The sequence below is a fragment of the Heteronotia binoei genome, chromosome 7 (assembly GCF_032191835.1).
Source record: "Heteronotia binoei isolate CCM8104 ecotype False Entrance Well chromosome 7, APGP_CSIRO_Hbin_v1, whole genome shotgun sequence".
In the NCBI taxonomy this organism is placed as follows: domain Eukaryota; kingdom Metazoa; phylum Chordata; class Lepidosauria; order Squamata; family Gekkonidae; genus Heteronotia; species Heteronotia binoei.
In genome coordinates, this window is record NC_083229.1 from 137,535,141 (window position 1) to 138,561,410 (window position 1,026,270).

The 1,026,270-nt window shown below is 46.3% G+C and overlaps 2 protein-coding genes across 7 annotated transcripts; both read left to right on the forward strand.

Annotated features, from left to right (window-relative positions):
• Positions 1-181,147: 181,147 nt before the first annotated feature.
• On the forward strand, positions 181,148-440,616 carry LOC132575576 (catenin delta-2-like). Its single transcript, XM_060244383.1, has 6 exons — positions 181,148-181,214; positions 204,024-204,136; positions 414,823-414,857; positions 416,583-416,699; positions 439,742-439,917; positions 440,599-440,616. The coding sequence occupies exons 1-6, from the start codon at positions 181,212-181,214 to the stop codon at positions 440,614-440,616; spliced, it is 462 nt and encodes a 153-aa protein (XP_060100366.1). The 5' UTR covers positions 181,148-181,211.
• An 18,991-nt stretch (positions 440,617-459,607) lies between these two features.
• Positions 459,608-952,309, forward strand: CTNND2 (catenin delta 2). 6 transcript variants are annotated; one of them, XM_060244322.1, is made up of 18 exons: positions 459,624-459,673; positions 534,640-534,834; positions 582,898-583,216; positions 624,091-624,159; positions 692,996-693,128; positions 767,735-767,948; positions 776,110-776,293; positions 799,632-799,749; positions 806,004-806,189; positions 831,252-831,425; positions 844,415-844,565; positions 882,385-882,595; positions 883,939-884,023; positions 906,553-906,678; positions 940,895-941,021; positions 943,654-943,785; positions 948,633-948,706; positions 951,039-952,309. In XM_060244322.1, exons 2-18 carry the CDS (start codon positions 534,762-534,764, stop codon positions 951,297-951,299), a joined length of 2,637 nt encoding a protein of 878 aa, XP_060100305.1. In that variant the 5' UTR covers positions 459,624-459,673; positions 534,640-534,761; the 3' UTR covers positions 951,300-952,309. The 6 variants fall into 6 exon arrangements, with proteins under 6 accessions (XP_060100306.1, XP_060100305.1, XP_060100308.1 ...); XM_060244323.1 differs by lacking the exon at positions 624,091-624,159 and having other exon boundaries at positions 459,608-459,673; positions 582,964-583,216; XM_060244319.1 differs by lacking the exon at positions 459,624-459,673 and having other exon boundaries at positions 534,642-534,834; positions 582,964-583,216.
• The last annotated feature ends 73,961 nt before the right edge of the window (positions 952,310-1,026,270 follow it).

A 1,026,270-nucleotide genomic window follows, 5' to 3' on the forward strand; every position in this document is an offset into this window, starting at 1 on the left:
CGATCGGTAAACTTCAAAGCTGCGGATTTCCGCGCCTCCGTCCCAGTGCGCATGCCCAGACGCCCCACTGCGCATGCCCACCGGGACGGGGAGCGGACATCCCGCCAGTTCTCTTCTGACCGCCGCGCTGATCAGTCGATCCATAGGCTACGGTCGGTGAACTTCGTTTCGATTTGTTAATAGCTGTATATATTAGTGTAGTTAGTGTTAGTATAGTGTAAGTTAGTTAGATAGTTAGGATTGTTTTTTTCGGGAGTGTGGGGCGTGTGTTTTTTCCTTCCACCCGCCGGGTGGTTTCCCCCCCCCCCCCCCCGCTTTTTCTTCCCTTCCCGCCTTTGTCCTCGCATGGAAAGGCGGTGGGGTTTTTCCCGCCGGTGTTCCAAGTGCGGTAGTAAAATCGCACCACCCGACGGACACTCGTTGTGTTTATGGTGTTTAGGGGAGCACCACAAGCCAGACTCTTGCGGACATTGTGCCCGTTTTTCTAAACAGACTAGGAAGAATAGGGCTGCAAGACTGGCTGCAGCGCTGATGGAGCAGGCGCTTACCCCCAAGAAAATGGTGGAGGAGTAGGCCACCGCGCTTATCGATCCATCGACATCGAAAACGGTCGACGCCAATCGAGCTCCAACCAATGCCGATCGCCCACTAAAACGTTCGGGCTCGGCTTCCGCCGCGGATCCCTCTGTGCTTGCCAAACGGCACAAGGATGACGCTGGAGAGCACGCGGAAAAGGCTAAGAAGGCCGATAAAGCCAAACATTCTAAGCCTCCACTACAGATTTCTCCTGAATCGGCCCCGGCACCGATGCGGCTCGTCCCTCCGCTGAAGCTCTTCGCGTCGCCGGTGCATCGGCAAAGCCCCCAGATTTCGTCAATGTCTACCCAGCTCGTCATATCGGACTCGGACTCCGAGATCGAGTCGGCGCAACCTCTCAAACCCGACAAAAGTCCGACAGGCCGTCTCACACCAGGCCCAAGGACCCCTCGCCCCCGAAGCCCACTGCGGGATCGATGGGACACCGGTCGGGATCGACCCCTCGACATCCGTTCTCCACACCGTGATGACGCTCAAGATCGACCTGTGACTCATGTGCCTTGGGACCAGTGCCAATGGCAGTACCTGTATGGAGCGTATTCCATGCCACCACCTTTTCCATGGCTCCCCCTCAAACAATCGGAGTGGGACCAGCGGTCGGAAACGTCGTATCGCTCTCGGACGTCCTACCATACTCCGAAGCGGTCGGCGTCAGCGTCGGCATCGGCCCCATCGGCACCGGTCTCGGTACCGAAACCACCCGAGGTCGAACAACGCCCCAAGCCTGCTCCCGAGCTCGTTACCAAACCGGCGGCACCGGTGTCGCCACCAGTGCGAAACCCTTCGGAGCCTTCGGATTCGGCGTCTCCATGGTCGCACCGGGAATCGTCCCCGGAGGAGATGGAAGATTCCTCCCCTGAGGTGCCTTCCCCGCCGGACAAAACTTCGGACGAGCACCCCATTTCCCCATCAGAGGACTTAAAATCTTATGGGGATTTGGTCAGACGAATGGCGCAGTCATTGTCCCTCACCACGGAACAGCCGCAACCGGTAGTCACAGACAGCGTATTCGACATTGTCCAGAGGGACACGTCAACTGCGGTGGCGCTTCCGCTCACAAATGTCATACTGCAGACAGTGAAGTCCTCTTGGGACAAGCCGGCCTCTACCCCAGTGTCTTCGCGACGTCTGGATCATATGTATAGGATCCAAGAGAGCACAGCAGAGTTCCTTTACACCCATCCGAGGCCTAATTCTGTGGTTGTGTCTTCCTCATCAAAAGCTAAGAAGACGCACTCCACCACCCCCCCCCCGATAAGGAGGGCCGGAAGCTTGATGCAATGGGCCGACGGCTTTATTCGATGGGCTCCCTCGGCGTAAAAATAGCCAACTATTCGGCGTGCATGGGCAGGTACCAGTATGCTCTATGGGACCAGGTCTCTACAATTCTCCATACCCTTCCGGATCAGAGTAGAAGTGCTCTGAAGAAGCTTCAGAAGGAAGGAATGCTATTGGCGAAGCAACAACTAAATGCGGCCAAACATTCTGGGGACACCTGTGCCAAGGCATTGACGGCGGCCATCTCACTGCGGCGCCACTCCTGGTTACGGTCCACTGCGCTCCAGCCGGACACACAGGCTTTTATTGAGGACCTTCCTTTTGACGGGTCGGGTCTCTTCAGCTCCACTACTGACTCTGTACTCCAAGAGCTGGATAAGAGCATGAAGACATCCAGGAACTTGGGGGTGTCCACCTCTCATCCTCAAAAGCGCCAATGGAAACCGTGGCCCAAGAAGCCGTATTCCAAGTCACCGGAACAGTCCTGGCGTACGAAGCCGTCGCCCACTTTTCCTCGCCAGCAGTATCAGGCTAAACCCAAGTACTCACCGTCCTCGACCCAGTCGACCAGACAGAAGGGATCTAAACAACAGAAGCAGGGCCTTTGACTGCCTCCCGGCCCCGTGCCTACCCACGGCTGTGGATCCTACCCGCCTTTTCCCTTTTTTGTCAGCATGGTCCCGCATTACTTCGGACCTCTGGGTCTTATCAGTTATCCAACACGGGTACGGGATAGAGTTCATTCGTCTTCCCCGGACCCCACATTTTGTTTATACCCCACCTTCCCTGTCCCTCCAGGAAGAGGTGCAATCTCTCCTCTGCAAACGGGCTATCGAAGTGGTTCCTCTGGGCCAGCGGGGCCGTGGTTTTTACTCCCGTTACTTTACAGTCCCGAAGAAGGACGGGGGGTTATGGCCGATCATGGACCTCCAGGCCCTAAATCTCTTCGTTCGATGCGACAGGTTCCGCATGGTTTCCCTGCAGCACATCCTGCCGCTTCTCAGTTGTGGCGACTGGATGGCGACATTGGATCTGAAGGATGCATATTTCCACGTTTCCATCCTTCCGAGTCACCGGCAGTTCCTGCGCTTCGCCATAGGGGAGAACCATTTCCAATATCGGGCCCTACCCTTTGGCCTGTGTACAGCCCCGAGAGTCTTCACCAAGACTATGGTGGTCGTGGCGGCCCACCTGCGGCTGCAGGGGGTAACGGTGTTTCCGTACATCGACGATTTGCTGTTGGTGGCGGACTCCAGGGAGCTCCTCCTGCAGCACATCGATGTCACTGTGACTCTCTTGGCCAACCTGGGCCTGCAGGTCAATTGGGGAAAGTCTCACCTCTGCCCTTCTCAGAGGGTGCAATTTATAGGGGCGATCCTGGACACTATGGTCTGCAGAGCCTTTCTCCCTCCGAATTGGGCGGACGCCATTGTGCGAATGGTCCACGCAGTACGTCAGTACCCTACCTTGTCAGCTCGGCAAGTCCAGTGACTGTTGGGACTTATGGCGGCCACTACGTCTGTCATCGCTTTAGCGAGACTCCGCATGCGCCCGCTACAACTATGGTTCCTGAGAGCTTTCCGGTGCAATGTCGACCCCCTCTCTCGACTATTGCACGTCCCTCCGGAGGTGGTAGCTTCCCTGGACTGCTGGGGACTGAAGTGTTGGCTGACGGAGGGCGTCCCCTTCCAGAGGCGGGCCCCGACGGTAACGATTACGACGGACGCATCCCTCTGGGGTTGGGGGGCACACACTCAGGGTCCTTGCGTGGGGGCCCCTTGGACGGACCATCATCTTCGCCGGCACATCAACTTCTTGGAATTGCTGGCCATATACCATGCTCTCCAGTCCTTCCAGACGTTGATTCGGGGCAACTCGGTGGCCATTCTAACAGACAACACAACGGCCATGGCATATGTCAACAGACAAGGGGGCACGGTCTCCCGCAGCCTCTGTTTGCTTGCCGTGACCATCTGGGAGTTATGCGAGACCTTGGGGGTTTCGATTGCCGCGACCCATCTCCCCGGGGAGCTGAATGTGCGGGCGGACTTCCTCAGCCGAGGGGGGGCCTCCCTGCACGAATGGGAGCTCAACTGGGAGTTCTTGAGTCCAGTGTTCCGACATTGGGGGATTCCCCAGTTGGACGTATTTGCAACGCAAGACAACAAAAAGTGCGAACTGTTTTGCAGCAGGGGGGGAGCGGACCCCGGGTCTCTGGGGGATGGACTCCTGGTTCCATGGAGCCACCTCAGCGTTTATCTTTTCCCTCCGATTCCTCTGATAACCAGGGTGGTGCACAAAATTCTGCGGGACAGACCGGTGGGAATCCTGGTCACCCCTTGGTGGCCGAGGCAGCAGTGGTTCCCGATAGTTCTGCGCCTCGCCAACGGGGAGCTTCATCACTTCCCACAGGCTCCGGACCTCCTGCTTTCCCATCAGGGTCAGGTCCTACACCACGATGTGCCGCACTTGAAATTGATGGCGTGGCGCCTCAGCGCTCGCAGTTATCGGACCGGGCGCGCTTCGTCCTACTGAACTGCAGAAAGTCTTCTACTAGGCAGTCCTATGCCTATAAGTGGGCGAGGTTTGTCCGGTTTGCTGAGGACGCTGGGGCTGAGCCTCGCGGGGCAGGCTTGCCTGTCATCTTTGACTTTATCTTGTCCTTGCTGGACGGGGGCCTGACGGTGTCTTCCGTCCGGGTCTACTTGGCGGCTGTTTCCTCGGAGCATTCCCGGGTGGAGGGATATTCCGTCTTTGCTCATCCAGATACAAAGAAGTTCCTTAAGGGGATTACCCGGCTGTACCCTACTATCAAGGTTCCGGCGCCGGCTTGGGACCTAATTTTGGTGTTGAAAGCCTTGGCGGCAAAGCCATTTGAGCCGATGGCCACGTGCCCCCCTCATCTTTTAGCCTGGAAGACGGCCTTTCTGGTGGCAATCACGTCTGCCAGGAGGGTGGGCGAGCTGGCGGCTCTCCGGTGTGATGACCCTTACTTGCGCTTTACCCCGGAGGGGGTGGTGCTTCGGCCTGATATAACCTTTCTGCCGAAAGTGCTCTCTCCATTTCATTTGAATGCTGATCTGTGCCTGCCGGTGTTTTTTCCCAACCCGGCGTCGGACTCTGAGCGTCGGCTACACGCTCTGGATGTCAAGCGGGCGCTGTCCTTCTATCTCCATCGCACAAAGGGCTCCCGGAGGGACCCTCGACTATTTGTGTCATACGCATCCGCGTCGCGGGGACGGAGGATTTCGTCTCAACGGCTGTCGGGATGGATTACTGGGACCATTCGACTCTGTTACCTCCTCCGCAAGACGCCGCTTCCAGGGCCAGTCCGGGCCCATTCCACGCGGGCTGTGGCGGCCTCGACGGCCTTCATGAGAGGGGTCCCTCTTCCGGACATCTGCAAGGCCGCCACGTGGGCCTCGGCGCATACCTTCGTTTCGCATTATGCGCTGGACCTGAGGAGGCGTCAGGACTCTTCGGTGGGCCGCGCTGTGTTGCAGTCTGTCTCTTCCTGATGGACCGCCGCTCCCTCCTCCAGGTAGGACCTTGGCTTGCTAGTCTCCCATCGGTGTGATGCACAGAGACCATGAAGAAGATAAACAGGTTTCCTACCTGTAACTGATGATCTTTGAGTGGTCATCTGTGCAGTCACACTACCCGCCCTCCTTCCCCTCTGCTGTCGGTCCATCTGTGGGCTAACGCAGCGGTCAGAAGGAACTGGCGGGATGTCCACTCCCCGTCCCGGTGGGCATGCGCAGTGGGGCGTCTGGGCATGCGCACTGGGACGGAGGCGCGGAAATCCGCAGCTTTGAAGTTTACCGATCGTGATCGGCGCAGGCGCCTTCTCCCATCGGTGTGACTGCACAGATGACCACTCGAAGATCATCAGTTACAGGTAGGAAACCTGTTTTTCCCATAGTAGATGGCCAGTCCTTGAGTGAACTCCAGATCCATCAAAGACACTAGGAGATCCGCACATCACTTTTAAGGGGATTGAGTTTTACCTCTTAAAGGTTAGAAGATATTTCATTTAGGGATGGTGACCCATTTATAAAAATAAACAAGTGTAACCACTCATCATAAGAACATAAGAGAAGCCATGTTGGATCAGGCCAATGGCCCATCCAGTCCAACACTCTGTATCACACAGCAGCCAAAAAAGTGTGTGTGTGTGTGTGTGTGTGTGTATATATATATATACACACACACACACACACACACTCTGGCTAATAGCCACTGATGGACTTCTGCTCCATATTTTTATCTAACCCCCTCTTGAAGCTGGCTATGCTTGTGGCCGCCACCACCTCCTGTGGCAGTGAATTTCACATGTTAATCACCCTTTGGGTGAAGAAGTACCTCCTTTTATCCATTCTAACCCAACTGCTCAGCAATTTCATTGAATGTCCATGAGTTCTTGTATTGTGAGAAAGGGAGAAAAGTACTTCTTTCTAACTTCTCCATCCCATGCATAATCTTGTAAACCTTTATCATGTCACCCCGCAGTCGACGTTTCTCCAAGCTAAAGAGCCCCAAGTGTTTTAACCTTTCTTCATAGGGAAAGTGTTCCAAACATTTAATCGTTCTAGTTGCCCTTTTCTGCACTTTTTCCAATGCTATAATATCCTTTTTGAGGTGTGGTGACCAGAATTGCACACAGTATTCCAAATGAGACCGCACCATCGATTTATACAGGGGCATTATGATACTGGCTAATAATACCCAGCATGGCGTTGGCCTTTTTTATTGCAAGCGCACACTGTCTTGACATTTTCAGTGAGTTATCTACCACGACCCCAAGATCTCTCTCTTGGTCAGTCTCTGCCAGTTCACACCCCATCAACTTGTATTTGCAGCTGGGATTCTTGGCCCCAATGTGCATTACTTTGAACCTCATCTGCCACGTTGACACCCACTCACCCAGCCTCAACAGATCCCTTTGGAGTTCCTCACAATGCTCTCTGGTTCTTACCACCCTGTGGTTCTTACCACAATTTAGTGTCATCCGCAAACTTGGCCACTTCACTGCTTACTTTCAACTCCAAATCATTTATGAACAAGTTAAAGAGCATGGGACCCAGTACTGAACCCTGTGGCACTCCACTGCTTACCGTCCTCCACTGCGAAGACTGCCCATTTATACTCACTCTCTGCTTCCTATTAATTAGCCAGTTTTTGATCCACAAGATGACCTGTCCTTTTACTCCATGACTCTCGAGCTTACTAAGGAGCCTTTGATGAGGAACTTTATCAGAAGCTTTCTGGAAGTCAAGGTAAACAATATCTATCGGGTCTCCTTTGTCCACATGTTTGTTCACCCCCTCAAAGAAATGTAACAGGTTAGTGAGGCAAGATTTTCCCTTACAGAACCCATGCTGAGTCTTCCTCAATAACTCGTGTTCATCAATGTGCCTACTCATTCTGTCCTTGATAATGGTTTCTACCAACTTTCCCGGTATTGAAGTCAGACTGACTGGCCTGTAGTTACCTGGATCTCCTCTGGAACCCTTTTTAAAGATGGGGGTGACATTTGCTACCTTCCAGTCCCCAGGAACGAAGGCAGATTTCAATGAAAATGACATGTTGAATGTTGGTCTTTGCTTGTACAGTTGGGATGGACAGAGGTGGCAAAAATACATGTTTCCTGTACTGCCTTGAATGCAGTATCAATTATTGGTACAACAGCTTCTAAAACAAAGATTGTTTGATTTCTACATTTTCTTTCTATTGAGCTAGAAACATGTTTCTTTTGACATCCTAGTACACTTTATTTTTAATTTACAACTGCAAGAAAAAAGCATCTTTTAAATTCTTGGTAAAAGTAAATTAAGCCATCACTCAATTACCTCTGTGCTAGAAAAATAAATGCAGAGTCTATTAAATTAATATTTAACTTTCTGTCAAAACTGCAATTTAAATAGTAATCTCATTGAACAATTGGCATGTTATTCTTCTTGTGACTTTTCTTCCCCTCCCCCCCCCCAATGATCCGATTCATATAGCAGTTTCAGCTGTGAGGGTTTTCATGCAAACAGTGAATATTTACTTATTGCATGTATGCAAAGAGAAACCCTGTTGTAGCAGTTGCTACTGGTCATTCTAACTTTATTTAGATTTTGCTAATTAAGGGCTGCTAAGGGAAATTTAGCAATTGCTACAGTGGTGTGAATTGACATCTCATCCAAATCACAATGCTTTTGGTTCCCTTGCTGGTGGTTTCAAGAGAGTTCTTTGGAGACTGTGGGGGTTTCCGCTGAGAAGAGACGTGCAAGGAATCAGTCTGCTCTCACAGGCAGGCAGCTGAACACTACCAAGTTTTTTTCTTTCTTTTAATTTTTGAAACTTCATTTATGCCCTGCCTTTCGCCTCAGCAGGGACTCCAGGTAACGGATGCCATTCTCGCCTCCTCTGTTTTATCCTCACCACAAAACTAATCCTCACAACCAAACCATTGCCTCCCTTCAGGTGTTTCACTGGGGGAGGGGAGCAGGTAGCCCCGGTGCCCAAACTGAGTCCGCTTGCGAAAGGGTGGGACAGACAGATGATAGATAGATAGATAAATAGTTCGCTGCTAGGGATTGTTTCAGTTTTGAAGAATATTTTTTGGGGGGAGGGGGGGTTGAGGCAGAGCCCCTATGTTCCTTCTACAGTGACTTAGCATGAGCTAGCTCACAGATTTTTATCCTCTGGCTGACACATTTTTGTCTTAGCTCAGGAAAAATGGCCCCACAGCAAACTAATTAACGCAGTAGTTCACAACTTTAACGCCAGTAGCTCACAAAGTAGAATGTATGCTCACAAGACTCCACAGCTTAGAGGGAGTATTTCCCCTGTCCCCCTACACCACAGTTCCATTTGCAAAAGAGCTGCCTCTGATTTTTAAAATGACATCCCTGGCAGCTGCTGCTTGACTCTTAAGGGAACAGGGAAACCCAGACACAACTTGCCAGGAAATGGTTTGGTCTTCACTATGGTTGCCAGTCCAATTTAGGAAGTTCCTGGGGACTCTAGGGGTGGAGCCTGGAGACTTTCCCATTCCCTAAATAAATAAAGAAAAAAATACAGTGGTGCAGTTCCCCTGAATACAGTCTTCATTTTCTTATAATCTCTTTTGCCTTCAGAGGGTTTCCCAGCAGCTGCACTTCCACTAAATAAAAGTATATTTTGTCATGCACCCACAAGTCCCTTCTCAGGCTTTGGAAGCACTTCCAAGCATGGCTTCATTAAGGGACAGTCTCTCTCTCTCTCTCTCTCTCACACACACACACACAATGTAGCCAAAATAAATAATCCTTTCCCAAACACAAAATTTGCAAGCTCGAAGTTTTGCTCTCACTGGGGCAATGGTAAAAATCACTTTACTCACAGGAATTGCTGAATGTAACAGTCTGCATTATTTCTACCAACTTCTTTAGACTAAGACAGAAAATGAAAGTAAGGAAGAGAGCAGTCTAGGGGGTGGAGTTTTCCTCCAATCCAGTGACAAAAGAGGCCTGAAAGGGCAGGGGCTAAACCCTGAAGTTGTCAGCCTGAGCCTGGCAACTAGCAGGAGCTTTGGGGGTAGGAGCATGCCCTGGAGAAAACCCCGAAGTGATGGCCAGTAGCTCTAGGAATTGCCAGTATCCGGCATGGCTGTGTAATCTAGGCCTGTAACTGCCAATCTGGAAATGTGACATCTCTCTGTGGCCATTCGTGTTTGTACCAAAGAAAGTAGATATGAATGATGAGTTTTTATGTGTTGCACAATTCAGTAGCCTAAGGAGAAACCTACCTGCCCTGCTTTGTTTGACAGGGACAAGGCGATTCCTCTGCAGCACACAAAGGGCTCTCAGAGCAGAGTTGGCATAATTTATCTGGCAGGAAGGATTGCAGATGCTGCTGAAACTCTTGCTTCTTCTTCTCTTCACGCCTCTTTCCCTGATGCGATGGAGGATTGTTTCTGCAGTGTCAGAAAGGCTGAGCTGCATCCTGGGAAATGATGCCTGGGATGCCTGCCTGGATCTTAATAACTTGTCAATTAAATTTATTTTTAGCAATGACCGTGTATTTCATAAGGGTTTTTTTAAACTCATTACCAATCACATTTGCCAGCAGAGTTTTAATAATAGTAAACCTGTTTTATTAAAATTAGAAGCAAGCAAGTCTTCTGGAGTTGCAGCAGCATTGAGAAATAGCCAGAGAGAGGACACAGCAGTACAGAGAGCAGAACATAGAACAGGTTGACCCATTTTGCCAGAAATGGTGTGCCTGAGATTTCTGTGTGAGCTGACTGCTCTGAGCTACTTCTGCAGCAGCCAGTTATAAGGCACCCCCTTTGGACATTCTGAGATCGGAAATGTCGTTGCAACCATTTATAGTGGTGGCTGGTTGGTTATTGCAAGGATCCTATCTGCTTTAAAGACTTTCCGGAAGGATGTTGTGAAAAAATAAATGAAGCATTTGAAGAATTCATTTCAGTGCTTGACGTCCAACTCACAAAGGAGTAGCATCTTAGTGTCATATATAGAAGAAATCCTTATTTTATTCACATTTGTAGAAGAAATATACTTTGTTTAAATTATGCTTTCCATCATGTATGACTGTGAGATTTTGTTTTGGGCTCCAAAGGGGTGAGGTGGGATGAAGTATTGAGGGAGTGGTGTCGTACTTGTATCATGATTAGCTTTAAATCTTAATTTAAATCAGTCTGGATGATTTGTGTTTGCAAAGAAACTGCTGTGGTGGAAATAATTTTTAAGGAACCCCTCCCCCTTAAAACACATATGCCTTTCTGTAGAATTTAAGTCAACCTAGAATTAAAGAAGTCACACCTCATACCTTTAAAACCAGATGGGTTGAGACAATTGGAAAGGACAATTTCCTTTCTGTGGCAGCCAAAACAAACCCCTTCCCCCATGCTGCTTCTGGGAGAAAAGGGGGCTTCAGGAACAGCCAAGGGGGAAGGGGGGAGCAGAAATCTGTGCTTTGAGAGTGAAATTGTCAAAAATCCAGCAACCCATCTGTAGCAATCCCAGCCAAGGTTAGCGCAGGAGAATCTCCGCTATTTCATCTCTGGTTAAATTTCCAAATGTTGGGGGCATTTCCTACCCATCCCCCCCCCCACTGGGCTGCCAGCCATGTCTGCAGAGATTCCTGCAGAGCCGCCATTCGAAAGCCAAACCAGCCTGTCGGAAACAGGTCCCTGGGAAGTATGGCTGGAGGTGGCACTGCTGCTTATATTGCTGGTTTTGCTCATTAGCCGTCTGTCATTATGCAGCTGTATTTGTTGTATCCTTGGTGTACAAACCCTGCATTTTCAATGGATTCATGACTACTAACATGCATTGTCCTCCTGGAAGCATTTGGTGCCCTGTATGGATAGTGGGAGATGCTTCAGGCTTGCAGGCGGAAAAGGAAAGTGGAGAGGCAACTCTAATCTGGTTTCTCTGCGAAACGCTGATCTGGCCCAATGGAATTGGGAAGAAGATGTGGGATGTGACCTTGGTAAGAGAGAGTGCTGTGGCCTGAGAAAAAGACTTTGTATTAAATAATTCAAATGACTTTGGTGGGTGCAGGGAAAAGGGGAGCTGCTGTTTCAGAGGGTATCTTATCAGGGGACTGCCCACCCACTTTAGTCTGGTAAGACACATTCTTGCGATCCACATGCTGATAATTGTTGGTGTCTGATCTATTAGTAAAGCTTCTTCTGCATATACACAGGGAGTCTTATGATAGAATTTGGGTAAAACCACGTGGCTGCCATGCTGGTGAGCAGATTTTGCAGAGCAAAGCAAGCAATTTAAGTCTAATTCCGTGGGCTGAAATAAACATGGCATGAATTCACTTGAGCAATCTCCGTCTTTAACAATGGAGATGGAATTTCATTCTGCAAAGGATGATGGCTTATACCTTGATTTCTCCTGTCTTCTTTTCTAGAATCAGTAACAGCATGGGATGGTAGTGTCAGTTTCAGTGGGTGCACTTGCCTGATATTTGTTATTGTTCAGTCACACAGTTGAGTTCAACTCTTTGCGACCCCATGGACAAAGTCACGCCAGGCCCTCCTGTCTTCCACCATCCTCTGAGGTCTGCTCAAATTTGTGTTCGTTACATTAGTAATGTTGTCCAGCCATCTCATCTTTTGCCGTCCCCTTCTTCTTTTGCCTTCTGTCTTTCCCAGCATCAGAATCTTCTCCAGGGAGTGCTCTCTTCTCATTCGGTGACCAAAGGATTTGAGCTTCAGCTTCAGCATCTGACCTTCTAGGGAACAGTCAGAGTTGATTTCCCCTAGGACTGACTGTTTTGATCTTGCAGTCCAAGGGACTCTCAAAATTCTTCTCAAGCACCACAGCTTGAAAGCATCTATTCTTCTGCGTTCGGCCTTCCTTATGTTCCAGTTCTCACAGTCATACATTACTACTGGGAATACCATTGCTTTACAGACTTTTGTTGGCAGGATGATGTCTCTACTTTTTATTATACTGCCCAGGTTCGCCATAGCTGTCCTCCTAAGAAGCAAACGTCTTTTAATTTCATGGCTACAGTCACCATCTGCAGTGATCTTGGATCCCAGAAATGTGAAGTCTGTCATGACTTCCATGTCTTTCCTTCTATTTGCCAAGGTGTGATGGGGCCGGATGCCATGATCTTAGTTTTTGTGTGTGTTGAGTTGAACAAGCTAAAGGGCTAATTAAACGGAACTGAGGACATAGAGCGACAGTCTGATATCTCTAGTGCATTCAAACTTAAGGTGTTGTTAAATATCAAAAGCACTGTTGAGCCGGCATCATATCTGACTTCATTGGGAGGAAGAAATTTTAGGAGGGCATTTGCTCTAGCTATATGTTCTACCCTTCCATCTGCAATTATGCAAGGCAGGTAGAGCATATGTTTTTCAGTTGGCCATATTATAGGGAGGCTCGTTTTAGAATTATTACTCCATTAGTAAATAGAACACCCGTTTATATTAATACAAACAAAGCAAGACTTAGTTGGTTCCTATCAGATAAGAATTCTGAGATTACGCATTCAGTTGCTGAGTTTTGTGCATTAATTCTTGGACTGTGGGAATTGCATTTTAAAAGTTCTTAAATTTTGATCTCTATTTTAGTATACTATGTCTGTTTTTATTTTTTCATATTATGTTATATTCTGGTCATGAGACTGTAATAAACTATGATGATGATGAGGTTTTTTTTTATGTTGAGTTTCAAGCCCACTTTTGTGCTGTTCTCTTTCACCCTCAACAAGAGGTTCTTTAGGTCCTCCTCACTTTCTGCCATTAGAGTGGTGTTGTCTGCATATCTGAGGTTGTTGATGTTTTTCCTGGCAATCTTAATTCCAGTTTGTGTTTCATCCATGCCGGCATTCCGCATGATGTACACTGCAGATAAATTAAATAAGCAGGGTGACAATATACATCCTTGTCAAACTCCTTTTCCTATTCTAAACCAGTCAGTTGTTCCATATCCCGTTCTGACAGCTGCTTCTTGACCCTTATACAGGTTTCTCAGGAGACATGTGAGGTGGGCTGGTACTCCCATCTCTTTAAGAACTTGTTGCAGTTTGTTGTGATCCACACAATCAAAGGCTTTAGCGTAGTCTATGAAGCAGAAATAGATGTTTTTCTGGTACTCCCGTGCTTTCTCCGTAATCTAGAGAATGTTGGCAATTTGATCACTAGTTCTGCTACCTCTTGAACTTCTGGTAGTTCCTGGTCTACATACTGCTGAAGCCTAGCTTGTAGGATCTTTAACATGACCTTGCTGGCATGTGAAATGAGTGCAATGGTGTGATAGCTTGAACATTCCTTGGCATTACCCTTCTTTGGGACTGGAATATAAATTGGCCTTTTCCAATCTTGTGGCTACTGTTTCCTGATATAGGATACACTATTTAGCCTACACAGAAACAGACACACCAGAGTGTGATCCAGATCAGGGTTCTGCATCACCGTTGTTTCCCTTTTTAAAACCCTTGGAAGATCCATTCACAGATCTGAGCTTGTTGTGCAGTTTGGTTTTGCCCAGATTCTTGTCCCCACAATCAAGCCTTAGAAATAACAGAGCCTTTTCATTCTAGTCACGTATGGTCCTGATTGCCTGTCTAAATACTTCTGCTTTAACTAACAGTGTAATTCTTTGCAGTTCCCTCCTGTCTAAGCCCCTGAGAGAGAGCCAGTGGGGGTTGGATGGAGTGATCTGCCCAGCTTTCTCTTTCCCCCAGCAGCAGCCCCTTCAGATTCCAGGGAAGTGGATTTCTGTGCTTGCAGAAGCTGTGTGAAGCTGCCCAGAGCCTTTCTTTGGCAAAGAATATTAATAGTGGGAGTGGAGGGGTGGGGGGTTTACAGCTATGTATTTTCCCAGATCCTCATTTGTGGCTGTGGATTTACACAAGATTTATTCTTGAACCATAATCCCTGTACTTGAAAAGTGAGAGCTGTGAAGGTCTTTCCTGTTGTCTGTGTTGCTCTTTCTTCAGAAGAAAGGTTTTTCAGTTGTGGATTTGTAGATTCAGTAGGCATGTCCTTCTTTCAAAAGGAATAGCTGCATATCTTTACATAACTGTGTTGCTATTCAGAATGTAAGCATTCATATGCAGGCATACTTCTTCAAATGAGGGGATAAGGTACAGTGGGCTGAAGTACATGTAACTGGTGGGTTAAGAGTGCAAACTGATACAAAGCTGGGATCACATGACAAAACAGTGTAACAAATTAGAAGGCCATTTGGTCTGGATAGCCATAAAAGGTACTAAAAGTTGCCTGCCAATTGGTGTTGCTGCAAGTCTAAGTAGAACAAAAGGACATGCATTTCCTTGTTCTTGTCCACCTAATTTACTTCTCAACATCATTCTATGCATTATAAACATAATTATAGTTTGGCATTAGAAAAAAAGAACACATAAAATGAAAATGGGTTAAGTATATGTAATGAGATATCCCTTATTTGAGTATGTCAGTACAAAAAACATTATTCTAACCCATCAACTTCACTATTATTAAGGAGAATACTGTGGATGTATAGCTATACTCACTGAGAGTGGGTTTAGCATCTGTAATGAAATAAAAAACCAATATCCCTGTTCAGTCCTGGGGAGGTGTTTGTTCCAGGTTTCATAATAATTTGTAATTCAGCAATTTATCTCTCCATTCCGTTCTTGAAGTTTCTTTGCAGTAAAACAGCTACTTTGAGGTCACCCATTGCTCTAGTGCAGGGATGGCCAACGGTAGCTCTCCAGATGTTTTTTGCCTACAACTCTCATCAGCCCCAGCCATTGGCCATGCTGACTGGGGCTGATGGGAGTTGTAGGCAAAAAGCATCTGGAGAGCTACTGTTGGCCACCCCTGCTCTAAAAGGTTAAAGTGTTCTCCCACAAGTTTCTCAGTTCTGTAATTCCTGATGTCAGATTTGTGCCCATTTATCCTTTGGCACAGGGTTTGTCCTGTTTTCCCTATGTTGTGAACTGAAGGGCATTGTTGGCATATATAATATTGGAAGATGAACAAATCCTGAGATGCTATAGTTAATGTTGTTAGGTCCAGTGACTGCGTTGTCTGGGTATATGTGGCAGCAAAGTTGGCACTTGGGTTTATTGCAAGCTCTGTTTCCGGTGTCCACCCTCAAGTGAGATGTATTGTTGTGGGTGGAGTTGTTTGAGATTAGTGGGCTGTCTGTGTGCAAAAAAAGGTTTATCCCCCCAGTACTTTTGAAAGAGAGCTGTCACTGTCCAATAGAGGTTGTAAATTGTTGATGATACGTTGAACTGTTTTCAGTTGAGAGTTGTGTGTGACCACTAGTGGTGTTCTGTTATTGCCTTTTTTGGGTCTGTCTTTTAACAGGTTTTCTTGGGGTATCATTCTGGCTTTGTTAATCTGTGTCCTGAGTTCATCAGGTGGGTACTTTAGTTCCAAAAAGGTTTTTTGTAGATCCCTCAGGTGAGAATCTCTGTCAGTAGAATTGGAGCAAATGCAGCTGTAGCGTAGAGCCTGGCTCTCTACAATGGATCATTTGGTATGTTTGGGACAGTAGCTGGAGGCATGCAGGTATGTTTGTCGGTCAGTAGGTTTCCTGTATAACGTAGTGTCTATGTGTCCATTGTGTATTTTTACAGTGGTGCCCAAAAATCTATTTCTTGCATAGACTGGTTCATTGTCAGGTTGATGGTAGGATGAAAGGCATTGAATGCTTGGTGGAATGCATCCAGGGCTTCTTTACCATGTGACCAGACCATAAAGATGTCATCAATGTAACGCAGGTATAAGGTAAGTATGAGTGGGTGGGTCTAGGAAGAGTTGCTCTAAACGTTGCTCCTGGAGGCTGGCAGCCCTAGGCCTGGCTGCACCCTCTGGGTGGCTTGATGCCACCCGACTGGCATGAGTCAACTAAGCCTGGCTGCTTGCTGCTGTTCAACAGCACACACACACACACCCCTGCCCCAGTGTGGGGTACCAGTGAGAGCTTCAGAGCAGGAAACATAAGTCTGGGAAACATGAGTTCAGATCCCCATCTTGCTGTGGAATCCAGCTGGGTGATTTTGGAGCTGTCGCATGATTTCAGCCTACCTCACAGGGTTGTGCAGATGAAAAGAAGGAGAGAAGAATGTAAGCTACTTTGGTGGAGAAAGACTGTAGTTTTCCTCAGCAGAAGTTGCAGGAGGAAAGGAGACAGAAAGCTGAAGACAGAGGGGCAGATAAAGGAGGTTGACTGTTGGGTGGAAAGGAGACAGGGTGGCCAACTTCGGGGTGGGAAATTCCTGGAGATTTGAGGGGTGGAGCCTGGGGAGGGTGCAGTTTGAGGAGGGGAGGGACCTCAGACAAGTGCAATGCCATAGACTCCACCCTCTAAACCAGCCATTTCCTTCATGAGAGCTACAGTTACCAACCTCCAGGTGAGGACTAGAGATCACTCAGAATTACAATTAATCTCCAGAGATGGCTAACAGTTCCCCTGGAGAAAATGACTGCTTTGGATACAGGGCTGCCCTAGACAGTGTGGCACCATAGGCAAAGCTAACTTCTGCCCTCCCCCTGCACTGATAACCAATTTTCAAAAACAGATTAATTGTGGGAAAAATAAAAAGCCCAATTCGATGCCCCCAGAAGGCCAGCGCTCTAGGTAGTTGCCTAGTTTGCTAGTGACAGGGTTGTCCCTTTTTGGAGGGTGGCTTCTAGGGCCGGGGTGTCAAACTCATTTGTTTAGAAGCCCAGATCTGACATAAATCAGACCTTGTCAGGCTGGGCCAAGTGTGTAATAAAATATAATGTCAGGTAGCAGAGATATAAACTTTATAAAACACACAAATACAATTAATTTTTTTAAAACTTAAAACATCTTAAAACATTAGCATTGGTTGGTCTTAAAGATGCTTTCTTTTTATCTATCCCGTGCAGTCCAGGGAGCTGGACAAAGGAAGCTCTGGCTCTTTCCTTCCTTCCCCAGGGGACCAGGAGGGCGAAGAGCCTCAGCCAATAGAAGGAAGTAGCTCAGTAGCTCTGCTGTGTGATTGAGAAAGCCTTGTAAGGCAAGCTATTCTTCCCCCCTTCCTCCCCAAGGGAGGAGCCTCAGCCAAAGGAGAAAATAGAGGTTTTACTCTGTAGTTCCCGTGCTATTGAGCAAGCCTGGCAAAGCAAGCTGCAGAAGGAAGCAAGAGAAAGGGAGAAGGAAGCAGATGACAGCCAGTTGCTTGGGGGGCTGATAGGAGCCCTCTGGGGGGCCTGATTTGGGAATGTTTGCCACCCCTGCTCCAGGGTATGATACCAAATTTCCCAACCTGCAGCTGGCAGCCCGGGGGGGGGGGGGGCGGGTTGGGAATGGGTTTCTGGAGCTGAGAGCTGCTGCCAGGGAGTCACAAACTGCAAAATCAGCAGCCATCAAAAACATTCCGTACCGCTTTTTGTGCAATGCTGATATGCATATGTTTGTTTAAAATTGATTTCAATTTCCTAAATATAAATGTTCTATTTTGTTTGTTCATTGACTTGCACCTTGTTGATGGTTTCATGAGTTGGGTTGGTTTCAAGCTGTTGGTCTCATCTGCTCTGTGGTTAACCATTTCTGTGAAAGAATTCATCCTGCTTCACCTAGTGCCGGACGGCTCCCTTCTGGTGTAACTGGATGGCCACAGATTTCCCTTTTTGCTTTGCTTTTTTTGGTTGGCAGCTCAGGTGACTTGCCGGACTTCTTTTATATATAGTTGAAATATTTATTAATATTTATTGATAACCATGGTTTTATCTGTTTTTATCTGTTTTAAATGCTGATCCCTTTATATGTTTAAATACTGTAATTTTGTTGGATCTATCACTGGAAGCCGCCCTGAGCCACTTGTGGGAAGGGCGGGATATAAATCCCAAATAAATAAATAAATAAATAAATAAAAATGATCGGTCCATATTTCAAAGGGGAGTCTCGCCCCTTCTAGCCAAGACCTCCAAGTTTTCAGGGCAAACATCACTGCGAACGCCTCCTTGTCCCAAACGGACCAGTTACGCTGGTCGGCTGAAATTTTTCGGGAGATGTAGGCGCAGAGTCTTAGCTTCCCCTCCCTGTCCCTCTGCATGAGAATGGCTCCTACGGCCACGTCGGAGGCGTCGCATTGGACCACGAAGGCCTTCTGCTCGTCCGGGTGGCTTAGGACCGGTTCACTCGTGGACAGGCGCTTCAGGTGCTCAAACGCGGATTGGCACTCCTCCGTCCAATTTAACCTAGCGCCGGGCCGCTTGGCCTCGGGGCCCTTGCCCTTGGTCTTTAGGAGGTCAGTCAGGGGCAGGGCTATCTGGGCGAACCCCTCAATGAATTGTCTGTAAAAATTTGCGAACCCGAGGAACGATTGGAGCTGTCTACGTGTCCTCGGGGGGGCCCACTCTAATACTGCCTGGACCTTCGCTGGGTCCATGGCCAATCCGCGTTCTGACACTCGGAAGCCCAGGTAATCTAGCTCCGTCCGATGGAATTCACATTTAGACAATTTAGCATACAGTTGATTTTTCAGCAGGGTGCTGAGTACCTCCCGGACCAATTTCACATGCGACTGCTCGTCTTGTGAGTAAATAATGATGTCATCAAGGTACACCACCACCCCCTTGTACAGGTAATCCCGCAATACATCATTGATAAAGTTCATGAACACCCCCGGGGGCCCCTGCAGTCCGAACGGCATCACTAAGTATTCAAACTGTCCCATGGGGGTATTAAAGGCTGTCTTCCACTCGTCCCCCTCCTTAATGCGCACTCGAAAGTAAGCGTCTCGTAGGTCCAGTTTGGTGAATATTACCCCCCCGCAACCGTGCTCAATAAGTCCCGGATGAGGGGGATGGGGTAGGCATTGGACGTAGAAATCGCGTTTATCCCGCGAAAATCAGTGCAAAGTCTCAACGAGTTGTCCTTCTTCTTCCTGAAGAAGACGGGGGTCGCGTGGGGGGCCGTGGCTGGTCGGATGAACCCCCTTGCTAAGTTCTGATCTAAGAATTTGCGTAGTTCTTTCTTTTCTGCCCACCCCATCTGGTAGAGTTTTGCCTTGGGTAAGGTTTCCCCCCGGGATCAGTTCTATGGCACAGTCCGTGCTTCGGTGGGGGGGCAGTTGATTGGCTTCCTTCTCACTAAAGACTTCCATGAGGTCCCGGTAGGGCGCAGGGACCGAGTGCACCTCTTCCACGGTCACACACGCCCTTTCCTTGGCAGCGGGAGCTTTTGGCCCCCACACTTGATCCCACTGATGGGATTTACACCCCGGGTCCAGGAACCTGATGGTTTTGGCCCTCCACCTGATTAAGGGTTCATGCTTTTCTAGCCACATCACCCCTAGCACTATCGGGTATGAGCACGAGGGCGCGATCACGAAAAGCTCTTGGTCCCAGTGCTCCTCGATCCCCACCGGGCACGGTTGCGTCTCGCGCGTGCAGGGCTCTCCGCACATCACCGACCCATCCATCTGTTCGAATAGCATCGGGTGGGGTAGGAGTGAGCTTTCTAGTCCCAATGCTTCCACCACCCTGGGGGACATCAGCTCCCGGTTACACCCCGAGTCTATTAAGGCCCTGATCTGCATGAACCTCCGTAGCTTGGGGTTCAATAATTTCACAGTCACAAAGTACAGTTTCCCCGTCACGCTCACCGTCAGCGGCTCCCCGTCACGATCGACCTGCTGTTGGGCAGCCTTCAGGGCAGCAGGTCGGCGTCGTTTCCCGCCAGTTCTTCGATCCACGCCAGGTCCGCGAGTTCGGCCGAGAGGAGCACCTCCTCCTCCTGTAGTTCTTCCTGCACCGACGCTGCGCTGCTCCTTGCCGCATCCTTAGGGCGGCCAGGCGGCTTCTTCGGGGTCTGGGCGACGGCTTTTGGCGGGGTCGGGGCGGCTCTCGGCGGTGGGGGGTGCGGACAGCTGGAGGCCAAGTGATTGGGGTCGCCGCAGCGGAAGCACCTGCGCGGCCCCACCAGCACGGCCGCCGCCGGCTTCTTCCCCTTCGGCTGCTCCACTTTCGGGGTTCCCCCCTTTCGCCTGGGTCTTCTCGGACTGGTGCTGCCGGAGCATAGCCACTCTCTTGAGGTTGTTCTCCACCTCTCCCGCTAGCTGGATCCACCCCACCAGGGTGGCCGGACGGGCTTGGGTGAGGGCCCGGTCCAGAATGCTCGCGTTCAGTCCATTCGTGAACTGCTCAATTTTCATTACTTCGTTCCAGCCCCGAACCCTTGCCACGTTGGCCTGGAAGTCGGCAGCGTATTCGCGGATGGGTCGGGGTCCCTGCTGCATGTCCCGCAAAGCCGCCAGCGCTCGGGTCTCCTGCAGGGGGTCCTCATATTGGGTCAGCAAGGCTTGCAGGAAAGTGTGCACGTCATCTAGGATCGGGCTCCGGATCTCACACAGGCCCACGTACCATCTCTTGGCCGATCCCCTCAGCTTCGACCCCAGGTAGTCGACCCGGCTAAACTCATCCGGGAAAGAGTTCCCCCAGTAGTGCATGAAGCTGTTCACTTGTATTGCGAAGTAGTTCACCTCCTCCGGGTCCCCGTCGAAGGTGGCATCTAGTTCTCTCCCCACGTGCCGGAGACCCACCGGGGCCCCAGCGGCTGGGGCCACGGCCGCCGGGGCCTGGGGCGCCCCGACTCTCACCGGGGGAGGGGTGGCTGCTGCCGCCGTCTGGCTGGGGCGGCCTCTGGCCGGGGCAGCCGGCCCCGCCGGACGTCTGGAGGTCGCTCCCCCCAGGGCTCTTCCGAGCTGGATCGTCAGGTCCCGGACCTCGTCTCGCAGCCCCCCGGTGGCGCCATCGATCTCCCTCCGGACCATCGAGCGGAACAGCTGATAATCCTCCTCGTCTTGCCCCTTGAGTCGGGGTTCTTCACATTCGGCCTTCCTGGCCCCAGCCCCATCGTCTCCACTTTCGCCCACTTGGACGACGATGATGCTGTCTGCTTCTCCTGTCTCCCCCGAGCCCGGGTTGGCAGCCTCACCCTCGGCCATCTGGATCTGCCTCACGTGGCGGTTCAGGATGGCGTCTCTGCGCAGCGGGGCCTGGTCCATGATGGTGGTCGAGGTCCGCGGCTGATACTGCCTCGGGGACAGCACTAGTTGGAACTCGGGCGGAGACTCCGCGGCCCTCCTGGGGTCCAGTACGTGCCACGGGGTAGCCCCTTCCGAGCCCGCTTCGAGTGGGAGTTCTCCGTTGCCTGGAATCTGGTCAGCCATTTGGCTTTTCAAGTTGCCGGCACAGTCGAAACCCCCAAAAAGGGAGTTCTCTCAAAATGTCAAGTCTGATGTTTCAATAACGAGTCCTTGTTAATAAAGTGGCAAGTTTATTGTAACATATTTCAAGACAGGTCGACAGAGATTGAGAGAACTGGCGAGCATATACAAAGGGCAAACATTTAAGGTGCAGATCGGGGGAATTCCTACGGGGGGGGCCGCCTAAGCGAGCACATTCACACATCGTTGTTACTTTATCGTTCTCAGGCCTGGCTGGCCTTGGGCACTTCCTTGGTACCCATTATCTTTGAGAAGGCACAGTAATCTTTTTCTCATAGCTAGTTGCAAAGCTTGGCTACATAACAAAGGGAAGGAGGGGGGGAAGGAGAGGTTGAGCTAGCAGCACTTGAATACAGTATGGCTTTTACCCAGGAGTCATTTCCTGAACCAAAGTTTGAAAATGTATGCTAGTAGAATATAACTCAGACTTGACAGAAAGCCCCACTGATTTGCACTCCTGGACCTGTGGTGTCCTAGGAGATCCGGCCCTGATCTTTGTTGTGATAAGTAGATGACATCCTGGTAATCCTGTTTGTGATACAAGATATCTATATCTATAGATTATAGATAGATATAGGTATATACATACACAGACTCTGATTTGACAAGTGAAGTGCCTGATTTAACAGTGATGTATTCTAGAGAAAAGATAATTTTGGCTGGAAAGATAACATCAGGAATAATGTAGAATTAATAATAATAATAATAATAATAATAATAATAATAATAATAATAATAATAATAATAATAATAATAATAATAATAATTTTTAATTTATATCCTGCCCTCGCCGCCGAAGCAGGCTCAGGGCGGCTCACATAGCATAAAATACCACATTTCAACAGTATACAATACAACATTACAATGCAAGAAATACATTATAATACAATAATCCTCAATTTAAATATATTAGATATAAATTAAATATTATATTAAAATCAACAGTTAAACTAACAGTTTAAAACCACAATTCAGTTTGGTGCTACGATCTTAATATGACACAATTGCTCATGGCGATGGTACAGTAGTTCTAAATGTTCTGATATGGTCTGTGATGAACTGGCAGTGGAATACAAATGTGTGAAATTGATTGACTTTTGAAAATGTTCTCATTTCAACTCTTAATGAAATTCTTTGTGTAATGAGACATGCAACGCTTCATAAATATTTCCAGTAGTAAACAGAATATTTATTGCAGCAGTTTAGACTATTGTCTTTTTAAAGGTCTGGCAAAACAGCGTTTACTGCAACACAACAGCCTTGGAGTTGTGGCTGCTGATGGCTGCTTTGGTTTCTGTGGTAACATGAAATCCATCGTCTGATATTTTGAGCTACACACTTTATCTTGCTTGCCCTCTCGCCTCCAAAATGACAGAAGTGATGCCATGTATCAGATATGCTGAGAACCTCACGCACTGCTTACACAGATGTGTCTTTATTTAAAGTTCACACTCTCTCACACATCACAAAAAAACCATGTGGCATTTATCCTACAGCCCTCCTCAGGAAAGCTCTCCAAGCTTTCCTCCAGCCTACAGAGCCTCCCCCTGAGAGGTGTGCCCCCCCGCCCGATCAGTGGCTGAGTGACTTCTCTTGGAGGAAGGCCCTGCTGACTGCAGGAAGGATGGAACCTTGCAGAGGAAGGATGGAACCTTCTTCCTTTCATCTCCATTTTTCTGTTGGAAAAAGCCGTGCTTCTGGAAGGGGAGCCTGGATGCTTCCTTTTTTCCCGTGGGCTAAGAAGAGGCATCTGAGGCTGTTAATGTGGTACAGGAAAAAAGCCAAGTAGAATAGCTCTGACAGGGACGACCAGCAGCAGCAGCAGCGACACCACCACCACTGCCACCACCAGCAGCAACACCACCACCACTGCCACCGCCACCAGCAGCAGCAGCAACACCACCACCACCACCACTGCCACCAGCAGCAGCAGCAGCCTGAGCTCTAGGCTCACTGTCCTTGCTGGCTTCCTCTGCTGGATCAGTTTAAAATGCACAATTCCTGATCCGGGTTTGCTTGGATTGAATTGGGCTTAGTGATGTGTGCAGTCCAAAGTCCACCCCCATTGCCCGTTCTTCCCCACCACTGGCTGGATTCATGTAGTGACCCCTCTGGCTGCCCTGCAGGGCACTGAAGACTTCCCTGAAGGCCAGCTAGGCCACCCCACCCTCCTGGCCTCATCCAGCTGTTCCACACTGCAGAGCCCGACCAGCCACCTTCCCAGTCCCCTTTTGGATGCCTCTCTAGCACAGGGGGCCCCAGCATGGTGGTGCCTGTTGGTGCTGTGGTGCCCGCTGACAAGAGGGTCTCTTGCCATGGCTGATGGTCTAATGTAGGCACTTTAGCAACCTCATGCATGGTTTTGCTTTGCCACTGAACGCCAGAGTCCAAGTGTCAAGTGCATTCATTTCTGGACCACATTTTATTAGGTAGAGAGCCAGCTCTCCCCCATTATTTACATCCAGAGGGCACATAGCAAAAACATCTGGCCCTGGGATGTTTACATTATTGGCTGGCAGTTGGTACCTCAAAGAGGCCTCCCCCGGTTTCACACGGACAGCCCTTATCAGTTCACAAATAAGTGTGAGAATGGTTCTGATGTTTCAATAGCCTAAGATGCCTTAGTATGGATAGATAGATCTTCTTCGTGGTCTCTGTGCTTCACATTCAAGGGATAGAGCGCCTGTGCCAATCCCCGAATCGGTATCTGAAAAGGCCGGGATTTTTCCGCGCTCGGCGCCAATGGGCATGCGCAGGAGTCCCAGTATGCATGCTCACCGGCGCCAGCGCGGGGATCCCACCAGTTCCTTTATGAACGCTGCGCGGAGAGGGTCTACCTTTCGTGTCCCCAGTCGGTGAGATATTGGTTTTTTGCCTTATCGTTGTATATAGCCCGTTTGTTGTTTTTTCTAGTATAGTTAGTAGATAGTTAGTTAGTTAAAAAAAAAAAGTTTGTGCTTGTTGGACTTGCCCTTCGGGGCCTTTTCCCCCAAAATTTTTTCCCCTCAGAGGACTCTGAGTGGGGTTTTTTGTGTTTGGCGTCTATGGAAAGACGTTGGGGGGGGGTTTCAAACGCTGCTGCTCTTGTGGGAAGAAGATTGCCCCCCCAGACGGCCATTCTCTGTGTTTTCTCTGCTTGGGTGAAGCACACCGCGTGGAGTTGTGCCCGCACTGTCTCCGCTTCTCCAAGCAAACGAGGAAGAACCGGGCAGCGCGGCTTTTGGCTGTTTTAACTGTCGGCACTCTGCCCTCAAAAATCGGCCTCGGGCCCATCAGCATTGACGATGGCGGACACTGTGGCCCCGACGGTCACATCGGCCGATGTGGCACCGGTCTCGACCGAATTGCCGATTGAGCGAGGCTCCTCCACAAAACGATCCCATGAAGGATCAGTGCATACGCCCGCCAAGAAACGTCGGGATGACTTGGAGACCCGAGCATCCGTTCCAAAGAAGGCGAAGTCGAAAGAGAAGCGGAAGAGGTCTCATCCTCCATCGTCTTCTTGCACCGATGACTTCTGCTCCGCCGAGGAAGATTCTGGCGTCCCCGTGCCGCAGCCCATCGGCATCGAGAGGCAGCGTTCATCAATCTCGTCTCTCGATGTCCGAACAGGAGATCGACCTCACTCAGCGATCCTCTTCTTCCGGGTCGAGGCGACGTAGTAGGAGTGGTTTGATCTCCAAAGTGGAGGCATCGGCCCCGATGGACCTATCGACCCCGATGGAACCTAGAGGCAGACGAGATCTGGAGCCTTCCATGGCACCCCTGTCAAGTCTGGCTTTAACTCTGGCTCACTCAAAGAGCATGCTGGGTAGACCCAATATGTAACCAAATGCTGCTAGCTAACTCTCTCCTTCCCCCCCCCTCCCTACCGTAGAGAATGTCCCTGCTTTGAAACGGTGATGTGTGAAAAGTCTTATCTGAACCTTCTCAGCTCAGGCCCGGGGGAGACAGGAAGCCTGAGAGTACCAAGACCGCAGGCCTCTGATCAACATGAGAATGTATTGGTAACATCTATGTGTGAATGTTCACCTTGCAAGATTCCCCGGCCCGTAGGAATCCCTTTGAAGTGCTCCTTATATGCAATGTATCTAATATACAGTCTCCAGTCTTTTCAAGCTCTGGCCAAGGCTGCAAGTAACCAGTATCAATAAACTAGCTTCTTTGTATCTACATCGACTCGTTATTGAATCTGCCAACTTGACAACCCCGCCGTTTCCCACCGCTACCTCTGTGGGAGCAGCGCCAGTGGCCGCCCAACTATCCGTACTCTTACCATACTAGTGAGTTTGCGGAGTGGGATCAGCAATCGGAGGCATCCTACATGTCGAGGCATTCGCACCACTCCAGAAGGCCTGTGGCATCGGCATCAATCCCTCTGGAGAGGCGCATCACCCCAGCGGCTGAGACTCGTCAGCTACCATCGGCATCAACCCGTTCACTCATCTGGGAATCGATGCCGATCCTCTCCGAGCACTCCATGCATAGGGAGTCTTCCTCGTCGGACTCTGAGAGCAGTACTGACAACCAGGAACGAGCCTTGGAACCTTCGCCAGTGTCCCATACGGCCGAGGATCTTCCTATATCGCCATAGGAAGATCTGAAGTCCTATGGCGAACTGGTGAAGAGGATGGCAACCTCCCTCTCCCTGCCTGTGACGCAACCACAACCTGTCTTCGACATTATGCAAAGGGACACATCCACAGCAATCGCTTTGCCGGTCACCAAAGTGATTCTGCAGGCAGTCAAGGAGCCCTGGAAGAAACCATCTTCTACACCGGTGTCATCTAGAAGGCTGGACCACATGTATAGGGTCCAGGAGGCGGGTGCCGAGTTCCTTTTCGCCCACCCGAAACCGAACTCAGTGGTCGTCTCTTCCTCCTCCAAAGCGCGTAAGATCCACTCATCCCCACCTGACAAGGAAGGGAAGAAGCTGGACAATATGGGAAGAAAGGTCTATTCTGCAGGGGCCCTAGGGGTAAAGGTATCTAACTATGCTGCTTGCATGGCTAGATACCAATGCTCCGGATGGGAACAACTCACCCCTCTCCTCTCTTCCCTGAGCGAAGACAAAAAGGCTGCTGCCAGGAAGCTGCAGAAAGAAGGCTTTGCTGTGGCCAAGCAACAATTGGCTGCAGCAAAGCACATGGTGGATGTGTCCGCGAAGACCATCACGTCTGCCGTGTGCATTCGTCGACACTCATGGCTAAAGTCAACAGCCCTGCAGCAAGACATGAGGGCCTTTGTTGAGGACTTGCCCTTTGAAGGAGACGGCCTTTTCAGCACCACCACAGATAGTGCACTGCATGAGATAGACAAGAGCCTGAAGACCAGGAACTTGGGTATGCAGGCAACCTCCAGAGCCCCCAAGGCAAAGCAGTGGCACAAACCCTGGGCCAAGAAGACCTATCAAAAGTTCTCGCCTGAACAACAATGGTGACCTTGTTCAACCCAGTCTGACAGCCGGCCACCATACTCAGGCAACAACAGGAACCATTATGGCTCCCAGGCCTCTGGCAAGTCCAAGGGCGCTCGCCCTCAAAAGCAGGGCCTTTGACTTTCTCATGGCATGCGTCATCGTCCCCACTGGTTCTGCATCTATCCGCCTCCACCCTTTCCTACCTGCCTGGGAGTTGATCTCTACAGACAGGTGGGCGCTGTCTATCATAGAAGAGAGCTACAAAATAGAGTTTGTTCAGATTCCGACCCAATCCGTGGTAATCACCACTCCCCCTTCCCCACCTTTGCTGGTGGAGGTGAACAACCTCCTACAGAAACAAGCGATAGAGTTCCGATGGAAACCAGGACGGGAGGTTTTTTACTCTCGTTACTTCCTGGTCCCCATGCGGGACGGGGGCTTAAGACCAATTATGGATCTTCAGAATCTGAACAAATTTATTCTGCAAACAATCCTGCCCCTCATCAGTCAAGGGGACTGGATGGCGACCCTGGACCTCAAGGATGCCTACTTCCACGTCTGCATCCATCCGGTGTTCAGGCATTTCCTCCGGTTCGCAGTGGGTTCCCAACACTTCCAGTTCAAAGCTCTTCCATTCGGCCTGTTCACTGCACCTCAGGTGTTTACGAAGATGATGAGCGTTGTGGCTGCCCATCTCCGTCTCCAGAGAGTTATCGTCTTTCCATACATCGACAACTGGCTCCTTCTGGCGAAGTCGAGGGAAAGTTTGTCAACTCACATTGCCATCACTCTACGTCTTTTGACACCTTGGGGTTGCAGGTCAATTTGGAGAAATCTCACCTTACTCCGTCAAGGACAGTGCAGTTCATAGGGGCTTTGCTGGATACGAACCTGCATCGCGCATAACTGCCTCTGCAGAGAGTGAGGGACATTATCTGTCTGGTACAACTTCTACAGAGGTGAAAGTGGGGCACAGCGCAGCAGCTGCAGCGGATACTGGAGCTGATGGTGGCGACGACAAGCGTGCTACTTTTCGCGAAACTGAGGATGAGAGGCCTACAGTTGTGGTTTCTTCGCCAGTTTCGTCCACTCAGAGACTCAACTCGAAAGAGGTTCGTCATCCCATCCATGACTCTTCAGATGCTACAGTGGTGGGAGTCAGAGAACAACATCTTTCAGGGAGCTCCCTTTCATCTCCCGACTCCCACTGTGACTATCACAAAAGATGCCTCCTTGTGGGGTTGAGGGGCCCACATGGAAGGTCTGTGTGTGGGGGACCCTTGGCCGCCAAAACTGACTCAGCACCACATAAATTACCTAGAACTGCTGGCGGTTCATTTTGCCCTATGCTCTTTCCGCCCCTTGGTGGCAGGAAAGATTGTAGCGTTACTCACGGACAATACCACTGCCCTGTGCTACATCAACAGGCAGGGAGGAACAGTTTCTCGCCGGCTCTGTGCATTGGCGATGGATCTCTGGCTGGAGTGTCTACAATACGACATCTTTGTGAAGGCTGCACATCTTCCAGGGGTCCTCAACATACAGGCAGACTCCCTCAGCAGGGGTGGGGCTTCCCCACACGAGTGGGAACTGCAGTGGCGTTTCCTGAAGCCTGTATTCCAGCTTTGGGGGTACCCACAGCTGGATGTCTTCGCCACAGCCGAGATCAAGAAATGCCCCATGTTCTGTTCCAGAGGGGGAGCGGATCCAGCGTCACTGGGAGATGGTCTCCTGCTTCCTTGGGAGGGTCGATTCCTCTACATGTTTCTGCCTCTGCCATTGTTGATGAAGGTGGTCAACAAGATAGCAAGAGAGAGACCATACTGCATCCTGGTGATTCCCTGGTGGCCTCACCAGAACTGGTACTCGATCCTGCTCCAACTGTCGAAGGGGGTCTTCTACCAGTTTCCAGCAGAACCGGACCTCCTGTCAGCTCAGGGCGGTCATGTACTCCACCACAACGTGCCCCACCTGAAGCTGACAGCATGGCTCATCGATCCTTGGGGTTCTCTGATAGAGTCCAGCAAGTCCTTATGAACAGTAGGAAACCTTCCACCCGCGCTTCCTATGACAGGAAGTGGCGGAAATTCACTCAGTTCATAGTTGACCCTTCAGTCTCACCTAGTAGGGTGGGATTGTTGGTAGTTTTTGATTTTTTGTTATCCCTAGTGGATGCTGGCCTTGTTTTTTTCCTCCATTAAGGTGTATTTGGCAGCGATATCTGCTTTTCATGATCCAGTAGAGGGATATTCTGTTTTTGCGCACCCTCATTCCAAAAAGTTTTTGAGGGGTTTGTTTAGGCTGTATCCACCATCAAGTTCACCCTCGCAGTTGTGAGACTTAACCTTAGTGCTGGACAAACTAACTCGTCGCTCCTTTGAGCCGATGGCCACGTGTTCTTTGCAGCTGCTATCATGGAAAACTGCATTTTTAATTGCTATCACATCAGCACATCGTGTAGGGGAGCTCACGGCGATGCGTTGTGATTATCCCTATCTTGTTTTTCGGGAGGCTGGAGTTTCTTTAACTCTGGACATCACTTTTCTTCCTAAGGTGGTCTCCCAGTTCCACCTCAACTTAGAGGCCTGGTTGCCCACTTTTTTCCCTACACCTTCCTCGGATGAGGAACGTAGATTGCATGCTTTGGACGTAAAGCGTGCTCTGCTGTTTTATTTGAACCGTTCAAAGAGTTTTTGTAAGGACAAGCAGCTTTTTGTTTCATGTGCTGCTTCCAAGTTAGGTTCCAGGATTCTCAAAATGGCTCACTGAGACTATTAAACTCTGTTATTTGTTGGCAAAGAAGCCGTTACCTGGGCCTATTCGTGGACACTCCACAAGAGCGATGGCTACGTCAATAGCGTTCCTGAAAGGCGTGTCCCTGACTGATGTCTGCAAGGCTGCCACGTGGTCTTCTCCGCATGCCTTCATGAAGCACTACGCGCTGGACGTGCATGCTCAGCAGAGGACTCGGTTGGAAACTGCGGTGCTGCAAGCTGTTTCTTCCGGTTGACCATCTTCCCGCCTCCAGGTATGTCTTGCTTGCTAATCTCCCATGAGTGTGAAGCACAGAGACCACGAAGAAGATAGACAGGTTACTTACCTGTAACTTTAGATCTTCGAGTGGTCATCTGTGCATTCACACTACCTGTCCTCCTTCCCCACTGCTGACGGTCTCCCTCCAGTAGGGGCTTCCAGCGGTCAGGAAGGAACTGGTAAGATCCCCGCGCTGGCGCTGGTGAGCATGCGTACTGGGACGCCTGCGCATGCCCATTGGTGCCGAGCGCGGAAAAATCCCGGGCTTTTCAGATACTGATTCGGGGATCGGAGCAGGCGCTCTGTCCCATGAGTGTGAATGCACAGATGACCACTCGAAGATCTACAGTTACAGGTAAGCAACCTGTCTTTGCTTAGTAACCTTTAAACCCGTGACTCAAGTATGCATCTGTAATGTAACCTTTGATGCTATCATATATAGCAACTGTGTAACTGTTGATTCAAAACAAAAGGATTCTGTTATTGGGAAATATCGGCGCTTGACATTTTGGGAGTAATCCAATCTGGAGACTTAACCGAAATTGGAAACTTTTTACCGTGATGGTGGAGAGGGCTCCAGATAACGGAGAGGCCCCCAACAACCCAGAACTGTTGGTTGGCGAGGATCAAGGACCAGATACAGCCCCGAGACAGCCTCCGTGGCACATACTCGACACCAGGAGGCCGGCTGGGAGAGGGTCCCTGCTGCACATACAGCGACTATTCATAACCCCAAAGGATTGGGGTCCTAGAAGGTCTACCAGCATGGAGGGAAGCATTCTTAGCGCTTTCCTCCCTATGCACACGGATGGGGGACAATAGCGATCAAGGCACATCCGAGGCAAGTGGGGGTGACGGTGGAGAAGACCAGGGTATCGACCCGATCCCAGACGAGGAAGAGGAGGAACAAGATCCCGACCCACGGGACTTCCTCCAAATGATGAGGTTTGAAATGGTGGAGATGGCCAGAACTCTCCGGGAGGAAATACGAGCGAACAATGTCTTCATGACTCAAGAGATGAGGAGGCAGCTCGACCAAGTGCTACAACAACCAGCACCGGGGAGGAGGACAACCACAACAGCCCCCAAACCCCCAACTTCAGCAACCACAGTTTGCTGGTTGACTGAAAATGGGCTGCCAACGGACATCCTACAGAAGCTGGTGATCATAGTCAGAACCCAATACCGCCAGACTGGACTGAGACAGCGCAAATAGTTTTAAATTGATAAGTGAATTATGGTTTTATATGTTTTATGGAATTGATTGTTTTTATAATGTTGTAAGCCGCCCTGAGTCCGCTTGCAGAGAGGGCGGGATATAAATGTAAAGTAATAAATAAATAAATAAATAAATAAACCACAGCCACCCCTGCCACTGCCGCAGCAACCCCAGCAACTACCGCCACTGCCACCGCCGCCGCGTCTAGTAGACTATGGCAGGGGCCAAGAGCTGGATGCCACCTTTAACGAGGACCCAGAAGAGGTGGAATACTTTTCGATATAAACTAACAGCTTCATGTACTACTGGGGGCACACTTTCCTCGATGAATTCAGCTGAGTGGATTACATAGGATCCAAACTGAAAGGGGCCACCAAGAAATGGTACGTGAGCCTCTATGAAACCCAAAGCCGGAGCTAGACACGGCGACGGCATTCCTACGGGCACTACTGACACAGTACGAAGCCCCCCTGCAAGAGACCCGAGCGCTGACAATCCTGTGGGACTTACAACAGAGGCTCAAGGCGGTAAGAGAGTACGAGGCTGAGTTTTGGGCCAACGTCGCCAAAGTACAGGGCTGGAGCGAACAGATGAAAATTGAGCAATTCAAGTGAAGTCTGAATGCCAGCGTGCTGGATTGAGCCCTCCAACAAGCTCGACCTACCTCGTTGGTAGGGTGGGTGCAACTTGTGGGGGTAGTAGAAACCAACATGAAGAGAGTGACTCTCCAGCGCCAATAGCAGCAAGGGAGTAAAGGGGGGACGTGAGTCTCGGCCTGGGGCAAAGACAGAAGGGCGAAAGGCAGGCCAGTCCTGGGGGGGCATCCAAACCATCCACCCCCCGGCGCTGTTTTTGATGTGGAGACCCTAACCACATGACTGCAAACTGCCTCTAGAGGCCTCGAGCCCCCCCTCACTCTGAAGACCAGTGCACTAAAAGCGAAGAAGGCGGAGGGACGAGGGAAGGAGCCAGCGACGGGCAACTCAGCAGCAACAACCCCATGGGAAGAAGAAGTCAAGTCAAGTTAGCCTTTATTAGCATAAAATATATAGATGTATATATCAGAGCAAATTGGTTTAAAAAAAATAAAGAGATAAAATGGAACGATTGCATACATATACATCAGGAAAAGCATAAACATAAACTATTTCTATGAGATCCTCTGGCGTGCCATTAAAACAAAATAAAGAAACTTAGCCACTTTCTCAGTGACTGTGGCGGACCCGGCCCGATTCTGCCTTCAGACCCGGTCCCGTCAGCTCCCTATGGAGTCGCCAACTCCTGGAGGGAGCTATGTCTCCTCCTGCCCCTTGGGCTCGCTGCCACCACCTGCTCAGTCTAGGGGTTCAGATTGAGAGGAACAGGACTCCCAATCCCCCTCTCCAGTTGTGAGGCCAGGCCTCAAGGTCCTCTGCCACCCTGCACTTGGGTTTCACAGAGACCTCAGCGCTTCTTTGGGGCACCCCTGGAGGATTGGCACCTTATCCAACTGCATGCCTTCCCCCTTCCCCGGGGCCCCCTTCTCAACACAGCGTGGTCTAAGCGGTCGGGGATCTATGTGGTACAGAGATTGACTGCCAGTATTTAAAACAGAAAAAACATTTATTTAAACAGTAAAAACGATAGGAAAAGAAAAACAAAACAAAAGCAGTTGCATCTACAAAATTAGCACAGCACAGCACAGCAAACAGCATAACAAAGGAAAGTTGTTTATAAACGCTTTCTACTGTCCCTGGTCTAGACTTGTCCTGTCTTGAGAATTACTTACGTTGCCTTACTGCCTGGAGCCTCCCAGGCAGGAGCTCACAGCCAAGCAGCCTCCCTTCCCGAGCGCCTGCTGCAAACTGAGAAACTCTTCCTGCCTAGCACATGGCAAGAACAACAGCACTTCCTGCTTCTCTAGGAGACTTTCCCCCTAGCGTTGTTGGTTTGGCTCTGGAAGGGAGGGGGGGAGTGAGGGGAAGGCTACAAAGCCTGCTGAATGGATTTACTGATCCCTGCCTTTTTGGATGAAGCACCAACACTCTCAGATGGCGTTTCTCCACAGTGACGCTAGATGAAGTATCGTTCAGAAGATTATAGACCTTAAGTGCATCAGAACAATCAACCATGCTAACTAAAATATGTAAATACTTGTGATGAAGATCTGTATACAAATTACAATAAAGAAGAATATGAGTAACTGACTCCACACATTTTTGCTTACAGAGACAGTATCTGACTGAGTAGGCTGTCTTGTTAAATCTGTCATAAGGAATGGCAGAGGGCATGGTGTTGCATCTGGCAAGGGAAAAAGCTCTATGCTGCTGTGGCACCTGCAAGACAGATAGATATGAGGCCAGTTTCCCAGCACTAAGAGAGATCTCAAAACTCAGTGGGGAACAAGTTTTCCTAGCCAGACTGCATAGGTCTTGGTGCTCAATATCTAGCAACCTAATTTAATTTGTTGGACTGCGGTGGTGAAGGACAGCATGGACATAGGGATAAACCCATTGCTTTTATTTTTCTCTCAATTTGTGCTGACCAATTTGACAATTTAAATTCAGAGAGCATTTGAGAGATATAGCTCCCCGGTTCAGAGTTGTAGTGCAAGCGTAGCCAGAATTTGAAGATCATGAGCCATGCACTAGTAATCATGCCAGTTTCGAAGCAGATAACTGCATATGGGATACATTTTGGCATGCCCAGAATTTTACGCAAGAATTTGGATTGGACACGTTCGATAACACCTTCATAAGATCCAATCCAGATTGGGATGCCATACAGAAGTTGTGAAATCACTTTGGCTTTGAATATTTTTATGGCAGCTGGCACAAATTGGTTACCTCTGCCATAAAAAAAGCGAGCTATGGCAGATGCACTGATGTTAGCTATCTTCACTGCATACTTGCGATGGGTAGACCAAGTCACATTATATTGAAAATAAACACCTAAGTATTTAAAATACTTGACTTGCTCTATCTCTTTACCATCAATAACCCATTTATAAAGTCTCCACTTCTTTGAGAAAACTAAGATTTTGGACTTCTCATAATTGAGCTGGAGCTTATTACTAGTAAAATACAGAACACAACGAGACAACACTAGAAGCCCACTCTAGAAGAAATCATCGTCATTGACGAATTGGGAAAGGAATCCTGGGAAGAAGAGCTGGCGGGAAATGGGAGCGACCTGCACTGTGTCAAGATCGACTGATTCTGACTAAAGACTGGAGGGGATCTTGGCCTGTTGTATCAGATCTGGTTAAAATCATAATGGACCCACTGCTGCTAATGTTTTACCCTTAATTATTCCCTTCCCCCCTTTTATCATTTTGATTTGCAACCGGTGTGAAAGAAATAGTCGGCGCCTTCTCAGGGCCTGAGGTGGGAGAAAGCCTTGCATGACAATACAAGGACAAATGGCTAGATAACCGCCTGAGAAAGTATCTAGTAGTTCTGTGTGAATGTTCCCTCTTGGAACCCGCCCCCCGTAGGAATGTTTTTGAAGTGTATCTTAAAACCTATGTATCAATGTATTGGTTTCATTCTTAGCAAGCTAGAGGCTTGCGCCAGAGTACCAGTTATCAATAAATGTAGTCTTAGTAACAACTTCAACTCATTCTTGAATCCGTCGACTTGACACACTGAGCGGTGCCGAGAAGCAGATCGTGGAACTAAGGGAGCCACTGAGGGTGAGAATTACGGGAATTTCATTTTTCATCCCACTGACTTTACTGAACCCTAACCTTAAACAGTTTATACATGCCCGAGCATTACTAGATTCTGGGTGCACCAGAGACATAATCACCTCCAAACTAGTAGAAGCTCTCGGACTCCCTATGAGTCCCTTGCAGCATCCCATCCAATTTGAGAAATGGATGGAACAGTGATGAAGGGGGAGCCCGGCATGGAACAAACCCAAGAAGTGATAGTAGGGATAGAAGACCACTGGGACATGGAGATTTTTGTCGTGGCCTCCTCATCATCTTTTGACATCATCCTGGGGGTCGGGTGGCTGGCAAAACATGAGCCTAACATCAGATGGGGGGACCAAATCATAGACTTTAGAGACTCGGAGTGTGAGTCCCACAAGTGGAATGAGGGGTGAGGCCACGAACCTCCTCCCCTGAACGAGAAACTATGCCTCACCATAGAGGAAGTGAGATCGATCCCGAAGGAATATTGCGACTTAAAACAAGTGTTTAGTGAAGAAGAAGCTAACGAGCTCCCCACCCCCCACCGGGACACTGACTCTGCCATAGAATTAATACCTGGGCAGAGCCTCCCCAGAGCAAAAATATATTCCATGGGGCGGGCTGAAAAGGCAGAGCTCCGCGAGTTTTTAGATAAGAACCAAAAACATGGTTTCATCTGGCCGGTCATGCCCCTCATGCTGCCCCGGTGCTCTTTAGGAAGAAAAAAGATGGGGGGCTGAGTCTATGCACGGATTTTAGGGGGATTAATGCTATTTCAGTGTCCAATGCCCCTTGTCATGAGCCCTGATGAGGGGGAGATGGAAGGGTTAACCGACCTGGAAGAGTTGCCAGCCAGTTCCTCAGCTCAACAAACAGCACCTGGCCCATCAATCACTCTCCAGGCACCAGTGTCAGCTGTTGATGATCAATCTCCTCCAAGCTCTCCTCCTCCCATCTCAAAAGTTTGAAGCAGGCTCCGGAAAGAACTTTCAGAACTTTCCAGAAAGACATGAGGCACGCCGATGCTTCAGAACTCTCAGCCCTGAGTTCTAGCAGAGTCACTGCCACCCAGGGAGCAGGCTGATTGAGGCTCCTATATAGCTCCCACCCAGGACCTGGTGACCTTGTGGAAGCAACAAGTCTATTCTCTGGTTTGCATCCACGCTCCTTCCTGATCCTGACCTGCTTGATTTCCTTGGCACCGTGACCTTTTGGCTTTTGGACACTGACTTCTGATTCCGGTTTGTGATTCTGCATTGGTGACTTGCTCCTGCTTGACTTCCTGGACTTTGACCTTGGACTGCCTTTGGACTCCTGCTTGCCTGCACCATGAGAACATGACACCCCTCATAAAAGACCTATTAAGCGCTGTTTCAGAGGGAAAGATCTTTACCAAGCTGGATCTGCGGGATGCCTACTTCCGGGTGCGCATAAAAGAGAGGGACGAATGGAAAATGGTATTTAACATGCTGATGGGACAGTTTGAATACTTAGTCGTGCCATTTGGCTTATAGGGGGCTCCTGGGGTCTTCATGAACTTCATAAACGAGGTGCTGCAGAAGTATTTGTAACGTGGGGTAGTGGTGTACCTGGATGACATAATTGTTTATTCAAGAGACCTCCCCTCACACATGAAATTAGTGAGGGAAGTATGGGCAACCCTCTATGAGAACCTACTGTATGCAAAACTATCTAAGTGCGAGTTCCATAAGACGGAATTAGATTACCTGGGCTACAGACTGTCGTGGATGGGATTGGCGATGGACCCAGCCAAAATACAAGCTGTGTTGGATTGGGAACCCCCGAGGACAACTAGACAGCTCCAATCCTTCATCGGATTTGCAAATTTTTATCATAATTTTATACAGATATAAAATCTGTATTTTGCCCACACAATGCTCCCCCTGACGGACCTCCTTAAAATGAAAGGGAAAGGACCCAAGGTCAAACGGCCGAAAGCCAAACTGAAATAGACAGAAAGTTGCCAAGAGGTGTTCAATAAATTAAAAAGACTGTTCACCAGTGAACCAATCCTGATCCACCCCAATGAATTAAAACCCTTTGTGGTTCCATGCGACACCAGTGATGTCGCTGTGGGGGCAATTCTAATGCAGCCAGATGAGGGGGGTCCCTAAAGCCCTGCGCTTACATCTCCAAAAAGTTTTCCCAAGACCAAAGGAATTGGTCGCTGTGGGACAAAGAGGCATTTGCTGCAACGTTTGCATTAAAGATATGGAGATCATGGCGCGAAGGAGCGAGAGTCCCGTTTGAGATATGGACAGACCATAAAAATTTGGAAGTCCTAACAGGATGTTGGAAACTAAGAAACAAATCCGGTGGGCGGGGTTCTTCACCAAGTTTGATTTCAAGCTAAAGCACACCCTGGGGTCTAAGAACTTTTTAGTGGACACTCTATCACGCCTTCCCCAGCACAACAGCCAAAGAGAGGAGGTGATTGATTCGTTAATTTCCCCTAGCCACTTGGGGGGAGCTGTGACCACTTGCTCACAATCAAAGCACGAAGTGACCAAAGAGCAGTGTGGGGAGAAGCTGAGTAAAGAGGTAGAAAAGGAAGGAGATGCATAATCGGAGGGGGTGAAAAGAGGGGAGGGAGGCTTTTGGTACAAAGACAATAAACTGTACGTACCAGAGAGCCTCAGAAAAGAAGTACTGCAATCCTGCCATGACAACAAGATAGCCGGTCATTTTGGGTATGTCAAAACCCTGCAGCTAGAGAATAGACAATTTTGGTGGCCATTTATGAAAAGGGACATATCTGAGTATGTGTCCTCCTGCCCAATTTGTCTAATGGCAAAATGGCGAGGAGGAAAACCGCCAGGATTATTACAACCACTAGAGACAGCAGCCTGACCCTGGTTGGTGTTGTCGCTGGACTTTATGGTGGAGCTCCCTCCTTCTCAGGGAAAAATCGTAATTCTTGTAGTAGTAGTGGACAACTTTTCTAAACAAGCGCACTTTATCCCATGCTCCCAAATACCAACGGCTAAGAAACTAACCCAATTGTTCTTTCAACACATGGTGAAATTACACTCCTTCCCAGATAAATTGATTAGTGACAGAGGAGTACAATTTGTTGCCACCTTCTGGCGGGAGTTCTGTAAACTAACCAGTATTGAGCAGGGGCTGAGCTCAGCATATCATCCTCAGACAGATGGACAGACTGAGAGAGTGAACGCGTTGCTGGAACAATACTTAAGGTGCTTTGTGAACTAACAGCAGTCGAACTGGGCAGAGTTGCTCCCCTTTGTGGAATATGGTTATAATAACAGCATGCACAGCTCCACCAAATCTTCCCCCTTCCTGGTGGTGAATGGCTATGAAGGGAAGCCCTTCCCCCAGTTACCAGGAGGACTGACAGCAGAAAGTCCATCCACCTTCGAGCAATGGTGGGGAAATTGGGGAAGGCCTGGAGCAACATCCAGGAAAACCTGGAACTAGCCAAAGAGACATACAAAAAGCATTATGATAAGCATCACTCACCTGCTTGGGACTTTAAAGTGGAAGATACAGTGTTTCTATCCACCAAGAACTTGCCATTACCACAAATATCTAAAAAACAGGCCTACAAATTCTTGGGACCATTTCATATAAAACATATGATCAACAAAGTGATTGAAGAACTAGAATTGCCAAAATTGTTTAGTAAGATACACCCAATCTTTCATTGCAGCTTACTTTGAAAAGACCCTGGAGTGATGCCCTGGCACCCTAGACCTAAAGCACCAAATCCTATCCTGGTGGGAGATCAGAATCACCATGAAGTAAAAAAAATCTTAGATGCTAAGCTGAAGCGGGGTGTGTTATATTTTCTGATTAGGTGGAAACATTTCTCAACAGCCCATGACGAATGGGTAATAAGTTCAAATGTGAGGGCCCCAGCATTAATTAAACAATTCTATGCTAAATATCCTTTAAAGCCCAGAAGGAGGGGGTTCGGGGGGGCAGTATGTCAAGCTGGACCACATTTTATTATGTAGAAAGCGAGCTCCCCCCCCTCATTGTTTACAACCCAGAGGGCATGTAGCAAAACATCTGGCCCTGGGATGTTTTTGTTACAGGCTGGCAGTCGGTTCCTCAAAGCTGTCAAGCATTTCTATACTCATTCTATATTAAAAAAGCCAGATCTTAGAATTGTTACTTTTATATTCTAGAATTTAGATTGTAGAGTTGTTACTAACCCAAAGTTAAAAATGTGAGCACAACAAAGTAGCACCCCCCCACCTTTCTTCTTTCGCTGTTACTAACAGATGCAGGAATGTCCTCTTTGAAGATAAGACCTCCTGGGACTTGTTCCCAGGCCCAGCTAGGCCTGAACGCAGGATGTGCTAGTCGCAATATAGATAAGGAACCCAGCGTGTGAATTTCACACGTGAATGTAGAATTGTTTATAGAACCTTTGATGTGCCATTTTCAAGCATGTATTCTAGTGTTACAAAGTATCAGTTTCAATCTTCAGCTCGAATGAGCCACATAGATTATCAATAAACCTAACTTTGTTTCAAAATCCAAGGACTGGTTATTTTGAAATCCCATGCTTGACAAAAGCGGCCTCCCCCACCCCCCCCAGTTTTACACAGACAGCCCTTATGTGTTCACAAATAAGTGTGAGAATGTTTCTGATGTTTTCAACAGCCTAAGATGCCTTAGTATGGATTTATTTTATGATTTATATCCCGCCCTTCCCAACAAGTGACTCAGGGCGGCTGCTGGATAGTTGCTTAGTAACCTTTGAACCCGGGACTCAAGTATGCCTCTGTAATGTAGCCTTTGATGCTATCTTGTATAGCAACTGTGTAACTGTTGGTATTCCATTACTCCCAAGGCTTATGTCCTTGGAAAAGCTCCTGAGTTTCTTACAATGAACCTATCTTTTGATTCAAAACAAAAGGACTCTGTTATTGGGAAATATCGGTGCTTGACACCAAGTATCACTCCGCCTAGTCCCTGGGCAGCCCCAAGTCATTGTCTGTTTTCCAGGGATCTAGTCTGCACTTGCAACAAAGCATGGGAATGGGACTTGGGGGGGGAGCGTCAAAGTGCTTGGTGCCTTTCTCTTCGAAATGTAATGGTCTAGCTAGGGTCTATGAAGGGACACTTTCCCCGCCATTGTCAGTTTTCTCAAGGCCCGTCTTTCCTTGCGTCTCCAGTGCATCAATAAGCAAATCTTGCTTTCTTCAAGACTGTGTTCTTAACTGGAAGTCCAGGGACCTGACACATAGAAAGCAGCACAGCCAGGTGAGGCTTTTCCCCAGCAAAGGTTTAATTTATTTATTTTCTCTCCCACCCTCCCTGCCAGCAGGCTCAGGGCAGGCTACAACATAGGGGTTTATCACAACAAACCATCTTTAAAAATCTAAAAACTTCATTTTAAAACCACAACAAACGATAGTAAGATGCCATTCTGAGGATATTATTATGTCTGGGTTCTGTTTCGATTTCAAGGTCTGTGTTCCCATGTTCCAGCAGAACAGCTGGGCAGAGGACATAGGGACAAGAGGGGCCAGAATGGAGGGAGATGTCATGGGCTGCCTGGCAGAAGAGCTCTGTGGAACTCTGTGGGGAGCTCATTCCACCAGGCTGGGGCCAGGGTCAAAAAAATGCCCTGGCCCCTTAGCAGACATCTTTTGGGCTGGGGGTTCTGATTGACCGCTGGAAATGTGATTGGCTTTGCAGATTTAAAAAAATGTTGCTTTGGCACCACAGCACAAGAATCATCCCTGTGCCACCGAAGGGAAGCTGTGGCAGCAGCCATTTTGTGCCTGTGGACTCCCAACGGTTGGGGACTCTTGCTCCAGTAGTATGGCCATGTAACCCGTGCGGGTTCCCCTAAGGAAGTGGGAAAGGATAAAAGAAGCCTTGTGGAGTCACTTTTTCCAGACAGGGAAAAAACCCAGCTGTGAAGCAATTTATTTTGTTGGTTCTTTTGTTGTTTTCCTGGCACAAGTTGTATTGCCTGTAGTAGCTTATGTGGAACATACATGAGAAAATGTCACATTATTTCCAGAGGGAGAGCAAAGAAAACATTCAAATATGCCTGAAGTCTCTTGGCTTTTTATTCAGATAGAATCTTTACCATGTCTCAAGTCTGTATTGCTTCTGTTTTTTTTTTTTTTTTTTTTGCTTTAAGGTTTCCCCTTAAACATCAGAGCCTTCCAGGGCTAAGACTTATTTTGTATGTGTCTCATTTTCCATTGTTGCCTGGCTGCTTTTGAAGCACACCAGTTGATTTAAACAGGGTGGAGAAACAGTCATTCAGTAGATTCTAAATAAAGGCCGATTAATAATTTTATTTATTCGATTTATATCCCGCCCTCCCCACCGAGGTCTTCTGAGGTCTGCAGAATGGCTGGTGGTTCCCACCAAGAGCAGAGTGGTAAATCTCTACTGCCTGTTTTTTCTCTCTGCATAAAATTTGGCCTCAGGAGCTTTCTAAGAACCTTGTGTTCACATCAGAACCAGCATGACATTCTCTTTTACTCATGATTTCTTTATTTTTGTGTGTGTGGGGGGGGGGAGCAGTTTACCAACCTTTTTATTAATTTATTTTTATTTTATTAATGGGATTTATACCCCACCCATCCTTCCCAGGGTGGGTAACAACAATCTGTTTTTCAGAGCTTTTCTGGGTTTGACTCTTACAAGCCCTTCTTGTGTTTTCTGATCCACTCTGGAGCACAGAGCATTGCTGCAAGGAAGTTCTCTGGGTTCCCAATGCTGCTCTTTTTAAGTATCAACGTTGTTGCCATTCTTTATGATAAGTAACACAGCCAAACTATGATGTGTCTTAAAAACCATACAAAAAAGTTGGAGTCTAGTGGCACCTTTAAGACCAACCAAGTTTTAATTTCATGTGCCAACTGCAAAAGCTTCTACCCAGAATTCAGCTTGGTTGGTCTTCCAGGTGCCTGACTGGACTCAGACTTTGTTATGTTGCTTCAGACCAACATGGCCACCCCCCTGAATCCTACCAGACCTTGAATTGTTGCAAAGTTAGGTTTTATTTGATAATCCATAAGCATCGGAATGAAGGAAAAATTGAGACTGATACATTGTAGCATTCGAGGGCAGGCTATATTGGGGTACATCAAAGGGAACTATACAAAACCACAATTCTAAACATTGCTGAGGTGAGGTGCAAAGATTCACACGGTCTCCCTCTCTTATCTTACTGTTACTGTTAGTCTTCCGGGGATGGCCAGGCAGCTGTCCCTGGAGGCGCTTTATCTTCAAAGTGGGAATTTCTGCCTTTGTTAGTATCAAAGGAAAGAAATGTTCACACTGAGCATTGGCAACATCTGCATTTTCTGCTTTGATATGCAAGGTCCTTTCTCATGGTTAGTAACAGCGTTTAAAGATGGCGACAGTTCAGCTAAGCATTTTATTCAGTAAAGTTACATCGGCTGACATGAACTTTGTAGTGTATTGTGCTTTAGTAAAGCACCGCGCGGCCATGCGGCAGAGGCGACCTGGGGGAATCCCCTGGTCACTCGGCGCAGCGCGCGAAAGGACTCTGCCAATCAAGATCTGTGGCGGGAAGTTTGACTGGCCAGGATTGGTCTGGGCCAGCTGGGGGGCCGTTCCGGGCGGAGTGTATATAAAGCGGGTCCCGGCCCGCATTGGCCAGTTCTGTTGTGATGTACCATCCATTAAAGCATGTTGCCTTCAACACGTCTCGTCTCTGAGTACATTACAAACTTCTTCCCAGGTCAGTGGGTGTATCAGGGAGGATGCCTAGGCCAAATCTCACATTTTGTCTTTTAGGTTTGTCTTCACTGTTTATTTCCCATATTTACTTTCCCCCATTTGTGAATTAACTTTTACTTCCATGTGACTTTCCTAGCTTTACCATAGGGTTGCCAAGTCCCCTGCAGCTGCCAGTGGGGGACATTTTCTGTCTTGTGTGCAGCACACACGGCGTGATATGTCACTGGAAGTGACATATCATGGCAATCATGGTGCATGAGATGCTCTAGGAATTCACTTGAAACTCTATGGTTTTGCACGGGGATGCTCTAGCAATTTGGGAGAGAACTCTATGATACTAAACAGTTTTCCCCCGAATTCTAGAGTGTCCCTGCGCAAAACCATAGAGTTTCAAGAGTGTTCCACATGATGTGCCTGGCACAATACATCACTTCTGAGTGATGTATGGCACTGCATAGTGACAGACTCCTGGGGGAGTGGGGATCCCCCCCCCCAGTGACTTCCTCCCTGCCAGAAGGGGTGAGGCCCACCAGACCAGGGGATCCCCTGCCCCTGGCAGGAAATTGAGAGCCCTGCTTTCCCGTTTGTTTTTTCTATTTTTTTCTTTCTTTGCGATTTTGAAAATATCCCAAACATACTTTGAATTGAACTGGATTAAACTGAAGTCTTGGCACTGGTCACCAGTCTTCTTGCAGAGGGATTAAAGCACAGGCAAATGTTGGTTATGATTCCAGTGCTGCCATTGCTTTCTGTTGCTTTTGTAACCAGGGTAAGTTAACTGACCCTGAAGAGCCCCGTCTCAGAACACAGAATCATAGAGTTGGAAGGGACCTCCAGGGTCATCTAGTCCAACTCCCTGCATAATGAAGGAAACTCACAAATACCTTCCTCTAAATTCACAGGGTCTTCATTGCTGTCAGATGGCCTTCTCCAGGGGTAGGGAACGTTGGCTCGTCAGATGTCCTTTTGCCTACAACTCCCATCAGCCCCAGCCATTGGCCATGCTGGCTGGGGCTGATGGGAGTTGTAGGCAAAAAAAATCTGGAGAGCCAAAGTTCCCTACCCCTGTTCTAGCCTCTGTTTAAAAACCTCCAAGGAAGGAAAACCCACCACCTCTTGAGGAAGCCTGTTCCACTGAGGGACTGCTCTAATGGCCAGGAAGTTCTTTCTAATGAGCCGTAAACTCTTTTGATTTAATTTCAACCCATTGGTTCTGGTCCTACCTTCTGGAACCACAGAAAACAATTCCACACCATCCTCTAGATGGCAGCCCTTCAAGTACTTGAAGATGGTGATAATATCAACCCCTCAGCCACCTCCTCTCCAGGCCAAACATGCCCAGCTCCTTCAGCTTTTCTTCATAGGTCTCCAGTCCCCTGACCATCTTCGTCACCCTCCTCTGGACCTGTTCCAGCTTGTCTATATCCTTCTTAAAAATGTGGTGCCCAAAACTGAACACAATACTCCAGGTGAGGTCTTACCAGAGCAGAGTAAAGTGATACCATCCCTTCATGTGATCTGGACACTATACTTCTGTTCTAGGCTTCGGATTCAGTGGGAGCTCACAGGAGCACAGCTCCTGAACCTTTCTGAGAGTTTCCACCTCCTCCTTCCCATCTTGTCCATTGAATAGTAGGTGCAACTGCATTACATTCCCTGGATGATCCCTGCTTCTGTTGATACAGCCCAAAATTGCATTTGCCATTTTAGCACCACATCACACTCTGTGTATATGTTAATTATGACTCAGTGTGAATGTTAATTATCTAAATATGACACTATTTCTGCTGGTGAAAAAGATCACCTTAAAGGCTTTGCTGAGGCTCATGGGAGTTGCATGGGCAAAAGGCATGGAGGTTGGGGCTGCAGGAGGAGGGGAGTTGAGTGCGGCTGAGTGAAAAAGCCTGGATGGATCCTGCTATGAAATGGGTGCCTGCAAGGTTCTGAGGCAGATTTTAACATAACTGTGGGGAGGAACAAAGGCCTCAGTCGCCAGGTTTACTGCAGATTATTGTCCTCAGTGAGCCCCCCCCCCCCCCCAGGGGGACCTCAGACAGATCAGGACACTGCTTAGGTCATAATCCGTGCCACGGCTTCTCCAGCTATTGTTTCTGGCTAGATGGTGGCACCATCCCTGAGTCCCAAGCCCCCCCCCCCCCCCCCCCCACATGGCCACCCCCATTGCTGCTGCTGCTGCTGCAGCTCTCCCATCTCTTTGTAAGCACCATCCCTTGCTGCTCTTCCAGGCCTTGCAGTCGCCTGTTTATGACAGGAGTTTGCTGGGGCTGAGTTGCTCCCACCGGAAGGCAGCTAGATGTTGTGCCTTGCAGGAGAGTTGTGGGTCAGGCCATTCACTTGATCAGTCAGATTGGCTTGTAATTATACAGGTTACATCCATAGAAAGCAACCAGCATCATGCAACAAATTGGTTATCTGCCCCTAAAGATGCTTGAATCACTGTCATTATATAAATGGGCAAGAGAGTCGTCTTGGAAACCTGATTCTAGAGATGTAGAACTAACCTTAAATCTATGGGGAAAGCAGTTATTTTTAATGAAAAAAAGGAATTCAAGAGAAAACAGAAATATTTGTAACATTTTCTGATCAAACATGCTTATTTTACTCCCTTAAATGTTTAATTTATAACTGAGCATACAAAACTGTACTAATGGTCATATTTATTAAATGTAAAACTTATAAATGCCTTAGTTTTGTAAACACAAAATTGCAAACTTCTGCATTCAGTACTGCCTAAGACCATATATCTTAGTTTTAATAGTAGTAGGTAGTACTACTGCTAGTAGTAGTTTTAATAGTCACCAGAGGAAAGCAAGCAGCAGTTCCTCTCAGGAAGATGGCAGCACCCTTTAGGTGGAGAAACACGTTTTGAATTTGAGAATATACATGCCAGTTGTCTAATACTCCCCATACTGTACATTTTAACATCTTGTCCCATCAAAAAGGGAAAATATTTAATTGGAGGGTTTTCCAGTGATCCCAATTTTTAAAAGAATAATTCTTCCATGGGGGGGGGGAAACTGTGGGAAATGCTTGGGAGGAAAGCCCTTGCTTTCCCCCCCTTTTCCTCGCCCCCACCTGCACAATCTCTGCTTGAGAAGAGGTTGTAGCAGTTAGTAGTAGCAATTACGTTTAGGATGTCAGCTTGTGTAGTGTAAATATTTAACTCAAGTGAAGTGTCACCTTATTTTGTTTTAAATCACTACTAATATGCAGCATTGGTGCTGGTTGCGGGGAGTGATTGTGTAGTTTTGGAGTGTAACATGAAATGTATGCCTATAATGTTTTTTACTAACCCTGTTCTTGCATGGTTGAACTCTGACTTTCATTGTCTAGTATTCTTTAATCTCAGTTAATTTTGCCATAATATCTACAGACAACCTAATAAACTGTGATTTATTTTTATTTATTTAAAATATTCATGAGCCAACTTTCTTCCTTGTGGAGCTCAAGGTAGCTTACAGCATAAGTAAGGCACATAACACAAATACACTAAAGCATGAAACCCAGAGTCTAAAGCCACAACTGTAGATTTGCTGGTAAACTTAACCAAGGCAGACCTCAATAAACCCATCCCCAGCTGCCTCCTGAAGCTCCGGTGGGAGGGTGATGGCCGGGGGCCTCTCCTGGGGGGGGGGCTGTTCCATGAGGTTTGGGCTGCCACTGAACTCCAGAGGCTCCCCTCTCTCAGGGACTCACCCAGTGAGGCTTGGCTGCAGGAAGGGGGGGCAGGCAGGAGGACCTCTTCCTGTGATCTTGGTTCCAAGGCAGGACCTAAGAGGTTAAACATAATTTTGCTTTAATTACTGGGGCTACTTTTATAAAAATGCCATGAAACTTGGCTGCACATCAAATACTGAAGGTATATATTTTTAAAAATATATATATTATTCACACTACCTCTTCAGGGAGCCTGTTCCAAAGAGCAGGAGCCACCATGTGTGTCAAGAGAGCCAACCGACGTGTGCCTGAATGTCATGGTTGCCACGCAGGGGTGTACAGGAGGAGCTGGCCCTTCAAAGGTGGGTTTCAGGCCAGGAAGGACTTCAAAGGTCATAAATTGGACTAGGAAACAGACTGGCAGCTAATGTAGCTGTTTCAAAATGCACAGCGTCTGTTGCTAGCAGTGAGTCCCTCATAACAGTTGGGTGGACTCATTCTGGGTATCTTGTAATTTATGGATTATCCTCAAGGGTAGCCCCACATAGAGCATGTTGCAGTGATCCAGTCATGAGATACAGACCCCTGAATCAGCATGGTCAGATCAGCGAAGTCTCACTTACAAGAGAGTTTGTGAAGCCGAGGCGGCTGATATCAGGCAGCCTGGGCCAGCGTGCCAGCCTGCTTTCCAAAGAGCAGGGGAGGCTCCATGAGCACCTCCAAGCTCTTAATGTGCTGTGGAAGAGCCTGCTTCACTCCTTCTAGGACAAGTGGGTCCAGTCCCTCCCCGAGGCTCATGACTTTCGTCTTGCGTGGTCATCCTTGCTGCTTGACCACAGCTTCAAAGAACCAGCACAGAACCAAGGCAGGAGGATCTGCAGACATGGGCAGTGTAAATACAGAGCTGCGGGAAATGTGCTGTTTTCATAGTGTGTTGTCTTTTGCACATTTGTAAGGGGGAGGGAGCAGATTATTTTCTTCTTTCGTTGGTTGAAATTCTTAGTTATTTTTGGAGAAACGCCGACTGCGGGGTGACATGATAGAGGTTTACAAGATAATGCATGGGATGGAGAAAGCAGAGAAAGAAGTACTTTTCTCCCTTTCTCACAGTACAAGAACTCGTGGGCATTCGATGAAATTGCTGAGCAGACAGGTTAAAACGGATAAAAGGAAGTACTTTTTTTGGCCATTGTGTGACACAGAGTATTGGACTGGATGGGCCATTGGCCTGATCCAACATGGATTCTCTTATGTTCTTAAGTTGTGAAAGATGTTCCATATTATGAACAATGTTTGCTAGGTTGTTTGTGTAAGCTCCACAACCGTATAAATCACTCACGTTTGATGGCATTGTTACCATCACAGAAGCAGCCTGGACACCAGAGTATTTCTGGAAATACGGACGTTTATCCATCCCAAAATAAAAAGCGGGTTTGGATGGAAGTAGGAATGAAAGGGGTGGTACAGATTAGAATACAGCTATACAGATGTTTTAAGAGCCAGCTTGGTGTAGGGATTAAGTGCAGAGACTCTTCTCAGGGAGAGCTGGGTTTGATTCCCCCCTTGTCCTCCACATACAGCTGCTGGTGTGACCTTGGCTCAGCCACAATTCCCTCAGAGCTGTTCCTCTCAAGAACAGTTCTCAAAAGAGCTCTCTCAGCCTCACCTACCTCACAAGGGTGTCTGTTGTGGGGGGGAAGGGACAGGAGATTGGAAGCTGCTGGGAGGCTCCTTCGGGTAGGGAAGGGCAGAGTATACCTCCAATCTTTTCTTCTCTTAATGATCCCAAATTCAATGTGTTTGCTTACTCTGTGGAGAGTATTGTGAGTGGCTTTTAGGAACAATTGGAATTTCTCCACTCTGAATTCTGTCTCACTCAACTGGTTTGTAACAGTTCAGACTAAAAAAATTATTCCCTCTGTCTGATGCATTATGTTTAAAAAGATAAGGAAATTGTTTTCCATTTCCATCATCCCTGCAGCAAGAGATAGGTTATTTTTCAACTCTATTTTGAAGTTTATTCTTGTGGGCTGGTAATTGCCTTGTTTTAAAAGGCTACCAAACACTGCTCTGCAAAAACAGATAAAATTTACTTCTAAGTATCGTGAAGGATATATGGAAGCAGTAGAGTAGATTTGCAATACAGTTTACAGTTTTAAATACTCTAATGGTTATTCTATTAAATTCTTGTATGCAAATTATACTGGAAGATACTGTAAAGAACATGTATAGAGCATATCCCTAAGAACATAAGAGAAGCCATGTTGGATCAGGCCAGTGGCCCATCCAGTCCAACACTCTGTGTCACACAGTGGCCAAAAAATCCCAAGTGCCATCAGGAGGTCCACCAGTGGGGCCAGGACACTAGAAGCCCTCCCACTGTGGCATCCTCCCAAGCACCAAGAATACAGAGCATCACTGCCCAAGACAGAGAGTTCCATCAATACCCTGTGGCTAATAGACACTGATGGACCTCTGCTTCATATGTTTATCCAATTCCCTCTTGACACTGTCTATGCTTGTAGCCGCCACCACCTCCTGTGACAGTGAATTCCATGTGTTAATCGCCCCTTAGGTGAAGAAGTACAACTGCTCAGCAATTTCATCGAATGCCCACGAGAAAGGGAGAAAAGTACTTCTTTCTCTACCGTCTCTTTCCCGTGCATAATCTTGTAACCCTCTATCATGTCACCCCTCGGTCCTCATTTCTCCAAGCTAAAGAGCCCCAAGCATTTTAACCTTTCTCTGGCTTTCCCTTCTGCCAGAAATCAGATAATGTTGCCAAAAAAATTAAGTCAAAAGTATTCTGTTGTTCTTTCTTTCTTTGGAGTTTAGGAATCCTTCGTTTTGTCTGTGGTTTCTGGCTCCTGGCCTTTCACCAAAAATCCTTTCCAGCTTGTGATGCTACAGAATGTCTTTAGTGACACATCTCAGAGCTTTATACAGCTGTTAGGAGAAAAAGATCACTAGTTTGAATTATGCAGAAAAACAGCCCTACCACCACCACCCCATGGCTCCATCACCAGTCAGGAGGCAGCAGCCAAGGAATCAGAAGGAGACGGAGGCTGAGGAAGGGCAGCCATGAAGGAGCTAGAAATGCCCTTCAGTGCAGTGATGGTCCCTGAGGACCCAGATCAAGAGAAGTCATCCTGAGTACTCCCCATCACTCTCTGTGGGTGTGAAAGTGAAAGGAAGCTGACAGGAAGACAGTTCCCTTTGCACTGGGGTGCTGGAGGAGAGCTTCCTGGGTAGCAGGGACCACCCAAAAAGACAAATCAGTGGGTTCTAGATCAAATCATGCCTGAACTCTCCCTAGAAGATAAAATTACCCGACAGAGGCTGTTGTACTTTGGTCATATCCTGGGAAGACATGAGCCCCTGGAAAAGATGACCGTGTCAGGGAAAGACCCGCAATGAGGTGGATGGACTCAGCCAAGGAAGCCAGGAGGGCCCTCTGACTGAAAGGCCTGAGCATGGCTGTCAAGGACAGGATGGAGGTTCTAGAGCAGGGGTGGCCAGACCGCAGCTCAGGAGCCACATGGGGCTCTTCCACGCATATTGGGTGACTGCCAAAGCCCCCACTGCCCCATTGGCCAGCTTGGAGAAGGCATTGCTCTCTTTACATCACTTCTCCAAGCCAAGCCTGCTGACAGCTTGGAGAATCCATTGGAAGTTTCCACCTCTCCCTCTGTCTTCCCTCCCCCCACATCTATTTCCTTCCTTCCTTCCTTCCTTCCTTCCTTCCTTCCTTCCTTCCTTCCTTCCTTCCTTCCTTCCTTCCTTCCTTCCTTCCTTCCTTCCTTCCTTCCTTCCTTCCTTCCTTCCTTCCCTCAAAACCTAATCTTCATGTCTCAGGGCTCAAGAATAAGTTTCCTCAGAAATGCAGGACAAAGGAGAGACAAATTTGGAATTCGGTCAAAAATACGCCACATTGAAAACATCAAAACCCCACAAAAATGTAAATGGGGTCAAATTGACCCTACCATTTTTAAAGCAGAAGTCACAGCTGGGAATCTGTAAAACTCTTTATTTTAAAGAAAGCAATCATTGTAACATTGTAAAGTTGAGATGTTCAGATCAGAGATTTGGAAAATTTGAAGAACAAAGGGAACCAGTCACCTCAATGGACAGGTGGCTGGGGTCATCTAGGCTGGGGTCACCCCCCCCCCCCCCAAGATATGCAGAGTTGAGATCATTCTGAGGTTTGCAAATCTGAAGGACAAAGTATGTGATTAGCTCAGAAAACAGGAGGGCAAAAGGAAAAAATTAGCTCAGACAACTGGTAGTCACCAGGGGTCATCATGCCTCCTTCAAGTCTGGAAAATGTGAGGTTCAGAGGATGCCCTCAGACATGTCCTGGCTTGTCTTGCAAGCGGGTATGGAATGACTTCATTTCCAGAAGTGCAGTGTGGTTCAATTTGAGTTTTTCCGTGAGACTGTGGGCAGGAGGGAAACTTTGACAGAGCGCAAACACAGGACTTTTACCTGCCCCTACTATATACATTGTGGCTGAATGTTCAAATTATTGCACCATTGCACTCATTTCACATGCCAGCAAGGTCATGTTAAAGATCCTACAAGCTAGGCTTCAGCAGTATGTAGATCAGGAACTACACGAAGTTCAAGAGGTAGGGGAACCAGAGATCAAATTGCAAACATTATTTAGATCATGGGTGGCCAACAGTAGCTCTCCAGATGGTTTTTTTGCCTACAACTCCCTTCAGCCCTAGCCAGCATGGCCAATGGCTGAGGCTGATGGGAGTTGTAGGCAAAAAACATCTGGAGAGCTACCATTGGCCACCCCTGCTCTAGATTATGGTGAAAGTATGGGAGTACCAGAAAAACGTCTATTTCTGCTTCATTGACTATGATAAAGCCTTTGATTGTGTGGATCATAACAAACTGCGGTAAGTCCTTAAAGAGATGGGAGTACCAGCCCACCTCACATGTCTCCTGAGAAACCTGTATAAGGGTCAAGAAGCAACTGTCAGAACGGGATATGGAACAACTGATTGGTTTAGAATAGGAAAAGGAGTTTGACAAAGATGTATATTGTCACCCTGCTTGTTTAATTTATATGCAGAGTACATCTTGCGGAATGGTGGCCTGGATGAAGCACAAGCCGGAATTAAGATTGCCGGGAAAAACATCAATAACCTCAGATATGCAGATGATACCACTCTAATGGTAGAAAGTGAGGAGGACCTAAAGAACTTCTTGTCGAGGGTGAAAGAGGAGAGCACAAAAGTAGGCTTGAAACACATCAAAGATCATGGCATCCAGCCGCAACACACCTTGGCAAATAGAAGAGGAAGACATGGAAGTAGTGACAGACTTCACATTTCTGGGATCCAAGATAACTGCAGATGGTGACTATAGCCATGAAATTAAAAGACATTTGCTCTTTGGGAGGACAGCTATGACGAACCTGGGCAGTATAATAAAAAGTAGAGACATCAGCCTGCCAACAAAAGTCTGTATAGTCAAAGCAATCGTATTCCCAGTAGTAATATATGGCTGTGAAAACTGGACCATAAGGAAGGCCAAGCACAGAAGAATAGATGCTTTTGAGCTGTGGTACTGGAGAAGACTCTTGAGAATTTCTTGGACTGCAAGAAGATCAAATCAGTCAGTCCTAAGGGAAATCAACCCTGACTGTTCCCTGGAAGGTCAGATGCTGAAGCTGAAGCTCAAATACTTTGGCCACCAAATGAGAAGGGAGCACTGCCTGGAGAAGATCCTGATGCTGGGAAAGACAGAAGGCCAAAGAAGATGGGGATGGCAAAAGATGAGATGGCTGGACAGTGTTACTGATGCAACAAACACGAATTTGAGCAGACTTTGGAGGATGACTTTGTCCATGGGGTTGCAAAGAGTCGGACTCGACTGTGCGACTGAACAGCAACACTATATACTCAACAATTCAGATTACAAAGACTGCTTTCCCTTTTGGGGGGGGGGGGTGTGTCATTGCAACCGCAAATTCCAAACGTGCTCTAAATCCCCAAAGCCCAAAAAAGTCTATAAATATAAATTATGAGAAAAAATTGTTTTTACTGTTTGCTCCACTTTTCCATAAAATGGCGATGATAGGTGTTGGTCCATCTATTTATACATGGGAACAATGCTAAAATCTCCCCCCCCCCCCATATTTTTGGGGTGGATAGACCCCAAATTATGATTATTCGTAGTGCTTTCATTTTCAAGCCAAGTCTGTTTGGGCCAGATTGACCCCATTTCCCCCTTCGATGAAACTAAAAAAGAAAAAAGAAAGGCAGAGGGGAGGGGGAGGAGAGGGGGACTTCAGGGCACTGCATTCAGTGAGGAGGCAGGTCAACAAGGGGGTTGGTGCTTGTAGAAGGCTTTCAATGGGCAAGCCAGCCCCCCCCCCGACTCCAGGGTTAAAAATGCCCCCGATTCCTTGGGAGGGTTAACTAAGATGATTAGTGTCTTGTGATAGAACTGAGATTTCTTGGGTTTACAGATGGGGCTGTTCAGGGGAAAGAAACCTGACCATGACGTTTGTTTAGAAGTTTCTTTAACCATTCTTTAATTGTTGCAAAGATTCAAATGATTGTTGTCCAACAAAATTGTAGATGTGTGTAGATATATTTGACACTCTGGATGATATGTGGGATTTTCTGGGATACTAGTGAAAGGGTCCCCCAAATCCCTGAAATACTTGGGGTCAACCAGAGTGGGTTTGGGGGCAGCCCGTGTTTGAAGGCTCCCAGCATGGCTTGTTCTGCCACCCCCCCCCCCTTCCTGGGCTTGGTATCGGCTTGCCAGGTTGATTTCTCTGAGATTATTTTGATTGATTTTTGTTGGTTTTGCAAATTTGTGTTCTTTGCTCGAGTTGCTTCATGTCATGCTTACTTTTCATGGTGGATTATCAGGTTTGAGATAGTTGTACATCCTTTGGTAGCACATTGGTGCTCTTCTCTGATTTCACGTCTGCTAGGCTTTCAACAGTGTTCCTATTCAGCTTGGCTTGGGTGATGCTCAGCTTGTACATTGGTGTGGATTCTCAAGTTTTATGTTAAAAAAAACCTTCTTTCCTATTGAGGAGAAAAGGCTGGGGCACCTTGTTCAGAGGTCAGTAGCATTAGACCTCTTGGTTCAATTCACATGAAATTGGGTGGGGTGGGGAGCTGTTTAAAACGCAGCCAGCAGTAACTCCACTGCAGTTTTGGTTCCAGCCTCTCCAGCCTCCCAGAAAGATTCCTCATAGGGAATAATGGAGCCAAAAATATTGGAATCCCAAGAAAACATGAATCTGAATATTTGTAACCCAGAAAACAGGAATACTGATATTTTTCCGTTCCTGATATTCAGATAGAAAAAAATGCTGATTTTTTTTTTTAGCTGCACATCCTTATTTGACAAATGATGAATTTGGATTTAGTACCTAAAGGAACAAATTATTTTGTGGTGACTAAACAATCCCATTTCCCTAGTGAGTCTTATAGGCTGGTTACAGACAGGTGGTTTAAGCTGCCCCAGGGATGGCAGGTGAGTGGACAGAAAAAGTGTGTCCAAAGGTGCACATCTGCCTGCCATCCCACCCCTGCCCTCAACCTATTCCTGGCAGCACCGGGGGAGCACCCAGGGAACAGGGGCATGAGCGCTCTGGAAGCTTCTCCAGGGCTCCCGTGGCCCATCCCAGTTCTGGAGGCAGGCTGTGTGCCGTCTGTTTCCACCGGTTCACTTCTGGCTTGGCATGATGGCACCCTGAGCCGGCCGTGTGGAACCAGGCATAGTGTCAGATCTGCATATGAATTCTGCTTTAGGAGGTTCTTGCTGATGCTTTCCCTGAAACTTTTTTGTTTGAAGTCATATTGCAGCCTTTATTGAGTGTCCTGGGATGGTGAAATCCCTTCCCTAACCTGGTTACTGAGTAATGTCTGATTTGTATCCCCTTGCACAATTGTGGCTGATTTGTGTATCTTGCGTAGTGGCTGTCCAGGAGTGGCCAGTGAATATGGGAGAGAGACATTGTTTGCACGTGGCAGCACGTCTCACATTAGGTGAAGCAGAGAGCAGCAAGGCCTTGATTGTGTGGGTGATGTTGCTGGTTCCTGTGAAGAGTGTCATCTAGGTGGGGGCCCATCACTGCTAGTGAGTAGTTGTCCCTTTCAGTTTCTTAGGAGGGCGGGAGCTCTGCATCAACAGTAATTGATTTATTTTTGCAATTTGTATCCCACCCTATCTCATAGTGGGCTCAGAGCAGCTTACAATAAACAATAGAGCAATTAAAACATTGATTGAAAAAGGGTTAAAATTAAATAATTGATTTAAAAGTACCTCTACATAGTGGCAATTCAGCGGTTAGTTCCAATTTCAAAGTATGCTGAGCTCATGCCAGGAAGGGCGGTGGATCAAACGGATGGGATTAAAACTAGAATGCCAGAGCTGGTGCTGCCCATGGTGCACAGAGCGCCTGGAGCCCTTGAAGCGGGGTTGAGGGGGGAGGCTGATGTTGTTTGATATCTGCAGCTTCAACCAAAGGCCTGGCAGAAGAGCTCCATTTTACACACCTTGTAGCCAATCCTGCCGTGCCCTGACCTCAATTGAGAGCATGTCCCACCAGGCTGGGGCCAGAGCTGAAAAGGCCCTGGCCCTGGTTGAGGCAAGGCGGATGTCTTTTGGGTTAGGGACTACTAGATGGTGCTGGTCCGAAGAATGCAAGGCTCTTTTGGAGTATATACAGGGAGAGAGAGTCCCACAGGGGTGCTGGTCCCTCACCAGATAGGGCCTTGAAGGTTAAGACCATAACCTGAAGCTTTTCTCAGTACTCAGCTAGTGCAGCACAGACATCCCAGCCAGCAGGCATGCCGCTGCATTCTGGGCACACTGAAGCTGCTGGATCAAATTTAAGGGTAGCCCCATGGAGAACAAGCTTGCAGGCATCAAGCCTCCAAGTCTGTAGAAGTGGAGAGTCCTCTTTCTGCAGAGCTTGGCTTCAGGCCTCCTTTGTTGCACTTGCTGGATTTCTGGTAGGAGCAGCATATGTGCACGTAATGTGGTTCCCTTCCCCAGCCCTCCAGAAGGGCCATAGAGGTATCCTTTTGGCTTTGCTTCTTGATTTGGACTCTACCAGAGTTTGCAATAGTGGATGGGAATGGATTTCTCCAGCCCAGTGCAGGCAAGCTCCTCCTGCTTCAAAGAGGGTGCAAAGTAATGTCCAAGACACTTAAGAATAGGCTCACTCGCCTCCTCTCTCATTCAGAAGGGAATAATGGTGTCTTAGTTAATTGATTTTGGCCTTGCAGAAACACCAACAGGATCTGCAGATGATTTAGGAGGGACATGTCAACTCATGTCATGAGTTGAGAGCCAGTTTGGTGTCGTGGTGAAGTGGGCAGACTCTTATCTGGGAGAACTGGGTTTGATCCCCCACTCCTCCACTTGCAGCTGCTGGAATGGCCTTGGGTCAGTCATAGCTCTGGCAGAGTTGTCCTTGAAAGGGCAGCTGCTGTGAGTGTCAAGCATGGAAGTGTCAGATAACCAAGTAATTGATTTATACAAAGTCTCAGTTTATTGATAATCCATTGTTGCTTCAAGGTGGAACACCTTGAAAGTGATACAAAGTACTGTACAGTATGAAGCTTTAAGGGTTACATCAAAGTGCATAGAAGAGATAGTTTAAAGACAAAACAAGGACATGTGAATTACTACAAATATACACCTTGCTATCTCTGCGGTTGAGACTTCCCTCGGTCTCATGCATTCTTGTTACAGTTGATAGTTACTGCATGGAAACCTTTCCGGGAGGTGCCTACTATCAAAGTATGGCATTCCTACATTTGCTACTCAAAGGTGGGAAAAGGAAAGGGGAGGTGAGAACAAAGGAGGGCTACTTAGCTTTGATATGCAATTATATGGAAAGGAATTCTAAAGAAAAGAACAAAACTTAAAACTTAATACTGAATATAAACCACATGCTTGACATACTGCCCCCCCCCCAAGGTCTTCTCCAGGGTTTGTCTGGATGCAGTAGGTAAAACTTCTTTATTAAACTGGGGGCCCTTACATTTGCAGCCTCCACCCACTCATCGTGACTAGGGGGGAAGTGTTTCCACCTGATTAAAAAGTATAGTACCCCCCTCTTCAATGTTGCATCCAGTATTTCTTGCACCTCATAGTGACTCTGACCCTCAATTTGGATAGGTTGTGGAGCTGGTGGTCGAGGATGCCAGGTCGTAGCTCCAGGATCCCGCCGTAATAGACTGCAATGAAAGACAGGGTGAATTTTACTAAACAATTTAGGTAACTCTAATTCCACTGTCACTTTATTTATGATTTTCTTTATTTTGAAAGTTTCTTAGATGCTTGGGGTAGTTTCTTAGATGCTTGGGGTAGTGGTAGGTTTTTGGTTGATAAGAACACAGTTTCTCCTACTTTGAAATTTTCTTTATTTTTAAGCTGCGCCTTGCCAAAGGCTGAGCACATCTCACAGAGGTCTGGGAGGAGCAGAGCAGAGCAGCTCTGATAGCTGAGACAGCTGGAGAAATTGCTGAGAATTTCTGAGTTTTGAAGGACTACATTCTAAGGTTTGTGGGGCTCCCTAAAATTCTAAGGTGTGATAGCTGGGGAACTGCTCTTTGTTTGGTTGACTGCTCTTTGTTTGGTTGACTGCCTTAAGGGTGAAAGAGATTGAGAGTGATTGCTGCTGATTGAGAGTGATTGCTGAGGAGTGCCTCTGCTCCACCTCTTTGCATTTTAAGCTGCGCCTTGCCAAAGGCGCGAGCCTTTGGCGCGAGCCGAAGGGCGAGAGCTAAAGGGCTCTTGGTCTGTGGCTCTTCGCCTAGGGGCTCCCTAAGGAGCAGGAACCCAGATCCCTGGCTTCCTTGTTCTCCAAATAAGGTAAGTTCCCAATAAGGTAAGTTTAGGTAAGTTGACCCGCCAGAAGGGGAGCCACTTAAACAGCATTTAAAGAGGACTGTATATTTTAATATATATATATACAATGAAGATAGAATGCCAGCAGGGGGTTGGGGGCTTTCCAGTGTTTTGCACTGAGTGTCACATGTATGACTATCTGCCCAAAGGACAGAAGACTTGGGTGTGTGCTCGATGCAAGGAGCTCCTGGTCCTCAGGGAATGAGTTCGTACCCTTGAGGCCGAGGTGACTGCCCTGGAGAAGCAGAGACGGTCAGTTAGGCACTTGGGGAAGACTCTCGGGGGCGTATTAGATGAGCCCCGCTCTGAACGTAGCAGCCCCGTTGCTGCCAGAGAGCTTGAGGGTCGAGAGGGAACAGGGCACCGTGCTGAGGATAAGGGGAATGCGCCCTCAGAAGGGACCTCTTCTTCGGTTGGTGAGCGGGAATCCTTTCGCGCCAAGGAACCATCCCTGAGCAGGGGGAGAGGGGGGGTATTGGTAGTTGGTGATTCGATCATTAGGCAAGTAGACAGCCGGGTGGCGAAACCGCGTACTGACCGTATGGTGACTTGCCTGCCTGGTGCGAAGGTAGCGGACATTACGCGTGTAGTAGATAGACTGATAGACAGTGCTGGGGAGGAGCCTGTGGTCGTGGTGCATGTTGGCACCAACGATGTGGGGAAATGCAGTCGTGAGGTCCTGGAGGAAAAATTTAGGCTGCTAGGCAGGAGACTTAAGGCCAGGACCTCCAAGGTAGCCTTCTCGGAAGTGCTACCTGTTCCACGTGCAGGGCAGGAGAGACAGGCACAAATTAGAAGTCTCAATGTGTGGATGAGACGATGGTGTAAGGAGGAAGGGTTTAAGTTTGTTAGGCACTGGGATGCTTTCTGGAACAAGCGGGAACTGTACAAAAGAGACGGTCTCCACTTGTCCCCGGATGGAACCAGGCTGCTGGCGCTTAAAATCAAAAAGGTGGCAGAGCAGTTTTTAAACTAAATCTTGGGGGAAAGCCGACAGGAGATGAAATGTCTCTGGTTCGGGAGGACTCGTCTCAAAGAGATGAAGGGTTAGCTGCTATTTTTCTACCGGGTAACGGACCGGAGTTGTCCACTGTGAAGGTGACAAACAATATGGACTGTCTGCCAGTGTCTCGAGGCGGCAGGAGGAAGGTGGCGGGCCTAGCTCGCCTGGGAAATTATAGATGTTTGTATGCAAATGCTAGAAGTGTTCAAAGTAAAATTGGTGAATTGGAATGTTTAGTGTTGGGAGAAAACATAGACATTGTGGGAATTTCAGAAACTTGGTGGAATGAGGAGAATCAGTGGGACACGGTGATTCCTGGATATAAGCTATATCGGAAGGATAGGGAGGGAAGGGTTGGAGGTGGGGTGGCTCTGTATGTCAGAGAGGATATACGGTCCAGTAAGGCTGAGATCAGAGAATTAGATTCACTTTTAGAAATGCTTTGGGTTGAAATAGAGGGCCCAAAAGGAAATTTAACTATGGGAGTTTGTTATCGCCCACCAAATCAAAAGAGAGAGGACGATTATAATATGATGGAAGGCTTAAAGATAGCGGCTAAACGTAAAAACTGTGTTGTAATAGGTGATTTTAACTACCCGCAGATTGATTGGGTCAATATGTGTTCTGGTCAAGAGAAAGAGATTGAGTTTCTTGATGCTCTCAATGACTGTGCTATGGAGCAGATGGTCTCAGAACCTACCAGGGGTGGGGCGATCCTGGATTTGGTCCTAAGTAATGCCCAAGACTTGGTGAGAGATGTAAAAGTGATTGCGCCGCTTGGGAGCAGTGACCATAATGTTATTGATTTCACCGTTTGTATAAATAGGGAGTTGTCCAAAAAGACCACCACAACCACGTTTAACTTTAAAAGGGGTAAATACACTGAGATGAGGAGGCATGTGAGGAAGAAACTGAAAGGAAAGGTACATATGGTCAAAACCCTTGGGGAAGCTTGGACGCTATTTAAAACTATAATCCTAGAAGCTCAGATAAAATACATACCACAAGTTAGGAAAGGCACAAACAGGCATAAGAAAAGGCCTGCGTGGTTAACAAACAAAGTAATGGAAGCTGTAAAAGGTAAGAAGGACTCCTTTAAGCGGTGGAAAACCAGTCCAAGTGAGATTAGTAAAAGGGAACACAGGCTGTGGCAAATCAAATGCAAGACTGTGATCAGGCAGGCAAAAAGGGACTATGAGGAGCATATTGCAAAAAACATAAAGACCAACAATAAAACTTTCTTCAAATATATTAGAAGTAGGAAACCAGCCAGGGAGGCAGTGGGGCCCTTGGATGACCATGGGGTAAAAGGATTACTGAAGGAGGATAGGGAAATGGCTGAAAAGCTAAATGAATTTTTTGCCTCCGTCTTCACTGTAGAAGACGAGAACTTTTTGCCCGCCCCAGAACCACTAATTTTGGAAGGGGTGTTGAAAGACCTGAGTCAGATTGAGGTGACAAATGAGGAGGTCCTACAACTGATAGACAAATTAAAAACTAATAAGTCACCGGGTCCGGATGGCATACATCCGAGAGTTCTGAAGGAACTCAAAGTTGAACTTGTGGATCTTCTAACAAAAATCTGTAATCTTTCATTGAAATCTGCCTCCGTTCCTGAGGACTGGAAGGTAGCAAATGTCACCCCCATCTTTAAAAAAGGTTCCAGAGGAGATCCGGGAAATTACAGGCCAGTCAGTCTGACTTCAATACCGGGAAAGTTGGTAGGAAGCATTATCAAGGACAGAATGAGTAGGCACATTGATGAACACGGGTTATTGAGGAAGACTCAGCATGGGTTCTGCAAGGGAAGATCTTGCCTCACTAACCTGTTGCATTTCTTTGAGGGGGTGAACAAACATGTGGACAAAGGAGACCCGATAGATGTTGTTTACCTTGACTTCCAGAAAGCTTTTGATAAAGTTCCTCATCAAAGGCTCCTTAGAAAGCTTGAGAATCATGGAGTAAAAGGACAGGTCCTCTTGTGGATCAAAAACTGGCTGAGTAATAGGAAGCAGAGAGTGAGTATAAATGGGCAGTCTTCGCAGTGGAGGACGGTAAGCAGTGGGGTGCCGCAGGGCTCGGTACTGGGTCCCATGCTCTTTAACTTGTTCATAAATGATTTAGAGTTGGGAGTGAGCAGTGAAGTGGCCAAGTTTGCGGATGACACTAAATTGTTCAGGGTGGTGAGAACCAGAGAGGATTGTGAGGAACTCCAAAGGGATCTGTTGAGGCTGGGTGAGTGGGCGTCAACGTGGCAGATGCGGTTCAATGTGGCCAAGTGCAAAGTAATGCACATTGGGGCTAAGAATCCCAGCTACAAATACAAGTTGATGGGGTGTGAACTGGCAGAGACTGATCAAGAGAGAGATCTTGGGGTCATGATAGATAACTCACTGAAAGTGTCAAGACAGTGTGCGTTTGCAATAAAAAAGGCCAATGCCATGCTGGGAATTATTAGGAAGGGAACTGAAAACAAATCAGCCAGTATCATAATGCCCCTGTATAAATCGATGGTGCGGTCTCATTTGGAGTACTGTGTGCAGTTCTGGTCGCCGCACCTCAAAAAGGATATTATAGCTTTAGAGAAGGTGCAGAGAAGGGCAACTAGAATGATTAAAGGGCTGGAGCACTTTCCCTATGAAGATAGGTTGAAACGCTTGGGAGTCTTTAGCTTGGAGAAACGTCGACTGCGGGGTGACATGATAGAGGTTTACAAGATAATGCATGGAATGGAGAAAGTAGAGAAAGAAGTACTTTTCTCCCTTTCTCACAATACAAGAACTCGTGGGCATTCGATGAAATTGCTGAGCAGACAGGTTAAGACGGATAAAAGGAAGTACTTCTTCACCCAAAGGGTGATTAACATGTGGGATTCACTGCCACAGGAGGTGGTGGCGGCCACAAGTATAGCCACCTTCAAGATGGGTTTAGATAAAAATATGGAGCACAGGTCCATCAGTGGCTATTAGCCACAGTGTATGTGTGTATATAACATTTTTTGCCACTGTGTGACACAGAGTGTTGGACTTGATGGGCCGCTGGCCTGATCCAACATGGCTTCTCTTATGTTCTTATGTTCTTATGAAATCTCAGACTGGAGTGTGCTTCTTATCGTAATGTTTTTTGTAAGTGTCTTTGGCCGCCTCCAAGTTTTCCTGTATAACCTTTCATTCTTTTCCTAAAGTCCCCCACCATTGCTTAAACGAGGAAGGTAATTCAGTTGATTCGCCTCCGGTTAGTAAAGGGAAAGGCTTCCCCTCGTATCCATTCACTACTCTGAAAGGTGAGGTTTTAGTGGAGCTGTGAACACTATTATTGTATCCGTATTCAGTGAAAGGTAACAGCTCCACCCAATTAGACTGTTGGTAATTCACGTAGCACCGTAAGTATTGCTCTAGAAGCGCATTCACTCTCTCTGTCTGCCCGTCCATCTCGAGGTGGTATGCAGAGCTCAGACCTTGTTCTATGTTGGTTAATTTGCAAAACTCCCGCCAGAAGTTGGCAACGAACTGTGGGCCTCTGTCACTAATGATCTTATCTGGGAATGAATGTAGTTTAACTACATGCTGCAAGAATAAATATGCTAACTTCTTGGCATTAGGCAGTTTGGTGCAGGGTATGAAATGGGCTTGCTTTGAGAATGTGTCTACTACTACCAATATCACTGTTTTTCCTTGGGACATAGGCAGTTCCACGATAAAGTCCATGGAGACTACTGACCACGGTCTCCCTGCTGTTTCTAAGGGCTGTAATAATCCAGGGGGTTTCCCTCCCCCCCTTTTTTGCCATGATGCATACAGGGCAGGTGGATACATATTCGGAAATGTCTTTTTTCATTTGTGGCCGCCAAAATTGTCTATTGACTAAATGCAGGGTTTTCACGTAACCAAAGTGCCCTGAGATTTTACTATTGTGGCACAGTTGTAATACTTCCCCCCAGAGATTCTCTGGTACGTAGAGCTTCTCCTCATGATACCAAAAGCCCCCTTCCCCTTTGAGGACTCCTTCCGGTTTAGAGTCTCCTTCTTTCTCTACTTCTTTGATCAGTCTTTCTCCTCCCCAATTTTCTCCAATGTTACCTTTTTTGGTTTTTGACCTAGTGGTGACCACCCTGACTAAGTGATCGGGTGATATGATCGAGTCTATCACTTCTTCTTTCTGATTATTGTGCTGGGGGGAGTCTGGATAAGGCATCGGCCAAGAAATTTTTTGACCCTGGGATATGCTTCAGGGTGAAGTCAAATTTGGCGAAAAAGCCCGCCCACCGAATTTGTTTTTCAGTCAACTTCCTATGCCTTGTAAGGGCCTCTAAGTTTTTGTGATCTGTCCAAATCTCAAATGGTACTCTGGCTCCCTCTAGCCAGGACCTCCAGGTCTTTAAGGCAAAAGCTACAGCAAATGCCTCTTTGTCCCACACAGATCAATTCTGCTGTTCTTGAGAGAATTTTTTGGAGATGTAGGCACATCTCCCTTCATTATCGGCCTGCATCTCCCTTCATTATCGGCCTGAATCTCCCTTCATTATCGGCCTGCATTAATATTGCTCTTATGGCCACATCGGAGGCGTCGCACTGGACCACGAAAGGTCACAGTTCGTCTGGGTGGTTGAGAATGGGTTCACTAGTGAACAGTCTTTTCAGTTTGTTAAATGCCTCTTGACATTTGGGGGTCCATGCTAATTTTGCCCCCAGCCTTTTTGCTTCTGGACCTTTCCCTTTTGTTTTTTGCAGGTCCCTTAGTGGCAACAAGGTGTGTGCAAAGCCCTGAATGAAATTACGGTAAAAATTCGCGAATCCGAGGAATGATTGAAGCTGTCTACGTGTCCTCAGGGGTTCCCAATCTAGTACTGCTTGTCTTTTGGCTGGGTCCATAGCCAGCCCCTTCCCAGATACTCGATAACCCACATAATCCAACTCTGTCTTGTGGAACTCACATTTAGAAAGTTCAACATCCAGTTTGTGTTCGTATAAGGTAGTGAGTACTCTTCTCACTAATTTTACATGGGAGTTCAAGTCTTTTGAATAAATAATTATATCATCCAGATACACCACGACCCCCTTGTATAGGTACTCCCTTAACACTTCGTTAATAAAGTTCGTGAATACTCCCGGTGCCCCTTGTAATCCAAATGGCATGACCAAGTATTCGAATTGACCCATGGGGGTGTTAAAGGCGGTTTTCCACTCATTGCCTTCCCTTATTCGCACTCTAAAATAAGCATCTCTTAAATCCAATTTCATGAAAATTTTCCCCTCCGATACAGTGCTTAGCAAGTCCTTAATTAAAGGGATGGGGTAAGCATTTGATGTCGAAATCCCATTGATCACTCTAAAGTCTGTGCAGAGTCTAAGCCCCCCGTCTTTCTTCTTTCTAAATAATACCGGGGCAGCGTGTGGGGCTGTTGCCGGTCGGATAAATTCTCTTTTCAGATTTTTATCTAGGAATTTCCTTAGCTCAGCTTTCTCTGCCCACCCCATGGAATATAATTTAGCTTTGAGTAGCTCTTGCCTGGGAATGAGTTCTATCGCACAATCTGTGTTCCGATGTGGAGGGAGCTTGTTCACTTCTTCCTCGCTAAACACCTTTTTAAAGTCTTTGTATTCTTTAGGGATGGAGCGGACTTCTTCTACGGTTAAGCATAGTCTCTCATTTCTAGGGGGGGTTCCATTCCCCACTCCTTGTCCCATTGATGGGGTTTCATTTACTGTCTGTAAAGTCTATGCATTAGTCCCCCCACCTAATGTCTGGTTCGTGCTTGGCTAGCCAGCCCACTTCCAAAACCACTTCGAAAGAAGCGGAGGGAGCAATCACAAAAAGTTCAACATCCCAATGATTTTCTATGCCTACTGGCACGGCATGAGTTTGCTCCACACATGGCTCCCCTTTCATTACTGTCCCATCCATTTGCTCGAACTGTATGGGGTGGGGCAAGGGGACTCTAGAGAGACCTAATGCATCTACTAGCTTGGGGGTGATTATTTCTCTAGTGCACCTGGAGTCAATCAGAGCCCGTACATGTATGAATCTCTTTCGTCTTGAATTTAATAAAGTCAATGGGACAAAGAATAAAGATCCAGTTATCCTCATCCTCAATGGTGCGTTAAATCCATGACCTGCTGCTCGGCACCTTTCAGTACAAGTCGGTCTCATTTCCCGATCCTTCTTAAAAATGTTCCGGTTCCGGCGGGGCGGTGCGGTAGCGTCCCGAGCTAGCTCTTCGAGACGAACCGCAAATTCAACCTGCTGGGGGGCCTTCGGGGTCCGCACAACCTCCAGTTGAGGGGGGTAAAGTGCGCTGAAAGAGCGAGGGGAATAGTGGGGAGCCCGTATGGGCATTCCCCAAGTGTTTACCCTCCGTCTTGTGCACCGCGGTTGAAGGCGTCTTCGGGCGAAACAGCCCCAGCCACCGGATTTCTGAGGTGGACTGTGGTCGGCGGTGGAGGAGAAATGAGCGGTGAAGGAGACGTTTTGTTCATTTGTTTATTTGCTCACCTCCTCTCCGGTACTCTTTTTTGGGGGAACTTTGCTGGGCGCCTCCCCGCGAGAGGGGGAGAGATTAAGTGAGTCGGCGTTGCAGCGGGTGTGTGCCGACGGCCGGAAAGAAGAAGACCGACGGTTTTTTTTTTCTCTCTGTTTGGCAACAGGCTGCACGAAGACGGAATTTATATTTAAACAACTGGAGGTGACGTGAAATGCTGAAGTTTTAGGCATCCTCATTTGTTCTTCTTTTTCTGTGACAACTGCTCCAGTGACTAGAGGGTTAACTTGAAGTGCTGGAGGGCGTACTGACGCGCTGACGTGCTGGCGTGTCTGACGGCTGGGCGTGCAGGCGCTTTGGATACTGGCCGGCCAGAGGAGACTCAAGAGCTTTGGAAAGACGAGGCGTGTGCCGAAGATTGATGTCAGGAAGGCAGGAAGGAAGCTGTTTCAGCTGAATCTCTGGCAAGATAAGTTCAGCCCGACTCGCAGCATGTGTTTATTTTATTTTTCATCTTTTTTGTGCTTCAAATAAGAACGGACAGTGCGGTTTGAATGGACTAAATTTAAGACATCTTAGAATCACAGATGTTCCAGGTTTATTCACATTGGATGTCAAAGATCTGAGACTGAGATCTCCACAGTACTAACAGTGTATTGAGCTACATAGCGTATTGAACTACATCCTACTTCAGTAAAGTTTCATTGGACGGAGTCTACTCTTAGTTGGTGCAGGATTCTGGACAGCTTTTGGCTTAACATCTCTCTGACTCTTGTTGCCAATCCATATTTTCTTTCATGTTACTTTGTTTTTCAGGTCAAGCATAAACAATGGTATTAGCTTGAGAAGGGTTAATCTTCTCGAGTTGTTGGTTAATTCTTTAATTTGCCCTAATTGTTGGTATAGTTTTTGATCAAGTGTTTCTGTTTAGTCTGAATAAGTTAATAACTAAGTCAGTCTGACCTGCTGTTAGAACAATGTCTCAGCCAGGGAAAACAAAATTTTCGCCAGGGCAGCCTAAGGCTGTAGGTGCAGCTTTTTCACAGGATGCGCTGAAGGATATTCAACTAAATTTTTTAGATGCGCTAAATCAAATGAAGGAGATACTAACAAAACAGATGGAAGGGGTTGTAAGCAAAATGGAAAGTCTTGATGATAAATTTGGGGAGACAAAGAAGGATATAACTGAGGTGGTTAAAATGACCAAATCAATAGAGGGTAAGCTCAGACTAATGGAAGGTAAAATGGAGGAAATAGAAGTTAACCAGGGAAAATCTGAGGTGAAATTTATCCAAATGGAAATGGCTCAAGCGGAGTACGTACTTAGGTTTTTAAACATACCGGAGGAGGAGAATGAAAATTTGGTTAAATTAATGAGTGAAGCCTTAGCTGATCCGTTGATGATGGATAAGACTGAAGTAGAGAAGGAATTCGATTCTGTATATAGAGTTAATACCACCTACGCTAGAAAGAATGGGCTTAATCGGGAGGTTCATTTAAGATTTACTCGTAAGATGATAAAGGAGAGGGTTTGGAGGGAAGCAAGAGATCAGCAGCTGACTATTAACGGGATTAAAATAAAGATAATGAAGGAAATACCTTGGTCGGTTAGAAATAAGAGGAAAGAATACATGCAGTTGGCCCTTGCTTTGCAAGAAAAAGGGATCTTGTATAGATGGTTAGTCCCTGAGGGGCTGTTGTTCACTTATGTAAATAATAGATTCAAGATAGATTCAATTGCCAAATTGGAGGAATTTATTAAAACACACAGTGGCAATTGGCAAAAAGGAAAAATCAAGGGGAAAAATTTAAACGGATCAGAGAGACAGCCGGAACAAATAGACACATTAAAAGAATTTCAGTTGTTGGATCTAGAAGAGCGAGAGGAGGGAGAGGTTTCCCAAACCGAAGAAATAAAAAGAGAGACCAGGCTACAGGGAAAAAAAAAAAAGAATTCAATAGATTAGTGGTGAAACCAATATGGTGAATAGACTAAAAATTATTTCGGTAAACGTTAATGGCCTTAACTCCCCCCAGAAAAGGAAGCAAATTTTTTTACAGTTGAATAAATTTAAGGCGGACATTATTTGTATACAAGAGACCCACATGAGGAAAAAAGATGAAGCGCTCCTACATAATAAGAGACTTGGTAAAGCTTATATTACATCGGAGGAAGACAAAAGAAAGAGAGGGCTGGTGACATATGTCAAAGAAGGGTTACAGGCTGAATTAATTTTTGAGGGTAAGGAGGCGAGAATGCATGGAATTGAAATAATAAAGGACTCAAAAAAGTTTCTTTTGGTTAACGTCTACGCGCCCAATGACAATCAAAGACTGTTTTATAAAGAATTATACTCTAGGGTAATTGACGCTGATTATGAAAATCTTTGTATTATTGGCGACTTAAATGCAGTCGAAAATCCAGAGTTAGATAGAAGCCCTAAAAACGATAAAAAGAAATCCAAGACAAACAGTAGTAATATTCTTCCTGAAACCTTTATGAGATTAGTGGATGAATTTGCCCTAGTCGATGTTTGGCGTACGCTTAACCCTAAAAGAAGAGATTATATGTATTTTTCAAACAGACATGCTTCTTGGTCTAGGATCGATTCGATCTGGATATCATTAGGTTTAATGAAAGTGGTACAAGAAGCGGAAATTTTCCCTTCTACAATTGCTGACCATTCACCTATTATGTTATCAATAAGTACTCCTAAAAGGAATTCGGGATGGAGAATGAATTTAAGTTTGATGAGGGACAAGAGATTTATTCGGTATATAGAGGAAGAAATGAAGTCTTTTTTTCTGTTAAACACACAGAATGATGTATCGTACACAACCATTTGGGAAACCAGTAAAGCTTTTTTTAGGGGACTGGTTATTAGCTACAGTGCAAAAAAGTGGCGGGAAGACAGTAGTAATCTGTTGAAATGGACAGATTTAATTAAAACTAAGGAAACGCTGTTAAAAGTAAATCCCACAATAAAGGAGCTTAGGTCTGAGATCAGGAATCTCCAACACAAAGTTCATTTAATCTATTTAGATCAGGTGGAGAGAAAGATAGCTTACTCCAAAGCATACTTTTTTGAGAACGCAAACAAACCTGGTAAGTGGCTTGCATACAAAGTAAGGAAAGAGAGAGAGAAGAAAATGATTAAAACCTTAAAGGATAAGAATGGGCAGAATACCTCAGCTCTGGAGGATATGAAAGTAATAGTGCAAGAGTTTTACAAGAACTTATACAAAAAAGAGGAAAGACATAAGGCTGAACAAGAAGAATATCTCTTGAACAGGGTGCGGACAAAACTAACAAATCAACAGAGAGAGATACTAACCGGTTCAATAACGATGCTCGAAATTGTAGAAGCATGGAATAAAATTAAAAGTAATAAGGCGCCCGGACCTGATGGCATCCCTCCGGAATACTATATAACTTTTAAAGAGAATTTACTAGACCCATTTAAAAACTTATTAGAGGAGGTCTGGTGTTTGGCTAAAATTCCAGAGTCATGGCAGCACAGTAATGTAGTTCTTATTCCAAAATCTGGTAAGGATACCGATAATATAGGGAATTACCGCCCTATATCTTTACTAAATATAGATTACAAAATATATACGACGATTTTGGCAAATAGACTCAAATTGGTTTTGAGGGAGGTTATTCATCCTGATCAAACTGGATTCTTACCAAGAAGATATATGCGAACAAATACTAGGATGTTATTAAATTTTTTGGAAAATTTTGAGTTTAATAGGGATAAACAACTAGCACTTTTATTTCTTGATGCGGAAAAAGCTTTTGATAATTTAGATTGGAATTTTATGTTGGAACTTTTAGAAAAGACTAATTTTGGAGATAAATTTGTAAACAACATACGAGCAATATATGACAAACAATATGCCAAGATAATTATCAATGGAGATTTGACAGAGGAAATTCACCTCACTAAGGGTACAAGGCAAGGTTGTCCTCTGTCCCCCCTATTGTTTATTTTTTCTTTGGAATTACTAACCGAAACAATCAGGTCTGATAACAGAGTTGAGGGTCTAAAAGTCAAAGGTGAAAGTTATAAAATATTAGCCTACGCAGACGACATGGTTCTTGTTCTTCAAAATCCTCTGGAGTCAATAGAGGCGGTTTTAAACCACCTAGAAGAATATGGGAAAGTTGCCGGCTTGAAAATAAATATAAATAAGTCAAAACTGTTAACTAAAAATATGTCGGCACAGGCAATTGCGGATCTGGAAAGAATATCAGGATTCAAAAGGGATAAAAAAATAAAATATTTAGGTTTAGTGGTCTCTGATAAGTGCAGTGCTATCTACGAAGATAATTAGGTCCCTTTATTAAAGGAAATTGACACTTTATTTAAAAAATGGGCCAACTTGAGACTTTCATTGTGTGTCATTACTCAAAATGAACATTCTTCCCAAAGTTCTATTTCTGTTTCAAATGGCAAATTTTGCAGTAAAGGACTCTTTCCTTACGAAGTTAAATCAGCTGTCTAAAAAATTTGTCTGGCAGGGGAAAAAACCCAGAGTTGGTTGGAAAATTTTAACAGACAAAAAAGAGAATGGAGGCCTTGGTCTACCTGATTATGAGATTTACCATACTGCCTGCTCAATTTTATGGCTGAAAGATTGGGTAACTTTGGAAGATACTCGGGTATTATCAATAGAAGGGGCTGATTTACAAGCCGGTTGGCATGCAAATATGTGGTACATCCAGAAACCCCAAAACTATTTCAAAAACCACTTAATACGTAAATCTTTACTGCAAACCTGGACAAAAGGAAAAAGGAAAATATACGATAAAACGCCCAGGTGGTTATCTCCAATGGAGGCATCAATCCGTCCGCAACTGTGGTCTCCGGGAAGGACAGTAAGATATTCAGACTTATTAGACGAGAATAATAAAATCAGGAAGAAGGATGATCTAGAAGCAAGAGGGATTACCCTGGATTGGTGGGTAATGACACAAATTCTGGCAAAATATAATTACGATAAGACTGTTGGGTTTACTAAGATAAATTTTGATTTTGATATGATAATAACAGCGAAAACTGGAAAATTGATTAAGAAGGTTTATAATTATTTATTACAAATAAAACTTGAGGATGAAATGGTCAAAAATGCGATGTTAAAATGGTCAAAGAACTTAAAGTTTAACATAACTTTGGAACAATGGGAGATGTTATGGAGAAATAATTATAAGATCATAAAGCCTGTCAATTACCGGGAAAATTTCTTTAAACTATTTCACAGGTGGCACATTACACCGGTGTTATTAAATAAAATCAACCATGTTATTCCACCTAATTGTTGGAAATGCGAAGTAAGGGCAGGAACTTATTACCACTTATGGTGGACTTGTAATGTGTCCAAAAGATATTGGAAAGGTATCCATAAGATATTGGTAGATATACTTAAGGTTAACTTTCCTTTCAAATCGGAATGTATGTTATTATCGTTAGTCAGAGAGATGGTTCCCCGCGAGGACGAATTTATCACAGTGTATATTATAACTGCGGCCAGAATTTTATTTGCCCAAAACTGGAAATCCAAAGCCCTACCAAAGAGGGAAGAACTAATTCAAAAAATTTTGCAGTTGGCTGAAACGGATATACTAGCCAATATGACACGAGGTAAATCGAAGGAGGATGCAATAAAAAGATGGGAAAAAGTGTATTTATGGCTAGAAAAAAATTAAAGTTAATAGGATAACTTAATTAGCATTATAATTTTCTAACATCTTTAGTATTATTAATATCAGTGGTGACTTTTTTTTTTGTAGAAAGAAAAGAAAGATATTAAGTTCAGATTTGGGATTTTCATACCACAGTACCACCCTAATCGGGAAGAGTGAATGTTGTTTTAGGATGATGTTAATCCTATGTGCGGTTTGAATTTGTTGTATTTGGATGTGTGTGTTTTTTTTAATGTTTTACTTATTTCTTGCTTCGCTTTTATGTTTCTGGCACCAATGTCCTGTTTGTATGTATGGAAGATTGAATAAATATTATAAACTCAAAAAAAAAAAAAAGTCGGTCTCGTTTCCCGCTGACTCCTCTTCCCAAGGCAGTTCACTCAACTCATCGATGATGATGGTTTCCTCCTCCGTGATAGTTGGGGTCATGGTGCTCCCTTTTGCCGACTCTTTGGGGTGCGTTGAAGTCTTCTTGGGTGCTGATGCCCTGGGCTTTGGAGTAAGGGGGGCCTCGAGGTCTTTCCGGGCAGTTAGCTGCCAGATGATTTGGGTCCCCACATCGGAAGCATCTGCATGGGGTCTGTGGTTTGGCAGCTTCTCCAGCCTGAGGGGCTTTCTTCCCCTCGGTTTTTGCCCCTGACTGAGACTCACGTCTCCCCTTTCCCCCTTGCTGCTGTTGTCGCTGCAGGGCCACTCTTTTCATGTTAGTCTCCACTTTGCCAGCTAGTTGCACCCACCCCACCAGCGTAGTGGGGCGAGCTTGCTCAAAAGCCTGATCTAACACACTTGCATTCAGGCCCCTCTGGAACTCCTCTATCTTCATCACCTCGTTCCAACCCCGAACCTTTGCCATGTTAGCTCTGAATTCGGCAGCGTACTCATGTACTGATTTCGACCCCTGTTGCATGTCTTGGAGGGCCATTAGCGCTCTGGTTTCTTGTAGCGGATCCTCATACTGGGTGAGAAACGCCTGCAAGAAAGCGGCCACGGTGTCTAATTCTGGGCTTCTGGTCTCGTACAGGCTCACGTACCATCTCTTGGGGCTCCCTTCAGTTTGGACCCCAAGTAATCCACCCGGCTAAATTCGTCAGGGAAGGTATTTCCCCAATAGTGCATGTAACTATTGGCTTGGATGGAGAAATATTCTACCTCTTCGGGGTCTCCGTCGAACGTCGCATCCAATTCTCTTCCCCTGCCGTAATCTCGGGGGGCAGGTACCGGCGCCACCGGTGGTTGAGCTGGAGCCACGAGTGACAGGACCACTGGTGGGGCGGGAGGCTGCGGAACCAGTGGTGGTCTTCCAGCTGGGAGTATTGGTACCCCCCTCGGGTCCATGGGTCTCAGCACACGGTCAATCTGCCTCCTAATTTCTTGGGCCATGAAAGTGGCGTTGGCTTTGATCTCATCCCTCAAGCCCCTGGCCATGTCCGCCATTTCGTTCCTCACTGTTTGGAGAATGCCTCACTCGATCGGCCCTCTCCTTCCTCTTCATCTGGGCCAGGTTGTTCGGGATCCCCCCCTCGGTCTTCTTGATCAGGTCAGGGTTCTTCCCATTCCTCACCTTCCACTGGTGGGGCATACTCTCGCGCTTCTCCCGGACCTTCCTCCCCGATCATCACTCTCACCCTACGGGAGTGCCTTGTCAGGATGGCGTCCCTCCGGGCTGGTGCTTCTTCCATTAAGGTGGTTGAAGTTCATGGTTCCCACTTGGGGGGGGGGTGACCAGGAATTGTTGTATGTGCAGAGGGGACCTGCGCCCCGCGGCTCTCCGTGCATCTAAGATGTGCCATGGGGGGGGTCCTCACTTTGACTTCATCGTCCAGTCCTCTTTCCAGAGGGTTGGGAAATTCTCTGTTATCTGGAGCTCTCTCCGCCATCTGGTCAGAAAGTTGCCAGTTCAGTTGAATTTCCACGAGGATCACTTTCAAAATGTCAACCATGGAAGTTTCAGATAACCAAGTAATTGCTTAATACAAATTCTCAGTTTATTGATAATCCATTGTTGCTTCACGGTGGAACACCTTGAAAGTGATACAAAGTACTGTATGGTATGAAGCTTTAAGGGTTACATCAAAGTGCATAGAAGAGATAGTTTAAAGACATAACAAGGACGTGTGAATTACAACAAATATTCACCTTGCTATCTCTGTGGTTGAAATTTCCCTCGGTCCCATGCATTCTTGTTAAAGTTGATAGTTACTGCATGGAAACCTTTCCGGGAGGTGCCTATTATCAAAGCATGGCATTCCTACATTTGCTACTCAAAGGTGGGAAAATGAAAAGGGAGGTGAGAACAAAGGAGGGCTACTTAGCTTTGATATGCAATTATATGGAAAGGAATTCTAAAGAAAAGAACAAAACTTAAAACTTAATACTGAATATAAACCACATGCTTGACAGTGAGAGCCCCCTCAGCCCCACCCACCTCACTGGGTGTCTGTTGTGGGAGAAGGAGCTATAGGAAATTGTGAGCCACTCTGAGACTCTGATTGCAGTCTTTTTCTTTATCATCTCTCTCTGATTTATATATATATATCTTTATTCCCTACACCGTGTTTTCATTAAAATTCAGTCTTGCTAAGTGGTGACCATATAAGCTTAGTTGGTTATCCCATTTGGGCCATAAACCACATCAAGGAAGGGATCATAGCCCCAGTTTCCTCCTTTGCCCTGAAAGGTATCTTCCTACACAACCTCACTGATCCGTCGATGGAATTTGGTATCTTTGGGTCCCAATCGATCTATTTTGAGAGATATTGTCTCCCCCCCCCACCCAGCTCTTTGTTCTAACCACTGGTATTGTCTCAGTCCTCAGTTTCAGAAGGTTGACTGCAAAGCCCTGGTTGAAAACCTGCCTTGGAGGGACGTCTCTGTGACTGAACAAAGCAGGAATCCAGTAGCAGTTTTAAGACCAACGGAGTTTTATTCAGAATGTCAGCTTTTGTGTGCATGCAGACTTCTCCAAATAAGGAGTGAGGCACAATGAGGAGAGCTGCATGTAGCTGGTGGGCAGTGGTTGAGAATGCAAAATGGTACAAAGTGACTTGGCAGCAGCTGTGCCATCCTAAAGGAGGCATCTGCAAAGATTGTGCTGCTCTCCCTCGCCCCTCTCACCTGCACTGCTTTCTCTTTTCCCTGCTGGACCTCACTGGACCTCAGCTGCTAGAACAGACCTATATGTTTTCCTTCTTCATTTCTCCCCCCCCCCTCCTGTAACCTTTGCTTTGGTTAGGATTTAGCAGAAATTAGGATTTGTAGAATATCAATCGCATGTGTGTGTTTCCAGCTCCGTATTCAGTCTGCTAATTCCCTTTGCTATGGTTATTTCCTTCAATAATTTTTTAACTTTAAACACATGCCTCTTTCATGCTGAGAATCTGTATATGTTAAATCAAATCTTGGGCCCTGGTACATGCTGGGCAGCCAAGTCCCAATGACATTGTCCCTGAGCTTACACATTTATGGCCTGTTGATTTGAAGTGGACACTCCTGCAGCAGGGTCTATATATAAGTAGGCCATTTGGGCCACACCAGGGGTTCATCCATGGAAATGTTCTCCTCTGCCCCTGGAGGAAGTTTCTGCAGCAAAGAAGGAAGCTAGGAAGCCAATGTTGACTGATGATTAGAGCGTTCAGCCAGGATCTGGGAGAGCCAGGTTTGACTCATGGAAGCTTGCTAGAGACCTTGGGCTGGTCACACACTCTTGGCCCAACCTAATCACAGGGTTGTTGTGTGGATAAAATTATGGGGGAAAGAATAATGGCAGCAACTTTGGCTTCCCACTGGGGAGAAAATGAGCAAAGTGCCAAGTTCCAAGCATGGCGTCCTTCGGTCAGGTCTGAAGGCGACGTTAGAGAGGTACCTCTCAGCCTCTGGCTCATCATAAGGTTCAAGACCATGACTGTGCCGGAACTGCTCAACTTCTGTCTGGCTGTGGGCCAGATGAGATTCTGCAAGGCTGAGCTGGTGGAGCAGCTGGAGTCTGACGACTGGAATGTTCTGGAAGGGGGAGGGGGCATAAGGAGTTTCTCCTTTGGAGGTGCTGAGAGAGTGGCCGCTGCGCATCCGTGTCCCCTGTTTGGGGGTCATGCTGATTGGTGTTTCTTGTGTTTAGCTGATTTTGTCTGGAGATTTCCTCTACTGGCACTCGGATAAGCATAAACAGGAGGCTTCTGCTGTTCTTGGTTTTCATTCAGCTGAATATTTGCTACATTTTTAATGCTGTGTATGAATACTTCCATCTCATAAATCCACTGAGCTTCCTTTTCCCAGCTGCCTTTTTGAGTGACTCTGAAGGTTCCTGCAGTGAGTTTCCCCGTCGCCCTCAGCCATCTCAGCCCCGGCGGTTGCCCTCTTTCAGTCACATCCCATTTGACTCACAGGGGCTGCCCTCCCAGCAGAGCACGAGTCCTTTCAAAATACGAAGAGTAGAATCAGTTTGGTTGACAGCAAAACTGAACTGTTTCATTGCATGGAATTGTGTCTGCCTCGTGATTTCCCAAGTGAGCAAAACAAAAAGAAACAGAATGTAGAAATGGAGCAGAACAAAGGACATGCACATGGAACCAAATAAGTGAGAGGGAAAACACAAGGGACAGTTTCTTAGAAGGTTTGACTTTGGTACATCCCTTAATTCCCTATTTCCCTCCCTCCCCTTCCCCCCCCCTCCATGATGTTGTGCAGGGTTTCTTTCTAGTGATTACAACTAGACACACCCTTTCCCTTTGGAAGGAAGACGTTGTTGTTGTTGATATAGAAGTGAAAAAAGCTCTGAAGGATGAGACTGCTGCACTCTAAAACGAAGATAAAATGGCACTATTGCCATTTTTTTTTAAAAAAAAAATTACATTTACCAAGTTGCAAAGGAGCATGAATGCCAAGGAAGGCAGCTCCCTTCGACCTTGAATGTGTTGCAGAAGATGCAGTTTCCCCAATTGAAGCTTTTCTCCAGTGTTGTATAGCAAACTACAGTTGCCAGAATTTTGCCATCTTCTCTGCAACTCTGTCCTTCCCCTGCTCACTTTGTTTGCATCCCCCCTCCATAATTCCCAGGGCTGCCTGACTCGCCTCCTGAATAGCCTGAACTCATCAGAGCTGAGAGGCAGAGCAGGGCTCAGTGGGGCTGTTCTGCAGAAGATGATGGCAGACCACCCGTGTCCCTCTCTTGGCCTGGTGCTCCTGGGGTCCCAAGCAGTCTGCAACTGGACCTCCTTAATCATTCACTAGGAGATGGTCATGTTTCGCAGCAGTCTTCCTCTGTCAGTCAGTGCCAGGCAGTCAATACTTCCAACGGATGTTTGGATGCAGATTATTATCACCCACAGGGGCTGCAATAGACAGCGGCCGTTCTCAACTGTGAGCGAGTGCAGAATGAGTAAGCTGCACTGAATGGGTTGCAACTGTGGTTCTAGAGAGGAGGGCAACAATCCTGCTGTGAGGGGGGGGGGGGCTCAAGTCTTTCATTTTGCAATCCGAATTCTCAGCAAGGGAGGCTTTGGGATTGTTGTGGGCTCCATGCTCCACTGCTATAAATATGTTGCAACCATTCACTCTGCTATCAATTTGTTGGGAAATAAATGTTAAATTCAAAGGCTTGGAATGGTAATAATTGGAGGCGAGGCTTAAGCTTAGCAAAAGAAATAACGTTTACTAGAAAACATCAGGATAGGGTTCTTGGGATAAAACAGAAAAACAATATAGCTTACCAGCTAGTCTAACTACGTCTGATCTACATGGCTACATCATTTGTCTCAACTGTTCTTCTCCCCAAACAGCATTTCGCCAGGAAGAAGGGCAATTGAGCTTGCATACAAGATCAAAGCATTTCACACCTAACATCCTCTCTGACCAATGCTGTGTTCACATCTTTCATGGGTAAAAGAAGAATCAGCCCACTATGGGGTTTAGGTCACAATACATCACTTCCTCTATCAGGTAAACAAACAGTTAACTATATAATGGCTGGAATGTACATAGCTTGTATTCCAACAAACCCCTTCTCAAGTTATGCAACATTACGGTCATTAGCAATTTCAATCAAATTCATACTTTCACATAGTCATTCAAACTTCAGTCTGTCCAGCGGCTTCATCATGATGTCAGCGATCATTTCTTCAGTAGGGCAGTACTGTAATTCAATCAGTCCTTCTTTAATCATCTCTTGCACAAGTAAACACTTGATGACAATATGTTTGTTGTCTTAGTTTTATGTTCTCAGCTTTGTATATGCTTATGCATGCTTGGCTGTCTTCATACATGAGTACTGGTTTAGGTTCCTCTATTCCAAATTCCTTAGGAAGAAAAATAATCCATTCCAGTTCATTGCATGCCCTTTGAGCAGACACACATTCAGCTTCAGCAGTAGATTGAGCTACAATCTTTTGTTTCTTAGTGTTCCAGTCAATCACACTATCTCCATAGAAGAATACTATAATCAACACTTGTTGATTTTCCATCTCCTTCATTTATCCCAAAGTTGGCGTCCATGTAGACTACTAGTCTTGGATTGTCACATGCTGAAATTAGTAATTTGTAATCAGCAGTTTTAAACAGGTATCTTGCCAGTCTCTTTATGGCATTCCAATCATGATAATATGGTGAACTTGTCTTTCTACTCAAGATTCCAACAGAAGTAGAAATATCTGGTCTCGAGATTCTGCTTAAGTACAGTAGTTTTCCAATTGCTTCTCTATATTCACAATTGTTTTCAAGCAATTTTCCTTCTTGCAAAGTTAAGTATGCTGGATCAAGTGGTGTACTAATGTTTCCATGTTTCTTTATTCCCATGGATTCAATAAAGTCCATAATTTTGTGTTTTTGGTTCAGCACAAAACTTCCATCTTCAGCTCTTTCAATTTGTATTCCAAGGTAATGTTTTATGTCTCCCAGTTGTTTGACTTCCACATCTTTATTTAGCTCATCAGCAATTTCTTTGATGTCCTCCTTGTTGTAGCAACATAAAATCAGATCGTCAACGTAAGTCAATATGTACTGGTATTGTCCATTTTGAGTCTTTTAAACAAACAGGGCTCTGATTTTCCTTGTTGAAATCCTTGCTTCTTTAGAAGTTCTGTCAGCTTATCTGACCAACCTCTTGCGGCTTGTTTTAATCCATAAATTCCTTTTTGAAGTTTACACAAAAGTTTTTCCTTTCCAACTTCTTCAAATCCTTCAGGTTGTTCCATGTAGATTTCCTCTGTTAAGTCTCCATTGAGGAAAGTTGTTTTAATGTCCATGTGTTCAACTTGCATGCCTTTGGAGGCTGCAATTGTTAGAAGTATTCTGAATGCAACATGACTTATGACAGGTGTAAAAGTCTCTGTATAGTCAATTCCTTGTTCTTGCTTGCATCCTTTTGCTACTAAACGTGCTTTGTATCGATCCACACTTCCATCAGGATTGTATTTTACTTTGAGTATCCATTTACAACCAATAGCTGTTCTTTCAGGAGGTAAGTTTGCAAGTGTCCAAGCTTGCTTTTCATGTAAAGACTTCATTTCATCATTCATTGCATCCATCCATTTCATTCTTTCTGGATCAGGTAGCTGATTTATTTCTTTCCAAGTTGAGGGTTCTTTGACAGGTTGTATTGTTGCACAAATTCCAAGTCTTGGCGGTGGTACGCCTTTGTTGCTCCTTGCTGACTTTCTCACAGTAACTATGGTTGTCTCTGCTTCTCTTGGACTTCCTGCTTCCCCTTCTGATTCAGTGCTTTCTTGTGAAGGTGGACTTGCCTGCTCACAGGTGGTCTCTGCAGGTTGCCAAATAGCAAGTTCACTGAAGGTTACATCCTCTACAGGATTCTGTACTGTGGATTCAGCTTGCATAGGAGTTTGCAAAACACTGTTGCCATCTATATATACAACATTGCATTCTTTGACAGTACGTGTATTAGGATCTAGGATTCTGTATCCTCTTCCACCATTGGCATAGCCTACAAGTATACCAAGTTCTGCTCTGGGGTCTAGTTTCCCCCTTTTCTCCTTAGGTACAAACGCGTATGCTTTGCATCCAAAAGGTCTTAAATGTTTGAATTCAGGTCGTCTGCCATACCAAATCTCAAATGGCAATTTATTAGTCACTTTGGATGGAATTCTGTTATGCAAATAAACTGCAGTATTTACAGCTTCACCCCACATGTAATCTGGCAGTCCAGATTGCATTAGCATTGATCTGGCCATTTCCATAATTGTTCGGTTCAGTCTCTCAGCTGTACCATTCTGCTGTGGTGAATAGGGTGTAGTAGTTTTATGTTGAATGCCTTGTTCCATAAACCTTTGGAACTCACTGCTACTGTATTCCGTTCCATTGTCTGTGAACAATATTTCTGGAACTTGGCCAAATTTATTTCTCGCAGCAGCAATATAGGACTTAAATTTGTCAAATACTTGATCTTTGCTTTTAATCAAGTAAACATAGACATATCTTGACTTAGCTTCTATAAATGTTAAAAAGTACTTGCTTGCACCGGCTGATTCTTTGATTGGCCCTGCAACATCTGAGAATACCATCTCTAGAAATTTTTCATTGTGTACAGTATTTTTTCCTGTGTACCTTGGGGTGGTACCTTTTGCCTTTAAACATATATCACAACCAGATTGCATTTGATCACAATCAATAACATCAATATTACATTCTTTCAACAATTTTTGCACACTTTGCACACTACGGTGTCCCATAGTTATGTGCCATTTAAGAAGACATGATTTATGCTTACATACAGATTGCATTGTATTATATACTGGCCCAATAACATTTGTTACATCAGAAATATTTTCAGCATCATTTTACGTATCATCATCATCATCATCATCAACATTATCATCATCAAGTTTTAGATAATGAAGACCATCAACTACATCAAGCATAAGTTCAGTTCCAGATTCAGGATCAATAATACTTCCATTTTCTCTTCTGAGTACAACCTCATGATCTCTTCTGATAATTCCCTTTGTTGAAACTAGGTTGCTGACTGCCTTAGGGGCATATGCATACTCTGTTAGTGTAACCTTTTTAATTTCTTGACTTTCATCCATAACATTTAAGATTACAGTCCCACTTCCTTCAACTTTCAATATTTGTCCATTGGCTTGCTCTAATTTAGGACAGTTGTCCTCATCCAATTCCACAAAAGATTTCTTATCTTTACAGACATGAAAGTAAGTTCCAGAATCTATCATCCAATGATTCTCAAGATTTGCATTTGATTCAGTAATTGCATATGTGGGATTTCTATCAGACATTTGCTTAGTCTTTGTTGCTGGCTTTGCAGATTTAAAATCACGTTTTTGTTGGTTGCTATTCTCCACTTGCCCATTGGGTGTCGCTTCTCCAGTAGAAGCATTTGCATTTTGATTTTGTTTTAATTTCTTTCTACAAGAATATTGATAATGTCCTCGTAACCCACAAAAATGACAAATAATTTCATTTTCCCCAGGATGCACTCTAAGTACAGACATGTTATTCTCAGTTTCAAAAAGTTCTCTCCTTCTGGCCTTAACTTTCAAGTATTCCAGAATGTAGTCAAGTTCCTGTTTCTCTTTCATCCTCAATAAGGATGCAGTGCTTTTATAGCTTTTGGGAAGAGAATTAAATAAAGCAGCTATCACTTCTTCATCTTCCACTGTGGCTCCAATTCTCTTAAACTCTGAAACCACTTCCAGTATCTGATTCAGATGGGTAGCCATTGAATCTGTATCATTCTTCTTAAAATTGTACAGTTTTTCTCTGAGAAATATTCTCTGAGGCATAGAAGGCTTAAATGATTGCTTTTCTAAGAATTTCCACATTTCTGCACTTGTCTCATAATCCAGGACCAGAATGGATTCCCTTTCTGATATGGCATTCAGAATTATTAATTTTGCATGATTATCTTTAATATCAAAATCTGGGATTTCCTCCTTATTTTCATTGAAAACTGCTTCATAGCAATTTTTCTCACAAAGGAGCAGTTTCATTTTCATTGACCAGAATCTAAAATTGCATTTAAGCATGGAATTTTCATATTGATAACGTCATTACTCATGAAACATTCCATTGTTGCGTTTCCTTGGGCGTCGTTCCTCACAACAGCTGATGTTGAGGGATTTTGCTCTTGTGTGTCAGACATTCTTGAATCAGGCTTCAGCAGGTCAGCAGGAGAAATTGCATTGAGGAATGCAGTGCTTCCAGCTTCTATTTGAAATGGAGATCCTCGCTCAGCGGATGGCAATCAAGAGTAATTAGGCTCCCGGTGGGTCCTTTGTTCTTTTGATCGTTCCGTTAGTGAAAAATATGGCCTTTCAAACAGCTTCTGGTCACTTTTTAAAATACTTTTTTCTCTGTCTGCCTGTTCTGACTTTTAAAAAACCATTTTCCAATATGCCAAGCTCCAATATAAGCCATGCTATCAATATGTTGCAACCATTCATTCTGCTACCTATTTGTTGGGAAATAAATGTTAAATTCAAAGGCTTGGAATGGTAATAATTGGAGGCGAGGCTTAAGCTTAGCAAAAGAAATAAAGTTTACTAGAAAACATCAGGATAGGGTACTTGGGATAAAACAGAAAAACAATATAGCTTACCAGCTAGTCTAACTACGTCTGATCTACATGGCTACATCATTTGTCTCAACTGTTCTTCTCCCCAAACAGCATTTCACCAGGAAGAAGGGCAATTGAGCTTGCATACAAGATCAAAGCATTTCACACCTAACATCCTCTCTGACCAATGTTGTGTTCACATCTTTTGTGGGTAAAAGAAGAATCAGCCCACTATGGGGTTTAGGTCACAATACATCACTTCCTCTATCAGGTAAACAAACAGTCAACTATATAATGGCTGGAATGTACATAGCTTGTATTCCAACAGGGGATGACTCTGAGGCAGCTGCCCAGTAGACTGAAGGATGCCAAATCCTCCACTCTGGTCTGGTCTCTCCTGTGGATGGATCCTTTCACCCCCCAACTGCCCATAATCAAGTAAAAAGCTCAAGGCAGCTCTGTGGCAAAAGCACTGAAAGTGTCTGAACCCCCAGGGAGTTCCAACAATGCTGGGGCTGCTTCATTGAGCTCGACTCAGTCCGCTCCTGCAACTGATGCTTAGACCCGTAAGGCCTCACCAGAACCTGAGCCTCAATGCTTGGCCCTGGAGCTGCTGCCAGAAAGGCCAGAGCCCTTAAGGGCAAAGAGAAGGCAGGACCCCAAGAAGTCCCCAAGCCATCCACTGTGCCCAAAGTTAAGTGCACACCCAAACCACCTGCAATCACTGCAGTTACAATCTCAGGGAAATCGAGTCCAAAATCCCAGCAGGGCAAGACCCTCCAGTACTGGAGCCTGAGCAGTGAGCCCCATGACTTTCTCATTACCAAACTACGTGTTGACCAGATGATCCATATGCAGTGTTCCCAGAATACATAGATGAGAGGGACAAATACTCCCTATTCTATGCTGGAGCATAAGGTCTACAGCTATGTGGAGCACAGCCTATTTGTATCCAATTTCTATAGTCGATAGAGAAATCTTGCCTGTCCTGGGGGTGGGGGTGGGGAGAGAACCTGCCAGATCCTGTAACTTGGATGTCAGCATCAGAACTGAGCTTAGGTGATCTTCCTGGAAAGGAAGCATCTGTCTCACCTTTGGAAGACTTCAGGATGTAGAGTGAGCAGATATCCAGGATGGCCAAGTCTCTCAAAATAGAGGAGGAGGAGAAGGAGGAGGAGGAAATTGGATTTATACCTCGCCCTTCACTACTCAAAGGAGTCTCAGAGCAGCTTACAATCTCCTTCTCTTTTCCTCCCCACAGCACCATGTGAGGTAGGTGGAACTGAGAGAACTCTGACAGAAACTGCTCTTGAGATGAACAGCTCTGCGAGAACTTGTGACTGACTCAAGGTCACACCAGCAGGTGCACATGGAGGAGTGGGAAATCAAGCCCAGTTCTCTAGATAAGAGTCTGCGCATGTAACCACTACACCAAACTAGCTCTGAGGAAGAATCATGATCAGTTCTGCACAGGGAAGTCGTGTCTCAGCAACAGGAGTTCTTTGAGAGAGTGAACAGATGGGAGTGGCTGGCCAGCCATGGGACTGCAGGAGAGGGAGGGAGGGGGTGAGGACATTGTGCTGATGGTGAAACTTCAGAGTTTTGTCCAAATCCGACCTAGAGTGCCCTACCTAAGTCACGCCAGCAACCTAACCTCTTCTGGGTATTTGGTAGAAGTGACATTGCACTGTTTAATGCAGAACCACTTAAAAAAAAAACAACCTGCCAATACTGCTGATTAATTTGGTCATCTATGATTTCAAGGGTGTGCAGAGAAGTGCTCAGATGACACCAAATTATTTGGAATGACTTGAGTTATTATGGCCAAAACAAGCAATACAATATAGTACCAGAAATGTTTGCATTAAAAAATGTGCATAGATGGTGCTTAAAAAGTTACAAGAGAATTAAGGGAGTGAAGTGATAGAGGTTGGCAAAGTTAGGTATAGTGTGGAGAAAATGGACAGAGAACTTTTCCTCCTTCTCCCATTGTGTTTGCCTTGTGGGCACCCAGTGAAGTTGATTTTTTATTTTTTTATTTTATTTATATCCCACCTCCCCACCAAAGGCAGGCTCAGGGCAGCTCACAGGTTGGGGTCGAAAAATGACCAGCAGGGTAAAACGTCAATAAAACATAAAAAACAATTTTAAAACATCAGGTATAAAACAGCATAACAATAGGTGCTAGCTAGTACAATGGTTCATAAAGCAGTTAAATTCCGATGATAGCAGTATACCTAGATGGTCAGTATTATATGTTCCAAGGAGGCCCCAAATCAGCATAGCATGGTAGGAAGTCCAGAGTGATGTTAAGTTTCTGGTTTATGGGCCTAGTCTGTTGCTGTAGAAGTTGTCGTTATGGAAAAGCAAGGTGGAAGAGTGCCGTTTTATAGGCCCTGTGGAACTGTGAGCTCTCGCAGGGCCCTAATATCCTCCGGCAACTCATTCCACCAGCTAGGGGCAGCCGTGGAAAAGGCACTGGCTCTGGTTGACTGAAGCCTAACTTCCCTGACACTGGGGACTGTCAAGCATTAGATCTCAAAGTAACCAGTCCTTGAATTTTGAAACAAAGTTTGGTTTATTGATAATCCATGTGGCTCAGCTGAGCGAAGTATTGGAACTGATACAGTGTAACAGTAAAATGCATACTTAAAGATGGCACATCAAAGGTTCTATAAACATCTCTACATTCCCTAAACAATTCTACATTCACGAGTGAAAGTTCTCACTGTAACTTCCTTATCTCTACTGCGGTCAATTCTTCCTGGGTCCCAGCTTAGCTGGCATGGGAATTAGTCCCAGGAGGCTTTATCTTCAAAGAGCGCATTCCTGCATTTGTTAGTAAAGCGAAAGGAACAAAAGAGGGGTTTTCTACTTTGATGTGCATAGGGCTCATTTCATGGTTAGTAACATTTCTATATTTTGGTAACTATAATAATAAAGAAACAGACAATGCTTGACATACTGCCCCCCCCCCCAAGCTCTTGCTCAGGGTTTGTCTGGGTGCAGTAGGTAAAATCTTTTCAGGAGGAGGGGGGCTCGGAGATCGGATGATTTCACCCATTCATCACAACTGGGGGGAAAATACTTCCAGTAAACCAGATAATACAGCACCCCTCTTTTTTCTTTAACATCCAGTATCTTCTGCACCTCATGGTGACTCTGCCATTTCACCTGAATAGGTTTGGGTTCTGGTGGACGGGGGTGCCAGCTCTTAGCCCCCAGATCTCGCCGAAGAAGGCTGCAATGGAAGACAGGGTGAATTTTACTAAACAATTTTGGCAACTCCAAGTCGACTGTCACCTTGTTTATTACCCTTTTGATTTTGAATGGCCCCAGGTATTTATAAGCCAGTTTCCTGGAGGTTTGTGGTAAGGGTAAGTTCTTGGTGGATAAAAACACAGTTTCTCCTACTTTAAAGTCCCACTCTGGGGCATGTTTTTTTTGTCATATTGGGCTTTATAGTCCCGTTTGGCCGCTTCTAGGTTCTCTTGGATGATGGCCCACCCTTTCCCCAAAGTTTCCCACCATTGTTGACAAGAAGTAGGTGGATTGGTTTCCTTGTCACTGGGTAATAAGGGAAAAGGTTTTCCTTCATAGCCGTTCACAATCTTGAAGGGGGTTGCTTTAGTTGAGCTGTGGAGGCTATTATTGTACCCATATTCTGCAAACAGCAGTAGCTCCACCCAGTTGGTCTGCTGATTGTTCACATAGCACAGCAAGTACTGCTCCAGAAGCATGTTCACGCGTTCCGTCTGCCCGTCCGTCTGTGGGTGCTAGGCGGAGCTTAATCCTTGCTCCATGCCTGTTAGTTTACAAAACTCCCGCCAGAAGTTGGCAACGATTTGCGGGCCGCGGTCGCCAATTACCTTATCCGGGAAGAAGTGGACTCTAAACACGTGTTGGAAAAACAAATAGGCTAGCTTTTTTCCTGTAGGCAATTTCTTGCAAGGGATAAAATGCACCTATTTTGAAAAAGTATCTACTACCACCAATATTACGGTTCGACCTTGGGAGACCGGCAATTCCACTATAAAGTCCATGGAAACCACAGACCAAGGGCGCTCCGCTGTAGAAGTGGGCTGCAAGAGGCCAGGGGGTTTCCCACCATGTTTCTTTGCCATTATACACACTGGGCAAGTGCTCACAAACGCAGAAATGTCCTTTTTCATTTGCTGCCACCAAAATTGTCTGTTGACTAGGTGCAGTGTTTTCACGTACCTGAAGTGTCCAGACAATTTGTTACAATGACAATGTTGTAGAACCTCTTGTCTCAGGGCCTTTGGAACATATAACTTCTCATCATGGTACCAACCCCCCCCCCCCCGTTCCCGGTTCCCTTTATCAGTCCTTCGGGTCTTTCCTCCCCCTCCAGTTCGGTTTCTTCAATCAGCCTGTTGCCCCCCACGGTTCTGGCATTTCTTTTTTCCTCCCCGATTGAGTGGTCACTGCGCCCGCTACGGTGCTGGGGGGAATGATAGAATCCACTACCTCCTCCTTTTGGATCTTGTGTTGGGGCAATCGAGATAGAGCGTCTGCCAAGAAATTCTTTGACCCGAGGATGTGCCTCAGGGTGAAGTCGAATTTTGCAAAAAACCGTGCCCACTGGATCTGCTTCTTTGTCAGCTTCCTCCGCCCCGTCGGTGCCTCTAAATGTTTATGGTCTGTCCAAATTTCAAATGGCACTCTCGCCCCCTCCAACCAAGACCTCCATGTCTTTAATGCGAAAGTCACTGCGAACACCTCTTTGTCCCACACCGACCAGTTGCACTGTTCTTGAAAAAACTTTTTGGAAATGTAAGCGCACGGCCGTAACCTCCCTTCTGAGTCTCTCTGCATTAATATTGCTCCGATGGCCACATCGGAGGCGTCACACTGGACCACGAATGGCTTAAGCTCATCTGGATGGGTTAACACTGGCTCGCTCATGAACAACCGTTTGAGCTTCTAAAATGCCTTTCGACAGGTGGGAGTCCAAATTAGTTTCGCCCCCGGCTTTCTCGCTTCAGGACCCTTCCCTCTAGTCTTTAGTAAGTCTGTCAGGGGTAACATCACCTGTGCAAACCCCTGAATGAAGTTTCTGTAAAAATTTGTGAATCCGAGGAAAGATTGTAGCTGTCTACGTGTTCTCGGGGGTTCCCAGTCTAACACCGCCTGAATTTTGGCTGGGTCCATGGCTAGCCCCTTCCCGGACACTCTAAACCCCAAATAGTCCAACTTGGTTTGATGGAATTCACATTTGGACAGTTTGGCGTACAGTTTGTGTTTGTACAGGGTAGTGAGCACCTTCCTTACTAATTGCACATGGGACGCCATGTCTTTTGAGTAAATAATGATGCCATCCAGGTACACCACCACCCCCTTGTACAAGTACTCTCTCAAGACTTCGTTTATAAAGTTCATGAACACTCCTGGAGCCCCCTGTAATCCAAACAGCATCACCAGGTATTCAAACTGCCCCACTGGCGTGTTAAAGGCAGTCTTCCACTCGTCCCCCTCTCTAATCCGTACTCTAAAGTACGCGTCCCTCAGATCCAACTTGGTGAAAATGGATCCTTCAGACACCGTACTTAACAGATCTTTGATCAGGGGAATGGGATAGGCGTTGGACATGGAAATCCCATTTATCCCACGAAAGTCAGTGCAAAGCCTGAGGCTCCTGTCTTTCTTCCAAAACAGTACCAGAGCCGCACGCGGAGCAGTGGCCGGTCTAATGAAGCCTCTCTTGAGATTTTTGTCTATGAATTTTCTCAGCTCAGCTTTCTCAGCCCACCCCATGGAGTATAATTTAGCTTTAGGCAGCTCCTTTCCAGGGATCAGCTCGATGGTGCAATCGGTACTTTGATGTGGGGGAAGCTCATTCGCCTCCTCCTCACTGAACACCCCCCTCAGGTCTCTATATTCTCTTGGGATCGTTTGGACCTCCTCCACGGACACGCACTGTCAGCAAAGGTTCATTGAAGTTCCCAAAATGAGCAGACTTAGTTATTTGAAACAAAGTTGCGTTTATTGTTTTCTCCAAAGTTACTTCAGCATGAAAGACATTGGAACTGATGGCTAGCAGTTCGAGTCATTGGTATTTAACATTATACATCAAAGCATTCACATCTACCCCAATTCCCAAAACAAAGGCTGTCTTTGCATGTGAGACATTTCACACGGCTCCCCTTTATCTTCTACAGTTGGTGCTTACATTTCCTGGCGGCAATGTCCTTGCTGCCTCTAGGGGGGAGGTGAGAATCTGCCAGGCACTTTCTGCTTCAAAGACTGGCTAACAACCTTTGATATTCCTGGGAAGCTACTCTTGGGCTAGCCCCTACTTGCCCCCCCCCTGCTACTCTGCTAATAAGGGTTAGTAAGCATATATCTTTATTAATCAATATGGTTAGTGATCAGTATTCAAGAAGAGTATCAATGAACAGAGTCTGACACGCACATCTTTTCATTCCTGGGAGGAGGGTTCGGTCTCCATTCCTCTAGCTAATGATGATGTTTGCACCTTCTGTCGTTAAAGTCTATGGTTTAATCCCCCCATTGTATGTCCGGTTGATGCTTGGCTAACCATCCAACCCCCAATACTATGTTGAAAGAGGAGGCGGGGGCGATCACGAACATCTCTATGTCCCAATGGTTCTCTATCCCCACCAGTACTACCTGCGTCTCTTCCACACACGGTTCCCCTTTCATTATGGACCCATCCATTTGCTCAAATTGGATCGGGTGGGGAAGAGGGGTTCACGCTAGCCCCAATGCATCCACTAATTTCGGGGTGATAATTTCCCGCGTGCACCCTGAGTCTATTAGGGCCTGGGCATGAATAAAGTGTTTGAGCTTATAGTTCAACAAAGTCAATGGTACAAAGAACAAAGATCCAGTTATTCTCACCCGCAACGGTGCCGTTAGATCCATGACCTGCCTCCCAGCACCTCTCAGTGCAGGTCGCTCTCATTTCCTGCCGACTCCGTCTCCCACGACTCTTCACTCAAGTCACCAAGAATTATAGTATCCTCGTCTAGCACCATCAAGGTAGTGGTGCTTCCCCGGACTGACTCCTTGGTTTTGGTCGAAGTCTTCTTGGGTCCACTCCCAGTCGGTTTCGGGGTCAGGGGAGGGGCTCGAGGTTTCTTGGGACAGTTGGCCGCCAGGTGATTTGGGTCACCACCGCAGAAGCATTTGCGCACTGGAGGGGTCTTGGTGGCTCCCCCCTGGGCCGCTCCCTTCTTCCCATCTGCTTTTGTCCCGACCGAGCCTCTCGTCCCCCCTTTTCCCCTTGCTGCAGTTGGTGTTGTAGGGCTACTCGTTTCATGTTGATTTCCACTTCCCCTGCTAGCTGCACTCAGCCCACGAGGGTGGTGGGGCGGTCTTGCTGCAGGGCCCGATCCAGTCGGCTCGCGTTCAGCCCTCTCTGGAATGCCTCAATCTTCATCATCTCGCTCCAACCCCGAACCTTGGCGGATTGGCGGATTGTGCCCTGAAGTCGGCAGCGTACTCTCTCACCAATTTTGTCCCCTGGTGCATGTCTCGCAAAGCCGTGATGGCCCTCGTCTCTTGAAGGGGGTCTTCATACTGGGTCAATAGGGCTTGCAGGAATCCAGCCACGGTGTCGAGCTCTGGCCCTCTCATCTCGTATAGATTCACATACCATCTTTTGGCTACCCCCTTCAGCTTGGAACCAAGGTAGTCCACCCGGCTGAAGTCATCAAGGAAGGTGTTCCCCCAGTAATGCATGTAGCTATTTGCTTGGATGGTGAAGTACTCCACTTTCTCGGGATCCCCGTCAAAGGTGGCATCCAGTTCTCTGCCCCCTCCCGTAGTCTCGGGGCCCTGGGAATGGGGGTCGTGGCGCAGGTGGCCCCGCTGGTGTGGGGGCTGCTGGGGGCATAAATGGTGCCGGTGCCGCCGGTGGTACTTGCAGGGCTGGCATGGCGGGTGGAGCTGGAGGAGCTCTCCCAAAGTCCCTCATTAGCAGTCGGTCAATCTGCCTCTGCATCTCTTGCGCCATAAAGGTGGTGTTTGCCTGGATTTCATCCCTTAGTTCTCTCGCCATGGTGGTCATCTCACCTTTCATGGTCTTTAGGATGTTGGTCTCTTTTGGGGGGCTCCCGTCTTCCCCCTCCGACTCAGACCCACCGCATGATCTTCATCCGGTTGCAAGCCGTTCATCCTCATCTCGACAGGAGCTCTCCTCCCTTCTTTCGCCAGGGTTCCCGACTTTGCCCCCTCGCCCGGGTCTCGCCAGGATGATTTCGTGGCATGCCGGTGCCTCGTCCATTAGGGTAGTAGATGTACATTGTTCCCACTTCCGAGGGGTGATGAACAACTGTTGAACCCCCCGAGTTCTCTGAGCTCCAACAATATGCCGCGGGGTGGTGGTGGTGGTCTTTACCTCTACTCCTTTGAATGGATCAATGGGTTCTCTGTTATCCGGCCCTTTTTCAGCCATCCGGCTTAAAAGTGGCCAGAGCAGATAAACTCTTAATAAAGGATCAGTTCCAAAATTTCAAGCATTAGATCTCAAAGTAACCAGTCCTTGAATTTTGAAACAAAGTTTGGTTTATTGATAATCCACGTGGCTCAGCTGAGCGAAGTATTGGAACTGATACAGTGTAACAGTAAAATGCATACTTAAAGATGGCACATCAAAAGTTCTATAAACATCTCTACATTCCCTAAACAATTCTACGTTCACGTGTGAAAGTTCTCACTGTAACTTCCTTATCTCTACTGCGGTCAGTTCTTCCTGGGTCCCAGCTTAGCTGGCATGGGAATTAGTCCCAGGAGGCTTTATCTTCAAAGAGCACATTCCTGCATTTGTTAGTAAAGCGAAAGGAACAAAAGAGGGGTTTTCTACTTTGATGTGAATAGGGTTCAATTAATGGTTAGTAACATTTCTATATTTTGGTAACTATAATAATAAAGAAATAGACGATGCTTGACAGGGACTGTCAACAGGTTTTGAGACCTGGACCGAAGTGCTCGCTGGGGCATGTACAGGGAAAGGCGGTCCCTCAGGTGTGCAGGACCCTGGCCATATAGGGCTTTAAAGGTTAAAATCAGTACCTTGAAGCAAATCCGGTACATTATTGGTAGCCAGTGCAGCACTTTCAGCACAGGCTGAATGTGTTCCCGTAAAGGAACTCCCATTAACAGCCTGGTGGTGTCATTCTGCTGGAGTCACTGGATTCGGGACAAAGGCAGTCCCATGTAGAGGGTATTACAGTAATCCAACCTCAAGGTGACCATAGCATGGATCACAGTTGCCAAGTCATCACGTTCGAGAAAGGGGACCAACTGCCTTGCCATCCGCAGATGGTAAAAAGCTGACTTGGGAGTGGCAGCTACTTGGGCCTCCATTGTTAGAGAGGAATCCAAGAGCACCCCTAGACTTTTAACTTTGAGTGCTGGCATAAGCTGCGCTCCATCGAGGGTCAGTAAACAGACCTTTGGTCCCGAACTGCGACGGCTTAGGTACAGGACCTCCATCTTCATTGGATTTAATTTCAGTCTACTAAGCTTGAGCCACCCCACCACTGCTTGTAGCGCCATGGACAGATCATCTGGGGTGGAGTCGGATTGGCCACCCATCAACAGATAGAACTGGGTGTCATCTGCATACTGGTGACAACCCAGCCCATGACTCTGGGCAACCTGGGCGAGGGGGTGCATGTAGATGTGAAATAACATCAGGGAAAGAACCTGTCAAGCATTGTGAATTCCCTATTTGTTATAATTGTTAGATCATAGAATTGTTACTAACCATGAATTAAACCCAGGCACATCAAAGTAGCAAACCCCCTCCATTGCTTCTTTCGCTTTTACTATCAAATGCAGGAATGTCCTCTTTGAAGATAAGACCTCCTGGGACTCGTTCCCAGGCCCAGCAAGGCCTGGCCCCAGGATGCGCCAACCGCAATAGAGATAAGGAATTTAGTGTGTGAATTTCACACATGAATGTAGAATTGTTTATAGAACCATTTTAAAGCATGTACTCTGTTGTTACTAAGTATCAGTTCCAATACCTAGCTCAGCTGAGCCACATGGATTATCAATAAACCACACTTTGTTTCAAAATCCAAGGACTGGTTATTTTGAAATCTTATGCTTGACAGAACCGCTCCCTGTAGCACACCACACGTAAGTGGGTGTTGTTGGGATAGTTCCTCCCCAACAGCCACCCTCTGTCCCCCACCCTGGAGAAAGGAGGAAAGCCACTTCAAAGCCAACCCCTAAATCCCAGTGTCGGTGAGGCAACGGATCAGCAGCAGATGAATGCCACGACAGGTCCAATAGCATCAGCACCTCCAAGCTGCCTCTATCCAGGTGCCTCCGGAGGTCATCTGTGAGGGCAACCAGAACCATCTCTGTCCCGTGACCCAGATGAAAGCCGGACTGATGTGGGTTAAGCAGGGAAGCGTTATCCAGAAAACTGATGAGCACCAAGTTCAGGACAGGCAAAGAGCACTGGGTTTATGGAATTCCCTGCCACAGGATGTAGCAATCAGCCCGAATTTAATTGACTTTGAAAGGGGATTAGACAAATTCTTGGACAATAGGTTCATGACCATTAAATCATAATGACCAAATGGAGTCTCTTTGCTCAGTGAGTTACAGTAGAAAAAGCCCAGCAGGAACTCATTTGCATATTAGGCCACACCCCCTAACACCAAGGCAGCTGGAACTGCATTCCTGTGTGTTTCTGCTTTAAAAAAAAAGCCTTGACAGTAACCCTTTGAAACAAATTGCTGGATGAAATGGGCGATTGATCTCTTCCAGCATGGGGGGAGGGGGGCTGCTCTGATGTTCTTTAGCAGCTGATGTAAAAGTGGGGTCATGTGACCTGAGCAGTGAGCCCCCTTCAGCATCCTGTGTGCAGGTCCTGGATTGTAGCAATACCTCCTCCCCCATTTTTTAAAAAAGATATGTAATAGTTTTTTAAAAAAAGATATGTAATAGTTCAAAACCCTCCTTTTAGCGCATTGTGTAATGAAACTATTCTCATGCACAGTGCACTGTATTATAGAAGCAGCAGAAACTTTATTTTACTTCTTCAGAATTCATCAAAGCATATTCTGTGATGGATGTGTGCTTAACAGATTTGCATTTGCATCCCTTTTACACAGTTTGCTGAACAAATATATGTCCCCCTGGATGCTGACAAGATTATATGTCATCCATATCTAATATGTTTACTAGTGTTTGAGGTTTTTAAAATATAATTTTATCATCAGCAAAGGCAACCTAGACTTCTTGTTCTGTTGGCAAACTTTTTTGGTATTAGTTAAACAAAGAGAACAATTTGGATTTATATATACCACTTTCTCTCAACATAGTTTTGGGAAGTTCTTCTTTGAATGTTCTCTAACACCCTCAGTTGGCTTCCTGGGAGAAGCTGCTGGAAGGAAGAAGAAGAAGATATTGGATTTACATCCCGCCCTCAACTCTGAAGAGTCTCAGAGCGGCTCACAGTCTCCTTTATCTTCCTCCCCCACAACAGACACCCTGTGAGATGGGTCGGCTGAGAGGGCTTTCACAGCAGCTGCCCTTTCAAAGACAACCTCTGCCAGAGCTATGGCTGACCCAAGGCCATGCTAGCAGGTGCAAGTGGAGGAGTGGGGAATCACACCCGGTTCTCCCAGATAAGAGTCCACACACTTAACCACTACACCAAACTGGCTCTCCAGTTTGAAGAACGTCAAGCCCTCCTCAGCCAGGGAGCAGCAACAACACCAAGCGAGGGAATCCATCACTATTTATAGTTTGGGGATCTGGAAATCCCCGGTTTAAAAGGAAGGTTGCTGGTTGCAAATATTGTTTTATTGGGTGTTTATCTGTAGTGGTAAAGTTGTGAATTTAAGCTTGTGGCTGGCTTGTGTTGCAAGACAGAGGAGTCCATTTTTAAATGCAATATAATTTGATTGATACTTGAAAATATGTTGGGAGAAAGCAGTTAATATAAATCCAAATTATTCGCTTTGTTTAACTCGTTCCAAACTTACACACACACACAACTCATTCCAAACTTACACACACACAAACATATATAAAATTTATTATTATATGTCATACAATAAATAAATATTCCTAAATATTTATTCCTCAGATTCAACCTACATGAAGAGCTGTTTTCTGTAGATATCCAAATGCATCAGTTCTGTGGAAAATTTAAGGATATTTGAGAATCATCAATTTATTAGAGCCAGTTCGGTGTGGTGGTTAAGAGCAGTGGAAATGTTTCTTTAGAGCCTGAGAAGTAAGTGAAAGGAGAGAAATCATAGACTCATAGAGTTGGAAGAGACCTCTAGGATCATCTAGTCCAACCCCCTGCACAATGCAGGAAACTCACAAACACTTCCCCCTCAATTCACAGGATCTTCATTGCTGTCAGATGGCAATCTAGCCTCTGTTTAAAAACCTCCAAGGAAGGAGAGCCCACCACCTCTCGAGGAAGCCTGTTCCACTGAGGAATCGCTCTAACGGTCAGGAAGTTCTTCCTAATGTTGAACCGGAAACTTTTGATTTAATTTCAACCCATTGGTTCTGGTCCTACCTTCCGGGGCCACAGAAAACAATTCCACACCATCCTCTATATGACAGCACTTCAAGTACTTGAAGATGGTGGTCATATCACCTCTCAGCCGCCTCCTCTCCAGGCTAAACATCCCCAGCTCCTTCAGCCTTTCTTCATAGGACTTGGTCTCCAGACCTCTCACCATCCTCATCACCCTCCTCTGGACCTGTTCCAGCTTGTCTATATCATTCTTAAAATGTGGTGCCCAAAACTCAACACAATACTCCAGGTGAGCTCTTAGAGCAGAGTAAAGTGATACCATCACTTCACATGATCTGGACACTATACTTCTGTTGATACAGCCCAAAATTGCATTTGCCTTTTTAGCCACCACATCACACTGTTGACTCATGTTCAGTGTGTTATCCGCTAAGACGGCTAGATCCTTTTCGCACATACTACTGCTAAGACAAGTCTCCCTCATCCTATAACCATACATTGGATTTTTCCTACCTAAATGGAGAACTTATATTTATCCCTGTTAAAATTCATTTTATTGATTTTAGCCCAGTTTTCCAGCCCGTCAAGGTCATCCTGTATTCTATTTCTGTCTTCTTCTGTGTTTGCAAAGTTAGTCACTGCACATTTCTTCAGATACAGCTAGGATGTAAGATTGATCTGTCCTTGTATCTTATAGAGTGGAGTAATTTCAGATGCCAAATTACATTAACAGGTGAATGATAATAGCAGACTTCATTGGATTAGGTGTGATATGTAGATAGGCAGTAGGCATGGAGAAATCAGCATTGGTAATCAGACAGGAAACCTCGGTCTTGATTGAATCCAGGAGGATGCCTTGTTATCAGCTGCAGTTAATCATTATCAGCTGAAATTCAGCAGTCTCTCTTCTCATCTCCCTTTGGAATTCCCTTGTAAGAGAACTGCTACTCTTAGGTCAGCAGTTGAATGTTCTGAAAGGTTAAAATGTCCCCCCCCACACACACACAGTTTTTTGAATGTTGTTGTTTCTGATGTCAGACTTATATCCATGAATTCTTTGTGAAAGGGACTGGCCTGTCTTTCCAGTGGAGAAGGTGGAAGGGCATTGCTGGCCCACATCAGAGCAGGAGCAGGAACCTGAGATGGCTTGGCTGATGTTGCTGGGCCCTTGGATGGTGCTGCTGGGATCTATAGGAGAGCAAAGTTGGCATCTTGGTTTGTTGCAGGGCTTGGTACTGAGTCCATGTTGTGGGTGAGAAGTTGTCTTAGGTTAGCAGGCTGCCTGTAAGGTCCCCCCCCCACCCCCCGGTTACCTGTGTGAGGGAAGTGTCGCTATCTAGCATGGGCTGCAAGGCATTCATAATGGCCTTGCTGGAGTTGGGAGCTGTAGGTGGCCGTCAGTGGAGTTCTGTCTGCTGTTGTTTTCTTTGGGCTTGTCTTGTAGCAGGCTGTCCCTGGGTCTCATTCTGGCCTTTCCAGTCATCTTGTTCTCTGTAGCAGGAGGACATTGTAGCTGCGAAAATGGCTGTGGGGATCCTTCAGGACTGAGTATCTCTGTATGCAAGTTATATAGAAAGAAGTTGCATGTGAAAATAAATAATCCTACATTTTGGGTGTATTAACTTTGCTCCATAAAGACAAGTTTGATGTTGTCCATCAGTCCAAATCCAAAAATATGTCAGCCATTAGCTTGTTAAAATTTAGCATAATCATATGCACAGTATCTATAGGATTCAACAGAAATCAGTATTCCAAGATAAATTAACAACATCTGGGCCCCACCAACAATGTCTATAAGGAAATATGCTCCATGATATATTATCTGCCTGTGGCATTAATCGGAATTTGCCCAATTAATTGGATATTCAGATAAGTCTTCAAAAGTATTAATCATATTCATTACTGCAGGAATAGAGAATGAGACTCTAAAATAAATAATAAAAAAAATCATCTTTATAAAGAATAATTTAAAATTCCAAAGAGTTCTGCACAAAGCCATGGATATTGCTGTTTAGTCTTCTGGTCCAAGAGAGAGGCTCCAGACATTGAGCAAAAAGAAGAGGAGACAGAAAGCATCCCTGCGTAGACCCCCCCCCCTGCCCCGTGTCACTATTATATGTAAAGAGACAGCTTATAGCATGTGCTGCAGAACAGAAAGTAGATCTAGAGGCTTAGATGATCTACATGACAGCAGGTGGCTGGCTGCCAGAAGTCTTGCATCAGCCAGCAGAGTCAGCATGACACAGCAAGTTGCTGATTGGCTGTCCAATGTATAAATGTACAGAGTAACTATAGTGTGTGTGGGTTAATGGAGTTGGAGGCGCAGCGGAGCATATTGTCAGTCAGAAGAGTGAGTGGTATTGTAAATAAATGTATATAGTGGTTTTACAGCTACTGTGTACAGCCTTCATTCTTGCGTCGCTAAGAATCACCCTCTTGGTCTCTAAGCGCATCGACAGGGTTATGGGCCCAGCACGCTTCCGCTGCGCCTAGAAGACCTGAGAGAGGTGGTAAAGAAAGGACGCTGACTTGCTCCAGAGGCTGCCTAGGAGGTGAGACCAGCAGTGGCTGAGAGGAGTCTGAGCAGGATGGCTACAGCAGCAGCTACTGTGCTGGTGGAGAAGCTCACCACTACCAACTACAACACCTGGTCGCTGAGGTTAGAGCATTTCCTGAAGAGAGAGGGGCTTTGGGACTGTGTGTCAGCTCCTCCAGCTAATCCCACGCCGGCAGAGGCCGTTCAGGATCCAAAAGCTCTAGCCACCATCATTCTAAGTGTTTCAGACGACCAGCTGGTGCATGTCCGTGGGCATCAGACAGCAAAGGAGGCTTGGGAAGCTCTCGAGGCTGTGTATGTACAGAAGTCAGCAGGTTCGCTGATATCCCTGTGTAGGAGGCTCTACAGGAAACGTATGCTGGCCGGGGAGTCGATGAGGGACCACCTCGACGGTATGTCTAATTGTTTCCAAGACCTAGAAGCAAGAGGGAAAGCGGTGGCTGACGAAGATAAGGTGTACATATTATTGAGCTCTCTGGACGAGAGATATGACAGGCTGGTGATAGCATTTGAAGGGCAGGATGCCGACAAGCTAACTTTGCCTTATGTGACTGGCAAACTCCTGGCAGAAGAGCAGAGGCAGCTGGAGAGCAAGAGAGAGCAGACTCGACCTAAAGAAGAAGATAAGCCGAGGTCTGTCGGGGCTGGTTCCAGCTGGCAAGCCAAGGAGGAGGAAGAAGCCTTGCAGGTGATGAATAAGGAATTCTAATCCACTTTGAAAATTCCTGAGAAAAGAATGCAGTCAGATTAAGTCAGAGAATGGCAAGTTGATTGAATCTCTTTTATTTAAAAGAATCAGATCAATGACCTGTGGAAGATGATCAGAACAATGATGTGTACCAAAGTTGTAACAACATTCTGAAGTCTGTTAGCAAGAATATCAGTCAGCTATTGAATTAATCAAGGAAACAGATTGAAAATGTGCACAATGAGTATGGTCTTTGCCATGACTGGGTCCATGTTGATATAGGCATCATATAACAAAAATGGCAATGAGCCAGACTCAAGCATCATGGAATCATAGAGTTGGAAGGAACTATTAGCCACAGTGTTGGACTGGATGGGCTGTTGGCCTGATCCAACATGGCTTCTCTTATGTTCTTATGCTCTCCAGGGTCATCTAGTCCAACCCCTTATATCTTCCCCTCAGTTCACAGGATCAGCATTGCTGTCAGATGGCTATCTAACCTTTGTTTAAAAATCTCCAAAGAAGGAGAGCCCACCACCTCCCAAGGGGTCTTGTTGTAAAATGGGTAAAGTTTTGGAATTGAGAAATCTGAAAAGGTTTTATACCAGATCTGACATAAATGGGACTTTGTGGGGCTGGTCCACATAGTGGAGATATAAGCTATATAAAGGATACTGACAAACACAATTGACAATATTATTTTTTTAACTTAAAATATAAACATGTTTAAATCTCTTGCAATATCTTGTTTAAAATGGAAAGGTGGGGTAGTATTTGGCGAAGCAATTTTTAAAATAAAACATCAAGAAAAAGCCACAGCAGAAACTAAAATTATAAACTGAAAATATAAAATGCTCTGAGCCTAGGAAAACATAAAGCAGCCGGGCATTGCAAGCTTCTCCCCCCTCTCCCAGTCTATTCAGATTGGCAATGGTTCTCCAGTGTAATATCCCCATTTGGCTGTGGGTTCCCAGGTTAGAGTCCTCACTGGGCACCAGTTCTCAGGTCCATTCAGCAGAGATGAGCTGGCTCAAAGCATCAACTTTATTTGCAAGGAGACCACTCCAGCAAGCAACAGCTTCAGCTGGCCATACAAATGCTGGAAAGTGAAATGAGCTCCACTCCATTGAAACACAGAACAGACAAAGTTGTAAGCAAAACACTGAATGGATTTTCCATTAAGATCTCTGGGCCCAGATAGACTACTCCCAAAATAGCCTACCTGGCTGCAGAGACCTTAATGGAAAATCCATTCAACATTTTCTTTGCAGCTTTGCAAGCCCAGAAGAGCTTCCAGCTGAAGTGAGGCAAGCCAAGGCAGAAGGAGCTGGGAACATCCTCCACAGCCTCAGAGCTTCAAAGGGTGAAGGCAGGAGGCGGGGTGGATGGGGGTGGGGGGAGAGAAGAGCTGCAGGCCTGGTTCAAGCCCTGGGAAGGAAGGGAGGGAAGGAGGGAGGGAGGGAAGGGGTGTCCTGCGGGCCATAAGTTTGACGTCCCTGTTTTATACCATTCAATACGCAGCCCACCTGGGCTTGGAAATTTGCCATTATTCACATTCATTGTCGCGGCCTTTATTTCATCCATAAAATCTGAGGCTGAATAGTATCTAAACATGGGAGAAGGAGGGGAAAGAAACATGTTTCCAAATCTTTTTTTTTCTTTAAAAGCTTTGCTTTTACTGTACAATACAGAATATATAACTGTTAATTTGTTTCAACAGAGACAGTATGTATTATATTTTTCTCATCTTTGATCAAGGGAATATAGTTCTTTTTCTTTTGTGGTCTTAAATGATGCACTAACATTTTAGCTGTTCTCTCGCCACTTCCCCATTGTGCAGCAAGCTTCAAACATGTTCTGCTTTCACTGAGGATATTTTTCAGTTCTTGAGAAAGAGCCAGTGTGGAAGAGAAAGGAAATTGATTTTCCAGAGATTTCCATCTGTCTTTCCTCGTTATGTCTTTCATTGCTGTAAGGGCCAGAAGCAGATGCAGTGATTCTCCCTCTGAGAAAGCTTCACAAGCACATCCCGTTCAACACTAGTAGTCCTACCAGCTATTCCTTGATTAATATGAAGATCTTCTGATAGCTCAGCCATCAGCTGAGCCCAGTTGGGCCAGATAGAAAGTGAATGCAGATCATCACAAAGAATAATCTTTGTGTGGGGGGGTTGCTTCAATCTAAAGCTTTGCTTGTTATGACATTAGACTCCCCAGTAGTCACTTGTGAAATTTACCTGAAACATCAATGAAACGTGTCTGGAGAGTCCACATTTGGACCATACACATCCATCATAACAATGACAGAATCAGAATTTTTCACTACCAAAACAATAAAGTGACCATTTGCATCTGTAATCACCTGCTGAGCCTGAGAAAAAATGCTTGTGTATCAATGTAGCAAAACCTTTAGCTCGATTAGATGTATCTGTAACATAGACCACAACCCAATCATTACACAAATAATTCTTATCCTTTGCCATTATATCAGTTTACTGTAAAAAAACAAAAAAGCCACAGAAGTTTTAAGATGTTCCAACTTGAAAATAAATTTTTAGTCTTACTGGAATCCCTCAGGGCTTCAACATTCCACATCACATTGAAAATATCACTTGAAGATAATATATCTGATCCACAGAGCCCAAGTCCTCAGTCACAGAAAATTTACAAAGTATCATAGAATATTTACAAAAAAAGTTTAAAAATATATATTATGTAACAGTTAGTAAAATGAGCTCAAAAAGCTCTATGCAGCACTGAACATGGAGATAACCTGACGGGAGCTAGGGGTGCTGCTTTGTGAGTGGTCAGCAGGACACAGATCATGACAAAAATTATACCTAAAAATGTATCCTGAAGCTATGTAAATTTGGATGGACTAATATGACAAAAGACTTAATGGTTTCAGGAGATCCTGACAGAAACAAGGTCTGTGTTCTCCCAGGTGTTTGACAAAAAGAAGGACGTATCTTAATAGATCTGATGGCAAATTCTAGAAGGTGGTAGCTGGGTGAAGCTGCCTAGGCCATGGTTCCTTGATAGCCTCACCTGAAGAGGAGAATGTAGATTTTGGAAGATTTACTTAAAAGTCAGACCTCATTTTGGGCATGAGCTCACAGGAGCAGTGCTCTGGAACCTCTAAATCAGGGGTGTCAAACATGCAGTTTGGGGGCTAAATCAGGCCCCCAGAGGGTTCCTATCAGCCCCCCGAGCAACTGGCTGTCCTCTGCTTCCTTCTCCCTGTCTTTTGCTTTCTTCTGCATAACAGCTTGTTTTGCAAGGCTTGCTCAATCGCACAGGAGCTACAGAGCAAAACCTCTATTTTCACCATTGGCTGAGGCTCTCCCCCCCCCCCCCAGTCCCCTGGGGAAGGAAGGAAAGAGCCAGAACTTCCTTTGCCCAGTTCCCTGGATCACATGGGAGAAATACAAAAGAAGCATCCTTAAGACCAATGAGTGCTAACGTTTTAAACATGTTTTAAGTTTTTAAAAAATATGTTTGTGTTCTTTATAAAATTTATATCTCTGCTACCTAATCTTAAATAGGTACACACTTAGCCCGGCCCAACATGGCCCGGCCCCTCAGAACAAATGAGTTCGACACCCCTGCTTTAAATTTTATTGTTCTCTTTCTTTCTCTCCCCCCCCCCCCCACCAAATACTTGCTTCTGGACTCAATTGTTCAAACTCCCTGTGAGAATTTTACTGAACTACGGTATGACAAACTTTCTATATTTTCCCCCACCAAAAAATGGGAAAATAACCAAAACACATAAAGCAGACAGATGGAAATCTTCATCATGCCACTGTGGCCATATAGGAGAAATTATGATGGGAACAAAGTTTTATTATAACAATTATAAGTCATGAAGCATTTTAAGGTAGATGATGAGCTGATCTAATTTAGTCCACCTTCCAGTGATGCCAGGGTTGTGGCATATGCAAATGAGTTGTGCTAATGAGCTCCAGCACCTCTTTTTCTACAAAATGACCCCTGCTTAAAGGGATTACTTGGAGGAGGAATTCTGTAGTATGGCAAAAGGAAAATTGGTTATGTTAATATAGACAAACATTAGAATAGGCATATTCAAGGTGATAGCTAAAGGGAGAAAATGCTATTAGTAACATAAAATAATTCAGTCATACCATTGAGAATGAGTCAAAGGCAGGATCTTTTTGTCTTGTGTACCTTGTCCTACAATGGGTAACCCTTTAGCCCATTAGAAACTGGGATCTTTGTATTATGACAATTGAGAGAAGAATGGGGGCGGGGAAGCACAGAGGAATGTTGCAACTAGCTTGTCACTGGAGTCTGCATCTCTCTCAGGCCCAGCAATGGCTTTGAGCAGACCCACCTGGCATTGCTGAGGGCACTGCTGTGGAGGTTGTGGGTCTCTCTGGGTACTGGGGTGTCTCTACTCATGGGGAAAGACCACCCTAGGCTGGAGGGCAGGTGCCTAGGCAACAAGTAAAGGGTGGGGTATAAATCCAATCTCCTCTTCTCCTTCTTCTCAGTAGGGCCTAGTAGTAATCTTCAAAAGATTGCTGTTTATTTCTTGGCAGGAAAGCATTTGAAGCAGCTGGGTGTAGATCTTGCAGTACCGTAAGAAATGATTCTGCAGCGGCTGTTGGAATAGTGAACTCTTTGATCTGGCCTTGATTATACTAGCAGAAAATGGCAGGATATTTTATGTATTATTGCAGGTTCATTAGCTCTTACAGGAATTTGTGCTTTTGTCAACTGGTGACATATAGAATGGCTACTTCTTCAGTGTCATCTGGATAGAGCGTGATCCCATTTTTATTAGGACCCCAACAATGATTCACTTTCTGTCTTGCAAGGTGGAGAAGAAGGTCTCTTACACACATTCTCAAGAACTGCACAATCCCTGCAAGTGGCTGATTTGTTTTGCTAGAAGGTGCAGGAGGGATCCAAGAAGCCCATGCAGTTTGGAACTGCAAATCAGATGAAAGCTGAAAAAGCCCATGGAAAAATGTTTCCATAAATTGCACCAGCTTTTGCTGGCCCGCCTCCTCAGGCTCTTCTGAAAGACCAATAACATAAAGGCTAAATCAGTGAGTAAAACTCTCAAGCTTGAATATCTAGCTGGACAAAAAAATTATGTGACCACAGTTTCATTAGCCATGATTTGATCTTTCAAAGCTGCTCTTTCGAACTCCCTCTGCTGAAATGTACTGATAGCCTCTCTCGACCCTCAAAACTGCCAAATGGAATCATCTTGTTGTTAGGAGAAAGTTGCTTTAGCTCTTCAGGTGGATGTTTTAGTTCTTCAGGTTAGGGGTTTTTTTGTTGGTTTTTGTTTTTAGTAGGGGAGCCATTGTTTTCAGTAAGAGAATTCCCTCTTCTGGACTGTTGGGGGTAGAAGGTTCGGCAACTGTCTTCATTTCTTTCCTTTGCAGCTCATAATTTTGAAATTATAAGCTCACTTATCAGAAGAAGTAATAACAAACAAAAGTACAATAATGAATGAGAACAAACAGGGCAGGTCCAGATCCAAGCCTGAGATGCAGTAGAGACAGGAGCTACGCAGAATTGCTTCAGATTACTTGGCCATCTGAACCAGCAGCCTGTCTGTCCATTTGTGAGCTTGTCTGCATCAGAATGTGTCAGTGCCGAAATCCTGTTCCCGTGGAGGGATGGAGAAAGTCATTGACATTTAGCATTGCAGAAGGCAGTACTAGAACCCTGGATATTTTAAAAAGGGTATCATACTAGCTAAGCACTAGTTCAGTTGCTAATTATACCAGAATGTCAGAGAAAAAAGCAGCAAGTTGTTTCTCTTAAGAAACCCCAGTTGAGCCGAGTGCCACAGAGGGCTCCCACGAGCGTCCTGGACTGCTGGCATTTTAAACAGTGAAGCAAAGGAAGCAGATCAGACTCATTTGGTGAAGTCAGATAAATAAGTGGCTTCTAGGTCAATTCAAGCCTGAGCTCTCATGGAAGATAAAATGATTAAACGGAGGCTGCCGTTCTTTGGTCACATCATGAGAAGACAAAACTTCCTGGAAAAGACAATCGTGCTGGAAAAAGTTGAGGGCAGCAGGAAAAGAGGAAGACCCAACATGAGATTAAGAGTCAGACAATTCTCACAGAGGGAAAAGTGGTGGGCTGGCACTTGGAGCTACATGTTTTTGAATTAAGTGAATCATTTCCGAATCTCTCAGAATGTCTCCTGTTCCCAGTTCTGCTGATATCATACTCTGTGTGTGTGTGTGTGATTTTTATCCATCTTCATGTTCTGGTAGTCTTGAGCTCTTTTTGCTTTCATGATGTTGTTGGAAAATGTACTTCAGGAACATCTGGGGAAACTCCAAGGTCCTCTGGCTGGGGGAGTCCCCCCCTTTAGAATTACAATGCAGTTTATGAAATGAATTTTTGGGGTGAAGCTGCTTTTTTGACCTGGGATGCCAGAAAGAGGAAACAATGTTCAAGTGACCATCCTGGTGACCTTTTTCGGGGGGGGGGGGATCTGAATTCTGCAGGAAAGCTGAACGGGAACGCAAAAATAGCTCCTGATAGTTTTATAAATAATGGAGCTGTCTAGAGGGCAGTTGTTTTTAGTGCTGGTGCACAGGAAGCTATCTTAAAGGGTGCATTTTAAAAAACAAACAAAACCCTGTATCCCCACTAAAAGAACAGACTTTTGGATGATGGGCAGGCAGGATGGATTCAGGCAGAGAAGTTCATGCTGAACTAATCTGCTGGAGTTCTTTGAAGATATTACTGCAAGAAAAGATAAGGAAAATTTAATGGATGGAGTATTGTTATGTTTTCAATATGAATTTGACAAGGTTTCACATCAGAGACAAACGTCTTAGTTTAAAGAACTCTAGTATTAGAGGAAGATGAAAATGCTGACTAGAAAGATGGTATGTGGAAGAAATGATGTAACATATAGACTGAAACTTTTGAACTTGTCAAAGGGTTATGAATTTTGTACCCTGGGGCACCTGTTCATTAAATTATATAAAATAAAACCAAGGTGTGACAAAATTAATGCATGTCTTTGCTGCTGTTTAGCTGTGTATATTAGCTAGAGAACATTTTGTGTGTATAGTAGTGTTTATTTTAAAAAAAACTTTATTGAAACAGCTAAAAGTTTTACAATAAGATCACAAAAACAGCATACACCAAAAATTAAGAGTCAAAACATCAAGAAATGACTCATATAAATATAGACTAGTGATACAGAAATTACACCAAATTTAATAAATGTGACAATTATATTTTTGAGTTTAAATAAACGCTAGCTAAATAATGAAGTTAAAAAGAAATTACAGCAAAATTACTAAATTTACGATTGTATCTAGAGCTAACTATGAATGAAGTTAAAAAGAAATTACAGCAAAATTACTAAATTTACGATTGTATCTAGAGCTAACTACATATCTGCATTACAAAACCAGGAATAGTTTGGGGTGGATGAAATGGAAGACAGAATCATTATAGGAGACCAGAATTCAACAAAACGAGAGATATATTGATTTGATTCAATCTGTGTCAAGTAGCTCCTCGCCAGCATCAGATGGGAGGCTCTGGCTGGCCCTGCAGCTGCTAGACATGGACGAGCCCTTTTGCCTGGGCCATTCAGACTCCACTGCCCTTCTGAGAGAAATAACTACATGCAGTGATTTCAGTGGAAAGTCTTGAGCCGGTGGGTGCTGCTAGGTATTGCAATTAAAATGCATATTCCTGGGAATGTTATAAAAAATAGATTTGCAATTGCATTAGGAGTGTTATTGCAACATGGCTATTGTAACATGGCTATTTCATTAGGAGTGTTATTGCAACATCTCTAGTTCTTGATGAAATCTATTCTTAAGGTACCAGACTGTGGGGTTGCATGAAAAATACCGATACTTGTCTCTCTGTGTCTTCCGGAGCCTCATCTCAGCAGATACTGTTTCTTGGTTTGTCTTTCTGCATCTACAGAGAGAGAGACAGACAGACACAGAATCTCCTCCAGGAGTGCCCAAGGCCATTCATAGCAATGAATTAAAGCTGCTCATACAATACATGGTGACTGGACCATGGAAAACCTAGCTGTTTTTCCCCCCTCAGCAACTTGAAGGTATGGTGCTTTGCAGAATTGGGTTTCTATCTGGCCGTGGCTAGAGGAAGCCCAGCAACAGGTGAGGCTTCTCCCTCCTCAGAGTATTGAAGCTGTGGGTGATGCAGGGCCCCTTCCTCCTTCAACCAGCTCACATTAGTGGTGTTCAGTGATGCTGGACTTCCATGCCCCTTGGATGACCAGGCTCTGCTGCCGTGTTGTCCCTGAAGGGTCTGTGGACTGCTTTGAAGCCCTGATGTCTCTTTAAGAACACTCTTCCTGTTTGCTTCTTGTTTCCAAGTCGGTATGTCCGCTTTCCTAGCAGCACTAAGCCTGCTTCCTTCTGTGTAGGACAAGGCTTCTGGCCCTCTCTGTATATGGATCTGTGCAAAGAATGAGGCTGAGAAGTTGCTGCTCTGTGGCAGGCGGAGTCTGCCCTGCAGGATGGCTACCTGCAGCCTTTTTTCCCCCCCCCCGTTTTTAATTTTTATTAAACACCTAATCGTGTGACCAAAATACAACATAAAATAAATAGAAAGGAGCCAACTGCCTTGCCCGCTTCAGGTGGAAAAACGCCGACTTGGCAGTGGCCGCTACCTGGGCCTCCATTGATAGTGAAGGCTCCAGTAGGACTCCCAGGCTCTTGACCCGGCCCGCCGCTTTCAGCAGCGCACCGTCAAAAACCGGGAGAGGTATTTCCTTCCCCAGAGCGCCGCGACCCACGCAAAGGACCTCTGTCTTCGCCGGGTTCAACTTCAGCTCACTCAGCCTAAGCCAGGTTGCCACGGCCTGCAGTGCCCGGTCTAAGTTCACTGGGACGCAGTCAGGCCGGCCATCATTAGCAGATAGAGCTGGGTGTCATCCGCATATTGACAACAACCCAGTCCAAAACTCCGGGCAATCTGGGCAAGGGGGCGCATATAGATGTTAAATAACATCGGAGAGAGAACTGCTCCCTGAGGCACCCCACAATCTAGTGTGTGCCTCCAGGAAAGCTCACCCTGATTGCCACCCTTTGTCCCCGACCTTTGACCTTACATAAAATTTTTGATTTTTCTTTATTAACATAAAATCCCACCAGTTCTCCATATTCTTGTATTTTAGCTAACAATAAAGGTGTTACTTGTGTACGATTTTCATTTATAAACATTATATCATCTGCAAATGCTCTATATTTGTAAATAAATCCTTTAACTCTCAACCCTTCTATTTCTTTATCATCTTGTATTTGCATCAATAATAATAATAATAATAATAATAATAAAAAAATATTTTTATATCCCGCCCTCCCCCGCCAGAGGCGGGTTCAGGGCGGCTCACAGACATGGAAATTCCATGAATTAGATAAAACAATATAAATAACAATAATTAGATATAGTTAATTACATAATAATTTAAAATGAATAAAATAGATAAAAATAGGTGCTATAAAAATACTGTAAGTTGTAATATCCACAAGATGGCTAAATAGCTACACATCAGATTAGCCAGGTTCTGTCTCAAAAGCCAGCTGGAAAAGAAATGTTTTACAAGCCCTGCGGAATTGATTCTAGTCCCGCAGGGCTCGTACCATCTCTGGAAGATGATTCCACCATCGAGGGGCCATTACCGAGAAGGCTTGCTCCCTGGTTGTCTTCAGTCTAGCCTCTCTTGGCCCAGGGATTGTTAGAAGATTCTGAGAGCTAGATCTCAGTGCTCTCTGGGGAACATATGGGGAGAGGTCCCTTAGGTAGGCAGGTCCTCGGCCATATAGGGCTTTAAAGGTGATAACCAGCACTTTATAGCGAACACGGTACACAACAAGTAGCCAATGCAGATCCCGCAGCCCAGACCGCGCATGTTCCCACCGTGGTAGTCCCATTAGCAGCCTGGCTGCTGCGTTCTGGACTACCTGGAGTTTCCGTGTTCGGTATAAGGGCAGCCCCATGTAGAGGGCATTGCAGTAGTCTAGTCTCGAGGTGACCGTTGCGTGGATCACAGTTGCTAGGTCGCTGCGCTCCAAGAAGGGAGCCAACTGCCTCGCCCTCTTGAGATGAAAGAAGGCGGACCTAGCAGTGGCAGCTACCTGGGCCTCCATTGATAAAGAGGATTCCAGCAGCACTCCCAGGCTCTTGACTTTGCGCACTGGTATCAGTGGTGCACCGTCGAAAGCTGGTAGGGTAATCTCCCCTCCCGGTCCGCTGCGGCCCACGCAAAGGGCCTCAGTCTTCGCCGGATTCAACTTCAGCCCGCTCAGCCTGAGCCAGTCAGCCACGGCTTGTAACGCTCGGTCCAGATTTACAGGGACATCGCCAGCCCAGCCGTCCATCAATAGATAGAGCTGGGTGTCATCTGCATATTGATGACAACCCAGCCCATACCTCCGTGCAATCTGGGCAAGGGGGCGCATAAAGATGTTAAACAACATCGGGGAGAGAACTGCCCCCTGAGGCACACCACAATGAAGTGGGTGTCTCTGAGACAGCTCCCCCCCAATTGCCACCCTTTGTCCCCGGCCTTCAAGAAAGGAGGAGAGCCACTGTAAGGCTAGCCCCCGAATTCCTGCGTCGGCGAGGCGGCAGGTCAGCAGCCGATGGTCGACCATATTGAACGCAGCCGATAGGTCTAGCAGCAGCAATACTGCCGAGCCGCCTCGATCCAGTTGCCGTCGGAGGTCATCCATGAGGGCGACCAAGACTGTTTCCGTCCCATGGCCCGGGCGAAAGCCGGACTGGCATGGGTCCAAGGTGGAGGCGTCCTCCAAAAAATCCTGTAACTGCGACGCCACAGCCCTCTCAATAATTTTGCCCAAAAAGGGCAAATTTTAGACCGGCCAGTAGTGTGCCAATTCGGCCGGGTCTGATGAAGGTTTTTTCAAGAGAGGGCGGACCAATGCCTCTTTCAGGGGTGTTGGAAAAACACCCTCTGAAAGAGATCGATTTATACTATCCCGTATAGGATATCTTAGTTCCTCCTGGCAGGCCTTAATTAGCCAGGAGGGGCATGGGTCCAGTTCACAAGTTGTGGATCGTGCAGTGCCAAGAATTCTGTCGACCTCCTCCAAGCTGAGCGGGTCGAAGCAATCCAGAGTTAAATCAGAAGACACGCATTGGGCCTCGAGTTAGCTTACTGCATCCAAATTGGCAGGGCAGTCGTGGCAGAGCGATTGGACCTTATCAGCAAAAATTTTTGCGAAAGCCTCACAGCCAATCTCCAATTCCTTAGCTTTTAAATTGCCCTGTGGCAATGTAGTAAGGTTCCGAATTATTCTAAATAATTCGGCCGGGCACGAATTTGCAAATGCAATCTTAGCCGCAAAGTATGTTTTCTTTGCGGCCTTGATTGCCATCTCATAGGACTTCATAAACTTCCTATAAGATGTTCTAGTCGCTTCGTCACGAGTACGCCGCCATTGCCTCTCTAGCCGTCTAAGGCCTTGTTTCAGCTGGCGTAATTCCGGGGTATACCACGGACCCAGCTTAGTCCGAGGTCGCAGAGGGTGCCGAGGTGCGATCTCCTCGATGACCCTAGAGAGCCGGCTATTCCAGGTCTCAATCAGGCCATCGAGGGAGTCGCCAGAGGGCCAGGGGTCCCGCAGAGCCATCTGGAACCGTTCCGGGTCCATTTGGCTCCGCGGGCGGGCCATAATCGGCTCCTCGCCTAAACAGGTTTGGGGAGGCATATCTACACGGGCCTTGAGGGCGAAGTGATCCGACCATGGCACCGCCTCAGCGGTTATATCGCTCACTACGATCCCAGCCGCAAAGATCAGGTCTAACATGTGTCCGGCCTGGTGAGTGGGGGTTACAACAAATTGAGAGAGTCCTAGTGTCGCCATGGAAGACACTAGGTCCGTCGCCTGACTAGAATAAAATTTCAAGAGTCATTATAAACAACAAAGGTGAAAGCGGACAACCTTGTCTTGTACCTTTGCTGATTATCATTTCATCTGTAAGATCTGCATTTATACATAACCTTGCACGTTGTTCAGTATATATTGCCTTTATCATTCTTATAAAGTTTTCCCCAAATTCTATTTTCTCCATTACTGCAAACATAAAGTCCCAGTTCAAATTATCAAAAGCTTTCTCTGCATCCGCAAAGAATAATGCAACTTCCTTCTCTGGATGTCTTTCATAATATTCTATAATATTTACAATAATTCTAATATTGTCTCTTATTTGCCTTTTAGGGAGAAATCCCTCTTGGTCTTCCTTTATGAAATTTATCAAATATTGTTTAAGTCATTCTGCCAAAATTCTTGTATATATCTTATAATCATTATTTAGTAATGAAATTGGTCTATAGTTCTTTACATTCATGACATCTCTATCTTCCTTAGGAATCAAAGAAATTACAGCTTCCTTCCATGTATTTGGTATTTTCCCTTTTATTCTTAATTCTTCTTTAAAAAAATTTAAAAATTTTTGCCGTATATCCATCTGGCCCCAGTGCTTTTCCAATTTTCATTGCATTAATCGCTGCTTCAATTTCTATTTTTTCAATTGGATCATTCAAAAAATTTTTCATATATGTTTTGCAAATACGCTTCCATCCTTTCCTCCTTTACTTTAACACCTTTAAATAATTAAGCATAGTACTTGAAAAATTCTCTCTTTATTCCTTCTTGATCTGCCATCTCTCTTCCATCAACCACAATTTTATTAATAATTTTACTTCCTCTCTTTTTCTTCAGTTACCAGGCCAAATACTTTACAGGTTTATTCGCTCCCTCAAAGGACTTCTGTTGTAATTTTTTCAAATTCCATTCCAATTCCTTATTTAACAAATGTCTCATTGTGCTTGTAGTATTGTAATCTCCCTTATAATTTTCTTTTTCCCTGGCCTTTTCCTCAGTTCCCCTTCTTTTTTTATAGTCAGATCATTTTGCAGATTCTTGATAATCTTTGTGCTATATGTCCAATTAAAGTCCGGGTCAATTTTAGTGTTTATATTCAAGCCAGTTTGAATAATTAAGACTGCTCATCACGCAAGGCCTTTTGAAGATAAAACACCTACTTGTTAGGCAGAACTGTCGCTTTAGATGTGGAGAAATGTTGCTTTAAAGAGCGTACTGTAGAAAAAGAAAGCTGAAGCATTCTTTATTTCATTTTGAATGTTCAACATCTGTTTTTCTTTTGCCCTTTTGTCCTTATTGTTTAACGTAATCAATATTCCTCTCATTACGGCTTTATAAGCATCCCACACCATCTGAAATTCTATATAATCTTCGGCTTCTGGTTTGGCTGGAAGACAGGCTGCAGCTCCCTAACAAAGGGCAATTTTATTTTCACTGTTCAGGGTATTAAAGACCTCTTTGGGGGGTCTATGCCCATTAACCCTAGTCAAGGGTTAATCCAAGAAGACGTTTCTTTCCTTTAGATGTTGATATCGATCTGGGGGGGACAGGGAGCTGTCTCCTTCAGGTTTTGATGTCCGGCGTTTATAGGACTCGTCAACCATTATCTGCAGTGATTTTAAAGTCATTAATTTGACTCAAGCCTGTCGGAATCCAAACACCCTAAAGCGGACTGACTTTAATTGCAAGATAACGAGAGCCATGGTGTTGTGAATATCTCCAAGGTACATTAATCTATTCTTATCTTCATTCTGAGAGACTTTGAATACAGTTTAAACATTGAGTGGATTATAAACAGACGAAGGCAAAGCATAATTGAAAAAAAAAAAACTTTACCTTGTTAAGCTTGAACTCTGTAACTTTGAAAGTGAACAGCAGTAAAAGAATTCGAAAATAAGAGAGGGAGTTGGCAGCTCGCGGTTGGTGACGCACAAAGAAGAATAGAGATTTGTTGTGTATTTACGCCCACAAACTGTTGAACTTTAAATAGACTGAACTGAATGAAGGCATCATTGGAAGAGAATTCAGCCTGTGAAAATTGGATGCTGTAAAAATAATAGCCTTGAAAGATATTTGAAGAAAAGATACATTGTTTTGGATTCCTGTGGTTTCGGTTTCTTCATGAAGTTCAAAGACTGCGAGACCTAGACACGAGATTAGAGCAAGCTATACCAGGAAGTAAAAATAAAAGGGGCTGGCCAATAATACAGAGTCTGTAAGGATTACAAAAGCTGTGACATCCGACCTTTGAACCAGGAAGGAATTGAGATCAAGACCAAGAAAGGCCTCTCTGGATTTGAACTTTACCATAGAGAAAGAACAATTGCCATTTTAAAAGGGAGAAAAACTGTCAAAATGTTAAAATTCAATATCTTTGCTTAGGAAGATGGGAGGAAAACGAAATTAGCCTCATTTGAAAGAACTTGTTCTAAGCTATTGGACTGGGTGACTTTTTATATGTCAGTAGGAAGAATAACTCGTGCAAGAGCCCAATCATTTGACAAGATGCAATCCCAATTTGATGCTCTGGAGGCGAAAATGTTAAAAGCGATGGACAAATTGCAAATGGCAATGAAAAAAGACTTTAAAAAAGAAGTTGGAAATCTTAGAAAAGAGATAGAGGGTTTTAAGGAAGAGACACAAAATAGAGCGAAGGAGGTAGAGGTGAAAGTGGATACACAGGCCTCTGCCTTGTTAAAACTTCAAGAGAAGGTCACAATACATGACTGCAAGTTGATGGAAACACAAGTTCGTCTGAGAGGGGTACCTGAAAAGGAAGAGGCAGACTTAAAGGGCTATATGGTGAACATCATCACTGAATACTTAGAGGAAGACCCTGATAAATTAAAGAGTATGCTGGAAGGTGCCTATAGAGTCAACTCAGTATACACGAAAAATAAAGGCCTGCCAAGAGACATTGTCATAAGACTAAGATCAAAAGGGGTGCAGAGAGGATTTTGAGTAAAAGTTACCAAAAAGCCTGGACTATAGAAGGGAGCAAAGTTAAAATAATGAAAGAGCTACCAAGACAAGTGATCAGTGATAGGAAGAAATACAAGAAGTTAACAGACCAGCTGCGTGCAGAGGGCACAAGATATAGATGGATAATACCGGAAGGTCTTGGATTTGAACAAAATGGCAAAAGGATTACAATAAGGAGTGAACAAGAGATGCATAGCTTTTTTGAAGAAAACAAAGAATCAACATCATAATGGAGTACAAACTATTATCTTGGAATATAAATGGACTAAATTCACCACAGAAAAGAAGGAGAACATTTCATTGGATTAAAAAACAAAAATGTAATATAATCTGTTTACAGGAAGTTCATATACAACGCAAAGACAGTAAATTTTTGTGGAATAGAAATTTGGGGTTGGAATTTTTTTCATTAGCAGAGCAAAATAAAAGAGGGGTGGTCTTCTACATCAAAGAACAACTTGAGCCAAAATTAATTTTTAAAGATAAAGAAGGAAGATATATTGCTGTCGAGGTGATGATAGAGGCCAAAAAAAGTTATTATTAGGATTATATGCGCCCAATGAAGTGAAAGATAAATTCTTTAAGGACATAAATCGAGAAATGGATGAAAAGACATACGATCAGGTATTGATGATGGGCGATTTTAATGGGACAATACAAAATAATCTTGATAGATCAAGCCAAAAGAAGAATGAAAAAGAAGGGAAACTACCCAAATCTTTCTTTGAGTTGATTAAACAGGAAAATTTGGAAGATATTTGGAGAAAGTTTAACCCCAAAGTAAGAGACTATACATTTTTTTCAGCAAGACATAATTCTTTCTCCAGAATAGACATGTTATGGGGTTCCCAAACCTTGGGCCTCATAACAAAAAAAATTTGAGATTCTACCAAAGGTCTGGGCGGACCATAACCCAATATGTTGGTCTACAAAATTGCAAAGGAAAACAAGAAGATGGAGAATTAATGAGGCTTTACTACAAGATAAAGACAATGTGTTATTCTTAGAAAAGGAGACTGCAGCATTCTTTCAAATAAATGAAATGGAAGATATGGAATTTCAAACAGTATGGGACACTTACAAAGCAGTTATGAGGGGACTATTAATTACATTGAATAATAAAGATAAAAGAGCAAAAGAAGAAAGATTGTCAGCATTGCAAAATGAAATAAATAAAAAAGAAAGGGACTTGAAAAAAAGACCAGGGAAAAAGAAATTAATAAAAGAAATTACGATATTACAATCCCAAGTCAAGCACTTGCTGAACAAAGAACTAGAATGGAACTTAAAAAATCTGAAACAGAAATCGTTTGAAAGTGCAAATAAACCTGGTAAATATTTGGCCTGGCAATTAAAAAAAAAGAAGGAAAATAAGACTATAAATAAAATTATGGCTAATGGGAAAGCAATAGTGGATCAAGAAGGAATCAAAAGAGAATTCTTTAAATATTATGCAAATTTATTTAAAGGTGTGAACATTAGTAAAGAAAAAGTGGAAGAGTATTTGCGGAACATTCAGGTGGCGCCTCTGACGGATTATATGAAAAAGACATTAAATGACCCAATAGAGAAATTTGAAGTAGAAGCAGCAATAAAAGCAATGAATGAGGGTAAAGCTCCATGGCCAGATGGATTTACATCAAAATTTTATAAATCTCTTAAGGATGAATTAACACCCAAACTGTTGAAGTTGTTAAATACGCTAAGAGAAGAAGGGAAAATTCCAAAGACTTGGAGGGAAGCTGTAATTTCTTTGATTCCTAAGGAAGACAGAGATATCACAAATGTAAAGAATTATAGACCAATCCCATTGTTGAATAATGACTATAAGATCTACTCAAGAATTTTAGCAGAGCGATTGAAGCAATATTTGATCAATTTTATAAACAAAGACCAAGCCGGATTTCTTCCTAAAAGACAAATAAGAGACAATGTAAGAGCTGTAATCAATGTCGTGGAATACTATGAGAAGCATCCAGAAAAGGAAGCGGCCTTACTTTTTGTCGACGCAGAGAAAGCCTTTGACAACTTGAATTGGGATTTTATGTTTGCGGTAATGGAAAAAATTAATTTAGGGGAACAATTTATAAAAATGACAAGAGCAATATATATGGACCAGTATGCAAAACTATGTATAAATGCAGATCTTACCAAAGAATTGAAAGTGAGTAAAGGAACAAGGCAAGGATGTCCGTTATCACCATTGTTGTTTATAATGACTCTTGAAATTTTGCTACAACAAATTCAAAAAGACGAAGAAATAGAAGGTTTAAAAATCAGGAGATCCTCTTATAAATATAAAGCTTTTGCAGATGATATAGTGTTTATACTGGAGAATCCGATTCAAGTGTCACCATTGTTGCTAGCTAAGATAAAAGAGTATGGAGAATTAGCAGGATTATATATAAACAAAGAGAAATCGAAATTCTTATGTAAAAACATGCAACCAAATAAAATAAAAGAACTACAAAAGGTGACAGGTTGTGAAGTCACAACCAAAGTTAAATACCTTGGAATAGAGATAACAATGAAGAACATTGATCTATTCAAAAATAATTATGAAAAACTGTGGTGTAAGATGGACAAAGATTTGATGAAATGGAATAGGCTTAACTTGTCCTTACTGGGCAGGATAGCTGCAATTAAGCTGAATATTTTGCCAAGAATAATGTATTTGTTTCAAACCATCCGATTGTAAAAGATACCAAACAATTTAACAAATGGCAAAGGAAAATTTCTGATTTTATTTGGGCCGGAAAGAAACCAAGGATTAAGATGAAGATCTTAACGGATGCCAAAGAGAGAGGGGGTTTCCAACTTCCTGATTTAAGATTGTATCATGATGCAGTTTGTTTGACATGGATCAAAGATTGGATAATGCTGTTAGACAAAAAACCTTTATGGTTAGAAGCCCATGGAAATAAATTCGGCTGGCACGCGTACATGTATTATGGGAAGAATAAAATGGATGGTTTTTTCTCTCACCATTATGTTAGAAATACTTTACTAAGTACTTGGACAAAATATAAGAAATACGGTGACGAGAGAAAACTGCTGTGGATAGTGCCAGCAGAAGTAATAAATATAACAGCTGAATCCGATGAAGAAAGAGAAATGTTATATAATCAACTGCTCAAGATTCAAGGAGACAAAATTGAATTAAAATCCTCGGAAGAGCTAAATAATAAGTATGACTGATTTCAAATGCAACAAATTAAAAGCTTGATGGAAAATGAAATAAAATTGGAGGGAATTAGACGAGAACAAACAGAACTGGAAAGGGTCCTGCTTGGTGATAATGAAAAACTGATATCAAAAGTATATAAGTTATTATTGAAATGGTCTACAGAAGAAGAAGTAGTAAAGTCTCAAATGGTCAAATGGGCAATCAATGTGAATAGAGAAATACAAATGGATGCATGGGAACACCTTTGGAAGAACTCAATGAAGATATCAACTTGTCAGAGTATAAAAGAGAACTGTTTTAAGATGATGTATAGGTGGTATATGACTCCGAAAAAACTGGCTAAGATGAGCAAGAAAATGTCGGATAGATGTTGGAAATGTAAAAAACATGAAGGTTCTTTCTTCCATATGTGGTGGACTTGTGAAAAAGCGAAGGAATACTGGAAGATGATACAACAAGAAATCTCCCAAATTCTGGGCTATGACTTCAAGAAAACTGCAGAGACGTTTTTGCTTGGATTACGATTAGGAAAATTTCCAAAGGAAGACAGGACTCTAATTTGGTACTTGCTGTCAGCTGCTAGGACATTGTATGTGCAGCTTTGGAAGCAAGAAAAAATACCGGAGAAATGGGACTGGACCATGAAAGTTTTATCGTGGTGTGAAATGGACAAACTAACCAGAACACTAAGAGACTATGATTTAGAGATATTTAAAAGGGAGTGGAGGAAATTTAAAGGATATATCTTCTAGGTTTTCATGTTTAACCAGTTCAAAAAAGAATTTTGGCAATTTTCCTTCTTTATTGTTATTTTTTTTTTCCAGATCTGTCCAATGTATTCTGAATTGTTCCATTAAAGTCTCCCATAATCATAATCATGACCTGGTCATATGTCACTTCATCAAGTTGTTTTATAATGTCTTTAAAAAAAAATCTTTTGTGCCATTTGTTGCATACAGTCCCAATAATAAGGGTTTTTTCACATTTATTATTACTTCTACTGCCACAAATCTTCCATCTTTATCTTTAAATATTATTTTTGGGTCCAATTCTTGTTTAATATAAAAAATCACACCCCTTTTCTTCTGTTCAGCCAATGAAAAAAATTCCAGTCCCAATTGTTTATTCCATAAAAATTTATAATCCTTTTGTTTAATATGAACTTCTTGTCAACAAATTATATTACAGTTTTGTTTTTTAATCCAATGAAATATTGCCTTTTTTGTGGTGAATTTAGTCCATTTACATTCCAAGATAATAATTTATAATCCATCATGGTGCAAATTCTCTATTTTCTTCATAAAATTTACGCAGCTCCTGTGTTTTTGTAATTGTAATCCTTCTTCCTTGTAGCTCAAACCTTCAGGTATTATCCATCTGTACCTCATTCCATTGTCACGTAGTTTTTCTGTTAATTTCTTATATGTTCTCCTGTCATTTATCACTTGTCTTATCAATTCTTTCATTATTCTTACTTTGCTTCCTCCCACTATCAATGTCTTTTCAAAATTTTTATTCAAGATTTTCCCCACCATTTCTTTTGTCATATATCTTATAACCACATCTCTTGGTAAGTTTTTTTTCTTGGCATATGATGAATTCACTCTGTACATATAATCATACATATTTCTAGTCCCTTCAGGATCTTCCTCCAAGAAATCAGCAATTATTTTTATTACATGTTCTTTTAAGTCTGTCCCTTCTTCTTCAGGTACTCCTCTCAGACGTATTTGTGTCTCCATCAATTTACAGTCATGGATTGTTATTTTTTCTTGCATTTTTAATAAGGTGGAATCCTGGAGTTTAACATTCCCTTCTACCTCCTGCACTTTTTTTTGACACCACCACTGTTTCATTTCTAAGCTCTTCCATTTCTTTTTTAAAGTCCTCAATATCTTTTTTAAGTTCTTTTTTGCAAGCATTTATCATCTTTTCCACCCCTTTCATCATCCTAGCTTCCATTGCTTCCAACTGATCTTGCATCTTCTCCAATAAGGCAGCTCTTGCACAGGTTACCTTGAACTCTGACATTAAAAAAAACAGCGAAAAATTTGATATCACCAAATTAAATTTCAGTTATCAGGTTTGATAGATTAGAACTTGCCCTTTCAAATGTGCCTAATTTTGCTGTCCTCTGACCTTCCCAGGCTCAGATATTAATTTGTTAAAAATTTAACATCCCAGTAATGGCCGCCGATGTTTTTCTATGGTAATACAATCCTAGAGTAAGTCCACTTCTTCAATAAATACTTCCTGCTTTGCTTGCCCCAAGTCACGTTCTCACTGGTAACAAAGTCTCACGATACTTGATGTATTTCCTGTGTTGACTGTAGAAACTGCAGATCTCTGATGATGGTGCTTTCACTCCACAACTGCAGGTAGACAAAACAATAAATTCCTTTCCAATTTTTAACACTGTCCTTAATTTAACAAAGTCCAAAATTCACCCCTTCTCCTCTTCTTCTTCTAAGCTTTCAAACTTTCTCTTTCCTACCTTCTAATATTATTTTGTTTGCTTTAAAATAGTCCCGGAATGGTAGAGAGCAATCAGTACCTTTTTCTAAGGTTATCCAAATCAACATCGTACAGCACCAGATGTTTAGCAGTCTCAAAGAAGATTAGGATCTTGTCAAGCTTATGTCAAATAAATGACTCTGTAAGCTTCTGCAAGTGATGAATATGCAACTCTTCTCTGGGGATCCCTCAAAGGAGTCCCCCCCCCCCCAGGACTCCCTTTTAGCCAAGGTAAATCACCTCAAAGTTTCCTTTGCATATCTTGGACTAATCTCTCAGAGAAAAAAGTAGGCGGAAGGCAAAAATTTGCCCTTTACTACCCTGAACAGAAGCTCCAGTCTGCCCCCCTTAGAGAGGCTCAGCATTCTCCAAATCCTGGAAGTCTTGCACGGAGGGTTGTTTTGAAAGAAGAGTCCTTTTGGACCTTTAAACTCGGGGCTGAAGGTCTTAATAATTATTTGAATTTGGCCTGTTTCCTTTCATAGATAAATGTGTGCATAGAGTCAGTTCACAACATGATTAAAGTCATTTTAAAAGGGATGTATTTTTAAATAATGAAAGTTTTTACATAATGAAGTTTTTTAAAATAAATCCTTGTGGGTTACTTTAAGGCAACATGAGTGGCACGTTTGCAGCTGATGCTGATTAGTCCTTTCGATTGTGAGCGCTCCGGGGAGTTTTTTTCTGGGCTACCAGAAGCGCCAGCACTGCGAAACTGACTCGATGAGCAACTGCGATCGCTGCACTTGGTAAGCTTGCTTTGTGTACATAGGAATTGTTGGGGAGAATGTAACTTGTACATCTTATATATGTTTCTGGAAAGAGGGTCCCCATATAATGGATCAGCGCTTGATGAAGCAGTCATCTGGGAAATGGGTTCGTTGCCAGTCCACCGTTGCGCTTTGGATATCAACAACTTGGGTGTCAAGCTTGAGATTTCAAAATAACCAGTCCTTGGGTTTTGAAACAAAGTTTGGTTTATTGATAATCAATGTGGATCAGTTGAGCTAGGTATTAGAACTGATACTTAGTAACAACAGAATACAAGCCTTAAAATGGCACATCAAAGGTTCTATAAACAATTCTACATTCACGTGTGAAATTCACACTCTAACTTCCTTATCTCTATTGCGGTTGGTGCATCGTGGGTCCAGGCCTCGTTGGGCCTGGGAATGAGTCCCAGAAGGTCTTATCTTCAAAGAGGACATTCCTGCATTTGTTAGTAAAAGCGAAAGAAGCAATGGAGGGGGTTTGCTACTTTGATGTGCCTGAATCTAATTCATGGTTAGTAACAATTCTATGATCTGACAATTATAACTACCAGAAAATTCACAATGCTTGACATACTGGTCCCCCCTAAGCTCTTGCTCAGGGTTTGTCTGGGTGCAGCAGGTAAAATCTTTAAGGAGGAGGGGGGCCCGGATGTCGGATGCTTTTACCCATTCATCACAACTGGGGAGAAAATACTTCCAAAGTACTAGGAAGAAGAGTACCCCCCTTTTCTCACTCGCATCCAATATCTCCTGCACCTCATGGTAACTCCGACACTCCACTTGAATAGGTTTGGGCTCCGGTGGGCAAGGGTGCCAGCTCATAGCCCCCAGATCTCGCCAAAGAAGGCTGCAATGGAAAACAGGATGGATTTTACCAAACACTTTTGGCAATTCCAACTCCATGTCACTTTATTTATCACCCTCTTTATTTTGAATGGCCCCAAGTATTTGTACGCGAGCTTCCTGGAAGTCTGTGGCAATGGCAAGTTCTTTGTAGACAGGAATACAGTTTCTCCAACTTTAAAATCCCATTCCGGGGCATGTTTTTTGTCATAATGCGCTTTGTAATCCTGTTTGGCCATTTCCAGGTTTTCTTGAGTTATGGACCACCCTTTCCCTAGCATTTCCCACCATTGCTAACAGGATGTGGGGGGCTTGTCCCCACTGCCGCTGGGCAGCAGTGGGAATGGTTTTCCCTCATAGCCAGTGACAATTTTGAAGCGAGTTGCTTTGGTTGAGCTATGGACTATTATTGTATCCATATTCTGCGAACGGTAACAGCTCCACCCAGTTAGTCTGCTGGAAGTTCACATAGCACCGTAAATATCGTTCTAGAAGCGCGTTTACGTGTTCCGTCTGTCCGTCTGTTTGCGGGTGGTAGGCAGAGCTCAACCCTTGTTCCATGCCTGTTAATTTACAAAACTCCCGCCAGAAGATGGCAACAAATTGCGAGCCGTGGTCACTAATGACCTTATTGGGGAATGAGTGGACCTTAAACACGTGTTGGAAAAACAAATAGGCAACCTTCTTTGCTGTAGGACATTTTTTTTACAGGGAATGAAATGGGCTTGCTTTGAGAAAGTATCCACCACCACCAATATTACAGTTTTGCCCTGAGAAGCTGGTAGTTCCACTATAAAGTCCATAGAGACCACGGACCAAGGGCGTTCCGCAGTGGGAGTGGGCTGGAGGAGGCCAGGGGGTTTCCCACCTCGTTTCTTTGCCATTATACACACCGGGCAAGTGGTTACAAATTCTGAAATGTCTTTTTTCATTTGAGGCCACCAGAATTGTCTATTGACTAGGTGTAATGTCTTCACGTATCCGAAGTGACCTGACAGTTTATTACAATGTCAGTGTTATAAGACCTCTTTCCTCAGTCTTTTTGGCACATACAATTTCTCGTCGTGGTACCAAAATCCCCCTGCCCCTTTAATCAGTCCTTCAGGTCTTCCTTCGCCTTCGCATTCTGTCTCTTTGATCAGTCTATTGCCCCCCCCCCCATTGTTATGGCGCTCCCCGTTTCTTCCCCAACTGGGTGGTCACTGCACCCGCTACGGCGCTGGGGGGAATGATGGAGTCCACCACCTCCTCCCTCTGACTCTCGTGTTGGGGCAGTCTAGATAGCGTGTTGGCTAAGAAGTTTTTCGACCCGGGTATATGTCTCAGGGTGAAGTTGAACTTCGCAAAGAATCCCGCCCACCGAATCTGTTTTTCAGTTAGTTTCCTGCGGCCGGTTAGAGCCTCTAGGTTCTTATGATTGGTCCAGATCTCAAATGGTACTCTTGCCCCCTCTAACCAGGACCTCCATTTTTTAAAGCGAACATTACTGCTAACACCTCTTTATCCCACACCGACCAATTCCACTGCTCTTGGGAGAATTTCTTGGAAATGTAGGTGCATGGTCATAACCTCCCCTCTGAGTCTTTCTGCATCAATATGGCTCCCACAGCTACATCGGAGGTGTCGCATTGAACCACGAAGGGCTTAAGTTCATCGGGATGGGCCAGCATTGGCTTGCTTGTGAACAACCGTTTCAGTTTTTCAAATGCTTTTTGGCAGGCAGGGATCCACGCCAGTTTCGCTCCCGGTTTTTTCACCTTGGGCCCCTTTCCTCTAGTCTTAAGCAAATCTGTCAAAGGTAACATTACTTGGGTGAACCCTTGAATGAAATTTCTGTAAAAATTTGTAAACCTGAGGAAAGATTGTAGCTGTCTACGTGTCCTTGGGGGTGCCCAATCCAAAACTGCCTGTATTTTGGCAGGATCCATAGCGAATCCTTTGCCGGACACTGTGAATCCCAAATGGTCAAGCTCAGTCTGGTGGAACTCACACTTGGATAACTTCGCATATCCTTCACAGTTTGTGTTCGTATAGGGTAGTGAGCACCTTCCTCACTAATTGTACATGGGACGCTATGTCCTTTGAATAGATAATGATGTCATCCAGGTACACTACCCCCCCCCTTGTACAGGTACTCTCTCAAGACTTCATTAATAAAGTTCATAAACATTCCCGGAGTGCCCTGTAATCCGAAAGGCATCACGAGGTACTCGAACTGCCTCATTGGAGTGTTGAATGCAGTTTTCCATTCATCCCCCTCTTTGATCCGCACTCTAAAGTATGCATCCCTCAGATCCAGTTTCGTGAAAATAGACCCCTCAGACACCGTGCTCAGTAGATCTCGGATCAGGGGGATGGGATAAGCGTTGGACATTGAAATCCCATTTATCCCGCGAAAATCTGTGCAGAGTCTAAGGTTCCCATCTTTCTTCATCCGGAAGAGTACTGGCACTGCATGCGGGGCAGTAGCCGGCCTGATAAAGCCTCTTTTGAGGTTCTTGTCTATGAACTTTCTTAGGTTTTTCTTCTCAGCCCACCCCATGGAGTATAGTTTGGCTTTGGGCAGCTCCTGCCCGGGGATTAGTTCAATGGCGCAGTCGGTGCTTCGGTGGGGAGGGAGCTCGTTCATCTCCTCCTCGCTGAATACTTTATGCAAGTCTCTGTACTCTCGGGGGATAGCTTGGACCTCTTCCACCGACACACATATTTTTTCATTTCGGGGAGGAGGGTTAGGCCCCCAAGCCCCTAACCAGTGGTGGTGTCTGCACCTTTGGTCATTAAAGTCTATTGTTTGGTCCCCCCATTGTATGTCCAGTTGGTGCTTGGCTAACCATCCGACTCTCAACACTATGTCGAAGGAGAAGGAGGGGGCGATTACAAACATTTCTACGTCCCAGTGATCCTCTATCCCCACCGGAACTCCCTGGGTCTCCTCCAAGCAGGGTTCTCCCCTCATTACTGACCCGTCCATCTGTTCGAATTGGATTGGGTGGGGTAGGGGTTTCCGGGCTAACCCCAAGATGTCCACTAGCTTTGGGGTGATAATTTCCCGTGTACACCCTGAGTCAATTAGAGCTCGGGCATGGATAAAGCGTTTAAGCTTTAGGTTTAGCAATGTCAATGGCACAAAAAACAAAGATCCAGTTATTCTCACTCGCAACGGTGCCGTTAGATCCACGACCTGCCTCCCAACACCTCTCAGTGCAGGTCGTTGTCGTTTTCTGCCGACTCTGTTCCCCATGACTCCTCATCCAGAATTATAGTATCCTTGTTAAGCACCCTCAGACCGATTCCTTGGCCTTGGTCGAAGTCTTCTTTTGTCCCGCTACGGTCAGCTTCGGAGTCAGGGGTGGGGCTCGAGGTTTCTCGGGGCAATTGGCTGCCAAGTGGTTTGGGTCCCCACATCGGAAGCATTTGCGCACAGGGGGAGTTTTGGAGGTTCCTCCCTGGGCTGCTCCTTTCTTCCCATCGGTCTTGGCCCCCGAACAAGCCTCACGTCCCCCTTTCCCCCTTGCTGCAGTTGGCGTTGGAGGACCATCCGCTTCATATTGGTCTCTACCTCGCCGGCCAGTTGTACCCAGCCCACAAATGTAGTGGGGCAGGCTTGCTGCAGGGCTCGGTCTAGTAGACTCGCATTCAGCCCTCTCTGGTACGCTTCAGTCTTCATCATCTCACTCCAACCTCGAACTTTAGCTGACTGGGCTCTGAAGTCGGCCGTGTACTCTCTTACCAACTTCGCCCCTTGTTGCATGTCGCGCAAGGCCGTGATGGCTCGGGTCTCTTGGAGGAGATCTTCGTATTGAGTTAGCAGCGCCTGCAGGAACCTGGCCACTGTGTTGAGCTCGGGCCCCCTCATCTCGTACAGACTCACGTACCAATGTCTCGCTTCTCCCTTCAGCTTGGACCCGAGGTAGTCCACTTGGCTAAAGTCATCAGGGAACGTGTTCCCCCAATAATGCATGTAGCTATTGGCTTGGATGGTGAAGTACTCCACTTCCTCTGGGTCGCCATCGAAGGTGGCATCCAGTTCTCGGCCCCTTCCATAGTCTTGAGGGGCTGGGGGTCCCAGCAGTGGTGGCGGGGCCCCTGATTGGGCCAGTACCACCGGGGGCACTTGAGGTGCCGGTGCTGGTGGTGGTACCGGTGGTGCCGGCGCTGCGGGTGGGGCCGGTGGAGCTCTCCCGAAGTCGCGCAGCAGTAGCCGATTGATCTGCCTCTGCATCTCTCGTGCCATGAAGGTGGCGTTCACTTGTATCTCATCCCGTAGTTCTCTCGCCATGGCAGTCATCTCTCCCCTCACAGTCTTTAGGATGTCCGTCTCTTTAAGGGGACTCCCATCTTCCTCCTCCGACTCAGATCCCACAGGACGGTCGCCATCAGGTCTAGGTACATCCCGTTCGTCCTCGTCCCCAAAGGGACAGTCGTCCCCTCTCTCACCGGGGTTTCCACTGCCCTTGCCTCCTTGCACTGGCCTCGACAGGATGACCTCGTGGCGTGCTGATGCTTCATCCATCAGGGTTGTGGAGGTACACGGTGCCCACTTCTTAGGAGTGATGAACAGCTGTTGTACATGCAATGGGGACCCACACCCCCGACTCTCTGAGTCCCAATGATGTGCCAGGGGGGAGTCCGCACCTCGATTCCTTCAAGTGGATCAGTAGGTTCTCTGTTATCTGGTACCCTTTCAGCCATCCGGCTTAAAGTTGCCAGATCAGATGAACTCTTAGTAAAGGGTCAGTTCCAAAACTCAATTCCACATGACTGTGGAAGAAATTGGAGCTTGGGCTCTTTAAGAACTGTGGTGAAGATGTAGTCAGTGTGGATTAGTGCTTCTTATTCATTTTCTCGTCAGTGGTTGATTTGCAACTGGGTTGTAATTGAAATGCTTATTGTTTCATTGTATGTTTAGTTTTTCAATATATCAATTTTTTTGCAATATCTTGTTTTGTCATGAGCTCTGTGCTTTTTTCTTTTATCATTTGCACGGCTTCCTCTTTTGGTTTGCTAGTCTCCACGTCCCAGCAAGCAACCTCTCAGTTTTTCAGGCTTCTTCCTGCTGTCAGCCAGTTGGCTGGTGGGGAGAAGCCCCGCTCCAAAAGCTGCCATATGCCTTTAAGCCTCAGCAGGCTTAGAAGAGGCTTGAACTGTTTGTTATTTCTGAATGTGTGTGTGCCTTTAAATCTGGCAAGAGGAAAGCTGCAGGGGGCAGGGTGAGCAGACAGAGCCAGGTGGCTCTCAGTCCCCCTGTTTGTTTGGAGGAAAACTCCACCCCCTTGGCTGTTCTTTAGTTTTCCAATTAGTCTGAAGAAGTTGGTTGAAATACAGCAGAAGGTTACATTCAGGGGAACTGCACTGCTGTATTTTTTATTTATTTTAGGGAATGGAAAGTCTCCTGGCCCCACTCCCAAAGTTCTAAGATATTTTTTGAGTTGGACCTGGCAACTCTATACTAATCGGCAATTCCTCCACCAGCCACCTGTGATTCCCACCCCCACCTCCACCCCCCACCCCCTCGCTCTTCCTGGGAGTAGTAATTGAGTGGGCATTTTGTGCTGATTATAGTTAATTCTTTTTGCAACTCTTATTTCTGTGTTCTGAATTTAATTTACAGGTAACAGATAACATACCAACTCTGGATTAACTTTTTGCATTTTATGTCTGAGGGCAGCATCATAGTTCCCTCTCCGAATAAGATGTGCACTTTCGCCATTAAACTTTCATGAAATCAGCGGGGCTTTTTGGATACTCTTCTGTTGTGTCCAAAGCAGCTATCCACAGTGGCCAAAATTCTGTTAGTGCCATTAATGGTTATGGATTATATGAACTAAGTGAATCTGAAAAAGGGTGACTTGCAGTTAAGTGGTATTTTTGTATTCATGTCCTGTTCCTTCTAGCCCGACATGATCCTATCACCCTTTCCAATCCTATTAGCCTGGTTGTTTTCACTTTCTTTTATTGATCTCTCTATTGATCCAGCTATTAATGAAACTTTTCTACTGTGGAGCAGAACATCCAAAATGAACAAAAAGTCATTCTCCAGACCATGAGTTCATTAACTTACAGGGAAGCAAATAACCTTCTTCTTTGTTTTTGCTCTCAAGTTACAGCCGGCCTGTGGTGACCCCAGCGGGTTTTCAAAGCAAGCGACGTTCAGAGGTGATTTGCCATTGCCTGCCTCCACGAAGGAGCAACCCTGGACGTTGTTGTTGTTGTTGTTGTTGGTTTCCCATCCCAGTGCAAAGCAGGGCTGATCCTCTTTCACTTCCAACAGATGAGAAGATCAGGCTGACCTGGCCTAGCTGGGTCTAGGCAGATAATCTAGAAGGTGGGGGGAAAGTGCTTTATGTCTAATGGCTGGTCCACAAACCTTTGCTTTTATAACTCACCCTCTGTTTTCAGTTTGGGTTCAAATAGACTCATGATCATGAAAGGCCATGATCTTATGTACTTCTTCACCTGGGCCAGTGGGGGGGGGCATTTATCCAGGGCTTCAAGTTCAAAGAGGGACTCAAATTTAGAAACTTTTGCTGGGTTTTTTTTTAATCTCCCAGGGACCAACCAGAATGAACAGGAGGGGCTAACGAATCTGTTCCTTCATATAACAATTCATGAGCCTTGTATTGTTGTTGAAAAGCATTGTAATGTATTAAGAGCCCCATGGCGCAGAGTGGTAAAGCTGCAGTATTGCAGTCAGAGCCCTCAGCTCATGACCTGAGTTCAATCCCTGGTTCAGGTAGCCGGCTCCAGGTTGACTCAGCCTTCCATCCTTCCGAGGTCAGTAAAATGAGTACCCAGCTTGCTGAGGGGAAAGTGCAGATGACTGGGGAAGGCAATGGAAAACCACCCTGTAAAAAGTCTGCCGTGAAAACGTTGAGAAAGCAACATCACCCCAGAGACAGAAATGACTGGTGCTTGCACAGGGGACTACGGTACCTTTACTTTTAACATATTAATTATTTGTTAAAACATACCCTCCCTTTCCTCATGGTTCAGTATTAGTTAAAACATGCCCTGCTAAAACCAACCTCCGTGCCCCCCCCCCCCGCAAAAAAATGCCTGCCATTCAGACTCCCCACAAAGCCCTGGCAAACCGGCGGGCTTTGAAGCAGTGGGTCCTGAAGACCTCTGAGGAGTGGCCCCCTAACCTCCCATGGAGCTGGAGCCACAATGGAAAAGGCCTGGGCTTTGGTGGATGCCAGATGGGCGGCCCCCAGTGGTGGAAGAGCCAGCAGGTGGCTGCCAGATGACTCTCCTTTGGGGCCAAGTGGGAGGAGAGCACATTTCTTTATTTATTATTGGACTTCTCCTCGCCCTGCCCCACAAGCAGGCGGCTTGCATCAATATACACCATACAATAAACCAATTGAAAAACCTAATAATTTAAAATCCGTCTCAGTTTATACTCAAAGACCGTTGTTGATGCCACCAAAATCCATCTTTTTCCAGAGCTTCCTGTGGGCAACTGGAGTTGGTGGGACTTGGCAGAGGAGACCGTGCAGAATGAAAGGAAGGCAGCTGGGTGTAGCCAGAGCAGGGGGAGGCTGATACAGTTTGGCTCTGCCTGGAACAGCTCTGTTTTACAGGCCCAGCAGAACAGCATCAAGTCCAGGCACGTAGCGATGATGGGCCCCCAGTGGGGGTGGATGCCTCCCCCTGCAGAAACTGAGCTTTATTGACCTCACACCGCGCAGGCCCCCCCTTCTGTTGCCCAGACTTGCAGCTCTTCTGGCAGCCCCTCCCCACCAACCCCCTCGGCCCCCCAGGCAACAGGCAGCGCTCAAGTGCGACTTCCTCTCCAAACTGGACTTGCAGTGCCGCTGCTGCCACTCGAGCCCTGGGTGACTGGGCCGGGTGGCAGCAGCGGGAAGGGGCGCTCGGCCCTAGGCTCCCCCCAACATCCCGGGGCAGCCCAGTAGCAGCAGCGGAGCAGAGGGGGGTGGGGCGATTTAAAACCTGTGCCTGCAGGCACCTTTGGGTGGTGAAAGACACGTGTCTGGGGAGGAGCCCTGGGCAGCCGGGCTGGCCAGTTGGGAAGGCTTGCTCCGAAGCAGGCTAGCCTTGCGTATGGTTGGTTGATTGGTGTGCTGAATTTGTGCAAGCCCTTCTGGGATGAGCATCAGGTGGCTACATCTGTGGAATGACTGTTGAGACATCCAGCTGAGGAAGGTCTGTGATGCTGAAAACATTCCTGGCACTGCCATTATTTTGCCCCTTAACGGATGTAAGCCTTAAGTGTTGTCAGTGACCTGAAGCTGTGCTTTGTGGCATTAACTAGCTGAAGTCATACCAACTGCTGAACTGTGGCCTCTGACTGTATTATTGTTGGAGTTATGACCCTCTATTTATGTATTATGTGATGAGATATTTTAAATTTGTTGTATTTAGTTGGATATGTTTTATTTATTGTTTTTGCAATGTTTTAATGTTGTAAGTCGCTCTGAGCCCACCTGAACTGGCAGAGACTGACCAAGAGAGAGATCTTGGGGTCATGGTTGATAACTCACTGAAAATGTCAAGACAGTGTGCGATTGCAATAAAAAACGCCAACGCCATGCTGGGAATTATTAGGAAGAGAATTGAAAACAAATTAGCCAGTTTGATAATGCCTCTGTATAAATCGATGGTGCGGTCTCATTTGGAATACTGTGTACAATTCTGGTCACTGCACCTCAAAAAGGATATTATAGCATTGGAAAAAGTGCAGAAAAGGGCAACTAGAATGATTAAATGTTTGGAACACTTTCCCTATGAAGAAAGGTTGAAACACTTGGGGCTCTTTAGCTTGGAGAAACGTCGACTGCAGGGTGACATTATAGAGGTTTGCAAGATTATGCATGGGACGGAGAAAGTAGAGAAAGAAGTACTTTTCTCCCTTTCTTACAATACAAGAACTCGTGGGCATTTGATGAAATTGCTGAGCAGTCAGGTTAAAACAGATAAAAGGAAGTACTTCTTCACCCAAAGGGTGATTAACACGTGGAATTCACTGCCACAGGAGGTGGTGGCGGCTACAAGTATAGCCAGATTCAAGAGGGGGTTAGATAAAAATATGGAGCAGAAGTCCATCAGTGGCTATTAGCCACAGTGTGTATATATGTGTATGGGCCATTGGCCTGATCCAACATGGCTTCTCTTATGTTCTTAAATCCCGCAGGGCCCAGGTCTGTCTCGGGAGGCTGTGCCGCCTGGCTGGTCAAGGATAGGAGGACATCCTTCAAGCTGGAGGTCCCCAGCAGATGTTGGTCCACAGAGTGTGATGCTCTCGGGGGAGGGGGATGTCTGGGGAAAGACAGTCCTGAAGGTATCTTGGTCCCAGAGCATTTAGGGCTTTAAAGTAAACTTGTGTCCTGCATTTCCTCCTGGAAGCTCAAGGTGGGAGACAGAGAGGTTTCTGTGTTGTTTTGTTTTAAAAGCCAGATAGATGGTCATCAACTTTTGCCCTATATCCATGGAACAAGGAATATGAAAGTATCCTGGTGCGTTTTCTCTAAGATCAAGATCTCAAATTATTGTGTGCAATCCAGCCACATTTTTAAAGCATCTGTACCTCTCTGGTTTTAACAGGAAAGTTTAAATTCACCCTCTGAAATACATGTGATTTTAAGTTTGCTAAATTATTTCAAATGTTTTAATAATGTATATTTGAGCCAATTTGGCATTGTGGTTAAGTGCAAGACTCTTATCTGGGAGAACTGGGTTGATTCCCCACTCCTTCACTTACATCTGCTGATGTGACCTTGAGTCAGTCACAAGTTCTCACAGAGCTATTCCTCTCAAAAGGAGTTTCTGTTAGAGCTCTCTCAGCCCCACCTATTCTTGTAAAGGACAGGTGTGCAACTCCTCAGGATTTTTCTGTTAAAACTATTATTATACCTTATGTAGTTACCGTAAGAGCCCCATGGTGCAGAGTGGTAAAGCTGCAGTACTGCAGTCCTAAGCTCCTCTGCTCATGACCTGATTTCGATCCCGGTGGAAGCTGGTTTCAAGTAGCCAGCTCCAGGTTGACTCAGCCTTTCATCCTTCCGAGGTCGGTCAAATGAGTACCCAGCTTGCTGTGGGGAAAGTGTAGATGACTGGGGAAGGCAATGGCAAACCACCCCGTAAAAAGTCTGCTGTGAAAACGTTGTGATGCGACGTCACCCCAGAGTAAGAAACTACTGGTGCTTGCACAGGGGACTACCTTTACCTTTTTAGAGTTACCATAATTTGAAAAGCAAAAAAGAGGGCATATTTCCTAGCATATCTTTTACTTCAAACAAGTGATTACTATGACAAATGTCATTTTAAATACCCCTACTATTTAAGCTGTAATAATTGCTACTAACTAGGAATATTCCTAAACCTTCCAACAGCAGGAAAAAGAGGCTTCTAAACAGAAGACATCTGGGCTCTGGACGGTGCTCAGGGCTTTTGCCTTTGGATATTTCCTTCAGGATTCGGGCTGGGTCCAACCTTTCCTCATATGAAATCTGCCAAAGGGCCTGTCAGGTCTTCTCCTAACGAATGAAGTGAAGACTCCTTGCCGTGTTTTTGTGCAACAGGGAGCTTTCCTGTGCCAACTGACTCACTGGGCAGGGGGAATTTCCATATTTATAGCAACATGTTTAGCATGTTATCAAGAAACAGAAAAAAAGCAAAATTTCAGTATGTCTGAAAAACAGATTTGTTAAAAAATACCAAAGCGCTTTCCTGCTTGTCTGAAAAGAAGAGGATGATTTCTGCATCTCCATAAAAGAGTCTGAAGGCTGTTGAGGCCCTGGGATGGGGTTCCTTTTGAAGGTCTGTTTGTGCGTGTGTGGACAGAGACCACACAGTCCCCAGATGCCAACTCCCCAGTCTGTTTCTGGCTCTTTTTTCACCTTCTTACCTAGTTTCAGGAAGCTGTTTGAGATTAAGTGGTGTTTTGTGTAAAGGCAAAAAATAATGCCAACGTGAGAGAGGAAGGGTTGACTGCTGAGTACATCTAAAATTTCAATAAACTCAACAAACACATTTCCAGACTTCCTTGTGTGAGGATTTGGGCACATTTGGCACTACCCAACAAAAATTAGCCCTGTCTGAGTCCCATTCCATTTCTTTCAGTGTCGCAATCCTGTGCCCAATTATTTGGGACTAAGTAAAATTAAATTCAGTATGATTTTCATCTAAGTAACCATAGATAGAATTAGTCACAATTAATTTCAACAGCATTAAGGAATTTTCAATATATATTTTTCCCTGGAGGATGGGTGCCCTGAACTTGGAAACTAATGTCCAGAGTTGCTGTTTTGCTGTGTTCCATTGTTAATCTGCTCCCACATTACGAACCAGGTTCCTCATTAGGTGTTTGTCCTTGCTTTTTCCAGAACATTTGGCCTAGTATTTTCTTTGCAGTCATAATAATTCCCCCATCTTCAAGAAGGGGAAAAAGAAGGATCTGGGTAACTACCGACCCATCAGCTTGACATCTATACCTGAAAAAGTTTTAGAACAAATCATCAGTCAGTCAGTCCTGGAACATTTAAAAAGGATGGCTGTGATTACTAAGAGCCAGCATGGGTTTCTCAAGACCAAGTCATGTCAGACTAACCTGATCTCCTTTTCTGAGAAAGTTACTACCTTGCTGGATCAGGGGAATGCTGTAAATATAGTGTATTCTTGATTTCAGTAAGGCCTCTGATAGGGTTCCACATACTATTCTTGTTGACAAGTTGGTAAAATGTGGTTTGGATCCTGTTACTGATAGGTTGATCTGCAACTAGTTGTCAGATTGCACCCAAAGAGTGCTTGTGAATGGTTCCTCATCCTCTTGGAGAGGAGTGACAAGTGAAGTGCCTCAAGGATCAGTTCTGGGACCTGTTTTGTTCAACATCTTTATCAATGATTTGGATGAAATAATAGAGGGAATGCTTATTAAATTTGCCAATGATACTAAATTGGGAGTGGTTGCAAATACAGTAGAAGACAGAAACAGGATACAGGATGACCTTGACAAGCTGGAAAACTGGGCTAAAACCAATAAAATGAATTTTAACTGTGATGAATATAAAGTTCTGCATTTAGGTAGGAAAAATCAAATGCATGGTTATAGAATGGGGGAGACCTGTCTTAGCAGTAGTATGTGCGAAAAGGATCTAGGGTTCTTAATGGACTGTATACTGAATATGAGTCACCTGTGTGATCCAGTGCCAAAAAAAAAATGAGCTGTATCAACAAAAGTATAGTGTCCAGATGATGTGAAGTGATGGTATCTCTTTACTCTGCTCTGGTTAGACTTTACTTAGAGTACTATGTTCAGTTTTGGGCACAATTGAAGACAAGCTGGAACATGTCCAGAGGAAGGCAACAAAGATGGTGAGGGTTTGGAGACCAAGTCCTATAAGAAGAGGTTGAAGGACCTGGGTATGTTTAACCTGGAGAAGAGATTATTTGGAGGTGATATGATCACCATCTTCAAGTACTTGAAGGGCTGTCATATAGAGCAGGGGTGGCCAACGGTAGCTCTCCAGATGTTTTTTGCCTACAACTCCCATCAGCCCCAGCCAGCATGGCCAATGACTGGGGCTGATGGGAGTTGTAGGCAAAAAAATCTGGAGAGCTACCGTTGGCCACCCCTGATATAGAGGATGGTGCAGAATTGTTTTCTGTTGTCCCAGATAGTCGGACCAGAACCAACAGGTTGAGTTAAATCAAAAGAGTTTTTGAAGAACTTCCTGAGAGTTAGAGTGCTTCCTCAGTGGAATAGGTTTACGTGGGAGGTGGTGGGCTCTTCTTCTTTGGAGGAGGGCAGGAAGGGTTACATCAGTGATTAGTTCTTGTGGCCCTTTCTTACATTCCCAGGAAAATGCTGACTGATTCTTTGGAGTTAGTAGTTTTTCTCCTGGCCAGTTTGGCCAGGGATCCTGGATGTTTTTACCATCTTCTGGGCATGGAGCAGGGGTCTGTCAAGCATGCATATTTCTAAGTACAGTGGTGGGTTCTTAGACAGAAAGGAGGTCGTTAGTATCCACCGCCTCCCTCCCTTTTCCCCAGAGATTGGGCAAATAGTAAATCCATCTAGCCCAAGGATGTTTACGCTGCAGCCTGGTTGTGAGTTGCCTCTCCCCCACATTCACACAGACAGTTCTTATCAGGTCTGGAAGAAATGTGAGAAACAGAGATGTTTTTAATAACCTACATTCTTTAGTAGTAAATTAGATACTATGTACTAACCTTTAAATCCGTGACTCAAAATGCATCTGTATGTTATCCTTTGAACTAATCCTATATAGTAACAGTGTAATCATGCATACGTCATTACTTCCAAGGATTCTGTCCTTGGTAAAGCTTCAGAGTTTCTACAATAAAGCAACTTTGATTTCACAACAAAAGACTGATTATTGAGAAATATCAATGTTTGACATTTTGGAAGTAATCTCACTTGGGGACGTAACTGAACTGGAAACTTTCTAACCACATGGTGGAGAGTGCGCCAGATAACGGAGAAGCCCCCAACACTCCAGAACAACCAATTGGGGAAGACCAAAGACCCAGTACCAGCCCTAAGCAACTTCCGTGGCACATACTTAACACACGGAGAGCAGCAGGGAGAGGGTCTCCGCTACACATACAGCGGCTGTTCATCACCCCCAAAGTGTGGGTCCCCTGAAGATCAACTAGCTTGATGGATGAAGCACCTGCTTGGAGAGAGGTGAACCTGGTGTTTCCTTCCCTGTGTGCAAAGATGGGAGAGTACAGCGAGCAGGGCATCCTCGGAGGTGAGTGGTGGGAATGATCAGGATAAGAGGGGAGGACCGTGCCCTGACCCAGACACAGACGAGGAGGAAGAGGAAGATCCGGACCCAGACCCTCGGGAATTCCTCCAAACGCTGAGATTCGAGATGGTGGAAATAGCGAAAGCATTGTGAGACGAAATGGAAACCAATGCTACTTTCATGGCCCAAGAGGTGAGGAGGCAGTTAGAACAAGCACTGCAGCCACCGGGCCCGAGAGGGGGGCAGCCACCTCCACCCCCCCTCCAGTATTACAACAACCCATACTACTGCAGCCACGAGACTACGGAAGAGGTCGTGAGCTAGATGCCACCTTTGATGCGGATGCTGAAGAGGTGGAGTACTTCTCTATCCAAGCCAATAGTTTTATGTACTATTGGGGAAACACCTTCCCAGATGAATTCAGCAGAGTGGATTACTTAGGCTCGAAACTGAAAGGAGCAGCCAACAATGGTATGTGAGTCTGTATGAGACCAGAAGCCCTGAATTAGAAAACGTGGTAGCATTTTTATGAGCCCTACTGACCCAGTATGAAGATCCGCTACAGGAGACTCGAGCCCTTACCACCCTTTGGGACGTACAACAAAGGTCTAAGGCCGTTCAAGAATACGTGGCTGAATTTCACGTGAAAGCACTCAAAGTGCGTGGGTGGAATGAGCAGATGAAGATAGAGCAGTTCCAGAGAGGTCTGAACGTGAACGTGTTGGATTGAGCCCTCCAACAGGATCGCCCCACCACGTTGGTATGGTGGGTGCAACTGACTGGTGAAGTAGAAACTCCTATAAAACGAGTGGCTCTCCAGCGCCAACAGCAGCAAAGGGAAAGGGGGGACGTGAGTCTAAGCCAGGGGCAAAAGCAGAGGGATGGAAAGCAAACCAAGGGGGGGAGTCACCAAACCGACTGCCCTTGGGCGTTGCTTTCAATGTGGCAACCTAAACCATTTGGCCGCCAATTGCCCCGAACGGCCTCGAGGCCCCTCCCTTCCTCTGAAGACCAGCACACCCAAGGTGCAAAAAGCAGAAGGGCAAGCAAAGGAATCGGCGAAAGGCAGCTCAGCGACACTAACCCCTATGGAGGAGGAAATTATTGTAGTGGATGAGTTGGGAGAAGACGCCTGGGAAGACGAGCCGGCGGAAAACGGGGATGACCTGCACTGAGAGGTGCTGAGCAGCAGGTCGCGGTATTAACGGCACTATTGAGGGTGAGAATAACTGGGACTTTATTTTTCATCTCATTGACTTTACTGAACCTTAAACTAAAAGGTTTATGCATGCCTGGGCCTTACTAGACTCGGGGTGCACTAGGGACATAATCATGCCCAAATTAGTGGAAGCCCTGGGACTCACTACAAGCCCTCTACTGCACCCCATACAATTCGAACAAATGGATGGGACAGTGATGAGACGGGAGCCCTGCATGGAGCAAACTCATGAAGTACCAATAGACATAGATGACCATTGGGATACGGAATTTTTCATAGTGGCCCCCTCCTCATTCTTTGACATTGTTTTAGGGGTAGGATGGCTAGCCAAACACGAACCGGACATAAAATGGGGCGGCCAGATTATAGACTTCAAAGATGGGCGTTGTGAGCAGCACCACTGGGATAAAGGCTGGAGTCCAGAGCTGCCTCCAGTAAATGAGAAACTATGCCTCACCACAAAAGAGGTGAAATAAATCCCTAAGGAATATAGGGACTTAAAACAAGTGTTTAGTGAAGAGGAGGCCAATGAGCTCCCACCTCATCAAGACACTGACTGTGTGATAGAATTGATCCCAGGGCAAAGCCTCCTGAGAGCCAAATTGTACTCCATGGGGTGGGCCGAGAAAGCAGAGTTCCGCAAATTTCTCGATAAGAATTTAAAGTGGGGGTTCATAAATCCGGCCACGGTGCCACATGCCGCCCCAGTACTCTTTAGGAAGAAGAAGGACAGGGGGCTCAGGCTCTGCATGGATTTTAGGAGGATCAACGCGATTTCCACCTCGAATGCGTACCCCATTCCTTTAATAAAAGGTTTATTAAGCACGGTGTCAGAGGGAAAGATTTTCACAATGTTGGATTTGAGAGATGTCTACTTCCAGATGCGCATAAAAGAGGGAGATGAATGGAAGACTGTGTTTAACACGCCGATGAGGCAGTTTGAATACTTAGTCATGCCATTTGGATTACAAGGTGCCCCCGGAGTTTTCATGAACTTTATCAATGAGGTGCTACAGAAATATTTGTACAAAGGGGTAGTTGTGTACTTGGTTGATAAAATTATTTATTCCAAGGATTTATCAGCTCACGTGAAATTGGTTAGAGATGTCTTAAAAACCCTTTACAAACATCAGTTGTATGCCAAACTATCCAAATGTGAATTTCATCAGACAGAATTGGACTATTTGGGTTTCAAGGTGTCAGGGAAGGGACTGGCCGTGGACCCCGCAAAAATACAAGCCGTATTAGATTGGGAACCCAAGGACACATAGACAGCTCCAATCATTCTTCGGATTTGCGAACTTTTACCATAATTTTATGTAAGGGTTCGCCCACACCATGCTCCCCCTAGCAGACCTTCTCAAAACAAAGGGAAGGGTCCAGAAGCCAAACGGCCAGGGGCCAGATTAGATTGGACAGCCTTGTGTCAGGAAGCATTCATTAAACTGAAGAGATTATTTACCAGTGAACCTATTTTGATTCACCCCAATGAATTAAAACCATTCATGGTCCAATGTGACGCTAGCGACGTCGCTGTGGGGGTAATTCCTATGTAACCCAATGAGAAGGGGGCTCTCAAACCGTGTGCCTATATTTCCAAGAAATTTTCCCACGAACAGAGGAATTGGTCTGTGTGGGATGAGGAAGCTTTCTCAGTGACTTTCACTTTAAAAACCTGGAGATCATGGTTGGAGGGTGCAAGAGTCCCCTTGAAATATGGACAGATCATAAAAACCTAGAAGCCCTAACGGGGTGCAGGAAGCTAACTGAAAAACAAATAAGATGGGCGGGATTCTTTTCCAAATTTGATTTCAAGTTAAAACATATCCCTGGATCTAAGAAATTTTTAGCAGATGCCTTGTTAAGACTCCCTCAGCACAATAATCAAAGGGAGGAGGTAATCAATTCTCTCATATCCCCCAGCCAATTGGGGGGAGCTGTAACGACACGCTCGAGAGTGAAGCGCGAGAAATTAGAAGAAAAGTGGGGGGGGGGGAGACTGATTTCCGAGGTGGAAAAAGAGGGAAATGCCATACCGAAAGGGGTAAAGAAAGGCGAAGGGGGGGTTGGTTGGTACAAGGACAGTAAACTTTACATACCCGAGAGCCTCTGAAAAGAAGTACTTAAGTTTTGTCATGACAGTAAACTCTCTGGATATGTCAAAACCCTACATCTAGTAAACAGGAAGTTTTGGTGGCCGTTCATAAAGAAAGATATTTCCAACTACGTTGCTTCATGTCCAATATGCTTAATGGCGAAAAAAAGGGGGGATCTCAAGTCTGGCTTTAACTCTGGCTCACTCAAAGAGCATGCTGGGTAGAACCAAAGTGTAACCAAACGCTGCTAACTAACCCTCTCCTGTTCCCCCCTCCCTACCATAGAGAGTGTCCCTGCTTTGAAATGGTGATGTGTGAAAAGTCTTATCTGAACCTTCTCAGCTCAGGCCCGGGGGAGACAGGAAGCCTGAGAGTACCGAGGCCGCAGGCTTCTAATCAACATGAGAATATATTGGTAACATCTATGTGTGAATGTTCCCCTTGAAAGATTCCCCGGCCCGTAGGAATCCCTTTGAAGTGTTCCTTATATGCAATGCATCTAATGTACGGTCTCCAGTCTTTTCAAGCTCTGGCCAAGGCCGCAAGTAACCAGTATCAATAAACTAGCTTCTTTGTATCTACATCAACTCGTTATTGAATCCTATTTTCTAAAAACCTACCTTTACCACAACTATCTAAAAAACTGGCATAAAAGTTTTTGGGACATATCCATATTAAACGTGTGATTAATAAAGTGACTGTGGAACTTGATTTACCAAAAAATGTTTAGTAAGATACACCCCATCTTTCATTGCAGTTTACTTTGCAGAGATCCTGGAGCCACACCTTGGCATCCTCGACCCCAAGTTCCAGAACCTATTCCAGTTGGGGATCAGAATCACGATGAAGTGAAGGAGATCTTAGATGCTAAGCTGAAGCGGGGGTATCTTATATTTTCTGATTAAATGGAAACATTTTTCTGTAGCCCACGACAAATGGTTCAAGGGTTCAAATGTCAGAGCGCCAGAGCTGATTTAAAAATTCTATGCGATACATTCGCTTAAACCCCGAAGATCTTAAGGGGGGCAATATGTCAACCATGCATATTTGTAAGCACAATGGTGGGTTCTTAGACAGGAGACCGTTGGTATCCATCGCTTCTCTCCCTTTTTCCCAGAGACTGGGCAAATAGTAAATCCATCTAGCCCAAGGATATTTATGCTGCAGCCTGGTTGTGAGGTGCCTTTCCCCCACATTCACACAGACAGTTCTTATCAGGTCTGGAAGAAGTGTGAGAAATGGAGATGTTTTTAATAACCTACATTCTTTAGTTGTAAATTAGATACTATGTCTAACCTTTGAACCTGTGACTCAAAATGCATCTGTATGTTATCCTTTGAACTAATCCTATATAGTAACAGTATAATCATGTATACGTCATTACTTTCAAGTATTCTGTCCTTGGTAAAGCTTCAGAGTTTCTACAATAAAGCAACTTTTGTTTTCACAACGAAAAACTGATTATTGAGAAATATCGATGCTTGACAGGGTCACTGTGGATATATATGTGTGTGGGGGGGGAAGGTATTTGTAATTTTCCTACATTGTGCAGGGGGTTGAACTAGATGACTCTGGGGGTCCCTTCCAACTCTATGATTTTATGAAAAGGGGACTGGAAGGATTCATCAGCAGCTACTTCACATTCATTAGCACTATGCTTCAGAATCACAAAGCCAGGAAACAACATCAGAAAAAGATCTTGAGGGGCCGGGAGTGCCACCGGTTGTGCCCGTGGCAGTGTTGTTGAGGGTCTAGCCGCAGGCAGTTGCGGGGCTCTTCTCGGGTCAGTCATCCTCAGAATCCGGTCGATTTGCCTGTTGAATTCTCTGGCCATCATGGTGGTCATCGCTTGCATCTCATCCCGCAACCTCTCATCCCTTGGCAACCTCTTCGACTTCCTTTCTTACCATCGAGCGGAATTCTCGAACAATCTCGTCTTCCTCCTCCCTCGGGCCCATTATTCCATGGGTCCCAACCACTTTCACCTCTGCCAGAGGTGGATTGACTTCCGCGCCAGTCAGTGCTGTGCTCCCCTCCTTTTCAGGCTTGGCCGCCTCGCCCTCTCCATTGGGCATCTTCACCCGGCGCATGTGCCTGGTTAGAATGGTATCTCTGCGTGCCAGGTCCTCATCCATCGTGGTGGTAGAGGTATGCGGCTGCCACTGGCACGGGGTGACCAAAAGTTGTTGAATATGGAGAGGGGAGCCCTTTCCAGCTACTCTCCGGGCGTCCAGCACATGCCATGGCGGTGTTGGTGCTCTCGCCCCTTCCTCAGGTTCTGGAAGTTCACTGCTCACTGGAATCTTTTCAGCCATTCGGTTTGATACAAGACTACGTTTATTGATAGACCGATACTTTTAGTATAACAGATTCTTGAGAGTGATGCTTATGATACATTGATACAATACTTTTAAGGCTAACTTCAAAAGGATTCCAAAAGGTGGGGGCGAGGGATGCGCTTTCACACATAAACTATCATAAATGTCTACATTCTCATGGCGTTATCAGGACTCTGTCCTTGCTTTCCCCAGATGTGTTGCACTCCCTAAGAGGAATGTATGGGAAGGTGCTGATTACTTTTTCTCAAGTTAGTTTCGTTTCTCTCTACTTCTACTTTGCGAGCAATAAAGCAAAAAGAGGGAGGGGAAAGAATAACAGAGCTAACAGACCTTGGTCCTCCATGATACTTCACAGACCAGTTTTATGAAGGACCCTAAAACAATCGAATTTTACCATGCTTGACACTTGGCCTCTGTGCTGTGTTGTTGGCCATCCAGAGGAACTAGTTGGCCACTGAGAAAAAAATATGGACTATTGGTCTGGTCCAGCATGTCAGACGATGGGATCTCAAATTAACCAGACACAGCAGGGCTCTTCTTATGTTCTTAGTATTTGGTGGCAGCATGAGGGCACAGCTCTTGCACAGCCATTGTTCACAGACCGATTGATGAAGGGAGGGGGCAATTTCCCCCCTATATATTATAGTCCTCCCCTCTAACGAACAGAGTTTTTGTCCTCTCCCTTGGCCCATTTTTGTGTTCATGGTTTTTGTGCACAGTGGGGTAAATTTCCACTCATATCCTACCACCCCACTGAACATGACACCTTTCTCTAGCCTAAGGAGATTAAAGAAGATTAAAGAAGAAGAGGAGCTTGGATTCCTACCCTACCTTTCACTCAGCGTCTCAGATTTACAATCTCCTTCCCTTCCTCTCCCCACAACAGACACCCTGTGAAGTTGGTGGGGCTGAGAGAGCTCTCTGAGAACTGCTCTTGAGAGGAACAACTCTGAGAGAACTGTGGCTGACCCAAGACCATTCCAGCAGGTACAAGTAGAGGACTAGGGAATCAAACCCAGTTCTCCCAGGTAAGAGTCCACACACTTAACCACTACACCAGACTGGCTCTCTTGTGTTGGGGGCGGAGCCATGTAAGTGAGAGTAGCCTGGAGGAATTGCTCCTTAGAGGAAGGCGAATCCAGGATTCACCACCATATAGTGGCCAGGGGGTCCTTAGGGGCACCTTCTGGGATTCATTTTTGACTTGTTTGAATGGTAATGCTTTTGTATATTTGTTTGAAGGCTGCATGCCTTTATTTTACATCACCCCATGCCTGGCAGAAGCTGGGACAGGGCAATTAACAAATCAGATCAAATCAATACAATATAATATAATAAATAAAAACAGAAGCGTGATGGTACTAAAATCTCCTTTACATCCATACCAAGCACTTCTCAATGGTGATATTCCAGACATTTGCATTCCTGTCTTTCTCCTGAGCTGATTTGTGGGGCTTTCCCATCTGATAAGATCTCTGCCAGCAAAGACTAGATGGTCTTTATGGCCTCTTCCAACTCAATGAGTCTGTGATTCTATACAGTGGCAACAAAGCAACCCTTGGTGTGGTATGTGGGAGGGTATTTAATGCACATCGCTTGCAACCCTGTGGGATATTTTCATCATGTGAAGGTAGCCATACAGTTTGAACACTTCAGTGAATGTTCTTTGAATGTGGAACTCTTTGATTTGGCTGTTTCAAGCCAGTGTTGATGTGGGGGGGGGGCAATCTCCGTGAAGACGAGTGATCCAGAGATTGAGCCAGGAGTCAGGCAGGCACCACAGAAGCAAAATTCCACACCAGAAGTAGGTGCCTTGGTCTTAGGTATGACCTATTTCCCACATCACCAAGCACTTGAACTTCATGAACTGGAGGGTGACTTGACTTATAGTAAACTAATAGTAGACTCGTATAGTAGATTAATGTGAGCCTGGACTTTCTAGCTAGGGAACATGGACAGATACATTTGTTCAGCCAACTGCAGGAGTTGCTCTTGGAGCACAGAACATGTTGATAAGTTTTAAAAAACACATCTTCATGAATTCTCAAGAGCTTCTCTTTGAGTGTTCCCCAGCACAATGTAACTCACAGAGAAATAATCAGAAATTTCTTTAAATTGTCCTCTAGCCTCCATTGCTGTAAATACATGCAAGATTTTAACTTTTGGTATCTGTCAGGATGTGTTCCTGACAAGGGTTTTGAATGCTAACACCTGTTTGATTATTCTCAGTAGTGTTTTCATTGTTTTTGAATCATATTCTTAGTTGTATTTTCTTTGCTTATGAGTTATCCATAGACTCGTGCTATACCTTTTGCATAACAGCAAATTGTGACATATATCATGAACACCTGGTGTACTTACAATATCTGTATTTAAGCACTTGCTTGGTTTTATATAAGGAGACCCGTGGTGCAGAGTGGTAAAGCTGCAGTACAGCTCTGCTCACGACACGAGAACCCTGGGCTGGAATTCTGGTATGTAAATCTGGGTCTGTTAGATTACCTGTCTATAAATGGCCTATAAAGAACAGCTAAGTTTCATTTTTGCTTTGCAGATTTATCTCAATCAAGGCTTTTTCTGCTTCCACTTAAGAAGTCTGCTTGAGTGATACTCAGAGCAGACGCTTGCAGTCCCAGGCAGCATGAAATGAATTGCTTTAGTAAACAGTTATCATAATAGAATCATATAATCACAGAGTTGGAAGGGACCTCTAGGGTCATCTAGTCCAACCCCCTGCACAATGCAGGAAACTCACAAACACTTCCCCCTCAATTCACAGGATCTTCATTGCTGTCAGATGGCCATCTAGCCTCTGTTTAAAAACCTCAAAGGAAGGAGAGCCCATCACCTCCCGAGGAAGCCTGTTCCACTGAGAAGTCGCTCTAATGGTCAGGAAGTTCTTCCTAATGTTGAGCCGGAAACTTTTTTGATTTAATTTCAATCCATTGGTTCTGATCCTACCTTCTGGGGCCACAGAAAACAATTCCACACCATCCTCTATATGACAGCCCTTCAAGTACTTGAAGATGGTGATCCTATCACCTCTCAGTCGCTTCCTCTCCAGGCTAAACATCCCCAGCTCCTTCAACCTTTCCTCATAGGACTTGGTCTCCAGACCCCTCACCATCTTTGTCGCCCTCCTCTGGATCCGTTCCAGTTTGTCAGTATCCTTCTTAAAATGTGGTGCCCAAAGCACAATACTCCAGGTGAGGTCTTACCAGAGCAGAGTAAAGCGATACCATCACATCTTGTGATCTGGAAACTATACTTCTGTTGATACAGCCCAAAATTGCATTTGCCTTTTTAGCCACCACATCACACTGTTGACTCATGTTCAGCGTATGATCCACTAAGACCCCTAGATCCTTTTCGCACATACTATTGCTAAGACAACTTTCCCCCATCCTATAACCATGCATTGGATTTTTCCTACCTAAATGCAGAACTTTACATTTATCCCTGTTAAAATTCATTTTATTGGTTTTAGCCCAGTTTTCCAGCCTGTCAAGGTCATCCTGTGTCCTGTTTCTGTCGCCTTCTGTGTTTGCAACCCCTCCCAATTTAGTATCATCTGCAAATAATGTGAGCCTGGACTTTATCTAGATAATTATCACATGGTTTGCCTTTAGTAGTCTGTTTAATTGCTCTTGGAATCCTTTGCAGCCAGACTTACTCCAAGTCTGACTGGTGCATTGTTGATACAGCAGCTTCTTGTGCCAACTCCTGCTTGTACTTTGTCAAACTTCCTTTGGGTCTAGAGAAACATTTCTTTGAAAAAATTATTTATACGATATTATGAGCCTAAATTGCCTTGGGGAAATTCAGTTTTTAATCGTCTTTCAAACATCAGAATATGGAAGTTTGTCTCTAAGCTGTTTCAACATGCATATAAATAAATAGAGTGCAGAAAGGAAAGAGCAGAATAAGAGTGAAGTGTTGTTTGAAAGGTCCCCCCAGATATTCCTTCCTTCCTTCCTTCCTTCCTTCCTTCCTTCCTTCCTTCCTTCCTTCCTTCCTTCCTTCCTTCCTTCCTTCCTTCCTTCCTTCCTTCCCACCTTCCCGCCTTCCTTCCTTTTTTCCACTCCACCTCCCCCCCTCCCCCAGTACAGAGAATCCCTTAAGGCCAGGGCGACATTTTCAAGTAATTCAGGCAGTAAAAACAAATCCAGCAAGTGAGATATTTGGACTGTGCAAGAGTGCTGCTACAGTTTTTTAAAATTCAGTGATGACCTTTGTGGAGAAACGCCATTTTAGTCAGTGGTGGTGCTTCATTTGGCAGGGGTCAGTAAATCCCTCAGCAGGCTTTGTAGCCTTCCCCTCACTCCCCCCTCCCTTCCAGAGCCAAACCAACAACGCTAGGGGGAAAATCTCCTAGAGAGGCAGGAAGTGCTTTTGTTCTTGGCATGTGTGTTAGCAGGAAGAGAAGGGCAGTTGGAAGCCAGCGCTCGAGCGAGCATGTGGTGAGCAATGGAGGCTCCTGCCTGGGAGGCCCCCAGGCAGGCAGACTAAGTAAGTAATTCACAAGACAGGGCAAGTTTAGATCAGGGCCAGCAGGACGCGTTTATAACACATTTTGCTTGTCAGGCTGTTTGCTGTGCGTGTGCTGTGCTGTGCTAACCTTTTAAACGCAACTGTTTTTGTTTTGTTTTTCTTTTCCTATCTTTTTCTCCTTTTAAATAAATATATTTTTACTGTTTAAATACTGGCAGTCAAACTCTGTACCACATAGATCCCCAGACCGCTTTAGACCACGCTGTGTTAAGAAGGGGGCCCCAGGTGAAGGGGGGAAGGCATGCAGTTGGATAAGGTGCCAATCCTCCAGGGGTGCCCCAAAGAAGCGCTGAGGTCTCTGTGAAACCCAAGTACAGGGTGGCAGAGGACCTTGAGGCCTGGCCTCACAGCAGGAGAGGGATTGGGAGTCCTGTTCCTCTCAATCTGAACCCCGGGACTGAGCAGGTGGTGGCAGCGCGCCCAAGGGGCAGGAGGAGAAATAGCTCCCTCCAGGAGTTGGCGACTCCATAGGGAGCAGACGGGACCGGGTCTGAAGGCAGAATCGGGCCGGTTCCGCCACACTTGGCGGCAGCGGTGGAATGAGAACAAACAGAGAACTTGATTGGCCAGGCATTTTTGGTTTTTGATGCGTGCAAGCACCCAGAGGAAGCAACAGAGGTTTTGTTTTATTTTCGGGTCAACTGGAGTAGGGAAAGTTTAGCTAGTTAGGATGGAGCGTGCTAAGATGCGGGAAATCCTGAAGATGACAAAGCCACAGCTCCAGGAAGAGTGTGCAAAGCACAAGCTGGAGTGTGACAACATGACTGTAGTAGATATGAAAGACCTCCTTTTGGAGTATCATCAGCATGCAGGGGCACCTGCAAAAGTGCCCCCTACCCAGTCAGAAGCAATTTTGCGGCTACAGATGGAACTGGAGAGAATGCGTATCGAGGCGGACCGAGACCGCAGATGGGAGGAAAGAGAGAAAGCTGAGATCCTCAGACAGGAGGAACGAGAGAGAGAGGAAAGACAAAGAGAGAGGGAGCTGAGACGAGCTGCGATCCGCAGACAGGAGGAAAGAGAGAGAGCTGAGATCCACAGACGGGAGCAGGAGGAGCAACGTCGCCATGAGCTTGAGGTGCTACGTCTGGAAGCTGAACTAAGCAAAAAGATCAAAGTCACCCCCAAAGACTTTGCAGTGTACCAAGGGGGAGAAGACCCCTCCATATACCTCTCCAACTTTGAGAAGGCAGCCAAACAGTGGGGGATTGCAGAGGAAGACTATATGTCTTACCTCTGTAGCATCCTGACTGGAGAACTTTCAGCCATCTATTACAGCATGCCTGTGGAAGATGGGGGGATAACTTTTGCGGCCTATAAAGCCACTGTATTTAAAAGGTTTAAACTGGGGCCAGACCACTCCCGAAAGCAGTTCAGGGGTTTGGCTCCACAAGAAGGTAAATCCTATTCTGAATGTGGGGTAATGAAGGAACAAACAGTTCCAGTGTTATTGGGCCGGGATTTGTTGGTTGGCCAGTACTCTATCAATGCTGTAACCCGCAGCCAAACCCTCAGAGGAAAGTGGGAGGAGGAAGGCAACTTTAAGGAAGCCACCTCACCACCAACCAGGGAGGGGGAAACCGCCCAGGTTACTGAGGACGAAGAGAGGGCAGTCACCCAGGAGGGGGAGGACCAGCCTATCTCAAGCCCTGGAGTAGGGTGTTCCCAAGGGGAAGAGGGGTGTAGCTTTCCCCAAGTGCAGCAAGAGGCTGTCAATGTTCCTAGCAAGGAAAGGAACCTGTCTAGCATAAAGGATGTGCATGCTGAAGAGACCAAGGTGGAGAGTGGAGATTTCACAGGAGGTTCTGAGAGCAGCAAGGCTAATGTGGGCTCAGAAGAGCACATAGCTGAAGGCTTGGGGGAACGGGAGCGGTTCCAGAAGGGGGTCCTGAGCGGCCTTAGGTTGGAACCGGTTCACCAAGTAGCTGTGGATCAGGAAGTGGGATCGTCCAAGACGCTCTCAAAACAGGTCGTCTTGAAGCAGGGCAGACAGGAATCCTGGGAAGCTGTGGAACCTTCCAGGCAGGAAGGGGGGCAGTTGGGTAGTGCTGAAAAACCAACCGAGGGGACTGAGAACCCAAGCCAAACCCTCAGGGGAAGGTGGGGGGAGGAAGGCAACTTTAGGGAAGCCACCTCACCACCAATCAGGGAGGGGGAGGACCAGCCTGTCTCAAGTCCTGGAGTAGGGTGTTCCCAAGGGGAAGAGGGGTGTAGCTTTCCCCAAGTGCAGCAAGAGGCTGTGGATGTTCCTAGCGAGGAAGGGAACATGTCTAGCGTAAAGGCTGTGCAAGCTGAAGAGACCGAGGTGGAGAGTGGAGATTTCACAGGAGGTTCTGAGAGCAGCAAGGCTAATGTGGGCTCAGAGGAGCACATAGCTGAAGGCTTGGGGGAACAGGAGTGGTTCCAGAAGGGGGTCCGGAGTGGCCTTAGGTTGGAACCGGTTCACCAAGTAGCTGTGGATCAGGAAGTGGGATCGTCCGAGATGCTCTCAAAACAGGTCGTCTTGAAGCAGGGCAGACAGGAATCCTGGGAAGCTGTGGGACCTTCCAGGCAGGAAGGGGGTCAGCTGGGTAGTGCTGAAAAACCAACCGAGGGGACTGAGAACCCAAGCCAAACCCTCAGGGGAAGGTGGGGGGAGGAAGGCAACTTTAGGGAAGCCACCTCACCACCAATCAGGGAGGGGGAGGACCAGCCTGTCTCAAGCTTTGCAGGAGGGTGTGCCCAATGGGAAGAGGGGTGCCAATTTCCGCAAGAGCAGCAGGATGCTGTGGAGCCTTCCAGGCAGGAAGGAGCTCAGTTGGCTGACACTGAAAAACCAACTGAGGGAGCGGAGAACCCAGATCAAACTTTGGCTGGGTGTTCTGGAAACAGTGGGACTAGGGGTGGCTTGAAGGAACAGATGATAGGAAGTCTGGGGGAGCCAGGAATGTTCCTGTCTGAGGTACAAAGTGACCCTAGGCTGGAACCACTGTGTGAGGTGGCAAGGGACCAGAAAGTGGAGTTCGCAGAAGCTGAGACAGGGGATAGGGTGATGGATTTCCTGCCACTTCATACTGGTGAACGGAAAGTGGAATGGGAGGGACCCCATATGATTGTGGATGACCTGGACGATGCTACTTATGTGGTGGCTATGGAGAAAACGGGAAAGGCAGTTAAAGTGGTGCAGGTGAATATGCCACAGCCATTCTCTGCGAGGTCCATGGTGGTGCATATAGGAAGGAAGGAAGGAAACAAAAAGAAGCTGGGACAGCAATTGTTTGGAGCCCCAGAGGTGGTTTTCTGGGAGGTCAGAGTGGACAGAGGGAATATTCCACCAATGAGGGATAAAGAAGGAGCAACTGTGTGGGAACTGGGCAGTTTCCAACCCCATATGTGGGGCCAGGGATTTCCTCCTTTGATGGACCACTCATCCCAGCAACAGCAGCAACGGAGGGAGAGCACCAAACTCCAGAGGTGGTCCTGGGAGATGGAGGAGTACATCTTAAAAACTGGACCTTCCTTCTGCATGCAGCAATGCAACGTTTTGTCCAGAAAGGACACGGACACCTAGGTTGTGGGACTTTGTGTATTATTGGAGAAATACCTGAATGTTTGTGTAATATTTTGGTTGATGGGTTTCTCCTTGGTTGGTTGGATTCTGCTACGGGGTCACCTCTGTAGGAGGCAACCCCTCCGGCTCAGAATTTAAGGAGGGGGACGTGTGGAGAAATGCCATTTTAGTCAGTGGTGGTGCTTCATTTGGCAGGGGTCAGTAAATCCCTCAGCAGGCTTTGTAGCCTTCCCCTCACTCCCCCCCCTTCCAGAGCCAAACCAACAACGCTAGGGGGAAAATCTCCTAGAGAGGCAGGAAGTGCTTTTGTTCTTGGCATGTGTGTTAGCAGGAAGAGAAGGGCAGTTGGAAGCCAGCGCTCGAGCGAGCATGTGGTGAGCAATGGAGGCTCCTGCCTGGGAGGCCCCCAGGCAGGCAGACTAAGTAAGTAATTCACAAGACAGGGCAAGTTTAGATCAGGGCCAGCAGGACGCGTTTATAACACATTTTGTTTGTCAGGCTGTTTGCTGTGCGTGTGCTGTGCTGTGCTGTGCTAACCTTTTAAACGCAACTGTTTTTGTTTTGTTTTTCTTTTCCTATCTTTTTCTCCTTTTAAATAAATATATTTTTACTGTTTAAATACTGGCAGTCAAACTCTGTACCACATAGATCCCCAGACCGCTTTAGACCACGCTGTGTCCAGAAGGGGGCCCCGGGGAAGGGGGAAGGCATGCAGTTGGATAAGGTGCCAATCCTCCAGGGGTGCCCCAAAGAAGCGCTGAGGTCTCTGTGAAACCCAAGTGCAGGGTGGCAGAGGACCTTGAGGCCTGGCCTCACAGCTGGAGAGGGGGATTGGGAGTCCTGTTCCTCTCAATCTGAACCCCGGGACTGAGCAGGTGGCTGCAGCGCGCCCAAGGGGCAGGAGGAGAAATAGCTCCCTCCAGGAGTTGGCGACTCAATAGGGAGCTGACGGGACCGTGTCTGACGGCAGAATCGGGCCGGTTCCGCCACAACCTTTTCAAGAGACGCTAATCTTGACTACTTTGGCCCTCTTCACCTTCCACTGCTGCCACGTTCATGCTGCAGGAGATGGTGGTTGGGGAGGCTCAGCATCCCATGGCATGGAAACAAGCGCTGCATTCATTGGGGGGGGGGGGAGATGTTGGCAGCATAATTAGGAGTGAATGAGCACACTGCCCTTGTTAATTTTCATTTTGCAATAGACATCAACACATCACCCCATTGTGTACTTTATAGAATAATTCATAGTGGTATATTCATTGTGTCTATTTTAATCCAAGGACATACATAAATGGATAGCTTTCAAACTTAATTAAGGATCTTGTAATCCAAATCATGGCATTTACAAGGCCACATGCTTCCCTTGTGGCTTGAGCAATATCCTCCTCCCCTTCCAGAAGCTGAAGTTTTCCAGTTTCATGTATTTATCTACAGCTGACGTAGAGCTTCCCACAAGTAAGTTCCAGATGAGTGTGGCCAAGAGTAGAAGGTCCCTGAAATGAAAAGACTCTGTGTATGTGTGTGTGTATGAGAGAGAGAGACATGCCATCAAACCACTGATGGCAAACCTGTGAACTAATGTCCTCCAAAATTCCTATGGTTAACATTAATATATAAGAGAAGCCCTGTTGATCATACCAATGGCCCATCCAGTCCGACACTCTGTGTCACACAGTGGCCAAAACAACCAGGTGCCATCAGGAGGTCCATCAGTGGGGCCAGGATATTAGAAGCCCTCACACTGTGCCCCCCCCCAAAGCACCAAGAATACAAAACATCACCGCCCAAGACAGAGAGTTCCAACAATACGCTGTGGCTAATAGCCACTGATGGACCTCTGCTCCATATGTTTATCCAATCCTATCTTGAAGCTCTCTATGCTTGTAGCTGCCACCAAATTCTGTGGCAGTGAATTCCATGTGTTAATTACTCTTTGGGTGAAGAAGGACTCCCTTAGAGTTGAGAACAATGACAATAAATTCATCTATCTATCTATCTATCTATCTATCTATCTATCTATCTATCTATCTATCTATCTATCTATCTATCTTAGATCTGTTCTGAGGCTACTACTTATTAATTTCATTGAATGCCCATGAGTTCTTGTATTATCAGAAAGGGAGAAAAGCATTTCTTTCTCTTCCTTCTTTGTCCCATGCATAATCTTGTAAACCTCTATCATGTTCCCCCATCAATTGTTTCTGTAAGCTAAAGTGTCAAGTCGGCTGGATTCAATAACGAGTCTTTGGTTGAAACAAAGTTGCTAGTTTATTGAAAGCAGAGCTGAAGACCATGATAGAGATTGAAGGACTGGGGTACACAGACATTAACCAAGCTTTTAAGGTATAGATCACTCTATACAGTATATTTTCACACTAGAATGTTACTCCCTCATTCCCAAGCTAAGGCCTTGGCGATTTCACACTCCCACAGACACTCGGCTTGAGAAGGCTTTACTATCTTGTTCCCATATCAGCATTTCAAAGCAGACTACACAACAAAGGCACAGCTAAGAAGAGGGGGGGAGGGAGAGGTAGCTAGCAGCATCTCGGTGTTCAGTACAAGCCCAGAATCCTTTGCTTCTGAACCAGAGTTAGACAATATGTTCATAAGAAATACAGCAGACTTGACATAAAGAGCCCTAATCTCTTTAACCAGTGTTTCATCCCCTTAATCATTTTATTGCCCTTTTTGGCACATTTCCCAATGCTATAATATCTTTTATGAGGTGTGGTGACCAGAACTTTTCACACTATTCCAAATGAGGCCCTACCATCGATTTATACAGGGGCATCATGATACTGGCTGATTTGTTTTCAGTCCCCTCCCTAATAATCTCCAGCATAGTATTTTTTTATTGCACTAAGTCAACGTCTTCAGAAGTTATCTCCCCTGATACCAAGATCTCTCTCCTGGTCAGTTACTGCCAGTTTGGACCCCATCAACATGTATTTATGGTTAGGATCTTTGGCTCCAATGTGCATTACTTTGAACTTGGCCATGTTTAACCTCATTTGCCATGTTGACGCCCACTCACCCAGCCTCAACAGATCCCTCTGGAGTGCCTCACAATCCTCCCAGGTGCCCACCACCCTAAACAACTTAGTGTCATCTGCAAACTTAGCCACTTAACTGCTTATTCCCTACTCCAAATCATTAATGAGCAAGTTAAAAAGCACCGGACCCAGTACCGAGCCCTGCGGTACCCCACTGCTTACTACTTTCCACTGTGAAAACTTCTCATTTATATTCACTCTCTGTTTCCTTTTAATTAATCATTTTTAATCCACAACTGAACTTATCCTCTTATCCCGTGATTGTTGAGTTTACTTAGAAGCCTCTGATTAGGAACTTTCTGGAAGTTTTGGTAAGCAACATATACTAGGTCACCCTTGTGCACTGGTTTGTTCACCCTCTCAAAACACTCTTAAGAGGCTAGTGAGACAAGATCTTCTCTTACAGAACCTAAGCTGATTCTTCCTCAAAAGCTTTTGTTCAACAATATGCCTGCTACTTTTATCTTTAATAATAGATTCCACCAACTTACCCAGCATGGATGTTAGACTGAATGCCCTACAATTTTCTGAATCTCCTCTGGAACACATTTTTTAAAAGACAGGGGTTTCATTAGCTACCTTCCAGTCCTCAGGAATGGAGGCTGATTTTAGTGACAGATTGCATATTTTTATCAGGAAGTCCACAAGTTCACATTTGAGTTCTTTCAGAACTCTTGGATGTATGCCATCCAAGCCTGGTGATTTGTCAATTTTTAATTTGTCCATCAGTCATAGGATCTCCTCTCTTGTCATCTCAATCTGACTCAGGTCTTTTGACACCCCTCCTGCAAGAAAGCCAGTTTGGTGTAGTGGTTAAGTGCACAGACTCTTATCTGGGAGGAGCAGGTTTGCTTCCCCACTCCTCCACTTGCAGCTTCTGGAATGGCCTTGGGTCAGCCATAGCTCTCGTAGGAGTTGCTCTTGATAGTGTCAAGTCTGGCTTCAACTCTGGCTCAGCCAAAGAGCATGCTGGGTAGAACCAAAGCAGAACCAAATGCTGCTAGCACTCCTCTCCTGTTCCCCCCTCCCTTCCTTAGAGAATCTCCCTGCTTTGAAATGGTTATGTGTGAAAAGTCTTATCTGAACCTTCTCAGCTCAGGCCCGGGGGAGTCCTAGGAGCCTGGAAAACATCAAGGCCAGCACACCTAATCAACATGAGAATGTATTGGTAACATTTATGTGTGAATGTCTCCTGCACAATTCCCCTGCCCATAGGAATGCCTTTGAAGTGCTCCTTATATGCAATGTATCTACTATATAGTTTCAGTCTCTTCAAGCCCTGGCTTAGGCCACAAGTATCCAGTATCAATAAACTAGTTTATTTGTATCTACATTGACTCATTATTGAATCTGCAGACTTGACAGATAGAGCAGCTGCTGTGAGAGTCCTCTCAGCTCCACCCACCTCACAGGATGTCTGTTGGGGTAGGGAAAGGTGCTTTCTTTCAGCACCTCCCCTCTCCCCTGTTTTTCTAATTAGACAAATGTTGTAATGTTCAAAGAAGGATCCCCCTTCCTAGTTTTAATTGTTCTTTTGTCTTTCTACATGGTTTTAATGATGGCTTCTTGTTCTTTTTAGTTTTTTTTAAAGGTCTTAAAATGTGACTCTATTGTGTATGTTTTAATTAGTTAGTTGCTGTGGTGGCCATTGTGAGACAGAAAGGCAAGATATACATTTTGTAAGCTAAAAATAAACAGTAAAATAATATTAGTATTGCTCTAGCAAGAAATGAGGGTAGCAGCCCCACATGTTTAAACACAGGTCTTCCCCCTTCACATAATATGTTTTGCAGGAGGGATACGTGGGGGGGGGAGGTCTTGACGGATTTCCTTCAAATCCAGGAGCCAGCCCCATAACTAAGGAGCTACACTCATTTTTCACCTGCCCCCAGAGATCACCAGACCTCTCCCATAACAGCACTAGGGCCCACCCTGTTACCAGGTGGCAAAAGTTGCTCCTGAAAATGCTGAAGTCTGTGAGTTGTTCATTTCTCAGCCTTACTTAAGAAGATGGGGTTGTGGCAGTCAATACCCAGACTGCCCAACTACTAGGCTATACTGCCCGGTTAGTCTTCTCTCTTGATTTTGTGCTAATGGAAGTGCTGTCATGTCACAACAGTTGTATGGCCACCTGAGCAAGGTGCTTTCTGTTGGAAATGAAGGACTTTGTCTCTTTGCCTCTGTGACGGTAAGGTATGGGTTAAACAGTAACCTGAAGGACGCGTAGAGCCTGCGTCAGGTGACCTGAGGGTGGGGGCTAGAGTGTCAAGTCGGCTTTAATTTTGGTCAAGACTGTATTCCATCTTTGGTTCAGGAGGGAAGCATCCTGGGTAAAAGCCATACTGTATGCCAATGCTGCTAGCTTGACCTCTCCTTTCCCCCCTCCTTTCCTTTGTTATGTAGTTTGCTTTGAAATGGGAATATGTGAAAGAGATTGTGGTGCCTTCACAGACCGAGCGCCGGGGGAGGAGACGCTCAAGGCCAGAACAGGCCTGAGAACGAAATTGTAACATCAATGTGTGAATGTCTGTGATGCTGCACTCGTCTCCCACTCGGTATCAGCTCTGCAGCATATGACGTCCTGCTTTGCAGAGGCTGCCAAGCTATTCGGCCTAGAAGTTAGTCTGAAGAAGACAGAAGTTCTCCACCAGCCTGCACCCCAGGAAGATTATCACCCTCCCTGCATCACTGTGGGTGAATCAGTTCTGAAGACAGTCCAGCAGTTCAGCTACCTGGGGTGCATCATCTCCTCAGATGCCAAGATCGACAAGGAGATTGACAACAGGCTGGCAAAGGCAAACCGTGCATTTGGCCGACTGCACAAAAGAGTGTGGAGCAACAAGCATCTGAAAAAAGGCACAAAGATCAATGTTTACAAAGCGGTTGTGATGACAACCCTCATCTATGGCTCCGAATCGTGGGTTTTATACCGTCATCACCTGCGACTCCTTGAGCGCTTTCATCAGCGCTGCCTTCGCATCATCCTCAACATCCACTGGAGTGACTTTGTGACCAACACTGAAGTCCTCAAGCGGGCAGAGGTTACCAGCATCGAGGCACTGCTGTTGAAGACGCAGCTGCGCTGGGCAGGGCATATTTCTAGGATGGAAAACCACCGCCTTCCCAAGATTGCCCTGTATGGCGAACTCTCCACCGGCCATCGAAATAGAGGGGCACCAAAGAAGAGGTACAAGGACTCCTTGAAGAAATCCCTTAGCACCTGTCACATCAACCATCACCAGTGGTCTGACCTAGCCTCAGATCGCAAAGCATGGAGGCACACCATCCACCAGGCTGTCTCTTCCTTTGAGAACGCGCGCATAGCTGGTCTTGAGGACAAAAGGAGATTGAGGAAGAATCGCACTGCTACAGCACCAACCCCAAATCAGACTTTTCCCTGCAGCCACTGTGGCCGGACCTGCCTGTCCCGCATTGGTCTTGTCAGCCACCAGCGAGCCTGCTGCAAACGTGGACTATTGCACCCTTCTTAAATCTTCGTTCGCGAAGCCAAGCCGAGAGAGAGAGGTGTGAATGTGCCCTGCATAGTACCCCCTCCCTCAAGAATCCCTTTGAAGTGTACCTTATATGATTACATTCTACTGTATGATCTTCAGTCTTTCAATCTCCTTGTAGTCGAGAACAATGATATCAATAAACTAGCCACTTTGTATCAACAAGGTCTCGTTATTAAATCAGCCGACTTGACACAGAGTGCTCGGAACTCTGAGTAAGATTGACAGCTAACGGCTGAGGAGAGTCAGTTAGTTGTCTGACTGAGGCTGAGAGAGTCAGTTAGTGCCTGTCAGAGCTGGAGAGTTAGTGCCTGACAGAATCTGAGAGATTTGGTCTTTGATGGAGCTGGGGCAGTAGCTAAGGAGAGTCTTCATGAGAAGCAAAGCTGACTGCTAGCTCTATAAAAACAGCAAGGGGCTGTGTGTGACTAAAAGGAGAGTCACCGTGAAGACCTGAATGGTCACAGACACATATTTACATCTCTTAAGAACTAGAGAGGTGGTTGAGGGAATATATGTGGGTATGGAAGTCTGAAGGGCTGGGAGTAGAGGCTCCAGTCAACTTGGAAGACTTGGCAGAGTATACGCAAGAGGTCAGCCTTTGCTAGTGTTGGAGAGTGTATTATATGTGAACTGAAAACCTGAGAGACCTAAAAGAAAGAAAAAGTTGTATTAGAAAGCCTGAAACAACTGAGCAACTTGTTAACTGAGTGAGATACTTTATATATCACCCACCGTTTATATATCACCCATATCCCCAGTTGAAGACTTTGTATTATAATAAATTTCAGTGGTTTGTTTTAAAGTTCTCTGGTGCCTATAATTTGGGAAAACTAACAAAGCTGCTGTGGTCCCCTACGAATTAGAATTATATAGCTATCTGAAAACAAAACCCCCGAAGAGACTAGAAGAGTGAAATCCATATCATACCCACCCCTTGAGTTCTATAGTCCTGAGGTGAAAGTTTGAACAGGAAGAACTGAGGAAAAACTGAGGGGCTGGGGTAGCCATAAACAGCACATACAAGCGATCCAGTGGGACCATGAGGAGGGCGCTGTTATAGCCTGAGACTCCAGAGGGGGACTACAGAGAGGTGGAGAGAGAGGGAGAGGCCAGGACCCTCATCGTCCTTCTACTACTCTCTGATGCCATCCCGGAGGAGGAAAGATTGGATTCATCCTTCCTCCCTCCTCTCCACACCATGCGCACCTTCTCCATCTTGGCACCATGAGGGCAGGACATGTCTCCTGCACTTAGCTAGTTAGACTAGATTAGAATCCTGTCTCTACTCTGTCTGGTCCAGAATGGAGTTCCTGACAATAACAGATGCATATTGGGTTTGCAGAGATAAGCATATGACTGACCTGCCAAGAGGAGCAGAAGAAGTAGTAGTAGTAGTAGTCTGAGGGAGGGGGGTTCTTTTCGGCAGCATGCTCCCATGTACAGTTACTTGGGTCTCGGTGTCAGTGGGCGGAGACTGGAGCAGCTCTGCACAGGAATGCATTGGAAGGATCTTAGATCTAGCCGAATCCTAACCAAAGAAATCAGCTTTAAAACAAACAAAAACCTTTGCAGACTGTATGTTTGTGCATACTTTTCCTGCTTTGATATCTGTTTAAAGAAACTTAGGTGTCATAGGCAAACAATGAACTGTTTTTATTATTGCACCATAAATGCATGTGATACTTTGCACTGTGAATATAGAAGAAAGGTTTAAGTCAGCTCTCAGCTCTCAGTCACAATCTAGATGTAAATGGCTTGTGAGAGAAAGAGAGAGACCACAGAGAGCACTAATAGAGAGTCGTTCACAAACCCCTTAAAATCAGAGCAGAATATTTTGGATTTTAGATTTGCTTGAAATGTTGCCAGATATTATGTCACTACAAAGGGTGTCAGATACAATTTCAAAAATATCGGATCTTGAAGAAAAACAAAAGACCATGGAAAAGTGCTCAGATTTCACAGTGTACATGAGAGTAACATAAAATACTATAATCCGCCCCCCCCCCCAAAAAAAGCCAAAGCTATGCACTACTTTTTTTTTTACAAATACCATCTAGAATAATGCAATGAAGTATGTAAGCTTTCCAGCTCTTTAGAATTCTTCATCAGGATGGAAAATCAAAAAGCCATGAGATAGGCGGGGTGGAGCCCTGCTGGTTTTCTCTGGAAGGATCACGAGGTACCAGATTGCTCTCTTGCCAGGCTGAGAATAAGATTTGTTAAAAGGCTGGTCTTCCTCATGGAAGTATAAAAGCTGAAGACCAATTATATTTCTTGCCAGACCTCAGCTGGACTGCTGTGTTCCCTTGTCGAAGGGTGTTGTTTGGGCACTTGCTCTATATTACTGTTCTTGATTATTCATTTAGTGCATTTATATCCTGTCCTTCCTCCAAAGATTTATCCTCATTCCAAGTTTGCAGAGAAGGTTAAGGCTGCAAGAGAGTGTGTGTGTGTGTGTGTGACAGGTGCATGGACACACCATGCGCTTCATGGCAAGAAGATCTGAACCCGTCTGCCAAGATGACTTTCACCTTTTCTCTCTCCCTCCCTCCCTCCCTCCCTCCCTCCCTTTCTCCCTCGTGCTCCCTACATTGTTCTCTCTCTCTGCTTCCCCCTGCACTCTCCACTCTCCAGGCTCCACTGTTTTCAGCAGGGCTTTGGGTGCTGGTGGGGAAATGGAGCAGCTGCAGCCCAGCCTCTCGACTTCTGGAGAGGGAGGAGAGAATGATTTTGTCCCCTTCCCGCTTCCAGCTGTAGCCTGCTGACCAGGGGAAGGAGGGCTGGCTCTGTTCCTGCATTAACTGAGCTGCCTTATCAATTGCTCTTCATCTTCAGAAACTTCGGAGGGATTTTGATGATCTAGAGCTAATTGATCTTAGGCTGAGCTGAATTACTCCTCTGGTGCCTACACCAACTTCATCCCAAGGCAGCTGAAGTCTAAGATGATTTCAGTGCATTTTATGGCCTGACTCAGACTTAACATCCTTCCTTTCTTCAGCCCTGCCACATCCACTTGTTATCTCAAGAAAGGCCTCAGTCATAACCGTCCTCCTTCATTCCACCCCCAACTCCTCTCCTCCCAAATCTCCATTCTCAGGAATTCACTCAACTTGTATCCCCCACCCCACCCTTTCCTAGAGGCTCAGCTGCACCATACCCTTTTATGAGATGCTGAGAAGCTGCCTCTTTCATTTTCCAGAAAACCCAAAAGAGACCTCTGAGTTCACTGTCATCTTGAAGCCTCCTGGTTGCCAACTGAGCGTACAGGTTTCTGCAAATGCTAATATACTGGTCTGTTCCCAAAGAGACCAGAAACTGGCCATTAATACACTGGTGACTGGGAAGAGGCTGGTGGTTGAGGCAGTTTGCAGGGCCCTGATGGAATCTGGCAGAGAGTTCAACTAGGTTGGGGCCAGAACCTAAAAGGCCCTGGCCCTGGCTGAGGATAGCTACATGTCTATAGGGCCAGAGACCACCAGCAAATTGCTATCTAAGGAGTGTAACATTCTCCTGGGGACATTATGGAGGAGATGGTCCCATAGGTAGGTTGGTTCCTGACCACTCAGGGCCTTGTAGATTAATACCAAAAGCGTGGACTTGTAGCATGGGAGCGTGTGTAGCTGGCACAGCACAGGTTATATATCTGTGACATTACTGTCAGGACTTGCACCGTCACATTCTGGATGAGTTGGAGCTTCCAGGTTAGTCTCAAGGTCAAGCCAACATACAGTGAGTTACAGTAGTCTTACCTGGAGGTGACTGTTGCATGGAGGATCACTGTGGCTGGAACAGGGCGTGATAGGAAAGAGGCCAGTTGCTGGGCTTAGTGCGGATGAAAGAGTGCAAGCCTGGCTCGATGTGTGACTTGAGCCTCTATGTCCAAGGAGGAGGGATCCAAGACCAGTCCTTAACTTGTAATGGACTGTACTGGTGCCAGTGATGCCCTGTCAAGAGGAGGCAACCTGTGCCCCAGCCCTGAAGCCCACCCCCCAGCCACAGAGCCTTCATCTTGTTCAGTTTCATGCAAAATCTTCATGGCAATGGTTAGGGTTATCATGCCTAGTTTGCAGGTTAGTGAGGAGAGGTCTTATGGAGAGCCACAAAAACACCACCACACATCTTTTTTGGAATAAAATCAGGTCACAGCTTTTTATTGATTACAAAACCAGGGAGCGTTGGCGAAGCATGGGAGTAGATCCAAGGAGACTGAATGACCCGTCTGCCATTCAATCAAGTTGTCCCACAGCCAACTTGCTGGGGGAAACCTGGGAGTGGCAAATATCATTGGTAACACACGTTTGGATGTCTCTGAGTGGTACCCACTTGCCACCTGGGTGAACCTGGGCACGGCCCCCGATCTGGGCCACTCGCATGGTGGCTCACACCCCACACTCCTTAAGGGAGTCCCCATAAAGGGAGGAGGTGGGCATCCAGGCCCATCTCCCCCGAATGGATCCGCACTGATGCGCAAAAACCGCCAGCTGTGACAAAGAAAAACCACCAAAACCTGAAAAGGGGGAGGGTGGGTGGGGATCCCACAAAATCGCACAGCTAAACTCACCAGCAGTGTGGCCTTAAATGACCTTGGGCAGGCTCCATGTCACCACTGCATGGTGCCTACCAAAATTTGAGCTTCCTAGATGAGGCAGGGCCCTCCAGCATGGTTGCCTGAGGCTCCTGCCGCTAGCCTGCTGGAACAAGGGGAGGGGGACCACCTCAAGCCCTCTCTGCCCATGCAGCAATCCGGCCCCTTCAGGTGAGTCTTGGCCAGATATCTTTTTCAACATACTGTGCACAATCTCTCTTTGGCATATCCTAGAAAGAAATTGCAACTTTCAATGAGAAATATTGTACAAGAAACAATAGGGGTAGTCTTGGGCTTAGCTTTAAACCTGAGGCATCTGTTTCAGAAAAGGGAGCTATTTCTATCAATACAAGATGCCCTGTCGTAGCAAAGGATTGCTATAAGCCAGACATTATCTGTTAGGGTTTTCCTCTCCCTTTTTTGCCACCTGTAGCATCTTGTGCTGAAATAAAGCACAGCGCGGCCATGCCGCCGTGGCAACCAGGGGAAGTCCCCTGGTCACCCAGCGCAGCACATGAAAGGACTCAGCCAATCACGATCTGTGGCGGGAAGTTTGACTGGCCAGGATTGGACTGGGCCAGCTTGTGGGCTGTTCCGGGTAAAGTGTATATAAAGTCGGTCCCGGCCCGAGTTGCCCTGTTCTGTGATGTACCTTCAAATAAAGTATGTTGCCTTCTGCACGTCTCGTCACTGAGTACATTACACTGGCGACGAAGGTGGGATCTGGCTAGGAAGGCTTCCCCCCGGGGAAAGCAGCCTACCTGGCTGGAGACGAGGAAGGCGCAGGACCGCAAGAAATTGAGACGCCCGCCGCCACAGTGGCGTACCCTAGCGTAACGACGGGCCATCTTGCTGAATTCAACCCTGACCATCCCGAACGGTAAGAAACCTACACTGAACGGGTCGAGTGCTACCTGAGAGCCAACAAGATCATGGACGACAACCGAATGAGGGACGTCCTGTTGAGCGTCTGCGGAGAGGCGACCTTCGAAATCGCACGAGGTGTCTCTGCCCCAGCGAAGCTCATGGAGAGGTCATACGGGGAGGTTGTCAGACTCCTCACAGGACACTTCTCGCCCCAACCATCCCTTGTCGCCCGCAGATTCCTCTTTCACAAGAGGGATCAGAAGCCCGGGGAAACGGCTGCAGTCTACCTGGCCGCTCTCCGCCAGATCTCCAGAAACTGCAGTTTCAACAAGCAGGAGGAGCCTCTGAGGGACCGATTCGTCTGGGGCCTCCGCGATGAAAGGCTACAGCAGAAGCTCTTCGCCAAGGAAGAGCTCACCCTCCAGCAAGCCTTCAACGAGGCGATGGCCTTCGAGAGGGCCACCAAAGCGTACAGCCACCCATGTGGAGAGGCAGTCCACCATGAAGAGATGGCACCGGGCGATCAGGAGGACGAAGAGGCTTTTCAGCTCCGGCGGCCACAAGGAGCGGACCCAAGAGCCCCCACGAAACAGCGAGCGATGGAGAGATCTCCCACCATCAAATGCGCCAGCTGCGGTGACCCCCACGAGAGGAGGGACTGTCCATACCGAAACATGGACTGCCGAAGCTGTGGGAAGATGGGCCACATCGCTTGGGCTTGCCAGGCCGGCGACCGACAGCGCATCACGAGACCACCGAGGCCCATACGACAGCACCTACCAGCCTGCAGGTATTAAACTTGCCCCTCTCCGCCCCCTACAAGATCAAAATGTCGGTCCTCATCGAGGGTGCCCCCTGTCTTATGGAGGTGGACTCGGGGTCCTCCATCTCCATTATTTCAGAGGAAACACTAAGAAAACTATGTCCCCGCCACTGCCTCCAACTGAGGCCAGCTGACTTTGTTCTGCGGGATTTCCAAAAGAACCCGGTGCACATCATGAGTTGGGCCCGGGTGCGAGTAGAGAGAGGGAACTTCAGGGGACCCCTGGACATTTTGGTGGTCAAGTGCCAACTTACCACTCTACTGGGGCTGGCTTGGTTCCAACCACTAGGGATTCAGTTAGTGGGGGTGGAGCATGTGTCAAGTCAGCTGAATTCAATAATGAGTCCTTGGTTGAAAACAAGCTTCTAGTTTATTGAAAGCAGAAAAGTAGACCATGATAACAATTGAAGGACTAAGGTACAAGAACATTAACCAAGCATTTTAAGGTATAGATCAAAGGATTCCTACGGGCGGGGTACACTAAGCAGCAGGTTTTCACACTAGGATGTTAATCTCTCATTCTCACACCAAGGCCGCGGCGCTCTGTACTCCCACAGCCCTTTTGGCCTGAGAAGGCTCCAACATCTCATTCCCATATCAGCATTTCAAAGCAGACTACACAACAAAGGCATAGCTAAGAGGAGGGGGGGAAGGAGAGTTAGCTAGCAGCATTCGGTGTTCAGTATGGACCCAGAATCCCTTGCTTCTGAACCAGAGTTAGAAAATATATTCCCAAAAATACAGCAGACTTGACATACTGCCCCCCCTAAGCCCCCCCTACGGTGCGGGCTCGAGGTTGTTCTTGATCATGCTTTCGTGCTTTGAAGCTTGGGGGGGCTCTGCACTCCCCCCTGCCCGAGATGGGCGTTGATTCCGTTTGATGCCAATCGGTCGAGGTTGGGCTTCGACGCAGCAGGCTGCAATGAAACACAGGGTGAACTTTACCAAGGGCCGGAGGCAAATCTAACTCCACAGTTACTGGGTTAATCACTCGTTTGATCTTAAAAGGCCCTATGAACTTAAAGGCCAACTTTCTGGATGGTTGGGAGAGAGGTAGATTTTTCGTTGACAGGTACACTGAGTCCCCAACCTTTAGTTCCCAGACTGGCACATGAGACTTGTCATATTGCTTCTTGTAAGCCTCTTTTGCTGCTTTTAAGTTCTCCTGGATGGAGGGCCAGCATTGGCTAGGTCCTTGCCACCATTGCTCAAATGCAGAACCCGTTTCTGGGCTCTCCCCCCCCCGGCAGCAGCGGGATTGGCTTTCCCTCATATCCCAGTACCGTGGCGAAGGGGGAGGCTTTGGTGGAACTGTGGGCGCTGTTGTTGTAGGCGTACTCTGCAAACGGGAGGAGGTCTACCCAGTCTGACTGGCGTTGGCCCACAAAGCATCGTAAATACTGTTCTAGCACCCCGTTCACTCTCTCCGTCTGTCCGTCTGTCTGGGGGTGGTATGCTGAACTTAACCCCTGCTCCATCCCTAATAGCTTGCAGAACTCCCGCCAGAAGGTGGCAACAAACTGAGGCCCCCTGTCACTAATTACTTTATCTGGGATCGAATGGTGTTTGGCCACGTGATCGAAGAATAGGGTGGCCAGCTTCCTGGCTGTGGGTAGTTGGGCACAGGGAATGAAATGGGCTTGCTTGGAAAACGTGTCCACTACCACCAAAATGACCATCTTCCCCCGTGAAGAGGGGAGCTCTACTATAAAATCCATAGACACAATGGCCCAGGGGCGTTTGGCTGTTTCTAGCAGCTGCAGGAGACCGGGGGGCTTCCCCCCTCTCTTCTTCGCCATTATGCACACTGGGCAGCTGGTCACGAATTCCGACACGTCCCTTTGGAGGGACGGCCACCAGAACTGCCGGTTTACTAGGTGCAGCGTCTTTACATAGCCAAAGTGGCCCGCCAATTTAGATGAATGGCAAAGCTGCAAAATTTCTTTTCTCAGAGTCATTGGGATGTACAGTTTCTCCCCTTTATACCACAGTCCATCCTTCCCCTTCTGCACCCCCTCAGGCCACCCGCCTCCCTCCCTCTCGGCCTCTAGAGCGATGCGCTCCCGACTGATTCCGTCCAGCTCCCTCCTCTTTTGCGAGCGGGTGGTGACCATGGCCGCCACTTGTGTGGGGGAAATTAAGGAGTCGACCACCTCTTCCCTCTGGCTTTCGTGCTGCGGGAGCCTGGACAGGGCATCAGCCAAGAAGTTACGGGTCCCCGGGATGTGTTTCAGAATGAAATCGAACTTGGAAAAGAACCCCGCCCATCTGATCTGTTTCTCACTGAGCTTTCTTTTCCCCGTGAGTGCCTCCAGGTTTTTGTGATCCGTCCATATTTCAAATGGCACTCTAGCCCCCTCCAGCCATGATCTCCAGGTCTTAAGCGCAAACATGACTGCGAAGGCTTCCTTGTCCCATACTGACCAGTTCCTCTGCTCATCTGAGAATTTTCTTGAGATGTAGGCACAGGGTCGCAATTTCCCCTCCCCATCCCTCTGCATGAGAATGGCTTCTACGGCGACATCGGAGGCGTCGCACTGGACCACGAAGCCCTTGAGCTTGTTTGGGTGACTCAGGACCGGCTCGCTAGTGAACAGTTGCTTGAGCCGGTCGAAAGCCGCCTGGCAAGCGGGCGTCCAGTTAAGCTTCGCCCCCGGTCGCTTTGCGTCTTCCCCCTTCCCCTTTGTTTTGAGGAGGTCTGTCAGGGGCAGGGCGATTTGAGCGAACCCCTCAATGAATCCTCTGTAAAAATTGGAGAATCCGATGAAAGATTGGAGCTGTCTACGTGTCCTCGGGGGGGCCCATTCTACGACCGCCTGCACCTTCGCGGGGTCCATGGCTAGTCCATCTTTGGACACCCGGAACCCGAGGTAGTCTAATTCGGTGCGGTGAAACTCGCATTTAGACAGCTTGGCATACAGTTGGTGCTCCAGCAGGGTGGTTAGCACCTCCCTCACTAGTTTCACATGGGACTGTTCGTCCTGGGAATAAATAATGATGTCATCCAGGTACACCACCACCCCTTTGTACAGAAATTTTCTCAATACATCATTTATAAAATTCATGAATACCCCAGGCGCCCCCTGCAACCCGAATGGCATGACTAGGTACTCAAATTGTCCCATCGGGGTGTTGAACGCCGTTTTCCACTCATCCCCCTCTTTGATGCGCACTCGGAAGTACGCGTCTCTCAGATCAAGCTTTGTAAAGATCTTCCCCCCCGCCACCGTGCTCAGCAAGTCTTTAATGAGGGGGATGGGGTAAGCGTTGGACATGGAAATCGCATTTATCCCGCGAAAATCAGTGCAAAGTCTAAGCGTATTGTCCTTCTTCTTTCTAAACAGCACCGGGGCCGCGTGGGGCGCCGTGGCGGGCCTGATGAAACCCCTCTCCAGGTTCAGGTCTAGGAACTTGCGCAGCTCCTTCTTCTCGGCCCACCCCATTTGGTAAAGTTTGGCCTGGGGGAGGGTTTCCCCGGGGATCAGTTCTATGGCACAGTCCGTGTTCCGGTGGGGGGGTAATTGGTTGGCTTCCCGCTCACTAAACACTTCCATGAGGTCCTGATATACACTCGGGACCTGGTGCACCTCCTCTACCAGGACGCACGCCCTCTCTCGGGCGGCGGGCGCCCGCGGCCCCCACGCCGTGTCCCACGAGTGCCCGCTGCAATCAGGGTCGGGGAACCGGATGGTTTGTGCTTTCCAGCGGATAAGGGGCTCGTGTTTCTCCAACCACCCCACTCCCAACACCACGGGGTAGCCACAAGCCGGGGCGATGACAAACGTTTCCATGTCCCAATGGCTCTCAATCCCCAGGGGGCATGGTTCTGTTTCCTGCGTGCAAGGCTCCCCCCCCCCATCACCGACTCGTCCATTTGCGCAAACCGCATGGGGTGGGGAAGTTGCAACCGCTCTAGTCCCAGGGCCTCCACCACCTTGGGGGAAATTAGTTCCCGGTTGCACCCCGAGTCTATGAGGGCACGGATCTGCAGGAACCTTTTCAGTTTTGGGTTTAGCAGCTTCACCATTACAAAGTACAGTCTTCCCGTGATTTTTACCGTTAATGGTGCCTCCTCCCGATCGACCTGCTGGCTGGCACCGTTCAAAGCAGGTCGGCGCCGTTTCCCGCCGGCTCCTCCTCCCACGCGAGGTCAGCTAACTCTGCGGAGAGACGGACTTCTTCCTCCTGCAATTCCTCTTGCACCATCAGAGTGCTGCTTTTTGCCGCGTCCTTAGGGCGGCCCGTGGTTTTCTTCGGACCCGGGGTGCCTCGCCTGTTCAGCCCCGGCGTCGGGGCGGCTCCTGCGGGCGGCTGGGGGCAGTTGGAGGCGAGGTGGTTGGGGTCGCCGCAACGGAAGCAGCGGCGCAGCCCCACCGGGGCGGCCGCTGGCGGCTTCTTGGTTTTGGTTTCCGGGTGTGGTTTTGGGTGCGCCTCTTCCGGCAGTCAGTGCTTGCCGCAGCATTGCCACCCGCTTCAGGTTGGTTTCCACCTCTCCCGCGAGCTGGATCCACTCCACTAGCGTGTCTGGGTGGGCCTGGGTTAGCGCCCGGTCCCGGATGCTGGGGTTCAGTCCGTTGGTGAAGTGTTCAATCTTCATTACTTCGTTCCAATTCTGGGCCCGGGCGGCGTTAGCCTGGAAATCCGCCGCATACTCCCGGATGGATCGGGCCCCCTGCTTCATATTTCGTAGCGCTGAAAGCGCCCTGGCCTCTTGCAGGGGGTCCTCGTATTGGGTCAGTAGAGCTTGCACGAACGTGTTCACGAAGTGCAGGATCGGGCTGTTGGTCTCACACAGGCTCACATACCACTTCTTGGCGGCCCCCCGCAACTTTGAGCCCAAATAGTCCACTCGGCTCACTTCATCGGGGAACAGATCTCCCCAATAGTACATGTAACTATTCGCCTGGATTGCAAAGTAGTTCACTTCCTCCGGATCCCCGTCGAATGTTGCATCCAGCTCCCAGCTCCCCCCAAGGTCTCGCTGTCTGACCAGGGCGGGGGCCGCTGGCGCTTGGGGCGCCGCCGGCGCCTGGGGGGCCGCCACAGCGGCGGGTGGGGGTTGGCTCGGTCGGCCGCGTGGCCCCCCCTGGCCCCGGCTGCTGTTGGCGAGTCCCGGTTACTCCCAGTGCTCTCCCCAGTTGGGCAGTCAGGGTCTGTAGTTGGTCCTTGAGGTCCCTCACTGCCCCGTCGACCTCACGGCGCACCATTGACCGGAACATCTTGTAGTCCTCGTCGTGCGGGTCCTTGGGTTTCGGCCCCCCTTCGTCATCCTCCCCGCACTCTGCGCTTTCGCTCCCGCCGCCCGGGACTTGGGTCGCGGTCGCCTCGGCTCCTTCCTCCGGCTCTCCCGGGTTGGTAGCCATGGCTTCGGCCAGTTGAACCCGCTTGGTGTGGCGGGTCATAATCGCCTCTCGGTGGATCGGTGCCTGGTCCATCAACGTGGTCGAGGTCCTCGGCTGGTATTGCCGGGGGGGGACCACCAACTGGAACTGGGGAGGGGAAGCCGCGGTCCTTATGGCAGTGTGGATGTGCCAGGGTGTCTCGGCCCCCTCCGCTCTGGCTGGGAGTTCCCCGTTGTCCGGAGGCTGATCGGACATTGCCTTTTCTGTTGCCGGAAAGGTTGAACTCCAATAAAGGGAGTCCTTCAAAATGTCAAGTCAGCTGAATTCAATAACGAGTCCTTGGTTGAAAACAAGCTTCTAGTTTATTGAAAGCAGAAAAGTAGACCATAACATTTGAAGGACTAAGGTACAAGAACATTAACCAAGCATTTAAGGTATAGATCAAAGGATTCCTACGGGCGGGGTACACTAAGCAGCAGGTTTTCACACTAGGATGTTAATCTCTCATTCTCACACCAAGGCCGCGGCGCTCTGTACTCCCACAGCCCTTTTGGCCTGAGAAGGCTCCAACATCTCATTCCCATATCAGCATTTCAAAGCAGACTACACAACAAAGGCATAGCTAAGAGGAGGGGGGAAGGAGAGTTAGCTAGCAGCATTCGGTGTTCAGTATGGACCCAGAATCCCTTGCTTCTGAACCAGAGTTAGAAAATATATTCCCAAAATTACAGCAGACTTGACATAATGTACAGGCAAGTAGTTTTGAGGACGTCTGCCGGGAGTTCCCAGCAGTTTTCGACGGGTCCCTGGGGAATTATAAGGGGCCGCCCATTACCCTACCGATCGATCCCCTGGTCAGACCGATTCGGCTCAAGGCGAGGCATGTACCGTTCGCCTTAAAGCCCAAGATAGAGGCAGAACTGGACCGCCTCACAGCCCAGGGCGTCTTAGAACCAGTGGCGTATGCAGCCTGGGAAACCCCCATAGTAACACCGGTGAAACCTAATGTGGACGTGAGAATCTGCGCTGACTACAAATGCACAATAAACAAAGCGCTCCAGGACAACCCCTACCCCATCCCGGTGATCAACCACGTTCTAGTGGCTCTAGCAGGGTCCCGGGTTTTTGGGAAGCTGGATTTGTCACAAGCGTACCAGCAACTGGTTGAAGTGGGGTGAGGTGGATTGCTGAATCTTGAACTACGCGGTTGGCACTGAAGAGAACCTGAAAATACTCCGACCACCGGTTCAATATGGATGCCTTGTCTGTGAGGAGCACTTGGCCGTCTGCACTACGCAAGGGACTCTGAGTCTGATATGATGGACCATATACTGCCTTCAGGGCTTCGTAGAACCCTCTTAAATCACCAGTGTCTGCACACAGCTGGGTTCTCTCTGCAAGCTTGGTCCACCACTCGTTCTGAATGTCTCGAAGCTTGCACTGGAGGTTGCTACATACAGCGCGAAAGGTTGCTTTTTTCCCAGGACAGGAGGGCTGAGCAAGATGTGCTTGGTAGGCAGATCTCTTTTTCGCCAGTAAATCTTGGATCTCTTGATTGTTCTCATCAAACCAGTCCTTGTTCTTCCTTGTGGAGAACCCGAGGACTTCTTCAGAGATCTGCAGGATGGTAGTTTTTAGGTGTTCCCAGAGTGCTTCTGGAGAAGGGTCTGTGGGGCAACTGGGGTCCTCAATTCTTGACTGGAGTTTTGCCTGGAAGGCAGCTTTAACTTCGGCTGACTGGAGACTGCCAACCTGAAACTTCCTCCGAGGGATACCTCCTCTCCTGGGTGTGGGTTTAAAGTGAAGACGGAGATTGCAGTGTACAAGTCGATGATCCGTATGACATTCTGCACTGGGCATTACTCGGGTGTGTAAGACATCTCGAAGGTCTCTCTGGCGCACCAGAATGTAGTCGATAAGGTGCCAGTGCTTGGACCGTGGGTGCATCCAGGTTGTCTTCAGACTGTTCTTCTGCTGGAAGATAGTGTTGGTGATGGTGAGCTGGTGCTCCATGCAGAATTCTAGCAGGAGGCGCCCGTTGTCATTGCAGTTGCCAATGCCGTGTTTGCCAAGTACTCCTTTCCAGGCTTCCGAGTCTTTACCTACTCTGGCATTGAAGTCGCCAAGGATGATCACCTTGTCCTCTGTAGGGGTCTTCCGTACGTTGGATGAGATCCCCACTCTAGAAGAGACTGTTAAAGTCATCAAGCAACTGAAAAGTGGCAAGGCAGCAGGAGTTGATGGAATTCCACCAGAGATCTGGAAGCATGGGGGCATAGTACTACATCGCTCACTTCACAAAGTACTTGTCACCTGCTGGGAACAAGGCAAATTACCACAGGACTTTTGCGATGCAGTCATCATCACCCTATACAAGAACAAAGGGGAAAAGTCAGACTGCTCCAACTACCGGGGGATAACCCTGCTCTCCATCGCAGGCAAAATCCTTGCCAGAATACTCCTGAACAGACTGGTGCCCGCCATTGCAGAAGAACTCCTCCCAGAGAGCCAGTGCGGCTTCAGAGCTAACAGGAGCACCACCGACATGGTATTTGTTCTCAGGCAGCTCCAAGAGAAATGCAGGGAACAAAACAAGGCTCTGTATGTGACTTTTGTCGACCTTAGCAAAGCTTTCGATACCGTTAGCAGGAAAGGCCTGTGGCAAATCTTGGAACGTTTAGGATGTCCCCCAAGGTTCCTCAGCATGATCATCCAGCTACACAAAGACCAACGAGGCCAAGTCAGACACTGCAACGACCTCTCGGAGACCTTCCCAATAGGCACAGGTGTAAAGCAAGGCTGCGTTCTCGCGCCAACTCTCTTTACGATCTTCTTTAGCATGATGCTTCAAAGAGCCGCAGTAGATCTAGATTATGACGATGGTGTCTACATCCGCTATTGCACCGATGGCAGCCTGTTCAACCTGAGGCGACTAAAGGCCCACTCCAAGACAATGGAAAAACTCATCCGAGAGCTACTGTTTGCTGATGATGCTGCACTCGTCTCCCACTCGGTATCAGTTCTGCAGCATATGACGTCCTGTTTTGCAGAGGCTGCCAAGCTATTCGGCCTAGAAGTTAGTCTGAAGAAGACAGAAGTTCTCCACCAGCCTGCACCCCAGGAAGATTATCACCCTCCCTGCATCACTGTGGGTGAATCAGTTCTGAAGACAGTCCAGCAGTTCAGCTACCTGGGGTGCATCATCTCCTCAGATACTAAGATTGACAAGGAGATCGACAACAGGCTGGCAAAGGCAAACCGTGCCTTTGGCCGACTGCACAAAAGAGTGTGGAGCAACAAGCATCTGAAAAAAAGGCACAAAGATCAATGTTTACAAAGCGGTTGTGATGACAACCCTCATCTACGGCTCGTGGGTTTTATACCGTCATCACCTGCGACTCCTTGAGCGCTTTCATCAGTGCTGCCTTCGCACCATCCTCAACATCTACTGGAGTGACTTTGTGACCAACACTGAAGTTCTCAAGCGGGCAGAGGTTACCAGCATCGAGGCACTGCTGTTGAAGACGCAGCTGTGCTGGGCAGGGCATATTTCTAGGTTGGAAAACCACCGCCTTCCCAAGATTGCCCTGTATGGCGAACTCTCCACCGGCCATCGAAATAGAGGGGCACCAAAGAAGAGGTACAAGGACTCCTTGAAGAAATCCCTTGGCACCTGTCGCATCAACCATCACCAGTGGTCTGACCTAGCCTCAGATTGCAAAGCATGGAGGCACACCATCCACCAGGCTGTCTCTTCTTTTGAGAACGCACGCATAGCTGGTCTTGAGGACAAAAGGAGATTGAGGAAGAATCGCACTGCTACAGCACCAACCCTAAATCAGACTTTCCCCTGCAGCCACTGTGGCCGGACCTGCCTGTCCCGCATTGGTCTTGTCAGCCACCAGCGAGCCTGCAGCGGACGTGGACTATTGCACCCTTCTTAAATCTTCGTTCGCGAAGCCAAGCCGAGAGAGAGAGAGAGACCAGCAACTACCGGTCAACGCCAAGACTGCAGAGGCACAGACCATTGTGACCCACAGGGGGGCCTTTAAGGTTAGAAGGTTGCAGTTTGGGGTTAGCGTTGCTCCGGGGATCTTTCAGAGCATAATGGACTCTCTCCTTAAAGGGATCCCTGGAGTACAGCCATTTTTCGACGAGGTTTTAATCGCCACCCCAGATGCAGAGGAATTCAGCAGCCGCTTGAGAGAGGTACTCCGCCGTTTCCAAGCGGCGGGGCTGCAGGTCAAAAAAGAAAAATGCTTGCTTGGGGTGCCGCGGGTGGAGTTCCTGGGGTTTGCCGTGGATTCAGCGGGAATCCACCTGACGGAGGACAAGACCAGGGCTATTGTCCAAGCCCCTGCCCCCACGTGTAAGGCAGAGCTACAAAGCTTCTTGGGGTTGTTGAACTTTTATCATTCGTTCTTGCCCCACAAAGCGGCCATAGCGGAACCACTCCACCGGCTGCTAGACAAACAAGCCCTGTGGGTTTGGGGAAAGAAGCAAGCCCCCGCGTTTCATGCGGTAAAAGACCTCCTTGTCTCTAATGTGGTGCTCCACCACTTCGATGAAGCCCTGCCGCTGATTCTGGCTTGCGACGCCTCCCCGTATGGGGTGGGTGCAGTCTTGGGGCACCAACTCCCGGACGGGAGGGAAGTGCCGGTCGCATACTACTCAAGGACTCTAACCCCGGCGGAGCACAACTACGCTCAGATCGATAAGTAGGCTTTGGCAATCGTGGCAGGGGTGCACAAATTCAATGATTACTTGTATGGCAGGCGCTTCACCATAGCAACGGACCGCAAGCCACTCCTGGGCCTCCTCGCCCCCAACCGCTGGACCCCACAAATCGTGTCACAGCAGGTCCTGAGGTGGAACCAATTCCTAAACTCTTATACGTAAACCTTGGTACACCGCCTGGGCAAAGCCATGGGTCACGCTGACGCCCTTAGCCGCCTGCCACTTCCCTCAACGGACCCAGATCCCGCACCGGCCCACCCGGTGATGCTCCTAGAGTCCCTGCCCGAGCGACCCCTCCAAGCCGCGGAGGTGGCTCGGGCCACACGCAGGGACCGCATCCTTGCACGGGTTTTGGACTGGGTGGGTAGGGGGTGGCCAACGGGCATGGTAGAAAGTGAGTTCCGGCCATTCGCATCTCGGAGAGACGACCTATCCTCCTACAAGGGATGCATACTCTGGGGAAGCAGGGTAGTGGTCCCCCCTCCCATGTGCAAACTAGTACTAGATGCCCTACACGAGACCCACCCGGGGATAGTGAGGATGAAAGCGTTGGCCTGCAGCTACGTGTGGTGGCCAGGCATGGACGAGGAGATAGAGGGGTGGGTGAGAAGGTGCCAACCATGCCAGGAATCCAGACCTGATCCTCCCAGCGCACCCGTCCACCTCTGGGAGTCAAACTGGCGGCCATGGTCCCGCCTACACTTAGATTTCGCCGGGCCATACCAGGGGCAGATATTCTTCATTCTGGTCAACTCCTATACAAAATGGCTGGAGGTGATCCCGGTGGCATCCACCTCCACGGCCGCTGCAGTCAAGGCCTTGAGAAGGGTCTTTTGCACACACGGGATCCCCGATACCCTGGTTACAGACAACGGGACTGCGTTCACCTCCAGGGAATTCCAGGAGTTTATTAGCTGGTACCTCATACAACACATAAGGTCTGCCCCCTTCCATCCGGCCACCAATAGTCAGGCGGAGCGCATGGTGCGAACCACGAAAGAGGCTCTGGGTTGCATCGTGCAAGGGGACTGGGACCACTGCCTGGCAGCCTTCCTGTTCCACAACAGGATCACACCCAACACGGTGACAGGGTCCAGCCCCGCGGAACTCCTCATGGGGAGAAAGCTTACAACTCGGTTAGACAGGCTACACCCGGACCGGGCCACCGACGTCCGCAGTTCCCCCGAAGTCAGGGAAGCAGCGCGGGGGTTCTTTCCGGGGGACCCAGTGTATGCGAAGAACTTCGCGAATGGTCCGGAGTGGGTAGCCGGCCGGGTACTGAGGGTGACGGGGTCTCGATCATATGAGGTAGCAGCCGAGGGGGGCCAGATCTTAAGGAGGCACATCGATCAGATGCGCCGCCGCACCTTGCCGGAGGAACCGGACGGAGCGGAAGAAGCGGGACGCGGGGAAGAGCCATCAACGGACACACCAGAACCGGCATTGCCCGAGCTGCCCCTGCCAACGTACGATCCCCCGAGACCGGCCAATCCAGAACTACAAGCCGAACCAGCCCGTCCGCTACCGGAGACGACTCCACAGGAGGAGACCCCCTCCACGGGGGCCGCTCCGACACCACAAGCGACCCCAAGGCGATCAACTCGTGAGCACAGGGCTCCAGCCTACTTACGAGACTATATACATTAACTAGGGGGGGAGGAGTGTAGCGTCTTGTGCTGAAATAAAGCACAGCGCGGCCATGCTGCCGTGGCAACCAGGGGAAGTCCCCTGGTCACCCAGCGCAGCGCGCGAAAGGACTCAGCCAATCACGATCTGTGGCGGGAAGTTTGACTGGCCAGGATTGGACTGGGCCAGCTTGAGGGCTGTTCCGGGTAAAGTGTATATAAAGTGGGTCCTGGCCCGAGTTGCCCTGTTCTGTGATGTACCTTCAAATAAAGTATGTTGTCTTCTGCACGTCTCGTCACTGAGTACATTACACCACCTGTGAGCTGTTCTTCACCAGCCGTTTCAGAGTCTAACATCTAAAGACACCTGCCTTTCAAAATCCCCAGAAAATTTCTAGGAAGGGTTGTCTGCAGGCAGCTCCCCACAGGGTCCACCTTCACCTCCGAAGGGTCAGGCATCCTCCAGGCCCGCAGGCTGAAAACCAGCTTGTTGACTTGTTCAGCAGCTGTGACCTCACTAGCGCCTGAGCCGTCTTCCTGGATTAGTTTGGGATTGAAAAGTTCACTCCTGGCTTAAGAAGATGGTGAGTTTCTTACAGGAGTACCGGTCTTCTGGCTCCCTAGCACTGGACTGTGATAAGCCAGTCTAAAAGGGAAAAAGGCCTTGCCAACTGCATTAAAATATGTCATCACTAAGAATTAGATTTTGAAGGGTAAAGATGTGCTGCTGGTGACCAAGATCGAAATAGTCTCCATTATTATGTATGGAAGTTGGACAGTGAAGAAAGCTGACAGGAAGAAAATGGATTCCTTTGAAATGTGGTGTTGGAGGAGAGTGTTATGGACCCCCCAAGAGAGAAACAAGCAGGGTCTAATCAAATCAAGCCTGAACTATCTCCAGAAGTAAAAATAGCTAAACTGAGGCTGTGATACTTGGGTCACATCATGAGAAGACTCAACTCACAGGAAGAGACAGGAAGGTTAGGGGAAGTGGGAGGCAGCAGGAGAGGAGGAGGATGGACGGATGGATGGATGGACTCCCCCAAGGGAGCCAGGAGGGCGCTCAGTTGGCAAGACCTGAGCAAGGCTGCTCATGGCAGGATGTTTTAGTGAACATGGATTCAGGGGGTTGCCATAAATCAGAAGTGATTTTATGGCACTTAAAACTCACACACACAGACATGGTTTAGACAAGTGTATCAGGTACAAAACATTCCCTGAAATAATTTGTTCTGACATTCCACGTGATCTCCAAACCAGTGTTTTTAGCAATGCTGAAACGAGTTCATCACCTTTTTATAATTACACATCAGCAAATCTTTGAACTTGGACTGACTAGGGAGCCTGGATTCAGGGAGAAGGTATAGCTCCCTCAGGCATGTGCCCTTCATGCATGCAATTGTTACATTCCTGCTTCACACATGTGCTTCTGCATAGGGGAGGGGGGAGACAGCCGGATCATCTTTCCTCTGGAGGTTGAGGGTCAAACTATACATTTCATTTTCTTCTGTGTCCAGAAAACAAGCACCTGGGACATGGGGCTTTGGGGGAATGGCTCTGGAATCTTCTTTCATTAGTTTTGATTGATTGACTTGTATCCTTAATTGTGGTGTTTCCCAAATGTCCCATGCTTCTATCCATGCTATTTAGTGCTTACATTAGGCCACAAAATGAGATCTCTCAAGCTTTGGGATCAGGGTGGTATCCAGGTCTGCGCAACATTAACTGACACCTACAGATATGCTTATTGCTCTTCTAAGCCAGTTCTTGGAGGTTGTGGTCAAGCTGAAGGGGAGATGGAGCTCAATCAAGACAAGAAAAAGATGAAGGTTTGTTGGTAAAGCTGATGTTCTAGAGAGGACTCATCAACCTGTTGTGGATGGCATTAGGCTGATCCTGTGAAAAGTCTTCGGGTGTTTCTGGAACCTCCTTTGTTTTTTGAAAAGGAGTTTAATGTGGTTCTATGGATATAGTTAGACATTTATAGGGACAGTTGCTGGACTTGACCAAAAAGATCGCAGAGGGTGTTGGAGTGCACATAAACAGAGCAAACTCAGTCTCTCAGGGGATCATGCCATGAAGGGAGTCTTGAGATGCAGAATAGCATCGCCTTGAAGAACAGTAAGATGAAAAAGTGGGAGCATGGTTATGTGCTGTGTCTATTAGGAGCTGGCTCTGACCCATGACTGATACAGTTGGTTGATGCCCAGGTGCAAAAGCGTCTGAGAATAGCAAGGATGTCTTAAGTTCACAGAAGTGAAGGTAAAATTTAAGAACGGGAGTACTGGTTGAGTGCCAAAAGATAATCATATGTATGAGAAGCTTGTAATCATTACTTTTAAACAGACTTTGTTATGATAAAAATCAGGATGAACTAAGTTTTATACAGGGGGGTAGCCATGTTGGTTTGAAGCAATAGAACAAAGTTTCAAGTCCAGTGGCATCTTTAAGACCAACACGTATAATTCTGGGTAGAAGCTTTCATGCACGTGCACATTTCTTCAGAAGTTTTAATATATTATATGTATTCTCTGAAGGCATTTTAAATATAGATGACTTGGTATGGTCACAACATGTGCGCTCTATCACATGGGACTGTTGGTTATTGTTAGGAGATGATTTTAAAATCCTATAAATATGGAACTTGTATTGATCAAGAGCTTCTTCTCAGATCTGCTTACTTTTGTGGTAAGAAACTCTTATGAAGTCATATAATTGCTCTCTTTTAATTATCTATGTAAGAATGATGGATGGACAGTATTTTGCTTTGTGAATTTAATCTGTGTTAAAAACAAACAATCGTTATGATTTAATAAAGAAGCTTAGAATGGAAGCAGAGGTTCTCTCATAGTATTTCCTTGAGTGCTCTACCCAGAATGAACCTGTGGCATTACTGAGGAGGTGTGCCTCTGGCCAGGAGTTAAATGATCTGGTGTGGGAAAGCTAACTAGACACCTGGGATTAATTATGTTTAGTTTAGTTTAGTTTAGTTTATTTGATTATCTTCTTCGTGGTCTCTGTGCTTCACACTCATGGGATAGAGTGCCTGCACTGATCCCTGAATCGGTACCTAAAAAGCCCGGGATTTTTTTGCGTTCGGCACCAGTGAGCATGTGCAGGTGTCCCAGTACGCATATTCACTGGAGCCAGTGCGAGGATCCCGCCAGTTCCTTCTTGACCACCGCGTTGAAAAGATCTTCCTTTGATTGCTCAGGTCGGTGCCTGGTAATCCTTTGGATTTTTCTCCGTTTGCCCGTTTTTTGTTTTTCCCAGTTAAAATAGTAGTCGTTTTTTTAAAAAAAACCTTTATGTTGGACTTTGCCCCTCAAGGCTTTATTTCCCCCTTCCCTCATGGATTCTGGTCCTATGGAAAGGCGTTGGGGGTTCTTCAAATGTTGTTTGAAGTGTGGCAGCAAGATCGCACCCCCTAACGGTCACTCCCTCTGCTTGTTGTGCCTGGGCGAGGGACACAGTGTGGACTCATGCCCGCATTGTTTGAGGTTTTTGAAACAAACCCGTAAAACCGGGCAGCAAGATTATCGGCAGCTTTTATCGAGTTGGCTTTTTGTCCGCCGAAAATGGCAGTGGGCCCGTCAGTATCAATGGGGGATGCTATCCAGGCTCTGGCTTCGACACTGGATGATCCATCGTCACCAGTGCAGACAGGTATGCCGACAGAGCGGGGTCGACCCACAAAATGACCCTCTGAAGGGTTAGTGGCGCCCATGACAACCAAGAAACGCCGGGACGATTCGGGGACCCGATCGTCCCTCCCGAAGAAGCTTAAATTGAAGGAGAAGTGGGAAAAGGACAGACTTTCCTGCACCCCTTCTCCTTCTCATGATGCTTTGATGGAGTCAGTGTCGGCGCAAGTCGCTCCACCTCGGAAGATTCTGAGTTCTCCCAGTCCCCGAAGTCCTTTGGTATCGAGAAGCCATGGCTCGCAGCCACTCCATCTTTCGGGATTGGAGTAGGAAATAGATCTAACGCAACGGATCCATTCGTCCAGGTCGGGGTCGCGTCGTCAGAGCGACAGTGGTTCGGTATCGGAAGTTGAGGCTTCGGCGCCGAGCAAACCTTTAGCACCACTTCCATCTACTACTACTACAGGACGGAGAGCTCGAGTCAAGTTCTGTGATGCGACGTTTCCCGCCACCTCCAATGTGGGAGCAACGTCAGTGGTCCGAGAACACGTAGACAGCTACAATCATTTCTCGGGTTCGCAAATTTCTACAGGTCGTTCATACAGGGGTTCGCCAAGCTCACAGACCTCTTAACGCCCTCTACATGGGGCTGCCTCTGTGCCGGACCCGGAGATTGCAGCTAGTGCAGAACGCGGCGGCCAGGCTGCTGCTTGGCCTCCCAAGATGGGAGCATATACAGCCGGGGCTACGCGAACTGCACTGGCTGCCGATTGTATACCGGGTCCAGTACAAAGTGCTGGTGATTACCTTTAAAGCCCTATATGGCCGAGGACCGACCTACCTGAGGGACCGTCTCTCCCCATATGAGCCCCAGAGAGCACTGAGGTCAGTAGGTAAAAACAGATTGACCACCCCTGGGCCAAAAGAAGTTAAACTTCGGACTACCTATGCACGGGCCTTCTCTACCGCGGCCCCATGTTTGTGGAATCAACTCCCAGAGGAGGTGCGGGCCCTGCGGAACCTTGATCAGTTCCGCAGGGCCTGCAAGACCACCCTTTTCAAACAGGCATTCATGAACGGCTGACCAAGTCCACAAAGAAACATCAAAATGGTCCAGTCTGAAGATCCGCCATCATTACACAAATTGACAGGCATAGCGTCGATTAATAATGGTACTGTCAGATTTAACTTAATGTTTTTAGACTTAGTAACTGTTTTAACTAATGTATTAATCGGTTTGGGGTTAATTTAATGTTTTGTTAAATGTATTATTATTTTGCTGTTGTTAGCCGCCCTGAGCCTGCTTGGCAGGGGAGGGCGGGATATAAATAAAATTTTACTTACTTACTTACTTACTCTTAAAGACTAGGGGGAGGGGGCCGGAAGCAAAGAAACCGGGCACCAAACTAAAATGGACCCGAGAATGCCAAACGGGTTTGACACTCTTAAGAGGTTGTTCACGAGTGAGCCGGTGCTAATGCACCCAAACGAGCTTAAACCCTTCGTGGTTCAATGTGACGCCTCCGACGTGGCCGTAGGAGCCATATTAATGCAGAAAGACGATGGGGGCCAACTCCGCCCGTGTGCCTACATCTCCAAAAAATTCTCCCACGAACAGCGCAACTGGTCAGTGTGGGACAAGGAGGCATATGCGGTGACTTTCGCCCTAAGGACTTGGTGATCTTGGCTGGAAGGGGCACGGGTGCCGTTCGAAATCTGGACGGATCATAAAAACTTGGAGGCGCTCATGGGGCGCCACAAGCTGATTGGGAAGCAAATCCGGTGGGCGGGCTTCTTCCCCAAATTTGACTTCACCTTGAGGCACATCCTCGGCTCTAAGAACTTTCTGGCGGACGCTCTCTCGAGGTTCCCTCAGCACGAGAGTCAACGGGAGGAAATAATAGACTCTCTAATACCCCCCGGGGCAGTAGCTGGGGTGGTGCAAACCCGGTCGAAGGCGACCCTCAGGCGCCCCAACCCTTGGGGGGGGGGGAATAGACTGATAACAGAGGGCAAAAAAGAAGGAGAGGAACGGCCAGAAGGACTGCTGAAAGGAGAGGAGGATTTCTGGTACCACGAGGGGAGGCTATATGTTCCAAAAACTTTGCAGCTGGAAGTTCTGCAGCACTGTCACACTAATAAACTATCGGGCCATTTTGGCTATGTAAAAACTCTCCATCTGGTGAACATGCAGTTTTGGTGGCCCCAAATGAAAAAGGACATTTCTGATTATGTGCAGACTTGCCCGACTTGCCTCCTGGCAAAGAGGAGAGGGGGCAAAGTGCCGGGACAGCTGCAGCCCCTCCCCACGGCTGAAAGGCCCTGGTCAATAGTGTCAATGGACTTTATTGTGGAGCTGCCCCCTTCCCAGGGGCGGACAGTGATCTTAGTCCTGGTGGACACCTTTTCCAAACAAGCCTACTTTGTCCCGTGCCGAAAACTGCCCACTGCTAAAGAATTAGCGTATTTATTTTTCCTGCACGTGGTCCGGGTCCACTCATTCCCCGACAAGGTCATTAGCGACTGTGGGCCGCAGTTCGTTGCCAACTTCTGGTGGGAGTTTTGCAAGTTGGCTGGGATGGAACAGGGGTTGAGTTCCGCCTACCACCCGCAGACAGACGGACAGACAGAACGAGTGAACGGACTTCTGGAACAGTATTTGAGGTGCTATGTGAACTTCCAACAATCCAACTGGGTGGAGCTATTACCGTTTGCTGAGTACAACAACAGCCTCCACAGCTCCACCAAAATGACTCCCTTCCGGGCGGTGAACGGTTACGAGGGAAAGCCGTTCCCTTTTTTACCAGGAGGGGGAAGTGATTCTCAGCCCACAGACTGTCAGCAATGGTGGTGGTGACTGGAGAAAACCTGGAAAGTAATCCAGGAGAACCTGGAAGTGGCCAGAAGGGATTACAAAGCCCAATTTGACAAAAAAAAAAAAAAAACATAGCCCAAGCTGGGATTTTAAAGTAGGAGAGACAGTTTTCCTATCGACCAAGAACTTGCCGTTGCCACAAGCCTCTAGGAAATTGTCCTACAGGTTCCTGGGGCCCTTTAAAATAAAAAGAGTGATCAACAAAGTGACTGTAGAACTGGACTTGTCCAAACTGTTTAGTAAAGTGCACCCTGTTTTCCATTGTAGCCTTCTTCGTCGAGATCCAGGTGGGTCGAGGTGGCACCCTCGAGGTCCGGAACCCAAGCCCATCTTGGTGAAGGGTCAGAAGCACCACGAAGTGAAGGAAATCCTGGACTCTAAAATCCAAAGGGGGGTCCTCTACTGTCTGGTGCGTTGGTGCTATTTTCCACCTAGCTGCGACGAGTGGGTTAAAGCTTCTGATCTAAACGCTCTGCAACTGCTTAAGCAATTTTACCTACTGCACCCAGACAAGTCCCAAGCAAGAGCTTAGGGGGGGGCAGTATGCCAGACTCTGTTCATTGATACTATTGCCGAATCCTGATTACTAGCCAGATTGATTAACTCACATATATGCTCACTAACATGTGCTAGTAGAATAGGAGAGGGGGGGCAAGTAGGAAATAGCCAGAGAGTAGCTTCCCAGGGACATCAAAGGTTGTTAAGCATTCTTTAAAATGGAGAAAGCCCAGCAGATTCTCACCTCCCCCCTAGAAGCAGCAAGGACATCGCCGCCGGGAAATGTAACCACCAACTGTAGGAGATAAGGGGGTGCCATGTGAAAAGTCTCATATGCAAAAGCAGCCTTTGTTTTGGGAATTGGGGGGTAGTTGTAATTGCTTTGATGTAGAATGTTAAATACCAATGACTTGAACTGCTTGCCATCAGTTCCAATGCCTATCATGCTGAAGAAACTTTGGAGTATACAATAAATGCAACTTAGTTTTAAATAATCAAGCTTGCTTATTTTGGGAGCTTCAATGAACCTTCGCTGACACTCCCTCTCTCTTGCTTCCTTCTGCATCACAGCTTGCTTTGCAAGGCTTGCTCAGTCACACAGGAGCTGCAGAGCAAAACCTCTATTTTCTTCATTGGCTGAGGCTTCTCCCTTCGGGGGGGGGGGAGGCAGACCTTGTTTTTCCAGGCTTTTTCAATTGCACAGCACAGATACTGTGCCAAGCCTCTCTTCCTTCTATTGGCTGAGGCTCCTCCCCAACTAGTCCCCTGGGAAAAGGAGGAAAGAGCCAGAGCTTCCTTTGCCCAGTTCCCTGGATCCCATGGGAAAAATACAAAGAAAGCATCTTTAAGACCAATGAGTGCTAATGTTATAAGCATGTTTTAAGGTTTATTTCTTTTTTAAAAAAAATGTGTTATTGAGGAATACTCAACAAGTTATTAAGGAATACTCAGCATGGGTTCTGTAAGGGAAGATCTTGCCTCAGTAACCTTAGTTCTTTGAGGGGGTGAACAAACATGTGGACAAAGGAGACCCAATAGATGTTGTTTACCTTGACTTCCAGAAAGCTTTTGATAAAGTTCCTCATCAAAGGCTCCTTAGTAAGCTCGAGAGTCATGGAGTAAAAGGACAGGTCCTCTTGTGGATCAAAAACTGGCTAATTAATAGGAAGCAGAGAGTGAGTGTAAATGGACAGTCTTCACAGTGGAGGACAGTAAGCAGGGGGGTGCCGCAGGGCTCAGTACTGGGTCCCATGCTCTTTAACTTGTTCATTAATGATCTGGAGTTAAGAGTAAGCAGTGAAGTGGCCAAGTTTGCAGATGACATTAAATTGTTCAGGGTGGTGAGAACCAGAGAGGATTGTGAGGCACTCCAAAGGGATCTGTTGAGGCAGGGTGAGTGGGCGTCAACATGGCAGATGAGGTTCAATGTGGCCAAGTGCAAAGTAATGCACATTGGGGCCAAGAATCCCAGCTACAAATACAAGTTGGTGAGGTGTGAACTGGCAGAGACTGACCAAGAGAGAGATCTTGGGGTCGTGGTAGATAACTCACTGACAATGTCAAGACAGTGTGCGATTGCAATAAAAAAGGCCAACGCCGTGCTGGGAATTATTAGGAAGGGAATTGAAAACAAATCAGCCAGTATCATAATGCCCCTCTATAAATCGATGATGTGGTCTCATTTGGAATACTGTGTAGAATTCTGGTCACCGCACCTCAAAAAGGATATTATAGCATTGGAAAAAGTGCAGAAAAGGGCGACTAGAATGATTAAAGGGTTGGAACGCTTTCCCTATGAAGAAAGGTTAAAACACTGGGGGCTCTTTAGCTTGGAGAAACGTCGACTGCGGGGTGACATGATAGAGGTTTACAAGATTATGCATGGGATGGAGAAGGTAGAGAAAGAAGTACTTTTCTCCCTTTCTCACAATACAAGAACTGGTGGGCATTCAATGAAATTACTGAGCAGTCAGGTTAAAATGGATAAAAGGAAGTACTTCTTCACCCAAAGGGTGATTAACATGTGGAATTCACTACCACAGGAGGTGGTGGCGGCTACAAGCATAGCCAGCTTTAAGAGGAGATTGGATAAAAATATGGAGCAGAGGTCCATCATTGGCTATTAGCCACAGTATATGTATATATATATATGTGTGTATGTATGTGTGTGTGTGTATATATATGTATATATACACACACACATATATTGGCCACTGTGTGACACAGTGTTGGACTGGATGGGCCATTGGCCTGATCCAACATGGCTTCTCTTATGATCTTATGTGTTTGTGTCCTTTATAAAGTTTATATCTTTGCTACCTAATCTTAAATAGGTACACACATGGCCTAGCCCGACATGGCCTGACCCAACAAGGTCTCATTTATGTAAGATCCAGCCCTCATAACAAATGAATTCTACACCCCTGCACTAATGTGATTTTGGTGGACTCTGCCATCTAGGCTGGTTTTTTATGCCAAAAGCGTTGATTTGCTACATGTAGAGTTTTTAATTGGATTTTTTTTTGAAATGATGGTTTTATTACTGTTACTGTCAGGACTTTTTCTGAGCAGGAATGCCCAGGAACTCAGTTCCAGCTGGCTTGGCACCGGAGTGTGGCCTAATATGCAAATGAGCTTAAGTTTTTATTTCTAACTTCCATTGGTACAACTATAGCTGAAGGTTTATTTCTGCCGGGCCTGCTTTGTAGCCACATGCCTTGCAGCAGAGAGAACTGTGTTCAGGTACAATGGTGAGTTTCTGACAGACATTTTGGATTTCAAAGCCCAGATGTTGTTAAGCATCAACTCTGTGTAAGGCTGGGAGTGCACTTTCTGCCTGAGAGAGGGAGCATCAAGTGACAGGCAGGATGTCCTTTGCTCTAAACCAAATGCCACTATTATTTTTTTTAGGGGGTGGGGGTTGAAATCAATGGCAAGGCCACAATGAAGGTGGGGAAGAGCTTGGAGGGTCTAGTGAGGCCAGCATCGGGGAGCGAAGAGGACCCTTTTGTGAGGAAACGTTGCGTAAGTAATAGCATTGGGGAGGGCTCCGTGTGCTGTTGCCATGGAGACCTTTGTGGCTGACTGAATTCTATTCTTTTCTGCTTGGAGGCTGCAGCAGCCCCTGGATCCTGGAGTAGCAGCTCAGCATTTCATCTTTTCTTCTTTGCACCAGAAGAGAAGATTTCTGGCCTCGGTTACTTTTATGGTCAGGATGTCTGCTGTTATCTGGGATTTAAAATGGTATCTGTTTCTGTTTGTATATGATGGAAGGCAAGAAATGACTGTCCCTGCTTGAACTGCTGTTTCGGAAAGAGGCAAAACTCAATGTACAGATTTTTGACAGGATTTATTTGCCCCGAGTGCTGTGGATTTTTTTGGAACTGATAAAGAAACATTCATTTGCAGAGTGTGCGGCAAAGGTAAAAACCCACCCCATAAAGCTAAAGGGATGCGGGCATTTTTGATATTTAATTACACGCTTACAAGGTCTGGTATTTTTATAGCAAGCTTATATGATTTTCTTTTAACAGACAAGCTTTCTGAAAGGTATACTGTATAATATACTCCCAGGGAATCAACTTGCTGTGCATAATGATAAAAGGTAAATTATTTTTTTAGGATAAAGTTTTAGGAGCTGTTAACAGAATAGTAACACTGAGTAAATAAAGAGTATTTTCATATCACATGGAGTAAATAAAGAGTATTTGTTATATCTGGATTGCATGGTTGTCCAAATTAAACTCATCAGCATTTGAAACTTCATGAGCATTATTCTCGTTAAAAATGTTAATTGGTACACTTCTGAATGTAAGAGAATTCTCCTTATACAAAAGATTGGCACGAGAGAGCTCTTCCAGTCTCTAGAAGACCCCTTGCATTTGAAGGCTGTTACTTTTTGCTTGTTTTCAAACATTTAAAGAAAATGAATAAACCTATGCCTTGATTGGGTGAATAATCTTTCATATTCAAAATATATTTCACTCTCTATGCTAATAGCTCATCCTCTTTCTTCTGTCGAGGTGCAAACCTGTTGCTTAGTGTTTTTACTTAGGATGACATTCATTTTCAGTTCATGCAGCATAGTAACATGTCTGTTCTAACATTAGAAAGTTAATGAAATATGCATGTGTTGATAGTCCCTAAATGGCTAGCATCTTGGGCAGCGTGCATTCTCATAATCCCCGTCATTATTTCTTGACGGTAGGGTGCAGTTATGACCTCCAAGAGGAATTGTTGCGCTATGCTGACAAGGAAAAATGCCATGAGCGACTGACTGCTTAGGAAATTTAATAAAACAAACTGATGTCATTACCTGGATAGAGCTGCCTTTCTTTTCAAATTTTACTCAGAATTCTGATCTGTATACTTTTAAAAGAAAGGATTTAATATTAATGTAATATACTGGTACCAGTTTTAATATACTGGTACCTCAATACTAAAACAAACAAAGCTCTTACAAACCACTTGATGTTCTTGATTCTGTTGCAAAGAGAGTCACATCCACCCAAGTCTTCTGTCAGACGCATAATAATAATAATAATAATAATAATAATAAATTCTGATCACACTTCTGACATATTTGTATTATTATACAGATTGAGGGACTTACTGTACTTGTAAGAGAAGAGCGTTTGATTCATTTAATACTAGATTGCTTCTTTAAAATTTCTTTGCTGGTTAAAGCAAATGGCCTAATCCCACAACCATCCACCGCTGTGTGGATAATATTCATTTTAAACAAAAATCAATGGAATAAGCCTCAGTAATTGTGAATAAGATAGCACTAATGAAATTAGAGGAAATAATATTTTGATATGCTTGTGAATGGTATTTGCCTAAATTCAGAAAGAAGTTTTTGCTCCTCTATCTGTAAAGCTTAGCTGCTTAATCCTATACTGAATGTTTTATTTGCATTTGAACATTCTACATGAAAGTAATCTTAGATTTTCCTAGTTCTTAAAAATACAATAATGTAGCATTAATCATGTTATGATTCCAGCATCTCTTAGTTGCAGACAATGCAGTTGAATTATTAAGTGCTCTGTGTTTTAGAATTTTTTTTCCTCCAGTCAGTTAAGCGTTTGTTAAAATCTACTCTAGGGCTTGCTATTTAATTTTGTCTCCCATAACACACATTTGACAAATACTTGCGGAAATACTAAGCTTGTGTTTGTTGTTCAGGTGTTTCTTAGAATGTCAAAAAAAAATTGACTTCGTTTCCAACATGAGCATCATTGTATCATCACAATGATATTGGGTTGGCTCATGTGGATTCTGAAAACCTATACCTCAGGGGTGACCAAACTTGCTTAACATAAGAGCCATATAGAATAAATGTCAGATGTTTGAGAGCCACAAGACATCAATAAATATTACGCACATGTCTTTATTAAAAATTTTAATATTTTCTTTGCACAGAAAAATAAAATACATATGTATGAACTTTACAACACAAAAGAAGACTTTAAAAAAAAAGCTGGGAATAACAGTCCCCATAAAACCAGCATAGGGAAAGGTTAGGGAATTATTTCTTGCCACTAGTGGGAAAAGGAAGCACACATGTACCATATAAATCACTGACCACCGTTTGCATCATTACACATCTTAGTTTGCCTGAACATCACAGTTAATAATAAATACAGCTCCTACAAGAGCTATGAAAGAAGGGGAAAACCTTGCTCTGCCCTCTTTAATTCCGCCTCTCCTTTCAGTGGCTCCCTTGGCTCTTTCCCCGCTCTAGGTCTCTGGGCAACCTCTGTGATGGAGGAGAAGACTTGCAAGCCTGCCTGTTTGCTCCTCCTTCCTCAATTCACACATGGCAGAAATAGTCACCTACCCATGTAGGCTCAATGCTACGCACACTTACTTGAGAGTAAGCCTGCATTCAGTACCTCCTTGACCTCTGGGAGCTGCACAATATGTGTGAAAGAGCCACAGGTGGCTCCCGAGCTGCAGTTTGGCCATCCCTGCTATACATGGTAGTCAGGTGTGGCCCAAACTGTGAATCAGGGGCACATTGATAGAAGAGAAGAAGATATTGGATTTATATCCTGCCCTCCATGCCGAATCTCAGAGTGGCTCATGATCTCCTTTATCTTCCTCCCCCACAACAGACACCCTGTGAGGTGGGTGGGGCTGAGAGGACTCTCACGGAAGCTTCTCTTTCAAGGACAACCTTTGCCAGAACTATGGCTGACCCAAGGCCATTCCAACATGTGCAAGTGGAGGAGTGGGGAATCAAACCTGGTTCTCCCAGATAAGAGTCCACACACTTAACCACTGCATGAAACTGGCTTGCATTGGAGAGTCTGCCTGACCCAGGAGGCCATGATGCTTGGAACTGCCGTGGCCACAGCAGCAGTGCTGAATCCAGGAGCCACATCAGCCATGAAATGGCCAGGCCCAGGAGTGTGGCACCAATGGGGGGGATTTTTTTTCAAACTTGAGGGGAGCCTCCCCCCCCAATTTACAGAAGATCTGGTAACTGGGAGCAAATGGAGATGTAAATCCCCCCCCCCCCCAAACAAACAAACAAACAAACACACAGGAGCATGATCTTTGCATGTGCAGATAAATCTTCTCTGTTGGAGATACTGTAGGCAAGCAACACCAGCACTTCTGCTGGGCCATCACCACAGCACCTGTCTTTGCCAGCATCACAGCCAGTTTGGTGTAGTGGTTAAGTGTGCGGACTCTTATCTGGGAGAACCGGGTTTGATTCCCCACTCCTCCACTTGCACCTGCTAGCATGGCCTTGGGTCAGCCATAGCTCTGGCAGAGGTTGTCCTTGAAAGGGCAGCTGCTGTGAGAGCCCTCTCCAGCCCCACCCACCTCACAAGGTGTCTGTTGTGGGGGAGGAAGGTAAAGGAGATTGTGAGCCGCTCTGAGACTCTTTGGAGTGGAGGGCGGGATATAAATCCAATATCTTCTTCTTCCTGGCCTGGCTCAGCTCCCACCATCATTGCCACACTCCCGGGCCTGGCATGGCCGTGGCTTCCAGTGCCACTGCATGGCTGATGCGGCTCCAGGATCACTGCTCTTGTGGCCACGGCAGCTCCCTCCTAGCATCATTGCCTCTTGGGCCAGGCAGACTGTCTGCTGTGTCGCCAGTCCCGCCATGGCCGGCTGGGGGAGAGGAGGGAAGAGGGAACAGCAGTGAGGACAGGGAGGGGAGATGGAGGGAGTGAGGACAGGGGTGGTGGTGGAGAGGGAAGGAGGGGATGCCATGAGGATGAAGTGCCCCCTCTCTGCAAGTTCCTTGCAGGCCCCTGCTCACAGTGAGCTGAAATGCACTTGAGTTGAACCTCCTATCAACAGCATTCCAGGAGTCATGGTAGTCTCCTAATCCATTAATCATTTTAAGAGGTGCCATAATTTGAAAAAGAGTCTGTCCAGTGAGTTCTGCCAGACAACCCGCTTCCATTCAGGAGCCGAAAAGGCAGGCAAAGGACTCCTCCTCCTCCTCCCCCCCTCCCTCGGGAGCTTTTGCCCAGGGCGTCTCCTGACCTCCTCTTCCTCCAGAGCCAAACTGTGGGGGAGGGGGAAGGAAGCCTCCTAAAGTGCATGTGGCAAGGAGGCTACCGGAAATCTCCACGGCATTCCTGTGGTTCGAGAGCCCTTGGGCTGTGTCTCAGGAGGGAAAGGACCAGCCCAGCCCTGAAGCCAGGAGTTGCTCACGGGGCCCCATCCATCCAGTCACAAGGCATGCCGGGACCAGTTCTTGGGGTAGCAGTCAGGAGTCAGGTGTGGCTTTCTGGCTTCCATTCGAGCTGGCCCTTCCCCAGGGGGGCTTTTGCTGCTGGCTAGGAGGAGAGGGTTGCCAGGGATCTGGCTTTGACCCAGACAGTCCAGTTTTTCCATCGGCTGTCTGGGAGGTAAAGAGAGGATTCCAATACCTGGCATTTCAGGGATGTGCCACAACCCAGGAGGGCTCTGTGAGGCCTGTGGGGACCCTCTGCCTGTGACTAGCCACCACGGCCTGCCCAGCTGCACAAGTCGCTGCCTGCAGCCCCCGCAATCAGCCCTGCCCTCCTCTCTCCCGTTTCATTGGAGCTGTTGGACAGACTGCCTCTCTTCCCTCCAGAAGAGCCCTCCGCCAGCAGCCCCATCACCAAGAGGCAGGGATTTTGCAAGTCCCGCCTTTCTTTCCCCCTCCAAGCTGGGAGGGGAGAGGAGTGAGCTCCTGTGGAGGAATTGCTGCATGGGATGGAGTCGGCATTTTGCCTGTGGCTTGGGAAGGGGGGATGACCTGGCTTGTTTGTTTGTTTTAATACCCACCAGTTGCAAAAGGGGGCCCTCTTGTTCTATAGACAGCAAGAATGGTGTTATTGGATGGGCAGAATGTCTTCCTTCCTCTGGGCAAAGCCCATTTCTGCCAATCTCATGTTAGTTGCCCTGCTGCCCATCGCAGGGTCTTTTCCATTGGCCTGGCACTCCGGTTGGGCCTCTTCCTCACTCCAGATTCGGAAGCTATACTCCTCTTCCTCAAAGATTTCAGGTTTTCATGGCTGGTAACATCATTAGGGTTTGTAGAATCTTTTGGGCTCAAGTGCCGTGTTCTACTGGAGAAAGTTTCTCTTCCAGACGTTTTGTTCTCAGCTGCGGAGAACATCCTCAGTGGCGTTGCAGCCGGAGCAGGCGCTCTGACCTTCTTGGCTGCTGTGCATTGTGCGCCTGCTCCGGCTGCAACGCCACTGAGGATGTTCTCCGCAGCTGAGAACAAAACGTCTGGAAGAGAAACTTTCTCCAGTAGAACATGGCACTTGAGCCCAAAAGATTCTACAAACTCCTCTTCCTGTTTCACAGGTGAGAGACCACAGCAGCAGCGGCAGTGTGTGTGTGTGTTTATATGGTTCCTCTGGTTGCCAAGCCCCCTGTGTCCCTGTCAGACCTCTTCCAGTACCTTAGTTTACTTTATTTTTGCGCAAAGGGGAGCCAGAATCTAGTAAAACCTCTTGGTTACAGATATGGCAAATTGTGGGGAATCTGGGTCAGTGTTAAGGAGGATTTGTAGTTTGCTTGCCCCATGGAATCTTGGATGGGATAGACTTGCTTACTGGTAGTCAACTTATCTCACTGAGCTAATTTATTATATTCTGGTCTTGGAAAAAGTCCAGGTATAGTAAAATTTAGGACCAGTTCTCTTTGGGTTTTTCTTTTTTTAATTTGGAATGACTCATTGACATTGTTTTATTTTTTTTTCTGTATTGAAAGGATTGTGATCAATAAAGAAAAAATAAGATGTAACATGGCAGGTCGTGGTTAAACTTATATCGTATAAATATTTTTTTTTTTATGAAATATGTCCAGTCTTTGTGTTGAAACCATCTGGCAGGCCCAGCTGAGGCGATCTCTCGCCTGGGAATGAGAGTAAAGTGCTGTGAGGCTGAAGGGTATGTTGAGGTACCATTTGGGATTTATGTGTGTGCACATTTGTGTTGAACTTGTAGTGATTTCATTGAAATAGATTTTATTGTGCTTCGGTGAATGGGGGGAGGGTTGAGGGTTATCACAGGGTTTCCCCCTTTTAGAAACATTTCCCCACCACCACCACAACCACTCCTATCTCCCCATCCCCTTTAACTGCCTTCAGCATTTTTTCTCATCTTGATTTGGCCTGGGAGGAGGGGGGGGCTCCTTTTTGTTGGGTTTGATATCATTTTCAAGTCCTGTCTTTTGAAGTTGAGTTTTAATCCTGCTCTGTTTCACTGTTGCCTTTGCGGAGCCCTGGCCTGGATAGGCCCAGCCCAGCCTCATTGGAAGCTAAACAGGGTCGGTCCTGGCTAGGATTGGAAGGGAGACCTTCAAGGAACACCAGGCGGGTGATGGAGGCAGTGGCAAACCACCTCTGAAACGTCTCTTGCCTTTAGAACACCAGTCTAGTGCTCCACCTTGTGGTGCATAACTGTAAAAGAACTAGAACTTCTAGATGACAGACAATCTTAGGATCTCCTGGCTATTCTACACATGATGATGATGATAGAATCATAGAGTTGGAAGGGACCTCCAGGGTTATCTAGTCCAACCCCCCTTGCACAATGCAGGAAACTCACAAACACCTCCCCCTAAATTCACAGGATCTTCATTGCTGTCAGATGGCAATCTAGCCTCTGTTTAAAAACCTCCAAGGAAGGAGAGCCTACCACCTCCCAAGGAAGCCTGTTCCACTGAGGAACCGCTCTAACGGTCAGGAAGTTATTCCTAATGTTGAGCCAGAAACTCTTTTGATTTTCCAGACAGAAACAGGATACAGGCTGGAAAACTGAACTAAAACCAATAAAATGAATTTTAACAGGGATAAATATAAAGTTCTGCATTTAGGTAGGAAAAATCCAATGCATGGTTATAGGATGGGGGAGACTTGTCTTAGCAGTAGTATTTGTGAAAAGGATCTAGGGGTCTTAGTGGATCATACGCTGAACATGAGTCAACAGTGCGATGCGGTGGCTAAAAAAGCAAATGCAATTTTGGGCTGTATCAACAGAAGTATAGTGATGTGATGGTATTGCTTTACTCTGCTCTGGTAAGACCTCAACTGGAGTATTGTGTTCAGTTTTGGGCACCACCACAGTTTAAGAAGGATATAGACAAGCTGGAACGGGTCCAGAGGAGGGCGACAAAGGTGGTGAGGGGTCTGGAGACCAAGTCCTATAAGGAAAGGTTGAAGGAGCTGGGGATGTTTAGCCTGGAGAGGAGACGGCTGAGAGGTGATATGATCACCATCTTCAAGTACTTGAAGGGCTGTCATATAGAGGATGGTGTGGAATTGTTTTCTGTGGCCCTGGAAGGTAGGACCAGAACCAGTGGTTTGAAATTAAATCAAAAGAGTTTCCGGCTCAACATTAGGAAGAACTTCCTGACCGGTAGAGTGATTCCTCAGTGGAACGGGGTTCCTTGGGAGGTGGTGGGCTCTCCTTCGTTGGAGGTTTTTAAACAGAGGCTAGATGGCCATCTGACAGTAATGAAGATCCTGTGAATTTAGGGGGAAGTGTTTGTGAGTTTCCTGCATTGTGCAGGGGGTTGAACTAGATGACCCTAGAGGTCCCTACCAACTCTATGATTCTGTTGGACTCAATTGAAGGCCTGGGTGTTTCTGCCTGGCTCATTGGAGCCATATGGACTGAGCTTGGGGACTTGGGAACAATGGGCAGCAGTATCCAAATCTCTGCTGCCTTGGACCAATCACAAGCCCCCACCGGTTTTAATGACCCAATAACATGTTTGTGCAGGACCTGGAGATGTATATGTTTGACTCCATTGGCCCAGTTCTCAGTCTTGTTAGTGCAGCGGCCTACCATGCTGTACGCAATAAAGAGCTTGTTATCACTTCCACCTTGCCTCTTCAATATTATATGGAACCCACTATATTATATGGCCATCAAAGGCGCTTCTGTTTGTGCTGGTCCACTTCCAGGTCGGTGTCATGGGCGATGATGAAGGGAAGCTGCTGGTCGTGGCACAGCCTGCAGCTGGCCCCTCTGTAGGCACAGAAACTGGAAGTTGGCTGCCACCGCCCACATTCTCTGCACCTGAGCAGCTGAAAGCAGAAAGCCCGCCCAACTCTCCCCCGTGCATGGCTCATGTTAGGGAGTGACTCCTCCAAGACTTGGTGACCCAGCACCAAGAAGTGTGGTTGCAAGCTAGGTGCTTGCTCAGTCCGGAGTTCCAACAGAAGCCTGGCCGTTTGTTAATTGGAAACAGTGGTGGCAAGCCATTTAACCCTTCGCTCTGGGCTGAGCCCCCTGTGGAAGCAACAAGTCTCTCATGTGACTCGTGTCCACCTCAGCTTGGCTTTGGAGCTGATCCTTCAGCTTCTTGACTCCTGGCTTTGAAGGACCCCACTCCTGGTGTGTGCTCTGGACTTTGCCCTCGTGGCTCCTGTGCTGCTCTTTTGATTCAGACGCCGGATCGAACTTGGACTCTTCCCCTGCCTGCTGCACCCCAGCACGTGACAGTCGGCCAGGCTGGAGCCAGCCGATGTGTGGTTGTGGTGATCCCACAGAGGCATGACATTTAAAGTGCACAGAAATGCTCATGCCAAAAGCCACCAGAAAAGAGAGGAGCGAGAGATGTGGCATAGAGATGTGGTCCAAGGACTAAGGGAGGAGTTATGCTGATTGCCACTCTGTTCCATGGTTGCTTTTAATAAATCCTGAGTTAATGAAGTGAGGCCTTTGTGGTCAGTGAACTGTCCGTTAAAACATACAGAAACAGCTCCATGATAAGAGCACTTAGGCTGGTTGTGAATGTCAGGCGTAGGTTCATTGAAGCTCACAAGTAAGCAGACTTGGTATTTTGAAACAAAGTTGCATTTATTGGATACTTCAGAGTTACTGCAGCATGGCAGGTATTGGAACTGATGGAGATCAGCTTGAACTATTGGCATTTAACCTTCTACATCAAACCAATTGTTTCTACCCTCTAATTCCCAAAACAAAAGGTTGCTTCAGTTGGTGGTTACATTTCCCGGAGGCAACGTCCTTGGGGCCTCCGGAGAGGAGGTGAGAATCTGGCACATACTGTCTACTTCAAAGAGACCTTGGCAACCTTTGATATTCCTGGGAAGCTGTTTTCTACTCTTCCCCCCTCCCTCCTTGCTACCCTGGCTTCTATGTTAGTAGGCATTTCTATGCAGCATTGAATATGATTAGTAACAGCATTTATTAATGTCATAGATGAACAGAGCCTGACAGTGAGGACTTTAGACTTGCAGCCATGGAAATCAGCAATTGTGTTTGAAGACCTGGCATTTGAGTCCATTAGGCTCTTTGCACAGAAGAGCATTGGCTGAGCTATATTTTTAGCAGTCATGTTTTACTAAGGATACCTTTCATCCTGGAGTGGACTTTCTTACAGGATCCAGGAGCGGGCAGCTCAGCCAGCTGGCTGATGTCAGAGGGAAGAGAGGGCTCCCACACAGAGCTCTCTCTGGAAGCTCTTGGTAAACTTTCAGTAGGGAATTAGGACTTCTTTGTCTCTCTGTTGAAGTTGTTTGCTACGGTTGGCCCAGCACCTGTTTTTTTTAAAGATATTAGATTTATATCCCACCCTCCACTCCACAGAGTCTCAGAGCGGCTCACAGTCTCCTTTACCTTCCTCCCCCACAACAGACACCCTGTGAGGTGGGTGGGGCTGGAGAGGGCTCTAACAGCAGCTGCCCTTTCAAGGACAACCTCTGCCAGAGCTATGGCTGACCCAAGGCCATTCCAGCCAGGTGCAAGTGGAGGAGTGGGGAATCAAACCCGGTTCTCCCAGATAAGAGTCCGCACACTTAACTACACCAAACTGGCTTTTTAATGCTCCTTCATGAATATCAGACTACAGGGGCTTTCTTTCCCTTGGCCATCTGTTTTAAACCATTTTAATGCTTTTTAAAGTACACACACACACACACATACACACACACGAGATAGAGAAGCGCCTGCTTATACTCCTGCTAGCTTTGGTAAAACACACAGTTCTATTGCTAAGACTAAATGAACTATCTTTGTAGATTGTTGAGAGTGAACACATATAGATAAGGTGGTGTTTTGCCAAACAAGTCCCGCTGAGTAAAAGGTGAACTTGAAGACTGATGGTGCCAGCAGATTCCTGAGAATGCTACAGTGACAGAAATGTCTTTCTGTGTCCCCTGCCCGCTGTGTTGTTTCTCTGCAGAGCATACAGAGAAGCCCCAAACATCCGCAGTAGTAGAGAAGACCATGTTGTTCCCAATAGGAAACCAGGAAACATGACATCCTTGGGAGCTCCGCAAATGGAGAATAAAACCTACAAGTCCATGCACTCTGGATAGGCAGACACACAACAGAAAGGAGCCTACCATAGGGACAGGACTGCTAGGTCCCACTCAGCCGCAGTGTGCATTCGGAGAGTGTGACGGAGGGTTTCCCATGCTGCTATTTCAGAGAGCCTGGGAGATCACTGCCCTGGAGTGGAGATCACTGCCCTGAAGTGGAGAGCCTGGGAGATCACTGCCCTGGAGTGGAGAGCTGCTGTGATTGGCTGCCCTTCCCACTCTCTGATTGGCCAGCATCAGCTGCTCTGGAGGGGAAAGGGGGTCTTCAGGGTCTAAAGGGAAGAAGCCAAAATGGCAGCTTCTGAGAAAGAACTGGAGTCTCCAGGTTCTGACAGGGCTGCTCAGAAAAGGCTCTTCTATAGACACTGTGAAATGGCGGGTTCAGATGCTGGAGTAATTTCAGCATAGCTTTTTTTATTAGTGAAAATTAATCTAACAATTCATGCTGCCAGCCGCAACTATATACACAGAAATTCCACCCAAAACACTCCTTGAACAATAAACTGCCCAATAGGAAAACAGGCACTTGGATCCTTCCTTTGCATGGGCTTCATTCAGAAGGATGTTTCCTGATCGGCTGGCTCCGCAAGAGCGGCCAATCGGAGTGCAGCTGCCAGGAGCCCCCAACAAATGGTCTTTGCTGGAAGCTCCTGATACACTGCAGGCTCCTTGGCCCTTGCAGGGGGCCAAAACCACTTGGGGGGGGGGCAGAAGTGTGACTCTGAGTCCAGCGAACCTTAAAAAGAAAAAGAAAAAACCCTGCTTTGCACAGACCACAGTTGCTGGGAGAGAGATTTGGCTAGAGCGAAACAAGAAGGAATAATCCCTACCGGTAAAAAGGGGCTGTGCTTTGAGGAGAACCCAGGTTTGTGATGAGCAGGGAACAGTATGAATATCTTGTGTTCTGGCTGAAGTATACGAAGACAACAAGCATCACTCACTGATAAGAACTAGAAACCTCTGAAAAGATGATACAGCAGCGCTCTCTTGTGTGTTTTCAGGTTTCAGTTCTGTAGATAGAAAAAAGTGTTGCCTCAGAGTTTCTCATCCTTGGCTGTATGTGTGCGAGTGCTTCCCTGCTGGTCAAATAAAATCTTTCTTCTGTTTTTGAAAGAGACTCTGCTCCAAGTGCCATTCAAAAAGGGGTTAAACCCCAGCCAGCTCCTGTGTTCCCCTCAGGCCCCTCTGCTTGAGGGAGAGGGTGGGGCAGTTTGGTCCTGGGAGACAAAGCCAAGGAATCCAGGCTGCTCCTTGGGGGCGACTCAAGTCACTGAAGGGCAACAAACAGGGCTAGGGGGATCTGCCTGGGGGTGGGGAAGTGACCTGGGGGGACTCTGCCAAGGTGGGGCTCAGGTCCTGGGGGCGGGGAGAGTGCCTCAAGGAGCAGGTTTTTGCACAACAAGTGAGACACAGGTGTCCAGGACCCACACACACAACATACAGCTGAATTTTCCTGGAAGGCATTTAGGTCATTAGAGAAAAGCACTCTTGTGAGACACAGGAATGAGGGGCTTCAGAATCCACATGGTGGGAGGTGGGGGGTAAGGCGAAGCTCATCTTCGGGCCAGCAAGAGACCAACCAGAAGCAGAAGAGGACTAGATAACAGCAGGACCTGTTAGGTCCCTCCAGGATGGAGGTTCCCCACCCCTGCTCTAGAGAGAGCTGCAGGGATTATTTGGAGCTCTTATGCCGTCTTCATGTTGCATGAAGGGTAAGCTGTTTGTCAGACCTTGTTTAGACACCCACACAGATATAGAGAGATAACATAACATAATATGCATCTATACAAGATCCTTTTATGTCTCCCTCAGTATCTGTCCTAATTGCTCTTGCCCAACTGACAGCTGTCAGCTCTCCTGCAGAACTCGAATATTTAAAGCCATACGATCATCTCATCTCCCTCTGGAACAGGAACACTGCAAGATTACAACTGTACATCCTGCAGAATGCTACATCATGGCATCTTTCAATAAATATTTAGAAGCTGACAGAATGAAGAGTTTGTATTGCATTCTTCATCGGTGCAGCTATGCAGTCATCAGTTTTCTCTTGTTGAACTTCTCAAAGTATCACCTACATTTGATTTGCCGCTGTTATATAGCTATTATCTACTGTTGTGGTATTCCCACTTACTACAGGAAATCCCCTTTCATTCTCCATTTCCTCATTTTCATTCTCTCTGTTGGCAGTAATTAGAGATGTCTCCTGTCCCTTCTGTTTCCCATTTAGTCCTCATATGATCTTGTTACCACTTCCTTTATTGCAAAACCTTTTTCCTCCCAGTATTTTCCATTGATTAGCCACTTTTTATCACGTTTAACCACTGTAAATTGAAAGAGACCCTGTCATAAAAATCTCCTGTTTTAATTTTGTCTCTGTTTTATTTTTATTGAATTCTGCTTCACTAATTGGTTTAATTTTCCAATTACTTGGCAGTCTGTTTCTGACTTTCCTCCCAAATAATAATTTTGCAGATACTAATCTGCAACATTAACTACTCCTTCCTGTACCATATTCTATACCATTCTATTTCAATTAGTTTTAGTCCATTTTAATCCTAATGTAGATATGCTGCTTTTTCATCAGAATAAATAAACTCAATTTCTTCCTCCTTATCTCTGAATTTACTGCAACATTTACAAGAACCCATTGCTATAATGGCATTGCCAATGTAAGATCTAAGGGATACGTAACAGCATCTGAACAATGTGGATTTACATTGTCAGTTGCTACAAAGAAAGTGAGAGAGGTTGAACTCCAGTGACAACTGGGGGCTCCAGTCTGTTGCGTTTCCCTTTCTTTCCAATGTTCCCAGTTGTCATTGATGTGTTAGTCAGTGTATTGTTGTTACCTTTCATTGCATACTGCTGCGTGTTCCAGTGTTCTGTAGCATTTTGGTTTCTTCTTACTTGGGGTACTGAAAGTTGCTGCTACTTACTGAGTTGCTGTTAGTGTGCCAGAATGATTGCACCATGGCAGATCTTTCCATATGCTGAGCACATTTGAGATTGATGATTTATTCTATGTCTTTTTGCATATCATACTCCTGTCCATTTGCACCCTTATTTGAGCTACACTGACCCAGTGTGGGGTATGTCAGGTTTGTTTTCATGGTTTCTGGCATTTCTAAAAGCCTTCACCGATCAGAAAGTATTTCCAGCTTCTTGGGCAATTTTTTATGCTTTCTTCAAGTCTTCTACTTCCAACTGTTTTTGTTGTGTGTTTCTTGTTTTTCCATTTCCAATTTCCCAGTTAGGATATAGGCTCTAATTAAGGATTGAACTAGATCCCCCAAATTGCAAATCTGGCTGAGATTATCTAATACAGGGGTGAACAGAGGAAAATGTTTCACCACCTTTTTGGTAATGTATGTGAAATATCTTTGGTGTGTGAAGGCCAGGGGGCCAGAAGACAGGGCTGCCAACAGAGAAAATTTGGAGCACTCAAGTCGGCTGGAGGACCCTTGAAGCCAGCACCATCCCCCTTCCAGCCTAATATCTTGCAGTTCTGGTTGCTGCCACTAGGGGCACAGGGAAGAATGAGCACTGCCAAAGGGCACTCTAGGATCAACTAAACTTGTCTTTCTCCGAGTTTGAAGCAAAGTCACCTACTGGATCTTGCTAAACCCATCAACCAGGCTGGCACTGGTGCAAAACAAATGGGCACACTTGTGGCATCTACAGTAATCGCCATCCTGCATGTAATTTTCTGCAATCATCTAGCCTTTTTTCCCTTGCACCCAGCCTGGTGCAAGGAAAAAAAAGTGGTAGTTAGGATGCTGCAGCAAGTGGTAGTTAGGATGCTGCAGCAAGATATAATAACCTTGCCCTCTCTTGTCCTTAATTTCTCCCCCCTTTCCCCCTGTCAGAACTTGAAGAACGTCAAACGAGGCTCATAACTCTGGTTAAAGTCTAAGCGTTTATTGAGAACTGTGTTCAGGTAGAAGACGAGTTGATTCTGATAACGAGTTCAGCAGTGGTTAGATTCTTTAAGCTATTCTAGTTACAATAACAAACTGGTTCCCACCCTTCAGGAGGCCCTGTTCGGTTTCCAAGGCGCCTTATCGGGAGAGGAGAGGGGGAGGCAGAGCTTCAAAGGGTACTGGTAGATGTTTCCCAGGGACTCCCCATCACCCTCCGGTGATCACAGTTCGCTTGGAATGCAAAGCATTTGTACACGATGCTAGATATGGAGCTGGCTGTTTCTGAACAGTTACAATATGGATTCAGCTAGGCTAAACAGGCATAACAGTCATAAGGTTCAACAATTACAAGTTCTGACATACTGCCCCCCCTAGGCCCTCGCCCGAAATGCTTTTTATAGTCTTCTTTAGCGCTCTCCAAGTTCTCCTGTATTACTTTCCAACTCTTCTGGGTCCCCTCCCACCATTGTTGACAAGAGGTGGGCTCAGGGGCGTCTCTAGTTGGGGAAAGGAGGGGGAAGGGCTTTCCTTCGTAGCCGTTGACGACCTGGAAGGGGGAAGTTTTGGTGGAGCTATGTAAGCTATTGTTGTACCCGTATTCTGCAAAGGGCAGTAGTTCCACCCAATTGGTCTGCTGGTAGTTGATGTAGCATCTGAGGTACTGCTCCAGCAGGCCGTTCACCCTCTCCGTCTGTCCGTCCGTCTGGGGGTGGTAGGCAGAGCTTAGCCCCTGCTCTATACCTGTGAATTTGCAAAACTCCCGCCAGAAGTTGGCGGACCACGTGATGAAAGAATAGGTGAGCTAGTTTCTTGGCGGTTGGCAACTTCTTGCAGGGAATGAAGTGGGCCTGCTTCGAAAAAGTATCTACTACCACTAAAATCACTGTCTTCCCTTGGGAAGGCGGTAGCTCCACTATAAAGTCCATCGAGACCACGGCCCAGGGCCTCGCGGCGGTCGGCAGTGGTTGGAGGAGCCCGGGGGGTTTCCACCCCCCTGTGCTTAGCCATGATGCATGTTGGGCATGAGTTTACAAAGTCGGAAATGTCTCTTTTCATTCGAGGCCACCAAAACTGCCGCGTTACTAAGTGTAGGGTCTTCATGTAGCCAAAATGCCCCGCTAAGCGGCTAGAGTGACACTGCTGGAGGATTTCCCCCCTCAGGCATTTGGGCACGTAAATCTTCCCATTATAGTACCACAGCTCACTTTCCCCTTTTTCTATCCCTTCGGGCCGATCCCCTCCCTCCGCTTCCGTCTCGGCCACGAAACGGTCTTTTCCTTTGAGCTCTGGGGCTCCGGTCGTTTTCCCTGATCTGGTGGTGACTCCCCCCGCTACTTGGTTTGGGGGGAACAGAGAGTCTATTACCTCCTCTCTTTGACTGTCGTGCTGGGGCATGCGCGAGAGTGCGTCTGCGAGGAAATTCTTGGTGCCGGGGATGTGTTTCAGCACGAAGTCAAACTTTGCAAAGAATCCGGCCCACCTAATTTGCTTGGCTGTCAGCTTGCGCCGGCCGGTCAATGCTTCCAGGTTTTTATGGTCAGTCCAGATTTCGAACGGGACCCGGGCCCCTTCCAGCCATGATCGCCAGGTTTTAAGGGCGAACGTGATTGCAAAAGCTTCCTTGTCCCACACCGACCAATTTCTCTGCTCGTTGGAGAATTTGTGGGAGATGTAGGCGCAGGGTCGGAGCCCCCCCTCCTCGTCCCTCTGCATTAATATTGCCCCCACCGCGATGTCAGAAGCGTCGCATTGCACCACGAAGGGTTTAATTCGTTGGGGTGGGCCAGCACTGGCTCGCTGGTGAACAACCTTTTCAGTTCGTTGAAGGCGTGTTGACACTCGGGCGACCAATTTAGGCGCGCCCCGGGTTTCTTCGCTTTCTCCCCCCTCCCTTTGGTTTTGAGGAGCTCCGTGAGGGGCAGCATGACTTGGGCGAACCCCTTGATGAACCCGCGGTAAAAATTTGCGAACCCGAGGAATGATTGTAACTGCCGTCGGGTTCGGGGGGGCTCCCAATCGAGTACCGCTTGTATTTTCGCGGGGTCCATCGCTAATCCCTCCCCCGACACTCTGAATCCCAAGTAATCTAGTTCCATTTTTTGGAACTCACATTTAGACAGTTTGGCATACAATTTGTTCTGATACAATGTAGACAACACCTTTCTGACCAGGGGTACATGTGACTCGAGGTACCTTGAGTAAATAATGATGTCATCCAGGTACACCACCACCCCCTTATACAAGTATTCCCGCAGGACCTCATTAATAAAGTTCATGAACACTCCGGGCGCTCCTTGCAGCCCGAACGGCATCACCAAGTACTCGAATTGTCCCATCGGCGTATTGAACGCCGTCTTCCATTCATCTCCCTCCTTGATTCGGACGCGGAAATACGCGTCACGCAAGTCGAGTTTGGTGAACACCTTGCCCTCGGCCACAGTGCTTAGCAGGTCTTTTATCAGCGGGATCGGGTAGGCGTTAGACATGGAAATCCCATTAATCCCGCGAAAATCTGTGCAAAGTCTCAAACTTCCATCCTTCTTCTTCCGGAACAATACGGGGGCTGCGTGGGGGGCTGTGGTGGGGCGGATGAAGCCTCGCTTTAAGTTTTTGTCTATGAATTCTTTCAGTTCCTCCTTCTCCGCCCACCCCATCGAGTACAGTTTCGCTTTCGGCAGCTCCTGCCCCGGTATTAGCTCAATAGCACAGTCGGTGGGGCGGTGCGGGGGGAGTTCGTCCGCTTCCCGCTCACTAAAAGCCCCTTTTAGGTCTTGGTATTCCTTGGGGATCGATTTCACCTCTTCTATGGTCAGGCATAGCTGCTCGTTTCGCGGCGGGGCTTTGGGCCCCCACTCCTCCCTCCAGTGGTGGTGCTCGCATCGCCAGTCGGGGAAGCGAACAATCTGGGCCTGCCATTGTATGTCTGGCTGGTGCCTCGCTAGCCAGCCCGCCCCCACTACCAAATCGAACGAGGATGAGGGGGAGATTACGAACACCTCTATCCCCCAGTGGTCCTCGGTCCCCATGGGCACCGCTTGGGTCTCTTCGGTGCAGGGCTCGCCCTTCATCACCGACCCGTCCATCTGTTCGAATTGGATGGGGCGAGGCAGGGGGGATCTGGTCAACCCTAGGGCCTCTACTAGGCGAGGGGACATGATGTCTCTCTTGCACCCCGAGTCAATCAGGGCGCAGGCGTGCATGAAGCGTTTTAGGTGGGGGTTTAGTAAGGTCACTGCCATAAACAAAAGTTCCCCTGTTACGCTCACCGTGACTGGTGCCGACGATTCCCTGACCTGCTTCGCGGCACCCCTTAAAGCAGGTTGTTGTCGTTTCCCGTCGGCCCGGTGACCCGGGGCTTTTCGCCCGACTCCACGGTTGTTATAATATCCTCGTCATTCGCCAGGGACATGGTGATGGTGCCCCGACTGGGCTCCGCTGCTCTCCCCCCGGTCCTCTTCGGGGTGGCGATGAGTGGTTTGAGCGGCGGGGTCGTGGCAGCCGGCCTCCCCGGGCAGCTGGCCGCCAGGTGTCCCGGGTCCCCGCATCTGAAGCACTTCCTTTCTCCCGGTGCCCCCTTCTTGTCGGGCTTGCTCGGGTTAGGGCGCGGCTCCCCCCCTCTCTTGGTCTGTTGCTGCAGGCGGCGGAGTCTTACGTGCTCGAGGTTCATCTCCACTTCCCCTGCCAGCTGGATCCACCCCACCAGCGTGTCGGGTCTCCCCTGGCGGTAGCACCGGTCAAGGATGTTAGCGTTCAGCCCATTTTTGAACGCTGTGTACTTCATCACCTTGCTCCATCCCCTCGCTGCCGCGCAGTGCCCCGTGAACTCGGTGGCGTATTCGCGGGTCGTGCGGTTCCCTTGCTCGATTCTCTGTAGGGCCTCGATGGCTCTCTCCTCTCATAGGGGGTCCCCGTACTGGCGCAGCATGGCTTGGAGGAAGTCGGCCACCGTGGCTAACTCGGATTTGCGCCCGGTGTACAACCCCACGTACCATTTCCGCGCGGCCCCCTTCAACCTGGAAGCGATGTGGTCCACCCGACTCGCCTCCGTGGGGTAGCTTGCTCCCCAGTGCGTGAAGAAATTGTTGCACTGGATGGTGAAGTATTCCACTTCCTCCGGGTCGCCATTGAAGGAGATCTGGAGCTCTCCCCCTCTCGGGCCATCCCCCGGAGCCGGCGCTGGTGACGCTGGTGGTGGCGCCGCCGGCGGAGGTGGCGGGGCCGGCGCACCCCGCGGTCCCACTCGGGGGTCTCCCCCCCGCGTCCCGGTCTGTCTCCGGATCGCGTCCAGCTGTTCCCGGATTTCCCGGGTGATCTGGACGTGGCTGGCCTGGATCTCATCCATCAAGGCCCAGAGGTCCGCCTCGTCCAGCAGCGGTCGCGCCCCGTCGTCCTGCCGGGGCCGCCCTCCTTCTTCCATCGGTTTGGGGGGCTCTCCGTTATCTGGCGCCCTTTCAGCCATCTAGCCAAGGTTCCCAGTTCGGATAAGCTCCAAGAGGATCAGAATCAAAATGTCAGAACTTGAAGAATGTCAAACGAGGCTCATAACTCTGGTTAAAGTCTAAGCGTTTATTGAGAACTGTGTTCAGGTAGAAGACGAGTTGATTCTGATAATGAGTTCAGCAGTGGTTAGATTCTTTAAGCTATTCTAGTTACAATAACAAACTGGTTCCCACCCTTCAGGAGGCCCTGTTCGGTTTCCAAGGCGCCTTATCGGGAGAGGAGAGGGGGAGGCAGAGCTTCAAAGGGTACTGGTAGATGTTTCCCAGGGACTCCCCGTCACCCTCCGGTGATCACAGTTCGCTTGGAATGCAAAGCATTTGTACACAATGCTAGATACGGAGCTGGCTGTTTCTGAACAGTTACAATATGGATTCAGCTAGGCTAAACAGGCACAACAGTCATAAGGTTCAACAATTACAAGTTCTGACACCCCCGCCTTTTCTCATTTATTAATTTCTCTCTCCCCCTCCCCAGCTAATTTTGTGTCTCCCCTTCCCACTTTATTTTCAAGTCTAGGTCTAAAGTCTTGCTTATCCCTATCCTGCTTGGCTATTTGTTTATTTAGACATACCTGCCTGCAGGCATACTTGCTAGGCTGCTCTGCCCTGAAAACAGAACTCAGTGCTGCTTACATCAAAGAAAAGGCCATAATAACACAATTAAAATGGCATTAAAGCACTTAACAACCATACTCAAAGAAAATACTAACCAAGGTGGAGATAAAATGTCCAGTGCCCACTGCTTGCTCTCTGGGGGTGGGAAGTGAGAGAGCTCATCCGAATGCCTGGCGGAACATCTCTGCCTTGCAAGCCCTACAGAATGGAATGGCACCAGATTCCAGCAGGCAGGGGCCAGGGCCAAGAAAGCCCTGCTATGTACTTAGAAGGGGAGGGGTTTCATCTTTCCCCAGGATCTAACAAAGTAGTAAAAGGATGCTTCCCCCCACAGTAATCTGTTTGAGTGGTTATATATGTGGAAGAGAAGTTAGAACTCCCTGAGTGGTTATCATTATTATTGTGTTGCTGAAAGATCTCACAGGCCTTTTATAATGTCATTAAAATGAGGTGCTCATCCCCAGTAAGTCTTTCCCCCTAGCGGGGGCCCAAATCAACCCTGTCTCCTTTCCTCTCCTCCAGTTACCCTCCCAACAACCCCGCTGTGAGGGAGGCTTGGCAGGGAGCGCCTCACCCTCTTCCCTTCCGTGGCGGATTGAGGCCTGAATCTCAGAGAAACATCACAGGTTGCCAGAAAGCTCTCTCACAATGTGTTGCCTACCCTGAAGAGACGCTGGTTGAGGGGATTCCAGTTCCCTCCATTTTTGGCACTGCAATTTCCATCATTGTTCTGGGGTTTGTCAAGTCGGCTGGATTCAATAACGAGTCTTTGGGTAAAACAAAGCTTCTAGTTTATTGAAAGCAGAACTGAAGACCATGATAGAGATTGAAGGACTGGGGTACATGGACAGTAACCAAGCATTTAAGGTATAGATCAAAGGATTCCTACGGGCGGGGCACTCTATGCAGTATATTTTCGCACAAGGATGTTACTCCCTCATTCCCAAGCCAAGGCCTTGGCGCTTAACACTCTCACAGACACCCAGCTTGAGAAGGCTCCACAATCTTGTTCACATATCAGCATTTCAAAGCAGACTACACAACAAAGGCATAGCTAAGAGGAGGAGGGGGGGAGGAGAGGTAGCTAGCAGCATCGGTGTTCAGTAAGAGCCCAGAATCCCTTGCTTCTGAACCAGAGTTAGACAACATGTTAATAACAATACAGCAGACTTGACAGGGTTGGGGGCCAGTTTTCAGACCTGGAGCAATATTCTCCAAAGAGAGACCCTGCGCTTCCTTTGCAATAGAAGAAGAGACTGTATTTATCCCCCGCCCTTCGCTTGGAGTCCAGAGTGGCTTACAGTCTCCTTTCCCTTCCCCTCCCCACAACAGACAGACACCCTGTGAAGCAGGTGGGACTGAGAGAGCTCTTTCAAGAACTGCTCTTGAGGGAACAGCTCTGAGAGGACTGTGCCCATTCAGTCAAAGTCACTCAGCTGGCTGCAGGTGGAAGGAGGAATGGGGAATCAAACTCCCTTCTCCAGATTAGAGTCTGTGCACTTAACCACTGCACCAAACTGGCTCTGGGATGCTCGTGGTTTGTTTCCTCTTGCCTTTCAAGCCAGCCACATGATTTGTTATGATATTTGGTTTATATCCAGGATCATATTTGGGGGGGGGGGAGCTGGTGGAATTTTTGGGGGTCCATGGTGTTCTCTTGGCATCCCTGCCTGAAGATGGCACCTACAGCACCTTCCCAGGAGCCCACCAAGTGTTTTTAGAAAGTGGGTCCAGCTGGGGGGCGGGGGTGGCTTTGTCCAGCAGGGCTTCTGATCTGGAGGTGTGGTTGACAGTATGGCTGAAAATGCATCCTGTTAAAGGCTGAAGAGTTACTGCTAGAATTATGCCTAACCTTGCCATTTTACCTTTCTGCTTCTTGTGGGAGTCATTTGCGGTTGGCTCTGCCTCCTGCAGTGCCCATTTCTGACTTGGGCCCAGTGCTCTGTGTTGCAATTCCAGATTTGCCTACAGGCTCAAAAAGATTGGGGACTCCTGAGATAGACAACACTCTTTAAGCTTTTGTGTTACCAAACTGGACAGTTCAGAGTCTGAGAGAGTGAAGCTATGAAATAATTGGACGGCTTTCTTGCCAGCCACGTGCAAGAAGATTCCCACCTTTGGTGCCTCGTCCTCAGTATGTGATGCGTTTGTTGCTCCTCTGTCCACCAGACTCCTTTCGGAAATGTTTCCATTTGTTTGCAGTGTTAGAAGTCAAACTTGAGTTTCTAGATATTTATAATTTTTCTTTCCCAAAGAATTTCATGGATGCACTCAGCAATGTTTATGGCTTATTTAGGTCCTTCCTGATAACATGGTGCTGCATTATCTTCAGTGTCCTATGAAGAACTGTCCGTCTGTCATCTCCGTGACGGTTCTGACTGCTTTTGCACAACGGGCAGCCATAACCCTTCTGTTCAGAAGCTGCATTTTGCTGTAATGTTGAAGGAGTCCCTGTCCTAACAGAAGCCGAACTCTGGCTTCCAAACACCACTGAAACAGATTCAGCTATGAAGTAACCCCCAAATGTCTTGAATGGATGGGGTTGCTTTCTCTTGGCTGAACTCACACTCATGCGCCTTAGAAAGAGACACTGTCAGGCAGAGGCGTCCTCTCATGGCATGCCTACAATAGGTCCAGCTGTGATGGTCAAACAGCTGGTCTCCTGCTTTGGACTCCTGCAAGAGGCAGGCTAGGAGAGGAGGAGGAATGAGCCCCCCACAGCAGAGCAGCTGGAGCTGCAACAGTGCTGGATACTGATCAAGGTCCAGCCGTTCCTTAGTGTATCCCCCTGGTGCCACCTATGCCAGCCCAGCCATGTCACTCTCTGGCTTACGGTGGTAAAGGGTCAGCAGTCCAAAGGTGTCCCTCAAAGCCATGAAGGGTCAGTGGGACTTCTGAAGGGTCAGGAGTTTACTGATTGGGATGGCGTGGCAGACCTACTTCTATGCAGTCCATATGCCAGCAATCACAGTATTCTGTTATCAACTTCGAAAATCCCATGAAGCTGACTTTTAGCTCTGATAAACTTCCATCTGAGCAGTTTCTATCCCTGAGCCAATCTTAACCTGAAGAGGAAGGATAACTCTGTCGTTAGTCATTGGGTCTTTTTGTTGAGTGTTCTTTTTTAAAAAAAATTCCTCCTAGGTAAGCTTTTGGATTTCTTGGAGCCCCGCCCCCAAGACTCGAGCCTGATCCCCCCCTGTGTTTTGTATTTCAGGAGTTACAGTTTGAGCGGCTGACCCGAGAACTGGAGGCTGAACGCCAGATTGTAGCCAGCCAGCTGGAGAGATGTAAACTGGGCTCAGAGACTGGAAGCATGAACAGCATCAGGTAGGCACCGCTTGAGAACTGCTTGGCCTTTCCCCCTTTCTGCTTGATGTTCATTATGATCATCTTCCAGACAGGGTCTGAGAAGGAAAAAGTGAAATTTAAGTAACCTTACACTGTTTCATATGTGTTACCTGATAATGAATTGCTGGCAAAAACTGATAGCAAAAATACACATTGTGAAAACTGTGGAGATGAACTGGCTTGACTTAGGAGTCTGATGAGCACTGGCTCCCTTTTCTGAAGAATTGGCTTGAGAAAGCAGGGTAGAAAATAAATGGTAGTCTATGGAGATGCAGAGTAGTTAGAGTAACTTATTGACACACGAACATAAATATCTAAAAATAGATTGCTGCATAATCTTTGGGCCTTTAGTCCAGTTGGATCATTTTGTTTGAGAAGTTATTTCTTTAAAATATGATGGTTTTAATGGATTGAAATCTGTGTTTGCTAGTTGCTGTACCTACAGAATTTTAGAGGGAGAATTGGGTTCCCTCTATTAGATTCCACTTTCCAAAAGTTCCATCTGAATGATGGCATGCATGGAATACAATCTAAGAAACCAACCCTAATGCAGTATTCCAGGGGTGGCCAACAGTAGCTCTCCAGATGTTCTTTTGCCTACAACTCCCATCAGCCCCAGCCAGCATGGCCAATGGCTGGAGCTGATGGGAGTTGTAGGCAAAAAAACATCTGGAGAGCTACCGTTGGCCACCCCTGGAATACAGCATTAGGGTTGGTTTCTTAGATTGTTTGACTAAAGGTGTTTTGACTTGTAAAGAGAATCTGAAATAGAGATGGACTCATTTTAGGAAGCAGGAGTCACAGGCATGACATGCCATGGTGGTGCTCAAAGCGTATAAAAGTTTGGGGGAGGAGCCCTCCAACGTGGCTTCAGCTTGTTTCCTGAAACACTGATTTGCTGCTGCCGTCTTGGTCTTGCTTTTTGGACAACTGGCCGTGGCCTGCTTAGACTCTTCATTAAGCTCTGGCCCCATGTCCGGCCTGTGTGTGCGGCAGCACCTGGCTGGAGCAGAATGACACACACATCACATTGCTTTGATGCTTTCATTTATTTTCAATGGCCTACTTTAATGGCGTGGCTGGTTTTTATCAGTTTTGTTGTTTTAATTGTAAGCCACCTTTAGCATGACTTGGTAGAAGTGGTGGATCAATTTTCTAAATGCTTTCAATAAGGCCACTTCCTGTGTTCATGTTGCAACAATTATTACGCTGAAGAACGGACCCTCAAAATGGAATCCTGGCATTTTTGACAGCAAGACTTTTGTAAGCAAGAAAGTTTTTTTTTTCTGTCTCTTTGGTATGATCACTGTGCTATAAATTACTAACACATTAACCAATCAGCTGATTCCACCTGGAGAGCCCTGTATGAACCTGATCCAAGCCATGTGTCTAATTTTTTAATTTTTTTATTTGTACACATATACCGATATAGGATACACTTCTTACATCTCATGAAATGGGTGCTAGTTTATTTTTAAAAATTTAGTAAGTAAATCAGTAAGAAATCTACATGAGTTTCCCCTTGCACCTCTGCCTGGCACGAAAGGAGCAGGAGCAAAATGGCTCCGTTGTGGTGCAGCACAAGAAGGCTTGGGATCACGGGGGCACATTTGGCTGACATGTTTTCTAAAAAGATGATGTCATTTGTCATAGAACATTTATTTATGTATAAATTGGACTTTGAGACCACCCTCCCCTGTACACACAAGGCTCAGGATGGTGAACAACTATATAAGAATGCATTCATAAATCAAAACAGTTAAAAGCAAAGCAGTGTGGGGAGGGTGCCAGGCGAGATGGAGACCGTTGCTGGCCTCACCCGGAGGTCTGGTGGGACACCTCTGCCTTGCAGGCCCCACGAAACAGCCTGAGGCCCCACGCAGGCTGAGAGTTCCACCAGGTATGGGGTGGGGGTGAGGACAGCTGGCTGTCTTTCCGGCCAGGGGTCGCCAGTAGGTTCCGTTTATTAAAGTTTAATAACCTGCTGGTCATGCACTAGAAAAAGAAAAACATAGCTCAAGAATTAAAAATACAGTTTAACCGTTTTCCACATCCACAATATGGCATTTTCAAAGACTATTCAAAAATAATTTTCATTTTCTCCATCTGAGAAGGCTGGAAATTTTAGTAGCCATTTTCTAAGAAATTGCCAGTAAGTTCTTCTTGGCAGAGTGCAGTGCTCTCTTGGGGAGTCATTCCCCGAGATACCTTGATGTCTACAGTAACAAAATAACATTTACAAAGTGACATTAGATGTTCCATCAATACAAGAAGCCACTTCCTGAACAGTGTTTAAAATGTAATTAAATCTAATTGGGGGTGGAATTCTAACCTCTGTCCCACATGTGTGACCACTAAGGCAGATGAAGATTTCATTACAATGTAAGGCAAGTAAAGTGGCTGGGTGGAAGGGTGGAGGGGAGGCCTTGTTTTACTACGTACTTAGACCAGGGGTATCAAACTCATTTGTTACAAGGGCCGGATCTGACATAATTGAGACCTTGTTGGGCCGGGCTATGTCGGGTTGGGCTGGGCCCTGTGTGTACGTATTTAAGTTTTAGGCAGCAGAGTTATAAATTTTATAAAGAACACAAACATATTTTTTTTAAAAACTTAGAACACGCTTAAAACTTTAGCACTAATTAATCTTAAAGAAGCTTTCTTTGTATTTCTCCCATGTGATCCAGGGAACTGGGCAAGGAAGCGGAGGGGGAGCCTCAGCCAATAGAAGGAAGAGCGGAGTGGCTCAGTACCTCTGCTGTGCAATTGAGAGAGCCAGGCAAAGCAAGCTATTCCACCCCCCCAGGGAGGAGCCTCAGCCAATGGAGATTTTGCTCTGTAGCTCCTGTGCAATTGAACAAGCCTTGCAAAGCAATCTGTGATGCAGAAAGAAGCAAGAGAGAGGGAGAAGGAAGCAGATGGCAGCCAGTTGCTCAGGGGTCTGATAGGACCCCTCCGGGGGCCTGATTTGGCCCCCGAACTGCATGTTTGACACCCCTGACTTAGACAGATCATAGGGAACATTAATTCCCTGCCCTTCTGTTTGCAATATTAACTAGAGTTTGCTGCTATCATACAAGACTGACTTTTACAAACTAACTTCCAGTTTCACAAAACAACTCTTATCACCACAAAGGCGTACAATGACCTTCCCAACAAGAAATGATAGAATGACAGTAAATAGTCCCACTAGGTTGCCTTCCAAATGAACATCTTGCTCTGGCCAAATGAAGGAGGGGAGAGGAAATTTGGAGGGGGGAGAGAGAAAGGAAGGTGCATCATGAAAGGAAAAGAGCAAAGTGAAGGAGGAGAAAAGTGGAAGAGCAGAAGAGAAACTGAGAAAAGAGGGAAGGTTGTTTTATCTTCTACAGTAGACAAAGAAGGAAGATGTGACTGAGCAACGACAAAACTATGGGGCTGGGTGGAAGGAAAAGAGGCGGGAAGGGAAATGCCGGGGGGGGGGGGGCCTTGGCAGGAGGCCTCAGCCTGGCAATGACTCTTGCAGCCATGAGCTGTCCTGACTGGTCTTGCCTTGACTTCCTGTTTGGCTGGAAGACAGTCTGCAGCTCCCTAACAGAGGGGGATTTTATTGTCACTGTTCAGGGTATTAAAGACCCCTGATAAGGTCTATGCTCATTAACCCTAGGCAAGGGTTAACCCAAGACGACTTATCTTCCTTTAATGCTGTTGATATCGAACTGGAGCAGTCAGGGAACTGACTCCTTCATTTCTTGATGTCCGGCAATGGAATGTCAACCATCGTCTGCAGTGACTCTAAAGTGACTTCGGTCACTTAAGGCTGTCGGAATCCAAGCACGCTAGAAGGACTGATTTTAATTGCAAGAAAATAGCAGCCGGGGGAGTTGAGAACATCTAAAAGGTAGACTCATCATTCTTATCTTCACTCTGAGAGACTTTGAATATAGTTTAAACACTGAGTGGATTAATAACAGACGAAGGCAAAGCATAATTGAATGAAAAAAAACTTTTACCTTGTTAAGCTGAGCTCTGTGGCTTTGGATGTGAACAACAGCAAAAAAAAAAAAAAAAACCTTTCAAGATAAGAGTGAAAGTTGGCAATGGGAGGCTGGTGACGCAGAAGAAAGAAAAGAGAGTTGCCGTGTATATATGCCCATAAACTGCAGAACCTAGAATGAACTGAGCTGAGTGGGGGCACAGCAGGAAAAGAATTCAGCTTGGGAAAACTGAACGCCGTAAAAACAATTGCCTTCAAAGATATTTTGGAGAAAGGACATATTGTTGTGAATTTTTGTGGTTGTGGTTTCTTCATGCAGCTCAAAAAACTGCGAGATTAGACACGAGATCAGTCTAAGCTGTGACAGGAAGTGAAACTAAAAGGGGCTGGACAATAAATCAGAGCCTATAAGGACAACAAGAGCTGTGACATCCGACCTTTGAACTAGGAAGGAATTGAGTCCAAGACTCAGATCAAGAAAGACGAAGAGAGACCTCTCTAGGCTGGAACTGTACCATAGAGAAATAACGATTGCCATTTTAAAAGGGAGAAAAACTGTCAAAATTGTTAAAATTCAATATCTTTGCTCAGGAAGAAGGGAGAAAAACGAAACTAGTCTCATCTGAAAGAACTGGCTCTAAGCTATTGGATTGGATGCTAAATTTTATGTGGGGATTTTTTTAAGGTTTGGTGATTTTTTATATGTCAGTAGAAAGAACAACACGTGCAAGAGCCCAATCATTTGACAAGATGCAGGCTCAATTTGACGCTCTGGAGGCAAAAATGTTAAAAGCTATGGACAAATTGCATTTGGCAATAAAAAAAGATATTAAAAAAGAAGTTGGAGACCTTAAGAAGGAGATAGAGAATTTTAAGGAAGAGACTCAAAATAAAGTGAAAGAGGTAGAGATGAAAGTGGATACACAGGCCTCTGCCTTGCTAAAAATTCAAGAAAAGGTCATAATACACGACTGTAAGTTGCTGGAGTCACAAGTGCGTCTAAGAGGGGTACCTGAAAAAGAAGACACAGACTTAAAAGGCTATATGGTGGATATCATCACTGAGTACATAGAAGAAGACCCTGACAGATTTAAGAGTATGTTGGAGGGTGCCTACAGAGTCAACTCAGTTTATGCGAAAAATAAAGGTCTGCCAAGAGACATCGTCATAAGATTAAGATCAAAAGAAGTGGCAGAGAAAATTTTGAGGAAAGGGTACCAAAAAGCCTGGGCAATAGAAGGGAGCAGAGTTAAAATAATGAAAGAGCTACCAAGAGAAGTGATCAGCGATAGGAAAAAGTACAAGAAGCTAACCGATCAGTTGCGTGCAGAGGGCACAAGATATAGATGGATAATACCAGAGGGTCTTGGATTTGAACAAAATGGCAAAAGGATTACAATAAGAAGCGAACAAGAGATGCATAGCTTTTTTGAAGAAAATAAAGAACCAACATCATAATGGAGTACAAATTACTATCTTGGAATATAAATGGACTAAATTCACCACAGAAAAGAAGGAGAACATTTCATTGGATTAAAAAGCAAAAATGTAATATAATTTGTTTACAGGAAGTTCATATACAACGCAAGGACAGTAAATTTTTGTGGAATAGAAATTTGGGGTTGGAATTTTTTTCACTAGCAGAGCAAAAGAAAAGAGGGGTGGTTTTTTACATTAAAGAACAACTTGACCCAAAATTAATCTTTAAAGACAAAGAAGGAAGATACATTGCTGTTGAGGTGACGATAGAGGCGAAAAAAACGTTACTACTAGGACTCTATGCACCCAATGGAGCGAAAGACAAATTCTTTAAAGACATAAATAGACAAATGGACGAAGAGACTTATGACCAGGTATTGATGATGGGCGATTTTAATGGGACAATACAAAATAACCTTGACAGATCAAGTCCAAAGAAGAATGATAAAGAAGGGAAGCTGCCCAATTCTTTCTTTGAGTTGATTAAACAGGAAAATCTAGAAGACATTTGGAGAAAGTTCAACCCTGAGGTAAGAGACTATACATTTTTCTCAGCAAGGCATAATTCTTTTTCCAGAATTGACATGTTGTGGGGTTCCCAAGGCTTGGGCCTCATAACAAAAAAAATTGAGATTCTTCCAAAGGTTTGGGCGGACCATAATCCAATATGCTGGTCAACAAAATTGCAAAGAAAATCAAGAAGATGGAGAATTAATGAGGATTTACTACAAAATAAAGACACTGTATCATTCTTAGAAAAGGAGACTGCAGCATTCTTCCAAATAAATGAAATGGATGATATGGAATATCCAACAGTATGGGACACTTATAAAGCAGTAATGAGGGGTATATTAATTACATTGAATAATAAAGACAAAAGAGCAAGAGAAGAAAGGCTGTCAGCACTGCAAAATGAAATAGATAAAAAAGAAAAGGACTTAAAAAAAAGACCAGGGAAGAAAAAATTAATAAAAGAAATTACGATATTACAATCCCAAGTTAAACATTTGCTGAATAAAGAATTAGAATGGAATTTAAAAAATTTGAAACAGAAATCGTTTGAAAGTGCAAACAAACCTGGTAAATACCTGGCCTGGCAATTAAAAAAAAGGAAAGAAAATAAGACTATAAATAAAATCATGGCAAATGGGAAAACAGTAGTGGATCAAGAAGGAATTAAAAGAGAATTCTTTAAATACTATGCAAATTTATTCAAGGGTGTGAATGTAAGTAAAGAAAAAGTGGAAGAGTATCTACGAAACATTCAGGTGGCACCTTTGACGGAACATATGAAAAAGATATTAAATGACCCAATAGAGAAAATTGAAATAGAAGCAGCAATAAAAGCAATGCAAGAGGGTAAAGCTCCAGGGCCAGATGGATTCACGTCAAAATTTTACAAATCTCTCAAGGATGAATTAACACCCAAACTGTTGAAGTTGTTAAACACGATAAGAGAAGAAGGGAAAATCCCAAAGACCTGGAGGGAAGCTGTAATCTCTCTGATTCCTAAGGAAGATAAAGATAGCACAAACGTAAAAAATTATAGACCAATCTCATTGTTGAATAATGACTATAAGATCTATACAAGAATTTTAGCAGAGCGACTGAAACAATACCTGACCAACTTTATAAACAAAGACCAAGCGGGATTTCTTCCTAAAAGACAAATAAGGGACAATGTAAGAGCTGTTATTAATGTTGTGGAATATTATGAAAAGCACCCGGAAAAAGAAGTGGCCTTATTTTTTGTTGACGCAGAGAAAGCCTTCGACAACTTAAATTGGGACTTTATGTTTGCGGTAATGGAAAAAATTAATTTAGGGGAACAATTTATAAAAATGACAAGAGCAATATATACAGATCAGCATGCAAAATTGTGTATAAATGCAGACCTTACCAAAGAATTGAAAGTGAGTAAAGGAACAAGGCAAGGATGCCCGCTATCACCATTGTTGTTTATAATGACTCTTGAAATTTTGTTACAACAAATTCAAAAAGATGAAAAAATAGAAGGTCTAAAAATTAGAAGATTCTCTTATAAATATAAAGCTTTTGCAGATGATATAGTGTTCATAATGGAGAATCCGGTTCAAGTGTCACCACTGCTGTTAGCTAAGATAAAAGAATACGGAGAACTAGCAGGATTATACATAAATAAGGAGAAATCGAAATTCCTCTGTAAAAACATGCAACCAAATAAAACAAACGAACTACAAAAGGTGACAGGTTGTGAAGTCACAACCAAAGTTAGGTACCTTGGAATAGAGATAACAATGAAGAACATTGATTTATACAAAAACAATTATGAAAAACTGTGGTGTAAGATGGACAAAGATTTGATGAAATGGAATAAACTCAACTTGTCCTTACTGGGCAGGATAGCTGCAATCAAAATGAATATTTTGCCAAGGATAATGTATTTGTTTCAAACCATCCCGATTGTAAAAGAAGCAAAACAATTCAACAAATGGCAAAGGAAAATCTCTGATTTCATTTGGGCCGGAAAGAAACCAAGGATAAAGATGAAGATCTTAACGGATGCCAAAGAGAGAGGAGGTTTTCAACTTCCCGATCTAAGACTATACCACGATGCAGTTTGTTTGACATGGATAAAAGATTGGATAATGCTGTTAGATAAAAAACCTTTGTGGTTAGAAGCTCACGGAAATAGATTCGGCTGGCATGCATACATGTACTATGGGAAGAATAAAATGGATGGTTTTTTCTCTCACCACTATGTCAGAAATACATTACTAAATACTTGGATAAAATACAAGAAATACGGGGACGAGAGAAAACCATTATGGATAGTGCCAGCAGAAGTAATAAAAATAACAGCTGATTCTGAAGAAAAAAGAGAAATGTCATATAACCAACTGCTTAAGATTCAAGGAGACAAAATTGAATTAAAAACCTCAGAAGAGCTAAATAACAATTATGATTGGTTTCAAATGCAACAAATTAAAAGTTTGATGGAAAATGACATAAAATCAGAGGGGATTAGACGAGAACAAACAGAACTGGAAAGAGTCCTGTTAGGTGACAATGAAAAATTGATATCAAAAGTATATAAGTTATTATTGAAATGGTCTACAGAAGAAGAAGTAGTAAAGTCTCAAATGGTCAAATGGGCAATTAATGTGAATAGAGAAATACAAATGGAAACATGGGAGCACCTCTGGAAGAACTCAATGAAGATATCAACTTGTCAAAGCATTAAGGAGAACTGTTTTAAAATGATGTATAGGTGGTATATGACTCCGAAAAAATTGGCTAAGATAAGTAAGAAAATGTCGGATAGATGTTGGAAATGTAAAAAACATGAAGGTTCTTTCTTCCATATGTGGTGGACATGTGAAAGAGCGAAAGAATTCTGGAAGATGATACAACAAGAAATCACCAAAATTTTGGGCTATGATTTTAAGAAAATTGCAGAGACGTTTTTACTTGGATTACAATTAGAAAAATACCCAAAAGAAGACAGGACTTTAATTTGGTACCTGTTATCAGCTGCTAGGACTTTGTACGCGCAGCTTTGGAAGCAAGAAAAAATACCAGAGAAATGGGAATGGACCATGAAAGTTTTATCGTGGTGTGAAATGGACAAATTAACCAGAACACTAAGAGACTATGATTTAGAGATATTCAAAAGGGAGTGGAGAAAATTTAAAGGATATATGGAGAAAACTTGGAAAGTAAAGAAATATTGGACATTTTTTTAGTTGTAAGAATATATATACGGAACTTTGAGCAATCAGAAGTGCCTTTAGTATGGATTTGAACTTATAACCTCGGGGAAGTCAACATTGGAGGGAGGGGGGATGGAAATGTCATATGGGTTAATGTGAAAAAAAAAGAAAAAATTAAGAAATAGATAAGCTTTGTAACCATATGCTACCAATAAATTGTTTAAAACTGACTGGTCTTGCCTTGCCCCAGCGCAGGCCTGGTTGATGGTTGTAGCAGGACATGCAAGTGTTTGCCTCCCACTTAGACATTTTGCAGAAAGGCCTGGCAAGCAGAAAGCGGAGCTACTCCGCTCCATATTGGCTGCAGTGCACGACTGCATGAGAAGTTGTTTTAAAAAAATGTCAATGCATTCTGAATGCAGCATGTTACTGGCTTCAGGGTTTCTTCAGCTGGCTTGGCCCCATAAATTTTGTCCTGCAAGCCCTCCCCCCTCCACCAGGGGTGCTGGGGGGACTGGTGATTTTTGTAAGCATGTAACTTTTGTGGACTTATTTGCAACAGTTAACGATTGCATGTAAATTCTTAGTTGCTGGGTGCAGATCACAAATTTCAGCCGTTTGTAATGGTTGTCAGCAATCTGAAACAAGCCCTAAAGGCTTGAGAATTCTCCACAGAGCTGTATCACCACAAATTAGGAGAGATATTATTTTGGATTTTAAAAAGTAGTGGAAAAACAGATGAATTTAAAACATTCCTGTATAGAATCATAGAGTTGGAAGGGACCTCTAGGGTCATCTAGTCCAACCCCCTGCACAATGCAGGAAACTCACAAACACTTCCCCCTAAATTCACAGGATCTTCATTGCTGTGAGATGGCCATCTAGCCTCTCTTTAAAAACCTCCAAGGAAGGAGAGCCCACCACCTCCCGAGGAAGCCTGTTCCACTGAGGAATCGCTGTAACGGTCAGGAAGTTCTTCCTAATGTTGAGCCGGAAACTCTTTTGATTTAATTTCAACCCTTTGATTTTAATTTCAACCCTTTGATATATACCTTCCGATATATATCACGTGCATCTAAATATTAAGAACTCATGGATTGAATCTTACTGCAGGAGGTGCTTTCTTTACAAGAGTGAGAATAATTCCACTGTAGGAGGTCTGTCCTAACCTGGAAATAGTTGGCTGAGCTGTGGGACTCTCTTCCAGTATTCAAAGTTATAGTCAAGGATTGTTTTACTGATATTAAGTAAGAGGTTATATTCAAGGCTGATTCAGTTACTGGCTAGCCTAAACTGTGATTTTGGGGTTTTATGTATTTTATGTATTCTCTAAATGTTGATTTCAAACAGATAATCTCAGCTCAAAGGAACTTGACTCCCACTCAATGTTCCCTCTAAGCTGCAGAGTCTTGTGAGCAAAAATTATACTTTGTGAGCTCCTGGTATTGAAGTTGGGAGCTACTGGCATTAAAAGCTATGATCTACTGTATAAGTTATTGTGCTCAAGTAATTGTTGTTTGATTAATTCAGAAATATAAATAGCAGCTGTGGAGAAACGCCATCTTAGTTAATGGTGGTGCTTGGTTGTGAGGGAACATGAAACTGCTAAGGCAGGCTTTGTGGCCTAGCCTTCCCTTCACTCCCCCCCCCTCCCTTCCGGAGTTAAACCATCAACTCTAGGGGGAAAGCCTGCTAGAGGGGCAGGAAGTTCTTCTTTTTTATTGAAGTGAGGCGGGAAAAGGTCAGTTCTCGGCTGGCCCTCAAGGAGAGAGGTTGTCAGTCTGTGGGCTCCTGACTGTGGGAGAGGCCTTCTCAAGAGGAAGAGGGAACAACAGGCAGTCAGACCGAGGAAGTCATCCACAAGGCCGGGCAAGTTTAGACCAGGGACGGGTGGATGCATTTAAATCCACCTTGTATTTGTCATTCTAGTTGCTGCTTGGGTGCTGTGCTAAACTTTTACATGCAACTGCTTTTCTTTTCTTTTCTTTTTCCCCTATAATTAAATATTTTTACTGTTTTGAATGCTGGCAGTCAAACTTTTTACCACATAGGTCCCCAACCGCTTTAGACCATGCTTTATGAAGGGGGCCCCGGGGAAAGGGGGAAGGCCTGTAGTAGGATAAGGTGCCAATCCTCCAGGGGTTCCCCAAAGAAGTGCTGTGGTCTCTGGGATACCCAAGTACAGGGTGGCAGAGGACCTTGAGGCCTGGCCTCAGAGCTGGAGAGGGGGATTGGGAGCCCTGTTCCTCTCAATCCGAACCCCTAGACTGAGCAGGTGGTGGCAGCGAGCCCAAGTGGCCGGAGGAGAAATAGCTCCCTCCAAAAAGGGGAACGGGGTCTGGTAGGCAAACCAGGGCCGTTCCGTCACAGCAGCAAAAGCTATTTTTATAATCTTGATATTCCTCTCCAACACAGAGTCTTTTTTCTGGCAAGGGTTAATGCATCCCCCTCTAGAATGCTCTATGGCAGATACCATCAGATCCCAAGACAAGAATGGCTATGTCCTCGTAGTCTTAACTGTCTGGACACAATAGAGCACATAATTGTGCAATGTCCTGTGTATGAATTATCCCAGGAAAAACTGCTCTTAACTTGGTTCTATCCCAAAAGGCATCTGAATACTAAGTCAAAATGTCAATTTCTTTTTAAATGATTTGGTCCCTGAGATCACTAATGCTGTCACCAAATTCCTTATAGAATTTCTTAAAATTCAAAATTTCAGATAGCAATGTTCTTTACTATACTTATCTGTCTGGAATCCTAGATCTGATTCCCTTGGCTCAAGGTTTTGTATGCTGCCAATTTTCTTAGGGATTTTTAAATTTTCCAACAGTACTGCTTTGAATACACTTAATCTTCCCTAGACCTTATTGCTATGTTACAATGCTTTATTTGCTTTTGGCTGTAGATATGCCAATAAAGGTCTTTGATTTGAAATCATTGTGCTCTGGGGTCATCCTTCCTGAGCTAAGACGAAAATGAGTGAGCTGGAGGCTAAAAATCTGTGAGCTAGCTCACACAAACTCAGCTTAAGAGAATACTGGTCACAATACTGTTACCTACAGAAGTTATTTCAGGTCTGTTAGGCTTTAAAAAAAAACACTGATATAACTGTTTAAAAACAAAAGTTCGCTTGTATATTTTGTTCTTAGGTTAGAGAGGCTCAGGAAATGTGACAGGGGTTCAGGTCGGTTGCCCAGACTCACGAAAGGCCAAGGTGACTTCTGTAATGTCAGAGTCATTCATGGCTGTGCTTAATTTGGTTACATCCACAAACCTGGGATTGCAGCTTCCTCCTTCCACAGTTTAAGACTCTCTCCCCCCACCCCTCTACATTTATCTTAGCAGCTTTTCCAAAGGCCTTGTGATGCAGAAGTGCAGAGGTGCCTTCAAGAGGAACATTTATTCCACTGTGAGCTTTCATTGGGCAGACAGGCACATGAACACTTGTACTGGAATAGTTGTTGGAAGTCTTTTGGGGGGGCTTGTGCGTTTCAGCTTTGGTCGTTTTCGCACTCATCTCCAGCCGACGCGACCCCCCTCTTCACCACGCAGGATCTGCGCGGATTTCGCACTAAATGCCACGGAGCAGCCTTTTGCGCCGGAAACTCCTGGCGCAAAAGCCGCTCAAACGTAAATCGCCAAAAAGCAGTTTGGCGTTTGCGCGGCTTTTGTGACGGGAGTTTCCGGCGCGAAAGGCTGCTCCGCGGCATTTAGTGCGAAATCCGCGCAGATCCTGCGCGGTGAAGAGGGGGGTCGCGCCGGCTGGAGGTGAGTGCGAAAACGACCTTTGTTTTGCTTCAGTAGACGAAAATGGTTGCTGCTGGGGTTGTGATGCTGGCTGTCTTGATTGCCCCCAGACCTCCAGTGAGGAGGCAGCCCTGTGGCTGGAGAGCCGAAGGCTTTAAAGAGCAATAATGTCTGAGGCCACTGTGAAATTGTGGCTGCAATGAAGTTTGCATTGGACAATCTGAAGATTGTTGGTCATACTCTTAGTCATCGTAGGTAATGGGCTTCCTCCCCCTGGCTGGGAGGAAGGTGTGTAATTTCAGCCTCAGTGGATCCACACAAGGACACTTCAGTGTTTCCACTGAAAGTGGAAAATATGAGGAACCTTCTATGTTCTGTTTTGTTTTTGTTTGGTTTTGGTAATTCATTGCATATAGCACATTTCATGTATAATTTTCTTGGAAACTTTGAAACCAGAAATTTATTTCTTTTTAATTGCAAAAATATTCCAGATGTTCCCCTTAGAATCTGTTGCAGGAAAATATGATCTGTAGTGATTGCAAGACTCTATTCTCCATCTCTTATTCTTTGTGAAAAACCTCTCATGCAGAAGAATATAATTCTTATTACTTTCTGCAGGCCCTCATTAGTCTTGACATTTTCTGTAGCTGCACCTAAGTGTGTGTTTGTTATTAATCAACTCCTCTGTATTCTGGATGATTTTATTTCAGTTCAATAGAGGCAGTGGGAACGTGAGAGGCAAGAGTTAGTAGATAAACCAAGATGGGTGGCGTCGGTAGTCTGTCTGTAGCAGGAGACAAGAGGAAGAGTCCTGTGGCACCTCCAAGACTAGCAACCTTTGTGGATGCAGGGGAGAAGCTTTATCAGCAACCATCACTGTCCCACCAGAATTCGAGCCTGAAAGTGTGCCTTTACAAAGCCTTTAGTTCTTACAAGAAAATCAAAGAGCAACAATGACACACACCACGATCTCTCTTGACCTTGAGAGCCGGTTGGTACTGGCTAATCGAGGGGTACAACGAACTTAGTTTTGAAAGTGAATAGACGTAATATGCAGACAGCAAGCAAGCATCTGAAAATAGAATATTATAACAAAACATGGCACAGCAATGTGACTGAAGGTGCAGAACAGACATTCAGACTTAGGGCAATCCTTCCTGCTTTGCATTGCCCTCACCTTGAATAGATGGATATTTGTGCATTTTCTTTGCTGCCCCCCCAAAAAAACACCTGGGAAGAGCTTTTAATGTTTCACTGCTGCAGCAAATGTTGGTGTGAAGCCGGAAACTCTGTTCTCATTTCAGTCCATCCCGCGTCAGGGCCAGCGCGTGGGAGTAGGCAAAGTAGGCACCTGCCTAGGGTGCCACTGGGCACCCCCTCCTCGACATGCAAATGTTTTGCTATGGGATTGTTTGTTTTATGCATCCTAAACTAAATGGTTAACCCCTGGGAAAGATTTGTGTAGACTGTTGACTTTAAAGTGTTGTTGTGCTATCCCATCTTTCTCCCTTGCACCCCCTGCCCAGCATTGTACATGGAAGATGCCTTTCTTGTCAGCTGACTGGAGCCTGACCTCCCAACCGCACAGAATCATGGCCTCTCCTCCAAGGAGGGGAACTGGAGTCCCTTTTTCTTGCTAGGAATGGTGGTTTTGGGTTGCATTTAAAGAGCATTAGAAATGGGGAAATCATACTCCCACTACCACTTCACATGAATACTAAGAGCATTAGAGATGGGGAAATACTTCCCAAGGCTCCATCACCAAATCTCTAGGAGTTTCCTAACTTAGTTCTTGCAGGTTTTAAAATAAATCACTTATTCTCACATTTTTTTTAAAGAAGTTTTTATTAAAGAATGAATAGACACAACAAAGAAAACAAGAGTAAAAACACATACACAAACACGTATACAATCAATCCTAATTCAAAAATCCGAACAAAATTCATTCCAAATACATTCAAAACCCAACAATAGAACAAACACCTACCACATCTACCCACTCATACACACTGGGAGATGGAGAGGATTTAAGAGAAAAAATTATTATTACTCCAAGCCGAAACCTCTGCTTTTAGCCCATTTGTAGATGGGTTCCCATTCCTCCTGACATTTTTGCACGTTGCCATCTCTTAATCTTGTGGACATTAAGTCAGATTCTGCGGTATCTAACAGCTTATTAATGAATTCATCTCTGTTAGGGATTTTGTCAGTCTTCCAGTACTTGGCATAAAGTATTCTAGCAATAGTAATTATATACAATAACAATTTCAGTTTTGCCATAGGAAAGTTTTGTCTACAAATGCTTAAAAGATACAATTCTGGGGCATGATTAATTTGTATTTTCAGGATTTTTTGAATCCAAATATTAACCTGGGTCCAGTATTTTCTCGCATCTTTGCATTGCCACCATATATGAAACAGCGATCCTTTAGCTTCTCGACATTTCCAACATTTATTTGAATATGTGGGATAGATTTTAGCCAGTCTATCTGGAGTAAGGTACCATCTATATACCATTTTGTATAAGTTTTCTTTAAGGTCTGCTGGCTTTGTTAATTTTAAGTTCTGTTTCCATAATTTTTCCCACTCTTCCATGTCTATATTATAACCAAAGTCTTTCAACCAGCGGATCCATGCTTCTTTTACAACTTCGTCCTGCATCTTGATTTGAAGTAACCAATCATACACCTTAGAAATTATCTTCTGTTTAGACTCTAAGATAAGATCTAATTCAATTGGTTTATTCGAAAAACCTTTTTCTTTATCCTTCTGAAATCTTGATTTAACTTGGCACTGTAACCACCAATTTAACTTAGAAATTTCTTCCTCAATCAAATCATTCTGGTTATTTAACAGGTAAGCGTAGTCTTGTGGGTTATCTCAATTATACAAGTTAGGATGAGTCAAAGCTTCTATCGGGGATAGCCACTTTGGAGTATAGGTATACTGCACTTTAATTTCGTCCCAAGTCTTGTACAAAGATTTTCTTATTTCATGTCTGAGGAAACGACCCGTTTTTACAGGGGTACGGTACCACATGTAGTTATGCCAGCCTTCTCCCTGACCGGCACCCTCTACAGTCATTAATCTCTTATTGTCTAGCTTACACCAAGCTCTCAACCATGCAATGCAACACGCCTTATAATACAAGTTCCAATCTGGGAGAGCTAGACCACCTCTTAGTTTGCTGTCTTGTAACACTTTCAATTTTATTCTGGCCTTCTTACTTTGCCAGATAAAAGTCTTGGTCATAGAATTGAGTTGCTGAAAAAACAATCTGGGTAAGATGATTGGGATTGTTTGAAAAAGAAATAAGATCCTTGGGAGGATGTTCATTTTTATTGTAGCAATTCTGCCTAAAAGCGAGATTTGAAGGTCTTTCCAGGTGACTAAGTCGTTGCGTATTTCTTTCAAAAAATTTTCATAATTGTCTCTATACAAAGTCTTTACATCACTTGTCAAATGAATTCCAAGGTATTTTATCTTTTTTTCATGCTTAAATCCTGAAAGTTGTTCTAGAGATTCAATTTGGGCTTTCTCCATGTTTTTCACTAAAATCTTAGTCTTGGAAACATTCAATTTAAACCCAGATATTTCTCCAAATTCTCTCAATCTTTGCTTCAGGAGAACTATCGAAGAGGTGGGTTGTTCCAAAATAAAAATTAAATCGTCTGCAAACGCCAATGTCTTAAATTCTACATTATTTATTCTGGTCCCTTGAATTCGGGTATCTTCTCTAATCTTCTTAATTAACGGTTCAAGCGTCAAAATGAAAAGCAAGGGAGATAACGGGCATCCCTGCCTAGTACCTTGTTCTATTTCTATTGAGTCAGACATCACTCCATTAAAGCTCACTTTCGCTGCCTGCTTCGAATAGACCGCTTCAACCATTCTGCGGTACTTTTCACCACAGCCAATTGCAGTCAATGTCACTTTAATAAAGTTCCAATTGACGTTATCAAAAGCCTTTTCTGCATCTACCAGAATGGAAGCAAATTCTTTATCGGGGTGTTCCTTGTAATATTCAATCAAATTTAAAAGTATCCTCACATTCTGGTTCATCAGTCGTCCTGGAACAAAACCCGTTTGGTCTTCATGGATTAGGCCAGCAATTACTTTCTTTAATCTATTTGCTAATATTGCAGCAAAAATCTTGTAGTCGCTGTTCAAAAGTTAGATAGGTCTATAATTTCAGATGGATCAGTACCTTCTTTATGGATAAGTGTAATTAAAGCTTCTTTCCAAGAATCTGGGGTCTCGCCTAAATTGTAAACATTCCCAATTACTTTCTTAAAAGGCAGCAATAGTAAGTCTTCGAAGGTTCTGAAGAACTCAATCGGAAGCCCATCCGGGCCTGGAGTCTTGTTACTTTTTTGAGTTCTGATCACATCCACCATTTCCTGCATTGAAATAGGATTCTCCAAACTTGCTTGTTGTTCCCTTGTTAGTTGTTTCATTTTAACTCCCTTTATGTAATCCTCTTGTTGTAGTTGTACGATGTTTTGCTTTCTGTACAAATTTCCGTAAAATTTTTGAATAATGTCTTTCATCTGAGAATTTTGAAACACTTCCTCATTATCTTCATTTTTCAACATTTTTATGATCTTTTTCTCCTTTTCCTTCCTCAATCTGTAGGCCAGCCATCTGCTCACTTTATTTGCATTTTCAAAGTGGTTTAGTCTCGTCCATTTTAATTTTTTCTCAATTTCTTCAGCCAAGAGTGTATTTATCTGATGTTGAATAAAAATAATTCTGGTCTTCACCTCCTTTAGATTTCCAGTTTTCTGTTGTTTCTCATAATGCTTCAATTTTGTTATAAGTTCGTTATAGGATTTCCTTTGTTCTCTCTTCCTCTTCATTGAGTATCTAATAGCGACCCCTCTGAAGAAGGCCTTAAATGCGTCCCAAATAACTGGAATCTTCGTGTCCTTCTCCACATTAAGATTAAAAAATTCCTGAATTTCTTTTTTAGCTATTTCCAAAAATTGAGGTTCTTTTAAGATTTGCAAATTCAAAGACCATCGAGGGTTTCTTGGCTGTTCCTGAAAAGTTAACAAAATTGGACTATGATCGGCATACGATTGAGGGAGAATATCAACTTGATTGACAGATAATATCATACTCAAGGATACCCAAGCCATGTCTATTCTAGACCAGGATTTATGCGCATGTGAGTAAAAAGTAAAATCTGTTGTATTCGGGTTTTTAGTTCTCCAGGCGTCCACTAAGTTTAATTCTTCAGCCATTTTCAAAAAAGAATTAGGTAATAAGTTCCGACTCTTCTTCTTTTTTCGTGCATCATCATATTTTTTATCCATTTCGATATCAAATATTGCATTGTAATCCCCAACAATATAATACCTATCTGAATTAAACTCTCTGAGTTTGAGAAAGAGTGCATGGTAAAAATTTTCTTGATTTTCGTTAGGGGCATAAATATTCCCAAGAATTGTCTTGAGGCCATTTAATTCCAACTCAACTAAAATAATTCTTCCTTGTTCATCCGAATATAGACAGCTCGACTTGACTTGGTGAGATATAAATATAGCTACCCCCTTCTTCTTTTTAAGGGGATCACATGAAGAATATAAGGCGCCCAATTTCTTATTCTCCAAATACTTCCCATTGTCTTTCCTGATATGAGTTTCTTGCAAACAGATAATTTGTGCACCAGATTTTTTTCAATTGTTGAAAAGTTTTCTTTCTTTTTCCAGGTTCATTTAAGCCATTGACATTCAGAGAGAGTATTTTAGTTCCCGACTTAGAATTCATTTTGCTGAATCTATACTATCAGGTATCTTTGCTTGGTCTTTCCTGCTCTGGAGCCTAGTTTTGACCTTCTCAGATTTCTTTTTCGGAGTCTCAACATCAGTGGACTTCTTGGCTCCTTCTACCTCTTGTTCGTCTCCTGAGTCGGAGCCATTTCGCTTCACAAACTCATCCCAAAATTCTTCCATCTTTGCCTCTGTGGTGATATTATATCTCTTGGCTTGAAATGTAAAGAAGAGGCCCTGTGGAATTAACCATCTGAACTGAATTTCATGCTTGATTAGCCAAGTAGACAATTTCTTAAATTTGAATCTCCGCTGTCGCACACTCCAGGGTATCTCTTTTAGTATTCTGATCTTCGTTCCCTTCCAATCCATTTCACATTCTCTTGCTTTTCGCAAAATCTTTTCCACGGTTTCTGGGCGGGTAAACTTTACCTGCACCTCCCTAGGAAGTTTAAATTTCCTTGTGTAGCTCGAGGACACTCTTTTGGCCCAAAGAATATCTCTCGGGCCTTCTTCTAATAATTCTTCATCATCCACTATTAGAATATCTGCAATTTTACTGATTACATCCTCCTCTTTCTCTTCTGGTAGATTTTGGAATCGAAGGATGGTTGCAGCTTTCTCCATTTCAAGTCTCATCACCCTTTCTTCTAACTCCATCAATCCTGTTTGATTTTCTCTGACTGTGATGGTTGTTTGTTTATCTCGATCTTCCATTCTCTCAACCTTAGCCGTTAAACCGTGTACTTGTTGTGTGTTGGCCAGCAACTGCTTTTGGAATTCTGCCAGCTGGTCGTTAGTTTTCTTGACTTGACTCATCAAATCTGTCTTCAACTCATCCAGAGCTTCTTGATTCTGTTTAAATCCAGCTGTGACAATATTCAGTAGTTTTTCCAAAGCATCTTAATTGCCAGAGCCTGGAGTGGCCTTACTTCCCCCCGCCGGGGGAGTACCTTGTAAATATTTTTTAATCTTTGTTTCCGTCATGATGATAGCGCTCCACACACCTAATAGCTTTAACCTAATTTGAGGTTTTCAGTGACTCAATAAAACAATAAGGGAATCAATATTCAATATTGAATAGCTATTCAAATATTCAATAAAATGATCCCATAAATTCAATCAACAATCAACAATTCAGGGTACTCAGAAACCCAATAGAAAAAAATCAAAATCAATAAATTCAATCAGTTAAATAAAATCTGATAAGTTCTATCAAGTTCTATCAGCAATTCATTAAGTATAATCAACAATTCAATTAATTCAATTAATTATTAGTTATTAAACAATACCCCAGACTTTTAAGAAAAGAGATGCTCTAAAGACTGCTTATAAAGGAATAACCCTACAATTGCCCAAATATGTCAAATAATATAATTACAGTATCAAAGAAATGACCAATGGAAATATTACACAGTCTTATCTTCTCTGCTCCTTCTTCTTTCTTCTTTCTTCCATTTCTGTTTTTGCTTCTTCAAAGTCCTAATAACCTAATGTCTTAATAACAACAAGTCTATTCACTGTTCTCTGTTCTTCATCCTTTGTTGTTTAAGGATCAAAATTCTAATTCCACACCTAAAAAGTTCCAACGTTTTGAAAGGTTAACAGCTAAATACTGTATAGAAGATAGAAAATTAACAAAAAAACAGAGTTCCTTGACACTTACATTCCAAAGGGATTATGTGTATTACAATGTCTGTCTGTATTCCTGATAGCTAATAACACCAGACCCAAAATCTTCAATAAAGCGCAGCCGCAGCCGAAGCTGCTCAGAACTGCTACTTTACCCTTTAAACTGTTGCACAGATTAGTATCCCGGAAATGAATGGTTGCGTAGACAAACCCAATCGTCCTCAAACAAGTAAGCGACAAAAATATCACTGCCACAAAAACACACGTGGAAAATGGGAGGCTGAAAAAGGAGAATAAAGAAAAAGAAAAAGCGAGATGGGGGGGTTAAAGTCTTTAAAGACGTTCTCACAAAAAACCTTCTGTTTCAACTCGCCTCCAGCGCCTCCTTCCCTTCCGCATTCCACCTCCTAGGAGCGAGCTTCAGATCACGTCCGCCATTGCTAACAGTCTTTCCTTCTACTGAGACAAACCAGAGTTTCCTCCCACAATACAAACTATCAGCTGCAAAAACTAATGTCACAAAGGCAGAAAACAAAACGTTCTCACCCCCTCTCGCTCATGCGTTCTCCTGCTAATGAGCTCTCATTCAGCCACGTCCCTGTTGTTCCCCGACGATCGTTCACACAGCCGCCGCCGCCGCTAAGCCGCTCTGCCTCATCAGCCGCTTACGTCCCCAGCCAGCCGTCGCGAGCCGCCTCACCGCCTCTCCGCCTCACCACTCACCGGCGAGTTTTTGACTGGCAAGTTCCGATCTCCTTCCTCTCACTTCACGCCGTGGGCTGCCCGCTTATTCGTTTCGAGGTATGATGACCCATTTAGAAAAAAGAGAGCGCTACGGGCTATACTTAAGGGAGATACGCTTCCTTTCCAATCGCCCTTCTCCGGCGGCACAGTTGGGCACCGAGGTGTTGGATGGGGAATCGGCAAGAAGGAAGACTGGCACTGGGCGAGGAACCTCCGTTCCTCCCCCACGTCCAGAAAGCCCTCCAAGCTTCGGAGCGTCCCCAGACAGCTCCTTAAGGGGTGCTTCCCAGCCAGGAAGCCCCCTCGATTACCCCACAAACAGAGTTCCCTCCCGAGACGGGGAAAGTAGCTCAGCGTCACTCCGCCATCTTGCCGGAAGCCAGGCACACAGGCAAGAAGGAAGCACCCGCCCCCTCCACAAACCCAGCGCTTCGCAAGCGCCGGCTACGGAGGGGGCAGCGTGCTTCCTCCTTGCCTGTGTGCCTAGCTTCAGCTGTGATGTTTAAAGCAAGCGCTGGGATCGCTCCCTCTGCCCTCCGATCCCAGCGCTTGCTTTAAACATCACAGCTGAAGCCAGGCACACAGGCAAGGAGGAAGCACGCTGCCCTCTCCTCAGCCGGCGCTCGCAAAGCGCTGGGTTTGTGGAGGGGGCGGGTGCTTCCTTCTTGCCTGTGTGCCTGGCTTCAGCTGTGATGTTTAAAGCAAGTGCTGGGATCGGAGGGGGGAGGGAGCGATCGGTTTCCCATCTCATTACCAATACTGATTTCTCCACCCCTGTGACCTCTCTGCAAATCACACCTAACCCAATCATGCCTGCTATTGTCATTCACCTGCTGTTGTCATTCAGCATCTGAAACCACTCCACTCTCCAAGGCAGAAGGACAAATGGACTCACCTTCTAGCTGTATCTGAAGAAGGCCCTCATGGAAGCTCCTGGACTCTTGCTAGTCTTCAAGGTGCTTCTGGACTCCTGCTCTGTTCAGATGCCTTCACCATCTCATTCAGAGGGGGGGAGCACATCCGTCTCTCTCATACTGTGTTGGAGAAGGAAACCAGAGAAATCCATCTTCCTTTAAAAGGCCTTACTGGGAGATCTGGAGATCTGATGCAGGAAGGTACACATACACATGTGCCATCGGTTTGGCTTATGGAAACCCCAGCAAGGGCTGCTCAAGGTGAGTGTGGAGCAGAGGTGGTCTGCCGTGGCCCTCCCCTGCAGAGGCTTCCTCAGGGGCTTCCCATCCAGGCATCTCCTCCGTGGCTTCCAACACTCCACAGGAAGGAAGAGGAGGGAGAAAGGTTGCAGATGTTGCTGCTTATAGGCTCACTTCCATATATGGCAACTCAATAAGAACATAAGAACATAAGAGAAGCCATGTTGGATCTGGCCAACGGCCCATCCAGTCCAACACTGTGTCACACAGTGGCAAAAAAAATTATATATACGCACACACTGTGGCTAATAGCCACTGATGGACCTCTGCTCCATATTTTTATCTAAACCCCTCTTGAAGGTGGCTATACTTGTGGCCGCCACCACCTCCTGTGGCAGTGAATTCCACATGTTAATCACCCTTTGGGTGAAGAAGTACTTCCTTTTATCCATTTTAACCTGTCTGCTCAGCAATTTCATCGAATGCCCACGAGTTCTTGTATTGTGAGAAAGAGAGAAAAGTACATCTTTCTCTACTTTCTCCATCCCATGCATTATTTTGTAAACCTCTATCATGTCACCCCGCAGTCGACGTTTCTCCAAGCTAAAGAGTCCCAAGGGTTTCAACCTTTCTTCATAGGGAAAGTGCTCCAGCCCTTTAATCATTCTAGTTGCCCTTCTCTGGACTTTCTCCAATGCTATAATATCCTTTTTGAGGTGCGGCGACCAGAACTGCACACAGTACTCCAAATGAGACCGCACCATCGATTTATACAGGGGCATTATGATACTGGCTGATTTGTTTTCAATTCCCTTCCTAATAATTCCCAGCATGGCGTTGGCCTTTTTTATTGCAAACGCACACTGTCTTGACATTTTCAGTGAGTTATCTACCACGACCCCAAGATTTTAGGTTATGACATTAAGACGTCTCCACACTCTTTTTTGTTGGGATTACAAATGGAAAGTTTTCCAAAACAGGATAGAACTGAATTTTAAAACAGCGGCGGGGGTCAAGGAAAAGGGAAGGAGGAGAAGGGGGGGGAAGTGATGTATTGTTTTTATTTTGTATTATTTTAAAATTTCTTATAGATTTCTATAACAATATATTGCTAATTAATAAAATTGTTTAAAACAAAATAAAAGCTTTACTAAGCACGGTGTCAGAGGGAAAGATTTTCACAAAGTTGGATTTGCGTGACACCTACTTCCAGGTGCGCATAAAAGAAGGAGATGAATGGAAGACGGAGTTTAATACGCCGAATGGACGGTTTGAATACTTAATTATGCCATTCGGATTACAAGGGGCCCCCGGAGTTTTCATGAACTTTATCAATGAAGTACTATGGAAATACTTGTATAAAGGGGTAGTGGTGTACCTGGATGATATAATTATTTATTCCAAGGACTTACCAGCTCACGTGAAATTGGACAGAAATCTCTTTAAAAACCTTTACAAGCATCAATTGTATGCCATACTATCCAAATGTGAATTCCATCAGACGGAATTGGATTATCTGGGTTTCAGAATGCCAGGGAAGAGACTAGCCATGGACCGCGCAAAAATACAAGCCATATTAGATTGGGAACCCCCGAGGACACGTAGGCAGCTCCAATCATTCTTCGGATTTGCGAACTTTTACCGTAATTTTATATAAGGGTTCGCCCACGCCATGCTCCCCTTAACGGACTTTCTCAAAACAAAAGGGAAGGGTCCAGACGCCAAACGCCCAGGGGTCAGATTAGATTGGACAGCCAAGTGTCAGGAAGCATTCACTAAACTGAAGAGATTGTTTACCAGTGAACCCATTTTGATGCACCCCAATGAATTAAAACCATTCGTGATCCAATGCAACGCTAGCAACGTTGCTGTGGGGGCAATTCCCATGCAACCCGATGAGGAGGGGGCTCTCAAACCATGTGCATATATTTCCAAGAAATTTCCCCACGAACAGATGAATTGGTCAGTGTGGGTTGAGGAAGCTTTCGCAGTGACTTTCGCTTTAAAAACCTGGAGATCATGGTTGGAGGGTTCAAGAGTCCCCTTTGAAATATGGACAGATCATAAAAACCTAGAAGCCCTAACGAGGCACAGAAAGCTAACTGAAAAACAAATAAGATGGTCGGGATTCTTCTTCAAATTTGACTTCAAGATAAAACATATCCCTGGATCTAAGAACTTTTTAGCAGATGCCTTGTCGAGACTTCCTCAGCACAATAGTCAAAGAGAGGAGATAATCGATTCTCTCATATCCTCCAGCCAATTGGGGGAAGCTGTAACCACACGCTCGAAAGCGAAGCGCGAGAAAGTGGAAGAAAAGTGGGGGGGGGAGACTGATTGCCAAGGTGGAAAAGGAAGGAGACGCCATACCGAAAGGGGTAAAGAAAGGCGAAGGGGGGGGGTTGGTACAAGGACGGTAAACTCTACGTGCTCGAAAGCCTCTGAAAAGAAGTACTCCAGTTTTGTCATGACAGTAAACTCTCTGGGCATTTTGGATATGTCAAAACCTAGTGAACAGACAATTTTGGTGGCCGTTCATGAAGAAACGGCCACCCTGAGCCCACCTCGGTGGGGGAGGGCGGGATATAAATCGAATAAAATAAAATAAATAAATTAGAAACAGCAGCCAGACCGTGGTCGGTAGTCTCATTGGATTTTATTGTGGAACTTCCCCCTCACGGAAGGACCATAATTCTTGTGGGAGTGGACACCTTCTCTAAACAAGCCCATTTCATTCCATGCTTGCAAATACCCACTGCCAAGAAATTGGCCCAATTATTTTTCCAACACATGGTGAAACTACACTCGTTCCCGGACAAGTTAATTAGTGACCAGGGCGTTCAGTTCATTGCCAACTTCTAGTGGGAGTTTTGTAAACTGACTGGGATTGAGCAGGGTCTCAGCTCCGCGTATCACCGGAAGACAGATGGAGAGTGTGAATGCTCTGCTGGAGCAATATTTGAGGTACTTTGTGAACTATCAGCAATCCAATTGGGTAGACCTCCTCCCCTTTGCCAAGTATGGATACAATAACAGCATACATAGTTCCACCAAAACTTCTCCATTTTTGATAGAGAATGGATATAAGGGAAAATCGTTTCCGCAACTACCAGGGGGAGTGAAACCAGAGGTACCATCCACTTTTAAACAATGGTGGGGAACATTGGGGAAAGCATGGAACAATATCCAAGAAAACTTGGAGTCAGCAAAAGAAACTTGCAAAAAATATTATGATAAACACCATTCTCCCTCTTGGGACTTTAAAGTGGGAGATACAGTATTCCTATCTACCAAAAATCTACCTTTACCACAACCATCTAAGAGACTGGCATACAAGTTCTTGGGACCTTTCCATATTAAATGTATGATCAATAAAGTGACTGTGGAACTTGATTTACCTAAACTGTTTAGTAAGATGCATCCCATCTTTCATTGCAGTTTACTTTGCAGAGACTTTGCAAGCCACGCCTTGGCATCCCCGACCCCAAGTTCCAGAACCTATTCCAGTTGGGGATCAGAATTATCATGAAGTGAAGGAGATCTTAGATGCTAAGCTGAAGCGGGGTGTCTTATATTTTCTGATTAGATGGAAACATTTTTCTGTAGCCCACGGCGAATGGGTCGAGGGCTCAAATGTCAGAGCATCATTGCTGATTAAAAAATTCTATGTGGACATCCTCGCAAACCCCGGAGAAGATCTTAGGGGGGTGGGCAGTATGTCAAGCATGCATATTTCTAAATATAGTGGTGGGTTTTTAGATAGAATGCTAATATACACCTCCTCCCTCCCTTTTTTTAACGGTTGGGCAAATAGTAAATCCATCTAGCTTAAGGATGTTTACTCTGCAGCCTGGCTGTGAGGTGCCTCTCCTCCACATTCATACAGACCGTTCTTATCAAGTCTGGAAGAAGTGTGAGAAAGGGAGCTGTTTTTAGAACCTAAATTCCTTAGTAGTAAACTAGATACTATGTACTAACCTTTGAACCCGTGACTCAAACTGCATCCGTATGTTATCCTTTGAAGTAATCCTATATAGTAACAGTGTAATCATGTATACATCATTACTTCCAAGGATTCCGTCCTTGGTAAAGCTTCAACGTTTCTACAATAAAGGAACTTTTGATTTAACAACAAAAGACTGATTATTGAGAAATATTGATGCTTGACAGACTGCTACACAGAACCAGTGCAATGAATGCGCTACTGCCATGCAGTAGAGATGGGGCATGAATGTCCTGCATGTTAAGCATCTGCCCACTGAACCACAGCCCCACAGAAGAAATACCTGTGTGTAATCCCTCAACACTCCACTTGTTAGGGTTTGCAGAATCTTTCGGGATCAAGTGCCGTGTTCTACTGGAGAAAGTTTTCCTTCCAGACGTTTCGTTCTCAGCTGCGGAGAACATCCTCAGTGGCGTTGCAGCTGGAGCAGGCGCTCAGACCTTCTTGGCTGCTGTGCATTGAGACCTTCTTGGCTGCTGTGCTGCTCAATGCACAGCAGCCAAGAAGATCTGAGCGCCTGCTCTGGCTGCAACGCCACTGAGGTTGTTCTCCGCAGCTGAGAAAGAAACATCTGGAAGGAAAACTTTCTCCAGTAGAACACGGCACTTGATCCCGAAAGATTCTACAAACCCTAATGATGTTACCAGCCGTGAAAACCTGAAATCTTTGACTCCACTTGTTGTTTGTCATTGAAACTGGGGCAGCTGGGTTTTAAAAGAAGCTGATGAAAAAACAAGGCTGCTCAAGGGGAACCTTGATTGAAATGCCAAGTGGCATGCAAATATCATCTCTGCTCTTCTTTTAAAAGCAAGGATCTTGGGAACCTGTAATTGCACCATACTTATCCTACATCTTGGTTTCCCCAATTTATTTTACGGTTGGAAAAGTTGACCAGTTCCATCTATTTAAGCTATTACAGAGTCTGAAGAGGGGAGTCAAGCACTGTAAATGCATCAGTAACAGTTGGCATCGATGGCCTCCAAGCTCGGCCCCTTTAATGTCTGGTGCAGAAGGTGTGAAATGTGGCCGGAGCTCTGAAGCCAGAGTCTGCTCACCTGTCACCCAGCAGGGGCCCTTGACACGGCACCCGTGGGCTCTGTGGCACCAGCTGGCACCTTTCCAGGGATCTCCAAATGTCTTAGAAAGTGAGCAGGGCCAGAAGGGGCTTGTCGTGGGCCAGCAGCCTGCAGCAGATGATGGTGATGCCCAGCCAGCTGAGCCTGTCGCCACCCCTGTCAGTGGCTCCAGGGCATCAGAAGCTCAAGGGGCAGCATGTCCCACCAGGCTGGAGACAGGACAGAAAACACCCTGGCCCTGGTCAAGGCTCATCATCTTTTGAGCCAGGGACAACCAGTAGATGTGGATTGGCTAAGCATAAAGCTCTTTGGGGCACATATGGGGAGAGGCTCAGGTATGTTGGTCCTTGGCCAGGCAAGACTTTGACGTTTAATACCAACACCTTGAAATACTCAATTGGCAAACACGCAGTGCAGTTGGCAAACACCTGCTCAGCCGATGCAGCTAGCAGACATCCCGCGGCATTCTGCACCGGCTGGAGCTTCTGGATCAGTCCCAAGGGCAAGCCTGCATAGAGCAAGTGACAATAGTCAGACCTGGAAGTGAACATTGCATGGGTCCCTGTAGCCAGGTCCTGGGGGGAGGAGAGGTAGGGTTCCAGCTGCTTGATCTACTGGAGTTGGTAGAAGGCACCATTGTGATGTCACATCTACATTACACTTCAGAAATGTAAGAACATCGGGTGTAATTATGGTCTGTTTTGTGCTTGAATCTTACAGCTTTAATTGTTGAAACTGATGCATATTAGGAATACTCTTGTCTGTGCTGGCTCAATTCAAACAAGTTACTTTCCGTGGGTTAATTTATGTTGACGGGTGGATCCTTGACCACGTTTGAGAGGAAAGCAGATGTTTGTTTTTCCATTTTACGAAGCAAAAAATGGTATTTTCTGTTAAACTTAAGAGAGTAAAGTGCATCTTTTTAGAAATAAAATCTTTTTTGCATACTTCAGTTGAAATGACCAATTTCATTATTTATATATAATTGGACTTGCCTCTGTTGAGCTGGAACTATTCTGCTTTGTTGAGCTTTCATTCTACAATGCAATTTTTTTTCCTGCGGAAGAGAGATGCCCACAAAACACAGGCTCCAGTGTCACATCTGTGACTGCTGATTAAAAATTTAATCTGTTCAAGTTGATGAGCTTTGCAGGCTGGGAAACAAAGGACGCCTGATAATGTTGCCACTGAGAGTTCACTAAAAACAATGGCGTAACATAGGGTTTGGGTAATTTTTGAAATAACATCATTTCCTTGGATTTGCAGCATAATTTCTACTTTGACCATATTAAAATACTAGTTGAAATTCTGCCCATGGTGAAGTTTTGTTGTAGGAAGTGCAGGGATGTATGAGTAAAGTAAGCAAACGGTCCCTGTGGCTTCCACAATCCATGCCCACAGCAGAACAGCAGGTGAGCCAGTGGGACACTCTCAGTCCCTGAGAGTGTTCAAGGGCTCCCTGGGCCAGACACACAAGAGCTGGTTGCCCTTTCAGCTGGAATGTCACTGGTCATCTAAAGGAGACAGAAGGATAAATTCAGTTTGGTTTCCTGCCCCCCCCCCCCAGCTTGCAGACCCACTCATAAACCTTGTAATCAGAACTGTGAAGGGAAGCAGCTATTCCATCTTTTCCATGAGAGACATAAATGAGATAATAAATGACACAAAGGAGACCTGGTTGGGCTGGGCCTGTCGGGCTGGGCTGGGCCATTTTGGGATCAGGCCATGTCGGGCCAGCTCACGTGTGTACCTATTTAAGATTAGGTAGCAGAGATATAAACTTTACAAAGGACACAAACACACACACACACACATATATATATATTTATTTATTTATTTTTAAAAAAACCCTTAAAACATGCTTAAAATGTTAGCACTCAGTTTTAAAGGTGCTTTCTTTGTATTTCTCCCATGGGATCCAGGAAATTGGGCAAAGGAAGCTCTGGCTCTTTCCTTCCTTTCCCAGGATATTGGGGCGGGGGGAGCTTCAGTCGATAGAAGGAAGAGAGGCTTGGCTCAGTAGCCCTGCTGTGCGATTGAGAAAGCCTGGAAAAACAAGCTCTGTCTCCCCCCTCCCTTCCTCCCCAAGGGAGAAGCCTCAGCCAATGGAGAAAAAAGAGGTTTTGCTCTGTAGATCCTGTGCAATTGAGCAAAGCTTTGCAAAGCAAGCTGTTATGCAAAAGGAAGCAAGATGTAGGGAGAAGGAAGCAGATGACAGCCAGTTGCTCAGGGGCCTGATTCAGTCCCAAAACCGCATGTTTGACACCCCTGGGATAATGGGTCCTGGGAAGAAATACATTTTTCCCTTGGAACATTGTGAGGCAGGAAAGCTCCCCTCTGTGTGTGCTTTTTCCTCTGGGCTGGAAAGAAGGAAGTTAGCAGTGTAATGATCTCCCAAGCTCACCTTCTTATGAATGCTAATTGAGCTAGCAGGACAGACAACAGGTAGATGGATGGATGGAGAAACATTCCCCTTCTCCTCCCTTTCTTTTCCAAACAGGGCACCTATATGTGGTGGAGGTATGAAATGCTGGAGTCTCTTTAGGAAGACAGATCTCTGAAGACAGGAAAAGCTGTTTTGACCTGGGTAGACCTGGGCTAAGGGGGGTGGGTGGGGAAAGAGAGTTGATAACATTTCTGGCAATAGGAAGTGAAGGTCCATCAGGAGAGACCGACTTCTCACCTGAGATCTAGGAAAGGTGGCCATTTTGACCATCCATCTGGCTGGCCTAGAAGGCTGAAGGATGCTTGATATTCTAAAAGGTAATGGTGATCCACAAACATTTTTGGATGTGCCTTGGACTGTCTAGATTAATAACGAAAGTTTTGATATCCAGCACAGACCAGTCTGTCTGTCCAAATATGTCTGGTGTCTGTTGGAAAAGAAAGTATAGTCCTTAACCCTGGCTGGCTGCACCCACTTTCAACATAGCAACAGTCAGACTGCAAGGCCTTTGTTGGATCCCCTACTTGTTTGGCTCCAATTTACATTTTGGGGGAAAGTGAGACTGAGGGAGGACATGAAGATCAGAGGCCTTTTAAAATTTCCTCAAATTTCCTCAAATTAGAGGCCTTTTAAAATTTCACAAATTTCCTTATGTTCTGAAGCAGCCAGGGCAGAACCTAGACTGACACCCTAAGCAAGGCTAACTACTTGCACCCCCCCCCCCCCCATGCACTGATAACCAATTTTCAAAAACAGATGGATAGTGGGGAAAATGAAATGGCTCCCTGCCCTGGGTAACCCAGCTGCAAGCCTGATCTTGTCAAATCTCGGAAGCTGAGCAGGGCCAACTCTGGCAAGTATTTGGATGGGAGACCTCCTTGAAAGAGCAAAGTTGGGAGGGCATGCTCTATTTAGCCCCCTCTGGATATCCTCCAGGCTCCCAGTAGAGGTCAGGCACCACATGACTTCCAGATGCGCACACAAATTAAGGATCCCCTATTCCAAATAACAAATCTTTCCCTGGCATTCATCCCAGAGAAGTTTTTATTAGAATTTGGACTTGACAGTATAGCAAATAAACCACAGACTGAATTAATCTTGAGATTGTTGTCTATAGCGAGAACCACAGCTACAAACAGGAAAAATGAGTTACCTTGAAATATTCAATTGTGGTATGTTCGAATATTGTCATATTTTGTATTGTCTAAAATAACAGTGAATTTGGCTATCCCCTTTTCAGAAAGAAAGTATCATAATCTTATTAGTGTCTGATATCCTATGCTACAGTTTTTGTCAGAAAATTCTGAACCCTGGTACAGAGATATGTTTCTACTTTGAATGAAAACTATGTTTATAAGAAGAACTTGAAGAATGGCAGGATTACAACATTTGTGATCTTGTGATCTTATAATTTTGAATATATATTTGGTTTTCAATATCCATTGTGTTATTTTTGTTTATTTAATCTGTTGTGTTATTTCATGTTTTTTGAGATTCTTGTTTTTATAATATATAAAATGTTGAATTTTTATTAAAATCTTTAAAAATATATACATCTATGCCTCTCCCTCTGTGTGTGTGTAACTCCAGTGTCCAAAAAATCCCACAAAGCAGCAAGGTGCCGGGAAGGGGCTATAGACACCACTTGATTGGTGTTAAAGGTGCCACTGGATTCAAACTTAGTTTGCACATCTGTTCATTTCCCAGAAACTTATTTATGTGATTTTGATTAATAGTTTGTTCTGAATGTCTGTGTTTTTAAGCTAGAGTTTCTAAGCAGTGTTCTAAAAAAGCAAGGTTGATAAAACCCCAGGAGGCCGAGGTGTGAGTTTCTTTGGGGATCGTGGCTGCTGGCACTGCTCAAAATGACTTGCCTCACAACGTCCTTGCAGTCACTTGTAGAGAAGTGAGAAGAAGACTGCTGCTGCTACTCCGAACTTTGTACAATGTTCAGAAATTGAGTGGACAGCAACTGTTTGGTATTCTGCCCTAGCTCCGAGACACTAGCCATGCATTTGCCAAACAAAGGTATCTGTGATGCCATAATTTTGAAAATTTCAGTATAATTTTACCCTTATGAATGAGTCAGAAACAAGACACCTGTAAATGAATGCCCAAGGGAACTTTAAAAAAATCCCTTAAAGGCTTTTCTGTGTTGCCTTTTACTGTCAGATTTATGACCAATAGTTTGTCCTATGCACATGATATGTATATCTGCAAATCTTAAAGTGACTATTCTAAAAGTAAATTTCAAAAACAGGACACAGCAGGAGACTGCTGAGATACCACTATAACCACTGGCCAACTTCCACCTTTTCCTGGGTTTGGCCCAGTCCAGGGGCATTGTTGTGGGGAGGTTCCTTACATTTTTTGAGAGCATCTCCCTAAGTTCCCCATACCCCACCTCCATAGGTAGTGATAATGGAGGCCCCTCCCTGTGATGTCACTGGCTACTCCCTATGATGTCACTGGATCCCAGCTATTTTAAGGACTGAGCAGAGCAATGCCTCTGGCCCAGCCCTAGCCTCGCCCTGGGGAATTGGGAAGTCTGCGCCCATGGCACAGAGGACATCTTCCTCTTCTTGTGTTCCTTTGTAAAGCGGGGGGGGGGGGGGGTTGCGGAGAATATACAAATGCCCTTGCCTTGATAGGTCAGTGTGAGACATCATCTGTGTGATTGTGGCATGAGGCCATGGTCTTAGTGATTCAGGTATCAAGACTGCCTAGTTGGTCCCTGTGCCGCTTACTAGCTAGCTTAGCGAGGTTTCTCAGCCTTAACTTCAGCTAACGCATCATGGCTGGCATTTGGTTAGCTACATGGAAGAACGATATGCAGTTTGGACAGCTGTAAATGTCACCAGTTTAAGCTGTTACAGTAATTCTTCTGAAAGATGTTGCGCTCACAGTTAGCCTCTCCTGTTCTCGCTCTGCTGTTGGATGGTTTCGGATGAAAGGTGGCACCTTCTTTGAGTTGTTACTAATAGGATGTTCCCCCAGTGAAGGTGGAGAGATGGGTCATCCGGGTCAACTTTCAACTCACAGCTTGTTTGAATTTGTGCTTGTGCCAAGTGAGGAAAAGTGGCGATGGGGTGATGGGCAGGGGGGGGGGGATGGAACAACAGTCATTGTAGATAAGGGGGCAGATGAAGATGGACAGCGTGATAAATAATGAGGGGGACAAGGCCATTATGTAAAGCAGCTGCCCAGGAATGGGGGGGGAGGAGCTTAACAGCAAGTAATTTAATGTTGAAAATGGTCTGTGAACAAGAACATGGGAAGAGCTGCGTCATGGGACTGGAGAGCAGCAATTCCAAAGGAGTGAGCAAGATCGCAGAAGAGAAAGAAGTTTGCCGTTAGTGCCCAGTGCAATGCTCGTGCAGAAAAGCACTCAGGCCCATGAGGCCAAGAAGCAGCATTTAAAAAAACAAAAAGACAAAACCAGAATTATTTCTGCTTCTGCAACTTACGATTTCTAGACAATTTCCCAAGGGCTATGCCAAGTAGAATCATAGAGTTGGAAGGGACCTCCAGGGTCATCTAGTCCAACCCCTGCACAATCCAGGAAACTCACAAATACCTCCCCCTAAATTCACAGGATCTTCAGTGCTGTCAGATGGCCATCTATCCTGTTTTAAAACCTCTAAGGAAGGAGAGCCCACCACCTCCTGAGGAAGCCTGTTCCACTGAAAAATCACTCTAATGGTCAGGAAGTTCTTCCTAATGTTGAGCCAGAAACTCTTTAGATTTAATTTCAACCCATTGGTTCTGGTCCTACTTTCTGGAGCCACAGAAAACAATTCCACACCATCCTCTATATGACAGCCCTTCAAGTACTTGAAGATGGTGATCCTATCACCTCTCAGGCACCTCCTCTCCAGGCTAAACATGTCCAGCTCCTTCAACCTTTCTTCATGGGACTTGGTCTCAAGACCTCTCACCATCTTCATTGCTCTCCTCTGGACCCATAGTTGGTCTGACGTTTTAATCAAACCTTTTGAAAAGTAGCAAGAATGATTCAAAGGCCGCAGCCTTTAGATTCAAAAACAGTCATTTTTGAATCTAAACATTTGTGCCGGCTGAAAAGAAAACAATAATATCCCTGTCTGCTGTGATACCCCTGCAAGCCTGGTGCATCGAGCTCTGCCAGAGAAAGCGGGAGAAAAGCCCAGCAGGCTGCCGGAGGTCCAGACTCCTGGAAGTGCCTAGCCACCTCCTCTGGAGTATTTGTCCCCTATGAAGAGCTTTGGACAGAGTTACACCCCTCTAAACCCACTGTCTTGAAAGGACAAGAGGAGGGAGAGGAAATGGTATCTCAGCAATTAGAAGAGAACCCAACACAGAAGGAGGGTTCCTGGAAAAATGTAATCCGAAGGAGAAAGAAAATCAGGAGATGTTCTGAGCCCCTGCTGCTCAGCAATAGGTTCCAGGATCTCCCCACAGTAACTGATTTTGAATTATTGGAACAAGGCCTACTTCCCCAGCCTCCACGAAGCTTGAACAAAGTTTCTCAGGATCCTTTGGATAAGAAGCCTGGAGCTTCTGCTCCCCAATATAGGAAGAGGAAGGTGGTGGTGATTGGAGACTCCTTGCTCAGAGGGGTGGAGCCCAAAGTGTGCCGACCAGACTTGTCATCCCGAGAGGTCCGCTGTCTGCCGGGAGCATGCATCCAGCATGTGACAGAAAGGATCAGAAGACTTATCAAGCCCATGGATTACTATCCTTTCTTGCTGATCCACATGGGAATGAATGATGCTGCCCATCATAGCCCTGAACATATTAGAAAAGACTATGTAGCTCTGGGTCAGAAGGTGAAGAAGTTGGGTTGTGTTCTCTTCAGTGCTTCCTGTTGAAGGCTGTGGCTTAGGATGAGAAAGAAGAACACTTCAAATAAACGACTGGCTACGTCAGTGGTGTCATCATGAAAGATTCGGATTTCTGGACCGTGGCTTACGCATTCGAGATGGTGGTCTTCTATTGGGAGATGGTTTGCACCTTACGGCGGCAGGGGAAAGCGTGTTTGATAACAGCCTTGCTAACCTAAGAAGGAAGGCTTTAAACTAAATTTTATGAGGGAGCGAGACAATAATTCAAAGCCTCATATGATGCCAAAAACTGGGGATAAGAATATTAAAGATTTGCAGAGAGTGGTGGCGCTAGGTGAAGTTAACTTGTAGGCTTATATGGAAACCAAACCCTCGAGATGCATAAAAAGTGGATTCCGATGTCTCTACACTAATGCACAGAGTATGGGAAACAAACAGAAGGAACTGCAAGTCCTAATAAAGGAAGGAGACTATGACATAATAGGCCTTACTGAAATGTGGTGGTATGACACTCACATCTGGAATATTAGGATTCAGGGGTACAACTTATTTAAAAGGGACAGGCAAATGAGAAAGGGTGGAGGTATAGCAGTATATGTGAACGAGGTATATACTTGTGAGGAAATATGTGAATCTGAGCATGGCAGCTCAGTTGAGAGTCTCTGGGTAAAAATAAAAGGAATAAGAAACAACAGTGATATTATTGTGGGGGTCTGCTATAGACCACCAAGTCAGGCAGAGGACTTGGATGAGATACTTCTACAGCAGATTGCAAAATTCTCCAAGAGAAGGGATACAGTGATCATGGGAGATTTCAATTACCTGGACATCTGCTGGAAGTCCAACTCTGCTAAAAATGAAAAGTCAAATAGATTCCTGACTTGTCAAATAGATTCCAGAAAGTGAAGAAGGAAACAAGGGAATCTGCTATCTTGGATTTGATTCTCACCAACGAGGAAGAATTGATTGAAGAAGTGGAAATAGTGGGCACCCTGGGCAGTAGTGACCATGTGATTTTAGAATTTACAGTCTTAGGGAAGGGGAAAGCTATATGTAGTCAGACTTATAGGTTGGACTTCAGAAAGGCAAACTTTGATAAAGTTGGAACTATGCTGGGTAAAATACCATGGTCGGAAATACTTAGGAGGAAGGGGGTTCAGGAGCGATGGGAGTTTTTTAAAAGCAAAATACTGAAAGCGCAAACACAGACGATTCCTATGAAAAGAAAAAATGGAAAAAGCCTAAAGAAGCCAAAGTGGCTCCATAAACAGCTCTCTAAAGACTTGAGAAATAAAAAAGACCACTTTAGGAATTAGAAGGAGGGCCTTATAACCAAGGATGAATATAAACAAATCACCAGTGCTTGTAGAGAAAAAGTTAGGAAAGCTAAAGCTCAGTATGAGCTTAAACTGGCCAAAGATACTAAAAACAACGAAAAGGGTTCTTTTCTTATGTTCAGAGTAAGAAAAAGAGCAAGGACATGGTACGCTGATTGTGAAGGCAAGAAAGTGGAATTCTAACAGGTAATGAAGAGAAGGCGGAACTGCTCAATTCCTACTCTTCCTCAGTCTTCTCTTCTGAGGGAAACGGTGCTCAACATGGCAAAAACAGAATATATAAGTAAGGTATGAAGTTCCAACCTAGGATCAGCATAGTGGTAGTACAGAAACACCTAGTTTCTTTAAGTGAAACGAAGTCCTCAGGGCCAGATGAATTGCATCCAAGGGTTCTAAAAGAGCTTGTGGATGTAATTTCTGACCCTCTGGCTATTATTTTTGAGAATTCTTGGAGAACAGGAGAGATGCCGGAAGATTGGAGGCGGGTGAATGTTGTCCTCATCTTTAAGAAGGGGAAAAAAGAGGATCCGGGTAACTACCGACCCATCAGCTTGGGAAAGTTTTGGAAGAAATCATCAAACAGTCTGTCCTGGAACATTTAGAAAGAATGGATGTGATTACTAAGAGCCAGCATGGTTTTCTCAAGAACAAGTCATGTCAGACTAACCTGATCTCTTTTTTTGAGAAAGTGACTACCTCGTTGGATCGGGGAAATGCTGTAGACATCGTTTATCTTGATTTCAGTAAGGCTTTTGATAAGGTTCCACATACTATCCTTGTTGACAAGTTGATAAAATGTGGTTTGAATCCTGTTACTGTAAGGTGGGTCTGTAACTGGTTGACAGATCGCACCCAAAGAGTGCTTGTGAATCCTCATTCTCCTGGAGAGGAGTGACAAGTGGAGTGCCTCAAGGATCTGTCCCGGGACCTATTTTGTTCAACATCTTTATCAATGATTTGGATGAAGGAATAGAGGGAATGCTTATTAAATTTGCAGATGATACTAAATTGGGAGGGGTTGCAAACATAGAAGAAGACAGTAACAGGATACAGGATGACCTTGACAGGCTGGAAAACTGGGCTAAAACCAATAAAATGAATTTTAATAGGGATAAATGTAAACTTCATTTAGGTAGGAAAAATCCAATGCATGGTTATAGAATGGGCAAGACTTGTCCTAGCAGTAGTATGTGCGAAAAGGATCTAGGGGTCTTAGTGGATCATACGCTCAACATTAGTCAACAGTGTGATGCAGTGGCTAAAAAGGCAAATGCAATTTTGGGCTGTATCAACAGAAGTATAGTGACGTGGTCATGTGATGTGATGGTATCTCTTTACTCTGCTCTGGTAAGACCTCATCTGGAGTATTGTGTTCAATTTTGGCCACCACATTTTAAGAAGGATATAGACAAGCTGGAACGGGTCCAGAGGAGGGCGACGAAGATGGTGAGGGGTCTGGAGAGCAAATCCTATGAGGAAAGGTTGAAGGAGCTGGGCATGTTTAGCCTGGAGAGGAGGTGGCTGAGAGGTGACATGATCACCATTTTCAAATACTTTAAGGGATGTCATATAGAGGATGGTGTGAAATTGTTTTCTGCGGCCCCAGAAGGTAGTACTAGAACCAATGGGTTGAAATTAAATCAAAAGAGTTTCCGGCTCAACATTAGGATGAACTTCCTGACTGTTAGAGTGGTTCCTCAGTGGAAGAGGCTTCCTCTTCGGGAGGTGGTAGGCTCTCCCTTGGAGGTTTTTAAACAGAGGCTAGGTGGCCATCTGACAGCAATGAGGATCCTGTGAATTTAGGGGGAGGTATTTGTGAGTTTCCTGCCTTGTACAGGGGTTGGACAGATGACCCTGGAGGTCCCTTCCAAGAAGACAGAAACAGGATACAGGCTGGAAAACTGAACTAAAACCAATAAAATGAATTTTAACAGGGATAAATATAAAGTTCTGCATTTAGGTAGGAAAAATCCAATGCATGGTTATAGGATGGGGGAGACTTGTCTTAGCAGTAGTATTTGTGAAAAGGATCTAGGGGTCTTAGTGGATCATACGCTGAACATGAGTCAACAGTGCGATGCGGTGGCTAAAAAAGCAAATGCAATTTTGGGCTGTATCAACAGAAGTATAGTGATGTGATGGTATTGCTTTACTCTGCTCTGGTAAGACCTCAACTGGAGTATTGTGTTCAGTTTTGGGCACCACCACAGTTTAAGAAGGATATAGACAAGCTGGAACGGGTCCAGAGGAGGGCGACAAAGGTGGTGAGGGGTCTGGAGACCAAGTCCTATAAGGAAAGGTTGAAGGAGCTGGGGATGTTTAGCCTGGAGAGGAGACGGCTGAGAGGTGATATGATCACCATCTTCAAGTACTTGAAGGGCTGTCATATAGAGGATGGTGTGGAATTGTTTTCTGTGGCCCCAGAAGGTAGTACTAGAACCAATGGGTTGAAATTAAATCAAAAGAGTTTCCGGCTCAACATTAGGATGAACTTCCTGACTGTTAGAGAGATTCCTCAGTGGAACAGGCTTCCTCGGGAGGTGGTGGGCTCTCCTTCCTTGGAGGTGTTTAAACAGAGGCTAGATGGCCATCTGACAGCAATAAAGATCCTGTGAATTTAGGGGGAGGCGTTTGTGGGTTTCCTGCATTGTGCAGGGGTTGGACTAGATAACCCTAGAGGTCCCTTCCAATTCTATGATTCAATTGTCTTAGAAGGCTATAAGCCTTCTTAGGATGGCACTGTGAGTCTCCCTTTATTGGCTGCCTGCTACAGGTTTGGAGCACTTCCTGTAGGTGGAGTGGTGGTGGAGGGTAAGGCCATAGAGTCCTCCTTCCAAAGCAGCCTTTTTCTCCAAGGGAACTGAGCTGTGTGGGGAATCTCCAGGGCCCACCCAACACATGATGCATGTGTTGGCAAATGTGTGTTTGTCACATGCAAGCTTGAAAACTTCTGGAAAGTGAATGTGTAAAAGTGACTCTGAGATGAAACATCAGTGCTGAGGGAGAAAGAGGGAGAAACCAGTGCAAAGGGGCTTAAGCAAAGTTTATAACAGTTCGGGGATGTTTGTGTTATCTTAGGAAAATGTAGAAAAGTTCTCAGTTTACCCTTGGATTTGTGATATGAATTTTCCCCAGCTCGGACTTTGAACTGCTGATGACTGATCCTGTTGCCCTGTTTATTGCCAAGGGCCACTTTCTCAATGCCCCCTTCTGCTGGAAACCAAAAGACCAAAATATCAGCTCTGCAAGTTGTAGGTTAAGCATTACCCTTTGGGGCCATCTTGATAATAAAGCCCATGGGCCCACACACTGTGTGCTCTCGTTGCTTTGCCTTTTGCCTCCAGCGCCATCCTTCGCCAGCACTTGCTCACTGTTCCAGTTGCTTGGGTCATGAGAACTTCAAGAATGTCTAGATTAGAACCACCTGAGACAACCTGCCGTTTGATCCCATATTCAGGCTGCACTTGATTAATTTGTCGTCAACTCGCTGCCCACTTACAGTGGCCCAACTGGGTTTTCAGGGCAAGTGACACCCAGGGGTAGTTTGTCTTCGCCTGCCTCTGCACAGCAACCCCAAACTGCCTTGCTGGTCTCCCATCTGGGTACGAACCAGAAATTACCTGTCTTCGTTTCTGGGAGCTTGGGGGAGCTTGGGCTGTTAGGTTGGGACTTTCTAGGGGGGGGGGCGGTTGTCCCTTGATTCTGGGGACCAAAAGCTGATTCCTGCAATGAGACAGAATGTGATGGAGGGGCTCCCATCTCCTGGTTTCTTGTGCTTTGCAGGGGGGGGGGGGGGAGGTTATCCTCCTCAGTATTGCATTGCTTCTTTCTTTGAAATTATTCAAAGGATGTGAGTGTCTTTGCCATCCTTTCATAGCACTCTTCAACAGCAAATATTTTGTATTTATTTTTATTTATTTGTTTTTATTTCAATCTCTTTCAGAAATTTAAGTCACAACTTTATTGTCTTGACCCCCCCATTTTGTAAAAGAAGTTAGTTGAGTATCTTAAATGTCTAAGAATGGTCACAATTTCAGACAGCCTCTTCCCTTTTAAAAAAAATTTCTTCTGCCTACGGGTCTTCAAAGTGTAACGTTTAAGCCCCCATAACTGTCTCCTAACTCCACATGATCTTTGCTGGCTGGATTTCTTCAGCTGCTCATCTTGTAAGTCTGGCCTCGCCTTCTGTGTCCTGCTGGGAGGGGGGAGTTGGCAGTGCTCTCCATCATTATTAGACTAGCGAAGTGCTTGTCAGCATGATTGGTTGTGTGTACTTCCTCCCCTGGAAATGAATGGCTTCCATTAACCTTCTGTAGGAGAAAACAGCAGAATCACAATTATGAACACCACGGAGGAGGTGGAGGCTTAACCCTCCCACCCTTCAGAGGGCAGTGACACACACACACACACACACGTATGTTGGGTTTTTCTCAATGGCAACCCATACCTCTCTTCCATGGAGCTGTGTGCAAGCCTTCCCAGTGGAGGGAGAGGTAAGGGGTTTGTGGTTGTGTGATGGAGATGACTGTGGCCTACCAGTTTTGACATTTTAATGGCAACTGATAAGTATAAATTGTGGGACTGTGAAGAGCGTGTTTACAATGTGGGAGTTTTATCAGATGAACAGGGTCGACAGCACATGATTCGACCAGGGCTTTGGTCCTTTGAAATGAAGCATCTTTTCAAAGGGCAGCAGCTCCTTTGGAGGCAGGTTGTGCCTGAAGAGGAAGCTTCCATTGCTTCCATGATGAAGGAGATGGTTAGTTTTTGGCTCCTGCTGTAGCCAGAGCAAGAGAGTCTCCAGGCCAGGTGACTCCTGCATAGGCTGACAGGACTTGATGTGTGATGGTTACAAGTGACAGTGATTGAAAACCTGCTTTTGAGTTTTTTCTCGTTGCATCACAAATGTGTTAGCTGACTCAGGAAGGGCTGCATTCAAGACAAGTATGTTAACACTACCCTGGGCTGTGCCAATAGTTTTTAATGTCATTTCCATTTCATTGAACCTTAGAAAGCAATTTAGGTCATCTGGGATGGCCCTTTCCCAGCTGCCAACATGAAGCTTTCCTGCCACTCAGCATTTATAAGCAGGCAGGTAAGGTGGGCTGAGGATTCCTTCCACACACAACACACCCTGCAACATTGTGGTTAACACTTCGGGTGCTCTAGCACAGTGGTCCCCAACCTTTTTGGCCCCAGGGACCAGCCCCAGGGCCGGCCCACTGATCATGGCCCCAGGGCCGGCAGGATGGGTGCACCCAATTCGGCCTCCCCTCACCGCCCACAGTGCCTCCCCCCATTTTCCTCCTCCCTCCTTCACGCAATCTCACCACCTCCTCCCCCCCCCCGTTTTCCTCTTTCACTTCCTCCTTCCACCTTTGCCTCCCCCCCCACAGCCTTGCCGCCTCCTCCTCCCCGTTTTCACCATTTTAAGGCCGGGGAAGGGATCATGAAGCTGTGAGGGGGGGGCGGCAAGGTTGCGCGGCCCGTTGTAAACAGGCCGCGGCACAGTACCAGTCCCAAGCCCGGGGGTTTCGGACCCCTGCTCTAGCACAGTGGCTCCCAAAAGGGCTATACAAGATTATCTGAGGGAGCACTAAGAGACAAGGGGTTGGGGGGGCAGGTTGGTCCAGTGATCCTCCATTGAGTTTCATGGAATTTTGAGGAGCAAACTCCAAGGGGCTTGGGACCAGACTAGGCGTTTTCACAGGGGCCAGGATTCACAGGGGCCATGGCAGGCCAAAATGTCTCTCAGAATTCTGTTTCTGGGTGTCTTGCAAGAATGGGGGGGGGGGCATTTCAGGCTTCTGCAGGAATGGGAAGGAAGGGAAATTGCTCTCCATTGTGCCGTTGGAAACATTTATCTGGAATGGATCCAAGCCGAGGAACCCGGAAAGACCCCAGACACCCTCCATGGGTTTATTCTGGAGGCTCATGGTTGTACCTTTTCATGACCCCACCACTTCGGGGGTCCTGAGGGCTGTGCAACCTCAAAACAACCTCCGCCCATCGGAAGCATCCTCGGAACCAGCTCTTTGGGTGCTGCTGGGGGCTGCCTTAAAAGGGAGGGGACTCTTTCACAGGCTATTTTGTGTCTCTGTGGCAGAGGATTTGCTTTTCACTGAGTTTACGATGCCCGGTGAGCGCTTCCAGATTTTTGTGGTTGGTCCAGATCTCAAATGGCACCTTAGAGTCTTCTAGCCAGAATCTCCATGTCTTTAGAGCATAAGTCACAGCAAAAGCCTCTTTATCCCAGACTGACCAGTTTCTCTGTTCTTGGGAGAATTTTTTAGAAATATAGGCACAAGGCTTTAGCCTTCCCTCCTCATCTTTTTGCATGAGGATGGCTCCGACGGTGACATCGGAGGCGTCACATTGCACAATGAAGGGCTTTAGTTCATTTGGGTGGGTTAACACGGGTTCACTAGTGAACAATTGTTTGAGCTTGGTGAACGCCTCTTGGCACCTTGGTGTCCAATTTAGTTTTGCCCCCAGTTTTTTGGCATCAGGACCCTTCCCTCTGGTTTTCAGTAACTCCGTGAGCGGTAACATAATTTGGGCGAACCCCGGTATAAAGGTTCGGTAAAAATTTGCGAAACCGAGGAACGATTGGAGCTGTCTACGTGTCCTCGGGGGAGCCTAATCCAGTACCGCTTGAACCTTACTTGGGTCCATGGCTAGTCCCTGCGCTGATACTCGGAAGCCCAAATAATCTAGTTTGGTCTTGTGTGTCACGGCTGGGGCCGGGTCAGGCAAAGTCCAGAGGCAGTCCGAGGTCTGTAGCCAGTAAGCAGGAGGGTCTGAGGCGCCAAATCCAAATCAGTGTACAAGTATCGCAGGTCCGAGGTCCAGAAGCCGAGGTCAGGGAGTCCAGAAGTCAAAAGCCAAAGTCAGGGAGTCAGGAACCAAAGTCAAGCCGGAGTGGATGCTACGATGTCAGGGAGATGACTAGTTGCTTCCACAAAGCCTCCTCCCAAAGCCCACAGCTATATAGCCCTCTGCTGGCTGTTGCCCGTTTGGGCTAATTGCTGGCTCAGGGAGGCAGCCAGGATCCTATCATAACTCAAGCATCCTTGCTCTTAGGAGGGCCAGAATCCTCTCAGAACTCAGGGCTCAGGGAGCGTCTTGCTTGTGAGCGTGCCGCCCTCCTCCGATCCCTGAGGTCCTGCCGGAGGTGGTCACGCACACGAGCCACCCGAGAGGGCGAGGCAGGGGGGCTGGGGTCTTCTCCAGCAGGAGGCAGGGGCCCTGGTGCAGGTGGCAGGGGCACAGTTTCCTCGTCAGACTCAACTTCCTCTGCAGGGTCCCCAGCACCCATGACACTATCCCCCCCCCAGGGCCCCCCTCCGTCGAGGGGCCTGGAAGGTCGGGGTGGTCGTTGTGGAACCGGTGCACCAAGTCCGGGGCATGAAGATTGTCCTCGGGCTCCCAAGACCGGTCTTCTGGGCCATATCCCTCCCAGTCCACCAGGTATTGGAGGCCTCCACGATGGTACCGGGAGTCCAGGATCTGGCGCACCTCATATTCTTCCTCGTCATCCACCAACACCGGTGGTGGCGGCGGTGGGCAAGGAGGCCGAGCTGGGTCAGGGGGTGCAGCTGGAACAAGGAGGGAGCGATGGAACACAGGGTGAATGCGGAGGTGGGGTGGCAACTGGAGCCTGAAGGCGACGGGGTTAATTGGTCCGTGACGGGGTAGGGTCCAATGAACCGCGCATCCAGCTTGTGAGACCGACCAGGCCGGCGCAGGTAGCGAGTTGAGAGCCACACCTGATCCCCTGGCTGGATTGGGGGGCCTTCCTGCCTCTTCCGGTCCGCAGCCAGTTTATAGGCTTCCTTGGCCCGCTGTAGCTGCTCCCGGAGCAAGTCTTGGCTGGCGCGGAGTTCTTGCAGGTAGGCCTCGACGGCGGGGACATTCGTGGGTGGCAGGATCGCCGGGAAGAACCGAGGGTGGTACCCGTAGGTTGCAGCAAACGGGGTCATTTGGGTGGACGAGTGGACCGCGTTGTTGTATGCAAACTCCGCTAGAGGCAACAGACTGGTCCAGTCGTCCTGCTGGTAGCAGGTGTAACAGCGGAGATATTGCTCTAGCGTGGCATTGGTGCGCTCTGTCTGACCATCAGTCTGTGGGTGGTAGGCTGAGGACAGGTGCACTCGAGTACCCAGGCTGGAATGGAGGGCTTGCCAGAACCGAGAGGAGAACTGGGGGCCCCGGTCTGAGATCAGGTGGGCTGGGAGTCCGTGCAGACGAAAGATGTGTTGCAGGTAGAGCTGGGCTGTCTCCTGAGCTGTGGGAAGTTTCGGACACGGAATGAAGTGGGCCATCTTGGTAAATAGGTCGACGACCACCAAGATGCAAGTCTGACCTTTGGATCGTGGGAGTTCTGTAATGAAGTCCATCGAGATGGTGTCCCAGGGTCCTGAGGGTGCGGGCAAGGGCTGTAACAACCCCGAGGGTTTGGCCGGGACGTCTTTGGCCCGCCGACAGACATCACAGGAGCTGACATAGCGGGCAACATCGGAGCGCACTCGTGGCCACCAGAATTCTCGCGTCAGCAAGTGGGTGGTCTTATGCTGTCCAAAGTGCCCGGCGGGTAACGAGTCATGAGTCAGGCGTAGCACTTCTGCCCGCAAGGGCCCGGGCGGCACATAGAGGCGTTCGCGGTGTAGCAAGAGACCGCCTCGAGTCGTGAACTCGCCTGCTGAGTCGTCTTGGAGTGCCTGGAGGTGTTGCTGGACCCAGGGATCGTTGGCCTGGCTAGCACGAATGTCCTCCACGAGTGTGGGTGAAGTGGAGGTGGCTGCAAATACTGAGGGCGGCAGGATGGGAGCAGCGGGCGCGGCCTCAGTTGAAGCAGGGGCGTATTCCGGTTTCCGGGACAGCGCGTCTGCTTTCCGGTTCTGGGTATGGGGGATGTAGGAGATCCGGAAGTCAAAGCGAGAGAAGAATAGGGACCACCGGATCTGGCGCTGGTTGAGACGGCGGGTGGTCTGGAGGTGCTCTAGGTTCCGGTGGTCAGTGAGCACTTGAACAGGGTGGCGAGCCCCTTCGAGGTAGTGCCTCCAAACCTCAAAAGCCGCCTTGATCGCGACCAACTCCCTCTCCCAGATGGTATAGTTCCTTTCCGCAGCCGTGAGCTGGCGCGAGTAATAGGCGCAGGGCTGGAGTGGCTGAGACGGCTCCTCGCGCTGGGACAGCACTGCTCCCAGGGCCACGTTGGAGGCATCAGCTTCCACCGTAAAGGGAAGCTGGGGGTCAGGGTATCTCAGGAGTGGCCCGGTGGCAAAACGGGTCTTCAGGGTGGAGAAGGCGTTATCGGCCTCTGGGGACCAGCAGAAGGGTTCTTTGGGGCGGAGTAGTTGAGTCAGGGGTGTTGTCAGGGAGGCATAGGCCGGGATGAATTGCCGATAGTAGTTGGCAAAACCAAGGAATCGCTGCAGGTCTTTGCGATTCTGAGGAGCCTGCCAGGTCAGGACCGCTTCTACTTTTTTCGGGTCCATGAGGATCCCTTGCGGGGACACAATGTGACCGAGGAACTCGACAGAGCGCAGGTCGAAGTCGCACTTCTCCAGCTTGGCGTAGAGGCCATGGGTTCGTAGGTGCTGCAGGACCTGGCGGACGTGCTCGGCGTGCTGGGCAGGATTGCGGGAGTAAATTAGGATGTCATCTAGATATATGATTGCGAAGCGGTCGAGCAGGTCCCGGAATATGTCGTTCATGAACCTCTGGAAGACAGCGGGGGCGTTGGTCAATCCGAAGGGCATCACCAGGTGCTCGTACTGCCCGTACCGGGTCCCAAACGCGGTCTTCCATTCGTCTCCAGGTCGTATGCGCACCAAATTGTACGCTCCACGGAGGTCCAGCTTGGTATAGATTTGGGCCCCCTTTAAGCGATCCAAGAGTTCAGGGATCAGTGGTAGAGGGTACCGGTCGCGGATGGTGATCTTGTTCAGGGCCCGGTAATCATTGCACAGCCGGAGCTCCCCACTTTTCTTCTTCACGAAGAGGACTGGAGCAGACAGGGGAGAGGTTGAGGGTCGGATGAAGCCGCGTTTCAGGTTCTTATCTAGGAAGTCTCGCAGAGCGGCCAACTCAGGCTCCGACATTGGGTACAGACGCCCCACCGGGAGTGGTGCCCCAGGTACCAAGTCAATGGCACAGTCATAGGGCCGGTGAGGGGGAAGCTGATCCGCTCCCGTCTCTTCGAAGACATCGGCGAAATCCGCATACTTCTGAGGGAGCTGAGGACCACCACTCGGAATGCCAGCTGCCAGAGTGGTGGGAGGAGTCAGATGGGGGCATGGGTCTTGGAAACGTAGTTCCTGCTGGGCCCAGTCCACGATGGGGTTGTGCAGCTTCAGCCAGGAAAGGCCCAGAATCAGTGGGAAGCGAGGCATGCGGGCGACATTAAACTGCAGCTGTTCTTGGTGCTGCTGGATGTGGAAGGTGATGGGACAGGTCTCCTGGGTGACAGGCCCAGAACGGAGGAGGCGCCCGTCAATAGCCTCCACCAGCGACGGAGTCTCTTTTGTCTGCACCGGGATCTGGTGCTGTTTTACAAAGGCGGCATCTATAAAACAGTGGGCTGCTCCCGAGTCCAGCATGGCATACACGAACAGCCAGCGTTCGTCAGGCAGACGGAGTTTGACTGGTAGCAGGAACGGGCCCGGGGTATCAGCCCGCTGTTCGGAGGACCCAGCTAGTCGCCCCAGGCTGGGGGGTCCACTTACGCCTGGGGCTGCCCTTTTGGCGGCGGTGGCGGTGAAGGCCCGGGTATCTGATGCTTAGCAGGGCAGCCAGAGGCATAGTGGCCTGCTGTGCCGCAGTAGAGGCACAGATTCTGTGTGCGGCGTCTGGCCTTTTCCTCTGGGGTCAGGCAGGGTCGAGCACCTCCAAGCCGCATAGGCTCGTCCTCGGCGCTGGTACGAGCTGAGGATGGGCGAGGAGCCAAGTGGCACGGCGCAGGGAGCTGGCGCCCTCTGGTCTTGGCTTGGCGGCGACTTTCCAGGTGGCCATCGATGCGGAGGCAGAGGGTGATAAGTTGTTGAAGCGTGGGTGGTGGCTCCACCCTGGCCAGTTCATCCAGGACCTCCTCTGCCAACCCCTCGGTAAACTGGTCCATCTGGGCAGCCTCATTCCACGCCAAGTCTTGGGCCAGGAGCTTGAATTCGGTGGCATACTGAGCCACCGAGGATTTGCCTTGTTTCAGTGCCCTGATCTTCCGGTTGGCTGTGGCTGCTTGGACTGGGCTAGAGAAAGCAGCAGACAGGTGGGCCTCAAACCCTTGGTAATTAGTTAGTAGGGGAGAGGATGCGACCAGCAAGGGTGTGGCCCATTTGGCCGCCTGCCCCTTTAACAGACTGATGATGAAACACACCTTTGTCTTGTCATTGAGGAAGTCCCGTGCTCTCAGTTCAAAGTACAGCCGACACTGTGCTAGGAAGGCAGGAAATTCTTCCACGGCACCCCCAAATCTGTCAGGTGGGGAAACTGGGCACTTGGCTGGAGCACTGGCCGCAGGTTGTTGCTGCAAGTGCACTACTGCCTGTGTTAGCTGCTGTACCTGGGCTTGGAGCGCAGCCAGTAGTTCTGTGGTTTCACTTGCCTCAGCATCCATCCTGTGGAGTGGGTGTTTGTCGGGTGGAAGCAATCTGTCACGGCTGGGGCCGGGTCAGGCAAAGTCCAGAGGCAGTCCGAGGTCTGTAGCCAGTAAGCAGGAGGGTCTGAGGCGCCAAATCCAAATCAGTGTACAAGTATTGCAGGTCCGAGGTCCAGAAGCCGAGGTCAGGGAGTCCAGAAGTCAAAAGCCAAAGTCAGGGAGTCAGGAACCAAAGTCAAGCCGGAGTGGATGCTAGGATGTCAGGGAGATGACTAGTTGCTTCCACAAAGCCTCCTCCCAAAGCCCACAGCTATATAGCCCTCTGCTGGCTGTTGCCCGTTTGGGCTAATTGCTGGCTCAGGGAGGCAGCCAGGATCCTGTCATAACTCAAGCATCCTTGCTCTTAGGAGGGCCAGAATCCTCTCAGAACTCAGGGCTCAGGGAGCGTCTTGCTTGTGAGCGTGCCGCCCTCCTCCGATCCCTGAGGTCCTGCCGGAGGCGGTCACGCACACGAGCCACCCGAGAGGGCGAGGCAGGGGGGCTGGGGTCTTCTCCAGCAGGAGGCAGGGGCCCTGGTGCAGGTGGCAGGGGCACAGTTTCCTCGTCAGACTCAACTTCCTCTGCAGGGTCCCCAGCACCCATGACATTGTGGAACTCACATTTTGACAGTTTGGCATACAGCTTATGTTTCAACAGGGTGCTAAGCACCTCCCTCACTAATTTCACATGTGATTCGAGATCCTGTGAGTAGATAATTATGTCATCCAGGTACACCACTACCCCCTTGAACAAATATTCCCTCAACACTTCATTGATAAAGTTCATGAACTCTCCCGGTGCACCTTGCAACCCAAATGGCATCACTAGATACTCGAACTGTCCCAAAGGGGTGTTGAACGCCGTTTTTCATTCATCCCCCTCTTTGATGCGCACTCTGAAATATGCATCCCTCAATTCCAACTTGGTAAACACCTTCCCCTCCGACACCGTACTGAGCAAGTCCTTGATGAGAGGAATGGGGTAGGCATTAGATGTGGAAATCCCATTGATCCCACGAAAATCGGTACAGAGTCTGAGCGAGCCGTCCTTCTTTATCCTAAAAAGAACTGGGGCGGCATGAGGGGCCGTGGTGGGTCGGATGAAACCCCGCTTGAAGTTCTTATCGAGGAACTTCCGCAGTTCCACTTTTTCCGCCCACCCCATTGAGTACAGTTTGGCCTTAGGTAAGGTTTGCCCTGGGATCAGTTCAATAGCACAGTCCGTGTCCCTATGGGGCGGTAGCTCATCGGCCCCCTGCTCGCTGAACACCCCCCTCAAGTCTCTATAAGCTTTGGGGGTCGCATGAACCTCCTCCATTGTCAAGCAGACTTTTTCATTTCGGGGCAGTGGACTAGGACCCCACTCTTTAGTCCAGTGGTAGGCAGTGCATCTCAGGTCATTGAATTCTGTCGTCTGGTTCCCCCACCGAATGTCGGGCTCATGCTTGGCTAACCATCCTACTCCCAGAACCACATCGTAGGAGGATGAGGGGGCAATTACAAAGGCCTCCTGGTCCCAGTGGTCCTTAATGCCCACTGGCCCTAACTGAGTCTGTAACACGCAGGGCTTCCCCCTCATCACTGACCCATCCATCTGTTCAAACCGTATGGGGTAAAGCCAGTTTGGCAGCCATAAGAACATAAGAACATAAGAGAAGCCATGTTGGATCAGGCCAGCGGCCCATCAAGTCCAACACTCTGTGTCACACAGTGGCAAAAAATGTTATATACACACATACACTGTGGCTAATAGCCACTGATGGACCTGTGCTCCATATTTTTATCTAAACCCATCTTGAAGGTGGCTATACTTGTGGCCGCCACCACCTCCTGTGGCAGTGAATTCCACATGTTAATCACCCTTTGGGTGAAGAAGTACTTCCTTTTATCCGTCTTAACCTGTCTGCTCAGCAATTTCATCGAATGCCCACGAGTTCTTGTATTGTGAGAAAGGGAGAAAAGTACTTCTTTCTCTACTTTCTCCATTCCATGCATTATCTTGTAAACCTCTATCATGTCACCCCGCAGTCGACGTTTCTCCAAGCTAAAGACTCCCAAGCGTTTCAACCTTTCTTCATAGGGAAAGTGCTCCAGCCCTTTAATCATTCTAGTTGCCCTTCTCTGCACCTTCTCTAAAGCTATAATATCCTTTTTGAGGTGCGGCGACCAGAACTGCACACAGTACTCCAAATGAGACCGCACCATCGATTTATACAGGGGCATTATGATACTGGCTGATTTGTTTTCAATTCCCTTCCTAATAATTCCCAGCATGGCATTGGCCTTTTTTATTGCAAACGCACACTGTCTTGACACTTTCAGTGAGTTATCTATCATGACCCCAAGATCTCTCTCTTGATCAGTCTCTGCCAGTTCACACCCCATCAACTTGTATTTGTAGCTGGGATTCTTAGCCCCAATGTGCATTACTTTGCACTTGGCCACATTGAACCGCATCTGCCACGTTGACGCCCACTCACCCAGCCTCAACAGATCCCTTTGGAGTTCCTCACAATCCTCTCTGGTTCTCACCACCCTGAACAATTTAGTGTCATCCGCAAACTTGGCCACTTCACTGCTCACTCCCAACTCTAAATCATTTATGAACAAGTTAAAGAGCATGGGACCCAGTACCGAGCCCTGCGGCACCCCACTGCTTACCGTCCTCCACTGCGAAGACTGCCCATTTATACTCACTCTCTGCTTCCTATTACTCAGCCAGTTTTTGATCCACAAGAGGACCTGTCCTTTTACTCCATGATTCTCAAGCTTTCATACCTTCATACCAAACCTTTAATGGCATAATAGATTCAGATAAAAATACACAGAATATAAAAATTTAAACATTGGAGATAAAATCAAAATAAAACCGAGCTTACAGATACATTCAAACATGGTCAGAATTAAATTTAAGGATGTCAGCCAGAAATTTTGCCACAGCCTCACTAACCACCCCCTCAGTATCACTCAATAAATAATAACAGGGTGGCAGAATAGACAAATCTGGAGAAAAAGAAAGCTTGCCAAATAAATCTTTACGGAGGTTATGGTAAAAAGAACAATCAAGCAATATATGCTGGATTGAGTCAGGGGTATTCGCTCCACAGGAGCAAAGTCTGTCGGCTAAAGGGACTCGCTGATATCTCCCTTGTAAAACTTTGGAGGGAAACGCGTTTAGTCTGGCCAACATAAATGCCCTGCGATGACTTGGAGTGGTTAGGTCTCTAAGGAGCCTTTGATGAGGAACTTTATCAAAAGCTTTCTGGAAGTCAAGGTAAACAACATCTATCGGGTCTCCTTTGTCCACATGTTTGTTCACCCCCTCAAAGAAATGCAACAGGTTAGTGAGGCAAGATCTTCCCTTGCAGAACCCATGCTGAGTCTTCCTCAATAACCCATGTTCATCAATGTGCCTACTCATTCTGTCCTTGATAATGGTTTCTACCAACTTTCCCGGTATTGAAGTCAGACTGACTGGCCTGTAATTTCCCGGATCTCCTCTGGAACCTTTTTTAAAGATGGGGGTGACATTTGCTACCTTCCAGTCCTCAGGAACGGAGGCAGATTTCAATGAAAGATTACAGATTTTTGTTAGAAGATCCACAAGTTCAACTTTGAGTTCCTTCAGAACTCTCGGATGTATGCCATCCGGACCCGGTGACTTATTAGTTTTTAATTTGTCTATCAGTTGTAGGACCTCCTCATTTGTCACCTCAATCTGACTCAGGTCTTTCAACACCCCTTCCAAAATTAGTGGTTCTGGGGCGGGCAAAAAGTTCTCGTCTTCTACAGTGAAGACGGAGGCAAAAAATTCATTTAGCTTTTCAGCCATTTCCCTATCCTCCAAAGCCCCAATGCATCCACCAGTTTGGGGGTGATTATGTCTCTGGTGCAGCCTAAGTCAGTCAAGGCTTTTACTTGCACAAACCGTTTGAGTTTACTGTTTAGCAAAATCACTGGTACGAAATATAACGACCCCGTTACTTTCACCCTGAGCGGTGCCGGTTCTTTGGCAGCGACCTGCTGGCTGGCACCATTTAGAGCCGGTCTGCTTCTTTGGAGTCAGAGTACTCATCTTGGAGGCACTCAAGGGGGTTCGGACAGCTGCTAGCCAGGTGGTTCGGATCCCCGCACCTGAAGCATTTGCGGGTCCCCGGGGCTTTCCCGCTGGTTCCCCCCCCCCCTTGTGATTTCTTCGTCTCCGCCTTCCCTCCTGGTTTCGGGTCACAGCTTGACTTGCTGCTCTGATGTTGCCGTTGCAAAGCCACTCTCTTCATGTACGTCTCCACCTCCCCTACCAGCTGGATCCATCCCACTAGGGTAGTGGGTCTGGCCTGCTGCAGGGCCCAATCCAAGATGCTTGCATTCAGCCTGCGGGTGAAGTGCTCAATCTTCATCAACTCACTCCACCCCCTCACTTTAGCCACGTTAGTACGGAACTCAGCCGCATACTCTCGAATTGACTTGGAGGCCTGCTGCATGTCCCTTAGAGCAGCCAAGGTGCAGGTCTCCTGCAACGGATCTTCATACTGGGCCAACAGAGCTTGTAGGAAGGTGGCTACAAAGTCCAGCTCCGGGCTCATGGCTTTGTACAGGCTCACATACCACCTCTTTGCAGCTCCCTTCAGTTTTGACCCCAGATAGTCCACACTACTGAATTCATCAGGGAAGGTGTTCCCCCAGTAGTGCATGTAACTATTTACCTGGATCGTGAAATACTCCACCTCCTTCGGGTCCTCGTCGAAGGTGGCATCCAGTTCTCTCCCGCTTCTCGCGGAGCTAGGGGCACCGCCGGCTGTGGTGGTGTGGTCGGAGGTCTAGCCGTGGGTGGTTGCGGGGCTCTCCTTGGACCGGGTGTTCCCAGGACTCTGTCGATTTGCCTGTTAAAGTCTCCGGCCATCATGGTGGTCATCGCCTGCATCTTGTCATGCAAGCCCTTGGCGAGCTCCTCGACCTCTTTACGAATCATCACTCGGAACTCGCAATCCATCTCATCTTCCTCATCTCTTGGGCCCAGTGCGTCGGGGTTCCCAAGTCCCACACCCAGAGGGGGTTCGGCCTCCACCCCGGTCACTACTGCAGCCACGGCGCCCTCTTCTTCTCCGGGCCTGGGGTTCTCACCCACTTCGTTCGCCATCTTCACCTTGCACATGTGCCCAGTCAGGATGGCTTCTCAGCGTGCTGGGGCCTCATCCATCGTGGTGGTGGAAGTACGAGGCTGCCACTGCCGTGGGGTGACCAATAGTTGTTGGATGTGGAGAGGGGAACTCGGTCCAGCTATTCTCCAGGCGTCCAGCACGTGCCACGGTGTGGTTGGTGCTCTTGCCCCTTCTTCAGGTTCTGGAAGTTCACTGCTTACTGGAATCTTTTCAGCCATTCGGCTACAAAGTTACCAGGGCGGTTAAACTTCTTGAAGATTACTCTCAATATGTCAAGCATGCGGGTTCAATGACGAGTCGAAGTTGATACAAAGACTACATTTATTAATAGACCAATACTTTGGTAACAGGTTCTTGAGAGTAATGCTGAATACACATTGATACAATACTTTTAAGGCCTACTTCAAAGGGATTGCAAGGGATGGGGTTGCGGGGTAGCATTCACACATAAACTATCATAAACGTCTACATTCCCATAGCATTATCAGAACTGTGTCCTTGCTTTCTCCAGATGTCTCTCACTTCCTTACAAGAATGTATGGGAAGGTGCTGATTACTTAGTTTCAGTTCCCACTACTTCTAATTATGAGCCATAAAGCAAGACTGGGGAAGGGAAAGAATAATAAGTTAGAAAAGTTGGATCCTCCATGACACTTCACAGACCAGGTTTAGGTAGGACCCCTAAACAATCAATTATCAATGGAATTTCACCATGCTTGACACAGAGTAATATACCACCATGGAATAGCTAATACAGAAAGCAGGAAAAATTAATTGCTTCCTAGTGACTAGTTTTGCCCCACATTGAGGGTTGCCATCACCCAGGTGGGGCCTCCACCTGGCCGACCTATTGTGTCTGACTGTGATTCAGCATTTGGGGAGGGACGGTGGCTCAGTGGTAGAGCATCTTCTTGGTAAGCAGAAGGTCCAAGGTTCAATCCCTGGCATCTCCAAAAAAGGGCCAAGGAAATAGGTGTGAAAAACCTCAGCTTGAGACCCTGGAGAGCTGCTGCCAGTCTGAGTAGACAGTACTGACTTTGATGAACTAAGGGTCTGATTCAGTATAAGGCAGCTTCATATGTCATTATAGCCATTATCTAAGTATGTAGATGCGCATATACAACCTTAGGTTAAGACCATTCCAGGACTTCTTAGGGATACAAAATACCAGAGGGAGTTGATTTGGCTACATTAGTGTAGTATCACTGTATACAAATATTCCTCATGAGGAGGGAAGGATGTACTTGCAGGAGGTCCTGGAACAGAGATCTGATAGGAGCCCCCCTTTGTTTTTCTTGACTGAACTAATAGACTTAATCTTGGTAAAGTTATTTTAGATTTAAAGATTATTATTTTTTCTACAGACAAAAGGAATTTCTATGGACAGTGACTTGCTCCGAGCCTGGCCAATATCTTTATGGCAAATTTGGAAAAACAATGTATTTGCAATGCATCAAATAATCCATTCTATGAAAATATTGTATTATATTTTTGATTTATTGATGACATTTTTCTTTTATATCAGGACTCAGGCAATATTAGAGATTTTTTTTCAGTGGATTAATAACGGTGCATGCATCGATTAAATTTGTTGGGACAACTGACAGTGAGAGCTTAAACTTTTTAGACATGTGCATTTTCCGTTCCACTGATAATAAGTTGGCAGTTAAACCATATGTGAAGAAGACAGATAAAAATTCATATTTAAAATATGATTCATATCATTCATTGCATCTGTGTAAAAATCTACCTTATGGCCAGTTTCTGTACATTCGTCGGAATGCAACTTATCAGAGGGACTTTGTAGAACAGGCAGACATCGTGTCATGTCGATTTCGGGATTGGGGGTATCCGGAACAAGTTATAAAACAAGCTTTGAAAAGGGTGGAAAAATGTGACAGAGCAGAATTGCTAAGGGATAACGTAAGAGCAAGAAAATCAGATGGGGTATCATGTGCCTTTGATTTTAGTAATAGATCTTATGAGATTAAAAGAATCATAGAGAAAAATTGGTTTTTGGTGCAGGATGTACCATGTTGTGAAAGGCCCCCCCTTTATTGGACTTAGGAAGACCAGAAGCTTTAGGAATATGTTGATTAGAGCTCATATGAAAACTGATATTAGGAAGGAAACCACAGCCCTTAAAGGGCACTTCCTGTGCGGGGCTTGCTCTGTATACGAATTGGCATGGCGTACAGATGAATTGATTTTACTACATTTTAAGAAGAAATTGACAACCTGGACAACCCGTGGAAGTAAAAGAGTCAAATATTTAATAAAATGTACATGTTCAAAATTATATGTGGGCTCTACAATTAGGACAAGGATTTGTGAACATCGTTCATGTTTAAGGAATGTCCAAAATGGCATTCCTTTAAGTCAGCATTTTGCTGAAGCAAATCACTCGCCTTCTGATTTTGTTTTTTTGGTTCTGGAAAAGTTTGAGGCACACCCCTATGTCAGGACAGATATTCAAAAACATCTTCTGAGACGAGAAAGTTACTGGATACACAACCTAAGAACAATGGCACCAATGGGTTTAAACCAGAGTCTGGATTGGTCTGTATTTTTGTAACAGGAGGCAGTTTGGTCTGTTTGTTGTAACAATATTTTGCTGTAACAATGCTGTGGAAAAAAATGGCAATAGTGTTTTTTGTAACTAAATAGAATTTTAGCAATGCATGTGCATGGTAACAAATTGATATAAGGTATTTGGCAATGTTAATGAATTGTATATTGTTATTGTTAGAACAAAATAGGAGTCAATTGCACCTTTAAGACCAATTTAGTTTTATTCAGAACGTAAGCTTTTGTGTGCATGCACACTTCTTCAGACGAGGTTCAGATGTTGTCTCTTTAAAACTGTGAGGTGATGTAACAGCTGCAATGAGTTTAGTGGCAAGCCTTTTGCAATGGGACATATCAAAGCAAGCAGTGTCTGTGATCTTGTAGGGACGCAACCAGCAGCATAGATTCAATGTGAGGCGTTGCCCATAGAATGAGTAGGACCGGGTCCCCACTAGCGAATGAACATCTCTGAATGTCTTATGTATGGAGTAAGAAAAAGAGCAAGGACACAGTAGGCCCATTGCGAGGGCAAGAAAGTGAAATTGTAACAGGTAATGAAGAGAGGGCAGAACTGCTCAATTCCTACTTTTCCTCAGTCTTCTCTTCTGAAAGGAACAGTGCTCAGCATGGAAAAATCAGAACATATAAGGAGGGTATGAAGTTCCATCCTAGGATAAGCATAGGGGTAGTACATAAACACCTAGTTTCTTTAAATGAAACTAAGTCCTCAGGGCCAGATGAACTGCATTCAAGGGTTCTAAAAGAGCTTGCGGATGTAATTTCTGAGCCTCTGGCTATTATTTTTGAGAATTCTTGGAGAACAGGAGAGATGCCGGAAGATTGGAGGCAGACAAATGTTGTCCCCATCTTCAAGAAGGGGAAAAAAAGAGGATCCTGGTATCTACTGACCCATCAGCTTGACGTCTATACCTGGGAAAGTTTTAGAACAAATCATCAAACAGTCTGTCCTGGAACATTTAGAAAGAATGGATGTGATTACTAAGAGCCAGCATGGTTTTCTCAAGAACAAGTCATGTCAGACTAACCTGATCTCTTTTTTGAGAAAGTGACTACCTCGCTGGATCGGGGGAATGCTGTAGACATCGTTTATCTTGATTTCAGGAAGGCTTTTGATAAGGTTCCACATACTATCCTTGTTGACAAGTTGGTAAAATGTGGTTTGGATTCTGTTACCATTAGGTGGATCTGTAACTGGTTGACAGATCGCACCCAAAGAGTCCTTGTGAATGGTTCCTCATCCTCTTGGAGAGGAGTGACAAGTGGAGTGCCTCAAGGATCTGTCCCGGGACCTGTTTTGTTCAACAACTTTATCAATGATTTGGATGAAGGAATAGAGGGAATGCTTATTAAATTTGTAGATGATACCAAATTGGGAGGGGTTGCAAACACAGAAGAAGACAGAAACAGGATACAGGATCACCTTGACAAGCTGGAAAACTGGGCTAAAATCAATAAAATGAATTTTAACAGGGATAAATGTAAAGTTCTGCATTTAGGTAGGAAAAATCCAATGCATGGTTATAGGATGGGGGAAACTTGTCTTAGCAGTAGTGTGTGCGAAAAGGATCTAGGGGTCTTAGTGGATCATACGCTGAATAGGAGTCAAAAGTGTTATGCGGTGGCTAAAAAGGCAAATGCAATTCTGGGCTATAGTGATGTGATCACGTGATGTGATGGTATCGCTTTACTCTACTCTGGTAAGACCTTCCCTGGAGTATTGTGTTCAGTTTTGGGCACCACATTTTAAGAAGGATATAGACAAGCTGGAATGGGTCCAGAGGAGGGCGACGAAGATGGTGAGGGGTCTGGAGACCAAGTCCTATGAGGAAAGGTTGAAGGAGCTGGGGGATGTTTAGCCTGGAGAGGCGGCGACTGAGAGGTGATATAATCACCATCTTCAAGTACTTGAAGGGCTGTCATATAGAGGATGGTGAGGAATTGTTTTCTTTGGCCCCGGAAGGTAGGACCAAAACCAATGGGTTGAAATGAAATCAAAAGTGTTTCTGGCTCAACATTAGGAAGAACTGTTAGAGCGATTCCTCAGTGGAACAGGCTTCCTCAGGAGGTGGTGGGTTCTCCTTCCTTGGAAGTTTTTAAACAGAGGCTAGATGGCCATCTGACAGCAATGAAGATCCTGTGGATTTAGGGAGAAGTGTTTGTGAATTTCCAGCATTGTGTAGGGGGTTGAACTAGAGGTCCCTTCCAACTCTATGATTCTATGAAATCGGTATGTAAAAAATAGGGGGTGGGTTTATATATATTTTTGTTAATAATGTTTTGGAAAATATTTTGTGTACTGGGGGGGGTGGGGGGGTGGGCTCCCTCTGGGTATCCTACCCCCCCAGGGAAAGTGTATGCGCAATACATAGCCTCTCTTCTCCCGGTGTAGTGAACGCCGCGTGGTCACTGTCTGGCTATGCCTGGCAGAGGGTCACTGCAATGGCCTCTCCTGCATTACTGCATCCGTAGCAACACCTTCTCGATGGTCCCCCCCGTTTTTCACAGAGTTTGCTACGTCATGGTGCGACCGAATTGTCCGGCGGTATAACCGGATGGGCAGGCTGCGCCCACCAACCTCGCCAGCCTACGAGAAGGAAAACTCTAACATCAAACCCGGGCAGATAGAGCTTGTTAATGTAACACCTACCACCTGGAGGACTCGCTGCCGGCGTCCCGGCTTACTGGGCTATGGCAGATGACCCCCAGGTGAAAGGGTGGAGCCAGTACCGCGCACACTGGGCTTCACCTAAAAAATTCCTCTGCGCAGGCCTGAAGGGCATATCCACATACACAACCCACAACGCACCAAGTCCTGCAGCGATGGGCAAGGGGCGAAACGGCAGGTGGAAGGTGCCACGGGAAGCCACAGTCCCGATCCTGCATGTAGGCGGTTCAGGGTATTGGTCGCCTGATGCTAACCCGGAGACGAAAGCATTTTTCGGCAGCACCCTGAATGACCAAGCAGCCTTATCTAGGGACAGCACTGCTTGCTCCACACGGAGAGGGGCCTAGAAAAGGTGGCCTAAACAAAGCTCGTCTCCTCCACCCCAGTTGGCTAGCCGCGGTCAACGGGCATCCTTACTTGCGGTCAAAAAATAACAACAAAGAAAAGGCATGCACCTGCCTCACAAAGTGTGCAAAGACTAAAGCTTGCGTGTTGGAACATCAGAACCATGCTCGACACAGTAGACATTGGTCGCCCTGAACAACGCTCTGCTCTAGTTGCCCACGAACTTCTCAGGTGGAATATCGACATAGCAGCTCTCAGTGAGGTCCGTTTCCCTGAGGAAGGTAGTCTTCAAGAACACGGTGCTGGCTATACCCTCTACTGGTCGGGTAAGTCAAAGGCTGAGAGCCGCCTTTCTGGCATTGGCTTCATGGTCAGGAACTCCATTGCCTCCAAACTCGAAAACCTGCCAACAGGTCACTCAGATCACATCATGTTCATGCGCCTCCCACTTCAAAACAAGCAGCATGCAACACTCTTCAGTGTGTATGCCCCAACCCTTCAAGCAGATCCTGCAGAAAAGAACAAGTTCTATGCTGATCTACACAACCTCGTACGGAAGACCCGTACAGAGGACAAGGTGATCATCCTTGGCGACTTCAATGCCAGAGTAGGTAAAGACTCGGAAGCCTGGAAAGGAGTACTTGGCAAACACGGCATTGGCAACTGCAATGACAACGGGCGCCTCCTGCTAGAATTCTGCATGGAGCACCAACTCACCAACACCAACACTATCTTCCAGCAGAAGAACAGTCTGAAGACAACCTGGATGCACCCACGGTCCAAGCACTGGCACCTTATCGACTACATTCTGGTGCGCCAGAGAGACCTTCGAGATGTCTTACACACCCGAGTAATGCCCAGTGCAGAATGTCATACGGATCATCGTCTTGTACGCTGCAATCTCCGTCTTCACTCTAAACCCACACCCAGGAGAGGAGGTATCCCTCGGAGGAAGTTTCAGGTTGGCAGTCTCCAGTCAGCCGAAGTTAAAGCTGCCTTCCAGGCAAAACTCCAGTCAAGAATTGAGGACCCCAGTTGCCCCACAGACGCTTCTCCAGAAGCACTCTGGGAACACCTAAAATCTACCGTCCTGCAGATCTCTGAAGAAGTCCTCGGGTTCTCCACAAGGAAGAACAAGGACTGGTTTGATGAGAACAATCAAGAGATCCAAGATTTACTGGTGAAAAAGATATCTGCCTACTAAGCACATCTTGCTCAGCCCTCCTGTCCTGGGAAAAAAGCAACCTTTCACGCTGTATGTAGCAACCTCCAGCGCAAGCTTCGAGACATTCAGAATGAGTGGTGGACCAAGCTTGCAGAGAGAACCCAGCTGTGTGCAGACACTGGTGATTTAAGAGGGTTCTACGAAGCCCTGAAGGCAGTATATGGTCCATCATATCAGACTCAGAGTCCCTTGCGTAGTGCAGACGGCCAAGTGCTCCTCACAGACAAGGCATCCATATTGAACCGGTGGTTGGAGTATTTTCAGGTTCTCTTCAGTGCCAACCGCGTAGTTCAAGATTCAGCAATCCACCTCACCCCACTTCAACCAGTGAAAACAGAGATGGATGAGATCCCCACTCTAGAAGAGACTGTTAAAGCCATCAAGCAACTGAAAAGTGGCAAGGCAGCAGGAGTTGATGGAATTCCACCAGAGATCTGGAAGCATGGGGGCACAGTACTACATAGCTCACTTCACAAAGTACTTGTCACCTGCTGGGAACAAGGCAAATTACCACAGGACTTTCGCGATGCAATCATCATCACCCTATACAAGAACAAAGGGGGAAAGTCAGACTGCTCCAACTACCGGGGGATAACCCTGCTCTCCATCGCAGGCAAAATCCTTGCCAGAATACTCCTGAACAGACTGGTGCCCACCATTGCAGAAGAACTCCTCCCAGAGAACCAGTGCGGCTTCAGAGCTAACAGGAGCACCACCGACATGGTATTTGTTCTCAGGCAGCTCCAAGAGAAATGCAGGGAACAGAACAAGGCTCTGTATGTGACTTTTGTCGACCTTACCAAAGCTTTCGATACCGTTAGCAGGAAGGGCCTGTGGCAAATCTTGGAACGTTTAGGATGTCCCCCAAGGTTTCTCAGCATGATCATCCAGCTACACGAAGACCAGCGAGGCCAAGTCAGACACTGCAACAACCTCTCGGAGCCCTTCCCAATAGGCACAGGTGTAAAGCAAGGCTGCGTTCTCGCGCCAACTCTCTTTACGATCTTCTTTAGCATGATGCTTCAAAGAGCCGCAGTAGATCTAGATGATGACGATGGTGTCTACATCCGCTATCGCACCGATGGCAGCCTGTTCAACCTGAGGCGACTAAAGGCCCACTCCAAGACAATGGAAAAACTCATCCGAGAGCTACTGTTTGCTGATGATGCTGCACTCGTCTCCCACTCGGTATCAGCTCTGCAGCATATGACGTCCTGCTTTGCAGAGGCTGCCAAGCTATTCGGCCTAGAAGTTAGTCTGAAGAAGACAGAAGTTCTCCACCAGCCTGCACCCCAGGAAGATTATCACCCTCCCTGCATCACTGTGGGTGAATCAGTTCTGAAGACAGTCCAGCAGTTCAGCTACCTGGGGTGCATCATCTCCTCAGATGCTAAGATCGACAAGGAGATTGACAACAGGCTGGCAAAGGCAAACCGTGCATTTGGCCGACTACACAAAAGAGTGTGGAGCAACAAGCATCTGAAAAAAGGCACAAAGATCAACGTTTACAAAGCAGTTGTGATGACAACCCTCATCTACGGCTCCAAATCGTGGGTTTTATACCGTCATCACCTGCGACTCCTCGAGCGCTTTCATCAGCGCTGCCTTCGCACCATCCTCAACATCCAGTGGAGTGACTTTGTGACCAACACTGAAGTTCTCAAGTGGGCGGAGGTTACCAGCATCGAGGCACTGCTGTTGAAGACGCAGCTGCGCTGGGCAGGGCATATTTCTAGGATGGAAAACCACCGCCTTCCCAAGATTGCCCTGTATGGCGAACTCTCCACCGGCCATCGAAATAGAGGGGCACCAAAGAAGAGGTACAAGGACTCCTTGAAGAAATCCCTTGGCACCTGTCGCATCAACCATCACCAGTGGTCTGACCTAGCCTCAGATTGCAAAGCATGGAGGCACACCATCCACCAGGCTGTCTCTTCTTTTGAGAACGCACGCATAGCTGGTCTTGAGGACAAAAGGAGATTGAGGAAGAATCGCACTGCTACAGCACCAACCCTAAATCAGACTTTTCCCTGCAGCCATTGTGGCCGGACCTGCCTGTCTCGCATTGGTCTTGTCAGCCACCAGCGAGCCTGCAGCAGACGTGGACTATTGCACCCTTCTTAAATCTTCGTTCGTGAAGCCAAGCCGAGAGGTTTACATTTTGTCTTAGGAGGAGAAATGCACAGTGATGTGTGGTGCAACTCGTGACTGAGGAAGGTGTGGCCGAAACCGGTCTCCTATTATTCCTTATCCGAGGATTTATTTCCATGAAAAACAGTATTCTAAGTACTGGAGTCTGGACTGTATCAGAGAATTTTGAACACTGGGAGTTTTTGCATTCTTTATATAATTTTGTTGCATTGTGTCTTTAAATAATATTTCTTTAAGAATCTTGTACGTGCTACTCAGATACATTGTAATTTTTCACCCAGTAGGCAGCAGACCTCTTGGGATGAAAGGTCCAGTCAGCAGACTTTGGGCTCTACCCCTCTGAGTGGGGGATCGCCAGTTCCCTGCACACACCTCGTCCTCTGTTGGGAAGCAGAAGCTTGAGACCGATTTCTCACTGGGCTTGTTCCAGTTGGAGAGCCCTTTTGCTTTCGGGGCTTATCTCCATTTCCGCACAAGTTGCCCTGAAGCTGTGAGTTGGTGTGCTGCTATTCCGCAGCAAGCAAGATCCTCTGGCAAGCAGTTTCTGCTTGCTGCGGAAAAGCACCGCACCAACTTGCAGCTCCACGGCAGCTTTTGCGAAAATGGAGAGAAGCCCTGGGGGCAAAAGGGCTCTCTACTTGGAACAAGCCCTAATGCAAAATCGGTCTGAGTCTCCTCATCCACAGAGTCCTGAGAAACTTCCTTCAAGCTTTGTGGAGGCTGGGGAAGTAGCCCTTGGTCTAGTGGTTCAGAATCACTACTACAGGGAGATCCTGGAACCAGTTGCTTAGCAGCAAGGGCTCAGAATGTCTCCTGGTTGTCCTGTTCCTGTGGGGTTGCATTTTTGCATTCATCCTCCTCCTGTGTTGGGTTCTCCTCCATTTGCTGACTTACCACTTCCTCTTTTGCAGGCCACTCTTCTCCGAGAGTAGGCCATGTGCCGGCCAATGGAGAGCCTCTCTGTATTTGGCTTTTGAAGCAGCTCTGCTGCTGCTCAGACCGCTGTTGTCCTGGCTGGAAGGAGAAAAAAGGTAAAGCCGACAGGTGTGATGTTGCTTTGTTTCCAGGCAGCGCCTGGCCTTGCAAAGGCTTTTACTGGGCTCTGCCACTCTGGAAGGAATGGGAGGGGCACTTCCTGTGGGGGGGGGTGATCCTGGGACCGTGGGGGTGATGGTTTCTTGGGGGCCATTCAGCCTGATGGGGGAGAGAAAGAGCGGTGGTGTGAGTTTGATGGTCAGGAAAAATTGAATGGGAAAAGATTCGACCCTAACCGAAGTAGATGACCAAAGGGCTGAGAAAGCCAAACCAAAGTGGGGGGGGGGGGGTGGAAATAGAAACGTTAATGCAGAAAATGAAGTACTAATACAAAATGTTTCAGTAGAATACAGAGCAATAAAATCTGATAATAAAAACAATGGCTTTATGTCTGGCACCTACGCAGGGCACCTTTGCCTCCTGTGGCCCAAATACCTGTGCCTGCCCGGATGTCCTGAGGCCACTTTCCAATGACCGGACTAAACCCTGGTCTCACCAAGCCATTCAGGCCTTCTTTGCTGGCCCCTAATAAATTGCTCTCCACTGGATATCTGTCAGTGATGGAAAGTAAAAGAGGCCTGACCAAGCCCAGAAGGAATCCTAAAAATAAAGAGGAGAAATGGTTAAGATAAAGGTAAAGGTGGGGACACGGAGCCGATGAAGGCTTCTGGAGGGGGATGTGAAAAAGAGAAGAGATTCATGACCATCCATACAGATCTGATTTTTACTTTAAAGAAAAAGAAAAGATGAGTGCTTCCTTGCGGGTTTCTTGCTGGGCTCTTCTCTAATCAAGGGTGTGCACATCCTCCCAACCCTATTGGGCACCAGCCAGCACTGCAACCAAGATGTCTAGGGTTGATGTCCAGGGTTTTCCAGGGTTGTGCTTCTGTTCCTGCTTCCGCACTGCCCGCTCTCCCCCACTCTCCAGTTTCTGGGAAGTGGTCGCTTGCTTTGAGGCTTCAGAGACACATGGAAATGGTTAAGAATGGTTCCTCATCCTCTTGGAGAAGAGTGGCAAGTGGAGTGTGTCAAGGATCTGTCCTGGGACCTGTTTTGTTCAACATCTTCATAAATGATTTGGATGAAGGAATAGAGGGAATGCTTATTAAATTTGCAGATGATACTAAATTGGGAGGGGTTGCAAACACAGAAGAAGACAGAAACAGGATACAGGATTATCTTCACAGGCTGGAAAACTGGTCTAAAATCAATAAAATGAATTTTAACAGGGATAAATGTAAAGTTCTGCATTTAGGTAGGAAAAATCCAATGCATGGTTATAGGATGGGGGAGTGTTGTCTTAGCAGTAGTATGTGCGAAAAGGATCTAGGGGTCTTAGTGGATCATACACTGAACATGAGTCAGTGTGATGCAGTGGCTAAAAAGGCAAATGCAATTTTGGGCTATATCAACAGAAGTATAATGTCCAGATGACATGAAGTGATGGTATCACTTTACTCTGCTCTGGTAAGATCTCACCTGGAGTATTGTGTACAGTTTTGGGCACCACATTTTAAGGATATAGACAAGCTAGAACGGGTCCAGAAGAGGGTGACGAAGATGGTGAGGGGTCTGGAAACCAAGTCCTATGAGGAAAGGTTGAAGGAGCTGGGGATGTTTAGCTTGGAGAGGAGGTGGCTGACAGGTGATATGATCACCATCTTCAAGGACTTGAAGGGCTGTCATATAGAGCAGAGCCCCCCAACCTTTTTGGCACCAGGGACCAGTTTGTGGAAGACAATTTTTCCACGGAGCAGTGGGGGTGGGGATGCTGGGTATTTTGCTGCCCTAGACTGCCCCCACACCTGTCCCTGCCCCCCCGTGGGGGTCTTTAAATAAGGAGTAGGTGAAGGTCTCTGCTTCATTCTGTGGCCTGGTTGCTAACAGGGGTTGGGGGCCCCTGATATAGAGAATGAAGTGGAATTGTTTTCTGTAGTCCCAGAAGGTAGGATCAGAACCAATGAGTTGAAATTAAATCTAAAGACTTTCCGGCTCAACATTAGGAATTACTTCCTGACCGTTAGAGTGATTCCTCAGTGGAACAGGCTTCCTTGGGAGGTGGTGGGCTCGCCTTCCTTGGAGGTTTTTAAGCAGAGGCTAGATGGCCATCTGACAACAATGAAGATCTTGTGAATTTAGGGGGAAGTGTTTGTGAGTTTCCTGCATTGTGCAGGAGGTTGAACTAGATGACCCTGGAGGTTCCTTCCAACTCTATGATTCTATGATAATCAGGCTTCGAAATGGTCTACAGATTGCATAATACTTTGCAAGAGATATGGGACCAATAGCATAGAATCATAGAGTTGGAAGGAACCTCCAGGGCCATCTAGTCCAACCCTCTGCACAATGCAGGAAACACACTGTGCAGAGGGTTGGACTAGCAATTTGACAAATATTTTTACTGATTTTAAAAACAAACACCTGAACAGCTGAAAGTATATAACAGGGGTGGCCAAAGTGTTACTCGGGAGCCACATGTGGCTCTTTTACACTCCCTGGAGAAGATCCTGATGTTAGGAAAGTCAGAAGGCAAAAGAAAGGGACGGCAAAAGATGAGATGACTGGACAGTGTTACTGATGTAACAAACACAAATTTGAGCAGACTTTGGAGGATGGTGGAAGACGGGAGGGGCCTGGCGTGACTTTGTCCATGGGGTCGCAAAGAGTCGGACTCGACTGTGCGACTGAACAACAAATACATATTTATGTATAAATATATTTACACATGCATTAGTCACATTGGATTATTATTTTCTGGTATTTAATTATGTTTTCTATCTCACCTTGTCTGTTTAAGTCAGGAAAGGGATCTTAAGCTTCCAGTAGTATGAGAGCAGCTTAATCATTCAGGTGAAGTTGTATTTCTGGTAGATGAATGTGTTCTAGGCTTAGAAAATGGCCAGAGTGGTCATATTCAAGATGGATTCTTTGATGCAAAATGGAGTTCTCTGACAATATGGAGACATGCCAAAGTAAGAATGGGGAAAGAGTGTGGAAATTACCCCAAATGTTATAATGACATTTGGCAGGGAAAGTCAAGATGATATTTATCATCTAGTTTTGACGTGGAATGGATTTTTTGGTATGATGAGTAATGGATTTCAGAGCCAAAGAATTGACCCCTCACACGAGATTGGCTGAATTGGGTGGTCAGACCACTCAGAGATTTAGATAAAAGGAAGGGGTAGCAGACCAGAAATTCAGAACAAGCCTGACCAAGGTCTTGATTCCCCACCTCATCCTTTGAAGGCATACAGAAGGAATATGAGATGCTACCATGCTTTGCAAGAAATGAACTAAGTAAACTTTGCTTAAGCTTTGCTTTGCTAAAGACAATAGGCAAGACATTATGGGACATTAGACTGATAGCTATGTATTCATTGTAACTGTTTCATGAAATTCCTGAATTGTAATTGGATTCTGAATAAATGGCCATGTATTTAAGGACTCCTGAGTCTGTTGTTTCTCTGTCTCTAAGGGGTGTTCCCAGAGGCTTAGTTAACGATGCCCTCTCGCAAATTTGAGCTAAAACTCTTCACCATAGAGGTTAACATCTCCCTCCTCCATCATTTTGCCTCCCTTCCTGCCTCCCTCCCTGCCTTCCCGCCTGCCTCCCACCCTCCAACATCTGACATTTATGTCTTGTAGCTCTCAAATATCTAGTTTTTATTCTGTGTGGCTCTTGGCCACCCTGGTATAGAAGAGCCAGCAGAATTTATGGAATCCAGAAAGTGAAAACATAACAGACAACAGACAAATCAAAAGATGAGCGTTGTAACTTATCAACTGAACAATCATTCAGAAGACAAATATTTGACAGCATGATTTTTTATTTAAGCTCGAGATATGAAGCTTTAAATGAGAAATCTGCTGATTTTTCTTTTCTCAACTCATCTGCTAATTTTTTTTTAAAAGCAGTGGATTTAATATGACAATTTGAATGCCTCAGAGATTTTGACAGACATTCAGATTTTTAAGCATCAGTTTTTAACATTGTTTCTAGACATCTAATTTGCTACTAGATTGGAACTTCTCCAGTTTCTGCATGAATATAATCTGTCTGAATGTCATCCAGATTTAGAAATTGCTCTTCAAATATCTCTCTGTTTGCCAGCAACGGTGGCTTCTTGTGGAAGAAGTTTTGACTTAAAATGATTAAAATCTTCCTTCAAGCATCCATCGGTCAGGAGAGATGAACAAACATGCCTTTCTTGTCCACAGAACAGAGTGGCAAATAGTACTAATAAAACTAATTTTGATGCAATTATTGATGACTTTGCCTCATTGAAAGCACGAAAAGTACAACTTTAAAATGGTCATATCTCGTGTAGTTTTATTTTGTGTTTTCTTTTAAATAATAATTTCTCACTAATTAAATAAAGTATGAAATATTTTCATTTATTAAATAATAATTTTTCACTTATTCGACTGTGTTTATATTTCATGATTGAAATAAATGCTTGATTGAAATCATTATATCATATATCTCTAGCCTCTTGATAATAGTACAGACCTGTGTCATGTTCCTCCTCCTTAGATTTATTTTCTTCTAAACAGAATGCCTCAGACTCCAGACTCTCCATTTCCTCAAGCCTCTGACTATTTTGGCCGCTTTCTTGCACCTCCATCATACAGCTTGTTAGGATAAGATCTTGCCTTATCTTATCTTAACATTAAGCAGTGCAGCAAGAACTAGATGCATCTTTCTAAGCACAGTTGTAACTTACATTTACTCATGTGGTGGGCAGCCACATGGAAGCTTCTCCCCAGGATGAAACTTGGTGGGTCTTGAAGGGGCTTCCTGCTGCCGGAGTCCAGCTTTGTTTCCTGGCATGAGGTCCATCTTGCTGTTTGCTACCTTGCTCAGTCCTAACAACCTCCCAGTCTGGGTTTGCCTTTCCTTCCACCACCTCTGAGTTGTGTGCCCTTTCCCTTCCTTTTCATTGAATGATAATGGATGTGTTTGGATTTTTTAAAATGTGGATACTTTTAAGAAGCCTTGATGCCATCACGATAATTTAAAAGCTGTCACAAAACCGTTATTAAAACAACCACCTCCAATTTTAGCCCTCCCTCCAAATCCCAGGCTCCAGAAACGTTACTGGCCTGAGATGCACCCCCCCTTCCCAAGCACCCAGGGACTCTCTCAAAGGTGCTCAGGCTTGGAGGGACAATATCCTCCTTTTCCAGGGAATGTAGCAGCAACCGACTTATATGTTTAGAATAAGAGACTGAGTGAGCTGAAAATTTACTGAACAGTTTTAGGATGCATTTCAGGAAGCTCTTTATCTGTTTTGATGGAGCAGTGCATGCCAGTGCTGGATCTATGGCAGCAGCCATTTCTGTGCATCCATCACAAACCCAATCTTCTTCGTGGTCTCTGTGCTTCAAACTCATGGGATAGTACACTTGCGCCAATCCCCGAATTGGTACCTAAAAAGCCCGGGATTTTTCCGCGCTCAGCGCCAATGGGCATGCACAGGCATCCCATTACGCATGCTCACTGGCGCCAGCACAGGAATCCCGCCAGTTCCTTTCTGACCACCGCGCTGAGAGGATTCCCTTTCGTGTGTCCCGGGTCGTTGAGGTAGTCGTTGGATTGCCTTTATCTCTTGTTGTATATAGCCCGTTTGTTATTTTCTTAGTGTAGTTAGTTGTTAGTTAGTTAAAAAAAAAGTGTTGTTGTTGGACTTGCCCTTCGGGGCCTCGCTTTTCCCCGTTTTTTCCCCTCAAAACTTTCCTGAGCGGTTTTTTTCCTTGCGTCTATGGAAAGGCGCTGGGTTTTTTTCAAGAGGTGCCAATCTTGTGGGAAGAAGATTGCCCCCCCTGACGGCCACTCCCTTTGTCTCCTTTGCCTGGGTGAAGGGCACCGTGTGGACTCTTGTGTGCATTGCCTAAGCTTCTCTAAGCAGACGTGCAAGAATTGAGCAGCGAGACTTTCGGCTGCATTGGTTGAATCGGCACTTCAGCCGCAGAAGATGGCAGATGCCCATTGAGCGCGGGCGATCCACAAAGCGAAAAGGCGTCGGGATGAGTCGGGGACCCGATCATCTGCGCCGAAAAAGGCGAAGTCTAAGGAGAAGCGGAAGAAGAGGTCGTCCGGCACTCCCTCGCCTTCTTGAGATGCTTCGGCATCGACGGCTCCACCAAGAAAAATCCTGGCATCCCCTCGTCTCAGCCCTTCGGTGTCGAGAGGCAGCGCTTCACAGCAACTCCGTTTCTCAGCATGAGAGCAAGAGATTGATCTCACCCAGCGATCCCATTCCTCTGGATCAAGGCGGCGTAGTGAGAGTGACTCGGTCTCAGAAGTAGAGGTCTCGACACCGATACAATTCGCGGAGCCGATGCACCAGGCGAAAAGTCGAAGAGTAGTGGAACCATCATCAGCACTTCGTCGCTTCCCACCACCACCACCACCTTGGGATCAGCGTCATTGGCCTTCGCCATATTCGTACTCCTATACACCATACCAATGGTACCCCCCACGGGACTATACAGAGTGGGACCGACAAGCTGAGGCATCTCAGATGACGAGACTCTCCCATCACTCCAGACCTTGCCCGTTGGCAGCGATCTCCGTCTCACCTGAGAGGCGCGTTGTACCGGTGGAGGAGTCCCGCTTACGTTCGTCGGTAGCGATTCGATCACCAATCAGAGAGTCGACACCGATGCTTTTGGAGCATTCGCTGCGAAGAGAGTCCTCCTTGTCGGAATCAGAAATCGGTACTGACTATCCGGAAAGAGCTCCAGAACCTTCACCAGTGTCGCATACGGCTGAGGATCTTCCTATTTCGCCATCGGAGGATCTGAAGTCATATGGAGACCTGGTTAAGAGGATGGCGACCTCGCTTTCCCTTCCGATATCACAGCCGCAGCCTGTCGTGGATGATACAATCTTCGACATAATGCAGCGTGACACATCTACAGCTATTGCATTAGAACATAAGAACATCAGAGAAGCCATGTTGGATCAGGCCAACGGCCCATCCAATCCAACACTCTGTGTCACACAGTGGCAAAAAATTTTATATATATACACACACTGTGGCTAATAGCCACTGATGGACCTCTGCTCCATATTTTTATCTAAACCCCTCTTGAAGGTGGCTATACTTGTGGCCGCCACCACCTCCTGTGGCAGCGAATTCCACATGTTAATCACCCTTTGGGTGAAGAAGTACTTCCTTTTATCCGTTTTAACCTGTCTGCTCAGCAATTTCATCGAATGCCCACGAGTTCTTGTATTGTGAGAAAGGGAGAAAAGTACTTCTTTTTCTACTTTCTCCATCCCATGCATTATCTTGTAAACCTCTATCATGTCACCCCGCAGTCGACGTTTCTCCAAGCTAAAGAGTCCCAAGCGTTTCAACCTTTCTTCATGGGGAAAGTGTTCCAGCCCTTTAATCATTCTAGTTGCCCTTTTCTGGACTTTCTCCAATGCTATAATATCCTTTTTGAGGTGCGGCAACCAGAACTGCACACAGTACTCCAAATGAGACCGCACCATCGATTTATACAGGGGCATTATGATACTGGCTGATTTGTTTTCAATTTCCTTCCTAATAATTCCCAGCATGGCGTTGGCCTTTTTTATTGCAATGCACACTGTCTTGACATTTTCAGTGAGTTATCTACCATGACCCCAAGATCTCTCTCTTGGTCAGTCTCTGCCATTTCACACCCCATCAACTTGTATTTGTAGCTGGGATTCTTGCCTGTGACGAAGGTGATCCTCCTGGCAGTGAAGGAGCCCTGGGCGAAGCCTGCCTCCACTCCAGTGTCATCAAGGAGACTGGACCACATGTATCGGGTCCAAGAGACTGGAGCAGAATTCCTCTTCTCACATCCGAAGTCAAATTGTTGTTTGGCTATAGCAAAACCCTCCTTCTGCAGCTTTTTTGCCGCCGCTCGTTTTTCCTCGCTCAGGGAGGACAGGAGAGTGGTGAGCTGATCCCATACAGAGTATTGGTATCTATCCATGCACGCAGCATAGTTAGATACCTTTACTCCCAGAGCCCCTGCAGAGTAAAACTTCCTCCCCACATTGTCCAGCTTCTTCCCTTCCTTATCTGGTGAAGAAGAATGAACCTTGCGAGCCTTTGAGGAAGATGACACAACCACAGAATTCGGCTTCGGATGTGAGAAGAGGAATTCTACTCCAGCCTTCCAGTTCAAAGCCCTTCCGTTCGGGTGTTCACGAAGATGATGAGCATTGTGGCTGCCCATCTCCGGCTTCAAGGGATAGTCGTTTTTCCATACATCGATGACTGGCTCCTTGTGGTGGAGTTGAAAGAGGCTTTATCATCCCACATTGCTGTCACTCTTCTTCTTCTCGACACCTTGGGTCTGCAGGTCAATTTGAAGAAATCACACTTTACTCCATCAAGGACAGTTCAGTTCATAGGGGCTTTGCTGGATACGAACCTGCATCATGCATTCCTGACTCAGCAGAGAGCGGTGGACATCATCAACCTTGTGAACTTCTGCAAAGTCAAAAGTGGGGCACGGCGCAGTAGCTGCAGTGGATGCTGGGGCTGATGGCGGCAATGACAAGCGTGCTACTTTTTTGCAAAGCTGAGGATGAGAGACCTGCAACTCTGGTTTCTCCATCAGTTTCGACCATTGAGAGACTCACCTTGGAAGAGGTTTACCATTCCACCGGCGATTCTTCAATCTCTGCATTGGTGGAGGTCAAAGAGAAACATTTGCCAGGGAGCTCCATTTCATCTCCCTGCACCTTCTGTGACTTTCACAACAGATGCATCTTTGTGGGGTTGGGGGGCCCACATGGACGGTCTCTGTGTGGGGGGCCCTTGGCCTCTGAAATTGACTCACTGCCACATAAATTATTTAGAACTGCTGGCAGTTCATTTTGCTCTCCGCTCCTTCCATCCCCTGGTGACGGGGAAGGTTGTTGTGTTGCTAATGGACAATACCACTGCCCTTTGCTACATCAACAGGCAGGGGGCGACAGTCTCTCGACGGCTCTGTGCCCTGGCTCTGGATCTGTGGTCGGAGTGCCTGGACTACGACATCTTCGTGAAGGCTGCACATCTCCCTGGGGTCCTCAACTTGCAGGCAGACTCCCTCAGCAGGGGCGCGGCTTCCCCGCACGAGTGGGAAGTGCAGTGGCACTTCCTCCAACCTGTTTTCCTCAGGTAGATGTCTTTGCCACAGCCGAGAATGGAAGTGTCCTCTGTTTTGTTCCAGAGGGGGTGCGGATCCAGAGTCGTTGGGAGACCGTCTGCTGTTTCTGTGGGAAGGTCGGTTCCTCTATCTGTTTCCGTCTCTGCTGTTGTTGACGAAGGTGGTCAACAAAATCACAAGAGAGAGACCGTGCTGCATCCTGGTGACTCCCTGGTGGCCTCGCCAGAACTGGTTTCCGATCCTGCTCCAGTTGGTGAGGGGGGTCTTCTACCAGTTTCTGGCGGAACCGGACCTTCTGTCAGCTCAGGGAGGTGTCAGAACTTAAGAACTTCAAACGGATCCCATACTTGGTTTCAAAGCTAGGACTTTATTAAAGAGAACTAAGTACTGGAAGAGACGAGATAACAGTGATGGCAAGGGCCAACACTGGTACAGTTTTATACACTAAAGCAAACACATCACAAAGCCACAATTCACACCGTTGCAAGCACATCTGTCTTCCCACCATCCACTATCAGCAAGGAGGTTGCCTCCTTGTTCTGAAGGCCACACGGCTTGACTTCAAAGGGCACCAGTGTGAGAATGTGCAGAGACACACCATAATTCAATCTACAGCCCTAAATATTTTGGATACCAGTAGGGCAAGGTTAATTGCTACATAGGCACTCGGGGTTGTTAAGAGGTTACAACATGGAGTCAGTTTGGTTCAGTTACAATCTGAGCATGAGCAATACTAAAGATACAAAGCCAGTACTGGTTACATTACAGTGAAGCCTCAGCAATAGTTACAAGTTCTGACATACTGCCCCCCCTAAGCGCCCCCCCTACGGGGAACGAACTTGGGCTTGTGTGGGTACAGTAGGTTAAACTTTTTCAGCAGTTGCGGAGCGGATACATCCTGTGACTTGACCCACTCGTCACAGCTCGGAGGGAAGTGTTTCCATCTGATCAAGTAATACAACTGGCCCCTTTTTACTTTGGAATCCAGAATTTCCTGAACCTCATGGTGACTCTGACCCCTCACTGTCGTCGGAGGGGGCGGCGGGGCCCTGGGATGGAATGACGTAGCACCAGGGTCTTTCCGAAGAAGGCTGCAATGAAAAACAGGATGGATCTTACTTAGAGACTTGGGCAGGTCGAGTTCTACGGTTACCTTGTTTATGACTCTCTTGATTTTAAAGGGCCCCAGAAACTTTAGAGCAAGCTTGCGGCACGTTTGGGGGAGGGGGAGGTTCTTTGTAGATAAGAAGACTGTATCCCCCACCCTCAATTCCCATTCGGGGGAATGTTTCTTGTCAAACTGCTTTTTGTATGCCTTTTTCGCTTCCTCCAGATTTTCCTGAATACCCTTCCAGCCTTCACGAAGGCCCTCCCACCATTGTTGGCAAGAAGTGGGCTCGGATGGGCTGGCGGGGAGGGCGAGCGTGGGGAACGGTTTGCCCTCATAGCCGTTAATGATTTGGAAGGGAGACGTTTTGGTAGAGCTGTGGAGGCTGTTGTTATAGCCATATTCAGCGAAGGGGAGGAGGTCCACCCAGTTGGATTGTTGGAAATTAATAAAACAGCGGAGGTATTGTTCCAGAAGGCCATTAACCCTCTCAGTCTGTCCGTCCGACTGGGGGTGATAGGCGGAGCTGAGACCTTGTTCAATGCCAGCAAGTTTGCAGAACTCCCGCCAGAAGTTGGCAACGAACTGCGTTCCGCGGTCACTAATGACCTTGTCGGGGAACGAGTGTAGTCGTACAATGTGAGTGAAAAAGAGCTGAGCGAGCTTTTTTGCTGTGAGGAGTTGCTTACAGGGGATGAAGTGGGCTTGTTTGGAAAAAGTGTCGACTACAACGAGAATGACCGTTTTTCCATGTGAGGGAGGAAGCTCAACAATGAAATCCATGGAGACTACCGACCAGGGCCGGTTGGCCGTGGGGAGGGGGACCAGGTGGCCGGGGGGTTTACCCCCCCTTCGTTTTGCCATGAGGCATGTGGGGCAGGCGAGAACAAACTCGGAAATGTCTTTTTTGATTTTTGGCCACCAAAATTGTCGGGTGAGTAAGTTGAGCGTTTTGACATAGCCAAAATGGCCTGCTAAGCGACTAGAATGGCAGCGTTCGAGGATTTCTTTTCTGAGGGAGTTGGGCACATAGATTTTGTCATTGTGCAACCAGAAACCGGTCTCACTCTTAGTTAAGTTAGGTGGACGGTCAGTTTCTAGGTCTGATTCAGTAAGAAACCGGGGTAGAAGGTCTGCATCTGGAGGGGTGGTTTGTTTTCTTGAGCGGGTGGTGACTCCGCCCGAAATGGCTGAGGGGGGAATGAGTGAATCTATTACTTCCTCTTGGAGACTGTCGTGCTGGGGCATGCGTGAGAGGGCATCTGCCAAAAAAATTTTTGAGCCTGGGATGTGTTTCAACACAAAGTCAAATTTTGCAAAGAAGCCCGCCCACCGGATTTGTTTTGCAGTCATTTTGCGGCGCCCGGTGAGGGCCTCGAGGTTTTTGTGATCGGTCCAAATTTCGAAAGGCACCCTCGCTCCTTCAAGCCAGGAGCGCCAGGTTTTAAGGGCAAACATGACTGCAAACGCCTCTTTGTCCCAGACAGACCAGTTTCTTTGTTCGTTAGAAAATTTCCTAGAAATATAGGCACATGGACGAAGTACCCCGTTTTCTCCCTTTTGCATTAATATGGCTCCGATTGCGGCGTCGGAGGCGTCGCATTGAACCACGAAGGGTTTCAACTCATCAGGATGTGCTAACACGGGTTCTGAGGTGAAGAGGCGCTTTAATTCGGTGAAAGCCTTTTGGCAGTCAGGCGTCCACGTTAAGCGTGCGCCTGGTTTTTTCGCCTCTTCACTTTTACCTTTGGTTTTTAGGAGTTCAGTTAGGGGAAGCATGACTGTGGCGAACCCTTTGATGAACTCGCGGTAGAAATTTGCGAACCCGATAAAACTTTGGAGCTGTTTGCGGGTTCTGGGGGGTTCCCAATCCAGCACCGCTTGGACCTTTGCGGGGTCCATTGACAGTCCCTCCCCCGACACTCGGAAACCCAAATAGTCAAGCTCAGTTTTGTGAAATTCACATTTTGCCAACTTGGCGTACAATTTGTGTTTACAGAGGGTGCTTAACACTTTCCTGACTAGTGGCACATGAGATTTGAGATCTTGCGAATAAATAATGATGTCATCAAGGTACACCACCACCCCCTTATAGAGGAAGTCACGTAGCACTTCATTGATAAAGTTCATGAATACCCCGGGGGCCCCCTGTAGTCCGAAGGGCATGACTAGGTACTCGAATTGCCCTAGAGGGGTGTTGAAAGCCGTTTTCCATTCATCCCCCTCCTTGATGCGGACGCGGAAGTACGCGTCTCGAAGGTCAAGTTTGGTGAATATCTTTCCTTTCGCTACAGTGTTCAACAAGTCTTTTATCAACGGGATCGGGTATGCGTTGGACATCGAAATCCCGTTTATCGCACGAAAATCTGTGCAAAGTCTAAGCGTCCCATCCTTTTTCTTTCGGAAGAGGACGGGGGCGGCGTGGGGGGCTGTGGCCGGTCGTATGAACCCACGCTTAAGGTTTTTGTCCAAAAACTTTCGGAGTTCCGCTTTCTCCGCCCAACCCATGGAGTATAGTTTCGCCTTGGGAAGCTGTTGCCCCGGGATCAATTCAATGGCGCAATCCGTGGGGCGGTGGGGTGGTAGCTCATCTGCTTCCTTCTCGCTAAAAGCTAGCCTTAAGTCCCGATACTCCTTGGGAATCGAAGCGACTTCCTCGAGTGTGAGGCAAGCCCGTTCGTTTTGGGGGGGAGTGTGCGGCCCCCATTCGGGGCGCCAGTGGTGGTGTTTGCACCTCCAATCGGGGAATCGGACGATCTGTTCCGCCCACCTTATGTCGGGTTGGTGGCGGGCGAGCCAAGCCGAGCCCACCACCACATCGAAAGAGCAAGAGGGGGCGATTACGAAAGTTTCAATCCCCCAGTGCTCTTCGGTTCCTACCGGGACTGCTTGGGTCTCAAGAGTACACGGTTCCCCCCTCATGGGTCCCCCGTCCATCTGTTGAAATTGCATCGGTTGCGGTAGAGGCGAGGTGGCTAAACCCAGTGCCTCTACTAAGCGGGGGGTAATTAGGTCTCTGTTACACCCTGAGTCGATTAGCGCTCGGGCGTGCATGAACCGCTTTAAGTTTGGATTGAGGAGGGTGACTGCCATAAACAATAAACCCCCAGTGGCTCTCACCGTGAGGAGTGCCGGCTGTTGTTGGACCTGCTTTGCGGCACCCATTAAAGCAGGTCGCTGTCGTTTCCCGCCGACTCGGTTTCATCCGACTCTTCGGTTGATTCCTCCACGGCCGTCAGGTCGGTGGTAAAATCCTCGTCAGTCGCCAAGGAAGTGGCGACGGAGCCCCGACTGGGCTCCTTCGAGCGGCTACTCTTCTTCTTCGGCCCCGAGGCGGCAGGTTTCGCCGAGGGTGGTGTTGCTCCTGCTTTACCGGGGCAGTTGGCGGCGAGATGATCCGGGTCTCCACATCTAAAGCATTTGCGTGCGGCGGCGGGGGTCGAGGTCGCTGGGGTCTTCCTCCCTTCCGCTTTAGTCGGAGTGTGTTTGGCCCCCTTCTTCCCTAACTGCTGCCGGCGCATCCCCACATGTTGGAGGTTGGTTTCCACCTCCCCGGCCAGTTGAATCCATCCGACCAGGGTGTCGGGTCTCCCTTGGCTGTAGCAGCGGTCGAGGATGTTCGGGTTCAAACCATTGCGGAATGCGGTGTACTTCATGACTTCGTTCCACCCCCTGGCCGCCGCACAATATCCCAGGAACTCAGTGGCATACTCGCGAGTAGTGCGGTTGCCTTGCTCGATGCGCTGGAGGGCAGCGATGGCTTTTTCCTCTCGAAGGGGGTCGCCGTACTGGCGGAGCATCGCGTGCAGGAAGCCTGCGACTGTTGCCAGCTCGGGCTTCCTTCCCGTGTAGAGCCCCACGTACCACTTGCGGGCCGGGCCCCTCAGGCGGGACGCGATATGGTTTACCCGGCTGGCCTCTGTCGGGTAGTCGGCACCCCAATGGGTGAAGAACGTGTCGCATTGTATCGTGAAATACTCCACGTCCTCTGCATTCCCGTCGAATGTAATCTTCAACTCCCTGCCCCTGCCGTCGCCCCCCCCCGGGAGCCGCAGGGCCAGGGATCGCCGGGGGTCCCCCTGGGAGCGGGGCCTGGGGTACCGCCGGCGGCGGCACCGGGCCCGGCGGGGCAGGCAGCACCGGGGCGGGTGGCGCTGGTTGCGCCGGAACGGGTGGTGCCGGTGGCGCCGGGGCCGGCGGTGCAGGTGGTGGCGGAGCCGGCGGAGCCGGGGCGGGTGCCACCGGTGGTGCTGGGGCCGGCGGGACCGGTGGAGCCGCGGGCGGTAGCCCCAGCGGCAGACCTCCTCCTAACGGCGGGATCCCCAGGACCGCAGTTTGCAGGGTTCGAAGCTGGTCGTAGATCGCGCCCAGGTTCTGCTGCATGTCCTCCGCCATCGACACGCGGGACCTGTGCACGCCGTCGTGAATTTCCCGCACCCAGTCGAATAAGTCGTTGCGGAGGGTTCGGATCGGGTCGTCCCCACCTCGCGCCCCCGGACCTTCTCCCAGGTCCTCGTCGTCGTCTCCGGTTCCTCCTTCGCCCAACATACTCCGTTAGCGTTGCTCCGCGGCGTCGATCGCGGCCGTGGACTTCCGCGGGCTCCAGGGTCGTGGGGCAGGGAACGCGTCGACCGAGAAAGGCGCCGGGACCTTAATTTTGCGCCGGACCCCCGTCACCTTCGGATCGAGCGGCGGATCGTCTGTAGGGGTGGTGGGCTCTCCGCTGTCTGGAACTTTTGCCGCCATCGGACCAGGTTTCCAGTTCAGATAAGCCACGAGACAATGGGATCACTGTTATAATGTCAGAACTTAAGAACTTCAAACGGATCCCATACTTGGTTTCAAAGCTAGGACTTTATTAAAGAGAACTAAGTACTGGAAGAGACGAGATAACAGTGATGGCAAGGGCCAACACTGGTACAGTTTTATACACTAAAGCAAACACATCACAAAGCCACAATTCACACCGTTGCAAGCACATCTGTCTTCCCACCATCCACTATCAGCAAGGAGGTTGCCTCCTTGTTCTGAAGGCCACACGGCTTGACTTCAAAGGGCACCAGTGTGAGAATGTGCAGAGACACACCATAATTCAATCTACAGCCCTAAATATTTTGGATACCAGTAGGGCAAGGTTAATTGCTACATAGGCACTCGGGGTTGTTAAGAGGTTACAACATGGAGTCAGTTTGGTTCAGTTACAATCTGAGCATGAGCAATACTAAAGATACAAAGCCAGTACTGGTTACATTACAGTGAAGCCTCAGCAATAGTTACAAGTTCTGACAGGAGGTCATGTCCTCCATCACAACGTGCCCCACCTGAAGCTGACAGCATGGCTCATCGACCCTGTGGGTTCTCTAGTAGAGTCCAGCACGTCTTCCTGAATAGCAGGAAACTTTCCACCCGCGCTTCCTACGATAGGAAGTGGCAGAAGTTCCTTCAGTAACTAGTTGATCCTTCAGTTCCGCCCCAGAGGGTGGGATTGTCGGTAATTTTTGAGTTTTTTCTATCCCTGGTGGATGCTGGCCTTGTTTTTTCCTCCATTAAGGTTTATCTGGCAGCAATATCTGTGTTCCATGAACCAGTGGAGGGACATTCTGTTTTTGCACACCCTCATTCTAAGAGGTTTTTGAAGGGTCTGTTTAGGCTTCATCCCACATCTAGATTGCCCCCACAGTTGTGGGATTTGACTCTGGTGCTGGACAGACTGACTCGTCATCCCTTTGAGCCGATGGCCACGTGTTCATTACAGCTTCTTTCATGGAAGACTGCGTTTTTGGTAGCCATCACATCAGCACATCGTGCAGGAGAGCTCACAGCAATCGTTGTGACTACCCGTATCTTGTTTTTCAGGAAGCTGGAGTTTCGTTAGCTCCTGATATTTCTTTCCTCCCAAAGGTGGTTTCTCAGTTCCACCTCAACTTAGAAGTTTGGTTGCCCACTTTTCACCCTATGCCTTCCTCGGATGAAGAATGTAGGTTGCATGCTTTAGATGTAAAGCGTGCTTTATTGTTTTATTTAAGTCGTTCCAAAAGCTTTCGCAAGGACAAGCAGCTTTTTGTTTCATATGCTGCCCCTAAATTAGGTTCCAGGATTTCGTCTCCGAGACTGTCGAAGTGGCTCACTGAGACTATTAAATTGTGTTATTTGTTGGCTAAGAAGCCGTTACCTGGGCCTATTTGCAGCCACTCTACAAGGGCGATGGCGACGTCAGTGGCGTTCCTGAAAAGTGTGTCCCTGATGGATGTTTGCAAGGCTGCCACCTGGTCCTCTCCGCATGCCTTTATGAAGCACTATGCGCTGGACGTGCATGCTCAACAGAGGACTCATCTGGGAGCTGCGGTGCTGCAAGCTGTTTCTTCTGGTTGACCGTCTTCCTGCCTCCAGGTATGTCTTGCTTGCTAATCTCCCATGAGTGTGAAGCACAGAGACCATGAAGAAGATAGACAGGTTGCTTACCTGTAACTGTAGATCTTCGAGTGGTCATCTGTGCATTCACACTACCCGCTCTCCTTCCCCACTGCTGATGGTCTCCCTCCAGTAGGGGCTTCCAGTGGTCAGGAAAGAACTGGTGGGATCCCCGCGCTGGCACTGGTGAGCATGCGCAATGGGACTCCTGCGCATGCCCATTGGCGCCGAGCATGGAAAAATCCCGGGCTTTTTAGGTACCGATTCGGAGATTGGCGCAGGCGCACTATCCCATGAGTGTGAATGCACAGATGACCACTCAAAGATCTACAGTTACAGGTAAGCAACCTGTCTTTCTAAAAGATTGCAGCCAGGGTGCCCTTATTCGTTTTGACACAGGGGGCTCTGGAGCATCTGAAAAGTCTTTGGTGAATTGTCTTCGGACCTTCTTTGTGTCAGTGCAGTTCTGTAGTGCACAACAGTTGGCAGTGGTTACTGTTTCTCGCACAACTACATCAACACAGCAGTGGTGTCCACGTAGAGGCATGAAAGGCTGGCTGGCTGGGCACTTCTGGTGAGAACTTCTGGCAGGCTGTAGAATGAGGAGTGCCCAGTGGGGCTGGCAATACTTCAGATATTCTAGAGTTACCCTCATATTCTGTATCTGTCATACCTCTGTGCAAATTGCGTGTAAGTTTTAGCAAAAAAGAGTATTCTTGGGCTTGTTGGAATTCTTCATGAGCTGGGCTGCCTTTGAAATTGCGCAGAATTGGCCGCTGCCCTCCATTTTTCATGCCCTTTTGCAGTTGATTTGTCAGAAGAGATTGTAGCGGCTTCATTTTGTCTGCTGGGTTTCGCATCATTAACCTTGCCATGTCACTTTTATTGCACGAGGGAAATGAATGTGCTAAAATTTGAGGTGGGAATTATATTGTTTCTTGTGCTAAGAATACATATCACACCAAAAAAACCACAGGAAAGGCCTTTTTCATGTCATGCCTTTGCCTCCTGCCTTTACAGCCCTGTGGTTCAAGGGTAAATTTGAAATAATGAACTGCTTGGCTTTCTTGAATGAGGCACAAAAAGGTTTTTGTTGAATGAGGCACTAAACATTTTTGAAACTTTACAGAGACTGGAAAAGTTCATGATGAGTGGCTGCATAATCAAAGCAATCTTCCACTTGTTTGCTAGCATTGTACAAAACAGTTTTTTGAGTTGGAAAGAGCAGGGGGGGGCTTAGGACTCCCAGTCAGGTTCTTGACTGCAGTGGGAGCAAAAACTGGGGGGGAGGGGGATAGTGTCACAACATCACTGCCATTTGCAGGAGCAAATGCAGCTGCCTGGGGGCCTCACCACAACCCTCCCCCATGGCACATGATGGTACCATCCAAATTCCACTCCCCTGTCCTGTGTTGAAATGCTGCTGGATTGCTGCCCCCCCCCACTGCAGCTGCTGCTCAGGGCTATGATCCAACAAGGAGGTGAGTTAAAGGGTCACGTGGCTACAAATAGGGGAGCAGTTGCCAGACCCTCCCCCCAACCCCCCCCCCCAGAGATCCCCTGTCCTCTGCCCGGGATCTTTTCCCCTGGCATGCCAGGGGCCATGGTGCTGCACTTGCTGGGCTTGAGTGCAGGGGAATGGGGCAGCAGGTTGGGGGCCCTGGCGTGGCTGCCCCTTTGGGGGCTCCCGTTAGGGTTCTGACGTGGGAGAGGTCAGCCACAGAGGGTGGGCTTTAGCCTCTTTCTTGGGTGCTCGCCCAGTAGCCACCCCCTCTGTGCTTTTCCAGCCCCCAAAGTGCCTCCAAAGGGCTTGCTCTGAGTCAGCACAGCCAGGAGCTGTGAGACAGAGTCCCCTGCTGAGTCATGGGAAGCCCTGGCTGAAATCTTTGTAGGGTGGAGGGGCCCGCGATTGAGTGCTGGGAGGGGACTTGGTGGCTGTAGGGAGGGAGGTGGTTGGCTGAGCCTGTAGTTGGCATCTTGAGCTCCTCCAAGCCGTAAGTGCTGAGGCTGCAACTGCAGGGGGAGGGAGGTTTGACTTGATTTTTTGGTTCTGTTGGCACCAATGGGCTATGCCATGTTTATTTGTTGGTGTAACTTTCCACCTCTGGCTGAAAGGGCACTGGGAGCAAACTAATTCTGTCCATGCCCACCGACTGCCCACGACCTCACCAGCGCAGGGGTCTTTGCCTTGGTTGCACCAACAGGCAGCCACCATGGCCTTCCCCTGGCTGGGGGCCTGCACTTTCATAATGGGCCCTTGTCCAGGTGTATCTTGAATGCACACCAATGTACAGGTTCCTTGGCTCCCAGAGCGCTTTCAGCTCCGCTCCCCCCCCAGATTGCAGTGCAAGTCAGAGAGGGATCATTCAACATTCTCGATTCTTCCAGACTACTGTGGTGACAATAAGCAGTCCAGTGAGGGTGACAAACTGTCATGCTGGAGCTGGAGCATATTGTAAAATAAGTCCTAGTCAGTTCAAGGCTGGAAAGAGAGCAAGAAGAGTATAGTTTCCCAAAGGAACTGGCCTGCACAGAAGGAGGGTGTTTCTGTCTCTCCACAGAACCGCGGACAGCTTTTCCTGGCACACGTTAGATCTTCTGTATGATCTTTGCTGACAGGTCCCTCTTGTTGTGAAAGAGGCTTGATGTCAATGAGAGGACAAGCCCTTCTTAGTGGTAGCTCCGCAATTGTGGAAGGATGCCCAGTGTCAAGTTCCTTGCTGTTTTCTGTATCTCTTTGATGTAGCCTGTGGAATGTATGGGTGGAATGCTTAGACTGCTGTGGAAATGAAAGCTAACTCACTTGCCTCCTAGGAGCTGGGAACCTACTTGGTGCCAAGGTCACAATTCCCTTCCTGGGATGTTTTGTAGAAAGCTTGGTAGTGAGCGTGTTTGTGTGATTTGTAGCCACTAGATTTGAACTGTCTTTGAACCCTAAATTAAGGCGAGCTTCTAACGACCCTTGCAAGAGTATATAACCTGAACTGGTGTGTCTGTGTGCCACTTCTGACACTGACTGTATATCAGTGTCGATGTATCCTGCCTTACAATAAATACTTATCCAAAAATATGGAGAGTCATCTTTATTGAAGGAAAACTAGGAACTTGACACCCAGCAGCGTCCGACTTCACTGGCTTCCAGAAAAGCTGGCAAGGACCTGCTCCTTCCATTGACTTTTAGGAGCCCTAAGGAAGCAAATGGGATGTGATTTCTAGTGGACTTACACCCAGAAAGGGGAAGTTAATAGTTAAAGAGTTTCACAGTGTACGGACTTTTGAACAGGTTGTATTTGTATGTGATGTTGTGAGCTTCAGAAAAGCAGAATATAACGATGTTTTTTTAAATCTGCCAGGTCTTCACCACTATGGACAGGGTCACAAGCTCTGGGTTGGGAAATACCTGGGGGTTGGGGAGGTTTCTGGAGGAGGGGCCCTCTGCAGAGAACAAGGCTGTAGAGCCCACCCTTCGAAGCAGCCGTTTTATCTAGGGGGCGTTAATCTCGGCTGTCTGGAAATCAATCACAATATAGATCTCCAGGTTGACAACCTTTGGAGCATAGGTGGGAGCTGAAAGAGGAGATAGGTCTGTGCTTTGACAGTTCAGTGGAAAGTTGAAGTCTCTCTCTTCTGCTTTCAATATGACAGGGATACTCATAGAAGCCACTGCTGTGATGGCTTCCCTTTCATCCCCTCTCCTCCCTTGGATCTTGGCTTTGAGACCTGCTTGCATCCAAGTTTTCCATAGAGGCTAATAACTTGGTTTCTGGCCATCTTGGAACAAAACAAAAAAATCCAGGGGAGTGAGCAGGACAAGACAACCCATTCATACAAAATGATTTAAAATAGAAGAGCCATCCCAGGTAGAAGTCTCACATTGTTCAGAGTTTGAATTTGTGCGTCTTTAAAGCAAGCAAAGATTGCTTCACTAGAATTCCCCAAGAATTCCCTATATGAAGTGTTCATGCTGTTATACAGACAATCCTCCATTCAGTTTCCTGCCATAAGAACATAAGAGAAGCCATGTTGGATCAGTCCAACACTCTGTGTCACACAGTGGCCAAAACCCAGGTGTCCTCAGGAGGCCCCCCAGTGGAGCCCAGCTAATTATCCCAGTAGTTTAATTTGTCCCCAAAGCTCCATTTCCGTGAGTCCTCTAGTGCCAGACTAGCTGCCTCTGTGGTCTTGCCCAGGAACACCTGGTGTTTGGAAAGAACCCGTTCCCCCTTTAGCCTCTGCTGCAAGGGCCTGGTTCTGGTGAGGACCCCCATGGTGTGTGTGTGTGTGTGGGGGGGAATCCTCCTTCCCTCACTCTGGTTTTCCAGCTTGAGGTGGTGCCGGGGGGGGGGTGTATGGGTAAAGAACCCCCTCCAGGCCATTTCAGATGAGAAATCCCAGGCTCTCCTCTTTCTCCCCTGCCATGGGGGTCCCAACCAGCACCCCACCCCCACCCCCCACAGCAGCACAGCTGAAAGAGAGTTCCACCTGGGAACTCATGCAGCACTTCCACAGAGCAGGCCTCACTGGCAAAGGCTGCATCGACTTTGGCCCAAAGATAGCCTACACCAAACGCATCCCCTCCTTGTCTGGAAACTTCCCTCTGCTGCTTGCTCTGGATTGGACCACCCCCTTCCCTGTTAAGCCAGGCTATCTGGGCCAAATTCACACTGATATTGGTCGAAGGTCAAGTGTCTTCTGAACTGCCAAAGGGAACAACTCTCAGATCATCAGCTGCAAACAGGAGGAGCAAGAAGGGACCTGCACTAGTGCTGTCTATTGAAATGAGATGCTGGGGATGGAAACAGGGTGCTGATTGCTTTTTCTTTCTTAATTGCTGATAAGGTGAATTGCAGCAAATTTAGAGCTGTCTGGCTTTAGGTGGTTCCAGCCATTGACTTGCCTCTTTGTTGAAGTCCAGAGTTGGGCGAAGGCAGGGCAGCAGGAGGGCAGAATATGTATTGAAACAATTTCTATCCCTCTTTCAAAGCCAAAGGCACTTGCAGCTGCTTAGAGATCATTAACAGAACAATATAAACAAGCGCACATTAATTCCACATTTTAAAGCAATCACTGTATTCCACAGGAAGCCCTTTGTAAACACAAATCTCTTTTGCTGGTGCTGAACACTTGGCCAACTTGGCACAGCTGTCTCTCTGATAGCTTCACTTATTGACTTCATTGATACCCCCCTTTCCCCCCAGGGTGGGGTGTGGGCAGTAGATGCCATTTCAGCTTCCTTACCCATCCCATTTGGAAATGCCCCTCACTGCATCAGTTTGCCTCAGGCAACTTTGTATAATACACACCCACCCCCACACACCTCCACACTCCACCTTCCTACATCTTCAGAAATGTAACAGTTGCCCTTTAGCACCCAGTGATGATTAAAACTGAAGTACAAGCAATGATGGAAGAATAAAAGGGGAAATATTCGGAAATGAAATAGTAATAATTATAAATAACGCTTCTACATATCAGTTCTATTCTTACAGATCATAGAATTAGTTATCGCCTCTAATGATTTCACTCCCTCTATTGTCACTACTTTTCCCCATGAATTCATGTTTTGCCCTAGAACCCCCCCCCCCCCCCGAGAACCCTAACGGCCATGGAGTGCACCCAAATGATCATAAGTGACCTACAGAAACTGCTTTGCAGGTGCCACGATTTGGATCAGCCATGAACAGGCTTTTTAGCATCATTTCCTTGCCTTTTCTACCCTCTGCTCTTTGGCAGACTAGACTTGGTTTTGATGGAGAGGGATGTGGGAACATGAACCAGTGTTTACAGTGAATATCCATCCTGATGAAGGGAGGCTGCCCCCACAATCCGAAAGTGCATTTGGGTGCTTCTGTGCCCTGAAGGCAGGAGAGTTCAGTGAATGTATCCACACAACCCTGTCAGCAGCATAATTTGATTTTTTTAAATAATCCGTAATTAGTCACCTTTCCTCCCCCCTCCCCCCCAAAAATCCCATTGGTGCTTGATCTCTGCCCTGGGAAGGTCTCCTCCAAGCAGCTATTGAGGAAGTGAAAATTTGTGGCCCTAATTTGTATTCATCAGTGCAGCGTCTGCAAAAAGAAGTCAAGATGCTCGAAGCCTTATTAAAAATGCAAATGTGCTCTTATCTTGTCCAAACACTTGATAGCAGATGAGTTGTGATAAGACAGGGTTTCTGCTACACAGGGCACAAATCTGCCAACAGTGTCAACACAAGAGTGCTTACAGTGCTTTACTGTTCGCATCTCAGCTGATGCACACAGTAATATGATTCCTCAAACCTAACTTTTGTTAAGAGGATTGTTTAAGATACTGAAAACATTGGGCAGCAGCAGACACACATGCACACGCTGGTGAGGGTGCCGCTCCCTGTTCCAAGCGGAGGGAGTCAGAGCCTTGAGAGCCTCTCTCCATTGTGGGTGAGATACGGTGCTTCTCAGTGTCAAGCATGCATATTTCTGTGTGCCATGATAGACCATAAGACACAGAGCAGGACACTCCCCCCTTTTTTTCTTTTACAACCTAGAGCCAGTAATAAATCCATCTGGCCCAAGGATGTTTAGGTTAGCCTTGCTGTGAATGGTGCGATGTGCCTCTCCACCAGATTCACACAGCCAGGTCTTATCTGCTCTCAGAGAAAGTGTGAGAAAGGAAGATGTTTGTAACAGCCTGTATTCCTAAGTAGTAGAAGAGATACTATGTAGTAACCTTTGAACCCGTGACTCAAATTGCATCTTTATATTACTTTTTGAAGCTATCCTATAAAGTATCTGTGTGTTTGTATATGTCATTACTTCCAAGGATTCTGTCCTTGGCAAAGCTATGGAGTTTCTACAATAAAGCAACTTTTGATTAAATAACAAAAGACTGATTCTTGAGAAATATCGATGTATGACATTTTGGAAGTAATCCTACTTGGAGATGTAACCGAATTGGCAACTTTCTGACTGTATGGCGGAGAGAACTCCAGATAATGGAAAAGTCCCCATCACTCCAAAACCACCACTGGGTGAAGGACAAGGAGACGATGCCAAGCCGAAAACCCCTCCGTGGCACATCCTCGACGCCCGGAGAGTGGCAGGGAGAGGGTCTCCACTGCACATATAGCAGCTATTCATCACTCCTAAAGTGTGGGTCCCCAGAACGTCCACCACCTTAATGGACGAAGCACCAGCTTGGAGAGAAGTGATACTGGCACTACCCTCCAAGCGTTCGAGAATGGGGGAAGCCAGCGACCAGGGCACTTCGGAGGCGAGTGGAGGAGAGGGCCGAAAAGAGAGAGAACTACTGTGTCCCAACCCAGACTCAGATGAGGAGGAGGAGGAAGAGCAAAATCCCAACGTGCAGGACTTTCCCCAGACAATGAGAATTGGGATGGCAGAGATGGCCAAGGGGCTATGAGATGAAATGCAAACCAATGTTACCTTCATGGCCCAAGAGGTGAGGAGGCAGTTGGAAAGGGCGCTGCAGCCCCATGATCCAAGAGGAGGTCCACTACCTTCTCCGCCGCCTCCCGTGTTACAACAACCCCGATCCCCACCACTGTTGCCGCCATTACCCCGCAACTACGGATGGGGCCAAGAGCTGGATGCCACCTTTGATGGGGATCCCGAAGAGGTGGAGTATTTTTTGATACACGCTAACAGTTTCATGCATTATTGGGGGAACACCTTCCCAGACGAATTCAGCAGAGTGGATTATTTGGGGTCAAAGCTGAAGGGGGCAGTCAAAAGATGGTACATGAGTTTGTATGAAACCAGAAGCCTCGAGTTAGACACTGTAACTACATTCCTACGGGCTCTACTGACCCTGTATGAAGTCCCCTTACAGGAAACAAGTGACCTTAGTACCCTGAGAGACCTACAACAAGGGTCCAAAGCAGTAAGAGAGTATGCTGTAGAATTCAGGGCCAGCACGGCCAAAATACAAGGGTGGATGAAGATTGAGCAGTTCCAACGAGGCTTAAACGCAAGTGTGCTGGATCGAGCCCTTCAGCAAGCTCACCCTACCACGCTGGTAGGGTGAGTGCAATTAGCGGGCGAAGTCGAAACTAACATGAAGAGAGTGGCTCTATAACGCCAACAGCAGCAAGGGGGTAAGGGGGGACATGAGTCTCAGTTGGGGGCAAAACCCGAAGGGAAGAAGTCCAGCCAGGCTTGGGGAGCTACCAAACCGGCTACCCCCAGACGTTGCTTTAGGTGCGGCGATCCAAACCACCTGGCGGCCAATTGCCCGGAGTGACCTTGAGCCCCCCCCCCCCCACTTCGAAGACCAGCGCACCCAAGGCGAAGGAAGCGGAAGAACAAGCAAAGGAGTCCGTGAAAGGGAACTCTTTGTTGGCAACCTCTCGAGGAAATTATCATTGTGGATGAGATGGGAGAAGACGCTTGGGAAGATGAACCGGCGGGAAACAGGGACAACCTGCACTGAGAGGTGCCGAGCAGCAGGTCACGGATTTAACGGCACCATTAAGGGTGAGAATAATGGGGACTATATTTTTAATCTCATTGACTTTGTTATACCCTAGTCTAAAATGATTTATATATGCCCGAGCTTTGCTCGACTCTGGGTGCACTAGAGACATAATCACACCCAAGTTAGTGGAAGCCCTTGTCACGGGCTGGGGCCAGGCCAGGCGAAGTCCAGGGGCAGTCCAAGGTCTGTAGCTGGGTAGCAAGGAGGGTCCAAAGCGCCAAAACCGAATCACAGTCCAGGTATCGTAGGTCAGAGGTTCAGAAGCCGAAGTCAGGGGGTCCAGAAGTCAATGCCAGAGTCAGGGGGTCCAGAAGCCGAAGTCAGAAGCCGAAGTGGATGCTAGAACGTCAGGTAAGTGACTAGTTGCTTCCACAAAGCCTTCTCTCAAAGCCCACAGCTATATAGCCCTCTGCTGTCTGTTGCCCATTTAGGCTAATTGCTGACTCAGAGGGCAGCCAGGATCCTGCTGAGACTCAAGCACCCTCACTCCTAGAAGGGCCAGAATCCTTTCAAAACTCAGGGCTCAGGAAGCGTCTTGCTCGTGAGCGTGCCGCCCTCCTCTGATCCCTGAGGTCCTGACGAAGGCGGTCATGCACACGAGCCACCCGAGAGGGCAAGGCAGGGGGGGCTTGGATCTTCTCCAGCAGGAGGCAGGGGCACTGGTGCAGGTGGCAGGGGCACAGTTTCTTCTGCAGGCTCGGCTTCTTCTGCAGGGCCCCCAGCACCCATGACAGCCCTGGGGCTCACTAAGAGTCCACTGCTGCACCCCATACAGTTCGAGCAAATGGATGGAACTATAATGAGAGGGGAGCCATGTATTGAACAAACCCAAGCAGTACCAATGGGAACAGAAGACCATTGGGACACTGAACTTTTTGTAATAGCCCCATCATCATCCTTTGACATTGTTTTAGGAGTTGGATGGTTAGCCAAACACGAACCCGACATAAGGTGGGGAAATCAGATTATCGATTTTAGAGACAGGCGGTGTGAGCACCACCACTGGAACATGGATTGGGACCTGGAACCACCACCGGTGAACGAGAAACTGTGTTTGACCATAGAAGAAGTAAAATCAATCCCCAAGGAGTATAGAGACTTAAAACAAGTGTTCAGTGAAGAAGCAGCCAATGAACTCCGCCCCCCTAGAGACACTGACTGTGCCATTGAGTTAATTCCAGGGCAGGAACTCCCGAGAGCCAAAATATACTCTATGGGGTGGGGGCTGTGGCCAGCCTTATGAACCCCCGTTTCAATTTTTTATCTAGAAACTTGCATAGCTCTGCTTTCTCAGCCCATGGCGCCCCGGTGCTCTTCTGAAAGAAGAAAGATGGGGGGCTCAGGCTTTGCACGGATTTTAGGGGGATTAATGGGATTTCCACCTCCAATGCATACCCCATACCCCTGATAAAGGATTTACTCAGTACGGTATCAGAAGGGAAGATTTTCACTAAATTGGACTTGCGAGATGCTTATTTCTGGGTGCGCATAAAGGAGGGAGACGAATGGAAGACAGCGTTTAACACGCCGATGGGACAGTTTGAATATTTAGTCATGCCTTTTGGATTGCAAGGGGCCCCTGGAGTTTTCAAGAACTTTATAAATGAAGTTCAAAGGACCAGAGAGTAGGAGATGTGACAGAGCACTGCCTGAGACCCTGGGGAGCTGCTGCCAGCCTGAGTGGGCAGTGCTGATCTGGCTGGAAAGATGGTCTTTCAGTGGAAGGCAGCTCCGTGTGTGTTCATGTGAGAGAAATTAGAGGGCGTTTGACGTTTCTGATTAACGATGCCAGCTGTGGGTTGGGAAATGTCTGGGGTGGAGTGTGGGGCAGGGGAGTGTCCTCGGCTGGTGTATCGTGGCATAGACTCCACCATCTCTGGCAGCCAGGTGCTCCAGGAGAATGGACAGCTGCAGTCTGGAGAGCAGATGTGATTCAGGGAGGTCTTCAGGCCCACCTGGAGTCTGGCAGCCCAACCCTTGGTGGCTACGGTAGTCCATTTGGTTCTTAGGGGCAGGGGCCCAAAGTCATGTATAAAGTTTTTGCTGGCAGATTTATTCATTTTAATATGATTTTAAATCTCCCTCTGGTCCCAGCTGTCTGGGAGGAAGGTGGGCTCAAAAAGTTTTAAAGAAAGAAACAGACAAGACATCATCCTGGAAAGCGCTGTGTGCCCGCTGAGCCTTCTCTGAGCCGCTGGCTGCTGGTGTGTCAAGGGCCTGTGGAGGATGTTGCTGTGCTTAGGCTGTCTGTCCTCAGAGAAAGACGTTAATGTCTGGGAAGTGTCTGGTGGCTGCCTGCTTTGGGCCTTCAAACTGGGCACTGGCTTTAAGAACATAAGAACATAAGAGAAGCCATGTTGGATCAGGCCAACGGCCCATCAAGTCCAACACTCTGTGTCACACAGTGGCAAAAAATTTTATATACACACATACACTGTGGATACTGGCTGATTTAAAGAAAACTTGTGACCTCAGAACTGATGCATGATAGATTCAGGCAGCTGGTCATGTTCACCTGAAACAATAGAAGAAAGTGGCACCTTTAAGACCAACACAGTTTAATTCTGGCTATAAGTTTCTGTGTTTAGACCCAGGATTAAACTTTGCTGCTCTTAAAGGTGTGTTGCCCTGGTGTGGGAGGCTGAGGAGAGTATGGCTGTCTGTTTGGTGTACTGACTGCCTAGCACACCTGCCTTCTGGGCCTGACGGAGGTAGTTGCCGGGTGGGCCTTGAAGTTCCCATGGCTATTGGGTTTTTGTGACTTCAATGTCCACATGAACAGACTGACTGCCTCCAATCAGACTATGGACCTGGCAGCACTGGGACTCCACCAAATTGTTTCAGGTCCACACCTTGGGCCGGTCACACTTTGGATTTGATCTTTGGCATGGGGATGAATGGGCATGGGCATGGGCATGAATGTGGATCTGACCTCAAAGGAAGAGGTGCCATGGTCAGACTTTGAAGGTTTTGATTGGCTTTGAAGATCTGGATGGACCTGCTAATGAGGAGGGCAGAATACAAAACAACAAAAATAAAGGAACAAATCTACACTTATGTGCATCCACACAGGCAGGGCTGGCTAGCCCACTAGGCAAACTAGGCAATTGACTAGGGCGTTGGGAAGGGGGATGCAAAATTGGGCTCCCCCCCCCCGCATCCAAGGCAGTTACCTGTTTGTCTCTCTACCCCTCCACCACTTCCACCGCCGGCCCCTCCCTTCCTGTCCCCAGCACAGTGCAGCGCAGTGCCACGCTCAACCCCCTTCCCCCACCCGTGCAATCAGAGGAGTGAGGAGGCTCGGAGTCGTCCCAACTCGCCTTGACAGGGCCCAAGCTGATTCTAAGTTGTTTGAAGAGCAGGCTGGAGGAGGAGTTTCGCCCCTCCCTCACTTCCGGAAGTGGGGGGGGGCAGAAGCCTCCTTCAGCATGCTCATCAAATAACTTTACATTTCTATCCTGCCCTTCCCGAAAATGGGCTCACAAAAATAAAACAATAAAGCAATCATGATTGGAAGATTTATAATGCAGGAAGAAATTATTACTAGTTTTGTCACCGTTGGTGTCAGTGGGATTGCCATAGTACGTGTGGCCCATGACCAATTATTTAGGAGGCTGTGCTGGCCTATCATTTATTAATTAATATTCATAAATGGTTATTCTCTTAAGTGGCCTGGTGCTTTCTTGACATCTTGCTGCCAATGAAGCCTTAACTGCTCTTTGAGAAAATGCCATCCTTCTTCAAATGATGGTCATGGATTTAGTTTTAGAGCTCCCACCTCTTTCTAACTCTAGTCACGGTGTTTTTGATTTGTTTCTGCTGCTCACATTCAAGCTCCCAGGCACTGAAGGTGTTAACACTTACCAAATCCATGCATTTCACTGCTGCTTTCGACACTTCTGTGTGTTTCCCTGCTAGGTGTTTGATCACTCAGCTGTTAGAGCAAATTTAGCAAAAAGCCATAAAAGTCACTGCTGCAATTTCCTCTGCCAGTTCCAAGTTCTCCAGTTCCTACCCTGGGACTCACTTCTGGGTGCCCCAGAGCTGCAAGATTTGTTTAGAAAACCACTTAACAAAAGGGAAATGTTTGCAATAGTATAAAAGTACTTGACAAGATCCATAGCAGAACAAAACAAAACCATGGGTTTTTCTTTTCCTTTTTACTAGCAGCAGCTACAGTCAAGTTCCATTTAGATTTAGTGGCATTCCTTTTAGAGCACTCTAGATAACTTTTGGCTGTAAGAAATGGGTAAGCTACCTGCTGCATGACAGCCAGAAGCAGGAGTGGGTCTGGAGGAGCACTCTTGGGCAAGAGGGGGCAAAGACCCCACCTGCTTTCTCCTCTGCCACCCCATTGCCTTCTCCATCTGGCTCATCAGGAGAACCAAAACATTATTTGCTATGCATCAGGATAACACACCATGCTATAAAACTGGCAGGTGCACAAATGCCAAAAATGACTGGTGATAACGAAGCTCATGACGATGCATTGTCCTGGACTGAATCAAAACCTCGGTTTCCCATCTCCATTACCAATACTGATTTCTCCATCCCTGTGACCTCTCTGCAAATCACACCTAACCCAATCATGCCTGCTATTGTCATTCACCTGCTGTTGTCATTCAGCATCTGAAACCACTCCACTCTCCAAGGCAGAAGGACAAATGGACTCACCTTCTAGCTGTATCTGAAGAAGGCCCTCATGGAAGCTCCTGGACTCTTGCTAGTCTTCAAGGTGCTTCTGGACTCCTGCTCTGTTCAGATGCCTTCACCATCTCATTCAGAGGGGGGGAGCACATCCGTCTCTCTCATACTGTGTTGGAGAAGGAAACCAGAGAAATCCATCTTCCTTTAAAAGGCCTTACTGGGAGATCTGGAGATCTGATGCAGGAAGGTACACATACACATGTGCCATCGGTTTGGCTTATGGAAACCCCAGCAAGGGCTGCTCAAGGTGAGTGTGGAGCAGAGGTGGTCTGCCATGGCCCTCCCCTGCAGAGGCTTCCTCAGGGGCTTCCCATCCAGGCATCTCCTCCGTGGCTTCCAACACTCCACAGGAAGGAAGAGGAGGGAGAAAGGTTGCAGATGTTGCTGCTTATAGGCTCACTTCCATATATGGCAACTCAATAAGAACATAAGAGAAGCCATGTTGGATCTGGCCAACGGCCCATCCAGTCCAACACTCTGTGTCACACAGTGGCAAAAAAAATTATATATACGCACACACTGTGGCTAATAGCCACTGATGGACCTGTGCTCCATATTTTTATCTAAACCCCTCTTGAAGGTGGCTATACTTGTGGCCGCCACCACCTCCTGTGGCAGTGAATTCCACATGTTAATCACCCTTTGGGTGAAGAAGTACTTCCTTTTATCCATTTTAACCTGTCTGCTCAGCAATTTCATCGAATGCCCACGAGTTCTTGTACTGTGAGAAAGGGAGAAAAGTACTTCTTTCTCTACTTTCTCCATCCCATGCATTATCTTGTAAACCTCTATCATGTCACCCCGCAGTCGACGTTTCTCCAAGCTAAAGAGTCCCAAGCGTTTCAACATTTCTTCATAGGGATAGTGCTCCAGCCCTTTAATCATTCTAGTTGCCCTTCTCTGGACTTTCTCCAATGCTATAATATCCTTTTTGAGGTGCGGCGACCAGAACTGCACACAGTACTCCAAATGAGACCGCACCATCGATTTATACAGGGGCATTATGATACTAGCTGATTTGTTTTCAATTCCCTTCCTAATAATTCCCAGCATGGCGTTGGCCTTTTTTATTGCAAACACACACTGTCTTGACATTTTCAGTGAGTGATCTGCCACGACCCCAAGATCTCTCTCTTGGTCATTCTCTGCCAGTTCACACCCCATCAACTTGTATTTGTAGCTGGGATTCTTGGACCCAATGTGCATTACTTTGCACTTGGCCACATTGAACCGCATCTGCCACGTTGACGCCCACTCACCCAGCCTCAACAGATCCCTTTGGAGTTCCTCACAATCCTCTCTGGTTCTCACCACCCTGAACAATTTAGTGTCATCCACAAACTTGGCCACTTCACTGCTCACTCCCAACTCTAAATCATTTATGAACAAGTTAAAGAGCATGGGACCCAGTACCGAACCCTGCGGCACCCCACTGCTTACCGTCCTCCACTGCGAAGACTGCCCATTTATACTCACTCTCTGCTTCCTATTACTCAGCCAGTTTTTGATCCACAAGAGGACCTGTCCTTTTACTCCTTGACTCTCAAGCTTTTTAAGGAGCCTTTGATGAGGAACTTTATCAAAAGCTTTCTGGAAGTCAAGGTAAACAACAACATCTATCGGGTCTCCTTTGTCCACATGTTTGTTCACCCCCTCAAAGAAATGTAACAGGTTAGTGAGGCAAGATCTTCCCTTGCAGAACCCATGCTGAGTCTTCCTCAATCTTTCATTGAAATCTGCCTCCGTTCTTGAGGACTGGAAGGTAGCAAATGTCACCCCCATCTTTAAAAAGGTTTCCAGAGGAGATCCGGGAAATTACAGGCCAGTCAGTCTGACTTCAATACCAGGAAAGTTGGTAGAAACCATTATCAAGGACAGAATGAGTAGGCACATTGATGAACACGGGTTATTGAGGAAGACTCAGGATGGGGGACCGGTATGTACCCCAAAGCCATGAAACATGGGTGGTCACATTGATGACATGGAGGTGGGTGGAATGGCTTCTCTTCTGTCTCTTAACTCTTTGGCCTGTGACAGAGTTGCTGGTGGAGAGGGCAGAAGGTCCATCTTCCCCATGTCTTCTTCCTCAGTGTCATAAATGTGAGCATTCCAAAGCAGAAACAATATGACAGATATATTTTAGATGAGATGTGGGTGCACAACTGCAAAACAAACACAATCTTTTCCTTTTTGCTCCATACTAGATATGTCTAAAGCAGGGGTAGCCAACGGTAGCTCTTCAGAAGTTTTTTGCCTACAACTCCCATCAGCCCCAGCCAGCATGGCCAGTGGCTGAGGCTGATGGGAGTTGTAGGGAAAAAACATCTGGAGAGCTACGGTTGGCCACCCCTGGTCTAAAGTCTCTCTTGGTGTATCCACCCAGATGGACAAGAGATAGTTTTAGCTCATATATCAGTTATAGAACATTATGAAAGTATTGCTTGATTTCAAGATAATTTATTTGTTCCATAGATTCAGTTGGGTCACCATGTTGGTGGGAAAAAACAACAAATTACCATCACCATCCTAACAAGGTTGGAGTCCAGTGCCACCTTTAAGACCAACAAAGTGTAGTCCTGGATCTATGCTTTTTGTGCATACACGCTTACACCCAGAATTACACTTAATTGGTCTTAAAGGTGCCACTGGACTCGAAATTTGTTTTATTTGTTCCATTTTACTCTTGGGAGACCCAATAAGAAAGGGAGAGAGAAACATTGCCCCTCCAGCCTTCTCAGTAAGGGCAAAGTGTGGCAGCAGTTATCAGGGAATTAGTTTTGATCCCACAGATTTTCGTGCTTTGAAGCTCACCAGGGAGTTCCTGGGGACCAGGAAGGAGTTCGCTTTCCCAGGAGAGAGGCCCATGAAAGGCAGGGAAGTGGCGGTGGCAGTAGCATGGAGGTGCCTTCTATGGTGAGAGAGAGAGCCTTTTGCTTGCCAGGAAGGGCAAGATGGGTGGCTGTTGTGAGAACATGGTTTGATTGTTCTACTATGTTGGAAGCCACCCTGAGCCCATCATGGGAAAGGGCAGCCTGTAAATCAACGAAAAATAAACAAACAAACAAACAAACATGAGCTGGGTATTGAGATGTGTGGGTCGTGCACTCTTGAATGACTGAGTCACCATCCCCCAAGGGAGAAGATGCTGAATTGTGTAAGGAACTTCCAGCCAGCTGGGGTGGTAGGAAGGGTTAGCAGGTTTGTTCAGTCGCACAGTCAAGTCCAACTCTTTGTGACCCCATGGACCAAGTCACGCCAGGCCCTTTTGTCTTCCACCATTCAAATTCATGTAAATTACATCAGTAATGGTGTCTAGCTACCTCATCTTTCTGTCCCCTTCTTCTTTTGCCTTCTGTCTTTCCCAGCATCAGGATCTTCTCCAGTGAGTGCTCCCTTCTCATTTGGTGGCCAAAGGATTTGAGCTTCAGCTTCAGCATCAGACCTTCCAGGGAACAGTCAGGGTTGATTTCCCTTAGGACTGACTGATTTGATCTTCTTGAAGTCCAAAGGACTCTCAAGAGTCTTCTCCAGCACCATAACTTGAAGGCATCTATTCTTCTGTGCTCGGCCTGAGAATACCATCGCTTTGACTATATGGACTTTTGTTGGCAGGGTGATGTCTCAACTTTTTATTATACTGCCTAGGTTTGCCATAGCTGTCTTCCAAGGAGCAAACATCTTTTAATTTCTTGGCTACAGTCACCATCTGCAGTGATCTTGGATCCCAGGAATGTGAAGTCTGTCACTACTTCCATGTTTTCCTCTTCTATTTGCCAAGGAGTAATGGGGCCAGATGCCATGATCTTAGTTCTTTTGATGTTGAGTTTCAAGCCTACTTTTGTGCTCTCCTCTTTCACCCTCAACAACAGGGTTAAAGGGAAACAAGAAGCAGTTAATGGTGTCCAAATGCTAGGGGTTGGATTCTCCTGCATGGAGTTAGAGTCAGTGTCTGCTTCACAAGCATTCTTGGAGGGAGATGTGGAGGTACTTTGGAGGAGGTGGGGAGATACTTGTAAATTTCCTGCACTGTGCAGGGGGCTGGGCTAGATGACCTTGGAGGTCTCTTCCAAATCTATGATTGTCTGATTCTAGGTAACTTCTGTATTGTCAAGGTTAACTAGATGGTTTTCCTTGTCCCCTTCCCCTTATCATTGCTGTAGATAGCAGGAATGATAGTAATTTTCTCTTTTGTGTCTTGTGCCATAGTTTGATTTGATAAAGTCCTTCCTGTTTCAGAGAGCAGATTGTGCTTCAAATACTTCTCCATGTGCCTTGCATTACACACAGAGGAAGGGCTGGAACCATGGGGAATCTCTGCCCTTTACACATGCTCAGAAGCAGCCTGCACTCGTGTTCTCCAAGCCACTGGTAAACATGGGAGGCTGGATTTATTTTGGGGTGGTGGCACCAAAGAAGAACACACCATACCTGGGGCAAGTTTGTGACAGGTGCCATAAAGAGAGAACAGAAAAGCAGGACAGGCACTCTCTACCGGAGTGGACCCACCATGTCGCTACTGGAATGTGCAGTCACAGCTGTGCAACTCCAAGCAAGAAGGGCAGCCTTCTGCCGCTGGGAAACAAGAAGAAGAAGAAGAAAATCTGCCCAGCTTAAGGCAAGGCAGGACCATTTCAGATGGTCTTCTTGGGTTCGTGTGTCCTCTCTTGCTATTGTACTGGTGCCAGTTTAGGGATTCATTGTCTTTATTTTCAGAAGTACAGTGTGTGGAAAATAAATAGTGCAAATGGAATTTGAAGATCTATTGTGTGTGCTGGTCAGTGCCAGGCTGTGAATCTGTTGTCATTCATCATCTTTCTGTAAAATTATTGCCCTGCGTTACTCCTGAGTGGACAATTCACAGCAATGCCTCAGAAAGTCATGTGTTGGGGAGGATCCATTCCAACATGTGCCGTTTGCTGCCTTCTGAATCTTGCAGCACCAGTTTCCCCAGAGCACCTGCACTCCACAGGAGGAGCAGCCACAGTCCCACATACTATGGAGAACTTGCTCTATCCCACTGCTTTTAAATGCAGAGGGAGATTTAGAAGTCAATGTAGTTCCTTGTGGTCCTCATTTTACAGTTTTGTCTTGCATTTCCAGAGCCAGACGGTGCTCTTGTCTGCCTTTGAGTGTGCAGCAGTGAGGTGTGGGGAGAAGGCCCAGAATTGATTTCCTTGGACTAGTCGAGAGATGGCAGCGCTGCTTCACTCTTGATGTTATGGAGTCGTTTGCTCTTCTCCATGTAACACTGTGTGATTCCCAACTCCTCTCCTATGTTTTAGATGCTCATTTCTGTTTATAAGGCAGGGATATTAAAAGCATGCTTTTATTGCTGCTGCTTATAAAGGTTATCTTTCACTATTCTAAATCTGCATAACAAGTAATCTCTTTGCCAGGAAGAATATGTCCTATATTAGCGAGCTTCTGAATATTGAGCAGGCACAACATGTAGCTTTGATCAGCATGAGCGAACAGTATCAGTATTCATTACTCACTCTATTTCTCTTGACTTTTTTATATTCAGCAAGTGCTGTTTCTCCAGATGCCGGGCTCCTCTATTCCCCAGTTGCTTACTTTTTTAGAAAATGCCATAAGAATAAGATGCTGTTTCTATCTGGCACCAAGAAAGTGTTCACTACTATACTGAAGTCTCTCTGCAGTCAACATCTCTTTAATGAATTCGCTGAGTGTTTCAGTCTTCCATCTCTCCCTCCTCTGCGCCCTGGGAAGAAGCAGCACCAACCACATGGCAGCAGTTGCCAACAAATCTCCAGGATTTGCCACACAGATTCACAGAGCCAGGACCGATCACGCTTTCCTCCACATGATTTTTCATCATAGGCATGTTTTCAAGTTAATTTGTATGTGTGCAAATAATTACAGGAAATTAATTTTCACTATGGTTGCTGGGCTTTTTGATGAAAAAATAATAATGGATGCTTGTAATCAGCTTTTCTTACATGCACATGTTGACTGAGAAAAATACTTCTATTGCAGAAGGACAAAAATAATACATCAGAGCCCTCTCAACTTTGAGGTGGTAGTAGAAAAAAAATCTCCAAGTTTTGAGACCTGGCAAGCTCGCTCAGTAATAACCTCCAGAAGGTACTCAATGAAGATCAAGTCTTTTTCTGTTGGGGCAGGGAGGAACAAACACATTGACAATTAATAGCTGCTTGGCTTGCAAAAATGTAGCAGATGAAACTCTGTCATCTTCATGTCTTGATAAATTTCTGCAGAAGACAAGAAGAGAGAGCAGACAAGGTGACTTCCCATCTGTGTTCCAAACATTAGACAGAGTCAGGTCACATCACAGAATCATGTTGCAGATGTGTAGGCCCTGGTCTAAGAAATGAAGTGAGGCCATTTGCCTAACGATGCATTCATTATAGGCCAATAATTGTGGCGAGGGCCTCTTTTACTTCCAGATTCTCTCCCTGTTGTGGTCCATCTCTCTGTATAATAAAGCCCCAGACGTACTGGCCACAACTCACCTACCCTCCCTTTGGATGAGCTGCCTATTGCTCAATCTCAGTGAGAGCAATCCTGCCCTCCTGCCCCAGGACAGATGAGGATTGAGCCACTACTTTGCAGGAGAGAAAAATAAAGCCTTCCCTTGATTGGCTGAGGGAGGGGGAGGAGGGAAGGAGCCAAAGAAAGCCTTCCTCAATTGAGTGAGGGCTCTTCCCCCTTCTCCTTTGGGGAGGGAAACAGCCAGAGAGGGGGGGGGGGGTGGCATCCTGTGGCAGCAGAACAACAATGTTTTATTCTAAGTATAAGCTTTTGTGTGCCTTCACACTTCTTCAGATACAGAGAGTGGGGGGAGGGAGGGGGGAGGGAAAGCCAGAGAGAGAGAATGAAGTCCTCTGTTTAAGACCAACAACTTTTTGTCTTGTGTGCCTGCACACTTCTTCAAAGAGAGAGGGAAGGGAAGGGAGGGAAAGCCAGAGAGAGGGGGAAGGAAGGAAGGAAGGAAGGAAGGAAGGAAGGAAGGAAGGAAGGAAGGAAGGAAGGAAGGAAGGAAGGAAGGAAGGAAGGAAGGAAGGAAGGAAGGAAGGAAGGAAGGAAGGAAGGAAGGAAGGAAGGAAGGAAGGAAGGAGGGAGGGAGGGAGGGAAAGAGCCAGAGAGAGAGAGAAAATGGAGACCAGTGTTTAAGATCAGTGTGATTTTATTTCAGGTTTAAGCTTTTGTGTGCCTGCACACTTCTTCAGAGAGGGGGGTGGGGAGAGACGGAGGGAAAGCCACAGTCAGAGAGAGAGACCCTCGTTTCAATTTCCTACAGAGGAGGGAGGAACAACCTGACAGTGTAGCTTTTCATTCTTTATTAGTGGAAGGCAAAAAAAATCCAGGAGCACTTTAATGACTAACAAAGATTTGTGGCAGGGCTTGAGCTTCCATGAGTCACTGCTCACTCCTTCAGATACAGCTAGAATTTGAGTGTCTGTCTGTCTTTATATCTTGGGGAGTGAAGTGATTTCAGACACTAAATAAGAATAGCAGGCATTGGTAATGAGTGAAGAAAGCTAGGTCTCAATTCAGTCCAGGAGGATACATTGCTTTGCATTATCAGTTGCAATTCATCAGGCTCTCTTTCTAATTTCCATTGGAAATTCCTTTGTAAGAGATTTGCTACTCTTAGGTCAGCAACTGAATGTCCAGGAAGGTTAAAATCCCCCCTGTTGGTTTTCTGATGTTTCTAATAGCAGTCAAAAAGAGCTGCCAGTGTGTTCTTGGTGCATGGCATGTCGCAGTGGAGGTTTCAGACTCAAGCGGGAAGGGAGGTGTATGGCTGGAAGAGATCCTGGCTTAAAATGTGACTCAGAAAATAGTCTTTCAGCTAGAAGCAGAATGCCCTCCTGAACAATTTTGTTTTGCACATTTTGCTGCATGACAGAGCCTCAGGGCAGCCAATTGATAACCACAGAGAAGATGTGTGGGCAGCTGCCAGTTTTACCTGTTAGCAGACTGGCACTTTCAAGAAGATGAGCTTACAGCAGTGCAGGTGTCATGGCAGAGCATAGCAGGAGAGGCGGCCCTGCAGGTGTGTGGGGCCTGGTAACTGGTGGGTAACCAGTGGAGGGTCTGCAGAGGGAGAGGGATGTGCACATTCCGCCTGGGGGTTGGGGATCTCTGGAATAGACAACACTGACTTTGATGGACCAACGGTCTGATTCAGTGCAGGGCTGCACCACCAACCAGTTGATGATGCACCATCAAGCCATGGGTGCAAGTCACACACTCTCTTGCATGTGTCTCCTCAGCCACCACACCGCAGGTGGGCAAGTAAATCCAGAGGGCCTCTGTTGGAGAATGGTCCCCATAATTGACTGATCTATGAAATACCTGTATAAGGCAGCTTCGCGTGTACCCAACAGCATCTGGGCATTCAGGGGATCAGCTGGGGGAAGTGGGGGAGGAGTTCCTGCTCTCTGCAGTGTATCTTTAATGACATGGGTCCATTCATTTATATAGGAACAACACCGGGGGTGGGAGAGAGAGATAGGAAGCACTATGCCCCAGCCTTAATGAAGTCACTGAATCAGTGGCTAAGTCACTGGGGGAAGAGGTCGACATGGGAATCTACAAGCAAGGTGCCCGGCTAACCTAGTTTGTCTCCAGAGCTACCTGAAAGCTAGTCTTACCAACACTGCAGTGCTCAAAGCAAGACTGTGGCCTCTTCAGAGAGACCCTCTTCAGGAGCTGCACAAGGCTGGCTCTGAAAGCTTTGAAACCAGCTGAGGGCTCCGGAGCTGTCTGTGGTCCTGCGGCTGATATTGATAACAAATCCTATTCCCTGTTCCTCTGACTGGCCACTCTTTTTTTGTGGCCAAGGCGCAGCCAATGTATGACTACCCCATAGGGTTTCCAAGGTAAGTGACATTCAGAGGTCATTTGTCATAGCATGACTCTGAATAGATCTCCTTGGTATTCTCCCACCCAAGTACTAACCAGGGCTGGCCCTGGTGTGACAAGATTGGGCTACCTGGGCTAACCACAACCACAACCACAACCATAGTTAGCTAACTATGATATCTAAGAACATTTTTATCCTGCCCTCCCCTAACAGGCTCAGGGCAGCTAACAGCAGTTAAAATAACATAATGTTAAAACAGAATCACAATAAAATCAATTAAAACATTTCATATAAATTCAGTGGCTCCAACATGTCATACCATTTCAAGTTCACTCCCCAGGATCCAGATGGCAGGATTCTTAGTTCTTCACGGGATAAGGCGGGCTATAAATCAACAGGGGGGCGTGGCGTCGGCGTGAATGGCGACAGACGCGTGAGGCTTTAGCTCCCGACCCAATCTCCTCACCCTCCCTCATCGACGCAGGTTTTTATATCCTATTTCTTATCAGACTATGGGAAAATCGTCCCATAAAAAGAATAACTCATCTTTAGCTAGCGCTCGGCTTCTTAAATCCTTTCTGGACTCCAGCTCACAATCTGATCGCTCCCTGTCAAGGCCGCACGAAACGTCAAATATGGCAGATGGCGCTGCTAGTCTGCTTCCCTCAGCAGATCTCCTCACAGTGAAAGAATTCCATAATACCCTGAGCTCATTTCAGTCAGAAATGCTAGACAACATGGTGGCTATACTCAAGCCAATTACAGATCAGATCAGCTCCTTACAAATCACTTTACAAGAAGCCACAGCCACAGCTAACTCAGCGTTAGAAACAGGCCTTACTAATCAAGAGGAAATCTGACATCTTCAGAGGCAAGAACGCTGGGCCACAGACAAAATTCTGGCACTAGATAACAAAGGGCGGGAACGACATGTTAAGCTGAGAGGCTTTGAAGAACACGAGGAAGGAACCTCAGACCTGGCCAGCTTCCTAGCATCGTGGTTTTCTACAGCCCTTCAGCTGGAGGACGGCATCGCTCCATACATTGTTCGTGCTTATCGACTGGGTTCAACCTTCTCCTCCCGCTCCCACAGCTCCCGAGATGTCATCATTGAACTGGCTGACATACGAGTTAAGAAAAAGATCTTAGACACTGCCAGAAACCTTAATGGTCTTCCCTATAAGGATAAGAAAATACTTGCTTTCCCAGATCTATCAGCAGAAACCCTGCAGAATAGGCATTTCCTCAAACCTATTGCTCAAAAGCTGGCTGCAGCAAGCATCCGCTATAGATGGTCGCCCTCAGGCAGACTTGTCATACATCACCAAGGGAAAAGCTGGACTATTGAAGACCCTGAAGCTGGTTTGTATCTACTTCAGTCGCTCAACATAGATGTTCCAATGGAGCTGGATCGTAAGTCACAAAAGCGAAAATGGACCTTCGTGTCACCGCCTAAGGATCGTAAAATCTCAGCCCGTTCACATGAACCAGCCCAGGCTCCGGACTCTATACAGTCACTGCAATCAGTAAACTCATCATAAACCTGCGTTATTATCTTATGTTATCTTACTTTAAAGCTTTGTCTTATATGTTAATTAACATCTGAGGGAGGGTGGGGGGGTGAGGGTAGAGTGGGGCTTGGCTCTCCAGCTCTCAAGAATGAGGGGAATGTGTAGTGGAAGGGTACAAGGTCCCCGGTCTCGGGTGGTTTCCTGGGACCCACGGGTTTTCCCCATGTGCTGGTTACTGGTTCTGTTATTTAATGTATCCGATGGGAGTTCTGTCCCCCTGCAGACATCTTTCCAATCTATCTTTGACCATCATTTATATACAGAGGGGACAGAGAAAGGGGAAGGGGGGAGGGGGGTGGGGATGCGGTACACTTATTGCTGTTACTTGTATTATAGTGTTAGATATGCTGGTTACCACTTATGTTGCTACTCTAGTACGCCATCTGCTGTTCAACTAGGGATACCACATGATTGTCTATTAGTTCTGTACAGGTTTCTTTGCCTTTTTTCTAGTTCTTGTTTGTTTGACTTGACACTGATGCAGTTCATTTGTCCTAGGAACAAAATGTATATGCCTTCATGTTTTATGGTCTTGCTTTTTGGATCAGTGGCCCTTTTTCGCCTGTGCTCGTCATTTTTCTTTCTCAAAGGCCCACCAAGTTGGCTTAAACTAATATTACTATTTAGCCCTGCTATAGCAATTAGTACCTTTCCAATATCCCATTATATTCCCGCAGTAATCATAGATTGGGACATTGTCCTACATTCACTCACATACAAACCATCCTTTTTCATAGTCATGAGGTCTCATACTGCATTTCCCTGCTATGGATCTTACATTGTAATTGTCTATCGTCTCCGTCCTTTGTCCCCGATGGGAGACCTAATTTATAATCCATATATTTTGACCTAAATGGCCCCAGACCTAAAAATCTTTTCGCTGAACTGTCGAGGGCTTAATAGCAAAATCAAATCTAGACGCATCCTCACAGGGTTAAAGAAACGTGCTCTAGACATTATCTTTCTACAAGAGACACACTTACGAAATGACATTAATCCCCTATTCCGCTCTGCCCATTTTCCTTTGTCTTTCACAGCCTCTGGTTCCTCTCATGCCAGGGGGGTTGCCATTTTACTCTCACGTTCAGTTCAATTTTCTTGCTTGGCCTCTGAGATAGATGAACGTGGTAGATTTCTTTTTGTTAAGGGTAGACTCAATGACGAAATCACAACCCTAGCTGCCATTTATGCGCCTAATTCGGGACAACTAGAATTTATCCGGGAGATTATGAACAAATTAAAAGCTTTTCAGGAAGGCCCTTTAATTATCGGAGCTGACTTTAATTTCCTTATGGACACTCGGCTAGACAAAAAATCGGAACATTCACCTCTCCACTCCCCACCCAGACGAGGCTTTTCCCCCTCAGGCTTGCATAAAATAATGTCAGAAATGGGGCTTACAGACTCCTGGAGGTTTCTCCATCAAAATGAGCGGGACTTTACCTACTTTTCTTCGCAGCATCAAACTCACACGCGCATTGATTATATCTTTATTTCTGATTCTCTTTGTAATGCTCTTGTAGATGCCTCAATTGAACCAAAACTCTGGTCTGATCACGCGCCAGTTACCTGCTCTATTAAGAAAACTGTACAATATGACCGTAGCTTTTCCTGGAGACTTGACAATTATTTATTATTAGATAAAGAACTTTTCAACCTAATCGAACAGGAAATTAAGGAATTTTTTAGCCACAATCTTTCTGACGACATCCCTCCCCAAACAGTCTGGGATGCGTGCAAAGCCTTCCTAAGAGGCAAAATTATTGCATTGGCTGCCACCCCAAAAAAGAAAAAACAACATCTTATTAACCTCTTGACTGCGAAAATCAAAGATCTTGAACTCCAACATAAACGCACTTGCAACAAAAAAACATTTCAGCACTTGCAAGAAGAAAGGTAAAGGTTAGAGGCCCTGGATACTCAAAAAATCAAACGTAATCTGCTATTTACCAAACAAGCCTTTTGTTATCGGGGCCCAAAATTTCATAGGCTTCTAGCGTGGAAAGCCAAACAGCAAGCCACCAACCTGAATGTGAAGGGTCTCAGAAATCGCGAAGGCATTGTATGCACTTCTTCAAAGTCTATTTTAGATATTTTTAGTCAATTCTACTCTTCTCTATACCAATCCAAGAACCCACCACCTGAAGCGATCTCTGAGTTTTTTCAATCCGTTACTACACTCCTCACTTTGCTAGAAGCCCACAGAAAGTGTCTTGACCGCCCCATTGATGAGCTGGAACTTGCTGAAGCCATCAAATCATTGCGCACAAACAAATCGCCGGGTCTGGATGGCTTCACTTCTGAATTTTATAAAGCTTATACTTCTACATTATCTTCCTACTTACTATCTCTTTTTAACTATATTCTCGATTCTGGCTCAGTCCCTCAGTCTTGGAGTCTTGCCAAAATTATTGTTTTACACAAAAAAGAGAGAGATGAATTAGACCCCAAGTCTTACCGACCGATATCTCTTTTAAACACCGACTACAAACTTTTTACTAGCATCTTAACAAGGCGACTGAATAGTTTTATGGCAAATTATATTGCCTCTGATCAATCGGGTTTTATCCCTGGTCGTGACTTAACTGATGTCACCCAAAAAACACTGAATTTGATTCATCATTGCAAAACCAAAGCTGTTCAGGATGCCTGTATCCTATCTATAGACATAGAGAAGGCCTTTGACTCGGTCGAACCTCTCTACCTGCACTCCTTACTAGAAAGAATGAATTTTGGTCCCAAATTTCGTACTCTTATTGACTCCCTCTCTCTCCTTCAGCACTACTTCGGATTAACAACTTAAACTCAGCTATTTTCAGTCTGTCTAGAGGCACACGGCAAGGCTGCCCTCTCTCGCCCCTACTATTCGCTCTTGCAATTGAGCCGTTGGCCATCAAAATCAGGAACGATGCTCACATCCATGGTATTCTCGTGGGGACCGAAGCTTTTAAAGTTAGTCTCTTCGCAGATGATATAACCTTGTATCTTACCAACCCTTCCTCGTCACTTCCAGCAACTCACTCTCATCTTTCGGACTTCGCTATCGCCTCAGGCCTCACCATAAACTTTGATAAATCTCTCTTGCACCCCATTACTCTATCTTCTACCTCTATTTCTTTTATCAGCAAGCACTACCGATACAAATGGGTTAAAAAATCTTGGAAACACCTTGGTGTTCACATCCCGTTAGACTTCACTACTCTCCCAACCATTAACCAGACAGAAATTTCCAAATCTATCAATTCTCTCCTATCCCACTCGGGGAAAAAATTTTTCACCCTTTTGGAGCGCATCTATCTAATTAAATCATTAATTCTACCTAAGATTGGGTTCTACTTACGGGCGGTCCCTCTGTGTGTTCCAGCCTCTCTGCTGCATAAATGGCAATCCCAAATAAATGAATTTGTGTGGCAGCATCGGAAGCCAAGGCTCAATTTTGCCTCAAGTAGATGGCCTATTTCGCTGGGTGGATTAGCTGTCCCAGATATTTCAAACTACCATGATGCTATTATCCTCACTAATTTGGTGAAATATTATAGGTCCTCCTACGTGGCGGACTGGAAGTCGATCGAGGATTTTTATCTCAGGGCCCCCTCTTTCCAGGAGGAACTCTGGTGTGTGTCTAAGCGCGTCAAAACTTCTTCTTCTCCGAACCCTTTTTTGGCCTCCATGCTGCAGGTTTGGTGTAAACACCGTAATAAGTTAGCTCCCCCGACCTCCTCCTTAACCACTTTTGTTAGACAGCCCTGGTTCGCTCCGGCGCTGAGTAAAGACTCGTTTATGCAATGGAAACGTCTAGGACTGACCCGATTTGCTGATGTTCTTCTTAAGGGGGTACTGAAAGATAAAATGACTCTGGAGGCTGACTCTGACCTCCGACTACCCTGGTTTGAATACCTTCAACTTAAACATTTATTAGATACACATTCCTTCAGTCCCCCTCTGCGCGTCCACCTTGCTGGCTTTGAAAAGATCCTATTCGGTGATTCAATCCCGATCAAAGGACTGATCTCAAAAATATATCAATTGCTACTCAGCCCCCTTAATGCAAAGCCGCACTCCTATCAAGGTGCCTGGGCTCGAGATTTGCAGATAGAACTAACTGAGGAGCAATGGCGAGCCATCTGGGGTTCTTCCATATATAAAACGAAAGCAATGAATGTCCAACTTCAAGCTCTTAAAGTCCTCACACGATGGTACCGGACCCCAGTGCAGCTAGCGCACTCGTCTTCCATCTCACCCCTCTGTTTCAAGAACTGTGGACAGAGGGGTACTTTTCTCCACTCCTGGTGGCATTGCCCAATCATAAATAGCTTTTGGAGACAAATCTATCAAGAAGTACAAGAACTCACATCATACTCTCCTCCATTTACGCCCGAATTTGCCCTTTTAAATCTTCTAGATAACTCAAATATCCCCGAATTTGCAGAGGAATTGATCTCACTCATGTTTGTGGCTGCTAAATTTGCAATAGCTCTAGTTTGGAAACAACACTCTCCCCCCTCACGACAAACTTGGTGGTTAAAATTGTGGGATTATTTTGCACTGGATAAGCTCACTTATGACTTAGGCCCTCATCGTTCCCAACAAACTGCTTCCTCGAATTTTATAGAAAAATGGCGACCCTTCATTGATAAAGTTTATGCTGATAATAGAATCCCCAATGCCTCATACCACGCTATATTGATGTCCTGTCAATTACTTTCGTAACTGCACTCTGTAATGTTTCATGGTGTTATGTTTTGATATTTGATGCATACTCATGGTTTTCGTTTGTTATATCTGTATCACACTTCTTAGCTCAATAAAGCATTCCAAATGGTTAAAAAAAAATAAAAAAATAAATCAACAGAAATAAATAAATACATAATAAATAGTTATTATTGAGGGCTTAATCTAACTCTCCATTGAGGGCTTAATCTAACTCTGTGGCTGGATCGCAGGGAGAGAAAATTGGCGACTCTCAAAGATCTTCCAAACATACATTCCTTCTGCTCCACCCACCCAAATCATGCCAGAAGCTGTTGTGAGTGCCTCCTTCTGCAGGGTCATCCCCCCCCCATCCTGCTGTCACGTCTCCCATGTTGGAGTTCCATAGATCTCAGAAGTGGGGAAGTTAGGACATTGGTTAAGTAATGCCCTCCCCTGGAGCAGCATTCTCTGGAGCCTCGCTTCCTGGGGGTGAACCTCCCAGCCCGAGCCCCACACTCGACAGAGCAGTTGCTGGAAGTCAACGTGAGCAGCATCCTCTCCAGCACCACCAGCATCTCCTGGGGTCAAAGCAGGAGCACAAAGGCATTCTCCCCATGGGGAAGAGAGACAGGTGGCAGTGGGGGGGACATGGTGGACAGGAGCATGAACGATGAAGGGAGACTGGAAGCAGGTGTGACAGCCTCACCCCACACCAGAGGGGAGACTATATGGTGAGTTCAAGGAAAGAGCCAAGGAGAGAGTGAGAGCACCCCATAGGGAGGAAGGGTCGACCATCAGACAGACCCTTCTCAGGGAGAAGAAGGATTGATGGTTTGGTGGGGCCTGGCCCCAAAGGGGAAGACTCAAGCAGGGAGCTCAGCTGGCTGCTTCCTTCCCCTGGCCACTCTGTGATGCCCACCTGCAGTGTGACTCTTCCTACTCTGTCCTCAAGGAGCCAATCATCTGCCCTCCTCATTCACCCAATAGCAGCTCCTATTCCTGGGCTTGGTTCAGCCTCACCTGTTTCCCTGGCCCAGTTCTCCCTCTTCAGTCATCTACTGGCTTGCTCCTGTAGATTCTCTTGTCTGCCTTAGGCAGGCAGCCTTTCCCCAGGCACCCTTCCTTCTCTCTGAGGGCCATGGAGCAAGCAAAGATCCTGGCTCCAGAGCCTTGGAAAAGGAGGGTGAGTCCAGGTTTGGTTTATGCCTAGAAAGTTGTATTGTATGCATTCTTAATTCTGCTTCATTAAACTAGAGGGAGGGGAAAAGATAGAGTTGCTGAGATGACTGCATTTCAAGAGCACTACAGTAAGATAATAAGGATTTTTTCTTTGTTGTGGATAGAGGTGAAATAGGTATACCTCCATGCACAGAGACAGAATACTAAGAATGTTTATTTTCTGTATTGGCTTAAAGTTTCTAGAACAACTTTTCCATCCAGAGTCTTGTGTTAGCTAACTATGATATCTAAGAGCAAGCCAACACTAACAACTGAAATAATCCAGTTTATACCAATTTAAACAAGTAAAACAATGAAAAGTATCTGGAGTGCCCCACAAACCTCATAGCCAAAGGGGCTCATAAACTGTTTTTCCTTCTTTGATTTTTAGGAAATTGTATGTGTGGGTGGCTTTTCTAATAGGTTCAGGAAAGTAATACCACAGAGTGAGTACTACGGTGGTAGCAGCTCAAGCTCAAGCAATGACAGAGTGCATGGACACAAGAACCTCAGAAGAGCCCTGCTGGGTCAGACCAGTGAAGGTCCATCTAGTCCAATGTCTGTCTCACTCAGTGGCCAGCCAGTTCCTCTGCATGGTCAACAATAGGGCAGAGAGGCTGAGGCCTTCCCTGAAGTTGCCTCCTTGCTCTGGGATGCAGAAATTTAGTGCCTCTGAATGTCGAAATTCCCCTCAGTCCCCATGGCCAGTCTACCACGGATAGACTTATCTGCATGACTCTGTGTAATCCCCTTTGAAAGCGGCCATCACTACATCCTCTGGCAGCAAATTCCACATTTGAATCCCTCTCTGAAGGAGATTAATTAATTAATTAATTTGCGGCCCCATGGCGCAGAGTGGTAAAGCAGCAGTACTGCAGTACTGTGGTCAGAACTCTCTGCTCACGACCTGAGTTTGATTCCAGTGTAGCCGGCCCGAGGTTGACTCAGGCTTCCATCCTTCCGAGGTCGGTAAAATGAGTGCCCAGATTGCTGAGGGGAAAGTGTAAAAGACTGGGGAAGGCAATGGCAAACCACCCCGTAAAAAGTCTGCCATGAAAACGTGAAAGCAACATCACCCCAGAGTGGGAAATGACTAAGTGCTTGCACCGGAGCCCTTTCCTTTTCCTTTCCTGAAAGAGCAGAAAGAAGAGACTGGTCTGAGGATCAATGCTCCTGCATGCAGTTATACTGGGAGACCAGGTCCTTCGGGACCGCTGTAGTATTTAAAGAGTGCCTGTGCACATGCAAATTAAGTGTTCGTATAGAAGCAATATTTGGTTTCTAGGGAACTTCCCATAGTCTCAACGACTTGCCAATTGCATTGTTACTTCCCTGGCATTTTCACAGTCCAGACCAGAACCAAATGGGTTAATTTCATAAACAGCTGCTTTAGAAAAGTAATCAGGCTGCACAATAACGAGCTTTTGTGTGAGTGAGTAATGTTGGATTTAAGACTCTCCCTGAGATCGACCTACTCTCAGACAGGATCCTCCCTCATTTTCTAGTGGCTTCTGCCAGGCTGTGGGAGGAAATTGGCGCCTCGGACTGCATTTCAGAAGCAAGGAAAGCAGAGCAGTCTTGAAGAGAGCAGGCGTGACTCTGAAATAGATTCCTGGGAGGCCACCCTTGATCGCCAGAAAAGCAGAGAATGTGATCACTTCCAACCACTGTGAGGGGTTTTGTTTTAATGTAGCCAAACCAGCAAACGACTGGAAACGCAGTGCAAATGAGGCAGGGCTGTGATCCTCGAATGCCAGAGCACAACAGGGCCTGTTTACTAGCAGGGAAATAATCAGGCAAAGCCTGCAAATCCAAACCAATTTTAATGGAAGATTTAGACAGCCAATTAAATCCTTGAAGATGATAGGATTATGCTTAATAGAAAGAACTCTCAAATAATATTTTGAAATATACTATAAGAACAACAAATTCAAAACAAAATCTGTTCCCCACCTTTTAATTTGTCCCTTTAAGCTATAAATAGCTCCGGAATGAAAAGAAAACTTCTGTACCTTTTTCTCCACTTATCCAAGTTTCCACTGGTCTTTCAAAGCTTTAGTTGTTTAGAAATGTCCAAGAAGGTTAGGATCCTGACGAGCTTATGTCAAATCAATGACTCTGAGAACTTTTGCAGACGTTGACTATGCAAACTCCACGAGACCCCTCAAAGCCTCAAAGAAGTCCCCTCCAGGGCTTCTTTTCAGCCAAGGTAAATCTCTTATCAAAGTTTCTGTGCAAGTCTTGGATCTTTCTCTCACTGAGAAAAGTAGGCAGTAGGCATTAATTTGCCCTCTACTACCCCGAACAAAAGTTTCAGCCTGCTCCCGTTATAAATGTGAAGTATTTAATTGTTTATATTTAAATTGTTAAATTGTTATTGTTGGAAGCCGCCCTGAGCCACTCGTGGGAAGGGCGGGATACAAATCCCGAATAAATAAATAAATAAATAAATAAATAAATAAATAAATAAATAAAATGAGAGACAGCTCAGCTCGGCATTTTCCTTCCCCGGAAGTCAAATTCAAAACAAAATCTGGACCCTAGAGAAGATCTGCATTTTCGCACACAATGTTGCACTAGCTGTAACCAAACAAATCCAATTATAAGTAAAGCCTAGCGCTGTGGTTGTTGCCGTGTAGAAGTCTGAGTGGTCGTGTTGCCTCAGAGTTCAGGCAGAGCCTCCTTGAAGGGGCTTTGTTCCCAGAGGGATCCTGTCAGGAGTGATGTTGGATTTGCTTGGGCTTTTTAGGCTAATGCACCCTGTAAGTGGGTGTGTCATTGTAGCCTGGGGGGGGGGGGCGGTGCAGGTTCCCAGGCCTCAGCTCGCACGTGGTAGCTGAATGAAAACCTTTCTCTTTGGGAGCCAGCTGTATAGGCTCCTTCCTGCCAATACACGAGCCATGGGCTGTCCACCAAGCAGGGTTCCAGACCAGGGTTTCATCTCGGTTTGGAAACCGCCCTTGGAGGGAAGAAAAGCTCCAGCGTGGAAGTCTTTCAGGAGTGAGGGAGAATGGAGCCCCCCGCCTGAGGCTCCCCAAGGCTTGCCCAGGTGACAGCAAAGCCGAGTTTCTCCCTGCATCTGAATCCTCTGAGCATATGCTGCCCACTGGAAGCCTCCCAAGCAGGTGCCTGTTGCAGGTGGCCAGATGGAGCTTTCAGCTAATGGTCGCTCCAGTGAGAAGCACTGAGGTGGGGGGCTGTTCCATGAATCAGGGCAACTGTGGCCTGTGGGGACCTCTTTTCCTTTCATGAATCATCAGAGAAGGGGGTGGGTGGGGTGGAATGCCTCTTCAAGTTTACTGCTTGTTGCAATGTAGGTATGCACCACTATAGTCCGTTACTTGACCAATACATCTCAATGGGCATATACCGTATTTTTCGGACTGTAAGACACACTTTTCCCCTCCCAAAAAAAGTGGGGGGGAAAGTGTGTGCGTCTTATGGTCCGAAAGTATGTACCTTCGGGGGGGTGTGATCTGCTGCCTCTTCCTCCGATCCGGCGCTTCCCTCGCGCCTGCCTGCCTGGCTCCATCTTCTTCAGGCAAGCGCTGGGATCGCTCCACGTGGCCCCACCGCAAACCCAGCGCTTCGCAAGCGCCGGCTGCGGAGGGGGCAGTGTGCTTCCTCCTTGCCTGTGTGCCTGGCTTCAGCTGTGATGTTTAAAGCAAGTGCTGGGATCGGAGGATCCGCAGCCGGCGCTTGCAAAGCGCTGCGTTTGCGGTGGGGCCACGTGAAGCGATCCCAGCGCTTGCCTGAAGAAGATGGAGCCAGGCAGGCGCAGGGGAAGCGCCGGATCGGAGGCAGAGGCAGCGGATCGCCCCCCAGGAGGAAGGTGCGTCTTATCCTCCGGAGCGCCTTATGGTGCGAAAAATACGGTAAATAACATCGTCCTACTGAAGGGGAAAACACCCTTTGGATTTGGATGGCCTGTGGACATCCGCAGCAGCCTGTGCCTTGGCAGAAGGAGGCCTCCTCTGTGAAAAGCAGGAGGAAGAATCCCTCTTCTAATGTCATCCCTGCCTCTCTCTGTGCCTCGTTAATGGAGGAGGCTTATTTAGTCCGGCCAAAGCATTTTATTAATCACATTGATTTATTGACTTAATTAGTTCTTCTCCTCAAGGTTGGACACAGGGGGTGGCTCTGGGAGAGAGTGTGTCCCCTAGACACCCCTTAATATTTGGGGTTCCTGAAGGGCTGCTTCTCTCCCCAATGTTGTTTGGCAATGTTATGTGTCCCCTTGCCCAGCTGGTACGGAGCTTTGGCCTTGGGTGTCACTGGAGTGCTGATGACTCCCAGCTGCATCTGTTACTGGGTGGTCACCTGGACTCCACCCCACAAAATCTGGCCACAGGCCTGAAGGCTGTGGTTGGGTGTTTAAAACAGAGTAGATTGAAACTGGATCCAGCTAAGATGGAGGTTCTGTGGTGGTGGGGAGGAGGCTTCAGGATTGGGGCCTGGGTAGCCTGCTCTTGATGGGGCACTACTGATACCAGCACAGTCCTTTAAGAGCTTGAGACTGATTTTGGATCCCTCCTTGATCCCAAGTTACCCATAGTTCCAGGCTGACATTTTTCCACCTGCACCAGGCTCAGCAATAGACCCTTTTGCTCTTATGCCCTGACCTTGCCACAGTAATCTATACAATGGTCACCTCCAGGCTAGACTTCTGTAACTCCCTCTATGCTAGCCTGCCCTTGAGACTGACCACGAAACTCCAACTGGTCCAATATGTGGTGGCATGAGTCCTGATGGGAATGTCACAGATGGCACATATATATCTGGTGCTGCACCAGCTACACTGGCTCCCAGTAGAATACTGAGTCAAGTTCACGGTTTTGGTATTGACCTATAAGGCCTTGAGCAGTCAGGGACTGATGTATCTATGGGATCGTCTCCTCTTTATTTCCTGGAAGAGCATTGTGCTCTTCAGACAGCGACCTGTTGTTGGTCCCTGGCCCTTTTCAGTTCTGGCCCCAACCTCGTGGAACTCTCCGCTGGATTCCATCAGGGCCCTAGGAGACCTTATGCAACCCCGCAGAGCCTGCAAGGCAGAGATGTTCTGCCAGGCTTTTGGTTGAGGACATCAACGGTTTCCATCTTGACTGGCACGCTCCTCCTCCTGTTCTCCACATCTGTTTTGCTGCTTTCCCTCCTGCCTGCAAAGTAACTGGCAGTCTGAGATAGGATCAATCAATGCTTGCCATCTGCCTTTTTTTTTAATGCACTATTATGTTCTAATTGTTTTATCTTGTGTATGTGTTTACCAATCTTGTACATCACCCAGAGCCCAGCAGTAGCAGGGATTGGGTGAAATAATAATAATAATGATGATGGTGATGATGATGATGATGATGATGATGATGATGATGATGATGATGATGATGATGATGATGATGATGATGATAGAATCATAGAGTTGGAAGGGACTTCCAGGGTGATTTAGTCCAACCCCCTGCACCATGCAGGAAATCCACAAATACCTCCCCCAAATTCACAGGATCTTCATCGCTGTCAGATGGCCATCTAGCTGTCAAGTCGACGGATTCACGAATGAGTCAAAGTTGATAATAAGACTATATTTATTGATAACTGGTACTCTGGCGCAAGCCTCTAGCTTACTAAGAATGAAACCAATACATTGATACATGGGTTTTAAGATACACTTCAAAAACATTCCTACGGGGGGGGGGGGGTCAGGAGGAAACATTCACACATAACTACCAGATACTTTCTCAGGCGATAGCTGGCCGCCTGTCCTTGCATTATCATGCAAGGCTTCCTCCCACCTCAGGCCCTGAGAAGGTGCCGACTATTTCTTTCACACAGTTGCAAATCAAAATAAGAAAAGGGAGGAAGGGAAGTAACTAAGGATAGAACATTAGCAGCAGTGGATCCATTATGATTTTAACCAGGCCTGATACTTAGGCCAAGATCCCCCAGTCTTTAGTCATAATCATTCGATCTTGACATACTGCCTCCCTTAAGCTGACCCTCTCAGTCTCTGAGGGTGCTTAGTTAGAAACTTAATAATCAGATCAGGGGCTGACACATATTTTTCTGCTACCCACTCATGTTCACTAGGAGGGAAATGCTTCCATCTAATTAGATAATACAGCTACCCATGTTTAAGCTTTGAGTCCAGGATTTCCTGGATCTCATGATGACTCTGGTTCCCCATCTGGATAGGTTGAGGTGCTTCCGGCCAAGGATGCCAAGGGGAATACCCAGGGTCCTTCCGAAGAAGACTGCAATGAAAGACAGGGTGTACTTTACTAAACATTTTTGGTAACTCCAGTTCTACTGTAACTTTATTTATCACCCTTTTGATCTTAAAAGGGCCCAGGTACTTATATGCCAATTTTTTAGATGGTTGGTTCAGTGGAAGATTTTTCATGGACACAGATACCGAGTCCCCTACTTTGAAATCCCAAGCGGGGACATGGCTTTTGTCATATTGCTTTTTGTAAGCCTCCTTGGCTGCTTTCAGATTCTCCTGTATTTCCTTCCAACTTTTAGTCAGTGTGCCCCACCACTGATCGAACGGGCTTGGTTCCTTCTTTGCGCCTCCTCCTGGGAGCAAAGGGAGGGGTTTTCCCTCATATCCACTCACCGTTTGAAATGGTGAGGCTTTAGTGGAGCTGTGGACGCTATTATTATAGCAGTATTCAGCGAAAGGGAGGAGGTCCACCCAATTGGATTGTTGATGGTTGATGTAACACCGTAAATACTGCTCTAATAACCCGTTCACGCGTTCCATCTGTCCATCTGTCTGCGGGTGGTAGGCGGAACTCAACCCCTGCTCCATGCCCATTAGTTTGCAAAACTCCCGCCAGAAGTTGGCAACGAACTGGGGCCCGGGGTCACTAATCACCTTGTCTGGGATTGAGTGTAGTTTGGCCATGTGGTTGAAGGACAAGTAAGCCAGTTTCTTGGCGGTGGGGAGTTGGGTGCAGGGAATGAAATGGGCTTGTTTGGAAAAAGTGTCCACTACCACCAATATTACTGTTTTGCCATGAGAGGGCGGTAGCTCTACAATGAAGTCCATGGAGACTATCGACCAGGGTCTAGAGGCAGTCTCCAGTGGTTTGAGTAATCCAGGGGGTTTCCCCCCCTTCTTTTGGCCATTATACAAATGGGGCAAGTGGACACAAACTCTGATATATCCTTTTTCATGGAGGGCCACCAAAATTGTCTGTTAACCAAATGCAGGGTCTTGATGTACCCAAAGTGCCCAGCCAGTTTGTTGGAGTGGCAGAACTGTAGCACTTCTGATCTCATGGTCTTGGGGACATATAGTTTTTCTCCCTTATACTATAGCCCATCCTCCCGTTTCTGAATTTCCCCTGGCCGTTCCTCCCCCTCCTTCTCTATTTCTGCCGCCATTCTTTCTGTCCCCCACCTCTGTAGTTGGCGTTTCTTCTGTGACCAGGTGGTTACAACCACGGCCACCTGGGTGGACGGAATCAAGGAGTCCACTATCTCTTCTCTCTGACTATTGTGCTGGGGCAGGCAGAACAGTGCGTCAGCTAGAAAGTTTTTCATGCCTGGGATGTGCTTGAGCACAAAATCAAATTTAGAAAAGAACCCTGCCCACCTGATCTGTTTTTCACTCAGCTTCCTCTTCCCTGTTAGGGCTTCGAGGTTTTTCTGGTTGGTCCATATTTCAAACGGCACTTTCGCCCCCTCCAACCATGACTGCCATGTTTTCAAAGCAAACATTACTGCAAACGCCTCCTTGTCCCACACCGACCAATTCCTTTGCTCCGCCGCAAATTTTTTCGAAATATAGGCGGAGGGCTTCAGTTTCCCTTCCTCATCTTTCTGCATGAGAATGGCTTCGGCGGCTACATCGGAGGCGTCGCATTGCACCACGAAGGGTTTCAGCTCATTGGGGTGACTCAGGACCGGCTCACTCGTGAACAGCCACTTCAATTTATCAAATGCCAACTGGCAATTTGGCATCCAATTCAAACGTGCTCCCAGCCGTTGTGCCTCCGGGCCTTTCCCCTTGGTTTTTAGCAACTCAGTCAGGTGGAGCATGATCTGGGCGAATCCTGGTATGAACGTCCTATAGAAATTTGTGAACCCGAGGAACGATTGGAGCTGTCTACGTGTCCTTGGGGGAGCCCAATCCAATACGGCTTGCACTTTTGCCGGGTCCATTGCCAACCCCCTAGCGGATACTCGGAAACCCAAGTAATCCAGCTCTGCATTATGAAATTCACATTTCGACAGCTTAGCATACAATTTATGACTCAACAATGTGCTTAACACCTCCCGCACCAATTTCACATGAGACTGTTCGTCTTGCGAGTAAATAATGATGTCATCCAGGTAGACCACCACCCCCTTAAACAAAAACTTTCTCAAGACATTGTTTATGAAGCTCATGAACACTGCAGGGGCTCCTTGCAGACCAAATGGCATCACCAGGTATTCGAACTGCCCAGTGGTGTGTTGAACGCTGTCTTCCACTCATCCCCCTCCTTTATGTGCACCCGGAAGTACGCATCTCTCAAGTCCAGCTTTGTAAAAATTTCCCCCTCCAATACAGTACTTAACAAGTCTTTAATGAGGGGGATGGGGTAAACGTTGGAAGTTGAGATCGCATTTATCCCGCGAAAATCTGTGCAAAGTCTAAGCGAGCCATCCTTTTTCCGGAACAAAACTGGGGCTGCGTGGGGGGCCGTGGCTGGCCAAATAAACCCCCACTTTAAGTTCTTGTCTAGAAATTTGTGCAGCTCCGCTTTCTCCGCCCATCCCATCGGGTATAGTTTGGCTTTTGGGAGCGATTGCCCCGGTATCAACTCAGTGGCACAGTCAGTGTCTCTGTGGGGCGGTAGCTCGTTGGCTCCCTGCTCGCTAAACACCCCCATCAAGTCCTGATATGCCCGGGGGATCTCTGGGACTTCTTCCACCATCAGGCATACCCTCTCGGTGGCGAGCTGGGGGCAAGGCCCCCAATCTAAGTTCCACAGGTGGTCCTTGCACAACGGGTCTACAAATCTTATGGTCTGCCTTCCCCATCGGATGTCCAGTTCATGCCTGGCCAGCCACCCTACCCCCAATACTACCGGGTATGAGCAGGAGGGAGTGATCATGAAGGACTCTTGCTCCCAATGCTCCTCGATCCCCACGGGCAGAAATTGGGTTTCTAAGGTACAGGGTTCCCCCCGCATTACTGACCCATCCATCTGCTCGAATTGTATGGGGCAGGGGAGGGCGGTGGTAGTCAAGCCCAAGGCCTCCACTATTTTGGGTGTTATTAACTCTCGGTTGCACCCAGAGTCAATTAAAGCCCTCATTTGCATGAACCTCTTGAGCTTGGGGTTCAACAGTCTTACTGGTACAAAGTATAGGGATCCAGTCACTCTCACTGGTGCCGGCTCCTCCTCGACCTGCTGGTGGGCACCTTTCAGAGCAGGTCATTCTCATTTCCCGATGGCTCCTCCAACCACACCAGCTCACTCAGGTCATCGACCAGGAGCGTGTCTTCTTCCGCCTCCTCGATAGCCGCTACGTTGCCTTTTGCCGCTTCCTTAGGGCGGCCGGTGCTCTTTTTCAGGATGGGGGTACTTTGCTTCGGGGCGCTTGGTGGTGCCCGCAGGGGATTTGGGCAGCTGCTCCAAAATGTCAAGTCAACAGATTCAAGAATGAGTCAAAGTTGATACTAAGACTACATTTATTGATAACCAGTACTCTGGTGCAAGCCTCTAGCTTGCTAAGAATGAAACCAATACATTGATACATGGGTTTTAAGATACACTTCAAAAACATTCCTACAGGAGGAAACATTCACACATAACTACCTTCCTCAGGTGATAGCTGGCCGCCTGTCCTTGCATTATCATGCAAGGCTTCCTCCCACCTCAGGCCCTGAGAAGGCGCCGACTATTTCTTTCACACAGTTGCAAAACAAAATAAGAAAAGGGGGGAAGGGAAGTAACTAAGGATAGAACATTAGCAGCAGTGGATCCATTATGATTTTTACCAGGCCTGATACTTAGTCATAATCAGTCGATCTTTTTACCAGTCTTTAGTCATAATCAGTCGATCTTGACACTAGCCTCTGTTTAAAAACCTCTAAGGAAGGAGAGCCGACCACCTCCCAAGGAAGCCTGTTCCATTGAGGAATAACGGTCAGGAACTTCTTCCTAATGTTCAGCCAGAAACTCTTTAGATTTAATTTCAACCCACTGGTTCTGGTCCGGCCTTCTGGGGCCACAGAAAACAATTCTGCACCATCCTCTAGATGACAGCCCTTCAAGTACTTGAAGATGGTGATCATATCACCTGTCAGCCACCTCCTCTCCAGGCTAAACATCCCAGCTACTTCATTGCCCCCCCAAGTTGGAATAAAGAGACGGACACAAATGATTTGGTGAAACTATGGGCCACTTTTATTAAAATTAACCAAGAACGGCAAGGGCAACCGAGCTGCGGCCAAGTCAGGGCCAGGGGTCTCCTCAGACCGCTCCCCTGCCTTTTTCAGCGGGCGAGAGACCCAGCCCCCCGGCCGGAGCTGTGAGCCACAGCTCCCGTCAGGCAGGCCCAGCAGGGAGGCTCAAACCGGAGGGCCCAAACACCAGACGCGAGTCTCAGCGAAAGGCACCCATCCAATCGAGTCTCCAGGACAGTCTGCATTCACATACCTCGGGCCACACCAAAGGTAGATCCTGACAGACCGCTAACTCCCCAAAAGGGGGAAGCGATCCGGTCCTCCCCAGGCCGCCTGGTGCCATAAACCCTGTAGAACCTGCCTTAAAAAGTGACTGACACTACCAAGGCACCTACCCAGAGCCAATTCCACAATCCACTGAAGTGCTATGCAGGGTAGGCAAAAAACACCCCCAGACCAAAGCCAAATAGCCGGGGAGTGAAAAAATTCCTACCCGGCCCTTCTAAACTGAAGCAACCAGCAAATTCCCTGCATAACAAACAGGGCGGGCGGGTGGGCCAAAAACGCCGGGAAGACTGCCACGGCGTTGGACAGGGCTTCAGTAACAACACTGAAGCCCCGCCCACTCCGAACGCACTCAGAAGTGCGCCGAAGGATCCGCTCTCCCTCCAAGGGGGGGCAAAATTACCTCCTCAGCCACGCTGCGATGCAGCGGGCTTCTGGAGGCTTCGTTGCCCCCCCAAGTCGGAATAAAGAGACGGACACAAATGATTTGGTGAAACTATGGGCCACTTTTATTAAAATTAACCAAGAACGGCAAGGGCAACCGAGCTGCGGCCAAGTCAGGGCCAGGGGTCTCCTCAGACCGCTCCCCTGCCTTTTTCAGCGGGCGAGAGACCCGGCCCCCCAGCCGGAGCTGTGAGCCACAGCTCCCGTCAGGCAGGCCCAGCAGGGAGGCTCAAACCGGAGGGCCCAAACACCAGACGCAAGTCTCAGCGAAAGGCACCCATCCAATCGAGTCTCCAGGACAGTCTGCATTCACATACCTCGGGCCACACCAAAGGTAGATCCTGACAGACCCCTAACTCCCCAAAAGGGGGAGGCTATCCGGTCCTCCCCAGGCCGCCTGGTGCCATAAACCCCGTAGAACCTGCCACAACTAAGGCCAAGTCTCTACTTAGGGCTTAGCACCCACAGAAAGACCCAAAACCAACAAAAGCCCTTGCCGCAAATCCCTCAGGAAAAGCATATTACCCTTTTCCGAGAGATGCACGCCATCCCCTCTGTAGAGGTCAGGACATTCCTTAGCAATATCCGGATGGGGCAAATAGTGGCCCAAACCACCCTCCAAAACCTTGCGAATCTCCTTATTCGCTCGGTAACGAGCCCTTTCCAACCCCGCAGGATTCCAGGCACTGCGTCACACCAAGCGCGGAATCATGGCCGACCACACAATAATGGTACCAGGCCATCTGTTCCTTATGTACCTGATATCATCCCGGCCTGCAAGATCAATGCCTTGCCTTTAATCAGCCCGAGATCATTCCCTCCCAGGTGAATAATTAATACCTGTGGAGGAGGGGCCCCCGCCCCATGAAACAAAAGGGGGAGCAAGCCAGGCCACTGAAGACCACGGCGCCCCCTCCACTCAATAGTGACATGTTTGCTGAGCCCCAGCTGAGAGCCAACAGCAGTTCTCCGAGCTTGATGTGCTGCCCAAAACACATACCGTATATACTCGAGTATAAGTCGACCCGAATATAAGCCGAGGCTTCTAATTTTACCCCAAAAATCTGGGAAAACTTATTGACTCGAGTATAAGCCGAGGGTGGGAAACGCAGCAGTTACTATTCCTGTGGCAGGTAAGGCCACAATGCTGCTTGCAATGAAAGATGAGGAGAATGGTGGTGCAGAACACAAATCAACAATACCAAGGCAGAAGTCATTTCTGGTCAGACTGAAAACACCAGTCCCAGCACGACCCCTCCCCCTTCACTGAGGAGAGGAGAGCAGGGGGCAGCTTTAGCTGTCCTTGGAATTCCGGGGATGCGGGCGGAATAGTGACTCGAGTATAAGCCGAGGAGGGGTTTTTTCTGCCCAAAATTTGGGCAGAAAAACTAGGCTTATACTCGAGTATATAGGGTAACTGTGCCCGCAGATGAGAACTCTGCTCCTCCGGCCAGGAACCACAGCATCTAAAAAGAAGAAACACACAAGTTATACAACCAGAACGTCAAGGTACCCCCAGCTCCATACCAAAAACTCATTAGCGGAGCAAAGGGCGAATATAGCTTTTGTAAGCCTGAGAGCGCCAACGGCCAAGGCGCTGTATGGCCGTAGCTGAATAACCCAAGGCAGCAGCAGTAGAAGCTGCCCCGATTCTAAAGGAATGGGTCCCAAACCTCACTCCAGTCAAACCCAGCATGGCTAAAGCCTTCGATGTCACAGCCCAAAATTGATGCTTTGTCAGGGGACTGCCTCCCGCATGACAAAACAGCAATCCCTCGTGGCCTCCCCGCACAGCCAAGTAAGCGGCCAATGCGGCAACTGGGCAAAGCTCCCCTTCTGAACACGGACCCAATTCCAGCACCGTCCCCGCGCCTTCTTGGTCAGTTTTAGACCGCCGGACCATGAGGACCACCTTACCGCCCAGCAACATAACATCCCTCAGCAACAATGCCCTACCTGAAACATCACTCTTGGAGCTTGCCACCAGTTCACTAATCCTTAGAGCACCAAAAAAGGCCACCAAGGAGGCTGCGTGAAACAAAACTGCTTCAAAAGGAGATGCACACACTGCGCTCCATACCCCTTTAAGACCCCTAAGGATCTCAGGAGACAAAGGGGCCCTAGTATCAGGCCTAGGCCCAGCCTCCCTGGACCACCCCTCCAGCATCTTTCGAAGACGAAAATCTGCTGTCTCCTCCTTGAACCCCAAAGCCTTACTGGCGAAGGCCAACGCCGACATGCGTCCCCGAATTGATCGCACGGCCAAACCCTTACCTCTCAAAGCAACACAGTAATGGAGCAACTGCTCCACTGGGATAGGCCAAACAATGCGATACCCTACCTCAGCCCTAAAGTCCTCAAACTGCCGCACGGCACGCTCATAAGACCTCCTGGTGCTGGGTGCAATGGCTAAGCCTATCGCTCTGCAGGCCTCGGCTCTCCAATCAGCCATAGCTCCTGGGGCATTGGCACCGCATCCATATCGGCGTCTGGAGCCAGCTGACGAAACCTCTTCATCTGTTTACGAGAGAGAGCGTCAGCCACCCCGTTATTCACCCCAGGGACATGCTTGGTCAAAAACAAAATGTTAAGCCGCAGGCATCGCAGAGTGAAGGCCCTTACCAACCTCATAACCCGCTGCGATTTGGATGTAAGGGAATTAATAACATGGACCACCGCCATGTTATCACACCAGAAATGAACGGTGGAATTGACCATATCCTTCCCCCACAGCCAAACCGCAACTAAAATCGGAAAGAACTCCAAAAACGTAAGATCCCTGATCAAACCGGCCTGCACCCACGACTCAGGCCACTCTTCCATGCACCAATGTCCACGGAAGTAGACACCAAACCCTAGTGACCCAGCAGCATCTGACATGACCTGAAGCTCAGCTTCAAGCCTCATGTCGTCTCTCCAAAAAGAAATCCCATTAAAGGATTCCAAAAATTCCTACCACATCCGCAGGTCCTCCCTCATGCTGCTAGTAACCCTAGTCCTGTGCTGTGGCAGGCGAAGGCCCGCCATAGCATCACAAAACCTACGCAGAAAAGGCCTACGTGGGGCGACCACTTTGCAAGCAAAGTTAAGGTGCCCCACCAGCTGCTGCAGCTCAAGCAACGTAACCTTCCTCCTACCCAGAAAGGAATGAATCCTTCCCTTCAAATCCAACAGCTTCTGCTCGGGAATCCTAGATGATTGAGCCAAAGTATCTAGCTCAATCCCCAGAAAAACAAGGCGTTGGGCTGGGCTCTCAGTTTTCTCCTCAGCCAATGGCACGCCCAACTCAGCAGCCAACTCAACAAAGCCAGCTAACAACTGAGCACAACAACCCGAGCCAGCAGGGCCCACAAACAGGTAATCGTCCAGGTAATGAACGACCTCCTGCAAACCCACTTTTTCGCGCACAGCCCATTCCAGAAAGGTGCTGAAGCACTCAAAAGCAGAACATGAAACAGAGCAACCCATAGGCAACACCCTGTCCATGTAAAATTGCCCTGCAAATGAAAAGCCCAACAGCTCAAAATCATCGGGGTGGACAGGGAGAAGGCGAAATGCCGACTTGATATCGCATTTTGCCATCTCAGCCCCCTGCCCACAGCGTCGCACGGCGCCCACGGCCTAATCGAATGAGGTATACCGAACGGAGCAAAGCTCCTCCGGTACGCCATCATTAACAGATGAACCCCTAGGATAAGAAAGGTGGTGAATCAAACGAAATTCACCAGGTGCTTTCTTTGGCACAACCCCTAACGGGGAAACCCTAAAATTAACCACCGGAGGGCTAGCAAATGGGCCCAAAATCCTGCCAGCAGCCAACTCCTTAGCATTTTTTTCCTTAACTATATGTTCCAAACCCACAACTGAACTAAGGTTCCTGGACCTAGTTGGTACCCGAGGACCTTGAAAAGGAATCCTAAAACCTAACGTGAAACCATTCAAAAGATAACAACTTTCCTCCCTACGAGGGTATCTACGAAGCCAATCACTAAGAGGCCCCACCCTTATCGGGCTGGGACCCTTTTCCAGGCAAAGAACCCCCCCCCCGATTTTCTCTGACCCTTGCGGGATCGGACTTTGGGGCAGGTGTTGAAGGAGTGAGGGCCGGCACACAAGGGGCATTCATGCTTAAAGTGGCAGTCTTTTCGACTGCAGGCCCCCTGGGATCCAAACTCCCAACAGAGCAGGCGGGGTTGAACCGCCTGCCCCGCAACACTGCGGGAGGAAGAGGACACACCTGAAAGAGAAGCGGAACCCTTGGAGACAAGGTGACCACTGTTGGATCGATCCCCCAAATTGGGCCGCGCCAGTGACATCACCTGCAGCCACAACCGCTGGTGAATCCGATCCCACGGGAGTGAAGGGTACAATGCGGCCCTCATCCTGAACTCCTGGTCGTACTGGCTCCAGGCAGGGCCACTGAACATCGTATACCCTTTGTATATGATGTCCAAATATTGTATAAGAGCGGCTGCCCGCCAGGGCTGAGCCCGCGCAATCACTCCCGCGTATATGAGAAACCCAGGAAGCCAATTGGCCCAGGTCCGGTCGACCTTCCTTTTCCTAAGCTTCTCCTTATCTTTGTCGTCAAGTTCCTCTTTGTCCTTTTTTTCCAGCTCTCTGTATAAAAGGGAGAATACGTCCACATATTCTCCCTTTAAGATTTTTTCCTTAGTGGCAGGCAGCAAGTGATCGCCTAAGGGTAAGGCGACCTCACCAGAAGGCATGGCACCGCCCCATAAGGTGAAGGAAAACCCCAGGTGCCAGGCCAGGCACCACCTATCCCCTGCTGCCCGGCCGCAGGCCATTGACCCAAAATGCCCCACTGACCCTGAGGCCGCATCCAACGAACAGGCTGCTCTAAGCCCCCAGCAGAAGCGGCCCCTAACGAAGAGCCAACCTCACTAGTGCCAGCATACCCCCAGGCACCCCACGGCCATGCAAGCCCCATGTGTGGTAGGGAGCCATTCCCAGTCTTACCTGAAGGCACAGCGGGCACCACCCCAGACCCAGCACCGCCGGCACCAGACGATGGGCCAGCACCAACATCAAGGTCTCCAAGCCCCACAGCACCACCAGCCACCGCTGCTGATCTACCCTCAAGAAGAGACAAGCGTGTCAGAATATCGGCCTGTAACATCCTTTTAGAAACCTGCCCCTTATTGGGCATTTGAGAAGGAGGAAGGCCCGAAGCCCGCTCCAAAGCCTGCAGTCGCTGAAAAATGACTGCATTAACATCGTCATCGCCTTCCTCATCCGAAGATGAGGGTGGTGCAGGACGCTTCGGCAGCGGCTTGGGGGCCCTAGGGGTTGGCTGCTTCCCCTTAGGCTTACCAGAACCCTTACGGCCCGACATGCTATGCTAAAGAGCGCAGAACAATTAAAGCGCAAGAAAGAAATGCGCACCTCAAGGCGGCGGCCTGAATAAAAAATTAAGAGAGAGGGGGGAAGTGAAGGGCGAACAGGCCAAAACCTGCAACTAAAATGGCCGCCACTCCACACACCCTAAAATGGCCGCCACTCCACAACCCTTACTACAAGCCTCTAAAATAGCCGCCGCCTCACCCACCAAAAAAGGATCCAAAATGGCCGCCCTGCGCCAGCAAGAAGGACAAACAACAACCTCCCACTAGTGAAGAAATGGCTGCCAACAAAAATGGCCGACCAGCCCAGCTAACCACCAGCCCTGGATCTGCAGCCTACAATACCACCCAGCCTTCAAGAGAAGCACCCCAGAATGGCCGACCAGCCCAGCTAACCACCCAGCCCTGGACCTGCAGCCTTCAATGCCTCCCAGCCTTCAAAAGAAGAACCCCCAAATGTCTCACTGGTAGGCGAGTGGGGGGGGGGTAGAAAAAACCCCAAAGGCCAGGTGCCCTAAATGTAGGGGCCACCAACCACTCAGAAGGCACCCCAAACACCAAGGGCTATCAAAGAAGCCCAATTGAAGATCAGGACACAACAAACTGCAAGCAAACGAACAAGCCCAATTAAGAAAAAACACAAGATCAAACTGTCAAGGCTAAAACGTCCTACGACGATCAGCAGACGACGACCCAGCCTCCTGGCTCCAAACGCAGCCGCCAGGCACACAGAGCGTGCAAGCATGCTCCGCGCACACCAAAAACGCCGGGAAGACTGCCACGGCGTCGGACGGGGCTTCAGTAACAACGCTGAAGCCCCGCCCACTCCAAACGCGCTCAGAAGCGTGCCGAAGGATCCGCTCTCCCTCCAAGGGGGGGCAAAATTACCTCCTCAGCCACGCTGCGATGCAGCAGGCTTCTGGAGGCTTCGATCTTTCCTCATAGGACTTGGTCTCCAGACCCCTCACCATCTTCGTTTCCCTCCTCTGGGACCTGTTCCATCTTGTCTATATACTTCTTTTTTTGTTGTTTAAACAATTTTTATTGATAACATATGGTAACAATATCTAATTATATCATTACTATCTCTAAACCATATGATATTTTCCAATCCCCCCTCCCTCCGTTACTAGACTCCCGCCGAGGTTATATACTTAAGTTCAGTTATAAAGGTACCCTTAACCAATCAAAGTTCAATATCTTTCTTTTCTCATATTCATGTTAAAAAATTGTCCAATGTCTTTTTACATTCCAATCTTTCTCTATATATCCTCTAAATTTCTTCCACTCCTTTTTAAACACATCCAAATCATAGTCTCTTAGAGTTCTTGTTAATTTGTCCATCTCACTCCACGATAAAAGTTTCACAATCCAATCCCATTTCTCTGGTATTTTTTCTTGCTTCCACAACTGCACATACAATGTCCTAGCAGCTGAGAGCAAGTACCAAATTAGAGTTCTATCTTCTTTTGGAAATTTTTCCATTTTTAATCCCAGCAGAAAAGTCTCTGCAACTTTCTTAAAGTCGTATCCCAAAATTTTAGAAATTTCTTGTTGTATCATCTGCCAAAACTTTTTCGCTTTTTCACAAGTCCACCACATATGAAAAAAAGAACCTTCATGATTTTTACATTTCTATCCGACATCTTCTTACTTCTTACTTCTTACTCTTACTTGCCAGTTTTTTCGGAGTCATATACCACCTATACATCATCTTAAAACAGTTATCTTTAATACTCTGACATGTTGATATTTTCATCGAGTTCTTCCAAAGATACTCCCATATATCCATTTGTATTTCTCGGTTCACATTAATTGCACATTTAATCATTTGAGATTTTACTACTTCTTCTGTAGACCATTTCAATAATAATTTATATACTTTCGATATTAATTTTTCGTTATCTCCAAGCAGAAACCTTTCCAATTTCGTTTGCTCACGTCTAATTCCAACAGATTTAATATCATTTTCCATCAAACTTTTTATTTGTTGCATTTGAAACCAGTCATACTTATTATTTAACTCTTCTGCAGATTTTAATTCAACTTTATCACCTTGAATCTTTAGCGGTTGATTATATGACATCGCTCTTTCTTCATCAGATTCAGCTGTTATTTTTATTACTTCTGCTGGCACTATCCAAAGCGGCTTTCTCTCGTCACCATATTTCTTATATTTTATCCAAGTGTTTAGTAAGCTATTGTAAGGTCTGCATTTATACACAGTTTTGCATACTGATCCGTATATATTGCTTTCGTCATTCTTATAAAATGTTCCCCCAAGTTTATTTTTTCCACTACTGCAAACATGAAGTCCCAGTTCAGATTATCAAAGGCTTTTTCTGCGTCCACAAAAAATAAAGCCACCTCTTTTTTCTGGGTGTTTCTCATAATATTCTACAATATTTACAACAGCTCTTACATTGTCTCTTATTTGCCTTTTAGGGAGAAATCCAGCTTGATCTTCCTTTATAAAGTTAATCAAATATTGCTTAAGTCGTTCTGCCAGGATTCTTGTGCAAATCTTATAGTCATTGTTTAATAGTGAAATTGGTCTATAGTTCTTTACATTTGTGACATCTCTATCTTCTTTGGGATCAACAAAATTACAGCTTCTTTCCAGGTATTTGGATTTTTCCCTTTTTTCTCTTATCGTATTCAACAATTTTTGCAATTTTGGTACTATCTCATCTTTAAGAGTTTTATAAAATTTAGTTGTATATCCATCTGGTCCAGGAGCCTTGCCTACTTTCATTACCTTTATTGCTGCTTCAATTTCAATTTTTTCTATTGGGTCATTTAAAGTCTTTTTCATATACTCAGTCAGGGGTGCTGTCTTGATATTTCGTAAATACTCTTCCATTTTTTCTTTTCTAATTTTCACACCTTTAAATAAATTTGCATAATATTTAAAAAATTCTCTTTTAATTCCTTCTTGATCAATTATCTCTTTTTCATTTGCCATAATTTTGTTGATAATTTTATTTTCTTTCTTTTTCTTCAATTGCCAGGCTAAGTACTTCCCGGGTTTATTCATGCCTTCAAACGATTTCTGTTGCAAACTTTTAAAATTCCATTCTAGTTCGACAAATGTCTTACTTGGGATTGTAGTATTGTAATTTCCTTTATTAATTTCTTTTTTCCTGGCCTTTTTTAAAATTTCCCTTCTTTTTTCTTTATTTCATTTTGTAGGTCTAGCAACCGCTCTTCTTTGGCCCTCTTATTTTTATTATTCAATGTAATTAGTAGTCCTCTCATAACTGCTTTATAAGTGTCCCAAACTGTCTGGAATTCTGTATCTTCAGTCTCATTTATTTGAAAGAACGCTGCAGTTTCCTTTTCTAGAAAGGTCACAGTATCTTTATCTTGTAGCAGGTCCTCATTACTTCTCCATCTTCTTGTTTTCTTTTGCAATTTTGTAATCCAACATATTGGGTTATGATCTGCACAAACCTTTGGTAGAATCTCCACTTTTTTAGTTATGAGGCCCAAACTTTTGGAGCCCCATAACATATCTATTCGGGAAAAAGAGTTATGTCTTGCTGAAAAGAAGATATAGTCTCTTACTTCAGGATTAAATTTTCTCCAAATATCTTCCAAATTTTCTTGTTTAACCAACTCAAAAAAAGAATTTGGCAATCTTCCTTCTTTATCATTCATCTTTTGGTTTGATCTATCTATATTATTTTGTATTGTTTCATTGAAATCACCATCATCAGAATCTGGTCATATGACATTTCGTCCAACTGTCGATTAATGTCTTTTAAAAAATTGTCTTTCGCTTCATTGGGCGCATATAATCCTAGTAACAACGGTTTTTTTGCCTCCATCATCACTTCCACTGCAATATATCTTCCATCTTTATCTTTAAATATCAATTTTGGTTCTAATTGTTCTTTGATATAAAAGACCACCCCTCTTCTCTTTTGTTCCGCCAATGAAAAAAAATTCCAATCCCAAATGTTTATTCCACAAAAATTTATAATCCTTTTGTTGTATATGAACTTCCTGTAGACAAATTATATTACATTTTTGTTTTTTAATCCAATGAAATGTTGCTTTTTGTTTTTGTGGTGAATTTAGTCCGTTTATATTCTAAGATAGTAACTTGTACTCCATTATGGTACAGAGTCTTTATTCTCTTCAAAAAAGCTATACATCTCTTGTTCATTCCTTATTGTAACCCTTCTTCCACGTTGTTCAAAGCCCAGACCCTCAGGTAATATCCATCTGTATCTTGTGCCCTCTGCACGCAGCTTCTCTGTTAGTCTCTTATATTTCTTCCTGTCATTAATCACTTGTCTTGGTAACTCTTTCATTATTTTGACTCTACTCCCTTCTATTGTCCAGGTTTTTTGAAAAGTTTTGTTTAGAATTTTTCCTGCCATGTCCTTGGACCTTAGTCTTATAACAATGTCTCTTGGTAGGCCTTTGTCTTTTGCATATGCTGAGTTAACTCTGTAGACACCATCCAACATATTTCTAAATTTTTCAAGATCTTCCTCTAAATAGTCAGCAATGATTTTCACCATATAAACCATTAAATCCGTCTCCTCCCCTTCCGGTAGTCCTCTAAGACGCACTTGGGTTTCCATTAATCTGCAGTCATGGATTGTAACCTTCTCTTGGAGTTTTAGCAAGGTGGAAGCATGTATATCCACTTTCTCTTCAACCTCCTTGACTCTGTTTTTAACCATAACTAGTTCATCTTTAAAATCTTCAACTTCTTTTTTAAGATCTCCAATATCTTTTTTAAGAGTTGTTATCATTTTCTCCACACCCTTCATAATCCTGGCTTCCATGGTATCAAATTGGCTTTGCATTTTATCCAAAGAGTGAGACCTTGCACGAGTTAATCTTCCTTCTGACATACCCCCCCCCCCCAAAACTCAAAAGATCTCCAAATCTAAATTCGGCACCAAGTCCAATAGCTTAGAACTTGCTGTTTAAAATAAGACTAATTTCGTTTTTCTCCTACCTTCCTGGGCTGAGATATTGATTTTTAACAAATTTGGCAATTTTCCCTCTTTCAAAATGGCAATCGTACTTCCTCTATGGTTAAAAATTCCTAGCAAGGACCTCCTTCTTGGTCTTGGTCTTCTCTCCTTCCTGGTTCACGTTCTCCAGCTATCGTAATTCTTGTTACATTGGCTATCAGAACACCATCAGCTTTCACTTCCTGGGTCACAACGCTCAGCTTTTGTTCTCCAAATATTGCAGTCTTTGAATGCTTGTTATGTTGATTGCAAGTACAGAGCGAAAACACAGAAGCCTACGTCACTGACCACAGGTATTCATAACAATTTCCTTCTTTTTTCGGGGGTTTCCGGTTCCTGGCGGAGCGAAGCAGCGGTGTCTCTAAACTTTGTTGGGGGACAAAGCTGAACAAAGGCTTTTCAGGGGGCTATTGCAGCTCGCATTCGACTCCAGTGGTGGAGCGAGTGCATAGAAGGGGCGAGGGAAGTGGCCAGAATACGTTGGCCCGCGCCTCTTACCTTTATCCCAAAGCTGGCGGCGTCGTAAGACAATTCAGCTCCAACCTACCGGAGCACGGGGGTGAGAGCGGAAGGCGATTCTGGCGAAGAAGCCGGGTTTTGTTTATTCTTTTCGTTTTTGCTTTTGCTTTGGCACATATGGATTGACTTATTCATTGATAATAGCGACTGTGGGAAAGCGGTGACTAGCTCTGCAGAGGTGGACTGCTGACTGCGAAGCTCAAACGCACATAGCCGGTGAAAACTCGGTGTTGGTCTTGCGGGCGAAGCTGCAGAGCGTCGGAGCACCAGAAGCGGTTTGCTAGTGCCTCCGCAAGCAGCCTCAGCGTGAAGGTTCTTTTTTTTTTTTCCTCCCTCACTCGGCTTGCTTGAATGTGAGTGTGTGGGACAGTTGAAGAGGCGGACGGAGAGACTAGGAGGAGGCAGATTGGTGGTAAAACTGAACGTGGAGGGAAGCTGCTAAATTCGTCTAAGATAAATATTGATTGCTTGTTGCTTGTTGCTGTTTGTTACTACTGGAGTTGAGACAGTCTACTTGGGACTCAACACGACGTAGAGTGAATTCGGAGGCATCTGAACTGCTTGAACTGTGTGTGAAACTGACTAGAAGGTGGAAGGGAGACTGCTGAGCTGTTGGGAAGACGGAGAGGTGGCGGCGTGGGGACGGCAAGAGCGAGGGGGCGGAGTGACGGAACAGCAGCACGACTGGAAGACGGCACAAGGAGAACACGACCCGGAACAGAAGGAAGCAAAGGCAGTAAAGGGGACAGTAACTCATTTTACACATTTTGCCAAACAACGTGGTGGTGTCAGACAGAGGGAAGGTACAGAGCCCAGCTCAGCTCTTACTACTAATGTCAATGCACTGTATGCCCACCATATACTAATTCCTTTTTGGTGATATTGGTTTTATTGTTTGATGTTTTCCCTTTACTTATGATTGATGTTTACTGTTCTGTATTATAAGATTCTTGTTTATCTGCCTGGATATTAATGTTGCAATATATTAACATATTAATATAGATACTAATATATTGATATATTAATATATTAATCAAAGAGATGTCTCAACAACCAAAAACCAAATTTTCTCCTGGTCAACCCAAGACAGTGGGAATGGTGTTAGCTCAAGATGCCCTGAAAGACCTACAACAATCATTTGTGGAGGCTTTAGCGCAAGTACAAAATACATTGAGTGTGCAAATGGAGGGGTTAGCTACTAAAATGGTTGGGTTGGAAACTCAATCTAGAGATACCAAAAAGGAAATTGTGGAGTTACTCAAGATTACAAAATCGATAGAAAATAACCAGAAACTAATAGATTCTAGGGTGGAGGAAATGGAGGTAAGACAGGTGGATCTAGACAGAAAACTAGCAAGGCTAGAAATGGATCGAGCTGAGTATATTTTAGGATTTATGAATATACCAGAGGACAAAGACGAGAATCTACATACTATGCTAGTAGAGGCTTTAAAGGATATTCTAAATATGAAAAGAGAAGAAATAGAAGCAGAACTTGATTATATCTATAGAGTCAACTCACTTTATGCCAGAAAGAATGATCTACCAAGGGAAACACATCTTAAGTTTGTGAGAAAGAGAATCAAGGAAAAGGTCTGGATGGCTACATGAGAGCAACCACTTATAATAAAAGGGACAAAGATAAAAATTATGCGGGAGATCCCATGGTCGATAAGAAGCAAGAGAAAAGAGTATAAAAAACTAACGATAATTTTACAGGAGAAAGGAATAACATACAGATGGCTTACTCCGGAGGGCCTACTTTTTACTATTGCAAACACCAGATACAGGATCGACTCCACCTTTAAGATGGAAGGTTTCCTTAAAAGTCAAAAGATGAAGTGGTCTAAGAATACAGAACGGAGAACTCACAGTGAGTCAGAGGATGAAACATCTCATTCAGAAGCAGTAGACAGAGACGTGAGAGAACAAGAGGAAGGGGAGGTCCGATTCGAAGACGGCTTAATACCAAGGGAGACCAGACAGCAAAAGAAAAAGAGAACACAACAAATAGAGACTAAGGACTGGTAAACCTAAACATGTCTACACAATTAAAGATATTATCGTTAAACGTAAATGGACTTAACTCCTCACAGAAAAGGAAACGAGTTTTCTTACAACTTAAAGGATTGAAGGCAGATATTATCTGCCTTCAAGAAACACACATAAAGCAAAAAGACGTGGCATTGCTTCAAAACAAGAGATTTGGTAAGGCGATAATTTCCTCAGAGAAAGATAAGAAAAAAAGAGGTTTAGTAACGTACATCAAAGAAGACATCCAGGCAAAGTTGGTTTTTGAAGCTGATGATGCAAGATATCAAGGTATCCAAATCTCTAAAGGACAACAAAACTTTCTGCTTATAAATATATATGCACCTAACGTTAATCAGATAAGCTTCTACAAGGAGCTACAACAGATGGTTGACAATTATAAACCGGATAACATCTGTATAATTGGAGATTTTAACGCTGTGACCTGCCCAAAGCTAGACAAAGGATATGTTAAGGAAGGAAGGAAACACAGTTCCCCCTCATGTAAAACTCTTCCAGATATGTTTTTTCGGATGGCAGACGAACATGTCTTAGTGGATGTTTGGCGAACCCTAAATCCGAACAAGAAAGATTTTACTTTTTTTTCAAACAGACACAGCTCTTGGTCCCGGATTGACATGTGCTGGGCCTCTGCGACATTAATGAAAATGGTAGAAGAGGTTGAGATCCATCCTAGAACAATTGCAGATCACAGCCCACTTATGATTCACATGAAGGGAGAACGGAAAAGACAAGGTTGGAGAATGAATGCCAGACTAATGGTTAACAAGAAACTCGTAAAGTATATTGAAGAAGAAATGAAAGATTTTTTTTATCGGAATATTCAGGAAGAAACATCAATCACGACGGTCTGGGAAGCAAGCAAAGCCTTCTTTAGGGGTTTAGTAATAAGCTTCAACACACGTAAAAAACGTGAGGAAAGCAAAAAATTAAATGAGATGATGGAGGCAATAAAAAGAAGAGAGAAACAACTGAAAGAAAACCCTAAGATACAGGAAATAAAGGATGAGATTAAAATCCTTCAGCATAAGATCCATTTATTTTTCTTAGAGGAGATGGAGAAAAAGATACGCTTTGCCAAACAACACTTTTTCGAAAATGCCAACAAGCCAGGAAGGTGGCTTGCGCACAAAATCAGGAAAGAGCGAGACAGTAGAATAATTAAAATACTGAAAGATAAAGAGGGGAATCATAATCATACTCAACAAGGAATGAAAGCAATAATAGAGGATTATTATAAGCAACTTTATGAAGTAAGACAGTTGAACAGAGTACAGCAAGAAGAGTATCTGTTGAAAAAATCCCTGCCAAAATTAACCTTAGAACAAAGGGAAGGATTGAATTGTCCTATTGCGATGTATGAAATTGAAGAAGCCTGGAGCAAACTGAAGAAAAACAAAGCTGTGGGCCCAGATGGCATTCCAGCGGAATACTACATTGTGCTTAAAGATACCTTAATTAATCATTTTAAAGATGTTCTTGAAAAGGTCTGGACTAAAGCAGACATACTGGATTCCTGGAAACTGGCGAATATAACACTTATCCCGAAAACAACTCAAGGACTAGACGAGGTTAGGAACTATAGGCCAATCTCACTACTGAATGTGGATTACAAAATATATTCAGCTATTTTGGCCAACAGGCTAAAGAAGGTATTAAGTAATTTAATCCACATAGATCAAACAGGGTTCCTACCAAAACGGCATATGAGCTCCAATCTAAGAACTATATTAAATGTATTAGAATACTATGAAATTACTGGAAAGAAACAATTGGCTTTATTTTTTTTAGATGCGGAGAAGGCATTTGATAACTTAGATTGGAACTTTATGTTTTGTCAATTAAAGATGATGGATTTTGGTGCAGACTTTATCCAAAATGTGAAAGCCATTTATAAAGATCAAAGAGCTAAAATAATTGTGAACGGAGACCTGACAGAAGAAATTAACTTAAGAAAAGGCACCAGACAAGGCTGTCCACTCTCGTCGTTACTTTTTGTGTTATCTTTAGAAAGTTTATTGGAGTCCTTAAGAAATAATAATGAAATAAAAGGTTTAAAGATTAAAGATGAAGTATATAAAGTGTTAGCATATGCTGATGATCTGGTTTTAATTATACAAGATCCATTAGAATCAACCGATGAAGTGTTGAAAGAGTTAAATGATTACGGGCAAGTTGCAGGATTAAAGATTAATTACAAAAAGTCTAAGATCTTAACAAAAAATATCTCTACCCAAGATATCCAGACGACTGAAAGGAGAACAGGTTTTCAGAGAGAAACTAAAGTAAGATATCTGGGGATAATGTTGAGTAGTAAATGTAGTAACATTTATGAACTTAATTATGAACCTCTGTTAAAACAACTTGAATGTAAGCTAAAGAAATGGCGTACTTTGCAATTGTCTTTTATGGGCAGAATAGCGTTGATTAAGATGTATATTCTACCAAAGGTGCTGTTTTTATTTCAACTGGTTAATTTTGCAACTAGAAAAATCTTTATGGTCAAGTTAGAACAGATGATTAGATCCTTTATCTGGTTAGACAAGAAACCGAGAATTAAATGGAAAATTTTAACGGATACCAAGGAAAATGGAGGTTTAGGTCTGCCAGACTGGGAAAACTATCACTTAGCATGTGGTGTGGTTTGGTTGCGTGACTGGATAGTTCTTGAAAATAAAAGAATACTAACCTTGGAAGGCTTTGATCTCCAAAATGGTTGGCACTTTAATTTATGGTACGCGGATAAAACACAGAAGTATTTTGTCAATCATTTGATTCGTAAAGGGTTACATAATGTTTGGCAAAAACTTAAAAAAAATATATACAGTAAGGTCCCGAGATGGATATCGCCTATTGAAGCCGCAATTCAGCCACAGTTAAGAGACTACTCTAAGATTGTCAGATACCAAGACCTTCTAGACGGAAATGATAAAATAAAGGGGAAAGAGGAATTAGAGGCGAAAGGTATAAACTTAGACTGGTGGACCATGACTCTGGTAATGGCTAAATTCAATAAGGATAAAATGATTGGGTTTACTAGCTCCAAATTTGATTTCGATAAAATTTTAACAAACAAGCTGGATAAAGTGATTAAAAAAACTTATAACTATATAATGCAGATGAAATTAGAGGATGAAGTCATTAAGGAAGTAATGTTGAAATGGTCCAAAAACCTGACGAAAAATATAGATTTAGAAACATGGTCACGTTTTTGGAAAATGAATTATAAAGTGATTAAGCCAATTAATCTTAGAGAAAACTTCTTTAAGTTATTTCACAGGTGGCACATCACCCCACTGCAATTAAACAAGATTAATACCTCCATCCCACCTACATGTTGGAAATGTGGGTCAAAGACAGGTTCATTTTTCCACCTTTGGTGGACATGCAAATTGGCAAAGAAATTTTGGATTAAAATTTTTGAGATGCTGAAGACGATGCTAAACATAAATTGGCAGCTCAAACCTGAAGCAATGTTACTTTCATTAGTGAGGAAGGAAGTCCCCCAGGAGGATGAATACTTAACAATATATGTCCTAACAGCGGCAAGAATAGTATACGCCAAGCATTGGAGACAAAAAGAGTATCCAAAACTTGAGGAGGTGGTAGATAAAATACTGCAAGTTGCGGAGATGGATATTCTTTCAAATGTCTTAAAAGGGATATCCAAAGCCGAAGCAATAAAAAAATGGGGAAAATTTTATATATGGTTAAAAAGGAACTAAGGTAGAAATGATTAGAGGTAAAGGTAATATTGTTGATATTGTGTATAAGAAAGATTGTTGAGAAGGTGAAATATAAAGGTAATACTAGAGGTAAAGGTAATATTGCTGACATTAGGTGCAAGATAGTTTGTTGAGGAGATAAAATGTTTGATACTGGTCTGATACTGCACTCAGCCCCATATGGAAGATTGGGGATAGGTTATACTATCGAGGTGGTTTGTTTATAGTTTTGATTCTTTGTTGTTTAAACCTATCCATATTCGAACCGCAGTGGATATATGTTTTTTTTTCTTTTTTTTGGAAATTATGTTTGACTGAAATAAACTTTGGTTCATTTAAAAAAAAAATTTCCTTCTTTTCCAAATTCTATTAAAGCTTTTAAATTAACAGAGTCCAAATTAAACAGTCTCTTCTCTCCCTCTTATTTCGTCCCTGCTCAGGCTTTTTTCAGCTTCTACTGTTATTTAGATTAGCTTAGAAATGTCCCGGAGTGGAGATAAAGATCAAAGTACCTTAGCGGCTATGTTCTTTCACCTTCGGTCTTCCTGTTCTTTTAAATGCATATCAGTCTTAAAAGAGAATGAGATCCAAACATGCTTAAGCCAATTGAATGGCTCTTAATCCTTTGTACATGCTGAAAGACGCTCCCCTTCCTTGCCGGCTCTGCAAAGCCTCAAAAAGACAACCTTCGTCAATTTTAAGCTGAGATCAACGGCTCCAAGTATTCTGGCGTCATCTTGGTCAAATCTCTAACTGAGAGATGTGGGCAGAGAACCCCCAAAAGGTTCTTTACTACCCTGAACAAAGGATTAAGTTCCCCCCTTATTCAGAGGGCTGCAGCTCTGTTGAAAACTCAGACCGGAAGCCCTTGTCTATATACTTCTTAAAATGTGGTGCACAAAACTGAACACAATACTCCAGGTGAGGTCTTACCAGAGCAGAGTAAAGCGATACTATCACATCACGTGATCTGGACACTATACTTCTGTTGATACAGCCCAAAATTGCATTTGCCTTTTTAGCCACTGCATCACTCTGTTGACTTATGTTCAGCATATGATCCACTAAGAAGAAGTAGAAGAAGAAGATATTGGATTTATATCCCGCCCTCCACTCCGAAGAGTCTCAGAGCGGCTTACAATCTCCTTTACCTTCCTCTACCTTACTAAGACCCCTAAATCCTTTTTGAACATACTTCTGCCAAGACAAGTCTCCCTCATCTTATAATTACACATTTGATTTTTAGAGAGCTGTTTATGGAGCCACTTCGGTTTAACATAAGAACATAAGAGAAGCCATGTTGGATCAGGCCAATGGCCCATCCAGTCCAACACTCTGTGTCACACAGTGGCCAATATATGTGTGTGTGTGTGTATATAAATATATACACACACACACACACACATATACATACATACATACACACACACACACACATATATACTGTGGCTAATAGCCATTGATGGACCTCTGCTCCATATTTTTATCCAATCCCCTCTTAAAGCTGGCTATGCTTGTAGCCACCACAACCTCCTGTGGCAGTGAATTTCACATGTTAATCACCCTTTGGGTGAAGAGGTACTTCCTTTTATCCGTTTTAACCTGACTGCTCAGCAATTTCATTGAATGCCCGTGAGTTCTTGTATTGTGAGAAAGGGGAAAAGTACTTCTTTCTCTACTTTCTCCATTCCATGCATAATCCTGTAAACCTCTATCATGTCACCCCGAAGTTGACGTTTCTCCAAGCTAAAGAGCCCCAAGCGTTTTAACCTTTCTTCTTTAGGCTTCTTCCATTTTTTCTTCTCATAGGAATCGTCTGTGATTGCACTTTCAGTATTTTGCTTTTAAGAAACTCCCACCCCTCTTGAACCCCCTTCCTCCTAAGTATTTCTGACTATGGGATTTTACCCATCATAGTTCTAAGTTTATCGAAGTTTGTCTTTCTGAAGTCCAACCTATATATGATGATGATGCAAATTGGTACCATGTTCAGCTCATCACAGTCCCTGCAGCTTCTGTCAATCCTTCTGTAGTTTCCATTTTTGGCACTGTACAAAATATATGCACATTGTTTTCTAGTTCTAACTCTTGCTGGGATATTTAATGGCTGTATTAAAAGTATCATTAAAAGGTCATCCTGATGGACATCAAAAGCACATTCAACTGCACTCTTAACTTTGCAGATTACAGAAGTTACTGAGGCCCTGAAAAGTATAGCTGTTGTATCAAAAGGTGTAGAAACAGTTTCAGGTGCTAACAACTTTATTAAGAAAACTGATTATGAGTTTTGTGCATGTGACCCATCTGGCATGACATATTGACTCATATTGCCAGAGTGAATGCAGTCCTGCAATGTAAAGACATCACTGATAGAAAAGAGCTTGCGGATGGAATTTCTGAGCCTCTGGCTATTATTTTTGAGAATTCTTGGAGAACAGGAGAGGTGCCGGAAGATTGGAGGCGGGCGAATGTTGTCCCCATCTTCAAGAAGTGGGGAAAAAAGGATCCGGGTAACTACTGACCCATCAGCTTCACATCTATACCTGGAAAAGTTTTAGAACAAACATCAAAAAGTCAGTCCTGGAACATTTAAAAAGGATGGCTGTGAAGCGACAAAAACAGAGAACGAGCCTTCTCTATTGCGGCCCCCCACTGGTGGAACCAACTCCTTGATGATGTTAGAGCCTTGCGGGACCTTGCCCAATTCCGCAAGGCTTGTAAAACAACACTATCTTCGAATGGCCTTCAACTAAAGTACAGAGCTGGTTAACATCATGGTATGGAACTTAACACCACAACATTTTTAAAAATTTGTTCAATATTTAAAGTGCAATTGTTAATTTTAATTGATCTTACTGTAATTGTTTTTATTGCTTTATGGTTTTATTGTTTTATTGTGGATATTTAATGTTGTTGTTAGCCACCCTGAGCCTGCTTCGGCGGGGAGGACGGGATATAAATGTGAAAAATAAATAAATAATTTTTTAAAAAAATCACCATGCAAATTACATGCCCCAGATTGGAAGCTGTATGCTAATTGCACCCCCCCTTCAAAAAAACCTCCTTTCTTTCTTCTTTGTTTTTCTGTCTGTCCCATCCAGTCATTTAAATGAATATAGATATATGCTGACCCAATTACAAATCTGAAGGACCAACTAAAGCCCTTCTTTTGTCTTTATTTGATAGTGCCACATGAGAGGCTGAAGAGAATACAAAACTAACGTTCTTTTATTTAATTTATGAAGGAAAATGGTCAGGTAGGTATCAGGTTTAGGGCTTAGAAGGAACAAGAATGAGGTAACTTTGTATCCATATAAACAAAAGTTATTTTGCCCCAAACACAAAGCCATTTAGTTGTACAGACAAGTCTTTTAAACACTGAGGAGAGAGATTTCTTGACAGTTCCTACTTCAACAAACAAGCATAAGCTTCTTATCTCCAAGACATTGAAGTTGGTGAAGGCAGGAGTATCCACACAGGTAGCCCTTCTCTTGGTGGGCATCACCCCCCACCCCTTTACTAGCAGCTGTTTCCCTCAGGCTTGAATGGGGATCCTTCTTGATCATCTCACTCTCTTAAACTTCCTTCCCAGTCAACTGCCACTCTCAACTGTGGCATTCCATTTGAATCCCCTGCCTCTCAAGGTTTTTGATGCTGGATGAGAAGACAAGCAGGAGTAATAGGATAGGGGAGGAACAGTGGCTGAGACATCATTTGCTGTGTGGGTTCATATGGGAAAAGGCAGTCCTTAAGGTATGGAGGACCCAGGACATTAAGGGAGTTGAAGGTATGAATTTGCATCCTGAATTGGTTATGGAGGCAAATAGGCAACTACTGCAGCTGTTTTAATGCTAGTATAAATAGGATTAAGATGGCTGGAGGCACTAAGGCAAGCACCTGTGTTCTGCAGGGATGAAAAAGTCTGAATTATCCAAGCACAGCATTGCAAATGGCATGTTGCACTAATCCAACCTAATGATTTCAGAACATGAATCAATGGAGCCAGATCTGATCTGATAATGATAATGGTGGTGGTGATATCATTGCCTCTTGTGTACTTTCATGGATTTCAAAAAAACAAAACCATCTCCTTCTTAATGTAGGCAGCTCTCCAACATTCTAGATAGTCAAGCAGTCTCTTCCACATGAAGCAGCTGGGTGACCTTAGTCTAATCACAGTTCACTTGGAACTCTCTCAGCCCCCCCACCCCACATGGTGCCTGTTGTGGGAAGAGGAAGGGAAGACAATTTGAGACTCCCTAGGGATGGGAAGCCTCTTTGAGACTCCTTAGGGCAGAGAAAAGTGAGTATAAAAATAACTCTTCTTCTTCTTCCTCCAATGTGTAATAATAAATATATTTTACTAAGACTGTCTGGAACACCACTAAGTAATGGGCAAATGTTTGTCCTCTCTAGAAATCTTCTTCAGGCTAAATGTTTAATTTAAATAAGAGCAGGGAGAGAAATCTTCCAGAATGTGATGAAGCAGCTTTCTTGTCTACAGGCAGGAACAGTCTCCTTTTTTATCTATTTAAAACCTAGAGGGCCTCTTCTGATGCAGAAAGGTATACTTGGATTCTGCAACACAGATACCCATTCTTCATGAATTACGTCAGAACTGAAGGATGGCTGGGTGTGTCAACCTTTTGTTTTTAAACACTTGAGTGAATTTTGAAAGAAAGAGCCCTGATTGATGTGCACGCATGCCCTTCATATCTGGTGCAATGGGAGGGGTGTGTTTTGCTCTCAATCCCAATCAGAATACAAAATTTCATACAAGAAACGGCCCTGCGCTTAATGTGACAGGAAGTCCTTGCTTCAAGAGAGTTTTATTTCTCTCCAGCCAGGCTTGCCTAAAGGCCACCACAGTGTGTGCCGCAGAGCTTCCTTTCACCATTTTTTTTAATGATCACAGTCGGCTATAAGGATGTGTCAGAGAAGAATCTCTGGGAAGAGAAAGAAGTCTAGTTCTGCAAAAGTAATCCACTCACTGACTAATGTGAGAGTTACAAGCAGGTGAATAGTAATAACTTTAATCCTTCCAGTATCCCAGGGAGTGACTATAGTTTGGTTCACACCTGTGCAGGGGCTTTGCTTGACTGCTTAATAAGCAGCCACCACCAAAGGTTCATTCCCCCTGGGAGGGAGACCCCCCTCACTGCGGTTGCCATTGCCCCGAAGATGGCTGAGTGCGAGGCAGGACTGCCCCTCGTGGCTGGGGGGCTCCCTGAAGTGAGCACTGCCTCCTGGCCCTCTGGCTGAAAGGGGCCTGACAGCTGCAAGACTTGCTGGAATGGGAAACAAGGCCATGCAGAAGGGGGGTTTCAAAACAAGGTGTTAATTTTAGTGCAATATGTGTAATTTGGGGGTTTAAATTACCATTAAAACTTCCAGATTGTTTTAAAATAGTTACTTCTCATTTGCCACAGATAATTATAGTGAAGGATTGCCACCATATGCAGCAAAGAGGAGAGTTATCAGAGTGCATTTTAAAGCTGGCCCCAGAAGCAAGATAATGTAATTAGTGTGTTCTTGAAATGGAGTGTTAAAATGAAAACATTTAAATTGGCAAAACTATTATGTTGGGCTCATGTTATTAATCTTCAAGAAGGATGGCAAAGGGATTTAATGAGTTTTAAATGTGAGACGAAGATGGATCTCTCGTCCTCTGCAGAGGAACAGGCAGGAGGGTGGAAGTGCGCAAACACTTTGCAGAGTTCAGGTGGGACAGGGAGAGGGGGCAGGCCTGCTCAGGCCGCCCCCCCCCTCCCCCACCTTATTGCCAGCCCCCTCTGAATGGCCGTTTCCTGGATTCCCAGATGAAGAAACCCTGCGTGCAAGCAGAAATGTCACTTCAATCTGGCATTGCCAAAGGAAACTCCAGCTCTTTAAAATGCATTATCCCCCCCCCCAATCCCAACCCCCCTGTGCTGGTATCTCGGGTGCCCCCAGTTTCCAATCCAGCTCTTCTGCTGCGGGCCAAGATGGCTGCCTACTGGAATTCAATCTAGCATTGTGGGAGGGGTTTCCCTGTGGTCCTTTTGGCCAGGATTTTTTCTGGGGGGGAGACGTTTGCTTACCCCTCCCCCTTTTAAAAGTGCATTTTTGTAATGATCCCTGGGCTGTGTTTGGGCATCAGGTGTCAGAAGACCTTAATCATACTTAGTGGGAGGCAAAGTTAGAGTCCAGTCAGGCACCCCCAAAGTCTTATTTAGGCTTTTGAGGGCATGCACAAAATGGCTGTCTATCTGAAAAACATCTACACAAAAGCGCACACCCTGAATAAAAGTTTGGGGGTCTTCAAGGTGCCTGACTGTGCTCTGTGGCTTCAGCCTCCCCCCCGCCCCCGGCTACCTTTCTGGGTCTAGACTTAATGGGGAACCCCCCTCCCCCCCCCCCCCTTGTCCGTCTTCACCCTCAAGATTTTGTTTTCTGCTCCTCGTGTCTTCTTTGAATCCCCCACGGCACTTTTTCTTGTTGCAGTCCTGTCTGCGTCTAATTGATAGTAACTATAGTTAACATTAAATCAGAGTCTGAAATATAGATTAAAACTGTTTTTTGTTTCCTGGTTCAGCATTCGTGATGGCGAGCCATCAACCAGATGGACCCACAGGGGTCTCCAGCCTCGCGGGCACTTAGAATGTTGAGATCCGGGAGTGGATTCCTCCGCAGATTCTAGGCCTTGGGAGATGCGGCAGCCACAGAAGGGGCTCCAGTCCACGTGGCAGCCAATCACAAAATGTGGGGAGGCTCCAAGCCAAGCATTCTCCTGGGAGAGAGGCCACCGTTTTCAAAGAGGCCCTCCTTGAAGACCCAAAGATCCCTCCTTCTGGAGACTTCTGGATCACCTTCTGCTTTATTGATCTGTAGGGACGCCCAGACTGGCTCCTGCTTTGGGGGAGGAGGATGTGGGTGCCCCAAAAGCCATGGGTGGGGAGCTCCGTAGTGGCTGCAGGGGCCACAAGGGCAGGAGAATGGAAAAGGGAACAGCCAGGTTCAGGGGGAAGGTCTCATTCAAGTGACCAGGAATCATCACCTTTGCCCCAAACCTCAGAGCTTGACTGCAGCCGTTCTAAAACCCCACAGCAACTTTACCAGAGATGACCCCCCTCCCCTACAGACCACTGCACATGGAGAGCTTTGGAAGAGATGGCAGCACGTCTTTGCACTGTGCACATGGTACATAACAATGCTAAAGGAGAAAAAAATGTAAAATAATAATAATAATTGAACAACTTTGTTGGTGAGGGACGGTGGCTCAGTGGTAGAGCATCTGCTTGGGAAGCAGAAGGTCCCAGGTTCAATCCCTGGCATCTCCAAAAAAAGGGTCCAGGCAAATAGGGGTGAAAAACCTCAGCTTGAGACCCTGGAGAGCCGCTGCCAGTCTGAGAAGACAATACTGATTTTGATGGACCAAAGGTCTGATTCAGTATAAGGCAGCTTCATATGTTCATATATTTTCTTATGTCTTAAAGGTGCCCATAAAAGCCTGCACATGAAAGCTCAAACTGTGAATGAAACTTTTGTTGGTCTTAAAGGTGCCACTGGACTCAAACTTTGTTCTCTGGCTTCAGACCAACATAGTGGCCCTCCTGACTGTAAAAAGCAAAAAGGAAGTAATTGTACTTGATTTTTGCCATTGGAATTATTCTAAGACTTCTGCAGAAGAGCTGGGCTTGTGGGAGGGGAGGGGGGGCGATGGTGTGGGTCAGCTGGACTGAGCAGCAGATCCCTCCTCCTGCACGGGGACTGGTTTTGTGTTTGTTTGTCTGTTTCTCAGGAAGTCTCGCCTTGTTTGGCCTGAGGGTGGGGTGGGAGGAGGCTGTCTTTGTGGAGAGGGGGCTTGGCTTGTGTGTTCCTTTCTAAGGTTTGCTGTGCCCCTGAATCCCGCTTCCTGTCCTTTGGGGGTAAAAACGCGTACAGACCTGAGTGAAATGAGAAATGCGGGGACTTTGTCTTTCTTTTTGGGAGATGGCAGAGAAGAAAGGGGTGTGTTCAGGAATGCAGACAACTTGGTTTATAGGAGCTGAGGACATGACTGTAGTGCAGGGGAGTGGGAATGGGGTTGCATCCTTACATAACAGCAGAAGAGAATCCTGTTGGGCCTCATGATGGTCCACCCAGTCCCAAATTCGTGTTCCAAGCAAGCAAGGCAGGAGGGGAGCTGTGCTGACTTCCTCTTTGTTCCCAGCAGCCCATAATCCAAAATCAATGGCCTCTGAAGGTGGAGGTTTCATTCCAGATCCAGTCATCCATCTTGGGAAACCCATCCTGAATGAGTTTATCTCTGAGTACCACACGCTGCCTTAGGGCTCTTAGCAGGAAATTAAGAGATAGAAAACAATGGGCTTTGGAATGACATATAGCCCACCTTAGCCTGGATTGAGAAAAGGGGCAGGCTTGCTTTTTAAAGTGAACAGGAACAAAGTCTATATCAGAGCAGAGCCAGACCACTGAGGCAAGAGTGCTTCACCAGGAGCTGTGGGGGGACTGGATCTGTTTGGGAGAAACTGAGGAGCTTCATCCCCGAATCGCTGGTGGCACAAGAAGGGTGTGGAGCCAAGTGGAGCCAGATGTTCCCTTCCAGAGTCACTCAAAGCTTGATAGCACCAGGTTAGCCCACTGTATCCTGGGAAACGTCACCCTGGAGCAGGTCTGTCTCTTGTGGTCATGGGCTGGTGCCATTGTGAGCCTGCCCCACACAGCAGGTTCCTAGTGGGGATGGAGGGAAGAGATAGAAAGTCGGAGCATCTGCTCAATGTGCAGAAGGTCCCAGGCTCAACCCCCTTCATCTCCAGTCGAAAGGGCCAAGTAATAGGTGATGGGAGAGGCCTTTCTCTGCCTGGAACCAGGGGGGGGGGGGGGCTCATTCCGTAGAAGGCCACTTCAGGTGTGTTCTGGTGTGCTGCTGGCTCTCATGCATCTCAGGTAATGCTCAGGTCACGCCTCTGTGGTAGAAGAGGAGATATTGGGAGGGGGAAAGGGGGGAACATCTCCCTGCCTCTCTCTGCCCCCTAACCCCCACTCCCCGGCCACTGTATTGTATGAATGTGTGAACCTGTCTGTGTGCTTTGTGGATGTGCTTAGAGATAGCCAATGTGTACGAATGAATACAGAGAAAGGGAACTCATCATATGCGGATCTTCTCATATGAAGATCTTGCTGGGTGTTTCCCCTTTTATCAAAACAAATGCAGTTTAATGGGAAATAGTTCAAGTTGACATCCAGGACCTTCTGGCCAGTGTTGGTTCAGAAAGGATTCTTTTTCTTCTGATGTTTTCTCACCAGTCATAAGTTTTGATGTCTGTGGGATCCCTGAGATCAGGAGTGTCAGACTCCTTGGTTATGAGGGCCAGATCTGATATAACTGAGACTGCATCGGGCCAGGCCATGTGTGTCATAAAATATAAGAACATAAGAGAAGCCATGTTGGATCAGGCCAGTGGCCCATCCAGTCCAACACTCTGTGTCACACAGTGGCCAATATATATATATATACACACACACTGTGGCTAATAGCCACTTGAAGCTGGCTATGCTTGTAGCCGCTGCCACCTCCTGCGGCAGCGAATTCCACATGTAAATCACCCTTTGGGTGAAGAAGTACTTCCTTTTATCCGTTTTAACCTGACTGCTCAGCAATTTAATTGAATTCCCACGAGTTCTTGTATTTTGAGAAAGGGAGAAAAGTACTTCTCTCTTTACCCTCTCAGTCCTATGCATAATCTTGTAAACCTCTATCATGTCACCCCGCAGTCGACGTCTCTCCAAGCTGAAGAGTCCCAAGCGTTTTAACCTTTCTTCATAGGGAAAGTGTTCCAAAACTTTAATCATTCTAGTTGCCCTTTTCTGGACTTTCTCCAATGCTATAATATCCTTTTTGAGGTGCGGTGACCAGAATTCTACACAGTATTCCAAATGAGACCGCACCATCGATTTATACAGGGGCATTATGGTACTGGCTGATTTGTTTTCAATTCCCTTCCTAATAATTCCCAGCATGGCGTTGGCCTTTTTTATTGCAATCGCACACTGTCTTGACATTTTCAGTGAGTTATCTACCACGACCCCAAGATCTCTCTCTTGGTCAGTCTCTGCCAGTTTGTACCCCATCAACTTGTATTTGTAGCTGGGATTCTTGGCCTCAATGTGCATTACTTTGCACTTGGCCACATTAAACTTCATCTGCCACGTTGACGCCCACTCACCCAGCCTCAAGAGATCCCTTTGGAGTGCCTCACAATCCTCTCTGAACAACCACCTCTCTTCTCACCACCCTGAACAATTTAATGTCATCTGCAAACTTAGCCACTTCACTGCTTACTCCCAACTTCAAATCATTTATGGACAAGTTAAAGAGCATGGGACCCAGTACTGAGCCCTGTGGCACCCCACTGCTTACCGTCCTCCACTGCGAAGACTGCCCATTTATACTCACTCTCTGCTTCCTATTAATTAGCCAGTTTTTGATCCACAAGAGGACCTGTCCTTTTATTCCATGACTCTCAAGCTTACTAAGGAGCCTTTGATGAGGAACTTTATTAAAAGCTTTCTGGAAGTCAAGGTAAACAACATCTAATATAATGCCAGGTAGCAGAGATAGAAACTTTCTAAAAGACACAGACAAACACAAAGATTTTTTAAAAAATCTTAAAATAAAACATGCTTAAAATGTTAGCGCTTGTTGGTCTTAATGGTGCTTTCTTTGTATCTCTCCTGTGTGACCAAGAGCTCTGGCTCTTTCCTTCTTTCCCCAGGAGACCAGGAGGGGGAGGAGGCTCAGCTAATAGAAGGAAGAAAAGCTTGGCTTAGTAGAATGACATGTTAGACCTTTATTGGCATTAATGTAAGAATACAGTATAGTTTAAAACCAACAGTAACACTATAGAATATAATAAAACCTTAAAAACCAGCAAACGTTAAAAGACATAAAATAGCTGTGGGCTATGCATGAGTAAAAGCCTCTCTGATTTGGATCGCAACCTGTAAAAAGCTGGCAACATGAGTAGTGACAAAGTTGTGTTTTCCATGGAGTAAAAAGCGGACCTTGGCATTGTCAGAAAGGCCTTGATGGTCGGAGAGCAGTGCATCTAGGTATCTTGCTCGTGGACTGCTATAGAAAGAGCAGTCCAGAAGAACATGAGGGACCGTTTCGATGACTCCTTGGCTACAAGGGCATCGTCTAAGATTGTGTGGGATTCTGTGGTATCTTTCAAAAAGGATGGCTGATGGTAATGCATTAAATCTAGCCAGCATGAGTGCTCTTCTTTGGTGAGGATCAGTTAAAAAGAGGAAATAGGGAGCTAGAAGCCCAGGAGTCTGGGATAAACCCAGGTGACTTGGGGAGCAAGATTTCCGAGCTGCCTCAGTCAGACGTTGCAACTGGATATCTAGTAGTCTACGTTTGATGGATTGAAATACCGCAGAAGCAGAGGATAGATAAAATGCATCCTAGGAAATTCCTATGGATGTAATTTTCTTTTGGATCAGGGTCAACCATTTTGATGCATGGTGGTCCATCAGAATCACAAAGGTGAAAGAATTCTGATCAGAGTTAAATAAAAGGCGCAGCCAAAACTTAAAGGTCAGAAGCCAGGCGTGAGTTTCCAGCAGCAATAGTCCAGTTTCCATGCAAATTGCAGCATAAGGAACACAGTTGGGTAATCCCAGTATTTTCCTCAAAAAGAAAGATTGTAGGCCTTCAGTGGTGTGATCAAAGGCACTGATCCATATGGGGGCACCATATAAGAGTTGGGGGCTAGATTTCACATTGAAAGCTGTTAGGGCCATAGGGACATATCGATTCCCTTTCAAATAAAAGAAACGGGCAATAGCCAAGGCACTAGTTCTTGCCACTGTTAGAGCGCACTTGCGATGGGTTGCCCAGCTCCCATTATAGGAAAAATTAATCCCCAGATATTTAGTAGTTTTGACCTGTTCAATAGGGTTTCCCTGGACTGACCATGATAGTTGCTTCCAAGATTTAGAGAAAACTAAAATCTTTGTTTCCCCATAATTCAGGGTTAACTCGTTGTTATTGAGATAGGTCATAATTTGGTATAATAGACGCCTCAATCCAATTTGGGAACATGACAGTAAGATGGCATCATCCGCATATAAGAGGATGGGAACGTGGCGGTGAGCAATTTTAGGGGCATGCCCATCGATTGCATATAAAACAGGGGCTAAATCATTTTTAAAAAGATTAAAAAGTGCTGGGGCAAGGGTGCAACCCTGTTTCACACCCTTACAAATTGGAATTTCCGAAGTTAGGTTTCCCTGGAGGTTGTACTTAACTTGACAGCTGGTACGTGTATATAGTTTTTTAATCAAGGTAAGCAATCTGGGATCCATGTTCATCCTGGCCAACTTAACCCAAAGCAACTCTCTAGGAACTGAGTCAAACGCTGCCTTGAAATCTAAAAAGGCAGCGAAAAGTTTGTTGCCAGATTTCCCACTGTATTTAGAAACTAGGTGTGATAAAATGACACAGTGGTCAAGGGTGAATTTACCATGGCGAAACCCTATTTGTTCTGGGCCAAGTATGTTGTTTGTTGTCAGCCAGCTTTCTAGTTTCACTAGGAGGTGTTTGGCATAAAGCTTGCCGACAACTGATAGGAAGCTAATCGGCCGATAGGTAATGAAGGATTGCCCTTTTTATGGATGGGGACAATGATTGCATTGGTCCACGTCCTGGGCATTATTCCAGTGCTGTTTATCATAGTAAACAGGGCAGCCAGGGTGGTGGAGCCCACCATTCTGGGTGGAACTTCAATAGCTCTGGAATGACTGTGTCAGGGCCGGGGGCCTTTTTGGGCTTAAGTTGCGAAATCAGGGTAATGATGTCCTCTGGGGACACAGGTGGCCACTCAGGATGTTCACTGATGTCAGTTTCAAGGGAAACTTGAGAGAGCCTGGCAAAGCATGCTATCCCCTCCAAGGAAGGAGCCTCAACCAATGGAGAAAACAGAAGCTTTGCTCTGTAGCTCCTGTGCAATTGAGCAAGCCTGGCAAAGCAAGCTGTGATGCAGAAGGGAGCCAGACAGAGGGAGAAGGAAGCAGACGACAGCCAGACGACGGCCTGATAGAAGACCTTCTTTGGGGGCCTAATTTGGCCGCTGGGCCACATGTTTGACACCCCTGCCTTAGATCATCAGTAAATTGTGTGCTCGGTCTTTAATCTGCAGATTCACAGGAAGTAAATATCTTGGCTAATGAATCAGCTGGCACAGATGTGATAAATCACATATGTTTCAGTTAATTAATTCAAGTAGTTCATTGCACAATATCAAACAATAGCATTGGTGGGGGAAAGCCTGGAAGGTTCTTATGGATAAATCCTCCACACACAAACACTTGTGATTCTCAGAATCACTGGAGCAGATTTGGCACTTGTGGCGGAACCGGCCCGATTCTGCCTTCAGACCCGGTCCCGTCAGCTCCCTATGGAGTCGCCAACTCCTGGAGGGAGCTATGTCTCCTCCTGCCCCTTGGGCTCGCTGCCACCACCTGCTCAGTCCCGGGGTTCAGATTGAGAGGAACAGGACTCCCAATCCCGCTCTCCAGCTGTGAGGCTAGGCCTCAAGGTCCTCTGCCACCCTGCACTTGGGTTTCACAGAGACCTCAGCGCTTCTTTGGGGCACCCCTGGAGGATTGGCACCTTATCCAACTGCATGCCTTCCCCCTTCCCCGGGGCCCCCTTCTCAAAAACAGCGTGGTCTACAGCGGTCTGGGGATCTATGTGGTACAGAGTTTGACTGCCAGCATTTTAAACAGTAAAAATATATTTATTTAAAAAGGGAAAAGGATAGGGAAAGAAAAACAAAACAAAAACAGTTGCATCTACAAAATTAGCACAGCACAGCCCAGCACAGCAAAGCCCAGCAAACAGCATAACAAAATAAAGGTGGTTTTTAAACGCATCGTATTGTCCCTGGTCTATACTTGATCTGCCTAAGAGAATGACTTACTTTGTCTTACTGCCTGGAGCCCTCATTTTCCTGAGCAGGCCTCCCCCACAGGCAGGAGCCTCCATTGCTCACCACATGCTCGCTCGAGCCCCAGTTCAAACCTGGGTGGGGGCCACTTTTGCAGGTGCCCCTGCATGCTCAAGATGCTCCAACAGGAGGACTTGCATATCTACTACAGTCAGGTTGTCACACTCCAGCTCTTGCTTTGCGCACTCTTCCTGGAGCTGTGGCTTTGTCATCTTCAGGATTTCCAGTTTCTTAGCACGCTCCATCCTAACTAGCTAAACTTTCCCTACTCCAGTTGACCCGAAAAGAAAACAAAACCGCTGTTGCTTCCTCTGGGTGCTTGCACGTATCAAAAAGCAAAAATGCCTGGCCAATCAAGTTCTCTGTTTGTTCTTATCCCACCGCTGCCGCCAAGTGTGGCGGAACCGGCCCGATTCTGCCTTCAGACCCGGTCCCGTCAGCTCCCTATGGAGTCGCCAACTCCTGGAGGGAGCTATGTCTCCTCCTGCCCCTTGGGCTCGCTGCCACCACCTGCTCAGTCCCGGGGTTCAGATTGAGAGGAACAGGACTCCCAATCCCCCTCTCCAGCTGTGAGGCTAGGCCTCAAGGTCCTCTGCCACCCTTGAATGACAAAGGCACAAAATAGCAACCAATATAAAGGCGAGGTGGTTCAAGGCCAAGGAAAACTGAACAGCTGTGCAGAATATATTATTGCTGCATATCTCTGATAGATTACCCTGCCTTTCTTCCCGGGGGGGGGGGGAGACCTGAAGTGGCTTCAAGCATCCTTGCCTCTACTTTATACTCCCAAGACCCCTGTGAGGTAGGCGAGGCTGAAATATGGGGCTGGCTCAAGTGGGACCCAGGCCTGGGGTCTCTCAGGTTCCTAGGCTGACAGTCTCAGCACTCCACCTCCCTGGCTCCTGGGACCACCACCCACAGGATCATCAAAAGACTCCACTGCCCATGCCATCCAAATCAGAGCAGTGGTCTTTTTTGGGGGGGGGGACAGGCCAAGCGAGACACACCATCCAAAGAGGCCACAGTCTGTGCCCACACCCTCCCGTCCCCTTCGGCTATCCACACAGCCAGAGACCAAGGGATGAAGTCTCAGGCCTTACTGGAACTAAAGTCAAGAATGTCCCCCTTGCAGGGTAGGATACTTGCAAGGCACATTTCACAAAGCCATAGCCAATGAGGGCAAAAGTCCTGGATTCGGAACAAAGTCTCCTGAGTTCCAAGATCTCCGCAGAAACATCGATAAAGTAATTTGTTGAGAATTCTGCAGAAATAATCAAAGCAGAGCAGTGAACAGCCTAAATGTCTAACCATTTTCACAAGCAAGGTTTGAGGTCCAGGTGTTCCACAAAGCAGATAGCGCATCAGGGTTCCAAGGCAAGGTTTTTGGTCAGTAAGACCCACCAGACAAGACGGGCAATCAGTTCCCCCAAGCTGAGTCCAAAGCAGAAGCCCTAGTGGCCTTGTGCCAAAAGATATATCCCACCCTCTCCAGGTTCCAGCCCCAAGTCTCTGGGGATTTGCCAGCCCAGAGTTGGCAAGAGGCCAGCAGGGAGGCGGGCTCAGAGCCAGTGTGTCTTTGGCTGCAGAGCAGGAGAAGAGGGGCCAGGGAGCAGGGCCAGCTCACCCATTAGGCAAACTAGGCAATCGCCTAGGGCGCCGGGAGAGGGGCACCAAATTGGACTCCTCCCGAGTACCCCAGGCAAACACCTAATTCACCACCCCACCCATGGCAAAATCAAAGGAGCGATGCCAGCCTCCCCCTTACCTGGCCGCTTGACTGGGCATTTCCATAAAGCTCTTAAGAGAGTGCACGATGCAACAAAATTTTGCTCCCCCCCCCTTCTGGATTAAAGGGTTGGAACACTTTCCCTAGGAAGAAAGGTTAAAACGCTTGGGGCTCTTTAGGTTGGAGAAACGTCGACTGCAGGGTGACATGATAGAGGTTTATAAGATTATGCATGGGATGAAGAAAGTAGAGAAAGTCCTTTTCTCCCTTTCTCACAATACAAGAACTCCTGGGCATTCAATGAAATTGCTGAGCAGTCAGTTTAGAACGGATAAAAGGAAGTACTTCTTCACCCAAAGGGTGATTAACATGTGGAATTCACTGCCACAGGAGGTGGTGGCGGCTGCAAGCATGGCCAGCTTCAAGAGGGGATTGGATAAACATATGGAGCAGAGGTCCATCAGTGGCTCTTAGCCACAGCTTATTATTGGAACTCTCTGTCTGGGGCAGTGATGCTCTGTATTCTTGGTGCTTGGGAGGGTTACAGTGGGAGGGCCCCACTGATGGACCTCCTTATGGCACTTGGGGGTTTTTGGCCACTGTGTGACACGGAATGTTGGACTGGATGGGCCACTGGCCTCATCCAACATGGCTTCTCTTATGTTCTTATGGGAGTGTCAGGCGATGGAGACTCAAGGCTGTATTCATTTGAGACAATGTAATACTTTATTGGAAACTCATAGCTTGAAACAGAAATTGAGAATAATACTAGTTTTTTAGCTGTAGGGAGTTGTTTGCAAGGTATGAAGTGGGCTTGTTTTGAAAACATGTCCACCACCACTAGAATCACTGTCCGTCCCTGTGATGCTGGTAGTTCGACTATAAAGTCCATAGATACCACTGACCACGGCCGTCCTGCTGCAGGGGTAGGACGGAGTAAACCTGGGGTCTTCCCTCCCCTCCTTTTGGCCATTATGCAGGTGGGGCATGACGTTACAAATTCTGAAATATCCTTTTTCATTTGTGGCCACCAGAACTGTCGGCTCACTAGGTGTAGCGTTTTCACGTAGCCAAAATGCCCGGCCAATTTGCTGCCTCCTTCCTGATGGAGGCTTTTGGGGACGTACAGTTTCCCTTCCCAATACCAAAATCCTCCTTCTCCCTTCACCAGTCCTTCCGGCTGCTCCTCCCCTTCCTTCTCTGTCTCTGTGATTAATATATCCCCCCCACCCACCCACGGCTCTGGTTTCCCGGTCTTTTTCCCTGACCGAGTGGTCACGCTCTCAGCAACGTTAGAAGGCGGGATGAGTGAATCTATGGTCTCCTCCCGCTAGCTTTCGTGTTGTGGCAGCCGAGAGAGGGCGTCGGCTAAAAAGTTCTTAGAGCCCGGTATGTGTCGTAACGTAAAATCAAACTTGGCAAAAAAACCCGCCCACCTAATCTGTTTGGCGGTTAATTTTCGGCGCGCTGTGAGCGCTTCTAGGTTTTTGTGATCTGTCCATATTTCAAATGGTACCCTGGCTCCTTCCAGCCAGGACCGCCAGGTTTTTAGGGCGAATGTCACTGCGAATGCTTCTTTGTCCCAAACTGACCAATTACGTTGTTCATTGGAAAATTTTTTGGATATATAGGCACAGGGTTTTCATCTACCCTCTGAGTCTTTTTGCATCAATATTGCTCCGATGGCTACATCGGAAGCATCACATTGCACCACGAAGGGTTTCAGTTCATTGGGGGGCGCTAAGATTGGCTCACTGGTGAACAGTTGTTTTAACTTTTCAAACGTTTTCTGGCACTCGTGGGACCACGCTAGTTTCGCGCTTGGTCTTTTTGCCTCGGGTCCCCCCCCCCTTAGTTTTTAACAAGTCTGTTAGTGGCAACATCACTTTAGCAAATCCCTCTATGAACCCCCGGTAAAAATTTGCGAATCCAAGGAAATATTGTAGCTGTCTACGTGTTCTCGGGGGTTCCCAGTCTAGCACTGCTTGTATTTTCACTGGGTCCATGGCTAAGCCTTTTCCCGACACTCTGAACCCCAAGTAGTCTAGCTCTTTCTGATGAAATTCACACTTTGACAATTTAGCATAGAGTTTGTGCTCGAGTAGGGTGTTGAGCACTTTCCTCACCAACTTTATGTGGGAGGGTAGATCTTTTGAATAGGTAATGATGTCATCCAGGTACACCACCACCCCTTTGTACCGGTACTCTCTCAGTACTTCGTTAGTGAAGTTCATAAACACTCCCGGGGGCCCCTGTAGTCCAAATGACATTACTAGGTACTCAAATTGTCCCAATGGGGTGTTGAACACCGTCTTCCATCCATCTCCTTCCTTAATTCTGACTTGGAAGTAAGCGTCCCTCAGGTCTAATTTTGTAAAGATGCACCCCTCTGATACTGTGCTTAATAAGTCTTTGATTAGTGGGATGGGGTAGGCATTTGACATAGATATGGCATTTATCCCATGAAAATCTGTGCAAAGTCTAAGCCCCCCATCCTTCTTCTTTCTGAATAACACTGGGGCCACGTGCGATGCTGTGGCTGGTCGGATGAACCCCCTGTTTAAGTTTTTGTCCAAGAATTTTCTCAGCTCCGCTTTTTCCACCGATCCCATCGAGTACAGTTTTGCCTTGGGTAGTTCTTGTCCTGGGATGAGTTCAATAGCACAGTCTGTGCTTCTGTGCAGGGGGAGTTCATCTGCTTCCTTCTCGCTAAACACTTTTTGTAAGTCTCGGTATTCTTTCGGGGTGGACCGTACCTCTTCTATGGCTAAGCATAGTCTCTCATTTTGAGGGGGAGGTGAGGGGCCCCATTCTACTGACCAGTGGTGATGGGTGCACTTTTTGCTGTCAAAGTCTATAGTTTGCCCTGCCCACTGGATGTTTGGTTGATGCCTCGCCAGCCACCCTACCCCCACTACTACGTCAAAGGATAAGGAAGGGGCAATTACAAACACTTCCATGTCCCAGTGTTCTTTGATTCCTACCGGGAAGAATTGGGTTTCTTGGTTCCCCCCTCATTACTGTCCCGTCCATCTGTTCGAATTGCAACGGATGGGGTAGGGGTGTCCTGGCTAACCCTAGTGCTTCGACTAGACTTGGGGTGATGATTTCTCTAGTACACCCAGAATCGATTAGCACTCGGGTGTGCATAAAACGCTTGGAATTTGGATTTAACAACGTTAAAGGGACTAAGAATAGTTCTCCCGATATTCTCACTCGCAGTGGTGCCAGTGTGGCGTCGACCTGCCTTTTGGCACCGCTTAGGGTGGGTCGTGCTTGTTTCCCGACGGTTCGGCTTCCTCCTCCGACTCGTTCCCCCTAGTAAAATCCTTGTCAAGCACCGCCAATAGTGCGGTGTTGCCCTGACTGGGCTCTTTTGGTCTCCCCAGTGTCTTCTTTGCCTTGGGACCTGTTGTCTTCGGTGCAGAGGGGGGTCTCGAGGTTTCTCATGGCATCCCCGACCAGGTGCCCCGGGTCGCCACATCGATAGCATCTGCGGGTGGCAGACCCTTTTGTGGAGCTGCTCGAGGGTGTTGGTTTTTTGGATTCAGTCTTTGCCCCTGACCGAGCCTCACACACCCCTCTGCTTCCCTCTCGCTGTCGCTGCAGGGCCACCCTATCCATGTTGGTTTCCACTTCACCTGCCAGTTGCATGCACCCCACCAGCGTGTTTGGTCATGCCTGGTGGAGGGCCCGATTGTCAGGCTCTGTTCATTAATACTATTGCCAAATGCTGACTACTAACCATAGTAATCAATGCCTAGATATGCTCACTAACACAGGGGGGTGAAATAGTGAAGAGATAGGGGGGAACGTAGAGAGTAGCTTCCCAAGAATATCAAAGGTTGCCAAGTAACTACTCTTTGAAGTAAGAAGTATGTGCCAGGTTCTCACCTCCTTCCTAGAGGCGGCAAGGACATTGCCGCTGGGAAAATGTAACCACCAACGGAAAAGATAAGGGGAGAAGGTTGTGAAAACTCTCACATGCAAAAGCAGCCTTTGTTTTGGGAATTGGGGGTAGAAGCAATTGCTTTGATGTAGAATGTTAAATACCAATGATTTGAACTGCTCTCCATCAGTTCCAATGCCTACCAAGCTGGAGTAACTTTGGAGTATCCAATAAATGCAACGTTGTTTCAAATGACAAGCCTGCTTATTTGTGAGCTTCAATGAACCCCCGCCTGACATTTTGGAACTGATCCCTTGTGAAGGTTTATCAGCGCGGGTAACTTTGTAGCGGATGGCTGAAAAGGCACCCGGCGACCAAGAGCCTTCAGAACCGATCGACATCCCAGCATCTCCGGTGCGGCACATTACCGAGAGGAGACTGGCCAAGCTCGGGGGGACGACTGCATATACAGAAACTCTTTATCACACTGAGAGTGTGGTACCCCCGCACCACCCTAATGGACGAGGCCACGATCCGGCACGAGGCCATTCTCAACAGACCGGGCCAGAGGGGGAATCCAGGGGGTGGCAGCGACTTGCCACCAGGCACGTACAAAGGGGAATGGTCCCCCAACCCCGATGACCGGCAGCAGGGGTTGGACTCGGAGGACGAGGACGACGGGCCCTCCCCGAAGGACCCGGAACCCATGGAGGCACTGCGAGGAGAGGTGTCCACCCTAGCCAGAGACCTGCGGCGCGAGATGAAGGAGAATATAGCCCTAATGCTGCAAGAAGTCCAGAAGCAGATTGACCGGGCCCTGACGGGGGGAGTAGGGAGGCTAGCTCGGCTACCACCTGCCGCACCCCCGGCCACGCCGGCGGCCCCAGCCGGACCAGGGGGGCAAGCGAAGTCCCGAGAACTAGACGCCACGTTTGACGGGAACCCTGAAGGAGTGGAATACTTCATAATTCAAGCCAATAGCTACACGCACTATTGGGGGGACACCTTCCCAGACGAGTTCAGTTGCGTTGACTACTTGGGGTCGAAGATGAAGGGGGCCGCCCAAAGATGGTACGTGAGCCTGTATAAGACCCAAGGCCCCGAACTAGATACGGTGGGGGGCTTCCTCCAAGCCCTATTATCCCAGTACGAGGACCCTCTGCAAGAAACGAGGGCCATCGCTACAGTCCAGAACCTGCAGTAGGGGACGATGACCATCTGGGAAAACACCGCTGAATTCCGGACCCACTGCGCCAAGATCCGGGGGTGGAGCGAGATGATGAAAATAACGGCGTACCGAGGGGGCTTGAACGCCAGTCTACTGGACCGGGCCCTGGGGCAAGCGAGACCTACCACGTTGGTCGGGTGGTTACAGCTGGCCAGTGAAGTCGAAACCAACATGAAGATGGTGGCCTTCCAACGCCAGCAGCAGCAAGGGGGCAGAGCCAGGCGGGAGTCCAAGCAGAGCGCAAAGCCGGAGGGGGAGCAGCCAAACCCCCTCCCTCGACCCACAAATGCTACCGATGTGGAGACCTGGCGGCCAACTGCCCTGAGCCTCCTCCCTGTGGGCCCCCCTTAACCCCCAAGCCAGGTCTGGTGGGGGCCAAGAAACCAGCCAGACCCAAAGAGCCGAGTCAGAGCAGCACCGCCCTATCAATGGTGCTAGACGAGGATTCTATAATGCTGGAAGACCTGGGGGAAGACCCCTGGGAAATCGAGCCGGCGGGAAACGAGAACGACCTGCACTGATGGGTGCTGGGCGGCAGGTCGTTGAAGTATCGGCACCATTAAGGGTGAGCATATCCGGCTCCCTGTTACTTGTTCCACTGTCTTTGTTGAATGTGAAACTGAAGAGGTTCGTGCATGCCAGGGCCCTTATAGACTCGGGGTGTACGAGGGAAATCATCACCCCCAGACTGGTAGAGATGCTAGAACTGCCCCGGGAACCCCTCCCACGCTCGATCCAGTTCAAACAAATGGACGTTACCATGATGAAGGGTGAGCCCTGTGTGGAAGAGACCCAAAGGATCCCTGTGGAGATTGACAATCACTGGGACTTGGAAATCTTTGTGATCGCCCCCTCCTCCTCCTTCGACCTGGTGCCCGGGGTAGGGTGGCTGGCCAGGCACCAACCGGACATTCAGTGGGGGGAGCAAACCATAGACTTCACCGATAGACGCTGCACCTCCCACCTCTGGCGGAAGCAATGGGGCCCCAAAGCCCCGCCAAAGAATGAGAGGTGGTGCGTGTTGGTCAAAGAGGTCTGCACCATCCCTCGTGACTACCGGGACCTATGGGGGTGCTTAGCGAGGTCGAGGCTGATGAACTACCCCCCCACCGGGACACAGACTGCGCCATCGAACTAATTCCCGGCCAGTCTCTCCCTAAAGCGAATCTGTACTCCATGGGGTGGGCGGAGAAAGCGGAACTAAGGAAGTTCCTGGATAAAAATCTCAAGCGGGGTTTCATTCGCCCCGCCACGGTGCCTCACGCCACCCCAGTCCTCTTCTGAAAGAAGAAGGATGGGAGCCTTAGACTTTGCACCGACTTCCGTGGGATAAACGGGATCTCTGTCGAACGCATATCCGATCCCCCTAATTAAAGACTTGCTGAGCACTATCTCAGAAGGGTCCATCTTTACCAAACTGGACCTGCGAGACGCTTACTTCCGAGTAAGAATTAAGGAGGGGGATGAGTGGAAAACAGCGTTCAATACCCCCATGGGTCAGTTTGAGCACCTAGTGATGCCGTTCGGACTACAAGGGGCCCCAGGGGTGTTTATGAACTTTATCAACAAAGTGCTGAGAGAGTACCTGTACAAGGGGGTAGTGGTATACCTGGATGACATCATTATTTATTCTAAGGACCTCCCCTTACATGTGAAACTTGTGCGGAAGGTCCTGACCACCCTGTACCAAAACAAGCTGTATGCAAAGTTGTCCAAGTGCGAGTTCCACAAGGAGGAACTGGACTACCTGGGGTTTAGGGTGTCCGGGAAAGGCTTAGCCATGGACCCAGTGAAAATACAAGCAGTGCTAGACTGGGAACCCCCGAGGACACGTAGACCTCTACAATCATTTCTCGGGTTCGCAAATTTCTATAGGTCGTTCATACAGGGGTTCACCAAGGTGGCCCTACCCCTCATGGACCTCTTAAAGACCAAGGGGAGGGAACCGGACGCTAAGAGGCCGGGTGCCAAACTAATATGGTCCCGGGAGTGTCAGAAGGCGTTCGACACTCTTAAGAGACTGTTCACGAGTGAGCCCATGCTAGTGCACCCCGACAAGCTTAAACGCTTCATGGTCCAATGTGACGCCTCCGACGTGGCCGTAGGAGCCATATTAATGCAGAAAGACGAGGGGGGGCCAACTGCGACCATGTGCCTACATCTCCAAAAAATTCTCCCACGAGCAACGTAACTGGTCGATGTGGGACAAGGAGGCATTCGGTGTGACATTTGCCTTAAAAACCTGGCGGTCTTGGCTGGAAGGGGTGCGGGTGCCGTTTGAGATCTGGACTGACCATAAAAACTTAGAAGCGCTCACAGGGCGCCGTAAGCTAACGGGGAAGCAAATCCAATGGGTGGGCTAAATTTGACTTCACACTATGGCACATCCCGGGTGCCAAGAACTTTTTGGCCGACGCCCTCTCGAGGCTTTCCCAGCATGAGAGCCAGCGAGAGGAAGTGATAGACTCCCTGATACCCCCCGAAGCGGTGGCAGGGGTGGTGCAGACTCGATTGAAAATGACCCCCAAACGGCCAAACCCGTGGGGGGGAACAGACTAATTGTGGAAAGCAAAAAGGAGGGAGAGGACCGACCAGATGGATTACAAAAGGGAGAGGGAGGGTTTTGGTCCTATGATGATAGACTGTATGTCCCAAAGAATTTGCCGCTAGAGGTTTTACAACACTACCACACCAGTAAACTCTCCGGTCACTTCGGCTACCATATGTTATTAATAAAATTCTTTAAACACAAGAGAATGGAGGAAGCCAGTGATCAGGACACTTCAGAGGCGAGTGGAGGAGACGGCCGAGAAGCGAGAGAATGAGCACTAGAACATGGATTTGAGCCTGGAACTATCACCGGTGAACGAGAAACTGTGTTTGACCATAGAAGAAGTAAAATCAATCCCCGAGGAGTATAGAGACTTAAAACAAGTGTTCAGTGAAGAAGAAGCCAATGAACTCCCACCCCATAGAGACACTGACTGTGCCATTGAGTTAATTCCAGGGCAGGAACTCCCGAGAGCCAAGAGCCAAGATATACTCTATGGGGTGGAGAAAGCAGAGCTATGCAAGTTTCTAGATAAAAATTTGAAATGGGGGTTCATAAGGCTGGCCATGGCCCCCCAGGCCACCCTGGTGCATTTCCAAAATAAAAAAGACAAGGGGCTCAGACTTTGCACGGATTTTAGGGGGATTAATGGGATTTCCACCTTCAATGCGTACCCCATACCCCTGATAAAGGATTTACTCAGTACGGTATCAGAAGGGAAGATTTTCACTAAATTGGACTTGCGAGATGCTTATTTCTGGGTGCGCATAAAGGAGGGAGACGAATGGAAGACCGCGTTTAACACACCGATGGGACAGTTTGAATATTTAGTCATGCCTTTTGGATTGCAAGGGGCCCCTGGAGTTTTCATGGACTTTATAAATGAAGTATTGCGAAAGTACTTGTATAAAGGGGTAGTAGTGTACCTGGACGATATAATTATCTATTCTAAAGAAGTCAGAGAAGTCTTAAAGACCCTTTACAACAACCAACTATATGCCAAGTTGTCCAATTGTGAATTCCATAAAATGGAATTGGATTACCTGGGCTACCGAGTATTGGGGAAGGGGTTGGCTATGGATCCAGCCAAAATACAAGCAGTGATAGATTGGGAACCCCTGAGGACACGTACAGAGCTCCGATCCTTCATTGGATTCGCAAATTTTTATTGTAATTTTATACAGGGGTTTGCTCCCTTTTTCTGAAAATGAAAAGGAAAGGCCCAGAAGCCAAACGGGCAGGGGCCAAATTAGTTTGGACAGCCAAGTGCCAAGAAGCTTTCAATAAACTGAAGAGATTGTTTACTAGTGAATCCATCTTGATCCACCCCAATGAACTGAAACCCTTCGTGGTGCAGTGTGATGCCAGCGACGTCGCTGTGGAGGCAATTCTGATGCAACCAGATGAGGCGGGGGCCCTTAAACACTGTGCTTATATTTCCAAAAAATTCTCTCATGAACAAAGGAGCTGGTCGGTGTGGGATAAAGAGACTTTTGTAGTGACTTTTGCGCTAAAAACATGGTGATCTTGGTTAGAAAGGGCAAGAGTCCAGTTTGAAATATTGACAGATCATAAAAACCTGGAAGCCCTAACAGGGTGCAGGAAACTAACTGAGAAGCAAATCAGGTGGGCGGGGTTCGTCACCAAATTTGACTTTACATTAAAACATATCCCTGGATCTAAGAACTTTCTAGCAGACGCATTGTCGAGGCTTCCTCAGCACAACAGCCAGACGGAGGAAGTGATCAATTCAATAATCTCTCCCAATCAGTTGGGGGGGAGCTGTGACTACGCGCTTGAAAACGAAACACGGAAAGGTAGAAGAACAATTGGGGGGGAGATAGACTGATCGTAGAAGCAGAGAAAGAAGGAGAGGCTAGACCTGAAGGAGTAAAAAAGGGCGAAGGGGGATTCTGGTACAAGGACGGTAAGCTGTATGTGCCAGAGAGCCTCCACAAGGAAGTATTCCAGTTTTGTCACGATAGCAAACTTTCAGGACACTTTGGATATGTTAAAATCTTGCACCTAGTGAATAGACAATTTTGGTGGCCGTTCATAAAGAAAGATATTTCAAACTATGTTGCCTCTTGCCCAATATGCATAATGGCCAAGAGAAGGGGAGGAAAATCCCCCCCCTTTCTTTACAAACATCTTTACAAACATGGGGGCGAAGGAACTTAATTTAAACGTGGGACCAAGGAAAAATGGGCTAAATGTCTGGAAGAAATGGCAACCGAAATGGCTGAATCGGGTATCTAGATGGACGTCATTAGAAATGTTGATGGAAGGCGATAAAGAGCATAGGTGGAGTGAACTACTTAAGGCTAAAGGATTTAGAAGGGTAGAAGATTTGTTAATACTAGATAAGCTAAAACCATTACATGAGTTTCAAGAAGTAGTAGGAATACAATACTGGCTTAAGGCTACAGGACTGTATACTAAAGTTAAGAAGGAAGTGGAGAAGAGTAACTTAAATGAAGAAGAACCTATGGAAAAGTTTTACAAACTAATGGGTAAAACAAAAAAAGGATTAGTAGGCATCCTATACAGGAGTATGAATTCAGGCAACGAAGGAGCAATAAGCTACCTTCAACGCTCATGGAGTCTAGAAGGCCAAATAACGAAACGAACAGGAGAGAAGCTAATGGAAGGTTTAAAAAAAGTTAAGATATATAAGGTTAGAGAAATGGAGTTGAAATTTTTCACCAAATGGTATAGAACTCCGGCCACTTTAGCCAATATGTTTCCTGGGTTGAGCCCTAAGTGTTGGCACTGTAAGAAAGAGAAAGGATGGTATTCCCACATGTGGTGGGAGTGTCCTGAGGCCAAGAAACTATGGGATATGGTAGTGGAAATGACAAAGAAATTCTTTCAGGTAGAGCCGAGAATTAACTTTGAACTTATGCAGATGAGTTTATTAGGGAATGAAAAAATAGGGAAGAACAATCAAGATTTACTAAAAGCAATGATATCAGCGGGTAAAGCAGTAATAGCGGCAGGATGGAAGGATAAAAGTAAATGGAAGGAAAGAACTTGGCATAACTACCTCTTTGATTTTGTCCAGTCAGATATAGCTGCTACAATGTCGCAAGAAAAATCATGGGAAGAAAGGAGATCAAGAATTAAAGAAAAGTGGCAGACCTATCTGAAATGGGCGAAGGAAGAAAGGAGAGTGGACATTCAGTGGAAGCTTAAAGCCCTTTGCCCCTGGCTGGAAGAAGAAAAGGATGTATAGACTAAGGGGGGTGGGTTGGGGGAAAATGTATTATGGATATCAGAAACCATGAAAAGAAACGGATAATGTATAATAACAATAAAAATATACATAGAAAGGGGAGGAAAATCCCCCAGACTATTACAGCCTTTGGAAACGACCAAGAGACCATGGTCAGTGGTCTCAATGGATTTTATTGTATAGCTGCCTCCTTCGCAGGGGAAAACCGTAATCCTGGTAGTAGTGGACACCTTTTCTAAGCAAGCTCACTTTATTCCATGCACACAAATCCCCACGGCTAAAAAAATGGCGCAAATATTTTTCCAACACGTGGTGAAATTGCACTCGTTCCCGGATAAGTTAATTAGTCGCTTTAAAACAATTTTATTGATAACATATGGTTACAATGTCTAATTATATCAAATGCAACAAATAAAAAGCTTGATGGAGAATGATATTAAAACTGAATGGAATTAGACGTGAGCAAACAGAATTGGAAAGGGTTCTGCTTGGAGATAACGAAAAATTAATATCGAAAGTATACAAATTACTATTGAAATAGTCTACAAGAAGTAGTAGTAAAATCTCAAATGATTAAATGGGCAATTAATGTGAATAGAGAAATACAAATGGATACATGGGAGTATCTTTGGAAGAACCCGATGAAGATATCAACATGTCAGAATATTAAAGAGAACTGTTTTAAGATGATGTATAGGTGGTTTATGACTCCGAAAAAACTGGCAAAGATGAGTAAAAAGATGTCGGATAGTTGTCGGAAATGTAAAAATCACGAGGGTTCTTTTTTTCATATGTGGTGGACTTGTGAAAAAGCGAAAAAGTTTTGGCAGATGATACAACAAGAAATTTCTAAAATTTTGGGATACGACTTCAAGAAAGTTGCAGAGACTTTTCTGCTAGGATTACAAATGGAAAAATTTCCAAAAGAAGATAGGACTTTAATTTGGCATTTGCTCTCAGCTGCTAGGACATTGTATGCGCAGTTGTGGAAGCAAGAAAAAATACCAGAGAAATGGGATTGGATTGTGAAACTTTTATCGTGGAGTGAGATGGACACCGCCATTCCTGAATGGAGGCCGCATCGTCAGCATGAACATTGAAGTCGCCCAAGACCAATAGCCTTGGGTACTCCAATGCCCAGCCCGCCGCGGCCTCCACCAGGGATGATAAGGCACCGGCTGGTGCGTTAGGTGGACGGTACACCAGCCAGATCGCCAACCCCTCCCCAACGTCCCACATCAGGCCGACACATTCAATACCCCTGATCTCCGGGGCCGGGAGAGCCCTAAAGGAGTAAACCTCCCGTATGAATAGTGCCACTCCTCCCCCTCGCCCGCTAGTCCTGGACTGGTGAGAGACCGAGTATCCTGGGGGGGCCATTTGGGAGAGAGCTACGGTCTCCCCATCGCGCACCCAGGTCTCGGTCACGCATGCCAGGTCCGCCTCCTGTTCCAATAGGAAATCCCGGAGGACAGCGGTCTTATTATTAATGGACCTGGCATTGCATAACACCAGTGTCAGAGGTGGGTACGTTCGCCTGGCCCCACTACCTGTCACCGTCGGGATGGGACACAGGCAGGAAGGCGGCCGAGCACCGCCACGTCTCGGCCTCCTTCCCCTATAAGTCTGCCTGTTCCCACCGTCATATCTTCCCCTCCCCAGGAGCACTGGAATCCCCAGGCCAGCCATTTCCTATTGGTGGGAACCAGCTCGTCAACCAGCAATATTTAGTCCTATTCCTATTCTCCTTCAACCCTATTATTGCCAACAATAATCCACCTTCAATCAGCCAACCACCAATAGCCCCTAGTTATTTAATTTAAGTCCCCCCCCCATTCCATCTATAAATCCTTAGCTAACAATAATTAATTAAACATCTATTGGCTCCTTAATTTAAAACTTTGCCCACTATCTATCTCCAATTAAATTGCCATAGTTAAATCCATTTAGCTAATCGATAAATACAATTAAATAACCAATAAATAAATTAATTGCACGTTGATAGTTAATTGCACATTGGTAGTTAACTGATAAAATCAATCACAATATAATTAGACCGGATAAGTTAATTAGTGACCGGGGCCCGCAGTTCGTTGCCAACTTCTGGCAGGAGTTTTGTAAACTAACTGGAATTGAATAAGGATTGAGCTCCACGTACCATCCCCAGACAGACGGACAGACGGAGAGAGTAAACGCCTTATTAGAGCAATACTTAAGGTGGTTTGTGAACTATCAACAGTTGAATTGGGCAGACCTCCCATTTGCTGAGTACGGATACAATAATAGCATACATAGTTCCACAAAGACTTCTCCTTTTCTCGTAGTAAATGGTTATGAGGGGAAACCCTTCCCTTTACTGCCTGGTGGAGCAATACCAGAGATACGGTCATCTTTTGAACAGTGGTGGGGAAAACTGGGGAAACCCTGGAAAAGTATCCAAGAGAACCTGGAAATGGCGAAGGAGATGTATAAAAAACATTATGACAAAAGTCATGCCCCCGCTTGGGATTTTAGAGTGGGAGAAACAGTATTCCTGTCAACCAAGAACTTACCATTACCGCAACCTTCTAAAAAACTGGCCTACAAGTTCTTGGGACAGTTCCGTGTTCTTGGGACCGTTCTGTAATTTCTAATGTCAGATTTGTGTCCATTTATCCTTTGGCGTAGGGTTTGTCCTGTTTGCCCTATGTAGAGAACTGAAGGGCATTGTTGGCATTTAATGGCATATATAATGTTGGAAGATGAACAAGTGAATGAGCCTGAGGTCATGTAGTTAATGCTATTAGGCCCAGTGATTGTGTTGTCTGGTTGTATGTGGCAGCAAAGTTGGCACTTGGGTTTATTGCAAGCTTCGGTACCTGTGTCCATGCTCATAAGAACATAAGAGAAGCCATGTTGGATCAGGCCAATGGCCTATCCAGTCCAACACTCTGTGTCACACAGTGGCAAAAAAAAATTATATACACACAAACACTGTGGCTAATAGCCACTGATGGACCTGTGCTCCATATTTTTATCTAAACCCCTCTTGAAGGTGACTTGTGGCCGCCACGACCTCCTGTGGCAGTGAATTCCACATGTTAATCACCCTTTGGGTGAAGAAGTACTTCCTTTTATCCGTTTTAACCTGTCTGCTCAGCAATTTCATCGAATGCCCACAAGTTCTTGCATTGTGAGAAAGGGAGAAAAGTACTTCTTTCTCCATCCCATGCATTATCTTGTAAACCTCTATCATGTCACCCCGCAGTTGACGTTTCTCCAAGCTAAAGAGTCCCAAGGGTTTCAACCTTTCTTCATAGAGAAAGTGTTCCAGCCCTTTAATCATTCTAGTTGCCCTTTTCTGGACTTTCTCCAATGCTATAATATCTTTTTTGAGGTGCGGCGACCAGAACTGCACACAACACTCCAAATGAGACCGCACCATCGATTTATACAGGGGCATTATGATACTGGCTGATTTGTTTTCAATTCCCTTCCTAATAATTCCCAGCATGGCGTTGGCCTTTTTTATTGCAAACGCACACTGTCTTGACATTTTCAGTGAGTTATCTACCACGACCCCAAGATCTCTCTCTTGGTCAGTCTCTGCCAGTTCACAACCCATCAACTTGTATTTGTAGCTGGGATTCCTGGCCCCAATGTGCATTACTTTGCACTTGGCCACATTGAACCACATCTGCCATGTTGACGCCCACTCACCCACCCTCAACAGATCCCTTTGGAGTTCCTCACAATCCTCTCTGGTTCTCACCACCCTGAACAATTTAGTGTCATCCGCAAACTTGGCCACTTCACTGCTCACTCCCAACTCTAAATCATTTATGGACAAGTTAAAGAGCATGGCACCCAGTACCGAGCCCTGCGGCACCCCACTGCTTACCGTCCTCCATTGCGAAGACTGCCCATTTATACTCACTCTCTGCTTCCTATTACTCAGCCAGTTTTTGATCCACAAGAGGACTTGTCCTTTTACTCCATGACTCTCAAGCTTTCTAAGGAGCCTTTGATGAGGAACTTTATCAAAAGCTTTCTGGAAGTCAAGGTAAACAACATCTATCGGGTCTCCTTTGTCCATATGTTTGTTCACCCCCTCAAAGAAATGTAACAGGTTAGTGAGGCAAGATCTTCCCTTGCAGAACCCATGCTGAGTCTTCCTCAATAACCCATGTTCATCAATGTGCCTACTCATTCTGTCCTTGATAATGGTTTCTACCAACTTTCCCGGTATTGAAGTCAGACTGACTGGCCTGTAATTTCCCGGATTTCCTCTGGAACCCTTTTTAAAGATGGGGGTGACATTTGCTACCTTCCAGTCCTCAGGAACGGAAGCAGATTTCAATGAAAGATTACAGATTTTTGTTAGAAGATCCACAAGTTCAACTTTGAGTTCTTTCAGAACTCTAGGATGTATGCCATCCGGACCCGGTGACTTATTAGTTTTGAATTTGTCTATCAGTTGTAGGACCTTCTCTTTTGTCATCTCAATCTGACTCAGATCTTTTAACACCCCTTCCAAAATTAGTGGTTCTGGGGCGGGCAAAAAGTTCTCGTCTTCCACAGTGAAGACGGAGGCAAAAAATGCATTCAGCTTCTCAGCCATTTCCCTATCCTCCTTCAGTAATCCTTTTACCCCATGGTCATCCAAGGGCCCCACTGCCTCCCTGGCTGGTTTCCTGCTTCTAATATATTTGAAGAAATTTTTATTGTTGGTCTTTATGTTTTTTGCAATATGCTCCTCATAGTCCCTTTTTGCCTGCCTGATCACAGTCTTGGATTTGATTTCCACAGCCTGTGTTCCCTTTTATTAATCTCATTTGGACTGGTTTTCCACCGCTTAAAGGAGTCCTTCTTACCTTTTACAGCTTCTATTACTTAGTTTGTTAACCATGCAGGCCTTTTCTTATGCCTGTTTGTACGCTTCCTAACTTGTGGTATATATTTTATCTGAGCTTCTAGAATTATAATTTTAAATAGTGTCCAAGCTTCCCCAAGGGTTTTGACCGTATGTACCTTTCCTTTCAGTTTCCTCCTCACATGCCTCCTCATCTCAGTGTATTTACCCCTTTTAAAGTTAAATGTGGTTGTTGCGGTCTTTTTGGACAACTCCCTATTTATACAAATGGTGAAATCAATAACATTATGGTCACTGCTCCCAAGTGGCGCAATCACTTTTACATCTCTCACCAAGTCTTGGGCATTACTTAGGACCAAATTGTCAAGTCTGCTGTATTTTGATCAATTTATTTTCTGACTCTGGTTCTGAACTAAAGGAGTCTGGGTAGCTCACACTGAACACCGAATGCTGCTAGCTAACTTTCCTCTCCCCCCCCCCTCCTCGTAGTTATGCCTTTGTTGTGTAGCCTGCTTTGAAATGCTGATATGTGAACAAGATTGTGGAGCCTTCTCAGGCCGGGTGTCTGTGGGAGTGCGAAGCGCCAAGGCCTCGGCTTGGGAATGAGGGAGTAACATCCTAGTGCGAAAATATACTGCATAGAGTGCCCCGCCCGTAGGAATCCTTTGATCTATACCTTAAATGCTTGGTTAATGTCTATGTACCTCAGTCCTTCAATCTCTATCATGGTCTTCAGTTCTGCCTTCAATAAACTAGCAACTTTGTTTTAACCAAAGACTCGTTATTGAATCCAGCCGACTTGACATTTTGAAGGACTCCCTATTTTGGAGTTCAACCTTTCCGGCAACTGAAAAGGCAATGTTCGACCAGCCTCCGGACAACGGAGAACTCCCAACAAGAGCGGAGGGGGCCGAGACACCCTGGCACATTCACACTGCCAGAAGGACGGCGGCTTCCCCTCCCCAGTTTCAGCTGGTAGTTACTCCCCGGCAATACCAGCTGAGGACCTTGACCACGCTAATGGACCAGGCCCTGATCCGCCGGGAGGCGATCATGACCCGCCACACCAAGCGGGTGCAGCTGGCCAAAGCCGCGGCTACCAACCCGGGCGAGCCGGAGGAAGGAGCCGAGGCGACCGTGACACAAGCCCCGGGCAGCGGGAGCGAAGGCGCGGAGTGTGAAGAGGAGGACGGGGGGCCGAAACCCAAGGACCCGCACGACGAGGACTACCAGATATTCCGGTCAATGGTCCGCCGCGAGGTCGACGGGGCAGTGAAGGATCTCAAGGAACAACTGCAGATCCTAACCGCCCAGCTGGGGAGAGCGTTGGGGGTAACCGGGACCCGCCAGCAACAGCCGGTGCCAGCGGGGCCGCGAGGACGGCCGAGCCAACCTCCACCCGTCGCCCTAGCGGCACCCCACGCGCCGGCGGCGCCCCCCGCGTCGGCGGCGCCCCAAGCGCTGGCGGTCCCCGCCTCGGCCAGACAGCGAGACCTGGGGGGGGGGGGTCGAGAGCTGGATGCAACTTTCGACGGGGATCCAGAGGAAGTGAACTATTTTGCAATCCAAGCGAATAGCTACATGTACTACTGGGGAGATCTGTTCCCTGATGAGGTGAGCCGAGTGGACTATTTGGGGTCGAAGCTGCGGGGTCCTGCTAAGAAGTGTCATGTGAGCCTGTGTGAAACCAACAGCCCGCTCCTGCACTTCGTGAACACGTTCGTGCAAGCTCTACTGACCCAGTACGAGGACCCCCTGCAAGAGGCCAGAGCGCTCTCAGCGCTGCGGAACATGAAGCAGGGGGCCCGATCCATCTTAGAATATGCGGCAGATTTCCAGGCGAACGCCGCCCGAGCCCGGAACTGGAAGGAAGTGATGAAGATCGAGCACTTCACTAACGGGCTGAACCCCAGCATCCTGGATCGGGCTCTCACCCAAGCCCAGCCAGACACGCTAGTGGGGTGGATCCAGCTCGCGGGAGATGTGGAAACCAACCTGAAAAGAGTGGCCATGCTGTGCCAGGCGCTGGTGGCGGGCAAGGGGGGACCCAAGACCACCCCGGGGAAGGCCGACCCCCCTAAAGCCAAGAAACCGCTGGCGGTCACTCCGGCGGGGCCCCGCCGTTGCTTCCGGTGCGGCGACCCAAGTCACCTCGCCTCCAACTGCCCTCAGCCTCCCTCGGGGACCGCCCCGGCGCCGGGGTCAATCAGGCAGAGCACCCCGGCCCCCAAGAAGGCCCCTGGCCGCCCTAAGGATGCGGCGAAAAGCAGCGCGTTGATGGTGCAGGAGGAGCTGCAGGAAGAACTGGCCGACCTCGCCTGTCCGCGGAACTGGCCGATCTTGCGTGGGAAGAGGAGCCGGCGGGAAACGACTCCAACCTGCTTTGAGCGGTGCCAACCAGCAGGTCGATCGGGAAAAGGCACCACTAACGGTAAAAACCACGGGAAGACTGTACTTTGTGATGATAAAACTATTGAACCCAAAATTGAAAAGATTCCTGCAGATTCGAGCCCTCATAGACTCAGGGTGCAACCGGGAACTAATCTCCCCCAAGGTGGTGGAGGCCCTGGGACTAGAGCGCACACAACCGCCCCACCCCATGTTGTTTGAGCAGATGGACGAGTCGGTGATGGGGGGGGAACCGTGTACGCAGGAAACAGAGCCATGCCCCTTGGGGATTGAGGGCCATTGGGACCTGGAGACTTTTGTCATTGCCCAAGCATGCGGCTATCCCATGGTGTTGGGAGTGGGGTGGCTGGAAAAACATGAGCCCCTTATCCGCTGGAAGGCACAGACCATCAGGTTCCCCGACCCAGACTGTGGCGGGCACCTATGGAACCCGGCATGGGGGCCGCAAGCGCCCGCCGCCCGAGAGAGGGCGTGCGTTCTGGTAGAGGAGCTGCACCAGGTCCCGAGCGCCTATCGCGACCTGATGGAGGTTTTCAGTGAGCGGGAAGCCAACCAATTACCCCCCCCCCATCGGAACACAGACTGTGCTATAGAGCTAATCCCCGGGGAAAGTCTACCCCGGGCCAAACTCTACCAGATGGGGTGGGCTGAGAAAAAGGAACTGTGCAAAGTCTTAGACTTGAACTTGAAGAGAGGTTTCATCAGACCCGCAACGGCCCCCCACGCGACCCCAGTTTTGTTTAGAAAGAAGGATAATACGCTTAGACTTTGCACTGACTTTCGTGGGATAAACACGATATCAATGTCCAATGCCTACCCCATCCCCCTCATCAAAGACTTATTGAACACGGTGGCGGGGGGGGAAATCTTCACAAAACTCGACTTGAGAGACGCGTACTTCCGAGTGCGCATCAAAGAGGGGGATGAGTGGAAGACGGCGTTCAACACCCCAATGGGACAATTTGAGTATTTAGTTATGCCATTTGGGTTGCAGGGGGCGCCGGGGGTATTCATGAACTTTATAAATGATGTGTTGAGAAAATTTCTGTACAAGGGGGGGGTGGTGTACCTGGATGACATCATTATTTACTCGCAGGATGAGCAGTCCCATGTAAAATTGGTGAGGGAGGTGCTGACCACCCTGCTAGAGCACCAGCTGTATGCCAAACTGTCTAAATGTGAATTTCACCGCACTGAATTGGACTACCTTGGATTCCGAGTGTCCAGGGACGGACTAGCCATGGACCCTGCGAAAGTCCAGGCGGTCTTAGAGTGGGCTCCCCCGAGGACACGTAGACAGCTCCAATCATTTCTCGGATTCTCCAATTTTTACAGAGGATTCATTGAGGGGTTCGCCCAGATCGCCCTACCCCTGACTGACCTCCTCAAGACAAAGGGGAAGGGGGAGGACGCGAAACGCCCCGGGGCCAAGCTAAACTGGACGCCCGCTTGCCAGGCGGCTTTCGACAGGCTCAAGCAACTGTTCACTAGCGAGCCAGTCCTGAGCCACCCGGATGAGCAAAAGGGCTTCGTGGTCCAATGCGACGCTTCCGACGTCGCCGTAGGAGCCATTCTCATGCAGAGGGATGGGGAGGGGAAGCTACGGCCCTGTGCCTACATCTTGCGGAAGTTCTCTGACAAGCAGAGAAATTGGTCAGTGTGGGACAAGGAGGCTTTCGCAGTCATGTTTGCACTAAAAACCTGGAGATCGTGGTTGGAGGGAGCTAAGGTGCCATTCGAGATCTGGACTGATCACAAAAATCTCAAAGCCCTCACCAGAAAGAGGAAATTAAGTGAAAAGCAAATCTGGTGAGCAGGATTCTTTTCAAAGTTTGATTTCACCCTAAAACACATCCCGGGGACCCGGAATTTCTTAGCCGACGCCCTATCCAGGCTCCCGCAACACGAGAGTCAGAGGGAAGAGGTGGTTGACTCGCTAATTTCCCCCACGCAAGTGGCGGCCATGGTCACCACCCGCTCACAGAAAAGGAGGGAGCTAGACGGGCTCAGCCGCGAGCGCATCGCCTTGGAGACCGAGAGGGAGGGAGGTGGGCGGCCCGAGGGGGTGCAGAAGGGAAAGGACGGGTTGTGGTACAAGGGGGAGAAACTCTACATACCGATGTCACTGAGAAGGGAAATCTTGCAACTATGCCATTCGTCCAAGCTGGCCGGTCACTTTGGCTATGTAAAAACCTTGCACTTAGTGAACTGGCAGTTTTGGTGGCCGTCTCTGCGAAAGGACGTGTCAGAATTTGTGACCGGTTGCCCGGTGTGCATAATGGCAAAGAAGAGGGGAGGGAAGCCCCCAGGTCTCTTGCTGCCACTAGAAACAGCCAAACGCCCCTGGTCCTTTGTGTCCATGGATTTCATAGTAGAACTCCCTTCGTTGAGGGGGAAAACAGTCATTTTGGTGGTGGTGGACACGTTTTCAAAACAAGCCCATTTCATCCCCTGTGCCCAATTACCCACAGCCAAGAAACTGGCGACCCTATTTTTTGACCACGTGGCCAAACACCACTCAATCCCCGACAAAGTCATTAGTGACCGTGGGCCTCAGTTCGTTGCCACCTTCTGGCGGGAGTTCTGCAAATTGTTAGGGATGGAGCAGGGGTTGAGCTCAGCGTACCACCCCCAGACGGACGGACAGACAGAGAGAGTGAACGGGGTGCTGGAACAATACTTGCGGTGCTTTGTGAGCCAACGCCAGTTTGAATGGGTAGACCTCCTCCCCTTTGCAGAGTATGCCTATAACAACAGTGCCCAAAGCTCCACCAAGGCTTCCCCCTTTTTGACAGTGTTTGGGTATGAGGGAAAACCGATCCCGATGCTGCCGGGGGGGGGGAGACCCGGGCACAGGTTCTGCCTTCGAGCAATGGTGGCAGGGACCCAGCCAATGCTGGCCATCCATCCAAGAGAACTTAAAAACAGCCAAAGAGGCTTACAAGAGGCAATACGACAAGTCTCATGTGCCAGTCTGGGAACTAAAGGTTGGGGACTCAGTGTTCCTGTCAACGAAAAATCTACCCCTCGCCCAGCCCTCTAGGAAACTATCTTTTAAATTCTTGGGGCCTTTCAAGATCAAGCGAGTAATTAACCCAGTGACTGTAGAATTGGACTTGCCTCCTGCCCTTGGTAAAATCCACCCTGTGTTTCATTGCAGCCTGCTCCGTCGAAGTCCGGAACCATCCGGTTGGCACCCTCAAGAATCATCCCTCCCTGTCAATGGGGAGTGCCAGAGCCTCTCGGGCCCCGAGATGCTGAACCATAAGCATGAACAAACCCTTGCTCAAGCCCGCGCCGTAGTAGGGGCTTAGGGGGGGCAGTATGTCAAGTCTGCTGTATTTTGATCAATTTATTTTCTGACTCTGGTTCTGAACTAAAGGAGTCTGGGTAGCTCACACTGAACACCGAATGCTGCTAGCTAACTTTCCTCTCCCCCCCCCCCTCCTCGTAGTTATGCCTTTGTTGTGTAGCCTGCTTTGAAATGCTGATATGTGAACAAGATTGTGGAGCCTTCTCAGGCCGGGTGTCTGTGGGAGTGCGAAGCGCCAAGGCCTCGGCTTGGGAATGAGGGAGTAACATCCTAGTGCGAAAATATACTGCATAGAGTGCCCCGCCCGTAGGAATCCTTTGATCTATACCTTAAATGCTTGGTTAATGTCTATGTACCTCAGTCCTTCAATCTCTATCATGGTCTTCAGTTCTGCCTTCAATAAACTAGCAACTTTGTTTTAACCAAAGACTCGTTATTGAATCCAGCCGACTTGACACAAATCCAGGATCGCCCCACCCCTGGTAGGTTCTGAGACCATCTGCTCCATAGCACAGTCATTGAGAGCATAAAGAAACTCAATCTCTTTCTCTCGACCAGAAAACATATTGACCCAATCAATCTGCGGGTAGTTAAAATCACCTATTACAACACAGTTTTTACGTTTAGCTGCTATCTTTAAGCCTTCCATCATATTATAATCGTCCTCTCTCTTTTGACTTGGTGGGCGATAACAAACTCCCATAGTTAAATTTCCTTTTGGGCCCTCTATTTCAACACAAAGCATTTCTAAAAGTGAATCTAATTCTCTGACCTCAGTCTTACTGGACCATATATCCTCTCTGACATACAGAGCCACCACACCTCCAACCCTTCCGATATAACTTATATCCAGGAATCACCGTGTCCCACTGATTCTCCTCATTCCACCAAGTTTCTGAAATTCCCACAATGTCTATGTTTTCTCCCAACACTAAACATTCCAATTCACCAATTTTACTTTGAACACTTCTAGCATTTGCATACAAAAATCTATAATTTCCCAGGCAAGCTAGGCCCGCCACCTTCCTCCTGCCGCCTCGAGACTCTGGCAGACAGTGCATACTATTTGTCACCTTCACAGTAGACAACTCTGGTCCGTTACCCGATAGAAAAATAGCAGCCAACCCTTCATCTCTTTGAGACGAGTCCTCCTGAACCAGAGACATTTCATCTCCTGTCGGCTTTCCCCCAAGATTTAGTTTAAAAACTGCTCTGCCACCTTTTTCATTTTAAGCGCCAGCAGCCTGGTTCCATCCGGGGACAAGTGGAGACCGTCTCTTTTGTACAGCTCCCGCTTGTTCCAGAAAGCATCCCAGTGCCTAACAAACTTAAACCCTTCCTCCTTTCACCATCGTCTCATCCACACATTGAGACTTCTAATTTGTGCCTGTCTCTCCTGCCCTGCACGTGGAACAGGTAGCGCTTCCGAGAAGGCTACCTTGGAGGTCCTGGCCTTAAGTCTCCCGCCTAGCAGCCTAAATTTTTCCTCCAAGACCTCACGACTGCATTTCCCCACATCGTTGGTGCCAACATGCACCACGACCACAGGCTCCTCCCCAGCACTGTCTATCAGCCTATCTACTACACGCTTAATGTCCGCTATCTTCGCACCAGGCAGGCAAGTCACCATACGGTCAGTACGCGGTTTCGCCACCCAGCTGTCTACTTGCCTAAGGATCGAATCACCAACTAGCAAAACACCCCCTCTCCCCCTGCTCAGGGATGGTTCCTCTGCGCGAAAGGATTTCCGCTCACCAACTGAAGAAGAGGTCCCTTCTGAGGGCGCATTCCCCTTATCCTCAGCACGGTGCCCTGTTCCCTCTCGACCCTCACACTCTCTGGCAGCAACGGGGCTGCTACGTTCAGAGCGGGGCTGATCTAATACGCCCCCGAGAGTCTTCCCCAAGTGCCTAACTGACCGTCTGTGCTTCTCCAGGGCAGTCACCTCGTCCTCAAGGGTACGAACTCGTTCCCTGAGGACCAGGAGCTCCTTGCATCGAGCACACACCCAAGACTTCTGTCCTTTGGGCAGATAGTCATACATGTGACACTCAGTGCAAAACACTGGAAAGCCTCCAACCCCCTGCTGGCATTCTATCTTCAAAATATATATATATATATATATATATATATATATATATATATATATATATATATATATATATATATATATATATATATATATATATATATATATATATATATATAAAAATATACAGTCCTCTTTAAATGCTGTTTGTTTAAGTGGCTCCCCTTCTGGAGGGTCAACTTACCTTACCTTAACTTACCTTATTGGGAGAACAAGGAAATCAGGGATCTGGGTTCCTGGTCTTTAGGGAGCCCCCAGGCCAAGAGCCACAGGCCAAGAGCCCTTTAGCTCTTGCCCTTCGGCTCGCGCCAAAGGCTCGCGCCTTTGGCAAGGCGCAGCTTAAAATGCAAAGAGGGTGGAGCAGAGGCACTCCTCAGCAATCAGCAGCAATCACTCTCAGTCTCTTTCTCCTTTAGCTCACTCAACCAAACAAAGAGCAAACAAAGACCAAACAAACAGCAGTTCCCCAGCTATCACAACTCAGAATTTTAGGCAGCCCCACAAACCTCAGAATGAAGTCCTATAAAACTCAGAAATTCTCAGCAATTTCTCCAGCTGTCTCAGCTATCAGAGCTACTCTGCTCCTCTCAGACCTCTGTGAGATGTCAATGCTCAGATGAGATGCTGTATTGTTGTGGGTGAGGAGTTGCTTGAGATTAGATGGCTGTCTGTGTGCAAGAAAAGGTTTACCCCCCCCCCCCAGTACTCTTTCAGTTTCCCTGGCAATCCCTGGCCCAGAAGACATCCACTTCGTAGCCTTTTCAGTTCTGGTTTTCGACTGGTGGAACACCCTCCCAAACCACCTCAGCACATCTCTCGCCTTGAAGAGCCCACGAGGTTACTGTCAGGCAGCTATGACTGGGCAGCAAAAAAAAACAATGATACATTTATTGTCCTGTACCATGTACTGGGTGCACTTTTTGGGCAGGAATGCTCTTTCTGGTAGGTGGCATGGGTTGTTTTAATGCTGGACTAGCTGGAATGGGGGGCTAATCAGTTCTTGTGTTGACCTTTGGCCTTTTTTTGCATAGGCCAGCCAGCTGTGCTATCAGTTTGTTCCTCTTCCATGGAAGGATTTCAGTTTTTGCGCTTTGAGTCTCCTGGTCTGCGGGTGGGGGGGCAGATCAATCACTGTCCATGGGAGGGGGGAGAGAGTATGTGGATGCTGCTTGTTCCCCCTTCCAGGTTCCTCTTCCCTGCTGCCATGGGGCAGGCCTGATGTTTCCATGTCCCCCTCCCTGTAGGTGTAGCCATGTCCCCCCCCCCCGTATGCATCTGCACCAGTCCTTCCCAAGTCCTCTCCCCCGGCAGCTGGATTGGGCATGCAGAGATGGCCATCCAGGGAAGGAACCTGCCTTTGCTGCCCCCCTGGCCTCCCTCCCAGGGGCTGCCATTCTGGGCCAGTGGGCTGCATGTGCCTCCCCCACTCCTCCCCCAGGCCCTGTCAGGCAGGCTCTCCTTCTCAACTTCCTTGGACTGGCCCAAGGCCGGCTGGGCTGGAAACATCCTGGAGGGTTTCAGCTATTAAAATGTTAGGAATGTGGCTTTTAACCCATCAGGCTAAAACAAATAAACTATTTGTTCTGAGTTACTGCACAATAAGTTGTCCAAAAGAGGGGAAGTGTTTCTGGACTAGACTATTGAGGGTTACAAGAGTAAAACTTTTAGATCCTTCAGAATGACATTTTATTAAAGATTATCAGATTATATTCCTGCAAGAAATATTGTATTGAGGTTAAAAATAAGAGGGTTTACTTTCTTTTTTAAAAAAGAAAAAAAACCTTAAAAGGTTAAACCACTGAGCAAAGGATATGACTTTCTGACTGTGAAGACCTCGAGGAAGCCGAAACTGAGACCAAACAGAAAGAAAATGCTTTGGGGTTTTACTGATTGATGAGAAAAGTCAACAAACTTTTGTTGGGAGCAATATTTGCATTCTCATTGAAAAGCTGATTCCCTTCTCTCGAGAGTTCATGAGACCATATTCTGGAAATAATCACTTAAAAATGTTTTCAGGATGAAGTTCTGGAAGATGTGATCTACTGGATCAGAGAAAATGACTTGTGAATCACCATATTATTAATATGGAAAGATTGAAACTCTAAAATGGCTGTTGCAGCTCAACACCCCCCACAGTGATCTTGTTGGGGTCCTTTAATTCCCTAGCGACAAAATTAAAAATATAATAATGGCATCCATAAAAAGGAGCTGATGTAGCGACGTCCAGGGCTTTTTTCGAGCAGGAATGCAGTTCCGGCTGACTTGGCATCAGGGGGTGTGGCCTAATATGAAAATGAGTTCCTGCTGGGCTTTTTCTTTAAAAAGCCCTATGCTAAACAATGGTGTTGTCAGGGGGTGTGGCCTAATATGAAAATGAGTTCCTGTTGGGCTTTTTCTACAAAAAAGGCCCTGGCGACATCTATTCCATCAGCTCCCTTGGCAACAATGTCAAAACCCACATATTACAGAGGTTAGCCATGCATGTGAGGAGCCAATCAGCACACAGGGAAACCAGGAAGAACAGATTGATGATGTCATACAGCAGATTCACTGCCACAGGAGGTGGAATTCACTGCCACAGGCATAGACAGCTTCAAGAGGGGAATGGATAAGCATCTGGAGCAGAGGTCCATCAGTGGCTAGTAGCCACAGTTTATTGTTGGAACTCTCTTTCTGGGGCAGTGATGCTCTGTATTCTTCTGCTTGGGGGATGGGCACAGTGGAAGGGGTTCTAGCCCCCACTGGTGGACCTCTTGATGGCACTTGGGTTTTTTGGCCACTGTGTGACACAGAGTGTTGGACTGGATGGGCCATTGGCCTGATCCAACATGGCTTCTCTTATGTTCTTATTCCACGCAGGTCCTCCCACTCAGGCTCAGAAGCGGCCTGCAGTTGGTTTGAATGGCCCACTATGGCTTGGATTTAATCACAACACCAAAAGAGAAACCCTGTGCCCCAGTCCCCTTCTTTGTGACTCGGGGTAGGGGAGAAAAGAATCTAGGTGTCTCAGTGGACCCTTCACTGAACATGAGTCAGCAGTGCATTGCGATAGCTAAAAAGGCCAATGTGATTTTGGGCTGTATCAACAGAAGTATGGTGTCCAGAGCACATGAAGTGATGGTATTGCTTTACTCTGCTCCGGATAGTCATCAGACTATTGTGTTCAGTTTTGGACACCACAGTTAAAGAAGGATACAGACGAGTTGGAACATGTTCAGAGGAGGGCGACAAAGGTGGTGAGGGGTCTGGAGACCAAGTCCTATGAAGAAAGGTTGAAGGAGCTGGGTATATTTAAAGAAGAGGAGAGGACTTTGAGGTGATATGATCACCATCTTCAAGTACTTGAAGAACTGCCATATAGATGATGGTGCAGAGTTGTTTTCTGTTGCCCCAGAAGGTCAGACCAGAACCAGCAGCTTTAAATTAAATCAAAAGAGTTTTCGGCTAAATATTAGGAAGAACTTCCTGACAAAGCGGTTCCTTGGTGGAACAGGCTTTCTCGGGAGGTGGTGGGCTCTCCTTTTTTGAAACTTTATAAAACAGATGGCCATCTGAAGGAATGCTGATTCTGTGAACTTAGGCAGATCATGAAGGCAGGAAGGGTTGCATCCGCGCTTAATTCTTGTAGCCATTTCTGACATGCTTTTTGCCACGTTGGAGTCAGGCAGCCATTTTTCTTCAGTTTGGTGGGGATCCTGGAGGTGGGCTTTTTTTGCCATTTTCTGGGTGTGGAACAGGGGTCACTGAGAGTATTTGAGAGGGGGAGATATACGTGAATTCCCTGCATTCTGCAGGGGGTTAGTCTAAATGACCCTGGAAGTCCCTTCCAACTCTATGATTCTTTGAGAGCCCTGCCATGGTTGGCTTAGGCTACCCTGACTCGTGTCTTGGAAGCCCAGGTCACAGCAGTTGCTCGATCTTCCTTCTACCATCTTTGGCAGGCCAGACAGCTGGCACCCTACTTATCCCCCCAGGATTTAGCTACAGTGATCCATGCAATGGTCAGTGCCAGGTTGGATTACTGTAACTCGCTCTACGCAGGGTTACCCTTGTGGCTGACCCGGAAACTCCAGCTAGTGCAGAATGTGACAGCAAGGCTGTTAATTGCATTGCCTCAGCATGGGTTCTGTAAGGGAAGATCTTGCCTCACTAACCTGTTAAATTTCTTTGAAGGGATGAACAAACATGTGGACAAAGGCGACCCGATACATATTGTTTACCTTGACTTCCAGAAAGCTTTTGATATAGTTCCTCATCAAAGACTCCTTAGTAAGCTCGAAAGTCATGGAGTAAAAGGACAGGTCCTCTTGTGGATCAAAAACTGGCTAATTAATAGGAAGCAGAGTGTGTGTATAAATGGGCAGTCTTCGCAGTGGAGGACGGTAAGCAGTGGAGTGCCGCAAGGCTCAGCACTGGGTCCCATGCTCTTTAACTTGTTCATAAATGATTTGGAGTTGAGAGTAAGCAGTGAAGTGACCAACTTTGCAGATGACACTAAATTGTTCAGGGTGGTGAGAACCAGAGAGGATTGTGAGGAACTCCAAAGGGATCTGTTGAGGCTGGGTGAGTGGGCGTCAACGTCGCAGATGAGGTTCAATGTGGCCAAGTGCAAAGTAATGCACATTGAGGCCAAGAATCCCAGCTACAAATACAAGTTGATGGGTTGTGAACTGGCAGAGACTGACCAAGAGAGAGATCTTGGGGTCGTGGTAGATAACTCACTGAAAATGTCAAGACAGTGTGCGATTGCAATAAAAAAGGCCAACGCCATGCTGGGAATTATTAGGAAGGGAATTGAAAACAAATCAGCCAGTATCATAATGCCCCTGTATTAATCGATGGTGCGGACTCCTTTGGAATTCTGTGTGCAATTCTGGTCATCGCACCTCAAAAAGGATATTATAGCATTGGAAGATGTACAGAAAAGGGCAACTAGAATGATTAAAGGTTTGAAACACTTTCGCTATGAAGGAAGGTTAAAATGCTTGGGGCTCTTTAGCTTGGAGAAACGTCGACTGCGGGGTGACATGATAGAGGTTTACAAGATTATGCATGGGATGGAGAAGGTAGAGAAAGAAGTACTTTTCTCCCTTTCTCACAATACAAGAACTTGTGGGCATTCAATGAAATTGCTGAGCATTCGGGTTAGAATGGATAAAAGGAAGTACTTCTTCACCCAAAGGGTGATTAACATGCGGAATTCACTGCCACAGGAGGTGGTGGCGGCTACAAGCATAGCCAGCTTCAAGAGGGGGATAGATAAAAATATGGAGCCGAGGTCCATCAGTGGCAATTAGCCACAGTGTGTGTGTGTGTGTGTGTGTGTATATATATATATAATTTTTTTGGCCACTGTGTGACACAGAGTGTTGGACTGGATGGGCCATTGGCCTGATCCAACATGGCTTCTCTTATGTTCTTATGTTCTTATTGCCTCTATGGGCAAGCATCCAGCTACCTATTGAGTACCAGATTCGGTTCAAGGTTCTGGTACTGACATTTAAAGCCTTATGTGGTCTGGGACCAACATACCTGGGGGGACCGCCCCAGAAATCATTACAATCAGCTACGCAACCCCTGGCCCTAAGGACATCCAACTTGCCTCAACCAGGGCCAGGGCCTTTTCAGTCCTGGCCCCTGCCTGGTGGAATCAGCTCCCTATGGAGATTCGGGCCCTACCTGAGTTACTGCCATTTTGTAGGGCCTATAAGACAGAGCAATTCTGCCGGGCTTATGGCTGAGGCAGTGGGCGTCCTATTCCAGCTATTATTCCACCAGTTGGTCTCCCTTGTGGTGACATTGTGCCCTACTGCAGTGCTATCCTACTACTACTACCATCATTTAATCTGGGCCTATAACTGTTTACTTTCTATGATGTGCCCTTCCTGCCGGTGGTGCACTTTATTTACTGTTTTATTGTTTTTACTTGTTTAATTTTAATGTAGTGTTTTAACGCTGATCTGTAGATTTTTTTATTGTTATTATTGCATTTTGTGATCTGCCCTGAGCCTGTTTATAGGAAAAGGTGGAATATAATAATAATAATAATAAAATTTTATTTATATCCCGCCCTCCCCACCAGAGCAGGCTCAGGGCGGCTAACAACATTCATACACATACAATACAAAAAATATAAACTTTAAAATTAACGTTATTTAAAAACCAGTCAATACATAGTTAAACTTAACTTAATCTGACAGTAGCAATGTTGTTATTGACGCTATTCCTGTCAGTTTACATGGTAACAAGGTTCCTTAAACAGAACCATATTGGCGGATCCCTTTATTAAACAACCATAAATCAGCAGTCCATCAACGCCAGCTTGAAAAGGGTGGTCTTGCAGGCCCTGTGGAACTGATCAAGGCTCCGCAGGGCCCACACCTCCTCCGGGAGCTGATTCCATAGGGATGGGGCCGCGATGGAAAAGGCCCATGCGCAAGTGTTCTGAAGTTTAGCTTCTTTTGGCCCAGGGATAGTCAGTGTGTTTTTCCCTGCTGACCTCAGTGCTCTCTGGGGCTCATATGGGGAAAGACGGTCCTTCAGGTAGGCCGGTCCTCGGCCATATAGGGCTTTAAAGGTAATGACCAGCACTTTGTACCGGACCCGGTACGTAATCGGCAGCCAGTGCAGTCCGCGCAGCCCTGGCCATATATGCTCCCACTTCGGGAGTCCTAGCAACAGCCTGGCCGCTGCGTTCTGCACTAGCTGCAGCTTCCGGGTTCGGCACAAAGGCAGCCCCATGTAGAGGGCATTACAGTAGTCCAATCTTGAGGTGACCGTCGCGTGGATCACTGTTGCTAGGTCCCGACGCTCTAGGAAAGGGGCCAACTGCCTCGCCCGCCTCAGATGGAAGAATGCTGACTTGGCAGTGGCTGCTATCTGGGCCTCCATTGATAATGAAGGCTCCAGTAAAACACCCAAGCTCTTTACTTGGTGCGCTGCTTTCAATGGCGCAGCGTCGAAGGCCGGGAGAGATATTTCCTTCCCCAGAGCGCCGCGACCCACACAAAGGACCTCTGTCTTCGTCGGGTTCAGCTTCAGCCCACTCAGCCTAAGCCACATTGCAACAGCCTGCAAAGCCTGATCTAGATTCCCTGGGGCGGAGTCGGGCCGGCCGTCCATTAGCAGATAGAGCTGGATGTCATCTGCATATTGATGGCAACCCAGCCCAAACCTCCGGGCAATCTGGGCAAGGGGGCGCATATAGATGTTAAATAACATCGGTGAGAGAACTGCTCCCTGAGGCACCCCGCAATCTGTGCGCCTCTGGGACCGCTCACCCCCAATCGCCACCCTTTGTCCCCGACCCATGAGGAAGGAGGAAAGCCATTTTAGGGCCAACCCCCTAACCCCTATGTCGGCGAGGCGGCGGGTCAGTAGCTGATGGTCGACTGTATCAAATGCTGCCGACAGGTCTAACAGCATCAGCACCGCAGTGCCACCTCGATCCAGTTGCCGCTGGAGGTCATCTACCAAGGCGACCAGCACCGTCTCCGTCCCATGGCCCGGCCGGAAACCAGACTGGCACAGGTCCAGGATGGAAGTGTCATCCAGAAACCTCTGTAGAAGAAGAAGATGATGATATTGGATTTATATCCGCCCTCCACTCCGAAGTGTCGCAGAGCGGCTCACAATCTCCTTTACCTTCCTCCCCCACAACAGACACCCTGTGAGGTGGGTGGGGCTGGAGAGGGCTCTCACAGCAGCTGCCCTTTCAAGGACAACCTCTGCCAGAGCTATGGCTGACCCAAGGCCATTCCAGCAGCTGCAAGTGGAGGAGTGGGGAATCAAACCCGGTTCTTCCAGATAAGAGTCCGCACACTTAACCACTACACCAAACTGGCTCACCACTACACCAAACTGGCAAACTGTAGCTGCAACGCCACTGCCCTCTCAATAATTTTACCTAAAAACGTTAAATTAGACACCGGTCAGTAATTTGCCAATTTGGCCAGGTCTGCTGTACATTTTTTCAGGAGGGGGCGGACCAAAGCCTCTTTCAGAGGTGTTGGAAAACGCCCCTCTAAGAGGGATCTATTTATGATGTCCCGTAAAGGACATCTAAGCTCCCTCTGGCAAGATTTAATCAGCCAAGAGGGGCAAGGGTCCAAATCACATGTTGTTGGGCAAGCAGTAGAGAGGATTCTGTCGACTTCCTCCAAGCTGAGTGGGTCGAAGTGGCCCAGCACTAAGCACGGAGACAAGCACGGAGCCTCAATTTCACTTACTGTATCCAATGTGATAGGCAGGTCTTGGCGGAGCAACGAGATTTTATCTGCAAAATGTTTCGCAAAAGCCTCACAGCCTATCTCTAATTCTCTAACATTTGGTTTGCCTTGTGGCAGTGTTGTAAGATCTCGAATTATTCTAAACAATTGTGCTGGGCGCGAATTTGCAGATGCAATCTTGGTTGCAAAGTAGTCTTTCTTTGCAGCCTTAACTGCCATCTCATAAGACTTCATAAACGTTCTATAGGATGTTCTCATCGCTTCGTCCCGAGTATGCCTCCACTGCCTCTCTAGTCGTCTGAGCCCTTGTTTCAGCTGGTGTAACTTCAAGGTGTACCATGGAGCCAGCCTCACACGAGGGCGCAGAGGGTGCCGAGGTGCAATTTCATCAATAGCCCTGGATAGGCGGCCTTGCCAGGCTTCCACCAGGTCATCGAGGGAATTGCCAGTGGGCCAGGGATCCCTCAGGGCCATTTGGAACCGTTCCGGGTCCATCAGGCCCCGGGGGCAAGGCAAAATAGGCTCTCCGCCCATACAGGGTTGGGGCGGTGTCTCCACACGGGCCTTAAGGGCTAGGTGATCCGACCATGGAACCGCTTCTAGCGCGATATCGTTCACCAAAATCCCAGACGCAAAGATCAGGTCTAGTATGTGCCCGGCCTGATGCGTGGGAGTCGTAACAAATTGAGAGAATCCCAGTGTCGCCATGGAAGACACTAGGTCCATCGCCTGAGTGGAGGCCATGTCGTCAGCATGGACGTTGAAGTCACCCAGGACCATGAGCCCTGGGTACTCCAGCGCCCAGCCCGCCACTGCCTCCAATAGTGATGGTAAGGCACTAGCTGGTGCGTTAGGCCGACGGTACACCAGCCAGACCGCCAACCCCCCTCCAACATCCCACGCCAGACTGGCACATTCGATACCATCAATCTTTGGGGCCGGGAGAGCCCGAAAGGAGTAACCCTCCCGTATGAACAACGCCACCCCTCCCCCCCACCCGCTATTCCGTGATTGGTGAAAGACCGAGTAACCCGGGGGGGACATCTGAGAGGGAGCTACTGTCTCCCCGTCCCGCACCCAGGTCTCAGTCACGCAAGCCAGGTCCACGTCCTGCCGAAGCAGGAACTCCCTGAGGATTGTGGTCTTATTGTTTATGGACCTGGCGTTGCATAACACCTATGACGGAGACGAATATAACCAATGACGGAGACGAATATACTAAATAAATAAATAAAAGCTAAGCAGAGTTGGCCCTGCTGCTTTGTTTTAGGGTGGAAGACCACCCAAGAAGTCCAAGGTCACTGCACAGAGGCAGGCAATGGCAAAGTCTGAGTCCAGGGGCACCTTTAAGACCAAGAAAGTTGAATGCTGGGTGTCTAAGCTTTCATGTGCCTGGTGCACACACAAAAAAGCTTATACCCAGAGTTACTTTGTTGGTCTTAAAGGTGTCACTGGACTCAAACTTTGTTCTAGTGCTTCAGACCATCTGAATTGTTATGACAGCATCACATAGAAACAGAGTGCCACGTGTAGTTTGTGCAGCGCCCTGGTGTCTTTGAAAGCTGCAGGAGGAGGAACTGCCGGAAACTATTACTTGCCTCTTCTACACACAGACGTCATTTCCATGCTTTGTGAAGTGCAGCTGTAGAATTAGTCAGGCAGTCTGGAATTTCCAAAGGGGGGAACCAGTTGGCAGTCTTACATAGGAGCAGATGGTTTCTGGCTTCCCATTGGTCACTCTCTGCCTCTTTTGCAATCCGCTTGGCCTTGGGGTAGGGGACCATCTCAGGTGCTGGATGGCTGTCTGTGGAAACACGAGAGAGATTCGGATAGTGAAACAAAAAGGGAAACCACTTCAACAGTACCTGTAAGTAGATGCTTATTTTACGCTGGTGAGTTCTGAATTGCCTGGGAGGAGTCTCCCTAATGTGTGCATTTTAGAGATTCACATGACAGTGTCAGGCGTGGGTGCATTGAAGCTCACAAGTAAACAGACTTAGTATTTTGAAACAAAGTTGTCTTTATTGGATACTTCAGAGTTACTCCAGCAAGGCAGGTATTGGAACTGATGGAGATCAGCTCGAACTATTGGCATTTAACCTTCTACATCAAAGCAATTGTTTCTACCCCCTAATTCCCAAAACAAAAGGTTACTTTGCATGTGAGACTTTTCCCAACGCTTCCCCCCCCCTTATCTTTTCAGTTGGTGGTTACAATTCCCAGAGGCAATGTCCTTGGGGCCTCCAGAGAGGAGGTGCGAATTTGGCACACACTGTCTACTTCAAAGAGACCTTGGCAACCTTTGATATTCCTGGGAAGCTGTCCTCTACTCTTCCCCCCTCCCTCCTGCCTATTCCCGGATTCTATGTTAGTTAGCATTTCTATGCAGCATTGAATACGGTTAGTAATAGCATTGATTAATATCACGAATGAACAGAGCCTGACATACTGCCCCCCCACCAAGCTCTTGCTCGGGGTTTGTCTGGTTGCAGTAGGTAAAATTGCTTAAGCAGTTGTGGAGCGTTTAGATCGGAGGCTTTGACCCATTCATCGCAGCTGGGCGGGAAGTAGCACCAGCGCACCAAATAGTAAAGCACCCCCCTCTGGATTTTAGAGTCCAGGATCTCTTTGACTTCGTGGTGCTTCTGCCCCTTCACCAAGATGGGCTTGGGCTCCGGCCCACGAGGGTGCCACCTCGACCTACCCGGATCTCGACGCAAAAGGCTGCAATGGAAAACAGGGTGCACTTTACTAAACAGTTTGGGTAAGTCCAGTTCTTCAGTCACTTGGTTGATCACTCTTTTTATTTTGAAAGGCCCAAGGAATATATCACTATTGTATGCTAGTTTCCGGGATGTTTGTGGCAATGGCAAGTTCTTAGTCGATAGGAACACACTTTGAAATCCCAGTTTGGGCTGTGCTTTTTATCAAATTGGGCTTTGTAATCCTTTTTGGCCAGTTCCAGGTTTTCCTGGATCACCTTCCAGGTTTTTTCCAACTGGCCCCACCACTGCTGAAAGTCTGTGGGTTTGGAGTCGTTAGCCCCTCCCGGCAGCGAAGGGAACGGCTTCCCCTCATAGTCATTAACCGCTTGGAAGGGAGTCATTTTAGTGGAGCTGTGAAGGCTATTGTTGTATCCATACTCAGCAAATGGCAGCAGCTCCACCCAATTGGACTGTTGGAAATTTAGGTACTGCTCTAGAAGCCTGTTCACACGCTCACTTTGCCCGTCAGTTTGTAGGTGATAGGCTGAGCTTAGTCCTTGCTCCATTCCCGCCAGTTTGCAAAACTCCCACCAGAAGTTGGCAACGAACTGTGGCCCGCGGTCGCTAATGACCTTATCAGGGAAGGAGTGGACTCGGACCACGTGCAGGAAAAATAAGTACGCTAGCTCCTTAGCCGTGGGCAGCTTGCGGCATGGGACGAAGTGAGCCTGCTTAGAGAAGGTGTCCACCAGGATCACTGTCCGCCCTTGGGAAGGGGGCAGTTCTACAATAAAATCCATTGACACCACCGACCAGGCACTTTGCCCCCCCTCCTTTTGGCCATGATGCAGGTTGGGCAGGTCTGCACAAAATCAGAAATGTCTTTTTTCATTTGGGGCCACCAAAATTGCCGGTTCACCAGGTGGAGGGTTTTTACGTAGCCGAAGTGGCCGGAGAGCTTATTGGTGTGGCAGTGCCGTAAAACTTCCAGCCGCAAGCTCTTTGGGACGTACAGTTTCCCCTCGTAGTACCAAAATCCCCCCTCGCCCTTCTGCAGGCCGTCGGGGCGCCCCTCTCCCTCCTTCTCGCTTTCCACTATCAGTCTGTTCCCCCCCAAGGCTCCTGTCCCTGGAGCTTTGCTTTTGACCAGGTTTGCACCACCCCGGCCACCGCCTCCGGGGGCACTAGAGAGTCTATCACTTCCTCCCGCTGGCTTTCGTGTTGCGGGAGCCTCGAAAGTGTGTCAGCTAGAAAGTTCTTTGCTCCGGGGATGTGCCGCAGGGTGAAGTCGAACTTGGCAAAGAAGCCCACCCACCGGATTTGCTTCCCCATTAGTTTACGGCACCCCGTGAGTGCTTCTAAATTCTTGTGGTCTGTCCAAATTTCAAAAGGCACTCGCGCCCCCTCCAACCAGGACCGCCACCAAGTCTTTAACGCAAAAGTCACTGCAAACGCCTCTTTGTCCCACACTGACCAGTTGCGCTGCTCCTGTGAGAATTTTTTGGAGATGTAAGCGCGTGGCCGCAGTTGGCCCCCCTCGTCTTTCTGCATTAATATGGCTTCTATGGCCACGTCGGAGGCGTCACATTGAACCACGAAGGGCTTGAGTTCGTCGGGGTGCACTAGCACCGGTTCACTCGTGAACAGTCTCTTAAGAGTGTCGAATGCCCTCTGGCACTCCCGGGCCAAGCTAGTTTGGCGCCCGGTTTCTTAGTGTCCAACCCTTTCCCCTTCGTCTTTAGGAGGTCGGTGAGGGGTAGGGCCACCTTGGCAAACCCCTGAATGAAAGACCTATAGAAATTTGCGAACCCGAGAAATGATTGTAGCTGTCTATGTGTCCTCGGGGGTTCCCAGTCTAGCACTGCTTGTATTTTAGCCGGGTCCATGGCCAAGCCCTTTCCGGACACTCTGAACCCTAGGTAATCCAGCTCTTCTTTATGGAATTTGCACTTGGACAGCTTAGCGTACAGCTTATTCTGGTACAGGGTGGTCAGGACTTTCCTCACTAGCTTTACATGGGGGGGAGGTCCTTGGAGTAAATAATGATGTCATCCAGGTACACCACCACACCCTTGTACAGGTACTCCCTCAGCACGTCATTGATAAAGGTCATGAACACCCCTGGGGCCCCCTGCAGCCCGCACGGCATCACTAAGTACTCAAACTGGCCCATCGGGGTATTGAAGGCTGTCTTCCACTCGTCCCCCTCCTTGATCCTCACTCAGAAGTCGGCGTCTCGTAGGTCCAGCTTTGTAAAGATGGACCCTTCCGAGACAGTGCTTAACAAGTCTTTGATTAGGGGGATCGGGTAGGCGTTGGACATTGAAATTGCGTTTATCCCTCGAAAGTCAGTACAAAGTCTAAGGCTCCCGTCCTTCTTCCGGAAGAGGACCGGGGCGGCGTGAGGCGCCGTGGCGGGGCGGATAAAGCCTCGCTTGAGGTTTTTCTCCAAGAATTTCTTTAACTCTGCTTTCTCCGCCCACCGCATGGAATATAGTTTCGCTTTGGGGAGGGATTGGCCCGGGATTAATTCAATGGCGCAATCTGTGTCTTGGTGGGGGGGTAGTTCATCAGCCTCAACCTCGCTAAATGCCCCCCATAGGTCCCAGTACTCACGAGGGATGCTTTGCACTTCCTCGACCAACACGCAAAGCCTCTCGTTCTTTGGCGGGGCTTTGGGGCCCCATTGCTCCTGCCAGAGGTGAGATTTGCAGCGCCTGTCGGTGAAGTCTATAGTCTGCTCCCCCCACTGGATGTCTGGTTGGTGCCGCACTAGCCACCCCACTCTGAGCACTAAGTTGAAGGAGGAGGAGGGGGCGATCACAAAAATCTCCAAGTCCCAGTGATCGTCAATCCCCACCGGAATCTTCTGGGTCTCCTCCACACAGGGTTCGCCCTTCATCACTGTCCCATCCATTTGCTTGAATTGGATCGGGTGAGGGAGGGTTTCTCGGGGCAGTTCTAGCATCTCTACCAATCGGGGGGGTGGTTATTTCCCTCGTAAACCCTGAATCTATAAGGGCTCGGGCATGCATGAACCTCTTCAACTTTACACTCAACAAAGTCAATGGGACAAACAAAAGGAAGCCTGATATGCTCACCCTCAGTGGTGCCGTGACTTCAACGACCTGCCGTCCGGCACCCATCAGTACAGGTCGTTCCCGTTTCCCGCCGGTTCGGCTTCCCAGACGTATTCCCCCAGGTCTTCCATCATTATAGAATCCTCATCTAGCACCATCGATAGGGCGGTGCTGCTTTGACTCTGCTCTTTAGGCCTAGTTGGCTTCTTGCTCCCCGCCGGCCCCGGCTTGAGGGTTCCGGGGGTCCTGCATCGAGGGGGCTCCGGGCAGTTCGCCGCCAGGTGGCCCGGGTCTCCACACCGGTAACACTTGCGGGTTGAGGGGGGAGGCTTCGCCGCTCCCCCGCTCCCTGGGGCTTTCTTGGGTTTGGGCTTTGCGCTTGGCCGGGACTCTCCCGGGACAAGCAGGCTGGCATTCAGCCCCTTTCGGTACGCTGTTATCTTCATCATTTCACTCCATCCCCGGATCTTTGCGCAGTGGGTCCGGAACTCAGCAGTGTAGTCCCGGATGGACATTGTCCCCTACTGCAAGTTCTGGATCGTGGTGATGGCCCTCGTTTCTTGCAGGGGGTCTTCATACTGCGATAGCAGTGCCTGGAGGAAGCCCCCAACGGTGTACAGTTTGGGGCCCCTGGTCTCATACAGGCTCACATACCATCTCTGGGCGGCCCCTTTCATCTTCGACCCCAAATAGTCCACTCGGCTAAACTCGTCGGGGAAAGTGTCCCCCCAATAGCACATGTAGCTGGTCACCTGGATGATGAAGTACTCCACCCCCTCGGGGTTCGCATTGAACGTGGTGTCCAGCTCGCGGGATTTCGCCCACCTCCCTCCTCCGGGGGGCGGCCAGCGCGGCTGGGGCCGCTGGCGCTGCCGGTGCTGCCGGAGCGGCTGGGGGAGCTGCCGGCAGGGGTCTGGTCAGTCTCCCGATGCCCTCGACCAGGCTTCGATCAATCTGCTTTTAGACCTCCTGTAGCATCAGGGCCATGTTCTCCTTCATTTCCTGTCTCAGGTCTCGGGCTAGGGTGGACATCTCTGCCCGCAACGCCTCCACCAGCTCCGGGCCTCGGGCGGGTCCCTTGTCCTCCTCCTCCGACACCCGCAGGATGGGGGATCACTCCCTTCGATACGTGCCGGTAGGCGAGCCGCTCCCACTCCCCGGCTTCCCTTTTGATCCGGGCCAGTTCAAGATGGCCTCGTGTTGGATCGCGGCCTCATCCATCAGGGTGGTTGAAGTGTGGGGGTACCATGCTTTCGGGGTGATAAAGAGTTCTTGCACGTGCCGTGTTCCCCCGAGTTTGACCGCCCACCTCTCAGTGACGTGCTGCACCGGAGACCCCGGGATGTCGATCGGTTCTAAAGGTTCTTGGTCGCCGGATGCCTTTTCAGCCATCCGCTACAAAGTTACCCACGCTGATAAACCTTCTGTGGGATCAGTTCCAAAATGTCAGGCGTGGGTTCATTGAAGCTCACAAGTAAGCAGACTTAGTATTTTGAAACAAAGTTGTCTTTATTGGATACTTCAGAGTTACTCCAGCAAGGCAGATATTGGAACTGATGGAGATCAGCTCGAACTATTGGCATTTAACCTTCTACATCAAAGCAATTGTTTCTACCCCCTAATTCCCAAAACAAAAGGTTATTTTGCATATGAGACTTTTCCCAACACTTCCCCCGCCTTGTCTTTTCAGTTGGTGGTTACAATTCCCAGAGGCAATGTCCGTGGGGCCTCCGGAGAGGAGGTGCGAATTTGGCACACACTGTCTACTTCAAAGAGACCTTGGCAACCTTTGATATTCCTGGGAAGCTGTCCTCTACTCTTCCCCCCTCCCTCCTGGCTATTCCCGGCTTCTATGTTAGTTAGCATTTCTATGCAGCATTGAATATGGTTAGTAATAGTATTGATTAATATCACGAATGAACAGAGCCTGACAGACAGGGGGAAATAATAAGCTGGGCTACATAAAACAAGGGGAGGTGGGACAAAACCATTCCTTGAGACGAGCCCAGCTTGTGGTTCTTTGGATCCAGCCACATCCCAGTGTGGGGAATTGTGTGCTGTTGCTAGTTTGCTCTTTGTTCTGCTCTCATGCTTGGGTCTGACCTGGCAAGAAATGCTGCATTAGAATTGCTTGGCCAGCAGAACCCATATTTGGAGTGGAATGCACAGTGTTCCTTATCAAACATGTTTCTGCTGCCTTGTTAGCCAAATTGCCTTTTTGAATAAATTTGGGGAATTGTAGTTAAGTGGGTATCAGCCCCATGGCGCAGAGTGGTAAAGCTGCAGTACTGCAGTTTGAGCTCTCTGCTCATGACCTGGGTTTAATCCCAGCAGAAGCTGGGTTCAGGTAGCCAGCTCAACGTTGACTCAGCCTTCCATCCTTCCGAAGTTGCTAAAATGAGTACCCAGCTTGCTGGGGGGAAAGTAGGAAGGCAATGGCAAACCACCCCATAAAAAGTCTGCCATGAAAACGTCATCACCCCAGAGCCAGAAACTGTCAGACAATGGAACTTCAAAGTAGGCAGACTTCCATTTGTTAAGACTTTATTTGATAGCTCCACCCAATTGGACTGTTGGTAGTTTACATAGCACCTTAAATACTGTTCAAGAAGACTGTTTACGCATTCCGTCTGACTGTCCGTCTGGGGGTGGTAGGCGAAACTTAGCCCCTGCTCCATGCCTGCCATTTTGCAAAACTCTCGCCAGAAGTTGGCAACGAATTGCGGGCCGCCGTCACTAATCACCTTGTCTGGGAATGAGTGTAGTCTAACAATGTGCTGGAAAAAGAAGTAAGCCAGCTTCTTGGCAGTGGGGAGTTGTTTACAAGGAATGAAATGCGCCTGTTTGGAGAAAGTGTTCACCACCACCAGAACCACTGTTTTCCATTGTGAGGCCGGGAGCTCTACGACGAAATCCATTTAAACCACCGACCACGGTCGAGCGGCTGTGGGGGTGGGCTGAAGGAGCCCCGGCGGTTCCCCCCCCCTTCATTTGGCCATAATGCAGGTGGGGCATGACCCTACAAATTCAGAAATGTCTTTTTTCATTTGCGGCCACCAGAACTGGCGATTCACCAAATGTAATGTTTTTACATAGCCAAAGTGACCTGCTAGCTTGCTGCAGTGGCAGTGCTGCAGGACTTCGGAGCGGAGGGTCTTGGGCACATACAATTTTCCCCCATAGTACCAAAACCCTCCCTCTCCCTTCACGATCCCTTCTGGCCTCCCCTCTCCTTCCTTTAGTCAGTCCCCCCCCCCAGGTTCCGTTTGCCCCGATTTTTTCCTGGAACGGGTAGTCACTCCCCCTGCAATCGCGGAGGGGGGAATGATCGAGTCAATGATCTCTTCTCTCTGGCTTTCATGTTGAGGCAAGCGGGAAAGGGCATCGACCAAGAAATTTTTTGAGCCGGGGATGTGTCTGAGGACAAAGTCAAATTTTGCAAAAAAAATCCTACCCACCGAATTTTAGCCATCAATTTTCTCCGGCCCGTGAGTACCTCTAGATTTTTATGGTCAGTCCATATCTCAAATGGCACTCTCGCCCCCTCTAGCCAGGACCTCCAAGTCTTTAAGGCGTACGTTACTGCAAATGCCTCTTTGTCCCAGACCGACCAGTTGCACTGTTCGTGCGAGAACTTGCGGGAGATGTAGGCGCAAGGTCTCAACCTCCCTTCCTCGTCTTTCTGCATCAATATGGCTCCGACGGCTACATCGGAAGCGTCACACTGGACCACGAAGGGCTTTAATTCCTTCTTCCAAAAACTTAATAAAATAATTATGGCTTTCGTATGGCAAAACAAGAAGCCAAGGATTAAGCTAAAAGTTCTTCAAGAGAGTAAATTAAGAGGGGGCATGGCCTTACCGAATTGGTACCTATATTACAAAGCTTCCTTTTTAGCCTGGGCTAGAGATTGGTTCCTGTTGGAAAATAAAAGATTATTAGTATTAGAGGGCGCAGGATTGACTAAAGGCTGGCATGCATACATTTGGTACCAGATCTCGCCAAAAAGTAGCAATTTTCAGATGCATGAAGTTCGAAAGGCAATTTATAAGATTTGGTCTGAGATTAAAAGAAAAATCTATACTTATACCCCTTTGTGGGTCTCACCAGTTGAAGCAGCTACACACCCAAATTTATATGATTGGAAAACCCCTCAAAATTATGCAGCACTGCTAGACATCGAGAATAACTTAAACTTGGAAGTAAATACAATTCCGGACTGGTGGGTTAGATGCCAAGTCAAGTCAATGTACCAATCTGATAAAAGTGTGGGCTTTCCTAAAGATGCCAAAGTAAATGAATTTGATACCATGATATATGTGCCCAAAAAACTTATCTCCAAAATTTACAGCTGGCTATTAGAGATGGAAATGCAAACGGAAACGGTTAAAGAGTGCTGGATAAGATGGCTGCAAGACTTTGGCTACTCTATTGAATTGGAAGAATGGGAAAAAATTTGGAAATATAATATCAAACTGACCAAATCGACAGTTTTCAAAGAAAACTTATATAAAATGGTGTACAGATGGTACCTTACTCCCGCGAGATTAGCCAGAATGAATCCAACTTATAATGACAAGTGTTGGAAATGTAAAAAGGTTAAAGGGACACTACCATATTTGGTGGAAGTGTGTGCGTGCTAGGAAATTTTGGATACAAATAAATATATGGATTCAAAAGGTTTTAAAGAAAAGGTTGAAACACTCTCCTGAACTCTATCTGCTGAGTGTATGTAGAGAAAATTTAGCTTGGAGGGAGAAAAAAGTGTTGATGTATATGATCACAACTGCCAGAATACTTTTTGCAAAATATTGGAAATCCCCCCAAATTCCGGATAAGGAAGAATTTTTACTTAAACTATTGGAGTCTGCCGAAATGGATGTTTTGACCATAAGGTTGAGAGACGGAAACTGGCAAGAATGTATAAAAACTTGGGAACCAGTGTATATATGGGCGAAAAGTATGGGACTTGATACGAGACATTAGATTTGATATCTCTATATGCTCTCAAAGCTCCTTTTATATGTGGTGGTAGGTGGTGGGTGGGTTTGGTACTTATGTGTATTTTGTAGTTTTCCTTTCTCTTGGTTGTGTTTTTGATTTTTGTTTGTATTTTTTGTTTGAATTTCAATAAATTTGTCACTTCCAAAAAAATAAAAAAAAATTCATCAGGGTGGGCGAGCACTGGTTCGCTAGTGAACAGTCTCTTGAGTTCATTGAAAGCCGCTTGGTACTTAGGCATCCACGGCAGTCGGGCCCCGGGCTTTTGGGCTTTCGGCCCCTTCCCCTTAGTTTTCAGCAAATCAGTCAAGGGTAGCATTACTTGGGCGAAGCCCTGAATGAACCCCCTATAGAAATTAGCGAACCCGAGGAACGATTGGAGTTGTTTGCATGTCCTCGGGGGTTCCCAGTCCAGCACTGCTTGTATTTTGGCTGGGTCCATTGCTAATATCTTTGTCTGCCCACCCCATTGAGTACAGCTTTGCCTTCGGTAGCTCCTGCCCCGGGATCAACTCGATGGCACTGTCAGTGACCCTGTGGGGCGGCAGCTCATTAGCCTCCTCCTCGCTAAACACTTTGCGGAGGTCTCGGTACTCCTTTGGGATTGATCGGACCTCTTCCACCGATACACACATTTTTTCATTCTTGGGGTGTGGCATTGGTCCCCACCGCCCCTGCCAGTGATGGTGGGTACACTGCCGATCAGTGAAGTCTATCGTTTGCGCCCTCCATTGTATGTCCGGCTGGTGTTGAGCTAACCAACCCACCCCCAGCACTACATCAAATGATGAGGAGGGGGTGATGACAAAGACTTCCACCTCCCAGTGCTCTTTTATTCCCACTGGCAGCCCTTGGGTCTCTTTGGTGCAGGGCTCCCCCCTCATAGCGGTCCTGTCCATTTGCTCAAATTGGATCGGGTGGGGAAGGGGAGCCCTGGACAGCCCTAGGGCATCTACTAGCCTTGGGGTTATAATTTCGCAGGTGCAACCCGAGTCGACTAGGGCCCGGGCATGCATAAACCGCTTCAGTTTCAGGTTTAACAAAGTCACTGGTATGAACAGTAGGGCCCCAGTTATCCTCACCCATAGTGGTGCTGTCAAATCCATGGCCTGCCATCTGGCAACTCTCAGTGCAGGTCGTTCTCGTTTCCCGCCGGCTCTGGCTCCCACGATTCCTCTCCCGAATCATCGATAGTTATAGCATCCTCATCAAGCACAAACAATGTGGCGGCACTGACCCGACTGGGCTCTTTGGGCTTTCCCGGTGTCTTCTTTGGCCCCGCGGCTGTCGGCTTCAGAGTCAGGGGGGGCTCCGGGGCTTCTCTGGGCAGTTGGCGGCCAGGTGCCCCGGGTTGCCACACCGAAAGCACCTCCAGCTTAGCATTGGTTTGGAGGACCCTCCTTGTGTCGGAGTTTTCTTGGGCTCTGCTTTGGACCCTAACCTGGTTTCACGCCATCCCTTGGCTCCCTGTTGTTGCTGTTGTTGCAGGCCTATGTGCTTCATGTTGGTCTCGACCTCCCCCGCCAGTTGTATCCACCCCACCAGGGTGGTTGGTCGGGCCTGCTGGAAAGCCTGGTCGAGGAGGCTCGCATTGAGGCCCTGTTGGTAAGCTTCGATCTTTATCCTCTCGTTCCAGTCTCGGACTTTAGAGCAGTGGGCCATAAAGTCGGCCGTGTAATCTCTCACCAACATCGACCCCTGTTGCAAGCCGCGCAGGGCGGTAAGGGCTCACACTTCTTGGAGTGGGTCCCCGTACTGTTGCAGCATTGCTTGCAGGAAACCCGCCACGTTGGTCAATTTGGGGGCCCGACTCTCGTACAAGCTCATATACCATCACCTGGCCGCTCCTTTCAATTTTGACCCTAAGTAATCCACTCGGCTGAGCTCATTCGGGAAGGTGTTTCCCTGGTGGGTCATGTAGCTGTTGCACTGGATGGTGAAGTACTCCACTTCCTCCAGGTCGCCATCAAACATGATGTCCAGCCCCCGACCCCTGCCCCCACCCCAGGCCATAGGAGGTTGTGGGTCGAATGGTACCATCGGCCATGCTGGTGGAGGTGCTGGGATTGATGGGGCAACGGGGCCTGGGACCACCAGTGGTCCCACCGGGGCTGGCGGCTTGGCCAGCTCTTCTGGTGGGACTGCTGGCTGATCTGGTTGCGGTGCCGGCTGGTCCGGTTATGGCTCCGTTGCGTTGGGCTGGGGTGCCGGTGGGGCGGGCGGTGGTCGCAGTTGCTCCCGCATCTGGTCCAGCTGCCGTTGCACTTCATGGGCGATGTGCACCATGTTAACCTGGATCTCATTTCAAATCTCCTTTATCCAGTTCCGCATCTCGTCTCTCAACTGCTCAATGCTTTCTTCCCCTCTCGGGGCTCAGCCCTCATCTCGGTCCGGGCCGCCTCTCCGCTCGTCCCCGGTTTCCTCTCCCACCGGGATGCCGTCTCCCCCATTGTCCGATCTAGCGAACATGTTTCCGTACCATCCCGCCGCCTCATCCATGAGAGCAGTTGAGGTGCGGGGTTTCTACTTCTGCGGGGTGACTAGGAGCGACGTGAAGTGTAGCGAGGACCCCCCTTTCCGTCAGTTAATGTTGACGCCCGGCGGGGTCTTCGACTCCTCCACAGGTTTGGGGGGTTCTCCGTTATCCGGGAATTTGGCAGCCATTCAGCTTAAAAGTTGCCGGTTCAGATAAACCAGTATTGGATCAGTTCCAAAATGTCAGACAATGGAACTTCAAAGTAGGCAGACTTCCATTTGTTACAATGTTAAGACTTTATTTGATAGTTCATAGTTTCCGAGCATAGATACATTGGAACTGATGCCCTTGGAACGGAGCATAGATGTTTTAACTAAAAGCACATCAAAGGTTTTCAAAACAAATTTACATTCCCACACTAGAGTGATACATTTCACATATTTACTTTCTCTTATCTCGTTGTGGTTCCCATTCTCACATGAACAGGTTCCCATTCTCACAGGAACAGCTCTGCTGGCTTTCCCTGAGGCATTTTATCTTCAAAGGGTTGTTGCCTTTGTTAGTATCAAGGTCAGGAATTCACAGTAGGGTTAGTAACAGCTTCACTTCTGCTTTGATATGCAAGGCTTCTATTTGGGGTTAGTAGCAAATGTTAGAAAATGGAGTCGGTTAGGTCAGGCAGTCGGTTAGGTCAGTTTGAACACAGCATTATATCATATCATGAAAGCTTTCCAGTGTCTCACAGAAATGACTGGTGGTTGCACAGGGGACCATCTTTACCTTTAGTTAAGTGGGCAAGATGGCAGAAATATCATGGGATTGAGAACCTATGTCTATCAGGGTCAGTTTTCCCAGGAGGCCCCTAGTCAATGATGAGAGCTTTAATTAAAGCAAAATTATATTTTATTGGGGGGAAACTCAAGCATACAAGATAAAAACACGCATTCAGCACAAGCAGTTCAGAACTAAGAAAAATAGGTTAGAAAAGACAGGGATGTTTGCATTAGCAGGAGGTATTGTGGAAGGGTGGTGCTTGATCTGTTCCTGGAGAGAAGCAGAGGTTCAGCAGTGAGGATGGGGAAAAGGGTAAGTGTGAGATGACCAGCATCACCAACAATGATGGACCCAAACTGATCAGGAGTGGGGATGGCTCTTCCAGGAAAGAGTCACACCTGAATGGCAGAGGGTCTGCCTTAAGTCACCAAATTCATAACCTGAGGCAGGAATCGTGATGGAGCTTCCTGGCAGATTAATGGTTCCCAAGGAGTTTGACAAAAGACATCTGGAGAGTAATAATAGCTTCTCTGAGTGGATCATATGCCAAAACAAAGAAAACTATGTTGGCCCATTTGGAGTCTAATGTTTGCTATCGTGACACCTCGGGGAAAAGGAAGACAAAGGAGTCAGGAAGAGGGGAGATGGGTAACAGGATCTGTTGGATGGTGAAAGAGCTGTCCAACAATGATATATTGATAGAAGTGATTCCCTAAATAGGTGGTAGGAAAAGTCTTTTGATCATCTGCAAATGCTGCAGATGCTCTATTGTCAATTTTGGTAGCTCGCATTTACATAACTAAAGCTTATACAAATCACTGGACTATAGAATGTTGGGAGTATCCATTGCTTTTTCATGGCTGCCACAGGAAAATATATTGTCCTTTTTGAAAGCTCCAAGAGCATGGCTTCCCCTTGGTCTGTAGATGTTCATTGTCTTTCAAGAGGACAGGGTTGCAGTTATTCATTTGCAGTGATGATGCACCCAAGGAAGTGAAGCACGATCTGGAGTCCTTGTGGCTCTGTGGGCAAGAGCTGCTAGCTGTGTGCTCTGAGCCTGGCTTGACTCAGCATGGCAACCGTCCATAAGGGCCTTCTACTCATAACTGGCATGGCATGGATGCCCATCTGTATACAGTCCATTACAGTCCAGTGTAAACATGGGGGCTTGTTGAAAATCATAGTCCTCAGGCGACACCTTTAGTGAGTATTTGTGGGAGCTTGTGTATATTTTCTAATTTCTGTGGTCTGTTTTTTGCATTTCTTACGTGTATTGTGCTGTTCTTTATGCAGTGCTCTCTAACCTTGGGAGCCTATTCTGTTACACTGTTATTATATGTCTTATACTGTTTCTGTGACATTCTTTTTAAATTTTGAAATCTGCCTTCAAGTCTCAACAAGAAAGGTTGACTATAAATATATAAAGATGTAGGTTTTGGTGTCATTTTAAGCAAACTTTATCCTTCCTCTGTGCCCTCTTTTTTGGGAGACATTACTACTAGTTGTCAATAAATGAGGATTTATTAAGCTACTACACAGGCAATATTCCCTGATCAATTAAGTAGGGGTTTTTTTTGCTGTTAATATAACTTCAGCTGGCAGTGAGAACATAGAGACAAAGGAAACTTTGGAAACTAGCACCAGCTGTATCCACAGAATCTTCTTTGTGGTTTCTATGCATCACGCCTATGAGATATAGTGTGCCCAATTGGTAACTTCAAAGCCAAGACAGAGAGGCTACTCATGCCCTTCTCAGGGGCTCCACTGTGTATGCTCACTGGGATGGGTGTGACTGCCAGATAGATAGGACCTCTCTCCTCAACCTGGTTGGAACTTGCTTTCTTTTGGCCTTTTTCTTCAACTTTTGACTTTTTCTTCAAGGACTTCTTTTGTCTCCGTCTTCCATCAGGCACCTAGAGAAGAATTGGAGGGTTAGTGACTTTTTCAACTGAGCTTTCCTCTTTGGAGGGTTTGGGGCCCATCCCCTCCCCCGCTTTCACCCATTTTCCTCTACACCCCGTCTTGCCCTACCACATATGAATATACTTTCATAGAATCATAGAGTTGGAAGGGACCTCTAGAGTCATCTAGTCCAACCCACTGCGCAATGCAGGAAACTCACAAACACTTCCCCCAATATTCACAGGATCTTCATTACTGTCAGATGGCCATCTAGCCTCTGTTTAAAAACCTCCAAGGAAAGAGAGCCCACCACCTCCGAGGAAGCCTGTTCCACTGAGGAACAGTGGAAGAAGAGCCCTTCATCCCAAGAGACCATCTACACCAAATCCCGAGCCACACACAAATGTAGGTACAGCCTTCCTGCCCTACATAAAATCTGTCACCGACCGCATTGGCAAAATTCTCAAACGCCACAATGTTGACACAGTCTTCAAACCCACACAACAGATCCGCCACATGCTGCGCTCGGCCAAAGATATGAGAGATCCACTTTCAACCCCTGGAGTCTACAAAATACCCTGCTCCTGTGGTGCAGTCTACATTGGCACTACCCAACGCAGTATCAACACCCGCCTCACCGAACACAAGAGACACTGTCGCTTGTTTCAGCCAGAAAAATCAGCTGTAGCTGAACATGCACTTCAAGAAGGAGACCACGTCATCCACTTTGAAAGAACTGAAGTCCTTTCTACGGCCTCACATTATCATACCCTCCTGAACAGAGAAGCTATTGAGATTTACAAACACCAGCACAAGTTTAACAGAAAGGAAGAAGGCATTTCCATCCACCAATCTTGGTATCCAGCTCTGCAAAACACCCTACAGACTATAAATTGCAGAAATTCACAGAACAACCAGTACATTCCACAGAACAATCAGCACAGTCAACAACCATCTTCCTTATCTTCACACCCCTTCCAACCCTCCCAGCAATTAACACAGAACAATGGTCACATTCAACAGCCAGTTTCCTTATCACTACCCTTCCAGGAAGCCCCACCAAACAATGGGCACATCCACAAACCTATTGCCCTTTCACCACACCCCCTCCAGCCTAGAAATAGCAGCTCTCCAGCAGCCCTGGCCTCACTCAATGCACAACAGCCAAGAAGGTCAGAGTGCCTGCTCTGGCTGCAACGCCACTGAGGATGTTCTCCGCAGCCGAGAACGAAACGTCTGGAAGAAAAACTTTCTCCAGTAGAACACAGCACTTGAGCCCGAAAGATTCTACAAACCCTAATGACATTTGATACAATCTGTGAACTGGAAGCTCCTTGCCCATCTTCGGGTCTGGTTCTGGACCAGTTCAGTCCACTCTCCCAGGAAGAGGTTGACAAGACCCTGGTGGCTGTAAAACCAACCACTTGCCCCCTTGATCCCTGCCCATCGGGGCTGATTATTGCCAATGGCGGTGAGGTTGGGATTCCCTTGAGGGAGATCATTAATGTATCCCTGTCATCAGGGATGTTCCTAAGGGCTTTGAAGAGGCAGTGGTTCACCCTCTCCTGAAGAAACCATATCTGGACCCTATGGTCCTTACTACTGCTCAGTGTTGAACTTACCATTCCTGGGCAAGGTAGTGGACAAGGCAGTAGCAATGCAGCTCCAGGCATTCTTGGAGGAAACCAACTGGATCCCTTCCAATCTGACTTTTGTCCTGCCCATGGGACAAAGATGGGAATGGTTGCCTTAGTAGATGACCTCTGGAGACATCTGGATCGTGGTGGTTCGGCACTGCTGATACTTTTAGATCTATCAGCAGTGTTCGAGATAGTTGATCATGAGGTGTTGTCCCGCCGCCTCACCGACTTGGGGTTTTGGGGATTAGACTTTCAGTGACTGATCTCCTTTCTGCATGATTGGAGACAGAGGGTGGCTCTCAGGGGGAGGGGAATTGCCCCAGCAGCATCAGTCCTTTCCCTGATGTTATTAACATCTATTTGCTCCCCCGTGCCCAGATGGTTCAAAGACAAGGGCTGAGTTGTCACCAATATGCTGATGGCACCCAGCTCTATTAGCTTATGGATGGCCGCTGAAGAACTGGGTGAGGCTGGTTGGTTTTGTCAGAACCAGCTGAAACTGAATCCATCAAAGATGGAAGTCCTGTGTCTGGGTCAGGGGTGGAAGTGGGGAATGGGATCAGGCTCCCGCTCTTCGATGGCACTCAGCTGGTGCTGCTGACAGAAGTGAAAAGCTTGGGGGCATTCCTGGATGCCTCTTTATCTATGGAGGCCAAGATTGCCATCACTGCAAGGACTGCCTTTTTCCATCTGAGGCAGGCTCAGCAGTTGGTCCCCTACCTTTCCTCCCACGATCTAGCCACAGCGATTCACATGATGGTCACTTCCAGATTATACTATTGTAACTCTCTCTATGTAGGGCTACCCTTGATCCTGTTCCGGAAACTCCAGCGAGTGCAGAACACAGCAGCCTGGCTGTTGGCATCGAGGCCTGTGTGGACGTGGATGCATCTGGTGCTGCACAAACTGCACTGGCTACTTCTTGAGTACCAGATCTTTTTTCAAGGTGTTGGTCCTTACCTTTAAGACCCTTTAAAGCCAGGGGCCTTTCCCCATATGAGCTCCCGCGCCCCGGGTTCTGAGGTCTGCTACACAAATTCTTCTTGCGGTCCCTGGTGCTAAGGATGTCCGACTGGCTTCAACAAGGGCCAAGGCCTTCTCGGTCCAAGCCCCTACCTGGTAAGTCCTGCTAGAGATCCAAGCCCTGCAGGACTTATCAAGGTTCTGTTATAAACAATTTTATTAGTAACATATGGTAGCAGAACTATATCTGCAACTTATAAAAGCTTAAAGTAAAAGAAAGATCTTTCTACCCCATATCTTACTTTCCCCCCACCCCTCCCTCCGTTACTTGACCCCCGCCAGTGTTATTTTCTTTAAAAAAGCAAATATTAAAGGTACCCTTAACTATTAAGAAAAAACAAAAAAAACCCCAAAAGTTATATTCTTATTTTAAAAATCTTAATCATCATCAAAGATTGTCCAATGTCCTTTTATTTTCCACTCTTTTTCTACATATCTTCTGAATTTCTTCCACTCCAACTTAAAAAGTTCCAAATCATAGTCTTTTAGTTTTCTTGTTAATTTGTCCATTTCACTCCATGTCATAACTTTTGTAATCCAATCCCATTTCTCTGGTATTTTTTCTTGCTTCCACAGCTGCGCATACAATGTCATAGCAGCTGAGAGCAAGTACCATATTAAAGTTTTATCTTCTTTTGGAAATTTTTCCATTTGTAATCCCAGCAGAAAAGTCTCTGCCACTTTGTTGAATTCCTATCCCAAAATCTTAGAAATCTCTTGCTGAATCATCTGCCAAAACATTTTAGCCCTTTCACAAGTCCACCACATATGGTAGAAAGAGCCTTCATGCTTTTTACATTTCCAACACCTATCTGGCATCTTGTTGTTCATCTTTGCTAATTTTTTTGGAGTCATATACCATCTATACATCATCTTAAAACAGTTTTCTTTAATACTATGACATGTTGCGAGTTTCATAGAATTCTTCCACAGATATTCCCAAAATTCCATCTTTATTTCTTTGTTTACATTAATTGCCCATTTTATCATTTGAGATTTCACTACTTCATCTTCTGTAGACCATTGTAAAAGTAATTTATATACTTTTGAAATTAATTTCTCATTATCTCCAAGCAGAACTCTTTCCATTTCTGTTTGCTCTTTCCTTATTCCTTCAGTTTTAATATCATTCTCCACCAAACTTTTTATTTGTTGCATTTGAAACCAATCATATTTGTAACTCAGTTCTTCTGCAGTTTTCAGTTCTATTTTCCCACTTTGTATTTTTAGTAACTGGTTGTATGATAGCCGTTTTTCTTTGGCTGTTTTAGCCGTTATCTTTATCACTTCAGCTGGCACTATCCACAAAGGTCTCCTCTCATCACCATATTTCTTATACTTTATCCATACATTTAGTAGATTACTTCTTATATAATGGTGAGAGAAAAGGCCATCCATCTTCTTTTTTCCGTAATACAAGTATGCATGCCAGCCGAATTTTTTTCCATGGCCTTCCAGCACTAAAAGTTTTTTATTTAACAACGTTATCCATTCTTTCATCCATACTAAACAAACTGCTTCATGATACAATTTCAAATCTGGTAATTGGAATCCACCTCTCTCTTTTGCATCTGTCAAAATTTTCATTTTAATTCTTGGTTTCTTCCCGGCCCACACAAATTCTGAAATTTTCCTTCGCCATTTATCAAACTGTTTAGCATCTTTCACAATAGGAATAGTTTGAAACAGATACATAATCCTTGGTAGAATATTCATTTTTATTGCAGCTATTCTGCCCAACAATGACAAATTGAGCTTGTTCCACTTCCGCATATCTTCCTCTATTCTACGCCATAGCTTCTCATAATTATTCTTGAACAAATCAATATTTTTCATTGTTATCTCTACCCCTAGGTATTTTACCTTAGAGGTAACTTCACAACCCGTTAGTCTTTGTAATTCTTGTTGTCTATTTACCTGCATATTCTTGCACAAAATTTTTGATTTTTCTTTATTTATATAAAGTCCCGCCAACTCCCCAAACTCTTGTATTCTCATTAATAACAAAGGTGTAACTTGTATGGGATTTTCATTTATAAACATTATATCATCAGCAAATGCTCTGTACTTATAGGTATATCCTTTTATTTGTAACCCTTCTAAATCTTTTTCTTCTTGGGTCTGCATCAATAAAATTTCAAGAGTCATTATGAACAACAATGGTGAAAGCGGGCAACCTTGTCTAGTACCTTTGCTGATTTTCATTTCATCTGTAAGATCTGCATTAACACACAACCTTGCCCTTTGTTCAGAATATATTGCCTTTATCATTCTTATAAAACTTTCTCCAAGCTCCATTTTTTCCATCACTGCAAACATAAAGTCCCAGTTTAAATTATCAAATGCTTTCTCTGCATCCGCAAAGAATAATGCTACTTCTTTTTCTGGATGTCTTTCATAATATTCTACAATATTTACAACAGTTCTAATATTGTCTCTTATTTGTCTTTTGGGAAGAAAACCAGCTTGATCTTCCTTTATAAAATTTATAAAATGTTGCTTAAGTCATTCTGCCAGAATTCTTGTAAATATTTTATAATCATTATTCAAAAGCAAAATTGGTCTGTAATTTTTCACATTTGTGGCATCTCTATCTTCTTTAGGTATCAAAGAAATAACGGCTTCTTTCCATGTATTTGGTACATTCCCTTTGGTTCTTATTACATTCATCAGCTTCTGCAATTTTGGTATTAATTCATCCTTAAAAGTTTTAAAGTATTTAGCTGTATATCCGTCTGGCCCGGGAGTTTTGTCATTTTTCATCGCGTTGATTGCTGCTTCAATTTCTATTTTTTCAATTGGGTCATTCAAAACTTTTCTCATATTTTCAGTTAGGGGCTCAATTTTTATTTTTTGTAGATATTCATCTATCTTTTCTCTATTTACTTCAGCCCCTTTAAACAGCTTGGCATAGTACTTAAAAAATTCTCTTTTTATTCCCTCTTGAGTAACTACTTCTCTTCCATCTATCACAATTCTACTAATTATTTTGTTTTCTCTCTTTTTCTTCAATTGCCACGCCAAATACTTCCCCGTCTTATTTGCCCCTTCAAACGATTTCTGCTGAAGCCTTTTCAGGTTCCATTCCACTTCTTTGTTTAACAAATGTCTTAATTGAGTTTGTAATATTGAAATTTCCCTTAGAATTTTCTTTTTCCCTGGTCTTTTCCTCAACTCCCCTTCTTTTTTCTTTATTTCATTTTGAATGTCCAATAATTGTTTCTCTTTTTTCCTTTTGTCTTTATTGTTCAGAGTAATCAACAACCCTCTCATTACTGCTTTATAAGCATCCCAGACCATCTGAAAGTCAATATCTTCTTTGTCATTCACTTGGAAAAATTCCTTAGTTTCTTTTCCTAGAAATGTCACTGTTTCTTTGCTGTGTAGCAAATCTTCATTCAGTCTCCATCTTCTCAATCTTTTGGACAATTTTGTAATCCACATTATTGGGTTATGATCAGCCCCAATTTTAGGTAGAATCTCTATCTTCCTTGTTATGAGGCCTAAGTCTCTAGTTCCCCACAGCATGTCAATTCTAGAAAAAGTCTTATGTCTTGCAGAAAAAGAGTATAGTCCCGCACTTCAGGATTGAACTTCCTCTATATATCTTCTAAATTTTCTTGTTTAACGAATTCAAAGAAAGACTTTGGCAGTTTCCCTTCTTTCCCATCATTTTTTTTCCCTCCAGAGTTCTCGACTGTTCCATTAAAATCTCCCATTAAGAGTATTTGATCATAAGTCAACTCATCTAACTGTTGTAGAATGTCTTTTAAAAAAGCATCCTTTGCACCGCTAGGTGCATATAGTCCCAATAACAATGTTTTTTTCCCACTTAATATTATCTCAACTGCTACAAATCTTCCATCTTTATCTTTAAATACTAACTTTGGCTCCAATTCTTGTTTAATATAGAAAATTACTCCCCTTTTCTTCTGTTCAGCTAATGAAAAAAATTCCATTCCCAATTGCTTGTTCCATAGAAATTTATAATCCTTTTGTTTAATGTGTACTTCTTGCAAACAAATTATGTTACAATTTTGCTTCTTGATCCAATGAAATGTTGCCCTTCTTTTTTGTGGTGAATTTAGACCATTAACATTCCAAGACAGTAATTTGTAATCCATCATGGTGCAAATTCTTTATTTTCTTCAAAAAATCTACTCAACTCCCGAGCATTTGTAATTGTAACTCTCTTCCCCTGAAGTTCAAAGCTCAAACCTTCGGGTATTATCCATCTGAACCTTGTGCCATTGTCTTTCAGTTTTTCTGTCAACTTTTTGTAAGTTCTCCTGTCGTTTATCACTTGTCTTGGCAGCTCCTTCATGATTCTCACTTTACTGCCTCCTACTATCAGTGACTTTTCAAAATTTTTGTTCATGATCCTTCCTACCATTTCCTTTGTCATATATCTTATAACAACATCTCTTGGTAAATTGTTTTTCTTGGCATAGAGTGAATTAACCCTATACATGTAAGCATACATGTTTTTGGTCTCATCAGGGTCTTCATCTAAAAATCCTGCAATTATCTTTATTATATATCCTTTCAAGTCTCCCTTCTCTGCTTCAGGTACTCCTCTCAGACGTATCTGAGTTTCCATTAATTTGCAGTCGTGGATTGTCACTTTTTCTTGAATTTTCAACAAGGTGGTATCATGTACTTTAACTTTCTCTTCCATCCCCTGCACTTTCTTATCTGTTTCCTCAGTTTTTATTTTGAGATCATCCACTTCTTTTTTAATCTCTGTAATAATTTCTTCCTTTAAATCATCTATCATTCCCTTAACTCCTTTTATTATTCTAACTTCCATAGCATCCATTTGATCCTGCATTTTCTCTAATGAAAGAGCCCTTTGTCGGGTCTGCTTGGGTTCAGACATTTAGGCAAAAAACAAAGGGATAGAAGGAATAAAAAAAAATACCAAAAATTTCGGTCTCACAAATTACAAGTTTAACTACCAAATTCAAAAGATCTAAATTTACTCTTTTAGTTAAACTTTATTCTGTCTTCTTCTGAGCTTCCCAGGCCCAGATATAAATTTTTCAAAAAATTTTCCCCTTTAAAAAAAAGATGAAATTTTTGACCACACCAATTTGGAATCTGACAGTCAGGTTCAATATAGTAGGACTTGCCCTTTCCAGCAAGCCCAATTTCGCTGGTTTCTGAGCCCCCAAAGTCAAGATATTTAACAAAGAAGTCTTTAAAACTTCCAAAATGGTGGCCGCGATTTTTTACTCCTTCTTCAAAAAAAAATTTCCTTTTAAAATCACCCTAGGAGCCCACAAATAATGTAGCCAATAGTTCCTGTCTTCTTACCCTTTTTCCAGTTGATTCTGTCAATTTTTAAAGTCCCAAATTCTTTTAAAAACAATGTTTTAAATTTGACCTCCCAGCAATGGCTGCCGATGTTTCTCTATGGTATAGAGTAGGCTTTTTTCTTTACTGCTTCCTGTCTCTGTCACCATCAACTCTCATGGAGATCTCACGATACTTGACGTACTTCCTGTCTTGCTCAGTAGTGCTGCAGATCTGTTCCAATGTATTCCAGTCCGACATGGCTGCTTTTTTTCAAAACCACAAGTAGACTAAACAATGATTCCTTTTCACTTTTTTTAACAGTTTTTAGCACTGTCCTTATATTTAAACAGTCCAAACTTCACCCCTTCCTTCTTCTTCTTGCAGGCTTTCTATTTTTCCTTTCCCCCACCTTTAAGTTTGTCCCTTTAAGCTATAAATAGCTCCGGAATGAAAAGAAAACTTCTGTACCTTTTTCTCCACTTATCCAAGTTTCCACTGGTCTTTCAAAGCTTTAGTTGTTTAGAAATGTCCAAGAAGGTTAGGATCCTGGCGAGCTTATGTCAAATCAATGACTCTGAGAACTCTTGCAGACGTTGGCTATGCAAACTCCAGGAGACCCCTCAAAGCCTCAAAGAAGTCCCCTCCAGGGCTTCCTTTCAGCCAAGGTAAATCTCTTTTCAAAGTTTCTGTGCAAGTCTTGGACCTTTCTCTCACTGAGAAAAGTAGGCAGTAGGCATTAATTTGCCTTCTACTACCCCGAACAAGAGTTTCAGCCTGCTCCCGTTATGAGAGACAGCTCAGCTCGGCATTTTCCTTCCCCGGAAGTCGACTTATCAAGGTTCTGCAGGGCTTGCAAACAGAGCTCTTCTGCCAGGCTTTTAACTGATCCAGCAGGCATCCTTTTGATCGCCATCGGTTCCCCTCAGCATCTTGTGATGATGGTGCTTGTGTAGTGTTGACAGTCATTGGCCCAAAAGCTGTTGTGTGTTTGCTGCCTATGTTTGAAATATTGTCTTTTTTCCCCCCGATTATGCTGCCGTGATTTTATAATAATTGTTTTTATGATGTTATTTTAATCTTTGTGTCTGTTTTTATTGTTGTAAGCCGCCCAGAGCCTGCTTGCAGGATAGGCAGGACATAAATCCCTAAATTAAATTAAATTTTAAAAATTGTGGGAACAGCAATTTTGTGATCTTGAATGTAGACAAATACAAAGAAAATTTTCAGGCAGTTTGGTTTCCTGTTCTTGAGTACCTAAGCAAACAACATATAATTCTGAGACATACCATATATATATATACATACATACATACATGTATATATATATATATATAGAGAGAGAGAGAGAGAGAGAGAGAGAGAGAGAGAGAGAGAGAGACTATGTGGGTTTCCGTGGGGGTATAACATTTGTTGTTCAGTCGCACAGTCGAGTCCAACTCTGCAGCCCCAATGGACCAAGACACACCAGGCCCTCTGTCTTCCACCATCCTCTGAAGTCTGCTCAAATTCGTGTTTGTTGCATCAGTAATGCTGTCCAGCCATCTCATCTTTTGCCGTCCCCTTCTTCTTTTGCCTTCTGTCTGTATAATATAATGGCATATAAAACTGAGCCCATTCAAACCTGAGCTCTTTCTTTATTTCTTTATTTTTTAACATGCACATTTATTTATTTATTTATTTATTAACATTCACATGCCATATAACATGAATGTTTTACTAGACTTCTGTCTGATGGATTCAGTGTTGAACTCCACCAAGGCCACCCCCCTGCATGGCTGCCCTGAGCTGAGCCCTGTGGGAGCAGGGGCTGTAGGATTCACAGAGCTGCGCTGTCAGCCCTTTCCTGGGAGAGACTCAGACTGGACCTTTAGGATTGCTCTCTGAAGAGCTGGCACCTTCTGAACTCACCTTAAAGTGTTTTTCTCATTGTCTTGTGATTCTGTACTTCTAGACCAGTCACCTTGTTCACTGGTTGTTTAATGCTGTCTGATTGAGCTGCTTATGTCCTGTAATCCACTGTGTGTCTCAGTGAAAAGGTGGACTGTAAATGAAGTAAATGAACAAATAAGAGCTTCGTCACTGATAGTAGACTGTTCAAATTCTACAAAGGCCCAGCAGAAAGCTGGTAGTCATTCCTGTGTCTGTCCATTTTGCACTGTAGGAAAAAGGTATCTTCTTTTCCCATTCTGAATCTGTTGCTGATCAAATTCATTTGCAGTCTTGTGTTCTTAGGTATTATGAGGGGGGAGAAAACTGTGTTAATGACTTGCACTTGACTTTGCATTCATGTTCCAGGAGTTTTTGTGATTATTCCTTTGTTCAGTTCAGTTCTAAAATGAAGACCCAACAGGCTATTCAAGGTTGTGTTTTGAGACAGAAAAAGGATAAGGAGTAGGGTGCTCCCCTTCCTCTCGTTTAGACGATGGCCAAATTTTCCATCACATTACTGTCATGACTACAATGTAGTGTGTTCAGCTCTTTTCAGCACTTACTTAGTATCAAGTGTGGAAGCTTAAATATGAATTGAATTTTCATAGTTCATCTAAGGTTCTTCTCGTTATATTAATATGTTTTTCATATGTTTGTTTTACAGTTCAACTGAAGAGCAGTTTCACTGGCAAACGCAAGGTAAACTATTATTTATTTTAAATGATTATTGTTGTTGTAGAATTCTGCACGACCATCCCTTGAAATACTCAGGGCTTCTCTGCATGATTGTTTCAGGAGGGTCTGAGCAGATTTTTGCTGGGTTTCCTATCCACTCACCACGGAGAATAAATGGTTCCACAAAAACTGAGCTATGCACTCTCCACACACTGCAGCAAAACAAACTTGCAAGCACCTAAATAAATCCTAAAATGAAAGCATATTTATGAACAACTATCCCATGCTAATGGTTTTGCAAAGTGATGCGGCACATTTGAGCAATTAGAGTATGACTCCGCAGGAGCAGGGAGAAGGAGATGTCTTGCTGGGTGCTCCTTCCTCAGATGTTCTGAGGGTCTCTGACTGTGATGCAGGTCATAGGTGACCTGCTGACCTTTCCGTTGGGGACCAGAAAGATTATTCTCAGCAGCCTCCCTTCAGAAGTCCCAGGCAAAGAAAAGCTGATTTAGATGGCCTCACGTCTTAGGTCAGCAGCTGGTTTACAGGCCCATGACCCAGGTGGAGGCCAAAACAGATGCTATATTCACATTTGTGAAAGATCCGTTGTCAGACAGGGTAGAGTTATGCCACAGCCATCTGTCCCATGGACAGGACCCTCTCCTTTAGGGGCAGTAGTTGTGAAAGATTACAGTTGCAGATGTCACCACATTCACAAAAAAGTTTCTGTGAGTTTGACCATGGTCGTAATAAAAATATTTGATTCTTATAGTTTTATTCAATAAAGAAATTACCCAAGGAGTACTTGGGACAAAAGTAGCAGCACATCAGCAGCTCCAGCACCCACCATCACAAGTCAGGGGGAAGAGCTAGTAGGGATTCAGATTTCTAGCTCACTTTTAAAAGCTTTTGTTATGTATGTGGACTCAAGTGAGAATTGAATTGGGTGTTCCCGCATGGCTCATTGGAGCCAGACGACCAGAGCTTGGAGACTAGGGAACAATAGGCAGCAGGATCCAAATCCCTGCTGCCCTGCTCCAATCCCAGCCCTACTGCTGGTTTGAATGGGCCAATAGAAGAAGAAGAAGAAGATATTGGATTTATATCCCGCCCTCCACTCCAAAGAGTCTCAGAGCGGCTCACAATCTCCTTTACCTTCCTCCCCCACAACAGTCACCCTGTGAGGTGGGTGGGGCTAGAGAGGGCTCTCACAGCAGCTGCCCTTTCAAGGACAACCTCTGCTTGAGCTATGGCTGACCCAAGGCCATTCCAGCAGGTGCAAGTGGAGGAGTGGGGAATCAAACCCGGTTCTCTCAGATAAGAGTCCGCACACTTAACCACTACCCCAAACTGGCTCTCCTAGCGTTCAATAGAACGCTAGTGCAGGAACCCTGACATGTATATAAGGTTGGCCCCATTGGCCCTTTTCCCCAGCCTTATACTTAGGCCTTACTATGCTGAAATCAATAAAGAGCTTATGATTCTCTACCACCTCACCTCTTCCATGTGTGGAAACCACTACATTATAGCTTTGTTTTTGTATTAAGCTCAATTATCAGTGACCTTTGTGGTTATAATGGAGATTAATGCTCTTCAGGAGGTTTATTTGTTGGATTATGATGAGCAGTAGGAATAGTAGCACTGAATGTTGTAAACTAGGAGTGCTTGATCCAACAATTCTCCTTTAAAAAGGCCTTGCCTTAATTTTCTTTTGGATTGTTAAGAGCATTTCCTCTTCTCTTCTTACAGATGGCCAGAAGGACATTGAAGATGAGCTCACCACTGGCCTTGAACTGGTGGATTCTTGTATTCGATCTCTGCAAGAGTCAGGAATCCTTGATCCGCAGGACTATTCAACCAACGAAAGTAAGTTTCTGAAGTATTTCCCTTCCTTTGTGTCCCACCTGGAATTAAAAACCAGCCTCTTCAGAATACTTTATGCTTTTAAGATGAAAGGATCTTCTTGGGCCATTACGATCTTATTTCATCTTCCGCCTGAGTCTGGCAGTTTTCCGTGAGCAGCTGCTTGAGTGTGAGGGGCGACAATAGCTCTCAAGCAGTTTTAGGGTCCTTTTCACAATATAGACAAAAAAGCAGCCAGTGTGAGCTTCTTTTACAGGCCATGAGGAGGGAGGTGCTGGACAGGCCCGTAGCCAGAAAATTCTGGGTGGAGGGGCCCCCGAGGTTAGAAATTTGGTGGGGAAGCCGCAGGGCCAGATGGCCCCGTTTGCACTGAGGGCTGCTCATGAGGAGCCACCATACAGGAGGAAGGGGGGGTTAATATAGGGGCTGTGCCCCCTGCCCCTCCCCCCCATGGCTACGGGCCTGGTGCTGGAGAATGGGGAAATACAGGGGTCAACATCAGCTGTTTAGGAGGGGTTTTTTAATGTACACCTGGATGCGTGGACATTTTCTCCACTGTTTATTTCTCTGTTGTGGCTTCCTTGAGCCTTCATCCCCACTTTCCTTCTCAGCAACAGAGGTGTCTTTGCCATGGAATTGGCATCTCCTTCCCAGCGTGACCAACCTCTGCCTGCATAGTTTGAACATATAATGTTGACTTTCAGAGAAGCAGCCCCCACCCCCACACACATACGTGGCTGGAATGATGTTTCCAAAACTCTTTGGCTGCCAGTCCCCTAAGTCTTTAAGCCCTAGAAGGCTGAAGGGGCCAGTGGCAACCAAAAAGAGGCTGACATGAATCCACACCCCATCCCCCTTCTGTGCTCACATCTGTATTTTTCTGAACAGACCCTCTTTGTGCCTGTTATGCTCAGGCACTTTGCCAAAGCAGCTCATCTCCTTAGAGCTCCACCTCTTTTCCCCAGAAGACAGAAACCCTTTGGAGGGGCAGAGGTGGCCGGAGGTCTCCAACTATTGCTGTCACCCTCCAGAGGGGAATTGACCTTCAGGGGCTCATTCCCAGAGCCCAGATTGTTCCCACCCAAACCCTCGGTGTATGAAAGAGTGCGAGTGGGGCCCGGGGGCATACCCTTTGCTCCTGACAGAATCTGAAGGGGGGGCACATCTACCCCTACCCCTTCCCTTTTTGTGTCAGGACTGGGAGAAAGGATGTGTGCGACCCCTGAAAAACATGATTGAGTTTCTGGCAAGTGCAGGAATTCCAGCAGTGTCTATCCTGCAAGCCACTCTTAAACCGAAACCAAATGGGGCCAATTCCATTGCACTTATAGATATTACAGACTATGCACCTCTTGCACCCTTAAGTAGGGTATTCCTGTTAGATGTCTGCTACCTTTTGTCAGACTGAGTGGTTATGACATGGAGTATTCTCCACCTGAGGTGGTACAGTGATAATGTCCATACTGTAATTTACCTTATTTTAATACATAGGCGAGAGTCTTTTGTTTTCCCCAGAAAACAAAGTTTTCATAAGTTTAGGGCTCCCTTTTTTCAGTACAGTTCTTTCGTTTTGCCTTTATGTCACATGTTGTCCTAGCAAAATTATTGTAGAAAAGCCACATATTGTATGGCAACAATGCAACATTTCCTGCTGTGTGTACCTGCAATGGGGAACCATCACTACTCCCACCTTCCTGATGCAGTCTGTATTTGTGTATAACTTTGCAGCTGCACAATTGCTGATTGTGCGTGTTGCATTTTGATGCAGCTGATTGGGAGCAGATGCATACAGTGGTCGTTTTCACACTCACCTTCCGCCGGCGCGACCCCCCTCTTCACCGCGCAGGATCTGCGCAGATTTCGCACTAAACGCTGCGGAGCAGCCAGAAAAGCCGGAAGCTCCCATCGCAAAAGCCGCACAAACGCCAAACTGCTTTTTGGCGGTTTCAGTTTGAGCGACTTTTGCGCCGGGAGCTTCCGGCTTTTCTGGCTGCTCCGCAGCGTTTAGTGCGAAATCTGCGCAGATCCTGCGCGGTGAAGAGGGGGGTCGCGCCGGCGGAAGGTGAGTGCGAAAACGACCAGTGTGATGTGAACCTTGAAATGTTGTGTTTCTTCCCCCATGGTGAGTCTGAGGAGTGTTCTGGGAGTGGAACGGGGCTTCCCCTGGAAGTAGAACAGGTGGGAAGAACTGGCCCGGTCAGAATACAACTGAGGGAAGAGGCTCTGGGGTCACAGGAGGTCACTGATGACTTGGCAGTTGCACGTGGATCTGTCTGTATTATAACAGGTGCCTGCTGGTATATTTGATGTGAATGAAGGGAATCTGCATACATTTGATGCAGCACTTCATGAAACCATTCCGATTCAGATGCTGGTTAATAGGATGCTTTCAGCAGTTCCTCCGTGAAGACGGTGGCAAAAATCATCTTTATTGTACATCTCTAACAAAGCAGGTGTTTAGTTCTAAAAAGCATTTGGACCTTGATATTACTACATGTCCCCCCTCCCTCTGTCACTTCCTCTGAAAAAAATTAAAAGGTTGTACAATTGAAGACAATCTTAATTCAGCCAGAATTAAAATTGCTGGGAAAAACATCAACAACCTCAGATATGCAGATGACACCACTCTAATGGCAGAAAGTGAAAAGGACCTAAACCTCTTGTTGAGGGTGAAAGAGGAGAGCTCAAAACTAGCCTTGAAACTCAACATCAAAAAAACTAAAATCATGGCATCTGGCCCCATCACTCCTTGGCAAATAGAAGGGAAGACATGGAAGTCGTGACAGACTTCACATTTCTGGGATCCAAGATCACTGCAGATGGTGACTGTAGCCATGAAATTAAAAGACGGTTGCTCCTTGGGAGGACAGCTATGGTGAACCTAGGCAGTATAATAAAAAGTAAAGACATCACTCTGCCAACAAAAGTCCGTATAGTCAAAATGATGGTATTCCCAGTAGTAATGTATGACTGTGAGAGCTGAACATAAGGAAGGCCGAACACAGAAGAATAGATGTTTTTGAACGGTGGTGCTGGAGAAGACTCTTGAAAGTCCCTTGGACTGCAAGAAGATCAAATCAGTCAGTCCTAAGGGAAAACAACCCTGACTGTTCCCTGGAAGGTCAGATGCCGAAGCTGAAGCTCAAATACTTTGAGAAGGGAGCACTCCCTGGAGAAGATCCTGATGCTGGGAAAGACAGAAGGCAAAAGAAGAAGGGGACGGCAAAAGATGAGATGACTGGACAGCATTACCGATGTAACTAACATGAATTTGAGCAGACTTTGGAGGATGGTGGAAGACAGGAGGGCCTGGCGTGACTTTGTCCATGGGGTCAGAATTGACTGTGTGACTAAACAACAACAACAACAAACTATCAAAGGCCTCCATCTCCATTGTTCAGTGTGAAAAAAGTCAATTCAGTCCACCTAGACCTATTTAAATAAAACTAATAATACTAATAACCCCCTGTCACGTGGTGGGATAGTATAAGATTAAATCTGTTGTCTTTTGAGCTGCTGATCTGTTGATCAGAGAGAGTTGATTTCTCCTTGTAATCCAGGAGAAGTTTCAGGACCACTGGCATGAGGTCTTGGCAGACAGCCGTGATGAAGGTCTCCCTCGGTGTGCCCCTGGCTCCAAAGCTCAGCTCTTCCTTAACATAACCTGGAGCGTTCTGATGGATCTGCTGGCTGATGTTTTCTAAACCTTGGCTGGAGGACAGGGACTCCATCCAGCCGGGAAGTCACAAAGCCCTGCACAGCTTGCCCTGGCTCGGCAGAAGGGAGTAGAGCCATTCTCAGATGGATGATTAGCCAGTCAGTTTTTCCCCTTGAAACAAAGAGAAAGGAGAGGGGAATGTAATTACTGATTCAGTCTGGTGAAGATAGACCACGGAGACCAGGATGCAACATGTGTCATTAGTGAAACCATCCTGCTGGTCCCCTGGAAAGAAACCTTGGCCCCTCCTCCTCTTAGCAGAAGTGATCTGTCTTCCTGGAGACTTGTGCAGCCACTGGCCTCTTCTCCCCCCTGCAAGGAGCCAACTAAGGCGAGTGGTAACCAGGCTTCAGAAGGGCCAACACACTGCTGGAATGACCTGAGTCTGGGAGGACGTGGAAGTTGGAATCCCCCTCAGCCTTGGGAGCTGGCTGGCTGGCTGGGTGGGTGGCACACTTTCAGCCTCATCTCCCTTGCGGGGCTGTTGTGAGGATTCAAAGGAGGAGGGGAGAAGGATGTCAGCTGCTTTGTCCCCCCCCCCCCATTGATGAGGAAGGCAGAGGATAAAGGAAGGGACAAAACAGACAGACACACACACACACAGGCCACCTAAAAAGGCCTATCCATGAACATTCAGGATGATAAACAAAAGATTGTCAAGCATGTGGGTTCAATGACGAGTCGAAGTTGATACAAAGACTACGTTTATTGATAGACCGATACTTTGGCTCAAGCCGTTGCTTGAGAAGAATGAAACCAATACATTGATACACAACTTTTAAGACACACTTCAAAGGGATTCCTATGGGAGGGGAAGCAGGGGAGCGTTCACACATAGAATATCAAAACTACATACATTCCCAGGGCGTTACCAGGCATTCAGCCTTGCAATGCCCAGATGGCTCATCCTCCCGGAGGAGAATTCATGGGAAGGTGCTGATTGCTTTGTTCCCTCTTATTAACAGTCATAAAGCAAGAGAAGAGCCAGGAAAGAATCATAAACTAACAATATTTGGTTCTCTGGGATCCTACCCAGGTCTGCTTTTAGTCAGGCCCTAAAACCATTAGTTATTGATCAGAATTAGCCATGCTTGACAAAGATACTCTCCCAGAGACAGGGAGATCCTCATGGAACATCTTAACCTAGTCCTTCGTTGTTTGTCTTTTGGTGAGCGTGTTAGAGAAGGGACATGGAGAACCAGGTCAGCCTCTTCCCCATGACAGTCCAGAGGAAAAATTATACCCAGAGCTTTTTGGGGCAGGAACACACAGGGACACAGTTCTGGCTGGTTTGGCCAGGGCTCTGGCTCAGAAAAAAGATCTCTGGCAGAGGAAAAGTACTGGGCAGCCACGTGCTCCCAGACCGTGTACTTCGTCCTCTCTGCTGCCTCCAGCCTCCAACAGACTCACAAAGAGAGCAAGAGCCACAGAGCCGCCCGCGAGCACCCCCTCCTGGGAGAAGCTGGGCCTGCCGCTGCCCGCTCTGCTGCACATGGGCCTTGGGGGGTGGGGTTTGAAACAACGCCTCTCATTGGGCTGTGTGAGAACACACATCCATGAAATGCAGCTGATGGCACTGGACAGTTCTGTATCAATATGAAGAAAGTAACCTACTGAACAGGTGACATCACTGGAAGTGGGTGTGGTCTAATATGTAAATAAGTTCCTGCTGGGCTTTTTCTACAAAAAAGCACCCTGATTATACATAAATATGTCTTTTTCAAAATATTGCAATTTCTCAGTTTTGCTTTGGTAGCTGGTATTTATGTTAGTATTCCATCTACAAATCTAACTTTGGTTTCAGTGTTCAGATGCTGTTTGCATTTTATTTCCACTACATCAGGGGTGGCCCAACTTGCTTAATGTAAGAGCCACATAGAATAAATGTCACATGTCTGAGAGCTACAAGAGATTAATGTGGCCAGACTTGCTCTGGTCCACCAGCTCCTGAGAACTCTGACCAAGACCCTGTCCTATTCACTATGCAACTGTATACTTTTACACATACAGAGAGAGAGAGAGAGAGAGAGAGAGAGAGAGCATCAGGCAAGGATAAAAGCAGCCTTGAGCTGCTGGCACAACTTCTTATTTATTTCAGTTTTTAACTGATTTTTGATGGTAATAACCTGAACTACTACTAGAACCATTTGTTTCTTGAAAGTGATATATTTTGGCAAGCACTTTCTAGCTCCCTCAATTGGAAACAAATGAGAAAACAGGGTGGGGGGGGGAGAATGAAAGAGAGGGAGAGGGAAAGAGAATAGATGGGAGGAGGGAGGAAGAGGTGGGGAACAAGCATTTTTAACTTTAAATGTGTTCTCCAAGCCCCCTCATTCCTATGCCAGGCAGCATGAGAGAGAGAGAGAGAGAATATGGGGAGGGAGGTAGAGGTAGAAAGAAAGCAACTAACTTTAAATATGTTCTCCAAGACAGCTGGCTTGGTGAAGGACTTTAAAGAGACAAATGCCTTCTCTAAGCCAGCCAATCGGCAGCAGGGGCTTCAAGAGCCGGACAATATGTGTGAAAGAGCCACATGTGGCTCCTGAGCCATAGTTTGGCCACCCTTGCACTACATGTTTCTTTGCATTGTTCTTTGTTATTACAATTTGTGCTACAAATTTTGTAGGACCAAAAAAATCATTTTGAAAAATCTGAAAATCTATATTGATCATATATCTAATTGACAACTTAAAGTTTGATTTTCAGAAACTTTTTGTGATGAATTTCAATAAACTCCAACTGAATGTCTAGTTGATTTCTTCTTTTAAAACTTTAAATATATGCTGTCACAATCACTTTACCCATGCAAAAGTACTTTCTGCTTTTCAGTGATTGTTCATTTTTAAAATTTGTGATATTTGCCACTTAGCTTATGGATTTTTTAAAAAAAACTTTTTTTGCTATGAAAATGCAGAGAAATATTTGTGCAAAGACAGGAAAAATATAAATGGAACACTAATAAATACCTCAGTTTCTAAAGCATTCTGAAATCTGAAACTGAAATGTCATTCTAGCAAAACGTTCTTGAAATGAGAGGTCGGAGCCGTGTTCATCTGACTGTGGTTTGCCTGCTGGTTCTAGGAGATTATTCTTCATAAACAATCATGGAGCCTGCACAGCACCACAAGACTGTTCTGATCTCCAACACTTGGAGGAGTCTAGATGGACCCTCTAGAAGCTTCCCAACCCTGACCTCTGTCTCTGCTGCTCGGAGAGGAGAGTGGGGCAGGGACGACACCACGATTGCTGTGGCTGCGTGAGAGAGGAGGGGGCAGGAGGCACTGGCGAGCAGAATCCCTTTCTCTAGATCAACCACATCGTCCTCCATTGAGCAGCAAGAATTCCATGCCAGATGCCACCCACACTTATCACTCCCTGTGGGCATTCTTTTTTCTTTCTTTTTTCCCCTTTTCTTTCTTTTCTTTTTGTAGCCAGGGCAAAAAGGGACACTCTATAAGTAGCAAACAGGTCAGTATCAGATAACAACAACAAAACAGCTTATCCCTACACATGTTAAATCCCCCCCCCACGTTCTCTTGAATAAAAAGTCTTTTGATCTTTATACAGTTCCTTTTATTGTAAATCAGAGTTATAGGTACAGACATCTTGTCCAAGTCAGATCTGAAACATCCCAGATCTTCCTTCAGTATATAAGGTAACATTCTAAACCATGCCCCCTCCCCCCTTGAAATGAAAGATACAAAAGCATTTTCCCAAGCATCTTTGAGCAGAGGATAAAACCGCTCAAGGCTAGCATGTTATACAAAAAGTTACTTTTGCAACGATAGATGAAACAACAGGTGAGTTACCATAGCAATGAAATGATAACTAGAGTAGGGAGGATACATGGGAACTGGAGAGATAAGGAGCAACTATCCACAACTTTCAGGGTAAGCAACACTTTCAGTATTCAATGCAAGCAATGATTTAACTGTTAATGGCACACATAGTTGACAACACATTGCAGGAATTTCACAAATAACTCCCCTCCACACAACCCAGTAACTGCTGTTTCATGCTCAGAAGATGGCAAAATCAACAACTCCTCCAGGATCCCTGTCCAATCAGGCATGGAGAAAGTTGCTGACTGATCCCAAAGTGGCCACCAGCATTTCCCTGGGCATGTAAAAAAGGGCCAGGAGAACTAAGCCCTGCTGTAGCCCTCCCTGCCCTCCTTCTCATGAACTGCCAATCAGCATTGCTGTCAGGTGGCCATCCAGCCTCCACTTCAAAACCTCCAAGGAAGGAGAGCCCGTCTCCTTCCAAGGAAGTCTGTTCCACTGAGGAACAACTCTAAATGTCAGGAAGTTCCTCCTGATGTTTAGCCAGAAACTCTTTGGATTTAATTTCAACCCACTGGTTCTGATCATTCCCCAAGCAAAAAACCTCCCTCCCAACTGTTGTTAAAAACATTAAAATCTTCCTATGGAGGTGGGCACACCAGGACCTAAATATGTCCATGAAAGGTCACATGAGAGTCAAGTGAATGAACATGGCTGCCAGACTCCTTTGCAAGCTTCAGCAGATGATGGTGCAATTAGGCTTAGCAGATCCAGCAGTAATTACTGCACAAGAGGCAGTGCAATTTGGAGGCCCAAATTAATTGTGCTTTTATTTAGTAATGATACGGTATCATGTAAATAACTTGGCATTACATTGTAATTGCTGTCTGAGCAAAAGGCCTAACTTTAAAAAAAATGCAAAAGAAAAGGAAGAAAAGACAGAGAGAGGGGACCTGCAGTGGGAATGTAAGAGGATATTTAATTCTGAGGTACTAACTTTTGATGTCTCTCTTGAGATGAATTGAACAATTCTTTTTGTACCCTTAGAAGCTCATTGATTCACAAATCTTGAGCAGCAGAAGACATTTCTTTCCTTCTTTCTTTTTTGATGCAAGGGCTAAAAGGACTGAGACAAATTTTGTGATTGCAAGAGTGAACTTAGGATCCTTCTTATCACTTAGCAAAAAAGCCAGAGTGTAGTTGCTCAAAGGAAGCCAAAATGCTTCTTTCATCTTCAGTTGCTTCTTGGATTGCAGCAGCTCTTTTTATTGCCAAGGAGGACAGTAATTCCTGGCCCTCTGTGTCAGTTCCGCGTGGTTAGTTACACATCCATTTAGTGTTGATTTCTGCCCCAAGAGAGTCACTGGGGGAAAGCATGGGCTCAGAGAGGGGTCTTGGGAGGGATAAGAACATGAGACTGACATCAATCTTAATGTTGCAAGCAAAATGGCAGTGATGGCAGGGGGGGGGGAATCAACATTTCTCACAGCAGACAAAAATAGCTTCTCAAGCCACACTATTCAATGCATTAATATAGTTGAAGCGAGTGTGATATTTGTTGGCACTGAAGATAGCACTTTTAGTTGGCCTCATCAGACTTCTAGCCCCAGGCTGGTCCACTGCTGGCCCCAGCGCCGCTCCAGCTTTAAGCAAATTGGTCCATGTCCCTTAAGAACATCCCAGTTATGGGTGGAGAAGAAGGGGTATTATACCTTTCCCCCACTGCCAAAGGAAGTCACAGACAGTGTCTCAACAACAACTGCATGCACACCAGCAGGACTGAGCGAGTAATTGTCACATGGGACGGTGGCTCAGTGGTAGAGCATCTGCTTGGTAAGCAGAAGGTCCCAGGTTCAATCCCTGGCATCTCCAACTAAAAGGGTCCAGGCAAATAGATGTGAAAAACCTTAGCTTGAGACCCTGGAGAGCCGCTGCCAGTCTGAGTAGACAATACTGACTTTGATGGACTGAGGGTCTGATTCAGTATAAGGCAGCTTCATATGTTCATATGTTCATGGCACAAATACTGCTTCGGGATTCATATCCAAAATATGTTTCTGTACACCACTCCAGCCGTAGTTGTGGTATTGTTATATCCTTGGCTTAAGGCCATCTGTGTCATGAGCTGGGGTGCAGGCAAGGGGGAAGTCAGAGTTCAGTCCGAGTCAGAGCCAGGGGAGCATTGAGGAAACCAGTAGCCAATCAAAATCACAGTCTGAGAGCAGGGTCGTACAAGTCAGGAGTCAGGAAACCGGGAAGTCAGAGCAGGAACAGAGCCAAGGAATGGGAGCCATAGTGGTCGCAAATCACTGGATGGACTTGTTGCCGCTTGAAGCAGGAGCGGGGCCAACCTGGCGTCTGCTAAAACTCTGGGCTGAGTGAACATCTTGCCCACATTCTGGCCTCTTTCTGTCAGATCACTAAGTCTTGACAGAGCCTTTCCCGTACATGAGCAGGGCAAGGTGGTGAACTAGAATGTGTGTCTGCCTGTTGTTCCTCGTCAGCTGTAGAGCCAGGTGCTGAGAACGCTGTGGGTGGCGGCAATGCATCAGTCAAGTCGTGAGAGGGGCCAGCTATCAGCTCCGCTTGGTCTGTTAACCCTGTCGGCTCTGCCTGGCCAGTTCCCTCATCAGAGCCAGGCCCCACCCCAGCAGAAGGGCCAGGTTTGTCTGGGTAGGTGTTGTGGAACTGCTGCACCACATCTGGGGCACGGAGGTCGTCAGCAGGTTCCCAGGATCAATCTTCAGGGCCATACCCTTCCCAGTTGACGAGGTACCGGAGGCCACCCCGGGGCGGTCGGGTGTCCAGGATCTGGTGGACCTTGTACTCCTCGTCATCATCAAGCAGCACCGGCGGAGCTGGTGCTAGAGGTGGGGTCGAGCGGGGTCAGGAGGTGCAGCGAGTATGAGCAGGGACCAGTGGAAGACCGGGTGAATATGAAGGGTGGGTGACATCTGGAGCCAGAATGCGACAGGGTTGATCTGTTCCATGATGTGGTAGGGTCTGGCGAAGGAAGCACAACTTGTGCAAGTGGCGGGATATAAATCGAATATCTTCTTCTTTTGTGGTAGTTCCAGTCTTCTGTGGTGGTGCAGGGGGGCTGCTGTTCCATCCCTTGGTTTGTGGGGTCCTGAAAGGTTCCATCTTGTCCTCTAGACTTGAGAACATCCTGAAAAAGAAGTAGCATTATTTTTCGCAGATGCAGAGAAAGTATTTGATAATGTGCATTGGGACTTTATGTTTGGAGTGATGGAGAAACTGAGACTGGGAGAAGATTTTATAAAAATGGTAAAGGCGATATATTTTGAACAACAAGCAAGGCTCTATATTAATGCAGATTTAACGGAAAAAATGATAATAAGTAAAGGAACAAGACAAGGTTGCCCTCTATCTCCACTGATTTTTATAATGACTTTAGAGGTTTTGCTAATGCAAATTCAAGAAGATAAAGAGATAGAGGGGTTGAGAATGAAAGGTTTTTCTTATAAGTACAGAGCATTTGCAGATGATGTAATGTTTATAAATGAAAATCCCACTCATGTAACACCATTGTTGCTTCGTAAGATACAAGAATATGGAGAATTGGCAGGTTTCTACATAAACAAAGAAAAATTTAAAATTTTGTGCAAAAATATGTCAAAGAGCAAACAGAGCAAACTACCTGTCAAGTCTGCAGATTCAATAACAAGTCGATGTAGATACAAAGAATCTAGTTTATTAATACTGGTTACTTGCGACCTAAGCCAAAGCTTGAAAAGACTGAAGGCCATACTTTAGATACATTGCATATAAGGAATACTTCAAAGGGATTCCTACGGGCCGGGGAATCGTGCGGGGAAAACATTCACACATAGATGTCACCAATACATTCTCATGTTGATTAGAGGCCTAGTGGCCTTGGTTCTCTCAAGCTTCCTGTCTCCCCCGGGCCTGAGCTGAGAAGGCTCAGATAAGACTATTCACACATCACCATTTCAAAGCGAGGGAATCTTCTAAAGGAAGGAGGGGGTGGGGAGAACAGGACAGTTTGCTAGGAGCATTTAGTTATACCTTAGTTCTACCCAGAATGCTCTTGGTGTGAGCCAAAGTTAAAGCCAGACTTGACATACTGCCCCCCCCCCCCTAAGCCGCCTCTACCACCCGGTTGGAACATTTTTGATGGAACCTCTTGATCAGATCCGGGGCTGAGATATCTTTCTCTGCAACCCACTCATTTTCACTGGATGGGAAATGTTTCCATTTTATCAAATAATACAAGACCCCTTGTTTGACTCTAGAGTCCAGAATTTCTTGGATTTTGTGGTGGTTCTGGTTTCCAATCAGGATAGGTTGTGGAGCTGGTGCTCGAGGGTGCCAGACTGAAGCCCCGGGGTCCCGGCGGAGTAAGCTGCAATGAAATACAGGATGCACTTTGCTAAACATTTTTGGCAGCTCTAGTTCCACTGTTACTTGATTAATTACTCTGGAGATTTTGAAAGGCCCCAGAAATTTGTATGCTAGTTTCTTAGAAGGTTGGCTAAGTGGCAAGTTTTTAGTGGATACAAATGCTGAGTCCCTTACTTTGAAGTCCCAAGCTGGGACATGGGACTTGTCATATTGCTTTTTGTAGGTTTCTTTGGCCGCTTCTAAGTTTTCTTGGATTGCTTTCCAGCTCTCGCTCGGCCCTCGCCACCACTGCTCAAAAGATGTCGATTCGGGGGGGGATCTCCCCCGGGCAATAGCGGCATCGGCTTTCCCTCGTATCTGTGGACGGTGGAAAAGGGGGAAGCCTTGGTGGAGCTATGCATGCTATTGTTGTACCCATATTCAGCAAAGGGGAGCAGTCGGATTGCTGGTGGTTAATGAAACAGCATAAATATTGCTCTAGAAGCCCGTTTACGCGTTCCGTCTGTCCGTCCGTCTGGGGGTGGTAGGCGGAACTCAACCCCTGCTCTATTCCAGCTAGTTTGCAAAACTCCCGCCAAAAGTTGGCAATGAATTGTGGGCCGCGGTCGCTAATGACCTTATCAGGGAATGAGTGAAGCCGGACCACGTGATTGAAAAAGAGGAGGGCCAACTTTTTTGCTGTGGGCAATTGCGTCAGAGGGATGAAATGCGCTTGCTTGGAAAAAGTGTCCACAACCACCAATATCACCATTTTCCCATGGGAGGGCAGCAGCTCCGCAATAAAGTCCATTGACACCACTGACCAGGGGCGCTTGGCTGTTTCTAGGGGTTTTAGTAGCCCCGGCGCTTTACCACCCCTTCTCTTTGCCATGATGCAGATGGGGCATAAGGCTACGAACTCTGACACGTCCTTTTTAAGGGACGGCCACCAGAATTGTCTACTGATTAAGTGGAGCGTCTTGACGTAGCCGAAATGCCCTGCCAATTTGTCAGAATGGCAGAATTGCAGCACTTCCCCCCTTAAGCTTTTTGGGACATAGAGCTTCTCTCCTCTATACCACAGCCCATCCCCCTTTTTCTGGATGTTGCCTGGGCGGTCCTCTTCCTCCCTCTCGGTTTCCATTGCCAGTTTCTCCCAAATCCCTCTTTTTCTGCGACTGTGTAGTTACTACGGCTGCTACCTGCGAGGGGGGAACCAAGGAGTCCACCACCTCCTCCCTCTGGCTCTCGTGTTGCGGAAGGTGGGACAGCGCGTCCGCTAGGAAGTTCTTCACCCCCGGAATGTGTCTCAGAGTAAAGTCAAATTTGGAGAAGAATCCCGCCCACCTAATTTGCTTCTCGCTCAGCTTCCTCTTGCCCGTAAGAGTTTCGAGGTTTTTATGGTCGGTCCAGATTTCAAAAGGCATTTTTGCTCCCTCCAGCCAGGACCACCACGTTTTCAGAGCAAAAGTCACAGCGAAAGCCTCCTTATCCCACACCGACCAGTTCCTTTGCTCCCCCGAGAACTTTTTGGAGATATAGGCACAAGGTTTCAGTCGCCCTTCACCGTCCCTCTGCGTAAGTATGGCTCCGATGGCCACATCGGAAGCGTCACATTGCACAATAAAGGGCCGTTGTTTATCGGGGTGGCTCAGGACCTGCTCGCTTGTGAACAACCGCTTTAACTCATCGAAGGCCGTTTGGCTCCAATTCAGGCGGGCTCCCGGCCACTTCGCCTCGGGCCCCCTCCCTTTGGTTTTTAACAACTCGGTCAGGGGGAGGGCAATCTGGGCGAACCCTTCTATGAAGGTGTGAGGAAATGACCCCTCTTTCCCCTATATCACAGTCACAAACATGGTTGCCAGGGCGCCTGGAGAAGTGAGCTTACACCCGTCTGGCCAGAGAGTGCGAGCAAAGCTATCCAGGAACTATATGGGACTCGTGTGTACCAACAGCATAAGTGTTCTAAACAGGCACAGAGTGCTTGCCAACATGCACGGACGTTTCCCCGCTACTGCGTGGAGTCTGCCATGGTGAGGAGGAGGCTGCGCCGCCACGGAGCTGTCCAGGTGACCGGTGTTGAAGCGCTAAGCATGGAAGCCACTGTGTTTCGCTAACACCACTTGTAGCCATCTTCCTGCCTGGTTGGGCTTCATTCCTTCATAGTGGGAACCTCACGTACACACCTTGAGTCATTCCTAGCCCGCAAGCAACCCATCTGTTTTATGAATGGATTAATAGCTCGACTGTTGATCCTAATTGCTCAGTAATATCCTGTACAACAGTTCTTACCCAGGAGATGATGAGAAAGAGGAAGGATCTCTCCTGTCACATCCAGGCCTTTTGTCTACACCGGGGATACCTAGGTCCATATCTGATTCCCTATTGTCACATTCCCAGATAATCCCATCTCATCCCAATCACCCAGCCATTTCCATACTGATATCACTGGAGCCGCCCCAGGCCCTGTCGCAACTTGGAAGTTTCCAGGATGCCCAGGATGAAGGTGAAGTTCATTGGCTAAAGCATACACCCAATCAGGTGTCGCCAAAGACTCACCATTGGTCCAGCCGATGTCCAGCCTTCGTGGTCATCAGCGGAACCTCCCATCTCCCCTCCCAGTCACCTCCCCTCCTAGTCACCTCCCATCCCCTCGGGACTGAGGTGACTCTATATAACCTGTGGACTAGCTACCCACAGGTGTGCTTTCTACTCAGCAACCCCCATTACCCGCTGTATAGATCCATCCCCGATTCCTGATCAGTTTCGGGTCCTCCCCCACTCCCTCATTCGTCGCCATCGGAGTCTTCCTTGGAGTCTGCGAGAGGTAGTATCACCCTGTATGTTTATCCTTATATGTACCCCTATCGATCTATCTATATTTCTTTAGACCTGTGTGAATGTGTGATTGTTTTATGTTTTTACCTCGTGTGAAAGAACTATTATTTCAAATAAATTACAATTGATTTTATTAAATTAGAGTCCAGTTTATTGAGCATCACTCTCTGAATGGTTGAGCCTGGTATACATTGATAAAAAGATTCCTATTAAAGCCAAGTGTCCATTAAACTAATTCCCCAACCTCGTTTTGAGGGCATTTTGGCTTACAAAGGTTCTGTAAAAATTTGTGAACCCGAGGAAGGATTGGAGCTGTCTACATGTCCTTGGGGCAGCCCATTCTAATACTGCCTGTACCTTGGCCGGGTCCATCGCCAATCCCTTCCCCGACACCCGAAACCCCAAGTAATCCAGTTCGGTCTTATGGAATTCACATTTAGACAACTTAGCATACAACTGATGTTTCAGCAGAGTGCTTAGCACCTCTCTCACTAATTTCACATGAGCCTGCTTGTCTTGCGAGTAAATAATGCTGTCATCCAGGTACATCATCACCCCCTTGAACCAAAACTTACTGAGTACATCATTTATAAAGTTCATGAATACCCCCGGGGCCCCCTGAAGTCCGAAGGGCATGACCAGGTATTCGAACTGTCCCATAGGCGTATTAAACGCAGTCTTCCACTCGTCCCCCTTTGATGCACACCCGGACGTATGCGTCTCTCAAGTCCAGTTTGGTAAAAATCTTGCCCTCCGAGACCGTGCTCAACAAGTCTCGGATTAGGGGGATGGGGTAGGCGTTGCTCGTGGAAATCGTATTAATCCCGTGAAAGTCTGCGCAAAGCCTAAGCGAGCCATCCTTCTTCTTCCTAAACAGCACCGGGGCCGCATGGCGGGCCGTTGCCGGCCTGATGAATCCTCTCTCCAAATTATGGTCTAGAAATTTGCGGAGCTCCTTCTTCTCTGCGCAGCCGATAGGGTATAGTTTGGCTCTGGGCAGGGGTTCCCCCGGGATTAGTTCTATGGGACAGTCTGTGTCCCTATGGGGAGGCAATTGGTTCGCTCCTTGCTCGCTAAACACTCCCATCAAGTCCCGGTAGGCCTTTGGGACGGCGTGGGTCTCCTCCACTGACATGCACGCCCTCTCCTTTGCCACCAGCGTCCGCGGCCCCCAGGACGGGTCCCAGAGGTGCGCGTTGCAGAGGGGGTCTATGAACCTGATAGTTTGTTGCCCCCACCTTATACAGGGTTCGTGCTTCGCTAGCCAGCCTACCCCCAGGACTAGGGGGTAGGAGCACGAGGGGGCGATGACAAAGGATTCCTGATCCCAGTGTTCCTCAATCCCCATTGGCAAAAACTGGGTTTCTAGTCTGCACGGCGCCCCCCGCATCACCGATCCGTCCATCTGCTCGAACTGCATCGGACAGGGCAGGGGGGAGCTCTCGAGCCCTAGAGCTTCCACTAGGTTAGGGGTGATCAGTTCTCGGTTACACCCTTTAGAGCAGGTCGTTCTCGTTTCCCGCCGGCTCGGACGCCCAAGCCAGGTCGCTCAGCTCCGCCGACAGCAGGACATCCTCCTCTGGCTCCTCCATCACGGCAAGGCTGCTCTTCACCACTTCCTTAGGGTGGCTGGTCGTTTTCTTCAGTATCGGGGTGTTTGTCTTCAGCCCCCCGGTTGGGGCTTTAGGAGGGGCTGGGCAGTTGGAGGCGAGATGGTTCGGGTCCCCACAGCGGAAGCACTTGCGAGGCCCCGCCGGCGCCCCCCCATGACTTTCTTAGGCTCAGCCTTGGCTGCAGGGGGAGTTTTCTGCGGCCCTTTTCCGGACTGGTGCTGGCGTTGCATCGCCACCCGCTTCATGTTGGTCTCGACCTCTCCTGCCAGTTGTATCCATCCTACCAAGGTGGTGGGTCTGGCTTGGGTGAGGGCCCGATCCAGGATGCTCGCACTCAGCCCCCGGGTGAAGTGTTCGATTTTCATCAGCTCACACAACCCTCACACCTTTGCTGCGTTGGTTCGGAACTCTGCGGCGTACTCACGGATGGTCCGGGAACCTTGTTGCATGTCTCTTAAGGTGGCTAGAGCTCACGTCTCCTGGAGGGGGTCCTCGTACTGGGCCAGTAGAGCCTGGAGAAAAGTTTGTACATAGTCCAATTCCGGGCTCATGGCCTCGTACAGGCTCACGTACCACCTTTTCGCGGCTCCCTTTAGTTTCGACCCCAGGTAGTCTACTCTGCTGAACTTGTCGGGGAAGGTGTTCCCCCAGTAGTACATATAGCTGTTTGCCTGAATGGCAAAGTATTCCACCTCTTCTGGGTCCCCGTCGAAGGTGGCATCCAACTCCCTGCCCCAACCTCCGTTTCTTGGGCCAGCTGGAGCTCCCAGCCGCAGTGCTTGCCTCGCTGCCTGTGGCACCACCTGGACCCGTGGTGGGACCATGGGTGGCCGGGCCGGGGGGGGGTTGGGGGGTCTCCGTGGCCCAGCTAAGCCCAGGGCATGGGAGATTTCGGCAGTCATAGCCTGCATCTCGTCCTTCAGGCCCTTGATCGCTCCATCTACTTCCTTTTGGACCATGGCCCGAAACATGTGGGCGTCTTCCTCGGGCATGTCCTTTGGCAGTGGCTCCTCTCCCCCTTTCTCCTCACCCTCGGTGTCCTCCTCCTGCTCTTGGGCATTGAGGGCGGCATCTGCCTAGCCTGACTCCAGGGAACCCGGGTTGGCGAGCTCCATCTCAGCCAGCTGCACTCTTCTCATGTGGCGGGTCAGGATCGCGTCCCTCCGAGCAGGCACCTCGTCCATTGTGGTGGTCAAGGTTCGCGGTCGATACTGCTGGGGGGTGATCACAAGCTGGATGGTTGGAGGGGAAACCACAGCTCGCCTGGTGTTTAGTACGTGCCAAGGTGCCGCCGGCTCTTCCTCCAAATAGGAAAGTTCTCCGTCTCCCGGAATCTCTTCGGCCATCAGGTTACAAAGTTGCCGGGACGGATGAGTTCCAAAGGGAGTCTTTTCAAAATGTCAAGTCTGCAGATTCAATAACGAGTCGATGTAGATACAAAGAATCTAGTTTATTGATACTGGTTACTTGCGACCTAAGCCAAAGCTTGAAAAGACTGAAGGCCGTACTTTAGATATATTTCATATAAGGAATACGTCAAAGGGATTCCTACGGGCCAGGGAATCGTGCGGGGAAAACATTCACACATAGATGTTACCAATACATTCTCATGTTGATTAGAGGCCTAGTGGCCTTGGTACTCTCAGGCTTCCTGTCTTCCCCGGGCCTGAGCTGAGAAGGCTCAGATAAGACTATTCACACATCACCATTTCAAAGCGAGGGAATCTTCTAAAGGAAGGAGGGGGGGGGAGAACAGTGGACAGTTTTCTAGCAGCATTTAGTTATACCTTAGTTTTACCCAGAATGCTCTTGGTGTGAGCCAGAGTTAAAGCCAGACTTGACACTACAGAGGTTAACAGAGTGTGAAGTTACCTCTAAAGTAAAATACTTACGTGTGGAAATAACAACAAAAAATATTGATTTGTACAAAAATGACAATGAGAAACTCTGGTATAAGATCGATGGAGATTTGATAAAATGGAATAAACTGAATCTGTCTATGTTGGGCAGAATTTCTGCAATTAAGATGAACGTCCTACCGAGAATTATGTTCCTGTTTCAAACAATTCCAATAGTGAAAGACAACAAACAATTTAATAAATGGCAAAGGAAACTTTCAGAATTCATATGGGCTGGGAAAAAACCAAGAATTAAAATGAAAATTTTGACCGATGCAAAAAAAAATGGGTGGATTTCAACTGCCTAATTTGAAGCTACATCTTGATGCAGTGTGCCTGGTGTGGATTAAGGAATGGATGACATCAAATAGAAAGTTACTAGCATTAGAAGGACATGGAAATGTTTTTGGATGGCATGCTTACATGTATTATGGGAAAAATAAGATGGACAGCTTCTTCTCACATCACTATATCAGAAGTAATCTGCTGAATACTTGGTTAAAATATAAAAGATATGGGAATGAGAGGAAACCGCTTTGGATTGTGCCAACAGAAGTAATAAAATTGTACTCAGATTTTAAAGAAGAGAAGTATAATCAACTTTTAAAAATTCAAGGAGGAAAGGTGGAATTAAAATCGGCTGAGGAAACACAACAGAAATATAATCGGTTTCAATTGCAACAAATAAAGAGTTTGCTTGAACAGGACATTAAGAGCTATGGAATAAGACAAGATCAAACAGACCTGGAGAGAATGCTGTTTGGAGAAAATGAAAAACTGATTTCAAAAACATATAAACTATTATTGAAATGGTCTACGGAAGAATTAATAGTTAAATCACAAATTATAAAATAGGCGATAAACATAAAGAAATACAGATGGAGTCATGGGAACACTTATGGAAGAACTCTATGAAAATATCTACATGTTATAACATTAAAGAAAATTGTTTTAAAATGCTATATAGGTGGCACATGACACCTAAAAATTTGTCAAAAATGAACAATCAAGTGTTGGATAGATGTTGGAAATGTAAAAGACAAGAAGGATCTTTCTACCATATGTGGTGGACTTGTGAAAAGGCGAAACAATTTTGGCAAATGATTCAGCAAGAGATTTCGAAAGTTTTGGGATATAATATTAAGAAGGCGCCAGACTTTTTTTTGTTGGGATTACAAATGGAAACATTTCCAAAACAAGATAGAACGATAATTTGGTATATGCTTTCAGCTGCACGGACATTATATGCGCAGATGTGGAAACAGGACAAAATACCAGAAATGTGGGAATGGATTTCGAAAGTTATGCATTGGAGTGAAACGGACAAGTTTACAAGAATCTTAAAAGAACAAGACTTAGGGAAGTTCAAAAATGAGTGGGAAAAGTTTCAAAAGTACATTGAAAAACAATGGAATGTTAATGGATATTTGGTGATTTTTTACAATGGTTAATCTCTAAAGAAACTTTATATGGATTATAGTAAAAAAGTGAGATCATTGGACTATATCTTTCATTTTTTTGTTAATGACTAAAGGACTATTATGAAGATGGATTATAATTATAACCTATGGTTTTTGGTTTTTGGTTTTCTATGAAGTAAGATTCTTTAATAGATAAAGTTTATTACCTTTTTAACAATTTAAATAAAATGCACTGCCAGGGGTCACCAAAAGGGGGGAGGGATGGAGAAAATGTAATGTATGTGTATTAACTTTTAATAATGTACTAGGATAATGTACTATTACAATATATTACAATATAATAAATTGTTTTAAACACATCTTGTCTCCTAGACTCCTCGTGAATATCTCCATGAAGCTGTTGCTTGAGGCCAGCCAGAGGTTTGGGCTGGGCTCTCATCAGTATGTGGATGACATCTCTATCTAGTGCTCCCAGCTGATTCCCGGGAGGCCACAGAAACTCACAACCAGGAGGCAGTTTAGGAGTGGATGCAGGCTAATAAACCAAAGAGGAATCCCAACAAGATAGAAGAGCTACTGGTGGGCAGAAGGTCTAATCCAGGACATAGGGTGTCCACTGTTTTGGATGCACTCCAAGATTCACTGGGTCCAGAAGACTGCAGCCAGGATGCTAACTGGAGTTTGTTGTAGGGACCACAACACTCCTGTCGTGGCCCACCTACACTGGCTCCCAATTTGTTGCCAGGCACAATTCAAAGTGCCCTATATAATCTGGGACCAATATACCTGAAGGGCCTGCCTGATCTCTTGTGAACCTACCCAACCACTGTGATCATCAACGGAGGCCTGTATGGACCTCAGGCCTTCTGATATTAGGCAGGTGGAAACCCGGTAGGAGAGAGCCTTCTCAGTCATGGCACCAAAGCCTTGGAACTCTCTCCCCAGGGAGACGTATCTGCCCCCTTCGGTTGCCATCTTCTGCCCACAGGTGAAGACTTCTTTTGTTTTGTTTCGTGTGTTATTCCCTCAACAATCCCTCTTTCTTAATCATGTTTTAAAAAAAATTGAATCCAACAAGGGCATAATCAGGCTTTGATGCCTGGGGGGTCAGGATCTCAGACTGCTGTACCCCCCCCCTCCCCAGTTGTCTTTTCAAGGTGGTGGCTTTGATGCCTGCTTCACCCTTCTTCCCAGCTTCCTGGGTCCTTGTGGGATGCTGCCAACCAGTGTGGCTCCGCAGCAGAGCCCCCACCCCTGCTGGACCATGTGGTGGGTGTAGCCTGCTCGGGGAGTGTCCCAGGTCCATTCCCATGGCCCAGGGCTGGTCCGGCTCCATCCTCCCTGCTAATGGTTGGGGCCTGGGCGGCCTGCCCAGAAGCCCACTTTCAGCCTAGCTGGGTTGGGGGCCTCTGGGCAGGTGATCATTTCACCTCTCTTCCAGAAGCCTTCAGGTGAAAGAAAAAATACAGGGGTAGGTATTCTGCCGCTGCAATTTGTTTGTTTTGCATACAAAAAAGTGCCGGTGCTGCTGTTTATGCTTCATTTAGCAATTCTTTGCTTCCTCATCTATTTTCCTGTCTCTTCCTTCTGGGTCTTCCCCCTCCTTATTTTATACTGTAGCTTTCTCCTTTGTTCACTCTGAAAAAGTAAATTCTCTTTATTGGCAAACGTATCAGTGTGCTAGAAGAACTGATGACCTGTCGCCCGCCTCTCCTACAAGCATGTCTGTCCACATTATTCTATAATGTCTCCTTTTTGTGTAGGAGAAAAATGTTTCCTTTAAAACTTTACCTTTAGCACTGAATAAAGATCAACTGAAGATGAGCATGATGTTTTACCAACAATCTGCATAAATATGAACTTTCAAAATCTCTAGATGTATCTGTCCCGCTGCACGTGTGGAACTCTCCTGCCCTCCAGGGTGGACTTCCCTGTTTGTTTTGGTGCAGGAAGCTGCTACCCGCTTGTAACTGTGGTCTGCCCTTGGAAGTAAACATGGAAGCATGTGCACATCAGAAACCTGCAAATGCCTGCACATTTCACAACGGTGTGTGTGCTGTCTGTGTCACTGTGACACGAAGCTCTCTCCAGGAATGCTCTCTGTCTCTTGGTTGAGTTCTTTCCCCACTGGTTGTGGAACTACTTCGGAACTTGTTTGCGAGTGCATAATGGATTTTAGCACCATTTTCTTTTTGTTTTTTCCCCTGAAAATGTGAAATCACGAGGAAAGGCATTAGTGCTCGTTGTCCAGTGTTGCCTGTCCCAATTGCAATAGGCTGTCTCCATATTTTGAATCCCTGAGTATCGTGATGCAACAGATGAGGTGGTGGTCAGGGATCTGATGAGATTAGGCTAAATTACATGATGATTCCTAATATTTTAAAATTTCCTTTTGCTCCCTTTCAGATATGAATGTATTATCTAAACCCTTTGCCAGGGATCAGTGGGTCCCCTGCCGGGGGCTGTGCATGAAGCTTTGGAGGTCCCTTTTCTCTCTAAAAGACACTCAAACATGAGATGAGCTCTCTGGGGCTGCATCTAAGAGTTGCCCTGGGAAGGAGAAACCTGGGAAGTCCCAGCTGATGGGCAGGAGGACTTGGAGGGGGGTGGGGGGTGGGGTGGCACACAGTGGGTGGATGGATCCCAGCCCAAAAACGCTGGAGTGGGTTGGTGCCTTTGTCTGCTGCTCAGGGACTGAATTTATGAAATAAAGCATCAGCACAAAAGGAGCATGGGTGGTTTTGTCTCAACAAGGCCATCTTTTAAGACCTCGCTTCCTTGGGCAGCTGCACCAGGCAGAACCAAATATTGAAAGCATCTCACAGATGCTCCAATGTCAGGTTCCTCCTTCCGTGCTGAACCCGTCTTCTGACATCATAACACATGTCCCCCCCCGCCCCTCCCTCCCCACATCTCCTTAGGAAGTGGAATGGGGGAAACCTGGTGATGTCAGAATATCAACAAAACACCACAAAATTACCTCCTCAGAATATGGTGTCAATGGAAACGGTGTTTCTTGGAGTTGGCTGGAGAAACATGACCAAGGGCTGCTGTGCTGAGCAGTCGCTGGACCACTGGGGTCTTCGTGTCATAATTCCTTCTGTCCTGCAGCCTTCCTTTTAGCAGTTTGGGCTTTACTTACTTTAAGATCGGTAGGGCAGCTTTTCAATTATGAAATATTCTGCTTCCTTCTTGAGAACGGCAAAGTAATGATGTTTAAGTAATAAAGGGCCACCTTAAATTGTGTGACCTGATTTTTAGTGCTGAAATGCCAAGACAGACAAAGCCGGGGTGGGGGTGGGTGGGGAGGGGAGGGGGATCACCTTCTTGGCTGCTTGCAATCCATCATGCCTGCTTTCTCCCATTCTGTCCTGCCATGGGCTGACTACTGCCAATTCCCTCCAACACAGGGCCCAGCCTCCTCTCCCAGAGTGCACTTCAGCTCGGTTCCAAACCTGAAGGGTCATTCCAGTACTCCTCTAGCTACCATAGCAACCAGACCTTGGCCCTCGGGGAGACAGCAGCAGCCTCACAGCTCCCAGCCCGAAGCAGCCAGCCCAGATCCGCTGTGCAGAACTACAGCCAGGTATGTCTTCAAAAGGAGCCTCCTGCTGCCCCTGGAGGTCCAAATGCCACTCAGAGGAGGGTTCGGATGGGGAAATGCACCGGGGGCTTGGTGGGGCTGTGTAGACAGAACCATTCCTAAGGAACACTTGCTTTGCCTGGTGGTTGTCGAAGGCCTGAGCACACAATGCAATGAATCCAATCAGTGCCGTATTCAGTGAATGATTCAGAATAATGCAGAGCATAGTCAAGCATTTATACATTAGCAGAGAAAGTTAATTTTATCACAAGTTATTTTTAGCTGTTAAGAAGACCCCAAAGGTTAACTTGTGGTTGTGATCCGTGTGATTTTCAGTAGGTCACATAGGAAGTGCTCTTACAGCTGGGGGTGCATGAAACCTCTCTGTTTCTCACCTGGTCTCTTTCTACTGACCATTCCCTCATGGGCGCAACACTGACCTTTGGAAGCAGAGAGGTCTTTTCCCGTGCAGATCGGAACCATTCCTCTCTGTTGTGGGTTTGTCCGTTGCCAGCTGTCCTCCTCCTGCAGAATCTTCCACTCTGCGTAGCACGAATGACTGAATGATGTCGATTGGAATCACTGCCATGCATTTCCTGTGCAGACAGCTGAACTCTATGAGAGGCTGCACAGCCTATCAGGCTGCTCCCCCACCCTCCCCCCTTTCTCTCCCCCTGGCTCCAGATTCACTACCTTGAATAGTCACTTGGCGTTTTAGTGTCATTCAAAATAAGGGATATTTTTGGGTAGTCTTGCACCTGCACTGTGCTGAATTCAGGTGGCCAGTTATTATTTATTGATGCAGAAAATTTAAGTGCCAGGTCTCCAAAGTCCAGTTTGGGGTAGCTTACAAGTAAAAAACAGTAATAGAAAACAATTAAAAAGATTATCACTATAAAACTAAACAAGCCATTGATACAGGAAGCTGCTGTTAGTCTGTAATCAGAATGCCTGGCCCCAGCATTCTCCGGAGTGGGTCACATAGCATTTAAAATTGGCTACATTGTTAAGTGTGTGAGCTGTTCTCACACATGCACACTCTGGCCTTCCTCTCTCAGGTACTCATCAAGTTGGCACATGCTCAGCACTCCATAGGCAGCCATGTGCACAAAATTCTCCTGTGGTATCTTGACAACCTACAATTCCTACCTTATGACATTCTTACTCATGTAGTACAATTGGATCACTGCTGGGAACTGAAAATTTTATCTGCCATCTTGGGTACTGTATGGATTTATAGCTGTTTAAGGTGTTTTAATGTTAATTTGATTTCTGTTATTTATTGTTTCTTTCTGTTGTACACTGTCCTGAGCCCTGCTTTAGGGAAGGGAGGCTTAGAAATCTAAATCTATAATAATCATTCTCCTGTCATGGTGGCAAATCTGCCTATCCTGATTGGTTGGGGCTCGGTGGGACTGTTGGGTATCAACCTTTGGCCCATCAAACCATCTATCAAGAGTATGCTCCTCTCTCCCACTGGGAGGGTTTCCTTAGAGCCCAGGGCTGCTTCCTGGGAAGTGCTAGCCAGAGGCAATCCAGGCTGCTTTTGTCAGGAAAGGCAGAGGCCTCAGAGGAATATAATGCCATACAGTCCACCCTCCAGATCAGTTATTTTCTCCAGGATGGGAGAAGGATCTGTTGTCTGGAGTTAAGACTGCAGAGGTCAATTCCCCTTGAGGTGTGTGTGGGGGAGTGAATGCCTTCACTTGGGTGGGTGGGAAGTCAGCAACGGTGGGGGTCACTAACCCAGAGGACTTGAGCGATACCTTTCCAGGTTGGTGGGAAATCCCTGGAGATTCTGTGGCAGAAGCTGAGGAGGGCATAGGAGTTAGGGCTTCAGAGTGGGGTCCGCCAGACCCAGGTTCTTGCTGTGAAAGCTGACTGGGTGATTTCAGACCAGTCACACACTTCCGGCCTAACCTGCCTCATGGGGTTGTTGTTAAGGTCAAAGGGGCGAGAGGAGAATGGTATAAGCTGCTTCCCCTCACCCTGTGAAGAAAGACTCCTTTATCTAAGTAGAGGACATAGGGGTGCCAACTCCAGGTTAGGAAATTCCTGGATATTTAAGGGGTGTGGCCTGGAAAGATTTGAGGAGGGATGGGACCCCAGACAGGTACAATGCCATTTCCTCCCATGGAAACACTGTTGCCAGTCTGCAGGTGAGGGCTGGAGATCACTCAGAATTACAACTGCTCTCCAGATGGCAGAGATCAGCTCCCACTGGGGTGTATGTGTAGGGGGAAAGAATGCCTTCACTTGGGTGGGTGGGAAGACAGCACAGGTGGGGGGGGCACACACCCCGAGCCTCCTTCTAGAGCCCATTGTATTTTTCTTCACAATGGTTCTTACTCCTAGTAAATAAATAAATAAAAACATAAAACCAATTAAGATAATTAAACTAAACAACAACAAAAAAAATTAAAACAGTCAGGAAGGAGGGATCATTACGGAAACAGCAAACCAAGTGAAGAACTCTTTGCCCGCTGGCAGAGGATGGCTGCAGAAAGGGACAGATTAATTTCCCTGGTTGGGAGAGGGATCCAGAGTTTGGGTGCCATGTCAGAGAAGGCCCTCTCTTGGGTTTCCACCCACATCATCCTAGAAGGCAGGGCCACCTGAAACAGGGCATCCAATGATGACCATAGAGGTTCACAAAGGAGTAGGCGGTTCTTCAGGTATGTTGGTCCCACAACATACAGAATTTTGAAGGTTGAGAGCAGCACACACATTGAATTGTGCCTGGAAACAAACTGGGAGCCAGTGTAGGAGGGCCTAGTTTGGTGTGAAGTAGTTCCTGCCATGCTCTCCAGTCAACATCCTGGCTACAGCATTCTGCACCAAGGGAAGTTTCTGAATTCTTCTTAAGGGCTGCCCTACGTAAAGTGCATTGTGGTTATCTAATCTGGATGTACCTATACATCTCCCATTGCATATCCACTCACTCCACCTTCAAAAGTGACTTCAGAAATGTTATTGACTGTAATAACTCTGTCATGGTTACTTTAGGACCTGATTTCTCTTCCCAGCCTGCATCATGAGGCCAATCAAAAGCACTCATTCTACAGATCACATATTTGCTACGTTTAAGTTTGACACTAAACAAATAAAAATAGGACAGAATTAGCAGCTGACTTTTAAAAAGTCCTATGAAAGTCTTGAAATAGTTAAGCTGCATGCTCAAACTGTAAAGCAGTTATGTATATATGAGCATAAGAAGAGCCTTGCTGGATCAGACCAGTTGTCCATCTAGTCCAGCCTCCTGTCTCACACAGTGGCCAACCAGTTCCCCTGGAGAGCTGACAACAGGGCACAAATCAGAAGAGCGCTGCTAGATCAGACCACTGAGGGTCATAGAATCACAGAGTTGGAAGGGACCTCCAGGGCCATCTAGTCCAACCCCCTGCACTATATAGGAAATTCACAAATCCCTCCCCCCACACATCCATCCCCAGTGACCCTTGCTGCATGCCCAGAAGATGGCGAAAGCCTCCAGAATCCCTGGCCAAAATGGCTGCTGGAGAAAAATGGCTGACTGGGCCTAAAGTGGCAATCAACATTTCCCTGGGCGTGTCAGGAAAGGCCACAAGAACTACTGATGCAACCCTTTCTGCCCTCCTTCTCATGATCTGCCTAATTCACAGAATCAGCATTGCTGTCAGATGGCCATCTTGCCTCCGCTTAAAAACCTCCAAAGAAGGAGAGCCCACCACCTCCTGAGGAAGCCTGTTCCACTGAGGAACTGTCAGGAAGTGAGGGTCCATCTAGTCCTGTCTCACACAGTGGCCAACTAGTTCCTCTGTAGGGCCAACAACAGGACAGAGAGGCTGAGGCCTTCTCCTAAGAAGAACATCAGAAGAGCCCTGCTGGATCAGAGCAGGGAGGGACCATCTAGTCCAGCCTCCTGTCTCACACAGGGGCCAGCCAGTTCTTCAAGAGGGCCAACAACAGAGCAGAGAGGCCGAGGCCTTCATAAAAACATCAGAAGAGCCCTGCTGGATCAGGCCAGTGAGAGGCCATCTAGTCCAGCCTCCTGTCTCACACAGTGGCCAGTCAGTTCCTCTGGAGGGCCAGCAACAGGGCAGAGAGGCTGAGGCCTTCCCCTGAGAAGAACATCAGAAGAGCCCTGCTGGATCAGACCAGTGAGGGTCCATCCAGTCCAGCCTCCTGTCTCACACAGTGGCCAGCCAGTTCCTCTGGAGAGCCAGCAACAGGGCAGAGAGGCTGAGGCCTTCCCCTGAAAAGAACATCAGAAGAGCCCTGCTGGATCAGACCTGTGAGGCTCCATCTAGTCCAGTCTCCTGTCTCACACAGTGGCCAACCAGTTCCTCTGGAGGGCCAATCACAGGCCATAGTGGCCAAGGTTTTTCCCTGAGAAGAACCTCAGAAGAGCCCTGCTGGGTCAGACCTGGGAGTAGGCTTCCCAACCCTCCCGCCCTGGTGGGCGACCCCAGGATTTCCACCCTCTTCCCCCGCTCCCAAAAAAACTGGAAGCGGGGGGAGGGGGAAACAGCGCCGGGGAGCATGGCGAGCCGCCCATCCCAGAGCGGACGAGGCTGCCGCGCTGCTGCCACCCCCTCCCCGCCTACCGCAGCTGCTCCTCCGAGATGGGCCCAGGCTGAGCCCATCTCGGAGGAGCAGTCAAGAGGCGGCAGCAGCGCAGGGGAGGGCGAGGCAGGCCAGGAGCATGGCGAGCCGCAAATCCGGGCCCTTCTAGGACCCGGACTCGTGGCTCACCATGCCCCCGGCCCGCCTCCACCCCCCCCTCCAATTTCACCCCAGAGGCGGAGCGGAGTGGGCGAGGCCGCCGCACCACTGCCGCCTCTTCTCTGCTCGCCGTGGCTGCCATGTGAGTACCTGAGATGAAATTGGAGTGCATCCCCCACCCTGTTCCTCTGACCGCGGACGAATAATACATGGAGGCTGCGAGAAGAGGCGGCAGCGGCGTCGCTCGCTCCAAGACGGGGCGGCTCGCCACGCTCCCCGGCGCCGTTTTCCCCCCTCCCCCCAGCTCCACCCCAGTGTCTCCTGGCTCCACCCCCAAAGTCTCCTGGCTCCACCCCCAAAGTATCCAGATATTTCTGGGGTTGGACTTGGCAACCCTACCTGGGAGGGTCCCTCCAGTCCAGCCTCCTGCCTCACACAGTGGTTTCTGAACAGCCAGCCGCAGGCAGAGAAACCAAAGCCTTCCCCTGTTGTGGCATCCTGGCTCTGGGACTCAGAGGCTGACTGCCTCTCTTTGTCAACTCTTCACCCAGACCCATAGCCACAGGGGGGCATGGGGGCATGGCCCCCACAGACCTTTATGGCCCCTCCATTCCCCGCCCCCCCGCGCTCTCTCCACGCTGCTTTGGCGGCTCCCACCCCACTCCACGGGCTCCTGCCTCCCCCTCCCACCCTCCCAACTCACCAACATGGCGAAACAGGGAAGAGCGGGCTTCAGAGGGCAAGGCTACCAGAGCCAGCACGGAGATCAGGGCCAGAGTGGGGGCCACCAGAGGTAGGCTTCCCAATCCCCATGTCCCAGTGGAGGAACCCCCGGTTTTACAGGCTTCCCCCGGTTTTACAGCCAGCTGACCGGCAGGGGAAGCCCCGCCCCCACAGCCACCATGCAGCTCTAGATCTTGGGCAGGTTTAGAAACTTGCAAACAGGTCAGTTTCAAAATGTGTATGTGTGTGTTGTGTGTGCCTTTAAAGTTGAGCAGGAAGTACTTCATGGGAAGGGTCAGCAACACAGTCCCTGGTTGGTTTTGTTTTCGATTCAGAGCAACTTAAGTGTGTGTGTGTGAGAGAAAGAGAGAGCAGCGTAGCCCCAGTTCTTTTCAGATGTCCTTATGGAGGAACCAGACCCAGTAAATGTGTGTGTGAGAGAGAGATGGTTGCCAATCCCCAGGTTTGGAGGCCCTCCCCTCCCCCGCTTTAGGGTCACCAGAAAGCAGCGGCAGGGTGGGGGAGGGAAATGCCTACTGGGCAATTATTCCCTGTGGAGAACGATTCCCATAGGGAATAATGGGGAATTGATCCGCGGGTATCGGGGGCTCTGGGGAGGCTGCTTTTTGAGTTATAGGCACCAAATTTTCAGTATAGCATCTAGTGCCTCTCCCCAAAATAACCCCCAAGTTTCAAAATGATTGAACCATGGGGTCCAATTCTATGAGCCCCAAAAGAAGGTGCCCCTATCCTTCATTATTTCCTATGGAAGGAAGGCATTTAAAAAGGTGTGCTGTCTCTTTAAATGTGATGGCCAGAATTCCCTTGGAGTTCAATTATGCTTGTCACACCCTTGCTCCTGGGTCTGCCGCCAATGTCTCCTGGCTCCACCCCCAAAGTCCCCAGATATTTCTTGAATTGGACTTGGCAACCCTAACCATCCCAATTTTTTTCCCCGTGGGCCCCCCATCTGGAATTTTCTGGCTACGGGCCTGCAAAATTTTATAAACTTCTTAGTCCTCTCTTTTCTAAACTGAAAAGTCCCAGTAGCCTCTGCAGCCTTTCCTCCTGGTAAAGGGGCCCCAGCCCCCTCATCCTCCTCTGCACTTCCCCCAGCTCTGCAGTGTCCTTGTGGCAATGGGGCCGGGATCCGAACTGCACATCCAGTATTATTCCACATGAGGCTGCACCAGAGATCTTTGTCTGTACAGGGGCATGATGAGACTGGCCATTTTATTTTCAGTCCATTTCCTAATGATCCCTAGAGCAGTGGTTCTCAGCCTGTGCCCTGCGGCCCTCCCAGGGAGCCATGGCATATTTCTAGGGGGCCACAATAACTGCCACATTCTTGGGGGGGGGATTCCACCATAGGTTTCTGAGAGGGGGGCACCAGAGTTAACTGCCAGTCTGTCATGATTGAGGCCTGCAGACCCCAGAAAGCCTGAGCTAGATTAGGCTGTGGGCCTACAGTTCCCAGATACCCTCTGTGCCTTGTGATTGGGCAGTGGAGAAATGGAGGGAAACTGAAGCCAATCACAGGCGAGAAGAGGTGGGGCCTGGGCAAAAAGCAGAGGTAGAGCTGGGGGGAGGGGGGGCTGCTGCAGGCAGAGGGACCCCCCCAAGACCTCCCACTCCCCACCCCCAGGGAGGGGCCAGGGCGGCTGTGAGCCTCGTGGGGGGGAGGGGTTGTGGTTTTGTTGCCAGCCCCCATCCACTGCTTCGTGTTTTACCTCATCTGATTGGCTCCATCATCACCGTTGTGACCCCCCCCGAGACACACACCCCCTGTGTGTTCCTCTTGCCTCAGTGGGCCAGGCAGGGGCCAGCCTCGCCTGAGGAGGGGGCTTTGAGCCCTCCTTGGTCCAGCCCCGGCCCCCTGTCCCTCATGGCCAGCCTGGCCTCAGCCCCACATCCCATACTCTGCCCTGATGTCAGCAGCAGAAGCAGGGCCACGCCATTGGCCGTAAATGTCTTCATAAAAAGGGCAGTCTGGGACACCTGGAAACAAACCAAATGTGTTGATAGTACACAGACTGAGATATTTTCCCTGCTAAATCATTAATTATGTGATTTTTAAAAAAGAGTCAAGAATATCCTGTTGAGGCCAGGGTTTTATTCTGTCCCCCTCGGACAGGCCTATGCCCGTGTGTCTGATATGGATGGCCACATTTTCAGAGGAGACCCCGTGGCCATGGAAGCCGCATCTAAAGGATGCAGTTTAGATTAATCAACAGTGCAGATGGTAAAGCATCCTTTTCAGCTGCGGGGGGGGGGGTGAGGTAAATGAGGCTCAGAAGGGGGCCATGAGTGTCGGTGGGGGGAGTTGAGAGCCCCACCCTAGAGTGCACCTTTTTAACCACTGCAGCAAACTGTGGGTTGACATTTTCATTGTGCTTTCCACTGCGACACGAAGGTTTTCCTCTCAGTCTCAACACGTTCAGACCCCATTTGCCTAGACTTGAAGCTAGGAATTTTTTTTTCTTCCAATGTGCATCACCTTATATTTGCCAGCATTGGACTTCATTTGCCTCATTGTCACCCACTCACCTGATTTGTGGAGATCCTCTTTGAAGAGCTTCACAATCAACTTTGGGTTTCACCCTCCTGGATAATTTTGTGCTGAGTGCCCACTTGGCCACTAGACTACTCACCCCTGGTTCCAGATCATTTATAAACAAATGAAAGAGTACTGGCTCCTATACCAACCCTTGTGGGACTCCACTGCTTACTTCCCCCCAACCGTGAGAACCGTCCATTTCTTCCTGCTCCCTGACATTTCACCAGTTTTTAGAGAACCTGTCCTTTTATCCCATGACGGCTAGGTTTACTCGGGTGTCTTTAGTGAGGTACCTTGTCAAAACCCTTTTGAAAGTTCAAGTATATAATGTCTACCTGGTCACCGTTGTCTATCTGCTTGTTTACTTTCTCAAAGAACTCCAAAAGATTGGTGAGGCAGGAGGACTCCCTTTGCAGTAGCCATGCTATTTCCCCCTTAAGATGGGCTTTTTTTGTCGAAAAAGCCCAGCAGGAACTCATTTACATATTAGGCCACACCTACTGACACCAAGTCAGCCGGAACTGCATTCCTGTGTGTTCCTGCTTGAAAAAAAGCCCTGCCCTTACGAGGCTTTGTTCCTCTTGGTGCTTAATTATTCTGTCTTTGATTACAGTTTCTAGTAAATGTTCCTAACTGACCTGCAGTTTCCTGGATCACCCCTGGACCCCTTTTAAAAAATTGGTGTAACATTTGCTACTGTCCCAACTTCTTTTACATGGTTTTTGTTTTTGTGTATAGGTGTGTGTGTGTGTAATCTTATCTATCTATCATCTATCTATCTATCAATCATCTATGGTCATGCACAATGAATTTATTCTCTTTCTCCAGTCCTCTGGAACAGCGGTGAATTTAATGCTAGTTTACATATAAGGCTCAGTAAATCAACTGTCTCACATCTGAGTTCCCTGAGGACTCTTGTCCTCAGGACCTGGAGGCTTATTGGTTTATAACTTCCCCAACAGGTCTAGGTCTAGTGTCAAGTCGGCAGATTCAATAACGAGCCATTGTTGATACAAAGAAGCTACTTTATTGATACTGATACTTGACAGACTTGACATCTAGATGATCATCTCTGGTCCCCTCAATTTGACTCAGTTCTTCAGACTCTCTTTCTGAAAACGGGCTGTGGCCTGGGGCTAGACTGCCCACAGGGGACGTAGAAGCCAAACGAATAACTGAGCTTCTCTGCCATCTCCCCTTGGTTGCTTTATTCCTTGATCATACTGATACCACCAAGTTGTGACAAGAAAATCAAGAAGACAGCCCATATGCAACCCCTGGAAAACACCTAAATAAAGGGGTTGGGAGGGTGGGCCAAGCCATCCGATGGCCAAAGAGGGCAGGCAGAGGTGAGGCTGTGATCTAAGTAGCTGCTGGCCATCCCTGCCCTCCAACCCACTCCAGAGATAGCCCATAGGGCCAGCACCAGGAGGGGGTGGGCCCCTGCTTCCTGCGCTTGGCGTGGCCTGCCCCCACCCCCTCTCCACAGCGCCACAAATGGGAGCTGGTTGAATCTGGATCCCTGCTTGTCTTGATGCTTTTTAGGAACCATCCATCAAAATCTCTTTTTTGCATGCCTTATTACTTACTTAAGTTTGCCCATGTCTCTTCTGCTCAGTTCATTAGGGCAGACCTTCCACTTTTTAAAAGACACCTCTTTACTTGTTATAGCTTCCTTGACTTGCACTGTTAACTTGGCAATGCCTTTCCTAACCTGTGGATATGAATTGACAGCTCAGACAGGGCAGAGGAAATTGAAGAGTTCTTCTGCATTCCCAGATAATTCAGGAATGCTACTAAAAGTCCATGGGTCTGAAGCAACTTGTGAACTATAACCTCAGTTCAGTTTTTAGGTGGTTTGTCAGTGCCTTGCAGATAGTCTATGAGAAAAGTCTTCTTCTCCCAAGTGTGTCCCTTTAGCCTCGCAGCCTCCGTGGTTGTGCCCTGGCTGGCTGGCCCTGCTCTCCTCAGCTCTCGAGCTAGGGCTTGGCTGGAGGGGCCCCCAAGGAAGCCCCCAGGTTGCCCCGTAGAGGCAGGCAGCGGCAGACCACCTCTGGTGGAAACCCCACCAGGGACAGGTTGCCTGAAGGTCCCTGTGACTCGGCAGCAAAACAAACACAAAAACATGGCTGGGGAAATTAATCATACTTTAGAAAAGAACTTGTATTTTGTAAGTCACCTTGGGCAAGTTCCATGGAGAGGTGGCATAACATTTTCTAAATAAATAAGCTTCATTCTTGTTTGCCGTCTCATTGTTCTAAACCACTTACTTTAGTATGAAAGTTGACCCCAAATTCCTCTACAAGTACAGCAGCCACAGACATCAACTTTAAGCAAGAGAAAAGGTGTGCCACATATCTTCAGAATACAAATTGTCTGTATCTGTGGCAAAGCATCCAGTGATCCCCGTGTGTGTCTGCTTTGGTGCAAATGTCAGCCCCCCCCCTCAGGGCGAAGCCCCTCCTGCCGGCTGGCTTCAGACATTCCATTTCCCATCCGAAACCTCCACCATGTCCTTTCCTGCTTCTGTTAAAGATCATGGGAATTTTTCTACTTCTGACCCAAATTGAAATAGGATTAAGTCTTTCCACAGAATGTGCTTGAGTACATATAGAACCTGATTTATGAAGGGGTTTTGTAATCTTTCTTAAAGCACAGTTGTAGCTTGCATAATGGCATGGGGAAAGTACAACATATGCAGAGAAGAACACAGACATATTTTAAACATGCTTTCAGCTTATCTACTTCACACTGTTAACAGATACTGTGCAGGGCTATATTAATTCTTACAGCATAATGCAGTTTATTGTAGATACACTGGAAACAGAAATCGTAATTGTACATCCACAGCATGACATCTGAAATTGCACATTCCTTTTGCTTCCAAGGAATTAAATGATGGACACATTTTATCACCATTAGACTTATCTTGTTTTCTACATCAAGCCTCATGCTGTATTGCCTAGAGATGTTATTACAGGCATAGCAGTTGGCTGACATCTCCAATTGAGCTTTCCCTTTCACCATGCTGTTTTGGGGGGGCTTTCTGTTTGTTTGATTTTTGGGAGGCCCCAACCATTTGGACAAGCTCTCCTCAAACCCACTTGAGGGGATGTTCTTGATTGTAGGTAAAACTTGCTCAAACACATGTCCAAGCATTCCTCAGTGAACCAAATGGACAAACCATCAGGTCCCACAGTGCTTTCCAACAGCAGATGGCAGGCATAGCTAAAGGTGTGAAAGTGAGGCTTCTTCCACTGTTTGTTCCCAGCATCTTGTGTTCTAAGGAGCCCTTTATTTTATTTTACTTCATTTCTTCCAAGTGGAGACCCAGAGCAACTCCCATGGTTTTCAGCTCCATTTTCCCCTCACAAGGGAAAAGAGGGAGATCTGGCTGAGAGAGTCTGACTGCCCACAATCACCTGCTGCCTTTCTCTTGGCTTCTCAGATCTCCTCCAACAGGCAAACCATTACGGCCACGCTTGCTCTCTGCTCCTGGACATGGAAGCTGCCATCGCTAGCAGATACTGGTCGACATAGTCTTGCCTTGGGGGTTTTCAGTCCCACCAAAGCCCATGTGCTGTACAGGTCAGAGTATCAGGCTAGCACTGGCCAAATCTGTCAGCCATGCCTATTTGACAGGCTTGTTTGAAGAATAAAACCCAGCTTGTGAGATTGGGCTGAGCTGCTACCAATTAAATATGACATTTGGCTCTGTCTGGTGCTACCAGCGGATCCCAGGGAGGGGTTGGAAACTGAGAACAGGTGCCTGGAGGCAATGTTGGAATGGATGAGGGCTAACAAACTGAAACTTAATACTCCCTTCCCCCCCAAAAAGAGGTCCTACTGTGGGAGAAAAGGTCTGACCCAGTAGTGGGTTATCCTCTGTTCTGGATGGGGTTGCACTCCCTCTAAAGGACCCAGTTCATCATGTGGGGATGCTCCTGAACCCGAGCCTCCTGTTGGATAGATAGGAAGCAGCTGGAGAGCCACCTGCGGCCTTTCCTAGACAGAAAAGCTCACAGAACCAAACTGTGCCACCACTATGGTGCATGCTCCAGTGACAGCTAGAATAGATTACTGCAACATGTTTTGTGTGGTCCTTCCCTTGAAGACTGTGTGGAAGCCATAGTTGGTACAGAACGTGCAGCCAGAGCATTGACTGGTCATAGGGATTGTATCACTCCAATCTTGTTCCACCTACACTGACTTCCAGTTTGCTTCCAGGCTCACTTCAAGGTGGTGGTAGTGACCTTCAAAGCCCTGTATGACCTGAGACCAACATACCTTAATGGCCTTCTTCTGCCATACAAGCCCTTCTCACTCTGACTGTCCTCAGAGACCCTGCTTCTGTCGCCCCTGAGCAACCTGAGGCTAGATGGGCAGTGACCTGGGAAGGGCCCTCTCTGTTGTGGCACCAAAACTTTGGAACTCCCTCCCTCCTGCGAGAGTTGCATCTGTCTCTGTCACCAGCAATTGAAGACCTTTTTTCATTCGGTCTGACATACCCTAATGTGGGTTGTATATGTGTTTTTAATTGAATTTGACATTCTAATTTTATTTTTATTGCTTTAATGTTGTTTATGTTTGCCAGCATGTGGACTCTGATTGGGTGGAAAGGTGGCCTAAAAATGTTCTAAATAAATTAAAACCAATCAGCATCTTGGAAGAGAGCAACAAAAGAAAATGTCTCTAGTAGCAATAAAGTAACAGTAATAAAGTAAGAGTCATCAGTCCCTCTCATGACAATAAGTTTGTAAGTTAATAATGGATGATTGAAGAACTTTTGTCTGTGCTTAACCTACAAACCAACTTCTGTTAGATACCTCAAGTTCTGTGGTTGTATGGAAGAGGGAAATCTGTCTCTTCATAATTTTATAGAGCTCTCTGTTGCCTTTAAACAAGCAGCCTGCACAACCTAAGCTCTTTTAAGTGAGGTGAATATTGGGAATGCTTGAGTGGACGCGCTGGACCTCTGATGCCTCCCCAGTTCTTGGGGTTCCAGGTGTGTCCAGGTGTATTCCACAGCTTCTCGACAGCTGTCAACAACTGGGCCACTCCAACCAGTTTTGAAGTTCATGCCATTCCTAAAATGTCAGCCACCATTTCTGAATATTAGGAGTACCCAGAATGAAGGTGAACAGGTCCTAATCTAGACTGAGCAGCATCCCAAGGCAGTTAGCATGAGGAGTCCTCACCAGGGAGGAGTGTCATTACAAACTCTTCCCCCTGCATTTCTGGGAAGTCTCCCCCAAAGCTGCAGAAATGCTGACCCCTCCCCAGTGGTTCAGCTGTTTCCCGGCCTTTGTGAGAAAGCCCTCGGCCATGAAGTTTGCTCTTCGAGGAAGGGGCTGGAGGTCTGCCGGCCAGTGTGGCTGAGGGGCATTGAGCCCTCGCACCGCACTGCCTCCCTGTAACCCCAGTGGAGACCCCGTCGGTCTTGACCTGGGAAGCAGATCCTGCCGCAGAAGATTCCAGCCAGGTCTGAGTTCTCCCACACAGGCGAAAACGTTGGCTCAAGAAGTTGAGTGCTGGTTGAAGGAGAATGTGGGGTGCAGGCTCTTCTCAGCTCTCCTGAGCCACAAGAGAAAGGAGTACCCCCTGCAGCCTCCGAGAAAGACCCCTCCCTCCCCCACTCCAGGCAAAGATCTACTGAGGTTGCAAACAGGGCAGGGTCTTTGCTTTTCAGCTTAAAAGCTTCTTTTTGCACTCTTTCTGTCTGGCTTCATTGTGTCTTATGGCATTATGTCCTTTGGCTTGACTTTAGTTGAATGAACAACAGAGCCCTCTCCCTCCGTCACTGGTTTGAATACCTTCCTGTGCAGCGTCTTCCTAATGTCTTCTAGCATTTAGGGACACTCTTTAATGGAAGAGCAGCAAGCAGCAGGAGGAGGAGGCAGAAATGGATCTGAAGTGTGGCTTTCCACGGAGGAGCGCGCAGCCATCTCTCGCCTGGGCAGCGTGCTGTTATTAAAGGATTTTAATGTTACCAGATTAACAGCCGCAGATGATCTCTTGAGCCGAAGATCCCCGATAAAAACTGGAATGAAGCAGTTTATGCTGGGAGATAAAGAGGCACATACTATTCTTTGCTGTTCCAGAAGGGACTCAGGCACATAATTGAAATTTGTAATAGGCAGCATCTGCTGAGGCTTTTCTCTCTCCCTCCTCCTCTGCTTCTTTTAATTCCAAGATTTAGGGGAGACTTTGCAGGGGGCTCTGTAGCAGGCAGGGCAACCGAAGCCCTCCAGTGCAAGCGTGCCTGGCAAAGCCCTGTTTTCACAGGGATGCACAGTTCTGTCAAGATGGCCCTTTTTCTCTTGTAGGCCTTGCAAATAAGCAAGCCACAACTGGCCTTCACTGCCGAAGAGCTGCAGCTGTGGGGACTTCTTGTGAGGGAGAGCCAGGCAAAGTGTGCAGTGGGTAGATTGTCATTAGAAAAAGAAAGGCAGAACTGTGTGGTCCTGCAGCAGGAGGGAAAGTGGCCCTTTTGGAACAGTTTGTGTCCCCCCATCACATCTTCCAGCTTATCAGGACCATTTCTTTTCAAGTGGATGCTAAACCCTTTGTGCAGTGGCAAGAAATGATCAGAACGCACCTTTTTAAGGACTAGGGAATAGCTAAGGTGCATTGTTAACCTGTCAGTTCCCAGGCTAACTTTGAATTACAAGGGATCTTTTACTCTTCACCTAAAAACAGCAAAATACCTTGTGAAAGGAACTAGACACAGTCCAAACATTATCTAACTACTTTTATTTCAGCTGCGCAACAGTACAGATTTTAAAGCAACATGCTTTATTACTTTATTCCAAGCCTGAACCTGAATCAAACCTGCCCAAATAGTCACTGTCCAAAAGTCCTTCTTAAAGATCAGTTTTAGTGAAAGCCATCCCATTATGCACACACAGCTCCCCAAAAAAGTGTCCTTTAGAGTCCCGTGACTGATAACATGAAGATTCAACCGATGTATAGTAGGGAACATAGTTACAGAAGGCCAGACATGTATCTCTGCAGTTAGTGGGAGCAAGAGGGTGTCAACGCTTAGAGAACAAGTGATGTGCAACTTTGGACCTTCCAGGTTGTCAGTCCACTCAGCCGGTAACTGTCTTGGGGACTCATTTGACTATTTAAAACCCTGGGTGACAGAACTTTTCATCAATTTAATTTTTTGTCTCTCAGTTCCCAAACTCTCTAACTTGACTCCTGCCCCCCTTTGGAAGGCAGACATGCTTCATTCATTCATTTATATTTAGAATTGTAATCCTAATGCTTTATGTTTCTTCCATGCTCTCTGTCTCTCTCTCCCTACCATGTACCAGCTAGTCTTGGCTGCTCTGATTTCTGGCCTTCTTCAGTACTACAAACTAAAAAACACACTTGACACTTAACTTTCGGCACATAGGCTCTGACCTTACACTTATCTTGATCAATTCTGGACCATGCGGCATACAATAAGACACTGGATGCAATATGTATGCCCTTGATTAAGACATAAGGCTGTAGAATAAGAAGCCTCAAGAATATCTTTAAGTCTTTGTCACTTCATTAAATTTCCTTGTGGTCCAACATTGTTCTATTATTTTATTCTATTCTGTACTATGAGCCAATATGTGTAGTTACCTTTTTGACCTCTGAAGACGACCCGTCTAGGTTGAAACACGTCAGGTCAAGTTGAGTGGGTTCCCATTGTGGTTTTATGATTGCACATAGGATAGAGGCTTATGATGGGCCCTTAAATGGTTTTAGCTTTCTACAATAAATACCTATATGTTGGTTTATGGTGGTGGAGAGCTTGTAAAACTGCCGATTTCCCTCTCCTCCTCCTGTGTCACATGTGGTAGAAGCAGTTGCCTACTGAGAGGTCAGCATTCGGAGGCTGACGGAGGTCCTAATGCTACGTGAGCTTACTTGAGAGTAAGCCTGCAGGTAGCCCTGCTTTCCTAGGGAAGGCGGAATATAAATTGAATAAAATAAAGTTCCTTCTCGACCTCCAGGAGTTACACAGTATGTGTGAAAGAGCCGCCCTTTAGCCACCCTACTCTAACAGTATCCAGTTCAGGTCTCCCCCATCATAGGTTATTCCTATGATGTTCTTTGCACTCTCACTTTTTGTCACTTAATTTTCTGGAATGGATACTTGTGCTTCCTCCCATCCTACCTAAACCAGTACTCCAATTCAGGATTCCTCTGGATGCAGGGGTACCATTTCACAGTCACAGCTAACAACCATTGTTGATAAACCAGTCTGGCCTGGCTTGTCTTTGAGAAAGGTGCCTTAAGGGGGCCAGAAGGAGCAGGTCACAGGGTGTCACAAGAGATTCATGCATCCAGTCACAGAACTTGAACTTAGCACCTTTACAAAAAGCGTTTAGCAACAGAATCCTCCTGGGTTTATCTTGCTAAAGGGGGATTTACAAGCTTTAGTTCTTATGATACAGAAGAATAAGGGGCCGAGTACAGCTCTTTGAGTGTAACTAGCAAAGCAGACAGAACACTAGCAGAAACTTTTTCAATTGAGATAAGAAGTTAGTTTCTTTAGTGAGCTAGACAGAAAAAAAATACAAGCATGAAAAAGGTAACCCTACAAAACCCTATAAAAATGAATGCTAAAATTATCAAATTATGTACATAAGAATATAAGAGAAGCAATGTTGGATCAGGCCAGTGGCCCATCCAGTCCAACACTCTGTGTCCACAGTGGCAAAAGGAAAAAAAAATTGTCAACAGGAGGCAAAAGAAAAAAAGTTGCCATCAGGAGGTCTACTACTAGGGCCAGAACACTAGAAGCCCTCCCACTGTTGCCCGCCCCCCCCCAAAGCACCAAGAATACAGAGCATCACTGCCCCAGACAGAGTTCCACCTATACCTTGTGGCTAATAGCCACTGATGGACCACTGTTCCATATGATTATCCATTCCCCTCTTGAAACTGTCTATGCTTGTAGCTGCCACCACTTCCTGTGGCAGTGAATTCCACATGTTAATCACCCTTTGGGTGAAGAAGGACTTCCTTTTATCAGTTCTAACCTGACTGCGGTTGCACAGCCCATGCTGAGCCTTCCTCAGTAGCTTTTGTTCATCTATGTGCCTGCTTATTCTCTGTTTAATAATGGTTTCCTTCCCACCAACTTACCCAGTATTGATGTCAGACTGACTGGCCTGTAATTTCCCAGATCTCTTCTTGAACCCTTTTTAAAGGTGAGGGTGACATTAGCAATGTGGCATTGTTTTTTACAAATACAGTCTTAAAAGCAATCAGGTTTCAGCTGTTTGTCTCAGCACTTTTAGGAATAATCAAAAAGCTCAAGTTACCCACCAAGTAATCTCACCTATTTTTTTTTGAGACTTCCTTCCAAAGAAATCTGATTTGCTTGTCACGGGAGTGCATGTTTACAGACAAACAGCAATTATTATATTATCTCTAAATCTTGTCTTTCATAATCATGTGATATTTAGATAACTGATTGGTACATAACTAAATAAGAGATAAGCAACATGAGTGCTGATTAGGTAACATAATCATGTGATGTTATCTAGATAACTGATTGGTTCTTAACTAAATAAGAGATAAGGAAGATGTGAGCTAATCTGCAGGTGTGGGTGAACTACATCTGGTAAAGCAAGATAAGAAGGCCAGTCTCAATTTTAGTCTCTATTAAAAACCAATTAATCTACCCTTTTTTTGGTAACTATTTCAACAAAATCTCCAAGATGAAATTCACCAAGAAAAGGCTTAGGGATATCACAGCTACTGCTAGTGTTGATTATGCACCTATATGTCCAGCACAGCACAAAACATTGCCAGGGAGGAACCCAACAAATTTCCCCTCCCACCCAACTTTGTGCAGTTGGGTGACCATTTTCACAAATGCTGACCCAGCTATGCACATATCACTCTCTCTCACATACGCACGCCCTTGTGGGAGCTGGATGAGGTCAGAGCAGTAGACTAGTAGGCACCCTTGGCTTGCTATTTCCAGAAGTAGACTAGAGTTCTTACTCTTTTTTTTTTGTAATTTGGGGGGGGGGGTGCACCTGGAAGTCATGGTGACCTCTGGTGAGTGGAGGATCTTCAGGGAGGTGGCTTACAGCCTGCCCCCACCTCTTGGTATTCCAGAGAGGTCTCCCAGCTAAGGCCTTGCCAGAGTCAGCCCTTCTGAGCTTCTGATGCAATCAGACTATTTGGGCAGGGGGCTAGAGTTCTTACGGACAATCAGAACAGTTTCTTTACTACTGGAGAAGCAAGTTAATGCAGCTGCCAAGAAGGCTTTCTTCCAATTTGGCCTAGCCCGGAAAATGGCCTCTCAGACGTTGCTCCACCTGCTTGGCACCTGGCTCCACCTCATCACAGTCCCATTGGGACGGGAGCCCTGCAGCTGCCTATCAGAATCACTCTGAAGATTCTAGGTGGGCCAGAATGCTGCTGCTTGGCAGATGGGCAGGAGGCAGATGGAGCCAGCATGTCACTCCCACCCTGCAGACCCCCGTGGGCACTGATGCCGATGCACACAGCTGCCATGGCCTTGGCCCCTCTCATGTGTGGGGCTGCTGAACCCTCTAGGCTCCCCTCCTGTTCAGCAGGGGGCTCTGCGGGTGCATCTACCTCTACACCTGCTTGGTGTGGTGGTGAAGTGCACAGACTCTTATCTGAGAGAAGACTGGGTTGGATTCCCCACTCCTCCACCTGCTGGAATGGCCTTGGGTCAGCCAGGGCTCTGGCAGAGGTTGTCCTTGAAAGGGCAGCTGCTGTGAGAGTTCTCTCAGCCCCACCCACCTCACGGGGTGGGGGGGGAGAGATAAAGGAGATTGTGAGTCACTCTTGAGATTTGGAGTGGAGGGCGGGGTATAAGTTTTTTCTACCTCTTCTTGTGGAATGGCCTCAAGGAAGGTCTTGGCTATGCCTCCTCTCCTGGCCAGACCGAGGGCAGCGCAAAGGGGCAGGAGTGGGGGGGGGGGGGTGGCAGGCTGCGAGTAGGATCCAGGCTCTGGGGCTGTGCTGCCTGGTGGTTGCAGCAGCCGTCCTCCCTGGGTCGTGGGTCGGGAAAGACCGCGAAGGGCCCCTATGTGCCCCGCGGAGTGGGTGTCAGCGGGTGGGTGGCTGGGGGGGCGGAGCGCCTGACTGTCTCTCTCCCTCTCTCCCCCCCCCCCCCCGGTGTGCTGCAGGGGCGTTGCGGGGCGGCGGCGTTGTCGGAGGGCTTCCTGCCGAGCCAGGGCAGCGCCTTCCACCACCACCTGCCCGCCGCCTCGTCGTCATCGCCGCCGCCGCCTCCTGCCGCCGCCGCCTGCGCCTCCTTCTACTCGAGCGCCACGCTGCCGGCGCCTCCGCGGGTCAGCTCGCCGCTCTCGGCCGGCTCTCCCCCCGCCAAGCTCCAGCGGGCCGGCTCGGCCTCCGAGGGGGGGTCCCGCGGCGGCGCCTCCGCCTCGCCCGCCTCCTCCGCCGCCGCCGCCTCGCCGGGCCGCCTGGCCAAGTCCTACAGCACCAGCTCGCCCGTCGGCCTCGGAGCAGGAGCAGGAGCCGCCTCGCCCGCCCGCCTCGCCTCCCCGCCGCCGCCGCCGCCCGCCCTGGCCGCCGCCGCCTCGCCCCTCTTGCAGCAGCAGCAGCGGGAGCGCGAGCAGCACCACCAGCAGCTGAGCGCCGCCCTGGGCGCCTACGCCACCCTCTCGCCCACCAAGCGCCTCGCCCACCCCGCCGCCGCCGCCGCCGCCGCCGACCACCTCCACCTGCACCACCTCCACGCCGCCGCCGCCACCCTCCAGAGGCCCGCCAGCCTCGCAGGTAAGAGCCGCGCGCCGAGGACGGGGCCGGGGCTTGGGCCGGAGCCTCTCCAGGGGAAGGCGGGGCTGGGGCGGGGCTCATGTCGCCAGCTGGGGAAGATGGGCTTGAAGGAGGGCTTGAAGACCACCTGCCATCAGCTGCCTCACAACAGTGATAGGATATGGAGCTTCCTTAGGAAAAACCAAATTCTGTGCAACAGTCTCTTTTTAACACCTTGAACATTCTGTGTTGTGTGTGGTCTTCCTGAAGTGTTTCTCGGTGACTTGTTTGCTTTGATTTTTTCCCTGGCAAATGTGGGTCTGCCAGCCTGTGATGATCTCGTGATCCTGCAGACCAAGAAGCTTTTGAGGCCTGCCTTGCATGTGGCAATGTCGCCTTGGTGAGATGCTTGATTCGGCCTGGGAATCTCCCTTGGTGCATCATGATGTAGATTTCAGGAGTGCAGCGGTGTCCTCCAGCAAGGGGCTGTGGCAGAACCATACTGTGTGGAATTAGACACAGACATTTCATTTAGCAGATTGTCCCATCTTGTTCAGACATTATAAACCAATAACTACGTTGTGCACTGCTATGGGACATGCACACCCAAATGCCACCATTGCACTCTGCTCCCCATTCAGTTGTGAAGAAAGGGTAGTGCTGTCCCATGAGGCAGAAAATGGGAGGAGGAGGTCATGCTTGGCATTGCAAAGGTCGTGGAGCAGTGAGGCCTCCTGGCTGAGGGGTGGGGGGAGCCCTTCCCCTGGCCCAGATCTCTCCTTCAGACATGGCAGCCTCAGCCAGGGGCATTGTGGCAGCCACCAGCACCTTCCCTCCCACCTGCCCTGTGTTTTCAGACAGTGGGCAGGGCCAGATAGGGCTTCTTCTGTTCTTCTTCACCTCCCTCATGCACAGGATGTCCCTATTATTCCTAGGGCTGCCCCAGTTTCTGAAATGGCACCCAAGAGGCTCTTGGAAGTTTAAAATAAACAACATGTTTTCTTAAACATAGAGGAGAAAAGGTCAGGTGGAATCCAGGGAAAGATGTATGAGGTGAACAGACAATAAAAACTAAGGCAATCCTGTGATCACACTCAATCTAGCTAATATGTTGCCAGCAAATGAGTGGTTCGGCTTTTCATCGTCTTTGGATCTTTGAGGAGAGAGGCTTTCTTTTCCATTTCTGATTTAATACACAAGCACAGGTTTCTGGTTTCGCTGGCTCTTAAGGTTTAGAGTGCAGGAACATACAACCAGGTTCCCAATATCCTCCTGTATCCTACAGACCCAGGAGCACTCCTCTTTCAAGAGTTGTTCCCTTTTTTTGGCTTGAATGGGGATCCGCCTTGATCCACCCACTCCTTCTGCCACTTTCCCAGGCCGCAGCTAGGGGTGAGGTGCCTCTTCTTCAGCTGTCAGTTCCCAACCCTCATTTTTTAACTGTTTCTCCCCACAGAATTCACTTTGGCCAGCCTGTCATTCAGACTCTTGTCAGGCATTAACCTTTGGCAATCCATTACACTTCTCATTGGCCATTGAAGTGTGGCTAGCTGTTCAGAGCTGTAAAAACTTTACTTTGGCAGCAGCTGCCTCCACGGCACAAGGGCAGAAAGTAATCTGCGGCTGGCTCTTGCAGCAACTGTTTAGAGCCGAGTCAGAATCTCAGGGGTGTCTGCAGGATCAAATAGGCTGGGACTCTTGGCCTACTATGCTATTGAGGGCTTGGACAGGTCAGCTGCTCGCTTTCGTTGAAAACAAAACTGTACTCTCAACTGCTCATCATTCTTAGAGTGGTGAGCATGCTCAATTTTCCTCACACTTTTTTTTTTTGGGGGGGGGGAGTAATTTACAAATTATCTCTCTTTCTCTCTCTCTCTCTCTGCATATGTTGGAAGTCTAAGTACCCAGAAGTCATGGCCTTGTTGGGAGGTGGGCTTCTTTTGTTGCCTCCATGATAAACACTTGGAGGTGAGGTTTGTTGTTAGAGGGAAGCAGCAGCAGATGGTAAGGAAATGTGGGCTGGGCTAGTCTCACCAGGATTCTCAGGAGCTTCAGAAGACTGATTTCTTCTGTCACCCCGTCCCTCCCAAACTGGATCTCACCATTCCATGATGCCTAATCACACTGCCTCCCCTTTATAAATTAACCAAGCTTGCATTTTTTCTGAATACTAAGGTGTCCTAACTCTGGACTCCTTGCCTTTTTGTGTGCTTTGTTTGTTTGTGTTTGTGTGTGTTGTGTTGTAGTTGTGATGGAGACCAGCCACTTTACTGTTAGGAGGAAGGGGAACAGTTTGGAAATCTCTTTGGAATTCTCAGGAACTTAAGCAAATTAATCACACACACACACACACACCCCTTTTCATTGCTGGACTTTTATCTACTTTCAGGGTTCTCTGTTTCCTGGAGCTTGTTGTGGGGGCAGATCCCATGTATGTCTTTCTAGGAGTGTTGATTGGCCAGAGTGGGTCTTTGTTCCAAGTAGACATGCATGGGATTACATGGTCAGTCTTCATCAGAACTTTTGGAGTTGCAGAGGGGACTGGGTGATTTCAGACAAGTCACAGACTTTCAGCCTAACCTGCCTCACGTGGCTGTTGTTCAGATCAAAGGAGGAAGAGGAGAATGATGTAAGCTGCTTTGCCCCCCCCCCCCATGGAGAAAGACTGCCCTTTTCCTATGTAGAGGCTGCAGGGAATGCAATGGAAACCTGAAGTCATTCTCCCTCCATACAGTCAGAGGGGCAAATAAACAGAAGATAGGGTTGCCAGCTCAAGGTTAAGAAATTCCTGGAGATTTAAGGGGTGGAGCCTGTAGAGGAGGGTGCAAACAGGTGCAATGTTATTTTCTACTGGGGAACCACTGGAGATAATTCAGATTTGCAACTGCTCTCCACATGGCAGAGATGAGCTCCTTTTGAGGTGAGGGGGGAGTCAGTGCTTTCACTCGGGTGGATGAGAAGACTGCAAGGGTGGTGGGCACTTGCTCTCCTCTATCGCTCTTCCCTCTCTCTCCTCTATCCCTCTTCCCTCTCTCTCCTCTATCCCTCTTCCCTCTCTCTCCTCTATCGCTCTTCCCTCTCTCTCCTCTATCCCTCTTCCCTCTCCCCCTCTCTCCTTCTTCCCCCTCTATCCCTCCCTCTCCCCCTTCTTCCCCTCCCTTTTCCTCCTTCCCCTCCCTTTCTTCTCCTCTCCCCTTCCCCTCCCCTTTACCTCCCTCTCCCCTCCTTCCCCTCCCTCCCTCCTCTTTCTCCTCCCTCCCCCTCTTCCCTCCCCTTCCCTCCCCTCCCTGTCCCATCCCCTCCCCTTCCCCCTCTCCCCTCCCCCCCTAAGATTTATTATTAATTAACTAGGAATTGATTAGCAATTGGATCTATTATGCATTGTGTATTTATGTATTTATATATGTATTTAATTATGTAAATGCATACTGATCGATTTATTTTACTTATTTACATTAGCACTTTAATTTGGACTGTATGGGGGACGCTATTTTATTAATGTGCTATAGAGATATTATTATTGGACTACTCACTAGAGGGAAGATTAGGGTCTTGGGAATTTAACTGACTAAATTGTAGTAAGTCAGACAATTGGGAACTGGGGGCGGAGGGTGGACTAGGGCTCATTCATGCTCCGAACTAGACAATCAGCTAGGTGGGCACAGACATACTACTACATCTTAGATTGTATAGGAACATAGCTGGGAATGCCCGGCCAGGGGATTCCAGTGCTCCTGGGGAGGGGAAGATATGGCGGTGGGAGGGGACAGAGGAGTGGGGGAAGGGGACCGAGACAAAACAGGGCTCGGTACCCTTCCAGTCTACTTCCCATCCCAACGGTGACAGGTAGTGGAACCAGGAGAATTTGCCCACGCCCGTCATTGATGTTATGCAATGCCAGGTCTATAAATAATAAGACCGAGACTCTTAGAGACTTGCTGCTTTGGCAGGACGCAGACCTGGCTTGCGTAACCGAGACCTGGGTGCAAGAAGGGGAGACAGTGGCTCTCTCCCAGATGACCCCCCCCGGGCTACTCGGTCTTTCATCAATCACGGGTTAGTGGGCGGGGGGGAGGGGTGGCGTTATTCACATGGGAGGATTACTCCTTCCGGGCTCTCCCGGCCCCAACGATCAATGGCATTGAATGTGCCGGCCTGGCGTGGGATGTCAGAGAGGGGTTGGCAATCTGGCTGGTGTACCGTCCGCCTAACGCAACGGCCAGCGCCTTACCATCCCTGATGGAGGCGATGTCGGGCTGGACATTGGAGCACCCGAGGCTTGTGGTCCTGGGTGACTTCAATGTCCATGCTGATGACGTGGCCTCCAGTCGGACAATGGACCTAGTGTCTTCCATGGCGACACTGGGACTCTCTCAATTTATTACGACTCCTATGCATCAGGCGGGACACACATTAGACCTGATCTTTGCGTCTGGGATTCGGGTGAGCGATATCGCAACGGAGGCGGTGCCATGGTCGGATCACCTAGCCCTCAAGGCCCATATGGAGACGCCACACCAACCCTGTAAGGGCGGAGAGCCTATTTTGGCTCGCCCGCGGAGCCTGATGGACCCGGAACAGTTCCAGATGGCTCTTCAGGATCCCTGGCTCCCTGGCGATTCCCTTGATGCCCTAGTTGGTGCCTGGCAAGACCGGCTAACCAGGGCAATCAATGAGATCGCACCTCGACGTCCTCTGCGCCCTCGTTTGAAGCTGGCTCCATGGTATACCTCGGAATTACGCCAGCTGAAACAAGGACTCAGACAACTAGAGAGGCAGTGGCGGCGCACTCGTGGCGAAGCAGCGAGAACATCTTATAGAACGCTTATGAGGTCATATGAGATGGCACTCAAGGCTGCGAAGAAAGATTACTTCGCAGCCAAGATTGCGTCTGCAAATTCGCGCCCGGCACAATTGTTTAAAATAATTAGAGATTTAACTACGCTGCCCCAGGGCAGGCCAAATGTTAGAGAATTGGAAATAGGCTGTGAGGCTTTTGCAAATTTTTTTGCAGACAAAATCACGTCGCTCCGCCAGGACCTGCCCATCAAATTAGATACAGTACACGAACTGGAGGCTCCGTGCCTGTCTTCAGGTTTAGTCCTGGATCATTTCAACCCGCTCAGCCTGGAGGAAGTAGATGGAATTCTCTCCTCTGCACGCCCAACAACTTGTGATCTAGACCCATGCCCCTCCTGGCTAATTAAATCTTGCCTGAGGGAGCTTAGATGTCCTCTACGGGATATCATAAATAGATCCCTCTTGGAGGGGCGCTTTCCAACGCCCTTAAAAGAGGCCTTGGTCCGCCCCTCTTGAAAAAAAGTTCAGCAGACCCGGCCGAATTGGCAAATTACCAGCCGGTCTCGAATTTACCATTTTTAGGTAAAATTATAGAGAGGGCAGTGGCGCTGCAGTTGCAGGGTTTTCTGGATGACGCTTCCATCCTAGACCCTTGCCAGTTCGGCTTTCGCCCAGGTCATGGGACGGAGACAGTGCTGGTTGCCTTGGTGGATGACCTCCAGTGGCACCTGGATCGAGGCGGTGTGGCGGTGCTGATGTTGCTAGACCTGTCGGCCGTGTTTGGCACGGTCGACCACCAGCTGCTGACCCGCCGCCTCGCCGATGTTGGGGTTAGGGGGTCGGCCTTACAATGGCTTTCCTCCTTCCTTGAGGATCGGGGACAAAGGGTGGCAATCGGGGGTGAGCTCTCTCAGAGACGTACACTACATTGTGGGGTACCTCAGGGAGCAGTTCTCTCACCGATGCTATTTAATATCTATATGCGCCCCCTTGCCCAGATTGCCAGGAAGTATGGGCTTGGGTGTCACCAATATGCAGATGACACCCAGCTCTATCTGCTAATGGATGGCCGGCCTGGCTGCGCCCCAGAGAACTTGGACCTGGCACTGCAGGCCGTGGCAACTTGGTTAAGGCTGAGCGGGCTGAAATTGAATCCGGCGAAGACAGAGGTCCTTTGCCTGGGTCGGGGCGCTCGGGGGGGGGGAAATACCTCTCCTGGTCTTTGACGGGGCGCTGCTGAAAGCGGCGCGCCGAGTCAGAAGCCTGGGAGTTCTACTGGAGCCTTCATTATCAATGGAGGCCCAGATAGCAGCCGCTGCCAAGTCAGCCTTTTTTCTTCTGAGGCGGGCAAGGCAGTTGGCCCCCTTCCTAGAGCGTCGGGACCTGGCAACAGTGATACATGCAACAGTCACCTCGAGACTGGATTACTGTAATGCCCTCTACATGGGGCTGCCTTTGTGCCGAACCCGGAAGCTGCAGCTAGTGCAGAACGCGGCTGCAAGACTGTTGCTAGGGCTCCCAAAGTGGGAGCACATACAGCCGGGGCTGCGTGAACTGCACTGGCTGCCAGTTATATACCGGATTCGTTACAAAGTGCTGGTTATTACCTTTAAAGCTCTATATGGCCAAGGACCTGTCTACCTTAGGGACCGCCTCTCCCCATATGAACCCCAGAGAGCACTGAGGTCAGCAGGGAAGAACCTGCTGACTATCCCCAGGCCAAAGGAGGTAAGACTCCAGAGCACCCGTACTCGGGCTTTTTCTGTCATGGCCCCACTGCTCTGGAACCAGCTTCCAGAAGAAATGCGGGCCCTGCGGGACTTTGAACAGTTCCGCAGGGCCTGCAAGACCATCCTGTTCCAGACGGCCTTCACCAGCTGAAACTACTAAACTACCAGTAAACTTGCCAGTGATTGTAGCACAAAGTATTAATGTTTTTAGAATTTTAACGGATTTTAATTAACTGTAATTATTTGTTATTTATTGTATATTGTATGTATTGAGTTTTTGCTGTTAGCCGCCCTGAGCCGCATTGGTCGGGGAGGGCAAGATACAAATAAAATGTGACTGACTGACTGACTTCCCTCTCCTCTCCCCTCCCCTTCCCTCTCCCCTCTTCCATCCCCTTCCCTCCTCTTCCCTCCCTCCCTCCATCCATCCATCTATCCATCTTTTAAAAAGAACTGCTTATAACGGGAGGCTTAGACTTTCCCTCCTCATGTCATTTTCCTGAACTGAAATAGCCCCTGCAGGGAGCCAGTATTTCCTGCCCTGGGGAGACTGACATTATTGGTACAGACATGCAGCCCCTAATGAGACAAACAGCAGTTTCCTGGGGCCAGGTTAGGGAAAGTAGTGTTGTGAAGGAATCCAAGCTCCCCCCTCTCCCCATAGACCCAATCTGAATCAGGTCGTCCCTGTGCTTCTGCTCATCTCTTCTCTATCCCGGCCGTGCACCCCAGAAAGATGGAGCAGTCAGTTAGGCCCTCAGAGGTCTCTTTCAGAGTGTTAAAAGGATTAACATCCTGTTGATCTCCATCAGTTGTGTTCTACATTGTTAGTTTATTGTCTGGCTTGTATGTTGCAGGGATCGCTGAGATTAAATGGCTTTTCAGATATTACCACTAGCAGATGCTTCCCATTCTTAATAACTGGTCATAGTTTTGACTCTTATGAAATCCATGACTTTTCACATGTTATGTTTTGGTGTACACAAACAAATGGACAGTGTGAGTGTGACAGCAGCCAAGCCATGTGTGAAAGGGAGCTCAGCAGGGGGCCTCAGGGGGCTCTTGGTGGGACCTGCCCTGTAGGTTTTGGACAGCCCTGTTGCTCTGGCTGCTTTCTGCTTGCCCTGCTAACATTCATCTAATCTAAGAACATAAGAGAAGCCATGTTGGATCAGGCCAATGACCCACCCAGGCCAACACTCTGGGTTGATTTGTTCTACTAGACTTCTGATACTGCCCTCCCTGCAGGCAGGCTCAGGGCGGTGGGTGATGTTTACCCATAAAAATACATATAAAATCTGATAAATAATTTAAAATATAGTCCTATAAATACCTAGTACCGATATGGCGCCTTAGCAGACTGGGTAATTGTTGAAGACTGCCAAACTGTTAGACCACTGATGGTAATTGCCATTGATGTACTCCACTGAATGCTTGGTGGAACATCTCTGTTTTCTGCATTGCACTGAGATGAGAGTTTTGCTGCACCAACTACGCTTAAAAGTTTGACCTTAAAAATGGCCATGCTTTATATTATGAACTGTTTGAAGTCAGCTGTTTCCATAGTAACGCCCAGCATTGAATTCCTGGGTCTACAGTTGGGAGATGGGGAGAGGAAAGAGAGAGGAAGTAATTTTCAAGAAAGTATCTTCTGAAAAGGAGAAATATATAGGGCTTTTTGTTATTTGGCCTGTTTATTTCTATGGAAGGTGGTTTTCTGCTTGATGTACGCACGTTAGAAATTCGGGTCTTGTCTGCTCGTGATAGATTATGACTTCTCAAGAGAGGGAAACTGAAAAAGTCTTTGTCTTTTTTTGTTTCTTAGCACTTATTTAACTCCACTGACTAATGAACTGTTGAATCAAAGGTTGTCTTTGTTAAATATAAAGCACAGCCAGATCTTTCAATTAAACTCTTTTGATTCCTGCTGCCCGGACCATGGGAAGGGGGTGCTTTCTTTGAGGAGGGGGTGAGACTGTTGGGGAAAAAATGTTAAGCTTCTTTTAACCAATATAAAGGGGTTTTTTTCATTTTTTTAAACAGCACACCTTCTTTTCAAAGACCACCAGTAGGGTTGCTTTTAATTTGAAGAATGAGATCTCTGTTCCTTGTTTCCTGGTGTCAGTGATGGAGCTTGCAGTGGCAGCGACCTCTAAGGCTTTTGGGCAGCCATGGGGAGGGAGTTGTTTGCCCTGCAGTCCGGGGTGCTGGCATCAGTGGGGGGAGGAGGGGGTGGCTGCTGCTCCTCTTGGCTTAGGAGCTGCTGGCATGTTGGGGACTGGGGGGGTGGGGGGCGGAGGTCCTCTGACAGTCCTTCAGTGTGGCTGTTTAAAGCTGAGCCAGCATGGTGCATGTGCGTGTGTTTCTGAAATGTGCACCTGGCAAGGGGGGAAAAAACTCCGAAAGTTTGCAAACTCAGGAATTAAATTCAGGAATGTATGAGCCTCTAATACTGACCCTCCATCCTGTTTCTATACGTTGCTTTACCATATTATCAGTCATTAAGTGAAGTAAAATATTATATATGCACTTGGATCCCATTCTTCTTCTGGGGAATGAGGGGCTACATGTATGGGCTTCTTCTTCCTGCAGCCTCCTACCTGTTGAGTGAGGTCAAGGGGCACGGAGGGAACTCTGTTCAGCTATGCAGAATGGGATACGAACCTCTTGTCTGCCTGGCATGAGTCCGCCCTGTGTGGGCTGGGGCACACAGGCATATTCAGAGAGTCATCCTAAACTTAGTGGGTCTGCTCAGAATCCTGCTTAAGTCTGCTGGCTGGGCCTTACTCCCAGGGAAGTCTTAGGATTGTGCTGTCGGGGTCTCTGGTGCCACACTCCCAAGGTCGCTTTTTATTGTGCTGTTGCTGTGTCCAGAGATGGGCACAGACCAGAATACCAAGCCAGAGTCCAGCCCAGCCCAGAATACCAAGCCAGAGTCCAGCCCAGACTGGTTCAGGGCTCACAAGCCAAGGCACAGGGGAGATGCCTTCCCCAGATACTCACCTTCAGCTTTTCAGGTGGGCTTGGAATTGCATTTGGCATGACGCACACACAACACTTCTGGGTAGCATCACCTCCCACCCCAGCATGCCCACGTTTCCCAGAAGTGATGTAAGCGTGTCACCAACATGCTGCACCCTGGAGCAGGGGGCAGTGCTACCCAGAAGTGGTGGGCGTGCATTGCTTCCAGGTAACTTGAGCACGCTGGGGTGGGGCCTGATACTGCCCAAACTGGTTCTGTTCAGGTGGGGTTTTGGGCTCAGGGGTTTGGTCTGGGGGCTTGGTCTGGGGCCAGCTGACTCGTGAGCCCTGACCCAACCCAGGATTTTCCATCTGTGCCCATCCTTCACTGTCTCTCACACACAGAGATCCCAGTCTCTGAGAACATTGTCCCCCAACTCAGCTTCATCACTTCCCATTCTGTGAAGGTGATTATGGAGTCATCCCTTCCCACGTGTCTCTATTTGCTGCAAGAATAATTGGTGTTGATCTTCTCTTTCTGTCGACAGTCAAATTCCGCACTAGACCTTTATAAAGCTCTTTTGGAAGTTCAGAGCAGGAAAATAATCTTTTAAAAAACACGCTATGATTTTACATAGATTCAGTATATTTTCTGCAAGGAATATTCCATGTGCTGTGGCATTCAAGGTGTTTGTTGTTGTGGCTGGATTATGCTTTGCCTCTTGGGGCTGGAGGAGCATTCAGCTTTAAAATATGCATCATCCTGTTTTCCTCTGCTTCGAATGATTACTTGTTTTCTTTTGCCTGTTCCTAGTTTAGGGTTCGTCTTTGCAAGCTGGCTGAAATGGTTTGTTGTCAAGGTTGCAAACGCAAATGAAGGGGGTTGCCTTGCCCATTCAGGTGCTTAATGATGCCTTCTTGGCCAGGATGAAAAGAAGGCATGTAGCCAAGCCCAAAGGCCTTTTGCTCACCAAGGGGGATTCCCCCTCCCCTTTGACCAGCATGCCTCTCTCCCTTGTCATGTGGCAGTGGTCTTTGTAGCCTGCCTCTGCTTCAGAAGTCTCTTGCCCTGCTGCAGCTTGGGGAAGGGGCCTGCTGGTCAGGAAGGCCAAGGTCCATGCAGCCCTGGGCTCAGCTAGCTGACTGCTTCTTTGGACTCAGGACAGGAAGGAGCCCATTTTGTCTACTAGCTGATGTCAGAACTTGTAACTTTCCTATGTGCTGTTAGCCAGACCAACTCCATGCTGTAACCTGATACTAACCCATGCTATGCTGTATAAACAACTAACACAAGATCCCAGGGCCTGGCAATATTCTGTGATCATTGGGTTGGCAAATTTCTACCGCGGATTTATCAAGGGCTTCGCTCAGGTCATGCTCCCACTCACCGAGCTTCTAAAAACGAAAGGGAGGGGGGAGGAAGCAAAGAAACCCGGCGCACGCCTAACGTGGTCGCCCGAATGCCAACGGGTGTTCGATGAACTCAAGAGGCTATTTACGTCTGAACCTGTCCTAGCCCACCCCAATGAGTTAAAACCCTTCGTGGTGCAATGTGACGCTTCCGACGTCGCGGTGGGGGCCATACTGATGCAGAAAGATGAAGTGGGGGGGGCTCCGACCGTGTGCATACATCTCGCACAAGTTTTCTAACGAACAGAGAAATTGGTCGGTGTGGGACAAGGAAGCCTTTGCAGTCACGTTTGCCCTAAAAACATGGCGGTCTTGGTTAGAGGGAGCCCGCGTCCCTTTCGAAATCTGGACTGACCACAAAAACCTAGAAGCCCTGACCGGCCGCCACAAACTGACTGCAAAGCAGATTCGCTGGGCGGGTTTTTTCGCCAAATTTGACTTCGTGCTGAAACACATTCCCGGCACCAAAAACTTTTTGGACGACGCTTTATCCCGCATGCCCCAGCATGACAGTCAAAAGGAAGAAGTGATAGACTCCCTCATCCCCCCCCCTCAGTAGTAGCCGGAGGAGTCACCACCCGCTCAGGGAAACAGACGGGAGCCCCCGAGCCCCAACAAAAAGAGCGCTTCGCAGCGGAAGCAGAGGTGGAAGGGGATGAATGGCCTGAAGGGCTCGAGAAAGGGGAGGGGGGACTTTGGCTCCACAACGACAAGATTTACGTACCCAAAAGCCTGAGGAAAAACGTGCTGGAGCAGTGCCACTCCAGTCGCATAGCCGGGCATTTCAGTTACGTAAAAACACTGAACTTAGTGAGTAGACAATTCTGGTGGCCCAAGCTAAAAAGAGACGTGTCAGAATTCGTCATCTCTTGCCCCACATGCATCATGGCCAAACGCAGGGGGGGGAAGCCGCCGGGTCACTTGGTCCCCCTCCCCACGGCAGCCAGATCCTGGGCGGTTGTCTCTATGGACTTTATAGTAGAGCTACCGCCCTCCCAAGGGAAAACCGTCATCTTGGTGGTCGTGGACATGTTCTCAAAACAAGCCCACTTCATCCTGTGCAAAAAACTCCCCACAGCTAAGAAGCTGGCTCAACTATTCTTTAACCACGTGGTCTGCCTTCACTCATTCCCGGACAAGGTCATTAGCGACCGCGGGCCGCAGTTCGTTGCCACCTTCTGGCGGGAGTTTTGCAAAATTGCAGGCATCGAGCAGGGGCTTAGCTCTGCCTACCACCCCCAGACAGACGGACAGACGGAGAGGGTAAACGGGCTTCTGGAGCAGTATCTCCGCTGCTATGTCAACTACCAGCAGACAAACTGGGTCGAACTGCTGGCTTTCGCAGAATATGGGTACAACAACAGCCTCCATAGCTCCACAAAAACCTCCCCCTTCCAGATAGTGAATGGTTACGAGGGGAAGCCCTTCCCGCATCTCCCTCTCCCAGCAGGGTCCCCCGAACCAACGTCCTGCCAACAGTGGTGGGAGGGGGTGCGCGAGGGTTGGAAGGTGATACAAGAAAACCTGGAGGAAGCGAAGGAGGAGTACAAACGCCATTTTGACAAAAAACACTCCCCCCAATGGGAGCTCAAGGAGGGGGAAACGGTATTCTTATCGACCAAAAACTTCCCTCTGCCTCAGGGGTGCCGCAAGCTAACCTCCAAATACCTTGGTCCCTTTAAGATCAAAAAAGTAATCAACAAGGTAACCGTAGAATTAGAGCTACCCAAGTTACTGAGTAAGATCCACCCTGTTTTTCATTGCAGCCTTCTTCGCAAAGATCCTGGAGCTACATCTTGGCACCCTCGCCCTCCAGAGCCACCTCCTACTCGAGTGAAGGGCCAGAGCCACCATGAGGTGCAGGAGATCCTGGACTCCATGGTCAAGCGAGGGGTGTTGTACTACCTTATTAGGTGGAAATACTTCCCCCCCCGAGTTGTGACGAATGGGTCAAAGCCAAAGATGTATCCGCCCTGCAGTTGCTCAAGAAATTCCACCTACTGTACCCACACAAGCCCAAGACGAAGAGCAGTATGTCAGAACTTGTAACTTTCCTATGTGCTGTTAGCCAGACCAACTCCATGCTGTAACCTGATACTAACCCATGCTATGCTGTATAAACAACTAACACAAGATCCCAGGGCCTGGCAATATTCTGTGATCACTGAAGGGTAACCGATAGCCTAGGGTCCACATCTGCAGGTGGCCTTTTGAAGCCAGGCCGCTTGGCCTTCACAGCAGGAGAGCATCCTCCCTTCTGATAACAGAGCCTGGGAAGGAGACACTTGTCTGCAATCCGTGTGAAAGATGACTTTATGGTATCTCTTCTGACTGCATAAAATGTAACCAAATGCCAGTACTGGCATTACTGTTATCTCGTACCTCCAGCACTATAGTTCTCAATAAAGATCCTATACTTTGTAACGAGTTTGGGAATCGTCTGAAGTTCTTCAAGTTCTGACAGCTGATAGGATGGGATTCTTCAGCGTTGTTACTCCTGACCTGACATCTTGTCCTTATTGCCAAGCCCATCCCAGCAGCCAGATTCAGTTTTGAACAGACAAGCTTAGAATCAAGGTGCTGTCCAAGAACAAGGAGGGAAAGACATGGCTTTATCGTCATCACTTGTATCGTATTGTGTTCATCCCGTGGTTTTCCCAGTTTATCCCAGTCACGGTAAACATACTGGCTGAGGGATTCCATTTCTTTTGTGCCCAGCAGGGACAAGGGGTTGTGGGGAACTCAACGGGCCTCTGGCCTGGTCCAGCAGCACTTCTCTTCTGTCCAAACATGAGGAAGATTTGACCTCTGCCGTATCGAGTTCTTCTTGTTTATGGAGCAGTTTGTTCCTAGATGTTTTCAGACTCTCTGCATGTCAGATAGAGGGATGTGGATTTTATAAGTGGAACAGGCAGTTTGTAAACTGGAGGGTCATTTTTTTGCCAATGGTGGCAGAGGGAAGAGTAGATGCTGTCAGTCATCCTAAAGAATGTTTCAGACCCTGGTTGCTGCAGAACTGGAGCTCCCAAGCCCTCTTATCAAGCAGCGCCTCATGATGTTGAAAAACCAGGCCTCGTATTCAGTGGAAGCTCACAGGAGCGCAGCTCCTGAATCTTTCTGAAAGTTCCACCTCCTCCTCCTGAGAGTTCCACCTCCTTGTCTATTGAATAGTATGTGCAGCTGCATAACAATCCCTGGATGAGCTCCACCACCTATTTTTCGACAAAATGACCCCTGTGAAAAACAAACCTGTATGCACTCTGTGGCAGGGGTGTTTTCACTGCAGTGTTTATGGGATTTCTATCCCACCTTTCCCACCAAAGCAGGCTCAGTGAGAGTTACAGCATAAAACCATATGGTAGTGGACAATATAATAAAATTGTTTAAAAATCTAAAATTGCATCCATTTTAAGTAACATTAAGATGGCAGACATTAATTCTTGGGTTTAATCAAGCTTCTCAACGTCCTCTTCATCCCCGCTCACGATCTGTCCCATGGTATACACCGGAGCTGTGATTGATGAAACTAGAGAGACGTGGTGACGTACTCCTGAGGAAGCGACGAGAACATCTTATAGGTTGTTTATGTGGACCTATGAGATGGCAGTCCGAGCTACAAAGAAAACTTACTTTGCGACCTGGATTGCGTCTGTGACCTCGCACCCAGCACAATTATTTAGTATAATTCGGTCACTGACAACCTTATCTCAAGGTAAACCAAATGTTAGGGAATTGGAAGTCGACTATAAGGCTTTTGCAAGCTTTTTTGCAGATAAAGTCTCGTCACTCACGACCTCCTCGCCACAATTGTTACAGTGAAAGAACTCTAGGCACCAAGCACGTCTTCTGGTCCATTTTTTGACTCCTTCACTGCACTCAGCCTGGAGGAGGTTGACAGGATCCTTTCTGCGGTACGCCCTACCACCTGTGGGTTGGATCTGTGCCCGTCTTGGTTTGTAAAAGCTAGCCAAGTGACGCTATGCGAACCACTGCAGGTGGGATCTCTCCCACACCTCTTAAAGAGGCTGTGGTCCATCCCCTCTTGAAAAAAAACATCTGCAGACCCGGCTGAATTGGCGAACTATCGGCTGGTGTTGAACCAATTGGGCGGTGGTAACTCAGCCACAGGGATTCCTAGATGACATTTCCGCACTGGATCCATTCCAGACTGGCTTTCGACCAGGTGTCATGACCCAGATGGGGGGGGGGTGAGGTTGCCACCTGACGCTGCCACCACTCTGGAATGAGGGTCCCTTGGGAAGGCCCAGAGTCCTCTCCCAAGCCCTTCCGATCCCTTGCTTTGGCCAAGAAAATAGGTGTATAGGCCAGGCAGAGTAACAAACAAAAAGGTTTATTTTAAACAGGAAAATCAGTAAAGGGGAAGTGAAAGATAAGGTGCTTTAAAACTATAGTAATGTCAGTGAAGGAAAATAAATATAAAGTCCCTAACGCAACTGAACTTGACTGTCCCTTGTCTGTTAGGCCCCAGGCCTCGGCCTGCTCCCTCTCTCCCTCAGAGTGAGGGTCTTCCTCCTAGCAGCAGCCGTCCTGCCTGCTTGACCTCTCAGGAGGAAAGAATAGCATCTGTCTCCCGAGACATCTTTTAAACTATTCCCCTCAGAGTCTACTTGAACTCTGATTGGCTGAAACCAGCGCCGAGTATTCTAGGGTTTGTAGGCTGTCTCTCCCTACTGACACACAGGCCTCACAGGCTCCCTAGGCCCACTAGGCATCTCTCGCACAGCACAGCACAGATCATGACACCAAGTCATGAGACGGAGATGGTTCTGGTGTGAAATGGACAAACTAACTAGAACACTAAGAGACTATGATTTAGAGATATTCAAAAGGGAGTGGAGAAAATTTAAAGGATATATGGAGAAAACTTGGAAAGTAAAGAAACATTGGACAATTTTTTAGTAGTAAGAATATATACATTGAACTTTAGCAGTTAGAAGTGCCTTTAATATTGATTTTGAATTTATAACCTCGGGGAAGTCAACATTGGAGGGAGGGGGGATGGAAATGTCATATGGGTTAATGCGAGGGAAAAAAAATTAAAAAATAGTTAAGTTTTGTAACCATATGCTACCAATAAATTGTTTAAACACAAGAATTAAAATACAATAGTAATTTACATAATTAAAACACTAATATATCGATACATCAATCCATGTCAGTGTGCTATCTTATAGACTTCCTTAAGAGTATTTCAGTGCTTGTCAACTATAAGCCAACCGGAAGAGGACTGTCTTACAGGCCCTGCGGAACTGTCCAATGTCCCGCAGGGCCCTGACCTCTTCCGGTAACTAGTTCCACCAGCAAGGGGCTGTGATTGAGAAGGCCCTGTCCCTCGTTGTCTTCAACCGGGCCTCCTTTGGCCCGGGGATTACAAGCAGATTTCGAGAGCCAGATAGCACTCTCTGGGGGACATATGGGAAGAGACGGTCCCTAAGGTAGGCAGGTCCTAGGCCATATAGGGCTTTAAAGGTAATAACCAGCATCTTGTACCGGACTCGGTATATTATTGGCAACCAGTGCAGTTCCCGGAGGCCCAGCTGAATGTGCTCCCGTCTAGGTAGCCCTAATAACAGCCGAGCGGCGGCATTCTGCACTAGCTGCAACTTTCGGGTTTGGCACAGGGGCAGCCCCATGTAGAGAGCATTACAGTAATCCAACCTTGAGGTGACCGTTGCATGGATCACTGTTGCCAGATCGTCCTGCTCCAGGAAAGGAGCCAACTGCCTCACCCGCCTAAGATGAAAAAATGCGGACTTAGCAGTGGCTGCTACTTGGGCCTCCATAGTTAAGGCAGGCTCAAGTAGTACCCCCAAGCTCTTGACCCTGTGCGCCATTGTCAGTGGCACACCGTCAAGGCCTGGAAAGGGAATTTCCCCTCCCAGACCACGGCGACCCAAGCAAAGGACCTCTGTCTTTGCTGGATTTAGTTTCAACCTACTCAGCCTGAGCCATCTAGCCATGGCTTGTAATGCCAGGTCCAGGTTTTCTGGGACACAGTCAGGCCTTCCGTCCATGAATAGATAGAGCTGGGTGTCATCAGCGTACTGGTGGCAACCCAGCCCATACCTCCGGGCAATCTGGGCAAGGGGGCGCATGTAGATGTTAAACAACATTGGGGAAAGAACTGCCCCCTGAGGCACCCCACAATCAAGCGTGTGCCTCTGGGACAACTCACCCCCAATTACCACCCTTTGTCCCCGACCATCAAGGAACGAGGAGAGCCATTGTAGGGCCAACCCCTGAATCCCCGCATCGGCGAGACGGCAAGTCAGCAGCTGATGGTCAACCGTATCGAACGCTGCAGATAAGTCTGACAACACCAGCACCGCCGAGCCGCCTCGATCCAGATGCCTCTGGAGATCATCCATCAGAGTGACCAGCACTGTCTCCGTCCCATGACCCAGACGAAAGCCGGACTGATGGGGGTCGAGAACGGAAGCATCCTCCAGAAAACTCTGCAACTGCAATGCCACTGCCCTCTCAATGAGTTTACCCAAAAAGAGTAAATTCGAGACTGGCCGATAGTTTGTCAATTTGGCCGGATCTAACGTTGGTTTTTTCAATAGAGGGCGGACCACAGCCTCTTTCAGAGGTGCTGGAAAATGCCCTTCCATCAGGGATTTGTTTATGATATCCCGTACAGGATATCTAAGCTCCCTCTGGCAAGCTTTAATAAGCCAGGAGGGGCAGAGGTCCAGATTACAGGTTGTCGGGCGAGCAGACACGAGAATCCTGTCAACTTCCTCCAGACTGAGAGCATTGAAACCATCCATGACACACTCCAAAGACAGGCACGGAGCCTCAGGTTCACATATTGTCTCCAATATGGTGGGGAAGTTGTGGCGGAGCGACGCGACCTTACCTGCAAAAAAGTTCGCAAAAGCCTCACAGCCAATCTCCAATTCATTAAAATTTGGTCTGCCTTGTGGCAGAGTTATAAGGGTCCGAATTGTATTGAACAGTTGTGCCGGGTGCGAAGTTGCAGATGCAATCTTAGCCGCAAAGTGTGTTTTCTTTGTGGCCTTGACTGCCATCTCATAGGACTTCATAACTTCTCTATAAGATGTTCTAGTCACTTCGTCTTGAGTACACCGCCATTGCCTCTCTAGTCGTCTGAGTCCATGCTTTAATTGCCATAACTCCTGGTTATACCAGGGTGCCGGCTTTGGGCGGGGGTGCAGAGGACGCCTAGGTGCGATCTCATTGATGGCCCTGGAGAGTCTATCATTCCAAGACTCTACCAGGTCATCTAAGAAATTGCCAGGGAGCCAGGGAGCCCGTAGAGCCCTCAGGAAGGGTTCCGGATCCATCTGACTCCGTGGGCAAGCTAAAATACGCTCGCTGCCTAAATGGGCTTGGGGTGGGACATCCACACGAGCCTTGAGGGCATATTGGTCCGACCATGGCACTGCTTCGGCAGTAACATCGTCCACCGAGACTCCTGCCACGAAGATCAAGTCTAACATGTGCCCCGCCTGGTGAGTGGGCGTTGTAACAATTTGGGAGAGTCCTAGTGTCGCCATGGATGACACCAGGTCTGTCGCCTGACTGGAGGTCACATCATCGGCATGCACATTGAAGTCACCCAGGATCAAGAGCCTTGGATGCTCCAATGCCCAGCCTGCTGCGGCCTCCAGTAGGGACAGTAAGGTGCCAGCCGGTGCGTTAGGCAGTCGGTACACCAGCCAGATCGCCAACCCCTCCCCAATGTCCCATGCCAGACCGGCACATTCAATTCCCTCGATCTCCGGGGCCGGGAGAGCCTGGAAGGAGTAAGCCTCTCGTATGAATAGAGCCACCCCTCCCCCCGCCTGCTAGTCCGTGACTGGTGAAAGACCGAGTATCCTGGGGGCACCATCTGGGAGACGTCAACCCTCCGTCGCGTCGAAACCAGAACCTCGATAATATTTCTAATTGTAACAAATGGAGCAAAAATCTCCTGAACTATTTACTAGTTTATGTGGAACAGACAAAAAACCCTCCACAAAGCAATTTTTAAAAATCCAGAAGTAACATTTAAAAAAAAACCCAAAAAAGTCTTCAGGAAAAAAATGACCCCCCCCCCTTCACATCTGTAATAATAATGATAATGATCAGGTATCCTATACCTAACTCTACTCTGTAATGGTTCGAGCCAACAGTTTAACTAGACAGTTTGGGCAATTTGAGCTGGTATGAGCAGGTTTAGGCCGGTCCCATGTGTCAGAACTGGAGAAACTTCAATCAAGGCCCAAACTCGTTACAAAAGTATAGGCTTTATTGAGAACTACAGAGGTAGAGGTACAAGATAACACTGATGCCAAGCCTGGCATTTGTTACAGTTTTATGCGGTTGTTGTAGCAATGCTAGAAGCAATAATAAAACCATCTTTCACACGGTTTGGAGACGACTGTCTCCTTCCCAGGGATTGTTATCAGGAGGGAGGATAGCGTCCCGCTGTGAAGGCCTGTTCGGCTTGGCTTCAAAGGCCACCTGCAGATGTTGAACAGGGGTTATCTGCCATCCTTCAGTGATCACAGTTTGTTTGAAATGCACATGAGTCTGTGTTAGTGGCCTAGCACAAAGCACATTGGGTTAGTCTTTGGTTACAGCATGGAGTCAGTTATGCTAACAGTGCTTAGTGAAGTTACAAGTTCTGACACCATGTGGGTGTCTATTGCCTCAAAGTCTGGAGGAATACCTCCATCTTATAGGCCCTGCATAATTGCAACACATCCCGCAGGGCCCTGATCTGTTTAGGGAACTCATTCCACCATGTCAGGGCCTGAACCAAAAAGGCCCTGGCCCTAGCTGAGGCTAGACTTTTGGTCCTGGTCTCCAGAGTCTGGAGTCTCGGTGTGATGCTGGATGTCTCCTTACCAATGGAGGTCACAGCAGTTGCCAGATCTTCCTTCTTTCATCTTTGGCAGGTTTGGCAGCTTGTCCCCTACACCTCTCAACTCACAACTTGGCAACTGCTATTCCTGCAACAGTTACTTCCAGGGCAGACTATTGTAACTCATTCTACGCAGGCCTACCCTTGCATCTGATCGGGAAATTACAGCTCATGCAGAATGCAGCAGCACGCCTGCTGTTTGTAGTGCCTTTGCGAGCACACATTCAGTCAGTCCCCCGCAGACTGCACTGGTTGCCAGTAGAATTCCAAATCTGGTCCAACATATTGGTTTTAACCTTCAGGGCCCTGAATGGCCAAGGACCAACATACTTGCGAGACCACCTCTCCCATATGTACCCTGAAGGGCCCTAAGATCGGCTGATCAACATCGACTGGCAATTCCTAGTAATTTGCAAAACTCCCGCCAGAAGTTGGCAACGAACTGCGGGCCCCGGTCACTGATTACTTTATCCGGGAAGGAGTGTAGTTTAACCACGTGGCTAAAGAATAAATAAGCCAGTTTCTTGGCGGTGGGGAGCTGTGTGCAGGGAATAAAGTGGGCCTGTTTTGAAAAAGTGTCTACTACCACCAGTATTACTGTTTTGCCACGAGATGGTGGTAGTTCTACTATGAAGTCCATGGAGACTACTGACCAAGGTCTGGTGGCAGTTTCTATTGGTTTGAGGAGTCCGGGAGGTTCCCCCCCACCGCTCCGCTTTGCCATGATGCAGATCGGGCAGGAGGAGACAAATTCTGACACATCCTTTTTTAGGGATGGCCACCAGAATTGTCTGCTGGTCAGATGGAGCGTTTTTACATACCCGAAATGCCCAGCCAGCTTGTTTGAATGACAGAATTGTAACACCTCTTTTCTCATGCTTTTTGGGACATAAATCTTTTCTCCACGGTACCACAACCCATCCTCCCTTTTCTGAACCTCCCCCAGTCTGTCTTCCCCCTCCTTTTCGGTCTCTGCTGCCATTTTCTCTGTTCCCCATCCCTCCCATTCACGTTTATTTTGAGAACAGGTAGTGACGACTGCTGCTACTTGGGAGGGGGGAACCAGGGAGTCTACTTCCTCCTTCTGGCTGTTGTGCTGAGGCAACCTGGAGAGGGCGTCAGCCAAGAAGTTTTTCGTGCCAGGAATATGCTTAAGCATGAAGTCAAATTTCAAGAAAAATCCCGCCCACCAGATTTGCTTTTCACTCAGTTTTCTCTTCCCCGTGAGTGCTTCGAGATTTTTATGGTTGGTCCAGATCTTGAACGGTACTTTCGCCCCCTCCAACCAGGACCTCCAAGTTTTTAATGCAAAAGTTACCGCAAACGCCTCTTTGTTCCACACCAACCAATTCCGTTGCTCATTGGAAAATTTCTTAGATATGTAGGCACATGGCCTCAATCCCCCTTCCTCATCTTTCTGCATCAGAATGGCCCCCACGGCCACATCGGAGGCGTCACATTGCACAATGAAGGGTCTTAGCTCATTGGGGTGGGTCAGGACCGGCTCACTCGTGAACAGCCATTTCAATTTGTCAAATGCCGTTTGACATTTAGACGTTCAGATTAAGCGGGCCCCTTGCCGTTTAGCCTCTGGCCCTTTCCCCTTCATTTTTAACAACTCTGTTAGGGGAAGCATTATTTGTGCGAACCCTGGTATGAAGGTCCTATAAAAATTTGCGAAACCGAGGAACAATTGGAGCTGTCTACGTGTCCTCGGGGGGTGCCCAATCTAATACAGCTTGCACTTTCGCCGGGTCCATTGCCAATCCCTTCTCAAGAGACTCTAAACCCCAGATAGTCCTGTTCCGTCTTGTGGAACTCACATTTTGACAGTTTAGCGTACAGTTTGTTTTAACAAGGTGTCTAGTACCTTCCGTACTAACATTACATGGGATTTCTCGTCTTGTGAATAAATAATGATGTCATTCAGGTACACCACCACCCCCTTGAACAAAAAGTCTCTTAGCACATCATTTATAAAGTTCATGAACACCCCCAGGGCCCCCTGTAGTCCGAACGGCATCACCAGGTACTCAAACTGTCCCATAGGTGTGTTAAACGCCGTCTTCCACTCATCCCCCTCCTTTATGCGCACTCGGAAGTACGCATTCCGCAAGTCCAGTTTTGTAAAGATTTTCCCCTCAGAAACTGTGCTCAATAGATCCTTAATGAGGGTGTGATAACTGGCCTGGGAATCTATCTTTGTAGTTATGTGTGAATGCTCTCCTATTACCCTCCCCTTAGGAATTCTTTTGAAGTGTATCTTATAATGCTTGTATCAATGTATTGGTTTCATTCAACTCAAGCGTCCAGCTTGAGCCACAGTAACGGTCAATCAATAAATGATGTCTTTGTTTCATCTCTGACTCCATGTTGAATCCGTCTACTTGACATTTTGAGTAGAATTGGGCTATCTTGACACAAAGAGGTCATACGTGAGTCTGCTTGTTGAATCAGTGGGTTTTGACATGACTTGTCTGTGTCGTGGTGGGACCAGAGTGGGTAGGAAGCGGAGCCACCTGCCTTCCGGGCAAAACTGGCTGTGCTTTTTGGAGGAGGCGAGGCTCTTGTCCTGCTCCCATAGAATGAAAGCGTCCTTTGGCCCCAAGTCCCTCTGTACTCCTGATGGATCACTTTAATTAAAGTTAGGTTTTGTTTTCCCCAGGCAGAGACTTGAAAATCTAATCTAAAGAGTCCAGTGTTGCTTCTAGCCAAGGAGCGGGCTCTAATCAGATTTGTGGGTGACACAGAGATGGGGAAAACTGGCTGAGAAAATAGCGACAGAAATAACTCAGTTGAGCTGTGCTGTAAGCAGATCTTGTGGTGTTTGAACGTCTGACTCATGATGCCGGAGAAGATTCTTGGGGACATATTCGATGAGCCCCACTCTAAACATGGCAGCCCCATTGCTGCCAGGCAGCATGAGAGTCGAGAGGGAACAGGGCACCGTGCTGAGGATGAGGGGAATAAGAACATAAGAGAAGCCATGTTGGATCAGGCCAATGGCCCATCCAGTACAACACTCTGTGTCACACAGTGGCAAAAAAATTTATATACACACACACACACACTGTGGCTAATAGCCACTGATGGACCTCTCCTCCATATTTTTATCTAAACCCCTCTTGAAGGTGCTTGTGGCCGCCACCACTATGCTTGTGGCCGCCACCACCTCCTGTGGCAGTGAATTCCACATGTTAATTACCCTTTGGGTGAAGAAGTACTTCCTTTTATCCATTTTAACCTGTCTGCTCAGCAATTTCATCGAATGCCCACGAGTTCTTGTATTGTGAGAAAGGGAGAAAAGTACTTCTTTCTCTACTTTCTCCATCCCATGCATTATCTTGTAAACCTCTATCATGTCACCCCGCAGTCAACGTTTCTCCAAGCTAAAGAGTCCCAAGCGTTTCAACCTTTCTTCATAGGCAAAGTGTTCCAGCCCTTTAATCATTCCAGTTGCCCTTTTCTGGACTTTCTCCAATGCTATAATATCCTTTTTGAGGTGCGGCGACCAGAACTGCACAGTACTCCAAATGAGACCGCACCATTGATTTATACAGGGGCATTATGATACTGGCGGATTTGTTTTCAATTCCCTTCCTAATAATTCCCAGCATGGCGTTGGCCTTTTTTATTGAAAACGCACATTGTCTTGACATTTTCAGTGAGTTATCTACCACGACCCCAAGATCTCTCTCTTGGTCATTCTCTGCCAGTTCACACCCCATCAACTTGTATTTGTAGCTGGGATTCTTGGCCCCAATGTGCATTATTTTGCACTTGGCCACATTGAACCGCATCTGCCACATTGACGCCCACTCACCCAGCCTCAACAGATCCCTTTGGAGTTCCTCACAATCCTCTCTGGTTCTCACCACCCTGAACAATTTAGTGTCATCCACAAACTTGGCCACTTCACTGCTCACTCCCAACTCTAAATCATTTATGAACAAGTTAAAGAGCATGGGACCCAGTACCGAGCCCTGCGGCATCCCACTGCTTACCGTCCTCCTCTGTGAAGACTGCCCATTTATACTCACTCTCTGCTTCTTATTACTCAGCCAGTTTTTGATCCACAAGAGAACCTGTCCTTTTACTCCATGACTTCAAGCTTTCTAAGGAGCCTTTGATGAGGAACTTTATCAAAAGCTTTCTGGAAGTTAAGGTAAACAACATCTATCGGGTCTCCTTTGTCCACATGCTTGTTCACCCCCTCAAAGAAATGTAACAGGTTAGTGAGGCAAGATCTTCCCTTGCAGAACCCATGCTGAGTCTTCCTCAATAACCCGTGTTCATCAATGTGCCTACTCATTCTGTCCTTGATAATGGTTTCTACCAACTTTCCCGGTATTGAAGTCAGACTGACTGGCCTGTAATTTCCCGGATCTCCTCTGGAACCCTTTTTAAAGATGGGGAATGTGCCCTCAGAAGGGACCTCTTCTTCAGTTGGTGAGCAGGTATCCTTTCGTGCCAGCTGGGTGACAGCTGGATGACAAAACCGCGTACTGACAGGTGACTTGCCTGCCTGGTGCGAAGGTAGTGGACATTATGCATGTTGTAGATAGGCTGATAGACACTGCTGGGGAGGAGCCAGTGGTTGTGGTGCATGTTGGCACCAACAATGTGGGAAAATGCAGTCGTGAGGTCCTGGAGGAAAAAATTATGTTGCTAAGCAGGAGACTTAAGGCCAGGACCTCCAAGGTAGGCTTCTCAGAAGTGCTATCTGTTCCACATGCAGGGCTGGAGAGACGAGCACAAATTAGAAGTCTCAATGTGTGGATGCGACGATGGTGTAGGGAGGACGGGCTTAAGTTTGTTAGGCATTGGGATGCTTTCTGGAACAAGCAGGAGCTGTACAAAAGAGACGGTCTCCACTTGTCCCCGGATGGAACCAGGCTGCTGGTGCTTAAAATCAAAAAGGTGGCAGAGCAGTTTTTAAACTGAATCTTGGGGGAAAAGCTGACAGGAGATGAAATGTCTCTGGTTCAGGAGGACCCATCTCAAAGAGATGAAGGGTTCTACCGGGCAATGGATTAGAGCTGTCCATTAAGATGGTGACAAACAGTATAGACTGTCTGCCAAAGTCTCGAGGCAACAGGAGGAAAGTTGCGGGCCTAACTTGCCAGAGAAATTATAGATGTTTTTATACAAATGCTAGAAGTGTCTGAAGTAAAATCGGGGAGTTGGAATGCTTAGTGTTGGGGGAAAATGTAGACATTGTGGGTATCAGAAACCTGGTGGAATGAGGAGCATTGGTGGGACACAGTGATTCCTGGATATAAATTATATCAGAAGGATAGGTAGTGAAAGGTTGTAGGTGTGGTGGCTCTGTATGTTAGCGAGCGTATACAGTCCAGTAAGACTGAGAAGGTCAGAGAATTAGATTCCCTTCTAGAAATGCTTTGGGTTGAAATAGAGGGCCCAAAAGGAAATTTAATTATGGGAGTTTGTTATTGCCCACCAAATCAAAAGATAGAGGATGATTATAATATTATGGAAGGCTTAAAGATAGCGGCTAAACGTAAAAACTGTGTCGTAATAGGTGATTTTAACTACCCGCAGATTGATTGGGTCAATATGTGTTCTGGTCAAGAGAAAGAGATTGAGTTTCTGGACGCTCTCAATGACTGTGCTATGGAGCAGATCGTCTCAGAATTTAGCAGGGGTGGGGCGATCCTGGATTTGGTCCTAAGTAATGCCCAAGACTTTGGCGGGGGAGGGCGGGATACAAAAATAAATTTATTATTATTATTATTATTATTATTATTATTATTATTATTATTATTATTATTATTATTATTATTATTATTATTATTATTATTATTATTGGTGAGAGATGTAAAAGTGATTGCACTGCTTGGGAGCTCTGACCATAATGTTATTGATTTTACCATTTGTATAAATAGGGAGTTGCCCCAAAAGACTAGCACAACCACGTTTAATTCCCCTGAAAGACAGATGACCCTTCTCTATTAGGCTTTGGAAGGAATATTTGAGTCTTCCAGGGTCTTGCAGAATGTCAGCCTTACAGTTACTAACAGATTGATGCAATATCTCATTTTCAGGCTATAGAGCACTGCCCTTTACTAATACAGAGGGTTCTCCCCCCCCCCCCCCCCCAAATTTACATGTCATCCTGAACTCTGGATCTTTTCATCAAACTCCATCAGTAATGTTGGGCTGCATATCATTTCCCTATTTTTTCCACATAAGATTTAGCATTACCTGTGTTTGAACTAAGACCTGAAAGGGTTGCAGGGCTGGTTTTACATGAAGAAGAAGAGTTCAGTTTTATACCCTGCTTATCTCTACTTTAAGGAATCTTGGAGAGGCTTCCAGTCACCTTTTCTTCCTCTCCCCACTGCAGGCCCTTGCAGGTGGGGCTGAGAGAGTTCTGAGAGAACTGAGACTGGCCCAAGGTCACCCAGCTGGCTGGAGGGGGGGGGAGGAGGAGGCCTAGGGAATCAAACCCGGTTCTCCAAAGTAGAGTCCACCACTCTGAACCACAACACTACGCTGGCTCTCATGCCCAAAGAGTAGTTTACCATGGCACATGGCAAATTGCTCTGGAACCTAAAGAAATTGCCAAGAGCAGATTAGAATATGGCACAGGGGTCTCCTGATCAAATAATAAAAGTTGCATATGGCTCTGGGAAGGCCTAAGTGCAAAAGTGCAGAATCACTTGTCTGTTTTTTATTTATTTATTTATTGCTTATTTTACTTTTCAGATATTTCTGCAAATTTGAGGGTGCCTTCAGATTTGTCGAAAAATATTCCCTAACTTGATGTGATCCTGTTGTGTGTGACCTTAGATATAAGGGTTCAGATTCATAAGTTCTAATAGGGGTCACTCAGTGTAATGCATGATTGTTCTGTGCTAGAAAGAAAAGCTATATGCAGATGATATTGTAATGTCAGCTTGTAATTGTTGGTTCTCTATACTTTTTCCCATTTAGTCCAATATATAACTTAAAGGGTTCCTTAGAGATTGTAAAGAATTGAGCCAATTTTGGGCACCCCCTCTCCTCTTTGAATATTAAATGGTTCAGATATGTAACATTTTGCCAAGAATTTTCAGAGATGCAAATATAGTCTAATACAATTGATCAAAGCTTTGCAAAAAAAGTTAGATATTGAGTCAAATACTTCTGTTTTAGCAAATGAAATATCTTTTTGTGTTCCTGATGTTGAAAGATTTTGAGCTGGATCCAAGGAAGGGATTACTTGATTTCTACCCTTTATTATTAATGTATTGGATCACACCCAATATTTTAATCCAGTTTGGTTTTAAGAGATGAATTCCATATAATTTTATTTAGTTTAGTGACCAGCAATGTGGTTATAGCAATATAATTATAATTCAGTAGGACTAAAACTTAGAAATATTAAGTTTATTATTCACTCAAAAATATTTAGTTTAAAAAATAAATGACTTTTGATTAAGTTGATATGTGAAAATGATTGGAACTCTATATCCATATAGGCTTTTCCTGGAGGCTGAAAGAGGAAGAGGAGTGTGGGGGAAATCTGTATGCCTCTTCTTGACTTTTCATCGGATTGGGGGGGAGGGGTGGAAAGTGCCAGTCAAGTGGCAGCTGACCTGTGGCAGCCTTTGGTGGGGTTTTCAGAGCAAGGGATGTTCAGAAGTGGTTTGCCCTTGCCTGCCTCTGCATAGCAACCCTGAAACTTCCTCTGTGGACTCCCCTCTAAGTCCTCCTATGTAGAATCTTGAAAATGACGCATTCTCCGGATGAGAAATGCTGCGTTTCGAGTGACTCTTTTTCAAACCCAATAGGCTGGTGGTGGGACCCGATCTCAGCAATGTGTTCAATATAGGAACCAATTCATTCAGTCATGGAGGATCATGGGTCCTTTTCAAGATTCATTTTCAAGATTCTACATAATCCACTCTTTCAGAAGTGCACATCTAGTTGGACATTAGAAATTACTGGGCAACGGAAATTATTGGACTACTGAAAGTGAGACTATTGAAAGTTGAGACTGTATCTTATTGTTCCGTTATAACATTATTTTGGTTCTGACCCCAAACAAGACAAAGCTTGGACTTTTGTACAGAGTAAATTGCTATCATATGTTTTTAAGATACATGAGTGACACCTAGTGGTCATAGTTAGCGGTCCTTTTGATGGAACAGTAGCAAGTAGCCAGGCCTCGAGTAGCCAGCCTCCAGCTGGAGCCTGAAGATCTCCTGGTATCACAACCGAACTGCAGGCAACAGATCTCTCTCATCTTGGAGAAAATAACTGCTTTGGAGGGTGGACTTTATGGCATTGTATTCAGTTGAGACCTCTCCCTTTACTAACAGAACCAAGCTTGCTTGCTTAGCAACAGCCACTGCCTAGCAGCTTTCCCAGTGGTCCAATCCTCGTCTACCCGGTGGGAAGGTATGACGGTGGGACTAGGCGGAATTATAAGGGAAGGGGGTTGAGACACAACAGGGCTCGACCCCCTTCCAGCCTACGTCCCATCCCGACGGTGGCAAGTAGTAGGGCCAGAGTAAATTACCCGCCTCCGTCACTGGTGTTATGTAATGCCAGGTCCATCAATAATAAGATCTCTACCCTTCGGGAGTTCCTGTTCGAGCAGGATATGGACCTGGCATGCATGACCGAGACCTGGGTGCACGAAGGGGAGACTGTAGCTCTCTCCCAGTTGGTTCCCCCGGGATTCTCGGTCGTTCACCAGTCCCGGACTAGCGGGCGGGGGGGAGGGGTGGCTATACTCATACGAGAGGCTTACTCCTTTCGGGCCCTCCCGCCTCCGGAGATCGGGGGCATTGAATGTGCCGGTTTGGCGTGGGACGTTGGGGAGGGGTTGGCGGTTTGGCTGGTGTACCGACCGCCTAACGCACCAGCCGGCGCCTTACCATCCCTGATGGAGGCCGTAGCAGGCTGGGCATTGGAATACCCAAGGCTTTTGATCCTGGGTGACTTCAATGTCCATGCCGATGACATGTCCTCTAGTCAGGCGATGGACCTAGTGTCATCCATGGCGACGCTAGGACTCTCCCAGTTTGTTACAACGCCTACTCACCAGGCGGGGCACATGTTAGACCTGATCTTCGCGGCGGGAATTTTAGTGGACGATATTAGTGGTCGGACCACTATGCCCTTAAGGCTCGTATGAATATCCCACCCCAAGCCCGTTTAGGCGGCGAGCCTATTTTAGCTCGCCCGCGGAGCCAGATGGACCCCGAACGGTTCCAGATGGCTCTATGGGATCCCTGGCCCTCTGGCAACTCCCTCGATGACCTGGTGGAGTCCTGGAATGATAGGCTCTCCAGGGCCATCGATGAGATTGCACCTAGACGTCCTCTGCGCCCTCGCCTAAAGCTAGCACCCTGGTATAACCAGGAGTTGCGGCAATTAAAGCGAGGACTCAGACGACTAGAGAGGCAATGGCGGTGTACTCGAGACGAAGCGACTAGAACATCTTATAGAGAGTGTATGAAGTCCTATGAGATGGCAGTCAAAGCCGCAAAGAAAACATACTTTGCGGCTAAGATTGCATCTGCAACTTCGCGCCCGGCACAATTGTTCAACATAATTTGGACTCTTATAACGCTGCCACAGGGCAGCCCAAACGTTAGTCAATTGGAAATAGGCTGTGAGGCTTTTGCGAAATTTTTTGCAGATAAAGTCGCGTCGCTCCGCCGCGACACCCCCGCCATATTGGAGACAGTATCCGAACCCGAGGCTCCTTGCCTGTCTTCAGATTGTATTCGGGATGGTTTTGGCGCTCTCAGCTTGGAGGAAGTTGACAGGATCCTCTTGTCTGCACGCCCTACAACTTGCAATTCGGACCCTTGCCCCTCCTGGCTCATTAAATCTTGCCAGAGGGAGCTTAGGTATCCTATACGGGATATCATAAATAGATCCCTGATGGAAGGGCAATTTCCAACGCCTCTTAAGGAGGCAGTGGTCCGTTCCCTCTTAAAAAAACCAACACTGGATCCGGCCGAATTGGCACACTATCGGCCGGTCTCGAATTTACCCTTTTTGGGTAAACTCATTGAGAGGGCAGTGGCGTTGCAACTACAGAGTTTCCTGGAGGATGCTTCCGTCCTTGACTCCCATCAGTCGGGCTTCCGCCCGGGTCATGGGACGGAGACAGTGCTGGTCGCCCTGGTGGATGATCTCCAGCGGCATCTGGACCGAGGCAGCTCGGCGGTACTGATGCTGTTAGACCTGTCGGCAGCGTTCGACACGGTCGACCATCGGTTGCTGACTTGCCGTCTTGCCGACGTGGGGATTCAGGGGTTGGCTTTACAATGGCTTACCTCTTTCCTCAAAGGTCGGGGACAAAGAGTGGCGATTGGGGGTGAATTGTCCCAGAGATACCCACTGGATTGCGGGGTCCCTCAGGGAGCAGTTCTATCCCCGATGTTGTTTAACATCTATATGCGCCCTCTTACCCAGATTGCCCGGAGATATGGGCTGGGTTGCCACCAGTACGCTGATGACACCCAGCTCTATCTACTTATGGACGGCCGGCCTGCCTGTGTCCCAGAAAACCTGGACCTGGCATTGCAGGCCATGTCTAGATGGCTCAGGCTGAGCGGGCTGAAGCTAAATCCGACGAAGACAGAGGTCCTTTGCCTGAGTCGCCGTGGTCCAGGGAGGGAGATTCCCTTACCGGCCCTCGACGGTGTGCCTCTGTCAGCGGCGCACAGGGTTAGGAGCCTGGGGGTGCTACTGGAGCCTACCCTAACTATGGAGGCCCAGATAGCAGCCACTGCCAAGTCCGCATTTTTTCATCTTAGGCGGGCAAGGCAGTTGGCCCCTTTCCTGGAGGGCGACGACCTGGCAACAGTGATCCATGCAACGGTCACCTCGAGGCTGGATTACTGCAATGCCCTCTACATGGGGCTGCCCTTGTGCCGAACCCGGAAGTTGCAGCTAGTGCAGAATGCCGCTGCCCGGCTGTTGTTAGGGCTCCCTAGACGGGAGCACATCCAGCCGGGGCTTCGGGGACTGCACTGGCTGCCGATAACATACCGAGTTCGGTACAAGGTGCTGGTTATGACCTTTAAAGCCCTTTATGGTCTGGGACCTGCCTACCTTAGGGACCGTCTCTCCCCACATGTCCCCCAGAGAGTGCTGAGGTCGGGGTCTCAGAACCTCCTTACAATCCCTGGGCCAAAGGAGGCCCATCTGAAAGCGACCAGGGACAGGGCCTTCTCGATTGCAGCTCCCTGTTGGTGGAATCAGCTCCCGGAGGAGGTGAGGGCCCTGCGGAACCTTGAACAGTTCCGCAGGGCCTGTAAAACAACCCTCTTCCGGTTGGCATATAATTAACTGTGAGCAGAATGCCTGAATATTAAATCTTAAACATCAGATTACTGAATATTGGAAATTTGAAGGACTGATTTAAGGAATAGTAGCATAGTGTATATCGATGTGAGTTTTATGTATTTTTAGGTTTTTATGTATTTTATTGTATAATTTTAATCGTATTTAAATCGACCTCTGTTAGCTTTTATTGTTGTAAGCCGCCCTGAGCCCACCTCGGTGGGGTAGGGCGGGATATAAATCGAATAAAGTAAAGTAAAGTACCCTAGGGTGAGGCTGAGGGGAGAATGGAGGGAGGGAGTTACAGAAAAGAGGCGGCCTCTGGCCTCTGAGGGAACACTCATCAAGGCCATGCCTTGCTGCCTAGTTGCAGTACCACTTTGTTTCCTGTCTCTTTGCCGTCTCCCCACCACTGCCGCCAGCTGTGTCTTCTGAATGCCCCAGAGAGTTGGTAGGCAACAGTGGGTGGGAGAGGAGTGGACTCAACCAGTGGAACATAATGAAACTTGTGTGATGGTTGATGGGTGAATGGATAATGGAGCACACACCACAGCCAGTGGGAGAGCAAGAAAGTGCTAACACACTTGTGTGTATGTGTGTTTGTTCAAGCATATTGGCACTTTTTTGCTTATGCAGACAAATATGATATTGGGTCATTGTTACTGTCTTATTTGGTTGAATGCCATGGAGATTGATTTGAATTGATCTATTAGTTACAGTATTTTATTTTATAGCACAGTAATATAGAAGTAAATTTGTACATGCCACTCCACCCTTTTCTATGAGTTTTTGTGAGATTTTCAAAGCTATAATTTCCTTGGCGTGAAATTTGAGATCATATTTTCAGTGTTAATATAATCTACACAGGTTGTTAGGCAATCTCTGTTCCTTTTAGTATCCTGGATAGTTATAATCATTATTTCGAGCCACTCTATGCTTATGACAAAATAATGAATTGGATAAGGGATAGAGTTGATCCGTTCTTTGTAAAAATTACTTGATTCTTGTCTCAAAATCAAGAGTCTGTGTATCCACTGACACTTAAAAAAAAAGTATATCAGTTGGTTTATATATATGTGATCAGGATAGAGCCACAAGGCACTCCACAGTACCTCTTTACAGGGTGAACCTGTTGATTCTAGACCACCCAATCCCTGTAATCAACCTTTGTCATCTGGTGGATTGGATCTAGCATGTCCTCACTAGGATGAGGAAACATATCACTTGGTGTCCAAAACCTTAGGGCTCATTCCTACTGCTTCAGAGGCTTTAGGCCTTATCATCTCCTACAAGACAACCCCTCATATAGGTCACTTCAACAACCGTATCTGCCTCCCACCATTCACTCTAAGGGAACATTCTCCTCTCTAAAGGAAATGCTTAGGTTCCAACCCACAACACCGTTCACCTTCCCAGACAGGCTTTTGAAAATTACAGATTCCCCCCACATCACATGGAAGAATGTTTGTCAAGAGTGTTGGGTTTTGACCATCATGGCATAGGGGTCATCAAAGCTCCAGATCACTCCCCACCAACTTCCAACCCACCAAACTCCTAGCAATTTCCCTGTTGAGAAAAGAGGCAATTACACATGGATCTCTAAAAGAGCAACAAACAGGTTTTTGATTTGAGGAACTTTGTGAGGAAAAGGAGGAGGGGGAGAGACCAATACTCAACCTTAGGAACCTAAACAAGTTTTTGTTAATGAAAAGTTTAGAAAGTTATCCACTTTATCAGGTGTCCTTTCTCTACTACATCTGGGTGTATGGTTGTGACTGTAGATTTATTAGGTGCCTACTACAAGCCTTGCTAGCCCTAAGTGCATCTTTCATGGGTCTACAATCCATGCAGTACACATATATGATGGCCCCATCCACTTCCCTCACTTCGAAGCAAGATTTTCCCTCTGGTTTTCTTTCCCTTCTCTGACTGAGCCGCCATAGTTGTCTGTTTTCTTCTTTCCTGAAGAACTCTGGCTGTCCTACCCGGTTGTGGTAGGATATTGCGGCTATTGGCTCAGCCCAGGAACCCGAGGAAGAGAATGGGAGGCCTTCTAAAGTTATACAAGTTAAATGACACTCAAAAAGATGGATGGATGGATGGATGGATGGATGGATGATAGACCGACAGACAGACAGATAGATATGTGTGTGTGTGCTCTTGAATCACACCAGGACTTGTCTTGAGTTTTGAACTGGTTCTCAAGGTTTCTACAGGCAGTTTCTAACCATACCAGACCAGGGATTTCTTCTGCAGTCTTCAGAGCTAGCTTCCTGTTTTTGACTGGGCAGGGAAATCCTCCTCTCACTAGAAGATCTATCCCTTTTCCTTGGCCTGAATGGGAATCTCTATCTAACTACTGACTTGTCCTTGCCAACTTTCCTCCAGTTTTTCTGTCTGTGTTAAACTAACTGTTCTCAGTCAGGGCTGATTTCCAACACTGCCATTATGACTGTTCTCAGTGAGGACTGAAATCAGACTGAATCTCTCCTCAGCATCCAGTACAGAAGTCTCTTGCTGCTCAGCTGATTCTAGCCAATCAGACTGCTTGGAGCAGCCTGTCACTCAAGGCTTTTTGGCTCTGTGAAGAATTAACCTCTCACAGTCCTATATCTAGAATGTATGTAGAATCAACTGTCAGAACAGGATATGGAACAACTGATTGGTTTAGAATAGGAAAAGGAGTCCAACAAGGATATATATTGTCACCCTGCTTATTTAATTTATATGCAGAGTACATCATGCGGTATGCTGGCCTGGATGAAGCACAAACTGGAATTAAGATTGCTGGGAAAAACATCAACAACCTCAGATACGCAGATGACACCACTCTAATGGCAGAAAGTGAAGAGGACCTAAAGAACCTCTTGTTGAGGGTGAAAGAGGAGAGCACAAAAGTAGACTTGAAACTCAACATCAAAAAAACTTAAGATCATGGCATCTGGCCCCATCACTCCTTAGCAAATCGAAGGGGAAGACATGGAAGTAGTGACAGACTTCCTGGGATCCAAGACCATTGCAGATGGTGACTGTAGCCATGAATTTAAAAGATGTTTGCTCCTTGGGAGGACAGCTGTGGCTAACCTAGGCAACAAAAGTCTGTATAGTCAACGTGATGGTATTTCCTGTAGTAATGTATGGCTGTGAGAGCTGGACCATAAGGAAGGCTGAGCACAGAAGAATAGATGCTTTCAAGTTGTGGTGCTGGAGAAGACTCTTGAGAGTACCTTGGACTGCAAGAAGATCAAATCAGTCAGTCCTAAGGGAAATCAAAAGGGAAATCAACCCTGACTGTTCCCTGGAAGGTCAGATGCTGAAGGTGAAACTCAAATATTTTGACCACCAAATGAGAAGGGAGCACTCACTGGAGAAACCCCTGATGCTGGGAAAGACTGAAGGCCAAAGAAGAAGGGGACAGCAAAAGATGAGGTGGATGGGCCAGCATTACTGATTTAACTAATATGAATTTGAGCTGACTTTGGAGGATGGTGGAAGACAAGAGAGCCTGGCATGACTTGGTCCATGGGGTCTCAAAGAATTGGACTCGACTGTGCAACTGAACAATAACAACAAAATTCTGTATCTGTTTGCGCAGCACTTCTGAGCTTTTAAAAGTTCAGTCTGTCACAACAAATCAGAAAGCAGCAACCAGATAGCAGACTTTTTAGCTCCCCTCCCCCCCCCCCCCCGCCAAGGATCTCAGAAGTGGAGCAATTATTTTTTTTCCTCCCTGCACTCCAAGAATGGGTCACACACCCCATAGACCTTTTTACAACAGATGCAAACAAGAAGTGCACCTTTTCTGTTCCCAAGCAGTCTGGTACCCCCACTCTGTAGGGGATGCCTTCCAGATTCCGTGGATGGGGGCATGTGCTTCTGTTGATTTCACAATTATTATTCAAGATGAGCTCAGAAAACACAATGGCCATAGTAATAGTTCTATTCTGGTTGAGGCAAGCATGGCTCAGTATGCTGTTTAAGATGTCATGAGGCAGGTACCATGTCCTCACACTGCCCCACAACCTCCCATTGTCACAAGGGCCCCTTCCCACACCCAAACATGCCTAGCTTTCCTTTGACAGCATGCCTTATTAATTCCTTGACAACTGTTTTTTCAGAATCTGTGAAACAGATACTATTAAATGCTAAGAAGCCATCAACATGTCACTCATAGTCCTCAGAATAGAAGCACTTTTCTTCATAGGCCAGTCAGATAAAAATTAATCCAGCAACATACTCCCAGATCAAATTTTTGACTACCCATTTCACTAGGACACGATCAACCTCTGTGGCGATACTTCTGGGCATCCCTGTCAAAGAGGTGTGCAGGGTGGCAACCTGGTCCTCCTTGTGCGACTTCACCAAGCACTGCTTCAAGGATATTGATGCCATGAACAAATTGGAATTTGGCATTTGGAAAGGCAAGTCCCTAGTCAGCTAGGAACTCACACCCGCTTTTTGGGACTTGTTTTTAAAACAGGAGACTTTTCACACCCCTGGTCTTCCTTGAAGGTCGTCCATTCAAACAGTAGCCAGAGCCAACCCAACTCAGCTACCAAGATCTGATGAGATCAGACTAGCTTATCCAGTCAAAATGGCAACTGAAATGTTGGTCTTGTTGGATGGAAGACCCCCAGGGACAGCAGCACGAGGACATTAGCCATCTGCTGTGGCGGATCCTCTAGTGAATTCAAGCCAAGGACCTCATGGCCTAGCCTAACATTCAAAAAGAGACATCTGTCCTCTCCTTTTTCTTCAAAACTGCATGTGAGGAGTGACACTTCCATATAACTCAGACTCCCTGACTGTCTTAATAATAGTGGTCATCACAGAGGTAGTTTTTGCTGGATTTGTGTGGCTGAACATTGGAACAAGACAATAGAATGTTTAAGCCATGTGGTCTGAGTAGATATCTCTCCTATATAATGATTCCCTTAGCAGACTAGGCACAAATCAAATACTCTCCCATTGGCTGAACTGCCTATGGATGCTTCACAGAGGAGATGAAGAAAGCCTTCCCTTGATTGGCTGAAGGTGGGAAAGAGCCAGAGAAAGCCCTCCCTCGATTGACTGAGGGCTCTTCCCTCTCCTCCTCTGGATGGGAAATAGTCAGAGATGGGGGGTAGGGATGGTGTCCTGTGGCAGCAGAGCAGATACACGGGAGGGGGGGAGGAAAGGGGAGGGAAAGCCAGACAGAGACACAGAGAGAGAATGAACTGTTTTTGAGACTAACAATGACCAGTAGTGACCTTGTGATTTTGGAATTTACAGTTTTAAGAAAGTGAAAAGCTGCATATAGTCAGACATATAAATTGGACTTCAGAAAAGCAAACTTCAACAAACTTAGAACAATGCTGGGTAAAAATCCCATGGTCAGAAATACTTAAGAAGAAGGGAGTTCAAGAGGGGTGGGAGTTTCTTAAAAGTGAAATATTGAAAGCACAATCGGAGACAATTCTTGTGAGAAGAAAAAATGGGAGAACCTAAAGAAGCAAAGGTGGCTGCATAAACTGCTCTCTAAAGACTTGAGAAATAAAAATGATTCATATAGGAAATGGGAAAAGGGCCTTATAGCCAAGGATGAATATAAACAAATCACCAGTGCTTGTAGAGAAAGAGTTAGGAAAGCTAAAGCTCAGTATGAGCTTAGCCTAGCAAAAAATTCTAGAACAACAACAAAAGTGTTTTTTTTTCTTATGATCAAAGTAAGAAAAAGAGCAAGGCCCCACTGATGGACCTCCTGATGGCACCTGGGGGTTTTTTGACGCAGAGTGTTGGACTTGATGGGCCATTGGCCTGATCTAGCATGTCTTCTCTTATGTTCTCTTAAGGACATGGTAGGCCCATTGAGGGGACAGGAAAGTGAAATTGTAGCAGGTGATGAAGAGAGGGTAGAACAGCTCAATTCCTACTTTTCCTCAGTCTTCTCTTCTGAGGGAAATGGTACTCAACAGGGGAAAACCAGAACATATTATGACAGTATGGAGATGCAACCTAAGATAAGTAAAGGGGTAGTACATAAACACCTAGTTTCCTTAAATGAAACAAAGTCATCAGGGCCAGATGATCTACATCCAAGGAACTTGTGGACGTAATTTCTGAGCCTCTGACCATTATTTTTGAGAATTCTTGGAGAACAAGTGAGGTGCTGGAAGATTGGAGGCGGGCAAATGTAGTCCCCATCTTTAAGAAGGGGGAAAAGGAGGATCTGGATAACTACTGACCTGTCAGCTTGACGTCTATATCTGGAAAGGTTTTAGAACAAATCATCAAACAGTAAGTCCTGGAACATTTAGAAAGGATGGTTGTGATTACTAAGAGCCAGCATGGGTTTCTCAAGAACAAGTAATGTCAGACCAACCTTATCTCTCTTTTTTTTTGAGAAAGTTACTACCTTGCTGGATCAGGGATGTGCTGTAGATATAGTTTATCTTGATTTCAGTAAGGCTTTTGATAAGGTTCCACATACTGTCCTTGTTAACATGTTGGTAAAATGTGGATTGGATCCTGTTACTGTTAGGAACATAAGAGAAGCCATGTTGGATCAGGCCAATGGCCCATCAGTCCAATACTCTGTCACAAGTGCCATCAGGAGGTCCACCAGTGGGGCCAGGAATGGAGGAATAGAGGGAATGCTTATTAAATTGGCAGATGATACTAAATTGGGAGGGGTTCCAAATACAGTAGAAGACAGAAACAAGATACTGGGTGATCTTGACAGGCTGGAAAACTGGCCAAAACCAATAAAATGAATTTTAACTGGGATGAATGGAAAGTTCTGCATTTGGGTAGAAAAATCAAATGTATGGTTATGGGATGGGAGAGACTTGTCTTAGCAGTAGTCTGAGTGAAAAGGATCTAGGGGTCTTAGTGGACCATACACTGAGCATCAGTCAACAGTGTGATGCGGTGCTTAAAAAGGCAAATGTAATCTTGGAATTTTTGGATAAATTCTCATTTTTAACCATGACCACGTATGATACAAAGATTTCCGAAACCAATGGTTCTTAAAATAAGAATGTCCTTCAAGTCTTTGATACCATAGATATGCATGCCATCCCAAAGTAAGATCATGTCCCTCTGTCAACAGTTGTCTCTTGTCATTCAGTAATATCCAGTCTTTTACCCACAAAAGTGTCAGACTCTGTTCATTGATACTATTGCTAAATGCTGATTACTAACCATATTGATTAAGGCACATATATGTTCACTAACCTATAACTGTAGAATAGTAGAGGGGGAGGTAAGTAGGGCATAGCCAAAGAGCAGCTTCCCAGGAATATCAAAGGTTGTTAGGCAGTCTTTGAAGTGGAGAGTGCCCGCCAGATTCTCACCTCCCCCCTAGAGGCAGCAAGGACATTGCCGCCAGGAAATGTAACCACTAGCTGAAAAGATAAGGGGGGAGTCGTGTGAAAACTCTCACATGTAAAAGCAGCCTTTGTTTTGGGAATTGGGGTGTAGATGCAATTGCTTTGATGTAGAATGTTAAATACAAATGATTTGAACTGCTTGCCATCAGTTCCAATACCTATCATGTTGGAGTAACAAGTCTGCTCATTTGGGAACTTCAATGAACCTTCGTTGACATTTTGGAACTGATCCTCACGAAGGTTTATCAGTGCGGGTAACTTTGTAGCAGATGGCTGAGAAGGCACCCAGCGACCGAGAACCTTCAATCGACATCCCGAGGTCCCCAGCGCAGCACGTTACCGAGCGGAGACTGGCCAAGCTAGGGGGGACGACGCATATACAAGAACTCTTCATCACCCCGAGAGCGTGAAACCCCCGCACCTCGACCACCCTAATGGAGGAGGTCGCAATCCGACACGAGGCCATCCTCAACAGGCCGGGACAGAAGGGGAATCTGGGGAGCGGTAGCGACTCACCACCTGACACGTACAAGGGGGAAGGGTCCCCCAACCTCAATGACAGGCAGCAGGGGTCAGAGTCGGAAGATGAGGATGACGGACCCTCCCCGAAAGACCCGGAGCCCGTCGAGGCGCTATGAGGGGAGGTGTCCACCCTAGCCCGGGACCTGAGGTGCGAGATGAAGGAAATATTGACACTGATGCTGCAAGAAGTCCAGAAGCAGATCAACCGCGCCCTGATGGGGGGAGTCGGGAGACTATCCCGGCTGCCGCCTGCGGCGCCCCCGACCACCCCGGCCATGCCGGCAGTCCCACCCGCTTCGGCCGCACCAGTGGTCCCAGTGGGGCCAGGGAGGCGAGTGAAGTCCAGGGAGCTGAACGCCACATTCGACGGAAACCACGAGGGAGTGGAATACTTTATAATTCAAGCGAACAGCTACATGGGGGGACACTTTCCCAGACGAGTTCAGACGTGTCGACTACTTGGGGTCGAAGATGAAGGGGGCCGCCCAGAGATGGTACGTGAGCCTGTACGAGACCAGGGGGCCTGAACTGGACACAGTGGGGGGCTTCCTCCAAGCCCTACTATCCCAGTACGAAGACCCTCTGCAATAGACGAGGGCCATCGCCACGCTCCGGAACCTGCAGCAGGGGACGATGATGATCTGGGAGTACACTGCTGAATTCCGGACCCACTGTGCAAAGATTCGAGGCTGGAGCGAAATGATGAAAATAACAGCGTACCGACGGGGTCTGAACGCCAGTCTGCTGGATTGGGCCCTGGGGCAAGCGAGACCCACCACCTTGATGGGGTGGATACAACTGGCGGGCGAGGTCAAGACCAACATGAAGATGGTGGCCCTCCAATGCCAGCAGCAACAAGGGGGCAGGGCTGGACGGGAGACCAAGCCGAGCCCGAAACCAGAGGCTAAGAAAACCGAAGGGGGGGAGCAGCAAAACCTCCTCCCTCGACCCGCAAGTGCTACCGTTGCGGGGACCCGAATCACCTGGCCGCCAGCTGCCCAGAACCCCCTCCTCGTGGGCCCCCTCTAATCTCCAAACCGGGGCCGGCGGGGGCCAAGAAACCAACTAAACCAAAGGAGTTGAGTCGGGGCAGCACCGCTCTGTCGATGGTGCTGGATGAGGATTCTATAGTGCTGGAAGACCTGGGGGAGCACACTTAAGAAATCGAGTCGGCGAGAAATGGGAGCGACCTGCACTGATGGGTGCCGGGCGGCAGGTCGTGGACATATCGGCACCACTGAGGGTGAGGATATCTGGCTCACTTTTGTTCGTTCCATTGACTTTATTGAATGTAAAACTGAAAAGGTTCGTGCATGCCAGAGCCCTTATAGATTCGGGGTGCACGAGGGAGATCATCACCCCTAGACTGGTGGACATGTTAGAACTATCCCGAGAGCCCCTCCTGCTCCCGATCCAGTTCAAGGCAATGGATGGGATGGTAATGAAGGGTGAGCCCTGGGTGGAGGAGACCCAGAGGATCCCTGTGGGAATTGACGATCACTGGGACTTGGAAATTTTTGTGATCGCCCCGTCCTCTTCGTTCGATCTGGTGCTCGGGGTGGGGTGGCTGGCCAAACACCAACCGGACATCCAGTGGGGAGAACAAACCATAGACTTCACCGATAGACGTTGCACCTCCCACCTCTGGCGGGAGCAGTGGGGCCCCAAAGCCCCGCCGAAGAACGAGAGGCTGTGCGTGTCGGTCGAAGAGGTCCACACCATCCCCCGTGAGTACCGAGACCTATGGGGGGCGTTTAGTGAGGTTGAAGCCAACGAGTTACCCCCCCACCGGGACACAGACTGTGCCATTGAACGAATCCCCGGCCATTCTCTCCCTAAAGCGAAACTATAATCCATGGGGTGGGCGGAAAAAGCAGAACTGAGGAAGTTCCTGGACAAAAATCTTAAGTGGGGCTTCATCCGCCCCGCCAGTGCTCTTCCGAAAGAAGGATGGGAGCCTTAGACTTTGCACTGACTTTTGTGGGATAAACGGGATTTCTATGTCCAGCGCATACCCGATCCCCCTAATTAAGGACTTGCTTAGCACAGTCTCGGAGGGGTCCATTTTCACTAAGCTGGACCTGCGAGATGCTTACTTTTGAGTAAGGATTAAGGCGGGGGACGAATGGAAGACAGCGTTCAACACCCCCATGAGCCAGTTCGAATACCTAGTAATGCCCTTCGGACTGCAGGAAGCCCCAGGGGTGTTTATGAACGTTATCAACGAGGTGCTGAGGGAATACCTGTACAAAGGGGGTAGTGGTGTGCCTGGATGACATCATTATTTATTCCAAGGACCTCCCATCACATGTAAAGCTCGTGCGGAAGGTCCTAACCACCCTGTATCAGAATAAGCTGTATGCTAAGTTATCCGAATGCGAGTTCCACAAAGAGGAGCTGGACTACCTGGGATTTACAGTGTCCGGGAAAGGCTTGGCCATGGACCCAGCGAAAATACAGGCAGTACTAGACTGGGAACCCCCGAGAACACGTAGACAGCTACAATCATTTCTTGGGTTCACAAATTTCTACAGGTCGTTCATTCAGGGGTTCGCCAAGGTGGCCTTACCCCTCACAGACTTCCTAAAGACGAAGGGAAGGGGGCCAGACGGCAAGAGGCCGGGCGCCAAACTAAAATGGACCCGAGAGTGCCAAACGGCGTTCGACGCCCTTAAGAGACTGTTCATGAGCGAATCAGTGCTAGTGCACCCCAATGAACTTAAACCCTTCGTGGTTCAATGTGACACCTCCGACGTGGCCGTAGGAGCCATATTAATGTAGAAAGACGAGGGGGAGCAACTGCGGCCATGTGCCTACATTTCCAAAAAATTCTCCCATGAACAACGCAACTGGTCAGTGTGGGACAAAGAGGCTTATGCGGTGACTTTTGCCTTAAAAACCTGGTGATCTTGGCTGGAGGGGGTGCCGGTGCCGTTCAAAATCTGGATGGACCATAAAAACTTGGAGGCGCTCACGGGGTGCCGTAAACTGACAGGGAAGCAGATCCAGTGGGCGGGCTTCTTTGCCAAATTCGACTTCACCTTATGACACATCCCCGGATCTAAGAACTTTCTGGCGGACGCCCTCTCGAGGCTCCCCCAGCATGAGAGCCAACGAGAGGAAATAATAGACTCTCTAATACCCCCCGAGGCAGTGGCGGGGGCGGTGCAAACCCGGTTGAAAGCGACCCCCAAGAGTCCCGACCCTTGGGGGGGGAATAGACTGATAACGGAAAGCAAAAAGGAGGGAGAGGACCTGCCAGATGGACTGTTGAAAGGGGAGGGGGGGGGTTGATAACATGAGGGGAGGTTATATGTCCAAAGACTTTGCACCCAGAAGTTCTACAGCACTGCCAAACTAATAAACTGTCGGGCCACTTCGGCTATGTAAAAACCCACCATCTAGTGAACAGGCAATTTTGGTGGCCCCAAATTAAAAAGGACATTTCGGAGTTTGGGCAGACTTGCCCGACTTATAATACAATTGTCAGTCTGGAAGGCCCATACCTGCTCTTAATTTGGAGTCTTGCAGTGTCTTTAGTTTGATTCTAGGTTTTTTGCCTTGCCACACATATTTGGAGACCATCTTATTCAGTTCTTGAAGAAAACCACTATTTCGAAATACTGGAATAGTTTGGTACAAAAATAATAACCTTGGAAGAATATTCATCTTTATTAAGGCTATTCTTCCCATTAAGGATAAGTTCAAGTCATGCCATTTTTTCCAAATCTTTTTTAATTTCTTTGAGTAGTTTATCATAATTGTCTGTTTTTAGATTGCTACACTTATTTGAGATAAATACACCTAGATATTTGATTCTTTTCTCATACAAAAACCCTGATTTTTGCTGAAGAGATTGGATTTGTTCCATCGTCATATTCTTTGTCAAAAAATTTGTTTTGTGGTAATTGATCTTCAGTCCTGCCCAGTGACCAAATTGTGTAATCTTGTTTATAAGACAGTCTATTGACTCTATTGGTTGCTCTAATATAAAAACTAGATTGTCTGCAAAAGCTCTCAATTTGTATTGTTCACCTTTCTCACTGCTCCCTTGATACTTATATCTTCTCTTATCTGGTTGTGCAGTATCTTTAGAGATAAAATAAAAAGTAGTGGTGACAGTGGACAACCTTGTCTTGTACCTTTTTGAATATTAATTGCATCTGTTAATTCACCGTTCACTGCCACCCTTGCTCTTTGAAAAGAGTATATTGCTTCTACTGCTCTCAAGAAATTTTCACCACATTCCATACCTTTCAGTTGCTGTAACATAAATTGCCAACGAACATTATCGAAGACCTTCTCAGCATCCAAGCAGATTAAAGCCAGTTGTTTCTCTGGATGAGTTTCATAATATTCCAAAATATTACAGACTGTTCTAACATTGTTTTTCAAGTATCTACTAGGAAGGAACCCTGCCTGATCTTGATGTATTGTAGACTGCAGGACTTTCTTCAAACGTTGTGCCAGTATTGCAGCAAAAATTTTATAGTCCACATTTAAAAGAGAGATTGGATGATAATTTTTAATATCTTTCAAATCTGCATCTTTTTTTGGAATTAAGGATATTGTAGCTTCTTGCCATGAAAATCTACAATGTGTTATTTGGCCTTCATCTTGAATCTTTTCAATGAGATGCTTAAATGGTAACAGTAAAGACTCCTCATAAGCTTTATAGATTCAGCAAACAGTCCATCTGGGCCTAGGGCTTTGCCATTCTTTTGGGATGCCATTACGTCTCCAAGTTCTTATTGTTGTTGGTTCGTTTAAAATTGTTTGCTGTTCCTCTGTAAATTTGTTGAGATTATTTTGGTTAATGTAATCTTCTAGATCTGTTTTGTGAACTTGCTTATCTTCATATAATTTTTTATAGAACTGTTCCACGATTAACATATATCTTGTTTTTGTGCTTTCTCTTTATTATTCTCATCTTTCAGGACCGAAATTATTCTTTTGGCCTTTTCTTTTCTCATCCTATAGTCCATCCTATAGTCCAGGCTTGTTGGCATGTTCAAAATTTATCTAGCATACCTCAATTTTATCTCCTCCAAAAGTAACAAGTTCAATTGATGTTGTATTCTTTTCACCTTATTTTGGAATTCCTGTCTTGTTGGTTGTTTTTTTAGATTCTTTTCAACTTCTCCACCTTGTAACATTAATTTTTGAAAATTTTCAGTTCTTTCTTTCTTTTTCATGATACCATATCTAATTGCAAGGCCCCTGAAATAAGCTTTAGCAGTATCCCAAACTATTTGCATCTTTACATCTTGCATTATGTTGTTTGAAGAAGGATTCCATTTCAACCTTAGATTCTTTCAGAAAGTCTTTATCTTTCAGAATTGAGGTATTTAACCTCCATAATCTTCTCTTTGGTGTACCTTTAAACTTTATCTTTACAGGACTATGGTCTGAAATAACTCTTGTTTGAATTTCTGTCTCAACTAGATCTTTGAACAGATTTGTAGAAAGCCAGCACATATCAATCCTTGACCATTTTGGTGGTTAGGGGAATAGTAGGTGAAATCTTTGGAATTTGGGCATCTTGTTCTCCATACATCAACCAAATCGAGTTCTTCTGCTGGTTTCCAAAAACTTATTGGCAATTGGAGACTTTTGCTTTTAGTCTATGCGTTTTTTTGTCCATTTGTCTATCAGAAACTGCATTTAAATCTCCTATTAAACAATATTCTACATATTGCAAATTTGATAGTTTAAGATGTTGTCAAGCAAGCGGATCTCAAAGTAACCAGTCCTTGAGTTGAAACAAAGTATGGCTTTATTAATAATCTATGTGCTTCTATTGAGCCAAGAATTGGAACTGATACAGAGTAACAGCAGAATGCATACTTAAATATGGCACATCAAAGGTTCCCTAAACATTACTACAATTACTAAACATTTCTATATTCACGTGTGAATGTTCACACGGTTCGCTTCTTTATCTCCCCTGTGGTTACTCTTCCTGGGTCCAGGCGCTGCCTGGGAAATTGTCCCTGGAGGCTTTATCTTCAAAGGCACATTCTTGCATTTGTTAGTAAAGCGAAGGAGGCGCGAAAGAGGCGCCAGCTAATTCTCTACTTTGATGTGCCTCAGCTTTGTTTTAGGGTTAGTAGCAGTTACAGTATGACAGTTATATTCTGATAAACATAGACAGTCATAGTAAGATAAAACATTGCTTGACAGATGTAAGTCTTGAAAGAATTTCTCTTGTTGATCATTTGGGGCATAAATATTTGCCAGTAGAATTTTTTTTTTGTCTACTGTGATCCCCACTAATAGAATTCTTCCATCTTCAGAGGCATACTGCAATTGTGGGTTGAATTTATCCTTAATATATATATGAGAGAGCCAGTTTGGTGTAGTGGTTAAGTGTGCAGACTCTTAGCTGGGAGAACGGGATTTGATTTCCCACTCCTCCACTTTCACCTGCTAGCATGGCCTTGGGTCAGCCATAGCTTTGGCAGAGGTTGTCCTTGAAAGGGCAGCTGCTGTGAGAGCCCTCTCCAGCCCCACCCACCTCACAGGGTGTCTGTTGTGGGGGAAGAAAGTAAAGGAGACTGTGAGCCGCTCTGAGACTCTTCGGAGTGGAGGGCAGGATATAAATCCAATATCTTCTTATATTTGTCAAGCATCGATATTTTGTAATAATCAAGCTTTTGTTCTTTAATCAAAGATCTGTTTTATTGAAAAACTCCATAACTTGCTCCAAGGATGGATTCCTTGGAAGTAATGGCATACATAGTATTGAATAGGCAGGGTTACAGATAGCTTCAAAAGAATAACATAAAGATGCAAATTGAGTTGACGGTTCAAAGGCTACTTTCTAGTATCTCTTTTATGGCTATGGAATGTTAACATCTCCATTTCTCACACATTCTCTGTTAGCTGGTAATTGAGTTGACGGTTCAAAGGCTACTTTCTAGTATCTCTTTTATGGCTATGGAATGTTAACATCTCCATTTCTCACACATTCTCTGTTAGCTGGTAAGGCATGGCTGGGTGAATCTGGGGGAAAGGCATTCTACACCGTTAATACAAGGTTACACTAAACATCCTGGATCCAGATGGACTTATTATGCATCCACAGGGGGGAAGGAGAGAAGGGGGAGAAAAGAAGAAAGGGGAAAAGCCAAGGATAATACTTTACTGTAGTTCTGACCTATTTACTATTATGGATAAAACCAACACTTAGAAATAGCATGCTTGACATACTGCCCCCCCCCCCCAATATCTTCTTCGGGGTTTGGAAGAGTGAGCATTGTAAAACTTTTTTATTAAGTCTGGTGCTTTGACATATGAGCCCTCTACCCATTCATCGTGGGCTGGTGAGAAATGCTTCCATCGGATCAGAAAATATAAAAGCCCCCATTTTAGCTTAGCATCTAATGTTTCTTTAACTTCATAGTGACTCTGATCCCCAATCGGGATAGGTTGTGGAGCTTGAGGTCAAGGGTGCCAAGACGGAGTTCCAGGGTCTCACCGGAGTAGACTGCAATGAAAGATAGGGTGTATTTTACTAAACATTTTGGGTAACTCAAGTTCCACTGTCACTTTATTGATCACTCTTTTGATACGAAAATGTTTCAGGAATTTGTATGAGAGTTTCTTAGAGGGTTGGGGTAATGACATGGTCTTAGTAGACAAAAAGACACAGGGGTATGGCTTTTGTCATAATGTCTTTTGTAGGTTTCTTTGGCTAAGTCCAGATTTTTGGCTAAGTCCAGATTTTTCCAAATTTTCCCTAGTTTTCCCACCATAGTTCAAAGGATGAAGGTACTTCTGGTGTTTCTCCCCCTGGTAATAGCGGGAACGGTTTTCCTTTGTACCCTTTCACTACTAAGAGTGGAGAGGTTTTTGTGGAGCTGTGCGTACTGTTATTGTATCCATATTCTGCGAACGGCAGGAGCTTCACCCAGTTGGACTGCTGATCGTTCACAAAACATCTTAAATATTGCTCTAATAGCGCGTTCAACTTCTCCATCTGTCCGTCCATTTGAGGGTGGTAAGCTGAGCTTAATCCCTATTCGATTCCAGTCAATTTACAAAACTCCTGCCAGAAGTTGGCAATGAACTGTGGGCCCCGGTCGCTAATTACCTTATCCGAGAACGAGTGTAATTTAATCACGTGCTGAAAGAACAGTTGTGCTAACTTTTTAGCCATGGGAATTTGGGTGCAAGGGATGAAATGAACTTGTTTTGAGAACGTGTCTACTATTATTAAAATCACAGTTTTCCCTTGTGACATGGGTAGCTCCACAATAAAATCCATTGAGACTACTGACCAAGGTCTGGTAGCTGTCTCCAAAGGTTGTAACAATCCAGGTGGTTCCCCCGCCTTCTCTTTGCCATTATGCATATTGGTCAAGAGGCAACATAATTGGAAATGTCTTTCTTCATGTATGGCCACCAGAACTGTCGGTTCACTAAGTGTAGAGTTTTCACATATCCGAAGTGCCCTGAAAATTTATTATTGTGACAGAATTGTAGCACTTCTTTTCGGAGACTTTCTGGTACGTAAAGTTTACCCTCTTTGTACCAGAAGCCCCCTTCTCCCTTCGTTACTCCATCTGGTTTGTTGTCTCCCTCCTTTTTCTCTTCGCTGATTAATCTTTCTCCTCCCCACTTTACTTTGCATTTTGCCTTGGAGCGGGTGGTTACGGCCCCTCCTAACTGGCTTGGTGGGATGATGGAGTCAATCACTTCTTCCCTCTGGCTATTATGTTGAGGGAGTCTAGACAATGCATCAGCTAGAAAGTTTTTGGAACCCGGGATGTGTTTTAAAGTAAAGTCAAATTTGGCAAAGAAGCCCGCCCATCGGATTTATTTTTTTGGTTAGTTTTTTCTGTCCTCTGAGGGCTTCCAAATTCTTATGATCTGTCCAGATTTCGAATGGAACCCTCGCTCCTTCTAACCATGATCTCCATGTTTTTAAAGCGAATGTAACTGCGAAAGCTTCTTTGTCCCAAACCGACCAATTTCTCTGTTCATGAGTGAAGTTTTTGGATATGTAAGCACAAGGCTTTAACACCCCCTCTTCATCAGATTGCATCAGAATTGCTCCTATGGCGATGTCACTAGCGTCACATTGTACCATGAAGGGTTTTAATTATTTGGGTGTATTAGAATAGGTTCACTCGTAAATAGTCTTCAATTTATTGAACGCCTCTTGGCATTTAGCCGTCTATTCTAGTTTAGCTCCTGGCCATTTGGCTTGCAGACTCTTCCCTTTTGTTTTAAGGAGATGTAAAGGGCAGCATTGTGTGCATGAACCTTTGTATAAAATTACGATAAAAATTTGCGAATCCGAGGCAGGAAAGGAGCTGTCTATGTTCCTTGGGGGTTCCCAATCTAGTACTGCTTGGATCTTAGCTGGATCCATGGCTAGACCTCTCCCAGACACTCTGTATCCTAAATAGTCCAGCTCTGTCTTGTGAAATTCACATTTGGATTGTTTGGCATACAGTTGATTCTCATAGAGGATTTTCAACACCTCCCGGACTAATTTCACATGGGATTGCAAGTCTTTGGAATAGATAATTATATCATCCAGGTACACCACTACCCCTTTGTACAAGTACTGGTGTAGAACTTCATTTATAAAGTTCATGAAAACCCTTGGGGCTCCTTGCAATCCAAAAGGCACGACCAAATATTCAAATTGTCCCATAGTCGTATTAAACGCGGTCTTCCATTCATCTCCCTCTTTTTTTCACACCCGGAAGTAAGCGTCCCGTAAGTCTAATTTGATGAAAATCTTTCCCTCGGACATCGTACTGAGTAAGTCCTTTATCAGAGGTATGGGGTACGCATTAGAAGTGGAAATCCCATTAATCCCCCTAAAATCCGTGCAAAGTCGAAGCCCCCCATCTTTCTTTTTCTGGAAAAGCACTGGGGTGGTGTGGGGTGCGGTGGCGGGTCTTATAAAACCTCTCTTTAAATTTTTATCCAAAAACCTTCGTAACTCGGCTTTTTCGGCCTGCCCCATCGAGTACAGTTTAGCTTTCGGGAGCTCCTGTCCCGGGATCAGTTCAATGGCACAGTCAGTATTTTTGTCGGGCGGGGGGGGGGAGTTCATTTGCTTCCTCTTCACTGAACACTCGTTTTAAGTCTCGGTACTCCTTAGGGATCGACTGTACTTCCTCAATGGTTAAGCATAGCTTCTCATAAGAACATAAGAGAAGCCATATTGGATATATGTGTGTGTGTGTGTGTGTATATATATATATGTGTGTGTGTGTGTGTGTGTGTACACACACACACACACTGTGGCTAATAGCCACTGATGGACCTCTGCTCCGTATTCTCGTTCCTAGGGGGTGGTTCTGGGCCCCAATCTCTGTTCCAATGATGGTGTTCACACCTTTTATCTATAAAGTCTATGATTTGTTCCCCCCACTTTATATCGGGTTCGTGTTTAGCAAGCCACCCTACCCCTAGCACAATGTCAAAAGATGAAGAGGGGGCTATTACAAATATTTCCGTATCCCAATGGTCCTCTATTCCCACTGGTACTTCTTGGGTTTGCTCGGTGCAAGGCTCCCCTCTCATTATAGTTCCATCCATTTGTTCAGACTGTATCGGGTGAGGTAATGGGCTGTTATGGAGTCCCAAGTCTTCCACCAATTTGAGCGTAATTATGTCCCTAGTACACCCTGAGTCGAGCAGCGCTCGAGCATGAATAAATCTCTTTAGTTTGGGGTTTAACAGAGTCAAAGGGATGAAAAATAAAGTTCCAGTTATTCTCACCCTTAGTGGTGCCGTTAGTTCCCTGACCTGCTGCTCAGCACCTCTCAGTACAGGTCATCCCCGTTTCCTGCCGGCTCATCATTTCAGGATGTTTTACTCAGCTCATCGATGATGATGGTTTCCTCTCCCAGAGGGGTCGCGGTGGGGATACTCCCCTTCACCGACTCCTTTGGTCTACTTTCGGTCTTCTTCGCCTTGGGCGCTCTGAGCTTTGGAGTAAGGGGGGGGCTCGAGGTCGCTCCGGTCAATTGGCGGCCAAGTGGTTTAGGTTTCCACACCGAAAACAGTGTTGGGGAGTAGTTGGTTTAGTAGCTCCCTCAGCTGTGCTGGCTTTTTTTCCATCTGGTTTTGCCCCCGACCGAGACTCACATCCCCCCTTGCTGCTGTTGCCATTGTAGGGCCACTCGTTTCATGTTGGTTTCGACTTCACCTGCTAGTTGCACCCACCCTACCAGCATGGTGGGGTGTGCTTGCTGCAGAGTCCGATTCAGCACGCTCACATTCAGCCCCTCTGGAACTGCTCTATCTTCAGTCTTTGCTGTCACTCAAGGGCTTTGTGCAGGAATAATGTTTAGGCAAAGTGGTGCAGTCTGGTGTGCTTCAAGTCCCATCGATTTCAGTGGGGGAACTAAATGTGTACTTAAATCATAGGAACTTCAAAGAGCAGTAACATTGTGCCTTACAGGGAATTTTCCAGAATTTTGACTGTAGACACTTCAGTGGGCTGAGGTGCAGGAGAATTACTAATGACCTTCAAATCACAGCCCTTCTGTTTTAAATGAAGGACACCAGCCTCTGTTAACCAGCATTAGCATGATGATGGTAGTCATTAGCAGTCTTTGAAGGAAATGCTGCTCACTTTGTCCAGAGCACAGTCTTGGAAGTTAATGAAACCCCTCCTTTCCTGAGGCGGCTCCTGTGGTGCAATTCTGGAGAAATGCAGAACGCTGAAAAGGCCCTCTTGCATTTTTTAGTCATCAGAAGCATTTGTGCAGTTGGAAATGCATCTTTACATTGCCTTAAAAATTACTTTTATGTTAATCTTCAGTTACTTGATTTTGCACTTACACACTTGATAATATAGAAATTGAAACACATAAGTCTGAAATGCTTTAAATTTAGAATGTCTGATAAGATGCAACTTAAAGACGATTCACAAAGAATTTATTTTTCTTCCTCTTGACAGAAAATACTAAAGGAATGAGAAATACTCTGAAGTTCAAAGATATAAAAATGTTCTAGATAAATATATATTTTGTAACCAGCAAAAATTAAAGTGCCGTTTCTTCTCTGAGATTTGTTTGAGGGTCGGTTTTTAATTAGCTAAAGCTCTGAAAAGGTTTCCAGTCTAATATTGAAAAGAACCATCAAATAACATTTGGCCCAGTCCAGCAGATTTAGCATTTGTAGAAACAGAGCTGTGTGTTGCTTGACTTCTGACCATTCAGAAGAATGTTGCATGCCTGCAACCGCCCTGCATGGGTACAGCATTCCTCACACAGCACAAAGAAAATGGGAGCAATTCCCTTTGTAGAATTACCAGGTTTCAAGAAGCATTAGACTGGGGACTAGAATGCTTGGCATGGAAATATACAACAAAACTATCTCTCACACACAAAAAAAATCAGAAACAGTTGAGTGAACCTCCATTGTATATTTTATATTATTATGAAACCTTGCAGGAAAGATTCCTTCCTTCCTTCCTTCCTTCCTTCCTTCCTTCCTTCCTTCCTTCCTTCCTTCCTTCCTTCCTTCCTTCCTTCCTTCCTTCCTTCCTTGTTTTAATTTTCAACATTCTATGTAATGTTCAAAGAGCCCCGTGGCGCAGAGTGGTAAAGCAGGAGTCCTGCAGTCCTAAGCTCTGCTCACGACCTGAGTTCGAGCCCGGCAGAAGCTGGGTTCAGGTAGCCGGGTCAAGGTTGACTCAGCCTTCCATCCTTCTGAGGTTGGTAAAATGAGTACCCAGCTTGCTGGGGGGAAAGTGTAGATGACTGGGGAAGGCAATGGCAAACCACCTCGTAAAGAGTCTGCCATGAAAATGTGAAAGCAACATCACCCCAGAGTCAGAAACAACTGGTGCTTCCACAGTTTTAAAATGTAATGTTCATTATCTTCATTAACCAGGAAGCCTAGTAACAAAAAAAGTTCACCTCTATTGGCAGATTTAAAATGCTCTCACCACCTTTTAACACCTTTTGGCTGATCCCTCTGGATGAGTGTGGTCTAGTGTCAGCCTGGGCCAATGTGTCCCCTCCCGCCATTGCTTCCGCCTCCTTTCCATACTCCTCCTGACACTCCCTGCTGTTTTGTGTCCTTTTCGCTTCCTGTACAAAGATGCCAGGAAAACTTAAACATAGTTGAGTACTTTTCTTTTGAACAACCTATCAGATGCAATCTAACTGAGGGGTGACTGTCTCATTCTGTGGACTTCCAGCTGGGTGATGATAGGCTGGGAAGGGAGACAAAATGCTGAGCTGATGCTGGAGATCCCCTGCTCCTGCCTGGTCTGCTCCACTCCGCTCTGCTGGTGACCGTCCACTTGTTGTTCCTTCCAATGGCAGAATTCACATCACCAGCACAAGAGCCCCTGGCGGGACTGTGGTCGTCAGCAGGTTTTAGGATATAGCTCTGCTTCGTGTGACACTAAATATTGAGTGAAAACATAGTCCAGATTTGCAAATCTTGTGTTGTTGATGGACCACTTTCCACAATTGTGTAGGAGATGTGGGCACTGCTTGCAGTCTGCTAAGCGGAATGCAGCCATGAGGCAGCGGCTGTTTTTTCTCCTGACTGGGACTATAAAAACCAGGGTGGCGGGGTAAAATACTTGTTGGGCCATAGAAAGTGGAAAGTGGGCTGCAGGTGTCTGGGTGGGTCACAGGTTGTGTATATGTCTGGCTTACAATGTTTTCTCAGGATATAAGAGATGTTGAGACTTTGCCAGCTGAATTCCTGAAAGGGAGGGGGGGGATCGTGGCTATGTCTGTAGTTATCCATTACCAAGAACTAATGGTCAGCATGGGGAAGGTATTCTTTTGCCTATTTATTTATTTTATTTATTTCTCTCAATTTGTAGTCTGCCCTTTTCCATGGTGGGCTCAGGGCAGATTCCAACATAGTAAACCATTAAAACTAGCAATAAGCAGTCTAACAGATAAATAGTAAAACAAACAGTTAAAACAGATTAAAAGTTAAGCTGCAGCTCAGAGTTCGTTCAAGGCAGCATGGATAGCAATTCAGTCATGGAAGGTGTGGACATATCAGTTGAGGCATCCTTGTCCCAGCCTAGGTGTCCAGAAATGTCAGCTGTATCAGCCCGATGTTAAGCAATCAGTGCAGGGAGGCCAATGTAGATGGAATAATAGGATGACGTCTGCCTGCCTCAGCCATAGGCCTGGCGGAACAGCTCCGTCTTACAGGCCCTCTGGAATGGCAGCAAATCCGATAGGGCCCACACCTCCACAGGGAGCTGATTCCACCAGGTCAGGGCCAGGGCTGAAAAAGTCCTGGCCCTGGTCGAGGCAAGCCGGACGTCCCTTGGGCCAGGGATGGTCAGGAGATGTTGACTGGTCGACTGTAACGATCTCTGGGGCTCTTATGGGGAGAGACGGTCCGCAGATATGCTGACTTGTAACTAGTGTGGAAGAGATTCAAACATACTCTGCTGAACTGAGCTATTATTCGAAATGAGGAGTCTCTAACAGATGACGCCTTCAGTCAGTGCAGAGGGAGAGGGGAAGCAGCAGCAGGCACAGAGTAGCCTGATCTCATTCCGTCTTGAAAGGCAAGCAGGGAGACCACCAAGGAAGACTCTGCAGAGGAAAGCAATGGCAGACCACCTCTGCTTCCCACTTTCCTTGGAAGATCCTTGCTGGGGGTGCTCTATACACATATGCACAACCACATGTACAGCACAATTTGCTTGCTGGGTTTAATTTACGTTCGTAGCCAGCTCGAAGCCGCTGGGGATTTGTGGACAAGGCTTGAGGTTGCTGGCTTCCAGCACGTGGCAGGCAAAAGGTATGTTTCAGCTGTCCCTGAAGGCTACTGGGCCTTGTCTGTCCTCCAGGAATGTATCAAGATGATCTAAGCCATTGCCAGACTTCCTAGCAGTCTGTTCCATATGTTACTGGTCCTGGCGTGATGAGGCTCCTTGAGGCAGCTTCCGTTGTGTCTGCTCATGAAGTAGGGACTGTGAGTGGTTTTGGAGCCTTGTGCCGGGTGTTGCAGGGCAGACCTGCTCACTCGGGTGTCTGGAGTGGACTGCTGCTTGGTGGCTGGGCAGAGGGAGCACAGAAAGAGGGATGGGCCTCAGCCTTTGGGCCACGGCTCTGATCAAGTTTCCTGGTCGCCAGCGATGAAGCCCAGTCTGGCATAACATTAACTCCAAGGAGTGAACCATTGTCATGCATTGGGCCCATCACAATCGGAGAGACCCACAGCAGCCAAAGGAACCCTGGCCCAGCGCCAGCAAGGTCTCTCCGGCATAAGTATTGGGAGACCTCCACAACCATCAGTCTAGGAGTCTCCAGCCCCACAGCCCACACTGCTCCTGCCAGCTCCTAGAGGGTGCCCACGGGGAAAGTAGGCAGCTGGTGGACAAGAAGGATGTCTAATCTCTCCTTTGCCCCTGATGGAAAGAGCAGCAGACAGTCAGGGCCAGTGATAGTTTGCACTGGAGGTCTGTGGGAGCTGAAGGACTCTCGGAGGATAGTAGCCGCGTCTCCCCCTGGCCAGCTGAATGGGATTTGGGCAGGACTGTTGGTTGGGACAGACACGTCACGTCCTTTTCCTCCCACCGTGTTTCTGTTAAGCAAGCCACATCAATTCCTTCTTCCTGCAGCATCTCTTAGAGGTGTGCAGTTTTGTGCTTCACTGCTTTGGTATTACTGCAGAAGGGGGGGGTGGGGGAATAGAGGCCATTGGATCCTCAGCTCTCAGGATGCTACAAGGTGAGACAGGCAGTGAGTATCCTTGCCAAAAACTGGCCATCTTTGTTAAATCCCATCCCCGTATCTACCAGCTCCCATCTGTGCTGAAATAATGCATTTAGCAAGCATCCTGTTCCAGGCAATTATTTCTTCCAGCTGCTGCTAATAAACTTCCTCAGCATCCCACAGCCAGCGTGCTGGTGCCCACCAAGAATGTATGCAGCAGCCCAGGCACGAGGTGCTGTAGTTGAACCACCACAGCAGCATTGAAAAGGAGGAGGGAGCGGTGGGGGGGGGACTTCCTCCTTAGTGTGTGCCGTTTGGAAGAGGACAAGAAGCCCTACGAGACAGCTGATTTCTCTGCTTTTGGTACCCATGCTGGGCATCCAATTGATTGCAAGGTGGTTTCATTGAGTTCCTTGCAAAGGTCTCTCAATGACATGGGGGTGGCCTTAGAGTCCAGTGTTCTGTATCTGTTTTGATGGCACTTCCAGGGCTTGATGTTGCCATCCTAAAAAGAGTTACGCTCTTCTAAGCCTGTTGACATGAACTGATTTAGAAGGGTGCACCTGTGCTTAGAATAGCATGTGGCGTGGAAGTCCAGCTCATAGGAGAAGTGGGGTAAGGAAAGCCAAAGTGTGGAGACGGGGGTCTGTGTCAAGTAGACGGATTCAGTGATGAGTCAAAATTTATTTATTTATTTATTTATTTATTTATATTTACATTTATATCCCGCCCTCCCCGCCTAGGCGGCTCAGGGCGGCTAACAACATTTCACATATTTAACAAAGGATAAAACTTTAAAATTTAACAATTAAAGAAATTAAACATAAAAACCAGTTAATTAAGTTAAAATATTTAAAATACATAATTCATTACCTAGAATAAATCTGGCAGCAGTAAACTTGTTTGGCGCTGGTTCTGCCAGTTTAGATGGTTCCATAATCGTATAGTAGATGGCGGCTCCTTATTCTTAGCAACTCAGCAGATATCAGCATAGGCTTGCCTAAAAAGAGCGGTCTTGCAGGCCCCGCGGAACTGGTCAAGGTTCCGCAGGGCCCGCACTTCCTCCGGGAGCTGATTCCACAGTACAGGAGCCGCGGCCGAGAAGGCCCGAGTTCTGATGCCTTGAAGTTTGACCTCTCTCGGCCCAGGGATAGTCAATTTATTTTTGCCCATCGACCTCAGTGCCCTCTGGGGTTCATATGGGGAGAGACGGTCCCTTAGGTAGGCTGGTCCTCGGCCATATAGGGCTTTAAAGGTAATAACCAACACTTTGTACTGGACTCGGTAGGTAATTGGCAGCCAGTGCAGTTCGCGCAGTCCCGGCCGTATGTGCTCCCATTTTGGGAGCCCCAATAATAGCCTGGCCGACGCGTTCTGCACCAGCTGCAGCTTCCGAGTCCGGCACAGAGGTAGCCCCAAGTAGAGGGCATTACAGTAGTCCAGTCTTGAGGTGACTGTTGCATGGATCACTGTTGCGAGGTCGCGACGCTCCAGGAAGGGGGCCAACTGCCTTGCCCGCTTCAGATGGAAGAATGCTGACTTGGCAGTGGCTGCTATCTGGGCCTCCATTGACAATGAAGGCTCCAGTAAAATGCCCAAACTCTTTACCTGGCGCGCGGGTTTCAATAGCGCGCCGTCGAAGGTTGGGAGAGCTATTTCCCCTCCTAGAGCGCCGCGATCCACGCAAAGGACCTCTGTCTTCGCTGGATTCAACTTCAGCCCACTCAACCTGAGCCACGTCGCTACAGCCTGTAAAGCCCGATCCAGATTCCCCGGGGCGGAGTCGGGCCGGCCGTCCATTAGCAGATAGAGCTGGGTGTCATCAGCATATTGATGGCAACCCAGCCCAAACCTCCGGACAATCTGGGCAAGGGGGCGCATATAAATGTTAAATAACATTGGGGAGAGAACTGCCCCCTGAGGCACCCCACAATCAAGTGTGCGCCTCTGGGATCGCTCCCCCTCAATAGCCACCCTTTGTCCCCGACCGGAGAGGAAGGAGGAAAGCCATTGCAAGGCCAACCCCCCAACCCCTATGTCGGCGAGGCGGCACTTTAGCAACTGATGGTCGACTGTATCAAATGCCGCCGACAGGTCTAGTAACATCAGTACCGCAGTGCCGCCCCGATCCAGATGTCGCTGGAGGTCATCTACCAAGGCGACCAGCACCGTCTCCGTCCCATGGCCCGGTCGGAACCCAGACTGGCACGGGTCAAGGATGGAAGCGTCATCTAGGAACCTCTGAAGCTGCAACGCCACTGCCCTTTCAATGATTTTACCTAAAAATGGATACTAAGACTACATTTATTGATAAACCGTTACTTTGGCTCAAGCCAATGGCTTGAGAGGAATGAGGCCAATACATTGATACAAGAGTTTTAAGGTACACTTCAAAGAGATTCCTACGGGAGGGGGGAGCAAAGGAACATTCACACAAAGATACTTTCCCAGGGCAGTTATCAAGCTGGTTGTCCTTGTATTCTTATGTGAATCTTCCTCCCTCAGGAGGCCCTGTGGGAAGGCACAGATTACTTTGTTCTCACCAGTTACCAGTCATAAAGGAAAGGGGGGTAACTAAAGAGTAATAAACTAGCAGCATTTGATTCATCATGATTTTACCCAGGCCTGGTTTTGACAGGCCAGAACCCAACAGTCTTTGGTCAGAATCAGTCGAGCTTGACATACTGCCCCCCCCTCAAGCTGACCCCCTCGGTCTTAGAGGGTGTTTTTTGTGGAATCCATTAATTAAATCAGAAGCAGATACATCCTTCTCAGCCACACATTCATTTTCACTAGACAGGAAGTGTTTCCATTTAATCAAATAGTACATTTTCCATGTCTGATTTTTGAGTCAAGAATTTCCTGGACCTCATGATGACTCTGATTCCCAATCTGGATAGGTTGAGGTGCTGCTGGTCGAGGGTGCCAAGGAGAAGAACTGGGATCTTTCCAAAGAAGACTGCAATGAAAGACAGGGTGTACTTTACTAAGCATTTTAGGTAGTTCTAATTCCACTGTGACTTTATTTATCACCCTTTTGATGTTGAAAGGTCCCAGGTACCTGTATGCCAGCTTTTTGGAAGGTTGATTTACTGGAAGGTTTTTTGTTGAGACAAACACTGAATCCCCCACCTTGAAGTCCCAGGTGGGGACATGGGATTTTTCATACTGTTTTTTGTACGTTTCCTTGGCTGCCTCTAGGTTTTCTTCGATCTCCTTCCGGCTTTTGCTCATTGTGTCAAGTCTGCTCATAACTCTGGTCAAGCCTGCACCTAATCACTGGTTCAGGAGAAAAGCATCCTGGGTAAAGCCATACTGTATTCTATTGCTGCTAGCTTGAACTCTCCTCACCCCCCTCCTTTCCTTTGTTATGTAGTATTGCTTTGAAATGGGAATATGTGAACAGTTTATCTGTGCCTTCTCAGGCTTGGCACCGGGGGAGGTTGGAGCCAAGAGACGCTCAAGGCCAAACGAGGCCTGAGAAAGAAATTGTAACATCAATGTGTGAATGTGCCCTGCATAGTACCCCTCCCTCAAGAATCCCTTTGAAGTATACCTTATATGATTGCATTCTACTGTATGATCTTTAGTCTTTCAATCTTACTGTAGTCAAGAACCATGATATCAATAAACTAGTTACTTTGTTTCAACGAAGACTTGTTATTGAATCTACCGACTTGACACATTGTGCCCCACCAGTGCTCAAAGGAACTGGGTTCTTTGGTAGTGTCTCCTCCCGGTAGTAAGTGGATCGGTTTTCCCTCATACCCACTTACAGTTTGGAATGGGGAAGCCTTGGTAGAGCTGTGAACGCTATTACTGTAACCATACTCCACAGAGGGGAGCAAATCTACCCAATTGGATTGCTGGTGATTGATGTAGCACCTTAAATATTGCTCCAGCAAGGCGTTCATGCGTTCCGTCTGTCCATCTGTCTGAGCGTGGTAGGCTGAGCTCATGAGCCGATGGCTTGAGAGGAATGAGGCCAATACATTGATGCAAGAGTTTTAAGGTACACTTCAAAGAGATTCCTACGGGAGGGGGAGCAAAGGAACATTTACACATAACTACAAAGATACTTTCCCAGGGCAGTTATCAAGCTGGTTGTCCTTGTATTCTTATGCGAATCTTCCTTCCTCGGGAGGCCCTGTGGGGAGGCACAGATTACTTTGTTCTCACTAGTTACCAGTCATAAAGGAAAGGGGGGTAACTAAAGAGTAATAAACTAGCAGCATTTGATTCATCATGATTTTACCCAGGCCTGGTTTTGACAGGCTAGAACCCAACAGTCTTTGGTCAGAATCAGTCGAGCTTAACAGTCTGGATTGGAGGTGGACAATGGAATGAGTTTGTGGTTGGGGAGGAAGAAGGGAATATATTTGAAGAAATTTTTATTGTTGGTCTTTATGTTTTTTGCAATATGCTCCTCATAGTCCCTTTTTGCCTGCCTGATCACAGTCTTGTATTTGATTTGCCACAGCCTGTGTTCCCCTTTATTAAACTCACTTGGACTAGCTTTCCATCGTTTAAAGGAATCCTTCTTACCTTTTACAGCTTCCACTACTTTGTTTTTAACCATGCAGGCTTTTTCTTATACATATTTGTGCCTTTCCTAATTTGTGGTATATATTTTCTCTGAGCTTCTAGGATTGTAGGTTTAAATAGCCTCCAAGCTTCCCCAAGGGTTTTGACTGTATTTACCTTTCCTTTCAGTTTCCTCTTCACATACCTCCTCATCAGTCTTTTTCCATCTAAGGCGGGCAAAGCAGTTGGCTCCCTTCCTAGAGCGCCAAGATCTGGCAATGGTGCTTCATGCAACGGTCACCTCGAGACTGGATTACTGTAATGCCCTCTACATGGGGCTGCCTCTGTACCGAACCCGGAAGCTGCAGCTGGTGCAGAACGCAGCGGCTAGACTGTTGCTGGGACTCCCTAAATGGGAGCACATACAGCCTGGGCTGCGCAAACTGCACTGGCTGCCAGTTATATACCGGGTTCGTTACAAAGTGCTGGTCATTACCTTTAAAGCCCTATATGGTCGAGGACCTGTCTACCTTAGGGACCGTCTCTCCCCATATGAACCCCAGAGAGCACTGAGGTCAGCCGGGAAAAACTTGCTGACTATCCCCGGACTGAGAGAGGTGAAGTTGCAAAGCACCTGTAACCGGGCCTTCTCCTCTATAGCCCCGAGCCTATGGAACCAACTTCCAGAGGAAATGCGGGCCCTGCGGGACCTAGAACAGTTCCGCAGGGCCTGCAAGACCTTCCTCTTCAGACTGGCTTTTGCTGATGAAAATGGAAATTGCGAAGGAAACCGCCATCAGAAAAAGTAAACATAGCATTAGCACTTTTAAAAATTAATCAATTTAATTTTAAAATTTAACCAGATTTTAATTAAATGCTTATAATGTTTAATGTAATTTTATTCATTTGTATAATTTAACCCTGAACTATGTTGTTAGCCGCCCTGAGCCTGCTCCGGCGGGGAGGGCGGGATACAAATAAAATTTGTTGTTGTTATCTCAGAAAATTTTTTTTAAATTAAAAGTGGTTGTGTTGGTCTTTTGGAGCAACTCCTTATTTATACAAATGGTGAAATCAATAACATTATGGTTACTGCTCCCAAGCAGTGCAATCACTTTTACATCTCTCACCAGGTCTTGTGCATTACTTAGGACCAAATCCAAGATCGCCCCACCCCTGGTAGGTTCTGTGACCATGTGCTCCATAGCACAGTCATTGAGAGAGTCTAGAAACTCAATCTCTTTCTCCGGACCTGAACACATATTGACCCAATCAATCTGCGGATAGTTAAAATCACCTATTATTACAGTTTTTAACGTTTAGCCACTATCTTTAATTCTTTCATCATATTATAATCTTTTGATTCGGTGGGCGATAGCAAACTCCTGTAGTTAAATTTCCTTTTGGGCCCACTATTTCGACCCAAAGTATTTCTAGAAGGGAATCTAATTCTCTGACCTTCTCAGTCTTACTGGACTGTATACGCTCTCTGACATACAGAGCCACCACACCTACAACCTTTCACTACCTATCCGGTTTGGTGTAGTGGTTAAGTGTGCGGACTCTTATCTGGGAGAACCGGGTTTCATTCCCCACTCCTCCACTTGCACCTGCTAGCATGGCCTTGGGTCAGCCATAGCTCTGGCAGAGGTTGTCCTTGAAAGGGCAGCTGCTGTGAGAGCCCTCTCCAGCCCCACCCACCTCACAGGGTGACTGTTGTGGGGGAGGAAGGTAAAGGAGATTGTGAGCCACTCTGAGACTCTTCGGAGTGGAGGGCGGGATATAAATCCAATATCTTCATCTTCTTCTTCCGATATAATTTATATCCAGGAATCACTGCGTCCCACCAATGCTCCTCATTCTACCAGGTTTCTGATACCCACAATGTCTACGTTTTCCCCCAACACTAAGCATTCCAACTCCCCGATTTTACTTCAGACACTTCTAGCATTTGTATAAAAACTTCTATAATTTCTCTGGCAAGTTAGGCCCGCAACTTTCCTCCTGTTGCCTCGAGACTTTGGCAGACAGTCTATACTGTTTGTCACCATCTCAGTGGACAGCTCTAATCCATTGCCCGGTAGAAAAGCAACAGCTACCCTTCATCTCTTTGAGATGGGTCCTCCTGAACCAGAGACATTTCATCTCCTGTCAGCTTTTCCCCAAGATTCAGTTTAAAAACTGCTCTGCCACCTTTTTGATTTTAAGCGCCAGCAGTCTGGTTCCTTCTGGGGACAAGTGGAGGCCATCTCTTTTGTACAGCTCACCCTTGCAGCAGCACTCCTTTCTCCCAGAGCTCAAGTGTCTGGGAGAGACATTCTCAGCACATTTTCCTGCCATCCCTAGAACTACACAGGATAGAACAGGAATGTCAAACTCATCATACAAAGGAATTTCAGAGGGAGATTAGAAAGAGAGACTGCTGAATTGCAACTGAAAATGAAGCTCAAGACAATTTATCCTCCTGGCCTGAACTGACACCTTGGTTTCTTCTCTCAATACCAATTCCTGCTATGGTCATTTGGCATCTGAAATCACTCCATTCTCCAAGACATAAGGACAGAGGGGCTCACAGTCTAATCTAGCTGTATCTGAAGAAGTGGACAGTGATTCATGGAAGCTCAGGCCCTGCCACAAATCTTTGCTAGTTGTTAAGGTGCTCCTGGACTCCTGTTCCGTTCCGCTAATAAAGGATGCAAGCTGTGCTCTTAGATTCCCCCCCCCCCCAATCAGAAATGGAAAGGGGTCTCTGTCTCTGAAGAAGTGTGCAGGCACACAAAACCTATACCCGGAATAAAGCATTGTTGGTCTTAAACACAGGACTCCACTGTCTCCTCTCTCTGGCTTTCCCTCCCTCCCTCTCTGAGGAAAAAGTGTGCAGACATACAAAAGCTTGTACCTAGAATAAAACATTGTTAATCTGTTGCCCCTCTCTCTGTCTCCCCCCCCTCTTTCTCCCTTCCTAGGGGAGGGGGAGGAGCCCTCAGCCAATCAAAGGAAAGCTTTCCTCTGTTTCTTTCCCTCCCCTCCGTCGCCATCGCAGCCAATTGAGGGGAGGCTTTTTCTCCTCCCCTCCCCTCCCCTCCCCTCTCCTCTCCTCCCCCCTCTCCCCTCTCCCCTCTCCCCTCTCCTCTGAAAAGTGGGAAATAGGAGAGGCTGGCAAAAGAGCTGTGATACAGGACACAAGAAGGAAGAAGCAGCAGATGGCCAACTGATTGGCAGGACGGATTGGGACCCTGAGGGGGACGGATAAAGCCAGTGGGCTGTGTATTTGACACCCCTAGGAGAGAAGCTGACTTGTTAAAATCATGGAAGCTGGGGATCCAGCCCAGCTAATGTACACAACAGGCATGAGGAAGGAGAGCAGTACCTAGCTGCCTGAGCCGTATGTCCACCCTACATTTCATGCGGAACCAGAATTCCATACAGGAAAAAGCAGAAACCGGTTTTGGGGGTGGGGGACAGGGACACCCCCCTACACACACTTGCGAGAGGTGTTCCCTGTGAGGAGGAGACTGGCAGCAGTGTCACGTTCCTGCTGCCCCCCAGGGGAGGGGCCAGTTCAGGGCTGTGCTGCAAGATCCCAAGGAGTGAGGTACCCCTTTGAATTTTGGAATTTCCCAAACTACTGGCCACTTGCCTTCTTATTTATCAACTCCAGAATTGCATAGAGCATTTACCCTCGCCAGATGAAATACTATTCCATCAGCAGATATAAAAAATTCCACTCTCATTAAGACACTACATGTGTAATTTAAAACAAGTTGCCTCATTGTCGCATGTTCTTCTTTCTTGTCCCCTATATGATATTTATACGTCTTAGGTTTCTGGATCCAGTTTTGTCCAATATGACAGGCTGCTCAGATGCTGTAAAGGTTTCCGTCTTCTGAATGATTTGTCATCTGAAATAAATGAAAAGGTTGCTTTATTCTTGAGTTTGGTAATCAAGGATCGATTGTCCAAAATGTAGCTGTATATGATTGTTTTTGTTATTTCTGTATCTGTTTATCTATTTATCCGCAGCAGAAGCTGGGTTTTCAGCTAGCCAGGTCCAGGTTGACTCAGCCTTCCATGCTTCCGAGGTCGGTCAAATGAGTACCCAGCTATCTGGGGGAAAGTGTAGATGACTGGGGAAGGCAACAGCAAACCATCCCATAAAAAGTCTGCCGTGAGAACATTGTGAAAGCAACGTCACCCCAGAGTCAGAAACGACTGGTGTTTGCACAGGGGACCTTTCCGTTCCTTATCTATTTATAATCTGATATATGCCTTTAAAGACTTTTGTTGTTGTTGTTGTGTGAGGAACCAAGCAGGAGAAGATGCCTCTTTTTGTGCTGTTGGAGCATCTGACAGGTCACGTGGACAAAGAACAGACTGCTTTGGGGCTTGGGAGCATCATGTGTCACATGCTTTTGGAACTGCAGCTTTAGAACAGAAGAACATGAGAGAAGCCATGTTAGATCAGGCCAATGGCCCATCCAGTCCAACACTCTGTGTCACACAGTGGCAAAAAAAAATTATATATATATATATATTTATACACACACACACACACACACTGTGGCTAATAGCCACTGATGGACCTGTGCTCCATATTTTTATCTAAACCCCTCTTGAAGGTGGCTATGCTTGTGGCCGCCACCACCTCCTGTGGCAGTGAATTCCACATGTTAATCACCCTTTGGGTGAAGAAGTACTTCCTTTTATCCAATTTAACCTGTCTGCTCAGCAATTTCATCGAATGCCCACGAGTTCTTGTATTGTGAGAAAGGGAGAAAAGTACTTCTTTCTCTACTTTCTCCATCCCATGCATTATCTTGTAAACCTCTATCATGTCACCACACAGTCGATGTTTCTCCAAGCTAAAGAGTCCCAAGCGTTTCAAACTTTCTTCATAGGGAAAGTGTTCCAGCCCTTTAATCATTTTAGTTGCACTTTTCTGGGCTTTCTCCAATGCTATAATATCCTTTTTGAGGTGTGGCGACCAGAACTGCACACAGTACTCCAAATGAGACCGCACCATCGATTTATTCAGGGGCATTAAGATATTGGCTGATTTGTTTTCAATTCCCTTCCTAATAATTCCCAGCATGGCGTTGGCCTTTTTTATTGCAAACGCACATTGTCTTGACATTTTCAGTGAGTTATCTACCACGACCCCAAGATCTCTCTCTTGGTCATTCTCTGCCAGTTCACACCCCATCAACTTGTATTTGTAGCTGGGATTCTTGGCCCCAATGTGCATTACTTTGCACTTGGCCACATTGAACCGCATCCGCCACGTTGACGCCCACTCACCCAGCCTCAACAGATCCCTTTGGAGTTCCTCACAATCCTCTCTGGTTCTCACCACCCTGAACAATTTAGTGTCATCCGCAAACTTGGCCACTTCACTGCTCACTCCCAACTCTAAATCATGAACAAGTTAAAGAGCATGAGACCCAGTACCGAGCCCTGCGGCACCCCACTGCTTACCGTCTTCCACTGTGAAGACTGCCCATTTATACTCACTCTCTGCTTCCTATTACTCAGCCAGTTTTTGATCCACAAGAGGACCTGTCCTTTTATTCCATGACTCTCAAGCTTTCTAAGGAGCCTTTGATGAGGAACTTTATCAAAAGCTTTCTGGAAGTCAAGGTAAACAACATCTATCGGGTCTCCTTTGTCCACATGTTTGTTCACCCCCTCAAAGAAATGTAACAGGTTAGTGAGGCAAGATCTTCCCTTGCAGAACCCATGCTGAGTCTTCCTCAATAACCCATGTTCATCAATGTGCCTACTCATTCTGTCCTTGATAATGGTTTCTACCAACTTTCCCGGTATTGAAGTCAGACTGACTGGCCTGTAATTTCCCGGATCTCCTCTGGAACCCTTTTTTAAGATGGGGGTGACATCTGCTACCTTCCAGTCCTCAGGAACAGAGGCAGATTTCAATGAAAGATTACAGATTTTTGTTAGAAGATCCACAAGTTCAACTTTGAGTTCTTTCAGAACTCTCGGATGTATGCCATCCGGACCCGGTGACTTATTAGTTTTTAATTTGTCTATCAGTTGTAGGACCTCCTCTTTGTCACCTCAATCTGACTCAGGTCTTTCAACACCCCTTCCAAAATTAGTGATTCTGGGGCGGGCAAAAAGCTCTCATCTTCCACAGCGAAGACGGAGGCAAAAAATGCATTCAGCTTCTCAGCCATTTCCCTATCCTCCTTCAGTAATCCTTTTACCCAATGGTCATCCAAGGGCCCCACTGCCTCCCTAGCTGGTTTCCTACTTCTAATATATTCAAAAAAAAAATTATTGTTGGTCTTTATGTTTTTTGCAATATTTTCCTCATAGTCCCTTTTTGCCTGCCTGATCACAGTCTTGCATTTGATTTGCCACAGCCTGTGTTCCCTTTTACTAATCTCACTTGGACTGGTTTTCCATCGCTTAAAGGAGTCCTTCTTACCTTTTACAGCTTCCATTACTTTGTTTGTTAACCATGCAGGCCTTATCTTATGCCTGTTTGTGCCTTTCCTGACTTGTGGTATGTATTTTATCTGAGATTCTAAGATTATAGTTTTAAATAGTCTCCAAGCTTCCCCAAGGGTTTTGACCATATTTACCTTTCCTTTCAGTTTCCTCCTTACATGCCTCCTCATCTCAGTGAATATACCCCTTTTAAAGTTAAACGTGGTTGTGGCGGTCTTTTGGGGCAACTCCCTATTTATACAAATGATGAAATCAATAACATTATGGTCACTGCTCCCAAGCGGTGCAATTAGTTTTACATCTTTCACCAAGTCTTGGGCATTACTTAGGACCAAATCTAGGATCGCCCCACCCCAGTTAGGTTCTGAGACCATCTGCTCCATAGCACAGTCATTGAGAGCATCAAGAAACTCAATCTCTTTCTCTCGACCAGAACACATATTGACCCAATCAATCTGCAGGTAGTTAAAATCACCTATTACGACACAGTTTTTACGTTTAGCCGCTATCTTTAAGCCTTCCATCATATTATAATCGTCCTCTCTCTTTTGATTTGGTGGGCGATAACAAACTCCCATAGTTAAATTTCCTTTTGGGCCCTCTATTTCAACACAAAGCATTTCTAAAAGTGAATCTAATTCTCTGACCTCAGTCTTACTGGACCGTATATCCTCTCTGACATACAGAGCCACCCCACCTCCAACCCTTCTCTCCCTATCCTTCCGATATAACTTATATCCAGGAATCACCATGTCCCACTGATTCTCCTCATTCCACCAAGTTTCTGAAATTCCCACAATGTCTATGTTTTCTCCCAACACTAAACATTCCAATTCACCAATTTTACTTCGAACACTTCTAGCATTTGCATACAAACATCTATAATTTCCCAGGCAAGCTAGGCCCGCCACCTTCCTCCTGCCACCTCGAGACTCTGCCAGACAGTCCATACTGTTTGTCACCATCTCAGTGGACAACTCTGGTCCGTTACCCGGTAGAAAAATAGCAGCTTTGTTAATCAGTGCTGAGAAGCAGGCGGCTGGGAGTCCTTGTGTGTCCCAGGAGGAAGGGGCATCGGGGTGATTGCAGGACGGTGCTGCCCTGCTGGGCTCAGGAGTGTGTATGAGTGCCCAGCTGGCCACTGCTGCAGCAGATAGTGCTACTTTAGAGGCCCCTTTGGACTGCCACTTTCAAGCAGCCTGCTTAACATTCTCTTGGGATGGCCGAGGTGTCAGTGACTTAGCTGCGTGCTGGATTACTGACTGCTAGGGGTTCATGCCCTTCCCCCAGAGGGGCTAGAGCCAGAAGGACTGAGGAAGTGCTCTTAGACCCCTCCTCCCCTAAAGAAAAGGCATCAAGGATGTTTCTAAAAAGTGTGCTCCCTCATTCTGCTTTTATTCCCCCCCCCCCCCCACTATCATGGCATTTGCTTTAAAACAGACCCTTATCTTCCTGCTTTAAAAAGAAGGGCGGTGAGGGGGGAAATCCTGACTGAAGCAGAATGTCAAGCTTTGCAAGGAACTTCTGTTCAAAGGGATTCCGTTTTGAATTTAGGAAGTGTCACGGAGCAGTGCTTACCCACCCAGTCAGCGGACACACCGTTGGTTGCCTGGCATCATTGCCTGGTAACATCAGGCCTTCGCTCCAGCTCTCGGCTTTGAGTCAGGGTCTAAATGAAAAAAGTTAGATGTCCTGATTTGCCTTTAAAGAAATCAGTGTCTGTGTCCAGTTTCTACAAAACCCCTCCCTCCCTCCCTCCCTCCCTTCCTTCCTTCCTTCCTTCCTTCCTTCCTTCCTTCCTTCCTTCCTTCCTTCCTTCCTTCCTTCCTTCCTTCCTTCCTTCCTTCTCATTTTAAAGTAGAATAGATGGGTGAAGAAATTAGTCTTGTTTTCTCAGTATGCCTGAATTTCATTTAAATATGAAATGACAATAACTAGGTATGTTCGTTGGATGGAGGATATTGTTTGTTTGTTTTTAAATAAGGTCGGAAGGGAAGAGTTCCCATTCCAGCATTACTTTCTGTATTCAATCTTCTGATTCGTAGCTAGATACGTCTTACTGGGTTTTAAGTCTCAATCGCATATCCTGTCTCTTTATATGGAACTTTATATAAGCTGTTTAATGGTTCCAAACATAATGAGGCAGTCGGCTGAACAAGAAAAGAAACATTTTGACAATTTGGTGATTCCCCCCACCCCATATAAAAACATTAAGGCATTAAAAATTGCCTGGCGCATTGAGGCACCCTGAAGGCAGAAGAGAAATATTTGAGCCCCGACACCTTTGCTCTTCAGACACAAGCAAGCCAGTTGTGATTGATGAAAGAAACCTAATTGGAAGACATAAAGAGGATTGGGCCCGTGGCGCTGTCCCTTGGCAGAAGGAGATACTGCAAGTAGTACCTCGTGGTATGGATAGCAGAACAGATCCCTGAGCGGGATCTCCTTGGAGCTCCTCAGGATCCCAAAACGAGACTTCTGCTGTTCAGCTTTGCAAACTCTCATGTGCCGGGGGGAGGGGGTCTAGTTCTTAGTAAGGTGGTCTCCCTGTTCCTGGACCCTGGCCCTCATCAAGCAGGGAGTCCGTCCTCCTCCCTGTCCCTACCCAACCCCATTGGGGCTGTAGAGAAGCAGTCTAAGGCAAGCATCTTGTAGTGGTTCAGGTAAATTGGATTTATAAAATTTGGGGTGGAGGGATAATGGTCAGGGAACTTAAAAAGATACCACTAATAGGGTGGAAGAAGTTGAAAAAAAATAGATAATAGATTTCATTATTTGAAAACTAAGCTGCAGACAATGAAAACAAGCTAAAAATAAGCTCAGCTACAGTAACAGAACTGAAGGAAAGGAATATAAAAAGTGCTAAGGAGACAGAAAAAACTAAAAAAAAAGCCCTTTAGAATCTTACAGCAAGACCTTTTGGGTATAGAAAAGCAAAATAAAAAAAAAGCTGGACCATAAGGAAGGCCAAGCGCAGAATAATAAATGCTTTTGAGATGTGCTGCTGGAGAAGACTCTTGAGAATCCCTTGGACAGCAAGAAGATCCAGTCAGTCAGTTCTAAAGGAAAACAGCCCAGACTGTTCACTGGAAGGTCAGATGCTGAATCTGAAGCTCAAATACTTTGGCCACCAAATGAGAAGGGAGCACTCCCTGGAGAAGATCCTGATGCTGGGAAAGACAGAAGGCAAAAGAAGAAGGGGACAGCAAAAGATGAGATGGCTGGACAGTGTTACTGATGTAACAAACACGAATTTGAGCAGACTTCGGAGGATGATGGAAGACAGGAGGGCCTGGCGTGACTTGGTCCATGGGGTCGCAAAGAGTCAGACTCGACTGTGTGACTGAACAACAGCAATTTATAAATAAGACTGTTAAAAGGATTAGAAGGTGCTAACATGACAGGATATCTTACTGCCCTCTTTACAGGTTCTTTGGGTTCAGAGGTCAGTGAGAATGTTAACACGGTCTGCCTTTAGAATTCATAGCAAGGGGATGCAAAGAAGGAATTTGCCCGGGTGGAGGGGTATACTTGTCAAATTTAATAGCACTGACATCAGAAATAACATCTCTCAAGCATTTTGGACTAAATTTAGTATTAATCCAGAACTTAAAATAGATGACTAAAATGTTATAGTTCTTTCAGATAATTCAAATATCTCTCTGGGGAAATGGAAAGAATGGCAGTTTCTAGTCAGAAGCACACCCAAGCAGTTTGGGGTTTGAAATGTTTCTCCCCCAATGGCATCTTGTGTGTTTTTGAGAACTGACCAAAAGATGCATAAAATGCATGGAAGACTCAGAAAGAAATTCAAAATAATGGAGCACAAGTAGGAATGGAACTTTTTGGAAGTGTTTGCACTGTTTGTTTCATCTATGATAGTCATCTCTGGGTGTTGGGAAATCTTCACCAGAGGATTAGTGTCAGAACTGGGAACTTCAAAAGAGACGCATTACTTTGTTTCAAAAGTTAAGACGTTTATTGAGAACTTAGTGTCCAGGAAAGAAACAGGTTGACTCTGATAGCCTCCAAGGCTATCGGCACATTCTTATGCATTGGTAACAGAAACAATAAAACCCTTTCTCACACCCAGAGAGACAGTTGTCTGTTCCCAGGCCCCTTATCTCCCAGCGTGGAGGAAGGAACCCCGCTGCTCTTCTCTGGCATGTCAGCTTCAAAGGCCACCTGCAGATGGTTCCCAGAGGCTATCAGTCACCCTTCAGTGGTTAGTATTTGTTTGAAATGCAAAGTTACAGGGTTAGTAGACATTTCCAATATGGAGTCAGTTAGGCTAATAATACATTGCTCAGCACATAGGAAAGTTACAAGTTCTGACAATTAGAGTGTCTTTAGAACAACAGGAAGCTTCTATGCTTCCTCTAAGGAATGAAGAAAGAGGACCTGTCCTCCTTGGCCAGTGGAATTGTCCAGGAATTGTGCTCTCCTGGGGTGAAGAGAGCTCCTATTTCTGTCTTTTTAGTAGCTTGATATTTGTACTGGGCAGATAACTGATGCGGATCTCATTTCAGCCAGCACGCTAGCAGCAGCAGCAGCAGTTGTGCGCAGGTGATGAGGGAAGCTGCAGGCTGCTTCAGGGAAACAGCAGAGCAAACTATTTCCAGTGTCTGCTTTATTAGCTATCAAGATAACTCTTGGAATAAGTAGTCATCAATATGATGAGATTATTGCTTTCTTTGGCATCCAACTTACTCGGATGCATGTCCTGTTTATTCAGTATCGCCTACTCCCAGGAAAGAGTGTGGCAGCACTTGTCTGCTGCTAGCAGATCCCATCGATGCTCTGGCTCATGTGCTTCTGCAGCAGCGCATAGGGCAGGTGTCGCCCACATCACATTTGCCTGCACCATGGCCCAGAAGCATGGTTCCCCATGGACAAGGTTTTGTTCTGAAAGTGGGGGTGGTCAAAGGATTGGTTTGTTTATTTATATATTTGATTTTAGACTGCCCTCCCTCACCAAGGTGGTGCTTAGGGTGGTATGCAGCAAAAAATTAATACAATATTAATATGATTAAAAACCATAAAATCAGTAACTGCTAAAAGATGACAATAAAAGTCCAGGAAAGCCAACCACTCACCAGGGGGAGGGGGGGGGAGATGGGAGTGCTAGAGGATACAGCCGTCACTGTCCTCAACCCAATGCCTAGCAGAACAGCTCTGCCTTACAAGGCCCTGTGGAACTGATTCACATCCTGTAGTGCCCAAATGCTCTTTGGCAGAGAGCTTCACCAAGTTCGAGCCAGGGCAGAAAGTTCCCTAGCTGTGCTCAAGGACAGCCAGATATCCCTTGGGTCAGGGATCACTAGTAGATTTTGGTCTACTGAGTGTAAAGCTCTTGGTGTGTGTGTGTGGGGGGGTTATACTGGGAGAGACACGTGGGACCCAGACCATTAAGGGCCTTAAAAGTCAGCACCAGAAACCTTCTTCAAGCTATGTGGGGGCTCGGGAACTAGCCCTTGTTCTAGCGCAATGGGAGGGAGTGAAGGGAAGGTTAGGCCACAAAGCCTGCCTTAGGAGTTTCATGTTCCCTCCCAACCAAGCACCACCATTAACTAAGATGGTGTTTCTCCACACCAGTAACTGAATATAAGAATGCTAAAGTTTTGTGGGGAGTGGCACATAACCAGGTAACTTTAACTCACAGGAAGGTAAGGAAACAAAAACCTCAGGGTGCATAAAACATGGATTCTGATGCCTCTCCACTAATGTGTAGAGTATGGGAAAGAAGCAGGAGAAACTGAAAGTCCTAATACAGGAAGGAAACTGTGACCTAATAGGCATTGCTGAAACTTCGTGGGATGACACAATTGGAATATTAGAATTTAGGGGTACAGCATATTTAATCTAATTTAATTAAATTTTTCAGTTGATACCCCACCCTGTCCCGCAAGTGGGCTCTGGGCAGCTTACAACATTAAAAACCTTCCAGAAACATTAAACAAACCACATCCAGACTAGATAATATGATAATTACAGAATTAACAAAGGCATAGCATTATATGTGAGGGAACACATGAATCTGAGCATGGCAGACATTGCCATCAGGAATGCCAGCACTGTGTACCACCCACACTGGGCTCTGGCAGTTGCTCTATCTCAAAATATCTGACACATTTAGTAGGCCCTTCCTTCAGCTACTACTACTGGAACCCTGCCTCAAGCTATAACCAAGCTTGCTTGGTTTCAAGAAAATCTTTTGACAGCTATTTTTCATACTTTTCCTTGGCTAAAACACTGGGAAATTGCTGTGAAAGGTAGCAGAGAATTGTACTGCAATTAATTAATTAATTTTAAGTTCTATAAAGCTCATACAAGCTTTCCTGCAGTTATCCCCAAAAGGATATTTATGAGGGGCTTGCAGATTTTTACTGACTGTATTTCCCATGCCTGTGTTTCCCGCCCCCTCCCCCAAAGAATACAGACAGAGCACCACTTGCAGGGAAAGAAAAGGGGGGGGGGGACAAAGAAAAACCAAGGAAGGAAGAGGGAAGGAAGGAAGCCAAATGGAGGTCAGGCTTTGCTGTCTGTGCCGGTCTTCAAGACTAGCTTTTCTCTGTACAACAGAGAGACGGAGGAACGAAGGAAGCCAAATGGAGCTCAAGCTTTGCTAGCCTTCAAGGCTAGCTTTTCTCTGCACAACAGAGAGATGGGGGAAGGAAGGAAGCCAAATGGAGCTCAGGCTTTGCTAGCCTTCAAGGCTAGCTTTTCTCTGCACAACAGTGAGATGGGGGAAGGAAGGAAGCAGAGCAGAGGTCATGCTTTGCTGGGGGCAGGGCTAGCTTTGGCTTTTCTTGTGACCCAGTAGTGAGGTTTCTGTGGCCCGGTACCGGGTCGCGACCCTGCAAATGGGAAACACTGCTTTGGAAGGTTAAAGTGTCCCCCCACAGGTTTCTCAGTCCTGTAATTCCTGATGTTAGATTTGTGTCCATTTATCCTTTGCGGTAGGGTTTGTCCTGTTTGCCCTATGTAGAGAACTGAAGGGCATTGTTGGGATTTAATTGAATATATAATGTTGGAAGATGAGCAAGTGAATGAGCCTGAGATGGTGTAGTTAATGCTGTTAGGTCCAGTGATTGTGTTGTCTGGGTGTATCTGGCAGCAAAGTTGGCACTTGAGTTTATTGCAAGCTCTGGTACCAGTGTCCTTGCTCAGATGAGATGTTGTATTGTTGTGGGTGAGGAGTTGTTTGAGATTAGGGGGCTGTCTGTGTGCAAGAAAAGGTTTACGCTCCAGTACTTTTGAAAGAGAGCTGTCACTATTCAATAGAGGTTGTAAGTTATTGATTATACGTTGAACTGTTTTCAGTTGAGAGCTGTGTGTGACCACTTGTGGTGTTCTGTTATTGTCTTTTTTGGGTTTGTCTTGTAACAGGTTTTCTCTGGGTATCATTCTGGCTTTGTTAATCTGTTTCTTGATTTCATCAGGTGGGTACTTTAGTTCCTAAGTGACAGGAAAATGAAATTGTAACAGGTGATGAAGAGAGGGCAGAGCAGCTCAATTCCTACTTTTCCTCAGTCTTCTCTTCTGAGGGAAATGGTGCTCAACAGGGCAAAAACAGAACATATTATGAGGGTATGGAGTTGCAACCCAAGATCAGCATAGGGGTACTACATAAACACCTAGTTTCTTTAAATGAAACTAAGTCCTCAGGGCCAGATGAACTTACATCCAAGGGTTCTAAAAGAGCTTGTGGATGTAATTTCTGAGCCTCTGAATTTTTGAGAATTCTTGGCAAACAAATAGGTGAGGTGGCAAAAGACTGGAGGCAGGTAAATGTTGTCCTCATTTTTAAGAAAAAGAAAAAGGAGGGTCCAGGTAACTACCAACCCGTCAGCTTGACCTATCAACTTGACAAGTTGGTAATATGTGGTGTGGCTCCTGTTACTGTTAGGTGGATCTGTAACTGGTTGACAGATCTCACCCAAAGAGTGCTTGTGAATGGCTCCTCATCCTCTTGGAGAGGAGTGACAAGTGGAGTGCCTCAGAGATCTGTTCTGGTACCTTTTTTTGTTCAACATCTTTATAAATTATTTGGATGAAGGAATAGAGGGAATGCTTATTAAATTTGTAGATGATACTAAATTGGGAGGGGTCGCAAATGCAGGAGAAGACAGAAACAGGATACAGGATGACCTTGTCAGGCTGGAAAACTGGGCTGAAACCAATGGAATTAATTTTAACAGGGATAAATGTAAAGTTCTGCATTTAATTAGGAAAAAATACAATGCATGGTTATAGGACAGGGGAGACTTGTCTTAGCAGTAGTCTAAGGATCTAGGGGTCTTAGTGGCTCATATGCTGAACATGAGTCAACAGTGTGATGCGGTGGCTAAAAAGACAAATGCAATTTTGGGCTGTATCAACAGAAGTACATTGTCCAGATCCCGTGAAGTGATGGTATCGCATTACTCTACTCTGGTTAGACCTCACATAAAGTATTGTGTTCAGTTTTGGGCACCACAATTTAAGAAGGATATATAGACAAGATAGGACATGTCCCAAGGAGGGCAATGAAGATGGTGAGGGACATGGAGACCAAGTCCTGTGAGGAATGGTTAAAAGTGTTGGCTATGTTTAGTCTGGAGAGGAGGCGGCTGAGAAATTTTCTTGAAATGTTCCCCACAAAGTCTCTCAACAGTCACAAAGAATGATAGCCTCTTCAAATGGGACTTAATGAAGACGTGGGTGAAGTCTTTTAATTTCTTAGTGTTCCATTAGTGATGGTGTGGAGAGAATAAGGAACCGCTTTTAAAAGGAGTCCTCACGGTTTCAATAGTTCTTCCTCAGCCTCTTTCTCCCGACATTACGCGGAACCACAGCTCTACTCTTTACAACATGGATCCACGCATGCTCTAATTTGCTGCTACTTGCAGCAACAAATTAGAGCATGCGTGGATCCATGTTGTAAAGAGTAGAGCTGTGCCTCCATGTAACGTCAGGAGAAAGAGGCTGAGGAAGGACTATTGAAACAGTGAGGAGTCCTTTTAAAAGCGGTTCCTTATTCTCTCCGCAGCATCACGAGTGGAACACTAAGAAATTAAAAGACTTCACCCACATCTTCATTAAGTCTTAATTGAAGAGGCTATCATTCTTTGTGACTGTTGAGAGACTTTGTGGGGAAAATTTCAAGAATGTTCAGTGTTCCTTAGTTCTGTTTTTGTTTAACTTCATTAAAAATGCATATTTACACACTTTGCATGAAAGTTTTATTGCTTCTGGTGGCTATCTTATATTGGTTATCTTCACACTGGTTCCAGTTGTACTTACTATTACTACATCTTTTTTGCAGCTGGATCCCGAGCATCATACAGCAGCCAGCATAGCCACCTGGGTTCCGAGCTAAGGGCCCTGCAGTCCCCTGAGCACCACATAGATCCTATTTATGAAGACAGAGTCTATCAGAAGCCGCCTATGAGGAGTCTCAGCCAGAGCCAGGGGGACCCTCTTCAGCCAGCACATACCGGCACCTATCGCACGAGCACAGGTAGGAGGAAAGAACAGCTGCTGCTTCTGTCCCTTTTCCTTGGCAGGGCAAGTACCTCTTTTCAAGGCCTATGCAGCTGTATTTTGTGGGATCTGTTGAATGCACAGTTAGACAATTGTTAGGCAAAAGCAAATGTTCTCCAAGAGTTTCTGTGTTTTCATATCTTTTTCTTACTCCTATTAACATTTTTGCACCATTAAACTTTTGGACAAAATGGATGATGACTCGCAGAAGAAGTGTTTTTGCAAAAGACGTGCAAGTTAAAAAAGGGCAGGGAGACATTTTCTGATGAGGTGCATGGGCATTTTTCATGGGAAGGTTTAATGGGGGGGGGTGGCAAGAGAGTATTGCTGAGATATCGAACATGGGTTCTTTTGTCCCCTTCATATGTGTACACACATGTCCATTCATTCATGACTTCTCTTGTGCCACTCCATGTAAAACAATATTGTAAGCGGTTGCATTTCAGCCAAGCTGTCTGTACCATTGACCCATCCATAATGTCACAATGCATGTTCTCACACGTCAGCTGTGTTGTTGTGCAGGTCTTAGTTGTGGAATGTCCTCTCAACTGCAGAACAGCTCTGTATTGGGAACGCTGCATCCAGCAATGAAATCAGTTGTGGCAATTAAGACATGAAGGAGTCTGCCCCCTCAGCTTGCTCGGAGTCAAAATAGAGTCCAAAGAGATGTGGGAAGCAAATGCTAGACGTCGTGGTGGCCGTGGTGGTGTTTATGTCTCTGAGATGTTTATCTTTGCAGTGTCAGTCCCGTATAGAGGAGTATTATGGGTTTTATCAAGTGCAAAAGAGATCATTTGTATTACCAGAAAATTGGTTTCATTCTGTTCCAGTCTTTTCCATTTGTATATTTTTAGTCATAAGGTTTCTTGTCTTTATCATTACGATGACTACTGTTTTGTTCTCTGTGGACCCAGAGGTCAGTTAGGGCCATTCAAAGAAGAAGAAGTTCACCCTTTAATTTGTCTCATGAATAGCAGCTCCTTCATTGCCTGATACAGAACAAGACAATCTAGCATTTATTTTTAAGAAAAGAGCAGGCTGGGTGGAATGAGCCATGAAGAGCAAATGTTACAACAGTAATTGAAATCCTCCCCCCCCCAAAAAAAAACAAAACAAAAAAGGAGTTAGCAAGAGGAATGTGGATGATTTTGTGAGTGAAGCAGTAAATTTGATTGGATGAAACCAAATTTATATGGTGTGTGGAAACACTCTAGAGCAGGGGTGGCCAACGGTAGCTCTCCAGATGTTTTTTGCCTACAACTCCCATCAGCCCCAGCCAGCATGGCCAATGGCTGGGGTTGATGGTAATTGTAGGCAAAAACATCTGGAGAGCTACCATTGGCCATCCTGTTCTAGAGGCAAGATAGATGAAAACTGAAGAGATGATAGTGTTATATGCATTTTCCAGGGGAGAGAGACTCAAAGTGAGCAGGTTGAGGTGTACTTTATTTGGGAAGACCTGGGTTTGTGTCCCTGCTGAGAACATGGAACTCACTGAATGAACTTGGGCTAGTCGTTCTCTCTTAACCTAACCAACCTCTCGGGCTGTTCTGAAGAGTGGATAGGATCTCCTCCATCAATATGTGTCCCTCTCAACTCCTTTGAAGGTCAGATAGAAATGTGATTGACTGATTCTACACAAATTCTACACTGTGTGCCCTGTGAACAGCACACAGACGCAGCAGTCCTAACCTTGCTGTAAAGATACAGAATTTTGGGGAGCAAAGAGTGAAGAAACCCAGCAGTCTTCTAATAATTGTCATTATGCACACAACTTATTTATGTTTAAATATATGCGTGACTGAGACCTGGGTGCGAGATGGAGAGACCGTGGCTCTCTACCAGATGACCCCCCCAGGTTACTCAGTCTTCCACCAGTCTCGGACTAGCGGAGGAGTGGCACTACTCATACGAGAGGCTTACTCCTTTAGGGCTCTCCCGGCCCCGGAGATCCCGGGCATTGAATGTGCCGGCCTGATGTGGGACATTGGGGAGGGGTTGGCGATTTGGCTGGTGTACCGACTGCCTAACGCACCAGCCGCCGCCCTACCATCCCTAGTGGAGGCCGTGGCGGGCTGGGCGTTGGAGTGCCCAAGGCTATTGGTTTTGGGTGACTTCAATGTTCATGCCGCTGACGCGGCCTCCAGCCAGGCGATGGATCTAGTGTCATCCATGGCGACACTAGGACTCTCCCAGGTTGTTACAACGCCCACTCATCAGGCGGGACACATGTTAGACCTGGTCTTCGCGGCGGGAGTACAAGTGAACGATATTGCAATGGAAGCAGTGCCATGGTCGGATCACTTTGCCCTCAAGGCTCGTATGGATATGTCACCCCAAACCTGTTTAGGCGGAGAGCGTATTTTGGCTCGCCCGCGGAGCTTGATGGACCCGGAACGGTTCCTGATGGCCCTGCGGGATACCTGGCCCACTGGCGATTCCCTGGATGATCTGGTAGAGTCCTGGAATGATGGACTCTCCAGGGCCATCGAGGAGATCGCACCTAGGCGTCCTCTGCGCCCCCGCCTTAAGCCGTCTCCCTGGTTTAACCAGGAATTGCAGCATTTGAAGCGGGACCTCAGACGACTAGAGAGGCAATGGCGGCGTACTCGAGACGAAGTGACCCGAACATCTTATAGAGAGAGTTTGAAGACCTATGAGATGGCAATCAAATCCGCAAAGAAGACATACTTTGCGGCTAAGATTGCGTCCGCAACTTCGCGCCCGGCACAATTGTTCGATATAATTCGAGATCTTACTACGCTGCCCCAGGGCAGACCAAATTCTATTGAATTGGAGATAGGCTGTGAGGCTTTTGCGAACTATTTTGCGGATAAAATCACATCACTCCGCCTCGACCTCCCCGTCAATTTTGAGACAGTTAATGCAACCGAGGCCCCGAGCATGTCTTCGGATCATATTCTGGACGGTTTCAGCCCCCTCAGCCTGGATGAAGTTGACAGGATTCTCTTATCTGCCTGCCCAACAACTTGTAAATTGGACACATGCCCTTCCTGGCTTATTAAATCTTGCCAGAGGGATCTCAGATATCCTGTACGGGATATCATAAACAGATCCCTGACGGAAGGGCTTTTTCCAGCGCCGCTTAAAGAGGCTGTGGTCCGTCCCCTCCTAAAAAAACCATCTTTAGATCCGGCCCAATTGGCACACTATAGGCCGGTCTCAAATTCACCCTTTCTGGGCAAACTTATTGAGAGGGCAGTGGCGTGGCAGCTACAGACTTTCCTGGAGGACGCTTCCATCCTTGACCCACTTCAGTCCAGCTTTCGCCCGGGCCATGGGACGGAGACGGTGTTGGTTGCCCTGGTAGATGACCTTCAATGGCATCTGGATCGGGGTGGCTCGGCAGTGCTGATGTTGTTGGACCTATCGGCGGCATTCGATACGGTTGACCATCGGTTACTGACTTGCCGCCTCGCCGACGCGGGGATTCAGGGGCTGGCCTTGCAGTGGCTTTCCTCTTTCCTTGAAGGTCGGGGACAAAGGGTTGCGATTGGGGGGGAGCTATCCCGGAGGCACACACTTAACTGTGGCGTGCCCCAGGGAGCGGTTCTCTCCCCGATGTTATTTAACATCTATATGCGACCTCTTGCCCAGATTGCCCGAAGGTATGGGCTGGGATGTCACCAGTATGCTGATGACACCCAGCTCTATCTACTTATGGACGGCCGACCGGTCTGCGCCCCAGAAAATCTGGAACGGGCACTACAGGCCGTGGCTGAGTGGCTCAGACTGAGTGGACTGAGACTGAATCCTGCGAAGACAGAGGTCCTTTGTTTGGGTCGTTGAGGACCGGGGGGGGGGGAAATCCCCCTGCCAGCTTTTGACGGTGCGCCGCTGACGGCGGTGGACAGGGTCAAGAGCCTGGGGGTGCTACTGGAGCCGTCCCTAAAGATGGAGGCTCAGATAGCAACCATTGCCAAGTCCGCGTTTTTTCATCTTAGACGGGCAAGGCAGTTGGCCCCCTTCCTGGACCGCGACGACCTAGCAACAGTGATCCACACTATGGTCACCTCGAGGTTGGATTACTGCAATGCCCTCTACATGGGGCTGCCCCTGTGCCAGACCCGGAAATTGCAGCTGGTGCAGAATGCCGCAGCCCGGCTGTTATTGGGCCTCCCAAGGTGGGGGCACATTCGGCCAGGTCTCCGGGCTCTGCACTGGCTCCCAATAACATACCGAGTCCGGTACAAGGTGCTGGTCATTACCTTTAAAGCCCTATATGGCCTGGGACCTGCCTACCTGAAGGACCGTCTCTCCCCACAAGTTCCCCAGAGAGTACTGAGGTCTGGGACTCAAAACCTTCTCACCATCCCCGGGCCTAAGGAAGTCCATCTCAAGACAACCAGAGACAGGGCCTTTTCCACAATGGCCCCTACATGGTGGAACCAGCTGCCGGAAGAGGTGAGGGCCCTGTGGGACCTTGCTCAGTTCCGCAGGGCCTGTAAGACAACCCTCTTCCGGTTAGCCTACGCCTGACTGGGAAATAAATGTAGCTTATTAGACTTCTGTGACTCATACAGTATAGATTTAATGTTAAAATTTTAAGGTTTTTAGGTTTTTAAATGTTTTAACTTTAAATGTAATAATTCTGAACTCTGTTTTACTGTCTTATTGTTTGCTGTGAGCCGCCCTGAGCCATTTTGTGGGAAGGGTGGGATATAAGTTATAGAATAAAATAAATAAATAAATAAATAAAGTAACCCAAGCAATGCTTTATAAAGTAGCCCCACTGACTATTGTTGTGGATCAGTTCTACATCCACCCAAGACAGCTGAGAAGTTAAGAAGGAAGGGAGGGGTCTAGAGCAGGGGACTTCAGCCTTGGTGAGCTTCTGCTGGGCACTCTGGCATCTCTGAGAAGGGGCAGTGCAGAGCGCCACAAAAGGCGGGGCCAGTCCCTGAAGAGCTGCTTTGGTTAAAACAATTTTATTTGGTAACATATGGTAACAAATTATATTTCTTGCATCATTAATAACTTCTTTTATCTATCCCATATATTACTTTCTACCCACCCCTCCCCCCGTTACTTGACCCCCGCCGGTGTTATTTACTTAAAGTACTAATGTTTAAAGGTACCCTTAACTAATAAAAACAAAAATTAATATTCTTCTTTTTTCTAAGACTTAATTATTATCAAAAATTGTCCAATCTCCTTTTATTTTCCACTCTTTTTCTACATATCTTCTGAAATTTTTCCACTCCATCTTAAAAACTTCTAAATCATAGTCTCTTAAGATTCTTGTTAATTTGTCCATTTCACTCCATGTCATAACTTTTACAATCCAATCCCATTTCTCTGGTATTTTTTCTTGCTTCCACAACTGCGCATATAATGTCCTAGCAGCTGAAAGCAAGTACCAAATTTTTCCATTTGTAATCCCAACAGAAAAGTCTCTGCAACCTTCTTAAATTCATATCCCAAGATCCTAGAAATTTCTTGCTGAATCATCTGCCAATACCTTTTTGCTCTTTCACAAGTCCACCACATATGGTAGAAAGAACCTTCATGTTTTTTACATTTCTAACATCTGTCTGACATCTTATTATTCATCTTTGCCAATTTCTTAGGAGTCATATACCATCTATACATCATTTTAAAACAGTTCTCTTTAATACTATGACACGTCGAAAGCTTCATAGAGTTCTTCCACAAATATTCCCATGTTTCCATCTGTATTTCTTTATTTACATTAATTGCCCACTTAATCATTTGAGATTTCACTACTTCGTCTTCCGTAGACCATTTTAAAAGTAATTTATATAATTTTGAAATTAATTTTTCGTAAATCATTCAATCTCTGTCTTCTCAACTTCTTAGACAATTTTGTAATCCACATTACTGGGTTATGGTCAGCCACAATTTTAGGTAAAATCTCTATTTTCTTTGTTATAAGGCCTAAGTCTTTAGTGCCCCACAACATGTCAATTCGGGAAAAAGTTTTATGTCTTGCTGAAAAAAAGGTATAGTCCTGCACTTCAGGATTAAATTTCCTCCATATATCCTCCAAATTTTCTTGTTTGACCAATTCAAAAAAAGACTGGCAATTTTCCTTCCTTATTATAAAAGGATAAAAGGAAGTACTTCTTCATCCAAAGGATGATTAACATGTGGAATTCACTGCCACAGGAGGTGGTGGCGGCCACAAGCATGGCCACCTTCAAGAGGGGGTTAGATAAAAATATGGAGCAGAGGTCCATCAGTGGCTATTAGCCACAGTGTGTATGTGTGTGTGTGTGTGTGTGTGTATATATATATATTGGCCGCTGTGTGACACAGAATGTTGGACTGGATGGGCCATTGGCCTGATCTAACATGGCTTCTCTTATGTTCTTATGTTCTTATTATTCCCCCCCGCCCCAGACCTATCCAGTGTATTCTTAATTGTTCCATTAAAGTCCCCCATTACTAAAACTTGGTCATAAGTCAGTTCATCAAATTGTTGTATAATGTCTTTTGAAAAAGCATCCTTTGCACCATTTGGTGCATACAGTCCCAATAACAACTTTTTTTTGCATTTAATATTATTTCTACCGCTACAAATCTTCTATCTTTATCTTTAAACACTAATTTCGGCTCCAATTCTTGTTTAATATAGAAAATCACTCCCCTTTTCTTCTGTTCAGCCAATGAATAAAATTCTAGTCCCAGTTGTTTATTCCATAAAAAATTTGTAATCCTTTTGTTTGATATGCACTTCTTGTAAACAAACTATATTACAATTTTGCTTTTTAATCCAATGAAACGTTGCCTTTCTTTTTTTGTGGTGAATTTAGTCCATTTACATTCCAAGATAATAATTTGTAATCCATCATGGTGCAAATTCTTTATGTTCTTCATAAAATCTACGCAGTCCTGTGTGCTTGTAGTTGTAATCCTTTTTCCTTGCAGCTCAAAGCTTAGACCTTCAGGTATTATCCATCTATACCTCATTTCATTGTCACATAGTTTTTCTGTCAATTTTTTGTATGCTTTTCTGTCATTTATCATTTGTCTTGGCAATTCTTTCATGATTCTTACTCTGCTGCCTCCCACTATCAATGTCTTTTCAAAATTTTTATTCAAGATTTTCCCCACAATTTCGACATTTATCTTATAACCACATCTCTTGGTAGATTATTTAATAATAATAATTTAATAATAATTTTTTATTTCTATCCCGCCCTCCCCGCCGGAGCAGGCTCAGGGCGGCTCACTATATTCTTGGCATATAGTGAGTTCACTCTATACATATAGTCATACATGCTTCTAGTTCCTTCAGGATCTTCCTCCAAAAATTCTGCAATTATTCTTATTATATATCCTTTCAAATCAGTCTCTTCATCCTCAGGTACTCCTATCAGACATATCTGGGTTTCCATCAGTTTGCAGTCATTAATTGCCACCTTTTCTTGCATTTTTAGCAAGGTGGAATCATGTACTTTCACTCTCTCTTCCACCTCTTGCACTTTCTTTGATGTTACCACAGTCTCATTTCTGAGATCTTCTATATCTTTCCTTAACTCTTCAATGTCTTTTCTAATTTCTTTTTTAGAAGCAGTTATCATGTCTCTCACTCCTTTCATCATCCTGGTTTCCATTGCTTTTAATTGCTCTTGCATTTTCTCCATTGAGGCAGTCCTTGCACGGGTTAACTTATGCTCTGAAGAGCTGCTTTGGGAAGGGACAGACATACAAAAGGTGATGGGGCCATATATTTCTGAATAAGAGACCCAAAGGTCTTTTGCTCCAGTGAGTTGTAGGGCATCCAAGATCGGCTCTCAGCTTTTTGGAGGGAAGAAGCAAGCAGGCCGGTGGGCACTGTGGCTCCCATGGGCATCATCTTGAAGACCGCTCAACTCATCGCCGCCATCCAGAATTTGTTTATAATTTGTCTACAGTTTATTATATTGTTTTATAGTATTTCGCTTTTTAATTGTATATTTGTCATTTTATTATGATGTTATCTGCCCTAAGCCTGTTCCTGGGAAAGGGTGGAATACAAATTGTCTAGAATAAGTAAAAATAAATCAATGAATCATGCTCCCCGTTCTGCTTATAGCACCTGTGTGCCTTCTGTGAGGCCTTGGGGGCAGCCATTGTGCCGTCCTGTCCTGCACAGCCAGGCATCCAGGGCCCACCTTAGCAGCAGCCCCACGCAGGGGGTGGGGGGAGCAGGAGAAGTCTGCAATGGTCACAGCTGGTCCATGAGCATCCTGGAGCGTCTCATCATGGCTCTTCATGGAATTTCTGATTCTCGGGATCCAGCTCTGAATCTTGAAAATCATTCCTCCTTAGTGCTATGCTTTCAGTTACTGATAACCTCACCCTAGGACCCAAAATCTATTCCAGCCCTGAGTGTCAATTTATAATGATATTGCTGCAATATTTCTTGACATCCCCAATCTTTTCTTCAGTGTTGATGCTGAAGAGGGTAACAGAGAAGCCGAGCACAGCATGGAGGCCTAGAAAGAGAAGATGCAGCTGATTCTGGCCCAAAATGCACTGATTAAAATGCATCATAGATTACCATGGATTTTTTTATACAAGATCTAAATATATTTTGCTTTGTATGAATATTAAGACTTTATTAGTTTGAGAACAGTGAACCATCATGCCCTAAAATGTCCTAAAATGATATAACAACAACAACCTGTCTTCCTGTGACCTGTAGCCCTTGACCAGGGGTGTGGAGGATGCACATAACAGGAGGTGACACCCCTTCCCTTCCTTCCTGTGTCTTCAGAGCCGCTCTGGGCCCTGGCAGCACACGGCAACCAAGGCAGCATTTCTTGTGATTGCTGCAGCATAGAATCCATGGGTTGGATCCAGGACTGAGTTTTCTCTAATGTAAGTTGCAGAGTAATGTCTGTCAGTTCCTTATTCCTGTTGCAACCCCCAAACCGCTCTCTGCCCCCCTTCCCCCAGGAGCAGCACTTGGGGAGGTCAGCGGGCTGCGGGGGGAGGGGGGGAGAGGCAAGAAGATTCTGTGCCACTTCCAGGGGAAAGTTAAGTCTGGACCCAGCCCCCCAGGGGGGGTCTACATGATTTATTTAAAGCCGTCTTTTGCCACCTGTGCCGCCTTTCTACCAATAGTGGACCTCAAAATAATGTACAAGAAAAAGATGGAAATAAAACCTTTTAAAAATCAGAATTAATAAAGGCATTGAAAGTGGTCCTGTGATTAGCCCAGATTGACCCTTTCCTTCTTTGTCACTGTGGCGGGGGTGGGGGGAATCAGATTTGGGGTCTTCAGCCCTCATGGTCATGAAAAGAGCCCTTTTGGATCAGACCAGTGAAGGTTCCTCTAGTCCAGCACTGTGCCTCACACACTGGAGAATCATTTCGCCTGGAGGTCCAACAACAGGGCATAGCAGAGGCCCTGGGATTCAGAGGCTGACTGCCTCTGTGTGTGGAGGTTCGCTTTAGTCACCATGGCTAGTAGCCTCCATGAGTCTGTATTCTCTTTAAAAGTCTGTGGCCATCACTACATCCTCTGGTAGCAAAGTCAACATTTTAATAAGTTGGAGTAAATATTTCCTTTTGCCCATTCTTAATCTGCTGCCCAACAAGGGCATCATTGGATGACCTAGAGTTTTAGTATTTGGGGAGCAGAAGAAAAGTTCTGTCTGTCGAGTTTCTCAAACCCATGCATTATTTTATAAATGTATTATTTTGTAAAGGGTATATCATGTCTACCCTTTGCTGTTTTTTTTCTAAACTGAACAGTCCCAAACTCTTTAGCCTTTCCTCAGGGGGAAGGTGCTCCAATTATTTAATCATCTTGGTTTCCGTCTTCTGTACTTTTTCCAGCTCTGCAATGTCCTTTTGCGATAGGGTGGCCAGAATTGCACATAGTATTTCAGGTGAAGGCATACCATAGATACATACAGGGGCATTATTATATTGACTGTTTTATTTTCATTCCCTTTCCTAATAATCTTCAGCATAGCCTTTTTTTTTTTTTTACCACTGCAGCTTATTGGGTTGGCATTTTCATTGAGCGATCCACTACAACCCCCTCTCAGTCTCAACAAGTTCAGATCCCATTACTGTATATTTGAAGTTGGGGTTCCCCCCCCCCATTACAGTGTGCATCACCTTTTTTAGAATTATAGAGTTGGAAGGGACCTCCAGGGTCATCAAGTCCAACCTCCTGCACAATGCAGGACTCACAGATACTTGCCCCTAAATTCACAGGATCTTCATTGCTGTCAGATGGCCATCTAGCCTCTGTTTAAAAACCTCCAAGGAAGGAGAGCCCACCACCTCCCAAGGAAGACTGTTCCGCTTAGAAACAGGAAGTTCTTCCTAATGTTGAGCTGGAAACTCTTCTGATTTAATTTCAACCCATTGGTTCTGGTCCTACCTTCTGGGGCCACAGAAAACAATTCCACCCCATCCTCTAGATGACAGCCCTTCAGGTCCTTGAAGATGGTGATCATATTACCTCTCAGCCACCTCCTCTCCAGGCTAAACATCCCCAGCTCCTTCAACCTTTCTTCATAGGACTTGGTCTCCAGGTTATTTACCTACATTGAACATTTGCCACAATGTTGGCTGCTTACCCAAACTCTTGGAGCTCCACTTGGAGATCTTAACAGTCGGCCTTGGTCTTCACTACACCGGATAATTTTTTTTGTCATCCCCAGACTCGACCATGACAGTGCTCATACTCCCTCCCCCCCCCCGCCCCCCGTTCCAGATCGTGGATGGAACAAACTAAATGCTCCCAGCTCTTCCAAGTTCTGCTCTTTATGGGACCCCTCTTTCCTTCCTCTGTTGAGAAAACGGTTTATTCACACACCTTGCCTTCCTCTAATCGAACCAGTTTAAATTCTAAGAGGACCTGTCTTCTTATCCCATGACCTAAGCTGGTTTAGGTGAGGAACCTTCTCAAAAGCCTTTTGAAAGTCCAAATACATAATACCTGCTGGTAGATGTTACCTAAATGTTTGTTAATTTATGCAAAGATCTCCAAGAGGATGGCGAGGCAGGACTTCCTTTGTCATGCTGATTGTCCCTCATCAGGCTTTGTTCTTCTGTGGGCCAGATAATGCTGCCTTTGATTACAGTTCCAACTAATCTGCCTGAGATAGACATTGAACTGTAATTTCCAGGTTATCCTCTGGACCCCTTTTTAAAAATTGGTGTAACACTTGCTGCTCTTCCAGTCTTCTACTACTGTGACTGATATGAGTGAAATGCTACGAGTAGGAGTTAGTAGATAAACAATTTCACAAGTTCACTAACTCTCAGATTCATCCCACTGGGAGTACAAGACTTACTAGTTTTAAATTTCCCCAGTAGGCCTAGAATGGTTGCTATCTGGCTTGCTCATTTAAGAACATAAGAGAACATAAGAGAAGCCATATTGGATCAGGCCAATGACCCATCTAGTCCAACGTTCTGTGTTACACAGTGGCAACTCCCTATTTATACAGATGGTGAAATCAATAACATTATGGTCACTGCTCCCAAGCAGTGCAATCATTTTTCCATCTCTCACCAGGTCTAGGGCATTACTTAGGACCATGTCCAGAATCGCCCTACCCCTGGTAGGTTCTGTTACCATCTGCTCCATAGCACAATCACTGAGAGTGTCTAGAAACTCAATCTCTTTCTCCCAACCGGAACACATATTGACCCAATTTACATGAAGATCATGGTGCCTAGAATGTCAAATGTTGTCACTTAAGTTTGAATCAGTGCTTCAGACTCCCTTCCTAAAAACAGTGGTTGTACCGTGGGTGCATGTGCCATACTTCCCACAATGGACACAGTTACAAAGAATTCATTTAACTTTTTTGATACTTCCCCATCTTCCTGCAGCAGTCCTTTTACTCTTTGGTCGTCCGGATGTTTAACTTTGGCTGATTTCCTGCTCTGGAAGTATTTAAAGAAATGCTTGTTCATCTTGATGCTTTCTAGAAATCTGCTCTTCAGAGTCTTCCTTGAAAAAAGAAAGTCTGATTAGGACCTTGCAGTTCTTTCTGCCAGAGCCCTGGCTACCTCCCATTCACTTGGGGGGGGGGGGGGCTTCCACTTTTCCCCTTTTTTCTTTTTATGGCTTCCTTCACTTGGGTTGTTAGCCAGTGTGTGTCATGGAAAACCTGAGGCTTGTTTCAGATATAATAACACATAACAAGTTTTACATGATTCTTAGTTGCTTCAGTTTATTTCAGTTATTTTCACATGCATTTGTTCTTGAATCAGTAGTCTCTGTGATTATTCCTTCCCATGGGAAGTGGGGGAATGCAGTTTCCCACTGATGGCTCCCTTTTTCTAACCATGGCTGAGAGAAAACCAGTATTTTTTGACCCTTATTTAAAATAAAATGGAATTTTGAGGAAGAGCAGTAGGTGCCTTTACAAAATGGCCACCACCAGAAGCAGAGCCAGGCACACCTACATACACACACACACACACACAAAAGTAAGGGAGATGATGGAGAATAGAAACACTCAGAGAGGGAGGAGAATATGGTTGCCAAGTCCAACTCAGGAAATATCTGAGGACTTTGAGGGTGGAGCCAGGAGGAAGGATGTGACATCACAAAAGCTTTTTAAAGATGTGATGTCACTTCCAGGTCAAAGGTCAAGTGATGTCACTTCCCAAGTGGTGCCCCTTCCAATTATGTCACTTCCAGCACATTGCACCAGAACCCCACTAATTGTTTTTGCAGTTTTATAATGAACTCGGAATAAGGCCCATTGTGGAGAAAAAATACAACGGGCTCTAGAAAGAGACTCTGGATGATTGCCGCTCACCCTTGCTGTCTTCCCACCTACCCAAGTGAAGGCATTCATCCCCCCCCCCCCACCTCAAGGGGAACTGATCTCTTCCATCTGGAGAACAGCTATAATTCTGAGTGATCTTTAACCCTCACCTGGAGATTGGCGTCAGTTGGAGGAAAGGCCTGTCCTGCAGAGGCCTGTAGCAACACCTTAGGAATTCCCCAACAACTAGGCCTCTGGGTTAATGTCCTCAAGGCCCACTCACCCAAGTGGAGGCTGTCCCCCACCTCCAGGGGAGCTGATGGTCTGTCATCTGGAGCATATTTCTGAGTGATCTCCAGCCCTCACCTGGAGATTGGCAGCCATGGTTCCTGGGAAGGAAATTGCTGCTGGCATCAAGGCCTGAGGTGCCTTGAACTACAGACAACACATCTCTCTCCCCATCCTGGAGAAAATCACTGTTTTTGGAGGGTGGACTGTGTGCCATTCTATTCGCTTAAGGACTCTCCCTTTTCTGAGAAACATAGCCTGGGTTGCCTAGCAACAGACTCTGGCTAGCACTTCCCAGGGGGCAGGAAGCCCTCCCAGCAGGGGCAGGCCTTGGGTTAGCTTGGGGCAGAGGGGCGTTGCTGGCAGCCATGTCAAAGTTGGCTGCAAGAGCTGAAGGCCTCAAACTTGGGCTTCAGTGTGGCTTTGCCCCTTTTTTGGTGTGAAGTGGAAGGGGCCAAATTTTTGCAATGGTCACAGGATATGGTGGAGAAGCAGTGGAGATGTGTCTCCATCTGTGGCAAGTTCGTTTTGGCGACTGGGGGAGCCTTTGGCTCATTTAGCCATCAGAGCATAGAACCAAGATGGCGATGAGGCAGGAGCTTGGGCGGTAGAGCTCCTGAAACCCTGGCTCCCACCTGCCTGTTTAACCACTTCAAACGGTAAAGATTGCAAAATTGGAAACCTAAATTCTTACCATCGGAAGAGGGAAAGCAAAGTATAACATTGGAAGGTCCTGTAGAACGCCAACTAAGTTTGTTTTTACCCTACCGTTTCTGGCGAGTGGGGCCTGGCGCAGACGTGGAGGGCTTCTGAGACGGTGGTCTGGAGTGTGGGTGTGGTCGGATGGGGCCGGACGGCGAACCGAGCTGGGCTGAGTGGAGTCGGAGGGACCTGTACGGCGAGTGGGGCGCTGGACTGCTGATGTGGTTGGATGCCGAGAGTGGAGCGCTGACGGGGGAGATCGGTGGTGGCGGTTGGGGTACGTCTGTCTTGGGCTCAGGCAAGAAGGAGGACGTGAAGCAACCATTCTGGGCGCCGACGAGTGCACAGGCGGAGCGGAGGTCAACGACGAGCCGGACAATCTTACAAATAGAGCTGTGGAGTCTTACTGTGTGGCGGGGGGGGCATGAGGGGGGTCTCCACCCCCCCCCCCGGGCCTGTCAGGTTACGCGGGGGGATCATCGGACGCAGGCTCGCTTGTTCGCGCTGTATATATTGCCCTACACTCTGCTGTATGGCTGCTGCACTTAACTCAGCACTTAACTCTGCACTTTACTCCGCATTTTACTCCACAATTACAGCTGAAAAACTGCACTTTACCCTACTATTACATCTGAGAAGCTGGGGACTCTGCTTTTATACAAATTGCAATCTGAGGAGAACTTTACATCTATGTTATAGAAGCAGAACAGCACTTTACTCTGTGATAACAACTTCCTCCAACCATTTACGAACTGCCAGTCTATAATTCAGTTGTTTATGTTAATTACTTATGTTAATTAACTTATAGAGCTTAGTTGGATTGATTGGTTTCTGAATATATATATATATTTGGCAAATTAAGGGGGGTTAAGATAGGGTGGGATCTATATTTACTAATTAACCATCAGAATTAAATTAAGTATTTTAGCCAATTAATTTAAGAAGGGAGATTGTGGGTAGGGTTTTAATTGGGTTGATTGACTTGGGAATTGTCAGCTGACGGGGCAGAGCGGATTGTGGGATTACCCAAGGGTGGTGTGCTAGTTGTGTATTTGTAGTGGTTCCGACAGAGGTAGCCACCAGCGGGAGATGACTAGCCTGGGGATTCCAGTGCTCCTGGGGAGGGGGAGATATGATGGTGGGAACAGACAATGATATAAGGGAAAGCGACCAAGACCAGATAGTGCTCGACCCCCTTCCAGTCTGCGTACCATCCCGATGGTGACAGGTAGAGGGGTCAGGTTGAATGACTCGCCTCCGTCATTGGTGTTATGTAATGCCAGGTCCATTAACAATAAGACCTCTGTCCTCCGAGAGTTTTTACTTGAGCAGGATATGGACTTGGCTTGCGTGACTGAGACCTGGGTTCGAGAGGGAGACACAGTGGCTCTCTCACAAACAGCTCCCCCGGGCTACTCAGTCTTTCACCAATCGCGGACTAGCAGGCGGGGGGGAGGAGTGGCCCTATTCATACGGGAGGCTTACTCCTTTAGGGCTCTCCCAGCCCCAAAGATCGAGGGTATTGAATGTGCCGGTCTGGCATGGGAGGTTGGATTGGGGTTGGCGATTTGGCTGGTGTACCATCCTCCTAACACACTAGCCAACGCCTTACTGTCCCTAATCGAGGCTGCAGCAAGCTGGGCATTGGAGTACCCAAGGCTGATGATCCTGGGTAACTTCAATGTCCATGATGATGACCCGGCCTCTAGTCAGGCGATGGACCTGGTGCTTTCTGCAAGTCAAAGTGCTACCTGTTCCACGTGCAGGGCAGGAGAGACAGGCACAAATTAAAAGTCTCAATGTGTGGATGAGACGATGGTGTAAGGAGGAAGGGTTTAAGTTTGTTAGGCACTGGGATGCTTTCTGGAACAAGCGGGAACTGTACAAAAGAGACGGGCTCCACTTGTCCCCTGATGGAACCAGGCTGCTGGCGCTTAAAATCAAAAAGGTGGCAGAGCAGTTTTTAAACTAAATCTTGGGGGAAAGCCGACAGGAGATGAAATGTCTCTGGTTCGGGAGGACTCGTCTCAAAGAGATGAAGGGTTAGCTGCTATTTTTCTACTGGGTAACGGACCAGAGTCCACTGTGGTGACAAACAGTATGGACTGTCTGCCAGAGTCTCGAGGTGGCAGGAGGAAGGTGGCGGGCCTAGCTTGCCTGGGAAATTATAGATGTTTGTATGCAAATGCTAGAAGTGTTCAAAGTAAAATTGGTGAATTGGAATGTTTAGTGTTGGGAGAAAACATAGACATTGTGGGAATTTCAGAAACTTGGTGGAATGAGGAGAATCAGTGGGACATGGTGATTCCTGGATATAAGCTATATCAGAAGGCACATTGATGAACACGGGTTATTGAGGAAGACTCAGCATGGGTTCTGCAAGGGAAGATCTTGCCTCACTAACCTGTTACATTTCTTTGAGGGGGTGAACAAACATGTGGACAAAGGAGACCCGATAGATGTTGTTTACCTTGACTTCTGGAAAGCTTTTGATAAAGTTCCTCATCAAAGGCTCCTTAGAAAGCTCGAGAGTCATGGAGTAAAAGGACAGGTCCTCTTGTGGATCAAAAACTGGCTGAGTAATAGGAAGCAGAGAGTGAGTATAAATGAGCAGTCTTTGCAGTGGAGGACGGTAAGCAGTGGGGTGCCGCAGGGCTCGGTACTGGGTCCCATGCTCTTTAACTTGTTCATAAATGATTTAGAGTTGGGAGTGAGCAGTGAAGTGGCCAAGTTTGCGGATGACACTAAATTGTTCAGGGTGGTGAGAACCAGAGAGGATTGTGAGGAACTCCAAAGGGATCTGTTGAGGCTGGGTGAGTGGGCGTCAACGTGGCGGATGCGGTTCAATGTGGCCAAGTGCAAAGTAATGCACATTGGGGCCAAGAATCCCAGCTGCAAATACAAGTTGATGGGGTGTGAACTGGCAGAGACTGACCAAGAGAGAGATCTTGGGGTCATGGTAGATAACTCACTGAAAATGTCAAGACAGTGTGCGTTTGCAATAAAAAAGGCCAACGCCATGCTGGGAATTATTAGGAAGGGAATTGAAAACAAATCAGCCAGTATCATAATGCCCCTGTATAAATCGATGGTGCGGTCTCATTTGGAGTACTGTGTGCAGTTCTGGTTGCCGCACCTCAAAAAGGATATTATAGCATTGGAGAAAGTCCAGAGAAGGGCAACTAGAATGATTGAAGGGCTGGAGCACTTTCCCTATGAAGAAAGGTTGAAACGCTTGGGACTCTTTAGCTTGGAGAAACGTCGACTGCGGGGTGACATGATAGAGGTTTACAAGATAATGCATGGGATGGAGAAAGTAGAGAAAGAAGTACTTTTCTCCCTTTCTCACAATACAAGAACTCGTGGGCATTCGATGAAATTGCTGAACAGACAGGTTAAAACGGATAAAAGGAGGTTCTTCTTCACCCAAAGGGTGATTAACATGTGGAATTCACTGCCACATGAGGTGGTGGCAGCCACAAGTATAGCCACCTTCAAGAGGGGTTTAGATAAAAATATGGAACACAGGTCCATCAGTGGCTATTAGCCACAGTGTGTGTGTATATATAAAATTTTTTGCCACTGTGTGACACAGAGTGTTGGACTTGATGGGCCGTTGGCCTGATCCAGCATGGCTTCTCTTATGTTCTTATGGTAAACAACATCTATTGGGTCTCCTTTTTCCACATGTTTGTTCACCCCCTCAAAGAAATGCAACAGTTAGTGAGGCAAGATTCTCCCTTACAGAATCCATGCTGAGTCTACCTCAGTAACCCGTATTCATCAATATGCCTACTCATTCTGTCCTTGATAATGGTTTCTACCAACTTTCCCGGTATTGAAGTCAGACTGACTGGCCTGTAATTTCCCGGGTCTCCTCTGGAACCCTTTTTAAAGATGGGGGTGACAATGAAAGATTACATATTTTTGTCAGAAGATCCACAAGTTCAACTTTGAGTTTTTTCAGAACTCTTGGATGTATGCCATCCGGACCTGGTGACATTAGTTTTTAATTCCTCTATCAGTTGTAGGACCTCCTCTCTTGTCACCTCAATCTGACTCAGATCTTTCAACACCCCTTCCAAAATTAGTGGTTCTGGAGTGGGCAAACACTTCTCGTCTTCCACAGTGAAGAAGCAAGGTCTGCCGTCCAGGTTGCCAGATCCAGGTTGGGAAAGTTCTGGGGATTTGGGGTGGAGCCTGGGGAGTCCATCCTCCATAGCCCCCCTTTTCTCCAGGGCAGCTGGTCTTTGTAATCCCACCTGGAGGCTGCTGACATCCCTAGCTTCCAATAAACAAGGTGTTAGGTCTAAAGTTACAGAACTGGAGAGCAATGTAACCAATGTCTGGGTGAGATGCCATGGCATAACAGAATTTTGCCAAAAGGGAAAACCTTTTCATTGATTTCAGTAAGAAAGAGAGGCCTTGAACCGATCCACTGAAATCATAGTGCTTATTTTGACTGAATGAGACCCTGCAGTGCATTCAAGACTAAAAGCCACTGCTTCAGTGTCAAAGCAGATTATGAAACTGATACTTGATTCAAAAAAGCCAATCTGAATACAATAATCTAAGAGATTCCAGATCATGTTTGAGTCAATAATAAAAGATCCTCCATTCCTAGACAATCCTGGACGATTGCAACTTATTTGCTTGTAGTTAGTCTCTGTTAGGCTTACACGGAGTATGTCAATTCTTCACAGGCCCGTTTCCTGCTCCTAGGTGTGTCCGTGTGCTGTTAGATCATCCCCGCTGCTCACTGATGCGTTTGGCCCCAGTGACTGCCTGACCCAGGGAAGTTAGAGGAGGGCTCCTCTGTCGATCAGGCAGTGGCAGGGCCCCGGGGGAGGAGGCGTGGGGCCCGGTGGCCGTGGGCACACTGTGCTGAGCTTCTGAAGGGGCTGATCCATAAAGATTGCTTGAGGTGCCTCTCTTGCACTACCTGTGGCAGTGTGGGGGTGGGGGTTGGGAGACTGGCCCTCCAAGGAAGAAGCTCCGGCTTTCTTTGCCACTTGTCTCTTTCTCCACATAGTGGAGGAAGAAAGGAAGCACCTTGATGTCCCCACTGCTATTTGGGCACACATTTGTTTTTGGCGCCTGGTGCAGAGCCAGTTGATCTGGCTCAGCCGCAGGGATAGGCCTCCCCCTGGGCCTGGCTCCCAGCTTCCAGGAAAACACGCAGAGACCATAATCGCTGCTGCCACACGAAAGCCACCACTGGATGCGTTGAGGTTCAGAAAAGCACCCAGGTGGAGGACAGATTAGGCAGTGCGTGGTGCCCCGAGGGGGTGGGGGGGAGATGATTATTATTGCAAGGTACTTTAAAACCATCACCAGCGTTTGGTGATCTCTTAGACTTATTCTCTCTAGCATGTAAGTACAGGCATAGAAATAAGGGGGAAGGTCACCTCCTGAGAAAGAAGGCAGTAGCAGCCTGATTGAGGGCACTTGGATCCTGGAAACCTGAGACCCTAGAAATCCTGTTGGTCTCTCACTCAGCCCCAGCCCCCACTGCTCCAAAGTAAAGCATGGGCAAACTGCACCTCCCCCCCCCAGCCTGGAGATCACGGCTGCAGATCAGTCAGATGGATTTCACCCCCCAGCCCCCCCCCCCCCGAAGCTCCAAAACGAAGCCCAGGCAAAAGCCCCCACCCCCTCCAGCCGGAGAGTTTGTGGCCGCAGAGGATCTCCCTTTTTGTCCCAGGCTCCAAGCTAAGCTGCCTGCCTGATGAACGCCCCCCCCACACACACACACCCCAAAAAGCAAGGCAATTGGCAATAATAATAATAAATTTTAATTTATAGCCCACCCTCCCTGACGAAGCAGGCTCAGGGTGGCTTACATGACATAGTACATTGTACCATAATACAACAATAAAATTCAAAGCAATTAACAGTTAAAATACAATTACATAAAAACAGCATTTAAATTAATTCAAATTACAGTATAAGATAAAATGGTGCTACAGTCTTAATATACATATGAACACAGTTTTTGTGGTGATGGTGCAATGGTTCCACCTTAAAAGGCCAGCTGAAAGAGGACGGTTTTACAAGCCCGACGGAACTGATTAAGGCTCCGTAGGGCCCGTACCTCCTCTGGTAGTTGGTTCCACCATTGGGGTGCTGTTACCGAGAAGGCCCGCTCCCTTGTCACTTTTAGTTTGGCCTCCTTTGGCCCAGGGATTTTCAGATTTTATGAGCTATATCTCAGTACTCTCTGGGGAACATGTGGGGAGAGACAGTCTCTAAGGTAGACAGGTCCTTGGCCATATAGGGCTTTAAAGGTGATAACCAGCACCTTGTAACGAACTCGGTACACAATAGGCAGCCAATGCAGTTCCCGCAACACAGGCCGTACATGTTCCCGCCTAGGGAGTCCCATTAACAGCCTGGCTGCCGCTTTCTGCACTAGCTGCAGTTTCCGAGTTCGGCACAGGGGCAGCCCCATGTAGAGGGCATTACAGAAGTCTAACCTTGAGGTGACCGTTGCATGTATCACTGTTGCCAGGTCGACACGCTCCAGGAAGGGAGCCAGCTGCCTCGCCCGCCTAAGATGAAAAAAGGCGGATTTAGCAGTGGCTGCTATCTGGGCTTCCATTGTCAGAGAAGACTCCAGTTGCACCCCCAAGCTCTTGACCCTGCGCACTGCTTCCAGTGGTGCACCATCAAACGTTGGTAGGGGGATTTCCCCTCCCAGACCACCATGGCCCAGGCAAAGGACCTCTGTCTTCGCTGGATTTAACTTCAATCCACTCAGCGTAAGCCAGCCTGCCACGGCTTGCAATGCCAGGTCCAGATTTTTAGCGACATTGTCAGTCCGGCCATCCATCAATAGATAGAGCTAGGTGTCATCAGCATACCTGTGACAACCCAGCCCATATCTTCGGGCAATCTGGGGAAGGGGGCGCATGTAGATATTAAACAACATTGGGGAGAGAACCGCTCCCTGAGGCACCCCACAATTAAGTAGGTGTCTCTGAGATAGTTCTCCCCTAATTGCCACCCTTTGTCCCCGACCCTCAAGGAAAGAGAAAAGCCACTGCAAGGCCAGCCCCTGAATCCCTGCGTTGGCAAGGCGGCGGGTCAGCGGGTCAGCAACTGGTGGTTGACCATATCGAACGTGGCCGATAGGTCAACAACAGTACCGCCGAACCAGCTTGATCCAGATGCTGCTGGAGATCATCCATGAGGGCGACAAGCACTGTCTCCATCCCATGGCCCAGGCAGAAGCCGGACTGGAATGGATCTAAGGTGGAAGCGTCATCCAGAAAACTCTGCAGCTGCAACGCCACTGCCCTCTCTATAATTTTGCCCAAAAAGGGCAAATTTGAGACCGGCCGGTAATGCGCCAATTCAATCGGGTCTGATGTAGCCTTTTTCAGGAGGGGCAGACCACAGCCTCTTCAAGGGTTATTGGAAAAAGGCCCTCCGAGAGGGATCTATTTATAATGTCCCGTATAGGACATCTTAGCTCCCTCTGGCAGCAATCAGGAGCTCGCCCCAATAAGAGAAGGACATTACCTTCCCAGCAGGGGAACCCCCGAGCAGCTGCTGGGAGCGAAGATTGCTGGCATAGGCTGCTGGTAAACAGGAGAGCAGGGCTGCCCAAGCCTGGCGCCCACCAATTCCTCAGAGCTAGTGCCAGCCAGCCAGTCCTTGGAGACCTTTGTCACTTCCATTGGGCGGGGGAATCAGCTCCGCACGCAAGCACAGCTTAGAGGGAAGGGACTTGCAAACAGTTGGCCCCGTTGGAGGCTTCCAGCTGTGACGCTTTCACCTTCGTCTATGGCTTCTATAGAGACTACATCCTAGAGCATCACAATTGGCTGCCATTTTGTTCCCAACCGCCCAGTTCTTACACAGTGGGAGTCCAACCAGAGTGGGGGTTCCCCCACCCACACCAAGAGACTGCCATCCCTAGATGAGGAGAAGGAGACAGAGAAGAAGAAGAAGCCGCCGCCACTCAGGGGGAGGTCACACACACACAGAAGAAGGCAACCAGTGGAGGGAAAATAGGATAAACCATATAGGGAAAGAAGATTATTGTAAGTGTAGTAAATTTACCCAGGTTTATAAATCTAACATAGTGGTAAAGTTTCAGTGAAGGATAAATAGCCTCTCTAGTAAATGAATTAATTGGGAAGGATATCTTTTCAAACCAAGAATTGTAAATAATGCTGTTAATTAAAGCAAGAGGGATTCTTACTGTTGCTATAACTGGCAGATCTCAGGGATTCTCTGGTTCTCTTTTGCTTTTGCTTTTTTCCTTGATCATTATATTTAGGCTTTTTGAGGACAGACATTTTTAAAAAATCAGTTTCATACCAGAGCAAATGGATGGTGATTACAATTCAGCAAATAGTCTTATACCACTGTAATTCTGCTGTAATTGGATAAAGGCATACTGCTGATTTACAGCAGAAAAAAGTTTAATCACAACCTAGTCTAATTGAAGCAGCAATTTAAAAAAAAAAAATGTGCTCAGATTCTGAAAAATACAACCAAGAACAATGGATAATTATAAAAAGCATGAGTGTAATTTCCAAATATTAACGGTTTACGGGTATGCATGATATGATACAGTGTGAGGTAGATGTCATGCTATAGGTGTGAGGGTTTGTTGGTGGAGTGCCCTATTCCAGTGGCAGGGGAGAGATTGTGTGTTTAAATTCTCTCTCTTTCTGCAGCTGCCTGTGCATAGAAAGTTAGTGTTTCAGGGACAGGGCTGGACTAGAATCCTCCTCCTTCAGATGTTAAATGTGTATGTTATTGGGGTGTTTTATTCAGAACGCTCCAAGCACACGGATGCTTACCTTCTGAATAAAACTTTGTTGGTCTTAAAGGGGAACTTGACTCCTGCTTTGTTCAATAGCTTATTATGTTATATTAAATGAGATAAGTTCTCCGGTTCATGGAACCCGGCTATAATAGAAACACTGACTATCCAGATAAAGTAGTTTTTGCTTTAGGGTGGCTCCTCCCTCGCCCATGAGACTTTCGAGCTGATCTCCGTAGAATCACCTTCTCAACTTGGTGCATTTCCTCTCCTCTCCACATAGGAATCCCGACACGCCACATCCCAAAATATCTGCCTGACTTTACCATTCCAAGATACAGATGAGCAGTTAATGCTCACAAAATTAAATCTGCTATCATCTGTGATCTCTGAATGCTGTATATCAGGTGTAGCATTTTTAGATAGATACTGTGGTTATGGTTTGGGGACCATAGAAACTATGAAGTATGTTCTATTTGATTGTCTGTGGTATAAGGAGGCTAGAGAGGAGTGGGCTAAACCCACAAGACTAGGGATTTCTAGGCCAGCAAATATTCTTTTCCTAGCTAAGTGCCTTGTTCTGGCCCTGAGAGCTTGTTCTGGCTTGTGACAAGACACCTTATGATAGAGCCCGTATCATCTCTGGCCTTGAAGTCTTCCTTTTATTCCTAGTTGAGATTGATTGATACTACTCAAGACCTGTAGGCCAAAGGAGGAGAGAAAGAAAGAAATGTAAAAACTACACAGAATGTAGTTAATCTCTGTTTATGCTGTGAATAATGATAAAAAAGTCTCAATATCATGTGCCCTGCCACTTCTTAGGGATAAATGATGTCTGGAGAATGACCCCCCCATGGGGGGTGGGAGGGAGGATAGTGTTTCATCTGACTAGCTTCTGTCTGGAAAAGGCAGTTTGGGCATGCTCTTCAAGATAAATATTTCTTGACACAGCACTCATTGTGTTTGGCCAATCACAGCTATATGCTTCTTTCCTCAAATCTGGCTCCTAATGAAATTGTACCTGTTTAGCTGAGAAGGGATTTAATAGCAGAAAAAAGTGAAATAGCAGGTAGTCTGGTGAGAAGGTAATAATTGTAGCACTTCGTAATTCTTGACAATCATCAGCAGAACTTAGATTTTTCTTTCTTTCTTGAGGGAAAAAGCTTTTTAAAAAAAAAAAAAGTGTGCAGGTGATTGTATATTGCCGTTGAGCTAAGGACATGCACGGATCACATTTTGTCACCAAGCAGGAGGGAATCAGTGGGGCCACAACTGGAATAGACTTCTTAGATCAAGCCAAAAATGGAGTAAAGTACAAGACCAGTAAATGGGAAGGGTAAAATCTGAATGCTCTATCTCATGAGGGGATCCCAAACCTTTTCAAGCCTGCCACAGGAGGTGAAAACAACTTGGCCTTCATACCAACAACACTCAGGAAATGTTCATTAATTAATGCTCATAAAGAGATATCTCTCTTACTTTGAAGGATATAGGAAAGGAGAGCCCCCACGCCAAGTCTTCTTAACTTCTTCCTCCTTAGCTGAGGGCCGGAGTTCTGCAAGAAGAAACTGAAATGACAAATAGCTTTAAAGCCCAGCAGAAATCTAGTAAAGAAAGAGAAAGAGAGAGAAGGTAATGTGTTATAATTTAAACCTTCCAGAGGGAACAAAATGATAGACGTTTAGTCTCTGTCTAGTTTTTGTTTTTCTAGGGTTCCAAAACTGGATGAATCCACAGCTTGAAAAATGTTGAAGAACACTTAGCTCATGGAGGACAAAGATAAAATGATGTGTCAAAAAGAAGAGCGAGAAAATTGAGGCAAGCTCTAAAATAGGTTGTTTGGCTCTTGGTCACTGCAAAACAGGGTCCTTCCGGAGACAAAAATCAGAATTGTCCAGTATAAAACCTCTGGACATGAGTTTCATTGAACTAACATACGTTCTGCATATATGTGCATTCCCCTGTTTATATTCAAGAGACAATAAGCACTCACTTGAAAAATAAAACTGAGAACCACTTTCCTGGATAAATATGGGATTTAAATTGGATACAAAGCCATATATGCAATGAATGTTATGTACAAATTACTCAACCAAAAAAAGAATTAATTGTATGTGCATATAACTGCAACATGCGTAAGGATAATGTGTCAAGTTCTACACAGTTCTCATTAACTCAGCCTTTTTTTATATGATTCAAATAAGGCTTTTATTAAATGAGCATCATATTCGCAGGCAAGACATCCTTTGTTAGAACTGACCCAGCAAGGCCGAGCAATACATTTATACCTTATCCTGACTGTTAGTCATGGCAATGTAAGCAACTAGGTGCGAAAAAGCATGGAAAAGAGTTCCAAAAGTATTCTTAGACAGCCCCGCCCCCACCAGTCCTAGACTGCTTTCAGAAGAATTGAAAGTTCCTGTCTCTGGCTTTACAGGTAGCAGGTGACCTTCACAGCTGCACACAAATCACCTGAACCAGTTTCCCAGCACCAATTTTGCCACCCACAGGGGTGTGGGGGCCCTGGATGTTATGATGAGACAATGTTTTGTGCCCTGGACTTCTAAGGAGCAGAGCCAAAATGCCCTCTTTCTGGACAAGGCTGCCTTTCTGCCGGCATGAAGCTCTTCGGTCAGGGCAGGTCATTTCCGCCCCCCCCCCCCTTCCCTCCTTTCCTTGCAGACCTCCACTGTGCCTGGGACAGTTTCTGTTCTCGCCCCCCCCCCACTCCCACCCCATGAGTTCTTGCTCTACATTTTGTTGCTGATAAAGAAGGAAGCCAAGTCTAACGGGCACGTGTTGGCCAAGATATGCATAAGTCAGCGGTTTCCCAACAGTTCTGTTTTGGGGTGTCATGAGCCCTGACGAGGGGGAGCTGGAAGGGTTAACAGACCTGGAAGAGTTGCCAGCCAGTTCCTCAGCTGAACAAATAGCAGCTGGCCCATCAATCACTCTCCAGGCACCAGTGTCAGCTGTTGACGATCAGTCTCCTCCAAGCTTCCTCCTCCCATCTCAAGAGGTTGAAGCAGGCTCCAGAAAGAATTTTCAGAGCGAAGACATGAGGCATGCCAATTGAAGGAATGATCAGTCGACCCATGTATCTAGTGAAAGCAGAGAGGTCTGACTTTTCAGCCAACCTTTATTTTATTTATACATCCTGTCTTGAAGCTACATTTTTGCTTAGTACATAGTGCTTAAACAAATAACAGGAAACATCTGTTCAAGGGAACAGACCATTGTTTATAGGATTCAATACAGTCATCAATTTGTCAATACTGCAAGGGTCAGCGTAAAGAGTGAGAATGTGGTTGAACATGGATATGAGATGCCTGTGCCCTTTTGACTCTTCAGACACAATGAGGAACGCAGGACTCCAGGCTGGTATGCCAGGCACATGGTCGCACCCACGATCTTCTTCGTGGTCTCTGTGCATTCACACATATGGGTAATCCGCAGGATTGGCCCCGACCTCGGAGAGTTCAAAGCAATCTTGATCGTAGATCTGGCGCGCCTCCCACTTGTCCTGGGAGGAGGCAGCTACTGCGCATGCCTGGACAAGGGGGAGGTGCTTAGCCACTCAGTTTCTTCCTTACCGCCGACCGGATCGCACCTTCCTCGTTGATCTCCAACTTCTTCATTGCAATCTCCAACAATTACCTTCTCTTCGCTTCAATTCTTCATCTTCTACTTCTCCTGGTATCGTATAAAAAAAAAAAAAAGCCTTCTCTTACTATTCTTTCTGGACTTTCCCCTCCCTCCCCCCCCCCTCCCCGGGCGGATGGAAGGAAGGGACAAGATAATTTTTAAACGCTGTACCAGCTGCTCATCCAAAATCCCCTCGTCCGACGGCCACTCTCTTTGCTTGTTCTGCCTTGGAGAGGCCCACCGTCCAGACTCCTGCGTGCACTGCAGCCAATTTGGCAAACAGGCCCGCAAGAACCGCGCCGCGAGACTCAAGAGCCACCTCATGGAAACCACACTCCGACCGGCCATGCCGCATGGCGGACAACAACAACCCGCGCCATCTTCCCCACACCTCGTGGGAGAGACGCAGTCGGCAGCTTCCGTGGCACAGAGTCCCTGTAAGCCTAAGACCGGCAAGCACTCCAAGAAGTCGGACGACCCCAAAAAGCGCCGCCGTTCCGATTCCGCCCACTCGGACCCGACGGGTAGCGTTAGCTCGAAAAAGCACAAAACCCGCCCTCTCGACTCGGCCTCGAACCCGACCACCAAACCGAAGGCTCCGAACCCGAGCGCCACTGCCTCCGGATCGATGCCGAAGACTCCGACGTCGAAGTCGACGGCAACACCGTCAATCACTCCGTTGGAAATCATCCGCATCTCATCTAAGTCGCCGTCCATTCCGAATTCCCCACCAGACCAGCTGCTGGATACGCACTCTACCGCATCCGTTAGGACCCGGCCTCTCGACCCCACTAGATTCATAGATCTCTCACAGCCAATAGACGCCCACGCGCTCACCAGAGAACCCTCGACCCCGAGAGCTCTCCCGACTAGACCACGATCTCGCAGTCGCAGACGCACCAGGTCCCGCAGTCGCCGACACACCAGGTCCCGCAGTCGCCGCCGCACCAGGTCCCGCAGTCGCCGCCGCACCAGGTCCCGCAGCCGCCGACGCTCCCGCAGCCACCGCAGGGGGAGACACTACTATTACTCTCCATCGAGATCCAGGTCTCCATCCCCACGGAACCGAAGACGGCACCGACGATCACCCTCCTACGATCGCCATTACCACAGCTACCAAGAGTCTCCTCGCTACCGAGATCGCACACACAGACTCCAAACTGCATCGGTCGAACCGCTTCACCACCATGACGACCCTACGAGTCTCGGCGCCGAACCGAAACTCCCATCGCCACTGGGATCCTCACACGCGGCTCCCAAGACAACACCTCAGCCCGACCTGCACCAAGGAACCGACGACGGATCCGAGGAGGAACTCTCCGACTCCGACCATTCTTCGGGTTCGGACCTACAATCCCCAGACTCCGACATAGCCAAGCCAGCAGACCTATCACCGTCTGAGGGCCCGAGATCCTACCTCGACCTTGTAGCAAACATGGCAAGCTCGCTAAATTTGAAACTCAATACGGACGCTCCCAGAGTCTCGGACGTCGTATTTGATCTAGTGCATGCGGATCTTCCATCCAGCTCCTCTCTTCCCATGCTCCCCGTCCTCCTAGAAACACTCAAAGAAGCATGGGACAAACCGGCATCAGTACCACCAACATCCAAGAGGGTTGAAGCTCTGTACAAGATACACGCACCTGATTCCAAGTTCCTGTTCACCCACCCGGCTCCGAACTCGATCATTGTACATTCGTCTTCGAAGTCGAAGCAGACTAGACACCCGGTACCACCAGAACGGGAGGGCAAAAAACTCGACACGATTGGGAGAAAGATTTACGCCCTCACTACAGCCACAACCAAAATCCTCAACTACATGGCATGCTTTTCCGCATACACCCACAACCTCACCACTTCCCTCGCCGCATTGGTACCATCCCTGCCCGAGGCATCCCAAAAGTCAGCCACCACTACCCTGCAAGAGATGGCCAGAGTGAGCAAACAGCAAATCAACACTGCCCGTCACGCTGCACAGTGTTCCTCCAGAACCTTGGCCTCAGCCATAGCACTCCGCAGACACGCGTGGCTCAGGTCCTCCTCCCTCCAACCAGACATCAAATACAAGGTTGAAGATTTGCCCTTTGATGGCCTTGGCCTGTTTAGCTCATCTACAGATGACATCCTCACATCAGTAGACGATGGCAGGAAGAGGGCGAAACGACTGGGAGTCTCCCAACCTCTGACCCAATCCAATCGGCAAAGGAACTGGAGGTCCAGCCAATACAAAGGGACCAGATCCCCACGGCAACAGGAATCATGGAAGCGCAAACCACAGCAGTCCAAACCTTCCTTTCAAAACAGACGCCAAACAACCAAGAAACCTTCAACCACATCCAAACCGTCTCTCTGACCTCCCTGCCTCGAGCCGTCCAGTCTCCCTCCATCAGCCAAACCCATCAACACGACTACAACCATTCTACACTGCCTGGAGGACCATAACATCGGACGCCTGGGTCCTCGCCATCATTCAAAGAGGCTACCTAATAGAGTTTACGTCCACTCCAAAGCACCACCGATTCCTCACCACACCCCCGTCCGCACCCCTGCAGACAGAAATCGCGTCTCTGCTGGACAAAGGCGCGATAGAACCAGTCCCACCCCAATACCATCGCACCGGCTTCTACTCCCGGTACTTCCTGGTGCCAAAAAAGGACGGAGGACTCCGACCCATTCTCGACCTCCGCAAACTCAACCTACACATAACCTACAAGAAATTCCGTATGGTCACGCTTCAGGCAATCCTCCCGCTCATCCCAGAACGAGCATGGATGGCGTCCATAGACCTCCAGGATGCCTACTTCCACATTACAATCAATCATCATCACAGAAGATTCCTCAGGTTCGCCATAGGGAAGCAGCACTTCCAGTTCTGCTCCCTTCCCTTCGGCCTCTCCACAGCACCAAGGGTCTTCACCAAGTGCATGGCAGTAGTAGCAGCCACATTACGCCAGCAACAGATATCAATCTTCCCTTACATAGACGACTGGCTGATCGTCGCCCATTCCAGGGAGCAACTACAACTGGACGTCTCGACCACTCTCTCCACCCTGGCCACCTTAGGCCTCCTAGTCAACCTCTCAAAATCCAAACTAGTCCCTACCCAGAGGATTCAATTCATAGGAGCAGACATCTCCACGCTCTCGCAAACGGCTTTCCTACCTCAGGACAGGGCACTCGCCATACTGTCACTGGCCAACACTATCATCGCCCAGCGCTCCCAAACAGCGCTCACTTTCCAGAGAATGCTAGGCCTCATGGCAGCAACCACAGCAGTTCTGCGGTTTGCGAAGCTGCACATGCGTCCCCTCCAAATGTGGTTCGTAAGGACTTTTCGCCCTCACACACAACATCAATCCACACTACTCACCCTTCCACTACACATTGTGCCATCCCTCAAATGGTGGACCAAGGAACGTCACCTCTACAAGGGCATGCCATTCAAGCAGACACCGCCCGCGGTGATTGTAACCACAGATGCCTCCAAGTGGGGATGGGGAGCCCACTTGGAAGACCTCACGGTGCAGGGCCAGTGGACAGACTACGAACGCTCTCTCCACATAAATTGCCTGGAGCTCATCGCAGTGCACAAGGCCTTGCGGTCCTTCCTCCCATCGCTAAGGAACCAGCACGTCCAGATCACCTCCGACAACATCGCCACAGTCTTTTACATCAACAGGCAGGGCGGCACCGCCTCCGTCAGACTCTGCAAGAGAGCCCTGGCGCTGTGGCATTGGAGCATAAGCCAGGGCATCTTCCTCACGGCCGTACACCTACCAGGGGTCGAGAACACCCAGGCAGACGCCCTGAGTCGCCACTCCACCAACAACCACGAGTGGTCCATCAACAGCCGATACATCCGACAGATCTTCAGCATCTTCGGACAACCGAAGATAGATGTATTTGCTTCACCGTCAAATGCCCAATGCACCCGCTTCTACATGAGAGGTCCTCCATCCCACCTCTCCAGGGGGGATGCCTTCCTACAAACTTGGAACGGAACACTCCACTACCTCTTCCCCCCCATTCCACTTATCACCAGAGTTCTACAGAAGATTCAGGTAGACCACACAAACTGCATCCTCATAACTCCATGGTGGCCGCGCCAACCCTGGTTTACGACCTTGCTGCTCCTGTCCAACAATACCTTCATCCAACTCCCTCAAACACGGGATCTCCTCTCTCAACAGGACGGCAGGGTCCTTCACCACAACCCGGCATCGCTCAAATTAACAGCCTGGAGAATCAGTTTCTAGACTTCCCCCCGGAGGTCCGTCAGGTCCTAGTGAACTCCAGAAAACCATCTACTAGGAAATCCTATCTACTTAAGTGGAAACGCTTCTCACACTATGCCTCACAGCACAACTTCGACCCCAACTATGCCACTATACCTCAGGTACTAACTTACACCTTAACGCTCTCTAGAGCGGGTCTGTCGTATTCTTCCCTGAAGGTACACCTGGCAGCCATCTCTGCTTTCCACCCCCGCATCGAGGGCACAACGGTATTCTCTCACCATGCGACCAGAGCTTTCCTCAAGGGCATCATTCGCCTACACCCACCAATCAAACAAGTTCTACCCACCTGGAGTCTGTCTCTAGTCCTGAGCCAACTCATGAAACCGCCCTTCGAGCCCATGGCTTCCATCCCACTACACCTGCTGTCATGGAAGACGGCATTACTTACGGCCCTCACCACAGGTAAGAGGGCCAGTGACATCTGCGCATTCAGAGCAGACCCACCGTATACGATATTTCATAACAGTACGGTGGTCCTCCGACCTGACCCGACCTTTCTACCCAAGGTCGTCTCTCCTTTTCATCTAGGAAGACAGTCCACTATACCAGCCTTCTTCCAGCACCCCGCGGACGCGGGACAAAGGGCGCTCCACAACTTGGATGCACGGAGAGCCCTAGCCTTCTACATAGACAGAACCCGCCAAATCCGTAAAGACCCTAGACTTTTTGTCACCTACGCTACCCATAATAAGGGCAGCAGAATATCTACTCAGAGACTCTCCAAATGGATTGTTGCTGCCATCGAACTCTGCTACCAGCTGGCAAAACAACCCATCCCTCAACATATACGAGCCCACTCAACCAGAGCCGTGGCTACCTCGTCCGCCTTCATGAAAGGCATCCCTATAGAGGACATCTGCGCCGCAGCCGTCTGGTCCTCCACATCTACCTTCGCCTCGCACTACGCTCTCGACGTTCGTGCCCGGCGAGATGCCTCCTTCGGACAAGCGGTGCTACGGTCGATCTTCGACTAACCACTGTGAGTACCACTATCATTACGTTACGCTCTAACCCTACATATTCTTACAGATCCAGCACCCACCTCCGAAGAAATGGCTCGCTAATCACCCATATGTGTGAATGCACAGAGACCACGAAGAAGATGGACAGGTTTCTTACCTGTAACTGGTGATCTTCGAGTGGTCATCTGTGCAATCACACAGACCCACCCAGCCTTCCCCGCTGCTGGAAGCTAGTTAGCACAGTTATTTCCACCTATCCGGCGGCGGGAAGAAACTGAGTGGCTAAGCACCTCCCCCTTGTCCAGGCATGCGCAGTAGCTGCCTCCTCCCAGGACAAGTGGGAGGCGCGCCAGATCTACGATCAAGATTGCTTTGAACTCTCCGAGGTCGGGGCCAATCCTGCGGATTACCCATATGTGTGATTGCACAGATGACCACTCGAAGATCACCAGTTACAGGTAAGAAACCTGTCCTTCCTGTCTGTGGTCTTTGTGAGACCTGAGAACCAAGCAGCTTCTCAGGGCATGTTTCCTACATGCCACTCTTTTTTATTTTCTTTCAGGCTGTCTACACACTCGTATTCACCCCAACTACTTTATCCATAGATAATAGGTGATAATATAGTAAGGCGTTTTTACAGCCTGATCATAGCTAAGCATTTATGATATAACACCATTTGTTTTATAATCTCAAGACTCTTTAAAGGACTATCCCTAATTGGATATGCAAGGGACGTATGCAAGTGACATGCTATAGACTGAATCAATTCATGTGCCTTTATGGCAAGCAACTTATTGTGGCTTTGGTGAATTAAGATACACACATTCAGACATAGGTGAGAGCGTGGCCAGAGATGGGCAGTCAATACTGGCTACATTATTACAATACAAAAACCATTTCCTGAATAATTCCTTGTTCCCCTCCTCCCTTAGTCTATCAAAAGTTCTTCTTTCTTGAGTTCATGGAGAGTTTGCGTGCTCTATGCATGGCAGTCTTTTCACAGGAAAATCTGTTTCTATTGCAGCCAAAAGGAATTCTTTTTATTTGGAAGTACAACTTGGAAGTGGCTGTGGGGCTACTATTGTGATCAGCTGGGGCAAACAGCCTTTTGCTAGGCAGAGGAATTTCCCTGGTAATAAGTTTTCTCCATAACTCAGTTTGGATGGGGTTTTGGGGGAGGCCTTCCTTCCAACATCAGTGGGGCATGACCAGGCAAATTTCAGGACCTCTGGGTAGATATGGAAGAGCCTGGAAAACATACTTGGAGAAACAAACAAACAAACCAACAATAGGTGCTTTTTTCCCTTTAAAGCTTTTCTTGGCTGTCCACAAATTGCCATAACTTGAGCTCAACCCTGTTGAGATAGGGTTGCACACCTTAGATAAATTACCACACTTGAGTTGGACTGGAGACTTCTTCCTCCTCATATGGAGTCTTAGTTTGACAAGGTCTCTATCCTTCCAATGTTAAAGGGCAAATTTTATACACCATATGTGGAGAAACGCCATTTTAGTCAGTGGTGGTGCTTCATTTGGCAGGGATCAGTAAATCCCTCAGCGGGCTTTGTAGCCTTCCTCTCACTCCCCCCCCCTCCCTTCCAGAGCCAAACCAACAACGCTAGCGGGAAAATCTCCTAGAGAGGCAGGAAGTGCTTTTGTTCTTGCCATGTGTTAGGCAGGAAGAGAGTTCAGTTCTCAGCTGCAGCTCGAAGGAAGAGGTTGCCAGTGGGAGAGCTCCTGCCTGTGCATGCGGCCTATTCAAAAGAGAATGAGGCCTCCAGGCAGTAAGACAAAGTAAGTAATTCACCAGACAGGGCAAGTTTAGATCAGGGCCAGCAGGACGCGTTTATAACACATTTTGTTTGTCAGGCTGTTTGCTGTGCGTGTGCTGTGCTAACTTTTTAAATGCAACTGTTTTTGTTTTGTTTTTCTTTTCCTATCTGTTTCTCTTTTTAAATAAATATATTTTTACTGTTTAAATGCTGGCAGTCAATCTCTGTACCACATAGATCCCCAGACCGCTTTAGACCACGCTGTTTTTAGGAAGGGGGCCCCAGGAAAGGGGGAAGGCAGGCAGTTGGATAAGGTGCCAATCCTCCAGGGGTGCCCCAAAGAAGTGCTGAGGCCTCTGTGAAACCCAAGTACAGGGTGGCAGAGGACCTGGAGGCCTAGCCTCACAGCTGGAGAGGGGGATTGGGAGTCCTGTTCCTCTCAATCTGAACCCCGGGACTGAGCAGGAGGTGGCAGCGAGCCCAAGGGGCAGGAGGAGAAATAGCTCCCTCCAGGAGTTGGCGACTCAATAGGGAGCTGACGGGACCGGGTACCCAGAAGCAGTGCCTCTAGCCTCCACTGAGGCTCCAGTAGTAGCAGAAGCCCTGATCAAGGTGTTCTGTCAACTGGGGTTTCCTGCTGAAATTCTGACAGACAGGGGGCGTAACTTTCTGTCAGAACTAATGGAGTGTTTGTGGAAATGCTGTGGAGTGAAACATCTGAAAACCACAGCCTACCATCCTCAGTCAAATGGGTTAACGGAGAGGTTTAATGGGACCTTGAAGGGAATGCTAAGAGCCTATGTTGATACTCATCCGCAAGACTGGGATGAAAAATTGCCGCAATTATTATTTGCGTATAGGGAGGTACCTCAGGAATCCACCGGGTTCTCCCCTTTTGAACTTATGTTTGGCAGGAGGGTCAGGGGACCCCTAGACTTGGTCAAGGAGAGGTGGGAGGAGAAAATCCCAAAGGCCAAGGTGTCAGTGGTAGACTATGTGTTGTCCTTCAGGGAACGACTGCGAGAGATGATGGATCTGGTGAAGGAGAACCTGCTCAAAGCTCAAAGCAATCAGAACAGTTGGTATAACAAAACAGCCCGATCCCGAACTTTTGAAATAGGGGATAGGGTAATGGTTTTCCTACCACTGCGCACTAATAAACTAAAAGCTGCATGGGACGGTCCCCATGTAATTGTAGACCACTTGGCGGCAGCGGTGGGATAAGAACAAACAGAGAACTTGATTGGCCAGGCATTTTTGTTTTTTTTGATGCGTGCAAGCACCCAGAGGAAGCAACAGCGGTTTTGTTTTATTTTCGGGTCAACTGGAGTAGGGAAAGTTTAGCTAGTTAGGATGGAGCGTGCTAAGATGCGGGAAATCCTGGAGATGACAAAGCCACAGCTCCAGGAAGAGTGTGCAAAGCACAAGCTGGAGTGTGACAACATGACTGTAGTAGATATGAAAGACCTCCTTTTGGAGTATCATCAGCATGCAGGGGCACTTGCAAAAGTGGCCCCCACCCAGTCAGAAGCAACCTTGCGGCTACAGTTGGAACTGGCAAGAATACGTACCAAGGCGTACCAAGAGCGCAGACAGGAGGAACGAGAGAGAGAGGAAAGACAAAGAGAGAGGGAGCTGAGACAAGCTGAGCTCCGCAGACAGGAGGAAAGAGAGAAAGCTGAGATCCTCAGACAGGAGGAACGAGAGAAAGCTGAGTTCCGCAGACGGGAGCAGGAAGAGCAACGTCGCCATGAGCTTGAGGTGCTACGTCTGGAAGCTGAACTAAGCAAAAAGATCAAAGTCACCCCCAAAGACTTTGCAGTGTACAAAGAGGGAGAAGACCCCTCCTTATACCTCTCCAACTTTGAGAAGGCAGCCAAACAGTGGGGGATTGCAGAGGAAGACTATATGTCTTACCTCTGTAGCAACCTGACTGGAGAGCTTTCAGCCATCTATTACAGCATGCCTATGGAAGATGGGGGGATAACTTTTGCGGCCTATAAAGCCACTGTATTTAAAAGGTTTAAACTGGGGCCAGACCACTCCCGAAAGCAGTTCAGGGGTTTAGCTCCACAAGAAGGTAAATCCTATTCTGAATGTGGGGTAAGGAAGGAACAGACAGTTCCAGTGTTAGTGGGCCGGGATTTGTTGGTTGGCCAGTACTCTATAAATGCTGTAACCCGCAGCCAAACCCTCAGAGGAAAGTGGGGGGGAGGAAGGCAACTTTAAGGAAGCCACCTCACCACCAACCAGGGAGGCGGAAATAACCCAGGTTACTGAGGGCGAAGAGAGGGCAGTCACCCAGGAGGGGGAGGACCAGCCTGTCTCAAGCCCTGGAGGAAGGTGTTCTCAAGGGGAAGAGGGGTGTAGCTTTCCCCAAGTGCAGCAAGAGGCTGTAGATGTTCCTAGCGAGGAAGGGAACCTGTCTAGCGTAAAGGATGTGCAAGCTGAAGAGACTGAGGTGGAGAGTGGAGATTTCACAGGAGGTTCTGAGAGCAGCAAGGCTAATGTGGGCTCAGAGGAGCACATAGCTGAAGGCTTGGGGGAACGGGAGCGGTTCCAGAAGGGGGTCCTGAGCGGCCTTAGGTTGGAACCGGTTCACCAAGTAGCTGTGGATCAGGAAGTGGGATCGTCCGAGACGCTCTCAGAACAGGTCGTCTTGAAGCAGGGCAGACAGGAATCCTGGGAAGCTGTGGGACCTTCCAGGCAGGAAGGGGGTCAGTTGGGTAGTGCTGAAAAACCAACCGAGGGGACTGAGAACCCAAGCCAAACCCTCAGGGGAAGGTGGGGGGAGGAAGGCAACTTTAGGGAAGCCACCTCACCACCAACCAGGGAGGGGGAGGACCAGTCTGTCTCAAACCCTGCAGGAGGGTGTGCCCAATGGGAAGAGGGGTGCCAATTTCCGCAAGGGCAGCAGGTTGCTGTGGAGCCTTCCAGGAAGGAAGGAGCTCAGTTGGCTGACACTGAAAAACCAACTGAGGGGGCGGAGAACCCAGATCAAACTTTGGCTGAGTGTTCTGGAAACAGTGGGACTAGGGGTGGCTTGAAGGAACAGATGATAGGAAGTCTGGGGCAGCCAGAAATGTTCCTGTCTGAGGTTCAAAATGACCCTAGGCTGGAAACACTGTGTGAGGTGGCAAGGGAGCAGAAAGTGGAGTTCTCAGAAGCTGGGACAGGGGATAGGGTGATGGATGTCCTGCCACTTCATACTGGTGAACGGAAAGTGGAATGGGGGGGACCCCATATGATTGTGGATGATCTAGACGATGCTACCTGTGTGGGGGCTATGGAGAAAATGGGAAAGGCAGTTAAAGTGGTGCAGGTGAATGTACCACAGCCAGTCTCTGCGAGGTCCATGGTGTTGCATATAGGTAGGAAGGAAGGAGACAAAAAGAAGCTGGGACAGCAATTGTTTGGAGCCCCAGAGGTGGTTTTCTGGGAGGACAGAGTGGACAGAGGGAATATTCCACCAATGAGGGATAAAGAAGAAGCAACTGTGTGGGAACTGGGCAGTTTCCAACCCCATATGTGGGGCCAGGAATTTCCTCCTTTGATGGACCACTCACCCCAGCAACAGCAGCAACGAAGGGAGAGCACCAAACTCCAGAGGTGGTCCTGGGAGATGGAAGAGTACATCTTAAAGACTGGACATTCCTTCTGAATGCAGCAATGCGACTTGTTGTCCAGAAGGGACATGGGCACCTAGGGTGCTGGACTTTGTGTATTATTGGAGAAATACCTGAATGTTTGTGTAATATTTTGGTTAATGGGTTTCTCCTTGTTTGATTGGATTCTGCTACGGGGTCACCTCTGTAGGAGGCAACCCCTCCGGCTCAGAATTTAAGGAGGGGGAAGTGTGGAGAAACGCCATTTTAGTCAGTGGTGGTGCTTCATTTGGCAGGGATCAGTAAATCCCTCAGCGGGCTTTGTAGCCTTCCTCTCACTCCCCCCCCTCCCTTCCAGAGCCAAACCAACAACGCTAGGGGGAAAATCTCCTAGAGAGGCAGGAAGTGCTTTTGTTCTTGCCATGTGTTAGGCAGGAAGAGAGTTCAGTTCTCAGCTGCAGCTCGAAAGAAGAGGTTGCCAGTGGGAGAGCTCCTGCCTGTGCATGCGGCCTATTCAAAAGAGAATGAGGCCTCCAGGCAGTAAGACAAAGTAAGTAATTCACCAGACAGGGCAAGTTTAGATCAGGGCCAGCAGGACGCGTTTATAACACATTTTGTTTGTCAGGCTGTTTGCTGTGCGTGTGCTGTGCTGTGCTAACTTTTTAAATGCAACTGTTTTTGTTTTGTTTTTCTTTTCCTATCTGTTTCTCTTTTTAAATAAATATATTTTTACTGTTTAAATGCTGGCAGTCAATCTCTGTACCACATAGATCCCCAGACCGCTTTAGACCATGCTGTTTTTAGGAAGGGGGCCCCAGGAAAGGGGGAAGGCAGGCAGTTGGATAAGGTGCCAATCCTCCAGGGGTGCCCCAAAGAAGTGCTGAGGCCTCTGTGAAACCCAAGTACAGGGTGGCAGAGGACCTGGAGGCCTAGCCTCACAGCTGGAGAGGGGGATTGGGAGTCCTGTTCCTCTCAATCTGAACCCCGGGACTGAGCAGGTGGTGGCAGCGAGCCCAAGGGGCAGGAGGAGAAATAGCTCCCTCCAGGAGTTGGCGACTCAATAGGGAGCTGACGGGACCGGGTCTGAAGGCAGAATCGGGCCGGTTCCGTCACACCATACATGATGCAGAATACAAATCCACAATATAAACCTATGCATCACTTCTCATGATTCAGGCTAGTGTACACCCATATAGAAAGCATGCACCTAGAGATTCATGAGAGGGTTTTTACTTTGTTGCAACAGATATGAATTTTAAAAAAGAAAACATAAAATTGTTCACAAGATTGGAGCTCCAAAAAGAGATTACCAGAGTTGGAATTACCCCTGGATTATGAAAATGATCACAAAAAGGGGAAGAAAAACTTTTGCTATAACTTTGGCACATATGAAATTGTCAAAAATAAGAAAAACTTCAAAAACAAAACAAAACTGAGGCCTCAATAGAACACTGCTTTAACATACGAGGGATCAGATTCAAAATGAGTAGGGAACTGGATCAGAGAATTTAAACCATTTTTCTCTGTGGCAGCTCATCCAAAATTTGTTCTGTGGATCTCACATAGGTGTGAGAGTGGGTTTCAACAAACTAACAACAGAATCCTAAAAGCAAATTCTGGTTAATACACCTTGACAAACACACAAAACAATTAGGGTTTGTAGAATCTTTCGGGATCAAGTGCCGTGTTCTACTGGAGAAAGTTTTCCTTCCAGACGTTTTGTTCTCAGCTGCGGAGAACATCCTCAGTGGCATTGAGCCGGAGTAGGCGCTCACACCTTCACTCAATGCACAGCAGCCAAGAAGGTCTGAGCGCCTGCTCCGGCTGCTACGCCACTGAGGATGTTCTCCGCAGCTGAGAATGAAACGTCTGGAAGGAAAACTTTCTCCAGTAGAACACGGCACTTGATCCCGAAAGATTCTACAAACCCTAATGATGTTACCAGCCGTGAAAACCTGAAATCTTTGATAACACAAAACAATTCTTAAATCTATTTATAATAAGCATGCAATATATATATAAACTTAGGAGAAAACCTAGTAAGGAGCTTACACAGACAAGGAAATGTGTGGGGCAGTGCAAAGATATAATTCAAAACTGATGCATAAAGCAGGGTGCTAAAACATGCACCTTGATGAAGAAGGTTAAAATAATGGAGAGGTTGAAACTTCATAAAATAAAATAGATAAGCATGTAGATGCCTCTTTCCACAGGTAAGAGGTTCACCAAATAGCTAAATAGGAAGATTGATATGTACAGTTCATAGATGGAACATAACTATAAATGACATTAAGAGAGCAAATGAAGATATACATTTGAGGAATGCAGAACATTATTAAAGTCCAGATTTCTAATGAAGAGTTTTCAGGAATTCTGCCTAGTGAATTACCAGCAAATCTAGAAAAGGTATTTTTATGAGAAACACGTCACTGAGAATAATTGGGTCACTGATAAAACAAAGTATTATTTTTTCAAGACTTAAGAGAGAAGATGCACAGTGAGAGGGTAGTTTTATCCAAGGAAGGGTACAGATGTTCTTCTATAACACATGCTGTAACTTCAAATGAAAAAAAGTCTTGTAGGAACCAAAATTTGTGAGGTAGAATTTTAAAACACTGTTATTTTAGAAAATAAAAATTCAGAACCAACAACAAAAGGAATTTTCAGATTTAAATGAATAAAAAACTGGGAAGATAAAAACTGTGTTAAATGTAACACTAATCGCCTTGACAGGAGACAAAATACATAAATACAAATAACCAAAAAATCATTGTGAGCTGCAAAAACAGTAGCCACCAAATGCTCTGGAGATGGCTCTTGCCCAGCCTCTTCCAGAGTTTATGGAGCTTGATTAGTTAGACGCTTCACATCTCCCCATGTGATATCATGAGCTGTCTGGGTGTGTGGGCATTGCACAATCTCTCATTTGAGGCTGAGATTGAAATTGAAATTTGGGAATCAGATTTGGACGACTCTGATGCCATGCCATCTTTAGTTGGGTGAATACAACGTGCCAAAACCCACAAAAGACCTGCAAGAGAAAACACAGCAGCATGCCTGCACCCCCAGGTAATAAGGGGAGCTGGACCATGCCAAGTTAATAAGCCTAAAGAAATTCAAATTGTTCCTGAAGCTGCATTTGAGTAGGAACCCTCATTTTCACTCCTTTAAATTGTTTTTGAAGAGTGGCTTACAATGTCTGATTAGCATGTTCCACAATAGCTTGACCTGTGGAATTACATGAAATGCCATGCTGGAATTAAATGTTCCATTGTGTACAAAAGCCAACACATTCAGAAAAACAGGTAAAGTAAAATGGAGTTCAGCAAAAGAAATACAGAAATATAGACAGAGGCCTTGTCTAGCATGTACAAAACTAACAGGCACATAGTAAAATCTGTTATCACCCCCCCCCCCTTTTGTTCTTGCAGCAGGGAGGATGTATGTCTGGAACCATCGTTTGTTGCTGCTGTTTCCAGAGAGGGCAGGTTTTCAGATGCACGCTTTTATGGGCAATTTGAAGTCACCAGGGCCATTTTTACTGCTGGCGTGTGTGCATGTGAGACCATATCTTAATTCTGGAACATATTAGAACACCCTTGAGATTAAATCAAGAGAAAAACAAAATTAATTCTATATCGTATGGCTGATCAAGAATGTGGTTTTTTTTGTGTGTGTTTTTCATGAAAAGAAAATCTAGCCTTAAAAAATGAGGTTGTCCTTTGCTTTTCAGGGCAATTTGTAACACAAAGGGTTACATTCCTTAGCTCCATGCAAAGAAGCACTAAGCTATTTATTGTTCTAGTGAAACCCTGCTCATTTCCTGTTTCTTCTCTAAAGGCAGAGAGAGAGAGAGGAAAATGGCTCTAAACATGTCTCTATGCCGTGCTGGTATTCTGTCTTTATTGCACAAGCCTGTTGTTTGTACTTGGCCCGCCTTGCAGGGCTGGCGTGCAAGTTCAGAGCAGAGTTGTTAGTGATGAGGAAAGAAAATGGGTAAATGTGCCAATTGCTTTTGGTTCCTACTAAGCATTCAGTGAAATTGCTGAGCAGTCAGGCTAAAATAGATAAAAGGAAATACGTCTTCACCCAAAGGGTGATTAACATGTGGAATTCACTGCTACAGGAGGTGGTGACAGCTACAAGCATAGCCAGTCCCAAGAGGGGACTAGATAAAAATATAGAACAGAAGTCCATCAGTTGATATTAGCCACAGTATATATAAACATATATGTGCATGTGTGTATGCATAGAAGAAGACATTGGATCTATATTCTGCCCTCCCTCACAACAGACACCCTGTGAGGTGGGTGGGGCTGAGAGAGCACTGACAGAAACTGTTCTTAACCAGAACAACCTCTGAGAGGGCTATGACCGCCCAAGGTCACTCCAGCAGTTGTAAGTGGAGGAGTGGGGAATCAAACCCAGTTCTCCCAGATAAGAGTCTGCACACTTAATTGCTACACCAAACTGACACATATATTGGTCACTGTATGACACAGAGTGCTGGACTGGATGGGCTGTTGGCCTGATCCAACACAGCTGCTCTTATGTTCTTATGTTAGTTTGCAAACTACACAGGTTAACAGCATAAATAGAGAAACAACATATTTCAAAATCTTATCAGAAAATGCGTTACCCTGAGCAGTCACACCAGGAAGATTAAAATTATTTCCACTATGAGTAATAGAAAATAGGTAACTCACAACAAAAAATTAAAAACTGCAAGATTAAAAATATAGTCAATCAAATTAAGGTCAATTTGGAGAGAAACATGCACCAGGAAGTTGATGAATCAAATTAAGTGCATATAAGGTGTCCTATTAAGTTGAAAGCCTGTGTGAATAGTAACAATTTCAGCCTGCTGCACTGAGCACTGTTGCAAATTAAAGTGTGTCTTTTACAATTTCCCCCAACAAACTGAGTACTCATTTGACCAACCTCAGAAGAGAGGGCTGAGTAACCCTGAGGCAGCTATCTGAATCCAGCTTCCGCCAGGATCAAACTCAGGCCGTAAGCAGAGCTCAAGACTGCAGTACTGCAGCTTTAACACTGCACCTTGGGGCTCTTTTTGAATCCAAATTAGCATTTTCCTTGGCCAATTTTATCATCAATTCCCCTGCTGCATCAGGATTATCAATCTGTCATCTGATTGCTGCCTGAAGACAATTGATAAGGTCTAAATAGGGTTTTTGTGGCTTTTGACAGACAGTTGCAACAGGGAGCACAGCTTGCGCTTCAATAGTACTGAACTGTCCAGATCCATATAGTTGTTCAGCAGTATAAAACCCATTGGAGCCACACCCTTGAGCATCAGCCAAATTACAATATTCACTGTCCCATACCACATACTGTTCAGGAGTTAACATCATTATCATATTTTTCCAATCTTGAGGAATCACAGTGTATCCATTAGAGATTCCTTCTAAAAGACTTTGCACATTGGTTTCCCCTATGCCCATATCTCTGATAGCCTTTTGAGTTTCACTCAAGACAGAGTGGGGCAACACAGTATAGTTAACAATCTGCTGCCTATTCTCATTCAGTGCATATGTTACTGGGCATACCGATTAAGGGTCAGGCAACTCTTCCCCTGTCAAATGTACAGGGCAAATCGACAACATTTCTGTCAGTTCTGGGACATTTTCCAATTTAGCCTGATCAAGTTCCTTCTCCAAAACTTCACAGACCATGCGTCCTGGGGCATTAGATGGTGGGCCCATAGGTGGATCTGTTGGTGGAAGAGGGGGAGAAGGAGAAGAGGAGGGGCAGGGGGCACAAGTTGGACACCAGTGCCTTTTAGGGGACAAGCTTTGGAGAGCTGGCTTGCGTTAGAAACAGGCATAAATTTCTCTACTGCATACCTGCATTTATGCCAGACTTGCAGCAGTTTAATAGAAGCTCGGGACTCTGTGTGAAAGGTCTTTCCTATCTTCCCTCAGTCCTGAAGTTTAAGAGAACCTCCCTCTGGGTACCAGTGGCATTGCTTACTGATCTCTTGTAACAGAGTCTTAAGTTGGTCAGAAGTCACGGATCCACCGGACTTTTGGATCAAAAACTTTAACTCATCTAAATGTTTCTGCTCAGCCTGAGAGAACCGTCCACCCATACTTACCAAATGACAGGGGTCATTGAGAACAACGGAGTGCGCACTTCTGGGCCTATGCCAGGCGTTTGATAAGTAGGAGCTGAGCTGCTGGGCTGTGCCAGGCGATATCTGAGAACAGGAGCTCTCCCTTGTCCCGGGAGCTGAGCTGTCCCTGCTTCAGTGAGCTGTCTCTGTTTCGGGCGCCACTTGAAGGAGTGATCAGTCGACCCATGTATCTTGTGAAAGCAGAGAGGTCTGACTTTTCAGCCAACCTTTATTTTATTTATACATCCTGTCTTGAAGCTACATTTTTGCTTAGTACATAGTGCTTAAACAAATAACAGGAAACATCTGTTCAAGGGAACAGATCATTGTTTATAGGATTCAATACAGTCATCAATTTGTCAATACTGCAAGGGTCAGCGTAAAGAGTGAGAATGTGGTTGAACACGGATATGAGATGCCTGTGCCCTTTTGACTCTTCAGACACAATGCGGAACGCAGGACTCCAGGCTGGTATGCCAGGCACATGGTCGCACCCACGTTCTCAGGGCATGATTCCTACCACCGATGCTTCAGATCTCTCAGCCCTGAGTTCTAGCAGAGTCACTGCCACCCAGGGAGCAGGCTGATTGAGACTCCCATATAGCTCCCATCTAGGACCTGGTAACCTTGTGGAAGCAACAAGTCTATTCTCTGGCTTGCATCCATGCTCCTTCCTGATTACTGATCCTGACCTGCTTGATTTCCTTGGTACCCTGACCTTTTGGCTTTTGGACATTGACTTCTGATTCGGGTTTGTGATTCTGCATTGGTGACTTGGCTCCTGCTTGACCTTGGACTGGCTTTGCCTGCCTGCACCCTGAGAACGTGACATTGGGAATACTAAGACTGAAAAACAGAATACAACAGTGTTGACAGATGGTTCATTTTGGGAAGATGAAAGTAGTGTAGAGTAACTTTGCAAGGGGGTCCCGAAAAGTGTAGTAAGTTGAGAACCGGATTTATTAGTCAAGGCTTAGTTCAGGCCCTGCATGAAACCCTCTGATAAAGGAGGTTAGCAGGAATGCCTGAGCAGCAGCCACTGGTCCAGTTGCTGGCTTCAGTCAGGGTCCATCAGACCAGGGCCTGATGTTGGTTAATTAGTTGCATTTATTAGTTGTACTTCAGGGTTTGCGTGATCTCTCCCTGAGCAGACTTAAACTTGTTTGAAACTAGAGAGGTGAAGGCCTGGAGAAAAAAAACTGGAAAAACTCAATAAGTTTCCAAAAATTTTAAACCTCTAGTTCAGACCCGTGGCTCATTTTAGCTGAGGGTAGTGGGTGAAGCCAAGATTGCACCTGCACACAGGCCTCTGGGCTCATCTTGGCAACTCCCTCCCACCATAGACCTGGCTGCTGCCCTCTGCTGTGGGCTCCCGGAAGCAGGAGGGCCAGGAAGCCTCTGTGGAGAAGTCCCTCTCAGAGGAGCAACTGACTGCCTGGCCTGCCCCCCCCCACTCCTGCTGCTTAGAAGCTCCCCAGCAGCAACAACACCCGCAAGACTTCCGGGACATCCTGCAGGAAACCAGCTCCTGCTGCAGCCCCTGCCCCTGCCTTCCACCCACCTACCCACCCACCCACTGAAGCAGCCAGAAGAGGTGCCCCCCAGAGCATTCTGTCTCTCCCATGCCATACGTGACATGGTTCACACACAGAGAGTGCAAAGCACCCCCACAGCCCCTGGGAGGAGAGCTTGCCCACCCAGCAAGCACCACCTGGGCAAGCGGGGCTAGATGCACCACCAGGAGGAGTAGAGCATGCAAGTCCTGAGCTCGGTGGGTGGAGAGATCAGTTGGACATAGTTGGCTGTAGGGAACTCTGGGTTAGATTGATTGATTAAAAATCTGATAACAGAACTAAGAATGCCTGATTGGATATAGTCAGGTGGGTCTCCATGTTGGTCTGAGGCAAGAGAGCAAAGTTTAAGTCCTTTAAGGGGCACCTTTAAGGCCAACAAAGCCTATGCCCAGAATTAAACTTTCTTGGTCTTAGAGGTGCCATTGGAGGCAAACTTTGTTCCATGATTTGATACAACTACTGATGAAATTATTTTTGGACTCAGTGAAGAAAGAATTCATTTGAAAGTCATAAATAGTCAAAGTCACAGAGTGGGAAGCTGCCTAACCCTGTGCCATTCTAAAGCCCTGCTCTAACTGAGGGGAAACCATATGCCTGCCCGGATGACTAAGAGATTGCTGGCTAATTGGTTCTGGTCTCTTTTTGCCTGCAGGGGTAGTGATGAAGGCTGTGGGTAAAAGGGGGGGACAGATGATGTGGTGGCATCGGAGGACCCCCCCTTACCTTGGGCCACTGTGAGCCAACCAGCAGAGGGTATTTTGCAAGGCCTCTGGGAGGAGAAGAGGGGCCCAGGCCAGAGCAGAGCCCTCAGGATGCTTCTTGTACAGTTCCTGTGTCTCTGAAACAAGGGGTGGGATGGAGTCTGGGCTGGCCGGCTTCAAGGAGTTCCTTGCAGTCTCTGAAATGTCGTGGGATTTCATTGTATGAGCGATTTCCCTCCTTCCAGATTTGTTGCCAGGGATTTCATTGTATGAGCGATTTCCCTCCTTCCAGATTTGCTGCCATCCAGGCAGTCATTTGGAAGAGTGGGGGCGGGGGGAGATTCCTCATAGTTTCCTCAAGTGTCTCAGAGCTCAATGAAGACCTTGATTTCTGGTTTTATTAACATTTGTGAAACTTGCTGATGCTGAGGTAATTTTTCTTTCATGATGCCCAACTGCATTTCCTGTTTATTCATATTTACACAGTCCAGTGTTTCCTTAAATCTCATTGAAGTCGATACGGTTTCAATCTGATTAACTGTTCAACAAGTGCTACGGCTGTATCTTTGTTTATTTCTAGAATCTCCACGTGTTTTTCATGTACATTAATAGCAGAAGCAGACTCTGGACTCCAGGATTTTGTTTGTTCTTGACTTGGTGTATATTTATTTTGTTTTGTAGCCCTTTTCTTCCAGAAATGTTGATTGCTGTTTTGAATATATTGATTTTGTAAGTTGTTATAAGCTTATATTCTAGTTTATCTTCATTCAGCCTTTTAGATGTTCATTGGAGACATCAGTTATTATAAAATATGCACTGTTAAATGAAGATTGAATACCTGTCTTGTATTGTTGTGCATGTGGCCTACTAACGATACCATTGCATTTTTTTTTAGTGTCTACTAACCAATAGGATTTCAGTATTGCACCATCTTGCTCATTGCCATAAATAACAAGTACATTCTGTAGTTTGGTGTGCTGTTCCATAAACATATAAAAATGGCAGCTGTGTGAAGCAAATGAACATTGACACCATCCTGGAAGGAGTAAAATAATATTGGAAACTTTCACCATGAAGAATGCTGCATATGTGCTTATATTCAAATTGGCATGTGTGTGTATGTTTATTTTTAAGGTCACAGAAGACATTTATAAAATGTACAATTAGTTTCACTTGCCAGTTTCTGCAAAGCACTTCCACATCAAATCATTATGACAGGATAATGATATTCTAGTCCAGGTGGATGAATGAATGGACATAGAGCAGTTCCATCGATTAAATTTACCTTTGGAGAGAAGTCACTGGCCCCATCTCTGAATTCCCAGATGTGTGCCTCAGGCAGGCAAAGAGCAGCAACCATCAAGAGGTGTCCTCAGAAATCAGCCCTGTTCATTGGATGGGGCTTGTTCTTAGCAATGGCAGCATCTTAGTCTCCAAAGCTTTGGCTCCAGGGACAGCAGCAAGATGGCGCACATCTTTCCACTCACTAGTCCTGCCCCTTATCACTCTACTAGGCCCCCTTTCCTCTGACTGGGGGGAGGCAGGAATTCTGCTGCTGACCCCCTCCAGAGCTCTCCTCCTAGAAGCAGGAAATGTGCCTTTTGGTGCCTGCAGCTGAGGCAGGAGGGGCCGCAGAGAAGATGATGGTCTCTTCCCCACCCATCAAGTTGCCCCTTGAAATGTTGCCCCTCCCCTGCTAAATTCAAAGAGTTTGTCAGTGACCTGGATTCCAGACAGGTGACACCAAAAGTCCTGTTTAATCCTGGAAAAAACGAAGTCCAGTGAGTACAGAAAAAAAGACATTGGGAAACTTTCAAGAAGAGAGTTCAGGAGGAAACCATCTCTTTCCTCTCTTGGTTTTACATGCACTTGAACCAATCAGAAACTAATGTTTAAATGTGATAAATAATAGAGGAATGGGACCTACCTTTTGGCTAGATCCCATTCATGTTTACTCAGAAGTAAGTCTCATTTTGTTAAATTGGATTTACTTCCAAGTAAGTATGCACATGAGCGGGAAGGCGGCCTTGTGAGGTCTCTCCAGCTAAGCAGGGCGGGAGACCTGCTAGGAAGACTCTGCAGAGAAAGAAGGCCATGGCCATACCCACCTTTGCTTCTCACTGGCCTCAAAAGGAAGGAAGGAAGGAAGGAAGGAAGGAAGGAAGGAAGGAAGGAAGGAAGGAAGGAAGGAAGGAAGGAAGGAAGCCCCTCACTGGGGCTCCCAGGTCAGCTCTGGCTTCCCAGGACTTCCCACCAGGCACCCAAGGAGGCACCCCAGTACAGCCCCAGCTAAGGACTCTTTCAAAAACAATAGCTTGAAATGAAAACTGCTGTTGAGCATGGTTGTTGGATGCTTGCTTTTTTGAGATTACACTTTTAAACCCCCCAACTGACGACTTGGGCATTTCCCAATTAAGTTGGCTTTTCTCCACTGTGTTATTGACAGTTTGTGTGGTCAAGTATTCCAAATGCATGTCTATATAACCAAATCTGTTTTAGGTCACCAGCACTGATTTTTCAGACAGATCTGGTGAAATGCTTTTCTAGGAGTGAGATCCATGTTGACCTTTGCCCCGTGGATCCTTCCCTGCTGGGGTGTCACAAAAGCCAGATAGCAGCTGTGTGGATTTGCCCCTTTGGGGGGGGGGGGGGAGGGTTTACTTTGATGTTGATATTCTAAAGCAACTCTACTTGGAAGTTAATTTCAAAACTTGAACATTATGAAGTATTATGTGATAATATATTGACATTTTCACCAGTGTATTTCATTGTGGTTTCAGGTATGACAATGTTCTTTCCCCCCTCCCCCTCATTCTTTTCAAACCCCTGTTTATATGTGTTGTATTTTTTTCCTCTGCCTAGACCTGGTTAACCATTTCTGTGAACAGGTCCTCAATTTTTTACTTTGTCCCTACTTTCCTGTCGTAGCCCCATCTTCCCCTGGTGTCGACTCCGTACCCTTACAGCGCACAGGCAGTCAACACGGCTCCCAGAACGCAACCGCGACCTTCCAGAGGGCCAGCTATGCAGCAGGCCCGGCCGCCAATTACGCAGACCCCTACCGACAGCTGCAGTATTGTCCTTCTGTCGAGTCACCATACAGCAAATCTGGACCAGCCATCCCGCCTGAGGGAACCTTGGCTAGGTCCCCTTCCATTGATAGCATTCAGAAAGATCCAAGGTGGGTGAAATATTACTTCTCTCTACGGTTACAAGCTCGCTTGCTTGCTCGCTCGCAAAAGAGGTTTGCAGTTGCAGCCACCTTTATCATGGTTCAGCTCGAGGGTGTGTTGCTGAAGGAGCCAAACCAGTCAGGCTGGGAGGTTTGCTGCTTAGCTTGAGTGCTCTTTCCTTGCTGTTTTCCTCAGACTGGGCTTTTTAAGAACAAAAATGAGAAAGTACCATGAAGACACACAATTGTGACCCCCCCCCCTCCCCTCTGAGTAGTCCGTTAAGCTTTTTCTAAGACCGGATCACATCTGACAAAGAAGTAGGGAAGCCTCTGCTAGGATTTTTGAATTGTTTGGGGCAAGTTTTCCAGCAACAGAGAATGGGAAATAACGATGCATCCAGGAGTATTAACAATTTTTGTAAAATGCTACTGATTCTGCAAGGTCAGAGAGCTGGAGCTTAGAGGGAGGGAGAGAATTGGGCCTGGGGCTCTCATCCTCATGGGCTTTCCATTCAAATGTAGTGAAGGACTTAGTTTCTTTAGTAGGTAAAGTTCAAGCCAGTTGTGTGTCCTTTGGGGGACTGTCTGGGGGTTGCAGGGGTTTAACCCTCTCTCCCAGTGGCCTTTCCTCAGCTTGGGACATCCCTCTAGAGGTGCCCTTCTGCCCCCCTGGGTTAGGGAAATGTTCAGACAGGGCTGTTGGGGAGGGGGAGGGAAGGGCTGAGCCCACTCAGGCCCCTCAGCCCCCCCCCCCCCAGTTGGGCTTGACACTTAAACAGCCAGACACCCATTCATGGATTTCAGAAGGTCTTTTCTAGTCAGTCCATGATACTGAAACTGGGTTTACTGGAGGAATATGCAGTGAGGCCGATTCAAGAAGCTGGGCCCTTTTCATTCAAGACTTCCATTCCCAGTGGTGAAATAAGCATGGTAAAGTAAAGTTCATTCACTATTGTATGCTTAACTTTTTAAACACATAAATGCAGTCTGCTAGATGCAGTCCACTAGATGCTTGTTCTTTCAGGGCTGATGGGAGAATTGCACTTCTGATCCAGAAGCAAATCATTCTGTCTGATGCTCTCGGCCTCTTCGTCTTTCACATGGAAGACGATGAGCAGTTGTCCGGCCGTGTCCTGCAAAACAGGACTATGCACACGGCCCTTTAGTGTGAACACTTCCAGGAAGCAGATCTCTTGTCTTCGTTTCTTTAAGAAGTCTCATCCTGGGCTATAAGAAAAGGGTATAGTGTGCGTGTGTGTGTATATGCGTATATGTAAAAGAAATGGCAGAGATATTGGCTGTGCTGGAGAGGGGTGGGCATGGGCCAAAAAAATTGAGGTTCATCTGGGTCTGTGGCCTGTGGATTTCCCAGACCATGAACTTCCATGGGTTTTGGACATTAAATGGACTGGTCTGATTTTGGGACAAGCTATAATGCCCCCCCCCGCCCCACTAGAGGCATGACAGTCATAGCAGATCTTCCTAGGATGCCCCCCCTACTTGCCATACATCTTGCATGCAGATTGGCAATGGGAGGGGGTCCAGGGTACAAAAGGGGAGAGTACTATGCGACCCCCCCGCCCCTGCAAGCTTGAGGCATCAAAGTTGCTGAGGGACTCCCTGGGATGCCTGTCTTCTTTCCCTCCAAGTTGCCTGCAGATTGGGAGTGGGGGAGGGCGGGGGGGGAGATCCAAGGGCCAGTGTGCAAAAGGAGAAGGAGTCTGTGCAGATTGGCAGTGGGGGAGGGGAAAGATCTTATGCGCCAATGTTCAAAAGGAGAAGGAGTCTCTCACATGCATCTCCCTGGGTTGCCTGGCAATTAATGCTTTGGCACCAGGTTGTCTGGCTCATGGACTCCTCCACGGACCGCCTGGAAAAAACCATCATCTGTGGGCAGCCCATTGAAAAGCCTAATTGCAGGGCCCGGCCCCTGCCCCCTGGACTGTCATGTGTTTGGGTCTGTATCACTGTCCACGCCCATCCCTAGTGCTGGAGACAGAGAGAGGAATGTGAAGGAGGGGACATTTTTGCACAGAGGAAAGTGCAGCATGTCTGTCTCTGGGGGCATCATCTGCTTGACAGCAGCAGTGATCTGTTATAGAAATGGAATTACTTTAAGATCGGTGTGGTTGGTGTCTCCCTACTGTTTTTCTTGTTTCTTTCATGGTACTGTGAATCCACCCATTTCTCCTATATTTCATATTTCCTTAGGTGTTTCCATATTTCCTTAGCTAAGTTTCCCTGTGTCCACTGTGTATTCAGTCATTGCCTTGCATAGCACTCTCAGTTAGAAATTACAGGATCAAGTTGTGCTGGTGTTTGGGAATGGGGGGGCAGGGGTCCTTTTAAGGCCCTGATCCTTTTAAGGCCCCTTTTAAGCTGACTTCCCTGGCTCTGCATGTTCCTTGAGACTGGTGTTGCCAGACTCCAGGAAGTGGGCAGAGATTTCTAGCTGTGTGACTGATCTCCACGCTACAGAGAGAAGTTCACCTGGAGAAAATGGCTGCTTTTGAGGGTGGATTTTTATGGCAGTATACCCCATTGAAGCCCTTCCCTCTCCAAACCCCGCCCTCCTCAGGTTTCACTTCCAAAATCTCCAGGTATCCTCTACCCCAGAGTTGGCAACCCTACCAGGGCCTCTCTCCTCAGGAAAGGCCAGAAACAATGTTTTCCAGCCCCATCGCTGAGTCCCTCTTCCCCCCTTCCTTACGAGGCAATGCAGGGCACTGTTGGTCACGTGGTGGGATAGCCTTGTCACATGGGGGGGGGGGGGGCGTCTTGGCAGCAGCTCACAAAAGTCCTCCAGGTAAGTCCGGGGATTCCCCCCCCCCCCCGAATACTTGAATAAGAATATGAGCTCAATCAGATTCAGGGTTTATAAGCAAAGTTACACTAAACATTTTTTCCCCAAAAATTTTTCCTGCAGGCACATCTTAGTGACATTTCTTGAATCATCCTTCATTTAAAAAAACCACAAAGTTCAACCTCCATTAATAACTAATCAATGTTAAGAGGAATCCTATTTAGACTCCTACTCAGGTTTGTTCAGTGGTGCTGACGCATAGCAATGTGTTTTGACATTAATTCAGCTAGCCTGTCTCTCTTTGGTTTGATTTGCTGGCTAAGGAGGATGTATTTGATGTGGGGGAACCCTCACATTACTTCTTCTGTCAATTTATGTGTTCTGTGATGGATTTTTGTGATGAGCCTGCCTCCTGGGAGCAAAATTCAAAAGCTACCACAGCAGAGAAAAAACTATGCAAGGATAACTGTTCCCCCTTTCCCACGTGAAGGTCCTGGTCACATAACCCCCTTCTTGCATACCAGGGAGCTCTTCTTCAACTCATCCGCACATACCCCCCCCCCCAAAAAAAAAAAGCTTTGTTCCTTGATGTCTGGTGCTGGAGGCATTGATGGCACCTTCCTGGAATAAAAGAGGGGAGAAGAATTTCAGGCATTCAGAGGAGGGGGGGGGGGCAAAAGCAAGACCTTCCAGTTCAGAAATCTTCTAAGAGGGAGGAGGGCATGTGGGGAGGGGGATATCCCAGGGCTCTGCTGCACAGCCTTCAGCACACGCTCATTCGGGGTCTTCCTCAGCCTGGTCAAATGAATCCTGGGATGTGATTGGACTGATTGACCAGGTGAGGCAACACTGAGTTTGCAGAATTCCCTTCCAAGCACTGCATAAACACCAATTCCCACTGAGTCTTCTCCTCCTCCTCCTCCTCTTCCTCCTTTTTATTTTCTAGACTTAAATTTGAGTTTTATAGGAAATACAGAATAGGAAAAAGGGGAAAACACACAGAAAAAAATATAGTTACCAAAGAAATTGTATAGGACAATTTTACAATTAGCTATTGTGTATGGCTACAATAGCCAACAAAACAAGAAAGAAAATATGATATCGTAGCTAGAAATATCTGGTGCAATGTTCATGGCATTCTGATTTCTAATTACATCCCCTCTGAGTCTTCTGTGATCTCCAAAATGGTGTTCCTGTGGGTCAGTGGACCCTTTTTGCTCTGTCAGAGTGGGGCTGGCAGCAGGCACCCTCATCCTTTGCATCAAGCACAAGAGGAAAGAGAGGCTGGGATCCAGGCCATTGTTTTTGCTACAAGGAACAGAAGAACAGAAGCCATGTTGGATCAGGTCAATGCCCCATCCAGTCCAGCACTTCGTCACACAGTGGCCAAAACCCGGGGGCCATCAGGAGGTCCACCAGTGGGGCCATGACACTAGAAGCCCTCCCACTCTTGCCCCCCCCAAAGCACCAAGAATACAGAGCATCACTACCCCAGACAGAGAGTTCCATCAATACACTGTGGCAAATAGCCACTGAAGAACCTCTGCTTCATATGCCTATCCAATCCCCCCTTGAAGCTGTCCATGCTTGTAGCCGCCACCACCTCCTGTGGCAGTGAATTCCATGTGATAATAACCCTTTGGGTGAAGAAGGACTTCCTTTTATCCATTCTAACCCAACTGCTCAGCAATATTAATTGAATGCCCACGAGTTCTTGTATTGTGAGAAAGGGAGAAAAGTACTTACCATACCAAACCTTTAATGGCATAATAGATTCAGATAAAAATACACAGAATATAAAAATTTAAACATTGGAGATAAAATCAAGATAAAACCGAGCTTACAGATGCATTCAAGCATGGTCAGAATTAAATTTAAGGATGTCAGCCAGAAATTTTGCCACAGCCTCACTAACCACCCCCTCAGTATCACTCAATAAATAATAACAGGGTGGCAGAATAGACAAATCTGGAGAAAAAGAAAGCTTGCCAAATAAATCTTTACGGAGGTTATGGTATAAAGAACAATCAAGCAATATATGCTGGATTGAGTCAGGGGTATTTGCTCCACAGGAGCAAAGTCTGTCGGCTAAAGGGACTCGCTGATATCTCCCTTGTAAAACTTTGGAGGGAAACGCGTTTAGTCTAGCCAACATAAATGCCCTGCGATGACTTGGAGTGGTTAGGTCTGATAGATAATTGGGCATTTTGCCACAAAAAGCATAAAGACCTAAGGAAGCTGGAGAGCAAATATAAGGGTCAGTTGGCCGTAATTTCGTATCCTCCGATTCCCATAGTCTCAGTTTAATACATCTGAACGCCCTGCCATTTTATGTTTTCCCAGGCAGAGAACATTTTATATTTTTAGTTTTCTGCTGTATGGTCCTTGTGCTTTTTCTTAATGTTTTATTTTTACAATTGCATTGCAAAATCCCACTATTCTCCTACCTTCCCTAAACAAAATATTGCAAGAGTTTTAGGCTTGTTTGTACATCATTTCCTGTCTCCCAGCTCCACCCCCAAAATCTTCTGGCTCCACCCCCAAATTTTAGTGGGCCACAAAGGAGAAGTGTAAAAATAACCGGGCCACAGAGGGTGAAAGTTTGGGAAACCCTGATATAGAGGATGGTGTGGAATTGTTTTCTGTGGCTCCGGAAGGTAGGACCAGAACCAGTGGGTTGAAATTAAATCAGAAGAGTTTCCAAGTCAACATTAGGAAGAACTTCCTGACTGTTAGAGCGATTCCTCAGTGGAACAGGCTTCCTTGGGAGGTGGTGGGCTCTCCTTTCTTGAAGGTTTTTAAACAGATGATAGATGGCCATCTGACAGCAATGAAGATCCTGTGAATTTAGGGGGAGGTGTTTGTGAGTTTCCTGCATTGTGCAGGGGGTTGGATTAGATGACCCTAGAAGTCCCTTCCAACTCTATGATTCTAAGAGGATTTGTCCTTTTACCCCATGACTGTTGAGGTTACTTTGATGAGGAACTTTATCAAAAGCTTTCTGGAAGTCAAGGTAAACAACATCTATTGGGTTCCCCTAGTTCATATGTTTTTTCACCCCCTCAAAGAATTCTTACAGGTTAGTGAGACAAGATCTTCCCTGAGTCTTCCTCAATAACTTTTGTTCATCAGCGTGCCTACCAATTCTCTCTTTAATAATGGTTTCCACCAACTTTCCCAATATTGAAGTCAGACTGACTGGCCTGTAATTTCTGGAACCCTTTTTAACGATGGGGGGTGACATTTGCTACCTTCCAGTCCTCAGGAAAAGAGGCAGATTTTAATGAAAGATTACTGATTTTAATGAAAGATTGTTAGGAAATCAAGTTCACATTTGAGTTCTTTCAGAACTCTTGGATGTATGCCATCCAGGCCTAGTGATTTATCAGTTTTTAAATTGTCTACTAGTTATGGGTAGACATATCTCATCACCTCAATATGACTCAGGTCTTTTAGCACCCCTCCTGAAATCAGCGGTTTTGAAGTGGGCAAGCACTTTTCATCTTCCATAGTGAAGATAGAGGCAAAGAATGCATTCAGCTTCTCAGCCATTTCCCTATCATCCTTCAGTAATCCTTTTACCCCTTGGTCATCCAAGAGCCCCACTGCCTCCCTGGCTGGGTTCCTGCTTCTAATGTATTTGAAGAAATTTTTATTGTTGGTCTTTATGTTTTTTGCAAAAATGCTCCTTGTATTCCCTTTTTGCCTGCCTGATCACAGACTTGCATTTTATTTGCCACAGCCTGTTTTCCCTTTTATTAACTTCACTTGAACTAGCTTTCCACCAAATCCTTCCTGCCTTTTACAGTTTCCATTACTTTGTTAACCACATAGGCCTTTTTCTATACCTATTTGTGCCTTTCCAACCTGCAATATATATTTTATCTGAGCTTCTAGGATTGCAGTTTTAAATAGTCTCTGAACTTCCCCAAGGGTTTTTGACCCTATTTTCCTTTCTTTTCAGTTTCCTCTTCACATGCCTCCTCATCTCATAGAAGTTACCCCTTTTAAACTTTAAAGTGGTTGCGTTGATCTTTTGGGGCAACTCCCCATTTATATAAATGGTGAAATCAGCAACATTATAGTCACTGTTCCCAAGGGGTGCAATCACTTTTCCATCTCTCACCAGGTCTTGGGCATTACTTAGGACCAAGTCCGGGATTGTCTCTCTTGGTAGGTTCTGCCGCCATCTGCTCCATAAGTGGGTGTGATGGGGTGCTTTATCTATTTATTTTATATTTATACCCCCAACTTTCCCTTGTGGCTGGAGGCAGCTCAACTGCTTCTTTGAGCAGCCAATTGTTGGCTGATATTAGTTATTGTTTTCACCTCATCTTTAAATTTCCTCTGATTGGCTGATCATGGTTGGGTTCAGCAGAGGTGTGTGCTCTTTCACTAGCAACAGTGTGTTGGATTCCATAGAGTGGGGGGGAGGAGTCAGGGGAGTCCGTTGGGCAGTGCCCAGCTTGGCCAAGTGCTGAGTGGAGCAAAGCGGATGGTGGCAATGGGCAAGGCAAGGTAGAATCATAGAGCTGGAAGTGACCTCCAGGGTCATCTAGGTCAACCCCTTGCACAATGCTCAAGCAGGGTGCCTGGCCTGGCTGAGGTCTGTGCCAAGCAGGGTAGGTGGCACCTGGCTTTGCCTGGCAGAGCCCCGCTCCAGGTGAGGCAGGGAGCAACATCCGACCAAGTCCAGCATGAGCTGCACAAGGTGAGGCAGATGGCAGTCCCTGGCTCTGCTGGGCCCCATCCAGGTGAAGGAGGTGCCTGGCCAGGCTCCGTGTGTGGTGAGAGTGGGGCCCAGGAGGCACAGGCAAGGGAGGGGGGGCTGTCTGTGAAACAAATAATAGCGTTGGAGATGGGGGGAGGAGGTAAAAGTGATGCTGGTGCGTGGCTGGGAAGGAAGCCAAGAAGGGGGAGGCTGTGGGGATTGTCAGGTGAAGGGAAAGAAGAGCTCATGTGGGGAAGGTGAGATGGGGAGGCAGGCTGCCCGCCTTGCAAGTGGGCCTCCCCTGGCCCTGTGCAGTTGGGCTGTCATGCCAGGGCTAGGGAGGGCAGGAAGCCGAAAGGCGGAAGGGAGAAAAGGTGGGGGGAGAGGAGAGGGGAAGGAGAGGCACCCTGCCAAGTCGTTGCAGCTTCCCCGGACTTCTTATCCTGTGAAAGACTCGTGAGATTGAAATGCAGAGTGCCCAGCATGGAAAGTGTGGGAGAAGCCCTGGGGAGGAGATGCCTCTTTTGTGTGCTTCTTGGGCTTTGTTGGGAGGCCCAAATGCCCACGTTTCAGCCAGCACCAGCCCTTGTGCTCCTTTTTCATTTATGCCAAGTTTTGTTGGATTGCAGACTCTTGTGTGGGAGTGTCTTTGGCCCCTGGGTGCTCTTGTGGGGCTGCTTGTGCCTGGCGTGTGCTTGAGGGCCAGGCAGACCTGGCAGGACAAGCCAGCAGCAGCAGCAGCCTCAAAATAGCCTTTTTGGCAGTTCACAGTTTCTCCCTGCCTCCTCCCTTTCCTCAGGGAAGGGGCTTCTTATGCTGTCTCCCGTTCTTTTGCCAAAAAGGCTTCAGAAGCTCGCGGACATCTCTCAGTCCTTATCCAGTCAGTGAAAGCCAAAGAGAACTGGCACCAGGATCCTGACTTCCGGGTCAAGGCAACATCTCTGAATTCTCTTCTGTGCCTTTGCGTGGAATTAGCTGTTGTGCCAAAGCACTTTGTGGATGGCGCAGCAGTGCTTAGTCTTCATGCTTAGGCAGGACGTGGACCTGGCTTGCGTGACCGAGACCTGGGTGCGGGAAGGAGAGACAGTAGCTCTCTCCCAGATGACCCCCCCAGGTTACTCGGTCTTTCACCAGTCACGGAGTAACGGGCGGGGGGGAGGGGTGGCATTGCTCATACGGGAGGCTTACTCCTTTAGGGCTCTCCCGGCCCCAAAGATCGATGGCATCGAGTGTGTCGGTCTGTGGTGGGATGTTGGGGAGGGGTTGGCGATCTGGCTGGTGTACCATCCGCCTAACACACCAGCCAGCGCCTTACCATCACTATTGGAGGCAGTGGCGGGCTGGGCATTGGAGAGCCCGGGACTTATGGTCCTGGGTGACTTCAATGTCCATGTCGACGACACGGCCTCCACTCAGGCGATGGACCTAGTGTCTTCCATGGCGACACTAGGACTCTCTCAATTTGTTACAACACCCACGCATCAGGCCGGACACACACTAGACTTGATCTTTGCGTCTGGGATTTTGGTGAACGATATCGCAGATGAAGCGGTCCCATGGTCGGATCACCTAGCCCTTAAGGCCCGTATGGAGGTGCCGCCCCAACCCTGTATGGGCGGAGAGCCTATTTTGGCTCGCCCTCGGGGCCTGATGGACCCGGAACGGTTCCAAACGGCCCTGAGGGACCCTTGGCCCACTGGCGATTCCCTCGATGACCTGGTGGAAGTCTGGCAAGATCAGCTATCCAGGGTCATCGACGAAATCGCACCCCGGCGCCCTCTGCGCCCTCGTATGAAGCTGGCTCCATGGTATACCTTGGAGCTACGCCAGCTGAAGCAAGGGCTCAGACGACTAGAGAGGCGGTGGAGGCATACTCGGGACGAAGTGACGAGAACATCCTATAGAACGTTTATGAAGTCATATGAGATGGCAGTCAAGGCTGCAAAGAAACAATACTTTGCAGCCAAGATTGCATCTGCAAATTCGCGCCCAGCACAACTGTTTAGGGTAATTGGCGATCTTATAACACTGCCACAAGGCAAACCAAACATTAGAGAATTGGAGATAGGCTGTGAGGCATTTGCGAAATATTTTGCAGATAAAATTTCATCACTCCGCCAAGACCTACCTATCACATTAGATACAGTAAGTCAGACTGAGGCTCCGCGCCTGTCTTCGGATTTACTGCTGGACCACTTCGACCCACTCAGCCTGGAAGAAGTTGATGGAATTCTCTCCGCTGCTCGCCCAACAACATGTGATCTGGACCCTTGCCCCTCCTGGCTGATTAAATCTTGCCAGAGGGAGCTTAGATGTCCTCTACGGGACATCATAAATAGATCCCTCTTAGAGGGGCGTTTTCCAACGCCTCTGAAAGAGGCCTTGGTCCGCCCCCTCTTGAAAAAATCAACAGCAGACCCGGCCGAATTGGCGAACTATCGACCGGTGTCTAACTTACCATTTTTAGGTAAAATCATCGAGAGGGCAGTGGCGTTGCAGCTACAGAGATTTCTAGATGACGCTTCTGTCCTAGACCCGTGCCAGTCTGGCTTCCGACCGGGCCACGGGACGGAGACGGTCTTGGTCGCCTTGGCAGATGACCTCCAACGGCAACTGGATCGAGGCGGTGTAGCAGTGCTGATGTTATTAGATCTGTCGGCTGCATTTGATACGGTCGACCATCGGCTACTGATCCACCGCCTCGCCGACATTGGGGTTAAGGGGTCTGCTTTACAATGGCTCTCCTCTTTCCTCATGGGTCGGGGACAAAGGGTGGCGATCGGGGGTGAACGATCCCAGAGGCGCACACTAGATTGTGGGGTGCCTCAGGGAGCAGTCCTCTCCCCGATGTTATTTAACATCTATATGCGCCCCCTTGCCCAGATTGCCAGGAGGTTTGGGCTGGGCTGCCACCAATATGCGGATGACACCCAGCTCTATCTGCTAATGGACGGCCGGCCCGCCTCCCCCCCGGAAGACCTGGATCGGGCGTTACAGGCTATCGCAACGTGGCTTAGACTGAGTGGGCTGAAGCTGAATCCGGCAAAGACAGAGGTTCTCTGTGTGGGTCGCGGCACTCCAGGGGGGGAAATATCCCTCCCGACCTTCGATGGTGTGCAGCTAAAGGCGGCGCAGCAGGTGAAGAGTCTGGGTGTTTTACTGGAGCCTTCATTATCAATGGAGGCCCAGATAACAGCCACTGCCAAGTCAGCTTTCTTCCATCTGAGGCGGGCAAAGCAGTTGGCCCCTTTCCTGGAGCGTCGGGACCTAGCAACGGTGATCCATGCGACGGTCACCTCACGATTGGACTACTGTAACGCCCTCTACATGGGGCTGCCTCTGTGCCGGACCCGGAAGTTACAGCTAGTGCAGAACGCGGCGGCCAGGCTGTTACTTGGTCTCCCAAGATGGGAACATGTGCGGCCGGGGCTACGCGAACTGCACTGGCTACCGATTGTATACCGGGTCCAGTACAAAGTGCTGGTTATCACCTTTAAAGCCCTATATGGCCGAGGACCAGCCTACCTGAAGGACCGTCTCTCCCCGTATGAACCCCAGAGAGCACTGAGGTCAGTAGGAAAGAACAGACTGACTACCCCTGGGCCAAGACAAATTAAATTACAGAATACTCGCTCTCGGGCCTTTTCGGCCGCAGCCCCACATCTCTGGAACCAACTCCCAGAGGAGGTGCGGGCCCTGCGGAACCTTGATCAGTTCCGCAGGGCCTGCAAGACCACCCTTTTTAAATTAGCTTATGAATAACTGAAAATCCGCCATCAGCATCAACTAGAAGAATGTCAAGGATAGCGTCATAAAATGTTTTAGTTAATTGTTTTAATTCAGGCTTTTAAGGTTAGTTTAATGTTAATTTAATGTTTTTAATGTAACTGTTTTACTGTTGGTGCACCATTGGTCACCGTATTGTTAGCCGCCCTGAGCCTGCTTCGGCGGGGGAGGGCGGGGTACAAATAAAATTTATTATTATTATTATTATTATGTACAGGCCAGAGGGGGTGAGCCAACAAGCTGGTGGAGAGACAAAACACCCTCGCAGAATCTGCCTAGGACTTGAGCAGTCTCTCTTCTGCCATCCTGAGCCTGTGCCATGGGGGAGGGGGGCCCACCTGGGATACAGCGGGGGTGGGGGAGGAAGGTGGGTGGATTCACAGTCGACCCCATGGAAGCCACGGGTCTGCATTCTAGGTCCCCCGCCCCCGCCGAGAGGCAGTTCAATGCAAAGCCCTGGTGTCAGCCATCTGAGTAATTTTGGCCTTTCTGGAGCTGGCGCTTGGAGGGTTTGGATTCATCCAGATCAGCTGGATCAAATAATTACCATTCAGTAGATGAGAAAACTTCCATTAGATGAAGCAGGGTGCTGTGTACACCTGGGGGGGAGGGTGTTCCAATTTTGAGGGACTGCGGGGGGAGGGGGGAATCATCAGAAATTGTCACACCCTCTTAAAAATGGAATGGGGAGTCTATGGAAGGCGGAGGGATAGATCCAAGGTGATCTATCACAGTGATCTGTCATCTGCCATTTCACACATTATGGAAAGTTGTTATTTGTCATGTAGAGAAATGTAGCATATGAATCAGCCACGCATGGCCCTGTGGTGTGTTTCTGCTAATAAAAGGGTGTTCCTGTTCGGGGGCGGGCAGATTTCCTTCCCACTGCAGATCCTCACTTTGCCCAGGCAGAGAGAGGAGAGTCCTGCTTGGGGGTTTCACAGGACCGAGCCCCCTCTTCCAGCAAGAGATTAACCCCCATTCCCTCCAGCCACCAGAGATTCCTTTCAGGTCTTCTTCTGTCCCAGCCACGGATCACACAATGTTGTTTTTTAAGAATTTTATACAAAATCACTCTTAAAGAGATTAAATAAACCAGAATCACAGTTATTAAAAAAGTAAGGTTAGATAAATGAATAATGGAATCATAGAGTTGGAAGGGACCTCCGGGGTCATCTAGTCCAACCCCCTGCACAATGCAGGAAACTCACAAACACCTCCCTCTAAATTCACAGGATCTTCATTGTTGTCAGGTAGCCATCTAGCCTCTGTTTAAAAACCTCCAAGGAAGGAGAGCCCACCATCTCCTGTGGAAGGCCTGTTCCACTGAGGAACCACTCTAAGGTCGTTTTCGCACTCACCTCCAGCCGGCGCGACCCCCCTCTTTCGCACTAAATGCCGCGGAGCAGCCTTTTGCGCCGGAAACTCCCGTCGCAAAAGCCGCTCAAACGTAAATCGCCAAAAAGCAGTTTGGCGTTTGCGACGGGAGTTTCCGGCGCAAAAGGCTGCTCTGTGGCATTTAGTGCGAAATCCGCGGAGATCCTGCGCGGTGAAGAGGGGGGTCGCGCCGGCTGGAGGTGAGTGCGAAAACGACCTAACAGTCAGAAAGTTCCTCCTAATGTTGAGCCAGAAACTCTTCTAAATTAATTTCAACCCATTGGTTCTGGTCCTACCTTCCGGGGCCACAGAAAACAATTCCACACCATCCTTTCTATCACAACCCTTCAGGTAGTTGAAGATGGTGATCCTATCACCTCTCAACCACCTCCTCTCCAAGCTAAACAGGCCCAGCTCCTTCAACCTTTCCTCATAGGACTTGGTCTCCAGACCCCTCACCATCTTTGTCTCCCTCCTCGGGACCCATTCCAGCTTGTCTGTATCCTTCTTAAAATGTGGTGCCCGTATTTTAAGAAGATGCTAAACTGATGTATAAAGTAGTGGCCAGGAGTTCATGTGAACTCAGTGACATGGAGGATAGACTGTGATCCCCCCTGCAGAGGCTCCTCCCCTGCCACGACTTTTGGGAGTCATCTTTCAGGTGCTCCTGGACTCTTGCATAGTCAAAGAGCTCCCCCATATGTGGGGGGAGGGGGAGGGAAATGTTTTATTTATTTATTTTTAGTTGAATGGAGCCAAAGGTTTTTCCATTTTTGTGTCAGAATGTGCATGTTCACTGAAGGGGGGGGGGAGATCACCCTTCCCCTTGAAGCAGCTCTGCATATTGCAGGCAAGTCTGAAAGCGGGTTGATTTTAATCCAGGCAGAGGTGAGCAAAAGATTCTGAGGGTCCCATTGTGGCTTGGGAGTGGGAAGAGGAAGCACAAAGAGAACACAAACTGGGACTGCCTTTGCTCTCTCTGGAACAACCACCTCCGTTGTATTCCTATAGTAAACCAAGGTTTCCTTCAAGTAAACAAGAGGATATCTGTCCTGTCTCCTGGGATTCTCTTATATCAGATCTGTTGAGAGAATAGATGGACCAACCCATCATGACCATATTCTACTGTATTTTAATACTTCATGGATCCCTTTGTTAATATTGGCAAAACACCAGTTTCTGTGGCAATTCAGAATTTCCCCTTCTAGATACTTTAAGAGCTGGAAAATTAAGCCCCAGGTTTCATCCAAAAAGCCACTAATTAAAATGAATAAAGAAGATTAAAAAAAAAAAAACAACTACTGACCATTTAAAACCCGAGAACATATTCCCAATGGGAAATCTCTCTGGGCAACCGAAAGGAGGAGGAGGAAATGTTAGTTGGCTTTCACTCAATGGCCAACTCTCGTGTATCTGTGGAAAGATTCCTAACAAGACTGAGAAAGCCCTAACAACAGCTAAGCTATCCAGAGAGTCTCCTCCACCTCTGGGTGAAAGGCAAGATCTGGCCCTGAAAGGCCTGGTGCAGAATCATCACCCAGAGGCAGAACTTTCCCCCCTCTTTCTCCACACTTCCAGAAGAAGAACAACACAATTTAATCCAAAGGTTCCAGTGACTTCAATTACAGCTGGCTGTTATGCAACAAAGAGCCAGACTCCAAGGTGGCACAACTGAGGATGGATTTCATTCTCCTACACATCAAAGTTTAAATTAAATCCTCTTTCAGGTTCTAGCCATACTACTTAATCCTTTCCTGTTCCCCTTGAAGCAGAAGTAGTTCTAGCAAACAAATGCAGTTTAGTCTCAAAAGAACCTGCTTTGCCATCTGTTAACCCTTCTAACTATGGCAATCAGGACTGACTTGAATTTTATAAATTTCATATTCTGTCTTGGAATGTTGCAGGGGGGCTCCAGAAGGATTCTTGCCAAGGTAAGACAACTGTTTAGTAAAGCATATATTGTCCTCTTCAGGAAGCCTGGATGACCAGTGAAATTTATTTTGCAGGATTTATGAAGGGGGGGGGGGGTTCGGCCGTCAAGGCCCAAGCCTCACCTTAAGGGGGACCGACCTAAGAGAGGGCTTACATGTTTGTTTTCAGATAGACTTAAAATTGACAAGTTTGAGCAGCTACATTCCTCACCTTTAGTTTTCCCTGTCTTGATATATATGAAGAACCTTAAGCTGATAATTGTGACTGTATTTACTTCCTCCTTCTGTAAGAAGTGAATTGAATCTCATGTGGACCTGACTTTCTGAGGCATTAAGCAATTTGTCTTTTAACTATCCTGAAACCTCCCTAATTGTAGCAGGAGACTTTAATGCTCGCATTGGTCCTACTGATGTCCACTGGCTTTCAGCTAGCAAGAGGCTCCTCGAGGACTATATTGATGAGCCTCATATCCTATTGGATGATAGATCTGCTAAGGATTACAAGAGAAATAAGGCGAGTCTGCTTATGTTTCCTTTTATACTAGATAATAATCTGACTATATAGAATGGTAGAGGAGGAATTGATTATTTATCCAAACAGATGTAGCTTTAATTGATTTTTTTTCGTTTCTTCAGATTTGTTTTTTGTGGTCAAGAGTTTATGGGTTGAGCCATTTTTTGTTGATGACCATTTACCACTTGTATTGATACTGTCCATTAGCTCTCTGGATGTGGGCTCGTCCAGTTTGACTTTGGATCAAGAAACCTTTTTTAGAATTCCTAGCTCTCCTCAGGTTGAAATGGAAGTTGATGTTTTCTTACCTTCAAATTTGCTAGAGAAGCTAACCTGAGAAATTATAAAATCATTCCAGAACCTTTTAGAGGCCCTACAGCCATTATTTGAGGCACCTGCTCACCCCTTGCAATGTAAGGGGAAACATGAATGGTACAACCAGGAATATGTCATCATCTAAGAGGTCGATCTAGAGGTCTGGTAGGACCTTCAGGTTTTCTTGTCTTTGTGAAGATTTAAGAGCCCTATTCTGCCTTAAAAACAAATATTGGAATTTAATAAAATTGGTGGTGGTAGGGAACAGCAGTATCTGTATGTATATGTAAATAAAAAATGGGATCTCCTTATTGATACCTCTAATGAGAAAGAAGCAAAAAGATTCTGGTCCCTGATATATAAAGTGAGTCAACAACCTATCTTGGGAAATTCCATCCCCTCACAAAAATAGGTGTAATATTTTTCTGAACTTTATACATTCTCAGGTTTAAGTATAGCCCCTCTTTGCATTTCTGTATCAACTTTACCTACTTGGCCTAAAGTTACTGTCCTAAAGTTATCTGTCCTGGGACCTGTTTTGTTTGACATCTTTATAAATGATTTGGATGAAGGCAGAGAGAGAATGCTTATGAAATTTGCAGGTGATACTAAATTGGAAGGGGTTGCAAATACAGTAGAAGACAGAAACAGGATACAGGATGATCTTGACAGACTGAAAAATGAATTTTAGCAGGGATAAATGTAAAGTTCTGCATTTAGGTAGGAAAGATACAATGCATGGCTATAGGATGGGGGAGACTTGTCTTGTCAGTAGTATGTGCAAAAAGGATCTAGGGGTCTTAGTGGATCATACGTTGAACATGAGTCAACAGCATGATGTGGTGGCTAAAAAGACAAATGCCATTTTGGCCTGTATCAACAGAAGTATAGTATAGATCATGTGAAGTGATGGTATCGCTTCACATGATCTATACTATATATACAGCAGTGTGATGCAGTGGCTAAAAAGGCAAATGCAATTTTGGGCTGTATTAACAGAAGTTTGGGCTGATTACAGACCGGCACTTTGGGTCGACTCAGCAACGCCTCTGAAGTCGACCCCCAAAAAACAGCCACACGGCAACATCTGCCGGCTGCCCCCGTCCCACACTTACCCCGTCCTGAGAGACGATCCAACCGCCTCAAAAAGGAACCACTTGGAAAGTGGTCCCTTTTCACTGGGGCAGCTCTGAGGCAGCGGCTGGCCGTCTGGAAGCCCAGAGAGCCATGAGCGGGACACGTGAGCATTCCACACGCTCCCTGGCCGCCCAAGGCTTGCCCCTTCTTCCGGCACCATCCAGACGCACCGGGGTGCTCTTCTTTCAGCTGGCTTTCTTTGGGGCGGCTTCAAGCCGCCCCAAAACAGCCGTCTGTCATCAGCCATAGTGTCCAGATCATATGATGTGATGGTATCACTTTACTCTGCTCTGTTAAGACCTCCCCTGGAGTATTGTGTTCATTTTTGGACACCACATTTTAAGAAGGATATAGACAAGCTGGAACGGGTCCAGAGGAGGGCGACGAAGATGGTGAGGGGTCTGGAGGCCAAGTTCTATGAGGAAAGGCTGAAGGAGCTGGGGATGTTTAGCCTGGAGAGGAGACGGCTGAGAGGTGATATGATCACCATCTTCAAGGACTTGAAGGGCTGTCATATAGAGGTAGGTAGGTAGGTAGGTAATTTTATTTATATCCCGCCCTCCCCGCCGGAGCAGGCTCAGGGCGGCTAAAAACATCATTCAGTTATACAAAAAACAAAGTCAAAAACAAAGTTACACTTAACATTAAAATTCTGATAAATTTAAATTAATTAATTAATTAATAATAAAAGTGCTAGTGCTGCTTGTTCTTTTTTATGATGGCGGTAATCATTAGCAACTACTTTCTTCGTCAGTGAAAGCCAGTCGAAAGAGGAAAGTTTTGCAGGCCCTGCGGAATTGTTCAAGGTCCCGCAGGGCCCGCATTTCCTCTGGAAGTTGGTTCCATAGGTTCGGGGCTACAGAGGAGAAGGCCCGATTGCGGGTGCATTGCAGCTTCACCTCTCTTGGTCCGGGGGTGGTCAGCAAGTTTTTTCCAGCTGACCTCAGTGCTCTCTGGGGTTCATATGGGGAAAGACGGTCCCTAAGGTAGACAGGTCCTCGACCATATAGGGCTTTAAAGGTAATGACCAGCACTTTGTAACGAACCCGGAATATAACCGGCAGCCAGTGCAGCTCGCGCAGCCCAGGCCGTATGTGCTCCCATTTAGGGAGCCCCAGCAACAGTCTGGCCGCTGCGTTCTGCACCAGCTGCAGCCTCCGGGTTCGGTACAGAGGCAGCCCCATGTAGAGGGCATTACAGTAATCCAGTCTCGAGGTGACCGTTGCATGAAGTACCGTTGCCAGGTCTTGGCGCTCTAGGAAGGGAGCCAACTGCCTTGCCCGCCTCAAATGGAAAAAGGCTGACTTGGCAGTGGCTGCTATCTGGGCCTCCATTGATAATGAAGGCTCTAGTAGAACTCCCAGACTCCTAACCCGGTGCGCCGCTTTCAGCGGCGCCCCGTCGAAGACTGGCAGAGGTATTTCCCCTTCCCGGGCACCCCGACCCAGACAAAGGACTTCTGTCTTCGCTGGATTCAGTTTCAGCCCACTCTCCCTCAACTACGTTGCCATATCCTGCAAGGCCCGGTCTAAATTCTCAGGGACGCGGTCAGGCCGGCCGTCCATCAGCAGATAGAGTTGGGTGTCATCTGCATATTGATGGCACCCAAGTCCATATCTCCTGGCAATCTGGGCAAGAGGGCGCATATAGATATTGAATAATATTGGTGAGAGAACTGCCCCCTGAGGCACTCCACAATCCAGTGTGCGCCTCCGGGACCGCTCGCCACCAATTGCCACCCTTTGTCCCCGATCCTCGAGGAAGGAGGAGAGCCATTGTAAGGCAGACCCCCTCACCCCTATATCGGCGAGGCGGCGGGTCAGTAGCCGATGGTCGACCGTGTCGAACGCGGCCGACAGATCTAACAACATCAGCACCGCCACACCGCCCCGATCCAGATGCCGTTGGAGATCATCTACCAGGGCGACCAGTACTGCCTCCGTCCCATAACCCGGGCGAAAGCCAGACTGGCAAGGGTCTAGGATGGAAGCGTCATCCAGAAAGCTCTGCAACTGCGATGCCACTGCCCTCTCTATTATTTTACCTAAAAACGGTAAATTAGAGACCGGTCGGTAGTTTGCCAATTCGGCCGGATCTGCTGTACTTTTTTTCAAGAGGGGTCGGACCAAAGCCTCTTTTAGGGATGATGGAAAGCGCCCCTCCGAGAGGGATCTATTTATGATGTCCCGTAGAGGACATTCAAGCTCCCTCAGGCAAGATTTAATTAGCCAGGAGGGGCATGGGTCCAGATCGCAAGTTGTAGGGCGCGCAGAGGAGAGAATTCCGTCAACTTCCTCCAGGTTGAGCGGGTCGAAGTGATCCAGAGTTAGATCAGAAGACAGGCATGGGGCCTCGGGCTCATATACTGTATCTAAGGTGATGGGCAGGTCCTGGCGGAGCGACGTGATTTTGTCTGCAAAAAATTTCGCAAAAGCCTCACAGCCTATTTCTAATTCTCTAACGTTTGGTCTGCCCTGGGGCAGTGTAGTTAAGTGTCCAATTATTTAAAACAATTGTGCCGGGCGCAAATTTGCAGATGCAATCTTGGCCGTGAAGTACTTCTTCTTCGCGGCCTTGACTGCCATCTCATACGACCTCATAAACGTTCTGTAGGATGTTCTCGCCGCTTCGCCACGAGTGCGCCGCCACTGCCCCTCTAGTCGTCGGAGTCCTTGTTTCAACCGGCGTAGCTCCAGGGTATACCAGGGAGCCAGCCTTGAACGAGGGCGCAGAGGACGTCGGGGTGCGATCTCGTTGATTGCCCCAGATAGCCGATGGTGTGGATGGTGTGGAATTGTTTTCTGTGGCCCTGGAAGGTAGGACCAGAACCAATGAGTTGAAATTAAATAAAAAGAATTTCCAGCTCAACATTAGCAAGAACTTCCTGAACAGGCTTTCTTGGGAGGTGGTGGGCTCTCCTTTGGAGGTTTTTAAACAGAGGCTAGATGGCCACCTGACAACATTGAAGATCCTGTGAATTTGGGGTAGGCATTTGTGGGTTTCCTGCATTGTGCAGGGGGTTGGACTAGATGACCTTGGAGGTCCCTTCCAACTCTATGATTCTACTCTGCTCTGGTAAGACCTCACCTGGAGTACTGTGTTCAGTTTTGGGCACCACATTTAAGAATGATGTAGACAAGCTGGAATGGGTCCAGAGAAGGGTGACGAAGATGGTGAGGGGTCTGGAGACCAAGTGCTATGAAGTAAGGTTGAAGGAGCTGAGCATGTTTAGCCTGGATAGGAGGCAGCTGAGAGGTGATCTGATCACCATCTTCAAATACTTGAAGGGCCTTCATATAGAGGATGGTGCAGAGTTGTTTTCTGTTACCCCAGAAGGTAGGACCAGAACCAGTGGGTTGAAATTAAATCGGAAGAGTTTCTGGTTAAACATTAGGAGGAACTTCCTGTCCATCAGAGTAGTTCCTCAATGGAACAGGCTCCCTCAGGAGGTGGTGAGCTCTCCTTCCTTGAGGTTTTAAACAGAATCTGGATGGCCCTCCGACAGAATTTAGAGGGAGGTATTTGTGAGTTTCCTGCATTGTGCAGGGGGTTGGACTAGATGACCTTGGAGGTCCCTTCCAACTCTATGATTCTATTATTCTACTGTCCAGGAAATAGAAAATTTGATAAATAAGATCAAGATAGGGAAGGTTGTAGGCCCTGATTTTCTACCTCCTGAGCTTTTTTCTAATAAGATTAATGGGTGAGCCCCTATATTAGCAGAAGCTTTCACAAAAATAAATTAGAAAGGAAGCAGGCAATTATAGTTCCAGTCTATAAAAGGACAGATTACATCCGGGGAACTATTGCCCAATTAGTCTTTGTTTGGTAGCAGGCAGATTATATGTATTTTATTTGCTGAGCAGATCATCTAGCTGGATGTCTGAAAATTTGATATCAGCCCCTAAACAAGTGTGCTTTCATGCTGGTTATTCTATATTAGACCATTGTTTTGTGTTATCCCATACACAAAGGCTCAATTTATGTAGCTTTTATACATTTGAAGATGGCTTTTGACTTGAGACAGTGGCAGAAACTTGTCAATTATGGTGTAAATCCCCATTTACTCTGGTTAATTTGGCTGCTATATGAAAAGTCTGACGCTCAAATATGAATTAATAATCAAGGATTATTGTTATATCCCTTTTCATTGCATAGAAGAGTTCTGGCACCCTCCTTGTTTAACTTTTTTATTTACAAGCTTCCAGATAAGCTCAGGTTTCCCAGTTTGCGTGCACCTGTGTTGGCTCATTTTACAATCTCCCCTCTATCATATGCTGATGGTACTTTGCTGATAGCCCACTCTTGGGTTGAGCTGCATCGCTTATTGATAGCAATGGGAGACTGCTGAACCAACGAGGACTTACCTGTCAGTCATGATGAATCTAAGATAGTGGTTTGTACAGAAAATCTATGACCCACCTCATAGGCCTGATATTCAAATAGCAATAAGCTATGGCAGGTGACCAGTTATAAGTATTTTGGTCTGAAATTTCAATCTAATTTGACTTGGAGGAGACACCTAGACCTTATGAAAGAGAAAGCCTTGAGAACGTCTAAGGAAATCCTAAGTTTTTTCTATGCCAGAGGTAGCCAACATATTCCCTTGGCTGTAAAACTTTTTGATGCTAAAGTCCTCTGTGGTGCTTCCTTGTGGGTTGACTCAAGAAACGAGCCCTTAGATTTCATGGCAGAAGCTTTCTTAGAAAGTTGTTGGCTGCTCCATATTGTGTAGTTGGGATTGCTGTTGGAACAGACCTTGTGATCCATCTGATCCTTGGAGGCCTTCTTTAACCCCTCTCATGAATAGTATTTTAAGTTTGCTTCTGCAAGACTCCCATGTTAACCCTGGCTGGTTTCAGAATATTGATATTAAACTCCAGATGCTGGGGTGGTATTTCTCTGACAACTGTGTCCCTTTCTTCAGCCCATTCTTTGATGAAAAAAGATTAGTCCAGTGGTACTTAAACAGTACAGTCAACCGTGCTCATCATCTATGCTCTTCTTTATATATATGGTAAAGATGCAAGCACCAATTGTTTCGACTCTGGGGTGACGTTGCTTTCACAACGTTTTCATGGCAGACTTTTTACGGGGTGGTTTGCCATTGCCTTCCCCAGTCATCTACAGTTTCCCCCAGCAAGCTGGGTACTCAGTTTACCGACATCGGAAGGATGGAAGTCTGAGTCAACTGGAGCTAGCTACCTGAACCAGCTTCCACCAGGATCGAACTCAGGTTGTGAGCAGGGAGCTCAGACTGCAGTACTGCAGCTTTACCACTCTGTACCACGGGGCTCTTCTCTATCTATCTATCTATCTATCTATCTATCTATCTATCTATCTATCTATCTATCTATCTATCTATCTATCTATCTATCTATCTATCTATCTATCTGTCTGTCTGTCTGTCTGTCTGTCTGTCTGTCTTCAAAGTCCTGTGGCTGCCCATATATTGACTTTTTGGCTATTCCAGCCTATAGAAGACTCTTTTTAGCTAGATTCAGTGCGTTGCCCACAGCAGTCTTATGGGACTATGCAAAAAAGCCCCGTCCTCAGTGTCTGTGTGACTGAGATTTTGGTTCTGTTAAAACTAGAGAACATCTCTTTTTCTCCTTTGAGAACAGAGTATATTGAGCCGTTGCTCCCTCATGTCGATTGGTCTGTTTCCACTAAGCTGCCATCTTCTGCGTGGCTCTGAACCAGCCGCTACAATTTCAGCAGTTCAGTTTCTTTGAGGAATGTTTGGATATAAGAGACACAAGGAGAACTCAGGGGATGTATGCTTTACCAAATAAATCAGTTACTAATCAAGTTAATTAAAAGGACAAACAAGGAATGATGGCAAATTTTAAAATCAACATTATTAGATATCCTAACAGACTGTAATACTGAATAACCAAAATTTTGTATTCTAAAACTGTATTTTATATGTATATGAGCATATATATCTCCCATTTGTTTCTGACCCATTGGTCTTTGAGCATCGATAAATAAATAGAAATGGATCATGGGAGGAGTCTACTACCTATCAGTCTCTGGCATTTTGAGCAGTGATGTTCTCCTTCTGTCCATCATCCAGTTCTTTCCCACTTTAGAAACCAGCTGGTTCCCCAATCCTTTACCCCTTGTCTGTGCTAGATCTTTTTTTTAAATACTGAAGTTAGTTTGTGTGATGATAATGCTGTTTCCATTGCATTGCAAGTTTGTGAACTGCCCGGGGCCACTGGTGAACAAGATTCACCTTTGGCAGGTGCACACGCACACCCATCCTGCCTTCAAGGCCACGTGGTGTTAATAATAATAATAATAATAATAAAATTTTATTTATACCCCGCCCTCCCCACCGAGGCAGGCTCAGGGCGGCTTACAGAGTGTGGCAAAAGCCATGTTAAATAATAAACAATTATACATTTCAGTACCATTTAAAATTACCATTAAATTTACATAATATAAAAATCTAAAATCAATCTAAAAGCATGGATAGTGGGCACAAATGAATAACCCAAGGATTTGGGTACTGATCACTTTTGTAGACCTCTGACTTAGCAAGTGTACAAATTGTAAGACAAAATTTTCCCGCTGTAGGTTTGTGGACTCAGCAACAGAACAAAATTTGAGTCCAGCGGCAACTTTAAGACCCAGAATGAAACTTTGTTGGCCTCCAAGGTGCCCAGCTGGACTCAACTTTGTTCTGCTGCTTCAGACCAACACAAAGACCCACCTGCATCAGCAGCTGATGTCAGCTGCAGCTGGTTGATCCCATCTCAGGCCTGTGGAAATTGTGAGACAAAAGGTGCCGGCCAGCCAGGTTTCCTGATCTCATCCTCTGACCTTTGTGTCTCCGTACCTAACGGTTTGATCTGAGATCCCCCCTAAAGTATGACACAGTGGTGGAGACCTTTTCCACTTGTCAAACATTCTCCTTCCCCATCAGTACCAGCTCCCTTCTTAGTTTGCAGCGGGATGACTCCTCTTGCCTGCTGTTTTTGTGTGACATCCCTCATGCCTGAAGGAAATGCTCCAAGACATGCTGCAACTCCTTTTATAGGGAAAGAGATGTCAGTGGGTGGCATCTGGAAGGAGGGTGGCATGTGGAGAACTTTAAAAATTGTTTATAGCCACAAGAACCTACCCAGTTTTTTAGGGAAATGTCCTTGCGGACCTATGAACAGAATAACTGGGGGTTTTCCCCTCTAAAGATTACATTTTGAGGAGTATATCCTGGGTCGATACCTCCCCCCGGCCGGTAGTTTTCTGTGTCTGTAAAAGAGTCACTTGAAAGAAACCCTGCTTCTGAAACATTCTGCCAGCCTGGAAGGTTAATAGATGTTTTCAGAATCCAGATTGCCTTGGCACTTGAATTTGCTTCAGGTTATATGAAATCTGATGTGTCATTAACTTTGAATGTCTTGCCAAGAAAGTTGTCCATGAATGAATAAAAAGAGCCTGTCAGAAACAAAAAGGAAATAGGCAGGCTGCATGTTCCATGCTCTCTCTGCATTGAACAAATTGGAGAGCTGCTGGAGACTTCAGATATACAAATGTGCTATCGAAATGTTTGGATTGTTTGTATTTCTTGGAGATTTACACTGCTGGTGGTATTTTGAAATACTGGGCAACTAACTTTCCTAGCAAAATATTCTTATTCTGAGACACAACAGTGTTGAGATAGGGTTCCAATCGTTCCAATGACAAGAATCTGAAACCCCTTGAATATGCAAGCATTAAAAGCAACTCCTCCAGATTTTTCCAACCTTGAATTACCTTTTGTTACATTTGTCTTCCAGATGTGTTTGTGGAGAGGGCAGTGGTAACATCAGTTGGATGTCTGCTTCTCTGTCTAAAGCTCATCTGGCAACCTAAGCTGTGAAGACTCAGAGAGAGGTGTGGAGAAAAATACTAGTTGACAGAAAAAAATACTCTTAGTTGACAGAAAAAATGGGGGAAAATGCATTCTTAATTTGGATGTTCACACACACTTGTGGTTTGGTTATAACAGCAGAGTAGAAACTGCTCTTTTATATGGTGAATCTATCAGCAAAGTATTCTATGCCACATTGTATCACACTCTTCCCCTGCGGCACCCTTCACCCCCTAACCAAGCAACTGCTGGGTCTCCTGGGGGGGGGCACCCCAAGAATTTGTGTCTGATACTCTTCTGTATATATCCTGTAGGGGGTGAACTTTTGTAGCTCCATCTTCTGTGTGTTTGAACTTGGCATCTACTGTGTGTTCTTCTCTTATTTATTATACCCTCCAGTCGCGGGGCTAGGCATTTCCATGCAATCCGCCTGTACATGAAACCAAGTCATCTGTTCAAGTCTGTTCTGTTGTGTTTGTTGGAGAGTTGTGTCCTGGGGATGTGGTGTAGGGGGGAAAAGAGTGGCCACCCTCCTGCCGTAAATCCCTTCTCACATTGGCTGTCGTTCAAATGTCAGCCAGAGCACCATACTCAGCTTGGTTGCATGCAGTGCAACCTCAGCTGGTTGACTGGTGGTTTGTAGAGCAGCCACACTGGATACAAGTTCAGCAATAAGGCATGTTGGGTCTCGCAAGGTTTGTCACTAAAGTCTGACAGTGGAGACAGAAAGAGGTGATGAGAGGTGAATGAATAGAATGGCCCTTATGGCAAAAGGAAAAACAGTTCTGTTATCTTTCCAGGCTTGGCCAACGTATCTGTGTGTTTGTCTGTTTCCTTCTTTGCAATGATTTTGACATCTTCTATGCCAGATTGGGTTTCTCACAGTGAGAGTCCTGTCTAAGAGTAGAAGGTTTTTGCTAGCAGAATCACTCATGGGGTTCCCACCCTTTGTCAGCTCTTTCAGAATGAGTGGGATTCATCACGAACGTTGGCCATGGCTGCCGTGTTGGTGAGTTATTTCCATACACTGTCAGTGGCTTCCTAGTGTGTCTTCTACTAGATAAGATAAGGACTAGAAATTGATAGAAAAGTTGTTGAAGAGGTAAGTTTTGACATGTATTCCATGAGTTTCTGTGGAGTCGTATTTCCTTATTTCTTGGCAGTGGGTGAGTCCAGGAGCATGAGGTCTGTCAGAAAGTGCATTAAAACTCCATTGTTGGAAATCAGTGCAATTGAAAAAGTTCTCTGCTTGACTTTTATCCTGGATGTATTCAGTTGTATCGGAGGTGGGCCTGTATGTCCATGGAGTGGAAGGAGCGCTCAAGGGAGGAGGAGAAGCTTGGGGATGGACATCCCAGCAGCAGCAGCCCTAACGAAAGACTTGTGGAGTGGCTTGTTACTCAAGAAGGAAGAGGGGCCTTTGGGGAGTTTGCTTCCCCCATACAGCTTGTCCCCACAGGCACACCTTTGCTGCCCTGGATTCCTGCCAGCTCTGCTCCACAGGATCATACTTGGAAAAAAATCCATTTGGCCAACCAACCAAGCGTGCTTCTAGAGAAACGATTCTGAATGTGTTGCCTCAGAGTAAAGGTTGTATCAAAGCTTCTGTGTTAGGGGCATTGGCTGCTGCGGCTGCTGTTGTTGTGAAAGAGAGCAATTCTGCCTGACAAAAAGACATAGGCTTAACTCTCCCAGTGGAATCAATGAAACTTGAAGTGACTAGATTATTCCTCATTTATCGACATTCTGTTCCTCATTTTCTAAAGTTTCATTTAGATGATCATATTCTGTAGAATATCCCCCTGCTGGTGTCACAGAAGATGAAATTGCCATTTCAGAAAGGATTTCTTTCAGTGGAACTTTGCCTTCCCTACAAGAAGCTGAACTAGCTGGATGCTGAAGCCCAGGAGGAGGCTGCAAGTGGATGTATTTTATTTATTTATTTATTCTGCCCTATCCCAAAAAGGGGTCAGGGTGGATAACAACATTATAAAAACAATATAATTTACTGCATGCAATGTCGTTGGTTTGGTTTTTCCATGTGCAGTTCACCTGTCTTTCTGAGACTCAAAGCAGATGACATTTACTACATTAACTTTAAAAAAAAGTGCAAAAGGCATGCAGAGAGTGATCAGGTTTTGAAAAATGAAAGGCTGATGGGTTCGGGGTCTGTGTTTTATCCCTCAGGTTTATGTCTCAAAGGGTATGCAAGCATTTGCAAAATCACAGCATTAAAGAAACTTGGTGCGCAGGGTGGGGGGGGAGGGAGATTTGGAGCAAGACAATTATTTGGAGAAAAGTCTTGCATTCTGTCTTTTTCCTGTCACATCTCTGCACCATATCTCTCTTTTGGAATCAGCTTTTCTTGGTTTAGCCAAGATCATAGGGGTAATGTTACACTTGTGAGTCTGTAACTTTTAGTTTAGGTCTAACATAGCTTAGATTTACTTACAGTTGCATATATAGTTTTGTGAAAAATCCAAACAGTTTGATATCCCCCCCCCCCAACTTTTTTCTTGGAGGAAAGCTGTTTTGGAATAAAATAATACTTCTAACACACCTTTGCACAAATCTGCTTTTCCCCAGGAAATAGTCAGCCTGACAAAAGCAGATATACTTGCTCATCTAGCAATTTGTCTTTCGAGAATAAGTTGAACGTTCAATTAATTTTTACTAGAAAACATCAGCTCTGAACCATATGAATTCCCTTGTATGAGCAAATAAATATTTGATAAGCCTCGACTTTTCCCTGTTGGCAAAGATGGTCTTGGCAGGAGTCCTCTTGGTCTCTGTGCATGGGAAGGGGAAGCACCCGTAAAGGCCCCAGGATGATAAGCAAAATATTTGAAGCCCTAGTTTGTAGCTTGGTGCTTTGGATGCCTTAATTCCTGGTTTCTTCACAGTATTCTCCCATGTTGCTGCAGCTAGGATTTGGGGCTCATGACCCATGTCATTCTTCACCTTGTACAGTTTTTATGCTCATTACATGTCAGTGCCTGCTCACATGCTTACCTGTAATTATAACACAGCCAGATTAGTTTCAAGTAGGACTGAATTCAGCCTGAATGGAATCCTGAAGGAAAGGGCTAATCTGGTGTGTATCAAAGGCCTGGCTGGATGAAGGGGAGGGCCCAGGGACAGCAAAGCTGATGTCAGCTCAGGACGTTCTCAGTACCCACCTGTCCCTCCCGGATCCCCTTACCAAGTTTTAAGGCCTTTACCAAACATGTTGTCATGATCCTGGGCCTAGCAAGGCCCAGAGAAGCCTGCCTAGGAGTTATGAAAGCGCCTACATTTCCCAGGATCTTTTCTGTCCCTCTGATTGGGTGGCAGGGAGGTTTTGGAGGGAAACTGGCCCAGAGAGGGGTGGGGCCTGGGAGGAGAACATAAAAGGGCCAAGCCCAGGCAGGGGGGGTTCTTTTCCTAGGAGGCAGAGCTGCTGCAAGGAAGAGACCCTCGAGTGAGTAGGCCCAAGGTGAGTAGGCCCAGGTCTGGCTGAGCCACTCTTGGGAAAGTAAGTCCAGACGCAGCATTAGGGCATTGGTTTATTTTCCCTTCACCCCTTTTACTGTTTAAGGCACGTTTGTTATATTGCACTGACTGATCTTTTAAATAAATCTTTTTTGTTACTGTTGTTGTTCACTCTGCCGGGTCCTCATGCCTGTTATTTGGCCTAAGCTACAGGAGGCCTGAAGGGCTTGGCAGGGAACTCTGGGCCTTCTCAAGAGGAACCCTTAACCCAGAGTGGTGGCAGCAGTTGGTGAGACCCCCCCCCCCCCCGAGTTGTTACACATGTGGCACTTTGGAGATAAAGCCACACTTATCCGTCCTGATACTCTGTTTATTCTGTACCTGTGACTCCAAAAGCAACTGTAGATTGGATGAGTTTGGATTGAGTTCACCCCAAGAAACAGAAAGGGCATTTGGACAGGTTTGTACTAACGGGTCTTATTTTGCTTAAAATAAATATGTATAGCTGAATTTGTTTCACACGGACCGCATTCTCAGTATAAGAACATCGAAAATCAGCAGAGAGGGAGAATTTTATTTAGAAGAGTAAGGGGTAGGCTTGCCAATCCCCAGGTCCCATCAGGGGTTCTTCCGCTTTCCCAGGCTCCTTCTTGCCCCCAGTCAGCTGACCGGCAGGGGAAGCCCCACCCCCACAGCCCCCATGTGACTTTCTACCTCTGGAGGCTTCAGTCTCCGATTGGAAAGGCTTCCTCTTGGGATGGTGTATCTGTGTTACTTTGAAAAGTTGGCAGCAACTCGTGAGTGGAAACGTCAATCCCTCGCTTCAGAGTCACCAGAAACGGGGTGGGGGGAATGTCTGCTGGGCACTTCATTATTCCCTGTGTGGAGATCGATTTTCATAGGGTATAATGGGGAAATGATCTGAAGGTATCGGGGGCTCTGGGGGGTTGTATTTTGAGGTAGAGGCACCAAATTTTCATTGTAGCATCTAATGCCTCTCCCCCAAATACCCTCCAAGTTTCAAAACGATCGGACCAGGGGGTCCAATTCTATGAGCCCCAAAAGAAGGTGCCCCTATCCTTCATTATTTCCTATAGAAGGAAGGCATTTAAAAAAGTGTGCTGTCCCTTTAAATGTGATGGCTAGAACTCCCTTGGAGTTCAAGTATGCTTGTCACTCCCTTGCTCCTGGCTCCGCCTCAATGTCTCCTGGCTCCACCTCCAAAGTCTCCTGGCTCCACCCCCAAAGTCCCCAGATATTTCTTGAATTGGACTTGGCAACCCTAGTAAGGGGAGATGTAAGTGTAGTTGTAAGTGAGCAGTTTTAGAATTTCCTTGTGGAAGGAAAGAAGAAAGGAAGGAAGTTGCTGAATTATACATGCCCTCTGTGCTGAGTAGGGGAAGGTAGCAAAACTTTATTTTTTATTTCCATGAGACTGTAATGGTACAGCAGCATTCCTGTGCAAAATGAAGCAAGATTTTTATAAAACCTTCAAAATTGTGTAACCAAAATAATAATGAAAAACATTTTAGGTTATTTTTGCCATGAAACCAGTTAATTTTGAAGGATTTTAACAATTTAGGTGCTGTAATACTGTAGTGTTGTAACATATGAGGAGCTTATTCAACATTGCAGTTCTCATTAGGAACTCATCTCCCTGACACCTCTAAAGGTAAACCTGTAGTGTTGCACACACAATTAAAAAGCACCCCCCTAACACACACATGTAGCCCTTTTCTGCATATGCAGTTTACTTCTGATATTCACTGAAATCAACTTCGATCGCTGTTCTGCACTCTGCATCTTTTTTCTCTCTTTGATTTCTGTTGGGAATTGCGGAGTATATATTCTGCATACCAGTGAGAAAACCCAGCTGGTGTTGTGGGGTTGGTCTTTCCTGATTGGTTAGTTTTGCACTGAGTGTGTCTTTTGAAATAGGAGATTCTTCCAGCTGAATTTACTGTGGGGTCAACATTAGTGTCCCACCCCCACCCCCCTTATTAGTAGTCAAGGAGTTTAACACTAATCTGGGATGACTGGAGAAAAAAAATCACTGGCAGGCACTGCTTTAAAAATTGAGTGGGAGGAGATGCTGACTACTTGGCCAGAGAGGCAGCAGGGAGGCTGCTGTGTGACTGCTTGGTGGAGGAGGTTCATGAGGGGCAGGTGATGTAAGTGCTTTGCAGCCTGAGTCCCCCCCCCCCCCCATTGTTATTTGGAAATTAGATGACAAAAGGAGAAGGCCAGATGTTGAGATAGACCAGGCTTTTTTCCCTTTTTTTTAAAGGCTGCTGCCGCCTCAGAGCAGGTTTCATAGCATTATCCTCACGTTTGAAATGTTTGTGGTCAGAATCAATTTAAAAGGAAACCCTTCCCCCCCCCCCAAAACAAAAAAATTGCCCAAAAGGGGAATTAAACCAGCATCCTTGCTGTTCATAGCATTGTATTAACCAACTATTCCTGCAAACAAGTCAGACAAAGACAATTACTTTCTAAATCTCCTATTTCAAAAGACATGCCTCATGCAAAACGGACCAATAAGGAAAGACCAACTGACCTGTGAGGGGAGGGGGGAGGAAGAGTCCAAGGAAACATGTATGCTTTCAAAGGCTTGGGAACTAACTAAAAGGAGGAAAGGAAATATTCCTCAGGAAAAAAAGCACTCTTGGAAACAGCAGAGTGACAATAGAATTTGTGAAAAAGGATGTGGAAGGAATTAAAAAATCTGATGAGAGAGGGAGGTGAGTGCATGAGTGAATAATGATACAATTTTCTGAAGTGACTGAAGTATGAGGAGAGAGCCATGGTAAACACAAATGCAGAAAAAGCTGTAAAGACATATTGGCAAGGTAGTGTCTTTCCCCCCTTCTTTTTTCTGTTTTGACTTCTTCACCCCCGCTTCCATCCCTGGATAACCAGCCAGCTCCTTTGCACACTGCTGAGCAAGTGGTCATTTTTCTGAAATTTGGGAATACATTCCATTGTGATGGTTATCTCAACCAAGTGCCCATTTGCCCTTAACTCGCTGTTACTTCAATTCATATTTTAAATGGATTATTTGAAATCTCCTAATTTCTAAGAATATTCAATGGATTTCCACAAAACCTGCAAGAGCAAGACTTCTGGAACATTCATGGGATTATTTTAATAGAATGTAAACTCCCCCCCACCCCACCAAACCCCACCAAAACCTATTTCTTTTGGACAAAAAAATCAGTCACAAATGCAAATATTCAAATTATTTTTTTTCTTTTTCCATTATTGTAATTCAGCAATTTTACTTTCAAATTTTCTGAAATATCATCAGATTACTCCACCGTCTGACTTGATCATTTTGCCCAATTCCAGATGGGTGTGACAAATATTATATGTGTGTGTGTGTGTGTGTGTATAGAATAAGTAGAATTCTCAAGCAATATCTTGGCAGAACACTGAAAAGCAAATACATTTTCCCTATGCAGGTATACATATTAGCATACCTCTTATGAATGAAAATGTAGGCTTAACGTCTTCAGCATTTTGGTTTCAATGCCATAAGACCACCTCGGGTGGACTGTGGCTGATGGCCTGCCACGTGATGGTCTCTGACCCACTGGGACTGGCTCTCCAGAGGACATGCCCCCTCTCTGCTGCACTGGCCCTTCAGAGGGCCTCCAGTTGAAGGCCTGAATTCAGATCCAGCAGCTGTTTTGGCATTGTTCAACAGTTGCAGAAACCCCCTCCCCCCCCCCCCAAAAAAAAAGTTTTACTTCCTTTTTTCTGACTCGTTCTGCACTGCTCAGTAGGGCTGGTTGTGATCAGTCAGGGCTGCTGACTGTTCCTCACAGGTCCAATTCTTGCTTGCCCTTCTCTTCCAGTCCTGGGGTCTCCTACCTCTGCCCCCCCCCCTCAGATGCAGGGAGAAAAGCAGCAGGCTCTCTGGGCAGAGTGGGGGGTGCCTCTGGGGCTGCTTCCTGCCATGGCAGACCTGGACCCCAAACAGGCACAAGGCTGGTGGGTCCCTCTCCACACCCGTGGCATCCCAGGCAGTTGTTGGCAGATCACATCTTTTGCCTGAAGTCCTTTGATCAACGATGGCAGTAGAGTGTCATAGAAGAAAGTGTGACCATGCCTACCTACCAAGGAAAACGGACTTTTAAAAAATTACAAGTTCCCATTTGCAGGAAAAGTGTGGAATCCTTGCAAGAGACATTCAACTTCCTTGGGGAGATGCCAACCCCTTCACAATTGAGAGCCACTCTGGTCGCCACTCGAAAGCCCTTCTTTCTGGGAACTTTGTTTCAGCTAAGCAAATCATAAATCCCATGAACTCCTCGGTGGTTGTGGCAGCCAGAGCAGTGGCAGGGAGCCAAAATGCAGCTCCAGCCATGCTTAGGAGAAAGGAAAAGTTGGAAATCCATCAGAGTTACCAGAGAGACAGAGAGAGACCTGCCTGTGGATGAGATCAATAATGCAAGGCCAGGCAGTGTGCACAAAGTAAAGAATCTCATTCCACTGTGCAGTGCCCAGCAAGAAGGATGTGGGCAGGACAGTCTCCTCTCCCTCTTCTTCCTACTGCCACAGAATTCTAAGGAAGATCAGTAATCACACAAGGAGGAGAAATAGATCTGGAAGATGGAGTGATTCCTCAGTTTTCATCTTTTCCATCCACTACTAAAGGTTGAGTGTGGTAGCACCTGTTGTCCAAAGGGGAAAAGTAACTCCACATCTCTGACAGAAACAAAGAGAGCGAATGGAGGGCTTCTGGATCTCGGTATTCTTTCATGTACCACATTGAGAAACAGCCATTCTCTTCCCAGCCACATTGAAAAAACAAGTTGTAAGAGCTGGTCTCTTCTCCTTTGTGTGGGCAAGAGGCATTTGTGAGGAATTGGCAGGGCCTTCTGGATACAAATTGAAATGGAAGCTCCCGCTTGCCATGCAGAAATGTCAACATACAAATACTATTTCATGGGAAAGGCCACATGGCCTTTTGACCAGCACAACCCAGATGCAGCACAAAGGTGAGCTTGCTGAGCAGCCCAGAGCAGAACTTGGCAGTTGTTTCCGAGCCAAATGCTTTTCAGAACCACTCCAAGAAGGTATATGGTTGGCAGGGTGAGGAATGCAAGATGACATTTTCTCCTGCCAACCCACAATGAATGCAAGGATGAAATTTCCATTTGTTGACACAAAAAGAGTCTTTGTTCTTGGAGAATTGTGGCCATTCCTATTTGCAGTCAACACACAGGAGACGATGAGAAGACACAACCAGGGATCAATGCAACAACTAGCAAAAGGCAGTTGAGTTGAAGAACTGAGAGGAGTATGTCATGCTCTATTCCTGAAAGTACAAGACATGCTAAATCTGTTGTTCTGTTGGGGATCTTCCATCACTTCTCTTGACATATAATTTTGCCTCCACAGTGGGCCTGGGCCTGGGAAGAAGCATGAAAAGCATCCAGGAAGGGAGGTGATCTCCCCACTCAGCGGGGCTTCTCTCCTTCAGCCAGATAGAGGTGAACTGACCATTCCACTGCCCAAGACAACCTTTAGGAGCTGTGTGGCTCAGAGTCTTCAGCAGCAATGGCCATTGGTGTCTGTTGAACAGTTTTCTCCCCTCCCCTACCACGAGTATGTGAGGAGGGATACGTTGGATGGTCTGATGCCCATTGCTGGTATTGCTGGCTGGTTCACAGTACATTGATGTCTGGTGCCATGGGGGTCATCCAGCTTGACTGGGCCATTTTAGCTGCCCACTCTAGCCCTGCCGCCAGTGGAAAGCACCTATGATAATGACAGTCACATGTTTCAGACCATTGTCTCCTTCTTTTCCGCTCCACTGGGACTAAATGGAGTCCACTTCAGGGCAGTTTTGACTGAGGAAATCCCACGCCTGGAGAGACTTCCCTTCTGTAGTGCTGTGGCCCTGGACCAGCTCCCCACCAGTCCCCAAGACGATACAACCTCAGTCCCCAATGCCGTGTGTCATTTAGCCTCAAGATGCAAGTCCTCCAGTTCTAAGCAGTTACTCCAGTTTACTGACTCTAAAATTAATAGACCAGCAGTCCAATTCTAAGTAGAACTACACCCTTCTAAGCACATTGACTTCAGTGGACTTACAGTATGTCACAGAAGTGAGTACACCCCCTCCCATTTTGTAAACATTTAAGTATATCTTTTCATGTGACAGCGCTGAAGAAATGACACTTGGCTACAATGTAAAGCAGGGAGTCTACAGCTTGTATAACAGTGTAAATGTGCTGTCCCCTCAAAGCAACCCTAACCCTAACCCTCAGAATTACGCAACACACAGCCATTAATGTCTAAACTGCTGGCAACAAAAGTGAGTAAACCCCTAAGTGATAATGTCCAGATGGGGCCCACGTAGCCGTTTTCCCTCCCTGGTGTCATGTGACTCGTAAGTGGTACAAGGTATCAGGTGTGAAGGGGAGCAGGTTATTGCTCTCACTCCCTCCAACTGGTCACTGGAAGTTCCACATGGCACCTCATGGCAATGAACTCTCTGAGGATCTGAAAAAACAAATTGATGCTGTACATAAAGATGGCGTAGGCTATAAGAAGATTGCCAAGACCCTGAAACTGAGCTGCGGCATGGTGGCCAAGACCATGCAGCGGTTTAACAGGACAGGTTCCACTCAGAACAGGCCTCACCATGGTCGACCAAAGAAGTTGAGTGCCCTTGCTCAGCGTCATATCCAGAGGTTGGCTTTGGGAAATAGACATATGAGTGCTGCCAGCATTGCTACGGAGGTTGAAGGGGTGGGGGGGTCAGCCTGTCTGTGCTCAGACCATACACCGCACATGGCATCAAATTGGTCTGCAGGGCTGTCATCCCAGAAGGAAACCTCTTCTAAAGATGATCCACAAGAAAGCCCTCAAACGGTTTGCTGCAGACAAGCAGACTAAGGACATGGGTTTCTGGAACCATGTCCTGTGGTCCAATGAGACCAAGATAAACTTATTTGGTTCAGATGGTGTCAAGCGTGTGTGGCGGCAACCAGGTGAGGAGTACAAAGACAAGTGTGTCTTGCCTACAGTCAAGCATGGTGGTGGGAATGGTCTGGGGCTGCATGAGTTCTGCCGGCACTGGGGAGCACAGTTCATTAGGGAACCATGAATGCCAACATGTACTGTGACATACTGAAGCAGAGCATGATCCCCTCTCTTCAGAGACTGGGCTGCAGGGCAGTATTCCAACATGATAACAACCCCAAACACACCTCCAAAACAACCACTGCCTTGCTAAAGAGGCTGAGGGTAAAGATGATGGACTGGCCAAGCATGTCTCCAGACCTAAACCCTATTGAGCATCTGTGGGGCATCCTGAAATGGAAGGTGGAGGTGCTCAAGGTCTCTAACATCCACCAGCTACGTGACGTCATCATGGAGGAGTGAAGAAGACTCCAGTGGCAACCTGTGAATAATAAATTATAATAATAATAATAAATTTTATTTCTACCCCGCCCTCCCCGCAAAGCGGCTCAGGGCGGCTAACAGTAAGTAATGTATTAACATAAATAGTAAAACATTAGATTAGCAATTAAAATTACACATATAGCTCTGGTGAACTCTGGTGAACTCTATGCCCAAGAGGGTTAAGGCAGTGCTGGAAAATAATGGTGGCCACACAAAATATTGACACTTTGGGCCCCATTTGGACATTATCACTTAGAGGTGTATTCACTTTGGTTGTCAGCAGTTTAGATATTAATGGCTGTGTGTTGCGTAATTCTGAGGGTTAGGGTTAGGGTTGCTTTGAGGGGACAGCACATTTACACTGTTATACAAGCTGTAGACTCACTACTTTACATTGTAGCCAAGTGTCATTTCTTCAGCGCTGTCACATGAAAAGATATACTTAAATATTTACAAAATGGGAGGGGGTGTACTCACTTCTGTGACATACTGTAGAAGGATGGAACTCTGCTTAGGTTGCCTGTATGTGTGTGTGTGAAAGGCTTTTGTAGTCTGAAGGAGACTTTTTAGTCATATGGACACATTGGATATAAATTTCAAGCAAATAAAATATCCCTTTCTGTAGAGCTGATATAACCCGATTTTTCTCTTGCCCCCCCCCCCGCAGTACGAGTTGCAGTGGGGGGATCTGCTATGCCGGTGTGAGTGCTGACGGTGATGTGCATCCCCTTCCGTGGCCACCTGTTTTGCTTGCTCACAAGAAGACATCACTAGAATGAGGTCAGGGACTAAGGTTGTATTGCATCTCTTTGCTCAGATTTACGGCTTCCTTGAGTTAGTGAATTTTGCTAATCCATGTCAACCAGCATATTAGGTGAGGTCCCTTAACCTGGAATTTATTACATATCATTGGTATACGTCTTTCGTGCAAAGATGGCCATGATAACCATTGGTTACTAATCAGGCATAATTAAGTATTGTCATAGATTCTAAGGCTCAGGTGTGAGCCAGCATGCAAATATCTAAATCTGTGGATCAGGCTGATAGAAAGGATATTTTCCTCCAAACTTCGGGGACCCATCAATTTTGCAGGGAAAACATTGTGTATAGAGAGAGGGTGAGCTAATCCTCCCCCTACAAAAAAAATAACATTGTCTGCTCACCTGCAGGTGACTTACCTGCACAGCCTCATGGATCGTTGCTGCAGTTGCCCATACTGCCAATGCAGCAACTGTCTGGAACCCTGCTGCTGCCGCCGTGGAGACTCCTGGGGACCTGCTGGCAGCCCTGCCACCGAGGCAGCAGCTCCCAGGGGCCTGGCCACCAGTGTGGTGGCTCTCAGAGCAGCAGCAGCCTCAGTGGCCCAAGAGGAGAGCGAGGCAAGGAGGGGAGGGGGGAGAAACAGGAGGATTGTCGGAGAAGGGTAGGAAGGGAGGTTGTCAGAGGAATTGGGGGAGGGCCGACAGAGAAGGGAAGGGGGAGAAAGAGGGAGCTGGTCAAAGAAGGGAAGAGAGAGAAGGGTGGAAAGGGCAGGAAGCCAAGGGAGGGGGGTGAGATGGACCCTCCCTGCAAGTTTGTCTATATTCTAGTAGCTAATTCAGCCAAATCTGAGGATAATTAAATCTGGAGATTGGAGCAGTGAATGGACAAGATGGATCCATTCACCAAGCCTGAAAAATCCCTCAGGTTTACAGGGGAAAAAATCTGAAATCTAAAAAGAACGCACACAAAAAACTTTTGGGGTTGAAACCAACATGATAGAAGGAGTGCCTGTGGCTTTAAGAAGTATATGCAATCAGTGGCCTTGTTTGGCAACCACAGCTGTGTTGTTTTCTGTCAGTGAAGACAAGGGGAGGGTCAGTGCCTTGGTTTCTGTCAGTGAAGACAAGGGAGGGGGAGGGCCTTTCCCGGTGCTGTTTTGGCCTTTGAAGGAAGACTCCTCGCTGGAGCCAGACCAGGCAGCAGCCGACAGGCACTTCTCTGCCGCCATCCTGCCTGACTCACCCCCGTCTGGCTGCTTGCTGGGCTCAAGGCAGTGCAGTGTAGCAGTGAGAGCTTCAGACTGGGACCTTGAAGCATCCCCCCCCCCCCCACCCTGGGACCAGTCACACATGTCCCAACTAGCTGGCCTCACAAAGTTGTTGCAGAAACAGAGGAGAGCAGAACATTGTAGCTTGTTTTGAGTAGCCTTCTTTCTGGAGGAAGGCAGCATATTAGTGAGCTGGATAAATAAGATGGGGGCAGAGAAAAGGTAGCCTGGTGGGTGGGAGAGAAAGAAGCAGGGAAGGAGGGTAAAGATAATAGGAGTAGCTAAGATAAGGGAAAGGTGAAATAGTGGGATGCAGGTGTGTCCCCCACAAGTCCTTGCAGGTCCCCTGCCCCGCCTGAGCGGGCACTATGATGCAAATAGGCCACCCTTTTCCTTGAGGAGAGGCTGCTGGAAGGGAAGCTGAAGACAGAGGCAGGGAGGTGGGCTGGTGGGTGGAAAGAAAGAGAGGCACCAGGAGGAGAGGGACTATGAGGGCTTTTGGGAAAAGAAAAGAGGATATTCGGGGGGGGGGGCTGTCGAGGTGCCCCACTTTTACTGGGTGGGATTCCAGTGCCCGTGAGGTCCTGTGATGCTGAAAGAATTTCATCTTATATGACACACCATGTCCTGCTTTGCAGAAGTTTCAAAGGCTGGGAGCAGTCAGCTGACTTCCACCTGCTGAGTGGGGCTGGAGGGTGGAAGAAATGGCCCCTTTTCCTGCTGCTGCTCGGCTTCTGTCAACTCCAGGCTGGCCACGCAGCCTCCCCCTCCTCTGAGGAGTCATCCCTCTCACTGACCCACAGCACACAGAGCTGCACTTGACGGCATCAATATGGGGAAACTGGCTTCTTTTTGCTCCTCTTTGTTTTCCCAAAGAAGGCTTCAGAGCTGTAAAAGGCTCTGCATTCTCTAAACTGGAAGAAGTCGATGTTCCCCTTTTCCATGAGGAAGCTGTGATTGTAGTCACCAGGCAGTGTCTAATCGAAAGAAAACCTTACTTTGATTTTGAGTATTCTCTGCTTAAGAACAGTTAAGAGGCAAATTAGTCAAAATGAAAGTGACTTTTTCTTCTAATTATTCAGTTATTTGGGGGGAAAGAAATTGTTATATGAATACTTCAGCTGATGCTGTAAGTTTATTGGCCCAGTAAATATGAAGATGTCTTGTGGTAGTTTTCATGTTGGCTCCACCCAGTATAAAAAGTTCCCAAAACAGGCCGGGAGGCAGACCGAGTGCTGGATCATCAAAGGTAACTGGTGGTGATTTGCTGCAGAGTTGGCTTGTGAGTCATCTTTCTCCTTGTAGCACCTGAGACAGAAATGTTAAAGTCACAGGGTGCATCAAGGGTGAGTATATTAATCACAAAGTATCATTTTCAAGTTTCTGTCCTTCTCTGCTTTCCATACAGATGTTTTGCTCCACCTTTGTTTCCAAAGCAGAACACCATTTTCCTCTTGAACTTTCCAGGTTTTTCTGTGGTTTGCTCAGGTCTTTTAAAAATCAGTTAATTGCTAGTCTGCTATAATACAACATTATAGCAATCTGTAGCCATAATCTTTTACTTCCTATGAATTCCCAACTTTCTTTAAAAAAAAAAAGTTCCATCTTTAGCCTTTTAGAAAAGGGAAAGGTGCGGGGAATTTGTGGCTAAATTGTCTGGAAAGGAGTAGAGCAGGGCAGTGCTGGACTGTGGGAGCAGGGCTAGCATTTGCTGCTCCCCCCTCCCCCAAAAGTGCCCCTGTGGGCACAGCTGCTGCAAGGCTCAAGAGGGAACCAGAAAGGAGTCCAGAGCTGTGTGGGTTAGGTTCTCAGAGTCTGGGCAGGTTAGGTTCTGGTTAGGTTCTCAGAGTCTGAGCCCGCCTTCTGGTGGGGGAGGGCGGGATATAAAAATAAAATTTGCTTTGCTTTGCTTTGCTTTGCTTTGCTGGGCAGCAGGAGCTGGGAAGAGATTCAGCCACCACTGTAGTGGTGCTCCCATTTGTATTTTCTCTTGTTCAAATAAATGACTGCATATTACTCCTGTTGGGATGACTAAAGCAGGTACTTGGGGCATTGTTTGGATGAGAGGAAAACTAGTCATCTGCCCCTGGGACTTAATAGGTCATCGCAGGCCAAGTAAGCATGAAGAATTGTTGCAGGATTTAGCAGGATCCGCCCCAAGGATCTTTGCCCATATTCTCACAGCAACACCCACCACTGCAGTATCTATGGGCATATTATCTGTGGGCATCTTTTGCAGCAGTATTTTGCTCTACATTCCAGTATCATCATCTTCATGAGAGAATAAGTCTTCTTAGTTAGTTGTTTGGAGAGAATTTAGCCACGGGCCACAAAAGAGGTCGCTATCACAATGGCTAGATGTCAGCGCTCCAGTCTGACCTGGAGAAGGCTTTCGGCATTTCACAGTTACAAGATCTGTTGGGGGGGGATCTGATTGCCAACTTAATGATTCCATAATTTACTTCTTTATCTATCTGTGAAGAGTTTTCTCCCTCCTGTTCCTTATTGTTTGACATTGAATGGTATGTTTTCATGTTCTTTGGAAATACCAGAAAGCCGCTCCATTAACATGACCTATGAGCTTCTCTGGAAATGGATGAACTGCCATGTCCATGGGGGGGTTGCATTCCGTGTTGCTCAGAGCGGAGGAGCACATCCATGCTGGAAGTAGCTTGTGTGTCTGTTAGAGTAAAAGCTTCTGATTCTGTTGCTGTTTGTGTAAGAATTGGTGGGAAGCAAAGACTTCCAGAGAAGGCAGATTGTACTTTGAAAGAGAGCCTTCCTTGTTTCTGTTGGCAGTCCAGTTCAGGCAATTCTCTGAGACAGCACAAGCAGTATCTGCAAAGCCACAGGCTTGGAGCCTGTGAATAAGAAAGCACTTCCCCCCCCCCACCTTCCCCCAGCGGCTGCCAGGAACCCCTGGAGAGGTGTCTCTCTCTAGCCTCCCCCCTCATGTCTTCCTGGTCTTATTTTTTAAAGATCAGGAAGATGCAGGAGGAAATCGGACAGGTGCAAATCTGAATGCCCCACAAAGCAGCTGGTGGGGAATCAATTGGGTGAGCCTTGAGCCGCGGAAAGCAGAAGACCAAGGGTGGAACAGCGACTCCGGCAGAAAAGATCCCAGGGGATTTTCTTGGGGAAGATCTGCCTTCATGAGAGGATCTACATAAAATTTATCTCTACTGATGGCTAAAATGTATTTCCTGGTACTGCCTGTACAGCTAAATTACCAGTCATGGTGAACAAAGTTAATTTGGTTCTCAGAGCTCTAGAAGTCATTGAAAACCAACTATATATGTAATTTTGTCGTACAAAATATGGTTTTTGAAAGATTGTGTAGGAATACCATATCTTTTAGAAAGATTCAGGTCATAGGTAGGGCTTTGCCTTGTTTCATGTGTTTTAAACTTGTATCTAATTTTGATTGCAACTCTTATGATGATGGAAAGTGCACAGTCTTCTCTTAATGATTGACTGAACCGTGTGTGTCTGTTTTTCTGCTAACCTCCACAATTCTGTTCCTCTCCAGATCTTTCATGAACCCTTTTTCCTGGATGATGGTTGCCTCCAATAAGATTTCAAATACGCATTCAAATGTGTATGTACTTGGATGATTGATTCATTTCTAGCACATGCTAAAAAGAGGGCAAGTTGGAATGGGCTCCAACCTCTCTGATGCTTTAAGTATTACAGCTGACCTCTGCATTCAGGCAGACTTTCTTGGTTTTCCATGCTGATTTGTATGTGAATGTTGTTTCCCCTTTTTCCAAAAAGGTCAGGCCATTATGAAGATTTATTCCCCCCTCCTAAAAAATCCACCCCGTTACAGTGAAAATTAGGAAGGCCACATTTTGTGTCCGGCATGCATCATGGGGCTTTTCAGGTGTTCCCCAGCATCTCTGCCCCCCTCCACTGCCCCTGAAGGTCAAGGGACCCCCCCATGTGCACATGCCCCCTCTCTGCAACCCAGTTAATAAAACCAGTGAAGCCAGTGACAAAAAGAAAACGGAAACCCCCATCAGCAAGGCGCTGTCTTGAGGAGGAGCTCTGTGTCCCCCTGCATGCTGAAGTGGAACAAAGCTCTGGCCCTCTCTCTTCTGCATGGCTGCCAGAAGGTTAACAGGACTTCTGGCTTCATTTTAAATTATGCCTTATAAATTCTAGGGGAATAAGGCTGTGGGTATAAAAGGACAATTAAGATACTTTCCTCTTTCACAGACATTATCATTTGGCACTATATGGAGCACTGATTTTGTTTTACAGGAATTATTTATGTCTCTGCTTGTGGACTCTATTCCTTTTGTGCTTTTCGTAGGTGTGCGTGTTGTCCGAAAGCGGTCAGTGTCATTCGTTACGGAATTTAAATATATGTGATATAAAGAAAGTAGGCAGGAGAAAGTAGCTTTTAACTTTATAATTTTGGCAATACTATTAATGCAGGACTTTCAATGAGCATGAAGCTGGACACGGCAGAAGAACACCTGAGGTCAGGGAGAGAAGGAAAATATGCCTTTCCCCCATACCTGTTTCCATTATTTGCACATTGAAATATTATGTTCAAATATTGCTTGTTGAATGTTCTGAACCATATAATAAAGTAATCCCAAATCCAGTGAAGTAGTTCTGATTAGGAGATGGCCTTTTTTTGATTTGGTGCTCTGTTGGCTGCTTGAGCCATTCTGAAGATGCACTAATGGAACCCTGTCCCACTTGGAATGTCCTGAAGTCCATTTCAGAGAAGCAAATAATAGGGCGGGGGGCATGATTTTATGGCTCTTACTGTGGGGATCCTGGCCATTCAAGACACAAAGGGTTAGATCCAGACCTGCAATTCCCATCGATTTCCCCTGCAGACCCCCCCTCCCCCGAGGAACTCTTTGTGGAGATCAGCTGAGAGGAGCTGGGAAAGGTCTTGTTCTGCCAAACAGAAAACTTGACCAGAATCCATCCCACTGTTTGGTATCTGAACCCAAAGGAGACAGAGCTGCAGGGAGCAGGAGGAGGAGGAGGAGGTCTGCCTCAGGGTGTGGTCACAAGTCACCTACCACCTTGAATGACCCCTATTATGCCCTTGTCAACCCACTGAAGGCTTGGACTGCACTGTGGGTTGTCTGCCAATCCTGTGGAAGCTGCACCCTCCAGATGGCACACCTGTGGATGTGATGCTCCATCAGCCTCTCCCTTTCGAGATTCAGAAGGATTGTGGGGAGGGAGGCTGGCCTACTCTCTGGGAAGCAGTTTGGTCATCTAACGTGGCAGAAGTGGAAGCTCCTTTCATCTCCTGCACTAGGCAGAGGGAAATGCTGCAAGATTAGCTGCTCAGCTTCACACTTGCAGCCTCTTCTGGCCCCTGCAGGAGGTTGCTTGTCATGTGCAGCTCTCCCCAGTCCAGACAGAAAGGCACCCAAGACAGGCTCCTCCTCCCCCTCCTCCTCCCCCACTTCTGGAAGCCAGTCTCTCTCTCTCTCTCTCTCTCTCTCTCTCTCTCTCTCTCTCTCTCTCTCTCTCTCTCTCTCTCTCCTGGAAGTGCCACCTTTAATTGGGAGCCCAGGAGAGGCCTCCTTTTCAGTGAAGCCTTGAAGTTACATCTGGGCTATATCTCCTCAGTTAGCTCCAGCCAGGAAAACAAAATGAAATCCAGCTTAGGCCAGAGTAACTCTGCACAGGGTGCAGCCTTTGGGAAACTCGGCAGGAAGAAGAGTTCTTCACCCATCAGCTTCCTTTGCGTAAATGGGGAGCCCCATCCTGCACCCTATGGTCATCATGATCCAGGGTTGCCACATTAAGGGCAGATCAGATTTTCTTTTTTAAGGAGATGGCCAGGGGGAGTCCTGGTGTTGCTGAGTAGATGCTAGAGGGCTGCTCTCCCCCACAAGTTGTGCTGGAAGGAGGGGAAAGGGAGCCCTTCCAGTTGTGGCCTGCAGGGGCCGGGCTTTTGATCAGTGAAATGCTGTGGACTGGGAGAGAGAGTGACCCTCAGTACATAAACCATGGCTTTGACCTCAAAAGGGGCTTTGGGTGGCTCCAGTCTTTTTTTAAACTCCTACAGTCCATTCATGCCCTGCATTCCATCCCATGTGCTCTCCCGTGAAAAATAGTTGTGAGGCAGGAGGAGCTTGTGAGCTCATCCTGCAGCCCAGTCTCTCAGATCCTGGACCTTGCTCCATTCATGCATTAGCACTTGGCCTTTGGTTCCTGGCTCCAGTCCCTACTCCTCGCTGCCCTGGAGTCAGGCGTTCCCTCGGAAGAAGTGCCTGCCTGCCGCCTGGAGGATCTCTAGGCTTTGCACTGTCCCATGTCAGAACTGGTTGGTTGGTCGGTTGTTTGTTTAAATAGCAGGTAGTAATATTGGGGGCGTCGTTGCGCCGTGCATTGCTCAGGCCAGCCTGCTCATGTTGTCAGACCTCAGCAGCGAAGCTGAGCTGGCCCTCGTTCCTGCGTGGATGGGAGACTGTGCAGAGGCAGACAGTGGCATCTACGAGGTGGAAACGACTCTTGACGATCCAGTCTTGAATCCAGATGTTTCTTCTTAGTGCTGCTGCCTTTGTTTCTCCTGCTTCCGGGGAGAGCACTGGAGGCTGTAGATGGTCCGTCAGCTCTTGGCCGGCTTGCCGAGAAGGATGCTCTTCTGTGCTGCTCCCTCTGACCCCCTTCCTTTGTTTCTCCATCTACTCTTGGGAGGGAGGGAGGTATTTGTGAAGCTCCTGCACTGTGCAGAGGGTTGGAGTCGATGATCCTGGAGGTCCCTTCCAAGTCTGTGGTTCTATGATTCTATGTCTGTCCCCACATCTCAGAGGTGTTTTCTTTTGGCCAGGCTAAATACTTTCCTCCTCTGTACAGTTGGGTAGATTGCGAGGAGTGTCTTATTCCGATAATTTAGGAACATGTGGGTCTGTGGCCACTGGAACTTTACCCCGTGTGTTCTTTGAGAGATCTGTGGATACAGCCAGTGATTGTTCCCAAGGTTTCCCATGTTTCTAGGTCTGCCGTTCTGGTCCTGGTATTGCTTTGGCTGTGGATCATTTTTTTTGGCAGCAGCATGTTCTGTGAAGGGAGAGAATTATTAGGCTGCTTCTCTCCAAGACAGTCGGGTTGTTTAATTGTTAAAGGAATCTACTGTTTATGATGCTTTGTTGATGCCCCAAGAACTACAAACAGAAGCAGTACAAATAATCATTGTTATTAATGCCTAGGTGCTGTAACAAAAAAGTGACTGTTTCATTTGAAATTGCTAAAATAAAATACCCAATGTCCTCCAGTGGCTCGGGGACTTGCAAAGAGAATGGGGGCTACTTATCAGTCAACCTTTATTATGGTCCACAGGCCACAAAGATAATGTTAAATCATTGTACTTCTTTTGTTCTAACTTCAAGGTTTTCTTTTTGCCTGCATGCGATCTGTATTTTTTTTTCAAGCAAGAAAAGGGCACCAAATACCATATTTGCAAAAATATGGAAGTTGTTATAATTCCACCCCCCCACACCCTCCCCACCCCAGAAGTAGACCAGTGTGTTAGTTAGCACTCAGCTGTCTGGCCCACCCTGTCACATAGATGCTTTAGAATTAAATGGGTTGGGGCAGGGCCAGGGGAGAGATGAGTGACAACCAGGACTTTTTTTGTAGCAGGAACTCCTTTGCATATTGGGCCACACACACACACACACACACACCCCAATGTAGCCAATCCTTCTAGAGCTTCCAGTAGGCCCTGTACTGTAAGAGCCCTGGAAGCTCTTGGAGGTTTGGCTATATCAGGGGGAGTGGCCTAATATGCAAAGGAGTTCCTGCTACAAAAAAAGCCCTGATGACAACAATTAATTATATGTTGGTTGTAATCCTAATCATCCTATGTTCAGATGATGGATTGGCAGGTATTTTCTAGACTATAAAGGAGCAGAACACCCTTTTGAAACATCAGCTGTTCTATTTTAGTTTCCCTCAAAATTCAGAGAGTCAGTTGTTTTGACACTTCAGAATGGGAGAGGATGGAAGAGTTAATTTTTATAAAACAAATAAACCTCCATTTACAATTACTCAAAAAAATTCACTAGTTGAATATAAATCTGATACAGGCTTCAGTTTGCTAAAGCTTTGTTTAATTCTGAAGAAATATTTCCAGAATAATTATTCTGCCAGTATCTGTTTTCCAACTCTTCCAAGCTATGATCACAAGGCTGAAGAGTTCTTAATAGTCCTCAAGCGTTCATAGTTCTTTAAAGTCCTCAAAGAAATACATAAAAACAGAATGATCCCAACAGAAATTGCTTTCTTGATGTCTTTCAAGGGACAGCAATGCTGATCCTGTGAATTTAAGAGGAGGTATTTATTAATTTCCTGCATTGTTCAGGAAGTTGAACTAGATAATCCCCGGGGGCGGGGGGGTCATGTACAACTCTATGATTCTATGAAGTGGAAGGATTCCACATAAATGGTGGATAATTCTGTATGGTCAACATTTTGCAAACATTTTGGGTTTTTATAATGGCAGTTCTTTTGAATAAGCCAAACAGGGTGTCAGAACTGGAAGAACTTCAATCGAGGCCCAGGACTTCGTTACAAAAGTATAGACGTTTATTGAGAACTACAGTACTGAAGGCACAGAATAACACTGATAACGAAGTTAGCATTGGTTACATTTTTATGTGGTTGTGGCAGCAACAATAAAACGATCTTTCACACGGCTAGAGACAATTGTCTGTTTCCCAGGGTCTGTTATCAGCAAGGGAGGATGGAGTCCTGCTGAGATGTTCTGGCCGGCTGGCTTCAAAGGGCACCTGCAGATGTTGCCCAGAGGCTATCTGCCACCCTTCAGTGATCACAGTTTGTTTGAAATGCATAGCGGTCTGGTTAGTGGCCTAGCTAAGAGCACATTGAGTTAGTATCTGGTTACAATATGGAGTCAGTTAGGCTAACAGCATATAGGAGAGTTACAAGTTCTGACACAGGGACTCCAAGCATATGTAATAGGCAAAGAGAGAAAACACAAGGGTAGACCATCAAAAAAGTCACAGAATTTCACAAATTACCAGTAGACATCAGTCTATTGAAACTTAATCCTAGTCCCCTGTGCAAGCACCAGTCATTTCCGACTCTGGGGTGATGTTGCTTTCACAATGTTTTTCACGGCAGACTTTTTACAGGGTGGTTTGCTATTGCTTTCCGCAGTCATCTACACTTTAATCCTAGTAAATACACATAATAAGATAGAATTGGTGGTCAGAGTTCAGAAACTAGTAATAAGAAATAGGTATTACAATTCAAAACACATTTTTCAATAGTAATCAAAAATCCAAGAAGAGACTCCTCTGTACTCCTTCATATAATAGTGTTCAAAAAACCTCCAAAAGTCTAAAGAGAAGGCAGAGGGTGTCCCAGAGAAATGTCTACAGCCAATATGTCCTTGCCAGGTATACAGGACATTTTGAAATTGAAATTGTTTTGAAACAATTCTTCAGCAGTTACACGACTGAAAAATGGAATCTGATTTCCACACTGCTCTCAGCACAGCTCATGTCTCTAATGGAATCTTGGGGGTCTCCAAAGTGGACAGGTGTTCTTTACTGCTTGACTGTTCTTTTAAAAAATGCCTCTATGATCGCGTCACCTGGCATGTATAATATAAATCCCATTTGGTTTACACAACAACCTTCATACACTTAATTATAAGTTTATTTGTTCACATCCTTGCAAAAGTTCTGATATTCACTTTCTGATCTGCAAGTGTCTGTCAAGATTCTCACCATGCTGTTTTCAGCAGGTTTGCCCTGCCAGGAGCCTGGCTGTTGTTAGTGACACTGTAGGAGGGCCTAAGGAGTCTCTGAATTCTCTCCTCCTTCAGGGCAGCTGCCCTCAAATACTGCTGAGGTCAAGATGTCTCCTGCAATCCAAGCTGCTTCAAAGACTTGCTCCAGTACCACACTGGGTTAAAGAGTTCCTGGATGCCCCTTCATTGGGACACGTCCCTTGCCTCAGAGTTGGATCTCTGCTGGAGTCACCAAGAGCGTTATTGAGAGAGGAAAGTATTAGAAACCAGGTGGTTAATTGTCTTCAATGAGATTTATTAAGGAATCCTTGCACTCATCCTGTGGAATGGGACCAGAGGAAATGATATCTCCCTACCAAGGGGGTTTGCATCTCAGGATTGTTTTCCAGGAATGCTGGGTGATATTGGAGAGCTTCCACGGAGAAGATGTGCACGGCATGTGGTGTGCTCACTCCATTGGCCAGAACAGAATCTTTGAAGCCAACCAAAGATTTGGATCAGCATTGAATTACTGAAAGTATAATTAAGAAAGAAACATTTTTGTAATGACTGGCCCCGCCCCAATCAAGTATGCCAACTCTTTTGCTCTAGTCTCCCATGGACTCTGCTGGCCCTGTCACCATGGGAGAAGCTCATGTGCCGTTGCGGTGGAGGAAAGAGGAGGCCTGGCCTGGGTGGGGCTGCTTGGCTCAGGAATCTTCACCAGCTGCAGAGACCTCTCGGAGGCACTGGCTCATCTCTTCTGCTTGGCATTCAGCCTGTGGCCTGCAGGTGTGCTTTGGGGGCATTTCAATGGAACTGTGACATGTTAGCCAGAAGGCCAGAGGACAGGAGTGGAGTTGCTGTAATGACTCTGTATTCTTAAAGTGAATGTGCATGGATTAAAAAAGAAAAGGCTTCCCCCCCCTTAAACTAAATGCAATATTTTCCTGAGTTTGCTATCATATCTTAGAGGAACCGTCTATGATTTTTCTGCTGCTCATCATTACTAGACTGGGTTGGATCTCATGAGTTGTTAGTGGAAGCTGCTGATGGATGCTGGTCTTTCCCTTGTACCTCCACTCCTAAGTAGAACGTGTATCCCCCCCATGGTGGAATGTGCTCGAGCCATTCATGTCTCTCCCTGCAAAGGCCGCATCCTGACAGGCTCTCCACTTCCCCCAGCAGCACTGGCTGAGTGCTGCTGCTCCCTGGCACATCCTGGCTAGCCTGCCCCATCTTGGACTGCTGCTCTTCGCCCCCCTCAGTGTCATCCTGCCTGGCTCGGGATCTTTCTGGGTCTACTTTGGGGGGTTTGTTTGGACGGAGTTTGGGCAGCCCTCTATACCTGGCTGGGCAGTAGTATTTACTTTGAGTCTGACACCAGAACACTCCACCAGATGTCTCTGAACAAGTCATGTCAGACTAACCTGATCTCTTTTTTTGAGAAAGTGACTACCTTGCTGGATCGTTTATCTTGATTTCAATAAGGTTCCACATACTTTCCTTGTCAACAAATTGGTAAAATGTGGTTTGGGTCCTGTTACCATTAGGTGGATCTGTAACTGGTTGACAGATCGCACCCAAAGAGTGCTTGTGAATGGTTCCTCATCCTCTTGGAGAGGAGTGACAAGTGGCTTGCCTCATGGATCTGTCCTGGGACCTGTTTTGTTCAACATCTTTATCAATGATTTGGATGAAGGAATAGAGGGAATGCTTATTAAATTTGCAGATTATAGTAAATTGGGAGAGGTTGCAAACACAGAAGAAGACAGAAACAGGATACAGGATGACCCTGACAGGCTGGAAACTGGGATAAAACCAATAAAATGACAGGGGTAAATGTAAAGTTCTGCATTTAGGTAGGAAAAATCCAATGCATGGTTATAGAATGGGGGAGACTTGTCTTAGCAGTAGTATGTGCGAAAAGGATCTAGGGGTCTTAGTGGATCATACACTGAACATGAGTCAACAGTGTGATGCAGTGGCTAAAAAGGCAAATGCAATTTTGGGCTGTATCAACAGAAGTATAGTGTCCAGATCACAAGATGTGATGGTATTGCTTTACTCTGCTCTGGTAAGACCTCATTTGGAGTATTGTGTTCCGTTTTGGGCACCACATTTTAAGAAGGATATAGACAAGCTGGAACGTGTCCAAAGGAAGGTGACGAAGATGGTGAGAGGTCTGGAGACCAAGTCCTATGAGGAAAGGTTGAAGGAGCTGGGGATGTTTAGCCTGCTTAATTCCTACTTTTCCTACACTGCTTAATTCCTACTTTTCCTCAGTCTTTTCTTCTGAGAGAAATGGTGCTCAACATCGCAAAAACAGAATATATAATGAGGGTATGAAGTTCCAACCTAGGATCAGCATAGGGGTAGTACATAAACACCTAGTTTCTTTAAATGAAACTAAGTTCTCAGGGCCAGATGAACTGCATCCAAGGGTTCTAAAAGAGCTTGCGGAAGGATCTGGGTATCTTTAGCCTGGAAAGGAGGCGACTGAGAGGTGATGTGATCACCATCTTCAAGTACTTGAAGGGCTGTCATATAGAGGAGGGTGTAGAATCGTTTTCTGTGGCCCCAGGAAGGTAGGACTAGACCCAATGGGTTGAAATTAAATCAAAAGAGTTTCCGACTCAACATCAGGAAAAACTTCCTGATTTTTAAGAGTGATTCCTCAGTGGAACAGGCTTCCTCGGGAGGTGGTGGGCTCTCTTTCCTTGGAGGTTTTTAAACAGAGGCTAGATGGCCATTTGACAGCAGTGAAGATCCTGTGAATTTAGGGGGGAGGTGTTTGTGAGTTTCCTGCATTGTGCAGGAAGTTGGACTACATGACCCTAGAGGTTCCTTCCAACTCTGTGATACTATGAAACTGGAATGGGTCCAGAGGAGTAGTAGTAGTAGTAGTAGTACTTTATTCACGGTCATCCGACCAGCTTAATACAAACAGAAACAAAATCATAAAAACAAACCCATCACCTCTTACACAAAGTTCCTTACGCCAACTATTACACATATTGTTAAAAATCATAGCCAAGATTTACATTCTCAATTTCCCTCCTTTCCAACTGAGCAACATAACAGAAACAGGCAATCTTAGTTGAAACATCAGAGTGAGTGTCAGACAGGAGGAAGGCAATCTGCTCATCCTCCGGCCTGCCCGCGAAGGACCCGAGAATTGGAGAGATTAATCTTGCCCTCAAGTCATTGTAATTTGGACACCGCAAAACGATGTGGAGAGTTGTTTCGACCTCATTGCAATTACAGGGGCACAATCTTTCCAGATATGGGGACCCAGCGTAACGTCCCAAAAGCACCGAAGAAAAAAGAGCGTTGAGTCGTGCTTTTGAGAAAGCTATCCGATATTTTGGGATAGTGATGTTGAAAAGATACCTGGCTGGGGACAGTACTTCAGCTTGCTTCCCTAAGAAAATGTGCGCAGAAAGACTAGCTCTAGCAGATCTCAGTTCCAGCTCAACCAACCTCAGGCGCAAAAGTTCTTTCGCATCCCTCAGTTCCATCATTGCTAGGGACTCAGGGGAGAGATCACAGAGTCTAAAATAATCTAGACACCTTTTCTCCCAAGTTCCCACAAAAGAGTCGAAAAAAATCAGATGGGGAAGGCCACCTGGCTTTGAGAGAACCCTCAAAAAGTAACAAAGGGTGTTTAACCACATAGACGTCTCGATGCTTGGGACGCCAGATTCCAACCTGATGGCAGTGTTTGGCACACAACTGGGAACGGACAGAAGCTTGCGCAAGAGTTTGGTTTGTACTATCTCCAACGGCTTGGTGGTTGAATAAGGGCCAATTTCAGCGCCATAGAGCAACTGGACCCTGGTCTTTGCAGTATGCAGCCTTAGTGCTGCAGGCAAGAATTTGGCCCCTTTAGAGATGTAAAAACGGTAGATGGCATCAGCTGTTCTTTGCGCAGATTGTGCAACATAGTTCTTATGTGCCACACGCTTTCCCTGATAATGAAAAATCACCCCCAGGTATTTAATAATTTTAACTTGCTCAATGGGTTTACCATTTAGAAACCAGCAATGAGCCTTGAATCGTTTGGTGAAGACTAAAACCTTGGTTTTATCTAGATTAAGAGGAGGGCAATGAAGATGGTGAGGGGTCTGGAGACCAAATCCTATGAGGAAAGGTTGAAGGAGCTGGGGATGTTAGGCTGGAGAGGAGGCGGCTGAGAGGTGATATGATCACCATCTTCAAGTACTTGAAGGGCTGTCATATAGAGGATGGTGAGGAATTGTTTTCTGTGGCCCAGAAGTTAGGGCCAGAACCAATGGGTTGAAATTAAATCAAAAGAGTTTCCGGCTCAACATTATAGGAAGAACTTCCTGATAGTTACAGTGGTTCCTCAGTGGAACAGGCTTCCTCCTTGGGAGGTGGGGGGCTCTCCTTCCTTGGAGGTTTTTAAACAGAGGCTAGATGGCCATCTGACAGCAATGAAGAGCCTGTGAATTTAGGGTGAGGTTTTCTGCATTGTGCAGGGGGTTGATGACCCTGGAGGTCCCTTCCAACTCTATGAATATATATGTTATGTTACACTGTTGGAAGCATGTAGCTGGGGTTTTCTTTGCTTTTCAAGAAAGGTATGCTGGCTCAGGAAAGACGGTTCCCAAGAGGCAGAAGAACCAGAAAGAAAACAAGAGAGAGAGAGATTCAATCTTGGTCCTAAACAAAAAAAGTGAATCCTTTTTGGTACTTTTTAAGTTCAACGTAGTTGATTAACATTAATTCCATGGTCTGAATTATTTAATGATACACAGTTTTTATTTTTCTAGAAGAAAATCCAACTATCCCCCCATTTCCTGTGGAGTGTTCCCAGCAGTGTAATCAAGGCAGCTCCCAGCCACTTGAAACCGCTGAGGAAGCATTTGGGGTCACATGGCAGGGAACTAAAGCCAGTAGCCTAGTCCTGGCATGGCTTGCAATCAAAGCAGGGCTGCGTCACGTTTCCATGGCTGCTGATAGATCATGTACTGGCTGTGTATTGGTCAAAAATTATAGAAAACTCTGGTAGTTGTCAGACAGAAATGTAATGAATAGTATAATATTTATTTAAAGCAGTAGCCCTACAGTGTTGGCACTAATGCTTGGGATTTGCTTCTGGGCAAACCAGTGGTCAGGTCAAGCTACCAGTGACCCAGAGAAAGCATTTGTGAAGCCATTGCTTTAAACCACCTTAGGATGCCTTGTTCCTCTCCAGTCAGGAGACAGTTTTCTGCAAGATGTATCCACTGCCTCAGTCCATTGTGTGTGGACATTACTGGACTTTAAAGAGGGATGTCATATTCGCCTGACCCATTTATGGCTTGTCTCAGATGAAGTGAGCGTATTCATATGTGATATTAAATATCAATGGACCCTCAGATTAGTATAAAATGTTCTAAATTAGAAAGCAAATGTGTGTCCAGATTTGCATCTTGAAGGTATATTTGCAAATCTCTCCCTACCCCCGCACCCCTGGCTATCTTCAGCTGTCTGCCATGTCATCTCTTCAGACCATTAACATCAGTGTCTCAAAAGAGCAGTTTTGAGACTCCATCATGGGAACCGCTCGTCATAAGGATGGTGCAGAGTCCCTGGCCCTCTTCCTTCTCCTTGCCTGTGTTAGTGGCTGCCACGGCGGGGGGGAGGGGGAGGCCCCCTTGGGAATTGCCCTGGGGCTGCATTCGGCTGGGTTAGGGATCTGCAGGAGAAAATATTATTTGTTTTAATGGGAAAATGTTCTAGCCTCTTTTATAAGCTCTTTAAATCTCTTTAAAGTGTACTTGCTTTTATTATCCGTTGATGAACTGGAAAAGGGCTAATAGTTGAACTTTCTAATTGTTTGATCCTCTCTCTTACAATATTACTACTTACCAAAAGTTCATGGGACACATGTGTGCATGTTTGTATTCAGTAATTAAGAAAAAAATAACATCCTATCTACACTATTTGCTTCTGCTGTATTGTAAGATCACTTGAAGTCTTTCATGTGCTGTGAACCAATGTTGTTGAAGTCCATCTTGCTATTATTACTAGTTTGCAGAGGAAGGGAGCAGAAGAAATCCTTTGCCTTGTGGCAGCTGTAGAAATCTGATAGCAAGTCTGAATGCTTAGCCAAGCTTTGCTTTGAGTCAGAGATAAATGTTACTGTCTTCATGCTGTGAACATCAAAATCCATTTTTAGAAATCACTTTCGTATCTGCCGTGATGTACTGAGATGGCATTTGAGCGTTTCTGGTGGGAGGCCTGCTCTCAGCAAGGGCCAAGCCTTCTGTGTCATCTTAACCCAAGTTGGATGGCATCTAATAAACGTGGAGTTGCTGAGCAGTTCAGCCAGCTGATGTGCCCAAACAAACACACACACAAGGCATCTCCTGGATTCTGTTGGCGGAGCGAAGCCTCTTCCCAAGCTGCCTCCTGGGAGCCAAGAAATCATTCTAGTTGTCCCTGATGTGCTCAGCATGACATGGCAGCCTTCGGTGTAATTGGGGGGGAGGGGGGGCAGAGCATTCTTCAGCTTTTTAAAAAATGACGCCCACCACAAATTGAACTTCAGAGCATTTGGTTTTTCTCAACAGAATGGTGACAAATGGTCCATTTACAAGAAAGGAGGGAGGAAGGAAGGGAAGGAAGGAAGGAAGGAGCTGAATACTGCAATGAGTTCAGAATGATTCCTTCCCTTTGCATTTTTCCCAAATTTCCAGTGACAGCCTTAAAGCTAACAGAGACCCGTAAGAAAGGAGCATATTATTTCACAAGAACGAGCCCTCTTCACTCAACAGACACTTGGAAAGGGGAAATCAATGGCAGTCAGTTCTTCCACCTGTTTTTCAAGCTGTGCTAGGATAGGGTTGGCTCCTATCCCAGGTATGTCTTTGTGGCAGCTCCAGAAAACCAGGGTTTGACCCTGTTGTCAGCAGCACTGGGTTTGGGGACCAGTCCTCGGCTCTGCCTCAGCTACATCCACAGGAACTCACAGCTGGAGAGAGAGACGGCCAGTCCAGGATGCCAGAAGCCCCTCTCCTTTCCAACTCTGAGGACAGCATTGAGGGCCTCCCTTCTTACCGCCGGTGGAGGCAGCTGCCCAAGTGGCTTCCCTTCAGTCCCCCTGTGAAGATCCTAATGCTGGGGTGGGGGGGCAGCTGTAAAGCTGGATGGCCCAAGCCCGTTTGGCCCTGCCCACATCACGGTCTCCAGGAAAGGGGTTGCCATGGTACCCAAGGGGAGGGCCACGTTGGAGGGGACCCCAGATTTAAATTGCTATAGGCTAGCTTATTCTTCGGGAGTTTAAAAAAAACCATTAAATGTTTCCTTTTGTGGCTCAACTAGATGGAAGAGGAAAATGAAGAACCTGGAAGAAATAATGGTACCTTAGAGCACCATTGCTGCTCCTAGATGTTGATCTGTGAACTCTGAATCAGCAATATCTAGAAATATGGCCCTGAAGCTCATTCATACCTTCATATGGACTTTATAAATCTACCCAACCTCATCGGAGGCCTTGCGTTGGGCACCCCTAGGATAGGGCCTTCTTGGTTGTTGCACCAAAACTCTGGAACTCTCTCCCTAGAGAGACTTACCTGTCCCCTTCTGTTGTCATCTTCTACCTGCAGGTGAAGACTTTTTTCTTTGGTTTGGCATTCCCTCTGTGATCCCTCCTTCCTGACTTGTTTTATTGGTTTCATGTTAAGCCTAGTTTCAGTTGCTTTAATGATGCATTTTTGTTCAGTTTTGATGGTTTTTAAGATTTGTTTTTATTATGCATTTTTTAAAATGTATAAGCCACCTTGATGGCCCCGATGAGGGCAGAAAAGTGGGGCATAAATTTTGTAAATAAATAAAATAACTTTTAATTAAACCTAGCTTTTGGTGAAATGGACTGTAGAGTATCTGTTTTCTTGCTTACCTCTCCCACTCTTCCTCGCCTCACTGTTGTTTTGGTGGCTTGGGGGTTTTTAATAAGCAAAAAAACCCCATTTTTTCGTGCAAGCAAAGTGATGCTCAAAATATAATAATATATATAATATATATATGGAATATATATAATATATATATGGAAAGAGAAACATTAGATGTTCAAGCTGGATTCAGAAAAGGAAGAGGCACTAGAGATCATATTGCAAATTTGCTTTGGTTACTCAGCCATATGAGAGAATTTCAGAAGGAAATCACCTTGTGTTTCACAGATTACAGCAAAGCTTTTTGATTGCAGGGATCAGGAAAAGATCTGGTTAATTTAAAAAGAAAAGGTGTGCCACAGAATCGGATTGCTTTGATGTGCCACCCATACTCTGGACAAGAGGCTTCCAGAGGACAGTCTATGGAGAAACAGGATGGTTTCCAGTTGGCAGGAATGCTAGGAAAAGAGGAAGACCCCACATGAGCTGGATCAAGAAAGGCAGGAGGACCTTCCCTTGGCAAGTCCCGAGCAAGGCTGTTAACGAGAGGCCATTTGGAAGGCCATTCATTCATACAGTCACCATAAGTCAAGAGCACAATCACACACATGCATCTTAGGCACCTGATCTGTTTGGTGTCCCAGGTTGCCTGTCAATGGCAAGAAAGAAAGCAGATGGTGGCTCTGCCCAGCAGACCACATGTCTATCCTAACAGACATTATGGTTGTTCTCTCTGTGTGTTTACACCACATTAGGAAATGGCACCAGGTGACTCTGAGCAGGTGCAGCTCATAATGGAAATCCAAAGTGGTGTGTTTCTTCTAGTGACAGCCTTCCAATAGCTCATCACTCACTCTGTCAAAAGAAGACATTTATAAATAATACAGTTTTCAAACACCTGATGTCTGTGAAGAGACACATGGTTTATGGTATGCCGGCCTATTCGTAATTTTCACAGCCAAGTGCATCTCAGTTCTTTTGGGGGGTGGGGGGAAATATAAACATCTGTTGGCACACTGCTTTAATGTATTTCTGCCTCATTTAGAGCTACTCAGAACTTTTACACTCTGTAGAAATTTGGAAAGTAATTGGATAAGTGTTTTTTGCTCCTCTCACCTGCATAGGTTGTTCTTGACACACCATGTGACTTGCAAATATCCAGACATTTAAAATGTCATCAGTGAATCTCTTCTAGAGTCACTGTTATCAGAGACAGGGGATGTCAGGCGAATCTAGAACAGTGGGCCCTGTGGTAGAGAAGCCCTTGAGAGATTTTACCAGGCTTTCCACAGCTTCCATCCCACCATCAAACTATGACTTACTCTACACAAGAAAGGAACTTCCTGGACACCTCAGCACAGACACAAGGAACACGTAAGCACCACATGATACCAGGGACCAGCAGACCAGCAAACCTATCTGCATGCCTCTGGGTACCACCCCAACCACTTCCAACAATCCATTTTGTTGGTGCCAAACCCTACTCTATAGTCAAGAGCCCCGTGACACAGAGTGGTAAAGCTGCAGTACTGCAGTCAGAGCTCTCTGCTCACAACCTGAGTTTGATCCTGGTGGAAGCTGGTTCAGGTAGCCGGCTCAAGGTTGACTCAGCCTTCCATCCTTCCAAGGTTGGTAAAATGGGTACCCAGCTTGCTGGGGGGAAAGTGCAGATGACTGGGTCTGCAAGACAGCTCTTTCGCCAGACCTTTAGTTGTAGCGGGCGCCCACTTCTTTTCAGGCCTCCCTCCTAGTGACCTCAGATCCAAGTGACCACCTGGGATCCAATTGGCTAATTGTCTGTTGAGGCACTGGTTAGTTGTTAATGCTCTGATTATTTTAGATGTATTTATTGTGAATTTTTATGATGGAACCCACCTTGAGCCTGCTTGTGGGAGTGAGATTCTCTCCCTTTGTGAGAAAATGACTGCTCTTAAGTCAGCAACTGATTTTTCTGGAAGGTCAAAATATTTCCCCAGAGCTTTCTGAATGTTGTGGTTTCTGATGTCAAACTAAAGTCCATCAATTCTTTGTTATGGGGACTGCCCTGTTTGTCTATTGTAGAGGGTGGAAGGGCATTGCTAGAATGTGATAGCATAAATCACATTAGAGGACGAGCAAGTACTGTGATGGTGTATGACTAAGGTTGCTGGAGCCACTGATGCTGTTGCTAGGATCTATATGAGCAAAGATAGAAAATGCAAGGATAGACCAAAATTCCACAAGTTATCAGTAGACATCAGTATCACATTCAAGACACATTCTTCAATAGACTCCTTCACATAATAGCTTCCAAAAGGCCTCCAGAAGCCCAAAGAGAAGGGGCCAGACCGTCCCGGTCACCCGGGAAAGTCCCGGTTCTGGCCCCCAATTCCCGCCTCCCGGGCTGGCTATACCGGGACCATTAGAGGTCCCGGTTTAGCCAGCCAGAGAGCTGGTGGGCCGCGCGTGCGGGCGGGGAAGGCGGCGAGGGAGGGAGGGAGGGAGCGTCCCCCGTGCGTGCGCAGGGCGATTGGCGGCGGTGTGGCGGGCTCTGCGCATGCGCGGGGACGCTCCCTCCCTCACTCGCCGCCTTCCCCGCCCGCACGCAGGGCCCGGCGGCGGTGGCGGAGGCCGGGGAGGCGGCGGAGAGGCCGGCGCTGGTTGCTGGAGGTTTATGGCAGCAGGGCTCGGGGGAAGCGAGCTAGACTGCTGTTCTTTTGAGGGGTTATAGAGTGTTTCGAGCCCGTCCCTGTGGCATCAGTCCCATCGTTGTGGGACCCAGGGGGCCGGCACAGCGGCCTGCCGAAGCAGCCTGTCACTAATAACACAGGTCGAGATGCAGGACAGGAACCCGGAAGTGACCGACAGGCTGCTTCCTGCTTCCGGCGGTGGCATGACATCACCGGAAGTGACGTCACTTCCTGTTTCTGGCGGCGCACGCACATGCATTGCTTCCCCCCTCAAGGTGTCCCTGGCTGGCCTGCAGAAGTTATGGCCACCCTAGAGGCAGAGGATGTCCCAGAAAGATTTCTGCATCCAAGAAAAGTGTTATTTCAGGAGTGGAGCCAGTGGGATTTATTAGAAATCTAATGGCCAAAGAAACTCACAACTCATTTTTGAGGTTCACCTGGCCGCAGGACACTTCCCTCACACAAGCACTGGGGGGCTTACTTGCTTACAGACAGCCTGCTAGCTGAAGACATTTTCTCACCCACAGTGGTAAACTACTTAACCTTAACATGGATTCTGGTTACTGACTCCCCTCTCTCCTTTGAGCTGCAACTGGTCTTTCCACCCACCACGAGGCCTGCAGCAAAGTGCTGCTGCTGCCCTTCCCCAGCTTTGGGCACCCCCCCCCACTTGAGACTGTGTGTCCCCACATAAGTCCGTTCCCTGGGGCCTTCCCCATCTCCCAGCAGCCCCCCCCCCAGTGCAAGGATAGCCCCTCAAGGAGCTCTCCCCCCACTGGCTCCCCACAACACTGCTGAGGCAGCTCCTCCTCCGAGCTGTCTGGGGAGGGAGGGGCTTGGGTGGGAGTGTGGGGGCACTCCGAGGAGCTCCTGGGCCTCTGCACTGTGGGCACATCCATCGCTTTTGCCTCGGCTCTCTTGATTATTGATGGGGACCATTTTCTGTGGGGAGGAGGAAGAGTGTTGGAGGGGAAAGACGCCATTTTCTGTATGTGACGCTTTCCGGCAGTGGGAACAAGCAAGTCTGGAGGGGGTGGAAGAAGCAGCTGACAGTTGTGTCTCCCTGTGCTGAGCCAAGATCTTGCAGCAGCACACGCTAACCTGGCGGTGTTGAGCACGAACGGTGCGGGAGTGTGGTGACCACATGTCATCAGAATTATCTCTTTTGGGGATCTTAAGAGAGTTCTGTTTTACTGTTTTCAGTTTAGTAGGGCTGATTTTAGTAAATGTAGAGAGGTGATGAGAAGGATTCTGTGGGGAGGAGGAAGAGTGTTGGAGGGGAAAGAAGCAAAGGAAGGATAGATTCTTTTGAAATGTGATTTCTTGCGGGCTCCAGCTATGGCCCTCTGGACAAGATGGAAACCTGGTCGGGGGTACAAGAGCCCAAGGTGGATGTTTAGGGAAGAACTCATTGATGAGTTGAATGGAAAAGGCTCTGCTGAAGAAATGGAAGGAAGGGCAAGTTACCCAGGAAGAGGCAGCAGGTGGCTGCCTGCTGGAGGGTGGTTGTGATGGAGGCCAAGGTTCAGAGGGAGCTCGGGGGCCAGAGAAGCTTCCAGGGCTGGGGGGGGGGGGGTTGATGTGAGGAGTAAAGAGAGGGGGGAGGAGGAGGAGAATACTACGGGGGTGGTGAAAAGGGAGAAAGTGCAAGCGGAGAGGCTTGACATCTGCTTTGCCGCAGTCTACTGTCTGAAGCAGAACAGAGGCCCACTTGGGGCCAGTGGTATGCAGGATTCTGGTTTGCAGATGGATATAAGTACAGAGGTTGTTCAGAAGTCAAAGGGCGTTTTCGCACTGACCTTAATCGGCAGTGACGTCCCTCTTCACCGCGCAGGATCTGCGCGGATTTTGCACCAATTGCTGTGGAGCACCCGGAAGAGCCGCAAAGTCCCGCGGCTTTTGCAGTGCAAATGGAAACCGCCAAAAACCAGTTTCCATTTGCGCCGCAAAAGCCGCGGGACTTTGCGGCTCTTCCGGGTGCTTCGCAGCAATTGGTGCGAAATCCGTGCAGATCCTGCGCGGTGAAGAGGGACGTCGCTGCCGATTAAGGTCAGTGCGAAAACGCCCAAAGATTTCAGGTTTTCACGGCTGGTAACATCATTAGGGTTTGTAGAATCTTTCGGGCTCAAGTGCCGTGTTCTACTGGAGAAAGTTTTCCTTCCAGACGTTTCGTTCTCAGCTGCGGAGAACATCCTCAGTGGCGCTGCAGCCGGAGCAGGCGCTCTGACCTTCTTGGCTGCTGTGCATTGAAACTCAGAGCAGTTTATAATCTCCTTTCCCTCCCCACAACAGAATCTCTGGGAGGGAGGTGGGGCTGAGAGAGCTCTAACAGAAACTGCTCTTGAGAGGAACAGCTCTGTGAGAACTTGTCTGCACACTTAACAAACTGACTCTCTGGCTGGTATAAGTCCCCTGGGTTGGATGGTGTGCATCTGAGAGCACTTAAAGAATCAGCTGGGGAGCTGGCAGAGCTATTCTCATCTTCATGGCCTCTTGGAGGACAGGGGATGTACCAGAGGACTGGAGAAGGGCAAACATCTCACTCTTTAGAAAGGGGACTTTAGCCCAGTCATCTTAACCTCAATTCCAGGGCTGGTTTTTAAACACCTAGAAGATAATTTGGTGATAGAAAGTAGTCGATATAAATTGTCCCTGTTTTGTCCTGACTGGTCTAGTGTCAGATCCATAGGATGTCATGGATATCGTACATTTTGATCTAAGGAAGGCATCTGATAAGGTTTCCTATGGCATTTTTTACTGGCAAGTTGGAAAGCTTTGGATTAGATTTTAAGATGGTTAGGTAGGTAAGGAATTGGTTGAATAATTGCACCCAAAGTGTCGTAATCAATGGTTCCTTGTCTGGTTGGAGGGTAGTATCTGGTGGGGTGCCACAGGGTTCAGTTTTGGGGCTCAGTGCTTTTAAAACACTTTTTATCAATAATCTAGATGGGGGTGAGAAAGGACTACTCATTAAATTTGCAGCTGGCACCAAATTGAGTGGGGTAGCAAACACTCCAGAAGATAAAGATAAGATACAATCAGAGTTGAATGCATTGAAAAAATGGGCAGATGTGAATAAGATGTGATTCAGTAGAGATGAATATAAGGTTTTACATCTGGGAAATAAAAACTTTATGCACACATAATCAGAGGCTCGTGTATGTGAACAGATTCTTGGGGGTTTGGTGGACTGCAGACTGAGTCTGAGTAAACAATGTGAGTGGCAGCAAAGAAGACAGATTTGATCTGAGGAGATTCAACAGATGCGTCGTGTCCCTGGGACATAATAATACTGCTGTATCGGTCAGACTCCATTTGGAGGATTGTGCCCAGTTCTGTTGACTTTTTTAAAGGAAGGATGTAGAAACTTCAGCGTGGGTTCAGAGGAGAGCAAAACTGATGGTCAGGAGTTTGGAGTCTTGCAGAGGAAAGCTTTGGGGATTGGGGAAGAGGAGGTTGGGGGGAAGGGGGGATATGAATACTCTTTTTTAGTGTTTGAAGAGCTGTCCTTCAGAGGAGGACAAGTCATGGAGGACAGGACTCCTCATAATAGGCTTAAATTATGGCTGGGGAGATATCAGCAGAAACCTTTTTTTAACACTAAGGGCAGTTCAGTGATGGAATCGGTGGCCCCTGGACGTGGCAAGTCCCTGCTCCTTGGAAGGGTTCGAGTGGAGGATGGGCCATTCTTTAGGTCATCCTGCCAGGTGGTGCCAGGCAGGGGGATGGACTGGATGGGCTTTGGGCCCCTCCCAACTTTTTAATCCTATGAAATCTCATTGTTCCATCCCACCCCTCTGCTCAGTTGCTGTCCATGAGTGAAAAGGTGCTTCTCAGAGGAGTTATATCTGAAAATGTTACGGTAATAAGAATGTTTTGTGTTCAGGATTGTCTTCAGTATATAGATTGAGTTTAAATTTGGACCTGTCCATTTCTCCTCAGGCTTGGGATAACCCCCTGCCATTGTTTCTGTTTCCTTTGCGGGGCTGAAGGGCTCTCAGGAGTTCTTGATGGCAGGACACTTCCTGCACAAGATGCCCCAGAGCTGCAGATGGTGGGGATCTGATGTCTTAATCCTTTGGGGCTTATTCCAAAAGATAATGCAACAGAGAGAAACTGTGAGCATTGCGTGTGGCAGGCGCTGAGACTGCAGGGAACAAAGGTGGTCTTTCAATGGTCCTGCTGTGTTGGTTGGTTGCAGAGCCTGCAGTTCAAAGTCTGCAAGAGTATGGGCCAACCATTTACACCTCAACTGGATGAAAAGCCATCTTGCCAGCAGCCTAACAGCTTAAGCGGGCATCCTTCTTTCCTCTGCAGTCCTGTACCACTTGGAAATACCAAAGCAGCTCAGTACCTACAGTGTGAACACAAAAGTTATGCGTTGAAGAGTTTTTCAACTTTGCCTGTTGTGGTAAGCCTTCCTGCTGTTGACAGAGGCGGAAAAGCTTGTGATCCACGTGATGTGCCTTCTGGCAGCTTAATGAGATAGTTTCATTCTCCTTTCCTTATGTGTGTCGTTAGCTGGGGGGGGGGCATGCTGGATATCTGTGCTGTCTTTGTGTGGAAGGTAGGGGTGTACATTTGCTTAGGCCAAATTGAGTACAACCCCAGAAAACAGCTGATTTGACTGTATTTGGGCCGATTCTCTGCTCTCATTCAGCTACCAAATACAGCAGCCGCAAATAGCCGCCAAAATGCAGCAGTTATTCAGCTCTATTATTCCCAATGGGCCATTGAAGTCAATGGCAAAATAGGGTATAATGAATTGGGGTGGGAGGGGAGGGGACTTGAGTTAGAGGCTCCAATTTTGCAGTGCAGCTGCAGGAACCTATCCTCCATAGAATCCCCAAGTTTCAAAATTATTGGACCAGCAGGTCAAATTCTAGGGGTGCACAAAGAGGGCGCCACATCCCATCATTATGCTCTATGGACCAGTAAAGTCAATGGCAAAATAGGATATAATGAATTGCAGCTGAGGGGGAGGGGGTTTGAGTTAGAGGCTCCAAATTTGCAAGGCTGCTGGAGGAATCTCTCCCTCACAGAACCACCAAGTTCCAAAAAGATTGAACTAGGAGATTTAATTATAGGGACACCCAAAGAGGGTGCTTCCATTCCCCATGCTTTCTTATGGCAGGGGGTAAAAGGTGTCAGTTTCCCCATGGTAGGAAATCTGATAGTGGGGAAGAGGGTTTGAGGGAGAGGCACAAAATTTGTAGTGTAGCTGCAGGAGCTTCTCCCCCAAGGAACCCCCAAGTTCCAAAAAGATTGGACCACGGGTTCCCATTCTCTGGGTTGGCAAAGTTACTGCCCCTCTTCCCCATTGTCTCCTATGATGGGAAGAACTTGCAAACCCAGGCAGCAGTCAGATTCTCTTAGAGCATCTCTGCAGTGGAAGGTCAGCGGTGGTGAGGAGCAGAACAGAGCTGTGAGCCCAGTGGAACAAGTGTCAGGGCCACACACAAGACCTTAGCTCAAATCCAAGAATCTCTCTGAATTACAAATGGGGCGGGGGGGGGAGCTTTCTGCAAGGACTGCAGCACATAAACAGGGCATTGAATGCAGTGGTGCCAGGCAGCAGAGCCCTGTGCCAGCCTAGTAGTAGTGACCAGCCCAGTGGCACAACCACTGACCAGCAGCTGAATTCAGTGCCCGTGTGGCGTGGGTACACCAAAAGATGAATGGACACAAATCTGAAATCAAGATTCACAAAGCTGGGCAACCTGTTTTACTGCAACATCACTTCAGAAACAGACTGGAACAGGAGATGGTTGAATTACAATCATTACAAAACTCAGAGCAATGGAACCCCCAAGGCCCTAAAGAGCAACCTCTTTGGGGGCTCGGGGGGGGGGGTTGTGATGAGTGTAATGATTGTCATTCAGCATCCTCCTGTTGTCCAGCAGAGTGCCTGCAGTGGGCTTAGCTGGGAGAGGGAAGCCTGGCAGAAGGGACTGCCTGAGACCCCTCCTCACCCTGTGCTGTGCGTCCCAAGGATCTGTTGTTCTGCTGTCCACCCTGTGTCCCAGAGCTATGAAATGTGCTTCATTAAAACAGAGAGCTCAGAACTCATGTAGGAAAATGGCACCATGTTGTTCTGGGGAGAGTCCTGAGCATTCTGCCACAGAAGCCCATGCTCCATTGATTCTGTGCTAAATCCTGACTCAACTTTACTATACCACTCAAGTCTCCTCAGAAGGGGTGGGGGGTCACTCTATGATCTTCTTCGTGGTCTCTGTGCAGTCCCACACATGGGTTATCCGCCTGGATCGAACCTGACCTCGGAGAATTCAAAGCAATCTTTAGGCGTTAATTTTGGCACGCACTCCCTCTCGTTCTGGGGAGGAGGCATCCACTGCGCATACCTAGAATTGGAGGAAGGCGCTCCATCCACCCAGTTTCTTCTTTACCGCCGTCCGGGATACACCTACCTCGCTGCGTCTCCGTATTTCTCTGCAATCTTCACTTCGTTCCTTGTATCCTCACCATTTCTCTTCACCCTTCCGAGTTTCGTCTCACCTCTCCAGTATTGTAAAAGAAAAAAAAGTATCTTTATCTTATTCTATTTCCCTCTTCCCCCTCCCACCCTCCCCTCTTCCCGGGCAAATGGAAGGGAAAGATACCAAAATCACCTTTAAGAAGTGTATTCGCTGTGGGGCCAAAATTCCATCGACAGACGGACATTCTCTGTGCCTTTTCTATCTGGGGGAGACCCATAGAACTGATAATTGCCTTCACTGCAGCCAATTTGGGAAACAGGCTAGAAAAAATTGTGCGTCCAGGCTCAAAAGTCACCTTCTGGAGTCATCACTACGTGATGTCCCATACTTCGGGATCCCAAACTTCTCCATCATCCCTAACTGTACAAAGGGACGTGGCTCGACCGGCAGCTTCCGTGGCATCGGCTCCCAGCAAGCATAATTCCGGAAAACACTCCAAGAAGTCCAACGATTCCAAAAAGAAACACCATATGGAATTGACTTCTGGAAAACCCTCGGATTCGACATCCCAGAGATCGAAGCCGAAGACGGATCATCGGTCTTTGGCCTCTAGGTCTCCTACCATGACTTTGGCACCGCACCCGACTGTTTCCACTTTGACCTCGATGCCGACTCCACTGGAACACATCGACACTGTACCTGATGAGATCGTTCATATCCAATCTCCATCAGTTCACAAACGCCTACCTGAAAACATTCTAGACACCGAGTCGCCTGAATCATCGCGCCATCGGAGTCAACAAGCTAACCTTCTTGAAGCGCACTCTTTTCGAGAAGTTTCCTTGCCTCGCAAGCAGCAGACAGTCTCTCCAGTGTCTCCACTCCGATGGGAGCCGTCCACTCGAGTTCTAGCGGAACGATCCCCATGTCACCGCAGGGAGTGTTACTGCTATTTTAGTCCACCACATTCCAGGTCACCATCCCCACGTAGATACTGACGGTATTACAGGTCACCTTCTTCAGAGTCACATCGGTATCGGTACCATGAAGAACCATTCCAGCCTCGGTACCGTGAGATAGCTTATCAACCTGCATACCGAGGGCCTCAATAGCGTGAAGACACCTACCGTCCCCAGTACCGTGAGGAGGTTTCTTGTACCAGATCCCATGGAAGTCCTTATCATCGTCCACGGCATTATACCTTAGTGTCTAACCACTATCACCAGCCTGGTCTACTTCAGCTTGTTCAATCTCTTCGAAACAACAGCCTGAACAACCTTCCTTGACAACTAAGCCTGTGTCTATGCCTACCAAACCTACTTATACGGCTCCCACTGATATTTCCATTGATGCTCCTGAAGAATCTGAAGCTGAACACTCGGACTCTTCTCAATCAATGACTTCTGCACCTCGCTCTCCAGCCTCTGACATTACCAAACCAGCCAACCTCTCACCATCGGAAGGATCCAAGGCTTACTTGGATTTACTCTCCAACATGGCTAATGCCCTTAATATCAAACTTACCTAGAGTGTCAGATGTAGTCCATGACTTGGTTTATGCAGACCTGCTGGCAGGCTCTTTTCTCCCTATGCTTCCTGTCCATCTAGAAGCCTTAAAAGAGGCATGGGATAACCTGCATCAGTCCCACCTACATCCAAAAGGATTGAGTCCTTTTACAAGATTCATGCCCCGGATTCTAAATTTTTATTCAACCATCCGGCATCCAATTCCATGATCATGCATTCGTCATTGAAATCTAAACAAAAATGCCATCTGGTTCCACCTGAAAAGGAAGGAAAGAAATTAGACACATTAGGGAGGAAAGTCTACTCCCTCGCCACTGCTACTTCCAAGATCCATAACTATTTAGCTTATTTTTTGGCCTACACTTTTAATTTGACGTCTCAGCTTAACACCATGATCCCTTCATTACCTGACATGGCACAGAAGCAAGCATCACATATCCTACAGGAGCTCTCCTGTGTGAGCAAACAACAAATTAATTTGGTACGTCACACAGTGGCTTGCTCATCCAGGACCATGGGCACATCTATCGCTCTACGCCGTCATGCCTGGCTCCGTTCTTCTACACTACAGCCTGACATCAAGTTCAAAATCGAAGACTTACCCTTCTATGGTCAAGGCCTCTTTAATGCCGCTACAGACAATATTTTGACTACTGTCGATGACAGTAGGAAAAGGGCTAAGAGGTTGGGAGTTAACCAACAACAATCTCAACCTAACCGGCAGAGAGTCTGGAAACCTTCGTACTATAAGCGTCCCTGCTCACCAAGACAAACCGATTTCTGGAAACGCAAAGCGCCTCCAGCCAAACAGCCATTCCATCAAAGGGCCCGTCCACAAACCACAAAAAAGATGGCCCCGGCTTCAAAACAGTCTCTTTGACTCTCTCATACCACCTCTCAATCCATCACAACATCGCACAGAAAGCACCAGACTAACTCCGTTTTATCCCATGTGGGAATTGATAACATCAGATTCATGGGTCCTGGTGATCGTCCACAGGGGTTATATCATAGAGTTTGATTCGCTCCCAAAGCTCCACAGATTCATAGGTACTCCTCCTTCCCTCCCTCTCCAGAAAGAAATCACCACCTTGCTGGACAAAGCGGCTATAGAACCACTTCATCACACAGGGTTCTACTCCTGTTACTTCTTGGTTCTGAAGAGGGACGGAGGTCAACGTCCTATACTAGACCTTCGCAAACTCAATCAACACATTCGTTAGAAAAAATACCGCATGATTACTCTGCAGTCTATTCTGCCACTGATTCCAGAGCAAGCCTGGATGGCGTCGATAGACCTTCAAGACGCCTACTTCCACCTCACCATCAGTCATCATCACAGAAGATTCCTCAGGTTTGCTGTCGGGGACCAACATTACCAGTTCCACTCTCTTCCCTTCGGTTTATCAACAGCACCGAGCATCTTCACAAATACATGGCGGTGGTGGCAGCTTTGCTTCGCCAACAAAAGATCTCCATCTACCCCTACATAGACAATTGGCTTGTCGTGGCTCAATCCAAAGAGCAACTCCAAAAGGATATCTCTACCATCCTGTCTCTCCTGTCCTCGCTAGGTCTTCAGGTCAATCTAACGAAATCCAACCTGATCCCTATGCAGAACATCCAGTTCATAGGGGCATGCCTCTGAACACTAGCGCACAAGGCTTACCTCCCGACAGAGTGCACCATATCCAAACCCCAGCCAGTACTATCATTATGCACCGTACTCAAACAGCCTTCATCTTCCAACGTATGTTGGGTCTCATGGCGACTACCACCTCCATCCTCTGCTTTGCGAGACTCCACATGCGCCCTCTTCAACTTTGGTTTGTCCGAACATTCCGTCCACATCAACACCAAATGACCCTACTTACTGTTCCATCTCACATTCTCCCATCTCTGGAATGGTGGACGCTGGAACACCATCTTCTTACTGAAATGCCGTTGTTACGACCGACACTTCGAAGTGGGGATGGGGAGCCCACTTCAGAACATTGACAGTTCAGGGTCAATGGACAGACTATGAAAAATCCCTCCACATCAATTGCCTGGAACTCTTGGAGGTTCACAGAGCTCTAAGGTCTTTTCTGCCATCTCTTCATGGTCAACACGTTCAGGTCACTTTGGACTATGTTGCTACTGTCTTTTGTATAAATCGTCAGGGAGGCACTGCTTCTGTCCGCCTCTGCAAACGAGCCCTGTCCCTATGGCATTGGAACATTGCTCACGACATATTTCTGACAGCTGTGCATCTGCCTGGAATCCAAAATGTGCAAGCAGACGCACTAAATTGCCGCCTCGTCAACGATCACGAATGGACCCTCAATCGCCATTACCTTCAGACAGTTTTCAAGATATTCGGGGTCCCGGCAATAGACGTCTTTGCCTCTCCACACAATACCCAGTGTCCACGTTTCTGCACTCGGGGTCCTCCATCCTCGCAATCTGCAGTAGACGCCTTCCTCCATCTGTGGTCGGGACCACTGCATTACTTATTTCCACTGATTCCTCTCATCACAAGAACATTGCAAAAAATCAAGCTAGATCGGACCAACTGTATTCTGATCACTCCATGGTGGCCCCGTCAACCTTGGTTCACCACTCTCCTCCTACTTTCAAACAGCATATTCCTCTGATTTCCCCAAGTCCATGATTTAATCTCCCTACAGGAAGGCAAGGTCCTGCACCATGACCCTGGACTTTTAAGACTGACTGCCTGGAAAATCAGTTTTTGAATTTTCCTTCGGACGTTCGCCATGTTATGCTCCCTGAAATGGAAACGTTTCTCGGCATATGCTACTCTACATAACTTTCACTCTGAAATTTCCACTATAGCCCAGTTTTTGATGTACATGTCGTCTCTCTCTAACTCAGGGCTAACTTAGTCTTCTTTGAAAGTGCATTTGGCAGCCATCTCAGCCTTCCATCCACACATTGAGGGGTGCACCGTTTTCTCCCACTCCGCGACTAAGGCGTTCCTGAAAGGAATTCTGAGTCTCCAACCTCCAATCTGTCAGTTACACCCCACTTGGAGCTTATCTCTCGTGCTGAGCCAACTTATGAAATCGCCCTTCTAGCCTATGGCATCTATCCCCCTGCACCTTCTGACATGGAAGACGGCATTGCTGGTAGCACTCACATCTGGCAGAAGAGTCAGTGACATTTGTGCTTTCAGGGCAGCTCCTCCATACACTATGATAGAGTAATATTATGCCCTGACCCTTTCTTTCTACCTAAGGTCGTCTCACTGTTTCATTTAGGAAAACCGTCTACATTGCCTTCTTTTTTTCAAAGTCCTACTGACGCTGGTCAACGGGCCCTTCACAATCTGGATGTGCGTAGGGCTCTTGCTTTCTACATTGAGCGGACACGTCCTTTCTGCAGTGACACTAGACTTTTCGTAGCCTATGGAACCCACAACCAAGGTCACAAAATCTCAACACAGAGATTTTCTAAATGGATTGTGGTGGCCATTACCTTATGCTACCGACTGGCTAAACAGCCTGTACCAGAACGATTATGAGCTCATTCCACTCAAGCCGTTTCCACATCATCAGCCTTCTGCAAGGGTGTCCCGATGGAAGACATCTGTGTCGCTGCGGTCTGATCTTCTCCATCTACGCACTACGCATTAGACGTTCGTGCTCGGTGTGACGCGTCCATCGGACAGGCTGTACTGCATTCCATTTTTGACTGACGTCCCCAGTCTTCTATTCTGTAAGTACATTACTTGATTTCTCATATGCATAATTAATTTCTGCCTTTTTATTACAGATCCAGCACCTGCCTCCGGGCAGAATAGCTTGCCAGTCACCCATGTGTGGGACTGCACAGAGATCACGAAGAAGATGGACAGGTTTCTTACCTGTAACTGATGATCTTTGAGTGGTCATCTGTGCAGTCACACACGCCCACCCAGCCTTCCCCACTGCTGGTTTTGCTCTCCTTAGTTACAAGATTTTTCTATACAGCAGCTAGAAGAAACTGGGTCGGTGGAGCGCCTTCCTCCCATTCTAGGCATGCGCAGTGGATGCCTCCTCCCCAGAACGAGAGGGTTGCACGCCTAAAGATTGCTTTGAATTCTCCGAGGTCGGGTTCGATCCAGGCGGATAACCCATGTGTGTGACTGCACAGATGACCACTCAAAGATCATCAATTACAGGTAAGAAATGTGTCCTTCTGTGAGAGCAAATTGCTGGGCACAGTTACCTCATTCTGTTCCGTCCTCCATTTAGCAGTCTTTCTGAGTCAGGAAGAAGGATACCAGAGCCAGTAACCATTCATAATCAGAGAGCCAAGCTACATCAACATTCAGAAAAAGAGCCAGTTTAAGAGAGCTCACTTGCATCAATGAAAATATATAAACATTACTTGTCATTGACATTTTGATAGCCCACAAAGCTGCTGCAGCCCAAACACTGGTTGTTGCAAGTCCTTTGTTAGAAAGTAGCACACACAATAGCTCACAATAAGCAGTGTCTCTATGCAGGCATTGTGTTTGTGATCTGGCATAGATCTGTGCATGGTTCTTCCATGGATTCACCTCTCCCATTTCCCTTGCATCTCCAAGAAGCCCTTTATTCTCATGGGAATTTTTGATTGTCATTCCCTTCACGTGCTTGTTCTCCCAGCATCCCACCTGTCCCTTCAATGGAATCTATTTCCCCACCCCCTACTGCCTGGACAGCAGCAGGGCCAGCTGGCAAACCACCCAGCAGGCTGTAAAAGCCTAAACTTGGTATCCTAATTCCTCCCTGTTTAGGCAAAGACTAATGGATCCAGTTGGTTTCCAAACAGCTCTGCAGGATCCAGTGCCCCCTGGTGATTTGTTGAATGAACTAGTAGAGGATTGGCACAGCTGACTCTGTGAAGCCATTGACAAAATCGCTCCCTGCCGACCTCTAAGGAGCATTAAACGGGAGCTTAGGCAGCTAGAGCGAGCATGGTGGTGCGCTCCTGATGGAGCTGCAAATATGGAAGCCTAAGAGATGGCAGTGAAAGCCGCCATGTGCCTTCCATTGCACCCGCAAGTTCACAACCAGCCCAATTGTTTAGAATAATTAGGTAGCTGACTTCCCTTTTGCAATGGAACCAAAAGGACAGAAAACCGGCTATAATCTACAAGGCATTTGCAAGTTATTTTGCGGATAAAATCTTGTCACTCTGCCAGGACTTGCCAGCCATGACTGATGCAATAAGGGAAGTGGCGGCCCCTTGGCCATTGTTAGGTCCTATTTTGGACCATTTTGCTGGGGGGGGGGAGGTAGATCCCATAGAGCTGCTTGGAAACTGATTGAATCCATTGGTCTCTGGCTAAATAAATCCATTTGCCACCTAAACAGGGAGGAATTGGGATAACAAGTCGATCCTTTTACAGCCTGCTGGCCCCTGCTCCTCAGTCAGCTGTCTTGGGATGAGGTAGACAGGATTCTGGATGCTGTGAAGCCCAACATTTGCTCCCTGGTGAAAGCTGGTGGTGACAGAATACAGGCCACCTGGGAGAAATTATCAGCTTGTCTCTGAGTTTGGGGACCTTCTCAGGGTCTTTGAAGGAAGCAGTGGTGAGACTATTCCCAAACAAGGCATCTTTGGGATCCAGCCAACTACCGCCCAATGTTGAACTTCCTATTTCTGAGTAAGATAGAATCATGCAGTTGGAAAGGACCTCCAGGGTCATCTAGTCCAACCCCCTGCACAATGCAGGAATTTCACAAATACCTCCTGACATTTGTGATCTGTACACAGAGTGCCGTATTCTCCATGCATCCATTGCCCTGGCTGATCTTGACAAGTGTGTGGCCAGTGTTTCCAAAAGAATGGGGGGAGCGGTGTTCACAAAAGCAATCTATAGACCTCTGCTACTTCACATAAATCTTCAGATCTTGAGATCACCCTGGTATCCCATGACTCTGAAGAATGCGCCCCCCCCCCCCGCCAGGTCCTGCAGCAGCAGGGCTGTATAGATGAGGGAAGCCGCTCCCTGGGAGGAGACAGTTGTGAGAAGATGGGAGGGCTCTTCAGGTATAACTCCTTGCCTCTGCCCGAGGTCACCAGAAAGAGCCCAGGGTCACAGAAGCTGTGTTTTTTGTGAAATCTTGGTAGCTGCATCATCCTCAGTTTCAAGACAGCTCAGGAAATCCAATTGTACAGAACGTGTTAGCCCAGAACAAGGATTACATCTTCCACTGTTATTAATGAACATTGAAAAGAATTGCCTCATGGGATCCAAGTATGAAAAGAATGTCTCTTGCCATGCAGGATGTTCCAGAAGTATTTGACTAAACCATCTCATATAAATGATTCTCACTTTCCACCTGCATTCTCGCCAATAGCCTCCCTTCTCTTCCCCCCCCACCCCGCCCCCAGGTTCCTAAATGTTTTTTTCCATCCTCTGGCAGAACCTGTTGAGTGTACCGGCTCTTTTAGATCATCATTTGTCTTTAAAGTTGCCTTTAAGTTGTCTTTAAAGTTTGATTGTGTGGCCATTCTGCTGAGAAATCCAGCGAGCTCACCATCTTGAGGTCTCAGTATCTTCTTCATTTGTGGCCCCACATCCCTGCAGTTGACATTTGATGCTGTTCTCTAGGATGCCTGACGTGGAAAGGGAAGGGGGGAGCATTGCCCTTCTGGATGGAACTTTCAAGCACTTAATTCCAATTCTGACAAAAAGCATGGTGCAAGAAGTTGCTATTAGGAGTAGAGTTGGATTCACAGCATGTTTGCTTGAGCAGGGACTTTTCTGTACAAGAGCAGGAATATTAAGTGAGCAAAGCAGGCAGTTCACCCAGCTGTGTCTCAACCAGGTGCCTGAGATTTTCATAGCACAGATGTGGTCATCTTGGGTTCAAGTGAGTAGCCAGTCAGCACTGAGTCTGGGACTCAGTCTGCCTTTCATTGACAGCAAGAGCAAGCTCTCTTCCATTTTGGACCGATCTGGATTCCGGTCTCTCTCAAACCATGCTCAATTCAGAGAAAGTGAGAAACGGACTAGTTGCCCTGTGAGCTGTCTGGCTTCTTCTTAGCCTCCCAAAGACATCTGAAGTGCTGTTAGAGGGGGCTTACGATTGCACTTCCAGTTCCCAGGAGGGAGGAAGAAGGGGCACCCTGGGCCACCTGCCCAGAATGCCCTCCTTGGCCCACCAGGACGTGGCCTTGGGGCCTTAGTTGCCAGTCCATCCCTGCTAAAGCCGAGAGTGCCTTCATGAATCCACTGGGCTTAGGAGGCTGTTAACTGTGCTTGGAACGGAACGGTGAGAGGCGGAGACAGACATGGCATTCCTTTCCACTTCCGTGACGTAGTTAAGCATTGTGTGGTTTTATATTTGATCTTTTTCAGAACCACTCTTAGGTACTTTTGTGCTTCATCTCAGTATCCCGCTGCATTCTCTGTCTGCTCATCAGAATTTCTGCATGCCGTTCAATGAGAGTCGGATACACTTCTCCCCCTACCTGCAGCCATTTTTGTCGTGTGCTCTATGCCTATAATGCCCTTGGCATTTAAAAGCAGCCATAGATATCAGCTTCTTTATTAAAGTGTGTGCTGCAGAAATTGTGCTAATTCGACTGGAGAATAATTATAGACTAGGAAGATTATTTCGTAGTCAGATTTGAATTATTGCAGATAAGTGTGCATTAACTTAATAGTGTGCAGATAATTAGTTTTTCTATTTACTCATGGAAGGGGGGGATGCAATCAGTTAGTTGGAGCTTGCATGGCTGAACAAAAGTACATTCTATTTTTTTATTATTTATTTATGATTTATATCCCGCCCTTTCCACAAGTGGCTCAGGGCGGCTCCCAACAAATAGTCAAACATAAAACTAAACAAGTATTTAAATATATTTAAAACAGTTAAAACCTTAAAACCATTAAACATTACAAAAATATGTATAACAGGAGCCTGGCAAAGCTACATTTAGTTTCTCATCTCAGCCAGGTGTAGGCTAGCCGGAAGAGAGTTGTCTTACAGGCCCTGCGGAACTGAACAAGGTCCCGCAGGGCCCTCACCTCCTCCGGCAGCTGATTCCACCATGTAGGGGCCATAACAGAGAAGGCCCTGTCCCTAGTGGATTTTAGGCGGGCTTCTTTTGGCCCAGGGATAGCGAGAAGATTCTAGCAGGGTCCTGGTACTGAGTATTCCCCGGACATCTGGCTCTACTTTCTTTCTAACTTGCAATCAAAATGGTCAGTAGCGACTAACCCATTTAACTTTATTTCCATTCATAACACTTCTTGTACAAGAGAATTAAATATGTTCCAGAAGCAGGGAATGTTTGCAATTATATGCCTAATGTGATATAAATAAATATTCTTTCCTACAAATTGCTTAACATTTACAGTATTGCCAGATCTCTCTCTCTTTCTCTTTCTCTTATTCCCCAATGAGAGGAAAGTGACTTAATATTAAGTATTTTGGACTCTGGAAAGCACAGCTTGATGAAGAAGACCTTCCCCCCCCCCCCCAGCCTTCCCTTTTGGTCTTATTTTCTCCTTCATTAGACCCCTTGTTATGAGGCATGATTTGAGCCTGGGGGGGTTGCACGCAGGTTTATTCCATTTAATCTCTTCCTGGTCACAGTTTGGCCATATCAGCATGGGGCTGGATCCACTGTCAGGAAACCCGGCCTGTGTGCCCGTCTCCCTGTGTGTGGGGATCCCCTCGTGAAAGGGATTTTGGTGGGAGGGTCAAGAGGAAATCCCAGCTGGGGGGCAGTGCCAGGGGTCCCCCTCAGGCCTGGGTGACGGGAAGAGCACTCTGGGGCGGCCTTGTGAGGGGGGGCCTCTCACCCCAGGGGTTTCTGTGACCCCCGTCAGAGGGTTCCAACAGGCAGGGAATCGTCTCTTTGCAGGAGGGCCAGTCAGGGAGCAGGATCCAGCACCTCACGCTCCACCAAGGCTTAGGACAGCTGTCACCAATAAAGCGGTGGCCACTTTTATTCCAGTTTTAGTTAAAAGAACTCTGTGTGTGTGTGTGTGTGTGTGATACTTCCAAGCAGGGTGTTAGTGGGGTTCTGGTAGAGGGAATTGGGACCACTCCTCCTGGCCTTCCACACCCTCCTCGATCCCTCTTGGTGTGGGGGCTGCAAGCCCAGCAGAAAGCATCCACTGGTTTAGCACAAGAAGTCCTGTGATCTGTTTGGCCAGTTTCCATGGCACCCTGCAGTGGGCTGCTGTCCTTTCCAAACATGCAGCACAATGCAAAAAGAGCACCAGGACAGGGCCACTTGTGTTAAATTAACAGGCCTCGGCTTCAGTGGGAGCTCACAGGAACACAGCTCCTGAACCTTTCTGAGGGTTCCACCTCCTCCTCCTGAGACTTCCACCACCTTGTCCATTGAATAGTAGCTGCAGCTGCATAACAATGCCTGGAGGAGCTCCACCACCTCTTTTTCTATAAAACGACCCCTGTAAATTAATATTTGCATGTGATACAGTCTGTGCATGTAAAGGGCAGGTATAGCAAGCCATCTGTGCCCACAAGCTGGCTTCTTCTTGGAGTTGCTCTTGACCAGGAGTGTCTTAATCACACCGATCTCATGAACCGTGGGAGAGGGCGCCACCCAGTGGCCGCCGGCATCTCAGGGTCCTCCTGGCAGAGGATTTTGGAGGGGGAGGTCCAGCTGCTGTTTCTCCCTGTTCCAGGAAGGAGGAGAGAAGCGTGGCTGATCCAAACAAGTAATAATTAAGTGTGATCTGTTGATGAGTTTCTCCTCACTGTTAAGGTACCTGATAGAACAAATCATGAGTTATTCAGAACTGGGGTTTTATTAAAATTAAGGTTTTCTCTTTTTTATATGTTGTTAACAAATTGTACGCATTCAGTGGAGTGAGCACTTTGAGGAAAGAAATCTGCATCAATATTTGACATCAAGTGCACTCCCAATCATAAAGTATGCTTAATGGACTGAAAGTGGCAGAATTATGCTTTCTATAAGTTCCTTCCTTCCTTTCTTTTGTTTTCATGGCAACCTAGTTCCAGAATCCTGTCTGTTCTGGCCTGACTTTCTAAGCAGGAGGCTGAACCAAAGCCCATTCAGGTCCAAATTGGGTTTGAAGTCCTGCGAAATGAGCCCAGGCCCTGACGGAGTGCACTGCTGCTGCTGTAGGAGAGCACAAAATACTGACTCCCAGGAGGTTGCTAGCATTGGGTGGGGCTGCACATCCACCCCATCATCAGGAGAGACAAAGGGGGGAGCTGGGATAGGGACACTGTGCTTGCAAACCAACCTCTGTCCGTCTTGCAGGCACACCTGGGACACCTGCCTGCTATTCAGCAGGGGAATAGCCCTGAGTGAGAGGAGCTGGCTTGTGCACTGCTCAGTGGCTGTTAGCACTCTCTTCCCCCACCCCCACTCCCTCTCTCTCTGGCTCATATTTGATTGGCTGCTGTGCAGGTGATGTCATTGTTTTGTATTCAGGTCTCCTTACCAAGTGCCATGGGATCCCAGTCTGTGCTTGAGGGCCTCTTTCCCCCCTCATCATCTGAGTTCTGACTAGGAGGAGCCAGTGTGCTCCTGCCCTCCTCAGCTCATCTGAACCTTGGCGCTGTTTCCACATTTTGTCTGTGTGCGCCAGTTACCCATTAAAGCGAGGCAATCTTTAGCTTTTTAATGTTGATATTAAGTTTGCTCCCACTTGAGCAAGCGAGCAATGGCGCAGAAGAAGTTCTAAGTGGGAATTAAGGAGGGGAAACAGAAAAGCAAAAGGGGCTTCTTTTTTTTAAGCAACTCAAAGGAAGGTCGTGTGAGGAGGAAACCTGTTGCCTTCACCGCCTGTGTCTCTCTCCACGTGGCTGGGAGTCAGCAGGCCTGGAAGGGGCGGGGGGGCCACCCCTCCCTCAGGCCCGCTGGGCAGAGGAGCAGCCACGAGTCACCCAATGGTGGTGGGGGTGGGAGAAGCCAGACAAGGGGAATGGAGGAGCAGCCAGCTTCCTGTCTGGGGACTGCACTTTTCGGGGGGGGAAGGGGGGCTCTCTTCTGCCCCAGGAGGGACTCGTGTGACAAAGCAAAGCCTGAAGAATCTTTCAAGGGAAACCAGGCCAGGTCTCCTCCAGGCCTTTCTTTGTGCCTCCACATGGGAAAGAGCCTGAGATTGGATCGATCCCCTGCCCTTCACTTGGAGCCTCAGAGCGGCTTACCCTCCCCTTCTCTTCCTCTCCCCACAACAGACAAACACCCTGTGAGGTAGGAGGGGGTGAGAGAGCTCCTTTGAGAACTGCTCTTGAGAGAACAGCATTGAGAACACTTGTGACTGACCCAAGGTCACCCAGCAGCTGCATGTGGAAGAGGAGCAGGGAATCAAATTGGGTTCTCCCAGATTAGAGTCTGCCCACTTCCATGCTGTGACTCACGCAAGCCTGCCGCCAAGAGAGACTTCTGAGGAACGTCCTCCAATCTCTTCCCCCCACAATCTTTGTGACATATGTCACTCTAGCACCCTGGGGGTGGAAGTCTCTTGGGAAAGGGGGAGGATTTAGTGCCACTTGCTGTGGCTTTCAGGCAGGCAGCCCCAATAATGGTCATTGCTGAACCAACACAAATAATCTGGATCTTCTTCGTGGTCCCTGTGCAGTCTACACACTTGGAGTTCGTGCCTTTGGTTGAAGCCGATCTCAGAGAACTCAATAGCAGTGTAGCATCTCTTTTGGCGGGCTCCTCTCCCACTCTGAGGAACAGGCAGGCTATGCGCATGCCCAGAGCGGGGGAGGAGCTCTGCCTCCCGCTCTGTTTCTTTTTTGCCACCGCCCTTACCGGTCCTCATTGCGATAGCTCCTCAGCATTTCTTCAGCGTCTTCCCTACATCTCTTCATTTCTGAGTGTCTTCGTCCTCTCTTCGTCGTCTCTTTGTCTTCGTCCTCCTCCCTACAAAAAAAAAAGGACCCTCCATGAGTGTTATTTCTTCTTTCGCCCTACCCCCCCCCCCATCCTGGCGGGAAAAAAGGGGACAACCACCTTTTTCAAAAGGTGCCTAAAGTGCTGGGCAAAACACCCTTCCATTGACGGGCATTCCCACTGCCTCCTGTCCCTGGAAGAGGGGCACAAGGTCAAAACCTGGGTCCACTGCAAGGGGTTTGGCAGACAGACACAAAAGAACCAAGCCGTGCATCTCCAAAGCCATCTACTGCGACTTTCCCTTATGCCCGAACCTACCACACCAAAGGCTTTGCTGCCTCCCCTTCAAAAGAAGCGGGGAGACGACTTCATCGGCTCCTTCCCGTAAGCAGAAGCATAAGCCTGACAAAAAGGGGAAACATCAAAAGACCCAGGGAAAACCCCAGAACAGCTGGCCATGATTCCGACACCCTCGGCCTCGACTCAGATAGCTTCGACCTCGGCTCCTACAGTGTCGGCTTCAATGTCGCATCTACCAACTTCGACCACCACCGCGCCTCTTGCACCCTCTACGGCTTCTACGGCTCCAACTTTGACGTTTGCCATTGTGCCTTTGGCATCGACTGCACTGTCTCCTCTCGATCCCTCCACCGTCATTCTGATCCCAGACAATGACACCTTTGACCAGGATGTTCTAATCACTGTGGCCACGACACTAAATAAAACCGTTGACTCTGCCAGAAGCAGCTCTCAGTTTAGACCAGATCCCTAAGTGCCTTCAGCCCCAGAACGAGCGACGTGGTTCCAAACTTCTCCCTCCTGAGCCAATCCCCACGACGTCATATCACACAGCTGACCACACTTTGGGCTTCCCAGTTTACCTCCATGGGTTCCACCCAGGATCGCCCTCACTCCTGCTCCAAATCCTGCTGCACACACTCACTGTCGGAGCTGCTCAGCTTCTCGCCATCATCGCTCACCCTCCTGGAGCTCGAGGCATTGACGTTCGACGTCAAGAGTGTCTCATCAAAGCTGACGCCGGTCTCGCTTGATTTTCAGAGGGTCTCATGGCAGCCATCGTAGATCTCGCTCATCTCACGGTGCCAACACTCGACCTCTAGAGCATCCCATATGAACAGACACCAGCATCGGTCCCGCTCAACTTCAAGGCATCGACCATACTGTCGACAGCGACACTTGCCAATTCCGACGCCATCAAGAATGCCATCTCCAGACACCTATGCGCGTTGGTTCTGGTGGCATTTCCCAGAGGGTAAGCAGGCTGCTTGTGGAGGCCATTCTTTTGCCCCCAGGCCCGTGGAAACTTCTAAACTCATGACATCGGTGCCTGTCATCATGCAACCACCCCACAACAGCATGTTCCCTGCAGCTGCTCACAACCATCACAGCTACCTGCACCCATCCCTGAGCCAATCTACATGCTGGATGACTTCCTACAAAAGGATCCAGTCGCTCCACTCCCTAAAGATACAAAGGACAGCTCCTCCGACGCCTCTTCGTCAATATCCTTCCCCTCGGAGGTGGACGACTCACTTCTGCACGACCAACCAGATGACATCACCGCTCATCTCACGGTGCCAACACTCGACCTCTAGAGCATCCCAGCCCGCTGTCACCATCTGAAGGTGCTAAACCGTACCTGGAGATAATCACAAGAATGGCTGAAGCACTACACATCCCGATCAACACAGACAAATCTGAGGTCACGGATCTGGTCTATAAATTGGTTCAAGATCAACTTCCGCCGGCCACACTACTTCCAATGCTGCCCGTCCATCTGACCACCCTCAATGAAGCATGGGAGACCCCCGCCTCCATTACACCTACGCCAAAGCACCTTGACGCCCTCTACAGGGTCCAATCTACAGACGCCAAGTTCCTGTTCTCACACCCCGCCCCGAACTCGATGATAATCCACTTGCCTTCAAAATCTAAACCGACAAGACACCCTGCACCCCCTGAATGGGAAGGCCGCAAGCTAGACACTCTGGGTTGGAAGCTATACTCCACCACCACCACCCTGAGCAAGCTCCACACCTATCTGGCTAACTTCTCGGCCTATAATTTTAATCTAGCCAGTCGCCCTTACCCCACTGCTCGTCAACCTACCTGACTCAGTGCAACCTATATAATAATAATAATAATAATAATAATAATAATAATAATAATAATAATAATAATAATAATAATAATAATAATAATAATAATAATAAATTTATTCTTATATCCCGCCCTCCCCCGCCAAAGGCGGGCTCAGGGCGGCTCACAGGCATGGAATTCCATGGTTCAATAAAACAATACAGTACAACAATTTTAAATAATCAATTACATAATAAATTAGTTAAAATAGATAAAATAGGTGCTAAATTACTATGAGTCAAGCTGCGGCCATCATACAGGAAATGTCTTCCGTCTCCTGGCAACAAATAAATTCCTTGAAGCATGCTGCCTCCTGCTCATCCAGAGTGCTAGCTACCTCCATAGGTCACCACGCTTGGTTACGGTCTACCACACTCCAACCTGACCTCAAGACCAAACTAGAAGACCTTCCTTTTGATGGAGAGGGCCTCTTCCACTCCACCACGGATGAGGTTCTCTCTAATGTGGATGACAGCAGGAAAAAAGCAAAGAGGCTGGGTGTTGCCACCTCCAACACTTCAAAACCTTATCAGCCCAGGCAATGGTCGTCTCACAAGAAATATTACCCTCCAAGACCTACCGACAACTGGAAGCAAAAGCAATTCTCCTCATCAACGAGATCTGCCTACCCAAAGCAAAAGCCCAATCAGTCCAAACGGCCTTCCCCAACCGTCAAACAGTCCATTTGATGTCCCCGACCATCCAGAACTTCCCATACTCCTAGGGACCAGACTCTCCCCCTTTCAACATCTTTGGGAGTCCATAACATCAGATGTCTGGGTCCTCACTATCATCAGAGTGGGCTATGCCATAGAATTCTCCGAATTGCCTGCATTCCCCCATTTCATCCCAACTCCTCCATCTCCAGCTCTTTCTGACAAAGTGCGCTCCTTATTGTTCGAAAGGGCAATAGAACCTGTGCTGTATTCAGAGCTCGGAATGGGATTCTACTCACGCTACTCCGTTGTTCCCAAGAGGGATGGAGGAAAACGCCCCATCATGGACCTCAGAGACCTCAACAAATTTATTTAGCCCCAGAAGTTCTGGATGATTACTCTACAGATGATCTTGCAGCTGATACCAAAGGACACCTGGCTGGCCTCCCTGGACCCGCAGGATGCATATTTCCATATCACCATACGCCTGCACCACCGTCGCTACCTCAGCTTCACGGTAGACCAAGCACACTACTAGTACAAAGTCCTCCCCTTCGGACTGGCAGCCGAACCCCGTGTCTTCACCAAATGCATGGCAGTAGTAACGGCCACACTACGTCAATGGGGAATACTACTGTTCCCGTACATCAACGAATGGCTGATAGTCTTGATGTCAGCCGGCCAACTACAAATGAACATTGCAGTAACACTGAAACTGCTAAAGAACTTTGGTCTGTCTGAACTTGAGGGCAACTGCCTGAGCTCCTCTCCCGTTCCAAGACATGAAGAGAGGTCTCAGCTCCCAGCACCCCTTTTTGACCAGCTCCCCAGCCCCCCAGGGAGCCCCCTGTGGAAAACAAAATCATACCAGAATCTGAGAAATTTTCCAAAACTGCAATATACTTTGCAATATACTTCAACAAGAAGTGGCCCAGCTGCATTCAGTGAAAGTGTTTGGAGCTGGGACAGACCTGCAGGTAAGCTGTTGCAGAGAGAGGACAGCTTGTTTGCCTGGGGGTGGTTGCTGACCCCACCCTCTACTGTTGCTCTGGCTGTTGAGAGAGAGGTGAGTGGGGGCTTGAGCCTTTAAATTGCAAGCCTCATCCTTGCCAGAGACAGAAGTGGCTCAGCTGCATTAGAGGAAGCTGCTTGGAGCTGGGACAAAACTGCTGGTAAGGTGAGTGTTGATTTGCTTTTCTAAAACTGCTGGGGAGCATAACCTACAGTAGCTGTGGGATGGAACTGTGTGAGTGCTTGGTGCCTGCTGGAGAGGGGTTTCTGATTGCTTTTTTGTGACTTTTGTGTAGCTGCTGCTGAGAGAGGAGAGTTTGTTTGCCTGGGAGTTGTTGCTGGCCCCACCCTCTACTGTTGCTCTGGCTGTTGTCAGAGGTGGGTGGGGGCTTGAGCCTTTAAATTGCAAGGCTCATCCTTTTCAGAGACAACAGCTTTTGGCATTCTTGGTTTGGGAGTTCTGCGGGAAGGTGGGTAGTTCTTCACGAATAGTCTCAAGCAGCAGTTGGTAGTTGAATTTACAAGGAAGTCAAGATAAAACCCCATGGACAGAAATAGTTAGGAATAAGGGGGTCAGGAGGGGTGAGAGTTTCTTAAAAACGAAATACTGAAAGCGCAATCACAGACAATTCCTGTGAGAAGAAAAACTGGAAAAAACCTAAAAAAGCCGAGTTGGCTTCATAAACAACTCTCTAAAGACTTGAGAAATAAAAAAGACCACTTTAGGAAAGGAAGGAGGGCCTTATAGCCAAGGACGAATATAAACAAATCACCAATGCTTGTAGAGAAAAAGTTAGGAAAGCTGAAGCTCAGTAAGAGCTTAGACTGGCCAAAGATGCTAAAAACAACAAAAAAGGGTTCTTTTCTTATGTTCAGAATAAGAAAAAGAGCAAGGACATGGTAGGCCCATTGCGAGGGCAAGAAAGTGAAATTGTAATAGGTAATGAAGAGAGGGTGGAACTGCTCGATTCCTACTTTTCCTCAGTCTTCTCTTCTGATGGAAATGGTGCTCAACATGGCAAAAACAGAACATATAAGGAGAATATGAAGTTCCAACCTAGGGGTAGTACATAAACACCTAAAAACATAAAAGAAGCCATGTTGGATCAGGCCAATGGCCCATCCAGTCCAACACTCTGTGTCACACAGTGGCCAAAAAAAAGGTTCACAAGTGGGGTTAGAAGCCCTTCCACTTGTGAAGCCCCCCCCCAGGCACCCAGGATGCAGAGCATCACTGCTCCAGACAGTTCTAATAATATGCTGTGGCTAATAGCCACTGATGGACCTCTGCTCCATATTTTATTCAAACCCCTCTTGAAGCTGGCTATGCTTGTAGCCACCACCACCACCTCCTGTGGCAGTGAATTCCACATGTTAATCACCCTTTGGGTGAAGAAGTACTTCATTTTATCTTTTCTAACCCGACTGCTCAGCAATTTCATTGAATGCCCACAAGTTCTTTTATTGTGAGAAAGGGAGAAAAGTACTTCTTTCTCTACTTTCTCCATCACATGCATAATCTTGTAAACCTCTATCATGTCACCCCCCAGTCGACGTTTCTCCAAGCTAAAGAGCCTCATGCGTTTTAACCTTTCTTCATAGGGAAAGTGTTCCAAACCTGTAATCATTCTAGTTGCCCTTTTCTGGACTTTTTCCAATGCTATAATATCTTTTTTGAGGTGCGGTGACCAGAATTGTACACAGTATTCCAAATGAGACTGCACCATCGATTCATACAGGGGCATTATGATACAGGCTGATTTGTTTTCATTTCCCTTCCTAATAATTCCCAGCATGGCGTTGGCCTTTTTTTACTGCACTTGCACACTGTCTTGACATTTTCAGTGAGTTATCTACAACAACCCCAAGATCTCTCTCTTGGTCAGTCTCTGCCAGTTCACACCCCATCAACTTGTATTTGTAGCTGGGATATTTTTGCACTTGGCCACATTGAACCTCATCTGCCATGTTGATGCCTACTCACGCAGTCTCAACAGATCCCTTTGGAGTGCCTCACAATCCTCTCTGGTTTTTACCACCCTAAACAATTTAGTGTCATCTGCAAACATAGCCACTTCACTGCTTACTCTCAACTCCAAATAATTAATGAACCAGGTAAAGAGCATGTGTCCCAATACTAAGCCCTGCGGCACCCCACTGCTCATCGTCTTCCACTGCGAAGACTGCCCATTTATACTCACTCTCTGTTTCCTATTAATTAGCCAGTTTTTGATCCACAAGAGGACTTGTTCTTTCCCTCCATGATTCTCGAGTTAATAAGGAGCCTTTGATGAGGAACTTTATCAAAAGCTTTCTGGAAGCCAAGGTAAACAACATCTATTGGGTCCCCTTTGTCCACATGTTTGTTCACCCCCTCAAAGAACTATAACAGGTTAGTGAGGCAAAATCTTCCCTTCCAGAACCCATACTGAGTCTTTCTCAATAACATGTGCTCGTCAATGTGCCTACTCATTCTGGCCTTGATAATGGTTTCTACCAACTTTCCCAGTACTGAAGTCAGACTGACTGGCCTGTAATTTCCCGGATCTCCTCTGGAACCCTTTTTAAAGATAGGGGTGACATTTGCTACCTTCCAGTCCTCAGGAGCAGAGGCAGATTTCAATGAAAGATTACATATTTTTGTCAGGAGATCTACAAGTTCACCTTTGAGTTCTTTCAGAACTCTTGGATGTATGCCATCCAGACCTGGTTATTTATTAGTTTTTAATTCATCAATCAGTTGTAGGACCTCCTTTCTTGTCACCTCAATCTGACTCAGTTATACACCCCTTCCAAAATTAGTGGTTCTGGAGCGGGCAAACACTTCTCATCTTCCACAGTGAAGACGGAGGCAAAAAATGCATTCAGCTTCTCAGCCATTTCCCTATCCTCCTTCAGTAATCCTTTTACCCCTTGGTCATCCAAAGGCCCCGCTGCCTCCCTGGTTGGTTTCCTGCTTCTAATATATTTGAAGAAATTTTTATTGTTGGTCTTTATGTTTTTTGCAGTATGCTCCTCATAGTCCCTTTTTGCCTGCCTGATCACAGTCTTGCATTTCATTTGCCGCAGCCTGTGTTCCCTTTTATTAATCTCACTTGGACTAGCTTTCCACTGCTTAAAGGAATCCATCTTACCTTTTACAGCTTCCATTACTTTGTTTGTTAACCATACAGGCCTTTTCTTATACCTGCTTGTGCCTTTCCTAACTTGTGGTATATATTTTATCTGAGCTTCTAGGATTGTAGTTTTAAATAGCCTCCAAGCCTTCCCCAAGGGTTTTCACTGTATTTACCTTTCCTTTCAGTTTCCTCTTCACATGCCTCCTCATCTCAGAGAATTTACCCCTTTTAAAGTTAAACGTGTTTGTGCTAGTCTTTTGGGGGAAACTCCCTGTTTATACAAATGGTGAAATCAATAACGTTATGGTCACTGCTCCCAAGTAGTGCAGTCACTTTTACATCTCCCACCAAGTCTTGGACATTACTTAGGACCAAATCCAGGATTGCCTAGTAGGTTCTGTCTCCATCTGCTCCATAGCAGTCATTGAGAGCATCTAAAACGCAATCTCTTTCTCTCGACCAGAAGACATATTGACCCAATCAATCTGCGGGTTGTTAAAATCACCTATTATGAAACAGTTCTTATGTTTTGCCACTGTCTTTAATCCTTTCATCATATTATAATCGTCCTCTATCTTTTGATTTTGTGGGCGATAACAAACTCCCATACTTAAATCTCCTTTTGGGCCCTCTATTTCGACCCAAAGCATTGCTAGAAGGGAATCTAATTCTCTGAGCTCAGTCTTACTGGACTGTATACCCTCTCTGACATACAGAGCCACCCCATCTCCAACCCTTCCCTCCCTATCCTTCCGATATAACTTATATTCAGGAATCACCGTGTCCCACTGTTTCTCCTCATTCCACCAAGTTTCTGAAATTCCCACAATGTCTGTTTCCCCCCAACACTAAACATTCCAACTCACCAATTTTACTTTGAACACTTCTAGCATTTGTATACAAACATCTATAATTTCCCAGGCAAGTTAGGCCCGCAACCTTCCTCCTGCTGCCTCGAGACTTTGGCAGACACTCCATACTGTTTGTCACCATCTCAGTGGACAACTCTGATCCATTACCCGGTAGAAAAGTAACCACTAACCCTTCATCTCTTTGAGATGAGTCCTCCGAAACCAGAGACATTTCATCTCCTGTCTGCTTTCCCCCAAGATTTAGTTTGAAAACTGCTCTGCCATCTTTTTGATTTTAAGCGCCAGCAGCCCAGTTCCATCTGGGGACAAGTGGAGACTGTCTTTTTTGTACAGCTCCTGCTTGTTCCAGAAAGCATCCCAGTGCCTAACAAAGTTAAACCCTTCCTCCCTACACCATCGTCTCATCCACACATTGAGACTTCTAATTTGTGCCTGTCTCTCCAGCCCTGCTCGTGGAACAGGTAGCACTTCTGAGAAGGCTACCTTGGAGGTCCTGGCCTTAAGTTTCCTACATAGCAGCCTAAATTTTTCCTCTAGGACCTCACGACTGCATTTCCCCACATCGTTGGTGCCAACATACAGCACGACCACTGGCTCCTCCCCAGCACTGTCTATCAGCCTATCTGCAACACGTGTAATGTCCGCTACCTTCGCACCTGGCAGGCAAGTCACCATACTGTCAGTACGTGGCTTTGCCAACCAGCTTACCTACTTGCCTAAGGATCAAATCACCAACTACAAAGAACCCCCCTCTCTCTCCCTGCCCAGGGATGGTTCCTTGGCGCGAAAGGTTACCCGCTCACCAACTGAAGAAAAGGTCCCTTCTGAGGGCGCATTCCCCTCATCCTCAGCACGGTGCCCTGTTCCCTCTCGACTCTCATGCTCCCTGGCAGCAACGGGGCTGCTATGTTCAGAGTGGGGCTCATGTAATACATCCCCGAGAGTCTTCTCTGAGTGCCTAACTGACTGTCTCTGCTTCTTCATGTCAGTCACCTTGGCCTCAAGAGTACAAACTCGATTCCTGAGGACCAGGAGCTCCTTACATCGAGCACACACCCAAGACTTCTGGAGAGCCAGTTTGGTGTAGTGGTTAAGTGTGCGGACTCTTATCTGGGAGAACCGGGTTTGATTCCCCACTCCTCTACTTGCACCTGCTGAAATGGCCTTGGGTCAGCCATAGCTCTGGCAGAGGTTGTCCTTGAAAGGGCAGCTGCTGTGAGAGCCCTCTCCAGCCCCACCCACCTCACAGGGTGTCTGTTGTGGGGGAGGAAGGTAAAGGAGATTGTGAGCCGCTCTGAGACTCTTTGGAGTGGAGGGCGGGCTATAAATCCAATATCTTCTTCTTCTTCTTCTTCTTCTTCTTCTTCTTCTTCTTCTTCTTCTTCTTCTTCTTCTTCTTCCTATGGGCAGATAGTCATACATGTGACACTCAGTGCAAAACACTGGAAAGCCCCGACCCCCCTACTGGCATTCTACCTTCATAATAGCTTTTTAAAAAATATACAGTCCCCTTTTAAATCCTGTTTTTTTATGTGACTCTCCTTCTGGAGGGTCTACTTACCTTTTTTGGGAACACAAGGAAAATAGGGATCTGGGTTCCTGGTCCTTACATAGCCCCCAGGGTAAGAGGCACAGGCCAATAGCCCTTTAGCTCTCGCCCTTCGGCTCGTGCCTCTGGCAAAAGGTGGAGCTTAATAATGCAAAGAGGGTGGGGCCTCAGTCTGCCCCAGGAACACAGCCACTCCTAATCAATCAACAACAATCACCTTCAGCCCACTCAAACCAAACAAACTGCAGTTTCCCAGCAACCACACTCAGAATTTTCAGCAATCACACAGTCACACAAACTCAGAAATTCTCAGCAACTTCCCCAGCTGTTTAGAAAGCCAAACCTCACCCTTATTGCACTTCTTATCCGCTCTCTCTCAGAGTTCTCTTTAGTTTCTGCTGTGATCCTTGTGATTTTTCTTGATGCTTTATTTTAAAAATTGCATTGCCAAATTCCACTATTTCACCTTTCCATTTTAAACAAAGCATCACAAGTTTTAAGCATGTTTGTATTTTAAGAAGACGACTACAGATTTATACCCCGCCCTTCTCTCTGATTCAGAGACTCAGAGCAGCTTACAATCTCCTATAAATAATTTATTTATTTATTTATTTATTTGTTTGTTTATTTATTTATTCATTTATTCTATGACTTGTATCCCGCCCTTCCCATAAAAATGGCTCAGGGCGGCTCACAACAAATGATAAAACAGAATTTAAATTGACATTTACATATATAAACATTTTAAAAAGTCAGAACATTTAAAACCTAAAAACCTTAAAATCTTAACATCAAATCTATACAATATAATTAGCAGGAGTCTAATAAGCTACATTTATTTCCCAGTCAGGTGTAGGCTAGCCGGAAGAGGGTTGTCTTGCAGGCCCTGCGGAACTGAGTAAGGTCCCGCAGGGCCCTCACCTCCTCCGGCAGCTGGTTCCACCATGTAGGGGCCATTATAGAAAAGGCCCTGTCTCTGGTTGTCTTAAGACGGACTTCTTTAGGCCCGGGGATGGTGAGAAGGTTTTGAGTTCCCGACCTCAGTACTCTCTGGGGAACATGTGGGGAGAGACGGTCCTTCAGGTAGGCAGGTCCCAGGCCATATAGGGCTTTAAACGTAATGACCAGCACCTTGTACCAGACTCGGTATGTTATTGGGAGCCAGTGCAGAGCCCGAAGACCCGGCCGAATGTGCCCCCATCTTGGGAGGCCCAATAACAGCCGGGCCGCAGCATTCTGCACTAGCTGCAATTTCTGAGTCCGGCACAGGGGCAGCCCCATGTAGAGGGCATTGCAGTAGTCCAACCTCGAGGTGACCGTAGCATGGATCACTTTTGCTAGGTCGTCGCGATCCAGGAAGGGAGCCAACTGCCTTGCCCGTCTAAGATGAAAAAACGTGGACTTGGCAGTGGATGCTATCTGAGCCTCCATCTTTAGGGAAGGCTCCAATAGCACCCCCAGGCTCTTGACCTTATCCGCCGCCGTCAGCGGCACACCGTCAAAAGCTGGCAAGGGGATCTCCCCCCCCCCCCCCGGTCCCCGACGACCCAAGCAAAGGACCTCTGTCTTCGCAGGATTTAATCTCAGTCCACTCAGTCTGAGCCACTCAGCCACGGCCTGTAGTGCCCAATCCAGATTTTCTGCGGCGCAGACCGGTCGGCCGTCCATAAGCAGATAAAGCTGGGTACTGGTGACACCCCAGCCCGTACCTTCGGGCAATCTGGGCAAGGGGTCGCATATAGATGTTAAATAACATCAGAGAGAGAACCGCTCCCTGGGGCACTCCGCAATCAAGTGTGCGCCTCCGGGATAGTTCCCCCCCCAATCGCGACCCTTTGTCCCCGACCTTCAAGGAAAGAGGAAAGCCACTGCAAGGCCAGCCCCTGAATCCCTGTGTCGGCGAGGCGGCAAGTCAGTAACCGATGGTCGACCATATCGAACGCCGCCGATAGGTCCAACAGCATCAGCACTGCCGAGCCACCCCGATCCAGATGCCGTTGAAGGTCATCTACCAGGGCAACCAACACCGTCTCCGTCCCATGGCCCGGGCGAAAGCCGGACTGAAGTGGGTCAAGGACGGAAGCGTCCTCCAGGGAAGTCTGTAACTGCCTCACCACTGCCCTCTCAATAAGTTTGCCCAAAAAGGGCAAATTTGAGACCGGCCTATAGTGTGCCAATTGGGCCAGATCTAGAGATGGTTTTTTTAGGAGGGGACGGACCATAGCCTCTTTAAGCGGCGCTGGAAAAAGCCCTTCCGTCAGGGATCTATTTATGATATCCCATACAGGATATCTGAGATCCCCCTGGCAAGATTTAATAAGCCAGGAAGGGCATGGGTCCAATTTACAAGTTGTTGGGCGGGCAGATAAGAGAATCCTGTCAACTTCCTCCAGGCTGAGGGGGCTGAAACCATCCAGAATATGATCCGAAGACATGCTCGGGGCCTTGGTTACGCTAACTGTCTCAAAATTTCTCCCCCCACAACAGACAACCTGTGAGGTGGGTGGGGCTGAGAGGGCTCTCACAGCAGTTGGCCTTTCAAGGACAGCTCCTGCGATAGTTATGCCTAACCCAAGGCCATTCCAGCAGGTGCAAGTGGAGGAGTGGGGAATCAAACCCAGTTCTCCCAGATAAGAGTCCATGCACTTAACCACTACACCAAATTGGCTCTCTCTTTTTTAAGTAAAACAAATCTTTGTTTATCTGTATCCTTTATAAAGTTTATCTCTCTGCTGCTTGGTATTACATTTTAGGACACACATGGCTCGACCCCACAAAATGCTATTTGTGTCGAATCCAGCCTTCATAACAAATGAGTCTGACAACCAGGTGGGGAAACATGCAGTCTCTTGGGGGTATGTTCTCACTTCTCCGCTGAGCACTGGACTCCAGATCCTGAGGTTCCAATTGGTTAATGCCCTATTGGCACAGGTGGCTTGAGGCCTGGAACAAAGCTGCCCCTTTGTGCAGGGGTGTGTGTGTGTATGATTACCCATGTGTGGCTGTGGCAGTGGGGAACAGACCCAAATTAAACTAATTTCCAGTTCTTAGTAATATTTCACTTTTATTGGAAGTGTGAACTCTTGTTCTTTTTTCCTCTAACAATTCCCCTTGGCTTTGAAGTCTTATGTCAAAAGATTTTGCCATAAAGGGTTAATGTTTACAGGGATGTCCTGAAAGGCTGCATTTTCTGTCTCATGGAACCTTATCTCTTTTCCCTCCTTCCTGTGTTTTCCCTCTCCCCTTTCCTTCTGATTCCCATGGCAATACACCTCTTGTTAGTCTTTTACGGCAGTAGCAACTATGTATCTAAAGTTGCAACCTTGGGTGGGAAATTCTACTCAAAGAATGCTTGAGAAAATAAGTTGACGTATCTCATATATGCTGGGAAAGGGGGGGAGATTGCTTAGTAGTTTACCCGATATTACTGAGAGATTTCCTGGGTCACCCCAGATCTCACTCAGACAGGATGTCTGTATCTAATAACCTGGATCTTACAATAAAAGGAGCTTTATAAAGAATAAAAGCCTTTTTATTTGGGAGAACCAGGGGGGATTGACACATAAGCTGAGAGCCACTTACCAGAAGAATCCTGGCCAATGAAAGACGCTGAAATGTGTGTGTGCATGTGTGTGATGGTTGGGTGAGGGTGATGAATAAGAAGAATTCCAGGCTCCCTAGGAAGAACTGGAATGCTTTGGTTTAAGGCAGATGAATATTCAAGTCCCATATCAGGCAGGATGCATTTGATTATGCTGGATAAAGTCTCCAAATCTTTCCTCAGCAGTGTCTGGAAAGGTTCTGCCCATGAGGTACTTTTCACTTTAGATGGTTAGAGAAATGGAGAAATGCTTCTCCCCACGCCCCCCGTTCTCTGGAGCTCTGCGTAAGAGAGGAGAGGAGACTTCACATCTGAAGGTTGAACACCCAACTTTTTTTTAGTTGAATTAGTGGGAATTATCTTAGAAAAAAATATTTTCAGCATAAAGAGGAATTTTATTTACAAGTCAGAGGAGTAGCAATGGGCTTCAGTTTTGCCCCAAGCGTTACAAACTAATTTATGGGCAAACTTGAGAGCGAGTGGATTTGTAATCCTTTCTTTGATCACATTTTGTTCTATAAATGTTACACTGATGACATATATCTGATTATGGAAAGTGAATTTACATATCTCTTTTTGAAGTGGTTAAACAATGTACCCCCCAACGTTAAGTTTTCTGGGAGTCATGACAGAAAAGCCGTGGCGTTTTTAAATACTTGGGTTTATAAGCAACAATCAGGATGCTTGGCTGTATGCGCATACCGTAAAATGACTGATAAAAATTCATTTCTCCTCTTTCATTCTTCTTACCTGGTGCACTTACAGAACAATATTTCATTTGGCCAATTTTTGAGGCTTAGACGTAATTCCATTGAGGAAGTACAATACCAGGAGGACAGCAGTTTGTTAGCTAGAGAATTTCAGAGGAGATGATGCCCACATGGAATTATAGAGAAGAGAGTGAGATCTAAGGCAAGCAGAGTTGAGTGGAAGTCATTGTTTGTACACAAAAATAGGCAGAGGGTAAACCGCATTACACTGCTTAATTCCTACTTTTCCTCAGTCTTTTCTTCTGAGAGAAATGGTGCTCAACATGGCAAAAACAGAATATATAATGAGGGTATGAAGTTCCAACCTAGGATCAGCATAGGGGTAGTACATAAACACCTAGTTTCTTTAAATGAAACGAAGTTCTCAGGGCCAGATGAACTGCATCCAAGGGTTCTAAAAGAGCTTGTGGAAGGATCTGGGTATCTTTAGCCTGGAGAGGAGGCGACTGAGAGGTGATGTGATCACCATCTTCAAGTACTTGAAGGGCTGTCATATAGAGGAGGGTGTAGAATTGTTTTCTGTGGCCCCAGAAGGTAGGACTAGAACCAATGGGTTGAAATTAAATCAAAAGAGTTTCCAGCTCAACATTAGGAAGAACTTCCTGACAGTTAGAGCGGTTCCTCAGTGAAACTGGCTTCCTTGGGAGGTGGTGGGCTCTCCTTCCTTGGAGGTTTTTAAACAGAGGCTAGATGGCCATCTGACAGCAATGAAGATTTTGTGAATTTAGGGGGAGGTATTTGTGAGTTTCCTGCATTGTGCAGGGTGTTGGACTAGATGACCCTGGAGGTCCCATCCAACTCTATGATTCTATGAACAATGGTAATTTTAAAAAATAAATATTTTAAAATGCTTACCAATTAAAAAAAATCAGTCAGTTCAAAGCAATAGCCATTTTTGAGAATAAGAATTATTTGGCAGAACCTCAAATTCCATCAGATATTCAAATATACAATACCATGTCTGCATAAGCTTTTCTACTGAGTTATTTTAGGTTGGCATCTCTAAGTTAATCACAATTTTGTGTATTATTATATAATCCCAAAGTTGTGTTCTCCAATAATATACTGTAGGGATAGGACCATTTATTTCCAATTTAATGCAATTTTGACACGTGAAGCTACTAACAATAGCGAGATTACTTCTAATTCTATTTTTGTGCCAGTAGAAGAAGGCCAACAATCTAAAAGTTCTATTCCTAGGAAAAAAAGGTAGCTCTTGTTTCGTCATCTGTTGGATTTCTCTAAATGTGCCCTTCCAGTAATTCTTAGTGGTTCGACAAGACCAGGGGTCCCCAACGCCTGGGTTGTGTACCGGTACTGGTCCGTGGCCTGTTAGCAACCAGACTTTGAGTTGTGTAATTATTTCATTATATATTACAATATAGTAATAATAGTATCCTGCTCTCCTGTCCAAATCTCAGAGTCTCAGAGCGGTCACAATCTCATTTACCTTCCTTTCCCACAACAGACACCCTGTGAGGTAGGTGGGGCTGAAAGAGCTCTCACAGAAGCTGCCCTTTCAAGTACAACTCTGCAAGTGCTATGGCTGACCCAAGGCCATTCCAGCAGCTGCAAGTGGAGGAGAGAGGAATCAAACTCGGTTCTCCCAGATAACCACTGAACCACTACACCAAACTAATAAAAATGAAGTGCACAATTGTGTCATCCGAAAACCATCATCCCCTGGTCCATGGAAAAATTGCCTCCCACACAACCGGTCCCTCGTGTCAAAAAGGTTGGGAGCCACTGCGCAAGACCACCAACAATGCAATAAATCAGCAATGTTACCACACTTTCCCCACCAATATTTAAATATTTCCCCACCTTGTAGGAGTATAATGCCATAGTAAATATAATTTAAAACTTTGGTAACAAATGTGAAAAATCTTTGAGCTAAAGTTATTTGAAGTCCATGTTACCTCCCAGTCTTTTTCCTCTATTCCAGGGGTGGCCAATGGTAGCTCTCCAGATGTTTTTTGCCTACAACTCCCATCAGTCCCAGCCATTGGGCATGCTAGCTGGGGCTGATGGGAGTTGTAGGCAAAAAAATCTGGCGAGCTACTGTTGACAACCCCTGCTCTATTCTATTACTACAGTCTAAAGCAGGTGTGTCAAACATGCAGCCCAGGGGCTGAATCAGGACCCCAGAGGGCTCCTATCAGGCCCCTGAGCAACTGTTTCTTGTCTGCTTCCTTCTCTTTCTCTCTCTCTCTCTCTTGCTTCCTTCTGCATCTCAGCTTGCTTTGCAAGGTTTGCTCAAAGCAAAACCTCGATTTTCTCCGTTTGTTGAGGCTTCTTCCCCTCCTGGTCCCCTAGGGAGGGAGGGAAAGAGCCAGAGCTTCCTTTGCCTGACAGCAAACAATAGAAATGGCAAAAGCCATTCAGAAACTGACTGGGGGAATTTTGTGGCGTCCTTCACTTTCTCTAACAGTCCCCAAAATATGATGCTTGTTGCAAAGAGCTCTTGTTTTAGTTGCCTGTGCTCTGTTCCACTTACTGAAACTAGGATTTCTGTTTCCAGGAGGGAACCATGATTGATTAATAAACCACAAAAAGAGTGAGATTTTTGGGGCCAATCGGTGTATCTTTTTATCCCAGGCATTTAGCATATTAATAGATCTTTTTATTTATAGATGGTTGATGTTTAGCATCCATCCAGCAAATCTCTGGTCAAGTGTAGGGATATATGCTAGACACGTTATCCAGTTAATAGTTCCATAATGTTACTTAAAGAAAAAAAGGCCTGCATTTGCACAGCGTCATAAATTGCTGGCCCTGTTTTTTTTGGGGGGGGGGGCGGCTTTTCCTCGCTCCCTGGCCTGGATGTTGGGTGACTTAGGCACAGTTTTGTGCATTAAAAACTAGCCAAGTTCTACAGAAGGGAGATAAAGGAGCAATGGCTCTTTCTCTTTCCTGAAAACTTTCTGGTCTCAGCATTTGCCGCCAAGAGGAAGGATGACATCCCAGGACTTGATGCCCCCCATTCTGCGGAGCCAGAGACTGAACATAAGAACATAAGAGAAGCCATGTTAGATCAGGCCAATGGCCCATCCAGTCCAACACTCTGTGTCACATAGTGGCAAAAAAAAATTATATATATATACACACACATATACACACTGTGGCTAATAGCCACTGATGGACCTCTGCTCCATATTTTTATCTAACCCCCTCTTGAAGGTGGCTATGCTTGTGGCCGCCACCACCTCCTGTGGCAGTGAATTCCACATGTTAATCACCCTTTGGGTGAAGAAATACTTCCTTTTATCCGTTTAACCTGTCTGCTCAGCAATTTCATCGAACGCCCATGAGTTCTTGTATTGTGAGAAAGATCTTCCCTTCCAGAACCCATACTGAGTCTTTCTCAATAACATGTGCTCGTCAATGTGCCTACTCATTCTGGCCTTGATAATGGTTTCTACCAACTTTCCCAGTACTGAAGTCAGACTGACTGGCCTGTAATTTCCCGGATCTCCTCTGGAACCCTTTTTAAAGATGGGGGTGGCATTTGCTACCTTCCAGTCCTCTGGAATGGAGGCAGATTTCAATGAAAGATTACAGATTTTTGTTAGAAGATCCACAAGTTTAACTTTGAGTTCTTTCAGAACTCTCGGATGTATGCCATCCGGACCCGGTGACTTATTAGTTTTTAATTTGTCTATCAGTTGTAGGACCTCCTCTTTTGTCACCTCAATCTGACTCAGGTCTTTCAACACCCCTTCCAAAATTAGTGGTTCTGGGGCGGGCAAAAAGTTCTCATCTTCCACAGCGAAGACGGAGGCAAAAAATGCATTCAGCTTCTCAGCCATTTCTCTATCCTCCAGTAATCCTTTTACCCCATGGTCATCCAAGGGCCCCACTGCCTCCCTTGCTGGTTTCCTGCTTCTAATATATTTGAAGAAATTTTTATTGTTGGTCTTTGGTTTTTGCAATATGCTCCTCATAGTCCCTTTTTGCCTGCCTGATCACAGTCTTGGATTTGATTTCCACAGCCTGTATTCCCTTTTATTAATCTCATTTGGACTGGTTTTCCACCGCTTAAAGGAGTCCTTCTTACCTTTTACAGCTTCTATTACTTTGTTTGTTAACCATGCAGGCCTTTTCTTATGACTGTTTGTGCCTTTCCTAAGATTGACTTCTCTCTCCTGCTGGGAGTTCAGATGCGCCTCCTTGGCAGGCAGGCTTCCATGCTGAGTGAGGGTCCAGGCCTTCTGCTGACTCGAGCTCTGCTAATCCAAGAGCTAGGCTTTCCGCATGGTCCCTGACAATCCCTGGCTGCTGTGGCAGTTAAAGTAGCAACTGAAAAATAACAACAGAAGCATCATTTCCTACATGATTGAAATGATTGAAATAAATGAAGCCAGGATTATTTCAGGGCTCCAGGACAGAGCTGCGGCTTCTGGATAGTGGAACCAGCTGGAATCCATTCTGGTGTTTGCTGGGAACATCAAAGTGTCCCTTTCCTCCTGAAAGCCGGGCCCCCCCACAGGTGCTCCGAGCCCAGAACAGACCTCTGGATGCAGGGAAAGCAACTGCCCTTGTCCCTTGTGCTCAGGCTTCCCGGAAGCATCTGCCTGGTGGGCATGGGCTGCTGGAGTGGTACATCCTTGGCCTGATCCAGTAGCATGGGCAGTGTAGTGTGAGGGCCTGAACTGGAGGTTCCCCAAAAGCTTGGGATGTACAGTTCCCTAGAAGCAAGGACCATTCTCCAGGCCCCTGACCTGGCAGTGACCAGTGAGAGACAGCTTAGAGCAGGGGTGTCAAACATACAGCCCATGGGCTGGAACCAGCCCCCATAGGTCTCCTCTCCTGCCCGCAAGCAAGCGGCTGTCTCCTACTTTCTCCTCTGAAGCAGCTGCTGTATTGCAGCTTGCTTCGCCAGACTGCCTGAATCATGCCCAGCAGAAATGCCAAGCCTAGCCCAGCTTCCCTCCGTGGGGTGAGGCAGGCGGGGAGAAAGAGCCCTGAATCAGGTGGAGGAGGGAGAGCAAACCCAGCCCAGCTCCCCTTGTTGGCTGAAGCTCCTCCCCGCCCACCAGGAGGAAGGGAGGAGGGAAGAGCCCCAGGACTTGTTTTACCTGATTGCCTCAATCACAGAGGAGAGATGGAAAGCACCTTTAAGACCAACAAAGTTTTACTCCAGGTATGAGCTTTTGTGTGCCTTGCATTCTGAACAGGCCAGCCTTGTGCCCAGAAGCAAAATAAATAAATACATAAAATGATCACTAGAGGGAGGGGGTCAAGAGTGATTGTTGTGGGCCACCTCAAATGATGGTTTTTCACTACTGATGCTGCATTTGTACCCAGCAGAGCTGTTCTTATGCCAGGTAACCTTGCCTGGTTCTGTGCCATTTGGCGAGGGGTAGTTGTAATGATGCACCAGCATGCCAAGGTTGTGTCTCTTTGAAAGTGAATCTGAAGGACGTGCATCATCATCAGCTTTGTTTTGTTGTGTTTCGCATTTATGGTGGATGTTTTATGCCGTTTTCCACATCTGATGCCCAGAGAAGCCTTCTCCCGCCTGCTGGTGGAAGGAACACTGCCTGGAGAGGGAGGGATGTTGGGGGGGGGGGGGTCAGTGTTTCTGCACATCAGCAGCTTGATCAGGTGTTGCCACTGTTCTGCTCAAGTAGCATATAGTAGAAAGAAATTCACACACACAACCCTGGAAATTAAGTGCCTGTTTGTCATACCTGTGCTGATGCAAAACTGGTGTAGAGGGCCTCTGCCTTCTGGATGCCCAAAGGTTAGACCTGCGCTCTTTAACGTGTCTGTGTTCTCCTAGTCAAGAGTCCACAGGTTGTTGTAAGCAAGTAAGCAAGTGGTCTGTAAGCAAGTAACTGCACAGACCGGTGCAAATGCAGTTCAGCGCTGCCTCCACAGACTTGCAGGCAACAAACACAGTATTAGTAATTTTGCTGGGAAGGGAGATGTTTTGTTTGTCATTCTCTTTTTAAATGCCTTCCTGGCAATATATAAACTGCATGTTGCCAATTTGAAAACCAATCCAATCTTGTTTGTGGATGGTCCCTGTAGTTGCTGCAGGGCTTGTGTGCAGGATGCTTTTTGGCCATTATCTTATGTCCTTATCACAAGCATGGAGAGCTTCAATGAGGGACTTGATAAACATATGGAGCAGAGGCCCATCAGTGGCTGTTGGCTGCAACAAATGGACAGAACACCCTGACTGGGTTGCAGGGATGCTCTGCCTGTCTTCTTGGTGCTTGGGGGGCAACCATGGGAGGGCTTCTGGCCCCACTGGTTGGCCTCCTGATGGCCCCTGTTTTTTGACCACTGTATGACAGAGTGTTGGATTGGGTGGGCTTTTGGCCTGCTCCAACATCTCGCACAGATCAGGCCTTCAAGTATTTGACTGTGCCAAGCTGGATCACGTCATTGTTGCTCACGTGGAGCTCCTTCCGTGTAGTTTCCTGTCTCGCTCCCTGAGCCCGAGAGTGGGCCAGATTTTTTATTTAATTTATTTACCTTAGATTTCTATCCCGCCCTCTCCACGAGCGGACTCAGGGAGGCTAACAGCATTTATATTTACAATTTAAAAACCAATAAAATACAGTTACAATTTTAAAACCATTATGTGGTGCTGTACTCGCTTATATTGTTCTTTTTCTCTGATGGTGATCATGTAGTATCGTAGCTCTATAATGATGTGGGGTGGCAGTCCTCTCCTGGTTAGATATTAAAGGCCTGTTGGAACAGTTCAGTTTTGCAGGCCCTGCGGAAAGCAGAGAGATCCCGCAGGGCCCTTATGGCCTCCGGGAGAGCATTCCACATTTCTGGTGCTGCCACTGAGAAGGCCCTAGCCCGTGTAGAGCATAGCTTAGCCTCCTTTGGTCTAGGGACGGACAGTAGATTTTGTGTCCCTGAATGCAGTGCTCTCTGGGGAACATACGGAGAAAGGCGGTCCCATAGATAGACAGGCCCCCAACCATAAAGGGCTTTAAAGGTCAATACCAACACCTTGAGGCGGACTCAGAACACAATAGGTAGCCAGTGCTGCTCTTTCAGCACTAGTTGAATCTGCCCCCATCAAGGAAGTCGCATTAACAGCCGTGCCGCAGCGTTCTGCACTAGCTGTAGTTTCCGAGTCAGGGTCAAGGGTAGCCCCATGTAGAGAGCATTACAGTGATCTTTTCTCGAGGTGACCGTAGCAAGGATCACCATTGCTAAGTCGTCATGCTCCAAGAAAGGGGCCAACTGCCGCACCCGTCGAAGATGAAAAAAGGCGGATCTAGTGGTGGCTGCTACCTGAGTCTCCATTGTAAGAGAGGGCTCCAGGAGCACACCTAAGCTCTTGACCTTAGGGGCCGGTATCAGCGGCACCCCGTCAAGATGGACTTGGGAGGGTCCGGGGCTACAGATGAGTTCTTTGCAGTTCTTTGTGGGGAGGGTGTGTGGCTCAGCATGTTTTGTGCTCTGTTCCCATATTGCTCCGTGTGGGTGGCACATGTGCCCAGCAGCTGGTCTTGGTCCCAGTGGGGGTGGCAGATTTCTCTTCCTGCTCTCCAGAATGGCCCCAGTTACTAGCTCAAAAATTGCTGATGTATGATTATGAGCAAGTCAGATCTGTGGAATTTCTCTTCTTGAGTAATGTGAACATTGCCATTACTTCATACAGTCAGTGCGCTTTTATTCATCACAAAGGATTATGTTCCAATTCTGTGTTGCAACTAATGGCTGAGGCTCCACTCAGATGTATCACTGGCCATGTTATTTTTTTCATTGCTGTCATGTTTTCAACTCTGCATCTGATTAGACTAATGATTGATGTCTCTGTTGCTGGAGCCCAGTGCAGGCTCTCTCCTCAGCTGCAATAACAGACAGCATAAAAACAGCCTCCCCCTTTTGATGGATGAAATCAGTGGAAACTGTGGCCACCGTCGCCTGTCAGGGCTACAGAAGAAGCATGTTCTGCATTTGCTGTATGACTTCCTCACAAAGAGCAAGTGACAGAAGCGCCTGCCCTGTGAGGGGCATTTGTGGGGTTTCTTTACACTGCCCTCCTCCGTGACCACAGGCCAAGCGGAGCTCTGCTGGGGGGGCCTGGGGCTGGCTGGCTGGCTGACAGGCAGGGGAGAGGCCGGGGCAGGCAGCAGATGTCAAGCAGCAAATTGTCCGTGTGGTGTGGGAGAAGCTCTTGGCCCACGTAGGGTTGCCCACCCCAGGTTAAGAACATAAGAGAAGCCATGTTGGATCAGGCCAATGACACATGCAGTCCAACACTCTGTGCCACACAGTGACCAAAAAAACCCCAAGTGCCATCAAGAGGTCCACCAGTGGGGCTAGAAGCCCTTTCACTGCCCCCCCTCCAAGCACAAGAATACAGAGCATCACTGCCCCATATAGAGAGTTCCAACAATACGCTGTGGCTAATAGCCACTGATGGACCTCTGCTCCATATGTTTATCCATTCCCCTCTAGAAGCTGTCTATGCTTGCAGCCGCCACCACCTCCTGTGGCACTGAATTCCACGTATTGATCATCCTTTGGGTGAAGGACTTCCTTTTATCAGTTCTAACCCGACTGCTCAGCAATTTCATTGAATGCCCACGAGGTCTTGTATTGTGAAGAAGGGAGCAAAGTGCTTCTTTCTCTACCTTCTCTAACCCATGCAGGATCTTGTAAACCTCGCTCATGTTCAAATGCCTGGAGATTGGGGTGGGGGGGCCAGGTGTGTGTGTGGGGGTGGGACTCATTGAGGTACAATGCCACAGAGCCCACCCTTCAAAGCAGCTGTTTTCTGACCTGTGTAATCTGGAGGTCAGCTGCGTTTCTGGGAGATGGCCAGGCCTCACCTAGAAGTCCTCTGGTCTAGATCCAAGCCTGCCTAGGAGACAGGGCTACTCATGCCAAAGAGACCGTGAAGAGAAGCTTAGTCATGAAGGTCCACGGCCAGTCTGAGCACCAGGAAGTCAGGCAGGCAAAGAGGCCTCTTCTTTTGCGGGAACATTTGCAGCTGCATTTGAAGCAGCACATGTCCTTGATCCCCTCAAAACCTATCTCAATGAAGCTGATGGCTGCCTTCAGCAACCATTCTGGACTGTCAAAAAGCAAAAACATGTTCAAAGCGAATGTGTTGCAAGCCTGGCTTTCCTTCCTCCTCCTCCTGGTCACCTGAGCTGTCTGCACGTGTGCAGACCCTAACCTTAACCCCAACCCTAACCACCACCACCCCCGAGTCACGATTCCATGTCTGGAGCAACCTCAAGTTCAGCATCCTGGTTTGTGGGAAGAAAATGAACTGTGATTAAACCGCATGCCTGCGGTCATCCCTCACAGGGAATCAGAGTTGGTTTTTTGGCTGTGATTCTCCACAGGAGAAAGGATGTGGCAGAAGCAGGCAGGCCAGCTGGCCAATCATGCGCACATTTCTACAGATCCAGCGGGACATCTGAAAGGAGCTTGTCTGTGCTTTGGTGGCCAACTGAAGAACAGGCACTGAGAAACTGTTACTGAGAAAAATAGATGAGTTCTAAAGAAAGGGAATATTTAAGAAATGAAGAAAACAACTACAAATAATATTTCAGTTGTCGAAATAGTAATTGATGCTTTATTTTCCCTAGAAGAACTTCCTTAAACTTAATTTTTAACACAGAGATACGCACACAATCCTTACATTTTAAAGAGTTTGTAAGACATGTCCCTTCTGAAGGAACAAGAAAAACATCTGCTTTTGAAACAGCCATTACATATAGAAATTAAATTATAATTATCTGCTTTTATATGTTTAATATGAAGCATTCACTAGTTTTTAAATTCATAATAGCAATGCAACTTCCTTTCCCAACCAAAATAAAAGTGCTTCCATGCATAACCTTCTCAACTTGGTTGATTTAACCATTCATGCTTTTTGCTTGCTTCCTTGTTTATTTATTTATTTGTTTATGTGATTACTAGTCCACCCTATCCTGTGAGCGAGCTCATGGCGGATCACAACACATTTAAACAATAATAATAAGCAATAAAATTAGAAGTGAATAAACAAAGCAATAAAATTACTCCATTTCAGGTGGAAGACAATCAGGCTATTGTGCAAACAGAGCTGGAACCAATGATGTTCCAATAGCCTGATAGATGACTGAATGCTGTGACAAGGAGGCCAGACTCAATGTACTACGGGCGTCCGCTGCCTCACTTGAAGACCTGGCGAAACAGCTCCATTTTACAGGCCCTACAAAAAAGTAGTAAATCAGGTAGAGCTCTAATCTCCAATGGAAGCATGTTCCACCAGGCCGGAGCCAGGGCAGAAAAAGCCCTGGTTCTAGTCAAAGCAAGACAGACATCCATCGGGCCAGGGACAACCAGCAGATGGTGATTAGCTAAGCGTAAAGTCCTTCGGGGCTAATATGGGGAGAGGCGGTCCCTCAGCTATGTTGGTCCCAGGCCACACAGGGCTTTAAATGAGTACCAAAACCTTGAAGCGAATCCGGTACTCAGTAGGTAGCCAATGCAATTGGTGCAGCACTGGCTGTATGCTTGCCCATGCAGGCAATGCAGTTAGCAAATGCACCACTGCATTTTGCACCAACTGGAGTTTCCAGATTAGTCTCAAGGGCAAGTGTGAGTAATCCAACCTGGAAGTGACATGGGTAGCTGTAGCCAAGTCCTGAGGGAAGAGTTAGCGTGCTAGCTGCCTGATCTGCCAAAGATGGTTGAAGGCAGATCTGGCAACTGCAGTGACCTGGGCCTCCATAGAAAGGAAGGCATCCAAAGTCACTCCCAAGCTCTTCATTTTAATTAATTTTAATAATTTATAACTGTTTTAATTATGTTTTTATGTTTTTATTATGTAAAACCGATGTAATGTATCATTATGTTGTGAGCCGCCCTGAGCCCGCTCCGGCGGGGAGGGCGGGATAGAAATAAAAAATTATTATTATTATTATTATTATTCATTTTCTGGGCCGGCATAAGTAACATACCGGCCACGTCTGGGAGCCGGATACCCAACTCTACTGCACCCTGGCCAAGTACAGGACCTCCATTTTAGTTGGATTAAGCTTCATTCGGCTCTGTTGCAACCACCCAGCCATGGCTCCCATAGCTTTAGCCAGGTGATCTGGGGCAGAGTCCATCAACAGATAGAGCTGGGTGTCATCCACATATTGGTGACAACCCAGCCCAAAATCTTGGCAAGAAGGTGCATATAGATGTTGAACATCATTGATGAAAGAATTGCCCCCTGAAAGACACCACACACAAGTGGATGTGATGAGGAAATCTGCTCACCAAATGCCACCCTCTGTCCCCGACCATGGAGAAAGGAGGAGAACCACTGTAAGGCAATCCCCTGAACTCCAGTGTTGGTGAGGCGATGGGTCATAAGATCGTAATCGACTGTGTCAAATGCTGCTGAAAGATCGAGAAGCAACAGCAGTGCTGACCCGCCTCAATCCAGATGCCTCCAAAGGTCATCTGTAAGAGCAACCAGTATAGTCTCTGTCCCATGGCCAGGGAGGAAGCTGGTCTGGAATGGATCAAGAATAGATGCATCCTTCAGAAAAACCTAAAACTGCTCCGCCACTGCTTTCTCAACCACCTTACCCAGGAACGGAAGGTTTGAGACTGGGTGGTAGTTGGCCAAGACCGCAGGGTCCAATGTTGGTTTCTTTAAAAGCAGGCAGATTACCACATCTTTTAGCCCCTCTGGGAAAATTTGTCTTTTTACCCTGCTTCTTTGCACAAAATTGCATCCCTACCTCCCATGGTTTCATTGGAAAATTACTTTGCACTAACCAGTTTTTTATTGCAACTTGAACCCATGTTTATATTTCCTGGGTAATTACAACAGACTGATTCTTGAGAGAACTAGAATAGGGAAGAGGTAGTGTTGCCAAGTCCAATTCAAGAAATACCTGGGGACTTTGGGGTGGAGCCAGGAGCAAGGGTATGACAAGCACAGATAAACTCCAAAGGGAGTTCTGGCCATCACATTTAAAGGGACTGCACATGGTTTAAATACCTTCCCTCCATTTGGAAATAATGAAGGATCGGGGCACCTTCCTTTGAGGCTCATAGAATTGCACCCCCTAGTCCAATCTTTTTGAAACTTGGAGGGTGTTTTGAGGAGAGGCACTTGATGCTATGCTGCAGATTTGGTGCATCTACCTCAAAAAACAGCCTCCCCAGAGCCCAGATATCCATGGATCAATTTTCTGTTATACCCTATGGGAATCAGTCTCCATAGGGAATAATGGAATGCACAGCAGACTGCACATGGTTCTTCCCCACCCCCACCCCCCATTTTCCCAGAGGGGCTAAAGGATGTGGTAATCTGCCTGCTTTTAAAGAAACCAACATTGGAACCTGCGATCTTGGCCAACTACCACCCAGTCTCAACCCCCCACCCCTGGCACTTTCTGATGGCCCTGAAGTGGGGGGAGGTCCTCCAAGCTGGGGGTTCCCTGCCCCCACCTGGGGATTGGCAGCCCTAGGAAGAGGCCAGGACTGAATGGGGGAGAGCTGGGGAAGGTCTTGTCATCCACTTGGGCCAATGCCATTCTCCTCTGCAGCTGCTCAGTAGGAACTGGAGGTCTTCATAACAGAAACGCCTCTTATTTATTTTATTTATTTATTTTATTCAATTTATATCCCGCCCTACCCCACCGAGGTGGGCTCAGGGCGGCTTACAACATAAAAACCAACAGAATCCATTTAAATACATTCATGATAGATTAATAATTATAATTATACAATAAAATATATAAAATACATATAGAATACATAAAAACACATAAAACTTACTACAATATGTACTATGCTAACCTTCCTTAAATCAATTCTTCAATATTCCAGTATTAAATAATCTGGTGTTATAGATTGGAGTGTTCAGGCATTCTGATAGCAATTAATTATATGCCAGCCGGAAGAGGACTGTTTTGCAGGCCCTGCGGAACTGTTCAAGGCTCCGCAGGGCCCTCACCTCTTCCGGGAGCTGATTCCACCAACAGGGAGCTGCAATCGAGAAGGCCCTGTCTCTGGTCACTTTCAGACGGGCCTCCTTTGGCCCAGGGATTGTAAGGAGGTTTTGGGACCCCGATCTCAGCACTCTCTGCGGAACATGTGGGGAGAGACGGTCCCTAAGGTAGGCAGGTCCCAGGCCATAAAGGGCTTTAAAGGTCATAACCAGCACCTTGTACCAAACTCGATATGTTATCAGCAGCCAGTGCAGTCCCCGAAGCCCCGGCTGAATGTGCTCCCATCTAGGGAGCCCTAATAACAGCCGGGCAGCGGCATTCTGCACTAGCTGCAACTTCCGGTTTCGGCACAGGGGAAGCCCCATGTAGAGGGCATTGCAGTAGTCTAACCTCGAGGTGACCGTTGCATGGATCACTGTTGCATGGATCACTCTTGAGTTATTCTGAGGCTGAAAGGCCCCTGTGAGAGAGGGAGGGCGGGAGAAACACAGTAGAGACGTAAACTTTAAGAATGGAATGGAAAGCAAACCTTGCTGTTTAAGTGCAGCAATGATTGTCCAACTACATCAACTAGAGTGATCATGGGAGTTTTCAGTTACCTGGACATCTGTTGGAAGTCCAACTCTGCTAAAAATGAAACGTCAAATAGATTCCTGACTTGTCTTGCTGACAACTTCCTTTTCCAGAAAGTGAAGACGGAAACAAGGGGATCTGCTATCTTGGATTTGATTCTCACCAACAAGGAAGAATTGATTGAAGAAGTGGAAAAAGTGGGCACCCTGGGCAGTAGTGACCATGTGATTCTGGAATTTACAGTCTTAGCGAAGGGAAAAGCTATACGTAGTCAGACTTATAGGTTGGACTTCAGAAAGGCAAACTTCGATACACTTAGAACTATCCCATGGTCAGAAATACTTAGGAGGAACGGGGTTCAGGAGGGGTGGGAGCAGTGTTCCCTCTAAGCTGAGTTAGCGTTAGCCAGCTCACAGATTTTTAGCCTCCAGCTCACACATTTTTGTCTTAGCACAGGAAGGATGACCCCAGAGCACAATAATTTACACAGTAGCTCACAACATTAATGTCGGTAGCTCACAGCTTTAATACCAGTAGCTCACAAAGTAGAATTTTAGCTCACAAGACTCTGCAGCTTAGAGGGAACATTGAGTGAGAGTTCTCAAAAGCGAAATACTGAAAGCGCAATCACAGCCTAGAAAAAGCCAAAAGAAGCCGAAGTGGCTCCATAAACAGCTCTCTAAAGACTTGAGAAATAAAAAAGACTTCTTTAGGAAATGGAAGGAGGGCCTTATAGCCAAGGATGAATATAAACAAATCACCAGTGCTTGTAGAGAAAAAGTTAGGAAAGCTAAAGCTCAGTATGAGCTTAAGCTGGCCAAAGATACTAAAAACAAAAAAAAGTGTTCTTTTCTTATGTTCAGAGTAAGAAAAAGAGCAAGGACATGGTAAGCCCATTGCGAAGGAAGGGAAGTGAAATTGTAACAGGTAATGAAGAGAGGGCAGAACTGCTCAATTCCTACTTTTCCTCAGTCTTCTCTTCTGAGGGAAACGGTGCTCAACATGGCAAAAACCGAATATATAATGAGGGTATAAAGTTCCAACCTAGGATCAGCATAGGGGTAGTACATAAACACTTAGTTTCTTTAAATGAAACAAAGTCCTCAGGGCCAGATGAACTGCATCCAAGGGTTCTAAAAGAGCTTGCGGATGTAATTTCTGAGCCTCTGGCTATTATTTTTGAGAATTCTTGGAGAACAGGAGAGGTGCCAGAAGATTGGAGGCAGGCAAATATTGTCCCCATCTTCAAGAAGAAGAAAAAGAAGGATCCAGGTAACTACCAACCCGTCAGCTTGACGTCTATACCTGGAAAAGTTTTAGAACAAATCATCAAACAGTTGGTCCTGGAACATTTAGAAAGGGTCTGTGGTTACTAAGAGCCTGTATGGGTTTCTCAGGAACAAGTCATGTCAGACTAACCTGATCTCTTTTTTTGCGAAAGTGAGTACCTTGCTGGATCGGGGAAACATTGTAGACATCGTTTATCTTGATTTCAGTAAGGCTTTTGATAAGGTTCCTTGTTGACAAGTTGGTAAATGTGGTTCAGATCCTGTTACTGTTAGGTGAATCTGTAACTGGTTGACAGATTGCACTCAAAGAGTGCTTGTGAATGGTTCTTCATCCTCTTGGAGAGGAGTGACAAGTGGGGTACTTCAAGGATCTGTCCTGGAACCTGTTTTGTTCAACATCTTTATCAATGATTTGGATGAAGGAAAGAGGGAATGCTTATTAAATTTGCCAATGATACTAAATTGGGAGGGGTTGCAAATACAGCAGAAGACAGGAAAAGGATAGAGAATTACCTTGACAAGCTGGAAAACTGGGCTAAAACCAGTAAAATGAATTTTAACAGGGATAAATGTAAAGTTCTGCATTTTGGTAGAAAAAATCTAATGCATGATTATAGGATGGGGGAGACTTGTCTTAGCAGTAGTATGTGCAAAAGGGATTGAAGGGTCTTGGTGGACCATACGCTGAACATGAGTCAACAGTGTAATGTGGTGGCTAAAAAGGCAAATGCAGTTGTGGGCTGTATCAACAGAATTATAGTGACATGATGGTACTGCTTTGCTCTGGTAAGACCTCACCTGGAGAATTGTGTTCAGTTTTGGGCACCGCATCTGAAGAAGGATATAGACAAGCTGGAAAGAGTCCTGAGGAGGGTGACGAAGATGGTGAGGGGTCTGGAGATCAAGTCCTATGAGGAAAGGTTGAAGGAACTGGGAATGTTTAGCCTGGAGAGGAGGCGACTGAGAGGTGATAGGATCACCATCTTCAAGTACTTGAAGTGCTGTCATATAGAGGATAGTGTGGAATTGTTTTCTGTGGCCCCAGAAGGTAGGACCAGAACCAATGGGTTGAAAGTAAATCAAAAAGAGTTTCCGGCTCAACATTAGGAAGAACTTCCTGACCGTTAGAGCGATTCCTCAGTGGAACAGGCTTCCTCGGGAGGTGGTGGGCTCTCCTTCCTTGGAGGTTTTTAAACAGAGGCTAGATGGCCATCTGACAGCAATGAAGATCCTGTGAATTTAGGGGGAGGTGTTTGTGAGTTTCCTGCATCGTGCAGGGGGTTGGACTAGATGACCCTAGAGGTCCCTTCCAACTTTATGATTCTGTGATTCTGTTTTGATCTAATGAATGTTCATTGGAGTTAAAATAAAGATGGTTCTTCACTTCCTCTGTTTGACAGGTGCTTCTGAGGTTGCTCATGCAGGGGGGACTGCAAGTTGTCTGGTTATTTGAACTAATATTTCAGCTGGTTTTCAAATGCAAAAGCTGGTAGTAGTTAGCATTCTGGTTTAGTACAGTAACAGTGAAACCAAGTGGCCTTGACACTGGTGAGAATAAACCTGCCTTAAATTTCATCTCTGGCAAGGCTGAGACGATGCACTCCTCAACCTCTCTCCATTGGGATAGCTTCACCACTTAATCTTTTCTTATGTCTGAGACTGTGCATTTTGCAGAGCCAGTACATTTGGGTAGTAAACTTATTTAACTTCATTTGCGGGAACTGCTAAACTCACACAGGACAAAAAGGTCCCACATTCAGAGAAAACTATGGCAGTTGCCATGTGTCTAGTGTGACCGTTTTCTTTGGCTGAGTGTTTTTCCTCAGTCTTAGTTCAGTCCTAATTGTGTCTTGATGGCTCTTCTCTAGTCTATTTACTTATTGTTTCTTTGGTTTCTTGACTGCCTTGCCCTGTGGAGCAGGACTCAGGGTTCGGTACATCAAGAACAACAACACTCAAGGGATTCCTTATTAAAACAATAAAAATACAGGCATTAATCTAATTAGATGGTGCTAAAACTTCCAGTTGTGCCACTGCTTCATGGGGCAGGTGTGGGGGGGGGGAGGCAAGAGACAGGAGAGCCAGCCAGATGGAAACCCTCCCAGTGCCCAACCTGTCAAGCATGGTGAAATTCCATTGTTAATTTATGGTTTTATGGTCCTGCCTAACCTGGTCTGTGAAGTATCATGGAGGACCCAACTTTGTTAGTTTGTTATTCTTTCCCTTCCCCCGCCTTGCTTTATGGCCTGTAATTAGAAGTAGTGAGATCTGAAACCAAGTAATCAGCACCTTCCCATACATTCCGGTAAGGGAGTGAGAGACATCTGGGGAAGCAAGGAAGCAGTCCTGATAACACTATGGGAATGTAGACAGTTATGATAGTTTATGTGTGAATGCTACCCCGCAACCCCATCCCTTGGAATCCCTTTGAAGTAGGCCTTAAAAGTACTGTATCAATGTATGGTCAGCATTACTCTCAAGAACCTGTTACACCAAAGTATCAGTCTATCAATAAACATAGTCTTTGTATCAACTTCGACTCGTCATTGAACCCACATGCTTGTCACAACCCAATGCCTGGCAGAACTTCTCTGCCTTGCAGGCCCTGTGGTTCTTCCTTCCGTCTGCGCAGCGCTGCATTCTGTGCCCTGCCCGACCTCTGGCCCACGTCTCCTTCCTGTCTCAGGTTAGGAGCTCTTCCTCAGCACAGTGCCCTTGGAAGCACCCCAAGACAGCAGGAGGGGGAGTTGGCAGACAGCAAGACGCCTTTAGTTTCACAAAAAAAATGAGGGACCTCTGTCTATAGCGCGTTTGGAAACAAGGGTTTGGAGATATTTATTTATTTCTGTTTGTATCCCGCCCTCCCTGCAAACAGGCTCCAGGCGGCCTGTGTGTAAAGGAAAAGAAGTAAGAAATCCGGAGGGCACGTGTATTCATTCTTTCAAAGAGCGGGGACAGCAGGGTAGTGGCTGGGAGGGAGGAAGGAATGTTGCAAAATTTCTGCCTAAAGAAACATGAAGATTAATGAGTGCTGGTAATGAGGTACTAACTTTCAGGTTGTAAACCCTGAAATGAAACTCCTTCAGAATGTAGGATAAGTCACGTTCATAGTCTATTCCGGTTTTTATAATGTGAAAAACCATTAGCACGAACATGTGTCTTGCGTCTTGTATGACACAGAAGTTTTTCTGTACTACATGTGTTTTGGTCGAACCATATTAAAAGTGTGTGTGTGTGTACCTAGTAGCAGACTGGTCCAGGCTAAACGAGGGAGTTGGGCGCAGGCAGCCTCTCTTTGGTGCAGCAGTCTCAGAGCATATTCGGTTTTGCTCCATTTCCTCTGAGGCTGCTGCGCTCAGAAGACCACCCTTCTCCCCACCCCTCCCCAAAACCTGCTATTTGAGAGGGGTGCTATTCAGCCCCCACCCGCACCCCCATGAGAAAGCATGTCTGTGTATATTGGCTGTGTGTGTGTGGGTTTTTTTCTTTGATTTCATCATGATCAGAGCTTCCTATAGTGCGTTTGATTTCTATTATTTTAGAATACTGGAGCAGTGAGAAAACAAATCCAGTCCAAGTTGTAATGGCAAAACATACTTAACATCCTGGACAGTGTTGTTTCCATATTTTAATCCTGGCATTGGCACTGGTGGAAACCCCTCCCCCTTCCTTCAACATATATGTTTCCTGTTGTCTTGGAAGGGAACTCTGGGGCACTGCAACTGCAGTAGGGGCTGTGGTTGTCTTTTGAGGGTCCCTGCTGAATCTTGCTCTTGTTTCTTTGTGCACAGAGAGTTTGGATGGAGAGATCCAGAACTTCCAGAAGTTATACAGATGTTACAGCATCAGTTCCCCTCCGTGCAGTCCAACGCTGCTGCCTACTTACAGCATCTGTGTTTTGGAGACAATAAAATAAAAGCGGAGGTAAGATGGCAATTAAGAACAGTGGCCGCTTCACTTGTGTGTGTTTTATGTGTGTGTGGTATGCAACCTTCCTACTTGGAAGCCCAGACTGAGGTTGCATCAAGGGCATGAAGTCTTACTAGTTCAGCAGTCTGTCTGACAAATGGAGCCGGTTTTCCCCTGGGTGAAGAAAGGAAGAGGGAGTCCTCCTCACTGGCTACTCACATTCGGGGGGCCGTGGGGAGGGGGGATGGCACGGGATCTGTACTAAGAGGGTGGGAAATTTGATGAAAGCAAAAAAGATGTGTGGATCCAAGTCTGCCATTCTATTCTAGGCACTGAGGTGTAAAAAGAGTGGCTGAATTTTTTAGACCTTTTCACAATCATGGCCAAGTATCATATTTCGGCTTTCTTAACCATCTTGATTGCAGCTCCTCTGCTCAGACTTCTTGACAGAGACATAAGTGATCAAGTGGGTTGTGTGTAGGAGTGAAATGATATATAAAAATATTCTTAAAACCCTGTGTATTGGTGTTGTTTGATTTATTTTATTTCTGTCCTGCCCTCCCCACAAACAGGCTCAGGGCAAGTCACGACACAAAGTATAATAATACTCAAAGCACAACTTTAAAGGAATCCAATCTAATCAACACAATACAGATGACAGTCTGCAAAAATCTGCTGATGCAACATCACGCCAGCTCATGGTGACCGGCAGCCGTGCATTATTTCCAGCCACTAACTATGAATGTGAACTGTTTTGAGAACACAACCTGCTCCTCCCATGCAGCCCTCCCCCCCCCCGGCTACTTTGGTTCAAAGCCACTTTAGTTTTTAGTTCAATTTGAAATCAATGTCGGTAGTGGTGAATATGCTCAGATGCAAACACCACAGTTTAAATCGCATGTGGATTGCGGCCTTTGTTGTCAAAGCCTCTTCTATCCTAATTTCAAAACTGCTTTTCATTGACTCAGTTGCTGCGTGCAATTTGTCATCAATGACTACACTCAAATCACCATTCAAGGGGAAAGTAGGAAGAAAATCAGGTTCACCACCCCCCAAACTCCATAATCCTGCGTTCAAGTGTAGTAAAGAATACAACACTTGGTTATCCCCCACAGCCCCAGTAGCTGGTTTCTCTTCCAGCAAAATATGTCCCTCGGCACCAAACAAGGGAGGAGAGGTCTCTGCTAGTCTTGAAAGCCTGGCTCTTGTTCTCAGAGCTCCTTTCTTGTCAGCTGAGATTCTTGGAGCCCAATGGACGGAAGGGACATTTGGCAGAGTTGGGGATGGCTTTCTGGGCAGGAGCCCGAAGCTGGTGGCTTCAGGGTCAGAACTCATTGATGTGCTCACAAGACACCCCTTCTGTTGGCTTTCCTGGTTTTTGTCTGGAAGGTTTTTAACTTTTCTTTTCAGCTTTTGTAATAAGGCCTGAATAATTAGAATGAACTAAATTATTACTGTTAAAGTAGGTTGTATTGGGGAGGTGGGTAGTTTCCAAATTGTGTTGTTTTGTTTTCTCCCTTTGCTACATTTAAATGTCAGTAAAAATTTTAGAGAGCCCATTTCCCTCTACTGGCTGGGTTGCATTTCCTGCCACAACTATGGTAGTTGGGGGTATTTCAAAGGCTAAAGCAAAGATCCAAAGGATGCATACACTGGCGTTTAACTGGCCTGGTAAGGAGAGCATCTGCTGGGCTTGCTAAAGGTCCTGGGTTCAATTCTTGGCATCTCCAGCTAGATGTCTCAGTGATGGGAGACCTCCAAGGGAGTATAGGGCTGCTCTGCAAAGGCAGCAATGGCCGGCCTCTTTTGTTTGTCTCTTGCCTTGAAAACCCTCCACCGTAAGTTGGCTGCAAAAAAAGAAAACAGTGAGGGGAGGATTTTTGGTTTTGCTGTCTTGCTATAAGCAGGGATGTGTCCCCAAATTATATAATGACTTTCCTTCTAGATGTTGTACAGAAAGGATGCAATCCTAAGCACGCTTCCTAGTGACCAATCTCCATAGAGCTCAACTGGGCTGCTGAGTCAGCAACATAGGCTAGCGAGCAATGTTAAAAGAAAAAAGGTTCTTTTCTTATGTACAAAGTAAGAAAAAGAGCAAGGACATGGTAGGCCCATTGCTGGGACAGGAACATGAAATTATAATAGGTGATGAAGAAAGGGCCGAACTGCATGATTCCTACTTTTCCTCAGCCTTCCTCAGTCGCTTGTGAGGGAAACAATGCTCAACACAGCAAAAGCAAATGAAACAAAGTCCTCAGGGCCAGATGAACTGCATCCAAGGAAACTAAGAGAACTTGCAGATTCAATTTCTGAGCCTCTAGCCATTATTTTTTGAGAATTCTTAGAGAACAGGTGAGGTGCCAGAAGACTTTGTTGTTGTTCAGTCACACAGTCGAGTCCGACTCTTTGCGACCCCATGGACAAAGTAATGCCAGGCCCTCCTGTCTTCCACCATCCTCTGAAGTCTGCTCAAATTCGTGTTTGTTACATCAGTAACACTGTCCAGCCATCTCAACTTTTGCCGTCCCCTTCTTCTTTTGCCTTCTGTCTTTCCTAGCATCAGGATCTTCTCCAGGGAGTGCTTCCTTCTCATTTGGTGGCCAAAGTATTTCAGCTTCAGCATCTGACCTTCCAGTGAACAGTCTGGTTTGATTTCCCTTAGGACTGACTGACTGGATCTTCTTGCAGTCCAAGGGACTCTCAAGAATCTTCTCCAGCACCACACTGGAGGCAGGTAAATGTTGTCTGCATCTTCAAGAAAGGGGAGAAGGAGGGTCTGGAGTAACTAAAGACCTGTTAGCTTGACATCTTTACCTGGAAAAGTTTTAGAACAAATAACCCAAAAGTCAGTCCTATCAGGCTGTGATTACTTAGAGAAGAGGAGGAGGAGGAGATTGGATTTATACACTATCTTTCACTACACGAAGGAGTCTCAGAGTCGCTTACAATCTTATTTCCCTCACCCTTCCCACAACAGATACCCTGTGAGGTAGGTGGACCTGAGAGAGCTCTAATAGAAACTGCTCTTGAGCAGAACAGCTCTGAGAGGACTCATGACTGACCCAAGATCAACCAGCAGGTACATGTGGGGAATCAAACTGTGTTATCCCAGAGAAGAGTCTGCACGCTTAACCGCTACACCATGCCAGACTAACAACAACATGTCAGACAAACCTTATCTCCTTGTTTTGAGAAAGTAACTTAAAGAAGCAGTGGTCTTGCCACTCTTGAAAAAGCCATCATTGGATCCATCTGATCCAGCCCATTACTGCCCAGTTTCAAACCTGTCATTTCTGGAAGAAAAAGGGGAGTAACCAACAGCCAAAATCCTTTTTGAAATTGGCAGAAGAGCTAAATTTAGTGGACTGTTGGAGGACGAGGAATTTAAGAACTAAAGATTTTACGTACTATTTAGAAGTACATAATTCATAGTCCAGGATCGATATGTGCTGGATCTCTACTATATTGATGCAAGAAATTGAAGATGCAGTGATAATGCCAAGAACATTTGCAGACCATAGTCCACTTCAAGTTAAATTAACAGCTTTTGTAAAACATTTAGATGGACCTTGAATCTACAAATATTAAAAGAAGAGGCGTTCTGAACTGAAGCAAAAGAAGCGATTAAAATCTTTCTTGAACAGAATAGAGAAGATACACACCGATTCAAGTAATTTGGAACGCTTTCAAAGCCTTTTTTAGAGGAATCGCAATCCAGTACTCATCTATAAGAAAGAAAAATAGAACCAAAATTTATAAAGCATTGGCAGAAAAATTGCACCTGCAAGAGAGGAATCTAAAAGAAAATAACACGGTAGAAACAAAAACAAAAATACAAATCCTGCAACACCAGATAAACTTACTGCTAACTGAAGAATTGGAGAAAAAATTGAAATGGACTAAAATATTTTTTGAAAATGCAAATAAAATAAGTAGATGGCTGGCTTATAGATTAAAGAAGGAAAGAGAAAAGAAACTGATAATGGCCTTAAAGAACGAATATAATGTGGAAAAGCAAAAAAGAAATCATATGGAAAAAATCGTTAGGAATTTTTATGAAAATTTGTATAAAAAGCAGGAATCTCAGAGCAAGAAACATATATCAATCCGGTTAAGATGAAGAAACTCTCAAAAGAAATGCAAACGGTACTGAATGGCCCAATAATGATTCAAGAAATTGTTGATATGATTAAAATTCGGAAAAATAATAAGACACCTGGACTGGATGGGTTACTGGTTGAATTCTTTAAAAGCTTTGAAGATGTCATATTTTTACCTTATAAATGCTAACTGCAGAAGTACCAGTTTCATGGAACAAAGCAACGATATCTCTAATTCATAAAGAAGGAATGGAATCAACAGATATTAAAAATTATAGACCTATATCGCTGTTAATGCAGGCTATAAAGTATTTGCCACTACTTTAGCACAGAGACTTAAAAAGTGCTTCCAATTATAATAAACGAGGACCAAGCAGGTTTCTTACTAGGCAGACCGATGAGGCAGAATGTAAGAACAGTATTGAACGCTTTGGAAAACTATCAGGAGCGCCCAGATAAACAAGCTGAATTTATCTTTTTAGGTGCAGAGAAAGCGTTTGACAACGTGAATTGGAAATTTATGCTAAAATGCCTAGAAGGCATCAGTTGCAGAGATCGTTTTAAACAACTGGTCCAAGCCATCTATACCGAACAGAAAGCCAGAATTAATGTAAATGGAGGCTTGATCGATCAGATCCAGATTGAAAAGGGAACAAGACAAGATTGCCTCATCTCACCATTACTATTTATCTAGACAGTGGAATATTTAATTGAACTAATATGGGCAGACCAAGAGATAAAGGGAAGCAAAATTAGAGGGGAATCTTTTAAGTTACAAGCATTTGCTGACCACTTGGTGTTCGTATTGGAAGACCCATTAACTTAGACAGATAAATTAAATGGGAGATTGAGAGAATTTGGTGTGGTGGCGAGTCTCAGAGTGAACTACAAGAAAACTAAATTTTTGGCTAAAAACATGACACAAAAGCAAATCCAAGAGTTAGACATTAAATCAGATTATAGTCATAAAAATAGAGTGAAATGCTTAGGGGTGTACCTAACAAAAACATAAGAACATAAGGGAAGCCATGTTGGATCAGGCCAACGGCCCATCAAGTCCAACACTCTGTGTCACACAGTGGCAAAAAATTTTATATACACACATACACTGTGGCTAATAGCCACTGATGGACCTGTGCTCCATATATTTATCTAAACAAGAGTGAAGATGTTGAAATACAATAATTTCGACGAACTGTTGAAAGAGATAAAGACAGATTTAGAGAAATAGATGGATTTGCAACTTTCACTAGTGGAAAGAATCTCGACTGTAAAAATGAACATATTACTGAGAGTATTGTTTCTATTTCAGATTATACCAATTGTACTGCCTAACCTATTTTTTCAACAATTAAACAAGCTGATATCTAAATATATATGACAAAATAAGAGGCCCAGGATCAAATTGAAAATACTGCAAGATGCTAAACAAAGGGGAGGGTTTCCATTGCTGGACTGGCAGACCTATTATAAGAAGAAGATGAAGATATTGGATTTATATCCCCCCCCCTACACTCTGAAGAGTCTAAGAGCGGCTCACAATCTCCTTTACCTTCCTCCCCCACAACAGACACCCTGTGAGGTGGGTGGGGCTGGAGAGGGCTCTCACAGCAGCTGCCCTTTCAAGGACAACCTCTGCCAGAGCTATGGCTGACCCAAGGCCATGCCAGCAGGTGCAAGTGGAGGAGTGGGGAATCAAACCAAGTTCTCCCAGATAAGAGTCCGCACACTTAAACACTACACCAAACTGACTCTTCACAAACAACTGTACATTGTTGTGGGCAAGGGACTGGATAACTTTAAAGTGTTCTGCAAACACAGAAGACAGAAACAGGATACAGGATGACCTTGACAGGCTGGAAAACTGGGCTAAAATCAATAAAATTAATTTTAACAGGGATAAATGTATAGTTCTGCGTTTAGGTAGGAAAAATCCAATGCATGGTTATAGGATGGGGAAGACTTGTCTTAGCAGTATTATGTGCGAAAAGGATCTAGGGGTCTTAGTGGATCATACGCTGAACATGAGTCAACAGTGTGATGCAGTGGCTAAAAAAGCAAATGCAATTTTGGGCTGTATCAACAGAAGTATAGTGTCCAGATCACGTGATGTGCTGGTATCGCTTTACTCTGCTCTGGTAAGACCTCATCTGGAGTATTGTGTTCCTTTTTGGGCACTACATTTTAAGAAGGATATAGACAAGCTGGAATGGGTCCAGAGGAGGGCAACAAAGATGGTAAGGGGTCTGAAGACTAGGTCCTATGAGGAAAGGTTGAAGAAGCTGGGGATGTTTAGCTGGGTTTGGAGACCAAGTCCTATGAAGAAAGGTTGAAGGATCTGGGGAGGAGAGGAGGCAATTGAGAGGTGATAGGATCACCATCTTCAAGTACTTGAAGGGCTGTCATATAGAGGATGGTGTGGAATTGTTTTCTGTGGCTCCGGAAGGTAGGATCAGAACCAATGGGTTGAAATTAAATCAAAAGAATTTCCGGCTCAACATTAGGAAGAACTTCCTGACCATTAGAGCGATTCCTCAGTGCAACAGGCTTTCTCGAGAGGTGGTAGGCTCTCCTTCCTTGGAGGTTTTTAAACAGAGGCTAGATGGCCATCTGACAGCAATGAAGATGCTGTGAATTTAGGGGGAAGTGTTTGTGAGTTTCCTGCATTGTGCAGAGGGTTGGACTAGATACCCTAGAGGTCCCTTCAAACTCTATGATTCTATAAAAGAACAGCAGAATGTTAGTTATAGAAGGATCTGATCTACCTAGAGGTTGGCATTCATATATTTGGTATCAAAACGTCTCTAAGGAAAATGTATTTTTTAAACATGAGATCAGAAAAGCAATATATGTAATATGGAAGTGGATTAAACCTCAGATATATGAGAATATACTGAGGCGGTTATCGCCATTAGTGGTGGTAGTGCAAGCAAATCTGCTTAATTGGGAAGAAATCCTCACCTATGAAAATAAGTTAGATGAGACCAGAAATTTAAAAATAGAAGAGAATATACAATTAGATAGGTGGATGAAAGCTATTTGTGCTTTCAAGGTACGTAAACGATAAAGAAATTGGTTTTGCAAAACAGATGAATGAATTCGATGAAATTATGATAGAAACAGAAGGTAAACTTATAAAGAAAATTTATGATTTTTTATTGGAAAGGAAGATGCAAGAGGAAATAGTCAAAGATAACATGATAAACGGATGCAGAATATAAGTCGTAATATTGAACTATCTGCGTGGGAAAAGTTGTGGAAAGAGAATATTAAACTTACAAGATCAGCAGCATTTAAAGAAAATTTATATAAAATGGTGTGCAGATGGTATATTACACCTGATAGACTTATGAAGAGGTATCCAAACATTTTCAGCAAATGTTGGAAGTGTCAGAAAGTTAAAGGGTCCTTCTGCCATATGTGGTGGCACTGTGAGCAAGCGAGAGAATATTGGAAACAAATTCATAGCTGTCTCTAGAAAATCCTAAAGATAAATGTACAGCATAAATCTTAGATGTATCTACTGAGCATTTTCCAAGATCCACTTCCCAAACCAACAATTACATTTTTAATATATGCAGTGACCGCGGCAAGATTAGTTTATGCAAAGAGGAGGAAAACACAACAAATACCTAAGGAAGAAGAATTCTTGCAGAAACTGCTGAAATTGAGTTGTTATCAATAAAATTGAAGGATGGGAAGGTACAAGAAAGTAACAAGATATGGCAGCCATTATATGACCAGTTGGGAGCTGTATATTGACAGAGAATTTATGCACAGTTCTCTGAAGGGGCTGCTGAAGGACAGGAATGGGGAACACAGGAATTAACAGACAAGAGACAAACAGTATTCACAGTGAATATATTTACCAGGACAGCATTCAATATTCAAAGTCGTTGCCAAGCCAGGGTCATACACAGTAATCATATATGAACTATCCTATCATATATGAACTAAATTGTATCTAAAAATTAGATATGGGAGTATAGGAGTATGATTTAAGAATATTGTTGAAAGTGATAAGGGCTGAAATGTAAATAATAAGAATATCACAAAATTGAATTAATTAATTAGAACATAAATGGAGAGGAAGTTTGCAGGAAAATTAGAAAAAAAAATGGATAAGTATGATTGTTTATAGAATATCTGAAAGGAAATGTAAATGTTAAGCAATATATAGTCACAACCTCTGGTTTTTGTTTTTACCCCCTTCCCTCTGTTTATTAGTTTTTTTCCTAGGTGTTTCATGGTTTTGAAAAATTAAAAAAAAACCTGCGAAATCAAATTTGTCATTTCTGGGTAAGGGAATTGAGAGAGTGGTAGCCAAACAATTTCAGGGTTTCCTAGAGGATACATTGGCACTAGATTTGTTCCAGTCCAAATTCTGCCCTGGCTGTGTCAAGCAAGTGAATCTCAAAGTAACCAGTCCTTGATTTGAAACAAAGTATAAGTTTATTGATAATCCATGTGCTTCTGTTGAGCCAAGAATTGGAACTGATACAGAGCAATGGCAGGGTGCATACTTAAAGATGGCACATCAAAGCTTCTATCAACAAAGTTACAATTACTAAACATTCTTGTCTTCACATGTGAAAATTCACACAGTACTTTCTTTTATCTCCCTGTGGTTATACTTCCTGAGACCAGGCTTGGCCTGGGAAAATGTCCCTGGAGGTTTTATCTTCAAAGAGCGAATTCCTGCATTTGTTAGTCAAAGCGAGAGAGGCGCGGGGAGGAGACGCCAGCTAACTATTCTACTTTGATATGCCTTGGCTTTGTTTCATGGTTAGTAACAGTACAGTATAGCAGTTATATTCTGATAAACATAGGCAGTTATGATAATATAAAACATTGCTTGACAGGGTGCAGGACAGAGATTGTCCTCATTGGTCTAGCAGATGACCTCCACATGCAGCTAGATTGGGGCAGGTTGGCACTGCTGTTATTCTTGGATCTTTCAGCAGTGTTCAACACAGTTGACTATGAATGTTGTCCCCATCTTCAGGAAGGGGAAAAAAGAGGATCCGGGTAACTATCGACCCGTCAGCTTGATGTCTATACCTGGAAAAGTTTTAGAACAAATCATCAAACAGTTGGTCCTGGAACATTTAGAAAGAATGGATGTGATTACTAAGAGCCAGCATGCTTTTCTCAAGAACAAGTCATGTCAGACTAACCTGTTCTCTTTTTTTTTTGAGAAGGTGACTACTTTGCTGGATCAGGCCCTGTGCCTGTCTTCGGATTGTGTTCTGGACGGCTTCAGTGCTCTCAGCCTGGAAGAAGTTGACAGGATCCTCCTATCTGCACGCCCAACAACTTGCAAATTGGACCCGTGCCTCTCCTGACTTATTAAGACCTGCCAGAGGGAGCTGAGATATCCTGTGCGGGATATCATAAATAGATCCCTATTGGAGGGGCATTTTCCATCAGCGCTTAAAGAGGCGGTGGTCCGTCCCCTCCTGAAAAAAACGTTAGACCCGGCCGAATTGGCACATTATCGGCCGGTCTCGAATTTGCCCTTTTGGGGCAAACTTATTGAGAGGGCAGTGGCGTTGCAGCTACAGAGTTTCCTGGAGGACGCTTCTGTCCTTGACTCCTGCCAGTCTGGTTTTCGCCCGGGCCATGGGACGGAGACAGTGCTGGTCGCCCTGGTGGATGACATCTGGATCAAGGCGGCTCGGCGATGCTGATGTTGTTAGACCTGTCGGCAGCGTTCGATACGGTCGACCATCAGTTGCTGGCTTGCCGCCTTGCCAACGCGGGGATTCAGGGGCTGGCCTTACAATGGCTTTCCTCCTTCTTTGACGGTCGGGGACAAAGGGTGGCGATTGGGGACGAACTGTCCCGGAGACACACGCTTGATTGCGGAGTGCCTCAAGGGGCGGTACTTTCCCCGATGTTGTTTAACATCTATATGCGCCCCCTTGCCCAGATTGCCCGAAGGTATGGGTTGGGTTGTCATCAGTATGCTGATGACACCCAGCTCTATCTACTTATGGACGGCCGGCCTGCCTGCGCCCCAGAAAATTTGGACCGGGCGCTACAGGCGGTGGCTGGGTGGCTTAGGCTGAGTGGGCTGAAGCTGAATCCGGCGAAGACAGAGGTCCTTTGCTTGGGTCGTTGTGGCCCGGGAAGGGAAATCCCCCTACCAGTCTTTGACGGGGCGCCGTTGACAGCGGCGCACAGGGTCAAAAGTCTGGGGGTACTATTGGAGCCTTCATTAACAATGGAGGCTCAGATAGCAGCCACTGCCAAGTCTGCATTTTTTCATCTTAGGCGGGCGAGGCAGCTGGCTCCTTTCCTGGAGCACGACGACCTAGCAACGGTGATTCATGCTACGGTCACCTCGAGGTTGGACTACTGTAATGCCCTCTACATGGGACTGCCCTTGTGCTGAACTCGGAAATTGCAGTTAGTGCAGAATACCGCCGCCCGGCTGCTACTAGGGCTCCCTAGATGGGAGCACGCTCGGCCGGGGCTTCGGGATCTGCACTGGCTGCCAATAATATTCCGAGTCCGGTACAAGGTGCTGGTCATTACCTTTAATGCCCTATATGGCCTAGGACCTGCCTACCTTAGGGACCGTCTCTCCCCACACATTCCCCAGAGAGTACTAAAATTGGGCTCGCAAAATCTGCTAGTAATCCCCAGGCCAAAGGAGGCCCGTCTGAAATCCACCAGGGATCGGGCCTTCTCGGTAGCGGCGCCTTACTGGTAGAACCAGCTGCCGGAAGAGGTAAGGGCCCTGCGGGACCTAGGGCAGTTCCGCAGGGCCTGCAAGACAGTCCTCTTCTGGCTGGCCTACAACAACTAACTGACACTGAGAATTTTTGGATGGAGCTAGAACGCATTTTGATAGACCGCTGCTTTTTATGTTTTACTAAATTATTGTTTTAACTGTTGTTATTTAACTGCTTTAAGCCAAACCTATGTAAGTTTTATATGTTGTAATCCGCCCTGAGCCACCTCGGTGGGAAGGGCGGGATATAAATCGAAATATAAATAAATAAAATAAATAAATATGCTGCCACATGCAAAAGAAGTTGCCTCCTTCCTTCCTTTTGGCCGCTAGGACAGCATTGACGACAAGATGAAAATCAAACAATTCTCCAGACCTTCCTCTCTAGCTTTGGTCCATGTATGTCATGGCCAAAATAACTGACAACATTATTCAACTTGAGCATCCTCTCTCTTTTTCCAATTTCTGTGCTGTCTGGTCTCCAAATCAATTGTAATTGTAAAAATGGCCAAACCTGATGATTCGTTTTGTACTTAACTATAGTGACTTCGTATTCACTTACTTATGCATTAGTTGATTATGTATGCTCCTCTAATGATTAAAATAAATGGTGGGTTGTTATTTTTGTTTCTTGTATTTTTAACTATTTTTACTAAATAGCTTTTTCACTGAAATAGCTACTATGAAAGTATGGGAGGGTGCAATATTCTGGCCTCAGGAGCAAAATCCGGTAGTTACAGCTCTGATCCTAGCCTGTGTTCCTTAGTACCAGTGGCATTAATTAGTTTAGTGATTCACTTTGGGGCCTGCAGTTTCCTGATGAGGCTGTACAGAAGCCAGTCCCTTGACTGGCCTGTTGGATGGAACTGTCTGTGTTGTAAGGATGAAACAAGGCTACGTATGTATTAGGGGTATGCATTTAGCTAAATCTGAGCCATAGAAATATCTGACATTGGTTCAGCCGGATACAGATTTCAGTTATTCTTCCAGCTATCCAAAATAGCCAAGTCCCAAAAATCCCAAAGATATTTGGGATTTTCAGGCCACCAGATAGCTGAACTTAAAGAGCATTTAAAGGGATTGCAGTCCCTTTAAATGCCTGGTCCAAGCCATGTGAATCTGCAGCAAGTGAACTGCAGCATTTAAAGATCTCATAGCCCCTGTAAACACCTACTTGGAGGTGTTTAAAGGGACTGCAAGCTCTTTAAATGCCTCTGACGTTCACTCACCGGAGAGTTGCATAGCTTGGGGATGGCTTTTAAAGGTACAGTGATCCTTTTAAATGCCCTTTTCCCTTCATTGAGTGCAATGTAGGTGTCTTTCAGAGCCCCAGATTCCCCTGGATTGGTTCTCCATTTTACCCTATGTCAGGTAAACATGTGGCCTGCTGATCGGATCCAGCCCTCGCGAGGCTCAATTCTGTCCCCCAAGCATCTTCCTTGTAAACTGGCTTCCTTTTCCACACCATCACTTGCTTTCTCCCCAGCTCCCTCAGTGGCTCTTTGTTTCATGCCTCTTGTGCCCCACCTCCCTCCCTCCCTCTCTCTCTCTCTCTCTCTCTCTCTCTCACACACACACACACACACACACACACAGAGCTAGGTGACTGCTTCCTGTGGGTAAGGTACAAAGACAAGCCTCTCTGTCCCTCTTGCCCTCTCTTGCTCTCTCCCTCTCTCTTGTATACAGAAATACACAGATCTTCTGTTTCCTTCTCTGGAGTTACTTTGCCTCTTTTGGAGAGGGAGGAGGAAAGAGAGAAAAAGAAAACAAAGTTGGAGTTCCATGGCAGATTCAAGACCAACAATGTTTTATTCCAAGTATAAGCTTTTATGTGCAAGCACACTTCTTCAGAGGGAGGGAGGAAGTGGGAGTGGGTGGGTGAACTAATGGATTCTTCTGACAAGCACAATGTATATTGAGGAAATTACTTTGACATATTCTGAATTTTTTTTTAACAAAAAGATTGGATTTCTCTGTTCCTATGTGGATTTATTTTCTTTCAAAAAGACTCTCATTAGGAATTAGAACACTTGAACTGGTCTTGGAGAGTGGAGTGCTTTCTGATGCCAAAGGATAATAGCACAAAGGGTAATGAGACAGGAAAACTAGCTCTCAGTTTAGTCCCGGAGGATACATTGTCTTAAGCTTCTTTATCAATTGCAATTCAGCACTCTCTAATCTCCCTTTGCAAGAGCACAGCTGCTGTTAGGCCAGCAACGGAATGTTGTGGTTTCTGATGTCAGACTTCTGTCCATTTGTTCTTGTCATCCTCCTGGACTGAATCCTCCTGCTCTTGCCATGTGGCATCTGAAATCACCTTTATAACGTTTTTTATCTGTGGTACCTCATGTTACATTTTATGGCGTGCATGGCCCAGCCCAACAAAGTGACATTTATCTCTGATCTGGCCCTCATAACAAGTGAGTTTGCCACTTCTGCCCTATAGGGACCATTGGCTATAATGATCTAGGGCAGGGGTGTCAAACATGCAGTTTGGGGGCTGAATCAGGCCCCGGAGAGCTCCTATCAGGCCCCCGAGCAACTGGCTGCCATCTGCTTCCTCCTCTCTCTTTCTCTTGCTTCTTTCTGCATAACAGCTTGCTTTGCAAAGTTTGCTCAATTGCTCAGGAGCTACAGAGCAAAACCTCTATTTCCCCCATTGGCTGAGGATCCTTCCCCCAGTCCCCTGAGGAAGAAAGGAAAGAGCCAGAGCTTCCTTTGTCCAGTTCCCTGGATCCCATGGGAGAAATATAAAGAAAGCATCATTAAGACCAATAAGTGCTAACATTTTAAGCATGTTTTAAGTTTTTTTAAACTTAAGTATTTGTGTTTGTGTTCTTTATAAAATTTATATCTCTGCTAATCTTAAATAGGTAAACACATGGCCTGGCCCGACATGGCTCAGCCCAACCCAACATGGCCCGGCACCTCATCTCATTTATGTCAGATCTGGCCCCCATAAATGAGTTAGACACCCCTGATCTAAGGTCATTATAGAGCCAAAAGTATTCAAGTTTCCAAAATATTTCCTGAATCTGAATACCATACCCATATTGGGATTCAGGAATATCTGAAAATATTGATTGAGGGGATTCAATACACCCGCACCCAAAAAATTCTACTGGGGGGTAGGAGTTTACATCCCCTCGTGTCAGGACCTGCGATCCGGCCAGGCTCTGGTATGCAGGGGTTGTCCCTTTGTGGTTTAGTCTGTAGTCTAAAGTGGCTCATAAAAGGTTACCTATGTTTCCTGGGAATGAGGACAGCGCCTGCCCTGTGGCAGAATGGCCTTCACACCTCCAAGATAATGAAACAGACTCGGCTTCCGGTGTGAGTTTCCAACAGAGCTGTTGTCTCCTGAATAAGGGGAAAACTTAATCCTTTGTTCAGGGTAGTAAAGAGCCTTATCGGGTTCTCTGCCTGCATTTCTCAGTTAGAGAATTGCCCAGGATGACGTCAAAAATACTTTGAGCCGTTGATCTGTTTATTATTTATTCCGGAGGGGATTTTTCTGAGGTTTTGATGATCTGGCAAGGAAAAGGAGCGTCATCCAGCATCTACAAAGGATTAAGAGCCATTCAATTGGTTTAAGCATGTTTGGATCTCACTCTCTTTTGGGACTGATAAGCATCTGAAAGACCAGGAAGACCGAAGTTTAAAAAACATAGCCGCTTAGGTACTTTGATCATTATCTCTCACTCCAAGACATTTCTAAGCTAATCTAAATAACAGTAGAAGGTGGGAAAACTTGAACAAGAACAAAAGTGAGGGAAAGAGGAGAAATTTTGAAATTTGGACTTTGTTAAATTAAAGGCATTGCTAGGATTTGGGAAAGAAGAAAATTGTTTTGAATACCTGTGGTCAGTGACAAAGGCTTCTGTGTTATGGCTCTGAACTTTCAATCAACATAACAAGTATTCAAAGACTGCGATATTTGGGGAACGAGAGCTGAGCTCAGTGATCCAGGAAGTAACAGCTGAAGGTGTACTGGCAGTCAACATAACAACATAACAAGGATTCCAAAGACAGGGATAGTTGGAGAACATGAACCAGGAAGTAAAAGTTGAAGGAGAGAAGAGCAAGAAGAAGGTCTTTGCTAGGGATTTTTAACCATAAAGAAAGTACGATCGCCATTTTGAAAGAGGGAAAATTGCCAAAAACTGTTAAAAATCAATATCTCAGCCCAGGAAGGTAGGAGAAAGACGAAATTAGTCTTATTTTAAACAGCAAGTTCTAAGCTACTGGACTTGGTGCTGAATTGAGAATTGGAGCCCTCTGAGTTTTTGGGGGGATTTTTATGTCAGAAGGAAGATTAACTCGTGCAAGATCTCATTCTTTGGACAAAATGCAAAGCCAGTTTGATACCATGGAAGCCAGGATTATGAAGGACGTGGAGATGATAACAGCTAGCAAAAAAGAGCTTAAGAAGGATATTGGAGATCTTAAAAAAGAAGTTGAAGATTTTAAAGATGAACTGGGTATGGTTAAAAACAGGGTCGAGGAGGTTGAAGAGAAAGTTGATATACATGCTTCCGCCTTATTAAAACTTCAAGAGAAGGTAACAATTCATGACTGCAGATTAATGGAAACTCAAATACGTCTGAGAGGAATACCTGAAGGGAAGGGAATTGATTTATTGGATTATATGGTGAAAACAATTGCTGACTATTTAGAGGAAGATCCTGAAAAATTTAGAAACATGCTGGACAGTGTCTATAGAGTTAATTCATCATATGCAAAAGATAAAGGCCTACCAAGAGATATAGTTATAAGACTAAGGTCCAAGGATATGGCAGGGGAAATTCTAAATAAAAGTTTTCAAAAAGCCCTGACAGTAGAAGGGAGTAGAGTCAAAATAATGAAAGAGCTGCCAAGACAAGTGATAAATGACAGGAAGAAATACAAGAGACTAACAGAGAAGCTGCATGCAGAGGGCACGAGATACAGATGGATACTACCCGAGGGTTTGGGCTTTGAACAACGTGGAAGAAGGGTTACAATAAGGAATGAGCAAGAGATGTACAGTTTTTTTGAAGAGAATAAAGACTCTGCATCATAATGGAGTACAAGTTACTATCTTGGAATATAAATGGACTAAATTCACCACAAAAACGAAAAGCAACATTTCATTGGATTAAAAAGCAAAAATGTAATATAATTTGTTTACAGGAAGTTCATATACAACAAAAGGATTATAAATTTTTGTGGAATAAACAATTGGGATGGGAATTTTTCTCATTAGCAGATCAAAAGAAAAAGGGTGTGGTCTTTTATATTAAAGAACAATTAGAACCAAAATTGATATTTAAAGATAAAGATGGAAGGTATATAGCAGTGGAAGTGATGATGGATGCAAAGAAAATGTTATTATTAGGATTATATGTGCCCAATGGAGCGAAAGATACTTTTTAAAAAGACATTAATCGACAGTTGGATGAATTGTCATATGACCAGATGCTGATGATGGTGATTTTAATGGAACAATACAAAATAATATAGATAGATCAGGACAAAAGAGGAGTGATAAAGAAGGAAGACTGCCAAAATCATTTTTTAAGTTGGTTAAACAAGACAGCTTGGAAGATATTTGGAGAAAATTTAATCCTGAAGTAAGAGACTACACTTTCTTTTCAGCAAGACATAATTCTTTTTCCAGAATAGATATGTTATGGGGCTCTAAAAGCTTGGGCCTCATAACTAGAAAAGTGGAGATTCTACCAAAGGTTTGTGCAGATCATAACCCAATATGTTGGATTACAAAATTGCAAAAGAAAACAAGAAGATGGAGAATAAATGAGGACTTGCTACAAGATAAAGATATTGTGACTTTTCTAGAAAAGGAAACTGCAGCGTTCTTTCAAATAAATGACACCGATGATATAGAATTCCAGACGGTTTGGGATACTTATAAAGCAGTTGTGAGAGGACTATTAATCACATTGAATAATAAAGATAAGAGGGCCAAAGAAAAGCAGATGTTAGATATACAAAATGAAATAAAGAAAAAAGAAGGGGAATTAAGAAAAAGACCAGGGAAAAAGAAATTAATAAGGGAAATTACAATACTACAATCCCAAGTAAGACATTTGTTAAATAAAGAACTAGAAGTCGCCCTGAGCCCGCCTCGGTGGGGTAGGGCGGGATATAAATCGAATTAAATAAAAAAAAAATAGAATGGAACTTAAAAAGTTTGCAACAGAAATCGTTTGAAGGTGTGAACAAACCTGGGAAGTATTTAGCCTGGCAACTGAAGAAAAAGAAAGAAAATAAAATTATTAACAAAATTGTGGCAAATGGAAAAGAGATAGTCGATCAAGAAGGAATTAAAAGATAATTTTTTAAATATTAATTTATTTAAAAGTGTGAAAATCAAAAAAGAAAAAATGGAAGAGTATCTACGAAATATTAAGATAGCACCCCGGACTGAGTATATGAAAAAGATTTTGAATGACCCAATAGAAAAAATTGAAATTGAAGCAGCAATAAATGTAATAAAAATAGGCAAGGCTCCCAGGCCAGATGGATATACAAATAAATTTTATAAAACTCTTAAAGATGAGATAGTACCAAAATTACAAAAATTGTTGAATATGATAAGAATAAAAGGGGAAATTCCAAATACTTGGAAAGAAGCTGTAATTTCGTTGATCCCCAAGGAAGATAGAGATGTCACAAATGTAAAGAACTATAGACCAATTTCATTACTAAATAATGATTATAAGATTTACACAAGAATCTTGGCAGAATAAGCAATATTTGATTAACTTTATAAAGGAAGATCAAGCGGGATTTCTCCCTAAAAGGCAAATAAGAGACAATGTAAGAACTGTTGTAAATATTGTAGAATATTATGAGAAACACCCAGAAAAAGAGGCGGCATTATTTTTTGTGGATGCAGAAAAAGCCTTTGATAATTTGAACTGGGACTTTATGCTTGCAGTAATGGAAAAAATAAATCTGGAAGAATATTTTATAAGGATGACGAAAGCAATATACACGGATCAATATGCAAAATTGTGTATAAATGCAGACCTTACAAAAGAAATGAAGGTGAGCAAAGGTACAAGACAAGGATGTCCGCTTTCACCATTGTTGTTTATAATGACTCTTGAAATTTTGTTAAGGCAAATACCTGAGCCTGCTTCGGCGGGGGAGGGCGGGATATAAATAAAATTTTACATTACATTTTACAAGATGACAAAAAGAAAGAAGGATTGAAAATTAGAGGATTTTCTTATAAATATAAAGCATTTGCAGATGACATTGTGTTCATAACTGAGAATCCGAAACAAGTGATACTTTTGTTGATAGCTAAGATAAAAGAATACGGAGAAATGGCAGGACTATGCATAAATAAAGAGAAGTCGAAATTTTTATGCAAAAATATGCTACCAAATAGAAAAAATTGCAGATTTTGACGGGATGTGAAGTTAAAGTTAAATATTTAGGTCTAGAAATAACTACGAAGAATATCGATTTGTATAAAAACAATTATGAAAAGTTATGGTGCAAGATGGACAAAGATATGATGAAATGGAATAGACTTAATTTGTCTTTGTTGGGTAGGATTGCTGCAATTAAGATGAATATTTTGCCAAGAATAATGTATTTGTTCCAAACTATTCCGATTGTGAAGGATAGCAAACAATTTAACAAATGGCAAAGGAAGATTTCTGAATTTGTATGGGCTGGGAAGAAACCAAGGATTAAGATGAAAATTTTAACAGATGCTAAGGAGAAGGGAGGTTTTCAACTTCCAGATTTAAGACTATACCATGATGCAGTTTGTTTGACATGGATAAAGGAATGGATAATGCTGTTAAATAAAAAACTTTTATTGTTAGAAGCTCATGGGAACAAATTCGGCTGGCATGCTTATATGTACTATGGGAAAAATAAGATGGACGGTCTTTTTTCTCACCATTATATTAGAAATAATTTACTAAATACATGGATAAAATATAAGAAATATGGTGATGAAAGAAAGCCGCTTTGGATAGTGCCAGCAGAAGTAATAAAAATAACAGCTGAATCTTATGAAGAGAGAGGGATGTCATATAACCAACTGCTAAAGATTCAAGGTGATAAAGTTGAATTAAAATCTGCAGAAGAGTTAAACAACAAGTATGACTGGTTTCAAATGCAACAAATAAAAAGCTTGATGGAAAATGATATTAAATCTGTTGGAATTAGACATGAGCAAACGGAATTGGAAAGGGTTCTGCTTGGAGATAATGAAAAATTAATATCGAAAATATATAAATTATTGTTGAAATGGTCTACAGAAGAAGAAGTAGTAAAATCTCAAATGATTAAATGGGCAATTAATGTAAACAAGGAAATACAATGAAAATATCAACATGTCGGAGTATTAAAGAGAACTGTTTCAAGATGATTTATAAGTGGTATATGACTCCGAAAAAACTAGCAAAGATGAGTAAAAAGATGTCGGATAGATGTTGGAAATGTAAGAAACATGAAGGTTCTTTTTACCATATGTGGTGGACTTGTGGAAAAGTGAAAAAGTTTTGGCAGATGATACAAGAAGAAATATCGCAAATTTTGGGATATGATTTTAAGAAAGTAGCAGAAACTTTTTTATTGGGACTACAAATGGAAAAATTTCCAAAAGAAGATAGAACTTTAATTTGGTACTTGCTCTCAGCTGCTAGGACATTATATGCGCAGTTATGGAAACAAGAAAAAATACCAGAGAAATGGGACTGGATTGTGAAAGTTTTATCATGGAGTGAGATGGATAAACTAACAAGAATTTTAAGAAACTATGATTTGGAAGTTTTTAAGAGGGAATGGAAGAAATTTAGAGGATATATAGAAAAAGAGTGGAATTTGATAGGACATTGGGCAATCTTTTAACAATGAATTTAAGAAAAAGGGAAATTGAACTTTGATGGGTTTAAGGGTACCTTTATAAGTGAATTTAAGTATATAACATCAGCGGAAATCTAGAAAAAGAGGGAGGGGGGATTAGGAAAATATCATATGGGTTAGGGATTGTAACGATATAATTTGACATTGTTACCATATGTTATTAATAAATTGTTTAAACTGAATGAAACAGACTTTCAGTACATCTGAAGCATCTTTTGAGATGAGGAGATTGGAGAAATGTACTTATTGAACTGTGTAAGTACTTTGGTCATTCTGGCAAGTTCTGATAGTAGAAGGACTAGGTCTTGTAGCATCTCAAGAAAACTTTACCTATGAATTCATTTTGATTGTTGCTTGGCAAAGCTTACATGTAGTGTGCATTTCCAGATGGAGCTCTGTGGAGGAAAGGCAGAGCCCTAATGTAACGGAGAAGGAGAGGATATGAGACCAAGAAGCAGAAGTCAGGCAGTTTCACAGCTGAAACAGTGGGCTTCTTTCTCAGCAGCTCCCTTTAAGTTCTGTGTCACAGAATAAAACTGCTGCTGCCACACGGAGCACAGCTGAAAGGTGACCCCGGGCCTGCTGAACCCTCCTTCCCTTGGGCCTTCTCCTGGCCCATCATTGGCGTATAATGTGCTAGATTTTGTACATCACGTGCAACTGTGTTCTTGGCAGACAATAGCAGTTTCTTGGTTGGGGCAGGGGATCCCCTGGTTTGGAGGCCCTCCCCCTGCTCCACCCCTAAGGTCCCCAGATATTTCTCAAATTGGACTTGGCAACCCTATTCTTGGTAGCCAGTATCAGTTTCTGGGATAACCTGCGGATGGTGCTTGCTGTGAAAGACGAAGAGCTAAATTGTGAGCAAGAAGAGAGAACAGCTGCTGCCCCCCCCCGGCAGGAGTAGAGTGGGAGGAGAAGGGAGTCTTCCGCACAGCAAAAGGGTGAGAGGGGTTGCTCTTGTCCTACCATTGGAGAAAAGAAGATGATGGGAAGCCAAGTATTTTAGAGAATTTAGCAGATCTTTTAGGAAAAGTGGCTCCTGTTAAACACAAGGTTCATTTTTCTCAGAGCAATTCCTTGTGGTTGAGAAGACATTTCACTTTTTGTACAAGGTCACCTTACAAAAGGAACTGAATGGTTCAGTTTTGCATGACAGCCTTATTTTGTTCCAAAGGGAAATGGCAGCTGGCCGCCAACTGCAGCGGCACCACAGGTCATCCACGGCTCTGGCATGAGGGGGTTCCCCCAGTGTGCTGCTGGGACATTAATTTCACCCAGGATAGCTGCAGTGCTGTTATGTGCAGAAAGGATGCGGGAGAAGGGGGCAGATGACTAGGCAGTGATCCTCCTAATCAGGGTCGTTCTGTAGAAAAACAGGTGGTGGAACTCATCCAGGGATTGTTATGCAGCTGCAGCTACTATTCAATGGACAAGGAGGTGGAACTCTCAGAAGGAGGAGGAGGAACTCTCAGAAAGGTTCAGAAAGGTTCAGGAGCTGTGCTCCTGTGAGCTCCCACTGAGTCCAAGGTCTGCTCCTAATTCTCTGCTTTCCTTAAGACACAGAGATCCCTCTGTGGGAGTTCTCTTTTCGTCCACTTCCTATCAGCATCTTTGGTCATTCTTTTAGAATAGCAATAATTAAAAACAGAATGAACCTTCGTTGGAAGCCTTGTCCCATGTCTTCTGCACATATCCAGGGTTTCTCCCCAGCTGGGACTAAAAGTGGATGAGGACATCGTTCCATAAAATCTCAGGTTTGTTTTTCAACTAAAAGAAATCTATAATACACCCGATTAACATCCCACAAAGAGACTTGGAAGGTATAAAAATTAATTATCAATATGACCTCCCAACCAAACCCTGGAGATATCTGAGGATATTTATCCCCAAAAATCTTTCAGACCTTTATTTAGCCAATTTTATCAGGTTACAGAAAGAAATAGAAAATATTTTGAATAGAGGTAATGCAAAAATATTAACTCGCGCTGATAGAATTAGTATCCTAAACTCTTTCATTTTACCTAAATTTCTTTGTTTCACACATTGCCCATCAAAATTCAGAAAGATGCCTTTTCTTCTTGGCAGAAGCTCTTTACAAAATTTCTATGGGCACAGAAAAAACCTAGAACTAGCTATATATGTCATTTTCGAGGGAAAGGTTCTCTTATAGATAAAGAAAGGGCAGGAAAGGTCCCTGTGCAAGCACCAGTCGTTTCTGACTCTGGGGTGACGTTGCTTTCACAATGTTTTCAAGGCAGACTTTTTATGGGGTGGTTTGCCATTACCTTCCCCAGTCATCTACACTTTCCCCCCAGCAAGCTGGGTACTAATTTTACCGACCTTGGAAGGATGGAAGGCTGAGTCAACCTGGAGCCGGCTACCTGAAAACCCAGCTTCCACTGGGGATCAAACTCAGGTCGTGAGCAGAGCTTAGGACTGCAGTACTGCAGCTTTAACACTGCGCCATGGGGCTCAAGACTACATTAGAAAAGAAGCTAAAACAGAATACCCTGGTTCCATTACCTACAGCTTCGGCATTGTTTAGAATCCAAATTAGTAAAGAAAGCTATGAATAGAGACATGACCCCATTTTTATATGAACACAACACATTTACCGAAATTAATCAGTTTATTATATAGAATCATACTTACAATCGATGAAGAGGAAACAACTATTTATCAAAAACAATGGGCTATGGATGTAGGAAAACAAATAACAAAAGAGGACTAAGAAATATGGTCCACTTCGAGTAGAAGTCTTTTGCTGTCAAATTTCAATCTTTTAAGTTAATCGCTCAATGGTACTTACCTCCTTCAATTTTATATAGATTCAAAGCGGAACAATCACCAAACTGTACTAAACAATGTGGACATATCGCCTCATATATTCATTCATGGTGGTTATGTCCACATATTCAAACCTACTGGAAACTCATTTTACACCAGATAAACCAAATACTGAATACAAACTTACCTTTAGATCCTGAAGTAATTTTGCTAGGGAACTGGACATGATCTGGAATAGAACACAGAAAAAGGGAAATTATTACAATTCTTTTATCAATTGCAAAAACGCTTCTAGCATATAATTGGAAATCTGTTACAATAACATCCCTAAAATGCTGGAGAAAGATTTGGGATTATTTCCAAATCCAAATACTTTTATTGGCATAGAAGTAAGAAGTACAGCATGGCAAAATTGCACAGAGTTTCAGTTATAAAAACTAGTCAAGCATCAAGAAGGGGAGCTAGTCTTTTGCTCCCTGATTGTTATTCAGCCAAAAGGTACTTTGCAACTAGGCTAGTGGCATGGGGACATCGGTAAGATAACAGGAAGAAAACCAACTTTGCCTCAGGTTAGATAGGATAGGTTTGATTATACAGTCTCTCACTTCCCCATAGGAATAACAGTGAAGTAAGACTTGGGTGACGGTTTCAAGGTGCCTTCCATTACATGGGCAGAATCTTTATGGATAAGGGATGTTGGCAAACATCCCAGACAGTACCGCTGAGGGTAAAACATTAAGTCTTCCTAACATAAAAGAGCGCCGTAACTGGGGCAATGTAAGCTGGGAAAGGTAGGCAGCAGGCAGCCCATAATTTGGAAAGATACCAAATGCTAAAGGGGAACACGTTTTATGTTCAGAGGAACAAAGGGACTGTTTCTCAATATCTAAAATCCTCTGTTTCAGAATTTTGAATGCCTGCTTTTCACTTAGCATATAGAGGTTGTCCAGGGAGACACCTATGGGGAATGTATTTTCTTCTGGATCCGACTATACCAATTGGAAACAAAGGAGTCTGCTAGCATCATATGAATATACACTTTAGGTTCTGCCCTAAAGTGTAGGCGTAGCCAAAATTTTATGGTTAGTAACCATGCCCTGGGCTCGATCAAATGGCACATTGCAGCATAGCTAACACAGTTGGGGACCCAACAGGAACGCTGCCTGAATTTGCTCAAGTTGGAAATTGAAGGCGCATATCCCATATAATAACAGATTCTGTTTTGGCATTAAAAACACGAATGGCAACTGGGACAAATTGGTTAACCTTCTTGGGTAACGCTTCTTGGCCTTTGCCTCCTTCCCACTTCCTTCCCCACCCAGAATTCAATGCCCCCACCCTGTCTGCCATGGGGCTGGTCCCTGATGCAAATTGGTTACCCACTGCAGACGAGCTACACCTTGCTGAAATGACTGTTTGCTTATGTTGAACTGTCCAGTTATGATTGTACTGGAAGAAAAGCCCCAAGTATTTAAAAGATTTCACCTGTCCAATATTATTTCCCTTGAGGCACCAGCTTTGTAGTTTCCAGGACTTTGAGAATACTATAATTTTGGATTTTGCATAGTTTATAGACAGGAAATTTGTCTCGCAGTAGGAAGTAAAGGCGAGTAGCAGGCGTTTGAGGCCCTTCTGCGAGCGTGACAGTATAACTGCATCATCTGCATGAAGCAATAAAGGCCCAAGTTTAGGGGAGTGACCATCAATAGCATTTAGGGAGGGGGCCAGATCATTCAGGAATAAATTGAACAGATATAGCCCTGTTTGACTCCCCAATTAGAAGTGATCTTTGGGGTTAACGCACCTTGGCCATTATACCGCACTTGACAGCTATTAAGGGAATACATTTTACACATAAGAAAAAGTAGGTGTTTATCCAGACCCATGATGTTCAGTTTATTCCAGAGAAGGTCCCTGGGGATAGAGTCAAACGCCCCTTTTAAATCAAGGAAGGCCACAAACAGCCTTCTCCCCCCCTGTACCGCGGTATTTCTCTATCAGATGGTTAAGTGTTATGCAGTGGTCCAGTGTAGACTAGCTGGAGCAAAATCCAATCTGTTCTCTACTTGGGAGATTTTGCTCTTGCATCTATGAAGTAAGTTTTCCCAAGAGGTGTCTCACGTATAATTGGCTGCTATTGTCAGACATTGGAGCTCAAAGTAAATGGACCAACCTTTGTTGCAAAAGTAGTAGCGTTTATTTGGTATCTCAAAGTTCTGAATAGGCAGTCATTGGAACTGATAGCAAACATTGAAACATACATGGGTTTTAAGTCCTTACATCAAAGCATTCATAAACAATCCTACATTCTCATAAGAACATAAGAGAAGCCATGTTGGATCAGGCCAACGGCCCATCAAGTCCAACACTGTGTCACACAGTGGCAAAAAATGTTATAGCCACTGATGGACCTGTGCTCCATATTTTTATCTAAACCCTTCTTGAAGGTGGCTATACTTGTGGCTGCCACCACCTCCTGTGGCAATGAATTCCACATGTTAATCACCCTTTGGGTGAAGAAGTACTTCCTTTTATCCGTTTTAACCTGTCTACTCAGCAATTTCATCGAATGCCCACGAGTTCTTGTATTGTGAGAAAGGGAGAAAAGTACTTCTTTCTCTACTTTCTCCATCCCATGCATTATCTTGTAAACCTCTATCATGTCACCCCGCAGTCGACGTTTCTCCAAGCTAAAGAGTCCCAAGTGTTTCAACCTTTCTTCATAGGGAAAGTGCTCCAGCCCTTTAATCATTCTAGTTGCCCTTCTCTGGACTTTCTCCAATGCTATAATATCCTTTTTGAGGTGCGGCGACCAGAACTGCACACAGTACTCCAAATGAGACCGCACCATCGATTTATACAGGGGCATTATGATACTGGCTGATTTGTTTTCAATTCCCTTCCTAATAATTCCCAGCATGGCGTTGGCCTTTTTTATTGCAAACGCACACTGTCTTGACATTTTCAGTGAGTTATCTACCACGACCCCAAGATCTCTCTCTTGGTCAGTCTCTGCCAGTTCACACCCCATCAACTTGTATTTGTAGCTGGGATTCTTGGCCCCAATGTGCATTACTTTGCACTTGGCCACATTGAACCGCATCTGCCACGTTGACGCCCACTCACCCAGCCTCAACAGATCCCTTTGGAGTTCCTCACAATCCTCTCTGGTTCTCACCACCCTGAACAATTTAGTGTCATTCGCAAACTTGGCCACTTCACTGCTCACTCCCAACTCTAAATCATTTATGAACAAGTTAAAGAGCATGGGACCCAGTACCGAGCCCTGCGGCACCCCACTGCTTACCGTCCTCCACTGCGAAGACTGCCCATTTATACTCACTCTCTGCTTCCTATTACTCAGCCAGTTTTTGATCCACAAGAGGACCTGTCCTTTTACTCTCACACTCTAATGTTGCAGGTAACACTTTCCCTACTTCTTATCGCTTGCGGCTCCCTTTCTCACGGAGGAGCCCTGCTGGCTCTCCTTGAGGCTTGCTATCTTCAAAGAGCTATTGCTTTGTTAGTGTTATGCAGAGGAATTCACAGCATGGGTTAGTAACATTTCTAAGGCCGTTTGATATGCAGGGTCTTCTGCTTCATAGTTAGTAACAGGAGTTCAAAATGGAGTTAGTCATGTCAAGGAACAAGTCACAGAATACATTCAGCATAATGACACAGTAATACTCTCCAATGTCTGACATACTGCCCCCCCTAAGCTCTTGCTCGGGGTTTGTCTGGGTGCAGTAGGTAAAATTTCTTCAACAGAGAGGGAGCTCTCAGGTCAGTTGATTTAACCCATTCATCACAACTGGTAGGGAAGTACTTCCAACGAACCAGATAGTATTCACTGGTGAATAGTCTCTTAAGTTCATCAAACGCAGCTTGGTACCAAAATCCCCCCTCTCCCTTCAGAATACCTTCCGGTCTCCCCTCTCCCTCCCCTCTCCCTCCCCTCTCCCTCCTTTTCTGTTTCTTCAATGAGCCTGTTCCCCCCACCATGGCTCTGGTTCTCCCGTATTCTTCCCGGAGCTGGTGGTCACCCCCCCCAGCCACTGCGGAAGGAGGGAGTCTATGAGTCTATGATTTCCTCCCTCTAGCTCTCATGCTGGGGCAAGCGTGAGAGAGCATTGGCTAGAAAGTTCTTGGAGCCCGGAATGTGTTTGAGCACAAAATCAAATTTGGCAAACAACCCCGCCCACCGGATTTGTTTGGCGGTCAGTTTCCTCCGGCCCGTTAGGGCTTCTAGGTTCTTGTGGTCGGTCCAGATTTTGAATGGCACCCTGGCCCCCTCTAACCAGGACCTCCAAGGAAAGAGGCATAAGTTACAGCGAACGCCTCGTCCCAGACCGACCAGTTGCGCTGCTCATTAGAGAACTTGCGTGAAATGTAGGCACAGGGCCGGAGCCTCCCCTCCTCATCTTTCTGCATTAATATGGCTCCTACGGCCACGTCGGAGGCGTTGCATTGAACCACAAAGGGCTTTAGCTCGTATGGATGGGCCAACACAGGTTCACTGGTGAATAGTCTCTTAAGTTCATCAAACGCAGCTTGGCAACTAGGGGTCCATGGTAGCCTCGCCCCCGGTTTTTTGGCTTCCGACCCCTTCCCCTTTGTTTTCTGGAGGTCAGTCAAGGGCAGCATCACTTGGGCAAACCCCTGTATGAACCTCATATAAAAATTTGCAAACCCGAGGAAAGATTGGAGCTGTGTGCGTGTCCTCGGGGGTTCCCAGTCTAAAACCGCTTGGATTTTGGCTGGGTCCATCACTAATCCTTTCCCGGACACCCGAAACACCAAGTACTCGAGTTCCGTCTGGTGGAACTCACATTTCGATAATTTTGCATACAGTTTGTGCTGATACAGGGTCGTTAGCACCTTTCGCACCAGGGGTACATGAGACTCAAGATCTTTCGAGTAGATAATGATGTCTTCCAGGTACACCACCACCACACATTCCCACAACACTTCATTTATAAAATTCATGAACACCCCGGGGGCCCCCTGCAAGCCGAAAGGCATTACTAGGTATTCGAACTGTCCCATGGGTGTATTGAACGCCGTTTTTCACTCATCCCCCTCCTTGATCCTGACACGAAAGTAAGCGTCCCTCAGGTCTAGTTTGGTAAATATCAACCCCTCCGACACTGTGTTCAATAAGTCTTTGATCAGGGGGATGGGGTAGGCGTTGGACATGGAGATCCCATTTATTCCGCAAAAGTCTGTGCAAAGCCTCAGACTCCCGTCCTTCTTCTTCCGGAAGAGGACCGGGGCGGCATGGGGCGCAGTAGCTGGCCTAATGAACCCCCGCTTCAGATTTTTATCGATGAATTTCCGCAATTCATCTTTCTCAGCCCACCCCATCGAGTGCCGTTTGGCTTTGGGTAGTTCCTGCCCTGGTATCAGTTCAATCGCACAGTCTGTGTCTTGGTGGGGTGGGAGCTCGTTAGCCTCTTCCTCGCTAAACACCTTGCGGCGGTCCCGGTACTCTTTTGGGATAGAGCAGACCTCCTCCTCCGACACACGTCTTTTCGTTCACTGGGGGTGGCATCAGCCCCCACTTCCCCTGCCAGTGGTGATGGGCGCACCGCCGGTCGGTAAAGTCTATTGTCTGCGTTTCCCACTGTATGTCCGGCTGGTGGCGAGCCAGCCATCCCACCCCCACCCCCACATCAAAAGACGAGGAGGGGGCAATGACAAAGGCCTCCACTTCCCAGTGTTCTTGGATCCCTACTTGCAGTCCCTGAGTTTCCTCCGTGCACGATTCCCCCCTCATGGCCATCCCATACATCTGTTCGAATTGGATTGGGTGGGGAAGCGGGACCTTGGTCAGTCCCAGGAGGTCCACTAGCCTTGGGGTGATGATCTCGCAGGTGCAGCCTGAGTCTACTAAGGCTCGGGCGTGCATGAACCGCTTCAATTTCGGGTTTAACAAAGTCACTGGTACAAAGAGTAGGGCCTTTGTTATTCTCACCCGTACTGGTGCCGTCAAATCCACGACCTGCCATCCGGCACCTCTCTGTGCAGGTCACTCTCCGCCGGCTCCGGCTCCCATGATTCCTCTCTCGAGTCCTCGGTTATTATAAACTCCTCGTCAAGCACCATGGGTGTGGCGACGCTGCCCCGACTGGGCTCTTTGGTCTTGTTCCCCAATTTCTTTTGCCCGGTCACCGCTGGCTTTGGGGTCGTGGGGGCTTATCCGGGCAGTTGGCAGCTAAGTGCCCGGGATCGCTGCAGCGGAAGCACCAGCACCCAGGAGTTGGTTTGGGGGTACCCCTTTGGGGCGCGGCCTTTTTTGACTCTGGTTTGGTCCCGGCTCTGGGCTTGCGTCCCCCTCTCAATCCTTGCTGTTGCTGCCGTTGCAGGGCTACTTGCTTGAGGTTGGCCAGTTGTATCCAGCCCACTAGGGTGGTAGGGCAGGCCTGCTGGAAACATCGGTCGAGGATGCTTGCGTTAAGGCCGCGGTGGAAAGCCTCGTACTTCATTCTCTCGTTCCATCCGCGGACCTTGGAGCAGTGTGCCTGGAAGTTGGCCGCGTACTCCCTCATGGTTCTCGACCCCTCCTGTAGCTCCCGCAAGGCGGTGAGGGCCCGCACCTCTTGCAGCGGGTCACCGTACTGCTGAAGCATGGCTTGCAGGAACCCTGCCACGGTGGTCAGTTCGGGGCCTCAGGTCTCATACAGGCTGACAAACCACTGCCTCGCTGCTCCCTTTAGCTTCGACCCTAAGTAATCCACTTGGCTGAGCTCGGTAGGAAAGGTGTTCCCCCAGTGAGTCATGAAGCTGTTGCACTGGATAGTGAAGTACTCTACTTCCTCCGGATCACCATCAAAGGTGATACGTAGCTCTCAACCTCGGGCCCCTGCCCAGGGTACTAGGGGCTGCGGGCCCGCGGGTCCCATCGGCCACCCGGGAGGAAAGATAGGCCCGGGAGGTTATATTGCTATAAATTTGGAGAGCTTCAGAAGGGTTTTCACCTTCAACCAGTTGTTGGTTTAGTTCTGTTAATAAACTAGCTTATTCAACTCATTATGTTTCATCTGCTGTGTATGAAAAGAAAGTTATTGCGTTATGGTATCCTGTGATGCAGGGGTCCTCAACCCCTGGGCCGTGGACCGGTGCCGGGACATGGTCTGTTAGTAACCGGGCCACACAACCTCTTTGCCCCCCCCTGCAGTGCCGCAAAGCCTCACCACCCCCCTCCATTTGCACAATGTTAAGGCTGGGGAAGGGGCCATGTAAAGGCAGATTCCCCACACACACACCAATCACCTGATCAGCGGGGCCAGCGGCCCGCTGAAAAAGCTGTGCTGCCCTTGCCTCCTTCCGCCTTCCTTCCCCACCCAGAATTCAATGCCCCCACCCTGCCTGCCCTGGGGCCGGTCCCTGAAGCAAAAAGGTTGGGGGCCACTGCTATAATAACATATTTATTAGAGCATAATGTTATATCTAATAACCCTATATATAAAGGTTTGGGGGGGAGGGGTGGGCTCCCTCTTGGGTATCCTGCCCCCCCAGGGAAAGTGTATGCGCAATACATAGCCTCTCCTTCCCGGTGTAGTGAACGCCGCGTGGTCACTGTCCGGCTATGCCTGGCAGATGGTCACTGCAATGGCCTCTCCTGCATTACTGCATCCATGGCAACACCTTCTCGCTGGTCCCCCCCCCCGTTTCTCACAGAGTTTGCCACGTCATGGTGCGACCGAATGTCCGGCGGTATAACCGGATGGGCAGGCTGGGCTCACCAACCTCGTCAGCCAAGAGAAGGAAAACTCTAACATCAAACCCGGGCAGATAGCGCTCGTTAATGTAACACCTACCACCTGGAGGACTCGCTGCCGGCGTCCCAGCTTACTGGGCCATGGCAGATGACCCCAAGGTGAAAGGGTGGAGCCAGTACTGCGCACACTGTGCCTCACCTAAAAATTCCTCTGTGCAGGCCTGAAGGGCATATCCACATCCACAACCCACAACACACCAAGTCCTGCAGCGATGGGCAAGGGGCGAAATGGCAGGTGGAAGAGGCCACTGGAAGCCGCAGTCCCGATCCTGCATGTAGGCGGTTCAGAGTATTGGTCGCCTGATGCTGACCCGGAGACGAAAGCATCTTTCAGCAGCACCCTGAATGACCAAGCAGCCTTATCTAGGGACAGCACTGCTTGCTCCACACGGAGAGGGGCCTAGAAAAGGTGGCCTAAACAAAGCTCGTCTCCCCCACCCCAGTTGGCTAGCCGCGATCAACGGGCATCCTTACTTGCGGTCAAAAAATAACAACAAAGAAAAGCCATGTACCTGCCTCACAAAGTGTGCAAAGACTTAAGCTTGCGTGTTGGAACATCAGAACCATGCTTGACACAGTAGACAGTGGTCGCCCTGAACGACGCTCTGCTCTAGTTGCCCACGAACTTCTCAGGTTGAATATTGACATAGCAGTTCTCAGTGAGGTCCGTTTCCCTGAGGAAGGTAGACTTCAAGAACATGGTGCTGGCTATACCCTCTACTGGTCGGGTAAGTCAAAGGCTGAGAGCCGCCTTTCTGGCGTTGGCTTCATGGTAAGGAACTCCATTGCCTCCAAACTCAAAAACCTGCCAACAGGTCACTCAGATCGCATCATGTCCATGCGCCTCCCACTTCAAAACAAGCAGCATGCAACACTCTTCAGTGTGTATGCCCCAACTCTTCAAGCAGATCCTGCAGAAAAGAACAAGTTCTATGCTGATCTACGCAACCTCGTACGGAAGACCCCTACAGAGGACAAGGTGATCATCCTTGGCGACTTCAATGCCAGAGTAGGTAAAGACTCGGAAGCCTGGAAAGGAGTACTTGGCAAACACAGCATTGGCAACTGCAATGACAACGGGCGCCTCCTGCTAGAATTCTGCACGGAGCACCAGCTCACCATCACCAACACTATCTTTCAGCAGAAGAACAGCCTGAAGACAACCTGGATGCACCCACGGTCCAAGCACTGGCACCTTATCGACTACATTCTGGTGCGCCAGAGAGACCTTCGAGATGTCTTACACACCCGAGTAATGCCCAGTGCGGAATGTCATACGGATCATCGTCTTCTACGCTGCAATCTCTGTCTTCACTTTAAACCCACACCCAGGAGAGGAGGTATCCCTCGAAGGAAGCTTCAGGTTGGCAGCCTTCAGTCAGCTGAAGTTAAAGCTGCCTTCCAGGCAAAACTCCAGTCAAGAATTGAGGACCCCAGTTGCCCCACAGACCCTTCTCCAGAAGCACTCTGGGAACACCTAAAAACTACCATCCTGTTGACCTCTGAAGAAGTCCTCGGGTTCTCCACAAGGAAAAACAAGGACTGGTTTGACGAGAACAATCAAGAGATCCAAGAATTACTAGCGAAAAAGAGATCTGCCTACCAAGCACATCTTGCTCAGCCCTCCTGTCCCGGGAAAAAAGCAACCTTTCGTGTTGTATGTAGCAACCTCCAGCGCAAGCTTCGAGACATTCAGAACGAGTGGTGGACCAAGCTTGCAGAGAGAACCCAGCTGTGTGCAGACACTGGTGATTTAAGAGGGTTCTACGAAGCTCTGAAGGCAGTATATGGCCCATCATATCAGGCTCAGAGTCCCTTGCATAGTGCAGACGGACAAGTGCTCCTCACAGACAAGGCATCCATACTGAACCGGTGGTCGGAGTATTTTCAGGCTCTCTTCGGTGCCAATCGCGTAGTTCAAGATTCAGCAATCCACCTCACCCCACTTCAACCAGTGAAAACAGAGTTGGATGAGATCCTCACCCTAGAAGAGACTGTTAAAGCCATCAAGCAACTGAAAAGTGGCAAGGCAGCGGGAGTTGATGGAATCCCACCAGAGATCTGGAAGCATGGGGGCACAGTACTACATAGCACACTTCACAAAGTACTTGTCACCTGCTGGGAACAAGGCAAACTACCACAGGACTTTCGCGATGCAATCATCATCACTCTATACAAGAACAAAGGAGAAAAGTCAGACTGCTCCAACTACCGGGGGATAACTCTGCTCTCCATCGCAGGCAAAATCCTTGCCAGAATACTCCTGAACAGACTGGTGCCCACCATTGCAGAAGAACTCCTACCAGAGAGTCAGTGCGGCTTCAGAGCTAACAGGAGCACCACCGACATGGTATTTGTTCTCAGGCAGCTCCAAGAGAAATGCAGGGAACAGAACAAGGGTCTATATGTGACTTTTGTCGACCTTACCAAAGCTTTTGATACCGTTAGCAGGAAAGGCCTGTGGCAAATCTTGGAACGTTTAGGATGTCCCCCGAGGTTCCTCAGCATGATCATCCAGCTACATGAAGACCAGCGATGCCAAGTCAGACACTGCAACGACCTCTCGGAGCCCTTCCCGATAGGCACAGGTGTAAAGCAAGGCTGCGTTCTTGCGCCAACTCTCTTTACGATCTTCTTTAGCATGATGCTTCAAAGAGCCGCAGTAGATCTAGATGATGACGATGGTGTCTACATCCGCTATCGCACCGATGGCAGCCTGTTCAACCTGAGGCGACTAAAGGCTCACTCCAAGACAATGGAAAAACTCATCCGAGAGCTACTATTTGCTGATGATGCTGCACTCGTCTCCCACTCGGTATCAGCTCTGCAGCATATGACGTCCTGCTTTGCAGAGGCTGCCAAGCTATTCGGCCTAGAAGTTAGTCTGAAGAAGACAGAAGTTCTCCACCAGCCTGCACCCCAGGAAGATTATCACCCTCCCTGCATCACTGTGGGTGAATCAGTACTGAAGACAGTCCAGCAGTTCAGCTACCTGGGGTGCATCATCTCCTCAGATGCCAAGATCGACAAGGAGATCGACAACAGGCTGGCAGAGGCAAACCGTGCATTTGGCCGACTGCAGAAAAGAGTGTGGAGCAACAAGCACCTGAAAAAAGGCACAAAGATCAATGTTTACAAAGCAGTTGTGATGACAACCCTCATCTACGGCTCCGAATCGTGGGTTTTATACCGTCATCACCTGCGACTCCTTGAGCGCTTTCATCAGCGCTGCCTTCGCACCATCCTCAACATCCACTGGAGTGACTTTGTGACCAACACTGAAGTCCTCAAGAGGGCGGAGGTTACAAGCATCGAGGCAGTGCTGTTGAAGACGCAGCTGCGCTGGGCAGGGCATATTTCTAGGATGGAAAACCACCGCCTTCCCAAGATTGCTCTGTATGGCGAACTTTCCACCGGCCATCGAAATAGAGGGGCACCAAAGAAGAGGTACAAGGACTCCTTGAAGAAATCCCTTGGCACCTGTCGCATCAACCATCACCAGTGGTCTGACCTAGCCTCAGATCGCAAAGCATGGAGGCACACCATCCACCAGGCTGTCTCTTCCTTTGAGAACGCACGCATAGCTGGTCTTGAGGACAAAAGGAGATTGAGGAAGAATTGCACTGCTACAGCACCAACCCCAAATCAGACTTTTCCCTGCAGCCACTGTGGCCAGATCTGCCTGTCCCGCATTGGTCTTGTCAGCCACCAGCGAGCCTGCAGCAGACGTGGACTACTGCACCCTTCTTAAATCTTCGTTCGCAAAGTCAAGCCAAGAGAGATATATAAAGTTTTAATTTACCTTTGAACTTCATTAGTTTAAAATGATCTATCTTGTAGTACATGGTAATCTTGATTATGGTTGTAATTATATGACTATAATAATAAAAAAAGTTCCCAAAAAAAGACATCCCCCCTCTCCCGTTTTCTCTCGACCACAACCAGAGTTCCCTCTAAGCTGATATAGCATGAGCTAGCTCAGAGTTTTTTAGCCTCCAGCTCACAGAGCATAACTATGTTATGCAGTAGTTTTGGGTTGCCCCAGAATCCCTGTCACTCTGAAGCCCTTTTTGGTACCCTGCCTGTATGGCTGGAGGTCTCAGAATGGGAGGAGCACTGACTTCCTCTCCCCCCACCCACCAATGGCAGGGGTGCCTTGCCTCTTCCCCCACAAGCAGCGCTGGGCCTGGCCTTCTCCCGGGGGCCTTGGTTGCAGGGGCTCCTCTTCTGGCATTGGTCCTGTGGGCTCAGGCTGTCCTTGGCCGCCCTCTGGCAGGCCCTTGAGCCGGGGCTGAGGCAGTCGGCCATGGGGCAGGTGTGAGGTAGGCGGCTTCCTCTGGGGTAGGGGAAGGCAGCTCATCAAGGCCCAACTGTAGCTAGTCAGAACAAATGGCTTCCAACTTTCATGCCAGTAGATCACAAAGCACCATTTTTGCTCACAAGGCTCCACAGCTTAGAGGGGGCATTGAGCACAACCCTGTGAGGCAGGGCAGGCTGAGAGTCTGTGACTAGCCCAAGGACATCCAGAGAGATTCTGTAGTAGTTGTGGGAATTCAAACCTCAGTCTTCCAGGATCCGCATCTGAGACATTCTGCACTCTGCCATGCCAACTTACCATAGCAAGGCAGCACAACATGACCCTGCAACTCCATCACCACCACCCCAATGCATTCCGGTCTGCTTGGAACACATACACCAGTGACCAAGAGAGAGAGGCACAAAAAGGAAAAGGAAAAATTGAAAGCCAGGGGCCTTGGCAGTAATGGTGGGGCTGGGCCACAAGGGGCCCGATGTAGGGGGATGGACCTTGTGAAACTGGGACATGCCTGCTGATGGCAGAGGAATTGAGCTCCCAGCTGGCAGAGAGCGGCCTCTGCAGTGCCCAGAGGGAATCACATGCCCAGCAAAGAGGCAAAACCCCAGTATTTTAAAATGGCTGCAGCTTGAAGGTGAGTGATGTCCAGTGTAGGGTTGGCACAAGTGAATTCATGTACTCAAATCTGAATGAAGATTCATTCACAAGTGCTGCTCTCTCAACATTAAATGTAGGCTTACCCGCTTTGGTACATCCAGTAGTGTTATAGCGGCTTATTCTCCAGTTTGCCCAGGGCTTCTCTTAGCATGTGCAGACGCTTGGGGGGGGGGGGGGGCAGCACACACATGTACAAAAGTGTTCATTTTGTCCCTTCTAAGCAGGAGGCCTCTCTTCCCCCCCCCAAAGGGCTCTTCTCACCTCAGTGGGGTGTTTGAAGGAAGATGCAGACTTCAGTGTGATGGGTGTGAATTAAATGGTTAAAGGACGGCAGTTACTGCACAACATATCACAAAAGCAAATTGCGAACTGAATCGGATGTGTGATACATATGAAAAAAGCATGGATATAAAACCATTAGTAAGAGGCAGATAGTTACAGGAAATAATATAAACAGGCAGACAGTTCTGAAGCATGAATAAATGAAAGACAATTTAAAACCAGTCCAACCCAGTAAAGGGCATGCTAGATAGTAGCGAGATGAACCTCAAACCACTGACCCTTGCAAATATGCCTGAAGCAAACAGTTGCCAAGGTGAGAGCAAATGCAGTGCCCCTGAGCCACTTTAAAGAAACCGTCAAGGTTTCTTCCTGTGTCAGGCTGGCGTTCGCTGAATTCCCCAGTAAGCAAGTTCCCCAGTAAGTTCCCCAGGCAGGCAGCAGCCGTGTTGGTCTGAAGCAACAGGACAAAGTTGGGAGTCCAGAAGCACCAACAAAGACCAACAAAGTTTTATTCAGAATGGAAGCTTTTGTTTGCATGTTCGCTTCATCAGACAATGAAATGGGGCACATTGTAGCATTCGATTGTAGCTCCACACTGGTGGCATCAACTTCCGGGTGAAGTGCGGGCCCTGCGGAGTCTTGATGAATTTCACAGGGTCTGCTAGACCACTCTTTTTAAGATGGCCTTCGTCTAAATATGGAGTTAAGTTAGACCCGCTGTTGACGTTTCCGCCACTAAATTCACTGAAGATCTGAGATGTAGCACCAAAAATGTTAATTTTTTATTAGTAATGTTGGTTTTAAATGATGGTTTTATTTAATGTATTATTTATTGAATTGTACGAATGTTTTAATTTATATCGAATTTACATGTCGTGAGCCGCCCTGAGCCTGCTTTGGCGGCGAGGGCAGGATATAAATATCTCTCTCTCTCGGCTTGACTTCGCGAACGAAGATTTAAGAAAGGTGCAGTAGTCCACATCTGCTGCAGGCTCGCTGGTGGCTGACAAGACCAATGCGGGACAGGCAGGTCCGGCCACAGTGGCTGCAGGGAAAAGTCTGATTTGGGGTTGGTGCTGTAGCAGTACGATTCTTCCTCAATCTCCTTTTGTCCTCAAGACCAGCTATGCGTGCGTTCTCAAAGGAAGAGACAGCCTGGTGGATGGTGTGCCTCCATGCTTTGCGATCTGAGGCTAGGTCAGACCACTGGTGATGGTTAATGCAACAGGTACCAAGGGATTTCTTCAAGGAGTCCTTGAACCGTAAATAAAATGTATTATTATTATTATTATTACAGTGAGCAGAGTAGTGGTTAAGCATGCAAAATAGTGCCAAGTTAGAATCTATGGCAAAATAGTACAGTGAACAAATTGAAAGAACAACCAGTTTGGTTTAGATACCATTTGTTGTATCTAAACAGCAAAGTCAATAAACATGTTGCAATTGGAGAATGATGGTGAGAGTGTCACAAGGCAATAAATGTGGAGTCTGTTAATTGCTCTATAGCTACTCAAGCCTGGGTTAAACTGAGAACATGTTTTTCTGCTGGGCCAGCAGGAAGAACAGAGGGCTGATTCACAAAACCTCCGGCAGGAATAAATGTTAGCATTTAATATACTGTCTTCTGTTTCGGGTTTGATGTGATAAATTACAGTTTTCTGCAGAAGCAGACTGCAGTTGAAGGAGAGCAATGTGGAAATGACAAACATGAATGAAACGGAGTTGCTCTAAGAGTTAGGCAAGATGTAGCACAAGCAGTCGGGGCTATAATGCAAAGTCTGAGTGCATAATATCAACCAGGCTTCATGGGAAACCTGTCAACATAACCATCGCTCAAGCTTACACCCCAGTCACAGATGCTTAAGAGGAAGAAACAGAAAGCTTTTATTCAAGTACTTGAAGGGCTGTCATAGAGAGGACGGTGCAGAATTGTTTTCTGCGGCCCCAGAAGGTAGGACCAGAACCAGCGGGTTGAAATTAAATCAGAAAAGTTTCTGACTCAACATTAGGAAGAACTTCCTGACTGTTAGAGCAGTTCCTCAGTGGAACAGGCTTCCTCGGGAGGTGGTGGGCTCTCCTTCCTTGGAGCTTTTTAAACAGAGGCTAGATGGCCATCTGACAGCAATGAAGATCCTCTGAACTTTAGAGGGAGGTATTTGTGAGTTTCCTGCATTGTGCAGGGGGTTGGACTAGATGCCCCTGGAGGTCCCTTCCAGCTCAATGATTCTATGAAGTGTCCAGGAAGGAACTGACCACCCACGGGAACAAGATGTGTTGATAACCAAAAGGGACCAGAATGCAAAAGTAGGAAACAAAGCAGAATCAAATATTGTTGGAAAATCTGAGCTAGCAGCATGAAATGCATTTGCAGAGCAACTCATAGATTATATCATTGGAAATAGAAGATGGAGAAGCTGTATTCTTTCTGCTGAAACAACAGTAGAAGCTGATTGTGATGCAGATTTTGAATTGTTATTATTAAAAATCAGAATAAAGCTGAAGAAAAACACTAAAACATTCCTAATGCCAAAATACAATCTAAACAACATTTCTGAACAGATTTGCATTACCAAGTAGAACCAGAAGAATTATGGGTTGAAACCCATCATCAAGAAAGAATGTGCAAAGAAGACGACATTGGATTTATATTCCACCCTCCACTCTGAATCTCAGATTCTCAGAGCAGCTCACAATCTCCTTTATCTTCCTCCCCCACAACAGACACCCTGTGATGTGGGTGGGGCTGAGAGAGCTCTTGCAGCAGCTGCCCTTTCAAGGACAACTCTTGTGAGAGCTATGGCTGACCCAAGGCCATTCCAGCAGCTGCAAGTGGAGGAGTGGGAAATCAAACCCAGTTCTCCCAGATAAGTGTCCACACACTGGTTTTATCCAAAAGAAATGAAAATAAAAGGCTCAATGGATGACTGATGAAACTCTTAAAATTGATAAAGACAGAAGAGAAGCAAAAGTAAACAGTGACAGAAAGAGAATCAAAGGATTAAATGCAGCATTCCAGCAACTTGCATGGTAGGGATGAAGAGAACTATTATAGTAACCGGGGTAAAGAAATTTATGCCAACATATATGGGAAGCAAAATAATGGCTCACAGACTGGACCTGCTTAGTTTACATTCCAATTCCGAAAAAGGAGACATCAAAGACTGCAGTTACTATTGGTCATCATATTCAGGGCTTTTTTTCTGGAAGGAACCCAGCAGAATGGAGTTCCAAAACCTCTTTATGAAAACGACATTCTCAAAAAATGTTTTAACAGTTCATAAAGGGTGCCTCTTGAGAGTTCTGAAGCCTTCCCCCCCCCCCAGAAAAAAAAGTCCCAATTGCATTAATTTCTCACATGAATAAAGTGAAGCTCAAAAGCTTACAACAACGAATGTGGCACAAGAAATGTCAGATGTTCAAGCTGGATTCAGAGAAGGAAGGGGCTCTATTGTAAGTTTAAGCTGGTTGCTATAACATACAAGAGAATTTCTGAAGAAAATCAGCTTGTGTTTCAAAGACTACAGCTTTTTTGGGGGGGTGGGGTTTGGGGAAGAGTACGGGAGTACAGTGGAGTACCGGATCAGCAAAATTTTTGTGTTTGTCTTTTAAGGAAATGGCTGTGCCACAGCATCTGATTTTTTTTATAATGTGCAACCTATATTCGGGACAAGAGGCCATTGTTAGGACAAAATATAGGGAAACAGAATGATTTTCAGTTAGCAAAAGTGTAGGACAAGAATTCATTTTATCTCCCTATTTTCAGATCCTGCACAGTCCTCAATAATCAGGCCTCATGCTGAGATTCAGAAAAGGTTTATTGAAAGACACATAGTAAAAGGTATGACTCTCTGTGTCAGATCTGGCTACACCTGGGAGAGCCAGATCTATATACCCTCTTTTGAGGATGTTAGTAGCCTGCCCAAATGCAGAACAAAAAGCCCACACAAAGCAGCAAAAGCAGTTTCTCACCCAGCCCCCCATTGCGTGCCAGCAGGTGCCAAGACAGTCTCTGGTGGGAGATAACTTGTCCCACCGGCCTCCCTCCCAGGGCAGACTGTGTACTTCATGCGTTACAGTCAGAAGAGAAAGCAAGCTGGCGAAGTGCCTCCTCCCCCCACATATTCCCATCACAGTTGCGGAGGACACACAGTGATAGAAGCCATCTAGGCCTGAGCCTCAGCAATTGTGTGACCTGGCAAACCCCTTGACACCTGTCTGTTCAGTCTGTATGCAGAACACATCCCAGGGAAGGCTAAATGGTGGAAGGAACATTCACCTGTCAGTGCCATCACATGACGAGCAGAAAACAGTGAAGACTTGGAACAACTCCTGATGAAGGTTAGAACAGAAAGAGCCAGAGCACTGCTGCAGCTGAAGGCAAAAGTCATGCTGTCCGGGGAATTGCACAACTTCAAAGCTGGCGGTGAAGAAATTGAAATTGCTCAAGGCTTTCTGCTCCTTGGCTCCATCATCAACTAAAAGGGGGACTGAAACCAAGAAACCAGGAGGAGATCGAGACTGACAAAGGCAGCTATGAAGGAGCTAGAAAAGACCCTTAAGTGTAAGGATCTGTCTCTGGTGACCATGATCAAGATAATCCATTCCTTCATATTACCTGTGACAATGCATGGGGCTGAGAGTTGGACAATGAAGAAAACTGACAGGGAGGAAATTGATTCAATTGAAATGTGGTATTGGAAGAGAGATTTGCAGGTACTGTGGACCACCACCACACAAAAAAAAGAAGACAAATCAGTGAGTTCTCGATTAAGTAAATCCTGAATTTTCCCTAGAAGCGAAAATGACTCAACTGAGGCTTTCATACTTTGGTCACATCATGAGAAGACAAGAGTCCCTGGAAAAGACAAAAAGGTAGGAAAAATTGAAGACGACAGGAAAAGTGGAAGATCAAACATGAGATGGATTGATAAATTCAAGGAAGCCAAAAGGGCCCTCAGTTGCAAGACCTGAGAATGGCTGTTAATGAGAGGACATATTGGAAGACATTAATTTGGAGGTTCACCAGAAGTGCAGCACACCCCCCTGATGTAGCCAATCCTTCAAGAGTTAACAGGGCTCTTAGTACAGGGCCTACTGTAAGTTCCAGGAGGACTGGCTACATCAGGGGGAGTGGCCTAATATGCAAAAGAGTTCCTGCTACCAAAAAAGCCCTCTTTCCAGACATTGTGCCATCCTAGTATGCTGTGTTGAGTTTTTGATTTTTGACCCAGCTGTAAATTGCTGGATGACTAGACTGTATCTCACGCTTCTCAGCATCCAGGGCTTATAGTTTACACCTTTAAAAAACCTCATTGTTTTCAAACCACAAGGAAATATTGTCTGTGAAACAATGGCTAGATTTGTTTAAAGATATGCAGTAATTGTTTTAAATAGTATTGTAGTTATCTGCTCGAACACATCCTTCATTACCATGATGATCTTTTTAGATGGGACCTAGGTTTCAAATGCTAATTTAGATTTCCTAAACAAATTAGGCATTTTGAACTAACACAGCAATTTGCATACCATTCCACTCTATTTTGAGCTTAAATTTTAACCTGCAACTAATTACTGCACTAATGAGACTAAATTAAGCCATGATGTTTTAGGTAAATGTGTTTCCAATACATCTCACCCACATTTTCTTGCACAAAGATGTTGCACTGCATACCCTTTTCATCTTTTAAAAAAAATCAAGAATACATTTTTTAAAGACAGTGAAAGAAGGAGAAAGGTCCGGGCTGGGGTCCTGCCACTCTGCTACACTAAGTGTAAAGAGGAGTCCTTCCGTCTGGTGGAGGAAGCAACCACCACACTCACATCAAAATTATATCCAAATGCACTCTTGTTCAAGAGCCCCGGGGCGCAGAGTGGTAAAGCTAAAGTACTGCAGTCCAAGCTCTCTGCTCACGACCTGAGTTTGATCCTGGCGGAAGCTGGGTTCAGGTAGCTGACTCGAGGTTGACTCAGCCTTCCGTCCTTCCAAGGTTGGTAAAATGAGTACCCAGTTTGCTAGAGGATGACTGGAGAAGGCAATGGCAAACCACCCCGTAAAGAGTCTGCCATGAAAACATTGTGAAGGCAATGTCACCCCAGAGTCAGAAACAACTGGTGCTTGCACCTTTACCTCCACTCTTGTTCATTCATCTTAGGAGAGCACCGGGTCTGAATGAAGTTTCCTCCAGTTCTTGGATCCAGCCCAATTCAATGCTGTCTGCTTTTTTGGGTGGTACCCTCCCCCAGTTGCTCTTTTGACCACCACAGTGAAAGCAATTTGTCCCTTCTCACTTGCCTCGTCCACAACAACCAGTCACACCTTCACTCAGGCCAGGTTGCAACCAAGCAACATGCACTGAGAACAGAAGATACTGCATGGAGGCGTACTCTGTTAGCCCATTAGCTTGTCCAGTTTCACGCTTTCAAAATGCAGCTGAAAAGAAAGACAGCATTCTGGAAACATTAGGGGGATCAAAGGCAGAAATATTTCAGGGCTTGATCAAAGTCCATGAACCTGCCAGGTGATTCCATAGGAATGGACTTCAAGAAGCAAAATAGGGTCCCCAGAGAATTTCTCCTCTCTGGCATTTTCGAATCATCCTTTAACGCCAGTGGAATACAGACTCCCCAGTGGTACTTCACTGGAAGGACGTGTCCGCATTTTGCTCTCATCATCTATATCTTGTCAGTTATTGTAGAAAGACCCAGCTGGAAGAAGAGCGTCATGGGCCAGTTGTGTCATTGACACTACTGACCAGGGCCAATTGGCTGTGGGGGTGGGTTGAAGGAAGCCCGGCGTCTTATCCCCTCATTTCGTCCCTTTCCCCAATCGAGTGGTCACCGCTCCCACCACAGCGGAGGGGGGAAAGATGGAGTCTGTTACTTCCTTCCTCTGGCTCTCGTGTTAAGGCAGCCGGGACAAGGTGTCGGATAAAAAGTTTTTTGACCCCGGGATGTGTTTGAGGGTGAAGTCGAATTTGGCAAAGAATCCGGCCCACCGAATCTGTTTCACAGTTAGCTTTCGGCAGCCGGTGAGAGCCTCTAGGTTTCTGTGGTTGGTCCAAATCTTGAACGGAACTCTCGCCCCGTCTAGCCAGGATCGCCAAGTCTTTAGAGTAAAAGTCACTGCAAATGCCTCTTTATCCCAAACCGACCAGTTGCGCTGTTCTTGCGAAAATTTTCTAGAAATATAGGCACATGGCCTCAGCCTTCCTTCCGCATCCCTCTGCATTAATATTGTTCCTACGGCCACGTCGGAGGCGTCGCACTGGACCACGAAGGGTTTTAGCTTGTCCTGATGGGCGAGGACTGGCTCACTTGTGAACAGGTGCTTAAGCTTGTCGAAAGCCCTTTGGCACTCCGTCGACCAGCTTAATCGGGCCCCGGGTTTCTTGGCTTCCAGCCCCTTCCCCTTAGTTTTAAGCAAGTCTGTTGGGGTAGCATCACCTGGGCGAACACTTGAATGAACCCCCTATAAAAATTAGCAAACCCGAGGAACTATTGGAGCTGTCCTCAGGGGTTCCCAATCTAGTACTTCCTGTATTTTGGCCGGGTCCATTGCTAACCCCTTCCTGGAGACTCGGAATCCCAAGTAGTCAAGCTCCATCTGGTGGAATTCGCATTTTGACAATTTCGCATACAGCTTGTGCTCATATAAGGTGGATAGCACTTTCCTCACCAACTGTACATGGGAGGGTAGATCTTTCGAATAGATAATGTGCTCATATAAGGTGGATAGCACTTTCCTCACCAACTGTATGTGGGAGGGTATTTATTTATTTATTTATTTGGGATTTATATCCCGCCCTTCCCACAAGTGGCTCAGGGCGGCTTCCAGTGATAGATCCAACAAAATTACAGTATTTAAACATATAAAGGGATCAGCATTTAAAACAGATAAAAACAGATAAAACCATGGTTATCAATGGGTAGATCTTTCGAATAGATAATGTTGTCATCCAGGTACACCACCACCCCCTTGTACAGATATTCTTTCAGCACTTCATTGATAAAATTCATGAACACTCCCGGGGCCCCTTGAAGTCCGAAGGGCATCACCAAGTATTTAAACTGTCCCATTGGCGTGTTAAACGCCATCTCCCACTCATCCTCCTCCTTGATTCTTACTCAGAAGTAAGCGTCCCTTAGGTCCAACTTGGTGAAGATGGACCCTTCTGATACCATGCTTAACAAGTCTCTGATTAGGGGGATGGGGTAGGCATTGGACATTGAAATCCCATTAATCCCGCGAAAGTTGGTGCAAAGCCTAAGGCTCCCGTCCTTTTTCTGGAAGAGGACGGGCGCGGCATGGGGTGCGGTGGCCGGTCTGATAAAACCCCGCTTTAAGTTTTTATCAATGAACTTTTGCAACTCTGCCTTCTCTGCCCACCCCATGGAATATAGTTTGGCCTTCAGGAGCTCCTGGCCCGGGATTAGTTCAATGGCACAGTCGGTACTGCGGTGGGGGGTAGCTCATTGGCTTCCTCCTCACTGAACACCTTGCGCAAGTCCCGGTACTCCTTTGGAATCAATCAGATCTCCTCTACCGACACGCACATCTTTTCATTCTTTGGAGGTGGATTTTGCCCCCATTTCTCTAACCAGTGGTGGTGCGTGCACCGTTTGTCTGTGAATTCTATGGTTTGTGCTCCCCACTGTATATCCGGCTGGTGTCTGGCTAGCCAGCCCACCCCTAACACCACATCGAAAGAGGACGAAGGGGCAATAACAAAAACTTCCACCTCCCAATGTTCTTCTGTCCGCACCGGTAAGCCCCGAGTCTCTTCTACACATGGCTCCCCTCGCATTACGGACCCGTCCATCTGTTCGAACTGGATCGGGTGAGGTAGAGGGGTTCGAAACAATCCGAGGCCGTCCACCAGTCTTGGGGTTATAATTTCTCACGTGCACCCAGAGTCGATTAGAGCTTGGGCGTGCATGAATCGTTTGAGTTTTGGGTTCAATAAAGTCAAGGGGACAAAGAATAGGGCCCCAGTTATTCTCACCCGTAATGGTGCCGTTAGATCCACGACCTGCCTCCCGGCACCCATCAGTGCAGGTCGCTCTCGTTTCCCGCCGGTTCGGGCTCCCATGACTCCTCGCTCCGGTCGTCAACAATTATAGTATCCTCGTCAAGCACCATCGAGGTGGCGGTGCTGCCCCGACTGGGCTCTTTGGGCTTTCCTGGCATCTTCTTCGGTCCCACCGCAGTCGGCTTCAGGTTTAGGGGGGGGGCTCGAGGTTTCTCCGGGCAGTTCGCCACCATGTGCCCGGGGTCGCCGCATCGGAAACACTTTCGACCCGTGGTAACTTTAGGGGTCCTACCCTGAGCTGGCGCCTTCTTTGCTTCGATCTTCGCGCCCGACCGAGCCTCACGTCCCCCCTTTCCCCCTTGCTGCTGTTGCTGTTGCAGGGCTATGCGCTTCATGTTGGTTTCGACTTCCCCTGCCAGCTGCATCCACCCCACCCCACGAGCTTAATTAAAGGTCCCATCCGAGTTCCCATGGCCCGGGGCCTGGCAGCCCTGGTGGCCTCGGGACTGCAGGGCCCGCCGGCGGATCGGGCATCGCTGGCGGCGCTGGTGGGTCCCGGGGCTGGGGCATCCGGACAGGCTGGTCCCGTTGGAGGTGAAGCCGGTGGCGTTGGTGTGGCCGGCGGGCCTCAACTGAAATCGCGGACCAACAGTCGGTCGATCGGCCTCTGCACCTCTTGAGCCATGAGAGTGGTGTTGGCATGGATCTCGTCCCTGAGGTCCTTGGCCATAACTCTCATCTCCTTTCTCATTTTTTCCATGATGTCCTCACCCTTCGGGGGGCTTCCGTTTTCCGCCTCCGAATCGGTCCCTTGACCGCGTTCCTCGTCCAACCCGACTCCATCTCTTTCCTCGCTGTCTCGGCCCGGGTTGCCCTCCCCGGGTTCCCGCCTTGAGCTGGCCTCGTCAGTAGATTCTTGTGGCACCCCGGGGCCTCGTCCATCAGGGTGGTTGAGGTTTGCGGTTTCCACTTCTGCGGGGTGATGAACAGCGTCTGGATGTGTAGCAGGGATCCCCCGGTTCTCCGAGCCCCGGTGATGTGCCAAGGGGGAGTCTTTACTTTCCCCAAAGGTTCAGCAGGTTCTCTGTTTTTCGGAACTTTTTCAGCCATCCAACTTAAAAGTGGCCGGTTCAGATAAGCCTTTAAGGGATCAGTCCCAAAATGTCAGACAATGGGATCTCAAATCAACTAGACCTTGAATTGTTGCAAAGTTAAGCTTTATTTGATAATCCATAGGCATCAGAACGAAGAAATTGGGACTGATACTATATAGCAGTGCTTTAAGGGGAATACATCAAAGGGTGTCACACAAAGCCACAATTCTAAACATTGCTGAGCTGAGGTGCGAAGATTCACACAGTCCCTCTCCCTTATCTCATTGTTACGGTTAGTCTTCCGGGGATGGCCAAGTGGGTGTCCCTGGAGGCGCTTTATCTTCAAAGGGGAATTCTTGCCTTTGCTAGTATCAAGGGAAAGAAATGTTCACACCAAGCACTAGCAGCAATCTACAACTCTCTACTTTGATATGCAAAAGGTCTTTCTCATGGTTAGTAACAGTGGTTCAAGATGGCAGCAGTTCAGCTCAGCATTTTAATTCAGGAAAAGTAACATTGTCTGACACTTTTAGCCACTCAGTACTCACTGTCTGCTTCTGGAGTCCTAATCTCACAAAAATGAGTCTGAACGAATACGGTGCCTTGTCATTATGGGCTAATACAATTAAAATAGTATATGTGTAAACATTGATACTTGCAGCCAATTTTTCATACTGCCTCTCTGATATATCAGTTGTCTGCTTTAAATGCAGGATTGCAGAGATCAAAGCGTAGGTCTTCCAGTTACAAAATACTATCATTTCTGCTGTTAGCAATTAAGGAAGATTTCCTAGATTCCACAGGCACCAAAGCCAATTATTCCTGTGCCCTTTTCAGAAGTCTTGGTAGACAGATGGGCTGATTTTTTCAAACACTCTGATAAGCATTCATAGCTTTATTTAATCAGAGTTGGCAGATTGCAAAATAATAAAGCAGCGTATGAGCAAATGTTTCAATAATTGGCCAGAAAGTCAGTTCACACTCTTCTTGTGAAAAAGTAACCATATATTTATTCTGGATTCAGAACCAGTAATGTCAATTGCAGCCCCGTGGCGCAGAGTGGTAAAGCTGCACTTCTGCAGTCCAGGCTCTCTGCTCACGACCTGAGTTCGATCACAGTGGAAGCTGTGTTCAGATAGCCGGCTCAAGATTGACTCAGGGTTGACTCAGCCTTTCCATTCTTCTGAGGTCGGTAAAATGAGTGCCCAGCTTGCTGAGGGGGAAGGGTAGATGACTGGGGAAGGCAATGGCGAACCACCCCGTAAAAAGTCTGCCATGAAAACATTATGATGCGATGTCACCCCAGAGCTGGAAACGACTGGTGCTTTAATGGTCAGTGTGGTGATGATCTCACTGATCTCGTTGAAGGACGAGGCTTCCAGTGTGGTGGAAGTGACCAGGCTCTTGGCCAGCCTCAAGGTGACGACGCTGCAGAAACTCAGCAGCAGGGGCTTCTTCTTCTCACTTCCGCCATCTTCCTCCCCGATACAGTGGAATAAGATGTAGTGTTTCAGGCACTCAGGGTGCGGTATCAAATGCTGGAAGCGTTCCTGGAGTGGTAGCCATGGCCAGAGCAGTGGCATTGTGATGCACGGTGCATGCTGGAGAGGGTAGCAGCGATGCACGGTGCAGTGCCAATGGCCAGGGCTCATTCAACAGGATCCCGTTTTTGTCACCAGTGTTAAATACTGGGTTCAATACACAAGGAGGCACTGGTCATGTTGATCACAGTTCTTTATTGTGATTGCAGCATAGTAAGTGGGAAACTACAACTGGAGAACTGGGCCAACAGGGCCAGCTATATGCAGCTCCAGTTTCCATGCTAAAACATCGTTGGACTATTCGAAACAGAAGGGGGCTTGCTATTGGTCAGGGGTACTGAGGAGTTGAATCCTGCTTCCCATTCTTCCAGTGTCCCCAAGCTCAGTCTTGAAGGCAGGAAGTAGCAACCCATCAGCTATGCAATGTCTCCCATACATAACATCTGGGAAGTATTCCTGGTAAATCTCTATCCCTGCTTTGCCTTTGGAAATGGCTCCTTAAACATTGTTAGGTGATTCCTGTCTGTAGTGTGTGAGATCTCTGCCTCCTCCCAGAGAGAAGTTCTGACTCTGTAATGTACTCAGTGACGAGACATGTTGAAGGCAACATACTTTATTAGTGGGTACATCACAAGAGGGAGAATGGCAGGCCGGGTCCCGATTATATACATGCCCTGGAACAACCCTCTGTGAGGCCAGGTCCAATCCCTGTGGCATCGGTCGCATCATTGTGGGACCCAGGGGGCCGGTGCAGCGGCCCGCCGAAGCAGCCTGTCACTAATAACACAGGTTGAGATGCAGGACAGGAACCCGGAAGTGACCGACAGGCTGCTTCAGCGGGCCGCTGCACCGGCCCCCTGGGTCCCACAACGATGGGACCGATGCCACAAGGATGGGCTCGAAACACTCTATAACCCCTCAAAAGAACAGCAGTCTAGCTCGCTAGCCATAAGCCTCAAGGGGGCTCATTTTGCGGCATCTCCCGGCGGGAGGGTGGCACCCGCACAGGACACATATCAAATGAAAGAGGGGGTGCAGGGCTATCAGAAACAGCCGGCGGAGGGAGTCGGGAGACCACCCCACTGGGGGATCCACACCCCGAAAGTGATGAAGGTGGCGCAGATAGAGCCAACAGAGCAAACAGGACAAAATAAATAGGCTGCATTATGCAGCACAGTTGAGAAAGTGCCTTATCCCATATACTGATGAAGTATATACAGGATTTGAGAACAAAATTGTTTCCGGCGGTGATATTTGGGGGATTTTTGGGACGTCACAGGAAGTGCTGTGAAGTCACTTCCTGTTTCTGGCAGTGGCATTTGGGGGAAATGATGTCATTTGGGGGAAATGATGTCACAGGAAGTGATGTCACTTCCTGCTTCCGGCAGATGGTGCGGGGGAAAACGATGTCACAGGAAGTGATGTCACTTCCTGTTTCCGGCGGTGGCATGCCATCACCGGAAGTGATGTCACTTCCTGTTTCTGGCGGTGGCATGGCGTCACCAGAAGTGGCGTCACCGGAAGTGATGTCACTTCCTGTTTCCAGCGGTGCACGCGCACACACACACATTCCTTCCCCCGTTAAGGTGTCCCTGGCTGGCCTGCAGATGTTATGGCCACCCTACATACAGGTAGTCATTGAATTTATGCACACCCGCCACAATTGCCAAGGCCTCCTTGTCGATCTGAGCGTAGTTGCGCTCTGCGGGGGTCAGGGTCCTCTAATAATATGCACAGGAACCTCCCTCCCGTCTGGAAGTTGGTGCCCCAGGACTGCGCCCACCTCGTACGGGGAAGCATCGCACACCAAAATCAATGGTAGGGCTTCATCAAAAGCACCGCATTGGAAACAAGGAGGTCTTTGCCTGAAAAGCGGCAGCCTGCTGCTTCCCCCAGACCTACGGGGCGTGTTTATCGAGCAGCCTGTGGAGGGGTTCTGCGATGGCCGCTTTGTGGGGCAAAAACGAATGGTAAAAGTTTAATAATCCCAAGAAACTTTGTAGCTCCGCCTTGCACGTGGGGGGCGGGGCGTGGACTATGGCCCTGGTCTTGTCCTCTGTCGGGTGGATTCCCTCGGCGTCTACCGCAAACCCCAAGAACTCCACCCTCGGCACCCCAGTGAACACTTTTCCTTTTTTACTTTCAGGCCCGCTGTCTGGAAGCGGCGGAGCACCTCTCGGGCGGCTGCTGAACTCCTCCGCGTCCGGGGCCGCGATCAGAACGTCGTCAAAGAACGGTTGCACTCCGGGGATCCCTTTGAGAAGAGAGTCCATTATGCTCTGAATGATCCCCGGAGCTACACTAACCCCAAATTGCAACCGCTGCACCCGAAAAGCTCCCCTATGGGTCACAATAGTTTGAGCCTCTGCTGTCTTGGCATCTACCAGGAGTTGCTGGTATGCCTGGGCCAGGTCTAGTTTTCCCAAAACCTTGGAACCCGCTAGGGCCGCCAGGACGTGGCTGACCACTGGGATGGGGTATGGGCTGTCCTGTAGCGCTTTATTGATAGTGCACGTAGTCAGCGCATATTCACACATCCCCGTTCAGCTTCACTGGGGGGAGTATGGGTGTTTCCCAGGCAGCATAGGATACCGGTTCCAGCACTCCCTGGGCCATGAGTTGGTCCAGCTCCGCTTCTATTTTAGGTTTTAGAGCAAACAGAACTCACCTGGCCTTCAGTCTTATTGGTCTAACAAGGGGATCAAGAGGTAAGGTGATGGGTAGCCCCTTGTAACTCCCCAGGGTCCCATCAAAAACTTCGGGGAATTCCCAGCACACTTTCTCGAAGTTATTCGTTTGCATCTGCTGCACCCCCACTAAATGAATACCTAGCGGTCTAAACCAGGCCAGCCCCAGTAATGTGGTGAGCTGGCGCTTAACTACTAGAATGTCCAGTGGTCCATTGAAGTTCTTCCTCTCTACCTGTACCGTGGCCCAGGCCAAAATGTGCACGGGGTTTTTCTGAAAGTCCCGCAGTATAAAATCAGCCAGTCTCAATTGGAGCCGGCGATGGGGGCACAGTTTTCTTAGGGTCTCCACCGAAATTATAGATATGGAGGAGCCCAAGTCCACCTCCATTGTGCATGGAGCGCCCTCGATTAAGACTGACAGTCTAACTTTGTCGGGGGCGGGGAGGGGCAAGTTCATTACCTGCAGGCTGGTCGATGCTGTTTTGTGAGCATCGGTCGAGTCATGGTGAGCGGCCTCGTGTCTGCGAGTTGCCTTGGTCCAGCAAGCCCGCGCTATGTGGCCCACCTTCCCGCAGTTCCTGCAATCCATGTTGTGATAGGGGCAGTCCCGTCTCTCGTGGGGGTCGCCACAGCTGGCACACTTCTGTTGGTCGGTCTCTCTGTGGCTTGTTGCCGCGTGGGGGCTCTCGGGCCCATTCCTTGTTGGTGGCGGAGCTGGAAGACCTTTTCGTCCTCTGGGTCGCCGGGCGCCATCTCTTCCTGGTGGACTTCTCCTCGTGGGTTGTTGTATGCTTTGGTGGTTTTTTCAAATGCAGTTGCTTCGTTGAAAGCTTGTTGAAGGGTGAACTCCTCCTTTGCGAAGAGCTTTTGCTGCAGCCTTTCGTCTCGGAGGCCCCATACAAATTGGTCTCTCAAGGCTTCCTCCCGCTTGTCGAAACTGCAATTCCCTGCGATCTGGCGGAGAGCGGCCAGGTAGACGGCAGCCGTTTCTCCAGGCCCTTGATCTCTCTTGTGGAAGAGGAATTGGCGGGCAATGATGGAAGGCTGGGGCAAGAAATGTCCGGTGAGGAGTCTGACGATCTCCCCGTACGTTCTCTCGGTGAGCTTCACAGGGGCTGAGAGACCTCTGGTGATCTCAAAGGTGGCCTCCCCACTCAGGAGTACGTCCCTCATGCGGCTGTCGTCGGTAATCATGTTTGCGCGTAGGTAGCATTTGACCCGCTCCGTGTAGGTCTCCCACCTCTCGGGGTTGAACTCAGCAAGATGGCCCGCCATTACACTCGGGTTTGCCATGGCAGCGGCGGCTGCTTCTGTCTCTTGTGGCTCCGTGCCTTCCTCATCTCCAGCCAGGTCAGCGACTTCCCGCTTGGTGAGTCCTCCTAGCTAGATCCCATCCTCGTCGCCAGTACTCAGTGACAAGACGTGTTGAAGGCAACATACTTTATTAGTGGGTACATCACAAAAGGGAGAATGGCAGGCCGGGTCCCGATTATATACATGCCCCAGAACAACCCTCTGTGAGGCCAGGTCCAATCCCGCCACAGATCTTGATTGGTGGTGCATATTAGCGAGCTACATCCGGGGACCAGTGGGGTTCCACTGGTCGCCTCTGTAGCGTGCGCTGTGCTGTACATAGAGATTAGAATGCAGGACATAACAGACTCTGAGCCGGGGGCTGATCAGTGCTCCCTCTAAACTGCAGAGCCTTGTGAGCAAAAATTCTACTTTGTGAGCTCCCAGCATTAAAGTTGGGAGCTACTGTATAAATTAGTGTGCTCTGGGGCCATTTTTCCTGAGCTAAGACAACAATGTGTGAGCTGGAGGCTAAAAATCTGTGAGCTAACTCAGCTGAGAGGGAACACTGGTGCTGATGTATCATGATGTCATTGTGCCTGTGCACACATCACCACGCCTTCTCTCTTCTTATCACACTGGTAAGTATTCTTAAGTTTGTACTGAGATGTGACCTTGGGGACTTGTCCGTGTCACGTCGGCAGTTTCAATAACCAGTCATTTGTTGATACAAAGAAACTAGTTTATTGCTACAGGTACTTGAGGCAAAGCCAGCATTGAAAGACTAAAGAATATACTTTGATACATTGCATTTAAGGGGGTACTTCTGAGGAATTCCTAAGGGGGGGGGATTATGCAGGGCACATTCACACATAGATGTTACCAATTCATTCCCAGGCTGATGGCCTTGATCGTCCCGAGCTCTCGACTCCCTCCTGAGAGCCAATCCTGAGAAGGCACAGATAAGGCTTTCACATCTTTCCATTTCAAAGCAAAACTATCCACTACAGAAAGGAGGGGATGGGAAAGGTTTGAGCTAGCAGCATTTGGTTATACTTTGGTTCTACCCAGAATGCTCTCTGACTGAGCCAGAGTGTACAGACAGACTTGACAGTCCACATTGAAAAATCCATTGGACTGGCTACAAAAAGCGCATCAATGCAACCGTCCCCCCCCCCCCCCCGGTTAGTGCTGCTTTAGCTGTAGCAGGACAAACCAGCCTTCCCATGGAGAGATTGAAAGTGGCCCTTCTACCCAAGGGCTTGAATGCTGCCAAGCAGATCTGCGCAAGGAGGGAGCTCCAGCTTCCCTACTTGGTATGCAGGGTCTTCCAGGGAGGAGGTCACAAATTCAGGCTTCTGTGCAGGGAAGTCCTTTAGTGCTTGACTCTTTCGCATGGGATCCAAGTATGTCACCACCTCACTGCTAATATACTTCCTGCAGGGGTGTCAAGCATACAGCCTGGAGGACAGAACTGGGGTCTGATCTGCCCCACAACCAGCTTGTGTGAGGGAGGGGGCAGGAGGCTGCCTGGGGGAGAGGGTGAACATGGTGGTATGTGGTGGAAGCTGTCAAGAAATAGAAAGGTAATGGCCAGGGGAGGGACTAAGAAGCTGAGGTAAAATAGTGTGTGGGGGGGGGGCGGTGGTGAAGGCAGAGAAAGAGAAGTGGTTCCCCCCCCCACCTCCTCTGATTACAGCTCAGCAAGGATTAGTGAACCCACTACTGGGGGGGGGGGGCAGCCCTTCCACTGCTGCACCAAACCGCAACCATGAGGGGGGTTTGTGTGTGTGTATGAAGGGGCTGCCGAGAGGGGAGGAGGCAATTGGACTGCCTTGTGTGTGTGTCACTCTGAGGGGAAAGGCATCCTGGCCTTGGAAGTGAGTGGAGGAGCAAAGAGAAAAAGGGGCACCACTATTTCTGCCACATGTCTGAACAGCCACGGAGCTGGGAGGCAGAACAAGTATCAGGGAGGGTGGGGAACAGCCACCTCCCATCTCCTCCCACCACTTGTTCTCAGCCCATGAAGGAAAGGGGGTCACAGGAGGGGGGGAGGAACACCCCTTGGAGGGCTGAGAAACAGCCCCCCTGTCAGGCCTTTCCCTCAGCCCTGCCGCTTCTGTGCGGAACACAGGAGAGGACAGCACTGGGGTGGGGTGGGGGGTGGATCAGGCAGAGCCAGGTCCCTGGCCTCTGGGTCACCTGGGCTGATTGTTCAGCCTGGACTACCTCACAGGGTTGTTGTTGCTGGGTGGAGGGGGGAGTCCGGTGTGCCTCCTTGAGAGCCTCAGATCCAGGCTAGGGTAAGAGAGGAAGCAAGGAGCAAGAGATGGATTGTGGCTGTGCTTGCCTGCTAAGACTGGGTGCATTGGGGCGGGGGGTGCTAAAAACCACCTTATTGGCTATTAAGGAAGATGACCCATCTCCTAAAGGTGCTATATATAAAACAGTAACTGATTTGTATGGAAATGTAAAATATTCCCTCTTTTATGGTATCTCCGGGAGGGGGTGGGATCTAGTCTTGCATACGATTAAATACATTTATTGGGGCTTTTATGTAAATCACTTGCTTTTATTCCTAGGAATCAATTGGTTTTCTTTGTATTTTTTATATTTTATTGGGAAGAACAATTACATCTTATACTTCTACTACTACCTAGATTTAATCCTCTGCAGTCTTATTTGGAATTAAGAACATAAGAGAAGCCATGTTGGATCAGGCCAATACCAGAAATATTATATAACTTTCTCTTAGAAGGCTCTCAGAGCTCTGTATTAGGGATGTGCAAAAAAAAAAAATTCGGAATTACACGGATTCGGAAGTACACGGGGGAAAAAAATTCGGATTCCCCGTGTACTACTGAATACCGTATTCAGAATAGCCGCATATACCGTAATGCGCGGCTATTTCCGAATATACGGCCCTATTATACCCTATGGGCCATTGAAATCAATGGCAAATAGGGCATATTTGAAGCCGCCTGGAGGGGGGGTTTGAGGGAGAGCCCCCAAATTTGCAGGGGACTCTCCCCTCCAACCCCCCCAAGTCCCAAAAAGATTGGGCCAGGGGATCCCATTCCAGGGGCACCCAAAGAGGGTGCCCCTATTCCATCATTATACCCTATGGGCCATTGAAATCAATGGCAACGTAGGGCATAATTAGAGGCTACTGGGGAGCAGGGGGTTTGAGGGAGAGCCCCCAAATTTGCAGGGGACCTGCAGGGGACTCTCCCCTCCAACCCCCCCAAGTCCCAAAAAAGATTGGGCCAGGGGATCCCATTCCAGGGGCACCCAAAGAGGGTGCCCCTATTCCATCATTATACCCTATGGGCCATTGAAATCAATGGCAAATAGGGTATAATTGATGCCGCCTGGAGGGGAGTGGGTTTGAGGGAGAGCCCCCAAATTTGCAGGAGACCTGCAGGGGACTCTCCCCTCCAACCCCCCCCCCCCAAGTCCCAAAAAGATTGGTCCAGGGGATCCCATTCCAGAGGCACCCAAAGAGGGTGCCCCTATTCCATCATTACACCCTAAAGGCCATTGAAATCAATGGCAACATAGGGCATAATTAGAGGCTACTGGGGGCAGGGGGTTTGAGGGAGAGCCCCCAAATTTGCAGAGGACCTGCAGGGGACTCTCCCCTCCAACCCCCCCAAGTCCCAAAAACATTGGGCCAGGGGGTCCCTGTCTTTGGGCTCCCCAAATGGCCCATTGCCAACAATGATGGGGAAAGCCCAATTAGCCACTTCCTCCACTACAATTGCTGTGGGAAAAGTGGCTCTGGCAAGAGGGGGATTTGAGGGAGATGCCCCAAAACTGCAGGGCAGCTTCAGGGGACTCCCCAGCATGCAACCCCCCTGGCCCCAAAAGACAGCACCCATCTGTGGGCACCCCAAAAGGAACACTGCTCCCAATGGTGAGAAAAAACCAATTAGAGCCACTTCCTCACTGCAATTGTCGTGGGAAAAGTGGCTCTGGGGAGCAGGAGGTTTTGAGGAGAGCCCCCCAAACTGCTGTGCAGCTTCAGGGCACTGTCCCACACAAAACCCACAAGGAAAAAAAAATTGGACCGGGGGTCCAATTCCTGGGGCACCCAAAGCCAAACCTAACTTCACACCAGAGAATCTCTATAGGACCCAAATGCACTACATCCCTCTATCTACTCTATGAACCCCGCAGGCCTGGAACCAATGTAAACCCAGTTGCCAACATCACTGCCACACAAAACACAATCTGCTCAAGGTCTGCTCTGCAGACCTGGCTGCAGCAAACCCAGATGCCATCTCTCCAGCCCTGCCCCAAACAACATGGGGAGAGCTGGCCAACAACAAAAAGCCTGCTGTTTCTGGGTCTCTCACCCAGGTGCCAGCTTCCCTGCCACAGAACACACAATCTACAGATGCCAGCTCTCCAGCCCTGCCCCAAACAACACGGGGAGAACTGGCCAACCACAACAAGCATGCTGCCTCTGGGTCTCTCACCCAGGTGCCAGCTTCCCTGCCCCAAACAACACAACTCTAGTCTCAAACAAGAGAAGTGGTGGACCACCACACCTAGCTCTACATCATTCTGTAACACAAAGCAAGAAGCATTTTGACTTACCTTGAGTGATGGATGGTTGGCTGGTCCCGGCTCTTTCGCGTTACCCAGGGTGCACCACGAGGAGGCGAGCCAGAATTGCACCCCAAATGAGGAAGATCACTGGGAGGGCCTCAGATTATGTGAGAGGAAGGCAACCATTCCTTCTCTCTCAGCTCAGCAGTAACACACCAGCATCACTGTCCCATTAGAGGGACCTCAGCATTGGTATGGCTGCTGGCTGCCTGTCATCATCACTGGCACCTCCCTCTTTCTTCCTCCTGCCCCTGAAAAAAAACTGGGTGGGTTATCCTGGCTGGGCCTGTGTGTGCTGTCGGTTACAGTTGGGGGCTGCAATGGCCCTTTCAGTATTATTAGGCATGTGTGGGTGGAGGACTGGAGAAATTTGGATCGCTTTGCAGTTTTTAAACCAGCATTCACTTTTGGTTTGGGGAGGGAGGAGGGGGGTGGGGGATGCACTGCCAATCAATTTGTGAGTTTTTGGGCTGTCTTTGGACTCTAGTCAGTTTTTATTGGAGGAGCGTTTTACAACCATCTTCCAAGCGTGGGCCAAGAGAGGATGCAGGCACAAGTAGGTGCTCACTTCATTCAATCTCAAAGTCCATGTCTGGGGAGCCGAACAGAGGCAAGTTGACCTTCAGGAAGATCAACTGCTGAACTGTCCAGGGTTGCAGGCGATTGCGATGTGGGCAGACAATGTCGCCCATATGCGAAAAGACGCGCTCGCTCTGCACGCTCGTCGGGCAGGAGAGGAATACCTTGGCCACGGAGGAGAGGGCCGGCCAGACCCCCTCCTTCGTGACCCAGTAGTCCAAAGGAGACGCTTCCTGCGGCTCGAGGGGCTCAAAAAGATAGTCCCTCACCATCGCAGCACCCGTCTCCGCTCTCGGTGCCCTACCGCTCCTAGAGGGGCCAACGACCCGCCCGATGAATGTCACCTCAGCACTCCTCGTGGCGTGAGTCTGGTGGGAAACACTGCCTAGCTGGGGAGGCTGGGGATGAACAACAGCAGCGGAAGTCGCAGATGAGCTGCTTCCACCCCCCTCCTCCTCAACTATCGGCACTGGGCCCCCCCTGAGTCTGGAACGCTCGACCTTCTGGGAGCATTTCTGTGTAGGTCTTGAAGGGCCCAAGAACCTCCACAGTCTGAGAAATGACCACCCAATCCTCTTGGTTGAGACGGTTCTCATCCCGAAAGACCCTCGTCTCAGAGACAAAGGCATCCAGGGCTGCTCTCTGCTCTACCATGCGCTCCAGCATGGCGCAGGTGGAGTTCCAGCGTGTGCTGATGTCACCGAACAGGCAGTGCCATGGCACGCCTGTCTGTGTCTGTTTCTCACGCAGCCGATACGAGTCCGTATTGCTGCGTGAGAAGTGACCTGTGATGTACCGACATTTCTGGAGCAGAAGTTGGTACTCATGGGTCGCGGCTTGATACAGAGGATCCTGGTTTTTCGTCTGCCCCAACGCGTCCTTGACCACGAGGTGGAGAAGGTGGGCCACGCAAGGAAGGCGTTTTAGGCCCGCACGCTGGACAGCCGCCTTGATGTTTGAGCCACCATCAGGCACCACGAAGCCCTTGGCGACGTCCCCGCTGCCTACCCAGCCCTCTAACTGCTGTGAGAGGATGGCTCTGAGAGTGTCCGCCGTGTGCGGCACGTCGACTGCTTCGGCTTGCAGCAAGGCGCAGCGATAGCCGGCCCAGCGGCCCTGACCCTGCCTGTCACTACTGCCACCCCCACCCCGCACCTCACTGGGTTGCCACCAATGCGCAGTCAGGGAGAGATACCCCTCGAACACATGTTTGGAAGTCCAGATATCTGAAGTGAAATGAACAGTCCCCCCGGCAGCACGGGACAAATGCTCCTTCACCACAGATCTGGTCGCCCTGAAAAGAGCTGGCACAATGGTCCTGCTAAGGGTGGTTCTAGCAGGAATTTTGTACCAGGGCGCCAGGTACTCCAGCAACCCCCGCACCCCAGGATTCTCGACAACTGAAAACGGAAGCCCATGGGCGACCGACCTGGCAAGGTGCCAGGCGATCACCCTCCTGCCGTGCCTGATTCCCCCTCTTGGCACAGAGGTGCCAACCCTACCAAACATCTCAGGCAGAGATGCCTGGCGTCCCTGTTCTCCCACGGAACGCTCCTGGAGAGCAGGGGTAGTCGCGATGGGACGGACCCCCTGGCTGGGTGGTGTTGTTGTCTGCTTGGACAACACAGCACCAGCCTGCTTCTCCCCCTTAAGAAGCACCCCCGGGTGGTGCTTCCGCAGGTGATTCTGCATCCCCCCCGGAGTCAGGTGGGCAGGGTCCCGCCCACGACTGATCCGGGCCCTGCACAGCTTGCACTGCGCATAACGTGGATCCTCCATAAGTTGGAAATGCTTCCATACTTCAGAGGTGAACGGATGCCCAAACTGACTGGCAGGTTGGGTTCCGGAGGCACCTCCTTTGAGGTGCCCAGGGGAGACACATCGTGCCTCGGGGTGGCAGGAGGGGCTGGCCGCCGGGGGGAAGTGGGCGGAGATGGAGGCACCTCGTGTGTCTCCATCTCTTCCCCCTCCACCCCATGCTGCCTCCCCTCCTGGCCATCCCCTGAAGGTCTGCTGGTGCCCGAAGGAACCGAAGAAGGGGGCTGGTCCTCCTCAACCAGCTTCTCCTCCAGCTCCTTCACGACACTCTCCACCCTCCTTGGGGTGATCGTTTTGGACAGAAAACTGTCCCCAAAGCTCATCTCCAAGGAGGGCTGCTCTTGCTGCCCCTCCTCCGGCTGCTGAGGCCGAGCGACATCAGCTGGAGGAGTGACTGTCCGAGCAGCAGACCCCTGCGCAGTGCCAGCACCTAATGGCACCTTTGCTGGGGGCGCCCCAGCAGCAGCCTCGATGAAGGGCCCAAGGCGGGCCTTCTTCTTCATCACACTCCGGCCAGAGGTCGGAGTGCTGGAAAGCGGCTGTGGAGTGGCCCCACGCACAGGTGGGGGGGAGACCTGGGTCCTCCCCCTCCCCTCCACCCCTCTAGACTTCTCCTTGGCCTTGCCCCCAGGGCCCCTCTTCTGCTGCCTGTCACTCATGTCACCCTTGGCCAGTCTCACAGAACATGAACTGAGAGTGGGTTTTTTTTTACAAACCTAACTCACTGCACTGTACCCTGAACCAACAGGTGCCCTGACTTCTTTTTTAAAAACCCTCCCACCAAAGCTTGTTTATTTGTTTTTTTGGTCCCTAACTTGTCCTTCTTTGGGTTGGGGTAGTAGTACTCTGGTAAAGTTTAGGAGACTAGGTGATCCTGCCTCTACCTGGCTGCAGTTTTTAAAAGGCTACCTTGAGATGAAGGCAATCCTTGTTATATCCTCCTAGTTAAACTTCTCCTAACTAGATCCTGGGACAAACCTGATTTCCTTGCAAACTAGAAATCAGGTGTCCCCTATAACTAGAGAGAAGCTGTGGTTTACCCTTTGGAAATCTAAGGATGCACCGGCTTTCAGCGGCTGAAAGCAAGATGCACTGCAACCCTAGTCTCTTTAAAAGGGAGCCTGATGTGGCCTTTTATGTCACGCTGCCTTTTATGAGAAACCTAAAGACTTTTTAAAGCACCCCTATCTGGCCTACTTGAATTGTGAAAGGAGATAAAGCCCTAAACTGGATTAATTTTGTTTTAAATTTCAAAAAATCACGATCCCTAAAAACACCCTTATTAGTGGGGCAGCCTATTTAGTGGCCCTAGCCAAACCGAGAGCACACTCAGATTCCAAAAATCACTCTATAACAACAAGAAAGTGACCCAGCCCACACACACCCTCGCCAACCCCCACACCAACCAGAGGTAATTTAAAAAAAACAAAACAAAACCAGCAGAATCACAAAAGGCCAAGCAAACCAACTCAAGTGTTTAAAAAGTGGCCTTTCACCAATAAGAAAAATTAAGCCAAATCAGTCAACAACACCCCCCCACCCCCAAACCAAGAAAAGTGACAACAGGAAAAAAGGCCAAGCAAAGCAACTCAAGTTTTTAAAAAGTGGCCTTTCACCAATAAGAAAACTCAGGCCAAATCAGTCAACAACAACACCCCCACCCCTAAAACCAGAAGGAAAAGGGGGACAAAAGTGGCCTTTTAAACAATGAAAATTAGGCCAAACAGCACCCCCCCAATAACCTGAAGATAAAAGTAACACAGCAGCAACACAACACAGCAGCAACAAATCAAACAATGAAACAGTAAAAAAAATCAACTTTTAATAATACAGGAACTCCCCACCCACCCACCCACCCCAAAAAACCCCTTCACCCTAACCCCAAGAAATCCAAGCCACCCAAACAGGAGAAGTAAAGGACACTGCACTTTAAAAATTCCTCTCACTAAATTAAGATATGGGCAAATTAGCAAAAAAAACCCCACCTCAGGCCCCCACCCCCAACAGAACCTAACCCCAACCCCAAATAGGCTACCCTACCCACCCAGTACTCACCCACCCAAATCTGGACAAGTAAAGGGACTCTAGTCCTTTTACCAACAAAAACTAAAACAAGAACCCCAAAACTGTCTTACCTTGTCTTCTCTGAGTCCAGGGAGGTCTCTGGTAAGGCAGTGAGAGAGCAGCAGGCAGGAGCTGAAGCCAAGGGCCAGCCACCAGCAGCAGCACAATCTCTCTCACACCAACCCACATACACCAACACAGCAATGGAGGAGTCCAGCAGGAAGACTCCTTAAAAAGGTTCTCTGGCCCTACAGAGAGCAATTTCAAAAAATAGCACTGCTCTCTGATTGGCCAGACAACAGTGCTTACTTGGATACCCAAGTAAGCAAAAGATCAAAAATAACAACAATGTAGCTGATGGCTGGGCCATCAGCTACACAACAGCCCTGCAAAGCATGCATTTGCAATGCATTTTGCAAATGCATGCTTTGGATTGGCTGCTGGGGCTCCTCTTCCCCCTCCCCCCCCTCCCTGATCCCAGGGAGGCTATGGGAGAGGCAGGAAGAGGCCACTAAAGGCGGGAAAGCAGCTCCTTTGAGGCTGCAGAAGCCATTCCCGCCTTTTGCTTTGACAGCCGTATACTTCCGAATAGCTGTTCGGAAGCATACGGCGAGCCGTATTCGGCTGCCGCATAATAGGCGGCAATGGGAATCGGCTGCAGCCGATTCCGAATACAGCCGAATCAGTGTTGATTCGGCTGTATATTCGGTTCGGCCGAACCGAATGCACATCCCTACTCTGTATCCTATGCTGTGGCCATATTTTGTTGCTTGGCAATTAGGAAACGTAAATCTTTTGTAACTGAAGATATATAATAACTTTGTATTGGTCTCAATCCTTTTTTATATTAATTGCTTATTTTTATGTTACTTTTACACTACTTCTGATTCATTGTCTATTACTGTGAACTTGCTGTTGGCTCTTGCTGTAATAGAATTGACTGACTGGCTGACTGTTGTTAATTGGGTTTGCCTGTGTCATTTATAAAGGCTTGGCTTCTCAGATTTGGCATTTGTTCCAGATGGTTCCTCCGCGTTGTCCAGGCCAGGGGGTTCCCAACCCTTTTGAGCCTGTGGGCACTTTTGGAATTTTGAGAGAGGGTGGTGGGTGTTACTCCAAAATGGCTGCCACAGGAGTTGGAGCCACATGGAACACCTCCCTCCTCACATCTACTGGAAGGAGGGAAAGCCTGAGGGGAGAATGAAACCCACGCAGACCAGAGAAAGCCCAAGTGCTCGCCAGCCCTCTTGGCCCTCCATCAAGCTGCCTTCTCCTTTAACTGGAGGTGCCAGGGATTGGGGACCTTCTGGTATGGTCGGGGGTCAGCATGGCACTGGTTCCAACACTTTATGGACTTTTTGCTTAAAGGGATCCCTGGAATACAGCTGTTCTTTGATAATGTGCTGATTGCCGCCCCCAATGAAGAGGAGTCTGCCGACCTCCTCAGCTCTGTGCTGCAACGCTTCAAGTCAGCTGGCCTCAAGGGAGAGAAAGAAAAATGTCTCCTTGGAGTTCCCCACATCGACTTCTTGGCTTACACCATGAATGCAGATGGAGTCCACCCAGCACAAGACAAGGTCTGGGCCATTTGCAGTGCTCCTGCACCCACCACGAAGGCAGAACTACAGGCATTCCTTGGGCTCCTGAATTTTTGTCATGCCTTCCTTCCCCAAGCCCCTACACCAGCTGCTGGATAAACTCCCTGCGTCTGGGGCCACAAGCAACCGACTGCCGTTAAAGCTGTAGAGGACTTGCTCACTTGCTAGCCCATTTTGATGAGCATTTGCCTGTCATACTGGCTTGCAATGCCTCCCCTTATGGGGTGGACGCTGCCTTAGGCCACATGCTGCCAGATGGCCACAAGGTCCCAGTGGCCTTCTACTCCAGGACTTTGCAACCCCCAGAACACAACTATGCACAAATAGATAAGGAGGGCCTGGCCATCAACATGGGAGTCAAGAAGTTCCACGACTACCTGTATGAGCAACCCTTCACCATCCTAATGGACCACAAGCCATTGCTGGGCCTCTTTGCCCCGGACCACCATACTTTGCAAATGCTCTCACCTTGAATCCTGTGCTGGTCCATTTTCCTGACCGGGTATCAATACTCACTAAAGTACCGGCCAGGGAAGACAATTGGCTATGCTGATGCCTTGAGCTGCCTGCTGCTCCTGTCAGGAGTACCTGAACTCTGCTTCTGCTCACCAGATCCTTCCACTCAAGGACCTCCTGGATTGGCCAATCTACGCGAAGGATGTTGCTTGCCTGTCTGCCAGAGACTGCGTCCTCTCCCGAATTTTGGACTGGGTGTAGACAGGGTGGCCCACTAGCTGAGTCGGCCCAGATTTTACAGCCTATGCTCTCTGCTGGAATGCAATCTCAGCCCAAAAGGGGTGCCTACTGTGGGAAAGCAGAGTGGTCTTGCACCAACGGGTTCTGGCCATATTGCACGAGACTCATCCAGGGATGGTGCAGATGAAGGCGCTCTCCCACAGCCACATGTGGTGTCCAGGTATCAACCAAACAATCAAGCCCTGGATCACAAGATGCCAACCCTGTCAAGAGACCAAATGGCCATGACCCCATGCTCCAGTGCAACTCTGGGAGTCCACCCACATGCCCTGGTCCCACCTTCATCTGGACTTCACTGGGCCATTTCAAGGAAAGCCATTTTTTCTTATAGTAGACTCTTTCTCAAAATGGCTGGAACTAGACTCCTTGACCTCCTCTCAGGCAGCAATCAACGCCCTCCACTGGGCCTTTGCAAAGCACGGCTTCCCAGATTCCATTGTGTTGGACAACAGAACTGTCTTTAAGTCTGGGGAGTTCCAGGACTTCGTTTCACACAATTTGATCAGCACATTTGGTCAGCGCCCTTCCACTCAGCAACCAACAGCCAGGCAAACCTCCAAAGACTCTCTCCGCCATGTCATCCACAGGGACTGGGAAGTCCGTCTCACTGAGTTCCTCCTGGGTCAGTGATCCATATCATGCATCGCCATGGGCTGCAGCCTGGACAAGCTTCTCATGGGTCGGTGGCTGTCCATCCTCCTGGACTGGCTACATGCCAACAGAGCCCTGGACCTGTGATCCTTTCCAGAGGTGCAACGAGCTCCCAGAGGGTTTGCTTCAGGGGACCAGGTCTATGCGCTGAATTTCACAGGCAGCCCAACCTGAGTTCCAGCCCAGATTACAAAAGTGTTGGGGGCCATTTCTTATGAGGTTGCGACTGAGAGTGGCCTCAATCCCCAGTGCCACATAGACTAACTGCAGTCCCACTCTCCAACGGAGGATGTCAATGGCAGCTGAAACCCTGAGGGTCGACCTAACTTGCAAGCACTGCCACCAATGGAACAGCCCAACCTGAGGAATCAGCTCACGCCCCATCAGATGAGTGGATTACACCAGAGGCACTGTCACCACCTACCAATCTGCTGCATCCCCAGCCTCTCCACTCACAGTTCTGGAAGCCACCAGGTCCAGAAGAGCACCAGCTGCTGCAGGAGTGACACAGGCCCCCACACCTCAAGGACTATGTATGTTAGGGCTTGGAGACTGGAGGGGGGAAGGATGTTGGTTTGCTAGTTCCTGCTGGCTCATTGGAGCCTTAAGGACTGAGCTTGGGGACACTCTAACAATGGGAAGCAGGATTCAACTCCTCACTACCCCTGACCAACAGCAAGCCCTCTGCTGTTTCGAATGGTCCAGTGACATTTTAGTTCCGGAACTTGAGCTGCATATAGCTGGCCCAGTTCGCCAGTCTTAGTTTTCTGCTTGCTATGCTGTAATCACAATAAAAAGCTGTGATCAGCATGACCAGTGCCTCCACATGTATTGAACCCAGTATTTAACACCAGAAAAGAGAGACTGCTGGAACACACAATTTTTGAACTAGCACCTGTGACAAGCTCTGTTTGTTGCGATAAAGACAACTTTCTGAGAAGCAGCAATGAAACTGATCAGATAGGTCTAGATAGTTGCTAGATTAATCAACTAAACTGGCAGACTTTGATCAGTTGATTAAATCACTTAAACCTGAATTGAGTAACAGCAGTCAGTTTTATTCCATGAGGCTATTTGATAGGCTGCATATTTGTGGCAATCTGATTTGGTTTTGTTTTGAGGACAAAAATAAAATATTAAGATTGTTAAAGTTTGCGTTTCCATCAGAATTTGTAGCATTTTTTAAATTAAACTCTAAAGTTATTGCGAACAACAGCTTCTCAGTCACCTGTATAGAGGTTTTACTAATGTGCTGTTGAACTTTAAATTTAATCATTTTGTGGGCTGGGGGTGGGGAAGATCATGAGAATTATTTAATCCCCTCATCAAGTGAAGATAGGAAGAACCCTGGAATTAATTCTCCTGGTTCAGAAGAAATCATTGCTTGATTTCTACATAATTCACACCAAGTTTTCTTTTCTGGGGGTACACAAAGGAAATGCTGTGTCCTGCAGTTCTTCACAGGGTGTTTTCCTCCAGCCATGAGTGGCATGAGCCAGGAGCATTGTCGGGAGGGATGATCTGGATGCGTTCTGGAAGGCGGGCAGTCGAGCATTAGCGGAGGTGGAGGGAGGCCCTGGGCTGAGCTGCCTGCACACCTGGTGGCCACTCATCCCCCAGAAGGAGGAGCGGGAAGTGCTTTGAGCGCTCCTGACCACAGACAGGGAAAGGTGAGTGTAGTGTCTTGTGCTTAAACAAAGCACCACGCGGTCCCACAAGTCAGGGCGACCAGGAGAAGTCCCACGGTCACACAGCACAGCACGGGAAAGACTCCGCCTATCAAGATCAGTGGCGGGAACTTTGACTGGCCAGGATTGGGCTGGCCAGCTAAGGGGCTGTTCCGGGATGAATGTATATAAAGTGGGGCCCGGCCCACGTGTTCCAGTTCCGTAATGTACCATCCAATAAAGCATGTTGCCTTCAACACATCTCGTCTCTGAGTACATTACACTGACGACGAGGATGGGATGTAGCTAGGGAGGCGTCCGTGGGAGGAATCTGACCTAGCCGAAGACGAGAAAGGCGCTAAACCGCAAGAACCGAGAAGCCCACCGCCACCATGGCGAACAATAGCGTAATGACGGGCCATCTTGCCAAGTTCAACCCAGACCACCCCGAGAGGTGGGAAACGTATACCGAACGAGTTGACTGCTACTTGCGGGCCAACTTAATTACAGACGACAACAGAATGAGGGACGTCCTGTTGAGCATCTGTGGAGAGGCGACCTTCGAGATCGCCCGAGGGCTCTTGGCCCCAGTGAAGCTCACTGAAAGGACGTACGGGGAGGTCGTCAGACTCCTCACAGGGCATTTCACGCCCCAACCATCCATCGTGGCCCGCCGATTCCTCTTCCACAAGAGGGATCAGAAGTCCGGAGAGACGGCAGCGGTCTATCTGGCCGCTCTCCGACAGATCGCAGGGAACTGCGAGTTCGACAAAGGGGGAGGGGCCCTGAGGGACAGGTTCGTCTGGGGCCTCCGAGACGAAAGGCTGCAGCAGAAGCTGTTCGCCAAGGAAGAGCTCACCCTCCAACAAGCCTTCAATGAGGCGACTGCCTTCGAGAGGGCCACAAGAGCATACAGCCACCCACGTGGAGAAGCAGTCCACCAAGAAGAAATGGAGCCGGGGGACCGAGAAGAGGAAGACGCTTTCCAGCTCCGGCGACCACAAAGGACAGACCCAAGGGCCCCCACGAAGCAACGAACGACGGAGAGGGCCCCCACCACCAGATGCGCCAGCTGCGGCAACCCCCACGAGAGGAGGGACTGTCCGTACCACAACCTGGACTGCCGCAGCTGCGGAAAGACAGGCCACATCGCTCGGGCTTGCCGGGCCAAGAACAGCCGCCAGCAACCGTCAGCGCACCACGACTTTACGGATGCTCACACAATGGTGTCCACAAGCCTGCAGGTATTAAACTTGCCCCTCGCAGCCCCAGACAAAGTCAAAATGTCGGTCCTCATCGAGGGCGCCCCCTGCGTCATGGAAGTGGACTCAGGTTCCTACATCTCCATTATCTCAGAGGAAACCCTTAAGAGACTATGTCCCCGCCGCCGCCTCCAAATGAGGCCGGCGGACTTTGTACTGAGGGACTTTCAAAAGAACCCAGTACACATTGTGGGATGGGCCCGGGTGAGAGTAGAACGAGGGGACTTCAAGGGGCCCCTAGACATCCTGGTGGTCAAGCGTAAACTTACCACCCTATTGGGGCTGGCCTGCTTCCAACCACTGGGGATCCAGCTGGTGGGGGTGGAACACATGCAGACCAGTAATTTCGAAGAGGTCTGCCGGGAGTTTTCAGCGGTTTTTGACGGGTCCCTGGGGAGTTACACGGGTCCGCCCATCACCCTACCGATCGATCCCATGGTCAGGCCAATCCGGCTCAAGGCGAGGCGCGTCCCGTTCACCTTAAAGCCCAAGATAGAGGCGGAACTGGGCCGCCTCACAGCCCAGGGCGTTATAGAACCCGTGGCATATGCTGCCTGGGAGACCCCCATAGTAACGACGGTTAAACCCAATGGGGACGTGAGAATCTGCGCTGACTACAAGTGCACAATAAAAAAAGCTCTCCAGGACAACCCCTACCCAGTCCCGGTGGTCAGCCACGTCCTAGCAGCCCTAGCAGGGTCCCGAGTTTTTGGGAAGCTGGACCTAGCGCAAGCATACCAACAACTGCCGGTTGATGCTAAGACAGCAGAGGTTCAGACGATTGTGACCCACAGGGGGGCGTTCAGGGTTAAACGATTGCAGTTCGGGGTTAGCGTGGCTCCGGGGATCTTTCAGAGCATAATGGACTCTCTCCTTAAAGGGATCCCCGGAGTTCAGCCCTTCTTCGATGATGTTTTAATTGCCACCCCCGACGCAGGAGAGTTCAGCCGCCGCCTGCGAGAGGTCCTCCGTCGGTTCCAAGCGGCGGGGCTGAAAGTTAAAAAGGAGAAATGTTTGATAGGAGTCCCACGGGTGGAGTTCCTGGGGTTCGCCGTGGACACGGAAGGAATTCACCTGACTGCGGACAAGACCAGGGCCATCGTCCAGGCCCCTGCCCCCATATGCAGGGCGGAGCTACAGAGTTTTTTGGGCTTGCTGAACTTTTATCACTCGTTCCTGCCCCACAAAGCTGCTGTAGCGGAACCATTGCACCGGTTACTGGACAAACAAGCCCCGTGGGTTTGGGGCAAGCGCCAAGCCGCGGCGTTCCAGGCGGTAAAGGACCTCCTGGTCTCAAACGCGGTGCTCCATCACTTCGATGAAGCCTTGCCGTTGGTTTTGGCTTGCGACGCATCCCCCTTTGGGGTGGGGGCCGTCCTGGGGCACCAACTCCCGGACGGGCGGGAGGTGCCGGTCGCATACTGCCCCCGAACTCTAACCCCGGCAGAGCGGAACTACGCTCAAATTGATAAGGAGGCCTTGGCAATCGTGGCGGGGGTGCACAAATTTAACGACTATCTTTACGGTAGGCGTTTCACCATCGCCACGGACCACAAGCCGCTCCTGGGTCTCCTCGCCCCTGACCGCCAGACCTCACAAATAGTATCACAGTGGGTCCTGAGGTGGAACCAATTCCTGAACTCGTACACGTACACATTGATGCACCGCCCGGGCAAAGCCATGGGGCACGCCGATGCCCTCAGCCACCTGCCTCTGCCCTCGACAGACCCAGATCCCGCCCCGGCCCACAGGGTGATGCTAATCGAGTCCCTGCCCGAGCGCCCACTCCACGCCGAGGAGGTAGCTCGTGCAACAGGCAGGGACCGCATCTTCGCACGAGTTTTGGACTCGGTGGGAAGGGGGTGGCCCGCGGGCAGGGTAGACAGTGAGTTCAGGCCATTTGCATCCCGTAAAGAACTATCCTTCCACAAGGGGTGCATACTATGGGGCAGCAGGGTGGTGGTTCCCCCCCCCATGCGCAAACAGGTACTCGAAGCGCTGCATGAAACCCATCCGGGGATCGTAAGGATGAAAGCCCTGGCCCGAAACTATGTGTGATGTCCAGGCATGGATGAGGAAATAGAGGGGTGGGTGAGAAGGTGTCAACCATGCCAGGAGTCCAGGCCCGATCCACCCTCCGCACCGGTCCACCGATGGGAGTCTAACAGGCGGCCGTGGTCCCGCCTCCACTTAGATTTCGCCGGGCCGTACCGGGGCAAATATTCTTTGTCCTGGTCGACGCCTATACAAAATGGCTGGAGGTAATCCCGGTAGCGTCCACCTCCATGACGGCAGCTGTCAGAGCCCTACGGAGGGTTTTCTGTACGCACGGGATACCTGATACCCTGATCACCGACAATGGCACCGCGTTCACCTCCCGGGAATTCCGGGAGTTCATAGCGAGATACTTAATTAAGCATATTAGGTCGGCCCCTTTCCACCCGGCCACCAACACCAGGCCGAACGCATGGTGAGAACCACCAAAGAGGCCCTAGGCCGCATTCTTCAAGGGGACTGGGACCACCGCCTCGCAGCCTTTCTGTTCCACAACAGGATCACCCCCAACCCAACAACAGGGTCCAGTCCCGTTGAGCTGCTAATGGGGAGGAAATTGACTACCCGGCTGGACAGGCTGCACCCGGACCGAGCCACTGACGTCCGCGGTTCTCCAGAGATCAGGGAAGCGGTGCGGGGGTTCTTCCCGGGTGATCCAGTCTATGCGAAGAACTTCGCAAGCAGCCCAGATTGGGTAGCCGGCCGGGTACTGAGGGTGACGGGGTCCAGATCATACGAGGTAGTGACCGGGGGGGGCAGGTGCTGAGGAGGCTGCTCATCGATCAGCTGCGCCGCCGCACCTTGCCAGAGGAACCACCCGAGGCGGGGGGAGTGCCGGGTGAGGGAGAACCAGCATCGGAAACCCCAGAAGCGGCCCCGCCACCACCGAGCCTGCCGACGTACAAGTCCCCGAGGCCGGCCATTTTTTTGTCTTGCTTCCTTTGGTATTGCATTCTTAGCTCTGTCATCTTGAAATTCAACTAGAATGTCTCTTGGGCCACATTGGTTGGGCATATTTGGGGGGCCGATTCTGTATGCCCTTGTTATTGCTGGCATTACCCCCTCTTCAAATGGTATTATTTTGGCCAGCCAGTTTGATATGAAAGAAGCAAGTATCTGATTTCCTTCAGTTTGCTCTGCAAAGCTTCGAAACTTCAAAGAGCGCTCTCTGAGTCTCTGTTCCAGGATTAGTATACGATCTCTTGCCCAGGCTTCAGCTTTCTGAAGTTCTTATATATTATCACTATTTGCCAAGGAGTTCTCATAAGCAGAGTTAGTGTCTGCGACTTTTTAGAAAGCAGATTGGATAGCATTGTTCCTTTATCGGGGTCAGGAGTCAATTTATTTCAGCAAGTATGTCTTCTTTAAAAGACACAAATACGTCCTGGAATTCAGCAGGAGTTATAGGTGAGTTTGTTTCCATTTTGTCGTCATCTGTGGCCCTCTTAGTTTCAGTTTGTTTTTGTGACGCAGTTTTTTCCAGTGTTCTCAGACTTTAAAAAAGTTTTTGCTGCACTTGTTTTTGCAGGAGGTTGCTTCCCCCGAGTCTCAGAGGGGTTCCCCTTTAAGAACATAAGAACATAAGAGAAGCCATGTTAGATCAGGCCAATGGCCCATCCAGTCCAACACTCTGTGTCACACAGTGGCAAAAAAATTATATATATATATACACACACACACACACACATATACACACACACACTGTGGCTAATAGCCACTGATGGACCTCTGCTCCATATTTTTATCTAAACCCCTCTTGAAGGTGGCTATGCTTGTGGCCGCCACCACCTCCTGTGGCAGTGAATTCCACATGTTAATCACCCTCTGGGTGAAGAAGTACCTCCTTTTATCTGTTCTAACCCGACTGCTCAGCAATTTCACTGAATGCCCATGAGTTCTTACATACATACATACATAGACCTTTATTGGCATCAATACAAAAATACAGTATACCTTAAAACCAAGAGTGACACAATGGGATATAATAAAAGACCAGCAAAAGTCAAATAACATAAAATAGCTGTGGGCTATGCATGAGTAAAAGCCTCTCTGATTTGGATCGCAACCTGTAAAAAGCAAGCAACGTGAGTGGTAACAAAGTTGTGTTTCCCGTGAAGTAAAAAGTGGGCCTTGGCATTGTCAGAAAGGCCTTGATGGTCAGAGAGCAGAGCATCTAGGTATTTTACTCGTGGACTGCTATAGAAAGGACAGTCCAGAAGAACATGAGGGACCATTTCGATGACTCCCTGGCTACAAGGGCATCGTCTAAGATTGTGGGGGATTCTGTGGTATCTTCCAGAGAGAATGGCCGAAGGTAGTGCATTAAATCTAGCCAGCATGAATGCTCTTCTTTGATGAGGGTCAGTTAAGGAGAGGAAATAGGATTTAGGATTTAGAGAAAACTAAGATCTTTGTTTTCCCATAATTCAGGGTTAACTCATTATTGAGATAGGTCATAACCTGGTACAATAAACGCCTCAATCCAATTTGGGAACATGACAGCAAGACGGCATCATCCGCATACAGAAGGATGGGAACGTGACGGTGAGCAATTTTGGGGGCATGCCCATCAATTGCATATAAAACAGGGGCTAGATCGTTTAAAAAAAGATTTAAAAGTGCTGGGGCAAGGATACAGCCCTGTTTCACATCCTTACAAATTGGAATTTCTGGAGTTAGATTTCCCTGAAGATTGTACTTAACTTGACAGCTGGTACGTGTATACAATTTTTTAATCAAGGTAAGCAATCCGGGCCAACTTAACCCAAAGCAACTCTCTAGGAACTGAGTCAAACGCCGCCTTAAGATCTAAAAAGGCAGCGAAGAGTTTGTTGCCAGGTTATTTAGAAACTAGGTGCGATAAAACGACACAGTGGTCAAGGGTGGATTTACCATGGCGAAACCCTATTTGTTCTGGGCCTAAGATGTTATTTGTTGTCAGCCATGTTAATCACCCTCTGGGTGAAGAAGTACCTCCTTTTATCTGTTCTAACCCGACTGCTCAGCAATTTCATTGAATGCCCATGAGTTCTTATATAGTGAGAAAGGGAGAAAAGTACTTCTTTCTCTACTTTCTCCATCCCATGCATTATCTTGTAAACCTCTATCATGTCACCCTGCAGTCGACGTTTCTCCAAGCTAAAGAGTCTCAAGCGTTTAAACCTTTCTTCATAGGGAAAGTGTTCCAAACCTGTAATCATTCTAGTTGCCCTTTTTTGCACTTTTGCCAGTGCTATAATATCCTTTTTGAGGTGCGGTGACCAGAATTGCACACAGTATTCCAAATGAGACCGCACCATCGATTTATACAGGGGCATTATTATACTGGCTGATTTGTTTTCAATTCCCTTCCTAATAATTCCCAGCATGGCGTTGGCCTTTTTTATTGCAATCACACACTGTCTTGACATTTTCAGTGAGTTATCTACCACGACCCCAAGATCTCTCTCTTGGTCAGTCTCTGCCAGTTCACACCCCATCAACTTGTATTTACAGCTGGGATTCTTGGCCCCAATGTGCATTACTTTGCACTTGGCCACATTGAACCTCATCTGCCACATTGACGCCCACTCACCCAGCCTCAACAGATCCCTTTGGAGTTTCTCACAATCCTCTCTGGTTCTTACAACCCTGAACAATTTATTGTCATCCGCAAACTTGGCCACTTCACTGCTTACTCTCAACTCCAAATCATTTATGAACAAGTTAAAGAGCATGGGACCCAGTACCGAGCCCTGCGGCACTCCACTGCTTACCGTCCTCCACTGTGAAGACTGCCCATTTATACTCACTCTCTGCTTCCTATTAATTAGCCAGTTTTTGATCCACAAGAGGACCTGTCCTTTTACTCCATGACTCTCGAGCTTACTAAGGAGGCTTTGATGAGGAACTTTATCAAAAGCTTTCTGGAAGTCAAGGAAAACAATATCTATCGGGTCTCCTTTGTCTACATGTTTGTTCACCCCCTCAAAGAAATGTAACAGGTTAGTGAGGCAAAATCTTCCCTTACAGAACCCATGCTGAGTATTCATATAATAACTCGTGTTCAATAACTCGTGTTCATCAATGTGCCTACTCATTCTGTCCTTGATAATGGTTTCTACCAACTTTCCCGGTATTGAAGTCAGACTGACTGGCCTGTAGTTACCCGGATCTCCTCTGGAACCCTTTTTAAAGATGGGGGTGACATTTGCTACCTTTCAGTCCTCAGGAACGGAGGCAGATTTCAATGAAAGATTACATATTTTTGTCAGGAGATTCACAAGTTCAACTTTGAGTTCTTTCAGAACTCTTGGATGTATGCCATCCGGACCTGGTGACTTATTAGTTTTTAATTCATCCATCAGTTGTAGGACCTCCTCTCTTGTCACCTCAGATTTCAGTTTCCCCCCTTACACAGAGTTCAACAGCATGATAAGCACACATTTAAATCTTAGTGAGTTAGGCAGAATATAAATAAATACATAGCATGAATCTCAGTGAGTCAATTAGATTACAAATAAATACCTATAAGAACTTCTCTAGATTAAATCAAAAGGGTTTCCAGCTAAACATAAGGAAGAACTTCTTGACATTTAGAGTGGTTCCTCAGTGGAACAGGCTTCCTCCTTGGGAGGTGGTCAGCTCTCCCTCCTTGATGGTTTTAAAGCGGAGGCAAGATGGCCATCTGACAGCAATGAGGATCCTGTGAATTAGGCAGATCCTGAGGAGGGCAAGAAGGGTTACATCAGTGCTCATTTCTCTTGGCTGCTTCTTACACGCCCAGGGAAATGGTGAAGGCCACTTCAGGATCAGGCAGCCATTTTTCTCCAGCAGCCAGTTTGGTCAGGGATACTGGAGGCTTTTGCCATCTTCTGTGCCTGGTCAATTTGCTATTGAACAGATTTATATCGGGTATAAAAACCTTCAGGGGGTGATGCTGGAAGTAAACTTGTGTGATATCTAATCAGCCACTAGAGGGAGCAAAACATGCACAGAACTGGAAAAAACAGAACAGGAAAGAAACAGGAACTTTTCAGTGAGTAAAACCACAATGTGAAAAGCCTTTCGTGAGATAAGCAACCAGAAGAGGAGGAGGAGATTGGATTTCTACCCCTCCCTTCACTTGGCGTCTCAGAGGAGCTTCCAGTCTCCCTTTCCCCTTCATTTCCCCATCGCAGGCAGCCCTCCCCCACCCCCCGCCCCCTGTGAGGTGCATGAGGCTGAGAGACCTGGCTGCATGGGGTGGGGGTGGGGAAGGACCGCAGAATCAGCCCCAGTTCTCTCTGGTTAGAGTCTGCTGGTCTTCACCACCACACAAAACTGCATATTCAAAACATATTTAACTTCAAACCAGATTCAGTAGCTCTAGTTTTACTAAGGTCTGTGGTTTGCTTTGATTCTGGTATCTAAGGACAAGACTTGGAAACTTAGTGATTGTCTATAGATTACAGTTTAATTATTTGATGTCTCAGTTCACAGATGCCAAACTGTGACTAATGAAGAGTTTAGAGCTTTTAAAGGTTGTTGTTGTTGATGATGATGAGGAGGAGGAGGAGGAGGAGGAGGAGCTCTCCTGACTTTGGCCATGGTGGTCTCTCTCCAGAGGGTGGAAATCATTTGTCCTTGTGGCTTCGCCTGTCAAAGGTCACCTCAGGTTATAGGTCACTTGAGCCGGGTTTCCCTCCCTGCCTTCCAATGATGTCCTGGACCCCGTGTTCCAACTCTTGTGTTTTTTGTGATGGTTTTATCAGCCAATAAAAAGGCATTGTTGGTCGACCCTGGTTTTAAACTAGGCATTATACATGTGCAACAAATGAAATCTGTACTTTCTTCATTATTTATAATGGTCAATAGTGTAGCAGAAGGTGCAATATTGTAAACAGCAAGGTTGTGTTCCATTCGCTTTTCTTGAAAATAACCCTGATGGCAGCTTTCAGCAATCGGACCTTAGAACCCTGGGCCGTCTGTCTTCTCTCCTGGAAGGTGGCTTGTTTGACCTTTCAGGTCAGCTGGTTGTCACTTGTCCAGCTCTTTTATTCCACTGCTTCAGACCAACACAGCTCCCCACCTGGATTGTTCAGTGGTTGTCCAATAGAGCTTTTACTTCCAGAGCGCCTTTAAAAGAAGCCTGATGGATTCCATGAAGGGCAGTGCTTTTCCCTCCTGCAGTTCTCTTTCATTAGGATGGCACCATGAATGGCTGTATAGAGTCAAACCCAGTGAAAGCTGCCCCACACTTTTTCTTGCTCATGGATGCTCACTTGCTTTCTGTGGTTGCTGTGTAAAAACTGTTGGTATAGACTATGATGAGAATATAATAGCATCAGCCACTGATTGTCTCTTCCACCCCCCACCCCCATGTTTGCTGTTGCAGATCAGAAGACAAGGAGGAATACAATTACTGGTGGACCTCCTGGACCATCGAATGACAGAAGTCCACCGCAGTGCCTGTGGAGCTCTGAGGAACTTGGTCTATGGGAAAGCAAATGACGACAACAAAATTGCTTTGAAAAACTGTGGGGGTATTCCGGCACTAGTGCGATTACTCCGCAAGACCACAGATTTGGAAATCAGAGAACTCGTCACAGGTTTGAAGATCTTTTGTTATTCTATGCCAAAGTGTAGCTTGGAATATGATCAGAGTTTAAGATCACTCAGTGCATGGCTAGCAGATCTGGAAATGTCACATGGTCTTACTGGTTGGCTAGATTTCGCTCTGACTGCCCAGAGGTTTCATTCCAAGTCTTGCAGCTGTTTCCAGTTTGTTTTAGGATTCAGGTATCTTGTCTGGATGAAATCCTAAAGCCTGCAAAATAGTCAAAGTTTGTTTTTTTTAAAGCCTATTTTAAGATTAAGGCTGTGCACACACAAAAAAATAATTGGTAATATCTGGATCAGGAAATATTCAGTGAAAAAAAATTTGGTATTCCAGATATTTCCAAATAGTAGTAATCTGGTATATCCAAATATGCAGAGAAATTCAGCTATATCTGGATATTTGGCTATATCCGGATATTTGAAGTAAATGGCAATATAGGGTATTTTGGAAGCTGCCTTGAGGGGAGGGGGTTTGGAAGAGGGCCCCCAAAACTGCAGAGCAGATTCAGGGGACTCTCCCCCAAGGAACCCCCAAGGCCCAAAAGACTGGACCCATCTGTGGGCACTGCAAAAGGCCCACTGCTCCCAATGGTGGGGGAAAAGCAATCAGCTACTTCCCCCGCTGTAATTGCTGTGGGAAAAGTGGGTCTGCGGAGCAGGGGGTTTAGGGGAAAGTTGGTATTAGATGGCTTGCTGTCAGATCACTGGCAGCACAGGTGTTAGTGATGTACTTAGTTGTTAACAAGATAGCTAGCTTCAGCCACAATACATTGCCTGAACACTGATTCTTACATTACTTACAATATGAGCATGGTCAGGACAAACACTTAAACATTGTACATAACAGGTTCAAATGATCCAATTACGTTGAAGCACAGGAACTTTGAGTGCATATAGTTGGCCCCGTTAGCCCAGCTCTTTAGTCTCAGTTTAACCATTGCCATGCTGCAATCACAAATAAAGAGTTGTGATCAACTCTACTCGCATCTACTCATGCATCGAACCCAGTACTTTTCACTGGCTACGAGGATGGGATCCTGTTGAGCAAGCCCCAGCCACCGGCACCACACCGCACATCACTGCTTCACGCTCCAGCACACACCGCGCATTGCATCACCACCACTACAGCCATGGCTACCGCTCCAGGAACACTAATAGAGTTCAATCCAGTGCTAAGGGAGACTTTGGCCATACGCCTGAAATACTACGTCATGTTCCATGGCATCAGAGAGGAAGAAGGTGACAAGAGGAAGAAGGCCTTGCTGCTGAGCTCCTGCACTATCGCCACCCTAAGGCTCACCAAGAGCCTGGTCACGCCCGCTATGCTGGGCTATGCTTTGACCAGATCATTGCTGTCCTGACCAACCATTTCTCCCCGCAACCCTCTCAGCTGACACAGCGGCACCAGTTCTTTCACCGGAACCAGCTACCACAAGAATCCGCCCCTGACTTGTGAGAACTCAGGGTCAAGGGTGAGTTCCAGAAGCTAGAGGAGGCCCTGCTGCACCATTTCTCCTACAACCTCCAAGACGAGCAAGCTCAACGAAAGATCACAGAGCTGGACAATCCAGTGCTGCAGAAGGCCCTGAAAGTTGCTGCCACCACAGAGAAGGTGGGCAAAGACTGCAGTCACTGCCCCAAGGCCAATGCACATCAGCTCCCCACCTCAGCCTCCAAGGACTTGGATGGAGGTGATGACATACTCAAACAGCACCAGCGGCACAATGATGCCTGCCACCACATGCTACCCAAGTAGCAATTCCCCGGGCGAGCGCCAGCTGTGGAGAACCTCATGAGTGCTACTCCTGCAGTTTCGGTGATGCCATCTGGCATCACTGAGGGAAGCTCAGTCACCTGGCCTGCGTCTGCCACTCCAAACCAGCCAGACCTTTGACTGGCGGAGCACGTCAACACACAAAAAGGTGATGACAGGAGTCTACTAAGCACGAGGAACTGCACTCCATCTACACATCAACCCTGCAGGTGTGCCAGTTGTCCATGCCATCTCCAGACAAGTTGAAGACCACTGTGGTTATCGAGGGGGCCCCATGTGCAATGGAGATCAACAGGGGGCCTCTCACATTCTCTATGGAGATCACATGGGGATCTCATCTCTGTGATCTCAGCGAAGACTCTTATCAGACTGTGCCCAGATCGGGGGGCCTTGCCTTCAGCCATCCCTGGTTATCTTAAGGGATTTTCAAAAGCAGGTGATAGATATAAAGGGAAACAGGTCTTTTTGAGTAAAGTATGGACATCTTGAGGGTACCCTGGGCCTGTTGGTAGTTGAAGGCCCATTCTCTACTTTGTTGGGGCAGTCCTGGTTCTACCCCCTAGGGATCCACATCACAGGCGTTCATCAGACCAACGCTGGCCCAAACTTTGGATGTATTTGTAAGGAGTTCCCGTCCATTTTCAACAGAACTCTTGGGGAGGTACACTAGTCCCCAGTGTCCTCCATAAAACTGAAGGCACACTGTGTTCCCTTCATGCTAAAATCTAAGTTCAAGGAGGAACTAGACCACCTTGTGGTGCAGGGAGTCCTGGAACCAGTGTCTAATGTATGATGGGAGACTCCATAGTGACCCCAGTGAAGCCCAACGGCAGTGTTCGCATCTGCACAGACTACAAATGCACCAGCAACAAGGCTTTGCAGGACCATCCCTACCCGGTCCCTGCGGTCAGCCATGTTCTAGCTTCATTGGCAGGGGCTAAAATTTTGGGGAAGTTGGACTTAGCACAGGCCTACCAACAGCTTCCCGTCAATGAGGCTACGACAGAGGCACAAACCATAGTAACACACCAAGGTGCCTTTCTAGTCAAGCGGCTACAGTTTGGGGTAAGTGTGGCACTGGGGATTTATTTATTTATTTAGTAGGCTTATATTCTGCCTTTTCCCATAACGTGCTCAGGGCGGAACTGAACAACAATAAAAACCTACCATTTAAATTTAAATCAAACAATAGAACAAATAGGTGCATCATCAGGGTGGAAAGGCACAATTCACAGGATACAGCAGTTTTGGGCCCAAAACGAATGATGGTGATAATAAATAGGATAGCACCATAGTCTGTAAAGCATGATGTCCTAACAAGGAAGGCCAACTGATGGCATAGTTGCTGGAATAGGATGCCCACTGCCTCAACCAAAAGCCCGGCACCAGATTTTCCAAAATCTGATGGACTCTTTGCTTAAAGGAATCCCTGGGACACAGCCATTCTTTGACGATGTGCTGATCACCACCGCAGACAAAGTGGAGTTTGCCAGTTGCCTCTGTGCCATGCTGAAGCAATTTGAGGCAGCAGGCCTAAAGTTCAAGAAAGAAAAATGCCTCCTGGGGATTCCCTGCATAGATTTTCTGGGCTTCCTGTGGATGCCGGCAGAATCCACCCTGCACAAGACCCCTGCGATGCTGCCCCTGTGCCTACCACTAAAGCAGAACTGCAGGTGTTTCTAGAGCTCCTCCATTTTTATCACGCCTTCCTTCCTCACAAGGTAGCAATAGCCAAGCCCCTCCACTGGCTACTGGACAAAAAAGCACGCTGTGTCTGGGGCCACAAGCAAGCAGCCTCTTTTCGTGCGGGCAGGGACTTACTGACTTCAAATAGCTTACTGGCCCATTTCATTTTAGCTTGCAACGCCTCCCCTTACGGGGTTGGTGCGGTATTGGGACATGTGCTACTAGACGGCCGCAAGGTCCCATTAGCCTATTATTCAAGGACCCTACGGCCTGCCAAGTGCAACTATGCACAAATTGACAAAGAGGGCCTGACTATAGTCACAGGATTCAAAAAGTTCCACCACTACCTGTATGGGCAGCCCTTCACCATCTTAACAGACCACAATCCGCTGCTGGGCCTTTTTGTCCCAGACCACCAGATGTCACAAATGCTTTTGCCCCAAGTCTTACACTGATCCATTTTCCTGGCCAGTTACCAGTACTCGCTATAGTACTAGCCAGGGAAATGATACTTTGAGCTGCCTGCCACTCCTGTCAGGAGACCCAGACTGCTCCCACACACCAGATCCTCCTGCTCGAGACTCTTCCAGATTGGCCTGTCCATACAAAGGACATTGCCCACCTGTCAGCCAAAGACCACATCCTCTCCCACATTCTGGACTGGGTGTGGAGGTGGGCCCAGAGTTTACAGCTTATGTTTCCCACCAGAATGCACTCCCAGCCCACAAGGGGTGCCTCCTGCAGGGAAGCTGAGTGGTCGTGCCCCCACTCTTGTGCCAACAGGTTCTGGCTGCTCTGCACAAGACTCATCCAGGGGTGGTGCAGATGGAAGTGCAGATCTTTTTCCTGATTGTGGACTCTTTCTTCAAGTGGCTGGAGGTGGTCCCAGTTGGTTCAACCTCCTCCTGGGTGGCTATCAGCACCCTCCACCAGACCTTTGCTACACACCACCTTCCAGACACTCTAGTCACCGATAATGGGATGGCCTTCACATCGGCAGAGTTCCAGGACTTTGTCTCACAGAACTTGATCTGGCACCTCAGGTTGGCGCCCTTCCACCTAGCAACCAATGGCCAGGCAGAACGGATGGTGCAGACAACCAAAGACTCCCTCCATCACATCGTCCATTGGAGAGCCAGTTTGGTGTAGTGGTTAAGTGTGTGGACTCTTATCTGGGAGAACCGGGTTTGATTCCCCACTCCTCCACTTGCACCTGCTAGCATAGCTCTGCTATGGGTCAGCCATAGCTCTGGCAGAGGTTGTCCTTGAAAGGGCAGCTGCTGTGAGAGCCCTCTCCAGCCCCACCCACCTCACAGGGTGTCTGTTGTGGGGGAGGAAGGTAAAGGAGATTGTGAGCCACTCTGAGACTCTTCGGAGTGGAGGGCGGGATATAAATCCAATATCTTCTTCTTCTTCGTCGTCCATGGGGACTGGGAGGCCCATCTTGTAGAGTTCCTCCTAGGGCTGTGAGCCCTCCCATGCACTGCCACAGGCCAGAGCCCTGCTGAGCTTCTCATGGGCTGGCAGCTGTCCACTCTTCTAGACCAGCTATACCCAGACAGAGCGCTGGACCTACAAGCATTCCCACAAGTGCTACGGCCTCCACAAGGGTTCTACGCAGGGAACTTCGTGGGCAGCCCGGCCTGGGTTCTCACTTGGATTACAAAAGCGATGGGGGCTGTGTCATATGAGGGCTCAATGGAGAGCAGCCTCACCCTCCAGCGCCACATAGACCCTCCGGAGGACATCGATGCCAGCCCAGTCCTGACAGTCAGCCTGAAGCACAGCTGCAGCCACCGACCGAGCAGGTCCAATCCGAGGAACCCACTCATGTCCCACTGGGTAAGCAGATTTCACCCAAGGCCCCTTCACCACCAATCATCACACCAGCATCCCCATCCACTCACCACTCCAGAAGTCACTAGGTCTGGGCAAGAACCGGCCGCAGTTACACCTATCCCCACACCCCGGCACTCGACATGGGAGCGACAGGGGCCCACGCACCTCAAGGACTACGTATGTTAGGGCTTGTGGATTGGGGGGGAGGGAAGTTGTGTATTTGGATACTGTGTTTTAATGTGGCTTGCTAGTTCCTTCCTGGCTCCTTGGAGCCTTTTAGGATTGAGCTTGGGGGTCACTGAAACTATGGGAAACAGGATCCAAATCTCTGCTTCCCCGGATCAATAGCTAGCCCCTGCTGGTTCAAATGATCCAATGATGTTCAAGTGCTGGAGCTTTGTATATAGTTGGCCCAGTTTAGTCTCAGTTTAATCGTTGCAATGCTGTAATCACAAATAAAGAAGAAAGAAACAGGATACAGGATGACCTTGTCAGGCTGGAAAACTGGGCTGAAATCAATAAACTGAATTTTAGCGGGGATAAATGTAAAGTTCTGCATTTAGGTAGGAAAAATCCAATGCATGGTTATAGAATGGGTGAGACTTGTCTTAGCAGTAGTCTGTGCGAAAAGGATCTAGGGGTCTTAGTGGATCATACGCTGGACATGAGTCAACTGTGTCTGTGGCTAAAAAGACATGCAATTTTGGGCTGTATTAACAGAAGTATAGTGTCAAGATCACGTGAAGTGATGGTATCGCTTTACTCTGCTCTGGTAAGACCTCACCTGGAGTGTTGTGTTCAGTTTTGGGCACCACAATTTAAGAAGGATCTAGACAAGCTGGAACAGGTCTAGAGGAGGGCGACGAAGATGGTGAGGGGTCTGGAGACCAAGTCCTATGAGGAAAGGTTGAAGGAGGTGGGGATATTTAGCCTGGAGAGGAGGTGACTGAGAGGTGATAGGATCACCATCTTCAAAGACTTGAAGGGCTGTCATATAGAGGATGGTGTGGAATTGTTTTCTGTGGCCCCAGAAGGTAGGACCAGAACCAATGGGTTGAAATGAAATAAAAAAAGTTTCAGCGATTCCTCAGTGGAACAGGCTTCCTTGGGAGGTGGTGGGCTCCCCTTCCTTGGAGGTTTTTAAACAGAGGCAAGATAGCCATCTGACAGCAGTGAAGATCCTGTGAATTGAGGGGGCGGGGTTTGTGAGTTTCCTGCATTGTGCAAGGGTTGGACTAGATGAGCCTAGAGGTCCCTTCCAACTTTATGATTCTATGAAAGAGCTGTGATCAACTTTACCTGAGTCTCCTCATGCATTGAATCGAGTAATTTTCACAAATGGAAGAGAGAGAGAGAAAGCAAAGGAGTCTCACATCTGCAGATTAGCCACTGCAGTTTTGTTTTTTTTTGAGGGGGGGCTGCTGAGGAGGAGGGGAGTTGTGGATGTGGGAGAGGTGGGGGTGGTTGATGTTAGCTCATCGGAGCTTCTTTGCTGGACTGCTTCTGAAATGAAGTCCTGGCTATGCCCCTGTGTGATGGTGATGCCGCTTCTCAGATTTTATGGTTATAAGCCAGCTTGCACAACCATTGCACGAAAGGCAGCATCAAAAATGAATACCCCTGTAGCTGCAAAAGTAGTAGAACAGGCTTGTGGGGTGGGGTGGACCAGACCTGAGGTAGGCACTTCAGAGGCTCACACCCTTGCCGTGCTCTGCAGGGACAGAAGTCTGCATTATGTGGCCACGGACTGTTCATGTTCTTGTCGTGTTTGCATATCTCCTCCTGAGGACTAGTTGGCTGCATAGAAAATTTCTGGTGGTGGGAGAGGAGATTATGAACTACTGTTAGCTATAATAAATAAACAAAACATTCCCTCAGTGGCTTGGAAGCCCCCTGTGTCTGCATCTTGGACTTGCTGTCTGCGACTCTTCTGAGCGCTGTTGCCTGATCCTAGCCCCTGTTTCAGGAGGCTGGGCAAGGCCCTTCCCCTGTGAGGACTGTGGTTGGCCGTTGGCCCTTCCAAGCTTGAAAGAGCTGCCACCAAAGGAACAGGAAAGCTTTGTGCCTCCCCAAGGAGTGGGCCTTGTGCAGAGGGTGGAAGTCAATGTGGCTCTTCATAAGCTGCAGAAGGACTGCTCCATGGCCCTATAGTGAAAGGCAGTGCAACTCTTAATAGACCCTGGAGCCAAACAAGGAAGGGGTTAGGGTTTGTAGAATCTTTCGGGCTCAAGTGCTGTGTTCTACTGGAGAAAGTTTTTCTTCCAGACGTTTCGTTCTCAGCTGCGGAGAACATCCTCAGTGGCGTTGCAGCCGGAGCAGGCGCTCTGACCTTCTTGGCTGCTGTGCATTGAGTGAGGCCAGGGCTGCTGGAGAGCTGCTATTTCTAGGCTGGAGGGGGTGTGGTGAAAGGGCAATTGGTTTGTGGATGTGCCCATTGTTTGGTGGGGCTTCCTGGAAGGGTAGTGATAAGGAAACTGGCTGTTGAATGTGACCATTGTTCTGTGTTAATTGCTGGGAGGGTTGGAAGGGGTGTGAAGATAAGGAAGATGGTTGTTATAGTTATTATTATTGGAAGGGGTTATTTAGTTAGTTAGTTAGTTAGTTATTTCATTCGATTTTTAGCCTGCCCTTTCTGTAGGACAGGGCAGGTTCTTGTCTCATAAACATCTGGGTGACCACAACTGGAAATAGGCAGTACATCAGCTTTTTCTCCACTTCAGCATGGCCTTTCTTCTTATGAATGATGATGGAGAGAAAGCCAGGCTACCAATGAATCGGGGAGACAGAGAGAGAGAGAGATTTTGCCACTGTGCCGCATCTCACCACGTTACCTTCTCTGTCCTTCTTTGCAGGTGTGCTCTGGAATCTCTCCTCTTGTGATGCACTGAAGATGCCAATCATCCAGGATGCCCTTGCAGTGCTGACCAATGCGGTGATCATTCCTCATTCGGGATGGGAGAATTCCCCTCTCCAGGATGACCATAAAATCCAGCTTCATTCATCACAGGTGCTGCGCAATGCCACTGGGTGCCTACGGTGAGTCTGGGCACCACCACCCACCACCGCTAAAGGGCTTCTCTTGTTCCATTTGGCTTTCTGGGCATCTTGTTTTGAATTATTCCATCAAAAACTGGAGACAATGCCTGAGCTGTAGCAATCTTGAGTATGCTGTTCAGGTGTTGTTCAGGTCTGCATCTGTAAATTGCAAACCTAATTTTGATTTCTTGACATTCATTACAGAAATCTCATAGTCAATGCTTTGGTCCTAAGACCCAGAGGAAAACATGAAATGGCTGAGTATTGTGAGCTTTTGTACATAAGTTGCTTCATGTGCTGGTCAAGAACATGTGAAGGCACCATGGCACAGACTGAGGGCTATGTGTTTATCTACACAACTGTAGTCTTCCCTAGAAAAATAACTGCAGCTCCTATGAGGCAGTGCAGGAACAGAGAGGAAGCCAGTATAGTGGTCAGGACCAGCCTACTATCTTGGAAGTCTAAGTTCAAAATTCCCAATCAGTCAAAAGAAATCAAAGGAAAATGTAAAAGAAAAAGCAAAGGAAATGTGCTGGGTAAACTTGGTCTGGACACGCTCTCAGTCTAATCCTGGCACTGGATCATAAGAGCATGAATAAAGGGGGAGGCAAACTCAGTTGCGCCCATCACAAACCCTACAAAACACATGCACACACTCTCTGTGTCTCTGTAGCAAGGCAACAACTAATTGAGTCTGGCAAGCTGAATCACACAGCAGAGCTACAGAGCCAAGGTTCTGCATTGGCTGAGGCTCCTCCTCCCTCCTCCTTCTCCCTTGGAGAAAAGAGTTGGGGAAGAGAGAAAGAGTGAGGAGAGGCTGCTTTGCTGGCTTCCTCCTCACAGGGGAGAAACACAAAATGGCAACCAAAGGAAGCAGGTGAGGGAGAAGGAAGCTACTTGCTAGCGGGCCTGATTGGAACCCTCTGGGGGGTCATACGTTTGACAACCCTGTTTTAAAAGAACTCAACAAATATTTATGTCATCATCAGTGTCGTCTATATACTAATAGCAAAGTTGGCCAAATTTGAGGATACTTAAATCTTGGTGACTAGAGCAGTAAGTGGCCAAGGTAGATCTTTCTACAAATCTGTAAAGGGGCCAAGGTTTGCAGAAAAATGTCTAATCTAAAAATTCACACACATTGGGAGGGGGGGATTAAAAACAAGCTTGTGCAGGCCTCTTCCGCACCTTATTGCTTGGACTGGTCTTCTCTTGCTGCAAAGGAACATAGACATTTTTCTAGCAACAGCTGTGGAGTAGCCATGAATATTCTTCAAACTAGTCTATTAGAAAAGACAAGTGATATTTCAGCAGTGCCAGCCTAAACAGAGCAATGCCCATTGAAGCCTGCAGACTTTGGTTTGCTCTAGAAGGGAGCAGCTCTGTTTCGGAGTTGGGCCTGGTCAGTGCACTTCTTTTAGGAGGAGGCCTTTGATTTTACACCCAAACGTTGGCTGGGCGCAGCTTCAGCTGACAGAGATGGATGGAGAAGTTCTTCAGGGGGCGCATGGCCTTGGAGGGGGGGAGGTGGCACCAAAACAAATCTGCATTGGGAGAGGGTGATAGGGAAAGAAATTCTGCAACTCCTTGGCATCTCTTGGGGGGGGATGCAGTTGGCTTTTCTTGGTCACACAGCAAGAGGGTGCAGCCGCTCTCTCCCTGTCTTACCTGCCGCTGCAGTTGGGTGCCTTTTCCAGCCAGGTGCTGCAGTCTGCATCCTGCCTGGCTGGAAGTGGCTGGTCCAGGATCGCCACATTTTTTAAAAGATGCTGATGAAGGTACATTGTGCAGTTCTTTGAGTGCTAAGTGTTTCTTAGATGCACTATTGTATTTTAATCCTTACAACTATCCTGTGAGGTTGGTCAGTATTGTGAAGAAGGGGGAGGGGGGGCAAAAAGAGGGGCTTCCAGAGGACCCCCTCTCGGACGCAAGCCGAGACCTGGTGGAGTCTTGGAATGATAGGCTCGCCGGGGCCATCGATGAGATCGCACCTAGACGTCCTCTGCGCCCTCGTTCAAGGCCGACACCCTGGTATAACCAGGAGTTGCGGCATTTCAAACGGGGACTCAGACGACTAGAGAGGCAATGGCGGCGTACTCGAGACGAAGCGACTCGAACATCTTATAGAGATCCTATGAGATGGCAGTCAAGGCCGCAAAGAAAACATACTTTGCGGCGGAGATCGCGTCCGCAACTTCGCGCCCGGCACAACTGTTCAAGATAATTCGGACTCTTACAACACTGCCACAGGGCAGACCAAATTCTAATGAATTGGAAATTGGCTGTGAGGCTTTTGCGAATTTCTTTGCGGATAAAATCGGATCGGTCCGTTCCGAGTTCCCTGCCATATTAGATATAGTTAGTGAACCTGAGGCTCCGTGCCTGCCTTCGGATCGTGTTCTGGATGGCTTCGGCATGCTCAGCCTGGAAGAAGTTGACAGGATCCTCCTATCTGCACGCCCAACAACTTGTAAGTTGGACCCATGCCCCTCCTGGCTTATTAAGACCTGCCAGAGGGAGCTAAGATATCCTATACGGGATATCATAAATAGATCCCTATTGGAGGGGCATTTTCCATCAGCGCTTAAAGAGGCGGTAGTCCGTCCCCTCCTGAAAAAAAGAATGTTAGATCCGGCCGAATTGGCACACTACCGGCCGGTCTCGAATTTGCCCTTTTGGGGCAAACTTATTGAGAGGGCAGTGGCGTTGCAGCTACAGAGTTTCCTGGAGGATGCTTCTGTCCTCGACCCCTACCAGTCTGGTTTCCGCCTGGGCCACGGGACGGAGACGGTGCTGGTCGCCCTGGTGGATGACCTTCAGCGGCATCTGGATCAAGGCGGCTCGGCGGTGCTGATGCTGTTAGACCTATCGGCAGCGTTCGATACGGTCGACCATCGGCTTCTGGCGCGCCGCCTTGCCGACGCAGGGATTCGGGGCTGGCCCTGCAATGGCTTTCCTCTTTCCTTGACGGTCGGGGACAAAGGGTGGCGATTGGGGAGGAACTGTCCCGGAGACACATGCTTGATTGCGGAGTGCCTCAAGGGGCGGTACTTTCCCCGATGTTATTTAACATCTATATGCGCCCCCTTGCCCAGATTGCCCGAAGGTATGGGCTGGGGTGTCATCAATATGCTGATGACACCCAGCTCTATCTGCTTATGGACGGCCGGCCTGCCTGCGCCCCAGAAAATCTGGACCGGGCGTTACAGGCAGTGGCTAGGTGGCTTAGGCTGAGCGGGCTGAAGCTGAATCCGGCGAAGACAGAGGTCCTTTGCTTGGGTCGTTGTGGCCCGGAAAGGGAAATCCCCCTGCCAGTTTTTGACGGCGCGCCGTTGATAGCGGCGAGCAGGGTCAAGAGCTTGGGGGTACTATTGGAGCCTTCACTGACGATGGAGGCTCAGATAACAGCCACTGCCAAGTCCGCATTCTTTCATCTTAGGCGGGCGAGGCAATTGGCCCCCTTCCTGGAACGCGACGACCTAGCAACAGTGATTCATGCTACGGTCACCTCGAGGTTGGACTACTGTAATGCCCTCTACATGGGGCTACCCTTGTGCCGGACCCGGAAACTGCAGTTAGTGCAGAACGCCGCTGCCCAGCTGTTATTAGGGCTCCCAAGATGGGAGCACATACGGTCGGGGCTCCAGGACCTGCACTGGCTGCCAGTAACATTCCGAGTCCAGTACAAGGTGTTGGTCATTACCTTTAAAGCCCTATATGGCCTAGGACCTGCCTACCTTAGGGACCGTCTCTCCCCACACGTTCCCCAGAGAGTACTACGATCGGGTTCACAAAACCTGCTGGTAATCCCCGGGCCAAAGAAGGCCCGTCTAAAATCCACCAGGGATCGGGCCTTCTCAATAACGGCACCTTACTGGTGGAACCAGCTGCCGGAGGAGGTGCAGGCCCTGCGGGACCTAGGGCAGTTCCGCAGGGCCTGTAAGACAGCCCTCTTCCGGCAGGCCTATAACATCTAACTGACAATGAGAATATCTTCCGGATGGAACAAAAATGCATCTACAGACCGCTGGTTTTATTCTTATTCTGTTTTATTAATTATGGTTTTAACTTATTTGTAAATGTTTTTAAACTGAAGTTATGTAAATTACAATGTTGTAAGCCGCCCTGAGACACTTCGGTGAGAAGGGCGGGATATAAGTATAAATATAAATAAATAAATAAATAAGCCTCAGATGCGAATCTCAGGCCTTTTCAGTTCTAGGCTTGCTCTCTCTTTAGGGACCCCGTTGCAAAGTAACTCCACGCATCTTCCCCCACCCTCACTGACATCACCCAAACCCTCAAGAAGCTCAAGCCAGTTAACATTGTGTTTCTTATGTCTGATATTTCTAAATGTATACCTAAGTTGATCAACTGGCTGCCTGCCTGAAACTCCCATGATCAGAAACTCCACTTGGCCATTGAGTTGCTGCAGAGATCCCAAAGGAGCTGCAGCCATCGTGTCCCTCGACTGGCCAGAGCAGAGGCCATGTGTGTCATTCTGCACAATTTTTGACTGCATTGCTGACCATAGCTGGCTTTTTCTCTAGAGCACTTCCCAAAGAGGACTGGCAGAGACGGAAGAGGACAGAGTCAGAGCTGTCCATGGCATCAATCCGCTAATCACTCCCTCAGCCATTTCTCTGGTCAAAGACAAAATCCTGGCCTTTCTCACAGCTGCAGAGACAAGGGACACCACCAGGAAACAAGGCATATAAAAACTGGTTCTGATATAGTATGCCAACTGTGCTCAGGAAGGTTGCTGGTTCAGATCTCATCTTTGTAGTGTATCACTTGGATGCCATTACGATATAACGCAATGATGTTAGATCAGACACGCGCGGCCCTGTGCAGAGGCTACTGGGCTGTCTCCAGGCGACTCCGCGCAGAGCGCGAAACACCCCGCCAATCACCAGCTGTGGTGGGAAGTTTAACTGGCCAGGATTGGGCTGGCCAGCCAGAAGGTTGTTCCGGGGATTGTATATAAGCGGGACCCGGCCCGCGTGTTCGCTCTCTTGTAACGTGCCTCCATTAAAGCATGTTGCCCTACCAACGTCTCCTGTCTCAGTACGTTACAGTGGCGACGAGGATGGGATTCTAGCCACGGCGGCTACATCGGAGACAGGGCAACCCACAGGCCACGACCACCGCCATCGCCACCATGGCCACCCAGAGCGGTACCACCAGTCACATCGAGCCGTTCAACCCCGCGAATCCCGAGGGCTGGGAGTCCTACGCAGAATGGGTTGAATGCTACTTGAGGGCCAACCGAATCACAGAGGACAGCATGAAGAGGGACGTTCTCCTGAGCGTCTGTGGGGCGGCCACGTTCGAGATCGCCAAGGGTCTCTCGGCCCCCACAAAACTCACCGAGAAGTCCTTCGAGAAGATCATCAGGCTCGTCACTGGCCACTTCCTGCTCCAACCATCTCGGGTGGCCCGCCGGTTCCTTTTCCACCGGCGAGACCAAGCAGCAAGAGAATCGGCCTCCGACTATCTGGCGGCCCTACGCCAGATTGCGGGAAACTGCAACTTTCCTCGGCTGGAAGAGACCCTGGCCGATCGGTTCACGTGGGGCCTCCGCGACGAGAGGCTCCAACAGAGGCTCTTCGCGAAGGAAGAGCTCACCCTTCAGAGCGCCTTCAGTGAAGCCGTGGCGTTCGAGAGAACCTCGAAGACGTTCCCCAAGGCGAGGGCCGACGCGGTCCACCACGAGGAGCTGGACCCCGACCGTCAGGAGAAGCGTTCCAGCTGCGCCGCCCAGCAGGGGCAACCAACCGCGCGCCGCAACGACCCCGAGCGGCCGAACGATCCCCAGCGACGGAGAGACCGCTGGCCACCAAGTGCGCCAGCTGCGGCGACCCCCACGACAGAAGGGACTGCCCGTGCCGGACCTGGGACTGCCGGAGCTGCGGAAAGACCGGCCACATTGCAAGGGCTTGCCGAGCCAAGCCCAACCGCCGGAGGCCGACCACGCACCACGAGTCGGCGGAGTCCCATTCCACGGCCTCCACAACCCTACAGGTACTGAACTTGCCCCTCGCTACCCCCGACAAGATCAAAATGGCAGTCCTCATCGAAGGAAACCCCTGCCAAATGGAGGTGGACTCAGGTTTCTCCATTTCCATTATAGCAGAGGAGACCCTGAGGAAACTGTGCCCCCGCCAGTGGCCTCAACTAAGGCTGGCGGACTTCATACTGCGGGACTTTCAGAAGAACCCGGTGCAAATCGTAGGGTGGGCCCAGGTGCAAGTTGAGAGGGGGTCCTTCTGCGGCCCGCTGGACATCCTGGTGGTAAAGCTCCAGCTTACCACCCTGCTAGGACTGGCATGGTTCAAACCCTTGGGGATCCACTTGGAGGGGGTATCCACAGAGGGGGGCCAGACCCTTCGGCGGCACATCGACCAACTGCGCCGCCGCACCTTACCGGAAGTGCCAACGGACGTGGAGGAGGCATTACCCGGTGGAGAGCCGGCTAGGGGTCTGCCGGAGACCACAGTGCTGGCACCGACCCCGCACACTCGCGAACACTCAGGACCGGGAGAGCCCGAGCATCCCCCAGAGATCGACCTCCAGCCCGCAGCAGCATCGCTTCCCGGAGAGACTCCCGCCGCCGAAGCAGCGCCCACACCTCAAGCCGCCCCTAGACGATCCACACGGGAGCGCCGACCACCCACCTACCTAAGGGACTATGTACAGAGACTAGGGGGGAGGGGTGTAGTGTATCACTAGGATGCCATTATGATATAACGCAATGACGTTAGATCAGACATGCGCGGCCCTGTGCAGAGGCGACTGGGCTGTCCCCAGGCGACTCCGCGCAGAGCGCGAAACACCCCGCCAATCACCAGCTGTGGCTGGAAGTTTAACTGGCCAGGATTGGGCTGGCCAGACAGAAGGTTGTTCCGGGGATTGTATATAAGCGGGACCCGGCCCGCGTGTTCGCTCTCTTGTAACGTGCCTCCATTAAAGCATGTTGCCCTACCAACGTCTCCTGTCTCAGTACGTTACAATCTTAGTCCCATACAGTTCTCAAATTGCAGACTCTCTCCCAATGTCAGACGTTGGAGTTTCAAAGTAAACGGACTTCCATTTGTTGCAAAAGTTAAGACGTTTATTTGATATCTCAAGGTTCTGAACAGGCAGTTAAATTGGAACTGATAGCATTTAGTGAAAGAGACACAGTTTTAAGCCCTTACATCAAAGAGTTTCTAAACAATACTACATTCTCACACTTCTGAGCTACAAGTAACACTTTCCCTTCTTCTTATCGCTTGTGGTTCCTCTTCTCATGGAGGAGCCCTGCTGGCTCTCCTTGAGGCCTGCTATCTTCAAAGAGTTGTTGCTTTTGTTAGTACTATGAAGAGGAATTCACAGCGGGAGTTAGTAACATCTCTAGAGCCGTTTGATATGCAAGGTCTTTGTCTCATGGTTAGTAGCTAGTGCTCAAAATGGGGTTAGTCATGTCAAGAGGCAGGTTACAGGTTACATTCAGTATAGTCTCATATTCAGCATAATATCATGGTAATACTCTCCAATGTCTGACATACTGCCCCCCCTAAGCTCTTGCTTGGGGTTTGTCTGGGTGCAGTAGGTGAAATTTCTTTAAAAGAAAAGGAGCCCATAGGTCAGTTGACTTGACCCATTCATCACAACTAGTAGGAAAGTACTTCCAACGGACCAGATAGTACAATACCCCCTTTTCGACTTTTGAGTCCAGCACCTCCTGCACCTCATGATGAACCTTCACTTGAATAGGTGTGGGCTCTGGAGGGCGGGGGTGCCAAGATGTAACTCCAGGATCCTTGCGAAGAAGACTGCAATGAAAAACAGGGTGAATCTTACTAAACATCTTAGGAAGGTCCAGCTCTACTGTCACTCTGTTTATCACCCGTTTGATTTTGAATGGACCCAAGAATATATACGCCAATTTTTTACAAGTCTGCGGTAAAGGGAGGTTTTTAGTGGACAGGAACACACTCTCCCCTTCTTTAAAGTCCCATTCGGGAAAGTGCTTCTTGTCAAAGTATGCTTTTTAGTCTCGTTTGGCCATCTCTAAGTTTTCCTGAATGACCGTCCAGCCCTTTTTCACTCCTTCCCACCATTGCTGGCAGGAGCTAGGTGGCGCTGTCCCCTCAGGGTTGGGCAGTAAAGGGAACGGCTTGCCTTCGTAGCCATTCACTATCTGGAATGGCGAAGCTTTGGTGGAGCTGTGCAGGCTGTTGTTGTAGCCGTATTCTGCGAACGGGAGTAGCTCTACCCAATTGGACTGTTGGTAGTTTATATAACACCTCAGGTACTGTTCTAGAAGACTGTTTATGCATTCCATCTGTCTGTCAGTCTGGGGGTGGTAGGCGGAACTCAGACCTTGTTCTATACCCGCCATTTTACAAAACTCCCGCCAGAAGTTTACAACGAACTGCGGCCCGCGGTCGCTAATGACCTTGTCAGGAAATGAGTGGAGCCTAACCACGTGATGGAAAAACAAGTAGGCTAGTTTCTTAGCTGTTGGTAATTGTTTACAAGGAATAAAATGCGCCTGCTTGGAAAAGGTGTCCACTACCACTAGCACTACCGTTTTTCCCTGGGACACCGGGAGTTCCACTATAAAGTCCATTGACACCACTGACCAAGGTCGGTTGGCGGTGGGGATAGGGTGCAGCAATCCCGGGGGCTTTCCCCCTCTCTGCTTGGCCATGATGCAGATGGGTCATGATCCCACAAATTCAGAGAGGTCTTTTTTCATCTGAGGCCACCAGAACTGGCGATTTACTAAATGCAGTGTCTTTACAAAGCCAAAGTGGCCGGCCAGTTTGCTGCAGTGACAATGCTGCAGGACCTCTGATCGGAGGGACTTTGGCACATAGAACTTCCCTTTGTAGTACCAACCCCCCCCCCTCTCCCTTCAGTATGCCATCCAGCCTCCCCTCTCCTTCCTTTTCCGTCTCTTCGATGAGTTTGCTGCCCCCCCCCCACGGTTCCGGCCGCCCGGTTTTCTTCCCGGACCAGGTGGTCACCCCCCCCCCCCCCAGCCACAGCGGAAGGAGGGATGATTGAGTCTATGACCTCCTCCCTCTGCCTCTCGTGCTGGGGCAAGCGTGAGAGAGCGTCGGCCAAGAAGTTTTTAGAGCCCGGGATGTGCTTGAGCACAAAGTCAAATTTCGCAAAGAACCCTGCCCACCGGATTTGTTTGGTGGTTAATTTTCTCCAGCCTGTTAGGGCTTCCAGGTTCTTGTGGTCTGTCCAAATTTCGAATGGTACCCTGGCTCCTTCTAACCAAGACCTTCAGGTTTTTAGGGCATACGTTACAGCGAACACCTCTTTGTCCCAGACCGACCAATTGCGCTGCTCATGGGAGAACTTGTGCGAGATGTAGGCGCACGGTCAGAGCCTCCCCTCATCATCTCTTTGCATTAATATGGCTCCTACGGCCACATCAGAGGCATCGCATTGAACCACAAAGGGTTTTAGTTCGTTCGGATGGGCTAACACGGGTTCACTAGTGAACAGTCTTTTGAGTTCATTAAACGCGGCTTGGCAGCTAGGCGTCCACGGCAGTTTTGCCCCCTTTTTTTGGCTTCCGGCCTCTTCCCCTTTGTCTTCAGGAGATCGGTTAAGGGCAGAATCACCTGGGCGAACCCCTGTATGAACCCCCTATAAAAATTTGTGAACCCGAGGAACGATTGGAGCTGTTTGCGTGTTCTCGGGGGTTCCCAGTCTAACACCGCTTGAATCTTGGCTGGGTCCATCGCCAATCCCTTCCCGGACACCCGGAACCCCAAGTAATCGAGTTCCGTCTGGTGGAACTCGCATTTTGATAGCTTGGCGTACAGCTTGTGCTGATATAAGATCGTCAGCACCTTTCGTGCCAAGGGCACATGAGACTCTAGATCTTTTGAATAGATAATGATTTCATCCACGTACACCACCACCCCCTTGTACAGGTACTCCCGCAACACTTCATTTATAAAGTTCATAAACACCCCGGGTGCTCCCTGCAAGCTGAAGGGCATCACTAAGTATTCGAACTGCCCCATGGGTGTGTTGAACGCCGTTTTCCACTCGTCCCCCTCTTTGATCCTGACGCGAAAATAAGCGTCCCTTAGGTCTAGTTTGGTAAACACAGACCCCTCCGACACTGTGCTTAGCAAGTCTTTGATCAGAGGGATGGGGTAGGCATTAGACATGGAAATCCCGTTTATTCCGCGAAAGTCTGTGCAAAGTCTCTGTGCAAAAGGAAGGAGATGGGAGGCCAGACGGCATACTGAAGGGAGAGGGGGGTGGTGGTACTACGAAGGGAAGTTCTATGTGCCAAAGTCCCTCCGATCAGAGGTCCTGCAGCATTGTCACTGCAGCAAAGTTGGCCGCCAAGTGCCTGGGGTCACCGCATCGGAAGCACCGGCGCCCGGGGGTCGTTTTGGGGGTGCTTCCCTGGGGCGCTGCCTACTTCAGCTCAGTTTTAGTCCCTGTCTTGGATTCTTGTCCCCCTCTCACCCCTTGCTGCTGCCATTGCAGGGCCACGTGCTTCAGGTTGGTCTCTACCTCACCGGCCAGTTGTATCCAGCCCACTAGGGTGGTGGGTCAAGCCTGCTGGAAGTATCAGTCGAGGATGCTTGCGTTGAGGCCGCGATGGAAGGCTTCGTATTTCATTCTCTCGTTCCAACCTTGGACCTTGGAGCAGTGAGCTCGGAAGTCAGCGGCATATTCTCTTACTGTTCTTGCCCCCTGCTGTAGCTCTCGTAGGGCGGTGAGGGCTCTGACCTCTTGCAGTGGGTCGCCGTACTGCTGTAGCATGGCTTGCAGGAGTAGCTCGGGCCCCCGGGTCTCATACAGGCTAATGAACCAGCGCCTTGCCGCCCCCTTCAGCTTTGACCCCAAGTAGTCCACTCGGCTAAGTTCGGTCGGGAAGGTGTTCCCCCAGTGGGTCATGAAACTGTTGCACTAGATCATGAAGTACTCTACTTCCTCCGGATTGCCATCGAAGGTGATCTGTAACTCCCGGCCTCTGCCTCTCACCCAGGGTACTATGGGTTGTGGGCCAGTGGGCCCCATCGGCCACCCAGGAGGAAGGATCGGGACTGGTGGCGCCGCTGGACCAGGGATCAGTGGTGGACCCACCAGGGCTGGTGGCGCTGCTGGCTCTCCCAGAGGGTTCCTTGGTTGGTCTGGTTATGGAGCTGGCCAGTCCGGTGGGGGTTCGGCTGGTTCTCCCGGAGGACCGGCTGGTGGGTCTGGCGGTGGTCCCTCCGGCTCTGGACTTGGCGCAGGTTCGCCCGGCGGGGCCCGTATCTGCTCCCGCATCTGGTCCAGCTGCCTTTGCACCTTGTGTGCGATGTGCACGGTGTTCGCTTGGAGTTCATTTCAGATCTCTCTCACCCAGATCCGCATCTCGTTCCTCAGTAGTTGGACGTCCTCACTCCCTCTCGGGGCCCAGCCTTCATCCTCCCCTGGGCAAGAAGAAGTCCAGAAAAGGGCCTTGCTCCTCTCCGGCCAGCACGTCCTCTCCTTCAGCCCCCGCTCTGGTGAACAGGTTGCTGAAATGCCCGGCTGCCTCGTTCATGAGTGCGGTCGAGGTGCGGGGCTGCCACTTCCTCGGGGTGAAGAGTAGCGTTGAAAAATGCAGCAGAGATCCCCCCCTCCTCTGGTCGACTGTGACACCCGGCGGGATCCCCTGCCCCTCTGCGAGTTCGGTGGGTTCTCCGTTATCCGGAACTTTGGCGGCCATCCAGCTAACAAGTTGCCGGTTCGAATAGACCCGTATTGGATTAGTTCCAAAATGTCAGATGTTGGAGTTTCAAAGTAAACAGACTTCCATTTGTTGCAAAAGTTAAGACGTTTATTTGATATCTCAAGGTTCTGAACAGGCAGTTAAATTGGAACTGATAGCATTTAGTGAAAGAGACATAGTTTTAAGCCCTTACATCAAAGAGTTTCTAAACAAATACTACATTCTCACACTTCTGAGCTACAAGTAACACTTTCCCTTCTTCTTATCGCTTGTGGTTCCTCTTCTCATGGAGGAGCCCTGCTAGCTCTCCTTGAGGCCTGCTATCTTCAAAGAGTTGTTGCTTTTGTTAGTACTATGCAGAGGAATTCACAGCGGGATTCAGTAACATCTCTAGAGCCGTTTGATATGCAAGATCTTTGTCTCATGGTTAGTAGCTAGTGCTCAAAATGGGGTTAGTCATGTCAAGAGGCAGGTTACAGGTTACATTCAGTATAGTCTCATATTCAGCATAATATCATGGTAATACTCTCCAGTGTCTGACACCCAGCTGGATTGTAAGGAAAGGGACCATAGAAGCTGCGAGAGAAGGTGGTGGGAGGAGGGGTCCGCCTCCTAATGCTCCCCCCTTTCACCTTGTGGCTCCATCCATCCCCTGGGATAGGCTCCACATTTGTATAGTTCCCCCTCTCAGATGAAGTTTCCAAATTCCACGTATCCCCAAGAGACATCTCCAAGTAATAAAAAAATAACTTAAAATAGATCCAGCTATGAGATCATTCAATTAGTCAGTTTCAAGGACCCACCGTTCATTTCCTGTCTCTTCTCTCTACTTCTTTTGTAAACCCAATTACAGCCATTCTGAATCTTCCAGTGTTGTCATCCAAAGGTTAAATGCTCTTCCGCCTAACGAGCTTCAGCCAGAAGCAAAATATATTATTCACCTTATGCTCTCCCTATGAGTTTAATAAATACTAATGGAATGCCTTCTCAGAAATGAGAAAGTAGTTGGAGTTAGAATGTCCATTTCTCACCCCAAGTTGTGGATTCAACTGAAGGAACGTTTCGCTTTTTAAAAAAGAGTCAGCTCTTATTCTGTCCTCTCCTACTGAGAGCCATTCTGGGGGGGTGCAGCCTTGGGCGGCGAGTGACCCGGGCACAGGGCAGATTCCCTTCATGTTTTGATGCAGAAATGATCCATACCCCAGGGAGCCCTGCCAGCTTCTCTTTGGTCGGGACTCTCATTCCCTTGCACAAGGTTGTGCTCTGTGAGGCCAGGAAGTGTCAGCCAGTCAGAGGGAGCGTGGCAGCAGCCCTTCGTTGATTCCCCACCCCTGCATTTCCTGTTGGTTCTCCCCGCGGAAGGAACTAGGGAACAACTTCCATGGCACAGGCCCTCCCGTGGACCTCCCACACTGTCCCAGGGGGGGGAGGAGGGAGGACAACAGTGCCTTGCCTGAGTAGCAGGTCTTAGTCTGGGTCCCACCCTCTGTGCCCTGAGTAAGTTGTCATTGGCTGGAAGCTAGGAGTCCCAGCAGGGAACAGGTGCACTGATGTCCCTGGCAAGCAGATGATATATAAGAACCCTGGGGGGTGGGGGAGAGAACCTTTCAGGGATTAAGCCCAGCCTCAGAGCCTTCTACAGGGGAAACATTGGCTCCCAAGGAAGGGATGTATTTCAGCTAAACTGCAGATCTGTTAAGCTGTGCATTGGGCACAGTTGGCCTACATGCCTTTTGGAGATCTTAGTTTGCCATTGAGATTGATAGATAGATAGATAGATAGATAGATAGATAGATAGATAGATAGATAGATAGATAGATAGATAGATAGATAGATAGATAGATAGATAGATAGATAGATAGATAGATAGATGAATTTATTGTCATTGTTCTCAACAAAAAGAGAGCAACGAAATGAGGTGCTCTTCCACAAACATACCAACACATCAAACACACCTATTCGTAAACCATTTAAACACATCTGAAACCATTAAACCATTTAAACCATTAAAACCATTTAAATACATCTAAAACGGATAAACATTCATAAAACCATTAAAACCATTTAAACCATTAAATAAACATTCATAAAACCATTAAACATTCATAAAGCCATTAAAACCATTTAAACCATTAAATACATCTAAAACAGATAATCCTTCATAACCCTGCATTTAACCTAACCACAGCACTTGGATAGAAACTGTCCTTAAATCTGTTTGTCCTAGCCTTCAACACTCTATATCGTCTACCTGACGGTAAGATCTCAAAAAGCAAATGGCCCAGATGTGTATGGTCCCTTAGGATCATTTGTATCTTCCTTTTACATGCCATATTATACAGATCCACCAATGAGGGGAGAGAACATCCACAAATCTTTTGTGCTCTTCTCGTCACTCTTTGGAGCACCCTTCTCTCTGCTTCCGTGCAGCTCCCAAACCACGCGCAGAGGCAATAAGATAAAATGCTCTCAATGGAACTACGATAAAAGGCAACCAGCAGACTCCCTGACAGTTGTAGTGATCTTAAGAGTCTTAAGTAGTATAGTCGTTGCTGGGCCTTTTTCTCTAGAGCTAAAGTATTTGCCCAGATCTGTGTCCCTGTAAAGTATTGTGTCCCTGATCTGTGTCTGACCACATCCTCCTTCCCCATTCCATGGGATTTCTGGACATTGCTGCCACCGGCGTGCTTGTTTGTGGGAGAACAGGAGTGGCTGTGGATTTCATGTCCCTGCTGGGACTAGGAAATGTGGCTTATGGCATGGAAGAAGAAGCAGCTGCCGCTGCACCAATGGATTCTCTGCTGTGGACTGGATGGCTGTGGGTCTTCTTCTAACCCTGCTTGCCCCCCACCTCCAGTTTGGCTGTTTCTGGCTCTTGGGCAAGGAAGGGGTTCCGTCACCCACCTTGGGAGGGATCCAGCAATCCACTCTGCTGCTTGGGATCATTCAAGGCACCTCCACCCAAATGCACCGAAGGCACAGTGGTTGAAGTGGGGAGGAAGTGTGTCCTTGATCCCGTCTTCTGCATTCCCCCAGGCCCCAGGCCATATGGAGAGACTTGCAGGCTCATTGCCTTTGGGGCATGGATTCCCCCTCCCCCCGCCTTGCCTCAAGGAGGCCTGGGTGAGGCTGAGTAACTTTGCACTGCTCGACTCCTGGCGTGGTGCTGCATCGGGTTCAGAGCCATGAAGGCTTCTCCTTCTGAAAGGGGGATTCCAGTGTCCCAGGAGAGGAATTCCTTTTGGTGTTGGATTTTTAGCTGATCCCTGACAGAGATGCAGGGGCTTGCTAGAGTTACTCTGGGGCAGGAACAGCAAGGAGACCTTACTGGACCCTCATTGCCATCAACTAAAGACATTTTCCAAGCCCTGCAAAGCACACCTACAAGTCTCCTGTGGTTTGTTCCGTTCTGGGATGTTTCCTTTTTGTACTGAAGTCCTTTGGGAACTGAGCATTGTGTCTACAGGTCATATTTCTCCTCCTACAGCCAAGCAGTTGCTGGGCTAGGCACTGCTGCTGATGGGCAGGGGAGACTACTAAGGGGAACGGAGAATGCTGCTGATGCATCAGAGAGCTGTGCCTCTGGCCCTCGGGTGTTTCTTCTAGCATGGGGGGTGGGGGCGAAGGGTACCTTGCAGGGTCTTGGCCACGGGGGCTGCTAGCAGGTGGAGACAGTGGCACATTGACCAGCTGGGGACTCAGCTTGTCGTTTGGTGCAGCCTTTCGTGGAGAGGTAAGAGGCGGTTGGGAGAAGAGAAAAAAACAAATGATGGTACTGAGTCTTGTTGAGTGTTGTTCATACAGGAGTTTCTTCTTTGTTTCCCACCGGGCGGGGTGTGATTGTTATCAGGACTGGAGTCCAGATTGCCCCAGAGCCTCTTGGAGAGGTCTGGTCTTGTGAAAGGGCCTGCAGAGGAGTTCTTTGTGGCTTATCCCTGACCTTTGAAAAGACAATTCAAAGCTTGTGCATTTCCAGGAGGATGAAAAACCTTCCTCTTGGACCTGCTGTGCTGTGGCCACATTCAGGCCAGAGGTGCCGGATGCCTCCTGCAAGAAGAAGTCCAGAAAAGGGCAACTAGAAGGATTCAGGGGTTGGGATACTTTCCCTATGAAGAAAGGTTAAAGCGCTTGGGGCTTTTTAGCTTGGAGAAACGTCGACTGAGGGGTGACATGATAGAGGTTTACAAGATTATGCATGGGATAGAGAAGGTAGAGAAAGAAGTACTTTTCTCCCTTTCTCACAATATGAGAGCTTGTGGACATTCAATGAAATTGTTGAGCAGTCGAGTTAGAACTGATAAAAGGAAGTCCTTCACCCAAAGGGTGATTAACACATGGAATTCACTGCCACAGGAGGTGGTGGCAGCTACAAGCATAGACAGCTTCAAGAGGGGATCAGATAGACATGTGGAGCAGAGGTCCATCAGTGGCTATTGGCCACAAGGTATAGGCGGAACTCTGTCTGGGGCAAGTAATGCTCTGTATTCTGGGTGCTTGGGAGGGGCAACAGTGGGAGGGCTTCTAGTGTCCTGGCCCCACTGATGGACCTCCTGATGGCACCTGTTTTTTTTGGCCACTATGTGACACAGAGTGTTGGACTGGATGGGCCATTGACCTGTTCCAACATGGCTTCTCTTACGTTCCTTGTGGGGACTCATGTGTTCTTAACTATTTATGTTCATTTTATATTGGGGGGTGGAGCAAGACTTTGACTCAGGAGTGGCAGAGAAGAGCTCTCCCTTCTCACGGGTAGCCTGTGCCCCCCCCACCCGAAGTCAAGACAGTTTGAAGTGAGATGGGAGAGATTCATGTTACACATAGATAGAACAGTCCCATTTGAAGAAGTGACCGCAGGGACTACCCCAGAAAGCTCCTGCCCTGAGGCTACAATTTATGTTTGTCTTTCAGGTGCTCCTGGAAGACCCTGATAGAGAACATAAGATAGAGAAGCCATGTTGGATCAGGCCAATGGCCCATCCAGTCCAACACTCTGTGTCACAGAGTGGCAAAAAATTTTATATATACACACACACACTGTGGCTAATAGCCACTGATGGACCTGTGCGCCATATTTTTATCTAAACCCCTCTTGAAGGTGGCTATACTTGTGGCCGCCACCACCTGTCAGAACTTGTAACTTTGAATGCTTTGCTTTGACTAAACTGACTCCATGTTGTAACTTAAAGTGCCTGACAGCGGTCATTGACCCAGGCCCCTCTGCTATGCCAAATATTTAGGGCAGTGAGACAGGCGGCAGAGAGTCTCTGCTTAACATCCACAGGTGCCCTTTGAAGCCAGGCCGTTTGGCCTTCGCAACAGGGGGGCATCCTCCTTCGCTGATAACGAAGGCTGGGAAGAAGAGACAACCGCTTGAGACCGTGTGAATTATTGTTTTATTATGCTTTGCTGTGGGCATAAAATGTAACCAACTGCCCAGAATCGCCATTACTGTTATTTCGTTACTATAGTACTGTCGTTCTTCAATAAAGATCCTAACTTGCTACAAGTATTGGACTCGTCTGAAGTTCATCCAAGTTCTGACATTATAACAGTAATCTTTTTGTTTGGACTCATCTGTGCTGGCAACCTGGCCCGATGGCGGCACTGGCCCCAGACAACGGAGAGCCCAGCCTCCCACCAGACGAAGAACCCCTCGACCCGAAGGTAACCGGGGCGAGGAGGAAGATTAAAGTCCCCGCGCCGTTTTCCATTGACGCCTTTCCTCCACGAACCTGGAGTCCGAGAAAGTCTACGGCCGCTATGGAGGCCGCGGAACAGCGCTACCGAGTCCTCGCAGCGGGCGCAGGAGAAGGGGACGAGGACGAGCCCAGAGACGAGGGGCTCGGCACCTATGGAGGAGGGGACCCGATCCGAACATTACGCAACGAATTGTTCGATTGGGTGAGAGAGATCCACGACGAGGTCCACGCCTCCCGAACCCTGATAGCGGAGGAGATGCAGCAGAACATAGGAGCGATTCGAGACCAAATATGCACGCTACAGGGAGTCGTGGCCGCGGGACAGTTCCCAGGGGGAGGACCGGCGGCCCCCCCCAGGCGGCGCACCAGTCGGCCCGCCAACAGGCCCCCCGGCCGGTCCTCCGGCGGGCCCTCCAGCTGGCCCTCCGGCGGGACCGCCAGCTGGCCCTCCAGCGGGGCCCCCGGCTGGGCCACCCGCGGGACCCCCCGCTGGCCCTCCAGTAGGGCCCCCGGCTCCACCGGCTGGTGGGCTGGTCGCTCCGGTGATCCCAGCCCCTGCCGCCCCAGCCGGGGGAGACGGGGGGGCACCAGGAACTGAAAATCACATTCGACGGAGACGGGGAAGCGGTGGAGTACTTCACAATCCAGTGCAACACGTTTTTCACGCACTGGGGAGCGGGCTACCCCACAGAAGCAAGCCGTGTAGCCCACATCGCCTCCAGATTGAGGGGACCGGCCCAGAAATGGTATGTGGGGCTTTACACAGGTCAGAAACCCGAGTTGGCCACCGTGGCAGATTTCCTGCAGGCGATGCTTCGCCAGTACGGAGATCCCCTACGCGAGGAGAAAGCCGTCGCGGCCCTCCAAAGAATAGAACAAGGCAACCGCACTACACGCGAGTACGCTACCGAGTTCATGGGCCACTGCGCGGCTGCCAGGGGCTGGAATGAAGTGATGAAGTACACCGCGTTCAAAAACGGCCTGAACGCGAATATCTTAGACCGGTGCTACCACCAAGGGAGACCAGACACCCTGGTGGGATGGATTCAACTAGCTGGGGAGGTGGAGACCGACCTCCAGCACGTTGGGATGCGGCGCCAACAGCAGGGCAAGAAGGGAGTAAAGTCGAGCCCCTCCCCGAGCAAAACGGAAGGCAAGCGAGGCCCCACGACTTCGACCCCCTCAACCGCCACGCGAAAGTGCTTCAGGTGCGGGGATCCAAATCACCTGGCCGCGAACTGCCCGGTGAAGCCAACACCAACTCCGACGCCGACCAAACAAGCACCCGCCGCACCGAAGAAGAAAGGCGGGCGTGCGAAGGAGCCCAGTCAGGGCACCGTCGCCACTTCCTTGGCGATTCACGAGGAAGTTACCACCATAGAAGAATCCAGTGAGGAGTCCTAGGACCAAGAGTCGGCGGGAAACGACAGTGACCTGCTTTAACCAGTGCCGCGAGGCAGGTCGACAAAACACCGGCACTACTAACGGTGAGAGTTACCGGGGGGCTTTTGTTCATGGCGGTCACCCTTTTGAACCCCAATTTAAAAAGATTTATGCACGCCCGGGCCCTGATTGATTCCGGGTGCACGAGAGACATTATCACCCCACGCTTGGTGGAAGCGCTCGGGTTAGCCACGTCCCCCCTGCCCCACCCCATCCAATTTGAACAGATGGACGGGTCAACCATGAGGGGGGAACCATGCACCCTAGAGACCCAGGCAATCCCCGTGGGAACCGAGGAGCATTGGGGCATAGAAACTTTCGTCATAGCCCCATCATGCTCTTTCGATGTGGTGGTGGGGTCAGGATGGCTAGCCAGACACCAACCGGACATCCGCTGGGCTGAGCAAATCATGCGGTTCCCGGACTGGCGGTGTGAGCACCACCACTGGAAACCTGAATGGGGCCCGAAAGCACCCCCCCCAGAATGAGAGACTCTGCCTTACCCTCGAGGAGATAGGATCGATCCCCAAAGAATACAGGGACTTGAAAAAAGCGTTTAGTGAGCGGGAAGCGGATGAGCTCCCCCCGCATCGCCCTACGGACTGTGCCATCGAACTAATCCCAGGGCAGACACTACCGAAGGCGAAACTGTATTCGATGGGCTGGGCAGAGAAAGCGGAGCTGAGGAAATTCATTGACAAAAATTTGAAACGGGGCTTCATTCGGCCAGCCACGGCCCCCCACGCAGCCCCTGTACTCTTCCGTAAGAAAAAGGACGGGGGGCTTAGGCTTTGCACAGATTTTCGCGGGATAAACGGGATTTCTATGTCAAATGCTTACCCGATCCCGTTGATAAGAGACCTTTTGAACACGGTGGCCGAGGGCAAAATCTTCACTAAACTCGACCTCCGGGACACGTACTTCCGCGTACGGATTAAGGAGGGAGACGAGTGGAAGACTGCGTTCAACACCCCTATGGGGCAGTTTGAATATCTAGTGATGCCATTCGGGCTCCAGGGCGCGCCGGGGTTTTTTATGAATTTCATAAATGAAGTATTAAGAGAGTTTCTGTTTAAGGGGGTGGTGGTGTACCTTGATGACATCATTATTTACTCGAAAGATCTTGAGTCCCATGTACCCCTGGTGCGAAAAGTGTTAACTACGTTGTGTAAGAACAAATTGTACGCCAAACTATCCAAATGTGAGTTCCACAAGACGGAACTAGACTACTTGGGATTCCGAGTGTCGGGGGAGGGACTGGCGATGGATCCAGCAAAAATCCAAGCGGTTCTAGATTGGGAACCACCCCGAACCCGACGGCAGTTACAATCTTTTCTCGGGTTCGCAAATTTTTACCGCGGATTCATTCAGGGGTTCGCCCGGGTGATGCTCCCCCTCACAGAACTTCTAAAAATGAAGGGGAAGGGGGAGGCAGCGAAAAAACCCGGGGCGCGCTTAGTCTGGACGCCGGAGTGCCACAGAGCTTTCCAAGAACTCAAACAGCTCTTCACCTCTGAACCAATATTGGCTCACCCCAATGAATTAAAACCATTCGTGGTCCAATGCGACGCTTCCGACGTCGCCGTAGGAGCCATATTGATGCAGAGGAACGAAGAGGGGGAACTGCGTCCCTGCGCTTATATCTCTCACAAATTTTCCAATGAGCAAAGAAACTGGTCGGTGTGGGACAAAGAGGCCTTCGCAGTAATGTTTGCATTGAAAACATGGAGGTCCTGGTTAGAGGGAGCCCGAGTCCCATTTGAGATCTGGACCGACCACAAGACCGCAAATTGACTGCCAAACAAATCTGGTGGGCGGGGTTCTTCGCTAAATTCGACTTCGTGCTAAAACATATCCCGGGCACTAAGAACTTTTTGGCTGACGCACTATCACGCATGCCCCAGCACGAAAGTCAGCGGGAGGAAGTAATCGATTCCCTCATCCCCCCCTCAGCAGTAGCAGGAGGGGTCACCACCCGTTCAGGGAAAAAGACGGAGGCCCCGGGGTTACCCCCGAAGGAGCGCTTGGCATCAGAGGCAGACTTAGAAGGAGCGGAGCGCCCCGAAGGGCTAGAGCAAGGAGAGGGGGGATTGTGGTTCCATAAGGGGAAGATTTACGTGCCCAAATCCATGAGGAAAGAGGTCCTGGAACAAAGCCACTCCAGCCGTCTAGCAGGGCATTTTGGGTACGTAAAAACCCTCAATTTAATTACCCGGCAATTCTGGTGGCCAAAGCTAAAACGAGACGTGTCCGAATTCGTGCTAGCATGCCCTACTTGCATCATGTCTAAACGCAGGGGGGGGAAACCTCCCGGTCACCTCGTCCCTCTCCCTACGGCCAGCCGCCCATGGGCCGTGGTGTCTATGGACTTCATAGTAGAACTCCCTCTGTCCCAAGGGAAGACAGTGATACTGGTGGTGGTGGATACTTTCTCAAAGCAAGCCCACTTCATCCCCTGCAAGAAATTACCCACCGCCAAAAAACTGGCCCAACTTTTCTTTAATCACGTGGTCCGCCTACACTCATTCCCCGAGAAGGTCATTAGTGACCGCGGGCCACAGTTCGTTGCCAACTTCTGGCGGGAGTTTTGCAAGCTAGCTGGCATCGAACAGGGCCTTAGCTCCGCTTACCACCCGCAAACGGACGGACAGACGGAGAGGGTGAACGGGCTTCTAGAGCAGTACTTGAGGTGTTACATCAATTACCAGCAAACAAACTGGGTGGATCTCCTACCGTTTGCCGAGTACGGCTATAATAACAGCCTCCATAGCTCCACCAAAACCTCCCCCCTTCAGATAGTGAACGGTTACGAGGGAAAGCCCTTCCCAAACCTCCCCCTCCCCGCGGGACCGAAAGAACCCACTTCATGTCAGCAATGGTGGGAGGGAATAAAGGAGGGGTGGAAAGTGATTCAGGAAAACCTGGAGGAGGCAAAGAAGGAGTACAAAAGACACTTTGACAAAAAAACATGCTCCGCAATGGGAACTGAAGGAGGGCGAGACAGTATTTTTGTCCACCAAAAACTTGCCCCTCCCACAAGGGTGCCGCAAACTCGCCCTAAAGTACTTGGGTCCATTCAAAATAAAAAAGGTTATCAACAAAGTAACTGTGGAATTAGAGCTGCCCAAATCCCTGAGTAAGATCCACCCTGTTTTTCATTGCAGCCTTCTTCGCAAGGATCCTGGAGCTACGCAATTCCATCCTCGTCCCCCGGAGCCGCCTCCGACTATAGTGAAGGGTCAGAGTCACCATGAGGTGTTAGAAATCCTGGACTCTAAAGTCCAGAGGGGGACACTGTACTACCTAATCAGATGGAAATACTTCCCCCCCAGTTGTGATGAATGGGTGAAGGCTAGTGATGTATCTGCACCGCAATTACTAAAGAAATTTCACCTACTGTACCCACAAAAGCCCAAGCCGAAGGGCTTAGGGGGGGCAGTATGTCAGAACTTGTAACTTTGAATGCTTTGCTTTGACTAAACTGACTCCATGTTGTAACTTAAAGTGCCTGACAGCGGTCATTGACCCAGGCCCCTCTGCTATGCCAAATATTTAGGGCAGTGAGACAGGCGGCAGAGAGTCTCTGCTTAACATCCACAGGTGCCCTTTGAAGCCAGGCCGTTTGGCCTTCACAACAGGGGGGCATCCTCCTTCGCTGATAACGAAGGCTGGGAAGAAGAGACAACCGCTTGAGACCGTGTGAATTATTGTTTTATTATGCTTTGCTGTGGGCATAAAATGTAACCAACTGCCCAGAATCGCCATTACTGTTATTTCGTTACTATAGTACTGTCGTTCTTCAATAAAGATCCTAACTTGCAACAAGTATTGGACTCGTCTGAAGTTCATCCAAGTTCTGACACCACCTCCTGTGGCAGTGAATTCCACATGTTAATCACCCTTTGGGTGACGAAGTACTTCCTTTTATTCGTTTTAACCTGTCTGCTCAGCAATTTCATCAAATGCCCACGAGTTCTTGTATTGTGAGAAAGGGAGAAAAGTACTTCTTTCTCTACTTTCTCCATCCCATGCATTATCTTGTAAACCTCTATCATGTCACGTTTCTCCAAGCTAAAGAGTCCCAAGCGTTTCAACCTTTCTTCATAGGAAAAGTTCCAGCCCTTTAATCATTCTAGTTGCCCTTTTCTGGACTTTCTCCAATGCTATAATATCCTTTTTGAGGTGCGGTGACCAGAACTGAGTCCGCTTGCGGAGAGGGCGGGATATAAATGTAAAGTAATAAATAATAAATAAATAAATAAATAAACTGCACACAGTACTCCAAATGAGACTGCACCATCGATTTATACAGGGGCATTATGATTACAATCAATGAACCTTGGAGGGGCATTAAACAATTGTTAAGGAAAAAACGTAGAGTATCTGTTGTCCAAAATGAAGAGCTTTGCTGGGCAGACTGTGACCCCCCTGTTGTGTGTTTCTCCCCCTCTCTTCCCCCCCCCCACAGGAATGTCAGCTCTGCTGGAGAAGAGGCCCGCAGAAGAATGCGAGAGTGTGACGGACTGACCGATGCGTTGCTCTACGTGATTCAGTCTGCTCTCGGAAGCAGCGAAATTGATAGCAAGGTATGTTGTCTTTGGCCTTAGAGGAACAGAAATGCTAGGCCTTGTGGGGAAGTGGGATGGTAAAAGGGACACATGAGGATCCCAGGGTCTTATTGGAAGCCAGTGCTGCATGTTTCTTTTGCTCTGTGTGTCTGGTGCCCCCTATAAGTCACTGTGTTTGGGCAGAAAGTTGTTCAAGTCATGGGAATTCCAAACTGTCAATGGACATAATGCAAAACTTCCAACCAGGCCAGGAAATACTGTGGGCCGAGGTGAAGGCTTGAGAATTAGCTTCACTTTGTGCGGTTCATGGCATCAATTCTAGGGATGCTAGCAGAGATGTTTTCCTCTTGACTCTTGCAAGAAGGGGGGAGGCTCCTTCTACGGGAGGGAAATTCTGCCTCCAGCCAAATTACACAAAAAATGTACAAAAAAATATGCCCCTCTATCCCTTGTTTCAAACATATGTTTGGGGTTTTGTTTTTTCTTTAAGCACTAGGGACACATTGTATATTTTCTATTCAGATCCAGGCAGGACATTAGGAGTCTACATTCAGCTCTATCTGAGCCAAAAAGAAAAAAAGCTGGAAAATACCTTATCAGTATTTATTGGCTATTCTTTCAGCTGGATTTAGTGGGGATGTATTTTCAGCTATCGATGCTTTGAGCCAGGAAAACAGGAGAGCTGCAGTTAAAGTGCACTCCCTTTAAACATCACTCAGGGTGAAACTGCAGCTTCACACATTCATTTAAAGCCAGGGTGTTAAATGTGCAGCCCATGGGCTACAACCGGCCCACCCAGGGCTTTTGTCAGACCCACAGCTCTTCCCCCTCCTGGCCTCACCTTTTGAAGCCCCACGTCTGTCTGCCAAAGTTCCCAGCTCCTTCTGCCTTGTCTTTGCCGGCTTCAGCAGGAAGCTCTTCTGGGCTTGAGAGCTGTGAAGAAAATGTGGAATGGATTTTCCAGTAAGATAGAATACTTTTGGAGTACTCTGTCTGGGCCCAGAGACCTTAATGGAAAATCCATTCCAGGTTTTCCTTGCAACTTTGTCTGTGCTGCAATGTATTTGGAGTGGAGTTCAAGTAGTTTCAGTTTCCAGCATTTGTATGACGAGTTGAAGCCATTGCTGGCTGGAGTGATCTCCTTGCAAATAAAGGGTTGATGCTTTGAGCCAGCTTATCTCTGCCGAATGGAACTGAAAATTGGCGTGCTTAGTGAGTAACCTCCCAGAATAGACCTGGGGGGATGGGAGGGAGAGAAGCTTGCAATGCCAGTCATTTAATGTTTTCCTAGGCTCAGAGCATTTTATATTTTTAGTTTCTGCTGTGATCCTTGTGCTTTTCCTTGGTATTTTATTTTAAAAATTGCATTGCCAAATCCCTCTATTCCCCCACCTTTGCATTTTATACAAAATATCGCAAGAATCATAGAATCACAGAATTGGGACCTCCAGGGCCATCTAGTCCAACCCCCTCCACAATGCAGGAAACTCATAAATACCTTACCCTAAATTCACAGGATCCTCATTGCTGTCAGGTGGCCATCTAGCCTCTGCTTAAAACTTCCAAAGAAGGAGAGCCCACCACCTCCTGAGGAAGCCTGTTCCACTGAGGAACCACTCTAATGGTCAGGAAGTTCTTCCTAACGTTGAGCCGGAAACTCTTTTGATTTAATTTCAACCTGTTGATCCTGGTCCTGCCTTCTGGGGCCACAGAAAACAGTTCCACACCATCCTCTATATGACAGCCCTTCAAGTACTTGAAGATGGTGATCCTATCACCTCTCAGCCGCCTCCTCTCCAGGCTAAACATCCCCAGCTCCTTCAACCTTTCCTCATAGGATTTGGTCTCCAAGAGTTTTAAGTGTGTTTGTATTTTAAGTAAAAAACCAATATCTTTAATTGTATTTGTCTGTACCTTTTATAAAGTTCATATCTCCACTACCTGGCATTACATTTTATGACATGCATGGCCTGGCCCCGCATTTAAAACAGATCCAGCTCTCATAAAAAATTAGTTTGACATAACTGATTTAAATGGACCACAACACCTTTAAATGGCTTCAGCTCCATTATAGTCTATGTGGTCCATTATAGGATATAATGGGGAATCTGCCTAGGGGACTGGGGGCCTGTTTCTGAGGCAGAGGTGCCAACTTGTCAGCATAGCTTCTGGTGCCTCTACTCAAAAGACCCCACCCCCAAGTTTCAAAAGGATTGGACCAGGAGGTCCAAAGAAGATGCCCAATCCTCCATTGTTTCCAGTGGAGGGGAAGAACAGCAAAAAAAAACAACAGTGATTGGTGTCAGACCAGAGAATCTGTCCTGTAGAAACTGAAGGGGGGGGTGGTATTTTTGCAGAACCAGTGCCACTGTGGCAATGCCAGCTCAACAAATCCAAGCCGGGGGGGGGGGTTGCAAGCCTAGCCAGTGCATGCACAGAGTGCCCCCCAGAACCAGAGTATGCACAGAGTGCCCATCAGAACCAGAGCATGCACAGAGTGCCCCCCAGAACCAGAGCATGCACAGAGTGCCCCCCAGAACCAGAGCATGCACAGAGTGCCCATCAGAACCAATGTCATTTCAACAAATCCAATTGGGGGGTGCAACATCAGTTCAGTCAGTGCAGATAGAGAATGCCCAGCTGGACTAACGCCACGGTGACAATGCCAGGGCAACAAATCCAGGTGTGTGGCAGGGGGGGGGGGGCGGAGTTTGCATGCACAGCTTAGCTAGTGCCGAGCAGTGCCAGTGCAATGTACTAGTGCATTCAGGTAAGACGGAGGTTCTCTGGCTGGGGGAGGGGGGCAGCCAGGGTCAGGTAGCCAATTCCCACCTCTTGACAGCACACCCCTAGGATCAGCTCTGACTGTCAAGAGTCCAGGCATGATCCTGGAGGCCACCTTGTCTGTGGAGGCTCAGATCATGAAGGCTGCCAAACTGGTGTTTTCCCAACTGTGCCAGGTTAGGCAATTGGCCCCTACCTGATGCCTGCCTTGCCCCAACCTAGCAACTGCAATCGATGCAGCAGTCACCTCCAGGACAGACTGTACGTAAACCTACCCTTGCGCCTGACCCGGAAGCTGCAGTTAATCCAGAAGTCAGCCCTGCGGAGCTTCCAGTGGAGCCCTGATCTGGTTTAAGGTTCTGGTTCAGACCTTTAAAGCCATGAGCAGTCAGGGAGCCCCGTATCTTTGGAACGGCATCTCTCAGCATACTCCTGGGAGAGCATTCTGCTCTAGGAACAAGAACCTCCTGGTGGTCGCTGGCCCAAGAGAGATCCGGCTCTCCTCAACTAGGGCCAGGGCTTTCTCAGCCTTGCCCCACCCCCTGGTGGAACTCTCTGCAGGAGAATAGACGTCATCTTGGATAGGATATAGTACTGCTTAGTATTGCTTTGATGGGTTGTTTTAAAGTATTTTAATAGCGTACATTGTATTTTAGCAAATTATTGTAAGCCATCCTGAGCCCTGTTTGCAGGGAATGGGTGGCCCAGCAAATCAAACAAACAAAGAGTGCCCAGCAAAAGCCCATGTCTTCCTTTCAAGACAGTGTAAGGTGGGTGCACCTTCCCTCTCTGAGCCCTCTGGATGGTCACTGGGTCTCCTGGGCCTGGAAAACTCCCTTCAACTTCTACTAAAGAGACTCTTCACTTTAACATCAGAACTTCCCTTTTCTGCTTGTTTTTCTGCCACCATTGCCCCCCCCCATCAACTATTTTTGAAATTGGGGGGGGGATTTGAAGAGAGGCATCAGAAGCTATGCTGAAATTTTAATGCCTGTACCTCAAATAACAGCCCCCCCAGACCCTTGGATGCCCCCAGATAGATTCCCAATTGACTATAATGGTTCCATAGGGCATAATGGAGCCAAGGAAAAAAATCCTGAATCCAAATAACATGCACAGCAAGAAAATGCAATCGTTGCCCTGAAGACTGTTTCACTTGGCTGTGCCTTACCATAGGAGATGCAGGCCCATCCAAAGCAGAGGCAGTCCCTGCCATCAGAAGAAGACGGGCATGGAGGCTGCCAGCATAGTTCACCAGGAGTCCTTGGGGACTGACAAGGGATGGGGTGGGGATGCCTACTGGTGCTTCTTCCTGCCAGAGGTGCCAGCGTGAGAGAAGGGCATTTCCCCTTCCCTGAGAGCACTGCAGGAGCAGCAGCAGTGACCTTCATCTCCCCATCTGGCACCAGAGGAAGACAATTCAGGGACTTCCAGAACTGTGTAACAGAAGCATCTGTTATTACAAAGAAGCAAACAGGGAATCAGTGTAGTTAATTCAGTTAATTCAATGTAGGTTTTTTTGTGCTTACCCTTCCAGGTAGAGAGTCTGGGGCATAATCTGATTAAATAGATACGATAAAAGCTTTTTTGTGTGCAAACTGTGCGATCCTGTCAGTTCAGTGGAAACGCTGCACACCATCATGGCCTTTGGGAATATCCCCTGACTCCATTGGTTGGAATATATCCCCCTTATGAATATCTGTGTGCTGTGTCCCTCTGCAGTCCCAGGGAGAAATGAACCATTGAGGAGGGAGTTGGTGAGATCCAGAGACAGTGGGAGGGGCTGGGATGTGGGGATCAGCAGGGGGAGGGTAGAATTTCTCCTCCCCAGCAAGTGCTCATGACTCCCCGCTTGTATTAACCCTCCTGGAATAAAGAAGGGACTCAATGGGGGTTTCCATTAGTTCAAATCACTGTGACTTCAGGCTACTTGCATTTGTTGCCCTATAGCAGGTCTTTTTGTACCTGAGGGCAGCTTTGGGATTTTGACACAGAGTGGTGGGAGAAACCCCAAAATGTCTTCCACAGGACCTGGTACCACCGAAAAGATGGCCACCATAGGAGGCAGAGCCAACCACAAGACAGCTGCTGCAGGAGGCCGAGCTACACACACACACAGAGGAGGCCCGAGTGCAGGGGATGAGAGGGGTGATTTAAAAAATTATCTCCTGGGGAAGAGGAATGTGAGAGGGAATAAAATCAGCTGAGAGCAGCTGCCACCCAAGCAATGTTGTTTTAATCTGCACGGCTCTCATGCTCCGAGGGCAGTCTGAGGCCCTGATGAAGCTCTGCCCCTGGAGAGACAGCAGGAGGGGCCTCAGGGGGGGTACCGCTTTGCATCCCGCTTTGCATTCTCTCCTGCCCTTTCTGCACCTGGCGCCTTCCAGGGGACCCCCAGGGTGGGGGGGGCTGTCATAAAGAGGGGAGTTGTGAGACAGAGTTAGATACCTGGATGGATCCAACCCAGTCTGCTATAGACAAGGGGAAATGGCGAAAGCGTGGGTGAGGCAGCACCTTGGCTCCTGTCCCCATGGCAAAACACCATCCAAAAGCAGCAGTATTGGCTTCTGGAGACCTGCCATTTCAAATGTAGGATTTGTTCTGAAAGAAGATCTGTTAGGTTTTCCCACAAAACACAGTTCTGGATTCCACAAGTGCAGAACGCTTCTTGTGTGCCAGCAGCATTTCTTCTGTGGATAGGAAGGCAGCTTCACCATTAGCAGCAGCAGGGGCTCTGCCCACCCCACCCCCCACCCCCCCCCAAAAGCTGCTTTCCCTGGCCCTGCTCTTCAGATGGGGGCTCCTAGTCAGTCCAGATGCTTTCCAGCAGAGCGAACAGTTCTGGGGTCTGTCTGGTATTTTAAAAAGCTCAATTGTGAATCTGTTATTTTTGCTACATTTAAGAAGTCTGTTCACTTAGATCCTTTGAATAGGCAGTTTGCATGATAAGATGTTTCTCTAAACCGTGCTTGGTATTCCCCATATTTTAATTTCTCTATGTGGATTTTTTATAATACCTGAGAAACTGCAGGTTTCCCATTGAAAGAGAGACTAAAGCGACCATCTTGGGCACACCTAGTTGGGGGGGGGGGGGTCAGGCCCATGGAAGGGAGTGCAGATTCCTTCTCAGAAGAACCCAGCTGAATGTGAGGCAGAGGAGTTCTCACCATAAAACTCCTTCTTATGTTCATTCTTGCATTTGGGTTCACGGAGGTGCTTTTGTTGGAACCTGCACAGGAAAACCTGCCGTGTTGAAGACAGCCTGGCATTTGGGTTTGCTCTCCAGGGAGGACTGTGCCGTCAACAAGGAGGGGGATGTAGCGGCTGTTAGTCTAGCTGGGGGATTCTTTTGACTTTTATAAAATGGAGCTGGTAAGTCTGGGGAACAGGTTCCAAAGAATGCCCTTGGAGAAATATTTATCCAGTCTGCAACTTCCTGGTGAATATGTCAAACCTTCCTTTAATGTGATTGTTGCCTCCCCTTCTAGACCGTTGAAAACTGTGTGTGCATTTTAAGGAACCTCTCCTACCGACTCGCGGCAGAAACCTCTCAGGGACACCAAACGGGGACTGATGAACTGGATGGCTTACTGTGTGGCGAGGCCAACGGGAAAGATGTGGAAAGTTCCGGATGCTGGGGCAAGAAGAAGAAGAAGAAGAAATCGCAAGACCAGGTAGGCGAGGTTGCCTTGCGGGGGGGAGCAGCTGGAGGGGGAGATGCTTGGATGGGAAGCCACGGGCTTGAGCTCTCATGTTGCTAGACCTCCTTTCTTTCATAGGGCTTGTGACAATAGCACTTGAAAGGGGAATATTTGACAGGGCTGGGCACCGCTCCTCAGAACTTTGGGTAAGACTTTCTAGAATAATTAAAATGCTCACTGAATGTGGATGGAAGGAAGTGGGATCTCTGGGCACTTCCCACTACCAAGGCAGAAATGGATGGTTTGTCTATTTACAACATTTATACCCTGCTTTTTTGCCCTCCTGAGTGCCAACTTAGTGGCTAACAAAGTTTTAAAAATACACAATAAAATTACATCTTAAATGCTATCAAGACCAACAAAAAAACCAGATAGTTAAACTCAGAGCTAAAATGCACGTTCTGCATTGTTTGCTTGTTTGAGGAGTGGTTGGAATATTACTGGAAGAAGCTGTAGGATCCATCAAGTGCATTCCTGGGTAGAGCTGCTCTGGTCTAGATCCACTGAAGGGAATGGATTTAGATCACCACAGTAATTCTGCCCAGAAATAGTCCACAGCCAGAAAGAATTCCTGCTAGCCTGGCCTTTAAAAACAAACACCAAACACCTTGTGTGCATATTTATTTGGAAGTAAACGGAGTCTGGTAGGGTTTGTTCTCAAGTAAGCACATGCAGAATTGCAGTTTGCAGGTTTTTACTAACAAAGCCTCATTCCTGGCTGCTTTGGAGAAAAGAAAATACTATATATGATCCTGCCTGGAATAGATGAAGTAGCACCATTGGGATTTTATCTGATTGTTTTACTGTTTTAATGTTTTAATATTGTTTTATTTTATATTGTTAGCCACCTTGAGCCTTCATAGAATGGGCGGGATGTAAATCTAACATAATAAGTAATAAATAAATATGACTTATCTGAAAGAAATGACGGCCCAAAAGGTGAGAGAAGGCTCAGGGTGGCTGGCTGGGAGGGGCTGCAGTGCCTGCTTGCCCCAAAGGAGGTCTCGAGTGGGCAGGCCAGCCAAGGGAGGGGGAGCTCCTTGAGGAACGGCCTGCTGCCCTTGCCCGTTCCTCCTCTGCTGGGGACAAGGATGGGGAGAGAACCAGGGTGAGTTTGCTCCGGCTCTGCCTGGCCTCTGCCCTGCAAGCCCCTCCCCCCAGGTACCAGCCACCGCTGCAACAAAGGGTTGTAAAGTTCACACTGTGCATGCTGTCGTGTATGTTTGTGGGCCTGTGCTGCCAGCTCCCCCACGCTCTCGGCCCTTTTGCAGGGGAGTGGCTGGTTGTTTTGTGGCATCAGAGAAAATCTGGAAAAGAAACAGTTCAGATCGTTCAAGTCCTCAGTGCTAGGCAGCTTGTGCTGATGTTCCTGGTTGTCTGGTGAGAAGGGGAAACACATTAACTCTGTTTCACACTAATGTCATTGGACTGAATCCATAGAAGGCAGAGGTCCTGCACCTGGGTTGTGGGGGGCTGGGATTGGGAATCAGGCTCCCGGATTTCAGTGGGCACCATTGGAGCCAACATTGAGGCGGGTGAAGAGCCTGGGGGTGCTCCTGGATGCCTTGCTGACTATGGAGGCCCAGGGCTGCCTTCTTAGTCCCGTATCTTGCCCCCACCCAACCTGGCCACAGTGACCCGTGTCTTTGCAGACATGTATCCATCCAGTGCTGCAGGAACTGCACTGACTGCCTATTGAGTACCAGATCCATTTCAAGGTGCTGGTACCTACCGTTAAAACCTTATATGGGCAGGAGCCAACATACCTTCAGAACCACCTCTCCCCATGTCAGCCGTGCAGGAATTTACGGTCTATTCATTAACATCTCCAAGTGGTCTCTGGCACAGGGACATCTGACTTGCCTCGACTTGGTCCAGGGCTAAAAAAGGGCTAAAAAAGCCTGGTGGGATGAGCATCCATTAGAAACCAGGGTCCTGCGGGACCTATTGCAGTTCTGCAGCGCCTGCAAGACAGAGCTCTCCCGCCAGAGCTTTCAATTGAGGCAGAGGGTGGCTCCTGTTTATCAAGCCTCCCCTCAGTTCCAAGTGACCCCCTAGGACCCAACTGGTTCTTGTTGAGGTCTGTTGAGGCATCAATTATGTGTTATGCTGACTTGCTGCTTTTAGATAGATTTTAACTTTTATCTTTGTTTTAATACTGTGAATTTTATGATGGAACCCCTTGGTGACTAATATAAATGGTATGTTTTTCTTGCTTTTTAACTGTTTTTTTAAAAAAGGTAAAGGTAGTGCCCTGTGCAAGCACCAGTTGTTTCCGACTCTGGGGTGACGTTGCATCACAATGTTTTCACGGCAGACTATTTATGGGGTGGTTTGCCATTACCTTCCCCAGTCGTCTACACTTTCCCTCCAGCAAGCTGGGTACTCATTTTACTGACCTCAGAAGGATGGAAGACTGAATCAACCTTGAGCCGGCTACCTGAACCCAGCTTCCACTGAGATCAAACTCAGGTCATGAGCAGAGCTTAGAACTGCAGTACTGCATCTTTACCACTCTGCACCACGGGGCTCTTGATTTTTAACTGTTTACCTTTTTACTAAAATAACTACTATGACACAAGGGGTGGCACAATATTCCGGCCTCAGGAGAAAAATCAGGTAGTTACAGCTCTGATCCAAACCTCACATGTTCCTTAGTACCGGCGGCATTAATTAGTACAGTAGTTCACTTCGGGGCCTGCAGTTTCTTGATGAGGCTGTGCAGATGCTGGTCCTTTGGCTCACCTGCTGGATGGAACCATTTATCAGCCCAAAGTTGAACCAAAAATCAAGGTGGACATCTGAGCAAACAGAGTGCAATTTGGCTTTTTTTGTGTACGCTGGGAGAAGCTACAAATAAACATGTTCCACATGAGTAGTGTCATAATCTTTAAAAAACTGAAAATGTCATGCAGCATTCAGAGGTGTGAACATCAGGACGACTGAATCAGCTGGGCAGCGAGGAGCCCACAGTTCTGAAAGCCCACACATGGGATATCTCAAGGAAGGGTGCAGGTGCATTTCTGTCAAAGCAGGTTGTAGCCCTAAAATGTGGTTGTATTGAAAGAGATGTGCCCAGGTGAATATAACTTGGTGAATCCATGAGTCCTGCCTGTGACGGAGGCTCATGTTTAACTTCTCATGACCAAAGTAAAACAAAAGTCCAGTAGCATCCTAAAGACTACCATTAGCTAACACTGCTGTGACTCACCAAAAAAGCTCATGTTGAAAGAAATGGTTTCCCCTCTACAATCCTCCTGACCCCATCTGTCATGATCTGAGGCCTATTGCAGCCTAGAGGGCAGGGAGAAACCTGCCTAGGAGTAGATACAGGGGCCTCCATTTCCCAGAATCCCTTCTGTCGCTCTGATTGCGTGAAGAGGTTTTGGAGGGAAAAACGAGCCCAAGAGAGGTGGGACCTGGGAGGAAAGCATAAATAGGCCCGGCTGAGAAGGAAGTTTGTTCTCTCTGGGAAAGGTTGCAGGTAGGGTTGCCAATCCCCAGGTGGAGAGAAAATACACAACCACATGGTTATAGTGACCAATAATGAAATAATAATGCTAGGTATATAGACAACGAAAACAACAACAATAGGAGTCCCAATGTGCAGGGGGTCGACTTGAAACTTCCTGCTTCGCTTAGTCTTCAAGCAAGGGGTGCTCCAATAAAGTTAATTCAAAAAGATTCCAGTTCAACTCAAAATTAATACTGATATTTCCACAGCGTTCCGTGACTGCAAATAATTGATTCTTCACAAGGACACAAAAGTGTTTTTAAACAAATTTCAAGAATCGGCACACTAAGCCAGTGTGAGTATAGTGCCAATTCTTGAAATTTGTTTCTCTAGATTCCACCACCAAATCTCCAGGAATTTCCCAACCTGGAGATGGCAACACTAGTCAGGACTGACCGCAATGAGTTCTCCCTCAAAGGCCAAAATAGGCCTATAAAGGGCCTCCACCCCCCCTGTCTTTTACTGAGAGAACCAAGCTTGGTTGTGTTTAACTTCCCCAATGGCCCAATCCTCGTCAGTTCTGGGTCCAGCTGTACATGGGAGACAAGAGTCAGCCAGTGAGAGCCCAGAGGTGGTGACTGACATGTGATGGGCTAATAGTTTATAGAGTGCCCCTCTAAGTGAATGGGAGACCTGGATTTGGTCTTGTTGCAGAAAGTATTATAGAAAGGATTAGCAGATGGAGCTCTGGAGGAAAGGCAGAGCCCTAATGCAATGCAGAAGGAAAGTATGTGAGACCAAGAAGCAGAAGTCAGGCAGAGTTTCACAGCTGAAACAGTGGGCTTCTTTCTCAGTGGGCTCTTTCTTCTTTCCCTTTAAATTCTGTGGCACAGAATAAAACTGCTGCCGCCACACAGGTGCACCGCTGAGAGGTGACTTCTGTACCAGACCCTGGGCCTGCGGAACCCTCCAATACACAGGCATTCTGAGGTGGGTTTTTGGCACTTCGACATCATGCAGAGCTGCGGAGCTCTCCTCCAGCGGCTATCCGATCCAGGTGCCTTGGAGGGGTCGGGGAACACCCAGACCCCTTGGGGATCGTAGATGAAGGGACTCTGAAGTAGGGAGCATGCCACAGAAATGGGTCCCAGCGGCAGCTGGGGTCTGATTATCCCCATTTGCTCTGATGCTCCAGTCGTCACAGAAACCATCTTGGCACCAATTTAAGAAAAAATAATGAACAGTTGTTATTCTAAAAATGCAACTACAGAAAATATTCCCTGCAAGTAAGTTTACTCTTAAATGCTTCCTGCCAATTTTGTCTTTACAACTGCACCAGATTTGGATGTTCAGAAAGGAGGGGAAGGGGAACACTTCATTAGGATCACACACACACTCATATATGAAGCGGCATTCAAACTTACAGAACTGACTCTGAAGGGGTTGTTATCACTTTAAACAGAATGAATTGGATGCATTATACCCATATGGACTGAGTTGGTCATATAGCTAAAAATTGCTGATTGGACATTTAATATGATCAGAAAACCAGGATTTAAACTAAATTGTATGGGGGAGCAAGGCAATAATTCAAAGCCTGATATGATGCCAGAAACTGGGAATAAGAACCAGGGTGGATTTGATTTAATTCAAATTGATTTAAATCATGATTTAAATCTCTAGTCAGTAAGACTTGATTTAAATCATAGTTTTCTACATAAAGACTCATTTTTGCTGGTATAACCTTAATTTTCACAATTAGATGAAGATTTCATTTTTAGAATAACAACTGTTCATATTAGTTTTACAGATATAAAATATTGATTTTAATACTATTAGAAACAGATTATAGATAGGTAATTATGAAATTATTGTGAGGTGAATTATCTCCAGTTTAATAGATTAATAATTCATATTTGGACAACTTTTCTGCTGTATTTTATTGGAAGGAGAAAAATAATCATTACCTTAATAATAATTTAAATCGTTTTATTCAACTAAAACAATAACATTATAGGATATGTTTGCCTAAACATCCATGTTTGTTAACTGATGTGGTTAAACAAAATATATATTTTTTAAAAAACTTAAACCTACACATAAAAAACTTAAATACTGTCCTCTTTAGCTCACTCATCATCTTCATCATCATCTGGAAAAGAAAAACAAGCTTTCATGCTTTTTTGGGTCCCAAACAATTTCTCAATTTGGAATGAATGCGTCAAAAGGAAAAGAATATTCTTTCTACATCTGCAGAAGAAGCTACTGTTAAAAGTGAAATCATTATTTGAATAGTCTCTAAATCCAAGTGCTTAAGTGACTTCTACCAGTTCACTGGTGTGACTTTCTTTAAAACATCTTCAGCAAACATATATTTCTTGAATGGTTCCCCCTTAGCTCTGAAGTTTATTAAAGTTGACATTACAGATGGATGATCAACTTAGTGTTGTTGATGAATTCCCGTAAACAAAAAAAAATCAATGTTATTTTATTATTTATACATTCTCTGGTGGTCCGTGGTAGTGGGACGGTCCTGAACTGTTGGGAGTAGGCTCCTCCTCCGGAACAGGGTCGTTGATCGCTTGATCCGGCCTGGGGGAGGGGCCGCTCCCTTAGGACCCCGTCAGTCCAAACGGCCCTGTTGAAAGAACAGGACGTGTTCGCGGTGCCTGCGAGGCACGTTGATCAGAGGGAAATGAAGACGGAAGAATTTTCTCTTTGAAGGTCCCTGCCTTACTTCAGCCACAATCAGCGGCGGGCAGGGAAGTTTCGCCGTCAGCGTTAGGCTTTGCCTAACAAAAAAAAAACGGCTCGAGACACGCGGTGCGTCGTCGGTGTGAGCGGCAAAGCCGACAGTCTGGTCCCACGCAGCGCCGGCTGGCGTAGTGCAGACGACCAGGGCCTGGTTTTACCTGGCAGAAGACCTTGGCGAGGGCTGCAGGCAGCGGTATACTTGTGTGTAGGTAAGCTGTCTGGGAGAAAGAGCGGGAAACTCTTCTGGTGCGCTCTGCTCTTATTCTTGGGACGGGCTCTGCTGTAAGGAGGACAGCCCACCCAGGAACTTTGCAGCTGCTTTTTTCCCACCTCCCTGTAGGGAGCGGGTAGAACGTTAGTTAATTCAGCCTCTCCTTTTCCAGACACGCGGTGCGTGGTCAGGAAGGGAGGGGGGAGGTCGGGGTTGGCTTGTTGTCGCCCTGTAGGGGTCGCCTTGGCAGGCTGTTAACCTGGGAATGGCAGTTTCCTTTTCCCCTTTTTGTGTTCACTTTCGTTTCAGCCTCCTGTGGAGTGGAGATGGCTGACGAACAGGAACAGGGGACAGGCTCAAACAGCGACTTCTCCATGCCTAAGTACTCTGGCTCAGCTTCTGAAAGGGATCGTGAGGATTCTGACCCGGACTTATCCGGAGAAAATGCCAAACTGAATTTACTTGCTTGGTTAAAAAGGGAACTTAGCAAGGAATTTGCCCCGGCCCAAGACACTGCTGCGCATGCTCACTCTCAGAAGAGGAAGAGGCAAGCGGTTTTAGATTTTGCCACGGCCCCTACAGACCCTAAGAAGGCAAGATTGAGTAAGGGCTTAGAGTCTCCTAGTGATAGCTCGCAGGAGGAAGAGGAGGTTGCTTCCTCGGTGGACTCTTCTGCTAGAGAGGAGGGAGAACTCTCTGAGGAGGAAGATGATACTCCCTCTGTACAGTCTAGGGTGTTCCCAGTGGAGTATTATTCTAAGCTCCTTCCTAAGGTCCTGAGGGAACTGGACTTCACGACCACACCCAAAGAGAAGGCAGAGTTAGACCCGGACTTACCTTCAGGGTCGGGGAAAATGATGCCCAAAGTGGGGGTGTCTCAGACCGGTGTACCCTTGCCCGCTCCCTTTTTTAGTCTGATTAAAGCGGAATGGGAGCACCCGGCGAAGCCAAAATCTAATCCACATTTATTTTCCAAACTGTATGGGTTGAGCCCAGAGGCTACTAAGCGTCTGAAATTGCCCCTAGTGGACGATCCTGTAAATAGTTTGTTATCCACATCTGTGCTGCCTATGGATGCGGACGGACTACCTAAGGATGCCTGTGACAGGCGGATGGAACAGGCTCTACGAAAAAACTTTGAAGCTTCGGCTTGGTCCATCCGGGCTTCTTCAGCGGGCTCCCTGTTTGCTCGTGCAGTTTATACCTGGGCTTCTAATTTGGCATCAGCTGATAGTGATGCGCCAAAAGAGTTCAAAGATGAGCTCAAGAAAATAGCCCTGGGCACAGCATTTATTGCAGATGCAACCTTGGACGCTATGCAGTTGTCTGCTAGGGCAGTGGCATGCAGTGTAGCAGCTCGCAGGAACGTCTGGCTTCGAACCTGGGATGCCGATGCAGCGGCTCAGGCCAGATTGGCAGCTGTTCCATTTAAGGGTGTGAGTCTCTTCGGGGATGAATTGGAGCGCTTCCTGATTGAGGGGAAGGACAAGAAGAAGGTTTTACCTTCTAAGAGGAAGGACTTTAAGTCTAAGAAGCCTTTTCAGTCCTTTCGGGACTCTAAAAAGTTCTCACGGCCCGCGTCGTTCAAGCCCTTTCGAGGGAAGTGGCAGTCTCGCGGTAGGGATACCAAACCCTTTGCTAGCCGTAGTGACAAAGGAAATAAGAGTGACTCCAAAAAGGGAGGGTCACAATGACTATGCCACAAGGCCAGAACTGTTTCCTATCGGAGGGCGGCTTCAGTTTTTTGCAGCTCAATGGAAGGCTTCGGTTGCAGACCAATGGGTGATCGACACGGTTTCCAAGGGCTACGCCTTGGAACTGGAATTCTTCCCACATCAGAGGTTTCGTCCAGTCCTGAGGAAACAGGATCCAATCAAGCACCTGGGAATGCTGGTTATAGGATGGTTATAGGATGGAAGAGACTTGTATTAGTCTGTGCAAAAAAAAAAAAAAGGATCTTAGTGGATCATACACTGAACATGAGTAAACAGTGTGATGCGGTAGCTAAAAAGGCAAATGCAATTTTGGGCTGTATCAACAGAAGTATAGTGTCCAGATCACGCGAAGTGATGGTATCACTTTGCTCTGGTAAGACCTCACCTGGAGTATTGTGTTCAGTTTTGGGCACCACATTTTAAGAAGGATATAGACAAGCTAGAAGAGGTCCAGAGGAGGGCGATGAAGATGGTGAGGGGTCTGAAGACCAAGTCTTATGATGAAAGGTTGAAGAAGCTGGGCATGTTTAGCCTGAAGAGGAGGTGGCTGAGAGGTGATATGATCACCATCTTCAAGTACTTGAAGGGCTGTCATATAGAGGATGGTGTGGAATTGTTTTCTGTGGCCCTGGAAGGTAGGAGAGCAAGTTTGGTGTAGTGGTTAAGTGTGCGGACTCTTATCTGGGAGAACCAGGTTTGATTCCCCACTCCTCCACTTGTACCTGCTAGCATGGCCTTGGGCCAGCCATAGCTCTGGCAGAGGTTGTCCTTGAAAGGGCAGCTGCTGTGAGAGCCCTCTCCAGCCCCACCCACCTCACAGGGTGTTTGTTGTGGGGGAGGAAGGTAAAGGAGATTGTGAGCCTCTCTGAGACTCTTCGGAGTGGAGGGCGGGATATAAATCCAATATCTTCTTCTATCTTCTAGGACCAGAACCAGTGGGTTGAAATTAAATCAAAAAAGTTTCTGGCTCAACATTAGGAAGTACTCCCTGACCGTTAGAGCGATTCCTCAGTGGAACAGGCTTACTCAGGAGGTGGTGGGCTCTCCTTCCTTGGAGGTTTCTAAAAAGAGGCTAGATGGCCATCTGACAGCAATGAAGATGCTGTGAATTTAGGGGGAGGTGTTTGTGAGTTACCTGCTTTGTGCAGATGTTGGACTAGATGACCCTGGAGGTCCCTTCTATGATGTTAAAAACCTGACTTTAAATTAGAACATAGAAGAAAATATTTTAGGCCTTGGACGTTTGGAAGAGTATTACATGAACTTTCGGGGGGGGGGGTCTCTTTTTAATATATACCGTATTTTTCGCACCATAAGACACACTCCCCCCCCCAAAAAAAGTGGGGGGAAAGTGTGTGCGTCTTATGGAGCGAAGGAACCGGTACCTACCTTCCGGGGGGGGGCGATCTGCTGCCTCCCCCTCTGATCCCGGCGCTTCCCCCGCGCCTGCCTGCCTGGCTCCAGCTCTGACACTTACAGCAAGCGCCAGGATCGCTCCCTCTGCCCTCCGATCCCGGCGCTTGCTGTAAGCATCAGAGCTGAAGCCAGGCAGGCAGGCACGGAGGATGCACCCGCCCCCTCCGCAAACCCAGCGCTTTGCAATGGCCGGCTGTGGAGGGGGCAGCGTGCTTCCTCCGTGCCTTTCTGACAAGATTGAGCTAGCCTGGACAAATCTTTTTGTTTTTTAACATTTCTAACAATGCACCTTGAGTTTTCTCAGCATTTCTTGACCATGGTAATATTTCTCAGCTTGGCCTTCATTTCTGCACTCATCATCTTATTTTAGATTTATTTATTTATTTATTTTAGGAAATTTCTATTCCACCCATTCCCTTTAGGGCTCACGGCGGAGTACAGCATATAATAAATCAATAAAAACATTTTATGACAACTCAACAGCACTCAGATTACCATGACAGCAACTCAACAGCACTCAGATTACTATTGCGCAGCCTAGCCATCTCACATAATGATATCTCATAGGGATGGCAGTTTTTATTCCAGTTCCTAGCACAAATGACAGTGCTGGCCAGGGAGGCCAACCAGATCAAGAATAGATGCCTGCAGCCTCAGCTAAAAGCCTGGTGGAAGAGCTCCATTTTACAGGCCCTACGGAAGGCTAATAAGCCAGGTAGGGCCTGGATCTCAATAGGGAGCTGATTCCACCAGGTTGGGGCCAGGACTGAAAAAGCTCTGTCCCTGGTTGAGGCGAGGTAGGCGTCTCTTGGGCTGGGGACAGCCCACAGATGTTGGGAGGCCGAACATAACAACCTCCTGGTATATATGGAAAGAGACGGTCCTGCAGGTATGTTGGTCCCAGGCCGCGTAAGGCTTTAAATGTTAGCACTAGAACCTTGAAACGGATCCGGTACTCGGTGGGCAGCCAGTGCAGACTGAGGAGCGCCAGCCGAATGCCCACCCGTAAAGGTGGTGCAGTCAGCAGGCGAGCCGCCGCATTCTACACCTGCTGCGGTTTCCAGATCAGTCTCAAGGGTAAGCCAACATAGAGCGAGTTACAGTAGTCTAGTCTGGAAGTGACCATTGCATGGACCACTGTAGCCAGGTCCTGGGGGATAGATATAGTGCTAGCTGCCTGATCTGCTGAAGATAACAAAAGGCAGACCTGGCAACCACTGTGATCTGGGCCTCCATGGAAAGGGAGGCATCCAAGGTCACCATCCAAAGCTGGGAGCTCGAATGCCCATACCAATGTGCCACCATCCAAAGCTGGGAGCTCGACGCCCATACCCACCCCACCCCGACTCAGGTACAGCATCTCCGTCTTAGCTGGATTCAGCTTCAGCCCGCTCTGTTGTAACCACCCAGCCACGGCTCCCAATGTCTCGCTTTACTCTCCTCTCATAAGACCTCACCTGGAGTATTGTGTTCAGTTTTGGGCACCACATTTTAAGAAGGATATAGACAACCTGGAACGAGTCCAGAGGAGGGCGACGAAGATGGCAAGGGGTATGGAGACCAAGTCCTATGAGGAAAGGTTGAAGGAGCTGGGGATGTTTAGCCTGGAGAGGCAGCGGATAAGAGGTAATATGATCACCATCTTCAAGTACTTGAAGGGCTGTCATATAGAGGATGGTGTGGAATTGTTTTCTGTGATCCCAGAAGGTAGGACCAGAACCAATGGGTTGAAATTCAATCAAAAGAGTTTCTGGATCAACATTAGGAAGAACTTCCTGACTGTTACAGTGATTCCTCAGTGGAACAGTCTTCCTTGGGAGGTGGTGGGCTCTCCTTCCTTGGAGGTTTTTAAACAGAGGTTAGATGGCCATCTGACAGCAATGAAGATGCTGTGAATTGAGGGGGAGGTGTTTGTGAGTTTCCTGCATTGTGCGGTGTTGGACTAGATGACCCTAGAGGTCCCTTCCAACTCTGTGATTCTATTATTCTACGTCTCGGACAACTGGTCAGGGGCAGCGACTGGTCAGCCAGCCATCAACAGATAGAGCTGGGTGTCATCAGCGTACTGGTGGCAACCCAGCCCAAAACCTTGGGCAATCTGGGCAAGGGGGCGCATGTAGATGTTAAATAATATTGGTGAGAGAATGGCTCCCTGCGGCACTCCACATATAAGTGGATGCCACAAGGAAGTCTGCTCGCCAAGCACCACCCTTTGTCCCTGTTCGCAGAGAAAGGAGGAAAACCATTGTAAGGCCACCCCCTGAACTCCAGCGACAGCGAGGCGGTGGGTCATAAGGTCATAATCGACCGCATCAAATGCTACTGACGGATCAAGAAGTATCAACAGCGCTGAGCTGCCTTGATCCAGATGCCATCTTGAGAGCGACTAGGACAGTCTCCGTCCCATGGCCCGGGCGAAAGCCAGACTGGAATGGGTCCAAGGCGGATGTCTCATCCAGGAAAACCTGTAACTTCCAGCTCACATACTGTATCAACCATGGCGGGTAGGTCCTGGCGGAGAGTCAGGATTTTATCTGTGAAATATGTCGCAAAAGCCTCAGAGCCAATATCCAATTCTCTACCATTTTGATTGCCTGATGGCAAGACTGTTAATGACCCAATTACTATAAAAAGTTGGGCTGGGCGTGACTTCGCAGACTCTATGCATAGAACTCTTTCTTAGCGGACTTCATAGCCCCTTCATAAACGTTCTATAAGAGGTTCTTGACTCTTCATCACGAACATGTCACCACACTCGCTCTAGTCGTCTAAGTTGCCATTTCATCCTCAGCAGCTCCATGGTATACCACGGGGCAATTTTGGTGCGACAACGAAGAGGGCACCGGGGAGTGATATCATCGATGGCAGTGAAGGACTGGGAGTACCAGTCCTCCACTAACTCATTCAGTGACCTGCCAGGGAGCATCGGATCCCGCAGGGCCTCCTGAAACTGCTCTGGGTCCATTTGGCTCCATGAGCGAACATATATCCGTTCACCGCCTAAACAAGAGGGAAGTTTGAGGTCTAACCAGGCTTTCAGGGCACAATGATCTGACCATGGAACTGGCTCCACTGCCACCAGATCTGGTAATATACCTGCCCCAAAGATCAAATCCAGCGTGTGACCGGCCTGATGTGTGGGAGCAGATACAAATGGACGACAATAGGTCCTGTGCCTGCTAAGATGCTGCGTCATCAACATGGACGTTGAAATCTCCCAGAACTAATAGCCTGGGGAAGTCCAATGCCCAGGTGGGCATAGCATCCAGCAGGAAGGCTTTCTGGTGGTGCAGTAGACAGTCGGTACACCACCCAGATTGCCAAACTCTCCTCAGCTTCCCACACTAAACCGACACACTCAATGCCAGCAATGTTTGGGGCAGGAGGCACCCTGAAAGAAAAAGAATTCTGGACAAAAACAGCAACTCCCCCCGCCCCCCCCCATTTGTCCGAGACTGGTGGAGGACAGAGAACCCGGGCAGGGTAAACTGATTTAAGGCAACAGTGTCTCCTTCCCGCACCCAGGTCTCCGTCATACATGCCAGGTCCACAGATCTTATGTGTGACTGTGTAAGAACATAAGAGGAGCCATGTTGGATCAGACCAATGGTCCATCCAGTCCAACACTCTGTGCCAAAAAAGCCCAAGGAGCCATTAGCTGGTCCCTCAGTGGATCTGTTCACCTGATTTGACGGGTTCCACAACTGGTGGTGCCAGAAGGATTCCTGAGCTTTTTGCGTCATGCAAAGGCTCCTTGTGTGGGAGGGAAGCCCTAGAAATCTACAGGCTCCAGCCTCACCTCTACACAGAAAAAACTATACAGAGTTCCCCGTATTCATACAGCCTGCATTTCTTCAATGCGCAAGGCAACTGCTATCATTCTCTGATTGCATTTATTTGTTGCATTAGATGCTCCAGATGCATTTAGGCACAATGGGAAGCCATGATTAATTTTAATTCACTTTGGTCAGTGGAATTGCCTGAATGAAAGCCACACCACTAATTATAGTCTTTTACAGCCCTTCAAATCGTTATCTGAAGCCATGATCTGAAGTTCATCTTAACTATTGTTTCATGTGGTGGTGGGGATGATGATGATGAATTTCAATCCCACCCTCCACTCTAAATCTCAGAGTCTCAGAGTGACGCATAATCTCCTTCACCTTCTTCCCCCACAACAGACACCCTGAACGTTTTTGCACTAACCTTGCTCTGATGTTACTCCGTGCCAGGCTTCTGTTTCTCTCCGGAGCAAGCTAGCGATTTTGCACCAGCTGCTCCGCACTGCCATTTTAAGAACATAAGAACATAAGAGAAGCCATGTTGGATCAGGCCAACGGCCCATCAAGTCCAACACTCTGTGTCACACAGTGGCAAAAAATTTTATATACACACATACACTGTGGCTAATAGCCACTGATGGACCTGTGCTCCATATATTTATCTAAACCCTTCTTGAAGGTGGCTATACTTGTGGCCGCCACCACCTCCTGTGGCAGTGAATTCCACATGTTGATCACCCTTTGGGTGAAGAAGTACTTCCTTTTATCCGTTTTAATCTTTCTGCTCAGCAATTTCATCGAATGCCCACGAGTTCTTGTATTGTGAGAAAGGGAGAAAAGTACTTCTTTCTCTACTTTCTCCATCCCATGCATTATCTTGTAAACCTCTATCATGTCACCCCGCAGTCGACGTTTCTCCAAGCTAAAGAGCCCCAAGCGTTTCAACCTTTCTTCATAGGGAAAGTGCTCCAGCCCTTTAATCATTCTAGTTGCCCTTCTCTGGGCTTTCTCCAATGCTATAATATCCTTTTTGAGGTGCGGCGACCAGAACTGCACACAGTACTCCAAATGAGACCGCACCATCGATTTATACAGGGGCATTATGATACTGGCTGATTTGTTTTCAATTCCCTTCCTAATAATTCCCAGCATTTTGTGCCAGGGTAACCCATAATTTGCCACACTGCAATGTAAACCTGTTTTTTCAGATTTACACTGCCACATAGCAAATCACAAGTTGCCCCAGCACAAAATAGCAGCATGGAGCAGCTGGTGCAAAATTGCTAGCTTGCTCTGGAGAAAACAGAAGCCTGGCATGGAGCAACGTCGGAGCAAGGTTAGTGCGAAAACAGTCCCTGTGAGGTGGTTGGGGCTGAGAGAGCTTTCACAGAATCTGCCCTTTCAAGGACAACTCTGCGAGAGCTATAGCTGACCCATGGCCATTCCAGCAGCTGCAAGTGGAGGAGTGGGGAATCAAACCTGGTTCTCCCAGAAAAGAGTCTGCATGCTTAACCACTATTATATAAATGCAAACCTCCTGGCTAAATCTTGGTTTCATTCTGGCTTCTTTCCTTGTGAGGACATGTCAGCTCGTGGCTTATTTTCACTATGGCTAGTTTGTGAAACCTGGATCCCCCTCCTAAACCATCAGTCAGATCTTGGTTTGCTTCAACAATAGCTGAATTCATTGCACTTTCTTTGAAACCTGGGATGGTGTTGCTGAGAAACAAGCCGGGATTAAGCTAGGGTGGTCATACATTACATGACGATGTAGTTAAGGATAACTGTGCTTCAATCCTGGTTTGGTGGACTAAGTCATAGAATCATAGAGTTGGAAGGGATCTTCAAAGTCATCTAGCCGAACCCCCTGCACAATGCAGGAAACTCACAAACACCTCCCTCTAAAGTCACAGAATCCGCATTGCTGTCAGATGGCCATCTAGCCTCTGTTTAAAAACCTCCAAGGAAGGAGAGCCCACCACCTCCCAGGGAGGAAACATGTTTGGAAGGTGGTGGGCTCACCTTCCTTGAAGGACCTGCTTGTGAAGGCTACCCTGCCCAGCCTAGAAGATTTCTGAGAGTGAAAATTAACTTTTATTTTCAAAAGAGATTTGCAGTACGGTTCAGTGGGAATCTGCTATTTAGAATGGGGAAGTCTTTTTTTAAAAAAATCCCACTGGATCTGAAACAACTCTTTGGAACATGGCCTAGATCTTTAAGCTATTCCAGTTCCCACCTAAAATAGGGGAAACTCTGAAGTTGTTTTTTCCCCCTCCTTCACTTTGTTCTTTGAGAGCTGATAGAGATGCTGGCTGGGCAGGTTCTTCTCTTCTATGAGACAGCTTTTTCACCTGGCAGTGGAGCTCAGGTAAGGTTATTTGTTTATCATTTTGGATTCCTACCGTGCCCTCCCACAAGCAGGCTCAGGGAAGCTTAACAACATAATGAACATGGCTGGTGCATGGGAGTAGGCCAAGTAGGCAGCTGCCAAGGGCACCACCTGGTCTAGGGGGCTCCATTAGGTGCCCCCTCTCCCCATGCACAGACTCCATGGAGTGCAGACACTGCCCGGCCAGTTTTGCATTCCGGGGTCTGTTACAGATCCGGGAAACACAGAAGCAGACGGACACACAGTGCACTCCTCCAAGCCTGGCAGGGATAAATTAACCAATTGTAAAAGCTGAAGAAGAGCCAATTGAAGTTTCTAAAAATTGGCTCCTGTTGAAGTTGTCTGCTGCCACTCACCCTTCCTGCTCTACTTGAACAGAGCCAGGGGGTGGGAGCCATAGCTCAGTGGCATGCACAAGGTCTTCTCCCTGGCACCTCCAGCTAAAAGGATCAAGTAGTATTCTTGCAATTTTTATTACTTAATCTCACAATTTTTTAAAAAAAATAAAATTTAAAATAAAAAAAACCTTTAAATTAAAAATGTAAATAGTTTCAAGTTTCTTCATTTCTCCTACAATTCTGTTTTTTAAATTTCGGGGCGGGGGGCAGCTTGCCTATGGCACCAGAAACCCTAACACCAGCCCTGATAATAAAGACATTAAAAACCAGTTAAAATAAATTCTAAAGAGAATTATACAATTTAGAAACAATGAAAGATGGTGAAACATGCATTGCAGTCATAACATGAGCCTCATGAGCTGAACAAAAGGAAATGGAGTCAAGGGGAGTCAAAGAGCATCTGTGCCCCAAGTGGACAGGGGGGTGGGCTCTTGCTCTCTCTATAAGGTGCTTTCAAAAGAATACTTTTGTATTTCACACAGCATCTTGGATTCAAAGAAAATGTAGGTTTTGTGCAGTGTTCCTGCTGTGTGACACTAAGAGACGGAATTTTTTTCCTCATATGTCAGAGAACAACAAATTGACCCTTTAAAGACTATCTGTGCTTCAAAGCCTCCCCCAATTTCTCACTACTTTTTGCTCTGAACATTTCCCGGCTTCTAACAGTATCCTCAAGACCAACATTTTTAAAGAGTCCCAGAGTAGGAGTGCTAAAGACTGTAACCCCAAATGTAATGCCTACATTTCCACTACATAAAATGATTCACTCATTGCACTTGAACACGTGGGATACAGTCTGTAATAACTTTAGTTAGAACAAAGTTTTGTTAGTCTTTAAAATGCCCTGTGGCACAGAGTGGTAAAGCTGCAGTACTGCAGTTCGAGCTCTCCGCTCACAACCAAAGTTCGATCCTGGCGGAAGCTGGGTTCAGGTAGCCAGCTCCAGGTCAACTCAGTCTTCTATCCTTCCGAGGTTGGTAAAATGAGTACCCAGCTTGCTGGGGGGAAAGGGTAGATGATGGGGAAGGCAATGGCAAACCACCCCGTTAAAAAGCCTGCCATGAAAACGTGAAAGCAACATCACCCCAGAATCAGAAATGACTGGTGCTTATTGTCAAGTTCCCAGTTTCCCTTCAATAATTATGACTGTCCATGTATTTGGATAAGCATTTATTATAAGGCAGGATACACAGACATTGACACGCAGTCAGTGTGGAAACTGGCATACAGCAAAACAGACATTGGTTATATTCTCTTGCAGGGGCCCTTATCAGCGTGCCTTATTTTAGGGTGTGAAGACAGTTTAAACTTAGTGGTTACACATCACACACACACACACAACCAAGCACTCTGCAAGACATCCCGAGAGAGGAGCCGTGGCCTTGAGTGCCAAGCGGTGTCCCAGCTCCCAGGAGGTGGGCTGTTAAGTTTTGTTTCTCCAGCAGTGTCAGCGCAGGGTTCATCGAGGCTTCAACAATGAGAGGACTCTTTTCTTTTGAAAATAAGTTTCATTTATTGAATACACAATGTTACTCTTGCAGAAGGTCTTTGAGAGTGATAACATATGGGGAAACAAGCACTAGCATTTATGGGGGTACATCAAAGCCTGGGGGCTTTAAATCATTCTCATAATAAAGTTACATTCTACTTTCAGAGGTGTTTGATTCACACGCCTGTTATCTCTCTCTAGCTGGGCCATATCCACTCCCCCTCCGGCCAATGCCCTTGCGGTGCCTGGGAAGCGGCGGCGGTGTCTTTTTGCACTCCCAGGCCGTTTATTGCTTTTGGCACCCAATTCCCTCCCACCTCTCTCTTCCCCCTCAGGCATACCTAAGATTCTACTGGGGATCACTGGGGTTAGTCTTAAGCAAACAAACACTATAGGCAATATGGTTAGTATCAATAAGGTTATAGAACACAAGCTGACATACTGCCCCCCTAAGCTCTTGCTCGGGGTTTTTCTGGGTGCAGTAGGTAAAATTGCTTAAGTAGTTGAGGAGCATTGAGGTCGGCTTTCACCCATTCATCACAGCTGGGCGGGAAATAACGCCAGCGCACTAGATACTGCAGAACCCCCCTGTGTATTTTAGAGTCGAGGATTTCTTTCACTTCGTGGTGTTTCTGACCCCGCACCAGAATAGGCTCCGGCTTGGGGCTCCGGGGATGCCACCTCGAACCACCCGGATCTCGTCGGATAAGACTGCAATGGAAAACGGGGTGTATTTTACTGAATAGTTTGGGCAAGTCCAGTTCTACGGTCACTTTATTGATCACCCGTTTGATCCGAAAGGGACCCAAGAATCGATATGCCAGTTTTCAGGAGGTCTGGGGTAATGGGAGGTTTTTGGTTGATAGAAACACAGTCTCTCCAATTTTAAAGTCCCACCCCGGGCTGTGTTTTTTGTCGAATTGGGCTTTATTGTCCTTTTTAGCCTCCTCCAGGTTCTCCTGGATGACTTTCCAGGAGCTCTCCAGAGTCTTCCACCATTGTTGACATTCCGGTGAAATTGGGGGTGTGCTGCCCCCGGGAAGGGTTAGAAACGGCTTCCCCTCGTAACCATGCACTGCCCGGAAAGGGGAGACTTTAATGGACCCGTGCAAACTGTACTCCGCAAACGGCAATAGTTCCAACCAGTTGGACTGTTGAAAGTTCACATAGCACCTTAAGTATTGCTCAAGAAGCCCGTTCACCCGCTCGCTTTGGCCGTCCGTCTGCGGGTGGTAAGCTGAACTCAGTCCCTGCTCCATGCCAATCAGTCTGCAGAACTCCCACCAGAAGTTGGCAACGAACTGTGGCCCGCGGTCGCTAATGACCTTATCTGGGAACGAGTGAATCCGGGCCACGTGCACAAAGAACAAGTGGGCCAGTTCTTTGGCTGTTGGGAGTTTTTTGCAGGGAATAAAATGAGCTTGCTTAGAGAAAGTGTCCACTACTACTAGTATCACTGTTCGGCCCTTCAAGGGGGGTAGTTCCACAATAAAGTCCATTGAAACCACGGACCAGGGTCGCTCTGCCGAGGGGAGGGGTTGGAGGAGACCCGGTACCTTTCCCCCCCCCCTCCTTTTTGCCATGAGACAAGTGGGGCAAGTTTGTACAAATTCCGAAATGTCCTTTTTCATTTGCGGCCACCAGAATTGTCTGTGCACCATGTGGAGGGTTTTTACGTAGCCGAAATGCCCAGCCAGCTTGCTGGTGTGGCAATGTTGGAGCACTTCTACTCTGAGAGACTTGGGGACGTAGAGCTTTCCTTCGTGGTACCAGAAGGCCCCCCTCTCCTTTCTCCAACCCCTCGGGCCGGTCTTTCCCCTCCGCCTCAGCTTCCGAGATGAGCTTGTTCCCCCCCCCCATGGGCTCTTGGGCTGCGCCGCCGTTTTTGAGCGGGTTTGCACGGCTCCAGCCACCGCTTCCGGGGGAACTAGGGAGTCTATGACCTCCTCCCGCTGGCTCTCGTGCTGGGGCAGCTGGGAGAGCGCATCTGCTAAAAAGTTCTTGGACCCCGGAATGTGGCGGAGAGTAAAGTCAAACTTCGCAAAGAACCCGGCCCACCGTATCTGCTTCCCCGTTAACTTTCTACGCCCGGTGAGGGCCTCTAGGTTCCTATGATCCATCCAGATTTCAAAGGGGACTCGGGCTCCCTCCAGCCATGATCGCCATGTCTTTAAGGCGAAAGTGACCGCGTAGGCTTCTTTGTCCCACACCGACCAATCCCTCTGCTCGCTTGAGAATTTCCTGGAGATATATGCACAGGGTCTCAAGCAGCCCCTCTCATCTTTCTGCATCAATATTGCCCCTACGGCCGTGTCGGAGGCATCGCATTGAACCACGAAGGGCTTAAGTTCGTTTGGGTGCACTAGCACAGGCTCGCTTGTGAAGAGGCGCTTCAAGGTGTCAAACGCCTCCTGACACTGGCTAGTCCAGTTCAGCTTCGCGCCTGGCTTTTTCGCCTCGGGCCCCTTCCCTTTGGTCTGCAACAAGTCTGTGAGGGGCAGGGCCACCTGGGCGAACCCCTGTATGAATGTTCTGTAAAAATTCGCGAATCCGATGAAAGATTGGAGCTGTCTACGTGTCCTCGGGGGCTCCCAATCCAAGACCGCCTGTATTTTCGCTGGGTCCATGGCTAATCCCCTCCCCAAGACCCGGAAGCCCAAGTAGTCTAGTTCCTCCTTGTGGAATTCACACTTGGACAATTTGGCATACAGTTTATTTTGATATAGGGTGGTTAGGACCTCCCGGACTAATTTCACATGGGAGGGCATGTCCTTTGAATAAATAATGATGTCATCAAGGTACACCACCACCACCCCGATACAGGTACTTCCGCAGGACTTCATTGATAAAGTTCACGAAAACCCCCGGGGCTCCCTGAAGCCCGAACGGCATCACCAGATACTCAAATTGTCCCATTGGCGTGTTGAACACCGTCTTCCATTCATCCCCCTCTTTTATTCTGACTCTGAAGTAAGCTTCCCGCAAATCCAGTTTCGTAAATATCGACCCCTCTGAGACCGCACTCAGCAGGTCCTTGATCAAGGGGATGGGGTAGGCGTTGGACATTGAAATCCCATTAATCCCGCGAAAATCTGTGCAAAGTCTAAGGCTCCCATCCTTCTTCTTGCGGAAGAGGACCGGGGCGGCGTGCGGCGCGGTGGCCGGGCGGATGAACCCCCTGCAGAGGTTCTTGTCAAGGAACTTTCTCAGCTCCTCTTTCCCTGCCCACCCCATCAAGTACAGTTTGGCTTTTGGTAGTGGCTGATCGGGAATGAGCTCTATAGCACAATCGGTGGCCCGGTGGGGCGGCAGCTCATCTGCCTCAATTTCGCTGAACACCCCTTTCAGGTCTCTATACTCTTTTGGGATAGTCCTTACTTCCTCTATGGTCACACATGGTTTTTCATTTTGGGGTGGGGGTCGGGGGGCCCAGGATTCCCGCCACAGATGGGAGATGCACCTCCGATCCAAAAAGTCTATTGTGTGCTCTCCCCATTGAATGTCCGTTTGGTGCCTGGCCAGCCACCCGACCCCCAATACAATGTCAAACGAACACGAGGGGGCGATTACGAACACTTCTAAGTCCCAGTGGTCCTCCACCCCCATGAGTATTTCTTGTGTCTGTTCTACACACGGCTCCCCCCTTATTTGCGTCCTGTCCATCTGTTCGAACTCAAGGGGCCGGGAAAGGCGTTCTCTGGCTGTCTCTAACATGTCCACCAGCCGCGGGGTTATAATCTCCTGCGTTCACCCTGAGTCTATGAGGGCTCGGGCATGTACAAAATGCTTAAGTTTCATGTTCAACAAAGTCAATGGGATGAACATCAGTTCCCCCAAAACTCTCACCCGTAGTGGTGCCGCTTTCTCCGGGACCTGCCGCTGGGCACCTTCTAGTGCAGGTCGGTCTTGTTTCCCGCCGGCTCAGCTTCCCACGAGTCTTCCCCTAGCTCCTCAAGCATTATAGAATCCTCGTCAAGCACCATCGACAGTGCGGTGCTGCTGCGGCCTGACTCCTTCGGCTTGCCCGGCTTCTTGATACTGCCCGGTGGCCCTTTAGCGGACGGGGTGCTGGTCCGGGTCTTCTCAGGGCAGTTGGCGGCCAGGTGGTTGGGGTCCCCGCACTGGTAGCACTTGCGGGTCCCCGAGAAAACCTTGGGGGTTGCTCCTCCCCCCCCGGTCTTCCTTACCTCCGGCTTGGGCGCAGGCCGTGTGTCTCGGCTGGGTCGGCTCTGGAGCCCCTGGCGCTGGATCGCCACCTCCTTCATGTTGGTTTCGATTTCTCCTGCGAACTGGATCCAGCCGACCAGGGTGTCGGGTCAGACTTGCCCCAGGGCCCGGTCCAGCAAGCCTGGATTCAGCCCTTTCTTGTAAGCCCGGATCTTCATGGCCTCGCTCCATCCTTTGATTTTGCAGCTGTGGTTTCGGAACTCCAGGGAGTACTCTCTAATGGATTTGTTCCCTTGGCGGAGCCCATCTATGGCCGCGATCGCAAGTGTCTCCCTCAGGGGGTCCTCGAATTGCGACAGGAGCGCTTGCAGGAACCCGGCCACAGTGGCCACTTCCGTGGCCTCGAAGAGCGTCACGTACCACATCTGTGCCTCTCCCTCCAGCTTCGACCCCAGGTAGGCCACCCAGCTATGCTCATCGTGGAAGGACGACCCCCAGTAATGCATGTAGCTGTTGGCTTGGATTATGAAGTATTCCACTTTGTCTGCACTTCCGTCAAAGGTGACATGCAGCTCTCGGGTCTTCACTTTCGCTCCTGGCGCCGGGGGGGCGGCGGGTCCCGCCGGCACCGGTGGCGCGGCTGGCTGAGTTGGGGTCGGGGCCGCCGCTCCGGTCACCCTCCCCGCGATGCCCGCGATCGCTCGGTCGACCTGCCTCTGCACCTCACTCAGGGTTAGTTTCATGGTGATGTTCATCTCCCGCCGGAGATCGCGCCCCAATATTTCCATCTCCCGCCGGAGCTCTTCCATCGTATTGGGTTTCGGGGAGGAGGCTCGCGAGTCGCCCTCGTCCTCCTCGCCATCGCCATTACCCTGTTGGCTGCTTGTCTTTTTTGGCTCCGTGCTCCGCCCGGACCCCTCCGTCCCGGTGGGCTCGCTGGCCATGTCGGGCGAGTCTCCATGTTCCTCCGGGTCCCCGGGGTTGCAGAGGATGTTGGCGTGTCGCTGCACTGCTTCGTCCATCAGGGTGGTGGACGTGCGGTGCTTCCACGTCTTTGGGGTGATGAAGAGCACCTGACTGCTCACTTTCCTCGGCTTTCGTTTCTCGGTAACGTACCACGCCGGGGACCCCAGTAGTTCTGGGATGCAGGGCTCTCGGTCGTCGGGTGCTTCTGTAGCCATTCTCTAGAAGTGACTCGCGCCGATAAGCCCCTTTTAAGGGATCACTCTCAAAATGTCAGCGCAGGGTTCATCGAGGCTTCAACAATGAGAGGACTCTTTTCTTTTGAAAATAAGTTTCATTTGTTGAATACACAATGTTACTCTTGCAGAAGGTCTTTGAGAGTGATAACATATGGGGAACAAGCACTAGCATTTATGGGGGTACATCAAAGCCTGGGGGCTTTAAATCATTCTCATAATAAAGTTACATTCTACTTTCAGAGGTGTTTGATTCACAAGCCTGTTATCTCTCTCTAGCTGGGCCATATCCACTCCCCCTCCGGCCAATGTCCTTGCGGCGCCTGGGAAGCAGCGGCGGTGTCTTTTTGCACTCCCAGGCCGTTTATTGCTTTTGGCGCCCAATTCCCTCCCACCTCTCTCTTCCCCCTCAGGCATACCTAAGATTCTACTGGGGATCACTGGGGTTAGTCTTAAGCAAACAAACACTATAGGCAATATGGTTAGTATCAATAAGGTTATAGAACACAAGCTGACAGCAGCCTCAACATACATTCCTCAGGTTACATCAAGCAGATACAGATCATGGCAAGGAACTGGACATACTACCCCCCTTAAGTGGCCCCTTGGGGTTCTGAGGGAAATTTCTTATAAAACTTAAGAATCAAATAGGGAGTGTTTACTTGGGAAGATGGCACCCATTCACTGTGGGAAGGAGGAAAATGTAACCATTTAATTAAAAAATTCAGTGTCCCTTTTTTCAGTTTCCATCTTAAGCCCCACCCCCCACCCCGGTTTGTTGTCCGTTAGGAATGCCTTTTGTGGGCGCATCATGCCCTGCCTAATTGGGAGGGGTGAATAATGAATCAGTCATCTTCTCCCTTTGGCTATCATGTTGTGGTAGGTGGGAGAGAGCGTCTGCCAGGAAGTTATGTGTTCCTGGGATGTGCTTGAGGACAAAGTTGAATTTGGAAAAGAACCCCGCCCATCTGATTTGCTTGACTGTTAGCTTTTTTTAGGCGCAGAGTGCTTCTAGATTTTTATTCACACCTCAAAGCTCATGATGTGCTCACCCCACCTAATGTGAGGCTCATGTCTGGCCAGCCACTCCACTCCTAATACTAAGTCAAAAGAGGAGGAGGGGGCGATCACAGAAATCTCTGACTCCCAATGGGGGCCTATCCCCACCAGGAGTGGTTCTGTTTCGTGGGTGCAGGACTCCCCACACATGAGCCTTCCATCCATTTGCTCAAATTGAATCACCTGATGTAGGGGTGAGGAGGAAAGTCCCATAGCTTCCACTAATTTGGGAGTTGTTCTGTTTCTAGTGCACCCTGAATCTAGTAGGGCGCACACATGCATGAAGCGTTTAAGCTTCGGATTCAATAAAGTCAAAGGGATAAAAAACAAAGTTAGCAGCGCTGATACTTCCCCAACCTGCCAGTTTGCTCTGCTTACGACAGGTTGTTCCTATTTCCTGCCAGTAGTTCAGTATCAGTCTTCCCGTCCGAGCTCCGCGCCATGGAGGTGTCGTCCTCTTGCTTGCTGCCACCTGGGTCTTGCAGAGGCTCACGTCCCAGCGGGCCGCTGCTCCCTCCACTTGGGATCCGAGGTAGTCCACTGGACTGGCTTTCCGGGGAAGGTGTCTCCCCAATAGTGGAGGTAGCTGTTGGCTTGGATCACGAAGTGATTGATCTGTTCTAGGTCCCCATTGAACGTGGCTGATATCTCCCAGGACCCCACTCTCTCTTGGACTGGGCCAGGTGGAGGGATTGGTTGGCCTCTGCCTGCACCATCTCAAGCCAGTGGGGCAAGTTGGGCCAAGGCTTGGTTGCAGTTCAGCCTGCTGAAATCATTTTATTTAATTCTGAGGCAGTGTTGCTGTGAGCTGCCTCACTACAGCTATTTGTCTGACTCATGCTTGGGGGGGGGGGGGAATTGAAGATGACCCCCTGGGAAGCGTTGCCTGACTGTAGCCACGGCGTGTGTGTAAAGAGTGCCCGTTGTTTCAGGCCCCATATTTCTTCTTGCGCTTTCCTGTTGCCTCCACTTGTAACCATCTCCTTTTTTGCCTCTTCCCAGTGGGACGGAGTAGGACCGCTCCCGGACTGTGCGGAACCACCCAAAGGAATCCAGATGCTGTGGCACCCATCCATAGTCAAACCCTACCTCACACTTCTCTCCGAGTGCTCAAATCCAGACACCTTGGAAGGGGCAGCAGGCGCCTTGCAGAACCTGGCAGCAGGGAGCTGGAAGGTAGGACCCTCCCCCCCCCCCGCACCCCTGCTTCTCTCTCGGCTTGCCACTGCAGGCAACTCCAAGCAGCCTCTCCCTAGATTGGGGGAGGAACAAAGTCCAATGGGGATGGGTCTTTAAAATGCTTCTCACTCTTACATGTGTGACTGTGGTCTGATTTTGTGTCCAGCAACTGGAATATTCATCTGAGCAGACAGGTTAAAACGGATAAAAGGAAGTACTTCTTCACCCAAAGGGTGATTAACATGTGGAATTCACTGCCACAGGAGGTGGTGGCGTCCACAAGCATAGCCACCTTCAAGAAGGGGTTAGATAAAAATATGGAGCAGAGGTCCATCAGTGGCTATTAGCCACAGTGTGTGTGTGTGTGTGTGTGTGTGTGTGTGTATGTATATATATATATATTTGGCCGCTGTGTGACACAGAATGTTGGACTGGATGGGCCATTGGCCTGATCTAACATGGCTTCTCTTATGTTCTTATGTTCTTATCTGATGCCCACACGGTTAGATTAATTCTTAAAACTTCACTTTAAAGCGCTGATCCAAATCTGTAGCTCTGTCTGCTACTTTGATTTCAACAGGGCAGTCTCATTGCAGGAACACCCAAGTATATTTGTTGGCCCTAATTAACATCCCTGCTGGCAGCTTCCATCCAAGAGCCGGGGCAAAAGGAGAGGGCTCCTGGGGGGGGGGGGGGACTCCTCCACTGGCTTACCCTGAGACAAGAATCGATGCTGCTGCTGTTGCTGCTGCTGGAAATCCTCAGTCCTGTGCCAAGATGATGCCTGGGCTCCAATTGTGATTGAAGAGTCTCCTGTCAGTCTCCTGCTTTCTGGAGGCCTGCTTTATCTAAGCAAAGAAGCTGCTAATTCAATGTAATAATCTGTACAGGCCAGGTGGCAGGTAGAGCGAGCCCCTTATTTATTCTGCTGGTGCTTGCTAAGAATATTTCATCTCTCTGCAAGATGCATGTTTGTCATGTCCAAGGTAAGCCTGTCTGGCCAAACAATCACTCCTTCCAATGGGAGGTCAGTGGTACAACTGAGCCATGAATGAAATCATCTCTCTACCTACATAGGAAATGTGTATAGAAGCCATCTCTGTGTATCTCTCCAAGCGTCTTCATTCTGCTCTTTCAGTGTGGCACAAACGGGGGATGGGCCTCAAGGGGGGCCGTTTGCAGGAGAAAAAACAAATGGCGGGTCCTCCTCACATCTCCTTGGCCATTGAGTCTTGGCTGCTTGCCAGCTTATAATAGTTACAGAATGAAAATTCACCACCAGCAGAGCTTGCTTTCTGTACACGCTCCAGCAAAGGAGAATAATGTCATGCCCAAAATGTGCAGGTCATGTGCCAGAGTGCCCAGCGATGACCTCACTCAAATGACCCAGAAAAGCTTTCCGCGGGCTCCAGTGAGTTGCGGGAACTGCCCGACAGCCTGTGTTTCCTAGAAAGGACTTGGACTCTGGTGTAGATCTTTATCATCATTGGACTGGTTCTTGGACTGAAACCATCTTTTCTGAAAGGATGACCTAGAACACCAGGAAACAAACAGGGAATATGATCTTGTTGGTTTCCCGGGAACTCTGGGGCTTCTCTGCCATCAGCATTTTGGCTGTGCCTTTATCTCACTCTGAATTGCAGTTGGTGATTCCCACAGTAATGTCTCCCCTTTTCATGCTGAGCAATTATTTGAGTGGTGGAGTCGCGCTAATTTATGGAGTAACTGGATGAGTAAATATATTGGCAAGCCATCCCTTTAAAAAGGAAAATGAGATCCTCTCTCTTTTGTCACTTTTATGTGCCCCCCTCCCTCCCCCAGGAAGCTGCTGCGGAGGGAATGTTTCTCCTCAGAGGCTTTGGTGAAGCTGCAGGCCTCACCCAGCCCCAGCAGAGCAAGCTCCATCTCTCATGTCTTGGGGCAGAGGGAAGAAGAGGCTGTTTTGCAGCATCCCCAGCCAAATGTTCCTGTAATGCAGGCAGTCCGGATAATTGCTGGCAAATGTATCCTCATGAACAGCTGATGTGCCCAGAGATTCCTCCCCAGATGAATGGAGCGGCCCACAGTGGCTGCCAGGAATATCTGTGGCTCACAGGCGTAGATGAGATTACAGAGGCCATCAGAGTGACAGTTGTCTTCTCTGTGTGGGTTTTGTCTGGAGGGGCTAAAACTGGTGCTTCCTTTGGGAGAATCATGACAGAATTGTTGCTTTACATGTCTTTGGCAGAATCCAAACAGAGACTTAGACATGCCTCAGAGTTTGAGCATGCCCAGTGGGTCTTAAAATGTCTGTATCTATGTACATATGTGAACACTTAAGATTTTTTGGCATGACATCTCTGGTAATATTTATTTATTTATTTAGATTTATATCCTGCCCTCCCCTTGACAGACTCAGGGCAGCTCACAACCAATAGAAACAATAACAGAATATAAAACTTAAAACAGTACTATGACCAGCAATTTTTCAAACAATAATCAGCAATTATCCAAGATCTTTAATGGTTATGGTGCTCATGGTGTTGATCCAGTGGTATTGGCCAAGACTGTCAGCTCTGCGGCGTGGTAGCAGCTGTCTCCCATTATTCACGGAAAGCAAGTCCCAAAAGTCCAGTCTTGCAAGCCCTGCAGAAGGAGCTGTGAGAGGCCCCGTAGGGCTCTGGTGTTCTCTGGGAGCACATCCCACCACTTGGGAGCTGCCACAGAGAAAGCCCTGCTCCTGCCGGGAGGGCAGTTCTTGAGCCAGGCCCTTTATTCAGGGGAACCTCGGGGTGGGGGGGGGATGTTGTGCACCTCCTCCAAGACAGAAGCAGGTTTTGAAGGCTGGAGGGGAGGGTGCAAGCCCAGGTGATGTTTTCTTCTGCACCCTAAATTTCCCGCCTCCTCATGAGGCATATGGAGCAGAGTGTGCCACATAGGGATCTTCTCCACCCGCTCCTCCCTTCCCTCTCCTCTGTCCCTGACTGGGAAGGTGGAAAGACCCGGCCTCTCTGGCAGTGTCTTCCGCTTTACAGTACAAGCAGCAAACCCTTGTGGTGGACATCCGGAGCACATGCCCCACAGCCTTCAGCATTTGGTCCAGGTGCTTGAAATCCATAAAACATTGGAAATGAAGCCAGACATTTAAAGGATAAGCAACAAAGTATTTATTATCCTTTTGCTTTCTTTTTAAAGAAATTATTTAATGCAGAATTAGAAAAAGGTACAAAATGTTACAAAATTAATTAAACAAGAAGGTACACTATTTTGCAAAGAGATAAAAAATACGCAGGGTATCCACTGATCTTCTTCGTGGTCTCTGTGCATCACACTCATGGAAGAAAGTGCGTCTGCGCTAACCCGATCGGTTCTTAACAAGCCAAGAATTTTCACACTCAGCTCCATTGGGCATGCTCAAGAACCCCACCATGCATGCTCTTTCAAATGGCCACTTCTAATCCTATTTCTGCCTCTCATATTATCTCAAAAGCAAATAATAACAAACAAACCTAGTGAGATGGAGAAAAGTCGAAAACTTTACTCTCCTCAGCCCTTCAGATTCCCCCCTCCCCTTTTTCCCCCTTCCCTGATACGTAAAAGCAGTGGAGGCAGGCTCTCTTGCCGACTCAAGTGCTGGAGTCAAATTTCCCCTCCTGATTCGTTTTCTCCGCTCTCCCTGCTCAGAGAGGCTTGCAATATAGATCTTCACCAATCCTCCTGACTAATGAGGGAAAAGCCAGCAATATACCTGTTTCAACTGCTTGAGTCGTCTCCCTAACTGATTCAATGGACTTCGATGTCTTCAAGCCTGGACAGCACGTGGCCCAACTCGTTATGTTGGTGCTGGAGCCCACTGAGAGCAAGACAAACTCTTATGGCTCTTCCCTTTCCGATGCCGACCGCTCTGTCCTACGAGCATTCTCGGCATTGAAGTCAGAGTCCTCGCTACCTGTCAGCATCTGCTGCTGGGAGGACAAGGGTTTCGAGGTGGAAGCAGGCATGGCAAACATGACTTCTATCGTCATACGCCACTTGCCCACTGAAGGATCAGCATCGGAAGGATCAGCATCGGAGTCGGCAGTTACTTCTGCCTTCAACTCCTGACATCGCCGACTGAGCCCCCCAACGCTCAACTTACTCCCGATCCAAGTGCTTTTGCGCTCCAGTTCATAGCACAAACACACCTCCCATCTATGCTTGTGGCCCCAAGCGCCAATGCCCCTCTGCTTGGCCACAGTCTTGTGGGCACTGGAGCCAAAGCGCTCCCCCTTACTGACGTTCGACCTCAAGGGCAGAGGCTAGTCGGCAGCGATGATGCTGACCCCCTCGTTTTCACATGGGTTCTTTCTAGTCTTATAAAGAAAGACTGCAGGGGGCACACACTGTGTCCCAGCAGCTTTTTGTTACTCTAGTTCTACGGACCTCCCAAGTTGGCCCAGCAATATGCAACCTCCCTTAGGTACTGGATGCTTTACCATCCATCATACTACTGTTGGCAACAACGACCTGGCTGCTTTATTATTGGATCATTGCTAGACGAAGCATCTGCACAAACCTCCAGAGCAGACTCACATGGCTCTGCCATCGGCACCGATGGTCTAGTCCATAGGGTCTAGTCCATAGGGCCTGTGGGGTCCACACACGTGCACACATCATTCGGGGAGTGCAGAACTTTCTCTTTTTCCGCATGTGCTCCAAACATGGTAAGAACACACAGTTCTCCATGTCAATCCTCTCTGGGCCTTATGACCTCAACCACCTAGGTCCAGGTGCTTACCAGCCTCCTCATGCATTCCTACATTTCTGGAGTTCTGGTGCCTCAGATCTCTCTGACTCTTCAGAGACCCCCAGTTGCTCCACCTCTCCCTACTGCCCAAACCATGGGATTGGTGCATAATGGGAGCTCTTTCTGTTTTTAGGGACGTCTCTCCAACTCCCTATCCTTTTGGATCATTACAAACCAGTCTCTGGTTCTGGAAGATGCACATGAATGATCCCGTGTCAAGAGCTTACCAGCCCTGACCTGGATAGCCCAGGCAAATCTGATTTCATCGGATCTTGGGAGCTAAGCAGGGCCAACCCTGTCAAGTGCTTGGATGGGAAGACCTCCTTGGAATACCAGGAACAGGAGGTAGGGGCAGGCTGTATCAAGCCACTTATAACCTCCCGACCATGCCAACTACCACATCATTTTCTGGGAACGCTGACGATAAGATCCACTACACACTTCCCTCAGCTATCACTTGCAGAGAGGTCTGTGTTCACCCTTCCATAAATGCCTCATCCCTCATCTTACAGCTGTCACAGATGGGCTATTGCCAGGATGCTTGTATCCTAGTACTGGGAATGTGGACAGACGGTGTGAACTTCCACTCTTCACACAGGTCATCTGCCCACTTGGGGACCTGAACATTCAGGCGATTTCTTGAACCTGCAGGGCGGCATCTCCTCATGTTGAGAGGTTTTTTCTCAACCCTCTGTTATGCCTTTGGGGTCACTCGCCAATCGACAGCATTTGAGTAAGATAGGAAACATCAGCAATTCTACCCCAGAGCAGGAGTGGATACCAGATCTTGTCTCCTTTCCTGCGACGCAGCCAATACCTCTACGTGTTCCTATGTGCACCTTGAAATTCCAGGGTAGCCAACAAAAACCTTGAAATTCCAGGATAAGCCATGCCCTCACTGCTCTAGGGCATAACTCTGATGGCTTTGCCATCACTACTTTCCTCTTCTGCGTCACCTCGTCCCAGAGACTTCCCCTACTTTTCTTCCAAATATGGAACATCCTATTAGCATCATTGTGGACTGCAGCCTCACCTCCTCTTTGGTTGAACAGCCTCCTGGCCGCCTTGGCACACTGTACCTCCATTGATGGGTACCGGTCATCCTCACACTCTTCTATTACTCACTTCCTAAAGGCCTTCTTGGCTTTCATCTTTATGCCAAATGACCACTCCACCATGGCATCTGCCTTTCTCTTATCAATCCTGCCAGGGAACCTCTCCAAACCCCTGGCTACTGGTTCCATTCATTTCTTGTCATGGGGAGCAGCATTATTGATGGCTGTCTCTCTCTCACTGGTTGGATAGCTGGACTACTGGCTCTATGTTATGATACCCTTTGTTTTCATGATGAGAATATACTTCTTCCCCACTCTCCAGTGGTATTCTTTCTCTTAGAAATAGAGTCTGAGTTCACTTTGTAACTCTGACATCTCTCTGTCAAACATTCTTTTCGTAGGTTGGCAGATAAAGGAAGTCTTTGGATATCAAAAGGGTCCTCCTTTTGTGTTCTTCATTCAACTCTAGAAACAATACTAACTTGTTCTTCTCCACTGTTTCCTCCAAGCTAAACTATAAGATCTCAGAGACTTCCCGGAGGCCTAACAGGACATCCTGAGCCCTACTGTCCCTTACCATGGGTTGCCTCTTGACCTGCCTTGAAGTCACTCAACTAGGGCCTTAGTGACAGTATCTGTCGCTTTAAGGCTTCTTGGTACTGTTGGCAGGATTATGTAACACTTGCTATACAGGTGATAAAGTGAAAGCATGTGAGTAGCATGCGTAACCCATTAGCCAATAAGGAATGTGATTGGCTGGTGGTGGTATAACAGCAGTAGCCACAATGCTACCTACTGTGGAGAGAACGGACGGAGAGGAGTGGTATGCTGTTAGATTGTTGGATGGACTGATATTGATGGACTGTGTAACTGACTATTCTTTTGGACTGTGTGTACCTGTACTGTTGAACTGACTGGACTGACTGTAAGTGGACTGACCTCTGGACTGTAACTTGACTTAGCTATTGCCTAAACCCTAATACAATTCTGTTAACTGACTGTCTGTGAGTGTGTATTCATTAGAACATCAGCTGAGGCTGGGCTGACCAGAGTGGCCCTGTGGGACGTTTCCACTACACTCTGTCATTGGTTATGGGCCCAGAGCATCCTACGTGAGAGTAACCTCTGGCCGTTCCAGTGTTTCAGCATTCTGTGAAGGTTATCTACTCGTGAGTAAGACAGCTACAGGCGTGGGTGTGGCAATTTGTCTTTGTCCAGGTTATTATGATGGAGTCCAGCGTGCAAGCCTCAGGTTTTCATATAACCAGGCTAAATGGTGAAAACTACGGTACATGGTCCGAGAAAGTCACAATGTTGCTGAAATATCAAGGTCTGTGGGAGTCGGTATCTCACCCACCAGACATAACAGCTCTGCATGCCGTTGATGACGCTGAGCTGATTGCCAAGCACCGCAGGGATAATAATAATAATAATAATAATAATAATAATAATAATAATAATAATAATAATAATAATAATAATAATAATAATAAATTTTATTTCTATCCCGCCCTCCCCACCTCGGCAGGCTCAGGGCGGCTAACAACATTTTATGGGAACATACAATAATGGATAAAAGCCTTTAAATTTAACAATATAAAACATTAACAATAAACTTAATAACATTAAAACCAATCTAATAAGTACAGTTATTCGGCGGTATAGATCTTCAAACCGCATTGGCGGATCTTAGTTACCGATCTTCCTAGCAGTCCAAGTGTGCAAGTTTAAAAAGGACGGTCTTGCAGGCCCTGCGGAACTGATAAGGCTTTTTCCCTGATTGGGTTAACCTTGGAGGATTCCCAACTTATCCACATCAAAGGTACCAACAGCGCAAAGGGTTGCTGGGATGCTCTGAAGGCATTATATGTGCGGAAGAGTGTGGGTTCCCAGATATACCTAATGAAGAAACTCCTAAATGCCCGTTTAGAACCAAGTGGAGATATGCAGACCCACTTGGAATATATGAAACGCACCATTACCGAGCTACAGGAGAAGGAGGTAATCTTTTCTCCTTTGCAGCAGGCGTATATCATCCTAGTTCATTAGACGCAAGTTATGACCAGTTCTCAAAGATTTCAGGTTTTCATGGCTGGTAACATCATTAGGGTTTGTAGAATCTTTCGGGCTCAAGTGCTGAGAACATCCTCAGTGGCGTTGCAGCCGGAGCGTCAATGCACAGCAGCCAAGAAGCCTGCTCCGGCTGCAACGCCACTGAGGATGTTCTCCGCAGCTGAGAACGAAACGTCTGGAAGGAAAACTTTCTCCAGTAGAACATGGCACTTGAGCCCGAAAGATTCTACAAACCCTAATTATGACCAGTTCGTTGCTAATTTGGACGTTGTGCCCAAAGCTGAGCTGACTATGTCTAATATCCTCCACCGGTTGCTGAATGAGGCTATGAGAAGGAGAGACAACGCCCTAATCCGGGAGACTCCCGCCCATTCTGCTAATCACAATGCCCAGGAGATTCTTAAAGGGGCAAGACATGAGCATGACGCAGCAAAAGCGTGTGCAGTGAGAAGGTGCTACTCCTGTGGAAGCACCAAACACTTAAAGAGACAGTGTACTCTGAAGAAAGGCAAGCGGTCTGCCACTACTCCAGGAGGTGGGTGTGTGAATGTGATCATAAATGATTCTTCCCACAGCACTCAACAGTTCCTGGTGGATAGTAGGTCGACTGTACACATTGCCAAGGATAAAAAGTCATTTGAGACATTTACTCCTGTGCAAGGCCAGTGTGTAACACTGGCAGACGGCGTATGTGCTGATGTAGCCGGGAAAGGAACAGTGAACGTGGCAAGTCTTGGAAAGAAATTGCCTATGTTGAATGTGCCAAGCCTTAACTACAATTTGCTCTCTGTTTCAACTTTGACTGACCAAGGTTTCAAAGTTTCTTTTTCAGCATCTGATTGCAGCATATGTGCAAAAGGTGTGGCTGTTAAAGCAAAACGACGGAGACTCCGTCGTTTTCCATCTCCTCGAGATGGAAAAAAGTGTACAAGCTGTGAGTACAAATCAAGCACCCCATGTTGAGTGCATTCATTTATGGCACAGGAGGCTGGGACACGCAAAATTCCAGGCAGTGAAGAAAACCTTATTGTCAGCAGGAATAACGCCAAAGCCGTGTAAGTGCTATGTGGAATGAGAGATTTGTAAGGCTGTAAAGTCTAAGTCTGTCGCAACCAAAACTCCTGGTAACTTCCAAACCAAGGAGATCCTGGACTTAGTGTTTTTGGATCTGATTGGGCCGTTTCCTAAGAGCCTAGGTGGAGCAAAATTCTGTTTGTGCGTTGAAGATCATCACAGCAGGTATGGCTTCTGCTTCCTCCTCAGGTCAAAAGCGGACACATACCAGGCTATTTCTAACTGGGTCTGCTTTGTGAAACGAAAAAACAGGAAAGGTGCCGAAATGTCTGTTAGCAGACAATGGAACTGAGTTTGTAAACTCAAGGATGGAAGCATTATGCAGGAGATACGGGATTGAGCAAAGGTTGACAGCCCCCTACCGTGCTCAGCACAATGCTTTTTGTGAGAGACGGAACCAAACTCTGACTAACATGGCAATGTGCATGTTAAAGGATAGTGATTTACCAATGCACTATTGGGGGGAGAGTATGATGTGTGCCTCTCATGTCCTTAACCTGACTTGGTCCTCAGCTACAGGAAAGATTCCAGCACATATTTGGTATGACAGGAAACCATCCCTTAATCATATCAAGATATTTGGAATACCGGCCTATGTACACATCCCGAGCCAGCTGAGGAGAAAGGGGAGAGATAAGGCCAAGAAGATGTTTTTAGGTTATCAGAGCAACCATAAGCCTTATCACTTCGGTCTAGCTGGAGAGAGGAAAATCACCTCGAGCTGCTCCGCTAGCTTTCTTGAACAATACGTGGACTGGGGACGCGTCTCGAGCTCCACGTCTTTGTTTTTGCCAGCTGCTGACAGTCTGGAGCAACAAGCCCCCAAGGCTGGGAGGGGAAGTTCATTGCCCCGCGACGGAGCAATAAAGGAGGAATGACAGGAGACTATGTTAACCCCGAAGTCTCCGGGAGCTGATTTGCAGCAACGGATTGCACCACAGCAGCCTACTACAGGGGAGACTGCAGAGCCGGTCGTCCGCAGGTCAACGCGTGAACGAAAACAACCTGACTGGTTTGTGCCAGGACAGGCATGTGCTGTACTGTCTGAGCCTTCTAGTTACAAAGGGATACAGCATTTGTCTGAACAAGAGCAAACTGAATGTTGGTGGGGGTTTTGCGCATGCCCACTGGAGCTGAGCGTGAAAATCCTTGGCTGGTTAAGTACCGATCGGGTTAGCGCTTTCTCCCATGGGTGTGAATGCCCAGATGACCACTCGAAGATCATCAGTTACAGGTAAGCAACCTCTTTTTGGTTTCAAACAATTTTATTGGTAACATATGGTAATAAATTTCAATTTCTTACATCATTAATAATTACTTTTTTATCTATCCCATATATTACTTTCTACCCACCCCTCCCCCCGTTACTTGACCCCTGCCAGTGTTATATACTTAAAATCTTAATATTAAAGGTACCCTTAATTAATAAGAACCAAAATTAATATCCTCCTCCCTCTTGTACTTAGTCATTATCAAAAATTGTCCAATGTCCTTTTATTTTCCACTCTTTTTCTACGTATCTTCTCAACTTTTTACTGCATCTTAAATACTTCTAAATCATAGTCTCTTAAGGTTCTTGTTAACTTGTCCATTTCACTCCATGTCATAACTTTTACAATCCAATCCCATTTCTCTGGTATTTTTTCTTGCTTCCACAACTGCTCATATAATGTCCTAGCAGCTGAGAGCAAGTACCAAATTAAAGTTCTATCTTCTGGTAAGCAACCTCTTTTTGTAGCTCTAGCTGGCTATCAAAAAAGAGAATGCTTTGCAACCAACTCATCTAAGTGAATGTTAACATCTCTCACACTTCTGCTCCCCTGTTTGCATTTTGACCTGGGAGTCAGCTTCTGTATCCGTCGCTGGGCTCACCACACTCCGGCTGCTGTCAGCTCCTGCAGGTTCCTCCCCATGAAATCTCAAGTGTTTTCAAGAGATCAGTTTATTGAGAGAAGACAGGACAGGCTAGAGGAGCATTGCTAATGCTGGCTTAGGCGGGCAGGTTGACCATTAGAATATTCAAGCATTAGGTGCCAAAAAGCTTTCCCTCCCTCCAAATTTCTTTCCCAGACATCCATCCCCTTTGATGCAAGTGCAGGCAAATCACTGTGAACTAGACTCTGACCTTGACATGTCCAGCACAGGACGATAGTGTCTTGCAAGACAGAGCGTAGTAGATGTGAGGGGAAAAGGTTACCACAATACAAGTTAACTATTCAGGAAGCGGTGGCTACAATACAATAGTTACAGCTACTCCTTAGCTCCTGTGCGCCCTGAATCCTTGGGCCTCATGCATCCATCTGGGACGGCTTCAACCATCTTACATCTTCAGGGGGGCAGAGACCACCCTCCATCCCTGCAGTGTCACAGGAGAATCTCTGCGCCATTATGCAGGACTCTTGTGGGCATCGTCCTCCTTCGCCGTTCATCCCAAGGAGATGCAGCCGAGGCAGGGGCAGGAACCTGACTCCACTCCTTCACACGAGGAGGGGAGCAAGAAATAGACTCCACATTGACTGCCTGCTGATGTTGAATTCTCACTGTCATCCTCCAATTCTGCCATGTTTATTGCCTTTGGCTGTTTTCCCAGGCAACTTACACTATCCGGACCAAACTTGTTATTCTTTCAGTTAGTTAATTTCACTATTTTGCCATTAGATTCTAACTTTGCACTATTTTGTGTGCTTAACCACTACCCACAAGCTATAAGTATCACTGCTCATTGCACCACATTTCATTGTCAGATGAAGTGTGCTTTTAGAACACAAAAGCTCACATTCTCAATAAAACTTAAAGGTGCCGGACTGGACTCCAACTTTGTTCTTTTGCTCCGGACCAAGACGGCTGCTTCCCACCTGGATCTGGCCAAACACAGAGACTTTATTTAATTGCAGCAGGGGAGAGGAGTTTAAATCCACCAGTGCATTTTTTGTAACATTTTAGATTTTTCTGCAAACCTAGGGGTCCCCCGACTTCGTAAAAAAAATCTGTTTTGGGGAAACGTGACCCTGACCTGTGGGTTTAGATATCCACAGATAGGGGGCACATTTGGGAAATAGAAAAACAAAGCTTTATAAATCTACAGTATATGCTAAATGTCCTGAGCAGGTTCTTGCACAAATAATCTTTACAAGAAGCTTCTGAAAAAGATCTGTGTGATCCTGTCCTCCAGCTTCTTGGGGATGGGAATGCTGGTGAGCCTTAACTGGAGTAAGTCAGGCCATTGCTGAGCTGACCGTAAAGAAGAGAAGCTGGGCAAAAACTCCTTGGCCTGCTTTCTGCTGCCCTGCACTGAGCCCCGTGGCTTGAAGACTGGGCCTCTTCCCTTTGCACCTTCCTTCCGACAGGGCCAGCAGATGCTGCAACTAATTAACATATTTCCGAAGTAGGAATTAAGTTGCTGCTGGGTTATCTAAATAATTTTAAAATCAGCCATTGTCACTTTCTAGTCACCAGGACAAATTAAGATGAGCTTGAAGGTCAAGAGGTCAGTTAGAAACATACCTGTTAACTTCCTGTTTGCAGCTGCTGCGATCAAGTGAATATAATTCATCGCAACACCCTGTTTTTTTGGTTTTATGGGCCTCTAATTTTGAAAGAGAGCGAGAGATAGTGTGGTGTCCTGAGCAGGATAGCCCAAGCTAGCCTGATCTTGTTAGCTCTCTGACCAGCATTTGTATAGGAGACTTCCAGGGAAGTCCAGGGGTGGGACACGTAGCCAGGCCATGGCCAACCACCTCTCTGTAAGTCAGCTGTGACTGGATGGCCCTTTTCACGACCACCCCACACACACACACATGTGCACGCACCACTGTGGTGCTGCAGGGGTCCAAAAGACGGACTAGGATCAGGGTCACACACACACACCCCCGTTTGAATCCCACTGGCTCTCCCCTGGAAGCTGGCAGGGTGTCCTCTCAGCCTCACCTCCCTCCTCAACCCCACCCAAGGGGAGGAAAGTGGGCTATAAACGAAAGAAGTAAGTTTTCCATTCTCCCTCCTGCCTGGTATCATTGCAGTGGTCCATCTACATCCGTGCCGCCGTCCGGAAAGAGAAAGGCCTGCCAATCCTGGTGGAGCTGCTACGAATAGACAACGACCGGGTGGTGTGTGCCGTTGCGACAGCTTTACGGAATATGGCCTTAGATGTCCGGAATAAGGAGCTGATAGGTAAGTGCTTTCCAAACCAGATATACAATATGTCATCTATTTCTCCCCAAAGCCTCATTCCAGCAGACTTTTTAAATGCTCAGTGCTTAGATGCTGTTTTGCAAGACTTTAAATATCTTTTAGCATCAGAACATTCCAGAAAATATTAGATTCTTCTTTTAAAAGTGACATGGGGGACCTAAGGTTATTTGACCTCAGTCAGCTAACAACTGTTGTTATTTGACCTTGGTCGACTACCCAACACCACCACCACCACTCACTCTGCATCCTCAGATAGCGGGCCCCCTTGGGAAAAATCACATGCAGTCATTTTGTGTTCAGAAGAATCATGGATGGTTTGGACCCCCAGCGTAAAGAAAACTATGTTGCCTGTCCCCACAAGGGACCAAGGTTGGACCTAGGGTTGCCAGCCTCCAGGCGGGGCCCAGAGGTCCCCCAGAATGACAGCTGGTCTTCTGGCTACAAAGATCACTTCCTCTGGAGAAAATGGCTGCTCTGGAGGGTGGAGTTCTATAGCGCTATACTCTGCTGAAGCCGCTGGCATTCCCATGCCCCACCCCCAAATCTCCAGGAATTTCCCAGCCTGGATGTGGGACCTCTTTGGACCTCTTTTACCATATACAGTATGTCACAGAAGTGAGTACACCCCCCCCCCCCATTTTGTAAATATTTAAGTATATCTTTTGATGTGACAATGGTGAAGAAATAACACTTGGCTACAATGTAAAGTAGTGAGTCTACAGCTTGTATATGTGCTGTCCCCTCAAAATTACACAACACAGAGCCATTAATGTCTAAACTGCTGGCAACAAAAGTGATAATGTCCAGATGGGGCCCAAGTAGCCGTTTTCCCTCCCTGGTGTCATGTGACTCGTAAGTGGTACAAGGTATCAGATGTGAAGGGGGAGCAGGTTATCGCTCTCACTCCCTCCAACTGGTCACTGGAAGTTCCACATGGCACCTCATGGCAATGAACTCTCTGAGGATCTGAAAAAACGAATTGATGCTGTACATAAAGATGGCGTAGGCAGAAGATTGCCAAGACCCTGAAACTGAGCTGCAGCACGGTGGCCAAAACCATACAACGGTTTAACAGGACAGATTCCACTCAGAACAGACCTCGCCATGGTCGACCAAAGAAGTTGAGTGCCCGCACTCAGCGTCATATCCAGAGGTTGGCTTTGGGAAATAGACATATGAGTGCTGCCAGCATTGCTACAGAGGTTGAAGCCTGTCAGTGTTTAGACCATACACCGCACACTGCATCAAACTGGTCTGCAGGGCTGTCATCCCAGAAGGAAGCCTCTTCTAAAGATGATGCACAAGAAAGCCCACAAACGGTTTGCTGCAGACAAGCAGACTAAGGACTTGGATTTCTGGAACCATGTCCTGTGGTCCAATGAGACCAAGATAAACTTGTTTGATTCAAGTGTGTGTGGCGGCAACCAGGTGAGGAGTACAAAGACAAGTGTGTCTTGCCTACAGTAAAGCATGGTGGTGGGAATGGTCTGGGGCTGCATGAGTTCAGCCGGCACTGGGGAGCTATAGTTCATTGAGGGAACCATGAATGCCAACATGTACTGAAGCAGAGACTGGGTCACAAGGCAGTATTCCAACATAACAACCTCAAACACACCTCCAAAACCTCCACTGTCTTTGTCAAGACGTGGAACTTCAAGTAAAGACGGATCATAGTGTTGTAACAATTAATCCATTTATTGAGAACAAACGGTCAGCAGAGAGGCAGATTGAGTTTGATACCGGCCCAAGGTTGGGGCCAGCCTTTTCTACATTTCTAAACGCAGGAAACAATACAGCCCTTTTCACACCCCCAGAGACAGCCGGGTCTTCCCAGTCTTCCCGGGTCTTTATCTCTTTCTCAGAGGAAGAATCCTTGAAGATGTGGACTTCAAAGTCACAGATGGCTTTTCGGCTGGGCGTGAGATTTTACTCTTTGCGGTTACAATATGCTTGGGGAAAGGGCACTTGCTACAGTTCTCAGGGTTAGTAAAGCAGAGTTCATATTAAGGTACATCATGGCGTTAGTCATGTCAAGCATTTCTAACCTACAATTCAGTTTCAGTAAGTTACACGTTTGACATACTGCCCCCCCTAAGCTCTTGCTCGGGGTTTGTCTGGGTGCAGTAGGTAAAACTTTTTCAACAGTTGAGGGGCTCGTAGGTCCTCCGATTTTACCCACTCATCACAGCTGGGGGGAAAGTACTTCCAGCGAACCAGATAGTACAGGATCCCCCTCTGGACCCTGGAGTCCAGGATTTCTTGCACCTCATGGTGGCTCTGGCCCTCCACTTGAATAGGACGTGGTTCTGGAGGGCGGGGGTGCCAAAATGTGGGCCCAGGGTCCTTCCGAAGAAGACTGCAATGAAAAACAGGGTGGATCTTACTAAACATTTTAGGCAGTTCCAATTCTACGGTAACCTGGTTGATGACACGTTTTATTTTGAATGGTCCCAAGAACTTGTATGCCAATTTACGACAAGTTTGGGGCAAAGGGAGATTCTTTGTAGATAGGAACACCATTTCACCCACCTTGAACTCCCACTGGGGGGAGTGCTTTTTATCAAAATAGTCCTTGTAAGTCCTTTTGGCGTTTTCCAAGTTTTCTTGAATTATCCCCCACCCCTTTTTGATCCCTTCCCACCACTGTTGACATGAGCTGGGGGCTGGTGAGTCGTTCTGGGTTTCCTGTGTTTAGAAATGTAGAAAAGGCTGGCCCCAACCTTGGGCCGGTATCAAACTCAATCTGCCTCTCTGCTGACCGTTTGTTCTCAATAAATGGATTAATTGCTACAACACTATGATCCGTCTTTACTTAAAGTTCCACGTCTTGACAGCCTTGCTAAAGAAGCTGAGGGTAAAGGTGATGGACTGGCCAAGCATGTCTCCAGACCTAAACCCTATTGAGCATCTGTGGGGCATCCTGAAATGGAAGGTGGAGGTGCGCAAGGTCTCTAACATCCACCAGCTACGTGATGTCGTCATGGAGGAGTGAAGAGGACTCCAGTGGCAACCTGTAAGGCTCTGGTGAGGGTTAAGGCAGTGCTGGAAAATAATGGTGGCCACACAAAATATTGGCACTTTGGGCCCCATTTAGACATTATCACTTAGAGGTGTACTCACTTTTGTTGCCAGCAGTTTAGACATTAATGGCTGTGTGTTGTATAATTTTGAAGGGACAGCACATTTACACTGTTATACAAGCTGTAGACTCACTACTTTACATTGTAGCCAAGTGTCATTTCTTCAGTGTTGTCACATGAAAAGATATACTTAAATATTTACAAAATGGAAGGGGGTGTACTCACTTCTGTGACATACTATATGCGTCACAGGTAACCAAGAAGTGAACACTTTGGATAGATCCTTGTTGTGTGGTAGTGAAGGTGGCATGATTTTGCTCAGAATGGTCCTAAAATTGTTGTATAAAAGAGAGAGATTCCCTCAGCCTCCCTTGAGTATTGGTGAACATACACCCCCATATGAGTTTATCTCTTGAAGATTTGACTCAGCTGTGGTTCCTATTCTCATTTGTATGGACCTGGATGTTCTCTTAGGAGCTGTCTTCCAACTGGTTGGATGATGAGGCACTCAGGTTGGAAGAAGAGGTCTCTTTAGGCTAATGGGGGCTTCAGACTTTGCTCAGTAGAGCAGTAGGATGAGCAGGAGTAGGAACCGGAGATATCATGACTACAATGTCCCCCTGACATGGTGAGAAAGGATAGGCCGCAATGATGCCCAGGGAGAACCTGCTACAAGACAAGCCCAAAGAAAGGCAGATCAGGCAGCAGATTCCGTATCTCCTCATTCAGGATCTTGCCACAGTGACCCATGCAACAGTCACCTCCAGATTAGATTACTGCAACTTGCTCTACACAGGCTTGCCCTTGAATCTGATCTAGAAACTCCAGCTGATGCAAAATGTGGTGTGCCTGCTGACTGTGATTTCTATACAAGCACATATCCAACTGGTGCTCCACCAGTTGCATTGGCTGCCGGTTGAGTACCGGATCCATTTTGAGGTGATTGTGCTAACCTTTACAGCTTTTAATAGCCTGGGACCAGCATATCTAAGGGACATGAGAACTTTACGCTCTACTGAGCAACATATCCCTGGCCCAAAGGATGTCTACTCAGCCTCAACTAGGGCCATGGTTTTTCTGGAGGAGAGCCAGTTTGGGGTAGTGGTGAAGTGGTGAAGGACTCTTATCTGGGAGAACCGGGTTTGATTCTCCACTCCTCCACTTGCACCTGCTGGAATGGCCTTGGGTTAGCCATAGCTCTGGCAGAGATTGTCCTTCGAAGGGCAGCTGATGTGAGAGCCCTCTCAGCCCCACCCACCTCACAGGGTGTCTGTTGTGGGGGGAGAAGATATAGGAGATTGTAAGCCGTTCTGAGTCTCTGATTCAGAGAGAAGGGTGGGGTATAAATCTGCAATTCTTCTTCTTCTTCTTCTTCTTCTTCTTCTTCTTCTTCTTCTTCTTCTTCTTCTTCTTCTTCTTCTTCTTCTTCCTGTTCTGGTCCCTGCCTGGTGGAACCAGCTCCCACTAGTGATCCAGGCTCTGCAGAGCCTGTTGCAATTTCGCAGGGCCTGTAAAACAGAGCTGTTCTGCCAGGCCTTTAGTTGAGTCAGTGCGCATCACTGAACACCAAGATGGCCTCCTTGTCACATTCTGCCCCACCTTGGAGTAGTGGCTGCTTATGATTACTTTTAAACAACAACCCAACACTAGGCAATTATGAATAAAGATGCCACGCAGTGGTTCAGCTCAAGGTCCGTTCCAGACGAAGACCCCAGGATTTATTATCTCTGTTTCAATTTTATAACATCTTCAACAGTGGAATGAGCTACAATGTATAACTCCCTCGGTGGGGAGGGCGGGATATAAATCGAATGAAATGTATAACGAAAATATATTTATTAACAACATTTCTCAAAAATGAAAACCTTTAATTTGTAATTGAAAATTTTGTTAATAAATATAACTTTGTTATACATTGTAGCTCATTCCACTGTTGAAGATGTTATAAAATTGAAACGGAGATAATAAATCCTGGGGTCTTCATCTGGTTGTTGTTTAAATTGAATCTTTACTGTCGCTCCAGTATTTTTTGGTTTTATTCAGCTGTCATTTTGTAGGAAAATAGGTGGTGGAGCTCATCTAGGGATTGTTATGCAGCTGCAATACTATTCAATGGATAAGAAGGTGGAACTCTCAGAAGGAGGAGGTGGAACTCTCAGAAAGGTTCAGGAGCTGTGCTCCTGTGAGCTCTCACTGAATCTGAGGCCTGGTTTTATTGCTTATGATTACTCTCATCTATCGTTATTGTTCAGCCAGGGCCCAGGATTTTGAAATGGGCACCATCTGAATTTTTTTTTTTTTTTTACAAGTTTATTGAAAAAATGCAAAACCATACATCGTGATCAGGTTACAGGAGTCAGAGAATTTTAACAGTTGTGTTTAGGATTTATGGCAAATGTGATTTACAGACAGGAACAGTGCCTCAGTAGGTTGACTGATTGAGTTAATACCGTCATGAAGAGGTGGCAGTAAAATGAGGATTAAGCAGTTAAATAAGCATCAGAAAGATAATAATAATAATAAGTCATAACAGCAGTAATAAGGAAGCAATGACCATGTTTATATTGTAAGCTAACCACATGTAAAATAACCATTAAAAAAAGAAAAGCAAAAGATAACAAAAATAAACAGGAGGAAGGGAGTAGATGATAGGGAAGGAAGAGTAAGATTATAAGACTAGAATATCTATAGGAGAAGAAAAGTTGGATAGAGAGGGGTTGTGAGAAATGTGTTCAATGAGAGGAAACTAAATGGAGATGAACGAGTCGTGGTTCAGGGTTGAAGTGGAGAGACATAGTGAAGAAGTGATTTTTTTCCATCAATAGAAAACCCCAGATTTTCCTGCGCCACGAAGAAAGAGATAGAGGAGTCAGTTCCTTCAAAACAGAGGCAATGATCGCCTTAGTTGCTGCGCAAAGAAAATCTACCAAAGTTCTGCGAGTGTCAAGGATAGCAGAATCTTGCCAAAGATTAAAAAGCAAAATTTCATAAGTAAAGGGGAAATTATGGTTGATTATCAGTTGAGTTTGAGTATAAACCGAATTCCAGAAGGGTTGTAATTTGGGACACGACCACCAAGAATGAAAGTAGGATCCAATAGAAGACCATTGTTTCCAGCAGGCGTCACTTGAGGTGATGCGGTGAAGCTGAGCTGGGGTGTAGTACCACTGGGCAAGGAACTTAAAAGATTGGAACATAATGTGAAGGGTTTTGGATTTGTGAACCAGGGAGGACCATATGTATTGCCATTGAGAGGAGGTAAATGGAGGTCCACCATCTGCCTACCAGGCAGACATATAAGAAGGTAGGGGTGGTTTGGAAGTGGCCAGAAGGATTTGATAGAGTTTAGAAATAATATATTTAAATGAGGGAATGCCAGATTTCAAAAGAAGTTTGAGTGCTGTGAGAGGTCTGCGTAGTGCGGCTATAATGTTAGGCTGTTCTAGGAAATGTCGGAGTTGGAGATATTGGTACCACGGAAGGATTATTTTTATTTATTTTTATTTATTTATTTATTTATTTATTTAGAATTTATATCCCGCCCTTCCCACGAGTGGCTCAGTTTTGATTAGCTTAGTTTTGGAGTCCAGATGGGGTTTATCACACATTTGATGATATCCATAACTCTGGTTAGGTTAGCAGAATTCCATAAGCTAAAAGAGCCGGGAGATACGGCCGGGGGAAACCAATCTTGTCTTAGAAAGGTAGAGAGAGGAGAGAGAAAAGGAGCTAAACTCTTACAATGTTTATCCCACACAGTAAGAGAGGAGAGTAAGAAGACATTATTCTTGATAGGGGTGGGAGTCTGGATGTCATGGACCAGATTATTTCTGAAGGAGACAATAGAGAAAAAGAGAGGGCTTCTATCTCTGCCCATTCGAAGTGAGAAGGGTGAAGAAGAAGCTTGCAGATCTCAAATAGTCATGTAGAGTCATATTAAAGTTGAAGATCAGGTTGAAGATACACCAAAACCGCCCATTAAGTGAGGTTTGCGTAAAGTGGAGAAAGCAATTCTGTGCCTTTTACAACACCAAATAAAGAATAAAAGGGAGCGGTGCCAGGCTGCAAAATGATTCGAAGGAAGTGTGATAGGTAAGGTTCTGAAGACATAAATGAATTTAGGTAGAATAAAGAAACAAATGAGGTAAATACATTCAGACCAAGTTAAAAACTTTGTTTTCCCATTGTTTGGTCAGTGATGAATTGATTGATGCAAAGTGAAGAAGTTAACCTCATAGAGGTGGTTTAGGTTGAGTGGAGTGTTGACTCCAAGATAAATCCACGAATTTGTAACCCATTGAAAGTGAAATGCAGAGCGCAAATAATACGAAGAGGGAGGGGATGGGTAGATAGGATAGATTGACTTTAAGGCCTGATAGAGAACCAAAAGTGTCCAGTATTGATTTGGCTGAGTTGAGAGAAACTGCTGGATTCGTGAGGAATAAAATCACACCATCTGCAAAAAGATTGATCCTATGTTCAGTAGGACCAACGTGAATCCCAGATACGAGATTAGAGGAATGGATAGTATTAGCCAAGGGTTCGATGGCTAGGGTTTGGGGCAGCCTTGTCATGTACCTCTTGACAAGGAAAATCAGATGAAATCAAGCCATTGATTTTCAGATGAGCCTTTGGCGAGGAATATAGTGGTATGAAGAAAATTGTCTCCAAAACCCGTGATGCTCAAAACATGGTGCAGATATGTGGGTTCTAAAGTGTCAAAGACTTTCCAGATCGATTGCTTGAATGATTGATTCCAACTTCTGAGTTTGCCTGAAATGAATAACATTTAGGACTTTTCTGATGAGATCAGCTGTATTGCGTTTGGGTATGAAGCCATATTAATTAGGGTGAATATATTCAGATATGAAAGTGTTGAGTCTGTTGACTAAAACAGAGGCAAAAATTTTGGCATCAGAGTTGAGAAGAGAGATAGGACGATATGACTTTATATCAAGTAAATCTCTGCCCTTTTTAGGGATAAGAATAATTCGAGATTCTGACCAGGTACCCGGGAGAGAGCCTTGTAGAAATAGAGAGCTGCATGTGTCAGTTAAGTGTGGAAGGAGATCATCTAGGAAAACTATATAAAATTCGGCTGGAAAGCCATCTCTGCCAGGAGTCTTTCCAGATTTAAGTGACTTAACAGCAACAGAGATCTCTTGCATAGTGAAGGGACAATCGAGAAAACTTTTGTGGTCATCAGATAAATGCTTAAGCGTTTGAAAGGAAGAAAGAAACTGAGAAACATGAGAAGGGTCCAGATTTCCTGAGCTATAAAGGGATTGGAAGAATTCGTGAAAAGAAGTTAAGATTTGGCCGGAGTCTGAAGTTGTAGAACCATTAGGGGTTATGATACAATTGATATGATTGCTGACATTTGCTGACGTACCTTCCAGGAGAGGGTTTTGAGCGAACGCAGACTATGATACCAGGATTTATGCTTTAATAAAAGAAGATTTTTCTGGATCTTCATAGTTTCCAGAGCCTGAAGGGCTTGCTGCTCTGCTAACAGTTTGTATATGGATTGCCTGAAGCCTTGTGTTGGAGTTCTAAGGAACATATCTTAGAGATAAGAGCTGATCTAGCACTTTCTCTTTTTTTTAATAGTAAGATGCCCAGGAGATAATTCTGCCTCGTACAAATGCTTTCATGGCATCCCAGCATATGGGAAGGAAAACGAGATCATTTTTATTTTCAAAGTAATCTTGAATATCCTTAGCTACATCAGCAACAAATCTTTCGTTACACAGGAGGGAAGAGTTAAGAGACCATTGAAATGATGGGGTAGGCAAAGTGCCCAACCTCAAAGAACACTCTGTCCAACAATGATCAGTCCATAGTTTCAAACCTAGTTGTGACACATGGGAGTAAAGAATGAGAAATCAAAATAAAATCAATCCATGTGTGGACATCGAATCGAGAGGAATAATAAGAGTAGTCATGCTCAGTTGGATGGTGAGAATGCCAAATGTCAATCAAATCGGCTTGTGAGAGAAAGTTGGAGAGCAGTAGAGCCGCTTTATATGGAGAAGAGCTATTAATAGATTTGGATCTATCAAGGATAGGGTTGAGAATGTCCCCAGTAGCAAATTGTGTGAGAGATGAGATGGGTGCTAGAAAAGCAGAGAGTTCTGGAAGCACGATCATGAAGAGGAAACACAATACGAATCACTACAGACTTAGATAATTCTGAATAACGTTTAGCAACCACAAGGCACTTATTGAACACTAAACAAAAGAAAATTGAGTTAATCTTGATTGGGCGCATAGAGGGAAGCTAAAGTAACTGGGTGACTGTCGATGGTACCATTAATAAAAAGGTAGTGACCTGTGAATCTATTAAGGATGACTGGAATGAAAAGAGAACTTGAGAGGAGATCAGAACTGCTACGCCCTGTGACTTGGAAGAACCAGGGGCTAAGTATTGAAAGGCAAAACGTTGGAGGCTAAAGATATTATTTACTGCAGGTCAAAGGTGGGTTTCCTGAAGGAATAACACACTGGGTTTAAATTTCAGAAGTGAGGATTGCATGCGTTTCAGCTTGATTTTATGATTTAAACCACAACAGTTGACTGAAATGATTTTAAGATGTTGAGACATTATGTAGGACTAAACAAAGGAGGCAGACACAGCATGAGGAAGACAATGAAGAGAGAAACAGAAATGAGTTTGAACAGTACAACCCTTAGGTCTTGAGGGAAAGGAGGTGAAAGTGAGAGAAAAAAGAGGAAAAGGGGATTTAAAAAAAATTGTGAAATGAACAGAGTGGCTAAGAGAGATGGGGAAGCAAAGATGGGGAAAGGTTGAAAGGGTGCTAGAAAAGCAGAGAGTTCTGGAAGCACGATCATGAAGAGGAAACACAATACGAATCACTACAGACTTAGATAATTCTGAATAACATTTAGCAACCACAAGGCACTTATTGAACACTAAACAAAACCAGAAAGTTAGCTTATGCAAACTTGCATTGAACAAGAACTGAGGCCAGATGGTCAAGACCATGGCCAGAGGAAATAGTGTGAGTAGCTGACATATACGTGTAAGCAATAAAACGACAGTGACATGCACTAAGGAGAGTTCCAAAAGGCTGAGCCAATAGAATAAAAGTACAGTCCCGCACCCCATCCACCCTTCTCCCAACCCCTGAACACAGAACTCATCCAAACTTGGAGCGAAAAGAGACCGCCTAGCCCCCGCCCACCCCTTATCTAGACAACCAACATCGAAAGAACTGAGTATATGATTTACAATAAACAACGTTACTAGGAACTATTGCGAAGATAAATGCAGTGAAGGCATCAATATACTTTGAAGGGCTGAATGCTGTATAACATTGTCATCTACTGGACAAGTCAGGTAGTGGTAGTAAAAAAAAGTATTACAGTCAACCTATGTGATAAATGCAAGGGAAACAAACCTTTGCTTATAAGAGAACGGCAAAGAAACTAAGATTAGTAACAAGGCATCAATGGTGAATTAGCCAATTAAGGTTGCAAGGCATATATGGTCGAGGACCTGCCTACCTGAGGGACCGTCTTTCCCCATACGAGCCCCAGAGAGCACTGAGGTCAACGGGGAAGAACAAGCTGGCTATCCCTGGGCCAAAGGAGGTAAAACTGCAGAACACCCACACACGGGCCTTCTCCATTGTAGCTCCACACCTTTGGAACCAGCTCCCGGAAGAGGTGCAGGCCCTGCGGAGCCTTGACCAATTCCGCAGGGCCTGCAAGACCATCCTTTTCAGGATGGCCTTTGCGGATTGCTGATTGAATGATTGATGGATTCGCCTCAGTGACTTTCACCATCATGCCAACTGACAGAATAGCATCAGAAATGCTTACTGTTAATTTATTGTCAATTTTAAACTAGAATGGTTTTAAGATTAATGTTGATTTTAAAAGTTTGTATAATTATTGTATGGACATGTTGTTAGCCGCCCTGAGCCTGCCTAGGCAGGGAGGGCGGGATATAAAAAAAATTTATTATTATTATTAAAAAGGAGAAGTAAAGAGGAAAAAATTAATAGGAGTCTTACAGAACCAGGAAACAGGAACGTTGAACAAAGAATCAGGGAAGCTTAAGTCAAGTTTGATCAGCTGATCGGGCAGAGATTTTCCAAGCTTTTTGAGGTGAAGCAGCAGTCTTTCTTGTTGAGGGATTTAGGTTCATCAGAAGGGGCTTCCAGTTTTAGTAGTTGGAGCAGGAAATAACCGCTGTCTTCATTGAATGCTGTATGCAGAGTACCGTTATGGAATACATTGTTGTTGCTAGCCGTGGACCATTTGAAACGGATGTTAGCTTGGTGCAGCTTGGTGGCAGTGGATTTTAACTCACGGTGTTTCTCGAGGGATTCGGCGGAAATATCAGAGAAGACTTTCATTTTGTAACAATAAAAAAAATGTTGTCTTGCCTCTCTTAAAATTAGTTGTTTTGAGCAGGTGTTGGCAAGTTCCACAACAATATCTCTATGTCTGGGTGGCCGTTGCAAGGTATTAGGGTGTGGTGAACCAAGACGGAAGGCCCGTTTGATGAGCAGAGTAGAACTCTCTTCCCACTTTATGATTGATGCAAGCCAGGAAGAGATAAACATAATCAGATCCGTAGATTTTACAGCTTGCTCGAGCACCCCTCTAAACTTCAGGTTGTGGATTCGGAGTTGGTTTTCCAAGGTAAGGATCTTGTCACACGCCCAAGATTCATGCTCCTGTAAATGGTGTATGTTGTCATTAGAGGCTATAGAGGCATTGTGTGCTGCATCAGCAGTTTCAGCCACTTGTCAAATAGTCAGTTGCAGGCTTTTAATTCTGTCCACCAATGGCTGAAGTTTAGAGGCAATCTTATCTGAAATCTTTGTTGACATTTCACGCTCAAAGAGCTGGAAGGAGAAGAGAAGATCTTGCTTGGTGTGGAACTAATGTCAGATGGAGGAGGCTCCGCAGCCATTTTATCTTCCTCATCAGATGAATAGTCTGATAAGGCTGGAGACTCTGCAGATGACAGAAAGTGCTTTAGAGTACAAGAAGAACGGCTAGCAGCCCCTGATTTAGTAGCGCTTGACTTCCTCATTATATAATGACTAATTAAAGCAAAAAAATAAACAAGATAAAGTGTCTGGAGATAGGAAAATGACGGGAGGGAAGCAGAGCTCTCACCTCAGGCGTCCATACCCGTTGCGATCGACGCCATGCCCCCCACCATCTGAATTTTTAATTAGTTTGTTTGGTTTTAAGTTTGAGCTAGTTGTTTTAGAAATTATGTAATTTGTTTTATTCTTGATGTGACCCACCCTGAGCCCCTCTGGGAAGGGCAGGGTAGATATGTGAAGTAATAATAAATAAAACAACAGCAGAACACTGCTGGTGGTCAGCTGCAGCTCACCACTCAAGCCAGTTCAACGCATTATTAACAACCTACGATCCAACACTTCCCTCACACTGGCACTGGGTGGGGGGCAGCCTTTTCTTGCTTACAGACAGCCTACTAACCTAAAACAACTTCTCACTTGCAAAGATAAAATACTTAACTGTAACAGACTCTGCCACATCTTCTCATAAAGCCACCTTTTAACTTTTAATTGTTATGTCTTGTTTAGTCTCTAATGTGATAAGAAACTGATAAGAAGTAGTTTTTGGGAGCCTGCTTTTCCCTTTTTCAAGTTGTTGTTTTTTTTTCAATTTTCAGCTAATTTATCTGATTATTTTAGCTATTGTCTTCCTTTGGCCTGTGTGTTTAATCCAGGCAACAGAACAAAATGGCTGGAGTTTGTTTTCAAGAGGCACTTCTTCTTGTGGTCATTGTTGTTGATAGCCACAGCCATAGTGTTGGAGAGTGGCACCTCCCCTCTCCCCAACAGAGGAGACCTTTTTGGCATCACACTCAGATATGGTTCTGAGGGGCAAATAAAACAACCAAAAGGTTATAGTGACCAAATAACTAATTTTAATTCATAAAAATTTAAGTTCTTTCCATAAAGAAACTTACAGTTCCCAATAAAATACATTTCCAATGAAGGAATTCCAACATACAGGAAGTCGACTTGATTCCTCCTGCTTCAATTTCTCTTCAAGCATTGGCTGCTCCATTAATCACATATTTGTATAATTATAATAAAAACAATTCCATGGTACATTCTAGAGAAAATGGTGATACATGATTATAATTGTAACAGCCTTGAAATATACTCACAAGGCTACAGTGTTCTGCATAGATCTGTAACACTTTTTCTATTGCGTTCAGCAGCTGCCAAAACTGAGGGGGGGGGGGGGAATTATAGCCACACCAGTATATGTAGTGCACGGTAACAGAATACAAAAGCATGCCTTCATACTTACACTTTCCAATGGATAGATGAGACAAAAAAGTCTCCAATCCAATATAATTTCAAACTGGCGCTTAACTCAAAAATGGCTCAAGGCAAAAAGCTGCCCAAGCCCAATTTATGCCTGTAATCAGTAACACCTGAAACTACTGCCATTATTCATTAAAGGTAATGCATACAAAACAGATTGAATCAGTAATACTATGAACAATTAAATCAGTAACACTGTAATAGTACAAATCTCAATTGTATACATCAATTCCAATGCATAAATTTATGCGGGCAGAGTTTTAGTCAATTACATCTTCATAAAAAACACGATAAATCCAGGCAGTTGTTCAACCTGTAAGGGCAACAGAGTTCAATTTATGAATCCAGAAACACTTCCTGAGGAAAAGTAGTTCCTGTGTCCTCAGAGGAACCCCCCTGTCAAAAGCATGTTTTTCCTCTCGAAAATGGTTGACAAGTGGAGCTTCAGATACAGAATTTTTTATGCTACTACAATGTTTCAGTATCCTAATTCTTACTGGATGGGTTGTATTTCCAACATAGGGAAGAACACAATCACACAAAATTAAATAAATTACATGCCTGGTTGCGCAGGAAGAGTAATGATTCAAAGTATTGAAGGGACCCCCTCGATTGGGGATAAATTCCATAATTTCCAGTGACTGTGGACACACGAAACACCATTTCCATGGGTGGAGACCTCTTAAAGAATCTCTCTCAATGTCCCTGACCTTCATGCCTGTATGTACAAGTCTGTCCCTAATACTGCCAGTTTTTCTTAAGCCAATATAAGCCTCGAGTTGGCATCCAAGTATATCATTTACAAGGTGCCAATGTCATAAAATGATTTCCTTATGTTCCCTGGCATAGGTGTATAGTGAAATCCACATGTAATGCAGTTCACCCTCTGCCTATTATTGTGTACAAACAATGACTTCCACTCAACTCTGCTTGCCTTAGATCTTGCTCTCTCTATAATTCCATGTGGGCATCATCTCTTCTGAAATTCTCTAGCTAACAGGCTGCTGTCCTCCTGGTAATGTACTTCCTCAATGGAATTACATCTAAGTCTCAAAAATTGGCCAAATGAAATATTGTTCTGTAAGTGCACCAGGTGAGAAGAATGAAAGAGGAGAAATGAATTTTTATCGGTCATTTTATGGTATGTGCATACAGCCAAGCATCCTGATTGTTGCTTATAAACCCAAGTATTTAAAAACACCACGGCTTTCTGTCATGACTCCCAGAAAACTTAGCGTTGGGGAGTACATTGTTTAACTACTTCAAAAAGAGATATGTAAATTCACTTTCCATAATCAGAAATATGTCATCAGTGTAACATTTAAAGAACAAAATGTGATCAAAATGTGATTACAAATCCACTCGCTCTCAAGTTTGCCCATAAATTAGTTTGTAACGCTTGGGGCAAAACTGGAGCCCATTGCTACTCCTCTGACTTGTAAATAAAATTCCTCTTTATGCTGAAAATAGTTTTTTTCTAAGATAATTCCCACTAATTCAACTAAAAAATAAGTTGGGTGTTCAACCTTCAGATGTGAAGTCTCCTCTCCTCTCCTCTCTTACGCAGAGCTCCAGAGAACGGAGGGTGGGGGGAGAAGCATTTCTCCATCTCTCTAACCATCTAAAGTGGAAAGTACCTCCTGAGCAGAACCTTTCCGGACACTGCTGAGGAAAGATTTGGAGACTTTATGCAGCGTAATCAAATGCATCCTGCTTGATATGGGACTTGAATATTCATCTGCCTTAAACCAAAGCATTCCAGTTCTTCCTAGGGAGCCTGGAATTCTTCTTATTCATCACCCTCACCCAACCATCACACACATGCACACACACATTTCAGCGTCTTTCATTGGCCAGGATTCTTCTGGTAAGTGGCTCTCAGCTTATGTGTCAATCCCCCCTGGTTCCCCCAAATAAAAAGGCTTTTATTCTTTATAAAGTTCCTTTTATTGTAAGATCCAGGTTATTAGATACAGACTGTCAGGTGTAGGTTCATTGAAGCTCACAAGTAAGCAGACTTGGTATTTTGAAACAAAGTTGCATTTATTGGATGCTTCAGAGTTACTTCAGCATGGCAGGTATTGGAACTGATGGAGATCAGCTCAAACTATTGGCATTTAACCTTCTACATCAAAGCAATTGTTTCTACCCCCTAATTCCCAAAACAAAAGGTTACTTTGCATGTAAGACTTTTCCCAATGCTCCCCCCCTTATCTCTTTAGTTGGTGGTTACATTTCCCAGAGGCAATGTCCTTGGGGCCTCCGGAGAGGAGGTGAGAATCTGGCACATACTGTCTACTTCAAAGAGACCTTGGCAACCTTTGATATTCATGGGAAATGGTTTTCTACTCTTCCCCCCTCCCTCTTCACTACCCCATCCTCTATGTTAGTGGGCACTTCTATGCAGCATTGAATATGGTTAGTAACATCATTTGTTAACATCATAAATTAACAGAGCCTGACATACTGCCCCCCCTAAGCTTTTGCCCGGGGTTTGTCTGGGTGCAGTAGGTAAAATTGCTTAAGCAGTTGCGGAGCGTTTAGATCAGAGGCTTTGACCCACTCGTCACAGCTGGGCGGGAAGTAGCGCCAGTGCACCAAATAGTAAAGCACCCCCCCCCCTCTGGATTTTAGAGTCCAGGATCTCTTTGACTTCATGATGCTTCTGCCCCTTCACCAAGATGGGCTTGGGCTCCGGCCCACGAGGGTGCCACTTCGACCCACCCGGATCTCGATGCAAAAGGCTGCAATGGAAAACAGGGTGCACTTTGCTAAACAGTTTGGGCAAGTCCAGTTCTACAGTCACTTGGCTGATAACTCTCTTTATTTTGAAGGGTCCCAGGAACTTGTAAGCTAGTTTCCTGGATGCTTGTGGTAACGGCAAGTTCTTAGTTGAAAGGAACACAGTCTCCCCCACTTTGAAATCCCAGCTTGGGCTGCGCTTTTTGTCAAACTGGGCTTTGTAATCCTTTTTGGCCAGTTTCAGGTTTTCCTGGATCACCTTCCAGGTTTTCTCCAGACAGCCCCACCACTGCTGACAGTCTGTGGGCTTGGAGTAACCCGCCCCTCCCGGCAGCGAAGGGAACGGCTTCCCCTCATAGCCATTAACCGCTTGGAAAAGAGTCATTTTGGTGGAGCTGTGAAGGCTATTGTTACATCCATACTTGGCAAACGGTAGCAGCTCCACCCAATTGGACTGTTAGAAGTTTATGTAGCACCTTAAGTACTGTCCTAGAAACCCATTCACCCACTCATTTTGCCCGTCGGTTTGCGGGTGGTAGGCTGAGCTAAATCCTTGCTCCATTCCCGCCAGTTTACAAAACTCCCACCAGAAGTTGGCAACGAACTGCGGCCCGCAGTCACTAATGACCTTATCGGGAAATGAGTGGACCCGGACCACGTGCAGGAAGAATAAGTACGCTAGTTCCTTGGCCGTGGGCAATTTATGGCACGGAACAAAGTGGGCCTGCTTAGAGAAAGTGTCCACCAGGACCAGGATCACTGTCCGCCCCTGGGAAGGGGGCAATTCTACAATAAAATCCATTGACACCACCAACCAGGGCCTTTCCGCCAAGGGGAGGGGTTGCAGTTGCCCTGGCACTTTACTCCTTCTTCTCTTGGCCATGATGCAGGTTGGGCAGGTTTGCACAAAATCAGAAATGTCCTTTTTCATTTGGGGCCACCAAAACTGCCGGTTCACTAGGTGGAGGGTTTTTACGTAGCCGAAATGACCAGAGAGCTTATTGGTGTGGCAGTGTTGTAAAACCTCCAGCCGCAAGCTCTTTGGGACGTACAATTTCCCTTCATAGTACCAGAACCCCCCCCCCCCCTCACCTTTCAGCAGTCCATCTGGGCGCCCCTCTCCCTCCTTGCTTTCTACTATCAGCCGATTCCCTCCCCAAGGGTCCGGTCCCTTGAGTTTTGCTTTTGACCGGGTTTGCACCACCCCAGCCACCACCTCCGGGGGCACTAGAGTCTATTACTTCTTCTCGCTGGCTTTCGTGCTGTGGAAGCCTCGAGAGGGAGTCAGCTAGAAAATTCTTTGCTCCGGGGATGTGCCGCAGGGTGAAGTCAAACTTGGCGAAGAAACCCGCCCACCGGATCTGCAGTCAGTCTGCACTCTCTTGTGGTCTTGCCCCTCTGTTGCTGCTGGCACTGGAGGGCCATCATCTTCATGTTGGTCTCGACTTTGCCCGCTAGTTGTATCCACCCGATCAGCGTGGTGGGTCTCGCTTGCCCCAGGGCTCGGTCTAGCAGGTTGGTGTTCAGGCCTTTTCGGTACGCTGTTATCTTCATCATCTCGCTCCATCCTCGGATTTCCGCGCAGTGGGTTCGGAACTCATTGGTGTAGTCCCGGATGGACATCGTTCCCTGCTGCAAGCTCTGGAGCGCGGCGATGGCCCTCGTTTCTTGCAGGGGATCCTCGTACTGCGACAGTAGTTCTTGGAGGAAACCCCTACGGTGTCTAGTTCGGGCCCCCTGGTCTCATACAGACTCACGTACCATCTCTGGGCGGCCCCTTTCATCTTCGACCCCAAATAGTCCACTCGGCTGAATTCGTCGGGGAAGGTATCCCCCCCCCAGTAGCGCATGTAGCTAGTCTCCTGGATTATAAAATACTCCACTCCCTCCGGGTTCCCATCGAACATGGTGTCCAGCTCACGGGATTTTGCTCGCCTTCCCCACCCAGCCGGGGCGACCGGCGCGGCTGGGGCTGCTGGCGCCGCTGGGGCAGCTGGTGCCGCCAGAGCGGCCGGAGGGGCTGCCAGCCGCGGTCTGGTCAGTCTCCCGATGCCCTCAATTAGGTTTCGATCGATCTGCTTCTGGACCTCTTGCAGCATCAGGGCCATATTCTCCTTCATCTCCCATCTCAGGTCTCGGGCTAGGGTGGACATCTCTCCCCGCAGCGTCTCCACTGGCTCCGGGCCTCGGGAAGATGGTCCCTCATCCTCTTCCGATCCCCGCTGTCGGTCTTCTGGGGTGGGGGATCGCTCTCCCTGGTACATGCCGGTGGGTAAGCCGCCGCCGCTCCCTGGGTTCCCTTTCGGTCCGGGCCGGTTGAGAATGGCCTCATGTCGGACTGCGGCCTCGTCCATCAAGGTGGTCGAGGTATGGGGGGGACCACGCTTTTGGAGTGATAAAGAGCTCCTGTACATGCCGCATTCCCCCGAGTTTGACCGCCCTCCTCTCGGTGACGTGCCGCACCGAAAACCCCAGGATGTCGATCGGTTCTGAAGGTTCTCGGTCACCGGATGCCTTTTCAGCCATCTGCTACAGAGTTACCCGTGCTGATAAACCTTCTGCGGGATCAGTTCCAAAATGTCAGGTGTAGGTTCATTGAAGCTCACAAGTAAGCAGACTTGGTATTTTGAAACAAAGTTGCATTTATTGGATACTTCAGAGTCACTTCAGCATGGCAGGTATTGGAACTGATGGAGATCAGCTCGAACTATTGGCATTTAACCTTCTACATCAAAGCAATTGTTTCTACCCCCTAATTCCCAAAACAAAAGGTTACTTTGCATGTGAGACTTTTCCCAATGCTCCCCCCCCCCTTATCTCTTCAGTTGGTGGCAATGTCCTGAGGCAATGTCCTTGGGGCCTCTGGAGAGGAGGTGAGAATCTGGCACATACTGTCTACTTCAAAGAGACCTTGGCAACCTTTGATATTCATGGGAAATGGTTTTCTACTCTTCCCCCCTCCTTCTTCGCTACCCCGTCCTCTATGTTAGTGGGCACTTCTATACAGCATTGAATATGGTTAGTAACAGCATTTGTTAACATCAGAAATGAACAGAGCCTGACACAGACATCCTGTCTGAGTCAGATCTGGGGTGACCCAGGAAATCTCTCAGTAATATCGGGTAAACTACTAAGCAATCTCCCCCCCTTTTCCAGCATATATGAGATACATCAACTTATTTTCTCAAGCATTCTTTGAGTAGAATTTCCCACCCAAGGTTGCAACTTTAGATACATAGTTGCTACTGCCGTAAAAGACTAAACAACAGGTGTATTGCCATGGGAATCAGAGGGAAAGGGGAGAGGGAAAACACAGGAAGGAGGGAAAAGAGATAATGTTCCATGAGACAGAAAATGCAGCCTTTCAGGACAACCCTGGAAACTTTAACCCTTTATGGCAAAATCTTTTGACATAAGACTTCAAAGCCAAGGGGAATTGTTAGAGGGAAAAAGAACAAGAGTTCACACTTCCAAGTGAAATATTACTAAGAACTGGAAATTAGTTTAATTTGGGCCTGTTCCCCACTGCCACAGCCACACATGGGTGATCACACACACACCCCTGCACAAAGGGGCAGCTTTCTTCCAGGCCTCCAGCCACCTGTGCCAATAGAGCATTAATCAATTGGAACCTCAGGATCTGGAGTCCAGTGCTCAGCAGAGAAGTGAGAACATACCCCCAAGAGACCGCATGTTTCCCCACCTGGTTGTCAGACTCATTTGTTATGAAGGCTGGATTCAACACTTTGTGGGGTCGACCCATGTGTGTCCTAAAATGTAATACCAAGCAGCAGAGAGATAAACTTTATAAAGGTTACAGATAAACAATTAATGATATTTTTTTACTTAAAAAAGAGAGCCAATTTGGTGTAGTGGTTAAGTGCATGGACTCTTATCTGGAGAACTGGGTTTGATTCTCCACTCCTCCACTTGCACCTGCTGGAATGGCCTTGGGTTAGGCAAAGCTATCGCAGGAGCTGTCCTTGAAAGGCCAACTGCTGTGAGAGCCCTCTCAGCCCCACCCACCTCACAGGGTGTCTGTTGTGCGGGGAGAAGATATTTATAGGAGATTGTAAGCCGTTCTGAGTCTCTGAATCTGCAGTCACCTTCTTCTTAAAATACAAACATGCTTAAAACTTGTGATGCTTTGTTTAAAATGGAAAGGTGAAATAGTGGAATTTGGCAGTGCAATTTTTAAAATAAAGCATCAAGAAAAATCACAAGGATCATAGCAGAAACTAAAGAGAGCTCTGATAAGAAGTGCAATAAGGATGAGGTTTGGCTTTCTAAACAGCTGGGGAAGTTGCTGAGAATTTCTAAGTTTGTGTGACTGTGTGATTGCTGAAAATTCTGAGTTTGTGGTTGCTGGGGAACTGCTGTTTGTTTGGTTTGAGTGGGCTGAAGGTGATTGTTGTTGATTGATTAGGAGTGGCTGTGTTCCTGGGGCAGACTGAGGCCCCACCATCTTTGCATTATTAAGCTCCACCTTTTGCCAGAGGCTGAGCCAAAGAGTGAGAGCTAAAGGGCTCTTGGCCTGTGGCTCTTAGCCTGGGGGTTGTGTAAGGACCAGGAACCCAGGGCTTCTGGAGTTGGAAAGATGGGGAACTGGAGTGAACCAATGCCTTTGTTCTGGACATAAAAGGTGTTTTTATCACCTGCTGTCTACCCTCCCAGTTTTGGGAAGAGTCTGAGACATGGTTGCAAGATTTTGAGGAGTTTAACTTTGGCTGGCGAGGAGTCCCACTGGGGCTCCTTTTCGGCTTTGAAGAATCTCCCATGAAAAATCGCATAACAACGTCTACAAAGGCTTTTTGGAGTCATTAAGTTGACATAAGTTCACTCAACCCCAACTTTCTATGGACTATAGACTACTGAAGATTGAAACGATCGGTGTAAGGAAGTTTTGGACACTTGATAAAGTACAATTCTTATCTTTCATTCCAAATCTAAAAGAACATTTTTAAACGAAAGAAACAAAGATTTGGAACTATTTGCAAAGAAGTAAAGCTGTGTTACAGAGGCTGGGGGTAAAATCGTGGCTTTGGGATTTTAATAGGCGCTGTAAAACTTTAAAAAACAAGATTTGTTTACCTTTGTGGCTTCTGCAAAAAAATCCCCCGTCATAACAAAGCCTCGGTTTGCAATTGGGAACAGGAAGTGACGATCAAAATATCTCAAGAGTGGAAACCATTGAGAATGGGACTTCATTTCCAGAGAGTCAGGAAACAGCACTGGGAGAAGAAGGACACATCCTAGACCTCCAGGCCTACTCTAGCCCCAAAAATCATAAAGTTGGGGCCTGAAAAAGTTGTGGCTGCCATTTTGAATGTTTACAAAACTTTAAATATTAATATCTTGGCCCAGGAAGCTCTGAGGACGGTCTGTAGTTTGGTGAGGTCAACTTGGGGTCTGTTATATGCTACGGGAAGTCTGATGTCTGATCCAAAATATGAACTAAGAATGCGTGGAAGAGCTGGCTCAGTAGAGGGCAAAATGTCTAAGATTGCCCAAGAACAGCTGGATGCTATGGAGGCCAGATTAACAAAGGCAATGAAAGATTTGATAACTACTAGTGAGAAAAAGTTGACTAAAGAAACTAAAGAAATTGCAAAAGAGATAAATAAGGAACTAACAAAAGAAATAAATTCCAGTGCTGAAGCTGTAAAGAAAGAGATCAAGAAAGAAATTGAAGATCTGAGGAAGGAGTCACAAGCAACAACACAGAAGATGCAAGAGATGGAAAATAGAGTTACAACTCAAGATGTTACAATAAAGAAGATTCGAGAAAAAGTTCTACTATAAGACTGTAAGCTGATGGAGAACTTTGAGGGGGGTGCTAGAAAACAATCAAGAGGACTTAAAGAAATATATCATGACTATTATTGCTGAATATTTGGGTGAAGATCCAGAGAAGACTGATCAATGTGATTATGTGTACAGGGTCAATTCAGAGTTTGCCAGAAGGCGTAAATTGCCAAGAGACACAGTAATTAAATTTACCACTAGAGATATAGTGGGAAGGATCTTGAGCCAACAATTTACAAAAGAATTGGTGGTGCAGGAGAGCAGAGTCAGAATAATGAAGGAACTACCAAGGAAGGTCATCAGTGACAGAAGACAATTTAAACCTTTGACGGATAAATTAAGGGCAAAAAGTACAAGATATAGATGAATTTTACCAGCTGGATTTACTTTTGAGTATAAAGGGCTGAAGTATTCCAGAATAGACATTCAAGGTATGGAAGGGTTTTTGGCGGACAATAAGGATTTTGGGGACATAGCTGAATTGAAGAATCATTATGGATTACAAATTAATTTCTTGGAATGTTAATGGCCTAAATTCGCTGCAGAAACAAAGAACGGCATTTCATTGGATTACAAAACAAAAATGTAATATAATTTGTCTACAAGAAGTACACATTAGACAATCGGATTACAAATTTTTACGTAACAAACTTTTAGGGGAAGAATTTGGTTCATTGGCTAAATAAAAAAAAAGGGGGAGTGATTTTTTACATAAAGAAGGAGCTGGAGCCAAAACTGATTTTTAAAGATAATGAAGGTAGATATTTGGCAGTAGAAGTTTTGATGTATGACAGAAAGACTCTGTTGTTGGGACTTCATGCTCCTAATGGGGCTAAGAGTGACTTTTTCAATGATATTATGAAACAACTGGATCAAGTAACATATGATCAGATAATGCTTATGGGTGACTTTAATGGAACTATCCAGAACTCCTTAGATAGATCTAGGGGGGGAAATGTAGATGGGAACATTTTTTGAACTAATTAAATAAGAGAGCTTAGAAGATGTGTGGAGAAAATTCAACCCCAGGATACGAGACTATACTTTTTTTTCAGCCAGACATAATACCTTTTTTAGGATTGATATGTTATGGGCTACGAAAGAGCTGGGGCTGATCACAAAAAAAGTAGAGATTCTTCCGAAAATAGGTGCAGACCATAACCCGTTGATGTGGTTGGCTAAAGGGAGGAAAAAAGAGAGGAGGTGGAGGATAAATGATGACTTATTGCAGAAAGTGGAGGTAGAAAAAGAAACTAAAGCTTTTTCCCAAATAAATTGTACCAAGAGGTACAATTTCAAACGGTTTGGGATGCCTATAAGACTGTGGTAAGAGGAACATTAATTACATTGAATAATGACAGAAGGGCAAATGAAAAGCAGTTGTTGGACTTACAAAAGGAAATAAGTAAAAAAGAAATTTCAATGGAGACATGGGAACACCTATGGAAGAACTCTATGAAAATATCGACATGTAATAATATAAAAGAAAACTGTTTGAAAATGCAATACAGGAGTGTGCTTTTTGTCAAACTGGGCTTTGTAATCCCTCTTTGCCATTTCTAGGTTGTCTTGGATAATTGCCTATCCCTTCCCCAGAGTTTCCCACCACTGCTGGCAAGAAGTGGTGGGCGGAGTCCCATTGTTGCTGGGCAGCAGGGGGAAGGGTTTCCCTTCATAGCCATTTACAATCTTGAACGGTGTAGACTTGGTGGAGCTATGGAGGCTGTTGTTATACCCGTATTCAGCGAAGGGGAATAGCTCCACCCAATTGGACTATTGATAGTTCACATAGCACTGTAAATACTGTTCTAGAAGGGCGTTCACTCGTTCCGTCTGCCCGTCCATCTGTGAGTGATAGGCGGAGCTCAATCCTTGCTCCATGCCTGTCAGTTTACAAAACTCCCGCCAAAAGTTGGCAACGAACTGTGGCTCGCAGTCGCTAATGACCTTGTCCGGGAATGAGTTTACTTTTACCACGTGTTGAAAGAAGAAGTATGCAAGCTTTTTTGCTGTAGGGAGCTTTTTACAAGGAATGAAATGTGCTTGCTTTGAAAATGTGTTCACCACCACTAGAATCACAGTCCGCCCCTAGGACACCGGTAACTCTACTATGAAGTCCATGGACACCACTGACCAGGATCGCTCGGTCGTAGGGGTCGGCTGGAGGAGACCAGGCGGCTTCCCCCCTTCCCCGTTTTTTGGCCATTATGCAGGCTGGGCAGGTGGCCACAAATTCGGAAATGTCATAAGAACATAAGAGAAGCCATGTTAGATCAGGCCAATGGCCCATCCAGTCCAACACTCTGTGTCACACAGTGGCCAAAAAAAATTATATATATATATATACACACACACACACACACACATATACACACTGTGGCTAATAGCCACTGATGGACCTCTGCTCCATATTTTTATCTAACCCCCTCTTGAAGGTGGCTATGCTTGTGGCCGCCACCACCTCCTGTGGCAGTGAATTCCCCAAGCGTTTCAACCTTTCTTCATAGGGAAAGTGTTCCAGCCCTTTAATCTTTCTAGTTGCCCTTTTCTGGACTTTCTCCAATGCTATAATATCCTTTTTGAGGTGCGACGACCAGAACTGCACACAGTACTCCAAATGAGACCGCACCATCGATTTATACAGGGGCATTATGATACTGGCTGATTTGTTTTCAATTCCCTTCCTAATAATTCCCAGCATGGCGTTGGCCTTTTTTATTGCAAACGCACACCACGACTCCAAGATCTCTCTCTTGGTCAGTCTCTGCCAGTTCACACCCCATCAACTTGTATTTGTAGCTGGGATTCTTGGCCCCAATGTGCATTACTTTGCACTTGGCCATATTGAACCGCATCTGCCACGTTGACGCCCACTCACCCAGCCTCAACAGATCCCTTTGGAGTTCCTCACAATCCTCTCTGGTTCTCACCATTTAGTGTCATCCGCAAACTTGGCCACTTCACTGCTCACTCTAAATCATTTATGAACAAGTTAAAGAGCATGGGACCCAGTACCGAGCCCTGCAGTACTGTCTTTTTTCATGTGTGGCCACCAGAACTGTCTATTGACCAGATGCAGTGTTTTTACGTATCCAAAGTGGCCCGATATTTTGCTGCTATTGCAGTGCTGTAAAACTTCTTTGCGGAGGGTTTTTGGGATGTATAGCTTTCCGTCATAGTACCGAAACCTGCCTGTTCCTTTTATGAGCCCTTCTGGTCTCCCTTCTCCCTTGCACACTGCTTCTGTGATCAGTCTATTGCCCCTCCACAGTTTCGGCGCTTGGGTTTTTTTCCCAGAGCGTGTGGTTACCGCTCCCGCCACAGCCGAGGGAGAAATGATGGAGTCTACCACCTCCTCCCTTTGACTCTCATGCTGCGACAGCCTGGACAGGACGTCTGCTAAGAAGTTTTTCGACCCCGGGATATGTTTGAGAGTAAAATGAAACTTGGCAAAGAACCCAGCCCACCGGATTTGTTTTTCAGTTAGTTTTCTATGCCTGGTGACCGCTTCCAAGTTTTTATGGTCGGTCCAAATCTCAAATGATACTCTAGCCCCTTCTAACCAAGACCGCCATGTTTTCAATGCGAAGGTTACTGCAAACACCTCCTTGTCCCACACCGACCAGTTGCATTGCTCATGTGAGAACTTTTTGGAAATGTAGGCGCATGGCCTCAACCTCCCTTCTGAGTCTTTCTGCATTAATATTGCTCCTACGGCCACATCAGAAGCGTCACATTGAACCACAGAGGGCTTAAGCTCGTCAGGGTGGGCTAAGACCGGTTCACTCGTAAACAAGCGCTTGAGTTTGTCAAAGGCTTCCTGGCAAGTTGCGGACCATTTCAACTTGGCCCCTGGTTTTTTTGCTTCGGGACCCTTCCCTTTGGTTTTTAATAAGTCTGTTAGCGGCAGCATCACTTGGGCGAACCCCTGAATGAACCCCCTGTAGAAATTTGCGAACCTGAGGAAGGATTGTAGCTGTCTACGTGTCCTTGGGGGTTCCCAATCCAGCACTGCTTGTATTTTCGCATGGTCCATCGCCAATCCCGACATGAAACCCCAGGTAGTCGAGTTCCTTTTGGTGAAACTCGCACTTTGACAATTTAGCGTACAGTTTGTGCTCATACAGGGTGGTGAGCACTTTCCTCATCAATTGGATGTGGGAGGGCAGGTCCTTTGAATAAATAATGATGTCATCCAGGTACACCACCACCCCCTTGTACAGGTACTCTCTTAGGACCTTGTTGATAAAGTTCATGAACACCCCCGGGGCCCCTTGTAGTCCGAAAGGCATCACTAAGTACTCGAATTGCCCCATTGGAGTGTTAAAAGCAGTCTTCCACTCATCCCCCTCCTTGATCCGCACCCTAAAGTAAGCGTCTCTCAGGTCCAATTTGGTGAAGATGGACCCCTCCGAGATGGTGCTTAGTAGGTCCTTAATTAGGGGGATGGGGTAGGCATTGGACATTGAAATCCCATTTATCCCGTGAAAATCCGTACAAAGTCTAAGGCTCCCGTCCTTTTTCCGGAAAAGGACTGGTGTGGCATGCAGCGCGGTGGCCAGCCGAATTAAGCTCCTCTTTAAGTTTTTGTCTATGAACTTTCGTAGTTTGGTTTTCTCTGCCCACCCCATGCTTAGCTTTGGGTAGCTTCTGACCGGGGATGAGTTCGATAGTGCAGTCGGTGCTCCGATGTGGGGGCAACTCATTCGCCTCCTCCTCGCTAAACACCCTGTGCAAATCTCTGTATTCTCGGGGAATTGATTGGATCTCTTTCACCGATATGCACATCTTTTCATTTCTGGGGGGCGGATTGGGTCCCCACTTCCCCGACCAGTTGTGGTGTTTGCACCGGTTGTCGGTGAAGTCTATGGTCTGCAACCCCCACTGTATGTCCGGCTGGTGCCTGGCCAGCCAACCAACCCCTCTCTCTCTCTCTCTCTCTCTCTCTCTCGGCTTGGCTTCGCGAACAAAGATTTAAGAAGGGTGCAATAGTCCACGTCTGCTGCAGGCTTGCTGGTGGCTGACAAGACCAATGCGGGACAGGCAGGTCCGGCCACAGTGGCTGCAGAGAAAAGTCTGATTTAGGGTTGGTGCTGTAGCAGTGCGATTCTTCCTCAATCTCCTTTTGTCCTCAAGACCAGCTATGTGTGCGTTCTCAAAAGGAGAGGCAGCCTGGTGGATGGTGTGCCTCCATGCTTCGCGATCTGAGGCTAGGTCAGACCACAGGTGATGGTTGATGCGACAGGTGCCAAGGGATTTCTTCAAGGAGTCCTTGTACCTCTTCTTTGGTGCCCCTCTATTTCGATGGCCAGTGGAGAGTTCGCCATACAGGGCCATCTTGGGAAGGCGGTGGTTTTCCATCCTAGAAATATGCCCTGCCCAGCGCAGCTGCGTCTTCAGCAGCAGTGCCTCGATGCTGGTAACCTCCGCCCGCTTGAGAACTTCAGTGTTGGTCAACCCCTAGCATCACATCAAAAGATGAGGAGGGGGCGATCACGAAAACGTCCACGTCCCAGTGCTCATCTATTCCCACTGGTAGCCCCTCTATGTTTTCATCCATTTGCTCAAACTGGATCGGGTGGGGTAGGGGCAATCGGGAGAGTCCAAGAGCATCTACTAATTTTGGGGTGATAATTTCCCTCGTGCACCCTGAGTCAATCAGAGCTCGGGCGTGCATAAAGCGTTTAAGCTTCAGGTTTAATAATGTCAATGGGACAAAGAATAGCGATCCAGTTATTCTCACCCATAACGGTGCCGTTAGATCCACAAACTGCCTTCCAGCACCTCTCAGTGCAGGTCGCTCTCGTTTTCCGCCGGCTCGGTTCCCCACGACTCCTCACTCAGGTTGTCTAGAATTATAGTATCCTCGTCAAGCACCATCGAGGTTACAATGTTGCTGCGAGTGTTGTGGGGTGGGCTTGCTGGAGGGCCCCATCCAGGAGGCTGGCATTGAGGCCGCATTGGTACGCCTCAATCTTCATCATCTCACTCCAACCCCAGACTTTGGCGCACTGTGCTCTGAAGTTGGCGGTGTACTCCCTCATAGGGCTGTGTTGGCTCGGGTCTCCTGGAGAGGGTCTTCATACTGGAGCAGTAGGGCTTATAGGAACCCGGCCACACAGTTCAGGGCCCCTGGTTTTGTACAGGCTCACATACCAGCGCCTAGCCGCCCCTTTTAGCTTGGACCCAAGGTAGTTTACTCTACTTGGGTCGTTGGGGAAGGTGTTCCCCCAGTAGTGCATATAGTTGTTTGCTTGTATTCCACTTCCTCGGGATCGCCATCGAAGGTGGCGTAAAGCTCCCGACATCGCCTGAAGTCTCGCAGCCCTGGATGCCCTGGCCGTGGTGTTGGAATTCCGAGTGGTACTGGAGCTGCTGGTGCCACCAGGGGAACTGGCGCTGCTGGCGGGCCGGCCGGCGCCAGCGGGCCGGCCAGGGCTGGTGCAGGTGGCGCTGGCGTGGTGGAAGCTGGTGGGCCTCTCCCAAAGTCCCGTAGCAGCACTCGGTTGATCTGCCTCTGCACCTCCCGGGCCACAAACGTGGCATTTGCTTGGATCTCATCTCGTAGCTCCCGGGCCATGGTCACCATCTCTCCCCTCACTTTCTTTAGGATGTCCTTTTCCTTGGGGGGGGGCTCCCGTTCTCCGATTCCGACCCGCGCCCGCAGTCATCGTCGGTTCTTCCCGTTCATCATCCTGCCAAATCGGGCAGTCATCCCCCGTCTCGCCAGGGTTACCACTCCTTCCCCCCGGCTTGGCCTCATCAGGAGGGTTTCGTGGCATGCCAGGGCCTCGTCCATCAAGGCGGTGGAGATTCGCCGCTCCCACTTCCACGGGGTGATGAACAGCTCCTGGAAGGGTAGTGATAAGGAAACTGGCTGTTGAATGTGACCATTGTTCTGTGTTAATTGCTGGGAGGGATGTGCAGCAGGGATCCGACGATGTGCCAGGGGGGTAGTTTTTACTCTGGTTAATCCAAAGGGTTATCTGTTATCCGGAACTTTTTCAGCCATCCGGCTTAAAAGTGGCCGGTTCAGATAAACTCTAAATATGGATCAGTTCCAAAATGTCAAGCAATTAGATCTCAAAGAAATCAGTCCTTGATTTGAAACAGTATGACTTATCGATAATCCAAGATGCTTCTATTGAGCTAGGTATTGGACTGATACATAGTAACAGTGGAAGGCATACTTAAAGGTGGCACATCAAAGGTTTTCTAAACAAAGCTACATTCTCTAAACAATGCGGTATTCACGTGTGAATCTTCACACGGCAATCCCTGTGGTTTCCTTCCCTGGGATCAGGCTTGAGAACCTGTCCCTGAAGGCGCTTATCTTCAAAGAGCAAATTCCTGCATTTGTTAGTGAAAGCGAGAGAGGCAGAAGAGACGCGAACTACACTTTAGATATTTCCTGCTTTGATGTGCCTGGCTTGATTCATGGTTAGCAACATTCATGGAGCTTTACAGATACATTCATTTAGCATTATACTATTAGCATTATATTGTTGAAAGAAAGATTCACATTGCTTGACAAGTTGCCCCAAAAGACCAGCATAACCACGTTTAACTTTAAAAGGGGTAAATTCTCTGAGATGAGGGGGGCCACATTCTTCAAATATATTAGAATCAGGAAACCAGACAGGGAGGAAGTGGGGCCCTTGAGGAGGATAGGGAAATGGCTGAGAAGCTGAATGCATTTTTTGCCTCCATCTTCACTGTGGAAGATGAGAATACAGCCACACTGTATTCAGGAAACCCACACACACCGACCACTATCTAAATAAGAATTCCAATCATCATCCTCGCCAAAAACGTACAGTTGTAAAAACCCTCATCCACCGAGTATCACGCATCTGTGAACCAAGCCAACTCCAGCAGGAACTAAACCACCTCAACCAGTCACTGCAGGCCAATGGATACTCCCTACAAAAAATTAGAAGAGCCCTGCATCCCAAGAGACCATCCACACCAAATCCCAAGCCAGACACAAATGTAGGTACAGCCTTCCTGCCCTACATAAAATCTGTCACCGACTGCATTGGCAAAATTCTCAAACGCCACAATGTTGACACAGTCTTCAAACCCACACAACAGATCCGCCACATGCTGCGCTCGGCCAAAGATACGAGAGATCCACTTTCAACACCTGGAGTCTACAAAATACCCTGCTCCTGTGGTGCAGTCTACATTGGCACTACCCAACGCAGTATCAACACCCGCCTCACCGAACACAAGAAACACTGTCGCTTGTTTCAGTCAGAAAAATCAGCTGTAGCTGAACATGCACTTCAAGAAGGAGACCACGTCATCCACTTTGAAAGAACTGAAGTCCTTTCTGCGGCCTCACATTATCATACCCTCCCGAACAGAGAAGCTATTGAGATTTACAAACATCAGCACAACTTTAACAGAAAGGAAGAAGGCATTTCCATCCACCATTCTTGGTATCCAGCTCTGCAAAACACCCTACAGACTATAAATTGCAGAAATTCACAGAACAACCAGTACATTCCACAGAACAATCAGCACAGTCAACAACCATCTTCCTTATCTTCACACCCCTTCCAACCCTCCCAGCAATTAACACAGAACAATGGTCACATTCAACAGCCAGTTTCCTTATCACTACCCTTCCAGGAAGCCCCACCAAACAATGGGCACATCCACAAACCTATTGCCCTTTCACCACACCCCCTCCAGCCTAGAAATAGCAGCTCTCCAGCAGCCCTGGCCTCATTCAATGCATAGCAGCCAAGAAGGTCAGAGCGCCTGCTCCGGCTGCAACGCCACTGAGGATGTTCTCCGCAGCCGAGAACGAAACGTCTGGAAGAAAAATTTTCTCCAGTAGAACACAGCACTTGAGCCCGAAAGATTCTACAAACCCTAAAGAGAAGTGTTTGCCCGCTCCAGAACCACTAATTTTGGAAGGGGTGTTGAAAGGCCTGACAAGAGAGGTGACAAGAGAGGAGGTGACAAGAGAGGAGGTCCTACAACTGATTGACAAATTCAAAACTAATAAGTCACCAGGTCCGGATGGCATACATCCAAGAGTTCTGAAAGAACTCAAAGGTGAACTTGTGGATCTCCTGACAAAAATATGTAATCTTTCATTGAAATCTGCCTCCATTCCTGAGGACTGGAAGGTAGCAAATGTCACCCTCATCTTTAAAAAGGGTTCCAGAGGAGAACCAGGAAATTACAGGCCAGTCAGTCTGACTTCAATACCGGGAAAGTTGGTAGAAACCATTATCAAGGACACAATGAGTAGGCACATTGATGAACACAAATTATCAGCTTGGATTCTGTAAGGGAAGATCTTGCCTCACTAAACTGTTACAATTCTTTGAGGGGGTGAACAAACATGTGGACAAAGGAGATCCAATAGATGTTGTTTACCTTCACTTCCAGAAAGCTTTTGATAAAGTTCCTCATCAAAGGCTCCTTAATAGCTCAAGAGTCATGGAGTAAAAGGACAAGTGCTCAAAAACTGGCTAATTAATAGGAAGCAGAGAGTAAGTATAAATGGGCAGTCTTCACAGTGGAGGACGGAAAGCATTGGGGTGCCGCAGGGCTCAGTACTGGATCCCATGCTCTTGAACTTGTTCATTAATGATTTGGAGTTGGGAGTAAGCAGTGAAGTGGCCAAGTTTGCAGATGACACTAAATTATTCAGGGTGGAGAGAATTGTGAGGCACTCCAAAGGGATCTGTTGAGGCTGGGTGAGTGGGCGTCAACGTGGCAGATGAAGTTCAGTGTGGCCAAGTGCAAAGCAATGCACATTGGGGCCAAGAATCTCAGCTACAAATACAAGTTGATGGAGTGTGAACTGGCAGAGACTGATCAAGAGAGAGATCTTGGGGTCGTGGTAGATAACTCACTGAAAATGTCAAGACAGTGTGCGATTGCAATAAAAAAGGCCAACGCTATGCTGGGAATTATTAGGAAGGGAATTGAAAACAAATCAGCCAGTATCATAATGCCCCTGTATAAATTGATGGTGCATTCTCATTTGGAATACTGTGTACAATTCTGGTCACTGCACCTCAAAAAGGGTATTCTGGCATTGGAAAAAGTGCAGAAATGGGCAACTGGAATGATTAAAAGTTTGGAACACTTCCCCTATGAAGAAAGGTTAAAACGTTTGGGGCTCTTTAGCTTGGAGAAACGTCGACTGCGAGGTGACATGATAGAAGTTTACAAGATTATGCATGGAGTGGAGAAAGTAGAGAAAGAAGTGCTTTTCTCCCTTTCTCACAATACAAGAAATCGTGGGCATTCAATGAAATTGCTTAGCAGTTTGGTTAAAACAGATAAAAGGAAGTACTTCTTCACCCAAAGGGTGATTAACATGTGGAATTCACTGCCACAAGAGGTGTTGGCGGCTACAAGCATAGCCAGCTTCAAGAGGGGATTGGATACAAATATGGAGCTGAGATCCATCAATGGCTATTAGCCACAGTTTATTACTGGAACTGTCTGGAGCAGTGATGCTCTGTATTCTTGGTGCTTGAGGGGGGGAGCAATGTGGAAGGGCTTCTAGACCCACTTGTGAACCTCCTGAGGGCACTTGGGGGGGGGTTGGCCCATGTGTGACACAGAGCGTTGGACTGGATGGGCCACTGGCCTGGTCCAACATGGCTTCTCTTATGTTTTTATATATAAACTAAAAAAAAAACGCTCTGAGCTTAGGAAAACATGAAATAGCCGGGCACTGCAAGCTTCCCCCCACCACCACCCTCTGATCTACTCAAATTGGCAATGACTCTCCAGTGTAATATCCCTCTTTGGCTGTGGGTTCCCAGGTTAGAGTCCTCACTAGGCACCAGTTCTCAGGTCCATTCAGCAGAGACAAGCTGGCTCAAAGCCTCAACCCTTTATTTGCAAGGAGCTTCAACAAGCCATAAATGCTGCAAAAGTGAAACTACTTGATCTCCGTTCAACTGAAACACATTGTAGAACAGAAAAAGTTGCAGGGGAAACACAGAATGGATTTTCCATTAACATCTCTGCCTCAGATAATCTGTCTGGGTTTGGAGACCTTGATGGAAAATCCATTCTGCATTTTCTTTGCAGCTTTGCAAGCCCGGAAGAGCTTCCAGCTGAAGCAGGCAAAGAAGGCGCTGGGAACATCCTCGGCAGCCTTGCAGCTTCCAAGGGAGTGGGGAGGAAATGGCTGTGCACCTGACGGAAACCCTGGTGTGGCCCACAGGCTGACAGCCCTGATCAAGTCTCTCCTGCCAAGCGGAGCTGTTGCCAGGCTGTATGACTCGAGTTGCCTCTGCCCATCTGCCTCTCGCCCATGTTCTTGTCCTCTCCAGTCCTAGGGTGTCATGTGTGAGGTGGAGGGACCACGACCCACATGGTGGCCTCACTCACCCTCCACAGAAAGGTAGAGGAGCAACTCCCATTCTAACTTAAATGGCACAGAGATGAAGAGCTGCCTGGGAACATGGGAGGTGCTGGCGAGACACTCTCTTCCCCTCCCTCCTGCCCGCCCCTTCTTGCACTGCTTGTGGGGGATTTTCTTTGCTGCTTTGCAAGCCCCTATAGAAATCTGTGGGATTCCTCCACATGAAGGTGTTGCAACCACAGTGAGGCTGGAACGAACCCTAACTGATTTCAGGTTTAATTTACGTAAGGCAGCTGAGCGACATGAAACTCTCTGCACACAACTGTTTTTCTACCAAAGACCAATTAATCATGCTAATGACTCCATGCAGAATTTCCACTGTTGCTAATTAGGAAATGTGTGACCACTGTGCCATGGCCGCCTCCCCCTGCCAAGAGGTAGGAGGCTGAGTTTTTATCATATCTGCTTCTTATCGTAGCAGTTCCATAAATTCCATACTTAATATAAAACCAATTGTTATTAAATGGATTATTAGGAACCTTTTTTAAAAAACTGTTCTGAAAACTGGTCATCAACAGCAGTTGGGCTGGTGTTGTCAGACGTTGGAACTTCAAATAAGAATGAATCATTTTGTTTCAAAATTAATCCATTTATTTGAGAACAAGTGGTCTGGTGTAGAAGCAGATTGAGTTTGATACTTTCCAAGGCCAAGCCTTGTGCTTTTGTACATTACAGAGAGGCGTAACAATAAAACCATTCTCACACTCCAAGAGACAGTTGACGCTTCCCATATACTCCCTTATCTCTTTCTCAGGGAAGGAACCCTGCTGGTTACCTTGGGGCCTGCTAGCTTCAAAGGCCCCAGATGTTCTTTGTACCAAGTGAGAAATTCCTCCCTTGCAGTTAACAATTGGTCTTGTTTGAAATGCATGTCTCTGTTCCCAGGGTTAGTAGAAAGGCATAGAATATAACAATCTACAAAATGGGGTTAGTCATGTCAAGCAAGCATATCTATCTACCATAGAAATAGAAGCAAGTTACAATGTCTGACAGGTGTGTTCCGTCAGGATCTGGCTGTCGTGAAACAAAGTTTGAGTTTAAGAACAACAAGGTTTTATTCAAGGTATGGGCTTTTGTGTGCCTGGAGGAAGCGTGCGTGCCCATGGAAGCTCATCCTTTGAATGCAACTTGGGTGGTCCTAAAGGTGCCCATCTGGACTCAGACTTCCTTCTCCTGCTTCAGATCCACACAGCTGCTCACCTGGGTGCAGGTGTAGTGAGGGTCTGTGGTGAGGAGATGCCAAGATCTACTGGTGATGTGATTGAATTTTCCATTAACATCTCTGGCTCAGATAGTCTGTGTGGGTGTGGAGACCTTGATGGAAAATCCATTCTGCATTTTCTTTGCAGCTTTGCAAGCCCAGAAGAGCTTCCAGCTGAAGCAGGCAAAGACAATGTTCAACATACCAAGAAAAAACTATCAATAAAGCATCATAGCTTCAAACATTTAATGCATAATTTGGATTATGTGTTGGTTTCCTCACTACTTACCCTTGCTTTCAGACCAAGATGCATGGGCAAATTCAGCCTTCTCATTGGCCTTATTGGCAGCTAAGAGGTGTTGCCATCTCAGCACCTGAGATGAAACTCCCCAGTATGGATTGCAATGTTAGAAGACGGGGCCAGGAAGCCATTGCTTAATTGAGCATGTGACAAAATTGTCTTACAAGCTTGGCATTAGAATCATAGAATGTGGTGAGTAGGAAGGGACCTCTAGGGTCATCTAGTCCAACCCCCTGCACAATGCAGGAAACTCACAAACACTTCCCCCTAAATTCACAGGATCTTCATTGCTGTGAGATGGCCATCTAGCCTCTGTTCAAAAACCTCCAAGGAAGGAGAGCCCACCACCTCCCAAGGAAGCCTATTCCATTGAGGAACTGCTCTAATGGTCAGGAAGTTCTTCCTAATATTGAGCCGGAAACCCTTTTGATTGAATTTCAACCCACTGGTTCTGGTCCTACCTTCTGGGGCCACAGAAAACAATTCCACACCATCCTCTATATGACAGCCCTTCAAGTACTTGAAGATGGTGAGCCTGTCACCTCTCAGCTGCCTCCTCTAAACATCCTCAGCTCCTTCCACCTTTCCTCATAGGACTTGGTCTCCGGACCCATCACCATCTTTGTCCCCCTCCTCTGGACCCATTCCAACTTATCTATATCCTTCTTAAAATGTGGTGCCCAAAACTGAACACAATACTCCAGGTTAGGTCTTACCAGAGCAGAGTAAAGCGAAACCATTACATCGTGATCAGGACACTATACTTCTGTTAATACAGCCCAAAATTGCATTTGCATTGTAAGCCACTGTTGACTAATGTTCAGCGTATGATCCACTAAGACCCCTAGATCCTTTCCACACATACTACTGCTAAGACAAGTCTTGCCCATTCTATAACCATGCATTGGATTTTTCCTACCTAAATGAAGTTTACATTTATCCCTATTAAAATTAATTTTATTGGTTTTAGCCCAGTTTTCCAGCCTGTCAAGGTCATCCTGTTTCTGTCTTCTTCTGTGTTTGCAACCCCTCCCAATTTAGTATCATCTGCAAATTTAATAAGCATTCCCTCTATTCCTTCATCCAAATCATTGATAAAGATGTTGAACAAACCAGGTCCCAGGACAGATCCCTGAGGCACTCCACTTGTCACTCCTCTCCAAGAGGATGAGGAACCATGTACTATCAGGTCATTTTGACCCCTGTGCCGAGACTGAATGATTTGGTTCCCCCCCCCATGGAGGGCTTATGCAGCCCCCAAACAACAGCCTTATGGTTGGGGTTCCCCCCCCCCCATGGCTGCTTATGCAGCCTCCAAACAACAGCCTTCCACTTCTTTCCCCAACACACAGCAAGAATCTCTTCTGCCCTGATTCCAGCAAAAATTCAACACTGCTTAAAAACCTGCAAGCCCAAATGCAATCATTTTGTGATACCTTTTCTTCCTACCTATTGGCTATGATATAGCCAATCATAGCTTTATAGGGAGCAAAATTACAGAGCCGCAGTTGGTCGATGATCTCTGTTCATGGCTTCCATTTGCCATCATAATACAAATAATATCTCAAAGGAAGATTTAAATGCCAGAAGAAATAATAATGGCCTTCTTTATACTATATTTTCTGGGGCCTCTTAGTAGCCACAATAGAATGGGGAAGAAAATTAGCTGGAAATTTTAGGGCATTTTAGCTACAGTCTGACACACTGACATTTCCATGAAATTAAAATGTCCTCAATTAGCTTGCCTTTTTAGTTTACTTTCCTACTTTATAATTGGCAATAATTGAAAGTGAAGGATTCCTTCAAAATGAATTCACAGTCAGTCTAAAAAACACTTTAGCTCAGAAGAAAGTTTGCAAGAGTAAAGAAGAGTTCCATAAACACCAAGAGAAAAATGAGACAGGCCATTCCAGGTCTTGGAGCAGCCATTAGAACCAGTGTTGAGGGCAGGAAACCTTGAAGAGCATGAGGAGCAAAGCTGGCCCTCCTGCTAGGCAAACTAGGTGATTGCCTAGGGTGCTGGCCTTCTGGGGGTGCTGAATTGGGTGCCCCCATGTGACTTGGTGAGGTGATCAGTGCAGGGAGGGCGCCAGAAGTTAGCCTTGTCTCAGGGGCCAGTTTAGGGTCTAGGGCTGGTTCTGATGAGGAGGTGCTGGCATGATGTTGGCAAAGACCTTCAGACCTTCATCAGGCGGAAAACCTTATGTGGAAGAACAAAACCAATGCGACATCCATTCAGGCCTCACTAACCATCCACCCTCTCCGCTCTGACAACAAAGGTGGGGTGTGGACTGCTTAGAGCAGGAGAGTCGAACTCCTCTGTTATGAGGACTGGATCTGACATAAATGAGACCTTGTCAGGCTGGGCCATGAGTGTCATAAAATATAATGCAGGTAATGAAGATGCACACTTTGTAAAGCACACAGACAAATGCAGTTAAAGTAATTAAATGTAGTATGCAATTAACTATTTGTCCTGCTAGTAGATTTTAGCAGATGCTTAGGGCCTTCACAGAGGTTTCTGTTTCAAGTACAGTCATTGCATAGTCATAATACCCTACTGCTTTTTGAATGGTCGGACCGTTTTCCATACATGAGGTTGGATCCAGCAGTATTTTCTGCTGACAGAAGGGGACAAACCAGCCCACCGTTTGCTGGGGACATTCTGAGGAGCGATTTGGGGTCTCCACTGGGTGAAAAGAGCTGACCCCTCTGTTAGTTGAAATTTATGGCTAGATGCAACTCATAATCTTACGGCAGACCAACTCTGTAAGCCCAGTTGCTGTGACGATCCTCCCCTGACCGGTGGGGTGCCCAGTGAGTGCTGCTCTCCTGTAGCTTCCTTCTGTTTTGCTTTGGGTTTGCACAGTGTGACTCTCCCCTGCATGTCCGTTTTCTTCTCAAAAGGCAAATATGCCATGCGGGACCTGGTCCACCGACTTCCTGGCGGTAACAATAGCAACAGTTCAACAAGCAAGGCCATGTCGGATGATACTGTGACTGCCGTCTGTTGCACCTTGCATGAAGTCATCACAAAAAACATGGAGAATGCGAAGGCCTTACGGGATGCAGGTGGAATTGAGAAGCTGGTTGGCATTTCCAAGAGTAAAGGAGACAAGTACGTTCCACAATCCTTCTCTCACTTGTTAACTGTAATTTGCTTAGTGCGTCTCTGCTCTGATTGTTCCCCAGAGAGCTGTAGTTCATCATTTATTAGTAAGCTTGACAGATGATGACAAAGGGGTTGGGGAGGGAAAATTCACATAGCAAAATCTCTGACACTCTCAGCTGCTAAGGACTGGTAATATTTATTTATCGAGTTCTCAGTGGAACAAGAACTGTACTTGATAACAGAGGGGCACGTTCCTCAAGGAGCATGATGAGAAAATATGTGCTCAGACATTTGCAGGTGATGCTGTGGGGCAGGAGTGTCTCCCATCATGCGTGACAACTTTGTGAGCCTTTTCTGTCTGGAAGTGATCCACCACTGGCCATTCATAACTTTGTCACCTCAAGGCTTGACAGTTGTCCTGTGCTGCCTGAAAGAAAAGCACCAGGGAGCTTCAGACGAAGCAGAGTGCATGAGGTTGACTTCTGTGCCCAGGGTGGTCTTCACAGTACCCGATGCGGAACTGACCAGCATACCTCTGGACGTACTTCCTGGTGGCCCCCCATGGGCACAAGTGGGAGCAGAACCTTGTAAAAACTCTGAAAGTCATCCCAGCAATTTGGATTCCAAGGAGAAGCCAGTGAGATGTTCTCTGGCTCTTTGAGTATGAAACTCCTCCCAAAGAACCCCAGAGCCAAACTTCAAGATTTTTTCCAACACTATGAGATCTTTTTGTAGGTGATTTTTACTAGTCAAAAGCTAGTGCATTTTTAGTGAAAGGAATGTCAGGTAGAAACTGTCTGGGATTATTTTTTTCATAAGAAGGACTAGATTGTGAAGTGTGTAGATGTATATTTTGGGATGCATTTTAAATCACTGCAGGCTCGTTCAATGAGCTGCCTTATGCGGCAGGAGACAGGAAAGCAGGGGAAGCAATCATAGAGATGTGTAGCAGCCTTCCCAAGTTGCCCTTGGGAATTATATATTCAAGGGGGGGTTGTAAAGTTTTCGTTTGGCATTGGGCCTTTCAAAGAGGGGTTTTACGATTATTCTAAATGCTGCACTGTCTTCTAACTACTTTGCCAATTGTTAACTTGTTTATAAACAGCCACAATTCTGGTTCTCTCCACAATCCCTCTTGCTTGTCAATCCAAGCCTTGTGAAATTGTAGATCTTTTTCCCCTTCATCCAACATGTAGTCAGTATTGAGGTGATGTTGGCCAAGAAAATCCCAGTGCTCCGCTGCCATGAATTGACACAACACATTGCACAAGCTACTGGCTGGAACTCCGACCTGCTCCCTTGAGGCCTTCAGTTACTCACAAGTGTCCCTTTTTCCCTTTCTCAAATAGGCATTCGCCAAAAGTAGTGAAGGCAGCATCTCAGGTCTTAAACAGCATGTGGCAGTACAGGGACCTGAGAAGTCTCTACAAGAAGGTAAGAGTCATTTAGTGGTGTTTGCTATGCATGACATTAGCATCGCTCAAAGCAGAAATTAAGAGCTATAGAGCAAGAGATTATTGATGGATCTCCTGTTTCAAATGGAGTCCTGAGGCCTGGTTTGGTGGTCAGGGCACAGTGTCTGCATTGTGGATCAGACGCTGCAGTTTAGATTTCATTTGAGGGTAAGATAAGGGAACTTAAATTCACTCAGATAAATTATATTTTAAAGTACATTTTACAAATACAATTGCTTTGATTGACTTTTTTATGCCTCAGCAGAGTTACTAAGAGGGAGGATTCATCTTAGTTTAAAATGGAAAGGTAAACATTTCAGCGTCTTTGAATTTAATAAAGACACACCAGCTGGAAGACAGAGGCAGAGAGAAGGGTGCTCCTGAGGAATAGATCTGCGAGATCTGAAAGTTGCCTCAGATCTAGGGCTTTTGTTTCCAACCATGTCAGAAAGGGGGAGCAGATCCATGGGAGGTTTGCTAAGTAACGATCAGATAGACTTCCACTATAGAAGTATAGGTGAAGCTTTACTGAGTCGTCACAAATACATGTTCTCTCTTTAAGGCCATTGCTATGAATGAGCCCAATCAACACATACAGTTTTAAGCAACTTCCAGGTTCCCAATCTCACCCTCCAAACCCCCCCTTAACACAACCAAGCAAAACCAAGTTACTTTCTAATGTAAACAAAGCAGGGTGTTATTCAGAACCATCAAGGCGGCAACTCTCATTCCTCCCTCCCTTCCTTTCTTCTTTTCTTCCATCCTCCCTCCTTCCCTCCCTTCATTTCTTCCTCCCTCCTTCCCTTCCTTTCTTCTTTTCTTCCATCCTCCCTCCCTCACTTCCTCCCTCCTTCCCTTCCTTCAATCCTCCCTCCCTCACTTCCTCCCTCCCTTTCTTCCTTCCATCCTCCTTCCTTCCCTTCCTTTCTTCCTCCCTCCTTCCCTCCTTCCCTTCCTTCCTTCCATCCTCCCTCCCTCACTTCCTCCCTCCCTTTCTTCTTTTCTTCCATCCTCCCTCCCTCCCTTCCTTTCTTCCTCCCTCCTTCCCTTCCTTCCTTCCTTCCTTCCTTCCTTCCTTCCATCCTCCCTCCCTCCTTCCTCCCTCCCTTCCTTTCTCCCTCCCTCCTTCCCTTCCTCCCTCCCTTCCTTCCTCCCCCCCTCCCTCCCTCCCTCCCTTCCTCCCTCCCTCCCTCCCTCCCTCCCTTCCTTCCTTCCTTCCTTCCTTCCTTCCTTCCTTCCTTCCTTCCTTTCTTCCTCACTCACTTTCTCCTTCTTTCTTCCTCTCTTCCATCTCTTCTTCTCTTCCTTACTCACTTCTTCCCTTCCATCCTCCCTTCCTCCCTCCCTCACTCACTCAATCCCTCCGTCCCTTTCATTCTTCCTCCCTCCCTCCCTTCCTTCCTTCTCTCCTCCCTCACTCACCCACTTCCTCCCTCCCTCCCTCCCTCCCTTCCTTCCTTCCTTCCTTCCTTCCTTCCTTCCTTCCTTCCTTCCTTCCTTCCTTCCTTCCTTCCTTCCTTCCTTCCTTCCTCCCTCCCTCCCTCCCTTCCTCCCTTCCTCCCTCCCTTCTTTTCTTGCTTCCATCCTCCCTCCCTCACTTCCTCCCTCCCTCCCTTCCTTTCTCCCTCATAACATAAGAACATAAGAGAAGCCATGTTGGATCAGGCCAATGGCCCATCCAGTCCAACACTCTGTGTCACACAGTGGCCAAAAATCTATACAAACACACACACACACATTTTTATCTAACCCACTCTTGAAGCTGGCTATGCTTATAGCTGCTACCACCTCCTGTGGCAGTGAATTCCACATGTTAATCACATGTTAATCACCCTTTGAGTGAAGAAGTACCTCCTTTTATTCATTCTAACCCGACTGCTCAGCAATTTCATTGAATGCCCACGAGTTCTTGTATTGTGAGAAAGGGAGAACAGTACTTCTTTCTCTACCTTCTCCATCCCATGCATAATCTTGTAAACCTCTATCATGTCACCCCGCAGTCGACGTTTCTTCAAGCTAAAGAGTCCCAAGCATTTTAACCTTTCTTCATAGGGAAAATGTTTCAAACCTTTAATCATTCTAGTTGCCCTTTTCTGCACTTTTTCCAATGCTATAATATTTTTCCAATGCTCCCTCCCTCCCTTCCTTCTCCCCTTCCTTCCTGGGCAGGGGAGACAGCAGTCTCAGGCGGGGGGGGGGGGGCGGGGCGGATAGCAACAAATGCAAGAATGCTTTCATGGTGGCTCTCAAGGACAAAGCAGCCAGTACAGTAAAGCAAAGACAACCTAACACTAATAAAAAGCAAAAGAAGAGCTGGCAGGGATTCTGACCCTCTGTGAGCTTTCTGCCCTTAGAAGGAGCCTCCTCACTCCTAGAAGCCACTGCACTGGAACTGAAGCTCTGAAGCCTGCCCAGGCCTTTGTCTCTTTTCCATGTTGGGAGTCCAGTCTGTTCTTCCAAAGGCAGGCAAGCAGACATGGAGTGTATCGGTTTCGCATTCATGCATGGTTGGCGCGCCCATTAAGCAACCTGAGGCCATCAGGCACTCCCCACATGACTTGCGGCAGCCACTGCCATGCCAAAGCCAAAGCTGAGAGGGTGGGGGCTGCCCCTTCCCTCCTGGGTGATAGAAGTCATGCAGGAGGGTGCCAAGGAGCAGCCACTGCCCTCCCCATGCCAGTGACGAAAGGGCCCACCAGTCAGCTGATCAGCGGGGCCTTTATATCCCCTGTGGGAAGGGCAGCAGCTGCTCCTGGGCACTCACGCTTCCCCGCTCTCCCCCCCCTCCCACCCCATTGCTGCCGTAATGGCCTCTGCCTCCTCCTCCTTCTGAGGGGCCAGGGCAGTGGGGGGAGTGAGTGAGGAAGGGGGAGTGCCCAAGAGTTATATCCCACACATGATATAAAGGCCCCGCCCATCACTGGTGCTGGAAGGGCAGCAGCAGCTCCTAAGTGCCCTCCCACATGATTTAAATCACCCAGGACGGAAGGGGCAGCCCTGACCCTCCCAGCTTTTGCCCTGGGCCCTCAGAAGGAGGAGGCAAAGGGTGTTGCAGTGGCTGGGAGCAATTGAGGAAGAGGGGAGGAAGGGCAGCGGGGCAGGAAGTTGGGGGGGGCTGAATCTGTCAGCCTAGGGCGCCAAGAAGCCTGGCATTCATGTAGTGATTTTGCTTTTGGAATCACACATGTGATTCAGATTCAGTGATGAATGTCAGCCAGTTTAGCCTAGTTGTGTTCTTAGATCTTGTCTAATGGCTCAGTTCAGGCATCATGTGCAAACATAAGACCATCAGAGAAGCCATGCTGGATCAGGCCAATGGCACATCCAGGTCAACACTCTGTGTCCCACAGTGGCCAAAATTCAGGGGCCATCAGGACATCCACCAAGAGTGCCAGAATTCCAGAAGCCCTCCATAGTTGCTCCCCAAGCACCAAGAATACAGAGCATCTCTGCCTCAGACATAAGAACACAAGAGAAGGTATGCTGGATCAAGCCAATGGCCCATCCAGTACAACACTCTGGCAGGCAGTGGCAAAACTCCAGGTGCCAACAAGAGGTCCATCAATGGAGCCAGAACTCCAGAAGCCTTACCATTGTTGCCCTCCCAAGCAACCAAGAAGACAGAGCATCATTGCCTCAGACAGAGTGCTCCATCTAGACTTTGTGGTTAGTAGCCACTGATGGACTCTCCTGAACTCCAGTCTAAGTGTTCCGCTGCAGACCAACAAGGCTGACCTCTGAAACATGTTTCAGTTCTTTGTCTGGTTAGTGTGCTTGTCTGGACATGGGCAGCCACACCTGTAATTCTGGTTTGTTCGTGCTGATCACCAAACTAGAATATGATGTTCCTCTTGACTTCTTGTCACTGAATCAGACTAAACCAGCCTTCTGGTCTGCATGATGTCTGAGTTGAGCCAGGTAAACCAGATTGAACTCCCTACCTGATAATACTGAATGCATCTAAAACATAACAGTGTTTTCTGCGTGGATGCAGGCACTATTAAATTGCAGAGCCATCTGGCAGGACAGGTTTTTGAAAAGCAAACCTAGGTTGCTTCTGTAATAGACAAGGTTCTTTCCTCTGTTAATGAAGTGAATTGTGGTATGCACCGAAACCACAGACTGGGGTTGAAATTTCACTATAGTGTGAGGCCTTAGACGCTCTGAAAGTTTGGCAAATTTGGGATGGGACAATTCAAAAAGCTAGGATAGATAATGGACAGATATTTTATGCCCCAGAATCCCTCCTTCATTTTTTGTTCTTATGAGAAAACATCGTATTTTCTACAGCATCTACTGAGATGATAAAAGACTGTGATCAAAGTGGACTTCAGCTGCTGAGGAACACGGTGGCCATCCTGTAAAGGTTAAAGAAAATAGCTCCTAAAATGAGAATAGCCTTGCCTTTACTTTCCCCCAAATATCCTACAGAACGTTTCCGTTAATGGTAGTGCCGCCTCCTTGCACAAGCGAGAGGATCAGCCTGTCAGGACCTCGAGTCAAGGAATAACACAGTCCAATGATTCAGCAGTTTATTCCATAAGCATTGTAAGGATCATAAGGCAGTACACAATCTTCGCTAAGACTTAGCCCAGGGACTCTCCTTTTAATCCCTCGCCCCAACCGTTACAATTCAATTGCAAGTGTGGCAAAGAAAAAAGCAGGAACCAAGGGTTTGGCGGGACCCCCTCCCACCCTCCTTTGGAGTCCACCCCTGGTTTAGAGTCCAGGTGTCTAATCTACACTTCCCCCAACATCTGACCTTGGAGTCGGTGGAAACAGCTTACTTAATACGTTCCCAAGAGAACCACAGAGCAAGAATGAGCAAAACAAGAATGCACTCAAGCAAATCGGTTACAGTACAAAACATGGCAAGAGAAATACAGAGGAGATGACTCTTGACATTCTGCCCCCCCCCCCCCGGCTCCCCTTCCCCCTGGCTTCTGGTGGAAGTCTTTAATGAGCTTTCGACATTGTGTATCGGCTGTGCGGACCCATTCCGCTTGGCTGAGAGGGAAATGAGTCCATTTGATAAGATAGTACAGTTCTCCTCGTTTGAGTTTCGCATCAAGGATTTCCTGCACCTCATGATGAATCTGACCACGAACCAGAATTAGAGTGGGACGTTGTTGTTGGGGGTGTCAAGCCAAGGGTCCAGGATCGTTCTTGAGATAGCTAGCGTGGAAACAAGGATGAACATGTTTCAGGTTCTTTAGTAACTCACATTGTTTATAATCCATTTGATGGGGAATGGCCCTAGATATTTCATGGCCAGTTTTTTACAGTTCTGGGCATTAGGAAGGTGCTTTGTGGAAACGTACACTGTATCCCCCACCTTGAGGTCCCATAGCTTGGTCCTCCTTTATCATAATGTTTCTTGTACGTTTCTTGAGCCCTAAGCAACTCCTTCTGTATGGTCTCCCAACCCTGTGAGATTCGAGTCCACCATTCTGTAAAAGCCACTGGGGCGGTGGGGGGTGATGGGAGCTCTGGGAAAGTTTTCCTTCATAGCCATTTACTACCAAAAGGGGCTAGCATTAGTTGCACTGTGAATGCTGCTATTGTGTGCATATTTGGCAAAGGGCAGGAGGGGCACCCAATTGTCCTGTTGTAATGAAGTGCAACGCCTTAGGAACTGCACGAGCACCGCATTCATGCGTTCCGTCTGTCTAGGCGTGGTAGGTGGAGCTGAGACCTTGCTCTATCTCTGCCAAGGTGCATAGGTGCACCCAGAAGTTGACAATGAATTGTGGCTCGTGGTCGGAAATTATCTTACTTGGAAAAGCATGTAGCCGAAAGACATGCTGTATAAACAACTGAGCCAATTTTTTTGCCATAGGCAACTGCCTCTCGTGCTGGTGGGAGATTCCTCGAATGGGAGGAAAGGAAAGTGCTGCTGTGAGCCAATAAGCTATAGGATCCAAAAACTCAAGACTCAATGGCCTGTGTCTGCAAATCACATTAATAACAGAAAGCATTACTTTGCATATGTCTGGGACCTTTTTCCTCCCAAGGGCCATTTGGATATTTATTTATTTTTTTATTTTATTTTAAATTTCAAATGATTTTATTAATGAAAATTCTGAAAATGAACATATCATATGCAGGCCATGCAAAATTGTCAACTTAAAAAACAGTGCTCTGCTGAGGAAGAACGATTCAGGCCGGCAAAATTAATGTAAATAATTGTTTTGCTCTTTGAAGTCACGTGGCACACACACACACACATACATGCCAACCTCACCGCCCTAGGCAAATGCCTAGGTCCAGGCATATTAGACCACACACCCAATATTAGCATATTAGGTCACACACTCATTAGCATAGTAGGCCACCCCATCTGGGATAATCACATGCAAACTGAACTGCTGGCAGCTGGCTCCCACCACCCACCCCTGCCACCCCTCCCTCCCTTCATGTGGATACTGCAGCTGCTCCCAGCAGACCTTTAAAGGCACCCACATACCCCAGCAGCAGTCCTTCACAATGCCCACCACTCAGGCTCCAGAGAGAGAGGGAGGAGAAGAAAGGGAAAGAAAGAAATGGGGGAAGAAAGAAAAATGAAATGGAGGAAAGAAAGGGTAATAAAGAAATGGGGGGAAAGGCAAAAAGGGAAATGAAGAAATGGGAATAAAGAGGTTGAGTGGCAAATGGAAGGAGAAGACAGACTTCACATTTCTGGGATCCAAGATCACTGCAGATGGTGACTGTAGCCATGAAATTAAAAGACGTTTGCTATGACAACCTGAGCAGTATAATAAAAAGTAGAGATATCACCCTGCCAACAAAAGTCTGTATAGTCAAAGTGATGGTATTCCCAGTAGTAATGTATGACTATGAAAATTGGAGCATAAGGAAGGCCAAGTGCAGAAGAATAGATGCTTTTGAGCTGTGGTGCTGGAGAAGACTCTTGAGAGTCCCTTGGACTGCAAGAAGATCAAATCAGTCAGTCCTAAGGGAAATCAACCCAGATTGTTCACTGGAAGGTCAGATGCTGAAGCTGAAGCTCAAATACTTTGTCCACCAAATGAGAAGGGAGGACTCACTGGAGAAGATCCTGATGCTGGGAAAGACAGAAGGCAAAAAAAGATAGATAGATAGATAGATAGATAGATAGATAGATAGATAGATAGATAGATAGATAGATAGATAGATAGATAGATAGATACATTTTATTAGTATCCCGCCCTCCCCGACCAAGCGGCTCAGGGCGGCTAACAGCATAAAATTTGATACATACATTGTATAATAAATAACATTTAAAAACAGTTAATTAAATCCATAAAATTCTAAAAACATTAATACATTTAGTGCTATTCCATCAGTAAGTTTAGTTGGCAATTTAGTAGTATCAGCTGGTGAAGGCCATTTGGAACAGAGTGGTTTTTCAGGCCCTGCGGAATTGTTCAATGTCCCGCAGGGCCCGCATTTCCTCTGGGAGCTGATTCCACAGCTGTGGGGCCAGAACTGAGAAGGCCCGAGTACGGGTACTTTGGAGTCTTACCTCCAAAAAGAAGGGGATGGCAAAAGATGAGATGGCTGGACAGCGTTACTGATTTAACTAACATGCATTTGAGCTGACTTCGGAGGATGGTGGAAGACAGGAGGGCCTGGCGTGACTTTGTCCATGGGGTCACAAACAACTGTGCGACTGAACAACAACAAAAGAGAAATAAAGAAATGTGGGGAAGAAATGGAAAGAAAGGGAAATAAAGAAATGTGGGGAAGAAAGGAAAATAAAGAAAAAGGGGAGGAAGAGAAAATAAAGGGGGGAAGGGGGAATTAAAGAAAACAAAGAAATGGGGAGAATAGAAAGAAAGGGAAATAAAGAAATAAGGGGGGAACTTACCTGAACTGTGACAGTGACTTTTCCAGGCCCTGCAGCGATCCTGGCCAGCCAGCCCGGCCCCAGGGAGGCCACCACATGGCTCAGCTCAGCCCAGCAATCCCCAAGGGCCAGACCAAGTGATCTCGCCCTTGGGCCTGACATTCCCCACCCCTGTGTAAGTGGAATCTTTTGGAGGAATTCCACTGTAATATCTGATGTTGTTGTAGGAATTGCTCAAATGAGCTGGCGTGCCTGTATAGAGCTATCAGACATGATTCAAAGCTATTTTGATAGGAATTTCTCACAAGTTTTCTCCTGTATGAAAACAGTAGCATGAGGAAGCACTTTTGAGACTCATTCAGTTATTATGCAGTTGTTGCTTGATTATGGTAATAAATTATGAGCCTATTTTCAAGAGAGTCTTGTGGGGCATAAATGTCAGAATATATAAATTTAAATAAATTGACTGCCTGCAGTGTCTATCATTACATGGTATTTCTGCCTATTTATTGTAGAGCCGCCGCCACCCCAAGGGAAACCTGTAGATTTGAACTGGTTTAACAGTCAGTCTCCCCCACGAACTGTCGTTATGGAGGTGGGCTGGGATCTCTAGCTGATCATGGTTAGCACCCTTACTCTTCTGGGTTGGCCAGTACAATGAGCACAGTCTGAGCCACACTGCGGGGGGGGGGGGGGAGAGCTGTGACTTCATGGTAGAGCATCTGTTTGGCATGTGGTGGAAGGTGCCAGGTTCAGTCTGGCATCTCCAGGGAAAGTGATTGGGTAGGAGGTGAAGCAAAGTGCCTCAGCCCTGCAGGGCCTTCTGAGCAGACAAGACTGGCCTCGCTGGACCAGACTCAGCACAAGACTGTGTTCGTGGGGGATGCTTCAGGCAACAATCACACATGGACCTTCCTTGATGTCAGCTCCTGAGCAGTCCTCAATAAATGAGCCTCTTGCTGAGATTCAGTAAAGGTTTGATTGGTAGACACAGTTGAGCAGGTATGACTCTGTGTCAGATCTGGCTGTACCTGGGAGAACCAGATCTATACACCCTCTTTGCAGGCCGTTAGTAGCCTGCCCAAATGCAAAGCAAAAAGCCCGCGCAAAGCAGCAAAAGCAGTTTCTCAGCCAGCCCCCGCTGCCCCAATTGCAGGCCAGCCGGTGCCAAGACAGTCTCTGGTGGGAGATAACTTGTCCCACCGGCCTCCCTCTCGGGGCAGAATGTGTACTTCATACGTTACAGTCAGAAGAGAAAGCAAGGCGGCAAAAGCAGCCCCACACATCCCCATCACAGTTACAGAGAACAGAAAAGCCCAGGGCCCCAGCAAATACAGGGCAAGCCCCTTGACACTTGGTTCAAGAAGCAAACACAGGACAGGCTAGATCCGTGGTTCTCAAACTTTTGGGGGCCACTGCCCCCTTGTTTCCATGCATCCACCCTCTGTTCCCCTGCACTATAAAAAGCATTATGCAGAATAGCTGTTTGCAGAATAGCCCACACTTAAGGAAGATAATAACAATAGAATTCAAAGCAGTAACAATTAATTGCTTAGAACAAAGTGTGAGTCCTGTCAGGCACCTGTAAGACCACCAGAATTTTATTCAAGCTATGGGCTTTTGTGTGCACACACACTTCCTCAGATACAATAGAATGGAATTTACATTTATACAGTATAAGGCAGAAGCAGAATTGCTAATAAGCATAAACATAATGAAGATGTTTTAGCAGATGTGAAAAGGAATAACAAGCTAAGTTTATAAGATCACCATTGTTGGGATTTAATTCCAGGAAAAACAGTGAAACACATAAATATGTCAAAATTGGAGAGCAATTAAGAGCATCTTTTTTTTCTTTTCTTTTAATAAACAAAAAGCACATTTTTTGAGGTGGGATAAGAACATAAGAGAAGCCATGTCGGATCAGGCCAATGGCCCATCCAGTCCAACACTCTGTGTCATACAGTGACCAAATATATATATAACACACATTCACACACACACACACACACACACACACACACACATTGGCTAATAGCCATTGATGGACCTCTGCTCCATATTTTTATCCAATCCCCTCTTGAAGTTGGCTATGCTTGTAGCCACCACCGCTTCCCGTGGAAGTGAATTCCACATGTAAATCACCCTTTGGGTGAAGAAGTACTTCCTTTTATCCGTTTTAACCTGACTGCTCAGCAATTTCATTGAATGCCCACGAGTTCTTGTATTGTGAGAAAGGGAGAAAAGCACTTCTTTCTCTACTTTCTCCATCCAATGCATAATCTTGTAAACCTCTATCATGTCACCCCGCAGTCGACATTTCTCCAAGCTAAAGATCCCGAAGCGTTTTAACCTTTCTTCATAGGGAAAGTGTTCCAAACCTTTAATCATTCTAGTTACCCTTTTCTGGACTTTTTCCAACGCTATAATATCCTTTTTGAGGTGCGGTGACCAGAATTGTACACAGTATTCCAAATGAGACCACACCATCTTTTTTTACAGGGGCATTATGATATTGGCTGATTTGTTTTCAATTCCCTTCCTAATAATTCCCAGCATGGCGTTGGCCTTTTTTATTGCAATCGCACACTGTCTTGACATTTTCAGTGAGTTATCTACTACGACCCCAAGATCTCTCTCTTGGTCAGTCTCTGCCAGTTCACACCCCATCAACTTGTATTTGTAGCTGGGATTCTTGGCCCCAATGTGCATTACTTTGCACTTGGCCACATTGAACCTCATCTGCCATGTTGACGCCCACTCACCCAGCCTCAACAGATCCCTTTGAAGTGCCTCACAATCTTCTCTGGTTCTCACCACTGTGAACAATTTAGTGTCATCTACAAACTTGGCCACTTCACTGCTTACTCCAAATGAACAAGTTAAAGAGCATGGAACCCAGTACTGAGCCCTTTGGCACCCCACTGCTTACCATCCTCCACTGCAAAGACTGCCCATTTATACTTTGCTTCCTATTAATTAGCCAGTTTTTGATCAACAAGAGGACCTGTTCTTTTACTCCATGATTCTCAAACTTACTAAGGAGCCTTTGATAGGGAACTTTATCAGAAGCTTTCTGGAAGTGAAGGTAAACAACATCTGTTGGGTTCCCTTTGTCCACATATTTGTTCACCCCCTCAAAGAACTGTAACATGTTAGTGAGGCAAGATCTTCCCTTACAGAACTCATATTCCCTTACATGAACTTGTGTTCATCCATGTGCCTACTCATTCTGTCCTTGATAATGGTTTCTACCAACTTTCCCGGTATTGAAGTCAGACTGACTAGCCTGTAATTTCCCAGATCTCCTCTGGAACCATTTTTAAAGATGGGGGTGACATTTGCTACCTTTCAGTCCTCAGGAACGGAGGCAGATTTCAATGAAAGAGAACATATTTTTGTCAGGAAATCCACAAGTTCACCTTTGAGTTCTTTCAGAACTCTTGGATGTATGGCATCCGGACCTGGTGACTTATTAGTTTTAAATTTGTCAATCAGTTGTAGGCCCTCCTCTCTTTTCACTTCAATCTCTCAGGTCTTTCAACACCCCTTCCAAAATTAGTGGTTCTGGAGTGGGCAAACACTTCTCATCTTCCACAATGAAGATGGAGGCAAAAAATGCATTCAGCTTCTCAGCCATTTCCCTATCCTCCTTCAGTAATCCTTTTACCCCTTGTTCATCCAAGGACCCCACTGCCTCCCTGGCAGGTTTCCTGCTTCTAATATATTTGAAGAAATTTTTATTGTTGGTCTTTATGTTTTTTGCAATATGCTCCTCATAGTCCCCTTTTGCCTGGCATTTGATTTGCCACATCCTGTATTCCCTTTTATTAATCTCACTTGGACTAGCTTTCCACCGCTTAAGGAAGTCCCTCTTACCTTTTACAACTTCCATTACTTTGTTTGTTAACCATGCAGGCCTTTTCTTATACCTGTTTGTGGCTTTCCTAACTTGTGGTATATATTTTATCTGAGCTTCTAGGGTTGTAGTTTTAAATAGCCTCTAAGCTTCCCCAAGGGTTTTGACTGTATGTACCTTTCCTTTCAGTTTCCTCTTCACATGCCTCCTCATCTCAGAGAATTTACCCCTTTTAAAGTTAAACGTGGTTGTGCTAGTCTTTTGGGGCACCTCCCTATTTATACAAATGGTGAAATCAATAACGTTATGGTCACTGCTTCCAAGCGGCGCAATCACTTTTACATCTCTCACCAAGTCATGGGCATTACCTAGGACCAAATCCAGGATTGCCCCACCCCTGGTAGGTTCTGTGACCATCTGCTCCATAGCAGAATCACTGAGGGCGTCTAGAAACGCAATCTCTTTCTCTCGACCTGAACGCATATTGACCCAATCAATCTGTGGGTAGTTAAAATCACCTATTATGACACAGTTTTTACGTTTAGCCACTATCTTTAATCTTTCCATCATAATGATTTGTAGTGCAATGATGATTTGCAGTGCAGTGTTCTGTCTCTTCTGTTACCAGATCAGAGAAAATGCATTCCAGTATGCCATTCTAATATCCATTGCATTACATTACAATCACTATTCTAATCTAATATTCCAAATATGAAATACACTAAAATAAAGAGGACGCATAGCCCCGTGGTGCAGAGTGATAAAGCGGCAGTACTGCAGTCTCTGCTCACAACCTTAGTTCAATTCCAGCGGAAGATGGGTTCAAGTAGCCAGCTCAAGGTTGACTCAAACTTCCATCCTTCCGAGGTCGGTAAAATGAGTACCCAGCTTGCTGGGGGGAAAGTGTAATGATTCGGGAAGGCAATGACAAACCACCCCATAAAAAGTCTGCCATGAAAACTTCATGATGTGATGTCACCCCAGAGTCAGAAACAACTGGTGTTTGCACCTTTACCTTTTTTATAGCCCTTCATGGTGAGAATACAAATGTAAGGACTGAATTAATTCAGCACCTCCTGAAGAAGCCTGTTACACTGAGGAACTGCTCTAACAGTCAGGAAGTTCTTCCTAATGTTGAGCCGGAAACTCTTTTTATTTAATTTCAACCCTTTGGTTCTGGTCCTACCTTCTGGGGCCACAGAAAACAATTCTGCACCATCCTCTATATGTCAGCCCTTCAAGTACTTGAAGTTGGTGATCATATCAACTCTCAGTTGCCTCCTCTCCAGGCTAAACATGCCGAACTCCTTCAACCTTTCTTCATAGGACTTGGTCTCCAGACCCCTCACAATCTTTGTCGCCCTCCTCTGGACCCATTCTAGCCTTGTCTATATCCTTCTTAAAATGTGGTGCCCAAAACTGAACACAATACTCCAGGTGAGATCTTACCAGAGCAGAGTAAAGCGATATCATCACTTCACATGATCTGGACACTATACTTGACACAGTTGAGCTCTGGGAGAGAGTGGGGAAAGTGTGCTGCTAAAAGGGTGAGTTTTTTGAACTGCCTTTTCTAAATAGCTGGTGGGAAGTTGCTGAGTGCTATGCTGTGGGAGGAGAGAGTCTGAGTTTGTGTGGTAACAGGATCCAAACCACATTTTACCAACTTGTCAACAAGGATAGTATGTGGAACCTTATCAAAAGCCTTACTGAAATCAAGATAAACGCTATCTACAGCATCCCCCTGATCCAGCAAGGTAGTCACTTTCTCAAAAAAAGAGATCAGGTTAGTCTGACATGACTTTTTCTTGAGATACCCATGCTGCCTCTTAGTATCTTTCTAGATGTTCTTTCCTTTCTAAATGTTCCAGGACTGACTGACTGATGATTTGTTCTAAAACTTTTCCATCAAGCTGACGGGTCGGTAGTTACCCAGATCTTCTTTTTTCCCCTTCTTGAAGATGGGGACGACATTCGCCTACCTCCAATCTTCTGACACCTTTCCTGTTCTCCAAGAATTCTCAAAAATAACAGCCAGAGGCTCAGAAATTACATCTGCAAGCTCTTTTAGTACTCTTGGATACAGTTCATCCGGCCCTTAGTTTCATTTAAAGAAACTAGGTGTTTATGTACAACTAATCCTAGTTTGGAATTTCATACCCTCCTTCTGTTTTTGCCATGTTGAGCAGAAGAGAAGACTGAGGGAAAGTAGGATTTGAGCAGTTCTGCCCTCTCTTCATTACCTGTTACAATTTCACTTTCTTGCCCTTGCAATGGGCCTACCATGTCCTTGGTCTTTTTTTTTTTACTCTGAACATAAGAAAATAACCTTTTTTGTTGTTTTTAGCATCTTTGGCCAGCCTAAGCTCATACTGAGCTTTAACTTTCCTAACTTTTTCTCTACAAGCACTGGTGATTTGTTTATATTCATCTTTGGTTATAAGGCCCTCCTTTCAATTCCTAAAGGAGTCTTTTTTATTTCTCAAGTCTTTAGAGAGCTGTTTATGGAGCCACTTCGGCTTCTTTAGACTTTTTCCATTTTTTCTTCTCATAGGAATCATCTGTGATTGCGCTTTCAGTATTTCGCTTTTAAGAAACTCCCACCCCTCCTGAACCCCCTTCCTCCTCAGTATTTCTGACCATGGGCCAGCATAGTTCTAAGTTTATCAAAGTTTGCCTTTCTCAAGCTCAACCTATTTGTCTGACTACATAACAGCTTTTCCCTTCCCTAATACTGTGAATTCCAAATTCACATGGTCACTTCTGTCCAGGGTGCCCACTATTTCCACTTCATCAACCAGTTCTTCCTTGATGGTGAGTATCAAGTCTAAAATAGCAACTCTTCTTGTTTCCTTCTTAACTTTCTGGAAAACGAAGTTGTCAGCAAGATAAGTTAGGAATTTATTTGACCATTCGTTTTTTGCAGAGTTGGACTTCCAACAGATGTCCAGATAATTGAAATCTCCCATGAATCAGGGCTCTCTGTGTCCGTCAGGCCAAAAGAACCATGTTCTGAAACCCCGATTTTAAGATTCCCAGAGACCACCACAGTGGCTGCTGTTGGAAACAGAAAGCTCCAATGGTGGGTTCAAATCGAGTCTGTGCCAGTGAATCACAACTGTAATATTCTGACCTGGTGTGGCACAGAATGAGTTTCAGGCAGAAAGATGCCAACTTTGATGGCAGGAAAAGTGAAAATAGTTTGGAGCAAAGGGCTGAATGAGTATCATTCATTCATCACTACCTCCTAGTTATAAACTCTCACCAAGTTGGTTGTTAAGCAAGAAAAGTAGCGAAACCAAACATAACAGGGCTGTGCTGATTGTGACATTAAAGCTCAAATAGCACATTCAGTGCAGCCAAATTTAATAAAAGAAGAAGTATATCTGCTTCTTGGTTATTTGCATTATTCTGTTAATGTTCCATGAGTTATTGTTTTTCTTTGGCAACAGTTCTGCTTCTCTCTGTTTTCCTCCTCCCTCTCTGATCGCCTGTGCTGGCTGCCTGTCAAGCACAGGTAGTCCAAGAATAGACTCCTTTGTTTTGAATCAGAGTTAGTTCTTTATTGAAACTCCATGTTGCAGATAAGGCACTGTCTTTGAGAAGACTAAAGAAAATACAGTTACAGCCAGCTATGTAGATACCAACAGACATGTTTGGAATTCTGAGTTCAAAGGGCAAAGCAGTAATTTTCCTCTACCTAGCACCTTCTAGCACCAACACGTGACCAAGATAAGACCCACAAAGGCCTGGGATATTTAGGGGGAGTGTGTCAAGCAGACGGATTCAATGACGAGTCGAAGTTGCTACAAAGACTACGTTTATTGATAGACTGTTATTTTGGCTCAAGCCTTGGCTTGAGAAGAATGAAACCAATACATTGATACATAAGTTTTAAGGTACACTTCAAAGGGATTCCTACGGGGAGGGGAAGCAGGAGAGCATTCACACATAAGTATCAAAACTACATACATTCCCAGGGCGTTATCAGGCATTCGGCCTTGTATCACCCAGATGGCGCTTCCTCCCACAAGAGGATTCATGGGAAGGTGCTGATTGCTTTGCTCTCAGTAATTACCAGTCATAAAACAAAGAGGGGCCAGGAAAGAATAATAAACTAGCAGCATTTGGTTTAGTGTGATCTTATCCAGGCCTGCCTGTGGCAGGCCAGAAACCCATCATTTATTGATCAGAATCAGTCGAGCTCTACAGAAAACAAACCAAGACAATTCCGCTAGGTAAACATCCTCTGCCAGATGGCTACAGGGATGTGAGAAAAGGGGGGTTTGTAAATGAATGATATCCAGAGCCATTACTTGACCATACTTTAGCCATTCCGCTAGGTAAACATCCTCTGCCAGATGGCTACAGGGATGTGAGAAAAGGGGGGTTTGTAAATGAATGATATCCAGAGCCATTACTTGACCATACTTCAGCCATTTTTCTCTCTATGATATCAGAGAGCTTGACAGTGCCATTTCCACCAGTTGGCTTTGGCATTGGCATTGGTTGATTTTTGACTTGCTAAAGGCCAGTCCTTCAAAGAAGAGGAGGAGGCCATGTTTTGAGGAGGAGGCCAGTGAGTGTTTGCTCTTGTGTATACTTGGCATATTGATTCAAACAAATCTTTTTAACAGTTTGTTTATTTGTATATATGGAAAAAAGAATATGGAAGGGAGAAATGCTGTTTTGTAATTTAATATATACTGTATTTTATTTATTTATTATTTTATTAGATTTATATCCCTCCCTCCCCGCAAGTGGGCAGCACAGAGTCTCCCTTTCATTCTGTAGAATAATCAGCCCATTCAACCCATTTCTGTGCATGGGGAATGGAGCTGAAGGCCCTTGGCTCCTTCTTGGTGGTCATAAGGAGACCCAGACCTCTTCTAAGCTGGGCATAGGGAAAAGAACCATCCTCACTGTTGCACTGTTGTTTGGTGAAGAAGTTTCATACAGCAGGGGCCAGGAAGGGGGGTAAAACATTTCAGTGCAACAGTGAATAAAGAAACAGTGAAGGCTGGTCCAAAGAAATAAAAACCCCAAAGCCACTCCCTGAGCCATCCCTGCTTCTAACATAGGACTGCCAAGTTCCCGCCAAGGGCAGGGGATCCCCCAGTTTGGTGGGCCCCAATCTTCCAGCAGAGAGGAGGCCACCAGGGGGAACCCCGCCTCTAAGAGTCCTGCCAACACACACTGCACCCGGCATGATGACACCACTCAGAAGTGGTACCATAGAGTTTTTCTCCAAATTGCTAGAGCATCCCCACGTGAAAACATAGAGTTTTCAGCTATTTCCTAGAGCGTCCCTGCATGACATTCCTGCCACAGTATGTCACTTGCCATGCACACGTGCAGAAAAGTCCCCCGCCAGCAGCCACTGGGGGCTTGGCAATCCTATATGCCAAATACTCACCACCCCTCTGTGCTGCAACCGGCCTCCAATTCAGCATTCCCCGAGAGAAGCCCTCTCTGTCTGCAGCCTCTTCAGAGAGAACAGCCTCCCTTTCTAGCTGGGCCTTTTGTGCTCTCCTTCCAGGTCTCACCCCCTCTGGGCTGGTTTTCTCTCTGAAAACTCTGCTACCCAATCAGAGAGACAGAAGGGATCCTGGGAGATGCAGACCCACCAGCAACTTCAAGGTAAGCTTCTCCAGACCTGTAGGCCACACTAGGCTAGGATCAAGAGCAGTGAACTCTATTCTGGAGAGCCAGGTTTGATTCCCCACTCCTCCTCCTCCACATGCAGCCAGCTGGGTGACCTTGGATCAGTCACAAGTTCTCTCAGAGCTCTCTCAGCCCCACCTACCTCATAGGGTGTCTGTTGTGGAGAGAGGAAGGGATTGTAAGCCACTCAGAGACTCCTGCAGGTAGTGAAGGGGAGGCATAAAACCAGCCCTCCTCCTTCTTCACTGTACTTCAGAGGTGTTTTGAGTCCTTGCGAGACAAGCTGCCATCTGTCAGCTTGTGTTCAAATTGATATTAACCAGAATGCCTAAATTGTTGTATTGCTTACTAACCCTGTGACCTGTAACTATAATTTAGCTGTGAGAGCAGGAGAAGTGGGGGGGGGGGGGAGAGGAGCTTGGCGCGAAGAGCTGTAAAGGTGTTTGAAGTGCAAACTATGTGGCCAGCTCTCAGCCGATGCAAGGCCGCCTGTGGGGGAGAGAGGACGGACGACGCGGCTAGCTATGCAAGATATCAGGGTGTGAACCTCGCACCTCTTAGAAGTAGAATGCAACGGTATTGTAAGAATGATTGAAACCCCCTAGCTTTGATCCTGGGCCATAAAGGCCAAGCTAGTTTGTGTGTACCTTATCACTTTCAAAGAACTCTCGTAGCAGTAACATGTATGTATCCAATAAATGAAACTTATTTTCAAATGAAAAGACTCTGTCCATTGTTGGAGCGTCCATGAACCCTACGCTGACACCATCTGCCTCCTGAACCTGGTATAGGAGAAGAGATTAGAAAGATCTCTTACACACACACACTGCATTCTCCAGGGTCATCCCAAAGTCAGTGTCAGGTGTGGAAGGTGGAGACGAAGGCAGAGCTATTCTTTGTGCCGTGCTTCTAATGCATTCCTTAGGGGTGTGCATCCCTTCCAAATGTGTTCCAAAAAATACCTTATCGGTATTTTCCAGATATATTTGGTATTCAGGATTTTTCAAGATACCAGGAAACAGGCCCTGAGAAATTCCAGAAATGTTCGGCAGGAACTGGAAATATTTGGAACCAGCATTTTAAGGCTCCCAGCACTGTTTGCTCGTCACATCCCTCTGCACATGTCTGTGTCTTCTCAGCTTTTGGCATTGGCTTGAAAGGTTGGTTTGGCTTGGCTTATGCCTTTGAATGTGCCTTGTAACATTGTGTCCTTTGCTTGAATTACTTTGCATTGGATTCTTGGGTTTGATTCTGCCTTTGATTCTCAGGTTGCACATTGGCTCAGAATCTGTGGTTTTACATTTGCTGGGCTTGCAAGAGCATTTCTATTCTATTTAGCTTGGAAGATTCTCTGGTTTGACATTGGTTTGGCTCAGTGGGTTGAACATTTGCTGTCTTAGCCTGGCCATATTGTCTGGTGCTTCTGTTGGGATTTCCTGGCTCTGTGTCATTTGGGGGCCTGCTGGCTCTGTCTCAGAGATGAGTCTCTGCCATCCCCTCTCAGAGGAATGGGGGGTGGGGTCGTGCCACTTACTCCGTGTATCTTGACTGACTACCAAAGTCAACCTAGATTTGGGGGTCTCGGATGCTTCCTGTCACCTACGGGAAAAATACCACACCTTTAAAAAACGCAAAAAGGCTGTATCTGTTATTAGGGGATTCATTCAGCTTCAGCTTCAAATAGTGGTAAACGGATCTACTAAGGAGGAAGTCCTTTCTTCAACTTCCATGAAAACCACAAGAAATAAGTTCCCAAATTTCAGAAAACCTGTAAAGCAAAATATACTGTTACCTTTTGAGGGCTGATAAATACTAATTGTAGTGATGTTTTTTCTCCCTTTCTATCTCATCAGCACAGTCCATGAATCCCTTAGGCTGGCTTACAACAATTCAGATATAAAAGTAGTAAAATACATTCCCTGCACTTAGCTAAACACCATTAAAATGCAAAATAGCCAGTGGTACATTAAATACAGTAGTCCAAGAGCAGCAGTAAAACACATAACAAATTAATCTCCCATTTTCAGCAGTTGATAAAACAGTCAATAACCCTTCAGGCCAGACTCTAAAGTGCACATTGAAGTAAAAGCATTTTTACATGATTTTAAAGTAAGGGTTTAAAAAACAAAAACAAAAGCCAAGCTGACCCAGTGAATGTCTGTGGAGGAAAATCTATAACTGGATGCAGCGTGCTTTTTTTTTTTCCAAGCAGGAATGCAATTCCGGCTGGCTTGGCATCAGGGGGTGTGGCCTAGTATGCAAATGAGTTCCTGCTGGGCTTTTTTGTAGCAAAAGCTATGTGAAGCAAGGGTGCCATCAGGGGGTGTGGCCTAGTATGCAAATGAGTTCCTGCTGGGCTTTTTCTACCAAAAAAAGTCTGTCTGAATGCATCAGCCCCCACCCCCGGCCCAGTCAGCACCATTCTGGGTGAAGAAGTAATCCCAAGCCAGATGTCTTCGGCCTCTTGGAGGACCTCTGTGGGGGACTGCACATGGGATGTAAGGCTCCCACACCTCAGCTGTCTAGAGTGGAACTTCAGCACCTGGAAACAAACTGGGAGCTGGTACAGTTCTGCCCGTGCGCGGGCCCCATGATGCCTCACATTCTCTTCCCTGCTTGCCAGTGGTTGGTCATCTTCAAAAGCAGCTCAAGCAGAGCGCCTACAGTCCAGAGATTAGCAAGGCCTGCTAAATGGTGGCTGGGTCTTGCTCCTGCAGAAGTTTGTGCAGCTCACTTTTCAATTTAAGTTAGTGAGGGAATTTCCAGCTGTGGTTGCCACCTTGACCTCCACAACGGCAAGTTCAGGACATCTGGCCATGCCCAGTGTCTTCCTCTCAGGCCACCTCATCAGGACCCAAAGTCTCCTCCAGAACCTGAACTTCCGCAGCCTGTCTTGGATTTCTAGGGCAGCCGCACAGGAGGGGCGTGTGCATGCTTACCCTTGATGGTGATGATGCCCTTCTCATGTCCACTCTTTGGCTATCTGCCTGGTGGCACTGCCTGTCCAAGGGGGCAACTTTGCTCTGTGCCTGGAACTCAGCATGGCTCTGGGAGGCAAGGGCAGATGCAAGTCATGCCCCTCCTGTCTTCCCCCTCTGCCAATTTGGAACCAGTGGCCGAGGTCATTCAGACCATGAACCAGTCCTATGCCAGGAACAGGGCAGGGGCAATCCAACCCCATTCCAAACAGGGTGGCTGTTGATACCCAGGTCAACTGGACGACCCACCATTAAAATCTCCTCCTATGGCTTGGCTGCAAGTTCATTTGCTTTCACCAAGGACACTACTAACTCCAGACCTTTGTTCAGAACTGCCTCACCGTAGCCTTTCAACAGGGAGGAGCAAGATTGAGGGCCATCATGCAGATCCTTCCTCACCTCCTTTGGAAGAAGTGGATTCTCTTTTTCCAGTTAGGCTTCAGTCAGCCTTGGATTCTTGAAATGGAGGATTCAGTGAAACCCTTCCAAAAAATGGTGCTCCTTATTAGACACACATCCTGACAAGACCTTTCCCTTTTCTTTTGAATCAACTAAAACAATCTGTTTGTTTAAAATAAAAGGCACAGGGGGGATCTTCCATCCAGACTTCCATTGCAACGATTCCTTTATAAGGAGAATTGTTCCCAGTAAAAGATGAGAAGACACCGAATGGTGAGGATTCAGGGCCTAACAAAACAGAGAGAAGTCATATAGCCCTGAGGTCCAAACTACATAAGACAGTTTTTGGGAGCAGAATCTGGTCCCAAGTCTGCAGGGTCAGAGAGAGAAGGGGCCCCAGCATCACATGCTCTGTTCCACCAGCAGCAAGTGGCTCTTGGCCCAACGGATGAGCTACAGGAGAGGAGGCAGGTGGGTCTGCCACTTCAAAGGAGGCCACTGGTGGGGTGGAGCCAGGGGGGCACTGCCCTACCAGAGTCACTGGCTAACTCTACCCAATGTTGGTTTGAAAAATCAAATTTTAATTTGTGACATTAAAATCAAATTTTAATTTGTGACATTAAAATCAAATTTTAATTTGTGACATTAATTTGTGACATTTGCATATGTATTTGATTTTTAAAATCAGTGGTGTCTGGTGGTATTCCAGTTTCACCCTTTCTACTGTACAGCCAAGACTGGCAGATGGTCCAAGACAGCTGTCCTGAACATACCTTTTCAGTGGCTAACTGAAAGAGGGCACAACGGTGTTGACTTAAAAGAGTAATTCCTCAGTGGAACAGGCTTCCGAGGGAGGTGGTGGGCTCTCCTTCCTTGGAGGTTTTTAAACAGAGGCTAGATGGCCATCTGACAGCAATGAAGATCCTGTAAATTTAGGGGGAGGTATATATGAGTTTCCTGCATTGTGCAGGGGGTTGGACTAGATGACCCTAGAGATCCCTTCCAACTCTATGATTCTGTGATATTCTGTATGCAAGACAGGTGTTAATGACAAGAATCTATAAGCTTCAGAATCTTAAAACAGACATTCTAATGCATCTTACATATTTCTGGTGCTGTTAACTGACACGAAAATGCTTGGTTCCTGGGTCTAGAAGTGTATTGATTATGCAGATATCACTTCTTTGCCATCCACATTTTTGAAGCACCCCACAGAAATGCTGTTTTTCAAGAAAAACAATCCAGCGAGGAAGGCTGGCTGCAGTCCTCCTCCTTCTCATGGGCTTCTAGTGGTCTGGTTGTGGCCAAGGGGCTAGAGGGCTGCAGAAGATCTTCATGGGCATGCAGCTCTTCTGTGGGCCCAGGGGCGGGGCTGCTGCGAAAGAGATGCCTGGCGGTCACATGACTTATTCTGCCATCTCAGCCGCTCCCGTTAAGCAACCAGGAGTGGGGGTGGAGATTCTGCAGGGGCTTCTTAGTGGTCCCTGAGCTGAGCTGCCAGCCCCACAGCCTGCAGGGGAGCAAGCAGCTCAAGCGAGGAGGCAGCTACATTCCCAAGGCAGATGTCATTCCCATCACCCACTTTGGGCTTCTGAGTGTGCAAGTGTGCAGTGATGGATTTCCTCTGCTTTGGAACAGGAGTGAATCTATAGATCTCTTTCTGCTTGTAATTTACGAAGAAAATATGGCCTAGATCCCATATTTCTATATAGCTGTGAAATTATAAAATAAGACCTCCATGAAATCTATGACTGATTGACTGACTGATTGATTTATGGCAGTGGGCGGCCGCAGACTTCCGAGTGGCTGAGGACAGAGGGATTTCACCCGCCCATCATTCTGAGGCGGGGCCCGCTCAGCAAGCCCCCTCCCCGAGCCAGGAGAGCAGACTCTATGCCCCAATTCAGGTATTCCGGCTGTCGGATGACCAGTCGTGACTTGTTCTTTTCCTTTCTCTCTGATACTGACTTATTTGTTCTACAATTTATATGCCACCTTCTAGCCAACAGTAGCTCTTCTGGTGGCTAACCAAACATTAACACATTTAAATGTGAAATAATATTTAATGCTTTGTTCATTTTGCATCTGTGAGGCACATTTAAGAGTTCCTTTAAATATTCAGATTGTGAAAGAGATAATTGCCAAAACTAATGTGTGGAATCTCTTGGTGGGGGGTGAATTTTGCACTGAATTTTACCCTTGTGCTGGCTGCTGGGGAAATGCAACACAAAGGGGACTTGATTCTGCTTCGTTTATTCAGTTGTTGTTTTTTAAAAAGAAATTGTTTATTATTTCAGTGCTAGACTACCATGATGAGAAATTTGGCCATGTACAGAAACCTTCATTTTAGCTGGCCGAGAAAATCCTTTAATCACGATTCGTTTTGTAAGCAGCATATGGGCAGTTTTCTGTGCCGAGAGAAAGAGCTGAGTGCAAAGTTTTCTTTGGATAATGACTCCTGAGCCATTCCTGGGATGGCTCCGGCTAGCCCTGCCTCCTCCAGGCCCAGAAGTTCAGCAGGGTCAGCCTGGGATGGGAGACCCCCCTCCAAGGAAGTTCCAGGTGGGCAAGGGCTTGAGGGGAGACCATGGAGCATGTGAAACAGAAGTGGAAGGAAGTTAGAAGAAGAGATTGGATTCTTCACTCCAAGAAAGAATCTACAAGTGGCCTACAGCCTCCTTTCCCTTCCCCTCCCCACAACAGGCTCTCTCTGAGGTAGGTTGGGCTGAGAGAGCTCTGACAGAAACTGCTCTTGAGAGCAACAGCTCTGAGAGAACTTGCAGCTGACTGAAGGTCACTCTTTGTAAAGCCCCCAGGGGGTTGTCCTCAAACTGTCATGTCTAATGTTTTCAGGAGGAGTTAAAGAATAAAGAAGAAGAAGATATTGGATTTATTGGAGACTCCAAAGAGTCTCAGAGCGGCTCACAATCTCCTTTACCTTCCTCCCCCACAACAAACACCCTGTGAGGTGAGTGGAGCTGGAGAGGGCTCTCACAGCAGCTGCCCGTTCAAGGACAATCTCTGCCAGAGCTTTGGTTGACCCAAGGCCATGCTAGCAGGTGCAAGTGGAGGAGTGGAGAATCAAACCCAGTTCTCCCAGATAAGAGTCCGCGCACTTCACCACTACACCAAACTGGCTCTGCAGTTGTTGCCAACCACAACTCACCAATGATGATGGGCTGATGTTGAAGTAGAGATCACTTCCTTTTTCACAGAGTTAGAGGCTGCCAAATATTCCACCTTCTGAGGATCTTCAAAGTGGAAGGAGATCCAAGTGTTCGTCAAGGAGAAACAGCTGACCCCCCCCCCCCCCCAGTCCTAAGCAGAGTTATAACCAGGGTTGTCAGTTTCCTGGTGGGGCCTGGAGATTTCCCAGAATTCCATCTGACTTCCAGACTACAGAGACCAATTGCTCCAGAGAAAATGGCTGCTCTGGTTGGGGGGGGGGGTCCAATGGCATTATACCCTGCTTAGGCCCCTCCCATCGCCAACCCCTCCCTGACCCAGGTTTCAGTTCTTCCCCCTGATCTCCAGAAATTCCCCAACCCAGAGTTGGCAGCCCTAGGCCAGGAGCCCCCCACAGCCCCATCTGGCCAGCCTCTGGCCCATGAGGGAAGGCAGGCAGGAAGGCCTGTTTGGGGGTGGAGGGAGGGGCTTCCCAAGGCCCCCAAAGCCCCCTTGCAGTCAGGAAAGGAGGCCTTGGTTGTTCTGGGATTTGTTTTGTTGGGAGTGGGGGTCTTTGGAATGCTGTCCAAGTGGTAAAGACCTTTTGTTGTTCTGGTGGTTTAGACAGGATTTTGGACCACGGCTTGAGTTAGCCTTCATTGTGATTGCTGGCATTGGGGGTTTTTGGAGAGGCATTGTCTTCTTTATGTTTTAAAGTTGTAGTGCATTATAATCATATTTTGAACTACTTTGAAAAGAGGATATACTATAAAATTGTACATAAAACCCTGGACTGGGAGCTGCATCCATAACTCCGATTGGCTCTCTCGTCTTTGACATCACCAGCCATTTGGTTGGAGAAGGGGGAGGGGAGATTGACTGCAATCTGAAGTGGAGTCACACCCTTGGAAAGGTTCCTGCAACTCGGCTTCAGATTTTCACTGTGAATCTGAGTTCTCTCCCCCCCCCCCCCACTGTGGGGAGAAAAGAAGAGATTTGGGATCAGTGTTGACTAGTTTGGTGGAACAGAAACCCGGACCCTGAAACGGAAGATACTTGCTTCTCTGCCACCAGCAGGCTCCTCCAAAGACGTATGCAGGCCTGCAAGGAGGTTGTGAAGCAGCTCTACCGACAGGGCTCCCATGGATTTAGTGCCAGCCTCTAGCTGGGGCAAGCAAGAGAGGTGCACAATAGGAATTAAGTCACAGCCAGAGGAACAAAACTCTATGAACACGTGGTAGCAAATGCAATGCATAACTAATCCCTGTGTTCCCAGTGTTTTGCTCCTTTGGTTGTAACTTCCAGCTGGTGGCTGGAGGTCTCCTGGAGACAGAGGTCAGTCGCCTGGGAGAAAGGGCTGCTGTGGAAGGTGTGCTGGATGGCATTCTGTCCCATTGAAGTCCCTCCCCAGGACCTGGGGTTTCCTTGCGTGGAAATCAAGAGGCCGACTGTGCCCATGACGTGGCCGATCTGGCTGGGTGTCTTCATGGTACTTCAGCTGGTGCAGGATGTCAGGTGGCCTCTGTGAGTACCCCCCTCCGCCCTCCCAAGGCAGAATTGCCCTGCCAGGAACAAACCAGGGAATGGAAGCCCAGCAATCCTCTCCAGAATTCAGGCAAACTTTTTTCCCTTTCCAAAAAGCAGAATTGTGTATAATGTCAAGAGTGACTGCTTTGGAAGCCCACTAGAAAACCCAATGCAGAATCACACAGGGAACAAGATTAACCAGATAGCTTTTGGTGTCATGGTTAAGTGTGCGGACTCTTATCTGGGAGAACCGGGTTTGATTCCCCACTCCTCCATTTGCAGCTGCTGGAATGGCCTTGGGTCAGCCAGAGCTCTCGCAGAGTTGTCCTTGAAAGGGCAGCTGCTGTGAGAGCTCTCTCAGACCCACCCACCTCACAGGGTGTCTGTTGCGGGGGGAGAAGACAGGAGATTGTAAGCCACTCTGAGTCTCTAACAGGAAGTTCTTCCTAATGTTGAGCCGGGAACTTTTTTGATTTAATTTCAACCCATTGGTTCTGGTTCTCACAGAGCCCTTCTGCTCAAGAGCAGTTTCTGTCAGAGCTCTCTCAGACCCACCTACCTCACAGTGTGTCCATTGTGGGAGGAGGAGGGGAAGGAAATTGTAAGCTGCTCGGAGACTCCTTCAAATAGTGAAGGGTGCAGTATAAATCCAATCTCCTCCTCCTCCTCTTCTTCTTCTTCTCTTGCTTAAGAGCTCTTGGACAGAATGCATTTCTGAAAGCCCCAACATTTTTCTATCAGCTTTTCATCTGAATTAAGGAACCCAAATCATTTCCGAGTGCTTCCCACAACTTTGGTTATTACAGGGCCCCATCTTTGTCCAGAGAAGGTTGGCTTCTTTTTTTCTCCTGGTAAAGAAAGACACATTTTCTGTGCTGTCTGACATTATCGCCTGAGTATTTGATGAGCAACCTTCCTTTTGAAGTTAGTGATTTAATTAAATCTTAAAACTTGCTGGGGGCGAGAGGTGTGGCCAGAGCCACCGGGAAAGCTTGTGTGGGCCCAGGCAGAGAGAGCTCTCTGATACACACGCAAGTCCAGTGAGGAGGGCCTCTGGAGGGGTTTCTCCGCAGCTAAGAGTTTCAAAATGCCAGGTTCAGCTTTCAAAACATCCATGCTGCTGCTTCTTGCTGTGCCAGAGTGGCCTCCTGACCTCCTCCTCCTCCTATGTGGAGTGAGGAGAACAAATCCCCGCGTCACCATTTCCTATGAAGCTTCAGGGCTACGGCCACGCTCCCACCAAGGGGCCCTCCCTGTGCCCAGCTCTGCTGCTGAGAGGTGCACCAGAGGGGGCCACTGAGGAGCCACACTTCAGGAGCTGCCTGCTGCTGGATCCACCGAGGCCACTGTTGTGCACGCAGACCAAGAGCAGCTCTTCCTTCCTTCCTGTCACTTCCTTCCTGATCCTTTCGATGGGACATGAGGCGGGCAGGGGGGCTAGACTGAAGACCTCCTGCATGCCACATGGTGCTCTCCATCCCTGAGCATGGGCAAGAGAGGGTCTCTTACAGCCCTGAGCAGGTGTGACTGCAGCTGCAGAGCACAGGCAGGGAGAGGAGTCAGCAGTCTTGTGGTGGGGCCCTTTGTCATTCCCTTTCCACTGCCAGGGGAAACCAGGCCAGGTGACCAATGCCGGGAGGCAGGGAGAGGCTGTGTGTATGCAGGAGGAAAAGCAGAAGGTCATCATTGTGGCCTTTTTGTGTTCTTGTTTCAGAAGCAGTTGGGGGAAGGAATAAGGCCTTCATCATATTCTGGCTCTCAGGATTGATGTGGGGAGAGTGGACTGCTGTCACTTGCATACAGACGCAGAGTGTTTTTTGTGGCACTGTTCGTAGGGCTGTCTGTTTTAATTGATTTAATCAGTAGGTTAATCTGCTAAAACTTTAATTACAGATTAAAATCCCCCCCATTGGGGGGGAGGTTGATTTCTCCACCCCTGAGCAAGTGGAGCCACCATGAAGCTCTCTGGACCAAACGTTAATGCAAAAAGAAAGATGCTTGCCTTGTTCTTTTAATGTTGAGTGGAAGTTCAGAGTTCAGAGAAAATAGGGCTTCTGTATTCTCCAATAAGAGACCAGTGACCATGACTTGGGAGGACTGAAATTTATAAAAATTGAGTTGATCAACTAATTAATTAAGATCTTTAATTAGTTGGCAGCTGTGCTTTATTCTGTTTTATGTAGAATATGGCTAAAATTAATGAGAACCATTTAATCAAGACCCACTCGGGATGCTCTCAGAGTATGACTAAAAGAGACCAGTGGGGAACTTCCAGTAATGCCACTAACACTTTCAAGCCCTTGGCAAGATATTTTCTGAAATACAGTGTTCTTCTGACTACAGTGGTTAGAAGCATTTGGCTTGCACTAGACTGCAACTGAGTTGCCACTGTGTTGTAAGCCCAGGCCACAGATTGCAAGTCCAGAATACGCATTTACAGACAGTTGCCAGAATTCTGCTTTAAAGTCAGGCCTGAATTCTCTTTCTTGAAAATCAAGATTCTTAATAGTACTAACTTAGAGGGGCTTAAACTTGGATTACCCAGCCACAATTTATTACATCCTTAATTGGTCCTTCTACAGCTGTAAGGAACCAACTGTCTATGATTGCCCAATTCCATTTCCACAGTGGGAACCAGTCTGTCCCAGTTGCTTTACAGATTTTTCAAACAAAGGTTATAAATCAACTTTTATTTGGAATTCCAATCTGAATCATGGCAGTAAATTCAGAAGTGGATTGTATTGTGGCTACTTTTTTTACATGGCATTCTAGGCCTTCCAAATATGATCAGACTTACTACTATTTCTAATGAACTTGGCCTTAACCTTCCTTCAACTATAGCCTGGACGGTTACTATTAAATACTGGCTGAGACTTCATTTCCAGACTTCATTTCCATACTCTGTTATGCAATATCTATTTTCAAATGGTACCAACATGTCTCTATTGGTATCAATTTAGAGTCCCTAGCAAATTGTGAAGAGATCAAACTATTTTGCATTTGGGACATGGAGAGCCAAACTCTTGTAGCAAGAATTCACCTGATTTGTTTTCCACGTTTTTCTGTGTGCTGCCCTCTGCAGGGCAAGGAGTTGCTTACATGTGAAACGGACACGGTTGGGCTTTTATGCTGCTCACTAGATTGAATATTTTCCCATCAGCTGTTCTTTCTGGCAAGATGCCATAATATCACTTTTGAGATCATGTAAATATTGTCTATTGGAACCAGATTCAATTACCCATATTTTACTCGCTTGCCCCATGTTCTGTAAGATTTGCCAGCAATTTCTTAATCCTGTTATTTCTAACTTCTCTGGCTCTCCAGAAAGAATCACCCAGTATTTACTTGCAGATAAATCTGCCAGTTTGACTGCATTCATGGCCGAGTGTTTGGCTATTGGGTCATTATACAGAAAAAGGCAATGAATATCTCATCAATTCTGTTGTTTAAGTACTCTTTCTTGATAATATTGTCTTAATTGCTTCTTAATTGCTTCTTTTATTTAGATCCTGTTTGTCTTTTTTATTATTTTATTATGCCGTTAAAAGTTGAACTTGACATCCTGATGACATAACTCAACCTTGTCTGTCATTCCTGTTCTGTAGGTGAGGACCTACTCACTCTCCTGTGAACTGATAGCAAAGACATCGACCGTTTTCGCACATAGCTTATCTTGCAGTCACAATCCTGTTCCCTCCGCAGCGTCTGTCGGATTTCCCACCATCTGCGCCGGAGTAACAGGAAGTGCCGCGGCACTTTCTGTAACTTCGGCGGTGGGAAATCCAGCCGAATGCTGCAGAGGGAACAGGATTGCGACTGCGAGGTAAGCTGTGTGCGAAAACGGTAATTTTCTGTTCAGATTTCATTCACTGGAAGTCTATCAAAAGATGCCTTGTGAAAGTGGCCATGAAGGGACTGGAGTGCAATCTTTTTTTTCACTCAGCATACCATGGTTTAGTTTCTTTCCAAAACGCTGCCTTTGATGGTTGCTCTGTACTTTTTCCATTCTGGAATTAGTGTACAACTGCTCAGAAAAGGTCTCAGGCAGAATCTTCTGAAAATGAAACTCCATAAACTCCCAGTGGCACAGCACCCAAGTGCAAGTGGTTGTGCCTTCCCGTTGCTCTCTTGTTGCTGGGGATTGGGCTGCCTTCCCCATGCCCGCAAGAGAGGGTCACTGTCACTCTCTCTGCCCTCCAGGGGCCTCTCAGGGTGGACCCTCCTTTCCCTCTAGGTCCCAAAGTATCTAATCTTTATGATTGTAAGAAGCCAACACAAACAAAACACCCATAGAGTCATTCCAATTGATTTATTTGCTTGCTTGCTTTGACTTACTTCTTTTGGGTGCTGCTTTTCTACCCAGTGAGAACTCAAAGCAACTTTGTTACAAGGCTCCTTGTTTTGCAAAGCACAGCCCTGTGAGGTAGGTCAGCCCGGGGGGGCGGGGCTGACAGGCCCAAGGGGTCACCCAGCCAGCTTCCCTGGCAGAGGGGGGATTTGAACCTGGCTCTTGACCAGCACTCTCGCCACGATGGCTTTACACTGGCCTTCTTGGTGTGTGGGCAGAGCCCGTGTGCTGGAAGGATGTGCTGTCAGGAGGATGTGACTGGCAGAGAGAAAGATTGGGGAGACCTTTTATGTCTAATTAAATGGACTGTATGTACTTGATTAAATCCTTCATAGAGATACCACTATGGGAAACAGTCACTTCCTCCTTGTGCTTCAGGCCAGGGCTTGAGTCTCTGATTAGGTGATAGGAAAGGTAGCCACAACAGATGTTCTTAAAAGGCTCAGAGTTTTTGCAGTTTCATCTTGCATGTGTGGGCAGGAGGCTTTGATTGTTGTTGTCTGCCTTGAGATCTCTTCTGCCTTCCTGAAGAGTCCTTCTTCCTTAACTTGCTGGTAACTTGCCAGGGCATCAGCCACAGCCGAGCCCCCTCTGCCCCGCCATCCACATTTCTTTCTTTCTGGCACTTTTGCAAACTAACCTGAAGTAGATTTCCAGAGGGCTGTAGGGCTGTGAGTGGGTTTGCAAGGGGCTTGTTTGAAGTGAGTGGCTTTGGGAAAGACCAGCATCATTTGATGGAGGTGCTTTAAAGGGTGTGATGATTTTGCTCTCTGTCGAACAGCAGCCTTGTGGCTCATGAGCTTCTCTGATGTTCTCGGAGGTTCTCTCCTTCACACCCAGCCTGCTTTGCTTACGGCTGCATCGTTCTTTAGATGAGCTTTTGTCATCCATGCATTACAACCACAGGAAATCAAGAATGAATTATGGATAGGCAAAGCAATGCTTGTCTTGCCTTTCAGACCTCCCCGACTACTCATTAGAAGAAATGATGGGGTGTCATTCCACAGCAATTCCCCCTTTGTTAACTCCTGGCTGGCCGTGTCTTGAAGCATGAGGGTTTCCTCTTCTCCTCTTGAGCTTCCCTGGGGTGCCTGGCATCCTGCTGGCCCACTGAGAGCCAGTTCTGCAAAGGGGGTTGGTGGGTTCAGGCAGGATGCAGGCCATGCAGCAACAAGAGGGTTCCTGTCCTTTGCTGGGCCTGGAGGGACGGCCCTGGAGCATTAACAGGGCTTGGGTTTTCAGAGGATCTCAGAGCAGAGGCCAAGTATCAGTCCATCAACCCGAATGAAAGAATCAGGGCACTGGCTCCTGGAGGCCAGACGGTCATTGGTGCCCAGTGCTTCTGCCTCAGCTCACAGAGGGTGCAAGCAGACCCAAGGGTGGTTTTCCAAAGTAACCTAGGATGCCTTGAAGGTACATTTTGCATCAGTGAATCAAATGCTTTTACATTCCCAAAGATATTAACAGGATCTCTGTCCCAGGCAGGTGTCACCTGGTCAGGAGTCGAAGAGTCTTGGGCCATGGCCTCAATGCCCACGAGGGCTTGAGGGGCTGCTGCTGCTGCCCGTGGGGGGGGGGAGATTCTTGTGGGATCCATCCGTGCATCTCCCAACATCTTGTCTAGGCTGGTTTCAGTGGAGCCTAAAAAGACTCTGCTCTTAACCACATAGAAAACCAGCCTTGGGGTGCCAAATCTCATTTCTTCTAAACCTTGTTTCTGACAATGTCTTTCTTCTCTCTCCCATTTTGGTCTTGCCGTCATCAAGTCCACAACCACTTCCCTGCTGTTAGCTCCACTTGCAGTATTTGGAAAGAAGGCCCACTCTTCTTCATTGATTATTATTGTTATTCTTCTTTGGGTTATTCAGTGAATGCTTTTGTTTAGAGGAATGGCTATGTCTGCGTTTTTTTTTTGCTGCGTTACTATAAACAAAGTAAAGTGCTTCTTTAAGTGCAGGATGGTGCTGTCAGAAAGTTTAAGGACACCCTTTAGACTGAGATGAATCACCAATTGTGCTCTGTCTTTAAGAATACAGGAGCTCCAAGGGGCATTTGACTCACAGGAGCTTTAGCTGTTCTTGCTCCACCCCACACCCTGCCCACCTCTTCTGTCCTGGATCAGAAAGCTGCAGAATCCCGCAGGACTGGTGATCTCCCAAGGAGGGAGTCAGCTGGGAACTGCCGTGCCTCAGGGCAAGTGTGTAGCGCGAGAGCCCTTGTGTGTGTCTCACTTGTGTCCTGCAGGAGGGAGACAAGATGACTGCCTTGGAGTTGGGGGCAGAGCTTGGAGAGGGAGGGGAGGGGAGGGAGCTCTGCAGGGCATCTCCAAAGCAGGGGGAATGTGACTTCTGTAGCCTGGAGAACAGTTGTAATTCCTAAGCCCCAGGCTCCCCTGGGAGGTTGGCAACCCTAGCACTGGATCCAAGCCTATATGAAACATTGGAATTGCCATGGAAAGAGAACGTCTCCCTTCCCCCTTCTATTGCATCGTTATTCCTTGTTAATTAAGGGGAGTTAACTAATAATGCCATCCCTCCCGTGACCTGAGTGTTCAAATACGTATTTTGATCTTATTTTTCCTTTATAAGATAGACTCAAGTAACTAGGGTTCAGAAATGCATTTGGTACAGCTTTTTCTTTTGGAGAGAACTACTTGCTGCACCTTTTAAACATCCAAATCAATTTAATTAAATTTCATTAGAAGCACTGAAGCTGAAACAAACTAATGAATGCAGCCAGAATCCGGTGATATTTATTTCTGCAGAACTTTGGAAATTGTCCCTTGTGGGTTCTGGAAATTAGTTTAACGCTTTTGAAATTGTTGATAAAATAGATCTAAGAAATTTGTTACCAACAGCTTACCTCTAAAAGGAGACCATGCTGGTTTTCTTGGACTGAAGACTTTCCTGGCAGATTTTGAGTGAAATGTGTGAAATGTTGTAGGGGCCTGTCTGACATGCTCACACAGACACACACACACATACACATGCAGAGAGAGAGAGAAGGACTGTGCAATGGGATATTTAAACCCCAGGGGCAATAACATCTGAGAGCCAGTTTGGTGTAGTGGTTAAGTGCACAGACTCTTATCTGGGAGAACTGGGCTTGATTCCCCACTCCTCCACATGCAGCTGCTGGTGTGACCTTGAGACAGTCACAAGTTCTCACAGAGCTGTTCCTCTCAAGAGCAGTTTTTGTCAGAGCTCTCTCAGCCCCACTTACCTCACAGGGGTTGTGGGGAGGGGAACAGAAGGAGATTATAAGCTGCTCTGAGACTCCCTCGGGTAGTGAAAGGTGGGGTATAAATACACTCTCCTCCTCCTATTCTCCTTCTTACTTGGTCTTGCTACTGACGCCAAGTAGCATTTTTTCTTATTGCCAAATGAAATTGCAAAATGACCCAAAGAAGGTTTTATTGTGAGATCTCAGCAAGAGGCAAGATGTGCTACAAAATCAAATTACAGTTGAAAGTTTGTTACAGTTTCTTCTAGAATCATAGAGTTGGAAGGGACCTCCGGGGTCATCTAGTCCAACCCCCTGCACAATGCAGGAAACCCACAAATACCTCCCCCTAAATTCATAGGATCTTCATTGCTGTCAGATGGCCATCTAGCCTCTGCCAATAAACCTCCAAGGAAGGAGAGCTCACCACCTCCTGAGGAAGCCTGTTCCACTGAGGAACCACTCTAATGGTCGGGAAGTTCTTCCTAATGTTGAGATGGAAACTCTTTTCTAATCTTGATAAGAAAGGAAAGGCAAAGAAAAGAGACACAGAGAACTTTCGAGATTAAAGGTCTGTAGTACAGAGAGTAGCTCTGTTGTAACATGTAGGATTCCGCAGCCAAAAAGTGAGGGCCAGACACTGAGATTCCCTGTATTGCCAGCCTCTCTCATACTTTTTGTTTAAAAAAAGAAAACTGCAGCTTCTTAAAATCATCTCATTACAATCAACTATCCTGTATTCTGAGGATGTTCAATACCTACCAAGCAATTGCAGATCCAATCAGAGCACATCAGTTTTAGATCTAGCCAAAGAGCTCCACTTCTTCCTGGTCTAGCCAAAGAGGTCCACACTTAGAATCATAGAGTTGGAAGGGACCTCTAGGGTCATCTAGTCCAACCCCCTGCACAATGCAGGAAACTCACAAATACTTCCCCCTAAATTCACAGGATCTCCATTGCAATCAGATGGCCATCTAGCCTCTGTTTAAAAAGCTCCAAGGAAGGAGAGCCCACCACCTCCCAAGGAGGAAGCCTGTTCCACTGAGGAATTGCTCTAACTGTGAGGAAGTTCTTCCTAATGTTGAGCCGAAAACTCTTTTGATTTAATTTCAACCCATTGGTTCTGGTCCTACCTTCCGTGGCCACAGAAAGCAATTCCGCACCATCCTCTATATGACAGCCCTTCAAGTGGTGATCATATCACCTCTCAGCCGCCTCCTCTCCAGGCTAAACATCCCCAGCTCCTTCAACCTTTCCTCATAGGACTTTGTCTCCAGACCTCTCACCATCTTTATCGCCCTCCTCTGGACCTGTTCCAGCTTGTCTATATCCTTCTTAAAATGTGGTGCCCAAAACTGAACACAATACTCCAGGGGACGTCTTACCAGAGCAGAGTAAAGCGATACCATCACATCACTATACTTCTGTTGATACAGCCCAAAATTGCATTTGCCTTTTTAGCCACCACATCACACTGTTGGCTCATGTTCAGCATATAACCCACTAAGACCCCTAGATCCTTCTCGCACATACTACTGCTAAGACATCCTATAACCATGCATTGGATTTTTCCTACCTAAATTTTCCTACCTAAATTCAGAACTTTACATTTATCCCTGTTAAAACTCATTTTATTGATTTCAGTCAGCCAGAGATAGAATCATAGAGTTGGAAGGGACCTCTAGGGTCATCTAGTCCAACATCCTGCGCAATGCAGGAAACTCACAAACACCTCCCCCTAAATTCACAGCATCTTCATTGCTGTCAGATGGCCATCTAGCCTCTGTTTAAAAACCTCCAAGGAAGGAGAACCCACCACTTCCCGAAAAAGCCTGTTACACTGAGGAATCGCTCTAACGGTCAGGAAGTTCTTCCTAATGTTGAGCTGGAAATTCTTTTGATTTAATTTCAACCCATTGGTTCTGGTCCTACCTTCCGAGGCCATAGAAAACAATTCCACACCATCCTCTATATGACAGTCCTTCAAGTGCTTGAAGATGGTGATCATATCACCTCTCAGCCGGCTCCTCTCCAGGCTAAACATCACCATCTCCTTCAACCTTTCTTCATAGGACTTGGTCTCCAGACCCCTCACCATCTTCGTCGCCCACCTCTGGACCCATTCCAGCTTGCCCAAAACTGAACACAATACTCCAGGGGAGGTCTTAACAGATACCATCACATTATGTGATCGATACCATCACATTATGTGATCTGGACCCTATACAGTTGATACAGCCCAAAATTACATTTGCCTTTTTAGCCACCACGTCACACTGTTGACTCATGTCCAGCATATGATCCACTAAGACCCCTAGATTCTTTTCGCACATACTACTGCTAAGACAAGTCTCCCCCATGGGATTTCTCCTACCTATTGGATTGGATTTTTCCTACCTAAATGCAGAACTTTACATTTCCTACCTATTGGATTGGATTTTTCCTACCTAAATGCAGAACTTTACATTTATCCCTGTGAAAATTCATTTTATTGGTTTTAGCCCAGTTTTCCAGCCTGTCATGGTCATCCTGTGTCCTGCTTCTGTCTTCTTCTGTGTTTGCAACCCCTCCCAATTTAGTATCATCTGCGGTGACTTCCGGGGAAGGAAAATGCCGAGCTGAGCTGTCTCTCGTAACGGGAGCAGACTGAAAGTTTTGTTCGGGGTAGTGGAGGGCAAACCAAAGCCCACTGCCTACCTTTCTCAGTGAGAGAAAGGTCCAAGACTTGCACAGAAACTTTGGAAAGAGATTTACCTTGGCTGAAAAGAAGCCCTGTAGGGGGTTTCTTTGAGGCTTTGAGGAGTCTCGGGAAGTTTGCATAGTCAGCGTCTGCAAGACTTTTCATAGTCATTGATTTGACATAAGCTCGTCAGGATCCTAACCTTCTGGGACCTTTCTAAACAACTAAAGCTTTGGAAGACCAGTGGAACTTGGATAACTGGAGAAAAAGGTACAGAAGCTCTCTTTTCACTCTGGAGCTATTTATAGACTAAAGGGACATATTAAAGGTGGGGAAAAGGAAAAAAAATATAAAGCTTGCAAGCAAAAGAAGGAAATGGTGAAGTTTGGACTGTTTTAATATAAAGGACAGTGTTAAAAACTGTTAAAAACTGAAAAGAGATTATTGTTTAGTCTACTTGCGGTTTTTTAAAAAGAAAACAGCCACGTCGCACTGGAATATACTGGAACGGACCTGCAACGCTTCTGAGCAAGACAGGAAGTGCGTCAAGTATCGTGAGATTTCCATGAGAGTTGATGGTGACAGAGACAGGAAGCAGTAAAGAAAAAAGCCTACTCTATACCATAGAGAAACATCGGCAGCCATTACTGGGAGGTCCAATTTAAAACATTGTTTTTAAAAAGATTTGAGACTTTAAAAATTGACAGAATCAACTGGAAAAAGGGTAAGAAGACAAGAACTATTGACTATATTATTGGTGGGCTTCTGGGGTGATCTTAAAAGGAAAAAAAATTTTTTTAAAGGAGAAAAAATCGCGGCCGCCATTTTGGAATTTTTGAAGATTTTTTTGATAAATATCTCGGCTTTGGAGGCTCAGAAATCAGCGAAATTGGGCTTGCTGGACTGTCAGATTTCAGATTGGTGAGATCAAAAATTTCGTCATTTTTTATAGGGAAAAAAAATCTTAAAAATTTATATCTGGGCCTGGGAAGCTCAGAAGAAAACAGAATAAAGTTTAACTAAGAGAGAAAATTTAGACCTTTTGAACTTGGTAGTCAAACTTGTAATTTGTGAGACGGAAATTTTTGGTTTTTTTATTTTTATCCCTTTGCTCTTTGCTTAAATGTCTGAGCCCAGGCAGCCCCGAACAAGGGCCCTTTCATTAGAAAAAATGCAGGACCAAATGGAGGCTATGGAAGCCAGAATTATGAAAGGAGTTAAGAAAATGATGGAAGAATTGAAGGAAGAACTTGTCACCGTGATTAAAAAAGAAGTGGATGAGCTCAAAAACCAAATTGGGGAAACAGCTAAGAAAGTGCAGGAGGTGGAAGAGAAAGTCAAAATACATGATACCACCTTGCTGAAAGTTCAAGAAAAAGTGACGATCCACGACTGCAAATTAATGGAAAATCAGATACGTTTGAGAGGAGTACCTTGTCACGGCTGGGGCCGGGTCAGGCAAAGTCCAGAGGCAGTCCGAGGTCTGTAGCCAGTAAGCAGGAGGGTCTGAGGCACCAAATCCAAATCAGTGTACAAGTATCGCAGATCCGAGGTCCAGAAGCCGAGGTCAGGGAGTCCAGAAGTCAAAAGCCAAAGTCAGGGAGTCAGGAACCAAAGTCAAGCCGGAGTGGATGCTAGGATGTCAGGGAGATGACTAGTTGCTTCCACAAAGCCTCCTCCCAAAGCCCACAGCTATATAGCCCTCTGCTGGCTGTTGCCCGTTTGGGCTAATTGCTGGCTCAGGGAGGCAGCCAGGATCCTGTCATAACTCAAGCATCCTTGCTCTTAGGAGGGCCAGAATCCTCTCAGAACTCAGGGCTCAGGGAGCGTCTTGCTTGTGAGCGTGCCGCCCTCCTCCGATCCCTGAGGTCCTGCCGGAGGCGGTCACGCACACGAGCCACCCGAGAGGGCGAGGCAGGGGGGCTGGGATCTTCTCCGGCAGGGGCACTGGTGCAGGTGGCAGGGGCACAGTTTCCTCATCAGACTCAACTTCCTCTGCAGGGTCCCCAGCACCCATGACATACCTGAGGAAGAGAATGATGATCTGAAAGGATATATAATAAACATAATTGCAGAATTCTTAGATGAAGACCCTGATAAGACCAAAAGCATGTACGATCACATGTATAGAGTTAACTCGCTTTATGCCAAAAAAAACAACTTACCAAGAGATTTATGACAAAGGAAATGGTGGGAAGGATCATGAAGAAAAATTTTGAAGAGTCATTGAAGAGTAAGAGGTAGCAGAGTGAGAATTATGAAGGAGCTACCTAAACAAGTGATAAACGACAGGAGAACATACAAAAAGTTGACAGAAAAATTGAAAGACAATGGCACAAGGTACAGATGGATAATCCCTGAGGGTTTGAGCTTTGAACTTCAGGGGAAGAGAGTCACAATTACAAATGCCCGAGGGTTGAGGAGATTTTTTGAAGAAAATAAAGAATTTGCACCATGATGGATTACAAATTATTGTCTTGGAATGTTAATGGACTAAATTCACCACAAAAAAGAAGGGCAACTTTTCATTGGATCAAGAAGCAAAATTGTAATATAATTTGTTTGCAAGAAGTTCACATCAGACAAAAGGATTATAAATTTTTATGGAACAAGCAACTGGGAAGGGAATTTTTTTCGTTAGCTGAACAGAAAAAAAGGGGAGTAGTTTTTTGTATCAAACAAGATCTGGGGCCAAAATTGGTGTTTAAAGACAAAGATGGAAGATTTGTAGCAGTGGAAATAACATCAAATGGGGAAAAAACGCTGCTATTGGGACTATATGCACCTAATGGTGCAAAAGATGCTTTTTTAAAAGACATTACACAACAGTTAGATGAGTTGACCTACAATCAAATACTCTTAATGGGAGATTTTAATGGAACAGTTGAGAACTCACTGGATAGATCCGGAGGGGGAAAAAAATGGTGGGAAAGAAGGGAAATTGCCAAAGTCTTTTTTTGAATTAGTTAAACAAGAAAATTTGGAAGACATATGGAGAAAGTTCAATCCTGAAGTGCAGGACTATACTTTTTTTTCTGCAAGACATAAGACTTTTTCTAGAATTGACATGCTGTGGGGAACCAGAGATTTAGGCCTTACAACAAGGAAGATAGAGATTTTACCTAAAATTGGAGCTGACCATAGCCCAATAATGTGGATTACAAAATTGTCCAAAAGACTGAGAAGATGGAGACTGAATGAAGATTTGCTACAGAACAAAGAAACAGTGACTTTCCTAGGAAAAGAAACTAAGGAATTTTTCCAAGTGAATGACAAAGAAGATATTGACTTCCAGACGGTCTGGGATGCTTATAAAGCAGTAATGAGAGGGTTGTTGATTACTCTGAACAATAAAGATAAAAGGAAAAAAGAAAAACAACTATTGGACATTCAAAATGAAATAAAGAAAAAAGAAGGAGAGTTGAGGAAAAGACCAGGGAAAAAGAAAATTCTAAGGGAAATTTCAATATTGCAAACTCAATTAAGACATTTGTTAAATAAAGAAGTGGAATGGAATCTGAAAAGGCTTCAGCAGAAATCGTTTGAAGGAGCAAATAAGACGGGGAAATATTTGGCGTGGCAACTGAAGAAAAAGAGGGAAAATAAAATAATTAGTAGTATTGTGATAGATGAAAGAGACGTAGTTACTCAAGAGGGAATAAAAAGAGAATTTTGTAAGTATTATGCCAAGTTGTTTAAAGGTGCTGAAGTAAAGAGAGAAAAGATAGATGAATATCTACAGAAAATAAAAATTGAGCCCTTAACTGAAAATATGAGAAAAGTTTTGAATGACCCAATTGAAAAGACAGAAATTGAAGCAGCAATCAACGCGATGAAAAATGATAAAGCTCCCGGGCCAGATGGTTATACAGCTAAATACTTTAAAATTTTTAAAGATGAATTAATACCAAAATTACAGAAGCTGATGAATGCAATAAGAACCAAAGGAAAGGTACCAAACACATGGAAAGAAGCTGTTATTTCTTTGATACCCAAAGAAGAAAGAGACGTTACAAATGTGAAAAATTACAGACCAATTTCACTTTTGAACAATGATTATAAAATATTTACAAGAATTCTGGCGGAACGACTTAAGCAATATCTGATAAATTTTATAAAGGAGGATCAAGCTGGTTTTCTTCCCAAAAGACAAATAAGAGACAATATTAGAACTGTTGTAAATATTGTAGAATATTATGAAAGACATCCAGAAAAAGAAGTAGTATTATTCTTTGCGGATGCAGAGAAAGCATTTGATAATTTAAACTGGGACTTTATGTTTGCAGTGATGGAAAAAATGGAGCTTGGAGAAAGTTTTATAAGAATGATAAAGGCAATATATTCTGAACAAAGGGCAAGGTTAACGCAGATCTTACAGACGAAATGAAAATCAGTAAAGGTACTAGACAAGGCTGCCCGCTTTCGCCATTGTTGTTTATAATGACTCTTGAAATTTTATTGATGCAGATTCAAGAAGAAAAAGATCTAGAAGGGTTACAAATAAGGGTTACAAATATACCTACAAATACAGAGCATTTGCTGATGATATAGTTTATAAATGAAAATCCCTTACAAGTTACACCTTTGTTATTAACGAGAATACAAGAGTTTGGGGAGTTGGCGGGACTATATAAATAAAGAAAAATCAAAAATTTTATGTAAGAATATGCAGAAAAATAGACAACAAGAATTACAAAGACTAACGGGTTGTGAAGTTGCCTCTAAGGTAAAATACCTAGGGGTAGAGATAACAATGAAAAATATTGATTTGTTCAGGAACAATTATGAAAAACTATGGCGTAAAATAGAAGATATGCTAAAGTGGAACAAGCTCAACTTGTCATTGTTGGGCAGAATAGCTGCAGTAAAAATGAATATCTTACCAAGGATTATGTATTTTTTTCAAACCATCCCTATTGTGAAAGATGCTAAACAGTTTGATAAATGGCGAAGGAAAATTTCGGAATTTGTGTGGGCCGGGAAGAAACCAAGAATTAAAATGAAAGTCTTGACAGATGCAAGAGAGAGAGGTGGATTCCAATTACCAGATTTGAAACTGTATCATGAAGCAATTTGTTTAGTATGGATGAAAGAATGGATAACGCTGTTAAACAAAAAACTTTTAGTGTTGAAAGGCCATGGAAAAAAATTTGGATGGCATGCATACTTGTATTATGGAAAAAAGAAGATGGACGGTCTTTTCTCTCACCATTATATAAGAAGCAGTCTACTAAATGTGTGGATAAAGTATAAGAAATATGGTGATGAGAGGAGACCTTTGTGGATAGTGCCAGCTGAAGTGATAAAGTTAACGGCTAAAACAGTCAAAGAAAAACAGCTATCATACAACCAGTTACTAAAAATACAAAGTGGGAAAATAGAACTGAAAACTGCAGAAGAACTGAGTTATAAATATGATTGGTTTCAAATGCAACAAATAAAAAGCTTGATGGAGAATGATATCAAAGCTGAAGGAATAAGGAAAGAGCAAACAGAAATGGAAAGAGTTCTGCTTGGAGATAATGAGAAATTAATTTCAAAAGTATACAAATTACTTCTACAATGGTCTACAGAAGATGAAGTAGTGAAATCTCAAATGATAAAATGGGCAATTAATGTAAACAAAGAAATAAAGATGGAATCTTGGGAATATTTGTGGAAAAACTCTATGAAACTTGCAACATGTCATAGTATTAAAGAAAACTGTTTTAAGATGATGTATAGATGGTATATGACTCCAAAAAAATTAGCAAAGATGAACAACAAGATGCCAGATAGGTGTTGGAAATGTAAAAAGCACGAAGGCTCTTTCTACCATATGTGGTGGACTTGTGAAAGGGCTAAAATGTTTGGGCAGATGATTCAGCAAGAGATTTCTAAGATTTTGGGATATGAATTCAACAAAGTGGCAGAGATTTTTCTGCTGGGATTACAAATGGAAAAATTTCCAAAAGAAGATAGAACTTTAATATGGTACTTGCTCTCAGCTGCTAGGACATTGTATGTGCAGCTGTGGAAGCAAGAAAAAATACCAGAGAAATGGGATTGGATTACAAAAGTTATGTCATGGAGTGAAATGGACAAATTAACAAGAAAACTAAGAGACTATGATTTGGAACTTTTTAAGTTGGAGTGGAAGAAATTCAGAAGATACGTAGAAAAAGAGTGGAAAATAAAAGGACATTGGACAATCTTTGATGATTAAGATTTTTAAAATAAGAATATAACTTTTGGGTTTTTTTGTTTTTTCTTAATAGTTAAGGGTACCTTTAATACTTGTTTTTTTTTTTTAAGAAACACTGGCGGAGGTCAAGTAATGGAGGGAGGGGTGGGGGGAAAGTAAGATATGGGGTAGAAAGATCTTTCTTTTACTTTAAGCTTTTATAAGTTGTAGATATAGTTCTGCTACCATATGTTACTAATAAAATTGTTTATACCCAATTTAGTATCATCTGCATATTTAATATTCATCCAAACCATTGAAAAAGACAGGTCCCAGGAGGTCCCAGGAGGCACTCCACTTGTCACTCCTCTCCAAGAGGATGAGGAACCATTCACAAGCCCTCTTTGAGTGTAATCTGTCATCCAGTTACAGATCCACCTAACGGCAACAGGATCCAAACCACATTTTCCCAACTTGTCAACAAGGATAGTATGTGGAACCTTATCAAAAGCCTTTCTGAAATCAAGATAAACAACCTCTACAGCATTCCCCCAATCCAGTAAGGTAGTCACTTTCTCAAAAAAAGAGATCACGTTAGTCTGACATAACTTGTTCTTGAGAAAACCATGCTGGCTTTTATTAATCACATTCATTCTTTCTAAATGTTCCAGGACCGACTGTTTGATGATTTGTTCTAAAACTTTTCCAGGTATAGACGGATCCCCTTTTTGCCCCTTCTTGAAGATGGGGACAACATTCGCCCACCTCCAGTCTTCCGGCACCTCTCCTGTTCTCCAAGAATTTTCAAAATTAATAGCCAGAGGCTCAGGAATTACATCCGCACGCCCTTTTAGAACCCTTGGATGCAATTCATCTGGCCCTAAGGACTTAGTTTCATTTAAAGAAACTAGGTGTTTATGTACGCTGATCCTAGGTTGGAACTTCATACCCTCCTTATATGTTCTATTTTTGCCATGCTGAGCACTGTTCCCCTCAGAAGAGAAGACTGAGGAAAAGTAGGAATTGAGCAGCTTCATTACCTGTTACAATTTCACTTTGTTGCTCTCGCAATGGGCCTACCATGTCCTTGCTCTTTTTCTTACTCTGAACATAAAAAAAGAAACCCTTTTTGTTGTTTGGCCAGCCTAAGCTCATACAGAGCTTTAGCTTTCCTAACTTTTTCTCTACAAGCACTGGTGATTTGTTTATATTCATCCTTGGTTGTAAGGCCCTCCTTCCAATTCCTAAAGGAATCTTTTTTATTTCTCAAGTCTTTAGAGAGCTGTTTATGAAGCCACTTCGGCTTCTTTAGGCTTTTTCCATTTTTTCTTCTCATAGGAATTGTCTGTGATTGCGCTTTCAGAATTTCGCTTTTAAGAAACTCCTACCCCTCCTGAACCCCCTTCCTCCTAAGTATTTCTGACTGTGGGATTTTACCCAGCATAGTTCTAAGTTTATCGAAGTTTGCCTTTCTGAAGTCCAGCCTATAAGTCTGACTACGTATAGCTTTTCCTTTCCCTAAGACTGTAAATTCCAAAATCACATGGTCACTACTGCCCAGGGTGCCCACTATTTCCACTTCTTCAATCAATTCTTCCTTGTTGGTGAGAATTAAATCCAAGATAGCAGATCCCCTTGTTTCCTTCTTCACTTTCTGGAAAAGTCAGCAAGATAAGTCAGGAATCTATTTGACTTTTCATTTTTAGCAGAGTTGGATTTCCAACAGATGTTCAGGTAATTGAAATCTCCCATGATCACTGTATCCTTTCTCTTGGAGAACTTTGCAATCTGCTGTAGAAGTATCTCATCCAAGTCCTCTGCCTGACTCGGTGGTCTATAGCAGACCCCCACAATAATATCACTGTTGTTTCTTACTCCTTTTATTTTTAACCAGAGACTTTCAACTGAGATGGGGGGGAAAGCATCACTCAATGTCTCAATTTCCCCACCTGGACAAATATGGCCCTGTACATTGTGTCATGTGCTTTGATAGGAAGCATTTCACAAGTAGAGACACCATATATCTGAAACCCTTTGAAATATCAAGACAATATGCAAATCTGGAGCCAGCTGAATCTGTTCATGTTTTCTTTCTTCCTCTTAGGGTTGCCAGGTCTGACTCAAGAAATATCTGGGGACTTTGGGGGCAGAGCCAGGAGCAAGTGCTGAGCATCTGGCCTGAGGAGCCAACCTTGTGCTGGTGCTGGGGATTGGGGCACCTTCTTTGGAGGCTCATAGAATTGGACTCCCTGGCCCAATATTTTTGAAACTTCAGGGGTGTTTTGAAGAGAGGGATCAGATGCTATGCTGAAAATTTGGTGCCTCTATCTCAGCCCCTCTGAAGCCTCAGATACCCTCAGATCAACTCTCCATTATACCCTATGGGAATCAGTGTCAAGCAAGCGGATCTCAAAGTATCTAGTCCTTGAGTTGAAACAAAGTATAGGTTTATTGATAATCCATGTGCTTCTATTGAGCCAAGAATTGGAACTGATACAGAGTAATGGCAGAGTGTATACTTAAAGATGGCACATCAAAGATTCTATCAACAAAGCTACAATTACTAAACAGTCCTGTATTCACGTGTGAAAATTCACACAGTACTTTATCTCCCTGCGGTTATACTTCCTGGGTCCAGGCTTGGCCTAGGAAAATGTCCCTGGAGGCTTTATTTCAGGGTTAGTAACAGGTACAGTATGGCAGTTATATTCTGATAAACATAGACAGTTATAAATTCTGATAAACATAGACAGTTATAAAACATTGCTTGACATACTGCCCCCCCTAAGCTCCTGCTCGGGGTTTGTCTGAGTGCAGTAGGTAAAATCTTTTGAGAAGGTGGGGGGCCCTCAGGTTGGAGAATTTTACCCATTCATCACAGCTAGGGGGGAAATATTTCCAACAGACTAAGTTATATAATACCCCCCTCTTCTTCTTGGCATCCAGCACTTCCTGGACTTCATGATGACTTCACTTGAATAGGTTTGGGTTCTGGAGGGCAGGGATGCCAGCTTGTAGCCCCCGGATCTTTCCGAAGAAGACTGCAATGGAAAACAGGGTGAATTTTACTGAATAGCTTAGGCAGTTCTAATTCCACTGTCACTTTATTGATCACCCGTTTTATTTGGAATGTCCCCAAGTACTTGTAGGCTAGTTTTTTGGATGTTTGTGTCAAGCAGACGGATTCAATGACGAGTCGAAGTTGCTACAAAGACTACGTTTGTTGATAGACTGTTACTTTGGCTCAAGCCTTGGCTTGAGAAGAATGAAACCAATACATTGATACTTAAGTTTTAAGGTACACTTCAAAGGGATTCCTACAGGGGGGGGAAGCAGGGGAGCATTCACACATAAGTCAAAAAGCTACATACATTCCTAGGGCGTTATCAGGCATTTGGCCTTGTATCACCCAGATGGCGCTTCCTCCCGCAAGAGGATTCATGGGAAGGTGCTGATTGCTTGGCTCTCAGTAATTAACAGTCATAAAACGAAGAGGGGCCAGGAAAGGATAATAAACTAGCAGCATTTGGTTCAGTGTGGCAGGCCAGGAACCCATCAGTTATTGATCAGAATCCGTCAAGCTTGACAGTTTGTGGCAATGGTAAGTTCTTGGGGGATAAGAATACTGTTTCTCCTACTTTGAATTCCCTCTCCGGGGAGTGCTTTTTTTCAAAGTGTGCTTTGTAATCCTTTTTGGCCATTTCCAGGTTGTCTTGGATCACAGCCCATCCTTTTCCCAACGTCTCCCACCACTGCTGGCATGAAGTAGGGGGTTGGGTCCCACTGTTGCTGGGTAACAAAGGGAAGAGCTTCCCCTCATAGCCATTTACAATTTTAAATGGTGTTGTTTTGGTGGAACTGTGGAGACTGTTGTTGTACCCATATTCAGCAAATGGCAGTAACTCCACCCAGTTAGACTGTTGGTAGTTAATATAGCACCGTAAATATTGTTCTAGAAGGGCGTTCACTCGTTCCGTCTGTCCGTCCATCTGGGGGTGGTAGGCAGAGCTTAGCCCTTGCTCCATGCCTGTCAGCTTGCAAAACTCCCGCCAGAAGTTGACAACAAACTGTGGCCTGTGGTCGCTAATGACCTTGTCCGGGAACGAGTGTACTTTAACAATGTGCTGAAAGAACAAATAAGCCAGCTTCTTTGTAGTGGGCAATTTTTTGCAGGGGATTAAGTGGGCTTGCTTTGAAAAGGTATCACGGTTTGTCCCTGGGTATCACTAGTATCACGGTTTGTCCCTGGGACACCGGTAACTCCACTATGAAGTCCATAGAGACCACTGACCATGGGAGTTCAGCTGTTGGGGTTGGCTGGAGAAGACCTGGTGTCCCCCCACTTTTTTTATTTATTTATTTATTTATTTTTATTTATTTCGGATTTATATCCCGCCCTTCCCACAAGTGGCTCAGGGCGGCTTTTCTTTGCCATTATGCAGACCGGACAGGTAGCCACAAATTCTGAAATGTCCTTTTTCATGTGTGGCCACCAGAACTGCCTGTTGACTAAATGCAGGGTTTTTACGTACCCAAAATGACCGGACAGTTTGTTACAGTGGCAATGCTGTAAAACTTCCCTGCGCAAAGTTTTGGGGACATACAGTTTTTCATCATAATACCAAAACCCTCCTGCCCCTTTTGTAAGTCCTTCTGGTCTCCCTTCACCCTCGCGCTCTGTTTCCTCGATCAGTCTGTTGCCCCCCCCCCCCCGCGGCTCGGGTGCTCTGGGCTTTTTCCCCGATCAGGTGGTCACTGCTATGGTGCTAGGGCGAATGATAGAGTCCACCATCTCCTCCCTTTGGCTCTCATGTTGGGGCAGCCTCGACAGTGCGCCAGCTAAAAAGTTTTTTGACCCGGGAATATGCTCGAGAGTGAAGTCGAACTTTGCAAAGAACCCAGCTCACCGAATCTGCTTCTCGGTCAATTTTCTGTGCCTGGTAAGCGCTTCTAGGTTCTTGTGGTCAGTCCAGATTTCAAACGGCACCCTTGCTCCTTCGAGCCAGGATCGCCATGTTTTCAATGCAAAAGTTACTGCGAACGCTTCATTGTCCCACACTGACCAGTTGCACTGTTCTTGTGAGAATTTTTAGAGATATAGGCGCATGGTCTTAACCTCCTCTCCGAGTCTTTTTGCATTAATATGGCGCCAGAGAGCCAGTGTGGCTTCAGAGCTAGCAGGAGCACCACCAATATGGTATTTGTTCTCAGGCAGCTCCAAGAGAAATGCAGGGAACAGAACAAGGGTCTATATGTGACTTTTGTCGACCTTACTAAAGCTTTTGATACCGTTAGCAGGAACGGCCTGTGGCAAATCTTGGAACGTCTAGGATGTCCCCCAAGGTTCCTCAGTATGGTCATCCAGCTACATGAAGACCAGCGAGGCCAAGTTAGACACTGCAACGATCTCTCGGAGCCCTTCCCAATAGGCACAGGTGTAAAGCAAGGCTGTGTTCTCACGCCAACTCTCTTTACGATCTTCTTTAGCATGATGCTTTAAAGAGCCGCAGTAGATTTAGATGATGACAATGGTGTCTACATCAGCTATCGCACCGATGGCAGCCTGTTCAACCTGAGGCGACTAAAGGCCCACTCCAAGACAATGGAAAAACTTATCCGAGAGCTACTGTTTGCTGATGATGCTGCACTTGTCTCCCACTCGGTATCAGCTCTGCAGCATATGACGTCCTGCTTTGCAGAGGCTGCCAAGCTATTCGGCCTAGAAGTTAGTCTGAAGAAGACAGAAGTTCTCCACCAGCCTGCACCCCAGGAAGATTATCACCCTCCTTGCATCACTGTGGGTGAATCAGTATTGAAGACAGTCCAGTAGTTCAGCTACCTGAGGTGCATCATCTCCTCAGACGCCAAGATCGACAAGGAGATTGACAATAGACTGGCAAAGACAAACCGTGCATTTGGTTGACTGCATAAAAGGGTGTGGAGCAACAAGCATCTGAAAAAAGGCACAAAGATCAATGTTTACAAAGCAGTTGTGATGACAACCCTCATCTACGGCTCCTTGAGCGCTTTCATCAGCGCTGCCTTCGCACATCCGCTGGAGTGACTTTGTGACCAACACTGAAGTCCTCAAGCGGGCGGAGGTTACAAGCATCGAGGCATTGCTGTTGAAGACGCAGCTGCACTGGGCAGGGCATATCTCCAGGATGGAAAACCACCGCCTTCCCAAGATTGCCCTGTATAGTGAACTTTCCACTAGCCATCGAAATAGAGGGGCACCAAAGAAGAGGTACAAGGACTCCTTGAAGAAATCCCTTGGTACCTGTTGCAGTAACCATCACCAGTGGTCTGACCTAGCCTCAGATCGCAAAGCATGGAGGCACACCATCCACCAGGCTGTCTCTTCCTTTGAGAACGCACGCATAGCTGGTCTTGAGGACAAAAGGAGATTGAGGAAGAATTGTACTGCTACAGCACCAACCCCAAATCAGACTTTTCCCTGCAGCCACTGTGGCCAGACCTGCCTGTCCCGCATTGGTCTTGTCAGCCACCAGCGAGCCTGCAGCAGACGTGGACTACTGCACCTTAATTAAATCTTAGTTCGCAAAGTCAAGCCGAGAGGGCGCGTACGGCCATATCGGAAGCGTCACATTGGACCATGAAGGGCTTAAGCTCATCAGGATGAGCCAGCACCAGTTCACTGGTAATTAGGCGTTTGAGTCGCTCAAAGGTTTTTTGACAGGTGGCAGTCCAAACCAACTTTGCCCCCGGTTTTTTCACTTCAGGCCCTTTTCCTTTAGTTTTTAGCAAGTCTGTTAGGGGCAACATCACCTGGGCAAACCCCTGAATGAAGCCCCTGTAAAAATTGGCGAACCCGATAAAAGATTGTAGCTGTCTACGTGTCCTCGGGGGTTCCCAATCTAGTACAGCTTGTATTTTGGCAGGGTCCATCGCCAATCCCTTCCCAGAGACACGAAACCCCAAGTAGTCAAGTTCCAATTTGTGGAATTCACACTTCGACAGTTTGGCATACAGTTTATGTTCATACATCAGTCGACGAATCGGTGCCCACCACAGAAGATGACTGGCCTGGGGATTCCGGTACTCCTGGGGAGGGGAAGGTATGACGGTGGGAGCAGGCAGACTTACAAGCGAAGGAGGCTCGACCACCTTCCAGCCTGAGTCCCATCCCGACGGTGACAGGTAGTGGGACCAGACGAATTTACCCGCCTCCGACACTGGTGTTATGCAACGCCAGGTCCATCAACAATAAGACCGGTGTCCTTCGGGACTTCCTGCTTGAGCAGGACGCGGACCTGGCTTGCGTGACCGAGACCTGGGTGCGAGATGGGGAGACCGTGGCTCTCTCCCAGATGACCCCCCCCCAGGTTGCTCGGTCTTCCACCAGTCCTGGACTAGCGGGCAGGGGGGAGGAGTGGCATTACTCATACGAGAGGCTTACTCCTTTAGGGCTCTCCCGGCCCCGGAGATCTCGGGCATTGAATGTGCCAGCCTGATGTGGGACGTTGGGGAGGAGTTGGCGATTTGGCTGGTGTACCGACCGCCTAACGCACCAGCCGCCACCTTACCATCCCTGGTGGAGGCTGCGGTGGGCTGGGCGTTGGAGTGCCCAAGGTTACTGGTCTTGGGTGACTTCAATGTTCACGCCGACGACGCGGCCTCCGGCCAGGCGATGGATCTCGTGTCATCCATGGCAACACTAGGACTCTCCCAGGTTGTTACAATGCCCACTCATCAGGCGGGACACATGTTAGACCTGGTCTTCGCGGCGGGAGTACAAGTGAACAATATTGTCGGATCACTTTGCCCTCAAGGCTCGTATGGATATGCCACCCCAAACCCATTTAGGCGGAGAGCATATTTTGGCTCGCCCGCGGAGCCTGATGGACCCGGAACGGTTCCTGACGGCCCTGCGGGATACCTGGCCCACTGGCGATTCCCTGGTTGAGTCCTGGAACGATGGACTCTCCAGGGCTATTGAGGAGATCACGCCTAGGCGTCCTCTGCACCCTCGCCTCAAACCGTCTCCCTGGTTCAATCAGGAATTATGGCAATTGAACCGGGACCTCAGATGACTAGAGAGGCTATGGCGGCGTATTCGAGACGAAGTGACCTGAACATCTTATAGAGAGAGTTTGAAGACCTATGAGATGGCAATCAAATCCGCAAAGAAGACATACTTTGCGGCTAAGATTGCGCAACTTCGCGCCCGGCACAATTGTTTGAGATAATTCGAGATCTGACTACCCTGCCCCAGGGCAGACCAAATTCTAGTGAATTGGAGATAGGCTGTGAGGCTTTTGCGAACTGTTTTGCGGACAAGATCGCATCACTCCGCCTCGACCTCCCCGTCAACTTTGAGACAGTTAATGCAACCGAGGCCCCGAGCAGGTCTTCGGATTATATCCTGGACGGTTTCAGCCCCCTCAGCCTGGAGGAAGTCGACAGGATCCTCTCATCTGCCCGCCCAACAACTTGTAAATTGGACCCATGCCCTTCCTGGCTTATTAAATCTTGCCAGGGGGATCTCAGATATCCTGTACGGGATATCATAAACAGATCCCTAACGGAAGGGCTTTTTCCAGCGCCACTTAAAGAGGCTGTGGTCCGTCCCCTCCTAAAAAAACCATCTCTAGACCCGGCCCAATTGGCACACTATAGGCCGGTCTCAAACCTGCCCTTTTTGGGCAAACTTATTGAGAGGACAGTGGCGAGGCAGCTACAGACTTTCCTGGAGGACGCTTCCATCCTTGACCCACTTCAGTCCGGCTTTCGCCCAGGTCACGGGACAGAGACGGTGTGGGTTGCCCTGGTAGATGACCTTCAACGGCATCTGGATCGGGGTGGCTCGGCAGTACTGATGCTGTTGGACCTATTGGCAGCGTTCGATACGGTCGACCATCAGTTGCTGACTTGCTGCCTCGCCGACGCGGGAATTCAGGGGCTGGCCTTGCAGTGACTTTCCTCTTTCCTTGAAGGTCGGGGACAAAGGGTCGCGATTGGGGGGGAACTATCCCAGAGGCGCTCACTTAACTGTGGGGTGTCCCAGGGAGCGGTTCTCTCCCCGATGTTATTTAACATCTATATGCGACCTCTTGCCCAGATTGCCCGAAGGTATGGGCTGGGGTACCACCAGTATGCTGATGACACCCAGCTCTATCTTATGGACGGCCGACCGGTCTGCGCCCCAGATAACCTAGATCGGGCATTACAGGCCGTGGCTGAGTGGCTCAGACTGAGTGGACTGACACTGAATCCTGCGAAGACAGAGGTCCTTTGTTTGGGCCATCGGGGGCCGGGGGGGAAATCCCCCTGCCAGCTTTTGGCGGTGTTCTGCTGAGGCCAGCGGCAGGGTCAAAAGCTTGGGGGTGCTACTGGAGCCATCCCTAAATATGGAGGCTCAGATAGCGACCACTGCCAAGTCCGCGTTTTTTCATCTTAGACGGGCAAGGCAGTTGGCCCCCTTCCTGGACCCCGACGACCTAGCAATGGTGATCCATGCTACGGTCACCAGAGACAGTCCATGTGTGTCCATCGACATATCAGGAGAGTGGCTTGAAATGTCAGAAGGTGGCTGGCTGGCTTTGGGGGGGGGGGGTCAGGAATTTCTGGTCTCTCCAGCAGGGCACCACATCCTCCACTGCATCAAGAAGCCCTGCTGGAGAAGCAGAACTGCTCTTACACGGTCCTGGATCCGGACATGGCCTTTGAACATGCTCAATTTAATTGTATTTTTATTTCATTTATAGTCTGCCTTTCCTCCTGAGGCTCAAGGCAAACCAACTCAGGACTAGGGATTACAGAAATGGAAAACCAATGCAAACAAAAAAAAACTTCCTAAAGCAATGTGACATCCCATAATGCACCACAGCCTTCCACCCTCCAACATGATCTGCTGCATTGGGGGGGGGGGGCTCTGTGATGCGTCTTGGCTTGACCCATTTCAGCTTCATCCTCTTTGTTGAGCTCTTTCCTTCCTGTTTCAACTTTGCCCCCCCCCACCGGTGATTTTGGCCCTTTGATTATCAATCGGATAATCACTTGAAACCTCCCTTTCTGCGCAGTTCCTGCGTCTGTGTTGTTCTCAGCACAATTCAAAGCTTGTTCTCTTGGGGGAAGTGAAGCGAGGTCTCCCAGCCACCACGCAGCCTTGGTTGGTGCTTGCTGTTTTCAGGGAAGAGGACTTCTGTTTGCCGTGCTGGCCAGCGGGAGGGTTCCTTTCCTCTGGGACCCCAGAGATTCACAAAGAGCCATGGCTGCTGCTGCTGCTGCTGCAGGGCTTCTCCTGGGAAGAGGCTCCTTTTCTGTCCTGGTGTCAGCAACTCCCACAGACTTCTGTAGGTTTTGCCCCAGAGCTGTTTCGAGATGAGCATGAAGCAAAAAGAGCTTCTTTCAACTGACTCTGAACTCTTAGGAGCCCTTGCGTGCAATCCTACGTGGAAAGGGGGGGAAATCCTTTGACTTCAATTGACTTCAAAGTGATTGGAATTGTAGTTTGAAAATTCTGATGGTGTTTAAATTTCACTCCTGAAGCCTGTGACTCAAAAACAAGCCCACTGAGTCTCAGTTCTACTGTTTTTGCAGCTTGCGGATTGAGGCCCTTTTAATTTCAGAGAGTCTGTGATTAAAAATATACACCCTGTGATTTATAAAATAGTAAATATTTTACCTCCCTGGTGGAAACAGCTAGAGGCCTGCAAGTTTTAAATGGTTCGAATAGTTCTTAAAAATCCTTTCTCTTTCCAATAAGCTTGAACAAAACTAACAAAGCAGAAGCAAAAGAAACATCCTGAGATCCACAGGGGGATTCTCCACTTTCTTGTATATGTAAATAAAGTAAAAATATAGAAGTATAAGAAAAAAACTCTATATTCACACCAGGTCAGGATGGCAGCAACATGATTATAAACATGAATATAAGCGCTTTCTTACTGATTACTCATAAACTTACGAACATAAATGAGACCAAGAGGTGTGGATGTGTTAGCAGGACAGAGCCAGAGTCCAAGAGCCCCTTTTGTGGCTGCAGGGAAGGAGGGAGGAGTGGCTCACGAAAGCTCCTGCCCTTCTACTAAACACACATCAGAACCAAGACTCGCACAGGAGGATCAAACTGTTCACTGTAACTCAGCATTTTTGATTTAAATACGATTATTGATCCTCAACCACTCAGATTCAGTTCTTCAAGATTTTCATCCCTTTGAAAGGGTGTGAGTTTAACCATCAGATAGGCCTCCTTTTCTGCCCCCTCCCTCCCCATTTATTTCAGGAATATCTTCTGATTTACATTGCCGTGCAAATAGCAAGCGTGCAGCTGTTTTTAAATTCTTTTAAAAGGAGAAAATAGTCTGCCATCTCATTTCGGTTAGTACTGACTGGTTTCTGGTGTAACAAAAGGTGAATGTTTAGGGGCATTTCATATTCCCACACAGGGAATAATCTCTGCTTGTGGCACTGGGGTCTCTGAACTGCCCTTCTGACAGAGCTCAGAATTTTCTTAGCGGCTTCTATACCAAAATACATCAGTTCAGAACAAAATGTAGCACCCTAAAAACTAGTAGGCATTATGGCATAAACTTCCATCAACTAGAGTCCACTTTATTAGACGAAAGGTTTTTCCATCAGGTGCCACAAGGTTCCTTTGGTGGGTTTGCTGAAAGACAGGAACCTCTCTTAAAGCGAATCTGGCCCATTGGGCCACCTGGAGCAGGACTGCCGTTGCCAACATTCTCAGTTTTCTTTTGAGGATCTAAACCTCAAAGAACTATGAGTGATCCTTCAAAATCTAAATATGCCAGGGGGGAAATGAAACAAAAGGAAAGCTTGTGGGATTAGTTTATGTCCCTGGTTATTTGTGTGGCCCTTGGAGTTTCTCTGTCGATGTACGGAGGCCAGAGGGCTGTCTAAGGGACATGTTTCTGTCCGGAAGCCAGCCTGATGGGAGCCCTTTATGAGGCACCTGTTGGCAGTCCGTAAATTAAAGTTATATTGAACTATTAAAGCTGTATGAATGTTGGTTATTTTTGTTCTAAAGAACTGGGCTTCCTTGTCCAAAAATGTTCAAGTAGTTCTGGCATTAAAAGCTCTGAGAGATGTTTACTTTGATAAATATGAATGCCAATGTGTAGCTGTTGGATATTTTCAAATTAGGCTTGTTTTTGAAACCACATGGGAATCTTGACTTTGAGGAAGAGAAGAGAGGAAAGCATTTCAGGAGTTCTCTGTGTGTCTTCTTCCTGCACTTATTCTGACCTTGCCTAATCCTGGTGTGTGTTAAGTGATGTTGAGTCACTTCTGATTTATGGCAGCCCTATAAATTAAGGGCCTCTAAGACAGGGGTGTCAAACTCATTTCTTATGAGGGCCAGAAATATTGGGCCGGGCAATGTGTGTCATAAACTGTAATTCCAGGTAGCAGAGATATAAACTTTGTAGGCAAACACAGTTAAAGATTTTTTTAAAACCTTGAAATAAAACATGTTTAAAACATTAGCACTCATTGGTCTTCTTCTTTGTATCTCTCCTGTATGATTGAGGGAACTGGGCAAAGGAAGCTCTGGCTCTTTCCTTCCTTCCCTAGGGGATGAGGTGGGGGAGGAGCCTCAGCCAATAGAAGGAAGTTGTGCAACTGAGAGAGCCTGGCAAAACAAATTCTCCCGCTTCCTTCCCAAAGGAGGAGCCTCAGCCAATGGAGAAAATAGAGACTTTGCTCTGTAGCTCCCGTGCTATTGAGCAAGTCTGGCAAAGCAAGCTATTATGCAGAAAGCAGCAAGAGAGTGGGAGCAGGAAGCAGATGAGCCAGTTGCTCAGGGGCCTGATGGAAGAAGAAAAAGAAAACTGCAGATTTATATCACACCTTTCTCTCGGAGTGTCAGAGCAGTTTACAATCTCCTTTATCTCCTTTCCTCACAACAAATACCCTGTGAGGTGGGTGCGACTGAGAGAGCTCTCACAGCAGCTGCCCTTTCAAGGACAACTCCTACAAGAGCTATGGCTAACCCAAGGCCATTCCAGCAGCTGCAAATGGGGAATCAAACCCAGTTCTCCCAGATAAGAGTCTGCGTACTTAACCACTGCACCAAACTGCCTCTCTCTCCCAGCCTTCTGGGAGCCCCTTTGACAGCCCCTTTGACACCCCTGCTGTAAAACATCCAATCGTTAACAGCCCCATTCAGGTTTTGCAAGCTGAAAGCCTTGGCTTTCTTGATTAGGTCTTCCTCTTCTCCTGCTGCCTTCAGCTTTCCCCAGTGCTCCCTTCCAGACGCACCCTGTCCTGGTCCCCAAACCTCCCCTCTCCTGTTTATGATTTGCTAATTAAATCAGCATCCCCCAGCACCCAAACAATCTAGAATGGATCAAAGGATTCTTCAACCAAAGAGTGATTAACACATGGGATTCACTGCCACAGGAGGTGGTGGCAGCTACAAGCATATATGGCTTCAAGAGGATAAATATATGGAGCAGAGGTCCATCGTTATTAGCCACAGTGTTTTGTTGGAACTCTCTGTCTGGGGCAGTGATGCTCTGTGTTCTTGGTGCTTGGGGGGCACAGTGGGAGGGCTTCTAGTGTCCTGGCCCCACTGATGGACCTCCTGATGGTGCCTGGGTTTTTTGGCCACTGGGTGACACAGGGCTTCTCTTGTGTTCTTAAAGAAAATCAAGGTATGATTTATCCCAATTACTTCCCATTACACATACTCACAAAACCATTTTTGGCATAACAAGTCCCAGTAATTTATCAGGGGATATTTAAACAAGTCTCCCTGAGCCCTATTTGGCAGAGAAAGGAACAAGATAAAAGTCTAATAAATAATAATAATAGCTTAACTCTCCTGTTGAAATTAATGAGAGCCAAAAACTATTTAGATCATGTGTCCCAAGTTTTTAGCCATAATTCAATGTGTACACATATTGCAATTTAGCAGGAATTTTATTTTTCTATAAATAGTTGTTACATGTAAAAAACTATGAAAGCAGGCACAGAAGAAAGAGGAGGGAACATTAGAGATAAAACATAACATTCATCACATAGAGAAAGTGGTGTACTTTCTGATGGTAACCCATATTTTTATCAATCTGGTAATGACTCTCAGTGCGAGTGGCAGGCTTTTTAACACACACACAACTCCCCTTCCATTGTGCATCAGCAGGGGCAGCAGCGCCCTTTCACTGCAAGCTGATCAACTTATAATAAAGCACTCATAATAGAGACAAACTCAATTGTGTGACTGAACAACAAAACAGAGACAAGGTAGCACTGAGGAATGTGAGGAGAGTGGGAAGCTGGTGGTTCTGTAAGACACCATTTCACACACCTGATCTTGGAGCACATAAAGATATCAGCATAGATCGTACACCTTCGATTGTTCACTTTTTTCAGGGGGGCGGATAATTATTGGAGAGCCCATGTGGTTAGGAGCTGCAGGTTAGGAGAATTTGATTTGATTCTTCATTTCTCCTCATGAAGCCAACTGGGTGACCCTGAGCCAGTCACAATGCTTGCAGAGCTCTCTCAGCCTCACCTGCCTCACAGGTGCCTGTTGTGGGTAGAGGAAGGGAAGATGATGGTAAGCTGCTTTGGGTCAAGGTAGAGAAATGTGGGGTATAAAACTAAGTCTTCTTTTTATTTATTTGTTTATTCAACTTCTAAGCTGCCTCCCGACTCAACATCAGGAAGAACTTCCTGACCGTTAGAACAGTTCCTCAGTGGAACAGGCTTCCTCCTTGGAAGGTGGTGGGCTGTCCTTCCTTGGAGGTTTTGAAACAGAGGCTAAATGGCCATCTGACAGCAATGAAGATCCTGTGAATTTAGGGAGAGGTATTTGTGAGTTTCCTGCATTGTGCAGGGGGTTGGACTAGATGACTCTGGAGGTCCCTTTCAACTCTATGATTCCCCTGTGCACAACATTTCCGATAAATACATGTATAGTGTTTGAACAGCTACATTCACAGATCAACTAAAAACAATAACAGTGCGATAACAATATCAGAATATCAGAATACAGCAACATTCTGTTCCTTGTGTGTGGGTCTCTTGCAGGATGGATGGTCACAATATCACTTTGTAGCCTCATCTTCCACAATAGAGAGGGATCGGCAGAGACCGTACTCGTCATCCCGCACGCCCTCCATCTCTCCGGTGCGCATGTCTCCCAACAATCGCTCAGGTAAGATACATCCAGTCGTTTTGATCTACACAGACTAGCCCCAGAGACTTAGCCCTAGAGGGAAAATGCCAGGACTGAACCTGGAGGCCCCCCTCTGTCAACAGCTGCCCAGCTTCTCCGCTTGGTGTTTCTGCTGCTCTCCAGCAATCCTGATGTGCAGGGTCACTCTTCTTTCTCAAAGAGGCAGCGCAGGGGTTTCATAACCCTGAAGGATCATTTGTTATGAATCATCATGTACACACAGTCAAGTGTAATGACTGAAAAGGGCTACTCTCTTGAACACAAGTGTGCATTTGTGGCTGGGAATCTAAACCCGGGATCTACCTGGATGATGCTCACAGGGGCAAGTGAGCACTTATGAGTATCTTTGGGATTCCCTTTGATGATTCAGCACTCCAGTCATTGACACTCCACACTCATCTCCACACTCATCCTAAGCAACTAGACAAATTAGAACTGTCAGAGGGACTTCTCTGCCTCCCTGTCCTTTTTGATGCCATTGGCTGATCTTCTGTGATGTCAAGGAGGGCTTTTCAAGTAGAGGAGCCGTAACTATTTCTTTCAATTGAGCTGCTCAAATTGGATAGCCAGAGGCACCTTAGCACAGTGCTAAGGAAGACGGAGAGGAAGTTGAATTCTGCTGTTCCACTTAGTCTATACGTCATACTCACAAACCAACAGGTCATAAGCAAATAAACTCGATAGTCCAATAGTGCAGAATAATACAGTTCAGTTATACAGAAAGTAACCAATCAACCAAAAATACTAAGTACAAAGAATAAAATTACCATTGAGAAAAAATGTCATCAAACATAGATACAAATTTTGCCTCAGCAAGAGGTAAATTTTGCCTCAGGTCAGTGTCAGCCCAAAGTTTTGTAACCACTTCTTCTTTGAAAGTGTCCTGTGATCCATTGATCTCTAGTAAGCTAATGCTTATTACAGTCAATAGAGAAATGCCAAGTAATGTCCAGATTCCCTGATTTATAGTCACAAAATTGTTCAGCAAATGTCACCCCCATCTTTAAAAAGGGTTCCAGAGGAGATCCGGAATATTTCAGGCCAGTCAGTCTGACTTCAATACCGGGAAAGTTGGTAGAAACCATTATCAAGGACAGAATGAGTAGACACATTGATGAACACAAATTATTGAGGAAGACTCAGCATGGGTTCTGTAAGGGAAGATCTTGCCTCACTAGCCTGTTACAGTTCTTTGAGGGGGTGAACAAACATGTGGACAAAGGGGACCCAATAGATGTTGTTTATCTTGACTTCCAGAAAGCATTTGATAAAGTTCCTCATCAAAGGCTCCTTAGTAAGCTTGAGAGTCATGAAGTAAAAGGACAAATCCTCTTGTGGATCAAAAACTGGCTAATTAATAGGAAACAGAGAGTGAGTATAAATGGGCAATCTTCACAGTGGAAGATGGTAAGCAGTGGGGTGCCGCAGGGCTCAGTACTGGGTCCCATGCTCTTTAACTTGTTCATAAATGATTTGGAGTTGAGAGTAAGCAGTGAAGTGGCTAAGTTTGCATATGACACTAAATTGTTCAGGGTGGTAAGAAACAGAGAGGATTGTGAGGAACTCCAAAGGGGTCTGTTGAGGCTGGGTGAGTGGGCGTCAACGTGGCAGATGAGGTTCAATGTGGCCAAGTGCAAAGTAATGCACATTGGGGCCAAAAATCCCAGCTACAAATACAAGTTGATGGGGTGTGAACTGGCAGAGACTGACCAAGAGAGCGATCTTGGGGTCATGGTAGATAACTCACTGAAAATGTCAAGACAGTGTGTGCTTGCAATAAAAAAGGCCAACGCCATGCTGGGAATTATTAGGAAGGGAATTGAAAACATATCAGCCAGTATCATAATGCCCCTGTATAAATCGATGGTGCATTCTCATTTGGAATACTATGTACAATTCTGGTCAAAAAGGATATTATAGCATTAGAAAAAGTCCAGAAAAGGGCAGCTAGAACGATTAAAGGGTTGGAACACTTTCCCTATAAAGAAAGGTTGAAACACTTGGAGCTCTTTAGCTTGGAGAAACGTCGACTGCAGGGTGACATGATGGAGGTTTACAAGATTATGCATGAGGTGGAGAAAGTAGAGAAAGAATTACTTTTCTCCCTTTCTCAAAATACAAGAACTTGTGAGCATTCAATGAAATTACTGAGCAGTCTGGTTAGAACGGATAAAAGGAAGTACTTCTTCACCCAAAGGGTGATTAACATGGAATTAACATGGTGGAATTCACTACCACAAGAGGTGATGGCTACAAACATAGCCAGCTTCAAGAGGGGTTTGGATAAAAATATGGAGCAGAGGTCCATCAGTGGCTATTAGCCACAGCATATTATTGGAACTGTCTGGGGCAGTGATGCTTTGTATTCTTGGTGCTTGGGGGAGGGGGCAAAGTGGAAGGGCTTCTAGCCCCACTTGTGAACCTCCTTTCTTTTTTGGCCACTGTCTGACACAGAATGTTGGACTGGATGGGTCATCGGCCTGATCCAACATGGCTTCTCTTATGTTCTTAGGATTCCCTTCTCTCTCCTGTGTGTGTTCACCAGAGGCAGATTTTGTATACACAGATTTGATGGGAGGTTAAAAACCTTGAACCTGTTCCTCTTTTGTAGCAAGTGCCCCAGCCTCACCTCGAGAAATGATTAACTTAAAAGAAAGAAAAACAGACTATGAATCCACTGGGACAAATGCTACTTACCATGGAAGTAAAGGAGAACATACTTCGAGGAAAGACGCAATGACAGGTGAGGCAACAAGTGCATATGTCACACAAAACATGACTGAAAGAACAACAACATGTGGTAAGTTGCTCCCCCTGCCCATGGAATCTACTAACTACAGGCTCTCAACGTTGTAAAAGGTCTTCGTTTCCAATGCGCCTGTGTTCTGTATTGTTTATGCCGTTTGGTCTGGCTCTGCCCTGGCCTCCCACATCCCTTCCATTGGCCATTTCACACCCTGCCATCCATTCTTTTTCTGGATTTAATTAAAATATGTCTGTGTTGGTGTTGCAAGCTATAAGAGGCTGCTGGAGTAGGTAGGAAATTACAATTTCAATCCCTGGAACAAAGTATTTAAGTCAGTAATAAAACTTCATATAGGTTTGCATCTTGTTGGGTTTTGTCATGCATAAGGAAAAATGCTTTCAGAATACTTCTGTTTTCTAAACAGGAAGGTATGAACATGATTGGTTTTGATATTCCTTTCCTGTATTTGCATGCCTACTAATCTTTAACTGGTGCTTTGCGACGAATACTGTCACTCTTGGCATGAATACAGATAACTGGCTGGCCACACATTGGAGCACTACTCCAACCACCTGGACTTTGGTCTCTCCAAGTTATCAGAACTTTGTTTTATCCTTAAGCAGTCTAAATATCCTCTCTTCTCAGTTAGTATATCTTACCTAAGGAAGAGCTCTTCTTTCCTAAATAACACTTTCAGAAGCAGCAGAGTTTCTTTGTTTTGCTGTGAAATTGCACCCAATTTATAGCGACCCTGTAAGGCAAACTTGTTTATTATGAGGGGCAGATCTGACATAAGTGAGACCATGCGTGTCATAAAATGTAATGCCAGGTAGCCTTCCTTCTTTCCTTCCTTCCTCTCTCCCTCCCTCAGGTTTCCCCCCTGAGTACTCAATAAACAGTCCATTCAGTTCAAAAAGGTTCCATTTATTAAGAAGTTCAGGTAAGCTTAGCCTCAGACAAGGTCTGAGTCAGAACTGAGTTACAGTCCTAGATCAAGCAATACTATAGTTTTAGCAAAAGGCATAGCAAGCACCCCCTATTTCCCCCCCATAGCATTTCTCTTCCCACCAGTCCCAAGGTTCTGGTTTCGATTCAATACGTTACCAAGCAATAGCCCTTAGACATAACATCCTGGCCAACTGGCAGGTGTGCAGAAAGCGGGCCTGGAAAGCAGTCAGAGATAACAACAGCAGCACAAGGAGTATGCAGTGTAAAGACAAGTACAGTAGAGCAGAAACCGTTTCATGGCAAGGCCCTTGACAGGAAGTCTATCTGAGTGTTACAGAGATCAAGGAATGAAGGGATCCCTTCTGCCGCGTTTTCTCGACTTCAGCATGTTTGGTTTTCCTTTTTTTTTTTAAGTCTAGGTGAAGCTGACTTCTTGGAAGAAACGTGATAATAGTTAGTGGAGGGAGTTTAAGCTAGAAGACTTTTAAAAAAAAATTATTACAAAAACAAGACAAAATTCAACAACTGCAAGTAGTAAATACATGAACAATCAGTGGGGTAATATTATATAGGCATCAAAGAGGCAACATACTAAATTATATAGCATTAAGAAAAAATAGTCTTAACATACATTTCAAATGTTTCAATAATGAAACCTTATGGTCTACAGACATGATTTAGAAGACATGAAAGTAAACAGGTTGATATGAGGGGTGTTAGTATGATAAAAATGAAATTGGAGAACTGAATGGTGTAGAGGAAATGGGTGATATAAAATAATAAGATTCAGAATAGAAAATGACCCTAGGTGGCATGTAAATGTATTAGTTGTATGTGGATTAATTGGAGAAAGTTTTCTATTGTATATTGCGGATTAATGTTATAGTAGATTGATAGAATTATGTGGCAGATAATTTGTATTAATTGTTAATGGGGGGAAAAGGAATGAAGGGATAAAAAAAGGTGTTAAAAGTTTTGTAAAAGAAAGAAGAGCAAGATAGTGTTTCACAATAGTCCAGGCAAAATTGTTTTTTGATAGAACAGGAGACCATCAATAAGGAATTTAGATCCAGAGGTAAGTGAGCACAAATTTTCTTTGGCAAGTACATGCTAACCCACAGGAATCTTATTCACAGAGGGAAAGGTTGTGGTGTCTCATGTTTGCTCTGAAGACTGAAAGTTGCTAGGGCGGACCCTGCCCCACCCCACCTGTGGCCACCTCAGGGGTCCTGCCCCTGTTGCTTGATCCTGTGGTGCTTCACTTTGAAAAGAGTCCTGCCCACAGCCTGACCTCACAGCACTTCATTTGATTCCACATACAAGTGATTCACATGAGATACCTAATAGTGCAACCAGACTAGGATGACAGCAGTTTACATACAGGAAACAGTATGTAGTCTCCTGAGGCAGAGCTCTCAGTCCTGTTCATTTGATAAAAAAACTCCCTCCTGAACCATCCCATTATCCTATAGCTCTGTCATTATACCTATTAAAATGCCCTCGTTGAACCATTCTGTTTTACACAGCTGGCAGAAGGACCAAAGTGTGGGAGCTTTCCTGACATCCACAGAAAGGCTATTGCAAAGTGGGAGCCACAAAAGGAAATATGTGGGGCGGGGGGGGGGGGGGCGTTGTCGCTGATCTTTCCCTTTAGAAGCCTCAAGTTAGTGGTTTTCAGAGAAAATAAGATTGTATTTACAGTTTCAGGTTTCAGAAACTTGAGGAAAGCTCTCTCACACACTTCTTTAAACTATGTAAAACTTGGGAGGGAATTTTTATAAAGCTTTTCAAGACCAGGGTTGTAATCTATGCCAGTGTACGCTATATATTATTGATTTGTTATCATGTTTTCATTTTTAAATTCCATTTTCTGCATTGCTTAACATAGCATGTTTGGGCTTGTTTGTTTGTTTTCATTTTTGTAAGCTTCGCTCTATTGCATTGCTTATTTAGATTTCATATGCTGTTGGATATTCTATACCCTGTAATCTCAAGTAATCTTGAGTCTCAAGTAGAAAGCTAGTAAATAACTAACAAAGTTTAAATAAATGATGGGCTGACCACCAGTGTACTCATTTGCCCCTCCAATAAAAACTTCCTTGCTGTGGGCTATGCCTGGAAAGAAATGGGCAGAAAGACGGCTCCATGGCTGCAAGAAAGGAGAGGAAAGCAGGGAGGAAATCCTGTTAGAATCAGAGAACTGGAAGGGCCCCCCAACCCACCTGTGCAATGCAGGAAACCCACAAATACCTTTTCTTGGCAGACTTTTTACAGGGTGGTTTGCCATTGCCTTCCCCAGCAAGCTGAGTATTCATTTTACCCACCTCAAAAGGATGGAAAGCTGAGTCAACCTTGAGCTGGCTACCCAAACCCAGCTTCAGTATTGCTCTGCTGTTGTTTTTTCAATTGTTTAACTATATACTTGTTTACTTGTTGTTATATTTGAAAATTTGAATAAACTTAAAGAATTGGGGGGGGGGGGGAGAGAGAAAAGAAAACTGGCAGGCCCTGATGTCCAATGGCAGCTGGACTTCCCAGTCCCCAGATGCATCCAGCAGAGCCAAGCTTTGGAGAAAGAATTCCTTCAGCCTATTGGGGGGGGAGGGATTGTTTCTACCTCAAGCCAAATTCCTATTGTATTCTGGAGTAACCATTTTATGCTGGCAGAAACCCTTGTGTTCACAGTACCATGCCATGTAGTACCAAAGCACACAGGCACATGAGGCAGAATGTGCAATTTGGGTAGGTTCATTCCTCAGTTTTTTACATACTAACAACTCACTTCTGCTGTCCCTTCATAATGCTATGCTTTTCCAAGTTGAAACAACAAAACTCTATTTTGAACCTGAGATATTTAAAAAAAACCCATAAACTGTAATAAACATTACAGTGCCCCGTGGCACAAAGTGGTCAGCTGCAGCACTGCAGTCCAAGCTCCACTCATGACCTGAGTTCAATCCCAGTGGAAGCTGGGTTCAGGTAGCCAGCTCCAGGTTGACTCAGCCTTCCATCCTTCCAAGGTCGGTAAAATGAGTACCTAGCTTGCTGGGGGGAAAGTGTAGATGACTGAGGAAGGCAATGGCAAACCACCCCATAAAAAGTCTGCCGTGAAAATGTGATATCACCCTATCGGTCAGTAATGACTCAGTGCTTGCACCTTTAATAAACATTAAAATGAAATTTAGGATGAAAATTCCAACATTGTTTCCAAGACCATATCTCTCCATGATAAGCTAACTGTTCTTTAGTTATCAAGTTAACAAGAAGGGTTTTGTCTCTCCAGAGCATTTTAAAAATGTCTCCCTAGATGAATGCTTCCTGTAAAAAAACCCAAAAACTTGAACTCCTGTGTTATATGAACTGGGAAGAAAGAAAAGGCATCCTGCATGTAAAAACCAGTACTTTGTTCGCCCACGAGTGATTTTTGTGTAAATGGTATTAGTGACCGTGATTCAGGGCTGTGGGGTTGGATTCCTCTCCTGAGAACAGCCACCCCCCCACTAGTCCATGCATCTCCTTCCTGTAAAGGGTTTTGTTATTGTTTTGGAGTAGTCATAGGGGAACAGCCTCCTCTCTTTTTCACCCATGGAAAAACTAGATGGATCCAAACAGTTGTTCCCTAACATGCATTGATGATGTCCTAATAGGAAAAAGCTGTAGAACCACTTCTGTATGCATTCCACACACACACAAACAAACAAAAGGCAACTTGGTAGAAAATCTACCCCAAAGTTCTCTTCAAGGCTGTGCACATTCAACTAAGTGACATTTCCCCAGGTTTTACTTTGGTGAAATTTTCCCTGTTCATACAATAACTTCTTGATTTCTCCCTGCTACGGTGCACAAAGCCAGCCTATTAAGTTGACTGACTTGTTCTTCTTTTCTCCATTCTTTAGCTCAGAATGCAGCAATCTCTACTTTGTATAGGAATTCTTATGGTGCGCCTGCTGAAGATATCAAACACAACCAGGTCAGTGGTCACAGCCCCTTCACTGCTTTTCCTAGTAGAACAGAAGCAAAGTTCTGTGGCTCAGGCCCCACAATAAATCCCCACTGAGGGGGACTTCCTCACCTCCCCCCCCCACACGCACACACATTGCAGCACGTGCCCAAAAGGATCCTTGAAATGCTGCCCCCCAGAGTGGGCCGGAGGGGCTGCCAGCCTTTCCTGATCTTCTCTGTCCTCCTGCCAATAGAGGAAGGAGGGGAGGGCAGTTCTGAAGTGAGGAGGGGCTATGGGGCAGAACATCTGCTGGGCATGCAGAAGGCCCCAGATGCCAGTTGAAAGAAAAACCAACCAAGCAAGTGGTATGAAGCAGGTGATAAAGAAAACCTCTCACCTGCAGCTCCAGGGGCCAGGGAACAGATTCTTCATGATGAGGCCGTTTCCTGTCTCCAGGTGAATCTTCTCCTTTTTTGGCCCCTGTGTGACACTTGAGAGTGCAGGAATGGGTGGGCCATTGACCTGATCCAATGTGGCTTCTCTGATGGTCTTATGACTTGGGGGGTTCACAGCAGGGTTTTTCATGAGGAGAGCTGAGAGGTGAGGAGAGTGGAGGGGAACAGGAGGGTTCCTAGGGGCAGGGCAGGGGGTCCCAGAGGGAACACACATTCAGGCCGCCAGCTCCCTCCTCCTTGCTTTGGGGATGGGGCGGGGACACCCCCTCCATGATGATGCCACACAGAAGTGAAGTCCTTGTGCACCCAAACACCCACATTCCACTTGGAGCGGATTGGAGGAGCCCCAGAAAGCGGGGGGGGGGGCAATCCCCATGGGGATCTGGGGAGTGGCAGCCCTTCACAGACATGCAGGATCTGGAAAAACAGCTAAGGAAGACCACTGGCCAGTGGAAGCATGCAAACTGTCTCTTATTTATTTTATTTTTCAAAATGCTTGCCCACCTTTCTGCCTACAAGGCAGCTAACACAATAAAACATACATAATAATATCCCATCCTAAAAGCAGTTAAAACCAATCAACCAACATATCATTTGAACAATTAAAATAGAACAGAAGCAGCCACTAAAACATTGGGAAGGGAAGAGAGAATCACTGAGGGAACAGCCACTGAATCCTGGTGTCAGATGGCAGAAGAGGGCAGGCGGATTTCCCTGGGGGTGGGAGAGTTTCAGAGGTCTGGTGCAACTACTGGGAAGGCCTTCTTGCAGGTTAAACCCCCCCCCCCACTCCACCAATCTCAGAGAAGGGAGGACACCTAAAGCAGGACCTCTGATGGGGGGTTCCTGAAGGAAGAGGCTGCCCTTCAGATATTATGGGGCCTTAAAGGTCAGCACCAACACCTGGGATTGCAAAGTCTCCCTCCCTCACCAGCACATCTCTAACGTTAGCCTTCTCCGGAATATTGCTCTCAAATCAAAATTATTCCATAAGACATCTCGGGGTCTTTGGCAACAACTCAGCATTCACAAAGAGCCAGTTTGTGCAATTTGGTTTGCTACCTGAATGAGGGAGGGAAGGCAAAGTTCTGGGGGAAACCTCTTAACTCCAGTCGTCATCAGAGGGGTTTGGGGGATTCCTACCTATTCAGGACCTCACTATTTGCTGGCAATGCGTCTTTACCTGAAGCTTGAATACACATCAGAGAACAACCTGAGAAATGGTAGGAAGCATTTTGACACAACCTTTTAATTCAGACTTTGGAACCTGGTTGGAACCTATTATGATTTCAGAACATAAGAACATAAGAGAAGCCATGTTGGATCAGGCCAACGGCCCATCAAGTCCAACACTCTGTGTCACACAGTGGCAAAAAATGTTATATACACACATACACTGTGGCTAATAGCCACTGATGGACCTCTGCTCCATATTTTTATCTAAACCCCTCTTGAAGGTGGCTATACTTGTGGCCGCCACCACCTCCTGTGGCAGTGAATTCCACATGTTAATCACCCTTTGGTGATTTGGCCATATTTTGGCCCAAGCATCTCTTAGTGAAATTAATTCTAGAGGTCTATCAGATGTTTATGCGGTTGCCATGGAACCATTGCATTGGTGCCCTTGGGCTACCTTTGACATCGTCTTGTCTAGGCTTGCCAGCTTTCCGAGGAGGAAGTCCTGGAGATTTGGAGGCCATGGCTGGGCTAGGCGAGAGGAGGCCCCTCAGGGAGGTCTTGTGCCAGGCAGCCCACCCTTCCAAGCAGCCATTTTCTCCAGGGGAACTGCTCTCCATAATCCGGGGATCAGTCGTAATTCTGGGAGACCTCCAGGCCCCACCTGGAGTTTGACAACCCTGGACTCTTTCCTAAGAAGCTGAGGCTCTTCTTCTTCTATTGGTCAGGTTTCAACGCAGCCAGTCCCACAGGAACCCAGTCGGAAGGACTATGAAGCATATCAGCCATTTCAGAATTCCACCAGAAACTATGAGGAGTCCTTCTTTGAAGACCAAGTGCACCACCGCCCACCGCCCAGCGAGTACAATATGCACCTGGGACTGAAGTCCACGGGGAATTATGTCGACTTCTATTCAGCCGCACGACCCTACAGTGAGCTCAATTATGAAACAAGCCACTATCCAGCATCTCCAGATTCCTGGGTTTGAAATTGGGGCAAGATTTCAAGCAAGCAAGAGGCTCCGGGGGACTGTGCATGTGCATGCAAACCACACCAGACATCTTTTTCCCGCCAATTTAGTTTGTTCAAGCCTGTTCCGTAGGAGGGCCCAGGTAACCCATCTGGGGAAATTCAAGATACTGTCGACAGCTAAAAAGAATTGGAAGTTACGGGGGTGGGGGTGGGGGCCACGAGCAAGGAGGGAACTGTATCTATTTCTGTATCTATATAGTCCCGTCTCTCTATATAGAAATATATGGTGGGGGGCAGCTTTACAGTTGACCTTGTATGTGGAATTTAAAAACCACGAGTGCTGTGCACCGAATGCGGCTGAAGGGCGTGGGACAGGAAAGTGCGACAGGAGACGAGGGTCCAGAGTTAAGCACAAGAAAACCGAGGCCATTTACACACCTTGGGGGAGGGGGGACAGCTTCTCACACTTGGTTTACTCTCCTCATCCATTGTGAATTTAGGCTTCCAGTTGCATTTGGGGTTTCCTCTGTACAGCAAGATGTTTCTTGCCTTTTGTTAATGCATTGTTGTAAAGTATTTGATGTACATTACAGATTTAAAAAGAAAAAGCAAGAGAAAAGTGCATTGTGTATATTACACCAATGGCACAGTGTTTCTTCATCTATGGTTCTAAATACTGCTTCAATTTCCAAACTTTGAAATATGTATGAATTCCCAGAGGGGAGGCGAAAGGGTTTTTTTTTCATTTTATTTCTTTTCCCAGTGCATTTTAACAAAAGAAAAAAACCAGACTATTTAGCAGTATTGTTTGTTCTGATATGTGAATTTGTTTGTGGCAACTTAAAAAAAAGACTTTCAGCAGTTTCTGACAATTAACATTCATCATTCCACACTCCTTGTCAACGAAGTGCTTTTTCACTGCCTAAAATTTTAGCTGTAGATATTTGAAATAGATTTTTTTCATTTATACCAGTTTTCTTTATGATGATACAGTGTTAAAAGAAAATAAATTCCAATTGATCTGTCCTTTGGTGGGTCTGTGTCCTCGTGAACCTCCTTTGCTGTCCTCCACAGAGCCTTCATCTGAAGTGGGCGTTCTCAGACCCCAGCCCACAAGCAGGCAGGTTCCTTTGGGTACCAGCAGGTTTGGGGAAGATAGCACAGCCTTCCTCACCTGGCCAGCCAGAATCTCAGCCAAGAGGGTGTTGACTGGGAACACAGCCTGCCTTACTCAGAGACACAACAGGTGGGCCGCTCTGCTCTGCTCTGCTGCCAGCGACAAGCACTGGGGGATCCTGGGGGGGGGGGCTGTTTCTTGAGATTCAAGGACAGAGAAAGTTCCCAGTGCCAGGTGGGGGGGCACTTCTCAAAGAGTGGCTCAGGAGAGGGCCCTGCAAGTCTTTTAAGCCCAGAGACTCAGAGGAAAAGACTGTCAACCTTCTCAATTCAGCCTCAGTTGTCAGGCCCAATGCATGAGCTGACAGGAGGAATCCTGCCAGATCTGCATCCGCACGCCAGAGCAGCCTCTCCCTCGGACTTTTGCTTTCGGGGAGGAATTCTCCCTAACAATAGAACTAATTTCCATGGAACTAGAAATCAGCTTGGGAAAGTCCTAAAACAAATGTTTAGAACAATGAGAAATTTTTGGATGTTCACTTCAGACGTAGGGGAAATAAACCCTCTGCTTCTGGGGAGGGGAGGGGGCCCACCCAAAACTGTGCCTACTATCCAGTGTTGGTGAGCAGCACTTTAAGGGGAACTAACAATTGCAAATTTCATTCTCTATGTCTTTGATCCATGTTAATTTGATTGGATTTGATTTATTTGACTTTTATTCCCCCCTTCCTGTGAGCAGGCTCAGGGCAGGTTACACACAGAGTAGTTATAAAATATAAACCAGTTAAAACTAACAGCAATTAGCCTAAAAGATGGATGGCAATTCTGATCCTTCCACACTGTATTGTGTCCATGGTGTCCTGGTAACCACTTCAGTCACTTCTCAAGAGACTGCAGCCCATACAGTTGACAATAAATGATAATAGCAAAAAGGGACCAGGAGGGGCCAGAACAGGCAGAATAGCCCCATCTTACAGGCCCTGGGAACTGTAAAAGGTCCTGCGGGGCCCTGGTCTCTAGGGGGAGCTCATTCCACCAGGCTGGGGCCAGGTTGGTCCTTGGCCACTCAAGGCCTTAAAGGTTGATACCAACACCTTGAGAAGGGCTCAGAATTGTATTGGTAACCAGTGCAGCTGGTGGAGCACAGGCTGGCCAGGCATCCGCAAGGGCATCCCAGTCAGCATGCATGCCACCACAGTAGCTGCAGTTTCCAGGCCAGATGCAAGGGGAGGTTTGCGTGGATCTTGCGTGGAGTTACAATTGTCAAGCCTGGAAGTGACCCTTGCTTTGCAAATAAAGTCCACATAAGCTATCTGCCAGTTCACACATACTGTCCCACAGCAGGGGACCAGGAAGGGCCCTCTACTGGCTGCCACCACTCTGGTAAGTCTGCATGGGAGGGCCCAGAGCCCCCACCCAACCCCTGTATCTTCCCTATTTGATTGAGGACAGTGACAGTTGGTGCCTCTTACCAACCCATTCTCCCTCCAGAAGTGTTCCTCACCCCCCTACCCCTGTATACGCTCAATGGTCTGACGAAAATGAACATAAACTAGCAGAATGCCATCAAAAATGAAACTTTTATTGTTTAAATTTTTGATCATTTTATCTGTTGTTCATTGCCCAGAGCCTGGTCATAGCCAGGATGGGATCATTAATTCAATCCAATTCATTATCATCATCATCTGCAAGTGGGAATTCCCTGGTTCTTTCATTTTCAGTTTTGCCAAATTAAACTTCCTTCAATAATTCAACTGATCCTGAACACTTATTAGAGGGTTCTGATACTAACTCCAAAGGATTAACACCACAAATCTACAAATTACTACTGCACAGGATTGCTAACAAACAGATAACCTCTCAATATCCCTGGGACAGAGACTGCTCGAGGGTTTTCACTGCTGAACAAGGGTCTACAATCTGGAGCTCAACCTTAGCTACCTCGGCTTCAAGTCACATGAAACTACAATACTTTAAAATCCTAATCAGGTGGTACCTTCACTCCAAGAAACTTGCTTTTATATCCCCCACATCATCTTCACACAGTTGGAAAGGGTGTCCTGGTGGTGGGACGGTCCTCCCAAGTAGGACGAGGCTCCTCCGGAACAGGGTCAGTCCTCCAATCCATTCAAGGTGGAGGAGTGTCTATTCCCTGTTGGATCTCCAGTCTTACTAGGCCTGTTAAGGCAACAGGACATCTTCTGTGCTGCAGAGCACAACGATCCAAGCTGGAAAAGAGAAACCCAAATACTCTGCCCCAGCATTAGGCCGAGGAATCAGCCACTGGTGTCAGGCTTTGCACTGACAAGAGCAGAGCCACAGCAGCTGGAGTGGGACTTTCCTTCCCCTGTCCCCTTTCAGGGGGGGAAGCAGTTGAGTCCCAGACAGTCCCACGCGGCATCAGGGAGGTGCTGGCAGATGACCAAGTGGCTGGAGGGAGAAGTTGATAACAGGAGGGATCGCACTGGTAGGGAAAGAACCCCCCTGGGGAGCTTGGCTGTTCAGTTTTACACCTTTGGGCAGAGGATCAGGGAGAATGAGAGCCCCACCCTCCTGATTTAAGAGCCCAGGTAAATGGTCTGTAGTCCCAGAGGACCTCTCTTGGCTGGATAAGGTGAGAGCACTGAGACACCCGTTGTGAGGGACAACATAAGAGTCAGCCTTTTTAGTTGCAAACATCATTAGACTGGCTCCTTGCTTTCCCTTTTGATTTCAGTTTGCCCAGGGCTCCTGAGATGGCCGACAGACAGGGAACTAATAGCAAGGAAAACTTTCCAGGGAACTAATAGCAAGGGAAACTATTGCCTCTAGTTCTACCTCTGTGCAAGACTCTAGGGAACCAGATCTCTCTGGGGAGGATGCCAAGTCCAACTTACTGCAGTGGCTTAAAGGCAAACTGATACAAGAACTGGGAGGCACAGCCCTCCAGCCCAAGAACCCCAAGGCACACACACAAGAGAGGGCCAGTCAAAGTGATAGGAAGACAGAAGGCTCTAATCTCTCCTTGGTTGCTTCTGACCCCAAGAAAATGAGAGCAAATCTTGGACTACCTGATTGACAGTTCTCTGGAGGAAGAGGCGTGACTCCTCTAATCAAGAGTTAGAGAAAGAAGAAGGGGAGGAGGAAACTGCTCCAGTGGTGCAGTCCAGATTAGGCTCCATGGAATATTATGCCAAACTGGTGCCAAGGGTGCTTAGGGAACTTTAATTTACTCTCACTTCTAAGGAAAAAAAGGAGTTGGACCCTGACCTCCCTGCGGTTCAGGAAAAATGATACCCCAAAAGGGAGTTCCTCAAACAGATTCCTCTGCCTGCTTCCTTTTCCAGCATTGTTAAAGCTGAGTGGGAGCGCTCTGCAAAACCAAAAGCAAGCGCTTCTCTGTTTGCAAAATTATATGGCTTGATCCCAAAAGCCACTAAGTGGCTGAAGCTTCCAGTGGTAGATGACCCAGTTAACAGCTAGTCTGGTGTTATCTATGGATGCAGATGGCCTGTGCAGGAAAGCCTGCGACCGCAGGGTGGAGCAAGCTTTAAGGAAGTACTTTGAGGGCTCTGCTTGGACGATACAGGCATCTACCACAGGATCGCTGTATTCCTGGCGCTCCAGATTGACATCAGCAGACAGTGAGGCACCAAATAAGTTCAAAGATGAACTAAAAAAAATTGCCTTGTTCCTGTTTATAGGTTCAGAACTTGTCCTATCCGCTCTTTGCAAGGCCCTCTTCGAACCTATATGTAGCCTCAAGCTATTGGCACTCAATCCCATCTGGCCAAGTCAGGGTTGGTTTCAAGACCTAATGAGACTCTCAAAGGTGGCACCATGGCATCTGCCAGTAAATGGAAATCTCCTGCGGCAGGGCACCACATGTCATCCTCAACCAGAAATGCTCAAACTATCTGATTGAGGTTGGGGCAACTAGAAAGTTTGGGTTATGCACAGAATGTTGTTAACACTATGTTGGCTTCTAGAAAACGTTCCACTAACAGGGTGTATAGTAACACCTGGAAAGTGTTTACTGGGTGGTGCATGGATTGGGGTTGGGACCTTCTAAAGGTTTCAGTCTGTTGTATCCTGTTATTCTTATAGGAAGGGCTGCAACAGAAGGCAGCAGCAATTTCCACTTACAGGAGGCTAAGAAAGGGGGGGGGTCACTAACCACACAACCACATGTTAGACGTTTTCTGAGAGGGTCTTCATTGTTTATAGGTTCGGAACTTGTCCTATCCGCTCTTTGCAAGGCCCTCTTCGAAACCACATGTAGCCTCAAGATATGGGCACTCAAGTCTTGGTGGGGATAAGCTATTGGCACTCAAGTCTTGGTAGGGATAAGCTATTGGCACTCAAGACTTGGTGGGAATAACATCACTGCAGAGAATGTCAAAGACCTTATCTGTGGACAAGGAGTTGTGTATTTTCCATTCAGACAGAGTGGTATTAAGGCCTTTCATTCCCAAGGTTAATTCGGCCTTTCACAGAGAACAAAAAATTGTGTTCCCCTCCTGTTGTCCTAATCCCCAACATGAGAAGGAAAAGGAGTGGCATTGTTTAGATGTTTGACAGGCATTAAGTTTCTATAATGACAGTAGCAAATCTTTTTGAGTATTGGATTCTCTGTTTCCATCCTTTAATTTCTCTTCATTGGGACACACAATATCCTCTACCATGTTGAGAAGATGATTGAGGGAATGTATTTCAGAGGCCTACCTGGCTTAAAGACTGGATCCACGGGGAGGAATCCCATTCCCTAACTCATTCCCCCATCTGTAAAGAAGATTTGTAAAGCTGCCACCCGGAAGTCAGTACAAACGTTCACAAGGCATTAAAAGGTAGACAGGTGGGCTTCATCAGAAGCAGCATTTGGCCATAGAGTGCTACAACAGGCAGTTGGCTAGAAAGTGGTTCCCGCCCTGGAGGGAACAAATTGCTTTTGTATGTCCCACTTGTGAGGACCGTCCCACTACCAGGAACCACTGGAGAATGGAAGATTGTAAGCACTTACCATGAAGTGGGATGGTCCAGCCCACCCTACTGATTGATCTAATTGCTTATTTGAGGTTATGTGTTAACTGGAATTTCTATCTTGAATGTTGAAAATTCAGAAATGTCAGTTGTATCTTGTTTTTTAAAGGGTGTTCTGAGTGGTGACGCAGAGGTGTATTTTAATAAATCATTGTTTATCACTTTGTGGTTTTGGAGACTGTTGGTTCTTATATGGCTAGAGTTTCCCACTTAGGGACAATATTAGGGGGAGTATGGCTTGGTTACAACAGGGAATAGACCACTCCCCCACCATGGATTGATTGGCGGACCAACTCTGTTTTGGAGGAGGAGCCTATTCCCACTAGTGATGACCATCTCATTCCAGAACCCCCAAGAAGGAAACTTCAAGGTAAATGTTTACAATCTTCTGTTTTTGCTCACTGCTGGTGGCAATATCCTCACATTGAGTTCTTTTGGAGAAGAGCACTTGAACATATCAATCTCATATCAGGCTATAATATTTCTTTCACCTGAGCTTATTTTTCTGAACTACGGGCAAGACATATGGACTCCTAACCTCGACATTATCTGATCAACAGCTTGTTTGTTGTTGCTTAGTCGCACAGAAGTCCGACTCTTTGCGACCCCATGGACAAAGTCACACCAGGCCCTCCCGTCTTCCATCATCCTCCAAAGTCTGCTCAAATTCATGTTTGTTGTCAAATTCGTTTGTTGTCCAATTCATGTTTGTTGTCCAATTCATGTTTGTTGTCAAATTCAGTAACGCTGTCCAGCCATCTCATCTTTTGTCATCCCCTTCTTCTTTTGCCTTCTGGCTTTCCCAGCATCAGGATCGTCTCCAGTGAGTGCTCCCTTCTCATTTGGTGGCCAGAGTATTTGAGCTTCAGCTTCAGCATCTGACCTTCCAGTGAACAGTCTGGGTTGATTTCCCTTAGGACTGACTGATTTGATCTTGCAGTCCATGGGACTCTCAAGATTCTTCACTCTATCAACTCTAGTTCCTTAAACCTATTCTTCATCTCCACTGTAAATTCATAAGGGATGTGATTAAGGTCAAACCTGAATGGCCTAATGGCTTCCCAGTTTTCTTCAGTTTAAGCCTGAATTTTGCAATGAGTAGCTCATGATCTGAGAAGCTCCAGGTCTTCTTTCTGCTGACTGTAAGGAGCTTCTCCATCTTTGATTGCAGAGTATATAATCAGGCTGATTTCTGTATTGCTCCAGGTCTTCTTTCTGCTGACTGTAAGGAGCTTCTCCATCTTTGATTGCAGAGTATATAATCAGGCTGATTTCTGTATTGCCCATCAGGTGATGTCCATGCCTTTTAGGTTGTTGGAAGAGGTGTATTTTAATAAATCATTGTTTATCAACTCTAGTTCCTTAAACCTATTCTTCATCTCCACTGTAAATTCATAAGGGATGTGATTAAGGTCAAACCTGAATGGCCTAATGGCTTCCCAGTTTTCTTCAGTTTAAGCCTGAATTTTGCAATGAGTAGCTCATGATCTGAGAAGCTCCAGGTCTTCTTTCTGCTGACTGTAAGGAGCTTCTCCATCTTTGATTGCAGAGTATATAATCAGGCTGATTTCTGTATTGCCCATCAGGTGATGTCCATGCCTTTTAGGTTGTTGGAAGAGGGTGTTCGCTATGACCAGTTTGTTCTCTTGACAAAACTCTATTAGCCTTTGCCCGACTTCATTTTGTTCTCCAAGGCCAAGTGATCCATTGAGTTAAATTCACCCTTTCCCATCCATTTTAGTTCACTGATTCCCAAGATGTCAATGTTTGGTTTTGCCATCTCTTGTTTGACTACATCCAGCTTACCTTGATTCATAGATCTTACATTCCACGTTCCAAAGTATTGTTCTTTGCAGCATCGGACTTTCCTTTCACCATCCGACCCATCCACAACTGAGCGTCCTTTCGGCTTTGGGCCATCCACTTCACTCTTTCTGTGGTTACTTGGACTTGTCCTCCACTCTTCCCCAGTAGTATATTGGGCATCTTCTGACCTGAGGGGCTCATCTTCCAGAGCCATATCTTTTAGCCTTTTGTTACTGTCCATGGGGTTTTCTTGGCAAGGATACTGGAGTGGTTTGCCATTTCCTTCTCCAGTGGATCACATTTTGTCTGGGTTCTCAGCTGTGGCCTGTCCATCTTGGGTGACCCTGCATGGCATAGCCCACAGCCTTATTGAACTGCGCAAGCCCTCTCGCCACATCAAGGCAGCAATCCATGAGAGGGCAACAGCTTGTTAATAGTGGCAAATACCACTATTGCATCACTCTGGAAATCTGACATCGCTCCATCAATATCTCTCTGGTTTGAAAAAGTATGGGATCAACTCATTATTGAGAAAATCACAGATTGACTCTATCCAAAATATATCCCAGAACTACTTCTTTTTCTGAAAAATGGTTTTCATTTTTATTTATTTTTATTTTATTCGATTTTTAGCATGCCCTTCCCACAGAACAGGCTCAGGGCGTGGTACATCATAAAAGACAACAGTTGAAAGCCAGTTAAGATATACAAAAACTAAAATTACAGAGCAGACTAAAATGGCAAATTCTGCCTGACAAACATGGTCCAGCATAATACACTACATTTTACATTTACATTTTAGCAATCAACATGACTTACCAATAACTTATCTTTCTATAATTCTCTACTCATCAACCTTCTTCTGATTTTCTTGCATTTTGTCCTCTTTATATTTTTTCCTAGGCTTGGGATGGTGCAAGGCTGTATGCCTTCTTCATCTGTAGGTTATGAACGCTGGCAAGAATTATAAAACTCATACCACTTTGCTTGCTACATAGCAGTTCTTCACAGGAAGTTGTATTTGTATAGCGTATTATTTTGCTTAGATCAACTGGCTACTATTATGCACAGATATACTATACTTATGTTCCATATGTACTGTATGTTCTTTTCATGATTTTAAATGTTTGGAAATGCTTTCCATCATAAATAAACTTAAAAAACATAAAAAAAAATTGGCAAAGCTGAGAAACAACTGGAGCTGCCGTCTGATCTTAGGGGGTTCCCAGCTTCACATTCCAAACCTTTCATTGGATCCATCCTCAGTCCCTCATGGGACTTTGAGGAATTTGCACTTAGCTTAGCATGCAGTAGATTTTTGTACAGTTTTCAACACCTCCCTCACCAGCTTTACATGCATGTCACTGGAGAAAATAAGGATGTTGTCAAGGTAAACAACCGCCCCTTTGTATAGGAATTTGTACAGGACCTTGTTGATCAATTCAAGAAAGCTCCTGGGGCCCCTTGGAGATCAAGCAGCATCACCAGGTATTCCAACTGCCCTAACAGGGCATTGAAGGCTGTTTTCCATTCATCCCCTTCCTTAATACAGACTCAGAAATATCATCTCTTAAGTCTGGTTTGGTAAAGATTTCTCCCTTTGCAAACTCCCCAGTAGGACTTTGAGCAATGGAAGAGGGTAGGCATTGGATGTCGAGACCAGAACAAGACCAGAACAAGGCATATAGCCATATAAAACCTCTGGCCAGGTTCTTGTCTATAAACTTGTGTAGCTCAGCTAATTCAGGTGGAATCATAGAGTACATCTTGCCTTGTGGGAGGACTTCCCCAGGGGTTAGTTCAGCTGCACAGTCAGTGGCCTGGTGTGGACAACCTCCTATGCTCCAGGGGGGTCTCCTCCTCCCCCTATGCTAAGCAAGCTATTGCTGGTGTTGGAGGGGGTGTAGGGATTCTACTGGTGTCCTGAGCACCGGTCATCTAGGAAGGTTAACTGTCCCTCACTCCATTGTATGTAGGAGTCATGATCCATCGGACCCCCAGCATTGGGAATCTGGTGTAGGGCTAAATACAAAAGTCCTCTCTCAGTGACACCCCATCCCCATGGGTATTAACTCCATTTTGTGAGAACTCTGGACCCCCTTCATAAGGTCGATTTGCTTGAACCTTATCATCTCTTTGAGTTCAACTAGCCCCAGCCCAAGCCTGGTAATGAGGATGGGGTTAATCAAGTCCCTATTCTACCCCAAATCCAATAGTGCTTGAACTATAGTGTGGGTTCACTAAGGTAACAGGGATTAAACACAAAGTTCCTTTGACTCACTTATCTTGTGGACCTGCCAGCCAGCCCTCTCCACCTGACAAATTTCCAGACTCCAAACTCTCAGGATTGCTCTGCAGCCCTGCCATCATTGTCAGCGAAGGGGCATTGAAATTTCAAGAAGGAACAGACTTGTCTTTGTTCAAAACTAAGTTTCCATTTATTGATTACAGCAATGCTATTCTCTACGCAGGTTCATTGATACTAATAGCGAAATGGGTACAAACATAGGCATTTATGGACGCACATCAAAGCATAAGGGTTTTAAATCACTTCTCATAATAAAGCTGGGGCCTTCCGCTGAAAGTAACCAGTTCACATATCTGTTATCTCCCACATGCACAGCCTGTCTCTCCTCCCCTGCTGTGGCCTTGCTCGGCTCCGGCAGGCGCCTGAGAACTAGCTAGATGTTTTGCACTTCAAAGACCTTTGGCACCTTAGTTACCCCTCCTGTCCACTTTTCACATTCTCTTGTGACACTGGTGTTAGTAAAGCAAGGAGTTGTAGGGTTAGCAGTAAATAAACATTTCAAATAATAAAGCAAACTTCAAGGCATACTGTAAGCCGCCCTGAGTCCGCTTGCGGAGAGGGCGGGATATAAATGCAAAGTAATAAATAAATAAATAAATACAAGCTGACATACTGCCCCTCTTAAGCTCTTGCTCGAGGCTTGTCTGGGTGCAGTAGGTAAAATTGCTTTAGCAACTGAGGGGCGTTTAGGTCAGAGGATTTCACCCACTCGTCACAGCTAGGCAGGAAATGGCGCCAGCAGACTAAGTAATGCAAACCCCCCCTTTGCAGCTTAGAATCCAGAATCTGCTTCACTTTGTGATGTTTCTGGCCCTTCACCAGAATAGGTTCCGGTTCGGGGCTCCGAGGATTCCACTTCGACCCACCCGGATCACGACGGATAAGACTGCAATGGAAAACAGGGTGTATTTTACTGAACAGCTTGGGTAGGTCCAATTCTACAGTCACTTTATTGATCACTCTCTTTATTCTAAATGGCCCCAAAAACAGGTAGGCAAGCTTCTGGGAGGTCTGTGGCAGTGGCAGATTCTTGGTAGAGAGGAAGACTGTCTCCCCCACTTTGAAGTCCACCCTGGGCTGTGTTTTTTGTCAAATTGAGCTTTGTAGTCCTTTTTCGCCTCATCCAGGTTTTCCTGGATCACCTTCCAGGATTTCTGTAGGTTTCCCCACCATTGGTGACATTTGGGGGACAGGGGTGGATTGTCCCCCCCCGGGAGGGAGGGGAAGGGCTTTCCCTCATAGCCGTTTACGGCCTGGAACGGGGAGACTTTTATTGAGCTGTGGAGACTATTGTTGTAGCCATACTCGGCAAAGGGTAGAAGGTCTACCCAGTTGGATTGTTGAAAGTTTATATAGCAGTGCAGATACTGCTCCAGAAGCCCATTCACCCTCTTGCTTTGACCGTCCGTTTGGGGGTGATAGGCGGAGCTTAGCCCCTGTTCCATGCCAGTCAATTTGCAGAACTCCCACCAGAAATTGGCAACGAATTGTGGCCCGCAGTCACTAATGACCTTGTCGGGGAACGAGTGGGCCCGGAACACGTGAAGGAACATAAGAACATAAGAGAAGCCATGTTGGATCAGGCCAACGGCCCATCAAGTCCAACACTCTGTGTCACACAGTGGCAAAAATTTTTATATACACACATACACTGTGGCTAATAGCCACTGATGGACCTGTGCTCCATATTTTTATCTAAACCCCTCTTGAAGGTGGCTATACTTGTGGCCGCCACCACCTCCTGTGGCAGTGAATTCCACATGTTAATCACCCTTTGGGAGAAGAAGTACTTCCTTTTATCTGTTTTAACCTTTCTGCTCAGCAATTTCATCGAATGCCCACGAGTTCTTGTATTGTGAGAAAGGGAGAAAAGGACTTCTTTCTCTACTTTCTCCATCCCATGCATTATCTTGTAAACCTCTATCATGTCACCCCGCAGTCGACGTTTCTCCAAGCTAAAGAGCCCCAAGCGTTTCAACCTTTCTTCATAGGGAAAGTGCTCCAGCCCTTTAATCATTCTAGTTGCCCTTCTCTGGACTTTCTCCAATGCTATAATATCCTTTTTGAGGTGCGGCGACCAGAACTGCACACAGTACTCCAAATGAGACCGCACCATCGATTTATACAGGGGCATTATGATACTGGCTGATTTATTTTCAATTCCCTTCCTAATAATTCCCAGCATGGCATTGGCCTTTTTTATTGCAGACGCACACTGTCTTGACATTTTCAGTGAGTTATCTACCATGACCCCAAGATCTCTCTCTTGGTCAGTCTCTGCCAGTTCACACCCCATCAACTTGTATTTGTAGCTGAGATTCTTGGCCCCAATGTGCATTACTTTGCACTTGGCCACATTGAACCGCATCTGCCACGTTGACGCCCACTCACCCAGCCTCAACAGATCCCTTTGGAGTTCCTCACAATCCTCTCTGGTTCTCACCACCCTGAACAATTTAGTGTCATCCGCAAAGTTGGCCACTCCCAACTCTAAATCATTTATGAACAAGTTAAAGAGCATGGGACCCAATACCGAGCCCTGCGGCACCCCACTGCTTACCGTCCTCCACTGTGAAGACTGCCCATTTATACTGACTCTCTGCTTCCTATTACTAAGCCAGTTTTTGATCCACAAGAGGACCTGTCCTTTTATTCCATGACTCTCAAGTTTTCTAAGGAGCCTTTGATGCGGAACTTTATCAAAAGCTTTCTGGAAGTCAAGGTAAACAACATCTATCGGGTCGCCTTTGTCCACATGTTTGTTCACCCCCTCAAAGAAATGTAACAGGCTAGTGAGGCAAGATCTTCCCTTGCAGAACCCATGCTGAGTCTTCCTCAATAACCCGTGTTCATCAATGTGCCTACTCATTCTGTCCTTGATAATGGTTTCTACCAACTTTCCCAGTATTGAAGTCAGACTGACTGGCCTGTAATTTCCCGGATCTCCTCTGGAACCCTTTTTAAAGATGGGGGTGACATTTGCTACCTTCCAGTCCTCAGGAACGGAGGCAGATTTCAATGAAAGATTACAGATTTTTGTTAGAAGATCCACAAGTTCAACTTTTAGTTCTTTCAGAACTCTCGGATGTATGCCATCCGGGCCCGGTGACTTATTAGTTTTTAATTTGTCTATCAGTTGTAGGACCTCCTCTTTTGTCACCTCAATCTGACTCAGGTCTTTCAACACCCCTTCCAAAATTAGTGGTTCTGGGGCAGGCAAAAAGTTCTCGTCTTCCACAGTGAAGACGGAGGCAAAAAATTCATTTAGCTTCTCAGCCATTTCCCTATCCTCCTTCAGTAATCCTTTTACCCCATGGTCATCCAAGGGCCCCACTGCCTCCCTGGCTGGTTTCCTACTTCTAATATATTTGAAGAAAGTTTTATTGTTGGTCTTTATGTTTTTTGCAATATGCTCCTCATAGTCCCTTTTTGCCTGCCTGATCACAGTCTTGCATTTGATTTGCCACAGCCTGTGTTCCCTTTTACTAATCTCACTTGGACTGGTTTTCCACCGCTTAAAGGAGTCCTTCTTACCTTTTACAGCTTCCATTACTTTGTTTGTTAACCATGCAGGCCTTTTCTTATGCCTGTTTGTGCCTTTCCTCACTTGTGGTATGTATTTTATCTGAGCTTCTAGGATTATAGTTTTAAATAACGTCCAAGCTTCCCCAAGGGTTTTGACCGTATGTACCTTTCCTTTCAGTTTCCTCCTCACATGCCTCCTCATCTCAGTGTATTTACCCCTTTTAAAGTTAAACGTGGTTGTGGCGGTCTTTTTGGACAACTCCCTATTTATACAAACGGTGAAATCAATAACGTTATGGTCACTGCTCCCAAGTGGCGCAATCACTTTTACATCTCTCACCAAGTCTTGGGCATTACTTAGGACCAAATCCAGGATCGCCCCACCCCTGGTAGGTTCTGAGACCATCTGCTCCATAGCACAGTCATTGAGAGCATCAAGAAACTCAATCTCTTTCTCTCGACCAGAACACATATTGACCCAATCAATCTGCGGGTAGTTAAAATCACCTATTACGACACAGTTTTTACGTTTAGCCGCTATCTTTAAGCCTTCCATCATATTATAATTGTCCTCTCTCTTTTGATTTGGTGGGCGATAACAAACTCCCATAGTTAAATTTCCTTTTGGGCCCTCTATTTCAACCCAAAGCATTTCTAAAAGTGAATCTAATTCTCTGACCTCAGTCTTACTGGACCGTATATCCTCTCTGACATACAGAGCCACCCCACCTCCAACCCTTCCCTCCCTATCCTTCCGATATAGCTTATATCCAGGAATCACCGTGTCCCACTGATTCTCCTCATTCCACCAAGTTTCTGAAATTCCCACAATGTCTATGTTTTCTCCCAACACTAAACATTCCAATTCACCAATTTTACTTCGAACACTTCTAGCATTTGCATACAAACATCTATAATTTCCCAGGCGAGCTAGGCCCACCACCTTCCTCCTGCCACCTCGAGACTCTGGCAGACAGTCCATATTGTTTGTCGCCTTCACAGTGGACAACTCTGGTCTGTTACCTGGTAGAAAAATAGCAGCTAACCCTTCATCTCTTTGAGACGAGTCCTCCCGAACCAGAGACATTTCATCTCCTGTCGGCTTTCCCCCAAGATTTAGTTTAAAAACTGCTCTGCCACCTTTTTGATTTTAAGCGCCAGCAGCCTGGTTCCATCCGGGGACAAGTGGAGACCGTCTCTTTTGTACAGCTCCCGCTTGTTCCAGAAAGCATCCCAGTGCCTAACAAATTTAAACCCTTCCTCCTTACACCATCGTCTCATCCACACATTGAGACTTCTAATTTGTGCCTGTCTCTCCTGCCCTGCACGTGGAACAGGTAGCACTTCCGAGAAGGCTACCTTGGAGGTCCTGGCCTTAAGTCTCCCGCCTAGCAGCCTAAATTTTTCCTCCAGGACCTCACGACTGCATTTCCCCACATCGTTGGTGCCAACATGCACCACGACCACAGGCTCCTCCCCAGCACTGTCTATCAGTCTATCTACTACATGCGTAATGTCCGCTACCTTCGCACCAGGCAGGCAAGTCACCATACGGTCAGTATGCGGTTTCGCCACCCAGCTGTCTACTTGCCTAAGGATCGAATCACCAACTACCAACCCCCCCCCCCTCTCCCCCTGCTCAGGGATGGTTCCTTGGCGCGAAAGGATTCCCGCTCACCAACTGAAGAAGAGGTCCCTTCTGAGGGCGCATTCCCCTTGTCCTCAGCACGGTGCCCTGTTCCCTCTCGACCCTCTCGCTCTCTGGCAGCAACGGGGCTGCTACGTTCAGAGCGGGGCTCATCTAATACGCCCCCGAGAGTCTTCCCCAAGTGCCTAACTGACCGTCTCTGCTTCTCCAGGTCAGTCACCTCAGCCTCAAGGGTATGAACTCGTTCCCTGAGGACCAGGAGCTCCTTGCATCGAGCACACACCCAAGACTTCTGTCCTTTGGGCAGATAGTCATACATGTGACACTCAGTGCAAAACACTGGAAAGCCCCCAACCCCCTGCTGGCATTCTATCTTCATGATATATATATATATATTAAAATATACAGTCCTCTTTAAATGCTGTTTGTTTAAGTGGCTCCCCTTCTTTGGCAAGGCGCAGCTTAAAATGCAAAGAGGGTGGAGCAGAAGCACTCCTCAGCAATCAGCAGCAATCACTCTTAATCTCTTTCACCCTTAGGCCAGTCAACCAAACAAAGAGCAGTCAACCAAACAAAGAGCAGTTCCCCAGCTATCACACCTTAGAATTTTAGGCAGCCCCACAAACCTTAGAATGAAGTCCTTAGAATGAAGTCCTTCAAAACTCAGAAATTCTCAGCAATTTCTCCAGCTGTCTCAGCTATCAGAATAGGTGGGCCAGTTCCTTCGCGGTGGGGAGCTTTCGGCAGGGGATGAAATGAGCCTGTTTGGAAAAAGTGTCCACCACTACCAATATCACTGTCCGGCCGCGAGATGGTGGCAGCTCCACTATAAAGTCCATTGACACTACCGACCACAGCCGCTCTGCGGTGGGGAGCGGTTGTAGCAGTCCCAGTACCTTCCCCCCCTTCTTTTTGCCATAAGGCAAGTGGGGCACGTTTGAATGAACTCAAAAATGTCCTTTTTCATCTTAGGCCACCAGAATTGCCGGTGGACTAGGTGGAGGGTCTTTACGTAGCCGAAGTGTCCGGCCAGGTTATTAGTGTGGCAATGCTGCAGTACTTCCACCCTTAGTGATTTCGGGACATAAAGTTTTCCCTCGTGGTACCAGAAACCTTCCTCCCCCTTTTCCAGCTCAGCTGGCCAGTTTTCCCCTTCTGCCTCTGCTTCGGTTTTCAGTTTGTCCCCCCCCCCAAGGGACTTTCTTTTGGGCAGCAACTTTAGACCTGGTTTGTACCGCTCCCGCCATGGCCTCGGGGGGCACCAGGGAGTCTATGACCTCCTCCCGTTCACTCTCGTGTTGGGGGAGCCTCGAAAGGGCATCAGCCAAAAGGTTCTTTGAACCGGGGATGTGCCGTAGCGTGAAGTCAAACTTGGAGAAGAACCCCGCCCACTGGATTTGTTTCCCAGTCAATTTTCGGCACCCCGTGAGGGCTTCTAAGTTTTTGTGATCTGTCCAGATTTCAAACGGGACTCTTGCGCCCTCCAGCCACAATCGCCAGGTTTTTAGGGCCTCTTTGTCCCACACCGACCAATTTCGCTGCTCGTTTGAAAATTTGTGCGACATGTAGGCGCATGGCCTCAGGCGACCCTCCCCATCCTTCTGCATTAATATTGCTCCTACGGCCGTGTCGGAGGCGTCGCACTGGACCACGAAGGGTTTAAGTTCATTTGGGTGCACCAGCACCGGCTCGCTGGTGAATAGATGCTCTAGCGTGTCGAATGCCTCCTGGCACTGCCTAGTCCATGTTAGTTTGGCCCCGGGTTTTTTCACCTCGGGGCCCTTCCCCTTAGTCTGTAGGAGGTCGGTTAACGGTAGGGCCACCTTGGCGAACCCCTGAATGAATGACCTATAGAAATTTGCGAACCCGAGGAAAGATTGGAGCTGTCTACGTGTCCTCGGGGGTTCCCAGTCTAGTACCGCCTATATTTCGGCCGGATCCATGGCTAGTCCCTTGCCTGACACCCGGAATCCCAGGTAGTCCAATTCTTTTTGATGGAACTCGCATTTAGACAGTTTGGCGTAAAATTTGTTTGTTTGGACCAATTTCACGTGAGAGGGTAGGTCCTTGGAATAGATAATGATGTCATCCAGGTACACCTCCCCCCGATACAGGTATTTCCTCAGCACATCGTTAATAAAGTTCATGAACACCCCCGGGGCCCCTTGAAGTCTGAACGGCATTACTAGGTACTCGAACTGCCCCAGCGGGGTGTTGAATGCGGTTTTCCATTCGTCCCCCTCCTTGATCCTTACTCTGAAGTAGGCATCTCGAAGGTCGAGCTTAGTGAATATTGATCCCTTTGAGACCTCGCTTAATAAGTCGGTGAATCCTCCCTTCTACTGTGGGTGCTCGCTGGATGATCTTGGGCTCTCAGCTTGGCCTACCTCATGGTGTTGTTGTTGTGGGAGAATGGAGAGGTGGAGAATGACAGTCTAGAACAGGGGTGTCAGACATGTGGCCAGGGGCCAAATCAGGCCCCCAGACGGCTCCTATCACCCTCTCCCCCCGAGCAACTGGTTGTCATCTGCTTCTTTCTCGCTCTCTCTTGCTTCCCTCTGCATCACAGCTTGCTTTGCCAGGATTTTTCAATCGCACGGGAGCTACAGAGCAAAACCTATATTTTCTCCCATCAGCTAAGGTTCCTCCCTTGGGGAGCAAAGTGGGGGGGAGGGGGAGGGAGAGCTTGCTTTGCCAGGCTCTCTCAATCGCACAGCACAGCTACTGAGCGAAGCCTCTCTTCCTTCTATTAACTGAGGCTCTTCCCCCTCCTCATCCCCTGAGAGGGGAGGGAAAGAACCAGAGCTTCCCTTGCCCAGTTCCTTGGATCCCATGGGAGAGATACAAAGAAAGAGAGCCAGTTTGGTGTAGTGGTTAAGTGTGCGGACTCTTATCTGGGAGAACCGGGTTTGATTCCCCACTCCTCCACTTGCACCTGCTGGAATGGCCTTGGGTCAGCCATAGCTCTGGCAGAGGTTGTCCTTGAAAGGGCAGCTGCTGTGAGAGCCCTCTCTAGCCCCACCCACCTCACAGGGTGTCTGTTGTGGGGGAGGAAGGTAAAGGAGATTGTGAGCCGCTCTGAGACTCTTCGGAGTGGAGGGCGGGATATAAATCCAATATCTTCTTCTTCTTAAGACCAATGAATGCTAATGGTTTAAGCCTATTTTAAGGGTTAAAAAAAATCTTTAATTGTGTTTGGCTGTGTCCTTTATAAAGTTTGTATCACTGCTACCTGGCGTTAAATTTTATGACACACATGGCCCGGCCCGACAAGGTCTCATCATGTCAGATCCGGCCCTCATAACCAATGAGTTTGACACCTTTGCTCTAAAAGCTGCTTTGAGTCTCGACTAGGGTGAAAAGCAGGATGCAAATGATGCATGTACGACTGGGTAGAAGGTGGCCTGTTTCTTTAATTTACATATTGGTTATCAAGTGGATTTAGAGACTTGAGGTTCTCAAGTAGTTATCAAGAGGTTATCAGGTGGTTATCGTATTGGTTATCAAGTGGATTAGAGACTTGAGGTTTTTAAAATTAGAATGTTGAAACATTTGGGGCAGGGATCTGGAGTATTACAAAGGGTTTCTTGTCCCAAGGATAGCTCTATAGCATGCCATCATCGGAGGGGACGGTGGCTCAGTGGTAGAGCATCTGCTTGGGAAGCAGAAGGTCCCAGGTTCAATCCCTGGCATCTCCAAAAAAGGGTCCAGGCAAATAGGTGTGAAAACCTCAGCTTGAGTCCCTGGAGAGCCGCTGCCAGTCTGAGAAGACAATACTGACTTTGATGGACCAAGGGTCTGATTCAGTATAAGGCAGCTTCATATGTTCATATGTTCATATGTTCAAGTCTTTGATCAGGGGGAGGGGGTAGGCGTTGGTCATGGAAATCCCGTTAATCCCATGAAAATCAGTACAAAGCCTCAAGCTCCCATCCTTTTTTCGGAAGAGTACCGGGGCCGCATGGGGGGCCGTGGCTGGGCGGATGAAGCCCCGGCATAGGTTTTTGTCTAGAAATTTGCGCAGTTCCTCCTTTTCCGCCCACCCCATGGAATAGAGTTTTGCCTTGGGTGAGCTCTATGGCACAGTCTGTGCTCCTATGCAGCGGCAGCTCATCAGCCTCGATCTCACTGAACGCCCCCTTTAGGTCCCCGTATTCCTGGGGAATGGTCTTTATCTCCTCTATGTTCACACAAAGTTTCTCATTCTTGCGGGGTGGCCTAGGCCCCCATAGTTCCCTCCATAGGTGAGAGGTGCATCGCTTGTCGATAAAGTCTATCGTATGCTCCCCCCACTCTATTTTCGGTTGGTGTCGGGCCAGCCATCCCACCCCCAATACAATGTCAAAGGAACAGGAGGGGGCGATCACAAATACTTCCCCGTGATCATCTATGCCCATGGGGACCTCTTGGGTCTGCTCAGTACATGGCTCCCCTCTCATCCTAGTCCCATCCATTTGCTCAAACTCAAGGGGTCGGGTCAGTAATCCTTTAGTAAGTTCTAACATTTCCACTAACCGGGGGGTTATGATCTCCCGCGTGCACCCCGAGTCAATAAGCGCTCTGGCGTGCACGAATCTCTTCAGTCTTACGTTTAGCAAAGTCAATGGGACAAACATTAATTCCCCTGATATTCTCACTCGTAGTGGTGCCGCTTTCTCCGGGACCTGCCGCTGGGCACCTTCTAGTGCAGGTCGGCCCCGTTTCCCGCCGGCTCGATTTCCCATGGGTCTTCCCCCAGCTCTTCCAGAATTATAGAATCCTCGTCAAGCCCCATCGACAGGGCAGTCCTAACAGGGACTTTTGGGGTGATGAACAGCGCTTGACTGCTCACCTTCGCCTTTTGTGGTTCGATAACATGCCACGCTGGAGACCCTGGTATCTCTTTGGTCGGTGAGGACTCTTGGTTATCGAGTGCTTCTTCAGCCATTCGCTAGAAGTAACTCTTTTCTGATAAGCCCCTTAAGGATTAGTATCAAAATGTCAGCGAAGGGGCATTGAAGTTTCAAGAAGGAACAGACTTGTCTTTGTTCAAAACTAAGTTTCCATTTATTGATTACAGCAATGCTATTCTCTACGCAGGTTCATTGATACTAATAGCAAAATGATACTAACATAGGCATTGATACTAACATAGGCATTTATTGATACTAACATAGGCATTGATACTAACATAGGCATTTATGGACGCACATCTCATAATAAAGCTGGGGCCCTTCCGCTGAAAGTAATTAGTTCACATATCTGTTATCTCCCACATGCACATCCTGTCTCTCCTCCCCTGCTGTGGCCTTGCTTGGCTCCGGCAGGCGCCTGAGAACTAGCTAGATGTTTTGCACTTCAAAGACCTTTGGCACCTTAGTTACCCCTCCCGTCCACTTTTCACATTCTCTTGTGACACTGGTGTTAGTAAAGCAAGGAGTTGTAGGGTTAGTTAGCAGTAAATAAACATTTCAAATAATAAAGCAAACAAAGGCTTAGAGGCTGATGTGCTGTTCTGTTTGGGATCTTTCTTACCCTTGGGACAATCCACAGTGAAGTGGTTTTCAGCTCTGCACTTTAATCACAGTCTGTGCTTCATTCACCTCTCTTTCTCCACTGTCAGATGACTGGTTCTTGGGAGGGGTTTCTCCCCACTCTTGTGCTCTGTACTTCTCTTCCCTTAGCCCACCTGATGTTGGAACCTGAGCAACCTCACCACCTGTTCGCGATCTCGCAGGCCAGCTAAATCCAGCCGAGTAGGGTATTTGGATTATCCTGGGCCACAAGATTATCCTTCGCCACAAGGTCGGGGTTGAGCCAGCGCAGTAAAACTCAATCTTTATGGATTCAGTCCAGTCACAAACCTTGACTGCATAAACTTGGAGCTCTGCAGAGAACACTCATAACACTTCCCTGCTGCATACACTTTAGCGCCATCTGTGCCCTTTGCTTTTCTAGGGGGTCTTCGGATTGGGTTCAGAGAGCACACATAAACTGGGTGACACTCCTCAGCTCTGGGGCCCCAGTTTCATATAAGGTGATGCACCACTTGGTTCAAGTTGAGAGCCCAGATAGCTTACCACGCTGACCTCATACAAGAACAGTGGGCCCCAAACATGGGCAAACCCAGCCACTTGCACCATAAAGAATCCCAGTCCCCCTGAGTTCCCATTGAACTTTACTTCCAGCTTGCATCATCCAGCCAGCACTAGAGAGGCCTAGGGGGCTGCCGGTGGCAACTGCAAGGCCGACCTTGCTAGTTGGTTGTATTGCTGGCCATCAGGTGGGACTGGGGTGTCTTGTGGTGCTCCATCTCCTCATGCAGGGGAGGGACCTGTTGTCAAGCCACTTGGGCAGTTGTGCCATCTCACCATCTTGGGCGGTTGTGCCATCTCATCTCATCTGGGGCATCCCTGATCTCAGGAGGTCCTCTAGTTTGGAGTGTTCCTGCTGACCTCAAACCAGAGCTGCAGTTGCTCCCCTGGCACTGGCACTGCTGTAGTCCTCCCCCCTTCTCCTTGCGTATCTGGAACTTTGGGAACCAGCTGCCTTGAAAGGCTGGACCCCACCGTCTATGGCTTCTCCTCAAGCTGATGTTACTTGGGATTCCCATGCTCATGGAAGTCTTCTCATACCAACCTGACACATACAAACAATGTTTTGACAGTATTTATGAGACTTATAAAGATGAATTCAATTTGCATTGCCTTGCTGCCTCCAAGAGATAGCCATTCAGCACTGAAGATTAGGCTTTTTAACCAGACTATGCGCACTTAGTTATTCCATCTCAAGTATTCCTTTTATTTTATCCTTCAAAGTCTCAAAGCTTCAGTATGTCACTATCAAATTACACCCACCCCCAATGAATTCTGTGAGGGTTGATGGTGTCCTCAAAATCAAATCAAAACCATATGATATCCTCGAGACTTCTGGGGTTGGAAAAATGGAGAGCTGACCCTCTTCTTCCAAGAGGAGTGGACCGGAGCCTTTGTTTTGGGCATAAAAGGCGATTCCAACGCCTGCTGCCTACATTTTCCAGAAAGGAAACTGTCCAAGACATGCTTGAAGAATTTTGAGGGGGTTTACTTTGGCAGACAAGAAGTCTCAGAGGGATGCCTTTTCTGCTTTGAAGAGCCCCCGATGAAGAATTGCATTCCGTCGCCTACAAAGGATCTCCGGGGTCATTAAATTGACATAAGCTCATCAAGATTCCAACTTTCTATGGATTACAATAACATCTGAAAGGGAAGAGATCGGTGTAAAGGAGAATAGACTTTCGTTAAGGTAAAGATCTTTATCTACCACTCAGGGACTAAAACAAGCTTTTTAAAATTAAAAGACTAAGATCTGGGACTAACTGTAAGAGCATAAAGTCAAGAAGAAGAAGAAGGGGGTAAATTTGGGACTTTCGGGACTTAAGATAAGCAGGAAAATGCAGAAAAATAACTGTTGTTTGACATACCTGTGGCTTTGAAAAAAAAATCCCCTGACATAACAGAGTTGCTGATCTTCAAGACAAAACAAGAAGTGATGTTTTACAAATATCGTGAGACAAGAACAAGACTTCATGGCCAGAGAGTCAGGAAGTAAATACTGGAAGAAGGAAATCTTCAAGCCTCCAGGGGCATCTCTAGAGCCAGAAATCATAGCAAAACATTGGCAGCCATTAAAGAAGGGTCAAAGGTTTTATATTTTTAAATAAAGAACAGGACTTTAAAAGTTTATAAAACCGGCAGGAATCATCCTAAAAAGGAGAAAGATTTTGGATTATATGAGCAAAACTAAATTTTAAGCATTATTGAAGAAAGGAAAACTTTTTGAAAAAGGGGCTGGAAAAAGTCATGGCTGCCATTTTGGATTTTATAAGAACTTTAAAAATTAATATCTTGAGCTAGGAAGCTCAGAGAACAGCAATTTTGGGGCTTGTTAGAAAGGGCATGCCATAATCTGAATTCTGTTATTGGTTTGCTGATTAGTGAGGTCAACGTTAGAGCCTATTTTGTGCAATGGGAGGACAGTGATGTCTGATAAAAAGCTGGGAACACATTTGAGATCAGGCTCATTGGGGGAAGGAAAAATCGCTAAACAAGTTCAAGAGCAACTGGATGCAATGGAGGCAAGATTGGTGAAAGTGATGAAGGAGAGCCAGTTTGGTGTAGTGGTTAAGTGTGCGGACTCTTATCTGGGAGAACCGGGTTTGATTCCCCACTCCTCCACTTGCAGCTGCTGGAATGGCCTTGGGTCAGCCATAGCTCTGGCAGAGGTTGTCCTTGAAAGGGCAGCTGCTGTGAGAGCCCTCTCCAGCCCCACCCACCTCACAGGGTGTCTGTTGTGGGGGAGGAAGGTAAAGGAGATTGTGAGCCGCTCTGAGACTCTTCGGAGTGGAGGGCGGGATATAAATCCAATATCTTCTTCTTCTTCTTCTTCTTCTTCTTCTTCTTCTTAATAACTGGAAGTGAGAAGAAAACTAAAGAAATTAATTCTAGTCAAGAAAGAAATTAAAAAAGAGATTGAAGATCTCAGGAAAGAGTTACTACAAGAGATATGGTGGGAAGGATTTTAAGTCAGCAATATGAAAAAGAAATGGTGGTGGAGGAAAGCAGAGTAAGAATAATGAAGGAGCTGCCAAGGAAGGTAGACAGAGCTGCCAAGTGACAGAAGACAATTTAAGAAATTGACAGACAAGCTAAGGGCGAAGGGAATAAGATACAGATGGATTCTACCTGAAGGCCTTGGCTTTGAGTATAAAAGACTGAGAATTACAATAATAGATACTCAAGGCATGGAGAGGTTTTTTGCGGACAATAAAGAATTTGGAGATACAGAATAATTGAAGAATCATTATGGATTAGAAACTAATTTCTTGGAATGTAAACAGACTAAATTCACTGCAAAGAAGAAAAGCGTCGTTTCATTGGATTAAAAAACAAAAATGTAATATAATTTGTCTACAAGAAGTACATATTAAACAAATGGATTACAAATTTTTATGGAACAAATCCTTGGGTGAAGAATTTTTTTCATTGACTAAGGAAAAGGGGGGGAAAGTGATTTTTTATATCAAAAAAGAATTGGAGCCAAAGTTGATTTTTAAGGACAGTGAATGTAGTGACAGTGAATGTTGCAGTGGAGGTGTTGATGAATGAGAAAAAAATGTTATTGGGACTATATGCTCAAATGGGGCAAAGAATGCTTTCTTTAAAGACATTATGCAACAATTAGACCAACTGACATATGACCAGATATTGTTAATGGGAGACTTTAATGGAACTATTAAGAATTCTTTGTGATATGTTATGGACTACCAAAGATGTGGGGTTTATTACAAATCAAATAGAGATTCTTCCGAAAATAGGTGCAGACCATAATCCATTATTGTGGTTGGCAAAAGACAGGAAAAAGGTGAGGAGATGGAGGACTTATTGCAAAATGCAGAAATAGTGGCTTCTTTTGAAAAAGAAACTAACGCCTTCTTCCAAATAAATGAACATCAGGACGTTCAATATCAAACCGTGTGGAACGCATATAAAGCTGTAATGAGAGGAATTTTAATTACATTGAATAAAGATAGAAGAGACAAAGAAAAGCGAATGGTGGATTTACAAAAAGAAATTGGCAAAAAAGAAAGAACTGCGGAAAAGACTGGGGAAGAAGAAAATTTTGCGGGAGATAACAATCTTACAGAGTCAATTGAGGCATTTATTGAATAAGGAGGTGGAATGGAACTTATAAAGATTGCAGCAGAAATCCTTTGAGGGTGCTAACCTGGGAAGTACCTGGCAAATGAAGAAAAAAAAGGGAGAATAAATTTATAAACAGAATTATAGTTGGAGGTAAAGATATTGTGTCTCAAGCAGGAATTAAAAGGGAATTTTACAAATACTATTCAAAGGTCAACAAGTAGATAAAGAGAAAATAGAAGCGTTCCTGCAGAGAATAAAAGTAAAGCCATTAACTATGGAAAAAACTTTAAATGAACCAATCGAAAAAGGTGAAATAGAAGCAGGTAATACCATTGAAATAAGGTAAAGCACTGGGTCCTGACGGCTTTTCAACAAAATTTTACAAAGTCCTGGCAGACGTATTAGTACTGAAACTCCAAAAGTTGATGAATAATATTAAACAAGATGGGAAAGTGCCAAATTATGGAAGGAAACAGTTGTTTCATTGATACCAAAGGAAGACAGAGATGCCATGAGCGTTAAAAATTATAGACCGATTTCATTACTTAGTATTGACTATGTTAGAGAATTAGCAGAGCATAGTTCTCGAAAGCTGCTGCTGGGGAAGCGTATAGTATGAACAGAAGAACAGACACAGTTAGCAGACAGAGGCAAACTCTGGTTTCAGTGAATATATTTACCAGAACAGTATCCAATACTCGAAGTCTTAGCCATGCCAGGGTCAATCATACAGTTCAGTCAAAGATAGCAGTAGTTACAGAGAATGGTCCAAATACAAATTCCAAGGTCGATTCACGGTTTCACCAAACAGACGGACAGCATGCTATGCAGAACTCACAATTCTAATCAGACTGCAGAACAACTTGCTGTCCTCACTTTTATACATATGTCAATCATGCAACCTGGCCAGAGAGTGCATCAGCTTCTGACTCAGCATATTGCATCAGCATAGGTGATGACATCTACCCACAGCAGTAATCAGTAGCACCTGGTGTGTGCCTGAGCATTGCACTCCTAGACATCTAAATGACTTAAAATGTGTTCAGTTTCTTCCATATAGAAACTTGATCCCTGACAGACTATAAAATCTTTGCTAGGATACTAGCAGAACGACTCAAACAACACTTGAATAACGGTAGTTAAGAAGAGCAAGCAGGTTTTCTCCCCAGAAGACAAATAAGAGATAACATCAGAACAGTAATAGATATTGTAGAATATTATGAAAAGCATCCAGAAAGAGAGGTAACATTGTTTTTTGCCGATGCAGAGAAAGCTTTAGACAATCTTAACTGGGACTTTATCTTTGTGGTGATGGAGAAATTGAAATTGGGAAGTGATTTTATAAGAATGGTCAAGGCAATTTATACAGAACAACAAGCTAAACTTTGTGTGAATGCAGACCTGACAGAGCAAAAGATAATTAGCAAAGAAACAAGACAAGGTTGCCCTCTATCCGTTGCTATTTATAATAACTTTAGAGATTTTGCTGATGCAAATCAAAGAGGATAAAGAAATAGTGGGGCTGAAATTGAAAGGTTTTTCTTATAAATATAGGGCATTTGCAGATGATGTGATGTTTATTAATGAAAACATTACAATTGACGCCTTTGTTGTTAAATAAAATCAAAGAGTACGGACAGTTGGCGGGCTTCTATATAAATAAAAAAAATTGAAAATTCTAAGAATCTGTCATTGAGCAAACAGAAAGAACTACAGAGTATAACTGGATGTGAAGTTACCTCGAAGGTAAAATATCTAGGTGTAGAGATTACAATGAGAAACTGATCTGTATAAAAATAATTATGAAATCTTTAGCATAAAATTGAAGAAGATATGTTAAAGTGGAATAAACTGAATATGTCTATGCTAGGTAGGATCTCTGCAATCAAAATGAATGTTCTACCAAGAATTATGTTCCTTTTTCAAACAATTCCAATAGTGAAAGATAACAAACAATTTAATCATTGGCAAAAAAAGGGTAAAATGTATGGGTGGGTAAAAAGCCAAGAATTAAAATGAAAATTCTGATGGATGCGAAAGAAAGTGATGGTTTCCAGTTGCCTGATATTAAGTTATATCATGATGCAGTTTGTTTGGTATGGATTAGGACTGGATAACTTTGCTTAACAGGAAATTATTGGTTTTAGAAGGGAATGTTTTTGGTTGGCATGCTTATATGTATTATGGGAAGGAGAAGATGGATGGATTTTTCTCACATCATCACATAAGAAGAAATCTGTTGAATATTTGGAAAAAATATAACAAATATGGATTGTGCCAACAGAAGTCATAAAGTTGTCTTCAGATCCACAGGAAGATAAATGGCTATCATATAAACAACTGCTAAAAATACAGGGAGGCAAGGTGGAACTAAAACAGGTGGAAGAATTGCAGGACAAACTTAATTGGTATCAACTGCAACAATTAAAAGTGGAGCAAGATATTAGAAATACAGGAATAGGACAGCAAACAGAATTGGAAAAAGTGCTGTTGGGCGAAAATGAAAAATTGATTTCAAAAGTTTATATGTTACTATTGAAATGGTCTACAGAAGATGAAGTAGTGAAACCTCAAATGATAAAATGGGCAATAAATATGAACAAAGAAATACAAATGGAGACATGGAAGACCTATGGAAGAACTATGAAAATATCGATGTGTTACAATATAAAAGAGAAGTGTTTTAAAGTGTATTAAAATTTTGTATAGATGGTATATGAAACCTAAGAAATTAGCAAAAATGAATAATCAAATATCAGACAGGTGTTGGAAGTGTAAAAAACATAAAGGTTCTTTCTACCATATGTGGTGGACTTGTGATAAAGCGAAACAGTTTTGGCAAATGATTCAACAAGAGACCTCAAAAATGTTGGGTTATGACATCAAGAGAGCACCAGATACCTTTCTGGTGGGATTACAAATGGAAAGTCAGAAAAATTCAAGGATGATTGGAAGAAATTTCAAGAATTTGTTGAAAAACAATAGAAAGTCAAGAGACAGAGTTTTTTTATAATATTTTCTGAACTTTTAAGGGGAAGATAAAGATGTAAAAATGGATTTTTGATTTGACATACAATTTAGTGGAGGGTTAGATTATGAGTTAGGTAGAGGGTTAATTTTAATAATAATTAATACATAATCTTAGTTTATTTTGTATTAAGGTAAATTGGAAGGTGAAGAGTCTATAAGTGTGAATTTTACCTTTTTTCTTTTTAATTATTTTAGACACCAGCGGAGGTCAAGAAAAAGAGAGTTGGGGGAGGAGGAAACTTTGTAATGTATTAATATTTTGAAAGGTATGGTTGATGAATATTTTTCAATATGTTGCAAAAATAATAAAACTGGTTTAACACAAAAAAATGTGATATCCTCAATTTCCTCTCAGACTGAGAAGTTCTGAAGAGCTAATTACTCCCACTAGAAGGACAGGCCATGAATGCAGAGGAGCATTTCTCTGAGAGCCAGGGCTTGCAGGCCACCCAGACAGCCCAAGTGTATTCCTCCAACAGTTTGTCACCAGAAATTTGTGGAAAGCTTCATCTTTTAACCACAGCCTGTGGGGGTTGACTTTTGCTTCTCTCTGCTTGTTGTGTAGTTGGGTCCAGAGGGACCAACTTTCTTCCAGTGCAACCGTACTTAAGGGCCTTCCCTCCCTCATTCTATGCCTCTCTGTTATCAGGGATTTGGAACAACCTCCAAGTGTCAGTTCTGTGCAAGAGGTGACAAACTACACCTGTGGTCTTTGTAGGCCAGTGGCTACACTGATAAAATGGCAAGACTCTCCATTTCTTCCTTTAGCAGCTGCAGAGAGCTGCACTGTGACTCAACAAGCTTTTATCCCCCGGACACACCTGCTGGCTCTGGCCCTGATGCAGAATGGCCAGGAGCTGTTGTTGAACAAGAATTCCTATTCTCTGGCCTCAGCCTACTGTCCATCAACTTAATTGGTTGCTCACAAGTCAAGCATTATGAGAAAAGGTTTAATCCTTCATCATACTCTTTTCCTGCTCCTTCACCTTTTCCTAGTCTTTCCCAGTCAGTTTTCTCATAATCACACCACCATATGATAGCCTCACTTTAGTGATTTTATCTAGATTCCATGTGGTTGTCTTTTTGGCAACCCATTGTATCTCACTTTAATCAATTTAAACTTCATGGGAGAGAAGTTTGATGGCATGCTTGATGGCATGTAGAGTCCATTTTTTTTGGCATTGGCAAGTTCCTCCCCAAATATGCTGGGATCACCAGTCAGCATTCCTCCTCCTGCTACTCTAGGAGACCAGCTGGTGGTCAAGGGTCACCCTCCACCCTCAGAGGCTGGTGTGTTTCCCCACTCAGTCTGCAGAGAGTAGCAGGGGATGAGAGAGACACAGAGAAGGCAGAGGCCCACCAGTGTAGAGTTGCCAGGTGTCCCCTGGAAAATTGCATTTAATTGTCCAGATGACATTCCTCAGCACACTTCCCATGTTTGGAGGAGGAGGTAGTGTGAAGACCGCATGCACCCAGCGACCTTCCTCCATGCACCAAAAGTGTGAAACACACAGCTGGTGCTTTGAGGAGGCAGTGCCCAGCCACAGCATGAACCAGCAGCTGCTGTGTTGCATGTGCCTTGGGTGCACTGCTGGCCTTACTCCAGGCCCCAAGAGGCTAGCTGCAGGACTGTCAATGGCCACAACAACCCACAGGAAGGTCTCTAAAACAAGAGCAGCATCGCTATTTTCTTTACACAACTAGACCCCAAGCTTAATTTTGATTTCCTCTGCATTGAATAATGTTGTGTGCACTTCTTGGAAGAAATTGCTGAACTTGCAACACAGGAGCCAACTGGCTTAAAAATTCTGACTTCAAGTAAAGAGTTTAAAATCACTATGGGGATCTTACTTTGATTTGGCCTTGTACTGAAAGCAATTGAGAAATGCTGCCTAAAAATAGTAACACTTTTCTATATTACTCTATTAAGATTTAGAAGTTAGACTATTTCTTTTTATTATTATTCTAGCCTTCTCTGCTGCCCAAATTACATATTGCCTTTTTTTTTTTTTACAATTCTTTGAGCTGGAGACTTGCCAAAAGCCACACAGCAAGATTCAAAGCTGAGATTTTTTCAGACCCAATATACTGGCTAGCTGGGAGTAGATCTGAATCACAGAGTCACAACAAGTATATATGCGATCAAATAACATAAAATATCATAAAATCATTGGAAAGAAACACTTTCTTTCTTTTTTTTTTGTTGGTCTTTTTTTTTCACACTTAAATTTTTATTATTTTTTCTAAACAAAATATTCATAGACATTAAACATAATAAACAATAACACAGATAAATACTAAAACAACATAAAGAGTACTCTTACAGTCTTCTGTTAATACATATCTAAGCATTTACCATCCATGTTTCAAGTATATTATTTCACAATGTATCCTATCTTTTTTTCCAAATTAAGAAGAAATTTAGTAGTATGAGAAGGCTATGTATTTTTTTGGAATGCATTTTTCAAATTCATCATCCAAGCTAATATAATTTAAAAACGGGAACCATTTTTCAATAAAATTGTTGTCTTTCTGTGGTAAATCATTCACCCTTATCTGTATAGCTAGTTTATCTAATGCTGCTATTTCCCATACTTTGGACATCCATTGTTGTTTATTAGGAGACACATCACTCTTCCAATGTTGCGCTATCAAAAGCTTGGCCGCCATGAGTAATAAAGCTGCCAACTCCTTCTTTACTGAAGAAAGTTTTAAATTTGGCCAGTAGTTCAGAAGGATTGACTCTGGGGTAAAAGGAATATTACCCTCAACAATATTGTCTACTGTTTTTTTAATCTCCTTCCAAAAATTATTAATTTCCGGGCACAGCCACCAGCAATGTAAAAAGGACCCTTCCTGCCTACAGTGTTTCCAGCATTCAGGGTTGGGTTTTATATGTGACAGAAATAGCTTCTTAGGCGTCAGATACCACCTTGAGAAGAGTTTATAATTCTGAAGTTTTAATTTTAAAGAGTAAGTATTATAGAGAGGGGATTCCCATATAGTCTGCCATTGTTCTAAAGTAAATGGTATACCACAATCCTTTTCCCAAGCCTTTTGTTGACTAGTAATTTCGGACCAACTTTTAAAATTAAGAAGATTATAAATAGTTGAAGTTAAAGTTCTAGCCTGTTTGGGACTTCTTTTTAACAGGTTTTCATATGGTGTTAACGGTCTATCTATTATATCTATGATCCTAGGATTGTGTAGGACATAATGAAGTTGCTGGTATTGAAACCATGGTATATTTATGTTATATTGGGTTTCTAGTTGCGTTTTAGTCAACATTCGTTTGTTTTTAATAATGTCTTGAAACTGATGTATACCAGCCTCCCTCCAGATTTTAAAATCATATGTACCCCGACCTGGTTTAAACCAGGATTGTCCTAGGAAGCTTGCCATCGGTGAAATAGATGGTATTAGAGTTTTTTTGTATTTGTCCCATATCTTTAATGTTAGGGTTAAGTAAGGATTGTCCTTGGAAATGAAGTGCCTATCATTTGGAGTATTCCAGATGGCTTCCCACAGTTGGTCCCCTAATAAATAGGATGCTTCAATATTCACCCAAGCTTTATCACAGTCCTTCATTGCATACCATAATATATTTTTTAAGTTAGCGGCCAAATAGTAAGCCTCTAAATTAGGCAAGCCTAACCCACCCTGTTTTGTTGGTCTAGTCATTAACTTAAATTGAAATCTAGGTTTTTTATGTGACCATAAAAATTTAGAAATAAGGTTTTGTTTATCCTTGAATTCTTTAGAAGGGATATAACATGGTAAGTTATAGAATAGGAATAAATATCTAGGAAGTACAAAGGTTTTAATCATATCTATTTTTTCCAGCAAGGTTAGATTAATTTTACCCCATTGTTCCATGTTTGATTTTATAGAGCTATCAAGAGGCTTATAATTAACAGAATAAAGGTCTTGTAAATTCAATGGTATCTGAATTCCCAAGTGTCTAAAAGACTTTTGTACCCATTTAAAAGGAAAAGCGTTTGTTAATTTCCGTCTGGAGGTTGGCAACAGAACTATAGGGTACAATTCAGATTTTGTATAATTTATAGTAAATCCGGATACCACACTGAACTTTTTGATTTGATGGAGTAATGAGCTAATTGACTGAAAGGGTTTAGTTAAATAGAAAATTGCATCGTCCGCAAAAAGACAATTTATGTTCCTCTTCTCCTACTTGAATACCACTGATTAATTTATCGTTTCTTATAGCAAACGCTAATGGTTCTATTGAGAGGGCAAATAAGATGGGGGATAAGGGGCAACCCTGTCTTGTGCCTCTATGTAGATTAAAATCCTCCGATCTATAGTTATTAATATAGATTTGTGCTTTTGGTTTAGCATACAGGGATTCAATAGAGGTCATGAATTTTGGTCCAAAGCCCATATGTTGTAATAGAGTAAGTAGATATGGGACCTCCACTTTGTCAAAGGCCTTTTCCGCATCGATGGCCAACAGAACTGATTCCACTTTTTTTTGCTTTCCTACAACGATTAAATCTAAAGTTTTACGGAAATTGTCTGTAAGAGTTCTAGTGGGAATAAAACCCGATTGGTCACTATGGATGTAGTATACAATTATTTTATTTAATCTGTTAGCCATTACAGCTGAGAATATTTTAAAGTCATTATTTAAGACAGAAATGGGTCTATAGGAAGCAGGGTATTGTTTATCCTTCCCTGGTTTGGGTATCACTGTGATTCTAGCTTCTGTCCATGTAGTAGGTATAGTTCCATTAACCATTACTGAATTACAAGTTTGTACTAAGGGAGCTAATAACACAGATTTGAATTTCTTATAGAATTCAATGGGTATACCATCTCTACCTGGTGCCTTATTGTTTTTGATGTGCTTTAAAGTTTCATCCAGCTCAAATTGTGTTATTTCTTGCTCTAGAAATGAAAGATGTTCAGGTGTTATTTTGACATTGTAGTTTATAGCATTAAGGTATTCTTTAATGTTGGCTCGATCCGGTTCCTCTGATTTATACAGCTGTTGGTAATAATTATAAAAAATCTGAATTATCTCTTTAGATTTATTAACAAGTTGTCCTTGAGGATTACGCATATTATAAATAAGATGAGATACCTTTTTTTGGATGGTCCTCTGCCTAAGTAACCTAATGAACCTTGGTGTTTTAGTAAAATATTTCTGATTGAGTATCATTAAATTTTTTTGTATTTGAGAAGTCTCTAATAGTTCTAGTTTTCTACGCTCCTGCTCTAGCTTTCTTAACAATTTTTTACCTCCTTTTTTAGCATATTGTAGTTCCAACTGCCTGATATTACTGGTTATTTCAGATAGTAGTGCTTGTCTCTCTTTTTTATAGGTGGATGCGATTGCTATTAACTGCCCTCTTATAACAGCTTTGAATGCGTCCCATAATGTCTCCTGCGATACATCGTTGGTTGAATTAAATTTAAAGTATTCCTGTATTGAAGCTGTTATTTTTTCACATATCCCTTCATCTTGCAATAACAATTTATTCAATTTCCAATGATATCCTTGCGTGTCATCATTTTGAGTGGAAAGTGTACATGTTACCCACGAATGGTCTGAGATTATGCGGGGGCCAATGTCTGCCTCTTGTATCTGATTGGCTAGCCTTTTAGTTATAAGAAGATAGTCAATTCTGGTATGAATTTTATGTAAACTAGAATAGTAAGTGTATTGTTTAACTTCCGGGTTCAATAAACGCCATATGTCTACCAAATTAAATGACTCAATCATATTTGATAATTCAGTGCTTTTTGTTGCTTTTTTTCCTGTTTTGTGTGTTTTGTCCATTGTAGGGTCCATTATATAATTTAGATCTGCCCCAATAATGGTTTCACCAATTTGAAATTCTGCTAGGAGATTAAGAGTGGCCTTTATGATTTTTTTCTGGTTTACGTTTGGGGCATATAGGGATGCTACTGTAAGTGGCTGACCCTCTATTTCCCCTCTGACAAAAATATAATGACCCTTAGGATCCGACTTTATTTTTTGGCAATGAAAAGGTACTGATTTTGAGAACAGAATTGCTACACCTCTGGATTTTGAAGTCCCTGCAGCCAAATAACTTTGAGTAAACCAATTGGAGGATAACAGTTTTTCATTAGCATTTTTTAGATGTGTCTCCTGAAGACATACAATGTTTGCCTTTTCCTTTTGCATAGAGTTAAGAAGCCTTTTGCGTTTTACAATGTTATTAAGACCTCTACAGTTCCAACTAAGAAGTTTGTACATATGTGCCATCTTTAATGTGGCTTAAGAGTACTCAACTGTATTATAACCTAACACAACTTAACACGAAAACTTCAAACGTGGTTCCCCTAAATAGGGATACTTCTCAGAATTCCTTCCCTATATAAAGGGGAGAGAAAGGAAGCTAGTAAAAAACTTCCTTGTCTGAAAAGAATATCTCACCTAACCTAACCTACCCTACCCTACAGGGGGGCTTATTTCAAGCAATTTAATTTTGTTATGTATATAAAAAACAAATAAACCAGTTGCTTTGTTAAGTCCTCTACCTTCCCTTGCTCTTACAGAAGTATTATTACTGCCTATGTCAACCTTCTAAGAATTTTAAGAATTTTGTAAAACTTTCATAAATTTTCCAATAACCTCTTAAATATACCAATACTATATAAGACCCTATAAAACATTAATAAAACCTACACATTTACATTACATTTAATGTCCTTTAAACCTTATATGCATATTTAAACTTTCGTTCCCACCTACATCTATAATTATATTTAGCAACTGTAATACTTGAATAACAATAATCTATCATACCTGTATTTTCCTTTCTATACATTCTGCCTTTACTTATATTTCCATGTATGTTTTTATTCTTAATGATATAAACACCAACCTTCCCATTGAAATTAAATTAACTAATCAATTACGTATCTTTCCATAGAAAGGGACTGATGGAAAGCAATAAGAGATAAAATAAATAAATAAATAGGTATCAAAAATATCAACGATCAAGTCCATAGGCCAAATAAAGTAAAAATGAAAATATGAAACAGAAAGAGTTAGGGGAGAGAATAAACATAATTCATCATTAATTTGTGATAATTCATTCCAATTTAGCACAAAGTATTTAATTACCTACTAAATTCATTTCTCATTTGAATATATCTAAAACACTTTAGTCAGATAATTATAATGTCCAATAACTCCATATAATATCTGTACCAGTTATCCTTATGAGTTTTATGCGTCTTTATATGGATCTATTTCTATAAATATTCACACCACCCAGCCCTCTCATTGCACTAGGCAGCTTCATATGTTCATATGTTCACTCTTATTTATTATTATCCATTCACATATGCCTTTAGAGAGGGTTGGCTGAGAGAGAAGGAAGAAAAAAGAAAGGGGAGGGGGAAGGGGTTAAAAAAGGAGGGAGGGAAAGGGAGAAACCTATGTAAAAGAAATGAGGCGTGAAAAGGAAATAAAAAAGGGGGGGGAGAAATGGGGAGGGGGATAAAACCTTTTATCATTAATTTATATCAATTCATTTCTTTTTTAGTTTAATTTTGTAGTTATCCAATTAATTCATTACTGGTTTATACACCCACACACCATATATGTATATACACCCACACACGATATATGTATATACACACACACACCCATATATATATATATATATATACACACACACACACATTCATACTCCTACACATACATATATACATCCACACACATCAGGCACTTAAACTAGTCAGATATTTATACTATAAGATATCTTCATTTTTAACATCATCATATCTTTAACAGTTGCTTCTATGAGTTGTAGTATGTCACCCTATAAGTAAAATAATAACAATAATAAAATAAAAATAAAAACATGAGAAGGAAAGCTTCTTCTTATGTATCTTCCCATCCTATACACTCTGTTCATTTCATTAGTGTTCCAGCTGCAGAAGTATCATCATCAGTAGAAGTTTTTTTTTTTCCCCAAAGTCTAATATTATTGAAAGTCATATCTAAAGTCTGTAGGTGGTAACATAAAATACTTTAAACAAAATATATAGCCATGTTGCAGACATCACATTAAGTACAGTCTCATTGTTATTAAAAGAAAGTTGTCAGTGTTTCACTTCTCACTTATCTTCTGGGACGTTTTTGGATATCTTCCCTTCTTCTTCTGGCGTGAGTACAATCCCCAGGTCTTTCAATAGCTTTCTTCCTGAAGCGACATCCGAAGCCTCCATGAGAGAGTCATTGCGAAAGACGTATATATCTGAAGACGCACTCCATCTGAATCTCACATTGGATGTAAAAAGCTTATTAGCAAAGAAGTTAAGAGTTTTACGTTTCTGAATTGCTTCTGGGGGGAGATCCAGTAAGACCTGTATCTTCCTTCCCTCATGTAAAAGACCTCCGGTTCTCCTGGCCTCTTTTAAGATCTTATCTCTTGCTCTTGGGTATAAGAATTGCACCAAAATATCCCGAGGCCTATTCCTTTTCGCTCTAGCTAAGGCCCCCAGTCTATAGGCTCTGACAATGGCTGGAGCTACCCTGTCTTCCGCACCAATCGCCTTTCCAAGCCACACAGACACATAGCTTGCTAAATCTCCTTTATGATCCACGTCCTCCTCCACCCCTCTTAGTTTAAGGTTACACGATCTCCATCTGTTCTCCACAATTAAAAGTCTGTCTGCAAGATTTTTTTCTGACCTTTGAAGTGCTTGTACTTGGGATGCTGCTGCTTGGCTGATTTCCGTTGCATGCTCTGCCATTTGGTTTGTTTCATGCATTGCAGATTTCAACTGATCTATATCCAGTTTAACTGGTTGCAGGACGTCATCGACTGCTTCTTTTATGTACAAACGCAGGTCCTCCTTAAGCTCCTTAAGATCTTGTTTTGTAAGGGTATTGGAGGCTTGCATTGTTTGCTCTTTATCTCCATCGTTTCCTTCGTTAATGGTTGGAGCCATTTTTAACTGCTCTTGTGTAGAGGGGGGTTGAGATTTTCCCTGCTCCTCAGGCCAAAAGAATTCTTCAACTGTTGTTGGTCGTAAGTTTCTGGCGTTCTTTTTAACTGCTGATTTCCTGTGTTTGTTTTTATTCATCTCTCTCGGTCCGATCTATGGCAGTTTGATTTAATGCTGGGAAAGTGGGAGCCTGCTCAAAAGTATGCGTCCGCCATTGTCAAGCGACGCCCCGCCCCCGCCCAAGAAACACTTTCTTGACAGCTGCAGTTACACGCACTTGTGATTGAAGGAGAACATCACCAGGTTTTCTGGCCCAGTTGCTCTTCTTGAGCTCTATGTTATGCCCTCGAACTCGATTTAATCTGCATAGTACCTCTTATCCTGTTAAACTTTAATGTTGGCTTTTCCTATGCCCTAAAACACCTTTCTCTCCTTCTCCCCCCCCCCACCTTTAAAATTAATATCTATCCTAAAAAAGAGGAAGGTGAGTAAGGTTGCTCACAAATTAGACTGCTTTGTTGGTTGTGATATAACGTATTATACTGCTATGACTCTTGAATTAATTTTCTGTTCCACTATTCCAGCAACCTGTAACTTAGAATCATAGAAGGGACCTCCAGGGTCATCTAGTCCAACCCCCTGCACAATGCAGGAATTTCACAAATACCTCCCTCTAAATTCATGGGATCTGCATTGCTTTCAGACGACCATCTAGCCTGTTTAAAAACCTCTAAGAGCCCACCCCCTCCCGAGGAAGCTTGCTTGTTGGCTTCAAGTATGCTGAAATTTTAACTGCATTGAGGACTCTTCAAGTTCAGCATCACAGTTCCTAACTTTGTATTTTGATTCATTATTTCTTTCTGTCTTCGACCATCTTTTGCTTCCCATAATTGAAGCATAATCTTCAAAATCTGCATACTGTTGAACACATTTGAAAATTTGTGTTGTCTGTTCCCTGTTAAAGTACTCAATATATTCTACATGTAAATATATTTGTAATGAACCTGAGAAATTTGTGTGTGGCTTGCTTGTTTAGAAATATAAGCTTTCTATAAATTCTGTAGAGACATATCAGAGGTTGCCCTCCACTGGACCAAATTGTTCCCTTAACAAAGATTTTTTTTCTCCTTAGCAAAAAAACAAAAAAAAAACATCCAAAATTATACCACAAACTTTTCCACTTACATTTGGTCAGTTTTTTGACATTAGCAAGGTCGTCTGCTCGAGAGCCCTGGTTGGCGGAGAGTAGAAATTCCAGCTATGGGGAGATGGTGTGGGCACAAAAGTTAGCGTTCCCTTTAGAGACTGTTTCTCTGGACATAAGGAAAAAGGAAACATCATGCTGCCATATTGGGAACTGGCATTATCAAGCAGCCAATCAACACTGTAATCCAAGTATATGACTTTTGAGAGGGAAATTTCATGTTGTCAGGATATTATTCTCTAGTCTCAAAACTACTAAGGTGGTGCCATTTGGGTTCTCATTCAGAGGATGATCAGCACTCATCCTTTAAAAGGGAAGACAAACTTTCTAAGTGGGCAAAAAGTGGAAATGTTTGTCATCGTCTCACTTCTGGAAGATATGAAGGGGATATAGGAGGTAGCTCTCATAGCTTTGGGGAGATGGCTATCATTGAGAGGTGCATACTGAGAAAAGACACAAAAAGACTTTAGTCCTAGGACTAAAAATATCCGAAGAAACATAGCTGTAAGTTTATTGCCTGATGGCTGCCAAAAGGTTGCTGTCAATAGACACAGAGTCTATGATTTCTGAGTGACAGTATTTCTCAGTGTGTGCTAATTGCTTTGGGATAGTCCATGGGTAACTCTTTCTAATACCCATTAGAAGTGTGCATCTTCCAGGTGAGGGGAAGGGGCAGGTGGGTTAGTGTGAAGAAACAACAAGGGAGAAAAAAACAAGCAAACAGCAGGAGATTTGGGCACTTTGGCAAAGAAGATAGAAGAGTGAATATGCTGGCCTTGGATTTGTCAATAAACCAAAATTTTCTTTTGTGCTTCCCCTTCAACTTCTCACCATTCAGACAAATGGGAAAAGTGTAACACCTGTTCTGTCTGTTTGGATGTCTGATAGGTTCTGATAAAGGTAAAACTGTTTCTTTATCTTCCAGAATAATTTATTGAGCTTTTGACTGATATCTTTACACAAGGAGATTTTTTAAAAAGTTATATAACAACATAAATGTGACCAGGATGTGCACCAGCGGCCTCCACACCTGCAATGGATGCAGAGTCAGAGATCAGGAGGACAAGAAGTGAAGCAGCTGCCACCTTTGCAAGGAAAAAGTGAAGCAGCTGCCACCCTTGCAAACACTTTGGAGAGCCAGTTTGGTGTAGTGGTTATGTGCAGACTCTTATCTGGGAGAACCGGGTTTCATTCCCCACTCCTCCACTTGCACCTGCTAGCATGGCCTTGGGTCAGCCATAGCTCTGGCAGAGGTTGTCCTTGAAAGGGCAGCTGCTGTGAGAGCCCTCTCCAGCCCCACCCACCTCACAGGGTGTTTGTTGTGGGGGAGGAAGGTAAAGGAGATTGTGAGCCGCTCTGAGACTCTTCGGAGTGGAGGGTGGGATATAAATCCAATATCTTCTTGTTCTTCTTCATCTCCTACATACTTTAATTTAAACCATGGGGTAAGTACCTAGGTAAAAGTGGGTATGTTGAATGTAACATACAACTTGAGAAATCAAGCATAGTCTGTACACTGACTTTATATGCATTCAGTTATGCAAGCTACATTTCCTGTGAGCACATATCACCAATTCCTTCCAGTAATTCCTGGAGTGGACACCCCCTTTCCATTTCTTGTAGCGGTTTTGCTGCTGTTGTTTTTCTTCCCAATGTATAGACTATACGGTCAATTGTTTATGGTGTGAACCGATCTAAGAGGAGGAGTGATCAGAACTTTAGAAGATCACCAAGGATCGCCATGGACTCAACACTGCCCCCCATTGTTATGGGCTTTTGGGGTTCCCGCTGTCCCTTGGCACCACAGTGCTGATGGCCATGCAGGGAACCTTGTTTCCAACTCCCCCTAGGCTAGGAAGCTATTGGGGAAACTGAGACTGGAATAGTTCTCAGCCTCCCTGGTAATTCTGCCACCACTCCCTTTTTAAGATTAAGACTCAGGAGGAGAAAACGAGCCCCCCCCCCATTGCCCTTCCCAAGATTAAAGGCTTGCAGCACTGTGCGGTAGGCCAACTGCAGCCTGCAGCCATGCCTAATTTAGCTAGGCAGAGTGTGACCCGATGTCTAGGACTCTTGGAGAGCTCTAATTGGCAAACTCACAGACAGGCAGCAGCTCCAGTCCTCAGCCAGACAGCACCTCATCATACTGAGATGGGCTGGGGGAGAGAGGGCAGCCTGGCCCCTGCCACACCCTCTGCAATCATCCCTACCAGCTGGGGAATAGTTGCAGGGATCCCAATTCCCCTCTGGGGAATTCTGTACTTCCAATGAGAAGAGGCTCCCAACTGGTATATGACTCAGCAGATCTTAATGGACTGACAGCGTAACTGGTTTTGACAGCTGCAGTTTCTAGCCTGGCTCCACATTAGGCCTGATTAAGCAGATCTCACAGGTGGAAGAAATCAAGGTCACCCTACCCTCCAGCCTAGATCTTACACAGCCCTCTCCACCTGCTGGCATAATTGATGCTTATGCACCAGGCCACAGTGTCTGATTCAGGGCTTAGAGATCATGACAAATATAAATGAGAAAGTAAGATATGTGAGAGGGGGTGAATGGTAGAAATAACAGTTCTATAGCTGGATGTGTTTCACAATTAATGCCTCCCTCCACCCCAGTTTAAAAATCCTATACATGTGCAGATAAGCTAGGGTTAGGGTTGGGTAAGGGTTAGGGTTACGGGTTAGGGTTAGGGTTGGGTTAGGGTTGGGTTAGGGTTAGGGTTAGTATCGCTTGATATCTCCGCAGTGCTGGTATGAATCCGTACAATCGCTTTCCACTATGAACACAAATGTAAGCTTAGTAGAATTATGGGGGGAAAGCACGTAGATGTTTGTTATAGGTATATAAGATTACATAATTACTACGTTTTGCTATCTCCTCCATGTTGTATGAATCCGTTGAATCTCTTTGCACAAAGAATGCCATTTTAAACTGATTAGAATGAAACGGTTAATTTTAGAAAAACACTAAGCGAATGTTTGTTATGGTTACCTTAAATGACAAAGAAAATGACAAAAATGTCTTGCTTGATATCTCCGCAGTGCTGGTATGAATCCATTCAATCTCTTTCCACTATGAACTACATTGTTAGCTCTATAAAATGCTACGTAGAACTATCGAAAAACAGTAAGTATATGTTTGTTATAATAATTTGATGATATAGTTACTAGGTATTGCTATCTCGTCATTGCTTGTATGAATCTGAGCAATCTCTTTCCACAAAGAATGCCATTGTAAAATGATTAGAATGAAACGGTTATTTTTCGAAAAAAACACGGCGAATATTTGTTATGGTGACATGGAATTACGTAGATTTAGTCTTTGATATCTCTGCAGTGCTGGTATGAATCCGTTCAATCGCTTTCCACTATGAACACCAATATAAACGTGCTTGATTTCTCCGCATTACTGTTATGAATCCATTCAATCGCTATCCACTATGAACTCCAATGTAAGCTTAATAGAATGCTACGTAGAATTTTGCAAAAACAGTAAGTAGATGTTTGTTATAATTATATAAGATTACATAGTTACTAGGTATTGCTATCTCATAATTACATAGTTTTAGTGCTGCTTGATTTCTCTGCAGTACTGTTATGAATCCGTTCAATCGCTTTCCACTATGAACACCATTGTAAGCTTAGTAGAATGCTACGTAGAATTATGGAAAATCAGTAAGTAGATGTTTGTTATAATTATATAAGATTACGTAGATATTAGATATTGCTATCATGTCATTGCTTGTATGAATCCAATCAATCTCTTTCCATAAAGAATGCCATTGTAAACTTAGAAATAAACTGAGAATTTTAGAAAAACACTTAGCGAATGTTTGTTATGGTTACCTTGAATTACATAGATTTAATCCTACTTGATTTCTCTGAAGTACTGTTATGAATCTGTTCAATCGTTTTCCACTATGAACACCAATATAAGCATAATAGAATGCTACGTAGAATTATGGAAAAACAGTAAGTAGATGTTTGTTATATTTATATAAGATTACATAGTTACTAGGTATTGCTATCTCATCGTTGCTTGTATTAATCCGATCAATCTCTTTCCACAAAGCATCCCATTGTAAACTGATTAGAATTAAACGGAGAATTTTATAAAAACATTTAGTGAATTTTTGTTATGGTTACCTTGAATTACATAGATTTAGACCTGCTTTATATCTCCATAGTGCTGGCATGAATCTGTTCAGTCGTTTTCCACTATGAACACAAATGTAAGCATAATAGAATGCTACGTAGAATTATAGAAAAACAGTAAGTAGATGTTTGTTATATTTATGTAAGATTACATAGTTACTAGGTATTGCTATCTCGTTATTGCTTGTTTGAATCCGATTAATCTTTTTCCATAAAGAATGCCATTGTAAACTGATTAGAATTAAACGAAGAATTTTAGAAAAACACTTAGCGAATGTTTGTTATGGTTACCTTGAATTACATAGATTTCGTCCTGCTTGATATCTGATCAGTGCTGGTATGAATGCGGTTAATCTCTTTACACTATGAACACCAGGGTAAGCTTAATAGAAAGCTATGTAGATTTATGGAATGTTATAATAATATAAGATTACATAGTTATTAGATATTGCTATCCGATATTGCTATTAGATATTGCTCTCCGATCAATCTTTTTCCATAAAGAATGCAATTGTAAAATGATTAGAAATAAACTGAGAATTTTAGAAAAACACTTAGCGAATGTTTGTTATGTTTACCTTGAATTACATAGATTTAGTCCTACTTGATTTCTCTGCAGTACTGTTATGAATCCGTTCAACACTTAGCAAATGTTTTTTATGGTTACCTTGAATAACATAGATTTAGACCTGCTTTATATCTCCATAGTGCTGGCATGAATCTGTTCAATCATTTTCCACTATGAACACCAATGTAACCCTAATAGAATGCTACGTAGAATTGTGGAAAGGCAGTAAATAGATGTTTGTTATAATTATATAAGATTACATAGTTACTAGGTATTGCTATCTCCTCATTGCTTGTATGAATCCGATCAATCTTTCTCCATGCAATGTAGAATTATGGAAAAACAGTAAGTAGATGTTTCTTATAGGTATATAAAGTTACATACATACTACGTTTTGCTATCTCCTTTATGCTTTTATGGATCCGTTGAAACTCTGCAGAAAGAATGCCATTTTAAAATGATGAAAATTAAATGGTTAATTTTAGAAAAACACTAAGTGAATGTTTGTTATGGTTACCTTGAATTACATAGATTTAGGATTGCTTGATATCTCCATAGTGCTGCTATGAATCCGGACAATTGCTTTCCACTATGAACACAAAAGTAAGCTTAATAGAAAGCTATGTAGAATTATGGGGAAAAAGCATGTAGATGTTTGTTATAGGTATATAAGATTACATACTTACTACGTTTTGCTATTTCCTCCATGCTTGTATGAATCCGTTGAATCTCTTTGCACATAGAATGCCATTTTAAACTGATTAGAATGAAACGGTTAATTTTAGAAAAACACTAAGCGAATGTTTGTTATGGTTACCTTGAATGACATAGATTTAGTCTTGCTTGATATCTCCGCAGTGCTGGTATGAATCCATTCAGTCTCTTTCCACTAAGAACTATATTGTTAGCTCTATAGAATGCTACGTAGAACTATCGAAAAACAGTAAGTATATGTTTGTTATAATAACTTGATGACATAGTTACTAGGTATTGCTATCTCGTCATTGCTTGTATGAATCTGGTCAATCTCTTTCCACAAAGAATCCCACTGTAAACTGATTAGAATTAAACGAAGAATTTTAGAAAAACACTTAGCGAATGTATGTTATGGTTGCCTTGATTTACATAGAATTAGTGCTGCTTGATTTCTCTGCAGTACTGTTATGAATCCGTTCAGTCACTTTCCACTATGAACACCAACGTAAGCTTAATAGAAGGCTAGGTAGAATTATGGAAAAACAGTAAGTAGATGTTTGTTATAATTATATAAGATTACAGTTATTAGGTATTCCTATCTCCTCATTGCTTGTATGAATCCGATCTATCTCTTTCCACAAAGAATGCCATTGTAAACTGATTAGAATTAAAAGGAGGATTTTAGAAAAACAGCGAATTACATATAGTCCTGCTTGATATCTCCGCTGTACTGTTATGAATCCGTTCAATCGCTATCCACTATGAACACCAATGTAAGCTTAATAGAATGCTACGTAGAATTATGGAAAAACAGTAAGTAGATGTTTGTTATAATTATATAAGATTACAGTTACTAGGTATTCCCATCGGGCGGACCCTGGAGGCGGCTGCTTGTTCTCTGCTCTCCGTGAGACTCTGCCTTTTGTCTTTCTTTCTTCTACGCTCCCTCAAGGCTCTCCTGGCAGGGAGTGGACGTTTAATGTTACATGGTTTCCCTGCTCTTTGGTCTAATAAGAGCCTCTAAAGCTTAGGAGCGGCTGTTTTCGCCTTATTTACTGCGGCTATCTGTGACGTGCTAGTGAAGGATTTATGGCCTTGGTCTACAGCAGGCAAAATCATTTCCTCCCCCACACCTTATGAAGATACTTGTGTGTGGATAGTTGTCTTTTTCCTTCAGTGTGGATAGTCATAAGAAGAAACTTAAACAGCTTAAACAGCCCATTAAATGGCGGGCAAGCGGCCTAGAGATGACGTTGATGAATTTGGCGTTTCACCAAAGAGCAAACAGTTGAAAATTAAAGACTTAATTTTCGAACCAACTTATCTTCAACATATGCCAATCAGATCATTAACTTTGAAAAATTTTAGCAGTCCACGGAGGCCTGGGCAGCTTACACCCCGGAGAGAGAAAGGTTCTCACTATCAGCAATTGATTCTCCAGCCATGTAAGATCTGCTTGATGGTATGTAAGTACAGGGGATTGACTATTGCAATCCCCAATCTTCATCCCCACATTGAGGACCGTTTCTTGAGGAACAACGAATTTGGGGGGCAACATGTTAGGATCAAATGGGACGACCAAAAGAGGAAATATATGCAGGAATTTCTCGAGCAAGAGCACATATCTAAATTAGCAAATGACATCAGGCTTTCGGAGGAGGGGGGAGAGACCATCAAATTATATGAGGATCTCATTCGGCATTCAACCCCCATTAGAAGGGCAGATATCTAGTTCAGCAAGGAGAGGAGGGAAGAACAACGGTTGGTTTGATAACGAATGCTTGATGGCAAAGAAGGAGCTTAGTAAAATCTATTTGAAATATAGGGCAGATCCAGAGGCAGTCAATAGAGAACAATTAAAACAACAGAAATCTAGATATAAAAAGTTAATTGTCAGGAAGAAGAAAGAGGCAAAAGAACTAGCGTGGCTACAGTTGGGACACGCCGTTAAATTTAAAAACCTGTCGCTATTCTGGAATTGGTAAACAGTGGTTCAGGTAGACTCTCCACACAGGTTACTAATACTATTCTTCCAGAAGTATGGGTGAATATGGCATTGTATGGGACATCAGACGAGGTGGTTTGCTCCCTGGAGGATTGTCAAGAATTGCCAGGGTGGCCTCCAGTTGAGCCTTCAGAAATAAAATTTTTAATTGGAGCCCTGAAGCTTAATAAAGCACCAGGACTTGACTTAATCCCGGCTGAACTGATTAAAGAAAACGCTGACTGGTGGGCTCCAGTACTCGCCAAATTATTCTCCGAAATAGACAGGACAGCGAGGGTACCAGCGGGCTGGGATACTGGAATTATTGTACCTATTCATAAGAAAGGAGATAGAAATGATCCAAATAACTATAGACCTATTAGTCTTTTAAGTATCCTAAGCAAATTATATGCCAGCCATTTTAAAGAGAAACTGTGGGAGTGGATCGAGCATCTTGAGAGAAGAACAGGCTGGGTTTAGACCGGGATGTTCCACTTTGGACCATTGTGTAGTATTGGACCATCTTATTACCAAATATTCCTCTAACAGCACCGCTGCCCTATACGCTGCCTTTATAGATTTCAAATCTGCCTTTGACATGGTACAGAGGGACATACTGTGGGAAAAATTGAGAGGGATGGGAATCGATCAGAGGCTACTGGCATTGATAAAGGCATTATATAGGAACACCAAGATAAGGATAAACCCGAAGGGACATCTCACGAAAGCTATCAAAGTAGGGAAGGGAGTTAAGCAAGGCTGCATCTTGGCCCCACTCTTGTTCAACCTCTTTATACACGATCTGGGGGAACATCTAAGTGGTCCAGAGGTGCATGCGCCAAAGATTGCAGATAGGCATATCCCGCTTCTGCTATATGCGGATGATGCAGTGCTGATCTCTAGGACCCCAATTGGGCTAAAGAGAGCAATGAAAATTCTAGTGCATTACTGTCAAGTTAACCAGGTTGAAATAAATTACTCAAAATCAAAAATTTTAGCCTTTGCAAAAAGATAAACGACAGGGCTATTGAACAGACACGCTGCTTTAAGTATTTAGGGGTAGTTTTTCAGGCCTCAGGGGCCAGGAAGGCACACGTGGACTACGTCACAACTAGTGCATTAAAAAGCTCAGAAGCTATAGAGAAATTCTACTCGACCTCCGGGGGGCAGAACGTGGCGGCTGCAGTCAAGGTCTTTAAGGCCAATGCCCTCGCCCAAATGTTATATGGGGCACCTTTGAGTATAACACCTTATCAGCATCTCTGGCAGTTAGCGGAGAAAGTGCAATCTAAATTCCTTAGGCATATACTACAAGTCCCTCCATGTGCTCCCAACTCACTTATCAGAGTAGAAACGGGTATGGTTACAGTGAAAGCAAGATTGTGGATTGCTGCTATTCTCTACTGGTACAAACTAATAATTCAGCCCACCAGTTTGGCGGGGCTGATAGTAGATAGTAGTTTGTTCCTCCGTGGATCAGAGAAATGGAGTTCAAGTTGGGCTATTATGGACTATCTAAGCAATTTTTGCTCAATATGGAGCATAATCTGGTTAAACCCTTTCTTAAACAGAGGATCTTGGATGTTGAAAGACAGCATGATCTGAATCAGCTTAAAGGTTATTTGCCAGGAATAGAGGAGTTACATAAAATAACACTGATGCCATACTTGCAAAATCTTGACAAAGCAGAGTATAGGAGAGCATTTACTCTTCTCAGATTTGATATGTTACCGTCAGCTATTATTTAGGGCAGATACACAGAACAATTATACGAGGAGAGACTGTGTATTTGTGGGGACAATAAACCGGAACATAGGGAGCATGTATTATTCCAATGTAAATTATATCAGCATATTAGGGCCGATTATATACTCCTGATTTGTGCCAGTGTCCCTGGAAGAAATATGAGATTTCAGCTAGACAAATTATTGGCTGATAGGAACAAAGGAACCACTTTATGTGTGGCAAAATTTGCTTCGCGAGCTATAAGTCTCCAGAAGCAATTCTTAAGGGGAATACCCAACTGAACGCCTTGGTTCTGGAATTTAATCAGTGTTTTGGGAAGGAAATTATATTTTATACTGTCTATGTTTTATTCTCATTATAGTATTGCCTAATTATATTTTACACTGTGTATGTTTTATTCCCCTTATAGCATTGCCTGACTGTATCTTATAGCTTCGCGAGCTATAGATCTCCGGAAGCAATTCCTAAGGGAAATACCCAACTGAACGCCTTGGTTCTGGAATTAAATCAGTGTTTTTGGAGAAGAAATTATATTTTATACTGTCTATGTTTCATTCGCATTATAGTATTGCCTAATTATATATTATACTGTGTATGCTTTATTCCAATTATACTATTGCCTGACTGTATTTCCACAAAGAATCCCACTGTAAACTGATTAGAATTAAACAGAGAATTTTAGAAAAACTCTTAGGGAATGTTTGTTATGGTTACCCTGAATTACATAGATTTAGTCATGCTTGGTATCTCTGCAATACTGTTATGAATCTGTTCAAACGCTAAGTATTATGAAAACCAATATAAGAATAGAATGCTACGTAGAATTATGGAAAAATAGTAAGTAGATGTTTGTTATAATTATAAAACATTACACAGTTACCAGGTATTGCTACCTCCTCATTGCTTGTATTTCCACTATGAACACCTATATAAGCTTAATAGAATGCTACGTAGAATTATGGAAAAACAGTAAGTAGATGTTTGTTATAATTATATACGATTACATAGATATTAGATATTGCTATCTCGTCGTTGCTTGTATGAATCCGATCAATCTCTTTCCACAAAGAATGGCCTTGTAAACTGATTAGAATTAAATGCAGAATATTGGAAAAACAGTTACAGAATGTTTATTATGGTTACCTTGAATTACATAGATATAGTCCTGCTTGATATCTCCGCTGTACTGTTACGAATCCGTGCAATGGCTTTCCACTATGAAAACGAATGTAAGCTTAATAGAATGCTATGTAGAATTATGGAAAAACATTAAGTAGATGTTTGTTGTAATTACATAAGATTACATAGTTACTAGGTATTGCTATCTCATCATTGCTTGTATCAATCCGATCAATCTCTATTCACAAAGAATGCCATTGTAAACTGATTAGAATTAAAGGGAGAATGTTAGAAAAACACTTAGGGAATTTTTTTTATGGTTACCTTGAATTACATAGATTCTGCTTGATTTCTCTACAGTACACTTATGAATCCGATCAATCGCTTTCCACTATGAACAATAATGTAAACAATAGAATGCACGTAAAATTATGGGAAAAGTAAGTAGATGTTTCTTATAATTATATAAGATTACATAGTTACTCGGTATTGCTATCTCATCACTGCTTGTATGAATCTGATCAATCTTTTCCCATAAAGAATACCATTGTAAACTGATTAGAATTAAACGGAGTATTTTAGAAAAACACTTAGCGAATGTTTTTTATGGTTAACTTGAATTACATAGATTTAGTCCTACTTTATATCTCCGCAGTTCTGTTATAAATCCGTGCAATCGCTTTCCACTATGAACACCAATGTAAGCTTAATAGAATGCTATGTAGAATTAAGGAAAAACATTAAGTAGATGTTTGTTATAATTATATAAGATTACAGTTACTAGCTATTGCTATCTCCTCATTGCTTTTATGAATCCGATCTATCTCATTCCTCACAGAATGCCACTGTAAATGGATTAGGATTAAATGGAGAATTTTAAGAAAAAAACTTAGCGAATGTTTTTAATGGTAACCTTGAATTACATAGATTTAGTCCTGCTTGATTTCTCCGCAGTCCTCTCATGAATCCAATCAATCACTTTCCACTTTGAACACCAATGTAAGCTTAATAGAATGCTATGTAGAATTATGGAAAAACATTAAGTAGATGTTTGTTATAATTATATAATATTACATAGTTACTAGGTATAGCTATCTCATCACTGATTGTATGAATCTGATCAATCTCTTTCCACAAAGAATCCCAATGTAAACTGATTAGAATTAAATGGAGAATTTTAGAAATACACTTAGAGAATGTTTTTTATGGTTCCCTTCAATTACATAGATTTAGTCCTGCTTTATATCTCCGCAGTTCTGTTATGAATTCGTTCAATCGCTTTCCACTACCAACAACAATGTAAGCTTATTAGAATGCTATGTAGAATTATGGAAAAACAGTAAGTAGATGTTTCTTATAATTATATAAGATTACATAGTATTGCTATCTCGTCATTGTTTGTATGAATCCGAACAATCTTTTCCCATAAAGAATACAATTCTAAACTGATTAGAATTAAACGAGAATTTTAGAAAAACGCTTACCAAATGTTTCTTATGGTTACCTTGAATTACATAGATTTAGTCCTGCTTGATTTCTCCAAAGTACACTTATGAATCCGATCAATCGCTTTCCACTATGAACAATAATGTAAACTTAAAAGAATGCTACGTAGAATTATGGGGGAAAAGTAAGTAGATGTTTCTTATAATTATATAAGGTTACATAGTTAGTAGGTATTGCTATCTCGTCACTGCTTGTATGAATCCGATCAATCTTTTCCCATAAAGAATCCCATTGTACACTGATTAGAATTAAAGGGAGAATTTTAGAAAAACACTTAGGGAATGTCATTTATGGTTACCTTGAATTCCATAGATTTAGTCCTACTTTATATCTCCACAGTTCAGTTCTGAATTTCTAGGTATTGCTATCTCTTCATTGCTTGTATCAATCCGATCAATCTCTATCCACAAAGAATGCCATTGTAAACTGATTAGAATTAAAGGGAGAATGTTAGAAAAACACTTAGGGAATTTTTTTATGGTTACCTTGAATTACATAGATTCTGCTTGATTTCTCTTCAGTACACTTATGAATCCGATCAATCGCTTTCCACTATGAACAATAATGTAAACTTAAAAGAATGCTATGTAAAATTATGGGGGGAAAGTAAGTAGATGTTTCTTATAATTATATAAGATTACATAGTTAGTAGGTATTGCTATCTCATCACTGCTTGTATGAATCCAATCAATCTTTTCCCATAAAGAATCCCATTGTAAACTGAATAGAATTAAACGGAGTATTTTAGAAAAACACTTAGCGAACGTTTTTTATGGTTAACCTGAATTACGTAGATTTAATCCTACTTTATATCTCCGCAGTTCTGTTATGAATCTGTGCAATCGCTTACCATTATGAACACCAATGTAAGCTTAATAGAATGCTATGTAGAATTAAGGAAAAACATTAAGTAGATGTTTGTTATAATTATATAAGACTACAGTTACTAGGTATTGCTATCTCCTCATTGCTTTCATGAATCCGATCTATCTCTTTCCTCACAGAATGCCACTGTAAAAGGATTAGAATTAAACGGAGAAATTTAAGAAAAAACCAGCGAACGTTTTTAATGGTAACCTTGAATTACATAGATTTAGTCCTGCTTGATTTTTCCGCAGTACTGTTAAGAATCCGTTCAATCACTTTCCACTATTAACACCAATGTAAGCTTAACAGAATACTATGTAGAATTATGGAAAAACAGTAAGTAGATGTTTGTTATAATTATATAAGATAACATAGTTACTAGGTAATGCTATCGCATCATTGCTTGTAAGAAGCCGATCAATCTCTTTAAACAAAGAATGCCATTGTAGACTGAATAGATTTAAACGGAAAATTTTAGAAAAACACTTAGCAAATGTTTTTTATGGTTACCTTGAATTACATAGATTTAGCCCTGCTTTAAATCTCCGTAGTGCTGGCATGAATCCATTCAATCGTTTTCCAGTATAAACACCAATGTAAGCATAAAAGAATGCTACATAGAATTATGGAAAATCCGTAAGTAGATGTTTTTTATTATTATATAAAATTACATAGTTACTAGCTATTCCTATATCCTCATTATTTGTATGAATCCGTTAAATCTCTTTCCACAAAGAATCCCATCGTAAACTGGTTAGAATTAAACGGAGAATTCTAGAAAAACAGCAACTGTTTCTTATGGTTACCTTGAATTACATACATTTAATTCTGCTTGATTTTTCCACAATACTTTTTGCGCCGTACTGTTATGAATCCTTTTAATCAGTAAGTAGATGTTTCTTATAATTACGGTATATAAGATTACATAGTTACGAGGTACTGCTAACTCCTCAGTATTTGTATGAATTGCATCAATCTCTTTCCATAAAGAATGCCATTGTAAACTCATTAGAATTAAACGAGAATTTCAGAAAAACGCTTAGCAAATGTTTCTTATGGTTACCTTGAATTACATAGATTTAGTCCAGCTTGATTTCTCCAAAGTACACTTATGAATCCGATCAATCGCTTTCCACTATGAACAATAATGTAAACTTAAAAGAATGCTACGTAAAATTATGGTGGGAAAGTAAGTAGATGTTTCTTATAATTATATAAGATTACATAGTTAGAAGGTATTGCTATCTCGTCACTGCATGTATGAATCCGATCAATCTTTTCCAATAAAGAATACCATTGCAAACTGATTAGAATTAAACGGAGAATTTTAGAAAAACATTTAGGGAATGTTATTTATTGTTACCTTGAATTCCATAGATTTAGTCCTACTTTATATCTACGCAATTCTGTTATGAATCCATGCAATGGCTTTCCACTATGAACACCAATGTAAGCTTAATAGAATGCTATGTAGAATTATGGAAAAACATTAAGATGTTTGTTGTAATTACATAAGATTACATAGTTACTAAGGTATTGCTATCTCGTAACTGCTTGTATGAATCCGATCAATCTTTTCCGATAAAGAATACCATTGTAAACTGATTAGAATTAAAGGGAGAATGTTAGAAAAACAATGCTACGTAGAATTGTGGAAAAACAGTAAGTAGATGTTTGTTATAATTATATAATCTTACATAGTTACGAGGTATTGCTCTTATGAATCCGATAAATCTCTCATTGCTTGTATGAATCTGAAAAATCTCTTTCCACAAAGAATGGTATTGTAAACTGATTCAAATTAAACGGAGAATTTTAGAAGAAGAAGAAGAAGAAGATATTGGATTTATATCCCGCCCTCCACTCCGAAGAGTCTCAGAGCGGCTCACAATCTCCTTTACCTTCCTCCCCCACAACAGACGCCCTGTGAGGTGGGTGGGGCTGGAGAGGGCTCTCACAGCAGCTGCCCTTTCAAGGACAACCTCTGCCAGAGCTATGGCTGACCCAAGGCCATTCCAGCAGGTGCAAGTGGAGGAGTGAGGAATCAAACCCGGTTCTCCCACATAAGAGTCTGCACACTTAACCACTACACCAAACTGGCTCTCCGCCAGTTTTAGAAATACACTTAGAGAATGTTTATTATGGTAACCATGAATTACATAGATTGAGTGCTGCTTGATATCTCTGCAGTACTGTTATGAATCCTTTCAATCGCTATCCACTATGAACACCAAAGTAAGCTTAATAGAATGCTACGTAGAATTGTGGAAAAACAGTAAGTAGATGTTTGTTATAATTATATATGATTACATGGTTACTAGGTATTGCTATCTCCTCATTGCTTGTATCAATCCGATAAATCTCTTTCCACAAAGAATGGTATTGTAAACTGATTAGAATTAAACGGAGAATTTTAGAAATACACTTAGAGAATGTTTACTATGGTAAACTTGACTTACCTAGATTTAGTGCTGCTTGATATCTCAGCAGTACTGTTATGAATCCTTTCAATCGCTATCCACTATGAACAGCAATGTAAGCTTAATAGAATGCTACATAGAATTTTGGGAAAACAGTAAGTAGATGTTTTTTATAATTTTATAATATAACATAGTTACTAGGTATTGCTATCTCCTCATTGCTTGTATGAATCCGATATATCTCTTTCCATAAAGAATGCCATTGTAAACTGATTAGAATGAAAGGGAGAATTTTAGAAAAACACTTAGAGAATGTTTATTATGGTAACCTTCAATTACATAGATGCAGTTCTGCATAATTTCTCCGCAGTACTAATATGAATACTTTCAATCGCTCTCCATTATGAACACCAATATAAGCTTAATAGAATGCTACGTAGAATTGTGGAAAAACAGTAAGTAGATGTTTGTTATAATTATATAATATTACATAGTTACGAGGTATTCCTATCTCCTCATTACTTGTATGAATCCAATAAATCTCTTTCCACAAAGAATGCATTGTAAACTGATTAGAATTAAACGAAGAATTTTAGAAAAACACTTAGCGAATGTTTGTTATGGTTACCTTAAATTACATAGATTTAGTCCTGCTTGATTAATCTGCAGTACTATTATGAATCCGTTCAATCGCTTACCACTATGAACAGCAATGTAAGCTTAATAGAATGCTACGTACAATTCTGGAAAAGCAGTAAATAGATGTTTGTTATTATTATATAAGAGTACATAGTTACTAGGTATTGCTATCTCCTCATTGCTTGTATGAACCCGATAAATCTCTTTCCACAAAGAATGGTATTGTAAACTGATTAGAATTAAACGGAGAATTTTAGAAATACACTTAGAGAATGTTTACTATGGTAAACTTGACTTACCTAGATTTAGTGCTGCTTGATATCTCAGCAGTACTGTTATGAATCCTTTCAATCGCTATCCACTATGAACAGCAATGTAAGCTTAATAGAATGCTACATAGAATTTTGGGAAAACAGTAAGTAGATGTTTTTTATAATTTTATAATATAACATAGTTACTAGGTATTGCTATCTCCTCATTGCTTGTATGAATCCGATATATCTCTTTCCATAAAGAATGCCATTGTAAACTGATTAGAATGAAAGGGAGAATTTTAGAAAAACACTTAGAGAATGTTTATTATGGTAACCTTCAATTACATAGATGCAGTTCTGCATAATTTCTCCGCAGTACTAATATGAATACTTTCAATCGCTCTCCATTATGAACACCAATATAAGCTTAATAGAATGCTACGTAGAATTGTGGAAAAACAGTAAGTAGATGTTTGTTATAATTATATAATATTACATAGTTACGAGGTATTCCTATCTCCTCATTACTTGTATGAATCCAATAAATCTCTTTCCACAAAGAATGCCATTGTAAACTGATTAGAATTAAACGAAGAATTTTAGAAAAACATTTAGCAAATGTTTGTTATGGTTACCTTAAATTACATAGATTTAGTCCTGCTTGATTAATCTGCAGTACTATTATGAATCCGTTCAATCGCTTACCACTATGAACAGCAATGTAAGCTTAATAGAATGCTACGTAGAATTCTGGAAAAGCAGTAAATAGATGTTTGTTATTATTATATACGAGTACATAGTTACTAGGTATTGCTATCTCCTCATTGCTTGTATCAATCCGATAAATCTCTTTACACAAAGAATGGTATTGGAAACTGATTCGAATTAAACGGAGATTTTTGAAATACACTTAGAGAATGTTTATTATGGTAACCTTGAATTACCTAGATTTAGTGCTCCTATCCACTGTGAACACCAATGTAAGCTTAATAGAATGCTCCGTAGAATGGTGCATAAACAGTAAGTAGATGTTTGTTATAATTATATAAGATTACATAGTTACTAGGTATTGCTATCTTCTCATTTCTTGTATGAATTCGATCAATCTCTTTCCATAAAGAATGCCATTGTAAACTAATAAGAATTAAACGGAGAATTTTAGAAAAACACTTAGCGAATATTTGTTATGGGTACCTTGAATTACATAGATTTAGTCCTGCTTGATTAATCTGCAGTACTGTTATGAATCCGTTCAATCGCTTTCCACTATGAACAGCAATGTAAGCTTAATAGAATGCTATGTAGAATTATGGAAAAAAGAGTAAGTAGATGTTTGTTACAATTATATAAGATTACATAGTAAATACGTATTTCTACCTCCTCATTGCTTGTATGAATCCGATAAAGCTCTTTCCACAAAGAATGGTATTGTAAACTGATTAGAATGAAACGGAGAATTTTAGAAATACACTTATAGAATGTTTATTATGGTTACCTCGAATTACATAGATTCAGTTCTGCTTAATTTCTCCGCAGGACTAATATGAATCCTTTCAATCGCTTTCCACTATGAACAATGTAAGCTTAATAGAATGCTATGTAGAATTATGGAAAAACATTAAGTAGATGTTTGTTATAATTATATAAGATTACATAGTTACTAGGTATTGCTGTCTCCTCATTGGTTGTATGAATCCGATAAAGCTCTTTCCACAAAGAATGGTATTGTAAACTGATTAGAATGACACGGAGAATTTTAGAAAAACACTTAGAGAATGTTTATTATGGTAGCCTTGAATTACATAGATTCAATTCTGCTTAATTTCTCCGCAGAACTAATTTGAATCCTTTCAATCGCTATCCATTATGAACACCAATGTAAGCTTAATAGAATGCTACGAAGAATTGTGGGAAAACAGTAAGTAGATGCTTGTCATAATTATATAATAACACATAGTTACTAGGTATTGCTATCTCCTCATTGCTTGTATCAATCCGATAAATCTCCTTCCACAAAGAATGGTATTGTAAACTGATTAGAATTAAACGGAGAATTTTAGAAATACACTTAGAGAATGTTTACTATGGTAAACTTGACTTACCTAGATTTAGTGCTGCTTGATATCTCAGCAGTACTGTTATGAATCCTTTCAATCGCTATCCACTAGGAACAGCAATTTAAGCTTAATAGAATGCTACATAGAATTTTGGGAAAACAGTAAGTAGATGTTTTTTATAATTTTATAATATAACATAGTTACTAGGTATTGCTATCTCCTCATTGCTTGTATGAACCCGATATATCTCTTTCCATAAAGAATGCCATTGTAAACTGATTAGAATGAAAGGGAGAATTTTAGAAAAACACTTAGAGAATGTTTATTATGGTAACCTTCAATTACATAGATGCAGTTCTGCATAATTTCTCCGCAGTACTAATATGAATACTTTCAATCGCTCTCCATTATGAACACCAATATAAGCTTAATAGAATGCTACGTAGAATTGTGGAAAAACAGTAAGTAGATGTTTGTTATAATTATATAATATTACATAGTTACGAGGTATTCCTATCTCCTCATTACTTGTATGAATCCAATAAATCTCTTTCCACAAAGAATGCATTGTAAACTGATTAGAATTAAACGAAGAATTGTAGAAAAACACTTAGCGAATGTTTGTTATGGTTACCTTAAATTACATAGATTTAGTCCTGCTTGATTAATCTGCAGTACTATTATGAATCCGTTCAATCGCTTACCACTATGAACAGCAATGTAAGCTTAATAGAATGCTACATAGAATTTTGGGAAAACAGTAAGTAGATGTTTTTTATAATTTTATAATATAACATAGTTACTAGGTATTGCTATCTCCTCATTGCTTGTATGAATCCGATATATCTCTTTCCATAAAGAATGCCATTGTAAACTGATTAGAATGAAAGGGAGAATTTTAGAAAAACACTTAGAGAATGTTTATTATGGTAACCTTCAATTACATAGATGCAGTTCTGCATAATTTCTCCGCAGTACTAATATGAATACTTTCAATCGCTCTCCATTATGAACACCAATATAAGCTTAATAGAATGCTACGTAGAATTGTGGAAAAACAGTAAGTAGATGCTTGTTATAATTATATAACATAGTTACTAGGTATTGCTATATTGTCATTTCTTGTATGAATCCGAAAAATCTCTTTCCAAAAAGAATGCCATTGTAAACTAATTAGAATTAAACGAAGAATTTTAGAAAAACACTTAGCGAATGTTTGTTATGGTTACCTTGAATTACATAGATTTAGTCGTGTTTGATTAATCTGCAGTACTGTTATGAATCCGTTCAATCGCTTTCCACTATGAACAGCAATGTAAGCTTAATAGAATGCTACGTAGAATTCTGGAAAAGCAGTAAATAGATGTTTGTTATTATTATATAAGAGTACATAGATACTATCTCCTCATTGCTTGTATCAATCCGATAAATCTCTTTCCACAAAGAATGGTATTGGAAACTGATTCGAATTAAACGGAGATTTTTAGAAATACACTTAGAGAATGTTTATTATGGTAATCTTGAATTACCTAGAATTACCTAGATTTAGTGCTGCTATCCACTATGAACACCAATGTACGCTTAATAGAATGCTACGTAGAATGGTGCATAAACAGTAAGTAGATGTTTGTTATAATTATATAAGATTACATAGTTACTAGGTATTGCTATCTCCTCATTGCTTGTATGAATCCGATAAAGCTCTTTCCACAAAGAATGGTATTGTAAACTGATTCAAGTTAAATGGAGAATTTTAGAAATACACTTAGAGAATTTTTATTATGGTATCCTTGAATTACATAGATTCAGTTCTGCCTAATTTCTCCGTAGTACTAATATGAATTGTTTCAATCGCTATTCTTTATGAACACCTATGTAAGCTTAATAGAATGCTACGTAGAATTGTGGAAAAACAGTAAGTAGATGCTTGTTATAATTATATAACATAGTTACTAGGTGATGCTATCTCCTCATTGCTTGTATGAATCCGATAAATCTCTTTCTACAAAGAATGGTATTGTAAACTGATGCGAATGAAACGGAGAATTTTAGGAATACACTTAGAGAATGTTTATTATAGTAACCTGAATTACCTAGATTTAGTGCTGCTTGATAAATTTGCAGTACTGCTATGAATCCGTTCAATTGCTTTCCACTTAGAACAGTAATGTAAGCTTAGTAGAATGCGACGTAGAATTGTGGAAAAACAGTAAGTAGATGTTTGTTATAATTATATAAGATTACATAGTTACTAGGTATTGCTATGTTTTCATTTCTTGTATGAATTTGATCAATCTCTTTCCATAAAGAATGCCATTGTAAACTGATTAGAATTAAACGAAGAATTTTAGAAAAACATTTAGCGAATGTTTGTTATGGTTACCTTGAATTACATAGATTTAGTCCTGCTTGATAAATCTGCACTACTGTTATTATTATTTTTTTAAGAGTCATAGTCATAGTTTATTACAGTCTCAAGACCAGGATACAGTGTAAACATAATATGGAAAAGTAGAAACAGATATAGTATACAAAAATAGAGATCTAAATTTAAGAACTATTAGAGTGTAATTCCCGCAGTCTAAGAATTAATGCACAGAATTCAGCAGCTGAATGTGTAATCTCTGAATTCTTATCTGATAAGAACCAATGAAGTCTTGTTGTATCTGGATTGGGAAATACCTGGAAATTTTGGGGGTGGATCCTGAGGAGGGCAGGATTTGGATGGGGAGGGACATCATCAGGGTACAATGCCATACAGTCCACCCTCCAAAGCAGCCACTTACTCCAGGGGAACTGAGCTATCTCCTCTGGAGATCAGTTGTAACAGCAGGATGCTGACAACCAGTTGCCAGGTCTTTTTTTTTTTTTAACTTTAAACATTTTATTAAGGCATAAAAGTAGCTTACAATCCATAGCGCAAGAAGTTTACTGTCAAGATTAACAGAAATAACATTGTAAGCTTAATAGACAGAATACAGAGCAAAAACAACCTTTAAAAACAAAATACAAACTGAAGGTAATAGTAATTATAATCATAATAACACAGTATTTGAAAATTAAATAAGATCAGGGAAAGGAAAAAGGAAGATATAATACACTTTAAATAACTTGAAATTAACTTGTTAAGAGAATTTTATAGCAAAAGGAAATCCTTATACATTTTATTTTTAGAATAAGAGTTAGCATAAAATGGATCGGTGTCAAGCTTTTCTAGAATGGGAAGCCAAGTTGCCAGATATTTAGCGTAGGTTTGGTATGGGTCTTTGTGGTCTATGGCTGCCTGAATTTTATCCATTACAATGTGTTCCCAGACTTTAAGTAGCCAGTTGTCAAGTGTCAAATTCAATGAGTTTTTCCAGGACTACGCAATCGTGGTTTTAGCAGCTGTCAGGAGTTTAACTATCAAGGATTTTTTAGAAGATGAAAGACTGGTATCGGACCAATGATTGAGAAGTATCCTTGTTGGTTCATCTGGGATCAAGACCCCAGTTAGGGAGGAGAGATGGGCACAAATTGAGGTCCAGAATGGTCTGATTTTGGGGCAGTCCCACCAGCAGTGAAAATAAGAGGCTTTGAGCCCACAGTTTCTCCAGCAGTCTGAAGAGCCTAACTGGGTCATATGGGAGAACTGGTTAGGAGTAAGGTACCAACGTGCTATCAATTTAAAGTTTTGTTGAGATATATTTATAATGGTAGATTGTAGGGCATCACTAGCCCATATAGAGTCCCATTGGTCGGGAGAAAGGATGATGCCACAGTCTTTATGCCATTGGGTGGTGTAAGAGGGTAAGGTTGCTTCGAGTTTAGACAATAGGATTCGATACAGCCGTGAAATGAGACTTTTAGGCGTTCTCTCTTCGTGAAAATGAAGAACCAGATGTTCGTAGTCAGATGAAGGGCGAGAAAATGAAGAGATCACTTTAGGGTCCTGAAGAAAGTGCCTGATTTGAAAGTATTCAAACCAAGGTGCTGGCTTAGTCAAAACTTGGTCTAGATCATTTTTAGGTAGAAGTTGTTTAGAAGATGAAAGAAGATTAAAGAAAAAAACTTTTGAGGAGTCTCTCCAGACCTTGAAAGAAAAGGGTAGTTGGGCAGGAAGGAAATATTTTTGTCCTATAAAAGATGAGATAGTAGAGAGTCCTGGAGCCAGAAAATGACGCTCCGAATCCCATACTGACAAGAGCGCCCTGAGGAATGGGTTCATGAATTGCCACGGTGGGCGTTCATTTTTCTTGAGCCATAATAGTTCGTAGTATTTCAGTGGGGTAAAGTGAGCTTCCTCTATGGGCGTCCACGGTGGCGGGGGATGTTGGTACAATATTTTGGTCATCTGGGATAAAATAGTAGCTTTATAATACTTTGCAATGTCGGGAACTGCTAGGCCACCTTTTTGTCTTGATCGACATAAAGTTGAAACTTTGATTCTAGGCTTTTTATATTTCCAGATAAAGGAGGTCAGTATTTGTTGCCAGGATTTTAAAGTAGGCTGAGAGAGCTCAATAGGAAGAGCCCGAAAAAGATATAAAAACTTGGGGAAAATAATAATTACATGGATTCTTTCCATCCAGGATAGTTGCAACTTATCCCATTGCTTGAGCGTGGTAGTAATCTCAGAAGCCGTGGCCGTGTAGTTAGTTTTTAATAGGCCAGCTATATTTAAGGGGATTTTCAGCCCCAAATAGGACCAGGAATCAGAGACCCAATGAAAGGGGTAGTTTGCAACTATGTCTTTTTTAGAAGTATCGGAAATTTTAATCGGGTAGAGAATTGATTTCGAGTGGTTAACTGAAAGACCTGAAAGTTTACTATAATCAGACAGGAGACAGGAAACGGCTTTAATACACTGTAGTGGATTTGTAATATATAAGACTATATCGTCGGCAAATAAACTTATTTTAAAAGTAGAATTTTGGACAGAGATACCAGAGATCTCTGAAGAAAGCCGTATCAAATTTGCAAAGGGCTCTATGACAATGGCGAATAGCAGTGGTGATAGGGGGCACCCTTGACGAGTCCCTCTTTCTAGGATAAGTGAAGGGGACTGTTGACCATTGATTTGTATAAACGCGGATGGACAGGAATACAAAGAATCTATAACCGTTCTGAATCTAGGTCCGAAACCCATGTGATGTAAGACTTTTTTAAGGAAGAGAGGTTCTACACTATCGAAGGCCATCTCTATATCTAAGGCAAAAATGCAGGAGTCATATGGCTGAAAAGTGCAATATTGAATTAAGTTAATTCTTTGTCTAGTATTTTCTGTGATATCGCGATTTGGAATAAATCCTGATTGGTTGGTGTGGATATAGAGCCCTATGATTGTGTTCAATCTAGCAGTCAAAATGGAAGTAAATATTTTATAATCGTTATTTAGTAAAGAAATGGGGCGGTAAGATTTAACATTTAATGGGTCTTTGTCTTTTTTGGGAATCATACCTATTTTCGCCTGGGACCAGGAGGGAGGCAAACAGCCGGAGTCCAGAACAAGATTGCAAACAGTGGTAAGGTGAGGTACCAGGGAAAGATTGAATTTTTTATAAAATTCTGAAGGTAGTCCAGCTCTTTCCACAAAGAATGGTATTGTAAACTGATTAGAATGAAACGGAGAATTTTAGAAAAACACTTAGAGAATGCTTATTATGGTAGCCTTGAATTACATAGATGCAGTTCTGCTTAATTTCTCTGCAGTACTGTTATGAAAACTTTCAATCGCTCTCCATTATGAAAACGCATGTAAGCTTAATAGAATGCTACGTAGAATTGTGGAAAAACAGTAAGTAGATGTTCGTTATAATTATATAATATTACATAGTTACTAGGTATTGCTATCTCCTGATTACTTATATGAATCCGATAAATCTCTTTCCACATAGAATGCCATTGTAAACTGATTAGAATTTAACAAAGAATTTTAGAAAAACACTTAGTGAATGTTTGTTATGGTTACCTTGAATTATCCGTTCAATCGCTTTCCACTATGAACAGTAATGTAAGCTTCATAGAATGCTATGTAGAATTGTGGAAAAACAGTAAGTAGATGTTTGTTATAATTATATACGATTACATGGTTACTAGGAATTGCTATCTTGTCATTTCCTGTATGAATTCGATCAATCTCTTTCCATAAAGAATGCCATTGTAAACTAATTAGAATTAAACGAAGATATTTATAAAAACACTTAGCGAATGTTTGTTATGGTTACCTTGAATTGCATAGATTTAGTCCTGCTTGATTAATCTGCAGTACTACTATGAATCCGTTCAATCGCTTTCCACTATGAACAGTAATGTAAGCTTAATAGAATGCTATGTAGAATTATGGAAAAACATTAAGTAGATGTTTGTTATAATTATATAAGATTACATAGTTACTAGGTATTGCTATCTCCTCATTGTATGAATCCGATAAAGCTCTTTTCACAAAGAATGGTATTGTAAACAGATTAGAATGAAACGGAGAATTTTAGAAATACACTTATAGAATGTTTATTATGGTTACCTCGAATTACATAGATTCAGTTCTGCATGATATCTCCGCTGTACTGTTATGAATCCTTTCAATCAGTATCCATTATGAACACCAATGTAAGATTGATAGAATGCTACGTAGAATTGTGGAAAAACAGTAAGTAGATGTTTGTTATAATAAAATAAGATTACATAGTTACTAGGTATTGCTGTCTCCTCATTGCTTGTATGAATCCGATAAAGCTCTTTCCACAAAGAATGGTATTGTAAACTGATTAGAATGAAACGCAGAATTTTAGAAATACACTTATAGAATGTTTATTATGGTTACCTCGAATTACATAGATTCAGTTCTGCTTGATTTCTCCGCAGGACTAATATGAATCCTTTCAATCGCTTTCCACTATGAACAATGTAAGCTTAATAGAATGCTATGTAGAATTATGGAAAAACATTAAGTAGATGTTTGTTATAATTATATAAGATTACATAGTTACTAGGTATTGCTATCTCCTCATTGCTTGTATGAATCCGATAAAGCTCTTTCCACAAAGAATGGTATTGTAAACTGATTAGAATGAAAAGGAGAATTTTAGAAATACACTTAGAGAATGTTCATTATGGTAACCTCGAATTACCTAGATTTAGTGCTGCTTGATATCTCCGCAGTACTAATATGAATCCTTTCAATCGCTATCCACTATGAACACCAATGTAAGCTTAATAGAATGCTACGTAGATTTGTGGAAAAACAGTAAGTAGATATTTGTTATAATTATATAAGATTACATAGTTACTAGGTATTGCTGTCTCCTCATTGCTTGTATGAATCCGATAAAGCTCTTTCCACAAAGAATGGTATTGTAAACTGATTAGAATGAAACAGAATTTTAGAAAAACACTCATAGAATGTTTATTATGGTAACCTCGAATTACCTAGATTTAGTGCTGCTTGATATCTCCGCAGTACTAATATGAATCCTTTCAATCCCTATCCACTTTGAACACCAATCTAAGCTTAATAGAATGCTACGTAGAATTGTGGAAAAACAGTAAGTAGATGTTTGTTATAATTATATACGATTACATGGTTACTAGGAATTGCTATCTTGTCATTTCCTGTATGAATTCGATCAATCTCTTTCCATAAAGAATGCCATTGTAAACTAATTAGAATTAAACGAAGATATTTATAAAAACACTTAGCGAATGTTTGTTATGGTTACCTTGAATTGCATAGATTTAGTCCTGCTTGATTAATCTGCAGTACTACTATGAATCCGTTCAATCGCTTTCCACTATGAACAGTAATGTAAGCTTAATAAAATGCTATGTAGAATTATGGAAAAAGAGTAAGTAGATGTTTGTTATAATTATATAAGATTACATAGTTACTAGGTATTGCTATCTTCTCATTTCTTGTATGAATTCGATCAATCTCTTTCCATAAAGAATGCCATGGAAAACTAATTAGAATTAAACGAAGAATTTTAGAAAAACACTTAGCGAATGTTTGTTATTGTTACCTTGAATTGCATAGATTTAGTCCTGCTTGATTAATCTGCAGTACTTTTATGAATCCGTTTAATCGCTTTCCACTATGAACAGCAATGTAAGCTTAATAGAATGCTACGTAGAATTCTGGAAAAGCAGTAAATAGATGTTTGTTATTATTATATAAGAGTACATAGTTACTAGGTATTGCTATCTCCTCATTGCTTGTATGAATCCGATAAAGCTCTTTCCACAAAGAATGGTATTGTAAACTGATTAGAATGAAACGGAGAATTTTAGAAAAACACTCATAGAATGTTTATTAAGGTTCCTTTGAATTACATAGATTCAGTTCTGCTTAATTTCTCCGCTGTACTAATATGAATCCTTTCATTCGCTATCCACTATGAACACCAATGTAAGGTTAATAGAATGCTACGTTGAATTGTTGAAAAACAGTAAGTAGATGCTTGTCATAATTATATAATAATACATAGTTACTAGTTATTGCTATCTCCTCATTGCTTGTATCAATCCGATAAATCTCCTTCCACAAAGAATGGTATTGTAAACTGATTAGAATTAAACGGAGAATTTTTGAAATACACTTAGAGAATGTTTATTATGGTAACCTTGACTTACCTAGATTTAGTGCTGCTTGATATCTCAGCAGTACTGTTATGAATCCTTTCAATCGCTATCCACTATGAACACCAATGTAAGCTTAATAGAATGCTACGTAGAATTTTGGAAAAACACTAAGTAGATGTTTTTTATAATTTTATAATATAACATAGTTACTAGGTATTGCTATCTCCTCATTACTTGTATGAATCCGATAAAGCTCTTTCCACAAAGTATTGTAAACTGATTAGAATGAAAGGGAGAATTTTAGAAAAACACTTAGAGAATGTTTATTATGGTAGCCTTGAATTACATAAAGCTCTTTCCAAAAAGAATGGTATTGTAAACAGATTAGCATGAAATGGAGAATTTTAGAAATACACTTATAGAATGTTTATTATGGTTACCTCGAATTACATAGATTCAGTTCTGCTTGATATCTCCGCTTTACTGTTATGAATCCTTTCAATCACTATCCATCATGAACACCAATGTAAGATTGATAGAATGCTACGTAGAATTGTGGAAAAACAGTAAGTAGATGTTTGTTATAATAAAATAAGATTACATAGTTACTAGGTATTGCTTGTATGAATCCGAGATATCTCTTTCCACAAAGAATGGTATCTTAAAATGATTCAAATTAAACGGAGACTTTTAGAAATACACTTAGAGAATGTTTATTATGGTAACCTCGAATTACCTAGATTTAGTGCTGCTTGATATCTCCGTATTACTTTTATGAATGCTTTCAATCGCTATCCACTAGGAACACCAATGTAAGCTTAATCGAATGCTACGTAGAATTGTGGAAAAACATTAAGTAGATGTTTGTTATAAATATATAAGATTCCATAGTTACTAGGTATTGCTATCTCCTCATTGTTTGTATGAATCCGAAAAAGCTCTTTCCACAAAGAATGGTATTGTGAACTGATTAGAATGGAACGGAGAATTTTAGAAATACACTTATAGAATGTTTATTATGGTTACCTCGAATTACATAGATTCAGTTCTGCTTAATTTCTCCGCAGGACTAATATGAATCCTTTCAATCGCTTTCCACTATGAACAATGTAAGCTTAATAGAATGCTGTGTAGAATTATGGAAAAACATTAAGTAGATGTTTGTTATAATTATATAAGATTACATAGTTACTAGGTACTGCTGTCTCCTCATTGCTTGTATGAATCCGATAAATCTCTCTCCACAAAGAATGGTATTGCAAACTGATTCGAATTAAACGGAGAATTGTAGAAATATATAGAGAATGTTTATTATGGTAACCTTGAATTACATAGATGTAGTGCTGATTGATAGCTCCGCATTACTGTTATGAATCCTTTCAATCGCTATCCACTATGAACACCAATGTAAGCTTAATAGAATGCTACGTAGAATTGTGGAAAAACAGTAAGTAGATGTTTGTTAAAGTTATATAATATAATGCCATTGTAAAGAAACGGAGAATTTTAGAAATACACTTAGAGAATGTTTATTATGGTAACCTTGAATTACATAGTTTCAGTTCTGCTTAATTTCTCCGCAGTACTAATATGAATCCTTTCAATCGCTATCCATTATGAACACCAATGTAAGCTTAATAGAATGCTACGTAGAATTGTGGAAAAACAGTAAGTAGATGTTTGTTATAATTATACAAGATCACATAGTTACTAGGTATTGCTATCTCCTCATTGCTTGTATGAATCCGATAAAGCTCTTTCCACAAAGAATGGTATTGTAAACTGATTAGAATGAAACGGAGAATTTTAGAAAAACACTTAGAAAATATATATTATGGTATCCTTGAATTACATAGTTTCAGTTCTGCCTAATATCTCCGCAGTACTTATATGAATCAATTCAATCGCTGTCCATTATGCACACCAATGTAAGCTTAATAAAATGCTACGTAGAATTGTGGAAAAACAGTAAGTAGATGTTTGTTATAATTATATAAGATTACATAGTTACTAGGTATTGCTATCTTCTCATTTCTTGTATGAATTCGATCAATCTCTTTCCATAAAGAATGCTATGGAAAACTAATTAGAATTAAACGAAGAATTTTAGAAAAACACTTAGCGAATGTTTGTTATTGTTACCTTGAATTGCATAGATTTAGTCCTGCTTGATTAATCTGCAGTACTTTTATGAATCCGTTTAATCGCTTTCCACTATGAACAGCAATGTAAGCTTAATAGAATGCTACGTAGAATTCTGGAAAAGCAGTAAATAGATGTTTGTTATTATTATATAAGAGTACATAGTTACTAGGTATTGCTATCTCCTCATTGCTTGTATGAATCCGATAAAGCTCTTTCCACAAAGAATGGTATTGTAAACTGATTAGAATGAAACGGAGAATTTTAGAAAAACACTCATAGAATGTTTATTAAGGTTACTTTGAATTACATAGATTCAGTTCTGCTTAATTTCTCCGCTGTACTAATATGAATCCTTTCAATCGCTATCCACTATGAACACCAATGTAAGGTTAATAGAATGCTACGTAGAATTCTGGAAAAGCAGTAAATAGATGTTTGTTATTATTATATAAGAGTACATAGTTACTAGGTATTGCTATCTCCTCATTGCTTGTATGAATCCGATAAAGCTCTTTCCACAAAGAATGGTATTGTAAACTGATTAGAATGAAACGGAGAATTTTAGAAAAACACTCATAGAATGTTTATTAAGGTTACTTTGAATTACATAGATTCAGTTCTGCTTAATTTCTCCGCTGTACTAATATGAATCCTTTCAATCGCTATCCACTATGAACACCAATGTAAGGTTAATAGAATGCTACGTTGAATTGTTGAAAAACAGTAAGTAGATGCTTGTCATAATTATATAATAATACATAGTTACTAGTTATTGCTATCTCCTCATTGCTTGTATCAATCCGATAAATCTCCTTCCACAAAGAATGGTATTGTAAACTGATTAGAATGAAAGGGAGAATTTTAGAAAAACACTCATAGAATGTTTATTAAGGTTACCTTGAATTACATAGATTTAGTTCTGCTTAATTTCGCCGCTGTACTAATATGAATCCTTTCAATCGCTATCCACTATGAACACCAATGTAAGCTTAATAGAATGCTACGTAGAATTGTGGAAAAACAGTAAGTAGATGTTTGTTATAATTATATACGATTACATGGTTACTAGGAATTGCTATCTTGTCATTTCCTGTATGAATTCGATCAATCTCTTTCCATAAAGAATGCCATTGTAAACTAATTAGAATTAAACGAAGATATTTATAAAAACACTTAGCGAATGTTTGTTATGGTTACCTTGAATTGCATAGATTTAGTCCTGCTTGATTAATCTGCAGTACTACTATGAATCCGTTCAATCGCTTTCCACTATGAACAGTAATGTAAGCTTAATAGAATGCTATGTAGAATTATGGAAAAAGAGTAAGTAGATGTTTGTTATAATTATATAAGATTACATAGTTACTAGGTATTGCTATCTTCTCATTTCTTGTATGAATTCGATCAATCTCTTTCCATAAAGAATGCCATGGAAAACTAATTAGAATTAAACGAAGATATTTATAAAAACACTTAGCGAATGTTTGTTATGGTTACCTTGAATTGCGTAGATTTAGTCCTGCTTGATTAATCTGCAGTACTACTATGAATCCGTACAATCGCTTTCTACTATGAACAGTAATGTAAGCTTAATAGAATGCTACGTAGAATTGTGGAAAAACAGTAAGTAGATGTTTGTTATAATTATATAAGATTCCATAGTTACTAGGTATTGCTATCTCCTCATTGTATGAATCCGATAAAGCTCTTTCCACAAAGAATGGTATTGTAAACTGATTCGAATGAAACGGAGAATTTTAGAAATACACTTATAGAATGTTTGTTATGGTTACCTCGAATTACATAGATTCAGTTCTGCTTGATTTCTCCACAGGACTAATATGAATCCTTTCAATCGCTTTCCACTATGAACAATGTAAGCTTAATAGAATGCTATGTAGAATTATGGAAAAACATTAAGTAGATGTTTGTTATAATTATATAAGATTACATAGTTACTAGGTATTGCTATCTCCTCATTGTATGAATCCGATAAAGCTCTTTTCACAAAGAATGGTATTGTAAACAGATTAGAATGAAACGGAGAATTTTAGAAATACACTTATAGAATGTTTATTATGGTTACCTCGAATTACATAGATTCAGTTCTGCATGATATCTCCGCTGTACTGTTATGAATCCTTTCAATCAGTATCCATTATGAACACCAATGTAAGATTGATAGAATGCTACGTAGAATTGTGGAAAAACAGTAAGTAGATGTTTGTTATAATAAAATAAGATTACATAGTTACTAGGTATTGCTGTCTCCTCATTGCTTGTATGAATCCGATAAAGCTCTTTCCACAAAGAATGGTATTGTAAACTGATTAGAATGAAAGGGAGAATTTTAGAAAAACACTTAGAGAATGTTTATTATGGTAGCCTTGAATTACATAGATTCAGTTCTGCTTGATTTCTCCGCAGGACTAATATGAATCCTTTCAATCGCTTTCCACTATGAACAATGTAAGCTTAATAGAATGCTATGTAGAATTATGGAAAAACATTAAGTAGATGTTTGTTATAATTATATAAGATTACATAGTTACTAGGTATTGCTATCTCCTCATTGCTTGTATGAATCCGAGAAATCTCTTTCCACAAAGAATGGTATTTTAAAATGATTCAAATTAAACGGAGACTTTTAGAAATACACTTAGAGAATGTTTATTATGGTAACCTCGAATTACCTAGATTTAGTGCTGCTTGATATCTCCGTATTACTTTTATGAATCCTTTCAATCGCTATCCACTAGGAACACCAATGTAAGCTTAATCGAATGCTACGTAGAATTGTGGAAAAACATTAAGTAGATGTTTGTTATAAATATATAAGATTCCATAGTTACTAGGTATTGCTATCTCCTCATTGTATGTATGAATCCGAAAAAGCTCTTTCCACAAAGAATGGTATTGTGAACTGATTAGAATGGAACGGAGAATTTTAGAAATACACTTATAGAATGTTTATTATGGTTACCTCAAATTACATAGATTCAGTTCTGCTTAATTTCTCCGCAGGACTAATATGAATCCTTTCAATCGCTTTCCACTATGAACAATGTAAGCTTAATAGAATGCTGTGTAGAATTATGGAAAAACATTAAGTAGATGTTTGTTATAATTATATAAGATTACATAGTTACTAGGTATTGCTGTCTCCTCATTGCTTGTATGAATCCGATAAATCTCTCTCCACAAAGAATGGTATTGCAAACTGATTCGAATTAAACGGAGAATTGTAGAAATATATAGAGAATGTTTATTATGGTAACCTTGAATTACATAGATGTAGTGCTGATTGATAGCTCCGCATTACTGTTATGAATCCTTTCAATCGCTATCCACTATGAACACCAATGTAAGCTTAATAGAATGCTACGTAGAATTGTGGAAAAACAGTAAGTAGATGTTTGTTAAAGTTATATAATATAATGCCATTGTAAAGAAACGGAGAATTTTAGAAATACACTTAGAGAATGTTTATTATGGTAACCTTGAATTACATAGTTTCAGTTCTGCTTAATTTCTCCGCAGTACTAATATGAATCCTTTCAATCGCTATCCATTATGAACACCAACGTAAGCTTAATAGAATGCTACGTAGAATTGTGGAAAAACAGTAAGTAGATGTTTGTTATAATTATACAAGATCACATAGTTACTAGGTATTGCTATCTCCTCATTGCTTGTATGAATCCGATAAAGCTCTTTCCACAAAGAATGGTATTGTAAACTGATTAGAATGAAACGGAGAATTTTAGAAAAACACTTAGAAAATATATATTATGGTATCCTTGAATTACACAGTTTCAGTTCTGCCTAATATCTCCGCAGTACTTATATGAATCAATTCAATCGCTGTCCATTATGCACACCAATGTAAGCTTAATAAAATGCTACGTAGAATTGTGGAAAAACAGTAAGTAGATGTTTGTTATAATTATATAAGATTACATAGTTACTAGGTATTGCTATCTTCTCATTTCTTGTATGAATTCGATCAATCTCTTTCCATAAAGAATGCCATGGAAAACTAATTAGAATTAAACGAAGAATTTTAGAAAAACACTTAGCGAATGTTTGTTATTGTTACCTTGAATTGCATAGATTTAGTCCTGCTTGATTAATCTGCAGTACTTTTATGAATCCGTTTAATCGCTTTCCACTATGAACAGCAATGTAAGCTTAATAGAATGCTACGTAGAATTCTGGAAAAGCAGTAAATAGATGTTTGTTATTATTATATAAGAGTACATAGTTACTAGGTATTGCTATCTCCTCATTGCTTGTATGAATCCGATAAAGCTCTTTCCACAAAGAATGGTATTGTAAACTGATTAGAATGAAACGGAGAATTTTAGAAAAACACTCATAGAATGTTTATTAAGGTTACCTTGAATTACATAGATTCAGTTCTGCTTGATATCTCCGCTGTACTGTTATGAATCCTTTCAATCACTATCCATCATGAACACCAATGTAAGATTGATAGAATGCTACGTAGAATTGTTGAAAAACAGTAAGTAGATGCTTGTCATAATTATATAATAATACATAGTTACTAGTTATTGCTATCTCCTCATTGCTTGTATCAATCCGATAAATCTCCTTCCACAAAGAATGGTATTGTAAACTGATTAGAATTAAACGGAGAATTTTTGAAATACACGTAGAGAATGTTTATTATGGTAACCTTGACTTACCTAGATTTAGTGCTGCTTGATATCTCAGCAGTATTGTTATGAATCCTTTCAATCGCTATCCACTATGAACACCAATGTAAGCTTAATAGAATGCTACGTAGAATTTTGGAAAAACACTAAGTAGATGTTTTTTTATAATTTTATAATATAACATAGTTACTAGGTATTGCTATCTCCTCATTACTTGTATGAATCCGATAAAGCTCTTTCCACAAAGAATGGTATTGTAAACTGATTAGAATGAAATGGAGAATTTTAGAAAAACACTTAGAGAATGTTTATTATGGTAGCCTTGAATTACGTAGATTCAGTTCTGCTTGATTTCTCCGCAGGACTAATATGAATCCTTTCAATCGCTTTCCACTATGAACAATGTAAGCTTAATAGAATGCTATGTAGAATTATGGAAAAACATTAAGTAGATGTTTGTTATAATTATATAAGATTACATAGTTACTAGGTATTGCTGTCTCCTCATTGCTTGTATGAATCCGATAAAGCTCTTTCCACCAAGAATGGTATTGTAAACTTATTAGAATTAAATGGAGAATTTTAGAAATACACTTAGAGAATGTTTATTATGGTAACCTCGAATTACCTAGATTTAGTGCTGCTTGATATCTCCACAGTACTAATATGAATCCTTTCAATCCCTATCCACTTTGAACACCAATCTAAGCTTAATAGAATGCTACATGGAATTGTGGAAAAACAGTAAGTAGATGTTTGTTATAATTATATACGATTACATGGTTACTAGGTATTGCTATCGTTATTTCCTGTATGAATTCGATCAATCTCTTTCCATAAAGAATGCCATTGTAAACTAATTAGAATTAACCGAAGATATTTATAAAAACACTTAGCGAATGTTTGTTATGGTTACCTTGAATTATCCGTTCAATCGCTTTCCACTATGAACCGTAGTGTAAGCTTAATAGAATGCTATGTAGAATTATGGAAAAACAGTAAGTAGATGTTTGTTATAATTATATAAGATTCCATAGTTACTAGGTATTGCTATCTCCTCATTGTATGAATCCGATAAAGCTCTTTCCACAAGGAATGGTATTGTAAACTGATTAGAATGAAACGGAGAATTTTAGAAATACACTTATAGAATGTTTATTATGGTTTACCTCGAATTACATAGATTCAGTTCTGCTTAATTTCTCCGCAGGACTAATATGAATCCTTTCAATCGCTTTCCACTATGAACAATGTAAGCTTAATAGAATGCTATGTAGAATTATGGAAAAACATTAAGTAGATGTTTGTTATAATTATATAAGATTACATAGTTACTAGGTATTGCTGTCTCCTCATTGCTTGTATGAATCCGATAAAGCTCTTTCCACAAAGAATGGTATTGTAAACTGATTAGAATGAAACGGAGAATTTTAGAAATGCACTTATAGAATGTTTATTATGGTTACCTCGAATTACATAGATTCAGTTCTGCTTAATTTCTCCGCATTACTAATATGAATCCTTTCAATCGCTTTCCACTATGAACAATGTAAGCTTAATAGAATGCTATGTAGAATTATGGAAAAACATTAAGTAGATGTTTGTTATAATTATATAAGATTACATAGTTACTAGGTATTGCTGTCTCCTCATTGCTTGTATGAATCCGATAAAGCTCTTTCCACAAAGAATGGTATTGTAAACTGATTAGAATGAAACGGAGAATTTTAGAAATGCACTTATAGAATGTTTATTATGGTTACCTCGAATTACATAGATTCAGTTCTGCTTAATTTCTCCGCATTACTAATATGAATCCTTTCAATCGCTTTCCACTATGAACAATGTAAGCTTAATAGAATGCTATGTAGAATTATGGAAAAACATTAAGTAGATGTTTGTTATAATTATATAAGATTACATAGTTACTAGGTATTGCTGTCTCCTCATTGCTTGTATGAATCCGATAAAGCTCTTTCCACAAAGAATGGTATTGTAAACTGATTAGAATGAAATGGAGAATTTTAGAAATACACTTATAGAATGTTTATTATGGTTACCTGGAATTACATAGATTCAGTTCTGCTTAATTTCTCCGCAGGACTAATATGAATCCTTTCAATCGCTTTCCACTATGAACAATGTACGCTGAATAGAATGCTATGTAGAATTATGGAAAAACATTGTAGATGTTTGTTATAATTATATAAGATTACATAGTTACTAGGTATTGCTATCTCCTCATTGCTTGTATGAATCCGATAAAGCTCTTTCCAAAAAGAATGGTATTGTAAACAGATTAGCATGAAACGGAGAATTTTAGAAATACACTTATAGAATGTTTATTATGGTTACCTCGAATTACATAGATTCAGTTCTGCTTGATATCTCCGCTGTACTGTTATGAATCCTTTCAATCACTATCCATCATGAACACCAATGTAAGATTGATAGAATGCTACGTAGAATTGTGGAAAAACAGTAAGTAGATGTTTGTTATAATAAAATAAGATTACATAGTTACTAGGTATTGCTATCTCCTCATTGCTTGTATGAATCCGAGAAATCTCTTTCCACAAAGAATGGTACTTTAAAATGATTCAAATTAAACGGAGACTTTTAGAAATACACTTAGAGAATGTTTATTATGGTAACCTCGAATTACCTAGATTTAGTGCTGCTTGATATCTCCGTATTACTTTTATGAATCCTTTCAATCGCTATCCACTAGGAACATCAATGTAAGCTTAATTGAATGCTACGTAGAATTGTGGAAAAACATTAAGTAGATGTTTGTTATAAATATATAAGATTCCATAGTTACTAGGTATTGCTATCTCCTCATTGTTTGTATGAATCCGAAAAAGCTCTTTCCACAAAGAATGGTATTGTGAACTGATTAGAATGGAACGGAGAATTTTAGAAATACACTTATAGAATGTTTATTATGGTTACCTCAAATTACATAGATTCAGTTCTGCTTAATTTCTCCGCAGGACTAATATGAATCCTTTCAATCGCTTTCCACTATGAACAATGTAAGCTTAATAAAATGCTGTGTAGAATTATGGAAAAACATTAAGTAGATGTTTGTTATAATTATATAAGATTACATAGTTACTAGGTATTGCTGTCTCCTCATTGCTTGTATGAATCCGATAAATCTCTCTCCACAAAGAATGGTATTGCAAACTGATTCGAATTAAACGGAGAATTGTAGAAATATATAGAGAATGTTTATTATGGTAACCTTGAATTACATAGATGTAGTGCTGATTGATAGCTCCGCATTACTGTTATGAATCCTTTCAATCGCTATCCACT

What these genes read in the sequence shown, in the direction of transcription:
- LOC132575576 (XM_060244383.1), top strand. An exon ending in GGAAGCATGAACAGCATCAG is followed by an intron (nt 204,137 to 414,822) that starts GTAGGCACCGCT and finishes TTTGTTTTACAG; the next exon opens with TTCAACTGAAGAGCAGTTTC. An exon ending in GGACTATTCAACCAACGAAA is followed by an intron (nt 416,700 to 439,741) that starts GTAAGTTTCTGA and finishes CCTCCAACACAG; the next exon opens with GGCCCAGCCTCCTCTCCCAG.
- CTNND2 (XM_060244322.1), top strand. Translation starts at nt 534,762, where the DNA reads ATGAGGAGTCTCAGCCAGAGCCAGGGGGACCCTCTTCAGCCAGCACAT. An exon ending in AATCAGAGAACTCGTCACAG is followed by an intron (nt 767,949 to 776,109) that starts GTTTGAAGATCT and finishes CCTTCTTTGCAG; the next exon opens with GTGTGCTCTGGAATCTCTCC. An exon ending in AATGCCACTGGGTGCCTACG is followed by an intron (nt 776,294 to 799,631) that starts GTGAGTCTGGGC and finishes CCCCCCCCACAG; the next exon opens with GAATGTCAGCTCTGCTGGAG.